This window comes from Mastigoproctus giganteus, chromosome 13 (assembly GCF_048544385.1).
Source record: "Mastigoproctus giganteus isolate SK-2022 chromosome 13, ASM4854438v1, whole genome shotgun sequence".
NCBI classification, from domain to species: Eukaryota; Metazoa; Arthropoda; class Arachnida; order Uropygi; family Thelyphonidae; genus Mastigoproctus; species Mastigoproctus giganteus.
In genome coordinates this window covers 12,969,330-13,989,715 of record NC_143587.1, presented here as the reverse complement: position 1 = coordinate 13,989,715, position 1,020,386 = coordinate 12,969,330, and the positions used below count along the sequence as shown (strand labels likewise).

Genomic DNA, 1,020,386 nt, shown 5'->3' with positions numbered 1-1,020,386 from the left:
GTGTAACATAGCAGGGTGTACACAGTCAGCGAGTAGTTGACAATAGCGGAGACCAGTGATACGTTGTTCCACATGCACCGGGGGTCCAAGTTCCTGCCAGTGAAACATGCCCCACACCATACAACCAGCTGCAGAAATACCTAAAAGAAACCTGGCAATACTGCTGGACAAACACAACAAAAGGGAATATCACCAAATAGTTCATCCGGAACGTAGACAGAGTATACCCCATTCTTCCAACCTGGCTGCAACCCGGACTTTACACGACCTACCTCCTTACGAGTCACGGGGCTTTCAATGCAAAGTTTACAGCATTGGGAATAATGGAGGATCCGCGTTATACTTGCGGGGAACAAGAAAGCTGGGTGCACATTATGTTTGAGTGTGCCCAATACGAAGACTTTAGATGCTGTTGGGTTTTATTGGCGCATTAGCGACTAAGGCTATAATGCGCTCCTTAGATGCAGACTAATAACTAGAGTTCACTATCTACCGAGGGATCTTGAGTCACATCTATTAGATACACAAGAGGAATATTTAGCCTGAACTGATTTTACCACAAATTTAAATATATACACCAACCGTTTATAACTGATTTAATAATTAAATAAAATAAAATAAAATGATACAAAAGACTGTAAAATATTTGCAAAAAATATGATTATTTACAAATAACTAATTTACAACAAAATAAAATAAACTAAGTAAATAAGTTAAAATGCATTAAAATATAAATTTAAAATCGATAAAAACACTATTATAGCTTTCGGAGGTGTCTATCTCCTTCCTCAGCAATAATGAATATTTAAGTGACACATCCTTAAGTACCAGGTTTTGATTAACTGATTTTGCCCAGGGATTATTTACCAGGCGCCAAACACTAACCGCCATATATAGAAGACCTTAAAGGAATGAAACAAAACAAACCTGCAAATAGCAGCGAGATGACACAGAGGAGCCGACTATACAGACCTTGGACTGAGTACAAAATGAACTTGGAAAAGACAAGTGACAATATATTGTTTAACCACAAGAGTCATAATTACCGCCAATGGAAGCGAAAAAAAAACCAAGACCTTGCAGCATAGACCCACTACATAATGACAAAAGGTAGTGTGAGGACTATCAAACATCACGGAAAGGATAAAACCCCATAATGACAGCCAGTAGACTTGATTATTACCCCAAGATAATGACCAGAAAATAGGACCCAGACCACCTGCAGTCTGAAAGGATGAGATCCCAGATTTAACCCCCCTATTAGTGTCCCCCCCAGATGAGACTCAACGGCCAGCTTTTTAGGACCTGCAAACTGATGGAGACGACATACGGTGGCACTCTCCCGCTGGAACAGCCTATTGGCGACCCAAATCCGCACTCTCTTGAGCAGATCTTTCTTTCCAAACACCTGGGGAGGAGAGGCATGCCTCTCCTTGCCTCCCCAATTTTCTCACTCTGGTGGGGCCCGGGCATGCCTCACTACCTGCAGGGGCTATCTACTCTGTCGGCCCCTTATTTCCAATTTCTTCCCCCAGTCTTCATCTTCCCCCCCAGTCTTCATCCTCCTCCCAAACTTTTGTCTTGCACAGCGTTTAGCCCTACATTTCAAAATCAAAAGAGAACATCATAATTCTTGCCCGAACCTATTTCGTTTTTAAAACTCACTTTCACCGCACAGCCCCACGTCGCGTACTATTAATGCTAACTTGTTAAGTATCACTAATATCAACCTCGATTTATTTATTTATTATTATTATTATTATTTATTTTTTTATTTTTTATTTTTTGGTCCTAGCCACTGAAATCCCAGGAAATAAGTGGCAAGACCAGCCAGAGTACAAATATTGGTAACACCCGGCCGGCCTCCCTGTGGCGGGTATTGGTAACGTCGGGTCTCACTATGGGCCCGGCGGCTAACAGGCCAGATGAACAATGGGCACAACAAACTACACAGTACATATCTCACACACTTTTAAATCTCTGGCTTGTCCGATACAGAGAACATACGCGGATATGGGAGAAATCCCAGGTGCCGTCAGACCCCGAACATACCTAATACCTAATACCATACAACCGCCTCCACCGGCATGCACTTTTGATGCCATGCTTGATGGATCAAGTGTCTCATGTTGTTGAACCCAAATCCGTACACAACCATCCACGGTGTGGAGAAATAACGTGACTCATCCGACCAGAACACCTTCTTCCAGTCTTCTAATGTACAACTTACATGCTCTTTCCACCAAGCGAGTCTTTTACGCCGATGAACCTTGGTTAGGAGAGGATTCCGTAGTGGTCATCTGGTGGTATAGCCCATATGTGCGAGCGTGGTCATGCCAGACATTGTTCCAAGTTGGTCCATGTTGTATTGGATTGTCAAATCTTGAACAGTGCTGCGCCTGTTCGAGTCGTCAGACCCGGTGCTTATCTCTAACTTCAGCCTTTCGCTGACCTTTGCAGTTTTGCCGTTGGGTCGTTGTTTGACCATTTTGACGCCAGTCCTGGTACACTTTAACAACGGCGGCTCGCGAACATCCCTCCAGTCCAGCCATTTGGGAAATCGAGGCACCAGCTCGTCGAGCTCCCACAATCTGTCCTTTATCAAAGTCCGATAAATCCTTCCTTTTGCCCATCATGCTCGGAATTTTACTACCTACTGAACCACTGACACCTTATCTATGCTACGTAAGTCGACTAACTGCGATCTCGCGTACCTCACGTGGTCAACGGGTCGCATTCACTTTTCATATGGGTGGTCATAATTCAGTTATCACTCAGTGTAAATCTGTGCCGTGGTCAAGGCTACGACAAATAGCCCCAGGGGATCGCATCTGGGGAGTATGGGCTTGGCACACCCATGGTCCTGAGCTGGATACCATCATTTTTCTCTTCCTTTGTGGTTCCCTTCTACTTCTCTCTCTCTCAGGGTAATTCAGAATTTTTTTTTTTTTTTTTTTTTTTTGGCTGGTGCAGCAAAAGCCTCAGGCTTCCTTGCACCATATGGCACAATGATAATAATAATAATACGGTAACCATAGCAGGATTTCATTCTGGGGTCCAATTAAAAATCAAGGAAATTAATCCCAAAGCACTGTTTATTTTTCCTGTGCAAACCACTCGTTAAATTTATGCGGAATGCTTTCACTTGCAAGAGTTTCATCATGCGTATCCTTCTTTGGAAAACCTTTATGGTGGAAATTAGTCTCTCCACACATTCGGGAATTAATGAAAAACCATACAGGAGTGACAGTCAACAGACTTCCTCAGACAAGGTAGAAAAAAAAAAATTACTATATTAGGGTTACCCGTATTCGTGTCTGTATATTTCATGTGTTCTCTGGTCGATTTGCCTGTTTTGCTGGACGAAAAAACCTCAGTTTCTGAGGGAAAAAAACCTTGCTACCTACGCCTGAGACCGACTAACTCAGCCACGGAGTGAAAAAAGCCCATTAAAATTCCTCGCGTCATGGACGGGATTCGAACCCGGACCTTTCCACCCAGTGTGGGGAGGACGGTGAGGATACCACTGTGCTACCCACGCAGGCCCAGACAAGGTAGAAGTATTCAAAGTATTTTATTATTTTCTGCGGGCTCCAGGGTTTCCCCTATCCGCCGCTGAAGAGTAACTGTACATTATTTACAATCTGTGGTTTTACAAAACATCTTGATCCAGCATCTTCACAGGAATGATGACAAACATACTGTATAACCTTAACACTTGCAACTAAGTTATTACAATTTGTTGAAGGCACCAATTTCTATATTAACCTTCACAACTTATACAACTATACAGATAGTTAGGACCTACCAGTTCGGTTACAATGAGGTCCGATATATATCTTACAATTTATGATTTACAATTTATACAATGTAAGATTTACAATTTATGTACCTTTTTACAAGCCGAAGTCCCAGGATACCGTCCACCCAACAGTGATCCTGGTACATCGACTTATATATTCTGAACGCTAATATTGCTTTCCGGCAATAAATACAAATACATTTCCTCATCAGAGGTCTTGTATCAATACGATTAATACCAAGGATGCAACTATATACAGTGGTAGTACACTTATTACATAATTATTCTCAGCCGGCAAGTCCTTTCCTTCTGCGGAAAGCCTTGTCTGCAAAGTTAGCCAGTGCCTGATAATTTTCTTTACATTCTAAAAACTTGGTGAAGTTATTTACATCGTAAACTTCGGTCAATACCTGAAGTTCAAATCGAATGTCTACATAATATCGACATTCTAAGATTATATGTTGGACTGTCTCCTCTGAGCCACATTTACAAAGAGGAGACGCAGCCAAACCCAAAGTAAATAACTTTGAGTTTAGGCTGCCATGCCCAGATAGAAGGAAAATTAGGTGAAGACCTGGGTTAAACCAGGGCCAATGTTTTTTGTCAAATTCGGAAACTTGAGGTATAAAAAGGGTAGTAATTCTTCCAGTGTTGGCATTAGTCCATTCGTTTTGCCATTCCTGGAGGAACTGGTTTCTTAATCTAGTGTTGTCTTCTTTCACTGGCACGTCTAGGTTAACAGAAAACTGGTTGAACTGTGCCGCAATACCCTTCCTTCTACAATACTGAAAGTAATTGTACAGCACTTCGTATTTAATTGGTAGTTTGCCGTTGATTACCTGTAGTGCCGACGTTGAAATTGTGCGACAAGCTCTTGAAGTTGCAATCAGTAAGAAGCGTTGGGCTTGAGTCAAGATTTTTTCCACCATGACTCTGCGTATACTGGGGCCCCAAGCGCCCACAGCATAACAGACAATAGGAATAAATATACATTTGTAGTACAGCTTGAGAGTGGAGGGTTTCAGACCCCAAGAACCTTTGGTAATTCTGATTATTTTGCCTGTCAAAGTCTTGATTTTGCTTAGTACGTATTTAGCATGGGTAATGAATTGAAGTTTGTTATCTAACATAATTCCTAGGTATAAGGTAGAGTGTATTGATGTCTAACGGCACCAGGGGGTTCCCCCATCTCCGCTGGTATAAGATAGTGTGCAGAGTGTGTTTAGTGTCAAACGGCACCAGGGGTTCCCCCATCTCCGCGTGCTATACATTGTGGGTGTGAAACAGAACACTGTCAATGCCAGAGGTTTAAAAGTATATGGATTTTGTATTTGTGTAGTGTCGTGTACCGTTGTTCATCTGGTCATTTAGCCGCTGGGCCCCTAATGGGACCCAACGTTGCCCCACTCCGCCCCGTGGAGGCAGACCAGGTACACTACTTAGTTATTTACTCTGGCAGGTCCTGCCACCTAATTTCTTGAGATTTCAGTGGCAAGGACCTATAGAAAAAAAAAAAAAAACGCGCTATAGATAGGGGTCAGCCAAAACAAAGGGAGTACTAGTTGGGCGATTTGATGTTGTTAAGTTTTTGGATGTAGGGCTCAAACAATTTGGGGTTGATTCAGACACTAGTTGTAAGTTAGAGAAGGGGAGGGAGACTGAAGACTGGGGGGAAAAGACAGAGATACGGGGTCCATAGGGAAGATGACCCCAAGTCAGTGGAGCAGGCCCATGCCCCACCAGAGTGAAAAAGAGGGGTGGCGAGGGGGGGAGGACACCAGGGATGAACTCCCCCTCCCGCCAGAGAGTGGAGGCAAAGGACCACGCAAGGGAGCGTGGCTAGGGAGGCCTAAAGGCAGCAGCTGAGCTGTGCTGGTGAAGGTTCTGTCACTCCTGGGACGAAGGAAGAAAGGAGTGTTTTTTTTTTTTTTTTTTTAAAGTGCACATTATGAATTTTTAAAAAATTTCCGCTCTACAAGCATTGGGGGAACCTCAAAATAATATAAATACCAAGGGACCGCTGAAATTTTATTATAATCGATATGTGATTTTTCTTTTCAAAGTTATCTTTCTTTCTCGCACGAAATTCTGCAAGAAGCTAACCTTTCACAAAAAAATATTTCCAAACGGTCGGAATAAGCCTGGAAAAAATGTTATTTAAAGTTAGAGACCTTAAAATTATTTATCAATTCTCAAATAGAAATTGCGAGGAAATGGGCATTTCAATAGGAAGAATAAGGGGGGAAAAAATGCCAGGAGAAATGACGAAGGATGCTGGAGTGTCACGCCAAGAAGTCCGCGCGAATAGCACACTGGTATCGCCATCATCCTCCCCACACCGGGTGGTAAATACCCGGGTTCGAATCCCGTCGATTACGCGAGGAACTTGAATGGACTTTTTTCACTTTGTGGCTGAGTTAGTCGGTTTCAGGCGTAGATAGCAAGGCTCGGATTTTTTCGTCCAGCAAAACAGGCAAACTGACCACAGAACACACGAAATTTACGGACATAATGCACGGCACATGAATTTAATTATTCGGGAGGTCTAAAAATAATAGTTCGGGTATTTTTTTGTTTTTTTTTTGTTACTCCAAGAATTAAAAAAGAGCGACGTATGGATGATTGGATAGGTTTCGTCGAGAATTGGAGCTTCGTTCGAAAGCGATGGACGAAATTCTTTCAACGTTTGCCATTATGCAACATAATTTCGTATAATTTGGTTGTTGCGAAGAAAGAAGAATATGAAATGATTATTTCAAAGCTGACCGAAAATTTCGACGAATTTCGTCATGAAAAAATTGTATTAGAAATTGGCCGCAGAAGTCACAAGCTGCAAAAATTGAGGAAGCAAAACAGTGGACAGTTTTGCAGTTTGTAGAGCTTATTATTATTATTATTATTAGCCATATGGTGCAATGAAGCCTGGGGCTTATGCTGCACCGGCCTAAAAAAAAAATTCCCTATTACCCTAAGGGAAAAAAGAGAGAGAGAGGTAGAAAGGAATCACCAAGAAAGGGAAGAATGATGATATCCAGCTCAGGACCCTGGGTGTGCCAAGCCCATACTCACCAGATGTGAGCCCCTGGGGATTAAGTGGGATTTTTCGGAATCTCTACCAAATTTATTATTACATTTAAGGTTCTTTTTAACAGTACTGGTATCTATAGCTTCTTGCGAAGGCTTTTCCTAATTAAATTTAATTAAAATTTACTTCCCCTCATCAAGAGGTCAGAAAAGATAATCAAATCTAGCTATATTATCTATTGAAAATGAATATGCTAGTAAAATTAATTTTGATGAGGTTATCAATAAAATTTTCGAAATGAAAACACGAAAATGGAAACTATAAATCTCTTCTGTTATTGATTTTCGAATTTAGTACAGTATCTATCTTTCTCTTTTTGTTATATTAAATACTACGTATTATGTGTATGTTATATTAAATACTACGTATTTAATATAACATACACATACAAATTAATATAACATATAAATACACTATACTTTATTCACTGAATTTTTAACGTTCCTTGCAAAATGTTTATTTTTCTGTGATTTCTTAAAATCAGTAAGTTTTAGCATTAGCATTAGCTTTAGCAGAGGAATTTGATGCAAGAAAGCAAGCTTATGCAGCATCAGTCAAAAAAAAAAAAAAAAAAAAAAACCCACTTCCACTCTCTGTTCGTTCAAAATACCTGTCCAGCTGAGCCTTAAACTTATTTAGGCTATCAGCTTCCACGACAAGGGATGGAAGTCTGTTCCACCAACCAACCAACCAACCACCCGCTGGCTAAAGGCAAATTTCCTCACGTCTATCCTACATCTGTCTTTCCTCAATTTGAATTTATGCCCTCTCAGGTGATTATTCTGAGAGAGAGAGGAAGAATCCCATCAGCATTGAGCATGCTCAAACCATTCAAGGCTTTATACACCTCTATCAGATCACCTCGCTGGTGCCTAGTCTCCAGACACTGTAATTTGCAAAACTTAAGCCTTTCTTCGTAAGAGCACTCCTTCGTTCCATTCACCAATCTTGTTTCCCTTCTCTGTACTCGTTCCAGCAGCTCTACATCCTTCTTGAAATGAGGCCTCCAGACCTGTATACAGAACTCTAGGTGTGGCCTGACCATTGCCTTACACAAGGAAATAATCACCTCCTTATCCCTGCTAGAAAAATTCCTTTTTTTATCATTGACAATACACCATGAGCTACTCTTCCAGCCCGTCTGCACTGCTCAGAGAACTTCATATCTGCCTGCACAACCACCCCCAGGTCCCTTTCATTCTCTACCACTGTCAGTGTAGTACCACAGAGTTGATACGTTGCTCTGGGGTTGCTGTTTCCCATGTGTAGTACTTTACATTTGTCAATGTTAAACTTCATTTGCCACCTCTCAGCCCATCTGCTCAACCTTTCCAGATCCGGTTGCAGCAGCATAGTGTCAGTAGTGTCCTTGGCAACCCTGCCTACCTTTGTATCGTCTGCAAACTTCGACATTAAGCTTGATATACCATCATCAATATCATTTATGAATACAGAAAACAATAATGGACCCAACACTGAGCCCTGAGGGACTCCACTAATAACTTTAGTCCACGATGAGCAGTGTCCATTGATTACCACTCTCTGTGTTCTCCCCCTCAGTCACCCCTTTATCCACAGCAGCAATTTGCCTCCATTGTCACACTGCTCCAATTTGTGCAGCAGTCTTCCATGTGCAACAGTATCAAAAGCCTTTCTAAGATCCAAGTATATAATATCAAAGTTATTCCCTGCATCCAGTTCCTTTGTGACTGCATCATAGTATCCAATCAAATTGGTCAGGCAAGACTTCCCCTTAACAAAACCATGCTGTGTCTGAGCTATAACTGAAGTCTTGTCTAAGTGATCCTGCAGTGTTTCTTTAACTAGTGCCTCCATTAATTTTCCTGGAACAGAAGTTAAACTCACAGGTCTATAATTGCTTGTGTCAGCCTTTGATCTTCCTTTTGAATTGGGGTCACATTTGCACATTTCCAGTCTATGGGTACCTTCACTGAGTCCAAGGAAGCTCTCATAATAATGGCTAAGGGTTTGCTTACTTCCTTTGCTGCCTCCTTTAATATAACTGGATAGATCCCATCCACCCCAGATGCCTTTCTTGTGTTTATCTTCAACAATTTCTCCTCCACTTTACTCTCAGTTATTACAAGATTCTCTAGCTTTCTGCTAGAGCTGAATACACCTCTGGCTTTCCCCTCGCTAAATCACTCCTCATGTGTGAATGTCGATGCAAAATATTCATTTAGTTTGTTAGCTACCTGAGCAGGATCATCAACAGTTGACCCATCGATATCAAGTGGACCAACCTGATTCATCCCCTTCCTTCTAGAGTTTACATAAGTAAAGAACTCTTTGCTGTTTTTCTTTGCATCCCTTGCCAAAGATTTCTCGTAATCTGCCTTCGCCTGCCTAACCTCCTTTGTAACTTGGTTACAGATCAACTTGTATCTATCATAGGCTTCTGTGTCACGTGTTAATTTGTATGTATCCCATGCATTTTTCTTCTCTGCCATGTGGCTAATTAGTTCATCTGACATCCATTTAGGCCTAAACCTTGAACAATATTTCTTAGTTGGTATATAAAGCCTAGTAGCTTCCAAGATAAGTTCTTTGAATGCTTCCCATTTTAAGACTTTTTTTTTTTTTCAAGTTGATAACATTATTTAGGCGGTGCCACCAGAATGATCGGCACTGGGTGCAAAAGACCGTAGCTGCGCCGCTGCCTGAGTGTAGTGGTCTAGTGTTTAAAATTTCTGTACTTAATCTATAATACTTCAAATAATAACCCACCAAGTTTAATGCAAATTCAATAACGCTTTTTTTTCTTTTAATTTTTTTTTTAATTACATGTCATGAAGCCAACAAAGCTGTGTAAATGAACAAAGATGAATAAAATCAGTCAATGTGCAGTCATACAATAATTGACAGGGACTAACAAAAAATTCAATTCATGAGTATGTGGTAATGACATTGGGGAAGACAGCTATTCTTATTCCAAGATTGAGAAGTGCATTCAGCAGAATTTAAATGAGGAAGAGCATGGAACATGATCCACAGTGGAAGAGACCCGCAAGCTCACCACTCCATAAATTGTTGAAAATGTGACGATTGATCCACAAGTGACATTGTACATTGCCATTCAGCACATTGCTAGCGTCTTGGTCATCTCTTCATAACATGGGTACTACATAATAACAGAGGTTCTCGCTATGAAATTGATGTCAGCCCAAAGAATCCCAAAGTTGTTGACAGCAGATCAAAACCATACTAGAGTTGTCAAGTGAAGTGAATATGATTATTTCCATCGTTTTCAAGCTGATCCAGCAAATACCACTGAATGACACGTGAGATCATCACTTTTACCAAGAGAGAATGAAGTAATCCAAACAGAGAAAACGCAGTCCTTCTCACCTTGCAAACAAACCCAAGTCCTTTGATTCCTTTTGCTAGCAAGGTGATGGCATCGGTGGCAGAATGTTTATGGAGTGTTGCTGCTTTGAAATCCTGGATGCCCCATATTAACTGAATCTAGCAACATCAGAATTTCATCTATTTTCTAATTTTGAAAATACATGACTGATCCATTTTTCCACTGCATAAGAACCGTTTGACCATCTAAGTGAGATGGTCAAGCGGTTCTTGTTGTTGACATATACATATATAAGCAGTGTCATATTGCACTGCATGTCGGTAATGTAAACTGCATGTTCCCTGTGGTCGATTTGCTGTTTTCGGAACGAAAAACCTGAGTATAGGGAAGAATAAACCATGCTAGCATCGCCTGAGACAAACTAACTCGGCCACGTTTTGAAAAAGACCCATAAAAATTCCTCTCATCATTGACGGGACTCGAAGTCAGGTCTTGTCAATGCAATGTGAGGAGGGCAGTGCCAGATTAAGACATGGGCTAGCAGGGCTCTTGCCCTGGTCGGCATTCCTTAAGGGGCACCATATTTTACAAATCATGAAAAACAATATATATATCCTTAGTAAAGTGGAGCTGAAAAATCTTTCTGCCCGGGGTGTAGAAATATCTTGGTCCGGCCCTGGGGAAGGGTGGTGATTACGCCACTACCCAAAGGGACATATTACACAAACCTTGTGAGCTGTCTGCATAAAAATATCAAAGACAAACGCAAACAACGAGTGAAAGGAAGTTGTTCCATCAGGACAATGTGCCGGTTCACAAATCTGTCATTGCAATGGTGGCACTGCAGGAGTGCTGCTTTGAAATCCTGGATGCCCCATATTAACTGAATATAGCAACATCAGAATTTCATATATTTTCTAATTTTGAAAATACATGACTGAATTCATTTTCCCACAGATAGCATCATTATATCTGCAATCATGGGGGTTCAAGTAAAAACTTTCTTCATTGCTAGAACCAACACTGCTGCATCGGTGGAAAAAATATATTGACTACAATATATGGGATACACTTAAATAGAAAGGGAACAAGAATATTTGCTGATGCTATCGAGGCAGTGTTAGGTGGGTCGGAAAACTGATAGCTTGGGGGGATACAAGGACTAATAGTTTAACACTAGCCGTAGGCAGAGGTGAAGGTGATTCTTGCACAACGTCTATTAGAATAAGTAGCGACCTGGAGTGAGGGGTGTTGGGGGTTTCAGGGATGGATGGCAGTCATCGTGAAACAGGTGGGTATATGGGATGTGTTAGATTAATTAAGAATAAGAATAGGTGCACGTATACCAATGCTAGAAGTATAGTAAATAAATTTGATGAATTTGAAGTGTTGGTCAAGACATTAAAGGCGGATATTGTTGGGATATCAGAGACGTGGTGTCACACAGATATAAGGAATGCCGAACTGGAATTTGGGGAGTACAATGTGTACAGAAAGGATAGACAGGATAGGAAGGGAGGAGTGTTATGCTGTTAATAAAGAAAAACATAAAATCAAAAGAAGTGCATCCAGTTGATATAGATGAACAGTGCACTGTTAAGTCAGTTTGGTGTGACATAAGCACTGCGAAAGCAAAAATTAGAGTAGGAGTGTGTTACAGGCCTAATGACTTGAATGGGTACAATGAACAATTGTACAGAGATAGACTGGGCTAGTAAATCGAAATCTTATAATGGAGGATTTTAACTTCCCAGATATTGACTGGAACTTGTGGGTTGGGCACTCACACACTAGTCAGACTTTTGTGGATTTATTGGATGATTGTTTTCTGCAGCAGCATGTTCGAGAGGCAACCAGAGAAAGTAATACTCTTGATCTGGTTATCAGCAGTGATCATTCGTGTATTAGGAATTTGCAGATAAAAGAAGCACTAGGTGGCAGTGATCACAGTGTACTGACGTGGGATTTACTTAAAGATTTAATTACCAGCAGGAGTAAAGGAAACGGTTTTTGCTTCCGTAACGGCGAGTACAGTGGTCTCCGACAGTTTTTAAATTCTGTACAGTGGGATCAACTGACGATGTTACCAACTGTAAATTCTAAGTGGGAAGCATTCAAGGAATTAATCGTGGAAGCTACTAAAAGTTTCTTACCTATTAAGAAATATTGTTCAAGGTTTAGGCCTAAATGGTTGTCAAATGAACTAATGAGACTCTGTATGTAAAGTGCTTAGCGCCTTAGTGTAATTAGACTCGTAACAGAGAAGAAAAATGCATGGGATGCATATAAATTATCAAGCGACTCAATCCTATGGAAGATATAAGTTAATCTGTAATCAGGTGACAAAGGAGGTTCGGCAGGCGAAGGCAGATTACGAGAAATCCTTGGCAAAAGATGTTAAGAAAAACAGAAGGATTTCTTTACTTATATAAACTCTAAAAGGGGATGAATCTGATTGGTCCACTTGACATCGATGGCGACTGTTGATGATCCTGCTCAGATAGCAAACAAACTGAATGAGTATTTTGCATCTACATTCACACGTGAGGAATTAAGGTTTGAAAATGGCAGAAGGTTATCAAATTGTAGCAAGATACTTAATGATTTTGTAATAACTGAGAGCAAAGTGGAAGAGAAATTGTTGAAGTTAAACGTAAGAAAAGCACCTAGGGTGGATGGTATCTATCCAGTTATATTAAAGGAGGCGGCAAAGCAACTAAGCAAAACCTTAGCCATAATTATGAAAGCATCCTTGGACTCAGGGGAGGTTCCCACGGACTGGAGATGTGCAAATGTATCCCCAATTCACAAAGGGGGATCGAAGGGTGACACGAGTAATTACAGACCAGTTAGTTTAACTTCTGTTCCGGGTAAAATAATGGAGTCGCTGGGTAAAGATGCATTGCAGGATCATCTAGACAAGACTGCAGCAATAATTCAGACACAGCATGGGTTTGTTAAGGGAAAGTCTTGTCTGACAAATTTGATAGGATATTATGATGTGGTTACAAAGGAACTGGATGCAAAAAATAATTTTGATATCATATATTTAGATTTCAGGAAAGCGTTTGACGCTGTTGCGCATGGAAGACTATTATACAAATTGGAGCAGAATGGTATTAAGGGTAAGTTGCTAGAATGGATAAAAGGATGGTTGAGTGGGAGAAGACAGAGGGTGGTAATTAATAGACACTGCTCTTCTTGGACTAATGTTATTAGTGGAGTCCCACAGGGTTCGGTGTTAGGTCCACTGTTGTTTTGTATATTTATCAATGATATTGATGAAGGTATATCAGGCTTAATGTCGAGGTTTGCAGATGATACAAAGGTTGCCAGGGTTGTTAATGACAGTAATGGCAGTGTGCTACTGCAACAGGATCTAGATAATTTGGGCATATGGGCTAAGAAGTGGCAACTGAAGTTTAACCTTCACAAATGCAAAGTACTGCATATGGGTAGAAGTAACCCCAGAGAAACATACAAACTGTGGTACTACATTTAAGGTGGTAGAAAATGAAAAAGACCTGGGAGTAATTGTGCAGGCAGATATGAAGTTTTCTGAGCAATGCAGACAGGTTGCCAGGGCAGGTCATGGGGTTTTGTCAATGATATTTAGGAATTTTGCTAGCAGGGAAAAGGAGGTGATTATCCCTCTGTATAAGGCAATGGTCAGGCCGCACCTTGAGTACTGCGTACAGGTCTGGAGGCCACATTTTAGGAAGGATGTAGATTTACTTGAGCGTGTACAGAGAAGGGCAACAAGATTGGTGAGGGGAATGAAGGGATCCTCTTACCAAGAGAGGCTTAAGTTCTGCAAATTGCAGTGGCTGGAGACTAGGCACCTGCACAGTGATCTGATTGAAGTATATTAAGGCCTTGAATGGGTTGAGCACGGTGAATTCTGATGGGATCCTTCCACTTGTTCAGATTACGAACTTAAGGGGGCATAAATTCAAATTAAGAAAAGACAGATGTAGAATAGGTGTGCGGTAATTTGCCTTTAGCCAGCGGGTGGTTAATTGCTGGAACAAACTTCCATCTGTCGTTGTGGAAGTTGATAGGTTGAATAAATTTAAGGAGGAACTGGACAGGCATTTGGAGGGAATGGTGTGATTTTTTTTTTTTTTGGCTGATGCTGCATAAGCTCATACATTTGCTTTCTTGCATCACATGCCACTACTACTACGACTACAAAGAGGACTATGTTGATGGTTCAACAACTGAGGATCCTGCTCAGGTGGCTAACAAACTAAATGAGTATTTTTAATCTACATTCACACATGAGGAGTTATTCAGGAAGGGGAATGCCAGAGGTGAAGTAAACTCTGGCAGTGAGCTAGATGATTTTGTAATAACTGAGAGGAAAGTGGAGGAGAAATCGTTGAGGATAAACATAAAAAAGGCACCCAGGATGGATGGGATCCATCCAGTTATATTAAAGGAGGCAGCAAAGGAAGTAAGCGAACCCTTAGCCATAATTATGAGAGCTTCTTTGGACTCCGGGGAGGTACCCATAGACTGGAGATGTGCAAATGTGGCTCCAATTCACAAAGGAGGAACAAAGGCCGACACAAGTAATTAAAGACCTGTGAGTTTAACTTTTGTTCCAGGAAAATTAATGGAGGCACTGGTTAAAGAAGCACTGCAGGATCATCTAGACAAGACTTCAGTTATAGCTCGGACACAGCATGGGTTTTTTTAAGAGGAAGTCTTGTCTGACTAATTTGATTGGATACTATGATGTAGTCACAAAGGAACTTGATGCAAAGAATAATTTTGATATCATGTATTGGATCTTAGAAAAGCCTTTGATACTGTTCCACATGGAAGACTGCTGCACAAATTGGAGCAGTGTGGCATTGGAAGTAAATTGCTGCTATGGATAAAGGGATGGTTGAGTGGGAGAAGACAGAGAGTGGTAATTAATAGACACTGCTCTTCGTGGACTAATGTTATTAGGGAGTCCCTCAGGGTTCAGTGTTGGGTCCATTGTTGTTTTCTGTATTTATAAATGATATTGATAATGGTATATCAGGCTTAATGTCCAAGTTTGCAGATGATATGAAGGTTGGCAGGGTTGTTAATGACACTAATGACAGTACACTGATGCAACAGGATCTAGAAAAGTTGAGCAGATGGGCTGAGAAGGTGGCAAATGAAGTTTAAGATTTACAAATGTAAAGTACTACATATGGGTACTACACTGACAGTGGTAGAGAATGAAAATGACCTGGGGGTAATTGTGCAGGCAGATATGAAATTCTCTGATCAGTGCAGACGGGCTGCAAGAGTAGCTCATGGTGTCTTATCAATGGTATACAGGAATTTTTCTAACAGGAATAAGGAGGTGATTATTCCTTTGTATAAGGCAATGGTCAGGCCACACCTTAAGTACTGTATACAGTCTGGAGGCCTCATTTCAAGAAGGATGTAGAGCTGCTGGAACGAGTACAGAGAAGGGCAACAAGGTTAGTGAATGGAACAAAGGGTTGCTCTTACGAAGAAAGGCTTAAGTTTTGCAAATTACAGTGTCTGGAGACTAGGCACCTGTGAGGAGGTGATCTGATAGAGGTGTATAAAGCCTTGAATGGTTTGAGCATGCTCAATGCTGATGGGATTCTGCCTCTTGCTCAGAATAATCACCTGAGAGGGCATAAATTGAAATTGAGGAAAGACAGATGTAGGATAGATGTGCGGAAATTTGCCTTTATGCAGCGGGTAGTTGGTTGGTGGAACAGACTTCCATCCCTTGTTGTGGAAGTTGATAGCCTAAATAAATTTAAGGCTCAGCTGGAGAGGTATTTTGAACGAATGGAGGGTGAAATAAGAGTTTTTTTTTTTTTTTTTTTCTTTTGCCTGATGCTATATAAGCTTGCTTTCTTGCATCATATGCCTTTGGTAATGCGAGAAAAAATATGTACACCCTCTCCCACCTGATGTACGTGGATGATTTCAGGCTTGTATATTAACCCAAATGTCGCTTCATTGATATCCAGGTGCCTGATGTGTGCCAAAAAAAAAAACTCTCCACCCCATTATACATACAGGATGGGTCAGTGGATGCATGTTCTTGCTGTCATATTCTGGTCCTACCATAATCAGTAGGGCATGATTCAGACGAAGCAACATTTTTCCAATTCATCACTGTCCATCCAATGTTGATGGGCCCTCAGCTTATTGTAACTATACCTTAATTTTTTGTTGATGAGTGGAATCTGGTTCAGTCATCAACTGTGATATTCTGTCCATGACAAGGTACAAGTTGTACATTCTCTGGTTACCATTTTGTATTGGGATATTTAATTGACTTTAGTCTTTATTTATCCTACACAAATCTCTGTCAACCTGCATTTGCTTCTTGAATCAATGAGAATTTCTGACCTAAGGATGCTGTTGGCTTGTTGTTTTTTGGCCAATCTCAATACACCCATGTATTGAAAGGGTTGCAGCTTCTAAGATGCTCATACTGGAATGTCTGGCACTGACTAAAATCCATCTTGCCATTTTTTTTGTGAATGGTACATATATAGCATCCCTAAGTATCGTCCCACTGCTTTATACACAGTCTAAAAAAATGTCACAGTTTAATAAAAAAAAATGTGCAAAATGTGTCGTGTTTGCGGATCTCTCTCAAACAGGACATGATCTAGCCATGGAGGATGTCTTTGTGTTTTCTAAGTGCAGAGAATGTGAAGAAATTAGGCACCATCTCAGCATTCTGATGGGCATCTATGAGAGCTTGAAGAGTCGGGTGAATGCCCTCGAAGGAATTAAAATGGGGGCTCATCAAGTTCTCAGCTGCCCAACTAAATGCCAGAGCACACTCATGCACCAGGCAACACAGTGACAACCTTCAAGGTAGAATGTGCTGGTCCCACAGGAACTAGTTATTGTTGGTGACTCAATTGTCAGGGAAATGGAAAATATTTATCAAAAAGGATAGGTGAAATAGGCCCACGGTATGTCTGCCAGGGGCAAAAGTTGATATCATCTTTTAAGGGAACAAAAGGTGATAAGTTGTACACGTTGACAGGTGGTAGATGACTTTCATCAACCGGTGAAATACTACCACTTTGCTTATTGGAGGCTTGAAGTGGTGAAACCCATGTTTAGTCTCTAGAGCAAAGTTTCCGGCATCCCCCTCTCCCCATACTTCTCCTTCAACCCATGCATGGTACTAAGTACTACAGGTTTTGAAAAAAAAAAAAATGACATGAAGTGATCTGCGGATTTACTAAGCAAGTACAAGACAATGCTGAAAAAAAGTCGCGAGTTGGGGTTAAATTTGAAAGCGTCTGCCATCCTACCCAAACATGATAGGAGGGAGAATATGATGAGAACCTTGTCAATCAATTCAGCACTGGAGAGATTGTGCAGGGCACATGAGATAGAATTTTTCTCAGCGTGGTCTGTACTTATTATTTCGTTTTTAGGAGCATTAGCAACTAAGGTCATATTGCTCCAGGGATATGCGATGGTCATTCCCTGACCATTCCGCATCCTCCATATTTGGTGTTCACAGGCTTGAACCCCGGTCTAGTCAAAAAGCGTGTGCTACGTACTGCTGCTCCTGCCCACCTGGCTATGGAAGCGCCTCTACAGGGATGGGATACACTTAAATAGAAAGCTATCAAGGCAATGTTAGGTGGGTCGGAAAACTGCTAGCTTGGGGGTATTCACAGAGTAATAGGTTAATAGTAGCCACAGGCAGAGGTGGAAATTATTCACATAAAATCTAAGGCAGTACATCCAGTTGACAGAGATGGACAGTGCAATGTTGAGTCAGTTTGGAATGACATAAGCACTAGGAAAGCAAAAATGAGGGTAGGAGTTTGTTATAGGCCTAATGACTCTGATGAGTACAATGAACAATTATACAGAGAAATAGAGTAGGCCAGCAAATCAGAGTATTTTATAATCGGGGATTTTAACTTCCCAGATATAGACTGGAACTTGTGGGTTGGTCACTCGCACACTAGCAAGGCTTTTGTGGATTTATTGGATGATTGTTTTTCTACAGCAGCATGTTCGAGAGGCAACAAGAGGGAGTAACACCCTTGATCTGATTAAAGCAGTGATTATTCATGCATTACGAATTTGGAGATAAAGGAACCACCAGGTAGCAGTGATCACAGCATACTACGTGGGATTTACCTAAAGATGTAACTACCATCAGTGGTAAAGGGAAGGGTTTTAGCTTTCGTAAAGGTGACTGAAGGGGTCTCAGAGATTTTTTATCATTAGTGGGACCAACTGATGATGTTACCAATAGCAAATTCTAAATGGGAAGCATTCAAAGAAGTAATTTTGGAAGCCACTAGGCTTTTTGTTCCAATTAAGAAATACTGCTCTAGGTTCAGGCACAGATGGATATCAGATGAACTAATGAGACTTGCGGCAGAGAAGAAAAATGCATGGGATGCACATAAATTGTCAGGCGACACAGAAGCCTATGGTAGATAAAAGCTAGTCAGTAATCAAGTCACATAGGAGGATAGGCAAAGGATGCAAAGAAAAACAGCAAAGACTTCTTTACTTATATAAACTCTAAAAGGAAGGGGATGAATCAGATTGGTATCAATGCTTTCACTGATACCAATCTGATACTGATACTTGATATACATGCTTTCACTGTAGATGATCATTCTCAGATAGCTGCCAAACTAAATGAGTATTTTGTATCTACATTCACACATGAGTTATTCAAGGAGGAGAGGGCCAGGTGTTTATCAAACTCTAACTAGGGAGTTAAATGATTTTGTAATAACTGAGAGCAAAATGGAGGAGAAACTTGAAGTTAAACATAAGAAGGCACCTGGGGTGGATGGGATCTATCCAGTTATATTAAAGGTGGCACCAAAGTAAGCAAACTCTTAGCCATAATTATGAGAACATCCTTGGACATGGGGGAAGTCCCCACGGACTGGAAATGTGTAAATATATCTCCAACTCACAAAGGGGGGGGGGGATCGAAGGGTGACACCAGTAATTACAGACTTGTTAGTTTGACTTCTGTTCCAGGGAAAGTAATGGAGTCACTGGTTAAAGAAGCATTGAAAGATCATTTAGACAAAACTGCAGCAATAATTCAGACATAGCATGGGTTTGTCAAGGGGAAGTCTTGTGTGACCAATTTTATTGGATATTATCATGTGGTCACAAAGCAACTAGATGCAAAAAATAATTTCGATATCATATACTTGAATTTCAGGAAAGTTTCTTATACTATTACACATGAAAGACTACTATATAAATTGGAGCAGTATGGCATTAAGGGCAAGTTGCTACAATGGATAAAAGGATGATTGAGTGGAAGAAGACAGAGTGGTGGTAAATGGGTACTGCACTACGTGGACTAATATTATTAGTGGTGTCAATCAGGGTTTGGTGTTGGGCCAATTGTTGTTTTGTATATTTATCAATGATACTGATGAAGGTATATCAAGCTTGATGTCAAAGTTTGCAAACGATACAAAGGTTGGCAGGGTTATTAATAACAGTAATGACAGTATATTGCTGCAACAGGATCTGGAAAAGGTGGGTAGATGGAATGAGAAGTGGCAACTGAAGTTTAACATTGACAAATGCAAAGTACTGCATATGGGTAGCAGTAACCCCAGAAAAATGTACAAACTATGTGGTATTACACTCAGGGTAGTGGAGAATGAAAGAGACCTTGGGGTAATTGTGCAGTCAGATATGAAGTTTTTTGAGCAGTGCTGACAGGCAGCCGGAGTAGGTCTTGGGATCTTGTTAATGATATACAGGAATTTTACGAGCAGGAATAAAGAGGTGATTATCCCCTTGTATAAGGCAATGGTCAGGCCACCCCTTGAGTACTGCATGCAGGTCTGGAAGCCTTATTTTAGGAAGGATATAGAGTTACTAAAATAAGTACAGAGAAGGGCAACAAGACTGGTGAAGGGAACAAAGGGGTGCTCTTATGAATAAAGTCTTAAGTTCTGCAAATTGCAGCTTCTGGAGACTAAGCACGTGTGAGGCGATCTGATTGAGGTGTATACGGCCTTGAATGGATTAAGCAGGCTTAATGCTTCCTCTTGCTCAGATTACAAACCTGAGGGGCATATATGAGGGTCCATTATTACCAACTTATTATTATTATTATTATTTTTTTTTTTTGCTTTATATTGCATGGGATGAATATATGATGATCTCATGCATATATTCAAACTGGGAAAAGACAGTTGTAGAATAGATGTGTGGAAATTTGACTTTAGCCAGCAGGTAGTTGATTGTTGGAACAAACTTCCATCTGTTATTGTGGAAGTTGATAGCTTAAATAAATTCAAGGCAGAACTAAACAAACATTTGGAATGAATGGATCAGTGAAATGGGAAGGGGTTTTTTAGGCTGATGCTGTATAAGCTTGCTTTTTTGCATCATGTGCCTCTATTAAAATTAATGCTAATACTACAGCCCTCTCTGGCAGCTTACTTGGGATGGTTCATCACTGTCTGCATCATTTGGAGAGGCCTGGGTTGGATTCCTGTTCACAACTGGAGTAATTTTTAAAATCCTCTTCATTTGAGACCATAGCTAGCAATTTCTAGCTGAGGTAATTAGGTTTCCTCCCTGTGATTTATTCCAGTTTTTTCATCCCACACAACCTGAAAATCAGCCCATGAACACCCACACATTTCTACACACATAAGACTTATAGCTGAGTGTATTCTTTAGGGTCCATTATTACCAACTTATTATTATTATTTTTTTTTTTTTTGCTTTATATTGCATGGGATGAATACATGATGATCTCATGTTAGAGAGATTGACAGCATATGACAGCACAACAAAACAAATGGCCCTCAGTCCCAAGCAGCTTTCACTCGCCCTCTTATGGCAGCGAGAGGATCAGAGTATAAGCAGAGGGTGTTAAGAATCTCTGGGTACGACCAGGCTGCCACGCAAGGAAACTGAACTTGGCCTGTTATAACGTAAGATCACTCATCAGTGAAGACAGGATATTAGAGCTGGAAAAGGAATTAGAAAATGTGAATTGGAATATCATCGGTTTGGCTGAAACAAGAAGAAGAAATGAATCACTTATAAATTTATCAAGTGGAAATCTGCTGTACACCAATGGAAACAGTGAAAGGAGTGAAAGTGGAGTTGGGTTTCTGGCCCATAAAGATTTAAAAAACAACATTTTGGAATTCAAAAGTACATCACCAAGGGTGTGAAAGGAAAAGAAAAAACTGACTCGAGTAAATAATACAAAGGTCTTTGAGATAACAGAAGAGGAGAAAAAGCAGTATGTACTGGAACTTAAGAACAAGTTTGAGCTTCTGCAGACTGCTCAGGACCAAGATATCGACGAGGAATATTACAACTTTCTGAAAGTAATAAAGCCCAAGAAACCTATAGGGAAACAGAAATCCAAAGAAGAAAAAATTAGTCAAGAAATACTTGATATGATGAACCGAAGGCAAAAAATGAAGAGCAAGATAAATACTAGCAAGGAAAAAATTGAGTATACCGAGTTATGCAAAGCCATTAGAAAGAGACTCAGAGAGGACATAAGAAGATATAACACAAGAAAAGTAGAACAAGCATTAAAGGGAAACAAAGGATTTAAATCAGCAGCCATGAGCAGTAATACAGAAAGACAAATGATACTGAAACTGAAGAACAGCGATGGTGTACTTATAAACAGCAGAGAAGGCATACTTCAAATAGCAGAAGACTACTATAGAGAATTATACAAAGAGCGAGGGAATGATGCCAGCAGTGGGAAAGATGGATTGCGAATTAGCAACACATACGACATACCCGATATTCTTCCTGATGAGGTAGAACATGCATTGAAGAAAATGAAGAATCAGAAAGCCTTGGGGGAAGATGAAGTTACTGTAGAGTTGTTAAAATTGGAAGGAAGAGACATAACACAAAAACTGGCAAGACTCTTCACAAAGTGCATTAGAAAAGGTGGACGTCTAAGCAGTGGAATAATGCAATCATACTTTTTCTGCATAAGAAAAGAGATATATCAGAAATTGGAAATTATAGACCAATTAGACCAATTAGCTTGTTATCCCACATTTACAAGTTGTTCACAAGGGTCATTACTAACAGATTAGAAAGAATACTTGATGAGAATCAACTGAAAGAGCAAGCTGGCTTTAGGACAGGATTCTCAACTATGGATCACCTTCACGTAATATCACAGCTAATGGAGAAAGAAAATGAATATAAAACACCATTATGCCTTGCATTTGTGGATTATGAAAAGGCATTTGACTCCATACAGCATAAGGCAATGTTTCGGGCACTGGAAAGACAAGGCATAGATACCCCACATATGATTTTGAAGAAAATATATGAGGGTGCTACCTCCTTTATTAGACTAGACAAAGACAGTAGGAAATTTAAAATCGAGAAAGGAGTTCGACAAGGAGACACAATATCTCCAAAGCTGTTTACTGCTGCCCTCGAGGAAGCTTTCAGAAGATTAGACTGGTCGCAGAAAGGAGTCAATGTGAACGGAGAGTACCTAAACCATTTACTTTTTGCAGATGACATTGTGATCATAAGCCACGATCCCAAAGAATTAGGAAAATCTTAATCAGTTATGCACAGTTAGTAGGGATTTTGGACTAAAGATGAATATGGCTAAAACAAAAGTAATGATGAACAAGTATGCCACAGAAAGGGAAATAATGATTGAAGGAGCAGTAATTGAAAAGGTGGAATCATGTACTTATCTGGGACAAGTCATTAGCTGTAATAATGATAAATGGCTGGAAGTCAAGAGAAGAATAAATTTTGGATGGATAGCATTGGGGAAATATAGTCACATACTGAAGGGCAATATTCCAGTTTGTCTGAAACGTAAAATAATGAACCAATGTATACTCCCCACCATGACTTATGGAAGTGAAACTTGGGCACTCACCAAAAGAATGGAAGAGAAGCTGAGAAGTACACAGCAAAGAATGGAACGAATTATATTGGGAATCAGACTGTTAGATAAGAAGGATTAGGCAGCAAACTCAAGTAAAGGACATTCTTATCAAAACTAAAAGAGTAAAATGGTCTTGGGCAGGACACGTAGCTCGGAGACATGATGACAGATGGACTAAGAAAATAACGGAATGGTACCCAAAAGGAGCTAGAAGAAAACTGGAAGACAAAGGCAGAGCTGGATAGATGAAATTCATGAGTTTGTGGGTAGTAAATGGATGGCCAGTGCTCAAAACAGAAGGAACTGGAAAGTTGCTGGAGAGGCCTTCATCCTGCAGTGGATTGAAAAGGCTGATGATAATGATAAGAGAGATTGCTGCGGTTAGCCCTCAATGGAATGTTACAGTGCCATCTGCCAGTCATTAACATTAGCATTAACAGAGGCATATGATGCAAGAAAGCAAGCTTATACAACATCAGCCAAATAAAAAAAAAAAAAAAAAAAAAAATCTATCCCATTTCACACATCCAAATATTTGTCTAGTCTGCCTTGAGCTTATTTAAGTTGCTGACCTCCACTACAACAGATAGTTGCTTGTTCCAACTATCAACCACCTGCAGGCTAAAGGCAAATTTCCACACATCTATTCTACAATTCTTTCCTTAATTTGAATATATGCTCCCTCAGGTGAGTATTCTAACCAAGAGGAAGAATCCCATTAGCGTTGAGCTTCCTCAATCTATTCAAGGCCATTAGATCACCTCGCATGTTGCTAGTCTCCAGAAGCTACAATTTGCAGAACTTAAGCCTTTCTTGATAACACTATCCCTTTGCTCCACTTCGCAATCTCGTTGCCCTTCTCTGTACTCGTTCCAGCAGCTCTACATCTTTCCTAAAATGAGGCCTTCAGACCTGTATGCAGTACTCAAGGTGTGGCCTGACCATAGCCTTATACAAGGGGACAATCACTGCCTTATCCCTGCTAGCAAAATCTTCATATCTGACTGCACAATTACCCCCAGGTCCTTTTCACTCTCCACTTCCCTGAGTGTAGCACCACCCAGTTGGTATGATACTCTGCTACCCACATGCAGTACTTTACATTTGTCAATGTTAAACTTCAGTTGCCACCTCTCAGCCCATCTGCTCAACTTTTGCAGATCCTGTTGCAGTAACGTACTATCATTACTGTCATTAATAACCCTGCCAATCTTCGTATCATCTGCAAACTTCATAGCATCCAAGTATCCAATGAAATTTGTCAGACAAGACTTCTCCTTAATAAACCCTATGCAGTGTCTTGACTAGTACTGCAGTCTTGTCTTGATGATCCTGCAATGCTTCTTTAATCAGTGATTCCATTATTTTCTTCGGAACACAAGTAAAACTAACAGGTCTGTAGTTACTTGTGTCACCTTTTGAACCCGTTTTGTGAACTGGTGATACATTTGCACACCTCCAGTCCATGGGGGACCTCCCCTGAATCAAGGAAGTTTTCATAATTATGGCTAAGGGTTTGACCTGTACTTATTACTTATTTACTTATTTTGCTACCTTCTTTAATATAACTGGATAGATCCCATCCACTCCAGGTGCCTTCCTTGTTTAACTTCAACAATTTCTCCTCCACTTTGCTCTCAGCCATCACACAATCACTCAGCTCCCTGTTAGAGTTTGATAAGCTTCTGGCCTTGTTTTCCTTGAATAACTCCTCATGTGTGAATGTAGATGCAAAATACTCATTCAGTTTGTCAGCTAACTAAGCATGATGATCAACAGTCAAACTATGTTTGAGATAGTTTGACTATTGATTCTGATTCAATCTGAACCAATCTGATTCATCCCTTTCCTTCTAGAGTTTACATAATTAAAGAACTCTTTGCAATTTTTCTTTGCGTCCTTTGCCAAAGATTTCACGTAATCTGCCTTTGCCTGCCTAACCTTTGTGACTTGATTCTTTTAGCTTATATCTGCCACAGGCTTCTGTATCACCTGATAACTTTTTTTATTTATTATTATTAGTCATATGGTGCAAGGAAGCCTGAGGCTTATGCCACACCAGCCAAAAAATTCCCGAGTTACCTTGAGAGAATCAGAAGTAGAAAGGAATCACTAAGAAAGAGAAGCGAAGAATGATTATATCCAGCTCAGGACCCTGGGTGTGCCAAACCCATACTCACCAGATGTAAGCCCCTGCAGTGATTTTATATGCATCCCATGCATTTCTCTTCTCTGCCACAAGCTTCGTTAATTCATCTGATATCCATTTAGTCCTAAATCTTGAACAGTGTTTCTTAGTTGGTATGTAATACCTAGTACTGTCCAAGATTAAGTCCCTGAAGCCTTCTCATTTAGAATTCACTGTTTTTAACATCATCAGTTGATCCCACTTTATAGAATTCAAAACTCTCTGAGATCACTGTAATCACCTTTATGAAATCAAAAACCCTTCCACTTACCCCTAATGGTAGATACATCTTCAAGTAAATCCCACATCAGTACACTACACTGTGATCATTGCCACCTAGTGGTTCCTTTATCTGCGGATTCTTAATACATGAAAATCACTGTTGATAATCAGATCAAGAGTATTACTACCTCTGGTTACCTCTCAAACATGCTGTTGTAGAAAACGGTCATCCAAGAAGTCTTGCTAGCATGTGAGTGTCCAATCCACAAGTTCCAGAGGTGCCTTTGTAGCCAGGTGGGCAGGAGCAGCAGTGCGTAGCACATGCTTCTTAATTAGACCGGGGTTCGAGCCCATGACCACCAAATACGGAGGATACGGAAAGGCCAGGGAATGACCACCACATTATCCCCGGAGCAATATGACCTTAGTTGCTAATGCTCCTAAAAACCAAAAATGACATAAGTTCCAGTCAATATCTGGAAAGTTAAAATCCCTCATTATAAGACATTCTGATTTACTGGCCCACTCTATTTCTCTGCACAATTGCTCATTATACTCTTCAGATTCATTAGTCCTATAACACACACCTACTCTCATTTTCCTTTTCCCAGTGCTTATGTCACACCACACTGACTGAACTTTGCATTGTCCACCAATGTCAATTGGATGCACTTCCTTAGATTTTGTGTTTCTTAATGGCATAAACCCACCTCCCTTCCTGTCCTGTCTATCCTTTCTGTACACATTGTACTCCCCAAATTCCAATTCTGCACTGCTTATATCCATGTGGCACCCCGTCTCTGATATCCTAACAATATCCAATTTTAACGTCTTGATCAGCACTTCAAATTCATCAAATTTATTTACTACACTCCTAGCATTGGTGTACATGCAAGTATACATACACCTATTCTTACTCTTAGTTACCCTAACATTTACTTGTTCCATGATGACTCCAGCAGCCGTTGAATCCCGAGTATTTGCTTTCCAGGCTGCTGCTCATTCCAATAGAGACAGTGCAAGAATCACTTTCATCTCTGCCTGTGGCTACTCTTAATCTTTTAGTCTGCAAATTCCCCCAAGCTAGCAGTTTTCCAACCCACCTAACACTGTTTCGATAGCATCAGCAAATGTTCTTGCACCCTTTCTGTTTAAGTGTATCCCATCCCTGAAGAAACAATCTCTCCTGTTAACAAGCATAGACCACGCTGAAGAAAATTCTACCCAATGAGCCTCACAATCTCTCCAGGGCCAGATTGATTGACAAGGCTCTCATGATATACTTCCTCCTATCGTGTCTGGGCAGAATTGCAGACACTTTCAAATTTAACCCTAACTCGCAACTTTTTTTTCAACATTGACCTGTACTTGCTAAGTACATACACAGATCTCCTATTCTTAATGTTATTAGTGCCAGTGTGTACAACAATATTACCTTTGTGCTCTGAAAAGGGGATATCTGATTAGTCATTAACAATCCTGTCCAACTTTGTGTCACTGGCAAACTTGACATATCATTAATAAATAATAATAAAAACAGTAAAATACACAATGCTGAATATTTTGGGCCACCACTCATGCTATGAAGAGCAATAGCATTAATACCTACTCTGTCTCCTGACAACCACTAACAGCACCTGTAATTTTTGTTTTCTTCCACAAGGGCATTTCACTATTGGGAAACATATTCAGAACAACATACCTGTATAACCGCACAACCACATGCAGATTAGCTTGGACAGCTAGCAATGGTCACAGATGAAGCTTTTAGTATTAGTATTTTGGGAAGGCAAATGATGCAAGAAAGCAAGCTTATACAGCATCAGCCAAAGGGAAAAAAATACCAATTTCACTTGTCCATCCTCTAAAAGTTTGTCTAGTTCTTCCTTGAATTATTTTAAACTACCCATTTCCACAAAGCAGAATAAAAATGTTTGTTCCAACAATCAACAACCTGCTGGCTGAAGGCAAATTTTCACACATTTATCCTATAACCATCCTTCAATTTGAATTTATTCCCTTCGTATATGCAGTATGAGCAAAAGGAAGGATGCCGTTAGCAATTAACTTGCTCAATCCATTCAAAGCTTTTGCAAAGATTTGCAATGCTGCAACAAAAGAATGTCAAATTTTGCTTTAAACTGTGAAAATCTGCAACAGAAATGCATGAAATGTTAAAAACTGTTTATGGATGTTAAACACTGTTGATGAAATGTTTACTGCCATTGTATATGAATGGTATAAGGGGTTCAAAGATAGATGTTAAGGTGTTCCCGATGACCCAGGAAGTGGGCATCCTTCAACCTCTAGAAATAAAGACAGAGTTGAGAAAGTTTGGAAAATTAGGGGAAGAGTTTGATCTAGAGAATGATAGCTGAAAAGTTGGATAAGAATAAGGAGACAATTCATCAAATTCTGCATGAAGATTTAAAGAAAAGGAGCTCATACAAAATTTGTGCTGCACAGCCTCTCAGATGAGCAAAAGCAACAAGGATATCATCATATGAAGACATCAGCAAGACTTGTCAAAACAATCCTAATTTCCCGATTGGAGATGAGTGTTAGGTGTTTCAGTATGACCAAGACACGATGCATCAGAGCTTGCAGGGGACTTTACAATTATCACCAAAGCCCAAAAAGCTTTGTTTACAGAAGTCCAGGATCAAGACAATGCTGATTGTGTATTTTGAAAACAGAGTGTGATTCAAAAGGAATTTGTAACTGAAGGGGAAAGAGTCAATGCTGCAGTCTATGTACAGGTAGGTGGTTCAAAGACTACTGAAGTGCATTCCCCAGGTGAGACCACAATTTCAAGAGAAAGACAGGTGGTTCTTATTGCACAAATACCCTGCCCATTCCACACTTGTTGTGAAGACATTTCTGATGAAACATGGCATTGTACAAATCAACCATTCTCCCGACCTGTCACTAGCAGACTTCCTCTTTTCCAAGGTGAAAGCTTTCCTCAAAGTTGAGATTTCAGGATGTTGAGGACAAAGAAAAATGTAACTGCCAAGCTAAACATCATCTCTTTGGACACCTTTGTGATTCTATTCATAAACTTTTAGAACAGTGTAATAATGCATTTAATGAGGTAGTGATAACTTTGAATAAAAATAAAACCATTTTTGAGGTGCTTCAACTTTGTGTTCTTTCTATTACACCAGTCTGGGAACTTTATTGCCACACCTCGTATATGAATGGTTTAACTGTTGATGATCCTGTTCAGATTGCCAACAAACTGATTAGATATTTTGTGTCTACATTCACACATGAGTAATTTTTTTTAGGGATGCAAGATGTGTATTGAATTCTAACAGGGAGCTTACTGATCTTGTGATAACTGAGAGCAAAGTGGAAGAGAAGTTGTTCAAGCTAAACTTAAAGTGGGCAATTATTGCCCACTCTATTTGTCTATATATTTGTTTGTTATATTTGGAGAGGACAGGTTCGATTCCTGTTGGCAACTGAAGAATTTCTTTTCTTCATTTGAGGCTGTAGTCAGCTGTTCTCAGGTGGAGGGTGTAGGATTTTCCACTGTTATTCCAGGTTTTTTAACCCACACAACATACAAATCAACCTGTGAACATACTTCTACAGACATAATACACTTGCAGTTATGAGTAATGCTTGGAGGTCATTAATACCAATTAATATAAGAATTTTTTTTGTGACTGATAATTATGGGTATTCAGTGTGACTACTCATAATTTCTGAGTGTGGGGATCACCTCCTAGCGTTGCCAAATTAAGTGTCTCCATTACTCATGTTATTGTTTGGTGTGGGTTTAAGGTGAATATTGTAATTGGTGTATTTTATTCTGAGGAGGTTCGTGCTTATGGTTGGTTGGTTGGTTATTAGGATTTTTATGGCGCATCAGCATCTAAGGCTGTAGTGTGCCAAACGTGCTTATGGTCCAGAGAAATGTGCTGTGAATAGCATAATGGAGATTGTTATAATGCTGAGCATTACGAACATGATCACAATCTCTATTATACAATTCCTGCTCTTCGGGAGAGAGGATATTTGGAAACAACTATTTTTATGCAGAATGGCACACCTGAGCACATTGATCAACTAGTAACGTAGCTGCTCTGTAGCACATTCAATGATGACCACATCATATTCTGTTGTCACTTTGGGAATGTTAGGCCATCTTAAGTTCTGGACTCAATCCTTGTGACTTTTGGTTATGGGAATATCTCAAAGATGCATCCAACCTCTCAAACACCTAGCTGTTCATCCACACAGTACTCTCTCTCTCTCTCTCTCTCTCTCTCTCTCTCTCTCTCTCTCTCTCTCTCACACACACACACACACACACACACACCCCCCACTTGTTACTCATTTGAAGAGTTCTGGGTTTGATTCCCATTCACAACTGGAGGAATTTGTAAAGTCCTCTTAAATTGAGGCTGCAGTTAGCTGATCTTAGGTGGAGGGAGTAAGGTCATTCCCCCATGAGTTTATTATTATTATTATTATTATTATTATTATTAGCCATATGGTGCAAAGAAGCCTGAGGCTTAAACAGTACCAGCCAAAAAAGGTTATTTGGGTTTTATAGCCTGCAAAACATGCAAATTACTCCTTAAACACACTTCCACACACAAATATATACAAATATATACCATATGGATATGAGTGACAAGCTTTAGTGCAATTAAATAATTTGAATTTGTAAGAAACAAGCATCCTTTAGTGGCAGTTTAATCAGCATGATATTTTACTGTCTGTCATTTAGACAAGTCTGAGTTCCATTTCTGTTGTCAACTGTATAAATTTCTAGTCCTTTTCATCAATCCTGTGGTTGGGTAAAAATTTATTCCCTCCACCTGATCTCAGGTTGAAAGAACAGGGCTTCACCCAGCATCATATGTAAATCAGCCCACGAATACACTTCTACAGACATATGCACAAAACAAATTCTAGTGACAAGCTCCGGTGCATTAAAATATTTTTTTATATAAAGAAATGTGTTATGAACTTTACACACCACTTTGATTTAAATTTTACACCTAAATCAAATGGTGTATAAAATTCTTGAGGTTCTCAAGTAGACTGATGTGGTAAGGAGTTGTCTGTTTCCATTGGACTGTAAACAGAAATGTTATTTGGAGAAACACAGACATACACGTGACAATTTCACAAGTCAACCAATGTTTTCCATGTAGCCAAAAAAAAAAAAAAAAACAGAACTGCAACAGTTTATGGAACATTATCTTTACTCATATCTAGTAAGTGGTTAGCATTTTTTCCCTCTTGATGTCGAGATATAACTCCATAATTCTGTGAATATTATAAATATCTCACATTTGCTATAAAACATATAACAAGTAACCTCAAAATTGAAATGTAACTGTAAATAATCTAATTTTCACATGCAACTGAAGAAGTCGTTGAGATAGGGGTATTTCACATACAGTTTATTAATAACCAATTTATAAATTTTAATTAATTTAGTACATTTAAAAAGGACAGTTTCAAAATAGATGTGTGAAATTTTGCTTTCAGCCAGAGATTAACTCAGTGGTTTTCAAATGGGGTGCTGCAACAACATTTCAGGGGTGCCATGTAATTTGGATTTAAGTTACTTAAACTTAATATTTTTTTTTTAAATTTATATATTTATTTCATTATAAAAAGGTGCACAGTATCCACTGTACCATATCTTTTTAATTTAGTGGTGATCTATAATTGATGTTTATTTAGTACCTCTATATAAAGAATAAAATTATTATATAAGTACAGTCGAACTTGGTTATAACGAGCATGGAAATAATGAGATCACGGTTGTAACAAGCAAAAAGCTATAATGATTTTCCCATACAATCGTTCACTGTTATAACACGCGTACTACACAGATATACCAAAATTTTGGTAACTATGCAAACATTCTTAATTGCTAGGGGTAAAAAAAAAGCCAATTCTTGGAATAGACAAAAATGAAAAGGGTGATTTAGCTTTTATGACCACCCGCATCGCATCGGATTAGCGGCCGGTTTATGTATGACCTTGTCCTTTCGGAGGCAGGGCTATATAATAGTGCAGTGGCATTCCACTTGTTGCATTACCCACAGAGAAGTAAGATAGTACTCTGTGGCATTACCCTACTTAAAGTTTGTCTTGTATTCAATGAACCATAAATTTATTTCAGGACTTCTAAGAACGTTGTATGCATTTCGGGACTTCTAAGAACTTTGTATGCAGATAACTTTATCATTTTAAAGTAAAATCAGTTAGAAAAAAAAAAAATTCCTTCGGAATCATATCTACTAACCAAAGAAAGTGTCTCTCGATTCAGAAAAGGTTGAAGTTATTCATGAGTTAAAACGTGGTGCAAAAAATATTGAACTGTGTAAAACGTTTTCTTTGTCCTCTTTAAGTGTATTGACATTGTGGAAGAATAAAGATGTTTACATACCAGCAATGGAAAATAACTGAAAAAAAATCAGAAAGTGCGAGGTTACAAACGTTGATGAGCATTGCTTCTATAGTTCACCACACAAAGAGGTGCTGGATTTTCAATAGACGGTCCGATCTTGAAGGCTCAAGCACAAAAATCTGATAAACAATTAGGACGCGATGATTTGTGTGTAATAATGTTTGTTTGTTATTTAGTTTTTAGGAGCATTAGCAACTAAGGCCATATTGCTCCAGGGATATGCGGTGGTCATTCCCTGACCTTTCCGTATCCTCCGTACTTGGTGGTGACGGGCTCGAACCCCGGTCTAATCAAGAAGTGTGCTATACACTGCTGCTCCTGCTCACCTGGCTACGGAGGCGCCGTATGTAACAATGGCTGGCTGGATCGATTTAAAAACCGATTTTTAAAAATTGATTTAAAACACCGTTTATGCAAAAATTAGTGAAGAATCTCGATCTGCAGATCCAATAATGGCAAATGAATGTATTGACCGTGTTTGGGCAGAAATCAGGAAAGATTTCAATGATGAAGACATCTATAACAGTTGTACTAATGCAACAGGATCTAGAAAATATGGGCAGATGGGCTGAGAAATGGTAACTGAAGTTTAACATTGACAAATGCAAAGTACTGCATATAGGTAGAAGTAACCCCAGAGGAATGTACCAACAGTGTGGTACTACACTTAGGTTGGTAGATAATGAAAAGACCAGGGAGTGATTGTGCAGTCAGATATAAAGTTTACTGACCAATGCAGACAGGCTGCCAGAGCAGGTCATGGGGTATTGTCAATGACATACAGGAATTTTGCTAGCAGGAAAAAGGAGGTATTATCCCTTTGTATAAGGCAATGGTCAAGCCACCACACCTTGAGTACAGCATATAGGTCTGGAGGCCTCATTTTAGGATGTAAAGTTGCTTGAGCATGTACAGAGAAGGGCAACAAGGTTGGTGAGGGAACGAAGGGATTCTCTTACCAAGAAAGGCTTAAGTTCAGCAAATTGCAGCAGCTGGATACTAGGCACCTGCAAGGTGATCTGATTGAAGTATATAAGACCTTTAATGGGTTGAGCATGCTGAATTCTGATGGGATTCTTCTGCTTGCTCAGATTATGAACCTGCAAGGGCATAAATTCAAATTGAGGAAAGACAGTTGTAGTATAGATGTGCAGAAATTTGCCTTTAACCAGCTGGTGGTTAATTGCTGGAACAAACTTCCATCTGTCATGGAAGTTGATAGCTTAAATAAATTCAAGGAGGAACTGGACAAACTTAGAGGGAATGGTTGTTTGAAATTCTATTTTTTGGGGGAGGTCACTACATAAGCTCATACGCTTGCTTTCTTCCATCACGTGCCTCTATTAGTACTACTACAACAACACAACCGAAATTACTTTTTTATAATTTGACACATGACCTGTTGGCGGATTTTTTCCAGTTGGTGGATTTTTTCCACCAACACATTTTCAAAGGGGGAAAATGTGTTGGTGGAAAAAAATCAAAGGCTAGCTTGACGGTGCTCATATGCATAAATATTACAGGAACTGATTAAAAAAAAAAAATTGTTTGTTATCAGAAAATCATTAAAGTCTCTGTGTTTAAAAAAGTAAGGAAACTTCTGTAGAGAATGAAATGGACCTGGAGGTGGTTGTGCAGGCAGATATGAAGTTCTCTGAGCAGTGCAGACGGGCTGCAAGAGTAATTCATGGTGTATTGTCAATGATATATAGGAATTTTTCTAGCAGGGATAAAGAGTTGATTATTCCCTTGTATAAGGCAATGGTCAGGCCACACCTAGAGTACTGTATACAGGTCTGGAGGTCTCATTTCAAGAAGGATGTAGAGATGCTGGAACGAGTACAGAGAAGGGCAACAAGATTAGTGAATGGAACAAAGGGGTGCTCTTACGAAGAAAGGCTTAAGTTTTGCAAATTACAGTGTCTGGAGACTAGGCACCAGTGAGGTGATCTGATAGAGGTGTATAAAGCCTTGAATGGTTTGAGCATGCTGAATGCTGATGGGATTCTTCCTCTTGCTCAGAATAATCACCTGAGAGGGCATAAATTGAAATTGAGGAAAGACAGATGTAGGATGGATGTGCGGAAATTTGCCTTTAACCAGCGGGTGGTTGGTTGGTGGAACAGACTCCCATCCCTTGTCGTGGAAGTTGATAGCCTAAATAAGTTTAAGGCTCAGCTGGACAGGTATTTCGAACAAACAGAGGGGTGAAGTGGAAGTGGTTATTTTTTATTTATTTTTTTTTTTATTTTTTTTTTTTGGCTGATGCTGCATAAGCTTGCTTTCTTGCATCAAATACCTCTACTAATGCTAATGCTAAAGGAATCTTGGATGACTTTGGATATTTTTGGAATACGTAAATGATTGGAATAAGGAGCTATTCAACAATAAGAAAAATATTTTATTGTTAGTTGATAACTGTCCTGCACATCTCCAGATTCAATATTTGTTCAACATTAATTCAATGTTTAACAAATTAATTGAACAAATATTAATTTGTTCAACGAGTAATTACAGACCAATTAGTTTAACTTCTGTTCCGGGTAAAATAATGGAGTCGCTGGTTAAAGATGCATTGCAGGATCATCTAGACAAGACTGCAGCAATAATTCAGACACAGCATGGGTTTGTTAAGGGAAAGTCTTGTCTGACAAATTTGATAGGATATTATGATGTGGTTACAAAGGAACTGGATGCAAAAAATAATTTTGATATCATATATTTGGATTTCAGGAAAGCTTTTCACACTGTTGCGCATGGAAGACTATTGTACAAATTGGAGCAGAATGGTATTAAGGGTAAGTTGCTACAATGGATAAAAGGATGGTTAAGTGGGAGAAGACAGAGGGTGGTAATCAATGGGTGCTGCTCTTCTTGGACTAATGTTATTAGTGGTGTCCCACAGGGTTCGGTGTTAGGTCCACTGTTGTTTTGTATATTTATCAATGATATTGATGAAGGTATATCAGGCTTAATGTCCAAGTTTGCAGATGATACAAAGTTGGAAGGGTTGTTAATGACAGTAATGGCAGTGTGCTACTGCAACAGGATCTAGATAATTTGGGCAGATGGGCTAAGAAGTGGCAACGGAAGTTTAACCTTGACAAATGCAAAGTACTGCATATGGGTAGAAGTAACCCCCAGAGAAACGTACCAACTGTGTGGTACTACCCTTAAGGTGGTAGAAAATGAAAAAGACCTGGGAGTAATTGTGCAGGCAGATATGAAGTTTTCTGAGCAATGCAGACAGGCTGACAGGGCAGGTCATGGGGTTTTGTCAATGATATATAGGAATTTTGCTAGCAGGGAAAAGGAGGTGATCGTCCCTCTGTATAAGGCAATGGTCAGGTCACGCCTTGAGTACTGCGTACAGGTCTGGAGGCCACATTTTAGGAAGGATGTAGATTTACTTGAGCGTGTACAGAGAAGGACAACAAGATTGGTGAGGGGAATGAAGGGATCCTCTTACCAAGAGAGGCTTAAGTTCTGCAAATTGCAGTGGCTGGAGACTAGGCACCTGCGCGGTGATCTGATTGAGTATATAAGGCCTTGAATGGGTTGAGCACGCTGAATTCTGATGGGATTCTTCCACTTGTTCAGATTACGAACCTAAGGGGACATAAATTCAAATTAAGAAAAGACAGATGTAGAATAGATGTGCGGAAATTTGCGTTTAGCCAGCGGGTGGTTAATTGCTGGAACAAACTTTCATCTGTCATTGTGGAAGTTGATAGGTTGAATAAATTTAAGGAGGAACTGGACAGGCATTTGGAGAGAATGGTGTGATTTTTTTTTTTTTTTTTTTTTTTTTGTTGGCTGATGCTGCATAAGCTCATACATTTGCTTTCTTGCATCACATGCCACTACTACTACTACTACTATTAAGCTGGTGTTTCTGCTTCCCAATGCAACATCAATTTTACAACCAATGGACATAGGTTTAATCAACAGTTTCAAAGGATTTTATAAAAGATTTCTAGTTCTACATCTGATCAGTCAAAGAGAACTGAAACTTACCGAGTCGGTATTGAATGCTATAAATTTATTGATTGATGCGTGGAACAATGTTACTTTGACAACCATATCGAATTGTTTCAAGAAATCGAAATTAAATTCAATTGAAATTTCAATTGTAGATGAAGATGATGGAAACGAAGAAAACAACTTACCATTATCTGAAAGGAAATGCAGAATTGCAATTTGGGGAGTACAATGTGTACAGAAAGGATAGACAGGATAGGAAGGGAGGAGGGGTTAGGCTATTAGTTAAGAAACACATAAAATCCAAGGAAGTGAAGTCAGTCGACATGGCTGGACAGTGCAATGTCAAGTCAGTTTGGTGTGACATAAGCATTGGGAGATCAAAACTGAGAGTAGGAGTGTGCTATAGGCCTAATGACTCTGATGAGTATAATAAGAAACCGTACAGGGAAATAGAGTGGGCCAGTAAATCAGAGAGTCTTATAATTGGGGGATTTTAATTTCCCAGATATTGACTGGAATTTGTGGGTTGGTCAATCATCCAATAAAACCCCAAAAGCAAGGCTTTTGGGGATTTATTGGATGATTGTTTTCTACATCAGCATGTTCGGGAGGCAACTAGAGGGAGGAATACTCTTGATTTGATTATCAGCAGTGATTCCTCATGCATTAAGAATCTGCAGATAAAGGAACCACTAGGTGGCAGTGATCACAGTGTGCTGAAGTGGGATTTACTCAAAGAGGTAACTACCATCAGGGGTAAAGGGAAGGGTTATTGCTTTTGTAAAGGCAACTACGATGGTCTGAGACAGTATTTAAATTCTATACAGTGGGACCAACTGATGATGTTACCAACAGCAAATTCAAAATGGGAAGCATTCAAAGAACTTATCTTGGAAGCTACTAGGCTTTACATACCAACTAAGAAATATTGTTCAAGGTTTAGGCCTAAATGGATGTCAGATGAACTAATGAGACACATGGCAGAGAAGAAAAATGCATGGGATACATATAAATTAACAAGTGACATAGAAGATTATGATAGATATAAGCTGGTCTGTAACCAAGTCACAAAGGAGGTTAGGCAGGCAAAGGCAGATTACGAGAAATCTTTGGCAAGGGATGCAAAGAAAAACAGCAAAGAGTTCTTTACTTATGTAAACTCTAGAAGGAAGGGGATGAATCAGATTGGTCCACTTGATATCAATGGTTTAACTGTTAATGATCCTGCTCAGGTAGCTAACAAAGTAAATGAATATTTTGCATCAACATTCACACATGAGAAGTTATTCAGCGAGGGGAATGCCAGAGGTGTATTCAACTCTGGCAGTAAGCTAGATAATCTTGTAATAACTGAGAGTAAAGTGGAGGAGAAATTGTTGAAGATAAACACAAGAAAGGCATCTGGGATGGATGGAATCTATCCAGTTATATTAAAGGAGGCAGCAAAGGAAGTAAGCAAACCCTTAGCCATAATTATGAGAGTTTCCTTGAACTCATGGGAGGTACCCATAGACTGGAGATGTGCAAATGTGACCCCAATTCACAAATTAGGATCAAAGGCTGACACAAGTAATTATAGAGTTTAACTTCTGTTCCAGGAAAATTAATGGAGGCACTGATTAAAGAAGCACTGCAGGATCATCTAGAAAAGACTTCAGTTATAGCTCGGACAAAGCATGGTTTTGTTAAGGGAAAATCTTACCTGACCAATTTGATTGGATACTATAATGCAGTCACAAAAGAACTGGATGCAGGGAATAACTTTGATATTATATATTGGGATCTTAGAAAGGCTTTTGATACTGTTGCATATGGAAGACTGCTGCACAAATTGGAGCAGTGTGGCATTGGAGGCAAATTGCTGCTATGGATGGTTGAGGGGGAGAAGACAGAGAGTGGTAATGAATGGACACTGCTCATCGTGGACTAATGTTATTAGTGGAGTAACTCAGGGTTCAGTGTTGGGTCCATTATTGTTTTCTGTATTTATAAATGATATTGATGATGGTATATCAAGCTTAATGTCCAAGTTTGCAGACGATACAAAGGTTGGCAGGGTTGTTAAGGACACTACTGACACTATGCTGCTGCAACAGGATCTGGAAAGGTTGAGCAGATTGGCTGAGAGGTGGCAAATGAAGTTTAACATTGACAAATGTCAAGTACTACATATGGGAAACAGCAACCCCAAAGGAACATATCAACTCTGTGGTACTACACTGACAGTGGTAGAGAATGAAAAGGACCTTGGGGTAATTGTGCAGGCAGATATGAAGTTCTCTGAGGAGTGCAGACAGGCAGCAAGAGTAGCTCATAGTGTTTTGTCAATGATATACAGGAATTTTTCTAGCAGGGATAAGGAGGTGATTATTTCCTTGTATAAGGCAATGGTCAGGCCCCACCTTGAGTACTGTATACAGATCTGGAGGCCTCATTTCAAGAAGGATGTAGAGCTGCTGGAACGAGTACAGAGAAGGGCAACAAGATTAGTGAATGGAACAAAGGGTTGCTCTTACGAAGAAAGGCTTAAGTTTTGCAAATTACAGTGTATGGAGACTAGGCACCAGCGAGGTGATCTGATAGAGGTTTATAAAGTCTTGAATGGTTTGAGCATGCTCAATGCTGATGGGATTCTTCCTCTTGCTCAGAATAATCACCTGAGAGGGCATAAATTCAGATTGAGGAAAGACAGATGTAGGATAGATGTGCGGAAATTTGCCTTTAACCAGCGGTTAGTTGGTTGGTGGAACAGACTTCCATCCCTTGTTGTGGAAGTTAATAGCCTTAATAAATTTGAGGCTCAGCTGGACAGGTATTTCGAACGAACGGAGGGGTGAAACGGAAGTGTTTTTTTTTTTTTTTTTTTTTTTTTTGGGCTGATGCTGCATAAGCTAGCTTTCTTGCATCATATGCTTCTACTAATGCTAATGCTAATGAATGACTGCTACGTAACAATATTATTAACTTATTAACTAGTAGTCTTCCTACAGGGAGTGACATTGTAGATGCTGTGCTCAACAACAAAGACGATAACTATGATGGTAAAGATGACGATTATGATAAGGATGATATGACGACAATTGAAAGTGAATCAAAATCTGTGCCGACAAGCTCACAAGCTCAATGTGCATTAGACACATTAGTCAATTTTTTTGAAGGATCTCAGTCAAGTAATGAGACTTTTAATGCACTGAGTGTTTTAAGGGGAAACTTAAGAAATATCAATGTGAAATCTTTAAAACAAACATCAATTTTAAGATTCATAAATAAAGACTGATTAAAATCATGTTTACTATTAAATAGTATTGTTTTTAATTTCAGAGAAATAAATTGTGTTTATTATTAAGTGTATTATAGTTATTCAAGCATGTTAATACAAATAATATGCAGGTATATACTTATATTATTTTTTTCTCTCTAATATTTCTTTTGTTTTTTGAATCTATCTTTTTTATCAAGTTATTGAGAATTTAAAAAAAAAAATAGGTGGTAGATTTAACTCATCACTGATATGAAGTGTTCATTGTTTAACGGCCCCAGGAGTTCCCATCTCCGCTGTCATGGATATAGCGAGTAACGGTTATAATGAGGAAATTTTGTCGGTCCCTTGATGCTTGTTATAACCAAGTTCGACTGTATATATAATTTGTATTATGAATTGTAATTTTGTTTATAATTATATTATTATAATAACTATCATATAACATATTTTTTAATATTATATATATATATATATATATATATATATTTATAATTATATTAGTGATAAAAAAGGAAAGAAAGTTAAAATTACAGTAACTGTAACTAATATTTATGGGTCAATGCAGTTGCAAGCAATCATGCAATACACCCATAATGTCTATAGAATATTAACGATAATAGAAACTTATTAGAAAAAGTAAATCAATCCAATAATAATACCATCAGGGACCTAAGAAAATGCAAAAAAATTATTATCGCTTTTTACCGACAATCTAGATGCCAACCACCCAGAATGAAGGCAAAAAACGACAAGAGGTTCTCTGTTTCTGTGATGATCAATATATGCTAAGTAATTTAAATCTAAACCAATATAGGCCAAATATAAATCGAATGTAAATAAATCGAATGATGATAAAAAGTTAAGAAAATTTAGAATTATTAGAATCAAAGGTAAAAAATATAAGTAAAATATAAATGTAAGCATATATTAATCATCCTTGATCTGACAGAGAACGTAATTTAATGATTAAAATAAGATTAAATATATACTTAAAATTATATTAAATAACTTAAATAAAACTATTATAATAAATAATAACTTACTGATTATAAATGCTATAAAAAATAACAATATTCAACAAATACAAACATTTGACTTTAACAGTCTATTTACGAGCATTAATCTTGATAATTTAAAAGTTGTTCTCCAGAAACTATATTTGGAAAATAAAAATGCTATAAAGGTTGATTTAACCTATTTCAATTCTCTAATAAAATTATGCATCTTTAATAATTATGTATATGACGGAACATCGTTATACTTGCAAGTGACTGGCACCCCTATGGGAAGTCCAGCATCAAGCATAATCGCAAACCATTATCTATATTATACAGAAAGAGCATTCCAAGATAACCTACTTACATACAGATACGTAGATGATATATGTGTTTTTAATTGTCCACATTTTGTCCAGGATTACAGTAAATTATATCCAGTAGAACTTGTATTAGAAAAAACTAATAGTTCCGATACTATAGCAAATTACTTGGATCTTCATATAGAAATATTCCATAATAATAATATAGACATAAATGTATATAATAAAAGAGACGCATTTAATTTTAATGTAGTCAGCCTTACAAACTGGAGATCTAATATATCAAAATCAGTGCATGCTAATATAATTTTATCGCAATGTCTAAGGATTGCTTATATCTGCAATAGTAATAAAAATTGTTCAGCGTACTTAAACGTACAGCAAGTCAATTAATAATAATTTCCCTATCGCTTACCTGAAATATCACTACGGGAAAGCGATAAGCATAATTAATTTAAAAAAATTTGTTTTCTGAACCTATTGTTTCAATATAATTTTCAATATAATTGTCATATTTAGTGCCATGTATATATGTACATAGGATACACTTTGCATTCTTGGTGTCTTACGGCGTAGAAAACTTGTACCCACCGGCTTGCAAATTACAGTGTATCATTTTTTTTTATATATATATATATATATATATATATATATATATATATATAGTTAAATTCATTTAAATTTACTTAAGTTCACACTGAGATAACATGCAAATTCAGCTCAGGGTCCTACTATACGAAGGGGTTTGCGATCCCGGGCATACCCGAGCCACAACTTATATGTTGTAATGTCTTTAAACTGTCCTACACTCTTTATTTTTATTTCTCCGAAATTATTAGGGCAATCCGAGGACGTAGGAGAAACTATTTCTTATCTATACCACTATTTTTCGCCTTTGTGGAGTTCAGGTTCTATTATTCCTACTCCTTTAGTTTTTCTTCTTACTATCTGCATGTTTCTCTTTGCGTTAACTTAAATTCAATTATTTATTTATAATTATTTTTACCATATCCATCACATAGGGGGCACCACATATTATTTTGACTATTACATTATGTCCTAGATACGGTCAATATGTAGTATGTGTTATATATTTAATCTTATTTTAATCATTAAATTACGTTCTCTGTCGGGTCAACGATGATTAATATATACTTACATTTATATTTTACTTATATTTCTTACCTTTGATTCTAATAATTCTAAATTTTCTTAAATTTTTATCACCATTCGATTTACATTTGGCCTATATTGGTTTATATTTAAATTACTTAGCATATATTGATCATCTGTAGCCGAGTAGTCAGGTAGTCCAGTGTATTGATCACCAAGGCCTCTGTAGCCGAGTGGTTAGGAGCGGGAGTGCAGTAGCACACGCTCTTTGAGGACCGGGGTTCAAGCCCCTGACTGTTGAATACGGTCGATCTGCCAACCCACACTGGACCAGCGTGACAGATTATGGTCCATTACCCTCAGCATGAATTATTGAGGAGGCTTCCATCCTGCAGTGGGTTGATAATGGCTGCACTTTACCTTTATATTGATCATCACAGAAACAGAGAACCTCTTGTCGTTTTTTGTCTTTATTCTGGGTGGTTGGCCCCAGTTGAAGTCATCTAGATTGTCGGTAAAAAGCGATAATAATTTTTTTTTTTTTTTTTTTGTGTTTTCTTAGGTCCCTGATGGTATTATTATTGGATTGATTTACATTTTCTAATAATTTTCTATTATCCTTAATATTCTATAGACATTATGGGTGTATTGCATGATTGCTTGCAACTGCATTGACCCATAAATATTAGTTACAGTTACTGTCGTTTCAACTTTCTTTCCTTTTTTATCACTAATATTATAAATATATACAAAAGCTTTGCTTAGGTTAAGTATACACTACCTAAGATTGCTTTTTCTATTTTATTTCTTTTTCTATTTTCTTAACTGCATTGATCTTTCTTAATTTTACCTTCATGGATTTATGATTGCGCATCTTGATTTTATTTTATATTTTATTTTATATTAACTTTGCTCTTATTATGTCACTTAAATATAGTAATAATAATTTTAAATAAATAAATGCACAAGGCATAATACTTTAAGAGTTTGGTATCTATATAATATCGGTGTTTAGATACACCATAGATAACTCTTAAGAAACTACAAAGTAGTTGTGGTAGGCATCATTTGCTTTTTCTCATATTGTGCTCTGCCTTCACGACGAGTTGCCATGATATTGCACTACTTCGAATAAGTAACACTTCACTAATAGCGAAGACTATTGTTACTTATTCTAGGTTGAGTACCACCACCCAGACAGCACTGTTTCACGGCTATTGGCCGATCATCAGTGGGTGGGCAGGTACCCTGGTATTGCAGACATGACGACCCAGTTGTGAAGTTAATCGCACAATATGAGAGATGCCAAGAGGTGTAGATGTGAATATTTTAAATAAATAAATGCACAAGGCATAATACTTTAAGAGTTTGGTATCTATATAATATCGGTGTTTAGATACACCATAGATAACTCTTAAGAAACTACAAAGTAGTTGTGGTAGGCATCATTTGCTTTTTCTACCGAGAATAAGTAACAATAGTCTTCGCTATTAGTGAAGCGTTACTTATTCGAAGTAGTGCAATATCATGGCAACTCGTCGTGAAGGCAGAGCACAATATGAGAAAAAGCAAATGATGCCTACCACAACTACTTTGTAGTTTCTTAAGAGTTATCTATGGTGTATCTAAACACCGATATTATATAGATACCAAACTCTTAAAGTATTATGCCTTGTGCATTTATTTATTTTAAATATTCACATCTACACCTCTTGGCATCTCTCATATTGTGCGATTAACTTCACAACTGGGTCGTCATGCCTGCAATACCAGGGTACCTGCCCACCCACTGATGATCGGCCAATAGCCGTGAAACAGTGCTGTCTGGGTGGTGGTACTGAACCGAGAATAAGTAACAATAGTCTTCGCTATTAGTGAAGCGTTACTTATTCGAAGTAGTGCAATATCATGGCAACTCGTCGTGAAGGCAGAGCACAATATGAGAAAAAGCAAATGATGCCTACCACAACTACTTTGTAGTTTCTTAAGAGTTATCTATGGTGTATCTAAACACCGATATTATATAGATACCAAACTCTTAAAGTATTATGCCTTGTGCATTTATTTATTTAAAATATTCACATCTACACCTCTTGGCATCTCTCATATTGTGCGATTAACTTCACAACTGGGTCGTCATGTCTGCAATACCAGGGTACCTGCCCACCCACTGATGATCGGCCAATAGCCGTGAAACAGTGCTGTCTGGGTGGTGGTACTCAACCGAGAATAAGTAACAATAGTCTTCGCTATTAGTGAAGCGTTACTTATTCGAAGTAGTGCAATATCATGGCAACTCATCATGAAGGCAGAGCACAATATGAGAAAAAGCAAATGATGCCTACCACAACTACTTTGTAGTTTCTTAAGAGTTATCTATGGTGTATCTAAACACCGATATTATATAGTAATAATAATATACTACATCAGTAGAGTAGGATAAAAGTGACTGAGGATACTATTGTTGCCCTGGATAGTAATCCTAACCATGTTAATACATTGACACATACACAAACATCACACACTTTACAGAGCAGTTTAGCATATAATGCTTCTGGCACTAATATCCGATTACCATCTCTTAAATTTCAACCTTGTAATAACAAATTATGTCTTACTTGCCCCTATATGCATCTAAATCATGCGACAATTAATACGAATTCACATATATTCTGTAAAATGAATAACGTTATATATATGATCACTTGTCGTACTTGCAATGTTAAATATATTGGTCAAACTAGCAATAAACTAAATATTAGAATGAACCTTCATCGTTCCGATATTAAAACTTATAATAACAAATCCAGTAAGAAAACAGGTAATCTGGAACATGATATTGAATTCAGACATTTCCAAAAACATACTTTTGGTAATATTTTCATTTCAATACTTAACGTAATTAATAATGCAAATGAAAGATTACTGCAAGAAGAAATTAGCATGTTACAATATAAAACACTATATCGATCCAGTCTAAATAATAAATTTAATCAAAAATATATGATGAATAATTTAAAAGATATTTGTGTTTATAATATGTTACAAATTGCCAAACTTCATAAATATAATCGCAATAGGAAATATAGTAAATCCAACACATATAAAAGCAACCGAGAACATCTAGGAGACTTCATAGATTTATTCAAAATGTGGGACACGGATCCAATAAATATTAGCAAAATACATAACACACTTTTCAGTATTAAACTTAGTGTACTCAAAGCACTAAATAGAAAAACCAATGATTATGTCTTTGCATCTTCTCACCTTATGCACATTATATTAGACATTGTTAAATTCAGAATTAATATTTTGAATGTTGGCAAGCAGCCGGAAAACTCTGTCCTCACCTTATACTTTCAAAATAAAATGATGGATGATTTAGATATACATAAAACTATTAATTTACGTAATGACTTGCTGCCTATTAATAACTTACATATTAATATCAGATTTAGATATTCCAAACCATTTGGTCTTAAAGCGTGTAACTATAAAATAATAGCTACAAACCTTCACAATATTAACATCGGACAGGATACATGTGTTTGCCACAAACCTTCATTTCATAGATACGTGGATCCTAACCATAATCACGTTATAACCGGCAATTTAGATATAATCCCATATCCCGAACTGAATCACTGGGTTTTAAATTTCAACCTAATCTACCTATTAATAAATCTAACTTTAAAAAATTGTTATATCTAGATTTATTAAAATACTGCATAAGATCAGCATACAAATATAACATGCCGGTTGAGGCATACCACATGTGGTTATTTAAAATGCTTAATATCATATCTAACAAATATAATCAATTGAAATTCATACAGGATAATCTATATAATACCAAATTAATAAATAGGCAGCTCAAAGATATACATGAACATTTTGTAATTACTCCCATTGACAAAGCTGCTTGCAATTATGCAATCATATGTAAATCATATTATATAAAAATTATAAAAAATGAACTACAGTCTAGCCATACATATAAACAGATAACATCTTCCTCTAATATAATAATCAAAAAATTAATTGCATTGCATAAAAAATTAAAGTTAAAGTATAATAACCTAAAATATTCGTTTATATATGGCATACCCAAATTTCATAAATCACCTATTCTTTTAGATTAATAACATCATGTAGAGATAGTTATGCTAAATTCCCCGGAAACATTAAAAAAGTTACTTAAAATTATATTAAATAACCTAAATAAAACTATTATAATAAATAATAACTTACTGATTATAAATGCTATAAAAAATAACAATATTCAACAAATACAAACATTTGACTTTAACAGTCTATTTACGAGCATTAATCTTGATAATTTAAAAGTCGTTCTCCAGAAACTATATTTGGAAAATAAAAATGCTATAAAGGTTGAATTAACCTATTGGGATTCTCTAATAAAATTATGCATCTTTAATAATTATGTATATGACGGAACATCGTTATACTTGCAAGTGACTGGCACCCTATGGGAAGTCCAGCATCAAGCATAATCGCAAACCTTTATCTATATTATACAGAAAGAGCATTCCAAGATAACCTACTTATATACAGATACGTAGATGATATATGTGTTTTTAATTGTCCACATTTTGTCAAGGATTACAGTAAATTATATCCAGTAGAACTTGTATTAGAAAAAACTAATAGTTCCGATACTATAGCAAATTACTTGGATCTTCATATAGAAATATTCCATAATAATAATATAGACGTAAATGTATATAATAAAAGTGACGCATTTAATTTTAATGTAGTCAGCCTTACAAACTGGAGATCTAATATATCAAAATCAGTGCATGCTAATATAATTTTATCGCAATGTCTAAGGATTGCTTATATCTGCAATAGTAATAAAAATTGTTCAGCGTACTTAAACGTACAGCAAGTCAATTAATAATAATTTCCCTATCGCTTACCTGAAATATCACTACGGGAAAGCGATAAGCATAATTAATTTAAAAAAATTTGTTTTCTGAACCTATTGTTTCAATATAATTTTCAATATAATTGTCATATTTAGTGCCATGTATATATGTACATAGGATACACTTTGCATTCTTGGTGTCTTACGGCGTAGAAAACTTGTACCCACCGGCTTGCAAATTACAGTGTATCATTTTTTTTTTTTTATATATATATATATATATATATATATATATATATATATATATATACATATAGTTAAATTCATTTAAATTTACTTAAGTTCACACTGAGATAACATGCAAATTCAGCTCAGGGTCCTACTATAGGAATGGGTTTGCGATCCCGGGCATACCCGAGCCACAACTTATATCTTGTAATGTCTTTAAACTGTCCTACACTCTTTATTTTTATTTCTCCGAAATTATTAGGGCAATCCGAGGACGTAGGAGAAACTATTTCTTATCTATACCACTATTTTTCGCCTTTGTGGAGTTCAGGTTCTATTATTCCTACTCCTTTAGTTTTTCTTCTTACTATCTGCATGTTTCTCTTTGCGTTAACTTAAATTCAATTATTTATTTATAATTATTTTTACCATATCCATCATAGGGGGCACCATATATTATTTTGACTATTACATTATGTCCTAGATATGGTCAATATGTAGTATGTATTATATATTTAATCTTATTTTAATCATTAAATTACGTTCTCTGTCGGGTCAACGATGATTAATATATGCTTACATTTATATTTTACTTATATTTCTTACCTTTGATTCTAATAATTCTAAATTTTCTTAACTTTTTATCATCATTCAATTTATTTACATTCGATTTATATTTGGCCTATGTTGGTTTATATTTAAATTACTTAGCATATATTGATCATCACAGAAACAGAGAACCTCTTGTCGTTTTTTGCCTTCATTCTGGGTGGTTGGCCCCAGTTGAAGTCATCTAGATTGTCGGTAAAAAGCGATAATAATTTTTTTTTTTTTTTGTGTTTTCTTAGGTCCCTGATGGTATTATTATTGGATTGATTTACTTTTTCTAATAATTTTTAATTATCCTTAATATTCTATATATATATATATATATATATATACACACACACACACACACACATTCACACAGAGAATCAGATTATTAAAAGATCGAAAACCGCTGTGTTAGGTATTTCTTTTGGCCTAAGGGCACCATGAAAAAATTACTGGGACACTAAGGGCGCCTGAACCGAGAAAGTTCAGGAACATCTAGATTAACTGATTGTTGGAACAAACTTCTATCTGGTGTTGTTGAAGTTATTTTTTTCTCTTTTCTTTATTTTGGATAGTGCAGTATAGGCTTGCTTCCTTAGAATTATTTTGTCACGAATAATAATAGTATTTTTCTTTTAGATTGCCCAGGAAATCATTAAATGTCTTTATTCTATGAAATGAAGTGTTGTTTTATTCTTCTAATTTGACATTATTATAAAGGGATCAGATAACTAGCTTCATGCAACCTATTAAATACTCAGATAAAAATCAATAAAAAGTAATGACTTTATTACATAGTACAAATGATAAATCTTTTGTGGCAATGGGACATTGTGGGAGCGAAGTTGAAAAATATGTAATTAATGATATTGAAATTTCATAAGACTTTTTAAAGAAAAACTTTCGAGCCTACAGGCCAGTAAGGCTCCTGGAGTTGATGGAATATACCCCCCAATAATTTTAAGGGAGGCAGAAAGTGAGAGCATTGAACCATTGAGGCTAATTATACAAGCATCACTAGACTCTGGGGAGATTCCCTTGGATTGGAAAAGTGCCAATGTATCTCCCACACATAAGGGTGGCTCTAAGAGTGAAGTGGGAAATTATCGACCTGTCAGTCTGACTTCAGAAGTAGGGAAAATCATGGAGGCAATGATCAAGGGTGGATTCAGGATCATTTGGATCGAATTGAAATTCTCAAGGATACTCAGCATGGTTTTGTAAAGGGAAAATCATGTTTAACAAATCTGGTTCGCTATTTCGAAAGGGTCACTCACGAGCTGGATTTAGGGAATAATTTCGACATTGTTTATTTAGATTTCAGCAAAGCTTCTGATTCAGTCCCACATGAGCGGTTGCTTTATAAGCTGGAACAGGTTGGAATCACTGGGAAAATCCTTAGATGGATAGCAGGATGGCTTCAGGGCAGGAGGCAGAGGATTGTGATAAATGGCTATTCCTCAGATTGGGTTGATGTAAGAAGTGGAGTTCCCCAAGGATCCGTATTAGGACCACTGTTGATTTTAATTTTCGTAAACGACATCGATGAAGGGATAGAGGGCATGATATCTAAATTTGCAGATGATGTTAAAATTGGTAGAGTAGTTAATGATCACTGTCAAGCTGAGCTTCTTCAGAGAGACTTAGATAGACTTCAGGAATGGTCAGAAAAATGGCAGCTATGCTTTAATCCAACAAAGTGTAAGGTATTACACCTGGGAAACAGTAATCCCAAAATAACTTATTCATTTAGTGGAGTTCAACTAAACCCAGTACTGGAGGAAAAGGACTTGGGTGTTACAATACTGTCAGACATGAAATTCTCTGAGCATTGTAAACAGGTTGCAAGGAAGGCCCATGGTGTCCTATCGATGATCTATAGAACTTTTGCAGGTAGAGATAGAGACACGATAATCCCATTATATAAGGTTTTGTTAGACTACACTTGGAATACTGTGTTCAAGTATGGAGACCGCACCTAAAGAAAGACATCGAGCTTCTTGAAAGGGCAAAGACGGGTAACTCGCCTGGTGAGATCGGCAAAGGGCGTCCTTATGAAGAAAGACTTCGAATATGTGGGTTGCAGAGTTTGGAAACTAGACACCTCACAGGAGATTTGATTGAGGTGTTTAAGGCTCTGAGAGGCATCAGTAAAATGAATGAGGACGAAATTTTCAAGATTATAAATGATGCTAGAACTAGGGAACATAAATTCAAGTTACGGGGAAATGTTTAGATTGGACTGCAGGAAGTTTTATTTTAGCCAGCGAGTTATAAATTACTGGAATAAGTTGCCTATATGGGTGGTAGAGGCTGACAGTTTGGGGAAATTCAAAGGTCATCTGGATAGTACCTTCGGGTCAGGGAAGAGCATAGGATGATAGGTTTAATTTCCTTTTTTTTTATTATTATTATTATTTATTTATTTTATTATTTTTTTTATTTATTTATTATTTTTTTTATGATTGTTTTATTCAGTTTTTTTTTTTTTTTGGCTGGTGCAGCATAAGCCATAGCCTTTCTTGCACCATGCGGCCATTACTAATACTAAATCAGCGACACTGCAAATCAAACAACTAAACAAGATGCATATCAAATTGTTATATGGCATAACTGGCCAGAAAACTACTGTAGATACACATACAAAAAATAATTACATGGAATGTTCACTTTACAGATGAGGAGAATGAGAGCTATCATTATAACTAAATGTGCTAAACAAAAAAAATAATAAATAAGATGACTATTTAGTACAAATTTATTTAAACTGTTTAAAATGTTCTCTCATTGAAAAAAAAATATATCAAACTTATACCTATTTAAGAAACATAAAATATTTGGCTGCATAAGGCACTTCCAAGTTTCCAGGATCAACAGACACATCTGCTGGTTCAAATAATAAAATATCTTCTACACAAACCACTTTTGGCAAATATTAAACAAACTGTCAAGATGCTATGGATGTGAGCACAGATCACAAGTTTTAATGCGAATGGCAACACAAAAAAAAAGCAAGGAAATTAAGACTGTCAATTGTCTAAGAATATTCGAATATCTACAGTCCTTCACTTACAAGAAATAAGGTATTATTTGTGGTGACAAGAAGAATAATATACTAAAATTCATCCCCACCAAGTCATATTACGTTTCAAGTCATATTGTGTTTCATCCCCCCCCAAGTCACATTAGTTTTTATTATGTGAAGCAAAGCTTCACATAATAAAAGAGTTCAGTGTTGGCATTCGAGGTAAGCGGACACGCTAATTCAGGGCTCCTCAGTTAAGTGGTTTACTTTTGGATAGTGCTTTTAAACATTTGATTTATTTAGATATTGTTGGATTATTTTGTTATAGGTTTCCTGTAACAGTTTGATTTTAATAATATTATAGATATAATTTTTTAAAGTTAACTTTCATTGATATTTATTTAATTTTATAATGGTAGTTACGAGATCTGCCTTAAACACGTCACAGGGTATCGTAACTCACACGGAAATAGCCGATGGCGATTTACGGGTGAGTCATGATTTAATCTGTTGTGGAACTTGTGGAATGTTTTCCAAGGTCGACCTGGTGATTCTTTTCTTTGTGATCGATAATAAGGAGTGCACTGATCTTAAATTACAATTTGGTGCACTGATGGAACAATTTGAGCTCCCTGAAAAAAATGGGTGCTTGCCCTCGAGAATAATGCATCTGGGAGCTCGTGAGGGACTCAAGACTCCAGCAATCTACAAGTGACGCACACCTGATTCGAGCCTCAAAACAGAAAAACCAAGTGCAAACTACTCTGGTTAAAAAGGACTTTGTTTTATTAGGAGACTCCATTGTCAGGGGAAACGGGGAATATTTTTTGTAATAAGGATAGGTGGAGTAGAACCAGGGTATGTCTGCCGGGAGCAACTATTGATGATGTCACCAACAGACTGTCAGATTTTAAAGAGGGTAAAGAGAATATTATTATTCATGTGGGGACTAATGATATTAAACGTACACAATCTGACAATTTGTTGGAAAAATACAGGACCATGCTGAGGAAATGCCGCGAGCTAGGCCATAATGTCTATGTGTCTGCAATTCTGCCCGGACACGATAGGAGGGATTATATGTTAAGAGTCTTGTGGATTAACTCAAGACTTGAAGGAATCTGCAAGGCTTTAGGAGGGAAATTTCTATCAGCATGGCCCACACTTGTAGGTAGAAGTAATTTGTTTTGCAGAGACGGAATACACTTAAACAAAGGTGGTGCAAAAGTTTTTGCCAGTATTATTGAGGATACCTTAAATGTCCAGGGAAACTGCTAGCTAGGGGGGGGGGATATGGGTAATACTGACATGCGTTTATCTGATAATATTGGTCAAAGTAACTCTTGCACATACCTTAAGAGTTCTTATCTGCTACCCCAACTGGACGTATTATCTAGATGTTCTGGGGGCAGAAACGTTTCACGTGAGCGGGTAGCTAATATCAGCAGGGAAGAGAGCCTAAAAGACTTCAAGGGTTGTGTTAGGGTAGTTAAATATACCAGAACTGTAAATCTTAATTGTTTATACAGTAACGTTAGAAGTGTCGTCAATAAAATCAGCGAATTCGAACTGCTGGTTAAAACAAGTAACGCGGACATAATAGAGCTTACAGAGACGTGGTGCCACCCGGAAATTGGGGATGATGAGTTTAAGTACGGCTTGTATAATGTATTTAGGAAGGATAGGGTAGATAGAAGGGGTGGTAGAGTAATGCTTCTTATCAGAAGCAGCCTGAGTGCGATGACAGCTTTCCCTGATTCAGACATTTCACATGCTAGTACAGTCTGTATGGTGTGAGATAGTTGGAAACAAAGGTATAATGCGAGTAGGAGCAATCTACAGACCAGGTGATTGTGAAGATTATGACAAAAGCCTCTACATGCAAATGAAATAGGCAAGTAAGCGTCAATATCTTATTATGGGTGATTTCAATTTGCCTCTAATTGACTGGAGTAAATGGGAAGGAAACTCGACATGGGAACAAAATTTTTAAATCAACTAGATGACTGTTATTTGTATCAACATGTCAGGGAAAGTACTAGAGAAAAGAATATCCTAGACCTCATCATCACACATGAATCAGATGACATAACAGGGCTGACAGTAGAGGAACCAGTAGCAGGAAGTGATCACGGAGTCCTACGGTGGATGATGATGACGAGAGAGCTGACCGGGCTAGCCAGGTGGGTAAAGTGCCTGCCTGCCTGCCTGGCAACCCAAAGGTCGCGGGTTCGAATCCTGCCTCAGGCTTGGATCAAAGTACTGCAAAAACCTTGGGAGGTGCATTATGGCCACAGAAGCCGATGCGCCAACAACTACCAAAAAAAAAAAAAAAAAAAAGATGACGAGAGAGGTAGCAGAAGTAAAAGGCAAAGGAATGGGTTTTAATTTCAGAAAAGGAAATTACGATGCCTTAAGGTACTACATGGCCTCTATTAAGTGGGTAGATATCGTGCAGAAAATGAATACATTTGAACTGTGGTACGCTTTTAAAACATTAATCACAGATGCCTTGAATGCGTATATACCATTAAAAAAATACTCCACGAGGAGGGTTCCAAGTTGGAAATAGTGAAGTTGCCACATTACTTGAGCAGAAAAAGGTGGCATGGAAAGGTTACAGAGCAATAAAAAGTACTGAAGCCTATAACAGCTACAAGATGATCTGTAATACAGCCACAGAAAAGGTTCGACAGGCAAAGGCAGTTTATGAGAAATCACTAGCAAACAGAGCAAAGGGGGGGAGGGGATAAAGAATTCTTCACATATATAAATGCCAAGAAGAGCAGGACAAACCAGATCGGTCCTTTACGTAAGGGAAAGGGGATAGTATTAAATACACCACCTGCCTTTGCAGATGAACTCAACAGTTATTTTGCATCGATATTTACAAATGAAAAACCTTTTGTGGTAATGGGAAATTGTGGGAGCGAAGTTAAAAAATATGTAATTAATGATATTGAAATTTCGCAAGGTTATTTAATGAAAAAATTTTCGAGCCTACAGACCAGTAAGGCTCCTGGAGCTGATGGAATATACCCTATAAGGCTAATTGAACCATTAAGGCTAATTATGCGAGCATCACTAGACTCTGGGGAGATTCCCTTGGATTGGAAAAGTGCAAATGTATCTCCCATACATAAGGGTGGCTCTAAAAATGAAGTTGGAAATTATCGACCTGTCAGTCTGACTTCAGTAGTAGGGAAAATCATGGAGACAATGATCAAGGGTGGAATTCAGGATCATTTCGATCGAATTGAAATTCTCAAGGATACTCAGCATGGTTTTGTAAAGGGAAAATCATGTTTAACAAATCTGGTTCGCTATTTCGAAAGGGTCACTCACGAGCTGGATTTAGGGAATAATTTTGACATTGTTTATTTAGATTTCAGCAAAGCTTTTGACTCAGTCCCACATGAGCGGTTGCTTTATAAACTGGAACAGGTTGGAATCACTGGGAAAATCCTTAGATGGATAGAAGGATGGCTTCAGGGCAGGAGGCAGAGGGTTGTGATAAATGGCTATTCCTTAGATTGGGTTGATGTAAGAAGTGTGGTTCCCCAAGGATCCGTATTAGGACCACTGTTGTTTTTAATTTTCATAAACGACATTGATGAAGGGATAGAGGGCGTGATGTCTAAATTTGCAGATGATGTTAAAATTGGTAGAGTAGTTAATGATCACTGTCAAGCTGAGCTTCTTCAGAGAGCCCTAGATAGATTTCAGGAATGGTCAGAAAAATGGCAGCTATGCTTTAATCCAACAAAGTGTAAGGTATTACACCTGGGAAACAGTAATCCCAAAATAACTTATTCACTTGGTGGAGTTCAACTAAACTGGAGGAAAAGGACTTGGGTGTTACGATACGGTCAGACATGAACTTCTCTGAGCATTGTAAACAGTTTGCAAGGAAGGCCCATGGTGTCCTATCGATGATCTATCGAACCTTTGCAAAGTAGAGATAGGGACGTGATAATCCCATTATATAAGGCTTATGTTAGACCACACTTGGAATACTGTGTTCAAGTATGGAGACCGCACCTAAAGAAAGACATCGAGCTTCTTGAAAGGGCAAAGACGGGTAACTCGCCTGGTGAGATCGGCAAAAGGGCATCCTTATGAAGAAAGACTTCAAATATGTGGGTTGCAGAGTTTGGAAACTAGACACCTTAGAGGAGATTTGATTGAGGTGTTTAAGGCTCTGAGAGGCATCAGTAAAATGAATGAGGACGAAATTTTCAAGATTATAAATGATGCTAGAACTAGGGGACATAAATTCAAGTTACGGGGGGGAAATGTTTAGGTTGGACTGCAGGAAGTTTTATTTTAGCCAGCAAGTTATAAATTACTGGAATAAGTTGCCTTCATGGGTGGTAGAGGCTGACAGTTTGGAGAAATTCAAAGGTCATCTGGATAGTACCTTCGGGTAAGGGAAGCGCATAGGATGATAGGTTTAACACTAATACTAATAATAAAAACTAATTTTAAATATAAATTCGATGTATTTAATAATATATACAATTATTCCTTTCACCAAGAATATTCAAATCACTGAATCTGGCAGCTCACTAAATTTTATGAGAAACTGAAGCATTCCCAATCTATAAATAAAACTCTAAAAAAAATAAAATTAAATAACAAACAAGAAAATATATATCACAGATGAGCTTTAAACTTGACAGTTTTTTCATTTTCTGAACTAAGTGCAAGGGCAATTTTTACTGCCTGGCATACTTGCAGCAGATCACTGAATGGTATATTCTTATGTGCTGGTAGATAAACAAGATGATCTATCAAAAAATGAGCTTCTCTTGGATATAAATTTATGTTAATACTACTATTCCAAATATTTGTATAATTTTTACTGCAGTCCCAGTTTGTTGAAATGTGTGCCAAATTATTAGATTTATTTGGCCTTTTCATGGTAGCACATTTCTGATGAGGATATTGATTATGAAAATTAACCAAATGGTTTTTAGATGAAAAATGAAAATTCTTTGTACCATGGACACTTACGTCAATATTAGGTCTAGACATATGATCATTTACTGCAGTTGGTGCACTCTGAAACCTTTTAACATTTAGATCTTCAGAATTAGGAAATTCAAGGGTACTTTCTGAGTAATGACAGAATTGTTCAATGGGTTCTATGATATTTAGATGGCTTACTTCTTGATATGCATCTATGCCCATGATATTTAACCATTTTCTCACTTCACGTGGATTTTGCTGGAAGACAAAAAACATTAAATCACTTTCAATGGTAATCAGATATTTAAAATAATAAAAATTAACACAGAAATCATATCAGAAAAAAATTCTTCGTATTACCACTAGAATGGGAAATAACCAGTAATTACGATGATCGGCTTTATATCCCACAACAAATGCTTCTTTTGGCAGATGCTCGACTACAAAGTCACCTTTAATTTTAGTAATATCTTCCTGCTGTTTCATGACTTCCTGTAATCGTTTTAACATTGTACCAAGGAGAGCAGTAGAAGGCTGTTTAGATATATTTTTCATAAGATTATTGGGAAATGCTTTTAATATTTTAGAAACAAAACTTTGAGGATCAAGTCCGACATATTCGACCACAGGTCTGATAAACTTTAGAACATATGAGCTTATAAGAATATGAATAAAACTATACTTTAACACTTTGAATAAATACTGATTGTTAGTTTGAACTGGAAACCTTTTTAAAATGTGCACCATTTTAAAAAACATCTCTTCATTTTTAATTTTCACAATAGCTCCTCCAAAGCTGGTTGACGTTTTAAGTACTCCAAAACTTAAAAAGGATGCATCTGACTGCGGATGACCTAGAGTTTCAAAATCAGAAAATGCTTGGGCTGCATCTTCTAAAAACATCAGATTATGTTGTTGAGCTACTCTGAGAGCTGGTCTCACATCATGTTTTTTCCCAAACAGATGTGCTACAAGTAGAGCTACTGTTCTTTCAGTAATAAGGTGCTCCAAAATATCAATCTTGGGTGCCAGGGTATCAGCATAAATATCTACTGGTATAATTTTAAGACCATGACACAAAGCAATTTTTACCATATCAGGAATATTGATGGCAGTCATTATTATTTCAGAATTAGGAGGGAAGTCAGAAGCCTCTAAAAATGCATGAAATGCAGTTCGTACAGAGAAACAAGGAAGACAGTAACCAGAACCACTACTTTCTTGGAAGAACAACTTCTGTAAAAGATTCTGAAATTCATTTCGATCAGAATCTCTGGTCAACAATGATTTCCAAACTGCATATAGATAATGGCCAATGTTAGCATCTAGAAAGAAAGAAAGAAATTAAGCAATAAACAAGTAGTATTTAAAAGGAAAATAACTTGCTTTCAAAACTGTAATGCTAAGAAAATGTGCCAGTTAAGGAAATAAGTGAAATATCCACATATATAAACTATTTTTTAAGATATGGAGAATATCATAATAATACAGAAAAATTAATGCTCACAAATAAATAGTCCTAAAAAGCTACAAGTGTTCTGCATCAATCTTTTTCTTTTTAAGTGAGAATGAAGGCAATTTAAACTAAAACAAATATTACAAGTGTTATAAACAAGTGGCATAAATAAGTGAAATGGGAACCAGAAGTAATTCTCAGATGATCTGAAAACAGACAATTCACCAGTGACAACTTTTACTATTAACTGGCAAACAATGCAAGAAAGAGAACTGATACAGCATCAGTCTATTTTATTGCCGAATATCTATTTTACAATCATACTTTTTAAATTCACGTTTTTATCACCTTGTATGTCTGTGTATGTCACCTAAGAATGATCAAACTGCTAAAGCATACAGGTGGGACAAATTATTCCTGATTTAAAGCTTTCAAAAGATTAAAGATTTAAATTAGTATTAGCAAAGGCACATGATTCAAGAAAAGCAAGCTTATATAGCATCAGCCAAAAAAAAAAAAAAAAACCCTTCCCATTTCACCCATCCACTCACTCCAAATGTTTGTCTAGTTCTGCCTTGAATTTATTTAAGCTGTCAACTTCCACAATGACAGATGGAAGTTTGTTCCAGCAATCAACCACCCTCTGGCTAAAGGCAAATTTCTGCGCATATATTCTACAACTGTCTTTCCTCGATTTTAATTTATGTTCTTTCGGGTGATTAATTGGGCAAGAGGAAGAATCCCATCAGCATTGAGCTTGTTCAAACCATTCAAGGTCTTATATACCTCAATCAGATCACCTCACAGGTGCCTAGTCTCCAGATGCTGCAATTTACAGAACTTAAGCCTTTCTTTGTAAGAGCAACCCTTCGTTCTCCTCACCAATCTCATTGCCCTTCTCTGTACTTGTTCCAGCAGCTCTACATCCTTCCTAAAATGAGGCCTTTAGAACTGCATACAGTACTCAAGGTGTGGCCTGACCATTGCCTTATACAAGGGGATAATCACCTCCTTATCACTGCTAGAAAAATTCCCGTATATCAATGACAAGGCACCATGAGCTACTCTTGCAGATTGTCTGCTCTACTCAGAGAACTTCATATGTGACTGCACAATTACCCCCAAGGTCTTTTTCATTCTCCACTACGCTGAGCATAGTTCCACATAGTTGATATGTTACCCTGGGGTTACTGCTACCCACATGCATTACTTTACATTTGTCAATGTTAAACTTCAGTTGCCACTTTTCGGCCCATCTGCTCAATTTCTCTACATCCTGTTGCAGTAGCTTCATTAACAACCCTGCCAACCTTCACATCATCTGCAAACTTAGACATTGGGAGTAATATAAGAATAACCTTTTATTGCCCAGCAAATCTTGTTGTCCTCTGCACCCTCTCTAACATGCTATATTCTTTCTAAAATGAAATTTCCAAACCTATAAAACTGCAACATTCAAGGTGGCCTTACCACTTTTTTTTTTTTTTTTTTTTTTTTACAGAGGGATAATCATGCTTTATACCTGCTTTCAAAGCACAGCTGTGTCATGCAGACAGCCTCAGAAATTCTGTCTATTAGCCCATCTGCACTGCTCAGAGAACTTCTATATCAGTCAGTACAATTATCCACTGCATTTTTCATTAACAGGGTTGAACTTGAAAGTGTCTGCAATTCTGCCCAGACACGATAGGAGGGAGTATATGATGAGAGCCTTGTCGATCAATTCGGCCCTGGAGGGATTGTGCAAGGCTCAAGGAGTAGAATTTTTTTCAGCCTGGACTGTACTTGTTAACAGGAGAGATTGCTTCTACAGGGATGGGATACACTTAAATAGAAAGAGTGCAAGAATTTTTGCTGATGCTGTCGAGGCAGTGTTAGGTGGGTCGGAAAACTGCTAGTTGGGGGGGATACAAGGACTAATAGATTAACAGTAGCCAGTGGCAGAGGTGGAAGTGATTCTTGCACTGCTTCTATTGAAATGAGCAGAAGTCTGAAAAACAGGATGCAGGATATTTCAGAGACTGCTGGTAGTCATTGCGGTACAAGTAAACACATGGGTTGTGTTAGGGTAGCTAAGAATAGAAACAGGTGCATGTATACCTGCGTGTACACCAATGCTAGGAGTTTGGTAAATAAATTTGATGAATTTGAGGTATTGCTCAAAACATCAAAGGCAGATATTGTTGGGATATCAGAGACGTGGTGTCACACAGATATAAGTAATGCGGAACTGGAATTTGGGGAATACAATGTGTATAGAAAGGATAGACAGGACAGGAGGGGAGGAGGGGTCATGCTATTAATTAAGAAACACATAAAGTCCAAGGAAGTGAAGCCAGTCGACATCGATGGACAGGGCAGCGTCGAGTCAGTTTGGTGTGACATAAGCATAGGGAAATCAAAATTGAGAGTAGGAGTGTGCTATAGGCCTAATGACTCTGATGAGTATAATAAGATATTGTACAGGGAAATAGAGTGGGCCAGTAAATCAGAGAGTCTTATAATGGGGGACTTTAATTTCCCAGATATTGACTGGAATTTGTGGGTTGGTCACTCGCACACTAGCAAGGCTTTTGTGGATTTATTGGATGATTGTTTTCTACATCAGCATGTTCGTGAGGCAACAAGAGGGAGCAATACTCTTGATCTGATTATCAGTAGTGATTCTTCATGCATTAAGAACCTGCAGATAAATGAACCACTAGGTGGCAGTGATCACAGTGTGTTGAAGTGGGATTTACTCAAGGAGGTAACTACCATCAGAGGTAAAGGGAAGGGTTTTTGTTTTCGTAAAGGCGACTATGATGGTCTGAGACAGTATTTAAATTCTATACAGTGGGACCAACTGATGATGTTACCAACAGCAAACTCAAAATGGGAAGCATTCAAGGAACTAATCTTGGAGGCTACCAGGCTTTACATACCAACTAAGAAATATTGTTCAAGGTTTAGGCCTAAATGGTTGTCAGATGAACTAATGAGACATGTGGCAGAGAAGAAAAATGCATGGGATACATACAAATTAATGGGTGACATGGAAGCCTATGATAGATATAAGTTGGTCTGTAACCAAGTCACAAAGGAGATTAGGCAGGCAAAGGCAGACTATGAAAAATCCTTGGCAAAGGATGCAAAGAAAAACAGAAAAGAGTTCTTTACATACTTGAACTCGAAAAGGAAAGGGATGAATCAGATTGGTCCACTGGATATTGATGGTTCAACAGTTGAGGATCCTGCTCAGGTGGCTAACAATCTAAACGAGTATTTTGCATCTACATTCCCGCATGAGGAGTTATTCAGGAAGGAGAATGATGTAGGTAAAGTAAACATTGGCAGTGAGCTGGATGATTTTGTAATAACTGAGAGGAAAGTGGAGGAGAGATTGTTGAGGATAAACATAAAAAAGGCACCTGGGGTGGATGGGATCTATCCAGTTATATTAAAGGAGGCAGCAAAGGAAGTAAGCAAACCCTTAGCCATAATTATGAGAGCTTCCTTGGACTCAGGGGAGGTACCTATGGACTGGAGATGTGCAAATGTGACCCCAATTCACAAAGGAGGTTCAAAGGCTGACACAAGTAATTATAGACCTGTTAGTTTAACTTCTGTTCCAGGTAAATTAATGGAGGCACTGGTTAAAGAAGCACTGCAGGATCATCTAGACAAGAATTCAGTTATAGCTCAGACGCAGCATGGTTTTGTTAAGGGCAGGTCTTGCCTGACCAATTTGATTGGATACTATGATGTAGTCACAAAAGAACTGGATGCAGGGAATAACTTTGATATTATATATTTGGATCTTAGAAAGGCTTTTGATACTGTTGCACATGGAAGACTGCTGCACAAATTGGAGCAGTGTGGCATTGGAGGCAAATTGCTGCTATGGATAAGGGGATGGTTGAGTGGCAGAAGACAGAGAGTGGTAATCAATGGACACTGCTCAACGTGGACTAATGTTATTAGTGGAGTTCCTCAAGGTTCAGTGTTGGGTCCGTTGTTGTTTTCGGTGTTTATGAATGATATTGATGATGGGATATCAAGTTTAATGTCCAAGTTTGCAGATGATACAAAGGTTGGCAGGGTCGTTAAGGATCTGGACAGGTTGAACAGATGGGCTGAGAGGTGGCAAATGAGGTTTAACATCGACAAATGTAAAGTGCTGCATATGGGAAACAGTAACCCCAGAGCAACGTATCAACTCTGCGGTACTACACTGACAGTGGTGGAGAATGAAAAGGACCTGGGGGTAATTGTGCAGGCAGATATGAAGTTCTCTGAGCAGTGCAGACGAGCTGCAAGAGTAGCTCATGGTGTCTTGTCAATGATATACAGGAATTTTTCTAGCAGGGATAAGGAGGTGATTATTCCCTTGTATAAGGCAATGGTAAGGCCACATCTTGAGTACTGTATACAGGTCTGGAGGCCTCATTTCAAGAAGGATGTAGAGCTGCTGGAACGGGTACAGAGAAGGGCAACAAGATTAGTAAATGGAACAAAGGGTTGCTCTTACGAAGAAAGGCTTAAGTTTTGCAAATTACAGAGTCTGGAGACTAGGCACTGGCGAGGTGATCTGATAGAGGTGTATAAGGCTTTGAATGGTTTGAGCATGCTCAATGCCAATGGGATTCTTCATCTTTCTCAGAATAATCACCTCAGAGGGCATAAATTCAAATTGAGGAAGGACGGATGTCGGATAGATGTGCGGAAATTTGCCTTTGGCCAGCGGGTGGTTGGTTGGTGGAACCGACTTCCATCACTGGTTGTTGAAGTTGATAGCCTAAACAAATTTAAAGCTCAACTGGACAGGTATTTCGAACGAACGGAGGGGTGAAATGGGAGTGGGTTTTTTTTTTTTTTTTTTTGTTTTTTTTGGCTGATGCTGAATAAGCTTGCTTTCTTGCATCATATGCCTCTGCTAATGCTAATGCTAATTATCTACTGCCCTGAGTTTAGTGCACCCAACTGGTACTGCTACTCAAATGCAGCACTTCGCATTTATCAATTTTAAACCCCAATCGCCACTTTTCAGTCAGTTTGCCTAATTTATCTAGGTCTTATAGCTTACTCTCATTAACCATTATGCTAACCTTTGTGTCATCAGCAAATCTTGATAAACCTACACTACATAACATTAAACTTGATATGCTTACACTGATGTCATTAATAAATAGTGAAAACAGTAACAAGGCCCAATTCTAAACCTTGAGGAGCACTCCTCATAACATTAACTATTAAGAGTGATGCCATTAATATCCACTCTGTCTCCTGCCACCTAAACATTCCTATGGTCCTGAGCTGGACATCATCATCCTTCTCTTTCTTGGTGATTCCTCTCTCTTGCTCAGGGTAACTCAGGAAATTTTTTTGGCTGGTGCAGCATAAGCCTCAGGCTTCTTTGCATCATATGGCTAATAATAATAAACTTAACAGTATGTTTTGCCTAATCTAATATTGCTTCAATTATTACAACACCTACTAATGTAGAGCAGTATCAAAAGCTTTACAGATATCATGGAAGGCAGGGCTGGATTAAGGATGAAATAGGCCCCCAGCCATATATAAATTTGAGTCCCTTTAATATATATATATGTACAGTGCTTTTTTTGGGATGGTATGCAACAGTACGGTGTACCGGCACCTTTATTAACAGTGGCATGTGATATTTGGATATAGTGCACTCCGAAATTTGTAATATTCCGTAAATTTTTTTCACATGTTTACCTACTATTCATATAAGCTTAAAATTATTTAATTAATTTGCATTTTTCACTATCTATTGTTAAGATATTTTCTATATAAAACTGCATAACCATTTTTATAATTCTAAATTACTCAGTCAGAACTCTGTTTAATGAAGTCCTTTTATAGTGAATTATTTTGAATTCCCCTTGGAAATTGCATTTAAAATAGTTTCCATTGAGCGAAGAAAATTTTCATATAGCGAACTGATTGGGAGGGAATTAACTAGGTATGCGCAGTTCGCATTTCTGGCCTTCAGGAAATTTACACGATTAGTACTGCTGCACAAATTAAAACAGCTAAAGGAATTTTAGCTCTCTTATCATCAGGATTGAAAAGGGCTGATGATGAAAGGGATTACCATTCTACTACTTAGTTGTACCTGGTAAAACCTATCCGACCACCTGTCCCACATATGGAGAAGTCACGCTGGTCAAAAGTGAGCAGATTAAGGGGTATTCCCAATGGGTTCTGTTCCACCTTCAACTGCAGTGGTGTCCAACCTTCTTCCATACAGGGGCCATATTCAAAAAAATTCAAAGTTAGATTTCTTTAGTGTGTTACATTTTCCATTTGCATGTAAAAGTAAAATTGAAAATATTCGAAACTTTTATTAAGTACAATACATAATTACATTTACTGAACAAAACATTTAATGAGAAAATTTTTTTGATAATTAACAAAATTTAAAATGCTGTTTTAGTTCACTTTCTGGGCGGGCCATAGGTTGGACACCACTATGAATCAACTGTAAGAACCCCGTTCGAGAATTAGAAAAGTGATTTGCTTTTACCCCAACAAATAATCATCTGTTGTTTTGCGGAAGTGCATTATCCACATTTTCCGTATCTCTGTTTACATGGTCCTAAATGTCCGAATTCTCTGTTTACAGTACCTGAATATCCGAATGACACTGACATTTTGGACAGTTTCAAAAAAAAAAAAAAGAAAAGAAAAGAAAAGAAAGAATTCAAATTTAAGAACTAGTGATAATACCGATGACGGGAGAAGGAAAACGAGGACAATGAAGGTATTAAAACCTTCCAAACATGAATTGTTGGAATTTGGTGAAAATGAAGTTAGAAAATTGTCAATTAGGTTACAGTTAAGTGAAAGAGATACAATTTGTGGATTTCGGGAATGCCTAATTGAAAAGATGGTTTCGGGAGATTTAAGCATTTGATGGACACTCTGAGTACAATTTCATCGAGCGAATGTGAACAAGGAATTTCACAAATGAATCTGATCGCCAGCCCAACCAGAGCTTCATTGATGAAAAACAGTTTCTTCACTACTGTTTCTTCAAATTGTAGGCCACTGCTGATCCGCTTAGATCCAGCAAAATACTGTATGTCGATTTGTGGCTGCTTCGGAAAGGTCATTCAGCAAGAGACACACAAATAGGAAGAAAAGAAGTCGGCATAGGGTGCCGGATGTGAACTTAATAAAAATTTGGAATATTCTACAAAAACTTTATTATGAAATTATTTTTAGCGTTCTGTAGTCTAACGAACCCTCAACATGTCACTCGGTTGTCTGCCTGTCCATCAGTCTGTCACAGCATTGTATCTCTGGAACCACTCAACCTATTGGCACCTCCGTAGCCAGGTGGGCAGGAGCAGCACTGCGTAGCACACGCTTCTTGATTAGACCGGGGTTCGAGCCCATGCCCACCAAATACGGAGGATGCGGAAAGGTCAGGGAATGACGACCGCATATCCCCGGAGCAACATGGCCTTAGTTGCTAATGCTCCTAAAAACCAAATAACAAACAACTCAACCTATTGACTTGAAATTTTGCATGGGTTTGTACATCATGTGGGCCAACATAACACCATATTGATTGTTATTGACAAAAATTGTCATCAAATTATTATTTGATGACAAATTATTGTCTGAGAAATGGGGAGGTAAATGTGGGGGGACAAAAATGTTTTTGACAACCTATAGCTTATTATATACCATTGGAAAGAGCTCAATGAATAGATTTAAAATATAATTTTAAAATATTTTTTAAATTAAAAATGCCAGACAGGAAAATGTGAGTAATTTTCATGTCCTCCCCCCCTCTATTTCCGTCACTATTGGAGCTAAAAATCTAAAAACCATATTTGCTATGCGTTATTCGATGCTTATCAAGGGAAAACTATTCCGATCGAAATCTATCATTTACTTTTTGCGTTAAAATTAAAAAAACAATTTTTTATTGCACTTCGATAGCACGCTTCTTTGTACTAATAACTCTCCTTTTGATGACAAAGAGGTTACTAAATAGTTAGTTAATAATTCTATAAAGGTCATTTATAAATTTTTCGACGAGAAGTATTGTTTAACAGTTTTCAAAGCTGGAGTTGTCCCGGCAAGGGGGTACTAAGAAAGCCAGTGTTGAGGCGGCAGTGGTGGGGAGGTGCCTGCGTGGAATCTCGTAGGAACCTCACCTGACAGTCACTTCTCCCCCAAGACTTTAATCGCTTCTCCAGGAAGAAGTCAGAGTCGCTTCTCCTACCCTTGTCATTCACAACAACTGGAAAGACTCAAACAGACAACGTTTTCGTTAGTTCCTCAGTTTTAAGCCAAGCCAGGATACTGGAAACTTTTTTTCAGTTACCATAAAGCCCTCTATTTGAGATACTACGCTAACGACCATTCGTGACTACACACCCTTCATCCTGAGTGCCCGGCGCTCAGCAGTTGATCGATTTATTTACTTATTTTACTCACATTTTACTTATTTTTTTATATATTTGAATAATAAATTTATGCTTAATAAACTGTGTTAATATACTAATTTTTTTGTTCTTATTCCAAAAGCATTACTACTAAAGTAACTATATCAGGAAAAAAAAACATTTTAGAGTACTTTTCATATCCTTTTAATTTTCAAGTTTTCCTGATAGCAAAGAATGAGTACCGGCACCTATTTTTTTACAAAAAAAGCACTGTATACATATATATATATAAGTTTGTATTAATATATTGAATAAAGTATGCATAAATGGATGTGAAAGTTACACAAAGTGCCAGTAACTAGAAGAGTGAGGACAGTTGAAAAAGAAGTGTAGTAGGTGAAAGAATGTCAATATCCTAAAAGTTATGATGAATTAAGAAAATTATGGGCTAAATTACTAAGTCAATAGAAGATTGGAGAACTACAAAGAAAAATTAGCAAGGCAAAATACCAATAAAACAAAAATAAAAATAAAAATAAAAAGTGGTACATCTGTCATCAGATATGGGGGGAAACGTATTTAGGTAATGGTCGAATATAGGTAAGGCAAAAGTGCCTCATCTGATGTCAGTTGCAAAAAATATTGATACATGATCAGGTATTTCAACAGGGGGGCTACACCTCACCATGTATCAGGAACTGTGTTTCTATACATGCCTATAGTAGTAGTAGAAGAAAAGTGAATGGCCAAAAAGCAACAAAAATAAAATTAGCACTTTCTAATACTGTATGGACAAGGAAGTTCCAATGCAGCGTAATTTATTAAAGTAAAAATAAGGATCAAGTTAGAATAAATATGGTTAATATTTATATGTAGAATTTAAAGGATGTAATTGGAATTTTGTGTAGATTGGAATTCAATGGTTCAATAAATAAATTTGGAACAAGCACATGGTATAGGATGAGGTGTTAAATTGAGGATGGGGAAGGGAAAAAGGAGTATTTTAGATAAATAAAGACGAAAAACAGCAATAGAGGTAGAATAGTAGGAACGTTCCTATCACCCTCATACACACTAATAGTTTTACGAACGGGAAGAACGGTAGAAATAGACAGCAGAAAGATAAAAGCAGAGAAAATTTTTTTAATTATATAACACTGAGGGCTAAGGTAAAGAAAGCCAACACGAGAACGACGAGAAACGTCAGATAACTTAAGCAGAAAATTAGTTTCCCGACACCGGACTCTAGCGCTGCTCGCTCAGTAAACAGACGGTAGGTGTTATCGGTCTGGAGCCAAAATCGAGAAGGATATATTGATTGACAGGTAGGCGTGGCAAACGATGAAATGATTGGTGGTGGGCACAACAGACTGGGTAGTCATTGGTTGGCATTATAATGTGTATGTATACATATATATATATGGAATATTAAGGATAATAGAAAATTATTAGAAAAAGTAAATCAATCCAATAATAATACCATCAGGGACCTAAGAAAATGCAAAAAAAAAATAAAAAAAATAATAAATATTATTATCGCTTTTTACCGACAATCTAGATGACTTCAACTGGGGCCAACCACCCAGAATGAAGGCAAAAAACGACAAGAGGTTCTCTGTTTCTGTGATGATCAATATATGCTAAGTAATTTAAATCTAAACCAAATATAAACCAGTATAGGCCAAATATAAATCAAATATCAATAAATGGAATGATATCTTGTAATGTCTTTAAACTGTAATACACTCTTTATTTTTATTTCTCCGAAATTATTAGGGCAATCCGAAGACGTAGGAGAAACTATTTCTTATCTATACCACTATTTTTCGCCTTTGTGGAGTTCAGGTTCTATTATTCCTACTCCTTTAGTTTTTCTTCTTACTATCTGCATGTTCCTCTTTGCGTTAATTTAATTATTTATTTATTTTTACCGTATCCATCACATAGGGGGCACCACATATTATTTTGACGACTATTACATTATGTCCTAGATACGGTCAATATGTAGTATGTATTATATATTTAATCTTATTTTAATCATTAAATTACGTTCTCTGTCGGGCAACGATGATTAATATATGCTTACATTCATATTTTACTTATATTTCTTACCTTTGAATCTAATATTTCTAAACTTAGCATTAGTAGAGGCATTTGATGCAAGAAAGCAAGCTTATGCAGCATCAGCCAAAAAAAAAAAAAAAAAAAAACCCACTTCCACTTCACCCCTCTGTTCGTTCAAAATACCTGTCCAGCTGAGCCTTAAACTTATTTAGGCTATCAACCTCCACGACAAGGGTTGGAAGTCTGTTCCACCAACCAACCACCTGCTGGCTAAAGGCAAATTTCCGCACGTCTCTCCTACATCTGTTTTTCCTCAATTTGAATTTATGCCCTCTCAGGTGATTATTCTGAGCTAGAGGAAGAATCCCATCAGCATTGAGCATGCTCAAACCATTCAAGGCTTTATACACCTCTATCAGATCACCTCGCTGGTGCCTAGTCTCCAGACACTGTAATTTGCAAAACTTAAGCCTTTCTTCGTAAGAGCACCCCTTTGTTCCATTCACTAATCTTGTTGCCCTTCTCTGTACTCATTCCAGCAGCTCTACATCCTTTTTGAAATGAGGCCTCCAGACCTGTATACAGTACTCTAGGTATGGCCTGACCATTGCCTTATACAAGGGAATAATCACCTCCTTATCCCTGCTGGAAAAATTCCTGTATATCATTGAAATACTCCATGAGCTACTCTTGCAACCCGTGTGCACTGCTCAGAGAACTTCATATCTGCCTGCACAACCACCCCCAAGTCCCTTTCATTCTCTACCACTGTTAGTGTAGTGACACAGAGTTGATACGTTGCTCTGGGGTTGCTGTTTCCCATGTGTAGTACTTTACATTTGTCAATGTTAAACTTCATTTGCCACCTCTCAGCCCATCTGCTCAACCTTTCCAGATCCTGTTGCAGCAGCATAGTGTCAGTAGTGTCCTTGACAACCCTGCCAACCTTTGTATTGTCTGCAAACTTGGACATTAAGCTTGATATACCATCATCAATATCATTTATAAATACAGAAAACAATAATGGACCCAACACTGAGCCCTGAGGGACTCCACTAATAACATTAGTCCACGATGAGCAGTGTCCATTCATTACCACTCTCTGTTTTCTCCCCCTCAACCACCCCTTTATCCATAGCAGCAATTTGCCTCCAACGTCACACTGCTCCAATTTGTGTAGCAGTCTTCCATGTGCAACAGTATCAAAAGCCTTTCTAAGATCCAAGTATATAATATCAAAGCTATTCCCTGCATCCAGTTCTTTTGTGACTGCATCATCGTATCCAATCAAATTGGTCAGGCAAGACTTCCCCTTAACAAATCCATGCTGTGTCCAACCTATAACTGAAGTCTTGTCTAAATGATCCTGCAGTGCTTCTTTAACCAGTGCCTCCATTAATTTTCCTGGAACAGAAGTTAAGCTCACAGGTCTATAATTACTTGTGTCAGCCTTTGATCCTCCTTTGTGAATTGGGGTCACATTTGCACATTTCCAGTCTATGGGTACCTCCTCTGAGTCCAAGGAAGCTCTCATAATTATGGCTAAGGGTTTGCTTACTTCCTTTGCTGCCTCCTTTAATATAACTGGATAGATCCCATCCACCCCGGGTGCCTTTCTTGTGTTTATCTTCAACAATTTCTCCTCCACTTTACTCCCAGTTATTTCAAGATTCTGTAGCTTACTGCTAGAGTTGAATACACCTCTGGCATTCCCCTCGCTGAATAACTACTCATGTGTGAATGTCGATGCAAAATATTCATTTAGTTTGTTAGCTACCTGAGCAGGATCATCAACAGTTGACCCATCAATATCAAGTGGACCAATCTGATTCATCCCCTTCCTTCTAGAGTTTACATAAGTAAAGAACTCTTTGCTGTTTTTCTTTGCATCCGTTGCCAAGGAATTCGTAATCTGCCTTCGCCTGCCTAACCTCCTTTGTAACTTGGTTGCATATCAACTTGTATCTATCATAGGCTTCTGTGTCATGTGTTAGTTTGTAAGTATCCCATGCATTTTTCTTCTCTGCCATATGCCTCATTAGTTCATCTGACATCCATTTTGGCCTAAACCTTGAACAATATTTCTTAGTTGGAATGTAAAGCCTAGTAGCTTCCAAGATAAGTTCTTTGAATGCTTCCCATTTTGAATTTGCTGTTGGTAACATCATCAGTTGGTCACACTGTATAGAATTTAAATACTGTGTCAGTCCATCGTAGTCGCCTTTACGGAAGCAATAACCCTTCCCTTTACCCCTAATGGTAGTTACCTCTTTGAGTAAATCCCACTTCAGCACACTGTGATCACTGCCACCTAGTGGTTCATTTATCTGCAGATTCTTAATGCATGAAGAATCACTGCTGATAATCAAATCAAGAGTATTACTCCCTCTAGTTGCCTCCCGAACATGCTGATGTAGAAAACAATCATCCAATAAAGCCCTGCTAGTGTGTGAGTGACCAGCCCCCAAATTCCAGTCAATATCTGGGAAATTAAAATCTCCCATTATAAGACTCTCTGATTTACTGGCCCACTCTATTTCCCTGTACAGTTTCGTATTATACTCATCAGAGTCATTAGGCCTATAGCACACTCCTACTCTCAAGTTTGATCTCCCAATGCTTATGTCACACCAAACTGACTCAACACTGCACTGTCCAGCGATGTCGACTGGCTTCACTTCCTTGGTTTTTATGTATTTCTTAACTAATAGCATAACCCCTCCCCCCTTCCTATCCTGTCTATCCTTTCTGTAGATGTTGTACTCCCCAAATTGCAGTTCTGCATCCCTTATATCTGTGTGACACCACGTCTCTGATATCCCAACAATATCTGCCTTTGATGTTTTGAGCAATACCTCAAATTCATCAAATTTGTTTGCTAAACTCCTAGCATTGGTGTACACGCAAGTATACCTGCACCTGTTTCTATTCTTAGCTACCCTAACACAACCCATGTGTTTACTTGTACAACAATGACTCCCAGCAGTCTCTGAAATATCATGCATCTTGTTTTTCAGGCTTCTGCTCATTCTAATAGAAGTAGTGCAAGAATCTCTTTCACCTCTGCCAGTGGCTACTGTCAATCTATTGGTCTTTGTCTCCCCCCAAGCTAGCAGTTTTCCGACCCACCTAACACTGCCTCGATAGCATCAGCAAATATTCTTGCACCCTTTCTATTTATGCCTCTACTAATGCCTCTACTAATGCTAACTTCCTTATCTTTTATCATCATTCCATTTATTTATATTCGATTTATATTTGGCCTATACTGGTTTATATTTGGTTTAGATTTAAATTACTTAGCATATATTGATCATCACAGAAACAGAGAACCTCTTGTCGTTTTTTGCCTTCATTCTGGGTGGTTGGCCCCAGTTGAAGTCATCTAGATTGTCATTAAAAAGCGATGGCGCCTCCGTAGCCAGGTGGGAAGGAGCAGCAGTGCGTGGCACAGGCTTCTTGATTAGACCGGGGTTCGAGCCCGTCACCACCAAATACGGAGGATGCGAAAAGGTCAAGGGAATGACTACCGCATATCACGGAGCAATATGGCCTTAGTTGCTAATGCTCCTAAAAACCAAACAACAACAACAACATTAAAAAGTGATAATAATTTTTTTTTTTTTTTTTTGTGTTTTCTTAGGTCCCTGATGGTATTATTATTGGATTGATTTACTTTTTCTAATAATTTTCTATTATCCTTAATATTCTATAGACATTATGGGTGTATTGCATGATTGCTTGCAACTGCATTGACCCATAAATATTAGTTATTGTCGTTTTAACTTTCTTTCTTTCCTTTTTTATCACTAATATAATTATAAATATATATGTATGTATATATATATGAAAGAACGGTGCATAATAGTTTTGTGATGAACAGTAAACAAGTAATAGCAGCAATGAAATTTGTAATGAAAATAAAACTGTTGATTTTTTGATGAAAACTAAATTAATAAAAGTTTCATTCTGTTCATTTTTATGTTCTTCATTATGTTTTTTTCTCATTATTAAAAGCAGATTTTTGGAGTTCATGAGTGTTTTTACTATACTGTTGATTTAGGTTTGGTTACAAAAAAAGGAAAAGGTTTCCTTGTTTTCCGTTATATTTTGTAACCTGACCTTAAAAATAAAAGTATAGTAATAAAAAATTAATATTTTGTTAATAAACAATTTATGCAGTAGTCCACCCATGATTCTAAAGAAAAAAGGTTAGGTTACCCCCTCCATTTCGGGAGGGGTTCAAAAGTTCCCATGGGATTCAAGTGGAGGTAACCTGACCTTTTTTCACCATTAGGGCATATTATTGAACAAGAAAATAAAAATACAGTCATAAAAAAATTTATTGTTTTGTGAACGTATTTCTAAATATGACTGTGATTCTAAAGAAAATCACAGTCATATTTAGAAATTGCTTTCGTAACGGCGATTACGGTGGTCTGAGACAGTTTTAAAATTCTATACAGTGGGACCAACTGATGATGTTACCAACAGCAAATTCAAAATGGGAAGTATTCAAAGAATTTATCTTGGAAGCTACTAGGCTTTACATACCAACTAAGAAATATTGTTCAAGGTTTAGGCCTAAATGGATGTCAGATGAACTAATGAGACATGTGGCAGAGAAGAAAAATGAATGGGATACATATAAATTAATGGGTGACATGGAAGCTTATGATAGATATAAGCTGGTCTGTAACCAAGTCACAAAGGGGAGATCAGACAGGCAAATGCAGATTATGAGAAATTTTTGGCAAAGGATGCAAAGAAAAACAGCAAAGAGTTCTTTACCTATGTAAACTCTAGAAGGAAAGGGATTAATCATTTTAGGAAGGATGTAGAATTTTAGGAAGGATGGAGAATGAAAGTATCCTCTTACCAAGAGAGGCTTAAATTCTGCAAGCTGCAGGGGCTGAATACTAGGCATCTGCGAGGTGATCTGATTGAGGTGAGCACACTGAATTCTGATGGGATTCTTGCACTTCTTCAGATTACGAACCTAAGGGGGCATAAATTCAAATTGAGGAAAGACAGATGTAGAATAGATGTGCCGAAATTTGCCTTTAGCCAGCAGTGGTTAATTGCTGGAACAAACTTCCATCTGTCATTGTGGAAGTTGATAGATTAAATACGTTTAAGGAGGAACTGGACAAACATTTAAGAGAACTGTTTTGTAATTTTTTTTTTTTTTTTTTTTGTTTTTGGCAGATGCTGCATACACTTGCTTTCTTGCATCACATACCACTACTACTAGTACTATTGGTCCACTCGATATTGATGGTTCAACTTTTGATGATCCTGCTCAGGTGGCTAACAAACTAAATGAGTATTCTGCATCTACATTCACACATGAGGAGTTATTCAGGGTGGGGAATGCCAGAGGTGAATTAAACTGTGGAAGTGAGCTAGATGATTTTTCAATACCTGAGAGGAAGTGGAGAAGAAATTGTTGAAGATAAACATAAAAAAGGCACCTGGGGTGGATGGGATCTATCCAGTTATACTGAAGGAGGCAGCAAAGGAAGTAAGCAAACCCTTAGCCATAATTATGGGAGCTTTCTTGGACTCAGGGGAGGTACCCATGGACTGGAAATGTACAAATGTGACCCCATTTCACAAAGGAGGATCAAAGGGCAACACAAGTAATTATAGACCTATTAGTTTAACTTCTGTTCAGGGAAATTAATGGAGGCACCGGGTAAAGAAGCACTGCAGGATCATCTACACAAGACTTCAGTTATAGCTCGGACACAGTATGGTTTTGTTGAGGGGAAGTCTTGTCCGACCAATATGATTGGATACTATCATGTGGTCACAAAGGAACTGGATGCAGGGAATAACTTTGATATCATATATTTGGATCTTAGAAAGCTTCTGATACTGTTGCACATGGAAGACTGCTGCACAAATTGGAGCAGTCTGCATTGGAGGCAAATTGCTGCTTTAGATAAAGGGATGGTTAAGTGGGAGAAGATAGAGAGTAATCAATGGACACTGCTCCTCGTAGATTAATGTTATTAGTGCAGTCCCTCAGGGTTTGGTGTTGGGTCCATTGTTGTTTTCTGTATTTATAAATGATACTGATGATGGTATATCAGGCTTAAAGTCCAAGTTTGCAGACAATACGAAGGTTGGCAGGGTTGTTAAAAAGGACACTAACGACAGTATGCTGCGGCAACAGGATCTAGAAAATTTGGGCAGATGGTTTGAGAGGTGGCAAATGAAGTTTAACATTGACAAATGTAAAGTACTACATATGGGAAGCAGTAATTCCAGAGTAACGTATCAACTCTGTGGTAATGCACTGACGGTGGTAGAGAATGAAAAGGACCTAGGGGTAATTGTGCAGGCAGATATGAATTATTAACATATCAACTCTGTGGTATTGCACTGATGGTGGTAGAGAATGAAAAGGACCTAGGGGTAATTGTGCAAGCAGATATGAAGTTTTCTGAGCAGTGCAGACAGTCTGCAAGAGTAGTTCATGGTGTCTTGTCAATGGTATACAGGAATTTTCCTCGCAAGGATAAGGAGGTGATTATTCCCTTGCCTTGAATACTGTATACAGGTCTGGAGACCTCATTTTAAGAAGGACGTAGAGCTGTTGGAATGAGTACAGAGAAGGGCAACAAGATTAGTGAATGGAACGAAGGGTTGCTCTTACAAAGAAAGGCTTAAGTTTTGCAGATTACAATGTCTGCAGACTAGGCAACTGCGAGGTGATCTGATTGAGGTGTATAAAGCTTTGAATGGTTTGAGCATGCTCAATGCTGATGGGATTCTTCCTCTTGCTCAGAATAATCACTTGAGGGGGCATAAACTCAAATTGAGGAAAGACAGTTATAGGATAGATATGCGGAAGTTTGCCTTTAGCCAGCGCGTAGTTGATTGGTGGAACAGACTTCCATCTTTTGTTGTGGAAGTTGATAGCCTAAATAAATTTAAGGCTGAGCTGGACAGGTATTTTGAATGAACGGAGGGATAGAATGGGAGCGTTTTTTTTTTTTTTTGGCTGATGCTGCATAAGCTTGCTTTCTTGCATCATATACCTCTGCTAATGCTAATGTAATGCTAATGCTAATGTAAAAAAAGGTTAGGTTACCCTCCCCCTCCATTTCAAGTGGAGGTAACCTGACCTTTTTTCACCATTATGGAAAGCGTTCATTAGGGCAAGTTAGCATTAGTGCTTCTGAGTGATACTAAACCGATGTTATCGTGTGTTGTGTTCGCGCACCAATTAACACATTGTTTGCCATGCCTACCTGTCAATCAATATATCGGTCTCAACTTTGCTCCAGACTGATAACACCTACCATCTGTTTACTGAGCGAGCGGCGCTAGAGTGCTGTATCGTGAAAATAATTTTTCGCATAATTTATCTGGAGACTTTCGGCTACGGTTTCTGTCTTGTTACCTTTACTTGCCCCTCCCTGTTGATTTATTTTTTATGTTAACTTTCACTCTATATGTATAAGATATATATTTTTTATGTATATTTTTATACGTATATATATATATATATATATATATATACACACACGTGTATATATATATAACAGTATATATATAACAGTATATATATATATATATATATATATACAGACGTCGGCGCCTCTGTAGCCAGGAGCAGCAGTGCATAGCACACGCTTCTTGATTAGACTGGGGTTCGACCGCATATCCCCGGAGCAATATGGCCTTAGTTGCTAATGCTCCTAAAAACCAAATAACATATATATACATGTATATATATATATATATATATATATATTCCTTTCTTTCCTTTTATATAAGCTGGTTAAGCTTACATTATGTCAGTGGTGTGGCTCTGATCTAGAGTGCTGTCTGTTCTATAAATTATTTCTCGCTGCATAAGGACCACCACCATGCAAATCCTCTGCATTGGTGGATTGATCGGAGGAGGAATGGGTGGTTGGATTCTTCGATCTTTTCGCCTTTGCGATGATTTGTATGGCGATTGAAATGCAGCGATTCCATGACCATTATTGGCCTCGTAGTCCTCTGTCGATATGGGGCATAATGGTCAGTCTATTATTTTGATATTTTGTTTTGCTTTTAGTAGTTCTTTTAACCCCTTTTTGGTGATATTTCACGTTTTTCGGAACTGGTACCTTCGAGGGGGGTACCGCTAAATTATATTATAATTGGCATTATTTTAAATTTGACATCGGTTTTATTAATTGGATTTAAAGTGCTAAATTATATAGGGGACAATCGGCTACGGTTTATGTCTTATTACCTCACTTTCCCTTTCCTGTTTGGTTTATTTTATTTTACATTATTATTATTTTTATGTTAATTTTTCGCTCTACATTTTGCCATACTACTGGCTTATGTTTTTTGTATTTTTTTATTTTATTTTGAATTATCGGATATATATATATATCTATCTGATAATTAAAATAAATATGATATTTAAAATAAAAAACATCAGCCAGTAGTACGGCAAAAATGCAGAGCGAAACGAAACGCAAAATAATATAAAATAAACAAACAGGGAAGGGAAAGTAGAGATAATAAGACCAAAAGGTAGTCGATAATCCCCTGTATAATTTAGTCATTAAACCCAATTAATAAAAACGATGTAAATTTAAAATAATGCCAATTATATATAATTTAGCGGTACCCCCCTCGAAGGTACCAGTTCCAAAAGACGTGAAATATCACCAAAAAGGGGTTAAAGAAACTACAAAAACTAAAATATCAAAATGATAGACTGACCATTATGCCCCATATCGACAGAGGACCACGAGGCCAATAATGGTCATGGAATCACTGCATTTCAATCGTCATACAAATTGGTACCAGTTCCAAAAGACGTGAAATATCACCAAAAAGGGGTTAAAGAAACTACAAAAACTAAAATATCAAAATGATAGACTGACCATTATGCCCCATATCGACAGAGGAACACGAGGCCAATAATGGTCATGGAATCACTGCATTTCAATCGTCATACAAATCATCGCAAAGGCGGAAATATCGAAGAACCAAACCACCCTTCCATTCTCCGATAGATCAACCAATACAGAGGATTTGCATGGCGGTGGTCCTTATGCAGCGAGAAATAATCTATAGAACAGACAGCACTCTTGATCAGAGCCACACCACTGACGATATTTCCGCCTTTGTGATGATTTGTATGACGATTGAAATGCAGCGATTCCATGACCATTATTGGCCTCGTGGTCCTCTGTCGATATGGGGCATAATGGTCAGTCTATCATTTTGATATTTTAGTTTTTGTAGTTTCTTTAACCCCTTTTTGGTGATATTTCACGTCTTTTGGAACTGGTACCTTCGAGGGGGGTACCGCTAAATTATATATAATTGGCATTATTTTAAATTTACATTGTTTTTATTAATTGGGTTTAATGACTAAATTATACAGGGGATTATCGACTACCTTTTGGTCTTATTATCTCTACTTTCCCTTCCCTGTTTGTTTATTTTATATTATTTTGCGTTTCGTTTCGCTCTGCATTTTTGCCGTACTACTGGCTGATGTTTTTTATTTTAAATATCATATTTATTTTAATTATCAGATATAATTAGGCTTCATGTGGAGGATGTGCATTTGCTGCCTCTAATGATAGCTTCATATTCATATTTATTTATTTTTATTACTTTTGCCTAACTTTTACATTATATATATATATATATATATATATATATATATATATATATATATATATATAATCTCAATACTACACAGGTTTTTATATTTATATTGTGAATAATAACTCCTTGATAAAAATGTAAAATAAGAGGTCAAAAATGTTTTTTATTTTTTTACTTAAAAATAAAGTAATAATAAAAACAATTTTAATAGAATCTTTTAACTTATTTATTGTACAATAAAAAGATATAAGAATAAAATTTAAACAATTAAGTTAAGTTTAAATATACTTTTATATTATACATTTTCTTGGTTTATTATTATTAAAAATTTTTATCATTACTTCTTTAGAAAAAATTTACACTGAAAATGAGGCCCCCCCCCCCAGCCATGGCTGGTTTCACTGTAGCATTAATGCAGCTCTGATGGCAGCCACTTAGACTGGTCAGACAAGAAAAAAAAACAAACTGATGCTGTGACTGCCTTATAGATCGATTCCTATCCAGATGCACTTGCATTACTTCTTTAATTATTAACTCCATAATTTCTCTGGAAAAGAAATAAAGGAAAGTGAGGGTGAAGTAATTATGGGCCTGTAGTTACTCACTACACCTTTTCAACCACTCTTATGAAGAGAAAAGGCATTTACTCCTTTGCAATCTGTAAGAAACTTCCCCTGATTCTGAGGATGCTCTCATTGTTATACCTAAATGTTTGACTTCCTCTTGTGCTGCCTCTTTTAATATAACTGAATAGATTCCATCAGCCCCCAGATCCTTTGTTTACTCTTAGCTGTTACAATTTCTCTTCCAGTTTCCTTCCTTTCAGTTATCATGAAACCATGTAACTCCCAGTGATTATCAGATAGACTCATAAAGTACATATTTATTGCCTTATATGAGTCAACATCATTAATTAATTCACATTGTTAAGGTGTGCAAGATGATGCTTTTGCACTAACTTGTTCATTCACATTGTTAATTAATTAGTTCACATTACTTTAGAGGCAGCATCTGAGTTGAACTAGTGAGAAATTACTTTTTAAGACATAAGGTATAACATGCCAAATTATTTAATGCTGGCAGACAGCAAACTGGAACACAGAAACTGAAAATCATGAATAAGAAACATGGGATTAAGTTCCTAATTTTATATCACATGTTAATTTTGTTCTTTACTTTTTTTTACACTAGCTAACTGATAATAATGAAATTGATAGAAAGACAGAATGAATTTCAGTATGGTATGAAGACTGTAGATCTGTAATCCAGACTCCATCACAGCAACATCTTGTATGCTGTATGGATAACTGCTCTCTGTTTTAAAAACTTTTGGAAGTTGTTATTGTTTATGTAAAGAAATAAATCCTTTGTGAATAAACACTACTATGCAATTTGTTTATTAACTGAGTGGATGGATTTTTTTCTGCAGATGAAAAATTTTCATTTATTGCATTAACTAAGACTTAATACTAACTACAGAATTGCAAATTGATTAATTAAAACTATAAACTATATCTTTTTAATAATATTTTAATTCAGAAATTATACTCACCAATTGTGAAACAAGCATAAGGAACTGTATTTCCATGTATCCACTGTTTTTTCATTGTAAGAGTATAGTTAAATCCATTCATTTGTATTTATTTAAATGACCCTATAAAAATACATCCTGTTTATATATAAAAAAAGGGAAAAAAATAAAGTTTAATATATAATATTAGAAGTAACATGATATCAGAATTACTAGTAATGCAAATCATTCAAAATTAGTGAAACAAAATCAAGCAAAAAACATGTTTTTCATTCAATATGATAAATGCACTCTCTCTCTCTACACACACACACACAGTTCGCTTTGCAGTAGCAACACCTATCTAATACTTGATAGGGCCACCCTTTCCCTGCCTGTACATGTCTTGGCATGGACTCCACAAGGTGTCCTGTAATAGTGCCACCCATGCATTGCACAATGTGTTCAGTAATGACTGCACACTGTCAGGTAAGATGATCATAGCATCAAATTTCCTTTTCCAGCTTGGTCCTTCTGTGGCTTTCCCACTCAGATGAATTGGGAAGCCATGGAAGAGCAGAGAATTCATTGTCATGTTCCTGAAACCACTTAGCAATCTGCTGTACCTTGCAGCGTGGCACATTTTCTTGCTAATCAACACCAGATTGTCTGGATACATTGTCATGATGAAGGGTATACTTGGCCAGTGATGACAAAAAGGTTGGTTGGCTGTTTGACATTTAATGGGGCATTGGCAACTAAGGCCATAATGCATCAAGCCAAGATAGAGTATACACATTAAAAATATATTTGATTAAATAGGTTACCACATCAAAGGAAGAAAATGTATATCAAAATATAAAAGCACAAGTTCAAATATGCGTGTATAAATTAATGGACAGTAAAAAGTTATAAATGTCAGACATATTATCTCTGTCACCTAAAATCTGGCTGAGTGTAAAGTTCAGCCAGATTAATAAAAAATCCATAAAAAAAATTATGTGCACTAGTAAAAACCAGACATTCCATAAAAATATGAATAAGAGTTAAAACAGTTTCACAGTTCTCACACATAGGTGGATCATTCACCCTAAGCAGAAATGAGTGTGCCAGATGACTGTGACCTATATGGAGCCAAGTAAGAACAATCTACCTCTGTTCAGACCCTGTGCAGACTGGACTGCCATTGCTTGATTATTACAAGATTAATTTGGTATAGTTTGTTCGTGACCTGTTCAAGCCAAGAACCTTGCCATTTGGAATAGAACTTGATATGTATTATTTAACTGTAGTCTGTATAGGTGTATAGGGGAATGGCAGGTGATGGTCATTCAAGGGAATGACTGATTTTCTAGTAGTATCAGCTAATTCATTTCCCCTGATCCTGAAATGGCTTGAAATCCAGCAGAAGCAAATGTAGTAGTAGTAATAGTGGGTATGTGATGCAAGAAAGCAAACATATGAGCTTAAGCAGCATCAGCAAAAAAAAAAAAAAAAAAAAAAAATTACAAAACAATCCCCTTAAAAATATTTGTCTAGTTCCTCCTTAAATTTATTTAATCTATCAACTTCCATAACGACAGATGGAAGTTTGTTCCAGCAATTAACCACCCGCTGGCTAAAGGCAAATTTCTGCACATCTATTCTACATCTGTCCTTCCTCAATTTCAATTTATGCCCCCTTAGGTGCGTAATCTGAACAAGTGAAAGAATCCCATCAGAAATCAGTGTGCTAAACCCATTCAAGGCCTTATACACCTCAATCAGATCACCTCGCAGGTGCCTAGCCTCCAGCTGTTGCAATTTGCAGAACTTAAGCCTCTCCTGATAAGAGAATCCCTTCGTTCCCCTCACCAATCTTGTTGCCCTTCTCTGTACACGTTCAAGCAAATCTAAATCCTTCTTAAAATGAGGCCTCCAGACCTGCACGCAGTACTCAAGGCGTGGCCTGAACATTGCCTTATACAGAGGGCCAATCACCTCCTTTTCCCTGCTAACAAAATTCCTGTATATCATTGACAACACCCCATGACCTGCCCTGGCAGCCTGTCTGCATTGCTCAGAAAACTTCATATCTGATTGCACAATTACTCCCAGGTCTTTTTCATTTTCTATCTCCTTAATTATAGTACCACACAGTTGGTACGTTTCTCTGGGGGTTACTTCTACCCATATGCAGTACTTTGCATTTGTCAATGTTAAACTTCAGTTGCCACTTCTCAGCCCATCTGCCCAACCCTGCCAAACTTTGTATCATCTGCAAACTTCGACATTAAGCCTGATATACCTTCATAAATATCATTGATAAATATACAAAACAACAGTGGACCCAACAATAAATCCTGTGGGACTCCACTAATAACATTAGTCCATGAAGAGCAGCACCCATTGATTACCATCCCCTGTCGTCTCCCACTCAGCCATCCTTTTATCCATTGTAGCAACTTACCCTTAATACCATTCTGCTCCAATTTGTACAGTAGTCTTCCATGCGCAAGTGTCAAAAGCTTTCCTCAAATCCAAGTATATGATATCAAAATTATTTTTTGCATCCAGTTCCTTTGTAACCACATCATAATAACCAATCAAATTTGTCAGACAAGACTATCCCTTAACAAACCCATGCTGTGTCTGAATTATTGCTGCAGTCTTGTCTAGATGATCCTGAAATGCATCTTTAACCAGTGACATCATTTCCTTACCCGGAACAGAAGTTAAACTAACTGGTCTGTAATTACTCGTGTCACCCTTCAATTTGCACATTTCCAATCCGTGGGGACCTCCCCTGAGTCCAAGGATGCTCTCATAATTATGGCTAAGGGTTTGCTTACTTCCTTTGCCGCCTCCTTTAATATAACTGGATAGATCCCATCCACCCAAGGTGCCTTTGTTATGTTTAACTTCAAAGTTTTCTCCTCCACTTTGTTCTCAGTTATTACAAAATCATTAAGCACCCTGTTACAATTTGATAACCTTGTGGCATTTTCAAACCTTAATAACTCCTCATGTGTGAATGTAGATGCAAAATACGCATTCAGTTTGTTTGCTATCTGAGCAGGATCATCAACAGTTGAACCATCGATATCAAGTGGATCAATCAGATTCATCACCTTCCTTTTAGAATTTATATAAGTAAAGAAATCCTTGCTGTTTTTCTTAGCATCTTTTGCCCAAGATTTCTCGTAATCTGCCTTCGCCTGCCTAACCTCCTTTGTGACTTGATTACAGACTAGCTTATATATATATCATAGGCTTCTGTGTTGCCTGATAATTTATATGCATCCCATGCATTTTACATCTCTGCCACGAGTCTCATTAGTTCATTTGACAACTATTTAGGCCTAAACCTTGAACAATATTTCTTAATAGGTATGAAACGTTTAGTAGCTTCCACTATTAATTCCTTGAATGCTTCACACTTAGAATTTGCTGTTGGTAACATCATCAGTTGGTCCCACTGTATAGAATTTAAAACTGTCTGTCATACCTATTAAGAAATATTGTTCAAGGTTTAGGCCTCAGTGGTTATCTAATGAACTAATGAGACTCGTACCAGAGAAGAAAAATGCATGGGATACATATAAATTTTCAAGCGACTCAGAGGCCTATGGCAGATATAAGCTAGTCTGTAATCAGGTCACAAAGGAGGTTAGGCAGGCGAAGGCAGATTACGAGAAATCCTTGGCAAAAGATGCTAAGAAAAACAGCAAGGATTTCTTTACTTATATAAACTCTAAAAGGAAGGGGATGAATCTGATTGGTCCACTTGACATCGATGGTTCGACTGTTGATGATCCTGCTCAGATAGCAAACAAACTGAATGAGTATTTTGCATCTACATTCACACACGAGGAACTATTAAGGTTTGAAAATGGCATAAGGTTATCAAATTGTAGCAGGATACTTAATGAGTTTGTAATAACTGAAAGCAAAGTAGAGGAGAAATTGTTGAAGTTAAACATAAGAAAAGCACCTGAGGTGGATGGGATCTATCCAGTTATATTAAAGGGGGCGGCAAAGCAACTAAGCAAACCCTTAGACATAATTATGAGAGCATCCTTGGACTCAGGGGAGGTTCCCAAGGACTGGAGATGTGAAAATGTATCCCCAATTCACAAAGGGGGATCGAAGGGTGACACAAGTAATTACAGACTAGTTAGTTTAACTTCTGTTCCGGGTAAAATAATGGAGTCACTGGTTAAAGATGCATTGCAGGATCATCTAGACAAGACTGCAGCAATAATTCAGACACAGCATGGGTTTGTTAAGGGAAAGTCTTGTCTGACAAATTTGATAGGATATCATGATGTGGTTACAAAGGAACTGGATGCAAAAAATAATTTTGATATCATATATTTGGATTTCAGGAAAGCTTTTGACACTGTTGCGCATGGAAGACTATTGTACAAATTGGAACAGAATGGTATTAAGGGTAAGTTGCTACAATGGATAAATGGATGGTTAAGTGGGAGAAGACAGAGGGTGGTAATCAATGGGTGCTGCTCTTCGTGGACTAATGTTATTAGTGGAGTCCCACAGGGTTCGGTGTTAGGTCCACTGTTGTTTTGTATATTTATCAATGATATTTATGAAGGTTTATCATGCTTAATGTCGAAGTTTGCAGATGATACAAAGGTGGGCAGGGTTGTTAATGACAGTAATGGTAGTGTGCTACTGCAACAGGATCTAGATAATTTGGGCAGATGGGCTAAGAAGTGGCAACTGAAGTTTAACCTTGACAAATGCAAAGTACTGCATATGGGTAGAAGTAACCCCAGAGAAACGTACAAACTGTGTGGTACTACACTTAAGGTGGTAGAAAATGAAAAAGACCTGGGAGTAATTGTGCAGTCAGATATGAAGTTTTCTGAGCAATGCAGACAGGCTGCCACGGCAGGTCATGGGGTTTTGTCAATGATATATAGGAATTTTGCTAGCAGGGAGAAGGAGGTGATTGTCCCTCTGTATAAGGCAATGGTCAGGCCACGCCTTGAGTACTGCATACAGGTCTGGAGGCCTCATTTTAGGAAGGATGTAGATTTACTTAAGCGTGTACAGAGAAAGGCAACAAGATTGGTGAGGGGAATGAAGGGATCCTCTTACCAAGAGAGGCTTAAGTTCTGCAAATTGCAGTGGCTGGAGACTAGGCACCTGCGCGGTGATCTGATTGAGGTGTATAAGGCCTTGAATGGGTTGAGCACTCTGAATTCTGATGGGATCCTTCCACTTGTTCAGATTATGAACCGAAGGGGGCATAAATTCAAATTAAGAAAAGACAGATGTAGAATAGATGTGCAGAAATTTGCCTTTAGCCAGCGGTTGGTTAATTGCTGGAACAAACTTCCATCTGTCGTTGTGGAAGTTGAGAGGTTGAATAAATTTAAGGAGGAACTGGACAGGCATTTGGAGGAAATGGTGTGTTTTTTTTTTTTTTTTGGCTGATGCTGCATAAGCTCATACACTTGCTTTCTTGCGTCACATGCCACTACTACTACCACTATAGTCACTTTTGTGAAAGCAAAAACCCCTTTCTTTACCCCTGATGTCAAATTAATATTCAACAAGAGAAAAAAGCAGCTGCTGACTCTGGGATAGTACTAGATGAGTATTATACCTCATCGACAACAGAGCCTGTAACATGCTCGAGAAATCAGCGTATATCATATACTTTTGATAATCACTATTTTTAATGTGATCAAGGGCTATTTCAATTGCATGCGACTCTGTAGTATGCTAGCTCCAGTGGAAATGTGTTGTATACTGTTTTGTATTAGAGGACAACAGCTGATTACACAGAATAGATGCAAAAATTTGCCTTTAGCCAGCAGGTGGTTAATTGCTGGAACAAACTTCCATTTGTCGTTGTAGAAGTTGATAGCATAAATACATTCAAGGAGGAACTGAACAAACTTTTAGAGGGAATGGATGTGTGAATTTTTTTTTTTTTTTTTTGGCTGATGCTACATAAGCTCGTTTTCTTGCATCAACATGCCTCCATTACTATTATTAATTCCTTTTCAAATCAATGTTTTGGGGGCAGGATATATTCACTGTCTCCTATGATACGAATACAAATCAACTATCCTGATAAACATTTGAGTAAATACTGATTTTCAGTTTCATGCATAAATTTTGGTTAAAACAAACATGGAACATTCCCCTCCCCGGGAATTTTCCTAGATTCCATATAGATATGGCGATACAGTAACTGGTACTTGCTAACCTTGTAATTAAAATCAATATTATATTCATTCTTATTCAAAAAATATATGTTTTAAAAAAAAAATATGAATAACAGGTAAAATTGTGTCATTTTTGAATTCTGCGTGCACGAATTACTACCAGGCATATAATTAGGCAGATCCCGAACCATTATACGTCTATGTGGTCATTCGGATCCATTCCATTAATTTTTTTACTTCTAATCTGGCTAATTACAAACGTATATTTGTAAAATGATGATGAAACACGACAATCCTGTCACCTACTAATTCTTTGTGTTGTCATTCCATATACCATCGTTCACACAATTCATAAATTGCCGAAATAGTACATACAATAATTTCAATCATTCTCCTTACAATAGCTGTATAAAATATCTGTGGTTGCTACCTGACAACTAAAGCATTTTTAATATATAATAATATAGGAATTTCAGGAGTATTTCAACACAGTAATTCAAATAAAATCAAAATTCGTGCACATTTACTTGCGTTCGATTTCAATTGTGGTGAGCGTTCATCGCGAACAGAATGTCCCATGATTGAAATCAAACGGCTGCAATGCGTAACAATTTTGATTTTATATTAATGTATATCGTACAAAACATCTTTATCATTACACAAAAAAAAAAAAAAAAAATATATATATATATATATATATATATATAAAATCGACTTTGGTAGATAACTAACAACACATAATATATGCCTAAATCCACTTATCGTACAAAATATCCAAATGTTTTTCAAAAGCCGATTGACTTCTTAATTAACTAACACATTAGAAGTACCTTTTGTCCCCACGGAATGATTCCTTAGTTGCCAAGCCTAAACAAGCTTGGCAACTAAGAATGTACTCGTAACCGGTAGAGCAGAAAATCCAATCTATGAGAATTTTTGAAACTTAAAAAGAAACTAACTTAAGCAAAGCAAACTTATAAAAATTAACTTAAGCAGTGCTCATTGGACCGATGTTTCGATTGATTATTTTTTTTAAATTAAAGACAAAACGTCCCAGTTGTTAAACTTAAAAAAAAAAAAAAAAAAAAGTTTTCCGAAATGTCAGAACGTCAGATACGAAGACGTCCATAATTAATCACGGAGTCCAAATGTTATAAACAACGAGATTTATTATTTATTTATTTATTTTGGTGTATAATTTTTTCATGGGTTGGATAAGCTTTTCAAAAAATCATATATTTCATGCTATCCCTATAAAAATAGTGCACAAAAACCGATACCGTGCATGTCGAAGAATGCCTTTTCATGAACAACAAAAGAACCCAAAGCCAGGAGCGGATTAAGGTCGGTTGAGGCCCCCGGCGCAGAAGAAAATATTGGGTACCTTAAAAAGAGAGAGAGAGAGAAACAGGGAAAATAAAAATACATGTTAACCAATTTTTTAAATAAATAAAAAATATTATGTACTATTAATGTTTTATTTCCAATAAAATTTGAATATATGTATAATATAATTAATAATAGCATAATAATAATCACAAAGTTTTGAACTAATATGTTCAACTAATTTGTTGGGGTTTTGCGTGGGCCCTTCAGAAGTCGGGGCCCAGGGCGCGCGCCCGGTGCTCCCGCCGTTAAATCCGCCTCTGCCCAAAGCGGAATATTTGTTTTATTATTATTAGCCATATGGTGCAAGGAAGCTTGAGGCTTACGCTGCACTAGCCAAAAAAAATTTCTGAGTTGCCCTAAGAAAGGCAGAGAGAGAGAGAGAGAACAAGAGTCAGAAGTAGAAGGGAATCGCCAAGAAAGAGAAGAATGATGACATCCAGCTCATGACCCTGGGTGTGCCAAGCCTATACTCACCAGATGTGAGCCCCTGGGGTTTCAAAAAAATAAATAAATACTACAAAGGCCCACTAGTAAAACTTTTCGTAATTCAGCTTAGATCATATCACAAAATAGTAACATAACAACGCATCTTACTGCTCTGTCGCTTAGATCACAAAGTAATAAGATATCTTATTACTCTGTGGCTTAGATATAGACAGTGACGTTTTACGGTTACCAAGGCTACCGATTGGTGAAGCACAGTTTCAGTTTCGCTTTCGTGAATGAAGCCTATTTTGAACGAAATGAAGCCTATTTTGAACATAATAAATCATTATGTAACAATTAAATAAGGTACATCAATTTATTTAATTATTAATATAATAATAACAATAAACAAACAAAAGTTGGATGGAGTTTACACAAAAATTGAAATTTTTTGAAATTAATGAAAATAGAAAGATGATATTATTATTATTCATATGGTGCGAGGAAGCCTGAGGCTTATTCTGCACCAACAAAAAAAAAATCTGAATTACTCCGAGAGAGAGAGAGAGAATCACAAAGAAAAGAAGAATGATATCCAGCTCAGGACCCTGGGTGTGCCAAGCGCATACTCACCAGATGTGAGTCCCTGGGTAACTAGTTGTTTTATGATTAAGTTGGGGTTTTTTTTTTGTTTTTCTTTACACACATTTCGTACTTACTGATGGAACAAAATTGAATAAAAATCTCATTCGGAGCTGCGTTATGCTGTTCTAAAAACTGGAGTTTGTTAATCTAGGTTAATATATTTGAAACTAATAATTTCTTCCATTATTAAGTTATTTAATTTTTTACGATGCATATAGTTGCACAACTAGAGTAAATAAATTTATAAATAAAATTCTTCGAATTTGAATATATATCGAAAAAAAATCGAAATATTAATGTTATAATTTTATTTTAAAAAAACGGAATTCCGTAATAAATAATAGCGTCCGCTTAAGTTAAAATTTTAAAAATAAAATGAACAATAATAATGCAATAATTCCATCTTGGTTTACCACAATGACTATCTTTCAATTTTATATTAATTCTTCTTTTTCTTGGTGATTTTCTCTCTCTCTCTCGGAGTAATTCAGATTTTTTTTTTTTTTTTTTTTTTTGCTGGTGCAGCATAAGCCTCAGGCTTCCTTGTACCATATGGCTAATAATAATAATAATCCAAAAAAGGTGGAGAGATCAGATTAGTGATGTGGAAACGAAGGAGGAAAGATGCATATAGTTGCACAACCTGAACCAATTCAATTCACCTAAACCAACCCTAGGTTGGAACAGCGAGAAAGATATAGATACTATCTTTCAAAAGCAGATTGTGTGCAGGGCCACGCCCAGTAGCGGATTAAGATCGTTTGAGGCCCCGGGCGCAGAAGAAAATATTGGGCCCCTTAAAAAAAAGAGAGAGACAGGGAAAATAAAAATACACGTTAACCATTTTTTTAAATAAATAAAAAATATTATGTACTATTAATGTTTTATTTCCAATAAAATTTGAATATAATATATGTATAATATAATTAATAATAGCATAATAATAATAATCACAAAGTTTTGAACTAATATTTGAACATGTTAGTTCAACTAATTTGTTGGGGTTTTGCGTATAAAGTTGGGGTTTTGCGTGGGCCCTTCAGAAGTCGGGGCCCAGGGCGCGCGCCCGGTGCGCCCGCCGTTAAATCCGCCTCTGGCCACGCCAGGATATATAGTCGCCCTGATGCAAACTTCTTATTGCCACCCCTTACCCCCACACGTTCATTTTTCTTATATCAATTTTTTTTTTTTTGGAAATTTAAATAAAAAACGTATTTCCAAAATAATATATAATTTTATTTTTTTAAACACAAAATAACATATACTGTATTATGATACATGAAGTAAATATGTTAAAAATAAAACAAAATAACAAAAATACATTAATTTGCTTTGACTGCAGACAAAAGTTTCAGAGAATGATTTGAAACTTTGTTTTTTAATATTGCCCACTCTTTAGTACTACTAAAAAAAAAAGTATGGTTCCTGTACAATTCCAAAAAAAAAAAAAAAAAACAATTGTCTCAAAAGATATTTTTGCAGCATTGTTCACCACTAAATTCAAAGTATGAGTAGCGCAAGGTACATGTTGATGTTATATTTTTCCAAAAATTCTAAAATGAATGTAGTTAGTCTGCTACAAGTCGTATTTTCAATTTCACAGACACCTGAAAAATGTCCCCTAACTTCAGTTTTTTGTGTTTCATCATTATTATTATTATGATTAGCCATATGGTGCAAGGAAGCCTGAGGCTTATGCTGCACTAGCCAAAACCCGAGTTACCCTGAAAGAGAGAGAGAGAGTCAGAAGTAGAAAGGAATGACCAAGAAAGAGAAGAATGATGATATCTAGCTATAAATTGCAAATCTTAAAATAATTGTCAATTGTTTCTGATGCCTGGCATCAGGTGTACAATCTAAAATCAAAGAATAATATTTAGCTTCCTGTAACTTAGCTAAAATTTTTGTCCTTATACTATTTCTTATTATATTTAAAATATCATTTTGAATTTTATCTCCTAAATAATGTGGCATGCGAAGTTTATCAATTTGATTACGTTCGATGTGTTCTGATAAAGTGGAATCAAATTTTGTCAATCATTTGCATTAATTTTAAAAAGTTTCCGTTATTGTTACCGAATTATTTTGAATTATTACTCCTTAAAGCCAAATGTTTTTCGAAGTATTGAATGCAAAGTACAATTCTTTTAATGCTGATTCCATCTTATTTTTTTCTTTATTTATCAGACTTTGTTGATGTGCATCTACTGTATTTTGTAATTCTAAGTTTTTACCCAAATTAATTAATTTGTTAGTGCATTCAGCATGCATATTGCTTTTTTTCGTGAATATTCGCCGATGAACCTTGGTTCATCGGCGTAAAAGACTCGCCTGGTGCAAAGAGCATGCAAGTTGGACGTTAGAAGACTGGAATAAGGTGTGCTGGTCGGGTGAGTCACGTTATTTACTCCACACCGTGGATGTTCGTGTACGGATCTGGCATCAACAACATGATGGTATCAAAAAAATATAGGCCGCTGGAGGCAGTTGTATGGTGTGGAGCATGTTTCACTGGTAGGAACTTGGATTCCTGGTGCATGTGGAACAATGTATCAGTGGTCTCCGCTATCGTCAACTGCTTGCTGACTGTGTACACCCCGCTATCTTACACTTTTTCCCGAATGGCGATGGTGTCTTCCAAGATGACAATGCGATCAATCGGGCACTTGTTGTGCAGGAATGGCTTGAGGAACACAGTTCTGACTTCCAGCATACTGAAATCAATCCCATAGAGCACTTGCGGGACACTATGGAAAGGCATATCAGGCGTCTGGATAAACTAGTCACCTCCATACCTGCATTTCTGACCGCATTACACATAGTTTGGTTGGCTCCCTCCCGAACGCTTCCGACACCTTGTTGAATCAATGCCATGTCGGCTAGCTGCTGACTAGTAACAAGCAAAAGTAACTAAACAACATTTCAGAATGAAGTTCAGAGTATGCTAAATGTATACTCTGAACTTCATTCTGAAATGTTGTTTAGTTACTTTTTTTTTTTTTTTTTTGTCCTGGCCTTTTTCCATTATATATATATGGGGTCAGCGTTTTTATTGTTTTAGCATGAAATTTTTACTGCCTGATGCCCTTCCTGACGTCAACTCTCACCCTTTATCCGGGCTGGGGATATGCGGTGGTCATTCCCTGATCTTCCGCATCCTTCGTATTTGGTGGTCACGGGCTCGAACCCCGGTTTAAGCAAGAAGCGTGTGCTACGCACTACTGCTCCTGCCTACCGTTTAATTACTATCATGCTTTATTTTATTTTTTAACAGTTTTTAAATTTATGTTTTATTTAATTTTTTATTACAGTTTTTTAAATGTATGTTTTAAATTGGCTTCGCGGACGTCGAATACAAAGTTTGTAGTCTCGCTCATACGTGATCAACGGAAAAGGTGACGGTTACGGCAACTACCCTGAAAAATGAAGTTGAGATTGGTGAGGGAAGAGTATTTTTATGATTAACTAATTGCAATGCGGGAAAAAAAAATAGTTTCTAATTTAATTTATATTCTATTTCAGTAACTGTGGATATCTGTTTACAATTAGGATTAATATTGTGACGTGTTTGCATTCATATCATAATAGAAAGAAACCTGTAAGATAGAGTATACGTATATCTTGAAAAAACAGCAAATGAAGTGACTAAATAGATCATTCGCCCGAGACTAGAATTTCTCAACGTTTTATTCTTCAATCCCTTAAAATACTGTATTTCATAAATTTCACGCCCCTTCCCAGAAAATAAACAGATCTGAGTCTGATATAAAATTTAGATATGAGTGTATAATTTTGTTTTTTAATTTAATATATAATTTAGTGTATAATTTAATTTACAATAGAGTGTATAATTTAATTTACAATAGAGTGTATAATTTAATTTACAAAATTATTTTTAATTTTGTAAATTAAAAATAAACGATTATATGAAAAGGGAAAGAAAGAGTAGGAAAAATGGGAAAAAATTCTTTATATTTCTTTTCGCTGCAGCTATTACTTATTTACATACAGGGTGTTTCAGTTAAACGTTTCAGAACTTCTAAGAGAGGTAGGGTACATCCTGACAACTCGAAATCATATAGCAATGTGGGGTCGGAAATGCTTTCCTGAAGCGGTGTTGTACACAGAAGCACCATAAAGAAAAGAGACCGTAAGTGAGAAATCGTTTTAATAATACATGAAAAGAAGCAAAAGGTACATGGATTAAAGTAAGTGTTCGAAGTTTCTTCCACGGGCTACAATGCACGCCTCACATCTCCGACGCATGGACATCCGAACATTCTGGAATACTCCAGGCGAATTTCGAATTTCTTCGGCAGCTACTGCGATTCTTGCAACCAGCTCCTCAGCATTGTCAACAGGGGTGTCATAAACTAGCGATTTCATATGACCCCAGAAATAAAAATCAAGACACGATAGGTCGGGTGACCGAGCAGGCCAACGCACGGGACCACCACGTCCGATCCACTGTTGACCAAATGTGACATCCAGGTAGTTACGAACATCTCCGCTATAATGGGCAGGGGCTCCATCGTGTTGGAACCACATTGTCTGTTGCGTCGATGCAGAAATCTGTTCATCTCTCAAAAGTTGTGGCAATACTTGCTGCAGAAAGATCAAGTAGATAGGTCCGGTTAGACGACACGGTAACAGGTAAGGTCCGATAGGTGATCTCCCATAATACCGGCCCATACATTGACCGAAAATCGAATCTGTGCTGCACGACGTCGTATTGCATGCGGGTTCTCGACCACCCAGATATGGTCGTTATGCGTGTTGAAAATTCCTTCCCTTGTGAAGGATGCCTCATCGGAAAACAACACTTCAGCAGGAAAAAGGGGATTTGTAGCACATTTTCCAAGGTACCACTGTGCGAAAGCAATACGAGGTTGAAGAAACTTCGAACACTTACTTTAATCCATGTACCTTTTGCTTCTTTTCATGTATTATTAAAACGATTTCTCACTTACGGTCTCTTTTCTTTTTATGGTGCTTCTGTGTACAACATCGCTTCAGGAAAGCATTTCCGACCCCACATTGCTATATGATTTCGAGTTGTCAGGATGTACCCTACCCCTCTTAGAAGTTCTGAAACGTTTAACTGAAACACCCTGTATTTTTATAAATTAATATGCAATTGAATACATTTAATTTCAAATATTGAAATAAAATCGATTAAATGATGAAAAAAATTAAATAAAATTGATTGTGAAATAAAATTGAAATAAAATAGCATTTGCCCCCCCCCCCCCCCCGAACCATACACTTTGGGAACTCTGCCCTAGATGCAAATAAATAAGATGTCAGAAGGATTTTGACGAATCTTGATGCTAAGAAAGCTCCAGGTCCTGATGGTATTTCTCCACTTGTTCTCAAAACCTGTGCTCCTGAACTTACTCCTGTTCTTTGCCGCCTTTTTTCACTTTCTTATTACAAAGGCGTTTTTCTTTCTGCTTGGAAATTTGCTCATATCCAGCCAGTTCCTAAAAAGGATGACAAATCCTTCCCATCCAATTATCGTCCCATTGCAATTACTTCTACTCTTTGTAAAGTAATGGAGAAATCTGTTAGCCACCAACTCTTCAACTACCTAGAAACTTTCCGTCTGATCAACGATCGCCAGTATGGATTCCGTCAATATCGATCCACTGGTGATATTCTGGCTTATGTTACTCATTTATGGCAAATCCAATATAAAGGTTTGGTGGAACTCAAGCAATTGCACTTGACATCTCAAAGGCTTTCGATCGAGTTTGGTATAAAGGTCTTCTAAACAAGCTTCCATTTTATGGTTTGCCAACTGTTTTTTGTAATTGGTTATTCTTCTGCACTATATGCTCTTTTTTTGTTTTTATTATAGGGTTTTTAGGCACGTCAGCGATTATGGCCTTGCGCCGGATAAATTGGGCGTGTTCTATGATCGCGTGCCTGTTTGCTAGAGGAAGAACCAGAATTTCCGTGAGAAAAAAACCCTGCTACCCTCGCCTGAGAACAAAAGTCAATCAGATTGTGAAGAAGGCCTATAAAAAGTTTCTCACGTCATGTACAGTATTGGAACTCAGGTCTTTTCCATCCGGTGTTGATTGGATGGCAATTCTAACAACTGTGATACTGAAGGAGTGGTTTATGCATGGTTACTGCACATGCATTATTTCTATTACCATGGTAGTATGAATAATGAATGCATCGTTAATTATATCTCATATAGTGAATAGCTTCGAGTAGTACCACCAGTAGGTTCGAACGCAATTCGCGGGGCCGGGTCCCCAGAAGGATGCGGGTCCCTACAATATCATACCCCAGGGGCTCACACCTGGTTAGTATGGGCTTGGCACACCCAGGGTCCTGAGCTGGATATCATCATTCTTCTCTTTCTTGGCGATTCCTTTCTACTTCTCTCTCTCTCTCTCCCTCTCTCTCTCTCTTTCAGGGTAACTCGGGAATTTTTTTGCTGGTGCAGTATAAACCTCGGGCTTCCTTGCACCATATGGCTATTAAAAATAATAATTAATAATAATATGAATCGATTTTTCGGGGACGGAGGCGGGTCTCTTTTGGTCGGGAAATAAAAAGGTTTATTTTTCTCTCACTAGATGGCGTCAGTTGTAATTTCAGAATTTAATTTTCAACTTATTATTTGGGGCCTAAATCGGTTAAAACCTGGTGCTCCCTAACTATGGAAACTTACTTTCAGTTTCCATAGTTTTCAAAAACTCTTTCAGTTTCGCTTGCATCACACCGATCTCTGTAGCTGCGGGAATACAGAAGATTGGAGTTACCTGCTCTTTAACTGTGCAATCTACGACGATCTTAGGGTGAAGCTCCGAATTGACGTTCCAGATCTCTCTCTCCAGCACGTGAGGAAATTCTTCTGCAGAATAAGAACCATCTCTCAGCCCTCCAAAACTTTGCCACTGAGGTGTTTGCTCGCAGAAAGAAAATCAACGCCGGAGTAGCACACCAAAACAATCCACCAAATACACCTGTGTAAGCGGAACAATAGTTTGCTTCTCTGTTATTCTGGATGATAAAACATGTACTTCAGGGAACACTCAGAAATTTCTGCGCAGTGCTGGGCTGCTAACGAATCCAACATAATTGCATCAAAATTCGATTTATTTTCTTCTATGGCTCATGTACGCAAGAATTGTCATTGCACTGATCTTAAAGTTCATCAGTTCCACATCTGAATTATCCTGGATACAAGAGTACTCATTGAAGACTATTTTCTTTTTTTTTCTTATTTGTCAACCAGCATCAGTCACTCTTCCTCTTTTTATTATTTTTTTACCAGCACCAGAATCTTTTTTTTTTTTTTTTTTTTACTATTTGTTTATTATTATTCCTTTTTATTTTATTTATTATTATTTATTTATTTTATTATTATTTCTTTTTATCCCAACGTGTCTTTTTTTTTTTTTTTTTTTTTTCACAAAGTTTTTTTTTTTTTATATATATTTTATTTTATTTCAACCAGCACCACGGGTTGTTTTTTTTTTTTTTTTTTTTTATTTGGTAGTTGTTGGCGCATCGGCTTCTGTGGCCATATTGCACCTCCCAAGGTTTTTGCAGTACTTTGATCCAAGCCCGAGGCGGGAATCGAACCCGCGACCTTTGGGTTGCCGAGCAGGTACTTTACCCACTCGGCTAGCCCGGTCGGCACCACCACCACGGGTTGTGTTTATTTTATTTTTTTTATTATTATTTTTTTTCTCTCTCTCTTGTTGCTTTCTTTTCCTCTGGAATGGGCTCCTGGAGGAATCTGGCCCACCTTTTGGCAACAACAGGTGGGTCAGAGTCTCTTTTGAGAAATTACATGCTCTACTGGAACTGGCCCACCTTCCCGTGGTGTGGACAAGTACCAGAATCATCTGTCCAGGTGACTGATGCTTCTGGGTAGCCAAGTGGCCAGAACAGAACACACACAGAATATACACAAACCTACGTCACACACATATCTAGCCCATTTGTAGTGATACTGTTCTTCACAGAGACACGAGGCGGAGTTGAACAGACGTTCTAGGTGCCGCCCATTACATATACATGTCCACATTATTATTTGGAACTGAGCACGAACTATGATCGTTATGTGTGGTGAGCAAAGATATTTCTTCGCCACTGTGCAGATTCCTCCCTTAGCATTGGGTTAGATGTCGTCTTTGAATGTATTGATTGTGATGTCATAGTGAATTTTTGTTAATAATTTTGACGTTAATTATGTGGCAATGCATTGTGGTTCTTAAATGGAAAGGTCTGTTTGGGGGTAGTACGTGTTGTTATGTTTGCAATACGTGTTGTAATACGTGTTGTTATGTTTGCAAAAAACTGTCTTGTGCGATTTTTTTTTTAAGGTCGGGAACGGTGAAGATGTCCCTGCACTGCCTGACGACCTTGATAATGAGGAGGTAAGTTGAAATCTAAATTTTTGTAATTTCGAAAAGCGATACGTTTTTTTTTGTGGAAACTTTACCTTAGGGGATTTTATTTTCCAGGTGGGGAAAATGAAGATATCCCTGTTGTGGGTTATGAACAATTTTACCACATACAGGATGGTGTGAAAGGTATTCCACAGAACACTGCACATTGCTCAAGACCTATGAAACACGGTTTAGAAATATAGATAGCCTTGCTGATGACAGTGAAAGGTTTTTCTGCCTTCTGACTGATCTTAGAAGAAATTATCAGACGTTTGAGTGCAGAGGGGAACTATTCTCACGTTCGTCTGTGCCTCGATGCACCTAGTCTCAAAACCCCCATTGATTTACCATTCGTGCTGCTGTCTGATCTAACGTTAGACAGGGTGAGGCAAGCATTTATAAGAGTATACCAGTGCAATTCAGACTTTATGATCATAGACGATCTTAGACTGGATATCATCCTCATTAACATCACCAATGGGGGTGGCAATCGTTCTGAGAATATCAAGAAAAGGGGTATGTTCATCTGAACGACTTTTTGAAAAAAAAGAAACACGTCGTTCAGATCAATAATGCTGATTCGCTCTGCCTTTCAATAGCATTATGCGTCGGCATTTCAGCCCACCAGAACGATGTCAAAACATACCAACAAGTGCGAGATGTACGTAGTAAACAAACCAAAAGGGCTAAAGAGTTGCATTAAATCGCAAGGGTCTGTAGTTTGGCTGAAGTTGAAAAGTTTCAGCGCGTTCTCACCCCCGATTTACAGATTGTGGTGATTTCTGCCGAGAGCGGGTTTCAAGTGATTTATCGGGGGCCTGAGGACCCTTAACAGATTTTGCTTCTCAACCACGTTTAATATGATTTGGTGCGGACTCTAAAGGCTTTGTTAGGTAGTGGTTATTATTGCTCACTTCGTTTGAAGGTTTTCAAAAACAACCAAGACCATTCAACCGACACTTGCCCTCATTCCTGTAATCGGTACAGGGCCCGCAACCATCATAATGGAAGCAACCTTCTTTTATGCAACACCTTCAACAGGTATTTCAAGGGGAGTGAGTGTTTTGATTTTCACCGAGCAAACAATACTTACTCGGAACTGCATCGCTGCCGCATTTGTCTGTGCACCTTTCTCACTAAAAACGCACCAAATGCCGAAATCCAGAATCCCGTTGTCACTCCAAGATTGTGCCTCAAAACTCTTTCGTTCAAAAACAGAAGGATCCAAAATCTTTAGTTTCTGTAATTTATTTCGATACAGAAACAATTCTATTAAAAGGAAAACCCGTGGCTGTACATTGTTGCTTTTTTGGAGATCAGGAGAACGTATACCGGGGCCGACCTTGCATATCGGAGTTTTCGGACAAGCTGTTTAGAGTCCAGGAGACAATGAAACGTGCCCGGAAAGGCCGAAACATTCGACACGCAGAACCGAAATATAAAACTGCACGACCAGTGGTGCATAACCTTCGTGGTTTCGACGGGTACTTCGTACTTTCTTATATTTTCGGGAAGCACATGAGACCTCATATGATATTTGATTGGTTGAAGGTTTTGAGCATTTTTCTTGGTTCGTTAAACATCGTCTTCCTGGATTCATACTAGCATTAGTAGAGGCATATGATGAAAGAAAGCAAGCTTTTGGAGAATCAGCCAAAAAAAAAAAAAAAAAAAAAAACCCCGGTCCAATTTCACCCCTCCGTTTGTTCCAAATAACTGTCCAGCTCAGCCTTAAATTTTCTTAGGCTATCAACTTCCACAACAAAAGATGGAAGTCTGTTCTCCCAATCAACTACCTGCTGGATAAAGGCAAACTTCTACACATCTATCCTACAACTGTCTTTCCTCAATTTGAATTTATGCCCTCTCAGATGATTATTCTGAGCAAGAGGAAGAATCCTATCAGCACTGAGTATGCTCAACCCATTCAAGGCTTTATACACCTCAATCAGATCACATCGCAGGTGCCTAGTCTCCAGACACTGTAATCTGTAAAACTTAAGCTTTCTTCGTAAGAGCAACCTTTTGTTCCATTCCCTAATCTTGCCCTTCTCTGTACTCGTTCCAATAGCTCTACACCTTCTTGAAATGAGGCCTCCAGACCTGTATACAGTACTCAAGGTGTGGCCTCACCATTGCCTTATACAAGGGGATAATCACCTCCTTATACCTGCTAGAAAAATTCCTGTATATCATTAACAAGACACCATGAGCTACACTTGCAGTCTGTCTGCACTGTCAATAAAGTTCATATCTGCCTGCACATCTACCCCCAGATCCTTCTCATTCTCTACCGCTATCAGTGTAGTACCACACCGTTGATGCATTACTCTGGGGTTACTGCTTCCCATATGTAGTACTTTACATTTGTCAAGGTTAAACTTCATGTGCCACCTCTCAGCCCATCTGCTCAACTTATCTAGATCCAGTTGGAGTAGCATACTGTCTTTACTGTCCTTATGAACCATGCCAACCTTCGTATCGTCTGCAAACTTGGACATTAAGCCTGATATAGCATCATCAATATCATTTATAAATACAGAAAACAACGATTGACCCATCACTGAACCCTGAAGGACTCCACTAATAACATTAGTCCACGAAGTGGACTAATGTTATTAGTGTTATTGTATTCAATTGATTGGATTCAATTAATGTCAGTGTCCATTGATTACCACTCGCTGCTTTCTCCCACTCAATCATCCTTTTATCCATAACATCAATTCGCTTCCAATGCCACACTGCTCTAATTTGTGCAGCAGACTTCCATGCGCAACAGTATCAAAAGCCTTTTTAAGATCCAAATATGTGATATCAAATTTATTCCCTGCATCCAATTCCTTTGTGACCACATCATTGTTTCGAATCAAATTGGTTAGACAAGACTTTTCCTTAACAAAACCATGGTGTTTCCGACCTATAACTGAAGTCTTGTCTAGATAATCCTGCCGTGCTTCTTTAACCAGTGCCTCCATTAATTTTCCTGGAACAGAAGTTAAACAAACAGGTCTATAATTACTTTTGTCATCCTTTGATCCTACTTTGTGAATTGGTGTCTCATCTCCAGTCCATGGGTACCTCCCCTGAGACTAAGGAAACTCTCATAAATATGGCTAAGGGTTTTCTTATTCCTTTGCTGCCTCCTTTAATATAACTGGATAGATCCCATCCATGCCGGGTGCCTTTTTTATGTTTATCTTCAACAATTTCTCCTCCACTATCCTCTCAGTTATTACACAATCATCTAACTCACTGCCAGAGCTTAATTCACCTCTGGCATTCCCCTCCATGAATAACTTGAATACTCTTTCCTTTCAGTGCCGCTCTGAAAACCGCTAGCAATGCTTGAGCTGCTTGAAATTCGTAAGGGTTCCTTTCCTCATGAATTCCACACAATAATAGACACATTAGAATATGAGAGTGCAATTCCAGAACAAAAATGTTTTCAACCGGAATTCACGACGAAAGAAACTCGTACATATGCCCTCGATGACGTTAGGGTATTGCAAAATTCTTGCAACAAATTTTGTCCTTTCTTTATAGCCATCCTCCAAGTTGACCCCTTCTGTCAGGACATAACTATTGCCGGGGCCTGTAGCAGAATCTTTTCCTCCAACTTTTTAGAAACGAACACAATGGCGTTCGTGCTCCCAGGCAGATACATGGGTACACATAGAGTCGTAAAGCGTTGGCCTGAATTTCATGGTTGGAACAAAAAAACGCTCTTTCACAGAAAGGGGAAATTAGGGTAGGAACTTTTTTAATAGATGGGGTCTCTAGTAACATTGCCTATGAGTTTTATGGCTGTTACTACCACGGGTGCAAGAAATGTTTTAGGCCTAACAAACACAGAGAAACAAGTTGATGGCATTCCTGCCATCAACTTGTTTCAACTACCCGCGCAAAAAATAAAAGGATTGCTTTTAAATGATCCGTTGAAACTTTCACTGGACACAATACCTACGATTAGACGGGGCTGATATATGTTGTCTCGAGTCGAGTCAGTCATTCCTATGGGAACAGAAAAATTAGTACGTTGATTCTGTTAATTGTGTAAACAAGTGGGTCCTTTTCTAAAACAGTCGTGCGAGCAAGTTGAATATGTGGGTTCAACCTAATCCTGCGGACAAAAAGACACTTCTCGTATTTTCGCAGTGGCATCTAGAGATAACAGGCAAAATTCCGGGGAACTGCGAACCATTCTATGGCAAGTGACAGGTTGTTAATGATATATCTGGCTTTGTGGCACAGATCTAGTCTGAGAAGAACCAAAAGTTCTACAGTTTTTGAATTGAAAACATACTTCATTCGTTGGTACATGCCGGTATCAGCTCAGAAAACATTGCACTCACGAAGCAAACATTGTCTTTATCAAACAGCTCTGTACTAAATTGAGAGTTTTTAGCACCGCTGTCAAAGTTCAGAAGCGTTTCTAAATAGGCTCTATAAGCATCTGTACCTGAAGCAGGGTTGATAAGCTTATCTTGCACAAAAAGATCGACGTGGCTAAACAGAGAGTGGAAAAAATTATTAACAACGCCCAGATTCTCTTGCACTTCTTTACCATCGGTCTGTGTAAGCTGAACTTTGAGGCGTAAATAACTTTTTCCTAGGTCTAAATATTCTTCCGACGTTCCAGGAATGAAAAATTCAATCGGCCCAGTCGTGTCCACAGAAGCAACGGGGAGGAACATCACGTATGAAGAACACTCGACACACAGATTAATTGCGGGGTGGGCGAACAGTTCCAATTCAGACATCATTGAAAAATATTTTGGTATTTCCGGCATTTACCTCCTTTCTGGTTGTTGGCTTTTTGCTCAATTTGCGGTCGGGAATGCAGCTTAATTAGGGTTTTTCCTCTCTTCTGAATGGGAAAAGCTGACCGCTGTCTCTGCGAATTTGAATAGATATGGGGTGGAAATTTGAAAACAGCAAAGGGTAATAATCTAGATGAGTGCATTCGCCTCTGTTTATGAAAGGTACAACTCGTAAAAGGCGTCTAAGTATTGCCTACAATCTGGTCTACGATCACGTTGCTGTAAACGAAGTATGAGTTGACGTCTCCATTTATATTTGTTGGGAACGTAGATCTCACAGTCACTTCTAAGTCACAGCCTGTGCTGTCAAAGTCTAACTTTGGAAAGCGAAAATACACACTGATTTCAATTTCGAGAGAGACAAAACCATGGGTATGAGGTATGAGGTATATTGAGAGTCTAGCGGCTCCTGGGATTTCTCCCATCTCCGCGAATGTTCTATGTATCGGTGACAGTACCCTGTCAAAGCCAGAGATTTAGAAGTGTGTGGGTCATGAGTAGTGTTATATGTTGTGCCCATTGTTTATCCGGCTTATTGGCCGCCAGGCCCCTAATGGGACCAGACGTTGTCCATACCTCGCCACGTGGAGGCTAGCCGGGTGTTACCATTGAGTCAATTGTGCTCTGGCAGGTCCTGCCACTTACTTTCCTGGGATTTTAGTGGCTAGGACCTTAAAAAAAAAAAAAAAAAATTGGAACGACCGCGGTTGATTTTAAATCACTTACATTAAAGCACTAATATGGGGTTTGACGCTGAAAGCCTGTTTCTGAAGTGCCTAAAAGGTTGGGCGAAATTTTTTGGTGTATTTAAATTTGGACGTGTAGGGCTATACGCTGTGCAAGAAAAAGTGCTGGGAGGGGAGAATGAAGGCTGGTGGGTGAAATAGGAAGAAGAGGGTCGATAGGGTAGGTGACCCCCAATTTTTCAGTGAGGCATGCCCATGCCCCACCAGAGGGAAGAAATGGTGTGGCAGGGAAGAGAGGCGACAGCAAGCCGTCACCTCCCTCCCCTGCCGGGTGTGGGAGTAAAAGAATTGCACTGCACAAGAGAGTGCAGAGCATAGAGCCAATATGGCTCCGTTGAGGCAGCAACTTGGAGTTTCTCTATCTTCGTTGGTCTTCTCTGTCATTGGTAGCCATATTTTTCCTCAGCTACGAACACTGGTCAGGTCCATTGTTGGTCTGTTAGCTATGGCTGTGGTTCTCTTCATCATGGGAAGATCCGCAGCTCCATGATATTCTGTGTTTTTTTTTTTTTTTTTTTTTATTATCTTCTGTAGATGGCTATCAATGTTTTACGCCTACCAAATAGTTTTTGGGCATATTCCTTTAGCTCCTTGTATTCCTCAAGTGAGTCCAATAGATGTGATTCCAAGTTCTTGGGGAGGTAGTGTATTGCAGTCATCAGTCTGCACCTGAGGTCCTCATAATGGGTGCAATCATACATAATGTGCTCCCAGCACTCAAGCTCTCCACAGGCACATCTCGGATCCACCTCAATCCCCAGCGCTGCCAGCTTGGCTGTAAAGGCCCCGTGACCAGTCAATAAATAGGTGGTGTATAAGCCAGGTTGAAACCAAGTTGGGGGACTGGGGTACATCCTGTCGATGTTCGGAATGAATTTCCTGGTGATATTTCCCTTATTTGAGTTGGCCCAGCGCTCCTGCCAAACTTGCATCAGGTGTTTTTGCAGCCTTGTCTTTTCATTTTTTTGTGGTGCATTAACGTCCACAGTATAGCCATGGTATGTACAAGGTATTCCTTTCTCTATGTGGTAGTTCATTCCCCTACGCATGATCTCTAAGTCAAGGGGAAGAGCTCTGGCCAAGACTTGCAGCGCGTGGGTACTGGTTGTCCTACAAGCACGTGTAACTGTCAGTAGGATTGTTCTTTGCCTTGCATCAAGGATGCGTCGGTTTACTACAGTTCCTGTTTTGGAAAACCATATTGCTGAGGCGTAAGTGATGATCGGTAGGAAGGTTGTTTTATAAAACAATGACAGGGTGCGTTGGTTTAACCCCCAGTCCCGCTTGACGATCCTAGCCACCAATCCAGAGTATCTTTTGATTTTGGCTCTGATATAAGTTAGATGGTGTTTAAAAGTAAGATTACCATCCAGTATAACTCCTAAATATTTTAACTGGGTCACTAATTTTATTGTGGTAGGTCCCACCTTTATTTGTGGCGGTCTACGTATATCAAGCTTGCCTTTTAGCAGGACGGAGGACGTCTTTGTTGTTGATATCGTCAGGCAGTGGGTTCTGGTCCAGTTTTGCAATATCAGCATTGCCTGATTGGCCTTTTCCTCTAGCTGGGCCCGGCTATCTGCAGCAATGGTGAGGACCAAATCATCAGCAAAGGCCTGGGAGCGCACATCACCAAGGTGCAAAGCCAAGAACCCATCCAAAACTATATTCCACAGGAGCGGCCCCAGAACAGAACCCTGGGGACAGCCTCTGTGGACATCACGATTCACTCTACCATAAGGTGCTTCCACGATGATGCGTCTCTCGGAGAGATAAGACCTAATTATGGAATATAAGTTGATCGGCACATGTGCCAGCCTTAGTCTTGCCAGTACGCTCGGCCACCAAATGGTGTCGAACGCCCCAGCGAAGTCAACAGAGATGGCTAGAAGATATTTATTATTGCAGTTTGCTGCTGATTCCGATAGGCTACGCAAGGCTTCCACAGTAGACGAACCCTTCTTGAATCCGTATTGCGATGTCTCTGTGAGTTTCGCTGCCTGGTAATGCTGATTTATCCTTGTACATAGTAGTCTTTCAAGCAGTTTGCTTGCAACCGGCAGTAGGGCTATTGGCCGATAGGAGTTTGGCAGGTGGGGTGGTTTGTTCGAATTTTTGGCGATTAATTTTACCTTTGTTGTCTTCCATTTTTTGGGGAAGATGCCCTTAGCCAAGCAGCTGTTATATAGGTGTAAGAGGAGGTCTGGAACGATCTCCACGGTCTTCTTAATAATTTCGGGTTCTAAGTAGTCCAGGCCTGGACATTTATTATTTCTTATCGTGGTTGCCATTTGTTGTAGTTCATCCCGTGTGAAGGGTGGCTCCTGAGTGTCTGTTGAGTAAACTTCATTATCTTGACAGATGATAAGTTGCTCTGGCGGTGATGGCTCTATTGGTTTCGGGAAGATGGCATCCAATATATTGCTTATAGATTGTTGCCACGTGGTGGTATAATCACCTTGTGGTGTCTGGGTGGTTGAAATGACTTCCCCCCTGGGAAGTTTATTCGTCACTATCTTGTATACCACACCCCAGGGTTCGGTGTTCCCTGTTATGCTTACAAAGGTCTCCCAGGCCTTGCGTTTACTCTTGACGATCGCATTTGTGTAGCTGTTTCTGGCTTCTCTATATCTTTCCCTTAAAGCTTCAACCTCATGGGCCGGCCATGTACGCCTTGCCCGCTGGAATTGTTTTCTTCTTGTAATTGTTTCCCGTCTGAGCTGTTGAATTTCCAGGGTCCACCACGGGACAGCCCCCCGGATCGGGCTTCTTCTTTTTATTGCTGCGTTGCTGGCTTCTGTTATTATCTTGGTTACTTTAGTTTGGGTTTTATTGGGTTCCTCGAGCTGATTTGTCTCAGTTAGATGTTGGGCCGTTGCTGGTATTAGGATTTCCTTAAAACGTTCCCAATTTGCTTTGCGGATGGCATATCGGCTCTGCATTTGCTTGGATATTGGGGCTCTGTCAAGTGACCTTGCTATCTGATAGGTAATCACTCTGTGATCGGACGTTGTCCACGAATCCCGAACAAGCCAATCCTTAATATAGCCTGCGACGTTCCTAGTGGACAGCGTGACGTCGATCGTGGCCTCCCACAGTGTGTTACAGAACGTGGGCAGTTGGTGTGGCCGATTTAGTACCATGATCGGGGAGTTAGAAAGATATTCGTCTAGTATTTGCCCGTTCCGAGTTCCGCTTCTGTCCGGAGTCAGGCTGTGCCAGGTGGGGGATCGGCAATTGACATCTCCCCCTATGATTATTTTCTCGTCTGGGAGCAAGTCTGCCAAAACTTGAAGGTATTGTGTAGCTGGGGTAATGTCCTCCCCTGGTCTACAGTACAGTGCCACTATGTAGAACTGGCCTAATGGGTATTTACACTTGCCTTAATTTCGGAAATACTGCTGTAATAACCATGGGGAATTTTACACTCGCGCCGGGCGCTACTCGGCGTTCCGCCGAAAGCTATTCTCCTTTCGTCTGGTTTCGGGGAAACACACTTTTATCTTTAGGTATCCATTTTCCAAAGTGCACACTTTTGAAAATTCTATGCTTGGTATCGATCTCATTCCTTGGTTTTGATTTCCCACCCGAACCCATCACTTCGGCCGTTCTGTAGGGAATCACCAGTTCGCTTCTGTTCTTGAAGTAGAGTGTAAATATTTCGTTTGACTCAGTCTGAACAACTTTCAACTCTATGTGGTTGTTAAGACTACACATATGTTCGACCAGTTTGGATGAATTTTCGTACTCTGTTTCCAAAAGGTGATGGCCCAGTGGTTAAGACTACCAGCCTGATGGACCCGGGTTCGAATCCCGCATTGTTGGAAGCGAACGCGGCTCTATTACGCTAGGAGACAGATATAATAATAATATCGCGAAAGTTACCCCATTGGACTTACCTTCCCCAAGGTCGGAGTGACGGCTTAGGCAAATAGTGGCGCCATCTGGCGTCACTCGCGAGAACTAACTAAATAAATAAATATACCACTGGACGTAAACCAAAGATGATGTCGCAGATAAATATTATTCATACTGCATCGAGTGTGGCGCACGATAAAGTCACTCGCGTTCAGGCCTTAGGCAGAGGGGTCAGTTCGAAAAGTTGGAGACAATCTCCTGAGCAAGACAGTGGAGGAAGTGGAGCTCTCCCCATAAGGCTACCACAAGGAAGGGCAAGACCATCTAGCCCCACCAACTGGAAGTGTTTCCTGCACAACTGTGCTAGTGACCACCCAGGAAGGAAGAAAATGCCAACGCATGAATTGGAGCATTGAAATGAATACATATATCATGCGAGCATACTATGAAATAACCAGGCTAGAGTCCGATACGACAATGTACAGATCGCCACTACATGCCAAGTGGTTAAAACGATTCCTGGATATTCAGGCCACCAAACAGCGATTAGCGGACCAGAGAAGGACCATCGTCACGAAGAACCTAATAGCTCCTGCCATCTTGGAAAAAATTAAGCAGGATGTCAGCGATCTGCTACAAAGCACAAAGAATATGGTCAACATGGAACCAGAGGAGGAACAGCATACCATAGAACCGGAGAAGGAACAGCAAGAAGAAAAACAACCCAGAGTAGCTGAAGTGGAAAGAGACGAAGTCATGCTATCCAGAATAGAAGACGAGTGGAAGAAGGCCCTAACAGAATTCGAAGGAATGGACCCCACAAGAGACTCAGCAAGAGAGTACACCGACACAAAGGGAGCTCCAAGAGGAAAATAAACAACCGAATCTTCGATGATGCCTAAGCAGAGGCCAAAATCCTGTGGAGAGTAAGAGACCACCTCAATCGGCAAATAATGCCACATTACCTTGACAACAATGGTGAAACTCTGGAGGCTATCTACACAGCCATATGCTGTGCTGCAATAGCAGCCACTAGAATTAATGGAAAAGAAACGATAGACCAGCAGCAGAAGAACCGAAAACAGAAGGAACCGCCAGCTTGGGAAAGAAGACTTCAGCTGCAGATAGAAGAATTAAGAGTCAAGATAGGTCAGTTGACCCAGTATCATCAGGGTAATAGAAGTAAGAAATTGATTGGAAGGGTGAAAAGCATCCTCAAGAGAGACAGCGCCCACAGCAAACATGAGCCCAGAAATCAGAGAATAGGAGAATACTTAGACACACCGAAGCAGAACCTCCTCGCACTCAGCAAGAGACTACACCGACACAAAGAGAGCTCCCAGAGGAAAATAAACAACCGAATCTTCGATGAGGATCTAAGAGCATTCTACAGGAAACTGGGTGAAGATGAGAAAGCAGGAAACGGATCACCAGAGAAGAAGACGATCAAAGAGTTCTGGGGAAATATCTGGAGTAGTGAAGGAAGACATAACAGCAGAGCCTCCTGGATAGAAGTAGAACGGAAGAAAACCAAGGAGCTACAAGAGAGGAGAGAGTGGGAAATTCGAGAAGAAATAAAACTGTCGATCAGGAACACCCACAACTGGCGAACCGCGGGAATTGATGACATTCACAACTACTGGTACAAGAAGCTCACCTGCGCACACAAGCATCTAACAGAGCAGTTCACTCGAATGATAAGGAACCAGGAGACAATCCCGAAGTTTCTCACTGAAGGAGTCACATATCTGAAGCCTAAAGATGAAGATACAAGAAACCTGGCGAAATACAGGCCAAGCACACCCAACGATGTCAAAGATCCTGACTTTGTTCTGACCTTGTCAGAACATAATGGCTGAACAGCAGAAAAGATGCAAGGGGAGGAGCAAAGGATGCAAGGAGCAATTAACCGTAGATGCCGCAGTTATGGAGCAAGCCTTCAAGAAGCACAGCAACCTATACACGGAGTTGAAGGCCTTGCGGCCTACATCGATTACCGCAAGGGCTTCGACTCCGTACCTCATAGCTGGGTAATAGAGACCCTGAAGATCTACAAGGTCAATCCGATAGTGACAAACTTCCTAGGTGCAACAATCGCGAAATGGGGTACCACCATTAAGGTCGAGAACATCACAACCATGCCAATCCCCATTAGAAGAGTAATCTTCAGCGAGATGCTCTGAGCCCAGTATGGTTCTGTCTAGCCCTCAACCCGCTATCCACCATGTTCAACGGCAGCAAGTATGGATATAATCTCATAGAAGGAAGAAAGAACCTGTACACCCTCACCCACCTGATGTACATGAATGACATCAAGCTTTATGCGGCAACCAAGAAGCAACTCTAGCAACTACTCCGGTTCACTGAAGAATTCAGAAAGGACATCCGGTTGGAATTTGGTCTAGAGAAATGCAAGACCCACACACTGCCCCAGGAAAAATTAGTTGGCCGAAACTATTAACTGCTTACTTGTAAAGAGATCGAAGCTATAACAGAAGGAGAGACCTACAAATACCTAGGGATGATGCAGGCTGAGCAGTTGGAACACAAGGAAATCAAGAAGTGCCTGACCGAAAAATATCAGAGACTCAGAAGCCTGCTGAAAGCAAAATTGAACGGAGGGAAAACAGTTAAAGCTATAAACACCTATGCAGCTCCAGTAAAAATATACACATTCGGGGTCATAGATTGGACTAACACCGAGCTAGAAGATATCATGCGAAAGACAAGGACAATGATGACCAAGAGTCGCCAACACCATCCGATGTCAGCAGTGAAGGGAATAACAGTACCTCGGAAAGGGGGAGGAAGGGGCCTGATAGACCTGACAGAACAACAGAAAACAACGATAGTTAATCTGAAGGATTATTTCAAAAACAACACTGCACCACTCCACCAGGCCATAAGGAAGATAGACAAGTGGTATACCCCACTCAACATAAGCGAGGAAACCCCCCCCCCCAAACGGTACAAGAAACGAAGATAGAAATATGGGCAAAGAAGACATTCCATGGCAGACACTACAATGACTTCCATCACGATCACATGGATAACATTGCTTCCAATGCATGGCTCACAAGCGGGACGCTCTTCCCCGAGACTGAAAGATTCACGCTGGCCATCCAAGACCAGGTAATCAACACACCAGAAACTACAGAAAATACATCGCAATGGAGCCCGGAATGTCAAATGACACATATTGACGATGCCACCTGGCCTCAGAAACGATCCAACATCACCGCAGGATGCAAGGTGATCACCCAGACTGAGTACACTCATAGACACGACCAGGTAGCCAGGATAATACATTAGAAGCTAGCGAGGAAATACCAGTTGACCAAAGAAAGTGTACCATGCTACAAGTACGAACCCCAGGCAGTACCAGAGACCCCAAACCACAAGCTGTATTGGGAGCACACCATAATAACGGATAAAGCCATCCCGCACAACCGACCGGACATAACCCTTGTGGACAAGATGGAAAAGGCTATCTACCTGATTGACAAAGCGGTGCCCAACACTAGCAATGTCCAGAAAACCAATTAGGAAAAAATTAGGAAGTACACGAACCTGAGACCTGAGATCAAGGAGATGTTGCATATGCAAGAAGTATCAACGATCCCGATCATCGTGTCAACAACCGGTATGGTACCAAAGATTCTACATAGTAGCCTAGTAGCAATAGGTCTCCCAGAGAACACCTACAAGGAACTCCAGAAAGTTTTTATTCAATGCTCTCATTCATGAAGTCTTATTCCTGAACACCTGTAGGATTGTCAGAGATTTCTCCGGCCGACAGTAACACCAGACATTACAACCACCCTGTGTACTTTGTAGCAGTAGCCGTCACGGAGTGGAATCCTCCAATCAGGGAGAAATAATATAAGAGCAACAACAACAATAATAATGATTTCCTTAACTGCAACTTCTGGTGACATTATGGTGAGGCCATTTTCATCTTCATTAAATATATCAGTTTCTTCAAACTTATCTTGTTGTACAGTTCGTTCTTCAGTGTTCTCCTTTGAAGTAGAGCTGCTCGAAGTGCTTGCTTTGTCAAAACTTTGCGTTTTTTTGTTTCTTAACGGTTGCTGTTGGTGCTACTGAAGTCAGAAATTTGTTCAGTGATTCGGCTAATTTATGTTCGATCTGTTCTCGTTGTAATCGTCTCTTTCTGTTTTCAGCTCCGGATAACTTCTTTGAGGTTTTTTACCCGACATCTAGGGTTTAAATTACATATTATCTAAGAAAAAATATTTTTTTTTTTCGAAAAAATATATTTTTTTTTTCAACAAAACATTTTATTTTTGTACAAAATACATCAATTTGGCAACAAAAAAAATATATTTTTTTACAAAATAGGAAGTCAAAGAGCTCCAAGTGATTAGTGTAGTTTGGAGAACGGTAGAGACAACAGATGAATTTGACACAATGATGTAGAGAGAACGCCAGAGAAGATCAAAGAGAGGAGATTCCAAATTGCCAAGTCTCTGACAGGGAATATCAGAACGGACATATGCACAAGTACCACCTTTGAGGCGAAAGGAATCATACAGCGAATAATTTGGGCATCTGAGATGATTAGTAGTTGAATCAACCGAAAACTGAGATTCTGTCAGAAAAAGTACATGGGGTTTGGCAGACTGCAAGTGGAAATGGACATCGTTGAGATTAGAATTGAGACCACGTATATTTGTGAAATGAATTAGGAAGTGTTGTTAAAGTCAACGAACTCTGACTATGTTTGGGGGTGACATGTCTTTTTTTACGACTAAATCTAAGGTGGTGGTTTTGATGTAAAAAATATTATTTTTTACGAAATCTTTTATGTAATTTTTCCCTAACGACGGCGATTGATGTTTGATGCGAGGGTATCTTTTATAAGAATTCTTGGTGAAAATACGAGCGAATTTAGGAATTATGTTATGGGTAAGACATTTTTGCAAGAATGAAATATGAAGTTTTTTGTGAAGTAATTTTTAAGTATTTGAGAAAAGCGTGATTTTGTATTTAGCATGTGTGAATCCATCAGAGAAAAGGAAGAGAAGGACAGGCCGTGCATATGAGGTGTAGTGGTAATCGTTAAAATGTCTTATAATTTGACACTTAGATGATTTATAGAGCGTCTTAATATACCGTTATGTAATCGACTTAATAATGAAAATAGCAATAATAAATTAATTTACTTAATACCCATTTGCATTTGTCTATGTCAAACTTCAGTTGGCACTTCTCAGCCCATTTGTCCAACTTATCTAGATCCAGCTGGAGGAGCATGCTGTCTTTACCCCCATTAACAACCCTACCAACCTTTGTATCGTCTGCAAATTTGGATATTAAACCTGATATGCCTTCATCAATCGATAAATATACAAAACAACAGTGGACCCAACACCGAACCCTGTGTGACTCCCCTAATAACATTAGTCCACGAAGAGCAGCACCCATTGATTACCACCCTCTGTCTTCTCCCACTCAACCATCCTTTTATCCATTGTAGCAACTTACCCTTAATGCCATACCTCTCCAATTTGTACAGCAGTCTTCCATGTGCAACAGTATCAAAAGCTTTCCTGAAATCCAAGTATATGATATCAAAATGATTTTTGGCATTCAGTTCCTTTGTGACCACATCATAGTATCCAATCAAATTGGTCAGCCAAGACCTCCCTTTAATAAAACAATTCTGTGTCTTAACTATTAATGCAGACTTGTGTAGATGATCCTGCAATGCTTCTTTAACCAGTGACTCCATTATTTACTCCGGAACACAAGTTAAACTAACAGGTCTATAGTTACTGGTGTCACCTTTTGAAACCCCTTTGTGAATTGGTGATATATTTGCACACCTCCAATACATCGGGACCTCCCCTGAGTCCAAGGAAGCTCTCATAATTATGGCTAAGGGTTTGCTTACTTCCTTTGTTGCCTCCTTTAATATAACTGGACAAATCCCATCCACTCCAGGGGCCTTCCTTATGTTTAACTTCAAAAATTTCTCCTCCACTTTGTTCTCAGTTATTACAAAATTAATTACCTCCTGTTAGAGTTTGATAAACTTTGTGGCATTCACCTCATTAATTGACTCCTCATGTGTGAATGTAGATACGAAATACTCCTTGAGTTTGTAAGCTTCCTGAGCGTGATCATCAATAGTCAACCCATCTATGTTAAGTGGTGCAATCTGATTCATCCCTTTCCTTCTAGAGTTTACATAAGTAAAGAACTCTGTACTGTTTTTCTTTGCATCCTTTGCCAAAGATTTCTTGTAATCTGCCTTCTCCTGCCTAACCTCCTTTGTGACTTGATTACAGATTAGTTTATACCTGCCATAGGCTTCTGTGTAACCTGATACTTTATATGCATCCCATACATTCTTCTCCTCTGCCACAAGCCTCATTAGTTCCTCTGACATCCATTTAGGCCTGAACCTTGAACAGTATTTCTTAGTTGAAATGAAAAGCCTAGTTGAAATGAAATGAAAAGCCTTTGATGGCTTGACTTGACTAGTAGCCTCCAAAATTAAGTCCCTGAAGGCTTTCTATTTAGAATTCAGTGTTGGTAACATCATCAGTTGATACCACTGTACAGAATTTAAAAACTGTCTGAGACTCCTGTAGTCCCCTTTACAAAGCAATAGCCCTTCCCTTTAGCCTTGATGTTAGTTACATCTTTAAGTAATTCCCACATCAGTACATTGTGATCACTTTCACCCAGTGGTTCAAACAGACTTGACATTACACTATCCACTTGTGTCAACTGGATGCACTTCCTTAGATTTTATCTGTTCCTTAACTAACTGCATAACCCTTTCTACCCTTTCTGTACACGTTGTACTCCCCAATTTCTAATTCTGTACTGCTTATATTTGCGTGATACCATGTCTCTCATGTACCAACAATATCTGATTTTGATGTGTTGACTAGAACTTCAAGCTCATCAAATTTATTAACTATACTCCTAACATGGTGTACATGCAAGTTTACATGAACTTGTTTCTAATTTTAGTTACCCTAACACAGCCCGTGTATTTATTTGTTCCACTGTGACTCCAAGCAGTCCTGGAAAGCTCCATTGCCTTGCTTTCCAGTCTGTTGTTCATTCTAATAGAAGCAGTGCAAGAACCACTTTTGCCACTGCCTGCAGCCACTGTTAACCTCTTAGTGTGTGTGTCCCCCAAGCTAGTAGTATTAGAAGTAGTAGTAGTAAAAAGGATAGGTGGAATAGGACCAGGGTATGTCTGCCAGGGGCAAAGGTTGATGACGTTGTAGAGCGGATATCATCTTTTAAGGGCACAAAAGGTGATATAGTTGTACACGTTGGCACTAATGATATTAAGAGTAGGAGACCGGCGGAATTACTTAGCAAGTACAGGTCACTGTTGAAAAAAAGCCGTGAATTAGGGTTGAACTTGAAAGTGTCTGCAATTCTGCCCAGACACGATAGGAGGGAGTATATGATGAGAGCCTTGTCGATCAATACTTGTTAACAGGAGAGATTGCTTCTACAGGGATGGGATACACTTAAATAGAAAGGGTGCAAGAATTTTTGCTGATGCTGTCGAGGCAGTGTTAGGTGGGTCTGAAAACTGCTAGTTGGGGGGATACAAGGACTAATAGATTAACAGTAGCCACTGGCAGAGGTGGAAGTGATTCTTGCACTGCTTCTATTCAAATGAGCAGAAGTCTGAAAAACAAGATGCAGGATATTTCAGAGACTGCTGGTAGTCATTGCGTTACAAGTAAACACATGGGTTGTGTTAGGGTAGCTAAGAACAGAAACAGGTGCATGTATACCTGCGTGTACACCAATGCTAGGAGTTTGGTAAATAAATTTGATGAATTTGAGGTATTGCTCAAAACATCAAAGGCAGATATTGTTGGGATATCAGAGACGTGGTGTCACACAGATATAAGTAATGCGGAACTGGAATTTGGGGAATACAATGTGTATAGAAAGGATAGACAGGACAGGAGGGGAGGAGGGGTCATGCTATTAATTAAGAAACACATAAAGTCCAAGGAAGTGAAGCCAGTCGACATCGATGGACAGGGCAGCGTCGAGTCAGTTTGGTGTGACATAAGCATAGGGAAATCAAAATTGAGAGTAGGAGTGTGCTATAGGCCTAATGACTCTGATGAGTATAATAAGATATTGTACAGGGAAATAGATTGGGCCAGTAAATCAGAGAGTCTTATAATGGGGGACTTTAATTTCCCAGATATTGACTGGAATTTGTGGGTTGGTCACTCGCACACTAGCAAGGCTTTTGTGGATTTATTGGATGATTGTTTTCTACATCAGCATGTTCGGGAGGCAACTAGAGGGAGCAATACTCTTGATCTGATTATCAGTAGTGATTCTTCATGCATTAAGAACCTGCAGATAAATGAACCACTAGGTGGCAGTGATCACAGTGTGTTGAAGTGGGATTTACTCAAGGAGGTAACTACCATCAGAGGTAAAGGGAAGGGTTTTTGTTTTCGTAAAGGCGACTATGATGGTCTGAGACAGTATTTAAATTCTATACAGTGGGACCAACTGATGATGTTACCAACAGCAAACTCAAAATGGGAAGCATTCAAGGAACTAATCTTGGTGGCTACCAGGCTTTACATACCAACTAAGAAATATTGTTCAAGGTTTAGGCCTAAATGGTTGTCAGATGGACTAATGAGACATGTGGCAGAGAAGAAAAATGCATGGGATACATACAAATTAATGGGTGACATGGAAGCCTATGATAGATATAAGTTGGTCTGTAACCAAGTCACAAAGGAGATTAGGCAGGCAAAGGCAGACTACGAAAAATCCTTGGCAAAGGATGCAAAGAAAAACAGAAAGGAGTTCTTTACATACTTGAACTCGAGAAGGAAAGGGATGAATCAGATTGGTCCACTGGATATTGATGGTTCAACAGTTTAGGATCCTGCTCAGGTGGCTAACAATCTAAACGAGTATTTTGCATCTACATTCACGCATGAGGAGTTATTCAGGAAGGAGAATGATGTAGGTAAAGTAAACATTGGCAGTGAGCTGGATGATTTTGTAATAACTGAGAAGGAAGTGGAGGAGAGATTGTTGAGGATAAACATAAAAAAAGGCACCTGGGGTGGATGGGATCTATCCAGTTATATTAAAGGAGGCAGCAAAGGAAGTATGCAAACTCCTAGCCATAATTATGAGAGCTTCTTTGGACTCAGGGGAGGTACCCATAGACTGGAGATGTGCAAATGTAACCCCAATTCACAAAGGAGGATCAAAGGCTGACACAAGTAATTATAGACCTGTTAGTTTAACTTCTGTTCCAGGTAAATTAAAGGAGGCACTGGTTAAAGAAGCACTGCAGGATCATCTAGACAAGAATTCCGTTATAGCTCAGACGCAGCATGGTTTTGTTAAGGGCAGGTCTTGCCTGACCAATTTGATTGGATACTATGATGTAGTCACAAAAGAACTGGATGCAGGGAATAACTTTGATATTATATATTTGGATCTTAGAAAGGCTTTTGATACTGTTGCACATGGAAGACTGCTGCACAAATTGGAGCAGTGTGGCATTGGAGGCAAATTGCTGCTATGGATAAGGGGATGGTTGAGTGGCAGAAGACAGAGAGTGGTAATCAATGGACACTACTCAACGTGGACTAATGTTATTAGTGGAGTTCCTCAAGGTTCAGTGTTGGGTCCATAGTTGTTTTCGGTGTTTATGAATGATATTGATGATGGGAGATCAAGTTTAATGTTTAAGTTTGCAGATGATACAAAGGTTGGCAGGGTCGTTAAGGACACTACTGACGCAATGCTGCTGCAACAGGATCTGGAAAGGTTGAACAGATGGGCTGAGAGGTGGCAAATGAAGTTTAACATTGACAAATGTAAAGTACTACATATGGGTAACAGTAACCCCAGAGCAATGTATCAACTCTGCGGTACTACACTGACAGTAGTGGAGAATGAAAAGGACCTGGGGGTAATTGTGCAGGCAGATATGAAGTTCTCTGAGCAGTGCAGACGAGCTGCAAGAGTAGCTCATGGTGTCTTGTCAATGATATACAGGAATTTTTCTAGCAGGGATAAGGAGGTGATTATTCCCTTGTATAAGGCAATGGTTAGGCCACATCTTGAGTACTGTATGCAGGTCTGGAGGCCTCATTTCAAGAAGGATGTAGAGCTGCTGGAACGGGTACAGAGAAGGGCAACAAGATTAGTAAATGGAACAAAGGGTTGCTCTTACGAAGAAAGGTTTAAGTTTTGCAAATTACAGAGTCTGGAGACTAGGCACCGGCGAGGTGATCTGATAGAGGTGTATAAGGCTTTGAATGGCTTGAGCATGCTCAATGCCAATGGGATTCTTCATCTTTCTCAGAATAATCACCTCAGAGGGTATAAATTCAAATTGAGGAAGGACGGATGTCGGATAGATGTGCGGAAATTTGCCTTTGGCCAGCGGGTGGTTGGTTGGTGGAACCGACTTCCATCACTTGTTGTTGAAGTTGATAGCCTAAACAAATTTAAAGCTCAACTGGACAGGTATTTCGAACGAACGGAGGGGTGAAATGGGAGAGGGTTTTTTTTTTTTTTTTTTTTTTTTTTGGCTGATGCTGAATAAGCTTGCTTTCTTGCATCATATGTCTCTACTAATGCTAATGCTAATGCTATTCCAACCCACTTAACAGTGCCTCGATAGCAGCAAAAAATATTCTTGCACTTGATAGCCTAAATAAATGTAACGCTGAGTTGAAAAGGCATTTGGAACGAATGGAGGGGTGAAATCCGAGTTTTTTTTTCTTTTGGCGGATGCTGCATAAGCTTGCTTTCTTGCATCGTGTGCCTCTACTAATGCTAATTAGTCTTCTCCACCGGTGAACATTACTTATTCAAAACAGTGCAGTATCACGGCCGCTCATTGTGAAGATATTTAGCATTAGCGTTAGTCGAGGCATTTGATGCAAGAAAGCAAGCTTATGCAGCAACATCCAAAAAAAAAAAAAAAAACTACTTCCACTTCACCCCTCTGTTCGTTCAAAATACCTGTCCAGCTGAGCCTTAAACTTATTTAGGCTATCAACCTCCACCACAAGGGATGGCAGTCTGTTCCACCAACCAACCACCCGCTGGCTAAAGGTAAATTTCCGCACGTCTATCCTACATCTGTCTTTCCTCAATTTGAATTTATGCCCTCTCAGGTGATTATTCTGAGCAAGAGGAAGAATCCCATCAGCATTGAGCATGCTCAAACCATTCAAGGCCTTATACACCTCTATCAGATCACCTCGCTAGTGCCTAGTCTCCAGACACTGTAATTTGCAAAACTTAAGCCTTTCTTCGTAAGAGCACCCCTCTGTTTCATTCACTAATCTTGTTGCCCTTCTCTGTACTCGTTCCAGCAGCTCTACATCGTTCTTGAAATGAGGCCTCCAGACCTGTATACAGTATTCTAGGTGTGGCCTGACCATTGCCTTATACAAGGGAATAATCACCTCCTTGTCCCTGCTAGAAAAATTCCTATATATCATTGACAATACACCATGAGCTACTCTTACAGCCAGTCTGCACTGCTCAGAGAACTTCATATCTGCCTGCACAACCACCCCCAGGTCCCTTTCATTCTCTACCACTGTCATTGTAGTACCACAGAGTTGATACGTTGCTCTGGGGTTGCTGTTTCCTATGTGTAGTACTTTACATTTGTTAATGTTAAACTTCATTTGCCACCCACCTCTCATCCCATCTGCTCAACCTTTCCTGATCCTGTTGCAGCAGCATAGTGTCAGTAGTGTGCTTGCAACCCTGCCTACCTTTGTATCGTCTGGAAACTTCGACATTAAGCTTGATATACCATCATCAATATCATTTATGAATACAGAAAACAATAATGGACCCAACACTGAGCCCTGAGGGACTCCACTATTAACATTAGTCCACGACGAGCAGTGTCCATTGATTACCACTCTCTGTCTGCTCCCCCTCAGCCACCCCTTTATCCACAGCAGCAATTTGCCTCCAATGTCACACTGCTCCAATTTGTGCAGCAGTCTTCCTTGTGCAACAGTATCAAAAGCCTTTCTAAGATCCAAGTATATAATATCAAAGTTATTCCCTGCATCCAGTTCTTTTGTGACTGCATCATAGTATCCAATCAAGTTGGTCAGGCAAGACTTCCCCTTAACAAAACCATGCTGTGTCTGAGCTATAACTGAAGTCTTGTCTAAATGATCCTGCAGTGCTTCTTTAACCAGTGCCTCCTTTAATTTACCTGGAACAGAAGTTAAACTAACAGGTCTATAATTACTTGTGTCAGCCTTTGATCCTCCTTTGTGAATTGGGGTCACATTTGCACATTTCCAGTCTATGGGTACCTCCCCTGAGTCCAAGGAAGCTCTCATAATTATGGCTAAGGGTTTGCTTACTTCCTTTGCTGCCTCCTTTAATATAACTGGATAGATCCCATCCACCCCGGGTGCCTTTCTTGTGTTTATCTTCAACAGTTTCTTCTCCACTTTACTCCCAGTTATTTCAAGATTCTGTAGCTTACTGCTAAAGTTGAATACACCTCTGGCTTTCCCCTCGATAAATAAATCCTCATGTGTGAATGTTGATGCAAAATATTCATTTAGTTTGTTAGCTACCTGAGCAGGATCATCAACAGTTGACCCATCAATATCAAGTCGACCAATCTGAATCAACCCCTTCCTTCTAGAGTTTATATAAGTAAAGAACTCTTTGCTGTTTTTCTTTGCATCCCTTGCCAAAGATTTCTCGTTATCTGCTTTCGCCTGTCTAACCTCCTTTGTAACTTGGTTACAGATCAACTTGTATCTATCATAGGCTTCTGTCTCATGTGTTAATTTGTAAGTATCCCATGCATGTTTCTTCTCTGCCATATGCCCCATCAGTTCATCTGACATCCATTTAGGCCTAAACCTTGAACAGTATTTCTTAGTTGGTATTTACAGCCTAGTAGCTTCCAAGATAAGTTCTTTGAATGCTTCCCATTTTGCATTTGCTGTTGGTAACATCATCAGATGGTCCCACTGTATAGCATTTAAATACTGTCTCAGTCGATCGTAGTCGCCCTTACGAAAGCAATAACCCTTCCCTTTCCCCCTAATGGTAGTTACCTCTTTGAGTAAACCCACGTCAGCACACTGTGATCACTGCCACCTAGTGGTTCATTTATCTGCAGATTCTTAATGCATGAAGAATCACTGCTGATAATCAAATCAAGAGTATTCCTCCCTCTAGTTGCCTCCCGAACATGCACATGTAGAAAGCAATCATCCAGTGTGTGAGTGACCAGCCCCCAAATTCCAGTCAATATCTGGGAAATTAAAATCTCCCATTATAAGACTCTCTGATTTACTGGCCCACTCTATTTCCCTGTACAGTTTCTTATTATACTCATCAGTGTCATTAGGCCTATAGCACACTCCAACTCTCAATTTTGATCTCCCAATGCTTATATCACACCAAACTGACTCGACACTGCACCGTCCAGCGATGTCCACTGGCTTCACTTCCTTGGATTTTATGTATTTCTTAAGTAATAGTATAACGCCTCCTCCCTTTCTATCCAGTCTATCCTTTCTGTAGACGTTGTACTCCCCAAATTCCAGTTCTGCATTCCTTATATCTTTGTGACACCACGTCTCTGATATCCCAACAATATCTCCCTTTGATGTTTTGAGCAATACCTCAAATTCATCAAATTTATTTACTAAACTCCTAGCATTTGTGTACACGCAAGTATACATGCACCTATTTCTATTCTTAGCTACCCTAACACAACCCATGTGTTTGCTTGTACCGCAATGACTCCCAGCAGTCTCTGAAATATCCTGCATCTTGTTTTTCAGGCTTCTGCTCATTTCAATAGAAGCAGTGCAAGAATCTCTTTCACCTCTGCCAGTGGCTACTGTTAATCTATTCGTCTTTGTCTGCCCCCAAGCTAGCAGTTTTCCGACCAACCTAACACTGCCTTGATGGCATCAGCAAATATTCTTGCACCCTTTCTATTTAAGTGCATCCCATTCCTGTAGAAGCAGTCTCTCTTGCTAGCAAGCACAGACCATGCTGAAAAAAATTCTACCCCTTGAGCCTTGCACAATCTCTCCAGGGCCGAATTGGCTGATAAGGTTCTCATAATATACTCCCTCCTATCGTGTCTGGGCAGAATTGCAGACACTTTCAAATTCAACCCTATTTCATGGCTTTTTTTGAACAGTGACTTGTGTTTGTTAAGCAGTTCTGCCGGTCTCCTACTCTTGATATCATTAGTGCCAACGTGTACAACTATATCACCTTTTGTGCCCTTAAAAGATGATATCTGCTCTACAACGTCATCAACCTTTGCCCCTGGCAGACATACCCTGGTCCTTTTCCACCTATCCTTTTTACAAAGCATGTTCCCCGTTTCCCTGACAATAGAGTCACCAACAACATTTATAACATGAGATTTAATTAAAGATGCATTCATTTCACATTGGTAGTAGAAATTTAGTGCGTGTGTGCAGTAACCATGCACAAACGAACTCTTAGGCATTTAGCCAAGAAATATTTTTAGAACTGTGATACTAATTATAATACTCACTTATTTACTGTATTAAGTTTTTAATTTTCCTAAATTATCTAGAATTTCCTGGTACTTTAAAAATTTTGAGATATAGTTTTTGATGAATTCTTTTAATTTTACGCAGACAGGCTACCAGAGCAGGTCATGGGATGTTTTCAATGATATTCAGGAATTTTTCTAGTAGGGAAAATGGGGTGATTATCCCTTTGTATAAGGCAATGGGCAGATCATGCCTTGAGTGCTGCTTTCAGGTCTGGAAGCCTGATTTTAGGAAGGATTTAGAGCTGCTTGAGCGCATACAGAGGACAAGAAGATTGGCGAGTAGAACGAAGGGGTCCTCTTACCATGAAAGGCTGAAGTTCTGCAAATTGCAGCAGCTGGATACTAGGCACCGGCGAGGTGATCTGATTGAGGTGTATAAGCTGAGTGGGTTGAGCACCCTGAATTCTAATGGGATTCTTCCACTTGCTCAGATTAAGAACCTGATGGGGCATAGATTCAAATTGAGGAAAGACAGTTGTAGAATGCATGTGCGGAAGTTTGCCTTTATCCAGTGGGTGGTTGATTGGTGGAACAGACTTCGATCTGTTGTCATGGAAGTTGATATTTTAAATAAATTCAACGAGAAACTGGACAAACTTGTAGAGGGAATGTATATGTGAAATTGTTTTTTTTTTTTTTTTTGTTTTTTTTTGGCGGATGCTACATAAGTTGATACATTTGCTTTCTTGCATCCCATGCCTTCGTTACTACGTACTACTACTCTCTGCAAATCTGGTGACCTTACTGATGTCTCCTTACCTTGGGCCATAAGAGTAATAAGATACCTGACTACTCTGTGCCTTGAGCTTATCGGCCCTTGCCCATGGGCACAGTTTCTGCTGTACTTAACTTTGAACAACCAAATATATTCCTATTCGATAAAAAGAATGAAATGAACACATGAATACTAAATTTGTATAGTCGTTCCCTTTCCTTGTTGGTACTAGGATGTACTAATAAATGATGATGATCTTAATTAATTACTTTATGTCACAAAGGAGTGAAAAAAAAAAAAAAAAAAAAAAAAACGAAAGACAACTTTACCATAGCACTGTTTTTCTTCTTATTTAAAAACATAATTGCAACTTATGACGCTATATCCACCTCAACTTCCGACGGAAGTTGAGCACATGTTATGCAAGCAGTTACTTTAGGTGTCTGCGTTTGTATGTATTGTAGGTTTTGTTGTACGCAGTTCGTTCTGTAGTATACCTAATTTGCTTTGTTTATTCCATTTATAGGCATGATGTCACCTGCACTGTTAAAGATTTATCAGTTTTGATCTGTTTTTAAGTATGAATTGGATGTTTTGTGTTTACCAGTTTTGATGATGATATAATGGGGGATTAACATAGGTTACGTTTTTCATTACTTATCATGATCCTTGTTATCCCGTTTCAACGAGTTCAGTGTCAGGAAGGTGTGAAGAAAGATTAAAGAATGGATAAAAAAATCTTGTAATCGGAAGGGAAATCTCATGGCAACGGAAAATAGCTCTGATTTGTGCTTGTGGGACCAATACCGCATAAAGGTATACCTTTTATTTTTTAATAAAATTGCAATTTAAAAAATATTACGAGCATGAAAGGAGAGAGAGAAAGAGAACAAAAGTAACCGTACACTATCTAGGAGGGAGGAAAAAGTAGTGAGGATATGTAAAAAAAAAACAAACTCCGTTTTGCTCTGTTCTAGTGCAATTTTTCACTGCATAAGGGCCGCAATTTTTCAAATGGCGCATTGGCGGACTAATTATTGTATTCATAGTGGCATTGGCATAAGATGCAAGAAAGCAAGCTTACAAAGAATTTTTTTTTTTGTTGGCTTATCAGCCAACAAAAAAAAAAAAAAAACCCTTCCCACATCAATGATCATCACCTCCAATAATATGTCTCGTTTCACAACAACAGATGGAAGTTTGTTTCAACTGTCAACCACTTGCTGGTCAAAGGCAGATCTATCTTGCAACCATCTTTCCTCAGCTTGAATTTATGGCCCCTTGTGTGTGTGTGTGTGTATGTATGTATTCTGAGCAAGAGGAAGAATCTCATCAGCATTGAGCTTGCTCAATCCATTCAAAGCCTTAAACACTAACCAGATCACCTCACTGGTCTAGTCTCCAGATGCTACAGTTTGTAGAACTGGAGCTCTTCTTGGTAAGAGCACCAATCTGGTATTCTTACTAAGAAGACCTATTTGTGCTCTTACCAAGAACCACCTTTTGCTCCCTTCACCAATCTGGTTGCCCTTCTCTAAGAAAAGACAGATGTAGAATAGATGTGCGGAAATTTGCCTTTAGCCAGCGGGTGGTTAATTGCTGGAACAAACTTCCATCTGTCATTGTGGAAGTTGATAGGTTGAATAAATTTAAGGAGGAACTGGACAGGCATTTGGAGGGAATGGTGTGATTTTTTTTTTCTGGCTGATGCTGCATAAGCTCATACACATGCTTTCTTGCATCACATGCCGCCACTATTACTACTACTACCTGTTTCAGAAGAATTCTATTTTTTATCTAAAGTGAGGCCTCCGGACTTCTGAACAGTACTCAAGATGTGGTATAACCATGGTGTTGTACAAGCACAATTTCTGTATATTATTGAAAAAACCCCATGAGCTGCCCTGGCAGCCTGTCTTCACTGATAAGAGAATTTCATATCTAACTGCACAACTACCCCCAGTTATTTTTCTTTTTTTTCACTACCCCGAGTGTAGTATCACACAGTTGGTATGTTAATCTGGAATTACTGCTACAGTAATTCCAGATTAACGTTAACAAATGCAGTACTTGCATTTGTTAATGTTAAACTTCAACTGCCCATCATGGCACACTATGGCTATAGTTGCTGATGCACCTAATAAATCCCCAAGCAAACAAACAATCGCCTATCAACCTAATTTTCCTAGGTCTTTTGTGGTAGTTCACCATGATTACTGTCATTAACAACCTTGCTAATCTTTGTATCATCTGCACACTTGACATTAGGCCTTATATACCTTCATTATCAATATACATACCTTATATCAATATCATTAATAAATACAGAAAATAACAATGGGACCAGCATGAACACTGGAACTCCACTTACATTAGTCCATGTAAGTGGAGTTACATGGAGAACAACCACTTTCTGTCTTTTCCTACTCAGCTTGCCCCTAATGCCACACTGCTCTAATTTGTACAGCAGTCTTTTATGTGCAACAGTATCAGAAGCGATGGTAACAGTATCAAAACTTCGTGAATATCATGAAATCCCAGGGTACTCCCCTAATAACATTAGACCATGAAGAGCATTCTCAATTAATAAACGTGTTCTCCCACTCAACTATCACTTTATCCAGAGCAGTGACTTATCCTTAATGCTAAGCTGCTTAAATTTAAGGCGCCTCCGTAGCCAGGAGGGAAGGAGCAGCAGTGCGTAGCACACGCTTCTTGATTGACCGGGGTTCGAGCCCGTCACCACCAAATACGCAGGATGCGGAAAGGTCAGTGAATGACCACCGCATATCCCGGAGCAATATGGCCTTAGTTGCTAATGCTCCTAAAAACCAGATAACAAACAAACAAACAAACAGCTTAAATTTATACAGCAGTCTTCTATGTGCAACAGTATCAAAAGCTTTAAGTATGTGTCATTTGGTTGACGCATTGATTGGTTTTCTTGGACTCTGGGAAGTTCTCCATGGGCTGGAGGTGTGCAAATGTATTACCTATTCAAAAATGTGACACAAGTAACTATAGACCTGTTAGTTTTACTTGTGTTCCGGGAAAAATAATGGAGTCATTGGTTAAAGAAGCATTGCAGGATCATCTGGACAAGACTGCAGTAATAGTTAAGACACCTCGTGGGTTTGTTAAAGGGAGGTCTTGTCTGACCAATTTGATTGGATACTATGATGTGGTCACAAAGGAACTGAATGCGAAAAATAATTTTGATATCATATACTTGGATTTCAGGAAAGCTTTTGATACTATTGCACATGGAAGACTGCTATACAAATTGGAAGGTGTGGCATTAAGGGTAAGTTGCTACAATGGATAAAAGGATGGTTGAGTGGGAGACGACAGAGTGGTAATCAATGGACACTGCTCTTCGTCGACAAATGTTATTAGTGGAGTGTTGGGACAAATGTTATAAGTGGTTTGGTGTTGGGCTCACTGTTGTTTGTTTATTTATCAGTGATATTGATGAAGGTATATCAGGTTTAATGACCAAGTTTGCAGATGATACAAAGGTTGGCAGGGTTGTTAATGGGGGTAAAGACAGTATGCTACTCCAACTGGATCTAGATAAGTTGGGCAAATGGGCTGAGAAGTGGCAACTGAAGTTTAACATTGACAAATGCAAAGTACTGCATATGGGTAGCAATAACTGAAGAGAAACGTACCAACTGTGTGGTACTACACTCAGGGAAGTCAAAAGTGAAAAAGACCTGGGGGTAATTATGCAATCAAATATGAAGTTCGCTGAGCAGTGCAGACGGCCTGCCAGGGCATGTCATGGAGTCTTTTCAATGATATATAGGAATTTTGCTAGCAGGAACATCAATGTGATTATCCCATTGTACAAGGCAATGGTCAGGCCACACCTAGAGTACTGTGTACAGGTGTGGAAGCCTCATTTTAGGAAGGATGTAGAGTTGCTAGAACAAGTACAAAGAAGGGCAACAAGATTGGTGTGGGAAACAAAGGGGTGCTCTCATGAAGAAAGGCTGAAGTTCTGCAAATTGCAGCACCTGGAGAGTAGGCACTTGTGAAGTGATCTGATTGAGGTATGTAAGGCCTTGAATGGGTTGAGCAAACTGAATGCTGATGGGATTCTTCCTCTTGTTCAGACCAAGAACCTGAGGGGCCACAGTTTAAAATTGAGGAAAGACAATTGTAGAATTGATGTGCAGAAATTTGCCTTTAGCCAGCAGTTAGTCGATTGGTGAAACAGACTTCTATCTTTTGTTATGGAAGTTGATATCCTAAATAAATTTAAGGCTGAGCTGGACAGGCATTTGGAACAAATGGAGGGGGTAAAATGGGATTTTTTTTTTTTTTGGCTGATTCTGCATAATCTTGTTTTCTTGCATTGTATGCCTCTACTAATGCTAAGCAATAAATAAAATGTGGTCACATTTTATTTATTTATTTTTTTTGTTTCATTGTGTTGGTCACACAATGTAGTTGGTTTTCACCTCAGTCTATAGTTATATTTTACACATTCTGATCTGGTGCCATCAAAATGGCACTCCAAAATTTGATTTTATTGGCAATTTTGTAAATTTAGTATATGCCTATTTTTATTAATTGGCATTCCTTCTGTTCTCTAGTACTATTTATCTTCATTTATTAATACTCTTTTTTTTTTTTTTTTTCTTCCTCCTTTTGTTGCTATAGTTATGTATTGGTTTACTGTCTATTTGCTATTTACTTGGCTTCCTGTATGACTAGATTTTTTCTTATTTTATATTCTAATTATATATATATTTATTTACTGTACGTTTTAAGTACTAATGGAATGGAGATAGTTAATGATAACTGTTATTGTATTACGTTTTCATATTCTTTCGGCATCTTCCTTTCTTATACTTCCACTTTCCATAGTTTTTTTACATTGGCATCCTGTACAATGAAGACTTCAACCTAATGATTATTTTAATCAAAATTTCTTATAAATATATATAAACTTTCACGTATATAGGCTTATATCAAAACGAAGTCTGTCCATTTCAGGTTTCATATAGAGTATTTAAACTTATCATAGCATATACATTTAATTTTAAATAAGAAAAAAAAAAAATGAAGTGGATGGGATAATTTCTGAAATACATTGGTTCCAGTAGTAGACAAGTCAGTTTAACGAGGTTTAATTATGAAGTGGAAAAAAAAAAAAAAGCCACAAGCATGCTGGTTTCTACTTTCCTTCACATTTCATTAAAGTAATTACAAACTGAAGTGCATTTAGGGCTAAAGCCTCAAGCTGCGAGCAAGTTTAGACTATGTATATATTAAGTGCAATAGCATCATTAATACACAGCCATTTATAAATTAACAGAATATTTATAAGGCAGCATCGTATTAAGTTATATCTCATATTGTGAATACCTTCACAACGAGTTGCCATGATATTGCATACTTTGAATAAGTAATGCTTCACCTGGGGAGAAGACTAATGTTACTTATTCTCAGATGGATACCACCACCTAGATGGCACTGTTTCAAGGCTATTTGGCTCTTCTTTGGTGGGTGGGTAGGTAGGTAACCAAGTGATGCAATAATGGCAAAACGGTTATGAAGAAGGGCCAAATAGCCCTGAAACAGTGCTGTCTGGGTGGTAGTATCCATCTGAGAATAAGTAACATTAGTCTTCTCCACAGGTGAAGCATTACTTATTTGAAGTAGTGCAATATAATGGCAACTTATTCTGGCAACTTAATATGAGATATAACTTAAAACGATGCCGCCTTATAAATATTCTGTTAATTCAGAAATGGCTGTGTATTAATGATGCTATTGAACTTAATATATACATAGTCTAAACTTGCTCGCAGCTTGAGGCTTTAGTCCTAAACGCATCTTAGTCTAAATACATCATATACCATCAGGCATCTCTCATATTGTGGAGTTATACTTCATAACCGTTTTGCCATTATTGCATCACTTGGGTACCCACCAAAGAAGGGCCAAATAGCCCTGAAACGGCACCAGGGGGAGCCTGATGATGTCCGGAGTTTCCAAGAATAGGTAACAACAGTCCTTCTCCACTCACTGGGAAAGCATTGCTTATTCGAGGAGTTTTTGAGTGGTGTGAGTTGAAAGAGTCACTGTCACTTTCATTCTTCTACACTGTTTCTTTTCCTCTTCCACTCCTACTATTACTTTCCCTCTACCTTTTTTTTTGCTTTTCTAAGTCTAAGAGGGACAAGTGGATAGTTGAGTTATTATCCCTCACATATACAAAATAGCCCCTGAAAACAGTGCCGTCTGCGTAGTGGTACCCATCTGAGAATAAGTAACATTAGTCTTCTCCCCAGGTGAAGTGTTACTTATTCGAAGTAGTCCAATATCATGGCAACTCGTTGTGAATACGTTCACAACGAGTTGCCATGATATTGGACTAAAATGATGCCTCCTTATAAATATTCTGTTAATTCAGAAATGGCTGTGTATTAATGATGCTATTGCACGTAATATATACATAGTAATTACAAACTTATTAAAGTTAGTGGTTCCCAAGTTTGGTGCTGCTAGATTAGGAAAAAGCTCCATTGAGTTCAATAGCAGTTGCTCATAACGTGCTGCAAATATAGCATATGAAGCAAGAAAGCAAGCTTATGCAACATCAGCCAAAAAAAAAAAAAAACCCTTCCACTTCACTCCTCCGTTCGTTTGAAATACCTGTCCAGCTGAGCCTTAAATTTATTTAGGCTATCAACTTCCACAACAAGGGATGGAAGTCTGTTCCACCAACCAACTACCCGCTGGCTAAAGGCAAATTTCCGCACATCTATCCTACATCTGTCTTTTATTTATGCCCTCTTTGAATTTATGCCCTCTCAGGTGATTATTCTGAGCAAGAGGCAGTATCCCATCAGCATTGAGCATGCTCAAACCATTCAAGGCTTTGTACACCTCTATCAGATCACCTCGCGGGTGCCTAGTCTCCAGACACTGTAATTTGAAATACTTAAGCCTTTCTTCATAAGAGCAACCCTTCGTTCCGTTCACTAACCTTGTTGCCCTTCTCTGTACTCGTTCCAGCAGCTCTACATCCTTCTTGAAGTGAGGCCTCCAGACCTGTATACAGTACTCAGGGTGCGGCCTGACCATTGCCTTATACAAGGGAATAATCACCTCTCTATCCCTGCTAGAAAAATTCCTGTATATCATTGATAAGACACCATGAGCTACAAATGAGGCCTCCAGACCTGTATACAGTACTCAAGGTACGGCCTGACCATTGCCTTATACCAGGGAATAATCACCTCCCTATCCCTGCTAGAAAAATTCCTGTATATCATTGATAAGACACCATGAGCTACTCTTGCAGCCCGTCTGCACTGCTCAGAGAACTTCATATCTTCCCTGCACAATTATCCCCAGGTCCTTTTCATTCTCTACCACTGTCAGTGTAGTACCACAGAGTTGATACGTTGCTCTGGGGTTGGTTTCCCATATGTAGTACTTTTACATTTGTCAATGTTAAACTTCATTTGCCACCTCTCAGCCCATCTGCTCAACCTTTCCAGATCCTGTTGCCGCAGCATAGTGTCAGTAGCATCCTTAACAACCCTGCCAACCTTTGTATCGTCTGCAAACTTGGACATTAAGCTTGATATACCATCATCAATATTATTTATAAATACAGAAAACAATAATGGACCCAACACTGAACCCTGAGGGACTCCACTAATAACATTAGTCCATGATGAGCAGTGTCCATTAATTACCACTCTCTGTCATGAGTGGAAAAAGATTGAGAATGACTACTGTTACCTCTTATTATTATTATTATTTTTTTTTGTTAACGGTTTGTGGTACTTCTCTGTTATTCTCTTTCCAGTGTAAGTCTCACCTAACATAACTTTACTAGTGCATATTTATGTATATTTATTTATTTAAATAAACACTGGTTAGGCTAGGTGAGACTTGCTTGTAACTTATACTGGTGGAAGGAGAACAGACAGTTTGATTATCTTCCAGTACTAGGTTTGACTTTAGGTCAGTAATAAGTAAGTACACAGAAATCATCACAAAACATGAGCCCTCCCATGAATATATCCTTGTACACATAATCCACAATAATAATAATAATACTGACTATATCACTAACATATAGGAACTAGTACAGTAGTTGCACAAAAACAACAGGCGCCTCTGTAGCCAGGTGGGAAGGAGCAACAGTGCATAGCACGCTCTTCTTGATTAGACTGGGGTTCGAGCCTATAACCACCAAATACGGAGAATGCAGAAAGGTCAGGGAATGACCACAGCATATTCCCGGAGCAATATGGCCTTAGTTGCTAATGTTCCTAAAAACTAAAAATAACAAACAAACAAAAACAACAGACCATGAGGGTGCCATGCTGCCACATAGTTATTGTGCCTGTGTTGCTGGACTCTATTATAACAAATATAATTTAAGCTGAAAAAATATATACTGTACATGCAATTTGACATAAACATGATCAGACCACTTGTAGCTAACGTGGCATTTGACAGATGCATATTTTTAAAAAAATTTTTGTTAATTTTTAAAATTTATAAATGAAATCGAATCCTCCTGTATCCTGAAATCAATACTGTCATCTTTTTCACCAATATTCTCAAAAATAATTATCTAGTATTTTCTGTGTTCATTTCAATATACCATGATTTACTAGAAATAAAATTTTTGGTAGATATTTAATAGATGTCAGGTAAGAAAAGCACCTGTCTTTCTTGTACTCGGCTTCAGTCTCATGTGGAATCTTTGAGACCAGGGACAGCTGTCTAATCTTTTAGCATTAGCAAAGGCACATGATGCAAGAAAGCAAGCTTATATAGCATCAGCCAAAAAAAAAAAAAAACCACACACACACACCCTTCTCATTTTACCAATCCACTTGCTCCAAATGTTTGTCTAGTTCTGCCTTAAATCTATTTAAGCTATCAATTTCTACAACGACAGGTGGAAGTTTTTTCTCAACAATCAACTACCCGCTGGCTAAAGGCAAACTTCCGCACATCTGTCCTACAACTGTCTTTACTCAATTTGAATTTATGCCTTCTCAGGCAATTATTCTGAGCAAGAGGAAGAATCCCATCAGCATTGAGCATGCTCAAACCATTCAAGGTTTTATACACCTCAATCAGATCACCTTGCAGGTGCCTAGTCTAAAGGCACTGTAATTTTCAAAACTTAAGCCTTTTTTCTTAAGAGCAACCCTTTGTTCCATTCACTAATCTTGGTGCCCTTCTCTGTACTTGTTTCAACAGCTCTACATCCTTCTTAAAATGAGGCCTCCAGATCTGTATACAGTACTCAAAGTGTGGCCTGACCATTGCCTTATACAAGGGGATAATCACCTCCTTATGGCTGCTAGAAAAATTCCTGTATATCATTAACAAGACACCATGAGCTACTCTTGGAGACCGTCTGCACTGCTCAGAAAACTTCATATCTGCCTGCACAATTACCCCCAGGTCCTTTTCACTCTACCACTGTCAGTGTAGTATCACAGTTGATACGTTACTCTGGGGTTACTGCTTCCATTTTTGAAGTACATTACATTTGTAAATGTTAAACTTCAGTTGCCACCTCTCAGCCCACCTGCTCAACTTTTCTAGATCCTGTTGCAGCAGCGTACTGTCATTAACAATGCTGCCAACCTTCGTATCGTCTGCAAAACTTGGACATTAAACGTGATATACCATCATCAATATCATTAATGAATACAGAAAACAGCAATGGACCCAACACCAAACCCTGGGGGGGGGGGAGACTCCACTAATAACATTAGTCCATGAAGAGCAGTTTCCATTGATTACCACTCTGTCTTCTACCACTCAACCATCCCTTTATCCATAGCAGCAATTTGTCTCCAGTGACACGCTGCTCCAATTTTTGCAGCAGTCCTCCTTGTGCAACAGTATCAGAAGCCTTTCTAAGATCCAAATATATGATATCAAAATTATTCTTTGAATCCAGTTCCTTTGTGACCACATCATAGTATCCAATCAAATTGGTCAGCCAAGACTTCCCTTAACAAACCCATGCTGTGTCTGAGCTATAACTGAAGTCTTGTCTCGATGATCGTGCCATGATTTTTTATCCAGTGCCTCCAATAATTTCCCTGGAACAGAAGTTAAACTAACAGGTCTGTAATTACCTGTCTCACTTTGATCCTCCTTTGTGGATTGGGATCGCATTTGCACATCTCCAGTCAATGGATACCTCCCCTGAGTCCAAGGAAGCTCTCATAATTATGGCTAAGGATTTGCTTACTTCCTTTGCTGCCTCCTTTAATATATCTGGATAGATTCCATCCACTCACATGGACATGATACTGCCAAGGGGGATGTCTTTGTGTGTGTGTGTGCGCGATGCAAGGAGTGTATCGATATCAGGCAACAACTCGGCGTTCTTGTGGGCCTGTATGAGAGCTTGAAGGACAGGGTGGATGCCCTCGAAGAAACTAAATTGAGGGGCCCATCAAGCTCTCAGCTGCCCACATCAATGCCAGAGCTAGCACTTGGGCATCGCGTGACACAGAGACAACCCCCAAGGCAGAATGCGCTGGTTCCGAAGGAACTAGTAGTTGTTGGTGACTCTATTGTCAGGGGAACGGGGAACATGCTTTGTAAAAAAGATAGGTGGAACAGGACCAGGGTATGTCTGCCAGGGGCAAAGGTTGATGATGTTGTAGAGCGAATATCATCTTTTAAGGGCACAAAAGGTGATATAGTTGTACACGTTGGCACTAATAATATTAAGAGTAGGAGACCGGCAGAATTACTTAACAAGTACAGGTCACTGTTGAACAAAAGCCGAGAATTAGGGTTGAATTTGAAAGTGTCTGCAATTCTGCCCAGACACGATAGGAGGGAGTATATGATGAGAGCCTTGTCGATCAATTCGGCCCTGGAAAGATTGTGCAAGGCTCAAGGGGTAGAATTTTTTTCAGCCTGGACTGTACTTGTTAACAGGAGAGATTGCTTCTACAGGGATGGGATACACTTAAATAGAAAGGGTGCAAGAATATTTGCTGATGCTATCGAGGCAGTGTTAGGTGGGTCGGAAAACTGCTAGCTTGTGGGGAGACAAAGACCAATAGATTGACAGTAGCCACTGGCAGAGGTGAAAGAGATTCTTGCACTGCTTCTATTAGAATGAGCAGAAGCCTGAAAAACAAGATGCATGGTATTTCAGAGACTGCTTGGAGCCATTGCGGTACAAGTAAACACATGGGTTGTGTTAGGGTAGCTAAGAATAGAAACAGGTGCAGTTATACTTGCGTGTACACCAATGCTAGGAGTTTAGTAAATAAATTTGATGAATTTGAGGTATTGCTCAAAACATCAAAGGCAGATATTGTTGGGATATCAGAGACGTGGTGTCACAAAGATATAAGGGATGCAGAACTGCAATTTGGGGAGTACAATGTCTACAGAAAGGATAGACAGGATAGGAAGGGGGGAGGGGTTATGCTATTAGTTAAGAAACACATAAAAACCAAGGAAGTGAAGCCAGTCGACATTGCTGGACAGTGCAGTGTTGAGTCAGTTTGGTGTGACATAAGCATTGGGAGATCAAAATTGAGAGTAGGAGTGTGCTATAGGCCTAATGACTCTGATGAGTATAATAAGCAACTGTACAGGGAAATAGAGTGGGCCAGTAAATCAGAGAGTCTTATAATGGGAGATTTTAATTTCCCAGATATTGACTGGAATTTGGGGGCTGGTTACTCACACACTAGCAGGGCTTTTGTGGATTTATTGGATGATTGTTTTCTACATCAGCATGTTCGGGAGGCAACTAGAGGGAGTAATACTCTTGATTTGATTATCAGCAGTGATTCTTCATGCATTAAGAATCTGCAGATAAATGAACCACTAGGTGGCAGTGATCACAGTGTGCTGAAGTGGGATTTACTGAAAGAGTTAACTACCATTAGGGGTAAAGGGAAGGGTTATTGCTTCCGTAAAGGCGACTACGATGGACTGAGACAGTATTTAAATTCTATACAGTGGGACCAACTGATGATGTTACCAACAGCAAATTCAAAATGGGAAGCATTCAAAGAACTTATCTTGGAAGCTACTAGGCTTTACATACCAACTAAGAAATATTGTTCAAGGTTTAGGCCAAAGTGGATGTCAGATGAACTAATGAGGCATATGGCAGAGAAGAAAAATGCATGGGATACTTACAAATTAACACATGACACAGAAGCCTATGATAGATACAAGTTGATATGCAACCAAGTTACAAAGGAGGTTAGGCAGGCGAAGGCAGATTACGAGAAATCCTTGGCAAGGGATGCAAAGAAAAACAGCAAAGAGTTCTTTACTTATGTAAACTCTAGAAGGAAGGGGATGAATCAGATTGGTCCACTTGATATTGATGGGTCAACTGTTGATGATCCTGCTCAGGTAGCTAACAAACTAAATGAATATTTTGCATCGACATTCACACATGAGGAGTTATTCAGCAAGGGGAATGCCAGAGGTGTATTCAACTCTAGCAGTAAGCTACAGAATCTTGAAATAACTGGGAGTAAAGTGGAGAAGAAACTGTTGAAGATAAACACAAGAAAGGCACCCGGGGTGGATGGGATCTATCCAGTTATATTAAAGGAGGCAGCAAAGGAAGTAAGCAAACCCTTAGCCATAATTATGAGAGCTTCCTTGGACTCAGGGGAGGTACCCATAGACTGGAAATGTGCAAATGTGACCCCAATTCACAAAGGAGGATCAAAGGCTGACACAAGTAATTATAGACCTGTGAGCTTAACTTCTGTTCCAGGAAAATTAATGGAGGCACTGGTTAAAGAAGCACTGCAGGATCATTTAGACAAGACTTCAGTTATAGCTCAGACACAGCATGGTTTTGTTAAGGGGAAGTCTTGCCTGACCAACTTGATTGGATACTATGATGCAGTCACAAAAGAACTGGATGCAGGGAATAACTTTGATATTATATACTTGGATCTTAGAAAGGCTTTTGATACTGTTGCACATGGAAGACTGCTACACAAATTGGAGCAGTGTGACATTGGAGGCAAATTGCTGCTATGGATAAAGGGGTGGTTGAGGGGGAGAAGACAGAGAGTGGTAATCAATGGACACTGCTCATCGTGGACTAATGTTATTAGTGGAGTCCCTCAGGGCTCAGTGTTGGGTCCATTATTGTTTTCTGTATTTATAAATGATATTGATGATGGTATATCAAGCTTAATGTTCAAGTTTGCAGATGATACAAAAGTTGGCAGGGTTGTCAAGGACACTACTGACACTATGCTGCTGCAACAGGATCTGGAAAGGTTGAGCAGATGGGCTGAGAGGTGGCAAATGAAGTTTAACATTGACAAATGTAAAGTACTACACATGGGAAACAGCAACCCCAGAGCAACGTATCAACTCTGTGGTACTACACTGACAGTGGTAGAGAATGAAAGGGACTTGGGGGTGGTTGTGCAGGCAGATATGAAGTTCTCTGAGCAGTGCAGACGGGCTGCAAGAGTAGCTCATGGAGTATTGTCAATGATATACAGGAATTTTTCCAGCAGGGATAAGGAGGTGATTATTCCATTGTATAAGGCAATGGTCAGGCCACACCTAGAGTACTGTATACAGGTCTGGAGGCCTCATTTCAAGAAGGATGTAGAGCTGCTGGAACGAGTACAGAGAAGGGCAACAAGATTAGTGAATGGAACAAAGGGGTGCTCTTACGAAGAAAGGCTTAAGTTTTGCAAATTACAGTGTCTGGAGACTAGGCACCAGCGAGGTGATCTGATAGAGGTGTATAAAGCCTTGAATGGTTTAAGCATGCTCAATGCTGATGGGATTCTTCCTCTAGCTCAGAAAAATCACCTGAGAGGGCATAAATTCAAATTGAGGAAAGACAGATGTTGGATAGACGTGCGGAAATTTGCCTTTAGCCAGCGGGTGGTTGGTTGGTGGAACAGAATGCCATCCCTTGTGGTGGAGGTTGATAGCCTAAATAAGTTTAAGGCTCAGCTGGACAGGTATTTTGAACGAACAGAGGGGTGAAGTGGAAGTGGGTTTTTTTTTTTTTTTGGCTTATGCTGCATAAGCTTGCTTTCTTGCATCAAATGCCTCTACTAATGCTAACTCCAGGTGCCTTTCTTAAGTTTATCTTCAACAATGTCTTCTCCACTTTACTCTCAGTTATTACAAGATTGTCTAGCTTACTGCCAGAGTTTAATACATCTCTGGATTCCCCTTCCTGAGTAATGTGTGAATGTAGATGCAAATAGTTTGTTAGCTACCTGAGCAGGATCATCAATAGTTGAACCATCGATATCAAGTGGACCGATCCGATTCATCCCCTTCCTTCTAGAGTTTACATAAGTAAAGAACTCTTTGCTGTTTTACTTTGCATTCTTTCCCGAAGATTTCTCGTAATCTGCTTTTGCCTGCCTAATCTCCTTTATGACTTGGTTACAAACCAGCTTATGTCTATTATAGGCTTCTGTGTCACCTGTTAATTTATATGTATCCCATGCGTATTTCTTCTCTGCCACACATCTAATTAGTTCATCTGACATCCATTTACGCCTAAACCTTGAACAATATTTCTTAGTTGGTATGAAAAGCCTAGTAGCTTCCAAGATTAATTCTTTGAATGCTTCCCACTTTGAATTTGCTGTTGGTAATATCATCAGTTGGTCCCATTGTATAGAATTTAAACTATAGAATTAAACTATAAACTTTAAACCTTAAAACTATAAACTTTAAACCTTAAAACTATAAACTTTAAACCTTTAAACTTTAGAATTAAACTTGAAACTATAGAATTCAAATTTTTGGTAGATATTTAATAGATGCCAGGTAAGCAAAGCACCTATTTTTCTTGTATTCAACTCCATGTGGAATCTTTGAGACCAGGAACAGCTGTATAATCTTTTTGTAGAGTTTTGGTTTCAGCAGCTAAATGCAAACAGCTGATAGAAACATAGCTGTTAATGTGGCAACTGCTGTGTGATATGAGAACTTCAGCACTTCAATTTGGGGGATGAGTGACCTGCAAATTCAAAGAAATACAAGTAAAAAATATTCTTTATTATTATTATTGGGTGCCCCAATATGCTCTTGTTTATTTTGTTCAATATTTTGAAATTGAGTTAAACAAATCATAATTAATATGCATTCAATTCCTTTGTGACTACATCATAGTAATGTATCCAGTCAAATTTGTCAGACAAGACTTCTGCTTAACTAACCCATGCTGTCTGAATTATTATCGCAGTCTTGTATAGATGAACCTGCAATGCTTCTTTAACCAGACTCCATTATTTTCGCCGGAATAGAAGATAAGCTAGCAGATCTGTAATTACTTGTGTCACCCTTTGATGATCCCCCTTTGTGAATTGGAGGTACATTTGCACTTCTCTTGTCTGTGGGGACCTCCCCTGAGTCCAACAGGGCTTTCATAATTATGGCTAAGGGTTTGCTTACTTCCTCTGCCACCTCCTTTAATATAACTGGATGGATTTCATCCACCCTAGGTGCCTTTCTTATATTTAACTTCAACAATTTCTTCTCCACTTTCTTATATTTAACTTCAACAATTTCTGCTCCACTTTGCTCTCAGTTATTACAAAATCATTTATCTCCCTGTTAGTTTAATAAGCTTCTGTTCTCCACATCCCTACAGTATTCCTCATGTGTGAATGAAGATGAAAATACTCATTCAGTAGCTGCCTCCGTAGCCAGGTGGGCAGGAGCACACACTTCTTGATTAGACCGGGGTTTGAGCCCGTGACCACCAAATACATAGGGTGTGGAAAGGTCAGGGAATGACCATCGCATATCCCCAGAGCAATATAGCCTTAGTTGCTAATGCTCCTAAAAAACAAAAAACAATAACTCATTCAGTTTGTCAGCTATCAGCAGTATCATCAACAGCGAAACCATATTGAATCAATATGTTTCCCATTCCCTTGTTTAAAAATAGGAAAAGTGAATGTACAATTGATGTGGAACATTTTTTGATATTTTGGGATTGATATTTGACTTGTAATTCTAACTACAATGAATATATTACTCAGACTATTTCCTTATTTAAAAATAGGAAAAGTGAATGTGCAAAAATATGCATTTATATGCATTGCATTGTGCATTTATATGCATGCCATTATAATGCCATTATATGCATTGCATTCCATTATGTGCATTTCCATATGCAAATGCATATTGTGGCCATTATTGTATATAAATGGGGGATTTTAACTTTCCAAATGTTGACTGGAATTTATGGGTTGGTCCGTCACATACTAACAAGACTTGTGGATTTCTTGGATGCTGTTTTCTACAGCAGCCTATTAGAGAGGCAACAAGAGGAAGAAATATTCTTGATTTGGTTATCGGCAGTGATTCTTCATGTAACAAGAATCTGCAAGTAAAAGACCCACTGGATGGCAGTGATCACAGTGTTGTAATGTGGAATTTAATTAAACACATAACTATTGTCAAGGGTAAATGGAAAGTTTTTTTTGCTTTTGTAAGGGTGTCTACAGGCATCAGACAGTTTTTAAATTGTCTACAGTGGGACCAACTGATGATGTTACCAACAGCAAATTCTAAATGGGAAGCATTCAGGGAAGTAATTAAAGAAGCTACTAGGCTTTTCATACCAACAAAGAAATACTGTCCAATGCTTAGACCTAAATGGATGTCAGGTGAATTATTAAGACAGAGAAGAAAAATGCATGTGATGCATATAAATTATCAGGTGATACAGAAGCCTATGTTAGTTATAAATTAGTGTGTAATCAAGTCACAACAGAGGTTAGACAAGCTAAGTCAGATTATGAGAAGTCTCTGGAAAAGAAAAACAGCAAAGACTTCTATGCTTATATTAACAGTAGAAGGAAGGGGTTGAATCATATTGGGCCATTTAATGTCTGTGGGTTAACTGTCGATGACCATGCTCAGGTTGTGGACAAATTAAATAGGTATTTTTAATTTACATTCACACATGAATAATTCTTTAGGTTAGAGGATGCCAGAAGTTTATCAAACTCTAACGAGGAGCTAAATGACCTTGTGATAACTGAAAGGAAAGTGGAGGAGAAATTGTTGAAAATGGCATAAAAATGCACCTGGGGCAGATGGAATCTGTCCAATTATGTTAAGGGAGGCAGCAAAGGAGGTAAGCAAACACTCCTCATAATCATAATAGTTTCCTTAGATTCAGAGGAGGACCTTGTGGACTTGGGGATGTGTGAATGTATCCCCAATTCATAAAGAGGGATCGAAAGGTGATGTGAGTAATTACAGAACCATTAGCTTAACATCTGTTGCAGGGGAAAATAATGGAATCACTGGTAGATGTAATGCAGGATAATAGCTTAACATCTGTTGCAGGGGAAAATAATGGAATCACAGGTAGATGTAATGTAGGACCATTTGGACAAGCATACAATTATACTACAATCATAGCATGTGTTGTTAAGGGACTGTCTTGTCTAACCAATCTGATAGTTTATTATGATGCAGTGACCAAGGAAATGGAGGCAAAAAATAATTTTGACATCACATACTTGGATTTCAGGAAGATTTTTGATACCGTTGCACAGGGAAAGACTTCTGTATAAACTGGAGCAATGTGGCATCAAGAGCAAGTTACTGCTATGGATAAAAGGATGGTTAAGTGGAAGAAGACAGAGAGTGGTTATAAATGGGCACTGCTCTTCATGGACTAATGTTATTAATCGAGTTCCCTATAGTTCAGTGCTGCATCCATTGTTGTTTTCAATATTTATCAGTGATATTGATGAAGGTATATATCAGGCTTAATGTCTAAGTTTGCAGATAATACAAAGGTTGATAGGATGGTTAACAACAGTGATCAAGGTGAGCTACTGCAACAAGATCTAGGAAAATTGGGTGAATGGGTGAGAAATGGCAGTTGAATTTTAACATTCTCAAATGCAAGGTACTGCACATGGATTGCTCTATGTAACATATCAACTTCTAATATTACACTCAGGGTAGTGGAGAATGAAAAATACCTGGGGGTAATTTTTGTATTCAGATATGAAGTTTTCTGAGCAGACAGACATGCTGTCAGGGCAACTTGCCGGGTTTTGTCAATGGTATTCAAAACTTTGCTAGCAGGATAAGTAGGTGATTTTCCCTTTGTATAAGGCCACAGTAAGGCTGAATTTTGAGTACTGTTTACAGGTCTGAAAGCCTCACTTTAGGAAGGATGTAGATCTGCTAGAGCGTGTGCAGAGAAGGGCAACCAGACTGGTAAAGGGATCAAAGGGATGCTCTTACCTAGAAAGCTTTAGTTCTACAATTTGCAGCATCTTGAGACGAGGCACCTGCTGGGAGATCTGATTGAGTTGTTTAAAGCCTTGAATGGATTGAGTAAGCTGAATGTTAATGGCATTCTTCCACATGCTGAATCTACATATACATGAGGGGGTATAAATTCAAGTTTGAGGAAGGATGGCTGCAGGATAATGTGCAGAAGTTTGCCTTCAGTGGGTGGTTGATTATCGGAACCAGCTTCCATCTGTTGTAGAAGTGGATGGATTACATAAATTCAAGGAACAACTAGACAGATTCTTGGAGGGTACAGATGGGTGAACTGTGAAAGGTTTTTTTTTTTTTTTTTTTTTTTTTTGGCTGACTATATAAGCTTGCTTTCTTGCATAATTTGACATTGCTGCTGCTACTGCTACTACTAAAATGTACCATTGAATGAACCGTTGAAGTTGAATACTTTTTTGATGTTTTTCTGGCTTGATATTTTGAAATTTTACTAATTTGTTTTGGTAAAAGTTTGAATTTTTGGCTTTTACCAAAGTGAGTTGGTAACTCCTAGTATTTAACAGACTGTGGTCTTTAATGGGCTTTTACCAAAGTGAATTGGTAACTCCTAGGATTTAATTGACTGTGTCCCCATTAAATCCTAGGGCACACACCACACCCACACACACACATATATATATATATATATATATAAAAATCTATTTTAGACATAAATAGACTTATCTAATATTTAGATAGACTTGTCTATTTTTAAATGTTTATATATATATATGTGTGTATAAAATAAACCCTTACGCAAACAGTATAGTAGAGTTATAACACAGCTAAAAGATTGTGAGTGGTGCTTTCAACATCCTTTGAGTATGCTCACACCATGTTTTAACTTATTACATGCCAGTCTAGCAGTATGCTGCTATGAGTGAACATAGGTTTTTCTCATATGTAAAATGTACTGAAAGTGGTGAAATTTGAATGTGTGAAATTTTGCATTTTAACAAAAATTATAGCAGGTGATGAGTCTTTGGTATTTGGATATGATCAGAGACCAAGGTTAATTCTCAGTGGAAAACAATGCCATCACCAAGGCCAAAAAAAAAAAAAAAAAATAGGTGCAGCAGTCAAAATGACATGCAAAATTATGCTGATTGCATTTTCTAACAAGTGGATGGTGTAATTATAATTTGCTTCACAAGGTTTCACTGTTAATTCAGCCTATTTCCAAGAAGTTTTAAAATGTTTGATAGATGCAGTCCACTGTAAACACCCCAAAAATGGCAAAATGATTGACTCCTTTACCATCATAATGTTCTGTGTCACATATTATTAGCCATATGGTGCAAGGAAGCCTGTGGCTTATGCTGCAACAACTAAAAAAAAATTTCTGAATTACCCCGAGTGTGTGCGTGTCAGAAGTAGAAGGGAATCACCAAGAAAGAGAAGAATGATGATATTCAGCTCAGGACCCTGGGCGTGCCAAGCCCATACTTACCAGATGTGAGCCCCCATGGTTTCAATTACTATTTGGCAGTTTTGACTGACAAAACATTCCTATACCCATTTGACTAATTTTACATGTGACTTTTGGCTGTTCCAAAATTAAAACAGGATATGAAAGGAAAATTATTTGATTTGATTCAAGGAATTTGTTTAAACATAATGGGCTTCCAAAAAGCATTCACAAAAGAAGACTTAAAAATGTGTTTTGATAAGTGGCAAGTACAATGGGATAAATATGTGGTTGCAGTATCAGAATATATTGAAGAATATTAATATTGTAAACATTTATCATTGGATAAAATTAATTTTTTGCAACGTTCATACAAAACATTTTGAATCAAACCTTGTGTTGGTTATCTGATTATAGATGTGCTTCTTTTCTTATACATATTTACCATGATTTGGGGAGTTGAGCCTAGTGCAATAAGTCCAAAGACCATAAACTGATAATAAAATTTTCCACAATATAAGTGTTCAAAGTGTAGTTAATAAGTAGTCATATTTTTCTTAATCTAAGGCAAGTTGACACAACCACTGGTTTTGTATATATTCTAGTATGCAACATGCTTTCAGTCATTAATGTTATCCTGACTACTGCTAAATAAATCTGAAACTAAATATATAAATGAAAGGAGGGAAAGAGACATTGGTTATGGTTAGTTTAATTTAAATTTGATTATTTTTTGGTTGGTGCTACACAAACTTGTTTACTTGCATCATTTTTCTGATACTGATACTAGTAAAATGACAGAAAAATGAAAGGAACTGAATTTTTTCTACATCAAACAGAAAAAAAGTAATTTCCCAGTAACTTAAATTGCCATAAAGTGCCCACACAGTTCCACTTTGAATGCTGTCAAATGCTTTGCTTCAGCAACCTCTGAAGGTAATTTATTCCAGTTATCTACAACACACTAATCCAAAGTACACTTCATGAGGTCCAGTCTTCCATTACTCCCTGAGATTCTGTATTCCTTTTCCTGCAGAAGTTAGAGTTACTGTTGTGATATTCATTTTAATAAACATTATTAAGATAGAATTTTTGGAAGTTTCATAATATTTTTAACATAGGCATTCTTAAATACCACCCATTCAGGAAGCATCTTGTATTGAAAATATTTGTGTGCATAATTCAGTAATTTTTGTCTTGTCATCTGTTATGATTTACTAATTATAAAAATTCATTAGCGGCTTGATTTCGTTCACTAAATTAAAAATATATTTGATTTTTTTAATCAATTTAGCCATAATGAAAGTTACACATTCTGTTTATGATATAAAGAAAAATGCTGTGGTTTTGTGAAAGGGGAAAGCCTTACTTTTTTTTTTTATCACTCCTCTTATTCAAGCATATTGTTTTCCTTGTGATTCATGCAGTGTTTTTAGCAGGACTTCATGTGTTACACTACATTAGCAGAATTTTTTTTATTTTATATGGAAATTACATTAGTTTTAGATGACTGACACCATTTTTTTGTGCAGTAGCCTTGCAGACATAAACAGAGTCACAGCCTTAGTAGCCATGCAAAAAATGGGACTTAAGATATGTGGCTGCTGCCAGTTCTCAGTATATCATAATAATACAGCATAATAAATATTCCTTTTTTATTATGCTATATCTCAGTATAGCATAATAAACAAGGAATGCATTTTCATCAGTACTCTATATTATCCTTGTCTTTTGAAGAGCAACTTATTCATTCACTAATCATCTTTGTACTAAATGTTTAATATCCTTCCCCATCCAACCATAGAATCCTTTGGTTAATATCCTGCAATGTCTAACAATTACAATTTATATATATTTATTTTTTTATTTTTTGCAAATAATCATTTTTAGAAATTATTATTCCCCCCACAAATGGTAGTACAGTATAAGAAAATAATATACAGTATATATAATTTTTTCAGTAGTGATACTCACATTGAAAAATACTGAGAACCTTCATTTAAAAAGTTCAATATGAATGAAACCCCAACTTAATAAGATGAAGTTTTAGTTATATATAGAATAATATTTGACCCATATTGACAAAAAAAAAAATTGATTTTTTAATAAAAATGTATTTAATATAAAAATGTATTGTCAGAGAAATGTAGAAAAACTCATTCACATTATGCTTTTTTGAAATTTCAGCACACAGATGAAAATGGACCCAAGTTACAAACTTGACCCTTATATTTATTTGCATATAAAATTGTTACATATTTAAATAATCAGGCAAGAGGTCAATCAATGCAGATATTTCGATTGTTCATTTTTACACTTCACTGCATACTATATTATGAACAGTTGTTATGTACTTATATGCATATATTTAATGCATAATGTGATCATGCATAATGTTTTAATGTATAACAATTTAACGCATAATGATCTATACATATTGGATAGTTGTATACCACATTTAGTATACAACTATCTTTATGTAGTACACACAGTCTGATATAAATATACTTTTAGATAAGGAATTCCTGTTCTTCACGTAATGGAAATGACAACATTAAGAACTGATTGTAAAATTTGTTTTTGTGTTTTTAGTAACTTACAATTGTATAAGTAAATTGATTTTAGGATTTCCTATATTAATTATTATGCTGTCATCATGATATATGTTTAGGCATTAAATAATTATGCCACTGAATTAATTTAAGCCACATGTCCAAATACTTTTTTTCTTGATAACTGTGCTTTCATGTTTCATTTTTCAATGATAACCATTCTTTCAAATTTTTTTTTATAGTATATATGAATTAAATCCTAATGTTTGTTGACCATTAAATTTGTGATTTTTCTCTTCTTTTTGGAACATTGCTAATTGCATAATTTTCCTGAACAGTGTTTCCTAAACCTTTATAAGTTAAGGATGCTATTAATAATTAACTTCTGGCAGAATGTTGCTTAACATTATAAAACAAGTTCATATAACTTTAAAGTACCTATCAGGGTAGCAAGCAGTACAAGAACACAACTTGAAATACAACACACTACAGCAGTGTCAGGTGTGCCATCAATGTAATGAGTGAGTTTGAACTCCTGGTTACAACTTATCTTGACATATTAGGGTTAATGAAAACTTTGTGTCACTCTGAATAGGGGATGTTGAGTTTTGCTATGACATGTTCAAAGTATATAGGAAGAACAGATAGCAAAGAAGGCATTGGGGATAGGGTAATAGTAGTAGTAATGACAAATGATGCAAGAAAGCAAGCTTATATAGCATCAACCAAAAAAAAAAAAAAAAAAAAAAAACCAGTTCACCCTTCCTTACCTTCCAAGAATTTGTCTAGTTCTCCTTGAATTTATTCAACCCACCCATTTCAACAGATGTAAGCCAGTTCCAACAATCACCCACCTCTGGTCAAAAGCAAACCTATACATGTCTATCCTGCAACCCATCCTTCCTCAAATTGAATTTATGTCCCCTCATATGTAGTCTCATCAAGTGGAAGAATACCATTAACATTCAGCTTACTCAATCTGTTCAAGGCTTTAAACATGTCAATCAGATCTCTCCACAGGTGCCTTGTCTCGAGACTGCAATTTTCAGAACTGAAGCCTTTCTAGGTAAGAGCACCCTTTTGTTCCCTTCACCAATCTGGTTGCCTCTCTATTCACCCATTCCAGCAGATCTACATCCTTCCTAAAATGAAGCCTTCAGACCTGTATACAATACTCAAGATGCAGCCTAACCATGGCCTTATACAATGGGATAATCACCTGATCCCCGATAGAAAAGTTTCTGTATATAATTGATAAAACCCCATGAGCTGTCCTGCAGCATGTCTGAACTGCTCAGAAAACTTCATATCTGACTGCAAAAATTACTCCCAGTTCTTTTTCATTCCTCATTACCCTGAATGTAGTACCACACAGTTGATAAGTTACTCAGGGATTACAGTTGATCTCTGTAGCCGAGTGGTCAGCAGCAGGAGTGCAGTAGCACACGCTCCTTGAGTAGACCGGGGTTCAAGCCCCTGACTGCTAAATACGGTCGATCTGTCAACCCGCACTGGACCAGCGTGGCAGATTATGGTCCATTTCCCTCAACATGAATTGTTGAGGACGCTTCCATCCTGCAGTGGGTTGATAATGGCTGCAGTTTACCTTTTTTTTTTTTTTTTTTTACTGCTACCTATGTGCAGTGCCTTGTGAACTTTAGCTGCCATTTCTCAGCCCATCCATCCAATTTTCCTAGATATTGTTGCAGTAGCTTACCCTGATGACTCTCATTAAGCTGCCAACCTTTGTATTATTTGCAGACTTAGACATTGAGCCTGATATACCTTCATCAATATCACTGATAAATATTGAAAACAACAATGGATGCAGCACTGAAGCAGGGGGGAACTCCACTAATAACATTAGTCCATGAACAGCAGTGCCCATTGATAACCACTCTGTCTTCTTCCACTGAACCATCTCTTTATCCATGGCAGTAACTTGCCCTTAATGTCACATTGCCCCAGTTTGTACAGCAGCCTTTTATGTGAAACAGTATCAAAAGCCTCACTGAAATTTAAGTATATGATGTAAAAATTATTTTTTTGCATCCAGTTCCTTGGCCTCATCATACTAACCTGTCAGATTGGTTAGAGAAGACCACCCCTTAAAAAATACATGTTGTGATTGCAGTATAATTGCTTGCCTGTCCAGATGATCCTGCATTTCTTCTTTAACCAGTGATTCTTTTTTTTTCCCCCTGGAACAGATGTTAAGTTAACAGGTCTATAATTACCATGTCGCCTTTTCATCCTCTATGAATTCGGGATATATTTGCGCTTTTCCAGTCCAGGGACATTCCCCGAATCTAAGGATGATCTCATAATTATGGCTAAAGGTTTGCTTACCTCCTTTGTTGCCTCCCTTAATATAATTGGATAGATTCCGTCTGCCCCAGGTGCCTTTTTTACATCCATCCTCAACAACTTCTTCTCAACTTTATTTTCAGTTATCACAAAGTCATTTAGCTCTTCATTAGAGTTTGATAAACTTCTGCCATCCCACTGCCATAAAGAATTCTTTGTGTGTGAATTCTTTATGGAAGTGGGATGTAGATATCTATTAAATCTATCTGCAACTTGAGCATGGTCATCAACATTTAACCCATAGATATTAAATGGCCCAATATGATTCATCCTCTTCCTTCTACTGTTAATATAAGCTTAGAAGTCTTTGCTGTTTTTCTTTTAATTCTTTCACTGAACATAGGCTTCTGTATCATCTGATAATTTATATGCATCCCATGCAAATTTCTCTCTACAACATGTCTTAATAGTTCATCTGACATCAATTTAGGGCTAAGTGTTGAACAGTATTTCTTTGTTTGTATGAAAAGTTAAACTTCATTGGCAACTGATGAAAAGTTGAAAAGTTAGTTCTGTGAGTTTGAAGTTGGGCAGTAAATGGATGTTGGCTGGTGGCGGCACGTGTTTGGACTGTTTTGAAAGAGAGAGAGAGAGAGCGGGAATTATAGAAGCCAATTAAGAAGAACAGTGCCCATGGAAGTATCTGTAGAAGGGGCATGCAGCAGAAACAGTACGTCTATGAGACAGCGAGTGGAGAGACTCTGTTAGAGATGAATCATAAATTAACCTAACTGCCCTCTTCTGAATGGAATCAAGAAGCCTGAGAGAGGTTTTGGGGGCACCACCCCAGATGTGGGAACAATATTCCATGGCAGGGTGGATTTGCGATTTATACAGAGTGACCAGCTGTTTGGAAGAAAAGTAACGCCGAGAGCGAAAGAGAAAACCAAGTTTTTTAGATGCAGAGGAAGCAATATTTGTAATGTGCTTGTGCCAAGAGAGATTAGAAGTCAGGGTAATCCCCAAAAGAGAGATATCATTTTGCTTAGAAATCGGAGTGTCACTAAAGATAAGCATAGGAGCAGAAGAATCCTTTTTGCGAGATATAAGACAAGACTGAGTTTTAGAAGGGTTGAAATCAACTAAGTTGTCTTTGCTACACTGGAGAATTACCTGAAGATCGGCATTTAAGGAATTGGTAGCAGATTTTCGAGAAGTTGAAGCTGATTGAGCAGGACAAGGTTTCTCAAAATGGAAAGTGGAATGCAATGTGCTATCATCGGCAAAACTATGGATACGATTTCCAGTCAATGGAAGAAGGTCATTAACATACAAGAGGAAAAGAGTGGGGGAAAGAACTGAACCTTGGGGGACACCGGCATTAGTGGAGAAGTTAGAAGACAGAGAGCCATCTACCATCACCCTCAGTGAGCTATTATAGAGAAAACTAGATAACCAATTACTAAAAACAGTTGGCAAACCATAAGATGGAAGCTTAGAAGTTTCTTGTTTAGAAGTCCTTTATGCCAAACACGATCGAAAGCCTTTGAGATGTCAAGAGCAATTACTTGTGTTTCACCGAACCTTTCCATTGAATTAGTCCATAAATGGGTAACATAAGCCAGAATATCACCAGTGGATCGACATGATGGAATCCATACTGGGGATCGTTGATCAGACGGAAGATTTCCAGGTAGTTTAAGAGTTGGAGGTTAATTGAGAGAAAAAGATCAAGCGTATTGGCTGTATGATTAGGATTGTCCGGTATTCTTGTTGGTAAATGAACAATCTGTGCAAAGTCATTAGTAATTGCAAAAGCCTCAGCATCTCGACCTGCTGGGTTGGTGTGACTAGAAAATGGAAGCCAGCTAGAGTTGTGAACATTAAAATCACCAAGGAAAATTACCTCACTGTTAGGAAAGTTGGACTAGAGAAAGTCAAGTTGCAAAGAGAGGAAGTCAAAGAGCTCCAAGTGATTAGTGGATTTGGGAGAACGGTAGAGACAACAGATGAATTTGACACAACGAGGTAGAGAGATTTTAAGGTAGAGAAGATCAAAGAGAGGAGATTGCAAATTGCCAAGTCTCTGACAGGGAATATCAGAATGGACATATGCACAAGTACCACCTTTGAGGCGAAAGGAATCATACAGCGAGTAATTTGGGCATCTGAGCATTAGTTGAATCAACCAATAACTGGCTGCTCGCATACACCTACTCGGACTCCCTCCAGTCACTATCTGGCAGAGTAGAGGTAGCAAGATTATACACTAGCTGATCCAGAAGCCTCCTAGAGAATTACCAATAGGTTTGGTCTGGTATACTAACTAGTGGCCGGCCTGCGAACACCATTTTAGAGCTGTACCCTCGAAATGTAAGGAATATTGGATCTCGCCACGATGTTCATCATAACCTCTAAAGTCATCAGTCATACTGCATGATGTTTGTTGTTTGTTTTTTGGTTTTTAGGAGCATTAGCAACTAAGGCCATATTGCTCCGGGATATGCGGTGGTCATTCCTTGACCTTTCCACATCCTCCGTATTTGGTAGTGAGGGCTCGAACCCCAGTCTAATCAAGAAGCCTGTGCTACGCACTGCTGCTCCTTTCCACCTGCTAGGGAGGCACCATATATATACTGCATGATGGAAGAGATAGAGAAGTGTTGACTGGAACTTAGCTCTAGAGACTAAACATGGGTTCCACCACTTCAAGCCTCCAATAAGCAAAGTGGTGGTATTGCACCGGTTGATGAGTCATCTGCCGCCTAGTACTGCCTGGTAACATAGAGGGGCAGCGTTCCTCCACGTGGTGTGGGCACCGCTCCTCGACCCCTGCTTACGTTGGTTCACACCTGGGTGGTCACCCACCATGTACTTGTGCATGGAGGTTATACCCAGGATTACTGACAGTCCCACCATCATGAAGATGCAAGCCGAGGATTTGGCTGTCTCAGACCGTCTGGACTTCGCCGAAATTGTGTCCACTTGACTTGAGTGTCACCCGGATATCAGTTCCATCAGCGTTTTAGACTCCCAGGTAGCAAGTACAGTTTGTCTGGCATATCTGATATGACAACCTCAAGGACTAGTTGTGGAAGGGTTAAAATTAAAAGCTTCTGAACAATAGTTTAATTCCTCAATTACACCTTTAGTTGAGGATGCGACATTTAGTGCATTTTGGGAAAGGGTGTCGGTATGGAGCAGTTCAAAGGTATTGTGAACAGGTGACCTTGAGGTAAAAGATGAAAATGTTTTGTTGTGTGGGAAAAATATTCTGTTTTTCCTGTTTTTCCCCATCAAAGGAAGAAGAGTGAGTTTAAAGAATAACACCATAATGGGTCAGGTTTAAATTAGATGGTGGGAATATGTAAATGTGTGCAAACCCGTTTGGGGTTTGCACATAAGCTTGCATATAAAAAAGTAGTACAAGGGGCGATTGTAACTTGCAATCAATTCAATAAATAAATAAATGAGAAGGAAATAAATAAGGTGCTCGCACCAAAAGAGGGGTTGCGGTTGTTGTTCGGAGGGGTTGCGGTTGTTGTTCGGAGGGGTTGCAGGTTTCCAGTGGTAGTTCTGGGTTCAGTCCAGTTCTGGGAGTGTCCAGCTATATAGTGACGGGTTCTGCCGGGCATGTTCCTCTGCTAGAAGTTAATCCGGAAGTTGAATAACAAGCCAGTCAGATAGTGCCCTGGCTTCTACTACTGCTGTGGTAATTTCCTTCAGTATTAACTGAGAACTGATCTTGAAATAAGACACACTCTTCTTAGTTGAATTCAGCAGAGATGCAGAGTTCAACTAAGAAGAGAGAGAGAGAGAGAGAGAGAGAGAGAGAGAGAGAGAGAGAGAGAGAGAGAGAGAGAGACATCACTGCACTCCGTGGAAGGAACCTTCACAAAGGAATCCCACCATGAAAGAAAAGGAAGGTAAGTCCTCTGAACTGTGTTGTTTTGGAAATGGTACTTAGATAAAGTGGGAGATTATTTTAGGGTGAAGTTGAAGAAACACAAGAAATAAGGAAATGTTTTGTATTGAGTTAGTTTATTGATTGAAGTTGTAAAGAAAATTGATAATGCTGCTAAATTAAGAGAGATTACATGGAATTGTCAGTATTATGTTAGCGACTTATGCTGTTGTAAAGAGAATTGATATTCGTGATTAAGAGAAATATGAGGAAGTGATTAAGATTGAATTAGTTTAGTGTTTGAAGCTGTAGAGAGAGTTGAGATTGTTAATTGAGAGAAATTTTATGGAAATAATATTATATATTAACAGATTAAATGAGAAAAATGTACAGATTAGATGTAAATGAACACCAGTTATGTATTGATAAGAATTTGGGGTGAATAGATTTGTATGATAAGCGACTTTTGTTTTTTATTTGTCATTGCTCTTGATAAAATGACAGCTCACATATATATATATACTCGTGTGTGTCGGGGGGGGGGGGAGATATCCCTCAGCTCCTGTAAGTTCGCATTTTTTTTAACGCAATCAGGTAGCTTGTGGGACTTAGTGCTTGAGGGGAGCTGCTGTACGAAAATCATAACAATGGCACTGACGGCAGTACTAAGGTACAGGGAAATAAAAATTAATATCCCCCACACAACTTATATTTGGTTTCCTCACCAAGCTTAACCGTTAGTCCCTTCCTTTTGTTAATATGGGTATAGTGCCATAAAAAGTCAAAAAGGAAATATTTTTTATTTTTTATAAAAAAGGAAATAAGATTTTTTGAAGTTGAGGGAATAAGGGGGGGGGTTAAACTGCAACTCGTTTATGACTATCTCGGTACAAAGCACCAACCAGCACCTAATTCGAAAGGACGTTTTCTGCCGCTAATTAAATATGTACCAAAATTAGATCCAGTTTAAATGATAACAATATTGAGTTTCTTAAGAGCTTACTTTATTTGGACAGGTAGTGTGGATGCTTATTTTTTTTGTTTTTAGAATAACTGTAGGTTTAATAATTTTTGGTAGAATATTTATTATTGTATTACAAGTTTGATTTAAAATGCGAATTCAAGTAATTACTTGTTTTTTCCTTACTTTATTGCACCTAATTGTCATCAAAATTTATTGCGAAAAATGTTTTTTTTTTTGGAATACCAGTATAATATCGGTATCTCAAAAATGTTTTTTTTTGGAATACCTGTATAATATTGGTATCTCGGTTTCTTAAATTAAAAATGCCAAAATACCGGTATTAAGATTTTGACCGGTATTGTGAGCCCTAAGGCATAGGTAAAGGCATAGGTTTTAACTTCAGAAGATGTGACTATAAGAGTTTAGAGTGCTATATGGCATCTGTGAACTGGGTGGATTGCTGAGGGATGATGAATATATTTGAATTATGGAATACTTTTAAAGCAAAAGTCACAGATGCACGAATGCATATATATCTTAAAGAAAATATTGCATGAGGAGGATGCCGAAATGGATGACTGTAGAGCTGGCTGGTGAAATAAACCAGAAAAAAATAGCATGGGACTGGTATAGAGCGACGAAAAGTATTGAAGCCTACAACAGGTACTAGTTGATCTGTAATAGTATCACGAATAAGGTCAAGGATGCCAAGGTTGCTTATGAGAAAGCACTGGCTAAGGGAGAAAAGAATATGGACAAGGAATTTTTCATGTATGTGAATACAACAAAGAAGAAAGCTCATCAGATTGGACCCTTGTGCACTGGGTGTGGGAAAGTCTTAGATAACCCAGCTGATATTGCAGATGAATTGAATAGGTATTTTGCATCAGACTTTACTGACAAAAGACCCTTCATGCTAAAAACAGGTTGTGCGACTGAAGTCGAGTCATATGAAATTAGTGATGTCGTAATTACAGTTAGTAGAGGCACGTGATGCAAGAAAGCAAGCTTATACAGCATTAGCCAGAAAAAAAAAACCAAAAAACCCCTTCCCATTTCACTGATCCATTCATTCCAAATGTTTGTCTAGTTCTGCCTTGAATTTATTTAAGCTAACTTCCACAACAACAGATGGAAGTTTGTTCCAGCAATCAACTACCCGCTGGCTAAAGGCAAACTTCGGCACATCTATTCTACAATTGCCTTTCCTCACTTTGAATCTATGCCCCCTCAGGTTTGTAATCTGAGCAAGAGGAAGAAACCCATCAGCACTGAGCCTGCTCAATCCATTCAAGGCCTTATACACCTCAATCAGATTGCCTCGCAGGTTCCTAGTCTCCAGAAGCTGCAGTTGGCAGAACTTAAGCCTTTCTTCGTAAGAGCACCCCTTTGTACCCTACATCAGTCTTGTTGCCCTTCTCTGTTCTCGTTCTGGCAACTCTACATCCTTCCTAAAATGAGGCTTCCAGACCTGTACGCAGTATTCAAGGTGTAGCCTGACCATTGCCTTATACAGGGGGATAATCATCTCCTTATCCCTGCTTGCAAAATTCCTGTATATTATTGACAAGTCCCCATGACCTATTCTGGCAGCCTGTCTGCACTGCTCAGAAAACTTCATATCTGATTGCACAATTATCCCCAGGTCTCTTTCATTCTCCACTACCCTGAGTGTAACACCACATAGTTGGTACATTTCTCTGGGGTTACTGCTACCCATAAGCAGTACTTTGCATTTGTCAATGTTAAACTTCAGTTGCTACTCAGCCCTGCTACCCAACTTTGCCAGATCCTGTTGCAGCAGCATACTGTCATTACTGTTATTAACAACCCTCTCAACCTTTGTATCACCTGCAAACTTTAACATTAAGTTTGATACACCTTCATCAATATCATTGATAAATATACAAAACAACAATGGGACACCACTAATAACATTAGTCCACATAGAGCAGTACTCATTTATTACCAATCTGTCTTCTCCCACTCAACCATCCTTTTATCCATTGTAGCAACTTGCCCTTAATGCCATACTGCTCCAATTTGTATAGTAGTCTTCCATGTGCAACAGTATCAAAAGCTTTCTTGAAATCTAAGTATATGATATCAAAATTATTTTTTGCATCCAGTTCCTTTGTGACCACATCATACACTGGTGTGCAAAATTTAAGGACCAGTCAGATGTAGCTTTCACCTGTAGCTTCTCATAGGGTGGCCTGGATATATATGGGAAAAGCATACCAAAGGAACCTTGTGAGGTACAGAAATGATGAAGGAAACAACACTGACACAACAACGGAAACAAAATGGTACAGAGGGACTTTATTCAAAAATAGCAACATAGCACTGGCTGTCATGATGCTGATGCATCACTGCCAAAGATGGAACAAAGGGAAGAGGTGGTCCTCAGTAGGAGATATGGCCACCTCTAGTGTCCATGCAGGCTTTGCACCGCCTGTCCATACTTAGAACAATGTTGTTGATAAGTTCTTGCGGTAACATTGTCCATTCTTCTGTCAGTGGCATCTTCAGCTGGTGAACATTTTGGATGTGAACGTGCCGCTAGGCGTATCCTCAGAGCATCCCATATGTGTTTGATGGGATTTAGATCATCAGAACAGGCAGGCCAATCCATACGAACAATGTCCTCACTATCCAAAAGCATATCAACAGCTGCAGTGTAATGGGGTGTGGCATTATCATCCATAAACTCGAACTCGTGGCCAATGGCACCTCGGAACAGATGCACACGGGGAAGGATTACCTCAGTACAGTAGCGTGCACCAGTTACAGTACTGCCTTCCAGTATCTGGAGTTGTGTACAGCCATCCAAGATAACACCTCGACTGCCACATTGATCTCTTTCAATGATGTTTGCTCGGTGATATCGTGTGCCAACCTCTCGCCAAATTAGTTGACATCCAGAATCGCTGCTGAGACTGTATCTACTCTCATCAGTAAAGTTTACTTTAAGTAAACATTGTGTGGTTGTAACCTTTAGAAATAGTGCTGGTCCTTAAGTTTTGCACACTAGTGTAGTATCCAATTAACTTGGTCAGACAACACTTCCCCTTGACAACCCATGCTGTGTCTAAATTACTACTGCTATCTTGTCTAGATGATCCTGCAATGCTTCTTTAACCAGTGATGCCATATACCAGGGGTGGGCACGCATGAGGTCAATGAGAGCCGCATTCCGGTTTTTCATATATTATAAAGAGCCACACCATAGTTACATAGTATTAAATACACAAATTCAAATTTAATTTAATTTAATTAATATGATTACATATTCTACACATCTTAAGTGTATACATATATAAGAAAATATAATTAAGAGAAAGAAAATACAAAATAATTATTTCAAAATTTTAATAATAAAAATGCATTAATTAAAAGTATAACATTTAACGAAGACCTTTGGTCAAATTTTTGAAATTTGGCGTTGTTGTTATTATTATTGGGAATATTGTTGTTATTCCCTGACCTTTCCACATCCTCAGTATTTGGTGGTGACGGGCTCGAACCCCGGTCTAATCAAGAAGCGTGTACTACGCACTGCTGCTCCTGCCCACCTGGCTACGGAGGTGCCGACATTTGGCGTAAAATTTGTTAAAGCTGTTCGCAACAATTCAGTGAGATGATGATTGGTCAACTGTGAACGATATTTCGACTTCACGAACTTCATTGTGGAATACAAAGATTCACAGCAATATGTTGTACCAAAAATTGAAATTAGACCGCTGCAGTTTTCTTTAAATGTGGATATTTTGATTCTGGCAAGAGTTTCCAAAATTCAATTATTGAAGTAGATTTGTGCTGCAATTGCAATGCCTGATCCTCTTTCATCTCTAATAACTCCAATTCCCCAGCCACTTTTTCAATAAGTATTATTTCAGAAATTGGAAATCCATCTTCAATAATATCACAAATAAATGGGTTCACAAAATATGCAAATGTGATTTCAAATCTTCAAACCTATGTTTGAAATCTGCTTGCAATTCTTCCAATTTTTCTTTGTATTCGTCTAACTTTTCTTCTTTGATATTAATTATATTTGCTTTTACTCGTGGAAAATGATTAAATATTTTGTTCTTAAGATCGTACACAAAAAGCCGAAGTTTAGCTTCAAAACTAAATACAGTTTGTGACAAATCAATAATAATTTTTTCCTTTCCTTGTAAAGCCAAATTAAGTGTTTGCAAATGTTCTATAATGTCTGTAAGGAACATTAAGTCAGAAAGCCAAGTTTCATTTTCTAATTCTGGGTATTTTTTTTTTTTTTTGTAAATGTTATGATGGGATTTAGGAGTTCCACAAAACGGCCCAAAACATTGTAAGTTGACAGCCATCTTACAACACACCATAGGGATAAATCATTGGGCAATTCATCTGTTTCGTCATTCACTCGCAACTCTTCTAAAAAGTTCTTAAATTGACAATGTGTTTTGGCATTTTTTCTAACTAAATTCACAATTTGCAAAACAATGTTCCACACAATTCCGTATTTGAAGTACTTCGCTATGAGATGCTCGCAGTGAATTATGCAGTGAAGAGGTAAGAAACGTGGAATTTTAGGATCGTTGTTTAAAAGACCATGGTTTTACCCTATCATTGCAGGCGCTCCGTCAGTCGCAACACTTACAAGTTTATCACGAGGCAATTCAAACCTGTTCATCACTTCATCAAGCACATTTCTAACATCTATACCACGAGTTGTTTCGATAAGAGCTACTAGGTCTAACATTTACGTCTGCAGATATATAGCGGACAAAAACGGCCAATTGTGGAACGTCCTGAATGTCTGTAGACTCGTCGAGAGCTAAACTAAATGCTGTACAATTTTTCAAATCACACATCAAACTATTTTCAACATTTTTACTAATTGCACCAATACAACGCTCAGTTGTACGGCGTGACATAGGAACCTGTGCGATCAATTTATGCAGTTTTGTATTATCTGGATCCAAAACTTTAACCACTTCTTCCAAGTTTCTTTCAATAAATTCTCCTTCTCCATATGGACGTTTGGCACGAGCAATATTCCAAGCTATCAAAAAACTAGCTTCGTTTGCTCTGTCATCTTCGCGACTAAAAGAAGACAAGAGTCCTTGTTGCTTATGAAGACCAGATTGCAAGGACTTAAGTTTCTCTGTTCGCAATTTTGAATTGAGTGGATATTGAGTTGAAAAGTGGGGATGACTTCCTTCGTAATGTCGACGTAAATTACTTACTTTGTAGTTTGCAATTGTAACTTTACAAATAAGACACAATGACTTTCCATTATTGTCAATAAAAGCAAAATTTTCTACCCATTCTTCTTGAAAGTTTCTATTTTCTATTTTCTTGTTCGTATTTTCGTTTTTTGATATTTTCTGAGGTCATGTTATCAAAAAATTGAAATAAATTTAATTCCAAAGTTTGAAATTGAAACTCTTATGGGAGGTTTGGTCACATTTTCTACCCACTCCCGGTGTAGTGTTGCACAAGTCCGCTGATGGTGCCAGCAGTGTAAATGAGCGCAGATTTATTTATAATCAAAATAAAAATAGCAAAATATCTAGACATAAAAAAAAAATAAACATAACATAAAATCCGTATAACAAAATATTAGTTACTTAGTTAATTTAACAAGATTCATTGAAAAAAGTTCTGAAATAATAATAAAAAAAAACGGATTTAAATTTTCAATGGGAGCCGCACTTAACTCAACGAAGAGCCGCATGCGGCTCTGAGAGCCGCATTTGCCCACCGTTGCCATATACCCTGTAGTTTTGAGGGAGAGTGCAAGGGAGTATATTGAAACATTTGAGGTTAATATGAGGGCATCTTTGGACTGAGGGGAGATTCCTTTGGATTGGAAAAGTGCCAATGCATTATTGCCAATACATAAAAGCAGTTCTAAGAGTGAAGTTGGTAACTACAGACTGGTTATTCTGACTTCAGTGGTAGGAAAAATCTTAGAGGGAATGATTAACAGTGCAATCTACAGACATTTAGTTGGATATGCCATTCTGAAGGATATATAACATGGGTTTAATCATGTTTGACCAACTCAGTAGGCTAGTTGACACAGTTACTCATTAGCTGATTTAGCAAATAATTTCAATATAGTTTATTTTGATTTTAGCAAAGCATTTGACCTGGTCTCTCATGAGAGGCTACTGTATAAGCTTGAACAGGTTGTAATTACTCGTAAGATTCTAAGATGGCTTGCTGGGTGATTGCAGGGCAGAAGGCAGAGGGTTGTAATTAATGGATATTTTCAGATTGGTGTAACTTCAGGAATGGGATCCCTCAAGGACTGGTTCTTAAACCACTGTTGTTTCTCATTTTCATAAATGACATTGACGAAGGGATAGAAGGTGCGATGTCAAAATTTGCCGATGACGTAAAGATTGGCAGAGTCACTAATGATTAGTGCCAAGCAGCACTCCTTCAGGATGACCCGAACAGACTTCAAAGTTGGTCAAAGAAGTGGCAGCTACGTTTTACTTCTGCTAAATGCAAGGTCTTACACTTAGAAAATAGCAACCCACAAATAAATTATACACTTGGTCGGGTTAAATTAAAAACAGTGGAGGAGGAAAAGGATCTGGGAGTTATAAAACAGGCAGATATGAAGTTTTCTGAACAATATAAATGGTGTTGTATCAGTGATTTATCAAATGCTATCCTGTAGACATAGGGAGGTCATAATCCCACTGTATATGGCAATTGTAAGACCACATATGGAATACTGTGTTTAAGTATGGAGATCTCATCTGAAAGAAGATATTGAGCTTCTTGAAAGTGTCTCCAAAGATGGCATCTCAAATGGTGAGATCAGCAGAAGGATGACCACATGAGGAGAGACTGATTATGTGGGCTACAGTCAGGGGTAGATCCAGGTTTTGTAGGGCTTGAAGCATATACAATTTTTGGGGCCCTCTTTAAGAAAAAGAATACAAAATTTGGTATGAAAGTGAATATTTATTGGGAGCGAGAAAAGAAATCACAACAAATTGCAAATTTTGAAAAGCTGACAAATATTACAAACATCACAAAATCCAGAAACATAACATATTTTTATTATTTAACTGCCTGGTACACCTCTATAATACTTTTTTTTTCCCCTACATTTTTTGGCTGCATACTCGTTGATCGCCTCTTCATATGACAACGATTTTATAATATTTTCTATAGAGAAATTATTCAGTCTTTCCTCTAGCATGGTGTATTGAAATTTGTTTTTTTATTATTGATAATTTAGAAAAGTTGCTTTCAGCTTCACAACTTGTTATTGGTAATGTCATGTAAATTTTTAGGATTGTTGTCAAATTTGGGAAAACCGCTATCAAGTTTCATATATGAGCTGTAAGATTTCAGGGCATTTCGAGTTTTCTGGTGCGGTGACTAATCTTAAATACTCTTTGAATTGATGATACTCATTAACCAGTTTGTTGTCGATGTCCCCATTGTAGTGGCATATTATGAGTTTGATGTTGTCTTTGTCGATGTCAGTATTTCATGTGAAATCAGCAAGAAATTTAAATCTTTTTCCAGTGTGCTCGTATGATTCATTTCTTGTCATTAATTGGATTATCAAACAGTCCTAGGGACTGTTTTATCAAACAGTCCTATTCAAAATTTATCCCTTCCTCTTAATGAATTATTGCTTTTGGTATGATCTGAAATTTTTTTTGATACAATTTGCTTCTTGATGTCAGAATAATTTCTTTTGATTTCATTGTTCATCTTTATTGCTTTTGTTTCATATACCATTAATTTTTTATCCGAATTTTCTCTCAGTTCTTTAATAAATAAATTTAAAAACAGCGGCAACAAAAGGTACCCTTCATATACTCCAAATTAGGAGTCTCTAATTTCTCACTTTCCAAAATATCTTGGATACATTCCAAAATATCTTCCCAAATTGCGGTTGAAATGGTGTATTCAAGCTTTATCAATTTTTTTCAATAAACTTTTTGCATCTCGTTTGTGTTTGGATTTATTTTCTGAGTCTTTGAAAATATATTTTAGAGTCCTTAAAATGTTGTTGTACCAATGTTGCAAGGCTTGAACAGCTTTATAACGGTCAGACCATCCCGTTAGACTCTTTAAAGAAAAATCCATGTTGGCATGTGTTGAAAATATCCCCCCTACGAGGCAAATCTGAAAAGGAAACATATAACCATTGCAAAATACCCAAGTAGTTGACAACTTCAGGTACTGTGGAAGCAGCTTTTTCTACGACGAGGTTAAGGGAATGAGCTGTTCACTTATTCTGCATACTTATTAATGTTTTTTAAAGCGTGCTTGGTAGCCCTTTCATAACTGCTGCATTGCCATATGGCTGACCGAGAATGTTGTTCAACAGCAGGTTACAATAGAATTTGTTTCACTGTGTTGAATAAAGTCACAGTTAGAAGTGTGAATGAAGGAGGGGAAGTCGGAGTGGAAAGCGACAGCTGTCTTAACCGATTGTGGTTAAAATACCTTACTTTTGCAAATTTTACAAAAACATATGACCATGTGAACATGTTGCCTGAATCTACAGCTTCACTGAATCAAAGCTTCAAAGTAAATGTGCCTCTGGTTACAGAGCTTGGCAACCAGGCGCCTCAGAGGTAACCTGATTGAGGCTTACAAGGCTCTGAGAGGGTTCAGTAAAATGAATGAAGGTTTCCACCTTCATTCATTTTAACAGTGAGGTTTCCACCTTCTCACTGTTATAAAAGAATTCCAGAACTAGGGGACATAAATTCAAATTACAGGGCTTAAGGTTTAGATTTGATTATAGGAAGTTTTATTTTAGCCAGTGAGTCGTTGATTGCTGGAACAAGTTGCCTTTGCAGATAGTTGAGGCTAACAATTTGAATAAATTCAAAGGTCAACTGGATAGTTACCTGTTTGAGGAGGGAAGCATATAATTTGCATGTTCTTATCTAATTTTTTTTGTTTTGAATCTTACAACAATTTTTTGTCTTGAATAATTCTTTGGCAGGGAGGTGGTGAACACTTTTTTCGAAACACAGTTTGTGTTAGTTTCAGTGTTTCTCAAATCGGTGTTGATAAACAGATTTGATAAACACTGAATCAAATTGGTTCAGTGTTTATCAAATTTTTATTTAATATTAAAGCTATATATTTATGAACTGCACTATGTTCAAGAAATACTTTACTACACTTACATCTCAAGGAAATTTAGTAGAGCATTGGTAAAACTTGTTCGAGGTCACCAGTGAGGTTACCATTATGAATAACGGTTTGCTTTGTCAGTGTAGAGACATGATGATGATTTGAGAGGAATAATTTGATCCCCTCAAGTGCAATGCACAAAAGAGTCAGTGTAGATTTATTCTGCTGTTTTTTCCTGTTAATCAGATGATTGCAGATAAGTTTGATGCAGAAGATAGAGCTAAAAATGCATACAAAGAAGACAATGATGTGGATATAACTGTCTGGTGTGGATATAAATTGGCATTTAGTTGGGTAATTTTTCACTTTTGGCTTTGCAAATGTGCACAAAGCTAGTTATTCTTGTCCTGATGAACCACTTTCCTTTGATTAAAAGGTGATCAGGGCCTCTTAAAACTTATGTTCCATTTCTGGCCTATTAGAGATGTAATGGTAATGGCATTTTTTGCAGCAAGATAGTTTTTTCCCTACATTTACCAAATGAAGAGAATGTTGTAGAAGTGTTCAAATTTTGAAATAGTCATCAAAGATGTATGTATTATAATATTTAAGTGCATTTATAGTGAGCAAATTAAGTGTCCACTCAGGTGATTTTTGGCAATCATATGTTGCTTGGTTCACAGGTATGGAGTGATAATGGTGATCTAGACTGTTGAATGGAATTTGTTAATGAATGTTTAGATAGAGTATTTTTGGTTTCTCTAGTAAGGATTGTCATATGAAGCAAACTTTAAATTGAATTCACTTGGATGTAGTGAAAAAGGGACTTTAAAATTCCTCCTAACAGGAACTTATCAAGGTGGGATAAAAGTTTTTAGGATACCCTTCATCATTTAGGGTAGTTTTATCAACTTTTCTACCTATTATACAAAGTATGTTAGGCAGAAAGGGTAGTTTTATCAACTTTTCTACCTAATATTTTCCCTGTGGTAAATCCTCTGAATGTGAAATCCTTGTATAGACAGGAAAAGGTTTATAATCATTCATTTTTATCAATCATGTATAGGATAATAATTGATTTCTTTAAAACTCATCTTTTCACTCACTAAAACTTTCATTCTTTTCACTTTTCAAACAGAAAGAGGAGCCGTTTCTACTGTTATATTTGGAAGAGTTGGCCCATAAGTATTCAGATTGTTTGAAGAGAGAGATTTCAGATGAGTAAGTATATTTATTAAAATTTGATGGTTATAAAATTTAAAATGCTTTGAATATTCATTTATAATGAAAGAAACACATTTATTTGCTGATGCTGCATACTTGCTTGCTTGCATTATATGCCTCTGTTAATGCTAATTTGAATGTCTATCTTGAAGTTATTGTCTTACTTATACTGGAATTATGGATCTCTATTATTCCAGCACAGTAGTATTAATATTAGAAGTGGCAAATGATGCAAAATCAAGCTTTTACAAAAAGCTTCAGAAAAAAAAAAAGAAAAAAAAGAAAGATAGAAAGCAAGAACTAGCCACCTCATTAGTCCATTCCTTTTAATAATTTATCTAAACCTTCCTTAAATTATTCAAACTACTTGCTTCCACAACACCTGATGAAAGTTTGTTCCAACTGAATTGAAAGCCAATTTTCACGTCTGGCCTGCAACCATTCTTTCAATTTAAATTTATGTCCTTTATATGTATTGTCCAAGAAAGAGTATGGATACCATTAACATTTAGCTTATTCAATCAATTTAAAGCTTTAAACACTTCATTCAGGCATCCTCACATGTGTCTATTCTCCAAGCGCAGCAATTTGCAGAAGTGATTTCGGGATTAGAATGAACAACCTTTGTGTCCTTGACTAATCTGGTTGCTCTTCTCAGTTCCACATCCTCCTTAAAATGAGGCTTCTGCACCACTTGTATGTAATCTCAAGTAACCATTGCTTTAAACAATGGTTACTCACCTCATTGTCCCTGCTGGAAAAATTTCTGTGTCATTGACAGAACCAAATGAATGAATTGGTAACACTACCTTGGGTGTGGTACTACCAATTGATATGCTATTCTAGGATTACTGCTGCCATTATGCAGTAGCTTGCATTTATAAATATTGAACCTGCCTAGTTTTTCTAGGTGTTGTTGCGATAGTATGCCTTGATTCCAGTCATTAACCACTCTGCCAACCTTTGTATCATTTGCAAAGTTAGGAAAAAACTGTGTGTGTGTATATATATATATATATATTTATTTTTTTTTCTTTAATGAAAATCTCAAAAATGAAAGGTATCAGAACATAAGAGTACTTAGTACTCTGTATGGATTGAAGGTTGAGTAGATGAAAGAAGATACTTGTTGATAATAAATTCGAATTTCTGTAGATTGTAATTTTCAGGAAATACATGTGAAGGGAAGTTGAAGGAATAAAGGAGGAGGAGGAAGAGCTGGTTCTGTGAGTTTGAAGTTCTACAGTAAAAGGATGCTGACTGGTTGTGGTACATGTTCAGACTGGTTTGGAAGAGAGAGAGAGAGAGAGAGAGAGAGAGAGAGAGAGAGAGGAAATTATAGAAGCCAATTCAGAAGAACAGTGCCCATGGAAGCATATACAGATAAAACATACAGCAAAAACATAATGTCTGAGACAGAGTGCAGAGACGTTGTAAGAGATGGGTCTTAAATTAACCTAACTGCCCTCTTTGGAATGGAATCTAGAAGCCGGAGAAGGGTTATGGGAAGAGTGCCCCAGATGTGGGAACTATTGTAGGATGGATTTTGAGATTTGTGCAGAGTGAGTAGCTGTTTAGGAGAAAAGTAATGCTGACAGTAAAAGAGAAAACCCAGTTTTTTTAGGTGCAGAAGAAACAATATTTTGTTGCTTATGCCAAGGGATAGAAGTCAAGGCAATCCCTAATAGAGATATGTGATCTTGTCTAGAAATCTGAGTGTTGTTGAAGATGAGTAGAAGAATTTTTTTTTTGCGAGTTATAAGACTGAGTTTTAAAAAGATTGAAATTAACTAAGTTACTGGAGAATTATCTGCAGATCAGCATTTGAATTAGTAGTAGATATTTAATAAGTTGAAGCTGTTTGTGCAGGGCTGTAAAACTGGAAGGTGGAATGCAATGTGCTATCATCAGCAAAACTATCAATAGGATTTCCAGTCAATGAAAGAAGATCATTAATATACAAGAGAATCTGCAGATAAATGAACCACTAGGTGGCAGTGATCACAGTGTTCTGAAGTAGGAGTTACTCAAAGAGGTAACTACCATTAGGGGTAAAGGGAAGGGGTATTGCTTTCGTAAAGGCGACTACGATGGACTGAGACAGTATTTAAATTCTATACAGTGGGATCAACTGATGATGTTACCAACAGCAAATTCAAAATGGGAAGCATTCAAAGAACTTATCTTGCAAGCTACTAGGCTGTACATACCAACTAGGAAATATTGTTCAAGGTTTAGGCCTAAATGGATGTCAGATGAACTAATGAGGCATATGGCAGAGAAGAAAAATGCATGGGATACATACAAATTAACGCGTGACACAGAAGCCTATGATAGATACAAGTTGATCTGTAACCAAGTTACAAAGGAGGTTAGGCAGGCGAAGGCAGATTACGAGAGATCCTTGGCAAGGGATGCAAAGAAAAACAGCAAAGAGTTCTTTACTTATGTAAACTCTAGAAGGAAGGGGATGAATCAGATTGGTCCACTTGATATCGATAGGTCAACTGTTGATGACCCTGCTCAGGTAGCTAACAAACTAAATGAATATTTTGCATCGACATTCACACATGAGGAGTTATTCAGTGAGGGGGAATGCCAGAGGTGTATTCAACTCTAGCAGTAAGCTAGAGAATCTTGTAATAACTGAGAGTAAAGTGGAGGAGAAATTGTTGAAGATAGACACAAGAAAGGCACCTGGGGTGGATGGGATCTATCCAGTTATATTAAAGGAGGCAGCAAAGGAAGTAAGCAAACCCTTAGCCATAATTATGAGAGCTTCCTTGGACTCAGGGGAAGTACCCATGGACCGGAGATGTGCAAATGTGACCCCAATTCACAAGGGAGGATCAAAGGCTGACACAAGTAATTATAGACCTGTGAGTTTAACTTCTGTTCCCGGAAAATTAATGGAGGCACTGGTTAAAGAAGCACTGCAGGATTATCTAGACAAGACTTCAGTTATAGCTCGGACACAGCACGGTTTTGTTAAGGGGAAGTCTTGCCTGACCAATTTGATTGGATACTATGATGCAGTCACAAAAGAACTGGATGCAGGGAATAACTTTGATATTATATACTTGGATCTTAGAAAGGCTTTTGATACTGTTGCACATGGAAGACTGCTGCACAAATTGGAGCAGTGTGGCATTGGAGGCAAATTGCTGCTATGGATAAAGGAGTGGTTGAGGGTGAGAAGACAGAGAGTGGTAATCAATGGACACTGCTCATCATGGACTAATGTTATTAGTGGAGTCCCTCAGGGTTCAGTATTGGGTCCTTTATTGTTCTCTGTATTTATAAATGATATTGATGATGGTATATCAAGCTTAATGTCCAAGTTTGCAGACGATACGAAGGTTGGCAGGGTTGTCAAGGACACTACTGACACTATGCTGCTGCAACAGGATCTGGAAAGGTTGAGCAGATGGGCTGAGAGGTGGCAAATGAAGTTTAACATTGACAAATGTAAAGTACTACACATGGGAAACAGCAACCCCAGAGCAACGTATCAACTCTGGTACTACACTGACAGTGGTAGAGAATGAAAGGGACCTGGGGGTGGTTGTGCAGGCAGATATGAAGTTCTCTGAGCATTGCAGACGGGCTGCAAGAGTAGCTCATGGTGTATTGTCAATGATATATAGGAATTTTTCTAGCAGGGATAAGGAGGTGATTATTCCCTTGTATAAGGCAATGGTCAGGCCACACCTAGAGTATTGTATACAGGCCTGGAGGCCTCATTTCAAGAAGGATGTAGAGCTGCTTTAACGAGTACAGAGAAGAGCAACAAGATTAGTGAATGGAACAGAGGGGTGCTCTTACAAAGAAAGGCTTAAGTTTTGCGAATTACAGTGTCTGGAGACTAGGCACCAGCGAGGTGATCTGATAGAGGTGTATAAAGCATTGAATGGTTTGAGCATGCTCAATGCTGATGGGATTCTTCCTCTTGCTCAGAATAATCACCTGAGAGGGCATAAGTTCAAATGAGGAAAGACAGATGTAGGATAGATGTGCGGAAATTTGCCTTTAGCCAGCGGGTGGTTGGTAGGTGGAACAGACTTCCATCCCTTGTCGTGGAAGTTGATAGCCTAAATAAGTTTAAGGCTCAGCTGGACAGGTATTTCGAACGAACAGAGGGGTGAAGTGGAAGTGGTTATTTTTTATTTATTTATTTTACTTTATTTTTTTTTTTGGCTGATGCTGCATAAGCTTGCTTTCTTGCATCAAATGCCTCTACTAATGCTAATGCTAAGAGGAAAAGAGTGCTTAAGAAAGAACTGAACCCTGGGGAACATGCATTAGTGGAGAAGTTAGAAGAGAGCTGTCTACCATCATCCATAGTTGGAAGTCAGAAAGAAAACGGGATACTCAATTACAAAAAACAGTTGGAAAATGATAAGATCAAAGCTTGTTTAAAGGACTTTTATACCAAACATGATCAAAAGCCTTTGAAATATCAAGGTCAACTCTTAGGTTTCATCAAACTTTTCCATTGAATATATCCATAGATGGGTAACATAAACCACTATATCACCAGAGGATTGACACATGGTATCTGTGATTGGAAGGCTTCTAGATAGTTTAGGAGTTGGAAGTTAATGGATTTCTTTGTTGCATTTACATATTTTATTTTAATAATATGTTTTGGAGTATTGCATTAAATTGTATGGCTTTGTTGCATTTATTATTTTATTTTAATAATAATATGTTTGTTGTATGGATTTGCTGCATTTACCATTTTATTTTAATAAATTCTCGATTTTTGCATGTTCTCTTTATTACTACACATTAGATTATCTGAAGCTTGAAAAACCAAAAAAAAAAAACAATGTTTATTACTATATACCGCAATGATGTTTGACCACCCATCTGATATTTTTTAATTTGTTTTTATATTTTCAGTTTAATAGCAAAATGGTATAGTAGTTGCAATTTTACATGATATTGTTCTACAAAACTCAAAAATATATATGTATTTCAGTTGACTTCAGGATAGAATCTTAAATTACATAACTTCTTATTATTAGTTACACCTATTACAATCACTGTAGAAATTTTATTATTCCTATGTTATATGCATATAAATTCCATTTAACTATCATTGTTTTCATTAAAATAAATGTCCTAATAAAAAAGGAATTGTGCAGCCACCAGCTATATCTCATAGCCATTTTTGTGGCCACCAGGAAAAAAAAAAAAAAAAAACACTCTTGAGAACCACTGCTCTAAATAGTATAAATTTAACTAATTAATAATTAATAATAGAATATACATGTTTAAGTAGTTTGGAAAGCAGACACAAGATCTGGAGTGGCTATGTTTGTGTTACTGTGTAGAAAAAGTTTTAATTAAAAATTTAGCAGGTGATGGTAATTATCTTTTTAGAAGCTTTAGTTTTTTGTTAAGAAATCATGACAATTTTTATTCCAACCTCAGAAAGTGCATTGTGAATCATGTAAGTAAAACTTGGAAATTTATCTGTGATCAACATGTGGAAAATATCAGCCTGTGAACACCACATATGCAAAGTATTATGCACATGTGTATGTCCTCTAGGTAGTATTAAACGACTAACAGTTGTAAACCAACAAAATAACACAATGAAAAATTTTTTATAGGCTGCAGCTAATAATATAGTAATCTTTAAATCTCTCCCCAAAGAATTTTCAGAACCAACTGCAAGATTTGTGATACTGAAATAGTTCTTTGTTTTGCTTTTGAGAAACAATTGAAGAATCTGAAATTGTATGAAGCATCTTAAATACAAGAAAAATGTATTTTATTTTTATTTGTGATTATCTATATAATTGACCAGTATTTTACACTACAAGAGTTTTATTTGCTGAATTAATAAAAAAAAAAAAAACGATACTTTTCCTCTAGCATGCCAGAAGGACCTCATTTATTTTCTCTGCCAGAAGAGTTCCTGCAAACTGTAGAAAAACTGCTTAATAAATGTAGTAATAATTGTAATCCCATACCTAGCCAAAAAATTCAACAGGAAGCTCACACAGCAATCAAGGTCTTGATTACAATGTGCAGGTAGGCTAATTTTTATTTTTAAAATTTTAATTATAAAGAATTAATGTGAGCTGCTTAAAAGGTTACTTGGTACATTTTTAGGTGGCTCTGTATCTAACAGAGGGGAACTTTTTATACATCAAACTAGTGGTATAGCAATGCCCTGTTGATGCTATTGTGAGCATGAAAACATTTTTTTGAGTTTCCAAAAGTTCATGCTACAGGCTTAAGACAGTGACATGTGGACAAGAATCCTTGTACTGTAGTTACTGATTGTTCACTTGTATTAACATTAACTTATGAAATATATCTATAAACCTATAAAATAACATTGTGTTAATAAGTTAAATTAACATTAACTTATTAACATTAACTACAAATGCAATACAGAAATGTCTCTAATTGTTCTGTTATAATGCAATCTGTGTTCAGTTTCAGGTCAAGTGGCGCATGATTTTACATAACCTAAGAATTATAGAGGATTAACATCTGGCAAATGTGCTGCACGTTGTCATCCATCTAGTCTTCACTAGTTGTCTGATGAAGAATAGTGTGCACTAGCCTCCTGATATTTGAGGAACACTGACTGTTCTAGTTACATTGTTTTCAGTAGTTGTATAGCAATGTTCTATTGTGAAAAGCTTGTGAAGTTGCCTCCTGAACTTATGCTTTTCAGCAGCCAGCTGTTCTCAGAAATAACTCACATGCTGATCTCAGATTCTTAGACATTATTTCTGTTCAGGTTGGTGTACGTCAGTCCATATTATGCTGTCTGAATATTGACATATTCTTGGATTTGAAAGTCATAAGTATGCTGGCACATTGTAACCATGATTTTACAAATGAATTCATTGTTTTTTTATCATATTTTATCACCATTTCCTTTTTCATTTACTTTATGCTTGGTGGTGCCATCCTAATTGGAATATTTGGAAACTGAAATTGTGTTTTAATCACCATATATGCAATCTTAAGAGAACTATAGTACATTGCTGTACTACTAGTTCTCCTCATTCAAGGGATATGGCTATTTAAAAATTTCAAGTAGTTTTTTTTAATCAGTTATTTTCATATATTCACTTGCTAACTTCTTTTTATTTCTGTTTATGTAAATTAAAGAAAGTGAAAAAGAATGCAGCTACATATTCTCGTTACAGTAAAATAATTGAAAATAGATTTGCATTTATTTTTGTTGAGCAGAGTGAAATTTTGTGATCATTTTGAAATAAATATATTTTCTTTTTATACATTGATTGTTATTGGCACGTCATTTACTATTATTTTTATTTTTTGTAGAAACATGGATAATATTCCATTTGTGTCATCTTGTGAAATTGTGAGTCATAGCATAATTATAGCTTCAGCAGTTGTTCAGCAGGTAAGAAGTATTGTTATTCTTCAAACATCATTTTTTCAATTTAAGTTTGACCTTTTATGCATGTTGTGCTAGAAAGAGTAAGTGTCATCAGCATTTAGTTTACTCAATCCATTTAAAACCTTAAACACTTTTGTCAGGCCTCCTTGCAGGCATTGCAATTTGCAGAATAAACAGTCTTTTGTGATAAGAGTACTCTTTGTGTCTTTAGCTAATCTGGTTGTTCTTTGTTCCACCTGGTCCAACAGATCCACATCCTTCTTAAAACAAGGCTTCTAGACCTATATGTAGTTCTCAAGATGTTTGCCTAACCACTGTCTTATGCAGTAGGATAATCTCCTCCTTGTTCCTTATGGCTACAGTTTCTGTATATCATTGAAAGAAACCAATGAGCTGTTCTAGCAGCCTCTCTGCACTGCTCAGACAACTTCATGTTGGACTGTATAATTATGCGGTGCCTCTGTAGCCAGGTGGGAAGGAGCAGCAGTGCATAGCACACGCTTCTTGATTAGACCGGGGTTCGAGCCCGTCACCACCAAATACGGAGGATGCGGAAAGGTCAGGGCATATCCCCGCAGGGCAATGACCACCGCATATCCCGGAGCAATATGGCCTTAGTTGCTAATGCTCCTAAAAAAAAAAACCAAATAAATAACAGTATAATTATGCCTAGTTTCTTTCATTCTCCACCACCTTGGGTGTGGTTCTACCCAATTGTTACGTGATAACTGCTGCCAATATGTAAAATAATTGGCAGCAGTTATCATATCACATAACACAAAATATTGTAGTGCCTTGCATATGTCAGTGTTAACCCCCAATTGCCACTTCTCAGCCTATCTGTCCAATTCCAGGTCTTGTTGCAGTGGTACATCTTTATTCCTGCATTAACCACACCGCTAATCTTTGTATCATCTGTAAAGTTAGACAGAAAAGTTTGATATGCCTTCATCAATACCATTAAACATTGTAGACAATATTTAATGGTATTGATGAAGGGCACAGCAATGACTCCTGAGGGACTCCACTAATAACATTAGCCCAGGAAGAGCAGTGCCTATTTATAATCACCCACTGTCTTCTGCTTATCAACCATCTCTTTATCCATAGCAGTAACTTTTCCCCAAATACCACAGTTTCCCAATTTGTACAGCAGTCTCTTCATGTAGAACAGTGTTAAAGTTTTACTGAAATCTAAGTATATGATGTTACAGTTATTTATTTTTTTATCTAATTCCTTTGTACTCGTAACTGCATGATAGTAGCCAATCAGATTGTTCAGACAAGATCTCCCCATAACATATCCATATACAGTAATTGTATTCCTTTCAGTATGATCCTGCAATACTTTAACCAGTGACTCCATTGTTATCTACAGTACTCTGTACAGTAAACCCCCACTATTCGCGGTATCTGTATTTGCAGTTTCGCGTATTCGCGATCGCTGATTTAATATAAAATGAAACCTAAAAAAAATGTGAATTTTAAAGTGTCGTGAATATTTTTCCGCCATAAAAAAACATGGGCCTGGCTAAAATTATCTTTCCCGTTCAAAACAGCGCTCAGTGGGTGGGTGAGTGGGAGAGGGTTGACAAAATCGCGAGTGTGGATGTTTCTCGCTAATCCTTGTTCAGTATGTGTTATGCGCTTGTCATGGAAGGTTTCGTCGTCTGCTTTTAATTTATATGCTTATAAATTGAATAAATTTATCAATGAATAAATTTATCAATTTATAAATTGATATGCTTACAAAAGTGATAAATCTACCATTTTGCTATGTAAAACACTTTTTCGAGTGTGTTAGCGGAGGAAAGTGACTATTGTGGACAAGTTCTTTCTAACCCGTACAAAAATATGGCTATGAATAACAAGAGAAATGTGAAAATATCAAAGAAGGTGATGACATTAGCTAATAAAATTGAGTTATTAGACAAAATTTCTAATGGTGAAAGTGTCTCCTCGGTGGCAAAATATTATAAAATCAATGAGTCAACGGTACGATCAATCAAAAAATCGGAAGGAAAAATCCGCCGTAGTGTCCGTGAAAACGCGCTAATTGCTTCAAAAATTTGGTCTGTAACTCGTGATGTTAAATTAGAAAAGATGGAAAAACTGAAAAGGCAAAACTCCTTTATCAACGCTTTAGCGAAACTGGTGATAGCATTGGCGGGATAAGTTTTTTAGATAGCAAAGGCGCTGGTTTGAAAGATTTGTTTGAAATTTCTAATAAATATTACTTTCAATATTAAATTGTTTCTTATTTTCATTTCGATGCCATATGCTTTCATTTCACTATGTACTGTCTATGTACATAGTCATATTATGAAGGTACATATAATACATACATAGACAAAATTTTAGACTAGTTTTTCTTATATATTACATACTTTGGAACGGAATCCCTTTATTACTATGGGAGCCATAACTCAGTATTCGTGACATTTTTCAGGAACGTAACCCCCGCGAATAGCGGGAGTTTACTGTAATTACTCACTTTACCATTTAATTCTCTCCTCCTAGATTTGCAAATATTAGAGAAATTCGTGCATTTTTAGTCTGTTGGGATCGTCTCTGAATTCAAGGATGCTTTCAGTTATGATAGAAAATTCTCTTACTTCTCTTTCTGCATCTTTTAATATAATTTAACAGAGTCCATCAGCCCCAGGTGCTTTATTTGCTTTTTGCTACAACAATTTCTCTTCTACTTTCTTTTCAATTATAAAATCATTATGCTCTCAGTTATAACTTGGTATACATATGGTATTCCCATCCCTAAAAACTTTTTCACATGTGAATATACATGAAAAAATATTATTCTGTTTGTCAGCAGCCTGAACAGGATCACTAATGGGTTTGTTATTCATATCTAGTGGGACAATGTGGTTCTTCCTGTTCCTTCTAGTGTTAACATAAGTAAAGACTTCTTTGCTAATTTTCAAAGAGATACTGTTCAAGGTTTGGGCATAAATAGATTTTTTTTTTTTTTATGTGAACCCCAAACACGAGAGGTATTAGAACCTATAGTACTTAGTACCGTGCTTGGGTGGGAGGTTGAGAGGATGAAAGAAGATATTTGTTGACATTGCACTTGAACTTCTGTAGATTGTAATTTTCAGGAAATACGTATGAAGGAAGATTGTTCCAGAAAACGGCAGTTGAATGAATAAATGAGGAAGATGAAAAGTTGGTTCTGTGGGTTTGAAGTTGGACAGTAAATGGATGTTGGCTGGTGGCGGCACGTGTTCGGACAGTTTCGAAAGAGAGAGCGGGAATTATAGAAGCCAATTCAGAAGAACAGTGCCCATGGAAGTATCTGTAGAAGAGGCATGCAGCAGAAACAGTACGTCTATGAGAAAGCGAGTGGCGAGACTGTTAGAGATGAATCATTAATTAACCTAACTGCCCTCTTCTGAATGGAATCAAGAAGCCTGAGAGAGGTTTTGGGGGCACCACCCCAGATGTGGGAACAATATTCCATGGCAGGGCGGATTTGCGATTTATACAGAGTGAGCAGCTGTTTGGAAGAAAAGTAACGCCGAGAGCGAAAGAGAAAACCAAGTTTTTTAGATGCAGAGGAAGCAATATTTGTAATGTGCTTGTGCCAAGAGAGATTAGAAGTCAGGGTAATCCCCAAAAGATATATCATTTTGCCTAGAAATCAGAGTGTCAATAAAGATAAGCATAGGAGCAGAAGAATCCTTTTTGCGAGATATAAGACAAGACTGAGTTTTAGAAGGGTTGAAATCAACTAAGTTGTCTTTGCCCCACTGGAGAATTACCTGAAGATCGGCATTTAAGGAATTGGTAGCAGATTTTCGAGAAGTTGAAGCTGATTAAGCAGGACAAGGTTTCTCAAAATGGAAAGTGGAATGCAATGTGCTATCATCGGCAAAACTATGGATAGGATTTCCAGTCAATGGAAGAAGGTCATTAACATACAAGAGGAAAAGAGTGGGGGAAAGAACTGAACCTTGGGGGACACCGGCATTAGTGGAGAAGTTAGAAGACAGAGAGCCATCTACCATCACCTTCAGTGAGCGATCAGAGAGAAAACTGGATAACCAATTACTAAAAACAGTTGGCAAACCATAAGATGGAAGCTTGTTTAGAAGACCTTTATGCCAAACACGATCAAAAGCCTTTGAGATGTCAAGAGTAACTACTTGTGTTTCACCGAACCTTTCCATTGAATTAGTCCATAAATGGGTAACATAAGCCAGATCAATCCACCAGATCGTCAGTGTCGATCCACCAGTGGATCGACACTGACGGAATCCATACTGGCGATCGTTGATCACACAGAAGGTTTCTAGGTAGTTTAAGAGTTGGCGGTTAATTGATTTCTCCATTACTTTAGAAAGAGTAGAAGTAATTGCAATGGGACGATAATTGGATGGGAGGGATTTGTCACCCTTTTTAGGAACTGGCTGGATATTAGCAAATTTCCAAGCAGAAGGAAAAACACCTTTGGAATAAGAAAGTGAAAAAAGGCGGCAAAGAATAGGAGTAAGTTCAGGAGCACAGGTTTTGAGAACAAGTGGAGAAATACCATCAGGACCTGGTGCTTTCTTAGCATCAAGATTCATCAAAATCCTTCTGATATTCTTTTGACGGAAGACCACAGGAGGCATTGAATGGAGTGTGTTGGGAATGGTGGGAGGTGTTTTACCAAGATCATTAATACAAGAGCTGGAAGAAAAATGGGATGCTAGCAGGTCAGCTTTATCCTTGGCTGAAGTGAAAAAAAAAGAACCATCTGGTTTGGACAGAGGTGGGAGCAGAGATGGGCAAAAGTTGCGGCCAATAGCTTTGGCAAGAGACCAGAATGCTCGGCTACCATTAGGGCAAGAAGCAAGTTTTCTACTCTTAGCCTGTTCAAACTCTAGTTTGGACTGATTAATAACTGCTTTACAATTGTTCCGAGCTTTGGTGTAGGCAGAAAATGACACTGAAGAATTAGAAACAAGCCAATTACGATATGCAACATTTTTCTCTTGAACGGCCTTAGCACATTTATTGGAAAACCAAGGTTTAGATAAAGGACGAGATTTTAAAGTGGAGTGTGGGATAAAGGATTCCATTCCTGCAAGAATAATTTCACTGACACGATCTGAGCAAACGTTGACATCAGAAGTTTTGAAACAGTAATCCGACCAAGGAAAAGAAGAAAAGAAGTCTCGCAGGTCATCCCATTTTGCATTCTTGTAATGCCAAACAACACGAGGTTGGGAATAGCCATGAGATAAAGGTTCCATTGGAGAAGAGACAATCACCAAGTTGTGATCTGAAGTGCCTAAAGGAGCTCTCACTTTGACCGTGTACTTAGAAGGGTTGTTTGTGAGAAAAAGATCAAGCGTATTGGCTGTATGATTAGGATTGTCCGGTATTCTTGTAGGTAAATGAACAATCTGTGCTAGGTCATTAGTAATTGCAAAAGCCTCAGCATCTCGACCTGCTGGGTCGGTGTGACTAGAAAATGGAAGCCAGCTGGAGTTGTGAACATTAAAATCACCAAGGAAAATTACCTCACTGTTAGGAAATTTGGACTGGAGAAAGTCAAGTTGCAAAGAGAGAAAGTCAAAGAGCTCCAAGAGCTCCAAGTGATTAGTTGAGTTGGGAGAATGGTAGAGACAACAGATGAATTTGACACAATGAGGTAGAGAGATTTTAAGCCAGAGAAGATCAAAGAGAGGAGATTCTAAATTGCCAAGTCTCTGACAGGGAATGTCAGAACGGACATATGCACAAGTATCATCTTTGAGGCGAAAGGAATCATACAGCGAATAATTTGGGCATCTGAGATGAGCAGTAGTTGAATCAACTGATAACTGAGATTCTGTCAGGAAAAAGTACATGGGGTTTGGCAGATTTCAAGTGGAAATGGACATCGTTGAGATTAGAATTGAGACCACGTATATTTGTGAAATGAATTAGGAAGTGCTTGGGAGGTTTAGATCTTTTTGCAGATAAGCTTGCTCTATTAGTTTGACAATTCATGGTGTATTCAATGGTAAGAAAAAGTGGGTAGGACATGCTGTATGAAGTAATGAAATTTTTGAATATGGCGTACACGTGGTAAGAATATACCCAGATCCTTGACATAACGTGGCCTCGACAATGCTCCCCGCATATACACTACTCGGACTCCCTCCAGTCACTATCTGGCAGAGTAGAGGTAGCAAGATTATACACTAGCTGATCCAGAAGCCTCCTAGAGAGTTACCAATATGTTCGGTCCGGTGTACTAACTAGCGGCCACCCTGCGAACACCGTTTTAGAGCTGTACCCTCGAAATGTAAGGAATATTGGATCTCGCCACGACGTTCATCATAACCTCAAAAGTCATCAATCATACTGCATGATGGAAGAGATAGGGAAGGGTTGATCGGAACTTAGCTCTAGAGATTAAACATGGGTTCCACCACTTCAAGCCTCCAATAAGCAAAGTGGTGGTATTTCACCGGTTGATGAGAGTCATCTACCACCTAGTACTGCCTGGTAACATAGAGGGGCGGCGTTCCTCCATGTGGTGTGGGCGCCACACCTCGACCCCTGCTTACTTTGGTTCACACCTGGGTGGTTACCCACCATGTATTTGTGCATGGAGGTTATACCCAGGATTACTAACAGTCCCACCATCGTGAAGGTGCAAGCAGTGGATTTGGCTCTCACAGACCGTCCGGACTTCGCCGAAATTGGGTCCACTTTGACTTGAGTGTCGCCCGTCTAATAATGCAAAGAAAATTAGCATAATCTGAAAATGCATAACCTGTCTTAGCTTGCCTAAGCATCTTAGTGACTTACCGATTGCACCTGTGTTTCTGTGCCCACTGTTAATTTGTAATCATTCCATGCATTTTCCTTCTCTGTTACTATTCTCACCTGTTCATCTGACATCTATTTATGCCCAAATCTTGAACAGTATATCTTTGTTGGTATAAAAGCTTAGTAACTTCTATGATTACATCCTTGAATGCTTCCCATTTAGAATTTGTAATTGGTGACATGATTATTCAGTTCCACTAAGTAGAATTTAAAAAGTCTGAGACCATTGTAGTTAACTTTATGAAAGCAAAATCCCTTCCCTTGACAGTAGTTATATCTTTAAGTAAATATTATAAACGTCAATATTATGATCACCGACCTAGTGGTTCCTTTATCTGGAGATTCCTAATGCATGAAGAATCACTGCTGATAATCATACCAAGAGTTTTGCTTTCTCTTGTTGCTTCTCTAACATGCTTTTGTTTTCAACAGTCATCCATTAAATCCAGAAAAATTTCTGCTACTGTGTAAGTGACCAGCCTACAAGTTCTAGTAACTATGAGGAAAGTTAAAATCTCCTATTTTAAGACATTATAATTTGCTGTCCCACCCAATTTTTCTCTGTAGTTGTTTGTTATGTTGTCAGTCATTTGGCCTATAATTATAACATACTCCTGTTCTCATTTTGGTTTTCCTAGTGCCATGTTGTACTAAGAAATGGCTTGGTGTAGCCAACTGGTCGAGCCTATCACCACCAAATACAGAGGATGCGGAAAGGTCAGGGAATGACCACCGCATATTCCTGGAGCAATATGGCCTTAGTTGCTAATGCTCCTAAAAACCAAATAACAACAACAACAACATATTTTTAACTGTGGTTCAAGCTTCTATGACTGCTGCTAAATATGATTAACAATTGTATTAATTTGTAAAATGATTAGTTGAACCCCCATGGCCTAGTGGTCATGCTGGCATGTAAATAATATATAATTAAAATGTGTAATGATGGTTGATATGCTTGATTCTCTAACAAAAGCCAGATATAAATTTCTACAAGCTCGTTAAACATATGCAACAAAAAAAAAAGCAAGAAAAAAAAAAACAAATACTACTAACCTGAAGTAATGAGAAAGTGACTAACTTGGAAGGCAGCTAAACTAAAACTGAACAATTTGTGAAATACACAAGTTGCACATGATTAAAAGTGCTGAAACAACAATAGTAAAAGGATATAGTGTTTCACGCTATGAGCATCAGGAAGTCACATGAGCAGTCAGTGATCTAAACATCTCAGTGGGACCAGGATTGCGCTGCTCATTGCAGTAGTGTTCAGCAATGGCAGTGTGATCAAAGTAAGATATGCATGCAGATAATGCTCGCTTTGTACTCTGAGACACTGTCTTCCAGTCTTGCTGATGTAATAAACTCCTATCATTTGGATATTTAGTGTGAGAGAGAGAGAGAGAGCGAGCACCACTGCATAAAAGTAAATAGTATTAGTAATGGCTATATGGTGCAAGGAAGCTTAAGGCTTATTCTACACCAGCCAAAAAAAAAAAAAAATAGTAAAATAATAATAAAATAAAATAAATAAAAAAAGAAAAGGAAATAGACAACCTATGTGTTTCCCTCCTCCCATAGGTAACTATTCAGCTGGCCTTTCGATTTCCCCAAACTGTCAGCCTCAACCACTCATATAGTAACTCATTCCAGTAATTTATAACTCTCTGGCTAAAATAAGACTTTCTGCAATTGAGCTGAAACTTCTCCCCCATAACTTGAATTATGGCCTGTAGTTCTAGAATCATTTATAACTGTGAAAATTTTGTCCTCATTCGTTTTACTTTTGTGTATTACCGAGGCCGACCAGGCTAGCCAGGTAGGTAAAGTGCCTGCCTGGCAACCCAAAGGTATATAAGATATAAGGTATGTTAGTGTCTAACGGCTCCTGGGATTTCTCCCATCTCCACGGGTGTACATTGTATCGGGGCCAGAGATTTGAAGTGTGTGGGGGTCATGTGCTGTATATTGTGTTGTGCCCTTTGTTCCTCTGGTCTATTAGCCGCCGAGCCCCTAGCGGGACCCGACGTTACCACACATGCCACGGGGAGGCTGACCGGGTGTACCTACCACTGTAACTAGAGTACTCTGGTGGATCCTGCCACCTACTTTCCTGGGATTTCAGTGGCTAGGACCAGATTTGAGAATGAGATGATCGCTGTTTCTTGAGCAACGGTTGTAATTTTAACAGAGTGTAGGGTTGTTCGCTGATAACTTGTTCTAGGGCCAAATAGGTCGGGCAGTAATTTTGATGTTTTTAGATTTAGACCTGTGGGGCATGCGTGTGTGTGTATGTATATATAAATATATATATATATACATACACACACACGCACACACACACACACACACACACACACACATATATATATATATATATATATATAAACTAAATAAAAAAAAAAAAAAAGTTGTGCAAGAGAAAAGTAAGGGAGGAAGGCAGAAGACTGGAGGGTAGGAAACAGAAGAAACGGGTGGTGGGTTCGATTCCCGCCTCAGTCTTGGATCCCAGTAAAATGCAAAAACTTTGGGAGATGCATTATAGCCATAGAAGCTGATGCGCCAACAACAAGATATATTACCGAGCTTTAAACACCATACCTTATTACAGAACCTCAATGAAATTTCCTCTAAGTTTCCTAGTTTCCAAGATGTGCAACCCACTTATTTGAAGTAGTAGTAGTGGCATGTGATGCAAGAAAGCAAGTGAATGAGCTTATGCAGCATTAGCCAAAAAAAAAAAAAAAAAATCGCACCATTCCCTCCAAATGCCTGTCCAGTTCCTCCTTAAATTTATTTAACCTATCAACTTCGCCAACAGATGGAAATTTGTTCCAGCAATTAACCATCCGCTGGCTAAAGGCAAATTTCCGCACACCTATTCTACATCTGTCTTTTCTTAATTTGAATTTATGACCCCTTAGGATCATAATCTGAACAAGTGGAAGGATCCCATCAGAATTCAGCGTCGTCAACCCATTCAAGGCCTTATACACCTCAATCAGATCACTGCACAGGTGCCTAATCTCCAGCCACTGCAATTTGCAGCACTTAAGCCTCTCTTGGTAAGAGAATCCCTTCATTCCCCTCACCAGTCTTGTTGCCCTTCTCTGTACATGCTCAACCAAATCTACATCCTTCCGAAAATGAGGCCTCCAGACCTGTACGCAGTACTCAAAGTGCGGCCTGACCATTGCCTTATACATAGGGACAATCACCTCATTCTCCCTGCTAGCAAAATTCCTATATATCATTGACAAAACCCCATGACCTGCCCTGGCAGCCTGTCTGCATTGCTAAGAAAATTTCATATCTGACTGCACAATTACTCCCAGGTCTTTTTCATTTTCTTTTTCATTTTTTCATTTACACCTTAAATGTAGTACCACAGTTTGTATGTTTCTCTGGGGTTACTTCTACCCATATGCAGTACTTTGCATTTGTCAAGGTTAAATCTGCCCAAAAAATCTGCCCATCTGCCCAAATTATCTAGATCCTGTTGCAGTAGCACACTGCCATTACTGTCATTAACAACCCTGCCAACCTTTGTTCATCTGCAAACTTCTACACTAAGCCTGATATACCTTCATCAATATCATTGATAAATATACATAACAACAGTGAACCCAAAACCGATGTGAGACTCCACTAATAATATTATTCCACGAAGAGCAGCACCCATCAATTACCACCCTCTGTCTTCTCCCACTCAACCATCCTTTTATCCATTGTAGCAACTTACCCTTAATACCATTCTGCTCCAATTTATACAATAGTCTTCCATGCGCAACAGTGTCAAAATCTTTCCTGAAATCCAAATATATGATATCAAAATTATTTTTTGCATCCAGTTCCTTTGTAACCACATAATAATATCCTATCAAATTTGTCAGACAAGACTTTCCCTTAACTAACCCATGCTGTGTCTGAATTATTGCTGCAGTCTTGTCTAGATGATCCTGCAATGCATCTTTAACCAGTGACTCCATTATTTTACCCGGAACGGAAGTTAAACTAACTGGTCTGTAGTTACTCGTGTCACCCTTCGATCCCCCCTTTGTGAACTGGGGATACATTTGTACATCTCCAGTCTGGGGGACCTCCCCTGAGTCCAAGGATGCTCTCATAATTATGGCTAAAGGTTTGCTTAGTTGCTTTGCCGCCTCCTTTAATATAACTGGATAGATCCCATCCACCCCAGGTGCCTTTCTTATGTTTAACTTCAACAATTTCTCATCCGCTTTGCTCTCAGTTATTACAAAATCATTAAGCACCCTGCTACAGTTTAATAACCTGCCATTTTCAAACCTTAATAACTCCTCATGTGTGAATGTAGATGCAAAATATTCAATCAGTTTGTTTGCTATCTGAGCAGGATCATCAACAGCTGAACCATCCCTCATAGTAAAGTCTTCCCTCGTATGGACAGCCTTTTTGCCAATCTCACCAGGCAAGTTAACTGTTACCTGTCTTTGGGCCCTTTCAAGGAGCATGATGTCTTTTTTTAGGTACAGTCTCCATATTTGAACACTATTCCAAGTGTGGTCTAACAGTAGCCTTATTTCTACTAGTAAATGTTCTTCTATCTATTAGTATCCTTACTATGTCCTTATCTTTACTATTAAATGATCGAAAAATCATCGTTAAGACACCATGGGCCTTAGCATTAGTAGAGGCATATGATGCAAGAAAGCAAGCTTATGCAGCATCAGCCAAAAAAAAAAAAAAAAACAATCCACTCCCATTTCACCCCTCCATTCGTTCGAAATACCTGTCCGGCTGAGCCTTATATTTATTTAGGCTATCAACTTCCACAACAAGGGATGGAAGTCTGTTCCACCAACCAATTACTCGCTGGCTAAAGAAAAATTTCCGCACATCTATCCTACATCTGTCTTTTCTCAATCTGAATTTATGCCCTCTCAGGTGATTATTCTGAGCAAGAGGAAGAATCCCATCAGCATTGAGCATGCTCAAACCATTCATGGCTTTATACACCTCTATCAGATCGCCTTGCCCGTGCCTAGTCTCCAGACACTGTAATTTGTAAAACTTAAGCCTTTCTTCCTAAGAGCAACCCTTTGTTCCATTCACTAATCTTGTTGCCCTTCTCTACACTCGTTCCAGCAGCTCTACATCCTTCTTGAAATGAGGCCTCCAGACCTGTATACAGTACTCAAGGTGTGGCCTGACCATTGCCTTATACAAGGGAATAATCACCTCCTTATCCCTGCTAGAAAAATTCCTGTATATCATTGACAAGACACCATGAGCTACTCTTGCAGCCCATCTCCACTGCTCAGAGAACTTCATATCTGCCTGCGCAATTACCCCCAGGTCCTTTTCATTCTCTACCACTGTCAATGTAGTACCACGGAGTTGATATGTTGCTCTGGGGTTACTGTTTTCCATATGTAGTACTTTACATTTGTCAATGTTAAACTTCATTTGCCACCTCTCAGCCCATCTGCTCAACCTTTCCAGATCTTGTTGCTGTCAGTAGTGTCCTTAACAACCCTGCCAACCTTTGTATCGTCTGCAAACTTGGACATTAAGCTTGATATATCATCATCAAATCATCATCATCAGAAAACAATAATGGACCCAACACTGAACCCTGAGGGACTCCACTAATAACATTAGTCCACAATGAGCAGTGTCCATTGATTACCACTCTCTGTCTTCTCCCCCTCAACCAACCCTTATCCATAGCAGCAATTTGCCTCCAATGCCACACTGCTCCAATTTGTGCAGCAGACTTCCATGTGCAATAGTATCAAAAGCCTTTCTAAGATCCAAATATATATTATCAAAGTTATTCCCTGCATCCAGTTCTTTTGTGACTGCATCATAGTATCCAATCAAATTGGTCAGGCAAGACTTCTCCTTAACAAAACCATGCTGTGTCCGAGCTATAACTGAAGTCGTCTAGATGATCCTGTAGTGCTTCTTTAACCAGTGCCTCCATTAATTTTCCTGGAACAGAAGTTAAACTCACAGGTCTATAATTACTTGTGTCAGCCTTTGATCCTCCTTTGTGAATTGGGGTCACATTTGCACATCTCCAGTCTATGGGTACCTCCCCTGAGTCCAAGGAAGTTCTCATAATTATGGCTAAGGGTTTGCTTACTTCCTTTGCTTCCTCCTTTAATATAACTGGATAGATCCCATCCTTGCAACCTGTCTACAATGCTCTGAGAACTTCATGTCTGACCGTATCGTAACTCCCAAGTTCCTTGTTTCCACTACTGACTTAGTTCAACTCCACCAACTGTATAAGTTATTTTGAGGTTACTGTTCCCCAGGTGTTAGACCTTGCATTTTGCTGAATTAAAACATAACTGCCACTTTTCTAATCATCCCTGAAGTCTGTCTAGGTCACTCTGAAGAAGCTCTGCTTGGCGGTGATCATTAACTACTCTAATGATCTTTACATCATCTGCAAATTTAAACATATATCCCTTCATCGATGTCATTTAAGAAAATCAAAAACTATAGTGGTCCCTATACTGATCCTTTGGGGAACCCCATTTCTTACATTAACCCAATCTGAGAAATAACCATTTATCACAATATCACAACTCTCTGTCTCCTTCCCCTGAAGCCATCCTGCTATTCATCTAAGGATTTTCCATGTGATTCCGACCTGTTCTAACTTATAAAGTAACCGCTCGTGTGGGACTGAGTCAAATGCTTTGCTGAAATCCAAATAAACAATGTTGAAATTATTTCCTAAATCCAGCTCATGAGTGGCCTTGTGAAAATAGCTAACCAGATTTGTTAAACATGATTTTTCCTTTACAAAAGCATATTGAGTATCCGTCAGAATTTTATGCTTCTGAACATGACAAAATTTGTCAATTCGATCTTGTTTACAAATTATAGTTGGGGTCTCATTTTAGAGAGTTAGTTACTCTGCATTATCAACTACAGTTCTGAGCAAAATGCATGGCAACACCGCAGTTTCAGTGCCACTACCCTCTTATCAGATGATTGGCAAGTGTAACCTCGCTCTGCATCATGTGATAAGTTAAATATCTTTCTTAAGTAAATGTTTAAAAGTATGAAAAGGTTGTTTATCCATGGGTAATGCACTTCCATCATTTCTACTACCCAGGTAGTATGCATGCATCATTTAATTATATCTCATATTGTATATACATTCACAAGGAGTTTCATAAGGTATTGCACTGCTTTGAATAAGTAATGCTTCACCAGTATAGAAGACTAATGTTATTTATTAATGTTACATATTGTTACTAATGTTACAGACGAAGGCATTTCTCTGTATGTTGCACCAAGTATTTGAAACATATCCAGACCAAAATTAAAAATAAGTGTTTTTTTGCAATTTTATTTACTTGATTGTCATATTATATCGTAATTTATAAGTAGCTTTATAGACCTAGTTACGCTTGTTGTTTTTATTTTTAATTTTGATAGAGGATTTTGTAGGTTACTACTTAATATATGTAAAACCGTTGTTTCATTCAAATCTTACTGCCATTGTTACAGTATAGGGTGAGTGGTAGGGAATTAAAATTTTTAACTGTGGTAAATAGGTAGTTAACGTAAAACTAGATAGCGTAGAACATATCACTGCATTAAGAAATTTATTAGATAGTGTAGCATTGACAATTGATTAATATTATTAATTTTTTTTGTATTCATTCATGCCCCAGACTAGAGCACAAAGTAGCAGGAGTGCTGTGGCTCGTGGGAGAACCAAGGTGGGGGGGGGGGTTCTCCAACCCATCACAGTCTCAAAAAAATGTGTGACTTGTGAAATGTTTGCAGATCATTCTGTAACAGGACATGATCTAGCCAAAGAGGATGTCTTTGTGTGTGTTAGGTGCAGAGAGTGTCAAGAAATTAGGTGCCAACTCAGCATTCTGATGGGTGCCTATGAGAGTTTGAAGAGTCGGGTAGATGCGCTCAAAGATATTAAAGTGGGGGACCCATCAATCTCTCAGCTGCCCAACACAAAGCCAGTGCTCCCTCTTGTGTATCTGGCTACACAGTGGCAAATTCCAAGGCAGAATGCGCTGATCCCTCAGGAGATAGTTATTGTCAGCAACTCTCTAACAGGGAGATGGGTAATATATTATGTAAAAACACCAAGAACTTAGTTATATAAACTCTATAAGGAAGGAGATGAATCAGATTGGTCCACTTGATATTAATGGTTTGACTGTTCATGATCCTGCTCATATAGCTGATAATCTGAATGAGAATTTTGCATCTACATTCACATATGAGGAGTTATTAAAGGAGGGAAATACCAAAAGTTTATCAAACTGTAACAGGGTGCTTAATGATTTTGTAATAACTGAGAGCAAAGTGGAGGAGAAATTGTTGAAGTTAAACATAAGAAAGGCACCTGGACTGGATGGGATCTATCCAGTTATATTAAAGGAGGTGGCAAAGGAGGTAAACAAACCCTTAGCAATAATTATGTGAGCGTCCTTGGATTCAGGGGAAGTTGGCATGGACTGGAGATGTGCAAATGTATCTCCAATTCACAAAGAGATTGAAGGGTGACACAACTAGTTACAGACCTGTTAGTTTGACTTCTGTTCCAGCAAAAATAATGGGGTCACTGGTTAAAGAAGCATCGCAGGATCATCGAGACAAGACTGCAGTAATAATTCAGACAAGCATGAGTTTGTTAAGGGGTAGTCTCGTCTGACCATTTTGATTGGATACTATGACATGGTCACAAAGGAACTGGATGAAAGAATAATAATTTTGATATCATATACTTGGATTTCAGGAAAGCTTTTGATACTGTTGCACATGGAAGACTACTGTACAAACTGGAGCAGTATAGCATTAAGGGCAAGTTGCTACAATGGATAAAAGGATGGTTGAGTGGGAGAAGACAGAGTGGTAATCAATGAACACTGCTCTTTGTGGACTAATGTTATTAGTAGTGTCCCCCAGGGTTCAGTGTTGGGCCCATTGTTGTTTTGTATATTTATCAATGATATTGATGAAGGTATATCAGGCTGAAATGTCCAAGTTTACATATGGTACAAAGGTTGTCAGGGTTGTTAATGACAATGATGGTAGTGTGCTACTGCAACAGGATCTAGAAAATTTGAGCAGATGGGCTGAGAAGTGGCAACTGAAGTTTAACATTGACAAATGCAAGGTTCTGCATATGGGTAAAAGTAACCCCAGAGAAATGTACCAACTGTGTAGTACTACACTTAGGGTGGTGGAAAATGAAAAAGACCTGGGAGTTAATTGTTTGTTGTTTGTTATTTGGTTTTTGAGGAGCATTAGCAACTAAGGCCATGTTGCTCCGGGATATGCGGTGGTCATTCCCTGACCTTTTCACATCCTCCGTATTTGGTGGTGATGGGTTCGAACCCCGGTCTAATCAAGAAACGTGTGCTACGCACTGCTGCCCCTTCCCACCTGGCTATGGAGGTGCCAGGGAGTTAATTGTGCAGTCAGATATGAAATTTTCTGAACAGTGCAGACAGGCTGCCAGAGCAGGTCATGGGTTATTGTCAATGATATATAGAAATTTTGCTAGTAGGGAAAAGAGGTGACTATCTCTTTGTATAAAGCAATGGTCAGGCCATGCCTTGAGTACTGTGTACAGATCTGGATTCCTCATTTTAGGAAGGATGTAGAGTTGCATGAGCGAGTACAGAGGAGGGCAACAAGATTGGTGAGAGGAATGAAAGGGTGGTCTACGAAGAAAGGCTTAAGTTCTGGAAATTGCAACGTCTGGAGACCGAGCATCTGTGAGGTGTATAAGGCCTTGAATGGGTTGAGCAGACTCCATTCTGATGGGATTTTCCCTCTTGCTCAGATTATGAACATGAGGGGTCATAAATTCGAATTGAGGAAAGACAGTTTTAGAATAGATGTGCGGAAATTTGCCTCTAGCCATTGGGTAGTTGCTGGAACTAACTTCTATCTGTCGTGGAAGTTGATAGTGTGAATAATTTCAAGGAGGAAATGTTTAGAGGGAATGGATGTGTGAAATTTTTTTTTTTTTTTTTTTTCCTGGCCTGATGCTGCATAAGCTTGCTTTCTTAAATTAAATTAAATTTTCTGTTTTTACTCTGGGACGACCAAACGGTCAGAGGAGTTCACAAGATAGACAGAATGCAAGAAACAGCACCGTATTCAGCAGTCATGGGCTTGAACTCTGGTCACTCAAGGCACGTGTACTTATGCCTCCGTAGCCAGGTGGGCAGGAGCAGCAGTGCGTAGCACAAGCTTCTTGATTAGACCAGGGTTTGAGTCTGTGACCACCAAATACGGAGGATGTGGAAATGTCAGGGAATGACCACCGCATATCCCCAGAGCAATATGGCCTTAGTTGCTAATGCTCCTAAAAACCAAATAACAAACCAACAAACTTATGCACCTGCGCACCTGACCACTAGGCTACGGCGGCCTCATATTGCTTGATTATTACTACTAGTTCAACTACTACTACTACTATTATTCTTGCCAGATACCAACACCCCGGCACCGTTTCGAAGCTTGTTGGCTGACTCATCTGTGGGTGGGCAAGTACCCTGTTGCTATAGTTTCAACCCAGTTATGAAGTATAACTCCACAATATGAGAGATGCTTGATGGTGTGCATGGTTTAATCTAAATATATTTCTTATGCAATGCCAGCCTAAAAAAAAAAAAGTAAAATAATAATAACTAGGGGCTTCGTCCCCTGCTTGCGAAGCTCCACTCACACAATTTCTATGTAAAATGTAGAGGTATGATAGAGCAAGTCAAATATTTTCCACATAAAAGACACACCTGTCGAAACGCATTGATGTTCTTCCTCCCCTTTTTTACTTCCACCTTCAGCTATCTCCCTCACTCATGCTTTTTTTTTTTTCTTTTGTTCTCCGTCAGGACGCTCAAACAACCCCTGATGGAGAGCAGCCAGAGTACTGTGGACAGCTTGGCTAACCTCCCACTTGGCTTGGCTCACCTCCCTTTTGTTGTTTGTGTTGGCTTCTTGGCCCTGCAGCCAAGAAGCCAGCACAAACAATAGAACCCAACACTAAACTACACATGCAACACACAACACTTTTCTGGCTTTTACAGAGGTTCTGTATTCATCAAAAGAGTACTAATGGTGCAGATGTGGAAAACCACAGGTAGCACCTTACCCAAACACTATGCCACTATGATCAATATCTAATCAGGAAATGACCTATGTAATTATTTACCTGTGCATTTGTAGTGACGTAATTGCCCCGCCCACTTGTACCCTGTGACCCTCTTCTCCAATTGGCTACCTCACCACATAGAATTCTCAAGGTGGAATAAATATCACTATGTAATTATTTACCTGCTTTTACATAGGTCACTTGGAGCAATATGGCCCTAGTTGCTAATGCTCCTAAAAACCAACCAAACAAACAAACAAACATAGGTCATTTAGGAAAAGGCCTTTTGCTATGGGTTCCTTAATGCATGAAGAATATTGTTGCATCTGAAAGAGCAGGACTAAAATATTTATAAACTATGCAAATATTTATGAAATACTAAACCATTTACAAATATACAAACTGTATCGGGTCCCTTCATCAGCTGACCTTACAATGGAACATCAAATGATGCTCTGCGTAGTCATGTGTTACAGAGTGAAGCACGTGCACAAAATTGGTGAACATTATGGAGGCAGTCTTTCAATGGAAGACAACAATGTAATTATTTACCTGCACATTTGTAGCGACGTAATTGCCCCACCCTCTGCTCCCACTGGCTCGAATAAATATCACTAGGAGGAAAACTTTTTTAATGTATAGAGAGAGAAAATAAAATAAATAATTAATAAATAATAAAAGAAAAGGAAATAGACAACCTATGCATTTCCCTCCTCCCATAGGTAACTATCCAGCTGATGAATAAATGATGAGTAAGCCAGCAAGCTTCGAAACGGTGCCGTCTGGGTGGTGGTATCCACCAAGAATAAGTAACATTAATCTTCTCCACTGGTGAAGCATTACTTATTCAAAGCAGTGCAATATCTAGGCAACTCGTGAAGGTATTCACAATATGAAATATAATTAAACAATGCATGCATACCACCTGGGTAGTAGAAATGATGGAAGTGCATTACCCATGCATAAACAACCTTTTCATGTGATAAGTTGTCAAGAACTGGGCTTCACACACATTGCACTACCTGTTCATCAAAACTCAATGTGTGGGTGAATTGAAAGGGACTTTTTATGCTTTTTGTTGTGCTCATTATGGAGGGAGCCAACAGATCACATCATAGACTGTTACTTCTGTATGGTTCCTCCTATTAGTAAAGGGATGACGATGAAAAAAAAGTGGACAGTGACATACCCAAACATACTATCTGCAATTTGTCTTATGCCTCATGGTAAAGTGCTACCTATTCCTGCACCACCCGACCTTTTTTCTGTACAATCTGATGAAGATGAAGACACTGGTGAACATCAACTTGATATACACGAAGAAGTAGCAGATGTCTTCAAGGGATCCACCATTTTGTCCAAACCTTTATCCTACTGAACCACATAAGGTCACAGAAATTGAGCTTAATGACCTTATCAGGGATCTCGAACTGCCGAAGAATAATGTAGAGCTTTTGGCCTCAAGACTACAACAGTGGAATCTTCTAGATCATTCTCTAAAAGTGACAACATTTCATACTCAAAATAATAAAGACTATGATAAATTCTATCAAACAGAAGGTGAAGTCACTGTTTGTAAGAATGTTGATGGTCTAATGGCAGCAATGAACATGAGGCACATTCCTGAAGAATGGCAACTATTTATAGATACTTCCAAGGTTAGTTAGCCTTAAGACTATGATATTACACAATGGAATTATGCTGTCCCCAAAAAGAAAAATACACAAAAACGGCAAACATACACTTAGGTGTACACTAGCAGAAGTATGAGTGGCAGATATATGGTGATTTAAAGGTAATTGCCATTTTATTAGGACTGCAAAAGGGTTACACTAAGTATTGTTGCTTTCTCTACGAGTGGGAATGGGATAGTTTTGTCAAGGGTACGCACTATAAGAAGAGGAGTTGGCCTCAACGAAAAACATTAACACCTGGAATGTAGCGTTTCAATTTCTAGTAGATCCAAATAAAGTTCTGCTTCTACCACTACATATCAAACTGGGGCTTATGAAAAATTTCTTGATGGTTTTGGTAGTGAATGGTCATGCATTCACATACTTGCAAGAGAAATTCCCAAGACTTAGTACAGAGAAGATTAATTCAGTCGTTTTCATTGGGCTACAAATAAGGCAACGGTTTAAATTTGTCCTTAGTGATAGCGAGGAATCAGCATGGAAAGCCTTTTGAAATGTTTTGACTGATTTTATAGGAAATGTTAAAGCCAGCAACTACAGCAGCTCTTGGAAAATCTCATTACTTATAAAAAACTGGTGTTGGAAAATCTCATTACTTATAAAAAACTGGTGCCGTCTGGGTGATGGTATCCACCAAGAATAAGTAACATTAATCTTCTCCACTGGTGAAGCATTACTTATTCAAAGCAGTGCAATACCTAGGCAACTCGTGAAGGTATTCACAATATGAAATATGATTAAACAATAATGAAAACCCCAACATTTCAAATGATATGTTGGGTGCAACGTATCATTGAAGATGCATTTCTCACACTCGCGCCTGGATTTCTTCCCACTAAACTGTGGTGCCGTCAGTGATGAACATGGTAATCGCTTCCATCAAGGCATCGTAGCGATGGAATAAAGATACAAAAGCAAGTGGAGTCCTGCCATGTTAGCTGATTATTGTTGGATGGGGAAAAGGGATGTTCCCGAAGCGCAATACAAGCGAAAGGTGACAAGGTCCTGTGTTTGATATGTCTTTTAAGGGCACTAAAGGTGATATTGTTGTACACGTTGGCACTAATGATATTAAGAGTAGGAAACCGGCAGAATTACTTAACAAGTACAGGTCACTGTTGAAAAAAAAGCCGTGAATTTGGGTTGAATTTGAAAGCGTCTGCAATTCTACCCAGACACGATAAGAGGGAGTATATGATGGGAGCTTTGTTGATCAATTCGGCCCTGGAAAGATTGTGCAAGACTCAAGAGGTAGAATTTTTTTCAGCCTGGTCTGTACTTGTTAACAGGAGAGACTGCTTCTACAGGGATGGGATACACTTAAATAGAAAGGGTCCATGAATATTTGCTGATGCTATCGAGGCAGTGTTAGGTGAGTCGGAAAACTGCGAGCTTGGGGGATACAAGGACTAATAGATTAACAGTAGCCACTGACAGAGGTGAAAGTGATTCTTGCACTGCTTCTATTGGAATGAGCAGCAGGGTATTTCAGAGACTGCTGGGTACAAGTAAACACATGAGTTATGTTAATGTAGCTAAGAATAGCAACAGGTGCATGTATATGTGCATGTACATCAATGCTAGGAGTTTGGTAAATAAATTTGATGAATTTGAGGTATTGCTCAAATAATCAAAGGCAGATATTGTTGGGATAGCAGAGATGTGGTGTCACAGAGATATAAGGATACAGAACTGGAATTTGGGGAGTACAATGTGTTCAGGAAGGATAGACAGGATAGGAAGGGAGAACGGTTATGCTATTAGTTAAGAAACATATAAAATCCAAGGAAGTGAAGCCAGTCGACATTGCTGGACAGTGCAGAGTGTGTTATAGGCCTAAAGACTCTGATGAGTATAATAAGAAACTGTACTGGGAAATAGAGTGGGCCAGTAAATCAGAGAGTCTTATAATGGGGGATTTTAATTTCCCAGATATTGACTGGAATTTGTGGTTTAGTCACTCACTCACTAGCAAGGCTTTTGTGGATTTATTGGATGATTATTTTCTACATCAGCATGTTCGGGAGGCAACTAGAGGGAGTAATACTCTTGATCTGATTATCAGCAGTGATTCTTCACGCATTAATAATCTGCAGATAAAAGAACCACTAGGTGGCAGTGATCGCAGTGTGCTGAAGTGGGATTTACTCAAAGAGGTAACTACCATCAGGGGTAAAGGGAAGGGTTTTTGCTTTCGTAAACGTAACTACGGTGGTCTGAGACAGTATTTAAATTTTATACGGTGGGACCAACTGATGATGTTACCAATAGAAAATTCAAAATGGGAAGCATTCAAAGAACTTATCTTGGAAGCTACTAGGCTTTACATACCAACAACTTGGATGAACTAATGAGACATTAGCATTAGCATTAGTAGAGGCATTTGATGCAAGAAAGCAAGCTTATGCAGCATCAGCCAAAAAAAAAAAACCACTTCCACTTCACCCCTCCGTTCGTTCAAAATACCTGTCCAGCTGAGCCTTAAACTTATTTAGGCTATCAACCTCCACCACAAGGGATGGAAGTCTGTTCCACCAACCAACCACCCGCTGGCTAAAGGCAAATTTCCGCACGTCTATCCTACATCTGTCTTTCCTCAATTTGAATTTATGCCCTCTCAGGTGATTATTCTGAGCTAGAGGAAGAATCCCATCAGCATTGAGCATGCTTAAACCATTCAAGGCTTTATACACCTCTATCAGATCACCTCGCTGGTGCCTAGTCTCCAGACACTGTAATTTGCAAAACTTAAGCCGTTCTTCGTAAGAGCACCCCTTTGTTCCATTCACTAATCTTGTTGCCCTTCTCTGTACTCGTTCCAGCAGCTCTACATCCTTCTTGAAATGAGGCCTCCAGACCTGTATACAGTACTCTAGGTGTGGCCTGACCATCGCCTTATACAATGGAATAATCACCTCCTTATCCCTGCTGGAAAAATTCCTGTATATCATTGACAATACTCCATGAGCTACTCTTGCAGCCCGTCTGCACTGCTCAGAGAACTTCATATCTGCCTGCACAACCACCCCCAAGTCCCTTTTATTCTCTACCACTGTCAGTGTTGTACCACAGAGTTGATACGTTGCTCTGGGGTTGCTGTTTCCCATGTGTAGTACTTTACATTTGTCAATGTTAAACTTCATTTGCCACCTCTCAGCCCATCTGCTCAACCTTTCCAGATCCTGTTGCAGCAGCATAATGTCAGTAGTGTCCTTGACAACCCTGCCAACCTTTGTATCGTCTGCAAACTTGGACATTAATCCCGATATACCATCATCAATATCATTTATAAATACAGAAAACAATAATGGACCCAACACTGAGCCCTGAGGGACTCCACTAATAACATCAGTCCACGATGAGCAGTGTCCATTGATTACCACTCTCTGTCTTCTCACCCTCAACCACCCCTTTATCCATAGCAGTAATTTGCCTCCAATGTCACACTGCTCCAATTTGTGTAGCAGTCTTCCATGTGCAACAGTATCAAAAGCCTTTCTAAGATCCAAGTATATAATATCAAAGTTATTCCCTGCATCCAGTTCTTTTGTGACTGCATCATAGTATCCAATCAAGTTGGTCAGGCAAGACTTCCCCTTAACAAAACCATGCTGTGTCTGAGCTATAACTGAAGTCTTGTCTAAATGATCCTGCAGTGCTTCTTTAACCAGTGCCTCCATTAATTTTCCTGGAACAGAAGTTAAGCTCACAGGTCTATAATTACTTGTGTCAGCCTTTGATCCTCCTTTGTGAATTGGGGTCACATTTGCACATTTCCAGTCTATGGGTACCTCCCCTGAGTCCAAGGAAGCTCTCATAATTATGGCTAAGGGTTTGCTTACTTCCTTTGCTGCCTCCTTTAATATAACTGGATAGATCCCATCCACCCCGGGTGCCTTTCTTGTGTTTATCGTCAACAGTTTCTCCTCCACTTTACTCCCAGTTATTTCAAGATTCTGTAACTTACTGCTAGAGTTGAATACACCTCTGGCATTCCCCTCGCTGAATAACTCCTCATGTGTGAATGTCGATGCAAAATATTCATTTAGTTTGTTAGCTACCTGAGCAGGATCATCAACACTTGACCCATCAATATCAAGAGGACCAATCTGATTCTCCCTCTCCTTCTAGAGTTTACATAAGTAAAGAACTCTTTGCTGTTTTTCTTTGCATCCCTTGCCAAGGATTTCTCGTAATCTGCCTTCGCCTGCCTAACCTCCTTTGTAACTTGGTTGCATATCAACTTGTATCTATCATAGGCTTCTGTGTCATGTGTTAATTTGTAAGTATCCCATGCATTTTTCTTCTCTGCCATATGCCTCATTAGTTCATCTGACATCCATTTTGGCCTAAACCTTGAACAATATTTCTTAGTCGGTATGTAAAGCCTAGTAGCTTCCAAGATAAGTTCTTTGAATGCTTCCCATTTTGAATTTGCTGTTGGTAACATCATCAGTTGGTCCCACTGTATAGAATTTAAATACTGTCTCAGTCCATCGTAGTCGCCTTTACGGAAGCAATAACCCTTCCCTTTACCCCTAATGGTAGTTACCTCTTTGAGTAAATCCCACTTCAGCACACTGTGATCACTGCCACCTAATGACATATGGCAGAGAAGTAAAATGCATGGGATACATATAAATTAATGGGTGACATGGAAGCCTATGATAGATATAAGCTGGTCTTTAACTAAGTCACAAAGGAAATTAGGCAGGCAAAGGCAGATTATGAGAAATCCTTGGAAAAGTAGGCAAAGAAAAACAACAAAGAGTTCTTTAGCTATGTGAACTCTAGAAGGAAAGTGATGAATCAGATTGGTCCACTGGATATTGATGGTTCAACTGTTGATGATCCTACTGGTGGCTAACAAACTAAATGAGTATTTTGCATCTACATTCACCCATGAGGAGTTATTCAGGGAGGGGAATGCCAGAGGTGAGTTAAACTCTGGCAATGAGCTAGATAATCTTGTAATAACTGAGAGGAAAGTGGAGGAGAAATTGTTGAAGATAAACAGGCACCTAGAATGGACAGGATCTATCCAGTTATATTAAAGGAGGCAGCAAAGGAAGTAAGCAAACCCTTAGCCACAATTATGAGAGCTTCTATGGACTCAGGGGAGGTAACCCATGGACTGGAGATGTGCAAATGTGACCCCAATTCACAAAGGAGGATCAAAGTGCGACACAAGTAATTATAGACCTGTTAGTTTAACTTCTGTTCCAGGAAAATTAATGGAGGCACTGATTAAAGAAGCACTGCAGGGTCATCTAGACAAGACTTCAGTTATAGACCTCGGACACAGCATGGTCTTGTTAAGGGAAAGTCTTGCCCGATCAATTTGATTGGATACTATGATGTGGTTACAAGGGAACTGGATGCAGGGAATAACTTTGATATCATATATTTGTATCTTAGAATGGCTTTTGATACTGTTGCACATGGAAGACTGCTGAATAAATTGTAGCAGTGTGGCATTGGTGGCAAATTGCTGCTATAGATAAAGGGATGGTTGAGTGGGAGAAGACAGAGTGTTAATCAATGGACACTGCTCATCTTGGACTAATGTTATTAGTGGAGTCCCTCAGGGTTCGGTGTTGGGTCCATTGTTGTTTTCTATATTTATAAATGATATTGATGATGGTATATCAAGCTTAATGTCCAAGTTTGCAGACAATACGAAGGTTGGAAGGGTTGTCAAGGTCACTACCGACACTATGCTACTGCAACAGGATCTGGAAAGGTTGAGGAGATCGGCTTCGAGGTGGCAAATGAAGTTTAACATTGACAAATGTAAAGTACTACATATGGGAAGCAGTAACCCCAGAGTGACATATCAACTCCGTGGTACTACACTGACAGTGTAGTACCACAGTGTAGTGGTAGAGAACGAAAAGGACCTGGGGGTAATTGTGCAGGCAGATATGAAGTTTTCTGAGCAGTGCAGACTGTCTGCAAGATTAGCTCATAGTGTCTTGGTAATGTTATACAGGAATTTTTCTAGCAAGGATAAGGAGGTGATTTTCTTCTTGTATAAGGGAATGGTCAGGCCACACCTTGAGTACTGTATACAGGTCTGGAGGCTTCATTTTAAGAAGGATGTAGAGTTGGAACGAGTACAGAGAAGAGCAAAAAGATTAGTGAATGGAACAAAGGGTTGCCCTTAGAAAAGCTTAAATTTTGCAAATTACAGTGTCTGGAGACTAGGCACCTGCGAGGTGACCCTCACTTTGACTAGGCACCCTACACTTTGACCAGCTACCTGGGAAGCTCACCGCAAATTTCCAGCCACAGGGATGCTCAAAAATGACCAAAGGAGGAAAATAGAGCAGCAGTATTACTATTAACAAATTTAGAGGACGAACAAGTCAATCACTTCTATTTCTACAACTCCTAACAATTTCAATTTTTAGCGTTGAGAAGCAGTTTTTTGTTGTTATTAAGTCTAATTAAAAATATTTGTTTTGTATTTTGACAGAATAAATCCTTATTCAAAATTAAACTTACAGTGTTTCAATTTTCCTTAAACATACAACTAATTTTTTAAATCTTTCTAAATCTTCTTCAAAATCTGAAGAAGAGAATGAACTGTGGCAATTCATTTCATTTCAGCATTCCTCCAAGAGAATAACACATATATAACATTACAGTAGGGTTGCCAGACCGTACCCCTTTTTGGAATTATAATAAATTTCCAAGATACGCCTTTTTTAAAATTTGAAATGGGGTATTTGAAAAAAAAAACAGAAATCATAAAACACCCTGTTAAGATGATTATTTAGGAAGAAAGTATTAACTGATGATAATGTTGTTGAAATGCACCCTTAAAGACTCAAAAAAACATTTTATCCTATTTACAAAGGGTTATAGAATTATATTATGCTTACTTTGTAACCTTTTGCATTCTACTTGGCTTCTTTTTTATTTCATTGTAATGTTTTAAGGCTCGGGCAACAATTTTTTTTTTTTAATTTAAATACCCAATATCAATATCAATTTGCTGTATGAAGAATATGTTCTGTTGAAACCATTCCATAAAAATATTGAGACAGAAGACCTCAAAAATACCACAGATTTTTGGATAAAATTTTTAAATGCATACGAAGTATGTAATACAGAAAAAATCATTAATTTTGTTTTTGCTTTGCCCCACTCAAATGCAATGAGTGAGCAAGTATTTAGCTTAATGTTTAATGCATGGAAAAAGGATAGAAATAAGAATGTTGAAAGAGAACTGTTGGCGAAAACCAATCACAATATGTCATGCAAAGAATTTTATGTATGTGCACTAAAAAATGATAAACTGTCATAAAGAAAATTCACTCAAATGAAAAGTATTGCTAGGTAAATATTTTCTTTTTGATAAAATAAATCAGGTTTATTGAATATGTATTGTAAACAATTATGTAAAACATTTGATGTTAATATTTATAAAATGTTTCCTTTAGTGTTTATAATTCTTGCAATAAAATTTTCCGAATTAAACAAATTACAGGCTATAATTCGGTTAATTTTATTAAAATTTGACTAATTTTGCATTCCACGAACTTGTAAAAATCAACAAAATATAGAAATAAAATATTTGTTATTAAACATTGTTCATTTTTTTTTAAAGATATAATGCGAGTACCCCAAAACAAATACTCCAAACATAAGCATGAGTACCCTGAAGTCAGATTTTTAATCTGGTCACCCTACATTACGGTGATGCTTCTTCTATGACCGACTTCACAATTTACACTAAACAGTGACATGACGAGAATCCCGTGATGTGATAATAGTGTTTTTCCGCCTTTACTTTCATGTCCATAACAGGATATGACCCAAAATTTGTTATTCAGTGTTATGGGAGGGAGGAATAATCTTATTCTTAAAAAGGTGGAAGTAATTTTATTAAACCTGCTTTCCTATTAATGGTTCTGTTTTGGAAGTACTTGAGGAAATATGATTTTTTGAAGATGCTAGTAGATAGAATTAGCAGATTCAAAATCTTGGGTGAGTCACATCTGATTGTGTGAAGAGCTAAGTCAGACTCAGCGATTCTTCTTCATTCTCTATCCTTTTCTGAGATCCTCCAGTCTGATCTGGAATCTTTTATATGATTCACCCAAATTTACATAGGAACTAGTTGATGGGACTTCTTGCATTTATGCCATAAACCTTAAGGGTAAACATGATATCTTTATCCATAACCAGGATTCTGGATAAAAATATTTATTTTTGTATAACAAGACTTATTTTGTTCTTATTATTCAATATAGTGTCAAAATAAAGAATAGAATTATAAAGAAATTATAAAGTTCACAATTTATACTATTTCTTGCATTTTTTTCTAAAAATTCTGTATGGTGGTAAATAGTTGAAAGTTTATATTCTTGTATGTGGTAATTTTTCAGCTAAATCAAGGAACATGTATTGAGACATTTGGTGGGTCATCAGACAGTGAAAATGTAGCACCTTTCCTTCTCTTAAATATCATTCAATTTTTGGAGTGTTTATATGATCCATATTTAATTTGGAGGACTCGATGGGTAAAGTATGTACAGAAATATATTAATTTTGATATATAAAAGTAATACTGAATTATGTTATTGCTTCCTGTTACTGAATACACTAAACAGAAAGCAATATTAAAAAAAAAAAGAAATATGAAAAGAATATTCTTACTTTTAATCTGAATGTGAAAGCTATTTTTATCAGTGTAAAATCATAAATATCTAAAACATGAAATAGAACGTTAATTTCACTGACACAATCTGTGCAAATGCTGACATTAGAAGTTTTGAAACAGTAATCCGACCAAGGAAAAGAAGAAAAGAAATCTTGCTGATCATCCCATTTTGCATTCTTGTAATGCCAAACAACATGAGGTTGAGAATGACCAAGAGAGAGAAAGGCTCCATTGAAAAAGAGACCATCACCAAGTTGTAATCTGAGGTGCCTGGAGGACCACTTACCTCGACTGTATACTTAGAAGGGTTGTTTGTGGAAAAAGATCAAGTGTGTTGGCTGTGTGGTTAGGATTGTCAGGTATTCTGGTAGATCATTTGGAGAGCTCTTATCCTATGTTGCCTCCTGGGATCTCTCCCATGTGCGACACAGTTCTTATTGTTTTTAAAATAATTACTTTGTTAGTAGATTATTTATTTCAAAACAAGACCAACTGGTCAACCAAATAACATTGACATGTTAGTAAAATAACATCAACTTATTAGTTTAGACCATTTAGCCTCATGGAGGAAACAACACATGTCCTCCATGAGTTACCGTCCCCACCACGGGGAGGTAGGTCTGATACTGTATACTTAGAAGGATTGTTTGTGAGAAAAAGATCAAGTGGCTGCGTGGTTAGGATTGTCAGGTATTCTGGTAGGTAATTGAACAATCTGTGTGAGGTCATTAGTAATTGCAAAAGCCTCAGTGTGTCAACCAGCTTGGTTTGTGTGACTAGAAAATGGAAGCCAGCTGGAGTTGTGAACATTATAATAATCAAGGAAAACTACCTCACTGTTAGGAAAGTTGGACTGAAAAAAGTCAAGTTTCAAAGAGAGGTAGTCAAAGAGTTCCAAGTGATTAGTGGAGTTGGGAGAACAATAGAGGCAACAGATGAATTTGACAGAATGGGGCAGAGAGATTTTAAGCCAGAGAGGATCAAAAAGAGGAGATTCCAAATTACTATCTCTTACAGGGAATATCAGAACAGATATATACACAAGTACCACCTTTGAAGTGAAAGGAATCGTACAGCAAATAATTTGTACAACTGAGATGAGCAATGGTTGAATCATCCGATAACTGGGATTCTATCAGAAAAAGTACGTGGGGTTTGGCAGACTGTAAGTGGAAATGAACGTCATTAAGATTAGAACTGAGACCATGTATATTTGTGAAATGAATGAGGAAGTGTGGGAGGTTTAGATGCTGATAAGTTTGTTCTATTGGTTTGGCAATTTATGGTGTATTCGGTAGTAAGAAAAGGTGCGGGGGATATGCTGCATGAAGTAACGAAAGTTTTGAATATGGCTTACACATGGCAAGAATATACCCAACTCCTTGACATAATGTGGCCTCAACAATCCCACCCACCCTGCATACACACCACTCAGACCTCCTCCAGTCACCATCTGGCAGAGTAGAGGCTTTGAGATTATACACTAAGTGATCTGGAAGCCTCATAGAGAATTACTGATAGGTTCAGTCCAGTGGACTATATAGCAGCTGGTCTGCGAACACCGTTTTAGAGCTGTATCCTCGAAATGTAAGGAAGATAGTATCTTGCCATGATATCCATCATAACCTTAAAAGACATCAATCATACTGTATGATGGAAGAACTGGGGGGGGGATTTACTGGAGCATTGCTCCAGAGAATAAACATGGATTTCACCACTTCATGCCACTAGTAAGCAAAGTGGTGGTATTGCACTGGTTGATGAGAGTCATCTATTACCTAGTATTGCCTGGTAACACAGAGAGGTAGCATTCCTCTCTATAATGAGTGTAAGCAGTAAGTAAACCAATGTAAGCAGGAAGAGAGGTGGGTGCCACACCTTACTTCCTACTTACATTGGTTTGCACTGGGTGGTCACCTACAGTGTGCTAGGTGCCATATTTCAGGTCTTGCACATGGGGGTTATACCCAGGGTTACTAACAGTCCCACCATTGTGTGAAGGTGCAAGCAGAGGATTTGGGCTTTGCCAAAATTGGATCCACTTGATTTGAGTGTCACCCGAATATCAGTTCCATCAGCGTTTTAGACTCCCAGTTAGCAAGCATAGCTTGGCTTATCTGAGAGAATGTCTGTGCCAACCTCAAGGACTAATTTTGGGTTATACAGTGGAAAAGTTAAAGAAAGCAGTGTAGTGTAGTGTAATAAAAGAAAAGCAAGTTAGTTAATGTATGCAATGCATACATTTCAGGCACATTAGATTGTTTCTTAAATTAATTAATTTTTTCTTTTTTTGTGATTAATAGCAGTCAAAAGTAATATCTAATTATCTTGTTATACCATTTAATTAGTAATTGATTAAGTAAATATATAAAAGCAATTGGTTTTCACTTCACTGTATATAACTTCACAATGTAATTCACTTCATATTTTGTAAAATTTATAAGCAACAGCACAAGAAATGCAATATTTATTTCAGCCTCCACAATTTAATAAATTAAACAGTAATAATATACTGTCAATGCTTTTTTTAATGCAGTTTATTTATTTATTCCTGGATTTTAATAATTGAAATATAACATATGTTTAGTATTTCTGCCATGCAAATAGTAATAATTCCTGATTTATGTATATAATAAACTGATAACAAAAAAAAAAAGGTTACTTACTTCGTTGAAGTGGAATAATCATAGAAATGCCAGCAGAAGTGGTGCTGAGTTGAATAGGCACTTTGTAGTGATATTTTCAATTGAAAAACCATTCAGACCATGGGAGAACAATGACAGTGAGTCAAGTTGCTTTCAAATAAGTGATATAATCTTGGAGAATATCAGAAAAGCTATCAGGACTGAGGAAAAGGCTGCATTTGAGTGCATCGACCCATTGGAAAAAAAAAAAAAGCACTTAACAGTCGACTTTTTTTTTTTTTTTTTTTAAAACAACCCAAACACTTGTTTTCTTTTTTTGGTCTACTTTCCAAAGTTTGTTTGTGTCTTCACTCTACAGTACAATGTAAATGTATGTTTACAGTACAATTAAAACCGTATTTATCATACTTTGTTTGTTGAGTCTGTTGCAGACATTCTCTCAGATATGCCAAGGTGTGCTTGCTGCCTGGGAGTGTAAAATGCTGCAGGAACTGATATTTGAATAACACTCAAGTCAAGTGGACCGAATTTCGGCAAAGTCTGGTTGGTCTGTGACAGCGAGATCCTCAGTTTACACCTTCATGATGATGGGACTCCCATGTACAAGTCTTGAAATATGGCACCTAGCACACTGTAGGTGGCCACCCAGGTGCGAACCAGAGCGTAAGCAGGGGTTGAGGTGTGGGTGGCAATCCACACAGAGGAATGCTGCCCCTGTGTGTTACCAGGCAATACTAGGTGGTAGATAACTCTTATCAACCGGTGCAATACCAGCACTTTGTTTATTGGAGACTCGAATTGGTGGTACCTGTGTTTAGTCTCCAGAGCAAATCTCAGGCAAACCCTCTCCCATCTCTTCCATCATGCAGTATGATTGATGTCTTTTTCAGGTTATGATTGACATCGTGGCAAGATCCAATCTTCCTTACATTTTGAGGGTACAGCTCTAAATCGATGTTCACAGGCCTGCCACTAGATAGTCCACTGGACTGAACCTATTTGTAACTCTCTAGGAGGCTTCAGTTAATGTATAATCTTGCTACCTCTACTCTGCCAGATAGTGACTGGAGGGAGTCCGAGTTGTGTATATGTGTTGGTGCATTGTTGAGGCCACATTGTGCAAGGAGCATTGTGTCATCTGCAAAAAGATCTAAACCTCCCAAGCACTTCCTCGTTCATTTCACAAATGTATGTGGTCTCAGTTCTAATCTCATTGGTGTTCATTTCCACTTAGTCTGCCAAACCCCATGTACCTTTTCTGACAGAATCCCTGTTATCAGATGATTCAATCACTGCTCATCTCTCAGTTGTCCCAATTATTCGCTGTATGATTCCTTTCGCTTCAAAGGTAGTACTTGTGCATATGTTCACTCTGATATTCCCTGTCAGAGACTTAGTAATTTGGAATCTCCTCTTTTCAATCAATCTTCTCTAGTTTAAAATCTCTGTTGCCTATGTTGTTCTCCCAACTCCCAACTATATTGTTCTCTTAACTCTCTCCACTAATCACTTGGAACTCTTTGAAACTTGACTTTCTTCAGTTCAACTTTTCTAACAGTAAGGTAACCTTCCTTTATGATTTTAATGTTCACAACTCCAGATGATTCACAAGTGACGTCACTTCCTAAATTATGCTAACTCAATCACTAACGTTGATTCAGTAGAGTAAGTAGCGGGTATTAATTTTATGCAAGAATAAAAGCTTCAAAATTACTGAACAAGCCTCCCATGTCAACAAAAGAATGAGTTCAAAAAGATAATGATGAAAAAAATTGCATTGTTTAATAAAATCTGCTTCTCAAGATTTTGATGAACATCAACCTTCTACATTGACTTTTCATCAAGAAGCTGGACCATCAATATAATGAAATTACATTCAAGTACTTTCTGAAGATTTCAATCCAGAAATTTGATTTCAAATGAATTACATGAGAGGATTACCTGAACCAGCTAGACAGAGTATACTACTGCAATAACCAGCTTCGATTGCATCATCCAAAAAGAAACACAGTCATATTCAGCTGAACTGCCTGTTATAGACCCTTCACAAGTTTCAACAGTAGTCAAGCATGCAATTATTTACAAGAACATTGAACAAAGAATTTGAACCACAATTTCTAAAAAAATACACTTGGAGCTGTTTGGCAAAACTCAAGAAAATGATGTAAAATTGTACACTCCAGAAAGTTATCCATTATTTCTCTTAGAATTTCCCTTTTACCTCGTCCAAGCCAAGGTTGTTTTCACATAAAATAAAACATCTTTCGTGTGTACAGAGTACCCACGCTGTTTTTTTCACTTTCTTATTTCAAAAGTGTTTTTCCTTCTACTTGGAAATTTGCTAATATCCAGCGTATTCCTAAAAAGGATTACAAATTCCTTCCATCCAATTAACATCCCATTGCAATTACTTCTATTCTTTCTAAAGTAATGGAGAAATCAACTGTCAACTCTTAAACTATCTTGAAAACTTCTATCTAATCAAGGATCGCCGGTATGGATTTCATCGGTGTTGTTCCACTGATGATATTCTGGCTAATATTACCCATCTCTGGATGAATTTAATGGAAAAGTTTGGCAAAACTCAAGCGGTTGCTCTTCTAAATAAGCTTCCATCCTGGGGGGTGCCAACTGCTTTTTGTAATTGGGTATCCAGTTTTCTCTCTGATTGCTCACTGTGGGTTATGGTAGATGGTTGTCTGTCTTCTAACTTATCCACTAATGCTGGTGTTCCCCAAGATTCAGTACTTTCTCCCACTCTTTTTTTCTTGTATATTAATTACCTTTCATTCACTGGAAATCCTATCCATAGTACTGCTGATGATGGCACATTGCATTCTAGCTTCCAGTTTGAGAAACTTTGCCCTGCACAAATCTTGAACAGCTTGAATATCCACTGCCAATTCATTAAATATTGATCTGCAGGTAAATTCTCCAGTGGGGCAAAGAAAACTTAGTTGATTTCAAACTCAGTGGTGTCTTATATCTTACAAAAAGGATTCTTCTTCTCCTTTGCTTATCTTTGATGACACTTTGATTTCAAGGCAAGATCATATATCTCTATTGGGGATTGCCCTGACTTCTAATCTCTCTTGGCATAAGCACATTACAAATATTGCTTCCTCTGCATCTAAAAAACTTTTCTCTTTCTCTCTCTCAGCGTTACTTTTCTTCCAAACAGTTGTTCACGCTGTACAAATAGCAAATCCACCCTACCATGGAATTTTGTTCCCACATCTGGGGCAGTGCCTCCAAAATGTCTCTCAGGATTCTAGGTCCCATTCAAAAGAGGGCAGTTAGGTTAATTAATGACTCATCTCTAACAGAGTCTCTCCACTCTGTCTCATAGATGTTCTGTTTCTGCTGCATGCCTTTTCCATCGATATTTCCATGGTCACTGTTTTTCTGAATTGGCTTCTATAATTCCCACTCTCTTCCAAAGCAGTCCGAATACATGCTACAACTGTTCAACATCCTTTTACTGTCCAACATGAAATTTACAGAACCAACTTTTCTTCTTCTTCCTCATTTATTCATTCAACTTCCATTCTCTGGAACGACCTTCCTTCATTTGTCCTGAAAATTACAATCTACAGAAGTTCAAGTCTAATGTCAACAAATATCTTCTTTTGTCTTCTCAACCTTTAACCCATGCACAGTACTAAGTATTATATGTCCTAATAATATCTCTAGTGTTTGGGGTTTCATCAAAAAAAAAAAAAAAAAAGAAACATATCATCCCCTAACCCACCAAAGTACTTGATCACCCTGACATAAATATATTTTTTAGAATTTATGATTACCACATTAATTGTCACAAAACTCAGTATTGACATCTTTTTTTTTTTTTTTTTTTTTTTTTGAAGCATTAGGCTGCATGACAACGTTTGTTGTAGTTTACTGTTCATGTAAGTGTGATTTTTTTTTTTTTTTTTTTTTTTTTGGGATAGGTCATGGCATATTGATCATATGATTATATTTTTGAAAAAAAAAAATTAATGGAGGCACCTGGGCATCTGTTTTTTCTTAACATTATGGCAATTAACATGTTAAAAGATAATTTTTAATTCAATGAATGCTATAATTTGTTTGTCTTTTTCAACTATATATAAAGTGCAAAACAAATTTTTTTTTTTTACCTATAACAGTAATAAAACCAAAACAGTAATTGGCTAATTTCGAGTCCATCTTAGAAGATGTAATTAGTCACTTCTGTAAGAAAAAATTCCAAGAACATCAAATCAGAAGGAACAACAGCCACACCAATTACATTTTGTTTCTACAAATTATTTTATTATTGTATTATTTAATATAAAACAGTATTATCTCTGTTTTTGATGTTTGTTATTTTGACGATAAAAGGAAGTAATAAATATGAACAAAATTATTTCATTAAAAGTATTATTTTTTTTTGTTCAGTAAAGCATTGAATAAGTATATGAAAATTTTTTTATTTATTTACAATTATATTTTTAGATCTGTGATATGAAAATGTAGAAAATCTACCTATCTATGATACATTTTGGTTTGAGGATCACTGCTTTGAAGTCTGCAGAAGTTATCTAATTTTACCCAAGTCAAGTCAATTTTTCTCTTCCGAGAGAGCTTCAGATGATATCATGTTTTATCCCTAACTTATTCAAGTCACTAACAACCTAGTCTCATTCTAGAATGATAACTGCCTCCCACTGCTTTTTTTATATAATATTTCCAATAATATTTTTTTTTAATAATATTTAAAAATTTTAGTAATATTTAATATTTATTTTGTTTTGTTTTATTTTTTGGTTTACTTAATCTAGAAGGATTGCATATGCCATAAGCTATGAAAATTTACACAGACGAAATACATTATGTAGACCATATGAACTAATGATCAAATTAACGACATGCCCAAAACAACCAACTGCTGACTAACAGCATGAAGTTGTATTTTTCATCATCAGCCATTTTCAATCCACTGCAGGATGAAGGCCTCTCCAGCAACTTTCCAGTTCCTTCTGTTTTGTGCAGTGGCCATCCATTTACTACCCACAAACTCATGAATTTCATCTATCTATCTCTGCCGTTGTCTTCCAGGTTTTTTTCTAGCTCCTCTTGGGTACCATTCTGTTATTTTCTTAGTCCATCTGTCATCATGTCATCGAACTATGTGTCCTGCCCAAGACCATTTTAGTTCTTTAGTTTTGATAAGAATGTCCTTTACTTGAGTTTGCTGCCTAATCCATGTGTTTCTCTTCTTATCTAACAGTCTGATTCCCAATATAATTCATTCCATTCTTCGCTGTGTAGTTCTCAGCTTCTCTTCCATTCTTTTGGTGAGTGCCCAAGTTTCACTTCCATAAGTCATGGTGAGGAGTATACATTGGTTCATTATTTTACGTTTCAAACAAATTGGGGATATTGCTGCTCAGTATGTGACTATATTTCCTGAATGCTATCCATCCAAAATTTATTCTTCTCTTTACTTCCAGGCATTATTACAGCTAATGACTTGTCCCAGATAAGTATATGACTCCACCTTTTCAATTACTGCTCCTTCAATCATTATGTCCCTTTCTGTGGCATACTTGTTTATCATTACTTTTGTTTTAGCCATATTCATCTTTAGTCCAAAATCCTTACTAACTGTGCATAACTGATTAAGATTTTCCTCTAATTCTTTAGGATCGTGGCTTATGACCACAATGTCATTTGCAAATTGTAACTGGTTTAGGTACTCTCCATTCACATTGACTCCTTTCTGCGACTAGTCTAATTTTCTGAGAGCTTCTTCAAGGGCAGCAGTAAACAGCTTCGGAGATATTGTATCTCCTTGTCGAACTCCTTTCTCGATTTTAAATTTGCTACTGTCTTTGTCTGGTCTAATAAAGGAATTTTGAAGAAAATATTTTCATATTTTCTTCAAAATCTAATGTATGGGGTATCTATGCCTTGCACTTTCCAGTGCCCGAAACGTTGCCTTATGCTGTATGGAGTCAAATGCCTTTTCATAATCTACAAATGCCAGGCATAATGGTGTTTTATATTCATTTGCTTTCTCCATTAGCTGTGATATTACGTGAAGGTGATCCATAGTTGAGAATCCTGTCCTAAAGCCAGCTTGCTCTTTCGGTTGATTCTCATCAAGTTGTGTGTGTGTGTGTGTGTGTGTGTGTGTGTGTATATATATATATATATATATATATATATATATATATATATATATATATAGTTGTATTTTTGCTTGGAGTAAATTAACATCATAAAAACATTTTTATTTACATATGGAATATTAATTATTGGATTTTTAAAGTTTTTTTAACAGCACTTCTCAATATTTGATATTTGCATGGTCAATTCTGAAACCATTTGGGAAAGCAATGTAAGCATTATTTTCCCAAATGGTTTCAGTTTATTCTGTATAACCTTTTTTGTGATACACCGATTGAGAAGCATTAATCTGTTGTATTACTTTATGTTATTGTGCATAAGTTTTGATTTCCTTGTTACAATTAATTTATGGAATAAGTTATTCTGAAGAATCAAATATTGTTGTGTTGATGTTTATTTATTCTTAAAAACTATTTTTTTGTTAACAGAAAAGCTATAGATTCATCAACTTTTCAGTTTGGACCAGTTCCTCTTCATGTTGAAATTATTCCATTTTTTTATGGTACGTATAACATTCATGTTGTTTATATTACAGATTTTGTTCTCAGTTGATAATTTATTTAAATGCTTCTTTATACGATAATTTAATATTCAAATTATATAATAAAATATACAAATAGCTACACTACACAGTTGGGTGAGGAAGCAATATTAACTGGAATATTATATAGGCAAATTTTAAGTTGGAAAGTTGAGTAATGAAATTTGTTTTAGATTCCATCCACTCCGGGTGCCTTTTTTATGGTTAGCTTCAATAACTTCTCTTCCACTTCAGATATCAAAAAATAGTTTAGCTCTGTGTTAGTTTGATAAACTTCTAGCATACTACTCCTTCCCTAAAGAATTTCTCGTATGTGAATGTAGATGCAAAGTACCTATTCAGTTTGTCAGCAATCCAAGCAGGGTCATCAATAGTTAAACCATTGACATCAAGTGGTCCAATGTGATTTATTTTCTTTCTTCTACTGTTAATAAATTTTTAGAGGTCTTTGTTGCTATTCTTTGTATTCTTTTCCAGACACTTCTTGTAACCTGTGTTAGCTTTTCTAACCTCCTTTGTGACTTGATTGTAGACTAATTTATATCTACCACTAGCTTCTGTATCACCTGATAATTTATGTGCATCCCACACATTTTTCTCCTCTACCATGTCTCATCTTGCAAATATAATGGTAAAATCATCATAGTAAAGGATCTAAACAGCTAGTTCAGGATATAAGGGTATATAGAGATTGGAAATCTCAACTTCTTCATTTTTGTTGAGCAAATAAAAAATGGCAATTAAGGAATCTTCTAATTTATATAATTCCAATAAAAAATGGCAATTAACACATTTGCTGCCATGTACATTTGAGAGGCCTGTTCAGTGTGCCGTAATTTTTAGAATATTGAGGGATAATAACATTCCAAAAATTTCATAAATATTGGTTGAAAAGTCTAGAATTCATAGCTAAAAGTGAATACAGGCAACCCCCCATATAACACAATACTTCTACAACACAGTTTCACTCTAACACAATTGATAAATTTCAGAAATCCTCGCACAACACAGTACTTATATAACACAGTTTTGCTCTAACACAGAGAATTGCAGCAAATGAGCATAACATGGTATTTTTGAGCTTTTGTGTGAGGAAAAACCAGCTATTATGTTCGATGTAATTTTTCAACATTTGCATTCTTTTTTTGTGAATTCTCGCCTTGTTAACTCTGTAGCCATTATGCAGGAAAAAAAAAAAAAAAAAATAGGAAATCCCTGCGTTAATTTGTTTGGAAATCCCCGTGTTAGCCTCTGTGCTATTGAACTTATGCTTGTTTGAGACCATAAAAATTTGTGACATCGAAGCTTGTAGTTAGTAACTTTTAAGGTTTTTGTAAGATTATTTTTAGCATTAGCATTAGTTGAGGCATATGATGCAGGTAAGCAAGCTTATACAGCATCAACCAAAAAAAAAAAAAAAAAACACATCCTTCCCATTTTCACCCATTCATTCCAAATGTTTGTCTAGCTCTGCCTTGATTTTATCTAAGCTATCAACTTCCAAAACAACAGATGAAAGTTTGTTTCAGCAATCAACTACCTGCTGGCTAAAGGCAAATTTCTGCACATCAATTCGACAACTGTCTTTCCTCAATTTCAGTTTATGCCCCATCAGGTTTGTATTCTGAGCAAGAGGAAGTATCCCATCAGCATTGAGCCTGCTAAATCCATTCAAGGCCTTATAGTAGTAGTAGTAGTAGTAGTAGTAGTAGTGGCACTTGATGCAAGAAAGCAAGTGTAGGAGCTTATGCAGCATCAGCCAAAAAAAAAAAAAAAAAAAAAATCACACCATACCCTCCAATTGCCTGTCCAGTTCCTCCTTAAATTTATTTAACCTATCAACTTCCACAACGACAGATGGAAGTTTGTTCCAGCAATTAACCACCCGCTGGCTAAAGGCAAATTTCCGCACATCTATTCTACCTCTATCCTTTCTTAATTTGAACTTATGTCCCCGTAGGTTCGTATTCTGAACAAGTGGGAGGATCCCATCAGAATTCAGCGTGCTCAACCCATTCAAGGCCTTATAGACCTCAATCAGATCACCGCGCAGGTGCCTAGTCTCCAGCCACTGCAATTTGCAGAACTTAAGCCTCTCTTCATTCCCCTCACCAATCGTGTTGCTCTTCTCTGTACACGCTCAAGCAAATCTACATCCTTCCTAAAATGAGGCCTCCAGACCTGTACGCAGTACTCAAGGCGTGGCCTGACCATTGCCTTATACAGAGGGACAATCACCTCCTTTTCCCTGCTAGCAAAATTCCTATATATCATTGACAAAACCCCATGACCTGCCCTAGCAGCCTGTCTACATTGCTCAGAAAACTTCATATCTGACTGCACAATTACTCCCAGGTCTTTTTCATTTTCTACCACCTTAAGTGTAGTACCACACAGTTGGTACGTTTCTCTGGGGTTACTTCTACCCATATGCAGTACTTTGCATTTGTCAAGGTTAAACTTCAGTTGCCACTTCTTAGCCCATCTGCCCAAATTATCTAGATCCTGTTGCAGTAGCACACTGCCATTACTGTCATTAACAACCCTGCCAACCTTCGTGTCATCTGCAAACTTCGACATTAAGCCTGATATACCTTCATCAATATCATTGATAAATATACAAAACAACAGTGGACCCAACACCGAACCCTGTGGGACTCCACTAATAACATTAGTCCACGAAGAGCAGCACCCATTGATTACCACCCTCTGTCTTCTCCCACTTAACCATCCTTTTATCCATTGTAGCAACTTACCCTTAATACCATTCTGCTCCAATTTGTACAGTAGTCTTCCATGCGCAACAGTGTCAAAAGCTTTCCTGAAATCCAAGTATATGATATCAAAATTATTTTTTGCATCCAGTTCCTTTGTGACCACATCATAATAACCAATCAAATTTGTCAGACAAGACTTTCCCTTAACAAACCCATGCTGTGTCTGAATTATTGCTGCAGTCTTGTCTAGATGATCCTGCAATGCATCTTTAACCAGTGACTCCATTATTTTACCCGGAACAGAAGTTAAACTAACTGGTCTGTAATTATTCGTGTCACCCTTCGAACCTCCTTTGTGAATTGGGGATACATTTGCACATCTCCAGTCCGTGGGAACCTCCCCTGAATCCAAGGATGCTCTCATAATTATGGCTAAGGGTTTGCTTAGTTGCTTTGCCGCCTCCTTTAATATAACTGGATAGATCCCATCCGCCCCAGGTGCCTTTCTTATGTTTAACTTTAACAATTTCTCCTCCACTTTGCTCTCAGTTATTACAAAATCATTAAGCACACTGCTACAATTTGATAACCTTCTTCCATTTTCAAACTGTAATGATTCCTCACGTGTGAATGTAGATGCAAAATACTCATTCAGTTTGTTTGCTATCTGAGCAGGATCATCAACAGTCGAACCATCGATGTCAAGTGGACCAATCATATTCAGCCCCTTCCTTTTAGAGTTTATATAAGTAAAGAAATCCTTGCTGTTTTTCTTAGCATCTTTTGCCAAAGATTTCTCGTAATCCGCCTTTGCCTGCCGAACCTCCTTTGTGACCTGATTATACACGCCTTATACACCTCAGTCAGATCGCCTTGCAGGTGCCTAGTCTCCAGGCACTGCAATTTGCAAAACTTAAGCCTATCTTCGTAAAAGCACCCCTTTCGTTCCTCTCACCAGTTTTGTTGCCCTTCTCTGTACTTGTCCTAGCAACTCTACATCCTACAATTAGGCTTCCCGGGCTTCCAGACCTGTATATGCAGTAGTCAAGGTGTGGCCCTACCATTGCCTTATATAAGGGAATAATAACCTCCTTATCCCTGCTTGCAAAATTCCTGTATATCATTGACAAGACCCCATGACCTATTCTTGTCTGCACTGCTCAGAAGGCCTCTCCAGCAGTTCCAGTTGCTTCTGTTTCGTGCAATGGTCATCCATTTACTACTCACAAACTCATGAATTTCATCTGTCCATCTCCTGATTTTAGAAGTATCAAGTCAATACTTTGAATTTCTAAATGAAGAAGCTGAATTCATCACTACAGAAGAGGGGAAAAAAGATGAAGTTGTGGCACTATCTCAGATAGGAAATATCAAGTATGAAAAGGCAGCAAACATAAATGACATTTGCTCTGAAATTCTGAACGTGTGATGGGAAACAGGCTTTCAGAATTTCAGAAACAATGGTGACAACATATTATCAAGGTTCCACCCCCCCCCCCCCCCGCAAAAAATAAAGAGAAAAAATTCATGATTGGAAGAAGACTTTAATTTGTACACATCTATAAAAATTGGATAAAGCTGAATATGGCAATTACAGAAGAATTTCCCTGCTTTCTATGTAAGTATATTAAATTAACAGCAGAAAAGATATAGCAGAATGTATCACCTCTTTTGACATAATTCCTATGGCAATATAATATTACATTTGGCATTGGTTATTTATCTTTATCAATACTGTAATCATGTCTCTTTCTACTACTTCAGTACTATGCATGCTATGTTTAATTAATCTTTAAATTAGACCAGGCCTGGGAAAACTTTTTGGCTGAAGGGCCACATTAGGAATTTAAAAAGAAGGCGGGCTGCACGTAAAATACTATTTTTAGATATATATTATTTGTTATCATGAAGAAATATAACATAAAAAAAATTATTCTCTAACAACCAAGAATTTAATGAGATGAATGGAACTGTTTACATCTTTTAACATTTTTTTTAAATTTCGGGTGTTAATTTTGTAGTTGAGATTCTTAAAACTGCTTGTAAATGTTCATCGGTGATGCTTGATCATAAAGAATTTTTATTTAGATTCATGATGGAAAATGTTGGTTCACATATGTAGGTTGATTCAAAAATAACCAACATTTTTCGGGCAAAATCTTTTAAGTTCGTCGAATTTGTCCGAATTAAGAGTATTGTAAAATTTACAGATTTCCTCACGACGGTGCAATTTCCTTAAATCGGTATCACACTGCAGATTTATAATCTGAAGTTGTAGTTCACTTGGTGCACTATCAATTTCTATTAAAAATGGGTTGCGCACTATTTCCAAACTTGTCTCAATTTTTCGGAAGTCACCAAATCTTCGCGAAAAGTCGTCATTCAGCGCATTGATAATTTCACAATATTTTTGAAATTATTTTCTGGAATCTTCAGCAACTTCATGGTTGGAAAGTGGTCTACCTTGTTAATCAATAAATGTCGAAGGAACAACTGGAGTTTTAATTGAAATCCATTCAAACTTTTTATCATATCATGGGCGTATAAATTTTTCCCTTGTAACATGGTGTTGAAAGTATTTAAGTGTGTCACGATGTCCAGGGTAAACACAAAATCACAAATTCAGTTATTATCAGTTAATTTGGGAAAGTCCATAATATTTTTCAGTTTTAAAAATAGAATGATGTCATCTTTAAGATCCCATACTCATCGAGGAACTTTTCCTAAGCTAAGCCATCGAATTTGGCTATGATAAGGAATATCTGTGTACTCGGATTCAATATTTTGAAGAAAATTAACGAATTGTCTGTGTTTCAGGCCCCCTCGATCGTATTAAATTTACTAGTTTAATAATACAAGATGTGACATGTTCAACTTTTAACACATTTTTACATAATACTTGTTGATGTATAATACAATGAATTGTAATTAAATTATAATCAGGATAATTTTCACAAATTTTATCCTGAATTTTCCTTATAACGCTCCAACATTTTTACCTGTCAAACTTGGTGCTCCGTCAGTTGTTACGCTTACCATTTTGTTCCATTGTAAATTATATCTTGTTAAGCATTTTTCAAATATATCAGCTCATTGTTTGGTCTTTAAGAGATTCCATTGAAAGAAGCTCTTCAATAATTTCAAAATTAGAGGTACATCCACGTATGAAAATTAATAACTGTGTAGTATTCTTCTGATCGTTACTTTCGTCGAGAGCTATTGAGTACCATGTTATGGATTCTAATACTGTACTGATAATAATTGCTCATTCAAATTTGTATCGATACATTCAATTCTTCTTACTTACGGTTCACCGAGATAAACTTATATTCTCAAATTTGTGTTTAATGTCAGGACATATAATTCCACATGCTTCAGTCATACATTCTTTAATATAGTCTCCATCAGAAAGGCTTGTTGCTTTTTGCAATTATATGAGAAATAAAAAAAAAACTGGCCTCTACAGTGGCTTCTTGTTCCTTAGTTACCCATGTAAACACATTTTGTTCTAGATAAATTTTGAATCAATCCATCTGCAGTTTTCTTTCTCGCTTCCGGAGTTAAATTGGCACCATATTCGGAATGTTTAGTAGTGAAATGTCTTTTAATATTGTACTCTTTCAACACTGAGACACTCTCCCGGCAGATGAGACAAATAGTCTCGTTATTTATGTTAGCAAAAAAATATTTTGTGTTCCACTCTTCATTGAAGAAACGATGTCCTTGTTGAATTTTTCATTTTTTATTCATTTTTAAAAGGGTGTAAATATTATTTTTATCGCTACTGGCACCAAGATAATAACCGAAGATAACACAAAAACTAACTGTGGGATGACCGTCAGAAATGCGGCCAGTCAGCAGTCCTCTCCTATTACTCCGCCACCGCAGCAAAGCCATTGTCATCATCACTGGTTGTCTGTTACCGTAGTTTTGCACGGTTAGTTTATAATCGCAAATTATACCATTATAAAAGCGCCCGTTGGCTCGCTCTGTTCGCGCAGATAGAATTTCAAATTCTATCTCAATTTGAACAATACAGAGATGATAAAACAATTTACAAGTCAAAAAATTTTATAATGTATTACATATATAAATTTATTTTTCAAAAAGGCGTCGCAAAAGGCATAAAATAAGTAAACTTTTTTCAACAATACAATTAAAGCTCGCGGGCCGTACAAAAATGTGTGGGGGCCCGCTGGTCATAGTTTGCCCGGGGGTGGATTGAGGTATTTCTTTGGTTTGGTTAACTGAAGAGACAGCTAATTCTATTGGATATAAGCCCATTACGGAAAGTATTTGTCCAGGAATTCACATGTTCATTCCAGTCATGAAATTCTGCAAGAGAATGATAACCATAATGGATGATTATCATTCTCATCATATCATTCATATTTTCATATCATTATATCATTCTCATCATTATTTTAACTGAGCAAAATATAAAAATAGTATGGAACAGTTGTACACTATCACAAGACACCAATTATATATCTGTATTATAAGTATATATGAGGCATGATCAAATATTTAAAAATAATGAAGCTTTTCAGCTATTTTAATGGATCTAACAAATCTTCTTTGAAGCAGTATGCTTGACCATAATATACACTGATTGCAGTACTTCTGAAACTTTTGGAAGCATTCCTGATAGTAATTCTTTTTGGAATTGCTAATAGTTTTTCTATCATGTTCTTAATAATTTCTTTAGTTGTTGCAAATCTGTCTTTGCAAGGGGGTTTTAAACTTGAGAAACAAAAAAAAAAAAATAATAATAAATTGCTGGGGGCTAAATCCAGAGTGGAGGGCAGATGATGGGGAAAACCACAGTGATGGAGTGCATCACAAGAAATTCTTGAATGGAAAACATTAAGTGTGCAGGGTCATTGTCATGATCTTCACATTTGATTGAGATTTTCTTGTTTTTTTAGGCCTAGAGAAGATGGAGTCTTCCATTAATAGGACTGCACTTTTGTCACTTGATCATAGCCATACACTCAATTTGTCATCAGTAATGATGGAAGAAACAAAGTGTGGGTCAGCAGCACATTAGCAAAGATCCAGATATACAAGAACGTATCACTCTCTGACCATCAGTGATGATATTGGGAATGTAATGAATTTCAACTTGGTTGAAATTCATTACATTCCCAAATCTTGTATTAAAATTTATTGACATGTCTTGTAAGAAATACCATAAATACAATTCCACCAACAACATTGTAGATAGTCAATATACAAAATACCAATTAATTCCAAATTTTTAATAATTGCATGGTCTGACCTACGTTTAAGGCGATTTGAATCATTCATGACTACCTGGTAGGGATAATAATGGTGACAAAATAACATAGTAAATGTCAGACTGCCAACACAATTTTCAAAAATCTGGAATTTGAAACACGTTACTTTGAAACCGTAAAATTGGATAATGATGTCTATTCAAGGCCATTCCAACACCCCTTTTTAAAAATCAGTTAAATTACTTTCTTCACAGTCAGCATGAAGACTGAAAATCTTGATACAGGCTACTGGACAAAAGTTCATTCTAATAAATGGCCTTCTAAGGAGGTGGCAGTCTCCCACCTAAAGGTGCAGCTTCAGAGGGAGTGATTTCCAGCTTAGTGTATTTCAATCCTTTTCTCCCACTTCATCTTATTCAAGCATTAAACCAAGCAGAATTGGAAGTTAGTTTTGTCTAAATATTAGAAGTGTTGGCTGTTTAAGATATATTAAGTTTCTAATTATTAAATTCCATTAATTTCTTATCATGCCTGCAATTATTGTCTTTTTATTTCATTATTTTTTTTAGATTGTTTTCAGCACATTCCATGTCAACTTCCTTATTCTGTGCAGGTTGATTTACTACATCTGTATGGGGCCATTTTGAGTGGAGCAAAGGTAAAAATTATATTATTATTGCAAATTTTATTATTAATACTTATTGTTCTTTTGGTGTGCTATTTCAATAAAAAAAAAATTAGTTCCCGATGAATTTTTTGCTTAGTCATTATAATAATTTTGTTTTTAAATCGTGTCTTTTATTGTTTGTATAATTTCATTGATGGACATAGATACAATTCTTAATCCAGTTATAATCTGGCAGGTGTAACTAAATTTTATTCAGCCAGACTTTACACTACTAATCAGATTACTGATTATAAGTTATTGACATTGAGAATTTAGAGGAAAGAATAATCATTGCCTCGATGATTTTCCCACTAATGAGGTTAGAATAACCAGTCTGTAGTAACCCACTTCAGTCTTTGTACCATCTTTTTTGGCAATACACCAGTGCTTCTCCAATCCAAGGAAAACATTGTCTAAAACATTGAGATTTTTAAACTGTTAAGTTTCAGTTGAAACTGAATAAATTTTTTTTCATGTTTTCTACACAAACACTCATCATCAGAGGACTTACAGAAATCTTTATACCTGAATTCTAGTCATATAAGAGTAATGACAGAACAATGATCTGTCATTACTTTTTTATGACTAGAATTCACCTTTTCAAATGAATGTTTCCTCTTGTTTATATTACCATATTATCTGTTGGATTGTTACAAAATTATTTTGCTGATGAGTTAAGTTCTCCAATGAAAGATAAGTTCTTGGATAAAGATTGTTAAGCTTAACAGTTTAAAAAACTGTGTTTTAGACTTGATGTTTTCCTTGGATTGGAGAAGCACTGGTGTATTGCCAAAAAAGGTAGTAAAAAGGCTGAAGTGGGTAACTACAGACTGGTTATTCTAACCTCATTAGGGGGAAATCATAGAGGCAATGATTAAAAATGAAATACATTGTCATCTAGATAGGAAAGGTTATTTCAAGGGAATACAGCATAGTTTATGATGGGAAGATCTTGTATAGTTAATCTGATATTATGACAAAATCACTCAAAGAAAATGACTTTAACATTGTCTATTCTTCAGAAAAGAATTTTACTTTGCTGAAGCTAGCTTGTATAGCAAACTCTGACATGAGAGATTGCTATATAAACTGGAAAATATTAACTAAGAAATACAGTTCAAAGTTTTTATCAAATTGGATAACAGATGGAACTAATGGCAAGCAAGAAAAATGCATGGGATGTTTATATATTATCAGGGGACATAGAAACCTATAGTAAATAGGTTCTATATCCCAAACAAGTTATTGAGGGGTGGGTTAGGCAAGCTAAGATAACTTATGAGAAATCTCTCATAATCTGCCTTAGGTTACCCCCGCATTGACTTGAGGAAATGGATGAGGAAATAGGCATGTCTTGTACTGTATACAGGTCTGGAGGCCTCATTTTAGGAAGGATGTAAAGTTGCTAGAAGTACAGAGAAGGGCAACAAGATTGGTGAGAGGAACAAAGGGGGTGCATTTATGAAGAAAGGCTTAAGTTCTGCAAGTTTCAGCATCTGGAGACCAGGCACCTGCCAGGTAATCTGATTGAGGTGTATAAGGCATTGAATGGTTTGAGCAGGCTCGACGCTGACAGGATACTTCTGCTTGCTCAGACTAAGAACCTGAGGGGGCATAGATTCAAATTGAGGAAAGACAGTTGTAGAATAGATATGCAAAGGTTTGCCTTTAACCAATGGGTAGTTGATTGTTGGAAGAGACTTCCATCTGTTGTTGTGGAAGTTGATGGCTGAACTAGACAAACATTTGGAGTGACTGGTTGGGTGAAATGGCAAGTTTTTTTTTTTTTTTTTTTGGCAGATGCTGTATAAGCTTGCTTTCTTGCATCATATGCCTCTTCTAATGCTAAGGTTCCAGTCAATAAATTTTTTCCATAACTTTAATGAACAAAAATATGATAGTCGCCAGTAGCATCAATAGCCGTTAAAGTTAAATGTGATAAACATATTTGTAAAGTCATAAGTCAGATTAAAATGTTTACTTCATGTTTTTTTTTTTTTTTTTCATAAAAAATTTCAAGACCTTAATTCTGATTATCTAAAGTTTGTTACAGATAAGGCCTGCAGGTTTCTGAGCTAGAGATGCACCTGTTATGTAAAATACCGTATCACTATGTTTTGTGCACGTTTCTTTCATAGCAGAGAATTACTATAAGACAATGTTTAAATGCATTTGTAAAGGAAAACTGCTGCCTCATGTACAGCAATACAACAGTGCAATTTTGCTATATGTACTTAAGTGTTTACTTGTTCCCCTTTTATTATTCTTCTTCTAAATTTATTTCTGTGAGTAATTGTCTATAATTAAATTTTTATGAATCTCTGAAATTAATTATTCCCATCCGTGTGTAAATATCTTCAAGCCTTAGTGTGCAATGGTGTGATACATCTTGCACATTTCCACTTCATGCAGTGGGCTATAATTACTATTCTAAATTTCTGGCACTGACAATTTGCTTTGGTTAATATTAAATGAAGATTTTATCTATTTCAGACAATTAAGATTTAATATTATTTAAAAACAAAAATGCATGAGAAAAATTACAGCAGTTTCAGAGCACTCTTTATAGTAAGAGTTTTTTGTCTGCATATTTCACATTTTACTGTAAAGCTTCTCCATATTTAATGTTATTACTTTGATGTTGCATTACTAATATTTGTTAATGCAGACAATGTGAGATATGGTTATAGATCATACTCAAAATCAGCTTTCACTGTATTTTTATGTATGCATGAGTACATGTGTTTGTACATATTTTGTTAGCATGTAGCCTACTACTAATTATTTGAACTGAGTTTTTGAAAAATACCCAATAAAATTAATAATGGACTGAAAATATGATATTTGTATTTTAGCACAATGGACTAGCTGCAATCACCCCAGCAGTACTTGAAATCCTTACTCAGCTTTTATCTGATTCATTCATTTGTTCTGAAGCTAAAAAAGTTATTCTCCAGTGTTTGACCCAGATTCTTTGTTTATTGAATGGCTGTACTCCTGATGAAGTAAGTAAAAGATAATTTCCTAGATAAATTTACTTTCTGCAGAAAGAAGGACATTAATAAGTTAATAATTGCCAAGATATTTCTTTTATAATTTTGAAAGAAAAAGGAAAAATCTTGTGCATCTTTTTTTTATTTATTTATTTATTTATTTTTTTTATTTCTCTGATGTTTCTGAGTTATATCAAATATATTATTTTTTAATTGGTTTTGAAAATTTTCTTTAGTGTTGATAATTTTAATATTAAGTATGGCACTGGGATAATTTTTAATTAAAAAAAATGATTTCACATAAAGTTTAATAAATTTTGATTACTTTATTAATGTAATTATAAGGTTTATTGAAATAAAACACAGAAAAATGTATATTTTACTTTACATTGCAAAAGATGGCCTTGAAATCAGGGATTTAAAGGTCTGCTGGGGATCCTCATGGAACAAGCAAATATATGGACTGCATAAAGTAAGGACAGGTGCATATATACTTGCACTTACACTAATGCTAGGCATATAGTAAATAAATTTCATGAATTTGATGTACTGGTTAAGTCATCAAACATGTCCCTAATATCTGCATCCATCATTCACATAATGAATGCAGAATTTGAATATGAGGAGTACTTCGTACATAGAATGGGAAAATGATGGGGATACTCTTCTTAGTTAAGAAGCATATTAACTAATGCATACAGTTGACATGGGTGGGCAGTGCAATGTTGAGTCAGTTTGGTGTGATATAGGCACTAGAAAAACAAAAATGAGAGTAGGAGTTTGTTACAGGCCAAATGACTGTGATGAATGTAATGAACAGATATATAGAGCAATAGAATGGGCTAGTATGTCAGAATGTCTTCTAATGAGGAATTTTAATTTTCCAGATATTGACTGGAACTTGTGGGTTGGGCACTCACATACTAGCAAGACTGTTCTGGATTTATTGAATGACTGTTTTTTTTTTTTTTTTTTTTTTCCTTACAGTAGCATGTTAGGGAGGCAACAAGAGAGAATAATATTTGCTACTACCACCAAGATCTGCACCAGCGGCGGCTCCAGGCGGGCTTACGCCTGGCACCTTCCACACACTCTGCTGCGACCCTCCCACTCACTGCCACATAAGAGTCAGGCTTATCTGCTGCAGCAGCCAGGTATGGGCTCGACGCTGGAGCGCCATCCATTTTCAGGGCTAGTTGCTTCGGCAGGTGAGTTGTTACACACTTGTTAGCAGCTTCCATGGCCACCGTCCTGCTGGACGGTGGCCATGGAAGTCTGAATCTGCTAAGGAGTGTGTAAAACTCACCTGCCGAAGCAACTAGCCCTGAAAATGGATGGCGCTCCAGCGTCGAGCCCATACCTGGCCGCTGCCCCAGATAAGCCTGACTCTTATGCGGCAGTGAGTAGGAAGGTCACAGCGGCGACCCTCCTACTCACTGGTACAGATCTTGGTTGTAGTGGCAAATACTCAAGTGAGAACCTTGAGGACTGAGGTGGAGAAGGGTTCCAAGAGAGAATAATACTCTTGATCTGATTATATCAGCAGTGATTATTCATGCATTAAGAATTTGCAGATATAGAACCATTAGGTGGCAGTGATCACAGTGTATTGATCTGGGATTTATTTAAAGATGTAACTACCATCAAGGGTAAAGGGAAGGGCTGTTGTTTTTGTAAAGGTGACTGTGGTGGTATCAGACATTTTTTAAATTCTGTACAGAAGGAGGGCCAACTGTTGAATGATTATACCACTAATAAATTGTAAATGGGAAGCATTCAGGGAAATAATCATAGAAGATACTAGGCTTTATATACCAACTAAGAAATACTGTTCATGGCTTAGACCTAAATGGATGACAGATAAACTAATGAGATTTGTGGCAGAGAAGAAATATGCATGGATTGTTGCATATAAATTATCACATGGTATATATAATAGACTCACCAGTTTGTCGGCAATCAAATCACAAAGGAAGTTAGGCAAGATGAGGCAGATCATGAGAAGTCTTTGACAAATGAAGCAAAGAATTCTTTACTTATGCACACACTTGAAGGAAGGGGATTAATCACATTGGTCCACTTGATATCGATGTTCTGACTATTAATGATCTTTTTCATGTTGCCAACAAACCGAATAGGTATTTTGCTTCTGCATTCGCACATGAGGAATTCTTTAGGGAAGGGGATGGCAGAAGTTTATTAAAGTCTAAGTGGGAGCTAAATGATTTTGTAATAACTGAGAAGAGTGTAGGAGAAATTATTGAAGCTAAACATAAAAAAGGCAAACAGAATCGATGGGATCTATCCAATTACATTAAGGAAGCAGCAAAAGAGATAAGCAAACCTTTGCTATAATTATGGGCGCAACTTTACATTCAGAGGAGTGAACTGAAAATGGGTGAATGTATTCCGAATTCACAAAAGGGGATCAGAGGGTAACATGAGCAATTACAGACCTGTTTGATTAACTTCTGTTCAGGGAAATTAATGGAGTCACTATTTAAAAAAGCTATGTAGGACAAATCTATACAGGAATGTAGTCACAGCATGGTTTTGTTAATGAGTGATTGTACTTAATTATTTGCTTATCCGTTGTCCTGCAAACTTCTTTGTTGGGTCAAAAATGGAATCAGCTTTCTCCATTTAGCTCTATCTTCCCACCATTTCCTCTCTTCAGCTCCTCCCAGCTAATATCCTTCTCTCTACATCTCTCTTCACCACTTTTTGCTGTCTTTTTCTCAGTCTTCCTCTTGGTCTTTTGTCCTCCCTTTTCATTTCTAACATCCTCTTTGGCAGAGCCTGTTTGCAAATTATTTCAAAAGTTTCAAGGAGAGCAATCAAGGTATGCTACTGCAACAAGCTCTAGAAAAATTAAGCAGATGAGAAATATCAATTGAAATATAAAATGCAAGGTACTGCATATTTAGCATTAGTAGAGGCATACGATGCAAGAAAGCAAGCTTATGCAGCATCAACCAAAAAAAAAAAAAAAAAAACCCTCCCATTTCATCCCTCCATTCGTTCCAAATGCCTGTCCAACACAGCCTTAAATTTATTTAGGCTATTAGCTTCCACAACAAAAGATGGAAGCCTGCTCCACCAATCAACTACCCACTGGGTATAGGCAGATTTCCACACATCTATTTTACAACTATTCTACAATTTGTAGCAGTAATCCCCAATTCATGTATCAACTCTGAGGTTCTACACACTCAGGGTAGTGGAAAATGAAAAAGAACTAGGTGTAATTATGCAGTCAGATACAAAGTTCTCTGAGTAGTGCAGACTGGTTGCCAGGACAGCTCATGGAGTTTTGTCAATGATATTCAGGAATTTTGCTAGCAGAGATAAGGAGGTGATTATCCCATTGCATAAGGCAATGCATGGTCAGGCTACATCTTGAGTACTCCATGCAGGTCTGGAGGCCTCATTTTAGGAAGCTTGTGGAACTAGTTGCATTGATGCAGGGAGTTGCAACAAGACTGGTAAGGGGAACAAAAGTGTTCTTACCAAGAAAAGCTTCAGTTCTGCAAATTGTAGTGTCTAGAGACTAGGAATCTGCAAGGTGATCTGCTTTAGGTGTTTAAGATTTTGAATGGATTGAACAAGCTCAATACTGATGAGATTCTTCCTCTTGCTTAGAATACATGCATGGGGGAGCATAAATTCAAATCGAGGAATGATGATTGCAGAATAGATGTGGGAAATTCATTTAGTGGATGGTTGATTGCTGGAGCAAACTTCCATCTGTTGTGTAAGTTGATAGTTTGAATAAGTTAAAGGAAGTGCTAGTAAACTATTGCAGGCAATCGACAGGTGGTGGTGTGGGCAATCAACAGCTGTCATCATCAATTGTTTATACTTTGCTCTGCAGCAACACTTTGGTGCCATGTGATATGTTCATGGCTTGTAAACAAAAGCTTCCATTTCTGACATCTGATATTTGTAAGTGATAGTACAGTGGACCCTCGCTAATCCGAACACGTTTTGGTTGGTGGAGAGGAAATTTTTTAGTTCACAAAATATACGTTTTTTGTATTTTCCAGTTAAGTTTAAATGGTATTAATGGTACAAAAACATTTAGAATTCCACAAAAAAATTGTATTTTATTGTAGTACTGTACTAATACAAAATTAATAAATCAGTGTTTGACATGGCCTATTAAAACTACAGATCTATACTTACCAAAACAGGAACAAAAGTCATTTTTCAGAAGTAACAAACTCGGTTAGTTTTAGAGGTACAAAACTGCTCGATCTTTGTGCAGTTTTTTTTTCAGTCAGTTATTGTAGCCTTGCTCACTCCAAACTCTATTGCCAATTTCGTTGCACTTTCACCCTTGTCGAGCCTTTTCAAAACTTCCAGCTTATCTTTTAACGTACACGTGTGTTTCCATTTCATGGCCATTGTGGCAGCAGACTGAACTAAACTAAACTACAAGGTAGAGCAAAGATTTAAACATTCACGTTTAATGCACAATGTTGCATGCATTGAATCATAGCGTGGAGGGGGGAGGGTTTGCTTCCGGTTTGTCACGCTCGCGTACAAATGCTAGTAGGCCTTGTATACATTCATTCCTTAATAAACCAGACCTGTTTTACTGCTTACTTCTGCATTATTGCAGTTATTCGGCTAATCTGAACAGGGCTCGGTCCCAATTAGTTCGGACTAGCGAGACTCCAGTGTATATTTGAAAGCCAACAGATGGTAGCACTTATCTACAAAGTTTTATTACATTGATTTTACGCAATCATAGTACACATGAGCATACGTGTATGATCAGGGTATACATGAGTGATAAATTCTTGCTCATGTATAATCAAGCACAGGCTTTTCTCACTATAAATTATATAGTGAGAAATATGGTGCCTAACTAAAATTGAGCATACTTAACCATCCCTTTATTCATAGCATTAGCATTAGTAGAGGCATACAATGCAAGAAAAAGCTTATGAAGCATAAGCCAAAAAAAAAAAAAAAAATTCCCATTTCATCCCTCCATTCATTCCAAATGCCTGTCCAGTTCAGCCTTAAATTTATTTAGGCAATTTGCTTCCACAGCAAAAGTGGAAGCTTGTTCCACTAATCACCTACCTGCTGGCAAAAAGGCAAATTTCCGCATATCTGTTCTATAACTATCTTTCCTCAACTTGAAACTGTGCCCCCTCAGGCTCTTAGTCTGAACAAGAGGAAGAATCCCATCAGCATTCAGTTTGTTCAACCCATTCAAGGCCTTATACACCTCAATCAGATCATCTTGCAGGTGCCTACACTCCAGATGCTTCAGTTTGCAGAACTTAAGCCTTTCTTGGTAAGAGCATCCCTTTGTTCCCCTCACCAATCTTGTTGCTCTTCTTTGTACTTATTCTAGCAACTCTACATTCTTCCTAAAATGAGGCCTCCAGACCTGTACACAGTACCCTAGGTGTGGCCTGACCATTGCCTTGTATAAAGGGATAATCACCTCCCTGGCCCTGCTAGCAAAATCCTAATATATATATCATTGACAAGACTCCATGATCTGGCCTGGCCGCCCATCTGCACTGCTCAGAGAACTTCATATTTGACTGCACAATTACCCCCAGGGCTTTTTCACTTTCCTCTTCCCTGAGTGTAGTACTACACAGTTGGTACGTTTCTCTTTGGTTATTGCTACCCATATGCAGTACTTTGCATTTGTCAATGTTAAACTTCAGTTGCCACTTCTCAGCCCATTTTCCCAGCTTATCTAGATCCAGTTGGAGTAGCATACTGACTTTACTGTCGTTAACAATCCTGCCAACCTTTGTATCATCTGCAAACTTGGACATGAAAACTGATATACCTTCATCAATATCATTGATGAATATGCAAAACAACAGTGGACCCAAAACCGAATCCTGTGGCACTCCACTAATAACATTAGTCCACGAAGAGCAGCACCCATTAATTACCACCCTCTGTCTTCTCCCACTCAACCATCCTTTTATCCATTGTAGCAACTTACCCTTAATACCATTCTGCTCCAATTTGTGCAGCAGTCTACCATGTGCAACAGTATCAAAAGCTTTCCTGAAATCCAAGTATACGATATCAAAATTATTTTTGGCATTCAGTTCCTTTGTGACCACATCATAGTATCCAATCAAATTGGTCAGACAAGACCTACCTTTAACAAACCCATGCTGTGTCTTAACTAGTACTGCAGTCTTGTCTAGATGATACTGCAGTGCTTCTTTAGCCAGTGATTCCATTATTTTCCCCTGATTAAACTAACAGGTCTGTGGTTACTTGTGTCACCTTTTGAACCCCCCCCTTTTGTGAATTGGTGATACATTTGCACACCTCCAGTCTATGGGGACCTCCCCTGAGTCCAAGGAAGCTCTCATAATTATGGATAAGGGTTTGCTTACTTCTTTTGCTACCTCCTTTAATATAACTGGATAGATCCCATAAACCCCAGGTGCCTTCCTTATGTTTAACTTCCACAATTTCTCCTCCACTTTGCTCTCAGTTATTACAGAATCACTTAGCTCCCTGATAGCGTTTGATAAACGTCTGGCACTCTCCTCATTAATTGACTCCTCATGTGTGAATGTAGATTCAAAATACTCATTCAGTTTGTCAGCTACCTGAGCATGATCATCAATAGTCAACCCATCTATGTTAAGTGATCCAATCTGATTCATCCCTTTCCTTCTAGAGTTTACATAAGTAAAGAACTCTTTGCTGTTTTTCTTTGCATCCTTTGCCAAAGATTTCTTGTAATCTTCCTTCGCCTGCCTAACCTCCTTTGTGACTTGATTACAGACTAACTTATACCTGCCATAGGCTTCTGTGTCACCTGATACTTTATATGCATCCCATACATTCTTCTTCTCTGCCACAAGCCTCATTAATTCCTCTGACATCCATTTAGGCCTAAACCTTGAACAGTATTTCTTAGTTGACATGAAAAGCCTAGTAGCCTCCAAAATTAAGTCCCTGAAGGCTTCCTATTTAGAATTCAGTGTTGGTAACATCATCAGTTGATCCCACTATACAGAATTTAAAAACTGTCTGAGATCACTGTAGTCACCTTTACAAAAGCAAAACCCCTTCCCATGAGTTTTGATGGTAGTTACATCTTTAAGTAATTCCCACATCAGTATATTGTGATCACTGTCACCCAGTGGTTCCTTTATCTACAAATTCTTAATGCATGAATGATCACTGCTGATAATCAGATCAAGAGTATTACTCCCTCTGGTTGCCTCTTGAAAATGTTGCTGTAGAAAACCATCATCCAGTAAATCTACAAAAGTCTTGCTAGTGTGCGAGTGACCAAACCACAAGTTCCAGTCAATATCTGGAAAGTTAAAATCCCCCATTATAAGACATTCTGATTTACTGGCCCACTCTATTTCTCTGCACAATTGCTCATTATACCCATCAGATTCATTAGGCCTATAACACACACACCTACTCTCATTTTTCCTTTGCCAGTGCTTATTTCACACCAAACAGACTCAGCATTGCACTGTCCACCCATGTCAACTGGATGCACTTCCTTAGATTTTATGTCTTTCTTAACTAACAGCATAACCCCTCCTCCCTTCCAACCCTGTCTGTTCTTTCTGTACACATTGTACTCCCCAAATTCCAATTCTTCACTGCTTATATCTGTGTGACACCACATCTCTGATATCTCAACAATATCTGCCTTTGATGTCTTGACTAGCACTTCAAGCTCATCAAATTTATTAACTATACTCCTAGCATTGGTGTACATGCAAGTATACATGCACCTGTTCCGACTCTTAGTTACCCTTACACCGCCAGTGTATTTACTTGTTCCACTATGACTCTCAGCAGTCCTGGAAATCTCCATTACATTGCTTTCCAGACTTCTGCTCATTCTAATCGAAGCAGTGCAAGAATCACTTTTGTCTCTGCCTGCAGCCACTGTTAACCTTTCAATCTGTGTATCTCCCCAAGCTAGCAGTTTTCCGACCCACCTAACACTGCTTCGATAGCATCAGCAAATATTCTTGCACCCTTTCTATTAAATGTACTCCATCTCTGTAGAAGAAGTCTCTCATGTCAACAAGCACAGACTAGGCTGAAAAAAATTCTACCTCTTGAGCCTTGCACAATCTCTCCAGGGCTGAATCGATCAACAAGGTTCTCATCATATACTCCCTCCTATCGTGTCTGGGCAGAATTGCAGACACTTTCACATTCAATCCTTTAACAAACCCATGACGTTTTTTCAACATTGACTTGTTGAGTAAATCTGCAGATCTCCTACTCTTAAGATCGTTAGTGCCAACATGTACAACAACATCACCTTTTGTCCCCTTAAAAGATGATATCTGCTCTACAACATAATAGCAGCAAGTTTCATTACTTCAGTTATACAACAGTCATTCATATTGAACACTCAGAAGTTTTATTGAAATATAAGTATATGATGTTAAGATTATTCTTTGCTTCCAGTTCTAAAGGAATTGGATGCAAAGGGTAAATAAAAATAATTTTGACATAATATATTTCGATTTCCCCAATTCCTTCGATACTGTTACATATTGAAAGACTGCTCTGCAAGTTGGAGCAGTGTGACATTAGGGACAAGTTTCTGCTCTGGATAAAGGAATGGTTGTGTGGCATAAGACAAATAGTGGTCATTAATGAGCACTACTCTTCTTGGACTAATGTTAGTAGAATCCCCAAGGTTCAGTGCTGGTCCTCATGTTTTCAGTAAGGGGGCCCATCACTGAACAATATCGATGAAGGCCTATCAAGTTTAATGTGTAGGTTTTCTGATGTGTAAAGTTTGGCAGGCTGGTTAATGACAGGAATGAGGGTGTGCTGCTGCAACAAGATCCAGAGAAATTAGACAGATTGGCTGAGAAGTGCCAACTGATGTTTAATATTAATAAATATGAGTTAATAATATGACATTAATATAATAAATAAGAGTCATCCTAGAATAACATACCAGTTAGTGATATGTAGTGGAGAGCAGAAAAGACTTGGGAGGGATTGGTAATTATACAGTGTATGTGGAGTTCTCTGAACAATGCAGACAGGCTGCTTGGACATTTCATGGGGTTTATGATATACAGGAACTTTGCCAGCAGGGTTAAAGAGGTGATTATCATGTTGTTATTAGGCAATGGTTAGGCTGAATTTTGAATACTGCATACAGGTTTGGAAGCCTCATTTTAGGAAGGATGAAGTGGAACAGGTGCAAAGAATAACAAGATTAGTAAGGATACTGTTACCAAGAAAGCTTTCAGTTTTGCAAATTTCAGCATTTTGAAACTAGGCACGAAAGGTACCTAGTTTTCAAATGCTGAGGATTGAAATGGTTAAGGCTTTAAATGAATTGAGTAATCTAAATTCTAATGGCATACCTCACTCTTTCTTGGAAGGTACCTAAAACTAAAGTTAAATTTAAATTGAAAAGGTTGGTTGCAGGATAGAGGTGTGAAAATTTGCTTTCGGCCAGAGAGTAATTGATTATTAGAACAAATTTACAGCTGGTATCGTGAAAGTGGTACTTTTGAATAAATTTAAGGAAGGATTAGAGATTTTATTGAAAAGGATGGACAGATGATGTTGGAGTTTTATTTATTTTTTTATTATTATTATTATTATTTATTTATTTTTTTGGCTGATGCTGCATTATGATGCAAGAAAGCAAGCTTATGCAGCATCAGCCAAACCCCTCCCCCGCTCCCATTTCACCCCTTTGTTCATTCCAATCACCTGTCCAGCTGAGCCTTAAATTTATTTAGGCTGTTAACTTCCACAACAAAAGATGGAAGTCTGTTCCACCAAGGCGCCTCTGTAGCCAGGTGGGAAGGAGCAGCAGTGCGTAGCACACGCTTATTGATTAGACCGGGGTTCGAGCCTGTCACCACCAAATACGGAGGATGCGGAAAGGTCAGGGAATGACCATCGCATTTCTCGGAGCAATATGGCCTTAGTTGCTAATGCTCCTAAAAACCAAACAACAAACAACAAACAAACTGTTCCACCAATCAACTACCCGCTGGTTAAAGGCAAACTTCTGCACATCTATCCTACAACTGTCTTTCCTCAATTTGAATTTAAGCCCTCTCAGGTGATTATTCTGAGCAACAGGAAGAATCCCATCAGCATTGAGCATGCTCAAACCATTCAAGGCTTTATACGCCTCAATCAGATCACCTCGCAGGTGCCTAGTCTCCAGACACTGTAATCTGCAAAACTTAAGCCTTTCTTCTTAAGAGCAACCCTTCGCTCCATTCACCAATCTTGTTGCCCTTCTCTGTACTTGTTCCAACAGCTCTATATCCTTCTTAAAATGAGGTCTCCAGACCTGTATACAGTACTCAAGATGTGGCCTGACCAATGGGATAATCACCTCCTTATCCCCGATAAAAAAAATTCCTATATATCATTGACAAGCAGAAAAGACAACATGAGCTACCCTTGCAGACCGGGCGCATTATAGCCTTAGTTGCTAATGCGCCAATAAAACCCAACCAAACCAACCAACTCTTGCAGACTGTCTGCACTGCTCAGAAAACTTCATATCTACCGGCACAATTACCCCAGGTCCTTTTCATTCTCTACCACTGTAGAGTCATCCTAAGGGTTACTCTGGGGTTACTGCTTCCCATATGTAGTACTTTACATTTGTCAATGTTAAACTTCATTTGCCACCACTCAACCCATCTGCTCAACTTTTCTAGATCCTTTTGCAGCAGCATACTGTCATTAGTGTCCTTAACAACTCTACCAACCTTCGTATCATCTGTAGACTTGACATTAGGACTGATATATCATCATTGATGATTACACAAAACAACAATGGACCTAACACTGAACCCTGGGGGCCACTAATAACATTAGTCCACAAAGAGCAGTGTCTATTGATTACCACTCTCTGTCTTCTTCCACTCAACCATCTCTTTTTTTTTTATCCATAGCAGCAATTTGCCTCCAATGCCACACTTCTGCAATTTGTGCAGCAGTCTTCCATGTGCAACAGTATCAAAAGATCCAAATATATGATATCCAAGTTATTCCCTGCATCCAGTTCCTTTGTGACCACATCATAGTATCCAATCAGATTGGTCAGACAAGACTTCCCCTTAACAAAACCATGCTGTGTCCGAGCTATAACTGAAGTCTTGTCTAGATAATCCTGCAGTGTTTCTTTAACCAGTGCCTCCATTCATTTTCCTAGAACAGAAGTTAAACTAACAGTTCTATAATTACTTGTGTTGCCCTTTGATCCTCCTTTGTGAATTGGGGCCACATTTGCACATCTCTAGTCCATGGGTACCTCCCCTGAGTCCAGGGAAGCTCTCATAATTATGGCTAAGGGTTTTTTACTTCCTTTGCTGCCTCCTTTAATATAACTGGATAGATCCCATCCAACCCGACTGCCTTTTTTATGTTTATCTTCAACAATTTATCCTCCACTTTCCTCCGCTTGCTTTATACATTAGCATTAGCATTAGTAGAGGCATATGATGCAAGAATGCAAGCTTATTCAGCATCAGCCAAGAAAAAAAACACAACCACTACTTCCATTTCACCCCACCGTTCGTTCGAAATACCTGTCCAGCTGAGCCTTAAATTTGTTTAGGCTATCAACTTCAACAACAAGTGATGGAAGTCTATTCCACAAACCAACTGCCCACTGGCTAAAGGCAAATTTCCGCACATCAATCCGACATCCGTCCTTCCTCAATTTGAATTTATGCCCTCTCAGGTGATTATTCTGAGCAAGATGAAGAATCCCATTGGCATTGAGCATGCTCAAACCATTCAAAGCCTTATACACCTCTATCAGATCACCTCGCCGGTGCCTAGTCTCCAGACTCTGTAATTTGCAAAACTTAAGCTTTTCTTCGTAAGAGCAACCCTTTGTTCCATTCACTAATCTTGTTGCCCTTCTCTGTACCCGTTCCAGCAGCTCTACATCCTTCTTGAAATGAGGCCTCCCGACCTGTATACAGTACTCAAGACGTGGCCTAACCATTGCCTTATATAAGGGAATAATCACCTCCTTATCCCTGCTAGAAAAATTCCTGTATATCATTGACAAGACACCATGAGCTACTCTTGCAGCTCGTCTGCACTGCTCAGAGAACTTCATATCTGCCTGCACAATTACCCCCAGGTCCTTTTCATTCTCCACCACTGTCAGTGTAGTACCGCAGAGTTGATACGTTGCTCTGGGGTTACTGTTTCCCATATGTAGTACTTTACATATGTCAATGTTAAACTTCATTTGCCACCTCTCAGCCCATCTGTTCAACCTTTCCAGATCCTGTTGCAGCAGCATAGCGTCAGTAGTGTCCTTAACAACCCTGCGAACCTTTGTATCATCTGCAAACTTGGACATTAAACTTGATATCCCATCATCAGTATCATTCATAAACACCGAAAACAACAACGGACCCAACACTGAACCCTGAGGAACTCCACTAATTACATTAGTCCACGTTGAGCAGTGTCCATTGATTACCACTCTCTGTCTTCTGCCACTCAACCATCCCTTTATCCATAGCAGCAATTTGCCTCCAATGCCACACTGCTCCAATTTGTGCAGCAGTCTTCCATGTGCAACAGTATCAAAAGCCTTTCTAAGATCCAGATATATAATATCAAAGTTATTCCCTGCATCCAGTTCTTTTGTGACTACATCATAGTATCCAATCAAATTGGTCAGGCAAGACCTGCCCTTAACAAAACCATGCTGTGTCTGAGCTATAACTGAATTCTTGTCTAGATGATCCTGCAGTGCTTTATTAACCAGTGCCTCCATTAATTTTCCTGGAACCGAAGTTAAACTAACAGGTCTATAATTACTTGTGTCAGCCTTTGATCCTCCTTTGTGAATTGGGGTTACATTTGCACATCTCCATTCTATGGGTACCTCCCCTGAGTCCAAAGAAGCTCTCATAATTATGGCTAGGGGTTTGCTTACTTCATTTGCTGCCTCCTTTAATATAACTGGATAGATCCCATCCACCACAGGTGCCTTTCTTGTATTTATCTTCAACAATTTCTCCTCCACTTTACTCTCAATTATTACAATATCATCTAGCTCATTGCCAGTGTTTACTTCATCTATGGCATTCCCCTTCCTGAATAACTCCTCTTGTGTGAATTTAGATGCAAAAAACTTGTTTAGATTGTTAGCCACCTGTGCAGGATCCTCAACTGTTGAACCATCAACATCCAGTGGACCAATCTGATTCATCCCTTTCCTTCTTGAGTTTAAATAGGTAAAGAACTCTTTTCTGTTTTTCTTTGCATTCTTTGCCAAGGATTTCTCATAATCTGCCTTTGCCTGCCTAATTTCCTTTGTGACTTGGTTACAGACCAACTTATATCTATCATAGGCTTCCATGTTACCCATTAATTTGTATGTATCCCATGCATTTTTCTTTTCTGCCATATGTCTCATTAGTTCATCTGACAACCATTTAGGCCTGAACCTTGAACAATATTTCTTGGTTGGTATGTAAAGCCTGGTAGCTTCCAAGATTAGTTCCTTGAATGCTTCCCATTTTTGGAGCAGCTGTGCGTAGCACACGCTTCTTGATTAGACCGGGGTTCGAGCCCGTCACCACCAAATACGGAGGATGCGGAAAGGTCAGGGAATGACCACTGCATATCCCGGAGCAATATGGCCTTAGTTGCTAATGCTCCTAAAAACCAAATAACAAACAAACAAGCAATAAGCTTCCCATTTTGAATTTGCTGTTGGTAACATCATCAGTTGGTCCCACTGTATAGAATTTAAATACTGTCTCAGACCATCATAGTTGCCTTTACGAAAGCAAAAACCCTTCCCTTTACCTCTGATGGTAGTTACCTCCTTGAGTAAATCCCAATTCAGCACACTGTGATCATTGCCACCTAGTGGTTCCTTTATCTGCAGATACATAAGCTTGCTTACATAAGCAAGCTACATAAGCTTGCTTTTTGCATCATTTGCCACCACTAATACAACAATCTGTGTACAGTGTTGATAGAACTTCAGATTGCACAGTTATTCTCAAATCTTTTTTGTTGTCATCTACCTTAATTTTTTTATTCTTTAAAAGTGGTAATATAATCTGATATTAATTAAATAAATATTGCTTCTACTGATGAAACACATTTAAAATAAGTAAAATTTATTAAAAATAAATTAAATACAGGGATGCTGGTAGATAACATAAAATGAATACGCTGTGCACAAATTAAAACTGAAATTATATACAGCCAGTAAATAATGAAAGAAAAACTATTAATATAAAGAAAAAAGCGATAAAATAAGCAGAAAGAAGCTTTCAATGAAATGAGCCTCTTTATCAACTTAAGCAAGATACACAATAACAAGCCCCATATATTATGCAGAGGTATTGCCTTGCACATGTGTTTAACTATCATTGCATTTACTATTATCTTAATATGAGGGAAAAAAGTGGGAGGATCAAATAATTACAAAATTCTGTCAAAATAATTATAAAATCAAAATTATAAGATTAAATAATTATAAGATAATTATTTTGATCTTATAATTATAAGATTATTATAAGATCAAAATAATTAGAAAATAATTCTACAACCCCGGTGGGGGGTAGAATTATTTTTGGCATGTGTGTTGTACAAAGTGTGTTGGTAGCAATTTTTAAAGCAACCCACCCACAGGACCCAGTCTGTTTCTGGAAAATTAGAGTTCCTCATGGTTACAACAATATTTTCTACTTGTCCACTCATTTATCCGTATAAATTATTATATCTACCGCTCATTTTGTCTGTACACTCCAGTCTCATTTTTGCTTTTCCATCATATTACGTAAAACTGATAATTCTTATCTATTGGGTATATTCTTTTTGAATTGCTCTGCTGTGCAGATAAAAACATGGCCCACCCCACTCTGTCTCCCTTTTCTGTATATATGATATTCACTCAGTATTAAATTCTGCTTCCAGTATATCAGAATTATGCATGTTTAAATTCCTGTTATGTTGGAATATCTTTAATTTTCGTTAATGATATTGATTATAGTAATACAAGTTTTATGTCAACTTTTGTGAATAATATTAAATTGTTAATGAGAAACAAGCGATGCTGCTATAGAGATACAGATAAATTATACAACTACAGTAGTCTAAAATATAAATTAAGCTTTAATGCTCCTTAATGCAAAGTTCCATCTGATCACAATTATCCCAAATTGAATTATCATTTGGCGAGGAGTAGCACACTTCATCTCCTTATTTTCACCATCTCTGTTGAAGGCGAAAAAAATGCGAGGATTGTAAACAGTGATATGAAATTTGCCCAATAGTATGAGGCTACAAGGGCAGCACATGGAGTGTTGTCAGGGATATACAGAAATTTTTCCAATGGAAACTGTAATTATTCTGCTGTACAAATTGATAAGCAGAAAACACTTGTGTACAGATCTGTAACTCTTATTTCAGGAAAGATATCTTCATCAAAAGGTTGAGAGACTTATTGTAGAGGCAGAGATATTCTTAGTGGAAGAGATGTTTCCACTTCCATAAGCTGCAACATTTAAAACTGGACATCTGCATAGGGATCTGATTGAGATGCTTAAGTCCTTAACAGAGATAATTAAACTTATGATGACTCATATTTTTTCCTTCTTTCTAGGATGATGCAAACAAGACCTATTAAAATTAAGGAAAAATAATTGTAAAGGGGATGTATTTGCTTTTAGTCAAAGACTGTATTTTTCTTTAGTCAAAGAGTAATAAATTATTAGAATACATTACTACTAAGTTACTGCTTAGCCTTATAGAAATCACTAACCACTTGAGAGATGTAATCAGAAAGAAGAAACCTGCTGTGTGGACAAGAAAAAAATTGCAAATTTCTCCATGATCAAGCTCATCACATATGACAGCAATTTCTGAATATATTTCCAAACATCTTGTAGCTCGTTTACAATATCTTCATTTATCTGACTTTGTGCCATTTGATTTTTATTTTTTTCCCAAACTAACTCATTAAATGGCTGACAATTTCTATTGAAGAAAAATTGTCAGGTTTATGGTGGCTTACAACAAATTTAATTATTGAACTTTCAAGAAAGGACTTCAGGTAAGCTTTTTTTGCATTTATACATCCAATAGAAAAATTGTGTAAATAGTTAGGGTTAATTTTTTGAAAAATTCAATGTATAATTATTCAAAAAATTAACCCTAACTATTTACACAATTTTTCTATTGGATGTATAAATGCAAAAAAATCATATTTATATGATTTTTTTTTGTTTATATACAAATCATAATTTGTATATAAACATATTTATAATCTGGCATGACTGTTACATCAGAGGAGTTTACAATTTTGATAATGAATACAATCGTTAATCGTATTTAGCAGTCATGAGCTTTTTTTTTTTTTTTTTTTATGAAAACCCAAACACGAAAACCCATGCACGGTACTAAGTACTATAGGTATTAAAACCTACAGTACTTAGTACCGTGCATGGGTTGAAGGAGAAATATGAGGGGAGAGGGATGCCGGAAACTTTGCTCTAGAGTCTAAACATGGGTTTCACCACTTCAAGCCTCTAATAAGCAAAGTGGTGGTATTTCACCGGTTGATGAAAGTCATCTACCACCTGCAACCACTGTCCACTCAAACACTGGGCTGGCTTCTCTAAACCAATTTGGTTTCAAGCCAGGAAAATCAACTGTTGATGCACTGGGAAATATTATAGCCACAGCCAACAAACTGCAACAATAAATACTTCTTGGCAATATCTGTGGACTTCGCCAGGACATTCGACGCCTTATGGTGGCCAAGTGTCCTTAGTGAGTTCAGACGAGCCAACATTCTGGAGAACCTATATAACTGCATCAGTTGCTATCTTTCAGATAGAAACATCATGGTGAAGAACCCCTACAGTCACGTTTCAAGACATATTTACCGAGGCTGCCCGCAGGGTTCCGTTCTAGGGCCCCCTGCTCTGGAATTACGTCCTGGATGACTTCTTGAACATCAACCTTGGAGAAGTCCAGTCAAAAGCATATGTGGATGACCTGATCTTGATGCTGTGGCCAGACTCCAGAGCTCTCTTAGAGACCTATGCAAATCATGCACTGACAGTGTTACAAGAATGGGCTACTTATAACCAACTGAACATCTCACCTGCTAAGACCCGCTCAGTCTTACTGAGGGGCACGCTTGCACCAACCAGACCACTGCAGATAAAGATCCCCTTGGAGTAGTCATTGAGGCCCCAGTCCAGCCAGTGTAACCTGGCAGGACTGGGGCCTCAAAAAGCGCACCCTGATGCTCTTCTATAATGCAGTTTTCATCCCTGCCATCACTTACGCTTCTGAGGTGTGGTGGGCACTTCCGTAGCCAGGTGGGCAGGTGCAGCACACGCTTCTTAATTAGACCGGGGTTCGAGCCCGTGACCACCAATTACGGAGGATGTGGAAAGGTCAGGGAATGACCACCGCATATCCCCGGAGCCTTAGTTGCTAATGCTCCTAAAAACCAAGCAACAAACAAACAAACAAACTGAGGTGTGGTTCGCAAAGACGCAGACTGTCGTCAATCGTCGAAAGCTAGAAACAATTCAGCGCTCTATCCTCCTAACAATAACACAAGCTTGTCACACAGTCTCAACCCGTGCTCTGCAAATCCTACTAGGTGTTACTACCTTTAGACCTAGAAAGTGTCTGCACAAGTTTACTCTATCAACCCTCCAAAGGAAAATCAGACACAATATTAGACTTCACCTCTGATCCACTCAACAACAGGACTGCAGAAGAAAAGAGACTTATCATCCATTTAACACAGATCTGGCAGACTAGGTGGATGGAGTCTACAAAGGGGGCGATAACCCGAAAATTTCTTCCAGAATTCCAAACAGTTTATCCTAAATGCCCGACATGGTTCTCCCCGCCTTCCTTCTCACAGAGCATGGTTACGTTTGTGCAAAACTGACTTCCTTCCATGTAACAGAAATGGAACTGTGTAACTGTGGATCCCAGGAAACTTGGGACCACCTTATGTACCAGTGCCCACTTTACAAAGTTCTGCGACGCATTCTCATTACACAGATTCATTACCTTCCGCAGGATCAAGAAACCATCTTCTGGAACACAAGCAACACTACCGCACTTTTTCCAAGTTTTCCCAAGACCTTTTTGCCAGGCAACGAACTTTACCTCAACTGTAAACTTCCACGGGAATAGTGCCATACAATTCCTTCCTTGGTTCATCCCAGGAGTGACACAACCACCAGCACAGCTCAGATGTTGCCATTAGGTGTTCCTAGTCATGCTCCCTTGCGTGGTCCTTTTCCTCCACTCCCCAAGCAGGAGGGGGAGGTGATTCCTGGTCTCTGCCCCCTCTTTTCCCTCTGGTGGGGCATAGACCTGCTCCACTGATTTGGGGGTCATCTTCTCTATGGACCCCTTATCTCTGTCTTTTTCCCCCAGCCTTCAGTCTCTCTACCCCCCCTCTCTCTCTCTCTCTCTCTAACTTACAACTACTAGTGTCCGAATCATCTCTAAATTGCTTGAGCCTTACACCCAAAAACTTAATAACATCAAATTGCATAACTAGTACTCCTTTTGGCTGACCCCTATCTATAACAGTTTTTTTTTTAGGTCCTAGCCACTAAAATCTCAGGAAATAGGTGGCATGACCTGCCAGAGTAAATAACTATATAATACTGGTGGACCTGGTCTGCCTCCATGGGGTGGAGTGTGGACAACGTTGGGTCCCATTAGGGGTCGAGTAGTTAAATGACCAGAGGAAGAATGGTACACGACACTACACATGTACAAAATCCATACATTTTTAAACCTCTGACATTGACATAGTACGTGCAGATGGGGGAAACCCCTGGTGTCGTTTGATACTAAACACACTCTACACTCTGTCCACTCAAACATGTATATGCTTTACTGCACTCTCGCACCTTATTACTTTGCTACATCTCCACTAATACACTTATATTAGTAGATAGCACTTTATATTTTTTACATTTGTTTCTTTGGCTTGAAATTTTAAACATGCTAAATAATTTAATAATTAAATTAAATGGTAAATAAACATTTCAGAAACAAGTGGAAATAACTACTGTATTAGATTCTCTGGTCAAGACAATACTAAGAATGTCTACAACTAAAGACTATCCAGTGGCAGTTGATATTTTGGGTAAGTGTTTCTAAATTTAATATTATTCTATTGTAGTACAGTCAGTCCTCGTATAGCACGATAGTTGTGTTCCTAGAAACCCTCGTGCAATGCAAAATCGTGCAATATAAATAACAGGACCTATGGGAAAAATAGGGTTAGGTGCCGGACACCCAAGATTGAACACACATTTGTAACCAAAACATTACCAAACACAATAAATAATCGTAATAAAATACTTACCATACGTATTTTATTACGACTATTACGTAATACAATATTGCTAATGCTTTTGCTTCTATCGTAAGCAAACTTGTTTTTTGTTTGATTTTCTATCCAAACAGATGACAGCCATTCCATCTCTTCTAATTCTTTGTGTCTTAAAGTAATGGATTTTAATTACACTTTGAGTTGTTCCTGCTATGAAAGTTGTTTTTATTTTCTTTGCATTCTTTGTAATTCTCGGTGTTGCCTCATTTAGGTCTGTAGCACATGCAATATCACATGGTCTTTCATTTCGCTCAAAGCATTTCACAATTTCATATTTTTTCTCTATCGACAGAGGCGGACTGGCCATAAGCCTTACTAGGGGAAACCCCCGTGGGCCGGAGGCCGGTGTGATTTTGGCCATAAACCATAGTATGAGGCCACTATAGATTTTCCTGAGTAAGAATTTTTGATCCAGTCCGCCTCTGTTTATTGATATTGCTTTTCTTTTTCTCTCTGAATCTGCAGTGTCTTTACCAGGACCCTTCCTTTTCACACCTTTTAAGTATTTTACTCATTTTTAGGGAATAAAGCACAATTACAAAACGAGGAGGCACGCTTGATACACATAAACAAAGGTGCGTGTGTGTGTAGCAACTGCAGAGATACACTATTAACACCTCACATTTTACTCAAGCACGTTTCTAGGGGTTACTACCATAAAACAATAAAAACAATTTCCATTTACGTTTCTGCTAGTGGAATCTGTTATAAACTGGTAGTAAACTCGATCTAATTGCATTTGTGATTATACTGATAGCTGGAATTGTGTTGGTGTTTACGTTATTATGGTAAAATGTGTTTCCCCTTCACTGATATAAAACACACAAATACATTTTCAGAATCTTCTCTTCATTCCTATCGTGTTGCGTTCAGTTGGGGTGATTCTGCGTTCGACTGCCATTTCTTGTAAACACAAAGGTGAATCATGCATAAGCGAATTCGGTTCGTGTTATATAAGATATCGTTCCCCTATTTATAAATCGTGTATGATCGAATTCGTGTAGTGTAAACACATGTTATACGAGGACTGACTGTACTAGAGATTGTGCTAATGCCATTCGTGATTTACTCATTTACCATGGAAGTTGTTATATGTTGCTTTTTTAAGAAAACTGACTGTGCACCTTTATCTCTGTTGAATGTTTGATTTGATTAGGAATTTGTTTATTTATTTTGCATTCATATGTACTCTGGTTGATTTGGGTTTCCTATTAAGCCCTACATGTTGAGAAAGCTCAGTTTTCACTACTTGTTGATTTTTAAATATAGGTTGCCAAAGAGCACACTATTTAAAAAAAATAAAAAAATAAGTTAAATTTATGCTGAAAATAATAAATTATAATAATAAGGTGATATACAGCCATGTTCATTAATGTTTTCTCAGGAATCTGAAGTTTTAAAGCTCTTTGTAATGATATTTTAAGTCTTGTATATATATATATTTGAACACTGTAATAGTAGTTATTTTCTTAAAGACAATTGTGTGATTTATTTTTTAATTATTTATTTATTTATTTATTATTTTTTTTATTAAAATCTTAAGCATGAAAGGTATTAGAACCTATAGTACTTAGTGCCGTGCATGGGTTGAAAGGTTCAAAAGATGAAAAAAAAAGGTATTACTTAACATTAGACTTGAAATTCTGTAGATTGTAAATATGTATGAAAAGAGGTCATTACAGAAAACTGAAAATGTAGGAATAAATGAGGAAGAGAAAAATTCCTGTTTATGATATACAGGAATTTTTCTAGCAGGGATAAGGAGGTGATTATCCCCTTGCATAAGGCAATATTCAAGCCACACCTTGAGTACTGTATACAAGTCTGGAGGCCTCATTTTAAGAAGGATGTAGAGCTGTTGGAACGAGTACAGAGAAGGGCAACAAGATTAGTGAATGGAACAAAGGGTTGCACTTATGAAGAAAGGCTTAATTTTGCAAATTACAGTGTCTGGAGACTAGGCACCTGCGAGGTGATCTGATTGAGGTGTATAAACCCTTGAATGATTTGAGCATGTTCAATGCTGATGGGATTCTTCCTCTTGCTCAGAATAATTGCCTGAGAGGGCATAAATTCAAATTGAGGAAAGACGGTTGTAGGGTAGATGTGTGGAAGTTTGCCTTTAGCCAGCGGGTGGTTGATTGCTGGAGCAAACTTCCAACTGTCATTGTAGAAATTGATAGCTTAAATAGATTCAAGACAGAACTTGACAAATATTTGGAGCAAGTGGATGGGTGAAATAAGGGTTTTTTTTTGGGGGGGGGGGCTGATGCTATATAAGCTTTCTTTCTTGCATCATCTGTTCAGTGAGCTTGAAGTTGGACAATAAAAGGATGCTGACAGGTTATGCCATGTGTTCAGACTGGTTTGGAATAGAGAGAGAGAGAGAGAGAGAGAGAAAGAGAGAGAGAATTATAGAAGCTGAAGCCATTTCAGAAGAACAGTTCCTATGGAAATATCTGTAGAAAAGGCATACAGCAGAAACAATGTCTTTGATACCGACAGTGGAGACTCTTTGTTAGAGATCAGTCATTAATTAACCTAATGCCCTCTTTTGATTGGGAGCAACATTGAGAGCAAAAGAGAAGACCCAGTTTTTTAGATGCAGAGGAAGCAATATTTGTGATGTGCTTGTGCCAAGAGAGATTAGAAGTCAGGGTAATCCCCAAAAGAAATATATCAACTTGCCTAGAAATTGGAGTGTCACCAAAGATAAGCATAGGAGCAGAAGAATCCTTTTTTGCGAGATATAAGATAAGATTGAGTTTTAGAAGGATTAAAATCAACTAAGTTGTCTTTACCCCACTGGAGAATTACCTGGAGATCGGAATTTAAGGAATTGGTAGCGGATATTTGAGAAATTGAAGCTGATTGAGCAGGGCAAGGTTTCTCAAAATGGAAAGTGGAATGCAATGTGCTATCATCAGCAAAACTATGGATAGGATTTCCAATCAATGGAAGGTCATTAATATACAAGAGGAAAAGAGCGGGAGAAAGAACTGAAACTTGGCGACACCAGCATTAGTGGAGAAGTTAAAAGACAGAGAGCCATCGACCATGATCAGTGAGATCACTGAGCCATCTGATCGCTCAGTGAGTGATCAGAGAGAAAATTGGATAATCAATTACAAAAAACAGAGTGCAAACCATAAGATGGAAGCTCGTTTAGAAGACCTTTATGCCAAACACAATCGAAAGCTTTGAGATGTCTAGAGGAACTGCTTGTGTTTCACTGAACTTTTCCATTGAATTTGTCCATAAATGGGTAACATAGGCCAGAATATCACCAGTGGATCAACACTGGTGGAATCCATCGTTGATCAGACGAAAGGTTTCTAGGTAGTTTAAGAGTTGGTGGTTAATTGATTTCTCCATTACTTTAGAAAGAGTAGAAGTAATTGCAATGGGACGATAATAGGATGGGAGGGATTTGTCACCCTTTTTTGGAACTGGCTGGATATGAGCAAATTTCTAAGCAGAAGGAAAAACACCTTTGGAATAAGAAAGTGAAAAAAAGGCGGCAAAGAACAGGAGTAAGTTCATCAAGATTTGTCAAAATCCTTCTGACATCCTTTTGATGGAAGACACAGGAGGCATTGAATGGAGCATGTTGGGTATGGTGGGAAGTGTTTTACCAAGATCATTAATACATGAGTTGAAAAAAAAATGGATGCTAGCAGATCAGCTTTATCCTTGGCCGAAGTGACAACCGAACCGAACCATCTGGTTTTGACAGAGGTGGGAGCGGAGATGGGCAAAAGTTGCGGCCAATAGCTTTGGCAAGAGACCAGAATGCTCGGCTACCATTAGGGCAAGAAGCAAGTTTTCTACTCTTAGCCTGTTCAACATCTAGTTTGGACTGATTAATAACTGCTTTACAATTGTTGCAAGCTTTGGTGTAGGCAGAAAATGAAATTGAAGAATTAGAAACAAGCCAATTACGATATGCAACATTTTTCTCTTGAACGGCCTTAGCACATTTATTGGAAACCCAAGGTTTAGATAAAGGACGAGATTTTAAAGTGGAGTGTGGGATAAATTCCATTCCTACAAGAATAATTTCACTGACACGATCTGAGCAAATTTTGTCCTCAGAAGTTTTGAAACAGTAGTCCAACCAAAGAAAAGAAGAAAAGAAATCTTGCAGGTCATCCCATTTTGCTTTCTAGTAATGCCGAACAACACGAGGTTGGGAATAGCCATGAGATAAAGGCTCCATTGGAGAAGAGACAATCACCAAGTTGTGATCTGAGATGCCTAAAGGCCCACTCACTTCGACCGTGTACTTAGAAGGGTTGTTTGTGAGAAAAAGATCAAGCGTGTTGTCTTTATAATAAGGATTGTCCAGTATTCTTGTAGGTAAATGAACAATCTGTGCAAGTTCATTAGTAATTGTAAAAACCTCAGCATCTTGACCAGCTGGGTCAGTGTGACTAGAAAATGGAAGCCAGCTGGAGTTGTGAACATTAAAATCACTGAGGAAAACTACCTCACTGTTAGTAAAGTTGGACTAGAGAAAGTCAAGTTGCAAAGAGAGGAAGTTGAAGAGCTCCAAGTGATTAGTGGAGTTGGGAGAATGGTAAAGACAACAGATGAATTTGACAGATTGAGGTAGAGAGATTTTAAGCCAGTGAAGATTGAAAAGAGGAGATTCCATATTACCAAGTGTCTGACAGGCAATATTGGAACGGACATATGCACAAGTACCACCTTTGAGGCAAAAGGAAATAAAGGAAATAAAGCGAATAATTTGGGCTACTGAGATGAGCAGTAGTTGAATCAACTGATAACTGAGATTCTGTCAGAAAATGTACATGGAGTTTTGCAGACTGTAAGTGGAAATGGGCATCGTTAAGATTCGAATTGAGACCATGTATATTTTTGAAATGAACTAGGAAGTGTTTGGGAGGTTTAGATCCTCTCACAGATAAGCTTTCTCTATTAGTTTTGACAATTCATGGTGTAAAAAAAAAAGTAAAGTGCACCTATTATCGACCCACTGCAGGATGGAAGCCTCCTCAACAATTCATGCTGAGGGAAATGGACCATAATCTGCCACGCTGGTCCAGTGCGGGTTGGCAGATCGACTGTATTCAGCAGTCAGGGGCGTGAACCCCGGTCATGGTGTATTCAGTAGTAAGAAAAAGTGTGGGGGACATGCTGTATGAAATAATGAAATTTTTGGATGTGGCGTACACACGGTAAGAATATACCCAGATCCTTGACATAACGTGGTCTCTCACTGTACCTCCTGCATACACAATACTCAGACTCCTCCAGTCACTATCTGGCAGGGTAGAGGCAGTAAGATTATACACTAGCTGATCCGGAAGCCTCCTAAAGAGTTACCTATAGGTTCGGTCCCGTGTACTAACTAGCGGCCGGCCTGCAAACACCATTTTAGAGATGTACCCTTGAAATGTAAGGAAGATTGGATCTTGTCATGATGTCCATCTTAACCTCAAAAGTCATCAGTCATACTGCATGATGGAAGAGATGGGGAAGGGTTGACCGTAACTTAGCTCTAGAGACTAAACATGGGTTCCACCACTTCAAGCCTCCAAGAAGCAAAGTGGTGATATTGCACCGGTTGATGAGGGTCATCTACCCTCTGGTATTGCCTGGTAACACAGGGGCGGCATTTCTCCATGTGGTGTGGGTGCCTCGACCCCTGCTTATATTGGTTCACACCTGGGTGGTGAACCCAGGTGTGAACCCATGCACAGTGTGCTTGTGCATGGGGGTTATACCCAGGATTACTAACAGTCCCATCATTGTGAAGGTGCAAGCAGAGGATTTGGCTGTCATAGACCATGTGGACTTTGCCAAAATTGGGTCTGCTTGCTCAGATTAAGAACTTGAGGGGACATAGATTCAAATTGATGAAAGAAAGTTGCAGAATAGATGTGCGGAAATTTCCCTTTAACAGTGGATATTTGATTGCTGGAACAGATTCCATCTGTTGTTGTTGTGGAAGATTATAGCTTAAATAAATTTAAGGTTGAACTAGACAAACATTTGGAGTGACTGGATGAGTGAAATGGGAAGGTTTTTTTTTTTGGCTGATGCTGTATAAGCTTACTTTCTTGCATCATATTCCTCAACTAATGGTAATGCTAATGTTTAGATAAAGGACGAGATTTTAAGTTGGAGTGAGTAATATAAGATTTCATCCCTACAAGAATAAGTTCACTGATAAAATCTGAGCAAACATTGACATTAGAAGATTTTAAACAGTAATCCAACCAAGGAAATCTTGCTGATCATCCCATTTTGCATTCTTGTAATGCCAAACAACATGAGGTTGAGAATGTCCACAAGAAAAAGATTCCATTGAACAATAGACTGTCACTAAGTTGTGATGTGAAATGCCTAAAAGACCACTCACCTTGACTGTGTACTTGGAATGGTTGTTTGTGAGAAAAAGATCAAGAGTGTTGGATGTGTGGTTATTGATGGTTGCAAAAGTCTCAGCATCTTGACCAGCTGGCTCTGTGCAACTAGAAAACAGAAGCCACCTGGAGTTGTGTACATTAAAATCACCAAGGAAAATTACCTCACTGTTGGAAAAGTTGGACTGGAGAAAGTCAAGTTTCAAAGAGTTCAAGTGATTAGTGAAGTTGGGTGAATGATAAGAGGCAAGAGATGAATTTGACAGAATGGGGTAGAGAGATTTTAGGCCAAAGAAGAGATAGATTATAAAAAGAAAAGAGGAGATTCTAAATTACTAATGATTCCAATTTCTAAGTCTGTGACAGGGAATATCAGAATAGACATATGCATACCACCTTTGAAGCAAAAGGAATTGTACAGCAAATAACTAGGACAACTGAGATGAGCAATGGTTGAATAAGCTCATAATTTGGATTCTGGCCAAAAAAGTACATGGGACTTGGCAGAGTGTAAGTGGAAATGGTCCTCATTCAGATTGGAACTGAGACCACTTATATTTGTGAAATGAACAAGGAAGTGTTTGAAAGTTTAGATCTTTTTGCAGATAAAATGTTTTTATTTATTTATTTTACTCATTAATTTGTGATTATTGATAAAATTTGATTTGTTGCTTAATTTATGCATACCAGTTTTTCTTAAGCTGCAGAGGTTTTTTAAGAGAATGACAGTTACAGTAATATGCCGAGTGAAAATTTTTACTTTTCACTAATAATTTATTTTTTTTCCCCCAGAAACCTTAACAAATCTTCTCTCTCAAAGAGATGGAGTGGCACTAAGAAAAGTTTTTCAGGATGGAAGATATTGTGAAATACTCGTTCATCTTTTGAAAGATTTGAAGGCAATTTTTAAAAATATTTTTTTAATATGGAAAGTTAAAGATATTGTGTATATTATACATGCACTTATACATATGTTTACCTTTTTAAAAAGTACCATATTAGGAATTCTCTTCCATTAGACCAGTGGTGTTCAACCTATGACCCGTGAATAATTTTTATACAGCCCACTTGAAAGTGCACTAAAACAGCATTATTAGAGCTGTGCCACTGCAGCTCTAATTATGCTGGATGCAAGCATCGATTTCACTTGTATCAAATGTGTACAGGTAAGCCAATGCAGTCATATGTATGCTAAATGCAGTCACGTATGTATCAGTCTGTTCATATTTTGTGAAATTCTACTATCTTGATATAACTTGTTGATTGTATTGAATTATTATTAATTTGTATCAAATTAAAAAATCATCCTTTAAAAATTTTCTGAAACAGGAAAGCCAATTTGGAGTGTCGTGTTTTTAATCAAAGGTGGACTGAAGACTTTTTTTTCATTGAGTACAATGAAAAAGCAGTGTGTTTGGTGTGTAAGATGTGTCAGTTTTTAAAGAATATAATTTTCTTTAATATAATTCCAAGCAAGAATTTTGTTGTGAAAAGAAAAGCGTTACCTAATGAATTAACAAAACAACAAAACACACCGAAGTCAAGAAATTTATCTGCTGTAAGTGCCAGTTATCAAGTTGCACATGTGATCACTTTTGAAAGTAAACCGTTCAGTAATGGTGAATTTGTTAAATGTTGTTTATTAAAAGTTGTAGAGAAATTTGTCCGGAGAAATGAATAATGATACAAGACATTAGTTTTGTCTCAACTATCGTGCAGAGAGTAGAAGATATTGGAAAGAATTTGTTCGAACAAGTTTTGGAAAACATAAAACAAATGAAATATTTTAGTGTGGCACTGGATGACAGTACTGATGTAAATGATACAGTCCAACTCCTTATCTTCATACGTGGAATTAATGATAATTTTAGCATTAGCATTAGTAGAGGCATATGATGCAAGAAAGCAAGCTTATTCAGCATCAGCCAAAAAAAAAAAAAAAAGACACACACCACTCCCATTTCACCCCTTCGTTCGTTCGAAATACCTATCCAGTTGAGCTTTAAATTTGTTTAGGCTATCAACTTCAACAACAAGTGATGGAAGTCGGTTCCACCAACCAACCACCCGCTGGCCAAAGGCAAATTTCCGCACATCTATCCAACATCCGTCCTTCCTCAATTTGAATTTATGCCCTCTGAGGTGATTATTCTGAGCAAGATGAAGAATCCCATTGGCATTGAGCATGCTCAAACCATTCAAAGCCTTATACACCTCTATCAGATCACCTCGCCGGTGCCTAGTCTCCAGACTCTGTAATTTGCAAAACTTAAGCTTTTCTTCGTAAGAGCAACCCTTTGTTCCATTCACTAATCTTGTTGCCCTTCTCTGTACCCGTTCCAGCAGCTCTACATCCTTCTTGAAATGAGGCCTCCCGACCTGTATACAGTACTCAAGACGTGGCCTAACCATTGCCTTATATAAGGGAATAATCACCTCCTTATCCCTGCTAGAAAAATTCCTGTATATCATTGACAAGACACCATGAGCTACTCTTGCAGCTCGTCTGCACTGCTCAGAGAACTTCATATCTGCCTGCACAATTACCCCCAGGTCCTTTTCATTCTCCACCACTGTCAGTGTAGTACCGCAGAGTTGATACGTTGCTCTGGGGTTACTGTTTCCCATATGTAGTACTTTACATTTGTCAATGTTAAACTTCATTTGCCACCTCTCAGCCCATCTGTTCAACCTTTCCAGATCCTGTTGCAGCAGCATAGCGTCAGTAGTGTCCTTAACAACCCTGCGAACCTTTGTATCATCTGCAAACTTGGACATTAAACTTGATATCCCATCATCAGTATCATTCATAAACACCGAAAACAACAACGGACCCAACACTGAACCCTGAGGAACTCCACTAATTACATTAGTCCACGTTGAGCAGTGTCCATTGATTACCACTCTCTGTCTTCTGCCACTCAACCATCCCTTTATCCATAGCAGCAATTTGCCTCCAATGCCACACTGCTCCAATTTGTGCAGCAGTCTTCCATGTGCAACAGTATCAAAAGCCTTTCTAAGATCCAGATATATAATATCAAAGTTATTCCCTGCATCCAGTTCTTTTGTGACTACATCATAGTATCCAATCAAATTGGTCAGGCAAGACCTGCCCTTAACAAAACCATGCTGTGTCTGAGCTATAACTGAATTCTTGTCTAGATGATCCTGCAGTGCTTTATTAACCAGTGCCTCCATTAATTTTCCTGGAACCGAAGTTAAACTAACAGGTCTATAATTACTTGTGTCAGCCTTTGATCCTCCTTTGTGAATTGGGGTTACATTTGCACATCTCCATTCTATGGGTACCTCCCCTGAGTCCAAAGAAGCTCTCATAATTATGGCTAGGGGTTTGCTTACTTCATTTGCTGCCTCCTTTAATATAACTGGATAGATCCCATCCACCACAGGTGCCTTTCTTGTATTTATCCTCAACAATCTCTCCTCCACTTTCCTCTCAGTTATTACAAAATCATCCAGCTCACCGCCAATGTTTACTTTACCTACGTCATTCTCCCTCCTGAATAACTCCTCATGCGTGAATGTAGATGCAAAATACTCGTTTAGATTGTTAGCCACCTGAGCAGGATCCTCAACTGTTGAACCATCAATATCCAGTGGACCAATCTGATTCATCCCTTTCCTTCTTGAGTTTAAATATGTAAAGAACTCTTTTCTGTTTTTCTTTGCATCCTTTGCCAAGGATTTTTCGTAGTCTGCCTTTGCCTGCCTAATCTCCTTTGTGACTTGGTTACAGACCAACTTATATCTATCGTAGGCTTTCATGTCACCTATTAATTTGTATGTATCCCATGCAAAATTTTATACCGGTTAAAGATTTAGCTGATCTACATAGTATGCACTGAACAGCTACAGGTGAAAATCTTTGCTAATCTAATGAAAAATTAAATATTAAAAACTGGCAGGAGTGACAACTGATGTGCAAAAAATATGATTGGGCTTATCAGTGGAATAACCAAGAAAATGATAGATATCGGAGCTGAACCTCTGACTGGAATTCACTGGATTGTGCATCAAGAAGCTCTCTCCATGAATGGTTATTTCAACTGTAAATTTTTTATGATTACATGACCTTAATCACCGCATGCTTCAACAGTTTCTTTTAGAAATTGAAAGCTGAACAACAGTTTCTTTTAGAAATTGAAGCTGCACTATTTAATTTTACATAGTGCAGTGAGATGGTTTAGTCATGGCAAAGTGTTATTTTGTTTCCTTTAACTGCATCATGAAATTGATATTTTTATGACAGAAAAAGGGAAAACCAACAAAACAACTATCAAATGTGGAGTGGTGGTTTGACCTTGCAATTCTTACAGACATTTCTATTCATTTAAATGCTCTTACTTTAAAACTACAAGGGAATGGAAAATTGGTCTCAGATTTGTATGTTCACATCAAATAATTTTAGAATAAGTTGTTATTATTTAAATTGTTAACAGGAGAAACTGCTTCTACAGGGATGGGATACACTTAAATAGAAAGGGTGAAGAATGTTTGCTGATGCTATCGAGGCAGTGTTAGTTGGGTCGGAAAACTGCTAGATTGGGGGGATACAAGGACTAATAGATTAACAGTAGCCACTGGCAGAGATGAAAGTGATTCTTGCACTGCTTCTATTGGAATGAGCAGCAGCTTGGAAAATAAGATGCAGGATATTTCAGAGTCTGCTGGGAGTCATTGGAGTACAAGTAAACACATGGGTTGTGTTAGGGTAGCTAAGAAAAAGAACAGGTGCATGTATACTTGCGTGTAGGCCGACCGGGTTAGCCGGGTGGGTAAAGCGCCTGCCTGGCAACCCAAAGGTCGCGGGTTCGAATCCCGCCTCGGGCTTGGATCAAAGTACTGCAAAAAACCTTGGGAGGTGCACTATGGCCACAGAAGCCGATGCGCCAATAACTATCAAAAAAAAAAAAAAAAAAAAAACTTGCATGTACACCAATGCTAGGAGTTTGGTAAATAAATTTGATGAATTTGAGGTATTGCTCAAAGCATCAAAGGTGGATATTGTTGGGATATCAGAGACATGGTGTCACACAGATATAAGTAATGCAGAACTGGAATTTGGGGAGTACAACGTCTACAGAAAGGATAGACAGGATAGGAAAGGAGGAGGGGTTATGCTATTAGTTAAGAAACACATAAAATCCAAGGAAGTGAAGCCAGTCGACATCGATGGACAGTGCAGTGTTGAGTCAGTTTGGTGTGACATAAGCATTGGGAGATCAAAATTGAGAGTAGGAGTGTGCTATAGGCCTAATGACTCTGATGAGTATAATAAGAAACTGTACAGGGAAATAGAGTGGGCCAGTAAATCAGAGATCCTTATAATGGGGGATTTTAATTTCCCAGATATTGACTGGAATTTGTGGTTTGGTTTGGTTACTCACACACTAGCAAGCCTTTTGTGGATTTATTGGATGATTGTTTTCTAAATCAGCATGTTCGGGAGGCAACTAGAGGGAGCAATACTCTTGATTTGATTATCAGTAGGGATTCTTCATGCATTAAGAATCTGCAGATACAGGAACCACTAGGTGGCAGTGATCACAGTGAGATGAAGTGGGATTTACTCAAGGAGGTAACTATCATCAGGGGTAAAGGGAAGGGTTATTACTTTCGTAAAGGCGACTACAACGGTCTGAGACAGTATTTAAATTCTATACAGTGGGACCAACTGATGATATTACCAACAGCAAACTCAAAATGTGAAGCATTTTGAGAACTTATCTTGAAAGCTACTAGGCTTTACATACCAACTAAGAAATATTGTTCAAGGTTCAGGCCTAAACGGATGTCAGATGAACTAATGAGACATATGGCAGAGAAGAAAAATGCATGGGATACCTATAAATTAACGTGACACGGAAGCCTGTGATAGATATAAGTTGATCTGTAACCAAGTTACAAAGGAGGTTAGGCAGGTGAAGGCAGATTATGAGAAATCTTTGGCAAGGGATGCAAAGAAAAACAGCAAGGAGTTCTTTACTTATGTAAACTCTAGAAGGAATTCTAGAGTTTACATAAGTAAATGTAAACTGCAGCAGATTCTAGAGTTTACTTATGTAAACTAGAATCTGCTGCAGATTGGTCCACTTGATATCAATGGTTCAACTGTTCATGATCCTGCTCAGGTAGCTAACAAACTAAATCAATATTTTGCACCTACATTCACACATGAGGAGTTATTCAGGAAGGGGAATGCCATAGATGAAGTAAACACTGGCAGTGAGCTAGATGATATTATAATAATTGAGAGTAAAGTGGAGGAGAAATTGTTGAAGATAAATACAAGAAAGGCACCTGTGGTGGATGGGATCTATCCAGTTATATTAAAGGAGGCAGCAAAGGAAGTAAGCAATCCATTAGCCATAATTATGAGCGCTTCCTTGGACTCAGGGGAGGTACCCACAGGCTGGAGATGTGCAAATGTAACCCCAATTCACAAAGGAGGATCAAAGGCTGACACAAGCAATTATAGACCTGTGAGTTTAACCTCTGTTCCAGGAAAATTAATGGAAGCATTGGTTAAAGAAGCACTGCAGGATTATCTTGACAAGAATTCAGTTATAGATCAGACACAGCATGGTTTTGTTAAGGGAAGGTTTTGCCTGGCCAATTTGATTGGATACTATGATGTAGTCACAAAAGAATTGGATGCAGGGAATAACTTTGATATTATATATTTGGATCTTAGAAAGGCTTTTGATACTGTTGCACACGGAAGACTGCTGCACAAATTGGAGCAGAGTGGCATTTGTGGCAAATTGTTGCTATGGATAAAGGGATTGTTGAGTGGCAGAAGACAGGGAGTGGTAATTAATGGACACTGCTCATCGTGGACTGATGTTATTAGTGGAGTCCCTCAGGGTTCAGTGTTGGGTCCATTTTTGTTTTCTGTATCTATAAATAATATTGATGATGGTATATCAAGCTTAATGTCCAAGTTTGCAGACGATACAAAGGTTGGCAGGGTTGTTAAGGACGCTACTGATGCTATGCTGCTGCAACAGGATCTGAAAAGGTTGAGCAGATGGGCTGAGAGGGGGCAAATGAAGTTTAACATTGACAAATGTAAAGTACTACATATGGGAAACAGCAACCCCAGAGCAACGTATCAACTCTGGTACTGCACTGACAGGGGTAGAGAATGAGAAGGACCTGGGGGTAATTGTGCAGGCAGATATGAAGTTTTCTGAGCAGTGCGGACGGGCAAGAGTAGCTCATGGTGTCTTATCAATGATATACAGGAATTATTCTAGCAGGGATAGGGAGGTGATTATTCCCTTGTATAAGGCAATGGTCAGGCCGCACTTGAGTACTGTATACAGGTCTGGAGGCCTCATTTCAAGAAGGATGTAGAGCTGCTGGAACGAGTACAGAGAAGGGCGACAAGGTTAGTGAACGGAACGAAGGGTTGCTCTTACGAAGAAAGGCTTAAGTTTTGTAAATTACAGTGTCTGGAGACTAGGCACCGGTGAGGTGATCTGATAGAGGTTATGTACAAAGTCTTGAATGGGTTGAGCATGCTCAATGCTGATGGGATACTTCCTCTTACTCAGAATAATCACCTGAGAGGGCATAAATTCAAATTGAGGAAAGACAGATGTAGGATAGATGTGCGGAAATTTGCCTTTAGCCAGCGGGTAGTTGGATGGTGGAACAGATTTCTATCCCTTGTTGTGGAAGTTGATAGCCTAAATAAATTTAAAGCTCAGCTGGACAGGTATTTCGAATGAACGGAGGGGTGAAGTGGAAGGGGTTTTTTTTTTTTTTTTTTTTTTGGCTGATGCTGCATAAGCTTGCTTTCTTGCATCATATGCCTCTACTAATGCTAATGCTAAATCTCAAATTGACCCAAGCAGTTTAGTTCACTTTGCATGTTGTACTGAGCTAAAAGAGAAACATATTTCTAAAGAATCGTCGCCTCTCATTATTACAATAACTTTTTGAGTTTGTTTTAAAGTAGATTTGCTGATGTAAGATCCTAAAGAAAAGACATAAGCTTGTGTGAAGATCCATTTATTGCTGTCTGAAAACTATGATCCCAGCTTGAAATTGTGATCTTCAAGCCAAAACATGACTGAAAAGTAAGTATGTGGACTTGAATTCTACAAGGCTCTCTCATCTGAATATTTTCTGCTAATAAAAAAAAAAAATGCCATGAAAATGTCTACTTTGTTCGGATCAACATACATTTGTTAGCAAATTTTTCATGCATGAAATCAAATAAATATTTATAAAGAAACAGAATAGCTGATGAACATCATCGTTCCATGTTGAGAATTGGCGTCACAAATTTTGAGCCAAATTTTGAACAATTATCTAAAAGTAGCCAGCCTCAACACTCAACATCTCATTAAATGTTTTAAGTTTTGTTCAGTAAATGTTATTGTGTATTGTACTTAATACACACACACACACACACACACACACACACACACACACACACACACACACACACACACACACACACATATATCGCACCCTGGGAGCGATATATGTGTTGAACAAAGGGTGGAAGAAAGGAAAAGAAAATAAGTGTAACGATATAAAATGAAAAGAACCAAAAAGCAAATTTTGAAAAAACAACGACCAAGGTAGAAATAGCATTGCAGTATCTTTCATAATTTTTGTGTCTTCTTCAGAGGTCATCCACCAAAATTATGAAAAGGACAGCAATACTCTTACTTCTGTTTCTGACATGTTCTGTATGTCAAAGAACATGTGTAAGAAACCACGTGGTAAAATCTGAAAAGAATTTTGAATACAAATTTTGAATAAATAATTAAAATCAAGTTATGCAAAACTATTATGTGTTACTAAAGTATTACATACTTCTGTGAGGTCATCCAGAACATGGATGACCTTACAGAAGTAAGTAGACCGCTATGAAAGTGAAATAGGCGAAGGCAAAGGAAAGAAGTGACCGAATGACAAGGACTTACCGCTACTGGTGGTGTTGACAGAAAAGACTGTGCCGGAGGCTAACCCATGTATATATGCGTAGATACGCTAGCGGCACCTAGCGTTAGACAAATTTTGGTGTCTGTATATTATGTAATGAATTTACGTAGGCGGTGGAGCTGCGCTAGGCTAAGATTAAGTACATGATGCTCAAACACCCAGGATAGCTAAGAAATATAATAGCTGACAAAGTAGCAGTAGAAGGTAGCTAAACTTTGTAAAGGCGAAAAAATAGATTGGGTATAGTAAGAAAAATAGTGCTCTGGTATTGCGTTTATAAGTCAATAATGCTGTTTATATTAATATCTATTAGGTTCTTGTGCCTTAGTATGTTAAGGGCTTTATTGATATGATGGTGGAGATATGCAATAGGAAAAAGATTTTTGGTCAGTTTACTGTATAATATTCTGATGTTATCAATAGCTGTTGTTTTGTCGCTGCATATGGTTGCTATTCTGATGCATTGTGCTAGGATAACATTAGCATGTACCTGTTTGGAAATATTGGAATTCCATTGTGTAAAGTTTGCTATGCTAAAGTTGAATGCTTCACGTTTGTTGTACAAATTGATGGAGGTTATACCATTTTTTAACTTAATGTCTGGATCCAAAAAATGGGCTGCTGTATCAGAATTGTTTGTTCTTTCTAGTACAAGTTCGTTGGGGTATAAATGTCCATAATCCTGGATGAAATTCGGGCAGTTGATCACTATGAGGTCGTCTATATATCTGAATAGGATAAGGTCCTGTGGAAATGAGGTTTCTGACCAATATAGATATAGGTTGGCTATTATGCATGAGGCTGGGCTGCCCATAGGTGTTCCATTGGTTTGTTGATATACTGTATTACCATCATATATGATGGTAATATATGATGGTAATTTACCAATATCAATCAAACCAATCTAAAATCTGTACTCAAAGATATATATGATAAACATAAGGATTCTATTTCCTGCAACACCTACTACTGGAACAACATACTGAACTTATGTATCTCCAATAACTTCATATATGATGGTAATACAGTATATCAACAAACCAATGGAACACCTATGGGCAGCCCAGCCTCATGCATAATAGCCAACCTATATCTATATTGGTCAGAAACCTCATTTCCACAGGACCTTATCCTATTCAGATATATAGACGACCTCATAGTGATCAACTGCCCGAATTTCATCCAGGATTATGGACATTTATACCCCAACGAACTTGTACTAGAAAGAACAAACAATTCTGATACAGCAGCCCATTTTTTGGATCTAGCTATTAAGTTAAAAAATGGTATAACCTCCATCAATTTGTACAACAAACGTGAAGCATTCAACTTTAGCATAGTAAACTTTACACAATGGAATTCCAATATTTCCAAACAGGTACATGCTAATGTTATCCTAGCACAATGCATCAGAATAGCAACCATATGCAGCGACAAAACAACAGCTATTGATAACATCAGAATATTATACAGTAAACTGACCAAAAATCTTTTTCCTATTGCATATCTGCACCATCATATCAATAAAGCCCTTAACATATTAAGGCACAAGAACCTAATAGATATTAATATAAACAGCATTATTGACTTATAATTATTCCCATACGCATCAAGTATGTATATAGTGTAAATACAATACACTAGGCCTCTTTGGTGTCTTACAGTCTGGAAAACTCGTACCCACCGATTGGCCTAACACAGTGTATTTATCTTGTAATTATTTTTAAGCCTATCTTGATTTATTTATTTAATCGTTAATTATGATTTGATTGTAACTTAAATGTACACAATTACACTTTTAACACAACTGACTTAAATACATGATGCACTAACTCTCGGACATTCATTCAGGGTCCTAACTATAGGAACGGGTTTGCAACCCCGAATTACCCTAGCCCAACTACATATTTCTAATTTAATCATCTTTTTACTTTACTAGATTCTACATTTTATGCTCTGTGCGCCATTAGTCTACCGAACGCTATACCAGAGCACTATTTTTCTTACTATACCCAATCTATTTTCTCGCCTTAACAAAGTTTAGCTACCTTCTACTGCTACTTTGTCAGCTATTATATTTCTTAGCTATCCTGGGTGTTTGAGCATCATGTACTTAATCTTAGCCTAGCGCAGCTCCACCGCCTACGTAAATTCATTACATAATATACAGACACCAAAATTTGTCTAACGCTAGGCGCCGCTAGCGTATCTACGCATATATACACGGGTTAGCCTCTGGCACAGTCTTTTCTGTCAACACCACCAGTAGCGGTAAGTCCTTGTCATTCGGTCACTTCTTTCCTTTGTCTTTGCCTATTTCACTTTCATAGCGGTCTACTTACTTCTGTAAGGTCATCCATGTTCTGTATATAATACTTTAGTAACACATAATAGTTTTGCATAACTTGATTTTAATTATTTATTCAAAATTTGTATTCAAAATTCTTTTCAGATTTTACCACGTGGTTTCTTACACGTGTTCTTTGACATACAGAACATATCAGAAACAGAAGTAAGAGTATTGCTGTCCTTTTCAAAATTTTGGTGGATGACCTCTGAAGAAGACACAAAAATTATGAAAGATACTGCAATGCTATTTCTACCTTGGTCGTTGTTTTTTCAAAATTTGCTTTTTGGTTCTTTTCATTTTATATCGTTACACTTATTTTCTTTTCCTTTCTTCCACCCTTTGTTCAACACATATATCGCTCCCAGGGTACACCGTATTTTCATTAATAGCATTAGTTAAATTCGATACTTATATGTATACTTACTATATTCTACACATAAAAATAATTTATATATATATATAATGGATTTAGTATTATTATATAAATTTATACAGAAATTAAGATTTAATAATTATCTTGCTACAGATAAAATGTTTTCATTAGCAAAATGTTATGAAAAATCATTATCATTTAGCATTATACATTTTTATCTTAACTCAAAATGTATAGGCCATATGGAATGAAGATAACTAAACTAGGATAACTTGATTACAAATTTGTATGAACACTAATACTTATATGAAAAACACCAATAATCGGTAACAATCTACAATTAAATGTATATATATATATATATATATATATTTATAGCCTGAAAATAAAAAATGGTAACGTTAAAATAGAAACTTCCTTTTACATATATCAAAATATATTAAATGTAACACTAATTTTTCTCTAATCGCTCTGTGTGGCCCGCGAGACAAATCTAACTTTTAATATGGTCCCTGTACAGGAAAAGGTTGGACACCACTGCATTAGAAAATAGTATGCAATAATGCTTTAATTTTTTTATGAATTGTTTATTTATACTTTTTTGTTGAATGATAAATACACATAATAGCCAGTAACAGAGAAAGACAAAGTGTTATATGCTTGCATAAAGTATACCGACTAGCGGCCAGCCTGTAAACACCGTTATAGAGCTGTACCATCGAAAGGTCTAAGCCTCGAATAATATTTCTAAGTTGGTATGAAATACCTAGTAGCTTTTATGATTATTTCCTTGAATGCTTCTCATTTGGAATTTACTGATGATATGATCATCAGATGGATCTACAGTATTAGAATTTAAAACCTTCTGCGACCACTGTAGTCACCTTTACGAAAGCAAAAACACTTCTCTTTACCCTTGATGGTAGCTACCTCTTTAAATGAATCCCACATCAATACTCTGTGATTACTGTCACTTAGTAGTGTTTTTATCTGCAGATTCTTAATGCATGAATAATTACTGCTGATAATCAGAACAATAATATTACTCCCTCTTGTTGCCTCTCTAACATGCTGCTGCTGTAGAAAACAGTCATTGAATAAATCCACAAAAGGCTTGCTAGTGTGTAGGTGACAAACCCACAAGTTCCAGTCAAAATCTAGGAGGTTAAAATTTCCTATTCTGATTTACTGGCCTACTCCCTGCTCTATTTGTATGTACCTTTCATTGTTGTACTCATCAGAGTCATTAGGCTTATGGCACACTGCTGCAGTCATTTTTGCTTTCCTGGTGATTACTTATGTCACACCAAAATGACTTAACATTGTGCTGGCCACCTATATCAGCTGGATGCACTGGCTTAGACTTTATGTGCTTGTTAACTTAGAGCATAAGCCCCTTTCCTCTCTTATTCTGTCTATCCTTTCTGTACACATTGTACTCACCATATTCAAATTCTGCATTCCTTATATCCGAGTGACACCATTTCTCTGATATCCCCACAACACATTCAAATATTATACTTCACATTCAAATTTATTTACCATGCTCCTAGCTTTCATGTACATGGAAGTATACAGGGCCCTATTCTTACTCTTAGTTACCCTAACGCTCCCCATGAACCATCTGCATTAGTAGAGGCATATGATGCAAGAAAGCAAGCTTATGCAGCATCAGCCAAAAAAAAAAAAAAAAAACCCCACTCCCATTTCACCCCTCTGTTTGTTTCAAATACCTGTCCAGCTGAGCCTTAAATTTATTTAGGCTGTCAACTTCCACAACAAAAGATGGAAGTCTGTTCCACCATCAGCATTGAGCATGCTCGAACCATTCAAGGCTTTATACACCTCAATCAGATCACCTCGCAGGTGCCTAGTCTCCAGACACACCGTAATCTGCAAAACTTAAGCCTTTCTTCATAAGACCAGGGTCCTGAGCTGGATATCATCATTCTTCTCTTTCTTGGTGATTCCTTTCTACTTCTGATTTTCTCTCTCTCTCTCTCTCTCTCTCTCTCTCTCTCTCTCTCTCTCTCTCTCTCTCTCTCTCTCTCTCTCTCTCTCTCTCTCTCTCTCTCTCTCTCTCTCAGAGTAACTCGGGAATTTTTTTTTTTTTGGCTGGTGCAGCATAAGCCTCAGGCTTCCTTGCACCATGTGGCTAGTAATAATAATAATAATAATAATAAACCCTTTGTTCCATTCACTAATCTAGTTGCCCTTCTCTGTACTCGTTCCAACAGTTCTACATCCTTCTTAAAATGAGGCCTCTAGACCATAATAATCAAGGTTTGGCCTGACCATTGCCTTATACAAGGGGGATAATCCTCCTTATCCCTGCTAGAAAAATTCCTGTATATCATTGACAAGACACCATGAGCTACTCTTTCAGACCGTCTGCACTGCTCAGAAAACTTCATATCTGCCTGCACAATTATCCCCAGGTCCTTTTCATTCTCTACCACTGTCAGTGTAGTATGACACAGTTGATACGTTACTCTGGGGTTACTGCTTCCCATGTAGTACAAGTCGACCATCACTAATCCGGTTCCACCGCTAATTCGAACATAATTTCCGCAAACGTAATTTCAAATTTCCAGGGTCAGCGCACCGATCTACCACTACTGTTTTGGTGACGTTAGTTGCAGCATCAGCTGTTGGCGCAAACTCGTGAACACTGGCAAGTCATTCCCACTTCTTTTTCTGCATTTATTGTTATAACCTGCTCACATTTAGCCCCGGCCATGGTTCCAATGCATAAAGGAAGTGCCTCTCGTGGTGGAAAGAGCAAACACCGTAAATTGTCCATAACAGATAAAGTTGAACTTCTGAAAAAGCTCGACAGCGGTGTGTCTGTGAGAAGTTTAACTCTCCTTAATTGTAAATTCCAGCAATTTCTTTCAGTTCCTCTTATTTTAGCGATTTTCTTTAAGCCATTCCTTTTTAGATTGTTTTTTTTTTACAACACACTTGTACAATTTGCAGAAAAAAACACAACACAATATGATGGATAATACAGCTTCCTAACGAACTTGTTTTCACAAAATCTCTAACAATACTGACAAACGTATTGTGATGTTTGAGAGTTTATTTCATCGCTGCAATAAAACTATTAATTAGTTTTATTGCAGCACTTGCATGCAATAAACTAATCAAAAACGACCTTCATATGTATGCCGTAATAAAGTCACATGCACATGGCCGACACGGCTTCTCAAGAAACAAAGTAACGAACATATGTGGCCACATTAGCCACATATATGTGACATAAAAAAAATACTTTTTTTTTTTTTTTTTATATATATTTTAAGCGAAAAAACGACAACACTGACATTACAATATTTATTTTGGAATTACTAATCAAATTATTTGCTAAATATTTTTGGCCACTGGGGAATTTTTTTCTTAAACTAGCTTGGCAGTCAATGTGTTAAAGGTAGAAGGTGGTGGTTAGCTGTTGGGTAAACTGTATGTGCTAAAATAACTACTGGTGATCTGGCAAGCTCACTAATGCTGCACTCCACAGGTCCCAACCCTGCTGGATTAGTGATGGTCGACCTGTACTTTACATTTTTCAATGTTAAATTTCATTTTCCACCTCTCAGCCCATCTGCTCAACTTTTCTAGATCCTGTTGCAGCAGCGTACTGTCATTAGTGTCCTTAACAACCCTGCCAACCTTTGTATCATCTGCAAACTTGGACAATAAGCCTGATATATCATCATCAATATCATTTATGAATACAGAAAACAACACTGAACCCTTAGGGACTCCACTAATAACATTAGTCCACGAAGAGCAGCGTCCATTGATTACCACTCTCTGTCTTCTCCCACTCAACCATCCCTTTATCCATAGCAGCAATTTGCCTCCAATGCCACACTTCTCCAATTTGTGCAGCAGTCTTCCATGTGCAACAGTATCAAAAGCCTTTCTAAGATCCAAATACAGTCCATTCCGGTTATTTGGGATACATCGGGACTAGTGCATTTTGGCCCGATTAAGCGTCTGCTCCAATTATCCGAAGTTTCACGTAAATAGTTAAAAATACTATGTCCCCCCCCCTTTACTATTGGTTCACTGTACAATCAAATCATGTTACGATGGAGTCACCATCATAACATGATTTGATAGGTAGCATAGTAAAGTACCGTTCACTATACAATGTGCAGTAAGCAGTGGTCATTGTGATTACACTTGTGAATTGAATTTTAATTCTATTAAACTGATTCTAATTAGTGAAAATAGGAGGAATATTATCCACAGGCTATGAAAGCAAAGATATATTAAGCACAAATTTACCCTTTATTACCTTACCAATTAAAAAATTAAATGATATGTGAAAATCGGAAGAATATACGTGATAATTGGAATAATTAATACGTACTGTAATAAGTACGTACGAACTAGTTGACATTTCTTTTCACTGACATTTGTTGGTGGGGGTTAAAATTTAAAACAGTAAAAAGATAAGTAATCAATAAGAAAGAAAACAGCACACACAAATTGCAAGTAACACGATATGCGCAACTGAGAACGGAGTAACGAGTTACAAAGCTTTAAAAATAGGAATGAAGAGAAGATCTGAAAATTAATTTTTTTATATGATTGAAGATTTCATGGAAGTGTAAACACATTCCACCGTAATAACCCACAGAATTCCAGCTGTTGGTATTATCGCAAATTCAGTAAGATCGAGTTTACTGTCCGTTTTTGATAGATTTCACTAACAAAAAAGCCCAATAAACAGGTGACTGCTAATTGTTTTATGGTTGTGACCTCCTGAATTTTGACTGAACCACGTGGTACCGTCGGAGACAATTGTAGGATAATCTCCAGCGCTGCGGTCTCCTGCCCCGATTAAACGACATGCTGTCCCAATTAAGCGAAGTAAACCCTGGCTATTTTCTCGATCGGTTTCTGTTTTTTAAGATTTGCCCCAAATAAACGGCTGCCCCGAATAACCGGTGGCCCAAATAACCGGAATCCACTCTATATGATATCAAAATTATTCCCTGCATCCAGTTCCTTTGTGACCACATCATAGTATCCAATCAAATTGGTCAGACAAGACTTTCCCTTAACAAAACCATGCTGTGTCCAAGCTATAACTGAAGTCTGGTCTAGATGATTCTGCAGTGCTTCTTTAACCAGTGCCTCCATTAATTTTCCTGGAGCAGAAGTTAACTAACAAGTCTATTTTTTTATTTTTATTTTATTTTATTTCGTATGATGTGATCAATACATGAAGGAACCAGTTTTTTCTTGCTTCCTTCGTGTATCGTGGCCGGGATATCCAACCAACTGGTTGCTTCGGCACCATCGTGATATCCAGCCCGAGGAGGGAATCGTACCCACAACCTATGGGTTGCCAGGCAGGCACTTTACCTACCCGGCTAGCCCGGTCGGCAACAAGTCTATAATTACTTGTGTCGCCCTTTGATCCTCCTTTGTGAATTGGGGTCACATTTACACATCTCCAGTCAATGGGTACCCTTGAGTCCAAGGAAGCTCTCATAATTATGGCTAAGGGTTTGCTTACTTCCTTTGCTGCCTCCTTTGATATAACTGGATAGATCCTGTCCAGCCTGGGTGCCTTTTTTATGTTTATCTTCAACAATTTCTCCTCCACTTTCCTCTCAGTTATTACAAAATCATCTAGCTCACTGCCAGAGTTTAATTCACCTCTGGCATTCTCCTCTCTGAATAACTCCTCATGGGTGAATGTAGATGCAAAATACTCATTTAGTTTGTTAGCCACCTGAGCAGGATCATCAACAGTTGAACCATCAATATCCAGTGGACCAATCTGATTCATCCCTTTCCTTCTAGAGTTTACATAGGTAAAGAAATCTTTGCTGTTTTTCTTTGCAAAGAAAAAAGATTTCTCATCATCCGCTCTTGCCTGCCTAATCTCCTTTGTGACTTGGTTACAGACCAGTTTATATCTATCATAGGCTTCATGTCACCCATTAATTTATATGTATCCCATGCATTTTTCTTCTCTGCCAAATGTCTCATTAGTTCATCTGACATCCATTTAGGCCTAAACCTTGAACAATATTTCTTAGTTGGTATGTAAAGCATAGTCGCTTCCAAGATTAATTCTTTGAATGCCTCCCATTTTGAATTTGCTGTTGGTCCCACCGTGACCTCCAGAGTTTAAATACTGTCTCAGACCATCATAGTCGCCTTTACGAAAGCAAAAACCCTTCCCTTTACCCCTGATGGTAGTTACCTCTTTGAGTAAATCCCACTTCAGCACACTGTGATTACTGCCACCTAGTGGTTCCTTTATCTGCAGATTCTTAATGTATGAAGAATCACTACTGATAATCAGATCAAGAGTATTATTCCCTCTAGTTGCTTTCCAAACATGCTGATGTAGAAAACAATCATCCAATAAATCCACAAAAAGCTTTGCTAGTGTGTGAGTGACCAACCCACAAATTGCAGTCAATGTCTGGGAAATTAAAATACCCCATTATAAGACTCTCTGATTTACTGGCCCACTCTATTTCCCTGTACAGTTTCTTATTATACTGATCAGAGTCATTAGGCCTGTAACACACTCTTACTCTCAATTTTGGTCTCCCAGTGCTTATGTCACACTAAACTGACTCAACACTGCACTGTCCAGGGATGTCGACTGGCTTTACTTCCTTGGATTTTATGTTTCTTGACTAATAGCACAACCCCCTCCTCTCTTCCTATGCTGTCTATCCTTCCTGTACACATTGTACTTCCCAAATTCCTGTTCTGTATTCCTTATATCTGTGTGACAAAATGTCTCTGGATATCCCAACAATATCTGCCTTTGATGTTTTGAGCAATACCTCAAATTTATTCACCAAACTCCTAGCATTGGCAAGTATACATGCACCTGTTCCTATTCTAAGCTACCCTAACACAACCCATGTGTTTACTTGTACTGCAATGACTCCCAGCAGGGGGGGAGAAGAGCTGGAAACTGGGAGCCCACCCAGAGCCAGGGGAAGTATAAATTATGAAACAATTGCTGAGCTAGGATGTCAGCAAAGTAGGGTTTCCAATTGGTACACGACAACACAATGTTGGTTAAGGTTCAGTTGGTAATTTCATGTATTGGGCTATTTATGGTGGCTGAGGCTGTGGTTGGTAGTTCTTTCTGATGTTAAATGCAGCCTTAGCAAATATAGTCAGTTGTTGCAGTGTTCATCTTCAGTGAAAAAGAGGAATTCTTTACCACATGGGAGGGACAGTAGTTGTGTGAGCATGCAGCTTCTGGGTGGATGATAAAAGTGACAGTTGTAGAGGACAGGTTCCCAATTTTCTTTAACTCCACAGTGGCAAAGAGGGCTGTCATATCAGATATACCTGGTTTGGTGAGCTTAGCATTGAAGGACCCATGTCCAGTTATTATTATTATTATTATCATCCATATGATGCAAGGAAGCCTGAGGCTTATGCTGCACCAGGAAAAAAAAAAAGTTCCCGAGTAGCCCTGCGAGAGAGAGAGAGAGTCAAAAGTAGAAGGGAATCACCAAGAAAGAGAAGAATGATGATATCCAGCTCGGGACCCTGTGTGTGTCAAGCCCATACTCACACCTAAAAGGGGAGGAAAAGATGAGGGATACGGGGACTGTTAAGTTATGATGGGGGAAGAAAAATGGAGGATATAACAAAGCAAATAATATGGTTGCAGAAAGATGTTACGTGGTGGTTTCCATTGAATTGAGATTTCTATAATGACCACTCTTATACCACATGAATATTAAGATAGTTTATTTAGCTGCTAACTAATTCACTCTACATTAAAGTAACATTGTGGGAACCTTACTGGAACCCATCCTCAGACCATACATACAGTGGTGGACAAAAAAACTGCATCACCTTAAAAAAAGTAACATTTGTAGTGAAACATAAGATATTGTTAGATTACAGTCATTTTGTTTGTCACAAAGCAAAGGTATTGCATCAGATAACGCTTCTATTGCATCAGACAGTAATTGCATCAGTCATTTCTATTAATATAGTGTTGGAAGGGTATACATACTCATTAGTATCCTGCTTTGCAAAGATGTAAACATGGTTCCATATGTTCAGTTGACACCAATGGGAAAAAAAAAAGTGTAGCTGTTGCTCAGTCCCAGGAAGGGCTTTCTATGCATGCTATTGCTAATAAAATAGGCTGCCACCAGTCAACAGTATCCTGGGTGCTGAAATTAAAGCGTGAAACTGGTGATGTGAAGAGGAGACCTGGATCAGACTGTAAGAGAGTAAATACACCTTCCAAAGATCGATATTTGAAATGGCTATGCCTTCGTGATTTCCATGCTAGTGCTCCTGATCTAAAACTGGACTTTGAGATGGCCTCTGGTACTGAAACAAGTGCATGAACTATCCAAAGGCAGCTTTCGGAATGTGGTCTGCATGCCTATCAGCCCAAGAAGAAGCCTTTGTTGACCCAATAAATGAGGAAGAAGTGAATTGCTTGGTCTAAAACGCATGTTTCATGGATAAAAGAGCAATTGGACACCATCATCTTTTCTGATGAATCGAAATTCAACCTGTGCATGGCTCGGATTGGAAGCAATATGCCAGAAGACGAAAATCGAAGGCATACCATCCTGACTGGATAACACTGACTGTAAAGTTCCCTGCCAGTCAGATGGTCTGGGGGTGCATAACAAGCAAAGGGTGGGGTGAATTAAGTTTATTAACAGAATGATGAATGCAGAAACCTACACTGCTATCTCAAAATGAAACCCATTATTAGGGATCGCCACACAGATGTCCAAAACTGCATTTTTCAACAGGACTCAGCATCTTGCCACAAAGAAAAATTGGTGTTTTATGCAATTTAGATTTAATGATGAGTTTGTCTTCTTGTCTCACAAGGCGTAAAACATACTTACACCAATGTTTTCCCTCGTTTTTCTCGCTTAAGATGCAGTCATACCTCAGAAATGCTGGAATTACAGTATTGGACTAGCCCAGCAACAGTCCACATTTGAACCCTATTGAAAATTGTTGGTACATAATGTCATCTAAAATTGCTCAGAAGAAGCCAACAAGTAAGATCCAGCTGCAGGAGAGCATTGTCAGGGTGTGGTACCACGAAATTGGGCAACTGTATATCCAGAAGTTGATTAGCTCTATGCCAGATCGTTGCAAGGTATCCTTCCACACATCTATCCTGCAACCATTCTTCCTCAACTTAAATTTATGTCCCCTCATGTGCGTGTAGTCTCAGCAAAAGGAAGAATGCCATTCACATTCAGCTTACTCAATCCATTCACGGCCTTAAACACCTCAGTCAGACTGCCCTGCAGGGGTCTAGTCTCCAGAAGCTGTAATTTGCAGAACTGAAGCCTTTCTAGGTAAGAGTACCCTTTTGTTCCCTTCACCAATTTGGCTGCCCTTCTCTGCACATGTTGCAGTAGATCGACATCCTTCCTACAGTGAGGCCTGCAGAGCTGTATACAATAATCAACATGTAGCCTACACATGGCCTTAAACAAAATAATAATCACCTCCTTATCCCAACTAACAAAGTTAAATATATCATTGACAAAACCCCATGAGCTGTCATGACAACAGGTCTACACTGCTGAGAGAATTTCATATGACTGCACAATTACCACCAGGTCTTTTTCATTTTCTATTACCCTGGGTGTAGTTCCAACAGTTGATAAATTATTTTGAAATTACTGCTACCACTATACCTTACCTTGCATTTGTCAATGTTACACTTCAAATGCTATTCCTCAGCCCAATCGACCTAATGTTTCTAAATCTTATTGCAGTAGCATACCATCATTACTGTCGTTAAGCAGCCGGTCAACCTCTGTATCATCTGCAAAGTTTGACAGCCTGATATACCTTCATTAATAAATACTGAAAACAAAGACCCGGCACTGAACCCTGGGAAACTTCACTGATAATATTAGCCCAAGAAGAACAGTGCCCATTGATAACCACTCTGTCTTCTTCCACTTAACCTTCCCTGTATCCATATCAGTAACTTTCCCTTAATGCAACATTGCTCCAGTTTATACTGCAGTGTTTTAAATACAACAGTATCAAAAGCCTTCGTGCAATCCAAGTATATATAGTTAGATGGTATGTAAGGTGGAGTCCAGGTGAGTACCATGGAAGAGGATAGGGATAGGTCATGGATACAGTGAGAATAAATCTGTACATAGTTCTTCCCTTAGCTGAGGTATTCCAATCCTGCTGCCAGATTTGGACAAGGTGGTTCATTATATTTCTTTTTCCTGTTCTGTGTTGTTAAGTTGATGTAGCCCATTTATAGTTGCTGGAAGTGCTTTCCTGAGGTGGTAATGGAGCCTACAAACACAATACAGTAGAAGTAGGAGATATGATATTTGCACATCACTGATACAAAGGTTCTACCTATATTAAGTTGTAACTTACAAAATCTCTAGCTAAATTTAAAAATATGCTAATGAGCATGACTAAGACTATTAAACTATTTACTGAAGACAATTTATTATATTGTCAAAAAGATGGCAAAATTTTCCAAAAAACTTATTGTTCCCAGGTGTTCAAAATTTTTTGTATGTGCAGGTCATATCCTCGAACTAACTTCATTCCAACAATGACTGCCCACTGGCAGAAGGCAAACTTCTGATCATCTATCCTGTAAGCATCCACCTTCAATTTGAAGGTGGATGCTTACAGGATAGATGCTTACAGGATAAATCCTCTCAAGAGGAAGAATTCCTGTATATCATTGACAAAACCCCATGTGCTATCCTGGCAGCCTATTTACACTGCTCAGGGAACTTTATATCTGACTGCACAATTATCCTCAGGTCTTTTTCATTTCAAATGTGGTGCTACACTGTGTGCAATACCACACAGTTGGTACATTAATATGGGACTATTATTCATATGCAGTACCTTACATTTGTCAATGTTACACTCCAATTGCCATTTCCCAACCCATCTACCCAATTTTTCTATATCTTGTTGCAGTAGTATACCTTGATTACTCTCATTAACCACTCTGGCATACTGTATTATCTGGGAACTTAGAAATTAAGCCTGATGTACCTCTATCATTAATAAATGCAGAAAGCAATGGTCCCCCAACACTGAACCCTTCAACCCCATTGGGGGGTGAACTCAGTAATAACATTAGTCCACAAAGAGTGGTGTCCATTGATAACCACTCTGTCTTCTCCCACCCAACCATCCCTTTATCCATAGCAGCATTGGAGCAGTGTTAATGCCACGGTAGTCTTTTATGTGCAACAGTATCAAAAGCTTTGAAATCCAAGTATATATCAAAATTATTTTTTGCATCCAGTTCCTTGTCACTACATCATGATATCCAATCAGATTGGTCAAATAAGATTGCTTCCTAAAAAAAATCCATGATTTTCAAAAAGAAAGAAAGAAAAAAAAAAAAAAAAAAGAAAAGAAGAATAAGGAAAAATTCAGTAATACTAAATTTAAGCAATAAAATGGAATACTTTGATTACAAAATGCATTAACTTTTCTATATAAGTTTTTTAATTACATTTAAAGTAATTATTTTATAATATAATAATTTATAACTTTCTTTAAATAGCCTGATGATCTGGGCATGCAAGACATTGCATCTGCTGTTATCTGTGTCCTAACAGTGTACCTCTCAAGGGGAACAAGAGCAAAGGTTTGAGTTCTTATTTTCTTTTAAATTGTGTATTGAGTATGTATGAGATTTTAAAATGTGTACATTTTATCATGGAAAACACTAAGTTTTGTATAGAAGTTTCACTATGTTGCAGTGTGTATTGTTTATTATTGAAAGGGGCAAACATATTTCAAGACTGATTCATATAAGCTTGTTATTATTGCAACATTAACTATTTGCAACAACTTGTTCCAATAGTTAACTTCTTTGGCTAAAAGATTTTTTTTTTTAGAGTGCCCTTAATTTAAATATAATGCCTCCTGTTTGTTGCCACCTGCGAAAGAAGAAAAATATTGCTATTATTTACGTAACACAATCCTCTCAAATCCTCTCAAAACACAATCCTCTCAAATCCTCTCAGTTTTTGTGAGTTGCAAAGTCCTCATGCACACATCATCTTGAGGATGTGTGAATGACTTTGCAACTCACAAAAACTGATATCTCTCTAGGAATGTGACTCAACCAATTCTAGGGAATTGGTTGAGTCACATTCCTAGTTGGTTGGCAGATTTAGGGAAACTGCTAGTCTCAGTGAGACTGTACCCCTTGAATTTGCCATTGGGCTGTAGTGTATAGGCCATATTGGTAATAGACCAGAGCTACCTTGATTACTAATAGCTATTTTGGTCTACATATGATGTATATTTGTTCATATATATAAATAAATAAATAAATAAATCTGCAGCTATTGTCAGTCCACTGCAGGATGGAAGCAGCATCCTTGGGTCCATTAACTGCCACGCTGGTCCAGTGTTGGGTGGCAGATTGACTGTATTTAGCAGTTAGGGGCTTGAACTGTGCTCTACTCAAAGAGCATATGCTATTGCACTCCCACTATAGCCTCGTAACTTCTATGACTACTTCCTTGAATGCTTCCCATTTAGAATTTGGTCTTGGTAACTTTGTCAGTTGGTTCCACTGCATAGAATTTAAAAACTGAGAGCATTGTAGTCCCTTATGAAAGCAAAAGACCTTCCCTTTACCCTCGACAGTAGTTATGTCTTTAAATAAATCCCATATCAGTACACTCTGATCGATACCATCAGGTGGGTCTTTTACCTGCAGATTCTTAATGCATGAAGAATTGCTGCTGATAATCGTATCAAGAGTGCTGCTTCCTGTTATTGATTTTCTAACATTCTGCTGTAGAAAACTGTCATCCATTAAATCCACATCAGTCTTGCTAGTGTGTGAGTGACCACACAAGTTTTAGCCAATATCTGGGAAGTTTAAATCACCTTATAAGACATTCTGATTTACTGGCTCACTCTTTCTCCATATAGTTGTTTGTTATACTTATCATGGTCATTAGGCCTATAATACACTCCTACTCTCATTTTTGTTTTCCTAATGCTTATGTCACATCAAACTGACTCAACGTGGCACTGGATACATATGTTGACTGGATGCACTGCCTTAGATGTAATATACTTCTTAACACATTCAGTGCCACCTAAATGTGAATGGAACTGTGCTGTGCTGTAATTTTCGGAAGGAATATTTAAAAAAATCAACATTCTGATCACACATAATAGTTAAAAATTAAAAGTTTTGAATTCGCTAGAAGCAAACGCTTACTTTTGTGCTGTGCTGTAAATCAGAACAAATCTTAAAATTTTATAAGCAGTTTATTCATGTACATAAATAACATCAGCATAAGCAAAGAAGAAATAAAACTGTGCTCCAAGTTTATAAACAAATTAGCATTAGCATTAGTTGAGGCATATGATGCAAGAAAGCAAGCTTATACAGCATCAGCCAAAAAAAAAAAAAAAAACCCCTTCCCATTTCACCCATCCGGTCATTGCAAATATTTGTCTAGTTCAGCCTTAAATTTATTTAAGCTATCAATTCCACAACAACAGATGGAAGTCTCTTCCAGCAATCAACTACCCATTGACCAAAGGCAAACTTCTGCACATCTATTCTACAACTGTCTTTCTTCAATTTGAATCTATGCCCCCTCAGATTCTTTTTTTTTTTTTTTTTTTTTTAGTTATTGGCGCATTGGCTTCTGTGGCCATAGTGCACCTCCCAAGGTTTTTTGCTGCAGTACTTCGATCCAAGCCCGAGGCGGGATTCGAACCTGCGACCTTTGGGTTGCCAGGCAGGCGCTTTACCCACCCGGCTAACCCCGGTAGGCTCAGGTTCTTAGTCTGAGCAAGTGGAAGTATCCCGTCAGCATTGAGCCTGCTCAAACCATTCAAAGCCTTATACACCTCAATTAGATCACCTAGTCTCCAGATGCTGCAACTTGCAGAACTTAATTTCTTCATAAGCGCACCCCTTTGTTCCTCTCACCAATCTTGTTGTCCTTCTCTGTACTCGTTCTAGCAACTCTACATCCTTCCTAAAATAAGGCCTCCAGACCTGTATACAGTACTCAAGGTGTGGCCTGACCATTGCCTTAAACAAAGGGATAATCACCTCTTTGTCTTGGCTAGCAAAATTCATATATATCATTGACAAAACTCCATGACCCACTCTGGCAGCTTGTCTGCATTGCTTAGAGAATTTCATATCTGACTGCACAATTACTTCCAGGTCTTTTTCATTCTCCACCTCCCTGAGTATAATACCACAGAGTTGGTACATTTCTCTTGGGTTACTGCTACCTATTTGCAGTACTTTGCATTTGTCAATGTTAAACTTCAGTTGCCACTTCTCAGCCCATCTGCCTAATTTTTCTAGATCCTGTTGCAGTAGCATACTGTCTTTAGTGTTATTAACAACTATGTCAACCTTTCTATCATCTGCAAACTTGGACATTAAGCCTGATATACCTTCATCGATATCATTGATAAATACACAAAACAACAATGGGCCCAGCACCGAATCCTGGAGGATTCCACTAATAACATTAGTCCATGTAGAGCAGTGTCCAATTATTACCACTCTCTGCCGTCTGCCACCCAGCCATCCCTTTATCCATTGCAGAAACGTGCCCTTAATGCCATACTGCTCCAATTTGTACAGCAGTCTTCCATGTGCAACAGTATCAAACACTTTCCTGAAATCCAAATATATATATATCAAAATTATTTTTAGCTTCTAGTTCCTTTGTGACCACATCATAGTCTCCAATCAAATTGGTCAGACACGACTTCCCCTTAACAAACCCACGATGTGTCTGAACTATTGCTGCTGTCTTGTCTAGGTGATCCTGTATCACTTCTTTAACCACTGACTCCATTATTTTCCCCAGAACAGAAGTTAAACTAACAGGTCTGTAATTACTTGTGTCACTCTTTGAACTCCCTTTGTGAATTGGGGATACATTTGCACATCTCCAGTCCATGGGGATCTCCCCTGGCTCTAAGGATGCTCTCATAATTATGGCTAAGGGTTTTCTTACTTCCCTTGCTGCCTACTCCATTATAAAAGGATAGATTCCATCTGCCCCAGGTGCCTTTTTTATGTTTAACTAAAACAATTTCTCCTCCACTTTGCTCTCAGTAATCACAAAATCACTTAGTTCCCTGTTAGAGTTTGATAAACTTCTGGCATTCCCTTCCTTGAATAACTCTTCATGTGTGATGTAGATGCAGAATACTCATTCACTTTATCAGCTGCTTGAGCAGGATCATCAGAGTTGAACCATGTATGTTAAGTGGACCAATCTGATTCATACCCCCCTTCCTTCTAGAGTTTACATAAGTACAGAACTCTTTGCTCTTTTTCTTTGTGTCTTTTGCCAAAGATTTCTCGTAATATGCTTTCGCCTGCCTTACCTCCTTTGTAACTTGATTACTGACTAGCTTATACTTGTGATAGGCTTCTGTGTCGTCTGATAATTTACATTCATCCCATGCATTTTTCTTCCGTCACTAGCCTCATTAATTCATCCGACATCCATTTTGGCCTGAACCTTGAACAGTATTTCTTTGGTATAAAAAGCCTAGTAGCCTCCAAGATTAAGTCCCTGAGGGCTTCCCATTTAGAATTCACCACTGGTAACATCATCAGTTGATCCCACTGTACAGAATTTAAAAACTGTCTGCTTCTTCTGTAGTCACCTTTACGAAAACAAAAACCTTTCCCTTTACCCGTGATCGTAGTTACATCTTTAAGTAAATCCCACATCAGTACACGGTGATCACTGTCATCTAGTTGTTCCTTTATCTGCAAATTCCTAATGCATGCATCATCACTGCTGATAATCAGATCAAGGATATTACTCCCTCTTCTTGCCCCTCAAACATGTTGCTGTAGAAAACAATCCTCCAATAAATCTACAAAAGTCTTGATAGTATGCAAGTGACCACCCACAATTTCCAGTAAATATCTGGAAAGTTAAAATCCTCCATTACAAGACATTCTGATTTACTGGCCCATTCTATTTCTCTGCACAACTGTTCATTGTACTCATTAGTGTCATTAGGCCTATAACATACTACTACTTTCATTTTCCACTTCCCTGTGTTTATGTCACACCAAACAGGCTCAGCATTGCACTGTCCACCCATGTCAACTGGATGCACTTCCTTAGATTTTGTTTTTCTTAACTAACTGCATAACCCCTCCTCCCTTCCTACCCTGTCTGTTCTTTCTGTACACATTGTACTCCCCAAATTCGAATTCTGCACTGCTTGTATCTTTGTGATACTGTGTCTCTGATATCCCAACAATATCTGCCTTTGATGTCTTGACCAGCACTTCAAATTCATCAATTTTATTTACTATACTTCTAGCATTGGTGTACATGCAAGTATACATGCACTTCTTCTTACTCTTAGTAAGAAGAAGTGCATGTATACCTAACACAGCCCATGTATTTACTTGTTCCAAGATGACTCCCAGCAGCTCTTGAAATCTCCAGCAACTTGCTCTCTAGGCTGCTGCTCCGTACAATAGAAGCACTGCAAGAATCACTTTAGCTTCTGCCTGCATTAATCTTTTAGTCTGTGAATCCCCCAAACTAGCAGTTTTCTGACCCACCTAACACTGCCTTGATAGCATCAGCAAATATTCTTGCACCCTTTCTGTTTAAGTGTATCCCATCCCTGTAGAAGCAGTCTCTCTTGCTAGCAAGCACAGACCATGCTGAAAAAAATTCTACCCCTTTAGCCTTGCACAATCTCTCCAGGGCTGAATTGATTGACAAGGTTCTCATAATATACTCCCTCCTATCGTGTCTGGGCAGAATTGCAGACACTTTCAAATTTAACCCTAACTTGCAACTTTTTTTCAGCACTGACCTGTACTTGTTATGTAAATCTGCAGATCTCTTACTCTTGAGTTCATTAGTGCCAACGTGTACAACAATATCATCTTTTATGCCCTTAAAAGATGATATCTGCTCTACAACATCATCAACTTTTGTTGTCCCTGCAGGCAAACATACCCTGGTTCTGTTCCACCTATCCTTTTTGCATACTATATTCCCCATCTCCCCAACGATAGAGTCACCGACAATAACTAGTTACTGTGGGACCAGCGCATTCTGCCTTGGAGATTGCCGCTGTGTTGCCTCATGTACAGGAATGAGCTCTGGCATTGAGTTGGGCAACTGAGAACTTGATGGGCCCCTCATATTAATTTCTTCATGGGAATTTACCCTACACCTCAAACTTTCATAGACGCCCATCAGAACGCTCAGTTGGCGCCTAATTTCTTCACAGTCTCTGCACCTAGCACACACAAAGACCTCCTCCTTGGCTAGATCATGTTTTGTTCTAGACAGGTCTGCAAATATTTCACATTTCGTGCATTGTTTTAGACTGTGATGCATGGGAGAATCGCCCCTTTCAGTTCTCCCGCGAGCCACAGCACTCTGGCTATTCTGTGAACACTGCTTTGCTGCTCTAGTCTGGGTCATGATTCCGATTAAGTATAATTTAATTAACAATGAAATTTAATAAGATTAATAAATTTTATTGATAATGCTATACTAATCTAACTTATTTTTAATACACTGCAATGTATATCGCTATCTAGTTTTACATTAAACCTTATGGTATTCCGTATCGTATAACAATGGCGGCAAGTTAGGAAAATAAAATCTACGGACACTAAGTATTAACTTTCAAAATCGCTATCTAAATTCAGATTAAACCCCGGAGCTTGGCTAGAACTAATGCTAATATGCAATGCAGGGAAATTGACTTACATTTTTTTTTTATTATTGACATGAACCACTATTGACAGCTTGATTGTCACTATCAGTGTCCTTCGCAACAGCAAAACAATGAAAGAGACATGGCAGGATATAGTGTTGCTTTGTAGCTTTTATAGTGTCTCATGCTTGGTGGCACAATAGGTCTTAATCCTGTGCATGTATACTTTTATTTTAACCATGTCATTTCTGAGCTGTTTATTTCAGAAGCCTCTGTCATTTCGATTTTTCACATTTTCAAATAATGTAACATGCAGCTTCACACAATGCTGTTCTTTAGGCAATGCCCTCCAGGGTATGTACTATGGAGAGGAAAAGTTATCTTTACGGAGGTATTTAGATACATCGAAAAACACAGTCCAGTTTCACAGGATTTTTTTTTTTTTTTTTTTTAATTTAAAAATTCTGTTACCTTCCTTACAGGAAAAAATCTGAAACAAAAAAAAATTTCTTTTACCTATAGTAAGAAACTTTTCTTGCCCTCACACTCCGGATAACTAATATCTTTAAGATACAAGATTACAAAGGAAATAACTTACCACACACTGCGAGCTACCAATTTGACAATTTACCCTTTTGATCTTGGGAACCAAATTAATCTTTCCAAAACAAGAAAAAAACTTTTGACACAACACATTTATACTTTTCGAAGCCACTAAATCAACAGAAAATAACTTATTTTTCAAACAATGTACTTTATTCTGTCAAAATCAAAAATACCTTGTCACTATTATATCATTATAAATAGTTATATGCAATACAAATGCCAAGCATTATTGCAAAACATTCAATCAGTATTCTAGTAGATGTTAATTTCATGTGCCTTTACATTTATGGCACTCGTTGGTTGACTGCTTAAGAATGACCACACATATGCACAGTGCTTGGGTGCATTTTGAATTCAGACATGCATTGCAGTACATCACTCCTAGTGTTGGTTTATGCATATATGTTTAAGGGCAGCAAACATGTTAAGTCTAATCTCTCACCCCCACCATGCTCTCTGTCAATTCTGTACACATTGTACTTCCAATATTCAAATTTCTACATCCCTTATGTCTAAGTGACACTGTCTCTGATATCCCTATCTGCATTTGACCTTAATCACTACTTCAAATTTATTTACCATGCTCCTAGCATTAGTATACATGCAAGTATTCATGCACCTGTTCTTTCTCTTAGATACTCTAACACAACCCATGTTGTGATGATTAAGTTTTCTTTATGTGGGACCCCTGGTAGCATGATGGGTATATTGTATGGTATCTTTATGTACAATAAATATTAATTAATTTATTTAATTCTCATGTTTAAGGTTTTCTAAGACAGTATTAATTTGCACAAAAATAAAATTTCGAAACTTCAACTTCAAGCTAAAAGTTGTTACATGGGAGTCTAAAACACTATTTAGGTCCCAGTCCCATTTTTGAATCAAATGGAACAAATTCTTGGCATCCAGATCAGCTGGTGTATAATCTCACTGCTTTTACTCTGTCAACTTGTAACTTGAGGGGTAGTGGTGTGTGCATGTGCGTGACACTGGGAATACTGGGAAATTTTACTGTGTAAAAGTATGAGGATTACACATAAAGAAGACATTGAGCTTCTTGAAAGGGCCTAAAGATGGGTAACACATTTTGTAAGATTAGCAAATGGACATTCATATGAGGAAAGACTTCGAATATGTAGCCTTCAGAATTTGTTAACTTTGAAGCCCACTAGGCAACCTAAAGGGGGATCTTATCGAGGTCTAAGTTCTTAGAGGGAATAGTAAAATGAGTGAGGTTGAAATTTTCATGGTTATAAATGATAACAGAATTAGGTGTCATAAATTCAAATCGTGGCGGAAGAGGTTTAGACTGGATTGTAGGAAGTTTTCTTTTATCTAGTAAGTTGTTAATTACTGAAATAAGTTGCTGCATGGGTGATTGAAGCTGATAGTGCAGGCAATTTCAAAGGTCAGCTAGATACGTACTTATGTGAGGAGGGATTCACATAGCTAGTTTATTTTATTTATTCATTTTTTTGGCTCTCTGCAGCAAAAGCCTGAGGTTTCCTTGCACCATATGGCCAGTACTAATGCCAAACTAGCTGTGTTCCTGTATGTGATGGGATATTTACAATATACACATCTTTTTTTAATATTTTTTTGTTGAATCACGGTGTCTCAATAATTTAGCTATTCTAGGGTATGTATATTAGAATATGTATATCTAGTGCATTCTTGATAACATAATGTACCCGCAAAATAAAATTTGTAATAAGACAATTTTGGCTTTTATTTTCATGTTTTTAAAAATGACAGTTTCCCTAATCTAAGCTTCCTAGTGAATTTGTTTTAATTGTTTATTTATGCATAGTTATGTGCATAAATTTATCTAAGTACATAAAGGAATTTATGCACTGTTTTTATTTTTTCACAAAAAATCTTATTTTTTGTTTTCCAGAAACATTTTGCCTCAGTTGTTGGATTTCCTCATTTATTTCAAATACTACATGTTCTTGGGCAGCCATCAGAAAAACTTTTAGAATCCCTCATGTTTCTGGTAAGTTTATTATTTTATTTATCATGTATGACAAGCAACATTTATAATTTACCTGTAGAAAATATTACTGTTTTTATATTACTCAGTTGCTTTTTTTTACTCTTTGATAATTAAAATTGAATTCGGTATTTAAATCACTAAATGTGATGTTCACTTCTCTGTATTATTAGTCACATACACAAATGTGTAATGCTGTTATCATTACCATGTCTGTCTGTCCGTCCATTCTCCTAACCAACCAACTAGCCAATCAACACTTTTCCTGTTAGATCTTTAGTCCCAGCCAGAGTAAGCCCCGCTATTTTCTAATGCTTATTTGATGCTGTTGATCTGCTTTCTTTTTGATCTATTTATAGGCCTATTATTATTCTCTCTTTTTTTTTTATTTTATTTATTTATTTTTTTAATATCTATTTTGCTAAATTTCCCCTTCTCCCATCCTTTATGTTCTCACTTCATCTTAGTTTTTCTTTGCTTACTTTTGACTCAATTTTAGTTGACCCAGATTTTTTTTTTTTTTTCTTATTTGTGATATGATCTTCTTCCATCTATTATTTCTATTTATTTCTCTTAAAACTCAAGATTTTGATCAATTATTTCTTACCCAGCTCTCAGCTCCATAAATTAAAATAGGCTTAAAAACTGTTTCTCATTCTGCTTTTTATACAAGTGAATTTTTTTTTTCAATGAACTGGTTTTGAAAGATGCCATGGAAAAAATATAGAGCAATGAGAAATACTGAAGCCAGTAACAGGTCAAGTTGATCTGTAACAGTACTACAAAAGGTTAGACTGATAAAGGCACATATGAGAGAATGCTGTGTGTGTGTGAATTGAATATAAAGACGAAAAGAGTGAATCAGATTGGACTCTCGTATAATGGCTGTGGGAAAGTCTTAGATAACCCACCTAATGTTGCAAATGAGTGGAACAGGTACTTTGCATTGATATTTACAGATGAAACACCCTTCATGGTATGGAGAAACTGTAATCAATGCTGGGAAGCATGAAATTAGCAATGTTGTAATTTCATAAGATTATTTATTAGAATAGCTTATGAGCCTAAAGACAAGTAAAGCTTCTGAAGTTGATGGCATATGCCCAGTAATTTTGATGGATGCAGCAAAAGGGTGTATACAATCATTAAGATAAATTAGAGGCATCACTGAACTCAAGAAAAATTCCCTTGGATTGGAGAAGTGCCACCTTATCACTAATACATAGAGGTGATTCTGAAATTGAAGTGGATAACTACTGACTGTAGTGATCAAAAATCGTGGAAATTAATGGACAAGAGGGATTGCAGGATCATATATATAAAAATGGAATTCTGAAGGAAACAGCATGATTTCATAAAGGGAAAATCACGTTTAACCAACTTGGTTATCTGTTTTGACAAAATCACTCATAAGCTGGATGTGTGAAATAATTTCAACATTGTTTACTTGGATTTCAGCAATGCATTTGACTTGTTACCATATGAGGTTTCTGTATCAGCTGGAACATGTTGGAATCACAGGAAAAACCTTAGATGTCTCTCAGTGTAGGAGACATAGGGTTGTGATTAATGATTACTCCTCAGCTTGGGCTAATGAAAGAAGTGGAGTTTCCCGATTTTTGTTATTTTTGATTTTCTTAAATGGCATTGATGAAGGGATAGAGGGTGTGGTGTCAAAAATGCAGTGATGTCAAGATCGGTGTAGTAATTAGTGATCAGTGGAAAGCAGTTCTTCAGGACCACTTATATAGGCTTCTATGGTTGTCAGAAAAGTGGCAGCTGTGTTTTAAGGCTGCAAAATGTAAGGTTTTACACTTGGGAAACAGCAACCACAAAATAACTTATTGGTGAGGTGTTGAATAAAAACAGAAGAAGAAGAAAGGGATTTGGGGTTATAATTCAGGCAGACACGAAGTTCTCTGAGTAGTGTAGACAGTTGGTAAGGAAGGCCTGTGTCCTTTTATGAAATATTTGTAGAGATAGGGAGGTCATAAACCTACTTCATAAGACAGTTGTAAGACCACTTGGAATACTGCATCGAATACTGGTGTGGAGACCACATCTAAAAAAAAAGAGAGACTTTAAGCTAACGAGTACAAAGATGGGCAATGCATCTGATGAGAACAGCAAAAAGTGCACTCATGAGGAAAAACTTCCAATATCTGGGATACAGAGTTTGGTAACTGGGCATATTTGAGGAGATGAGGTGTATAAGGACCTGAAAATAGAAATTAAAGTGAAGGAGGCTGAAATTTTTGCTGTTATAAATGATTTCATAACTGGCGGACATAAAATTCAAATTATGGGAAAGAGGTTTAGACTGGATTGCAGGAAGTTTACTTAAGCCTGAGAGTTGTTAATGACTGGAATAAGTTGAGGCTGACAGCTTTGGGAGATGCAAAGGTCAGCTGGATACTTATGTGAGTAGTGTGTCAAATGGGTAATTATTATTATTTTTTATTTAATTATTTTTTAAATTAATTATTACTTTATATATTTATTTTTTTTGGCTGATGCACTCGAGACCACCTGCTTTCTTGCATCACATGGCTAATACTGATAAAATACACTTCCTGCGTTATTCATTTTATTATATATTTCATTGTCTAATCTTCATCTTTCAAATACTGTTACTAGGCATATAAAATTACTAACTCTTTCCAGTTACTTATTTAGTCTACACTAGACTTTCTTTGTATCTTTCTGCTTATGTGTGTGTGTAATTTTCATGCCAGATTTTCTACAACCTTTGTCAAATTTTTGATGATTTTGTAAGCTATTTGATAGCAAAATATCACCCATATATAATTTGCTATTAGCAACTTCCATTCTTTTATTAAATGCCCTTGAAAATTATAAAAAGAAGTTATGATTAAGGTGCAGTCCTGCAAGTTTCACTCTGAGTTTAATTTAAATCATGTTACAGTGCTTCCTTCACTGCAGATTTTTTAGTTTTATACAAACTTTCTACTCTCCTTAAAAAAGATTATCCTTGATGTTTTATTTTTCAAAAAATTGAAAGAGCAGCTTTCTGGGTATTCATCATTACAGGTTCTTGTTGTGTTCTCATCACTTTTCTATAATTTGTCTTACTGCAAGTTTTTGATCCTGTCATCTGATCTTTGGCTTAAAGTTTAACACTTTCACTGATGAGTTCAGTGAACAAGTTAGGCCCTGAGCTGTGAGTTTTCCACTAGTGGCTGGTTCTGTGGAGTGAGATTTCTGCTAGCAGCTGGAAAAACTTCATGAAGAAACTTGCTCTGTAGAGTTGAGTTTTTTCCATGGAGTTTTGAAAATTTGTAAAAATTAAAATTTTGTGCATGAATGCTTTTAAATATTAATATTTTTCTTATTTTGTATAGCAAAATTTAAAAAATCAATCAGAATTTAAAACAGCATTAAAAAACCTTTAAACAATTCTTAAAATAAAACTCATTGTTACTTATTTTTTTTTGATTTAATAATATCTCTTTGCATCTTTATGCATCACTTAATTCAGTTTCATCCATTTATGGATCTGAATTCTAGAGAATTTTATCTTTGTAAACCAACCTGCATATGTCAGTGTTGTCTGTGCCGTGAAACCCAAGCTTTGAAAGCAATGTCAGTTGCTTCACTGATAGGATCAAAGTGTCCCAAGGCAGAAATTGAACACAGAATAGCATATTCTTTTGCTATCTAATGCCTGCAGTTGAAATATGATGTCTTAACCTTTATTACTTTGCCATATCAGACCACTTTTTTGATTAACATTTTCCCTTCAAAAGTAAATACTGTTGGTATTTACTTTTGTACAGTATTAAATACAAAAACTTAATAAATTAAAAATTACAAATTTATAAGTTTATTTGAATAGAGCTTACTTTTGTTATCCCATATTGCAACTATATAACTTATATTACATGCCTCCTTTAATGTTTCATTCTTTTAATATATACTTGCTTTTAAGCAGTAAAGTATATAAATAAAACATAAAATAAGAGAGAATAAAAAGAAAAGAAAAAATGAAGCAAAGAAAGAAAGAAAGAAAATAAAACTATTGCAAAATTGTTTTAGTTATATCAAAATGGAACAGCTTGTAGGATTTGAAGCATTAATGCTTCTAGTTACCTTTATTATTTCTTTTATGCATATTTGTGCAAAGATGGCATGTGCAGCAAATCATTGGAAGTTCTGATCTTGAATTATTAAACAAGAATATTTAATTTCTAGGCCTGTGAATCAATTTCCAGCCACCACAGGATCAAAAATGCCGAGGTAATTTTATCAGTTATCCAATGGCTTCCCGACATTCATTCATCCAAACTTCAAATTTGGGTTGTAGAAGAGATTTTAAAAAAATGTACTTCTGATATTCAAACTAAAATAAATTGTTGCAAAGCTAGGATGGTGGGTGCGATTCTGGATGTACTGGAAATGTGTTCAAAACTTACTGGAAGAGCAGTTGGTGAGTATAGTAATCTAAAAATTCCTTGATTTAAACATAAATATATACAGCCCTTTAAAACTTATAGGGTAAGCTTTTACATTAAGACAAAAGGTTGCCTATGTAATAAGCATCATAATATAAATATGTATATATTAATATATAGATATAAAATATATGAGCTATATATAGGCTACATATTGTTCATTTGTAGTTGAAAAAATTCTGCTTGTTCTGCATGCACTTAAATTAACTTAAAAATCACACCAGATATGAATACAATTAATTTTTGCTAATATATTTTTTATTGGCTTCTTAGGTTTTCTGGTCTTTTATGTTCTGTAAATCATCATCATCATCAGACATTTTCAATCCACTGCAGGATGAAGGCCTCTCCAGCAACTTTCCAGTTCCTTCTGTTTTGAGCACTGGCCATCCATTTACTACCCAAAAACTCATGAATTTAATCTATCCATCTCCGCCTTTGTCTTCTAGGTTTTCTTTTCTAGCTTCTCTTGGGTACCGTTCTGTTATTTTTTTAGTCCATCTGTCATCATGTCTTCGAGCTATGTATCCTGCCCAAGACCATTTTAATTCTTTAGTTTTGATAAGAATGTCCTTTACTTGAGTTTGCTGCCTAATCCATGTGTTTCTCTTCTTATCTAACAGTCTGATTCCCAATATAATTCGTTCCATTCTTCGCTATGTAGTTCTCAGCTTCTCTTCCATTCTTTTGGTGAGTGCCCAAGTTTCACTTCCATAAGTCATGGTGGGGAGTATACATTGGTTCATTATTTTACGTTTCAGACAAACTGGGATATTGCTCTTCAGTATGTGACTATATTTCCTGAATGCTGTCCATCCAAAATTTATTCTTCTCTTGACTTCCAGCCATTTATCATTATTACAGCTAATAACGTGTCCCAGATAAGTATATGACTCCACCTTTTCAATTACTGCTCTTTCAATCATTATTTCCCTTTCTGTGGCATACTTGTTCATCATTACTTTTGTTTTTAGCCATATTCATCTTTAGTCCTAAATCCTTACTAACTGTGCGTAACTGATTAAGATTTTCCTCTAATTCTTTGGGATCGTGGCTTATGACCACAATGTCATCTGCAAATCGTAAATGGTTTAGGTACTCTCCGTTCACATTGACTCCTTTCTGTGACCAGTCTAATCTTCTGAAAGCTTCCTCAAGGGCAGCAGTAAACAGCTTCGGAGATATTGTGTCTCCTTGTCGAACTCCTTTCTCGATTTTAAATTTCCTACTGTCTTTGTCTAGCCTAATAAAGGAGGTAGCATTCTCATATATTTTCTTCAAAATCATAATATGCGGGGTATCTATGCCTTGTCTTTCTAGTGCCCGAAACATTGCCTTATGCTGTATGGAGTCAAATGCCTTTTCATAATCCACAAATGCCAGGCATAATGGTGTTTTATATTCATTTGCTTTCTCCATTAGCTGTGATATTCATTTGCTTTCTCCATTAGCTGTGATATTACGTGAAGGTGATCCATAGTTGAGAATCCTGTCTTAAAGCCAGCTTGCTCTTTCGGTTGATTCTCATCAAGTATTCTTTCTAATCTGTTAGTAATGACCATTGTGAACAGCTTGTAGATGTGGGATAACAAGGTAATTTGTCTCTAATTTCCAATTTCTGATTTATCTCCTTTCTTATGCAGCAAAACTATGATTGCATTATTTCACTGCTTAGGCGTCACACCTTTTCTAATGCACTTTGTGAAGAGCCTTGCCAGTTTTTGTGTTATGTCTCTTCCTCCCAATTTTAACAACTCTACAGTAACTTCATCTTCCCCCGGGGCTTTCTGATTCTTCATTTTCTTCAATGCATGTTCTACCTCATCAGGAAGAATATTGGGTATGTCGCATGTGTTACTACTTTGCAATCCATCTTCCTCACTGCTGGCATCATTCCCTCGCTCCTTGTATAATTCTCTATAGTAGTCTTCTGCTATTTGAATTATGCCCTCTCTGCTGTTTATAAGTACACCATTGCTATTCTTCAGTTTCAGTATCATTTGTCTTTCTGTATTACTGCTCATGGCTGCTGATTTAAATCCTTTGTTTTCCCTTAATGCTTGTTCTACTTTTCTTGTGTTAAATCTTCTTATGTCCTTCCTGAGTCTCTTTCTAATGGCTTTGCATAACTCAGTATACTCAATTTTTTCCCTGTCAGTGTTTTTCTTGCTCTTCATTTGTCGTCTTCGGTTCATCACGACAAGTGTTTCTTCACTAATTTTTTCTTCTTTGGATTTCTTTTTCCCTATAGGTTTCTTGGACTTTATCACTTTCAGAAAGTTGTAATATTCCTCGTCGATATCTTGGTCCTGAGCAGTCTGCAGAAGCTCAAACTTGAGTTCCGGTACATACTGCTTTTTCTCCTCTTCTGTTATCTCGAAGACCTTTGTATTATTTACTCGAGTCAGTTTTTTCCTTTCCTTTCCTACATCTATATCAAGTGTACATTTTACCATTCTGTGATCACTTCCAACATTTACCTTATTCAGGACGGTAACATCATTCCAATATATCTTCTGTTAGTGAGCATGAGGTCGATTTCATTAGTTGTTAATCCATTTGAACTTCCATGTCCACTTTCTGTTCACCCTTTCCTTGAAAAAAGTGTTCATTACTGACAGTCCTTGAGATTCTGCAAATTCTACAAGTCTTTCACCTCTTTCATTTCTTTCACCAATTCCAAAATTTCCTATAGTTCCCCTTTCTGCGCTGTTTTGTCTTTTTCCAACCTTAGCATTGAAGTCCCCCATAATAATAGTGTTAGTGGGTTTTCTGCTCATCTAGAAGACTCAGTTTCGGTGTACATTTCTTCAACCTCTTCATCATCATGGCTCGATGTTGGTGCATAAATCATTATAACCTTTAGCTTGTATCTCTTAGAAATCTTGAGTATTAGTCTTGACACCCTTGGTGATGTGCTTTTGAATTCCAAAATGTTGTTTTTAAAATCTTTATGGACCAGAAACCCAACTCCACCTTCACTCCTTTCACTGTTTCCATTGGTGTACAGCAGATTTCCACTTGATAAACTTATAAGTGATTCATTTCTTCTTCTTGTTTCAGTCAAACAAGAAGTTCTGTAAATTCTGTAAATAATACATAATACAAGTTCTGTAAATAATACATAGAAATTAGTGCAAAACTTCCTGTCTATATGAAGCAGACTTCAAGGAAGAAAAGTTTAGTATGCATAAATGGCATTCGTATAGTGCATCACATATTGTGAAATTCTTCATAAGTTGCCTATTCTTCAAATAAGTAACACTTTCTAAGTAGAGAAGACTATTGCTACTTATTCTCAATTGAGTGCCACCACCCAGATGAAACTGTTTTGAAAATGATATTCCCTTTGTTGATGGGTGGGGGATACCTAGAGCAAAAGAGTAACCACCAGTTTTGAAATATTTATACAATATGAAATGCCGAAAAGCATAAAATATTTCAAAATATTAGTTTAGGGCTGCAATGTGTCAGGCTACAAGAACTTATACATAAGTTAGTGCCAGGCATCATGTCTATACGTGGGCAAAGTTCAAGAAAGAAAACTGTTTGCATAAACATCATTCTTACTGTACATCTCATATTGTGAATTCCTTCACAAGGAGTTACCTACTCTTAGGCTTCAAGTATGTAATGCTTTTCAAGTAGAGAAGAGTATCGTAACTTATTCTATTGCAGAGATTATTAAGACTGTTTTTTGCCCTAAACTAATATGGTTTTGAAATATTGTGCAAATATTTCACAAATAGGCTGTTACCTCTTACTCTGTGGGTGCCTACCCTCCCATCAATAAAGAGATTATCATCTTCGAAATGGTACTGTCTGAGTGGAAAACCAACTGAGAATGTGTAAGAGTAGGCAACTCACTGTGAAGGATTTTGAAATATGAGATGTGTAGTAAGAATGCTGTTTATGCAGACTTGGTTTTGCTTTCTTGAAATTTTCAATGCCTAGACATGATACTTTGCACTAACTTGTATGTATATAAATTCTTATAACCTGTGGCCTTACATACATAAGCCAATATACTCTGAGTGGTGGCACCCAACTGAGAGTACGCAACTCACTGCGAAGGATTTCACAATATGAGATGTATAGTAGGAATGTTTATGGTTTATGTAAACTTAGTTTTGCTTTCTTGATGTTTTGCTTTGCACTAATCTGTGTGTACATATAGTCTTATAAACCTGTGGTTTCTAGTTCTAAACTAATATGGTTCTCTAAATGTAATTTTTTTCTGAATAGGATGTCTGTTGAAACTTCTCGAAACTTTAGCATCTCATTCCATCTCCTCAAATGAATTAAAGCAGCTGTTTCTGTTGCTGCGGCCTGACGCTGAAGGAAAACAGGTAGGAGGTTTCTTTTAATAGATTGTTAGTAATTTATCAGTCACATAAATGCACAGGTTTCACAAAAGAAACTGATTAATTACCTTCATGCAGCAATATTAATCATACCGCTTTCCATTTTTAACTCTTCACAATTCAAGGCAAATGTTTAAAAAAAAAAAATTCTGTACTAGGTACATAATGTGTCCTGCCACTAGCATATTTAACATGTTTTACATTTAAGAGTCATTGGCAGGTGTTAAAAACATTTTAATTTTCAGATATCAATAAAATTCATGGATAATAATATAACAGTTTTGATTTTATTAATAATAATTACATATCAGTTACTGAAAGTATTGGTCTGTGGTGACTAAAGTAGGATATATAATTTTTACATTGAAGAGATTTTAGTTCACAACTAAATACACCATCTATAGTTGTTCTGTTATGTGTAGTATTTATTGAAAGATCTGATGACGTGTCCAAGTTGAAGAATGTTTTCATAAATGTGCAGAACTCTTTTCCAGCCTCAGAATTTAATTGTAAAGAAAAAAATTACATTCAATCTGAAAACACCAGGTGACTTGAAACCTGCTGCGTTTTCAAATTAATGCATTTCCCAGTTTCCGAAAGTTTTTTTGTATCTTAAAACCTTATGTCTGTTTCTAAATTCCTTAGCCTTCCTGATAGGCTATATATCCACATTATTCCATTTATTACGTGAGAAATTTTCCTTGTTCACATGTTCACATTTTCCACTATCCTGGAAAAACTACTGCAATTTTCAGAGGTTTGAAAGTTTTTCCTCTAGTATAGAGCTAAGATGAAGCTCCATGCAAAATTTCATTAAATTTGGTCCAGTAGAAGATAAATTATTGTTGCCATCATACAAGTATGATTCCAACAATACAAGTCACAATGATTCGTGGAAGCTGAAGATAAAGTCACTTCCGTAACGCTTTTAGCATGACAGTTTTTTGTTACAACATTTTTTGAATAGCACCAGTAAAAACGTTTTTAACATCAATATACAGGGTGTCTCAAAAATATTGGTACAAACGTTTAGGGGAGGTAGGTAACATCTAAAGGAATGTGAATCGCATAGGAACCCATAACCGGAAACATCACGGGAAAGTAGTAGCAGAGGCACAAGAAGTAGAAATGACAAGACAGTAATTAGCGGCAAACATTTATTTGACATAATATTAACAATGGAGTACGAGATGGACGCATTTCATGATGTTACAATAGATGCTCGAAGGTTCCACCATGGGATGCGATGCATGCGTGACACTGGTTGAACACACCTGGAGTTTCTTTGACAGCAGCAGCAGCGTAGACGAGTCTCGCCACGAGATCCATTTCTGTCTCCACAGGCGATTCATACATGATAGATTTCAAGGCCCCCACAGAAAGAAATCAAGGCTTGATAAATCAGGTGAGCGTGTGGGCCAGGCCACGGGTCCACCATGGCCAATCCATCAATGCCCAAAATGCCTGTTCAAATGGTCACTAACACACCTTCCATAATGGGCAGGCGCCCCGTCATGTTGAAACCAAACGTTGCATCTCACATTTGCTGGAACATCATCAAGTACCCCTGGTAGACTTGTTCAAGAAAGATCCGACATTTAGCGGAGTTCATGCGGGATGGTAACAGATATGAGCCGACTAAGCAGTCACTGACCATACCTGCCCACACATTTATTGCAAAGTGATGTTGTGCCGCATGGGGGCACACACCATGGGGGTTGTGAGCCCACACATGAGCATTGTGCTGATTGAATAAGCCTTCCCGAGTAAAATAAGCCTCATCCGTGAACAAAACATAGGCTGGAAAATTCAAGTCTTGAACACTTTCTTGGCGAAACCATTGCGCAAAAGCCACATATGCAGGATGATCTTGGGGGGGGGGGAGCAGTTACTGAACCCTTTGGAGATGAAAGAGGTGTAAGGAATTGTTGTGCCAGACACGCTGTACACTGCAACGAGACACTCCTAAGGAAGAGGCAACGGCACGTGTACACTGCAACGAGACACTCCTAAGGAAGAGGCAACGGCACGTATGCTGATAGTAGGATTATTCTGGATGGCATTCAACACACTTTCTTCCATGCAGGAGTTTATGTCGAACGTGGTCTGCCCGCACTACTCCTGTTACCTCTAAATGACCCATAATCGCACAAATCAAATTTTGATGCACACGTGCAAACAAATGGTGGTCCGGTACATGTCTGTCTGGGAAGCGTTCTTCATAAATTCATTGAGCGGCTCGTCCCTTGCCCTCTGCTAATCCATTTCACAGTTCGTATATCGATGCATGCTCTTCGTGTGGCGACTACTGCTTGAATGAGTAAACCAGAAATTTTCCCTCTCGCAAACTGATGAACAGCGCCATGTACCGACTTACGGTGGCATTGATGGGCGCCTCAATTTAGATCTTTTGAGGGCATCCACTCTGTCCTTCAAACTCTCATATAGGCCCATAACAACGCTGAGTTGTCGCCTGATTTCCTTACACTCCTTACATCGCTCACACACAAAGACATCCCCCATGGCAATATCATGTTCTGTTCCAGAGAGTTCAGCAAGCATTTCACAAGTTGCACATTTTTTAGGTTGTGATGCGTTTGGAGAATCGCACCCCCTCAGTTCTCCCCTGAATCACAGCACTCCTGCCACTTTGTGCCCGTTGGGGCATGCTATTTTAAATTAATAAGATCAATAAATTAAATGTCAATACTACGCTATCTAATAGAAACAGTGAAGCGTATTACTCTATATAATTATACGTTTGAGTTATCTAGCTACCTCAATTATGAATTTGAATTCCCTACCACTATATACAAAAACAATGGCTGCAAGATTCGAACGAAATAACGGTTTTACGTATATTTCGTTTACGTAGCACAGTAATCCACAAAAACTCTATCTAAATTTAAAAAAAAAACCAGCTTAACTATAACTATAAGACTACGTATTAAGTACAATATAAAATAACAATTATGTAAATAAAAAGGCAAACACTTATCGTGTTTCGGAGCCTGTAACTCACAGCTGTAATTTTTAAAGAGAGTCAGCGCCCCCTCAGTACTGAAGAAGTAATAGCTTCTTCAGTACTTGGAAACCTTATGGAATGGGCAACCAACAATAAGTTAAAAATATCAACTGCAAAATGCAAATGATGACCTTTAAGGGACAACTCAATCTACAGCGTCCCCCAGTCTTGAAAATTTACGGAAAACAAATTCCCTATGTCAGGAACACCAAATATGTGGGCCTGATGTTAGACAACAAGATGAACTTCATGCTCCACATAACCCACCAGAGAAAATTAAAAAGTTCACCACGTCCATCATTAGAATTACAAAAACCGACTGGGGACTAAGGCACAAAACCCTTATGCTCTACTATAAGGCAGTCTTTATCCCCACAGCAACCTATGCTGCCTCTGTGTGGTACAACAGAACCAAAAATACGAAAATTCAGTCGAAACTCCTCTCATTTCAACGAATGATGATCCTAACCATGCTTAGTTCCTGCAGAACTGTCTCAACAGAAACCCTACAAGCAATCGCAGGCATCATGCCTCTGGACCTCCATGTAGTATTCTGTGCTTTTTGCTATTCTATCAAGCATGCCAAACCCATGACTTTCAGGGGAATAACAATTAACACTCTTGCAGATATAAAATCTGAAAAGACCTGAGTCTGGACAGAATTGATGAAACAATGGCAAACACGCTAGAACATATCAACCAAAGGCAGAACAACTTTCATCTTCATCCCAGAAGTCTCTTTCACTGCAAACCTATGAACATTCTCCTGGTTCACTCCTAACATCTATACATCAATGAACTCAAAGCTGTATCAGTTTAGATTAGCTAACACTGATCCCTGCATATGCCAGCAAATAGAAGATTCAATCCACATCCTATACCACTGCTTCCTCTACCTGAACATTAGAAACATCCTGAAGACACAAATTCCCAGCCTTTCTCCAGGGAATGAGACACTCAGTAGAATCCATCACCAATTTAAAAACCTTCCAGCAGTTCTCAACTGAGCTATTTTCTAGAAGAAAATGACTTTTGGCAAACCAACCAGTCACAATTTCAAATCAAGATGCTTAGAATAACAGAGACCCTTTTTACCATTGTTTACTGTGAAGAACCCAAATTATGGAACTTTAAGAATCTTCTGTCTTCAATTCCTAGGGGATCTCATGTCTAAAACACGAAGATAGTCACTCTCTTCCATCTGAGAGACTGACAATGTTACCAACAGTAAATTCTAAGTGGGAAGCATTCAAGGAATTAATCGTGGATGCTACTAAAAGTTTCATACCTATTAAGAAATATTGTTCAAGGTTTAGGCTTAAATGGTTATCAAATGAACTAATGATACTCGTGACAGAGAAGAAAAATGCATGGGATGCATATAAATTATCAAGCGACTCAGAAGCCTATGGCAGATATAAGTTAATCTGTAATCAGGTCACGAAGGAGGTTAGGCAGGCGAAGGCAGATTACGAGAAATCTTTGGCAAAAGATGCTAAGAAAAACAGCAAGGATTTCTTTACTTATATAAACTCTAAAAGGAAGGGGATGAATCTGGTTGGTCCACTTGACATCGATGGTTCGACTGTTGATGATCCTGCATAAGCAAATTCGGTTTGTGTTATATAAGATATCGTTCCCCTATTTATAAATCGTGTATGATCGAATTCGTGTAATGTAAACACGTGTTATACGAGGACTGACTGTATTTTATTTTATTAGGAAATCTCTGTGTTAGGTTCTGTGCTAGTGAACTTGTGCTTGTTTGAGAGTATAAAAAATTGACTTTGAAGAGTGCAGTTCTGACCTTTAAAGTTTTTGTAAGGTTATTTTGGTTTTTATTTGATCGTTTATAAATTTTTCCAGTTATGTATTACTAAACTTTGTTCTTAAATACTGTATTCGAATAATTTCTTTGTTGTGAATTAAATTCCAGCTTTAAATTATGCCTAAAGAAAGTAAAAAAGCACTGCTCAAAAGAAATTTTATTTCTCTAGATTCAAAAATACAAATATTGGATCATCTTAAAAAGGGGGGAAGGTATCATATGTTGCAAAAGGTTTAAATTTAAATGAAGCAACAATCTGGACCGTGAAGAAAAATTAACAGAAAATTAGAACTGCTGTTGTTGCAGGATCTTTAATATCTGCAAATATGACATCCCCAAGTGTCAATAATTGAGAAAATAGAAAAAGCACTCAGTATTTGGATTGACAATAGCAGTACAAAACGAATCCCATTAGATGGCAAGGTAATTAAACAAAAGTATTAAAAATTTATAACCATTTAAAAGAAAGTAGAAAATTTTCTGTTAACTCAGAGTTTAATACCAGTAAAGGTTGGTTTGAGCAATTTAAAAACCACTTCTCATTGCATAACATAAGAATAAGTGCATTGGCTGATAATGAAGCTGACAAGAAGTAAGCAGAGGAACTTCAAAAAATTATTTAAGAGCATGGATACATACCACATCACGTTTTCAGTGCCGATGAGACAGGTCTTTGGAGGAAAAAAATGCCAAACAGAATGCTTATATCAAAAATAGAGAAAACTGCACCAGGTTTTAAGGTATCAAAGGATCGTGTAACATTACTTATGTGCAGTAATGCATCAGGAGATTACGTGATAAAACACATGCTGGTTTATAGATCCTCTAATCCTCGTGCAATGAAAGATGTAAATAAAAACGCATTACCAGTATATTGGAAAGCAAGTAAAAAAAGCTTGGGTAAATGCCGATTTATTTAAAGAATGTTTTCTAAATTGTTTTGTTCCAGATGTGGAAAAATCTAAATTTCAAAGTTCTGTTACTATTGGATAACATGCCATGCCATCCAAAATATATAAGACATCTAAATGTTGAAGTAATGGTCCTATCACCTAATACAACTTCTTTAATTCAGTCATTAGATCAGGGCATTATATCTTCGTTTAAAATTCATTACATCAGAAAATTGTTACAATGGATTTTGGAAAAAATTGATTCCCAATCTATTGAAATGATGAAGGCATGGAAACAATTTTCAATTGTGGACTATATCAGAATCATAACTTTATCATTCAAAGAAGTAAAACTGTCAACATTAAATGCATGTTGGAAAATGTATGGCCAGAGTCAGTTCATTCAGGAAATATGGTGGAAAATGGAATCGGTGTGATAGTAGAACTTGATAATTCAATAGCAGGGGAAAGTTTTGATGATATATATGACTACTGAAGACATTCAAGAATTACAGCCGCTCCTCGATTTATGTAAGGGTTGCGTTCCACGGAACTCTACGTAAGTCTGAATTTTACATAAGTCGGAATTTCCCTAAATGTTTATATAGCTCTTGCAAATTTGATTGAATTTGATTGAAGCAAAAAAGAAATGTTCAACGAACATAAAAATTACAAAAAGAGAGAGGAGAGGCATAACGTCAGGAAGTTTTACCTTTCGAGCATCGTTGCCAGAATTAACTCTCCAGCTGATAAGCATGCCACTGTGGAAGTTGAGGGCTGTGGAGTTTTAGAAGGGGGTTTTTTCCCAACACATCATAAAATTTCTCTACAGCTGCAGAATTGGCACTGGCTACTTCACCACATACTTTAATGTTTTGGAAACCAGTGCTATGCTTGAACATATTAAACCACCCGTTGCTTTCCACGAACTTGGCTTGCGGTTCGCCATACTTATCCTTAATATCTTCATAAATACTTCTTCAGTGGCACTGGCTTCTGAATCTGATTTTGCTTCCATATCATTAATAGCTCTTCCATCTTCGATATAGCACCTGAATGCTGTTTTGTGATCACTGTTGATCTTAAATGCATTGATATTTTATACGTGCACTGTCCCCCCTTAAAATAGTATTCACTGTTGAAGCAGCGAGACTTCATTCCGTTCAATAGATGGCAAACTTTATCCTGCTTCGTAATTCTTAATTAATCATCTTCATTTCTAAATCAAATTTGTTTTGTTTCCTAGCACTGCCAGAACTTGCACTTTGCGTTGGTCCCTTTCCTTTCACTATTGTAATAAGTAAATAGGAATGAAGAGAAGATTCTGAAAATTTATTTGTTTTTTTATGTGATTGAAGATTTGAAGCCTGAGGCTTTTGCTGCACCAGCCAAAAAAAAAATTCCTGAGTTACCCAGAGAGAGAGTCAGAAGTAGAAGGGAATCGCCAAGGTAGAGAAGAATGATCATATCCAGCTTAGGACTCTGGGTGTGCCAAGCCCATACTCACTAGATGTGAGCCCTTGGGTTATCAGTATTATCGCAAATGCAATAAGATCCAGTTTACTAGGGTTTTCCTATTTTGTTTTATGGTGGTGACCTCCAGAAATGTGTGTTAGAAAAATATCACAAAGCATTCAGAATTGATTCTTATAAAAGAACATATGATAACGATGAAAGTGTAGTTCAATTTCCATTATAAAAATGACCTTTTAGAGAGATAAATAGCTTAGTTATATAGTGAAAATTTCAACTTCCGAGGTCTTGGAACGAATTACCAAAAAAAAAAAAAAAAACAATGTGTTATTGGGTTCACATTACAATATTTTCATGATACCTTCATTTATTCCTATGGAATGCAAAATATGTTTCCACGATTTTTTTAAGTTTGTACCGGCTAACAAAAACTTACATAAAGTCGAATTTCTGTAAGTTGAGTATTATGTAAGCCAGGGAGTGGTTATACTGATAGAAAAAGAGCTGGCTAAGCAGATTTGGTGGAAGTGGCATCGGAGGTAAACCAAATCAATTCAGAGGATGATAGCACAAAAGGAATTCTGAAGTTCCAAATTTTACACTAAAAACCGTACGAGATGGCATAAACTTAGCCGAGCAATTAGAATCTTATTTTTTGAATGCAGATCCTTTGATTGAAAGTAGCACAAAGTTCAAAAGGGAGCTTCAAAAATGCTTAGCTCCACACCATGAAATTTGCAAAGATCTATCAAGCAAAAGCAAACAAACCCAGATTACTAATCTAAATTACGAAATCTAGATTGTGCAGAAGAAAGAACATCTACAGAAAGGATAGACAGGATAGGAAGGGAGGAGGGGTTATGCTATTAGTTAAGAAACACACAAAATCCAAGGAAGTGAAGCCAGTCGACATCGCTGGACAGTGCAGTGCAGTGTCGAGTCAGTCTGGTGTGACATAAGCATTGGGAGATCAAAATTGAGAGTAGGAGTGTGCTATAGGTCTAATGACTCTGATGAGTATAATAAGAAACTGTACAGGGAAATAGAGTGGGCCAGTAAATCAGAGAGTCTTATAATGGGGGATTTTAATTTCCCAGATATTGACTGGAATTTGTGGTTTGGTTTGGTTACTCACACACTAGCAAGCCTTTTGTGGATTTATTGGATGATTGTTTTTTTCATCATCATGTTCGGAAGGCAACTAGAGGGAGTAATACTCTTGATTTGATTATCAGTAGTGATTCTTCATGTATTAAGAATCTGCAGATAAATGAACCACTAGGTGGCAGTGATCACAGTGTGCTGAAGTGGGATTTACTCAAAGAGGTAACTACCATCATGGGTAAAGGGAAGGGTTATTGCTTTCGTAAAGGCGACTACGATGGTCTGAGACACTATTTAAATTCTATACAGTGGGAACAACTGATGATGTTACCAACAGAAAATTCAAAATGGGAAGCATTCAAAGAACTTATCTTGGAAGCTACTAGGCTTTACATACCAACTAAGAAATATTGTTCAAAGTTTAGGCCTAAATGGATGTCAGATGAACTAATGAGACATATGGCAGAGAAGAAAAATGCATGGGATACATAAAAATTAACATGTGACACAGAAGCCTATGATAGATATAAGTTGATCTGTAACCAAGTTACAAATTAGGTTAGGCAGGCGAAGGCAGATTACGAGAAATCTTTGGCAAGGGATGCAAAGAAAAACAGCGAAGAGTTCTTTACTTATGTAAACTCTAGAAGGAAGGGGATGAATCAGATTGGTCCACTTGATATCGATGGTTTAACTGTTGATGATCCTGCTCAGGTAGCTAACAAGCTAAATGAATATTTTGCATTGACATTCACACATGAGGAGTTATTCAGCGAGGGGAATGCCAGAGGTGTATTCAACTCTGGCAGTAAGCTAGATAATCTTGTAATAACTGAGAATAAAGTGGAGGAGAAATTGTTGAAGATAAACACAAGAAAAAGACACCTGGAATCTATCCAGTTATATTAAAGGAGGCAGCAAAGGAAGTAAGCAAACCCATAGCCATAATTATGAGAGCTTCCTTGGACTCAGGGAAGGTACCCATAGACTGGAGATGTGCAAAGGTGACCACATTCACAAAGGGTCAAAGGCTGACACAAGTAATTATAGACCTGTGAGTTTAACTTCTGTTCCAGGAAAATTAATGGAGGCACTGGTTAAAGAAGCACTGCAGAGTCATCTAGACTAGACTTCAGTTATAGCTCTGACACAGCATGGTTTTGTTAAGGGGAAGTCTTGCCTGGCCAATTTGATTGGATACTATGATGCAGTCACAAAAGAATTGGATGCAGGGAATAACTTTGGTATTATATGCTTGGATCTTAGAAAGGCTTTTTATACTGTTGCACATGGAAGAGGTGCCTCCGTAGCCAGGTGGGAAGGAGCAGCAGTGCGTAGCACATGTTTCTTGATTAGACCGGGGTTCAAGCCCGTCACCACCAAATACGGAGGATGCGGAAAAGTCAGGGAATGACCACCGCATATCCCTGTGCAATATGGCCTTAGTTGCTAATGCTCCTAAAAACTAAACAACAAACAGCACATGGAAGACTGCTGCACAAATTGGAGCAGTGTGGCATTGGAGGCAAATTGCTGCTATGGATAAAGGGGTGGTTGAGGGGAGAAGACAGAGAGTGGTAATCAATGGACACTGCTCATCGCAGTCACTAATGTTTTCAGTGGAGTCCTTCAGGGTTCAGTGTTGGGTCCATTATTGTTTTCTGTATTTATAAATAATATTGATGATGGTATATCAAGGTTAATGTCTAAGTTTGCAGACAATACGAAGGTTGGGAGGGTTGTTAAGGACACTACCGACGCTATGCTGTTGCAGGATCTGGAAAGGTTGAGCAGATGGGCTGAGAGGTGGCAAATAAAGTTTAACATTGAGAAATGTAAATTACTACATATGGGAAACAGTAACCCCAGAGCAATATATCAACTCTGTGGTACTACACTGACAGTGGTAGAGAATGAAAAGGACCTGGAAGTAATTGTGCAAGCAGATATGAAGTTATCTGAGCAGTGCAGATGGGCTGCAAGAGTAGCTCATGGTGTCTTGTCAATGATATACAGGAATTTTTCTAGCAGGGATAAGGAGGTGATTATTCCCTTGTATAAGGCAATGGTCAGGCCACACCTTGAGTACTGTATATAGGTCTGGAGGCCTCATTTCAAGAAGGATGTAGAGCTGCTTGAACAAGTACAGAGAAGGGCAACAAGATTAGTGAATGGAACAAAGGGTTGCTCTTACGAAGAAAGGCTTAAGTTTTGCAAATTACAGTGTCTGGAGTCTAGGCACTGGCGAGGTGATCTGATAGAGGTGTATAAAGCCTTGAATGGTTTGAGCATGCTCAATGCTGATGGAATTCTTCTTCTTGCTCAGAATAATCACCTGAGAGGGTATAAATTTAAATTGAGGAAAGACAGGTGTAGGATAGATGTGCAGAAATTTGCCTTTAGCCAGCAGGTAGTTGGTTGGTGGAACAGACATCCATCTCTTGTTATGGAAGTTGATAGCCTAAATAAATTTAAGGCTCAGCTGGATAGGTATTTTGAACGAATGGAGGGATGAAGTGGAAAATTTTTCTTTTCTTTTTTTTGGCTTGCTTTCTTGCATCGTATGCCTCTACTAATGCTAATGCTGATGTTCAGAAGGTGAAGATATTCTGCAACAGAGAAAAATGTTCTCATTTGATGTGCTTAGCAGTGATGAAGAGGAGAATATTAAATGAACGCACATTATCTGAGATATATGTATCACAATTTGTAAGATGTTTGTTCAGTTATTACTATTTTTAATAAAAATTAAGTTTCCAATAATTATAAAAATGATGTATTTTTGTTAGCTTTTGGAATTTAGCCCCCTTTTTGTACTGGTTCTTATTCCCTATAACATGGTTTTGCACTACACGTGATTTTATAGGAACCCAATACTGTTTTACAAGGGTTACCTGTAAAGTGAAAATCATTGGTTGAGGTGTACATTGTACAAAATTAGATAGTATGAATCAGAGCTGTAATACTCAATATGTTCTACGTTGATAATAATATTAGTAAAATAATAAGAGGAGTTTACCTCAATATAGTACGTAGAACACTTCCGTATGATACCCTTCAGAAATAAAAACGAAAAAATCGACAACTTACCGGTACATTAGAGTAAAATATAAATAATTAAATGATCAGTTTAACACAATCCAAATCAATTAAAACAATTAAAAATCAAATTAGCGCAATTAAAAGAATCTAACGAAAATATTCAAAACGATTTTCCTTCCTGAAGCTGACAACGCTTTTCGACCGTATGTCGTGATCACAGGAATGAAAATTACCGAATCGGGTTAAACCTGAAACTTAAATAGTGATTATTTGTCTTTGCACATGCGCGTAAAGGTCCACGCATCGGAGATCAAATATGGCCGCCGAACATTAACAGAATTGTTGTGTAATTTAATTTCAACGGTTTCTGCAATTAACAGTTGCGTATAATTATGTTGAACGTTCATATAGCACTGGGATGGTGATCCCAGTGCTATATACTGATTGTAAATTTACCAAATTATTAGATTAGGTACCTGCGAGGTGATCTGATTGTGATGTATAAGGTCTTGAATGGGTTAAGCATGTTGAATGCCAGCCTGTAAGGAGGTAATAAAATAAAGTCAATTAAGATATGAAGGTGTTAGAAAGCTCATAGAAGTTTATAGTAAGTAAGATAGTTTATAGCTATATAGCAGGAGTGGCCTACTTAATTTGTGATGTGATCTACTTTTTTCCTTCAAAATGTGCTGCGATCTACTATTTCAAAAATTACATTGCACAAGGTGCACAAATCGTGGAATGATTGTATATTTAAAATTCGTCGTGATTGACCGAAATTAAAGCTGCGATCAACTCGTTGGCCAACCCTGCTATATAGTATTGATGTAAAAATGCAAAGAAATTTTTAGTATTAACAGGCAGAGGAGGAAAACAAATATTTTTTTTTTTTTTTTTTTAGAAAACTAGTATTAGAATACCAAGTAATGGAAATATTTTACTTTAGAGCTGGAAAAAAAGAAACAGGACTTAAGTAATGGATTATCACAGCAGACATCATCATCAGGGACATCCATCCAGGACACACTGTTTTGTACAGACACCAGTGTTTACTTTTGCTGTCTAAAAAGCAAAAGTAAAAGTCTAGATTTAGAAACTAAGGATGGTGATCCCAGTGCTATATACTGATTGTAAATTTACCAAATTATTAGACTAGGTACCTGCAAGGTGATCTGATTGAGGTGTATAAGGCCTTGAATGAATTGAGCACGCTGAATTGTGATGGGATTCTTCCACTTGTTCAGATTACGAATAAGTGGAACAAGGGGGCATAAATTCAAATTGAGGAAAGACAGTTGTAGAATAGATGAGGAAATTTGCCTTTAGCCAGCGGGTGGTTAATTGCTGGAACAAACTTCCATCTGTCGTTGTGAAAGTTAATAGCTTAAATAAATTCAAGGAGGAACTGGACAAACATTTAGAGGGAATGGTTGTGTGAATTTTTTTTGGCTAATGCTACATAAGCTCATGCACTTGCTTTCTTGCATCACATGCCTCTATTACTATGACACCCTGACCTACTACTTTCACATTTAAATACAATTTATAACTTTTAATTTATATATTATATATTTTTTCCAAGCTGCTTTGCATTAGGTGTATTTTTGATGTCTAAACATCTTCGGTGGCACCTACTAAATTTTGGACATCAGTAAAATCAATTTGTCATGATTTTGCAGTGCAGAAATGACATCATTTCTGTTTCATAACAAAGAAAAACAGAGTCGGGAGAGGAGATTGCATAAAGGATCATGGGAGGTTCTCTTGGATGTGCTCAGAGCTGGCATAAACTAGCTGGTTACGGAAAAATGTTTGATTCAGGGCATACCACTTAGGTGGCTTTGGGCTAACCATTGCCACCCGTGGCAGAAATCTTTTGGTAACTAGAGAAATGGATATCTTGAGGGCAGTGATGATCTTGGAAGCTGACCGGGCTAGCCGGGTGGGTAAAGTGCCTGCCTGGCAACCCAAAGGTCGCGGGTTCGATTCCGCCTTGGGCTTGGATCAAAGTACTGCAAAAACCTTGGGAGGTGCATTATGGCCACAGAAGCCTATGTGCCAATAACTACCAAAAAAAAACAAAAAAAAAACATGATCTTGGATGTGCTCAGAGCTGGTTTATTCCAAGATCATTACATTACATACGCTTCAACCTTACCAGTAAAGTATAAATCATAAATGTTTTTCCGCAACCAGCTGGGCCAGTCAAGAATATTTGAATTGGTTCTTGATTGGGAGATAACACTCCAAATTAGGTGCATGAGTAGAATCTTTTGCTTATTGGCCATTCTCATTAAGTTGCAGAAGTCCTCGTTGGTCATCAAGTTTTCACATTTATTTGCAGTTGTGCTGATTTGGTTGAGCATGGCAAGCTTTAGATTCTCATATATCTTGCTGTTTGGATGATTGTAAAAGTTTCGAAAGCGGTCTTCTTCTTGCAGTCGCGTTACAAGGCTATGCAGGTCATTACCGCATGCTTCGTCACGGTCACCATCATCATTGTCTTGACACATCGTCTTACATATTTCATTTTGCGAATGTCCAAGTCCGATTCATACAATTTATGATCTCGTATGAGCTCTTCATTGTCGTCGTAGATCTTGATATATTTCATCTCTGACAGTATCTCTGTTTCCTCATTGCGGAATGGAATGTGCAGCATTACCATCTCGTACTTGTGCTCTTTGAGATCCTGAGCCAAGCCATAGTTTCGATAACATATTATGCGTGGATACTGTTGTTTCTTGCAGATCTCATTAGCACTGCATGTGTAATTTGCGACAAAGCATGACAGGGTAACATGGTCCAACACGATAATAACATGATAGTATGATTGTAACAATACAAATACTTGTATTGTTGCAATGGTACTATTCAACAGATGGCTACAATCAATTGGGTAATTAGGCTATTGACCTAACCTCTTCAAATGTTGATTCAGTAGAATAAGCAGTGGGCGTATCCTATCTATCACTAACATTGATTTGGTAGAGTAAGTAGCAGGTATGAGCATAAATTACATTGTTCATGATTTTGGTTCTGGCTGTTTGAAATTTAGTAGCTGTCGTCAAAGGCGCCTTCGTAGCCAGGTGGGAAGGAGCAGCAGTGCGTAGCACACGCTTCTTGATTAAACCGGGGTTCGAGCCTCACCACCAAATACGGAAGATGCGGAAAGGTCAGAGAATGACCACCGCATATCCCGAAGCAATATGGCTTTAGTTGCTAATGCTCCTAAAAACTAAACAACAGCTGTCGTCAAAAGATGTTTGACGTCTAAGTCCTGTTTACTCATAAAACATCTTTCGTGCGTACAGGGTACACACGATTTTTTATATCCTATTTTCACATGCATGACATGTACAACAATGATCTATAGACATGATCTGCAACCTCAAATTTGATCTCATTAATACAATTTTTATTTACTATCATATTAATTATATATAAATATTTATATATACAAGTGACCCCCCACTTAACACTGATAATTCGTTCCGGGAAAACAGAGTGCTATGTGAATCCGCACTAAGCGAGCACCGCTTTACCATAAGGTAACATATGTATTTGTGAGTTGCGGTTGGTGCCATAGGATATTTCCTAATCAATAATAAACGGTAGTGAAAAGATGCAGAAATGTCGGTCAAAATATTTAATATGCAAATATTTGTACATATAAAATATTCTGCATTACATACACATATAATTATGTGATAACTACTTACGTATCAAAATTAAACTTAAAATTCCAATTAAAATCATGATTTTAATTGATCTAAATTGATTTTAATTGATTTAATTTAAATGATGAATTTAATCATGAAAAATGTGTCGATTTTGGGTTGGCTCTCTTCGAAATAAATTAAAAGGGGTATTAATTTTTAATCCCCCGCAGCGTTACCACCCAACAATAAAGTCACCCGATCCTTCGCCGCTTTGAAACCTGGCATGTTTTTTTTCTTCTTTCAATATAAAACTTCTTTTAGACATTCTTTCCACAAAAGTTCTGCTTCAAACTTGTTGAGAAGTATAACTCACAATACCTCTCTTCAATAATTTTAACAAGTTCTTTTTTGAAAGTTTCGGTTCCTTGATCTGCACTTGCGACTTCTCCCTAGATTTTAAATCTATCCAACCAGCCCTTGCCAGTTTTAAATGGTTCCACATTTTTTTTTTTTTTTCTAGATGAGTTTTCTTCAGATCATCATATTGACTAATCTCTCTCTCTCTCTCTCTTTTTTTTTTTTTTTGTAATATTTAACTTAACTGAATTCTGCATTGGATATTATCTTCAATAAAATGAGTTAGTCTTTCCATTTCAATCCTAATAGCTGGCCTAGCCCTAGTTGTTTGCAGTGGAACAGCTATCTTTCCTGCTGCTAAAATTAATTCTTTATTTTTTTATAATTGTTCTTACAGTTAAACTGCAAGTCCTAAATTATGGCACACATCCATTTGTTGTTGTTCGAAATCGATTCGCTTCAAAATGTCTAATTAAATTTTCAAATTCAGTCTTTTTCTTACATTTATAGTCTTCATACTGCGTCCAGACGTTGCTTTTTCATTCTTATCGGCCATTATTAACTCTTCAAAAATGTAACTGCGTTGGTTGCATTAATTATGATACAATGTTTGAGTAAACTGTTCGTTACGCACGATGCCTAATACTGTACTGAGTGATGACTAGACTTCAGATAAATGCATATAACGCAAATATTACAAGCAGTATACCTGATCATTTTTTACAATGTTGATCTCGGAACTACATAACAAGTGACTGTACTGCAATTAAATTAGTGTGCGAGAAAATTTCACTGAGCGTGGGAAACGTTTTAATGCTGTTTTCTATTCATTTTCAAGCTATCGACTCCATCAAATGAAACGATTTCGTTAAATATGCAAATATGCAATCTGTAAAAGAGCGTTATAGTGATCTGTGACAGCGTTATAGTCAGATACAGGTTATAATATAAGAACAGCGTTATAACGAATCAGCGTAAAGCGAACTACGTTATAATGGGGGCCTGCTGTGTATATATATATATATATCAGAATATGAAAATAAATGATTTTTTAGTAAATAATGTAATTTACTGCTAACACCACTGCTGTATTTAATTCTCTAGTTTCCTTACATTCTACCTTTGATGTATGTCCTTTCCATGGTAGCAAAGAAAGATGGTTGGATGGGAGTATCTCATTTTTTAGATCTTCAAGAACCACAAGATGTAAGATAATATTTCTTCATTGATTTTTATTATTTTATAGATGTGAAGTGATTTTTTTTTTTTTTTTTTTTTGAATGTCATATTTGTTTTAGAACTGGAATGAAATTGTGTTGCAACACATATGGTACATATTTAAATTTCAACATGCACCTATGTTTGATTTTCTAGGAATTAAAAGAGGAAATCAAACGGCAATGTTAAATTAAATGGAAAGGATTTAAAAAAAAAAAAAACGACACTAGTTTCATAAGATGGCTTGCAGTTTTCTAAGTCATTGTAGAATATTTTGGAAAGCAAGCACATTTTCTTTATTGTTAGCTAAAAAATCAGAATGATAATCTCATTTGCATGAAGAAATTAATTTTAGATTAGTTAAAGATTAATAGCTTGCATGTAATTTTCAAATATTACATATTTTATCAGTATTAATGCTTCTTTATTTGTTAATAAGTATTACTAATATTTAAAGAAATAATAAACTTAGAAATTAGAGAGAGAGAGAGAGAGAGAGAGAGAGAGAGAGAGAGAGAGAGAGAGAGAGAGAGATTGTTATTATTTGTTTTTTTTAGGAGCATTAGCAACTAAGGCCATATTTCTACAGGGATATGTGGTGGTCATTCCCTGACCTTTCCACATCCTCCGTATTTGGTGGTCACGGGCTCGAACCACAGTCTAATCAAGAAGCGTGAGCTATGCACTGCTGCTCCTGCCCACCTTGCTACAGAGGCGCCGAGAGAGAGAGAGATTTCAGTAGAAAGCAAGCAACAGTGCATAAATGATGTGATAGATTATATGACAGGCTAATAATAAATTTACAGACTGGTGTTTGATAAGTGAAAATGCTAATATTACTTGTAAGTATTAGTATTTATTCTTGGTGTGGGGATAATCCCTCTGAGAATTACCTTGATTCTGGCATGCTCTAATTCCAGTTCCTCAGGGACCGGATGCCCAGAATCTTCAGAGGGAAGTCTGTCTACTCTTCCAGATTTCACAGCTATGGGGTGATTAGATTGAAAGTTATGGATATGCCTTTGAGTCAGCAGGTTTCCCGTGTACTGTAATATTAATGTTGCAAATAATATTAATATTGATATATAGTTCCATCAATACTATGGAATTGTTTATTTCAAGTTCCAAGGTGAAGAAATTGTCTTGAAAGTTCAGGAAGTCATGGAAATCTTTCATTGCCTTTTCATCACGAATCTAGATCATGAAAATGTCATCTGTATATTTGGCCCAAAGCTCAGGAGACAGGAAAATAGCCTGAGTCTTGTATTTCAGGTTAGTACGATGCTTCTGCTAGAAGGTATAACAGTGATATTGATACCCTTATTTTTGATACCCTTATTTTTGGAAGCAGAGTTGGTCTTTGGAACTGGAAGTAAGCTACCTCTTAAATTTATTAAGTTCATTATATCATCTGTAGATAGATAATTAGGGCAGAATTCTATAGATTATACAAACTATTCCCAGTGTTTGACCATCATGTGAACTACCATACCATTATGACCAATGTAGTGAATGCACCAGAAGCTACCAAAAATCAACCAGCCTCAAATAATTTCTATTATTTAGTTGTTGAGATGATTGCTGTTGTGATGCAATATCTAGGATGATTCTATACTTCAGCACTATTACAATAATCTTGGCTGTCTCAGCTATTCTTACTGCCTGCCATTCAAAGCAAGTTAATGATGAATTTAGCCAAACGAAGATGTTTTGAATGGATTTAATCCATCACGTTTTCTCTTATTCCTGTGTGTGTGTATCAGATTGTCATGTTTCCCTGAAGGAGGAAAATCTCTGTCCAAGTTGTCAGAGATATGCACGCCATATGATGACAAAGCACAGTGACAAGCTATGGCAAAACATGAGGTTACAGATCCAACCGCAAATAAGGACCACTGCTATTCAAGTCCTCTGCATTGGCGGTTCAATCTGGGGATCGGGTGGTGGAGTGAACTTTCGATCGATTCTCCTTTGCGGCGATTTATCTAGCGATTGAAATGCAGCGATTCCTGACCATTATTGGCCTTGTGGTCCTCTGTTGAGATGGGGCGTAATGGTCAGTCTATTTTTGGTTATTTTTGTTTTATTTTATTGTAGTTGATTTATGTCTGTGTTGGTGATATTTCACATAAATTTGGACTTGGTGCACGTCAGAGGGGGCGCCATTAAATTTCTGTTTAATTGGCATTCAAAATTTAATTGATTATTATTTTATCTTTGCATTTAGATTTTCTAAATTATCTTGGAGAGTTTCTGCTGCAATATTTTTACTCTTGTTACCCTTCTCTTCCCTCCCTGTTGGTTTGATTGTTATGTTTAATTTTGACTATTTTTGCTCCTCTGTCTTGCCATGGTGCTGGCATTATTTTTATATTTTTTAAATCATCATTCTAATTTATTTTTGCACACATGTGCGCATGCACACACACACACTTTTTAAATTTTTTTTATAAAAACCCCAAACACGAAATGCATTAGAACCTATAGTAGTGTGTGTGTGTGGTTAAAGGTTGAAAGAAGATACTTCTTTTTCAGGAAATATATGTGAAGGCACGTTGGTTGAGAAAACCAAAGTTAAAGGAATAAACGAGGAAAAAAATAAGTTATTTCCATGAGTTTGAAGCAATAAAAGGATGCTGGCTGGTTGCGACCAAGTTCAGACTGGTTTGGAAGAGACAGGAGGAACTATAGAAGCTATTCATGACAACAGTGCCCATTGTAATATCTATATAAAAGGCATGCAGTAGAAACATAATGTCTATGTGACAGAGAGCAGAGAGACTTTGTAAGCTATAGTTCATTAATTAACCTGACCACCCTCTTTTGATTGGAGTCTAGAAGACTGAGACAGGTTATTGGGTACAGCTCCCATATGTGGGAACAATATTTCATGGTAGTGCAGATTTGAGATTTATGCAGAGTGAATAGTTGTTTAGAAGAAAAGTGAAAGAGAGCAAAGAGCAAAAGAGAAAATACAGTTTTCTAGATGCAGAGAAAGCAATATTTGTGATGTGCTTATGGCAAGGATGGTTAGAAGTCAGGATAATCCTTTTTGAGAGAGAAAACAGGAACTGAGTTTTAGAAGAATTGAAGATAACTAAGTTATCTTTGTCCCATTGGAGAATTACCTGGAGATCAGCATTTGACAAATTTGATAGTGGATTTTCAAGAAATTGAAGCTGTTTGTGCAGGCAGGGTTTCTCACAGTGGAAGGTGGAATGCTATGTGCTATCATCAGCAAAACTGTGGCTAGGATTTCCAGCCAATGAAAGAAGGTCATTAATATTAAAAGAGGAAAAAAGTGGGTTAATGAACTGAACATCAGCATTAGTAGAGAAGTTAGAGAAGACAAAGAGAGCTATCTACAATCATTTGCAGTGAGTGATCAGAGAGGAAACTGGATACCCAATACAAAAATTAATTGGCAAACCATAAGATGGAAGCTTATTTAGAAAACCTTTATGCCAAACATGATCCAAAGCCTTTGAAAAAGACCTGGTAATTGTGCAGTCGGATATGAAGTTCTCTGAGCAATGCAGACAGGATGCCAGGACAGCTCATGTTTTGTCAATGATATACAGGAATTTTGCTAGCAGGGATAAGGAGGTGATTATCCCATTGTATACGGCAGTGGTGTCAGGACACATCTTGTACTACATAGAGGACTGGAGGCTTAATTTTAGGAAGAAGGGTTGTTCTTTCCAAGAAAGGCTTCAGTCCTGCAAATTGCAGCATCTGGAGACTAGGCACTTGTAAGGTGATCTGATTGAGGTATTTAAGATAACTTAAATAAATTCAAGGAAAAATTGGACAACCTATTAGAGGGAATGAATAGCTAAAATGGGAAGTATCTTTTTTTTGGCTAATGCTGTATAAGCTTGCTTTCTTGCATCATTTGCGAATATTAATACTAATGCTAAATGTCAAGTGCAACTACTTTAGTTTCACCAGAATTTTCCATTGAATTTGTCCATAGATGAATAACAAAAGCCAGTATATCACTAGTGGATTGACACAATGGAATCCATACTGGCAGTCATTGATCAGATGGAAGGTTTCTAAATAGCTTAGGAGTTGTTAGTTAATGGATTTCTCCACTTCTTTAGAAACAATAGAAGTTAAGTACAGGACGATAATTGGATGGGTGGGATTTATTACCTTTTATAGGAACTGGCTGGATATGAGCAAATTTCCAAACAGAAGGAAAAACTCCAGTGGAATAAGAAAGTGTAAAAAGGCAACACAGAACATTAGGACAGATTTTGAGAACAAATGGAGAAATACCATCATTCCTGATAGTATTTATTCATTTAGTCTTTTTGTGGATGGAATGGAATATACTGGGAAGGTAGGAGGTGGTTTATCAAGATTATCAATATAAGCATTAGAAGAAAAGTAGGATGCCAGCAGTTTGGCTTTATCTTTAGCTGAGGTGGCAATAAAACCATTGGGTTTTAATAGAAGGTGGGAATAGAGATGGACAAAAGTTGCAGCCAATAGTTTTGACAAGAGACCAGAATGCTTGACTACCATTTGAATAAGAAGCAAGTTTTCTACTCTTATCCTGTTCAAATTCTAGTTTGGAATAATTAATAACTACTTTACAATTGTTGTTAGCTCTAATGTAGGCAGAAAATTAAACCTGGAGATTTTGATGCAAGCCAGTTGCAATATGCAACATTCTTATCTTGAATGTCCTTAGCACATTTGTTGGAAAGCCAAAGGTTAGATAAAGGATGAGATTTTTAGGTGGTGTGTGTGGTATAAAGGATTTCATCTTTACAGGAATAATTTCACTGACATGATCTGAGTACACATTGACATCAGATGATAAAAAAGTAATCCAACCAAGGAAAATAAGAATAAAATTCTCACAGATCATCCTATTTTGTATTATTGTAATGCTAAACAAGATGAGGTTGAGAATTGCCATGAGAGAAAAGCTCCATCGGAGAATATACCATCACCAAGATATGATCTATGATGCCTATTCACCTCTCAAATGTACTTGGAAGGGTTGTTTGTGAGAAAAAGATCAAGAGTGTTGGCTGAGTGTTTAAGATTGTCTGGTATTCTGGTAGGTGAATGAACAGTCTATACGAAGTCATTTGTAATTACAAAGTCTCAGCATCTCAACCAGCTGGGTCCGCATGCCTAGAAAACAGAAGCCAGCTGGAGTTGTGAACATTAAAATTATCAAGGAAACACTTAACTTATCAGAGTGGATATATGCACAAGTACCATCTTTGAAGTGAAAGGAATCATACAGTGAATAATTAGGACAACTAAGATAAGACTGGTTCAATCAACTGATAATTGGGATTCTGTTAGAAAATGGATGTGAGGCTTGGCAGACTGTAATTGGAAATAGACAACATTGAGATGGGAACTAAGACCACGTATATTTGTGATATGAATGAAGAAGAATTTGGGAAGTTTAGATCTTTTTGCAGATAAATTTGTTGTATTATTTTGGCTATTCATGATGTATTCAGTAGTAAAAACAGGTGGAGTGGGCATGCATGAAGTTGTAATTTGGGATACACATGGCAAGAATATAGCCAGCTCCTTGACATAAGATGGGTTCAACAATGTCCCCCCCCCACATACACTATCTGGCAGAGTAGAAGAAGCAAGATTATGCACTAGCTGATCTGGTAGCTTCCTGTAGAGTTTCCAATAAGTTCGGCCAGCCTGTGAACACCATTTTAGAGCTCTACCCTCAAAATGTAAGGAATATTGGATGTTGCCATGATACCCATCTTAACATCAAAAGATCAATCATACTGCATGATGGAAGAGATGGGGGGGGGGTTTGCCAGACTTTGCTCTGGAGGCTAAACATAGGTTTCACCACTTGAAGACTCCAATAAGCAGTGTTGATATTTCACAGATTGATGAGTCGTCTATCCACCCTCGGGTATTGCCTAACATAGAGGGGTGTCATTTCTCTGTGTTGTGTGGATGCCACACCCCAACTGCTTTTTATTTTCATAATGACTGCAAATACTACACCAACCGTTATAAACTTTTATTGAAATAAAATAAAATAGATTAAAATTGTTAATAATAATAATAAGCTAAAATAAGTAAAATGAATAGTATAATTAAGCCGGATAAAACTGATAAAATAAGATTCACTGTCTGTACAATAAAATAAAACATAGACAATGAAATAAAATTATGTAGATCACGGTATAAAAGTGATAAAACACTGAAACTTTCAGAGGCGTCTACCTCCTTTATCAACAGTAAAGCTTAACATACGGTACATCCTTAAATATCAGCAGGCTCATGGTTCTCAACATGTGTTTCCATAGGAGCATGTGCAGTACTCTCCATATGTGCACTGGAATCAGAAATGGCTCAGGAGTGTGACAGGAGTGTGATGGGATGAACAGTGTGACTGTTCATCCCATCCAAGAACCACAGCTTCAAAGAGGAGATGAATGCTGACTCCCCTGTCTCTTTTAATAGTGTTAAGCTCAGAGGAGCAAATTTGTAAGCTCTCAAGCCACTTGTGTTCCCAAAATCTGTGTGATTGGTCAATGATAACAGCTTTGTCTGGAGAGATTTGATGGTTTTTTTGGGAGGAGAACCATCAAATCTCTCCCGAAAAAGCTGTTATCGTGGGTTACTGATAGTCCCACTATTGTGAAGGTACAAGCAGAGGATTTGGTTTTTGCAGAATAACTGGAATTTGCTGAAATTTGGTCCACTTGACTCAAGTGTCACTTGAATATTAACTTCATCAGAGTAGTCTTAGACTCCCAGTTAGCAAGCCCTGCTTGTCATACCTGAGAGAATATCTGTGACAGCCTAAAGGATCAAATATGTGGAGATTTATTTGCACAGGATAGGAACACTGTTATAGCAAACAGTTGTGATCTATCAAATGACAGCATTGTGAGTGATTGTACAAATAAGTTTTGAAACAATCGAACCTCTTTCAGAAACATGTATCATGATTAAAAAACTGTCTCCTTTCATCAGTGATAAAAGGGGACATGCAATTTTTTCATGTAGTCTCTGGGTTGAGACTACATGGAAAAAATAAGTGTGTTATAAAAAGAGGGCCATTTTAAACAGTGCTTATTATTAAGGCAACAGTAAAGCATAGATGTAATGCAACTATCTGTAAGCTGAACAACCCAGAACTGAAATGTAGAACAATTGTTTCAGGTCCTCTGAGTAGAAATGGCCCTTTCTCTAGGCAGAAGTTACTGAGGAGGGCAGCTATTTACCAAATGTAAAATATTGGCAAGTTTTAGCATTAACCCAAATGATGTTCAGTTTTTTGTTTTGTGGTGTTCTGGTTGTCACAGGCCTAGTTGATCTCCAAGTGGAATTTGGGAAGGGGCAGCTGTGAAAACTATGGATGCATAGCTGTGGTGTTGAATGGTGTCCTGCAATGATTAAGCTTTTAATTATGGATTCTCCTTTTGAATATATACAGGGTGATTCACTACCAGTGCAACAAACTTGCAGGAGGTGTAGGGGGCACAAAGATGAATCGGAATCACATAGCATTGCAGGGTCCGAAATGCCTTCGTCATGCGGTAGAGGACGTTGAACAGGAGGTCACGTGAACAGCGATCCTGCTGGAAGTCAGCATTTGCGAACCGGTTCCCAAGGCAGTAGGACGGACGAGTATTCAAACATTGAACTGGCCGACATGCACCTCGCGTATGGAGCTGTGTACTGTAAAGGGCACGCCGCTCTGGGCTTGTACCAGGAACGTTTCCTGCACAGGCGGGCTCCTCATCATATGATTTTCACACGTGTGCACAGAAGGTTACGTGAGACTGGTTGTTTCACGAGAGGTACCATGAATTGAGAGCGAACGACGAGGACGCCAGACAATGAGGAGAATGTCCTACGTCTTGCAGAAAGCAATCCGAGTATGAGTACTCGAGCGATAGGCCAACGATTGGGTATTTCCCAATCCACTGTATGGAGACTACTGTCAACAAACCAAATGAGTTCATACCATCTGCAATGCATCCAATCATTGGAGCCTGTGGATTATCCACTCCGGAAGACTTTTGCTACTTGGTTTCTTCAACAGAGTTCGGCAGACAGCGCATTTGCTGCGTCCATATTGTTCTCGGATGAGGCAAGTTTCACAAGAGAGGGAACCTTCAATCAACATAACGCCCATTTGTGGGCTTTGGAGAACCCCCATGGTACGCGAACACGTGCAACTCGATGCCGTTTCTCTGTCAATGTTTGGGCTGGCATTGTTGGAGACCATCTCATTGGATGGTAGGGCATGTTTGATCTTTCTACAGCAAGTCCTGCCCGAACTTATTGAAGAAGCACTTGTTCCTCAGTCGTTGGGCCGATCAATGTGGTTCCAGCATGATGGGGCTCCCCCACATTACACCAATGACGTCCGCCAACACCTAAACATTACATTTGGACAGCATTGGATAGGTCGTGGTGGTCAGGTTCATTGGCCTGCTAGATTGCTGGACCTATCATGCCTGGACTTCTTCTGCTGGGGTCAAATGAAGACATTGGTGTATGAGACCCCCGTTGATTCAGTTGAAGACCTCGTCGCTCGCATCTCTGTAGCTGCCGGGGAGATTCGAGACATGCTAGTAATCTTCCAGAACGTTAGGGATTCCATGTGGCGGTGCTGTGAAGCCTGTGTGACTGCTTCTGGTCGAACTTTCAAACACCTTCTGTAGCATGGCTTTTTGCCGCTGTAAAACTTGTCATTAAAATGATTTCTGTTACACTAACGAGTTGCTGTTTCTGTTCTTTTTCTTTGCTTCTTTGTTCACGCGACCTCCCGCATGACAAAGGCATTTCGGACCCTGCAATGCTATGTGATTCCGATTCGTCTTTGTGCCCCCTACACCTCCTGCAAGTTTGTCGCACTGGTAGTGAATCACCCTGTTCTTTTGTTCATTTTGTTCATTTTGTTCTTTTGTTCATTTTGTTGAGCAGTGTGAGCACTTGGATGTAAAAAGATTCTCATACAGTCTTGGTTCTTGTTAATTGTGGCAACCATTTGAGTAGTTCTAGGTATGCTCTTTCCTCCAGATATATGTGGCTGAGTTTGGAGCAAGTGAAGTTTCCTTTCTCACTTTGGTTCTGGGTTTCAGGAAGGTATGTCATGCTTTGTCTGATATAGACTGAGCAGGAGGCATCTTTTCATAATCCTCATTAGAAAGTTAGTATACTACCCCATTATAATTTGAGTAATGCTGGGGTGGAATCTCAGATGCTATTGACCAAGTGTGAAACATTGGCAAGTGTCAGCTTCAACACCAATGATGTTCTGTTTTTGTTTTGTGGTGTTCTGGTTGTCACAGCCCTTAATCTCCTAAGTTGAGTTTGGCGAAGGAACAGGGGATGGGATTGTAGATTTAACGAAGTAAACCTAGTTTTATTCTGCTACCAACTGGCAATTCTTAATGATCTTGTTGAACAAATTATCACTTTTTGATCACAGGAAGTTTAATGAATACTGTATAACAAAAAAAAAAAAAAAAAAATTCTTGAATAATTAAAAAACAGTTTAGTGAAGCAATAGTGAAAGTATTGATATTTTGCTACATATTACATATGATAGCATGTTTTCTGGGTCCAATTGCCAGTTTAATTTAATGCTCAATAGTATATCATTTCAATGTGTCTTGAATTGTATCTCACTTCTACTTATATATATATATATACAGTGCACTCCCGCTAATCCGAACCCTGGTAATCCGAACGTCCGCCTAATCCGAACACGTTTCGGTCAGCGGAGAGGAAATTTTTTAGTTCGCAAAATATATGTTAAATACGTTAAATTTAAATGGTATTAATGGTACAAAGACATTTAGAATTCCACAAAAAAATTGTATTTTATTGTAGTACTGTACTAATACAAAATTAATAAATCAGTGTTTGACATGGCCTATTAAAACTACAGATCAATACTTATACACCAAAACAGGAACAAAAGCCATTTTTCAGAAGTAACAAACTCTGTTAATTTCTTTTGACATAACGATGAAAATCGATTAGAAGATGCTATGTTTTGCCACCGGTTACACTCTCCCACAGCTCAGCAACCCAATATACAACATCTTTTAAGTTCACTTGTTTCATTTTCTCATGTAAAGAAAGTGAATTGGTTCAAGGACCTAAGATATTTCTTTCTGTATGCAAGCTCGATAGACTGTAACACCCCCTGGTCCATGGGCTGTAATAACGGTGTTACATTAGGCGGTAAGAAAGCTGCCTTTATATCCCCTGATGTAAACTCGGAAACGTCTGGGTGGGATGGCGCATTGTCTATGAGGAGAATGGCGCGAGGTGGCAAATCATTTTCATTGCTGAAACGTTTCACTGCTGAGACAAATTGATTATGAAACCACTCAATGAAAAGCTGTCCGTTCATCCAAGCTTTTTTTTGACTTTTGTAATGAACTGGAAGATTGTTAATGTTCGTATTTTTAAAAGCGCTCTCGGTTTCGCTGATTTAATGATCATCATCAAAGGTAGCTTGTGATTTCCTGAAGCATTACTTCAAGCTATCAACGTCACTCACTCCTTATTCATTTTAAAATCTGGGGTACATTATTCGGCTAATCCAAAATTCTGCTAATCTGAACAGAACTCGGTCCCAATTAGTTCGGACTAGCGGGAGTCCAGTGTATATATATATATATATATCTTTTTTAACTTAGCAAATATGACTTAGTATTTAGAGCCATTATGAACCACTAAATAGTTTAACAGGTGCTTTTAATAATTATCTGTTTCTTGATAGGGTATTGCTGTTCATGGAATTAAGAAATGGCCAGGTACAGGACTTACATTCCACGGATGGATATATCTTGACAAAATAGAAAAAAAGGACAGTTTTAAAAAATCTGGCCAGAAAAGAAGGCAGCTATATACGTGAGCTACTAACTGTTATTTATATTAGCTACTGCTAAATTGTTTTCGGTGGTGTGTGCATTGATTTTTGAGTCAAGTGATCTAGTGATGGTAAAATTTTTTTTAACCTAATTATATACAATTTGATGTTCTGTATATACGTATGCGTGCATCATTTTCTCAACAGCAATGGCAAATGATTGGGGGGGGTGACTTTTGAACAAGAAGAAGCCTTACTGTGTCAAGTGTTAAACTTTCAACAACAGCAGTACACTGGATTTGCACTTTTGGCTCCATGCCCCTTTGAATTTCGCCTGCATTTCCAGATATAACTGAAATACTCCCATGTAACTCTTTGCTTGATGCAATGTCACAGTGGCAACCTCAAATTAAAGGATAGGATGATTACAAATTTATGAGACCATAATGAAGACATTAATTTGCAACTTATTCTCCACCAACAGCAGTCTTATGGAAGGCCAAAAATCCCTTTCTGAAAACTTTAAGCCTTCACCTTAAATCTTCCGCTTGAAATTTCCTGCACATCACAAACCAGCAATTCTGAACAGTATTAGACCTGCACCAGTTCACATTCTGAGAGCTCTGGCTTCCCCTTGGATTCACCCCCCATTTTTACTGTTACAAGCCTATCCCTAACCTACCCCACTGCAACCAGCAGTCTGATTTTTTTTTTGCTTCAGATGATTCAGCCAATTTATTGTTTTTAATGGCTAATTTTTCAATTTGGGAGGAGGACTTCTACTTGCATTATGCTAGTTTTTTTTTTAAAGAACAAATGGTCAGTTTCCTTTTAGAGAGTGAAAGACTGTTTGGTTGCCTAGCAACAACAAATCACTATTCATAATGGGGGCAGGGACTGCATCCATTTATATCTTTCCCTCAATTTCCGGCACCTCCGTAGCCAGGTGGACAGGAGCAGCAGTGTGTAGCACACGCTTCTTGATTAGACCGGGGTTCGAGCCTGTGACCACCAAATACGGAGGATGCGAATAGGTCAGGGAATGACCGCCACATATCCCTGGAACAATATGGCCTTAGTTGCTAATGCTCCTAAAAACACCAAATAACAAACCCTCAATTTCCAGCCCTGATTTCAAACTCTGAATATCCATTATTTTTTCTTACTTATATACTCCATTATTTTATATCCACTTATACCTTACATCTTTATAACCTTGAACTTGGCATATCATGGCTCAACTTGCTCATGCATCACAAAAATTAAACTCTAAACTTTATATTCATATTTATATCTTTTTACCTCAAAGGGGTCTGGATACGAATATACATTTTATATGTTATTTACATTATATATTATATTATTATACAATTATTATATATTATATTATTATACATTATTATATACATTATATAATTTTAATTAAATGGTAAAAAATGCAGTTGATTTTGTATACATGACCATAAGCTATTTAAATTATACAGTAATTTTTTTGAATTTCCTATGATGCAGTCCTAAAAAGTTAAGCATTCTTTAAAACTGCAATTTTTAGGAAACTTTTAATGATTTTTTTTCAGTTTTCTATTGAAATATTTCATTTTTAGGGTCAGTTCAATTTCTAATTCCATAGCATTGAGTGAAATCTTCATAATCAGGAGTGCAGTACATTCATCTTACTGTAATGTGATATACATTCTGAAAAAATAGCATGTAGTAGAAATGTATGCCATAGCAAGCTTTTTCATATTATTATTACTACTACTACTACTTTTATCAATACTTATTATTGGTAAATATAGGTTATTAAATAATAATTTATTGAAATAAAACATACACGAACAGAACAATATTGTTTTGTTTTTAATGGCTAATTTTTCCATTTGGAAGGAGGACTTCTCCTTGTATTATGTTGGTTTTTTTTAAAAATGAATGGTCAGTTGCCTTTTGAAGAGGGAAACAATGTTTGGTTGCCTAGCATGCTTTTCCTCCATCCCTCTTCTAAAATAAATCTGTAATCACTCATCAAGATTGTATACAGTTTTCTTTTAGAAAACAAAATGCACAAGGTATAATTCCTTATGGATTTTGGTAATTAACTATATAATATCTATGTAGATACACCATAGTTAACCCATAAATTTGAACTACGTAAGTAGTGTAAAAGGCATCGTTTTAATTGTATCTCATATTGTGGCTGTCTTCACGAGATAGCCGGTATTGCACTACTTCAAACAAATAACGCTTCTCTACCAGATAAATACAATTAAAACAATGCCTTTTACACTACTACAAATTTATGGGTTAACTATGGTGTATCTACACCGATATTATACAGTTTTGTTTTGAACATGCAGCTTCTTTCAATGTCTGAATCCATGCCAAAAATCACTTTCACCAACACTTTAAAACCTCCATTTTTATTTATATATTTAATGCTTTCCATGTTGAGGAAATGCTGCCCTTTTTTTTGTACTCATCGTTTATAATTAGGGTAGTATTTTAATCTCAGAGATTGATTGGTCTCTGAGGCTTGTCACAGACATTCTCTCAGATATGATCAGCCCCAGCTGGTCATATCTGAGAGAATGTCTGTGACAAGTCTGTAAAATGCTGGAACTGATATTCAGGTTGACTGAATTTTGGTAAATCCAGTTATTCTGTGACAACCAAATCCTCTGCTTGCACTTTCACAATGGTGGGACTGTTAGTAACCATTGGTATACCTTCCTCCCATGTGCAAGTTCTAAAAAATTGCACCTAATATATCAGAAGCGACCACTCAGGTGTGAACCAATGTAGCAAGGGGTCAAGGTGTAGTGTCCACACCGTACATAAGAATGCTGCCCCCTCTCTCCATGTTACCAGGCAATATTAGTTGGTAGATGATTCTCATCAACCAGTGCATACCACCACTTTGCTTGTTGGAGGCATGTCGACCGGGCACTAGCCGGGTGGGTAAAGTGCCTGCCTGGCAACCCAAAGGTCGCTGGTTCGATTCCCGCCTCGGGCTTGGTTCAAAGTACTGCAAAAAAAAAAAACTTTGGGAGGTGCATTATGGCCACAGAAGCCTAGGCGCCAACAACTACCAAAAAAAAAAAAAAATATTGGAAGCATGAAACCCAATTGCATTCCTGTCTAGATGGTCCTGAACTATTTATTTAACCAGTGACTCCATTATTTTTCTTGGAACAGATGTTAAGCTAACAGCTCTGTAATTATTTATGTCACCTTTTTGATCCCTCTTTGCAAATTGGGGATACATTTGCACATCTTCAGACCGTAGGGACCTCCTCTGACTCCAAGGATGCTCTCATAATTATGGCTAAGGGTTTGCTTACCTCCTTTACTGCCTCCCTTAATATAATTGAATAGATGTCATCCATCCAAGGTACTTTTTTATGTTTAACTTAATTTCTCTTCCAATTTCTTTCAGTTTCACAAAATCATTTAACTCTTTGTTAAGAGTTTCATAAACTAAAATAATCCCCTTCCCTAAAAAATCTCTTGTGTGAATGCAGATGCAAAATATCTATTCAGTTTGTCACCAACCTGAGCATGGTCATCAATAGTTAAGCCATTGACATCAAGTGTCCCAATGTGATTCAACCCCTTCCTTTTATTGTTAATATATGCATAGAAGTCTTTGTTGCTGTTCTTTTATTCTTTTCCAGGAAAAAAAATACTCCACGAGAAGGGTTCCAAGTTGGATGAATAGTGAAGTTGCCGCATTACTTGAGCAGAAAAAGGTGGCATGGAAAAGTTACAGAGCAATAAAAAGTACTGAAGCCTATAACAGCTACAAGGTGATGTGTAATAGAGCCACAGAAAAGGTTCGACAGGCAAAGGCAGTTTATGAGAAATCACTAGCAAACAGAGCAAAGAGGGGGGATAAAGAATTCTTCACATATATAAATGCCAAGAAGAGCAGGACAAACCAGATCGGACCTTTACGTAAGGGAAAGGGGATAGTAATAAATACACCAGCTGCCATTGCAGATGAACTCAACAGTTATTTTGCATCGATATTTACAAATGAAAAGCCTTTTGTGGCAATGGGAAATTGTGGGAGCGAAGTTAAAAAATATGTAATTAATGATATTGAAATTTCGCAAGATTATTTAATGAAAAAACTTTCGAGCCTACAGACCAGTAAGGCTCCTGGAGTTGATGGAATATACCCTATAATCTTAAGAGAGGCGGCAAGCGAGTGCATTGAACCATTGAGGCTAATTATGCGAGCATCACTAGACTCTGGGGAGATTCCCTTGGATTGGAAAAGTGCAAATGTATCTCCCATACATAAGGGTGGCTCTAAAAGTGAAGTGGGAAATTATCGACCTGTCAGTCTGACTTCAGTAGTAGGGAAAATCATGGAGGCAATGATCAAGGGTGGAATTCAGGATCATTTGGATCGAATTGAAATTCTCAAGGATACTCAGCATGGTTTTGTAAAGGGAAAATCATGTTTAACAAATCTGGTTCGCTATTTCGAAAGGGTCACTCGCGAGCTGGATTTAGGGAATAATTTCGACATTGTTTATTTAGATTTCAGCAAAGCTTTTGACTCAGTCCCACATGAGCGGTTGCTTTATAAGCTGGAACAGGTTGGAATCACTGGGAAAATCCTTAGATGGATAGAAGGATGGCTTCGGGGCAGGAGGCAGAGGGTTGTGATAAATGGCTATTCCTCAGATTGGGTTGATGTAAGAAGTGGGGTTCCCCAAGGATCAGTATTAGGGCCACTGTTGTTTTTAATTTTCATAAACGACATTGATGAAGGGATAGAGGGCGTGATGTCTAAATTTGCAGATGACGTTAAAATTGGTAGAGTAGTTAATGATCACTGTCAAGCTGAGCTTCTTCAGAGAGACCTAGATAGACTTCAGGAATGGTCAGAAAAATGGCAGCTGTGCTTTAATCCAACAAAGTGTAAGGTATTACACCTGGGAAACAGTAATTCCAAAATAACGTATTCACTTGGTGGAGTTCAACTAAACCCAGTACTGGAGGAAAGGGACTTGGGTGTTACGATACGGTCAGACATGAAATTCTCTGAGCATTGTAAACAGGGTGCAAGGAAGGCCCATGGTGTCCTATCGATGATCTATCGAACTTTTGCAAGTAGAGATAGGGACGTGATAATCCCATTATATAAGGCTTATGTTAGACCACACTTGGAATACTGTGTTCAAGTATGGAGACCGCACCTAAAGAAAGACATCGAGCTTCTTGAAAGGGTGCAACGAAGGGTAACTCGCCTGGTGAGATCGGCAAAAGGGCGTCCTTATGAAGAAAGACTTCGAATATGTGGGTTGCAGAGTTTGGAAACTAGACACCTTAGAGGAGATTTGATTGAGGTGTTTAAGGCTCTGAGAGGCATCAGTAAAATGAATGAGGACGAAATTTTCAAGATTATAAATGATGCTAGAACTAGGGGACATAAATTCAAGTTACGGGGGGAAATGTTTAGATTGGACTGCAGGAAGTTTTATTTTAGCCAGCGAGTTATAAATTACTGGAATAAGTTGCCTTCATGGGTGGTAGAGGCCGACAGTTTGGGGAAATTCAAAGGTCATCTGGATAGTACTTTCGGGTAGGGAAGCGCATAGGATGATAGGATTAATTTCCTTTTTATTTATTTTTTATTTTATTATTATTTTTTGTTATTAATTATTATTATTTAGTTATTTATTTATTTTTTGTTTTTATCATTGTTTTGTTCGGATTTTTTTTTTTTTTTTTTGGCTGGTGCAGCATAAGCCATAGGCTTTCTTGCACCATGTGGCCGTTACTAATACTAATACTAATACTAATACTATTTCTCGTAATCTGGTTTGCTTGCCTGACTGCCTTTGTGACTCAATTACAGACTAGCATTATGATAAAAATAATGCGATTAAATCAATAAAAATTTTTATTTTGAGTTTTATGCAGAATAACAACGGTCCCCTCGAAATAACTTCTCTCTGCAGCTACACACCTCCAATGGCATTTCCAGTCATTAAAGCAAGACTGGTAGTCTTCATCTATCAGCTCCTTTATATTGTCTTTATAGCCTTTTGAATTGTCTCTATTGACTCATAATGATTTTATTTTAGTTTCATTTTCAGTTTTGTTAACAAAATGTAATTACATGGAGTGAGCTCCAGTGAATACAGTGGTTGTGAGCACTGGAATACTCTGCTGTGCCAGAAATTCTGTAATGGAGAAGGAAGAATGCGACGGTTCATTGTTGTGATATAGGATCCAATTTTGATTGATCTCTTGTTGCACACGTAAGATTCTTTTCTGTAACTGCTCAAAAATTTCTCTGTAGTAATTTTCGTTCATTGTTTGGCCCTGTGGCAAAAATTCTTTGTAAATGATCCCTCGATAATCAAAAAACGTAATAATTTTCACTTTTGATTTGGTCATACAAAATTTCTTCAGATGTGGAGATGTTTTCATGTGCCACTCCTCATTTTGGCATTTAGTTTCTGGATCATACTAGAAAAAGCAGCTTTTGCCACCGTAACGACTCATTTCAACATGTCTGGATCTTTTCTAACCTTTCTAGCAAATCAAGCTGCATTTTCGTGTGCTTTTGTTTTTGTCCATACTCAACCTGCAGAATCATTTTTGCACACACTTTTCACATGGCCAAATCCCCAGTTAAAATTTTGTGAACAGTGTCTCAATTTAAATTTAATTTGTTGGCTGTCATTCTGATTGTTAACCTTTGATCTCGAAGAATTAACTCTCTTGCTTTTTGGACATTGTTTTCAGTTCTGATGGTTGCTGGATGTCTGGCATGTGTCTCATTTTCCACTGTTTCACATCCCTCCTAAAACATCTTGTGCCACTGGAACATTTGAGATCATGACATCGCATCCTCTCCATGTGCCATTTTCAGTTTTTCGTACACATCAGTTACACTTTAAGTTTCACACAAAACTTGATCACATAACCAAATATGGAGGATGTGGAAAGGTCAGGGAATGACTACCGCATATTCCCGGAGCAATATGGCCTTAGTTGCTAATGCTCCTAAAAAACAAATAACAATAACAAATAAATGATCACATATCATTGTTCAATACAGTCAGTCCTCATGTAGCACGATAGTTGTGTTCCTAGAAACCCTCGTGCAATGCAAAATCATTCAATATGAACAACAGGCCCTATGGGAAAAATGGGGTTAGGTGCTGACCACCCAAGATTGAACACATATTTGTAATGAAAACATTACCAAACACAATAAATAATCCTATTTTATTATGATTATTTATTGTGTTTGGTAATGTTTATAGCAATAGCAATATTTTATTACGTAATAGTGGTAATAATTATAAATAATTATAAATAATTGTAATAAAATACTTACATATTTTATTGCGACTGTTACGTAATAAAATATTGCTACTGCTTTTGCTTCTATCGTAAGCAAATTTGTTTTTTGTTTGATTTTCTATCCAAACCGATGACAGCCGTTCCATCTCTTCCAATCTTAATCTAATGGATTTAATTACACTTTGAGTTGTTCCTGCTATGAAAGTTGTTTTTATTTTCTCTGCATTCTTTCTAATTCTTTGCTTTGCCTCATTTAGGCCTGTAGCACATGCAATATCACATGGTCTTTCATTTCGCTCAAAGCACTTCACAATTTCATATTTTTTCTCTGTTGACAGAGGTGGACTGGCCATAAGCCTTACCGGGGAAACTCCGCTGGGCCGGAGACCGGTGTGATTTTGGCCATAAACGCTAGTATGAGGCCACTACAAATTTTCCCGGGTAAGAAATTTTGATCCAGTCCGCCTCTGTTTATTGATATTGCTTTTCTTTTTCTATCTGAATCTGTAGTGTCTTCACCAGGACGCTTCCTTTTCACACCTTTTAAGTATTTTACCCATTTTTAGGAAATAAAGCACAATTACAAAATGAGGAGGTACGCTTGATACACATAAACAAAGCTGCGTGCGTGTGGCAACTGAATAAACAACACCGTAAAGGCAGAGATACACTATTAACACCTCACATTTTACTAAAGTACATTTCTAAGGGTTACCTGCCATAAAACAATAAAAACAATTTCCAGTTGCGTTCCTGCTAGCGGAATCTGTTATAAACTGGTAGTAAACTCGATCTAATTGCATTTGTGATAATACCGATAGCTGGAATTGTGTGGGTTTTTATGTTATTATGGTGAAATGTGTTTCTCCTTCACTGATATAAAAAACATAAATACATTTTCAGAATCTTCTCTTCATTCCTATCATGTTGTGTTCAGTTGGGGTGATTTCGCATTCGACTGCCATTTCTTGTAAACACAAAGGCGAATCGTGCATAAGTGAATTCGGTTCTTGTTATATACGATATCGTTCCCCTATTTATAAATCGTGTATGATCGAATTCGTATAGTGTAAACACGTGTTATACGAGGACTGACTGTATTTCTCTGTTCCATAACTGTAATACAGTTAACAAACATGTGATTACTATAACTATAAACACTGGCATCAGACATACTACCTCTAATGAGTTGAAATACACACAGTGAGGTTAATGGAAGGACCATGCTACATGTTGCACATCGCTTGTTACAAAATTTAACTTATTATTTCTAACAGGCCTCGTATATCTGCCATAGGCTTTTGTATAACCTGATAATTTATATGCATCCCATGCATTTTTCTTCTCTGCCACAAGTCTCATCAGTTCATCCAACATTCATTTTGGTCTAAGCCTCAAACATTATTTCTTAGTTGATATGAAAAACCTGGTAGCTTCTATGATTATTTCCCTGAATGCTTCCCATTTAAAATTTAATGTTGGTAATGTCTTTAATTGCTCCTACTGCATAGAAGTTAAAAACAGTCCGAGACCACTAGTCAATCTCATGAAAGTAAAAGGCTTTCTCTTTATCATTGACAGTAAATAAGTCTAAGTAAGTTCCACATCAGTACACTGTTATCACACACTGTTATCACTGCTGCCTGTGGATCTTTTACCTGCAGGTTCTTAATGCATGAGGAATTGCTGCTAGTTCTCTTGCCTTTTCTATCTTCAGTGTTTCAGCGAAAATTAGTAATGAGATAATCAAATGATTTTCATCATCAGTTGATTGATAATCATTTATTTCAGTAATCAATGATTGAAAATCAATGCACTGATTGATTATATGTAAATTAGTTGATTACAAAGCCTACAACAACAATCTACAGTAATCGATTATGCCATTCTCTTAATTATATGCAATTTGTTGATTATGAAACAGTGATTTAGTATAGGGCTGTTAGCACTCAGCCAGCAGAACTATTTAGTCCTATCTCTTTCCCCCCCCCAACACAGTGATCACTGAATTGTGATCACTCTATCCATAATGGCCTATGCCACATAACTTCTTCTTCTTCTTTATCTTTGCCTTTTTCCCACGTTTATATGGGGTCAGCATTTCCGTCCTTAATTCTTTTCCTCTATTCCTCCCTATCCTGGGCGTCCTCTCTCCTCCATTCTCTCTCTTTTAAATCCTCTGCCACCTTGTCCTTCCATCTCAGCTTAGGTCTCCCCTCTTCCTCTTCCCTATCACCTCCAACTTTTCACACCTCTTCCCCACATACTCTTCACTTCTTCGTTCCACATGTCCGAGCCACCTTAACCTAGATTCCTGCATTTTTTTACTCAGAGGCCTCACCTTAACCCTACCTCTGATGTAGTCATTTCTTATCCTGTCCTTCCTCATCACACCACACATCCATCTTAGCATCCTCATCTCCGCCACTTCCATCTTCTTCTCCTGGGCCCTTGTAATCGCCCATGTCTCAGCATCCTACATCAATGTGGGTGTAACCACAGTTTTATACACTCTTCCCTTCATTCTACAATTTACTTTCTTATTACACAGCACCCCATTCATCTCTCTCCAGTTCAACCATCTACATTGCACTCTATGCTGTATTTCTGCACTCAATCCTCCATCCCTCTCAACGTTCGATCCCAGATACTTAAATTTTGAAACTGATGGTAGCTTTTCCTCCTGCAGTTTTATAGAACTCTCATCTTCTCCATTCAATACCATATATTCTGTCTTTTCTACTTATCCTCATGCCTCTCTTCCAACGCTTTCCTCCATTCCTCCAATTTCTTCTCTACCTTTCCTTGGGATGATTCACACAGTACGATATCATCAGCGAACAGCATACTCTATGGTGCTCTTCTCGCAGTATAAAAAGCTGAACAGCTTTATACTCTAGAGCAGTAGTAATTTGCATCTGGTCATGCAAGCCAAAGTGAGTAGCAGTTGTGAGACATAGTAAAATATCATGGAGTTTCAAAAGGATATGATTGTGGGTGCTTGTGTGTCGGGTGCTTTCATATCAGAAATGGCATCTCTTGATGGTTGCTCATAGCCCACTGTGGTTAAGATGTACAAATAATAATGTTGAATGAGTCAAACTACCTTCTGACAGAACTGCAAAGGAATTATGCAAAAGTGGATGTTTGTGGTAAGTGAAGGGTGCAGAGCATTGTATGGGCTCAATGGCTGTGACAGTTGACACTGCAATACAAATGGGGAATAATATCCCAAATGACACTGAACTGTGATCATTCCAGGCATGTGCACACTCAGACATATAAGGTTCCACAGCAGGTGACCCAAGAGACACCTCTTCTCACTGCTGATTGTCATCAGTGGCAAATGCTGTGATGTTCAACATGCACCGATTGGACACTGGGGGACTAGAAATGAGTGTGTGCTAATTAGATGAGTCCAAATATCTGGCACAACACACACATTGACTGTATGGTGCAAGTATTCATGTATGGTGCAAGCAACACGAATCCATGGCCCCATCAAGCATGGTGTTCACCAAAGGAGGTGGCAATGGTTACTTAATATGGGGCATGTTTTGCTGGCAAGAACTAGGAACTGGCAAGAATTGTTGGTCTATGCACAACTCTAATGTGTATAGATCAACATTTTATTGGTGAGGTCTACTGGCAGCTATTAGGAGACCATATGTTGCATTTTTTTCCCAGACAGAAATGGATCTTCCAAGATGATAATGCACAGTATCATTGGGCCTGCACTGTGCACAAGTGGTTCAAAGAACATAGCAAAGATATCACACATCTTGATTGGCCTCTAAATTTGTCTGACCTCAATCTGATTGAACAACTGTGGGATGATTTGGAACAGAAAGTGAGGTATATAGACACACAAACATCATCTGTTCTGATATTGTGGAAAGCTTTGCAGGCAGCATGGCTTTAGATCCCTACTGATGATCTAGTGAAGTCAATGCCAAGGTGAATAGCAGCTATTATTCATGCGAATGTTGGCCCAACACAATATTAGGTAAGTGGTTACAATTCATGATCACTGTGTGTATACTTCATGCGTGCGTGCGCACACACACACACACACACACACACACACACACAGAGAGAGAGAGAGAGAGAGAGAGAGAGAGAGAGAGAGAGAGAGAGAGAGAGATCAAAAATGTTGAACTAGATATTTTTGCTTCAACTGTTAATTTCAGAAACTCAGTCGGAAAATTACTTTTCACTAAATTGAACAAGGTGGTAATCTACTAGGAGTATATATTGTATTAAATATCAAATATCAGCAGTTATTTAAATTAAAGTTTTTCATTTTACATACTAAATGGAAAGTTGTTCTGTTGTATTATATTTGTTTTATTGTGTGGATTCAGCCAAACAGAATGCAAGATCCTAACATAGGGTCCTATATTTTTTCCATTTGACAGACTTAAAAAAAAAAAAAATTTCTTTAATATGCTTCTTTTTTTTTGTCTTTTTAATCTATTCTCTCTCATGATTATTTTTGAATAATACAGATTTATAGGTATTTCCCTTGTTGTACAGATTTCTTAACAGTTATGGAGCAGGTTTTGAAGGTTTTGTGACAGATGACTCATTGTTAGTGGTGGTTTCAAGGACAAAAAAAGAATTCCATGCAGCAGTTGTTCTGAACAGCCACTTGGATGATGGAAATTGGGTAACTCAGAATAATCATTCTCAGAAGATGATAATAATTGTAATTATTTAAAACAGAGGACATGTAGTATTCCATAGTAAGTGATATAGTAATTAAAAGAAAGACACCATGAACAATATATAAATGTTATGTTTGTTTATTGTAGTGGTTCCCAAACTTTTTTCTCTGGGCTGCACTTTTGGAATGAAAATTTGCTCATGCCACACCAAATTTTTTTATTGCGCCACACCATATATTTAACACTGCACTAATGAATATTTAAAACCTTCTCTTCTTCTTCTTCTTCTTCTTCTTCGGTCCTTAGCTGGCAGCTGGGGGAGGCGGTTGGCCACGCAACCAGTATGCTGCTGTAGGTGCCGCAGGGTTTCGGACTTGCTCTGTGATGTTCTTCCATACCTTACGATCCATGGCGTCAGTTCTGGCCTGGTTAAGGTCGAGACGTCGGCTCTTCAAGTCATTTTCCACTTGCTTGGCCCACGTTTTCCTAGGCGCGGTCCGTTGGATGCTCCATTGGGTGGGTCGTTGTCTCCAAAGGAGTGTGGATGGTATTCTGTTCGTGCCCATTCTACATACGTGGCCAAACCATCTAAGCCTTCGCTTCTGGATTTGGTCGGCAATGGTTGGTTGCTGTTGGCATCTGGCGCGGATGGTATCATTAGTGATGCGATCGCGAAGAGAGATGCCCAAGATCTGCCGCAGGCATCGCATTTGGAATACCTCAAGTTTGTTCAAATCTAACTTGAGACAAATCCATGTTTCCGATCCGTAAAGAAGAATGGGCAGGATCAAAGTCCGGAAGAGTCAGATTTTAGTCTTTGTGGAAATGTTGGTCCTCTTCCACAGACACCATTTGAGCGAGGCGAATGCAGTGGCCGCCTGTCCAATTCTGCTATGGATTTCCATGGTGGATGCGACTTTCTTCTCCTGGACCAGCAACCCAAGGTATTTAAAGTCCTGCACTTGCTCGATCTGGACGCCTTCGAGATAGATGGTGGCTTGCGACCCATCTGTTGTCAGGGCCTTTGTCTTACCAGCATTGATCTTCAAACCGTATGGCCGGGCAATGCGGGCAATGTCGTAGAGGATGTCCGTGGCTTCAGCGTCGTTACCGGCAAGGATAGCACTATCATCAGCAAACATCAGGTCAGTCACATAGTGATCCTTGTCATATTGTATGCCCTGTCTGTTTCTGAATGCTTGCCTCATAATGGCGTCGACCACGATGTTGAAAAGCAACGGGGAGGCTACATCCCCTTGGCGGACTCCAGTTTGGATGGTAAATTCCTCAGATAAATCGTTCTGGATGCGCACCTGGCTGGTTAAACCGTTGTATGCAGTTTGGAGGAGTGTGATGACTTTTCGAGGTACATGTTCAACCTCTGGTAGTTTCCATAAGGCAGGCCGGTGGACACAGTCGAAAGCAGACTTAAAGTCAATGAAAACAATGACAGTTCGCTGTCCACACCGGATCCTCTCCTCCATCAGCTGACGAATGGCAAAGATTTGATCACAGCATCCTCGCCCGGGTCTAAATCCTGCCTGTTCTTCTCGACTGGTTTGCTCGCGATGTTTTTGCAGTCTTGACTGGATGATCTTCATAAAGACCTTTCCGATGATGGAAAGGAGGCTGATGCCACGGTAGTTCTTGCAGTCCCGGTTATCACCTTTCTTGTGGATCGGTACGATAATGGGTTTCCTCCATGTTAGCGGAATTTGTTCGGTGCACCAGATGGTTTTGAGGAGCGAGTGTAGTCGGCGAAGCAGTACATCTCCCCTGGCTTTGATCACTTCTGTGGTGACTTGGTCCACTCCTGGTGCCCTGCCATTCTTCAGGGATTGTATGGCTGCTTTCACTTCTTCTACTGTAGGCTCAACATCGACCATGGAGACCTCAAAGGGGTCGATCGAGAGTGCTGTTGCTGGCGGTCCCTGAGGTGGGTCGTGATTATACAAAGCTTTGAAGAATTCACTCCACCGTTGCAGGCGTTCAGATGGTGATCGCACGAAGGTCCCATCAGCATTCTTGATGTTGTCACTAGTCAGTTTGGTCTTTCCACTCAGACATCTGAGGGTGCGGTAGAGAGTGCGGTACTCGTTCTTGGATGCCGCCACTTCAAGATCGTCTGCCACTTGGTTCCAGTATGCTTCTCTTTCTGCTGTCATTCTTTGTCGGACTTCTCGGTTTAGCTGCCGGTACCATTCAAAGTCGACCAACTTTGCCTGTTTCCGTTTGTCCATGAGGTCGAGGCACTCGTCTGATATCCATGGTTGCGTTCGATGTCGGGCAGGTGGACATAGGGGCTTGGCACATTCCAGGATGGCATCAGAGATCTGCTCTTCTTCTTCATTTATATCCTCGGGCACGGCCAGCATCTCGAAGCGGTTGGATAGGGCAATCTGATATGCCTGTTTGTTGGCAGCATTCATTAGCTGCCTCCAGTCCAGCTTGGCTGACCGAGATGATCTTTTTGCATGCCGTAATTTGAGCTGCACCTTAGCCCGGATGAGGTAGTGATCAGATCCGCAATCAGGACCCCTCATGGCACGAACGTCCATGAGTGATGAGCGAAATTTGGCATTGATCAAAATGTAGTCCAGGATTGCTGAGTCCTTGCCAGATGGATTTCGCCATGTAAGTTGATGTTTTTGAGGGTGCTGGAAATGGCTGTTTCCAATGATCAGGTTGTTAGATGTGGCAAAGGACAACAAACGTAGTCCGTTGTCATTGATCTTCCCATGGCCAAACTTGCCCATTGTTGTTTCCCAACCAGATCTGTCCATGCCAATGTGGGCATTAAAGTCCTCTGCGAGGATGATCACTTCTGTCTGCGGAATTGAATCCAGCGTATGTTGGAGCTGGTTGTAAAAGTCATTCTTGGTCGGGTCCAGGCTAGTCTCAGTTGGCGCATAGGCGGAGATAATATGGGTCTCGATGGTGCCCTTGACAGTAAGGACTGCCAGGCGGTCCAATATTGGTTGGAAAGCGATCACACTACTGGTGGCCTGAACATCGACCATAAAGCCCACTCCTGCTTCTCGTTTCTCACCACCAGAGTAGAATAGCATAACCGCTTCGTTAGGTGCTGGTGGTTGGATGATCATCGTTCCAGACCCGGTGAGCCTTAATTCGGATAATGCCGCAATTGATATCTTGCACCTAAGTAGTTCTTGGGCAATGATTTCCTTTTGTCCAACGTGGTGCCCCGTTCGAACATTCCATTCGCCAATGTTAATTGTCCTTTTCGGCATAGTAAGCTTATTGCTATGGCCAGTGATCTACTTCACACCAGCACCCTGGGTCCCCAGTACTGGCGCATCGGCTACCCCGGATGCGGTAACATTGTTATAAGAGCTTGTTCTGTGGCCAGTGGTCCACTTCACACCAGTACCCTGGGTCCCCAGTGCTGGCGCATCGGCTACCCCGGATGCGGTAACATTGTTGTAAGAGCTTGTTCCGAATTTCATGCGGTTTCTTGCCTAGTTTCCCCGGTTTCCCGGTTCTGGTCATTTCGGCAGGATGACCACCCTCCTCCTTTCGCAGCCGGGCTTGGGACCGTCCATGGCGGAGCTAATAAATAAATCACTAATTTTCACCTTAATTTAATCACTTTTACACAGCATTAATTATAGTACTTGATGCTACATTAATTATAAGAAAACTGACTGAAAGTGCTTGCCACTCTCCTTATATGTAATTTTAATATATTCATGAATGCATAGAAATTTCTAGAAAAAGTCAGTAAATTCTGTTTTTAAAAAGGTTAAACATATTTTAAATAGTATATTTATAATTTACATTATTGTTAGCTATTTTTTATTATTATTAAATTCTATTTGATATAAAATTAATTATATTACTGAATAATATCTGGAAACTTCTGGAAATTTTTGCAGGTTTCTATACATATATTAATATGGATATTATCGCGTTACAAACTTAGATCTTTTATATTATATATTAACCGAATCAATTTGATGTGAGTGTGAGGTGAAGAAATGTCCTATAAAAAGGTATGATAAGCTATCTTATATTTAAACTATACATATATTTACCATATTATATCACATGTAGCAAAATAAATAAGAAAATTACCTTCATATTTATTTTTGGCATATTCATTTTCTGAAAATGTCTCTAAATCCTTGATTATCTTTGAATCTTCCTGGCACACCTGCCATCCTCTCTTGCTTTACCATTTGGGAACCACTGGTTTATTGGAATGATTAACAGGTAACAAAAGATAAAAGATAAGGTAGCAAATATTAGCCAGAGTATAACCATCAGAATGCTGGTACTTAAAAACCAGGTGAAGTTTCGGTACTCATCTGCACAAAGTAGCGGGAGTTCTGTGGCTCAGGGAGAACTAAAATATGCAATTCTCCAATGAGTCACAGCCTAAAAAAATGTGGACCTTGTGAAATGTTTGCGGAACTTTCTGGAACAGGATATGATCTAGCCAAAGAGGATGTCTTTGTGTTCCGATGGGTGTCTATGAGAATTTCAATAGTAGGGCAGATGCCCTCAAAGGAATTAAAATGGGGAGCCCATCAAGCTCTCAGCTACTCAACACAAGGCCCGACCTCACTCTTGTGCATCAGGCAACACAGCGGCAATCTTCAGGGAATAATGTGCTGGTCCCACAGGAGTTAGTTATTGTCAGTGACTCTGTTGCCAGGGAGATGGAAATTATATTGTGCAAAAAGGATAGGTGGAATAGGATATGTGTGCCAGGGGCAAAAGTTGATGATGTTGTAGAGCAGATATCATCTTTTAAGGGCACAAAGGGTGATATTGTTGTATACACATGTACTAATGACATTAAGAGTAGAAGATCTCTGGACTTACTTAACAAGTACAGGTCAATGTTGAAAAAAAGCCGTGAATTAGGGTTGAATTTGAAAGTGTCTGCAAGTCTGCCCAGACATGATAGGAGCGAGTTTGTGATGAGAGCCCTGTCAAACAATTCGGCTCTGGAGAGACTGTGCAAGGCTCATGGGGTAGAATTTTTCTCAGTGTGTCTGTGCTTACTAACAGGAAAGATTGTTTCTACAAGGATGGGATACACTTAAATAGAAAGTGTGCAAGAATATTTTCTGATGCTATCGAGGCGGTGTCAGGTAGGTCTGAAAACTGCTAGCTTGGAGGGATTCACAGACTAATAGATTAACAGTATCTGCAGGCAAAGGTGAAAGTGATTCTTGCACTGCTTCTATGGAATGTGCAGCAGCATGGAAAGCCGGGTGCTTGGGTTTTCAAGGACTGCTGGGAGTCATCGTGGAACAAGTAAATACATAGGTTGTGTTAGGGTAACTAAGATTAGGAATAGGTGCATGTATACTTGCATGTACACCAATGCTAGGAGCATAGTAAATAAATTTGATGAATTTGAAGTGCTGGTGAAGACATCAAAGGCATATATTGTTGGAATATTAGAGACATGGTGTTACACAGATATAAGAAAATCATAATTGTAGTTTGGTGAGTACAATATGTACAGAAAGGATAGACAGGATAGAAAGAGAGTAGGGGTCATGCTCTTAGTAAAGAAACACAAAATCTAAGGAAGTGCATCCAGTTGACATGGATAGACAGTGCAGCGTTCAGTCAGTTTGTGTGACATATGCACTGGAAAAGTAAAATTGAGAGTAGGAGTTTGTTATGGGCCTAATGACTCTGATGAGCTCAATGGACAACTGTACAGAGAAATAGAGTGGGACAGTAAATCAGGTTGTCTTATAAAGGGATTTTAACTTCCCAGATATAGCTTGTAACTTGTGGGTTGGTAACTCGTATACTAGCAAGACATTTGTGAATTTATTAGATGATTGTTTTCTGCAGCAACATTTTCAGCCAGAGGGAGTAATACTCTTGATCTGATTATCAGCAATGATTATTCATGCATTAAGAATCTGCAGATAAAGGAACCACTAGGTTTCAGTGATCATAGTGTACTGATGTAGGATTTACTTAAAGATGTAGCTACCATCAGGAGTAAAGGGAAGGATTTTTGCTTTCATAAATGTGACTACAGTGGTCTCAGACAGATTTTAAATTCTATATACAGTGGGATCAACTGATGATGTTACTAACAGAAAATTCTAAATGGAATGCATTAACACTTTGACTGCCAAGCTAGTTTAAGAAAAAAATTCCCCTGGGGCCAAAAAATATTTAGTAAATAATTTGATTAGTAATTCTAAAATGAATATTGTAATGTCAGTGTTATGTTGTTTTTTTGCTTAAAATATCAAAAAAAATGTCTTTTTTTTTTCTGTATCATGTATATGTGGCCGATGTGGCCCAGTAGCTTACTTAATTTCTTGAGAAGCCATGTCGGCCACATACATATGATGCTATTACAGAACACATACGAAGGTCGTATGTGATTAATTTATTGCAGCACGTGCAATAAACTAATCGCAATAAAATAAACTCACAAATGTCGCAATAAGTTTGTCAGTATTGTTAAAGATTTTTGTAAAGATTGTCAAAACAAGTTTGTTAGTGCACTGTATTATCTATTATATTGTGTTGTGTGTTTATCCACAAGCTTGTACAAATGTGTTGTAAAAAAAAAAAAAAAAAAATCTAAACGAAAATTACTAAAAGAATCGGAACTGAGAAAAATTGCTGAAAATCTTAGTAGTAGTTCTGAAGATGAAAAAGAAGATTTCGACTCTGATGATTTAGTAAAAGATCCTGACTGGGATATTTCTTCAAATGAAGAAGGAGATACTGAAATACCAGAAAATATTAAAGAAGTGGTTCAAGACTGGATGACAGAAGAAAACACTGATGAGCAATTTGAAAAGAATCTGAGATTGAAACGACTGAAACAAATGAAGTTATTGAACGGACTGAATACGAAGGACGCCAAATAAGATTTGATTTCACAGGTAAATTGAGACTGCAAATAGACATAGAGTCAGTCCTCGTATAACACGTGTTTACACTACACGAATTCGATCATACATGATTTATAAATAGGGGAACGATATCTTATATAACACGAACCGAATTCGCTTATGCACGATTCGCCTTTGTGTTTACAAAAAATGGCAGTTGAACACGGAATCACCCCAATCGAACGCAACACGATAGGAATGAAGAGAAGATTCTGAAAATGTATTTATGTTTTTTATATCAGTGAAGGAGAAACACATTTCACCATAATAACGTAAAAACCAACACAATTCCAGCTATCGGTATAATCGCAAATGCAATTAGATCGAGTTTACTACCAGTTTATAACAGATTCCACTAGCAGAAACGCAACTGGAAATTGTTTTTATTGTTTTATGGTAGTAACCCCTAGAAATGTGCTTTAGTAAAATGTGAGGTGTTAATAGTGTATCTCTGCCTTTACGGTGTTGTTTATTCAGTTGCTACACACGCGCAGCTTTGTTTATGTGTATCAAGCGTGCCTCCTCGTTTTGTAATTGTGCTTTGTTCCCTAAAAATGAGTAAAATACTTAAAAGTTGTGAAAAGGAAGCGTCCTGGTGAAGATACTGCAGATTCAGAGAGAAAAAGAAAAGCAATATCGATAAACAGAGGTGGACTGGGTCAAAAATTCTTACCCGGGAAAATTTATAGTGTCCTCATACTATGGTTTATGGCCAAAATCACACCGGACTCCAGCCCACCGGGGTTTCCCCTGGTAAGGCTTATGGCCAGTCCGCCTCTGTCGATAGAGAAAAAATATGAAATTGTGAAACGCTTTGAGCGAAATGAAAGACCATGTGATATTGCACGTGCTACAAACCTAAATGAGGCAACGCCAAGAATTAGAAAGAATGCAGGAACAACTCAAAGTGTAATTAAAATCCATTAGATTAAGACACAAAGAATTGGAAGAGATGGAATGCCTGTCATTTGTTTGGATAGAAAAATCAAACAAAAAACAAGTTTGCTTATTATAGAAGTAAAAGCATTAGCAATATTTTATTACGACTTGTGTTTGGTAATGTTTTGGTTACAAATGTGTGTTCAATCTTGGGTGATCGGCACCTAACCCCATTTTTCCCATAGGGCCTGTTGTTTATATTGCACGATTTTGCATTGCACGAGGGTTTCTAGGAACGCAACTATCGTGCTATAAACGAGGACTGACTGTATCAAGAAATATTACTCATCTTCAGGCATTTTCATTATTTTTTGATGAGGTTATAAATCTTATTGTAACAGAAACAAACAGATATGCCAAACAGAAAATTCAGAGTACCCGAGCTTTGCAGTAGAATCGTCTAAAAAAGTGGGTTCCAGCAACTGCTGATGAGATAAGAAAGTTTTTTGGGCTTCTTATGTGGATGGGACTAGTAAGATTGAGCAGTATTGCATCTTACTGGTCAACCAAACCTATCTATAAAAATAACTTAGTAACAAAAATTGTCTCTCACAACAGATTTGAATTGTTGTTATGCCTCATTCACTTTTCATGCAATGAAACTGCCATTCCAGGAGACAGACTCAGTAAGGTTCAACACCTGATAGATGTTTTGCAGCTCAAATATCAGAAAATATTTTTCCCCGGCCAAGATTACTTTATTGACAAAATTCTTATTCCTCGATGGGCGGGCTGATAGGGTTTGAGCCTGTGACCACCAAATACAGAGGATGCGGGAAGGTCAGGGAATGACCACAGCATATCCCCGAAGCAATATGGCCTTAGTTGCTAATGCTCCTAAAAACCAAACAACAACAACAGTGGGCTGATATTCCAACAATATATACCAAATAAAGCTCACAGATGGAATCAAGCTGTTCAAGTTATGTTCCGCTGAAGGATATACCTGGTCGAGTAATATTTATTCAGGTAAATCTAAAAATTATAGAAAATCTGTAGGTTTAGCTGCAAAAGTCTGCAAAGAATTATTGCAAGGACTTCTAAATGAAGGTAACACCTTGTACGTAGACAATTTTTATACGAGCTACCATCTGGCATTGTCATTTCTTCATCAAAAAACTCGTGTTGTTGGTATGTTACGAGCTAGTAAAAAATTTATGCCAAAAGAAGTCATGTACTCGAAGCTAAATAAAGGGGAGGTAATCGCCAAGGAAGGAAAAAATGGAATTATTGTTCTAAAGTGGCAAGATGCTCATGATGTGAGACTACTGACAACAAAGCATGCCCCAGAAATGGTTGATGGACCCTCCATCAGTAAAGGAAGACGAAATGAAGCCAAACAAAAACCACTTCCTATTCTATCATATAATAAAATAAATGCAGACATTGCTCTATCGGACCAAATGTATGCCACAATGCTAAGAAAGGAGATAAAGTGGTACTGCAAATTAGCAATAGAATATATACTTGGTATATCACTAGTCAATGCACACGTGGTGTACAAGAGTGTCACATGAAAAAATATAAAGATAAGAAGCTTTCGGGAAGAGATAGTTACTGATTTACTAAATATAGAACAGAAAGAGAAACATAAGCCAAAATGTGGCAATATTCCATAAGGCAAAATGTGGCAAACAACAATGTTAGAAGAATGTGCGTTTTTTGTTATGCAAAATTGAGAGGCTGAAGGAAGATTAGTTGCTAGCAGAAAGGTGAAAAGAGTTTCTATGCATTGCCCAGACAGTATTCATCAGCTTTTCATGTGATTAGAGTGTTTGGACAACACCATAAATGTACATAATTTCGTAATTGTAAAAATTGTATAATAAACAATTTTTAAATGATCAGCAGTTACTCGCTTATTTTTTCTCGTAGAGGCATGCAAATTTCATCACATGTATCACCGGAGGATATGCTTTTCAAAAATAATGTAAATTTCCAACAATCATCAGCGCTATACAGCCATGCAGCTCCCACTGAAACAGAGGGTTTTGGCAATATATGTCCAACACGATGCCTGAAAAATGTAATACCGTTGGACATATACTGCAGATGCAGCAGTCAACGTATTAAAGGGAATTAATCTTGGAAGCCACTAGGCTTTTCATACCAACTAAGAAATACTGTTCAAGGTTTAGGCCTAAATGAATGTCAGATGAACTATTGAGACTTGTAGCAGAGAAGAAACATGCATGGGATGCATATAAATTAGCAGGAGACACAGATACCTATGGTAGATATAAGATAGTCTGTAATCAAGTGACAAAGAAGATTAGGCAAGCAAAGGCAGATTATGAGAAATCTTTGGCAAGGGATGCAAAGAAAAACAGTAAAGACTTCTTTACTGTTTTTCTATTGTTCGATTGTTGATCAGCTGCTGAGGTAGCTGACAAACAGAATGAGTATTTTGCATCTATATTCATACATCAGGAGTTTTTAAGGGAGGAGAATGCCAGAAGTTTATCAAACTATAATGGAACTAAAGGATTTTGTAATAACTAAGAGCAAAGTGGAGGAGAAATTGTTGAAGTTAAATATAGGAAAGGCAATTGGGATGGATGGGAATCTATGCAGTTATATTAAAGGAGGCAGCAAAGGAAGTAAGCAGCCCCTTCACCATGATTATGAAGGCATCCTTGGACTTGGCAGGTCCCGATGGACTGGAGATGTGCAAATGTATCTCTAATTAGGGGGGGGGGGATCGAAAGGTGACACAATTAATTACAGACTTCTTATGTTGTGTGGAAAATAATGGAGTCACTGGTTAAAGAAGCATTGCAGGATCATCTACACAAGACTGCAGTTATAGTTCAGACATAGCATGGGTTTGTTAAGGGGAAGTCCTGTCTGACCAATTTGATTGGATACTACGATATGGTCACAAACGAACTGGATGTAAAAAATAATTTTGATATCATATACCGTACTTGGATTTCAGGAAAGTTTTTGATATTTTTGCACACGTAACACTACTATACAAGTTGTAGCAATATAGCATTAAAGGCAAGTTGCTGCTATTGATGGGACACTGCTCTTTGTGACTAATGTTATTAGTGGTGTCCACCAGGGGTCCGTCTTTGGCCCATTGTTGTGTTCTCTATTTATCAATGCTATTGATGAAGGTATATCAGCCTTAATGTCCAAATTTGCATTTGCAGACAGTACGAAGGTTGGTAGCGTTGTTAATGACAATAAGGATGGTACGCTACTGCAAAGGTCTAGAAAAGTTAAGCAGAGAGGTGGCAACTGAAGTTTAACATTGACAAATACAAAGTGCTGTATATGGGTAGCAGTAACTCTAGAGTAACATACAAATTGTGTGGTACTACACTCAGGGTAGTGGAGAATGAAAAAGACATGGGGTAATTGTGCAGTCAGATATGAAGTTTTCTGTGCACTGCAAACAGATGGCAGTCGGCAGGAGTAGCTTATGGGCTCCTGTCAATGATATATAGGAATTTTGCTAGTAGGGATAAGGAGGTGATTATTGCCTTGTATAGGGCAATGGTCAGGCCACACCCTGTACTGCATACACAAGGGATAAGGAGGTGATTATTGCCTTGTATAGGGCAATGGTCAAGCCACACCCTGTAATGCATGCAGGTCTGGGGACCTCATTTTAGGACAGATATAGAGCTGCTCGAATGAGTACAGAGAAGGGCATCGAGATTAGCGAGTGGAACAAAGGGTTGCTGTTACCAAGAGAGGCTTAAGTTCTGAAAATTGCAGAGTCTGGACTAGACACCTGCGGGGTGATCTGATTGAGGTGTATAAAGGCCTTGAACGGTTTAAGCAAGCCAAATGCTGATGCGATTCTTCCTCTTGCTTAGATTCTGCACCTCAGGTGGCATAAATTCAAATTGAGGAAAGGCAGTTGTAGAATAGATGTGTGGAAATTTGCCTTTAGCCAGTGCATGGTTGATGGGTGGAACAAATTTCCATATGTTGTTGTGGAAGTTGACAGGTTAAATAAATTCAGTGCTAAACTTTTAGAGTGAATGGATGGGTGAAATGGAACAGTTTTTGTTTTAGGCCTAAAGGTGGTGGGTGGGGAGGATAAAGAAACAAATTTGATAGCAAGTGTTTAAAGAAGTCAGAAAGAAAAATGCTAAATTATGAAGATAAGTAACAATATAAATTACAAATTAAAAATTGAATTGGTAATAATAAACAAAAATCAATACCTTAAATTAAAACAAAATTGCAAGCATAGTGAAATAAAACATAAAATGAAGACTAAGGTAAGGTATTGCAGAACACTAGATGGAAATGGGTAGAGGGTGGCATCTATATCCTTTGGACAAAAACTGCCTTCTGCAAATAGTGAGATTTGTTTTAAAAACTAAGGAACCAAAAAGTTCACTCCAGTCAAAAGAAGTAAAGTAGAGAGATTTGGGGGGAATTTGTAAAGTTCCTTGAATTTATTCGACCCATCCAGTTCCACAACAACACACAGATGCCTGTTTCAACAATCAACCATCTGCTGGCTGAAGGCAAACTTCTGTACAAGTACAGGGCAGAGTGAAAGGCAAACTTCCATCCAAGTACAGGGTAATGTTGAGAAAAAGTTGAGTTAGGACTGAATTTGAAAGTGCCTGTAATTCTGTCCAGACACAATAGGAGGAAGTACATATTGAGAACCTTGTCAATCATTTCGGCCCTTTAGAGAATGTGCAAGGCTCTTGGGGGGTAGAATTTTTCTTGATGTGATCTGTGCTTGTTAACAGGAGGGACTATTTTTAAAGGTATGGTGGGCAGGAATATTTGCTGATGTTATTGTGGCAGTGAGAGGTAGGTCTGAAAACTGCTAGTTTGGAGGAGGGGGATGCACAGACTAATAGATTAACAAGAGCAGCAGGCAGAGGTGAAGGTGATTATTGCTTTTATTGGAAAATGCAGCTGCCTGGAAAGCAAGAAGGAGGGCATTTTAGGCTCTGCTATGAGTCATCAGGAAACCAATGAATACATGGGCTGTGTAAGGGTATCTAAGAATAAGGACATGTGCATGTACACTAATGCTAGGAGCATTGTAAATAACTTTGATGTATTTGAAGTACTGCTTGAGCCATCAAATGCAGACATTGTAGGGTAGCAGGAGACATTGTGTCACTCAGATATAAGTGATGCTGTATTTGAATACGTGGAGTACAATGCATACAGGAAGGATAGACAAGACAGGACAGGAGGGTTGGAGGGCTTATACTCTTAGAAGAATATTAAATCTAAGGCAGTGAATCCAGTCAACATGGGTGACCAGTGCAATGTTGAGTCAGTTTGATGTGATATAAACACGTGGGAAAACAAAATTGAAATTAGAAGTGTTTTATAGGCCTAATGACTGTGATGAGTATACCAAACATCTATACAGAGAAATAGAGTGGGCAAGTAAATCAGAATGTCTTATAATGGGGGATTTTAGCTTTCCAAATGTTGACCAGAATTTGTGGGTTTGTCACTCACCCACTAGTGTTTATAGATTTCTTGGATGACTGTTTTCTACAGCACCATATTCGAGAGACAACTAGAGTAATACTCTTGATCTGATTATCAGCAGTGATTTTTCATGCATTAAGAATCTGCAAATAAAGGAACCACTGGATGGCAGCAATCACTAATGTGGAATTTAATTAAAGACATGACTACCATCAAGGGAAAGGCTTTTCCTTTCATGAGGGTAACTACAGTTCTCTTGGACAGTTTTTAAATTCTATGCTGTGGGACCAACTGATGATGTTACAAATGGCAAATTCTAAATGAGAAGCATTCAGGGAAGTAATCAAAGAAATTACTAGCTTTTCATACCATTCTAGAAAAGTGCATGGAATGCATATAAATTATCAGGTGATAAAGAAGCCTATGATAGATATAAATTAGTCTGTAATAAAGGCGGTTGGGCAAGCTAAGGCAGATTACGAGAAGTCTCTGGCAAAGAATGTCAAGAAAAGCAGCAAAAACCTCTGTGCTTATATTAACAGTAGAAGGAAGGGGTTGAATCACATTGGGCTGCTTGTTGTCAATGTGGTAACTGGTAGTGACCCTGTTCAAGTTGCTGACAAATTGAATGGATACTTTGCATCTACATTTACATATGAGGGGATGTCAGAAGTTTATCCAAATCTAAGTGGGAGCTAAAAGACTGTGATAATTGAAAGGAAAGTGGAAGAGAAATCATTTAAGTTGAACATAAAAAAGGCACTTGTGGATGGTATCTATCCAATCATATTAAGGGTGGCAGCAAAGGAGTTCAGAAAACCCTTAGCCATAATTATGAGAACATCCTTGGATTCAGGGAAGGCCAATATGGACTGGAGATGTGCAAATGTATCTCCAATTCATAAAGATGAATCAAAAGCTGATATGAGTAACTGCAGACCTGTCAGCTTAACATCTGTTCCAGGGAAAATAATGGAGTCACTGGTTATAAAAGTAATGCAGGACCATCTTGACAGGAATGCAATTATACTGCAATCACAGCATGGATTAGTTAAGGGGCACACTTGTCTAACCAATCTGATGTTAAATGGAAACAGGCCTATGGTCTCAGCATTCATATCAAATATGTAAAGGATACGTGGAATAGGACCAGGGTATGTCTGCCAGGGGCAAAGGTTGATGACGTTGTAGAGTGGATATCATCTTTTAAGGACACAAAAGGTGATATTGTTGTACACGTTGGCACTAAAGATATTAAGAGTAGGAGACCGGTGGAATTACTTAACAAGTACAGGTCACTGTTGAGAAAAAGCCATGAATTAGGGTTGAATTGGAGTGTCTGCAATTCTGCTCAGACACGATAGAAGGGAGTATATATGATGAGAGCCTTGTCGATCAATTCGGCCCTGGAAAGATTGTGCAAGGTTCAAGGGGGTAGAATGTTTTTCAGCCTGAGAGACTGCTTCTACAGGGATGGGATACTCTTAAATAGAAAGGGTGCAAGAATATTTGCTGATGCTATCGAGGCTGTGTTAGGTCGGTTGGAAAACTGCTAGCTTGGGGGGAATACAAGGACTAATAGATTAACAGTAGCCACTGGCAGAGGAGAAAGTGATTCTTGCACTGCTTCTATTGGAATGAGCAGCAGCCTGGAAAACAAGATGCAGAGTACTTCAGAGTACTCCCAGCAGAGTACTGCTGGGAGTCATTGCGGTACAAGTAAATACATGGGTTGTGTTAGGGTAGCTAAGAATAGGAACAGGTGCATGTATACATGTGTGTACACCAATGCTAGAAGTTTGGTAAATAAATTTGATGAATTTGAGGTATTGCTCAAGACATCAAAGGCAGTTATTGTTGGGATATCAGAGACATGGTGTCACACAAATATAAGGAATGCAGAACTGGAATTTGGGGAGTACAATGTGTACAGAAAGGATAGACAGGATAGGAAGGGAGGAGGGGTTATGCTATTAGTTAAGAAACACATAAAATCCAAGGAAGTGAAGCCAGTCGACATCACCGGACAGTGCAGTGTTGAGTCAACTTGGTGTGACATAAGCATTGGGAGATCAAAATTGAGAGTAGGAGTGTGCTATAGGCCTAATGACTCTGATGAGTATAATAAGAAACTGTACAGAGAAATAGAGTGGGCCAGTAAATCAGAGAGTCTTATAATGGGGGATTTTAATTTCCTAGATATTGACTGGAATTTGTGGGTTGGTCACTCACACACTAGCAAGGCTTTTGTGGATTTATTGAATGATTGGTTTCTACATCAGCATGTTTGGGAGGCAACTAGAGGGAGTAATACTCTTGATCTGATTGTCAGTAGTGATTCTTCATGTATTAAGAATCTGCAGATAAAGGAACCAGTAGGTGGCAGAGATCACAATATGCTGAAGTGGGATTTACTCAAAGAGGTAACTACCATCAGGGGTAAAGAGAAGGGTTTTTGCTTTAGTAAAGGCGACTATGATGGTCTGAAACAGTATTTAAATTCTATACAGTGGGACCAACTGATGATGTTGCCAACAGCAAATTCAAAATGGGAGGCATTCAAAGAATTTATCTTGGAAACTACTAGGCTTTACCTACCAACTAAGAAATATTGTTCAAGGTTTAGGCCTAAATGGATGTCAGATGAACTAATGAGACATATGGCAGAGAAGAAAAATGCATGGGATACATATAAATTAATGGGTGACATGGAAGCCTATGATAGATATAAGCTGGTCTGTAACCAAGTCACAAAGGAGATTAGGCAGGCAAAGGCAGATTATACGGAGCATTATGGCCTTAGTTGCTAATGCTCCTAAAAACAAATAACAAACAAACAACAAGCAGATTATGAGAAATCTTTGGTAAAGGATGCAAAGAAAAACAGAAAAGAGTTCTTTAGCTATGTAAACGCTAGAAGCAAAGGGATGAATCAAATTGATCCACTGGATATTGATGGTTCAACTGTTGAGGATAATGCCCAGGTGTCTAACAAACTAAACGAGTATTTTACCTCTACATTCACACATGAGGAGTTATTCGGAAGGGCAATGCCAGAGGTGAAGTAAACTCTGGCAGTGAGCTAGATGATTTTGTAATAACTGAGAGGGAAGTGGAGGAGAAATTGTGGCACCACACATGTATCCAGTTATATTAAAAGAGGCAGCAAAGGAAGTAAGCAAACCCTTAGCCATAATTATGAGAGCTTCTTTGGACTCAGGGGGGGTACCCATAGACTGAAGATGTGCAAATGTGACCCCAATTCACAAAGGAGGATCAAAGGCTGACACAAGTAATTATAGACCTGTGAGTTTAACTTCTGTTCCAGGAAAATTAATGGAAGCACTGGTTGAAGAAGCACTGCAGGATCATATAGACAAGACTTCAGTTATTGCTCGGGCACGGCATGGTTTTGTTAAGGAAAAGTCTTGCCTGACCAATTTGATCGGATACTATGATGCAGTCACAAAAGAACTGGATGCAGGGAATAACTTTGATATTATATATTTGGATCTTAGAAAAGCTTTTGATACTGTCTCACATGGAAGACTGCTGCACAAATTGGAGCAGTGTGGCATTGGAGGCAAATTGCTGCTATGGATAAAGGGATGGTTGAGGGGGAGAAGACAGAGAGTGATAATCAATGGACACTGCTCATCGTGGACTAATGTTATTAGTGGAGTCCCTCAGGGCTCAGTGTTGGGTCCATTGTTGTTTTCTGTATTTATAAATGATATTTATGATGGTATATCAAGCTTAATGTCCAAGTTTGCAGACGATACAAAGGTTGGCAGGGTTGTTAAGGACACTACTGACGCTATGCTGCTGCAACAGGATCTCGAAAGGTTGAGCAGATGGGCTGAGTGGTGGCAAATGAAGTTTAACATTTACAAATGTAAAGTACTACATATGTTTGTTTGTTGTTGTTTGTTATTTGGTTTTTAGTAGCATTAGCAACTAAGGCCATATTACTCCGGGGATATGCGGTGGTCATTCCCTGACCTTTCCGTATTTGGTGGTCACGGGCTCGAACCCCAGTCTAATCAAGAAGCATGTGCTACACACTGCTGCTCCTGCCCACTTGGCACTACATATGGGAAACAGTAACCCCAGAGTAACGTATCAACTCTGTGGTACTACACTGACAGCGGTAGAGAATGAAAAGGACCTGGGGTAATTGTGCAGGCAGATATGAAGTGTTCTGAGCAGTGCAGATGGGCTGCAAGAGTAGCTCATGGTGTCTTGTCAATGATATACAAGAATTTTTCTAGCAGGAATAAGGAGGTGATTATTCCCTTGTATAAGGCAATGGTCGTGCCACACCTTGAGTACTGTATTCAGCAGCAGGGATAAGGAGGTGATTATTCCATTGTATAAGGCAATGGTCAGGCCACACCTAGAGTACTGTATACAGGTCTGGAGGCCTCATTTCAAGAAGGATGTAGAGCTGCTGGAACGAGTACAGAGAAGGGCAACAAGATTAGTGAATGGAACAAAGGGGTGCTCTTACGAAGAAAGGCTTAAGTTTTGCAAATTACAGTGTTTGGAGACTAGGCACCAGCGAGGTGATCTGATAGAGTTGTATAAAGCCTTGAATGGTTTAAGCATGCTCAATACTGATGAGATTCTTCCTCTAGCTCAGAAAAATCACCTGAGAGGGCATAAATTCAAATTGAGGAAAGACAGATGTAGGATAGACGTGCGGAAATTTGCCTTTAGCCAGCGGGTGGTTGGTTGGTGGAACAGACTGCCATCCCTTGTGGTGGAGGTTGATAGCCTAAATAAGTTTAAGGCTCAGCTGGACAGGTATTTTGAACGAACAGAGGGGTGAAGTGGAAGTGGGTTTTTTTTTTTTTTTTTTTTGGCTGATGCTGCATAAGCTTGCTTTCTTGCATCAAATGCCTCTACTAATGCTAATGCTAAATTCAGGTCTGGAGGCCTCATTTCAAGAAGAATGTAGAGCTGCTGGAACGAGTACAAAGAAGGGCAACCAGATTAGTGAATGGAACAAAAGGGTGCTGTTATGAAGAAAGGATTAAGTTTTGCAAATTACAGTGTCTGGAGACTAGGAACCGGCGAGGTGATCTGATAGAGGTGTATAAAGTCTTGAATGGTTTGAGCATGGTCAATGCTAATGCATTCCTACCTCTTGCTCAGAATAATCGCTTGAGAGGACATAAATTCAAATTGAGGAAAGACAGATGTAGGATAGATGTGCAGAAATTTGCCTTTAGTCATTGTGTAGTTGGTTGGTGGACCAGACTTCCATCCCTTGTTGTGGAAGTTGATAGCCTAAATAAATTCAAGGCTCAGCTGGACAGGTATTTCGGACAAACAGAGGGGTGAAATGAGAGTGGTTTTTTTTTTTTTTTTTTTTTTTGGCTGATGCTGCATAAGCTTGCTTTCTTGCATTATATGCCTCTACTAATGCTAATGCTGATAAATTTGCAGTATCGCTAAGAAAACGGATAACATAAGACAGGTTTGAAGTAAAAATTTTCTTTAATAAGCTTGGGAACAGGTTAAAATAAAAATAAGATAAAACTAATAAATCACAATAGCTTTTGGACAGAGGATGCCCTACTTCAGTTGTAAACATTATTACAAAAAATACAGAATGTCATGTGCTCAGCTATGGTGGTCATGCGAGGTGAAAACCGCATGATACAGGTATAGGGAAGAATTAGTTGTTGGAAGTAGAGGCTTGTGGTTGTATCTGCAGTGCTTGGCTATACTGCATGTGCCAACGTTTGTCATTTTGGACAATGGTTGCTTCAGTGATGGGATGGATGCGATTTCTGTTCTAGTTAAAGGAATTGCTACAATATGTGATGTGGAGTGATTCATTCCAACCAAAGACGACGATGGTAGTGGCGGAATCAATCGATAATCTTGATGTCGTGGCGTGGGTTGATATCATGCTGTGGGTAGTCCAGAAGTGCCCAGTGATTTCTGAGTGTTCCACATCTGCAAAACGAATTGCTTTCTAGCGCTCAGTGACTTGATTTTTGAGTCTTCTGCCATTTTCACCCACATAGCAGTCAAGGCAGGAAATGCAGTACACCAAGCCACTCTGTTGGGAGGGGGGGGGGGAATTGCTATCTTAACTTTCGAAATGAAGGACCGCAATCTATTACCCGGAAGCTGCAAACACTTTATCCCACGAGCCTGTAAGACCCTAGAAAGTTGTTGCGACAGGTTTGGATAGTAGGGGATAAAGGCGGTCGAGGTGGGGGTCATCGCTGCATGTGACCCTAGAGTTGGCAACATGGTTACGGGCTTGTAGATCACACCTATCTAATGCACTGGTACAGTAGCTGCATTTTGCCAGATCTGCTTTTACCTTTACGATCTCAGGGTGCCTTTTATCCACAGAACTGGAGTGGGTCCAGGTGTGGGTTAGTAGGGCTCGGGAGGTGCCATGAAGTTGGCTGCAAGCATGTGCTGACCTGTATTTGGTGAATTGTCCAGCACACATTGGCTTGTGATTGACTGATGTCTTTAAACCCATGCCCTTGCACCGAACAAGGGAATCCAAGAAAGGACAAGTGCCCAACTCCAGTTCAATGGTGAATTGAAGGAAGGGCGACAGAGTTGAGGTGATGCAAAAGTCAGTCTCCTGACTCGTGGGGAATGATCATAAACACGTCGTCCACATAGTGACACCAAAAGGCTGTAAGATCTGGCAACTTATATTAAATGCGCGACTTTCCATTTCCTCCATTGCAATGTTTGCCATGACTGAGCTAAAGGACACACCCATAACTATACTGTGAATTTGCCGGTAAAGATATTCACCGTACATGACAGCACCACCAGGCACAATCTGAGGGCGGTGCAAATGTCATCAGTAGTTAAAGAAGTTCTGCTGCTCAGGGTTTGGTCGTTGTCCAGAAGTTCTTTGGCACACGTGATAGCCAGTTGGACTGGAAGTGAAGAGAGACACTTATTAAAGAAAATTTTTACTTCTAACCTGTCTTATTTTATCCACTTTCTCAGTGATATTGCATTATTATATATTTAATCTGATAAGTTACTATTATGCAGTGACCAAGGAACTGGACACAAAAATAATTTTGATATCATATACTTGGATTGCACGAAGGCTTTTGATACTGTTGTATTTAAAACACTGCAGTATAAACTGGAGCAATGTTGCATTAAGGGAAAGTTACTGATATGGATACAGGGAAGGTTAAGTGGAAGAAGACAGAGTGGTTATCAATGGGCACTGTTCTTCTTGGGCTAATATTATCAGTGAAGTTTCCCAGGGTTCAGTGCCGGGTCTTTGTTTTCAGTATTTATTAATGAAGGTATATCAGGCTGTCAAACTTTGCAGATGATACAGAGGTTGACCGGCTGCTTAACGACAGTAATGATGGTATGCTACTGCAATAAGATTTAGAAACATTAGGTCGATTGGGCTGAGGAATAGCATTTGAAGTGTAAGACTAAGGCGCATTTAGGGCTAGAGCCTCAAGCTGCGAACAAATTTAGACTATGTATATAAAGTGCTTAGCATCATAATACACAGCCATTTCTGAATAAACAGAAAATTTTTAAGGTGGCATCGTTTTAGGTTATGTCTCATATTGTGAATGCCTTCACAACGAGTTGCCATGATATTGCACTACTTCGAATAAGTAACGCTTCACCTAAGGAGAAGACTAATGTTACTTATTCTCAGATAGGTACCACCACCCAGACAGCACTTATTCTCAGATAGGTACCACCATCCAGACAGCACCTCAGATAGGTACCACCACCCAGTGCTGTCTGGGTGGTGGTACCTATCTGAGAATAAGTAACATTAGTCTTCTCCTTAAGTGAAGCGTTACTTATTCGAAGTAGTGCAATATCATGGCAACTCGTTGTGAAGGCATTCACAATATGAGACATAACCTAAAACAATGCCACCTTAAAAATTTTCTGTTTATTCAGAAATGGCTGTGTATTATGATGCTAAGCACTTTATATACATAGTCTACATTTGAAGTGTAACATTGACAAATGCAAGGTAAGGTATAGTGGTAGCAGTAATTTCAAAATAATTTATCAACTGTTGGAACTACACCCAGGGTAATAGAAAATGAAAAAGACCTGGTGGTAATTGTGCAGTCATATGAAATTCTCTCAGCAGTGTAGACCTGTTGTCATGACAGCTCATGGGGTTTTGTCAATGATATATTTAACTTTGTTAGTTGGGATAAGGAGGTGATTATTATTTTGTTTAAGGCCATGTGTAGGCTACATGTTGATTATTGTATACAGCTCTGCAGGCCTCACTGTAGGAAGGATGTCGATCTACTGCAACATGTGCAGAGAAGGGCAGCCAAATTGGTGAAGGGAACAGAAGGGTACTCTTACCTAGAAAGGCTTCAGTTCTGCAAATTACAGCTTCTGGAGACTAGACCCCTGCAGGGCAGTCTGACTGAGGTGTTTAAGGCCGTGAATGGATTGAGTAAGCTGAATGTGAATGGCATTCTTCCTTTTGCTGAGACTACACGCACATGAGGGGACATAAATTTAAGTTGAGGAAGAATGGTTGCAGGATAGATGTGTGGAAGGATACCTTGCAACGATCTGGCATAGAGCTAATCAACTTCTGGATATACAGTTGCCCAATTTCGTGGTACCACACCCTGACAATGCTCTCCTGCAGCTGGATCTTACTTGTTGGCTTCTTCTGAGCAATTTTAGATGACATTATGTACCAACAATTTTCAATAGGGTTCAAATGTGGACTGTTGCTGGGCTAGTCCAATACTGTAATTCCAGCATTTCTGAGGTATGACTGCATCTTAAGCGAGAAAAACGAGGGAAAACATTGGTGTAAGTATGTTTTACGCCTTGTGAGACAAGAAGACAAACTCATCATTAAATCTAAATTGCATAAAACACCAATTTTTCTTTGTGGCAAGATGCTGAGTCCTGTTGAAAAATGCAGTTTTGGACATCTGTGTGGCGATCCCTAATAATGGGTTTCATTTTGAGATAGCAGTGTAGGTTTCTGCATTCATCATTCTGTTAATAAACTTAATTCACCCCACCCTTTGCTTGTTATGCACCCCCAGACCATCTGACTGGCAGGGAACTTTACAGTCAGTGTTATCCAGTCAGGATGGTATGCCTTCGATTTTCGTCTTCTGGCATATTGCTTCCAATCCGAGCCATGCACAGGTTGAATTTCGATTCATCAGAAAAGATGATGGTGTCCAATTGCTCTTTTATCCATGAAACATGCGTTTTAGACCAAGCAATTCACTTCTTCCTCATTTATTGGGTCAACAAAGGCTTCTTCTTGGGCTGATAGGCATGCAGACCACATTCCGAAAGCTGCCTTTGGATAGTTCATGCACTTGTTTCAGTACCAGAGGCCATCTCAAAGTCCAGTTTTAGATCAGGAGCACTAGCATGGAAATCACGAAGGCATAGCCATTTCAAATATCGATCTTTGGAAGGTGTATTTACTCTCTTACAGTCTGATCCAGGTCTCCTCTTCACATCACCAGTTTCACGCTTTAATTTCAGCACCCAGGATACTGTTGACTGGTGGCAGCCTATTTTATTAGCAATAGCATGCATAGAAAGCCCTTCCTGGGACTGAGCAACAGCTACACTTTTTTTTTTCCCATTGGTGTCAACTGAACATATGGAACCATGTTTACATCTTTGCAAAGCAGGATACTAATGAGTATGTATACCCTTCCAACACTATATTAATAGAAATGACTGATGCAATTACTGTCTGATGCAATAGAAGCGTTATCTGATGCAATACCTTTGCTTTGTGACAAACAAAATGACTGTAATCTAACAATATCTTATGTTTCACTACAAATGTTACTTTTTTTAAGGTGATGCAGTTTTTTTGTCCACCACTGTATGTATGGTCTGAGGATGGGTTCCAGTAAGGTTCCCACAATGTTACTTTAATGTAGAGTGAATTAGTTAGCAGCTAAATAAACTATCTTAATATTCATGTGGTATAAGAGTGGTCATTATAGAAATCTCAATTCAATGGAAACCACCACGTAACATCTTTCTGCAACCATATTATTTGCTTTGTTATATCCTCCATTTTTCTTCCCCCATCATAACTTAACAGTCCCCGTATCCCTCATCTTTTCCTCCCCTTTTAGGTGTGAGTATGGGCTTGACACACCCAGGGTCCCGAGCTGGATATCATCATTCTTCTCTTTCTTGGTGATTCCCTTCTACTTTTGACTCTCTCTCTCTCTCTCTCTCTCGCAGGGCTACTCGGGAACTTTTTTTTTTCCTGGTGCAGCATAAGCCTCAGGCTTCCTTGCATCATATGGATGATAATAATAATAATAATAATAACAGTATTCTTCTTAGGGTTTACACCCATAGCCTTCCTCTTTTCACATACTTGCAAGAAGCATATGCATTATTTGCTGTTATATACTGTTTCCTCTGGTTGCCTGTAGCAGGAATCGTGTCCTACATTTCTATGAATAAAGAATTTTATTATTATTATTAATATAAGATTTTTATTTAAGTTAATCTTTTTCTTCTCTTTCTTCCCTGGTTTGCAATGCCTGGTTTTTTTGTAGGCTCTCTTGTGGAGGGAGATTCATTTCATTCTTTTTGTTCTAATTCCCTACCCTTGCATTCCTTGCTTGAGCTGTCTTCATCCCTGTTTTTTTTTTTTTTTTTGTGGGAAGTTTTTATTTTTTGCATTAAGAGGTTTTTTGAAATATTTGTTTCTTTTCGTGAATACTCATTCACTTTCTTTCTGCTTTGTTAGATTCTATACATTCCTTCTTATTCCCTAGCTTTTCTTCATGCTGTCTTCACAGTACATACATTAATGCATATTAATAAATTGTTTTTTCTTCTTTTTACCTCCCCCCCCTTATTACATTGCTTTGGATGCTTATCTATCTCCCCTCAGCATTTGTTTTCTGCCTGACAAGTGTTTCTTGAACCACTCGTAATTTCCTCATCTCTATTTGTGTTTTCCCTACTTTCTCTCTACATTCTCTCCCTCCTATCATCATTGCTCTTGTCAATTTTATACATGTTCCTTTCCTGCTTTTCCACATGTTCATTTCACCTGTAAGACTAAATCTTTCTCTTTAAATACCTCTCTCCCCCTCCCCCAAGTACTATAACATTACTCAATTGAGTAATGAAACATTTCCTGATTTTTAGGTACCAGCATTGTAGTGGTTATATTTTTATTAATTTTATTTACCTTGTAACCATTCCAGTAAACATACATAATATTCACACATAGTTTACAGTGCCTTTCTTTTAACTACTGATATCAGTTTCAATAATTATAATTTTCATAAATACAGTTAGCTTTTGAAAGTAGTGATTTAATGCAATAACATTTCTTTGAATGTCTAACACAGTGAAATTTCATTATAGCATACTTGACTGGTTTAATTATGTTTATTTAAAAAATTCATTATATAAAATATTTTTATAAATTTAATTATCATTTGTAAAAATTAGTACTTGATGAATTAAGAAATTTATCTTTCAGGTAGGCAAATAACATCTAACATATCAAGTCATTGCAAAAGTAATGTTGTTTTTTGTCCCTCCTTTTTTTTTTTTTTTTTTTTTTTTTCTTAAATAAAAACACAGCTACATTGAATCATGGTTTAATCAAGTACTGATACATATTTTTCTTCCTCTTTCCCACCTAAGTGCAAGTATTTAGATACCCTGTTGAGATATCCCCCTTCAAAGCCAAATTCCTTTGGCTTTGAAGCTGATTGTGGACTGGGCACTTTTCCAGCCTTACATCGAGAATCTGCAGAATACAGAATACAGTATTCCAACCCACCTAACACTGCTTCGATAGCATCAGCAAATATTCTTGCAAGCTTTCTATTTAAGTGTATCTCATCCCTGTAGAAGCAGTCTCTCCTGTTAACAAGTATAGACCAGGCTGAAAAAAATTCTACCCCTTGAGCCTTGCACAGTCTTTCCAGGGCCGAATTGATCGACAAGGCTCTCATCATATACACCTCCTATCATGTCTGGGCAGAATTGTAGACACTTTGAAATTCAACCCTATTTCACGGAGGCGCCTCTGTAGCCAGGTGGGAAGGAGCAGCAGTGCGTAGCACACGCTTCTTGATTAGACCGGGGTTCGAGCCCGTCACCACCAAATACGGAGGATGCGGAAAGGTTAGGGAATGACCACTGCATATTCTGGAGTATATGGCCTTAGTTGCTAATGCTCCTAAAAAAAAAAAAAAAACCCTAATTCACGATTTTTTTTCAACAGTGACTTATACTTGTTAAGTAATTCTGCCGGTCTCCTACTCTTAATATCATTAGTGTCAATGTGTACAACTATATCACCTTTTGTGCCCTTTAAAGATGATATCCGGTCTACAATGTCATCAACCTTTGCCCATGACAGACATACCCTGGTCATGTTCCACCTATCCTTTTTACAAAGCATGTTTCCCGTTTCCTCGACAATAGTCACCAACAACTACTAGTTCCTGTGGGACCAGCGCATTCTGCCTTGTGGGTTGCCGCTGTGTTGCATGATGACCAAGTGCAAGCTCTGGCGTTGATGTGGGCAACTGAGAGCTTGATGGGCCCCTCAATTTAGATCCTTCGAGGGCATCCATCCTGTCCTTCAAGCTCTCATATAGGCCCATAACAACACTGAGTTGTTGCCTGATTTCCTTACACTCCTTACATCATGCACACACAGACATCTCCCATGGCAATATTATATTCCATACCCGATTGCCCCACAGACATCATGCACGCAGTGCATTTTAAAAGGATGTGATGCAGAGGGCAACTTCTCCCCTCAGTTCTCCCCTGAGCCACAGCACTCCCATTAGCTTGAGCCTTTTGCTTAGCTGCTCTGGTCTGAGTCATGATTTCGATTTAATTTCAATAAAATTTAAATTTCAGTACAAAATTATAACCCTAAACTTGTATCCCAACACAGTTATAACGCTATATATATTTTTCAGTATCGAGTATTATCTGCAAGTTCCGTTTATACAGGGTGATTCACTACCAGTGCGACAAACTTGCAGGAGGTGTAGGGGGCACAAAGACGAATCGAAATCACATAGCATTGCAGGGTCCGAAATGCCTTCGTCATGTGGTAGAGGACGTAGAACGGGAGGTCGCATGAACAGCGATTCCGCTGGAAGTCAGCATTTGCGAACCGTTTCTGTTGAAGAAACCAAGTAGCAAAAGTCCTCCGGAGTGGATAATCCACAGGCTCCAATGATTGGACGCATTGCAGATGGTATGAACTCATTTGGTTTGTTGACAGTATCCTCCATACAGTGAATTGGGAAATACCCAATCGTTGACTCTTACTCGGATTGCCTTCTGCAAGACGTAGGACATTCTCCTCATTGTCTGGCGTCCTCGTCGTTCACTCCCGATTCATGGTACCTCTCGTGAAACAACCAGTCTCGTGTATCCTTCTGTGCACACGTGTGAAAATCGTATGATGAGGAGAACGCCTGTGCATGAAACGTTCCTGGTACAAGCACAGAGCGGCGCGCCCATTACTGTCCGCAATTCCATACGCGAGATGCATGTCGGCCAGTTCAATGTTTGAATACTCATCCATCCTACTGCCTCGGGAACCGGTTCACAAATGCTGACTTCCAGCGGAATCGCTGTTCACGCGACCTCCCGTTCAATGTCCTCTACCGCATGACGAAGGCATTTCGGACCCTGCAATGTTATGTGATTCCGATTCGTCTTTGTGCCCCCTACACCTCCTGCAAGTTTGTTGCACTGGTAGTGAATCACCCTGTATAACTTCCGTATCAAGTTATGTATTAATTAATTATGTTACGTTTGTAATCTAAGTCGTTATACAGGGTGTCTCAAAAATATTGGTACAAACATTTAGGGGAGGTAAGTAACATCTAAAGGAATGTGAATCGCTAGGAATCCATAACCGGAAATGTCACGGGAAAGTAGTAGCAGAGGCACAAGAAGCAAAAATGACACAAGACAGTAATTAGTGACAAACATTTATTTGACATAATATTAACAATGGAGTACGAGATGGATGCATTTCATGATGTTACAACAGATGCTCGAAGGTTCCACCATGAGATGCGATACATGCGTGATACCGACGCAGCATGGATTGGCGGACACGGTCGAACACACGTAGAGTTTCTTTGACAGTAGCAGCAGCGCAGACTATTCTCGCCACGAGATCCATTTCTGTCTCCATAGGCAATTCATACACGATAGATTTGAGGGCCCCCACAGAAAGAAATCAAGGCTCAATAAATCAGGTGAGCATGTGGGCCAGGCAATGGGTCCACCACGGCCATTCCATCGACGCCAAAAACGCCTGTTCAAATGGTCACGAATACACTTTCCATAATGGGCAGGCACCCCTATTACCATCCCGCATGAACTCCACTATTTAGCGGAGTTCATGCGGGATGGTAACAGGTATGGACCGACTAAGCAGTAACCGATCATACCTGTCCACACATTTATTGCGAAGTGATGTTGTGCCACGTGGGGGTTGTCTTGAGCCCACACATGAGCTTGTGCTGATTGAATAAGCCTTCCCGAGTGAAATAAGCCTCATCCGTGAACAAAACATAGGCTGGAAAATTTAATTCCTGAACACTTTCTTGAAGAAACCACTGCGCAAAAGCCACATGTGCAGGATGATCTTGGGGGAGCAGTAACTGAACCCTTTGGAGATGAAATGGGTGCAAGGAATTGTCGTGCCAGACACGCTGTACACTGCAACGAGACACTCCTGAGGCAAAGGCATGTGTGCTGGTAGTAGGATTATTCTGAATGGCATTCAACATACTTTCTTCCATTGCGGGAGTTCACATCGAACGTGGTCTGCCTGCACTACTCCTGTTACCTCTAAATGACCCATAATCGCACAAATTTTGATGCACATGTGCAAACAAACAGTGGTCCGCTACCTGTCTGTCTGGGAAGCGTTCTCCATTGCCCTTTGCTAATCCATACACTAGGTGCATGTCTGCCAGCTCACAGTTCGTATATCAATCTATGCTCTTCGTGCGGCGACTACCGCGCCGTCTACTGACTCACAGTGACATTTCCGGTTGTGGGTTCCTATGCGATTCACATTCCTTTAGATGTTACCTACCTCCACTAAATGTTTGTACCAATATTTTTGAGGCACCCTGTATATATTTAGTTAAAAAGTACAATTTAATTGACAATGAAGTTTAACAAGATTAATAGATTTTACCGATTGATTGACAATATTATATACTATGCTATACTAAGCTTACGCTATCTAGTTCGGGATATAACATATCGAATAACAATGTCGGCAAGTGACAAACGGTAAATCTACGGACACTGAAGTTATTTTACTTCCAAACCTCGCTGTCTCAATTCAGAATAAACTAAGGATCCTGACTAAGTCTATAAGCTACTTATAGAAATTAATTTAATATAACAATTGGTCAATAAAGCGACTAAATATGGCTAAAAAACTTCTCGTTCAGCAGAGCTGAAACTTGTAACTCGTGGATTTGATACCCTTACCGATACTAAATAATACCTACAAAATCTCTAAGTTAACTTTAAACTAAGTATCGTAAATAGGAATATAAAGCTCTAGAAAATAAGTTAATATATCAATTTAAGCTAATAAAACAGAAAAAACTTCTATATTCCAGGAGCAGTAAAAAACTTCACCTGCACAAGGCCACTCTCTTTTCTACGGATTTACCTGCGATCACTATGCAGTAACAGTTACATTAAAAACCCCAGTAAAAAACTGGAGGCCAAACTAAACACAATATCTACCAACCTCATCAATGTCAAGTTCATTTCGGACAATAGAAAATACATAGAATACATCAAAAATAATAATTTCAGCAAAGTGTATACCTACGATTTTAAAAATTTATTTACCAGAATTTCATACGATAATTTAAAAAAAGTGTTAACAGACTACTACTAAGAAAATCAGGAAATTCTAGGCTGTAATAAACAGTACTAGCTAGACCTAATAAATTTATGTGGGAACAATGGGGGTAAGCAGCTCGAGTTCCATTGCCAACCTTTACTTGCACTACTACGAAAACAATATTTAAGACAACATAATTTTCTTCAGATATATTGATGATGTCTTAGTTGTCAATTGTGATAAATTTGACAGATTAGCACTGGAAATATATCCCACAGACCTGACCATCGAACGTACCAACCCTAAAACCCACCTACAAGCCATATACCTTGATAGCAGAAAACTAACAAAGAAAATAGTCTGCTCAGGACACTTTTACAAAAGAGACCATTTCAACTTCCAAGCCATTAGACTCACAAACTGGGAAACCAATTTAACAAAACAAATATGTCGTAATGTAATTGGAAATCAAACTAACAGAATAATACACATCTGTAGTAGCCAGGAAAACATACTGGATGCATTACAAAAACTGAAAACTAATTTAATCCAGAACAAAATGCCTGTTAAGTTAAACTGTTACCATAATATTAAAGCAGCCATCCAAGCCAATTTAACCCCACATCACCCTAATAAGGTCACAGACAAGGCTCGTCTGATTGCACTGCAACCGGGATGTCCAAATTCAACCCCTAATACAACAATAACCATAATAGGAGTTCTCATGCTACACTAAACCCCATACCAATCCCAACCCTTTATTTATAGTACTAACTTCACTGGATATTATAAATTATAAATTTGACAGCAAAGTGATATAAACAGCAACAAGAGCAAACACGCTACACCTCTCCGTCAGATTATAATAAAGTCCGAAGCTTGTGGTGCTTCACCACATTGGTGATTTTAACCTTGTGGTGAAGCACCACAAGGTCAAAATCACCAATGGGGGGTATGTAAATATGTATATAGTTATCTCACTACGTGGCATACATGGGCTGTTATGCTGTAGAAAGGTTATACCAGTCCTTGTCCAGTGGATAACATTACCAATTTAATAAAAAATGTAATCTTAAGATGTATTAACCCAAACATCTGTATAGGTATTCACAGTAATCCCTAACCATAGATTACAAACTTAATACATGTTGCATAATCACTAACAAACAAATTAACCCATCTCTTAAACATATATAATTATTAATGACAGACTAATCAACAGGCGCCTCCATAGCCAGGTGGGCAGGAGCAGCAATGCGTAGCACACACTTCTTGATTAGAGGCGCCTCCGTAGCCAGGTGGGAAGGAGCAGCAGTGCGTAGCACACGCTTCTTGATTAGACCGGGGTTCAAGCCCGTCACCACCAAATACGGAGGATGCGGAAGGTCAGGGAATGACTACCGCATATTCGGAGCAATATGGCCGTAGTTGCTAATGCTCCTAAAAACCAAATAAACAAACAAACAACTTCTTGATTAGACTGGGATTCGAGCCTGTGACCACCAAATACAGAGGATGTGGCAAGGTCAGGGAATGACTACCACATATCTCTGGAGCAATATGGCTTTAGTTGCTAATGCTCCTAAAAACTAAATAACAAACAAACAACTAACCAACAAATCAGACCAGATGGCACCCCAGCCTCCTATAAAGCGACTCCCAGACAGATTGCACATGCTTTTTTGTACCAACCACCAGCTATAGTGATCGCAGGTAAATACCTATATACTTTTTATATATCGGCGAGAAGTGGTACTCGCACGGATTAGAATAGGGCATACCCATCTGACTCACCTCTATTTACTCACCGGCGATGATCCTCCTCGGTATTCTCACTGCTCTGAACATCTAACAGTCAAACATATTTTGATTGACTGTCCACACTATCAACCACATCGTACTTCAACACTTAAAAATCTGGCTAATCTTCAAGAACCGTTGACATTACATCATATCATAGGAGAGGAGGCAAATATTAAGGAACTTTTTTTGCTTTTTGAAACGGCGTCTCCGTAGCCAGGTGGGAAGGAGCAGCAGTGCGTAGCACATGCTTCTTGATTAGACCGGGGTTCGAGCCCGTCGCCACCAAATACGGAGGATGCGGAAAGATCAGGGAATGACCACCGCATATCCCGGAGCAATATGGCCTTAGTTGCTAATGCTCCTAAAAAAAACAAATAACATCGAGCTTTTTGAAACAAATTGGAGTGTATAATCTTTTATGAATGGGTTTCAGAACTGAAATGAATTTGAACTGCTACGTTCTTAATTATTTTCTGATATAACTACAAATAGGTGCACTATAGCCATAGCAGCTAATGCGCCAATAAACAACCGCACCACACACACACACACACACACACTTTTTATATTTACTACGATGCATACCTGTCGGGCTTTGGGTCTCAATCCCAGTTTGCAGCAAATAATAATCCAAAAATTTAAAACTAAATTGATTAAAAATAAATTAACAATTGAATTTTATTTACCTTATTACATTAGGACATCCATAACTAAACATGAGTACTTACTAAGCACAACTTATTGAGACTACAGAAACGGGTATGCATGAGACATTCTTTTAGTATGGCTATCTGTCTGCTCAAAGCCCCTGAGGGAAGTAGCAAAGAGATGGACATGTGAAGGAATGTTACCTTCCTAATTCTTCCTAGCTATATTCCTAATATTTCTTGACTCAATCTTTAATTATTCCCTTTATTTCCTCTCTCCTCTTACTTTAAATCTTTCCAAACTTTACATTTATATATTTGTTAATTTGATTCCGTGTTAATTGTTAACATCTGGTTACGTTACCATCTGGTTAGGTTAACATCTGGTTGCTAGAATAACCATAGTTGTTCTACCAACAACTGATAGAACAACTATGGCTAGCCAGTTAGTTAGGCCTTAATTACCGGTAATGCTTCCCACCCAAAACAATAAAAATTTTCACCATCACTCACAAAACAAAAATTAGTCGGGACTTTGACCTAATATATATATATATATATATATATATATATATATATATATATACACTGAGTGATAACTGAATTATGACCACCCCTATGAAAACTGAATGCGACATGTTGGCCACATGAGATATGAGAGTGCGAAGTTAATCAACCTACATAGCATAGATAAGGTGTCAGTGGTTCAGTAATTAGTAAAATTCCGAGCGTGATGGGTAAAAGGAAGGATTTATCAGACTTTAATAAAGGATAGATTGTGGGTGTTCGATGATCTGGTGCCCGGATTTCCCAAACGGCTGAACTCGTGAGGTGTTCGAGGTCCGCCATAGTTAAAATGTACCAGGACTGGTCAAAATGGTCAAACAACGACCCGATGGCAAAACAGCAAAGGTCAGCAAAAGGTTGATGTTAGAGGTGAGTGCTGGGTCCGACGACTCATACAGGCGCAGCACTGTTGAAGAGTTGACTACCCAATATAACATGGGCCAACCCAGAACAATATCTGGCATGACCATGCGTCGCACGCTCGCATGTATAGGCTATACCAGCAGACGACCCCCTACAGCATCCTCTCCTAACCAAAGATCAATGTAAAGGACTCGCCTGGTGCAAAGGGCATGCAAGTTGGACATTAGAAGACTGTAAGAAGGTGTGCTGGTTGGATGAGTCACATTATTTACTCTACACCGTGGAATCTTGTGTACGGATTTGGCATCAACAGTATGAGGCTCTTCATCCATCATGCATGGTATCAAAAGTGCAGGCTGGTGGAGGCGGTTGTATAGTGTGGGACATGTTTCACTGGCAGGAACTTGGACCCCTGGTGCATGTGTCGATCCACTGGTGATATTCTGGCTTATATTACCCATTTATGGACTAATTCAATGGAAAGGTTCGGTGAAGCACAAGTAGTTGCTCTTGACATCTCAAAGGCTTTTGATTGTGTTTGGCATAAAGGTCTTCTAAACAAGCTTCCGTCTTATGGTTTGCCAACTGTTTTTAGTAATTGGTTATCCAGTTTTCTCTCTGATCGCTCACTGAGGGTGATGGTAGATGGCTCTCTGTCTTCTAACTTCTCCACTAATGCCGGTGTCCCCTAAGGTTCAGTTCTTCCCCCCACTCTTTTCCTCTTGTATATTAATGACCTTCTTCCATTGACTGGAAATCCTATCCATAGTTTTGCCGATGATAGCATATTGCATTCCACTTTCCATTTTGAGAAACCTTGTCCTGCTCAATCAGCTTCAAATCTCGAAAATCTGCTACCAATTCCTTAAATGGCAATCTTCAGGTAATTCTCCAGTGGGGCAATGACAACTTAGTTGATTTCAACCCTTCTAAAATTTAGTCTTGTCTTATATCTCGCAAAAAGGATTCTTCTGCTCCCATGCTTATCTTTAGTGACATTCCGATTTCTAGGCAAAATGATATATCTCTTTTGGGGATTACCCTGACTTCTAATCTCTCTTGGCACAAGCACATTACAAATATTGCTTCCTCTGCATCTAAAAAACTTGGTTTTCTCTTTCGTTCTCGGCGCTACTTTTCTTCCAAACAGCTGCTCACTCTGTATAAATCGCAAATCCGCCCTGCCATGGAATATTGTTCCTACATCTGGGGTGATGCCCCCAAAACCTCTCTCAGGCTTCTTGATTCCATTCAGAAGAGGGGCAGTTAGGTTAATTAATGATTCATCTCTAACAGAGTCTCTCCACTCGCTTTCTCATAGACGTACTGTTTCTGCTGCATGCCTCTTCTACAAATACTTCCATGGGCATTGTTCTTCTGAATTGGCTTCTATAATTCCCACTGTCTCTTTCAAAACAGTCCGAACACGTGCCGCCACCAGCCAACATCCATTTACTGTCCAACTTCAAACCCACAGAACCAACTTTTCATCTTCCTCATTTATTCATTCAACTGCCATTTTCTGGAAAAACCTTCCTTCATACATATTTCCTGAAAATTACAATCTACAGAAGTTCAAGTCCAATGTCAACAAATATCTTCTTTCGTCTTCTCAACCTCCAACCCATCATGGTACTAAGTACTATAGGTTCTAATACCTCTCGTGTTTGGGGTTCACATAAAAAAAAAAAAAAAATGTGGAACAACGTATCAGTGGTCTCTGCTGCTATGTTACTCTTTTTTCCAAATGGTGATGGTGTCTTCCAAGATGACAGTGTGCTGAGCCATCAGGCACTTGTGCAGGAATGGTTTGAGGAACACAGTTCTGACTTCCAGCATATTGATTGGCCTCCAAACTTCATCAATATCATTCCCATATAGCACTTGTGGGAAACTGTGAAAAGGCATATCAGTCATCTGGATACACCAATCACCTGCATTGCTGACTGCATTACACACACAGCTTGGTTGGCCATACCTCCCAAATGCTTCCGACATCTTGTTGATCCAATGCGGCACCTCCGTAGCCAGGTGGACAGGAGCAGCAGTGCGTAGCACACACTTCTTGATTAGACTGGGGTTTGAGCCCATGACCACCAAATACAGAGGATGCAGAAAGGTCAGGGAATGACCACCGCATATCCCTGGAGCAATATGGCTTTAGTTGCTGATGCTCCTAAAAACCAAATAACAACTAACAATATTAATCAATGCCGTTTCGGATAGCTTCTGTACCGAGGGCAAAAGAAGGACCTACAAAATATTAGGTAGGTGGTCATAATTCAGTGTATATTTATGTAGTAATAATTGCATGTCAGTTGTGGGAAAAGTCTGTCAAAAAAACCTCTAGTGGAAAAGGAAAAAATGAGAATATATTTAAAAATGGAAACGCAGAGGACAAAACAGTTGTGGAAAAATTAACTGAGAATTAAAAGCAGAGAACAATAATATTTTTTCCCCCCAGAACTGTAATGTGATTGCTTCGACAATACATATTTCCAAAGCAACGACAAAAATAATAATATTAAAAGAAGTAATAAAATTAAATAGAAGTAACAGAAAAATAAAAAATAAATGAAAGAATTAATATTATAGAAACCATGTTTTCATACATGTTGCTTCTTTACAACACTAATAGAGAAGAATTGAAAAAGGGTAGCCGCTGAGTGAGATAAAATACCAAACAGTGGAGAAATGGATCATTATCCAACTGTCTGTTTTCCCTTATGCTCATCTTTTGTGTTGTTCTGTTATCTGTTCTTTTTTCAGTTCCTGATAAAATAGAGGAATATCCATTGAAATATATAGTTCTGTTTGCCTTAATGTGCATCTTTTCGTACTGGAAATTACTGGACAAAATATGTACATAAATGATAGCTTTTGACACACAGAGTGTGTCTTCCTCAAAGTTATAATAGCATAACTCTGTTTTGAGTTACACTTCTAAACTGGATTTCTGCCATCCTTCCACACTACATTTTCTATAGATGTCACTTCATTTCAGGTATACTGCAATAATTCATTCATTATATTGTGAAATTTTTTTAGTTCACTTTAATGTTATTTAATATCAGAGTTAACTTTACACACACATGCACACGCACGCACTTCTATTCTCTGTTGTTTCTGTTGCAACAATAAATGCAATAGACCATATATGAGATGATAATATTTATATTCTTTAAATACTTATAATCAGTGGGTTTTTTTTGGGATGGTACACAATGTACTGCGTACCGGCACCTTTATTAACAGTGATGTGTGACATTTGGATTCAGTGCACTTCGAAATTCGTAATATATACCGTAAATTTTTTTTCACATGTTCACCTACTATTCAAATAAGCTTAAAATTATTTAACTAAATTTGCATTTTTTACTGTCTATTGTTAAGATGAAATTCTGTATAAAACTGTATAACCATCTTTATAATTCTAAATTAGTCAGTCGGATCTCTGTTTAACGAAGTCCTTTTATAGCGAATTATTTTGTCTTCCCCTTGGAAGTTACATTTAAAATACTTTCCATTGATCGAAGAAAATTTTCATATAGTGAACGGATTAGGAGAGAATTAACTCTCTACGCACTTTTCGCATTTCTGGCCTTCAGGCAATTTAGGCAGTTAGTTCTGCTGCGCGAATTAAGAGAGCTAAAGCATTCTACAACTTAGTGATACCTGGTAAAACCTATCCGACCACCTGTCCCACATATGGAGGAGTCACACTAGTCAAGAGTGAGCGGATAAAGGTGTATTCCCAATGGGCTCTGGCCCATCTTCTACTGCAGTGGTGTCGAGCCTTTTTCCGTACAGTGGCCATATTCAAAGAAAATATTTGAAAATTTTATTAAATACAATACACAATTACATTTACTGAACAAAATATTTAATGAGAATTTTTTTTTCACAAATAACAAAATTTAAAATGCTGTTTTAGTTCACTTTCCTCGTGGGCGGTAGGTTGGACACCTCTGTGAATCAACTGTAAGCGCCCGTTCGAGAATTAGAAAAGTAATTTTCTTTTACCCCGACAAATAATCATCTGTTTCGCAGAAGTGCGTTAACCACATTTTTCCGTAAATTTTCTCTATCTCTGTTTACATGGTCACAATACCTGAATATCCGAATGACACCGACATTTTGGACAGTTTCAAAAAAAAAAAAAAAGAAAAGAAAAGAAAAAATTCAACTTTAAGAACTAGTGACAATACCGATGATGAGATGACATCATCCTTCTAATGATGAATTGTTGTAATTTATTGAAAGCGGAGTTAGAAAATTGTGAATTAGGTTACAGTTAAATGAAAGAGATGCAATTCGTGGATACCTAATTAGGCGGCATGGCTGAGTGGTCAGGGACGTGGGTGCATAAGTACATGTGCCTTGAGTGACTGGGGTTCAAGCCCGTGACTACTGAATACGGTGCTGTTTCTTGTATTCTGTCTATATTGTGAACTCCTCTGGCCATGTGGTCGTCCCGGAGTATAAACAGGAAATTTATTTATTAATTGATAAGAAGGTTTCGGAAGAATTGAAGAATTTGATGAACGTTCGGAGTACGATACCAATTTCATCGAATGAATGTGAACGAGGATTTTCACAAATGAACCTGATCGCCAGCCCAACCAGCCCTTCGTTGATGACAAAAACAGTTTCTTCACTACTGTTTCTTAAAATTGTAGGCCCGCCACTGACCCGCTTCAGTCCAGCAAATCATGTCGATTCATGGCTGCTTTGGAAACGTCATTCAGCAACCGACACACACACAAAGAGGAAGAAAAGAAGTCGGCATAGGACAAGGGTTGGCAACCTGCGACTCACGAGCCGCATGCAGCTCTTTTAACATGTAACTGCGGTCTTTAACTTTATAGCTCACATGAAGCACAATTTGAAATGGAGTTAAGAGGACTTAAAAATCAAGGACATATGGAGCGCAAATAAAATGCTCTAAAACTTTAATTTGAGGATTTGGAGAGACAAAAGGCTGCCGTTGCAATTCTACACAAATGAACGCCGATAGATGAGTTTAAAATGCAGACCAAATTGTGTCTGATGCATGGAGTAGTTTACCGGACCCATATATAAATTTGAAAATATTTGCGTTTTTGGTTCGACGTATTTCTGCAAGCAAATATTTTTTAACATGGACTATATTAAAAATAAATCAAGAAACCGTCGTCTGAACAATGCAAGCATGTTTAAAGCTCAGCATGTTTAATTACAACATACTTGCATGATGTTGAGAGACTCACTCAAGAAGTTCATCAGCAAAAGTCACATTAATTTGTACCCAGTTGGATGTTTTTTATGTTTTTTCAGTATTAATAAATAATATTTCAAAATATATACTTTTTTAATAAACACCTTCCCACTCTATTCTATTTCTTAAAAAACTCTTGCCTCCCCCCTCCTCCCAGGTTGAGCTGCACTGCGGTTCTTCGGATTCTCTTTTTTTTTTTAATTAGATCAAAAATGGCTCTTCACTCAAAAAAGGTTGCCGACCCCTGACATAGGGTGTCAGATGAGAACTTAATAAAAATTTGGAATATTCTACAAAAACTTTATTATGGAATTATTTTTTACTTATTTTTTTGTATACTTGAATAATAAATTTATGCTTAATAAACTGTGTTAATATACTTAATTTGTTGTTCTTATTCTAAAAACATTACTACTAAAGTAACAATATCAGAAAAAAAAAAATTTAGAGTACTTTTCATATCCTTTTAATTTTCAATTTTTACTGATAGCAAAGAATGAGTACCGGCACCTATTTTAAAAAAAAAAAAAAAATAGCACTGCTTATAATAAAAGATGTTATGTATCTTATGCTGTCTTGGTTATATTATTTTTGGTTTCCCCCATTAAAACTTATTATACAGTTCAAGAAACTTAACATTGCACCAAATGAAATGAAATGAATATTATGTGATGAACTGATATGTTTCAAAAAATAATTACTCATTGCTAGTTTTCAGTAAACAGAAAAAAAAAAGTATATATATTTCTGAATCAGTCGTATGTCTGCAGAAATAAACCACATATTATAACAAAACAGTTCCTTGTTAAAGTTATGTTTGGGACAGTTTTGACTTGCAAGATACACTAGATTAAGATGCAGCCAATTAAAATCTTATAAATTTTCTTGCATAGGCTCAGCACTCATGATTATCCTATATTACATAGATTTTTTAGAGCTTGTTCTGATATTTTTGTATTAACTGCATTTTTGAATTTAGGGAAAATGCTGCACATATTAAGAATGTGTTATTTCTTTTGACAGCATTGTGTAGACATTTGTTATTCTCCTGCAAGACGTCCATTTATTCAAAGTTCTGTGACAGTATATGTTGATGGCCGTCACAAATTAACAGCACAACTCAAATTTCCTTCATTATCAGAGGTGTGTATAAAAAAATGTGTTCATCATTAATAGTGTTTTAGTATTTGCAAAATCAATAGAAAAAGTATTTGAATAAGTCTGTCCCCCTATCTCACTCACACATACTCTGAAGATTTTTCTTTTATCTGCTTTATCATAAATTTTGCATCCGTGCACAATCTGTTTTTCCTAAATCTTTGCTGCTCATTGTTTAATTCTATAATTTCATTGAATTTTTCTGATATTACAGTTTCCACGAAGCATTTAATATATTTATACCCACTATAATTTTTTGGCTGTTGCTTTATCTCCTTTTTTTATATATTGGTGTTGTCATATTTTTTGTCAGTCACTTATGATATCTTCTTTTCTTTAAAAATCTGTTTCAATAAGTCTGTAGCTAACTTTTCTCTTCCATATTTTAGAAACTCATTTATTTCATCTGTGATTTATTTTATTTTAACATGAATAATAAATAACAGTTAAATTAATTGGACACTGACACATATGAGCAGGGGTGCACCGTCCACATGTGCAATGTGTGTGATGCACACAGGTGCCAGGAGGCCAAAGGTAAAATTCATTGAATTTTATAATATTATTTTCTGATGTTTTTAATTAACGGGGCACCGTATAAATTTTTGCACACGGGCGCTGCACATTCCTGCATATGAGACTAATTATAATGGATCCTAACATATGCAGGGTTAGTCAAAATGTTTTCGACAATTTTGAAAGTATTTGAAAGTAACCACATATTTTTCTGTACAAAAAAGATATATAAAAAAAATAATAAATATCAAAGTTTTTAACAGTTACCTTACAATCCTTCAATATGGGTCCCACATGTGACCTTGCATTTGTCAATGTAGTAATCAAATTCATGCCACACTTCCTTCAGCTTATTGTCAATCTGAGAGATAGTTGCAGTCTTTGCAGTTATGTCCTCGAAACTCTTGCAAAATGATGGGTAAAGAGATAAAAAAACACCAAATCATTCACAAAACCACATAGATAAAAATCTAAGGGAGTTGAGATCTTGGTGATAATGAAATAAAGGTTTGTTATCACAGGAAGCATGGCCAATCCAGTGATGGGAATAATAGTCATTCAGAAACTTTTGCACCTCCCTATGGAAATGTGGAAGAGCCCCATCCATCTGAAAAATTTAGCTGTTTCCATCTTGTGTCAGCTGTGCTACTAACCACTTGATCAACGTCTCAAGGTATGAAATGCCATTCGCAGTGTCTTCGGCGAAAAAGAAGGGACTATAAATCTTTTTCATGGACATTGCACAGAAAACATTTACTTTTGAACTGTCCCGTTTGTGTTCCACAGTTTCATGTGGAGTCTCACTCGCCCAGAAATAATTTTGATATCGTGTACTTGGATTTCAAGAAAGTCTTTGATACCATTGCACATGGATGACTGCTGTACAAATTGGATCAGTATGGCATTAAGGAAGGCCTCCGTAGCCGAGTGGGCAGGAGCGGGAGTGCAGTAGCACACGCTCTTTGAGTAGACCGGGGTTCAAGCCCCTGACTGCTGAATACGGTCGATCTGCCAACCCGCACTGGACCAGCATGGCAGATTATGGTCCATTTCCCTCAGCATGAATTGGTGAGGAGGCTTCCATCCTGCAGTGGGTTGATAATGGCTGCACTTTACTTTTTACTTTATGGCATTAAGGGCAAGTTACTACTATGGATAAAGAGATGGTCGAGTGGGAGAAGATGGAAAAAGGTAATCAATGGACATTGCTCTTTTTGGACTAATGTTATTAGTGGAGTTGTCCAGGGTTCGGTGTTGGGGCCATTGTTGTTTTCTATATTCATCAATGATATTGATGAAGGTATATTAGGCTTGATGTTGAAGTTTGCAGATGATACAAAGGTTGGCAGAGTCATTAATGACAGTAATGGTATCAGCAACAACAACAACAACAAAAAAAAAAACCTTCCCATTTCACCCATCCATTCACTCCAATGTTTGTCTAGTTCTACCTTGAATTTATTTAAGCTGTCAACTTCCACAACGACAGATGGAAGTTTGTTCCAGCAATCAACTACCCACTAGCTAAAGGCAAATTTCTGTACATCTACAACTGTCTACACTATTCTACAACTGTCTTTTCTCAATTTGAAATTTGTCCTCTCAGGCGATTAATCTGAGCAATACGAAGAATCCCGTCAGCATTAAGCTTGCTTAAGTCATTCAAGGTCTTATACACCTCATTCAGATCACCGCACAGGTGCCTAGTCTCCAGATGCTGCAATTTGCTGAACTTAAGCCTCGCCAATTTCATTGCCCTTCTCTGTACTCATTCCAGTAAGTCTACATCTTTCCTAAAATGAGGTCTCCAGACCTGTATACAGTACTCAAGGTTTGGCCTGACCACTGTCTTATACAAGGGGATAATCACCTTATCCCCGCTAGAAAAATTCCTGTATATCATTGACAAGATACCATGAGCTACTCTTGAAGACTGTCTGCACTGCTCAAAAAACTTCATATCTGACTGCACAATTATCCCCAGATCTATTTATCATTCTCACTGTGCTGAATGGAGTCCCACACAGTTGATATATTACTCTGGGATTACTGCTACCCACATACAGTACTTTACATTTGTCAATGTTAAAATTTTAGTTGCCCATCAGTCATTAACAACTTCAGTCGTTAATGACAGTAATAACAGTACGCTACTACAACAGGATCCAGAAAAGTATTGCAGATGGCAACTGAAGTTTGAAGCAGCAACCCCAGAGTAATGTATCAACTGTGTGGTACTACACTTGGGGTAGTGGAAAAAGACCTGTGGGTAACTGTGCTGCTGCTGTTGTTGTTGTTGTATTGGTTTTTAGGAGCATTAGCAACTAAGGTCATATTGCTCCGGGATATGCAGTGGTCATTCCCTGACTTTTCCGCATCTTCCGTATTTGGTGGTGATGGGCTCGAACCCCGGTCTAATCAAGAAGCATGTGATACGCACTACTGCTCCTTCCCACCTGGCTACGGAGGCGCCCGGGTAACTGTGCAGTCAGATATGAAGTTTTCTGAGCAGTGCAGGCAAGCAGCAGAGCAAATCATGGGGTTTTGTAAATGATATACAGGAATTTTGCTAGCAGGGATAGGAAGTGATTATATTCTTGTATAAGACAGTGGTTAGGCCACACCTTGAGTAATGCATACAGGTTAGGAGGGCTCATTTTAGGAAGGATTACAGAAAATGGCAATGAGATTGGTGAGGAGAACAAAGGGTTTTTCTTATCGAGAAAGGCTGAAGTTCTGGAATATCTGAAGACTAGGCACCTGCATGGTGATCTGATTGAGATGTATAAGGCCTTGAATGGATTGATCGCCGACCGGGCTAGCCGGGTGGGTAAAGTGCCTGCCTGGCAACCCAAAGGTTGCTGGTTCGATTCCCGCCTCGGGCTTGGATCAAAGTACTGCAAAAACCTTGGGAGGTGCATTATGGCCATAGAAGCCTATGCGCCAACAACTACCAAAAAAAATAAATAAATAAAAATGGCTTGATCAAACTCGATGCTGATGGGAGTCTTCCTCTCACTCAACTTATGTACCCAAGGGGGCATAAATTCAAATTGAGGAAAGATGGTTATAGAATAGATGTGCGGAAATTTGCCTTTAGCCAGTGGGTGGTTGATTGCTGGAACAGACTTCCATTGGTCATTGTGGAAATCGATAGCTTAAATAAATTCAAGAAAGAACTGGGCAAAAATTTTTGGAACAAATGGATTTTTTTTTTTTTTGGCTAATGCTGTATAAGCTTGCTTTCTTGCATCATATGCCTCTACTAATGCTAATGTTGTGTCTATTCACTTTACTGGTGAAATGGAACATGGCTACATCAGTAAACACTAATCTGTCTGTGAAATTTTTAGCCATATCACACAATTTTTCATACCTAGAAACTTTGTCATGTGGTTTTAGGGCTTATAACAAATAAATTTTGTAAGTATGCAAGGAGAACACCTTCTGAGATTATGCCAAAGTCTTCTGTGAAATCCCAAACTGTCTACTAGCCTTGTTAGTCGATTTGTAGGGAGACTCCTGAGATATGTCTGCCACACCTGTCTACAGCCGCATTGTCTGTGCTAGAATGACCTGCCCTTTTGCCCTTGCAGATGCATCCATGCTCCACAAACTTCCTATACCAATTAATGATGGCTTGTGGAGTTGGTGGATTTCTGTGAAATTTAGTTTGGAATGATTGCTGCATTGAGACACTTGATTTTGTTTCATGATAACAGAGAACACAGAATGATGTGACATCATTTTGAATGAACCACTGTCTGGTGCAGACATCGTATGCATCATTTCTCTTGTGGCAAACAACTTTGATATTTACACTTTCATTTGATAGCATTTTTGTCACAGAAACATGTAGTATATTTAACATAAACTGTCAAAGTTGTCGACAATGTTTTTACTAACCCTGTATAATTTAACCGAACATCTGTTTAAAATCCCAATGAGGGGGGGCTTGTTAGATGATGGTCTGAGGTATACACAGGAGGCATCAGAAGCAGATGGATAGTAGCAGCATTAGACATGTAAGCCAACTTTATTATGATTTGACAGCTGTTTCATCATTCAAAGCAGAAGGGTGCAGTCAGTACAAGGATGGTTGTAATGTGGACTCTGTAAAGTTGATTATTCTTGCACCCCTTCTATTTAAGTGTATTCCATTCCCATTAAAACTGTCTCTCCTGTTAACAAGAACAGGCAATGCTGTGAAAAATTCTACTCCACAAGCCTTGCACATTATCTCCAGAGCTGAGGAAAGGCCAATTAATCGAAACATTCCTTGATAATTATAACCTGACTCTGTTAAACTCTAGTTTTCAAACTCATGTTCACCTATCTACAGGTATACTACATCAGCCATAGACTTATCCATCTGTTGAACATCTCTTTTTCCAGGCATGGAATGGTTAATGCTGAATGATCCAATCCACAGTGACCATGTTCTTATCATCAGTTCAATTCAGGTCATGTCATGTCCTAAAAGGCTTTACTTCTTGGAATTTCCACAAAGCATACTGGAAAAACTCTTCCACTTGTATCCTACTTGACAACCAATATGTACAGTGACAACATCTTGATGACGAAACTGATCACATTACCAGTCATATATTATCTGCAGCAGAAATTTCCTCCCCAAAATCTGATTAGTGCAAGCATGTCCACCAAAATCAGTTGTGGAATGCAGATTGTTCCAAAGCGAAAGTAGGAAAAAACCTTGCTTGGAACCACTTTCAAAATTCTCAACAACCGCCAACCTAATTGTTTACAAAAGACTTGGAGTCAAAGCAAGGCAAGTTAGGAAAAAAGCAAAATGTGATTCCTGGATTAACTTCATCTCAACTATTAACAAAAATATTGACCCTAATTATCTGGAAAAAAATACAAGCTCTCAGTTGGAAATTTTTACTGCTGCACTCTCCAATAATATAATGGAATTGACAGGATCTATCCCCTTCTACTGATATTGCAAATGCTTTAGCAGAATCTTTTTATAATATTTCCACCTCTTCCTATTATGTGACCTCCTTTCAATGCATTAAAACTGATAAGAATCATAAATTGAATTTTTTCTAATTTCCGTATAACCAGCCCTTTACTATAGGTGAGCTCAAAGAATCCTTGAGCAAATGTCCAAATAGCTCAGTGGGACCAGACTGCATTCATATATTATGCTGAAGCATCTAAGTGAAGCCGATCTATGCATATTATTGCTCTTTTATAACTGGATCTTCTCAGAAAATACATATCCTCTGTCACGGTGTCATTCATATATTTATGCTATGCCAAAACCAGGCAAAGATCCTTCTCTAGTTTCAGAATTACAGACTGATATCACTGACAAGCTGTTTGGGCAAAATCTTTGAAAGGATGGTGCATAAGAGGCTCACCTGGATTCTGGACTCTCAAAATCTTTCTGATCACCAATATGGCTTCCGTAAAAACAAGTCTACCCTAGATTTACTTGTCAAAATTGAATCTGACATATGCAATGCCTTCATCATGTGACAGCAGCTAGTGATGATGAACTGATATTCAGAAAGCATTTGGCACTACTTGACATCATGGTATTATTAAAAATATGCATCGCATCGGTTAGGGCTGAGAAACTACCTTTCTCAAATAATTCAGAACTTTTTAAAGTTACACACCTTTAAAGTTGTGGAATGCAGATTGTTCCAAAGCGAAAGTAGGAAAAAACCTTGCTTGGAACCACTTTCAAAATTCTCAACAACCGCCAACCTAATTGTTTACAAAAGACTTGGAGTCAAAGCAAGGCAAGTTAGGAAAAAAGCAAAATGTGATTCCTGGATTAACTTCATCTCAACTATTAACAAAAATATTGACCCTAATTATCTGGAAAAAAATACAGGCTCTCAGTTGGAAATTTTTACTGTTGCACTCTCCAATAATATAATGGAATTGACAGGATCTATCCCCTTCTACTGATATTGCAAATGCTTTAGCAGAATCTTTTTATAATATTTCCACCTCTTCCTATTATGTGACCTCCTTTCAATGCATTAAAACTGATAAGAATCATAAATTGAATTTTTTCTAATTTCCGTATAACCAGCCCTTTACTATAGGTGAGCTCAAAGAATCCTTGAGCAAATGTCCAAATAGCTCAGTGGGACCAGACTGCATTCATATATTATGCTGAAGCATCTAAGTGAAGCCGATCTATGCATATTATTGCTCTTTTATAACTGGATCTTCTCAGAAAATACATATCCTCTGTCACGGTGTCATTCATATATTTATGCTATGCCAAAACCAGGCAAAGATCCTTCTCTAGTTTCAGAATTACAGACTGATATCACTGACAAGCTGTTTGGGCAAAATCTTTGAAAGGATGGTGCATAAGAGGCTCACCTGGATTCTGGACTCTCAAAATCTTTCTGATCACCAATATGGCTTCCGTAAAAACAAGTCTACCCTAGATTTACTTGTCAAAATTGAATCTGACATATGCAATGCCTTCATCATGTGACAGCAGCTAGTGATGATGAACTGATATTCAGAAAGCATTTGGCACTACTTGACATCATGGTATTATTAAAAATATGCATCGCATCGGTTAGGGCTGAGAAACTACCTTTCTCAAATAATTCAGAACTTTTTAAAGTTACACACCTTTAAAGTTGTGGAATGCAGATTGTTCCAAAGCGAAAGTAGGAAAAAACCTTGCTTGGAACCACTTTCAAAATTCTCAACAACCGCCAACCTAATTGTTTACAAAAGACTTGGAGTCAAAGCAAGGCAAGTTAGGAAAAAAGCAAAATGTGATTCCTGGATTAACTTCATCTCAACTATTAACAAAAATATTGACCCTAATTATCTGGAAAAAAATACAGGCTCTCAGTTGGAAATTTTTACTGTTGCACTCTCCAATAATATAATGGAATTGACAGGATCTATCCCCTTCTACTGATATTGCAAATGCTTTAGCAGAATCTTTTTATAATATTTCCACCTCTTCCTATTATGTGACCTCCTTTCAATGCATTAAAACTGATAAGAATCATAAATTGAATTTTTTCTAATTTCCGTATAACCAGCCCTTTACTATAGGTGAGCTCAAAGAATCCTTGAGCAAATGTCCAAATAGCTCAGTGGGACCAGACTGCATTCATATATTATGCTGAAGCATCTAAGTGAAGCCGATCTATGCATATTATTGCTCTTTTATAACTGGATCTTCTCAGAAAATACATATCCTCTGTCACGGTGTCATTCATATATTTATGCTATGCCAAAACCAGGCAAAGATCCTTCTCTAGTTTCAGAATTACAGACTGATATCACTGACAAGCTGTTTGGGCAAAATCTTTGAAAGGATGGTGCATAAGAGGCTCACCTGGATTCTGGACTCTCAAAATCTTTCTGATCACCAATATGGCTTCCGTAAAAACAAGTCTACCCTAGATTTACTTGTCAAAATTGAATCTGACATATGCAATGCCTTCATCATGTGACAGCAGCTAGTGATGATGAACTGATATTCAGAAAGCATTTGGCACTACTTGACATCATGGTATTATTAAAAATATGCATCGCATCGGTTAGGGCTGAGAAACTACCTTTCTCAAATAATTCAGAACTTTTTAAAGTTACACACCTTTCAAGTCCAATATCGAAACAGTCAGCATTTCACATTGAAGAAGAAGACAGTGTCCCACAGGATTCCATATTGAGTGCTACCCTATTTTTGATTCAGATCAACAACATATTGTAAGATCTTCCAAAAATTATTGATGTATACATGTATGCAGATGACTTCACCATATCCTGCCAATCACAAATTATGAATACTATTGAAAGACAGTTACAAATTTCTCTTGCCAGAATAGAATCCTGGACCTTATGCAATGGATACTATCTTGCTGAACAGAAATCCACCACTACTCACTTCTGCAAACTACAGTCACCTCATCCTGAGCTAAAGATAAATGTTCTAATTCCCCTTGCTCACACTGTCCATTTTCTTAGCTTGGTACTAGATAGGAAACTGAACTTTCAAGTAGGTGTGGCCTATCTTCAAACCATCTGTTTGAAGAAATTGAATATCCTCTGGTGTGTGTCATCCATGTCATGGCCATCTTTATAGAGCTCTCATCGGGTCCCACTTAGACTATGGCTGTATGACTCTGCAAGGAAAAGTACTTTAGAGCAGTTAAACACCATCCAGCACAGTGCTCTGAGAGTATCTCTAGGGACTTCCAGAACCTCCCCAGTTCAGAGCCTTTACATCGAAGCCCATGAACCTCCCTTACATCTCTGCAGAAAAACATTACTTCTCCTGTATGCTGAAAAAATTCACAGTCTTCCTTTTCACCCTAATTGGAGATGCCTGTACAATACTGAATGGAAGTCATTTTACAATAGTAAACCAAATGAAGACTGACCTGCTCCACTTAGACTTAAAGAACTGACCCAATCATGGAATATATAAATCGGTAATATATTTCAGGACATGTAAAGTACTACATATGGGAAGCAGCAACCCCAGAGCGTATCAACTCTTTGGTATTACACTGACAGTGGTAGAGAATGAAAAGGACCTGGGGGTAATTGTGCAGGCAGATATGAAGTTCTCTGAGCAGTGCAGACGGGCTGCAAGTGTAGTTTATGGTGTCTTGTCAATGATATACAGGAATTTTTCTAGCAGGGATAAGGAGGTGATTATTCCCTTGTATAAGGCAATGGTCAGGCTACATCTTGAGTACTGTATACAGGTCTCTCTACATCCTCATTTCAAGAAGGATGTAGAGCTGCTGGAACGAGTACAGAGAAGGGCAACAAGATTAGTGAATGGAACAAAGGGTTGCTCTTACGAAGAAAGGCTTAAGTTTTGCAAATTATAGTGTCTGGAGACTAGGCACCGGCGTGGTGATTTGATAGAGGTGTATAAAGCCTTGAATGGTTTGAGCATGCTCAATGCTGATGGGATTCTGCCTCTTGCTCAGAATAATCACCTGAGAGGGCATAAATTGAAATTGAGGAAAGACAGATGTAGGATAGATGTGCAGAAATTTGCCTTTAGCCAGTGGGTAGTTGGCTGGTGGAACAGACTTCCATCCCTTGTTGTGGAAGTTGATAGCCTAAATAAATTTAAGGCTCAGCTGGACAGGTATTTCGAACGAACGGAGGGGTGAAGTGGAAGTTTTTTTGTTTTTTTTGGCTGATGCTGCATAAGCTTGCTTTCTTGCATCATATGCCTCTACTAATGCTAAAACCATCAGATCCACCTTGGACAAATATTTCTACAATATATGATGACTATTTCCAACAGTGGGGAAAGAACACCTTGTCTCCCTCCAATATCGCACAGTTACATGCAACTCACTCTCTTTCTAACTTACAGGTCTGTGAAATAGATCAAATTACAGTTGGATCAAAAACTGAGACCCAGGTAGGTGCTGTGGCAATCTTCCCTTCACTGCTGAGCTTTATACTATAAACTTAGCTCCGGATCATATTACTGAACTTTTAATTATGTCTGCTTTAATATACACTGACTCACTCAGTGCTGTTTCCTATAAGTAGCAATACCACTCCTCTCACCTTGTAATAAAATAAATATATTCTAAATTACTTACTTAGTTGAACCAAACTGTGACATTCTGTTGGATCCCAGGACATTTTGGGATAGCAAGAAATGAAAGAGCAGATCTTGCAGCCAAACAACCAGATACTACTATTTCACAATCTTTTCAAGTTCCATATACCAATTACAAGTACATTATCCATAAAGCACGTTACAGTAGTTGGTCACTAATCTGGAGAGGTTATCCAGGAAACAAACTTTACTGAATAAAACCAGACCCAAAGCTGTGGCTCTCCCAGCTTCTGGAAAAATAGACAAGAAGAAATAATTTTAGGAAGGCTAAGAATTGGGCATACTCGCCTCACTCACCTATGTCTATTAACGAATGACAGCACTCCCCAATGCACACATGTCATATACAACTGACTGCTTGACATTTATTAGTCGACTGTCCCCACTTTCTAAATATCCGCTCAAACAAACACCTTTAAATCATTTACTGACGAACAGTCATCACTAAAGTTATTGCTGATTCTTGGAGATGACCCTAATAAGAAAGAACTTGATTTTCCTAAATTGTATAGAAATATATCATAAAATATAGTTATTGTAATAAAGATAATATTTCATATTAACCATTAGAAAGAAACAATATTGCCCTGGGAGCCTGGGCATTAAACCTGGTCATTAAACTCTGCCACAACAAAGACAATCTCCAGAGCTGAATTGATTGACAAGCCTCCTATTTTGTTTGTGCAGAATTGTAGCAACTTTCAAATTTAATTTAACGTGACTTTTTCTCAACATTGCCTGTGCTGGCAATGTTGAGAAAAAGGTTAATCCTCAGGTGTCCTACTGTTAATATCATTAGTACCAGTGTATGTATAAATCTAGTTATATCATCATTTGTGCCCTTGAAAGGGATAGTTGCTGTATAGTGTCATTAACTGTTGCACTTTGCAGATTTTGCTTTTGGGAAGTTAAAAAAAAAAAAAAAAAAAAAAAAAAAAAGGAAGCAAGCAGCTATGGAGTTTTGAATGGTATATAAAAAAAAAATAATAATAATAATAAATAAATAAGAATAAGCAGACATGAACAATTTATTTGTCCTAGTAAAAAAACAACTTTTCAAATAATTTTTGGAAATTAAGTTTGTTGTGAATGAAATAGGTTTCAAGGGTCAGGTGACTGGGCATGGTTTTAATATTAAAAATTGAATAATCTGTGAATCCCTTGTGGTATTTTCTGGTTTTATTTGTTTGTTTTTATTTAAAATTATAACTTGGTGTACTGGTAATTTGGCAGTAAAGATGCTCAATAAAATTTTCAAATTCATCATACTTACTTTGTATAACAGACAACTAATTGAAAAGATGTATAAATTCATTAAAATTCTTGTGCTATTTTTTTTTTTTTTTTTTTTCAGCCTTTCACTTATTGCCGAATTGGAGTAGGAGGACAATGTCAAAGTTTAAATCCATCTGGGAATGAGTCGCATCAGTCTGATCTGTCAAGTATATTAACAAATATTGGAGGAGCAGCCATTGACAATCTCTCTACACTAATAGACAAAGATCGGCTGATGGCCTTAGCACCTCATCTCACACTTCCTCAGGTCATAAAAGGAGCACTTCATTCTACTCCTGATCCATCAGTCCATACATGTCCCCTTGGAATGCAAGATAGCATTTGGGGAATTCCCGACTGCTTCAAAGGACAGCTGAGCTCTTTGTGTGTTTTTAGTGAGTCACTGATGGCTTCTCACATCAAGACATTATATTTGGCAGGTATGAACAGCTTTTCATTATAATACCAACTCTAATTTTTATAATGCGTTTTATGTTGACTGATGTTATATGTACTGTGTATATAATTGGTTATCAAAAACTTTCTTGATTTGTCTTTTTTTTTTTTTTTTTTTTTTTTGTGCCTAAAATTTGATTTTAAAAAATACCTTATATGATATGCTCAAAATACTTACATTTTGAGCGTATGGTTCTAAAATGTTGTTTGCAGGCTGGCTGCCTGTACTCTATTTAGATCTGCCAGATAGTGACTGCAGGAAGGCTGAATAGTGTGCATGTTGGGGGACATTGTCGGGGCCACATTATGTCAAGGTGCTGGGTATTCTTGCTGTGTGCACACAATATACAAAAATTTCATTACTTCATACAACGTGTCCTCCCCACCTTTTCTTGCTACTGAACACATCATGAATTGTCAAACTAATATAACAAACTTATCTGAAAAAAGATCTAAACCTCCCAAACATTCCTCATTCATTTCACAAATATACGTGGTCTCAGTGATGTCCATTTCCACTTACAGTCTGCCAAACCCCGTGTACTTTTTCTGACAGAATCCCAATTATTGATTGATTCAACCACTGCTCAACTCAGTTATCCTAATTATTTGCTGTATGATTCCTTTTGCTTCTGAGGTGATACTTGTGCATATGTCCATTCCGATATTCCCAGTCAGAGACTTGGTAATTTGGAATCTCCTCTTTTTGATCTTCTATATCTTAAATTTTCTCTATCGCATTCTGTCAAATTCGTCTGTTGTCTCTGTCATTCTCCCAAATCCACTATTCACTTGGAACTCTTTGAAACTTGACTTCCTCCAGTCCAGCTTTCCTAACAGTAAGGTAATTTTACTTGGTGATTTTAATGTTCACAACTCCAGCTGGCTTCCTTCTGTTTTCTAGTTACATGGATCTAGATACTGAGCCCTTTTGCAATTACTGGTGACCTCACAGAGATTTTTCATTTACTTACCTGAAGTTCTAACCACATGACCTTTTTTTCCCAAACAACCCTTCTAAGTACGTGTTCAAATTGAGTTGTCCTCAAGGTAACTCAGATCACAACTTTGGGATGGTCTCTTCTCCAATGAATCCTTTCTCTCACGTTCATTTTCAACCTCGTGTTGTTTTGCATTACAAGGATGTAAAATTGGATAAACTGCAATTTTTCTTTTCTTTTCCTTGGTCAGATTACTGTTTCAAATCTTCTGATGCAAACATTTGCTCGGATTGTGTCAGCAAATTATTCTTGCAAGGATGAAATCCTTTATTCCACATTCCACCTTAAAATCTCATCCTTTACCTAAACCTTGGTTTTCCAATAAATGTGCCAAGGCTGTTCAAGATAAGAATGTTGCACATCAATTAGCTTCTTGCATCCAAATCTCCAGGTATATTTTCTGTCTACACCAAAGCTCACAGCAGTTGTAAAGCAGTTATTAATCAGTCCAAACTAGATTTGAAGAGGCTAAGAGTAGAAAACTTGCTTCTTATTCAAATGATAGTTTAGAATTCTAGTTTCTTGCCAAAGCTATTGGCTGCAACTTTTGCCCATCTCTATTCCCATCACTGTCAAAACCAAATGGTTTTGTTGCCACTTTAGCCAAAGATAAAGCTGACTTTACATCCTACTTTTCTAATAACTTGTGTATTGATGATCTTGATAAAACACCTCTTACCATTCCCAGTACACTTCAACCAGTGCCTTGTGTGTTCTTTTGTCAAAGGAATGTTAGAAGAATATTGAACAGTTTTTAATGCCAAAAAAGCTCCAGGTCCTGATAGTATTTCTTCACTTGTTCTCAAAACCTGTGCTCCTGAGCTTACTCCTGTTTACACTTTTGCTTGGAAATTTACTCATACCCAGCAAGTTTCTAAAAGAGGGTGACAAATATTTCCCATATAGTTATTATCCCATTGCAGTTACTTCTACTCTTCCTAAAGTAGTAAAGAAATCTGTTAACTGCCAACTCTTAAACCATATGATCAGATGGAAGGTTTCTAGATGGTTTAATCATTGTAATATACTGAGTTATGTCACCTGTCTATGGACATATTCAGCGGAAAAGTCAAGCAGTTATTCCTGACATTTCAAAGGCTTTTGATCGTGTTTGGCAATGGGGGTCTTCTAAATAAGCTTCCTTTTTATGGTTTGCCAACTGTTTTTTGTAATTGGGTATCCAATTTTCTTTCTGAATGCTCACTGTGAATAATGGTAGATGGCTCTCTGTCTTCTGACTTTTCCACTAAATGTAAGTGTTCTCAAAGTTTCGGTTCTTTTTCCCTCTCTTTTCCTCCAATTATCAACCTTTTGACTGGACACAATATCCATTGTTATTCTGATGATAGTATATGGCATTTCACCTCCAGTTTGAGAAACCTTGTTCTGCACAAGCAGCTTCAATATCTCGATTATCCACTACTAATTCCTTAAATGCTGATCTCTAGGCAAATCTCCTTCAGGGCAAAGATAACTTAGTTGATTTCATCCTTCTAAAATTCAGTACTGTTTTATATCCTGCAAAAAAGGATTTTACTGTTCCTGCTCTTATATTCGACAACACTGATTTCTAGACAAGATCACATATCTCTATTGGTGATTACCTTGGCATAAGCACATCACAAATATTGCTTCCTCTGCATCTAAAAAACTGGATTTTCTCTTTCATTCTTGGTATTACTTTTCTTCCAAACAGCTGTTCATGCTGTACAAATCACAAATCTGCCCTACCACGGAATATTGTTTCCACATCTGGGGCGGTGCCCCCAGAACCTCACTCAGGCATCTAGATTCCATTCAAAAGAGGGCACTTAGGTTAATTAATGATTTATCTCTAACAAAATCTCTCCACTCTGTCTCATGGACATTCTGTTTCTACTGCATGCCTTTTTCTATAGATACTTCCATGGTCACTGTTCTTCTGAATTGACATCTGCAGTTCCCATTCTCTCTCTCTCTCTTTTCCAAACCTGTTCGAACATGTGCCACAACCAATCAGCATCCTTTTACTTTACAACTTCAAGCTCACAAAACCAACTTTTCTTCTTCCTCATTTACTCCCATTCCTTCCTTCTACTCCTATTTTCTGGAACAACCTTCTTTCATATGTATTTAAATTTACAATCTACAGAAATTCAAGTATCTTTCATCTTCTCTACCTTCGACCCATGCATAGTACTAAGTACAGGCATTCCCTGGCTTACATAATACTCCACTTACAGAAATTCGACTTTATTTAAGTTTTTGTCGGCCATTGCAAACTTAAAAAAATTGTGGAAACGTATTTTACATCCTGTAGGAATAAATGGAGGTATCATGAAAATATTGTAATGTGAACCCAATAACACATTTTTTTTTTTTTTTTTGGTAATTCATTCCAAGACCTTGGAAGTTGAAATTTTTGCTATATAACAAAGCTATTTATCTCTCTAAATTGTCATTTTTATAATGGAAATTGCGCTACACTTTCATCGTTATCATATGTTCCGTTATAAGAATCAATTTTGAACGCCTTTGTGATATTTTTCTAAAACATATTTCTGGAGGTCACTACCATAATAGAATAAAAACAATATGCACTTTCTGGTTTATTGGGCTTTTCTGTTAGTGCAGTCTATTATGAACAGATAGTAAACTTGATCTTATTGCATTTGTGATTAATACCGATATCTTCTGTGGGTTTTTACATTACGATATTATGGTCAAATGAGTTCCCCTTCACTGAACTCTTCAATCATATAAAAAACATAAATAAATTTTCAGAATCTTCTCTTCATTCCTATTTACTTATTACAATGGTGAAGGGAAAGGGACCAATAGAAAGTGCAAGTGCTGGCAGTGCTAGGAAACAAAACAAAATTAATTTAGAAATGAAGATGATTAATTAGGAAGTACGAAGCAGGACAAAGTTTGTCATCTATTGCATGGAATTAGGTCTCACTGCTTCAACAGTGAATACTATTTTAAGGGACAGTGAATGTATAAAAGAACACATTAAAAGATCAATGCATTTAAGATCAACAGTGATCACAAAACAGCGTTCAGGTGCTATATCGAAGATGGGAAAGCTATTAATAATATGGATGGAAAATCAGATTCAGAAGCAAGTGCCTCTGAGTCCAATGGCCATTCAAGCAAAAGTATTTATGAAGGTATTAAGGATAAGTACGCCGAACCCCAAGCCAAGTTCGTGGCAAGCAAAGGGTGGCTTCATAGGTTCAAGCATCACGCTGCTTTCCAAAACATTAAAGTATGCGGTGAAGTCGCCAGTGTTGATTCTGCAGCTGCAGAGAAATTTTGTGATGTGTTGGAAAAAACCCCTTCTAAATATCCACAGCTCTCAACTTCCACAGCGCCATGCTCATCAGCTGGAGAGTTAATTCTGGCAATAATGCTCAAAAGGTAAAACTTTCTGACATTATGCTTGTCTCATCTCTCTTTTTGTAATTTTATAATTTTGAAATTTTTGTAATTTTGCACTTCTGTAATTTTTCCTGTGCATGAGATAAAAAAATTGAATAAATAATTCTATTTACATGTTCGTTGAACATTTCTTTTTTGCTTCAGCCAAATTCAGTGCACATAGTTTAGAGTGCTGCATAAGCACTTTAAACTATGAGTGCTTATGTAGAAATTCCAACTTATGTAGAGTTCCGTGGAACACAACCCTTACGTAAGTCAGGGAGTGGCTGTACTAAGTTCTCTTCTGCTTGGAGTTTTCATAAAAAAAACATAATAATAATAATTTGTATGATGCATTTTCTGCTGACTGATATTCTGTGTGCTGTGTGTATAATGGTTATCAAAAAAACTTTCATGATTTGTGTTTAAGACTGCGAGCGTTGGCAAGTGGTAATGCAAAATGAACACGCTTGCCATCTTTTCTAGTTTCATTGAACATATCCTGGAATGAGATTTTCTATCTGCTGAATAACTCAAAGAAAGATGTCTGGGTTAGTATTTTTGAATAAATACTTGACAGTATGTATGAATGGTAGTTCTGTATTATGCACTTAGTATATTTTTCATATAATTTTATGCACATGCATAAAATGTGTGGATCCAAAAAGCATGACTTTATAGAAAGTTTTATGTTTATCATTATGTTTATCTTATTTTTTGTTCATGTATTTATTAGATTGATTTATCATTTATTTGCTGTGGCTGCACTGTATGAATGTGGCGTTTAAATCTTGGACCATTCCCCAATATTGACCACATCTAGCACCATTGGACTTTCACCTATTTTCTAATTTGAAAAAATACCTGGCTGGCATCCATTTTCCTGCCAACAGTGATATTTTGCTGTAGTGGATGCATTCCTTTAGGCCTAAGAGAAAACTTTCTTTGTAGATTTGAAGCTTTCTTTGCAGTGTATCAGGGAAAGAATTAAAAGAAGAAACAAAGTTTAACTTGATGTCAGGAGTATTGTCAATAAGATGGATGAATTTGAGTTACTTGATGTAAGAGATGATGTATTCTACAGATGTTGATATAAGAGAATTGGCTGAGATGTTGATATAAAAGAGTTGCATATCATCGCAAGAAACTTGAATGATATGCAACCCGACACACAAAGCCTGTTTTCTAATGGTATAAGAGGATTGGTGTCACTTTGATATATGAAATGATGACTTTCATGTTTGAATATAGAGGTATGCAAGAAGGATAGGCAGGAACAGGGGGTGAGGTGGGGTATGCTTCAACAAAAGCTGCCTGATTCATAACAGTTCAAGGAGAACATAGGGCCTGTGAGGGTGTGAGATAGTTGTAAAGTTGACAGTGGGGATGTGCTACAAACTTTGCTGAAAATGACGAATACTGTAAGAGTCTTTGGATCTTGAGTGGGCAAGTAAGCCTGATAACCCAAAGGAATATGTGTGGGTTAGTATTTTTGAGTAATAATTGCCGGTACGTATGAATGCTAGTTCTGTATTATACACTTAGTATATTTTACATATAATTTATATGCCTTTTCATGGTAGATTTCAACTTACTGCTTTTGATTGGAAATGTATGAACTGGCAATTTGACCTGTGGCATAAATTTATTTGAATCTAGTCTGTTATGATCTAAATCCTAATATGTACTACATTATTAAACAAGAAAATGATGACTACACTTTCATTAATAAGATTAATTTGTAAATAATGTATGTAGAGTAATTACTGTATACAGTAGTACATTTGTATAGTATCTATGAATATTTCTCCCTGCTTATGTATATATCAAGGCCTAACCATAGACAGAGGAATTGGTTTCAGACTTTAAAATAATAATGTCAGAATGCACTATTTTAGTGGCAGGCATGCTTTGAAGGACATGATAGTAGTTAATTCACTTTTGCAGTTAGTCTGTGCTTTAAAAAAGAGATGTACAAGTTCTAATCATTGATGAGCGTTATTCAGTGAATCTTCTTGCTCAACTACAGTAGGTTCCTCTTCTTGATAACTACAAATTTCGGTATTGTGTCTGCAACAATGAGTTCCTCTTAGATTCATGCATATTCTAAAACATACACACTGTCCATATCCACTTTGGCATAGTCTTCAAAACACATTTCCCTCTAAGTTTACGCAGTGATGCACATCATTAAAAATTTCTTCCCTGTTATCAGACTGTTCTTTGCAATTAATAAAGGAAAAAGCAAGGGAAGCTTCCTTCATTGAATCATTCAAGTCCACAAATGCAGTATGTTTGAAGCAGTTGGTGAGTATTTTTTCATCAACCTCATCCCATGCTGAAACACAGTTTCAGCATGTTTTGCTTTCAAAATGCAGCACAATTTTATTTAATAGCATTCTTCAATATTTTTATTAAAACACCGGCTTACACCTTGATCAAGTGGCTGAAGAACTGACATTTAAAGCTGTGGAGCTTCTAGCCATTTTCTATGATTAAGGAAGGACACTTCTTTGTGCCAGATGCATTTGCCTCAAGGAGAATGGTAATCCGTTTTTTCCCTGCCCCCCCCCCCCCATAACTATATATTTCCTTACAGTTTAAATGCAAGTGTTTTATCTGGCACCAACTTAAAAAAAAAAAAAAAAAAGGCTTAAGTTTCATTAGTTTTTAAGATGTCATTCTGGTTGTGTGTCAACAAAACATTTTTAAACAATTCCCCTTCCATAGTTTCAGTGCTGATTGCCGCACTGTCGCTGGACACTTTTTTGAAGAATTTCTCATGACGAGTCATTTCTAAAACCATCCATTGGAAGATCACTGAAAATCTTCAATATTCATCCAATGCACCAACAATTCAGACTTAGTTTTTAAAAGATTTCCATCAGTAGGAATGTGTTTTGCACATGCAGGTTGTCACTAGCATTTGTGGTGCCAAGACAAAACCTTGTAAAGGTGCCTAATTCATATCGTATCTTAACACGCAAATATATGCAGTAGCTTTCTAGTTATGCGGTTTTGTGGGGGTCCACTGGCACCGCTGTCAAATACACACTATATCCACTATCTAGCGGCACCTATTTTAGTTGGTGCCTGTAGCAAGTGCCTCACTTGTGCACCCCTAGCGCCGGACCTGTGCACATGCTTTCATTAGCCATTTCAAGAGTACCTTTATAAGATCTGGATTCTTTGGTTTTTGTGCACTGATCTAACCCAGTGCAGAAATTTGAATTTAGCAATGTTAGTCTTTAACTGCATACCATTATCTGCAGCTTGTAATACCTTAATTTTGTGTGTGTTTGGAAAAGCTAGCTGCTTCTTAGAAGCTATATTAATAAATGTGCAGTGTGTGTGTGTGTGTGTACTCCATAAAGAACAGAACTTCTAGTTGAAGTTAATTTCACTATGACAGTGAGATGATTTCTCATAGTCATCATTAGCTTCAGTAAATTAGTAATTTCATTTTGAATTGCGAATATTGTAATGAAAAAGGAAAAAACAAAATAGAATGGTGGAAATTTTTGAATCATCACAGAGAATTTGTTTGTCTTTAAGAGTTATTATAATGAATGGAAAATAGTATTAGGTTTATGGGAAATTGGCTTGGATCTACCACATGGGTTTTCATAATGTGCTGGGATTTAAAAAGTGAGTTGCTGTAAAGATCTTTAAATGTATATCTCTATCCTTGTTATTTCATGATTTAATTATTAGCATTAGCATTGGCATACAATGCAAGAAAGCAAGCTTATGCAGCATCAGCCAAAAAAAACCGCACCCATTTCACCCCTCCGTTCATTCCAAATACCTGTCTAGCTCAGCCTTAAATTTTTCATTTAAGATAATTATTCATTCAGGCTATCAACTTCCACAACAAAAGATGAAAGTCTGTTTCACCAATCAACTATCCGCTGGCCAAACTTCTGCACATCTACCCTACAACTGTCTTTCCTCAATTTGAATTTATGCTCTCTTGGGTGATTATTCTGATCAAGAGGAAGAATCCCATCAGCATTGAACATGCTCAAACATTCAAGGCTTTATACACCACAATCAGATCACCTCGTAGGTGCCTAGTCTCCAAACACTGTAATCTGTACCTTCTCTGTACTCGTTCCAGTAGCTCTACATCCTTCTTAAAATGAGGCCTCCAGACTTGTATACAGTACTCAAGGTGTGGCCTGACCATTGCCTTATACAAGGGGATAATCACCTCCTTATCCCTGCTAGAAAAATTCCTGTATATCATTGACAACACCATGAGCTACTTTTGCAGACTGTCTGCACTGCTCAGAAAACTTCATATCTGCCTGCACAATTACCCCCAGGCCCTTTTTATTCTCTACCACTGTCAGTGTAGTACCACAGAGTTGAAACGTTACTCTGGGGTTACTGCTTCCCATATGTAGTACTTTCCATTTGTCAATGTTAAACTTCATTTGCCACCTCTCAGCCCATCTGCTCAACTTTTCTAAATCCTGTTGCAGCAGCAGCATACTGTCATTAGTATCCTTAACAACCCTGCCAACCTTCGTATCGTCTGCAAACTTTAAGCCTTCACCAATATCATTGATAAATATACAAAACAACAGTGGACCCAACACCGAACCTTGTGGGACTCCACTAATAACATTAGTCCATGAAGATCAGTGTCCATTGATTACCACTCTCTGTCTTTTCCCACTCAACCATCCCTTTATCCATAGCAGTAATTTGCCTCCAGTGCATACCTCTCCAATTTGTACAGCAATCTTCCATGTGCAACAGTATCAAAAGCTTTCCTGAAATCCAAGTATGTGATATCAAAATTATATTTGGCATTCAGTTCCTTTGTGACCACATCATCGTATCCAATCAAATTGGTCAGACAAGACCTCCCTTTAACAAACCCATGCTGCATCTTAACTATTACTACAGTCTTGTCCAGATGATCCTGCAGTGCTTCTTTAACCAGTGTCTCCATTAATTTCCCTGGAACAGAAGTTAACAGTCTATAATTACTTATGTCGCCCTTTGATCCTCCTTTGTGAATGGGGTCACATTTGCACATCTCCAGTTCATGGGTATACCTCCCCCGAGTCCAAGGAAGCTCTCATAATTATGTCTAAGGGTTTTCTTACTTCCTTTGCTGCCTCCTTTAATATAACTGGATAGCTCCCATCCACCCCGGGTGCCTTTTTTATGTTTATCTTCAACAATTTATCCTCCACTTTCCTCTCAGTTATTACAAAATCATCTAGCTCATTGCCAGAGTTTAATTCTCCTCTGGCATTCCCCTCTCTGAATAACTCCTCATGTGTGAATGTAAATGCAAAATTATATTTTTTTAAATTAGTTCAGGTATGATTGGTGAATTACTAGGTTGCATTCATTGTCATACCTCAATAGTGTAAAATCACCCCAACAAATTCTGCTTGTGTGGCTCTCTCGTAATTAAAGTAAACAGTGTACAATTGTGACAGATATTCAGAAATTTACCTGTTATATTTTGTCTGTCCTCTAGGTTAGTGGTTTTCAACCTCTGCTCCATGCATTTGATCACTTGGAATTCCATACCAAACAATAAATTTTTACATAATTTATTTACAAGTGTCGTCTGTGTAAATATGAGGAAAATCTTATTTTGTTTATTTTCTGGATCATTGTAATGCTAATGTAATATTCATATAATGTGAATTAGCATAAAAATAAAAAATACATTAGCATAAAAATAAACTAAATAAAAAAAAATTGTTTCAAATCTCTTCCTGGATTAGGGAATAATTTGTGGTGCTCTACAGTATTAAATGTTGAGAAGTGCTGCTCTAGGTGACTAGAATAAGGTGTGGGCACGACATATTATCCATACTGCCTGTTCAAATAGATTATGTGACTGATTGAATCAGAGGAAAAAGTTGATCCATTTGCCATACCCGTGATAAGGAGGGAGTCAAAAGATAATGATGTTGATTGTGACTTTTGTAACATAAATATAAATTGATTCTTAATAATGAGTACATACAAGATTGTTTTTGAACCTGGATTCAGTGTTTAGATGAATCCCTCATAATGACACCAATTTACACCAATTTGAGTACCTCCACAGCTAGAAGGTGAAGTGGAATGTGATAGTGTGATTGGCAGAGATCTGAGAACTTTGGCCAAACTTGAGTACATACCAGATGAAGATACACGAGAGCTGGCTATGTACCCAAGGCAAGTTAAATGACCTTATTAGGGATCCTTCTCCAAAGATAAAACTGAACTTCTTGCTTGAGACTAAAGCAGAAACACTTGGTTAAGTGTTTCTGCTTTAGATGCCCACAAAGAAATTATTGAAGTGTTTAAGACTTTAAATGGGTTGAGTAACTAATTGTTGATAGCATCCTTACTCTCTCTCAGATAACACAAATAAGTGGACATAAATTGAAAAAAAAGATGCTTGTAGGATAGATGTGCAAAAATTTGCTTTCTGCTCAATTGATTGTTGGAATGAACTTTCATTTGATGTTGTGGAACTAGGTAGTTTGAATGAATTTTAGAAGGATTTGACAAATTATTAGAGGGGAAGGAAGATGATGTGGGTCATGGTTTTTTTTTAAATTTTTATATATATATATATATATATACAGGGTGTCTCAGAAATACACGGCATAACTTCAGGAATGAGTTCGTAATATATAGACAATAAAAATATTTTATATCAACATAGTTCCGGAAATGCTTGGTTCCTGAGTTATTAACCGGAATGTCTTATCCTGCAGGTGATTTCCTTCATCACAAGGTACTGACAGAATCTGGTGGTTTTCCATTCCAACCGTGTATTCAAATCAGGAGCAAGCGGATATGCACTTTATGTACGATTTGGCGGACGGCAATACTCTGGAGGCTCATCGTTTGTACCATGAAAGGTTCCCAGAACAAAGATGTCCAGACAGGAAAACATTTGAAGGTATCCATCGCCGCCTTTGTGAACATGGGGACCTTTACACCTCATGCTGCCGACAGAGGACCACCAAGATCTATGACTTCTGAAGTAGAGGAGGAGATTTTGGATGTCGTGCATGCCACTCCTGGAATCAGCACATGCAGAATAGCATGCAGCTGGCTGTTCAACGTTTGACTATTTGGAGAGCGTTGCGAGAACAACAACTGTATCCTTACCATCTGCAATGGGTACAGGCCTTGTCACCAGCAGATTACCCTGTACGAGTAATGTTCTGCCAGTGGTATTCAGGCAGAAGGTGGACATTTTGAACAATTACTATAAGGTGATGTGAACAGTTGAGTGTCATAGACAGACCTTCAAAACTCGGAAATCAAGCATTTCCGGAACTATGTTGATATAAAATATTTTTATTGTCTACATATGAGGAACTCATTGCAATGCATGTATGAGTGTAAATACTCAATATGTATTTTTGAGACACCCTGTCTGTACTTTAATGTAGATTTGATGTTCATCAATATACTCCTCACTGTTACCAAAAGAGGCAGATAGATTTAATCCACACACAGGGCACTTTTTGCCTTTCTCTTTAGAAGATATTCTCAGCTTCATAGACAAAAGCGGGAGAGAGAGTTATTTTTTCTTCCAGAAGGTTTAATTTGTACGTTTATTTTTGTCTCTCTCATTTCATTTTACACCGGTAATATAAGTTTTTCTTTTAGTATCCTATCCCAAGTTATAAACATGTTTTTTTTTTTTTTTTTTTGATGCATTTCATTTATTAGTTATGTACATTGTAAGTAATTATAATTATCAGTATTTAATGAAGACAATGTCTATTAACAGCAAGAGAAACTTATTGTTAGTTTTCCATTTTAGGTCCAAATAGCCTGACATTGTTTAAAAGTGAAGAAGGATCAGAAGTCGATTTGTCAAAACAGCTGGTATTTTATTATGATGCCAAGGTATTGTGAATATAAAGTTTGGAGGAGATACAGTGAAACCTGCATTTGAAGACCATTCATTTCACCTTAACAGGTGGTTATGTCATACAGGATAAATGGGGAAAAAATACAAAACAAAATTACATTACAGACCATATTTCTTATGTAAATTAAATATCATGTGTCAAGTTTACATAAAAAAAATTCACTAATATTAAACTTAAAATTGACTTGAAAAAATTCAATGTGTTATTATGATGGAATACAGACAATTGAAGCATGGTCTATTTTTTTTTACAGTTCATAATCCATAAAGATATCCCTAGCTACGGATTAATTTGGATCAAAATGCTGTATACCAAGTTAATATGCATTAGAACATGTCTTACCTTTCAGCTATTTACAGTAAATGTCTATTATTATAAAAACATTAACTTAGATGGAACATTTGCTCTCATCAGTGCTTTAAAGTATAGTAATAATGTAAGTTTATTGTGTATGTTTTTGCAAATGATTTTCTTTTTTTTTTTTTTTTTTTTGGTAGTTGCTGGCACATCGGCTTCTGTGGCCATAATGCACCTCCCAAAGTTTTTGCAGTACTTTGATCCAAGCCCGAGGCGTGATTCGAACCCACGACCTTTGGGTTGCCAGGCAGGCACTTTACCCACCCGTCTAGCCCGGAAATGCTAGACATGCAAATGATGATCTGTCATTTATCATCAGAGATAATGAGAGATGCATATGGAAAGGATATGCATGTTGTTGCATGTTTGCTATTATAAAACTAGAATTGATATAATTTTTAGCAAATATCCCAAATAAAAATGTGAAGAAATGTTAATAAATTGCCCATTATTTAATGTTTAAATTCATTTGAAACAACATGGGCTTGATTTCCAAAGTGATTCTTTGATTGCATTACTCAGGAAATATATGGTTTCAGCCTCAGTTATTGCATCTCAGCCAATCTTTGTTGTTCAGTTTTATCACAGAGAAGGCTTGTTCACAAATATGTTGATGATGCAACTATAACTTGACTAACCGTTACCTCCAGACTTCATTACATATTCTGAATGTAGTGAAGGTGTGGAAAATGACCCTTATCGAGGCATTTATAGAACTAAGAAAGATTTATAGAACTGAGAATTGTTTAATTTATTTCTCAGTTTATAATTACATTTTATCTTGAGATTTTCACTTCCATTTTGAAAATTTTCTATTTCCATTTCATCTTGAGAATTTTCTATTTCCATTTCCAGTATCAGACAGTTGTGGAAATGTGCTTGAAGCCATCACCGTGAATATAGAATGCTTTAACAAATTGTTTGATTTCATCATGAGAAGTTTCTATTTAGCATTAGCATTAGTAGAGGCATATGATGCAAGAAATCAAGCTTATGCAGTATCAGCCAAAAAAAAAAAAAAACTTCCACTTCACCCCTCCATTCGTTCGAAATACCTGTCTAGCTGAGCCTTAAATTTATTTAGGCTATCAACTTCCACAACAAGGGATGGAAGTCTGTTCCACCAACCAACTACCTGCTGGCTAAAGGCAAATTTCATCACATCTATCCTACATCTGTCTTTCTTCAATTTGAATTTATGCCCTCTAAGGTGATTATTCTGAGCAAGAGGAGGAATCCCATCAGCATTGAGCAAACCATTCAAGGTTTTATACACCTCAATCAGATCACCTTGCAGGTGCCTAGTCTAAAGGCACTGTAATTTTCAAAACTTAAGCCTTTTTTCTTAAGAGCAACCCTTTGTTCCATTCACTAATCTTGTTGCCCTTCTCTGTACTCGTTCCCGCAGCTCTACATCCTTCTTGAAATGAGGCTTCCAGACCTGTATACAGTACTCAAGGTGTGGCCTGACCATTGCCTTATACAAGGGAATAATCACCTCCTTATCTCTGCTAGAAAAATCCCTGTATATCATTGACAAGACACCATGAGCTATTCTTGCAGCCCATCTGCACTGCTCAGAGAACTTCATATCTACCTGCACATTTACCCCCAGGTCCTTTTCATTCTCTACCCCTGGCAGTGTAGCACCACAGAGTTGATACGTTGCTCTGGGGTTGCTGTTTCCCATATGTAGTACTTTACATTTGTCAATGTTAAACTTCATTTGCCACTTCTCAGCCCATCTGCTCAACATTTCCAGATCCTCTTGCAGCAGAATAGCGTCAGTAGTGTCTTTAACAACCCTGCCAACCTTTGTATCGTCTGCAAACTTGGACATTAAGCTTGATATACCATCATCAATATTATTTATAAATACAGAAAATAATAATGGACCCAACACTGAACCCTGATGGACTCCACTAATAACATTAGTCCACGATTTAGTCCACGATGAGCAGTGTCCATTGATTACCACTCTCTGTCTTCTCCCCATCAACCACCCCTTTATCCCCAGCAATTTGCCTCCAATGCCACACTGCTCCAATTTGTGCAGCAGTCTTCCATATGCAACAGTATCAAAAGCCTTTCTAAGATCCAAGTATATAATATCAAAGTTATTCCCTGCATCCAGTTCTTTTGTGATTGCATCATAGTATCCAATCAGATTGGTCAGGCAAGACTTCCCCTTAACAAAACCATGCTGTGTCCGAGCTATAACTGAAGTCTTGTCTAGATGATCCTGCAGTGCCCCTTTAACCAGTGCCTCCATTAATTTTCCTTGAACAAAAGTTAAACTCACAGGGCTATAATTACTTATGTCAGCCTTTGATCTTCCTTTGTGAATTGGGGTCACATTTGCACATCTCCAGTCTATGGGTACCTCCCCTGAGTCCAAGGAAGCTCTCATAATTATGGCTAAGCGTTTGCTTACTTCTTTTGGTGCCTCCTTTAATATAACTGGATAGATCTCATCCACCCTAGGTGCCTTTCTTGTATTTATCTTCAACAATTTCTCCTCCACTTTACTCTCAGTTATTACAAGATTATCTAGCTTACTGCCAGAGTTGAATACACCTCTGGCATTCCCCTCGCTGAATAACTCCTCATGTGTGAATGTCAATGCAAAATATTCATTTAGTTTGTTAGCTACCTGAGCAGGATCATCAACAGTAGAACCATCGACATCAAGTGGACCAATCTGATTCATCCCTTTCCTTCTAGAGTTTACATAAGTAAAGAACTCTTTGCTGATTTTCTTTGCATCCCTTGCCAAAGATTTCTCGTAATCTGCCTTCGCCTGCCTAACCTCCTTTGTAACTTGGTTACAGATCAACTTATATCTATTATAGGCTTCTGTGTCACGTGTTAATTTGTAAGTATCCCATGCATTTTTCTTCTCTGCCATATGCCTCATTAGTTCATCTGACATCCATTTTGGCCTAAACCTTGAACGATATTTCTTAGTTGGTATGTACAGCCCTAGTAGCTTCCAAGATAAGGTCTTTGAATGCTTCCCATTTTGAATTTGTTGTTGGTAACATCATCAGTTGGTCCCACTGTATAGAATTTAAATACTGTCTCAGACCATCATAGTCACCTTTACGAAAGCAATAACCCTTTCCTTTACCCCTGATGGTAGTTACATCTTTGAGTAAATCCCACTTCAACACACTGTGATCACTTCCACCCAGTGGTTCCTTTATCTGCAGATTCTTAATGCATGAAGAATCACTACTGATAATCAGATCAAGAGTATTGCTCCTTTAGTTGCCTCCCAAACATGCTGACGTAGAAAACAATCATCCAATAAATCCACAAAAGTCTTGCTGGTGTGTGAGTGACCAACCCACAAATTCCAGTCAATATCTGGGAAATTAAAATCCCCCATTATAAGACTCTCTGATTTACTGGCCTACTCTATTTCCCTGTACAGTTTCTTATTATACTCATCAGAGTCATTAGGCCTATAGCACACTCCTACTTTCAATTTTGATCTCCCAATGCTTATGTCACACCAAACTGACTCGACACTGCACTGTCCAGCGATGTCAACTGGCTTCACTTCCTTGGATTTTGTTTGTTTCTTAACTAATAGCATAACCCCTCCTCCCTTCCTGTTCTGTTTATCCTTTCTGTACACATTGTACTCCCCAAATTCCAGTTCTGCATTCTTTATATCTGTGTTGCACCATGTCTCTGATATCCCAACAATATCCGCATTTGATGCTTTGAGCAATACCTCAAATTCATCAAATTTATTTACCAAACTCCTAGTATTGGTGTACACGCGAGTATACATGCACCTGTTCCTATTCTTAGCTACCCAACACAACCCATGTATTTACTTGTACCGCAATGACTCTCAGCAGTCTCTGAAATATCCTGCATCTTGTTTTCCAGGCTTCTGCTCATTCCAATAGAAGCAGTGCAAGAATCACTTTCACCTCTGCCAATGGCTACTTTTAATCTATTATTCCTTGTATCCCCCCAAGCTAGCATTTTGCGACCCACCTAATACTGCCTCGATAGCATCATCAAATATTCTTGCACCCTTTCTATTTAAGTGTATCCCACCCCTGTAGAAGCAGTCTCTTCTGTTAACAAGTACAGACCAGGCTGAAAAAAATTCTACCCCTTGAGCCTTGCACAATCTTTCCATTGCCGAATTAGAAGCAGTAGTAGTAGTGGCATGTGATGCAAGAAAGCAAATGTATGAGGTTATGCAGCATCAGCCAAAAAAAAAAAAAATCACACCCCATTCCCTCCAAATGCCTGTCCAGTTCCTCCTTAAATTTATTCAACCTATCAACTTGCACAACGAGAGATGGAAGTTTGTTCCAGCAATTAACCACCCTCTGGCTAAAGGCAAATTTCCGCACACCTATTCTACATCTGTCTTTTCTTAATTTAAATTTATGCCCCCTTAGGTTCGTAATCTGAACAAGTGGAAGGATCCCATCAGAATTCAGCATGCTCAACCCATTTAAGGCCTTATACACCTCAATCAGATCACCGCGCAATTGCCTAGTTGCCAGCCACTGCAATTTGCAGAACTTAAGCCTCTCTTGGTAAGAGGATCCCTTCATTCCCCTCACCAATCTTGTTGCCCTTCTCTGTACACGCCCAAGTAAATTTACATCCTTCCTAAAATGAGGCCTTCAGACTTGTACACAGTACTCAAGGCATGTCCTGACATTGCCTCAGAGGGACAATCACCTCCTTCTCCCTGCTAGCAAAATTCCTATATATCATTGACAAAACGCTATGACCTGCCCTGGCAGCCTGTCAGCATTGCTCAGAAAACTTCATATCTGACTGCACAATTACTCCCAGGTCTTTTTCATTTTCTACCACCTTAGGCGTAGTATCACACAGTTGGTACGTTTCTCTGGGTTTACTTCTACCCATATGCAGTACTTTGCATTTGGGTAAATCTGCCCAAATTATCTAGATCCTGTTGCAGTAGCACACTGCCATTACTGTTATTAACAACCCTGCCAACCTTTGTATCATCTGCAAACTTCAACATTAAGCCTGATATACCTTCATCAATATCATTGATAAATATACAAAACAGCAGTGGACCCAACACCGAACTCTGTGGGACTCCACTAATAACATTAGTCCACCACCCTCTGTCTTCTCCCACTTAACCATCCTTTTATCCATTGTAGCAACTTACCCTTAATACCATTCTGCTCCAATTTGTACAATAGTCTTCCATGCGCAACAGGGTTCCTTTGTAACCTTTGTAACCACATCATAATATCCTATCAAATTTGTCAGACAAGACTTTCCCTTAACAAACCCATGCTGTGTCTGAATTATTGCTGCAGTCTTGTCTAGATGATCCTGCTATGCATCTTAAACCAGTGTCTCCATTATTTTACCCGGAACAGAAGTTAAGCTAACTGGTCTGTAATTACTCGTGAAAAACCAGAATTGCAGACACATTCATGTGTCTGCAATTCTGGCTTTTTTTCAACAGTGTCCTGTATTTGTTAAGTAATTCTGCTGGTCTCCAATTATTAATATCATTAGTGCCAATGTATACAACTATATCACCTTTTGTGCCCTTAAAGGATGATATCCTTTAAGGGCACAAAAGGTGATATAGTTTGCATTCACATTGGATTGAGGGGTAAGCAGCTGAATTTCTTCAAGTTTGGAAAAATCCCAAAATTGTTTATGGGATTTGGATTAGAGATCATCAATAATTCCAATTTTGGACATTGAAATTTATCCTCTGAGTACATTTTGCAAATTTTTCTGAAGCATAGTAATTGGGTGAAGTTGCCTTTGTTCAGCTGCTGTTCTCAAAGCAACAGTTGTATTTTGAAAGCCTTTGTGTCGGAATGCAAGTCTGAGATGAAGTAATCAATCTTGAAGAAGCTTCTTCAGGTCATTTAGATGACCTGTCATGTCAGCTAGAAATGATCAGCCAACTGGATCTGCTCAAAAGATTTCACCACTCAAAAGATTTGCATTTTCCTCCAAGGACATCTTAATTTTGTTTCAGGTCTGGGAAAAGCTGTATATTATTACAATTCTAGGCTGTCTAGCAAACATATAGAATGGCACATTGAGAAACTTGGCTTTAGTGTCATCTGGGAACTGTTTGAACTGATAGTGATTCAGCACTGCAAATGTGCAAAAGTAGTTCATTGTGTGAATAACAACATTCATAACTTTAACCAGTTGCAGCTTTTTGCAACCTCTTGGTGAATTATGCCATGGAGGGTGATAAGAGTCATCTGTTTTTCTTGCCATGAGACTGAAGAGTGCAGTACATCCATACATTGCTAGCACACCATCTGAAATAAGTCAATTTTTGCCAGAAAAGGCTAGCAACACCAGGCATTTTGAAATTTGCAATATGTCTTTACCCAAGGTTTTGCTATGCAAACCCTTCCAATTACAGCAAAGTTTTCATCCATGCCTCAAATAAAAATCGGCAGTTGTGTGGAATCTTCACTTGCGAGTAGTCAAATAGAATACGACATTACAAACATTTAAGCACATTTTGTCCCAAGATAACCAGATTACCAGAGAAGCCCTCCAGACATTCTTTGATGTTCATACTCACAGTTTGTAATTGTTGGCACTTTTATAGGATGCTAGATCTCCTGGAAACTGTGATGTAAGTCTCTTTCTGAAAATGACTTTCATGCTTAGCAGTTGACAGAGATAGCTCATGGTTTGCATGGATAGCCTTTTAAAAATATTTGCATGTATACTAAATTTTACATGAAAATATATTAATAACTATTTTTTAAATACAAGGATCTCTACTTAATGTATACTTTCTATGTAATACACACATCAGGGTGTTATAGCATATCTGTATCACTATTAATGGGATTGTTGCCTATTGCAAAAAAAGCTGTTTTATTGTTGAGGCTTGCAGATCACTTTCATAAGCCATAAAACTAATAGATTGTTATTTTCCATTATGCAAGAAGATCTTCAAACTTCAGTTTAATCAGTAAATGAAAAGTCTATTCTTGACAGTTATATATGTAACCTAAAACAATGTTTCTCAACTATATGGGAAACACCGCTCTAGGTTATACCTTTTTTATGGCTCATTTATTTGCATAATGAAAAATATCAATCTGTTAGTTCCCCTTGAATATGCATAGGGTTCCTTCAGTATGTTGAAGGAAATCTGTTGAAATATGGAATTTCTCATCAGTGAAGTAAATTACAAAAGAAACTGGTCAATCTGTAAATTCCAGTGTTAATGCACTTTTATTTTGTTTATGATTGGTTATACAAAATGTTATTGATTGTGAATGAGATAGCAGGGCAGGTACTAATTGTACTGTTAGTACTTGTCAGTCTTTGATGGGAAAACATTACAAGTATGGAAGGGATCTGTGCATGCCTTTTTTGGATATTAACAGTGTTTGGGTAATGACTGTGTTAAGGAAACAGGGAGTAAGAAAGTTGTTGATGTATTAAAAGTCTATACAGAGGGATTGAAAGCTGTGCAAAAACAATAGTTGAAAACACAGGTTGATTTGAAATTAATAATGGACTAAGATATGGTAGTATTCTTTCACCTCTGCTGTTCATACTAGTAATGGATGATATAGCAAATGCTGTGGAGAAAAGGATCGACACAGAAAAGGTGAAAGTGATGATGTTTACTGATGATTTGCTGATATGGGGATGGGGAGGAGGTAGTACAGGAGTAGTGGAAAACTGGATGGAGAAGGCAAATAAATAGAATTTAAAATTTAGTGATTTATAACGATTTATAGAATTGTTAGTGCAAACAATTTTGTTAAGCTTGGGGGTTCCGTGGAAAAAAATTTTCCAACTAAAAGGGTCTTTATGTCACTAAGGTTTGAGAACAATTGATCTAAAGAAAAGTTGTGATAGGTTTGCAATGAGAGTAAAATACAAAGGTAAGAGAATAGAACAGGGAAAGAAGCTAAGATCAGCAGAGGTATAAGATTAGCAATAGGTAAAAATGCTTTTGATAAATGAAAAAAAGCAGGAATTAGGAACTATTTTGAAATTAGGAATTGGTTTAAGGAGAAGATTGGAGTGAAGTGATATTGTATGGAGTATAGTATTTTATGGAGCAGAGACATGGACATCGAGAATGAAAGATATTTGGAGATTGGAAAGTTTTCAGGTCTTATTGTGAAAACCTTTCCCAATAAGATGAGTCAATAAAATGAGAAATGAAGAGGTGTTTTTGAGAAGAATGTTTGATTGAAATATTCTGAAATGGAAGAGAAGTTGGATTGGACATATGTTGCAAGGTGAGAGACTGATGAAAGATGAGATAGAAGGAAAAGTTGGGGGGGGGAGGAAATAGGCCCAGAGAGATTGAGTGGTGATGGTGGATATGGGATATGGAGGGAGTGGCTGAGGGAGATATGGAGGAGTGGTTGTATGCTTGGACCTATCCTTGACAGAACACTGATGATGATGAATGATATCAAATTAGGTTTGGTGAAAAAATTTTGTTAAGCAGTGGACAAAAAAGGACTACAGTTGTTCTTTTCAGTACTTATAACATTTTATATGGATGGTGATGTGGAAGTTTTATTTTTAAAAATTTTTATTAGCCCTCAAATTAGCATTAGCATTAGTAGAGGCATATGATGCAAGAAAGCAAGCTTATGCAGCATCAGCCAAAAAAAAAAAAAAAAACCCATTTCGTGCTTCCATTTGTTCCAAATGCTTGTCCAGCTCAACTTTAAATTTAGTTAGGCTATCAACTTCCAAAATCAATTAACTAATGAGAGGTGATGCTTTTTGTGATTTCTACGTCAGTTAAATAGCAAGTTAGAATGCCTTGAAAGCATTCCAGATTTCATCTAACTGTGCAGGTTGATCAATCTTGCAGAGCACTAGGTTGTAGTATAAGATAAAGAATTCAATATTTTTCTGCTAAGCCATGGAGCTATCAGTTATGAATATGGAGATCGGTTATATCAAGACATTTGTGCACTGAATATCAGAGTAAATGGATTTTAATCATGTTAGCTGATTACTTGCCAGATACTAATAAGGGACTCCTGAATGCTACATCAACAGCAAAGGAATTTTAAGTCACATCATTTATAAACTTGAAGGGCAGTAAAAATGGGTCCCTTACTCCATTGCAATACTAACATTACAAATTATCAGAGCACACGCTTCTTGATTAGACCGGGGTTCTAGCCTGTGACCACCAAATACGGAGGATGCAGAAAGGTCAGGGAATGACCACTGCATATCCCCGGAGCAATATGGCCTTAGTTGATAATGCTCCTAAAAACCAAATAACAAACAAACAAAAAAAAATTATCAGATTTCTCATCTGAATCAAAAAACAAATATATTTGTATTTTGTTTAGATTTATCAATTGATATAATATAACTTTTAAGTACAGTCAGTCCTTGTATAATCCGTGTTTACACTACACGAATTCGATCATACACAATTTATAAATAGGGGAACAATATCGTATATAACACGAACCAAATTCGCTTATGCATGATTCGCCTTTGTGTTTGATATTTTTCATTCGAATGCCATTTCTTGGCATTCGAATGCGGAATCACTCCAACTGAACACAACACGATAGCAATGAAGAGAAGATTCTGAAAATGTATTTGTTTTTTATATCAGTGAAGGGAAAATGCTTTTCACCATAATAACGTAAAAACCCACACAATTCCAGCTATCGGTATTATTGCAAATGCAATTAGATCGAGTTTACTACCAATTTATAACAGATTCCGCTAGCAGAAACGCAACTGGAAATTGTTTTTATTGTTTTATGGTAGTAACCCCTAGAAATGTGCTTTAGTAAAATGTGAGTTAGTGAGGTGTTAGTGTGTGTCTCTCCCTTTATGGTGTTGTTTATTCAGTTGCTACACATGCGCAGCTTTGTTTATGTGTATCAAGCGTGCCTCCTCATTTTGTAATTGTGCTTTATTCCCTAAAAATGAGTAAAATACTTAAAAGGTGTGAAAAGGAAGTGTCCTGGTGAAGACATTACAGATTCAGAGAAAAAAAGAAAAGAAATATCGATAAACAGAGGCGGATTGGGTCAAAAATTCTTACCCAGGAAAATTTGTAGTAGTCTCATACTAGCGTTTATGGCCAAAATCACACCGGCCCACTGGGGTTTCCCCGGTAAGGCTTATGGCCAGTCCGCCTCTGTTGATAGATAAAAAATATGAAATTTTGAAACACTTTGAGCGAAATTAAGACCATGTGATATTGCAACTGCTACTGGCCTAAATGAGGCAACGCCGAGAATTAGAAAGAATGCAGAGAAAATAAAAACAACTTTCATTGCAGGAACAACTCAAAGTATAATTAAAATCCAACAGACACAAAGAATTGGAAGAGATGGAACAGCTGTCATCTGTTTGGATAGAAAATCAAACAAAAAAACAAATTTGCTTACGATAGAAGCAAAAGCATTAGCAATATTTTATTATGAAATAGTCATAAAAGTATTTTATTACCACTATTACGTAATAAAATATTGCTATTGCTATAAACATTACCAAACACAATAAATAATCCTAATAAAATACGATTATTTATTGTGTTTGGTAATGTTTTGGTTACAAATGTGTGTTCAATCTTGGGTGGTCGGCACCTAACCCTATTTTTCCCATAGGACCTGTTATTTATATTGCACAAGGATTTCTAAGAACACAACTATCGTGCTATACGAGGACTGACTGTATTTTAAGTTTTTGTGAAGTAAACTGAATGTCTGTCCATCTGCACACCATGGAGCAATGTCATGGCATATTTTTTGTCCATCTGCACACCATGGTCATGGCATATTTTTTGTTTCTGAGTTTAGGTTTATTTGTTACTTTATTGTATTCAGATCATGCAGCATCCATTCAGTATCCACTTTGGTGTGTTTGTTCTATAGCACTGTAAAAGAAAAATATGATCTTTCAAAACTCACAATGGCAGATGTTCCCTGAAGTTGTCATTATAAGCTCCTTTACTTTATTTCATTTATTCTTCCTTATCTTATGTTAATTCATTTCTTTATTGTGCATATTGATATTCCTCTTTGGTTGGTGTTAACATATCTCCTTTGGCATGGAATTGTTCTTTTGCATTTATTGAAGGTAAGCATCAGTATTTGTGATTAATCTTTCTTTGATTAATTTACTTTAATTATTAATTTGTTAGGGTGGCTTGGACACACAGCAGCATTCACACCTTGCTGAGCATGACCTTAATTGCTGTAGTTGAATGTTGTATAGAAGTGTTCATTTCTACAATACAATGTTTTTGTCTTAAAAACATCCTAGTCTTAAAAACTGCTCTATACACCATCTTTAAAGACCAGCATCTAATTGATTACCAGGCATTAACTAGGAAATGTTTATGAGCTCTAAAAATTGTTTTAAAATCATATATCTGACCAGACTAAATTAATTGTGCCATGAGGTAATGATTAAACAGTTACCTGGTGGTGTAGTAAAATATTTTACTAAATATTTAATAAAATTCAGCCATTGTATTTTGATATTTTATATTTTAACTTTTGACACCTAACAGGTTTCACTGTATTATTTTTAAAATTACATGGTTTGTATTGATTGTGCAAGTAAGGCACAGCCTCATTTTGTTCTGTAGCAATGAGAAAACTAGGTTTTCTGTTTATTACGTGGATGCTTACGAGTGAACCCCATTCCAAAGGATTGAAATATGGTATGAGTAATGACATTAACATACACATTAAATAAATGACATACACATTAAATAAATAGAACTTATCCATTAATTTAGAAGAGGGCAATATTGAGACAACTCATAGTAGAAAGCTTTTTCACAGTATGAGATTGATGCACTAAGTAGATCTAGTTTGCTCATTGCTGTTTACAAAAGTAGGCCATGCCCTACATGTACAATAATATTTTATAGCTAATAGTTGTTTAATTAGCTAAAACTCTTTCAGTTTTTTGAAATATGATGTGTAACAGTTAAAAATTTAATTAATAAAAATCAGTCATTGTTTTGTATGCTAAACTTTGTGCATATGTTTATTACAGATTGAAACAAATGAACAGTTTTAAAAAAAACTAGGAATCACCAGCTACTTAGTGATCTGTGAAGAGAGGTGTATAGAGCAATAAATAGAGGCGGCACGACCCACCTCTCTTGTTCTATTCTATGGAAAAAAATCCTAAATGGATGAATATCCTCAAGAAAAGATTTTCTTCTTTTACCCAATTAACCAAGAAAAAAGTGTTCACCATGGACCTTTAACCTCTTGTGTTCAAGGTTTATGGTGAACACTTTTTACTTGATGATCACTGATGGTCCAATTAGGAATTGTAACCCAGTAGTGAATATTTTTGGCTGAACCCAGATATAGAAAGTGAGACATCGAAGTTTGATTTTCCAGTCACACTGGTGACTGGAGAATCAAATCAGTAGGTTGGTTATGGATGAAAAGGTTGGGAGTAAGAATAAAGTCCTCCAGAAGACCATGAGAATCTGTTTAGTTGAGCTAACCCAAAATCCTGACTTGGCATTGATATCCAACATTATGATAACATGATTGGAATTAAGAAAATTAAAGCATAATCAAGGTAATTCAGATTCATTGAAATCAGCAGACAGTAGACAATAAAGTGAAATTAGATAAAAAGAAAGAGCCAGATAATTAATCAAAATAGAGAACAAATTTGTTGCAGAGACTGTGGATGACTACTATATCACATTGCTGATTAAAAACTATGGTGCAAGTTTTAGGGTCTACAGGAACTGATTGAACAAACCTGGCTTGAATTGAAAAACCCATGATTTTGGAGAAATGACTTAGACCTTAGCAAAATAGGGTTCCTGGATGTGATGTTAATGGAATGCTGTTCCACCAAAAAATGAATCTTGTCCGCAACTGCAAGATCATTGGCTGTTAATCTGTGTAATCTTTAGGTAGGAAATGATAGTAGGAAAAGAAACAGAAGAATTTATAGATGATACCAATCTAGTATCAATATTTACACTATGCTGTGTACCGGATGATCACCAGAGCTATTCATCAATAGTGTGAAATCTTACAAGTTCCAGAGCACACTGATATTCAGGACAGTTTATAACCCACACTAAATGTTGATAGTCTCGCTTCCTTCATTTACAGTTGATGCATGATGCATCAACATGCCCACTCCTTGCTCAATGATCACACCAGCAAAAATTGTGGGAAAAAAACTGAGGTATGGCCATACCCAAAGCACAAAAAGCATTTGGTCACAAATTGTAAATGGCTGAAACTTGTGTGAACTACAACCAAGAAATATTCTGTCGGATGAGGTGATACATTTAAACGTTTTGGAAGAAAGGCTGACAACGTGATGCATGTAATTAGAGGACCTTGATTGTATTGAATCTAAAATCTACATCATTTTTAACATTGTCAAAGGTAGTAGTAGTAATAGAGGCATGTAATGCAAGCATATGAGCTTATGTAGCATCAGCCAAAAAAAAAAAAAAAAAAAAAAAAACAATTTCACACAACCATTCCCTCTAAAAATTTGTCTGGTTCCTCCTTGAATTTATTTAAGCTATCAACTTCCACAATGGCAGATGGAAGTTTGTTCCAGCAATTAACCATCCGCTGACTAAAGGCAAATTTCCGCACATCTATTCTACAACTGTCTTTCCTCAATTTGAATTTATGCCCCCTCAGGTTCATAATATGATCAAGTGGAAGAATCAGAATTCAGCATGCTCAACCCATTCAAGGCCTTATATAGGGTGTCTCAAAAATACATGGCATAACTTCAGGAATGAGTTCCTCATATGTAGACAATAAAAATATTTTATATCAACATAGTTTCGGAAATGCTTGGTTCCCGAGTTATTAACCGAAATGTCTTATCTCCCACAGGTGATTTCCTTCATCACAAGGTACTTATATATTTATATTATATTATCATTATGTCTAAGGTGGCACCTAGACTTCCGTCTATCTCCATCTGATAAGCTGACTGTGTGCAGAACCTCTGCACACAGAGGTTCTGCACCTCTGCAAAATAGACCTGTATGGAAGGTCTCCTCACCACCAGGGAGCAGCTGGCACCTGCACAGCCACTCCCCGGTGGCGAAGAGACCCTAATAACTGCCCATATTCACTTGGTACTGATCTGGTCTTCTATTTTAAGTGCCTCATGCACAAAAATCCCGCACCCACCGGAAGTAGTGCTATACCAGTGGATGCCAGCAATCCCGCTCCCAGGCTGCCCACACCTGAGAGCCAGCAAAAAATAAAAAAAAAATAAATAAATAAAATAAAATTATATACATATATACACACACATAATATAAACAAACTAAAAATTAAAAAAAAAAACAAAAAACACATAAAATGTATATAACCAAATCTTAATTAGTAATCATTAGATTATTCCAATGTCTTCTCCGTTGAAAAACAGTTACACAGAACTCTTGCAGTGCTTGAAATTTATCCTGATTAGCAATAAGATCACTTTCACAGCCTCTAACTAAATTACCAATCTTCACTTTTAGCCTTTCTCTATGTTCAACATACAAACTACAATCATATAATAAATGACTCCAAGTCTCAGGTTGACCGCAAGTGCATAAAGGAGAGCTGACTAGACCAAAGTAATGTAGTTTAAAATTCAATGACCCATGGCCAGTTAAAATAAACGATGTTACCATAGAAGGAAAAAACCATTTGTTGTTACTATCATAAGTAAATGTAACTGTTGGAATGAACAATCTAGTCACCTCCCCAGTTACACTAAGATCCCATCTCTGTTGCCATATACCAATCATTAGAACATTTTTCTTAGCTTTAGCTATCTCTATAGTGACATCAGTTGTAATATTCACGAAAGAAACAACTATGCTTTTTTTAAGTAATAACAAAGGGCCCGATACACAATGTACAAGTCTAGAGGCAAATGCCCGGCCAAAATCTGCATAGCATTCGTTGAGACTGTTCTGCACAAACTAGAAATTGAACGCTGAATCGATAACAATTTCTGTTTAAATTTAACGTTAGTAACTCTGAAGTACCATGCTGATGCTCCGTACGCAACTATGGGTAAGAAGACTGCCTTGTAGTATAAATTTAAAACTTTCCTTTTCAACCCCCAATCTGACTTAGTTAATCGAATTATTGCTGCACTAAATTTTTTAACTTTTTTGTGTAACTAATTTAAATGTGGGAAAAACGATAATCTATCATCAATTCTTATACCTAGATATTTCACCTCAGATACTAGGGGAATCTGCCTCCCCTTAATTAAAGCTTTTGGCAGTCGTGCATAATTTAGTTTCCCCTTAAGAAGCATCATAACAGTTTTAGTTGTAGATATCAATAGTTTATGCAGATCAGCCCATGACACTAGACTTTCTAATACCTGAGCCACTCTTATTTCAAGCACAGACCTGGATTTACCAGTAACACATAAAACCAAATCATCTGCATAAGGAATCTTATGCAGATTTTCAACTGATTGTTCTAGCCATAAATTAAGTACTAAGTTCCAAAAAAAGTGGGCCCAATACCCCTGAGGACACCCTCTCGAAAGATTCCTATTAAACTGTAGATGCTTAGCTTTCAGTATAATTTTCCTACCATACAAATAACTCTATCGTCCTATACAATAAGTCTGGACATTGCATACCCCTTAATACAGACAGAATACTCTCATGCCACACCATGTCAAAAGCTCCAGTAAAATCTATAAAGATGGCTAACACATACTTATCCTCTACCTGGTTGGTGAAATTCATGAGATCATTAATGGCATCCTCTGTAGAATGCCCTCTCTTGAAACCATACTGATAAGGCAGGGTCAAACCATTTTTATCCATGACTTGGTTCAATCTTAAAAATAACAATCTTTCAAAAACTTTGCCAAGATTGGCCAATAACGAAATTTGTCTATACCCTCTTGGGTCGTTTGGTTTTTTACCTGGCTTAACTAACAGCTTGATCAAACCAACTTTCCAAATCCCAGGAAAGGTACCTTGAAGTAAGCATTTATTATATAAGTTTAACAAGATGTTAGGATAAAGCTCAATCACTTTAAGAACAGCGATATTCTCTACTAAATCGATCACTGGAGCTTTGGAAATGTTAACTTTCTTAGAAACGGCTCTCAATTCCTCTAAAGTAAATAAGCTAATATCAACAGACCCAAGGTATGTTACATTAGAGTCCTTGATACCTTCTTGCTCTGTTGTCTCCCCCCCCCCCTTCTTCCTCATGAGGGAACAACTCCGATGTTATTGCCTGCACTGTTGTAATCCAATCAGTTGTTTTCACACCATTGACGATTACGGTATTCATTATCTCTCCAGGTCTTACTTTATTCATACTTAGTTTATAAATTAATCCCCAAGGATCTGTATTGCCCACACTAGTAACTAGATTTCTCCAAGCCTTTAATTTACTCTCATAAATAGCCCTATAATAAATTTTCTTTTTATTCCTATAACATGAGTGATAAAATTGAGCCTCATTCAGCCCCCACCGCCTAAACCTCTGATATGTCTTCCTACATAAAAATACTTCTTTCCTTAACCTGGATAATTCTGCATTCCACCAATTAACAACTCGCCTCTTAACTAGTTGTCTTCTTGAGGCACAACTGAGGGCTCTAAGCAATGAAGACTGAACAAAAGCAGCATACTCACACGTATTAAAAAATTCAAATTAACCATATTGTCTTCTGAAAAATCTAAAGCCACTGACTGTGCAAAACTAGACCAGTTAATCTTATAAGTAAATCTAGTTAATTCAAAATTATCAAAATCTAAAGTAGTATTTAAATCAGCCAAAATTAATATGAAAAACCAAAGATCTATGATCACTATTCATATAGTTTTCACAAGCCAATGACAGATTCGTCTGGATAACCCCTGAGTAACTAAAGTCAAATCAATGTTCGACCTGCCATGAACATTATTAAAAGTATAAGGCTGACCTGATATATTGACTACACGCAAATTATTCATTAAAATAAAGTCCTCCATTAAGCGACCTCTCTGATCAGTCATACCGCTAAACCATAAGTTAGACTTTGCATTGGAATCCAATGCAATAATTAAATTACTACAACCAATTTCACTGAAAACTGTTTCCATATAATGGATAGAATTAACAATTTCGTGACTTGTAGGACAATAAAGAGATATTAAATTAAAAGACAGCCTAGGAACTAATGTTCACGCATGTTGAGTTCTGACTACACAGCCCAGAGAGGACAGTTATCTGCAATAACTTATTAAAGACCACAATTGCTGTTTTAGGTTTCACATCAACTACACTTATAACTCTGGCATCAGCAGGAAAACCAACAATTTTATGTCCATGTGCAAAGGAACCAACATATGGCTCCTGCATACACAAAATGTCAACACTTTCTTGCACAGCCACCATTATAATTTCATCAGTAACTGCACGACATCTTTGGGCGTTGAGTTGAACCAACTTAAGCACATTACCTTCATCTTTATGTTGAAAACTACCATTCACATTAAAAGTACTACAGTTATCCATCATAGGTATGCGTACTGGCAAACTCTAGAGCCTTTTTATACTCAGGACAACTACTACTCCTTAATGAGTGATCATAAGCTCTACCTCTGCGCTTGCAGTTCACACAGCATGGATCTTTATTTTTATTTGGGCAATCAACAAAAAGATGGCCACCCTGAGCACAATGACCACACAATACAGTCTTGTGTGTGCAGTGTTGTATAAAGTGGCCATAACCCAAACACTTAAAACATTTAATCACAACTGTAAAATGCCTGAATTTGTGTGACATATATCCAAAATACAACCTGTCATTACACATCAAATTTTCCAACATGTAAGGAGCTACCCCAATCACCCAATTATTAAACTTTGCCTTGGAACTGTTACTAAATCTAAAAACAATGCCCTCTCTGACCTCTTGCTCCTCATAACCATAATCTTGAAGGTTTTTCTTATATAAATCCCTAATAATATCCTCCTGAGTTAATTCCTTAGGTACATCATACACTAAGATGGTAGGGATCTGTAACTTTACTTTATCCAGATTAATACCCTTTTGAAAAAATACCTCTGCTTTACTGAGTTTATCCAAATCCTTATCATTATCTGTTTCAACTAAAACTCCTTTATTTCGTATAGCTCTTAGATTTCTAATTTTTATTTCATCACAAGGTACTGACAGAATCTGGTGGTTTTCCATTCCGACCATGTACTCAAATCAGGAGCAAGCGGATATGCACTTTATGTACGGTTTGGCGGATGGCAGTGCTCTGGAGGCTCATCGTTTGTACCATGAAAGGTTCCCAGAACGAAGATGTCCAGACAGGAAAACATTTGAAGGTATCCATCGCCGTCTTTGTGAACTCTTGCTGCCGACAGAGGACCACCAAGATTTACGACTCCTGAAGTAGAGGAGGAGATTTTGGATGTTGTGCATGCCACTCCTGGAATCAGCACATGCAGAATAGCAATGCAACTGGCTGTTCAACTTTTGACTATTTTTTTTTTTTTTTTTTTATGTGAACCCCAAACACGACAGGTATTAGAACCTATAGTACTTAGTAACATGCTTGGGTTGGAGGTTGAGAAGATGGAAGAAGATATTTGTTGACATTGGACTTGAACTTCTGTAGATTGTAATTTTTCAGGAAATACGTATGAAGAAAGTTGTTCCAGAAAACAGCAGTTGAATGAATAAATGAGGAAGATGAAAAGTTGGTTCTGTGGGTTTGAAGTTGGACAGTAAATGGATGTTGGCTGGTGGCGGCACGTGTTCGGACTGTTTTGAAAGAGAGAGCGGGAATTATAGAAGCCAATTCAGAAGAACAGTGCCCATGGAAGTATCCGTAGAAGAGGCATGCAGCAGAAACAGTACATCTATGAGAAAGCGAGTGGAGAGACTCTGTTAGAGATGAATCATTAATTAACCTAACTGCCCTCTTCTGAATGGAATCAAGAAGCCTGAGGGAGGTTTTGGGGGCACCACCCCAGATGTGGGAACGATATTCCATGCCAGGACGCATTTGTGAGTTATACAGTGTGAGCAGCTGTTTGGAAGAAAAGTAACACCGAGAACGAAAGAGAAAACCAAGTTTTTTAGATGCAGAGGAAGCAATATTTGTAATGTGCTTGTGCCAAGAGAGAGAGAGAGAGAGAGAGAGAGAGAGAGAGAGAGAGAGAGAGAGAGAGAGATTAGAAGTCAGGGTAATCCCCAAAAGAGATATATCATTTTGCCTAGAAATCGGAGTGTCATTAAAGATAAGCATAGGAGCAGAAGAATCCTTTTTGCGAGATATAAGACAAGCCTGAGTTTTAGAAGGGTTGAAATCAACTAAGTTGTCTTTGCCCCTTACCTGAAGATCGGCATTTAAGGAATTGGTAGCAGATTTTCGAGAAGTTGAAGCTGATTGAGCAGGACAAGGTTTCTCAAAATGGAAAGTGGAATGCAATGTGCTGTCATCAGCAAAACTATGGATAGGATTTCCAGTCAATGGAAGAAGGTCATTAATATACAAGAGGAAAAGAGTGGGAGAAAGAACTGAACCTTGGGAGACACCAGCATTAGTGGAGAAGTTAGAAGACAGAGAGCCATCTACCATCACCCTCAGTGAGCGATCAAAGAGAAAACTGGATAACCAATTACTAAAAACAGTTGGCAAACCATAAGGTGGAAGCTTGTTTAGAAGACCTTTATGCCAAACACGATCAAAAGCCTTTGAGATGTCAAGAGCAACTACTTGTGTTTCACCAAACGTTTACATTGAATTAGTCCATAGATGGGTAACATAAGCCAGAATATCACCAGTGGATCCATACTGGTATGGATCGCCAGTATGGACACTAACGGAATCCATACTGGCGATCGTTGATCAGACAGAAGGTTTTTAGGTAGTTTAAGAGTTGGCGGTTAATTGATTTCTCCATTACTTTTGAAAGAGTAGAAGTAATTGCAATGGGACGATAACTGGATGGGAGGGATTTGTCAACCTTTTTAGGAACTGGCTGGATATGAGCAAATTTCCAAGCAGAAGGAAAAACACCTTTGGAATAAGAAAGTGAAAAAAGGCGGCAAAGAATAGGAGTAAGATCAGGAGCACAGGTTTTGAGAACAAGTGGAGAAATACCATCAGGACCTGGTGCTTTCTTAGCATCAAGATTCATCAAAATCCTTCTGATATCCTTTTGACGGAAGACCACACGAGGCATTGAATGGAGCGTGTTGGGAATGGTGGGAGTTGTTTTACCAAGATCATTAATACGTGAGCTGGAAGAAAAATGGGATGCTAGCAGGTCAGCTTTATCCTTGGCTGAAGTGACAACAGAACCATCTGGTTTGGACAGAGGTGGGAGCGGAGATGGGCAAAAGTTGTGGCTAATAGCTTTGGCAAGAGACCAGAATGCTCAGCTACCGTTAGGGCAAGAAGCAAGTTTTCTACTCTTAGCCTATTCAAACTCTAGTTTGGACTGATTAATAACTGCTTTACAATTGTTGCGAGCTTTGGTGTAGGCAGAAAATGACACTGAAAAATTAGAAACAAGCCAATTACGATATGCAACATTCTTCTCTTGGACAGCCTTAGCACATTTATTGGAAAACCAAGGTTTAGATAAAGGAAGAGATTTTAAAGTGCAGAGTGGGATAAAGGATTCCATTCCTGTAAGGATAATTTCACTGACACGATCTGAGCAAACGTTGACATCAGAAGTTTTGAAACAGTAATCCGACCAAGGAAAAGAAGAAAAGAAGTCTTGCAGGTCATCCCATTTTGCATTCTTGTAATGCCAAACAACACGAGGTTGGGAATAGCCATGAGATAAAGGTTCCATTGGAGAAGAGACAATCACCAAGTTGTGATCTGAAGTGCCTAAAGGAGCTCTCACTTCGACCGTGTACTTAGAAGGGTTGTTTGTGAGAAAAAGATCAAGCGTATTGGCTGTATGATTAGGATTGTCCGTTATTCTTGTAGTTAAATGAACAATGAATTTGGAGAGTGTTGCAAGAACACCAACTGTATCCTTACCATCTACAATGGATACAGGCCTTGTCACCAGCAGATTACCCTGCGCGAATAATGTTCTGCCAGTGGTTCTTGCAGCAGTGTGGTACAACTCCTCACTTTCCTGCCTTAGCGATATTCACAGATGAAGCACAGTTCACATGAGACAGAATCCAAAACTTTCACAATCAGCATGTATGTGCTGAGGGAAACCCACATGTAATTCTTCCATCACATCACCAACAGCAGTTAAGCCTCATCATCTGGGCAGGTGTTTTTGGTGATAAGGTATTTGGGCCCCATGTACTTCCAAACAAACTCACAGGGCAGGCGTTCATTCCGGTTAATAACTCGGGAACCAAGCATTTCCGGAACTGTGTTGATATAAAATATTTTTATTGTCTGCATATGAGGAATTCATTCCTGAAGTTATGCCGTGTGTTTTTGAGACACCCTGCATACCTCAATCAGATCACCTCACAGTTGCCTAGTCTCCAGAAGGGAGCTCCTTACCTTTCTTGGTAAGGAGCTCCCTTCATTCCCCTCACCAATCTTATTGCCCTTCTCTATACACACTCAAGCAACTCTGCATCCTTCCAAAAATGAGGCCTCCAGACCTCGCCAAGGTGAATCTATAGTCAATCATGTTTTTGTTGTAGAGATTAATTATTTCTTCATTAGTTATATCTTTGGGGAAGGTATCATAGATAAGGATGGAAGGCTTGGCATGTTTAGGAGGACTTACTGCCACACCAGCTGAGTAAGAGAAGAACTTGAAATATTGTCAGGTTGGCCTTTTTAGTAGTTTCTAAAAATGATCCCTTAGTTCCTTACCAGCTGCATAACCTTAATGTTTTTAAAAACTGTTTTTGAGGTATTAGTAACTAACTTGTTAACTTCATTACTGATTTTAAGTTCAGAATTATCACTAGCATCTATCAGTAGGATATGTTGTGATACACTTTTAGAAGCAGAACAAGGGCATCTTTGGTCTGCAACATCACTGGAATGTAGTCCTGTTCTCACAGAATCTGGTGGTGGAAGAGGAAGCTGAGGCTGATGCCCTAATAGAATGAATATCATGTGAAGGTAGAGGAGTTGGAGGTGAAAATGTTGAGAACAAATCAGCAACAATCAGTTTGCTGATTTGTTCCCGACATTTTCACATTTTCTTAAGACTCACAGATAATGAGTCTTTCATTATCTGTGAGTAAGGCAGACGTAATTGTCTTTAGATTAGACCATTTGTCTGATTGTGTTGCCCGAAGTTTTCCCGGTAACCATAGTGGAGGAATCATTATCTTCACTTTAGAATTATTTCAAACTGTGCGCTCACAATTTAACTTCTCTTCCAGTTTGTAAAATGCTGTATCACATTGGATTTAGATTGTGAGCATATTATTCAGCTCCTCCTCATCTACTTTTCTCAAAATATTTATGACCACACCAAGTTAGAGCTTACTTCAAGGATTTTACACCAACTAATGTGTATAATCCCTGCATGATTGTAACTGATGATTTGAAGTCAGTCTATCCTTATCTCTTTTGCTATTACACAAGTGTTTCCTGCCCCTACTGCCAAGGGTAGGGAAATTTTGGGTCTTTGCTACTACATGTCGCAGTATAAATAAGATCACTCTCTTCAGATTATTGTCCCTTTTTTACTGTTGGATTTGCAGCCACTTTTAAAATCAAATCTCTCAGAAAAAGCATTTCAAAAACTATATTCTCCTTTAAATTCCTCAACAAGTATCCTATCTCCAACAACTCACTATAATTCGGCCCTGGAAAAATTGTGCAAGGCTCAAGGAGTAGAATTTTTTTCAGCCTGGTCTGTACTTGTTAACAGGAGGGACTGCTTCAAGAGGGATGGGATACACTTAAATAGAAAGGGTGCAAGAATATTTGCTGATGCTATCAAGGCAGTGTTAGGTGGGTCGGAAAACTGCTAGCTTGGGGGAATACAAGGACTGATAGATTAACAGTAGCCACTGGCAGAGGTGAAAGAGATTCTTGCACTGCTTCTATTGGAATGAGCAGCAACCTGGAAAACAAGATGCAGGGTATTTCAGAGCCTGCTGGGAGTCATTGCGGTACAAATAAACACATGGGTTGTGTTAGGGTAGCTAACAATAGGAATAGGAGCATGTATACTTGTATGTACACCAATACTAGGAGTTTCGTAAATAAATTTGATGAATTTGAGGTATTGCTCAGAACATCAAAGGCAGATATTGTTGGGATATCAGATACATGGTGTCACACAGATATAAGGAATGCAGAATTGGAATTTGGGGAGTACAATGTGTACAAGAAGGATAGACAAGATAGAAAGGGACGAGGAGTTATGCTATTAATTAAGAAACATATAAAATCCAAGAAAGTGAAGCCAGTCGACAGCTGGACAGTGTAGTGTCGAGTCAGTTTGGTGTGACATAAGCATTGGGAGATCAAAATTGAGAGTAGGAGTGTGCTATAGGCCTAATGACTCTGATGGGTATAATAAGAAACTGTACAGAGAAATAGTGGGCCAGTAAATCAGAGAGTCTTATAATGGGGGATTTTAATTTTATTATTATGAGAGCTTCCTTGGACTCAGGGGAGGTACCCATAGACTGGAAATGTGCAAATGTGACCCCAATTCACAAAGGAGGATCAAAGGCTGACACAAGTAATTATAGACCTGTGAGCTTAACTTCTGTTCCAGGAAAATTAATGGAGGCACTGGTTAAAGAAGCACTGCAGGATCATTTAGACAAGACTTCAGTTATAGCTCGGACACAGCATGGTTTTGTTAAGGGGAAGTCTTGCCTGACCAATTTGATTAGATACTATGATGCAGTCACAAAAGAACTGGATGCAGAGAATAGCTTTGCAAGAGTAGCTTTGATATTATATACTTGGATCTTAGAAAGGCTTTTGATACTGTTGCACATGGAAGACTGCTACACAAATTGGAGCAGTGTGACATTGGAGGCAAATTGCTGCTATGGATAAAGGGGTGGTTGAGGGGGAGAAGACAGAGAGTGGTAATCAATGGACACTCTCATCGTGGACTAATGTTATTAGTGGAGTCCCTCAGGGTTCAGTGTTGGGTCCATTGTTGTTTTCTGTATTTATAAATGATATGGATAATGGTATATCAAGCTTAATGTCCAAGTTTGCAGGCGATACAAAGGTTGGCAGGGTTGTCAAGGACACTACTTACACTATGCTGCTGCAACAGGATCTGGAAAGGTTGAGCAGATGGGCTGAGAGGTGGCAAATGAAGTTTAACATTGACAAATGTAAAGTACTACACATGGGAAACAGCAACCCCAGAGCAACGTATCAACTCTGTGGTACAAAGGGTACTAGGAAAGTTTTGCAATATGACGCAACAATGAATCACAGGAAGCTGCTTGTTGCTGCATGTTGAGACATGTTCATACGTGCATAGTAGCCGCCGCGCCAAGTCGATGGGCTCAGTTATTCATTAGTAGTGAGAGTGTAAAGTGCTTGCGATGGCATCGTGGTCACGAAATGAGATAAGGACAGTTTTGCGGTATAATTTCGTGCGTGGTTTAACCATAGACCAGTGCTTAGAAGAAATGACTCTTGCACTAGATGTTGATTGTCCACATCGTACAACGATATTCAGGTGGTATAGAGAATTCCAAAGGGGAAATTTCACTCTGGAGGATTCTGAGAGGCCGGGAAGGCCACAAACGTCAGTTACGGAGGAAAACATTACTGCTGTGAGGAAAATGCTTGACGAAAACAGGCGAGTGACCTACCAACAGATAGAGGATACTTTGGGCCTAAATGCACCAGCAATTCGTTCGATTCTGCAAGATCATTTGCACGTGAAGAAACTTTGTTCTCTCTGGGTGCCGCATCAACTGACTGAAGAGCAGATGACACGACGTGTGACTTGGTGCCGGGAGATCTTAAAAAAGTTTGATAAGGGACAATCTCGGTATGTGAACAACATCGTGACAGGTGACGAGACTTGGCTGTACTATTACGATCTGCCGACCAAGGCTCAAAACAAAGTTTGGGTCTTTGATGATGACAACACACCCATAATTGTCAGAAAATCCCAATCTGTAAAGAAGAAAATGAAAGCTGTACTTTTCAAATCGAGTGGAATTGTGGAACGTGTCGTTTTGGACATGCAGAAGACAGTCACAGCTAAGTGGTATACTGAACAATGCCTGCCTAAAGTCATTGGATCGATCTATGAAGAACCTGCGGCCAAAGTCAAGAATGGACACCTGGTACCTCCATCACGATAATGCTGCAGCTCACCGCGCCAAAGCCTGCAGCGAATATTTGACCACGACAGGACTGAAACTTCTCGAGCACCCTCCCTACAGTCCAGACCTTGCTCCCTGCACTGTTCACACATGTGAAAATGAAGCTAAAAGGGAGGCGGTTTTCCAGTGATGAGGACCTTCTACGGGCTTGGGACAACGAGTTTGCTTTACTCCCTAGTGAAACTTGGCAGAACTGGTTTAAAGATTGGTTTCGGAGGATGGAGAGGTGTATTGAATGTAGAGGAAATTACTTTGAAAAAATTAAATAAACAAAGCTGTATTGCAAAACTTTTCTAGTACCCTTTGTACTACACTGACAGTGGTAGAGAATGAAAGGGACTTGGGGGTGGTTGTGCAGGCAGATATGAAGTTCTCTGAGCAGTGCAGACGGGCTGCAAGAGTAGCTCATGGAGTATTGTCAATGATATACAGGAATTTTTCCAGCAGGGATAAGGAGGTGATTATTCCCTTGTATAAGGCAATGGTCAGGCCACACCTAGAGTACTGTATACAGGTCTGGAGGCCTCATTTCAAGAAGGATGCAGAGCTGCTGGAACGAGTACAGAGAAGGGCAACAAGATTAATGAATGGAACAAAGGGGTGCTCTTACGAAGAAAGGCTTAAGTTTTGCAAATTACAGTGTCTGGAGACTAGGCACTAGCGAGGTGATCTGATAGAGGTGTATAAAGCCTTGAATGGTTTGAGCATGTTGAATGCTTGATGGGATTCTTCCAGAAATCTAGCTGCAGAAAATTCAATTGAGGAAATACAGTGAGAAGAAGAGTAGGATAGACGTGCGGAATTTTGCCTTTAGCCAGCGGGTGGTGGGTGGTTGTAGTGGACACTCCATCCCTTGTAGTGGAGGTTGATAGCCTAAATAAGTTTAAGGCTCAGCTGGACAGGTATTTTGAACGAACAGAGGGGTGAAGTGGAAGTGGGTTTTTTTTTTTTTTTTTTTGGCTGATGCTGCATAAGCTTGCTTTCTTGCATCAAATGCCTCTACTAATGCTAATGCTAATGCTAATTTCCCTGATAATGACTGGAATTTGTGGGTTGGTCACTCACCCATTAGCAAGGCTTTTGTGGATTTATTGGATAATTGTTTTCTACATCAGCATGTTCCGGAGGCAACTAGAGGGAGTAATACTCTTGATCTGATTATCAGTAGTGATTCTTCATGCATTAAGGATCTGCATATAAAGGAACCACTAAGTGGCAGTGATCACAGTGTGCTGAAGTGGGATTTACTCAAAGAGGTAACTACCATCAGGGGTAAAGGGATGGGTTATTGCTTTCGTAAAGATAACTACGATGGTCTGAGACAGTATTTAAATTCTATACAGTGGGAACAACTGATGATGTTACCAACAGCAAATTCAAAATGGGAAGCATTCAAAGAACTTATCTTGGAAGCTACTAGGCTTTACATACCAACCAAGAAATATTGTTCAAGGTTTAGGCCTAAATGGATGTCAGATGAACTAATGAGACATATGGCAGAGAAGAAAAATGCATGGGATACGTATAAATTAATGGGTGACATGGCAGCCTATGATAGATATAAGCTGGTCTGTAACCAATTCACAAAGGAGATTAGGCAGGCAAAGGCAGATTATGAGAAATCCCTGGCAAAGGATGCAAAGAAAAACAGAAAAGAGTTCTTTACCTATTTAAACTCAAGAAGGAAAGGGATGAATCAGATTGGTCCACTGGATATTGATGGTTCAACTGTTCATGATCCCGCTCAGGTGGCTAACAATCTAAACGAGTATTTTTCATATACATTCACATATGAGGAGTTATTTAGGGAGAGGAATGCCAGAGGTGAAGTAAACTCTGGCAGTGAGCTGGATGATTTTGTAATAACTGAGAGGAAAGTGGAGGAGAAATGGTTGAAGTTAAACATAAAAAAGCACCCGGGGTGGACGGGATCTATCCAGTTATATTAAATTAGGCAGCAAAGGAAGTAAGCAAACCCTTAGCCATAATTATGAGAGCTTCTTTGGACTCGGGGGGGGGGGATACCCATGGATTGTAGATGTGCAAATGTGACCCCAAATCACAAAGGAGGATCAAAGGGCAACACAAGTAATTATAGACCTGTTAATACTTTATAAATGGTAGCAATAGCTTAATTTTTTTTTTTTTTTTTTTTTTTAGTACTCACTTTAATATAAACTGCAGTTGGATTTAGAATGAGTGGAGTAGGAATTAGCTAAAATTGTGGTTAATAATGGGTAAGCTTTATTGTTTTGAACAGAATTAAAATGTGCTCAAGGAAATAGAGGTGCACGTCTTCATCCTTGGTTGTCATGAAATGAATTGAAAAAATTGGAACTTGAGAATGTAATCACAGAGACCAATAGCCGTAACGATTGGCTTTTGTTATTAACGTCTTCAGTTGGTAATGTTGGTTGCCATTACTGCGTTAATAACAAAAGCCAATCATTACGGCTATTGGTCTCAGTTGGTAATGTTGGTTGCCATTACTGCCATTACTGCGTTAATAACAAAAGCCAATCATTACAGCTATTGGTCTCTGTGATTACATTCTCAAGTTCCAATTTTTTCAATTTATTTCATGATAACCAAGGATGAAGACGTGCACCTCTATTTCCTTGAGCACATTTTAATTCTGTTCAAAACAATAAAGCTTACCCATTATTAACCCCAATTTTAGCTAATTCCCACTCCACTCATTCTAAATCCAACTGCAGTTTATATTAAGGTGAGTACTAAAAAAATTAAGCTATTGCTACCATTTATTAAGTCAATTAAATTAGTACCTCAAGGAATCCTACAATTCATTTAATTGTCAGACCTGTTAGTTTAACTTCTGTTCCAGGAAAATTAATGGAGGCACTGGTTAGAAAAGCACTGCAGGATCATCTAGACAAGTTCTCAGTTATAGCTCGGACAGAGCATGGTTTTGTTAAGGGAAAGTCTTGCCTGACCAATTTGATTGGATACTATGATGTGGTTACATGGGAACTGGATGCAGGAAATAACTTTGATATCATATATTTGTATCTTAGAATGGCTTTTGATACTGTTTCACATGGAAGACTGCTGCACAAATTGGAGTAGTGTGGCATTGGAGGCAAATTGCTGCTATGGACACAAGGATGTTGAGTGGGAGAAGACAGAGTGGTAATCAATGGACACTGCTCATCGTAGACTGATGTTATTAGTGGAGTCCGTCAGGGTTCAGTATTGGGTCCATTATTGTTTTCTGTATTTATAAATGATATTGATGAGGGTATATTAAGCTTAATGTCCAAGTTGCATACGATACGAAGGTTGGCAGAGTTGTTAAGGACACTAATGACAGTACGCTGCTGCAACAGGATCTAGAAAAGTTGAGATGGGTGGAGAGGTGGCAAATGAAGTTTAACATTGACAAATGTAATGTACTACATATGGGAAGCAGCAACCCCAGAGTGATGTATCAACTCTGTGGTACTACACTGACAGTGGTAGAGAACAAAAAGGACCTGAGGGTAATTGTGCAGGCAGATATGAAGTTTTCTGAGCAGTGCAGACAGTCGGCAAGAGTCGCTCATTGTGTTGTCAATGATATACAGGAATTTTTGTAGCAGGGATAAGGAGGTGATTATTCCTTTGTATAAGGCAATGGTCAGACCACACCTAGAGTACTGTATACAGGTCTGGAGGCCTCATTTCAAGAAGGATGTAGAGATGCTGGAACGAGTACAGAGAAGGGCAACAAGATTAGTGAATGGAACAAAGGGGTGCTCTTACAAAGAAAGGCTTAAGTTTTGCAAATTACAGTGTCTGGAGACTAGGCACCAGCGAGGTGATCTGATAGAGGTGTATAAAGCCTGAATGGTTTGAGCATACTCAATGCTGATGGAATTCTTCCTCTTGCTCAGAATAATCATTTGAGAGGGCATAAATTCAAATTCAGAAAAGACAGATGTAGGATAGATGTGCGGAAGTTTGCCTTTAGCCAGCGGGTGGTTGGTTGGTGGAACAGACTTCCATCCTTTGTTGTGGAAGTTGATAGCCTAAATAAATTTAAGGCTGAGCTGGACAGGTACTTGGAACGAATGAGTGGTGAAATGGGAGCGTGTTTTTTTTTTTTTTTTCTTTTGGCTGACGCCGCATAAGCTTGCTTTCTTGCATCATAGGCCTCTACTAATGCTAATGCTAATTAACTTGTCCAAACCAGTTGATGAAAACATTCCAGGTGACATTGGTAAGAACCTTTACCAGAGGCGCCTCCATAGCCAGGTGGGCAGGAGCAGCAATGAGTAGCACACGCTTCTTGATTAGACTGGGGTTCGAGCCTGTAACCACCGAATATGGAGGATGCGGAAAAGTCAGAGAATGACCACCGCATATCCCCATAGCAATATGGCCTTAGTTGCTAATGCTCCTAAAAACCAAATAACGTAACATAACATAACCTTTACCAGAGGTTCTTATCAGTGTTACCTTGAAGTCAGCATCCAAAATGGTGTATGACAATAAGAACCACGCCTCCTAGTTTAAAAGCAGCCCCAAAATAGTGTTTGCAGAAGGTCTGAAAATGGAAGAAGACAACTTACAGACTCAATTAGTTACAAGATCAAGAAAGCTGTTTCTCCAAATGAGAAAACAAACTCATCTCCAACTGATTTATGACAAACTTACATAGTCAAGAGGAATTCTTGTTAGACAACATAAGGTAGTCAATGCTGAATATGAATAATTTCACCTCCCAGAATTTGTGAATTCTGTTTGAAGTTGCTGAACCTTAAAGTATTGTAAAGTCCTCTGATTTGTATTAGTTTACTGCTCACTCCTGAAACCACTCAACTCAACTCAGACTATGCTCATTGTTCTTTACAAAAAAAGTACCCTAACTAGAGTAATAAAGAATCTTCCCAGTAAGGTGACTGTGAGCCCAGATGGCTGCTAGCTACCCCCCCCCTCTTTGATTTGACTGTTCACTCCTGAAAGTAATAGGCTCTAGTAAAGTCAAGATGGGGTTTTAATCCATTTGTAATATGATTGCACATTTTTTCCCTCATTCCTACCATCTAACTCTGCTAATCTATCAGAGCTGTTTAAATATCTAAAAATGATAAACGTATACAGTCACTTCTAGAACTATTTCTTTCATATATTGACCAACACTCCAAAGTAATAAGTGCATTTTGGCCATAGCAGCCCTTGCGCCAATAAATCCCAATCCAACAACAACAACAACCATCGAACTCAGCAATTTTCAACCGGTGTGTAGCAAAGGGTCCACAGATATGCTGCACAGTTTGAGAGAAGATAGGAAAAAAGTGAAAAAAATTGCGGAATAAAAAAATCATCAAAGTAAATTTTAGAAGTACTGTATATTTTTCATGAAAGGCTGATAAGAATGAAAACAATAACAGTTTAATAAAAATAAAAGTTATTATAGTAAAATTCCAAGAACTTTTGTCCCTATTGTTCCAGATCCCAAAATAACTCTGCAATATACTTTTACCACCCCCACCTTTCACCATTGTCAAGCCGCCAGTGTCAGTCTTCAGTCAGCTGTTGTTCGCATCAGGTGTGTTGTTCCGTGTGAGTTTGTACTAATGCATTTTTGTTTATTTCTATTTTGTTTTAATTATTTTGTAATTTCTGAATTTAGTTGATTTTTATATTTTTTAGGGCTTATTAGACATGGACAGATTTCTGATTAAAAAACGTAAGTTAGATGATGACAATAAAATCAAGTGTAGCTGGCACTAGTTCTGGTATATGTTATATAATGCAGTTAGTATTAGTTCTAAAACTGTCGTGTGCCAGTATAATGAAGACTTTTTGTCTTTCGGATTCTTTTCATCTGGAGAAGAGCAGCCCAAGCGTGTTGTTTGTGGCGAGAAACTGGGGAACCAAGCTATGGTTCCAAGTAAGCTGAAAAGACACCTTCACAAAAAGCACTCTCATTTATGTGAGAAACCAATTGAATATTTTAAAAGGCTCATAGCTGATCAAACACGCCAGGCTGAACAATGGACCAAAATCAAAACTATTTCTGACAAAGCTCAAGAAGCAAGCTATGCTGTTGCCAAAATTGTGGCAAAATAGATGAAATCACATACAATTGCTGTCAGTAATTTTACCAGCATGCTGTAAAATTGTAAATATTGTGTTTGGCGAGGAATATGAAAAAGAGATTTTGAAAATCCCTATGTCTGATAACACTATTAGTCGGTGTATACAAGACATTGAGTCACAAGTGATAGCTAACATTAAAGAAGTCAATTTTTTGCTATCCAGTTGGACGAGTCAACTGATATCACTGGAAAAGCTCAACTACTAGCATTCAGCAGGTTTGTTTGTAATGGAGACATCATTGAACAATTTTTATATTGCAAACCATTTCCAGAAACAATAAAAGGCCAAGACATCCTTGATGTCCACAGTTATTTCAGTTCTCACGATTTGTCATGGAAATCATGCATCAGCACCAATGGTGCTCCTTCTATGTCGGGAAGTGTGAAAGGATTCGTTGCATTGGCCAAGCAAAAGAACCCTGGCATTGTTTTTACACACTGTTTCCTGCACTGAGAGGAAAACCGGTAGTATCTGAGCTCCAAAAGCATTGTAAGTAATAATCCCTGATTATTACTCCATCCACTTCACATGTGTCATTAACTAGCCAAAGATGCCTGTCGTAAACTATTGACATTCTGGCTCCTAGTTTTTTTTTTTTTTAATACCATCTTAATTGATTTTTAATTTAGGATTACACAAAAGTGTACACTTTCTCAGAAATGGGAATGTTGTTGCTTAATTAAGATCCTAATTGCCCATATCATGCTTTAAAAAAAATTTCACAGGTTTCAAAAGTGAGTTTTGGCTAATTAAGCAATTGCTAGGTTTTTAACACTTTGATATTTTATATCAAATAATTAACATATTTCAACCTTTTTGAAGCAATTAGAGCTATATTTTGTTGCAATAAAAAAAAGAATTTGTTTGGACATTGAAATATATTACACTAGTTTCATCTTTTTTTTGAGAAAAAGCTGAAAAGCAATCTATAATTATATGATTAAAAAGTCTATAAAATCAATTTAGTCACCAGATGTTTTTAATCAAAAAATATTTTCTTAATTTTTGACATGACTTTTGAGTGAAGTTTCAGTAATTGAGGTAGTTAACTTATTTTTGCTGAATAAGATAATTAAGGATTGACTGTCCTGGTATTTTTACATTTTTCTTCTTTTTAATCTGACAGTCTTAATTTTTTTTTTTTTTTTTTTTTTTTTTTCCAGATTATATATAAGCAGTTTTACTAATTCTTAATATTGCTTCAGTTTTATCACCCTCTTATTCTTTACTTACTATGACTGGAAATGTGCAAATGTGACCCCAATATTCAAATTGAGGAAAGACAGATGTAGGATAGACGTGCGGAAATTTGCCTTTAGCCAGCGGGTGGTTGGTTGGTGGAACAGACTTCCATCCCTTGTAGTGGAGGTTGATAGCCTAAATAAGTTTAAGGCTCAGCTGGACAGGTATTTTGAACGAACAGAGGGGTGAAGTGGAAGTGGGTTTTTTTTTTTTTTTTTTTGGCTGATGCTGCATAAGCTTGCTTTCTTGCATCAAATGCCTCTACTAATGCTAATGCTAATGCTAATTTCCCTGATAATGACTGGAATTTGTGGGTTGGTCACTCACCCATTAGCAAGGCTTTTGTGGATTTATTGGATAATTGTTTTCTACATCAGCATGTTCCGGAGGCAACTAGAGGGAGTAATACTCTTGATCTGATTATCAGTAGTGATTCTTCATGCATTAAGGATCTGCATATAAAGGAACCACTAAGTGGCAGTGATCACAGTGTGCTGAAGTGGGATTTACTCAAAGAGGTAACTACCATCAGGGGTAAAGGGATGGGTTATTGCTTTCGTAAAGATAACTACGATGGTCTGAGACAGTATTTAAATTCTATACAGTGGGAACAACTGATGATGTTACCAACAGCAAATTCAAAATGGGAAGCATTCAAAGAACTTATCTTGGAAGCTACTAGGCTTTACATACCAACCAAGAAATATTGTTCAAGGTTTAGGCCTAAATGGATGTCAGATGAACTAATGAGACATATGGCAGAGAAGAAAAATGCATGGGATACGTATAAATTAATGGGTGACATGGCAGCCTATGATAGATATAAGCTGGTCTGTAACCAATTCACAAAGGAGATTAGGCAGGCAAAGGCAGATTATGAGAAATCCCTGGCAAAGGATGCAAAGAAAAACAGAAAAGAGTTCTTTACCTATTTAAACTCAAGAAGGAAAGGGATGAATCAGATTGGTCCACTGGATATTGATGGTTCAACTGTTCATGATCCCGCTCAGGTGGCTAACAATCTAAACGAGTATTTTTCATATACATTCACATATGAGGAGTTATTTAGGGAGAGGAATGCCAGAGGTGAAGTAAACTCTGGCAGTGAGCTGGATGATTTTGTAATAACTGAGAGGAAAGTGGAGGAGAAATGGTTGAAGTTAAACATAAAAAAGCACCCGGGGTGGACGGGATCTATCCAGTTATATTAAATTAGGCAGCAAAGGAAGTAAGCAAACCCTTAGCCATAATTATGAGAGCTTCTTTGGACTCGGGGGGGGGGGGATACCCATGGATTGTAGATGTGCAAATGTGACCCCAAATCACAAAGGAGGATCAAAGGGCAACACAAGTAATTATAGACCTGTTAATACTTTATAAATGGTAGCAATAGCTTAATTTTTTTTTTTTTTTTTTTTTTTAGTACTCACTTTAATATAAACTGCAGTTGGATTTAGAATGAGTGGAGTAGGAATTAGCTAAAATTGTGGTTAATAATGGGTAAGCTTTATTGTTTTGAACAGAATTAAAATGTGCTCAAGGAAATAGAGGTGCACGTCTTCATCCTTGGTTGTCATGAAATGAATTGAAAAAATTGGAACTTGAGAATGTAATCACAGAGACCAATAGCCGTAACGATTGGCTTTTGTTATTAACGTCTTCAGTTGGTAATGTTGGTTGCCATTACTGCGTTAATAACAAAAGCCAATCATTACGGCTATTGGTCTCAGTTGGTAATGTTGGTTGCCATTACTGCCATTACTGCGTTAATAACAAAAGCCAATCGTTACAGCTATTGGTCTCTGTGATTACATTCTCAAGTTCCAATTTTTTCAATTTATTTCATGATAACCAAGGATGAAGACGTGCACCTCTATTTCCTTGAGCACATTTTAATTCTGTTCAAAACAATAAAGCTTACCCATTATTAACCCCAATTTTAGCTAATTCCCACTCCACTCATTCTAAATCCAACTGCAGTTTATATTAAGGTGAGTACTAAAAAAATTAAGCTATTGCTACCATTTATTAAGTCAATTAAATTAGTACCTCAAGGAATCCTACAATTCATTTAATTGTCAGACCTGTTAGTTTAACTTCTGTTCCAGGAAAATTAATGGAGGCACTGGTTAGAAAAGCACTGCAGGATCATCTAGACAAGTTCTCAGTTATAGCTCGGACAGAGCATGGTTTTGTTAAGGGAAAGTCTTGCCTGACCAATTTGATTGGATACTATGATGTGGTTACATGGGAACTGGATGCAGGAAATAACTTTGATATCATATATTTGTATCTTAGAATGGCTTTTGATACTGTTTCACATGGAAGACTGCTGCACAAATTGGAGTAGTGTGGCATTGGAGGCAAATTGCTGCTATGGACACAAGGATGTTGAGTGGGAGAAGACAGAGTGGTAATCAATGGACACTGCTCATCGTAGACTGATGTTATTAGTGGAGTCCGTCAGGGTTCAGTATTGGGTCCATTATTGTTTTCTGTATTTATAAATGATATTGATGAGGGTATATTAAGCTTAATGTCCAAGTTGCATACGATACGAAGGTTGGCAGAGTTGTTAAGGACACTAATGACAGTACGCTGCTGCAACAGGATCTAGAAAAGTTGAGATGGGTGGAGAGGTGGCAAATGAAGTTTAACATTGACAAATGTAATGTACTACATATGGGAAGCAGCAACCCCAGAGTGATGTATCAACTCTGTGGTACTACACTGACAGTGGTAGAGAACAAAAAGGACCTGAGGGTAATTGTGCAGGCAGATATGAAGTTTTCTGAGCAGTGCAGACAGTCGGCAAGAGTCGCTCATTGTGTTGTCAATGATATACAGGAATTTTTGTAGCAGGGATAAGGAGGTGATTATTCCTTTGTATAAGGCAATGGTCAGACCACACCTAGAGTACTGTATACAGGTCTGGAGGCCTCATTTCAAGAAGGATGTAGAGATGCTGGAACGAGTACAGAGAAGGGCAACAAGATTAGTGAATGGAACAAAGGGGTGCTCTTACAAAGAAAGGCTTAAGTTTTGCAAATTACAGTGTCTGGAGACTAGGCACCAGCGAGGTGATCTGATAGAGGTGTATAAAGCCTGAATGGTTTGAGCATACTCAATGCTGATGGAATTCTTCCTCTTGCTCAGAATAATCATTTGAGAGGGCATAAATTCAAATTCAGAAAAGACAGATGTAGGATAGATGTGCGGAAGTTTGCCTTTAGCCAGCGGGTGGTTGGTTGGTGGAACAGACTTCCATCCTTTGTTGTGGAAGTTGATAGCCTAAATAAATTTAAGGCTGAGCTGGACAGGTACTTGGAACGAATGAGTGGTGAAATGGGAGCGTGTTTTTTTTTTTTTTTTCTTTTGGCTGACGCCGCATAAGCTTGCTTTCTTGCATCATAGGCCTCTACTAATGCTAATGCTAATTAACTTGTCCAAACCAGTTGATGAAAACATTCCAGGTGACATTGGTAAGAACCTTTACCAGAGGCGCCTCCATAGCCAGGTGGGCAGGAGCAGCAGTGAGTAGCACACGCTTCTTGATTAGACTGGGGTTCGAGCCTGTAACCACCGAATATGGAGGATGCGGAAAAGTCAGAGAATGACCACCGCATATCCCCATAGCAATATGGCCTTAGTTGCTAATGCTCCTAAAAACCAAATAACGTAACATAACATAACCTTTACCAGAGGTTCTTATCAGTGTTACCTTGAAGTCAGCATCCAAAATGGTGTATGACAATAAGAACCACGCCTCCTAGTTTAAAAGCAGCCCCAAAATAGTGTTTGCAGAAGGTCTGAAAATGGAAGAAGACAACTTACAGACTCAATTAGTTACAAGATCAAGAAAGCTGTTTCTCCAAATGAGAAAACAAACTCATCTCCAACTGATTTATGACAAACTTACATAGTCAAGAGGAATTCTTGTTAGACAACATAAGGTAGTCAATGCTGAATATGAATAATTTCACCTCCCAGAATTTGTGAATTCTGTTTGAAGTTGCTGAACCTTAAAGTATTGTAAAGTCCTCTGATTTGTATTAGTTTACTGCTCACTCCTGAAACCACTCAACTCAACTCAGACTATGCTCATTGTTCTTTACAAAAAAAGTACCCTAACTAGAGTAATAAAGAATCTTCCCAGTAAGGTGACTGTGAGCCCAGATGGCTGCTAGCTACCCCCCCCCTCTTTGATTTGACTGTTCACTCCTGAAAGTAATAGGCTCTAGTAAAGTCAAGATGGGGTTTTAATCCATTTGTAATATGATTGCACATTTTTTCCCTCATTCCTACCATCTAACTCTGCTAATCTATCAGAGCTGTTTAAATATCTAAAAATGATAAACGTATACAGTCACTTCTAGAACTATTTCTTTCATATATTGACCAACACTCCAAAGTAATAAGTGCATTTTGGCCATAGCAGCCCTTGCGCCAATAAATCCCAATCCAACAACAACAACAACCATCGAACTCAGCAATTTTCAACCGGTGTGTAGCAAAGGGTCCACAGATATGCTGCACAGTTTGAGAGAAGATAGGAAAAAAGTGAAAAAAATTGCGGAATAAAAAAATCATCAAAGTAAATTTTAGAAGTACTGTATATTTTTCATGAAAGGCTGATAAGAATGAAAACAATAACAGTTTAATAAAAATAAAAGTTATTATAGTAAAATTCCAAGAACTTTTGTCCCTATTGTTCCAGATCCCAAAATAACTCTGCAATATACTTTTACCACCCCCACCTTTCACCATTGTCAAGCCGCCAGTGTCAGTCTTCAGTCAGCTGTTGTTCGCATCAGGTGTGTTGTTCCGTGTGAGTTTGTACTAATGCATTTTTGTTTATTTCTATTTTGTTTTAATTATTTTGTAATTTCTGAATTTAGTTGATTTTTATATTTTTTAGGGCTTATTAGACATGGACAGATTTCTGATTAAAAAACGTAAGTTAGATGATGACAATAAAATCAAGTGTAGCTGGCACTAGTTCTGGTATATGTTATATAATGCAGTTAGTATTAGTTCTAAAACTGTCGTGTGCCAGTATAATGAAGACTTTTTGTCTTTCGGATTCTTTTCATCTGGAGAAGAGCAGCCCAAGCGTGTTGTTTGTGGCGAGAAACTGGGGAACCAAGCTATGGTTCCAAGTAAGCTGAAAAGACACCTTCACAAAAAGCACTCTCATTTATGTGAGAAACCAATTGAATATTTTAAAAGGCTCATAGCTGATCAAACACGCCAGGCTGAACAATGGACCAAAATCAAAACTATTTCTGACAAAGCTCAAGAAGCAAGCTATGCTGTTGCCAAAATTGTGGCAAAATAGATGAAATCACATACAATTGCTGTCAGTAATTTTACCAGCATGCTGTAAAATTGTAAATATTGTGTTTGGCGAGGAATATGAAAAAGAGATTTTGAAAATCCCTATGTCTGATAACACTATTAGTCGGTGTATACAAGACATTGAGTCACAAGTGATAGCTAACATTAAAGAAGTCAATTTTTTGCCATCCAGTTGGACGAGTCAACTGATATCACTGGAAAAGCTCAACTACTAGCATTCAGCAGGTTTGTTTGTAATGGAGACATCATTGAACAATTTTTATATTGCAAACCATTTCCAGAAACAATAAAAGGCCAAGACATCCTTGATGTCCACAGTTATTTCAGTTCTCACGATTTGTCATGGAAATCATGCATCAGCACCAATGGTGCTCCTTCTATGTCGGGAAGTGTGAAAGGATTCGTTGCATTGGCCAAGCAAAAGAACCCTGGCATTGTTTTTACACACTGTTTCCTGCACTGAGAGGAAAACCGGTAGTATCTGAGCTCCAAAAGCATTGTAAGTAATAATCCCTGATTATTACTCCATCCACTTCACATGTGTCATTAACTAGCCAAAGATGCCTGTCGTAAACTATTGACATTCTGGCTCCTAGTTTTTTTTTTTTTTAATACCATCTTAATTGATTTTTAATTTAGGATTACACAAAAGTGTACACTTTCTCAGAAATGGGAATGTTGTTGCTTAATTAAGATCCTAATTGCCCATATCATGCTTTAAAAAAAATTTCACAGGTTTCAAAAGTGAGTTTTGGCTAATTAAGCAATTGCTAGGTTTTTAACACTTTGATATTTTATATCAAATAATTAACATATTTCAACCTTTTTGAAGCAATTAGAGCTATATTTTGTTGCAATAAAAAAAAGAATTTGTTTGGACATTGAAATATATTACACTAGTTTCATCTTTTTTTTGAGAAAAAGCTGAAAAGCAATCTATAATTATATGATTAAAAAGTCTATAAAATCAATTTAGTCACCAGATGTTTTTAATCAAAAAATATTTTCTTAATTTTTGACATGACTTTTGAGTGAAGTTTCAGTAATTGAGGTAGTTAACTTATTTTTGCTGAATAAGATAATTAAGGATTGACTGTCCTGGTATTTTTACATTTTTCTTCTTTTTAATCTGACAGTCTTAATTTTTTTTTTTTTTTTTTTTTTTTTTTTTTTCCAGATTATATATAAGCAGTTTTACTAATTCTTAATATTGCTTCAGTTTTATCACCCTCTTATTCTTTACTTACTAGTGTAGTCCTTTGAACTAATTTCCTTGTTGTAGATGAAATAAATTTGATTCCTATTGGTACATCAATACCAACAAATTTTTATTGTGTGAAAGTGAAACAGAGTTCCAAGTTAGAATTTTCATAGTACCCAAATTAACAGATAAAGTGTTGTTTTATATCTGGTGACAACAGTATTTATTTCTTACAAGTAGTATGTTTTATGTGTAGAAAATTGCTATGAAGTAGTTATAATGTAAATGATTTGATGGTAAAGAGATTCAAATCTCTTTACCATCAAATGATGGAAATGAGTGATGGAAATAAGTTATTGGAATTTTTCCAGTTTGGAATCATTTTTCCAAACAGTACTTTGAGGAAAAAGTTTTCCTTCTCCAATTCTAACAAAGGCAAGACATAAGAATAAAAAGCCAGAGATTACATTTAGTTTTTATAATCCTCATATAATCACATAATTTCAGTTTTTTTTTTTTTTTTTTTTTTTTCTTTTCTGTTGGGTGTTTCAAAAGTCCTTGGAGGGAAATTGTATCATGGCTTCATATATTCAAATTGCATGCCAAATTGCCCTCTATCTTGGAGCGACTGTTGATATTGTTAAGGATGTCTGGAGAAGTGTCCCTGCATTCAATCATACCGAATGGCCTCTTTCAATACACAGTTTGAAGTTATGTGACCTAGAGCTCCAATAGAGAAAATTCAGAATGAACAATGATAAGGAACTAGTTGCTCTTATCAATAAACACTCTTAACTCAATTATATGCAAAAAAACAGCCAATTCACATGTAAGCAATTTACCTTTTTAGTAAAGGCTTTTGAAATACCCTCAATAGAGATGAGAAGGTTCTATGTCACATCTTTGGAATGTGAGCGATATTAATTTGAGATGTAGATCAGTGCTTAATTGTTAATGGCTAGATTGCTATACATTGTTAATGACTAGAATTTTTAACTTTTAATAGGCGTATGCAGAGGGTGCATGTGTCGATTTATCACCATATCATTTATATGACAGCCAACTATCAGGACATCAGTGTACTGTAACTAATATTAAAGTAAGGACATGAGTAGTATATAGTAAGTTATTATTAAGTTAAATTATTAGCCATTTTCTTTTATAATCATAGAAAAAGTGTGCCTATTTACATATAGCCTATTAAGGCATTTTGCATGGTTCACTGTGGCATTTTAATTTCTTAAGATATATCTTTTGTATATTCTGTTCATTAAACACTTTAATCATTTCTTGATTTTCGAGAACACCTATACTATAATTTACATGGCAGATAGTCTTGAAAAGTGGTGCATAAATTAGCATTAGTAGAGCATATGATGCAAGAAAGCAAGCTTATCAGCCAAAAAAAACCCCCTTCCCATTTCATCCATCCATTCATTCCAAATGTTTGTCTAGTTCTGCCTTGAATTTATTTAAGCTATCAACTTCCACAACAACTGATGGAAGTTTGTTCCAGCAATTAACTACCCGCTGGCTAAAGGCAAATTTCCAAACATCTGTTCGACAATTGTCTTTCCTCAATTTCAGTTTATGCCCCCTCAGGTTTGTAATATGAGCAAGATGAAGAATCCCATCAGCATTGAGCCTGCTTAATCCAGTCAAGTCCTTATACACTCAATCAGATCTCCTCGCAAGTGCCTAGTTTCCAGACACTGCAATTTGCAGAACTTAAGCCTTTCTTCGTAAGAGCACCCCTTTGTTCCCCTCACCAGTCTTGTTGCCCTTTCCTGTACTCGTACTAGCAACTCTACATCCTTCCTAAAATAAGGCTTCCATACCTGTACGCAGTATTCAAGGTGTAGCTTGACCATTGCCTTATACAAAGGGATAATCACCTCCTTTTCCCTGCTCACAAATTCCTGTATATCATTGACAAGACCCCATGACCTACTCTGGCTGCTTGTCTGCACTGCTCAGGAAACTTCATATCTGACTGCACAATTACTCCCAGATCTCTTTCATTTTCTACTACCCTGAGTGTAACACCACCCAGTTGGTACATTTCTCTAGGGTTACTGCTACCCATATGCAGTACTTTGCATTTGACAATGTTAAACTTCAGTTGCCACTTCTTGACCCCATCTGCCCAACTTTTCTAGATTCTGTTGCAGCAGCATACTGTCATTACTGTTATTAACAACCCTGCCAACCTTTGTATCACACCAAACCCTGGGGGACACCACTAATAATATTACTTCACAAAGAGCAGTATCCATTGATTACCAGTCTGTCTTCTTCCCCTCAACCATCCTTTTATTCATTGTAGCAACTTGCCCTTAATGCTAAACTTCTCTGATTTGTACAGTAGTCTTCCATGTGCAACAGTATTTCCTGAAATCCAAGTATATGATATAAAAATTTTTTTTTTGCATCCAGTTCCTTTGTGACCATGTCATAGTATCTAATCAGATTGGTCAGACAAAACTTCCCCTTAACAAACCTATGCTGCATGTGAATTATTGCTGCTGTCTTGTCTAGATTATCCAACATTACTTCTTTAACCAGTGACTCCATTATTTTCCCTGGAACAGAAGTCAAACTAACAGGTCTGTAATTACTCTTGTCACTCTTTGATCTCTCTTTGTGAATTGAGATACATTTGCACATTTCCAGTGCGTGGAACTTCCCTTGAGTCTGAGGATGCTCTCATAATTATGGAAAAGGGTGTGCTTACTTCCTTTGCCAACTCCTTTAATATAACTTATGTTTAATTTCAGCAATTTCTCCTCCTCTTTGCTCTCAGTTATTGCAAAATCATTTAATTCCCTGTTATAATTTGATAAACATCTGGCCCTCTCCTCCTTGAATAACTTCTCATGTGAAGTAAATGCAAAATACTCATTTAGTTCGGCAACTATCTGAGAATGATCATCTACAGTCAAACAATTGATATCAAGTGGACCCATCTGATTTATCCCTTCCTTAATTATGAGTTAATTTCCTAATAATAAACAATGGAAGAGAAAGTGGAAGGTTTTTGCATGGGCCAAGTCACGACATAAGATTGGACTTCGAAATATATACATTTATTCGCATAAAATGTATGTTTTTAAATGCGTATCATGGCAGCATTTGAGTTCTTATTTCAGATTATTTATTAGAACAACTTTCAGGATTAAAAGTGAGTAAGGCTCCTGGAGTTGATGGCATATACCCAGTAATATTGACAGAGGTGGTGAGAGAATGTATTGATTACTAAGGTTAATTCTGAAAACATCACTAAACTCTGGGGGGAGGGATTTCTCTTGTATTAGAGAAGTGTGAAATTTTATAACTGCCTTTATGTATTGGCATATGCCAGCATATTGCCAATACACAGAAGCAGTTATAAAAATTGAAGCGAGTGACTACCTACTAGTCAGTCCGGGCTGGCCACAAGCATGTTCAACTGGTTCTGTTGAACAGGGCCCATGCCCAAATGGTCTAAATAATAATAACGTCTGATCTTTTCCACATTTCTATCAATGGGCCTACTGCCATCTAAAATCTAGTTACCCACATTATTGTCACTCCAAGAGCACTTGTGCTAGTCGATTTGAAAATTGCTAGAAGTAGAGCATATACTTCATTCTCAATGTTTGTTTCATTTGATATCAAACATAGGATGTTATTTAAAAATGTAATTTTTATATTATACTCACTTTCAATAATATCTCTATTGTTTTTAACTTCTGGAAGTAAGGAAATAATGAGTAATGACTGAAATTGTTAAACAATATTGTTGATTAATGTATTAAATTTAATTCATACAGTAGAGCGTCAGTTATCCGGAATAATTGTCAGACCTCTTCCGTATAGCCAAATTTTCCGGATAATCAAACATAAGGTAAGATTAAATAAATTTAATATTACCTTATGATTAAATTAAATAATTAAGATTAATTAAATTTTAAAAAAATATATAAACCGATCTCAGAAAACAAAAACACCCATCCAGGCATTTTTATGATTTTTATAGAAAACAGGAAAATAAGAAAGATTTTTAAATGCTGTTTTTTTCGACTTATCGATAACTAGCATGGACAATCTGTGCTTCCCAGTGGCATTTGCACACAGCAATTGTAACTTGCCCTTTTCTCGTGTTAAAACCTGGTGCAGGCATTTTTCTTTTAGTGGTCAAGGTTTTTCTCGGTAATGCTTTCCATAATAAGCCCTTCTCATCAACCTTATAAACGTTTTCTTTCTTGTAATTTGCTATAGCTGAAGCAAACTTAGTTTTAAAGGACACGGCTGCCGATTTGTCTGCAGAAAGTTTCTCGCCTTGAATATCTAGTTCACGTATACCATGTCTCAATTTAAAGTTTTTCAACCAATCTGTGTTTGCCTTAAAATCTTCATTACCTCTAAATTTTCAATTAAAATCCAATGCTTTTTTCACACAACATTGGGCCAGACACTGGTTCCCTTAAACTTCGCTTCTGAAGAAACCACAAATAAAGTGCACTCTCTAAAGCATTATTTTCAGGTTTTGACATTGTCTTTTTCCTGCTAGATCCTCCTTCACTATCCATAATCAACACAAATTCTGTTATAGCACTAGAATATTTCTTGATGTCATAAATTGTTGAAGTCCCCACATTAAATCCTTTGGAGAGATTTCCTAAAATTTAACCATTTCTAATTCTGTTAATTTCCATTTTATGTTGCATTGTTAAAATTGTGCGTTTTCTTTTCATTCACATCACCGTAAAAAACTGAGAAAAATAATAAATCACACAGTTTCGGGCCAATATTATTCTTACTGAATCTAGAGCTAAACTAATCTGAAATTCACTCATGGTTTCCGAGAAAACCCAGTAGTCTCTGTGATATTTTTCTAAAGCACATTTCTGAAGGTCAAATAGAATTCTACAGGCCACAATCATAAAACAAAAATAATTTGCAGTTTTCAGTCTATTGGGCTTTTTGTTTGTGCAATCTGTTATAAACTCGATCTTTCTTTATTAGAATCAAAATTCAATTTGAAAATGTGATCACTATAACCCGCGCTTACTGCACTACCATTATTAATAAAAAAAAAAAAAAAAAAAAAGAAGAAGAAGAAAGATCAGCCTTTCAGATTTATTCCGGATAACCAACGTTCTACTGTATTTAAAATTTTTGTTCAGTATAATATAAAATTATTTAATTATTTCTTAGTTACTGTAAAATTTGAAAAAATAAAAAAAATTAATAAATCACTATTAAAAAACACTCCATATAAGTTTTGCATAGGATCCCAGGGCCTGCAAGTAATTCTTGAACAGGACCCTGAAAATTTTGAGGCCAGCCCTGTAGTCAGTCTGACTTCGGTGGTAGTGAAAATCATGGAGGCAATGACAGAGTGCAATACTGGATCATTTAGATAGAAATGGAATTCTGAAGGATACACAGCAAAGTTTTGTTTATCCAACTTACCTATTTTGACAGCATCACTCATGAGCTAGATGTATGAAATAATTTTGACATTTATTTTGATTTCTGCAAACCATATGATTCAGTCCCACATGATAGGTTATAATTTTTGGAACATGTTAAAATCACAGGGAAAATCCTTTGATTTCTGAATGATTTCTTTTCAGATTGGGATAATGTGATAAGTGGGACCACTGTTGGTTTTGATTTTCTTAAATTAAATTGACAAAGGGATATAGAGTGCGATGTTAAAATTTGCAGATGTCAAGATTGGTAGAGTAGATAATGATCAACATCAAGCAATGCTTCTTCTTCTTTGGGATGACTTGGTAATAGTAGTAATAGTATTCACCATATAGTGCAATCAGAGTCTTTTCTCATATGGTTACCCATTTGCCATTCTCACCATTTGAATTGCCCATCTTTGGACCCTTTCAAGAAGCTCAATGTTTTTTTTTTTTTTTTCAGATGAGGTCTCTGTACTTGAACACAGTATTTAAAATGTGGACTTACAATTGCCTTATACAGTGGGATTATAATGTCCCTATCTCTACAGGAAAATGTTTTTTTGGTAAATCATCGATAAGACACCATGGGTTTTCATAGCTGCCTGTTTATACTCCTCAGAAAACTTCATATTTGCCCATATTGTATTTCCCAGATCCTTTTCTTCCTCTTTTGTTTTTAATTCAGCTCCACCAAGTATATAATTTATTTTGGAGTTGCTATTCCCCAAGTGTAAGAATTGCATTTTGCATTAAATGCAATTAAATGCTGCATTAAAACATAGTTACTACTTTTCTGTTAATTTTTTACGTCTGCTCATTTCATCCTGAAGGAGTTTTACTTGGCACTAATCACTACCAATATTTAAGTTGTTTGGAAATTTTGACATCACGTCTTCTATTCCTTCATTGATCTCATTTATGAAAATCAGAAACAACAATCATCTCAGAATTGCTCTTTAGGGGGACTTCACTGCTGACATTACGCCAATCTGAAGAATATCCATTAATTACGATGCTCTGCCTTTTGCTCTGCAGCACCCAGCAATCCATCTTAGAATCTTTCCAGCAAGCCCAATATGCTCCAACTTATACAACCTATCATGAGGGGACTGAGTCAAATGCTTTGCTTAAAATCCAAATAAACTATGTTGAAATTGTCCCTACATCCAGCTCACGAGTACTGTGTTAAACATGATTTTCCCTTAACTAAAACATGCTGTTTGTCTTTCAGAATGCCATATCTATCTACATTTCCCTGGATAGCACTTTAATCATTGCCTCTAAGATTTTCTTTTCCACTGAAGTGCCTTTACTTTTAACTACTGTAACATCTTTCTTCATTTTCCGACTGATGACTATAAGCCTAAATAACTTCAAGGGGTGACACACCCCTTGAAGTTATTTAGACTTGTTTCCCTAGATTTATCTTCTCGTTCATTTGAAACGTTGTTACCTTCAACACATTTTGCAAACATCAGCTGTTGCAGCAATAAACAAAAATTCTTCAGATGAGTTCAACATTACTTTGACTCATATCATCAGATAAACATGGATCTGTATTACCCTTTTCCTACCTAACTAGCAGTTTTCCTGAACTCTTAAGGTATCCTCAATGATACTGGCATAAACTGCAGCACCCACCCTATTCTCCTGACCTAGCACCATCAGACTTCTTGTTTCGAGAAATGAAGAAACCATTGCATGGACACCATTTTGATTCATCTCAGGAAGTCATTGATGAAGTGGAATCATGGTTTCAGGCAAAAAGTGATGATCATAGAAGTGCTGACTTCTATGATCAAGGCATCAAACATGATCCATAGACGGGAGAAATGTGTTACTATACATGGAGAGTACATAGAAAAGGATTAAAGTTCCTGTGATGTTTCAACTTTCTAGGCCTGTTATTTCTAGGTAAGGGTACAACCTTTTTTGATGCTCCCTCATATATTAGTATGATGTTGTTATTATACAAATAATAACATTATACAATACAAAACTATACAAATATTTACAAAAAACTAAAATATTTACAAAATGCTAAACTATTTACAATCATACCTCTACTATATCGGGACAATGGTTCCCTTCAGCTGACATTAAGATAAAAAAAACTTTACAATGTTAATGTTTTTTGATGCAATGTTACAAAAAAAGTCACATGACCATGCCCGGCATCAAATGATACCGGGCATGGTCATGTGTTAGACAGTGAAGCACGTGCATGAGGTTGGTGAATGTTAAATGGAAAGAACACAATTAAATGGGTTACTGAGCTGAATTAGGCACTTGCTGTTGACAGTGTAGAGTGCCTACGTGGAACATGTGCCAATGTTCGTCGCACTGCAAGACAACTGCTTCCATAACATTCACCAACCTCGTGCGCGTGCTTCACTGTCTAATACATGACCACACCTGCCATCTTTTGATGTTCCATTGTAAAGTTTTTTGTATATTAATGTCAGCTGATGAAGGGACCTGATATAGTTTGTATATTTGTAAATAGTTTAGTATTTTGTAAATATTTTAAATATTTGTATAGTTATATAGTTAAGTTCCATCAATGCTTCTCCGACGAGGGAGAAGCGTTGATGGAACGAGCTAAAAGAGTGAAAAGGACCAATATCTTGGAAATCATTCAGTATATAACAAATGAAAACCGACCTGTACGCGAAGATGTTTAAAACCCTTTATGAAGTGTATGAATCTGGCAAAGAGAAAGAAGTGAGTTTGGCATTAAGAAGGGGGTTGGTGAGCGAAGCCCCCTAGTATTATATTAAAAGAAGGGAAAAAACCCTCAAAATTATTTGAAAAAACTAATTGACTATGAAGAGCTTCAGAAATACTTATGTAGACTTCAATTTATGGTTAGAAAAGTGGCAGCTCTGTGTTAATGCAGCAAAATTTAAAGTTTTCACTTGGGAAACATCAATCCCAAAATAACTTATATACTTGATGGGGTTGAATTAAAAACAGTAGAAGAAGAAAGGGATTTGGGAGTTATGAGTTCGCATCGTCTCCAAGTTTACAGACTATACAAAGGTTGGTAGGGTTGTTAATAACAGTAAGACAGTATGCTGCTGTTGCAACAGGATCTAGAAAAGTTGAGCAGATGGGCTGAGAGGTGGCAACTGAAGTTTAACATTGACAAAACAAATGCAAAGTATGGGTAGCAGTAACCCCCAAAGTAACATACCAACGGTGTGGTCCTACACTCAGGTTAGCGGAGAATGAAAAAGACCTGGGGATAATTGTGCAGTCAGATATGAAGTTTTCTGAGCAGTGCAGACAGGCTGCAAGAGTAGCTCATGGGGTTTTGTCAATGATATACAAGAATTTTTCTAGCAGGGATAAGGAGGTGATTATCCCCTTATATAAGGTAGTGGCCAGGCCACACCTTGAATACTGCATGCAAGTGTAGAGGCCTCATTTTAGGATAGATGTTGAGCTACTAGAATAAGTACAGAGAAGGCAATGAGATTTGTGAATTTAACAAAGGGTTGCTTTACCAAGATAGGCTTAAGTTCTACAAATTGCAGCATCTGGAGACTGGGAACATGCGAGGTGATCTGATTGAGGTGTAATGGTTTGAGCAAGCTCAATTCTGATGAGATTTCCTCTTCCTCACAGTGTAGAATAGATGTGCAGAAATTTATTTAAAGACATTACTGTCAAGACAAAAGGGCTTTTGCTTTTATACAGATGACCACAATGGTCTCAGACCATTTTTAAATTGAAGCCAAAGAAAGATGAAAAGGGGCAGTAGGGGAGATGGGAACCATAGTAAAAAACAAAAATACATAGTGTGCAGTTTGCCCTATGAGTAGATATTTTCTATTTCTTCCAATAGAATCTTTCAACCTTTCAAAAGAAGCATAGCAAGAATCACCTTCACCTCTACCTGTGGCTCTGGTTAATCTATTAATCTGTGTATTCCCCAGCCTAGCAGTTTTCTGACCCACTTATCACTGCCTCAATATCATCATCAAATATTCTTGCACCCCAACTATTTAAGTGTATCCCATCTCTGTATAAATAGTATCTTCTGTTAACAAGCACAGACCACGTCGAGAAAAATTCTACCCCATGAGCCTTGCACATTCTCTCCAGGGCTGAACTGATTGACAAGGTTTCAACATGTACTCTCTAAGAGTGGTTTCTCTAACTTATTTTCATGGCATACACTTGTTAAAAATAAATTTCTTAGGACACCAAGGTTCAAAAATCTGTGTGCACTCAAGTGATACCATACCCTGCAAAAGGAGAGAGTTTCTATAAAACAAATACCTTTTCTTTCTTTCTTAAGCAAGTTAAAGAGCTAGTTATTTTATTTGACTGTCAATTGTTGTCCCTTTTGAGAAATTAAGATGTTACAAAGCCAAAATGGATGAAAACCACACGTGAGATAACCAGCACTAATTTAAATTAAAAAAAAAACTAAAAAAAAAAAACCTTTTTGCGCAGCGCTTATCTTATAAGCTGTGTATTTATCTAAAGTGATAAAGAAGCTTTTGTTTAGAGTATGGCTTAATGAACTATTTTTCTGCTTTATTTTTTGATAACAGCTTGACAACAGATGCTTTTGATAAGTTTTTCTTTTTTTGTAGGATGTCTTGAATACTATTGGAGGAATACAAGTACTTTATCCTTTATTAGAAAATGCTAGTAAACTGCCTCAGACTCCTTCCCCTAGCTTTAGTGGGTTGTCACCCAAATGCATCACTTACAGTGGAGATGAAATAATTGATGAATGGGTATTACTTCCCCATAATTCTGACTCAGGTAGGGATCCTCCTGTATGCTTCTTTTTAAATAAATGAATGAATGAATAATAATAAATATTTGTTTCATGCTCATTATATAATTCTCCGATGGAGCAAAGTTAACTTAGTTAATTTCAGTTCTTCTAAAACTCAGAATTCTTCTAAATCTCACAAAAAGGATAAAAACAGGATTTTTTAATGTTCTTATGCTTATTTTTGATGACACTCAGATCTGAAGGCAAGATCACACATCTCTGTTAGGGATAACCCTAATTCTAGTGTGGCGCCTCTGTAGCCAGGTGAGCAGGAGCAGAAGTGTTAGCACATTCTTCTTGATTAGACTGGGGTTCAAGCCCGTGACCACCAAATACGGAGGATGCGGAAAGGTCAGGGAATGACCACCGCATATCCCTGGAGCAATATGGCCTTAGTTGCTAATGCTCCTAAAAACCAAATAACAAACAAACAAACAACAATAATTCTAGTGTCTCTTGGCCAATCAGAAATATTTTTTCCTGTGCATTCAAAAAACTGGGTTTTCTCTTTCACTCTAAACATTACTTTTCTTCTCTGTTAATCTCAAATCCACTGCTGCCGATGAAAGGAAACTCACCATCTTGAGTTGGAAAAGAAAAGAAAGAATAATGGGAATGCAGTTAATTTCAATGTTGAACTCAAAAGATGCTGATTTTTTTTTTCTGAAATATCAAGAAAAAAATTTATTATTTTTATTTTTTTATTTTTTTCATTTTGGCCTCTTGTTACTTTTTCCACTCACCCTACATCCTCACTTCTTTGTTGCAGAGTGTTTAATAAAGTCCCCTTTTCTTTTATTTGGTACTTCAATAATATTATAAATCAACAGGGATTACCTTTATTTTAGATATAGGAAGCTTCTTTTCCAACTCGCTAGTAATTCTTGAGGATGGCAATATCTATTTTGTAAAGCAGGTGGGACATCTTCCTCACTGTCAGAACCGTAGTGTTCAGACCGTGCAGTCTCAACAATGAGCGCTCATGACTGCTGTCTACAAACACCATACTTCTGGCAGCATGGAAACCATTACTTGGATTGGCATAAAATTAGATTTTTGAGGTCTAAACTGTTTAATAAATATAGACCGATTATTTCTTTTGGTCCTATAGCTGGACTTTAGAGTTAAATTTAGGGGTCTAATAAAATTGGATATGGGGGGGATTATTCTCTACATTCTTTAAGTCGGACTAGAACTTTTCAGGCGTCATGTTCACAGGAATGGGGCAACTCACAATTAATCCGAAACTTTTGTCTTATGTTGTAGGGTTTGTTCTTCACGCATGCGTATAAGTGACCAATCGTTGGACAATAGGAATGGCCTATGGATATTGATTGAAGTTTCATGTAGTTTCATCTCTAAGGTTTCTGCAATAAGTAGTTTGTGATAGTTGCGTTGAATATTTATAATTTTTGTTTCATTAAAGCTGAATGAATGTCGTTCATTTATTGCGTGGAACGAAAGTTCCGATGCATTTGAACGACCCGCCCGCACAGAAGCTTTGTGTTGTTTTGCTCGAAGCTGTGCCACTCCCATGGTAGATCTTACATGAACAGCGTCGCAATTTTTGCATAGGATGCTGTATACGAGGTTATGCTGTGATTGGAATGTGGTGTTTGAAGGTCGATTTCTGAAGAATGTGTATAATTTGTTCATGGGTTTTGCTATGATTTTCATGTCGGTTCCCTTGCATATTTGATTAAGTTTATTGTACCAGTACTCGACATATGGAATGGTGATAAAATGTATTTTGGTCTTGTCAGATTTTTGTGCAGTGTTTGTTGCGAGGTTGTTGTTATTTATTTTATCACGGGCTATTGTTTTGACTTTGTTTATATAGGTTAGCGGGTAACCCCTATTTGAGAATCTTGTAGTTAATTCATTTATTTCAGTGGTTAGAGAAATTTGGGTGGAAGAATATTTAAAGGCATTAAGAAATTGGTTCAGCATGACCGATTTTTTGTATGGTTGGGGATGATAACTGTGGAAATGCAAAAGCATCCCCTTATTAGTGGGCTTTCTATATATGCTGAAATTTAGTTTTTGTCCTAATCTGTGTATGGTAAAATTAAGGACGTTTATGGAGTGGGTTTCTGCTTCAATTTCTAATTCAAATTTTAATCTCTGATGGATGTTATTAAAAACCTGAAGAATATTGTTTATGGTCAAATGATCTGTGATAATTAGGATGTCATTCAGATATCTTCCGTAATATGTGATCTGTGGTATAAATGGATCAAGATGGATCTTTTCTAATTTGTCTAAGTATAGTTCGGCAATGAGTCCACTGATGTTTAGGCCCATTGGGAGGCCAAAAATCTGTCTGTATGTTTTTTCTTGAAAGAGAATGTAATTTGCATTTACTAATAGTTTTGTTAGTTCGAATATTCTGTCTTTGGGAAGTCTGGTGTTATTAATTTTTATGTTATCATCGTTTAAGTTGGCCCAGACTATGTCTAAGGCGTAAGGTACATTTACATTAGTGTATAGTGAAGTCACATCCAGTGAATATAACTTCATATCCTCCTTGATATGGTAGGCGCCTCCGTAGCCAGGTGGGAAGGAGCAGCAGTGCGTAGCACACGCTTCTTGATTAGACCGGGGTTCGAGCCCGTCACCACCAAATACGGAGGATGCGGAAAGGTCAGGGAATGACCACCGCATATCCTCGAGCAATATGGCCTTAGTTGCTAATGCTCCTAAAAACCAAATAACAAATAACAAACCTCCTTGATATGGAGATCTTTGAGGTTCATGAATAAAGCATCGTAGTTTTTTATGTTATATGTTAGGAGTTCTCGGAGTGGTTTTAGAATTGGGTAGATGAACATGGCTAAGGAAGCAAAAGCTGAATTCTTATATGACACAATTGGACGAATTGGGTATCCTGTTTTGTGTAATTTTATTTGGCCGAATAAGGTTGGGATATTGTATGTTGTGGGCTTTAATTTGTTTAAGTTGGGCCATAGTGATGTGGTCATCTTTCCTATAGGTGGTGAGCATTTTGTTATATTTGTTAACTAAACTGTTGAACTCTGGTGCAACCTCTTCGTATGTCGTTGTGTCTGAAATGATGGTGTATAATTTATTTATATAGTCTCCTTTATTGAGAATAACTACTGTATCGCCTTTGTCGGCCTTTTGAATAATGATATCTCGGTTTTGTCCAAGTGTGTGTAAAGCTTTTGCTTCTTCTCTATGTTGTTTTGATACTGAGGGGATAGTTTGGTTTATGATTCGATTAGTCTGTTGGATTAATACGTTTTTTTGAGGCAAATCTCTAAGAGCGAACTCAAGATCAATAATCATTTGTTTCTTGGGGGGGAGAATCTCGGCGGTAAATTATAATTTAAACCTTTATTTAATAGGGCTATTTGCTGAGAAGTTAGCGTAACAGATGATAAGTTCTTTACATTATCTGATGGATTGGGGTCATTTTGTGAACCAGTGTTTAAATTGACCCGGAAGTCATTAATATGTGGTAGATTTCTATTGAGAAAGGTGTGGGAATTTTTATCTGCGTTTTTGGTGTTTCGGTATGCACTCTGATTTTCAAAACAATTGTGAGACGAATGATGACTTCTGTTGTGCGGAAAACCCCTAAGGGCTTGTAATTTTAGGTTATGTCTATTCTCTAATGTGGAGGATTGGGCGTCGATTTTTAATTGGATGGCTTGCTTTAGAGTATTCCAATCAATACTGTTTAGGTGTTTTCTAAAAATATTGCGATATCATTGAATCTGTTTAAAATATATCTTTTTTAGATTAAATCGAGATTTTAAAGCTAGTTTTACTATGTTACTTGATGTGGTAAGAACTAATTTTTGTATTCTTGGATTTTCAAACCTAGCCGAAATTTAGCAAATTTCGGTATTAAATTTTCAGAAAGACATTGTTTTAAAAACTGGATATGATATTTTTGGGCTGCATATTTCAATGTAATTCTAGTATAGTCTTGTTTTAATTCTGTTAACCATTCAGCCATAGTGTTGTATATTAATGTATAACTTAAGTGATTAATTAAATCAGTATACACGTATGCGTGAAGTATAGTTCTAAATAGAGCTCAAATTTTGAATTTTGAGCGGAGAGGGAGAAGCGAAGTGTTTAGTCGACAATCTGTGGTATTTAATAGATTTGATAATTGAGAGCTATTAAGTGCTCGATAATTCCTATATTCTATTATATTATAAATCAACAGGGATTACCTTTATTTTAGATATAGGAAGCTTCTTTTCCAACTCTCCTAGTCCAACTCGCTAGTAATTCTTGAGGATGGCGATATCTATTTTGTAAAGCAGGTGGGAATCTTCCCCACTGTCAGAACAGTAGTGTTCAGACTGTGCGGTCTCAACAATGAGCGCTCATTACTGCTGTCTACAAACACCATACTTCTGGCTGCATGGAAACCATTACTTGGATTGGCATAAAATTAGATTTAACTCTAAAGTCCAGCTATAGGACCGAAAGAAATAATCGGTCAATATTTATTAAACAGTTTAGACCTCAAAAATCTAATTTTATGCCAATCCAAGTAATGGTTTCCATGCTGCCAGAAGTATGGTGTTTGTAGACAGCAGTCATGAGCGCTTATTGTTGAGACCGCACGGTCTGAACGCTGTGGTTTTGACGGTGGGGAAGATGTCCCACCTGCTTTACAAAATAGATATCGCCATCCTCAAGAATTACTAGCGAGTTGGACTAGGAGAGTTGGAAAAGAAGCTTCCTATATCTAAAATAAAGGTAATTCCTGATGATTTATAATATAATAGAATATAGGAATTATCGAGCACTTAATAGCTCTCAATTATCAAATCTATTCAATAATATTGCACTTGCACTTGTGGGTAGAAGGAATTTGTTTTGTAGAGACAGGATACACTTAAACAAAGGTGGTGCAAAAGTTTTTGCCAGTATTATTGAGGATACCTTAAAGGTTCAGGGAAACTGCTAGTTAGGGGGGGATAATACTGACACGTGTTTATCTGATAATATTGGTCAAAATAACTCTTGCACATACCTCAAGAATTTTTATCTGTTAGCCCAACTGGACATATTATCTAGATGTTCTGGGTGCAGAAACGTTTCAAGTGAACGGGTAGCTAATGCCAGGTAAGAGAGCCTAAAAAACTTCAAGGGTTGTGTTAGGGTTGTTAAATATACAAGAACAGTAAGTCTTAATTGTTTATATAGTAATGTTAGAAGTGTCTTCAATAAAATGAGCGAATTCGAACTGCTGGTTAAAACAAGTAACGCGGACATAATAGGGCTTACGGAGACGTGGTGCCACCCAGAAATTGGGATGATGAATTTCAGTACAGCTTGTATAATGTATTTAGGAAGGATAGGGTAGATAGAAGGGGTGGTGAGGTAATGCTTCTTGTCAGAAGCAGCCTTGAGTGCGACAATAGCTTTTCCGGATTCAGACGTTTCACATGCTAGTATAGAATCTGTATGGTGTGAGATAGTTGGAAACAAAGGTATAATGTGAGTAGGAGTAATCTACAGACCAGGTGATTCTGAAGATTATGACGAAAGCCTCTACAAGCAAATGGAATGGGCAAGTAAGCGTCAATGTCTTATTATGGGTGATTTCATTTTGCCTCTAATTGATTGGAGTAAATGGGAAGGAAACTCGACATGGGGAACAAAATTTTTAAATCAACTAGATGACATGTTATTTGTATCAACATGTCAGGGAAAGTACTAGAGAAAAGAATATCCTAGACCTCATCATCACCCATGAATCAGATGACATAACAGGGCTGACAGTACAGGAACCAGTAGCAGGAAGTGATCACGAGGTTCCACGGTGGATGATGATGAGAGAGGTAGCAGCAGTAAAAGGCAAAGGAATGGGTTTTAATTTCAGAAAAGGAAATTATGATGCCTTAAGGTACTACATGGCCTCTATTAACTGGGTAGATATCACACAGAGAATGAATACATTTGAACTGTGGTATGCTTTTAAAACATTAATCACAGATGCCTTGAATGTGTATTTACCATTAAAAAAATACTCCACGAGGAGGGTTCCAAGTTGGATGAATAATAGTGAAGTTGCCACATTACTTGAGCAGAAAAAGGTAGCATGGAAAGGTTACCGAGCAATAAAAAGTACTGAAGCCTATAACGGCTACAAGATGATCTGTAATGGAGCCACAGAAAAGGTTCGACAGGCAAAGTCAGTTTATGAGAAATCACTAGCAAACAGAGCAAAGAGGTGGGGGGGGGGGATAAGGAATTCTTTACATATATAAATGCCAAGAAGAGCAGGACAAATCAGATCAGACCTCTACGTAAGGGAAAGGGGATAGTATTAAATACACCAGCTGCCGTTGCAGATGAACTCAACAGTTATTTTGCATTGATATTTACAAATGAAAAACCTTTTGTGGCAATGGGAAATTGTGGGAGCGAAGTTGAAAAATATGTAATTAATGATATTGAAATTTTGCAAGATTATTTAATGAAAAAACTTTCGAGCCAACAGGCCATACCGTAAGGCTCCTGGAGTTGATGGAATATACCCTATAATCTTAAGGGAGGCGGCAAGTGAGTGCATGGAACCATTGAGGCTAATTATGCGAGCATCACTAGACTCTGGGGAGATTCCCTTGGATTGGAAAAGTGCCAATGTATCTCCCATACATAAGTGTGACTAAGAGTGAAGTGGGAAATTATCGACCTGTCAGTCTGACTTCAGAGGTAGGGAAAATCATGGAGGCAATGATCAAGGGTGGAATTCAGGATCATTGAAATTCTCAAGGATACTCAGCATGATTTTGTAAAGGGAAAATCATGTTTAACAAATCTGGTTCGCTATTTTGAAAGGGTCACTCACGAGCTGGATTTAGGGAATAATTTCGACATTGTTTATTTAGATTTCAGCAAAGCTTTTGACTCAGGCCCATATGAGTGGTTGCTTTATAGGCTGGAACAGGTTGGAATCACTGGGAAAATCCTTAGATGGATAGCAGAATGGCTTCAGGGCAGGAGGCAGAGGGCTGTGATAAATGGCTATTCCTCAGATTGGGTTGATGTAAGAAGTGGGGTTCCCCAAGGTTCAGTATTAGGACCACTGTTGTTTTTAATTTTCATAAACGACATCGACTGTCAAGCTGAGCTTCTTCAGAGAGACCTAGATAGACTTCAGGAATGGTCAGAAAAATGGCAGCTGTGCTTTAATCCAACAAAGCATAAGGTATTACACCTGGGAAACAATAATCCCAAAATAACTTATTCACTTGGTGGAGTTCAACTAAACCCAGTACTGGAGGAAAGGGACTTGGGTGTTACGATACGGTCAGACATGAAATTCTCTGAGCATTGTAAACAGGGTGCAAGGAAGGCCCATGGTGTCCTATCGATGATTTATCGAACTTTTGCAAGTAGAGATAGGGACGTGATAATCCCATTATATAAGGCTTTTGTTAGACCACACTTGGAATACTGTGTTCAAGTATGGAAACTGCACCTAAAGAAAGACATCAAGCTTCTTGAAAGTTGCAAAGACGAGTAACTCGCCTGGTGAGATCGGAAAAAGGGCATCCTTATGAAGAAAGATTTCGAATATGTGGGTTGCAGAGTTTGGAAACTAGACACCTTAGAGGAGATTTGATTGAGGTGTTTAAGGCTCTGAGAGGCATCAGTAAAATGAATGAGGACGAAATTTTCAAGATTATAAATGATGCTAGAACTAGGGAACATAAATTCAAGTTACGGGGGGAAATGTTTAGATTGGACTGCAGGAAGTTTTATTTTAGCCAGCGAGTTATAAATTACTGGAATAAGTTGCCTACATGGGTGGTAGATGCTGACAGTTTGGGGAAATTCAAAGGTCATCTGGATAGTACCTTCGGGTCAGGGTACTATATACTATCCTACTATATAGGATGATAGGTTTAATTTCCTTTTCTTTTATTAATTATTATTTATTTATTTATTATTTTTTTTTATCATTGTTTTATTGGTTTTTTTTTTTTTTTTTTTTTGGCTGGTGCAGCGTAAGCCGTAGGCATTGTTGCACCATGTGGCCATTACTAATACTAATAAACAGTATGTGTTCTCAATCCCTAGTGATGCTTTTAAATAATGGTGCTGTAGGTGCTAATTTGACATTTAAAATTACAAAAGTATAGTAAATTTGGACAAAACTAATTTAATAAATATTATTTATTTATTATTCAAAACATTTTTATAAAGATTCCCACAGTAAAAGAATGTTATTGTATTTCTTATTGCAGTTTCTTTTTCTACTGTGAATGGCTTCATTATGATTCTGAATAAACCTAGATGTTATTAAGCATTTTAATTATTAATTAAGCATTGTTAATAATGTGAACACTTCAAGGGAAGAGTCACAAAGTCATGCTGTGCATCTAGCTTAACTCTCCACTGACACACAATGTGCCAATGGCATTACTAATAATAAATAATTTTTGTTTTAAAATAAATTTTTTTTGTGTTAAATATATGATTTTTTTATTTTCATTTCTTTTTAACTTCTGGAACACTGTTCCAGCACATTCCATTTAAAAAAAAAAAAAAAAAAAATTTAGTTGTCACACTGGCTAAAGTTTAACCAGCATGTTATCCTTGTGGGTGGGAATCCAGGATTTTGTTCAAATGAAGTAGTAGTAGTAGTGGCATGCGATGCAAGAAAGCAAGCGTATGAGCTTATGCAGCATCAGCCAAAAAAAAAAAAAACAAAAAAAAAAAAAAATTACAAAACAATCCCCTCTAAATATTTGTCCAGTTCCTCCTTAAATTTATTTAACCTATCAACTTCCACAACGACAGATGGAAGTTTGTTCCAGCAATTAACCACCCACTGGCTAAAGGCAAATTTCCGCACATCTATTCTACATCTGTCCTTCCTCAATTTCCCTCTTAGGTTCATAATCTGAACAAGTGGAAGAATCCAATCAGAATTCAGCGTGCTCAACCCATTCAAGGCCTTATACACCTCAATCAGATCACCGTGCAGGTGCCTAGTCTCCAGCTGCTGCAATTTGCAGAACTTAAGCCTTTACTGGTAAGAGGATCCCTTCATCCCCCTCACCAATCTTGTTGCCCTTCTGTGTACATGGTCAAGCAAATCTACATCCTTCCTAAAATGAGGCCTCCAGACCTGCACTCAGAGTCAAGGAGTGGCCTGACCATTGCCTTATACAGAGGGACAATCACCTCCTTTTCCCTGGTAACAAAATTCCTGTATATCATTGACAACACCCCATGACCTGCCCTAGCAGCCTGTCTGCATTGTCAGAAAACTTCATATCTGACTGCACAATTACTCCCAGGTCTTTTTCATTTTCTACCACCTTAAGTGTAGTACCACACAGTTGGTACGTTTCTCTGGGGTTACTTCTACCCATATGCAGTACTTTGCATTTGTCAAGGTTAAACTTCAGTTGCCACTTCTTAGCCCATCTGCCCAAATTTTCTAGATCCTGTTGCAGTAGCACACTGCCATTACTGTCATTAACAAACATGCTAACCGTTGTATCATCTTCAAACTTCAATACTAAGCCTGATATACCTTCATCAATATCATTGATAAATATACAAAACAACAGTGGACCCAACACCGAACCCTGTGGGACTCCACTAATAACATTAGTTCACGAAGAGCAGCACCCATTGATTACCATCCTGTGTCTTCTCCCACTCAACCATCCTTTTATCCATTGTAGCAACTTACCCTTAATACCATTCTGCTCCAATTTGTACAGTAGTCTTCCATGCGCAACAGTGTCATAAGCTTTCCTGAAATCCAAGTATATGATATCAAAATTATTTTTTGCATCCAGTTCCTTTGTAACCACATCATAATATCCTATCAAATTTGTCAGACAAGACTTTCCCTTAACAAACCCATGCTGTGTCTGAATTATTTCTGCAGTCTTGTCTAGATGATCCTGCAATGCATCTTTAACCAGTGACTCCATTATTTTACCCGGAACAGAAGTTAAACTAACTGGTCTGTAATTACTCGTGTCACCCTTTTATCCCCCTTTGTGAATTGGGGACACATTTGTACATCTCCAGTCCGTGGGGACCTCCCCTGAGTCCAAGGATGCTCTCATAATTATGGCTAAAGGTTTGCTTACTTCCTTTGCTGCCTCCTTTAATATAACTGGATAGATCCCATCCACCCCAGGTGCCTTTCTTATGTTTAACATTCAACTATTTTACCTCCACTTTGTTCTCAGTTATTACAAAATCATTAAGCACCCTCCTACAATTTGATAACCTTCTGCCATTTTCAAACCTTAATAACTCCTCATGTGTGAATGTAGATGCAAAATACTCATTCAGTTTGTTTGCTGTCTGAGCAGGATCATCAACAAATGAAGTGGAGAAACATAATTTAAACATTTGATGGTTAATGATATCAGGAATTTAGTTTCTGTGACTTTTAATCTCATTGTAGGTTACAGTGAGATTAAGGTCATAATATTTCATTAGATAACTTTTAGAATATTCTCATATAATATAATAGTATCGTTTATTTTAATTTCATTAATTATTAAGAAGGAAAACCATATAATGGGTCTCTTTCAATTAATTAAACATTTGATAAAAATGTTTTCCATAAAAAGAATTGTTCCAGCTGCAACAAACAAAAGCTAACAGATTAATCATGGAAATTGATTTTCTTCATTGAGATAGAATCTTTTTTTAAAAAAAAAAAAAAGAAAATTCGTTTTTTATTTAAAGTTGATACTGCCAAGTAAGGTTTAAAATAAGTCACTTTTCCACAAGAAGTATTTTAATTAGATTGTTAGCATGCAAATTTAGTTTCTTTAGGGTTTTTTCATTGGAGAATTTGGTCTCCTATGTCAAGTTTTAAAACTCCTCCCAAACCTAAAAACCTAGGCCTTATTACAATTTTGATTTATAATAAAATCCAAATCATAGACAATTTTATTTAGGTATTGGATTTGTTTAGTTTCTGATTGTACTAGTTGTATTTTACATATCAATAAACTAATTAAAATACTTCACATGGAAAAGTTTTTTTTTTTTTAAATCATTGTTTTTTTTTATTGATTGATTTTGATCTGTAACACCTAATGCAGAATGATTCCTTAAATCTATTATAAAGGAGATCTTGGAATGAAATTGGCTACAGTGGTTTTTCCTGTTCTGTTATATATGACTAGAACATCAAAACTTGGGGAATGAATTGGCTTGTTCAAGGAAGGCTTGTTTAAACAGTTCCATGAAAATCTCCATCAGCAATGGGGAGAAGATTTCCACAGCTTAGATAGATTGGACCTCTACTCAAACCCTAGAAAGAGTGAGGGAGTAAATGGAATGTGGCTAAACTGAAATCTCATTCCAAGTCATACTGGATATCCTTGGAATGCTTTCACATCCTTGTGAGAATTCTCTGTAAGACTCCACTATATAAATGCTATTGCATCCACATATTAACTGGTAGATGGTCCTATAAGATTAATTCTGAATTCTCTGAGATTAAGAAAATTCTGTTTTAAGGATCTTGATTCTGCTCAGAATGTTGATAGCGAAGATTTGGCCACTTTGGAAATTTTTTTTTTATTACAGTACCCTGTATGGTTTTCAATGTTTTTAAACACATAGCTGTTTTTAACTCAATTTTTTATGCTGATTTCAGAAATGTTATTCATTTTTTCCTATCATGTCACCGATCACTGAAATTTATGTCATGAGTTGTATTATTGAATGTATTAAGTTAGGAGTAAATGCTGGGAATTTGTAAACCAAATCTTCACATGTTGGCAAGACTGCCTTCGGTTATTTGTTTCTTGATCTTGAGAGCTCCATGCAGCAGTGTTTATCAGTGTAAGCTCAGTTTATTTTTGAGGTTATTGTGTGAGACTTGTGTGCTGGAAAGTGAGTAAAATATTTTCATGCAAGTGTTTGAACAATCCAAAGTTATTTTGTTATACTTGTGGAAGTTACGTAGTTCTCAAGCAAAGACCAGATATTACAGCATTTGTAAAAAAAATATGTATTGTGCTTATTTTGGAATGAAACTCAGTGACAAAGAAACAATGGGCTGCAAAATGGGCTTCAATACAAGTTTGGCAAAAGCTTTCCAAACCTGTATTGAAGCATTGAGATTGTGAAAAAATGGTAAAAAAGAAGGCTGTGCCATATGCAATTCCCTTGATTTTGTTGGAGCTCACAAACCACTATGATGATTGTTACTTTTCTTTTGCTCAGTTAGTAGTAGTAGTAGTGTAGTAGTGGCATGTGATGCAAGAAAGCAAATGTATGAGCTTATGCAGCATCATCCAAAAAAAAAAAAAAAAATCACACCATTCCATCCTGCCTGTCCAGTTCCTCCTTAAATTTATTCAACCTATCAACTTCCACAACGACAGATGGAAGTTTGTTCCAGCAATTAACGACCCGCTGGCTAAAGGCAAATTTCCGCACATCTATTCTACATCTGTCCTTTCGTAATTTGAATTTATGCCCCCTTAGGTTCGTAATCTGAACAAGTGGAAGGATCCCATCAGAATTCAGCGTGCTGAACCCATTCAAAGCCTTATACACCTCAATCAGATCACTGCGCAGGTGCCTAGTCTCCAGCCACTGCAATTTGCAGAACTTAAGCCTCTCTTGATAAGAGGATCCCTTCATTCCCCTCACCAATCTTGTTGCCCTTCTCTGTACACGCTCAAGTAAATCTACATCCTTCCTAAAATGAGGCCTCCAGACCTGCACTCAGACTCAAGGAGTGGCCTGACCATTGCCTTATACAGAGGGACAATCACCTCCTTTTCCCTGGTAACAAAATTCCTGTATATCATTGACAACACCCCATGACCTGCCCTAGCAGCCTGTCTGCATTGTCAGAAAACTTCATATCTGACTGCACAATTACTCCCAGGTCTTTTTCATTTTCTACCACCTTAAGTGTAGTACCACACAGTTGGTACGTTTCTCTGGGGTTACTTCTACCCATATGCAGTACTTTGCATTTGTCAAGGTTAAACTTCAGTTGCCACTTCTTAGCCCATCTGCCCAAATTTTCTAGATCCTGTTGCAGTAGCACACTGCCATTACTGTCATTAACAAACATGCTAACCGTTGTATCATCTTCAAACTTCAATACTAAGCCTGATATACCTTCATCAATATCATTGATAAATATACAAAACAACAGTGGACCCAACACCGAACCCTGTGGGACTCCACTAATAACATTAGTCCAAGAAGAGCAGCACCCATTGATTACCACCCTCTGTCTTCTCGCACTTAACCATCCTTTTATCCATTGTAGCAACTTACCCTTAATACCATTCTGCTCCAATTTGTACAATAGTCTTCCATGCGCAACAGTGTCAAAAGCTTTCCTGAAATCCAAATATATGATATCAAAATTATTTTTTGCATCCAGTTACTTTGTAACCACATCATAATATCCTATCAAATTTGTCAGACAAGACTTTCCTTTAACAAACCCATGCTGTGTCTGAATTATTGCTGCAGTCCTGTCTAGATGATCCTGCAATGCATCTTTAACCAGCGACTCCATTATTTTACCCAGAACAGAAGTTAAACTAACTGGTCTGTAATTACTCGTGTCACCCTTCGATCCCCCTTTGTGAATTGGGGATACATTTGCACATCTCCAGTCTGTGGGAATCTCCCCTGAGTCCAAGGATGCTCTCATAATTATGGCTAAGGATTTGCTTAGTTGCTTTGCCGCCTCCTTTAATATAACTGGGTAGATCCCATCCACCCCAGGTGCTTTTCTTACGTTTAACTTCAACAATTTCTCTTCCACTTTGCTCTCAGTTATTACAAAATCATTAAGTATCCTGCTACAATTTGATAACCCTCTGCCATTTTCAAACCTTAATAATTCCTCACGTGTGAATGTAGATGCAAAATACTCGTTCAGTTTGTTTGCTATCTGAGTAGGATCATCAACAGTCAAACCATCAATGTCAAGTGGACCAATCAGATTCATCCCCTTCCTTTTTGAGTTTATATAAGTAAAGAAATCCTTGCTGTTTTTCTTAGCATCTTTTTCCAAGGATTCTTGTAATCTGCCTTCGCCTGCCGAAACTCCTTTGTGACCTGATTACAGATTAACTTATATCTGCCATAGGCTTCTGTGTTGCTTGATAATTTATATGCATCCCATGCATTTTTCTTCTCTGTTACGAGTCTCATTAGTTCATTTGACAACCATTTAGGCCTAAAGCTTGAACAATATTTCTTAATAGGTATGAAACTTTTAGTAGCTTCCACGATTAATTCCTTGAATGCTTCCCACTTAGAATTTACTGTTGGTAACATCGTCAGTTGATCCCACTGTACAGAATTTAAAAACTGTCGGAGACCACTGTACTCGCCTTTACGGAAGCAAAAGCCCTTTCCTTTACCCCTGATGGTAATTAAATCTTTAAGTAAATCCCACGTCAATACACTGTGATCACTGCCACCTAGTGGCTCTTTTATCTGCAAATTCCTAATAATGAATGATCACTGCTGATAACCAGATCAAGAGTATTACTTTCTCTGGTTGCCTCTTGAACATGCTGCTGCAGAAAACAGTCATCCAATAAATCCACAAAAGTCTGGCTAGTGTGTGAGTGCCCAACCCACAAGTTCCAGTCAATATCTGGGAAGTTAAAATCCCCCATTATAAGACATTCCGATTTACTAGCCCACTCTATTTTTCTGTACAATTGTTCATTGTACTCATTTAAGTCATTAGGCCTATAACACACTCCTACTCTTATTTTTGCTTTCGCAGAGCAAGTATCTCTCTACTTTTTAGTAGAGAGATACAGGGCAAAGCGTAAGAAGGGTATTGTTTATCTTAATATTCCATCTGCCATTAAACTAGTGCCACATGTAGAAAACGTGCTGATTCTGTGCCCTCCACATATATTGAAAAATATAGAAGCAGAGAGTGCTGAAACTGAAGTCGGCATACCTGGAGACATTAAGACCATCTCTCAACTGTTTTCACAGCATGAATTCAATGATTTGGTAAGATATTTAAATTTATCAAAGGGACCTGCAAGAACTACTTGGTTCTTGACTTAATTAAAAAAATCTTCTAGCACTTGGGAATTTTTCTCATGGTACTGACATAGAGAATGAGAACTAGTCCCCTACTTTTCCTCAGAAAAGTGGAAATAAATATGGGTCAGTTCCAGTAGCTCACACTGCATTTGAAAGAAACACGAGAACTTGTAGCAGTTGACTAATATTAAGTATGAAGAAGACTTTAAAGTGAAAGGCATTTATGTCGACAGCAATTTGACTATACAAAAATGCCTTGCTTTTTGTGCGGGACAGTCAGGCAAGGAGTAAGTACTTGGATATCAAAGTCTGGCCAGAGGGGGACAGTTTATTGCCTGGATCAAAGAACAGTTCATAAACCACTGGTAAACCCCAAAACTGTCCTCCTTCCACTCTTCTCCATTGAATTGGGTTTGATGAAACAGTTTGTGAAGGCTTTACCTCAGGAAGGTCCTGCTTCAAGTACCTTTTTAATAAATTCCCATCGATCACCCAAGTGAAGTCAAAACTAGGTATTTTTGTTTGTTAGACCTCAAATTCACAAACTGATGAGCCAAGATTTTGAAGGTATTGTAAATAAAAAAAAAAAAAAAAAAAAAAAACAGTCATGGATTAATTTCAAGTCTCTTGTTGAGAACTTCTTATGGAACTTCAAGAATATTATTGAAAATATGTTATCAAACGTCAACAAGCTGGGCTGCAACATGAGTGTCAAAGTGCATTGGAGTGTAAAAACTACTTCCTAGAAAATCTGGTGCCTCCGTAGCCAGGTGGGAAGGAGCAGCAGTGCGTAGCACACACTTCTTGATTAGACCGGGGTTTGAGCCCATCATCACCAAATACGGAGGATGCGGAAAGGTCAGGGAATGACCACCGCATATTCCCGGAGCAATATGGCCTTAGTTGCTAATGTTCCTAAAAACCAAAACAACAGCCTAGAAAATCTAGGAAGTGTTATTGAAGAACAGGGTGAGAGTTTTCACCAGGATGTTAAAGACATAGAGATGAGGTACCAGGGAAAGTGGAATGTCTACATGATGGCTGACTATTGCTGGATGCTGGGGAGGGACTGTAAAGTAGAAAGATCTGCAAGAAAATTAAAGAAACAAAAATTTAACCCCTCATAGATCAGTATTTAAAATGAGAGTTGAGTATTTAGTGCACTTTTTTGCCACACTACCCCTTTTAACCTTTTAAGCTAAAGATTATAATGATTTATGCACCAACATCGAGCCATGATGATGAAGAGGTTGAAGAAATACACTGAAATTGAGAGTCTTCTAGATGAGAATAAAACCCACTACACTATTATTATGGGGGACTTCAATGCTAAGGTTGGAAAAAGGCAAAACAGCGCAGAAAGAGGAACTATAGGAAATTTTGGAATTGGTGAAAGAAATAAAAGAGGTGAAAGAATTGTGGAATTTGCAGAATCTCAAGGAATGTCAGTAATGAACACTTTTTTCAAGAAAAGGGTGAACAGAAAGTGGACATGGAAGAGTCCAAATGGATTAACAACTAATGAAATCGACTTCATCCTCACTAACAGAAGATATATTGTGAATGATGTTACCGTCCTGAATAAGGTAAATGTTGGAAGTGATCACAGAATGGTAAGATGTACACTTGATATAGATGTAGGAAAGGAAAGGAAAGGAAAAAACTGACTCGAGTAAATAATACAAAGGTCTTTGAAATAACAGAGGAGGAGAAAAAGCAGCATGTACTGGAACTTAAGAACAAGTTTGAGCTTCTGCAGACTGCTCAGGACCAAGATATCGACGAGGAATATTACAACTTTCTGAAAGTGATAAAGCCCAAGAAACCTATAGGGAAACAGAAATCCAAAGAAGAAAAAATTAATCAAGAAACACTTGTCATGATGAACCAAAGACGACAAATGAAGAGCAAGAAAAACACTGACAGGGAGAAAATTGAGTATACTGAGTTATGCAAAGCCATTAGAAAGAGACTCAGAGAGGACATAAGAAGATTTAACACAAGAAAAGTAGAACAAGCATTAAGGGAAAACAAAGGATTTAAATCAGCAGCCATGAGCAGTAATACAGAAAGACAAATGATACTGAAACTGAAGAATAGCGATGGTGTACTTATAAACAGCAGAGAAGGCATAATTCAAATAGCAGAAGACTACTATAGAGAATTATACAAGGAGCAAGGGAATGATACCAGCAGTGGGGAAGATGGATTGCAAAGTAGCAACACATACAACATACCCGATATTCTTCCTGATGAGGTAGAACATGCATTGAAGAAAATGAAGAATCGGAAAGCCCCGGGGGAAGATGAAGTTACTGTAGAGTTGTTAAAATTGGGAGGAAGAGACATAACACAAAAACTGACAAGGCTGTTCACAAAGTGCATTAGAAAAGGTGTGATGCCTAAGCAGTGGAATAATGCAATCATAGTTTTGCTGCATAAGAAAGGAGATAAATCAGAAATTGGAAATTATAGACCAATTAGTTTGTTATCCCATATCTACAAGTTGTTCACAAGGGTCATTACTAACAGATTAGAAAGAATACTTGATGAGAATCAACCGAAAGAGCAAGCTGGCTTTAGGACAGGATTCTCAACTATGGATCACCTTCACGTAATATCACAGCTAATGGAGAAAGCAAATGAATGTAAAACACCATTATGCCTGGCATTTGTGGATTATGAAAAGGCATTTGACTCCATACAGCATAAGGCAATGTTTCGGGCACTGGAAAGACAAGGCATAGATACTCCATATATTATGATTTTGAAGAAAATATATGAGAGTGCTACATCCTTTATTAGACTAGACAAAGACAGTAGCAATTTAAAATGGAGAAAGGAGTTCGACAAGGAGACACAATATCTCCGAAGCTGTTTACTGCTGCCCTTGAGGAAGCTTTCAGAAGATTAGACTGGTCGCAGAAAGGAGTCAATGTGAACGGAGAGTACCTAAACCATTTACGATTTGCAGATGACATTGTGGTCATAAGCCACGATCCCAAAGAATTAGAGGAAAATCTTAATCAGTTATGCACAGTTAGTAAGGATTTTGGACTAAAGATGAATATGGCTAAAACAAAAGTAATGATGAACAAGTATGCCACGGAAAGGGAAATAATGATTGAAGGAGCAGTAATTGAAAAGGTGGAGTCATATACTTATCTGGGACAAGTTATTAGCTGTAATAATGATAAATGGCTGGAAGTCAAGAGAAGAATAAATTTTGGATGGATAGCATTCAGGAAATATAGTCACATACTGAAGAGCAATATCCCAGTTTGTCTGAAACGTAAAATAATGAATCAATGTATACTCCCCACCATGACTTATGGAAGTGAGACTTGGGCACTCACCAAAAGAATGGAAGAGAAGCTAAGAACTACACAGCGAAGAATGGAACAAATTATATTGGGAATCAGACTGTTAGATAAGAAGAGAAACACATGGATTAGGCAGCAAACTCAAGTAAAGGACATTCTTATCAAAACTAAAGAACTAAAATGGTCTTGGGCAGGACACATAGCTCGAAGACATGATGACAGATGGACTAAGAAAATAACAGAATGGTACCCAAGAGGAGCTAGAAGAAAACCTGGAAGACAAAGGCGGAGATGGATAGATGAAATTCATGAGTTTTTGAGTAGTAAATGGATGGCCAGTGCTCAGAACAGAAGGAACTGGAAAGTTGCTGGAGAGGCCTTCATCCTGCAGTGGATTGAAAATGGCTGATGATGATGATGATGATGACCCCTTTTAATAGTGTTTTCAACAAGTATTTAAATATAAGTCTGGCAAAAATAGCATTTGTTGTAATTTCACTGCACAAATATTCTGCTGAAATTAATAAAAATTTGTGACAATTCAAATGTTCTTTCATGATTTTTGAAGAAATCTGACTTGATGGAAATAAACAGAAAGCATTTTTGAAATCAGCATTAGAAAATTATTCAGAAAACCCTTTCCTGAGAAAACATTAGTGAATTTTTAAAAAAATGCCAAGTACAGTTATTGATGAATGTGGGATGGTTATATCAATAGAATGGAATTGCTTTTTTTATTATATAATTTGTGTTTGCTTCATTTGATTTCATATCCAGTGTAAGGGAAATATCACAATTTCATTTTTAAAATAGATTCTTCAGCTTCAGATTCTTCTGAAATGTTCACAAATGGAGGCACTGGTGTCATCTGTTTGCTTGTAGATGGTTGAGTTGTACAACCAGTTGGAGGTGAAATAGGAGTGGGAGTCAGTGAAGTTTGCTTAAAGAAAGCGTCCAACTTAAGTTGTTTGCCACTCTGATGTTTCTTAATAATGATTGCTCTGAACTGCTGAAAATGTTCATAGTAAGGGACAATTTCAGGGTCAGAAGATGTCCCTATGTAGTGGATGGCGATGTCCATGAGAGTTCTCATTTCAGACAGTGTAGGCCGTGCCAGTGTAATTTGCTCTTCTGCAATGTCTTCTTTTTCTTCCCCTGCCTTGCCATATTGAACCTCGTCCACAATTTCTTCTTCAGTGAGGACTTAATAGCCAGGATCACTTTCATCATTTTCAAGCCATTTCATAACATCATCTTCAGTTGTTTCCCAGTTGCCAGCATTTACAAGGGTGCACCGAAAGTCATTTGCCTCAAATCCTTCAAAATCTAAATCTGGTTCGATATTGTACAACAACTTCTTCCAACCATTTGCCAAAGTCGTAGTCTTCATCTCCTTCCAAGCAGCTGAAAAGTTAAAGAGCCAGGCTTAATGTTGTAGGCTCGTAGATTCTGAAGTGTCCTGGCTCCTCTTGACTTCTTCTGCATCTTCTTCATCCTCCAACACAACCATTACTTCTTCCAAAAAGTTCTTCCTATACAGCCTCTTGCAGGCTGCAATTATTCCCTGGTCCATTGGCTGAATAACTGAAGTTGTGTTAGGAGGCAAAAAAAGACATTTAATTCTGCCATCCTTACTAACTAACTTCTCATCACTAGAATGAGTAGGGGTGTTGTCAAGAAGCAACAATGCCTTTACATTATTGGGGGAAATTTTCAGAACATCTGTCTGGAAGCGCCTCACATCAGGGACAAAGTGGTTGAAGAACCAGTCAGAAAAAATCTCTGAAGTAACCACGCATTCTTTGAGCGGGTGTAAATAACTGGCAACTGATTCATAATGTCTTTAAAAGTGCGTGGTTTCTTTGATTATCAAAACAATAATGGAAATAGGTAATTATTATTAATTTTTAATTAATAATAACACTGAAGTTTTGTATAACCTAAAAAAAATAATATGATTGAGCCATTAATATGTACATTACTGTATTTTATTTGTCTGGTCCGTTAAATCCAAAATCTGTTATGTCGAGGTCCGTTAAATCGAGGGTTTACTGTATATATAATCTTTTATCTTTTTCTTAAATTCCACGAATAGCGACTGTGTTTGTGTATAAGGAAAATAAGAAACAAAATTTTGTTTCTTTCTCTAAATCTGTTGCATTTATTAACAATTTTAATTCCAATTATAATTGGCTCAGTTAAACAACAGTGCTGAATTCCTAAACTCCTCCCCTTTTCAAGTGGGCTGTGGCTTACCCAGTTTTTGATTATATGGTGGTTTTAGTTCCTCCAGTTGGGCATGCATTTTGTGTATGCTCAACTGGATGACACTAAAAACATATTTAAAATGTTCTGTGTATATTCCAGCATTACCACATTGGTTAGAGGAGTTTACAGTTAGCTAATTGACAAAAATCTTATCATTAACTGTATTGGTAATCACATGGGCTTGAACCAAGAGCAACTCAAAAGCATGTACATACTTTGACCACTCAGTTACATCAGGCATGTAAGGAATGACATTTTTAAAAAAAATTATGTATTTATATAAAAATGAAAATATTAGACCAAAAGGGAAAAAAATGAAACAGGCAAGTAAAATTCTCTGTGTATCCATTCCTTTATGCTGTGGATTTGATGTATTGTATTTTGAGGCTTCACTTTTGTAGACCTAGAGCTCAAATAAGAAATGAACAAATAGCCTGCACTTTGGTTGTAATGACTCCAGTGTCCAAAGATTTCCTGAAAAATTTAGTAAGATTCCTATTTTGTTTCAAAAGAAGAAAATCCAATAAAGGAAAGCTAAAATTCATTTCTAAATCTATTATAAAGGAGAGCTACAGTTTCTAAGAATACTTGTGGTTTTTCCTGTTTTGATATATATAACTAGAACATCGAAACTTGGGAATTGTTCAGCATACTTGAATGGTTCCATGAAAATCTCCATCAGCAGTGTGGAGAGGGTTTCCCCGTGCTTAGATAGATTGGACCTCTACTCAAAGAAGGAATCCTGAAATTTAAAACGTGACTCACCCACTGGGAGGTCAGTGAAGTTTATGACATTTTGAGTGGTAACAGGTCTTATGAAATATGGAAAAGAATGCACTTTACGTTCTTTTTCAAGTAGCTTGTGGCCTCTTTGGGTAGAAGGATAGTAAATATTTCCCTCAGAGGTCATGAGATTGGATTTGTATCTGTTTCAGCTTGGCCAGGATGGAATCTATATTTTTGATGGCAAGAGGCCATCAAAAATATTACCATTTCAAATATAGCCCTGTGGACCCTGCGGTTTATAAAGATATAGGGATTTGTAATTTGCTTAAACAGTTGTTTATTTAAGTTTATTTTTAATTCCTGCATTATGCCTTTCACTCAACATGAATATAATAGTTATCTATTATACAAGGGGCATTCAAAAAATAAGCTACACCTGTCGCCATCTCTTGATATAATCGCACAACAAATGTGGCACCTGCACGGAATGGAGTTCATATCATGCGCCCCTGGTAGGTGAGTTTCATTGATGTAGTGGTAACAGTTGTGGTAGCAAGCATTCATAATGGCACGTCAGCTAGAATGTTACTCCAATTTCGAGGTACGCAGAACAGTACGATTTTTTGTGGGCGAAACATCTGAATTGTTCTGAGATTCATTGTGAAATAACTGCAGTGTATGGAGAAAATGCAATGTCGCGTCCAGCCATAGTGAAGTGGTGCCAGCAGTTTGAAAGTAATCACACAGAATTGACGGATGCTGATCGAAAAGGAAGGCCATCAGTGTTGACCACTGCAGACAATATGATGCAGGTTGATGAAATGATTTGGAATAATTGAAGACTGACAGTTGCAGAAATGGCAAAGGAGTTGGATATTTCGATAGGTAGTGTTCATTCCATCATCCGTGAACATCTTGACTATCGCAAATTGTGTGCATGATGGGTTCCTTGTTCACTGACAGACAAACACAAAGGTCAACGTTTTTTGTTTTCTCCAGCCTTCCTTCAACGCTATTGTGTGGAAGGCTGTGACTTCTTATGCTGCATCACCACTGCCGATGAAACATGGGTACACCATTTCACCCCAGAAACGAAGAGAGCATCTATGGAATTGAGACACACAACATCACCTATGCAGAAGAAATTCAAAGTTGCACCATCAGCAGGAAAGGTCATGGCCACTGTGTTTTTAAACTGTGAAGGAGTTGTTTACATGGAATTTATGGCAAAAGGCACAACAATTAATGCTGCCTCATACTGCCAAACATTACGGTCCAAAAATTACATTCGAACTGCCATGAAAAGTAAGAGGCCTGGAAAGTTAAGCAAAGGTGTTGTTCTCATTCAGGACAATGCCACGCCACACAGTGCAACCACAACACGACACTTGCTCCAAAGTTTTGGATGGGAGGTATAGCAACATCCACCATACAGTCCCAATCTTTTGCCTTGTGACTATCACATCTTCAGCAAGCTGAAAGAACATCTAGGGGGACAACAATTTGGAAACGATGAGCAGGTGCAAATAGCAGTTCGATGGTGGCTGAATGACCAAGGAGTGGATTTCTATCATCAGGGAACTGAATGTTTAGTCACACGTTCGGAGAAGTGTTTACACCAATTCTGTGATTATGTGGAAAAGTAGTGCAAGGTATGTGCTTTCTATTGCATAATGTTACCTACCTCAATAAATGTCTCTTGGGCTACAATGATCAAGTGTAACTTATTTTTTGAATTACCCTCGTATATGACTCAGTGTATATGATCTGTTTATTATTCTACTATATTATGATCCACTCTCATTTGAGTTTCTGTTATGTATAAAAAAAAAAGTATGGACCATTTTGATTTACTTAAAGACTATTCTTAAAGTATAGCACAGCATTTTACTTTGAGTTGTTTCTTCTTGTGACCAAAATGAAATGACAAAAAGAGGTTATTTATATGCTGAAGTTAAATGATTTTGTAACATATTAAGCACAAGCTTTAGAAATTTATATTAGTCACTGGTAAAAGAGGAATAGTTCTTTGGATGAACATTATATATATGAATATGAACAGCAAGAATTTTAGCATTGTTGGTAGCTCACAGTTGAATACCTTAGCCACAACCAGGATGAATTTCTTCAATAACATTTAATAACAATGAGCAATGTTAATGCCAAATGTGTCAATCATTTTTAGGCAGTTTTTACCTTGAATATTTGGTTTTAATTTCTTTGTGCAGAGCAAGGAGGAATTTTGTGTCCTAGAAGGTATCTTTCATGGAGAGAATCAGTATAATTGTCATACAGTTTTTGCTGTAATAGCAGTTATTTATATTGATTTCAGCTGAGAAACAAACAAATAATAATAATAATGATGATGAAACAAATAAAAGGAGTGTAATGGCCCAGTAATTATGATAGTGGACTATCAGCCTGATGGACCTGGGTTCGAGTCCCACTTTGGCAGAAGTGAATGCTTCTCCATCATGCTGGGAGACTGGTGTAATAATAATAATTAGTAATAAATTACAATAGTAATAATAAACATCATAAAAGTCACTTCAGCAGACCTACCTCCTCCAAATGTGATGTCTGAGGCAGATAATGGCACCATCTGGTGTAGCCACAAAGAACTACCACTAGATGTAAGCCGAAGCTAAACAGGCCCATCTCCATAGATGGATGATAATGTCTAAGAGAAGTAATAATCATGCTGCATTGAATGTGGCACAGGATAAAATTTTCACATTCAGGCCTTAGTCAGAGGGGGTCGGCTCAAAAAGTTGGAGACTATCTTCCAAGGAAGCCAGTGGAGTAAGTGGTGATGTCTCCCATATGGCTACCATAAGGGAAGCAATGCATGAAGTGGAGCTTTGAAATGAGATTTTGCATTCATCATGCAAATATACTACAAAATAACCAAGCTACATTGTCATATTGGTTATTCTACAAATAGTTTTGAGCATTTTGAAAATTTCTCATTATGTACACCCTTAGAAAATATAATGTGGTATTGATATGCTTCAGATTTTTGATTAATTCATTCTGTTTAATAATGATCTGAAAAGAGTGTTATTTTGCAATTAACGTATTTAATATGTTGATATATATATATATATATATATATATATATATACAGTGACACCTCTCGTTAACGAACATCTCTCTACAACGGACATTTTCAAATTCCCCAACTCGCCTCTATTGGTTTTAACGTGTTTGCAGCTTCTGTCTAGCGGACATTCTCTGTAACGGATGCGGACAGGCAATCTGCACTGTTTCATTTAGATTAGCACTTAATTTGATCTCCCCATAACGGACAGCGGGCGAGCTTACGGCCCTTTTCTAGGAACTTTTCTTCCACGTATTGCCTCAATCATGTGTTTATTTTCTATTTCCGATTCTCTGAACTTTATCAAGGTTTACGTTGCGGTTCTAAACCCTTTTTCAAGAATTTTAAGGCACGTGTAAAACTTCTGATGAATTCGGTGTGTGCAGTGGGGGGGGGGGGGAATATGGTCGGCCTTTCGTCTTTTCAGTTTTGTTCAGTGTCGTGTGAAGTGCACAATGTCTTCTCGTAAACATTTAACTTTTGAAAGATAAAGTCGAACTCATTAATGCGTATGATCGGCAAAAAAATAGTGTTCGCACTCTCGCTGCAAAATTCAAAATCGGGAAGACGCAGGTAAGCGACATCCTAAAGAAAAAAAATGAACTGCTCAAACAATTTTGGCAACACGGAAATGATCAGGTTCAAAAATCATTCCCGAAAACTGTTGGACTTCAAATTGACAATGTTATGTATGAGTGGTTTTGTCGCGAACGTGCTAAAAAAATTCCCATTAATGGACCTATTATTAGGGAAAAGGCTTTGGAGGTTGCGAAATCTATGGGAGTAAATGAGTTCAAAGCTTCTGTGGGATGGCTAGACAAGTTCAAAACTCGGCATAAAATTTCTTGGAAAACCGTAAGTGGTGAAGGTGGATCTGTTGATACTGGGGTTGTAACAGAGTGGACCGTCAAATTGGAAGATTTATGTTGTGATTTTGAAGCTAAGGATATTTACAACTGTGACGAAACAGGGTTGTTTTTTAAAGTTCTTCCTGAAAAAACAATGAGTCTAAAAAACGAAAAGTGCCAGGGCGGAAAAATTTCTAAGGAACGCTTGACTGTACTATTGTGTACAAATATGCTGGGAGACTTTGAACAACCTCTTGTTATAGGAAAACCACAAAATCCTCATTGTTTCAAGGGCATAAAGTTGAATGTTGATTGGAAGTCTAATAAAAAAGCGTGGATGACACGAGATATCATCAGCAAATGGATGTCACTTTAACCAAAACATGATTCGTCAAAACAGAAAAATTATTCTTTTCATGGATAATGCTGCATCTCACCCGCACATTGAATTGTCCAACATTCAAATCGTTTTTCTGCCACCAAACACATCTGCAGAGTGTGAGCCCTTGGATCAAGGGATAATAAAAAATTTTAAATTTCACTACAGAAAACATGTTTTAAGACATCTCATTGCAAACATGAACGATGTAACATGTGCGAGTGACCTTGCAAAGAAAATCAGCATCCTAGATGCGATTCAGTGGATTTCCTCTTCAGTAAACGCAATTAGAAAACAAACTGTCGTGAACTGTTTTGTAAAGTCTGGCTTCTCAAACGCAAAAATTGAAGTTGTGAACAGCAATGTGGAGCACCATGAAGAACAAGAACTTCATCTATTGATAATGTACGATACTTCAGCTACAAGTGACCCTGGCTACAAAGATATAGACTCGAACCTCACTACAGAAGATGGTGCTATAGATATCAACGACATTATCATCGATATTTTTCAAGAAGTTCCTCATGAGGATGAAGAAATGGAAGGAGGTCATTATGTCGAAGAACATATTAACGACGAACCACCAATGAAAATAGAAGAAGCGCTCATACAAATCAATCGTTTAAAAATGTTTTTCGCCGCTGAAGAAGGTACTGAAGGACTTTCGATGGTTTCTTCACTCCAAACAAATGTTGAAAACAAAATTATCAGCCGGAAGAAGGTGCAGAAGAAAATAAGTGATTACTGTATGTATTTTCCATAAGATAAAGTCATAATATGCATAGCACAATTGTATGTATATTATTTACAAAAATATTGTGCAAAATCTGTATATAATTTAATTTAATTTTACATTAAACGTTTAACAATTTTTCTTTATCTCTTGTGTATGTAATTGTATATTATTTACAAAAATATTGTTCAAAATCTGTATATATTTTAATTTAATTTTACATTAAACGTTTAACGATTTTTCTTTCTTTTTTTTTTTTTCTCCCTCAGACTTCTTGTTAGCGGACACTTCTCTCTAACGGACACATTTTCGTTCCCCATGGCTGTCCGTTAAAGGGAAGTTTCACTGTATATATATATATATATATATATATAATGTTTTTACTGTTATATTCATACAATTATGTTATTCTTTCAGTTTATTGGGGTCTGCGAGAGAATCAAGTTGCATCTTTTCTTGTGTTGCTGTTACATATGATTCAAGGCCATCCCAACCAAGAACAACTTATTAGTAAAAATGGTATTGCAACCATTGGAGTCCTCATGCAAAATGTAATTAGCTCAGAAAATATAATGTTCATCCATGTTAATAAGAAAGTAGTTTAAATATAAAATAACTCAAAACAGTTAAAGGATATATTGACTGATCTCATTTTGCAACAAAATCAATGTTATTGTTTCTCAAGCATTACATAACACTAGTTTCAGTTTAATAAAGGAAAAAATGAGCAAAATTTTATAATCAGCTGTGACTTACATGGGCATTGTGAAAGCTGATTTCTAGGATGGTGTTTGGTGTCCTTCATCCAGTAGATGAATTGATCAAGTTATTAAGATGATTAGGGATTCTTGATGACCTTAATTTAAGAATATTTTCCAATTACTGGAGATGCAGTATGTCTGCTACTGCATCACACGAATGTCCCAATTGGATAAAGATCAGGAGAGTAAAATAACAAGTTAATGAGCTGAACTGAACTGTCATTGTAAAGTTAATTTCATTTTGTTCTTCAGTTTTTTCAGTGTATATAATCACTGGAAACAATTGTACAAACATAAAGGAATTCTTGTTGTACCTAATACTAATATCTACTGTATTAGCATTATATGATCCACTAATTGTTTCAAGCAGTGTGTTTTATATTTCAAATATGTGTAAGTTTTCTTAGTAAATGAAAGTATGCCTGGGAGGGGGAGAACTGGTTACATGTAGATAAAAGCATATTACAACATAATTCTTCTTCCAGTCACATAGTTTCCTAAGGAGCTGTTGTGGCCACCAACAAAATCCTCCAACTGCATCGATCATATGCTATACGAGCAGCATCGTAAAATATCACGCCCAAAAGTTCACTGATCCCATCCTTCCACCTAGTTGCAGGTCTTCCTTTAACAGCAGTTTTTGGAGTTGGTTTTGTTATGGTCTCTGTGGCATCAGATAATGTGGTGGTACACATTGCCTACCACATGGCCAATTTTTAAAGGGGCCGGCTTTAATCATAGGAAGAGTCATCATGCATCCCACGAGATGCTCTTGAAGAGCAAAGGTGACTACAGCAGAGCCTACTTAGTTCAGAAGACTGATTACAACTGGTTTTTGCCTGGTTTCCAGAGGTCGCCTATGTATATAAACGGATATATATTATTTATTAGATTCACACTAGTAGTTATTATATCTACAGTCAATGAATTTATTCATAAGGTGGCACTATTATCCCTCTTCTTCTTTCTTCAATGTCCAATTAATGTCAAATATTTCTAATTTATGTCGGATATTTAAAATAATTTTCTCCCAAACCATAAAGAATGCAACGTTTCCTTAATTTGATATCAGATTATTTGAAATGTATTTCAAAGTTGCTACTGTTCTCCAACCACTGTTATATATGGTTTTACATGTATTTTAGTGCAGATTATTCAAAATAAGTTTTCATTGTAGATGAAATACATATATAGTGAAATGTAGTCTGAATTGAGTCCCTATGACTTGTGAATAACTTGTGCAATTTGAAATGGCTTACTGAAACTCTACAGGCAAACTTTGTCATAATGATTTGCTACTATATTGCATGTAGTATCATTATGCAGTTACAGTGCTGTTAAATTTTACATTTCTGTTCACTTTCTCAAAAACTGATTCATAGAAAATTCATGTAACTGTACCTCATGGATGGACACATAATTCATTTTGTTTGCATCAGGACTGATTGCTAACAATACAAATGTGTGATTTCCCAATGCAGTTGCTGTGAATCTTCAATGTCTGCATATATGCACTGAATTTGAGAATGATAATAAATGTGCTTCAGAAAAAAAAAATACTTCCTTAGGATTTATAAAAATTACAGTTCTTAAGGAATTCACATTCACAGGTTATGTGGAATCTTTTTCTGTTTCTTACACATCATAACGGAGTTTTGTTTTTTATGCCATAATTTATATTCATGCAGCTCGATGTATATGAGTTGTACATTAAAACAAGTGTTGTGTTATGTATAATTGTATGTACCTTTAAGAGAGAGAGAATCCACTTTTGGGATATTATTTTCTGTTTAATACTTGTATTTTATACAAAAAAGGGTGACATTTCTATCATAGAGCACTTGCATCAGCCAGTCACCAAGTTTGGCATTACTTTATTAGCATCAGCCAAAAAAAAAAAAAAACACATGCTCCCATTTCACCCCTTAGTTCATTATATGAGTGAGAGAGAGAGAGAGAGAGAGTGTCCAGTATATGTAAGTAGAGCTTTAAAAATATACATTTAATTAGTTGTGAAATTTTATATTTGTTGTGTGGAATTAATCTGTTTTTGTGTGTATAAATTAAGTTTCTGTTTACTGAAGAGATTAACTATGAAGCCGGTTCAGGAGTTTTTTCTCAATTACAATAATACTTTTCCAGGCCAAGTTAAAATATGACAGAAGACATGAAAACCTCCATGTTTGTTTGAATTTAACAGTTCTGACATATTGCAAATCATTTTTTTTTTTTTTTAAATGCATTATTTTGGTATATATTATGAAGTTTACTGAAAGTGATGAAAATGTAAAAAAAAGTGAACAACTTTAAATTATTTTTTGCTGATTTTTCAAATGTAGGCATGTGGAGTTTCACAATCTCATGTGATTAGTGGAAGAACAATTCTATTCTGCTCTTTTCCTCTACTCTTTTGCACCTGCTGATAACTTAAACGATGAGTATAAAAATTCTGCACAGTTAATAAGAGTGACTAAAAATTTCTCTTGATTAATACTGACATATTCTGAATTTGTACATGTACTTCAAACCCACATACATCAAAACAGATGTATTTTGATCCCTTGAATGTTGAATTAACCAGATTTGCTGTATTTACATTGTATTGGTAAAGGATAATAATTTTTATATGAAAGTAACGTTCTCTCTCTCTCATGGCAATTTTGATTTTGGTTCCTCTTTTTCTTAGTTGAATTATTGTAAATCTTCTGATCCCATTGTTTGCTCCAATTGTGTCATACCACTCGAAAATCTTTCCATGCTTAGTATATTCCTTATACTGCCTTTCCTGGCCTTTCAGCAGAAGGGTGTTAAAAGAATTCTAAATAATCTTCATGCCAATAAAGCTCCATGTCCTGATCACATTTCTCCACTTGTTCTTGAAATGTGCCCCCAAGCCTGTTCTATTACTTTCTTATTCCACTGGAGTTTTTTTTTTTTTTTTTTTTCCCCTTCTGCTTCAAAATTTGCTCATATCCAGCCAGTTCATAAAAAAGAATGATGCCTCTATTCCTTTCAGTTATCATCCCATTGTACTTACCTCTACTCTTTCCAAAGTCACAGAGAAATCTTCATTCACCAACTCCTAAACTAACTCAAAGCCCTCCATCTGATCACTGACTGCCAACAAGATTCTTTCAGTGTACGTTCACTGGTGATATATTGACTTATGCTACTCATTTTTGGAGATTTTCTATCGAAAAGTTTGGTGAAACTTAAGCAGTTGTTGTTGACATTTCCAAGGCTCTTTCCATGTTTGGCATAATGGTCTTCTAAACAACAAGTTCCCATCTTATGGATTGCTGACTGTTTTTTTGCAAATGGGTAGCCAGTTTTCTTTGTGACAGTTAGTTGGTAGATAGTTCTTTGCCTTCTCGATTAATGCTGATATTCCCCAAAGTTCAATTTTTCCCCCACTCTTTTCCTCTCGTATATTAATTCTTTTATTGGCTGCAAATCTTATCTATAGTTTTATTGAGCATAGCACCTACATTTCAACTTCTTTTTTGACAAACCATGCCCTGCACAAACAGCTTCAACTTCTCGAATATCCACCACAAATTCTTTAAATGTTGATCTCCAGGTAATTCTCCATTGGTGAAAATAAAAGTTTGTTAAATTTAAACCTTCTAAAACTCAGATTCTTTCTCACAAAAAAATATTGCTTCTGTTCTCATCTTTGATTACACTCAGATTTGTGAACAAGACCACACATTTCTATAAGGGATTACCTTGACTTCTATTTTCTCTTAGCATAAGCATATTACAAATATTGCCTCCTCTGTATTAGAAAATTTCTTTTTCTCTTTTGTTCTCAGTTCAACTTTTCTTCTAAGCAGCTACTCACTCTGTACAAATCTTAAATTTGCTCTATCATGGAAGATCATTCTCATATCTGATGTGGTGACTCTAAACCTCTCTTAGGCTTCTGACTCCTTTCAAAAGAGTACAGTTGGGTCATTAATGACCCATCTCTCAAAGTATCTTCACTTTGTCTTATACATTCTTTTTTGTTCTCAGCTCAACTTTTCTTCTAAGCAGCTACTCACTCTGTACAAATCATAAATTTGCTCTATCATGTAAAATCATTCCCAGTGTGGTGAGCCCAAACCTGTCTTAGGCTACTGACTCCTTTTAAAAGAGTACAGTTGGGTCATTAATGACCCGCCTCTTCACTCTGTCTCATACATTCTGTTTCTTTTGCATGTTTTTCCATAGATGCTTCTGTAATCACGGTTCTTCTGAGTTGGCATCCGTAATTCTTCAACTCTCTTCCAAACCTGTCCAAAAACAATGCATGCCACAACCAGTCAACATCCAATCACTAACCAACTCCAATCTTACAGAATCAACTTCCTCATTTATTTCTCCTACTTCTGCTCTCAAGCTTGCTTCATGCATATTTCCAATATATTATTACAATCTACAGAAATTCAATTCTAGTGAAGTCAGTATCTTTAGCATTAGCATTAGTAAAGGCATGTGATACAAGAAAGCAAGTTTATATACCGATGAGCCAAAACATTATGACCAGCGAGTTGTTATGCAAATCGAAGCAACTGCGGGTGAACTATGGTGCATGCGTGGGTTGGGATACGGTATAAAAAACGCCTGATACTGTGCTTCATTAATCAGTGTTACTTTAGTGTTATGCTTTAGATGGGAAAGCTAGCAGACTTAAGCGAGTTTGACAAAGGCCAAATTGTAATGGCCAGATGACTGGGTCAGAGCATATCCGAAACGGCATGGCTGGTGGGATGCTCACAGTCAGCTGTGGTTAGTACCTACCAAAAGTGGTCCGAGAAGGGGTAACCCATGAACTGCCAACGAGGTGTTGGACGGCCACGGCTCGTCAATGCTCGATGTGAGCGAAGGCTCTACTAGATGGTACGTTGCAACAGACCAGTGACTGTGGCGCAACTAACCGGTAATTTTAATGCCGGTGACTGGAGTAATATGTCTCAACACACAGTACATCTAACCCTGCTGAAAATGGGGCTGCATAGCTGCAAGCCGCTCCAAGTGCCCATGCTAGCCACAGTTCACCAGCTGCAGCACCTACAGTGGGCATGCGAGCATCGAAACTGGACCTTGAGTGATTGTGACTGGACCTCGATGAATCACGTTTCTTGTTGCACCATGTGGACGGCTGGGTATGTGTGTGTCGTTTACCTGAGGAAGTGATGGTGCCTGGATGTGCTATGGGACGAAAACAAGCCAGTGGCAGTGGTGTCATGCTTTGGGCGATGTTCTGCTGGGATATCCTGGGTCCAGTCATCCATGTGCCTGGCACTCTGACATCTATCACCTACCTAAACATCATGGCAAAACAGGTGGACAGACTCAACCAAAGGGAAGGTGACAACACGCTTCATACCTGATGTAGACAGGGTTTTCCCGAAACTACCTGTATGGTTCCACCCAAGCCTATATGCCACCTACTTATTGATGGGTCACGGCCCCTTCAACGAGAAACTAACATCTCTGGGCCTCCTCCAAGACCCCAACTGTTCATGTGGCAAAACAGAAAGCTGCCACTTCATGCACGAATGTTCAAACTACGAGGAAACCTAATAACAAGATTGACCTACCTGCCACGAGGCCAGGAGCATCATCTCTTGGACACAAGCAAAAAATATAAGAACCTCACTAGATTTGCAGAGGAACTCTTTGCAGAAGAAGAACCCATTCTGCGATCAGGAACTAAGGGCACAGTATGCCTTGTAGTAAACATTAAACTTCGACAACAACCGGACTTGAGCAAATACACCAGCACTGAAAACCAAATTTTTTGATCCAACCAACCTACTTGAATAGGATGCACACCACAGAAACGATGGGCTCACTTGATGGAAAAAGTACTGGACATCCCTCCCTGATGATGGAAACAGGATCAACAGACCAGACCCCTCCGGGATGCAAAAGAGACACTCTACGATACACTACCCTGGTCGGGTATATAACCCATAAACGTGACTGACCTCAACCTACCCTGGATGGACACATGACCCATGAATGTCATGGGGGGGGGCACTGGTTCCTACTGCTTTGTTGGGCTCATATCTTTTCCCCACCTTGAACAGCAGATTTGCTGCCAGTGCGCCAATTGGCGACCGAGCTGGGCACTCTTTCCTGGTTTTCTTTCCACCCCATTTCCCTGGCAGGGGGGAGGTGACTGTCCTCATCTCCTCCCCTCCTCACCACCCCCATTTTTCCCTCTGGTGGGACATGGGCACTGACACCTATTGGGGTTGCCTTCCCTATTGACCCCATATTTCTGTCTCTCTCCCCTACTCTATCTGTACACAAGCGATTGCCCTACACGTCCAAATTACTGTTTTCCAATAGTTTCGGCCTTTCAAATCCTAGCGCTATTACCTCCCCGATGCGAAAGATCAATTTTTTTTTTTTTTTTTTTTTTAAAGGTCCTAGCCACCAAAATCTCAGGAAATTAGGTGGCAGGACCTGCCAGAGTAAACAATTATAATGCTGATATACCTAGCCTGCCTTCATGGGGCTGAGTGCGGACAACGTTGGGCCTCAGCAGGGGTCCAGCAGCTAAATGGCTAGCAGAACAACGGTACGTAACACTATACGTATACAATATCCATACACTTTTAAATCTCTGGCCTTTCCAGTGAACTGGCACACCTACAATGAAAGCAACGCGAAGATGGGGGAAACTCCTGGTGCCACTTGACACTAAATACACTCTACCTAAACATCATTGCTGACCAGGTACACCCTTTCATGGCAACAGTCTTCCTCTCTGGCTGTGCAGTCTTTCAGCAGGATAATGAGCCATGAATTGCCTGAATTGTTTGAGACTGTTTCGTGGAACATGAGGAAGACTTCCAGGTATTGCCCTGTCCTCCAAATTCCTTATATTCGATGGAATTCAGTTCTGTGGTGGGACAATTCACGCTATATGTTCTTCTCATGGATATATTTTTTGGTATTTTTTGAATATGGATGATGTTTAGAAAACTAACCCTAGGGGCTCGCATCTGGTGAGTATGGGCTTGGCACATCCAGGGTCCTGAGCTGGAATCATCATTCTTCTTTTTCTTGGTGATTCTCCCCCCCCCCCCCTCTCTCTCTCTCTCTCTCTCTCTCTCTCTCTCTCTCTCTCTCTCTCTCTCTCTCTCTCTGGGTAATTCAAAAAAAAAATTTTTTTGGCTGGTGCAGCATAAGCCTCAGTCTTCCTTGTACCATATGGCTAATAATGATAATAATAATAACACTTACTAGCTGAATGTGTTAGACCAGCTGTGAAATTGGGAGAAGGAAGAGGAGAGGACATGGTCTACCCATCTTTTATGTAGTATGGGCTATATCTTTTGATGTTATGTGGCCATCACAATGAGATCCAATATTCTTTCAATAATCAAGGTTTAAAACAGTTATAGGTTTGCAGGCCAGCTGCTATATTGTCCATCTGAAATGTTACCTATTGGTAACATTTCAAAAAGGTACCTGATCAGCTAATGTATAATCTTGCTGTCCCTACTCTGCATGCTGTTACTGGGGGGGGGGGGGTCCAAGTAGTGTGTATGTATGTGTTGTGTGCATACATGCACCAGGAGCACTGTTAAAGCCATTTTTCAAGCAGTTGAGTGTAGTCTTGCAATATTTATGCCATGTTTAAAAATTTTTATCTCATCCACATCAATGTTATCATAAATAGTTAAACTAATGGCAGTTTAAACTTCCCTGAACTTCCTGATTCATTTCATATATGTGGTATCAGTTCTAATTTTAGTTATGTTCATTTCTATCTGTGTCTGCCAAAACCCACTTTTTCAGACAGAATATCAATTATTGATTGCCTAAACCACCACTTATTTTATTTGGTCTGATTCCTTCCACATTAAATGTAATACCTGTATGTATGGAAACTTTCATATTCCTTGGCATAGATGACTTAATTCAGAATATCATCTTTTTGAGTTCCTGTGTCTTAAAATCTCTTTACCCCATTTTGTCAAATTCATTTGTTGCCTAACATTCTCCCAGCTCTATTACTTAGAACTTTTTTTGGCTTTCTTTCTTTGAAACTCTACTTTCAAATGAAGTAATTTTCCTAGCTCTATGAAGATAGAAATCATTTCTAGTTGCTTTTTCCATTAATAATGATCTTACACAATTTATTCACTTGAATAAGAATTATTCAAGAATGCTAAATTCCAGACAATCCAAACCTCACAACTAAACTCTTGATCTTTTTCCTCACCAAAAAACCTTCAAAGTATGCAATTAATGCTATTTTTCTCTCGGGTACTTCAGATTACAACTTGGTGAGGTTTCTTCATCATAATATGCAGCCTTAATGGGACGTGCACAGCCATGTGTTGTTTATCATTACAAGAGTGTGAAATGTGATGAACTGCATGATTCCTGTTCCTTCTTTCCTTGAAACTATTATTGTAGGAATAAAACCCTTTGTTCCTGATTCCATTCTGAAACTTTGGCTCATTGTCTAAACCATAGTTTTCTGAAAAATGTGATAAGAATATTCAGGGTAAGAATGTAGAATATGGCAGTTCACTTATATCCAAATCTCCATTTTCGATTTTTGCTTACACCGAAGTTTGCAATAGATGTAAAAAGTTTATTAAAAAATAAAAACTCAGTTTTTTTAAATTCTGAGGGGGAAAGTCTCTTCTTGTACAAATGATAGTCAGTCTTTCTGATCTCTTGTGAAATATTGGTCAAAACTTCCATCCATCAATACTCTCCTCAGAGTGTGGATTTTATTTTTCCAATATTAAAGATCTGTGCTGTAAGAGTTATCAGAATTAAGAAACAGTTTTGAATTAAAAATACTCAAATTGTGGTCTGATTTTTTAACCCCTGCATCTATACATACATAGAAGTTTATTAATTATTTGGTACATGTTCCATTGGGTTCATTTATTTTATCACAATTTCTGAATGTGAATAATGCCAAATTTGGGAAATCATGTAAATATCAAATTTCATTTAGGGAAACCTGCTTCTGAAACATTTGATGCATCATGCAAACATTTGATGCATTAATGATGAATCATTTGATGCATCATTAAGTAGCATCATGGATTCAAAGAAGGAAGAGAAAGTTTAGCAGATGATAACCGTTCAGGAGTGCTTGATTTTTATTTCTTAACTTAATTAAATTTTTTTAGTTTTATTGTTTAATGGAAGTGAAAAGTAAATAATTATCTTATTACTAATTAATTAATAATTAATTCACTAATAGTGCATAAAAGTAATTGATTTCACTTCACTGCTCATACCTTACAATCTAATAGTCACTCAGTGTTTTTTTTTTTAATACTTTACTCTTTTCCTTCTGGATGTTAATAACAGTTGAAATATAACAAAAAAAAAAAATGAGCTCCTCAAAGAAGTGGCACCTTTCATATGCACAAACTGAGAAAATTTCTTTTCTGTGCACCCACCATGTTGCCCATTCATCCACTCAGCATACAGCAACAAGCATAATATCTAACACTCCAGCTACAATATTTAGTATATGGATAGCCTATATGATATGTGTAAAAAAATAAAATAATAATAATATGAGTAATTGCAGGATTTCTGTTTGTCTAATTTCAACAAAATTCTGAATCACAATAAATCTTTCTAAAAGAGCTAACTATGAAATTTCATGAAAATTTGCCTCCTGTGAGTCAAGTTGGTAGATGTGGATGGATGGACAGACAGACATGGTTAAGACAATTGGTGCTTTATGCATTATGTGAACATACCTAAAAATCGAAATTAATAATAGGCCCGTAATATTATAACTAATTATAATAAATACAGAATGATTACAAATTATACTGATACAGACAAAGTTAATTAAACCATTTAGTACTGTGAAGTTTTGTTAAAGCCTCATTTTTCATGAAACAAAAACTTGTTAAACACAATTCTGTTATTTTACTATATCCCCCACTTCCTTACTCACCTGGCCCCCATGCAAATTTTCTCTCTTCCTAAAAACATGAAGTAACTGCAGAAGCAATGACCTTCTTTAGAAGGTCATTGCTTCTGCAGTGAACAAGAGGTTATTGATACAGCTCAAGATGCCCTTTCTGCAATCCAGCCAGAACAGTTCCAAAACTGCTATCAATTAATTCTGTTACTTGGTAATTTTACCAAGTGACAAGTGCATTACTGCTCAAGCAAAGTACCTTGAAAGTGGCTGTGTCTAGGTTTGGTTACATTTAATATGTGACTGGGACCTTTTTGGCTGTACCACATATTGTAAATTTTAATTAATGTCTGCAGACATTAATTAAAATTTTTACAATTTAGTTTTCAACATGGTCTCATGTATCATTCATTGTTGTTAGCCTATGACATCCTACAAAAATTGTTCATTAGCCCCTAAGAATATTCTTGTACTTTGAAAATTTTTAGCTTATGTTTGACCATGTTGAATTCTTGTCTAGATTGGGAGCAGGTGAATTGGCAACCTGGTGGCCTTGATTGTGATTGCTGCCCATTGGTTTAAAATTTGTTTTTTTTCCCCCCATTTGCTGTTTAAAGGCTTAAGTTAGCAGGATTTGCTTTTTGAATACAAAAAAACCCAGCAATTTTGATAATGAATTTGTTGGAAGAAAAGAGTAGATTAAAAAAGTAATAAAATTTTTGGAGAATATGAATTCTTATCATCACTCAATTATTTTATATAAACTGTCAGTTTTATTTATTTATCGTACTGAAAGGTTTGGAATCATATACCAGAAAAGGAAATGATTTATTATTATAATAATAATAATTATTATTTTTTTATTTAATTGTTTCATAAAGTGTTTATATATCTTTTAGGTTTCACCAACCCTCATTGATGTTAATGTTCTCATAGCCACTGAGTTGTTAGTAGAAGGTGTTGCTGCCTGTGAAAATGCAACTGAATTACTTCGAGCTATGTATCAATATATCTTGTTTGATTTTCGAATATGGAGTAAGGGCAATTTTGCACTCAGAATTGGTGAGTTCACGAGATGTAAAGAGCTATTTGGAAGAGAAAAAAAAACTCCACTTTGCATTTATACATTGTTTTTTTAAAGAAAAGAAAGCATATAATGCATTACTGTTTTAAATTAGATTAAATAAAAAGTCTTCTGTTTATTCCAAGTATTTTAAGTTATTGTAAAAATAATCTTGAACGAAGTTATTTGCTCTGTAGCTTGAAAGCAGTTGCCCATACTTAAATTTAATAAATGAACGGTATTTTAAAAATCCTTGTTCATAGGGAACTTATGTTATATCAAATGTTCAAATTTCATGCCATTTTTGGCCATTTGTACAAAGATTCCAGCTTGGAGATCTATGTGAAACATTGTGTAACACAATGCTGATATGATTGTTTCAAATGATGTCCATTGTTTGTTATATTACCTGATCTAGATTTATAAACAGCCAAAGTGCACTAAGAATAAAATACAAAACTGAATTGTGTGCAAGACAATCACACATAACTTCAATTTTCCTGTGATTTAAGGGTTTCCAAAATACCTAGTACACCATTAAAGTATTCAGTAGTGATATTTTTAAAATGAATTAAAACTTGATTCTTTTAGAGTTTCTCTTCATTCAAAGCAGATGCTTACACTGATAACCGGATATTATTTACAAATACTTCTAGCCAATGTTTTTCAAATATGAGGATTGATTGGAAACTAAGGTTGTGGAAATTATAACAGAGTCATAGCATGACTTTATTTAAAGTTGGCATGAAATAATTAGATGCAGAAAGTAATTTTGACATTTATTTAGAATTTAGTAAAAGGTTTTGGTATATTGCAGAAATGCATCAGCAGCAAGTTACTACTGTGGATAAAAAGATGATTAAGTGGTTGAAAACAGAATGGTTATAAATAACCTGTGCTGTTCGTCACACAATGTTATGAGTAAAGTAATTTATTATTGTTTCTAATATTTTTTAATGTTAGTATTTCAAGTTTAACATCTAATTTTACCAATAATATGAAGCCAGGCAGGATAGAATACCCATACCTTAGTTAACTATAGTAATTAAGGTATTCTACTTTAAGATTGAGAGATATTATTTGGATATTATTTGGCTGAAAACTGCCAGTAATTGTGGGATAATGCACTGCTTAGGATAACAACAAATGCAAGGTAGGATAACTGGATATTATTTACAAATACTTCTAGCCAATGTTTTTCAAATATGAGGATTGATTGAAAACTAAGGTTATGGGAATTATAACAGAGTCATAATGCAGAAAGTAACTTTATTTAAAGATGGCATGAAATAATTAGATGCAGAAAGTAATTTTGGCATTTATTTAGAATTTAGTAAAAGGTTTTGGTATATTGCAGAAATAATAATTCTTTATTAACTCCTAATAAAGAATTAATTAATTAGAATTAATTAATACAAGATCAAGGTGTCAAGGTGTGTTTGTTTTAATTGCAGTCTCCGGGGTTTCCTCTATATGCTGCTGTAGCATCTGAAAAGGCACAAGGCCAAGGCCAGCAAGTGTATGTATGTAGATGTGTAAGTATGTTTGTGTTGGTTATGTTGAATGCTGGCACATGGCGACTTCATAGCCAGGGACTACTTTTTAGTCTTATTGGGGCTATCAGGGAAGCTTGGGAGCCTCAAGGTATTGACAGAAAGGAAAAGTAATAGTAGTAGTAATGGAGGCATGTGATGATCTTATATAGCATCAGCAAAAAAAAAAAAAAAAAAACAATTTCACATATCCATTCCCTCTAATTTGTCCAGTTCCTCCTTGAATTTATTCATTCAAGCTATCAACTTCCACAATGACAGATGGAAGCTTGTTCCAGCAGTTAACCACACTTGGGCTAAAGGCAAATTTCCTCACATCTATTCTACAACTGTCTTTCCTAAATTTGAATTTATGCCCCCTCAGGTTCATAATTTGAGCAAGCGGAAGAATCCCATCAGAATTCAGCATGCTCAACCCATTCAAGGCCTTATACACCTCAATCCGATCAATTCGCAGGTGCCTAGTCTCCAGCTGCTGCAATTTTCAGAACTTAAGCCTTTGTTGGTAAGACGACCCCTTCGTACCTCTCAGTTATCTTGAACTTCTCTGTACACGCTCAAGCAACTCTACATTCTTCCTAAAATGAGGCCTCCAGACCTGTACGCAGTACTCAAGACGTGGCTTGACCATTGCTTTATACAAAGGGATAATCATCTTTTTGCTACTAGCAAAATTCCTGTATATCATTGACAATACCCCTATGACCTGCTGTGGTAGCTTTGCATTGCTCAGAAAACTTCGTATCTGACTGTACAATTACTCCCAGATCTTTTTCATTTTCTACCACCCTAAGTGTAGTACCATGCAGTTGGTACGTTTCTCTAGGGTTATTTCTTCCCCATATGCAGTACTTTGCATTTGTCAATGTTAAACTTCAGTTGCCACTTCTCAACCCGTCTGCCCAAAATTTCAAGATCCTGTTGCAGTAGCACACTGCCATTACTGTCATTAACAACCCTGTCACCCTTTGCATCAGGAATTTAGAGGGAGAAGTATGGGAGTAGGAAGGAAGGAAAGTAGAAAGAAGGCAAGGGGATGAAAGAAGGCAACTCTTGAAACAAAAGAATGGGACTTAGATAGAGTAAAGTAAAGAGTATAATAATGAAAAGTATTCGTGTTTTTTAAGGTGGTCTCCAGGGTTTTCCCTAAATGCTGCTGTGGTATCTTAAGAGCAAATATGCCAAAAGCCAGCAAGCAGGATTTATATAGGTATGTTATGTGTAGGTGTATGTTATGTTGAGTGTTGTCTGCCAGCACCTGGCAGTTTTACAGCGAGGAGACAGTAGACACCTTGTCCAGTTCCCCTGATTCCCATCCCTAGCCACAAGGAAGCGTGCCAGGGACTACCAACCAGGTTAGCGAAGCCTAGTGAGGTTCCAGGAAAACTTGAAAGCCCCAAGGTATTTATAAAGGAAAAGGGGGAGTAGGTGAATAGTATGGGAAATGGGAGAGGGAGGAAAAAGATAAAGAAGAATGGGATGTGAGAGAGGAGGCAATCTCAACGAAATAGAAGAATTAAGAATGAAAGCACAAAGATAGAAAGAGTAAACTAATGGACAGAAATTCTCTATCCAAAACTTAAGGCTAATACTTAATCTAGTATTTCCACGAAACTCTATCTTTGAATAGGAAACCACTAAAACTAGTAGCAGAAAGCAACAAGGCTTCCAAAGCAATTTTCAACATTTACAATAATCATATTTACACGTTGCATCCCATTTTAGGAGTTGCAAGAAGGATAAACAATATTTAGCCTGTTCAATTCAATATATAACCTTTAACATGTTAAAACCTCAAAACATCAAAATCTGGGGAATGAATCATTACTCTAAACAGACATTTACAAGATTATGGTTTCTCACGAGAAGCATAACAAAATTCTATGAAACTTTTTTAACCAAACAAATCATACAACATAAGATTTATTTTTACAACTGAAACCAATTATTCCAATACTTGAGAATATATACAAAGATGTCAAAGGATGCACGTATAGCAACTCATGCACAATCCCAGTGCACAACTTTGAGGGAAATTCCCACACTTCGGGAAAGGAAACCTAACATACATCTCAGTCAAGGATTTGGAATTCCAGTCAATTTCACCAAAAAGTGAAATACTTCTTAATCAGGTTAGGAGCCAATAGGAGTAATATCCACAATCGATTCACTAGGAATAGCCCAAAGGGTTGATGTTCAGCAGTTCCAACAGAACCCAGTACAACAGGTAGTATTATTGTCACTTTCCTTAAGAGAACACCAAAAGTGTGACTATCCATTTTATAAACACACATTTTGCCTAGACATTAATTTCTTGACATTACCATTATCAACTTACGACATCTCTCCTTTGTCCAGGACACCAAGCAGACCAGTACAAAACTGTGCCAGACAGAATTAAATCATCAAAGCACACGCACACTGATTCATGCACAACCAGATCAACAGTTAAGTAAAAAAACTTTCTTCCAAGGGAACTATTCTCGATTCCAAACTTGCAAGTATGACAGCAGTCTTCTCTTCTGAGGGGATTGCACATCCTTTGAGTATTAGCATTAGCATTAGTAGAGGCATACGATGCAAGAAAGCGAGCTTATGCAGCATCAGCCAAAAAAACCATCCCATTTCACCCCTCCATTCATTCCAAATGCCTGTCCAGCTCAGTCTTATATATTTATTATATTTTATACAACTTCCACAACAAAAGATGGAAGTCTGTTCCGCCAATCAACTACCCGCTGGCTATAGGCAAATTTTGACACATCTATTCTACAACAATCTTTCTTCAGTTTGAAACTGTGCCCTCTCAGGTTCTTAGTCTGAGCAAGAGGAAGAATCCCATCAGCATTCAGCTTGCTCAACCCATTCAAGGCCTTATACACCTCAATCAGATCACCTCGCAGTGCCTACTCTCCAGGTGCTGCAATTTGCAGAACTTAAGCCTTTCTTGGTAAGAGCACCTTTTGTTCCCTTCACCAATCTTGTTGCCCTTTTTTGTACTTGTTCTAGCAACTCACATCCTTCCTAAAATGAGGCCTCCAGACCTGTACACTAGGTGTGGCCTGACCATTCCCTTGTATAACGGGATAATCACCTCCCTGTCCCTCTAGCAAAATTCCTATATACAGTCAGTCCTCATATAGAATGATAATTGTGTTCCTAGAAACCCTTGTGCAATGCAGAATCATGCAATATAAACATCAGGCCCTACGGCAAAAATAGGGTTAGGTGACAACCCAAGATTGATCTCACATTTGTAACCAAAACATTACCAAACACAATAAATTATCGTAAGAAAAAACTTACGTATTTTATTACGTCATTATAAGTCGTAATAAAATACTTGTGTATTTTATTACGACTATTACTTAATAAAATATTGCTAATGCTTTTGCTTCGATCGTAAGCAGGCTTGTTTTTTGTTTGATTTTCTATCGAAACAGATGACAGCCGTTCCATCTCTTCCAATTCTTTGTGCCTTAATCTAATGGATTTTAATTACACTTTGAGTTGTTCCTGCTACGAAAGTTTTTATTTTCTTTGCATTCTTTGTAATTCTCAGCGTTGCCTCATTTAGGGCTGTAACATGTGCAATATCACATGGTCTTTCATTTTGCTCAAAGCATTTCACAATTTCATATTTTTTCTCTATCGACAGAGGCAGACTGGCCATAAGCCTTACCGGGGAAACCTCCGGAGGCCGGTGTGATTTTGGCCATTAACGCTAGTATGAGGCCACTACAAATTTTCCCTGGTAAGAATTTTTGACCCAGTCCGCCTCTGTTTATCGATATTGCTTTTCTTTTTCTCTCCGAATCTGTAGTGTCTTCACCAGGACGCTTCCTTTTCACACCTTTTTAGTATTTTACTCATTTTTAGGGAATAAAGCACAATTACAAAATGAGGCGGCACGCTTGATACACATAAACAAAGCTGCGTGTAGCAACTGAATAAATAACACTGTAAAGGCAGAGACACACTATGAACACCTCACTAGCTCACATTTTACTAAAGCACATTTCTGGTGGTTACTACCATAAAACAATAAAAATAATTGCCAGTTGCGTTCCTGCTAGTGGAATCTGTTATAAACTGGTAGTAAACGCGATCTAATTGCATTTGCGATAATACCGATAGCTGGAATTGTGTGGGTTTTTACATTATTATGGTGAAATGTGTTTCCCCTTCACTGATATAAAAAACATAAATACATTTTCAGGATCTTCTCTTCATTCCTGTCGTGTTGCATTCAGTTGTGGTGATTCTGCGTTTGACTGCCATTTCTTGTAAACACAAAGGCGAATCGTGCATAAGCGAATTCGGTTCATGTTATATACAATATTGTTCCCCTATTTATAAATCATGTATGATCAAATTCATGTAGTGTAAACACGTGTTATACGAGGACTGACTATCGTTGACAAGACTCCATGACCAGTCCTGGCAGCCCATCTGCACTGCTCAGTGAACATCATATTTGACTGCACAGTTACCCCCAAGTCTTTTTCACTTTCCACTTCCCTGAGTGCAGTACCACACAGTTGGTACGTTTCTCTTTGGTTATTGCTACCCATATGCAGTACTATGCATTTGTCAATGTTAAACTTCGGTTGCCACTTCTCAGCTCATTTTCCAAACTTATTAAGATTCAGTTGGAGTAGCATACTGTCTTTACTGTTGTTAACAACCCTGTCAACCTTTGTATCATCTGCAAACTTGGACGTTAGACCTGATATACCTTCATCTATATCATTGATAAATACTGAAAACAACTATGGACCCAACACCAAACCCTGGGGAACTCTACTAATAACATTTGTCCGCGAAGAGCAGTGTCCATTGATTACCACTCTCTGTCATCTCCCACTCAACCATCCCTTTATCCATTGTAGCAATTACCCTTAATGCCATACCTCTCCAGTTTGCACAGCAGTCTTTCATGTGCAATGGTATCAAAAGCTTTCTTGAAATCAGTTCCTTTTTGACAACATAGTATTCAATCAAATTGGTCAAACAAGATCTACCTTTAACAAACCCATGCTGTGTCTTAACTATTACTGCAGTCTTGTCTAGATGATCCTGCAATGCTTCTTTAACCAGTGATTCCATTATTTTCCCCAGAACACAAGTTAAACTAACAGATCTGTAGTTACTTGTGTCACCTTTTGAACCCCCCTTTGTGAATTGGTAATACATTTGCACACCTCTGGTCAATGGGGACCTCCCCTGAGTCCAAGGAAGCTCTCATAATTATGGCTAAGGGTTTGCTTACTTCCTTTGCTGTCCCCTTTAATATAACTGGATAGATCCCTTCCACCCCAGGTTCCTTCCTTATGTTTAACTTCAACAATTTCTCCTCCACTCTGCTCTCAGTAATTACAAAATCACTTAGCTTCCTGTCCATTTGTCTGCAGTTTTTAGAAGAATGGCCATGACTTAAACATTTAAAGCACCCAGATGCAATTAAAAAATCCTTGATTCCATGGACTGACCATCCTATATATGTCCTACCACTTGATCCCAATAAAAATCTTGGTTTTTATCAGACCCCTGGTTTTAAAATCAGACCCCTGGTTTTATTACAAATAAAACCAGGGGTCTGAAATAATCCAATGGTTATTATTTGACTGATGTTATTTTAAGGAGTCCTTATGTGCTGTGATCATAGATATAGCTTAGCTTAATTTTCAGCACTCACCTCATAGTAATCCGCTTAGTTGGTTGAAAGTTTTACCACGTACATAGTGGTTATGAGATTCTAATAACTTAAGGAAATTATAAATTTAAAAACTAAGTTGTGGGCTTTAAAAAATTTTTCTAAGAAAGGAAAGTGCACTGAAATGCATTTCGGGTGCATTTCATGTGCACTGAAATGCATTTCGGGAACTCAACCTGTATATAACACACTTGCACACTCTTCCCTCCCCATTATAGCTAACTGAAGACAATTTCGAAAGTCGCTCATGCGCAGTTATTAGCTTTTATCTCACTTCATTTAATTTATTTTAATTAGACAACCATAGAATGGAAGGTGCACCTTCCTTTCTTAGAAAAATTTTTAAAGCCCATAACTTAGTTTTTAAATTTATAATTTCCTTAAGTTATTAGAATCTCATAACCACTATGTACGTGGTAAAACGTTCAACCAACTAAGCAGATTACTATGAGGTGAGAATTAAGCTAAGCTATATTTACGATCTGGTTATTATTTTTACCTCTAGATTTAATTTTGGATATACTATTTACATTTTGTCTGAATTCCTCCTCAGAAATTCTCTGTTCTAATAAGTTTATACCATACAAATCGTCTAAGAGCGGCCTTACCACTATCATAAATTATTCAAGTCAGGTGTAATTTTTGGGGAATTGACAGAAAATTTCATCTCCTAGAAATTTTCACATTTTTTATGTTTTTTCAAATCAGTGTTTGTTGCTATCTCAATATTTTTTATGCCCTAACAATAACATGTTTGGCCTGTAGCCCTTTTACATTTAAATTCTGTGAACTCTGTCTGCCCACCTAAGCGGGTGGTACTACACTTAAGGTGGTAGAAAATGAAAAAGACCTGGGAGTAATTTTGCAGTCAGATATGAAGTTTTCTGAGCAATGCAGACAGGCTGCCAGGGCAGGTCATGGGGTTTTGACAATGATATAAAGGAATTTTGCTAGCAGGGAGAAGGAGGTGATTGTCCCTCTGTATAAGGCAATGGACAGACCATGCCTTGAGTACTGCATACAGGTCTGGAGGCCTCATTTTAGGAAGGATGTAGATTTGCTTGAGCATGTACAGAGAAGGGCAACAAGATTGGTGAGGGGAATGAAGGGGATCCTCTTACCAAGAGAGGCTTAAGAGCTGCAAATTGCAGTGGCTGGAGACTAGGCACCTGCGCGGTGATCTGATTGAGGTGTATAAGGCCTTGAATGGGTTGAACACGCTGAATTCTGATGGGATCCTTCCACTTGTTCAGATTATGAACCTAAGGGGGCATAAATTCAAATTAAGAAAAGACAGGTGTAGAATAGATGTGCAGAAATGTGCCTTTAGCCAGCGGGTGGTTAATTGCTGGAACAAACTTCCATCTGTCGTGGAAGTTGATAGTTTAAATAAATTTAAGGAGGAACTGGACAGGCATTTGGAGGGAATGGTGTGATTTTTTTTTTTTTTTTGGCTGATGCTGCATAAGCTCATACACTTGCTTTCTTGCATCACATGCCACTACTACTACCTTCAAGGCAGCCATGCTTGCATAGCTAGGTGCCGTAAGGATAGCAGGCAACTTTCTTTCCTCTACCTTCGTTTTGAGTTTTTCATTCTCCATGGATAAATCAAGTAGTAGCCTCTCCATTGAATTCCAAATTTTGTTAACTTCAGTGACCATTTCAGAAGTCATCTTTGTACCATCCTTGAGTACCTAAAGTAAATTATTTTTATTTAAGACACAGTCCAGTGTAGAGGCACTACACAATCCATTAATTTCACCCTGATTATTTATAACAGAGTTATTTAGCTCAACTCGAGTTGAATGGATTGGTGGAAACTGCTGTTCCAAAGTTTCAAACAATTTTTGGATATGCTCCTGAAATTCTATCAGGCATAGAAGATGATGATGAATATACATTAGACATGATGAAAAATATATAGAAAAACAGTTTATACAAGTTATTAAACTTTTTAACCAGAATATATATGGCCAAAAAGCAAAAACAGATGAAAAATTGTTACTCCAAAATCAGTTCTTTGGAGATCACCAGGTGGTGCTACAATAAATTTAGAGCAAAGAAATCAGTCCTCTTTGCTTAAGCCCAGCACCTACCACTTTAATATTAAGCACCAACTTAATATTAAAGCAAAACATATAAAGTAGTTACAGTAATAGTAAACTATGGCCATTTTAACAAGTGTTACAAACACTGGAATGCATTTTCAAAATTAACCAATGTTCACAAATTTTTTCTAGAACTAGCTGGCAGGGGCACTCACATTCCAAAAAATAATTACACTTACTGTCCAATAAAAAAGATTCACCACTATAAGTCTCAATGGGGGGATTCTTTAGAGAAGTGCAAAAGCTTGCCCAAAAGTAACCCAATAGGCTACCTGCATGCAACGTGAATAAAATTTCATTTTTTCCCTTAAAAATGAATAAATACTCAGAAAAAAGGGTACTTAGGGCCCCCTAGCACAGCCAGCTAGACTATATATACACATACAATACATAATATTCAATATATATATATCCATTTTGTAACAATCAATATTTTCCTTAACCAGTATGTTTCACCACTTTTACTATACAGCTAAGTGTTCCTGCCAGAATTTCCCACCAAAATACCCTTGCAATGGCTGTATGCATTCTGACTCCAACCAATAGTACGTACAGTATAGAAACGTCAGTATTCAAGATGTCAATACCCTATAGGAGTTTTCCATCCAATTTTTTCCGCCTTGACGCAATGATGGTTAATGACGACCATGAAGGCAAGATGGCAGAGCTTTCTATAGAAATACATGTATTTTCCAAAAGCCAAAACATGATGATAACAATTACTAGTAGGGGGTTTTCAAAAACCACAAAATTACAATGAATAATCGTGAGCTAACTTTCAGAGCTAACACACATGAAATGCAATGCTTCATATCAGCCTGATATGAAGTTTTTTGAAAACAGTTCGGATAGATTGCTAAGATATACCATAAGTATTATATTAATAATGTAAAATCACCTTTCCAGTGCAGCTGAGGAGGTGAAACAGTGGTTAAGCTACACGGAAGATTGTTTAAAGTTTACAAATGGGATTTTGTAGACATTTACAAAATGAGGTTTGGGAACCTCATTTTAGAAATGATATGGACCTGTTGGAAAGTGTACAGAGAAGAGTAATGAGATTATTTATGAACACAAAGATGTGTTCTTACCAAGAGCAAAATTTTAGTTCTTTAAGTGATGATGTTGGAAATCGGGCATCACTGTGGTTACTTAATTGAGATATTCAAATCTTTAAAAGGGTTCAGTAATTTAAACACTGAGAAGACCTGTACTTTCTTGTGCAACATATTATAATGGAAAATAAATTTAAATTGCAAAAAAATGTATTGTTAGATTGGGTATATTATTTAAAGGTGAATTGAGCAATCACATGGAAGAAATAATTAAGCAAAGTAAATGAAAGTTAACACAGTCAAATTTTTTTTATTTTTGATGATGCTACATACCTTTCATCAGTTTACCGGTAATAAAAGAAGGAAACTGAAGAAAAATTTGATTTGGGGGAAACAGTAAACATACTTAAGAGTAAGAGATTACCCCAGTCTTTTGAGTAGAATGCCCCCAGTCATAAACGAATAAAATAAATGGATAAAATTCTTTTGCTCATAGAGATATGACAGATCCAAAGCACAACTGAATCGAAAGCCGAGAGCCCCAACTTGACCAAGAAACACATCAGACCAACTCATGAAAACCGATAGTGCAAGAAGACGTTGTCAGAATAATTAAAATGATTAAAGATGGAAAATCATTTACCAGAATAAATAATTAAAATCACGATTGTAAAATTTGGATAAACACGTTGGACATACGAATTAAACAAAATTTGCTGTATTTTCCTCCCTTAAGCAGACAGTGAATTTCGACTATTCGTCTTGTTCAGAGATCGGAAATAACGCTAAGTGTGTGTGTGTGTGTGTTAAGTTCTTAGTCGAAAAGCGTTGTCTGCTTAAGGGAGGAAAATACAGTAAATTTCATTTAATTCGTATATCCAATGTGTTTATCCAAATTTTATAATCGTGATTTTAATTATTTATTCTGGTAAACGATTTTCTGTCTTTAATTATTTTAATTATTCTGACACAATGTCTTCCTGCAACTACGGTTTTCCTGAGTTGGTTTGATGTGTTTCGGGATCGAGTTGGGGCTCTTGGCTTTCGATTCCATTGTGTGTTGGATCTGTCATGTCTCTGTGAGTGAAAGAATTCATTAAAATCATTTTATCCATTTATTTTATTCGTTTATATTTGGAGAGCATTGACTGGAGGCATTTGGCACAAGATTGGGGTAATCTCTTACTCTTTTAAATATATTGTTACAATGTAGAAGTTATTGAGCTTTGTAGCTCTGTGTTTTAGTAAACATATACATAATTTGTTTGGTTTCAACTCTGTCTGAACACTACTAGGAATCAAAAATTATTTACATAAGTGTCATCATTTTTAATTTGTTTCAGGTCACATTCAATCTCTGTCTACAATAATAAAGGAAGATCGAAAATACTTTAGGAAAAAGTATGGAGTACAATTCCTATTGGATACAATCCAAACATTTTATAGGTAATTGCTAGAATATTATATTTTATGTATTTTAAGCAAAATGTGTAATTATTAGAGCTAGAAGTTGGAGCTGTGTGACTAATTATAATAAACTTTTTCCAGTAAAGAACTTGTTTTTGTAGCAAGTTTGTTGGGAACAAGTTATTTTAATTTATTTAAAATAATCAATGTTTTGTAGAAAACTGGGGTTTTACTGATTTAGCTATTTTGCTAAAGTACCTGTATTGTTTATTTGAAGAATATATCCACAGGGGTAGATATCTGTATGAACCAATGCTTATATCGGGCAGTAGAAATTGGTTCTTTGGAGTGGTAAATCATGTTACATCCTATTCCAATCAGTTGGGCTGGTGTAGGCATGGATGCTATGTGGAGAATATATGGCACTAGAGTGAATTGTGTTGACAAAGTGTTTTGGAGGAGGTGGAACAAAAAAGCTTTCCCAGATTCAGAACACTTATGCATGCTAGCATTGAATCTATGTAGTGTGAAGTAATTGGATGTTGAGGTAAAATGAGAGTAGGGTAATAATGCTGCAGACCAGATTATGACAAGAGCTTCTACGATTTTAATTTTTCCTCTTACTGATTGCAGCATGTAGAAGGGAAAATTGCCATGAAGGACAAACTTTTTAAATAAACTAGACAATGAACGTAAGTTAGTGCATTTTCATCATTACTACATCATCAGCCATTTTCAATCCACTGCAGGATGAAGGCCTCTCCAGCAACTTTCCAGTTCCTTCTGTTTTGAGCACTGGCCATCCATTTACTACCCACAAAATCATGAATTTCATCTATCCATCTCTGCCTTTGTCTTCCTGGTTTTCTTCTAGCTCCTCTTGGATACCATTCTGTTATTTTCTTAGTCCATCTTATTTCCATCTGTCATCATGTCTTCGAGCTATGTGTCCTGCCCAGGACCATTTTATTCCTTTAGTTTTGATAAGAATGTCCTTTACTTGAGTTTGCTGCCTAATCCATGTGTTTCTCTTCTTATCTAACAGTCTGATTCCCAATATAATTCGTTCCATTCTTCACTGGGTAGTTCTCAGCTTCTCTTCCATTCTTTTGGTGAGTGCCCAAGATTCACTTCCATAAGTCATGGTGGGGAGTATACATTGTTTCATTATTTTATGTTTCAGACAAACTGGGATATTGCTCTTCAGTATGTGACTATATTTCCTGAATGCTATCCATCCAAAATTTATTCTTCTCTTGACTTCCAGCCATTTATCATTATTACAGCTAATGACTTGTCCCAGATAAGTATATGACTCTACCTTTTCAATTACTGCTCCTTCAATCATTATGTCCCTTTCTGTGGCATACCTGTTCATCATTACTTTTGTTTTAGCCATATTCATCTTTAGTCCAAAATCCTTACTAACTGTGCATAACTGATTAAGATTTTCCTTTAATTCTTTGGGATCGTGGCTTATGACCACAATGTCATCTGCAAAAAGTAAATGGTTTAGGTACTCTCTGTTCACATTGACTCCTTTCTGCAACCAGTCTAATCTTCTGAAAGTTTCCTCAAGGGCAGCAGTAAACAGCTTCGGAGATATTGTGTCTCCTTGTCAAACTCCTTTCTCGATTTTAAATTTCCTACTGTCTTTGTCTAGTCTAATAAAGGAGGCAGCATTCTCATATATTTTCTTCAAAATCATAATTGTGGGGTATCTATGCATTGTCTTTCCAATGCCCGAAACATTGCCTTATGCTGTATGGAGTCAAATGCCTTTTCATAATCCACCAATTCCAGGCATAATGGTGTTTTATATTCATTTGCTTTCTCCATTAGCTGTGATATTACGTGAAGGTGATCCATAGTTGAGAATCCTGTCTTAAAGCCAGCTTGCTCTTTCGGTTGATTCTCATCAAGTATTCTTTCTAATCTGTTAGTAATGACCCTTGTGAACAACTTGTAGATGTGGGATAACAAGGTAATTGGTCTATAATTTCCAATTTCTGATTTATCTCCTTTCTTATGCAGCAAAACTATGATTGCATTATTCCACTGCTTAGGCGTCACACCTTTTCTAATGCACTTTGCGAAGAGCCTTGCCAGTTTTTGTGTTATGTCTCTTCCTCCCAACTTTAACAACTCTACAGTAACTTCATCTTCCCCCGGGGCTTTCTGATCCTTCATTTTCTTCAATGCGTGTTCTACCTCATCAAGAAGAATACCGGGTATGTCGTATGTGTTGCTAATTTGCAATCCATCTTCCCCACTGCTGGCATCATTCCCTCGCTCCTTGTATAATTCTCTATAGTAGTCTTCTGCTATTTGAAATATGCCTTCTCTGCTGTTTATAAGTACACCATCGCTATTCTTCAGTTTCAGTATCATTTGTCTTTCTGTATTACTGCTCATGGCTGCTGATTTAAATCCTTTGTTTTCCCTTAATGCTTGTTCTACTTTTCTTGTGTTAAATCTTCTTATGTCCTCTCTGAGTCTCTTTCTAATGGCTTTGCATAACTCAGTATACTCAATTTTTTTACTCAATTTTTTCCTTGTCAGTGTTTATCTTGCTCTTCATTTTTCGTCTTTGTTTCATCATGACAAGTGTTTCTTGACTAATTTTTTCTTCTTTGGATTTCTTTTTCCCTATAGGTTTCTTGGGCTTTATCACTTTCAGAAAGTTGTAATATTCCTCGTCGATATCTTGGTCCTGAGCAGTCTGCAGAAGCTCAAACTTGTTCTTAAGTTCCAGTACATGCTGCTTTTTCTCCTCTTCTGTTATCTCAAAGACCTTTGTAATATTTACTCGAGTCAGTTTTTTCCTTTCCTACATCTATATCAAGTGTACATCTTACCATTCTGTGATCACTTTCAACATTTACCTTATTCAGGTAAATGTTGGTGAGGATGAAGTGAATTTCATTAGTTGTTAATCCATTTTGACTCTTCCATGTCCACTTTCTGTTCACCCTTTTCTTGAAAAAAGTGTTCATTACTGACAATCCTTGAGATTCTGCAAATTCCACAAGTCTTTCGCCTCTTTTATTTCTTTCACCAATTCCAAAATTTCCTATAGTTCCCCTTTCTGCACTGTTTTGTCTTTTTCCAAACTTAGCATTGAAGTTCCCCATAATAATAGTGTAGCGGATTTTCTGCTCATCTAGAAGACTTTCAATTTCGGTGTACATTTCTTCAACCTCTTCATCATCATAGTGCGATGTTGGTGCATAATTCATTATAACCTTTAGTTTGTACCTCTTAGAAATCTTGAGTATTAGTTTTGACGCCCTTGGTGATGAATTCCAAAATGTTGTTTTTTAAATCTTTATGGACCAGAAACCCAACCCCACCTTCACTCCTTTCACTGTTTCCATTGAAATTTCCGCAGATTTCCACTTGATAAACTTATAAGTGATTCATTTCTTCTTCTTGTTTCAGCCAAACTGATGATATTCCAATTCACATTTTCTAATTCCTTTTCCAGCTCTAATATTCTGTCTTCACCGATGAGTGATCTTACTTTGTAACAGGCCAAGTTCAGTTTCCGTGCATGGCAGCCTGGTCGTATCCAGAGATTCTTAGCACTCTCTGCTTCCACTCTGATCCTCTTGCTGCCGTAAGAGGGGGAGTGAAAGCCGCTGGGGACTGTGAGGGCTGTTTGTTTTGTCATGCTTTTCATATGCTGGAAGGTTTGGTCTTTTCCTCTTCACGCTGACCAGTCATCTTGAAGGGAACCACTCTACACATTCGGTGCCACCTAAGTGATGTAACAGGGCTTACCATCGAGAAGGTGTGCATGAGTGGATTTTAGGGAGGCAGGCCAACCGAACTTCTCCTAAATCTTCTGTAATAGAAAGATATTGGATCCATCAGTGTTTTAGACTGAGTGTCTGATAACACACAGGATACCTGTTCCCCTCTAAGCCCATTACTACATAGTGGAATTTTTTAGATAAACTGAAGGTTGTACATTGGCATCATTATTGTACCATCTCATATTGTGAAATCCTTCATGAGTTGCCCTTATACTTCAAATAAGTAATGTTACTTATTTTCAGTTGAGTACCACCACTCAGACAGCAATGTTTCGATGTTATTTGGCTTCTCATGAGTGAGCAGGTAGGTACCCAGAGGTATAAGGGATGACAACTGTTGTGACTTATTTATACAATATGAGAGTTGCCAAAAGGTGTGCTTCATAGACTGATAATATTTTAGGGCAGAAAGCCTCAAACTATGACATTAGTGCACTTTCTTCATTACTACATAGTTTAATTTTTTAGACAAACTGAAGTTTGTGCATTGACATCGTTATTGTAACATCTCATGTTGTGAAATCCTTCACAAATTGCCCTCCTTTCACATAACTAAGGCAACTAACTGTTACCTAAGTTATGTGAAATAAACCCGTTTTTTGTGCATGTAAATTAAGTTGCTGTATATGAAAGAGATTAACCATCTAAACTGTTTCCGAAGATTGTTTTCAATATCACTACTTTTTATTGAAAACAAAATAAGCAATGCTGTTTTTCAATAAACATAAATAATACTGTTTCAACTGTTTTCAGTAATAATACTTCTTGTTTTCAATACTATTTTGCCAGACCAAGTTAAAAGACAAAAGATATAAAAATGTCATCTACCTTGACATTCAAATTGGACAGTTGTAACATCCTGTAAATGTGTGCACGTGTGCGTGTGTTTTTTTTTTTTTTTTTGTTATGTTTTATTTATTTTAGTGTATAGTTGCATGTAATATATTCCTCTCAAGCAGCTTCCATGATTATTAAACAACAAATAACATATCAAGATACAGATACTTCGCCCTCATACATGTAGCAAGTGTATAAAATTATACATAGCACTTATTTTAACATGTTTGCTTCTACCTATGTTTGTAAAAATTTGTAAATAATAGTTGAAAAGTAAAAGCCTGGAATTTATAGCTAAAAGCAAATGCTTCCTTTTGGCTGAGCTCTAAATTGGAACAAAATTCAAAATTTATTAAAAGTTTTTCCACATACATCAACTAACCTCAACACAAGTAAAAAATAAAAAAAAACAAAGCACTGATGTGAATAGCCCATATTTCGATCAAGTAGACTCAATTCTGTGCCAACAGAATTGAGTCTACTTTTATGTTGCTTGTATATTTGCCACTTAAGAATGACCACCCATATATGTTACAGTATATCATTTGCTAATATGCATCAGATGCTGCATTGAGACATGTTAAATATAGCTTGTATACATTAAGCTGTATAATTAGTAAAGGCAGCAAAAACAAAACTTGGCAACCTTTGTTGTTATATGCAAGAAACTGAATTTCTCCCCAATACAGTTGATATATTTCTAATATTAACCAAATTAATTTATTAATCACCTATTCATAAAAGTATCACAATTGAAACCTTGAATTGTAAAAATTCTGTACAGTGTTAATAAGAGCATCTGACTTTAAAAACCTTCAATGATTAGCACTGTAACTGCCAAGCTTGTCATTTTGACCATTTTTAATTTGCAGTTGCTCCAGGTTTTTTTTTTTTTTTTTTTTAGAGTTCTTTTCAGAGTTTTTTTAAGAAAATTATGATATTAACATATAATTTTCTCATATATCATAATATATTTTTTCTCTTTTTTGTCATTATTTTAAAAGTTAGATGCCATTGTACCTAAAACTGCCATACTGTTCAAAGTGACTGGACAGTGGTTTGCATGTGAAGAAACAAATTATTTGCTTCTTCACATTGCAAAAATGCCAGGATTAAGATCAATTTGATTTTGCCATTGGTTTAGTGTATTACCAAATTGTTCTAACAGTGTATTCCAACAAAGGCTTAAAACCTGAGGAAGCATTAAAAGTATCTGAAAGAACTAGAGACATTATTAGAACTAAAAATAAAATAATTTGGAAGCTCCTGTTTTTGATAGAGACCTTTTTCAGTATCTGTATTGCATTCTCTTTTTCAAAAAGATGAGTACAGATTCTGAAAGTGGAAATGACTGATGTGTCGTAATTGAAATCAAGAAGTGGAAATGACTGATGTGTCGTAATTGAAATCAAGAAGTGGAAATGACTGATTGATGAGTCATAATTGAAATCATAAAGTAGAAATGACTGATTGATATGCCATAATCCTTGATGTGTCCTGAACATCTGGTAGACATCTGGTGAACATGTGCAGAAAAAAAAAATTACAGAAAGCAGTTTTGCTGCCAGCACATGTCATGTGACTTGATAATTTTGATGCAGGTTAAATATCCACATCTAATTCTAAGTACCTTTTATGAATGGTTTTACATATTTAGGAAATGTCCTCAGATGATCAACTGCTTTCTAAAAATGTGGTACTGCAGATTTTAGAGCCTTACAACAAGAAAGGTAGAAATGTAATAACAGAACTTTTTACTGATATTCAGTTTAGCTAAACAATTATTAGCTAACAAAATCATTATAGTAAGAACAAGGATTTTCTAGGATTTTACCAAGAAACATAAGGGTCAATTTTATGAAATGGCCATTTTGAAGAATGATGAAGTATACACTACTTGCTTATCAAGGGAAAACAAATAAGAATGTCTTTCTGCTAAGAAAGACATTCTTATTTGTTTGCTTCGCAGTCATCTGTTTCTGTTCATAGTGAATCCAAGAAAAAACCTGAAACTGTTTTATAATTACATGAAATATAGAGTTGATGTTATGGACTGAATGATTGAAAAATATTCTATAAAATGGCCTGTTTGGGTGTTTTATTATTCCCTAGTTCTTGTTGCCATCAATGCTGATATAATGTATAAGTAAAGTATAAGTATAAGTAATATAATGTATAAGTTTCATATAATGTATAAGACAGCTAAAAAATTATTGAAATTAAGGATGTTATATTGCAACTAACACAAGAATCAAAAAAAAAAATGAAAATGCAAGAACATAGTTGGTGTTTGCAGACAAACCAAAAGAACCAGAACATTACTAACAAGAATGAAAAAGATGGCTATATGTGATGGCTGTGTGTCAAATGGCTAAATGTGAAGACTTGTACCCAGTTCAGAAAAATTATTTCTAGAAAGTGTGCTACATCATCAGGAAAAAAAAACAGATTTTACTGCACAAAGCTTAAAAGCATGTAATAAGAGTTGCAAGTTTTTTGTTTAATGTTTATCTTTTTTTTAAAGTCATATTACAATCGTTCGATATGGAATTAATGTCGGTTGATACGTTGTTTACATTCTCAATCAAAATGACTGGAACTGGCAGTTGTATTGTTAAATTGAAACATATTTTGGTCTCTTGAACTCAAAATTACTTGGTTTTATGATAACATTTCTTGTAGATTAAAAATGTAGCTTTTTATTATTATTTTTTAATATACTTTTCATTAGTAAATCAACCAAGCATACCATCTGTTTTTTATTTGAAGAGAAATTGTATTTTTATTGTTGTTAGCATTATAAAATAATTTGAGCAGAATTTAAATTCCTGTTTATTTGTTTATTTTTCTAATATACTGGTAATTTATATCAACAAGATAATTTTGTATTTTCAGTAACTGTGATTTGCTTGGAACAGATGACATGAAAACAGTGAGAGTGTCCCTTTTATCTCTGATCAAATATTTTATATCTCGAGATGTAAATATCCAAGAAATTGCAGCTATTATAGGTTTTTTAATCACTGTTAAACAAGAAGATATGGTAAGTCATCACTGGATTGAAATCTTTTTATTATTGAGGTTTATAATTATATGAATATATTATTTGAGTGCTTGCAGAGTCACTCCAGTCAAAGTTTCCAACAACTGGAAATTGTTTATTCTTTAGGATGAGAAATGAAAACAGAACTCTACATTCTGGCTGAACAGAATTTCTTAATTAAACATCAAATTTTTACATATTGATAATTGCTCTGCATCATTCTTCAAAAATGCAAATAAAATTAAACTTTAAACTGTTAACTACATTTTGAGTCAAAATATGACATAAAATAAATGGCATAATATTCACTGCCTTCTGGAACAGGAGAAGAACATATGACTTCTGCCCTTCCTGCTGGCTTAGAAAAGGGTTGGGATTCAGAGTATCCATTTGTAAGTCAGCAGCAAGGACAGTAAAAGCACATTTTCAGCTTAAAGTTTGTGTGAATTGCTACTGGAAACAAGCTTAGAAGGCCCCCACTCCAACAGACCTGTGCGCAAATGTAGATGATCCAACTAGAGAATCTTAAAAAAAAAAAAAAAAAAAAAAAAAGAAAGTGAAAAAGTTTAGAAGAACCACGGACCACATTTTCAAGAGGCATTACTGTGTAAGTTCCCAAATACTTGCATTTCTGTCATGGCTCACTAACAGGAAAAGAACCATGGATGCTCTATGCAAGCAATCAAAATAGACATGCCAGTAAAAAATAAAAAATAAAAAATAAAAAAAACTGTAATTTAGTTATCTAGTGGCAAAAAACAAGTCAAACAAAATACAAATTAGATGTTGATTCCAGATTTGACAAGCCAGAACAAAATGCAAAACTGCAACACAACTTCTACTGACAACAAACCTTGTGAATTTAAACAGAAAACTAAAATTTAAATTAAAAAATTTTATTAATTTATTAACCAATAATTAACCAATTCTTTTAACTGTAATTATGCTTAGGATTTATTCAAAGCAGACATGATTCAGTGAGAACTGTTCTAGGCAATTCTTTAGATCAAAATATTATGTCTTTTGCTGACTGTGGCATGTATTTGAGGCTGACTTTAGTATGATGTAATGGTGCAGTAGATGTTCCTTTTGTTTGTATGTATGTATGCATTAGATGCAAAGAGTAAACTAATGAAATGAAAATGAGGTGGATGGTGTGGTGTGGTGTTTTTTTTTTTTTTTTTTTTTTTTGGCTGGTACCATATTAGCTTGCTTTGTTGCATTCATTGCTGCTACTAATACATAAATTTGGTATTTTGATGGTTGAGATTGCCTTGGAGGAATACTTTCTGTACTTGTAGAGAAAAGACAGATGTAGAATATATGTGTGGAAATTTGCCTTTAGCCAGCGGGTGGTTAATTGTTGGAACCAACTTCCATCTGTCATTGTGGAAGTTGATAGGTTAAATAAATTTAAGGAGGAACTGGATAGGCATTTGGAGGGAATGGTGTTTTTTTTTTTTTTTTTATTTTTTGTCTGATGCTGCATAAGCTCATACACTTGCTTTCTTGCATCACATGCCACTACTACTACTACCTTTTTTTTTTTTTTTTTTTTTTTTAAAGGCCTACCGTTGAAAGCTCAGGCAATTAAGTAGCAGGACCTGCCAGAGAATAATGGGTAGCCTGGTTTACCTCCTAATGGTGTGTACAGGCAACGTAAAGTCCCATTAGGGGCCCTGCAGCCAAAAGCCAGAACGCAACATAATACTACTCACATATGACATACAATACTTTTGTCTGGCTTTTAGAGAGTAATCTATACTTCACAAGAATACTTATGGTGCAGTTGTAGGAAACCACCAGTGGTGCCCCCCTCCCCAAATACTATGTACACTATGCCTTTAGGAAATTAAATCAATGGATTTCAGATGCTCAGGGTCCACCACAGTACTGATGCCTGCTGCTGCTATCTGTCTAACTCCATGGTCAGTTGGTATACTAATCCCCAGAGGTAATTTTGGGCAGGAGCAGCAGTGCGTAGCACACGCTTCTTGATTAGACCGGGGTTCGAGCCCATGACCACCAAATACAGAGGATGCGGAGAGGTCAGGGAATGACCACCGCATATCCCTCGAGCAATATGGCCTTAGTTGCTAATGCTCCTAAAACCCAGAGGTAATTTATGGGGATCCAGTTGTTAGAGAAACAGAGAATATTTTTTGCAATATGTCTTAGTAATATCTCAGTAATAGTATTTGCCTTATAGTGCAAGCAAGATACAGGCTTTTGCTGCATTGGCAAAAAAAAAAAAAAAATCCACCCCAAGTAGATGAGAAAATACAAATTATGTGCTTCCCTCCTCACACAAGTAACTATCCAGTTGACCTGGGAATTTATTCAGACTGTCAGCCTCAACTACCTGCGAGGCAATCAACAATTAACAACTACAAGAAAACTTCCTACAATCTAATATAAACCTCAACCCCTGTAATTTGAATTTATGGTCCCTGGTTCTGGAATTTTTTATAACAGTGATAATTCCACCTTCATTCATTTTATTAATCCCTCTCAGAGCCTCAGAAACCTCAATCTGGTCACCTATGAGGAGCCTGGTTGCCAAGCTCTGTAGCCCACATAATTGGAGTCTTTCTTCATATGGTCATCCTTCATATGGTCATCCATGCAAGTTGCCCATCTTTAGATCTTTAGTGAGATTATGACCTCCCTATCTGTACAGGATAACGTTTGATAAATCATCAATAGGACACCATGGGATTTCCTGGCTACCTGTTTAAACTGTTCAGAAAACTTCATATCTGTTGTATTGCCACTCTCAGATCCCTTTCCTCCTCCACTGTTATTAGTTCAACCCCTCCAAGTGTAAATTTTTTGCGTGTTGCTATTCTCCAAGTGTATGACCTTGTATTTAGCAGCATTAAAACATAGCTGTCACCTTCTTTGACCATCTTTGAAGTCTCTTCAATCACCCCGAGCCGACCGGGCTAACCGGGTGGGTAAAGTGCCTGCCTAGCAACCCAAAGGTCGTGGGTTCGAATCCCACCTCGGGCTTGGATCAGAATACTGCAAAAACCTTGGGAGGTGCATTATGGCCACAGAAGCTGATGCGCCAACAACTACCAAATAAAAAAAATATATATAAAAAAATAAATAAAAAAATCACTCCGAAAGAGTGCTGCTTGGCACTGATCATTAATTAAACAGCATGCATCCTCAGTTCACGCTTCTCGTTCAGCAGCATCAGAATTAGCCTTTCATGCCGTTAATGAAAAACATATTTTTATTCAACGAGGCCAAGATACTTAGTGTACAATGTAATTATACGAGACTATTGCAGACAATTGCAGAAACCGTTGAAATTAAATTACATGAGAATTCTATTAACGTTTGCCAGCCATATCTAATCTCCGATTCTGGGTCTTTTACATGCATGCACGAAGACTAATCATCTCTATATAAGTTTCATGCTCACACATACTCTGTAATTTTCGTTCCTGTGATCATGACATATTGCCAAAAAGCGTTGTCAGCTTTAGGAAGGAAAATCGTTTTTTAAAATTCATGTTAAACTTTTTAAAATTAATTTTTAATTATTTTTAAATTGTGTTCAATTGATTTTTTAATTGTTCTCAATTTATTTTTTTAGTCTAATCATTTTGCTTTAATGTTTTATTCATTTTAATTTCTGGAGAGTATCATACGGAAGGGTTCTAAGTATCGTATTGAGGTAAACTTCTTTATTCTTTTACAAATTATGAAAATTATTGCATATCTGGATAAAATGGTTCAGAATAGTGTAAGAATTAAAATGCATGAAGAAATAAACTTTTCATACACCTTTGTAAATAATTTAATAAACTAGCATCATGTTACAAACACTTTATACTAACAGTATATTAAATATTTATACTAATAGAATGATTGAATTAATTATTTATGCTAATAGAATGATGGTGTTCTGATTGAAGACTACCCACATGAGTAAGGTCACGGTGGATTTTTATTATAAAAAATTTCAGGACTTTTATTATAAAAATTTCAGTGAGAATAAACCTTAGATGAGAATGATGGAATAGAATATTTATACTAATATAATGATGAATATGATACTGTTTATACTAATGTACAGGTACCCTGCTCAGGTAGCTAACAAACTAAATGAGTATTTTGTTTGTTAGTTACCTGAGCAGGGTAGGTTCTGGCATTCCCCTCCCCGAATAACTCCTCATGTGGAAAGTGAGTATACTCAATTCACCCATGAGGAGTTATTCGGGGAGGGGAATGCCAGATTTTGTAATAACTGAGAGCAAAGTGGAGGAGAAATTGTTGAATTTAACATAAGAAAAGCACATGGGGTGGATGGGATCTATCCAGTTATATTAAAGGAGTATTTTACATCTACATTCACACATGAGGAGTTATTCAGGGAGGGGAATGCAAGAGGTGAATTAAACTCTGGTAGTGAGCTAGATGATTTGTAATAACTGAGAGCAAAGTGGAGGAGAAATTATTGAAGATAAACATAACAAAAGCACCTGGGATGGATGGGATTTATCCAGTTATATTAAAGGAGGCAGCAAAGGAAGTAAGCAAACCTTTAGCCATAATTATTAGAGCTTCCTTGGACTCAGGGGAGGTACCCATGAACTGGAGATGTGCAAATGTAACCCCAATTCACAAAGGAGGATCAAAGGGTGACACAAGTAATTACTGACCTGTTAGTTTAACTTCTGTTCCACAGAAATTAATGGAGGCATTGGTTAAAGAAGTACTGCAGGATCATCTAGACAAGACTTCAGTTATAGCTCGGACACAGCATGGGTTTGTTAAGGGGAAGCCGTGTCTGACCAATTTGATTGGATACTCTGATGTGTTGACAAAGGAACTGGATGCAAAGAATAATTTTGATATATAAATTTGGACCTTAGAAAGGCTTTTGATACTGTTGCGCATGGAAGACTGCTGCACAAAGTGGAGCAGTGTGGCATTGCTGCTGCGATGGATAAAGGGATGGTTGAGTGGGAGAAGACAGAGTGGTAATCAATGGACACTACTTTTCATGGACTAATGTTATTAATCCCCCCAGGGTTCAATGTTGGGTCCATTGTTTTTTTTTTTTTTTTTCCTTTCTTTTTTTTTATGAACACCCCAAAGATGAGAGGTATTAGAACTTATAGTACTTAGTACTGTGCATGTGGTGGAGGTTGAGAAGACAAAAGAAGATATTTGTTGACATTAGACTTAAACTTCTGTAGACTGCAATTCTCAGGAAATATGTATGAAGGAAGGTTGTTCCAGAAAATGGCAGTTGAATGAATAAATGAGGAAGATGAAAAGTTGGATCCGTGAGTTTTAAGTTCGAGAGCAAATGAATGATGGCTGGTGGCGGCACATGTTCGGACTGTTTTGAAAGAGAGAGAGCAGGAATTATAGAAGCCAATTGAGAAGAACAGTGTCCATGGAAGTATCTGTAGAAAAACACACAGCAGAAACAGTACGTCTATGAGACAGAGTGGAGAGACTCTGTTAGAGATGAGTAATTAATTAACCTAATTGCCCTCTTCTGAATGGAATCAAGAAGCTTGAGAGAGGATTTGGGGGCACTGCCCCAGATGTGTGAATAATATTCCATGGTGGGGTGGATTTGCAATTTGTACAGAGTGAACAGCTGTTTGGAAGAAAAGTAACTCCGAGAATGAAAAGAAAACCATGTTTTTAGATACAGAGGAAGCAATATTTGTAATGTGCTTGTGCCAAGAGTGAGTAGAAGTCAGGGTAATCCCCAAAAGAGAAATATCATCTTGCCTAAAAATTGGAGTGTCACCCAAAGATAAGCATAGGAGCAGAACAATCGTTTTTGCGAGATATAAGACAGGACTGAGTTTTAGAACGATTGAAATCAACTAAGTTGTCTTTGCCCCACTGTAGAATTACCTGGAGATCGGCCATTTCAGGAATTGGTAGCGGATATTCGAGAAGTTGAAGCTGATCGAGCAGGACAAGGTTTCTCAAAATGGAAAGTGGAATGTAATGTGCTATCATCGGCAAAACTATGCATATGATTTCCAGCCAATGGAAGAAGGTCATTAATGTCTTTTCCTCTTATATATTAATGACCTTCCATTGACTGGAAATCATATGCATAGTTTTGCCGATGATAGCACGTTACATTCCACTTTCCAGTTTGAGAAACCTTGCTGCCCTGCTCGATCAGCTTCAACTTCTCGGGGAAAAGAACTGAACCTTTGGGAGACACCAGCATTAGTTGAGAACTTAGAAGGCAGAGAGCCATCTACATCACCCTCAGTGAGTGATCAGAGAGAAAACTCGATAACCAATTACAAAAAACAGTAGTCAAACCATAAGATGGAAGCTTGTTTAGAAGACCTCTTTGCCAAACACGATCAAAAGCCTTTGAGATGTCAAGAGCAACTGCTTGTGTTTCACTGAACTTTTCCATTGAATTTGTCCATAAATGGGTAACGTATTGGAAGATAAAATGCACAAGGCATAATTCCTTATGGAATTAGGTAATTAAATATATAATATCGGGGTAGATGCACCATAGTTTACCCATAAATTTGAACTAAACATGTAGCGCAAAGGGCATCATTTTAATTGTATCTCATATTGTGGCTGCCTTCACAATGAGATAGCTGTTATTGCACTACTTCAAATAAATAACGCTTCTCTAGTAGAGAAGACTACTGTTATTTATTTTCAGGGGATACCACCACCCAGACGATCATTTCAAAGCTTTTTGTACCTATACACTATTTGGCATCTCTCATATTGTGGAAATAATTTCGCAACTGTGATGGCATGTTGTATTACCAGGGTACCTGACAACTCACTGATGATGAAGCCAAAAAAAGGCTTCCAAACAATGGTCTGGGTGGTTGCCAAAATTATTCGTTCTATGATTCCTTTCGCCTCAAAGGTGGTACTTGCATATGTCCATTCCAATATTCCCTGTCAGAGACTTGGTAATTTGGAATCTCCTCTTTTTGATCTTCTCTAGCTTAAAATCTCTCTACCTCATTGTGTCAAATTCATCTGTTGTCTCTACCATTCTCCCAACTCCACTAATCACTTGAAGCTCTTTGACTTCCTCTCTTTGCAACTTGACTTTCTCCAGTCCAACTTTCCTAAGAGCACGGTAATTTTCGTTGGTGATTTTAATGTTCACAACTCCAGCTGGCTTCCATTTCCTAGTCACACTGACCCAGCTGGTCGAGATGCTGAGGCTTTTGCAATTACTAATGACCTCGCACAGATTGTTCATCTACCTACAAGAATACTGGACAATCCTAACCATACAGCCAACACACTTGATTGTTTTTTCTCACAAACAACCCTTCTACGTACACGGTCGAAGTGAGTGGTCCTTTAAGTACCTCAGATCACAACTTGGTGATTGTCTCTTCTCCAATGGAGCCTTTATCTCATGGCTATTCGAAACTTCGTGTTGTTTGGCATTACAAGAATGCAAAATGGGATGACCTGCGAGATTTCTTTTCTTCTTTTCTTATGGTTGGACTACTGTTTCAAAACTTCTGATGTCAAAATTTACTCAGATCGTGTCACTGAAATTATTCTTGTAGGAATGGAATCCTTTATTCCACATTTCACTTTAAAATCTCGTCTTTTATCTAAACCTTGGTTTTCCAATAAATGTGCTAAGGCTGTTCAAGAGAAGAACGTTGCATATCGTAATTGGCTTGTTTCCAGTTCTTCAGTTTAATTTTCTGCTTACACCAAAGCTTGCAACAATTGTAAAGCAGTTATTAATCAGTCCAAAATAGATTTTGAACAGGCTAAGAGTAGAAAACTTGCCTTTTGCCCTAATGGTAGCCAAGCATTCTGGTCTCTTGCCAAAGCTATTTGCCACAACTTTTTCTCATCTTTGCTCCCACCTCTGTCAAAACCAGATGGTTCTGTTGTCACTTCAGCCATGGATAAAGCTGACCTGTTAGCATCCCATTTTTCTTCCAACTCATGTATTAATGATCTTGGTGAAACACCTCCCACCAATCCCAACAAACTCCATTCAATGCCTCCTGTGGTCTTCCGTTAAAAGGATGTCAGAAGAATTTTGACGAATCTTGACGCTAAGAAAGCTCCAGGTCCTGATGGTATTTCTCCACTTGTTCTCAAAACCTGTGCTCCTGAACTTACTCCTGTTCTTTGCTGCCTTTTTTCACTTTCTTATTCCAAAGGTGTTTTTCCTTCTGCTTGGAAATTTGCTCATATCCAGCCAGTTTCTAAAAAGGGTGACAAATCCCTCTCATCCAGTTATCGTCCCATTGCAATTACGTCTACTCTTTCTAAAGTAATGGAGAAATCAATTAACTGCTAACTCTTAAACTACCTAGAAACCTTCCGTCTGATCAATGATCGCCAGTGTGGATTCCGTCAGTGTCAATCCACTGGTGATGTTCTGGCCTATGTTACCCATTTATGGACTAATTCAATGGAAAAGTTCGGTGAAAGACAAGCAGTTGCTCTTGACATCTCAAAGGCTTTCGATCATGTTTGGCATAAAGGTCTTCTAAACAAGCTTCCATGTTATGGTTTGCCAACTGCTTTTTGTATTTGGTTATCCAGTTTTGTCTCTGATTGCTAACTGAGGGTAATGGTAGATGGCTCTCTGTCTTCTAACTTCTCCATTAATGCTGGTGTCCCCCATTGTTCTGTTCTTTCCTCCACTCTTTTCCTCTTGTGTGAAGCCGACCGGGCTAGCCGAGTGGGTAAAAGTTCCTGCCCGGCAACCCAAAGGTTGCGGGTTCGATTCCCGCCTCGGGCTTGGATCAAAGTACTGCAAAAACCTTGGGAGGTGCAATATGGCCACAGAAGCCGATGCGCCAACAACTACCAAATCAATCAATCCTCTTGTATATTAATGACTTTCTTCCATTGACTGGAAATCCTATCCATAGTTTTGCCAGTGATAGCACATTGCATTCCACTTTCCATTTTGAGAATCCTTGCTCTGCTCAATCAGCTTCAACTTCTCGAATATCTGCTACCAATTCCTTAAATGCTGTTCTCCAGGTAATTCTCCAGTGGGGCAAAGACAACTTAGTTGATAAACAGCTGTTCACTCTGTACAAATCGCAAATCCACCCTACCATGGAATATTGTTCCTACATCTGGGTCAGTGCCCCCAAATCCTCTCTCAGGCTTGTAGATTCCATTCAGAAGAGAGCAGTTAGGTTAATTAATGGCTCGTCTCTAACAGAGTCTCTCCACTCGCTGTCTTATAGAATCACTGTTTCTTCTGCATGCCTTTTCTATAGATACTTCCATGGGCACTGTTCTTCTGAATTGGCTTCTATTAATCCCGCTCTCTCTTTCAAAACAGTCTGAACACATGCCGCCAACATCCATTTACTGTCCAACTTCAAACTCACAGAACCAACTTTTCATCGTCCTCGTTTATTCATTCAACTGCTGTTTTCTAGAACAACCTTCCTTCGTACGTATTTCCTGAAAATTATAATCTACAGAAGTTCAAGTCTAATGTCAACAAATATCTTCTTTCATCTTCTCAACCTCCAACCCAAGCACGGTACCAAGTACTATAGGTTCTAATACCTCTCGTGTTTGTGGTTTTCATAAAAAAAAAAAAAAAAGTGTTTCTGTATTTATTAATGATTTTGACTATGGTATATCAGGCTTAATGTCCAAGTTTGCAGACGATACGAAGGTCGACAGTGTTAATGACCCTAATGACAATACACTTCTGGAACAGGATCTAGAAAAGTTGAGCAAATGGGCTGAGAGGTGGCAAATGAAATTTAACATTGACAAATGTAAAGTACTGCATATGGGAAGAGTAACGGCAGAGTAACATATCAACTGTGTGGTACTACACTGACAGTGGTGGAGAGTGAAAAGGACCTGGGGGTAATTGTGCAGGCAGATATGAAGTTTTCTGAGCAGTGCAGATGGTCTGCAAGAGTTGCTCATAGTGTCTTGTCAATGACATACAGGAATTTTTCTAGCAGGGATAAGGAAGTGATTATCCCCTTGTATAAGACAATAGTCAAGCCATCCTTAAGTACTATATACAGGTGTAGAGGCCTCATTTTAAGAAGGATGTAGAGTTTCTGTAACGAGAAAGGGACCTAGATTAGTGAATTTGAACAAAGGATTATCTTTACTGGATACAAAATTATCCGTGATAATCTCGGATCCAGTAAAGTGAAGGTTAATGGGCAAGCTATTGAAGAAGTTGATGAATTTGATTACTTAGGGTCAAGAATAAATAAAAATAGTGACTGCTCAAACGATGTAAAGAGACGACAGGCAATTGCAAAACGTTGGTCGCTGATCTCATAAAATTATGGAGAGATCATGATCTGCCCCGAAAGACAAATCTGAGAATCATTGATTTGTTAATTTTTCCAGTTGCCACTTATGGATGTGAAGAATCCATAAGTTGCCACTTATGGATGTTGAAGCATTTGAAATGTGGTTTTACAGGAGAATACTGTGTATTTCTTATTTGGATTGAAGAACAATTGAGTGGGTATTGAATAAAATTGGCAGGCCTAAAATTCTTCTTCGTAGCATCAACAGAAGAAAACTCATGTTTTTTGGTCATATAGTAAGAAGGGAAAACTTTCTGTTGAAGAATATAATGGAACGAAAAACCAAGGGGGAAGAAGTGCAACAGAAGACCTGCAACTAGGTGGAAGGATGGGATCAGTAAACTTTGGGGCATGACACTTTGCGGTGTTGCTCATATAGCAAACGATCGATGCAGTTGGAGGCCACTACAGGTTGGGTGGTTGTGTGTCCCTCTTTGGACCATACCAACCACACCTTCACTATGGTAGTTCTCAAACAGCTTATATCTTTTTTTTTTCCAGTTACATAGCTCCCCGAGGAGCTATGTGACTGGAAAAAAAAGATATAAGCTTGCTTTCTTGCATCATGTGCCTATGCTAATGCTATTTAAAAGTATCAGTTTGTATGTAGTCATAAAATCAAGCAAATGAAGTTTGTATAAAAAGATGTTACAACATATCACATTGCAAATCCTTTCATGAGTTGTTGCTACTTATGCATTTTAAATATTAGTGTTCTCTCAATAGGCTGTTATACTGCTATTTTTTCTTACCTGAGTGTTACCACCACCCACACAGCATTCTTTCTCTTTATCAGATTCAGTGTTTTAGGAGCATTAGCAACTAGCATTAGCATTAGTAGAGGCATTTGATGCAAGAAAGCAAGCTTATGCAGCATCAGCCAAAAAAAAAAAAAAAAACCCACTTCCACTTCACCCCTCTGTTCGTTCAAAATACCTGTCCAGCTGAGCCTTAAACTTATTTAGGCTATCAACCTCCACCACAAGGGATGGCAGTCTGTTCCACCAACCAACCACCCACTGGCTAAAGGCAAATTTCCGCACGTCTATCCTACATCTGTCTTTCCTCAATTTGAATTTATGCCCTCTCAGGTGATTTTTCTGAGCTAGAGGAAGAATCCCATCAGCATTGAGCATGCTTAAACCATTCAAGGCTTTATACACCTCTATCAGATCACCTCGCTGGTGCCTAGTCTCCAGACACTGTAATTTGCAAAACTTAAGCCTTTCTTCGTAAGAGCACCCCTTTGTTCCATTCACTAATCTTGTTGCCCTTCTCTGTACTCGTTCCAGCAGCTCTACATCCTTCTTGAAATGAGGCCTCCAGACCTGTATACAGTACTCTAGGTGTGGCCTGACCATTGCCTTATACAATGGAATAATCACCTCCTTATCCCTGCTGGAAAAATTCCTGTATATCATTGACAATACTCCATGAGCTACTCTTGCAGCCCGTCTGCACTGCTCAGAGAACTTCATATCTGCCTGCACAATCACCCCCAAGTCCCTTTCATTCTCTACCACTGTCAGTGTAGTACCACAGAGTTGATACGTTGCTCTGGGGTTGCTGTTTCCCATGTGTAGTACTTTACATTTGTCAATGTTAAACTTCATTTGCCACCTCTCAGCCCATCTGCTCAATCTTTCCAGATCCTGTTGCAGCAGCATAGTGTCAGTAGTGTCCTTGACAACCCTGCCAACCTTTGTATCATCTGCAAACTTGGACATTAAGCTTGATATACCATCATCAATATCATTTATAAATACAGAAAACAATAATGGACCCAACACTGAGCCCTGAGGGACTCCACTAATAACATTAGTCCACGATGAGCAGTGTCCATTGATTACCACTCTCTGTCTTCTCCCCCTCAACCACCCCTTTATCCATAGCAGCAATTTGCCTCCAATGTCACACTGCTCCAATTTGTGTAGCAGTCTTCCATGTGCAACAGTATCAAAAGCCTTTCTAAGATCCAAGTATATAATATCAAAGTTATTCCCTGCATCCAGTTCTTTTGTGACTGCATCATAGTATCCAATCAAGTTGGTCAGGCAAGACTTCCCCTTAACAAAACCATGCTGTGTCTGAGCTATAACTGAAGTCTTGTCTAAATGATCCTGCAGTGCTTCTTTAACCAGTGCCTCCATTAATTTTCCTGGAACAGAAGTTAAGCTCACAGGTCTATAATTACTTGTGTCAGCCTTTGACCCTCCTTTGTGAATTGGGGTCACATTTGCACATTTCCAGTCTATGCGTTGATGTGGGCAGCTGAGAGCTTGATGGGCCCCTCAATTTAGTTCCTTCGAGGGCATCCATCCTGTCCTTCAAGCTCTCATATAGGCCCACAAGAACGCCGAGTTGTTGCCTGATATCGATACACTCCTTGCATCGCGCACACACAAAGACATCCCCCTTGGCAGTATCATGTCCCGTACCCGATTGCTCTGCAAACATCAAGCAAACAGTGCATTTTATAAGGCTGTGAGTCAGAGGACAACTGCCCCCCTCAGTTCTGCTCTGAGCCACAGCGCTTCCATTAGCTTGAGCCTTTTGCTTTGCCACTCTGGTCTGAGTCATGATTATATTAATTTATTAATTATAATTATGTTATGTTATTAATTATGTTAAATATAATTAATTATATTACGTTTGTATTCTAAGTCGTTATATGTATTTATTTAAACGTACAATTTAACTGCTAACGAAGTTCAACTAACGCTATCTAGTACGGCATACAACTATCGTATCACAATGGCGGGAAATTTACGAACGGTATCGGAGTTGAAACACGTGGAAACCTTTACCGATACTTTTATGCAATTACAAGGCCGAGTAAAGAATAAATACACCAAGTTAATCAGAAAATCACAAAATAATGTTATACTACTAAATTTAAATGAAAAGTTTTAGAAAAACAATAATTTCAAATCAATAAATAAGAAAAATCCACTTAGTGGCTTGGAACACGACCGTCTCTAGTAGCCTCGTCAGCAGACTCCCTGAAAGAGCTGAAAACTTGGGTGTTACTTGACTCTATAGTATGAGCGATGCCAATGGGTGTGGGTGGTTTAATTCCATAATAGCTTATGGGCACAAAGCTTAGGCTACAGAAATTTAAAATACAGGTAGTTTAAAGCATTAATTTATATATAGCCATAAATTAGATAGTATGAATCAGAGCTGTACTACTCAATATGTTCTACGTTGATAATAATATTAGTAAAATAATAAGAGGAGTTTACCTTAATATAGTGCGTAGAACCCTTACGTATGATACCCTCCAGAAATTAAAACGGAAAAAAAACGAAAAAATCGGCAACTTACCGCTACATTAGAGTAAAATATAAATAATTAAATAATCAATTTAACACAATTCAAATCAATTTAAAACAATTAAAAATCAAATTAACGCAATTAAAAGAATCTAACCTCAATATAGTGCGTAGAACCCTTCCGTATGATACCCTCCAGAAATTAAAACGGAAATAAAACGGCTACAGAAATTTAAAATACAGGTAGTTTAAAGCATTAATTTATATATAGCCATAAATTAGATAGTATGAATCAGAGCTGTACTACTCAATATGTTCTACGTTGATAATAATATTAGTAAAATAATAAGAGGAGTTTACCTCAATATAGTGCGTAGAACCCTTCCGTATGATACCCTCCAGAAATTAAAACGGAAAAAACAAAAAAAATCGGCAACTTAAACTGGTACATTAGAGTAAAATATAAATAATTAAATAATCAATTTAACACAATTCAAATCAATTTAAAACAATTAAAAATCAAATTAAAGCAATTAAAAGAATCTAACGAAAATATTCAAAACGATTTTCCTTCCTGAAGCTGACAACGCTTTTCGACCGTATGTCGTGATCACAGGAATGAAAATTACCAAATCGGGTTAAACCTGATACTTAAATAGAGATTATTTGTCTTCGCGCATGCGCGTAAAGGTCCACGCATCGGAGATCAAATATGGCCGCCGAACATTAATTTTACTCTAATGTACCGGTAAGTTGCCGATTTTTTTCGTTTTTTCCGTTTTAATTTCTGGAGGGTATCATACAGAAGGGTTCTACGCACTATATTGAGGTAAACTCCTCTTATTATTTTACTAATATAGCCATAAAATAAACCAAACAAAATTTGTATATAAAGGAATCAATATGCAACATTTCATATTGAAAATCCCTCCTTAATGAATTTCCCTACTCATGCACTTTGAATAAGTAACACTTGCATAGAAGGGAAATATACACTTATGAGCCAAAACATTATAACCACCCTCCACAAGTTGAAGCATCGCACAGCACCTGAAAGTGACATTACTGACCGTTGCAACATATATAGTGACTGCATTGGTAGTGCCTGTCAGTTTATCAGTACAAAGCCTGTGCAATGGTCTAAGAGAAGGGCCTGATGGAGTTTGAATGGGGAATGATTTACAGTAGTAGGAAGGTGGATACTAGCATCTCAGCAACCACAGGCATTATTAGCTGTTTGAGAACTACCATAGTGAAAGCGTGGTTAGTATGGTCCAAAGAGGGACACACAACCACTCAACATGTCAGGATGGGAAGATCACTACTGGTTGATGGTCAAGGTGAACAGCAGTTGGCACTTGCTGTCTGAGACAACATACAGGTCATAATTCCTCAGTTAATGGCAGATTACAACCAGGATGTACTGGGAAATGTTTCCAAGCACACTATCCCGTAGAGATCCTCTTGTAGATATGCCTACAGAGTAGGTGACCTGTTTGTGTACTCATGTTGACAGAGTCATTGATATCTCAGCCTGCAATTGGCATGGGAACACCATTCCTGGACTTTGGATGGCTGGAAAAGGGTCGCCTAGTCTGATGACCCAAGGTTTTCTGGCTCCATCATGCCAATGGATGGATGCTTATTTGACAGTGAGCGGGCAAACAGCTTCATCCAGACTCACAGTTGCACCAAAACAAGCTGGCAGCTTGATTTCAAGGATGTTTTCGTGTACATCGCTGAGTCCCCTCATCCCCATTGAACACACTCTCGTTACCAGATCTTACCTCAGCATTGTTTCAGACCAAGTTTTGCCCTACATGGTGACAGTGTATCCAGATGGCACTGGACCTTTTCGACAAGACAGTGCCCCATGTCACAAGGCCTATATTGTTCAAGTATGGTTCAAAGACCATGTCCAAGCATTTCATGTGCTCTCCCTGACATTGATCCCATTGAACATTTGTGGGATGTAGTGGGATGCTGCATTTGCCAGTCCACACTAGGGCCCAACTCTGTTGCCATACTCTGGGATGGCCTTTTGTCCATCTGACCCAGGATATCTGATGGTATCTTCCACAATCTCATGGAGTTGATGCCATGCCTGGTGCAAGCAGTTTTCACAACAAAAGGCAGCCCAACACACTATTAGTAGGTTGTAGTGTTACAATATGAGATTTTATCAATTTCTAAAATAATGCTAATGAAAAGTCTAATCAAGAAAAAATAGAACACAGAGAAATATACTATTGTCATAATATTTGAATACCTGCATTGAAATAAACTCCTGCACCTACCAATTTTCAATATGAAATGTATTTTTTGAAAAATGTAATTAAAATGTAGTTTTAATTTCTTCTGTCAAGCTCATATTGGTGTTATTTCAATATAGGTGGTAGAAGTATTAGATATGTTGTTAACAACCGTTGAAAGTAACACAGTGAAAGATCAGCTATTTCTCCTGCTCTATGAACCTGGCTGTGCTGAACTGCTTTATCCTCTTCTTTTGAATTCTGATTTCACAGAGAGATTAAAAGTAAAAGTTCTGAAGGTGAGGGACCATATTATTGATTTAATAAATTGGATTAATATTTCATATCTTATTTATATTGTATTATTGATTTAATAAAATTGGATTAATATTGCATATCTTATATTTATGACTTGGAAGTGTATTGGAGATTTGTCATCAGTTGGAAGTCATCTTTTCTGTCTGCTTTTGTTACTTGCTAAGCTAATTAAAAGGTTATGATATCTCATATTGATTTTGCTGTTATGGAAGATAACATATTTTCTGAACAGGCTGTGGTTTACATTCATCCCAGTATACAAGGCTGTCACTGGGTTACTTTTTTTTTTTTTGAAAATCACTAACACTGCTGTTTTCAGCTGGCTTTACAATTATCTTACAATTACTCTTGATTTTCAAAAAGTTGCCGTTTTTTTGAAAATCAAGAGTAAAATCACTAGCAAAGCCTAGTTTTTTTTTTTTTTTTATGAGAACCCCAAACACGAGAGGTATTATAACCTATAGTACTTAGTACCGTGCTTGGGTTGGAGGTTGAGAAGACGAAAGAAGATATTTGTTGATATTGGACTTGAACTTCTGTAGATTGTAATTTTCAGGAAATACGTATGAAGGAAGGTTGTTCCAGAAAACGGCAGTTGAATGAATAAATGAGGAAGATGAAAAGTTGGTTCTGTGGGTTTGAAGTTGGACAGTAAATGGATGTTGGTTGGTGGCGGCACGTGTTCGGACTGTTTTGAAAGAGAGAGCGGGAATTATAGAAGCCAATTCAGAAGAACAGTGCCCATGGAAGTATCTGTAGAAGAGGCATGCAGCAGAAACAGTGCATCTATGAGAAAGCGAGTGGAGAGACTCTGTTAGAGATGAATCATTAATTAACCTAACTGCCCTCTTCTGAATGGAATCAAGAAGCCTGAGAGAGGTTTTGGGGGCACCACCCCAGATGTGGGAACAATATTCCATGGCAGGGCGGATTTGCGATTTATACAGAGTGAGCAGCTGTTTGGGAGAAAAGTAACGCCGAGAGCGAAAGAGAAAACCAAGTTTTTTAGATGCAGAGGAAGCAATATTTGTAATGTGCTTGTGCCAAGAGAGATTAGAAGTCAGGGTAATCCCCAAAAGAGATATATCACTTTGCCTAGAAATCGGAGTGTCACTAAAGATAAGCATAGGAGCAGAAGAATCCTTTTTGCGAGATATAAGACAAGATTGAGTTTTAGAAGGGTTGAAATCAACTAAGTTGTCTTTGCCCCACTGGAGAATTACCTGAAGATCGGCATTTAAGGAATTGGCAGCAGATTTTCGAGAACTTGAAGCTGATTGAGCTGGACAAGGTTTCTCAAAATGGAAAGTTGAATGCAATGTGCTATCATCGGCAAAACTATGGATAGGATTTCCAGTCAATGGAAGAAGGTCATTGATATACAAGAGGAAAAGAGTGGGGGAAAGAACTGAACCTTGGGGGACACCGGCATTAGTGGAGAAGTTAGAAGACAGAGAGCCATCTACCATTACCCTCAGTGAGCGATCAGAGAGAAAACTGGATAACCAATTACTAAAAACAGTTGGCAAACCATAAGATGGAAGCTTGTTTAGAAGACCTTTATGCCAAACACGATCAAAAGCCTTTGAGATGTAAAGAGCAACTACTTGTGTTTCACCAAACCTTTCCATTGAATTAGTCCATAAATGGGTAACATAAGCCAGAATATCACCAGTGGATCGACACTGACGGAATCCATACTGGCGATCGTTGATCAGACGGAAGGATTCTAGGTAGTTTAAGAGTTGGCGGTTAATTGATTTCTCCATTACTTTAGAAAGAGTAGAAGTAATTGCAATGGGACGATAATTGGATGGGAGGGATTTGTCACCCTTTTTAGGAACTGGCTGGATATGAGCAAATTTCCAAGCAGAAGGAAAAACACCTTTGGAATAAGAAAGTGAAAAAAGGCGGCAAAGAATAGGAGTAAGTTCAGGAGCACAGGTTTTGAGAACAACTGGAGAAATACCATCAGGACCTGGAGCTTTCTTAGCATCAAGATTCATCAAAATCCTTCTGATATCCTTTTGACGGAAGACCACAGGAGGCATTGAATGGAGCGTGTTAGGAATGGTGGGAGGTGTTTTACCAAGATCATTAATACATGAGCTCGAAGAAAAATGGGATGCTAGCAGGTCAGCTTTATCCTTGGCTGAAGTGACAACAGAGCCATCTGGTTTGGACAGAGGTGGGAGCAGAGATGGGCAAAAGTTGCGGCCAATAGCTTTGGCAAGAGACCAGAATGCTCGGCTACCATTAGGGCAAGAAGCAAGTTTTCTACTCTTAGCCTGTTCAAACTCTAGTTTGGACTGATTAATAACTGTTTTACAATTGTTGCGAGCTTTGGTGTAGGCAGAAAATGAAACTGAAGAATTAGAAACAAGCCAATTACGATATGCAACATTCTTCTCTTGGACAGCCTTAGCACATTTATTGGAAAACCAAGGTTTAGATAAAGGACGAGATTTTAAAGTGGAGTGTGGGATAAAGGATTCCATTCCTGCAAGAATAATTTCACTGACACGATCTGAGCAAACGTTGACATCAGAAGTTTTGAAACAGTAATCCGACCAAGGAAAAGAAGAAAAGAAGTCTCGCAGGTTATCCCATTTTGCATTCTTGTAATGCCAAACAATACGAGGTTGGGAATAGCCATGAGATAAAGGTTCCATTGGAGAAGAGACAATCACCAAGTTCTGATCTGAAGTGCCTAAAGGACCTCTCACTTCAACCTTGTACTTAGAAGGGTTGTTTGTGAGAAAAAGATCAAGCGTATTGGCTGTATGATTGGGATTGTCCGGTATTCTTGTAGGTAAATGAACAATCTGTGCTAGGTCATTAGTAATTGCAAAAGCCTCAGCATCTCGACCTGCTGGTCGGTGTGACTAGAAAACGGAAGCCAGCTGGAGTTGTGAACGTTAAAATCACCAAGGAAAATTACCTCACTGTTAGGAAAGTTGGACTGGAGAAAGTCAAGTTGCAAAGAGAGGAAGTCAAAGAGCTCCAAGTGATTAGTGGAGTTGGGAGAATGGTAGAGACAACAGATGAATTTTATACAATGAGGTAGAGAGATTTCAAGCCAGAGAAGATCAAAGAGAGGAGATTCCAAATTGCCAAGTCTCTGACAGGGAATATCAGAACGGACATATGCACAAGTACCACCTTTGAGACGAAAGGAATCATACAGCAAATAATTTGGACATCTGAGATGAGCAGTAGTTGAATCAACTGATAACTGAGATTCAGTCAGAAAAAGTACATGGGGTTTGGAAGACTGCAAGTGGAAATGGACATCGTTGAGATTAGAATTGAGACCACGTATATTTGTGAAATGAATTAGGAAGTCCTTGGGAGGTTTAGATCTTTTCGCAGATAAGCTTGTTCTATTAGTTTGACAATTCATGGTGTATTCAATAGTAAGAAAAAGTGAGTGGGACATGTTGTATGAAGTAATGAAATTTTTGGATATGGCGTACATGTGGTAAGTATATACCCAGATCCTTGACATAACGTGGCCTCGACAATGCTCCCCGCATACACACTACTCGGACTCCCTCCAGTCACTATCTGGCAGAGTAGAGGTAGCAAGATTATACACTAGCTGATCCGGAAGCTTCCTAGAGAGTTACCAATAGGTTCAGTCCGGTGTACTAACTAGCGGCCGGCCTGCGAACACCGTTTTAGAGCTGTACCCTCGAAATGTAAGGCATATTGGATCTCGCCACGACATTCATCATAACCTCAAAAATCATCAATCATACTGCATGATGGAAGAGATAGGGAAGGGTTGGCCGGAACTTAAGTGAAAAAGATGACTGTATATTGCTGGACAGTAACTGATCTATTAATTTTATAAAAGTTATAAAAGAAGGCGGGTTCTTCCTTTTGTTAATTTTTTATTAGCAATAACTAGTTGAAATTATTATGCATGCTAGTTGACAAAAGCTCATTTAGTTGTATTTCTAATTCAGTTATCAAATTTTTTTTTTTTTTTTTTTTTTTTTGCTGATGCTGTGTATGCTTGCTTTACATCATTTGCCAATACTAATACTGTTACTAGTACTATTGCTAATAATAATATAATAATAAATTAAGCAAATGCAGCTTTCCTTCCTTCCTTATTACCCTTACATTTTTTCTTTGCAATTTGTATACTTCATAGTTAAGTATACAAATTACTGCAATTGTTTTTTCCCCTTTTACTCATTTTTCCCCCTTTTATAGTGATTAAGAAAGTAGAATGAAAATGAGGAAGTCCAGGTTCTAGAATTGGGTGCAGTAGATGTTAAACTCTTACTACACAACTATACAATTCTTGGAGCAATAATTAGGAAATAAGTGACTTTGAAGACTGTTGGTGAATGTGTTTTTGGCATTACAAAAGGAAGGATATCGGCTATGTAACATGTTGAGATGCAAAAACACACTACACACTACTAACTTTTCAGGAAAAATGTCTCCTTTTCAGTTACATCTTACATCAAGATGGGAAGTAAAGGAACTCAGTTTTGACTTTCCAAATTTAGTACTGGAAACAACAAAAGAAGTATTCATCTTTATAGTGTTACAGAAATTGCGAGCAGAGTGGAATTGATTTGAACGATGAAAAATATAACATGTAACAGTCTGCATCATCTAGTGGGGTATAAATGATATATTTAAATATATTGTGTTTCCAAGTGTTTGTTATATGTTTTTTTTTTTTTTTTTCTCTCTTTAAAGAAGCTTAATTATCTTATCATTGAAGCACAAGGTCCACATTCAATAGAACAAATGGTAAAACACGTTGCGGAAGTATGATGATACTACCGCAACGTGTTTACCATTGCGGAAGTATGATGATACTACCCTGTTTGATGAAATAAATGCTTGCATAATCTGAAAAAGAATTGAAGATTATCATAAGATATTGGTTAAAAACTAAAAATGAAATCATATGCAGGCACCTTGAAATGTTTCTACTTGTTTAAACTCTATGCTGTATTGAGATTCGTTACACTTTTTAAATCTTGAAAAGCCTTTCCATTAATTCTCATGTTATTGAAGCATTTATTTCTAGCATTATAACATTTTAATTTATCTTTGCACAAAGTGTTAATATTATGGGCCTACTGTTAATAAAATGCCCATAGATAGATTTATAAATGAAGAAATGAAACAAAATGTTGGATAAAGTAGTTGTGTTAATACTTTATATAGTATTAACTATATACCAATACTAATATGTATAAACAGTAGTTGTGTTTATACATATTAGTATTGGCAATGGCCATATGGTGCAAGGAAGCCTAAGGCTTATGCTGCGCCAGCCAAAAAAATAGAAAAAGAAAAAAAAAAGAAGTAAAATAATAATAAAATAAATAAATAATAAAAGAAAAGAAAAGGCAATAGACAACCAATGCATTTCCCTCCTCCTGTAGTTTCCCCAAACTATTAGCCTTTATCATTCATGTAAGTAACTTATTCTAGTATTTATAATGCAATGGCTAAAATAGAGCTTCCTGCAATCCAGTGTAAACATCTTCTCCCCACATCCACCCCGTTGTCCCTCAGTTCTAGAATCATTTTCAACTATGAAAATTTTGTCCTCATTCATTTTACTTTTGCCTCTAAGGTGCCTAGTTTCCAAGCTGTGCAACCCACATATTCAAAGTCTTTCCTTCATGTGGATGCCCTTTTGCAGATCTCACCAGCTGAGTTAACATTATCATTAATAGAGGCATATGATGCAGAAAGCAAGCTTATACAGCATCATCTAAACAAACAAACAAACAAACAAACAAAAAAAAAAAAAAAAAATGCTTCCCATTTCACCCAACCATTCACTCTAAAAGTTTGTCCAGTTGTTCCTTTAATTTATTTAAGCTATCAACTTCCACAATGACAAATGGAAGTCTTTTCCAGAAATCAACTGCCCACTGGCTAAAGGCAAATTTCTGCACATGTATTTTACAACTCTCTTTCCTAAATTTGAATTTATGCCCCCTCAGGTTCTCAGTCTGAGCAAGCGGAAGTATCCTGCCAGCATTGAGCCTGCTGAAACCAATCAAGGCCTTATACACCTCAATCAGATCATCTAGCAGGTGCCTAGTCTCCAGACGCTGCAATTTCCAGAACTTAAGCCTTTTTTGGTAACAGTACCCCTTCATTCCCCTCACCAATCTTATTGCCCTTCTCTGTACTCTTTCCTGCCTTCAAACCTGTATGCAGTACTCAATGCATATCCTGACCATTGCCTTATACAACGGGATAATCACCTCCATATCCATACTAACAAAATTCCTGTATATCATTGACAATACCCCATGACCTGTTCTGGCAGTTTGTCTGCACTGCTCAGAAAATTTCTTATCTGAAATTTTTCATTCTCTTTTTCATTCTCTACCACCTGAGTGTAGTACCATACAGTTGGTATGTTGCTCTGGGGTTACTGCTACCCATATGCAGTACTTTGTATTTGTAAATTTTAAAGTTGCCACTTCTCAGCCCATTTACCTAACTTTTCTAGATCCTCTTGCATTGTATACGGTCATTAACAACCCTGCCAACCTTTGTATCATCTGCAAACTTGGACATTAACCATGATATACCCTCATCAATATCATTGATAAATATACAAAACAACAATGGGCCCAACACTGAACCTTGGGGGAATCCACTAATAACATTAGTCCACGAAGAGCAATTTCCATTCATGGAGTTAGTATTAGCAATGACCACATGATGCAAGGAAGCCAATGGCTTATGCTGCACCAGCCAAAAAGAAGAAAGGACTGCTCCCTGGAGAATAATTGAACATGACATGCTGTTGTGTATATATGCTCATATGTAAATTTAACATCTGTTGTGTGTATATGTTCATATGTAAATTTTTCATTCGGTTTCCTACACTTGTATAATTAGTAATATTATTTTTTTCCCTTATCTCATCCTTGTTTATCACAGTGTATTAGCCTTTACTGTAATATTGTATTAGCCTCTGTAACCTTATATTAGACTTTGTAACCTTGTATTAGCCTTTACTGTAAACCCCTGGCTTTTAGCCGTGAAGGGTATTGTGTACGGCATGTGCGTTTTGTATGCAATAAAGAGTTCTTCTTGTTCTTCTTCTTGAAATAGACAACCAGTGCATTTCCCTCCTCCCGTAGGCAACTATCCAACTGACCTGTGAATTTCTCCAAACTGTCACCCTCTACCACCCATATAGGTAACTTATTCCATTAACTTACAACTTGCTGGAATTCTAGAATCATTTATAACCATGAAAATTTCGCCCTCATTCATTTTACTTTTGCCTCTCAGGGCCTTAAGCACCTCAATCAAGTCTCCTCTAAGGTTCCTAGTTTCCAAGCTCTGCAGCCCACATATTCGAAGTCTTTCCTCATATGGACGCCCTTTTGCCGATTTCACCAGGCGAGTTACCATCTCTGGACCCTTTCAAGAAGCACAATGTCTTTCTTTAGGTGTGATCTCCATACCTGAACACAGTATAAGTGTTGTCTAACAATAGCCTTATATAATGGGATTACAACATACTTATCTCTACTAGCAGATGTTTGATAAATCATTGATTGGACACCATGGGTCCTTCTTGCAACCTGTCTACAATGTTCACAGAACTTCATGTCTGACTGTATTGTAACACCCAAGTCCCTTTGCTGCACTACTAGCTTTAGTTTAGCTCCACCAAGTGTATATGCTCTTTTAGGGTTACTGCCAGGTGTAATACCTTACACTTTGCTGGATTAAAGTTGCCATTTTTCTGATGATCCCTGAAGCCTATCTAGGTCACACTGAAGATGCTCTGCCTGGTGGTGATCATTAACTACTCTACCAATCTTTATATCATCTGCAAATTTAGACATCACGCCCTCTATCCCTTCATTGATGTCATTGATGAAAATCAAAAATAACAGTTGTCTCAATACTGATCCTTGTGAAACCCCACTTCTTACGTCAACCCAATTTGAGGAATAACCATATATCACAACCATCTGCCTCCTGCCCTGAAGCCATCCTGCTATCCATCTAAGCATTTTTCCTGTGATTCCAACCTGTTCCAGCTTATAAAGTAACCACTCGTGTGGGATTGAGTCAAATGCTTTGCTAAAATCCAAATAAAGAATGTCGAAAATATTTCCTAAATCCAGCTCAGGAGTGACCCTGTCAAAATAGCTAACCATTTGTTAAACATGATTTTCCCTTTACAAAACCATGCTGTGGATATCCTTCAGAATTCCGTTTCTATCTAAATGATCCTGAATTCCACTCTTGATCGTTGCCTCCATCATTTTCCCTACTACTGAAATTAGACTGAGTGAAGTGGGAAATTACTGCCCTTATGTATTGTAGATACATTGGCACTTTTCCAATCCAATGGAATCACTTCTGAGTTCAGTGATGCTCTCATAATTAGCCTCAGTGGTTCAATGCACTCAATTTCTGCCTCTCTTAAGATTATAGGGTATATGCCATCAACCCCAGAGCCTTACTGGCCTGTAAGCTCGAAAGTTTTTTTCATTAAGTAATCATATGAAATTTCAATATCATTAATTACATATTTTTCAGCTTCACTCTCATAATTTCTATTTGACATAAAGAGTTTTTTTTCTGTAAATACAGATGCAAAGTAACTGTTGAGTCCATCTGCAACATCAGATGTGGTATCTGATACTATCCCAAGTCCATTACGTAAGGGTCCGATCTGGTTTGTCCTTCTCTTCTTTGCATTTATATATCTGAATAATTCCTTATCCCCACTCTTTGCTCTCTTTACTAGCGATTTCTCATAATCTGCCTTTGCCAGCCTAACCTTTTCTGTGGCACTATTATAAATCATTTTATTACAGATTATTTTTTATATCCAGTTCCTTTGTGACCATATCATAGTATCCAATTAAATTGGTCAGACAAGATTTCCTCTTAACAAACCTATAATGCAGAGAAGTATTTATTTTCATATATAATTTAAATACCCATTACCCATCTCTGGACCCTTTCTGTTTATATTTATATATCTGAATAATTCCTTATCCCCACTCTTTGCTCTCTTTACTAGCGATTTCTCATAATCTGCCTTTGCCAGCCTAACCTTTTCTGTGGCACTATTATAAATCATTTTATTACAGATTATTTTTTATATCCAGTTCCTTTGTGACCATATCATAGTATCCAATTAAATTGGTCAGACAAGATTTCCTCTTAACAAACCTATAATGCAGAGAAGTATTTATTTTCATATATAATTTAAATACCCATTACCCATCTCTGGACCCTTTCATGAAGCTCAATGTCTTTACTTTAGGTTTGGTCTCCATACTTGAACAGTATTTAAAGTGTGGTTATTGGTGTGCCTTCAGGCCTGACGTAGCCAAGTGGTCAGGAGCGAGAGTGCATAGCACGCATTCCTTGAGTGGACCGGAGTTCAAGCCCGTGACTACTAAATACGATAAATATTTGTATTGACAATTGATTGTAAACTCTACTGACTTGGTTGTCATGCCGGAGTATAAACAGAAAATTTATTTGTTTATTTATTTAATATCATTGATAAATATAGAAAACAACAATGGGCCCAACACTGAACCCTGCAGGACTCCACTAATGACATTAGTCCACAAAGAGCAATGTCCATTGATTACCACCCTCTGTCTTCTCCCACTAAACCATCCCTTTATAAATAGTAACCATTATTATACATAAAAGCAAGATTTATACATTTTACATACAGTAATTTTCATACTTCAGATGGTAGCTATATATATATATATACAGGGTGTTTCAGTTAAACGTTTCAGAACTTCTAAGAGGGGTAGGGTACATCCTGACAACTCGAAATCATATAGCAATGTGGGGTCGGAAATGCTTTCCTGAAGCGGTGTTGTACACAGAAGCACCATAAAGAAAAGAGACCGTAAGTGAGAAATCGTTTTAATAATACAAGAAAAGAAACAAAAGGGGATTTGTGCTACAAATCCCCTTTTTCCTGCTGAAGTGTTGTTTTCCGATGAGGCATCCTTCACAAGGGAAGGAATTTTCAACACGCATAACGACCATATCTGGGCGGTCGAGAACCCGCATGCAATACGACGTCGTGCAGCACAGATTCGATTTTCAGTCAATGTATGGGCCGGTATTATGGGAGATCACCTCATCGGTCCTTACCTGTTACCGTGTCGTCTAACCGGACCTATCTACTTGATCTTTCTGCAGCAAGTATTGCCACAACTTTTGAGAGATGAACAGATTTTTGCATCGACGCAACAGACAATGTGGTTCCAACACGATGGAGCCCCTGCCCATTATAGCGGAGATGTTCGTAACTACCTGGATGTCACATTTGGTCAACAGTGGATCGGACGTGGTGGTCCCGTGCGTTGGCCTGCTCGGTCACCCGACTTATCATGTCTTGATTTTTATTTCTGGGGTCATATGAAATCGCTAGTTTATGACACCCCTGTTGACAATGCTGAGGAGCTGGTTGCAAGAATCGCAGTAGCTGCCGAAGAAATTCGAAATTCGCCTGGAGTATTCCAGAATGTTCGGATGTCCATGCGTCGGAGATGTGAGGCGTGCATTGTAGCCCGTGGAAGAAACTTCGAACACTTACTTTAATCCATGTACCTTTTGCTTCTTTTCATGTATTATTAAAACGATTTCTCACTTACGGTCTCTTTTCTTTATGGTGCTTCTGTGTACAACACCACTTCAGGAAAGCATTTCCGACCCCACATTGCTATATGATTTCGAGTTGTCAGGATGTACCCTACCCCTCTTAGAAGTTCTGAAACGTTTAACTGAAACACCCTGTATATATATATAGATGGTAGCTACTTTAGGTTTTACTCATGGTATAGCCGAAACTAAGATAATAATGAACTGTGCCATAGTTGGATTTTTTAGCAGGGCAATCTAAATTTTAAAAATATTAAATTTATGAAAATTATTTAAATGTTTATTAAACATTAAATTAAAAATACATTACTTTAAGTTCTTCAAAAATAATTTTAAAGTAATCAATTTGGGTTTTTTTTTTAATGCCTCTTTTCTATAGGTGATTTCTGCATTGTTGAAGACTGATAGAGTATATGAAAAGTCAAAGACTAGATTGAGGTTGCATGACATAGGATTCTCTTGTTTGACCAGTTTATTGTTACCTCATCAGGTGTCTCAAGATATGGCAATATATTTAATAGACCAGATATTGATGACAAGTGAGAAAATAATCATAATTGTAACTTATTTTGTTTAAATTTTTTTTTTTTTTTTTTTATTATTACTGCGATTTTGTGTGATATGTTATTTTGTTGCCTATGTTATTTTGCTTCTATAGAGAGTTACAGATCAAGATTTATATTAGCAAATCAAATAAATGAAAGTTGTCAATTCTTTATAATAACATAGCTCTGTCTCTTTTTTGGAGCACTCTGTGTCCTCAATAATTTGCATTGATGATATACTTTGAACTTAACTCTTTTATCAGCGAGTTCTGAAAACATACATTTGCTCATCCAGGTGAGTTTCTGGAATGTGTGGAAAATCTGTGGTGGTGAATTTTCTGAATGAGTTTAGCTACAGACATTGAGTCAATGGTGGTGATGCATTTTGTGAAGTTACTTTTTGAAATTTAAGTTTTTTAAAATGAAGATTTGTACATAACTTTATTTAATATTAATATGTTCTTATTTTGACTTAATTGTCCAACATTAGAGTGAAAATTACTGTAGTAGTAGTGGCACGTGATGCAAGAAAGCAAGTGTAGGAGCTTATGCAGCATCAGCCAAAAAAAAAAAAAAAAAAAATCACACCATTCCCTCCAAATGCCTGTCCAGTTCCTCCTTAAATTTATTTAACCTATCAACTTCCACAACGACAGATGGAAGTTTGTTCCAGCAATTAACCACCCGCTGGCTAAAGGCAAATTTCTGCACATCTATTCTACATCTGTCCTTTCTTAATTTGAACTTATGTCCCCGTAGGTTCGTAATCTGAACAAGTGGAAGGATCCCATCAGAATTCAGCGTGCTCAACCCATTCAAGGCCTTATAGACCTCAATCAGATCACCGCGCAGGTGCCTAGTCTCCAGCCACTGCAGTTTGCAGAACTTAAGCCTCTCTTGGTAAGAGGATCCCTTCATTCCCCTCACCAATCGTGTTGCTCTTCTCTGTACACGCTCAAGCAAATCTACATCCTTCCTAAAATGAGGCCTCCAGACCTGTACGCAGTACTCAAGGCGTGGCCTGACCATTGCCTTATACAGAGGGACAATCACCTCCTTTTCCCTGCTAGCAAAATTCTTATATATCATTGACAAAACCCCATGACCTGCCCTAGCAGCCTGTCTGCATTGCTCAGAAAACTTCATATCTGACTGCACAATTACTCCCAGGTCTTTTTCATTTTCTACCACTGTATAGAAATTTACTGTGAAATTTACTGTATCAAATTAGAATTTGTAAAAAATATGGCATGGAATGATAAATAAGCTTATTGTAATAATAAAAAAATAAATAAGCTGATTGTTACCATCTGTTTTTTGGTGTGGTAATCTGTGTGTAGGCAGGAGATGAGGGAGGGTGAGGGAAGAGTAATGTTCTTGGTTAAGAAGCACGTAGAATCCAAGGCAGTGCACCAAGAAGATGTGGGGTAATGTTGAGTGTGTGGTGTGACATAAGCACTTAGAAAACTAAAATGAGAATAGGGGGTCTGCTGTAGGCCAAATGACTATGATGGGTATAATGAACAGCTGCACAGGCAGGTAGAGTGAATGGCCAGTAAATAAAATGCCGTATAATGGGGAACTTTAACTTTCCAGATATTGACTGGAACTTGTGGGTTGGTTACTTGCACAGTAGCAGGGAATTATTGGATGACTATTTTCTACAGCAGCACATTAGGGAACCAACAGGCAAAAACCCTTGATCTGATTATCAGCAGTGAATCATCACACATTAAGAATATGCAGATTAAGGAAATGGCTATGTGGCATTTATCATAATTTATTGATGTCAAATATACATAAAGATATACTGCCAAGAGTAAAGGAAAGGGATTTTGCTTTTGTAAAGGCACTGCAGTGGTCTTAGACAGGTTTTAAATTCTCTTCATTGGTTCCAGATGCAAATTCTAAATGGAAGGCATTTAATGAAATAATAATAAGTAATAATAGTGGCAAATGATGCAAGAAAGCAAGCTAACATGAGCAAAAAAAAAAAAAAAAAACCTCACATACTTCACTCATCCATACTCTACCTCTTCCTTGAATTTATTCAAACCATCCACTTCCATAACAACAGGTAAAAGCCTATTCCAACAATTGACCACCCACTGGCCAAAGACAAGCTACCACACATATCTATCCTGAAACCATCCTTCCTCAACTTGAATTTTTGTCTCCTCTTGATGTGACATAAGCATTGCGAAAGCAAAAATGAGAGTTGGAGTGTGTTATAGGTCTAATGACTATGATGAGTACAACGGACAGCTGTACAGAGAAATAGAACAGGCCAATAAATCAGAATGTCTTATAATGGTATTATAAGAATTATTATCAGAATATTATAAGACATTCTGATAATAATGTCTTTTATTATCAGAATGCCTTTAACTTTCCAGAAGCCGACCGGGCTAGCCGGGTGGGTAAAGTGCCTGCCTGGCACCCCAAAGGTCGCGGGTTCGATTCCCGCCTCGGGCTTGGATCAGAGTACTGCAAAAACCTTGGGAGGTGCATTATGGCCACAGAAGCCTATGCGCCAACAACTACCAAAAAAAAAAAAAAAAAAAAAAAAAATTAACTTTCCAGATATTGACTAGAACTTGTTTGTTGGTCACTCACAGGCTAGCAATACTTTTTGGAGTTATTGGATGACTCTTTTCAAAAGCAGGATGTTAAAGAGGCAGCAATTCTCTTGATCTGATTATCTGCAGTGATTATTCATGCATTAAGAAATTGCAGGATCATCTTAACAAGAATGGAATTATACTGAAATCAGAGTGTGTGTTTGTTAAGAGGGGAGCTAAATCAGACTGATCCTCTCTGACCAGTCTGATTTAGCTACTATGATGCAATAACCAACTGAGTGTAAATAATAATTTTGACTTGCACCACGTGTCAGACACAACTCTAAATATGCTTGTAGGCCTTAAAGAAGACAGTATTATGATTATGAATAAAAGTTTTGTGATTTATGAAGTTAGACTTCCAGCACAGAATCAACCTAATCAGTTGGTTTATATATGAAAATTCAGTGGTACTGAAAATTGCTAGGTCAACATTGTGTGATGTGATGTGATCTGCAAATGGAAGCAGACTGGTGCTGAAATTATCATGAATGACCCAGAAAATTTCAAAAGCTGACAGAATTAGAGGAGAGCACTGCAAAGAACTATCTGCTCAGAACACAGATCTGTTTGTTACAGCATACACAAACACAGGCCATCAGTGAGATGATTGAGATTCATGTTAGCACCAGTACAGTGTGGAGGATGTTGCATGATGTGGGTCACCATGGCTGTGCATCATCCATAGACCACTAATCACCCTGACTAATGTCAGATACCATTTAGCTTGCTGTAAGTCCACCATTCTTGTTCCATAGTCAAGTAGTCTGTGTCCTCATTTTGAATTTAATTCAGAGAGCTGTGCTTTGCAGTGATGAGTTCTGTACTGTCTGACGGTCATGCCTGGGTGTGGCAGTTGACTGGAGAAAGCTATCTATCAGATTGTATCGTCCTAATGAAGTTTGGCAGAGGCAGGGTTATACTGCCAAAGGGGCAGTAATATTGCATCATTGGCAGTATAATGCTTCCAAAGTCAAAGATGTGCAGAAATTAGACAAACAGAGAAACTATAAAAAACATTATGGGAATCCTATTGTCTCAGCTTGATACTACAACATGTTTGTCAGACAACCTGTGTAATTGACCCATTAATATTCATAAAATTGTACAAATGCTGACTTATTGTGATTTTCTTTTGTAGAGGATCTGTGTCCTCATTTTGAATTTAATTTTTAAATCAAAAGATTTGGTTTTAAATCAAATAAAAATAAAATATTAAATAAATATATAGGATACTAAGAAATATTATAGATATTTTAGAAATTTTAAGTCAGGAATTTTCTTACCTGAGATTTTTTTCCAGTTTTTCAGGAATAACTGCATCCAGGTAAGGTATTATTAGAATAGATGGAAATAGTGTGGTACTACATTCAGGTAGTGGAGAATGAAAAAAGACCTAGGAGTAATTGTGCAGTTAGATGTGAAGTTTTCTGAGCAGAGCAGACAGGCTGCCAGAGCATGTTATGGGATCTTGTCAATGATATACTGGAATTTTTCTAGCAGGGATAAGGAGATGATTACAGAAACTCCCCGACTTAAGTAATACTTGACCTATGGAAATTCGACTTTATGTAAGTTTTTGCCGGCTGGTGCAAACTTAAAAATATCATGGAAAAGTATTTTGCATCCTGTAGGAATAAATGGAAGTATGGGAAAATATCGTAATGTGAACACAATAACACATTTGGTTTTTTTTTTTCTAATTCATTCGCTATATTACTAAGCTATTTATCTCTGTAAAAGGTCATATTTATAATGAAAATTGCACTATCCTTTCATCGTTATCATATGTTCCCGTTATAAGAATCAATTTTGAACGCCTTTGGGATATTTTTCTAAAGCACGTTTCTGGAGGTCACGACCAAAAAACAATAAAAACAATTATCACTTTCCAGTTTTTTTGGGGGTTTCTGTTAGCGCAATCTCTTATAAACAAGTAGTAAACTTGATCTTATTGCATTTGAGATAATACCGGATAACTGCAGTTGTGTGGGTTTTTAAGTTATGGTGAAATGAGTTCCCCTTTACTGAAATCTTCAATCATATAAAAAACAAATTTTCAGAAACTTCTCTTCATTCCTATTTACGTATTACAATGATGAAGGGAAAGCAACCAATGAAAAGTGAAAGTGGTGGTAGTGCCAGGAATTGAAACAAAATTGATTTAGAAATGAAGATGACAATGATTAAGAAGTACGAAGCAGGACAAAGTGTTATCTATTGCAAGGGAATTAGGTCTTGCTGCTTCAACAGTGAATACTATATTAAAGGACAGTGCACGTGTAAAAGAACATGTCAAAGGATCAATGCACTTAAGATCATCAGTGATCACAAAACAGTGTTCAGGTGCTATATTAAAGATGGAACAGCTATTAATAATATGGATGGAAAATCAGATTCAGAAGCAAGTGCCCCTGAGTCTAATGGCCATTCAAGCAAAAGCAAGAGGTATTTATGAAGATGTTAAGGATAAGAGCGGCAAACCCCAAGCCAAGTTCGTGGCAAGCAATGGGTGGTTTATTTAATAGGTTCAAGCATCGCACTGGTTTCCAAAATATTAAAGTATGCGGCAAAGTCACCAGTGCCGATTCTGCAGCTGCAGAGGAATTTAGTGATGTGTTGAAAAAAATTATTGATGAAGGCTACTATTCAACGCAACAAATTTTTAACGTTGACGAGACTGCTCTGTATTGGTAAAAAATGCTGGATCGAACATACATTGCCAAAGAGGAAAAGACAAAGCCAGGTTTCATAAGAACACTTTGCTGTTTTGCTTTGCATGCTTTACCAAAAATTTCTCGTAATCTGCCTTTGCCTGCTCACTTACCTCCTTTGTGACTTAATTACAGACCCAGCTTATAGCTATCATAGGCTTCACTGTCACCCATTAATTTATATGTATCCCACGAATTTTTCTTCTCTGCCACATGTCTTATTAGTTCATCTGACATTCATTTAGGCCTAAACCTTGAACAATATTTCCTAGTTGGTATGAAAAGCCTGGTTGCTTCCAAGATTAATTCTTTGAATGCTTTCCATTTAGAATTTGCTGTTGGTTAGATCATCAGTTGGTCCCACTGTGTAGAATTTAAAAATTGTCTCAGACCACTGTAGTCCCCTTTACGAAAGTAAAAACCCTTCCCTTTACTCCTTATGGTAGTTACCTCTTTGAGTAAATCCCACATCAGCACACTGTGATCACTGCCACCTAGTGGTTCCTTTATCTGCAGATTCATAATGTTTGAAGAATCACTACTGATAATCAGATCAAGAGTATTACTCCCTCTAGTTGCTTTCCGAACATGCTGATGTAGAAAATAATCATCCAATAAATCCACAAAAGCCTTGCTAGTGTGTGAGTGACGAACCCACAAGTTCCAGTCAATATCTGGGAAATTAAAATCCCCCATTATTAAGACAATCTGATTTACTGACCCACTCTATTTCTCTGTACAGTTGTTCATTATACTCATCAAAATCATTAGGCTTATAACACACTCCTACTCTCAATTTTGCTTTCCCTATGCTTATGTCACACCAAACTGACTCAACACTGCACTGTCACTCATATCAACTGGTTGCACTTCCTTAGATTTTGTGTTTCTTAACTAATAGCATAACCCCTCCTCCCTTTTCTGTCCTATCTATCATTTCTGTATACATTGTACTCCCCAAATTCCATTTCTGAATTCTTTATATCTGTGTGACCCCACAACTCTGATGTTGTAACAATATCTGCCTTTGATGTTTTGACTTACACCTCAAATTCATCAAATTTATTTACCAAACTCTTAGCATTGGTATACACACAAGTATACATTTTTTTTTTTGGTAGTTGTTGACGCATCGGCTTCTGTGGCCATAATGCACCTCCCAAGGTTTTTTTTGCAGTACTTTGATCCAAGCCCGAGGCGGGATTCAAACCCACGACCTTTGGGTTGCCAGGCAGGCACTTTATCCACCCGGCTAGCCCGGTTGGCGCAAGTATGCATGCACCTGTTCCTATTCTTAGCTACCCTAACATAGCCCATGTATTTACTTGTTCTGCAGTGACTCCCCGCAGTTTCTGAAATCCCCTGCACCTTGTTTTCTAGGCTCATTCCAGTAGAAGCAGAGCAACGATCACTTTTGCCTCTGCCAGCAGCTATTATATGGCCCAGGCATGTTCCATTTGTAGTATTTCAAAAGCGTATGGCAGGGTGGATTATTTAAGTAGGTGAAAAGAAGAAGAGGAGGAGGATAGAATGAAAATTCAGCCTTTTATTTCGCTAATAGTTTGGGAATTTGAAAATTTAGAGATTTAGAACATTTTAAAGCTTTTTTTGGAGGAACTGATGTGAAAGTTTCTACTTGGAAATCCAGGTGTGTGACTTCCCATTCCCATTAGTAGAGGTCCTGGATGATTGGAGGACTGTTGTTATATTTTGTTATTAAATTTGAACTTGTAGGATATTTGTTTTAGATCCCACTCCTCTGAAATTATTATTGGTCTATGTAATGTTTATTGACTTGGTCATTGATCTTATTGCTAGTCTCTGGTTTCTAACTTAAATTTTGTGTCTTGTTTGTCTAATATTGTGGTGTTTTCAAAGGATAGGTAGTGGTGAGCTGTGAACTCAGAAAACTTTTTTTTTGTCCCATCTATTTTTTTTTTTTTTTTTATTTTATTATTTGACGATACTTTTAAACTGCTTTTGTGCTTTTGTTTTGTGATAATATTGATAATATTTCAAAAATATAATATTTTAAATATTTTTAAATCATCATCATCAGCCATTTTCAATCCACTGCAGGATGAAGGCCTCTCCAGCAACTTTCCAGTTCCTTCTGTTTTGAGCACTGGCCATTCATTTACTACTCAAAAACTCATGAATTTCATCTATCCATCTCCGCCTTTGTCTTCTAGGTTTTCTTCTAGCTCCTCTTGGGTACCATTCTGTTATTTTCTTAGTCCATCTGTCATCATGTCTTCGAGCTATGTGTCCTACCCAAGACCATTTTAGTTCTTTAGTTTTGATAAGAATGTCCTTTACTTGAGTTTGCTGCCTAATCCATGTGTTTCTCTTCTTATCTAACATTCTAATTCCCAATATAATTCGTTCCATTCTTCGCTGTGTAGTTCTTAGCTTCTCTTCCATTCTTTTGGTGAGTGCCGAAGTTTCACTTCCATAAGTCATGGTGGGGAGTATACATTGATTCATTATTTTACGTTTCAGACAAACTGGGATATTGCTCTTCAGTATGTGACTATATTTCCTGAATGCTATCCATCCAAAATTTATTCTTCTCTTGACTTCCAGCCATTTATCATTATTACAGCTAATAACTTGTCCCAGATAAGTATATGACTCCACCTTTTCAATTACTGCTCCTTCAATCATTATTTCCCTTTCCGTGCCATACTTGTTCATCATTACTTTTGTTTTAGCCATATTCATCTTTAGTCCAAAATCCTTACTAACTGTGCATAACTGATTAAGATTTTCCTCTAATTCTTTGGGATCGTGGCTTATGACCACAATGTCATCTGCAAATCGTAAATGGTTTAGGTACTCTCCGTTCACATTGACTCCTTTCTGCGACCAGTCTAATCTTCTGAAAGCTTCCTCAAGGGCAGCAGTAAACAGCTTCGGAGATATTGTGTCTCCTCGTCGAACTCCTTTCTCGATTTTAAATTTGCTACTGTCTTTGTCTAGTCTAATAAAGGATGTAGCACTCTCATATATTTTCTTCAAAATCATAATATATGGAGTATCTATGCCTTGTCTTTCCAGTGCCCGAAACATTGCCTTATGCTGTATGGAGTCAAATGCCTTTTCATAATCCACAAATGCCAGGCATAATGGTGTTTTATATTCATTTGCTTTCTCCATTAGCTGTGATATTACGTGAAGGTGATCCATAGTTGAGAATCCTGTCCTAAAGCCAGCTTGCTCTTTCGGTTGATTCTCATCAAGTATTCTTTCTAATCTGTTAGTAATGACCCTTGTGAACAACTTGTAGATATGGGATAACAAGCTAATTGGTCTATAATTTCCAATTTCTGATTTATCTCCTTTCTTATGCAGCAAAACTATGATTGCATTATTCCACTGCTTAGGCATCACACCTTTTCTAATGCACTTTGTGAACAGCCTTGCCAGTTTTTGTGTTATGTCTCTTCCTCCCAATTTTAACAACTCTACAGTAACTTCATCTTCCCCCGGGGCTTTCCGATTCTTCATTTTCTTCAATGCATCTTCTACCTCATCAGGAAGAATATCGGGTATGTCGTATGTGTTGCTACTTTGCAATCCATCTTCCCCACTGCTGGTATCATTCCCTCGCTCCTTGTATAATTCTCTATAGTAGTCTTCTGCTATTTGAATTACGCCTTCTCTGCTGTTTATAAGTACACCATTGCTATTCTTCAGTTTCAGCAGGCGCCTCCGTAGCCAGGTGGGAAGGAGCAGCAGTGCGTAGCACCCGCTTCTTGATTAGACCGCGGTTCGAGCCCGTCACCACCAAATACGGAGGATGCGGAAAGGTCAGGGAATGACCACCGCATATCCCGGAGCAATATGGCCTTAGCTGCTAATGCTCCTAAATAACAAACAACAACAATCTTCAGTTTCAGTATCATTTGTCTTTCTGTATTACTGCTCATGACTGCTGATTTAAATCCTTTGTTTTCCCTTAATGCTTGTTCTACTTTTCTTGTGTTAAATCTTCTTGTGTCCTCTCTGAGTCTCTTTCTAATGGCTTTGCATAACTCAGTATACTCAATTTTCTCCCTGGCAGTGTTTTTCTTGCTCTTCATTTGTCGTCTTTGGTTCATCATGACAAGTGTTTCTTGACTAATTTTTTCTTCTTTGGATTTCTGTTTCCCTATAGGTTTCTTGGGCTTTATCACTTTCAGAAAGTTGTAATATTCCTCGTCGATATCTTGGTCCTGAGCAGTCTGCAGAAGCTCAAACTTGTTTTTAAGTTCCAGTACATACTGCTTTTTCTCCTCCTCTGTTATTTCAAAGACCTTTGTATTATTTACTCGAGTCAGTTTTTTCCTTTCCTTTCCTATGTCTATATCAAGTGTACATCTTACCATTCTGTGATCACTTCCAACATTTACCTTATTCAGGACGGTAACATCATTCACAATATATCTTCTGTTAGTGAGGATGAAGTCGATTTCATTAGTTGTTAATCCATTTGGACTCTTCCATGTCCACTTTCTGTTCACCCTTTTCTTGAAAAAAGTGTTCATTACTGACATTCCTTGAGATTCTGCAAATTCCACAAGTCTTTCACCTCTTTTATTTTTAAATATACTATATATATTTTTAATATTTTATGTTTATTTGCTTTAAAAATTAAATTAGGAATGAGAACACAGTTCCTCTAAAAGAGAAAATCACAATAAGTTAGCATTTGCCTGATTTTATGAATATTGTTGAGTCTGCTGACGAGGCTACTAGAGACGGTCGTGTTCCAAGCCGCTAAGTGGATTTTTCTTATTTATTGATTTGAAATTATTGTTTTTCTAAAACTTTTGATTTAAATTTAGTAGTATAACATTATTTTGTGATTTTCTGATTAACTTGGTGTATTTATTCTTTATTCGGCCTTGTAATTGCATAAAAGTATCGGTAAAGGTTCCACGTGTTTCAACTCCGATACCGTTCGTAAATTTTTTCCCGCCATTGTGATACGATAGTTGTTTGCCGTACTAGATAGCGTTAGTTGAACTTCGTTAGCAGTTAAATTGTACGTTTAAATAAATACATATAACGACTTAGATTACAAACGTAATATAATTAATTATATTTAACATAATTAATAACATAACATAATTAATTAATAAATTAATAGAATCATGACTCAGACCAGAGCAGCAAAGCATAAGGCTCAAGCTAATGGAAGCGCTGTGGCTCAGAGCAGAACTGAGGGGGGCAGTTGTCCTCTGACTCACAGCCTTATAAAATGCACTGTTTGCTTGATGTTTGCAGAGCAATCGGGTACGGGACATGATACTGCCAAGGGGGATGTCTTTGTGTGTGCGCGATGCAAGGAGTGTATCGATATCAGGCAACAACTCGGCGTTCTTGTGGGCCTATATGAGAGCTTGAAGGACAGGGTGGATGCCCTCGAAGGAACTAAATTGAGGGGCCCATCAAGCTCTCAGCTGCCCACATCAACGCCAGAGCTTGCACTTGGGCATCGCGTGACACAGAGACAACCCCCAAGGCAGAATGTGCTGGTCCCGAAGGAACTAGTAGTTGTTGGTGACTCTATTGTCAGGGAAACGGGGAACATGCTTTGTAAAAAAGATAGGTGGAACAGGACCAGGGTATGTCTGCCAGGGGCAAAGGTTGATGACGTTGTAGAGCGAATATCATCTTTTAAGGGCACAAAAGGTGATATAGTTGTACACGTTGGCACTAATAATATTAAGAGTAGGAGACCCGCAGAATTACTTAACAAGTACAGGTCACTGTTGAACAAAAGCCGAGAATTAGGGTTGAATTTGAAAGTGTCTGCAATTCTGCCCAGACACGATAGGAGGGAGTATATGATGAGAGCCTTGTCGATCAATTCGGCCCTGGAAAGATTGTGCAAGGCTCAAGGGGTAGAATTTTTTTCAGCCTGGACTGTACTTGTTAACAGGAGAGATTGCTTCTACAGGGATGGGATACACTTAAATAGAAAGGGTCCAAGAATATTTGCTGATGCTGTCGAGGCAGTGTTAGGTGGGTCGGAAAACTGCTAGCTTGGGGGGAATACAAAGATGAATAGATAGCAGTAGCCACTGGCAGAGGTGAAAGAGATTCTTGCACTGCTTCTATTGGAATGAGCAGAAGCCTGAAAAACAAGATTCAGGATATTTCAGAGACTGCTGGGAGTCATTGCGGTACAAATAAACACATGGGTTGTGTTAGGGTAGCTAAGAATAGAAACAGGTGCAGGTATACTTGCATGTACACCAATGCTAGGAGTTTAGTAAATAAATTTGATGAATTTGAGGTATTGCTCAAAACATCAAAGGCAAATATTGTTGGGATATCAGAGACGTGGTGTCACACAGATATAAGGGATGCAGAACTGCAATTTGGGGAGTACAACGTCTACAGAAAGGATAGACAGGATAGGAAGGGGGGAGGGGTTATGCTATTAGTTAAGAGACACATAAAAACCAAGGAAGTGAAGCCAGTCGACATCGCTGGACAGTGCAGTGTGGAGTCAGTTTGGTGTGACATAAGCATTGGGAGATCAAAATTGAGAGTAGGAGTGTGCTATAGGCCTAATGACTCTGATGAGTATAATAAGGAACTGTACAGGGAAATAGAGTGGGCCAGTAAATCAGAGAGTCTTATAATGGGAGATTTTAATTTCCCAGATATTGACTGGAATTTGGGGGCTGGTTACTCACACACTAGCAGGGCTTTTGTGGATTTATTGGATGATTGTTTTCTACATCAGCATGTTCGGGAAGCAAATAGAGGGAGTAATACTCTTGATTTAATTATCAGCAGTGATTCTTCATGCATTAAGAATCTGCAGATAAATGAACCACTAGGTGGCAGTGATCACAGTGTGCTGATGTGGGAGTTACTGAAAGAGGTAACTACCATTAGGGGTAAAGGGAAGGATTATTGCTTCCATAAAGGCGACTACGATGGACTGAGACAGTATTTAAATTCTATACAGTGGGACCAACTGATGATGTTACCAACAGCAAACTCAAAATGGGAAGCATTCAAAGAACTTATCTTGGAAGCTACTAGGCTTTACATACCGACTAAGAAATATTGTTCAAGGTTTAGGCCAAAATGGATGTCAGATGAACTAATGAGGCATATGGCAGAGAAGAAAAATGCATGGGATACTTACAAATTAACACATGACACAGAAGCCTATGATAGATACAAGTTGATATGCAACCAAGTTACAAAGGAGGTTAGGCAGGCGAAGGCAGATTACGAGAAATCCTTGGCAAGGGATGCAAAGAAAAACAGCAAAGAGTTCTTTACTTATGTAAACTCTAGAAGGAAGGGGATGAATCAGATTGGTCCACTTGATATTGATGGGTCAACTGTTGATGATCCTGCTCAGGTAGCTAACAAACTAAATATTTTGCATCGACATTCACACATGAGGAGTTATTCAGCAAGGGGAATGCCAGAGGTGTATTCAACTCTAGCAGTCAGCTACAGAATCTTGAAATAACTGGGAGTAAAGTGGAGGAGAAACTGTTGAAGATAAACACAAGAAAGGCACCCGGGGTGGATGGGATCTATCCAGTTATATTAAAGGAGGCAGCAAAGGAAGTAAGCAAACCCTTAGCCATAATTATGAGAGCTTCCTTGGACTCAGGGGAGGTACCCATAGACTGGAAATGTGCAAATGTGACCCCAATTCACAAAGGAGGATCAAAGGCTGACACAAGTAATTATAGACCTGTGAGCTTAACTTCTGTTCCAGGAAAATTAATGGAGGCACTGGTTAAAGAAGCACTGCAGGATCATTTAGACAAGACTTCAGTTATAGCTCAGACACAGCATGGTTTTGTTAAGGGGAAGTCTTGCCTGACCAACTTGATTGGATACTATGATGCATTTACAAAAGAACTGGATGCAGGGAATAACTTTGATATTATATACTTGGATCTTAGAAAGGCTTTTGATACTGTTGCACAAGGAAGACTGCTGCACAAATTGGAGAAGTGTGACATTGGAGGCAAATTGCTGCTATGGATAAAGGGGTGGTTGAGGGGGAGAAGACAGAGAGTGGTAATCAATGGACACTGCTCATCATGGACTAATGTTATTAGTGGAGTCCCTCAGGGCTCAGTGTTGGGTCCATTATTGTTTTCTGTATTTATAAATGATATTGACGATGGTATATCAAGCTTAATGTCCAAGTTTGCAGATGATACAAAGGTTGGCAGGGTTGTCAAGGACACTACTGACACTATGCTGCTGCAACAGGATCTGGAAAGGTTGAGCAGATGGGCTGAGAGGTGGCAAATGAAGTTTAACATTGACAAATGTAAAGTACTACACATGGGAAACAGCAACCCCAGAGCAACGTATCAACTCTGTGGTGCTGCACTGACAGTGGTGGAGAATGAAAGGGACTTGGGGGTGATTGTGCAGGCAGATATGAAGTTCTCTGAGCAGTGCAGACGGGTGCAAGAGTAGCTCATGGAGTATTGTCAATGATGTACAGGAATTTTTCCAGCAGGGATAAGGAGGTGATTATTCCATTGTATAAGGCAATGGTCAGGCCACACCTAGAGTACTGTATACAGGTCTGGAGGCCTCATTTCAAGAAGGATGTAGAGCTGCTGGAACGAGTACAGAGAAGGGCAACAAGATTAGTGAATGGAACAAAGGGGTGCTCTTACGAAGAAAGGCTTAAGTTTTGCAAATTACAGTGTCTGGAGACTAGGCACCAGCGAGGTGATCTGATAGAGGTGTATAAAGCCTTGAATGGTTTAAGCATGCTCAATGCTGATGGGATTCTTCCTCTAGCTCAGAAAAATCACCTGAGAGGGCATAAATTCAAATTGAGGAAAGACAGATGTAGGATAGACGTGCGGAAATTTGCCTTTAGCCAGCGGGTGGTTGGTTGGTGGAACAGACTGCCATCCCTTGTGGTGGTGGTTGATAGCCTAAATAAGTTTAAGGCTCAGCTGGACAGGTATTTTGAACGAACAGAGGGGTGAAGTGGAAGTGGGTTTTTTTTTTTTTTTTTTTTTTTTTGGCTGATGCTGCATAAGCTTGCTTTCTTGCATCAAATGCCTCTACTACTAATTAGCGTGTCTCAAGTACACAAGTTGTCTGTCCAACGTGTCACAGAGAAACTGTATGAAGTGTTATTTATTTTTTTTTTTTTCTTTTACTGATGTATAAGCTTGCTTTCTTTCATTTGCCAATACTAATACTAAATCATTTAGGTATAGATTAATTAAATTCTTAAAGATTTCTTCATTGAGGGTTGAATTAGCTGATCAGCTAATTCAAGATGCTTCAACTGAATCACCTAATTCAAGGTGCAGGGAATGATTACAGGAGTGATTACAGGTTTTTTAGCTTGCACAATATACAAATCAGCAAATTATTTTTATTGTATTATGTAGAGATGTACAGACATAGTACAATAAAGATCACATTAGTGTCACATGGACAAATGCACAGTGATGAAAAGTAGGTAATGTGCCAAGAGAGTCCTAACTAACTTTTAACAGTGTGTGTGTGTGTGTTTTATTTTTTGAAGCATAATAAATTGAATCATACATGTATTTAGTTCTTATTTTTATGAGAATAATGTGATTCTTCATAATAAAAGAAAATTTTCTTTACTCAGTCTGTCTTGTGAAATAGTGTTATAAATATTGATAAGCATATATACATACTGAAAATGCTATTTATTTTATAACAGATTCTCAAGGAAGTTATCAGGGTGCTTTGGCTTTCATGAATTTTATTCTTACTTTAGATGTTTCTTTGAAGCTTGAAGTAGCAAAGAGGGTAAATATTACTCTTACAATTATTCTAATCATTATTTTGTGTAAAAAAAAAATATTATCCATTAAATAATGACAATTCCCTGCAATTAATATTTATAAACTGGTCATTATAAAAGTTTGCATATATTTATTAAATAATTTTTATTTAAACAATGTAAAATTTTATAGTTGTAAACTATAAAAGTGTTTTTTGTATAATAACTTGTAGAATTTTACAAGTCAGTATATGAAAAACATTGATTGATGTAGTTATAACTGTTAATAAAAAATAAATTGGTCAACTACTGAATGTCGGGCACTCAGAATGAAGGGTCCATAGTCACAAATGACCATTAGTGTAGTATCAAATAAAGATAACTATTTAGCAACCTTTTTGTCACCAAAAGGACTTAGTACAAAGAAGCATGCTATCAAAGTGCAATAAAAAATTGTTTTTTTAATTTTAACACAAAAAGTAAATGATAGATTTCAATCAGAATAGTTTCCCTTGATAAGCATTGAATAACGCATAGCTAATATGATTTTTAAATTTTTAGCTCCATTAGCGATGGAAATAGAGGGAGGGACATGAAAAGTACTCACATTTTCCTGTCTGGCGCTGCCATTTTTAATTTTAAAAATATTTTAAAATTATATTTTAAACCTGCTTGTTGAGCTCTTTCCAACGGTGTATAATAAGCTATAGGTTGTCAACATTTTTGTCCCCCAACATTTTACCTCCTCCCATTCCTCAGACAAATTTTTGTCAACAATGGTCAATATGGCATTTTGTTGGCCCACATGATGTACAAACCCATGCAAAATTTCAAGTCAATAGGTCGAGTGGTTCCAGAGATACAATGCTCTGACAGACAGACAACTGAGTGACATTATAAGGGTCCTTCGTTAGACTACAGACCAAAGAAAAAGAAAATGATGCAAAGAAATAAGTCGAACTTTTTTCAAAATTAGTCCTGTCTCATATTTCAATCCTGTCTTATATTGCATAAAATATATATCGCAAAAAAGATTTCTTCTGCTCCTATACTTATCTTCAACAACACATTGATTTCTAAACAAGATCATATATCTCTGTTGGGGATTACCCTGACTTCCAATCTCTCTCGGCATAAGCATATTACAAGTGTTGCTTCCTCTGCATCTTAAAATTGGGTTTTTTCTTTCGCTCTTGTCATTACTTTTCTTCCAAACAGCTATTCACTGTGAAGTATTGGAATATTGTTCCCACAACTGGGGCAGTTACCCCAAAACTTCTCTAAGGGTTCTAGATTCCATTCAAAAGAGGGCAGTTAGGCTAATTAAAGACTCATCTCTAACAGAGTCTTTCCACTTTGTTTCATAGACATTCTGTTTCTGTTGCATGCCTTTTCTATATATACTTCCATAATTCCCACTCTCTCTCTCTTCCAAAGTAGTTTGAACACATGCTACAACTAGTAAACATCCTTTTACTGTCCAACTTCAAATTCACAGAAAGAACTTTTCTTCTTTCTCATTTATTCATTCAACTTCTGTTTTCTGTAACAACTTTCCTTCATATATATTTCCTGAAAATTGCAATCTATATAAATTTAAGTCTAATGTCAAGTACCTTCTTTCATCTCCTCAACCTTCAGCCCATGCATGGTGCTAATTACTATAGGTTTTAATACATGTTTTGGGTTTTCATAAACACACACACACACACACACACACACACACACACACACACACTAGTTCCATCTGAGTATCTGTCCAAACCTTAATATATAAGAACTCCAGTTCTACAAGGTTATGTTGTAATTTATTCCAACAATTAATAATTCTTTGGCTAAAAGAGAATTTTGTAATATAATAGTTGACTCATTTGGCACAGATTGTCTTTAATCTCAGTGCTGGAACTGAATATAACTTCATCTGTGTTAAGTTTTAAAATCTATTTATTGTTTGATGAAGTCTACAAATCATATCATATGTTTCAATCCCTTCCAAAAATTTGCCTGGTTCTTCTTTGGATTTATTCACACTACCCACTTCCACAACAACAACAAAATGCCATCAGCATTGAGCTTGCTCAATCCATTCAAAGTCTTAAACACCCCCAATCAGATCACCTTACAGGTGTCTAGTCTCCAGATGCTGCAATTGGCAGAACTGAAGCTTTTCTTGGTAAGACTTCCCTTTTGTTTCCTTCACCAATCTTATTGCCCTTCTCTGCACCTGTTCCAGAAAATCTGCATCCTTCCTAAAATGAGCCCTCCAGACCTGTATGCAGTACTCAAGATTTGTCCTAATCATAGCCTTGTACAATGGGATAATCACCTCCTTATCCCTGCACACAGAGTTCCTGTATATTATTGGCAAAACTCCATGAGCTGCTCTGGCAGCCTATCTGCACTGCTCTGAGACCTTGATATCTGACTGCACAATTATCCCCAGATCTCTTTTTTATTTTCCACTACATTAAGTGCAGCACCACACAGTTGGCTTGTTTATCTGGAGTTACTTTTACCCTTATGCAATAGATCTATCTGATCAAGAAAAATTATGCTGTTGTATTAGCTTCTCTTGATTACTGTCATTAACTAATAACATTATTCCATGAAAAGCAGTCTCTATTAATAACCACTCAACTATCTCTATCTGTAGCAGTAATTTTTCCTTAATGTCACACTTATCCAATTTGTACAGCAGTCTTTTATGTGCAGCAGTTTTAAAAGCTTTCCTGAAATCCAAGTATATGATATCAAAATTATTTTTTGCATCCAGTTCCTTTTTTACTGCATCATAGTATCCAGTCAGATTGGTTAGACAAGATCACCCCTTAACAGATCCATGCTGTGACTGATGTGTAATTGCATTCCTGTCTAGGTGGTCCTGCATTACTTCTTTAACCAGTAACCCCATTATTTTCCCTGGAATGGAAGTTAAGCTAACAGGTCTGTAATTACTCATGTCCCCTTTGATCTCCCTTTGTGATTGGTGATACAGTTGCACATGTTTTCAGAGATGTTCTCTCTCTTTTACTTCTTCATTGATCTTGCTGGTGCACTGTGACAAAAAAAAAAAAAAAAAACTAAACAAATAAACAAAATACCAAACTATCATTTTGTTAGTTTCATATTTCAGCAAATCACTGACAAAACCAGAGAGTAAATATCTGAGAAACATGGTTTTTAGACAACAAATACATTCTGATACTTTAACAGGTGAAGCACCTAGTTACGGTATTTAGACAATTATTTCATATCCAACCTAAAACTGCCCTTCCTTAATTTAAGTGCTTGTGTTCTAGTTCACCTGCAAAAGAAAAAAAGATAACCCGTTGCTTAATCTATTCAGGCATATCAAAGTTTTAAAATACCTCTAACAAATATCTATACAGATCTCTCTCTCTCTGTAAAGTGACTCTTTATATCAATAACCCACTATCTGTTTTCTGCACATTTCCCATAGATCCAGATCCCGCTTGACATCAGGCTTCTAGGCCTGTATACCAATGGCCGGCAACATTTTCCACCAAGTTATCTACTTTAAAAATAAATGTGGTCTTATCAGTGACATATCACATTTTTTTTTTTTTTACAACTCTGTCTTAAATAAAATATACTACTTGTAGAATTATTATCTATTTTTAATTATAAAAATATATTAACTATGTACTTAAAAATTTTAAGTAATCTGAAACTGAATTAAGCTAGTAATGGTGGAACTCATGGTATTGCTGTTCTCCAGAATATCATATTTTTATTTCAGTTCTTGGCAACTGCTATGTTTGTATAATACTTGAGTATAACCTTGCTTTAATGTAATAATTACCTCTTTGTTCCTGAACAAAATTCCTGTACATTATCCATGAAACACCATGTTCTGTCTTAGCAGCGTGTCAATTCTTGTTGACAGATCTGTGTCAGATTGCACAGTTACTCCTAAATGATTGCCAAGCATGTCTCTCAGCATAGGTTATTTTATCTTCCAGTCCTTGTGAAGTCGGCATCTGATTAACTTGTGGATCAATAAATATTTCACCTGTCACTTTTGCATCAGACAATTTTGGAAACATAGACTGCTGTTGTTATTTCCAATTGAAGCCATCACTTTGAAAATCCAATGCTTTAATAAATTGTTTCACCAGTCTCATCTTGTATAGAGTGGTGAAGGCAAGACTGTTGGAAGGTTGTTTACTACATTGGGTGCATCAGGCTGCAGCTCAATTCTGGTAGACCATTGAAAATTGTATAACTGCCCTGGATTTATAATGGAGAATCCATCTGACATTTTATCAGTTTCCCTACATCTTTTTTGCAGAAGAATAGTAAAAATCTACAAATTTGCTTTTGTTAAAGAATTTACTATCAGGTATGTATGCTAGTGTACATTGATGATGTGTATAGAAGTTGGATTGCAGGAAACAGCATTATTTCCTGCAACATGTGACACAGCATTTCATTATACTTGTTGGTGCAAAGGTAATTGATAATATCTCTGAGTAATATGCTAAAGAAATAAATTGTAAAATTTCAGAAAACATGTACAAGATTTTCCATGTTTTGTAAAATTTGGAAAAGTAAACACGTTTGCTTTGCATATGTATGTAGATATAATTTTTCAACTTCATGTGTCAGGAAATGCAATGTAATCAGACATTTGCAAACAAATAAATATTATAGCAATGTGTGCTGCAAAGAAAGAAATGCAAAAATAATGTAGTATTTCATAGTGAACTAATGAACATCCTAAAATCAGCAATCACAAAATCTGGAGAGTGCCAGATTTTTGATTTTTCAGGTATTAGCATTAGTAGAGGCACATGATGCAAGAAAGCAAGCTTATGCAGCATCAGCCAAAAAAAAAAAAAAAAAAAAACTCTCCCATTTCACCCCTCTGTTCATTTCAAATACCTGTCCAGCCCAGCCTTAAATTTATTTAGGCTATCAACTTCCACAACAAAGGATGGAAGTCTGTTCCACCAACCAACTACCCGCTGGCTAAATGCAAACTTCTGCACCTCTATCCTATATCTGTCTTTCCTCAATTTGAATTTATGCCCTCTCAGGTGATTATTCTGAGCAAGAGGAAGAATCCCATCAGCATTGAGTGTATAAAGCCTTGAATGCTCAAATCATTCAAGGCTTTATACACCTCAATCAGATCACCTCGCAGGTACCTAGTCTCCAGACATTGTAATTTGCAAAACTTAAGCCTTTCTTTGTAAGAGCAACCCTTTGTTCCATTCACTAATCTTGTTGCCCTTCTCTGTACTCGTTCCAACAGCTCTACATCTTTCTTAAAATGAGGTCTCCAGACCTGTATACAGTACTCAAGGTGTGGCCTGACCATTGCCTTAAACAAGGGGATAATCACCTCCTTATCCCTGCTAGAAAAATTCCTGTATATCATTGACAAGACACCATGAGCTACTCTTGCAGACCGTCTGCAACTACTCAGAAAACTTCATATCTACCTGCACAATTACCCCAGGTCCTTTTCATTCTCTACCGCTGTCAGTGTAGTAACACAGAGTTGATACGTTACTCTGGGGTTCCCATATGTAGTACTTTACATTTGTCAATGTTAAACTTCATTTGCCACCTCTCAGCCCATCTGCTCAACTTTTCTAAATCCTGTTGCAGCAACGTACTGTCATTAGTGTCCTTAACAACCCTGCCAACCTTTGTATTATCTGCAAACTTGGACATTAAGCTTGATATACCATCATCAATATCATTTATAAATACAAAAAACAATAATGGACCGAACACTGAACCCCGAGGGACTCCATTAATAACATTAGTCCACGATCAGCAGTGACCATGGATTACCACTCTCTGTCTTCTCCCACTCAACCATCCCTTTATCCATAGCAGCAATTTGCCTCCTATGCCACATTGCTCCAATTTGTGCAGCAGTCTTCCATGTGCAACAGTATCAAAAGCCTTTCTAAGATCCAAATATATAATATCAAAGTTATTCCCTGCATCCAGTTCCTTTGTGACCACATCATAGTATCCAATCAAATTGGTCAGGCAAGACTTTCCCTTAACAAAACCATGCTGTGTCCGAACTATAACTGAAGTCTTGTCTAGATGATCTTGCAGTGCTTCTTTTACCAGTGCCTCCATTAATTTTCCTGGAACAGAAGTTGAACTAACAGGTCTATAATTACTTGTGTTGCCCTTTGATCCTCCTTTGTGAATTGGGGTCACATTTGCACATCTCCAGTCCATGGGTACCTCCCCTGAGGCCAAAGAAGCTCTCATAATTATGGCTAAGCGTTTGCTTACTTTCTTTTCTCCCTCCTTAATATAACTGGATAGATCCCATCCACCCCAGGTGCCTTTTTTATGTTTATCTTCAACAATTTCTCCTCCACGTTCCTCTCAGTTATTACAAAATCATCTAGCTCACTGCTAGAGTTCAATTCACCTCTGGCATCCCCTTCCCTAAATAACTCCTCATGGGTGAATGTAGATGCAAAATACTCATTTAGTTTGTTAGCCACCTGAGCAGGATCATCAACAGTTGAACCATCAATATCCAGTGGACTAATCTGATTCATCCCTTTCCTTCTAGAGTTTACATAGGTAAAGAAAAGAACTCTTTGCTATTTTTCTTTGCATCCTTTGCCAAAGATTTCTCATATCTGCCTTTGCCTGCCTAATCTCCTTTGTGACTTGATTACAGACCAGCTTATATCTGTCATGAGCTTCCAAGTCACTCCTCAATTTATATGTATGCATTTTTCTTCTCTGCCATATGTCTCAAAAGTACATAACCATGCTGAGGAAATGTCGCGAGCTAGGCCACAATGTCTATGTGTCTGCAATTCTGCCCAGACACGATAGGAGGGATTATATGTTAAAAGCCTTGTGGATTAACTCAAGACTTGAAGGAATCTGCAAGGCTTTAGGGGGTAAATTTCTATGAGCATGGCCCACACTGTAGGTAGAAGGAATTTGTTTTGTAGAGACGGGATACACTTAAACAAAGGTGGTACAAATGTTTTTGCCAGTATTATTGAGGATACCTTAAAGGTTCAGGGAAACTGCTAGTTAGGGGGGGATGTGGGTAATACTGACACGCGTTTATCTGATAATATTTGTCAAAGTAACTCTTGCACATACCTTAAGAGTTCTTATCTGTTACCCCAACTGGACGTATTATCTAGATGTTCTGGGGGTAGAAACGTTTCACGTGAGCAGGTAGCTAATATCAGGGAAGAGAGCCTAAAAAACTTCAAGGGTTGTGTTAGGGTTGTTAAATATACAAGAACAGTAAATCTTAATTGTTTATACAGTAACGTTAGAAGTGTCGTCAATAAAATGAGCGAATTCGAACTGCTAGTTAAAACAAGTAACGCGGACATAATAGGGCTTACAGAGACGTTGGGCCACCCGGAAATTGGGGATGATGTGTTTCAGTACGGCTTGTATAATGTATTTAGGAAGGATAGGTTAGATAGAAGGGGTGGTGGGGTAATGCTTCTTATCAGAAGCAGCCTGAATGCGACGAAAGCTTTCCCGGATTCAGACATTTCACATGCTAGTATAGAGTCTGTATAGTGTGAGATAGTTGGAAACAAAAGTATAATGTGAGTAGGAGTAATCTACAGGCCAGGTGATTGTGAAGATTATGACAAAAGCCTCTACATGCAAATGGAATGGGCAAGTAAACGTTAATGCCTTATTATGGGTGATTTCAATTTGCCTCTAATTGATTGGAGTAAATGGGAAGAAAACTCGACATGGGGAACAAAATTTTTAAGTCAACTAGATGACTGTTATTTGTATCAACATGTTAAGGAAAGTACTAGTCAAATGAATATCCTAGACCTCATCATCACACATGAATCAGATGACATAACAGGGCTGACAGTAGAGGAACCAGTAGCAGGAAGTGATCACGGAGTTCTACAGTGGATGATGACGAGAGAGGTAGCAGAAGTAAAAGGCAAAGGAATGGATTTTAATTTCAGAAAAGGAAATTACGATGCCTTAAGGTACTACATGGCCTCTATTAACTGGGTAGGTATCGCGAGAGAATGAATACAATTGAACTGTGGTACACTTTTAAAACATTAATCACAGATGCCTTGAATGCGTATATACCATTAAAAAAATACTCCACGGGAAGGGTTCCAAGTTGGATGAATAATAGTGAAGTTGCCACATTACTTGAGCAGAAAAAGGTAGCATGGAAAGGTTACAGAGCAATAAAAAGTACTGAAGCCTATAACAGCTACAAGGTGATGTGTAATAGAGCCACAGAAAAGGTTCGACAGGCAAAGGCAGTTTATGAGAAATCACAAGCAAACAGAGCAAAGAGGGGGGATAAAGAATTCTTCACATATATAAATGCCAAGAAGAGCAGGACAAACCAGATCGGACCTTTACGTAAGGGAAAGGGGATAGTATTAAATACACCAGCTGCCGTTGCAGATGAACTCAACAGTTATTTTGCATCAATATTTACAAATGAAAAACCTTTTGTGGCAATGGGAAATTGTGGGAGCGAAGTTAAAAAATATGTGATTAATGATATTGAAATTTTGCAAGATTATTTAATGAAAAAACTTTTGAGCCTACAGACCAGTAAGGCTCCTGGAGTTGATGGAATATACCCTATAATCTTAAGAGAGGCCGCAAGCGAGTGCATTGAACCATTGAGGCTAATTATGCGAGCATCACTAGACTCTGGGGAGATTCCCTTGGATTGGAAAAGTGCAAATGTATCTCCCATACATAAGGGTGGCTCTAAAAGTGAAGTTGGAAATTATCGACCTGTCAGTCTGACTTCAGTAGTAGGGAAAATCATGGAGGCAATGATCAAGAGTGGAATTCAGGATCATTTGGATCGAATTGAAATTCTCAAGGATACTCAGCATGGTTTTGTAAAGGGAAAATCATGTTTAACAAATCTGGTTCGCTATTTTGAAAGGGTCACTCATGAGCTGGATTTAGGGAATAATTTCTTCATTGTTTATTTAGATTTCAGCAAAGCTTTTGACTCAGTCCCATATGAGCGGTTGCTTTATAAGCTGGAACAGGTCGGAATCACTGGGAAAATCCTTAGATGGATAGAAGGATGGCTTCAGGGCAGGAGGCAGAGGGTTGTGATAAATGGCTATTCCTCAGATTGGGTTGATGTAAGAAGTGGGGTTCCCCAAGGATCAGTATTAGGACCACTGTTGTTTTTAATTTTCATAAACGACATTGATGAAGGGATAGAGGGTGTGATGTCTAAATTTGCAGATGATGTTAAAATTGGTAGAATAGTTAATGATCACTGTCAAGCTGAGCTTCTTCAGAGAGACCTAGATAGACTTCAGGAATGGTCAGAAAAATGGCAGCTGTGCTTTAATCCAACAAAGTGTAAGGTATTACACCTGGGAAACAGTAATCCCAAAAAAACTTATTCACTTGGTGGAGTTTAACTAAACCCAGTACTGGAGGAAAGGGACTTGGGTGTTACGATATGGTCAGACATGAAATTCTCTGAGCATTGTAAACAGGTTGCAATGAAGGCCCATGGTGTCCTATCGACGATTATCGAACTTTTGCAAGTAGAGATAGGGACGTGATAATCCCATTATATAAGGCTTATGTTAGACCACACTTGGAATACTGTGTTCAAGTATGGAGACCGCACCTAAAGAAAGACATCGAGCTTCTTGAAAGGGTGCAAAGAAGGGTAACTCGCCTGGTGAGATCGGCAAAAGGGCGTCCTTATGAAGAAAGACTTCGAATATGTGGGTTGCAGAGTTTGGAAACTAGACACCTTAGAGGAGATTTGATTGAGATGTTTAAGGCTCTGAGAGGCATCAGTAAAATGAATGAGGACAAAATTTTCAAGATTATAAATGATGCTAGAACTAGGGGACATAAATTCAAGTTACGGGGGGAAATGTTTAGATTGGACTGCAGGAAGTTTTATTTTAGCCAGCGAGTTATAAATTACTGGAATAAGTTGCCTTCATGGGTGGTAGAGGCCGACAGTTTGGGGAAATTCAAAGGTCATCTGGATAGTACTTTCGGGTAAGGGAAGCGCATAGGATGATAGATTTAATTTCCTTTTTTTTTTTTTTTTTATTATTAATTATTATTATTTAGTTATTTATTTTATTTTATATATATATATATTTTTTTGTTTTTATCATTGTTTTGTTCGGATTTTTTTTTTTTTTTTTTTTGGCTGGTGCAGCATAAGCCATAGGATTTCTTGCACCATGTGGCCATTACTAATACTAATACTAGTTCATCTGACATCCATTTAGGCCTAAACCTTGAACAATATTTCTTAGTTGGTATGTAGAGCCTAGTAGCTTCCAAGATTAATTCTTTGAATGCTTCCCATTTTGAATTTGCTGTTGGCAACATCATCATTTGGTCCCACCGTATTGAATTTAAATACTATCACAGACCACCTTAGTCACCTTTATGAAAGCAAAAACCCTTCCCTTTACCCCTGACGGTAGTTACCTCTTTGAGTAAATCCCACTTCAGCAGGTTTTTAGATATAAATTTAATCAAGTTGGAATTGTCAAAATAAATGTCAAAATCCATCACAGATAAATGGAAAATGCATCTACAGCTAGTTCCAGTATGTTAAATTTATTTTCTTTTATTTTTGTTATGTAAATTTAACAAAGGCGGGAATAAAGAGCCAATTTAGACATTTGAAAAATAGCAGTATACTTTTAAAAGAATGATTTCTTTCTTTTAAAATATTGTATTTTTATTTAATGCTTCAAGGATCATGAGGAATAATTAACTGAACTTTGGACATCAAATGGTTCTGACAAAACCTTCAAGAGATGTTTTTAATGTTCACCTGCTAGTCAACTTTTTCCAGGCTTCGTTAAGTTTCCTCATGTTTTTTTAAAAAGTCATGGCTGAATTAAACCCATAGATCATGGGTCTCCAAAGATCCTACTCTTTTAAATACCAATCTACTTACTTCTCAGAGATTTCACATCAACTGAGGGCAACGTGCAAAATTTCTCCATTCAGCCTCTTTGTTTAACTTTCTTAATTTTTTATTTTATCAATATTGATAAACTGATGCAAAAAGCACACAACACTTTTCTAGATTAATCTTACCAATTTTAATTTCCATTTCAGTTTAACGCTTAATGTTCACCAAATCGTACTGATTTCACAAATGAGTTTCAAGATATAGAAGCATTTGCTATTCTGTTAATTTAATTTCTTCCTTTTATTATGTTTCCAGCTGAAAACTACACTAGATGAGCGACCTGCTAGCTTGGGAATCATTGCAAAGCAACACGGATGGCATGAATGCATTCTAGGTCTTCTTGTAAAGCATCATATTGTAGGTGTGCCTGTTCCTTTAGCTAAACTCTCATCTTTCAATCTAATAGATTTTTCTGGAGAAATAGGATCAGAAGAAGTCAAAAATGGTAAGTAAAAATTAAGGTAATTTACTTCTGAATAATAAAATACTTTAATTTTTCTCTAACTTTTTTCAAGATTTTCACTGCAAATCCCATTCCACAGGCTTAATTTTTTTTTCATGATTGCAAAAAGTGAGAAACTTCTAAAAAACTTTATAAATTTTATTAACTTTATGACATGACTTCATGGAAACACCAATTGATTTTGAGGGCTATTTTAACCTTGGCACAACTTATCAGTGATAAGCTCAAAATATACCAGAGATTGAATCACGTTTTGAGTCCCAAGACAGAAGAACATGCACATTCTCCAACCTGTGTGGCAAACCAAATATAATCATATTTCAAAATATGTTCACCTTGAACACCTATCAGGGGAAAACTATCATTATCTGTAACAGCATAGAAATTGATCTAAAGGAAATCTGCAGATAAGAGCCACAGGAGAAAATTGGTCAAAGGAACATATACCAAATTACAATTCTGAACTCAAAATGACCAAATTAAATTTCAATTTTTCATTGTCCTGATAGCCAAAACCACAAATCAAGAGGAGGAAACTGGAAAATCATTTTTGAACTATGAAGACTTGACCACTTTCATCATGGTGTTCTCAATTTTTAAAAATACCATTTCTGGATGCTTCCTCACAATTGTCTCATTTTCAGCTTCATTTGTTCAATTGAATTGAACAAATTACTATTAACATCATGAATAAAATAATACGTTGTCCTGCAAAGACAACATAACCTTTGTCACCTATGTCAGTTCAGTTGATTTTGTTTTATCTAAATCAGGTACAGGTAGTTTTGACTTTACAAATTAATTCATTCCTAGCGTGTGCTCGTAAAGCAGGAATTTATTTCCCATAGACATAATGTTAAAAACGGGTGAAATTTGATGATATTAATGTTAAATAAAGTTCAAGAAAACAATAGTTTATGCTTAAACCATGATTTATTTATCCAAAGAAATGAAAACACAGCCTTTAAAATGAAGCAAATTATAATAATAAAGCAATTATTTATGTCATACAAATGTTAAAGAATGTTTATTCTTCATCATCACGACTAAATGCACACTCGTTGATGGTTCATCACTCATTGTTGGCTCTCGTTGTTGATTTGTTGGAACCACAAGGAGTCGTTTGTTTGTTATTTGGTTTTTTAGGAGCATTAGCAACTAAGGCTATATTGCTCCGGGGACATGCGGTGGTCATTCCTTGACCTTTCCGCATCCTCCGTATTTGGTGGTCAAGGGCTCGAACCCCAGTCTAATCAAGAAGTGTGTGCTATGCACTGCTGCTCCTGCCCACCTGGCTACGGAGGCACCACAAGGAGTTCGTCTTCTTCTTCAAAAATGCTTCGAGTCATTTGTTTCCAAGACAGTCTTTTATTTATAAATTTCATGGTATACATAAGCATTTTTTAAATCTGTAACAAATTCAATTTTTCGAGCGCACTTTTCTAGTGCGCTCAAAATTTGAATCTTGTGACTCGAAATCTCAGTTGCTTTTTCTGTGTTGAAAAACTTTGTCAAGCCCTTGAGTGTGAAGGAATGAACACGAGGTTAAGCTGTTAAACCTTCTTCCTCAGCTTCTTCACATTTTGCCATTTCAGTGAGGCTTTCATTTGGGAACTCTCCATTGTGTACTTGAAGCAGATTAGTGACATCAGTTGTAGAAACCTCAAGCTACAATTGGTTAGCAACATTTATGACTGCTTCTGTTTCATTTTGTATGGTCTCTGCTGGTTCTTGAAATCCTTCAAAGTTATCAATAAACTGATGACAGAGTTTATTCCAAACACACTTCATGTTCTCTGCAATTTTGTCCCATGCTAAATTTGTTATTATGATTGCATCTAAAATATTGGAATTCTTTTCAAAATTCTTTAAGAGTTGGATCTCCCTCCTTATCTCTGCCTGAACAAACAAATGCATGCACAGTAGTACTGTATTATATAACTATGCGCGTGGTTTGAAATGCCGTATTTATGAATGTTTAGCATTTATTTATTTTTTCAAACTATTTCAATATCTGCATTGAAACAGTATTCCACTTCTTTACTAAATTGCTACATTTAGCTAATGTAGCCCAGTGAAATGGATTACATGATGTACATAATGAAAATTACATTTCCAGTCAGGAGTTTTGGCCTTTTCACCACTCATTTAGATTAAATACATTGCAGCTTGACACAGAGTCGCTTATAGACCTGTCTGATGATAGAACCAGATAGTCCAGAAACTGGTTACAGCAGTGTAACCAGTTATTCATTAAAAACTCAGGAGTTTTTAACGAATAACAGATTCACCTTCTTGGTGATGTCATTTGATTAAAAACATTATCAGTAACTTTAGATCAACTCATAAATAAATATAGCCATTTGTATAAAGCATCATTCCAAGTTCTAGTTCCCTCACTGGAGGGATAGTGTCCTCAGGCCAAAAAAAAAAAAAAAAAAAAAATACAGAGAATTTATTTTCTCAAACTATTCAATCGTATTTTGAAATATTGTCATTTCTATACAGGATATTTTATTTCAAAATTAATTATGCGAAAAAATTTCCAAGATGCATACTAGGGTCTAAAAACAAAAAGTTGTTTAAATATGTCCAATTCTTAATAGCTGTGGAGCTGTGATTGTAGGCTTATTTAATTTTTATTAATTTATTACTTTTTACCATTCAGACCTCCAAGCCATTTTTTAAAATTCAAACAGTCATAGCTCTGTAAACCATTCAGAATTGGACATGTTTATACGGCTTTTGTTTTTCTTATTGTTCCTTATTTTGGGCCCTTGCAGATTTTTTTGCACATGCTTTTGAAATAACACTCTATATTAATAAAGTGGATCAGCCTACAAAAAACAACCTAATTACTTTTGCTACTGATTAACCTGACAATGTGGGCATGCCTTAGTTTTTGTGCAATGGGAGTTACACTACTCCTGTCAGGTGACCAACTCTTTTTATTTATGGAAAAAGTTTTTGGATTTTTTTGAATTCTGCTTGTAATATTCCAATATATCATCTTTTCTTAATTGATTTCTGTACTTTATAGTATCAAAATTTTTATTTTTTAATTAAAAAAATTAAATATTTAAAAATGCTTTTTTTATATGTTATTAAAAATATATATTAACCGTACTGAAGATAAAAAAGAAATAGCCATAAAATATAAACATTAAATTAATAGTCTCTTCCATTTTCCAATACCAGCCATACCCCGACTTGCAATGCTTCGCGTTTACAACACTTTTCAATTGCCACCATCCCCCGACTTGAGATACCTTGTTTCGCAGTTCCGACACCTTAGCAACATGACGCTACCTCTTGCATTGGCCTTCCACTCAATGTTGTTGTTGTCAGTTTGTTTACAAACATGTTTTGCTCTGCATCTCTTTTATGCATGCTCTGTGTTTAAGTGAATATTAAATTGTTTATAACTTCTATTTTACTGTTTTGGTGTGATTGAATTATAAAATAACTTAATATATAGTACCGTATAATGGCAGATTAAAATGGTAAGAAAATCCTTAAGCTATTACTTTAAGATACAAAGGTCAAAATTATTAAACTTAGTGATGAAGGTGTATCAAACACTGAGATAGGCCGAAGGCTAGACTTGGCTCGCACTACAGTTATCACTGTGCTTAAAAACAAAAAAAAAAAAACATTCTTTATGAAGTGAAAAACACTACACCAGTGCGTACTACTCTAATTTGAAAGAGAGATAGCCTAATTGCAGACATGGAGAGACTTTTAATGATATGGATTGATGATCAGACTAATCACCATGTGCCTTTAAACCAGGGTATCATTCAAAATAAAGCCCAAAGCCTCTTTGATGAAATGAAGGCTAAAACAGGTGAGGCAGCTAAGGATGCTCAATTTGGAGCAAGTAGAGGTGGTTTTATAGGTTTAAGAGACATTCTAACCTACATAATATCAAAGTGCAAGGTGAGGCAGCAGCTACTGATACTGTTGCTACAGAATGCTTTCAACATGATCTTGCCAAAATTATTGACCACGGTGGCTACTCAAAGCATCAGATTTTTAATGTGGCTAAGACTGGGCTGTTTTGGAAAAAGATGCCATCTAGAACATTCATTGCAAAGGAGGAGAACACAAAGCCAGCAAAAGATAGGCTTACACTTTTGTTAGGTGCAAATGTGCTGGATAGCCTTAAGCTAAAGCCTATGCTCGTTTGCCACTCGGCCAACCCTAGAGCTTTGAAGAACTATGCTAAGACTAGCCTTCCAGTTCTTTGGAAGTCTAATTTGAAGGAATGGGTTACTCCATCCCTTTTTGAAAAATGGTTTTGCACCTACTTTGTACCAACAGTTAAAGGTTACTGTAAAGGCAATAACATCCCATTTAAAATTATTCTCCTTCTAGACAATGCACCTGGACACCTTCAAATGTTAGATGATTAGAACCCTAACATTCGAGTGATATTCTTACCACCAAATACAACTTCACTTCTCCAGCCCATGGATCAGTGTGTTGTTGCTGCTTTCAAACTTTATTATTTAAGAAGAACCTTCAAGTGCATTACAGCAATTAACATAGAAAAAGGAAGTGAGCAAGAAGTTGTCAAGAAAATTTTGGAAAGGCTTCATTGTACTGAAGAACCAATATCATTGTACAGATGGCAAGGCAATTAGAACTGGAAGTTGAGCCAGAAGATGCAGCTGAACTTCTGGAGTGACATTCTGAGACTCTAAGCAATGAATATCTCATTGCACTTCATGAGAATAGGGAAGATGAAGAGATGTCTGAAGACATATCAAACTCTGAGTCAGAAGGGTTAACCACAAAAATTCTGTCAGAAGCCATCCGGCATTTTCAAATTGGCATGGTTCTTTTAGAGGAGCATGATAGGGACTTTGAAAGAAGTTCAAAAGTCAATGCAAACCTTGTAAGTGATTATGCCTGTTACACCGAAATCTACAAGGAAAAGAAAAGGCAGTCTAGCATGCAAACCTCTTTAGACAGGAACTTCAAATAAATACTAGCACCACTGAAAGTCCTACTTGACCATCAACATCCACCGAAAGTTCAGTCAGACCTACTCCTTCTAAGTCTGTTACCTACTTCAAGAAGTCCATTCAAATCTCCTGCAAGAAAGCTTATAGCCCTTGATGGTTCTACTTATGAAGATATACCCTCCCCTTCAGACTTCCTCCAATAAATTCTGTTTCTCTATTGTACATCTGCCTGCCCTGGTAAGAAAAAGAAGACTACATTAAAGGTAAGTCAAGTGTACTGTACATTATTTACATTACTGTACTATGTATTTTAACTATCTGTACTGAGTACTGTACCTAGACCTATTATCCAGTGATTAGTATGCTTACCCTATTTCTCAAAATAAGGCCTACAGTGTTTATTTTAGTTTTAAATGCATTATTTACATAAGTTATGCCCACATATGATGATTGCAGTGCAGTACATGCATAGATAAGTGAAAAAAAAAAAAAAAAAGCATTGCTTCGAGTTACAATAATCTTCGAGTTACGAATGTGGTCTGGAACCTAACATGTCATAAGTGCAGGGTATGCCGGTACAGAGAATGGTTAAGAGAGTGAAATTTCAATTTTGCACTTTCGTATATAGTTCTTGCTTATATATTTCATATGGATGCAGAAATATTGCAGCAATTTTTATTAATTCTGCTTAAAGTTAAGAAAAAATGTTAGTCATAAACTATAAACATGAAACTAATAGGTATTACTTTGATTTTAGAATTTTCAAAATTAATCTGTATGCAAAAATTCAAAATTACGCACGTATGTATTTCTTCCATGTATTATGTTTGTGGGTTTTTTCCCACTTAGTATTCTTTCTCTAAGATATTATCCATAATACATGTTTTACGAAATTGATAATTAAATGATAAATAAAAAGAATTTTATGTAATAAATGAAATATAAAATAATTAGTTTGACTTACCAAATAAAAAGATTCAGTACTGTTATATAAAAAAACACTGAAAAACCGGACCTATTCTTTTTCATCAACTGAAGCCCTTTTCACAAAAATGATTACAAGTATTATTATGGTGAAAGAACAAACCTTTCCACAGTTCTCATGTGATTTCATGTAACTATTCTGGGAAAGACTTAAAATATTCTTCCCAAGAATTAGACATGCCTTATTTAGAAATTTAAAAGTTCAGAAAGATTAGGGCAGAGCATGATAGTGTTATTTCCTTGAAACAGAATAGCATGGACACTACTTTTTTTATTCCATTAGGTTTTATTTGTTGTTAGTTTTAAAAATTGATTAAACTGATAAAGCTGCTTTATTCTGTGAAATAAACAAACTAGAATGGCAATCATTTAAAAAAATGGGAACATCACCAAATTTATTGCATGTGAGAAAACCAAAAGTTGAAAAAAAATTGCGCATGGCCCCTGTCTGGTTCTTTCATATAATTACTCCAAGAAAATGTAAAATATTGCTTCACAAACAACTTGAGTAAAACTAGATCTATATTTAGAAAGGTAGAAGAAGTTTTACATTTGTAATTATTAATCTTCAATCAGAAAAATGAAATGTGCAAAACTTTTTCTCACAAGTCACTTGACAGGTCTCACAAGACCACTGCTGGGTTGAAAAAGGCAACCATTCCTTAAATTCAGATAAGCGCTCTGGTTCTGTAAATCAAGGTGGCAGTATGCTCCAACTCTTGCTAAAAACTAAATAACAAAAACAAAAATTAAATTTATTGCATCTAAAATTATCCTTTGTTAAGGTAGCTATATGTCCTCTAATTTGTGACTGCCTATAAAATAAAAAGATATCCTTTATTTAATTTACTGAATTTTATTGCTCTTCACTGCCTTTTTCAGCAGATCTTTCCCGAAGCATGACCTAATTAAGGTATTTTTACAATAGAATAATTATTTTGCCCCTTCTAACAAACTTTCTCTATATCATAGATAAAACATCATATGATGTTCTGTCTGTACTGGAATGAATTTCATTTCAGATTGCGCCATTACCATTGAGTGTCATTCATTAATAGTTATCTGAAATTCATTATCTATGAGTAATAAATGGAATTTAAAGTAACCCCAATCTGGGGTTACTATTTCCCCAATGTAAACTTTGCGTTTTCCAATATTGTACTTTAAATTCCATTTTTTAGCCACCTTAATAATTTATTTGTTGATTGTTGTAGCCAAAATATGCTGCTTTTTGAAGCAGCATATCTTGGTTACTGTTGTTTGCCAACTTTTTCACTTTGTATCATCAGACCTGTTATGATTTCATCAATGGCATTAATAAATATCATAAGCCTAAACAACAGTGTGCCTTGTTGTCCTACCCTTCTTTTCACTTTTTTGTGTTATATATGTGTTTAAAATAAAATAATGTTTGTTCATATTTGTATTATATGTAATGCATGATGTAAATTTTAAAAAAATTATTATATGTTATTATAATACAATAATAATCTTGATTGAAAGGATATTGCATTTATTGAGGGCATTTTCTGAATCATCAGAATCACCATCTCGTACAAGTACTCTAACACGCAGACTGTCCCAGCTTTCTACCCTGTCTTTAGAAGAAGGCCTTCCACGAACACCCCAAGTTCTAATGCAGCTTAAAGAGCACATTTTTGATTTTGATTTGCCTAACTTGTTAAACATGTGAGTCTTTGATATGGTAATTAATAGCTTTTATTTTTAATTAGTTTGTAATTGGTAATTTTATTTGAAGTAACCTAATATTATATAAAATACAAAAGTTTTGATCAGTTCAAACTGCACACACACCAAAGAACCACTTTGTTTTATGCCTAGTGGTTCCACAAAGAAGGTAAAATCACTGGGCATAAAACAAAGTATTACATAAATGAGAGGAATGAAATGTGTAATCCAGCAATTTATTTAAATATTGTGTAAACCTGTTTTAATATAAAATATAAAACTGCAAAGTTATTTCCTTGTAGTAATTAAGCTTTATAAACTTATTCAATTTTCTCTTTAGTTTTATCATTAATTTTCACCTTCTTGTTCACAGTTCGGTTTTTGAAGTTACTAAGAAATGATCTGATTATATATCTTTTAAAGCTTGGGAAATCTCTCAAATTTCATAACTTAAAAAATATTTAATATAGTTAAAAAAGGACATTACATGACAGTTTTCCATGGAATCTAGATTTCTGTAATGACCACTAGTATACCATGTGAATATTGAGATAGTTTATTTAGCAATTAACTAAATCACTATACATTAAGGGATTGTTTCAAGAACCTTGCCGGAACCCACCTCAGACCATACATACACTGTTTTTTTTTTTTTTTTGAGGACAGAAAGAAAAAAAGAATAAACCAAACTACCATTACATTAAAATTAATATTACACATACAAAACTCCTAGTGGATAATTACTATATACATTATGTATTATTAGTTTTTTACTTGTTCTATTCAATTTGAGTAGTGTAATTACCAGGATAAATAAAGTAAATTGAATAAATTGAAATTAAAGTTAACCAGAATTTCTTACTAGTTGCCAACCTCCTACATAGTGAACGTCTCAATTCTAACTGCATGTTCTGGCGAGAGGTACTGTATTTATATATGAGGATTCTAATTTAATTGTCCAATGGCAGGATGCCAACTGGAGATCCTGCTTGGCAACAGGTAGGAGGTGGAAATGGGTAAGAAATTCTGATTAACATTAATTTCAATTAATTCAATTTACTCTATTTATCCTGGTAATTATACTACTCAAATTGAATAGAACAGGTAAAAACTAATAATAATATATAATGTAATGTGCATAAATTATATATAGTAATTATCCACTAGAAGTTTCCTGTATGTAATATTAATTTTAACATAATAGTAATTTGAATTATTCTTTTTTCTTTCTGTCCTTAAAAAGCAACCTCTATATGGTCTGATGATGGGTTCTGGCAAGATTCCTGAAACATTACCTTAATGTATAGTACAGGTAACCCTCGTATAACAAAATATTTTGGTTCTTACAGAATATCATGTAATGCAAAACCGTGTTATATGGGACTAAGAACCAGTACAAAAAGTGGGGTTACGTTCCAAAAGCTAACAAAAATATGCCATTTTTTTATAACTATCGGAAACTTAATTTTTATATAGTAATAACTTAATATTTTAACTTTATTTTTATAATAGTAGTAACTTAAATAGTAATAACTGAACAAACAACTTACCTTACAAACTGTAGTACATTATATGTGAGATAATGTACATTCATTTAATTTTCTTCCTCTTCATCGCTGCTAAGCACAATCTTTTCTACAGCATCTACATTTCGTGTACCCTCTGCTCTCTTTAAAAGTCACGAATTGCACTCTTCGAAGTCACAATTATTTTTTATGGTCTCAAACAAGCACAAGTTCAATAGCACAGAACCTAGCCCAAGGATCTCCCAACAAAATACAGTGGACCCCGCTTTTAATGATACGTGAAAATCGGAAGAATATTTTCCAGTTAGCAAAATAAAAATAAATTTATGCTTACATATATAGCTTAATTAATACTTGCTATAATATGTACATACTAATTTATATTTCCGTTCACTGACTTTTTTTTTATTGCTTGTAAAACTTAAAACAGTAAAAATGATAAGCAATTAATAACAGAAAACCCGGCACACACAAGTTACAACAAACATGATATGCACAAGTGAGATATGGAGTAATGAGTTTCTGAAAATTTATTTATTATTATGATTATTAGCCATATGGTGCAAGGAAGCCTGAGGCTTATGCTGCACCAGCCAAAAAAAATAAAAAATAAAAATTCCCGCAATACCCTGAGAGAGAGAGAGAATCAGAAGTAGAAGGGAATTGCTAAGAAAGAAAAGATTGATGATATCCAGCTGAGGACCCTGGGTTTCCCAAGCCCATACTCGCCAGATGTGAGCCCCTATGTTTTTTATATGATTGAATATTTGACAGAAGGGGAAACACATTTCACCACAATAACGTGAAAAACCCACAGAATTCCAGCTATCGGTACTATAGCAAATGCAAGAAGATCAAGTTTTCTACCCTTTTATAATTGATTGCACTAACAGAAAAGACCAATAAACCAGAAACTGCAAATTTTATTGTTTTATGGTAGTGACCTCTAGAAATGTTCATTAGAAAAATATCATGAAGGTGATAAAAACTAGCGAGTCAACAGTAGGGATTCACAAAAAGGAATGGAAACGTTTAAAATTACATATAACATAATAGCAGGGTTTTCCCAGCTCAAAAATACCGTATTATGCGAGATTTCCTGCAATTCTCAAACCATGTTGTAGAAGTACCGTGTTATACGGGGGTTGTCTGTATTAGCATTGTCATTAGCAGTGGCAAATGATACAAGAGAGTTTATACAGCATCAGCAAAAAAAAAAAGAACAAAAACACACACACACACACACACATACATTTCACCATCCATTCCCTCCAATAATTTATCTAGTTCTTCTTTGAATTTATCTAAGCTCTCGTGAATTTATCTAAGTACTGCGTACAGGTCTGGAGGCCTCATTTTAGGAAGGATGTAGATTTGCTTGAGCATGTACAGAGAAGGGCAACAAGATTGGTGAGGGAAATGAAGGGATCCTCTTACCAAGAGAGGCTTAAGTTCTGCAAATTGCAGCAGCTGGAGATTAGGCACCTGCGCAGTGATCTGAATGAGGTGTATAAGGTCTTGAATGGATTCAGCATGCTGAATTCAGAATTCAGATTACGAACGTAAGGGGGCATCATTTCAAATTAAGAAAAGACAGATGTAGAATAGATGTGCTGAAATTTGCCTTTAGCCAGCAGGTGGTTAATTGCTGGAACAAACTTCCATCTGTCGTTGTGGAAGTTGATAGGTTAAATTAATTTAAGGAGGAACTGGACAGGCATTTGGAGGGAATGGTGTATTTTTTTTTTTTTTTTTTTTTTTGGCTGAAGCTGCATAAGCTCATACACTTGTTTTCTTGCATCACATGCCACTACTACTACTATTACTACATCCCAAAGGGGCCCCGAGTGCCAAGCGATAGTTCCCAAGCGATCTTTATAGTGCGTTTTCTAGCGTTTTTCCTAGAGTGAGTACTAGTGCTTTCATAAACCCTCCACCGCTCGCACCGTCACTGCTGACCGCTCGCAACGTCACTGCTTCCCTCGCTGAGCAACGTCACTGCTTCAACGCTAGCAACGTTACTGCTAACCCCGCTTGCAACGTTACTGCCATCGCTAGCAACGTACTGCTCTCTTCTTCTGCTGATCGCTTGGTCACTGGTTGGCACCGCTCCTGCCTCCACGTGGCGGGGTCGGTAACCTGGGAGAAGGAATTCCCTCTTCCAGGGCTGAAAGGAGCAACGATGGATTGTGATGCATATCCACCGCTAGAGCCCACGAGCTCCAGACCTGTCAACTCTGATTCAGAGCATGACTTGAATCGTCCGAAGAGACAGCGGACTGAAAAACAGAGTGCAGATATGCCAGCATTTCTAATAATGCACTCATTATCCACACAACCTGTAGGCAAGTTATCGCCATTTCTAATACAGAAATGTTTAGAATCGGTTGTTGGATCTCCCAAAATGGTGAAGCGTCTTCAATCTGGAGACCTTCTAATTGAAGCTTCCAAACCAAGCCATTCAGAAAAATTGTTAAAATTGACAACCTTTAACAACATTCCAGTGTCAGTTACGCCACATAACACCCTGAACACCTCTAAAGGCGTCATCAGCGAATGGGACTTACTAAATGTCTCTGAACAAGAAATAATACAAGAGCTTAGTGAACAAAAAGTGACTCATGCACGGAGAATCATGACTAAAAAAGATGGCAACCTACTACCAACCAGGTCCATCATTTTAACTTTCAGTACTCCGACTCTTCCATCTTCTGTTAAAGCAGGTTACCTAAATTGTAAGATACGGCCTTACATCCCAAACCCCATTCGCTGCTTTAAATGTCAGAAGTACGGTCATTCTCAAACAGCATGCCGAGGCGATGCTGTGTGTCCTCTTTGTGGTTCCAAGGAGCATTCTCAAGAAGACTGTACAGCTTCCACTCCTATTTGTCCAAACTGTAAGGAAAACCACCCTGCATTTTCTAAAGCATGTGACCTTTGGAAAACAGGTAAAAAAATCCAGAAATATAAAGTTGAACATAAAGTCACTTACCCTGAAGCAAGAAAGCAAGTGCTACTAACCATTCCTAGCCGATCATACGCATCTGTTACTAGAACCAGCCGCTCAGCTGCAACTCAAACAGATGTGTCCATAGAACCGAGAGTTTCCTTTGCCACCTGGGCCAAAACTGTTTTATCATGCAATAAGAAATCTACAGTCAACGAAACCAGCAATACGCCGATCAGCATCCCAACTGATGCTATCTCAACTTTGCCCGAAACAACAAAATCAACTACCGTTGAAAATCAGAAAAAGGTGAAGCCACGAAATATCAACATGGAAACTGATGTTCAATCAGAAGATGACGACACGGTACTAGAGTTACATGCTAGTGACATCATGGATACAGGACGCCCAATCTTTCCCAGAAATGAGAAACCAAAACCAAGCAGACAGAAACCTTCTCAGAAAAAACAGTCAGATCAATCTTCCTCAAACAAATCCAACCAATGAATAAATTCCTACAATGGAACTGTCGAGGATTACGCAGTAATATAGACGACCTCAGTGATTTACTGACTCAAACTAATGCAGTAGGTGCATGCTTACAAGAAACATTTTTATCACCACACGCTTCGGTCAAAATCAAAAACTATACTATGTTTAGGCGAGACAGGGTTTCTAACTCTCCTGCTCGTGGTGGGGTAGCTATACTTGTGAAATCTACAATTCCCTCAAGACATCTCCAACTAAATACCTCCTTAGAAGTTGTAGCAGTCCGGATAGCAATGGGAATATCGTTATCACTTGCATCCATCTATATATCACCGAATTATCCTTGCTCCCAGACTGAACTGGACAGTCTTATTATGCAACTTCCGCCTCCCGTCTGTTTACTTGGTGATTTCAATGGTCACCATCCATTGTGGGGATCCTCCACCATGGATGGTAGAGGCAAACTAATCGAAACATTCCTGGATAACCATAACCTGACTCTTTTAAACTCTGGTTCTCCAACTCATGTTCAACTACCTGCTGGTACTACATCCGCCATAGACCTATCCATCTGTTCAGCCTCTCTTTTTCCAAGCATGGAATGGTTAGTGCTAAATGATCCATTCCACAGTGACCATTTCCCTATCATTAGTTCAATTCAAACACAGGTCATGTCATACCCTAAAGGCCGTACTTCTTGGAACTTCCAAAAAGCAGACTGGAAAACCTATTCCAGTTGTGTTATATTTGAAAAGCAATATGTACAGCAACAGAATCTTGATAACGTAACTGACCACATTACCAGCCACGTATTATCTGCAGCAGAAATTTCCATCCCAAAATCTAACCTGCACAAGAGTGTACACCAAAATCAGTGGTGGAATGAAGAATGCTCCAAAGCAAAGCGTGATAAAAACAGAGCTTGGAACCACTTTCGTAAATTCCCAACTACCGCCAACCTAATTGTCTACAAAAAACTCAGAGCTAAAGCGAGACTGATTAGAAAAAAAGCAAAACATGAATCCTGGACTAACTTCGCCTCATCCATTAACAGAAATACTGACACTCGAATTATTTGGAAAAAAATACGAGCACTCAATGGGAAATTTCTACCGCTGCAATCACCAATAATACAATGGAATGGGCAGGAACTATCTTCCCCTAATGATATAGCAAATGCGCTATCAGAGTCTTTTTATGACATTTCCGCCTCATCCTCTTATGTGACATCCTTCCAACGCATTAAAACTAATGAAGAACGTCAAAAATTAAATTTTCAAACTAGACTATCACTCCCTTATAACCAGCCTTTTACTCTCGTCGAGCTGAAGGAATGCTTAAGCAAATCGTCAAATAGTGCAGCAGGACCAGACGGTATTCACTACAGTATGTTGCAGCATCTATGTGAATCTGACCTTGGCATATTATTAATATTCTTTAACCGTATCTTTTCAGAAAATACTTATCCTCTGTCCTGGCGGCATTCCTATATTTGTGCTATTCCAAAACCAGGCAAAGATCCCACTCTGGTCCAGAACTACAGACCGATATCATTAACAAGCTGTTTAGGCAAAATCTTTGAAAGGATGGTACATAAGAGGCTCACCTGGTTTCTAGATTCCCAGCATCTTCTCTCTGATCACCAATATGGCTTCCGTAAAAACAGATCCACCCTAGATTTACTTGTAAAACTTGAATGCAACATACGAAATGCCTTCGTCATGAAACAGCACCTAGTGATGGTCAACCTAGATATTCACAAAGCATTCGATACTACCTGGCGCTATGGCATTACTAAAGATATGCATCAGTTGGGGCTGAGAGGCTATCTTCCTCAAATCATTCAGAACTTTTTAAAATTACGCACTTTTCAAGTCCGATATAAAAACGAGCTGTCAGCAACTCACATTCAAGAAGAGGGTGTCCCGCAGGGTTCAATACTGAGTGCTACACTATTTGCGATTCGAGTCAACAAAATATTGGAAGATCTTCCAAAAACCATTCAAATTTATATGTATGCAGATGACCTCACTATATCCTGCCAATCACAAAGTATGAATACTATCGAAAGACAGTTGCAAAATGCTCTATACAAAATAGAAACCTGGACCTTATGCAATGGATATCGTCTTGCTGAACAGAAATCCACCACTACACACTTCTGCAAACTACGATCACTTCATCCTGATCCTGAGCTAAAGATTAATAACATGCCAATACCTCTTACTCACACTGTCCGTTTTCTTGGCCTAGTGCTAGATAGGAAACTAAACTTTCAAGCACATGTGACCTACCTTCGGACCATCTGCTTGAAGAAATTGAACATCCTCCGGTGTGTGTCATCTATGTCGTGGGGCGCTGATCGGCATACCCTGATCCATCTCTATCGAGCTCTCATCAGGTCCCGTTTAGACTATGGCTCCCCAGTGTATGACTCTGCTAGGAAAACTATTTTAGAGCGATTGAACACGATCCAGCACAGTGCTCTGAGAGTTTCTCTAGGGGCTTTCAGAACCTCCCCAGTTCAGAGCCTTTACATTGAAGCCCACGAACCTCCCTTACATCTTCGGAGGAAAACATTGCTTTTGATGTATGCCGCAAAAATCCGCAGTCTTCCCTCTCACCCGAATTGGAGATGTCTATACAATACCGAATGGGAGTCATTCTTCAACAGCAAACCAAATGAAAACAGACCTGCTGCACTTAGACTTAAAGAATTAACTCAAACGTGGAATATTGAAATCGGCAATATATATGAGGACATAACACCGCCTGATCCACCGTGGACAAATATCCGTGCAATTTATGATGATTATTTCCAACAGTGGGGAAAGAAAACCTTGTCTCCCTTCAATATCGCACAATTACATGAAACTCATTCTGCTTCTAATTCACAGGCCTGTAAGATCTATACTGATGGATCAAAAACTGAGACCCAAGTAGGCGCTGCGGCAATCTTCCCTTCATTCACTACTTCTATCTCATTACCTGTAGAATGCAGTATCTTCACTGCAGAGCTTTATGCTATTAACTTGGCCCTAGATCACATTACTCAACTTCTGATTTCTTCTGCCTTAATATACACTGACTCCCTCAGTGCTGTCTCTGCCATAAATAGCAATAGCACCTCCTCTCACCCTGTTATCAAACAAATCCATTCCAAATTACTTGTGTGCAATGAGACCAACCAAACTGTGACATTCTGCTGGATACCAGGGCATTCTGGTATAGCAGGTAATGAAAGAGCAGATCTTGCAGCCAAACAACCAGATACCAATATTTTACAGAATTGTCAAGTTCCGTACTCCGATTTCAAACATATCATTCGTAAAGCATGTTACAATAGATGGTCACTGATCTGGAGAGGTTATCCAGGAAACAAACTATACAAAATAAAACCAGAACCAAAACTGTGGCTCTCCAGTTTCCGGAAAAATAGACGAGAAGAAACAATTTTAGGAAGGCTAAGGATTGGGCATACACACCTCACTCACCTGTATCTATTAAATAATGACAGTGCTCCCCAATGCACATCATGCCAAGTTCAACTGACCATTCGCCATTTGCTAGTGGACTGTCCCCACTTTCAAACCATCCGCTTAAGCATCTTTAAGTCAATTTCTAATACACAGTCATCAGTAAATTTAATGCAGATCCTGGGAGATGATCCTAATAAAAAGGAACTATTTACTTACTTAAATCAGATAGGAATATACCATAAAATATAGGTATCGTTTCATATCCACCATTAGAAAGACACAATATGGCCCCAGCAGCCTATGTGTCGTTAAACTTAACTACAACAACAACAACAACATCCCAAAGGCTTTCAATCATGTTTGGCATAAAGGTCTTTTAAACAAGCTTCCATTATGGTTTGCCAACTGTTTTTTGTGATTGGTTATCCAGTTTTCGCTCTGATCGCTCACTGAGAGTGATGGCCCTCTTGTCTTCTAACTTCTCCACTAATGCTGGTGTCCCCTAATTTTCAGTTCTTTCCCCCACTGTTTTCCTCTTGTATATTAATGACCTTCTTCCATTGAGTGGAAATTCCATCCATAGTTTTTCCGATGATAGCACATTGCTATCATCGGCAAATTGTATCTGATTGTTTTCCACTTTCCATTTTGAGAAACCTTGTCCTGCTTAATCAGCTTCAACTTCTCAAACATCTGCTACCAATTCCTTAAATGCCGATCTCCAGGTAATTCTCCAGTGGGGCAAAGACAACTTAGTTGATTTCAATCCTTCTAAAACTCAGTCTTGTCTTATATCTCAGGCAAAAAGCATTCTTCTGCTCCTATGCTTATCTTTTTTTTTTTTTTGGCTGATGCTGCATAAGCTTGCTTTCTTGCACTGTATGCTAATGCTAAATACTGCATCTGGGTAGCAGTAACCCAAGAGAAACATACCAACTCTGTGGTACTACATTCAGGGAGGTGGAGAATGAAAAAGACTTGGGGGTACTTGTGCAGTCAGATATGAAGTCCTCTGAGCAGTGCAGAGGGACTGCTAGAGCAGGTTATGGAGTTTTGTTGATGATATTTAGGAATTTTGGTAGCAGAGACAAGGAGGTGTTTATCCCTTTGTCAGGCCACGCCTTGAGTACTCTATACAGGTCTGGAGGCCTCATTTTAGGAAGGATATAAAGTTGCTAGAATGAGTACAAAGAAGGGCAAAAAGATTGGTGAAAGGAACAAAGTGGTGCACTTAGAAGACAGGTTTAATTTCTGCAAGTTGCAGTATCTGGAGACTAGGCACCTCCAAGGTGATCTGATTGAGGTGTATAAGGCCTTGAATGGTTTGAGCAGACTCAGTGCTGACAGGAAACTTTCGCTTGCTCAGACTAAGAACCTGAGGGGGCATAGACTCAAATTGAGGAAAGACAGTTGTAGAATAGATGTATGGAAGTTTGCCTTTAGCCAACGGGTAGTTGATTGCTGGAACAGCCTTCCATCTGTTGTTGTGGAAGTTTGATAGCTTAAATAAATTTAAGGGTGAACTAGAGAAACATTTGGAGTGACCAGATGGGTGAAATGGGAAGTCTTTTTTTTTTTTTTTGGCTGATGCTGTATTTGCTTGCTTTCTTGCATCATATGCCGCTACTATTGCTAATGTAGCTTAATAATTTATGTACATCCCATTCATTTTCCTTCTCTTCCATGAGTCTCATTAGTTCATCTGACATCCTAAACGGCCTATATCTTGAAGAGTTATTCTTAGTTGGCCTTAATAAGCCTAATAGCTTCTATGATTAGATTAATTCCCTGTATGCTTCTCATTTACAATTTGCTGATGGTAACATCATCAATTGGTCCCACTATTATAGAATTTAAAAACTGTCTGAAAATGCTGTAGTCACCTTCACAAAAAAAAAAAAAAAAAAAAATGTTCACTTTACCCTTAATGGTAATTACATCTGTAAGTAAATCCCATGCCAATACCCTGATTGCTGCCACCTAGAAGTTCTTTTATCTGCAGTTCTTAATGCATGAATAATCAGATCAAGGAATATTACTCCTGTTTGTTGCCTCTCTAGAATACTGCTGTAAAAAACAGTCATCCAATAAATTCACAAAAGTATTTCTACTGTGTGAGTGACCGATCTCCAAGTTCCAGTCCTTAACTTCAAAGTTAAAATCCACCATTACAGGTGACCCCCGCTTAACGCTGATAGTTCGTTCCGGGAAAACAGAGCGCTAAGTGAATCCGCACTAAGCGAGCGCCATATTCCCATAAGGTAACACATGTATTTGTGAGTTGCGGTCTATTTCATAGGATATTTTCTAATCAATAATAAATGGTAGTGAAAATATGCACCAATGTCGATTAAAAATATTTATTATTCAAAATTTTGTACATATAAAATATTCTACTTTATATACACATAATTATGAGGTAATTAACTAACGAAAATCATGAATTTATTAACTCGAGCCAGGTCCGCCCTGTTTTTGTCTAATTTTTAACCCTAACTCGAAAGTTGCTCCCCCCGAAGAAAACTAATAATTTTCATAATTTCTACTCAATTTTCCAAATTGAAACTCTCAATATACATAAACAGAAGTATATTCTTTGATTTCCTACCTTTAGCGCTCAGCAAAAACTATTAATTCACTCTAAAACAGCAAAAATGTACGATCACATTTCAATTTATTAAATTTTGATGTCGGCAAAACAAGATCCAAGCTTTGAAAATAAAACGCGTTACAGCATTAGTTCAAAAATTTGCGCGTCAGCTCGGCGCCTCTGGCTAAAACGAATCAACGCACGCAGAGAGATAATTGACTGGTCAAGCTTACGTCATTAACGTTACCAAGGTGATCCAAGGAGAAAATGAAACTGTAAACAACTTTCGTGGAAAACAAACAGTTGAGCATCATTACTTGCGAACACTAATTTGCATGGCTCACTCACAACAGTGGCTTTATTGCTTTTCGTAATTGTTGTACGAAAGAATTGCAACGAATTGGTTTTGAAAAACTAAAATATTGCATTTCCTTTCTTCAATATCTACTAAAAAAAAATCAAGGAAATTCATCTACTGGAAGCTATACTGGAAACGGAAAGAAAAAAACTGTCATAAAACTGATCACTACAATGCGCATTTCATAAAAAAAAAAAGTTCGCTTTATTGTAATTGTTTCTAGAGGACTAAATCGGAACAGCAGTTTCATGGATGTATATTTGATCTTCTTACGAAATTTCAAGAAAATATTTCTATTCATAGCTGCGTTATAAACTTCGAAAACTGATATCGAAGGAACTTCACATGCATCTCATCTGGTGTACAAACGAAAAAAAAAAAAAAAAAAAATGCGCAGCTAGTAACAGATTGTGAGAACAATCCATTACTCGTAGTGAGGGATTGGGAAATTGTAAGTAATTGTTATTGAATACTTCAATATTTCCTTGATATGCATTTGATATCATCAAAAAATTTCCAGAGAAAAATTGAATTTTCATTATCACAACAACGCCCGAAAAATTCACCATAAGATGTCATGTGTTTCAATGTTTGAATTCCATTCTGAGCAGACAGAGTAGCCGTTCACCGAATGAAGAAAAACAGGGTTCATTTTCATGAAATTTCCAATTCCCTTCTTTCACTTGAGGGAAAAAAAACTCCTTAGGGGAGGGAGTCCACCCTTTCTAGTCCGACCCTGGAGAGAGAGAGAGAGAGAGAGAGAGAGAGAGAATAAAAAATACCCTTTTGGTGGGCAGAAGGCCAAGAGATTGTCAAAGGTCCAGAGCGCTAACTTTCATTTATTTTATTTATTTATTTTATTTTATTATATTATTATTTTTTTTTTTCTTGTGTTGTTCTAGCAATCCATCCTGGATTGGGGCTTCCCTGGGCCGGGATAGTGCTTCTCCTCTTTTCTCCTTCCCTCTCTTCATCTTATACAAGTTTTTCTTTCCTCCCTGGGAACTTTTTTTTTTTTGGCTGATGCTGCATAAGCTGATACACTTGCTTTCTTGCATCACATGCCACTACTACTAGGGAGGAGGGCGTGCAGTTAGTAGGGGAGATCTTGCCCTCCTGCTAGGGACGAGTACCTGGAGGCAGTAGTCCAGGTGATCGCTGCTTCCAGGTAGCCGGAATGCCCAAATACAACATCACAATACAGAACACACACATAAGCTCACAAACAGTTTTTCTTTCCTGTCACTTTCTCCCATGCGGGATGAAAATTGTTTTTCTCTCTCTCTTGCTTTCCTTTTCATCTGTCTTCATCCAACATGGGATATTCCTATGCGGGATGATTTTTTTTTTTTTTCACGACACACGCTGGCCTTACCCTGACAATGCGTAAAAACTGAACAGAGCAACGAGGCCAAGATGAACTTTTGTTGTAGGAGCCGCCCATACAAAAACAAAAAATAAATAAAGAAAATAAATAATAATAATAATAATAATAATAAAAAAACAGCATTGCAGCTCTAAGTCAGTTTCATCCTAGGATGCGGAAACTGCAATTGTTTTAGAGAACAATATTTTACATTTTTACTTTCTAACATTATTTTGCATTATAGCTCTGTTACAATATTTTGCTTCGTTTCTTTACATTATTGCTGTAGCAAACGATATCGGTGTGCATGACGTTTCATCACAGATGCTGGAGTTCTAATTAGTCAGTTCATCCTAGGATGCGGAAGTACTAATTAGTCCGATTTTGGTCTGGTGCTCATTTGATAAAAAATCCAGAATAATTCCTCTGGAAATATTAGCTAGTGAACTGCATTATAAATTTCAAACATCGCTGTATTGCTTATCCTTTGAGAGTGACCGCATGTTTTCACCTTGTACAATTGTTTTATTGTGGGCACTTTCTTCCAGTCAGTAAAATCATTATTATACCTATAAAGTAATTCATTATGTTGGGAGAAACCGTTTTTGCTCCTAATTGATGTAGCACTTTCGAATTTCGCAAAGTGGATTATTTGAACACAACATACATTAGAAGGTCGGTAAAAGAGTTGATAGTTGATAGGCAGCATTCCGACAAACAAATTTTCTGCCTGAGAGAGAGAGAGAGAGAGAGACTCATCTGCCAAAAACCACAGTAAAGCAAAGTGATGTGGATGGGGAGTAATTCTATTTGTCAGCGGAGTTTATCTGTTTATTGTAGTTCAGAACACCATTATGACAGTGGATAGTGAATTTATTCGGCTTCTGTACTAAAACAGAATTTCTCCCTTTGCGATGACATCAAAGCGTAACAAGCAAATATCTTCTAACGATACTTTTTGAGTTACAAATATTGCAGTTATGTGAACAATACACATTTCAAGAAAGAAAGAAATTCATAGCGGATGATTTTTTTTTTCTTTCTTTTGATGCACCAGTTTCGAAGTTTAGAAGTTTATAACGCAGCTATAAATAGAAATATTTTCTCGAAATTTGGTTAGAAGATCAAACCCAGGAAACTGCTGTTCTGATATTGTTTACTAAAAACAATTACAATAAAGCAAATTTTTTTTTTTTTTTTATCAAATGCGCATTGCAGTGTTATCAGTTTTACACCAGTTTTTCCCGTTTCCAACAGATGAATTTCCTTGATCTTCTGTTCGTAGGAGCAATACACGTTGAAGAAAGGAAATACGATCTGTTCACCTTCCATAAACTGTTATTGGTACTGTATGGCTTTATTGCCTCTTATGTCAAAAACAGTAGCTCCTGTTCGTCTTTTGTTTATTTACACTTCTCCCTTACCATCTCAACTGGTGACGTGATATATACCTCCCACGCTTCGCTCATATTCACGCGGAGTTGTTTATCAGAACTGCTCCTCTCGGTAAAAAGAAATTCGCGCGCTTTACAACAAGAAACGAATCAAGTGTCGGGTTTCATAAGCTCTAGGCTGGTTAGGGCAGGGGTAAAAAAATTAATTGAAAAGGCCTAAAAATTTGCATACTTGATGTCACATTTTTGTCATTTGCGTGAAATTCAATAGAAGGTTTTGAAAATTTAAGTGGGAAAATTCAAGAAAACAGTTCTGGCTCCAACTATAGCAAGTTTCAGCTCTGTAATTAGAGTAAAAATTATAGAATTAACTTACTGAACCCATTTGGGGCTGGTACGTACCCCAGCGGACGGGGATATGGTTAATTCGATGGCCCTGTGCTCTCGAGTTTTCGTATCTTTGGACTGAAAAATGTGTCAATTTTGGGTTGTGCTTTGGCCCTCTTCCTCTCATTGTACAACATCATGTAGGGATTTATTTCTTTCTTCAAATTTCTTATTACCTTGGCACTTCGTTCCATGTCAGGGTCATTCTCCCGGAAATAATCACACATTTTTTCGAAGTGTTCAAAAGCTTCACTAAGTCCTTTTGCAGTCAGCGACTTCATAGGTTCTTCATCTATAGTATCTTCATCATCATCTCCCTCAATAGCAAGCTCTTGTTCTTTTATAATTTCCATTAGTTCTTCATTAGAGAGGCCATCCCTGTCGTTGTCTATCATCTCTTGTACGATGTCTTCGTTAATTTCGTGTAATCCTGGTTCTTTTCCGAGCTCAACAATTTGTGTTTTAACATTTTCAACGGAATCATCAGGTTCCTGGGAATGCTTTATGCAATTTTTCCAAACTTTCCTCCACACTCCATTCATGGTTTTCTGAGTCACTTCATCCCAGGCACTTGAAATGTTGTAGATGGCGGTTTTAATGTTATAGGATTTCCAAAACCCCTGTAAGCTCCATACATTTTCAGTGTTGATGGCTTTAATAGCTTGGGAAAAGGTGTTCCTTATGTAGTAAGCTTTAAATGTTGCAATTACTCCTTGGTCCATTGGTTGGATCAGAGACGTAGTGTTTGGAGGCATGTAAAAAACTTTTATGTGATTGTTCAAGTCTTCTAAGCTCTCTTTGCTTGGGTGTCCTGGCGCATTGTCCATGATTAGAATAGCTTTATAACCAATGTTATTTTTTGCACAATATTTTTCCACTGCAGGACAGAACTCAGAAGAACTCAGCATACCAATCAATGAAAAGCGACCTGGTTATCCAAGCTTTTTTATTAGCCTTCCAGATTACAGGTAGGTTTGATTTAGCTAAACCTTTAAGAGCCCTTGGATTTTCGGAATGGTAAACTAAAAGGGGTTTTAATTTAAAATCCCCCGCAGCGTTACCACCCAACAACAAAGTTAACCGATCTTTCGCCGCTTTGAAGCCTGGCATGTTTTTTTCTTCTTTCGATATGAAACTTCTTTTAGGCATTCGTTTCCAAAAAAGACCTGTTTCATCTATGTTAAAAACTTGTTGAGCAGTATAACATCCCTCTTCAATAATTTTAACAAATTCTTTTTTGAAAGTTGTGGCTCCTTGTTGATCTGCACTTGCAGCTTCTCCCTGTATTGCTACGTTGTGCAGGTTATAGCGCTTTCTAAATCTATCAAACCAGCCCTTACTAGCGTTAAATGGTTCCACATTTTTTTCGGGGTGAGCTCCCTTTAAATCTTCATATAGGCTCTTCACTTTTTCTTTAATAATAATTGAACTTAACGGAATTCTACGTTGAATGTTGTCTTCAATAAAATTACAAATTTGTAATTTTATTTTCTCCATTTCAATCATAATAGCCGGCCTAGCCCTGGTCAATTTAGTTGCCTGCAGGGGAACAGCTGTTTTTCCAGCTGCTAAAATTGATTCTTTATTTTTTATGATTGTTCTTACAGTTGAACCTGCCAGTCCTAAATTATTGCACACATCCACTTGTCTTTGACCGGAATCAATTCTCTTCAAAACGTCTAATTTAATTTTCAAACTCAATGTTTTTCTTACCTTTCCAATCTTTGCACCGTGTCCAGACATTGTTGCTTTTTCATTCTTATCCGCCATAACTCTCTGCAAATGTAACTGCGTTGCACTGATTGTGATACGATGTTCGAGTACAGTAAACTGTATGTCTAACACTGTATGCACTGAATGATATCTAGAATTCCTCTGGCAAGTGAGCTGAAGACGGTGACAAATGTTTTATTTATCTGAAAAGTTTGATTTTACCGTGCAGTAAAATCAAATGGTTGTTTATTGCCGGAAAAGTACTGTAAATCAATTATGGTGTGACTCATGGAGAATGTTTATGGAATTTCCAAAACAGTAAAACAAACAAATTTTATGTACTTTGGGTGACCACAAGGTCAGAGGAGTTCAGAAGACAAGAGAATACTGTACAAGAAACAGCACCGCATTTAGCACTCATGGGATTGATTGTGTGAAAAACATTTCGCAAGTTATAGTTCCCACAGTAAAACAAAAGAAGAGATAGGGAGTAAATCTATTTTTAGTATCTTTCTATTACAGGTCAGAACAGAAAATGCAGACTTCGTAACAACATATGACACTGGATGGTAAATTTTTTCAACTTGTGTGTACTAAAAAAGAATTTCTCCCTTGAAACTATCCACACTAAGAAAATAAGAGCATATTGAAAGTTTCAATTTTGTACATAGAGTAGAAATTATAAAAATAATTACTGTAGTTAATTTCATGGTGGCTATTTTCTCCTTTTGCCAAAAAAAAAAAAGAAAAAAAAAGAGGCTCAAAACAGACTGGACTGAAGACGGATTTGCCAAAAATTCAATCTGTATGCTAGTAAAATAGCGTTACAGTGAGTTTTGACAGCGTTATAGTCAGATACGGGTTATAATGTAAGAACAGCGTTATAGCGAATCAGCGTAAAGCGAACTGCATTATAACGGGGGCCTGCTGTATATGACATTCTGATTTACTGGCCTATTTTATTTCTCTGCACAGTTGTTCATTGTACTGTGTCATTAAGTCATTGATACACTACTACTACTGTCATTTTTGCATTTTTCAATGCTTATGTGACACCAAACCTGGCCACCTGTGTCATCTGGATGTACTAGTGATTTAGTTAATAGCTAAATAAATTATCATAAGGTTAGTATTCATTTGGTATAAGATTGATCATTATAGAAATCTGGATTCCATTTAAAATATTTATTTTGTCTTATTTATTATGAAGACAATTTTCATCAAAGATGCAAATTATAGTAAAAATTGTAATTTGTGTCTAATTTCCTTTTATGCGATTGCAATTATTTTGCTTTTGTGCTTTGAGAAACACATATTTTGTTATTTACATATATATCTGATTGTTTTCTGTTTTTATAGGTCAAAATCAGAAAGTCAGAGCTCTAGTAGTGAAGACCTAACTACTACTTTTAGTGATGATAAAAAAACTGATAGTCCACTCAGTGAAAGTCCCCTTTTTGTGCTTAAAAAATCAGAAAAGATATCCGAGGATGAAAGAGAAATTGTAGAAAGTAACAAAGATAATAGCCAGAAAGAGATAGAAGACAGTGGTGATGATGAGACTAAACTGTTTAGGATTGTTGTAGATTTGGTATTGTCAATAATGTGGAAAGGTGTTCAAGGATCAAATAAACAAATCTGGGAAGTAAGTTTTTTTTAATTTTTTTACATCAAGTTTCAGAGAACAAAAGAGATAGGGATACGGTCCGAGCTTAAAGTCTCTGTGACGTGTACATGAATGATGTACAGGAATTTTGCCAGTAGTTTTTTTTTTTTTTTTTTTGGTAGTTGTTGGCGCATCGGCTTCTGTGGCCATAGTGCACCTCCCAAGGTTTTTGCAGTACTTTGATCCAAGCCCGAGGCGGGATTCGAACCCGCGACCTTTGGGTTGCCAGGCAGGCACCTTACCCACCTGGCTTGCCAGTAGTAACAAAAATAATGCAGTCTAACTATTTCCTTACTCTATTCTGTAGGGAAATAGTTAGGCTGTATTTTGAATACTGTATTCAAGTCTGAACCCTTGTTAGGAAGGTTGTGGATCTGTTAGAACAGATGTAGAGAATAACAACAAGATTGGCCTGTAGCACAAAGCTGCACTCTTAATGCAAAAGACTTCAGTTCTGCAAACTGCAGAGTTCTGGAAACTAGGCACCTGCAAGGAGTGTTTAAGGCTTTAAGGCAAGAAGTGTTTAAGGCTTTAAATAGATCGAGTAAACTAAATGCTGATGGCACCCTTACTGTTTCTCACACAACATATAAAACGAGACATTCGTGGTCCCAGATATTCTCAGGTGTCACAAATGTGGGCTTGCTAATTGGAAGTCTAAAACACTGATGGAACTGATATTCAGTTTACATATGAGTCAAGTACATTGAATTTTGGTGAAGTCCAGTCATTCTGCAACAAACAAATCTTCCTTACTCTATTCTGTAGGGAAATAGTTAGGCTGTATTTTGAATACTGTATTCAAGTCTGAACCCTTGTTAGGAAGGTTGTGGATCTGTTAGAACAGATGTAGAGAATAACAACAAGATTGGCCTGTAGCACAAAGCTGCACTCTTAATGCAAAAGACTTCAGTTCTGCAAACTGCAGAGTTCTGGAAACTAGGCACCTGCAAGGAGTGTTTAAGGCTTTAAGGCAAGAAGTGTTTAAGGCTTTAAGGCAAGAAGTGTTTAAGGCTTTAAATAGATCGAGTAAACTAAATGCTGATGGCACCCTTACTGTTTCTCACACAACATATAAAACGAGACATTCGTGGTCCCAGATATTCTCAGGTGTCACAAATGTGGGCTTGCTAATTGGAAGTCTAAAACACTGATGGAACTGATATTCAGTTTACATATGAGTCAAGTACATTGAATTTTGGTGAAGTCCAGTCATTCTGCAACAAACAAATCTTCTGCTTGAAGCTTCACAATGGTGGGAATAATAGTAACCATTGGTATAACACCAATGTGCAAGTTCTGAAATGCCGCACCTAGTCTACTTGAAGTGACCACCAAGCTGTGAACCAAAGTAAGCAGGAGTCAAGATATAGCATCCACACGGAAATGCCCACCCCTCTGTTTTACCAGACAATTCTAGATGGTAGATGACTCTCATCAACAGGTGCAATACCACCACTTTTCCTATTTCAAGGCTTGAAATGTGAAATCCATATTTAGTTTCCAGAGCAAAACTAGCAGATCCCCAAATCATCATGCAGTATGATTGATGTCTTTTGAGGTTATGATAAGCATCATGTTGAGATGACTGTCATAACCTCAAATGATAGAGGTTATGAGAGGCATCATGTCGAATCTGCCTTATATTTTGAGGGTACAGCTCTAAAACAGTGTATGCAAGCTAGCTGCTAGATAGTCACACTGGACTGAACCTATTGGTAACTCTGTAGAAGGCATAAGGATTACCTAGCATGTGATCTCACTGCCACTACTCTAATGATTGAAGGAACTCAAAATTAGTGTACGGAGGGTGGCATTGTCAAGGCCACATTATGTTAAGGGGGTTGGGTATGTTTTTGATATCCATATGCCATATCCAAAAAATTTCATTACTTTGTACAATAGTTCCCCCTACCATTTTCTTTACTACTGAATAGTCATGAATAGTAAAATTTTTGACTATTTTGACTTGAAGTGTCAAATGAAGTGTCAAGTGTCATGAATAGTCAAACTAATAGAACAAAGGTGCCTGTGAAAAGATCTATACCTCTGAAACACTTCCTTGTTCATTTCACAAATATACCTGGTTTCAGTTACAGTCTCAGTGAAGTCCATTTCCACTTACAATGCTGAGTTGGACTTTTTCTGACAGAATCCCTGTTATCAATTGATTCAGCCACTGGTTATCTTAATTATTTGCTGTATGATTCCTTTTGCTTCAAAGGTGGTATTTGTGCACATGTCCACTCTAATATTCTGCCATAGACAGTAATTTAGAACTGCCTCAGAGACAGTAATTTAGAATTTCATTTGTTGGATCAACTAGTCACTTAAACTCATTTTGATATCATATACTTGGATTTCAGGAAAGCTTTTGAAACGGTTGCACATGGAAGTACAAATTGGAGAGATATGGCATTAAGGGTAAATTGCTACAACAGATAAGAGGGTGGTTGAGTGGGAGAAGACAGATAGTGGTAATCAATGGATGCTGCTCTTCGTGGACTAATGTTATTAGTGGAGTTCCCCAAGCTTCGGTATTGAGCCCACTGTTATCTTGTATATTTATCAGTGATATTGATGCAGGTATATTAGGCGTAATGCCCAAGTTTGCAGATAATACAAAGGTTGGCAGGGTTGTTAACAGCAGTAAAGGCAGTATGCTACTCCAACTGGATCTAGATAAGTTGGACAAATGGACTGAGAAGTGGCAACTGAAGTTTAACATTGACAAATGCAAAGTACTGCATATGGGTAGCAATAACCGAAGAGAAATGTACTAACTGTGTGGTACCACACTCAGGGAAGTGGAAAGTGAAAAAGACCTGGAAGTAATTGTGCAGTCAGATATGAAATTTTCAGAGCAGTGCAGACAGGCTGCCAAAGCAGGTGATGAGTTATTGTCAATGATATACAGAAATTTTGCTAGTAGGGAAAAGGAGGTGATTATTCCTTTGAATAAGGCAATGATCAGGCCACACCTTGAGTACTGTGCACAGGTCTGGAGGCCTCATTTTAGAAAAGATGTAGAGTTGCTAGAGCGAGTACAGAGAAGGGCAACAAGATTGGTGAGGGGAACGAAGGGGTAGTCTTATCAAGAAAGGCTCTTAAGTTCTGAAAATTGCAGTGGCTGGAGACTGGGTACCTGTGAGGTGTAGAAGGCCTTGAATAGGTTGAGCAGACTCAATTCTGATGGGATTCTTGCTCCTGCTCCAATTTACGGACCTGAGGGGTCATAAATTCAAATTGAGGAAAGACAGTTATAGAATAGATGCCCAGAAATTTGCCTTTAACCAGTGGGTATCTGATTGCTGGAACAAACTTCCATCTGTTGTTGTTGTTGTGGAAGTTGATAGCTTAAATAAATTTAAGGAGGAACTGGACAAATATTTAGAGGGAATGGATGTGTGAAATTTTTTTTTTTTTCTTTGGCTGATACTACATAAGCTTGTTTCCTTGCATCAAATGCCTCTACAATTACTATTACTCTTTGACGTCCTTTCTTTGAAACTCAACTTTCTCCAGTGCAACTGGCACCTATGGCCACAGATGCTGATGCGCCTAATAAATCCCCAAACAAACATCCAGTGCAAATTTCATAATGGTGAGGTAATTTACCTTGGCGATTTCATTGTTCACAACTCCAGCTGATTCACTTTTTAAATGAAACTCCCCGAACACGAAAGATATTAGAACCTATAGTACTTCGAAATGAAAGAAGGTACTTGTTGACATTTGGCTTGTTTTTTTTTACTTGTTTTTTGTTGACTTATTGAATTCCTGTAGATTGTAATTTTCAGGAAATATGTGTAAAGGAGGTTGTTCTGGAAAACAGAAGTTGAAGGAATAAATGAGGAAGAAGAAAAGTTTGAGTTTGAAGCTGGTTGGTAAAAGGATGCTGACTCGTTGCGTCACATTCAGACTGGTTCAGAAGAGAGAGGGGGGAAATTATAGAAGCCAATTCAGAAGAATAGTACCCATGGAAATATCTATAGAAAAGGCAAAGGCATGCAGCACAAACAAAATGTCTGGGAGACAGAACGAAGAGAGTTTGTAAGAGATGGATTATAATCTAACTGCCCACTTTTGAATGGAATTGAAATGCCTGAGAGAGGTTATTGTTCCCACATATGTATGTCCTGATGCGGGAGTAATATTTCATGGTTCGGAGGATTTTAGGTTTTCAAAGAGTAAGTAGATGTTTAAAAGTAAAGCAATGGAGAGCAAAAGAGAAAACCCAATGTTTTAGATCCAGAGGAAACAATATTTGTTATATGCTTCTGCCAAGAGAAGAACAGGCTCAGAGTAGATTAGAAGTCAGGTGATCCCTAACAGAGATATGTAATCTTGTCTAGAAATACACTGGTGTGCAAAACTTAAGGACCAACACTATTTCTAAAGGTTACAACCACAAAATCAAACGAAACAGCCTGTGGCGAGTTGCATAACTGTGGCCGTTCAGTAGAAAGCTGGTGCACATGAAAAATTTGAATCATGATAAGAAGGCTCACATAAACAGATAAAAGCAGCAGTTCAGCAGTTATGTGCAAATTACTGAATGATAAGCACGATTGTTACAGACATTTTATTGGTTTCATAGTTTGGTTTCAGACAACGAAATGGTCAGTAGACAACATCTGGATGACTTTACCCGGGGTCCAATAATTGGGAAGCTAGAAGAAAGTCAAAATGCAGAAAGTGTGGCTGCAGAGTTCGGTATTGCCCATAGCGTCGTCTCACATGTGTGGTCGGCCTTCGAAGAGCGGCAGGTACAGCTCTTCGAAGGACCAGTGGTGGTCGTCCACGAAAACCAACACCCAGTGATGACCACTATATACTCCTACAGGCCAAGCGGGACCAACACCGGACAGCGAGATCCATTGCAAACCAGCTGCACACGATGCAGGATATCACGGTTTGCTGTAGCCAGGCAACTCTACAAAGGTGGACTGTTTGCCCGACAGCCAGTACGCTGTGTCCCTTTAACACTTCCCCATCAGAGACACAAAGACTGGACAGCAGCACAATTCTTTACTGATGAGAGTAGATTCAGTCTCAGTAGCGATTCTGGACAGCAGCTAATCTGGCGAGAGGTTGGGACACTGTATCACCCCGCAAAATCACTGAAAGAGTTCGATATGGTGGTCAAGGTGTTCTCATCTGGGGAGGTGTGATCTTTGATGGACATACACAACTCCAGATACTGGAAGGTGATACTGTAACTGGTGCATGCAACTGTACTGAGGTAATCCTTCCCCATGTGCATCTGTTCCGAGGTGCCATTGGCTCCGAGTTCGTATTTATGGGTGATAACGCCATACCCGATCGTACTGCAGCTGTTGATATGCTTTTGGAAAGTGAGGACATCGTTCGTATGGATTGGTCTGCCTGTTCCTCCAATCAAAATTCCAACGAACGCATATGGGATGCTCTGTGGAAACGCCTAGTGGCACATTCACACCCACAAGAAAATGTTCACCAGCTGAAGATGGTGCTGACAGCGGAATGGATGATGTTACTGCAAGAAATTATTGACAGCATTGTTCTAAGTATGGACAGGTGGTGCAAAGCCTGCATCAACATTTGGTGTGGCTATATTTCTTACTGAGGACCACCTCCCTTTGTTCCATCTTTGGCAATGATGCATCTGTATCATGGCAGCCATTGCTATGTTGCCATTTTTGAATAAAGTCCCTCTGTACCGCGTGAGGTTCCTTTGGTATGCTCTTCCCATAGCCAGGCCACTCCTATGAGAAGATACAGGTGAAAACCTGACTGGTCCTTATGTTTTGTACACCAGTGTATGAGCATCATCGAAGATAAGTATAGGAGCAGAAGAATCTTTTTTAGCGAGATATAACTCAATAAAAAAGATTCTTCTGGTGAAATTAACTAAGTTACCTTTACTACAATGGAAAAACTAACCAGAAGTTCAGCAATTTAATAAACCATTACTAGATATTTGAGAAGTTGAAGCTGTTTGTGCAGGGCAGGGCTTATCAAAACTATAAGATGGAATGCAATGTGCTATCATCAGCAGAACTATGGATAGAATTTCAGGTCAATAAAAGAAGATCATTAATATATAAGAGGAAAAGAGTGGGAGAAATAACTGAACTGAACTTTGGGAACACCAAAGTTCAGTTTCACCCATCTGGTCATTCCAAATGTTTGTCTTGTTCAGCCTTAAATTTATTTAAGCTATCAACTCCCACAACTACAGATGGAAGTTTCTTCCAGCAATCAACTATCCGCTGGCTAAAAGCAACCTTCTGCACATCTATTCTACAACTGTCTTTCCTCAGTTTGAATCTATGCCTCCTCAAGTTCTTAATCTGAGCAAGCAGAACTATCTGATCAGTACTGAGCCTGCTCAAACCATTCAAGGCATTGTACACCTCAATCAGATCACCTCGCAGGTACCTAGTCTCTAGATGCTGCAACTTGCAGATTTTAGGCACCCCTTGTCCTTCTCTGTACTTGTTCTAGCAACTTTACATCCTTGCTAAAATGAGGCCTTCTGACCTGTACACAGTACTCACAGTCTGGCCTTATACAAAGGGATAATCACCTCCTTATCTCTGCTAACAAAATTCCTATATTTCATTGACAAAACTGCATGACTGCTCTGTCAGCCTGTCTGCACTGCTCAGAGAACTTCATATCTGACTGCACAATTACCCCTCCCCCAAGTCTTTTTCATTCCCCACCTCCCTGAGTGTAGTACCACAGAGTTGGTATGTTTCTCTTGGGTTATTACTACCCATATGCAGTACTGTGCATTTGTCAATGTTAAACTTCAGGTCCCACTTCTCAGCCCATCTGCCTAACTTTTCTAAATATTGTTGTAGTGGCATACTGTCTTCATTGTCATTAACAACACTGCCAACCTTTGTATCATCCGCAATCTTGGACATTAAGCCTGGTATACCTTCATCGATGTCATTAAGAAATACACAAAACAACAAGGGGCCCAGCGCCAAACCCCGGGGGACCCCCACTGATTACATTAGTCCACTGAAAGCAGTGTCCATTTATTACCACTTTCTGCCATCTCCAACTCAACCATTCCTTTATCCATTGCAGCAACTTGCCCTTGCCATACCACCCCAATTTGTACAGCAGTCTTCCATGTGTAACAGTATCAAAAGCTTTCCTGAATTCCAAGTATACGATATCAGAATTATTTTTTGCATCCAGTTCCTTTGTGACCACATTGTAGTATCCAATCAAATTGGTCAGACAAGGGTTCCCCTTAATAAACCCATGCTGTGTCTGAACTATTACTGCAGTCTTGTCTTGATGATCCTGCATCACTTCTTTAACCACTGACTTCATTATTTTCCCCCGAACATAAGTTAAATTAACAGGTCTATAATTATTTGTGTCACCCTTTGCATCCCCTTTGTGAATTAGGGATACATTTGCACATCTCCAGTTAATGGAGACCTCTCCTGAATCAAAGGATGCTCTCATAATTATGGCTAAGGGTTTGCTTACTTCCCTTGCTGCCTCCTTCAACATAACTGGACAGATTCATTCTGCCCCAGCAGCCTTTTTTATATTTAACTTCAACAGTTTCTCCTTCACTTTGCTCTTCGTTATTACAGAATCATTTAGCTCCCTGTTAGAGTTTGATAAACGTCTGGCATTCCCCTCCTTGAATAACTCCTCATGTGTGAATGTAGATGCAAAATACTCATTTAGTTTATCAGCTACTTGAGCAGGATCATCAGTAGTCGAACCATCTATGTTAAGTGGACCAAGCCGATTCATCCCCTGCCTTCTAGAGTTTACTTAAGTAAAGAACTGTTTGCTGTTTTTCTTTGCATCCTTTGCGAAGGATTTCTTGTAATCGGCCTTCGCTTGCCTTACCACCTTTGTGACTTGATTACAGACTAGCTTATACTTGTGGTAGGCTTCTGTGTCACCTTCTGTGTCACCTTATATGCATTCCACGCATTTTTCTTCTTTTCCACGAGCCTCATTAGTTCATCTGACATCCATTTAGGTCTAAATCTTGAACTGTATTTCTTATTTGGTATGAAAAGCTTAATAGCTCCCAAGATTAATTTCTTGAAGGCTTCCCATTAGAATTTGCCATTTTTAACATCATCAGTTGATCCCACTGTATAGAATTTAAAAACTGTCAGAGACCACTGTAGTCTCCTTTATGAAAACAAAAACCCTGTATTTTACTCTTGATGGTAATTACATCTTTAAGTAAATCCAACATCGGTGCACTGTGATCACTGTCACCTAGTGGTTCTTTTATCTGCAAATTCTTAATGCATTAATAATCACTGCTGAGAATCAGCTCAATAGTATTACTTCCTCTGGTTGCCTTTCGAACATGTTGCTGTAGAAAACAATCCTGCAGTAAATCCAAAAAGTCTTTCTAACATTCGAGTGACTAACCCACAAGTTCCAGTCAACATCTGGAAAATTAAAATCTCCCATTACAAGACATTCTGATTTACTGGCCCACTCTGTTTCTCTGTACAATTGTTTGTTGTACTCATCAGAGTCATTAGGCCTATGATACACTCCTACTCCTGTTTTCCCTTTCCTAGTGTTTATGTCACACTAAACTGACTCATCATTGCACTTGTCACCCATGTCATCTGGATGCATTTCCTTAAATTTTATGTGTTTCTTAACTTGCCACATTTCCCCTCCTCTTTTCCTACCCTGTCTATCATTTCTGTATACATTTTACTCCCCAAATTCCAATTCTGCACTGCTTGTACCTGTGTGACACCATATCTCTGATATCCCAACAATATCTGCCTTTGTGTTTTGATCAGCACTTCAAATTCATCAAATTTATTTACTATACTTACTATAAATTAGCCAAACACAGCCCATGTATTTATGTGTTCCATGATTACTCCCAGCATCTCTTGAAATCCCCAGCAACTTCTCTCTAGGCTGCTGCTGCTCATTCCAATAGAAGCAGTGCAAGAATCACTTTTGCCTCTCCCTGCATCCTATCTATTTAAGTGTATCCCATCCCTGTAGAAATAGTCTCTCCTGTTAGCAAGCACAGATCACTCTGAAAAGAATTCTGCCCCACGAGCCTTGCACAATCTCTCCAGTGCCAAATTGATTAACAAAGCTCTCATCATATACTCTGTCCTATTGTGTCTGGGCAGGATCTCTTAATCTTAAGGTCATTAGTGCCAATGTGTATAACAATAGCACCTTTTATGCCCTTAAAAGATATCTGCTCTACAAAATCATCAACATTTGCCTATTGCCAGCCATGCCCTGGTCCTGTTCCACCTATCCTTTTTGTTGGTGCCTCTGTAGCCAGGTGGGCAGGAGCAGCAGTGCGTAGCACAAGCTTCTTGATTAGACTGGGATTCGAGCCCATGAGCCACCAAATACGGAGGATGCGGAAAGGTCAGGGAATGACCACCGCATATCCCCGGAGCAATATGGCCTTAGTTGCTAATGCTCCTAAAAACCAAATAGCAAACAAACAAAACTATCCTTTTTGCATAATGTATTCTTTCTCTCCCTGAGAATAGTCACCGACAATAATTAGCTGTTATGGGACCAGCACATTCTGCCTTGGAGATTGCTGCTGTGTTGCCTGGTGCAGACCAGTGAGATCTGGTATCGAGTTGGGCAGCTGAGGGCTTGATGGGCCCTCATATTAATTTCTTCGAGGGCATCTACCCTACACATCAAACTGTCATAAACACCCATCAGAACGCTGAGTTGGTGCCTAATTTCTTCACAGTCTCTGCACCTAGCGCACACACACACAAAGACATCCATCTTTGCTAGATCATGTCCTGTTCTAGAAAGGTCTGCAATCATTTCACATTTCGCACATTTTTTTAGACTGTGACGCGTTGGAGAATCACCCCTTCGATTCTCTCCCGAGCCACAGCACTCCTACTAATCTGTGATCGTTGCTTTGCTACTCTAGTCTGGGTCATGATTCCCTTTAAATAAAATTTAATTAGCAATGAAATTTAATAAGGTTAATACATTTTACTGATTAATTGATAATATGATACTAAGTTAACAGATTTCTAATTCAGTGCTACTCAGTTTTCTATCTACTTTTATGTTATACCTTACAGTTCAGGATATACGTTATGCCATTCCATATCGTATAACATTGGCGGCAAGTTACGAATGGTAAAATCTGCAGACACTAAGTATTAACTTTCAAAATCACTGTCTAAATTCATATTTATTCATATAGAAATTAGTGGAGAAGTTAAAATGCGTAGCGTTTACCATCACCCATAATGAGCAATCAGAGAGAAAACTAGATATCCAGTTACAAAAAGTAGTTTGCAAATAATAAGACGGAGCTTATTTAGAAGACCTTTATGCCAAAAATGATTGAAAGCCTTTGAAATTTCAAGGACAACTGTTTGAATTTCACAAAACGTTTCCATTGAATCTGCCCATAGATGGGTAACGTAAACCAGTTTATCCCCAGTTGATCAACGCTGACTGAATACATATTGGTGACCATTTAACAGATTTTTCCATTACTTTAAAAGAGTAGAAGTAAGTGCATTGGGATGATAATTGGATTGGAGGGATTTGTCATGAACAGATTGGATATGAGCAAATTTCCTAGCAGAAGGAAAAACACCAGTGGAATGAGAAAGTCTAAAAAGGCAACACGGAACTAGTGTGAACTCAGGTTTTGAGAACTAGGGGAGAAATACCATTAGTACCTGCAATTATCTTGGCATCAACACTATTCAAAAATTCTAATATCCTTTTGATTGAAGATCACAGAATGCATTAAATTCAGTGTAATGGGAGTGATAGAAGGTGGTTTACCAAGATCATCAATACAAAAATTAGAAGAAAATTAGGATGCTAGCAGGTTAGCTTTATCTTTAGATTGAGGATACAATTAAGTTATGAATAGAGATGGGTAAAAGTTGTGGGCCATGGTAAGAGGATGGAATACTCGACACCATTTGGACGAAAGTTTTATACTCTTTGCCTGTTCTTGAAAGGGTCCAGAGATGAGTAACTCACCTGGTGAGATTGGCAAAAGGGTGTCCATGTGAGGAAAGATTTCCAATATGTGGGTTGCAGTGCCTGGAAACTAGGCAACTTAGAGACCTAATTGAGGTTTTTAAGTCTCTGAGAGGCATAAGCAAAATGAATGGGGACAAAATTTTCAGGGTTATAAATGATTCTAGAACAAGGGGCCATAATTTCATGTTACCGGGGGGGGGGGAGATGTTTAGATTGGATTTCAGGAAGTTTTATTTTAGCCAGCAAGTTGTAAATTATTGGAATAAGTTACCTACATGGGTGGTAGAGGCTGACAGTTTGGGGAAATTCAAAGGTATAGGTGGAGAGAAACGCATAGGTTGTCTATTTCCTTTTCTCTTATTAATCTCTATATATTAAAAAGGTTTTCTTCCTAGTGATATTTATTCAAACCAATGGGAGAAGAGGGTGAGGCAATTATGTCGCTACAAATGCAATTAATTATTGACAACTGCCTCCATAACGTTCACCAACCTCGTGCAAATGCTTCACTGTCTAACGTTTGATGTTCCATTGTAAGGTTTTTTGTATATTAATGATTGTAAATAGTTTAGTATTTTGTAAATATTTTAAATATTTGTACAGTTTGTAAATATTTCGGTTAAATATTTTAGTCGTGCTCTTTCAGATTCAACAATATTCCTCGTGCATTATGGAACCCGAAGCAAAAGACCTTTGGCTAAAATCTATTATTTGGGTACCACTTGTCTTAGCAAAGTAGGCATGGTCGTAGAACGGAGTGATTGTGCAGTCGAGTTCTGTGATTGGGTGATTATTGTGAATACGTTTCTGATTGTTTTGTGTCGTTAAGGCGGGTGGTGCTTAGCTTAGATAGGGTGTTTACCCCCATCCTGCTGTTTTAAAATCGGAAAACGAGTTCCTGCTTTTAAAACAACAGCAAGTGGGGAGATAAACATCCTAGGCATGTCAACCTAGGAGGAAAGGGGGCAGAGCTAAATAGTTAGTGGTACCCAAGATCTGAATTATTACCAGACCTTATCCTAAGTGACCTATGTAAATGGAGGTAAATAATTACATAGTGATATTTACTTGACTTTGCGAATGCCACGTGCTACAGATACACAGGTAAATAATTTCATAGGTCATTTCTTGATTAGATATCAATCAGTCCATTTTGACAAGTGGGTCTTTTACGTAGAAAAGATTTGACTTACTCCGTCATACCTCTACATATTATGTAGAAAAGCGTGCGAACAGGGGGCAGAGCCCATTAATTATTATTATTTTTTAATTTTTCTTCTTCTTCTTCTTCTTCTTCTTCTTCTTATTATTATTATTATTATTATTATTTTATTTTATTATTTTTTTGTTTTTTTATTTTATTATTATTATTATGTATTTATTATTATTTATTATTTTTTTTTTGCTGATGCAAGCCAATTGCAATATGCAACATTCTTATCTTGAACATCCTTAGCACATTTAGGGGAAAACAAAGGTTGAGATAGTTAAATATGAGATTTTAGGGGGGGTGGAATAAAGCATTTCATCCCTACAAGAAAAATTTCACTGACACAATCTGAGCAAACTTTGACATCTAAACATTTAAAACAGTGATCCAACCAAGGGAAAAAAGAATAGAAATCTTGCAGATCCTCCCATTTTGCATTCTTGTAATGCCAAACAACATAAGGTTGTGAATCAGTATAGAGAAAGGCTTGATTGGAGAAGAGACCATCACCAAGTTTGTTCTGAGGTGCCTAAACAGCCACTAGCCTTGGCCATGTAGTTGGGTTGCTTATGAGAAAAAGATCAAAGTTGTTGATTGTGTGGTTAGAATTGTCTGGTATTCTGATAGGTAAATGAATAATCTGTGCGAGGACATTAGTAATTGCAAGCAGAAGTCTTAATATTTCGACCATCTAGGTCAATGTGACTAGGAAATTGAAGCCAACAGGAGTTATGATCATTAAAATCACTAAGGAAAATTACTTCACTGTTAGGAAAATTGTCCTTGAGAAAGTCAAATTTCAAAGTAAGAAGTTACAGTTCCAAGTGGTTAGTGGAGTATGGAGAATGTTAAAAGGCAACACATAAATTTGAGGAGTATGGTGTACAGAGATTTTAAGGTAGAGAAGATTGTAAAGAGGAGATTCCAAATTACTATGTTTCTGACAAGGAATATCAGAGCAAATGTGTAGCTGATCCAGCTGCCTCCTTATTGACGGTTACCAATAGATTCAGTCCAGTGGACTGTCTAGCTGCACAAGTACCACCTTTTAAGGATTTCAAAAGTGTTACTTATGTCTAATTATCCCCTGTACATTTCAAAAGAAATATATGCTGATAATTAGGACAATTGTGATGAGGGGTGGATAAATCAACCGATAATTGGGATTCTGTCAGAAAAAGTAAGTGCATCTTGACAGACTATAAGTGGAAATGAACATCGTTGAGATTGAAAATGAGGCAACTTATATTTGTGAAATGAATAAGGAAATGTTTGAGAGGTTTAGTTATTTTTGCAGATAAGTTTGCTGTATTAGTTTGACTATTCATGATGTATTCAGTTGTAAGAAAATATGGGGAGGACATGTTGCCTAAAGTAATGAAATTTTTGAATATGACATACACATGATAAGAATATACAAGCTCCCTGACATAATGTAGTCTTGACAATGTTTTCCCCCCCCTACCCATTTACATACTACTGCAACTCCCTCCAATCACTATCTGGCAGAGTAGAGGCAGCAAGGTTATACTCCAGCTAAGGGGTGGCCAACGAGTTGATCGCAGATTTAATTTCGGTCAGTCACGACGAATTTTAAATATACAGTCATCCCTTGATTTGTGCACCTTGTGCAATGAAATTTTTGAGATTGTAGATTGCGGCACATTTTGAAGGAAAAACGTAGATCGCATCACAAATTAAGTTGGCCACTCCTGCTCTAGCTGATCCAGATGCCTTCTTAAAGAAGTACCAATAGATTCAGTCTAGAGGGTTGTTTAGCTGCAGGCCTGCAAACACTGTTTTATCCTCGAAGTATCCTCGAAGTGTAAGGAAGATTGGATCTCACAATGATGCCTGTCATAATCTCTAGTTTTCTATTCACACTGGCCCAGCTGTTTGAGAATCTGAGGCTTTTGCAATTACTATTGCCCTGGCACATTGTTTGTTTACCTACCAGAATACCAGATAATCCTAACCACATAGCCAATGCTCTTGATCATTTTCTCACAAACAACACTTCTAAGTACATAGTCACGTTCACTGTGCACTTAGACTATGTACCTCTATGCACCTCAGATCACAACTTGGTAATTCTCTCTTTTCCAGTGGAACCTTTCTCTCATGGCAATTCTCAACCTTATGTTGTTTGGTATTACAAAAATGCAAAATGGGATGATCTGTGAGATTTCTTCTTTTCCTCGGTCAGATTACTGTTTCAAATCTTCCAATGTCAGATTTGGCCATTCTCAGTCTCGTGTTGTTTGGCATTAGAAGAATGGGAAATGGAATTATTTGCAACAATTCTATTCTTGTTTTCCTTAGTTGCATTACTGTTTTAAATCTTCCATTGTCAATTTTTGCTCTGATTGTGAGTGAAATTTTTCTTGTACCGATGAAATCCTTTATTCCATACATCAAATTCTCATCCTTTATCTAAACTTTGATTTTCCAATAACTGTGCTAAGTCATTTCTATATAAGATTATTGCATATTATGCTTATATCCAAATCTCCAGGTTCATTCACTGCCTATACCAAAGCTTGCAACAGTTACAAAGCAGTTATTAATCATTCCAAACTAGATTTGAACAGGCTAATTGTAGAAAACTCGCACTTGCTTCTATACCATTTATGGTCCTTGAGGTTGTCACAGACATTCTCTCAGATATGCCAGACAAGCTGTACTTGCTACCTGGGAGTCTAAAACACTGATATTCGGTGACATTCAAGTCAAGTGGACCCAATTTCGGCGAAGTCCAGATGGTCTGTGACAGCCAAATCCTCTGCTTACACCTTCATGATGGTGGCACTGTTAGTAATCCTGGGAATAACCTGCATGCACAAGCACACTGTGGGTGACCACCCAGGTGTAAACCAATGTAAGCAGGGATCGAGGTGTGGCGCCAACACCACATGGAGGAATGTCGCCCCTCTGTGTTGTTACCAGGCAATACTAGGTGGTAGATGACTCTCATCAACTGGTGCAACCGGCAGAATTGCTTAACAAGTACAGGTCACTGTTGAAAAAAAGCCGTGAAATAGGGTTGAATTTGAAAGTGTCTGCAATTCTGCCCAGACACGATAGGAGGGAGTATATGATGAGAGCCTTGTCGATCAATTCGGCCCTGGAAAGATTGTGCAAGGATCAAGGGGTAGAATTTTTTTCAGCCTGGACTGTACTTGTTAACAGGAGAGATTGCTTCTACAGGGATGGGATACACTTAAATAGAAAGGGTGCAAGAATATTTGCTGATGCTATCGAGGCAGTGTTAGGTGAGTCGGAAAACTGCTAGCTTGGGGGAAGACAAAGACGAATAGATTAACAGTAGCCACTGGCAGAGGTGAAAGAGATTCTTGCACTACTTCTATTGGAATGAGCAGAAGCCTAAAAAACAAGATGCAGGATATTTCAGAGACTGCTGGGAGTCATTGTGGTACAAGTAAGCACATGGGTTGTGTTAGGGTAGCTAAGAATAGAAATAGGTTCATGTATACTTGCGTGTACACCAATGCTAGGAGTTGAGTAAATAAATTTGATGAATTTGAGGTATTGCTCAAAACATCAAAGGCAGATATTGTTGGGATATCAGAGACATAGTGTCACACAGATATAAGGAATGCAGAACTGGAATTTGGGGAGTACAACGTCTACAGAAAGGATAGACTGGATAGGAAGGGAGGAGGGGTTATGCTATTAGTTAAGAAATACATAAAATCCAAGGAAGTGAAGCCAGTGGACATCGCTGGACAGTGCAGTGTCGAGTCAGTTTGGTGTGACATAAGCATTGGGAGATCAAAATTGAGAGTAGGAGTGTGCTATAGGCCTAATGACTCTGATGAGTATAATAAGAAACTGTACAGGGAAATAGAGTGGGCCAGTAAATCAGAGAGTCTTATAATGGGAGATTTTAATTTCCCAGATATTGACTGGAATTTGGGGGCTGGTCACTCACACACTAGCAAGGCTTTTGTGGATTTATTGGATGATTGTTTTCTACATCAGCATGTTCGGGAGGCAACTAGAGGGAGGAATACTATTGATTTGATTATCAGCACTGATTCTTCATGCATTAACAATCTGCAGATAAATGAACCACTAGGTGGCAGTGATCACAGTGGGCTGAAGTGGGATTTACTCAAAGAGGTAACTACCATTAGGGGTAAAGGGAAGGGTTATTGCTTTTGCAAAGGCGACTACGATGGACTGAGACAGTATTTAAATTCTATACAGTGGGACCAACTGATGTTACCAACAGCAAATGCAAAATGGGAAGCATTCAAAGAACTTATCTTTAAAGCTACTAGGCTTTACATACCAACCAAGAAATATTGTTCAAGGTTTAGGCCTAAATGGATGTCAGATGAACTGATGAGGCATATGGCAGAGAAGAAACATGCATGGGATACATACAAATTAACTCTTAATAAACTACAAAGTAGTTGTTGTAGGCATCATTTGCTCTTTCTCATATTGTGCTCTGCCTTCACGACGAGTTGCCATGATATTGCACTACTTCGAATAAGTAACTCTTCACTAATAGAGAAGACTATTGTTACTTATTCTCAGTTGAGTACCACCACCCAGACAGCACTGTTTCACGGCTATTGGCCGATCATCAGTGGGTTGGCAGGTACCCTGGTAATGCAGACATGACGACCCAGTTGTGAAGTTAATCACACAATATGAGAGATGCCAAGAGGTGTAGATGTCAATATTTAAAATAAATAAATGCACAAGGCATAATACTTTAAGAGTTTGGTATCTATATAATATCGGTGTTTAGATACACCATAGATAACTCTTAATAAACTACAAAGTAGTTGTTGTAGGCATCATTTGCTCTTTCTCATATTGTGCTCTGCCTTCTCGACGCAAATGATGCCTACAACAACTACTTTGTAGTTTATTAAGAGTTATCTATGGTGTATCTAAACACCGATATTATATAGATACCAAACTCTTAAAGTATTATGCCTTGTGCATTTATTTATTTTAAATATTGACATCTACACCTCTTGGCATCTCTCATATTGTGTGATTAACTTCACAACTGGGTCGTCATGTCTGCATTACCAGGGTACCTGCCCACCCATTGATGATCGGCCAATAGCCCTGAAACAGTGCTGTCTGGGTGGTGGTACTCAACTGAGAATAAGTAACAATAGTCTTCTCTATTAGTGAAGAGTTACTTATTCGAAGTAGTGCAATATCATGGCAACTCGTCGTGAAGGCAGAGCACAATATGAGAAAGAGCAAATGATGCCTACAACAACTACTTTGTAGTTTATTAAGAGTAATCTATGGTGTATCTAAACACCGATATTATATAGATACCAAACTCTTAAAGTATTATGCCTTGTGCATTTATTTATTTTAAATACAAATTAACACATGACACAGAAGCCTATGATAGATACAAGTTGATCTGTAACCAAGTTACAAAGGAGGTTAGGTAGGCGAAGGCAGATTACGAGAAATCTTTGGGAAGGGATGCAAAGAAAAACAGCAAAGAGTTCTTTACTTATGTAAACTCTAGAAGGAATGGGAATGAATCAGATTGGACCACTAGATATCGATGGGTCAACTGTTGATGATCCTACTCAGGTAGCTAACAAACTAAATGAATATTTTGCATCGACATTCACACATGAGGAGTTATTTAGCGAGGGGAAAGCCAGAGGTGTATTCAACTCTAGCAGTAAGCTAGAGAATCTTGTAATAACTGTGAGTAAAGTGGAGGAGAAATTGTTGAAGATAAACACAAGAAAGGCACCCGGGGTGGATGGGATCTATCCAGTTATATTAAAGGAGGCAGCAGAGGAAGTAAGCAAACCCTTAGCCATAATTATGAGAGCTTCTTGGACTCAAGGGAGGTACCCACAGACTGGAGATGTCCAAATGTGACCCCAATTCACAAAGGAGGATCAAAGGCTGACACAAGTAATTATAGACCTGTGAGTTTAACTTCTGTTCCAGGAAAATTAATGGAGGCACTAGTTAAAGAAGCACTGCAGGATCATTTAGACAAGACTTCAGTTATAGCTCGAACACACCATGGTTTTGTTAAGGGGAAGTCTTGTCTGACCAATTTGATTGGATACTATGATGCAGTCACAAAGGAACTGGATGCAGGGAATATCTTTGATATTATATACTTGGATCTTAGAAAGGCTTTTGATACTGTTGCACATGGAAGACTGCTGCACAAATTGGAGCAGTGTGACATTGGAGGCAAATTGCTGCTGTGGATAAAGGGGTGGCTGAGGAGGAGAAGACAGAGAGTGGTAATCAATGGACACTGCTCGTCGTGGACTAGTGTTATTAGTGGAGTCCCTCAGGGCTCAGTGTTGGGTCCATTATTGTTTTCTGTATTCATAAATGATATTGATGATGACCTGGGGGTGGTTGTACAGGCAGATATGAAGTTCTCTGAGCAGTGCAGACGGGCTGCAAGAGTAGGTCATGGTGTATTGTCAATGATATATAGGAATTTTTCTAGCAGGGATAAGGAGGTGATTATTCCCTTGTATAAGGCAATGGTCAGGCCACACCTAGAGTACTGTATACAGGTCTGGAGGCCTCATTTAAAGAAGGATGTAGAGCTGCTGGAACGAGTACAGAGAAGGGCAACAAGATTAGTGAATGGAACAAAGGGGTGCACTTACGAAGAAAGGCTTAAGTTTTGCAAATTACAATGTCTGGAGACTAGGCACCAGCGAGGTGATCTGATAGAGGTGTATAAAGCCTTGAATGGTTTGAGCATGCTCAATGCTGATGGGATTCTTCCTCTCGCTCAGAATAATCACCTGAGAGGTCATAAATTCAAATTGAGGAAAGACAGATGTAGGATAGACGTGCGGAAATTTGCCTTTAGCCAGTGGGTGGTTGGTTGGTGGAACAGACTTCCATCCCTTGTCGTGGAAGTTGATAGCCTAAATAAGTTTAAGGCTCGGCTGGACAGGTATTTTGAACGAACAGAGGGGTGAAGTGGAAGTGGTGTTTTTTTTTTTTTTTTTTTTTTTTTGGCTGATGCTGCATAAGCTTGCTTTCTTGCATCAAATGCTAATGCTAATGCAATACCACCACTTTGCTTATTGGAGGCTTGAAGTGGTGGTACTCGTGATTAGTCTCCAGAGCTAAGTTCCGGTCAACCCTCTCCCATCTATTCCATCATGCAGTATGACTGATGACTTTTGAGGTTATGGTGAACATCATGGCGAGATCCATTCTTCCTTACATTTCAAGGGTACAGCTCTAAAATGGTATTCACAGGCCGGCCATTAGATAGTACACCGGACTGAACCTATTAGTAACTCTTTAGGAGGCTTCCCGATCAGTTAGTATATAATCTTTCTACCTCCACTCTGCCAGATAGTGACTGGAGGGAGTCTGAGTATTGTGTATGCAGGGGGCATTGTCGAGGCCACGTTATGGCAAGGATCTCGGTGTATTCTTAACATGTGTATGCCATATCCAAAAATTGTATTACTTCATACAGCCTGTCCCCCCCCCACTTTTTCTTACTATTGAATACACCAAGAATTGTCAAACTAATAGAGTAAGCTTATCTGCAAAAAGATCTAAACCTCCCAAACACTTCCTAGTTCATTTCGCAAATATACGTGATCTCAATTCTAATCTCAACAATGTCCATTTCCACTTTCAGTCTGCCAAACCCCATGTACTTTTTCTGACAGAATCTCAGTTATCGGTTGATTCAACTACTCATCTCAGTTGCCCAAATTATTCGCAGTGTGATTCCTTTCACCTCAAAGGTGGTACTTGTGCATATGTCTGTTCTGATATTCCCTGTCAGAGACTTGGTAATTTGGAATATCCTCTTTTTGATCTTCTCTGGCTTAAAATCTCTCTACCTCATTGTGTCAAATTCATCTGTTGTCTCTACTGGTCTCCCAACTCCACTAATCACTTGGAGCTCTTTGACTTCCACTCTTTGCAACTTGACTTTCACCAGTCCAACTTTCCTAACAGTGAGATAATTTTCATTGGTGATTTTAATGTTCACAACTCCAGCTGGCTTCCATTTTCTAGTCACACTGATCCAGCTGGTTGAGATTCTGAAGCTTTTGCAATTACTAATGACTTGTTCATTTACCTACAAGAATACCAGACAATCCTAACCATGCAGCCAACACGCTTGATCTTTTTCTCACAAACAACCCTTCTAAGTACACGGTCGAAGTGAGTGGTCCTTTAGGCACCTCAGATCACAACTTGGCTCTTCTCATGGCTATTCAAAACTTCGTGTTGTTTGGCATTACAAGAATGCAAAATGGGATGACCTGCGAGATTTCTTTTCTTCTTTTCCTTGGTTGGATTACTGTTTCAAAACTTCTGATGTCAACGTTTGCTCAGATCGTGTCAGTGAAATTATTCTTGTAGGAATGGAATCTTTTATTCCACACCCCACTTTAAAATCTCGTCCTTTATCTAAACTTTGGTTTTCCAATAAATGTGCTAAGGCTGTTTAAGAGAAGAACGTTGCATATTGTAATTGCTCATTTCCAATTCTTCAGTTTCATTTTCTGCCTACACCAAAGCTCGCAACAATTGTAAAGCAGTTATTAATCAGTCCAAACTAGATTTCAATCAGGCCAAGGTTAGAAAACTTGCTTCTTGCCCGAATAGTAACCTATCATTCTGGTCTCTTGCCAAAGCTATTGGCCGCAACTTTTGCCCATCTTTGCTCCCACCTCTGTCAAAACCAGATGGTTCTGTTACTTCAGCCAAGGATAAAGCTGACCTGTTAGCATCCCATTTTTCTTCCAACTCATGTATTAATGATCTTGGTAAAACACCTCCCACCATTCCCAACACACTCCATTCAATGCCTCCTGTGGTGTTCCATCAAAAGTATGTCAGAAGGATTTTGACAAATCTTCATGCTAAGAAAGCTCCAGGTCCTGATAGTATTTCTCCACTTGTTCTCAAAAGCTGTGCTCCTGATCTTACCCCTGTTCTTTGCCATCTTTTTTCTCTTTCTTATTCTAAAGGTGTTTTTCCTTCTGCTTGGAAATTTGCTCATATCCAGCCAGTTCCTAAAAAGGGTGACAAATCCCTCCCATCCAATTATCATCCCATTTCTCCATTACTTCTAAAGTAATGGAGAAATCAATTAACCGCCAACTCTTAAACTACCTAGAAACCTTCCATCTGATCAATGATCACCAGTATGGATTCAATCAGTGTCGATCCATTTGTGATATTTTGGCTTATTTTACCCATTTATTCACAAATTCAATGGAAAAGTTTGGTGAAACACAAGCAGTTGCTCTTGACATCTCAAAGGCTTTTGATCGTGTTTGGCAGAAAGGTCTTCTAAACAAGCTTCCTTGTTATGGTTTGCCAACTGTTTTTTGTAATTGGTTATGCAGTTTTCTCTCTGATCGCTCACAGTGAGTGATGGTAGATGGTTCTCTGTCTTCTAACTTCTCCATTAATGCCGGTGTCCCCCAAGGTTCAGTTCTTTTCCCCACTCTTTTCCTCTTGTATATTAATGACCTTCTTCCATTGACTGGAAATCCTATCCATAGTTTTGCCAATGATAGCACATTGCATTCCACTTTCCATTTTGAGAAACCTTGCCCTTCGACTTCTCGAATATCTGCTACCAATTCCTTAAATGCCGATCTCCATATAATTCTCCAGTGGGGCAAAGCCAACTTAGTTGATTTCAATCCTTCTAAAGTTCAATCTTGTTTTATATCTCGCAAAAAGGATTCTTCTGCTCCTATGCTTACCTTTGGTGACACTCCAATTTCTAGGCAATTTGATATATCTCTTTTGGGGATTACCCTGACTTCTAATCTCTCTTGTCACAAGCACATTACAAATATTGCTTCCTCTGCATCTAAAAACTTGGTTTTCTCTTATGCTCTCAGTTTTACTTTTCTTCCAAACAGCTGTTTACTCTGTACAAATCGCAAATCTGCCCTACCATGGAATATTGTTCCCACATCTGGGATGGTGCCCCCATAACCTCTCTCAGGCTTCTAGATCCATTCAGAAGAATGCCGTTTATGTTAATTAATGACTCCTGTCTAACAGAGTCTCTCCACTTACTGTCTCATAGACGTACTGTTTCTGTTGCATGTCTTTTCTGTAGATACTTCCATGGGCACTGTTCTCCTGAATTGGCTTCTATAATTCCCGCTCTCTCTCTTTCAAAACAGTCCGAACACGTGCCGCCAATATCCATTTACTGTCCAACTTCAAATTCATAGAACCAACTTTTCATCTTCCTCCTTTTTCATTCAACTGCTGTTTTCTGGAACAACCTTCCTTTGTACGTATTTCCTGAAAATTACCGTCTACTCAAGTCTAATGTCAACAAATATCTTCTTTCTCCTTCTCAACCTCCAACCCAGGCACGGTACAAGTACTATAGGTTCTAATATCTCTTGTGTTTGGGGTTTTTATTAAAAAAAAAAAAAAAAAAGAAGAAGAAGAAAAATGCATGGGATGCATATAAATTATCAGGTGACACAGAAGCCTATGGTAGATATAAGCTAGTCTGTAATCAAGTCACAAAAGAGTTTAGGCAAATGGAGGCAGATTATGAGAATTCTTTGGCAAAGAATGCAAAGAAAAACAGCAGTCTTCTTTAAACTCTAGAAGGAAGGGAATGAATCAGATCAGATTGAGCCACTTGATGTCAGTGGGTTGACTGTTGATGATCCTGCTCAGGTAGCTGACAAACTGAATGAGTATTTTGCATCTACGTTCATGCATGAGGAATTCTCTAGGGAAGTGAAGGGCAAAAGATCAAACTCTAACAGAGAGCTAAACGATTTTGTAGTAACTGAGAAGAAAGTGGAAGAGAAGTTGTTGAATTAAACATAAGAAAGGCAGTGCAGTGAGTTGGATCTAGCTAATTATATTAAGTGTGGCTGCAAAGGAAGCATGCAAACCCTTAGCTGTAATTATGAGTGCAACCTTGAATTCAGGGGAGGTCCCTCAAGGGGTGGAGATGTACAAATGTGTCTCCAATTCAGAAAGTGGTATCAAAGGGTGACACAAGTGATTATGTATCTGTTAGTTAACTTCTGTTCTGGGGAAAATAATGTCACTGGTTACAGAAGTAGCCAGTGACAGAAGTAATGCACGATCATCTAGAAAAGACTGCAGTTATATAGTTCAGACATCATGGGTTTGTTAAAGGAAAATCTTGTGTGATCAATTTGATTGGATACTGTGATGTGTTCACAAAGGAACCAGATGCAAAAAATAATTTTGATATCATATACTGCTGTACAAATTGGAGCCGTTTGGCATTAAGGGTAAGTTGCTTCTTTGGATAAAGGGATGGTGGAGTGGGAGAAACAAGAGTGTGGTACTTAATGGACACTGCTCTTTGTGGACTAGTTATCAGTTGAGTACTCCAGGTTTCGCTGTTGGGCCCATTGTTGATATTAATGAAGGTATATCAGCTTTAATATCTAAGTTTTCAGATGATACAAAGGTTGGCAGGGTTGTTAATGGTAGTATGCTACTGAACTGGATCTAGTAAAGTTAGGCAGGTGGGCTGAGAAGTGGCAACTAAAATTTAACATTGACAATTTCAAAAATACTGCATACGGGTAGCAGTAACCCCAGAATAACATACCAACTGTGCGGTACTACATTCAGTTTAGTGGAGAATGAAAAAGACCAGGTGGTAATTGTGCCGTCAGATATGAAAATTTCTGCGCAGTGCAGATAGGCTGCCAGGACAGCTCATGGGGTTTTGTCAATGATATACAGGAATTTTGCTAGCAAAGATAATGAGGTGATTATCCCTTTGTATAAGGCAATGGTCAGGCCAAACCTTGTTTACTGCATACAGGTCTGGAGGTCTTGTTTTAGAGTGCTGGAACAAATACAGAGAAGGGCAACGAGATTGGTGAGGGGCATAAAGGGGTGCTCTTACCAAGAAAGGTTCAGTTCTGCAAATTGCAGTGTCTGGAGACCAGGTACACCTGCGAGGTCATCTGATTGAGGTGTTTAAGGATTTGATCAAGCTCAGTGCTGATTGGATTCTTACTCTTGCTCAGATTACACACTTGAAGGGGCACAAATTCAAACTGGGAAAGGCAGTTGCTGAATAGATGTGTGGAAATTTGCCTTTAGCCAGCAAGTGGTTGATTGCTGGAACAAACTTTCCATTGTTGTTGTGGAAGTGGATAGCTTAAATAAATTCAAGGAAGAACTAGACATATTTTTGGAGAGAATGGATTGATGAAATGGGAAGTGCTTTTTTTTTTTTTTTTTTATTATATGGTGCTGTATAAGCTTGCTTTCTTGCATTATATGCCACTAATAATGATGATCTTGATTGGTCAAGTCATGAAAAAGTTGTAGTGAACCCCCACTGTGTTTAGTTTTGTAACTAGGATAGGTGTGCATATGTTCATTATTATAAAGGGACATAACAGGTCATAGAAACTGTGACTTAGGTATAACAGAAAATACTATGGTACACATGAGAGGAAACTAGAACTATTTACCTGGGTTAAAATTTTGTTATTGGAGGTCTGTGACAGGTAACATTGCATGATATAGCATCAAGTAAATACTGTTACTGTGGAAATTTCAGGTAAAATTAGGGCAGCTGTTGTGGATGGAGTTATTCCTATTCTATTTGTAAAACGTCTATGAAGAAGCGTTTTACAAATAAGAATAGAAAGAAGTGACAAGGATGTACACAGAATAATTAGTCTTCTGCCACTGTCCAACAATGTATTTTAGAGCTGATAACTATGACAGTCAAATTGGAAAGAGTTCAGATAATCAAGAGAGTCAAACTGAAAAGGGCTTGCCTGATAGGTGCTTGTGTGTTGGGTTAACAAATTTTAGAACAAAGCCTGTGTGATAAATTAACAGAAAGTTTAGGGCAAAACTTAACAGTATGTTCTGGTGATAAGACTAAATATACAGGCAATGGCGAGCTAAACTCGTAGTAGTTAGTAGTGGCATGTGATGCAAGAAAGCAAATGTATGAGCTTATGCAGCATCAGCCAAAAAAAAAAAAAAAAAAAAAAAAAAACATCACACCATTCCCTCCAAATGCCTGTCCAGTTCCTCCTTAAATTTATTCAACCTATCAACTTCCACAACGACAGATGGAAGTTTGTTCCAGCAATTAACCACCCGCTGGCTAAAGGCAAATTTCCGCACATCTATTCTACATCTGTCCTTTCGTCATTTGAATTTATGTCCCCTTAGGTTCGTAATCTGAACAAGTGGAAGGATCCCATCAGAATTCAGCGTGCTGAACCCATTCAAGGCATTATAGACCTCAATCAGATCACCGCACAGGTGCCTAGTCTCCAGCCACTGCAATTTGCATATGCTTGGAGGATTTGGATTTAAGTGGTGATGACTTTGAGAAAAAGTTCAGGATGAGAATGAAAATAATACTTCAGTGGTTGACAGATTGTTGGATGATACAGGAGTAAGTTGAAAAACAGTTTTTAATTCAGTCTGCTGGTTGTTTCATAGTTACAGAAGTATTATTTTTAAAGAAGCAAATTTGAATTGTGATAATGGTTTACATGACAGTAAAGTGTCTGCACTAAGGGACTTGAATCATACAAAAGTTAGTTACTGCATATTTTACTCTTGGACATGATGAAATTCATGCATCGTACTCAATACACTGAAAAGGATATTGCTATTAACTAGTTGTGTGAAAGGTGGAACTTACTGATGACTTTTTCTCACAGGCTATTTTCCCCATTGGATAGGCCTACTGAAGAACAACAAAGATCTTGCTCTGAACTTGCAGATTGTGTAACAGTTGAGGACATAAAGAATAGTTACTGAAACGGAATCAGTGGGAATATAATGTGCAACAATTTGGGATCAAATTGCATGGAAGGAGAAAGTAATGAAACATATGAGGATAGGATGAAAAGTCAGGCTTGTGGGAGTGACGTTATAGAACCGGATTCGGTATTCAAGAGTGTGGACTGTCCTACTCCCTTTTGACAGATAAAGTAGAAAATGTGGATGAAGAGGATGTGATATCTCTTAAGTCTAGGTTGTCACATTGGAAAATTTGCAACAGACTATGTTGTTGTTGTTGTTGTTATTTGGTTTTTAGGAGCATTAGCAACTAAGGCCATATTGATCCGGGGATATGCGGTGGTCATTCCCTGACCTTTCTGCATCCTCCGTATTTGGTGGCTCATGGGCTCGAACCCCATTCTAATCAAGAAGCATGTGCTACGCACTGCTACTCCTGCCCACTTGGCTACGGAGACGCCTCAACAGACTACAAGTGAAGCCTTAAATAACATTGAACGTGCTCTGCAAAAATGTCATGTGGATGAAGCTGCAGCTGCTCTCTTAAAACCTGAATCCTCTGCAACACTGCAGGAAAACCAGAGAATGTTCCCTTTACTGTCATTAACAGAGGGTGTGGACAGTATAAATACTCTGATGGTACGTAAAGAGGAGAAACCGCATAAGCTGTTCAGTTACCTTCCTAGTGATTGTGATGACAAGGATTGCTTGTGTGAAAATACTGTAAGGCTGACGCATAATATATTGGCTGTGAAAGGTTCTGAGGTACAAATAGTTATTTTTGAGGATTGCTGTTCATCATTAATGCTGTTCATGCTGAATGTTATAGTGAAAGAATGTGGGAGAGGTCAGATTTTGGTGGAGGTAGGCGCACCAAAAGATGTACACCTGCTTGAATCCGGTACATGTTTAAGGGACATGGAATTTTCTGTACAGTGGTTAACATGACCTCTATAACTGTTACACCCAGAATTACAGAAAAACTTGTTCTCTGGATGTGTGTATATATGGGCAGTCGTAGTTATCAGTTAAGAAGATATTATCTAATAATGTGTTATTGTTGTTTAAGATATGGACATACTGCAGGATATCGATCTGCTCACATTGTGGAAAATACTTGCATTCCTATGATGATTGAATATACAGAGACATGTACTAATTGTTTGGCTGTGCAAATCACTGTTCATCCTATTCAGTAAGAAATGCTTTGTGTCTGCATTACAGGGATTACTGGAATCAATACTTGCTTTTCTGTCTATGCCTTCCTTAATCTGTGCACTATATTTCTTTTCTGTCTTTCTTTTAACTAATGCTTTATCTTCCTCTTCTCTTTCTTTCTTTCTTTCTTTCTTCGGCATACTTTGTATTGCTATAGTGCTTTTAAGACCAGTATGCTGGTTATATCAGCATGTTTATACCAGTAGATCCCACATGCCAGGGATCGTAATTTGTCTGTTCCAGCTTACTGGAGCAGACTTGGCGAAGTGGCCAGTCATAAAACACGAACAACAACCCAGCACCATACTATTCTTGTTTATACTCCGGCATAACCACCAGGTCAGTAGAGTTTACAATAAATCATTAATACCAACCTTAATCATATTTAGCAGTCACAGGCTTGAACCCCGGGCCACGCAAAGAGCATGTGCTACTGCACTCTTTCTAATGACCACTCAGCTATGTCAGGCCATGATACACGTACACCACTACATTGATTGGCCTTGATCTGTATGGTATCTACAGGTGTGTGTGTGTGTGTGGACAGCCACATGCACACATCAACAAATTAAAAAAAAAAGTCCTTTCTGTATACATAGAACCTCAGTATTTAACTTCTGCATCCCTTATATCTCAGTGACACCACATTTCTGATATCCACAGAATATTTGAATTTGATGACTTAATCAGTTCTTCATATTCATCAAATTTATTTTCTGTGTTCCTGGCATTAGTGTACATATATACATGCACCTGTTCTGACTCTTAGTTACTTTAACACTGTATTTACTTGTTTCATGATGACCCACGGCAGGGCCTGAAATCCCCAACAACTTGCTTTCCATAATTGTATTTGCTTCCTGTAGAAGCAGTGCAAGAATCATTTTTATCTCTGCCTGCTGTTCTAGTCAATACGTTAGTTTGTGTATCCCCCCCATGCTGTCTGTTTTCTAACCCCCTAGCACTGCCTCAATAGCATCAGCAAATATTCTTGCATCCATTCTAGCTCCCCCTTATGTGTGGACTAAGCTTGGTAATTGGGCACTTTAGAGGAAATCTGTTTGGGTTTGTAAGGCTTGTTGGTGGTGGGGGGAAGGATAAAATGAATGCTGGCAAACAAAATTTTCACTGTTATAAATGATTCCAGAAATAGTGGACATAAATTCAATTTTGAGAAGAGAGAGTGAGAGAGAGGGGGTTTAAAGACTGACTTGTAGGAGTTTTTTTCAATGAGTTGTAAATTACCAGAAAATGTTACCTTTGTGGGTTGACAGAGTGGGGAATTTCAAGTGTTAGCTGGTTTCTCTCCTCAGGCAGGTGAAGAGGGAAACACTTAAGTAGTTTTATTGGTATTATTTTTTAAATTTCATTTCTTTCTTAATTATTTTTTTTTTTTTTTGTTTGACGCAACAAAAGCCTGCAGCTTCCTTGAAGTGTGGCGGATACTAAATGCCATTCTTACAGTCTCTTTCTCATAATCTGATGGTGTGTGGCTGTCCTAGAGTATAAGGAAAATTTTTTATTATGCAGTTGCATAATTGGCAACTTCTTTCTCTAAATGACTTCTTTAAATAATGACTTATTTCGTCATATTATCTTCAAAAAAAGATGATGATATTGTTTTGTTGAATATATTAAAATATTTTTAATTGTATAATATATCAAGCATGTACTATCAGATTTTGTATAAAAATAATTTCATTTGTTCTGTTAACAGGAGAGAGGTCAGGTGTTTGGTTGCATTAATATGTTGGCTCTCAGTTATGAACTTTTATTTTCTCATTTGGAAGTTAAAAGAGTTATTCTTGAGGGACTCCTTCAGCAGTGCTTAGCAGATCTTCAGGACACAGGTAATAAACTGTTCCATTAATTTTAATTAAAAACTGCTTTTGTTGAAAACGTTTCGAACCTGCTATTTGATCTGATATGATCAAATCTGATTTTTGAGGTGATCTGATAGAGGTGTATAAGGCTTTGAATGGCTTGAGCATGCTCAATGCCGATGGGATTCTTCCTCTTGCTCAGAATAATCACCTGAGAGGGCCTAAATTCAAATTGAGGAAGGATGGATGTCGGATAGATGTGCGGAAATTTGCCTTTAGCCAGCGGGCAGTTGGTTTGTGGAATAGACTTCCATCACTTGTTGTTGAAGTTGATAGCCTAAACAAATTTAAGGCTCAGCTGGACAGGTTTCGAACGAACGGAGGGGTGAAATGGGAGTAGTGGTTGTGTTTTTTTTTTTTTTTTTTTTTTTTTGGCTGATGCTGAATAAGCTTGCTTTCTTGCATCATATGCCTCTACTAATGCTAATGCTAATGCTTCCAGTTTGAGATAGAATTTACTTAGTTATTTGGATTAAAATAAATAAATACAGGGCAGATGTCAAAATACCATAGTTCTCTTCTCAAGAGTATTTTTTCATTAAAGAAATATATCCCATATGAAATGAATCCCATATCAAAATATATTATTTTTTCTCAGTTACGGCAGTCCTCTGTAACAATATAGCATCTTTGCCACATCTGTTATTTGGAGAGGGTTTAGGTTTGAATCATGTTGGAAACTGGGAGAATTCTGAAATAAAGAAATTCTGAAATTCTTGAATAAAGGCTGTTTTAACTGATCTGAGGTTGAAGAAATGCCCCCCCCCCCATGAATTATTTCAATTTCTTTTAGCTAACATTATACAAATTGTCTTTGATAGACATAATGCATTGTTGCAATGTGGGTTGAGATTCTCTTTGAAATCAACATTCTTCTTCCAGTCACATAGCTCCCTGAGGAGCTGTTGTGACCATCAACAAATTCCTGTAACTGCGTCAATCATGTGCTATGTGAGCAGCATAGCACATGATCGATGTGCTATGCTGCTCTTCCCCTCGGTTTTTCCTACCATTATATTCTTCAACAGAAAGTTTTCCCTTCTTGGTTCTAGAAACTATATGACCAAAAAACTTGAGTTTTCTTTTGTTGATGCTATGAAGAAGAATTTTAGGCCTGCCAATTTTATTCAATACCCACTCATTTGTTCTTTGATCCAAGTAAGAAATATGCAGTATTGTCCTGTAACACCACATTTCAAATGCCTCAATTTTCTTCCTGTCAACTCTTTTCAGATTCCATCGTTCACATCCATAAGTGGCAACTGGAAAAATTAATGAATCAGTGATTCTCAGTTTCGTCTTTAGGGGCAGATCATGATCTCTCCATAATTTTATCAGATCAGTGACCAACGTTTTAGCAATTGCCTGTCATCTCTTTACATTGTTTGAGCAGTCACTATTTTTATTTATTCTTGACCCTAATTAATCAAATTCATCAACTTCTTCAATATCTTGCCCATTAACCTTCACCTTACTGGAATCAAGATTATTACCAATCACCATAATTTTAGTTTTACTCATATTCAGAAACAATCCTTTTTTCTTACTTGCTTCACATACTCTCCTCAGAGTTTCTCTAAGATGATCCTTAGAATTACAAATTAGCACAGTATCATCTGCATAACGAAGGTTGTTTATCTTCAGTCATTTGATACCAGTCTCTAAATCTTCAGAAGCTTCACACATGATATCTTTGGCATAAAGATTAAAGAGGTGAGGTGACAAAATACAGCCCTCCCTGACACTGTTACCTATTGTGAAAAAGTCTGTGTTTCCCATGTTCGTTCTCACAGTTCCTTCCTGTTCCTGGTACAGTAGCTCAAACAGCTGAATTATGTAGATTGGGAAACCCATAATAGTCATAATTTCTCATGTTGAACACAATCAAATGCTTTTGCATAATCTGTGAAACACAAAACGACTAGAACATTGAATTCTTTGCATTTTTTCTATAATCAGTCGTAGGCTTAAGATCTGATCTCTGGTTCCTCTACCCCTTCTGAAACCTGCTTGCTCTTCAGGCATTTCTTCAAGTTTTCTTGAGATTCTGTTCAATATGATTTTAGGAAGAATCTTGCCAGCATGAGAAATTAGGCTAATAGTCCTCTAATTTAAGCAAATTTTCAGATCTCCTTTTTTTGGCAAGGGTATGAAAATCAAATTCTTCCAATCTGATGGCCACCAACCCATTTCCCAAATTTTTACAATAATTTTATCAAAAAAACTCGGCGACCTTCACACCTGTAGCTTTAATCAATTCCGCTGGGATTTCATCAATTCCAGGTGACTTGCCACACATTAGTTCTCTGATGGCTTTTTCAACTTCTTCCTTCAGTGGAACTGGTTCAAGATCACACTCTTGAAAGGGGATGGCAGATCATTAGTGCCAGTGCTCAGAAGAGCTCACTGTATTCTTTCCACCTTCCTTTGTTCTCCTCTGTTAAAATTTCCCCTTTGGAGTCCTTAATTACATTAAGTTTTGGTCGGAACTTTTGTCTTAAGGACTTAATAACATCATACATCTTTTTAGTGTTGTTTCGTTTGTTGTGGTATATTCGATTTCTCTACACTTTTGATTGATATTGATTATGAATCCTGTTTGTCCTGGCTTAAACAGTGCTTGATGACTTTGCTTAGTTCCTGATACTCTTCGTTTCCTTGCACACCCTGGGCTTTTGCAGTTCTCTGTTCAATAAGTTTAAAAGTGGTTTCTGTAATCCAAGGCTTCCTGATATTTTACCTTTCTCTAATATGTCTATTTGCTGAATCCTTAATAATGCTTTTTGTATTTTCCCACATTTCCTCAGGCAGCATATCATCATCTAATTCTAATAGAGCTTGAAAACGTTTGTCTGTTTCAAGCATATAATCGTTTGGAATATTTTCTGCATCCAGTCATCAAGGGAAAACCTTATTCATGATCTTTTTCAGCTTCAGCTTGAAAATTATGTGGAGTAGCTGATGATCACTGCCACAATCTGCTCCAGGAAGTGTTTTTGGTGTGATTACACTGGAACGCCACCTTTGCTGCATAAGGATATAATCAATCTGATTCCTTGTTTTATGATCAGGAGATTTCCGTGTGTAAAGCCTTCTTGGGTGCTGCTGAAAGCAGGAGTTACATATGACAAGACTGTTCAGATGACAAAATTAAATTCAACATCACAATGATGCAAATTGGGCTCTTGAATAAAGGCTGTGTTTTAACTGATCTGTGGTTGAAGAAGTAACCCCCCCATGAATGATTTCAATTTTTTTAGCTAACATTATACAAATTGTCTTTGATAAACATAATACATTGTTGCAATATGGCTTAAGATTCTCTTTGAAATCAACACTACAATGAGGCAAATTCAAAATCTAATGTAAAATTACTTAGAACCCTTCATTTTATATCAATTTTCAATAATAACACTGTAAAACTTTATTTTCTATGTTTAATTATTGTGTTTTCAGGTCAAGCCAGTGCAACATATACAGAAAATGCTTTTGAATTAATGAAGCTTGTTTATGACTTTGTGGTTCTAGAAACTAAAGATGATAGGCGGCTAAGTGAAAAGGTAGCCTTTTTCTCAATATAGTTTGTTAATTTGTTTTATTTGTAATATATTGCTTTTTAATTAATTTTCCTTTATTCTACATTTATCACCACTTGATCTTAAAATTTAAATGAAATTTAAGTTTATTTTATATCATTAGAATGATGTTTTCTTTCTTTTTTATGGGTTTGAAATGAAATTTTAAAAGTATTAATAGAAATTAGAAGAATCCACAAAAAAAATCCAAAATTGGATTTCAGTAAGGTTATTGAGTAGTGGAGGAGATAAAAAAAATCTAAATAAAATAGTCTTGGGAAGGAGATGGTTGCATTATAAAAACTTTATTAAAAGACAAAGAGTTGTTACCAAAGGATTACAGAATAAGCATAGACTTACTTTCAGATTAAATGAAATAAATATTTATTCTGTACTTAAAATATTATCACTTATCATTAGGCACAGAACAAAAGCAGAAAGTTCAGGCTACAGCCCTTGCTCTGTTCATAAACAATTGAAAGAAAACTAACAAAACTAAAAGAAAGAACAGAATGATTCTAGTCATACAAATAGCCTTAGCAGAACTGGCCCTGAAATGTCTAATCTGTCTTTTTGCTCAGTATCGCGTGGTATTGCTTGAGTGCAAAATAAACATCCATTATTTTCAGTGTTCAGTTCATTTTAACATTCATTTTTAGAATTAAATATTTGCTTATGTCAATTAAACAGGGATAAGTAATGCACTTGCTGAGGGCATGAAACAAAATATCTGAAAATTATGCATGCTTAGAAAAAAAAAAAATGCTCTAGTTTGAATTGCTTTTATTTATTAATTTTATGTATTTAGTTTAGAATGATTAATAGGCTGTCACAAGATTGGAGTTTAACACTGGTCCCTTTTAGTTGAATTTTTTTTATTGATGCAGAAAAAGCCAACTTCCTTGCATGTTTGGCCTTTATTAATACCAAGAAAGATGTGTGAGAATACCAGACAAATTTTATAGGTGTGGGAAGCAGTTACAGTCGGTCCTCGTATAACACGTGTTTACATTACACGAATTCGATCATACACGATTTATAAATAGGGGAACGATATCTTATATAACACGAACCGAATTCGCTTATGCACGATTCGCCTTTGTGTTTACAAGAAATGGCAGTCGAACGCAGAATCACCCCAACCGAACGCAACACGATAGGAATGAAGAGAAGATTCTGAAAATGTATTTATGTTTTTTATATCAGTGAAGGGGAAACACATTTCACCATAATAACGTAAAAACCAACACAATTCCAGCTATCGATATAATCGCAAATGCAATTAGATGGAGTTTACTACCAGTTTATAACAGATTCCACTAGCAGAAACGCAACTGGAAATTGTTTTATGGTAGTAACCCCTAGAAATGCACTTTAGTAAAATGTGAGGTGTTAATAGTGTATCTCGGCCTTTACGGTGTTGTTTATTCAGTTGCTACACACGTGCAGCTTTGTTTATGTGTATCAAGCGTGTCTCCTCGTTTTGTAATTGTGCTTTATTCCCTAAAAATGAGTAAAATACTTAAAAGGTGTGAAAAGGAAGCGTCCTGGCGATGACACTGCAGATTCAGAGAGAAAAAAAAAAAAAGAAGCAATATCGATAAACAAGGGTGGACTGGGTAAAAAATTCTTACCCGGGAAAATTTATAGTGGCCTCATACTACGATTTATGGCCAAAATCACACCGGCTTCCGGCCCACGGGGGTTTCCCGGGTAAGGCTTATGGCCAGTCCGCCTCTGTCGATAGAGAAAAAATATGAAATTGCGAAACGCTTTGAGCAAAATGAAAGACCATGTGATATTGCACGTACTACAGACCGAAATGAGGCAACGCCGAGAATTACAAAGAATGCAGAGAAAATAAAAACAACTTTCATAGCAGGAACAACACAAAGTGTAATTAAAATCCATTAGATTAAGGCACAAATAATTGGAAGAGATGGAATGGCTGTCATCTGTTTGGATAGAAAATCAAACAAAAAACAAGTTTGCTTACGATAGAAGCAAAAGCATTAGCAATATTTTATTACGTAATAGTCGTAATAAAATATGTAAGCATTTTATTACGACTTACGTATTATAATTTATACTAATGTATTATAAAATATGTAAGTATTTTATTACGACTATTTTATTTAATATAATAATTTTTTTACTATTTTATTAATAAATTTTTATTATTTAAATAAATAATAAAAAATAAATATTTTTTATTATTTATTATATTATAATAAAAATAAAAAAATATTATAATATTATTTTTCATTACGTATTTTAATCGTTATAAAATACGTAAGTATTTTATAACGATTAAAATTACCCGATTATTTATTGTGTTTGGTAATGTTTTGGTTCCAAATGTGTGTTCAATCTTGGGTGGTCGGCACATAACCCCACTTTTCCCATAGGGCCTGTTGTTTATATTGCACGATTTTGCATTGCACGAGGGTTTCTAGGAACACAACTATCGTGCTATACGAGGACAGACTGTACTCATATCCTAGAATATTTTGCATCTACATTCACACAAAGAATTTTTTAGGGAAGGGAATGTGAAACATTTATCAAACTCTAACAGAGAACTAAATGATTTTGTAATAACAGAGTAAAGTGTAAGAGAAATTGATGAACTTATAAGAAAAACACTTGGGGTAGATTGTATCTGTTCAATTATATTAAGAGAGGCAGCAAAGGAAGTAAGCTAGCCCTTAGCCATAATAATGAGAGCATCCTTGGATTCAAGGAAGGTCCCCGAAGACTGGAGATGTGTGAATGTATCCCCAATTCACAAAAGGGGGATCAAAAGGCGGCACGAGTAATTACAGACCTATTAGTTTAACTTCTGTTCCAGGGAAAATAATGGACTCGCTGGTGAAAGAAGTAATGCAGGAACATCTAGACAAGGCCGCAATTATACTTCAGACACAGCATGGATTGTTAATGGGAAATCTTGTCTGACCAGTTTGATTGGATACTACAATGTGGTCACAATGGAACAGGATGCAAAAAATATGATTGGACTTCATGAAAGCCTTTGATACTGTTTCACATAAAAGACTGCTATGCAGATTGGAGCAGTGTGACATTAAGGGCAAGTTGCTGCTATGGATAAAAGGGTGGTTGAGTGGGAGAAGACAGAGTGGTAATCAGTGGACATTGCTCTTCGTGGACTAGTGTTATTAGTGGATTCCTCCAGGGCTTGGTGTTGTCCCCATTGTTGTTTTCTGTATTTATCTATGATATTGATGAAGGCGTATCAGGCTTAATGTCCAAGTTTAAAGATTATTAAAAAGTTCGCAGGGTGGTTAATGACAGGAATAACAATATGCTACGTCAACAGGAAAATTTAGGCAGATGGGCTGAGAACATGCAATTGAAGTTTAATATTGTAAAAATGCAAAGTATTGCATATGGATAGCAGTAACTGCAGAGTAATGTACCAATTATATGATACTACACTCAGGGTAGTGGAATATGAAAAAAGACATGGGGGGGGGGGGTAATTGTGCCATCGGATATCAAGTTCTCTGAGCAGTGCACACAGGCAGCCAAGCTAGCTCATGGGGTTAGCATTAGCTTTTGCAAAGGCATACGATGCAAGAAAGCAAGCTTATTTAGCATCAGCCAAAAAAAAAAAAAAAAACCCCCCTCCCCTTTCACCCCTCTGTTCATTCTAAATGCCTGTCCAGCTCAGCCTTAAATTTATTTAGACTATCAACTTCCACAACAAAAGGTGGAAGTCTGTTCCACCAATCAACTACCCGCTGGCTAAAGACAAATTTCCGCACATCTGTTCTGCAACTGTCTTTTCTCAATTTGAATCGCTGACCGGGCTAGCTGGGTGGGTAAAGTGCCTGCCTGGCAACCCAAAGGTTGCGGGTTCAAATCCCGCCTCGGGCTTGGATCAAAGTACTGCAAAAAACCTTGGGAGGTGCACTATGGCCACAGAAGCCGATGCGCCAATAACTACCAAAATAAAATAAAAAATAAAAAAAATCAATTTGAATCTGTCACGTCAGGTTCTTAATCTGAGCAAGAGGAAGAATCCCATCAGCATTAAGATTGCTGAAGCCATTCAAAGCCTTATAAACCTCAATCAGATCACCTCGCAGGTGCCTACTCTCCAGGTGCTGCAATTTGCAGAACTTGAGCCTTTCTTGGTAAGAGTACCCCTTTGTTCCCCTCACCAATCTTGTTGCCCTTCTTTGTACTCGTTCTAGCAATTCTACATCCTTTCTAAAATGAGGCTTCCAGACCTGTACACAATACTCAAGGAGTGGCCTGACCATTGCCTTGTATAACGGGATAATCACCTCCCTGTCCCTGCTAGCAAAATTCCTATATATCATTGACAAGACTCCATGACTTCATATTTGACTGCACATTTACTCCCGGGTCTTTTTCACTTTCCACTTCCCTGAGTGCAGTACCACACAGTTGGTACATTTCTCTTTGGTTATTGCTACCCATATGCAGTACTTTGCATTTGTCAAACTTCAGTTTCCACTTCTCAGCCCATTTGCCCAACTTATATAGATCCAGTTGGAGTAGCATACTGTCTTTACTATCATTAACAATCCTGCCAACCTTTGTATCATCTGCAAACTTGGACTTTAACCCTGATATACTTTCATCAAAATTATTGATAAATATACAAAACAACAATAGGCCCAACACAGAATTCTGGGGAACTCCACTAATAACATTTGTCCACGAAAAGCAGTGTCCATTGATTACCACTCTGTCTTTTCCCACTCAACCATCCCTTTATCCATTGTAACAATTTACCCTTTATGCCATATCTCTCCAATTTGTACAGCAGTCTTCCATGTGCAACAGTATCAAAAGCTTTCCTGAAATCCAAGTATATTATATCAAAATTAGTTTTGGCATTCAGTTCCTTTGTGACTACATCATAGAATCCAATCAAATTGGTCAGACAAGAACTCCCTTTAACAAACCCATGCTGTCTTAACTTTGCTTACTGCAAAACTTACTGCAGTTTTGTCTAGATAATCCTGCAATACTTCTTTAACCAGTGATTCCATTATTTTCCCCGAACACAAGTTAAACTAACAGGTCTTTAGTTACTTGTGTCACATTTTGAATCCCCTTTGTGAATTGGTCAATGGGGACCTCCCTTGAGTCCAAGGAAGCCCTCATAATTATGGCTAAGGGTTTGCTTACTTCCTTTGCTGCCTCCTTTAATATAACTGGATAGATGCCATCCACGTCAAGTGCCCTCCTTATGTTTAACTTCAACAATTTCTCCTCCACATTGCTCTCAGTTATTACAAAATCACTTATCTCCCTGTTAGTATTTGATAAACTTCTGGCACTCTGCTCATTGAATAACTCCTGATGTTTAAATGTAGATGCAAAATGCTCATTCAGTTTATCAGCTACCTGAGCATGATCATCAATGGTCAACCAATCTATGTTAAGTGGTCCAATCTGATTCATTCCTTTCCTTCTAGAGTTTACATAAGTAAAGAACTCTTTGCTGTTTCTCTTTGCATCCTTTGCCAAGGATTTCTCATGATCTTCCTTCACCTGCCTAACCTGATTTGTGACTTGATTACAGGCACGGCCTCCATAGCCGAGTGGTCAGGAGCGGGAGTGCACTAGCACACGCTCCTTGAGTAGACCGGGGTTCAAGCCCCTGACTGCTGAATACGGTCGATCTGCCAACCCACACTGGACCAGCGTGGCAGATTATGGTCCATTTCCCTTAGCATGAATTATTGAGGAGACTTCCATCCTGCAGTGGGTTGATAATGGCTGCACTTTTTTTTTTTTTTTTTTACAGACTAGTTTATATCTGCAATAGGCTTCTGTGTCACACCTGATATTTAATATGCATCCCATACATTTTTCTTCTCTGCCACAGACCTCATTAGTTCATCTGACCTTCATTTAGGCCTGAACCTGCGCCTCCGTAGCCAGGTGGGAAGGAGCAGCAGTGCATAGCACATGCTTCTTGATTAGACCGGGGTTCGAGCCCATCACCACCAAATACGGAGGATGCGGAAAGGTCAGGGAATGACCACCGCATATCCCGGAGCAATATGGCCTTAGTTGCTAATGCTCCTAAATAACAAAAACAAAAAAAAAAAAATTTTAAGGAAGGCCTGAACCTTGAGCAGTATTTCTTAGTTGGAATGAAAAGCCTAGTAGCCTCCAAAATTAAGTCCCTGAAGGCTCCCTATTTAGAATTCAACTTTAGTAACATCATCAGTTGATCCCACTGTACAGAATTTAAAAACTGTCTGAGACCCCTTTAGTTACAAAATCAATAGCCCTTTCCCTTTAACCTTGATGGTAGTTACATCTTTAAGTAATTCCCACATCAGTACATTGTGATCACTGTTACCCAGTGGTTCCTTTATCCGCAAATTCTTAATGTAGGAATAATCACTGCTGATAATCAGATCAAGAGTATTACTCCCTCTGGTTGCCTCTCGAACATGTTGCTGTAGAAAACAGTCATCCAATAAATCCACAAAACGTCTTGCTAGTGTGCGACTGACCAATCTACAAGTTCTGGTCAATATCTGGAAAGTTAAAATCAATACAAGTTCTGGTCAATATCTGGAAAGTTAAAATCCCCCATTATAAGACATTCTGGCCCACTCTATTTCTCTGCATAATTGCTCATTATACTCATCAGATTCATAGGCCTATAACACACACCTACTCTCATTTTTCCTTTGCCAGTGGTTATGTCACACCAAACAGACTCAATGTTGCATTGTCCACCAACATCAATTGGATGTACTTCCTTTGATTTTATGTTTCTTAACTAACAGCATAACCCCTCCTCCTTTCATGTCTTGTCTTGTCTTATCCTTTCCTTTCTGTACATATTGTATTCTCCAAATTCCTATTCTGCACTGCTTATGTCTGTGTGACACCATGTCTCTGATATCCCAACAATATCTGCCTTTGAAGTATTGACTAGCATTTCAAGCTCATCAAATTTATTAACTATACTCCTAGTATTGGTGTACATGCAAGTATACATGCACCTGTTTCTACTCTTAGTTACCCTAACACAGCCCATGTATTTATTTGTTCCACTTCAACTCCCAGCATTCCTGGAAATCTCCATTACCTTGCTTTCCAGGCTGCTGCTCAATTGCATTTCAATAGAAGCAGTGCAAGAATTACTTTCACCTGTGCCAGTGGCTACTGTTAATCTATTAGTCCATGTATCCCCCCCCCAAGCTAGCAGTTTTCTGACTCACCTAAATCTGCCTCGATAGCATCAGCAAATATTCTTGTACCCTTTCTATTTAAGTGTATCCCGTCCCTGTAGAAGCAATCTCTCCCATTAATAAGCACAGGGTTTTGTCAGTGATATGCAGAATTTTGCTAGCAAGGATAAGGAGGTGATTGTCCCATTGTATAAGGCAGTGATCAGGCCATATCTTGAGTACTGCATACAGGTCTGGAGGCTTGATTTTCGGAAAGATGTAGAACTGCTTGAATGAGCACAGAGAAGGGCAATGTGATTTTGGTGAGGGGTAAAAAAGGGTTGTTCTTTAAAGAAAGGCTTTCAGTTCTGTAATTGTAGTTCTGGAGATTAGGTGCCTGCAAAGTGATCTAGTTGAGGTGTTTAAGACTTTTAATGGATTGAGCAAGCTTAATGCTGATTGGATTCTTTCTCTTGTTCAGCATACACACACACACACATGAGGGGGACCAATTCAAATTGAGGAAGGATGGTTGCAGAATAGATGTGCGTTTGCGTTTAGCAAACTGGTGTTGATTGCTGGAACAAACTTACATCTGTTGTTGTGAAAGTTTGATAGTTTAAATAAATAAATTCAGGGAAGAACTAGACAAACTATTGAAGGGAATGAATAGGTGAAATGGAGTCTTTTTTTTTTTTTTTTTTTGGCTGATGCTGTATATGCTTGTTTCTTGCATCGTTTGCGACTACTAATGCTAATTCTAGAATCTGTAAAATGGTTTTGTCAGCAGCTTGTTTAAAAGCAAACATTAAATTTGCATTGAGGTATTATCCTGCAAATTTGACATTACATTTGCTGACTGTTATTAGCAAACATAGATGAATTAAGTAGACATTCCAATGTTATTAGTTACATTTGGTTCAACTAAATTGATATGTCAAATGAAATATTGACTAGCATTTCAAGTCATCTGGATGTGGAAAAATTCCAAATGTCACTGGAGTTACCTTTTCTTCCAGAAAAATTCAGTTTGTCATGTTATTTTATCTCCTGGAATTGTTAAACCAGCCTTTCATGGTACCTAGGAAATGCCACCTGTTACCTTCTGCTATTTCTTCAAGACCACTTTATTTCAAATCTTTAAGACAATTAATATGCATGAAACAGTTTTCCAATAAGATCTCTCAACAGTTTTCCAATAAGAGCATCTCAAATTGATGTTCATGAATATATCACCATAGGTTGAGCCCGCCACCGTACTTAATCCAAACTGAATCTGCATAATTATGCCTTTTTGTTGTTTTTTAAGGACACATTTCTAGGAATTTGTATTTGGCTGAAGAATTGAAAGTTGAAATCACATCTGCTCTGGATTACCTTCTGAAAAAACACATTGCTTTTGTGAATATTTCCATAGATATTAGATTCACAGAGATTACGAAAATATTTTCAGATGAATAAAATCTCTTGTACTTTATAAGTGTTGCAATATCAGAAAAAGTATTACATCCTTAAATACTTTGAGTAGATATAGCTTTTCAGTTTAGTGCACTTTTTTTTTTTTTTTTGATCCTGTTTTTTTCAGATTATTATAGCTTTGTCAATGCAAAAACTTTAATTGAAGAGAAGTTGTTAAAGAGTGGAAACATAAAATTAAAATGAGGAAGAAAGATGTTAAACAAAACTGTAAAAATTGGATAATTTTGAGAATTTTATGTTAAAAAAAAAATACTGCAAGAATTGGATCTGCACTTTATCAACAGAATTTCCATTTTGTAGTACTCTTTCTGCACTATACTTTCAGATGTGCTGTTTGGGATTAAAATAGCAATGTTTCAGAATCACCAATATAATACCAAATATATATATATATATATATATATATATATATATTTTTTTTTTTTTTTTTTTTTTCTTTTTAAATTGCTGTTTTCTAGACAAGGATTAGAAAAGTATATGCAACTAAAAATTATTTGATAAATAAATCTTTGATAAGAATCACTGTTTAGTCATATATATTTCAGCCTTTTCACCTTTTTACAGTTATATAATGTGGCAACATTATATCTGTTTGCAATTGGTATGCGTACATTTTGGGCAACATAGCATATGTATAAATTAAAATTTAAAGAGAAATTGAAATTTCTCTTAAAAAGCTTTTTTATACACTTTTTCATACTGTTGCTGTATCGCTTTAGTTTATAAATTGTTTCAGTTATTTTTTGTTATTTGTACTTCAGCTCCTTGAAGGTATTCTTGGCCTTCTAGATATCTTACTTGTATTTGAAGAAGCTCCAGGAGAGGAAGGCTGGCCAGCAATGAAAGAGATGGGATTAGATATTCTTCTACTCTTTGCAGATAGCAAAAATCTTGCAGTAAGTTTTAAAGTATATTGTCCAATTTTATTTTTAAAAATTCCTTTATAATTGCCTGTATATACATTACATGCTTCATTGAATAGCTACTATCAACAAACCTGCCCACAGCATCAGATCAAAATATCAAGGTAACTAAGAGAGAAAAAAAATGAGAGCGAGAGGAGAGGAGAGGTGGGGGGGAGGAAGACAAGATGACTTGGATTCCTGTTATTCCTGTCACAGTGATTTTATTATATTGTGAATATGATAGTAGTCACTTCATTTAATAATGAAGTTGTTATTGATACCTTATGAGGTAAGTTCTAATCCAACAGTGAACCATATTCCAATATTCCTTATTCTTAATTCAACAGTGAGGACCTCCATACTTCATTAGCAATGCCTTTTCTGACAGATGGAAAGGTTTGGTTTTGAATTCTATTGATAAGAAGGCAGAACTTTCTGAGATTTTCAACGATTTCTCTCGCAGGCATTTATATCACATGCCATTTATGCACTATCTCTAAATGATATGAGGAACTTATTTTGGTAGTTTAATTGTAATGCAGTTTGCTGCCTTTGAGTTGGAGGCATAGAACTTTCCAGCCCCCCCATTCTCTTTTTTTTTACAAATAAACTGGTTCAATCAGTTTACAGATGGAGTGTACTGTTTTCTTATGAACCGAGTTGTCTTAGTACACAGATCCAGAATAACTCAACATTAATATAAACAATCCAGCCCACTTAACAGTAAAGTTTACTTCTTGTTTGGTCAGACAAAAGATTATCACAGTGAGACATAATGGCTATATATCTTGCTTTCACCACAACACACTTCTTAATATATAAATTATGATTTTTTCAATTTTAATTTCTTTGCAAAAACCGAGGCTCCTTACACTGCATGATATTGTGATGCTTGTTTCAATTTTTATAAGCTCTTGATGAAATTGATAAAATAAAAAAAAAAATTGATTGTGTCATTAAATTAAAACAATTTTTGATGGTGTGACTTGATAAAGATATTTCTTCTTTCAGTCTTCCTTTATGCTTTATTAGTGTATATATGTGGAGTGTATTCTGTTTCCATGACCATATCATTCTCTGTCAGCATATTATTATTATTATTAGCCATATGATGCAAAGAAGCCTGAGGCTTATGCTGCACCAGCCAAAAAAAAATTCCCAAGTTACCCTAAGAGAGAGAGAGAGAGAGAGAGAGAGAGAGAGAGAGTCAGAAATATAAAGGAATCACCAAGAAAGAGAAGAATGATGATATCCGGCTGAGGACCCTGGGTGTGTGCCGAGCCCATATTCACCAGATGTGAGCCTCTGAGGGTGTAGAGACGTATCATATCAATTGATTTCTCTGGCTTTGTGAGGGGCATTTTAAAAGTTCATAGATGAAGGATTTATTTGAGGAGTCTGGTAATATGATACTTATCAACAGTATCCCTTTGGAATCAATACACGCTTTTTTGACACTGATATTGCAATGCACCTTTTTAGAATATCTCATTCTAAAATAGAATATCTTGTGATTTTAGAATATTAGAATTTTAGAATATTTTAGAATATCTTGTGATTAACCCATTAATCCATTTGAGTCAATATTAACCTATTAAGCATTTCATGAGTGAATTTGCTGAATGCTAAATTCTATACATTGGGATCACCTAATGATGTTACCAACGGTGAATTCTAAATGGGAGGCATTCAGGGAATTAATCTTGAAGGGTACTAGGCTTTTCATTTCATAATCAAGTCACAAAGGAGATTAGGCAAGCAGAGGCAGATTATGAGAAATCTTTGACAAAGGATGCAAAGAAAAACAGCAGAGTTCTTTACTTCTTTACTCTACTAATGCATTAGCATTACTAGAGGCATACGATGCAAGAAAGCAGGCTTATGCAGCATCAGCCAAAAGAGAGAAAAAAAAAAAAAAAAAAAAGCTCCCATTTCACCCCTCGGTTCATTCTAACTCTTGTCCAGCCAATCCTTAAATTTATTTAGGCTGTCAACTTCCACAACAAAAGATGGAAGTCTGTTCCACCTATCAACTACCTGCTGGCTAAAGGCAAACTTCCGCACATCTATCCTACAACTGTCTTTCCTCAATTTGAATTTATGCCCTCTCAGGTGATTATTCTGAGCAAGAGGAAAAATCCCATCAGCATTGAGCATGCTCAACCTGTTCAAGGCTTTATACACCTCAATCAGATCACCTCGCACTTTAATCTGCAAAACGTAAGCCTTTTTTCTTAAGAGCAACCCTTCATTCCATTCACTAATCTTGTTGTCCCTTTCTGTAATCGTTCCAACAGCTCTACATCCTTCTTGAAATGAGACCTCCAGACCCGTATACATAGATGATTTGACTATTGATGATCATCCTCAGGTAGCTGATAAACTGAATGAGCATTTTGCATCTACATTCACACATGAGCAGTTATTCAATGAGGGGAATGCCAGACCTTTATCAAAATCTAACAGGGAGCTACATGTAGGGAGCTACAGTTTTGTAATAACTGTGAGAGCAAAGTGGTGGAGAAGTTAAACATAGGAAAGGCTCCTGGGGTAGATGGGATCTATCCAGTTATATTAAAGGAGGCAGAAAAGGAAGTAAGCAAACAAGACTGCAGTTATAGTTCAGACAAAGCATGGGTTTAAGGAGAAGTCTTGTCTGACAAATTTTATTGGATACTATGATGTGGTGACAAAGGAATTGGATGGAAAGAATAATTTTGATATCATATATTTGGATTTTAGGAAAGCTTTTGATACCATGGCACATGGATGACTACTGTACAGATTGGAGCAGCATGACATTAAGGGCAAGTTGCTATGATGGATAAAAGGATAGTTCAGTGGGAGAAGACATAGTGTTTATCAATGGACACTGCTCTTCATGGGTTAATGTTATTAGTGTAATCCCCTAGGGTTTGGTGTTGGGCCCATTGTTGTTTTTAGTATTTATCAATGATATTGATGAAGGTATATATCAGGATTATGTCTAAGTTTGCAGATGATACGAAGGTTGGCACAGTTGTTAATGACAGTAATAATAGTACTCTACGTGAACAGAATCTGGACAAGTTGAGCAGATGGGCTGTGAGCTGGCAGCTGAAGTTTAACATTGACAAATGTAAAGTACTGCATATGGGTAGTAGTAGTAACCCCTGAGTACCATATCAACTGGTTGGTACTACACTAAGGGTAGTGGAGAATGAAAAGGTTCTGGGGGTAATTGTGCAGCCAGATATGAAGTTTTCTGAACAGTGCAAACAATGACTGCAAGGGTAGCTCATGGTGTCTTGTGAATGATATACAGGAATTTTGCTAGCAGGGATAAGGGGGTGATTTTTCCCTTGTATAAGGCAATGGTCAGGCCACACCTTGAGTACTGTATACAGGTTTGGAAGCCTCATTTTAGGAAAGATGTAGAGCTGCTGGAACTTGTACAGAGAAGTGCAATGAGATTGGTGAGTGGAACAAAAGGTTGGTGTTATCAAGAAAGGCTTAATTTCTGCAGATTGCAGCTTCTGGAGATTAGCACCTGCCATGTGATATAATTGAGGTGTATAAAGCCTTGAATGGATTTAGTAAGCTCAATGCTAATGGAATTCTTCCTCTCGTCAGATTACTCACCTGAGGGGGAATAAATTCAAATTGAGGAAAGGCAATTCAAGAATAGATGTGCGGAAATTCGCCTTTAGCCTGCAGGTGGTTGATAGCTGGAACAAACTTCCATCCGTCGTAGTGGAGGTCAGCAAATTAAATAAGTTCAAGGCAGAACTAGACAAACATTTGGAGTGAATGGATGAGTGAAATGGGAAGGGAGAGTATTACTCCCTCTAGTTGCCTCCCATCCAAAACAATCATCCAATAAATCCACAAAAGCCTTGCTTGTGTGTGTGTGAGTGACAAACTCACAAATTCCATTCAATATCCGGGGAAATTAAAATCCCCCATTATAAGACACTCAAATTTACTAGCCCACTCTATTTCTCTGCACAATTGCTCATTATACTTATCAGATTCCTTAGGCCTATAACACACACCTGCTCTTTATCCTTTCCCAGTGCTTATGTCACACCAAACAGACTCAACATTGCATTGTCCACCCACATCAATTGGATGGCTTCCTTAGATTTTATGTGTTTCTTAACTAACAGCATAACCCCTCCTCCCTTCCTGTCCTGTCTATCCTTTCTGTACACATTGTACTTCCCAAATTCCAGTTCTGCACTACTTATGTCTGTGTGACACCGTGTCTCTGATATCCCAACAATATCTGCCTTTGATGTCTTGACTAGCATTGGTGTACATGCAAGTATACATGTTTCTACTCTTAGGTACCCTAACAAAGCCCATGTATTTACTTGTTCCTCTATGACTCACAGCAGTCCTGGAAATTCCCATTGCCTTGATTTCCAGGCTGCTGCTCAGTTGCATTTCAATAGAAGCAGTGCAAGAATGAATCACTTTCATTTCGCTGGCAAAGGTGAATCACTTTTACCTTTGTCAACAGCTACTGTTAATCTATCCGTGTATCCCCCCAAGCTAGCAGTTTCCTGACTCACCTAACTCTGCCTTGATAGCATCAGCAAATATTCTTGTAACCTTTCTATTTAAGTGTATCCCAACCCTGTAGAAGCAGTTAACAAGCATAGACCAGGCTGAGAAAAATTCTACCCCTTGAGCCTTGCACAATCTCTCCAGGGCAAAATTGATTGACAAGGCTCTCATTATATACTCCCTCCTATTGTATCTGGGCAGAATTGCAGACACTTTCAAATTCAACCCTTAACTCACGGCTTTTTTTCAGCATTGCCTTGTACTTGTTAAATAATTCTGCCGGTCTCCTACTCTTAATATCATTAGTGCCAACGTGTACAATATCACCCTTTGTGGCCTTAAAGGATGATATCTGCCCTACAACATCATCAACCTTTGCCCCTGGTACTGTATCCTTTTTGCAGATTTGGATTAAAATATGTGGTTTAAAGTGTTTTTATTACAGGAAAAGTGTATCAACAGGTTCTCAAACATCAGTGGATTATCTGGGTGAGAAACTTTTATTTGGGATATTAAGCTGAATACAAGCGCTTATTCTATGTTGCCTTTGTCATCAGACAGGTCACCATGCCACTGGCGATAAGGAAATAGAGAGAGAGTGACCATAAAGTTACTGGCCACCACGTTTGGATCCAGCTCTTGACTGGGGAGGTGTCCCAACTTGGGCCAAGCCTGAGGTGAAAGAGTGCTCCATCATTTTGCGCTGAATTGTTGTTGACTTTGCCTTAAAAACATGAATTGTTCTCCCCTCTCTACCATAAACTGTCCATGGTAAAGACACATCTTCATATCTATCCAACCTGCATTTCTAATGTTACTGTTTTCGTCTCCACCACAACCCCCCCCCCAAGAAAGTATCCCCCATCCTCTTATGGGAATTTTTATACTCGGCTCCCCCCCCCCTTTTTTTTTTCTCTCAGAGTTTTAGCTATATGTCATTGGACTCTGTGGAGTGAGATTTTCCTGGATGTTTTAAATTTTGTAAAAATAAACTGTTTGATAAATGTTTCAAATATTAATTTGTTCTTATATTGATTTTATTGTCTAACACTAGAGAAATTATTTTCAAAAAAGAAATCAGAATTTTTTTTAAACAATTATTAAAAAAATTATAAATAAAACTTGATATATACTGGATGGTTATAAATTAAGTTTCTCTATTCAGGAGACCCTAGTGTGAAAATGGTTAGAGTTAGTGATGTGAAAATCAGAGGGTATGTCATTATGGGGTTTGGGGAAGCAATTTGTAGAATAAAAAAAATAGTTCAAATTTCTGCCACCAGGGGAAAACCGGCACTGCACATATATAAAAGTTGTCATTTACTTCAAGATACGCTGCTTACGCAAATGACATCCTGTTAGATAAAAGCAGAAAGGCCAATGCCACCGTCAATAACCATTATGGCTCTTACAAAAAAAGAACGTGCTCATAGTAAACTGTTCTACCAGAATAATAGTAACGCTAAAGCAGCACTACGTGAATATCAGAAACTTATAGGTTTTCATAAAGGACCTTTGATGTCAATGGGGCTTGAAAAACTAATAAAGAAATTTGAACCGATTAGGGAGTTAGGTGTAATTCCAGGCATAGGACGATGTATCGGAACAGAGGTAGTGGATGAAGTGGCAGATGTAATGGTCTTCAGGTCAGAATGCGAAACGCTACCAGTCAGTAGTGCCAAGAGACTTGAATCTTCCTTGGTCTACTGTACGTAAAGTGCTTCAAATAATTTTATGCTGGTTCCCATACAAGATTCACGTAGTGCAAGAACTAAAGTCTTGTGATCAACAACAACGAATAGACTTTGCTCTACGATTTCTGGCTCATGTGGAACTTGTTGATATATGGCCTTGAATGATCTTGTAGTCTGTTGAGGCACATTTCGCTCTTCATTGGGCTGTAAATGCACAAAACTGCCGAATATGGGGAACTTCTCTTCCATCTGCTGTGCAAGAAAGACCACTACAAAGTCATACATTACAGTATGGTGTGGATTCACAGCAGAGTGTATAAGCGGACCATTTTTCTTTGAAGAGTCTACACCTCATGTCCCCCCCTCTGTAGGGTGTACAGTAACTAGCGCACAGTTATGTGCTCTTCTAAGAGATCACATTATTCCTGCTCACATTATTCAAGAAAGGCAATGCTTGGAGACCGTAGTGTTCTTGCCAGATTGTGCCCCTCCCCTCATTGGTCAACAAGTGAAGGAACTGCTCCGTTCAACATTCAGAAATGATCGCATAATTTCTAGAGATTTTTCCACAGTTCTGGCCACCCTCCCAATCACCAGATCTTAATCCCTGTGATTTGTTGCTATGGGGATACCTGAAAGACAGACTTTATCGGGGCGGCATACAGACGCTTGTTGATTTGAAAGCAAGCATTAAACAGCATGTAGCCAACATCTCTAGTGAGATGCTACGCAAAACTGTGTCCTCCGTACGACACAGTTTTTTCGGAATGTCATCTCAACTGAAGGAAAGGACATAGAACAATATCTGTAGATTTCTGATATTAAAATTTAATCCTAAGTTAAGTATTCCATCTCATATTTACAGTGCCAATTTCTCCCCGAGTGGCAGAAATTTGAATAAATTGTTTTCTACAAATCGCTTCCCCAAACCCTAAATGACATACCCACCGATTTTCACAGCACTATCTCTAACTGTTTTGACACTAGGGTCTCCTGAATAGGGAAACTTATTTTATAACCACCTAGTATATATATTTTTTTTGATGCAATATACACTCTACAGTTTTCTTTCCTTAATTTGATTCTATGTCCTCTTTTTGTATCATCCTGAAAAATGAAAATATTACTCAATCCTTTTAAGTCCTTAAACAACTCTATCATCATCAGCCATTTTCAATCCACTGCAGTAAGAAGGCCTCTCCAGCAACTTTCCAGTTCCTTCTGTTTTGTGCAATGGCTATCCATTTATTACCCACAAATTCATGAATTTCATATGTCCATTTCCATTATTGCCTTCCAGGTTTTCTTCTAGCTCTTCTTGGGTATAATTCTGTTATTTTCTTAGTTCATCTGTTGTCATGTCTTCGAGCTATGTGTCCTGCCCAAGATAATTTCAGTTCTTTAGTTTTGACAAGGATGTTCTTTACTTATGTTTGCTGCATATCCATGTATTTCTCTTCTTATCTAACAGTCTGATTGCTAATATACTTTGTTCCTTTTTTCGCTGTGTAGTTCTCAGCTTCTCTTCCATTCTTTTGGTGAGCGCCCAAGTTTAACTTCCATAAGTCATTGTGGGGAGTATACATTGGTTCATTATTTACATTTCAGACAAATTGGGATATTACTCCTCAGTATATGACTATATTTCCTGAATTCTATCCATCCAAAATTTATTTTTCTCTTGGCTTCCAACCATTTATCATTATTACAGATAATGAGTTGTCCTAGATAATTATATAAATCCACCTTTTCAATTACTGCTCTTTCAAAGATTATGTCCCTTTCTGTGGCATACTTGTTCATCATTACTTTTGTTTTAGCCATATTCATCTTTAATCTGAAATCCTTACTAAGTCCGCATAACTAATTAAGATTTTCCTCTAATTCTTTGGGATCATGGCTTATGACCACAATGTCATCTGCAAATCGTAAATGGTTTAGGTACTCTCCATTCACATTGACTCCTTTTTGCAACCAGTCTAATATCCTGAAAGCTTCTTCAAGGGCAGCAGTAAATAGTTTTGGAAATATTGTCTCCCCTTGTCAAACGCCTTTCTCAATTTTAAATTTGCTACTGTCTGTCTAATCTAATAAAGGAGGTAGCATTCTCATATATATTTTCGTCAAAATCATAACATATGGGGTATCTATGCCTTTTCTTTATGGTGTCCGAAACATTATCTTATGTTGTATGGAGTCAAATACCTTTTCATAATCCACAAATGCCAGGCAAATATTCATTTGCTTTTTCCGTTAGCTGCGATATTACATGAAGGTGATCCATAGTTGAGAAACCTGTCCTAAAGCCAGCTTGCTCTTTCAATTGATTCTCATCAAGTATTCTTTCTAATCTGTTAGTAATGACCCTTGTGAACAACTTGTAGATATGCAATAACAAGCTAATTGGTCTGTAATTTCCAATTTCTGATTTATCTCCTTTCTTTAATCAGCAAAACTATGATTACATTATTCAACTCCTTAGGCATCACGCCTTTTCTAATGCATTTTATGAAGAGTCTTGCCAGTTTCTGTGTCATTTCTCTTCCTCCCAATTTTAACAACTCTGCGGTAACTTCATCTGCCCCTGATTCTTCGTTTTCTTTAACGCATGTTCTACCTCATCAGGAAGGATATCAGGTGTCATATGTGTAACTAATTTGTGATCCATCTTCCCCACTGCTGGCATCATACCCTTGTTCCTTGTATAATTCTTTATGATAGTCTTCTGCTATTTGAATTATGCCTTCTCTGCTATTTATAAGTACACCATCACTATTCTTCAGTTTCAGTATCATTTGTCTTTCTATATTACTGCTCATGGCTACTGATTTAATTCCTTTGTTTTCCCTTAATGGTTGTTCTAATTTCCTTGTGCTAAATATTCTTATGTCCTCTCTGAATCTCTTTCTAATGGCTTTGCATTACTCAGTATACTCCATTTTGGCCTTGTCAGTGTTTATCTTGTTCTTCGGTTCATCATGACAAGTGTTTCTTTAATTTTTTCTTCTTTGGATTTCTTTTTACCTATAGGTTTCTTGGGCTTTATCACTTTCAGAAAGTTATAGTAACAACTCCTCTACATACAGGCAGTTCTCGCTTTACGAGTTTTCGCTTTACAAGTTCCCGGGTTTATGAGTTATTTTTTTTTCCAAAGTATCAAGTATCAACAAAATCGAAGATATGAACATTAATTGCAAAAAATGAATGTTAAGCATTCATAAATACTGCATTTCAAACCACGCATGTAGCTATAAAATACAGTGTACCCAGCTTTACGATATTAATCTGTTCCAGAGACACCATCGTTTCATGAAAATATCGTAATATGAACGAAATTACACATTGTTTTTTGGTAATTCGTTCCATGATCTCGGAAGTTGAAATTTTCATTATATAACTGTCTAAAAGGTCATTTTTATAGTGCAAATTGTATTAGTTACCAATTCGAATCACTGAAATGTACTACATTTCCATTGTTATCATATTCTGTTATAAGAATCAGTTTTGAACGCCTTTGTGACATTTTTCTAAAGCACATTTCTAGAGGTTACGACCATAAAACAATAAAAACAATTTGCACTTTCCAGTTTATTGGGCATTTCTGTTACTGCAAGCAATTATAAACGGGTAGTAAACTCCATGTTATTACATTTGCAAAAATACAATTAGCTGGAATTGTGTGGTTTTTTTTGCGTTATTATGGTGAAATGTGTTTCCCCTTCACTGAAATCTTCAATTGTATAAAAAACATAAATAAATTTTCAGAATCTTCTCTTCATTCCTTTTATTTTTAGCATCATAAACTTGTTACTCCATGAAAATCGTATTAGATGCAATTTGTGCATTCCGTTAAATGCTTATGCATGCTATTGAAATTTATAAAGAAAAAGCGAAGATTATCTTGGAAACAAACGCCTCTTGAAGCATTTCTGAAGAAGACGAATCCTTGTGCAATGACAAGTGTGCATTTAGTTGATGATGAAGAATAAACATTCTTTAACATTTGTAAGTCATAAATAATTTCTTTATTATTATAATTTGATTGATTTACAGGCTACGTTTTAATTTCTTTGGAAAAATCAATCATTGTTTCAACATAAACAAATTAGCTAACTAATTTCATTGTTGAGAATGTAACCCCAATTTTTAACGTTGTCTATGGGGTTTAATTCCCGCTTTACGAGTGCACGCTAGGAACGAATTAACTCGTAAAGTCAAGAACTACCTGTATATGCCTAATTTCCAACCTTGTAGCTTATAGTCTTGGAGTCTTCCTGTAGGAATATCTCTTTGGATCCAGCTTTTTAACAGCCCTCTTTTGTTGACTTTCTCTCTCTCTCTATATATATATATATATATATTTATATATATAACTTACAACTGACTTTTTTTTTTTAAAACAACAAAAATTTATTGAAAATAGGCATATATACAGAAAATAAATATTGCTGACAATTTATTTTAATTTATGTTTTTTAGTTGTGTGCCATGGCAACTGCAAAATTGCATGCACTTGTACAGACTCGACCTTTTGCTAGTATCGAAGAAACTTGTCATCTTCTGGCTAGTATAGATGGAATACTTAATCATGCCATTGAAAGTAAGTTTAGTATTACTATATATATATATCTTCTTTGTATACACACACACACACACACACACACACACTGGTGTAAAAATTTAAGGACCAACACTATTTCTGAAGATTACAACCACAAAATCAAATGAAGCAGCCTGTGGCGATTTCCATAACTGTGGCCGTTCAGTAGAAAGCTGGTGCATATGCAAAAATTTGAATCGTGATGAGAGGGCTCACATAAACAGATAAAAGCAGCAGTTCGGCAGTTATGTGCAAATTACTGAATGGTGAGCACAATTGTTACAGATGTTCAGTTGGTTTCATAGACTGCTACAGACAAAGAAATGGCCAGCAGACGACATCTCGATGACTTTACTCCGGGTCGAATAATTGGGAAGCTGGAGGAAGGTTGAAGTCCGAGGAGTGTGGCTGCAGAGTTCGGTATCACCCATAGGATCGTATCACGTGCATGGTCGGCCTTCCGAACGACAGGTACAGCTGCTCGAAGGAACAGTGGTGGTCATCCACGAAAAACAGCACCCAATGATGACCGTTATATACTCCCACAGGCCAAGTGGGACCAACACCAGACAGCGAGATCCATTGCAAACCAGCTGCACAGGACGCAGGGTATTGCGATTTACTGTGGCTAGGCGACTCCACAAATGTGGACTGTTTGCCCGACGGCCAGTACGCTGTGTCCCCATCGGGGAGACAATTTTTTTTTTTTTTTTATAAAACCCCAAACACGAGAGGTATTAGAACGTATAGTACTTACTACCGTGCTTGGGTTGGAGGTTGAGAAGATGAAAGAAGATATTTGTTGACATTGGACTTGAACTTCTGTAGACTGTAATTTTCAGGACAGGAAATCCTGAAAAACTATGGAGAGGATTTCCAGTCAACGGAAGAAGATCATAAAAATATACAAGAGGAAAAGAGTGGGGAAAAAAACTGAACCTTGGGGGACACCAGCATTAGTGGAGAAGTTAAAGACAGAGAGCCATCTACCATCACCCTTAGTGAGCGATCAGAGAGAAAACTGGATAACCAATTACTAAGAACAGTTGGCAAACCATAAGATGGAAGCTTGTTTAGAAGACCTTTATGCCAAACACGATCGAAAGTCTTTGAGATGTCAAGAGCAACTACTTGTGTTTCCCCGAACCTTTCCATTGAATTAGTCCATAAATGGGTAACATAAGCCAGAACATCACCAGTGGATTGACACTGACGGAATCCACACTGGTGATTGTTGATCAGACGGAAGGTTTCTAGGTAGTTTAAGAGTTGGCGGTTAATTGATTTCTCCATTACTTTAGAAAGAGTAGAAGTAATTGGATGGGAGGGATTTGTCACCCTTTTTTAGGAACTGGCTAGATATGAGCAAATTTCCAAGCAGAAGGAAAACACCTTTGGAATAAGAAAGTGAAAAAAGGCGGCAAAGAATAGGAGTAAGTTCAGGAGCACAGGTTTTGAGAACAAGTGGAGAAATACCATCGGGACCTGGAGCTTTCTTAGCATCAAGATTCATCAAAATCCTTCTAACATCCTTTTGACGGAAGACCACAGGAGCATTGAATAGAGAGTGTTGGGTATGGTGGGAGGTGTTTTACCAAGATCATTAATACATGAGTTGGAAGAAAAATGGGATGCTAGCAGGTCAGCTTTATCCTTGGCTGAAGTGACAACAGAACCATTTGGTTTGGACAGAGGTGGGAGCAGAGATGGGCAAAAGTTGCTGCCAATAGCTTTGGCAAGAGACCAGAATGCTTGGCTACCATTAGGGCAAGAAGCAAATTTTCTACTCTTAGCCTGTTCAAACTCTAGTTTGGACTGATTAATAACTGCTTTACAATTGTTGCGAGCTTTGGTATACGCAGAAAATGAAACTGAAGAACTAGAAACAAGCCAATTACGATATGCAACATTCTTCTCTTGAACAGCCTTAGCACATTTATTGGAAAACCAAGTTTAGATAAAGGAAGAGATTTTAAAGTGGAGAGTGGGATAAAGGATTCCATTCCTGTAAGGATAATTTCACTGACATGATCTGAGCAAACGTTGACATCAGAAGTTTTGAAACAGTAATCTGACCAAGGAAAAGAAGAAAAGAAGTCTCCCAGGTCATCCCAATTTGCATTCTTGTAATGCCAAACAACACGAGGTTGGGTATAGCCATGAGATAAAGGCTCCATTGGAGAAGAGACAATCGCTAAGTTGTGATCTGAAGTGCCTAAACGACCTCTCAGGTCGTTTAGGCACTTCAGATCACAACTTGGAAGGGTTGAAGGGTTGTTTGTGAAGAAGAAGATCAATATGATTAGGATTGTCCGGTATTCTTGTAGGTAAATGAACAATCTGTGCAAGATTGTTAGTAATTGCAAAAGCCTCAGCATCTCAACCAGCTGGGTCTGTGTGACTAGAAAACGGAAGCCAGCTGCAGTTGTGAACGTTAAAATCACCAAGGAAAATTACCTCACTGTAAGGAAAGTTGGACTGGAGAAAGTCAAGTTGCAAAGAGAGGAAGTCAAAGAGCTCCAAGTGATTAGTGAAGCTGGGAGAACGGTAGAGACAACAGATGAATTTGACACAATGAGGTAGAGAGAGATTTTAAGACAGAGAAGATCAAAGAGAGGATATTCCAAATTGCCAAGTCTCTGACAGGGAATATCAGAACGGACATATGCACAAGTACCACCTTTGAGGCGAAAGAAATCACACAGCGAATAACTTTGGGCATCTGAGATGAGCAGTAGTTCAATCAACCGATAACTGAGATTCTGTCAGAAAAAGTACATGGGGTTTGGCAGACTGCAAGTGGAAGTGGACATCATTGAGATTAGAATTGAGACCACGTATATTTGTGAAATGAATTAGGAAGTGCTTGGGAGGTTTAGATCTTTTCGCAGATAAGCTTGTTCTATTAGTTTGACAATTCACGGTGTATTCAATAGTAAGAAAAAGTGGGTGGGACATGCTGTATGAAGTAATGAAATTTTTGGATATGGGTATATTCTTACACATGGTAAGAATATACCCAGATCCTTGACATAATATGGCCTCGACAATGCTCCCTGCATACACACTACTCGGACTCTCTCCAGTCACTATCTGGCAGAGTAGAGGTAACAAGATTATACACTAGCTGATCCGGAAGCCTCCTAGAGAGTTACCAGGTTCCGTCCAGTGTACTAACTAGCGGCTGGCCTGCGAACTCTGTTTTAGAGCTGTACCCTCGAGATGTTAGGAATATTGGATCTCGCCACGATGTTCATCATAACCTCAAAAGCCCTCGATCATACTGTATGATGGAAGAGGTATGGAAGGATTGACTGGAACTTAGCTCTAGAGACTAAACATGGGTTCCACCGCTTCAAGCCTCCAATAAGCAAAGTGGTGGTATTGCACCGGTTGATAAGAGTCATCTACCACCTAGTACTGCCTGGTAACATAGAGGGGCGGCATTCCTCCATGTGGTGTGGGCACCACACCTCGACCCCTGCTTATGTTGGTTCACACCTAGGTGGTCACCCACCATGTACTTGTGCATGGAGGTTATACCCAGGATTACTAACATTCCCACCATTGTGAAGGTGCAAGCAGAGGATTTGGCTGTCACAGACCATCCGGACTTCGCCGAAATTGGGTATCAGTTCCCAATATCAGTTCCATTAGCGTTTTAGACTCCCAGGTGGCAAATACAGCTTGTCTGGCATATCTGAGAGAATGTCTGTGACAATCTCAAGGACCAGTGGTGCATTCAAGTTTGCGTTTATAGATGATAACACCACACCCCATCGCACTGCAGGCTTTTGATATGGTTTTGGAAAGTGAGGACATTGTTCGTATGGATTGGCCTGCCTGTTCCACAGATCTAAATCCCATCGAACACATATGAGACACTCTGGGGAGACACACAGTGGCACTTCCACACCCACCAAATTTACAGTGGTGCATTGAACACAAGGACTGGACAGTGGAATTCTTTACTGATGAGAGAAGATTCAGTCTCAGCAGCGATTCTGGACATCAGCTAAACTGGCGAGAGGTTGGCACACGGTATCACCCTGCAAACATCACTGAAAGGGATCAATATGCGGTCGAGGTGTTCTCATCTGGGGATGTGTTATCTTGGATGGATGTACACAACTCCAGATGCTGGAAGACGGAACTGTAACCAGTGCATGCTACTGTACTGAGGTAATTCTTCCCGATGTGTCTGGTCCGTGGTGCCATTGGCCCCGAGTTCGCATTTATAGATGATAACGCCACACCCCATCACACTGCAGCTGTTTATATGCTTTTGGAAAGTGAGAAATTGTTCGTATGGATTGGCCTGCCCTTTCCACAGATCTAAATCCCATCAAACACACATGGGACACTCTGGGGAGAGACACGCAGTGGCACTTCCACACCCAACAGAAAACGTTCACCAGCTGAAGATGGCGCTTAGCCAGACATTGTTCTAAGTTATGGATAGGCAGTGCAAAGCCTGCATCGACATTAGGGGTGGCCATATCTTCTACTGAGGACCACCACTTCCCTTTGTTCCATCTTTGGCAGTGATGCATCTGTATCATGGCAGCCAGTGCTGTGTTGTCCTTTTTGAATAAAGTCCCTCTGTACCATTTTGTTTCTGTTGTTGTGTCGGTGTTGTTTCCTTTATCATGTCTGTACCTCACGAGTTCCTTTGGTATGCTTTTCTCATATCCAGGGCACTCCTATGAGTAGCTACATAGGAGTGCCCTGGATATGAGAAACAGTCAGGTGAAAACCTGACTAATCTTAAGTTTTGCACACCAGTTATATATATATATATATATATATATATATATATATATATATATATAAAAGGATATTCAGTGTAATCCCTGAAAGGTAATGTTTAAAGAGTTACATATAAAAAGAGGTATACAGTTGATGAAATGGTTTCAGTGAATGCAAGGTTATTAAATCAGGTATGACAGATGCATCTAAAAGTGCAAATCAGCTTTAAAGGATGCAAGAATATATATAAGTATTCTTGCATCCTTTAAAGCTGCTAGCTTGGGGGGAGACAAAGACCAATAGATTGACAGTAACCACTGGCAGAGGTGAAAGAGATTCTTGCACTGCTTCTATTAGAATGAGCAGAAGCCTGAAAAACAAGATGCATGATATTTCAGAGACTGCTGGGAGACATTGCGGTACAAGTAAACACATGGGTTGTGTTAGGGTAGCTAATAATAGAAACAGGTGCACGTATACTTGCGTGTACACCAATGCTAGGAGTTCAGTAAATAAATTTGATGAATTTGAGGTATTGCTCAAAACATCAAAGCCAGATATTGTTGGGATATCAGAGACATGGTGTCACACAGATATAAGGGATGCAGAACTGGAATTTGGGGAGTACAATGTCTACAGAAAGGATAGACAGGATAGGAAAGGGGGAGGGGTTATGCTATTAGTTAAGAAACACATAAAAACCAAGGAAGTGAAGCCAGTCGACATCGCTGGACAGTGCAGTGTTGAGTCAGTTTGGTGTGACATAAGCATTGGGAGATCAAAATTGAGAGTAGGAGTATGCTATAGGCCTAATGACTCTGATGAGTATAATAAGAAACTGTACAGGGAAATAGAATGGGCCAGTAAATCAGAGAGTCTTATAATGGGAGATTTTAATTTCCCAGATATTGACTGGAATTTGGGGGATGGTCACTCACATACTAGCAGGGCTTTTGTGGATTTATTGGATGACTGTTTTCTACATCAGCATGTTCGGGAGGCAACTAGAGGGAGTAATACTCTTGATTTGATTATCAGCAGTGATTCTTCATGCATTAAGAATCTGCAGATAAATGAACCACTAGGTGGCAGTGATCACAGTGTGCTGAAGTGGGATTTACTCAAAGAGGTAACTACCATTAGGGGTAAAGGGAAGGGTTATTGCTTCCGTAAAGGCGACTACGATGGCCTGAGACAGTATTTAAATTCTATACAGTGGGACCAACTGATGATGTTACCAACAGCAAATTCAAAATGGGAAGCATTCAAAGAATTAATCTTGGAAGCTACTAGGCTTTACATACCAACTAAGAAATATTGTTCAAGGTTTAGGCCAAAATGGATGTCAGATGAACTAATGAGGCATATGGCAGAGAAGAAAAATGCATGGGATACTTACAAATTAACACATGACACAGAAGCCTATGATAGATACAAGTTGGTATGCAACCAAGTTACAAAGGAGGTTAGGCAGGCGAAGGCAGATTACGAGAAATCCTTGGCAAGGGATGCAAAGAAAAACAGCAAAGAGTTCTTTACTTATGTAAACTCTAGAAGAAAGGGGATGAATCAGATTGGTCCACTTGATATTGATGGGTCAACTGTTGATGACCCTGCTCAGGTAGCTAACAAACTAAATGAATATTTTGCATCGACATTCACACATGAGGAGTTATTCAGCGAGGGGAATGCCAGAGGTGTATTCAACTCTAGCAGTAAGCTACAGAATCTTGAAATAACCGGGAGTAAAGTGGAGGAGAAACTGTTGAAGATAAACACAAGAAAGGCACCTGGGGTGGATGGGATCTATCCAGTTATATTAAAGGAGGCAGCAAAGGAAGTAAGCAAACCCTTAGCCATAATTATCAGAGCTTCGTTAGACTCAGGGGAGGTACCCATAGACTGGAAATTGGCAAATGTGACCCCAATTCACAAAGGAGGATCGACAAAGGCTGACACAAGTAATTATAGACCTGTGAGCTTGACTTCTGTTCCAGGAAAATTAATGGAGGCACTGGTTAAAGAAGCACTGCAGGATCATTTAGACAAGACTTCAGTTATAGCTCAGACACAGCATGGTTTTGTTAAGGGGAAGTCTTGCCTGACCAATTTGATTGGATATTATGATGCAGTCACAAAAGAACTGGATGCAGGGAATAGCATTGATATTATATACTTGGATCTTAGAAAGACTTTTGATACTGTTGCACATGGAAGACTGCTACACAAATTGGAGCAGTGTGACATTGGAGGCAAATTGCTGCTATGGATAAAGGGGTGGTTGAGGGGGAGAAGACAGAGAGTGGTAATCAATGGACACTGCTCATCGTGGACTAATGTTATTAGTGGAGTCCCTCAGGGCTCAGTGTTGGGTCCATTATTGTTTTCTGTATTTATAAATGATATTGATGATGGTATAGCAAGCTTAATGTCCAAGTTTGCAGACGATACAAAGGTTGACAGGGTTGTCAAAGACACTACTGACACTATGCTGCTGCAACAGAATCTGGAAAGGTTGAGCAGATTGGCTGAGAGGTGGCAAATGAAGTTTAACATTGACAAATGTAAAGTACTACACATGGGAAACAGCAACCCCAGAGCAACGTATCAACTCTGTGGTACTACACTGACAGTGGTAGAGAATGAAAGGGACTTTGGGGTGGTTGTGCAGGCAGATATGAAGTTCTCTGAGCAGTGCAGACGGGCTGCAAGAGTAGCTCATGGAGTATTGTCAATGATATACAGGAATTTTCCAGCAGGGATAAGGAGGTGATTATTCCCTTGTATAAGGCAATGGTCAGGCCTCACCTAGAGTACTGTATACAGGTCTGGAGGCCTCATTTCAAGAAGGATGTAGAGCTGCTGGAAGGAGTACAGAGAAGGGCAACAAGATTAGTGAATGGAACAAAGGGGTGCTCTTACGAAGAAAGGCTTAAGTTTTGCAAATTACAGTGTCTGGCGACTAGGCACCAACGAGGTGATCTGATAGAGGTGTATAAAGCCTTGAATGGTTTGAGCATGCTCAATGCTGATGGGACTCTTCCTCTAGCTCAGAATAATCACCTGAGAGGGAATAAATTCAAATTGAGGAAAGACAGATGTAGGATAGACGTGCGGAAATTTGCCTTTAGCCAGCGGGTGGTTGGTTGGTGGAACAGACTTCCATCCCTTGTAGTGGAGGTTGATAGCCTAAATAAGTTTAAGGCTCAGCTGGACAGGTATTTTGAACGAGCAGAGGGGTGAAATGGAAGTGGGTTTTTTTTTGTTTTTTTTTTTGGCTGATGCTGCATAAGCTTGCTTTCTTGCATCAAATGCCTCTACTAATGCTAATAAGTATTATTAATATATTGAATTAAGTAAGCATAGATGGATGTGAAAGTTACACAAAATGCCAGTAGCTATCCGAGGAAAGTTGAAAAAGAAGTGTAGTAGATTTGTGAAAGGTGAGAGAATTTTAATATTCTAGAGGTTATGATGAATTAAGAAAATTATGGGTTGAATTGCCAAGCCGGTATAAAATGAGGCAAACTGAAAAGTAAAATTAGTACATCAAAATACTAATAAAATGGAAATAAAATTAAATGAAAAAGGTATAGCTGTCATCAGATATGGGAGGAAACATTTTTAGTAAATGGTCTAATATAGGAAATGCAAAAATGCTTGATATGGTGTAGTAGTAGTGGCATGTGATGCAAGAAAGCAAGTGTATGAGCTTATGCAGCTCTTTTGGTAAGAGGATCCATTCATTCCCCTCACCAATCTTGTTGTCCTTCTGTGCACACGCTCAAGCAAATCTACATCCTTCCTAAAATGAGGCCTCCAGACCTGTACGCAGTACTCAAGGTGTGGCCTGACCATTGCCTTATACAGAGGGACAATCACCTCCTTTTCCCTACTAGCAAAATTCCTATATATCATTGACATAACCCCATGACCTGCCCTGGCAGCCTGTCTGCATTGCTCAGAAAACTTCATATCTGACTGCACAATTACTCCCAAGTCTTTTTCATTTTCTACCACTTTAAGTGTAGTACCACACAGTTGGTACGTTTCTCTGGGGTTACTTCTACCCATATGCAGTACTTTGCATTTGTCAAGGTTAAACTTCAGTTGCCACTTCTTAGCCCATCTGTCCAAATTATCTAGATCCTGTTGCAGTAGCACACTGCCATTACTGTCATTAACAACCCTGCCAAGCTTTGTATCATCTGCAAACTTCGACACTAAGCCTGATATATCTTCATCAATATCATTGATAAATATACAAAACAACAGAGGATCCAACACCGAACCCTGTGGAACTCCACTAATAACATTAGTCCACGAAGAGCAGCACCCATTGATTACCATCCTGTGTCTTCTCCCACTCAACCATCCTTTTATCCATTGTAGCAACTTACCCTTAATACCATTCTGCTCCAATTTGTACAGTAGTCTTCCATGCGCAACAGTGACAAAAGCTTTCATGAAATCCAAATATCTGATATCAAAATAATTTTTTGCATCCAGTTCCTTTGTAACAACATCATAATATCCTATCAAATTTGTCAGACAAGACTTTCCCTTAACAAACCCATGCTGTGTCTGAATAATTGCTGCAGTCTTGTCTAGATGATCCTGAAATGCATCTTTAACCAGTGACTCCATTATTTTACCTAGAACAGAAGTTAAACTAACTGGTCTGTAATTACTCATGCACCCTTCGATCCCTCTTTGTGAATTGGGGATACATTTGCACATCTCCAGTCCGTGGTGACCCCCTCTGAGTCGAAGGATGCTCTCATAATTATGTCTAAGTGTTTGCTTAGTTGCTTTGCTGCCTCCTTTAATATAACTGGATAGATCCCATCCACCCCAGGTGCCTTTCTTATGTTTAACTTCAACAATTTCTCCTCCACTTTGCTCTCAGTTATTACAAAATCATTAAGCACCCTGGAACCAATTTGATAACCTTAATAACTCCTCATGTGTGAATGTAGATACAAAATACTCATTCAGTTTATTTGCTATGTGAGCAGGATCATCAACAGTCGAACCATCGATATATTAAGTGGACCAGTCAGATTCATCCCTTTCCTTCTAGAGTTTATATAGGTAAAGAACTCTTTGCTGTTTTTCTTAGCATCCTTTGCCAAAGATTTCTCGTAATCTGCCTTCACCTGCCTAACCTCCTTTGTGACCCGATTACAGACTAGCTTATATCTGCCATAGGCTTCTGAGTCTCTTGATAATTTATATGCATCCCATGCATTTTTCTTCTCTGTCACGAGTCTCATTAATTCATTTGATAACCATTTAGGCCTAAACCTTGAACAATATTTCTTAATAGCTATGAAACTTTTAGTAGCATCCACGATTAATTCCTTGAATGCTTCCCACTTAGAATTTACTGTTGGTAACATTGTCAGTTGATTCCACTGTACTCACCTTTACGGAAGCAAAAACCCCTTCTTTTACCCCTGATGGTAATTATATCTTTAAGTAAATCCCACATTAGCATTAGTAGAGGCATATGATGCAAGAAAGCAAGCTTATTCAGCATCAGCCAAAAAAAAAAAAAAAAAACACAACCACTACTCCCATTTCACCCCTCCGTTCGTTCGAAATACCTGTCCAGCTGAGCCTTAAATTTGTTTAGGCTATCAACTTCAACAACAAGTGATGGAAGTCTATTCCACAAACCAACTGCCCGCTGGCTAAAGGCAAATTTCCGCACATCTATCCGACATCCGTCCTTCCTCAATTTGAATATATGCCCTCTCAGGTGATTATTCTGAGCAAGAGGAAGAATCCCATCGACATTGAGCATGCTCAAGCCATTCAAAGCCTTATACCCCTCTATCAGATCACCTCGCCGAAGCCTAGTCTCCAAAATTTAAGCCTTTCTTCGTAAGAGGAACCCTTTATTCCATTCACTAATCTTGTTGTCCTTCTCTGTACTCGTTCCAGCAGCTCTATATCCTTCTTGAAATGAGGCCTCCAGACCTGTATACAGTACTCAAGATGTGGCCTAACCATTGCCTTATACAAGGGAATAATCACATCCCTATCCCTGCTAGAAAAATTCCTGTACATCATTGACAAGACACCATGAGCTACTCTTGCAGCTCGTCTGCACTGCTCAGAGAACTTCATATCTGCCTGCACAATTACCCCCAGGTCCTTTTCATTCTCCACCACTGTCAGCGTAGTAACACAGAGTTGATACATTGCTCTGGGGTTACTGTTACCCATATGTAGTACTTTACATTTGTCAATGTTAAACTTCATTTGCCACCTCTCAGCCCATCTGTTCAACCTTTCCAGATCCTGTTGCAGCAGCATAACATCAGTAGTGTCCTTGACAACCCTGTGAACCTTTGTAAAAACGACTACATTACTATGGTTCAGTTGAAGGAATTGAAGTCCAGAACATACAATATTCCTGCACTTTTTGGTCAGGTAAAATTACACAAGCCTGGATTTCCGATTCGACCTATTGTTTCCTACAGGAACTCGGCATTTTCAGCCTTAGCCACACATGTATATAACATTATAAAACCTTTTAGACAGGTTATACAATTTGGAATTAAGAATTACGATACATTATTTAATAATCTTAAAGACTGTAGACTCGGCGACAATGACAATTTATTCTCATTAGATGTTACCTCATTATATACGAATGTAAACGTTGAATACACATTAGATATTATTTGGGATATATTAAATAAAAACTCGACACCGATTAATTATACGAAGCTGCCTATAAAGGAGATTTTTCACTTAATTAAACTATTAGTTGAGGCTAACTACATCACCTTTCGAGACAAGGTGTACAAACAAATTTTTGGATTACCAATGGGTTTGAGCCTGAGTGGCTTAATGTCAGAGATCTATCTCTCAACGATTGAGCAGATACATTTGACACCTTTTCATCCCCGTATCACATACTATGGGAGGTATTTAGACGATGTTCTAGTTATTACCGATAGTAGTACTATCCAAGACATTTTACATTCGTTCAATAATATTCATTCTAGGCTCAAATTTACATTGGAAAGGGAAGATACGGATACTAAGTCATTAAACTTTCTAAATTTCACGCTTACCCGGGACTCGAACAAAATACAATTTAGCATCTATCGAAAACCCACAAACACCGGTATGCTTCTACATTATAATAGCTACCACCCGTTCACCTACAAAAGATCGATTATCTTTAATCAATTTCTAAATGCCTATAAATATTCAACTACGGATTCTGCTTTAGACTCAGAAATACAAATATTAACTAGCAGATTCTTGAACAGGGGTTATCCCATTAACACAATAAATTGAATTAGGGTACAAGCTAAGGATAAGATACAAAATACTGCACCAATCAACAATGGTAATATCAAAAAATACTTTATTTCTGTCCCATATGTTGAACAGTGGCACAAACAGCTTAACAGATTCTTTAAAGATACCGAATTTAAAATTATAGCTAGGCCTATACGGAAGTTACACACTATACTGAACAATCGCTCGGTTCTTTCGGCGTTCGCAACACAAATTAATGATCTAGTATACAACATTTCTTGCGGTGATTGCGACTCGTCTTATCAGGGTTCGACGCGGTTTTCTCTTAATATCCGTGTAAATCAACACGAAGCCTCAGTTCGTGCTTCTCGTTCAGCAGCGTCAGAATTAGCCTTTCGTGCCATTAACGAAAAACATACTTTTTTATTTAACGAGGCCAAAATACTTAACGTTCAACGTAATTATACGCGACTATTAATTGCAGAAACCGTTGAAATTAAATTACACGAGAATTCTGTTAATGTTCGGCGGCCATATTTGATCTCCGATGCGTGGACCTTTACGCGCATGCGCGAAGACATAATCACTATTTAAGTTGCAGGTTTAGCGGGATTCGGTAAATTTCATTCCTGTGATCACGACAGTCGGTCAAAAAGCATTGTCAGCTTCAGGAAGGAAAATCGTTTTGAATATTTTCGTTAGATTCTTTTAATTGCGTTAATTTGAATTTTAATTGTTTTGAATTGATTTTGAATTGTGTTAAATTGATTATTTAATTATTTATATTTTACTTTAATTATTTATATTTTACTTTAATTATTTATATTTTACTTTAATGTACCGGTAAGTTGTCGATTTTTTCGTTTTTTCCGTTTTAATTTCTGGAGGGTATCATACGGAAGTGTTCCACGTACTATATTGAGGTAAACTCCTCTTATTAATTTACTAATATTATTATCAACGTAGAACATATTGAGTATTTCAGCTCTGATTCATACTATTTAATTAATAGCATAACCCCTCCTCCCCTCCTGTCCTGTCTATCCTTTCTATATACATTGTATTCCCCAAATTCCAGTTCCGCATTACTTATATCTGTGTGACACCACGTCTCTGATATCCCAACAATATCTGCCTTTGATGTTTTGAGCAATACCTCAAATTCATCAAATTTATTTACCAAACTCCTAGCATTGGTGTACACGCAGGTATACATACACCTGTTTCTATTCTTAGCTACCCTAACACAACCCATGTGTTTACTTGTAACGCAATGACTACCAGCAGTCTCTGAAATATCCTGCATCTTGTTTTTCAGACTTCTGCTCATTTGAATAGAAGCAGTGCAAGAATCACTTCCACCTCTGCCAGTGGCTACTGTTAATCTATTAGTCCTTGTATCCCCCCCCAAGTGTGAATTTACTGTGGAAATAGTAGTAAATGAAACCAAGGAAAAAGAATCAGTGAACATTATAACCAATTATGAAGTGATATAACTCCAGGGATATAAGTAACATGGTGACTAAAGATGAAATGAGTCCATGAAAATGCAACAATTAGCCCTATGCAATTATTAGCCATATGGTGCAAGGAAGCCCGAGGCTTATGCTGCACCACCCCAAAAAAAAAAAAAAAAAAAAAAAAAAAAATTGAATTACCCTAACTGACAAAGAGAGAAAGGAGTGGTAGTGAATCACCAAGAAAGAATTGACAAATCCATTGGTAGTGTAGTAAAGAATCCAGTTATAAAAGAATATAAAACAAGTTTATGGACATGAAACAGTTAAGTGGTATAGCCCAGAGTCACAAAAATCAGAGGTTTGTTATGTGATTTTAGTGGGAGGGGGGAGAAAAATAGAAATGGATATTCAAAGGTGTAGTATGTTAACATAAGCTTGAAAAATCCAAGGTGATGTCAACCGTATCCTAAAACAAATCATTAGAAGTCAGCCAAGACACAATATGGGCAGATAAATATAAGTAAGCAATTCAAGATGGGAGGCTAATTATAAGTAATTTCATGAATGAATATTAAAACAAATCCATTGGATATATGAGAAAAGTGAAAACATAAGAGTAGAAACTTAGTGATAAAGAGTCAAAGTCATCAATCCGAAGAAAATAGTTATCGGAAATCATGTATAGCTATTACTTACCAAGTAGTGGAATTCCACCAGATAATATGCTTCTCGGCTCCCCACCTTTATTTTTTCACACCAGCTCATTTTCTCCTTGCATTTCTTGAAATACTCCAGGTATCGTACACTTTCACCATCTTATCATACTTTCGGTTTCATTTTAGATTCGTTTCTAGGCATGTCTCAACACATTTTTTCTTTCAATACAAGCATTTGGTATTAGCTTCCTTTTATACTAACACTTACAAATACCAGAGCCGTTACTACAAGGTTGGGCTTCACAATCCCAGCAAGCTTAGTGTTATTTAATAACTTTCTCTATGCTTTTTTTATCTTTCTGCTGTCTAATTTTAAATTTCTTTCCTTTCATTAAATTATTAGTGCAATACGAGGGTGAAAAGAAAACATTCCTACTTATATTGCTATTTTTCATCTTTATTTATTTAAAATACTCATTTTCCCTTCCCCATCCTCAATTTAATACCTCACCCTTATACCATTTGCTTGTTCCAATTTTATTTTTTAAAATACACTGATTTCTTATCTATCCAAAATTTACTAAATTCCACATATTTATATTAAACATATTGATATTAACCATTTTTACCCCAACTCAATACTTATTTTTACCTAAATAACACTGCCTTGGGACTACATTGTCTATAATGCAGTAAAAAGTTTAATTTCTTTTCATTCCTTTTTGGCCTTTCACTTTTCTTCTACTACTATGGACAAGTATAGAAACACAGTTCCTGATACATGGTCAGGTGTGAAGCCTCCTGATGAAAACCTGATCATGTATTAATATTTATTGCTGCTGACATCAGATCAAGCATTTTTGCCTTACCTATTAGACCTTTTATTAAAATTGTTCCCCCCACATCTGATGACAGCTATACCATTTTATTTTAATTTTTACACCATTTTCATTTTTATTTGCATTTTATTAAATTTTTTTGTACTAATTTTAATTTACAGTTCCCCCACTTTATATTGGCTTGGCAATTTAGCCCATAATTTACTTAATTCATCATAACCCCTAGGATATTAACATTCTTTCATCTCTCACTAATCTGCTACTCTTCTTTTTCTACTTTCCTCACCCTTATAACTGGCACCTTGTGTAACTTTCACATCCATTTATACTTAATCAATTTAGTTTAATATTAATACAAATTATATATATATATTGGATTTTGTGTATTTTTAATGAAAAAAATATAATTGCTACTACTGCCACTATAGATTACTCTTAATTTATGATTCATATTTCATAGCAGGAGATCAGGAGCATTATTCATTTCTTATTCCTGTGGTAAGGGCATTGATAGAGAAAGTCAGTCCTAATTTAAATCTCCACCGCCACCTTCCTGCTCTTCCTAAAACAAGTTCTGGTCCTTCTTTTTTTGAAGATTTTCAGCATTATGCCTTAAGTACTGAATGGAAAGCTTTCTTAGAAAAAGTGGTAAGTGTTTGCTCCTTTGCCTTAATTTTCAATCAAAGTTTATTTAGATGATTATCACCAGGTTAACATTAATTATTATTAAAAAATATGTTGATGCCCTATTCAGTAGTACAGTCATTACACTGACAAAAGACGGATAGTTTATATCTATTAATCCTTTCCCAAAAAGTGAGTTTCTAGACACTATGCAAGCCATCCCTGAAGCAAGTTTTTTTAAGGAATATAGAAATTTGTAAAAATTGAAAAACTGTTTTAATTTAAATGTTATTTTTAAATATTATTTTTTTCTATTTTGATTAAAGTGGCTACTATTACTTGTAAACCGAAAATTAATAATTAATTGATGGCAGCAAATTCCTGCATAGTTTTCATAAAATCTATACATATACTGATAATTTGTTGATACTTTTTTGAAATACACACATACAAAAATAATATAAAATGCACACTGAGTGATCACTAAATTATGACCACCTGACCACTTACCTAATACCATGTTGGGCCACAACCCACACAGATAACAGCCATTATTCACCTAGGCACTGACTCCACTAGGTGTCTGAAGATGTGCATAGGGATCTGCAGCCATGCTACCTGCAAGGCTTTCCACAGTGTCAGAACAGACAACGGTTGCATATCCATATGCCTCATTGCCCATTGCAAAACATCCCACAGGTGTTCAATTGGATTGAGGTCAGATGAATTTGGAGGCCAATCAAGATGGGTAATATATCTTCCTTAAACCACTTATACACAGTGCAGGCCCAATGATGAGGTGCATTATTGCCTTGGAAATCCCATTTTTGTTTGGGTAAAAAATGCAATGGCAGGTTGCACATGGTCTCCTAAGAGCTGGTAGATCTCAACGGTGAACCTTTGGTCCATAAGGACCAAGGCTCCTAGTTCTTGCCGTAAAAATGCTCCATTGAGCATAGTGGGCACCATGCACAATGGGTCTGTGGTGCCCACTATCCAGGTGTGTTACTTGCACTACACACGAAAGCAGCTTCCAGTGTGTTGCATCAACTATATTGGACACTGAACCCAAGAAAGAAACATCAAGTAGGCAGTCTGTTTAATTTTTATTTTATTCCATCTGTCTTAATGAGTTTTATTACAATCAATTTACCCATGTTAACTCTGTTTATTAGTTTGTTTATTGATTTGTTATAATTAATTAATTAATGATAGGAAATAGGAGCATGATCCTTTATTTTTGTATTCCTTTTCCTTTCCTTTGGATATCCAAAGTTGGACTCAAAACCTGTTGGTAGGAAATAGTTTTAAGAAACTTTTTGGGATACAATAAAAAATCTGAAATTGCAAGACAAACATGGAGCCTAGTGTTTAATTTTCAGGAAAATCATCAGTTTTTTATTCATTTTTGTGTTTTTCATTAGGTTAAAGCATGTCAGAAAAATTATAAGCCACTTCACTTAGATCAGCAAAGGGAATCAATGAATACATTCTGGAATCACTGTTATGAAAATCTGATGATTGCAAAACATAGGCGTAATCGAGAATGTGGAGAAAGCAAACTCCGATTTCAGGTAAGGTTTGGTGCAGCTTTACGTGCAGTTTTTTAAATTTTTGTTACCACATTACATGATTTTATGGATTTAAAATTAGTAAATAATTGAACTTACTGTTTTTCCACTTTAAATAAAATTGTATTAATACTTTATATTCCCAGTTATTATTTTTGCTAAATATGTGAACACATCTTGAGCACATTGTTTATAACAACAACAAAATGATACATGCTGATACAAAGGCAAACAGTGGGTCAAATGGCATAATTTTAATTTACTAAAAAAAAAATAAAATAAAATAAAAAATAATAATCTCATTTATAGAATTCATAGAAGAGAAGTAAACTAAACTTGATAATTGTTTCTTTTTAGGCTTTTTAGTTTACTTATTGCTGTTGATATTATTTATAGTCCAGTTGTCCTAGAATATCTGGTGTTTGATACAAAAGTAAAAAAGGAACATAAACTCACTCCTCATATGCCTGGGTAAAGTTCCACACATTGTAACATGAAGTCCTCGCTTATTACTTTTTTACTAACATAACCTCAATTCATCAAACAAAGACACATATCCTATTTTTAATATCATAAATATTTTATATCATTAACCTTGTTCCTGGCAAGCATACCCTGATTCTATTCTATTTGCCCTTATTACACAGTATACAGTTAGTCCTCGTATAATGTGTTTATACGAGGACCTCGTTTAACATGTGTTCTACACAAATTCAATCATACACGATTTATAAATAGGGGAACGATATCGTATATAATATGAACCAAATTTGCTTATGCATGATTTGCCTTTGTGTTTACAAGAAACAGTTGAACGTGGAATCACCCCAACTGAACGCAACACGATAAGAATGAAGAGAAGATTCTGAAAATGTATTTGTTTTTTTATATCAGTGAAGGGGAAACACATTTTGCCATAATAACGTAAAAACCAACACAATTCCAACTATCGTATTATCGCAAATGCAATTAGATCGAATTTACTACCCGTTTATAACAGATTCCACTAGCAGAAACGTAACTGGAAATTGTTTTTATTGTTTTATGGTAGTGACCTCCAGAAATGTGCTTTAGTAAAATGTGATCTAGTGAGGTGTTAATAGTGTGTCTCTGCCTTTACGGTGTTGTTTATTCAGTTGCTACACACATGCGCAGCTTTATGTATCAAGCGTGCCTCCTCATTTTGTAATTGTGCTTTATTCCATAAAAATGAGTAAAATACTTAAAAGGTGTTGAAAGGAAGTGTCACTGACATCTGATGACACTACAGATTCAGAGAGAAAAAGGAAAGCAATATCAATAGACAGAGGCGGACTGGGTCAAGAATTCTTACCCGGGAAAATTTGTAGCAGCCTAATACTAGCGTTTATGGCCAAAATCACACTGACCTCCATCGTTTTCTGGCCTCCGACCCACTGGGGTTTCCCTAGTAAGGCTTATAGCCAGTCCGCCTCTGTCGATAGAGAAAAAATAAATAAATTGTGAAATGCTTTGAGCAAAATGAAAGAATATGTGATATTGCACGTGCTACAGGCCTAAATGAGGCAACGCTGAGAATTAGAAATACTGCAGTGAAAATAAAAACAAATTTCATAGCAGGAACAACTCAGTGTGTGTTTTTTTTGGGGGGTGGGGGGGGCTGATGCTATATAATTATATAAGCTTGTTTTCTTGCATCATGTGCCTTTGCTAATGCTAAAAATCCATTAGATCAAGACACAAAGAATTGGAAGAGATGGAATGGCTGTCGTCTGTTTGGATAGAAGCAAAAGAATTAGCAATATTTTATTACGTAATAGTCATAATAAAATACGTATTTTATTATGATTATTTATTGTGTTTGGTAATGTTTTTGTTACAAATGTGTGTTCAATCTTGGGCGATTGGTACCTAACCCTATTTTTCCCATAGGATCTGTTATTTATGTTGCACAATTTTGCATTTCACGATGATTTCTAGGAACACAATTATCATGCTATACAAGGACTGATTGTATTTCTCTGATTCTCTGGCAGTTGAGCCACCCAGAACAACTTCTTTGATCAGTGTCTTCTGCCTCCAGAATTATCTGAAACAGGAATGGAATTATAGTTATATTGTAACTATATATTATAAGAAAGTTATATTGTAACTTTATTAAGAGATCATTTCTGACCAATCTGATTAGCTGCTATGAAGTTATCATTAAGGAACTGAATACAAAGAATAATTTTGACATTTACTTAGATTTCAGTAAAGCTTTTGATACAGGGTCCCTCATGAATGTTTGGGGTAAATGGCATGAAAAAGCATTAGAGGCATGCTATTGCTACTATGGATAAAGAGAGGGTTATGATAGAAGCAAAAGTGGTGGGAGACAGTGTGCTTATGACCCTTTGTGGGGCTTGAGTTCCTAGAAGGTTTGATTTGAGATCCCTTACTATTTCTAATACAGTGGATTCCAGTTATTTGGGCCACTGGTTAATCGGGGCAGCCATTTATTTGGGACAAATCTTAAAAACCAGAACCCAATCGAGAAAATAGCCGGGGTTTACTTCGCTTAATTGGGACAAAATGCCGTTTAATCGGGGCAGGAGACTGCAGCACTGGAGATTTACCCTACGATTGTCTCCGACCATACCACGTAGTTTGGTCGGATTTCTGGAGGTCACAACCATAAAACAATTAGCAGTCACCTGTTTATTGGGCTTTTCTGTTAGTGCAATCTATCATAAACGGATAGTAAACTCAATCCTATTGAATTTGCAATAATACTGACAGCTGGAATTCTGTGGATTATTATGGTAAAATGTGTTTACACTTCCATGGAATCTTCAATCATATAAAAAAAAAATAATTTTCAGAATCTTCTCTTCATTTCTATTTTTAAAGCTTTGTAATTCGTTACTCCGTTCCCACTTTCGCGTATTGTGTTACTTGCAATTTGTGTATGTGCCGTGTTTTTTGTTATTGATTGCTTATCTTTTTACTGTTTTAAATTTTAACCCCCACCCACAAATGTCAGTGAACAAAAATGTCAACTAGTTTAGTTAGTATGTACATATTACAGTACGTATTAATTATTCCGATTATCACGTATATTCTTCCGAATTTCACGTATCATTTAATTTTTTAATTGGTAAGGTAATAAAGGGTAAATTTGTGCTTAATATATCTTTACTTTTATAGCCTGTGGATAATATTCCTCCTATTTTCGCTAATTAGAATCACTGTTTAATAGAATTAAAATTCAATTCACAAACGTGATCACAGTAACCGGCGCTTACTGCACATATAGTGAATGGTACTTTACTATGGTGAGTTTGTCGTAATGTGATTTGATTGTACAGTGAACTAATTGAAAAGGGGGGGGGGTACATTGTATTTTTAACTATTTACATGAAACTTCTGATAATTGGGGCAACTGCTTAATCGGGCCAAAATGCACTAGTCCCGATGTGTCCCAAGTAACCGGAATTGACTGTACTTATTAATGATATTTATGATGTATTTCTTATTTGATGTCCATGTTTGCTGTTAATATCAAGGATGGCAGGATTACTAATGACAGTAATCAGCATGTGCTGCTTCAACAAGGCCTATATAAATTATTTGTATGAGATAAAAAGTGATAGCTGAGACACAACATTTTAAAATGGAAAATGCAAGGTCTCATCTGAATATCATTAATGCTAGAAGTTCTCTGAACAGTACAGACAGTCACTCAGACATTTCTTCTGGTTCTCTATTATATACTGGAACTTTGCTATTACAGATAGAGTTGATTATTCCATTATGTAAAGAAATGGTTATATAATGGAAAATTATTTTGAATATTGCATACATCTTGGAACCACATTTTAGGAAAGATGTGTCCCCTATTGAAAAGGTTACAGAGAAATGCAACAGGATTGATTTAGGGCTCTTTGTATCAAAGAGCCTTCAGGTTTTGCACCAGGCTGTGTAACTACCCGATTGTGTATTTATGGCTTTTAAAGGTCAAGTGAACTAAACACCGAGAGTACTTTTACACTCGGTCATGCAACGCACGCATGTGCATGCATGTGTACACAAATGCAAGGGAGAACAAATGTAATTTGAGAGAGAGTTATAATGTAGGCATCCGAAAATTTTCCTTTAATTAGTAAGTGATTGTCTAGGAATAAATTCCCACCTATTTTTCTATAGTGTAAAAAGAATAGATAAGTGAAGGAAGTGATTACATTGGTTATATTTTGTTTTTCCTTTGACTGATGCTATTTAAACTTGTATGTCTTTATATTACTGAGGAGAACGGCTGAGGAGCAAAGTTGCTTTCAGTCAGATTCTGATTTCTGGCAAAGAAGACAAGCCCTGTCAATGTTGGCTGCTCTGGTTACCATTTCATCCACCTCTGGATGTAGAGGAAGGTGAAAGTTGGTTTTGGAGTTAGTGTCTTGCCCTGCTGGCTTGGAGAACTCTGACTTTCTTTATTGTGCCAATGATGATCCTGTTGAAAAATCTATGTGGATATTTATTGGTTTGGTGATTATGTTTAATCTTTTTCAGCTTGTACTACTGGGTGCTGCAGATCCATCAGGGTGAGGCTCTTCATGCCTTCATTAATTGGTGATTGGAGTGGAGGTTTAAAATTCCAGTTAAATATACTTCACATGCACATCAAAGAAAGGGAGAGTTACTTCTACTTTGAGGTTAAAGCTAATGTTTTGGATTATGTTGCCATCAGAAGAAAAGTGTGAAAACAGTGAACTTGAATTGTTTCTGCTGTGATTCCAGACAAGAAAAGTATTGTCCAACAGAAACTGAAAAATTGTTATAATATGTGCTATTTTGTGAGATATTGTGATTTTATGATCCATTTAATTAATTACTTGCCATTTCTTTTCACTTTTAACATACTTTGCTTTTTTGGATATTTTAGTCTTTGATAATGAGTCAGTGCTTTTGCAGTCTCAGGTGATGGAAACTTTCTACACAAAAGTCAATGAAGAGCAGTCACGTTATCAAAATGCGCAGACTGCATTGCGACATCAAAATGTTTTTGTAAAACGACGGTGGCGTATGGCAAAATTATATTTATTTGGGCCAAGGGGAGCCTGGAAATCAAGGTACACTTTTTGTTTATTTATTTATTTTTTTCATTTCTTAAATTATAAACATAGATTTAGTTGTAATCTCTATTAAATCAGTGTATTTTATATTTAATAGTTTGTAAATTGCATGAGCAGGTTTTTGATGCACTTCTCAGTCTTTTCTCATTCTCTATTGAAATTATAGGAATACTCGTGAAAAACGTTGGAAACTCTCACATCATGAGAATTTTTCGAGAATGAGATTGAAACTGATATTAAACCATAGTTTTGACAATCACCTACAAGCCAGTTGCTTGCGGGACAATCAGGGTAAGGTTCACAAATTTAAAGAGATTTCTAAATTGATTACTGGAACTGAAAATGTTACAATTATGATATGATTAAGATATTCATTGAATTAGCATTAGCAAGAGTACATACATGATACAAGAAAGCAAGCTTATATAGCTAGTTAAAAAAAAAAAAAAAAAAAAAAACCACACACACCCTTCTCATTTCACCCATCCACTAGCTCCAAATGTTTGTCTAGTTCTGCCTTGAATCTGTTTAAGCTATCAACTTCTACAACGACAGATGGAAATTTGTTCCAGCAATAAACCACCTGCTGGTAAAGGCAAACTTCCGCACATCTATCCTACAACTGTCTTTCTTCAATTTTAATTTATGCCCTCTCAGGCAATTATTCTGAGCAAGAGGAAGAATCCCATCAGCATTGAGCAAGACTCAAACTCGATCAGATCACCTCACAGGTGCCTAGTCTCCAAACACTGTAATTTGCAAAACTTAAGCCTTTCTTCGTAAGAGCAACCCTTTGTTCCATTCACTAATCTTGTTGCCCTTCTCTGAACTTATTCCAACAGCTTTATATCCTTCTTAAAATGAGGCCTCCCGACTTGTATACAGTACTCAAGGTTTAGTTGTATGTCCTATGATATCTATCATAGGCTTCTGTGACACCTGTTAATTTATATGTATCCCATGCATTTTTCTTCTCTGTATAAGGCAATGGTCAGGCCACACCTTGAGTGGTGTGACCTGACCATTGCCTTATACAAGGGGATAATCATCTCCTTATCCCTGCTAGAAAAATTCCTGTATATCATTGACAAGGCACCATGAGCTACTCTTGCCGCCCGTCTACACTGCTCAGAAAACTTCATATCTGCCTGCACAATTACCCCCAGATCCTTTTCACTCTCTATCACTGTCAGTGTAATACCACACAGTTGATACATTACTCTGGGGTTACTGCTACCAATATGCAGTACTTTACATTTGTCAATATTAAACTTCAGTTCCCACCTCTCAGCCAATCTGCTCAACTTTTCTAGATCCTGTTGCAGCAGTGTACTGTCATTAGTGTCATTAACAACCCTGCCGACCTTCGTATCATCTGCAAACTTGGACATTAAGCCTTATATACCATCATTAGTATCATTAATGGATACGGAAAACAACAGCGGACCCAACACTGAACCCTGAGAGACTCCACTAATAATATTAGTCCACGAAGAGTAGTGTCCATTGATTACCACTCTCTGTCTTCTTCCTCTCAACCATCCCTTTATCCATAGCAGCAATTTGCCTCCAAAGCCACACTGCTCTAATTTGTGCAGCAGTCTTCCATGTGAAACAGTATCAAAAGCGTAAGATCGAAATATATGATATCAAAATTATTCTTTGCATCCAGTTCCTTTGTGACTACATAGTATCCAATCAGATTAGTCAGACAAGACTTCCCCTTAACAAAACCATGCTGTGTCTGAGTCATAACTAAAGTCTTGTCTAATAATCCTGCGATGCTTCTTTAACCAGTGCCTCCATTAATTTCCCTGGAACAGAAGTTAAACTAATAGGTCTGTAATTACCTGTGTCTCCCTTTGTCCTCCTTTGTGGATTGGGGTCACATTTGCACATCTCCAGTCCATGGGTACCTCCCCTGAGTAAAAGGAAGCTCTCATAATTATGGCTAAGGGTTTGCTTACTTCCTTTGCTGCCTCCTTTAATATAACTAGATAGATTCCATCCACTCCATGTGCTTTTCTTTCATTTATCTTCAACAATTTCTCCTCCACTTTACTCTCAATTATTAAAAGATTATCTAGTTTACTGAGAGAGTTTAATACACCTCTGGCATTCCCCTCCTTGAATAACTTCTCATGTGTGAATTTAGATGCAAAATATTCATTTAGTTTGTTAGCTACCTGAATAGGATCATCAACAGTTCAACCATCGATATCAAGTGGACCAAACTGATTCATTCCCTTCCTTCTAGAGTTTACAAAAGTAAAGAACTCTTTGCTGTTTTTCTTTGCATCCTTTGCCAATGATTTCTCGTAATCTGCCTTTGCCTGCCTAACCTCCTTTGTGACTTGGTTACAGACCAGATTATAGCCACTGGCAGAGGTGGAAGTGATTCATGCACTGCTTCTATTCAAATGAGCAGAAGTCTGAAAAACAAGATGCAGGATATTTCAGAGACTGCTGGTAGTCATTGCGTTACAAGTAAACACATGGGTTGTGTTAGGGTAGCTAAGAATAGAAACAGGTGCGTTTATACCTGCATGTACACCAATGCTAGGAGTTTGGTAAATAAATTTGATGAATTTGAGGTATTGCTCAAAACATCAAAGGCAGATATTGTTGGGATATCAGAGACGTGGTGTCACACAGATATAAGTAATGCGGAACTGGAATTTGGGGAACACAATGTGTATAGAAAGGATAGACAGGACAGGAGGGGAGGAGGGGTTATGCTATTAATTAAGAAACACATAAAGTCCAAGGAAGTGAAGCCAGTCGACATCGATGGACAGGGCAGTGTCGAGTCAGTTTGGTGTGACATAAGCATTGGGAGATCAAAATTGAGAGTAGGAGTGTGCTATAGGCCTAATGACTCTGATGAGTATAATAATATATTGTACAGGGAAATAGAGTGGGCCAGTAAATCAGAGAGTCTTATAATGGGGGATTTTAATTTCCCAGATATTGACTGGAATTTGTGGGTTGGTCACTCGCATACTAGCAAGGCTTTTGTGGATTTATTGGATGATTGTTTTCTACACCAGCATGTTCGTGAGGCAACAAGAGGGAGCAATACTCTTGATCTGATTATCAGTAGTGATTCTTCATGCATTAAGAACCTGCAGATAAATGAACCGCTAGGTGGCAGTGATCACAGTGTGTTGAAGTGGGATTTACTCAAGGAGGTAACTACCATCAGAGGTAAAGGGAAGGGTTTTTGTTTTCGTAAAGGCGACTATGATGGTCTGAGACAGTATTTAAATTCTATACAGTGGGACCAACTGATGATGTTACCAACAGCAAACTCAAAATGGGAAGCATTCAAGGAACTAATCTTGGAGGCTACCAGGCTTTACATACCAACTAAGAAATATTGTTCAAGGTTTAGGCCTAAATGGTTGTCAGATGAACTAATGAGACATGTGGCAGAGAAGAAAAATGCATGGGATACATACAAATTAATGGGTGACATGGAAGCCTATGATAGATATAAGTTGGTCTGTAACCAAGTCACAAAGGAGATTAGGCAGGCAAAGGCAGACTACGAAAAATCCTTGGCAAAGGATGCAAAGAAAAACAGAAAAGAGTTCTTTACATACTTGAACTCGAGAAGGAAAGGGATGAATCAGATTGGTCCACTGGATATTGATGGTTCAACAGTTGAGGATCCTGCTCAGGTGACTAACAATCTAAACGAGTATTTTGCATCTACATTCACGCATGAGGAGTTATTCAGGAAGGAGAATGATGTAGGTAAAGTAAACATTGGCAGTGAGCTGGATGATTTTGTAATAACTGAGAGGAAAGTGGAGGAGAGATTGTTGAGGATAAACATAAAAAAGGCACCTGGGGTGGATGGGATCTATCCGGTTATATTAAAGGAGGCAGCAAAGGAAGTATGCAAACCCCTAGCCATAATTATGAGAGCTTCTTTGGACTCAGGGGAGGTACCCATAGACTGGAGATGTGCAAATGTAACCCCAATTCACAAAGGAGGATCAAAGGCTGACACAAGTAATTATAGACCTGTTAGTTTAACTTCTGTTCCAGGTAAATTAATGGAGGCACTGGTTAAAGAAGCACTGCAGGATCATCTAGACAAGAATTCAGTTATAGCTCAGACGCAGCATGGTTTTGTTAAGGGCAGGTCTTGCCTGACCAATTTGATTGGATACTATGATATAGTCACAAAAGAACTGGATGCAGGGAATAACTTGGATATTATATATTTGGATCTTAGAAAGGCTTTTGATACTGTTGCACATGGAAGACTGCTGCACAAATTGGAGCAGTGTGGCATTGGAGGCAAATTGCTGCTATGGATAAGGGGATGGTTGAGTGGCAGAAGACAGAGAGTGGTAATCAATGGACACTGCTCATCGTGGACTAATGTTATTAGTGGAGTTCCTCAAGGTTCAGTGTTGGGTCCATTGTTGTTTTCGGTGTTTATGAATGATATTGATGATGGAATATCAAGTTTAATGTCTAAGTTTGCAGTGATACAAAGGTTGGCAGGGTCGTTAAGGACACTACTGACGCTATGCTGCTGCAACAGGATCTGGAAAGGTTGAACAGATGGGCTGAGAGGTGGCAAATGAAGTTTAACATTGACAAATGTAAAGTACTACATATGGGTAACAGTAACCCCAGAGCAATGTATCAACTCTGCGGTACTACACTGACAGTGGTGGAGAATGAAAAGGACCTGGGGGTAATTGTGCAGGCAGATATGAAGTTCTCTGAGCAGTGCAGACGAGCTGCAAGAGTAGCTCATGGTGTCTTGTCAATGATATACATGAATTTTTCTAGCAGGGATAAGGAGGTGATTATTCCCTTGTATAAGGCAATGGTTAGGCCACATCTTGAGTACTGTATACAGGTCTGGAGGCCTCATTTCAAGAAGGATGTAGAGCTGCTGGAACGCGTACAGAGAAGGGCAACAAGATTAGTAAATGGAACAAAGGGTTGCTCTTACGAAGAAAGGCTTAAGTTTTGCAAATTACAGAGTCTGGAGACTAGGCACCGGCGAGGTGATCTGATAGAGGTGTATAAGGCTTTGAATGGTTTGAGCATGCTCAATGCCAATGGGATTCTTCATCTTTCTCAGAATAATCACCTCAGAGGGCATAAATTCAAATTGAGGAAGGACGGATGTCGGATAGATGTGCGGAAATTTGCCTTTGGCTAGCGGGTGGTTGGTTGGGGGAACCGACTTCCATCACTTGTTGTTGAAGTTGATATCCTAAACAAATTTAAAGCTCAACTGGACAGGTATTTCGAACGAACGGAGGGGTGAAATGGGAGAGGGTTTTTTTTTTTTTTTTTTTTTTTTTGGCTGATGCTGAATAAGCTTGCTTTCTTGCATCATATGCCTCTACTAATGCTAATGCTAATATCTATCACAGGCTCCTGTGACACCTGTTAATTTATATGTATCCCATGCATTTTTCTTCTCTGCCATATGTCTAATTAGTTCATCTAACATTCATTTAGGCCTAAATCTTGAACAATATTTAGTTGGTATGAAACGCCTAGTAGCTTCCAAGATTATTTCTTTGAATGCTTGCCGTTTTGAATTTGCTGTTGGTAACATCATCAGTTTGTCCCACCGTATAGAATTTAAATACTGTCTCAGACCACCATAGTCACCTTTACGAAAACAAAAACCCTTCCTTTTGCCCCTGATGGTTGTTACCTCTTTGAGTAACTAATGCAAAGCTTGGGAATAAAATGAAATCTAGGACACTGCCTGCATTTTTTTGTTCAGAAAATTAATTTGTAAGCTGATTGTTTTATAAATTTAAAATTGAAGATTTGATATTTTTAAAAATAATTATGGTATTTTTGGTAATTTAACATTTGAGTATAAATTTAAAATTGAAGATTTGGTATTTTTAAAAATAATTATGGTATTTTTGGTAATTTAACATTTGTATGCATGTAGATATGACAGGAATTAAAATAGGTGATAATTTTGACTTTCAAAACCATTCAGACTATATTTATAATACAGTGAAACTTGGTTAAATTAAATTTCAAGGGAATAAAATATGATTTAAACAGATTCAAAATATTTGTACAAGTTCAGAGAGCATGTTGGTATTAATTAATCAAGAGAAAATTTTGAAGTATTCCTATTAACACTGAGTTATAGAATTTTTATTCTCATTTATAATATTAATGATTTTAGTTGCGTTAGATATTTGATGAGTAGATAGGTAATGCCTTAATTTAGTCAATGTGAGATTGATGGCAATTGTGCTATGGAAAAATTCACTAAATTTCTCACAAGTGATAAGTTTGCTAAGTTTTGTTTTCGCTGTCATCACTACCCATGCAGTTTGATGTATACAAGTCATACATTAGGCCTGATGTAGCCAAGTGGTCCAGGAGTGAAAGTGCAGTAGTGCACACGCTTTGAGTGGACCATGGTTCAAGCTCATATGACTGCTGAATATGATTAACAATTGTATTTGTGATCAATTATTAACCCCCCCCAACCTAATCATCATGCTGGAGTACAAAGAACATTAATATGCTAAATAAGTGTTATGTTGTTTATTATAATTGTACATCTCTCTCTCTCTCTCTCTCTCTCTCTCTCTCTCTCTCTCTCTCTCTCTGTGTGTGTGTGTGTGTGTGTGTGTGTGTGTGTGTGTGTGTGTGTGTGTGTGTGTGTGTGTGTGTGTGTGTGTGTGTGTGTGTGAGTGAGTGATATTGATGTCACTTGAGAGCAGCTGGGAGTGGTAGACAGGAAAAGCCCAGTGTCTGAGCATTTGTTTTTATAGTTTCAAAATTTTACCTTTGCTGATTGGAATTAAATGGTTTTTTTTTTTTTTTTTTTTTTTGCTCAGAAATAAGTTATTTTTTGAAAAAGTCAATCATGGAAGCTATTTATGCACAACTGTAATTTACTAAAATAAATAATGAGCAACAAAAAAAAAAAATTTTTCCACTGTGTTAGAATTATTCAATTCAAACATGGAGGTTTGTAATGAAATTTTTGTTATAATCTGAATATGTAATGCTGCTGAATGCCACAGCAAATTTGTTCCCACCAAGCAATCATTGAACCCAGTGACTCCAGTTACATCCATTTGTCTATCACTTTTGTAGCTCAGAGTTTTGATTTCATTGGTAAAGTAAGTTTTGTTTTCAGTGAATTGAGTGAGTTGAGCAATTTTCAGTCAAAAGCAAAAATTCTTAAATGAAGAAAAATGAATTTATTTAAAATACCCGGAGAAGAAAAAAAGTATGTCTAAGAAAGGAAAAAGAAAGTAATTATACAAATTCTGTTATTTTTTGTTCATTTGATTTTTAGTGATGCTTAAAAAAAAAAAAAACATTCTGAAAAATAAGTCATTAAAGTCACTGCAAAAAATTTTGCAGAATAATGTTCAACAAGGAATAAAAAAAAAATAAAAAACCAATTACCCAATAAATTCTCTTAATGTGACAAATTGATCACAGCAATTGGTCAAAATTCATGGCTGAGACAAATGACACTACGTTTGTCTCAGCCATGGGAAAGCACAACTGGCACTGGCATTTTAGATGAAAAATAACTCCAGTTGGAATGTCGTACTTGCGTACTGCTTAAAAGTTTTTTTTTATTTTTCCTCCAAGGAGATACCATGTGTAGTGGTACAAAAGTTATTAGCTAAGTTTCTTCTTATGTTGTTGATACAAATTTGATCCTGTTTATTTTAATCACTTTACTGTCACTTATGAACACAAAATGATCTGCAAAATTTTCCATGAACTTGGCCACAATGCATGTGGAGGGTAAACCAACTCTGCCATCAAGAAAGAACATGCCTGAATTTTACACACAAAATTCACTTGGAAGTTAGTCACTTGTGAAGTTTGGTTTCGAAGCTAAGCTTTCAAGTAATGAAGTAATTCCTCTGTTATAAATAGTGTCTCTTGTTATGCCAAGAATCCCATTATTCAGAGTTTTTCAATAATGTTAGTGGAGTCCCTCATGGTTCAGCTGGGCCTCTCTTAGTGTTTTCAATATTCCATAATGGTATTGAGGAAATTATATCAAGTTTGATGATGATAAAAATTTTGACAAGGTGGTTAATGACAGGGATCAAGGTATGCTACTGTATAAGACCTAGAGAAATTAGCTAAATGAGCCGAGAATTGGCAATGAAGGTTTAACATTGATAAATCCAATGTGCTTGGGTATTAAAATTCTCAGAATAACATAGCATAGAGAACATAACATAGCTTTTATGTTCTCTACTCAAGGTGGTAGAGAACAGAGAGCTGGAGGGGAGTTGCCAGGAGGGAGAGGAGTGGTGGTGTCCAGCTCAGGACCCTGAGTATGAGCTTGGCACACCCAGGGTCCTGAGCTGGATATCATCGTTCTTCTCTTTCTTGGTGATTCCCTTCTAGTTCTCTCTCTCTCTCTCTCTCTCTCTCTCTCTCTCTCGGCACAATCACATTACAAATATTGCTTCTTCTGCATCTAAAAAACTTGGTTTTCTCTTTTTCTCTTTTGCTCTCGGTGTTACTTTTCTTCCAAACAGCTGCTCACTCTGTATAAATCGCAAATCCGCCCTGCCATGGAATATTGTTCCCACATCTGGGGTGGTGTCCCCAAAACGTCTCTCAGGCTTCTTGATTCCATTCAGAAGAGGGCAGTTAGGTTAATTAATGACTCATCTCTAACAGAGTCTCTGCACTCGCTGTCTCATAGACATATTGTTTCTGCTGCATGCCTCTTCTACAGATACTTCCATGGGCACTGCTCATCTGAATTAGCTTCTATAATTCCTGCTCACTCTTTCAAAACAGTCCGAACACGTGCCGCCACCAGCCAACATCCATTTACTGTCCAACTTCAAACTCACAGAACCAACTTTTCATCTTCCTCGTTTATTCATTCAACTGCTGTTTTCTGGAACAACCTTCCTTCATACGTATTTCCTGAAAATTACAGTCTACAGAAGTTCAAGTCCAATGTCAACAAATATCTTCTTTCGTCTTCTCAACCTCCAACCCAAGCACGGTACTAAGTACTATAGGTTCTAACACCTCTCGTGTTTGGGGTTTACATTAAAAAAAAATAAAAAAATTATAAAAAAAAAAAATTGAACAAAACTAATGAAACTACAAAACAAAAACAGAAAAAAAAAATCAAATTAAGAAGCAAGAGTAAATACATACTTAGTGAAGCACAGTAGCACAAAATCCTGCAAAAATAGAACTACTTGCCAGATAATGTATGGAAAACTATACCTGTGCACCACCCCAAGCATGAATACCAGTGCTCACTATTATCAATTATAAGTAGGTTCAGTATAGTGGACTATCTAACTGCTGAGTTCAGAAAACTGTTTTATATCCTCACCATTGAAATTTAAGGAATGTTGGTTCTCACCAGGATCTCACTCATAATTTCAGAAGACATCACTCATGATAGAAAGGCTGCAGAGAGGCTAAGCTCTTTAGTCATACCATGACATCAATCATTCACGTCAAGAGAAATGGACCATAATCTGCCATGCTGGTCCAGTGCGGATTGACAGATCTACCGTATTTAGCAGTCAGGGGCTTGAACCCCAATCTGCTCAAAGAGTGCGTTCTACTGCACTCCTGCTCCAGACCATTGGCTATGGAATGTCAGTCTTTTATGTCGAATAGTGTATAATTTGCAATAGCAAGTTTGTTTTCTTCATTGACAAGTGAGTGTCTTATATTTAAAGAAATTTTATTACTCTCTGCATTTATTTATTTAATACTCTGTAACTTAATGATAGATAATTTGAATATGATGATTCCATTTGTTTCAAATATTTAACATAACTTTGGCAAAGAAATTATAATATTGAGGGAAAATAAAATTGAGTATTTCCCATACTGTTCATGCATCCTTTTCCTTTTGCATCCAAAACAGGCACTATTCTGTCATTTGATATGTTCTAACCATAAAATAACATAAGTATTTAAATAATAAAAATCTAGTAAAGGTACAAAAAAAAAAAAAGAACTCCAGAAACTATAGTTTATAATTCCTTTTATGATAGCCAGTGATTATTGGCAAATTTTTTTCAGCTGTTTTGTAATGTTTAAATTTCATTATAATATAAATCAGTTATTTTGGTAAAATGCTATTATTTTTCTTTTGTAGCTGTTGTTTCTCAACCAAAATATGAAAGTCTTCCTCCAGTAGCAAAGAAAGCCAGGGTTACTCAACAACAAGATGATTCTTTAGCTGATGAAGATCTGCAGATTTCTTCTGAGTTAGTTAAATTAGTTCAATCACATTACATAAGGTTTAGATGAATAGTTATTGAATGATATTAGAATGGTATGGTACAATAAAGAAAATTAAGTAAGGATGTCTTCAATTGCTTGAAGTGCATACAGTTCCCCATAATTAAAGTTTTCAGTCTTGAAAGGCAGTCAGCTAGTTAGCATAACCACTTCTTCTATTATGTCTTATTATTAATAGTTTAAGCTTCCTGATTTGGTTAAAATAGATTTTAAAATAGAACTGAGATATTATTGATGTCTTGATTCACACCAGGCATCCAAATGGCACATTTGGCTAAAATGCGGTTTGTGGTGCATTTAATAATCTTAAATCTGACCTGCACGCAAAAATGTAAAATATTTCAGGAATTCACATCTTTGAACATTTTGACTACATTTACAAATAAAAATGAATGTTTGGGACAAGCTATCTCATCAGAAGATTACAAGAAGGATAATATTTATTATTTAACATTTATATGAACAAACACTGCTCTGTGTCGAAACAGAAATAAATTATTAAAATTAAATTAAGAATAACTGCTAAAAGAGCTTACAAATATAATTAAAAATACAAGTAATATGTAGTATTAGTAATGGCAAATGATGCAAAAAAAAAAAAAAAAATTTATACAGCATCAGCCAGAAAACATAAATGCACCTCCCATATCTCCAGCCCAAATACCCCTCTAATAATGTCTAGTTCCTCTTTAAATTTATTCCACCTACCCACTTCCACAAGAACAACAGATGGAAGTTTAAAACTAAATAGGCATCTTGCTCCAGGATCCATAAATAGGAAGTATGAATATTGTTCTCTACCAGAGGAGGAAGGAAATAATAACGAAAATTGCAGGTACAAGCAAGGTAGTAACTTTAATAGAAACCAAAGGTACAAATTAAGGTAAACAATGAATTAAAAATTAAGATAAAACAAAAACAAAAAGTAGCTTTCATGTCTGAGGGACTCTTCATCAGCTGGAACATAAAATGTTAATATGAAACAAAGAATGCCTGGGCGTGGTCATGTAAGGCAAGCAAAGTGTGACACGAGTGCAAGCAACAGTAGGGACGATCAATGGTTAGAACCAGATGCTTGTGGTTGTGAATGCAGGGCGGGCACTTGTGGTGTGTGTCAACATTTATCACAATGTAGAATAACCGCCTCCATGATTGGATGTATGCGCATGCCTCTGTTGCAGTTAAAAGTACTATGACAACCAGATATATGGAGTAATTCAAGCCATGACCGCTGATGGTAATTGTGCGAGTGGTTTGACGATTTCAGTATCTTGACAGAGGTCAAGGTCATGTTGAGATGACCAGTAGTGCTCTGCGACTACGGAGTGCTCAGAATCAGCCGGATCTGATGGCCCTCTCATGTTCTGATATTTGGTCTTGGACACTCCTAGCTGTTTCCCCGATGTAGTAACTACTGCAATCATGGCAGGCAATGTGATATACCGAGCCACTGTGTAACAAGGGGAAGATGGGTGCATTTATCCCTGAGAGAAGAGATCACAGTTTTTTTTTTTTACTAGGGAGCTGTAAACATTTTATCCAGTGAGCACGCAAAATGTTAGAGAGGCATTGTGAGACGCCAGGGTAGTAAAAGGTGAAAGCGGTCAAGATCGTGTCCTCGCTATGGGAGGGTCGGGGCATGCGGCCAGCTCATGGGCCTGCAGATTTCACTTGTCCGGGGTGCAGGCAGGATAACCATGGTTAGATAGATCTGTTTTTACTTTCGAAACCTCACTGTCCCTGTCGTCTATGGAGCTGGAATGAGTCAGGCACTGGTAAATAGTGCGTGCAGTATTGAAAAGCTGGTTGGGGCGTGTGCTGATTTGTAGTTGGTGAATTGGCCAGTACACATGGGCTTATGGTAGACTGAGGTTCTTAAATGTGAGCCCACGCTTCATACTAGAACTTCCAGAAAGGAGAGGGCATTATTCAACTCTATCTCGATAGTGGACAAAGGCCGATAGGGAGTTGAGGTGCCACAAGAGTTAAGTTTCTGAACCCCGGGGAATGATGACAAAGACATCATCTACATACCGGCAAGTTCAAGGATGCATGGCGTTCCAGTTCTTCTATGGCAATATTCGTCGTGACTGAGCTGACAGGGGCACCCGTGGCCATGCCATGAATCTGTTTAAAGAGGGAGTCGCCAAACATGACTACACAGCCAGTCAAACATAAGTTGAGAGCAGTGCAAATGTCCTCTGCAGATAGTGAGGTTCTAGCGGGCAGAGTGGAGTCACTGTCCAACAGTTGTTTTGCACATGTGATGGCTTGTTGAACTGGAACTGATGTGAATAAAGAAACAACATCAGAGGCCATAACTTGGTCTTCAGAGATAGTGAGGTTAGAGATATGAGGTGCTACTAGGTAACACCAACCAACCATCTCAAACAGTGGGGAATTCTTGTGCCTCATCTCTAACTTCACCATCTCTGAAGAAGACCAAGTCATGGCCTCCTTTGATGTTGTTTCTTTATTCACATCAGTTTCAGTTCAAAAAACCTGGTGAAAAACAACTGTTGGACAGTGACTCCACTTTTCCCACTAGAATCTCACTATCCGCAGAGGACATTTGCACTGCTCTCAACTTATGTTTGGCGACTCCCTCTTTAAATAGATTCATGGCATGGCCGTGGCTGTGACCGAGCTGACAGGGTGCCCCTGTCAGCTCGGTCACAGCGGATATTGCCACAATATTGCCAAACATGACTATTAGTCATCTCAACATGACCCTGACCCCTGTTCGCAATTTCGAAATCGTCGACCACTCGCACAATCAGCGGTTATGGCTCGAATTCCCTTCACAGTTACCATAAGCGGTTATGACTCAAATTACTCCATATATCTGATTGTCAACAGAGGCATGCACATACATCCAATCTTTGGCACAAGCACATTACAAATATTGCTTCCTTTGCATCTAAAAAACTTGGTTTTCTCTTTCGTTCTTGACGTTACTTTTCTTCCAAACAGCTGTTCACTCTGTACAAATCGCAAATCCGCCCTACCATGGAATATTGTTCCCACATCTTGGGCGGTGCCCCTGAAACCTCTCTCAGGCTTCTAGATTCCATTCAGAAGAGGACAGTTCGGTTAATTAATGACTCCTCTCTAACAGAGTCTCTCCACTCACTGTCTCATAGACGTACTGTTTTTGCTGAATGCCTTTTCTGCAGATACTTCCATGGGCACTGTTCTTCTGAATTGGCTTCTATAATTCCCACTCTCTCTTTCAAAACAGTCCGAACACGTGCCGCCACCAGCCAAAATCCATTTACTGTCCAACTTCAAGCTCACAGAACCAACTTTTCATCTTCCTCATTTATTCATTCAACTGCCGTTTTCTGGAACAACTTTCCTTCATACGTATTTCCTGAAAATTACAGTCTACAGAAGTTCAAGTCTAATGTCAACAAATATCTTCTTTCATCTTCTCAACCTCCAACCCAAGCACAGTACTAAGTACTATAGGTTCTAATACCTCTCGTGTTTGGGGTTTTCATAAAAAAAATAAAATAAAAAAATCATGGAGGCGGTTATTCTGCATCGTGATAAACTTTAGCACACGCCACAAGTGCATGCCCTGCATTCACAGCCACAAGCATCTGTTTCTAACCATTGATTGTCCCTACTGTTGCTTGCACTCGTGTCATGGTTTGTTTGCCTTACATGACCATGCCCAGACATTCTTTGTTTCATATTAATGTTTATGCTCCAGCTGATGAAGAGTCCCTCAGACTCGAAAGCTACTTTTTGTTTTTGTTTTATTTTAATTTTTAATTCATTTGTTTACCTTAATTTGTACCTATAGTTTCTATTAAAGTTACTACCTTACTTGTACCTGCAATTTTCATTATTATTTCCATTCCTCCTCCTGTAGAGAACAATATTCATACTTCCTTTAGATGAAAGTTTATTCCAACAATCAACTGCCCATTAGCTGAAAGCAAATTTATGCTCCCTCGTGTGTTGTCTGAGCAAGAGGAAGGATGCATCAACATGTAATGTACTCGATCCATTCAAAGCCTTAAACTAAGTTAAAAAAAAAAAACTTTAGTTCTTCAAATTGCAGGATCTGCAATGTACAGAACTAAAGCCTTTCTTTTTAAGAGTACCCTTTTATTCCCCTTACTAATCTCATTGTCCTGTACACCCATTCCAGCAGATCAACATCCTTCCTAAAGAAGGCTTTTTTTAACTTGTATGCAGTACTCAACATGTGCCCCCCCCCCCAACCATTGTCTTATACAGTGGAATAATCACCTCTTTATACTGCTGGTAAAAATTCCTGTATATCATTGACAAAACCACATGAGCTGTCCTGGCAACGTGTCTGCACTGCTCAGAAAAACATGTCTAACTACAGAATTATTCTCACAGAATTACTCTCTTGATCTCTTACAAATGAGATTAAGGTGTGTAGTCCACCCTGTAGTTCTACACTGCCCTCAGTATTTTACCACCCAATTGTTGTGGTACTCTGCAATGCAGTAACCTTGCATTTATCAGTGTTAAAACTCATTTGTCAGCCCATCGGTCTAATATTTGTAGGTGTTGTTTCAGTAGTACAATGACTGTCATTAACCACCCTGACAATCTTTGTATTATCTGCAAAATTAGACATTAAGCTTGATATGCCTTCATTAATATCATTAATAAATATTAAAAACCAACAGTGAGGCCCAGTACTAAACTCTGAGGAACTCCACTAATAACATTAGTCCAACAAGAGTAGTGTCCATTTATGCTCTCTATTTTCTTATGCTCAACCAACCATCCTTTTATTCATTACAGTAACTTTCCCTAATGCAACAGTGGTATCAAAAGCTTTTCTGAAATTCATGATGTTAAATTTTTTTTTTGCTGCCTCCCTCAATATAGTGTAATAGATCCTATCATTTATAGATCCCAGGTGCCTTATTTACTGTTAGCTTCAACAATTTCCCCTCCCCACGTTATTACAAAAACCATTTAGCTCCCAGTTAGAATTTTTATATATATCTGAAAACCCCATCCCTAAAAACTTCTTCACATGTGAACATAGATACAAAATATCTGTCATTTGTTAGCAACCTGAGCAGTATCATCAACTGTTATACTGTTCATATCTAGTGAACCAGTGTGATTTATCCCTTTCCTTCTGGTGTTTATATAAGTAAAGAAGTTTTTGCTAGTTGCATTCTTTGCCAGAAACATTTTGTAATCTACTTTAGCTTGCCTAACCCATTTTGTGCTGTATCTCCTTACAACTTATAAGCATCCCTTGCATTTTTCTTCTTTCCCACTAATTATGCCATGCTTCTTGATTAGACCGGGGTTCGAGCCCGTCACCACCAAATACGGAAGATGCAGAAAGGTCAGAGAATGACCACCGCATATCCTGGAGCAATATGGTCTTAGTTGCTAATGCTCCTAAAAACCAAAACAACAACAACTAACTATGCATATTGCTCCAGTGTTTTTAACCTTCCACTGTATCACATTAGGGGGAAGTCACTTGCAGCCTGACTGACTGCAATAAAGAAAAGAATGAAAGCTGTCATCTTCCATTGTCCACTCCTAAAAAAAAAAAAAAAAAAAAAGCCTTTTTTTTTTTTGTGCATGTTACTAAGTTCATTGGTTGTCTTCTAATAATTTGTTCAGACTTAAATTTATTTAAACTACCCACTTCTCCAACACTGAAGAAGTTTATATTCCAGCAATCAGTTATTTTCTTGCTGACAGCATGTTTCTGCACATCTATTTCTGCAACTTTCCTCTTTCACTTTGTTTCCGTATGTTTGTTGTCTGAGAAGGAGTAAAGGTTCTATCAGCATTTAGTCAACTTAACAACTCTAAAGGTTTAAATGCTTCAACTAGTCACTACACAGATGCTTTTAGAGTGAATAATCTTTTCTGAACTAAACTAACCTTGTTGCTCTTCTCTGCACTCTTTCCAATAGGTCTGTGTCCTTCCTAAAATGAGACTTCTAAACCTTTATGTTATATTTCAGATATGGCCTAAAAGTTGCTGTATACAGTGGATAATCACCTCTTCATCCTCCTGGAAACATTCCACTATACCATTGACAGAACACTAGAAGCTGTTCTAGCAGCCTGGTCTGTGCTGCTAAGAAAACGTCAGTTTGTTCCTGTACAGTTACCCCTGAGTCGTTGTCCTTTTCAGCTACCTAGACTTTGTGGCTATGCAAATGATTTGTTCTTCTGCAATTGTTGCTACCCAAATGCAATTCCTTGCAATATTAGCCCTCACTTCTGATTTTTCAGCCCATCTGCTTAGTTTATCTAGACCTTACTGAAGCAGCATACCTTTATTAATGTAAATAATCACCAAGCCCAAAAATAGATTAACTAGAGCCGCAAGCAGAGGTGAAAGTGATTCTTACACTACTTCTATTGGAATATATAGCATCCTGGAAAGCAAGGTGTCAGGGATTTCAGGCCCTGCTGGGTCATCATGGAACAAATAAATACATAGGCTGTGTTAAGATAACTAAGAGTAAGAACATATGCGTGTACACTAATACTAGGAGCATTGTAAATATATTTGATGAATTTGAAGTACCGATTAAGTCATTAAATGCAGATGTTGTACGGATAGCAGAGACATGGTGTCATTCAGGCATAAGCGATGCTGAATTTGAATATGGGGAGTACAATGTATACAGGAAGGGCAGACAGGAAGAGTGGAGGAGGTTATGCTCTCAGTTAAGAAGCATATTAAATCTAAGGCAGTGCATCCAATCAACATGGGTGACCAGCACAATCGAATATTTTTAGAGAAGGACCTAGATCCTATGTCCTTCCCTAACTATGGATGGATCTAGGTACAGACCAATCACGGTCCATCTCATACATGACTTCTTCCCATTACTTTTTCACAAAATTGTTTGGAACCTCAGAAAGCAATGGGAAACAAAAAATTCAAATAGAAGAAGGAATGAACAACCAGGATGAAAAAGAAGAATGAAAAAGAAAATAGACTAGATACGTCTCCCTCCAGTCCACCTGAACCAGAAGCAAGGTCTGATGATGGGTATCAGAAGATCCCTAACCAGTCTGCACACCAAACCCGATGTCCAGAGTATGGGAGCAAAGGTTATCTCAGGTTTCCACTACACAAGTACCATGGATCTAGGATAAAAATTGGCACCAGAAGCATGGTCTGATGATAGATATCGGTAAGATCCTGAACCCTGATGTCAATAGTATGGGAGCAAATGTCACTCCAGGCTTCTAAGAACCCCGGATCCAGGATAAAAACTTGGCGCCATCCTATTGGTTTTTGGAGTTAATTCCTCTGCTATAAATTAACTGCTGGCAGCCACTTGCCTGTATGCACATCAGGTTTCTGGAGCATAAGCAGGAGGAGTCTGTCAGCAGGTAACAATTTAATCGCTTTGTAATTTACCTTAGATTTCCTGTTAATTAGATTTCCTGTCCATTTAATTTTGATATCTTATAATTGCATTTCAGGAAACCATTTTGATGCTGTTGCACACAGACCTGTACAAATGGGAGTAATATGGCATTAATGGCAAGTTTCTGCTATGGATAAGAGGATGATTGAGTGGAAGAAGACAGAGTAGTCTTCTACTCTGTCTTCTTCCACTCAATAAATTGTTGTTTTTAATAAATTGTTGTTTTTAATAAATATTAAAAACAACAATGAGACCCATTGTTGTTTTTAATATTTATTAATGATATTGATGAAACTATGTCAGGCTTAATGTCAAAGTTTGCAGATGGTACAGAGGTTGGCAGGGTGGTTAACAGCAGTAATGATGGTATGCTTTGTAACAAGCTCAAGAAAAAATTAGGTCAATGGCAATTGAGAAATGCAAGGTACTGCATTTGATACTATACTCGTGGTAGTGCAAAATGAAAAAGACCTGGAGGTAAATGTGCAGTGAGATATGAAATTCTCTGAGAAGTGCAGACATGTTGCTACCAGGATAGCTCGTGAGGTTTTGTCAGTGATATTCAGAAACTTTACTAGTAGAGATAAAGAGGTGATTATCCCTTTTTACAATTCCATAGTTAGGCTGTATCTTGAATTCCACATACAGGTCTGGAGGCCTCACTTTAGGAATTATGTAGATCTCGAACAGGTGCAGAGAAGGACAACCAGACTGGTGAAGGGAACAAAAGGGTGCTCTTACCTATAAAGACTTCAGTTCTGCAGAAGTTTGCCTTCAGACAGTGATTGTTGGGAGTTTGCCTTCAGACAGTGATTGTTGGGACAGGCTTCTGTCTGTTTTTGTGGAAGTAGATGGTTTAAGTAAATTCAAGGAAGAACTGGACAGTTTCTTCAAGGGTATGGACATTGAAGTGTGTATTTATTTATTTTTTTTCTGATGCTATATAAGCTTGCTTTCTTGCATTATTTGTCACTGCTAATGCTATATAAATAAAATAGTGTGGGTGTAATGCTGGAGCCTGTGATGTGCCACTCATAGCATTAGTCCATGAAAAACAGTGGTCACTTATAAATATTCCTATAACCAACAACCACTTAACCACCTTTATTCATTTTCCCCTAATGCCGAATTTTGCTTCAAGATATATACAACAATCATGTATTTGGTATAGTATCAAATCTAAGTATATGATATAAAAATTACTCTTTTTCATCCATTTCCATTGTGACAACCTCAAAGTAACTAATCAGATTGCATTAGCTGAGGCATATGATGCAAGAAAGCAAGCTTATAGAGCTTCAGCCAAAAAAAAAAAAAAAATATTCCCTCCCATTTCACCCATCCAGTCATTCCAAATGTTTGACTAGTTCAGCCTTAAATTTATTTAAGCTATCAACTTCCACAACAACAGATGAAAGTCTGTTCCAGCAATCAACTACCGGCTGGCTAAAGTCAAACTTCCGCACATCTATTCTACAACTGTCTTTCCTGAATTTGAATTTATGCTCCCTCGGGTTCTTAATCTCAGCAAGCGGAAATATCCCATCAGCATTGAGTCTGCTCAAACCATTCAAGGCCTTGTACACCACAATCAGATCACCTCGCAGGTACCTACTTTCCCAGATGCTGCAACTTACAGAATTTAAGCCTCCTGGTAAAAGAACTCCTTTGTTCCTCTCACCAATCTTGTTGCCCTTCTCTGTACTCATTCTAGCAACTCTACATCCTTCCTAAAATGAGGCCTCCAAGCCTGTACACAGTACTCAAAGTGTGTCCCGACCATTGCCTTATACAAAGGTATAATCACCTCCTTGTCTCTGCTAGCAAAATTCCTATGTATCATTGCCAGAGCAGGCCATGGCCTGCTCTGGCAGCCTCTCTTCACTGCTCAGAGAACTTCATATCTGCCTGCACAATTACCCCCAGGTCCTTTTCATTCTCCACCTCCCTGAGTGTTGTACCACACAGTTAGTATGTTTCTCTTGGGTTATTGCTACCCATATGCAGTACTTTGCATTTGTCAATATTAAACTTCAGTTGCCACTTCTCAGCCATCTACCTAACTTTTCTAGATCCTGTTGCAGTAGCATAATGTCTTTACTATCATTAACAATCATATCATTAACTCCAACCTTTATATCATCTTCAGACTTGGACATTAAGCCTGATATACCTTCATCAATATCATTAATAAATACACAAAACAAAAATGGGCCCAGCACTAAACCCTGGGGAACTCCACTAATAACATTAACCACTCAACCATCCCTTTATCTATTGCAGCAACTTGCCCTTAATGCCATAATGCTCCAATTTGTGCAGCAGTCGTCCATATGCAACAGTATCAAAAGCTTGGCCGACCGGGCTAGCCGGGTGGATAAAGTGCCTGCCTGGCAACCCAAATGTCGTGGGTTCGAATCCCGCCTCGGGCTTGGATCAAAGTACTGCAAAAACCTTCGGAGGTGCATTATGGCCACAGAAGCCGATGTGCCAACAACTACCAAAAAAAATAAATAAATAAATAAAAAGCTTTCCTGAAATCCAAGTATAAGATATCAAAATTATTTTTTGCATCCAGTTCTTTTGTGACCACATTGTAGTATCCAATTGGTCAGACAAGACTTCCCCTTAACAAACCCGTGCTTAGGGCTTACAATGCTGAGATTCCGGGATCCCGGTCATTTTTTTCCGGTATTCAAATCCTGGTATTGATACAAAAATACAGGTTTTTCCGTACTAATTTAAAAAATAATTATCCATGATTTATTCACATAAAGGTTCTAAAATCAACAACAATAAATCATTAATACTGCTGAATTTGCAAATAAGGGATTGTTATACACAGTAGAAATGCAACGGAAACCTGAAAACGTTACGAAACTATAAGACAAAATCTTACAAATATATTTCTCTTAGTAAGTATAGTGTGTGTGTGTGTGTGTGTAGAAGTAAAGTACTTAAGGAATAATGAAAACATCATTACAGAAATATTACCATTAGTGGGAGTAGGCCTGGTAGGACAGTTAAGGAATATGGTGAACAGTGGTATGGCAGGTGCAGAAAGGTTAAAATTAAAAGCTTCCGAACAGTAGTTTAATCCTTGTATTACACTTCTTGAGGATGCGACATGCTACATTTAGTGCATTTTGGGAAGGGTCTCTGTATGGAGCAGTTCAAAGGTATTGTGAACAGGTGATCTAGAGGTAAAAGATGAAAGAATTTCATTGGATGGAAAAAATATTCTGTTTTTCCCACCAAAGGAAGAAGAGTGAGTTTAAAGAATAACACTGTGATTAGGTCGGGTTTAAATTAGATGGTGGGAAATATATAAATGTGTGCAAACCTCTCTGGGGTTTGCATATAAAAAAAGTAGTACAAGACAATTGTAACTTCCAATCAATTCAATAAATAAAGAGGAAATAAGGTGCTCCCACCAAAAGAGGGATTTGTGGTTGTTGTTCAGAGGGGTTGCAGACTTCCAGTGGTGGTTCTGGGTTCGGTTTGGGTCCAGTTCTGGGAGTGTCCAGCTGTATAGTGAAGGATTCCGCCAGGCATGTTCCTGTGCTAAAAGTTAATCTGGAAGTTGAGTAACAAGCCAATCAGATAGTGCCCTGGCTTCTACTACTGCTGTGGTAATTTCCTAAGTACCATTTCCAAAAAACTGTGTTGTTTTGGAAATGGTACTTAGATAAAATGGGAGATTATTTTAGAGTAAGGTTGAAGTTGAAGAAACACGAGAAATAAGGAAATGTTTAGTATTGAGTTGGTTTATTGGTTGAAGTTGTAAAGAAAATTGATATTGCTAAATTAAGAGAGATTACATGGAATTGTTAGCATTAAGTTGGTGACTTATGGATTGCTGTTGTGAAGAGAATTGATATTGGTGATTAAGAGAAATATGAGGAAGTGATTAAGGTTGAATTAGTTTAGTGTTTGAAGCTATAGAGAGAGTTGAGATTGTTAATTGAGAGAAATTTTATGCAAATGATAGCACCATCATCATCATCATCCATTTTCAATCCACTTCAGGATGAAGGCCTCTCCGGCAACTTTCCAGTTCCTTCTTTTGTGCAATGGCCATCCATTTACTACCCACAAACTCATGAATTTCATCTATCCATTTCCATTGTTGTCTTCCAGGTTTTCTTCTAGCTCCTCTTGGGTACCATTCTGTTATTTTCTTAGTCCATCTGCCATCATGTCTTCGAGCTATGTGTCCTGCCCAAGACCATTTTAGTTCTTTAGTTTTGATAAGAATGTCCTTTACTTGAGTTTGCTGCCTAATCCATATATTTCTCTTCTTCTTATCTAACAGTCTGATTCCGAATATAATTCATTCCATTCTTCGCTGTGTAGTTCTCAGCTTATCTTCCATTCTTTTGGTGAGCACCCAAGTTTCACTTCCATAAGTCATGGTGGGGAGTATACATTAGTTCATTATTTTATGTTTCAAACAAATTGGGATATTGCTCCTCAGTATATGACTATATTTCCTGAATGTGATCCATACAAAATTTATTCTTCTCTTGACTTCCAGCCATTTATCATTATTACAGCTAATGAATTGTCCCAGATAAGTATATGACTCCACCTTTTCAATTACTGCTCCTTCAATTATTACATCCCTTCTGTGGCATACCTGTTCATTACTTTTGTTTTAGCCATATTCATCTTTAGTCCAAAATCCTTAATAAGTCTGCATAAATAAGGTTTTCCTCTAATTCTTTGAGATCATGGCTTATGACCACAATGTCATCTGCAAATCGTAAATGGTTTAGGTACTCTCCATTCACATTGACTCCTTTCTGCGACCAGTCTAATCTTCTGAAAGTTTCCTCAAGGGTAGCAGTAAACAACTTTGGAGATATTGTGTCTCCTTGTCGAACTCCTTTCTCAGTTTTAAATTTACTACTGTCTTTGTCTAGTTTAATAAAGGAGGTAGGATTCTCATTTATTTTTTTCAAAATCATAATATATGTTATATCTATGCTTGTCTTTCCAGAGTCTGAAACATTGCCTTATGCTGTATAGAGTCAAATGCCTTTTCATAGTCCACAAATGCCAGGCATAATGGTGTTTTATATTCATTTGCTTTTTCCATTAGCTGCGATATTACATTAAGGTGATCCATTCTTGAATCCTGTCCTAAAGCCAGCTTGCTCTTTCGGTTGATTCTCATCAAGTATTCTTTCTAATCTATTAGTAATGACCCTTGTGAACAACTTATAGATGTGGGATAACAAGGTAATTGGTCTATAATTTCCAATTTCTGATTTATCTCCTTTCTTATGCAGCAAAACTAAGATTGCATTATTCCACTCCTTAGGTGTCACGCCTTTTCTGATGCATTTTATGAAGAGTCTTGCCAGTTTCTGTGTCATGTCTCTTCCTCCCAATTTTAACAAATCTGCAGTAACTTCATTTGCCCCTGATTCTTCATTTTCTTTAACGCATGTTCTGCCTCATCAGGAAAGATATCAGGTATGTTGTATGTGTTACTAATTTGCGATTCATCTTCCCCACTGCTGGCTTCATTCCCTTGCCCCTTGTATAATTCTCTTTAGCAGTCTTCTGCTATTTGAATTATGCCTTTTCTGGTATTTATAAGTAAGCCATCGCTATTCTTCATTTCAGTATCATTTGTCTTTCTCTATTACTGCTCATGGCTGCTGATTTAAATCCTTTGTTTTCCTTAATGAATGATAGCATGTATTAGATTAAATGAGAAAAATGAATAGATTAGATGTAAATGAACACCAGTTATGTATTGTAAATAGATTTGTATCATAAATGACTTTTGTTTTACATTTGTGTCATTGCTCTTGAGAAACTGATAGCTCACATATAATATATATACTCGTGTGTGTGTGTTGGGGTGAGTGAATATCCCTCAGCTCCTGGAAATTCTCATTCTTTAATGCAGTTTAGGTAGCTCGTGGCGCTTAGTGCTTGAGGGGAGTTGCTGTGAAAATCATAACAATGGCCACTGACAGCAATACTAAGGTACAGGGAAATAAAAATTAATAAAAAAATAAATAAATACCCCCCCCCCCACCCACACACACACAGCTTAGATTTGGTTTCCTCACCAAGCTTAAACTTCAGTCCCTTTCATTAATATGGGTATAGTGCCATAAAAAGTCAAAAAGGAAATATTTTTTATTTTTGATAAAAAGGAAATAAGATTTTTTGCCGATGAGGGAATAAGGGGGGGGGGAGGTTTAAACTGCAACTTGTCTACGGCTATCTTAGTACAAAGCACCAACCAGAACAGAATCCAAAAGAACATATACTGCTGCTAATTAAATATATACTAAAATTAGATCCAGTTTAAACGATAACACTCTTGAGTTTCTTAACTTGATTAAGCTCACTTTATTTGGACAGGTAGTATGGATGCTTATTTTTATGTTTTTAGAATAATTTTTGCTAGGATATTTATTATTGTAATAAAAGTTTGATTTAAAATGTGAATTCAAGTAATTACTTGTTTTTTCCTTACTTTATTGCACCTAATTGTCATCAAAATTTATTGCAAAAAATGTTTTTTGTTTTTTTTTTTTTTTTTTTTTTTGGAATACCAGTATTCCAGTTTCATAAATTAAAAATACCAAAATACCGGTATTGTGAGCCCTACCCATGCTGTGTCTGAACTATTACTGCAGTCTTGTTTAGGTGATTCTGCATCACTTCTCTAACCAGTGACTCCGTTATTTTCCCCAAACAGAAGTTAAACTAATAGATCTATAATTATTTGTCACCCTTTGAACCCCCTTTGTGAAGTTTGGATACATTTGCACATCTCCAGTCCATGGGGACCTCCCCTGAATCTAAGAATGCTCTCATAATTATGGCTAAGGGTTTGCTTACTTCCCTCACTGCCTCCTTCAATATAACTGGATAGATTCCATCTGCCACAGGTGCCTTTTTTACGTTTAACTTCAACAATTTCTCCTCCACTCCTTTATTACAAAGTCATTTAGCTCCCTGTTAGAGTTTAATAAACTACTGCCCTCCCCTTTCTTACAGAATTCCTCATGTGGGAATATTGATGCAAAATACTCATTCAGTTTGTCAGCTATCTGAGCAGGATCATCAACAGTTGAACCACCAACATCAAGTGAGCCAATCTAATTCATCTTCTTCCTTCTAGAGTTTACATAAGTAAAGAAGTCTTTGTTGGTTTTCTTTGCATCCTTTGCCAAGGATTTCTCGTAATCAGCCTTTGCTTGCCTAACCTCCTTTGTGATTTGATTACGGACTAGCTTATATCTGCCATAGGCCTCTGTGTTACCTGCTAATTTATATGCATTCCACACATTTTTCTTCTCTTCCACCAGCCTCATTACTTCATCTGACATCCATTTAGGCCTAAATCTTGAACAGTATTTCTTAGTTGGTATGAAAAGCCTAGTAGCTTCCAAGATTTATTCCCTGGAGACCTCTCATTTAGAATTCACTGTTTTTAACATCATCAGTTGAACACACTGTATAGAATTCATAAACTGCCTGAGACCACTGTAGTCACCTTTAAGAAAACAAAAACCCTTCCCTTTACCCTTGATGGTAGTTACATCTTTAAGTAAATCCTACATCAGTATACTGTGTTCAATGTCATCTAGTGGTTCCTTTATCTGCAAATTCCTAATGTATGAATCATCACTGCTGATAATCAGATCAAGAGTATTATCCCCTCTGGTTGCCCCTCAAACATGTTGCTGCAGAAAACAATCATCCTATAAATCCACAAAAGACTTGCTAGTGTGCGAGTGACCAACCCACAGGTTCCGTCAATATCTGGAAAGTTAAAATCCCCCATTATTAGACGTTCTGATTTACTGGCCTCCCTCTATTTCTCTGCACAATTGCTCATTATACTCATCACATTCATTAGGCCTATAACACACACCTCTCATTTTTCAAAATCGTTTTCATCTGTTGAATGCGAATGGAAAATGTATATTCAGTTTTGTCATGTTCAACATCATTAATGGTTAGGGCATTCATATCTTGTGAGCTAATTCTATTCATCCAATTTCTTCTAGTGTGAACATAAACAAAGAATTCTTTTCTACTTTTCTTTGCACTCATAGACAAAGACACCTCCTCCACAAATGGCTTCGTTACAAACTAAGTTATACATGCTGTATGATTCTATGGCCCATTATAATTTATAATCATCCCATAGTACTAATATAGTTTGGGAAGGACATTGCGTGGTTGTTATTCATTATGAATTATTAATATATATCATAAACTACTCTTTTACCACATGGAGTTACTAATATATTTTATTTAAGCATTAGCCTAAACTAATATACATTGGGTAACATTTCAGGTTTCTGAAGTTACCCAGTAATTTGAAACGTTATCCATATACAGTGGGTAACATTTCTAGTATCTTGCTTCAGGTCTGTGAACCAAAAAAGAGGATTCAGTTATCAGACAGTACTGTTGGATGATGGGTATCGGCAAGATACCTGAAACGTTGCCCAATATATATATTAGTTTAGGCTAATGCTTAAATAAAATATATTAGTAACTCCGCATGGTATAAGAGTGGTTTATAATATACATTAATAATTCATAATGCATCCCATAGTACTTAATTTACTATATTTACTTCTCTGTACCATAAGTTGCATATACATGGTACAGTCTAAATGTTCTCAGACTCGCATAATAAGTGTTAACAGTGGTGAGACCTGGAACCATTCTGGCTGAATAGTGCAGAGAACACCTTCTTTGAGCTGCATCAACTTGAGTGGGGGGGGAGAGTTTATGGAGAATCATCTCCATAAACTTGATGTACAATTTCCAAGTAAATTTCTCTAGGTGTTATTAAAATATTGCCTTTTTCACATTTAAAAATTGTGATGAAAAAGTAACAAACTTTTGTGTATAAGTGCAATGCAATTCAACAGCAGCAAATTGTGCTGCTTTACTTGATGTAGCATGTTGTAGTGGTATTTCAGGAACTTCTTGACTATGCTACGTAAAAAAGAAATGTTACTTTTTTTTCTACCTCAGGTATATCTGAAAAATTCCAAGAACTGGCAAGGAATAAGATCCAAGGCCTCTAGATTTGAGAGATTTGGCTATACTTTTTCATCTCATGATATGTTCATTATATATGGCTGCAAATATGGTGAATTTCTATGGTGTGTGAAAAACCAGATAGCATCTTGCACCTGTTTTCAATGTTTCTATTATTACTACCACATTTATGCTGATATTATTATTAGGAGTAGTAGTGGCATATGATGCAAGAAAGCAAGCTTACAAAGCATCAGCCAAAATATAATAATAAGAAAATATCTCACACACACACACACATGTGCATAAATATGTGGTGTGATCTGCAAGCTGTTGTATACTCTTGATCCCCTACCATGTGAAGAAATATTTTTTCTGTTGTATTCATTAATTTCTACTAATTGTACCTTACTTTTTGGACTTCACTCATACTCTGCTATGTATGGTCATTAATCATAATAATGCCAGCACTTAACAACTTCACAATTGTTATTTTAGGTTATTTGAAATAGATTTTTGTATTAGCATTTTCCTATTAAAATTAAAATTGCATCTTTCCTACCTGTCCTGAAAAAAAATTAAAGTATGATTTATTATATATTTTTTTTACCTTGTAGAATTGAAGGACCAGATACATCTGGAAAAGAAAAATCTATAGTTTCACAGGACTGTGAATTAGTTACATTAATGTCTGTTGTTAAAGGACGATTTGAAGTAACAACATCAAATATGTATTTTTATGATATGTCTCCTATAAGAGAAGAAGGTATGTATTGATTCTTTTATTTGTATTCAAAAAACTTGTACCATTTTAATTTGAAGTCACATATGCTGGAACATTGTATAATAGGAATATACTGAATATTTTCATTTATTACTTTGATAGTCATGTCTAGGAGGAACTACACAGCAAGCTACCAAATATAGTGCTGACTGTGTGCTTGTATTATAATAAATATCATTATCAATATTAAAATTAAATATGCAAATATGCAGTAACTTGTAAATGTAGTTACAAGTAAATGTTGGAAATTTTAAATTTATTTGAATGAACTTTCTGTCAGTTCCCTTTTTATATATCTCCTCTTAATTTTTCTCTCAATTCATACACTTTTTTTTTTTGTTTACCATTCTCTTTTAACATGTAAGAACTTAAGTATAACTATTTGTAGGGGAGGGAAGAGGAGGATCTGTGATCATTTACTCACTTTGTATCTTAGAAAAAGTTATTATTTTTAAGCACCAAAATGTGCATGTGGGGGTGGGGGGTTACTACATTACAAATAAGCAGCATTATGCTTCCTTTTTAAGGTATGAGCTGCTCCACAGTAATGTAGCCCTGAAGCACCTGGGGTAGTAGCCTCAATGCCATTGAAAGGGACTTGTTTGTTTTTTTTTTTTTGTTTTTTTTTCCATATATTTGCCTATTTTATAAAAATAGACGTCTTCTAAATAGTTTTCATGTCTATTATATTAATACTTTAGCACTTCTCTAAGTGTATAAGAAAGTTTTTAATAAAGAATACTTTTATAAATTAAAAGTTATTTTTTTATTATGAAAGTAATTGTTTAATTACTTAAAACAAAAAATTCAACTGTTATGAATCTCTGTGTGGTGACTTGGACTCCTTGCATCCTATTCTGTCTATTTTTACAGAGCCAGACTCATTTCAGAAAATTATATATCATAACACTTCCGTATGATACTCTCCAGAAATTAAAACGAATAAAAGATTAATGCAAAATGATTACAGTAAAAAATCATTTTGTGTTAATCTTTTATTTGTTTTAATTTCAGGCGAGTATTATACGGAAGTGTTCTATGTATCATATTGAGGTAAATTTCTCTTATTCTTACTAAAAATTTCTCTTATTATTTATAAAAACTTCTCTTATTCTTCTACAAATATTGATATCAACTTAGGATGTATTGAGCATCATAGCTCTGTTATATACTATCAAATATCATATAATGCACCTATGAAAGAAATGAAGTTCTCTTATTTTTTTCAGGAGAAAGACATGATTTCAAATGTCCACTATCACATCTTCGGGAAATCCATCTCAGGAGATACAACCTAAGACGTTCTGCTCTAGAGTTCTTTCTTATAGACCAAACAAACTTCTTTCTCAATTTTACAACAAAGGTTAGAAATTCTCCTCATAATAAAATTTCTAATTAAATATAATAAGTCTTTAAGATTTTGATTAAGTTTTACATATAGTTTTTGTACAAGGTTCCTAAAAAGTTACTTGATACTTTTAGATATTCAAATTTCTTGAATGAAGAGACCAACATATATCGTGGTAGTAGTACAATGATATCCTAAATGAGATTTGCACCAGTGTAAGACATTTTGATTTTCTGAAAGTACACATCAGGTTGGCATTACCAAGCATAAAACAAATGAGATGCGGGAGCAATAAAAAATTTAATTCAACAACAACTAAACTACATACACAAAAGTCTTTTCAGCAGCTTTAGGGATGCCACAGAACATTGATTACCACTGATAGTATTATCTTAAGGGAATACCATTGTCACCAAAATCTGACTCCATGAAAAGTGTATGATACTGTGGTACAGGAATTTGAAAAAAAAAAAAAAAAAAAGGAAATTTTCTTTTCTAATTTCTGATAATGTCTGTGAGAGGAGGGAAAGGTTGTTTAAATACAGCATATAGCTATTGAGATAGCTCACAAGTGCATGAACCATCAATCTGACTCCATGAAAAATGTATGGTACTGTGGTACAGAAATTTGAAAAAAAAAGATAAATTTTCTTTTCTAATTTCTGATAATGTCTGTGGGAGGAGGGGAAGGTTGTTTAGATACAGCATGAGCTATTGAGATAGCTCACAAGTGCATGAGACCAAGTATGCATATGTGAGAGAGAGAGAGAGAGAGAGAGAGAGAGAGAGAGAGAGAGAGAGAGAGAGAGAGAGAGAGAGAGCGATGCCGACCAGGCCAGGCCAGCCGGGTGTGTAAAGTGCCTGCCTGCCTAGCAACCCAAAGGTCGCGGGTTCGAATCCCGCCTCGGGCTTGGATCAAAGTACTGCAAAACCTTGGGAGGTGCATTATGGCCACAGAAGCAGAAGCGGCAACAACTACCAAAAAAAAAAAAAAAAAGAGAGAGAGAGAGAGCATCACACAGGTTTTTCAAAGTTAGAGAGTACATCTTGTCTCGTCAAAAGCATTGATGATGTTAATGATAAAATTGCAAATCAATTTGCATTTCCTTTGCTACTAATACTTCCCTACTGGGCTGTTTTAATGCATGGGTGCACCCAGTGGATACCAGGAGCCTCGGCTACGGGGAGCCTCACTTGTTGATCTTAAATAATTTTTTAAAAGGCCCTCTGTCCCATATGTTACGTTGCGGTCGAAAGCACTGCAAACACAGAACATAAAGATATATGAATAATGTTTTTGGCTTTCTTTAAATAGTTTAAAGTGCTGAAAATATTGGCGCCTCCGTAGCCAGGTGGGCAGGAGTGGCAGTGCATAGCACACGCTTCTTGATTAGACTGGGATGCGGAAAGGTCAGGGAATGACCACCGCATATCCCCGGATATGCGGTGAGCAATATGGCCTTAGTTGCTAATGTTCTTAAATAACAAACAAACAACAAACAGCTGAAGATATTAATATTTAGAAAAATGGTTAAATTTAATTCTTGCTTAGGATTATAAATTAATAATATATAATTATATATTATAGATATATTATGTAATTATATAATATAATTATACTATATAATTATAATTTTTAAGTGTCTGCTATGCGCCATGCAAAGCTTCTTGCATGCTGATGGAGCATAGTTTCCAGTTCTTTTAATACCTAGAATTAGGAATGCGACTAAGAGAGATCCAGAAAAAAATTAAAACAAAATTTAAACTGAATGGGTCCACATTTGGAAATTTGCCGGGGCGCCCGTGAGTTCTTAAAACAGCCCTTCTTCCCTATGTATAATGCAATGATTAAAACCTATATTTGGAGCATTTCCTTTCCTTTACTTTGCTTTTTAAACTTCATTAATTAATGCAACCATCAGTGCTTCATTAATGCAACCATCAGTGCAAATAATCTAATGCAATAAAATATTTATAACATCAAAATATTTATAAATATAAATATTTTGATGATAAAAAATATTTATAACATCAAAATAAAATATTTATAACATCAAAAATCTTCTGACCCATCGTTTTTCCAAAGCTTTGCAAAATAGAAAATAGTGTTGTAACTTACAAAATTGCTAGCTAAATTTAAAAGTAAGCTAATGAATGTGTGACTAAAAGTATTTAAACTATTTGTGAACACAGTTTAATATGTTAATTAATCAAAAAGATAGTGAAAATTTGTGAAAACTTATCATTCTCATGAGCGCAATATTCTGAATTCTGAATTAAATTCAGAATTCAGCACTAAATTCTGAATATGTTCCACTTGTAAATTTTCAGCAGCAATTAAGGGGGAGGGAGGGAAGTATTTAAAGAATACTGTAGTAGTGTTGTTGTTAATGTTCACTAAAAACACTCAAGTCGATAAGGGATTTTTTAGTGCACATATATGTGTGTGTGTGTGTGTGTGTGTATACAATCATGTACAGTTATGTGCCTTACTTCAAGAATTCTTTTGTTTGTTTCTAGACACGAAACAAAATATACAGTCGCATTGTTGGCCTGCATCCTGCTAATTTGTTCTACAGTCATGGTATTCACTCACCGGCAGAGCTTCTAAAAGCTTCAGGTCTCACTCAGAAATGGATACAAAGAGAAATATCCAATTTTGATTATCTGATGCAGTTAAACACAATAGCCGGAAGGACTTATAATGATCTCAGCCAATATCCAGTGGTAAGCAAAAATATTGAACATATTCAATTAATACTGCATAATTGTTAATATAAAAATGGAGAGGTTTATTTCTGCATAATATAATTATAAAATTCCCTATTTATCATAGTGATTTATACATACACCCCATGTATATCAGATTTGGATAATAATAATGATGTACAATAATCTCCTGTCTTGCTAATTGGTCCCAATTAGCAAGACACCACTGCAGAGGATTGATCATGGGACCATAAACAAAGTGTGCTAAAAGCAGAATAACATAAGTGGGAGCAGTATAACAGTTGACTACTAGTACTGTGAATAATTCAGCATGTCCATTTTCATTTAGTCCTGCCAGAGCAAAGGTTTGATTAGATGAGGCAATTAAATTAAACTTAATTTTAATTTAGATCAATTACCAGTCTGCATTTTAAGTAAAGTTCTCTAACCTTTTACTGCTAATAAGAATCTGAACTACATTTTTAATGTAAATGTCAAAAGTCACTTTAAATTTGCTCTATCTACTAAATTTTTTACAAATAAAAAAAAAATTAAAACATGCTTCTGGTTTATTTTTTTATTTTTATAGATATTACAATGTATTACATGATTTAAATTTCAGTTAATGCTATTACAGAAATTGAACTGTTACCAAAACTTTGTTAATAGTGAAATTAAAATAAAGCTACCAAAGTTACCAGAAAGAATAACTTCACAGAAATACTTTAGAAAATTTAAGAATTAATTTCATGAAATTACTGAAATAAAATTTACAGAATTACCAAAATAAGATTTAAAAATTACAGAATTATTGATATAAGATTTAAAAATTACAGAAATTAAATTTAAACAAAAATGTTGTCTACCTGACACCTGATATTAATTCCCTTCAGTTAAACTGCCAAAGCCAACATAAAATACATTTGCTCACTTCAGTTGCCTCATATTTAAGTTTATATCTAGTATCTGGTTATTTTTCTAATATTGCAAAAGAATTATAATAGAAATAATTTGTTTGCTCTTTAGTTTCCATGGATATTAGCTGATTATATATCTGAGGAATTAGATCTGCAGAATCCTTTAATATACAGAGATCTATCTAAACCAGTAGGAGTGGTCAATCCTAAAAACGTCAGTGAAGTGAAAGCTAAGTATGTATAATTTATGGTATCATATTTGTTTCAGTTACAAGCATTTAAGAAAGCAAATTTCATCGGTCATAATGTAAAAAAAAATGTAAATTTCTTTTCCCACTTTTTTATCTATTGATATTGTTTTCATATTAAAATATAATGTTAAATTTATATCTTTAATACACAAGCTCAGGAGATGAGACAGTTCTAAGGGTTTTGAATTTATTAGTATGTATACTGAGGGCCACTTTTTCCAGTTTTGGTGAAGTTGGCAGTTGTCAAAGTTCCTAATTTTGGTGGGGTGGGTGGGGGGGGGAGTATTCTCACCTTGCAAGTATCTACATACAGTACTGTTACATGCAAGGTAAGGACTCAAAATTTCCCAAACTATTCTTGAATATCTCAAGTGAATTTCCGAATTTAATGTTCTAAAATGTTACAAATAATTATTGCATCAGATGTCACTAGCATGCGGATGGCCAACTAGTGTCACATTTCATTCTTAGATGTTAGGAGCATAATCATTATATAGAAAAAATATTTGTGGCAACTACATGGTCAAAATGCAACATTATCAATTAGACAAACCAATATTAACTTATTTGCTCCTTGAAGATTTGAAATTTAAGAGCATTCTCACATCATTAAATTGATTAAAGTAAATTTTAGAGCATTCTCACTTTAAAGTAAATTATCTGAAAATGCCTCTGATTAATGAACATAAAAAGACATTCTTGCATGTGTTTTTGTTCTAATGCTAGAATTGTAGTTAATAAATCTGATGAATTTGAGGTTTGATTAACCAGTGGAGACATTTAAATATTATAAACATAGTGTTATTCTAATATACTGGATGCAAAACTTGAATATGTTAAATGCAATGTGTACAGGAAGGAGAGATGACATTTTCCATGGACCAAAGTATGTTCTTAATATTTTTTTAAACAAATGGTATCACCTTTTTAAATGTGATACCATTCTAACAGAAAGGGAAGAGAAGTTCGTGTTCAATTGCTAAGCATATAAATGGAGATAAGCATATTCAGTATTGACTATGTACACTCAGTCTGTTGTGATATGAGCATTGGGAAAACAAAAATGAAAGTAGAAATATGTTATAGAGCAGATGTAGTGAGAATAATGAACATCTTTATAGACAGAGTAGACCAGTAAATCTGAATATCTAAATATAATGTTAATGTTTGATATACAGGTACTCCTCTACTTACATACAAATGTGTTTTTTTTTTTTTTTTTATGTAAACCCCAAACACGAGAGGTGTTAGAACCTATAGTACTTAGTACCATGATTGGGTTGGAGGTTGAGAAGACGAAAGCAGATATTTGTTGACATTAGACTTGAACTTCTGTAGACTGTAATTTTCAGGAAATACGTATGAAGGAAGGTTGTTCCAGAAAACAGCAGTTGAATGAATAAACGAGGAAGATGAAAAGTTGGTTCTGTGAGTTTGAAGTTGGACAGTAAATGGATGTTGGCTGGTGGCGGCACGTGTTCGGACTGTTTTGAAAGAGAGAGCGGGAATTATAGAAACCAATTCAGAAGAACAGTGCCCATGCAAATATCTGTAGAAGAGGCATGCAGCAGAAACAGACATCTATGAGACAGCGAGTGGAGAGACTCTGTTAGAGATGAATCATTAATTAACCTAACTGCCCTCTTTTGAATGGAATCAAGAAGCCTGAGAGAGGCTTTGGGGACACCACCCCAGATGTGGGAACAATATTCCATGGCAGGGCGAATTTGTAATTTATACAGAGGAGCAGCTGTTTGGAAGAAAAGTAACGCCGAGAGCGAAAGAGAAAACCAAGTTTTTTAGATGCAGAGGAAGCAATATTTGTAATGTGCTTGTGCCAAGAGAGATTAGAAGTCAGGATAATCCCCAAAAGAGATATATCATTTCGCCTAGAAATAGTAGTGTCACTAAAGATAAGCATAGGAGCAGAAGAATCCTTTTTGCGAGATATAAGACAAGACTGAGTTTTACAAGAGTTGAAATCAGCTAAGTTGTCTTTGCCCCGCTGGAGAATTACCTGAAGATCGGCATTTAAGCAATTGGTAGCTGATTGAGCAGGGCAAGGTTTCTCAAAATGGAAAGTGGAATGCAATGTGCTATCATCGGCAAAACTATGGATAGGATTTCTATTCAATGGAAGAAGGTCATTAATATACAAGAGGAAAAGAGTGGGGGAAAAACTGAACCTTGGGGGACACCAGCATTAGTGGAGAAGTTAAAGACAGAGAGCCATCTACCATCACCCTCAGTGAGCGATCAGAGAGAAAACTGGATAACCAATTACTAAGAACAGTTCGCAAACCATAAGATGGAAGCTTGTTTAGAAGACCTTTATGCCAAACACGATCGAAAGCCTTTGAGATGTCAAGAGCAACTACTTGTGTTTCACCGAACCTTTCCATTGAATTAGTCCATAAATGGGTAACATAAGCCAGAATATCACCAGTGGATTGACACTGACGGAATCCAAAATTCCGATTGTTGATCAAACGGAAGATTTCTAGGTAGTTTAAGAGTTGGTGGTTAATTTATTTCTCCATTACTTTAGAAGTAATTGCAATGGGACGATAAATGGATGGGAGGGATTTGTCATCCCTTTTAGGAACTGGCTGGATATGAGCAAATTTCCAAGCAGAAGGAAAAAACCTTTGGAATAAGAAATTAAAAAAAAGGCAGCAAAGAACAGGAGTAAATTCAGGAGCACAGGTTTTGAGAACAAGTGGAGAAATACCATCAGGACCCGGAGCTTTCTTTGCATCATGATTCATCAAAATCCTTCTGACGGAAGACCACAGGAGGCACTAAATGGAAGGTGTTGAGAATGGTGGAAGATGTTTTACCAAGATCATTAATACATGAGTTGGAAGAAAATGGGATGCTAGCAGGTCAGCTTTATTCTTGGCTGAAGTGACAACCGAACCGTTTGGTTTTGACAGCGGTGGGAGCAGAGATGGGCAAAAGTTGCGGCCAATAGCTTTGGCAAGAGACCAGAATGCTCGGCTACCATTAGGGCAGGAAGCAAGTTTTCTACTCTTAGCTTGTTCAAAGTCCAGTTTGGACTGATTAATAACTGCTTTACAATTGTTGCGAGCTTTGGTGTAGGCAGAAAATGAAAGTGAAGAATTAGAAACAAGCCAATTACGATATGCAACGTTCTTCTCTTGAACATCCTTAGCGCATTTATTGGAAAACCAAGGTTTAGATAACGGCCGGGATTTTAAAATGGAGTGTGGGATAAAGGATTCCATTCCTGCAAGAATAATTTCACTGGCACGATCTGGGCAAACGTTGACATCAGAAGTTTTGAAACAGTAATCCGACCAAGGAAAAGAAGAAAAGAAATCTCGCAGGTCATCTCATTTTGCATTCTTGTAATGCCAAACAACATGAGGTTAGGAATAGCCATGAGATAAAGGCTCCATTGGAGAAGAGACAATCACCAAGTTGTGATCTGTAGTGCCTAAAGGACCTCTCGCTTCGATCATGTACTTAGAAGGGTTGTTTGTGAGAAAAAGATCAAGCGTGTTGTCTTTATAATTAGGATTGTCCAGTATTCTTGTAGGTAAATGAACAATCTGTGCAAGGTCATTAGTAATTGCAAAAGCCTCAGCATCTCGATCAGCTGGGTCGGTGTGACTAGAAAACGGAAGCCAGCTGCAGTTGTGAACATTAAAATCACCAAGGAAAATTATCTCACTGTTAGGAAAGTTGGACTGGAGAAAGTCAAGTTGCATAGAGAGGAAGTCAAAGGGCTCCAAGTGATTAGTGGAGTTGGGAGAACAGTAGAGACAACAGATGGATTTGACACAATGAGGTAGAGAGATTTTAAGCCAGAGAAGATCAAAGAAAGGAGATTCCAAATTGCCAAGTCTCTGACAGGGAATATCAGAACAGACATATGCACAAGTACCACCTTTGAGGTGAAAGGAATCATACAGCGAATAATTTGGGCATCTGAGATGAGCAGTAGTTGAATCAACCGATAACTGGGATTCTGTCAGAAAAAGTACATGGGGTTTGGCAGACTGCAAGTGGAAATGGACATCGTTGAGATTAGAATTGAGACCAGAATTGTACTTTAGAATTTATCAACTGCACTTTTTATTTATAATATCTATTTTTTTATTTATAATATAAGGAATATTAATAATAAAGGGGTTAGTTAACTATAATCTTTATTTATAATAAAATTTTTACTCATATAATATTGTTTATTCACAATATACAATTATGCTCCTAACAAAAAATATTACAGTAATATTATTGGCCCATAGTTTAGTGAGATCCTTGCAGATCTCACTAATTTTTTTTTATATTAGTAATAATTTTATTTTAGAAGTGAACTTTTCGTGGCTCACTTAGCAGTTTCCATGGCCCCCAATTTTACAACTTTTACCTGTTGCCCCTCAGAAATATGGCCTGGCCCCCGTTGAGAACCACTGATCTAGATGATCCTGCAACACTTCTTTAACTAGTGACAACATTATTTTTCACAGAACAGAAGTTGAACTAACAGGTGTGTAATTAGACCTGTTGGCCTTTAGGAAAGCAGGCAGTATAAAGCCACTAATCTCAAAAAGGTAATTAACTTCTTAGTTAATAAATCATAAATATCATATTGTTTAAGGATATTGTTTTTACAAATTTTGTTATTATAGTCGTTATATTTTTAATTAGCATGATGATTTTTTCTTGCACTAAACTGATATTTTCTTTCAATGATATTCATTAAAATGGCTCACATCTGGTGAGTATGGGCTTGGCAAACCCAGGGTCCTGAGCTGGATATCATCATTCCTCTCTTTCTTGATGATTCCTTCCTTCCTTTCTCTCTCTCTCTCTCTCAGGATAACTCAGGAATTTTTTTTGGCTGGCGCAGGATAAGCCTCAGGCTTCCTCGCACCATATGGCTAATAATAATGATATACTGTATTTGTACATAAAAATACATATTAAGTTGCAGGGTGCAAAGTAACTTTGTTATACTTAATATTACTCTAGCATTCATTATACCTACAGTTTACTGTATTTATTAGCTGTAAAATATTAAAATTATTTATTTAAATAATTTTAATATTTTACACACCTTTTGAAATGGATAAGAAATTTTTATATTCTATTTTGTACAGTAAAAAAACTGTAGGGAATGGTATTTAAAAAGTGAGATATTATTAATGAAAAATGTTTCAAAAAATTTCAAACTTGCAACTTGAAATTATTATTATTATTTTTTTTTTTGTATTGTAATGGTTTTGGATAAGACAAATATTCTTTTTTCTTTTTTTAACCCCTTCATGGATTATCCCGAGATATCTCATTTTTAGTTTTAAAATTTATTTGGAACCACAAAAAACATCTCGGGAAACAATAATACCTCCAAATTTACGATTGAAACGTATTTTCTCGGGCATTTTCCTGGCTAAGTTTGCATTAGCCAGATAAATCCTGAGATTTCTTGGGATTTTCTTATGGCTGGGAGGAGAAACTGGCTTTCATTTTACTTATATTTACTTATTGTACAGCAATGTCAGAACAGTAGTGCACATTCCTATGTGCCGCCAGTAAGCAAAATAAGATTTTCCATCCTAAATGCTGAATACTAAAAAGCGTAACCAATTAGAAAACAATATCGAAAAATATTTCGCCACCCTCTTGAACTGTTGTCCGTAAGCGACGCTTAGCTCAACTATCCACTTGTGGCGGCCGTGTGGCGGAATCTAGTTAGTTCACAATTATCGTTTGTGGTGAGAGGATACTGCTTGTGCGTTCCACTTGATATTTTAAATTTATTTATATAATGAGTAGTGAAGAGTGTTTTGCTCTTCTTTTCTTTTAGCTCAAGTGCTATTTATTAAAAAAAATCTGTATAATTTGCATACTTTTTGACATACACGAGATAACTCAGGATAGCCCAAATGGGTTAATTACTCCCATATATTTTCTACTAAAAAATTTATAAAAAAAAACACAAAAAACTATACAATGAGTATTAGCATGATGTGTACTTTTAATCTGTAAAATAAAAAAAAGTCGATCCTCTTCTGGCACATTTTCAGGAAAAAAATGTTCTGGGAAGGGATTAAAAGGTAATAGCTGATCTGTAAAAAAAAAACAATGCAGTATTAGTTCCTTTCTTGAAATTACATCTTTTCCAATAAAAATTGTGATTTTTTTTTTCTATTCTATGGTTTACCATGATAAACATAGTTTACTTAAAGCTATATACATTGCAACATTTTTTTTTTAAATTAATTTTTAGATACGATCACTTTGTGGATATTACAGGAACTGTTGAAAAATTCCATTATGGCACGCATTATTCTAATTCTGCAGGAATAGTTCACTACCTAGTTAGAATGGAACCATTTACTTCTTTACATATTGAGCTTCAGAGTGGAAGGTAAGGAATTTTTATTTAACTATTAAAAGTGAATGGTCTTTTATTAAATATGACAAAGAATGTAAAATGAAAATTTTCTTCTTTTTCTTCTTCTGAAGTCTAGTTATAAGTCACCAAATTTCCTGATTGCGAAAGCAGACTGTGTTCAAATAGTGTCAGTAGCAGTCTTGGTGTTTTTTTGTTTGTTTTTTTCCCGCCTTTGATTTATCATAAGAAATAGCTGTTTTCAGTGTAAGAAAAATTGCTCCACTCTAAAACAGTGGATGGAACTCTGAAAATTTGCATCGGTATATTGTGATGATACAGGTGACCCCCGCTTAACGCTGATCATTCGTTCCAGAAAAACAGAGCGCTAAGTGAATCCGCGCTAAGCGAGCGCCGCTTTCCCATAAGGTAACATATGTATTTATGAGCTGCGGTCGGTGCCATAGGATATTTCCTAATCAATAATAAACAGTAATGAAAAGATGCACAAATGTCGGTCAAAATATTTAATATTCAAATATTTGCACATATAAAATATTCTGCATTACATACGTATAATTATGTGGTAACTACTTGCGTATCAAAAGTAAACTTAAAATTCCAATTAAAATAATGAATTTAATTGATTTAATTTAATGGATGAATTTAATCATGAAAAATGTGTGGATTTTGAGTTGAACTTTAGCCCTCTTTCAGATAAACTAAAAAGGGTATTAATTTTAAATGGCCCGCAGCGTTACCACCCAACAATAAAGTCAACTGATCCTTCGCCGCTTTGAAACTTGGCATGTTTTTTTCTTCTTTCAAGATGAAACTTCTTTTAGGCATTCGTTTCCACAAAAGTCCTGCTTCATCTATGTTAAAAACTTGTTGAGAAGTATAACACATAATACCCCTTTTCAATAATTTTAACAAGTTCTTTTTTGAAAGTTTCGGCTCCTTGATCTGCACTAGGCTTCTCCCTGGATTTTAAATCTATTCTACCAGCCCTTACCAGATTTAAATGGTTCCACATTTTTTTTTTTTTTTTTTTAGGCGAGTTTTCTTCAGATCATCATATTGGCTAATCTCTTTCTCTTTCTCTTTTTTTTTTTAAATATTTAACTTAACTGAATTCTGGATGGAATATTATCTTCAATAAAATTAGTCTTTCCATTTCAATCCTAATAGCCGGCCTAGTCCTAGTTGCTTGCAGTGGAACAGCTATCTTTCCCGCTGCTAAAATTAATTCTTTATTTTTTTATAATTGTTCTTACAGTTAAAGTTGCAAGTCCTAAATTATGGCACACATCCACTTGTCGTTGACCGGAATCGATTCGCTTCAAAACGTCTAATTTAATTTTCAAATTCAATCTTTTTCTTACATTTATAGTCTTCGTACTGCGCCCAGACGTTGTTGCTTTTTCATTCCTATCTGTCATTATTAGCTCTTCGAAAATGTAACTGCGTTGGTTGAATTAATTATGATACAATGTTCAAGTAAACTGTTCGTTATGCACGATGTCTAATACTGCACCGAGTGATGACTAGACTTCGTATAAATGCAACGCAAATATTACAAGCAATGTTGATCACGGAACTACGTAACAAGTCACTGTACTGCAATTAAATTAGCGTGCGAGAAAATTTCACTGAGCGTGGGAAAATTTCTCAAGTCGGCGTGGGAAACGTTTTAATGCTGTTTTGCTATTCATTTTCAAGCTATCGACTCCATCAAATGAAACGTTTTCGTTAAATATGTCAAAAATGTAATCTGTAAAAGAGCGTTATAGTGATTTGTGACAGCGTTATAGTCAGATACGGGTTATAATATAAGAACAGCGTTATAGCGAATCAGCATAAAGCGAACCACGTTATAACGGGGGCCTGCTGTATATGTAAATTATCACACAGACTATATATATACATAAGAATCAAAAATAAGTTGGATACAAAGTCATTGGAGTGGTCAGTGGCCAAAACTATTATTAGTGCAGGAAGAAGAGGACTGAATATCGGTGAAAATAAAAGCTTTTAAGATGCTTTTAATATGTATGAGCAATATATATACTAATATTGTAAATACAATTTTTTAAAAGTTACTTTCTGTGATATCTAGTAAATTTAGCAATGGTTGTGACAAGATCCACCTTGAACACTTCGTCAGAAGGTGTCATGACTCATACAGAAATAGCCGATGGCGATTTCCAGGTGAATCATGATTCATCATTTGCAGAAGCTGTGGTATGTATTCCAAGGTTCACCTGGCAGATAATCATAGCTCACCTGGCGATTCTTTTCTTTGTCACTTTGTCAAATCATTAAACAGAGCAATGTTGTCGTGGTCTGTCAGATCCTCAGCACACAGCTCTTTGTCCAGATCGCAGTTTGCAGTTAATTTTTTGACATCAGGCCATAGTTTTCTCCATGACCTCGCAAATGTTGATGACGGCTTTTCCTCAGAGGCAGATGCCAACATGTAAATCACATCCTCAATGTTGATTTTCCTAAGGGCCTCAGTGAGTTCCGTTTCTTCATTGGCAGTCTTCTCAAGAATTTCTGAAAGAAGTTTTCTTCTGTAACGCCTTCTCAGACTAACTATCACACCTTGATCTTTGATGCCACCTAAGATGCAAGAGAAACAGGCATTCTGTGTGTTATCAGACACTCAGTCTAAAACACTGATGGATCCAATATCTTTCTCTTTCGGAAGATTTAGGAGAAGTCCGGTTGGCCTGTCTCCCTAAAATTCACTCATGCACACCTCGATGGTAAGCCCTGTTACTTCACTTAGGTGGCAACGAACGTGTAGAGTGGTTCTCTTCAAGACGCCCGGTCAGCGTGAAGAGGAAAAGACCAAACTCTCCGGCACATGACAGTAAGACGAAACAAATGGCCTTAGTCCCCAGTGGCTTTCACTCTCCCTCTTACGGCAGTGAGAGGATCAGAGTGGAAGCAGAGGGTGCTAAGAATCTCTGGGTATGACCAGGCTGCCATGCACGGAAACTGAACTTGGCCTGTTGCAACGTAAGATCACTCATCGGTGAAGACAGGATGTTAGAGCTGGAAAAGGAATTAGAAAATGTGAATTGGAATATCATCGGTTTGGCTGAAACAAGAAAAAGAAATTAATCACTTATAAGTTTATCAAGTGGTAATCTGCTGTACACCAATGGAAACGATGAAAGGAGTGAAGGTGGAGTTGGCTTTCTGGTCCATAAAGATATAAAAAAAACAACATTTTGGAATTCAAAAGTACATCACCATAGGTTTCAAGACTACTACTCAGGATTTCTAAGAGGTATAAGCTATAGGTTATAATGATTTATGCACCAACATTGAGCCATGATGATGAAGAGGTTGAAGAAATGTACACCGAAATTGAGAGTCTTCTAGATGAACAGGAAACTCATTACACTATCATTATGGGGGACTTCAATGCTAAGGTTGGAAAGAGACAAAGCAGCACAGAATGGGGAACTATAGGAAATTTTGGAATTGGTGAAAGAAATGAAAGAGATGAAAGACTTGTGGGATTTTCAGAATTTTGAGGAATGTCTGTAATGAACACTTTTTTCAAAAAAAAGGGTGAACAGAAAGTGGACATGGAAGAGCCCAAATGGATTAACAACTAATGAAATCAACTTCATCCTCATTAATGTAAGATATATCACGAATGATGTTACTGTCCTGAACAAGGTAAATGTTGGAATTGATCACAGAATGGTAAGATGCACACTTGATATAGATGTAAGAAAAGAAAGGGAAAAAACTGACTCGAGTAAATAATACAAAGGTCTTTTAGATAACAGAAGAGGAGAAAAAGCAGTATGTACTGGAACTTAAGAACAAGTTTGAGCTTCTGAAGACTGCTCAGGACCAATATATCGACGAGGAATATTACAACTTTCTGAAAGTGATAAAGTCCAAGAAACCTATAGGTAAAAAGAAATCCAAAAAAGAAAAGGTTAGTCAAGAAATACTTCTCATGATGAACCAAAAACGACAAATGAAGAGAAAGAAAAACAATGACATGGAGAAAATTGAGTATACTGAGTTATGCAAAGCCATTAGAAAGAGACTAAGCGAGGACATAAGAAAATTTAACACTAGAAAAGTAGAACAAGCATTAAGGGAAAACAAAGGATTTAAATCAGCAGCCATGAGTAGTAATACAGAAAGACAAATGATACTGAAACTGAAGAATAGCGATGGTGTACTTATAAATAGCAGAGAAAGCATAGTTCAAATAGCAGAAGACTACTATGAGGAGTTATACAAGGAGCGAGGGAATGATGCCAGCAGTGGGGAAGATGGATCACAAATTAGTAACACATACACAACATACCTGATATCCTTCCTGATGAGGTAGAACATGCGTTGAAGAAAATGAACAAGAAAGCCCCAGGGAAGATGAAGTTACTGTAGAGTTGTTAAAATTGGGAGGAAGAGATATGACACAAAAATTGGCAAGACTCTTCACAAAATGCATTAGAAAAGGTGTGATGCCTAAGGAGTGGAATAATGCAATCATAGTTTTGCTCCATAAGAAAGGAGATAAATCAGAAATTGGAAATTATAGTCTAATTTCTGATTGTTATCCCACATCTATAAGTTGTTCACAAGGGTCATTACTAACAGATTAAAAAGAATACTTGATGAGAATCAACCGAAAGAGCAAGCTGGCTTTTGCACACGATTCTCAACTATGGATCACCTTCACATAATGTTACAGCTAATGGGGAAAGCAAATGAATAAAAAACACCATTATGCCTGGCATTTGTGGATTATGAAAAGATATTTGACTCCATACAGCATAAGGCAATGTTTCAGGCACTGGAAAGACAAGGCATAGATACCCCATATATTATGATTTTGAAGAAAATATATGAGAATGCTACCTCCTTTATTAGACTAGACAAAGACAGTAGCAAATTTAAAATTGAGAAAGGAATTTCACAAGGAGACACAATATCTCCGAAGTTGTTTACTGCTGCCCTTGAGGAAGCTTTCAGAAGATTAGACTGGTCACAGAAAGGAGTCAATGTGAATGGAGAGTACCTAAACCATTTACGATTTGCAGATGACATTGTGGTCATAAGTCATGATCCCAAAGAATTAGAGAAAAATCTTAATCAGTTATTGATCACTCCCAAGCAGAGTTTCTTCAGCATGTCCTAGATAGACTTTGGGGATGATCAGAAAAGTGGAAACTCTGCTTTAATCGAAAATGCAAGGTCATACACCTGGGGAACAGTGACCCAAATATAAATTATACACTTGGTGGAGTTGAACTAAAGTCAATAGTGGAAGAAAGAGACTTGGGAGTTACGATACAGTCAGACATTAAGTTCTCCGAGCATTGTAGAGAGGCTGCAAGGAAGGCCCATGGTGTCCTATCAATGATTCATCGAAGTGTTGGTCAAGACATCAAAGGCGGATATTGTTGGGATAGCAGAAACGTGGTGTCACACAGATATAAGGAATGCAGAACTGGAATTTGGGGAGTACAATGTGTACAGAAAGGATAGACGGGATGGAAAGGGAGGAGGTGTTATGCTGTTAATTAAGAAAAACATAAAATCAAAAGAAGTGCACCCAGTTGATATAGATGAACAGTGCACTGTTGAGTCAGTTTGGTGTGATATAAGCAAAAATAAGAGTAGGAGTGTGTTATAGGCCTAATGACTCGAATGAGTACAATGAACAATTATACAGAGAAATAGTGGGCCAGTAAATCAGAATGTCTTATAATGGGGGATTTTAACTTCCCAGATATTGACTGGAACTTGTGGGTTGGTCACTCGCACACTAGTCAGACTTTTGTGGATTTATTGGATGATTGTTTTCTGCAGCAGCATGTTCGAGAGGCAACCAGAGAGAGTAATACTCTTGATCTGGTTATCAGCAGTGATCACTCGTGTATTTAGGATTTGCAGATAAAGGAACCACTAGGTGGCAGTGATCACAGTGTACTGATGTGGGATTTACTTAAAGATATAATTACCATCAGGGGTATAGGAAAGGGTTTTTGCTTCCGTAAAGGTGAGTACAGTGGTCTCAGAAAGTTTTTAAATTCTGTACAGTGGGATAAACTGACGATGTTACCAACAGTAAATTCTAAGTGGGAAGCATTCAAGGAATTAATCGTGGAAGCTACTAAAAGTTTCATACCTATTAAGAAATATTGTTCAAGCTTTAGGCCTAAATGGTTATCAAATGAACTAATGAGACTCGTAACAGAGAAGAAAAATGCATGGGATACATATAAATATCAAGCGACTCAGAAGCCTATGGCAGATATAAGCTAGTCTGTAATCAGGTCACAAAGGAGGTTAGGCAGGTGAAGGCAGATTACGAGAAATCCTTGGCAAAAGATGCTAAGAAAAACAGCAAGGATTTCTTCACTTATATAAACTCTAAAAGGAAGGGGATGAATCTGATTGGTCGCCTTGATATCGATGGATCAACTGTTGATGATCCTGCCCAGATAGCAAACAAACTGAATGAGTATTTTGCATCTACATTCACACACGAGGAGTTATTAAGGTTTGGAAATGGCAGAAAGTTAGCATTAGCATTAGCATTAGTAGAGGCATATGATGCAAGAAAGCAAGCTTATTCAGCATCAGCCAAAAAAAAAAAAAAAAAACAACCACTACTCCCATTTCACCCCTCCGTTCGTTCGAAATACCTGTCCAGCTGAGCCTTAAATTTATTTAGGCTATCAACTTCAACAACAAGCGATGGGAGTCTATTCCACAAACCAACTGCCCGCTGGCTAAAGGCAAATTTCCGCACATCTATCCGACATCCGTCCTTCCTCAATTTGAATTTATGCCCTCTCAGGTGATTATTCTGAGCGAGAGGAAGAATCCCATCGACATTCAGCATGCTCAAGCCATTCAAAGCCTTATACACCTCTATCAGATCACCTCGCCGATGCCTAGTCTCCAGGCTCTGTAATTTGCAAAACTTAAGCCTTTCTTCGTAAGAGCAACCCTTTGTTCCATTCACTAATCTTGTTGCCCTTCTCTGTACTCGTTCGAGCAGCTCTACATCCTTCTTGAAATGAGGCCTCCAGACCTGTATACAGTACTCAAGGTGTGGCCTGACCAATGCCTTATACAAGGGAATAATCACATCCTTATCCCTGCTAGAAAAATTCCTGTATATCATTGACAAGACACCATGAGCTACTCTTGCAGCTCGTCTGCACTGCTCAGAGAACTTCATATCTGCCTGCACAACTACCCCCAGGTCCTTTTCATTCTCTACCACTGTCAGCGTAGTACCACAGAGTTGATACGTTGATCTGGGGTTACTGTTTCCCATATGTAGTACTTTACATTTGTCAATGTTAAACTTCATTTGCCACCTCTCAGCCCATCTGTTCAACCTTTCCAGATCCTGTTGCAGCAGCATAGTATCAGTAGTGTCCTTAACAACCCTGCCAACCTTGGTATCGTCTGCAAACTTGGACATTAAGCCTGATACACCATCATCAATATCATTTATAAATACAGAAAACAACAATGGACCCAACACTGAACCCTGAGGAACTCCACTAATAACATTAGTCCACGATGAGCAGTGTCCATTGATTACCACTCTCTGTCTTCTGCCACTCAACCATCCCTTTATCCATAGCAGCAATTTGCCTCCAATGCCACACTTCTCCAATTTGTGCAGCAGTCTTCCATGCGCAACAGTATCAAAAGCCTTTCTAAGATCCAAATATATAATATCGAAGTTATTCCCTGCATCCAGTTCTTTTGTGACTACATCATAGTATCCAATCAAATTGGTCAGACAAGACCTGCCCTTAACAAAACCATGCTGTGTCTGGGTTATAACTGAATTCTTGTCCAGATGATCCTGCAGTGCTTCTTTAACCAGTGCCTCCATTAATTTTCCTGGAACAGAAGTTAAACTAACAGGTCTATAATTACTTGTGTCAGCCTTTGATCCTCCTTTGTGAATTGGGGTTACATTTGCACATCTCCAGTCCATGGGTACCTCCCCTGAGTCCAAAGATGCTCTCATAATTATGGCTAGGGGTTTGCTTACTTCCTTTGCTGCCTCCTTTAATATAACTGGATAGATCCCATCCACCCCTGGTGCCTTTTTTATGTTTATCCTCAGCAATTTCTCCTCCACTTTCCTCTCAGTTATTAGAAAATAATCTAGCTCACTGCCAATGTTAACTTCACCTACGACATTCCCCTTCCTGAATAACTCCTCATGTGTGAATGTAGATGCATAATACTCGTTTAGATTGTTAGCCACCTGAGCAGGATCCTCAACTGTTGAACCATCAACATCCAGTGGACCAATCTGATTCATCCCTTTCCTTCTTGAGTTTAAATAGGTAAAGAACTCTTTTCTGTTTTTCTTTGCGTCCTTTGCCAAGGATTTCTCCTAATCTGCCTTTGCCTGCCTAATCTCCTTTGTGACTTGGTTACAGACTAACTTATATCTATCATAGGCTTCCATGTCACCCATTAATTTGTATGTATCCCATGCATTTTTCTTCTCTGCCATATGTCTCATTAGTTCATCTGACAACCATTTAGGCCTGAACCTTGAACAATATTTCTTGGTTGGTATGTAAAGCCTGGTAGCTTCCAAGATTAGTTCCTTGAATGCTTCCCATTTTGAATTTGCTGTTGGTAACATCATCAGTTGGTCCCACTGTATAGAATTTAAATACTGTCTCAGACCATCATAGTCGCCTCTACGAAAGCAAAAACCCTTCCCTTTGCCTCTGATGGTAGTTACCTCCTTGAGTAAATCCCACTTCAGCACACTGTGATCACTGCCACCCAGTGGTTCCTTTATCTGCAGATTCCTAATGCATGAAGAGTCACTACTGATAATCAGATCAAGAGTATTACTCCCTCTAGTTGCCTCCCGAACATGCTGGTGTAGAAAACAATCATCCAATAAATCCACAAAAGCCCTGCTAGTGTGTGAGTGACCAACCCACAAATTCCAGTCAATATCTGGGAAATTAAAATCCCCCATTATAAGACTCTCTGATTTACTGGCCCATTCTATTTCCCTGTACAGTATCTTATTATACTCATCAGAGTCATTAGGCCTATAGCACACTCCTACTCTCAATTTTGACTTACCTATGCTTATGTCACACCAAACTGACTCGACACTGCCCTGTCCATCAATGTCGACTGGCTTCACTTCCTTGGATTTTATGTGTTTTTTAACTAATAGCATAACCCCTCCTCCCCTCCTGTCCTGTCTATCCTTTCTATACACATTGTACTCCCCAAATTCCAGTTCTGCATTCCTTATATCTGTGTGACACCACGTCTCTGATATCTCAACAATATCTGCCTTTGATGTTTTGAGCAATACCTCAAATTCATCAAATTTATTTACTAAACTCCTAGCATTGGTGTACACGCAAGTATACCTGCACTTGTTTCTAATCTTAGCTACCCTAACATAACCCATGTGTTTACTTGTATCACAATGACTTCCAGCAGTCTCTGAAATATCCTGCATCTTGTTTTTCAGGCTTCTGCTCATTCCAATAGAAGCAGTGGAAGAATCTCTTTCACCTCTGCCAGTGGCTACTGTTAATCCATTAGTCTTTGTCTCCCCCCAAGCTAGCAGTTTTCCGACCCACCTAACACTGCCTCGATAGCATCAGCAAATATTCTTGCACCCTTTCTATTTAAGTGTATCCCATCCCTGTAGAAGCAATCTCTCCTGTTAACAAGTACATTCCAGGCTGAAAAAAATTCTAACCCTTGAGCCTTGCACAATCTTTCCAGGGCCGAATTGATCGACAAGGCTCTCATCATATACTCCCTCCTATCGTGTCTGGGCAGAATTGCAGACACTTTCAAATTTAACCCTACTTCACGGCTTTTTTTCAACAGTGACCTGTACTTGTTAAGTAATTCCGCTGGTCTCCTACTCTTAATGTCATTAGTGCCAACGTGTACAACTATATCACCTTTTTGCCCTTAAAAGATGATATCTGCTCTACAACGTCATCAACCCTTGCCCCTGGCAGACATACCCTGGTCCTGTTCCACCTATCCTTTTTACAAAGCATGTTCCCCGTTTCCCTGACAATAGAGTCACCAACAACTACTAGTTCCTGTGGGAACAGCGCATTCTGCCTTGGGGGCTGCCTCTGTGTTGCAAGATGACTAAGTGCAAGCTCTGGCGTTGATGTGGGCAGCTGAGAGCTTGATGGGCCCCTCAATTTATTTCCTTCGAGGGCATCCACCCTGTCCTTCAAGGTCTCATATAGGCCCATAACAACGCCGAGTTGTCGTCTAATTTCCTTGCACTCCTTGCATCGTGCACACACAAAGACATCCCCCATGGCAGTATCATGTCCCGTACCCGATTGCTCCGCAAACATCAAGCAAACAGTGCATCTTAAAAGGCTGTGATTCAGAGGGCAACTGCCCCCCCTCAGTTCTCCCCTGAGTCACAGCACTCCCATTAGCTTGAGCCTTTTGCTTTGCTGCTCTGGTCAGAGTCATGATTTCGATTTAAATGTCAGTAAAATTACAATTTCAGAACAAAATTAAAACCTTAAACTTGTATCTTAACACAGTTATAACGCTATATTTATTTTTCAGTATCGAGTGTTATCTACGAGTTCCCTTTATATAACTTCCGTATCAAGTATGTATTAATTATTTGTTACGTTTGTACTCTACGTCGTTATATATATATAGTTAAAAGAACAATTTAATTGACAATGAAGTTTAACAAGATTAATAGATCTACTGATTAATTGACAATATTATATTATGCACTATACTATACAAAGCTAATGCTATCGAATTCCGGATATGCTGTATCGCGTTTCAGTAACGAGTGTTATCTACGAAGTCCCTTTATATAACTTCCGTATCAAGTTATGTATTAATTATTTATTTTTACTAATTATTTATGTTCCGTAACCTAAGTGGTTATATGTATAGTTAAAAGTACAATTTAATTGCCAATGAAGTTCGACAAGATTAATAGATTTACTGATTAATTTTCACGTAACAATGGCGGCTGTTTATGAACGGTAAACACGTGTATTTGATACTCTTTCCGATACTAAGTAATACCTACAAATCTCTATCTAAGTTATTTTAACTTTAAGTACCGTAAATAGGAATATAAAAGCTACTCTAGAAATAAGTTAATATGTCAATTTAAACTAATAAAGCAGAAAATAAATCAGAAAAAACTTCTCTGTTCCAGTAGCGGCAGAAAGGCACGTCCGCACAGAAGATATATCACAAATTTTCAAATATCTACTCATTTATCAAATTGTAGCAGGATACTTAATGATTTTGTAATAACTGAGATCAAAGTGGACGAGAAATTGTTGAAGTTAAACATAAGAAAAGCACCCTGGGTGGATGGGATCTATCCAGTTATATTAAAGGAGGCGGAAAAGCAACTAAGCAAACCCTTGGCCATAATTATGAGAGCATCCTTGGACTCAGGGGAGGTTCCCACGGACTGGAGATGTGCAAATGTATCCCCAATTCACAAAGGGAAATCGAAGGGTGACACGAGTAATTACAGACCAGTTAGTTTAACTTCTGTTCCGGGTAAAATAATGGAGTCACTGATTAAAGATGCATTGCAGGATCATCTAGATAAGACTGCAGCAATAATTCACACACAGCGTGGGTTTGTTAAGGGAAAGTCTTGTCTGACAAATTTGATAGGATATTATGATGTGGTTACAAAGGAACTGGATGCAAAAAATAATTTTTATATCATCTATTTGGATTTCAGGAAAGCTTTTGACACTGTTGCTCATGAAAGACTATTGTTCAAATTGGAGCAGAATGGTATTAAGAGTAAGTTGCTACAATGGATAAAAGGATGGTTAAGTGGGAGAAGACAGAGGGTAGTAATCAATGAGTGCTGCTCTTCGTGGACTAATGTTATTAGTGGAGTCGCACAGGGTTCGGTGTTGGGTCCACTGTTGTTTTGTATATTTATCAATGATATTGATGAAGGTATATCAGGCTTAATGTCGAAGTTTGCAGATGATACAAAGGTTGGCAGGGTTGTTAATGACAGTAATGGCAGAGTGCTACTGCAACAGGATCTAGATAATTTGTGCAGATGGGCTAAGAAGTGGCAACTGAAGTTTAACCTTGACAAATGCAAAGTACTGCATATGGGTAGAAGTAACCCCAGAGAAATGTACCAACTCTGTGGTACTACACTTAAGGTGGTAGAAAATGAAAAAGACCTGGGAGTAATTGTGCAGGCAGATATGAAATTTTCTGAGCAATGCAGACAGGCTGCCAGGGCAGGTCATGGGGTTTTGTCAATGATATATAGGAATTTTGCTAGCAGGGAAAAGGTGGTGATTATTCCTCTGTATAAGGCAATGGTCAGGCCACGCCTTGAGTACTGCGTACAGGTCTGGAGGCCTCATTTTAGGAAGGATGTAGATTTACATGAGCGTGTACAGAGAAGGGCACAAGATTGGTGAGGGGAATGAAGAGATCCTGTTATTAAGAGAGGATCAAGTTCTGCAAATTGCAGTGGCTGGAGACTAGGCACCTGCGCGGTGATCTGATTGAGGTATATAAGGCCTTGAATGGGTTGAGCACGCTGAATTCTGATGGGATCCTTCCACTTGTTCAGATTACTAACCTAAGGGGGCATAAACTCAAATTAAGAAAAGACAGATGTAGAATAGATGTGCGGAAATTTGCCTTTAGCCAGCGGGTGGTTAATTGCTTGAACAAACTTCCATCTGTCGTTGTAGTTGATAGGTTGAATAAATTTAAGGAGGAACTGGACAGGCATTTGAAGGGAATGGTGTGATTTTTTTTTTTTTTTTTTTTTGGCTGGTGCTGCATAAGCTCATACACATGCTTTCTTGCATCACATGCCCCTACTACTACTACTACTATTTGCTAGTAGAAATAGGGGCATCATAATCCCATTATAAGGCTATTGTTAGACAATACTTGGAATACTGTGTTCAAGTATGGAGACAGCACATAAAAAAAAAGACATCAAGCTTCTTGAAAGTGCCCAAAAACTGGTAACTCGCCTGGTGAGATTGATAAAAGGGCATCCATATGAGAAAAGACTGAAAATGTGGGTTGCACCGCTTGGAAACTAGGCACCTTAGAGGAGACTTGGTTAAGGTGTTAAGGCTCTGAGAGGCAAAAGTAAAATGAAGGAAGACAAAATTTTCACGGTTATAAATGATTCTAGATTTAGGGGCCATAAATTCAAGTTATGGGGGGATGATTCATATGTGGCAGTGCCCTGATGAAATAAGTGACATACGAATTTAACACCAAAAATTGTAAGATCCATTTCTTATGATAGCAGTTCACTACAGGTTTTGGTTCAAGCAGAGATGACACTATAAATTTTGCTCCCCCTCTACTCTGCCAAAAGATACTAATTCAGCTGTCAGCCATCCTAACTGCTTAGTTCTCCCCCCCCACCATCCCCCAGTGGTAGTCTTGCCACTGGGTTCACAGATCAATGTTTTGCTGAAACAATATTTGATACTGGAGATAACCTTTAGTTATCTCCAGTTGCATAACCCTGTATTCTAACAGGACAGTGCTTAGTCTCATGCTCTGCTAACATTATGAGGCAATTGCTCTGCATCGTACTTTCAGTTGCTTCCTTGGCTTGCTAGGCCCCTTGATTTGTTCTAGTGATGTTAGCTAAGTCTGCCACATTGGATTCTAAAACACTGATAGAGCTAGATTCATGCTTCAGTTATCAGTCAGCTGCATCAAATTTCAGCAAAGTCCAGCCATTGTGTGTGTGTGTGTGTGTGTGTGTGTGTGTGTGTGTGTGTGTGTGTGTGTGTGTGTGTGTGTGTGTGTGTGTGTGTGTGTGTGTGTGGAAAATTCTCTGCTTGTTTCTTCACACTTGTGGGACTGTTAGTAACTTTGGGTATAGGTCAAGGTGTGGCATCAACACCAGAGTAATGGTCAATCCTCTGATGTGGTGAGTGACTCGCATCACCCAATGCAGTACTAACTATTTTGCTTAATTGAGGTTTTAAATGAAGACATCCATATTATTGGTTTCAGTATTTTACAGTCTCTTTTGCTGTTCAGTATGTGTTGTCTTTGAGGTTATGATAGATGTCATGGCAAGATCCAATATGCATTACATTTCAAGGAATAGAACTTTTAAATGGTTTCCATAGGCTAGACACTAGATAGTTAACCAGACTGAACCAATTGCTAATTTTCTAAGAGGCATCTAAATCAGCAAGTGTATTAATCTTGCTGTCTCTGCTCAGAGCTGTAACTGGTAAAAGTAATATGGGGGGGCACTGCCAAGGCTGCATTGGACTAAGAAGCTTGGTCTATATGTATGTATACTACTAAAAATTTCATCAATTTCATACATTGATGAAATTTTTATATGAATATTAATCTCATCTTTAATGAATATGTACTTCACCAACATTAATGCCATCATGAATAGTCAAACTAATGATATAAATTTATCTGCAAATAGAACTAAACCTCCTAGACATTTACTACTTCATTTACTACCTAATGTCCACTTTTTTGATTTCCTCTGGCTTAAATTTCCCTTCCCCATTCTACCAAAAGCACACTTCATTTATTGCCTCTATCAATTTTCAAACCCTACAAATACTTTTTTGTTCTTTCATGGAATCTTGATTTTCTCCAGTCTAAATTTCCTAACAGTGAAGTAATTTACTAGGTGATTTTAAACTTCACGGCACCAACTGGCTTCAGTTTTATAGTTATATGGACTTAGCTGGTAGAGATTTAGGCATTTACTTACTAGAATACCAGACAGTCCTAACAGTATGTTTGCTTAACACTGTCACTTGCACTCTCGAGCTATCTCAGATCACAACTTTGTGGTCTCTTCATCAGTTGATCTTCTGTTCCATACTATTGGCATTTGACCAAAATGGTTTTAGCCTCATGTCCTGTGGTATTACATGAATGTGAAATGGGATTATCTGTAAGGATTTCTGTTCCTATTTTCCTTGGTTGGATAACTGTTTTATATCTTCCATTCTTAATACAGGCACTCCCCGATTTACGTGATACTCAACTTACATAAATTCAACTTTAGATAAGTTTTTGCCTACCAGTGCAAACTGAAAAAAAAATATATGGAAACGTATTTTGCATCCCGTAGGAATAAATGGATGTATTGTGAAAATATCATAATGTGAGCCCAATAATACATTGTTTTTATTTTATTTTTTGGTAATTAGTTCCAAGACCTCGGAAGTTGAAATTTTTACTATATAACTAAGCTCCAAGTCACATCTCCAAAGTCCCCAGAGCTGTAATCTGGTATCTGTTCTTGAAGGGAAAATCTCCTAAAGAAATCCATGAGAAGATCACTGCTGTATATAAGCATGAAGCCCCATCCTATGGCATTGTGAAGCACTGGCATAGACAATTTAGGTGTAGAATCTGAGCCCATTCCAGATCATCCCCATTCAGCCATTGATGACAGCACGATCAGAAAAGTGGAGTCGTTAATCATGGAAGATCGCCAGATATCTATGCGTGAATTGTCCCAGGAGATGAAATTAGTGTGGGCTCTGTTGAAACAGTCCTTCATGACCAACTCCATTTACGGAAATTGAGTGCAAGATGGATTCCCCGATTATTGACTGGTTTCCAGAAGGCTGATCAACAACAGAAATCACAAGAGTTGTTAGCCCTGTGCCAAAAAAATGAGGAAGACTTTTTCTCTCATCTAATCACTTAGGATGAAAGTTGGATGCATCAGCAGGATGTTTTGGGATGAGAAAGGCGAAATAATGACTGATTATCTTCCAAAAGGTAGAACAATTATAGGTGCCTATTATGCCAACTTACTCACAAAATTACGGGAGAAAATCAAAACATGTAGGCATGGCATGCTGTCCAAAGGTGTGAGAATGCTTCAAGACAATGCCCCAATTCGCACTTCTGAAATTTCAACAACACAAGCGGCCACTTGTGGATATGAAATACTGCCCCATCCAGCCTACTCACCTAATCTTGCACCATTAGACTTCTTGTTTCCTTCTCTCAAATCATTTCTTCGGGGAACCCACTTCTCTGACGACAAGACACTCATTTCTGCAACAGAGTCATGGTTCAATGACCAGCCTCACCATTTCTACAAAACAGTATCTGTAGCCTCATCCATCGATGAGAAAAATGTGTAAATCTGCATGGTGGCTATGTACAGGACTAAAACCTGTGTCAAGAATCAACAGGCTAGCAACTCTGCAGCTAGGTCAGAGCGATTCTTTATTTGAACCACCCTCATACATTCCATTATAAGAATCATTTTTGAATGCCTTTGTGATATTTTTCTAAAACACATTTCTGGAGGTCACAACCATAAAACGAAAAACAATTTTCACTTTCTGGTTTATTGGTCTTTTTTGTTAGTGAAATCTATTATAAACAGATAGTAAACTCAATCTTATTGCATTTGCAATAATACTGGAATTGTGTGGGTTTTTACATTATTATGGTGAAATGTGTTTTCTCCTCACCGAAATCTTCATTCATATAAAAAACATAATTAAATTTTCAGAACCTTCCTTTCATTACTATTTACTTATTACAATGAAGTGGAAGTGCTAGGAAATGAAACAAAATTGATTTAGAAATGAAGATGAAAATGATTAAGAAGTAAGAAGCAGGACAAAGTTTATCTATTAAATGGAATTAGGTCTTGCTGCCTCAACAGGGAATACTATTTTAAAGGATAGTGCGCATATAAAAAGAACATGCAAAATGCATGTTAAGGAATCAATGCATTTAAGATCAACAGTGATCACAAAACAGTTCAGGTGCAATATCAAAGATGGAAAAGCTATTAATAATATGGAAGGAAAATCAGATTCAAAAATAAATGCCCATGAGTCTAATGGCCATTCAAACAAAAGCAAGAAGTATTTATGAAGATATTAAGGATAAGCATGGTGAACCCCTAGCCAAGTTTGTTTGTAACAAGCAATGGGTGGTTTAATAGGTTGAAGCATCATGCTGGTTTCCACAACGTTAAAGTAAAATTTTTGTAATTAAATGCTTTTGTAATATTGTGCACGTTGGAAATTTTTCCTGTGCATGAGATAAATAATTCTAATTTGAATAAATAATTCTATTTACATGTTCGTTGAACATTTCTTTTTTGCTTCAATCAAATTCAGTGTGCATAGTTGCGAGTGCTGCAGAAGCCTTTAGGAAAATTCTATTCTGATTTACGTAGAGTTCTGTGGAGTGCAACCCTTACATAAGTCAGGGAGTGGCTGTATTTCCTCAGAATGTGTAAGTGAAATTATTCTAGTAGGGATAAATTCCTTCATTCCTCATTGCACCCTGAAATCATGTCCTTTGTTCTAAACCTTGGTTTACCAATAAATGTGCTAAGGCTATTCAAGATTAAAATATAGCGCATTGCAGTTGGCTTGCACCCAAAACTCCAGCTTCATTTTTTGCCTACTTAGAGCTCCAAGTTTGTTTTTAAAATGGTTAATAGAACAGAAAACGTTCCTCTTGTAGAAATACCTTCTGATATGTTGTTTACAACCTCTGTTCATCCATCCTTTCACTTTGTTTACATCCTGTCAGTCTCATTGTATTGTCATCTAAAGATAAACCTGACTTTTTTGTAACTTACTTTTCCTGCAACCCTTGCTCAGTGGTCGTGATAAAACTCCTGTCATACCAAACTTACCATTTAATCCTTCAAACAAAAAGAATAGTCTTGATTCCACATAAGATTTATGAATAGTCAAGAAATCTCCAGGCCCTGATGGCATTTCTCCATTTCTTCTGAAAACTTGTGCTCCAGAGTTAATTCTTGTACTGTTTAAGATTTTTGCAATATCTTTTTCCATTAGAATTTTTCCTTCTGTGTGGAAATTTAGTTTTACTTTAAAAGTGCAAAATATCCTAGACTTCTACTGTTACCATCAATAAAAAATAATAAAGTAACTGTCTTCATATTTTATGTCTCATGTACATGCTGATCCAACTGAATTTCCTTAAGCTGTCAGCCTCAACTACCCATTGAGGCAACTTATTCCAGTAATTTACAACTCACTGACTTAAAAAAAAAAAAAAAAAAAAAAAAACACCCTTCCAACAATCCGATCTATAGCTTTTCTCCTTTGATTCTATTGCTATTTATTCATTTTATTCCCATCTTAAAGGTTTATAGACTTACAGATCCCCCTTAGATTCTTTAGTTATTTAGTTACCAAGCTGGCACCTCCACATAGCCAGGTGGGAAGGAGCAACAGTGCGTAGCACACGCTTCTTGATTAGACCGGGGTTCAAGCCCATCACCACCAAATACGGAGGATGCGGAAAGGTCAGGGAATGACCACCGCATATTCCCGGAGCAATATGGCCTTAGTTGCTAATGCTCCTAAAAATCAAACAACAAACAAACAAACAGTTACCAAGCTCTGAAGCCCACGCAATCAGTCTTTTCTCATATGGAAAATGACCCTCCTACCTTGTCTATCATTCCTTAATACATTATACATTTCATATATGGAGGTAAATTTTAATTCTTATTGTTTTATTTTTATTAGATTTGATGTAGCCGATCGGCAGTTTCATTCACTGGAAGCTACTTGGAGAATGTTAATGGAAAACCCAAATGATGTTAAGGAACTAATTCCAGAGTTTTTTTACCTTCCTGACTTTCTTTTGAACATGAATGGTAATACTGAGATTATTATATTAGTTTTATAACATTTAATTTTAATGAAATTCTATTTTCATAAATTTTATAGTTATTATGTTAGATGTAATTTTAAACATTTCTATTCCTTTTTGTGAATCCCCGCTGTTGACTCGCTACCATAAAACAATAAAAACGATTTGCAGTTTCCGGTTTATTGGGCTTTTCTGTTAGTGTAATCAATTATATTTTCTGTAATCAATTATAAACAGGTAGTAAACTCGATCTTCTTGCATTTACTATAGTACCAATAGCTGGAATTCTGTGGGTTTTCACGTTATTATGGTGAAATGTGTTCCCCTTCCATGAAGTATTCAATCATATAAAAAATATAAATTTTCAGAAACTCACTCCGTACAAGTTGCATCAGATGTACTTGTGCGTCTGATGCAACTTGTGAGTGCCGTGTTCTTTGTTATTGATTGCTTATCATTTTTACTGTTTTAAATTTTACAACAAAAAAAAAACAGTCAGTAAACAGAAATATCAATTAGTATGTACATATTACAGTACGTATTAATTAAGCATAAATTTATTTTTATTTTGCTAACTGGAAAATATCCTTCCGATTTTGACGTATCATTTAAAGCAGGGATCCACTGTATTTTGTTGGGAGATCCCTGGGTTAGGTTCTGTGCTGTTGAACTTGTGCTTGTTTGAGACCATAAAAAATAATTGTGACTTCGAAGACTGCAGTTCGTAACTTTTAAAGAGAGCAGAAGGCACATAAAATCTAGATGCTGCAGAAGAAATTGTGCTTAGTAGCAATGAAGAGGAAGGCAATTAAATGAATGTACATTATCTCACATATAAGCATCACAGTTTGTAAAGTAAGACATTTGTTCAGTTATTACTATTTAAGTTACTACTATCATAAAAATAAAGTTAAAATATTAAGTTATTAATACTATAAAAATTAAGTTTCCGATAGTTATAAAACAAGAAATTTTCAGATCTATGTTCATAATAACAAAGAATGTTCTTATGAACATAGATCTGAAAATTTCTTGTACGTTAAAATGTAATCAGATAGTATGAATCAGAGCTGTAACACTCAATACGTTCTACGTTGATATTAATATTTGTAAAATAATAAGAGGAGTTTACCTCAATATAGTACATAGAACACTTCCGTATGATACTCTCCAGAAATTAAAACGAAAAAATCGACAACTTACATTAGAGTAAAATATAAATAATTAAAAACCAATTTAACACAATTCAAATCAATTAAAAATCAATTTAACGCAATTAAAAAGAATCTAATGAAAATATTCAAAACAATTTTCACATATAAGCATCAAAAATCTTTTGAATATTTTCGTTAAATTCTTTTTAATTGTGTTAAATTGGTTTTTAATTATTTAGTTATTTATATTTTACTCTAATGTAAGTTGTCGATTTTTTCGTTTTAATTTCTGGAGAGTATCATACAGAAGTGTTCTATGTACTATATTGAGGTAAACTCCTCTTATTATTTTACAAATGTTAAAATGTAATGAACTTTTTCTAGTTTATTAATATTATTTCCTTGTTTTATTTGAATTATTTGCTGAATTTTTAAATGAACTGAACTTTTGGAGTCATGTTGAATGAACTAGATGTAGTGTACAAGGAATGTGATAAATGTGCTTGTACAAGAAGTAAAACGGTGTTTGCAGGCCAGCCGCTAGTTAGTACACCGGACCAAACCTATTGGTAACTCTTTAGAAAGCTACCCAATCAGCTAGTGTATAATCTTGCTACCTCTACTCTGCCAGATATTGAATGGAGGGAGTCTGAGTAGTCTGTATGCGGGGGACATTGTTGAGGCCATATTATGTCAAGAATCTGGGTATATTCTTACCATGTGTACGCCATATCCAAAAATTTCATTACTTCATACAGCGTGTCCCCCCCCACCTTTTCTTACTATTGAATACACGTTAATTGTCAAACTAATAGAGTAAGCTTATCTGCGAAAAGATCTAAACCTCCCAAAGACTTCCTAGTTCATTTCACAAATATACATGGTCTCAATTCTAATCTCAATGCCGTCCATTTCCGCTTGCAGTCTGACAAACCCCATGTACTTTTACTGACAGAATCTCAGTTATCGGTTGATTCAACAACATCTCAGTTGCCCAAATTATTCACAGTATGATTCCTTTTTCCTCAAAGGTGGTACTTGTGCATATGTCCGTTCCGATATTCCCTTGCAGAGACTTCGTAATTTGAAATCTCCTCTTTTCGATCTTCTCTGGCTTAAAATCTCTCTACCTCATTGTGTCAAATTCATCTGTTGTCTCTACCCTTCTCCCAACACCACTAATCACTTGGAGCTCTTTGACTTCCTCTCTTTACAACTTGACTTTCTCCAATCTAACTTTCCTAACAGTGAGGTAATTTTCCTTGCCGATTTTAATGTTCACAACTCCAGCTGGCTTCCATTTTCTAGTCATGCCGTCCCAGCTGGTCGCGATGCTGAGGCTTTTGCAATTACTAACGACCTTGCACAGATTGTTCATTTACCTACAAGGATACCGGACAATCCTAACATAGAGCCAACATGCTTGATCTTTTTCTCACAAACAACCCTTCTAAGTACACGGTCGAAGTGAGTGGTCCTTTAGGCACCTAAGATCACAACCTGGTGATTGTCTCTTCTCCAATGGAGCCTTTATCTCATGGCTATTCCCAACCTTGTACTGTTTGGCATTACAAGAATGCAAAATGGGATGACCAAGATTTCTATTCTTCTTTTCCTTGGTTGGATTACTGTTTCAAAACTTCTGATGTCAACGTTTGCTCAGATCGTGTCAGTGAAATTATTCTTGTAGAAATGGAATCCTTTATTCCACACTCCACTTTAAAATCTCGTCCTTTATCTAAACCTTGGTTTTCCAATAAATGTGTTAAGGCTGTTCGAGAGAAGAACGTTGCATATCGTAATTGGCTTGTTTCCAATTCTTCAGTTTCATTTTCTGCCTACACCAAAGCGCGCAACAATTGTAAGCAATTATTAATCAGTCCAAACTAGATTTTGAACAGACTTAGAGTAGAAAACTTGCTTCTTGCTCTAATGGTAGCCAAGCATTCTGGTCTCTTGCCAAAGCTATTGGCCGCAACTTTTGCCCATCTCTGCTCCCACCTCTGTCAAAACCAAACAGTTCTGTTGTCACTTCAGCCAAGGATAAAACTGGCCTGCTAGCATCCCATTTTTCTTCCAACTCATGTATTAATGATCTTGGTAAAACACCTGCCACCATTCCCAACACTCCATTCAGTGCCTCCTGTGGTCTTCCATCAGAAGGATTTTGATGAATCATGATGCAAAGAAAGCTCCAGGTCCTGATGGTATTTCTTCACTTGTTCTTAAAATCTGTGCTCCTGAATTTACTCTTGTTCTTTGCTGCCTTTTTTCACTTTCTTATTCCAAAGGTTTTTTTCCTTCTGCTTGGAAATTTGCTCATATCCAGCCAGTTCTTAAAAAGGGTGACAAATTCCTCCCGTCCATTTATCATCCTATTGCAATGACTTCTGCCCTTTCTAAAGTAATGGAGAAATCAATTAACCACCAACTCTTAAACTACCCAGAAACCTTCCATCTTATCAACGAGCGAAGTATGGATTCCGTCAGTGTTGATCCACTTGTGATATTCTGGCTTATGTTACCAATTTATTCACAAATTCAAAGGAAAAGTTCGGTAGAACACAAGCAGTTGCTCTAGACATCTCAAAGACTTTCTATCATGTTTGGAATGAAGGTCTTCTAAACAAGCTTCCATCTTATGGTTTGCCAACTGTTTTTTGTAATTGGTTATCCAGTTTTCTCTCTGATCACTCACTGAGGGTGATGGTAGATGGCTCTCTGTCTTCTAACTTCTCCACTAATGCTGGTGTCCTCCAAGGTTCATTTCTTTCCCCCACTCTTTTCCTCTTGTATGTTAATGACCTTCTTCCATTGACTGTAAATCCTATCCATATTTTTGCCGATGATAGCACATTGCATTCCACTTTCCATTCAACTTTCCATTTTGAGAAACCTTGCCCTGCTCAATCATCTTCAACTTCTCGAATATCCGCTACCAATTCCTTAAATGCTGATCTCCAGTGGGGCAAAGACAACTTAGTTGATTTCAACCCTTCTAAAACTCAGTCTTGTCTTATATCTTGCAAAAAAGGATTCTTCTGCTCTTATGCTTACCTTTGGTGACACTCCGATTTCTAGTAAAAATGATATATCTCTTTTGGGGATTACTCTGACTTCTAATCTCTCTTGGCACAAGCACATTACAAATATTGCTTCCTCTGCATCTAAAAAACTTGGTTTTCTTTTTCGTTCTCAGTGTTACTTTTCTTCCTAACAGCTGTTCACTCTGTACAAATCTCAAATCCACCCTACCATGGAATATTGTTCCCACATCTGGGGTGGTGCCCCCGAAACCTCTCTCTCAGACTTCTAGAATCCATTCATAAGAGGGTAGTTAGGTTAATTAATGACTCCTCTCTAACAGAGTCTCTCCAATCACTGTCTCATAGACGTACTGTTTCTGCTGCATGCCTTTTCTACAGATACTTCCGTGGGCACTGTTCTTCTGAATTGGCTTCTATAATTCCAACTCTCTCTCTTTCAAAACCGTCTGAACACATGCCGCCACCAGCCAACATCCATTTACTCTCCAACTTCAAACTCACAGAACCAACTTTTCACCCTCCTCGTTTATTCATTCAACTGCCATTTTCTGGAACAACCTTCCTTCATATGTATTTCCTGAAAATTACAGTCTACAGAAGTTCAAGTCTAATGTCAACAAATATATTCTTTCATCTTCTCAACCTCCAACCCAAGCACGGTACTAAGTAATATAGGTTCTAATACCTCTTGTATTTGGGGTTTTCATAAAAAAAAAAAAAAAAACTTACTGGGTGAGATAAACGTGATGAAGCACATCTGTATTACAAAAATCAGCTTAGGGTTTGGTTGAAAATTTATCTCAGCTGTGGATTTGTGGGGAACTAATTATGTTGTCCTACAACTGTTTCTGACTGGTCTTCCCACCTAAATCCATTAGATTTTTACTTTGGGATGCCTAAAACAGCTGGTATATGGGAATGAAGTATCAACTTAGAATGAGTTATTTAATTATTCATCACATTGTATGCTACAGCATTCTATATCAATTGAACTCTATGCAGGAATCATCTGTTTATGGATCAAAGTATTATATCTGAGATGATATGGAATTTTGAGTATGTGAATTGTTTTGTGTTTATGAATTCTTATTTGACCAGAAAAATTTGGTAAATTTCAAGCTTAAATTCTGCAAGAAGATATCTTTTCACCTATATTCATAAGAACTTTTTTCTTTGCATGCTCTCAAAGATAAGATAAGTAATACGGCACTTCTCTTCATCAAGTGGCACATTTTTATTGTTATGCTAGCCTTTCATGCCAATTTAAATTACTGGCAACAACTTACAACTCACTTTTGATTAAAAAAATAATAATAATTGATTAGGTTACCAATATTGGAGACACATGCAGGACCAAAATTTAATACAGACAAGCTGTAATGAGAGGAGTAATATTTTATTAAATACCAAAACAATTAGATTTTACAAAGACTGAATCCATAGGTTGAAGTTTATAACTTTTTTTTTTGAACAGTTAAATAGTTGGAGACTCCGCAAAGTATTTCAGAAGTTTATACAATTGTGTTGTTAATCAAAATTTGTTTGTTGTTAACATGATATATAACATTCATGTTAGGATTCGATCTGGGAAAACTTCAGGTATCTAAGGAACAAGTAAATGATGTTAAATTACCTCCATGGGCCAAATCACCAGAGGATTTTATCCATAAACATCGGAAAGCTCTTGTAAGTCAAATATAACCTTTAAGATTTGTTTATTTGGAATTGATAGAATAATGTTTTGCATCATTTAAATTAATTATTGAAATCTGATTCAGTTAAGTTTTTTTTTTTTATTAGCAATAAATAAGTTGCTCCCTTGGGCTGTTCTGTATAGCAGTTCTATTGTGATTGAAAGCATTTCTGGAACTTGCTTGCTAAATTTCAATTTTGGTGCCCTTGATGTATGCTTCTGGACTTTCTCCAAAGATCCATTATATGTCCCTTTCAGTAATTTTTATACTTAGGAATAGGATGAAGTCAGACAGATCTAAATCTGGAGAGTAGGGGGGGGGATATTCCTACCTCCCAGGTTTGCGTTATGGTGATTCATGCTGCATTACTGGTTAAGCAATTTCTGATGGAGAAAAAATGTATATTTCAGATAGAGCATCCCTATGTATTACTTAAGTATCTGTAGTGTAAACAGACAGTTATGGAATAGCTTGCCCTGTCAGATGCAGCCCTTCTAAAGTGGCATCACAAAGCTGCAGAGTATCCACATATACTTACTGTTAAGATTATCTGCCCCTGTTTTGTGTGTTATGTATTTACAGGTGTGTGTGCTTGTGTGCATTTGCGTGTGTGTGGTAGTAGTAGTAGTGGCACGTGATGCAAGAAAGCAAGTGTATGAGCTTATTCAGCATCAGCCAAAAAAAAAAAATCACACCATTCCCTCCAAATGCCTGTCCAGTTCCTCCTTAAATTTATTCAACCTATCAACTTCCACAACGACAGATGGAAGTTTTTTCCAGCAATTAACCACCCGCTGGCTAAAGGCAAATTTCCGCACATCTATTCTACATTTGTCTTTTCTTAATTTGAATTTATGCCCCCTTAGGTTCGTAATCTGAACAAGTGGAAAGATCCCATCAGAATTCAGCGTGCTCAACCCATTCAAGGCCTTATACACCTCAATCAGATCACCGTGCAGGTGCCTAGTCTCCAGCCACTGCAATTTGCAGAACTTAAGCCTCTCTTGGTAAGAGGATCCCTTCATTCCCCTCACCAATCTTGTTGCCCTTCTCTGTACATGCTCAAATAAATCTATATTTTCCCCGGGGGCTCACTTCTGGTGAGTATGGGCTTGGCAAACCCAGGGTCCTGAGCTGGATATCATCATTCTTCTCTTTCTTGGTGATGCCTTTCTACTTCTCTCTCTCTCTCTCTCTCTCTCTCTCTCTCTCTCTCTCTCTCTCTCTCTCTCTCTCACACACACACACACACACACACACACACACAGGGGGGTAACTCGGGAATTTTTTTTTTGGCTGGTGCAGCATAAGCCTCAGGCTTCCTTGTACCATATGGCTAATAATAATAATAATAATAATAATAACATCCTTCCTAAAATGAGGCCTCTAGACCTGTACGCAGTACTCAAAGCGTGGCCTGACCAGTGCCTTATACAGAGGGACAATCACCTCCTTCTCCCTGCTAGCAAAATTCCTATATATCATTTACAAAACCCCATGACCTGCCCTGGCTGCCTGTCTGCATTGCTCAGAAAACTTCATATCTGACTGCACAATTACTCCCAGGTCTTTTTCATTTTCTACCACCTTAAGTGTAGTACCACACAGTTGGTACGTTTCTCTGGGGTTACTTCTACCCATATGCAGTACTTTGCATTTGTCAAGGTTAAACTTCAGTTGCCACTTCTTAGCCCATCTGCCCAAATTATCTAGATCCTGTTGCAGTAGCACACTGCCATTACTGTCATTAACAACCCTGCCAACCTTTGTATCATTTAAATTGATGTGAACCAATTTAAATATTGGGGGGCTGAAAACTTGGAATAATTGCAGAAGGAAACCTGATATTGGCTAATTGCAGTCCCAATTAAAGAAGGCTTTAAGAATTCTTCATCTTTGATGGGATTTGAACTCTCTAATTGAGTGACAAGTGAGAAAACAGCTATACTCTCATAGATGAACATGATGTATAATGAATATAAAAAATACCACAGAAGTTTTTCTGCTTACTGAATTGTATTTTTAGCCCTGCAGCAGACCTGAATGCATGCTGTTCAATCCTCCCCTCACTTCCTTATTTAAATATTAAAATATCTACTAGAATTATATCAGCATGAATTTTAATATGGTCAAATAATTCTTTCAGTTTTTATCTGCATCATTGATTTTTTTTTTAGTGATCATTGTTGTATAAAATGAATTGCACACCTGCTTATGTATAATTTTCCATAGAGTTTTGGTTTTTGCTTTGATTTCATTCTCTCTGTAATACTTCTAGCAAAATTCCTGTATATCGACAAAACTTCATGTGTCCTGACAGCCTGTCTGCACTGCTCAGAGAACTTTACATATGACTGCACAAATGTTAAGTTACTTTGGGATTACTGCTACTCATGTGCAGTACCTTGCATTTGTCAATGTTAAACTTCTACTGCCATTTCTCACCCCAACTGCCTAATTTTTCTAGATCTTCTTGCAGTAGCATAAGATCATTACTGTCATTAACCACCCTGCAAACATTTGTATCATATGTAAACTTAGACATTTAGCCTGATATACCTTCATCAATATCATTAATAAATACAGAAAAGAACAAAGTGCCTAGCACTAAACCCTGGGGCCTCCACCGATAACATTAGTTTATATTGTATATATAGTTGTGCTTATATTGTATACAGGGTGTCTCAAAAATACATGGCATAACTTCAGGAATGAGTTCCTCATATGTAGACAATAAAAATATTTTATATCAACATAGTTCCAGAAATGCTTGGTTCGCGAGTTATTAACCAGAATGTCTTATCTCCCACAGGTGATTTCCTTCATCACAAGGTACAGACAGAATCTGGTGGCTTTCCATTCCGACCATGTACTCAAATCAGGAGCAAGTGGATGTGCACTTTATGTACGGTTTGGCAGATGGCAGTGCTCTGGAGGCTCGTCGGTTGTACTAGGAAAGGTTCCCAGAACGAAGATGTCCAGAAAGGAAAACATTTGAAGGTATCCATTGCCGCCTTTGTGAATATAGGACCTTTACACCTCGTGCTGCCGACAGAGGATGACCAAGATCTACGACTCCTGAAGTAGAGGAGGAGATTTTTGATGTTGTGTATGCCACTCCTGGAATCAGCATACACAGAATAGCAATGCAAATTTCTGTTCAACGTTTGACTATTTGGAGAGTGCTGTGAGAACACCAACTGTATCCTTACCATCTGCAACGGGTACAGGCCTTGTCACCAGCAGATTACCCTGCGCGAGTAATGTTCTGCCAGTGGTTCTTGTTCACACGAGAATCCAAAACTTTCACAATCAGCATGTATGGGCTGAGGAAAACCCACATGCAATTCTTCCATCACATCACCAACAGCTGTTCAGCCTCAACATCTGGGCGGGTGTGTTTGGTGATAACTTATTTGGGCCCCATGTACTTCCAAACAAACTCACAGGTGTACAGAAACTTTCTGGAAAACAACATGCCTGATTTCTTGGACGACATGCCACTGATCATTCGTCAGCAAGCACACTTCATGCACAATGGTGCTCCCGCACATTTCAGCCACCTAGCCCGCATTTACCTGAATCGAAGGTTTCCTGGTCAGTGGATAGGTAGAGGTGGACCAGCTGCCTGGCCTCCACGCTCACCTGATTTAAACCAACTAGATTTCTTCTTGTGGGGCGATTTAAAATCATTGGTGTATTCGACTCTGGTAGCTGATGCGGAAACTCTCCGCAATCGAATTGTGGCAGGTTGTGAGACAATACGAAACATGCCAGGAATTTGGCATCGTCTTCGTGAGTCCATGAGACGTTGATGTGAAGCCTGTATTCAGACAGAAGGTGGACATTTTGAACAGTTGCTATAAGGTGAGGTGAACAGTTAAGTGTCATAGACAGACCTTCAAAACTCGGAAACCAAGCATTTCCGGAACTATGTTGATATAAAATATTTTTATTGTCTACATATGATTAACTCATTCCTGAAGTTATGCCGTGTATTTTTGAGACACCCTGTATATTTAATGTTCACCACAAATTTTATGAACCTGTTTTTCTTGTTTAGTTATTCTCTGCTAACATTATTAAAATCAATGAAATTTTTTATTTATTTTTTTGTTTTACCTTAACAGTATGCGTACACTGTGCAAATTAGTCTTTCTCTATATTGATGTAAAGTGAGCCTTCTTCAGCATAAACACCCTAACCTGAATCTTCAAGCACTACAAAAGAACAAACATAAAAATAACATTTAAAATAGCTTTACTAGTTATCCTGTCTTCAGTTTGGCAGAGAAAGATAGGAACAACATTTCTTATTATTAGTTTCCTGCTAACCTGTCAGCATTGTTTCATTATTATATGGGGGGCAAGGAAAATTTAGTAGCAACTAGATAATAACTATTTTCTATACATTGCAAGGAGGCCATAGCCTTTTTATGCACTACCCTCCTCACATAGGTAACTATTCAGTTGACCTTTGAATTTCTTCAAACTGTCAGTCTAAAACTACCTGCAGAGACAACGTGCTCCAGTAATCAAACTTACTGGCTAAAAGAAAAATTCCTGCAGTCTAGTTTAAACCTCCGCACTGTAATTTAAATTTATGGTCCCTGGTTCTGGAATTTTTATAAGAGTGAAAATTTTGCCTTCATTCATTTTACTAACCCCTCTCAGAGCCTTGCTAACCTGAGAGCTTGGCAACCAGGCATCTTGGAGCCCACAGAATCAAAGTCTTTCCTCACACAGTCACCCTATTGCTGATTTCACCTTGCAGGTGCCTGTCTTTCGAACCTTTCTTTTTTCAGATGAGGTCTACATATCTGGATATATTATTCCAAATGAGGTCTTACAGTTGCCTTATATAGTGGGATTATGACCTCCCTGTCTCTATTGTTTGATAAATCGTATAGGAAACCATGGGCTTTCCTGGCTGCCTGTATACACTGCTTAGAGAACTGCATTTCTACCTGTATTGTAACTCCCAGGTCTGCTGTTTTCTTTCTCTGCTGTTTTAATTCAACATCACCAAGGGCATAAGTTATTTTGGGTTTGCTATTCCCTAATTGTAAGAATTTGAATTTTGCTGCATTAAAACATATCTCACACTTTTCTGACCATTGTTGAAGAAGCACTGCTGGGATTTATAACACTGATCATTAATGACTCACCCAATCTTTACATCATCTGCAAATTTGGCATAATTCCCTGTATTCCTTGGTCAATGTTGTTTTGAAAATCAGAAACAGTGGTCCAAGAACCAATCCTTGAGACTAGTAGTAGTAGTAGTAATGACAAATGATGCAAGAAAGCAAGCTTATATAGAATCAGCCAAAAAATAAAAAAATAAATAAACTACACAGTTCACCCATCTGTACCCTCCAAGAATTTGTCTAGTTCTTCCTTGAATTTATTCAAACTATCCACTTCCACAACAACAACAAATGGAAGCCTGATCCAACAATCAGCCACCTGCTGGCTGAAGGCAAACTTCCGCACATCTATCCTGCAACCATCCTTTCTCAACTTGAATTTAAGCCCCCTCGTGTGTAGTCTCGGCAAGTGGAAGAATGCCATTAACATGCAGCTTACTCAATCCATTCAAGGCTTTAAACACAATCAGATTTCCCCACAGATGCCTAGTCTTGAGATGGTGCAATTTGCAGAACTGAAGCTTTTCTAGGTAAGAACACCCTTGTAGGCAACAAACAGTGTGGAAAATAAAAGTAAAACAATGTTATACATAATGGATAATCTGTGCACTATAGTTGATTACCCAGGATTAACAAGGTAAGTTATTTTGCAAACTATTCATAAACTAATTTATCAATTAAGCCATATTCCTTACAACTAGCTACAACAATAGCCAAGAAATGCATAAAAAAAAGTGTCAGTTTGTACAGCATTTATGAAGCGAAGCCTATATACAATTGCAGTTTGTGATTTTAATCAACTGCTTTGGTACACAGATCTTACAGATAGCATTAGTAGGGGCATGCGATGCAAGAAAACAAGCTTATATAGTATCAGCCAAAAAAAAAAAAAAAAAAAACTCCCATTTCACCCCTCCATTCGTTCCAAATGCTTGTCTAGCTCAGCCTTAAATTTATTTAGGCTATTAGCTTCAACAACAAAAGATGGAAGCCTGTTCCACCAATCAACTACTCACTGGCTAAAGGCAAATTTCTGCACATCTATTCTACAACTATCTTTCCTCAATTTGAAACTGTGCCTCCTCAGGTTCTTAGTCTGAGCAAGATGAAGAATCCCATCGGCAGTCAGCCTGCTCAACCCATTCAAGGCCTTATACACCTCAATCAGATCATCTTGCAGGTGCCTACTCTCCAGGTGCTGCAATTTGCAGAACTTAAGCCTTTCTTGGTAAGAGCACCCCTTTGTTCCCCTCACCAATCTTGTTGCCCTTCTTTGTTCTCATTCTAGCAACTCTACATCCTTCCTAAAATGAGGCCTCCAGACATGTACACAGTACTCTAGGTGTGGCCTGACCATTGGCTTGTATAACGGGATTATCACCTCCCTGCTAGCAAAATTCTTATATATCATTGACAAGACTCCATGACCTGCCATGGCAGCCCATCTGCACTGCTCGGCGAACTTCATATTTGGCTGCACTATTACCCCCGGGTCTTTTTCACTTTCCACTTCCCTGAGTGTAGTACCACCCAGTTGGTATGTTTCTCTTCAGTTATTGCTACCCATATGCAGTACTTTTCATTTGTCAATGTTAAACTCCAGTTGCCACTTCTCAGCCCATTTTCCCAACTTATCTAGACCCAGTTGGAGTAGCATACTGTCTTTACTGTCGTTAACAACCCTGCCAATCATCTGCAAACTTTTGTATCATCTGCAAACTTTTACATTAAACCTGATATACCTTCATCAATATCATTGATAAATATACAGAACAACAATGGGCCCAACACCGAACTCTAGGGAACTCCACTAATAACATTTGTCCACGAAGAGCAGTGTCCATTATTACCACTCTCTGTCGTCTCCCACTAAACCATCCCTTTATCCATTGTAGCAACTTACCCTTACTGCCATACCACCCCAATTTGTACAGCAGTCTTCCATGTGGAACAGTATCAAAAGCTTTCTTGAAATCCAAGTATGTGATATCAAAATTATTTTTGGGATCCAGTTCCTTTGTGATCACATTGTAGTATCCAATCAAATTGGTCAGATAAGACCTCCCTTTAACAAACCCATGCTGTGTCTTAACTATTACTGCAGTCCTGTCTAAATGATCCTGCAATGCTTCTTTAACCAGTGATTCCATTATTTTACCTGGAACACAAGTTAAACTAACAGGTCTATAGTTACTTGTATCACCTTTTGAACCCCCTTTGTGAATTGGCGATACATTTGCACACCTCTAGTCCATGGGGACCTCCTCTGAGTCCTAAAGACTATCCATTAATTGCAGCCCTTCTGTCCTGCATCCACCTTGCAATTCATCTTAGAATCTTTCCAGTAATTGCAACATGTTCCATCTTGTACTATAACCTCTTATTGAGGTACTGAATCAGCTGCTTTGTTAAAACCCAAATAAACTGTGTTGAGATTTCCATACATACAGCTCATGAGTAACTGTGTTAAAATAGCTTACAAGATTAGTTAAACATAATTTTCCTTTAACAAAACCATGTTGTGTGCCCTTCAGAACCTGATATAATCATTGCCTCCAAGATTTTCTCCACCACCAAAGTCAGACTAACTGGTCTGTAATTACTGACTTCACCACTGGAACCAACTTTAAGTATTGGCAACATGTTGACACTTCAGTCCAAAGGAATCTCTCCAAAGTCCAATGATGCCCTCATAATTAACCTCAGTGGTTCAATATGCCGTTGCTGCCTCCCTCAAAATTACTCAGTATATGCCATCAAATGAAGGAATCTTATTTGCCTTTTCTTCTCACACATTTTTCTAATAAATCAATCATCTCTAATTTCATGTCTCACCCTCACTAGCAGAGCCTCTCCTTAGCATGAAGTGTCTTTCACAAGTGAAGACCGATACAAATTACCTATTCAATTCATCGGAGCCATGCCAATGGTGAGGCGAATGAGGCTCTTGCCTCAGGTTAAAAGCTGAAAGGGGCACCAAAAGAAAGATTAAATAATTGCCATTGTTTTCGATTATAATTATTCCAATCCATTTATCATCTTGCTTTTGCAAGACGAAAATGTTTGTCACATCACTGCACAGATACATATTTTTTTTTTTTTTTTAGGGGAGGGCACAATTTTTCATTCTTGCCTCTGGTACAAAAATAGGCCCTGCAATTCATAAGCATCATCAACTGGGTTATCAAAGACTTCCTCAAACCTCATGAAAAACTAGTTGTCTGCATTCTTTGCACTCTTAGCCAGTGCTTTCTTATACTCATATTCTTTTATAGCCTTTGCCTTCCTAACCTTATATGTGATACTGTTACAGATAAACTTGGGGCTGTTGAAGGCTTCAGTACTTTTTCCTTACTCTGTAACTTTCCCCATGCTATTCCTCATTCTTTTTTCTGCTCTATTAGACCAGCCAGCTCTGCATTCATCCACCTTGGCATCCTCCTCATGCTATATTTTCTTAATGGTATATATGCATTAATGACCTGATTTTTGCTTTAAATGTTTATTCACCCTCCCTCTGCATTCTACCCAATTAATAGATGCCATGTAGTGCCTATCTATCTATTTCTGAAATTAAAACCTGCAACATCTTTACCTTTAACTACTGCAACATCTTTCTTCTTCTTTGGCTGACCGGGCTAGCCGGGTGGGCAAAGTGCCTGCCTGGCAACCCAAAGGTCGCGGGTTTGATTCCCGTCTCAATTTTTTCATTCTTGCACAATTTTTCATTCTTGCCTCTGGTACAAAAATAGGCCCTGCAATTCATAAGCAACATCAACTGGGTTATCAAAGACTTCCTCAAACCTCATGAAAAACTAGTTGTCTGCATTCTTTGTACTCTTAGCCAGTGCTTTCTTATACTCATATTCTTTTATAGCCTTTGCCTTCCTAACCTTATATGTGATACTATTACAGATAAACTTGGGGCTGTTGAAGGCTTCAGTACTTTTTCCTTACTCTGTAACTTTCCCCATGCTATTCCTCATTCTTTTTTTCTGCTCTATTAGACCAGCCAGCTCTGCATTCATCCACCTTGGCATCCTCCTCATGCTATATTTTCTTAATGGTATATATGCATTAATGACCTGATTTTTGCTTTAAATGTTTATTCACCCTCCCTCTGCATTCTACCCAATTAATAGATGCCATGTAGTGCCTATCTATCTATTTCTGAAATTAAAACCTGCAACATCTTTACCTTTTAACTACTGCAACATCTTTCTTCTTCTTTGGCTGACCGGGCTAGCCGGGTGGGCAAAGTGCCTGCCTGGCAACCCAAAGGTCGCGGGTTTGATTCCCGTCTCAATTTTTTCATTCTTGCACAATTTTTCATTCTTGCCTCTGGTACAAAAATAGGCCCTGCAATTCATAAGCAACATCAACTGGGTTATCAAAGACTTCCTCAAACCTCATGAAAAACTAGTTGTCTGCATTCTTTGTACTCTTAGCCAGTGCTTTCTTATACTCATATTCTTTTATAGCCTTTGCCTTCCTAACCTTATATGTGATACTATTACAGATAAACTTGGGGCTGTTGAAGGCTTCAGTACTTTTTCCTTACTCTGTAACTTTCCCCATGCTATTCCTCATTCTTTTTTTCTGCTCTATTAGACCAGCCAGCTCTGCATTCATCCACCTTGGCATCCTCCTCATGCTATATTTTCTTAATGGTATATATGCATTAATGACCTGATTTTTGCTTTAAATGTTTATTCACCCTCCCTCTGCATTCTACCCAATTAATAGATGCCATGTAGTGCCTATCTATCTATTTCTGAAATTAAAACCTGCAACATCTTTACCTTTTAACTACTGCAACATCTTTCTTCTTCTTTGGCTGACCGGGCTAGCCGGGTGGGCAAAGTGCCTGCCTGGCAACCCAAAGGTCGCGGGTTCGATTCCCGCCTCGGGCTTGGATCAAAGTACTGCAAAAACCTTGGGAGGTGCATTATGGCCACAGAAGCCTGTGTGCCAACAACTACCAAAAAAAATATATATATATATATATTCTTCTTCTTTGAATGTGTGATCACTACCTGCCATTGGTTCCTCTACTTTAAGTCCTTGATGTACCACTGCTTTCTATGGTAGGCATATACTCTGACTCAGCAAAACCTCTTTACATACTCAGGCTGCTCTTAATAAGAAACATGACCCAACCTCCCCTTCTGTCTTCCCTATCTTTCCTAAATACATTATACATACCATAGTGTAACTTGTCATCAGAAATATGGTGGCACCATATTTCTGCTAGCCCTGTTATGTCAGCATTAGTTGTTCTAATAACAGGGAAATACAACTGCACAGATTTAATACATAATAAACCATACATAATGACATATAAAAGCTTTTGTTGGACACTTTGCTGAATGTCTTGCATGGCAATGCTCAGTGTAATATGGCAGTACCTGTTAACCTGGGTGCTGACAGCATGGTGCAAGTGTGCCACCTTTGGATTTCGAAATGTTATAAAAACGTTTTAATATTAAAACAATACAGGTTATTTATTTCAAAATGCAAGTACTTTTTCCCACCAATCACAAAATGTTGTTTCGTCTGTACATGTAAATCAGTCAAACTTGACTTAATTAAAATATTCCATGTATTCGAAAATTTATTCCCACATGCACACCACCTTGCAAAATATCCTGTCGGCATCCATGCCTGTTAAACATCTTCTGAATAAGGGACAGCTGGTCCCTTGTAAGATTTCAGTTTCTCTGAGGGTAGAAAATCCTGGTTGCCACAGGCATGGGATAAGTTTATATAGATAAGCAGTGATCATAATTGAAAGAATATAATAAACAAATATGGGATAATAAATTGCACAGGATGATTATTAAATATCCTGGATTTTTTTTAAGGCTTTATAAGTTGTGGATATTCCTCTGTCAGGCGTGCACTTGAGTTATATACAATGCTAGATTTTCATAATTTCAGAAAACTTTATTACCAGTACAAACTTTACAACATTCCTTCAATATGACCACACAGTTGTTTATAACACATTGCTTGTGGCTGTTCACTGATGGAACAGTTGATAAAAGCATTTCACTTGGAACATTTGTTACCTATTTCAGTTAAAACTGCTTTTGGTTCTGGTACTGTTTTGAGACTCCTGGATAATTTAAAATCTACACTTTAGATATCCTCATAAAAGTTTAGATATCTTCACCAAAAAGTTTAGTCCAGCAAATATGAAAGCCCAGAAAGCAATTGGAAATGTTCATTAACATTTCCAATTTGCAGATGATACAAAGGTCAGCAGGGTTGTTAATGATAGTAATGGCAGTGTGCTACTGCAACAGGATCTAGATAATTTGGGCAGATGGGCTAAGAAGTGGCAACTGAAGTTTAACCTTGACAAATGCAAAGTACTGCATATGGGTAGAAGTAACCCCAGAGAAACGTACCAACTGTGTGGTACTACACAAGGTGGTAGAAAATGAAAAAGACCTGGGAGTAATTGTGCAGTCAGATATGAAGTTTTCTGAGCAATGCAGACAGGCTGCCAGGGCAGGTCATGGGGTTTTGTCAATGATATATAGGAATTTTGCTAGCAGGGAAAAGGTGGTGATTATCCCTCTGTATAAGGCAATGGTCAGGCCATGCCTTGAGTACTGCGTACAGGTCTGGAGGCCTCATTTTAGGAAGGATGTAGATTTACTTGAGTGTGTACAGAGAAGGGCAACAAGATTGGTGAAGGGAATGAAGGGATCCTCTTACCAAGAGAGGCTTAAGTTCTGCAAATTGCAGTGGCTGGAGACTAGGCACCTGCGCGGTGATCTTATTGAGGTGTATAAGGCCTTGAATGGGTTGAGAACGCTGAATTCTGATGGGATCCTTCCACTTGTTCAGATTACGAACCTAAGGGGGCATAAATTCAAATTAAGAAAGGACAGATGTAGAATAGATGTGCGGAAATTTGCCTTTAGCCAGTGGGTGGTTAATTGCTGGAACAAACTTCCATCTGTCGTTGTGGAAGTTGATAGGTTGAATAAATTTAAGGAGGAACTGGACAGGCATTTGGAGGGAATGGTGTGTTTTTTTGTTTTTTTTTTTTTTTTTTTGGCTGATGCTGCATAAGCTCATACACTTGCTTTCTTGCATCACATGCCACTACTACTACTATTAACCCTTTGAGGATTAATGAACATTTTCCAATGGTGGTAGGCTCTATAAAGTGAATTTCTTTATGGAATTTTAAAAATTTGTAAAAGTGAGAAATGTACATAAATGTTTTTAAATATTAATTTCTTCTTATTTTGACTAAAATGCCCAACGTTAGATGACGTTATCAAAAATCAAATCAGAATTTTTAAAAAATAATTTTTTTTTTTTGGTGCAATGTATACTCTACATCTATTTTTATGTATCATTTGAATTTGATTCATTGTCACCAACTTTCTGGATCTGAATTTCAGAATTTTTTTCGTGTTGCTAATCGTTGTCATTCATGATGAGCAACACCAGTAAGAGATATTCCGTAATTATAAATGGACCATCATGATGTTACTTGTTGATAATCAAATTTCAGGAGTTTGATAGATATCAATGCACGCTTTGGGAAGGTTGGATTAAAGTTTTTAGTGATTATATATTGCCGTGATAATTGTTGAAAAGCCAAAGGACTGCCTGTTTAGTATGAGAATTAAAAACTACTAAAGCCTCCGTAGCCGAGTGGTCAGGAGCGGGAGTGCCGTAGCACACACTCTTTGAGTAGATCGGGGTTCAAGCCCCTGACTGCTAAATACGGTCGATCTGCCAACCCGCACTGGACCAGCGTGGCAGATTATGGTCCATTTCCCTCAGCATGAATTGTTGAGGAGGCTTCCATCCTGCAGTGGGTTGTGATAATGGCTGCAGTTTTTAATTACTATCAATAACTACAAAAAAACTATTGTAAAACATGCTTGAAATTATGAAATTATTACACATTCTTTTTGGACAGAAATTAATGCTGGGGAATACTAAAATATACATTGACATCACTTCAATAGACTTTAATTTTAAAAATTTTTAACTCATAGGTGGATGTTCTCACATGTTCAACAAACTTAGAATTCCTGGAGTTATTTGAATATAAACAAAAATATCAATTAAGTCAAACTCAATATTAAAATAGCTGTCATTCCACTATTTTGATAGAGATAGCTGCTACGTGTACTTGAATTCTGCCAGCAGCAGCATAAAGGTCAGGAATACTATGATTTTTGCCCATTATCTTCACAACTTTTTCCTTCGGCTTTTTCTCACTCAGAGGTCCCTTTCAGCTCTACTCAGTATTTCTCTGATGCACACTGTTGCCATACATTAGCATTAGTAGAGGCATACGATGCAAGAAAGCAAGATTATGCAGCATCAGCCAAAAAAAAAAAACCCTCCCATTTCATCCCTCCGTTTGTTCCAAATGCCTGTCCAGCTCAGCCTTAAATTTATTTAGGCTATTAGCTTCCACAAAAAAAAGATGGTAGCCTATTCCACCAATCAACTACCCACTGGCTAAAGGCAAATTTTCGCACATCTATTCTACAACTATCTTTCCTCAATTTGAAACTGTGCCCCCTCAGGTTCTTAGTCTGAGCAAGATGAAGAATGTCATCAGCATTCAGCTTGCTCAACCCATTCTAGGCCTTATACACCTCAATCAGATCATCTCGCAGGGGCCTACTCTCCAGGTGTTGCAATTTGCAGAACTTAAGCCTTTCTTGGTAAGAGCGCCCCTTTGTTCCCCTCACCAATCTTGTTGCCCTTCTTTGTACTCATTCTAGCAACTCTACATTCTTCCTAAAATGAGGCCTCCAAACAGGTACACAGTACTCTAGGTGTGACCTGACCATTGCCTTGTATAACGAGATTATCACCTCCCTGTCCCTGCTAGCAAAATTCCTATATATATCATTGACAAGACTCCATAGCAGCCCGTCTATGGAGCCCGTCTGGCAGCCCGTCTGCACTGCTTGGCGAACTTCATATTTGGCTGTACTATTACACCCACGTCTTTTTCACTTTCCACTTCCCTGAGTGTAGTACCACCCAGTTGGTACATTTCTCTTCGGTTATTGCTACCCATATGCAGTACTTTTCATCTGTCAATGTTAAACTCCAGTTGCCACTTTTCAGCCCATTTTTCCAACTTATCTAGATCCAGTTGGAGTAGCATATTGTCATTACTGTCGTTAACAACCCTGGACATGAGTCCAGGGTTGTTACCGATTTCCATTCCTTTGTGACCACATCCAAAGATTTCCATTCCTTTCCACATCCAGAGATTTCCATTCCTTTGTGACCACATCATAGTGGTCACAAAGTGAATGGAATAGTGAGTTCCATTCACTTTGTGAATGGAACTCACTGTTCCATTACTGACCTATTCCAATACTGACCAATTTGATTGCTCACATCATAGTGAGCAATCAAATTGGTCAGACAAGACCTGGCGCTCCTCTGTAGTTAGGTGGGAAGGAGCAGCAGTGCGTAGCACACGCTTCTTGATTAGACTGGGGTTCGAGCCTGTCACCCAAATACGGAGGATGCGGAAAGGTCAGGGAATGACCACCGCATATTCCCGGAGAAATATGACCTTAGTTGCTAATGCTCCTAAAAACCAAATAACAAACAGACAAGACCTCCCTTTGACAAACCCATGCTGTGTCTTAACTATTACTGCAGTCTGGTCTAGATGATCCTGCAATGCTTCTTTAACCAGTGATTCCATTATTTTCCCCGGAACACAAGTTACACTAACAGGTCTGTATTTACTTGTGTCACCGTTTTGAACCTTCTTTGTGAATTGGTGATACATTTGCACTCCTCCAGTCCTTGGGGACCTCCCCTGAGTCCAAGGAAGCTCTCATAATTATGGCTAAGGGTTTGCTTACTTCCTTTGCTGTGGCCACTGTTAACCTTTTAGTCTGTGTATTCCCCCCCTTTCTAGCAGTTTTCCCACCCACCTAACACTGCCTCGATAGCATCAGCAAATATTCTTGCACCCTTTCTATTTAAATGTATCCCATTCCTGTAGAAGCAGTCTCTCCTGTCAACAAGCACAGACCAGGCTGAAAAAAATTCTACCCCTTGAGCCTTGCACAATCTCTCTCTCCAGGGCCGAATTGATTGAGGCTCTCATCCTATATTCCCTCCTATCATGTCTGGGCAAAATTGCAGACACTTTCACATTCAACCCTAACTCGCAACTTTTTTTCAACATTGACCTGTACTTGTTGAGTAAATCTGCAGATCTCTTATTCTTAATGCCATTAGTTCCAATGTGTACAACAGTATCACCTTTTGTGCCCTGAAAAGATGATATCTGCTCTACAACGTCATCAACTTTTGCCCCTGGCAGACGTACCCTGGTCCTGTTCCACCTATCCTTCTTACAAAGTATATTCCCCTTCTCCCTGACAATAGAGTCACCAACACTAACTAGTTCCTTTGGGACCAGCGCATTCTGCCTTGAGATTGCCTCTGTGTTGCCTGATGCACAGGAGTGAGCTCTGTCATTGGGCTGGGCAGCTGAGAGCCTGATGGTCTCCTCATATTAATTTCTTCAAGGGCATTTACCCTACACCTCAAGCTCTCATAGGCGCCCATCAGAATGCTGAGTTGGTGCCTAATTTCTTGACACTCCAGACACCTAGCACACAAAGGCATCCTTCTTGGTTAGATCATGTCCTGTTTTAGAAAGGTCAGCAGACATTTCACATTTCACACATTTTTTGAGACTGATGCGTTGGAGAATTGTCCCCTTCGTTTCTCACCCGAGCCACAAGACTCTCGCTAGTCTGTGATCTTTGTTTCGCAGCTCTAGTCCAGGTCATGATTTTCGTTTAAATACAATTTAATTAACAATGAAATTTAATAAGATTAATAATATTTTTGATTAATTGATAATACTATAATAAGCTAACAGATTCCTAATACAGTGCTTCGTATTAAGCTGTCTAGTTTAACTTTATACCTTACGCTATCAGTTCGAGATATATATATATGTTAAGCTATTTCTTATCGACTAAAATATGGCAGCTAGTTCAACAATATTGGCGCCAACACCGGGAGTCGTAACTTCCAAAATGGCTGGTCAAATTCAAAATAAGAAGCTAATGAATGCTACTAAACCTATTTAATATCTCTGTAAAACACAATGTACTACGTTAAATAACGAAGAATACGTTAAAAATTAAAAAATACTTATCCCTTTACAGCAGCCAAAAATCTCCCGTCCGTACTCAATGTACATACATACATAGAATTTTGCTATTATAATATACTGTTTCTGGTGAATTCTTCATATTTTCTTACTCTAAGTGTGATCTTATTCTGTATGTGATCCATATTCATTATAATGAAGCGCAATTGTTAAAAACATATACGCTAATTCCTCATTTTAGGAAAGATATGCACTGTCTCAGAGTTGTGATGATATGAAACAGTGCATATATGAGCTGAGATCAAAAAGTTTAAGGATTAAACTAATATTGGGAAATGACGAAGCTTGCCAGCTATTCAGAAAAAGTTGTTGGAGCAGACTGCTCTTCCAGTATGCAATGCCAAGGAGACTACTTTGAGTATACTGTATACAGCAATTCCAATGCTGTATACAGTATCCAATGGGACAAAACACACTGATAGTCTTCTTTTGGAAATTCTCATGGTTTCTGTGATCTTTCAAATAGGCTTTAAGCTTAATAATAATAACAGGGAGCTTAAACTCTGAGTTTGACAAATTGGGGTGCTACAGCAACAGAGTGCTTTGCATGACATTCTTGAATGAAAGAATCAAGTGTACAGGGGCATTTCTGTGATACGTAAATTCCCCAAAGTTCCCTCTTCCAGCTGATTTCTCTGAACAGCATCATTCAATCACCATAGAACTATTTTGTAGTATTCTTGGTTCACTGTTTGACCAAGCAGGACAAATTTGTAGTGAACAATGCCCTTTGAGTAAAAAAAATGCAATAACTACTATCTTCATATTTGATTAAGATTGTCTTGAGTTTTTGGGTGTTCGATAGGATGTTCCATTGAAAGGACTGATCCTTTGTTTCTGAATCATAGCCGTACATTCACCATTTGTCAGCAGTGACAATGGAAGAAACAAAATGTTAATCAACAGCAACACATTGACAAAGATCCTGATGCAAGAACTTGCCACTTTCTCTAATTGCATCTCTGTAAGAATGCAAGGCACAAACATGGCTGAAACATATTGCATTCCAAAATCTTGTGGGGCGCCTCCGTAGCCAGGTGGGAAGGAGCAGCGGTGCGTAGCACACGCTTCTTGATTAGACCGGGGTTCGAGCCCGTCACCACCAAATACGGAAGATGCGGAAAGGTCAGGAAATGACCACCGCATCTCCCGGAGCAATATGGCCTTAGTTGCTAATGCTCCTAAAAACCAAATAACAAACAATAACAAACAATCCAAAATCTTGTGTTAAAATTGATTTGGCATGTCCCATAGGAAGTTTTGCTAGCAACCTCATGGATAGTTAAATGTTGAACACCATTCTTGATCTGGTCACAAACATGAGCGATTGAATCATTGATTTCTGAAGTTGAAGAGTAAGCAGAGTGATATTCATGTTTGATGGACAAGTGGGCTCTCTTTAAATGTTGAAAACTGCTAAACAGCCTTTGAACAACATATAACATATCTCTGAAAGCTGTTTTTAATATTTTGTTTCTTTTGCACTTTCCCTAATTTGATGTAAATTCACTGAGAAGTGGACTGTAAATGTAAATTCTGATTGTTGAAATCACTCATTTTAAAATGGGACAAAACACAAAAACATCTGTTCAGTGCACGCTAATTCAGTCTGACTGCAGATAAATGGTAAATTCAGATGTTATTATATCTAGATAAGACACCAAACATTTGCAACAAGTTGCAAATTGCTATGATGTTGCAACTTTAAGATATAAAATCAGTCCCCAACCCTTCTGATCACACCTTGTATATAAGTATTTTTTTAAATAAATAATAAGAAAAAAAAATAAACATGAGTATAATAAAAAAGAGTTCAATTTCTATTGCCAAAATGAGGACTTGTTGGATCCCTTTGGCTTGAAGAAAGTATTGGGTGATATGGGATTGTTGTTTCTTAATTTTTTTTTTATCTTCCCATAGCAACAAGGGTGCATTCAACTTTTCTGCTTATGTTGCAACTGCATTCCATATTCAAGTGATCTTTGAAAGTCTGCTTCAAAGGAAGTGGAGGGATCATTTAAGGGAAAGCAGATGCTTTAAACAAAAATTCTCCCTCATCAGTATAAGAACATTCTTCAAAGAGAGCAATATCGCTTTTATTTTTCACCATTGGTAATGATACACCAATCTCATTAACCTCATCATCCTTTTGATTCTCTGACAGCCAGTGGCATGCAGAAGGATTCAGAATATCAACTGTGAGCAGACACGTGTGCACTGCTTGGTATGTTTTCATTGTACAAAACATGGTATATATACTGAAATAGGAGTGCTGTGAATGAACATTCCTAAAATGAGGACTAAGCATATATATATTGTTATGTAGGATAGCATTATTGAACATGCTATACAAATCCACATCTCTAAATAAAGATTTCAACTGGTATGTATAAGGGTGATGCTATATAAACTTTTGAATTTGGATATACTTGAATTTTATCCTGAATTTAATTTTATTTACTCAGCTATTGTGAATATTAATGAATTGAAATTACCATCTCAGTTTATTAATATTTATGATGCCAAGATGGCAGCATAAATATTAATAATTTTAGTGATGTTATAATTAATCACAATGCTGAAATCACTAAATTCAGCTGAAATCACTAAATACATATGATTAACATAATTTACCTTTTATAAAAATTATGTTAATGTAACGTTAATTTTAAATTATTATAGGAATCAGAATATGTGTCAACTCATTTACACGAATGGATTGACCTGATATTTGGTTATAAACAGAAGGGACCAGCTGCAGTAGAAGCTCTAAATATGTTCTATTATGTGTCCTATGAAGGTAGGTAAAATTGAATTAATTTGGTTTTTTTTTTTTTTGGTTTTTTTTTTAATAAGTTTATTGGAAATGCAGTGGTAGCAATAGAAATCTGGCCTAACTTTTATACTCTTAGCCTGTTATTGAAGTTTAGTTTGATTAATAATTGTTTTACAATTGTTGCAAGCTTTAGAGTAGGCAGAAAATAAATTTGTAGGTTTGGATGCAAGATTGTGATATGCAGAATTCCTCAATTTTATCAAAGTTTACCTGATTCATTTGCCTGTCTTTTTTTTTTTTTTTTTTTGAAACCTGCAAAGAGATGTGACACTGACTTACATTTCATGATTCTTGTTATCTCGGTGTAATTCAGAACAATCAAGTGCATCCTGTCTGCTGTTTTAATATTTCTTTGAAGGCAGAGGTTTATATGGTTGTTAAATGTATAAAGTTGTAAGGCTGGTTTTTTTTTTTTTTTTTTAATTTTCCAAGATAGTCCATTTAAGCACTTAAGTACTGTAGGTGCGGCCTGACCATAATCACCTCCCTGTCCCTGCTAGCAAATTCCTATATATCATTGACAAGACTCCATGGGCTGCACATCTGCACTGCTCAGCAAACTTCATATTTGACTGCACAATTACCCCCAGGTCTTTTCCACTTCCCTGAGTATAGTACCACACAGTTGGTACATTTCTCTTCGGTTATTGCTACTCATGCAGCACTTTGCATTTGTCAATGTTTAACTCCAATTGCCACTTCTTAGCCCATTTTCCCAACTTATCTAGATCCACTTGGAGTAGCATACTGTCTTTACTGTTGTTTAAAAACCCTGCCAACCTTTGTATCATCTGCAAACTTGGATATTAAGTCTTATATACCTTCATAAATATCATTGATAAATATACAAAACAACAATGGGCCCAACACTGAACTCTGGGGAACTCCACTAATAACATTTGTCCACAAAAAGCAGTGTCCATTGATTACACTCTCTGTTGTCTCTCACTCAACCATCCCTTTATCCATTGTAGCAACTTACCCTTAATGCCATACCTCTTCAATTTGTACAGCAGTCTTCCATGTGCAACAGTATTAAAAGCTTTCCTGAAATCCAAGTATATGATATCAAAATTATTTTTGGCATTCAGTTCCTTGTGCGCCTCCGTAGCCAGGTGGGCAGGAGCAGCAGTGTGTAGCACACACTTCTTGATTAGACCGAGGTTCGAGCCCGTGACTACCAAATACCGAGGATGCGGAAAGGTCCCCGGAGCAATATGGCCTTGGTTGCTAATGCTCCTAAAAACCAAATAACAACAACAACAACAATTCAGTTCCTTTGTGACCACATCATAGTATCCAATCAAATTGGTCAGACAAGACCTCCCTTTAACAAACTCATGCTGTGTCTTAACTATTACTGCAGTCTTGTCTAGATGATCTTGCAATGCTTCTTTAACCAGTGATTCCATTATTTTACCTGGAACACAAATTAAACTAACAGGTCTAATAGTTACTTGTATCATCTTTTGAACCCCCTTTGTGAATTGGTGATACATTTGCACACCTCCAGTCCTTGGGGACCTCTCCTGAGTGCAAGGAAGCTCTCATAATTATGGCTAAGGGTTAGCTTACTTCCTTTTCTGTCTTCTTTAATATAACTGGATAGATCCCATCCACCCCAGGTGTCTCTTTTATGTTTAAATTCAACACTTTCTCTTCCAATTTGCTCTCAGTTATTACAAAATCACATAGCTCCCTTTTAGAGATTGATAAACTTCTGGTACTCCCCTCATTGAATAACTCCTCATGTGTGAATATAGATGCAAAATACTCATTCAGTTTATCAGCTACCTGTGCATTATCATCAATAGTCAACCCATCTATGTTAAGTGGTCCAATGTGATTCGTCCCTTTCCTTCTAGAGTTTACATAAGTAAAGAACTTTGCTGTTTTTCTTTGCATCCTTTGCCAAAGGTTTCTCGTAATCTGACTTCGCCTGCCTAACCTCCTTTGTGACTTGATTACAGACTAGTTTATATCTGCCATAGGCTTCTGTGTCACCTGATACTTTATATGCATCCCATACATTTTTCTTCTCTGCCACGAGACTTCTTAATTCATCTGACACCCATTTAGGCTGAAACCATTAATGGTATTTTTTAGTTGGAATGAAAAGCCTAGTAGCCTCCAAAATTAAGTCCTTGAATGCTGATGATGTTACCAATTCAACATTGGTAACATCATCAGTTGATCCCACTGTACAGAATTTAAAAACTGTCTGAGACTCCTGTAGTCACCTTTTCGAAAGCAAAAGCTCTTCCCTTTAGCCTTGATGGTAGTTACATCTATAAGTAATTCCCACATCAGTATATATAAGCGCCTCCGTAGCCAGGTGGGAAGGAGCAGCAGTGGGTATCACATGCTTCTTGATTAGACCGGGGTTCGAGCCCGTCACCACCAAATACGGAAGATGCGGAAAAGTCAGGGAATGACCACCGCATATCCCGGAGCAATATGGCCTTAGTTGCTAATGCTCCTAAAAACCAAAAACAACAACAACAACAACATCAGTATATTGTGATCACTGTCACCCAGTGGATTCTTTACCTGCAAAATCTTAATGCATGAATAATCACTGCTGATAATCAGATCAAGCATATTACTCCTTCTGGTTGCCTCTTGAATATGTTGCTATAGAAAACAGTCATCAATTAAATCCACAAAAGTCTTGCTAGTGTGCGAGTGACCAACCCACAAGTTCCAGTCAATCTCTAGGAAATGTTTTGTAAACCCCTGGCAATACTATGCCGTGACGGGATTAATTGTATGTCTATCATTGCTGCAATTAAAGATTCTATTCTATTCTATAAATTAAAATCCCCCATTATAAGGCATTCTGATGTACTGGCCCACTCTATTTCTCTGCAGAATTGCTGATTATAATTATCAGATTCATTAGGCCCACTAACACACACCTACTCTCATTTTTCCTTTGCCAGTGCTTATGTCACCAAACAGACTCAACATTGCATTGTCCACCAACATCATTTGGATGCACTTCCTTAGATTTTATGTGTTTCTTAACTAACAGCATAACCCCTCCTCCCTTCCTGTCCTTTTTATCCTTGCTGTACACATTGTACTCCCCAAATTCCAATTCGGCACTGCTGATATCTGTGTGACACCATATCTCTGATATCCTAACAATATATACCTTTGATGTCTTGACTAGCACTTCAAGCTCATCAAATTTATTAACTATACTCCTAGCATTGTTGTATACAAGTATACTTGCACCTGTTCCTACTCTTAGTTACCGTAACACAGCCCATGTATTTACTTGTTCCACTATAATTCCCAGCAGTCCTGGAAATCTCTTACCTTGCTTTCCAGTCTGCTGCTCATTCTAATAGAAGCAGTGCAAGAATCACTTTTGCCACTGTTAACCTTTTAGTCTGTGAACCCCCCCCCCCCAAAGCTAGCAGTTTTCTGACCCACCTAACGCTGCCTTGATTTCATCAGAAAATATTCTTGCACCCTTTCTATTTAAGTGTAGCCCATCACTGTAGAAGCAGTCTCTCCTGTCAACAAGCATAGACCAGGCTGAAAAAAATTCTACCCCTTGAGCCTTGCACAATCTCTCTCTCCAGGGCCAAATTGATTGACAAGGCTCTTATCATATATTCCCTCCTATCGTGTCTGGGCAGAATTGCAGACACTTTCACATTCAACTCTAACTCGTGACTTTTTTTCAACATTGACCTGTACTTGTTGAGTAAATCTGTAGATTTCTTACTTTTAATGTCATTAATTCCAACATGTACAAAATATCACCTTTTGTTCCCTTAAAATATGATATCTGCTCTACAATGTCATCAACTTTTGCCCCTTGCAGGCAGACATACCCTGGTCCTATTCCACCTATCATTCTTGCATAGTATATTCCTCATATCCTTGACAATAGAGTCACCAACAATAACTAGTTCCTTTGGGACCAGTGCATTCTGCCTTGGAGATTGCCACTGTATCACAGGAGTGAGCTCTGGCATTGAGATGGGCAGCTGAGAGCTTAATGGGCCCCCTCATTAATTTCTTCGAGAGCATTTACCCTACACCTCAAGCATTCATAGACACCCATCAGAATGCTGAGTTGGCACCTTAATTTCTTGACACTCTAGACACCTAGCACACACACAAAGGCATCCTCCTTGGGTAGATCATGTCCTGTTTTAGAAAGGTTGGAAAACATTTCGCATTTCGCACATTTTTTGAGACTGTGATGCATTGGAGATGCATCTCTCATAGCATTAGAATGGCTATGAGATAGAGAGGCTCCAATGTAGAATCATCACCAAGGTGCCTAGAGGGCCATTCACTTCGACCATGTACTTAGAAGGGTTGTTTTTGAGAAAATATCAAGAGTGTTAGATGTGTGGTTAGATTTATCTGTTATTCTGCTAGGTAAATGAACAAGTTGAGTGAGGTCATTATTAATTGCAAAAGTCTCAGCATCTCAACTGTCTGTGTTCACGCAACTAGAAAACTGAAGACAACTGGAGTTTTGAACATTAAAACCAAGGAAAATTATTTCACTGTTAGGAAAGTTAGATTGGAAAAAGTCACGTATCAAAAATAGGAAGTAAAAGAGTTCAGGATGATTATGGGAGTAGGAAGAATGATAGAAGCAACTGGTGAATTTGACAGGATGGGGTAGAGATATGAGATATTTTATGCCATAGGATATCAAAAGTAGGAATTCCACCTTAGGGAGCCTCTGACAAGAAACATTTGGAGCAGACATATGCACAAGTATTGCTTTTGAAGCAAAGGGAATCATAAAGTGAATAATTAGGGAACTGAGATGGGTACTGTTTGAAGCAACTAATAATTGGAATTCTGTCATAAAGAATAAGTGGAACCTGTTAGACTTTTGGTGGAAATGGATATCATTGAGTTATATCATCTATTTGCAGGTAAGTTGGTTGCAATAGTTTGACTATTCATGGTACATTTGGTAGGAAAGTAAAAGTAGAGGAATGGGGGTATGTATGATTTAATGAAATTTTTGGATGCTGACAGGGTTCTAAAACAAGTGAACCAAGAGTTAAATAAACATTTCATAAACTAAGTACAGGAGGGTGACATTCAAGAAATAATTTTCAATCATATTATCTTAATTATCTATCTTTAACCTCTTTGTTTATTTTAGAATTAGTATTAAGTCGTCGTTATACCCTATCTGTAAATCATCATACCCTATCTGTAAATTCATTTTGTATATGATTTGACTTGTCTATTTCTTCTGGTTGAAGAAACTACAAACCTTCTCTTTACACCCACTAACTCAATGGTTCTTAACAGTTGCCTCCCTTCCAATTTTTTCCTGCCATCTCACCTTCCTCCCTCCCTTATTCTACTGTAGTTTCAAAATTTGTAAATGAATTACATGATCAGAAAATTCAGTTTTGTAATGACCTTGTTGTACCCAATCTGTACTGTTTTTTTTTTTTTTTTGCTTTAGCATAAAATGTCCCATACCCACAGATCCCCATTCAACACCACAGTCCACTCCCCTAGTGAAAATGACAATATAGTTTATGCAGGGAAATTATTAAATCTGCATAGAATTTTTGTAAAAATTTAGTTTATTGACTATACAGTATACTAATCTGGATATGCAATATACTAATTTAGGTATACCTACAATACACTAATCTAGGCATACCCTATCAAGCATATTCAGTACTAAATTTGACTTTGTATAAATTTCTTCCAAGTCTTATCTGTGATAGTATTGTGCCATAACACTATAACACTTAGTTCAAGTATTCTGGGTCTGCAGAATACTATGGATTAAGTTATACACAAGTAAGATTCAGTATAAATACATGGAATGGTAAGATTCAGTATAAGAATACCACAGGTGCAAGAATCCAGCAGTGTAAGTGTAGCCATAGTCAAATTTATCGTGTGCATGCGCGATTTATAGTATATTGTATCACTAGATAAAGTTATACAGTAAGCTAAATTTTCACAAACATCACCCGTTGGCTTAGCATTTTCCTTATGTAAGCTATATTACAAATACTCCATGCCTTGTTTCCAAATCAATGCTTTAAATGTTATGTTTCAGTTAATTTTAAGTTACTCAGTTTGGTTTTTCTTCATTTTCACTGAGGAAGTAGACTAGAGCTAGTGTCAATGAAATATCTGAATTGATGAGTTTATTTCCATCTGTGCTGTTTTTGCTGCTTTTAATTATTTATCTATCAATATATTGTACCTTTTTTGTGCATTATAATCATTAACAGTTGATAGTTTATACAGAATCAGTAAACTATAAACAAAATGCAAAAGCTCAAATAGTTTTGTTCTTTTAAATGTTGCAAAACTTAACTTCTTTACACCTTATATAAATAATAATGGTTTCTATACCATAGGTGCAGTTGATCTTGATGCTATTGAGGATCCAGTTGAAAGAGCAGCTACTGAAGGGATGATAAACAACTTTGGGCAAACACCTTGCCAGCTTTTAAAGGTAATTAACAAGAGCAATATAGATTTCTCAGCAGATTATTAAATATGCATTTTTACACCGGCAGTTTTTAGATGCAAATTGTTTATTTTCACCCTGAAAAATTACTGCTTTAAGACCTGGGAAATCTTTCATTACCATATAGCAGTTTTTGCCACTAGCCACTTGTTTGGAGAGGTCTAATCCTGTTGGGGACTGGAGGAATTCTTAAATGCCTCTTCTGTCGATCAGAACTGTCTGTAGTTAGCTTCTCTCTGGCAAAGGGGTAGGATCTTTCAGCTCAGGCAACATGCAAATCGGCAGATAAATATGAACTTATTCAGGGGTGAATAACATTTTGCTGGATGTGACAATTCCCATGAATATTACATGCAGGTGGAAGAATGGACAGGCATACACTAATATCTTATTATGGGTGACTTTAATCTGTCCCAGATTGATTGGAATAAGTGGGAGGGTAAAAGTTTTCTTAAATAAACTAGATGATTATTATTTGTACCATCATATTAGAGAAAGTACTAGGGTTGAGAATATTCTTGACACCATCATTACTAACAAATTAGATGACATGTAATGTCATCTAATTTGTTAGTAATGATGGTGTCAAATAAAGAACAAGGTTTAAATTACAGGAACCATTGTCAGGAAGTGATCATGGGATCGTCATTTGGAAGATGAAGAAAGATGTTGCAGTAGTTAAAGATAAAGGCTTGGGTTTTAACTTCAGACAAGGGAACATTGACAGTTTAAAGTGCTACATGCATCTATTAATTAGGCAGATTGCCAGTTGAGGGCAAATACATTTGAATTTAAAAAAAAAAAAAAAAGCCTTGTGCATTTAGTTATTTTTAAATATTATCATATAAACCTTTTGGCATCTCTCATATTGTGTGATTATCTTTGCAACTGGTTTGTCATGTCTGCAATATCAGGGTACCTGCCCACCCACCGATGATATGCCAGTAGCTTTGAAACAGTGCCGTCTGGGTGGTGGTACTCACTGAGAATAAGTAACAATAGTCTTCTCTATTAGTGAAGCATTACTTATATTACTTATGGACAGGTATTTCGAACGAACAGAGGGGTGAAATGGGAGAGGGTTTTTTTTTTTTTTTTTGGCTGATGCTGAATAAGCTTGCTTTCTTGCATCATATGCCTCTACTAATGCTAATGCTATTCAAGGTAGTGCAATACCGTGGAAACTCGTTGTGAAGGAAGAGCACAATATGAGATACAGAGCAAATGATGCCCCCCACACTACCACACTAGTTTCTTAAGAGTTATCTATGGTGTATCTACACCAATATTATTATAGACATTTGAATTATGGAATACTTTTAAAGAAAAAAATCACAGAAGCCACAAACACATACATGCCATTAAGAAAATATTGCATGAGGAGAATGCCAAAATGGATGATTGTGGAGTTGGCCAGTCAAATAGAGCAGAAAAAGATAGCATAGGAAAATTACAGAGTGATGAAAAGTACTGAGGCCTTCAACAGATACAAGTTGATCTGTAGTATTACAAATTTTCAGCTCTGATCTGGTTGAGACCAGAATTGATTCCTTGTGCATAGCATGCAGTCAGTCTGTGTTGGCATTGAAGCTAGTTGAGGACAATTTTTCATTATATCTGTGTACTGTTAGCCTGATGTGAACCTTCATTGCTCTCTTAGCTATTTGGTAGAGGCATTATTCAGATCAAAAGGCAGAAAAGTAATTATCTGTCTGGATTCAACTGCTAAAAATCTTTTGTGGCATTCTAGATTTACAGATGCCAGAGGCAGGCTATTGTAAAAGCTGATATCTTCATTAAACTGGAGATCATTAATAAGCCTGATAATGAAGCGACGTTTTGGACTATTAACCGTGGGTCTAATGTAGATGTAATGTTAGCCAATAGTATGCCTTCAATTTCACATCTAATTGGCAAGTTAAGCCAGATTGGATTAACAGCAATCACAGATCAATTATTTTCAACTTAGGCTGTGCTAGAAGTAGATTTATTGAGCTTCATTAATAGCAGCTTTGAAGATTTGCTATCAAGCATGCTGACTGGGGTAAATTTGACAGATTTGTTAGGACAATTTTTGGTTAAATGTTGTTAACTGAGTTGGATAGGATTAATACATTTGATTTGGTTCTGTTGTTACAATGGAAGTTATTTGATGCCTCAAAGGAGTCAATGAAATTAAAGCAAAATAAACATGCTCCAGTGCAATTGTGGTCCTCTGATCTTACTGATCTGCGCAAGGAAGTCAACAGGGCACATAAGAAGTTTCAACATCAGAAATTGTGAGATAATAAAGAATCTACTGCTAGGTTGAAAACTGAGTATCAATTGATCAAAAGGAAATTTGATGCATGGAAAAACTTAGTGCAAACAACTGGCAATGAGGATCCATGGGGTATTGTTTATAAGTTGTGTTTGCACAAATTAAGGCCATCTGGAGATGTGATAGGTTCTATGCATTGTGGAGACTCTGAAACTATAGATTGGCCAGGCAGCATTAATGTTATACTTGATCACCTAATCAATGAATCACATCATCATATGGATCAAATGGAGCATTCTGAAAGTGCTGATCAGTTAGATTGTGGTTGTGTTAACAGTATTCAAGAGGAACCTTTTTTCAATGGAAGATCTTAATTCAGCTGTTAGCAAAGTTTGTAATAACAGGTGCTCTTGTATGGACCTCAATGAAGGGGAAGTTATTAAGTATTTCTTCAAACTGTTTCCTAAGCATCATCTTCTTGTTTGCAACAAATGCTTGCTTGAAGGAATTTTTCCCTCACCTTGGAAAGATGCTCTTCTTAAGATCATTTTGAAATCACCTGAAAAACCTACAACCCAGCCCTCTTCTTATCGTCCAATTCCACTTCTTTCAGGTTTGGGCAAGGTCTGTGAATGCATGCTTTCACAGCGAATATTGCAATATATGCAAGAAAATTTGGGATTCTCAAATAAACAACATGACTTTACTCCTGGTCGGGGTACAGAGGATGCTTTAAAATTTTTGATTAAATTGATTAGAGATTCAAATGCAAAATATGTTCTTGGCATTTTCATTGATTTTTAAGGGGCTTTTGATAATATCTCTTGGGACAGTGTGTTATTGATGCTTTGCCTTGCAAAATGCTCCCATCAGCTTTGTAGCGTCATGGTGGATTATTTTAAGGAAAGATCTTTTACGGTTAAGTCTAGTTGGAATTTGGTAACTAGATCGACTATTCGAGGATGTCCCCATGGATCTGTTTTTGGACCACGAACGTGGAAATTTGTATCAGAGGATTGGTTATGGAAGGAATATAGTCTTGTTAATATACCAATGGCATTGAGCCTGCTCAATCCATTCAAGGCCTTATACACCTCAATCATATAACTTCGCAGGTGCCTGGTCTCCAGATGCTGCGGTTTGCAGAACTTAAGCCTTTCTTCATAAGAGCACCCCTTTGTTCCCTTCACCGTCTTGTTTCCCTTCTCTGTACTCATTCTAGCAACTTTACATCCTTTCTAAAATGAGGCTTCCAGAACCTGTACACAGTACTCAAAATATAACCTGACCATTGCCTTATACATGGGATAATCACTTCCTTATACCTGTATATCATTAACAAGACCCCATGACCTATTCTGGCAGCCTGTCTGCACTACTCAGAAAACTTCAGATCTGACTGCGCAATTACCCCCAGGTCTCTTTCATTCTCCACTGCTCTGAGTGTAACACCATCCAGTCGGTACATTTCTCTGGGTTTATTGCTATCCATATGCATTACTTTGCATTCATTTCATTAATGTTAAACTTCAGTTGCCACTTCTTGGTGCCTCCGTAGCCAGGTGGGCAGGAGCGGCAGTGCATAGGACACGCTTCTTGATTAGGCCAGGGTTCGAGCCAGTGACCACCAAATACGGAGGATGCGGAAAGGTCAGTGAATGACCACCGCATATCCCCGGAGTAATATGGCCTTAGTTGCTAATGCTCCTAAAGACCAAATAACAACAACAACAGTTGCCACTTCTCATCCCATCTGCCCAACTTTTCCAGATTATGTTGCAGCAACATACTGTCATTACTGTTATTAACAACCCTGCCAACCTTTGTATCATCTTCAAACTTTGACATTAAGCTTGATACACCTCCATCAATATCATTGATAAATACACAAAACAACAATGGGCCCAACAGAACCCTGTGGCACATCACTAATAACATTAGTCCACGAGAGCAGTAGAATAACATTAGTCCACGAAGAGCAGTAGAATAACATTAGCCCACGAAGACCTTCACTACAACAGATGGAAGTTTGTTCCAACTATCAACCACCTGCTGGCTAAAGACAAATTTCTTTTCTCAGTTTGAATTTATATCCCCTCAGGTGAGTAATCAGAGCAAGAGGAAGAATCCCATCAGCATTGAGTTTGCTCAAGTGCCATTCAAGGACTTATACAGCTCAATTAGATCATCTCATGGGTGCCTAGTCTCCAGACACTACAATTTGCAGAACTTTTGTAACAGCAAAGCAGCAACCTTTTATTCCACTCACCAATCTCGCTGCACTTCTCTGTACTCGTTCCAGCAGCACTACATCCTTCCTAAAATGAGGCCTCCAGACCTGTATGCATTACTCAAGGTGTGGCCTGACCATTGCCTTATACAAGGGGGACATCACTTCCTTATCCCTGCTAGCAAAATTCCTCTATATCATTGACAAGACACCATGAGCTTTTCTTGCAGCCTGTCTGCACTGCTTAGAAAATTCATATATGATTGCACAATTACCCTAGGTCCTTTTCATTCTCCACTACCATTTGGTATGTTATTCTGGGGTTACTGCTACCCATATACAGTACTCTACATTTGTCAATGTTAAACTTCAATAGCCACCTCTCAGCCCATCTGCTGAACTTTTCGATATCCTGTTGCAGAAGTGTACTGTCATTACTAACCCTGCCAACCTTCGTATTGTCTGCAAACTTGGACATTAAACCTGATGTACCTTCATCAATATCATTGATAAATGCAGAAAACAACAGTTGGCCCAACACCGATTACCCTGGGGTATCCACTAGTAACATTAGTCTATGAAGAGTTCACTCTTGCACATGGAGGACTACTATACAAATTGGAGAATTAAGGGAAAGTTGCTACAGTTGGATAAAAGGTGGTTGAGTGAGAGTAGACAGAGAATGGTAATCAATGGGCACTGCTCTTCGTGGCCTAATGTTATTAGTGGAGTCCCCCGGGGACTACTAATAACATTAGTCCACGAAGAGCGTACTATTGGTTTGTTGTGCCCATTATTGGTTTGTATATTTATCAATGATATTAATGAAGGTATATCGGGCTTAATGTCGAAGTTTGCAGATGGTACAAAAGTTGGCAGAGTTGTTAATGACAGCATTGGCAGTGTGCTACTGCAACAGGATCTAGAAATTTGGGCAGATGTGCTGAAAAGTGGCAACTGAAGTTTAACATTGGCAAATTCAAAATACTGCATATGAGTAGAAGCGTTGCCACCCAAAATCCCGACATACCGATTGTATTTAAAAAGAGAAAGTTAGAATCCATGTCTCAGAAACTGTTGGCCCTGGGTGCCAAGCAAATTCGAGGTCAAGCATTTCTAGTGCGAATTAAATAGCGATCTTTCTCAGAGATAAAAGTTCTTTTTAAGTTATATCGTTTTCTATCAGCAGTTCATTTATAAATCAGTTCTCCACTTGGAAAGTCTTAAGTAAGAACAGAGAAAGGAAATTCACCTTTCTTTTTTGTTATACTGTATATATATTATATTCTTTGCGAACAACTAACCCTTCTAACCGCTTGGCCTCCTTTTAACGTTGTTTTTCCTACGTTGTTTTCACAACTATAGCTTTGCAAATAAAACCGGCACTTTTTTTTTTTTTTTCCTTCATGTAAATCCCAAACATGAGAGGTATTAGAACCTGTAGTACTTAGTACCGTGCTTGGGTTGGAGGTTGAGAAAACGAAAAAAGATATTTGTTGACTTGAACTTCTGTAGACTGTAATTTTCAGGAAATACATATGAAGGAAGGTTGTTCCATAAAACAGCAGTTGAATGAATAAACAAGGAAGATGTGAGTTTTAAGTTGGACAGTAAATGGATTGTTGGCTGGTGGCCACACTTGTTCGGACTGTTTTGAATTTGAAAGAGATACCGGAAATTATAGAAGCCAATTCAGAAGAACGGTGCCCATGGAAGTATCTGTAGAAAAGGCATGCAGCAGAAACAGAACGTCTATGAGTTTTAACCTAATTAATTAACCTAATTACCTTTTTCTGAATGGAATAGAAGCCTGAGAGAGGTTTTCAAGGCACCACCCCCAGATGTGGGAACAACATTCTGTGGTAGGGCAGATTTTCGATTTGTACAGAGTGAACAGCTGTTCGGAAGAAAAGTAATGCTGAGAGCGAAGGAGAAAACCAAGTTTTTTAAATGCAGAGGAAGCAATATTTGTAATGTGCTTGTGCCGAGAGAGAGAGAGAGAGAGAGATTAGAAGTCGGGGTAATCCCAAAAAGGGATGTATCATCTTGTCTAGAAATCGGAGTGTCACCAAAGATAAGCATGGGAGCAGAAGAATCCTTTTTGCGAGATATAAGACAAGACAGTTTTAGAAGTATTGAAATGAACTAAGTTGTCTTTGCCCCACTGGAGATCGGCATTTAAGGAATTGGTAGCAGATATTCGAGAACAGAGAAGTCAACAAGATTGGTGAAGGGAGCGAAGGAGTCCTCCTACCAAGAAAGGCATAAGTTCTGCAAATTGCAGCAGCTGGAAACTAGGCACCTGCGAGGTGATTTGATTGAGGCATATAAGGCCTTGAATGGTTGAGCATACTGAATTCTGATGAGATTCTTCTACTTGCTCAGATTATGAACCTGATGGGGCATAAATTCAAATTGAGGAAAAACATTTGTAAAATAGATGTGCGGAAATTTGCTAAAGGCAAATTTCCACACACCCTTTAGCCAGCGGGTGGTTAATTGCTGGAACAAACTTCCATTTGTCGTGAAAGTTGATAGCTTAAATAAATTCAAGGAGGAACTGGACAAACCTTTAGAGGGAATGGATGTGTGAAATTGTTTTTTTTTTTTTTTTTTTCTTGTTTTTTTTTTGCTGATGCTACCTAAGCTCATGCATTTGCTTTCTGGCATTATGCTTCTTTTACTACATCTTTAATTAAATCCCACATCAGCACACTGTGATCGCTGTCACCTAGTGGTTCCTTAATCTATAGATTCTTACTGCACGAATTATCACTGCTGATAATTAGATGGTAGGAAGTTTACTTTTAGTTGGCAAGTCATTGATTGCTGGAACAAGTTGCCTTCGCAGGTAGTTGAGGCTGACAGTTGGAATAAATGCAAAGTTCAACTGGATAGTTACCTATACAAGGAGGGAATCATATAATTTGTATTTTCTTATCTTTGAGGTTTTTTTTTTTTTTTTTTCCCTCTCTCTCTAGTGCAGCAAAAGTCTTTGGCTTCCTTGCACTATATGGCAAATACTTTTGCTATTAATATTTGGTGTATGCACAGCTATTTGGTTGCATCACACACAAAGGTCAGAAATTAATGAAATCAGTGAAGTAAACAGTTTAGTGAACAAGAAATTTTGGATACTTAGGAAGGAGGAGTTTATTTAGAAAAATAAATTAATACATTTTTTATCCATTTATTTTGTATAAAAGGAATCATGACGATCCTTTTAATTGGCAGGAAAGTAGTGATCACTCATATTTCAGCCTGACTCCATCCATATTGTAACACATTTAATCCAGATAAGATTATTTATTAATTTTTTTTTAATATAGCTCAGTTGAATTCTATGCTTTTCCAGGAGCATGAATTGTTTGAGGGTTGGGAAGCTAAAAGAAAATTACTGGTGCAGAAATCAGATTAAAGAACAGATCATTGTACCATCCCTTTGTCAGGAGTGTCGAGAACCGTCACAGGCCCTTGTATAAATTCCCCACAGGGTCAAAAAAGTTTTCCCTGTAGGGGAATCAGACTCTGATTACTACGCGATCTCCGAGGAAGCTAACCTACCTACCTTCCCCCTAACCCATCCATTGTACTAGCCTGTGGAACAACCCCTTCCCCAATGTGTATTTCCTAAAAAAATGCATCTTACAGAAGTGAAATTATAGTGTGAACAAGCTTCTCTTGTATTCCAGTCTTTAACCTGCTGTGACACTAACGTGCATTTAAAAATGAAGGTGGAGAGTATGCTCCCTCAAAAATATAAAATATCACGAATGGTATCGTCATCACTAAATTTGCCATTTACAGCATGTCATCATTTGAACTATGCAATTTGCCATTTACAGCATGTTAAAAGTTAGCATTTTCTGTCTTACTTTGCTATACACTGAATTCTCATAGCCACCAATTGTTTTTCACCAAATTGTTATATACAGTAAAATGTTATTCACTAAATTTTCACATACACCGAATTGTCATGCAACAAATTGATGTGATCCGCTTTGTAGGTTAATATCATACATCTGATTTAGCAATGAACAAAGGTCATCAAACATTTCATTTTTACAATGGCAATCAAATGCATAGTTTTTATACACATGCATGCATGCATGTGTAATTTACAAACCAGTGGTCTAGATTTAACTCAGTGATAGCACTCATATATAAATAAAACCATGGATTTGTTTGTTTATATACATGTAGCTTTTTTATGCTTAAAATTTTGCTAAAGTGAATAATACTTTTAAAAAAATCTTTGGACTAATACATTCTGTTAGGAACCTCATCCAAAGAGGCTGTCTTTCCCGGAAGCTGTGACAAAAATGTTGAAGTCTGAAACTCGACCTCCCAATATCTTCCTTTTCCTTCAAAATTTGAAAATTTTTTTTGTAGAGGTAAGTCTGCCTATTTTTGTATCTGGTTGTGTGATTTTTTTTTTTTTATTTAAGAATCAATTTTCTATTGAATTTTGTTTAACATGTGGAATGATGTCATGTGGAAGTTTGTAGCAGTATTTTAATGAAGGAAAGCACTAAATCCATGTGAACTGAAATGAATCCATCAGCATTGTGCTTGCTTAATCTATTCAAGACCTTAAACCCCTTAATTAGATCTCTTCACAGGTGCAGTTTGCAAAACTGAAGCCTTTCCTGGTACAAGAGCACCCTTTTGTTCCCTTCACTGTTCTCATTGCTCTTCTCTGCATCCATCTTCTTCCTAAAATGAGGCTTCCAGTCCTGCATGCAGTACTCAAGATGTCGCCTAACAATTGCCTTTATACCAGCTTTTCCCAAACTTTTTTAGTCACGGAACACTTTTCATCTCACAACATATTCACGGAACATTTACGAAACACAAGTTTAGCGGGAGCCAAAGAACTGTTTGCTAATATTTTATTACATATGACGCACTGTGCATAAGGAGCATCTTTATTTCCAACACATGTAAAGCCAAAATTCAAATAACTGTCATTATACTTTCATTTTGGTTTTTTATTAGTTGGTTCCTGTTTTTTCACCTTGGATTTTTTGGGGAACAAAAGGCTACGATTGTTCATCCTTGCTTTGAAGTGTGCCAGTATTGTCTTCGTTTTAATCGACCACAGTTGCACTACTAGAAGTAGTTTGCTTCTCATTTTAAAGTTCCTTTTTTCAACCACAAATCCATGTTTATTTATTTGAATAATAATATTTTGAAATACTGATAATTATCAAAAAAATTTATACAGGGAAGTGAGTTTAGTTATGATATCGGTTCACTTCCTCCTCTCCTTCAACCCGTGTACTCTGAGCTAAATCGCATATAAATGGCATATTAGATCACCTCTTTGCTACTTTTTCGTAGGTGTCATTACCTCTACGCATACTTCTCTATGCAAAAGGCCACCAAAATAAAGTGTTCCACTGTCTATTTGATTATTAGCCTATGCCAGTATATTAATAACCGAAAATGTCAAATATTATATAATGATACAAATTGTTAATTACGATTTTTAACAAAACACTTGTTCACATCTCACGGAACACAGTTTGGGAAATGCTGCCTTATACAATGAGGTGGTCACCTCCTTACTTGCTCAAAATTCCTGCATAAAAAGTCCCATGAGCTGTCCTGTCAGCTTGTCTACACTGCTCAGAGATCTTCATATCTGATATTTGAAACAGCTTAAATATAAAACTTCTCTTTGTTAACTTTTTGCAGTCAACTGTCAGGAGATGCTCTTTTTTTAGAAACAACTACAAATGTCCTTGTAGTTAACATAAAGTAACTAATGTCACTTTTAATTGGATAACAACACCCATTAGGCAAATTCATTATCCATTAAAAAGGCACTGCCGTGACCAGTTTTGGAACATATTGGTTCCGTTCAGACAGAAAGAGCCCTGTTAGCACCCTTGTGCACTGGTCATATATATCAAATCTAAATAAGAGGCCAATGTCATCAAAAGAAAGCTTAACTTTGTTACAGGATGTTAAACCCATATATAAAGCTGCATGAGACCAATGTAATAGTATAATTAATACATAGGGGACCATTTCAAATCCAGGTTATTGTAATATTTGAAACAGTTTAGATATACCACTTCTCTGCATTAATTTTTGCCATCAGGGGATGCTGTGGTATCTCCTGTATTTGCAGCAGTTCTCAGATTTGTGCTGTTGTAGAAACTACACAATGTCCATTTATCTAAAGTAACTAATATTTCTTTTAATTGGATAACATCACCCATTAGGTAAATCTATCCACTATTAAAAACTCAACACTGCTGTGACTAGTTTTGGAACTTATTGGTTCCATCATCATCAGACAGCAGGTAGCCCTATTAACATCACTTGTTTGGAGTAGTCAACAGATACACCAAATCTAAACAAACAACCAAATGGTAGAGCAGAAGAAAACTTCTGATTGGAAACAAAATTTATATTACATGGATGTGAAACCCCTATAGAAAAGCTGCATTAGGCCAATATTGTAATATAATTATAGCAAAAATTTCAACTCTGTGGACTTAGTCATTTATAGAAGAGCATAATTCAGAGCATTATTTCCATCACTGGAGAGACCACAACATCCCCTGACAGTTGAATACAAAAGTTAACACAGTTAATCATTAGCAAAGGCACATGATGCAAGAAAGCAAGCTTATATAGCAACGGTGGGCAAATGCGGCTCTCAGAGCCGCATGCGGCTTTTCGTTGAGTTAAGTGCGGCTCCCATTGAAAATTTAAATCCGTTTTCGTTTTTATTATTTCAGAACTTTTTTCACTGAATCTTGTTAAATTAACTAAGTAAGTAAGATGGCTGTCAACTTACAATGTTTTTAGCCATTTTGTGAAACTCCTAAATCCTATCATAACATTTACAAAAGAAAAAGGAAAAAAAATACAGAGAATTAGAAAATGAAACTTGGCTTTCTGACTTAATGTTCCTTACAGACAATATAAAACATTTGAAAGCACTTAATTTGGCTTTACAAGGGAAGGAAAAAATTGTTATTGATTTGTCACAAACTGTATTTAGTTTTGAAGCTAGATTTCGGCTTTTTTGTGTACGATCTTAAGAACAAAATATTTAATCATTTTCCACGAGTAAAAGCAAATATAATTAATATCAAAGAAGAAAAGTTAAATGAATAAAAAGAAAAATTGGAAGAATTGCAAGCAGATTTCAAACATAGGTTTGAAAATTTGAAAAGTTTCAAATCTACATTTGCAATTTATTTTTTATTATTGAATTTTTTATTGAAGATGGATTTCCAATTTCTGAAATAATACTTGTTGAAAAAGCGGCTGGGGAATTGGAGTTATTAGAGATGAAAGAGGATCAGGCATTGAAAATGTAGCACAAATCTACTTCTATAATTGAATTTTAGAAACTCGTGCCAGAATCAAAATATCCACATTTAAAGAAAGCTGCTTGCCGTCTAATTTCAATTTTTGGTACAACATATTGCTGTGAATCTTTGTACTCCACAATGAAGTTTGTGAAGTCGAAATATCGTTCACAGTTGACCAATCATCATCTCACTGAATTGCTGCGAACGGCTTTAACAAATTTTACGCCAGATTTCAAAGACTTGACCAAAGGTCTTCATTAAATCTTATACTTTTTATTAATGCATTTTTATTATTAAAATTTTGAAATAATTATTTTGTATTTTCTTTCTCTTAATTATATTTTCTTATATATGTATACTTTACATAGCACTTAAGACTTGTGTAGAATATGTAATCATATTAATTAAATTAAATTAAATTTGTGTATCTAATACTATGTAACTATGGTGTGGCTCTTTATAATTAATATAATATATGAAAAACCGGAATGCGGCTCTCATTGACCTCATGTGTGCCCACCCCTGTTATATAGCATCAGCCAAGAAAAAACCCTTATTTCACCCCTCCACTCGCTCCAAATGTTTGTCAAGTTCTGCCTTGAATCTATTTAAACTATCAACTTCTACGACAGTAAGAGCAGCCCTTTATTCCATTCACTAATCTTGTTGCCCTTCTCTGTACTTGTTCCAACAGTACGTCCTTCTTAAAATGAGGCCTCCTGACCTGTATACAGTACTCAAGGTGTGGCGTGACCATTGCCTTATACAAGGGGATAATCACCTCCTTATCCCTGCTAGAAAAATTCCTGTATATCATTGACAAGACACCATGAGCTACTCTTGCAGACTGTCTGCACTGCTCAGAAAACTTCATATCTGCCTGCACAATTATCCCCAGGTCCTTTTCATTCTCTACCACTGTCAGTGTGGTACCACAGAGTTGATACGTTACTCTGGGATTACTACTTCCCATATGTAGTACTTTAGATTTGTCAATGTTAAACTTCATTTGCCACCTCTCAGCCCATCTGCTCAACTTTTTCTAGATCCTGTTGCAGCAGTGTACTGTCATTAGTATCATTAACAACCCTGCCAACCTTCATATCGTCTGCAAACTTGGACATTAAGCCTGATATACCATCATCAATATCATTTATAAATACAGAAAACAACAATGGACCCAACACTGAACCCTGAGGAACTCCACTAATAACATTAGTCCACAAAGAGCAGTGTCCATTGATTACCACTCTCTGTCTTCTCCCACTCAACCATCCCTTTATCCATAGCAGCAATTTGCCTCCAATACCACACTGCTCCAATTTGTGCAGCAGTCTTCCATGTGCAACAGTATCAAAGGCTTTTCTAAGATCCAAATATATGATATCAAAGTTATTCTTTGCATCCAGTTCCTTTGTGACTACATCATAGTATCCAATCAGATTAGAGTCTACCCCTTAACAAACCCATGCTATGTCTGAGCTATAACTGAAGTCTTGTCTAGATGATCCTGCAATGCTTCTTTAACCAGTGCCTCCATTAATTTCCCTGGAACAGTAGTTAAACTTAACAGGTCTGTAATTACCTGTGTCTCCCTTTGATCCTCGTGGATTGGGGTCGCATTTGCACACCTCCAGTCCATGGGTACCTCTCCCCCTGAGTCCAGGGAAGCTCTCATAATTATGGCTAAGGGTATGCTTATTTCCTTTGCTGCCTCCTTTAAATATAACTGGATAGATTCCATCCACCCCCAGGTGCCTTTCTTATGTTTATCTGCATCAATTTCTCCTCCACTTTACTCTCAGTTATTACAAGATTACTGCCAGAGTTGAATACTTACTGCTTCTAGCTTACTGCCAGAGTTGAATACACCTCTGGCATTCCCCTCACTGAATAACTCCTCATGTGTGAATATCGATGCAAAATATTCATTTAGTTTGTTAGCTACCAGAGCAGGATCATCAACAGTTGAACCATCGATATCAAGTGGACCAATCTGATTCATCCCCTTCCTTCTAGAGTTTACATAAGTAAAGAACTCTTTGCTATTTTGCTTTGCATCCTTTGGCAAAGATTTCTCGTAATCTGCCTTCGCCTGCCTAACCTCCTTTGTAACTTGGTTACAGACCAGCTTATATCTATCGTAGTCTTCTGTGTCACATGTTAATTTATATGTATCCCATGCATTTTCTTCTCTGTCACATGTCTAATTAGGCGCCTCCGTAGCCATTTGGGAAGGAGCAGCAGTGCGTAGCACACGCTTCAAGTAGACCAGGGTTCGAGCCCGTCACCACCAAATACGGAGGATGCGAAAAGGTCAGGGAATGACCACCGCATATTCCGGAGCAATATGGCTTTAGTTGCTAATGCTCCTAAAAACCAAATAACAAACAAACATGTCTAATTAGTTCATCTGACATCCATTTAGGTCTAAACCTTGAACAATTTCTTAGTTGGTATGAAAAGCCTAGTAGCTTCCAAGATTAATTCTTTGAATGGTTCCCATTTTGAATTTGTTGTTGGTAACATCATCAGTTGGTTCCACCGTATAGAATTTAAATACTGTCTCAGACCACCGTAGTCACCTTTATGAAAGCAAAGCCCCTTCCTTTACCCCTTATGGTAGTTACCTCTATGAGTAAATCCCACTTCAGCACACTTTGATCACTGCCACCTAGTGGTTTCTTTATCTGCAGATTCTTGATGCACGAAGAATCACTACTGATAATCAGATCAAGAGTATTACTCCCTCTTGTTGCCTCCCAAACATGGTGCTGTAGAAAAACAATCATCCAATAAATCCACAAGATTAAAGATGTTCATTATGTGATAATCAGAACTGATAATCAGATCAAGAATATTACTCCCTCTAGTTGCCTCCCGAACATGCTGCTGTAGAAAACAATCATCCAATAAATCCACAAGATTAAAGATGTTCATTGTGTTTAAACTATTTGAAATATTGCAATAACCAGCATTTGAATCAACTTCCTTTTATTAATCATGCTATAATATTGGCCTCTCACCTTTCTATGGGAGTTTAAGATCCACGTAACATAGCTTAACATTTCCAATTGGAAGTTTCTTCTGATCTACCATTTGGCTCATTTAGATTAGATATATTATTTATCACTAGACCCAGGGTGCTAATAAGGCTGGCTTCTCTCTAGCAGTGGAACAATAAGTTCCGAAAGTGATCACAGCAGCATATTAAGTTTTTAATGGATGGATCGATTTGCCTAATGGGTGGTGTTATTTGATTAAAAGCCATAATACTTACTTTAGGTCAACTACATGGACATTTATAGTTTTATAAGAGCAAAAGTCCAAGAACTGTGCCATCACTGGAGAAACAAGTATCTCCTGATGGTTAAATGCAAAAGTTAATGAAGCAAAGCATTATATTTGAGCCGTTTCAAATATTGCAATAACCTGCATTTGAAATTCTCCAGCACTAATATGCTGAGCTAGAAAGCAGTCATCCAGCAGATTGAGAAATAATCTGCTTTCATGGCAAACCCAAAAGTTCTGATCAGTCTCTGAAATATTAATGTCATCCCCCCTTCACATATCTAATAATTTAGATGTGCTGGCTGACTGTATTTGTCTTTAAAGATGTTCATTATCATTACTGCAATTACCTGACCTATAATGTACTCATTTTTGTTTTCCCAGTGTTTCTGTTGCACCAGACTGACTCAATATAGTCAACTATTGGATTTGCTTATTTTGACTCTATATGCATGACTACATGCCTAAAAGCATAATCCCCACCATAAAGAATTTGAATGTTTACAATATTCAGATTCTGTATCCAGTATATCGAATTCATCAAACTTATTAAACTATACTTCTAGTATTAGTGTGCAGACACTTGGGCCTTTTGTTTGTTTTGACCCTAACATATCTCGTATTATTGCTTTTAGTCATAAGCAACAACATAAGCATAAGCTAAAAAAATTTACCCCTTACACTAATTGCATTTGTGATTAAAATAAAATTTGGAATTGTCTGTATTTTTTTGATTATTTGTTTCTTCTTCCTATACTTACTTTTTTTTTTCTTTTAATTCTGATTGAAATAATGAAATTTCTATGCTTATTAATTTATTGGATATAGAATTAGGTGAGATCAGATTTATTTATTCTCGGCCCTTTGCAGTCCATAATTATTTTTACTGTTTTCCTCATTGCAGTCCAGCTGTGAAATCAAAAAAAAAAAAAAAAATTAATTTTCAGATGCATGTCTCACCTAATTCTATATCCGATTAATTTATTGGATATAGAATTAGGTGAGATCAGATTTATTTATTCTCGGCCCTTTGCAGTCCATAATTATTTTTACTGTTTTCCTCATTGCAGTCCAGCTGTGAAATCAAAAAAAAAAAAAAAATGACTGCTTGAAATCAAAAACCATTTATTTTTTGTTTGCATGAGCTAATATATAAAACTGCATGGTTAAACATTTTATACTCTTTAGACATTTTACATGATTTTAGTACGTGGTATTTCTTAGCTTTCAAAAGCCTTCTGTCTTCTCAGCCTTCATCCCATGCATGGTACTAAATTATAAATTCTAATACCTTGTGTGTTTTGGGGGTTTCTTTAAAAGAAAAAACCTGATTTTGAAACTTTTCAAATCCTGCAATCCTGGTTTTCAGATGCATGTCTTACAATACCAAACTTTCTTTTCTCTCACTTCTGTCACTACATACTACTTAGTCTCTCTCTCTCTCTCTCTCTCTCTCTCTCTCTCTCTCTCTCTCTCTCTCTCTCTCTCTCTCTCTCTCTCTCTCTCCCCCCCTCCTTATTTGGATTCTTGCCTTTCATCACAAAATGAGGACAGATATTCGTGTATCTTCTGCAGCTGAACTCAATATCCTTTTTTTAGAAAGAATGTTCTTATTTTGAACATATCCTACTAGCTGAGCAAGCATCTTCTTTTAAAGTTGCTTTTGACAAAGGTTCCTTTCAGATGGATCTCCCACCTTCATCAAGACTGTTCACAGTTGAGACTTCTAAAAACAACTTCCTCCACCATTTATTTGATTTTTGAGTGAATTAATAACTAACAAAGTTAGTTAGTTATTCATCCACTCAAAAAAGCTCTGTCTACAGCATCTATATATCTTGTGTATTGACAAATAGTGATTGGTATTTCAATTTGAAAGGTTGCTTCCCCTTTACTTTTCCTGTTGTCACTTCAGTTTTGGTATTATAGAAAGCATAGAGTTCTTTTGTAACATTTTATCCTCTTTTCAAAATTCAGAAATTCTGTTCTTTTCCAGTTTTCTTTGTGGAATTTATCTCTGGTAATCCCTTCATGTTTCCTATAACAGTGCATCTTGGGTATTTATTTTTTATGAAATTCTTCTGCTAGTTGGATAATAGTATAAACTGACTCAGTGAATAAATAAAATTCACTACTCTCGATACCATGAAGCAGTTTTTCGATGAGATGAAGCATGATCTGTGAGGTGAAACTCAAGCCTGGTCTTATCAAGTCAGCAGTAGGCTTTCCAAAATATGGAATAAATAGCTGACATTAACCTTTTTTCTGGTTAGCTAAAATAAATGCATAAAGCACACTTTGTTGACTTTTGAAAGTTATAACATTTGAATGAAATTCTACTGTTGAAATCAACAACAATTTCATCTAATGGACTAATTCTTACTGAAACTTTCCATTCAGAGTAAAAATATTTTTACTTTAGATCCCCTGCTTTGAATTCCTATTGTTTTCTGTATTGTTGGTGGACATAGATGTAACATTTCCAAAATATCTCTTCCTGCTAAATACTCTTGAAAAGCAATTCTGTCTATCCATCTTCAGGCCAGTATTCTTTTATCAGTTTTTCACTTACTATCTTGTTAACAGCAGAAAACTCTTAATTCACTCATAATTTGAATCAGGAAGGTTGTTATGAGATATGGATGCCAGGTCTAAATACATCACTTGAAACACAGAGTACAGGATAATCTGTGACTTTTAAAATTAATAAATAACAACTTTATATGAAGAAAAAAAATAAATACAGTAGAGCATCAGTTATCCAGAATAATTAATGTCAGACTTCTTCTGGATAGCCAAATTTTTGGAATAATCGAACGTAAGGTAAGATTAAATAAATTCTGTTATAATGTATTAAGGTAAAAGAAAAAGACTTTAAATATCATGAAAAAAAAAGAATTTAATTAAAAAAATAATAATAATAATTTATACATAAAAATTTGCACATTTACATACATATGTGCTGGGTGAGTATAAAATAAGTTCGACGCCTCCGTAGCCAGGTGGGCAGGAACAGCAGCAGTGCATAGCACGCGCTTCTTGATTAGACCTGGGTTTGAGCCTGTGACCACCAAATACGGAGGATGCGGAAAGGTCCACTGCATATCCCAGGGAATGACCACCACATATCCCTGGAGCAATATGGCCTTAGTTGCTAATGCTCCTTAAAAAAAACAAATAAAATAAGTTTCCCTATTCGGGAGACCCTAGTGTCAAAACGGGTAGAGTTAGAGCTGTGAAATCAGTGGGTATGTCATTTAGGGTATGGGGAAGCGATTTGTAGAAGGGAAAAAAAATTAGTTCAAATTTCCGCCACCAGAGGGGAAACAGCACTGCACATATGTAAAAGTTGTCATTTACTTCAAGACACGCTGCTTATGAAAATGACATCCTGTTAGATAAAAACAGAAAGGCCATTGTCACTGCCAATAACCCTTATGGCTCTTACAAAATTACAAAAAAGGAACATGTTCTTTTAGTAAAACTGTTCTACCAAAATAATAGTAACACTAATACAGCACTATGTGAATATTGGAAACTTAGAGGTTTGCGTAAAGGACCTTTGGCGTCAGTGGGGCTTCGAAAACTAATAAATAAATTTGAAGCGACCAGGGAGTTAGGTGTAATTCCAGGCTGGAGACGACGTATCGGAATGGAGATAGTGGATGAAGTGGCGGTCGCAATGTCCTCCAGGTCAGAATGCAAAACACTACCAGTCAGTAGTGCCAGAGGTATGTCAAGAGACTTTAACCTTCCTTGGTCTACTGTACATGGAGTGCTTCAAATAATTTTACTCTGGTTTCTGTACAAGATTCATGTAGTGCAAGAACTGAAATCTTGTGATCAGCAACAATGAATAGACTTTGCTCTACAATTTCTGGCTCGTATGGAACTTGATGATACATGGGCTCGAATGATCTTGAGGTCTGATGAGGCACATTTCACTCTTCATGGAGCTGTAAATAGACAAAACTGCCGAATTTGGGGAACTTCTCATCCATCTACTGGCATGAAAGACCACTACAAAGTCCATACGTTACAGTATGGTGTGGATTCACCGCTGCGTTTATAATTGGACCATTTTTCTCTGAAGATTCACCCCGTAAGGTGTACAGTAACTAGTGCACAGTACCGTGCTCTTCTAAGAGATCACATTATTCCCACTCTGCAAGAAAGGCAATGCTTGGAGACCATAGTATTCATGCAAGATGGTGCCCCCCCACGATGACAAGTGAAGGAACTGCTCTGTTCAGCATTCGGAAATGATCATATCTTTTCTACAAAACTTTCCACAGTTCTGGCCAGCCCGATCACCAGATCTCAATCTTTGTGATTTCTGGCCAAGGGGGATACCTGAAAGATGGAGTTTACTGTGGCAGCATACAGATGCTTGTTGATTTGAAAGCAAGCATTAAACAGCATATAGCCAACATCCCCAATGTTATGCTACACAAAACTGTGTCGGCACCTCCGTAGCCAGGTGGGCAGGAGCAGCAGTGCGTAGCACATGCTTCTTTATTAGACCGGGGTTTGAGCCCGTGACCACCAAATACGGAGGATGCGGAAAGGTCAGGGAATGACCACCGCATATCCCCGGAGCAATATGGCCTTAGTTGCTAATGCTCCTAAAAACCAAACAACAACAACAAAACTGTGTCACACACAGTCCTGTGTTTCCAGAATGGCATCTCAAGTGAAGGAAAGCACATAGAACAATATCTGTAGATTTCTAAGTTCTGATATTAAAATCTAATCCTAAATAAAGTATTCTCTCTCTCTCTCTCTCTCTCTCTCTCTCTCTCTCTCTCTCTCTCTCTCTCTCTCTCTCTCATGTTTACAGTGCTAATTTCTCCCCTGGTGGCAGAAATTTGAACAAATTGTTTTCTTCTACAAATCGCTTCCCCATACCCCAAATGACCTACCCACCGATTTTCACAGCTCTATCTCTAACCGTTTTGACACTAGGGTCTCCCGAATAGGGAAACTTATTTTTTTTATAACCACCCGGTATATTCGGATAGGTATTTTACTACAAATTTTATGTGGAAAGAAATTTAAAGTAACATTTTTAAATAATGTTTGAACGTTTTTTTTTTTTTTTTTTTTTTTTTTGTTGCTACTAAATCTCTCAAATTCCTTAACAATATCACTTTGATTATATCGCATTCTTCCTGTTTTTGTCCCAATTTCAGTACTGTTTCTTTTCATTGACATTTTATTGTAAAAACTGAAAAAAATAATAAATTGCACAGTTTCAGGCTGATATTCTTACCGAATCTGGAGCTAGCCTAAACTAAACATAACATGAAATGAAGAGAAGCAAATGACCAAAAACTTACCACTCATGGTTTTCTAATCCAACATTTCACCAGATATACGAAGTAAAAAAACAAAAAGAAATACTCTCATAACATGATAAACATTTGTCTCAAATACTTCCATTAATAAAAAAAGAAGAAAAATCAGCCTTTCAAATTCTTCTGAATAACTGACTTCCGGATAACCAATGTTCTACTGTAGATGGTAGTAATAATTGTAATAATTACACCAAACCATGGGAAAGCAAATTTCATAATTGGTAACGACGACTTTTGCAGCCACTGCAAATGGAGGAGAGACAGAATTTTTCAATGTCGTGGCTACTATGATATCAGCCTGCAAAGAGTTAAAATTTCTTTATTCAGATTTATCAGATTTTTATATTCTTAAAAATTAAATGTTTATCACCAAGAATCTATGCTTTTATTCTGATTTCATATGTGCGATCAGGATAACGGTATAAGTTCTTGTCAATAAACATGTCATTTTTTAATTTTTTTAGGCATCCACAGTTAATGTGCCCATAGTTTTCATTACTGTGCCAAAGACACCTACTAGGTCTTTTTTACAACAAGGAATGTTAGAAGCATTAGTCACAGTTGCTCATAATGGAGTGGTTGGAATTCATGGGTGGCTTCCGTATGATAGAACCAGAGCAGTTCCTAACTACTTCACATTTGAGAAGGATCTGACTATGTCAAATAATAAGTAAGAGGTTTTTTTACTGAATTTTTATGCCCTTATTATTATAATTAATAACCTGATCATGGCTTATCAGGCTTATGAAAGCCCAAATCCAAAAACCATTCATAAAGTACTTAGATATTAGTTGTATCTCTGACTACTATGATAAATGTGAATCTATTGCCCTAATCATAACATAAAAGTATTGGTCATGACAATACAGAAATATCATTAATTTCCAGGCTGCAAAATAATAAATAACTTTTCATGTAAAATCAGTGATGTAAAAAAATATTTTATACACTCAAAACATTACAGAATACTTTCCTTTATGTAAATTTAACCCTAACCAATACGGATCTAGAGGTGAGTACTAAGATAATAAGCTTTGCTAAAATCTTAATAGATAATCAACAGTACTTCAATAGTACTTCAAGCTTTCAACTGTAAAATTAGTCATCAGATAACATTACTTAAACAAGTATTGATCATAAAGCAGCAGCAAACAGTTATGTTTAAGGATTAACCAGCTTAACTAGATGCCTTCACAATGAAAACCAGAGAGCAATATATCCCTATTTCGGTGATCATTTTCTGTTTCGTCGGTGAAATCGGTGTTCACTCATTTCTCTATCATTTCATGTAAAAAGCAATTTAGTGTTCATATTAGCATTAGCGTTAGCATTAGTAGAGGCATTTGATGCAAGAAAGCAAGCTTATGCAGCATCAGCCAAAAAAAAAAAAAAAATATGATTATCCTCGCCAACATCCTGATTTCTAGACAAGATTATATCTGTCTCTCTGGATATAACAATTGCACCAAAGTGTGCAAAGCATGCAGAAGTAAATATATATCTATAATAATAATTACACAGACAGCCAAAAGGAAAATATGGCCGAAATATACAGGGTGTTTCAAAAGTGATGGTAAATAATTTAAAGGTGAACTGTACAGACTACAATATGCAAAAAAAGCTTAGTAAACATGTGTCCTTAAATGAATCGTTTTCAAGATATTGCACATTTCTAGTTGGGATCCACCACTGACAAAGTGAACTGTACAGAGCTGGGATCCAACACTGACCTGTTTGTTTAGGTTAGGTTATGCTCATTTTCTCCGTTTCCCCTCTCTCAATGCTCTGAGACATAGCAGGCATACTAGTACTTGTCAAAGGACAGTCAACATGGAAAGAGGTTACAGCAACGAAGAGTATGCGGACATGCACTTCATGTATGGTAAAGCCAGCGGCAGTGCACTCGAGGCTGCACGTTTGTACCAAGAAGCATTTCCCCGCTGAAGGCAGCCCAACAGGCACATATTCATCAGGGTACATCAACACCTTAGAGAACGTGGGCAGTTCGCACATGGAGGACGAGCAGGTAGGCCCAGAAGCATAACACCTGATGTTGAGGAAAGGGTGTTAGAAAGAACATCCTGTAACATCTGTAAAATCCTGTGGTGTTGAAACCAAAAATTAAAAATGTATTATCTTATGTTTAATAAATCCACCCTTAGCAAAGGATTCACAGCTTTTTGTGGCGCCTCCATAGCCAGGTGGGCAGGAGCAGCAGTGCGTAGCACATGCTTCTTGATTAGGCCGGGGTTTGAGCCCGTGACCACCAAATACGGAGGATGCGGAAAGGTCAGGGAATGACCACCGCATATCCCGGAGCAATATGGCCTTAGTTGCTAATGCTCCTAAAAACCAAAAAAACAAAACAAAACAAATCACAGCTTTTTGCTAAACTAGTGCTCCCATAGTTAGTGGTGGATCTTAACAGAAAATGTGCATTATCTCGAAAACAGTTCATTTGCAGCTCTATGTTCACTGGGACTTTTTTGCTTATTTTATAAAAATAAGCAGCAGCAAAGAATGCAAAAGTAAAAAAAAAGTAATTTTTCAAAATTTTCTTCTCTTACATAGCTTTGGGCAGGTATAGAAACGTAGTTTGTACTTTTCACCTTTAAATTATTGACCATCATTTTTGAAAAATCCTGTATAATAACCTGTAAAATAAAATTATATCAAAAATAAGTCAACAGAAGCTGGCATCAGATAGGGGTAGGCTAATTTGACTAAGGTTCAAAAAGGGGAAATAAAGCAAATATGCAATAAATCTGATATCAGCCAAAGTAAAATTTGATACATGATCAGTCATTTCATCAGGGGACTACACCCGACCATGCATCAAAGTACTGTGTTTCTATACCTGCCCATGTAAGAGAAGAAAATTTTGAAAAAAGAGCAATATAATAAAGTTAACGAAAAAGTGATATAACTTTTACAGAGATTATGCAGGGTAGTCCCAACACAGCGTATTAATGAAAATTATGATAAATTAGGTATAAAAATTTAGTAGATACATAAATACCGTTTAAATAAAAGAAAGTTCTAGAATGATACTAGTCATAATGATAACTGCAACCAAAACGGTAAAACGCAGTATCTATAACGAAAAATTTACGCTTAAAATTTACTAGATACATAAATGCCAATACAATTACCAAAAATGAAGGAAATCTAAAATACAAGTCTTAGCATAGCTAAGATATAAAAGCAAGCCCCGGAATGAGAGTGCAAAAAACACAATTAGTCATAATAACTGTGATCAAAGCAGTAGCAACCAGACCGAGACAAATCCAAGCATTATAATTTATACTATTAAAACCAACATCAAAGATAGCTAAGAATGATAGACTACCAGTGGCCTCTATAATCAGATATCAAAAACAATTTAATAGAATCCATATTAAATTTTAGGTGGAAAATGAAAGAATATGGCAAAAAGTGCAACAAACACGACATCCGCATAAACAAATAAAACAGAAGTGGCTGTATTATAAGATTAGCATCGTGCAAAGCAGCAGATAGCTAAAACTTAAATTGAAATAAATTCAAATATAAAATAGATGGGTAAAAAACCAGGAGAAAAGTGAGTAATACAGGAAAATGTAGAAATATTAAATATAGCAAATGCCCCAAAGTGCGCAAAGCAGCAGCAAAGGAAGCAAATGTTATAAATGTAGTAATAACTATTAAAGCAGGATGGTTGTACAAGTCGCAAATAATGCCAAATAAAAGAATAGTAAAATTAAAGCAGGCAAATGGCCAAAGGTGTAACCAACAAACATGACTGCATAAAGATGAGAAACAGAAATGGCTGTGATTTAAAGACTAGCATCACACAAAGCAATAAATAGCTAAATCTTAAATAGATAAAAATAAAGATATACTATTAATAATTAACAACTGTAGAAATAGTGGGAAAATAAAGATAACCTGGATATGACAAATGCACCAAAGTGTGCAAAGCAGCAGCAAAGAATGCAAAAGTAAAAAAAAAAAAAAAAAGTAATTTTTCAAAAGTTGCTTCTCTTACGTAGCTTTGGGCAGGTATAGAAACTTAGTCCTTTGATGCATGGTCAGGCATAGTCCCCTGATGAAATGTCTGATTATGTATCAAATTTTACTTTGGCTGATATCAAATTTATTACATGTGCTTTATTTCCCCTTTTTGAACGTTAGTCAAATTAGCCTACCCCCATCTGACACCAGCTTCCATTAACTTATTTTTGATGTAATTTTATTTTACTGGTTATTATATATTTCAGCCATATTTTGCTTTTGGCTGTCTGTGTAACTTGTTATTATTATTATAGATACAGGAATACCTCGCATAGTGTGGTTTTGAACAGAGTGGGTTTCGCTATACTTCAGTTTACAAATTGAAAAAAAAATTAACTGTGATATGTATGTATTATAATGCCAGCATGTAGGCCAATGTATTATGGATTCAAGACCACGCTGACTGTTGTTACAACTCCCATTATATACGGGCTCTGCTAGCTTTGATAGATTAGTAAACACTCTAGATTCCGAGTGGTGAGGTCGTTGATTGTACGTAAGCTGCACAAATATTTTTCGCTGTGTATTTTTATTAAAGATTATTTTTTAAAAACATTACACCTTTATACGCAAGTATGAGTGGAAAGAAGAAATGTAGTGGCGCCAAGTGTTCTTCTAGATCCAAACATCGAACGAGGTATGAAAGTAAGGCAGGCATTGTAAAATGACATTCGATGTTATAAAGAGATGTATGCAGATAAAAAGAAGAAAAAACTGTGCAAACTAAGCTGATCAGTTATTTTTCAAAATAAAATACAGTATATACTTCACTTATATTCTTTTGGTATGTACATACTGCAATAAAAATCATTTGTACTCTATTTATTAGTATTTTTCATTTTTATCATTTTAGTTTCTTTTTTTGCAAGAAGTTCATGCGCATGAATTTATAGTAAACAAACACCTATATATTTTTGCAACTCGACCCATATAATAAAATTGTCGGAACACATTACATTAAAATATATACTAATAATACCTTGATCAGCGCGGTATTTTTTTGGCACAAATTAAATGCGCTATGCGAGGTATTCCTGTATATATATATATATATATATATATATATATATATATATATATATATAGAGAGAGAGAGAGAGAGAGAGAGAGAGAGAGAGAGAGAGAGAGAGTGAGCCCACATGGGTGCCTACACTCAGTCAGAGGGTGTAGGTCCCCCATGAGTTGGGTGGATTTTTTTTTTATGTATAACATACAAGTTAGCCCATAAACACACTTGTATAGATGTAATACATGATAGAGACCATATGAACTGATACACAAAGACAAAATTAGTCAGTGTGCCAAAAATCCAAAAAACTGCCAACCAGATGGTATAAGTGTATCACAGATATTATTTACTCAGTATTCAGAAAACAAGTTTCTCTTTTACTCTCAGCATTGCTTTTCCTCTAAGCAGTTGCTAATTCTACAAATTGCAAATTTTTCATGGAACACTGCTTTCATATCAGGCAACATTGAAACTACTCTAAAACTCCTTCTCTGTCCTAAAGTGCCTCCGTAGCCAGGTGGGCAGGAGCAGCAGTGCATAGCACACGCTTCTTGATTAGACCGGGGTTCGAACCGTGACCACCAAATAAGGAGGATGCGGAAAGGTCAGGAAATTACCACCGCATATCCCCGGAGCAATATGGCCTTAGTTGCTAATGCTCCTAAAAACCAAATAACAACAACAACAACAACAACCCTGTCCTAAAGGAACCAGTAGATCAATTAGAAGTTAATTGATGATCCTTCTTTACAAATTTACTCCATCCCTGTGATGCATATTAGTGTTGGCCATATAATGCAAGTCTTTTTAATGCATCAGAAAAAAAAATAATAAATAAACTAATTTCTTCCTTCCATAGACAGAGCTCACTGCCCTTTGATTTCATGGAGTTGGGTAAGGAGACCGTAGGTGCCGCTTAACAGTAAACACTGTATCCTTTGATTTCCCTCAGCCATCACTCAACTGTCTGCCATAGTACTATAAATTCCAATAACATTTCCAATTTGTAGTTTTGATTCAAAAAGAAAAAAAGTCTAGTAATTGCTAATAAGTTGAACTGCAGTTCATTTTGTGTTATGCACATTCGCATTATGTAGGATGCCTGTAAATATCTGTACAATTTTAATCTTATATTCCTCATAGCATGTTTAAATTACACATTAGTTGGAAAGATCAACTCAAAAAAGTTTCAATATCTCTTCCTGGGTTGCAGCCAACTGTGCATCCCTGTTGATAGGTAGAACTACTTCCTCAGTTTTAGAAAATGACATTCAGGCCAGGTATGCATTTAGTGTGTTATCTTGTCACAAAACAAAATCTGTTGTGACAGTGCAATTTGTGGGAAGAATCCACTAAGTAAACCATTGATTCTTGATTAGTACAAACCTTTTTGTGAATGATGGTTATCTGTAAAGGAAAAAAGTACTAAGATAACTTATGTTCAGGGTTAATGATGGCACAATTACAAAGAAGTTGGTCTTCAATGGTGAGATATCATTTCATCTGTAGGGACAAGTGAATCCTCACAATTTGCAAGTAAAATGTGGGGGATGGGAGTCTTTTTTGCAGAAACAACAATAACAGGAATTGCTTATCTCAACATGTTACAGAGTTAGCTAATGCCAACTCTCCACTGGCGACCACAAGCGCATAAAATACGTGTTATATGTATTTTATGTGTTATACTTCATTTTTACATTAAAAATGAGTGTTTTATAAAGGTTATTTGATAGTCATAAAACATCTTAAAATAAAAAAACAAACAAAAAATTAGCATTTACCTTAGACTGGAAGTGCACAGCTGATGAAATCAATGGCTGTAGTGGTGGTGGGACTATATCTGGTGTCTTTTCAGTCTTTTGTCGCTACTGGCAAAGAAACTGTCCAAAGTGGACTGTTTTTGACAACTTTTCTGTAGCTTGCTGAAGTAAGAAATGACTTCACCTTCCATTTTGCACATCATGAGTTCAGTGTTTTCAATGTTGGGGTGTTTCTTTACCACTTCTCTTAAATGCTCCCAACAAGAAATGACAGTCTTCAACCAAGACACCCAAAAAAGCTGACACTTTTTGGTTGTTAGTCATTTAGTTTTTAGGAGCATTAGCAACTAAGGCCATATTGCTCTGGGATATGCGGTGGTCATTCCCTGACCTTTCCGCATCCTCCGTATTTGGTGGTGACGGGCTCGAACCCCGGTCTAATCAAGAAGCGTGTGCTACGCACTGCTGCTCCTTCCCACCTGGCTACGGAGGCGCCTACTTTTTGGTTGTCGTCTTCTTCCTCTTCCTCTCCAGTGTCACTCCGTAATTTTCTCCAACGCTTGTAGCTCCTCTGTTGTTAGCTCACAACCAAGAGTGTCAGTAAGGTCCTCCACATCCTCTTCATCAACCTCCAAGACCCAATGATTTACCAAGAGTGACAATATCATTTGTCAAAGCACCATCATCTTCAAATCTGTCAACGTTATGGATAATTAAAGGCCAGATGTTTTTTCAGGCTGAATTTAAGCACCTTATGGAAACATCATTCCAAGAACTTACAATCAGCCTCACACAGTCCAGGATGTTGAACTTTGACCTCCAAAAATCATTGAGTGTGACAGCATTTTCACCAGAAGTTACTGCAAAGCAACTTGCAAACATTTTCTTGGTGTAGATTTTCTTGAAGTTTGCTATCACTTGCTGGTCCATTTGTTTAAGAAGAAGAGTGGTGTTGGATGGCAAAAATTTGACTTGAACAAAGTCATGCGTCTCAAGAGATTGAACAAGATTGGAATTATGGCCTGAGGATTATCCAGGAGGGACAGTGCCGTCACAGGAAGCTTATTTTTCTCAAGATAACTCTTCACTGAAGGACAGAAAACTTCAAGCGCTCATTCATTGAAGACATTTCTTGTTACTGCACCAAAACACTCCCATCATGCCTTTGTCGACCTTTTGTTGTTTAAATATTCTGGGGATGTTAGATTGATACACAAGCAAAGGCTTCAGCTTAATCTCCAAAGGCATTGGCACCCAACAGGAGAGTGAGCCTATCTTTCAGTCTTATTCCCAGTTAAACTAGCCTCCTCCTTAGTGATATATGCTCTCCTGGTCATTCGCTTCCAGAAGAGGCCAGTTTCGTCAATGTTAAAAACCTGCTTGGGAAGATAACCCTCCTGATCAAGACACAATTGGAATTCAATTTTAAAGGCCTCAGCTGCTTTTTTATCAGCACTCGATGCCTCTCCATGCTTTTCAGCACTTTTGATATTCGCCTTTTTTTGAAGCGCTTGAACCAGCCTCTGATAGCTTTAAAGTCTTCAAAGCGCACACCACTGCCATTGCTGATCTGCTTAGCACGTCTGCAGATAGATTGTCTGGCACAGTGTCGCCTTTCTTCTTCTTTTCCCTAATCCATATCAACAAAAACCTTTCCATTTCCACAGTAAAGTCTCTTCCTTTATGCACCGATGTGGAATCATCACTAACTTTAACACTCTTTAGAATATACTTTTGTTTAAGTATTGTAGAAATTTTCAATTGAGGAAATACCATACTCACGTACTAATGCACTAATTTTTACTCCTCCATGTTTTTTTATCATCTCTTGCTTTACCTTAATAGGAATTTTATTCTTAACTTGCGCTTTAGGAGCCATGGTTATTTAATTTCAATTTATTTAATTAATAAATTCAATAAATAACCACAATTAAATTACTGTAATTATGTATAATTAACAAAAACACGCTGCTTACTCACTGAACAAGCAAATCAAACAGAAGATAAAGAACTTTCCAAATTACTGCAACAAGTGGGAATGTTTGTTGAACAATAACAGACACTAATTTGGTTGAACACAATCATACGAGTGAAGTGTTCCACACGCCCTGCATCTAAAAATTTCCACCCTATTCCAGCTATATCAGAAAGCCATCGGTTCCTGAAAAAATCGCATGTCGATGTCATCGTAAGTCGAGGCCCCACTGTAATTCCAAATTCTGAGTAGTTATTGGAAGGAATAGATAAAATATGAAATTAGAAAGAAAACCCTATATTTTTTTATAGCAGGTGCTACATAAACTTTGCTTCCTTGCATCATTCTGACATTTTATTCCCAAAATTGCATGAATCATCTTAAATATATCAATGTTAGTTCACACGTATAAGGAGGGAGACATCTAAATCACCTAGATCCCTTGTTATTTGGAGATCACTTATATTAATTCTGAAACAAAATCATTTATATCAGTAGTGAACAATTTTGGTTATTAAGATTGAAATTTAAACATTTAGAAAAGATTTCCCCTTTATAGCTTTTTTTTTTTCTTTAATGCAGAACTGCAAGAAACATAGCAGGGCCCTTTCTACCAGGATTGCAAATAACCAGCAAACTTTTTGCAGTCACAGGAGACACTAAATATCTAGTCAGTGGTGGTCACTGGGATAACAGTCTTAGAATACATAGCCTGGCCAAGATGAAGTTGGTGGCACATGTTATCAGACATTTAGGTGAATGTTCTGTATTTAAGCTTAATTTTTTTTTTTTATCTCTTTTGTGCCTTTTGATTTATTTTCTCAGTGTTAGATTGATAAGCAGTACTTTTTATTGATTTTTTTGATACCTTATGCAATATTCAAAATATGATATGTGGGATATGCACACATGACACTTTGAGTGTTTGTTTACTCCAAATTAATTATTTCATTGTTTATCACTTCAGCATTATTCCTAGCTATTCCTTATCTTGAGCAATTTTAATCTAATCTAATTCATTAGTTAATAATAATAATAAAATGGGGTGCAATGATCCAGTGTTACAACACTGGACTACTGGCCTTGTCCCAGGATTGAGTCCCACTTTGGTAGAAATGAACCTCCATCATGCTGGGAGACTGGCATAATAATAAATTGCAATAATAATAATAAACATTACAAAAGCCGCTTCAGCTGACCTACCTCCCCCGAAGTCGAAGTGTCTGAAGCAGGTAGTGGTGCCATCTGTTGTTGCTCCCAAGAATTAATGTTACTGCTGGATGTTAGCTGAAGCTAAACAGGTTCACCTCCATAGACATTGATGATGTCGAAGAGTAGTAATAATCATACTGCATCAGTGCAGGATAAAGTCACTCATGTTCAGGCCTTAGGCAGAGGGGGTTAGTTCAAAAAGTCAGAGACAGTCTCCCGAGAAAGATAGCAAAGCAAGTTGCACTGTCCTCCATATGGCTACCACAAGGGAAGGCAAGACCATCCAGCTCAAACAACTGGAAGTGCTTCCGGCACAAGTGACCACTCAGGATGGAAGAAAACACCATGAAGTGGTTTCCTGGGGATTCATTTTGATGCTCCATTAAGTGGCGCATCGAAATGACTACGTTCATCATGTGAACATGCTATGAAATAACCAAACTATATACTCATATGACAGTGTATGGGCTGAGACTACATACTAAGTGGCTGGAATGATTCCCAGATATTCAGGTCACCAAACAGTGAATAGCAGGCCAGAGAAGGACCATCATCACAAAGAACCAAGCAGGATCTGAGCAACCAACTACAAAAAAAAAACAAAGAATGTGAACAAAATGGAATCAAAGGAGGAAGAGCAGAAAGAAATTCAACCCAAAGTATCTAAAATGAATGGAGACAAGGTCATGATACCTAGAATAGAAGATGAGTGGAAGAAGGTCCTAATAGAATCCGAGGGAATGGCCTCCACAAAGACCCAAGTGATACCAAAGCAGAGACCCAGTAGAATCCTGTGAAGAGTCACAGATTACCTCAGTTGACAAATAATACCACATTACTTTGATAACAACAGTGCAACACTGGAGGCCATCCACACAGCCATAGCAGCCACTAAGATTAATGGAAGAGAAACGAGAGACTAGCAGCACAAGAACCAAAAAAAAACAAGGAACCATCAGCTTGAGAAAGAAACTTCAGCAGAAGATAGGAGAATTAAAAGTCAAAATAGGCCAATTGACCCAGTACAAATGGGTTAATAGGAGTGAGAAATTGGAAAAGTGAAGAGCATCCGAGAGAGAGAGAGAGAGAGAGAGAGAGAGAGAGAGAGAGAGAGAGAGAGAGAGAGAGAGAGAGAACGTCCACAGGCAAACACAAGACCAAAATCAGAGAATAGGAGAATACTTAGACACGCTGAAGCAGAACCTCCTCGCACTCAGCAAGACTGTGGCGATACAAAGAGCACTCCTAGAGGAAAATAAACAACCGAATCTTTGATGAAAACCAAAGAGCCTTCTACAGGAGTATCAGACAAGACAGGAAAGATGGAAATGGACCATCCAAGAAGAAGATGATTCAGTAGGTCTGGGGCAACATATGGAGCAGTGAAGTAAGACATAACAGCCATGCCCCTTAAATAGAACTAGTATGGAAGAAAACTAAAGAATATACAAGAGATGAGAGAATGAGAAATTCGGGAGGAAGAAGTACAACAATCAATCAGGAAGTCCTACAATTGGCGAATCCCAAGAATAGATAATGTCCACACTACTGGCAAGAAGCTCACTTGCATACACAAGCATCTAGCAGAGTAGTTCACCCGAATGATGTCACCCAGAGACAAACCCAGAGTTTCTTACTCAAGGAATCATATATCTGAAGGCTAAAGATCAAGATTCAAGAAACACAGTGAAATACAGGCTGATCACCTGTCTCCCAACAATCTACAAGATCCTGACCAGCTGCATAACCAAGAAGATATCAGACTACTTTGAGAGACAGAACCTCATGGACAAACAGCAGAAAGATTGCAAGCAGATGAGCAAAGGATACAGGGTGCAATTAAGCATTGATGCCATGGTTATAGAGCAAGCCTACAAGAAGCGGGGTAACCTGACCACAATCTACATCCCACCAGGTCTTCGACTCCATGCCTCATAGCTGGCTAATAGAGATGCTAATGATCTACAAAGTCAATCCAACAGTGACAAACTTCCTAGAAGCAACCATGGCAAAATGGAGTACCACCATCAAGGTTGAGAACATCACAACTAGACCGAATCCCATCAGGAGAGGAACCTTTCAGGGTGATGCCCTGAGCCCTCTGATTCTGTCTAGCACTCAACCTACTATCGACATTCGCTATCAGCATTACCATGCTCAACAACAACAAGTATGGATATAATCTCAAAGAAGGAAGGAAAAACCTGTACACCCTCTCCCACCAGGACATGGATGACATCAAGCTCTACGCAACAACTGAGAATCAACTCTAGCAACTACTCTGGGTCACTGAAAAATTCAGCAATGATATCAGGATAGAATTTGGTATGGACAAATGCAAGACCCACGGATTGCATCAAGGGAAATTAGTTAGCTGAAATTACCAGTTGCAGACTGGTAAAGAGATCGAAGCCATGGCAGAGGGAGAGGCCTACAAAAACTTGGGGGTGATGCAGGCTCAGCAGTAGAGCACAAGGAGGTCAAGGCCTGCCTGACCTAAAAATACCAGCAGAGACTCAGAAACCTGTTTAAAGCAAAGCTGAATGGGAGGGAACACAGTTGAAGCCATAAACACTTATACAGTTCCAGTGCCATCATACTCCTTCAGGATCTTAGATTGGATTAACACAGAGCTGGGAGATATCATGAGAAAGACAAGGACATTGATGACCAAGAGCCTCCAACACCACCAGAAGTCAGCCGTGGAGAGGCTAATAGTAGCTCGGAAAGGAGGAGGAAGGGGCCTGATAGACCTCATTGAGCTACAGAGAACAGTGGTAGCTAACCTGAAGGATTACTTCCATAAAAATTCAGCAGCACTCTACCAAGCCATAAGGAAGATAGACAAGCAGTATACCTCCACTCAGCCTAAGCAAGGAGTCCCCCTCCCACCCAGACAGCACAAATGAAGCTAGAAAGATGGGCAAAGAAAACACTCCATGGCAGACACTACAGTGACCTCCATCAAGATCACATAGATAAAATGGCTTCCAATGCACGGCTCATGAGCGAAATGCTCTTTCCCTTAGACCGAAGGATTCATGGTCACCATCCAAGACCAGGCAATCAACACAAGATGCTATAGAAAATACATTACCAAGGAGCCCGGAGTGTCAGATGACACATGTTGACAATATCATCTGGCCTCATAAATGATCCAGTGCATCACCTCAGGATGCAAGATGATCACCCAGGTGGAGTACACTCATAGACACGACCAGGTAGCCAGGATAATACATCTGAAGCTAGGAGGAAATACCAGTTGATCAAAAAAAAGCTTACCATATTACCCAGACTATATTAGAGACCCACAACTCACAAACTGTACCATTATGACAGACAAGATAATTCCACACAATAGAACAAACACAACTTTTGTTGACAAGAAGGAAAGAACCATAGTAGTGCCCAACACTGCCAATGTCTAGAAAACACATGAGGAAAAGATCAGAAACTATATGGACCTAAGACAGAAGATGAAAGAGATATGGCATATGCAACAAGTTACGACCATCCCAAACATCGTGTCTACCACCAGTATGGTGCCAATGCCGCTACATAACAGACCAGCAATAATAGGTCTCCCAGAGAACACAAGTTCCTTGTATGTGTTCCCTAGGAGATAAGTAAGTCGCAGTCTTGAATACTTACTGTAGAATAGTCAGGAAGTTCCTTGACCAATGGTAACACCAGATATAGATATAACAACCACCCTGTTGTGCACTTGGTACCAGTACCTGTCATGGAGTCAAATCCCCATCAGGAAGAAATAATATAAGAACAACAATAATAATAATAATAATAATAATATCAACACAATTTTAAAATAATTTAGTTTAATAATAGTTTGTAGCAGTTTAAAGTTATTTCATTTATATATTAATTTGCCATTTTTAGATATCATAACATGCCTTTCTCTGGATCACAGTAGCACTCATCTGATAACAGGATCAAGGGATACAACATGTATGATATGGGAACTAAATATTCAGGTAAATTTTTAAAAAATAATGCAGAAGTATAATTTGCATATAAATTCGGAGCATAAAGCTTCAAACTGCAGAAATGTTTACAGCTGTCATGTTGGTAGAGTAGTAGCATCATTTAATATATATATCTGTGTAAATAAATCAGAGTTTGCATAAAAGGCACATTATTATACATGGTCAGCATATATTATTCACCATATCACAACCAACATAAAAAAGAAAACTCTGCCTGCTAGAGAGAAATTTCAGTTTTGTTTGACATTAAAAAATTTCATGGAACTTCATCAGGTAATGTAACTAATTGGCAAGACTGAAAACACACAGTGTTATGTTGGCATTGGTTGAACAGATATTTAAATTCCCAATGCCATAGTATACAGCTTCACTTGAAGCTATATGCTATGCTGTAGTATTGGGAATACAGACTGCCGTATCTGATTGATCAAGCGCATGGGTGCATAAGTACACATGCCTTGAGTGACCTGGGTTCAAGCCCATGACTGCTGAATATGGTGCTGTTTCTTGTATTCTCTCTACCTTGTGAACTCCTCTGACTGTGTGGTCGTCCCGGAGTATAAACAGAAAATTTATTTTTTTTTTTTTTTATTTATATCTGTCATTAAAATGCAATGAAATTTTGGAATATGGAGAGAAAGCACCTTCAAAGACAGTCTGTCCAGTGGTGGTTGAAACAGTTTCAAGAAGTAAATAGTGTACTGAGCTGGGAAGGAAAGGGGTAAGCCTTGTGACAGTTGAGGCTGGGACAATTGATGTAAACCTTTCGACCCAGCTTGAAGTTAACTTATTATGTCAGCAGAGAATTTTGTTTGGTATGACTAACCATGAGGAAAATTCTCTATGCTCGTTTGAAGAAGCTGTAGGCATATAAAATTCAAATTGTTCAAGCTCTTAAAATAGATAATCACCCATTTAAAAAGCTTTGTTGCTGATGGATATGCACAGGCAGATTGGATAGATTTATTTTTATCAACAAATCAACTTTTCATGTGTGTGGTAAGGTAAATATGCTGCCCCATCATTAATATTCAAACAAACACCTGCATATTTACAAATAAGTTTTATTTACAGGAAAACTAATAACGTGCTGAAATCGTTAGCCTTTATGACAGCATATAGTCTCCATGGAACACTTTCCACAAGTTTTTTGTAAATGTACTCTGATACTACCTGAGTGTTTTGTTCTGTCTGTGAAGCTGGGAGGAAGCATCATGTCTAGGGTATTTCTTGTGCAGTAGGCTAGGTCCATTGGTCAGTTCATAGACCCATATATGCTGTGTCTCCTACCTTGATGTTCCAGACAATTCAGCTTGGCCTTTTGTGTTCTCTACTTATTAATAATTCTCAAAAAATGAATTATTAATACTTTTGATATAAAAATGCTCCATGTCACAAAGCAAGGGTTGTGAATGCACGGTTTTGAAGCTGATAACATTGGCACATTATGGTGGCCAGTATAATTCAGTCCAAACAATCTTGGGATGTATGGAAATGCAGAATTAGGGCAGTACCAAGTCTTCATCAGTGGAGCCTCGTGAATGGTTTAAAGGAGTAGATCAGGGTAGATCATGATAATAATACCACCCACTTTTTACCAGAAATTAGTAAAATGTCTTCCATGATGCATTGAAACAGTCATTATGGCCAAAGGTGGGCAACATGTATTAAAATTTCTTTGAATAAATGCATTTCCATTTATAACTTCAAATGGTCCATAATTTTTGATTAGATAGTGTGTAACTGTCCTCAGATAGCAGGTTTGTGCACACAAGCATTTCATCATCAGACTCTAAAGAAACTCAGTTTGAAGCTGAAGGTACTAGAGCAAATGTAGAGAGCTGCATGCCATGAATTTTCACAGAAAGCTGCAGCCCACAGACCTTTGATAAACAGATGCATACTCTTGATTAACAATGTACAATACATGAATAACTGCAGGAACATCCGAAATGATGAGTTATCTTTCTATACATTAAAATAATTTTCCTCCTAGTGATATTTATTCAGCCAACAGGAGAAGAGATATGGGTTACATGGTAATACACAACAGAAGCTTGTTTTACTGTGGTAAAACAAGCTTCTGTTTAAGCATCGTCACATGCTATGTTTATCTAACATGACCATGTGGTACCATTCTTGATTTCCATATGTAACGTATTTATGTATTCATAGCAGAGGAAGAGATACACACAGTTTGAAAGCTTCTGTATTTTATTTTACTTTTTATCAAAATAAGTGAGCGCAGGGGGCAAAGCCCCCTAGTAAATATGAAATATAGTACAATTAAAGAATAATGATAATGATTTTTGTCTGGTATTTCTAGAGATATATCTCAGAGTTAGGATATGCAAACATAATGAATGAAATGCTAAGGTAAACTGTATAGATTTGTTGTATACTGGTTGCAATCATACTAAAGGATTCTCTTTTTTTTTTTTTTTTTTTTTTGCCCAACATAGGGAGGAACCACCTCCATTATATCCAGTAAACCACTCCAAATATTATATGGCCATGATGATGAAATTACCTGTGTCATTATAAGCACTGAACTTGATATGGCAGTATCTGCATCAAGGGTAAGATAGTTTTTCTTTTATTTTTTTAGAATTAATGGGAAACATTGATTTGCCAATAATCTCTCAAAAATTTGTTGTTGCATTTCTCTTCTCTCTGTAGTTTTATTATGTGTATCATATCGATTTGTATGCCTTTTCTGTTTATCTTATTAGGTCTACACCAAACTATGACAATAGTGCACCTCCTATACTGGAATTGATTAGATTTTCAATTAAGAATATTAATTGGATGACTTGAGGAATCAGTTAATCTACGTTTTCCCAATAATTTTACTATCTTACTACGAAAATATCTTTATCTTACTATCTTACTTATGAAAATATCTTAATATCTATCTTACTATGAAAATATGACAACCACTGAATTAGCGACTTATATCCAGGATTTACTAATTTTATCTTACAAGTTAGCATATAAGAAAAGAACAGTAGATAAACTCTGTTCTTGTGGTTGCCCTCTGAGCTATCAAATTTAAGAATGCAGGTTCATGTAGATATCAACGTCATTGGCACTGGCCACTTGACAAAGTAGAGCGGCTACACACAATTTACGTTAATACAAAGAATTAATATACCATAGCAAATAGTAAATGAACTATGTGGATGAATTTTGTCCAGTCTCTGGAAATGCTGACCCATTGGGGTCTTAAATATAAAATATCCAGAGATCTGATAAACAACAAAAATTTACAGGACAGTCAGGACATGGTCAAATGAAATCATGGCTTGGGTTTAAACAATGAACTCAATATTAGACAAGCTTTTTCCTTTGGACAGAGATATCTATTCCTAAATTTGGGAAGTTAATAATAATAATTATGCAACTAACAGAGTGATTTATTTACTTCAGTTACTAAGAAAATAGTACCAAGTTTACAAAATACCAATAGACTCTTTAATAAATGTCTAATTCAAGGAACATTCTCATCCATATGTATAAAGTAGCACTTTTGAAATTGATTCCAAAGCCACTTAAACTATGTAATGAAGCTAAACCTTATCAGCCGATTTGCTTTTCTGGCAAATATGGGGAAAATCCTGGAACATCTTATGGCCTCTAGAATTACCTCTCTTTTACAAGAAGCTAATTTACTATTGCCCCAACAATATGACTTTTATGCAGGGAGATCTTGCGAAGATGCATTGGCGAACTTTGTTCTTCATATCGAAAACTCTCCTGATAAATATCTACTATCTGTTTTCGTGGACTTCGAGGGAATTCAACTCCCTCTAGTGGGAAAGCTCTCTTGAGTGATTATGCCAACCAAACTGCCTTAAACACTATATAACTTAGAAGCTATTTCTCTCAGCTCCAGATAATTGTTAATCCCAGCTTTTTTCAAGTTACGTGGAACATAACTCGAGAGTGCCCTCCGAACTCAATCCTGAGTTCACTTATGTGGAATACTATTCTTCAAGATTGGCTGGCCCATTCATTTACAAAAACAAAAATCATTGCATATGCAGACAATCTTATTATACTAGTTGGAGGGAGTTCAAGGCATGCGTTGGAGACAGTTGCAAATCTTGTATTAGAGTGGGCCAGTAAATTGGAGTGGCTTATAATGGGGAATTTTAATTTCCAGTAAACCACTAAAATTTGTAGGTTGGTCATTCATATGCTAGCAAGGCTTTTGTAGATTTATTGAATGATTGTTTTCTACAGCAGCATGTTTGAGAGGCAACTAGAGGGAGTAATACTCTTGATCTGATTGTCAGTAGTGATTCTTCATACATCAAGAATCTGCAGATAAAGGAACCCAGTGTGCTGAAGTGGGATTTACTCAAAGAGGTAACTACCATCAGGGGTAAAGGGAAGGATTTTTGCTTTCATAAAGGGGACTACAGTGGTCTGAGACAATTTTTAAATTCTACACAGTGGGACCAACTGGTGATGTAACCAAGAGCAAATTCTAAATGGAAAGCATTCAAAGAATTAATCTTGGAAGTAACTAGGCTTTTCATACCAACTAGGAAATATTGTTCAAGGTTTAGGCCTAAATGGATGAACTAATTAGACATGTGACAGAGAAGAAAAATGCATGGGAAACATATAAATTAACATGTGACACAGAAGCCTATGATAGATATAAGCTGGCCTGTAACCATGTTACAAAGGAGGTTAGGCAGGCGAAGGCAGATTACGAGAAATCTTTGCCAAAGGATGCAAAGAAAAACAGCAAAGAGTTCTTTACTTATGTAAACTCTAGAAGGAAGGGGGATGAATCAGATTGGTCCACTTGATATCTGTGGTTCAACTGTTGATGATCCTGCTCAGGTAGCTAACAAACTAAATGAATATTTTGCATTGACATTCACACATCAGGAGTTATTCAGGGTGGGGAATGCCAGACGTGTATTGAACTCTGGCAATAAGCTAGATAATCTTGTAATAACTGAGAGTAAATTGGAGGATAAATGGTTGAAGATAAACACAAGAACACAAACACACCTGGGGTGGATGGAGTCTATCCAGTTATATTAAAGGAGGCAGCAAAGGAAGTAAGCAAACCCTTAGCCATAATTATGAGAGCTTCCCTGGACTCAGGGTAGGTACCCATGGACTGGAGATGTGCAAATGTGACCCCAATCCACAAAGAAGGATCAAAGGGAGACACAGGTAATTACAGACCTGTTAGTTTCACTTCTGTTCCAGGGAAATTAATGGAAGCACTGGTTAAAGAAGCATTGCAGGATCATCTAGCATTAGCATTAGTAGACGTATATGATGCAAGAAAGCAAGCTTATGCAACATCGGCCAAAAAACAACTACTCCCATTTCACCCCTTAATTCGTTTGAAATACCTGTCCAGCTGAGCCTTAAATTTATTTAGGCTATCAACTTCCACAATAAAGGATGGAAGTCTGTTCCACCAACCAACTACCTGCTGGCTAAAGGCAAATTTCCGCACATCTATCCTACAACTGTCTTTCCTCGATTTGAATTTAAGCCCTCTCAGGTGATTATTCTGAGCAAGAGGAAGAATCCCATCGGCATTGAGCATGCTCAAACCATTCAAGGCTTTATACAACTCTATCAGATCACCTCGCCGGTGCCTAGTCTCCAGACACTGTAATTTGCAAAACTTAAACCTTTCTTCGTGAGAGCAACCCTTTGTTCCATTCACTAATCTTGTTGCCCTTCTCTTTACTCATCCCAGCAGCTCTACATCCTTCTTGAAATGAGGCCTCCAGACTTGTATACAGTACTCAAGGTGTGGCCTCACCATTGCCTTATACAAGGGAATAATCACCTCCTTATCCCTGCTAGAAAAATTCCTGTATATCATTGACAAGATGCCATGAGCTACACTTGCAGCCCTTCTCTACTGCTCAGAGAACTTCATATCTGCCTGCACAATTACTCCCAGGTCCTTTTCATTCTCTACCACTGTCAGTGTAGTACCACAGAGTTGATACGTTGCTCTGGTGTTGCTGTTTCCCATATGTAGTACTTTACATTTGTCAATGTTAAACTTTATTTGCCACCTCTCAGCCCATCTGCTCAACCTTTCCAGATCCTCTTGCAGCAGCATAGCGTCAGTTGTGTCCTTGACAACCCTGCCAACCTTCGTATCGTCTGCAAACTTGGACATTAAGCTTGAGATACCATCATCAATATCATTTATAAATACAGAAAACAATAATGGACCCAATACTGAACCCTGAGGGACTCCACTAATAACATTAGTCCACGATGAACAGTGTCCATTGATTACCACTCTCTGTCTTCTCCCCCTCAACCACCCCTTTATCCATAGCAGCAATTTGCCTCCAATGCGACACTGCTCCAATTTGTGCAGCAGTCTTCCATGTGCAATAGTATCAAAAGCCTTTCTAAGATCCAAGTATATAATATCAAAGTTATTCCCTGCATCCAGTTCTTTTGTGACTGCATCATAGTATCCAATCAAATTGGTTAGGCAAGACTTCCCCTTAACAAAACCATGCTGTGTCTGAGCTATAACTGAAGTCTTGTCTAGATGATCCTGCAGTGCTTCTTTAACCAGTGCCTCCATTAATTTTCCTGGAACAGAAGTTAAACTCACAGATCTATAATTACTTGTGTCGGCCTTTGACCCTCATTTGTGAATCGGAGTCACATATGCACATCTCCAGTCTATGAGTACCTCCCCTGAGTCCAAAGAAGCTCTCATAATTATGGCTAAGGGCAGTGGTTTTCAACCAGGGTGCCGCATCAACGTTCCAGGGATGCCACGTAATTTGGGTTTAAGTTACTTAAACTTATTATTATTTTTTAATTTATTTCATTATAAAAAGGTGTAAAGTATCTTTTGAATTATGTAGTGATCTATAATTGATGTTTACTTAGTACCTCTATATAAAGAATAAAATTATATACTGTATATATATATAATTTGTATTATGAAATGTAATTTTTATAATTATATTATTGTAATAAAATATCGTATAACCTACATATTTTTTAATATTATATATATACGGATATATACAGAGAGAGAATCGGTTCTAAAAGGTAGAAAATTGAGTAGGGGTGCCACAAAATAAAATAAATTACTTAGGGGCCTTTATTAAAAAAAAGGTTGAAAACCACTGGCCAAGGGTTTGCTTACTTCCTTTGCTGCCTCTAATGTAACTAGATAGATCCCATCCACCCGAGGTGCCTTTTTTATGTTTATCCTCAACAATTTCTCCTCCACTTTCCTCTCAGTTATTACAAAATCATCTAGCTCACTGCCAGAGTTTACTTCACCTCTGGCATTCCCCTTCCTGAATAACTCCTCATGTGTGAATGTAGACAAAATACTCGTTTAGTTTGTTAGCCACCTGAGCAGGATCCTCAAATGTTGAACCATCAATATCCAGTGGACCAATCTGATTCATCCCTTTCCTTCTAGAGTTTACATAGGTAAAGAACTCTTTTCTGTTTTTCTTTGCATCCTTTGCCAAGGATTTCTCATAATCTGCCTTTACTGCTTAATCTCCTTTGTGACTTGGTTACAGACCAGCTTATATCTATCATAGGCTTCCATGTCACCCATTAATTTATATGTATCCCATGCATTTTTCTTCTCTGCCATATGTCTCATTACAGGCGCCTCCGTAGCCAGGTGGGCAGGAGCAGCAGTGCGTAGCACACGCTTCTTGATCAGACCAGGGTTCGAGCCCGTGACCATGCGGAAAGGTCAGGGAAAGACCACCGCATATCCCTGGAGCAATATGGCTTTAGTTGCTAATGCTCCTAAAAACCAAAGTAACAAACAAACAAACATATGATTAGTCCTTTGTAATACAGTACTTTGGATGTATGTTGAACAGTGTTGAAATTAGTGATACAGAGTTCTGGGTAGTCTAGACATAATTTGGAACAACTTGCAGATTAGTGACTATAAATAAAAGACATCTTTAATACAGCATATCATTTAACAGCTTCAGTTTACAGTAGGCTAGCATCTGTGGGTTAGTTAAGTGAAGAACATTGTATATTTCAGAACTGGTAATGAGGGGGTAAAAACTGTATGTAAATTGCTGTAGTATGTAGGCATAATGTGGATAAAATCACTCACTGAAAAAGAAATATCTTATAATTTTAGTTACAGATTAGGATCTAATTAGTTCTTTTCTGAAAACAAATTTTTTTGTGATTTGCCTGTTTGTTGGAGTGATTTATGGCAAATTACTATTATTAGTTAATCTGAAATGTAACTAATGAGTGTCTGGAATCCATTTGCAAACAAATTGTTCAGCAGATATTGAATAATTGTAATATAGTGAGTTACTATATACATGAGTTAAATCTATATATATTATTGAAGGAGTATGTGATGACAGCAGTGTACTAATGTTTTTTTTTTTTTCCTTTTTTTAATTTTTTTATTTCTGATGAAGGTCCCAGTTTTTTACTCTCTCATTTTTTATTTTATTTTTTTCTAGGGGAAGTTGCCCAGTTTTTTTCTTTCATTCTTTTTTTTTTTTTTTTTTTTACCAGAGGAATCTGTCACCTTTTGGCAACATTAGGCTGTTGTTGAATGAATTGTGACGGTACATGCTCTACTGGGACTGGCCACCTGGACACATGGTGTGGAAAAGTACCCAGAATCATCTCTCCAGGTGATTGATGTGTCTAGGTAGCCTTGTGGCTAGAACAACGCAACTCACACAAACCCCACACTAATCACATATTTGGCCCTTTTACAGTAGTACTGTCCTTCACAGAGAGATGAGACAGAGTTGAATTGATGTTCTAGGAGACACCCTTTAAAATAAGTGATATTGATGGACATGTCATGTTTTTTTCAGCCTGGTCTGTACTTGTTAACAGGAGAGACTGCTTCTACAGGGATGGGATACACTTAAATAGAAAGGGTGCAAGAATATTTGCTGATGCTATCGAGGCAGTGTTAGGTGAGTCGGAAAACTGCTAGCTTGGGGTGATACAAGGACTAATAGATTAATAGTAGCCACTAGCAGAGGTGAAAGTGGTTCTTACACTGCTTCTATTGGAATGAGCAGCAGCCTGGAAAACGAGATTCAGGATATTTCAGAGACTGCTGGGAGTCTGCGGTACAAGTAAACACATGAGTTGTGTAAAGGTAGCTAACAAAAACCATGCTGTGTCCGAGCTATAACTGAAGTCTTGTCTAGATGATCCTGCAGTGCTTCTTTAACCAGTGCCTCCATTAATTTTCCGGGAACTGAAGTTAAACTCACAGGTCTGTAATTACTTGTGTCAGCCTTTGATCCTCCTTTGTGAATTGGGGTCACATTTGCACATCTCCAGTCCATGGGTACTTCCCCCGAGTCCAAGGAAGCTCTCATAATTATGGCTAAGGGTTTGCTTACTTCCTTTGCTGCCTCCTTTAATATAACTGGATAGATCCCATCCACCATCCTTTCCTTTCCTGTGTTTATCTTCAACAATTTCCCCTCCACTTGACTCTCAGAGATTACAAGATTCTCTAGCTTACTGCCAGAGTTGCATACACCTCTGTCCTTCCTCTCGCTGAATAAAGCTGATATAAGCTGGTCTGTAACCAAGTCACAAAGGAGATTAGGTAGGCAAAGGCAGATTATGAGAAATCCTTGGCAAAGGATGCAAAGAAAAACAGAAAAGCGTTCTTTACCTATGTAAACTCTAGAAGGAAAGGGATGAATCAGATTGGTCCACTGAATATTGATGGTTCAACAGTTGAGGATCCTGCTCAGGTGGCTAACAAACTAAACGAGTATTTTGCATCTACATTCACACATGAGGAGTTATTCAGGAAGGGGAATGCCAGAGGTGAAGTAAACTCTGGCAGTGAGCTAGATGATTTTGTAATAACTGAGAGGAAAGTGGAGGAGAAATTGTTGAGGATAAACATAGAGGCACCCAGAGTGGATGGGATCTATCCAGTTATATTAAAGGAGGCAGCAAAGGAAGTAAGTAAACCCTTAGCCACAATTATGAGAGCTTCTTTGGACTCAGGGGAGGTACTCATAGACTGGAGATGTGCATATGTGACCCCGATTCACAAATGAGGGTCAAAGGCCGACACAAGTAATTATAGACCTGTGAGTTTAACTTCTGTTCTAGGAAAATTAATGAAGGCACTGGTTAAAGAAGCACTGCAGGATCATCTAGACAAGACTTCGGTTATAGCTCGGACACAGCATGGTTTTGTTAAGGGAAAGTCTTGCCTGACCAATTGGATTGGATGCTAAGATGCAGTCACAAAAGAACTGGATGCAGGGAATATCTTGGATATTAGAAAGTCTTTTGATACTGTTGCACATGGAAGACTACTGCACAAATTGGAGCAGTGTGGCATTGGAGGCAAATTGCTGCTATGGATAAAGGGGTGGTTGAGGGGGGAGAAGACAGAGAGTGGTAATCAATGGACACTGCTGATCGTGTACTAATGTTATTTGTGGAGTTAATAAGGGTTCAGGCACCTCCGTAGCAGGTAGGCAGGAGCAGCAGTGCATAGCACACCCTTCTTGATTAGACCGGAGTTCGAGCCTGTGACCACCAAATACGGAGGATGCTGAAAGGTCAGGGAGTGACCACCGCATATCCCTGGAGCAATATGGCCTTAGTTGCTAATGCTCCTAAAAAAAAAAAAAAAACCTCAGGGTTCAGTGTTGGGTCCATTGTTGTTTTCTGTATTTATAAATGATATTGATGATGGTATATCAAGCTTAATGTCCAAATTTGCAGACGATACAAAGGTTAGCAGCATTGTTAAGGACACTACTGACACTATGCAACAGGATCTGGAAAGGTTGAGCAGATGGGCTGAGAGGTGGCAAATGAAATCTAACATTGACAAATGTAAAGTACTACATATGGGAAACAGTAACCCCAGAGCAACGTATCAACTCTGTGGTACTACACTGACAGTGGTAGAGAATGAAAAGGACCTGAGGGTAATTGTGCAGGCAGATATGAAGTTCTGTGAGCAGTGCAGACAGGTTTCAAGAGTAGCTCATGGTGTCTTGTCAATAATATACAGGAATTTTTCTAGCAGGGATAAGGAGGTGATTATTCCCTTGTATAAGGCAATGGTGAGGCCACACCTTGAGTACTGTATACAGGTCTGGAGGCCTCATTTCAAGAAGGATGTAGAGCTGCTGGAATGAGTACAGAGAAGGGCAACATGATTAGTGAAGGGAACAAAGGGTTGCTCTTACGAAGAAAGGCTTAAGTTTTGCAAATTACAGTTGTCTGGAGACTAGGCACCAGCAAGGTGATCTGATAGAGGTGTATAAAGCCTTGAATGGTTTGAGCATGCTCAATGCTGATGAGATTCTTCCTCTTGCTCAGAATAATAACCTGTGAGGGCATAAATTCAAATTGAGGAAAGACAGATGTAGGATAGATATGTGGAAATTTGCCTTTAGCCAGCGGGTAGTTGGTGGAACAGACTTCCATCCCTTGTTGTGGAAGTTGATAGCCTAAATAAATTTTAGGCTCAGCTGGACAGGTATTTCGAACGAATGGAGGATTGAAATGGGAGTGGGGTTTTTTTTTTTTTTTTTGGCTGATGCTGCATAAGCTTGCTTTCTTGCATCATATGCCTCTACTAATGCTAATGTCCACATGCCCATCAATATCACTGTAGAAATCCTTTCAGCAGCTGTGATGTCCAGATATATTATTATTACAGCCACTCCTGACTTACATAAGGGTTGCGTTTCACATAACTCTACGTAAGTCGGTATCTCCCTAAATGCTTATGCAGCCCTCGCAAATTTGATTGAGACAAAAAAGAAATGTTCGACGAATATGTAAATGGAATTATTTATTAATTTTTTTATCTCATGTGCAGGAAAAATTACAAAAGTGTACAAAATTACAAAAATTTCAGTTATAAAATTGAAAAAGAGAGAGGAGACAGGCATAACATCAGCAAGTTTTACCTTTCGAGCATCGTTGCCAGAATTAACTGCGCAGCTGATAAGCTTGCCACTGCGGAAGTTGAGGGCTTTGAAGATTTAGAAGGGGTTTTTTTCCAGCACATCTCAAAATTTCTCTGCAGTTGCAGAATTCGCACTGGTGACTTCACCATTAGCATTAGCATTAGTAGAGGCATTTGATGCAAGAAAGCAAGCTTATGCAGCATCAGCCAAAAAAAAATAAATAAATAAAGTAAAATAAATAAATAAAAAATAACCACTTCCACTTCACCCCTCTGTTCGTTCGAAATACCTGTCCAGCTGAGCCTTAAACTTATTTAGGCTATCAACTTCCACGACAAGGGATGGAAGTCTGTTCCACCTACCAACCACCCGCTGGCTAAAGGCAAATTTCCGCACATCTATCCTACATCTGTCTTTCCTCAATTTGAATTTATGCCCTCTCAGGTGATTATTCTGAGCAAGAGGAAGAATCCCATCAGCATTGAGCATGCTCAAACCATTCAAGACTTTGTACACCTCTATCAGATCACCTCGCTGGTGCCTAGTCTCCAGACACTGTAATTCGCAAAACTTAAGCCTTTCTTCGTAAGAGCACCCCTTTGTTCCATTCACTAATCTTGTTGCCCTTCTCTGTACTCGTTCCAGCATCTCTACATCCTTCTTGAAATGAGGCCTCCAGACCTGTATACAGTACTCTAGGTGTGGCCTCACCATTGCCTTATACAAGGGAATAATCACCTCCTTATCCCTGCTAGAAAAATTCCTATATATCATTGACAATACACCATGAGCCACTCTTGCAGCCCGTCTGCACTGCTCAGAGAACTTCATATCTGCCTGCACTACCACCCCCAGGTCCCTTTCATTCTCTACCACTGTTAGTGTAGTACCACAGAGTTGATACGTTGCTCTGGGGTTGCTGTTTCCCATATGTAGTACTTTACATTTCTCAATGTTAAACTTCATTTGCCACCTCTCAGCTCATCTGCTCAACCTTTCCAGATCCTGTTGCAGCAGCATAGTGTCAGTAGTGTCCTTGACAATCCTGCCAACCTTCGTATCGTCTGCAAACTTGGACATTAAGCTTGATATACCATCATCAATATCATTTATAAATACAGAAAACAATAATGGACCCAATACTGAACCCTGAGGGACTCCACTAATAACATTAGTCCATGATGAGCAGTGTCCATTAATTACCACTCTCTGTCTTCTCCCCCTCAACCACACCTTTATCCATAGCAGCAATTTGCCTCCAGTGCCACACTGCTCCAATTTGTGCAGCAGTCTTCTATGTGCAACAGTATCAAAAGCCTTTCTAAGATCCAAGTATATAATATCAAAGTTATTCCCTGCATCCAGTTCTTTTGTAACTGCATCATAGTATCCAATCAAATTGGTCAGGCAAGACTTCCCCTTAACAAAACCATGCTGTGTCCGAGCTATAACTGAAGTCTTGTCTAGATGATCCTGCAGTGCTTCTTTAACCAGTGCCTCCATTAATTTTGGGAACAGAAGTTAAACTCACAGGTCTATAATTACTTGTGTCAGCCTTTGATCCTCCTTTGTGAATTGGGGTCACATTTGAACATCTCCAGTCCATGGGTACCTCCCCTGAGTCCAACGAAGCTCTCATAATTATGGCTAAGGGTTTGCTTACTTCCTTTGCTGCCTCCTTTAATATAACTGGATAGATCCCATCCACCCCAGGTGCCTTTCTTGTGTTTATCTTCAACAATTTCTCCTCCACTTTACTCTCCGTTATTACAAGATTCTTTAGCTTACTGCTAGAGTTGAGTACACCTCTGGCATTCTCCTCACTGAATAACTCCTCATGTGTGAATGTCGATGCAAAATATTCATTTAGTTTGTTAGCTACCTGAGCAGGGTCATCAACAGTTACCCATCGATATCAAGTGGACCAATCTGATTCATCCCCTTCCTTCTAGAGTTTACATAAGTAAAGAACTCTTTGCTGTTTTTCTTTGCATCCCTTGCCAAGGATCTCTCGTAATAATGCCGTCGCCTGCCTAACCTCCTTTGTAACTTGGTTACAGATCAACTTGTAGCAACTAGTGACGGTCGTGTTCCAAGCTGCTAAGTGGATTTTTCTTATTTATTGATTTGAAATTATTGTTTTTCTAAAACTTTTGATTTACATTTAGTAGTATAACATTATTTTGTGATTTGTTGATTAATTTGGTGTATTTATTCTTTACTCGGCCTTGTAAAAGTATCGGTAAGGGTTTCCACGTGTTCGTAACTACCGTTAGTAATTTTCCCGCCATTGTGATACCGTACTAGATATATCGTAGGTTATATACCGTACTAGATAGCGTTAGTTGAACTTCGTTAGCAGTTAAATTGTACGTTTAAATAAATACATATAACGACTTAGATTACAAACGTAGTATAATTAATAACATAATTAATTAATAAATTAATAGAATCATGACTCAGACCAGAGCAGCAAAGCAAAAGGCTCAAGCTAATGGAAGTGCTGTGGCTCAGAGCAGAACTGAGGGGGGCAGTTGTCCTCTGACTCACAGCCTTATAAAATGCACTGTTTGCTTGATGTTTGCAGAGCAGTCGGGTACGGGACATGATACTGCCAAGGGGGATGTCTTTGTGTGTGCGCGATGCAAGGAGTGTATCAATATCAGGCAACAACTCGGCGTTCTTATGGGCCTATATGAGAGCTTGAAGGACAGGGTGGATGCCCTCGAAGAAACTAAATTGAGGGGCCCATCAAGCTCTCAGCTGCCCACATCAACGCCAGAGCTTGCACTTGGGCATCGCGTGACACAGAGACAACCCCCAAGGCAGAATGCGCTGGTCCCGAAGGAACTAGTAGTTGTTGGTGACTCTATTGTCAGGGAAACGGGGAACATGCTTTGTAAAAAAGATAGGTGGAACAGGACCAGGGTATGTCTGCCAGGGGAAAGGTTGATGACGTTGTAGAGCGAATATCATCTTTTAAGGGCACAAAAGGTGATATAGTTGTACACGTTGGCACTAATAATATTAAGAGTAGGAGACCGGCAGAATTACTTAACAAGTACAGGTCACTGTTGAACAAAAGCCGAGAATTAGGGTTGAATTTGAAAGTGTCTGCAATTCTGCCCAGACATGATAGGAGGGAGTATATGATGAGAGCCTTGTCGATCAATTCGGCCCTGGAAAGATTGTGCAAGGCTCAAGGGGTAGAATTTTTTTCAGCCTGGACTGTACTTGTTAACAGGAGAGATTGCTTCTACAGGGATGGGATACACTTAAATAGAAAGGGTGCAAGAATATTTGCTGATGCTATCGAGGCAGTGTTAGGTGAGTCGGAAAACTGCTAGCTTGGGGGAAGACAAAGACGAATAGATTAACAGTAGCCACTGGCAGAGGTGAAAGAGATTCTTGCACTACTTCTATTGGAATGAGCAGAAGCCTAAAAAACAAGATGCAGGATATTTCAGAGACTGCTGGGAGTCATTGTGGTACAAGTAAGCACATGGGTTGTGTTAGGGTAGCTAAGAATAGAAATAGGTTCATGTATACTTGCGTGTACACCAATGCTAGGAGTTGAGTAAATAAATTTGATGAATTTGAGGTATTGCTCAAAACATCGAAGGCAGATATTGTTGGGATATCAGAGACGTGGTGTCACACAGATATAAGGGATGCGGAACTGCAATTTGGGGAGTACAACGTCTACAGAAAGGATAGACAGGATAGGAAGGGGGGAGGTGTTATGCTATTAGTTAAGAAACACATAAAAACCAAGGAAGTGAAGCCAGTCGACATCGCTGGACAGTGCAGTGTGGAGTCAGTTTGGTGTGACATAAACATTGGGAGATCAAAATTGAGAGTAGGAGTGTGCTATAGGCCTAATGACTCTGATGAGTATAATAAGGAACTGTACAGGGAAATAGAGTGGGCCAGTAAATCAGAGTGTCTTATAATGGGAGATTTTAATTTCCCAGATATTGACTGGATTTTGGGGGCTGGTTACTCACACACTAGCAGGGCTTTTGTGGATTTATTGGATGATTGTTTTCTACATCAGCATGTTCGGGAGGCAACTAGAGGGAGTAATACTCTTGATTTGATTATCAGCAGTGATTCTTCATGCATTAAGAATCTGCAGATAGATGAACCACTAGGTGGCAGTGATCACAGTGTGCTGAAGTGGGATTTACTCAAAGAGGTAACTACCATTAGGAGTAAAGGGAAGGGTTATTGCTTCCGTAAAGGCGACTACGATGGACTGAGACAGTATTTAAATTCTATACAGTGGGACCAACTGATGATGTTACCAACAGCAAATTCAAAATGGGAAGCATTCAAAGAACTTATCTTGGAAGCTACTAGGCTTTACATACCAACTAAGAAATATTGTTCAAGGTTTAGGCCAAAATGGATGTCAGGTGAACTAATGAGGCATATGGCAGAGAAGAAAAATGCATGGGATACATACAAATTAACACATGACACAGAAGCCTATGATAGATACAAGTTGATATGCAACCAAGTTACAAAGGAGGTTAGGCAGGTGAAGGCAGATTACGAGAAATCCTTGGCATGGGATGCAAAGAAAAACAGCAAAGAGTTCTTTACTTATGTAAACTCTAGAAGGAAGGGGATGAATCAGATTGGTCCACTTGATATTGATGGGTCAAGTGTTGATGATCCTGCTCAGGTAGCTAACAAACTAAATGAATATTTTGCATCGACATTCACACATGAGGAGTTATTCAGCGAGGGGAATGCCAGAGGTGTATTCAACTCTAGCAGTAAGCTACAGAATCTTGAAATAACTGGGAGTAAAGTGGAGGAGAAACTGTTGAAGATAAACACAAGAAAGGCACCCAGGGTGGATGGGATCTATCCAGTTATATTAAAGGAGGCAGCAAAGGAAGTAAGCAAACCCTTAGCCATAATTATGAGAGCTTCCTTGGACTCAGGGGAGGTACCCATAGACTGGAAATGTGCAAATGTGACCCCAATTCACAAAGGAGGATCAAAGGCTGACACAAGTAATTATAGACCTGTGAGCTTAACTTCTGTTCCAGGAAAATTAATGGAGGCACTGGTTAAAGAAGCACTGCAGGATCATTTAGACAAGACTTCAGTTATAGCTCAGACACAGCATGGTTTTGTTAAGGGGAAGTCTTGCCTGACCAACTTGATTGGATACTATGATGCAATCACAAAAGAACTGAATGCAGGGAATAACTTTGATATTATATACTTGGATTTTAGAAAGGCTTTTGATACTGTTGCACATGGAAGACTGCTACACAAATTGGAGCAGTGTGACATTGGAGGCAAATTGCTGCTATGGATAAAGGGGTGGTTGAGGGGGAGAAGACAGAGAGTGGTAATCAATGGACACTGCTCATCGTGGACTGATGTTATTAGTGGAGTCCCTCAGGGCTCAGTGTTGGGTCCATTATTGTTTTCTGTATTTATAAATGATATTGATGATGGTATATCGGGCTTAATGTCCAAGTTTGCAGACGATACAAAAGTTGGCAGGGTTGTCAAGGACACTACTGACACTATGCTGCTGCAACAGGATCTGGAAAGGTTGAGCAGATGGGCTGAGAGGTGGCAAATGAAGTTTAACATTGACAAATGTAAAGTACTACACATGGGAAACAGCAACCGCAGAGCAACGTATCAACTCTGTGGTACAACACTGACAGTGGTAGAGAATGAAAGGGACTTGGGGGTGGTTGTGCAGGCAGATATGAAGTTCTCTGAGCAGTGCAGACGGGCTGCAAGAGTAGCTCATGGAGTATTGTCAATGATATACAGGAATTTTTCCAGCAGGGATAAGGAGGTGATTATTCCATTGTATAAGGCGATGGTCAGGCCACACCTAGAGTACTGTATACAGGTCTGGAGGCCTCATTTCAAGAAGGATGTAGAGCTGCTGGAACGAGTACAGAGAAGGGCAACAAGATTAGTGAATGGAACAAAGGGGTGCTCTTACGAAGAAAGGCTTAAGTTTTGCAAATTACAGTGTCTGGAGACTAGGCACCAGCGAGGTGATCTGATAGAGGTGTATAAAGCCTTGAATGGTTTAAGCATGCTCAATGCTGATGGGATTCTTCCTCTGGCTCAGAAAAATCACCTGAGAGGGCATAAATTCAAATTGAGGAAAGACAGATGTAGGATAGACGTGCGGAAATTTGCCTTTAGCCAGCGGGTGGTTGGTTGGTGGAACAGACTTCCATCCCTTGTGGTGGAGGTTGATAGCCTAAATAAGTTTAAGGCTCAGCTGGACAGGTATTTTGAACGAACAGAGGGGTGAAGTGGAAGTGGGTTTTTTTTTTTTTTTTTTTTGGCTGATGCTGCATAAGCTTGCTTTCTTGCATCAAATGCCTCTACTAATGCTAATGCTAATGCTATCATAGGTTTCTGTGTCACGTGTTAATTTGTATGTATCCCATGCATTTTTCTTCTCTGCCATATGCCTCATTAGTTCATCTGACATCCATTTAGGCCTAAACCTTGAACAATATTTCTTAGTTGGTATGTAAAGCCTAGTAGCTTCCAAGATAAGTTCTTTGAATGCTTTCCATTTTGAATTTGCTGTTGGTAACATCATCAGTTGATCCCACTGTATAGAATTTAAGTACTGTCTCAGTCCATCGTAGTCGCCTTTACGAAAGCAATACCCCTTCCCTTTACCCCTAATGGTAGTTACCTCTTTGAGTAACTCCCACTTCAGAAAACTGTTATCACTGCCACCTAGTGGTTCATTTATCTGCAGATTCTTAATGCATGAAGGATCACTACTGATAATCAAATCAAGAGTATTACTCCCTCTAGTTGCCTCCTGAGCATGCTGATGTAGAAAACAATCATCCAATAAATCCACAAAAGCCTTGCTAGTGTGTGAGTGACCAGCCCCCAAATTCCAGTCAATATCTGGGAAATTAAAATCCCCCATTATAAGACTCTCTGATTTACTGGCCCACTCTATTTCTCTTTACAGTTTCTTATTATACTCATCAGAGTCATTAGGCCTATAGCACACTCCTACTCTCAATTTTGATCTCCCAATGCTTATGTCACACCAAACTGACTTGACACTGCACTGTCCAGCGATGTCGACTGGCTTCACTTCCTTGGATTTTATGTGTTTCTTAACTAATAGCATAACCCCTCCTCCCTTCCTATCCTGTCTATCCTTTCTGTAGACATTGTACTCCCCAAATTCCAGTTCTGCATTCCTTATATCTGTGTGACACCACGTCTCTGAAATCCCAACAATATCTGCCTTTGATGTTTTGAGCAATACCTCAAATTCATCAAATTTATTTACTAAACTCCTAGCATTGATGTGCATGCAAGTATACATGCACCTGTTCTTTTTCTTAGCTACCCTAACACAACCCATGTGTTTATTTGTACCCCAATGATTCCCAGCAGTCTCTGAAATATCCTGCATCTTATTTTCCAGGCTGCTGCTCATTCCAATAGGAGTGCAAGAATCACTTTCTCCTCTGCTAGTGGCTACTGTTAATCTATTAGTCCTTGTATCCCCCCAATCTAGCAGTTTTCCGACCCACCTAACACTGCCTCGATAGCATCATTAAACATTCTTGCACCCTTCCTATTTAAGTGTATCCCATCCCTGTAGAAGCAGTCTCTCCTGTTAACAAGTACAGACCAGGCTGAACTTGTTAACAAGTTCAGCCTGGTCTTTCCAGGGCCGAATTGATCGACAGGGCTCTCATCATATACTCCCTCCTATCGTGTCTGGGCAGAATTGCAGACACTTTCAAATTCAGCCCTAATTGACGGCTTTTTTTCATCAGTGACCTGTACTTGTTAAGTAATTCCGCCGGTCTCCTACTCTTAATATTATTAGTGCCAACGTGTACAACTATATCACCTTTTGTGCCCTTAAAAGATGATATCCTCTCTACAACGTCATCAACCTTTGCCCCTGGCAGACATACCCTGGTCCTGTTCCACCTATCCTTTTTACAAAGCATGTTTCCCGTTTTCCTGACAATAGAGTCACCAACAACTACTAGTTCCTTTGGGACCAGCGCATTCTGCCTTGGGGGCTGCCGCTGTGTTGCGCGATGACCAAGTGCAAGCTCTGGCATTGGTGTTGGCAGCTGAGAGCTTGATGGGCCCCTCACTTGTAATCCTTCGAGGGCATCCACCCTGTCCTTCAAGCTCTCATATAGGCCCATAACAATGCTGAGTTGTCGCCTGATTTCCTTACACTCCTTGCATCGCACACATACAAAGACATCCCCCATGGCAGAGTCTTGTCCCATACCTGACTGCTCCGTAAACATCAAGCAAATAGTGCATCTTAAAAGGCTGTGATTCAGAGGGCAACTGTCCCCTTCAGTTCTCCCCTGAGCCACAGCATTCCCATTAGCTTGAGCCTTTTGCTTTGCTGCTCTGGTTTGAGTCATGATTTCGATTTACTTTCAATAAAATTTTAATTTCAGTACAAAATTAAATCCTAAACTTGTATCCCAACACAGTTATAACGCTATATTTATGTTTCAGTAACAAGTGTTATCTACGAAATCTACGAGTGCTATCTACGAAATATTTATGTTTCGGTAACGGGTGTTATCTACGAAATATTTATGTTTCAGTAACGAGTGTTATCTACGAAATCCCTTTATATAACTTCCGTATCAAGTTATGTATTAATTATTTATTGTTACTAATTATTTATGTTACGTAACCTAAGTGGTTATATGTATAGTTAAAATTACAATTTAATTGCCAATGAAGTTCGACAAGATTAATAGATTTTACTGATTAATTTTCCCTTAACAATGGCGACTATTTACGAACGGTAAACACGTGGTTTGATACCCTTTCCGATACTAAGTAATACCTACAAAATCTTTATCTAAGTTACTTTAAACTTAAGTACCGTAAATAGGAATATAAAGCTACTCTAGAAAATAAGTTAATATGTCAATTTAAACTAATAAAGCAGAAAATAAATCAGAAAAAACTTCTCTGTTCCAAGAGCAACAGAAAGGCACGTCCACACCGGCAACTCTCGTCCTCAGGACCCTCACCACATATGCTACTTTAATGTTTTTGAAACCAGTGCAATGCTTGAACCAATTAAACCACCCGTTGCTTGCCGTGAACTTTACTTGGGGTTCGCTGTACTTATCCTTAATATCTTCATAAATACTTCTTGCTTTTGCTTGAATGGCCATTGGACTCAGGGGCACTTGCTTCTGAATCTGATTTTCCATTCATATTATTAATAGTTTTTCCAACTTCAATATAGCACCTGAACACTGTTTTGTGATTACTGTTGATCTTAAATGCGTTGATCCTTTAACATGTTTGTTTTTATACGCGCACCGTCCCTTAAAATAGTATTCACTGTTGAAGTAGCAAGACCTAATTCAGTGCAAACGATGATAAACTTTGTCCTGCTTTGTACTTCTTAATCATTTTCATCTTCATTTCTAAATCGATTTTGTTTTTTTTCCTAGCACTGCCACCACTTGTCCCTTCCGTTGGTTGCTTTCCCTTCATCATTGTAATAAATAAATAGAAATGAAGAGAAGATTCTGAAAATATATTTGTTTTTTATATGATTGAATATTTCAATGAAGGGGAATACATTTCACCATAATAATGTAAAAAGCCAAACAGTTCCAGCTATTGGTATTATCGCAAATGCAATAAGATCGAGTTTAATACCCGTTTATAATTAGATCACTAACAGAAAAGCCCAATAAACCGGAAAGTGAAAATTGTTTTTATTATTTTATGGTCTTGACCTCCAGAAATGTTCTTTAGAAAAATATCAATAAAGATGTTCCAAATTGATTCTTATAATGGAAATATATGATAATGATGAAAGGGTAGCACTCTATTATAAAAATGACCTTTTAGAGAGGTAAATAGCTTAGTCATATAGTGAAAATTTCAACTTCCAAGGACTTGGAACGAATTACCAAAAAAACCAATGTATTGGGTTCACATTATGATATAGATTATACAGGATGCAAAATACTAGGAGAAAGCAAGTGTAGACCCTAGTGCAGATATTGATTCAGACCACAATCCAGTCATAACTGAGATCGAGCTGATATTGAAGGCTACTAGGAGAAAGCAACCAATGAAAAAAGTTGACTTAGAAAAGTTAAAAAAAATCCAGAAATGTATCAGTTAATGAAGGCATGCCTTAACGAAAGAATGCAGCAGCACATTCATAAGCAGGAGAAGAGGGGAGTGAAAGATCTTTGGAAAAGTTTTAAATCAGTTCTGACTGAAACGAGCTCAGAAGTTCTAGGTTATGGAAAATGTCTGAAGGAGGTGGACTGGATGATAGATGAAATTTTGACACTCATGGAGAAATGCAGAGCATTTAAGAACTGCAGTGCACTAAGATACAAGGAGGTGAACAGACTGATTAAGAACAAAATTAAAGGAGCAAAAGAGAGCTGGATCACAGAAAAATGCAGAGAAATAGAAGCTCTGCAAGAAAAACATGATGATTTCAATCTTCACAAAAAGATTAAAGAGATTTCAAGAATTAATAGAAGAAAATGACCAACTTCAATCCGAAATGACAAAGGTGAGATTATCATGGAAGAATCAGAAAAACTGGACATGTGGACTAAATACATAAAAGACCTCTTTGTCAACAGTAAACATGAGCTAGATGACAACAGCAATGCAGTGGTAAGGCCATCCATTCTAAGATATGAGGTGGAGAGGGTGTTTAAATCAATGAAGCAGTGAAAAGCCGAAGGACCTGATGAAATCACAGTGGAAATAGTCAAATTGCTTGAATACAAATACACTGGCATTCTTGTTGAATTATTTAACAGAATTTACAACACAGGCCACATCCTTCGGGACTGGCTGATATCAATGTTCATCACTCTTCCCACAAAAACTAAACACCAGGACTTCTGGAGACTTCAGACTACTCAGCTTGATGAGCCAAGTCCTCAAAATGTTCCTAAAAATAATTCAAAATCAAATTTTCAGGAATTGTGAGGAGTCAATGGACAATGTGCCTCCTGTGGTCTTCCGTCATAAGGATGTCAAAAGGATTTTGGTGAACCTTGATGCTAAGAAAGCTCCAGGTCCTGATGGTATTTTTCCACTTGTTCTCAAAACCAGTGCTCCTGAACTTACTCCTGTTCTTTGCCACCTTTTTTCACTTTCTTATTCCAAAGGTGTTTTTCCTTCTGCTTGGAAATTTGCTCATATCCAGCCAGTTCCTAAAAGGGATGGCAAATCCCTCCCATCCATTTATCGTCCCATTGCAATTACTTCTAAAGTAATGGAGAAATAAATTAACCACCAACTCTTAAACTACCTAGAAACCTTCCATCTGATCAATGATTACCAGTATGAATTCAGTCAGTGTCGATCCACTGGTGATATTTTGGCTTGTATTACCCATTTATGGACAAATTCAATGGAAAAGTTTGGTGAAACACAAGCAGTTGCTCTTGACATCTCACAAGCTTTCGATTGTGTTTGGCATAAAGGTCTTCTAAACAAGCTTCCATCTCATGGTTTGCCAACTGTTTTTTGTAATTAGTTATCCAGCAGTCTCTCTGATCACTCGCTGAGGTTGATGGCTCTCAGTCTTCTAACTTCTCCACTAATGCTGGTGTCCCCAAGGTTCAGTTCTTTCTCCCACTCTTTTCCTCTCGTATATTAATGACCTTCTTCCATTGACTGGAAATCCTATCCATAATTTTGCCGATGATAGCACATTGCATTCCACTTTCCATTTTGAGAAACCTTGCCCTGTTCAATCAGCTTCAACTTCTCGAATATCTGCTACCAATTCCTTAAATGCCGATCTCCAGGTAATTCTCCAGTGTGTCAAAGACAACTTAGTTCATTTCAATCCTTCTAAAACTCGGTCTTGTCTTATATCTCGCAATAAGGATTCTTCTGCTCCTATGCTTATCTTTGGTGACACTCAGATTTCTAGGCAAGTTAATATATCTCTTTTGGGGATTTCCCTGACTTCTAATCTCTCTTGGCACAAGCACATTGCAAATATTGCTTCCTCTGCATCTAAAAAAAACTTTCCATCTCAGCGTTAATTTTCTTCCAAACAGCTGTTCACTCTGTACAAATTGCAAATTTGCCCTACCATGGAATATTGTTCCCACATCTGGGGCAGTGCCCCCAAAACCTATCTCTCTCTGTCTTCTAGATTCCATTCAGAAGATAGCAGTTAGGTTAATTAATGACTCATCTCTAACTGAGTCTCTCCACTCTCTGTCTCATAGATGTACTGTCTCTGCTGCATGCCTTTTCTACAGATACTTCCATGGCACTGTTCTTCTGAATTGGCTTCTATAATTCCTGCTCTCTCTTTCAAAATATTCCGAACATGTGCTACACCAGCCAACATCCATTTACTGTCCAACTTCAAACTCACAGAACCAATTTTTCATCTTCCTTGTTTATTCATTCAACTGCCATTTTCTGGAACAACCTTTCTTATGTATTTCCTGAAAATTACAGTCTAATGTCAACAAATATCTTCTCTCATCTTCTCAACCTCCACCCCAAGCACACTACTAAGTACTATAGGTTCTAATACCTTTTGTGTTTGGGGTTTTCTTAAAAAAAAAAAAGTTTGGATTTAGGGAAGGACTGAGTACAAAGGAAGCACTATTATGTGCCAAGGTCATGATACAAAGGTGCAGAGAACAACAGATTTATGCAAATCTTTGTTTTATTGACTTTGAGAAGGCCTTTGATCAAGTCCAACACACCAAGCTTATCAAGATCCTTGAGGAATCCAGCCTTGATGAAAAGGACATCCGAATAATCAGACACCTTTACAGGAACCAAAAGGCATCTATTGTAGTTGATGGCAGAAAGACATTAAACATCAACATTGAACGTGGAATGAGACAAGGACATGTACTCTTCCCCCTCCTGTTTAACATTTATTTCGTCATCTTCAAGAGAGCATTAGATGGAAGAAGTGAAGGAATATCTGTCAGTGGTAGAGTGATTAACAACTTTTGCTATGGAGATGTGCAACTAATGTGCAGGACTTACAGATACTCCTCAATCATGTGAGTGAAAAAGTGAAAGAATGGGCCTCGGGATTAATATCAACAAGACTAAGCTCATGGTCCTTAATGGGACAATGCCAACACCTCCCCTCATGTTAAACAGGATGCTGATAGAGAAAGTTAACAAAATCAGATATCTAGGCTGTTGGATCAATGACAAAAATGAACAAGATAGGGAAATAAAAGCAGGGATTGAAATGGCCAGGTAGTATTTTCTTAAAATGTGACCTGCATTGTGCAATCTAAACCTGAATCACCACCTTAGAATCTGGATGATGAGATAACCCCAGGGGCTCACATCTGTTGAGTATGGGCTTGGCACACCCAGGGTCCTGAGCTGGATATAATCATTCTTCTCTTTCTTGGTGATTCCTTTCTACTTCTGACACACACACACACACACACACACACACACACACACACACACACACACACACACACACACACACACACACTCTCTCTCTCTCTCTCTCTCTCAGGGTAACTTGGTTATTTTTTTTTGGCTGGTGCAGCATAAGTCTCGGGCTTCCTTGCACCATATGGCTAATAATAATAATTACAATTAGTCAGTTTTGTGTATGGTGCCAAGACATAGACACTGAAAACTAACACCTCAAATAGCTAGAAGCATTTGAAATGTGGACGTACAGAAGAACGATAGATACCATGGACAGCAAGAGTGACCAATGAGTGTCCTGCAGAGAATTGGAAAAACCTGTGAATTGCTAAAGGACATAAAGAAAAGAAAAACAGCATATCTTGGACACCTGATGAGAAACAACAAATACGCAATTCCACGGCTAATTATTGAGGGAAAAATGAAAGTAAGAAGAAAGCCTGGGAGAAGATGTACATCATGGCTTGATAACATTAAGAATTGGAAATTCTTAATGTTATCAAGCCCTGAACACCAAGCAGCTATTCAGAGCTACCAGTGACAGAGAGATATTTGCCGTGGTGGTTGCCAACCTCTGTTAGGAGAGGGCACACAGAAAAGAAGACGACAATATGTAGTAACTTGCATTTGTCATTGTTAAAACTTTAACTTGGTCCTTGAGGTTGTCACAGACATTCCCTCAGATATGCCAGACAAGCTGTACTTGCTACCTGGGAGTCTAAAATGCTGATGGAACTGATATTTGTGTGACACGCAAATCAAGTGGACCCAATTTCAGCGAAGTCCGGACGGTCTGTGACAGCCAAATCCCCTACTTGCTCCTTCATGATGGTAGGACTGTTAGTAATCCTGGGTATAACCTCCATGCACAAGTACATGGTGGGTGACCACCCAGGTGTGAACCAACATAAGCAGGGTTCGAGGTGTGGCGCACACACCACATGGAGAAATTCCACCCCTCTATGTTACCAGGCAGCACTAGGTGGTAGATGACTCATCAACAGGTGCCATACCACCACTTTGCTTATTGAAGGCTTGAAGTGGTGGAATCCATGTTTAGTCTCAAGAGTTAAGTTCTGGTCAACCCTTCCCCATCTCTTCCACCATGCAGTATGATTGATGACTTTTGAGGTTATGATGAACATCGTGGCGAGATCCAATATTCCTTACATTTCGAGGCTACAGCTCTAAAACAGTGTTCGCAGGCCGGCCACTAGTTAGTACACTGGACGGAACCTATTGGTAACTCTCTAGGAGGCTTCTGGATCAGCTACTGTATAATCTTGCTACCTCTACTCTGCCATATACTGACTGGAGGGAGTCCGAGTAGTGTGTATGCGGGGAGCATTATCAAGGCCACGTTATGTCAAGGATCTGGGTATATTCTTACCATGTGTGTACGCCATATCCAAAAATTTCATTACTTCATACAGCATGCCCCACCCTTTTTCATTTCACAAATATACGTGGTCTCAATTCTAATCTCAACAATGTCCATTTCCACTTGCAATCTGCCAAACACCATGTACTTTTTCTGACAGAATCTCAGTTATCGGTTGATTCAACTACTGCTCATCTCAGATGCCCAAATTATTCGTTGTATGATTCCATTCACCTCAAAGGTGGTACTTGTGCATATGTCCGTTCTGATATTCCCTGTCAGAGACTTGGTAATTTGGAATCTCCTCTCTTTGATCTTCAGTGGCTTAAAATAACTCTACCTCATTGTGTCAAATTCATCTGTTGTCTCTCTACCGTTCTCCCAACTCCACTAATCACTTGGAGCTCTTTGACTTTCTCCCTTTGCAACTTGACTTTCTCCAGTTCAACTTTCCTAACAGTGAGGTAATTTTCCTTGGTGATTTTAGTGTTCACTACTCCAGCTGGCTTCCATTTTCTAGCCACACTGACCCTGTTGGTCGAGATGCTGAGGCTTTTGCAATTACTAATGACCTTGCACAGATTGTTCATTTATCTACAAGAATACCGGACAATCCTAATTATAAAGACAACACGCTTGATCTTTTTCTCACAAACAACCCTTCTAAGCACATGATCCAAGTGAGAGGTCCTTTAGGCACTACAGATCACAACTTGGTGGTTGTCTCTTCTCCAATGGAGCCTTTATCTCATGGCTATTCCTAACCTCGTGTTGTTTGGCATTACAAGAATGCAAAATGGGATGACCTGCGAGATTTATTTTCTTCTTTTCCTTGGTCGGATTACTGTTTCAAAACTTCTGAAGTCGACGTTTGCCCAGATCGTGTCAGTGAAATTATTCTTGCAGGAATGGAATCCTTTATCCCACACTCCACTTTAAAATCCCGTCCTTTATCTAAACCTTGGTTTTCCCATAAATGTGCTAAGGCTGTTCAAGAGAAGAATGTTGCCTATCGTAATTGGCTTGTTTCTAATTCTTCAGTTTCATTTTCTGCCTACACCAAAGCTCGCATCAATTGTAAAGCAATTATTAATCAGTCCAAACTAGATTTTGAACAGGCTGAGTTGAAAACTTGCTTCTTGCCCTAATGGTAGCCGAGCATTCTGGTCTCTTGCCAAAGCTATTGGCCGCAACTTTTGCCCACCTCTGCTCCCACCTCTGTCCAAACTAGATGGCTCTGTTGTCACTTCAGCCAAGGATAAAGCTGACCTGCTAGCATCCCATTTTTCTTCCAACTCATGTATTAATGATCTTGATAAAACACCTCCCACCATTCCCAACATGCTCCGTTCAATGCCTCATGTGGTCTTCCATCAAAAGGATGTCAGAAGGATTTTGACGAATCTTGATGCTAAGAAAGCTCCAGGTCCCGATGGTATTTCTCCACTTGTTCTCAAAACCTGTGTTCCTGAACTTACTCCTATTCTTTGCCGCCTTTTTTTCACTTTCTTATTCCAGAGGTGTTTTTCCTTTTGCTTGGAAATTTGCTCATATCCAGTCAGTTCCTAAAAAGGGTGACAAATCCCTCCTAACCAGTTATCATCCCATTGCAATTACTTGTACTCTTTCTAAAGTAATGGAGAAATCAATTAACCACCAACTCTTAAACTACCTAGAAACCTTCCTTCTGATCAACGATCGCCAGATGGATTCCGTCAGTGTCGATCCACTGGTGATATTCTGGCTTATGTTACCCATTTATGTACTAATTCAATGGAAAGGTTCGGTGAAACACAAGTAGTTGTTTTTTTGACATCTCAAAGGCTTTCGATCGTGTTTGGTATAAAAGTCTTCTAAACAAGCTTCCATCTTATGGTTTGCCAACTGTTTTTTGTAATTGGTTATCCAGTTTTCTCTCTGATCATTCACTGAGGGTGATGGTAGATGGCTCTCTGTCTTCTAACTTCTCCACTAATGCCAGTATCCTCCAAGGTTCAGTTCTTTCCCCCACTCTTTTCCTCTTGTATATTAATGATCTTCTTCCATTGATTGGAAATGCTATCTATAGTTTTGCCGATGATAGCACATTGCATTCCACTCTCCATTTTGAGAATCCCTGCCCTGCTCAATCAGCTGCAACTTCTCGAAAATATGCTACCAATTCCTTAAATGCCAATCTCCAATGGGGCAAAGACAACTTAGTTGATTTCAACCCTTCTAAAACTCAGTCTTGTCTTATATCTCGCAAAAAGGATTCTTCTGCTCCTGTTCTTATCTTTGGTGACACTCCGATTTCTAGACAAAATTATATTTCTCTTTTGGGGATTACCCTGATTTCTAATCTCTCTTGGCACAAGCACATTAGAAATATTGCTTCCTCTGCATTTAAAAAACTTGGTTTTCTCTTTCGCTCTTGCCATTACTTTTCTTCCAACCAGCTGCTCACTCTGTATAAATCACAAATCCGCCCTGCCATGGAATATTGCTCCCACATCTGGGGTGGTGCCCCCAAAATCTCTCAGGTTTCTTGATTCCATTCAGAAGAGGGCAGTTAGGTTAATTAATGATTCATCTCTAACAAAGTCTCTCCACTCACTCTCATAAACATATTCTGCTGCATGCCTCTTCTATAGATATTTCTATGGGCACTGTTCTTCTGAATAGTTCTTCTATAATTCCCGCTCACTCTTTCAAAACAGTCCGACCATGTGCCACCACTAGCCACCATCCATTTAATGTCCAACTTCAAACTCACAGAACCAACTTTTCATCTTCCTCATTTATTCATTCAACTGCCGTTTTCTGGAACAACCTTCCATCATACACATTTCCTGAAAATTACACTCTACAGAAGTTCAAGTCCAATGTCAACAAATATTTTCTTTCGTCTTCTCAACCTCCAAGCACGGTTCTAAGTACTATAGGTTCTAATACCTCTCGTGCTTGGGGTTTACATAAAAAGAAAAAAAAAAAACAACTGCCATTTCTCAGCACTTGTTGCAGTAACTCATCCTGATGACTGTCTTTAACCACCCTATCAACCTTTGTATCATCTGCAAACTTTATGCATAGCTGTAACTTTCCCTTATTGCTCTAGTTTCCACATTGTAACTTTCCACTTTGCTCTAGTTTATACAACGCTCCTCTACTTACGTACAAACGACTTACATACAATTTGTATATACATTCAAAACACAAAGCTTCTCATAATTAATAAAAAAAAATTGTATATCAAAAATATTGACAGTTTGAACCACGCGCGCGAAGTGCCAAAATCAGCTGCTATGTACAGTGAACCCCTGCTTTAAGATATTTATCCATTCCGAAGACCCCATTGTATCATGAAACTATCACAATATGAACCCAATAACACTTTGTTTTTTTGGTAATTCGTTCCAAGACCTCAGAAGTTGAAATTTTTGCTATATAACTAAACTATTTATCTCTCTAAAAGGTCATTTTTATAATGGAAAATGTGTTGATTTTATATAAATTTATGTTGAATAAGCACAACACAAAAATTACTTTTAACTGAAGGATGCAAAAACAAAAACTTTGTTACAAATCGGAAAATGCTGCTAACACGTTTACAAACACTTCTACTGGCTGAGAGGAAAGACTACGTGGTCCGGCCAGAGACAATCGTAAGCCTTGAAATAAATAAGAGCCATGATCGCTAAAATCAGCTGCTTTGTAGAAACAAATTTCAATAAACCAATCCAAACCACATTAAAATGCACTACACTTTCCCCATTTATTGTTCTGGAAACTAGGGTTTTTCGTCCAGCAAACAGAAAATTGACCACAGAATGCACACAATTTACAGACAGTATAAATGGATCAATATGGCCTTAGTTGCTAATGCTTCTAAAAAATGCTACTCCAACACCGTTTATTGCTATGTTTGGTTATAAGAATCAATTTTGAACAACTTTGTGATATTTTTCTAAAGCACATTTCTGGAGGTTACTACCATAAAACAAAAACAATTTGCAGTTTCCATTTTATTGTGCTATTCTGTTTGTGCAATCTATTATAAACAGATAGTAAACTAGATCTTATTGCATTTACAATACACTAACACTGATAGCTGGAATTCTGTGGGTTTTTACATTATTATGGTAAAATGTATTTCCCCTTCCATGAAATCTTCAATCATATAAAACATAAATAAATTTTCAGAATCATCTCTTCATTCCTATTTTCACGCTTCGTAAACTTATTACTCTGTATCTCACTTGTGCATATCATGTCAGTTGCAATTTGTTCATGTAATTGATTGCTTATCTTTTTTTACTGTTTTAAATTTTAAAACAAAAAAATCCTTGTTTATTTTTATTCTTGTATATTGTATTTTGTTTATACGCTATAGATTACTAGATTAATATACGCTTTACAGGTATTAGATTAAATTACTTTTGATTAAATACTGTAGTCTTCATAATTATTCATTGTGCATTTTTTCAGCCTCATTTAATTTGGTTACAAATTGTAAAATGCTGTAACCAATACTGTAAGTATGGCCTGATGAAGTTTGTTGGGGATTATAATCTCTGTGTGTTGTACTGTACTGTACTGTATATTTATTTAGCACCTATAAGACGTAAGTCAAGGAGTGCCTGTATATGATATAAAAATTATTTTTTGCATCCAGTGACTCCATAATTTTCCCTCAAACAGATGTTAAGCTAAAAGGTCTGTAATTACATCACCTTTTGATCCACCTTTTTGAATTGGGGATATATTCGCACAGCTCCTGTCCATTGGGACCTCCCCTGAATTCTCTCATAATTATGGCTAAAGGCTTGCTTATCTTCTTTGCTGCCTCTCTTAATATTATTTGATAGATCCCATCCATCCAGGTGCCTTTTTTTACGTTCAGCTTCAACGTTCCTGTTCCACTTTCCTTTTCGTTTTCACAAAGTCATTTAGCTCCCCATTGCAGTTTGATAAACATCTGGCATCCCCTCTAAAAATTCCTCATGTGTGAATGTAGATGCAAAATACCTCTTAAATTTACCATCAACCTCAGCAGGGTCATCAACTGTTAACCCATTGACATTAAGTGGCCCAATGTGATTCAATCCCTTCCTTCTATTGTTTATATAATCATAGGAGTCACTGATGCAATAAAAATTTGGACTGAATTTTGTTTTGTAATAGTGAACTAGTAGTTTTAGTGATAATACTGTTGGAAAGTATATATATTATTAATATATTGTTTTATTTCCCACATAACAATACTTTCCCACAATTCATTATAGGATGGAACCTTCAATATTCACACAGTGAGAGATGGTCATTTCATTCAGACATTGACACCTCCTGGTTTGGATTGTAAAAATCAGACAGTAAGCTATATCACTCTTTCTGAAATGGGATTTCTTTGTGTGCATTGTCAGCCTCTGCATTGTAAACAAGATGAAAAGGTAAGTCTGAATGTACGATATTTTTTTTTGGAACTGAATTGGAACTGCTCAAATATTAATACTTTCGCTGCAGTGTTGTAATTGCCACAGTATTGTTGTTTGTCGTAATCAATTATGAATAACATTTATTGGGAAAAATAAGAGGAATAAATACAAAGAGATGTTAAGATGTTAATGAAGCACATTACTTCATTAGTCTGATCATGGATAGTGTTCTGTTTCCACCAAATTAAGCTTAGTCTTATGTGTAAGATATTTAATTACACCTTAAACCAATGCTGTTGTCCACAGTTCAGCTTGAATTCCGAATATCTTTGTACATCAAATATCACCCAATAGTCAAATCCACTATGGATTTAATAATCAGAGACACTATGTAAATCAAATATCATCACCCAATAGTCAAATCCACTATGCATTTAATAATCAGAGACACTACCAGAACAGCTGTTTCTCATCCACTATTGCCTCTATCGATGAACGTATGTACTTAATTTGAGTGATTATCCAAGAAACATCCAAGCTGTTTCTGGAAGGCCAAAAGTTTTGGATATTAACATATACATTTTATTTCTATATTAAAATATCCTATGTATAAAATGAAAGTTAATGTTTTTGCTTATTTTCAGCTTTCAGTTTGTCACGAATGTTAATTCTTCTCTCTCTCTCTCTCTCTCTCTCTCTCTCTCTCTCTCTCTCTCTCTCTCTCTCTCTCTCTCTCTCTCTCTCTCTCTGTGTGTGTGTGTGTGTGTGTGTGTGTGTGTGTGTGTGTGTGTGTGTGTGTGTGTGTGTGTGTGTGTGTGTGTGTGTGTGTGTGTGTGTTCAGAAAAGTTCCTGGAATGTGTTTTTGTTTTTTAATCAGATTAAATAACATTTCCCAGAAAATAGTCCTTGAATACATTTTTTCCTAACAATTAAATTCTATCAGTATAGTTGAAATGACAATCCTTTGGCAATTATTTTATCACAAAAAGAAATTGTAACAATATAAGCACTATTCCAAACTTTACTCTTTCTTTAAAAGTTCTTATGGTATTTTTTAGAAACTCTTCTAATTTAAAAGCCTTTGATACTGTTGCACGTGGAAGACTGCTGCACAAATTGGAGCATTGTGGCATTGGAGGCAAATTGCTGCTATGGATAAAGGGATGGTTGAGGGGAAGAAGACAGAGAGTGGTAATCAGTGGACACTGCTGATCATGGACTGATGTTATTAGTGGAGTCCCTCAGGGTTTAGTGTTGGGTCCATTATTGTTTTCTGTATTTATAAATAATATTGATGATGGTATATCAAGCTTAATGTCTACGTTTTTCAGACGATACAAAGGTTAGCAGTCGTTAAGGACACTACTGACGCTATGCTGCTGCAAGAGGATCTGGAAAGGTTGAGCAGATGGGCCAAGAGGTGGCAAATGAAGTTTAACATTGACAAATGTAAAGTACTACATATGGGAAACAGCAACCCCAGAGCAACGTATCCACTCTGTGGGACTACACTGACAGTGGTAGAGAATGAAAAGGACCTGGGGGTAATTGTGCAGGCAGATATGAAGTTTTCTGAGCAGTGCAGACAGGCTGCAAGAGTAGCTCATGGTGTCTTGTCAATGATATACAGGAATTTTTCTAGCAGGGATAAGGAGGTGATTTTTCCCTTGTATACGGCAATGGTCAGGCCACACCTTGAGTACTGTATACAGGTCTGGAGGCCTCATTTCAAGAAGGATGTAGAGCTGCTAGAACGAGTACAGAGAAGGGCAACAAGATTAGTGAATGGAACAAAGGGTTGCTCTTACGAAGAAAGGCTTAAGTGTCTCGAGGTGATCTGATAGAGGTGTATAAAGCCTTGAATGGTTTGAGCATGCTCAGTGCTGATGGAATTCTTCCTCTTGCTCAGAATAATCACCTGAGAGGGCATAAATTAAAATTGAGGAAAGACAGATGTAGGATAGATGTGCGGAAATTTGCCTTTAGCCAGCGGTTAGTTGGTTGGTGAAACAGACTTCCATCCCTTGTTGTGGAAGTTGATAGCCTAGATAAATTTAAGGCTCAGCTGGATAGGTATTTCGAACAAAAGGAGGGGTGAAGTGGAAGTTTTTTTTTGTTTTTTTTTTGGCTGATGCTGCATAAGCTTGCTTTCTTGCATCATATGCCTCTACTAATGCTAATGTGCCAAGCATTGGAAGCCATCTTATCTTTGTAGTCTTGATGGAGGTCATTGTAGTATCTGCCATGGAGTGTCTTCTTCACCCATCTTTCTGTCTTTGTTTCTTCTGTCTCTGTCAGTGTGGTCTCTTTATTGAGATTGAATGTTATGTGCCATTTGTCCATCTTTCCTATACCTTAGTAGATTGGCACTGTGTTTTCCTAGAAGTAATCAAAGTAACATCTATTGCCGACTTTGGGAGGTGTTGGCAGTTCTTGGTCATCATTATCCTGGTAAATCTCCTCCAGCTCTGTGTTGGTCAAACCTATGATCTTGAAGGAATATGTTGGTACTGGGACTGCATAAGTGTTTATGGCTGTGACCATGTTTCTGTCGTTCAGCTTTAATTTTAGTAGGCTTTGCAGTCTCTGATGGTATTTCTCGGTGAATTGGGCCTACATCATCCCCAGATATTTGTATATCTCTCCTTCTGTCATGGTTTCAATCTCTTCAGCTGGTAGTTTTATCTGACTAGATGTCCTTGATGTAATCCATGGATCTTGCATTTGTCTAGGCCAAATTTCATCCTGATGTCAGTGCTGAACTCTTTAATGATTGGAGTAGCTGTTGAAGCTGATTCTTAGTTGCAGCATAGAGTTTAATGTTATCCATGTACATCAGGTGAGAGAAGATGTATAGGTTATTCCTCCCTTCTTTTAGAGTATACCCATACTTGCTATTATTGAGCATGGTGGACAGTGGGTTGAGTGCTAGACAGGACTATAGTGGGTGCAGGGTATCTCCCTGAAATATTCTTCTAATGGGTATTGGTCTGGTTGTGATGTTTTCAACCTTGATGGTGGTCCTCCATTTTGCCATGGTTGCTTCTAGAAAGTGTCAGGTCAGGTTGAATTTGTAGATCTTCAGTGTCTCTATCAGCCAGCTATGGGGCACGGAGTTGGATACCTTGTGGTAGCTGATGTAGGTGGTGCTTCTTGTAGGTTTGCTCCATAACTGCAGCATCAGTGGTCAATTGCTCCTTGCATCCTCTGCTCTTCCTACATTCCTTATGCTGGTCAATAATCTTATACAGTGTTGGGAGACAAATGATCGATCCAGGTTCGTGGTGTCTTTGTCCTTAGCCTTCAGGTAGGTGATTCCTTGAGTTAGACTCTGGGATTGTGTCAGGGTACCTTATTATCTGGGTAAACTGCTTGTGTGAGAGAAATAGTTGTGGGACTTCCAGATCAACTGTTGTACTTCTTCCTCCCGAATCCTCCATCGTTTCATCTCTTGTACGTTCTTGGTTTTTCTTCCTTTCTAGATCTATCCAAGGTGCACAGCCGTTATGATAACTTTGTTGCTCTACAGTTTTCCCCAGAACTCCACAAGTACCTTCTGGTTGGAGGTGGAGCGGATTTCATCTCCACAAAATTAGATTCCTTCTACCTAGAAATGCAAGCTACACTGATAAAAATTTTCTCCTAGAGCCTTTTCTCTCAAGTTAATCCACAAGGCTTTAGCATATAATCCCTTCTATCGTGTCTGGGCAGAATTGCCGATGCATACACTTTCTGACCTAACTTGCTGCATTTTTTCAGCATAGTCCTATATTTATCCAGCAGTTGGTCAGGTCGTGTAGGTTTAATATCATTAGTCCCCACATGAATAATAATAATTCTCTGTTTACCTCCCTTAAATTAATGTGACAGTATGTTAGCAGCATCATCAATTGTTGCTCCTGGCAAGCTCCTGTTGCTCCTGTAATAAAGATAGGTGGTCCCTGTTCTGGACCACCTATCTTTATTACAAATATGTTGCCCATTTCCCTGACAATTGAGTACCCCTATGAAACCAGATCACTTTTGACCAGAACAGTCTGCACTTCACTATTCTTTACTGGGACCTGAATCGAGGATACATCACTTGGCAGGTCACGAGATACTTGAATTTCTGACAAGCTCCCAGTTACATCTGTTTCTAGGGCAAGCACTTGTTTAATCAATGACTCAAATTCTTCTCATAATGCACCAAGTTCTAATTTGAGATTGGTACACTCCTTACATCAGTTGCAAAGAAAAGAATCATCAGATGAGCTGGGTCTGTCTACTAGACCAGCCCTAGATACATGCCACAGGCTATATGTATAACGAAGTTGCAATCCCACCGGAAATGCCTGCAGGCATTTCCGTTTGAGTCTCGTTGTCCCTGGACTTTGTACTGTAAGTGGATCTTGTAGCAACCATTATTTAAGTAAAATTTGAATTTTAGAAAGGTGTCAAAATTTAATTTACAATATATTTCAGAATTTTTGTTAGCAAAGTATTACAGAAATTAAACTGTTGACAAAACTTTAACCACTAAATAAGTTAAATTTAAGCTGCTGAACGAAAGTTAGGAAGTTCCTGCCAAATTATCGATAACATAGTTATCTGAATATTAAGCTGTAGCTCTCCAAATACTTTACAAATTTAAACTTTCGATGTACTACAGAATTTAAATTAATGGACTATTCAGAAATTATACTGCTGACAACACTTTTAACCACTAGTGAAATTAAAGTTAAGCTACCCAACGAAAGTTACGAAGTTCCCACTGAAATATCAATACCAATTTTAATATTAATCTGTAGCTTTCCAAATACTTATCTAAATACAAAAATAAACTAACCTACATGACTATAGAAATTCAAACTATATATTAACTACAGTTTAGTATATTAAAATAAAATAAAAAAACATGAAAATTATTTCAGAAACTAACCTGCTATGAAGAGCTTTGATCCAAGATTTTGTTAAGGGAAAATCATGTTTAATTACCCTGGTTATTATTGATTTATTTTTAAGACTTCAAATATTATTTTAGAATGTGTTAATTAAATTTAGATACCAATTATATTACAACATAACTGGGACTGTGTCCTGTGATGTGTGTAGAAAATAAACAAATTCCAATGTGTATATGTGCATATCTTGATGTTTTTTTTTTTTTTTTTTGTTGTTGTTTTTTTAATGAAAGAGTAAACAGATAATAATAATAATAATCATCAAAACAAGGGTAAGTAGTGATGATAATAATAATAATAGAAAAAACCATTTCACATCAATTATAATAATATTTTTTTGTTTAATTATTATACAAAAACACATTTTGTGTTTTTGTATAATATTATACAAAAACATCATTTCTATAGAGCTGTATCAGCCAACATGCCAGTTTTGTTTTCAGCAACAAGTAATTTTTTAATTACTTACATGATGTTGAAACTAAAATTAGCACATTGAATCAGAAAGCAAAAATAGTATAGTTGTGCAGTACCTGACAGATCCTTTTGCACAATAATTATTCATGTTCAAAATTTCTTAAGTTTAGCTATATTTAGAAAAGTACTGAAAGTTTCAGCCATTAGCATTGAACATCAATTAATGCACAACAGTTATTTTCAAGACAGACCTGTTATGTCCTATGTGAATATTTCAGTGTTAAATTACACACATGCACATACATATATATAATAGATTGCTCATAACTGACTTCTAAAGCAATATATTTGTCTATTTCAGGATAATAATATATTTGATTTGCTCACAGTGATGAAAATTTAAGTGATAACCAACTCATAATATTATGAGTTGGTTACCACTTTAATTTTATATGTTTGTTTTTTTTTTTCCCCCTAGAAATGTACACTTCATCTATATTCTATAAATGGGAGACATCTGTATCAGAGAGAAGTGTCACCTATTTTGGCAATATGCTGTTCCAAAGATTATGTAATAGTTGGTGGAATGGATGGTATGCTAACAATTTATGAAACATTTAGGTAAGGAACAAAAAAATGTCTCCTCCAATGTAAATAATATAGGAAAGATTTTAATTATTGGCAGTTTAACTATAACTTCAAATTTTAGTGATTTATTTTACAGAATTAGTGATTTTGGATTTTACAGAATAATTTTTGCTTAATATTACATGGCCCCATAAAAAAGTTTGATTTAGTCACAGAAAAAAAATAATCTCCAAAGTCTGTAGCCAAAATATTTTGACCAAAACTAATGTTATGAATGAAAGGAGCAGCCACTTTATAAAAGAATTACTAATCACTACCTATTGTAGTATCAATCAGATTATCTCAGTTAAAAACTTTATATTGAATTGTGGCACTTGACCTTTCTCTGAATGAAAGAGAAGCCATATGTAGGTTTTCTTCTTCTTCCTATCCAGTATTAGGCCTAATGGCCTGTTACAGGGTCTCTCTCTCTCTCTCTCTCTCTCTCTCTCCCCCTCCCTCCCCATCTTTGCAGGGGTCTGCCTCTATCTCTCCTTCCTGGGGTTTGTAGTTTAGTATCTCTTTCGGAATACGGCCTCCGTAGCCGAATGGTCAGGAGCGGGAGTGCAGTAGCACACGCTCTTTGAGTAGACCAGGGTTCAAGCCCCTGACTGCTAAATACAGTCGATCTGCGAACCCGCACTGGACCAGCGTTGGCAGATTATGGTCCATTTCCCTCAGCATGAATAGTTGAGGAGGCTTCCATCCTGCAGTGGGTTGATAATGGCATCAGTTTTTTTTTTTTTTTTTTTTTTATATCTCTTTCGGATAGTGTCTGTCCTTCACCTCTACATGCTGGATTCATCTGTTTCTGTACGAATCGATATAATTCAGTACTGAGGTTGTCTGCAGTTCTGATAGGATCTCTTGATTTCTTTTCCTGTCAAGTCTGGTATAGCCTGCGGTTCGGCTCATGAAACGCATTTCTGCACCAGTCGACCTCCTCCTATCCCCTTTGCTCATTGTCCATGCCTCAGAGCCATATGTTAGGATAGGTCTGCCAAGGGTGTTATGTATCCATGTTCTTGTTTTCTTATGCACTAGATTAGATTTGAAAATATTGTTTATAGTTTTAGTAATTCCTATGTAATTATTTATTTTTTGCTTAGTATCTTTTTAATTTTCATGTGACAGATGGTATCCTATGTATTTGGAAGTGTTAACTTGTTCGATAATATTATTTTCAATGCAGATCTTGCTTCTTATTGGATCTCTTCCTTTAAATGCCATCACTTTTGTCTTTGAAGATGAGATTTCCATATTAAATGATTTTGCTATTTTGTTTAATGAGACAATGACTTTCTGCAATGAGTTCTCATTGTCTTCTATTAGAACCTGGTCATCAACAAAAAGCAGTGTGTCCATTATGTAGGTTATCATTATTATTATATACAAATACTGAAAATTCCCTCAGTAAATTTATATATATATATATATATATATATATATATTTTTTTTTTTTTTGGAGATCATCATCAGCCATTTTCAATCCACTGCAGGATGAAGGCCTCTCCAGCAACTTTCCAGTTGCTTCTGTTTTGAGCACTGGCCATCCATTTACTACCCACAAACTCATGAATTTAATCTATCCATCTCCGCCTTTGTCTTCCAGGTTTTCTTCTAACTCCTCTTGGATACCATTCTGTTATTTTCTTAGTCCATCTGTCATCATGTCTTCAAGCTGTGTGTCCTGCCCAAGACCATTTTAGTTCTTTAGTTTTGATAAGAATGTCCTTTACTTGAGTTTGCTGCCAAATATAATATAATTCGTTCCGTTCTTCGCTGTGTATTTCTCAGCTTCTCTTCCATTCTTTTGGTGAGTGCCTAAGTTTCACTTCCATAAGTCATGGTGGGGAGTATACATTGGTTCATTATTTTACGTTTCAGACAAACTGGGATATTGCTCTTCAGTGAGGCCGCCTCCGTAGCCAGGTGGGCAGGAGCGGCAGTGCGTAGCACACGCTTCTTGATTGGACCACCAAATACAGAGTATGCGGAAAGGTCAGTGAATGACCACCACATATCACCAGAGCAGTATGGCCTTAGTTGCTAATGCTCCTAAAAACCAAAATAACAAATAACAACAACAGCTCTTCAGTATGTGACTATATTTCCTGAATGCTATCCATCCAAAATTTATTCTTCTCTTGACTTCCAGCCATTTATCATTATTACAGCTAATAACTTGTCCCAGATAAGTATATGACTCCACCTTTTCAATTACTGCTCCTTCAATCAATATTTCCCTTTCTGTAGCATACTTGTTCATCATTACTTTTGTTTTAGCCATATTCATCTTTAGTCCAAAATCCTTACTAACTGTGCATAACAAGACTAACCTTTTTTTTTGGAGATAACAAGGCTTATTTCCTAATGATAATTTTTGATATATTGTTATATGTCCAGTATAGTGTTAGTATTAATAAATTTTTAAAAAAATTATTTTAAAAATTATATCTTGCTGTTTATGCCAAGAACCGAACTGGTGACTTTTGTAGACCAGTGATTCCTGCTGCTGTAACCATAAAAATGTCTAAACGGTTAAAGTTTTTCTTGATAAAAAGAAATAGGTTTTGCCTTTTGAAGAAAAGTATTACATAATCATAATAGTAGTCATAGTCTTCCATTATTAATATATATTTGCTCGGCACCTCCATAGCCAGGTGAGCAGGAGCAGCAGTCTTAATTCTTAATTAGACCAGTGTTTGAGCCCGCAACCGCCAAATACAGAGGATGCGGAAAGGTCAGGGAATGACCACCTCATATCCCCGGAGCAATATGGCCTTAGTTGCTAATGCTCCTAAAAACCAAATAACAAACAAACATATATTTGCTCATTAGTACCTTGCTTGAAGATTCAACAAAATAAACTTACAATACTAAATATTCTCTTTTGTACCTTTCTGAGATATCTGAGATTAAACCCTATTGGAGATGGGGAATCCTTTAAAGGCCTTTTTGATCAGTCATCCAGGTAGGTTGGCTAGCTAATCTCAGGCAGAGGGAGTATAACCTTCACTAAAGAGTCATGCTGGTTTTCAGTCTGCTGAACATTCAAATCAGCCCATAAGTGCACACTTATACAGACATAATACACGATAAACCAAATGAACTGGTTTATCCTGTATTGTATTTTCAGGTCTATTCTTGATCAAAATAGGTACTGTGCCAAAAATCCCTAACAACCATCTTATGTACTTTAGCTGCAAATCTAATTTTTTTTCTTAAGTTATATATGTTATGTAGTTGTATAGGGAACTTTTCCTGTCATCCAGACCTCAACATTTGTTTTTTATTATAACAGGCTCAAGTATGTGACATCATTGTCCTTGAATATCCCAATTTTAGCTGTTGGTATAACTCCAGGAAACACTCATCTTCTTGCCAGTCTTCATGATGGAAAATTAATTGTGATTAGTATATCAACAACTAACTTAGGTTGAAGAGAAGAATTGCATCCAATAACTAAAGTGATTGTGGATAAAGCATATGTCACCTTTTCCTTTTTATACAAGCAAGTGACATGGCAATCTATGCATGTACTATAACACAGAATTCAGTGTGATTCTACTTGGAGGATGCTATAATGATCTCAGGCACACATACTTAAATCTGTTTTAACACAGTCTTTCCTCCAATTGAATATGTTTTTATGCAGCAACGGTTTAAGGAAAGCTGGTTCTTCCATATAGGTGTAAGTACTTTTTTCTTTAATATACTTGTACAGGAGTTACCTGCGTTTACAGAATATTATGTATCTCAGTGTATAATATTTCTAATTTTGTTTATTGAACAAATAAATTATTGCTGAGATTTGTGGTCTGTTGTTGACCTTTTAAAAATCTTGTTTAACATTAAATGCTTACTACTTTATGTGGAATATAAAGAAACATTTTGTCTAAGGGAGAGAGAGAGAGAGAGAGAGTTAAATGTGTCAGATCATTTTAATCTTTCTAGTCCGTCATTTTCAGAAATTTTTCATGTTTTCTGTACAAAGACGACAAAATTTTATACTCAATTATGAAAACTCAACTGCTATACTCATAGGTTTACCACTGTTGATATCACAAATCTGAACTGGAGCCATTGCTCAAATTTTATATTCCACATAAACATGCATCTTTGTTTAAGACTGTGTGATACAAGTTGTATAGAGAGCTTTTCCAGTCAACCAGATCTCAACATTTGTACAATTGTTGAATAAATATGTAAGGATATGTTTGCAATTTAAAAGTAAAATGTTGGATTGCAAGTGTGTAGGTGCTAGAGTGTTTATATTGTTGTTAGAAATGTTTTCACATTATAAACTATAGCAATGATTTAGCCCTGTTATGTTAAAGTTTTAATAGACTTGAAGATGTATATTAGGTGAAAAAATATCCTTAAAGGAGAGTTGAACTATAAATATGTTGTACATAGTGTGTATGTATATTCTGAAGGGCAAAAAATATGTATTTAATAAATATAAGTACCAAAAATTTTAGATATTTTAATATATTAGCAATAATTGAAATAATTTTTTTTGTCAGCACCTGAAAATATTAATGGCTGTTGTTAAAAGAAAAAATTCTGAATTAATCCTTGTGCTGAAGCCATCATTGTATGTTCTAATGCTTTGTATATTGGTTGAAAATTTGAACATTTTGAAATGCTCAACCTAATTAAAATGAATTATTGTATTTTATATAACATGTTTATAGTTGATTTTGTTTGAATTTTTGAATAATTCTTTCTCCATTGAATTATTTTTATACAGTTTAATGAAACGTTATTTTTTGTTGTTTTAAACTAGAAACCTAATCAGAATTGCTTAAGAAAGTAATAGAGGTCAGATATCTTTTATTTTTAGCTGTAATAAATCAGAGTTAAGTTTTAATCAGGACAGATTTGGCTAAATTAGTGGCTGCTATTATGCATTTATGATGGCAATATACTAGCTATAAACAAAACCATTGTCAAATAATGTACTTTTTTGTAAACTACAATTGACAGGCATGGTGATAAACCATTTACAGTTGCTTATTCATATGTTATTCTTTCATTGCATTTATAAGAGTAGACAGAGTAATGACTTCACCTTTTTAGTATGTCAACTGCATGATGCATTACTAAAAGAGAGCAGAATTTCATAAACACATCACATCATATAATATTTATCAGAGGAAGATTGTTTCTCTCTCAGAGGAAAGTTCTCAGTTTTATCCCAGAAGAGCATCTTGTTAGTATCTTTCATTTACACATCTTTTCAAATGAATGTGCTTTCTTCAATAACAATCCATGGTGTTTTTATAGGCATTGCTTAGGACAAAGTCTTACAAATTATAATTATAAGTGTGAAATTGCACACAGTCTAATTTAGCACTCTTAATTGGGCTGTGGAAACAGAGCACTAAGTGAATATGCATTAAATGGGGGAGGGGGGGTTATCCATAGAATATAACATAGCTAATTTTAACTGTTTGTGTTTTTGGCTGATTTTAAGCAATATTTCCCTGTATGAAAATATTAAAAGTAGCAGAAATATTTAAAGCTTCAAATATAAACTTTAAATACATAACTTATGCTATAAAACATAAATACAGTATATGATGTTTAATAAAATGCAGAAACCTTACCTTCAAATTACGAGCATTATATGTTATATTCTATTTACATTAAACAGCTTATGATACTGTTGATTTTCAAATCATTCAAACCTTTAAATTTAGTGTAAGACCAAAGCCTGGATACAATCTTTTTAGAATGTCCAATTTATTTTTCAGAGAAATTTTTTTCCAATAGCTTTTTATCGTTGTTGCATTATTCGCACTATCTGACTCATTTGATCTTTTTAATGCCATTTTAAAAAATAATAAAACAAAAAGAGAGAGAAGTGAAACTACCTGTGTAGGTAGTTTCACTTCAATCAGCTGGACACAAAATGCACATAAACCAAAACTAAATTTGATATATAAAACAGAGCTATGATGCTCAATATGTCTGTGTTGATTTCAATATTTGTAGTATAATAAGAGAAATTTACCTCAATATGATACGTTGAACACTTCTGTTAATTTAATCCTTTGTATAAAAGTGAATTCTGGTCCTGCAATAGTGTATACTGGAAAAGATTTATAACTTGTTATATAGGTACGTTGCATGTTGGGCAAGGGGGATCTTCGAGAACTAGCTGAAGCATTCTGATTGTGCGTTAGCATGTTGTATGCATTGGGCGGGGGGGTCATCAACGAACTCATGCACTTGGTCAGAAGTTAGAGAAAATGTGTTTGAACTCATATGAACCTGCCTTGATGCCCGGGGGTAATGTGTCTGTTTTTTTATTTCTGTGGCCTGTGCTTCACGTTGAAAATTTATGGAGGTCTTCAATACAGACCAATCGTTTGGGTGTAGATAGTTTTTTTAATTTGTCACAAAGTAATCTGAGAAAGGTATTTTTGTTTATTAGAATACCAAGATTTTAAGCCAAGTTAGCATTAGCATTAGAAAGGGCACATTATGCAAGAAAGCAAGCTTATATAGCATCAGTCAAAAAAAAAAAAAAAAAACCCTTATTTCACCTATCCCTTCACTCCAAATGTTTGTCATGTTCTGCCTTGAATCTATTTAAGCTATCAACTTCTAAAATGACAGATGGAAGTTTGTTCCAACAATCAACCACCCGCTGGCTAAAGGCAAACTTCTGCACATCTATCCTACAAGCGTCTTTCCTCAATTTGAATTAATGCTCTCTCAGGCGATTATCACCTCGCGGCGAATTTATGCCCTCTCAGATTATTCTGAGCAAGAGGAAGAATCCCATCAGCATTGAGCATGCTCAAACCATTCAAGACTTTATACACCTCAGTCATATCACCTCGCAGGTGCCTATTCTCCAGACACTGTAATTTGCAAAACTTAAGCCTTTCTTCGTAAGAACCCTTTGTTCCATTCACTAATCTTGTTGCCCTTCTCTGTACTCGTTCCAACAGCTCTACATCTTTCTTAAAATGAGGCCTCCAGACCTGTATACAGTACTTAAGGTGTGGCCTAACCATTGCCTTATACAAGGGGATAATTCACCTCCTTATCCCTGCCAGAAAATAATTCCTGTATATCATTGACAAGACACCATGAGCTACTCTTGCAGACCGTCTGTACTGCTCAGAAAACTTCATATCTGCTTGCACAATTACCCCACGTCCTTTTCATTCTCTACCACTGTCAGTGTGGTATCACAGAGTTGATACGTTACTCTGGGTTTACTGCTTCCCATATGTAGTACTTTACATTTGCAATGTTAAACTTCATTTGCTACCTCTCAGCCCATCTGCTCAACTTTTCTAGATCCTGTTGCAGCAGTGAATTGTCATTAGTGTCATTAACAACCCTGCCAACCTTCGTATCTTCTGCAAACTTGGACATTAAGCCTGATATACCATCATCAATATCATTTATAAATACAGAAAACAACAATGGACCCAACACTGAACCCTGAGGGACTCCACTAATAACATTAGTCCACCAAGAGCAGTGTCCATTGATTACCACTCTCTGTCTTCTCCCACTCAACCATCCCTTTATCCATAGCAGCAATTTGCCTCCAATGCCACACTGCTCCAATTTATGCAGCAGTCTTCCATGTGCAACAGTATCAAAGGCCTTTCTAAGAACCAAATATATGATATCAAAGTTATTCTTTGCATTCAGTTCCTTTGTGACTACATCATAGTATCCAATCAGATTTGTCAGACAAGACTTCCCCTTTACAGACCCATGCTGTGTCCGAGCTATAACTGAAATCTTGTCTAGATGATCCTGCTATGCTTCTTTAACTAGTGCCTCCATTAATTTCCTGGAACAGAAGTTAAACTAACAGGTCTGTAAGTTTCTGTGTCTCCCTTTGATACTCCTTTGTGGATTGGGGTCACATTTACACATCTCCAGTCCATAGGCATCTCCTCTGAGTCCAGGGAAGCTCTCATAATTATGGCTAAGGGTTTGCTTACTTCCTTAGCCACCTCCTTTAATATAACTGGATAGATTCCATCCACCCCCAGGTGCCTTTCTTATGTTTATCTGCATCAATTTCTCCTCCACTTTACTCTCAGTTATTACAAGATTATCTAGCTTACTGCCAGTTTAATACACCTCTGGCATTCCCCTCCCCTATTAACTCCTCATCTGTGAATGTAGAGGCAAAATATTCATTTAGATTGTTAGCTACCTGAGCAGGATCATCAACAGTTGAACCATCGATATCAAGTGTACCAATCTGATTCATCCCCTTCCTTCTAGAATTTACATAAGTGAAGAACTCTTTGCTGTTTTTCTTTGCATCCTTTTCCAAAGATTTCTCGTAATCTGCCTTCACCTGCCTAACCTCCTTTGTAACTTGGTTACAGACCAGCTTATATCTATCATAGGCTTCTGTGTCACATGTTAATTTATGTGTATCCCATGCATTTTTCTTTTCTGTCACATGTCTAATTAGTTATTCTGACATCCAAAATCTTGAACAATATTTCTTTGTTGGATTGAAAAGCCTAGTAGCTTCCAAGATTAATTCTTTGAATATTTCCCATTTTCAATTTGCTGTTGGTAACAGCATCAGTTAGTCCCACCGTATAGAATTTAAATACTGTCTCAGACTACCGTAGTCACCTTTACGAAAGCAAAAACACTTCCTTTTACCCTTGATGGTAGTTGCCTCTTTGAGTAAATCCCACTTCAGCACACTGTGATCACTGCCACCTAGTGGTTCCTTTTTCTGCAGATTCTTAATACATGAAGAATCACTACTGATAATCAGATCAAGAGTATTGCTCCCTCTGGTTGCCTCCCGAACATGCTGCTGTAGAAAACAATCATCCAATAAATCCACAAAAACCTTGCTAGTGTGCGAGTGACCAACCCACAAATTCCAGTCAATCTCTGAAAAATTAAAATCCCCCATTATTATAACGCACTCTGATTTACTATCCTACTCTATTTCTCTGCACAATTGCTAATTATACTCATCAGATTCGTTTGGCCTATAACACACACCTACTCTCATTTTTCTTTTCCCAGTGCTTATGTCACACCAAACAGACTCAACATTGCATTGTCCACCAACATCAATTGGATGCACTTCCTTAGATTTTGTGTTTCTTAACTAACAGCATAACCCCTCCCCTCCTCCCTTTCTGTCCTGTCTATCCTTACTGTACACATTGTACTCCCCAAATTCCAGTTCTGCACTGCTTATGTCTGTGTGACACCATGTCTCTGATATCCCAACAATATCTGCCTTTGATGTCTTGACTAGCATTTCAAGCTCATCGAATTTATGAACTACACTCCTAGCATTGGTGTACATGCAAGTATACATGCACCTGTTTCTACTCTTAGTTACCTTAACACAGCCCATGTATTTACTTGTTCCACTATGACTCCCAGCAGTCCTGGAAATCCCCCTTGCCTTGCTTTCCAGGCTGCTGCTCAATTGCATTTCAATAGAAGTAGTGCAAGAATCACTTTTACTTCTGCCAGCGGCTACTGTTAATCTATTAACATGTATCCTCCCCCAAGCTAGCAGTTTTCCAACCCACCTAACTCTGCCTCGGTAGCATCAGCAAATATTTTTACACCCTTTCTATTTAAGTGTATCCCATCGCTGTAGAAGCAGTCTCTCCTATTAACAAGCACAAACCATTAACTTTAACTGTATTATGTGATGTGGCAAATGCTAGTTGCTTTATGCCTGAAATTTTATGATTTAAATTGACCCTGACAAATTTTGGCCAAGTATCTTAGTGTTAATCTAATGTATTTTTGCACTAAGAAGTCCAAAAAATCTCCCATAATTATGTACAGGTGACCCCCGCTTAACGCTGATCATTCGTTCCGGAAAAACAGAGCGCTAAGTGAATCCGCGCTAAGCGAGCGCCGCTCTCCCATAAGGTAACATATGTATTTGTGAGCTGCGGTCGGTGCCAAAGGATATTTCCTAATCAATAATAAACGGTAATGAAAAGATGCACAAATGTCGGTCAAAATATTTAATATTCAAATATTTGTACATATAAAATATTCTGCATTACATACGTATAATTATGTGGTAACTACTTGCGTCTCAAAAGTAAACAAAATTCCAATTAAAATAATGAATTTAATTGATTTAATTTAATGGATGAATTTAATCATGAAAAATGTGTCGATTTTGGGTTGAACTTTGGCCCTCTTCCAAATAAACTAAAAGGGGTATTAATTTTAAATCCCCCGCAGCATTACCACCCTACAATAAAGTCAACCGATCCTTCGCCGCTTTGAAATCTGGCATGTTTTTTTCTTCTTTCAATATGAAACTTCTTTTAGGCATTCGTTTCCACAAAAGTCCTGCTTCATCTATGTTAAAAACTTGTTGAGAAGTATAACACATAATATCCCTCTTCAATAATTTTAACAAGTTCTTTTTTGAAAGTTTCGGCTCCTTAATCTGCACTTGCGGCTTCTCCCGGGATTTTAAATCTATTCTACCAGTTTTAAATGGTTCCACATTTTTTTTTAGGCGAGTTTTCTTCAGATCATCGTATTGGCTAATCTCTTTCTCTCTCTCTCTCTCTTCTTTTAATATTTAACTTAACTGAATTCTGCATTGGAATATTATCTTCAAAAAAATTAGTCTTTCCATTTCAATCCTAATAGCCGGCCTAGCCCTAGTTGCTTGCAGTGGAACAGCTATCTTTCCCGCTGCTAAAATTAATTCTTTATTTTTTCATAATTGTTCTTACAGTTAAATTTGCGAGTCCTAAATTATGGCACACATCCGCTTGTCGTTGACCGGAATCGATTCGCTTCAAAACGTCTAATTTAATTTTCAAATTCAGTCTTTTTCTTACATTTATAGTCTTCGTACTGCGCCCAGACGTTGTTGCATTCATTATTAGCTCTTCGAAAATATAACTGCGTTGGTTGAATTAATTATGATACAATGTTCGAGTAAACTGTCCGTTACGCACGATGTCTAATACTGTACTGAGTGATGACTAGACTTCGGATAAATGCGTATAACGCAAATATTTCAAGCAATATACTCGATCATTTTTTAAAATGTTGATCTCGGAACTACGTAACAAGTGACTGTACTTAAATTAGCGTGAGAGAAAATTTCACTGAGCGTGGGAAAATTGCTCAAGTTGGCGTGGGAAACGTTTTAATGCTGTTTTGCTATTCATTTTCAAGCTATCGACTCCATCAAATGAAACGATTTCGGTAAATATGTCAAAAATGTAATCTGTAAAAGAGCGTTATAGTGATCTGTGACAGCGTTATAGTCAGATACGGGTTATAATATAAGAACAGCGTTATAGCGAATCAGCGTAAAGCGAACCGCGTTATAACGGGGCCTGCTGTATATCGATAAGTTATGCCTGGAGAGGAAAGAAGTGAATGCAGTAGTCAACAAGAGTATAAAATATGAATTTGATAGTATAAAATATAGAATTTTATAGTATATATATTGAGCTATGATGCTCAATACATTCTATGTTGATTTTAATATTTGTAGAAGAATAAGAGAAATTTATCTCAATATAATACGTAGAACACTTCCGTTCTATGTAGAATTGATGGAACTGTTCTATGTATCCTATTGAGATAAATTTCTCTTATTCTTCTACAAATACCAAAACTAAATGGAATACATTATTGCTGATCAGTGCTGCTTAGGACTGTGCAGCTCAAAGCAGCTATTTCTGTCAGGAAATGCTTCCTAAAGAGAAGTTTTATAAACAACGATTCAATAAACTTCAGCTAATTAGACCCCCCCCCCCAAGCTGGTGCTTCCTTTTCAGTAACACCACCAGGTGGTATGATGTTTAAAGTGTATAATTTTGTTATGCCCAAGAGGTGCTGTGACTGCTTCGATATATTTTCAACAGAATTGAATGACTACAGTATTGTACAGCCATGGGCATAGGAGTTTTGTGGAAATGCAAACAGCCACAGAAAATTAGCACAGAGATATAAATTATCCATGGATACAAAAAATAACTTTTGGTGGCAAAAAACAGACAGCTTTCAAAATTTCTCCTTTTCATATAAATTGGAAATGCTTTGGCATTTCCAGCATTCCCAAAGGTAATTCAGCCTTTTTCTCATTAATTACTCCCTCAAAGAACAACCCTTTGAAAGCAAGTACTATGAATGGCAATTGATTATAATTTTGAATTGTTTTTTTTTTTTTTTTATAGAGCTTCTCAGGAACCCAAAAACTTCCTGTTAGGTAACTCCTCCCAACCGAATGGGTAACTCCTCCGCTATAGCAAACATGTGTTGAGTAAATAATGCTGTGGCAAAGGACAACTGTAATTTTAAAAAACAAACCTCTTAATATGATCACATTCCTATGTACAGGCAACCCCCCCGTTAACATGGTACTTCTAGCGTGGTTTGATAATTGTGGCAATCCTCGCACAATGCGGTACTTATATAATACAGTTTCGTTCTAACACGCGTTTTGAGAATTGTGGGGAATCTCGCATAACATGGTATTTTTGGGCATTTCTGCTGGGAAAACCCTACTATTATGTTAGATGTAATTTTCAGCATTTCCATTTTTTTTGTGAATCCCTGCTGTTGACTTGCTAGTCGTTAACGCCTTCATGGTATTTTTCTAAAGCACATTTCTGGAGATCACTACCATTAAACAATTTACAGTTTCCAGTTTATTGGGCTTTTCTGTTAATGTAATCAATTAATCAAAGCATTTGCTATAGTACCGACAGCTGGAATTCTGTGGGTTTTCATGTTATTAAGTTGAAATCCCCTTCCATGAAATATTCAATCATATAAAAAATGTAAAATAAATTTTCAGAAACTCATTACTCCATATCTCACTTGTGCATATCATGTTTGTTGCAACTTGTGCATGCCGTGTTCTTTGTTTTCTTATCATTTTTACTATTTTAAATTTTACAACAACAAAAAAAAAAAAAAAAAAAGTCAGTGAACAGAAATATCAATTAGTTAGTATGTACATATTAATTAAGCAATGTATGTAAGCATAAATTTATTTTTAGTTTGCTAGCAGGAAAATATTTCCAATTTTCACATATCATTTAACTTTGTTAATTTGTAAGGTAATTAAGTTAAATTTGTGCTTTATATCTAAGCAGGGGGTCCACTGTATTTTGTTGGGAGATCCCTGGGTTCTGTGCTACCAAACTTGTGCTTGTTTAAGACCATAAAAAATTGTGGCTTTTAAAGAGAGCAGAAGAGATTGTGTTTAGCAGCGAGAAGAGGAAGAGAATTAAATGAACGTACATTATCTGACATATAAGTATCACAGTTTGTAAGGTAAGACGTTTGTTCAGTTATTACTATTTAAGTTACTACTATTATAAAAGTAAAGTTAAAATATTAAGTCATTACTACTATAAAAATTACGTTTCCGATAGTTATAAAAAAAAAAAAAAAAAAGGCGTATTTTTGTTAGTTTTTGGAATGTAAACCCCCCCTTTTTTTGTACTGGTTCTTAATCCCATATAACATGGTTTCGCATTACACAAGCTTTTGTAGGAACCGAACTACTGTGTTATACAAGGGTAACCTGTGTGTGTGTGTGTGTGTGTGTGTGTGTGTGTGTGTGTGTGTGTGTGTGTGTGTGTGTGTGTGTAGTATGCATGAATAGGAAATGTAAAGAAGAAAAAACAGGAATTGTACCTGAATGTGCAAAAACTGCAAAAACAGGATACAAAAGTATATTGATGAAATTAGAAAGAATTAATTGAAAATACAAAAAGATGGAGAAGTATTTAACACAAGGTGCCGAGCCTAATAGAGGAAAAGTAAGAAAAAGAAAAGAATGAGAAATATAAAGAACCTACAAAAAAAAAATTATAAAATTATTTAAAATTAAAGACTGAATCAACGAGCCAATCAAACGTAGATAAGCTGAGAGGGAAAGAGAAATACATGATTAATTAATACAAAAAATAGTGAGCATGAAACTGAGGGTGGGAGGATGGTAAATAAGGGGGGAAAAAAAGGTTGATGCAAACTAAACAAAGTTGGTACATAGATCAGTCATTTCATCAGGGGACTACATCTGATCATGTACCAAACCACTACGTTTCTATGCAAACATTATGTTAATGGAGGAAAGATTAAAAATAATAGAGAAAAAAAATATAGAAAATAAAAAAGGGATAGAGAAAAAGATAGAACCTCCAAAAACATAAGTAAGGTAGCCTCAACGCAGTGTATGTAATTAAATTAAACAAATTAAAGTATAAATGAATTAAAAATAATAATAATAATAATAAATGCCTTGATTTCATGTACATAACTTGAGAATATATAATGTAATGTTAAAGGCAGAGAGAAATGAAAAAAGTAGTTAAAATAAAAGAGGTGAAAATTCTGAATCGTCAAAAGGACGAAAAAATAGAGCTCAGTGTATAAAAATGTTTTGAGAAAAAAAAGAGACGAAAAAGTGAATTTGGAGATCATAAATGTATTGAGTGTGACAGGCAGTATAGAAATGGGAAATAATGCAGGGCAAGGGAAGGAAAAAGGTAATAAAGATAAAGGAGGCGAAAATAGCAAGAATAAGAAAAGTAAGAATGTCCGAATCACCCTCGTATTACACTAATAGTTCAATGGATGGAAGAAAGAAGAATAGAAAGTAGAAAGAGAAAAAGAGAAGAGTTTAAAGGATACTAGGCAAGCTAGGTGCATAAATACCCAACCTCTTAGAGAGGGCCTTGGCCGAAAGAGTGTTAGTTGAAGTAGAAACTAATACCACTAGCCGGTGTTATATTTTAAAATGCCAAAAAAACACAGAATGCCAAAGAATAAAAATATATAAGGTAAAAATGATGAATAATAGAGAACAATTAAATACCTGTTATTCATTAAGTTATTTTACATCAAGGTAGGCAAAAATGTATTACTAAGAAAGAAAATATTTCATCAAGATAGGTGAAAGATGGAATATAAACAGAAGAAGAGCTATGACAACTGGGAGTTGCTCAGTAGAAAGCTGAGTTTAAAAAAAAAAAAAAAAAACACTAGTGCCCTCTGTAGCTATTAAAATTGAACTGAGTGAGTTGAGCTATCAAAAAGAAATAAAAATGAATGTGAAACTAATATTGTGTATATTAAGGTTGATTGGAGAAATGTGAAAGAGCAACATGCCATAGATGATAATAAGAAAATAAAATACCATTACGATTGTAAATGATTATTAATAGTAATAAAGAAAATACACTTAAAAAGTGAAAAAAACATAAATGTCGTTCAGAGAGAAGTCATGTAATGCATTCACTTTCAAAGTAGTGGAACTACCACCATTAAAATATACATCTGTACAACTATACAAGTATCAGGTTAGCACTAGCCAAAATGAGACATAAATCCAAATTTTTGTTGGATGAATGACGACATATTTTTTATATTATAATTGATAAAGTTAATTGGAATATCATTATTGAATAATTTAGTACAAGGCCATTTAAGACATTAGTGAAAAGTGTTTGATTACTGCTTAAATTTGCAAGCCGAATAATCTGTATACAGATGATGTTTTTATGAACTTTAATAGAAATATTAGAATTCCAATTAGTTAGATAAATAATGTAAAATTAAATTTACTTCTTTTGTCAAATAATTCCAAATTAGGATGAAGAGGGGGACTATTTAAAGTAATACTTAACTCAAGGAAGTTAGCGCATTAATTATCATTGTTTTCTTTATTCAAGGTAAGTTTGATTGGGTATATATTTTTAGCAGTATTTTCAAAATGAACATTCAAAACAAGGATGTCATCAAAATAGCGAAAAGCATAGAAATTATGGTTTGGATTGTTATGAGTATATAAATCTTCATAATAATGCAGAAATAAATTAGAGACTATTCTTGAAATTTGTTAGCCCATGGGCATCTGCATTTACAGTTTGTCTGTAAGCCCATCTACAGTTTGTCTATAAGTAAATTTACCATCATAAATGAAATTGTTGAGAATACATAGGTTAATATAGCTATTCCAAACAACCTCATCTACAAGTAGAACGTTCTTATATTTAGAGTATAATTGATTAAGTACAAAAATAATCAGATGATGTGGCAGTGAGTGGCATAGGTTTGAAAAAGTCATGTTTCAATGCTGAAAATGTTAGTATTAGAATTAATGGTTTTGATGATGTTATGATTATTATTGATGATCCAGATAGATGGAAGATTAATAAAGATAGTATTTAGCAATTTAAAAAATTGCTTGCCTGGCAAATAACAGCCACTTTTTTTAGCACTTGTGATGAATCTGAAGCCAGCAGGTTGCTTGTGAACTTGGCTATCATATATAAAAATGGTAAAGTAGAATTTCAAATTTTATTGTGCAACTTTTTATGTAGGGTCATAAGTTTTTTAATGGTTATGTTAATGCCAAGATAACAACGTAGAAAAGTAGTGCTGCTATCAACTTCCTTTTTAAGAGTGGTATAATAGAACTGTTTGCAAAAAAAAGGAAAGTTGTTAGAAGCCTTATCCACTGGGGTGATGATAAAGTTCTGCTGTAAATCCAAAATGGGTTTTTTAAGATAAGAATCCTTCATGTGCGGAAAATGTTTTTACAATGTCTTGATATACAATGTTTATCCAATTTTGAAATGCTTCATGAGGTATCGTATATTTGTATGCTAACTTATTGCAAAAATGCAAGATATTGAGATACAGATCTTTGTAGATGTTATTTAAATAGGCTTTATGGATTGGCCTGAATTTGAATCCTTTTTCCATGCAAGCCATTTGTGAGATGTTATTGACAATATCCAGATTGCCAGTGATAATATGTCCATAATGTTGATCTGTGAAAGAACATATATGGGATTGTTGCAGTGATATGGAAGATCTGAAAGTTGCAAATTGCCTAAGTTGGTAGCTAATGTTTTATAGTTACATATTTTAAGTCCAATGGAAGAAACTATTACGATTATTAAGCAACTAATGAAGGAATTTTATCAAACCAGCTATTCGCAAATTTAAAGATGCAATATCCATTGCTGTACATGGTGATGTTACCTATTCTAAAAAGAGAGATATCCTGAATAATATGTTTAAGCTGTACATTCTTGAATTTAAAATTATTAATAAAAAAAGTTAAGGCCTAAGTACAGAGTTCTTAATGTTGAAAAGAAAGAGTAATATTGTATATATCAAGAATAATGTCATCCCAAGAGCTTACAATATTGCTAAAATTATGATGAATATGCCTGCAACGGTGGAACGTTTTATTACCATGCTTATATCTCTATTTGGTATCGTTGAGGAAATGACAGATGAAATAATTTGTAAATACAATGGTTAGTGTTTAAACAACCATTACTTAAAAAGATTTTGTTAAAAAATTTGTTATTAAGATCATATGGATATAAAGACTTATGTGCACACACATAAATTTTCATAATAATCATGAAGGATATTATCATTAATGATAGCAATGATTTTAATTTTGACATTAAAACCATGGTGGTGGAAGTGTAAAAGTTCTAGATCTGTATCATAATTTCTGCCAAAGGAAAGGTTTTTGCTCTTGGATCTATGTCCATTAATTCTAATATTGAGAGAGTTTGAGGTTTGGCCAAAATATTTAATATTGCATATGTTGCAAGTAAGCAAATATATGACATTATTAGTTTTACAGAAAGGGGTGGAGTGAAAATTAGAGTTGGCCTCAGAGTTATCCATCAAGGGACAAGTAAGACATTGTTTGTCAAAACATTTACTAAAAAATAAATTTTGGTTCAAAATATGTTTGTTATAAGTGGATTCAGAATCAAAGTGGTTAGAGTTAAAGGTATGATTCTCCTGAATAATATTTGGCATTACCACCTCAGGAGTAGAATGTAACGCAACACGAGGCGACACAGTGTTGACTCGCCGTATTATTCGATAGGACTATTCATGTAAAATAAGATAAATTAAATAGAGCAAGTTGTGTTGGAGACAAAACCATCTGAAGGTATAATATTGTATTATATGAAATAAAAGTAAAAAGAAAAAATAAAAGTAAAAACGCACAAAGCTGCAGATAGCTAAAACTTAAATTATGTAGTATGCATGAATAGGAAATGTAAAGAAGAAGAAGAAAAAACAGAAATTGCACCTGAATGCACAAAGCTGCAAAAACAGGATACAAAAGTATATTGATGAAATTAGATTAGAAAGAATTAATTTTGTTTCGCACACATACACACACACACACACACAACCATCAGGCCATTTGCTGTTCAGTTTTCAAATTATTCTGACTTACAGTTGTGACTATAGGTATCCTGTATGCTACTATATAATATAACATAGTTGTTCTTGTAAAGGTTTTTCCTTAAGTTAAAACTGCGCTAGCATTATAATTTGTTTTATACAGTATAGATTTGAACATCTTATGATGTTATTCTAGTTTTTCTGTTAAAGAGCATTTTATCTTTAAGTTTTATGAGACAAATATGTTGCAGCATAGCATATTAAATTAGCACTTTTTTTATAGAATGTATTTTGGTGGTATTATTAATTTAGTAAGATTACGGAAGCAGTGTGACTGTCTTCTATAGTTAATGTATCTAGTTGTTTTTAATATTTTAACATAAAATTCAAATAGGCTTTTATGTATAAAGACAAGTTTTACTCAGTCCTAAAAGCTGAAAAGAATCGTACATCAATTTAAAATAAATTACATTTTGTAATTTATTTTATTGGAAATGTTTTTTAAAAATATATGCTGTTACTTATTTTGTACAGGTGTTTGGATTTTTTCCCTTTATAGTTTTGTGCTGAATAATCACTGTGTGCATGTGCACCAAATTGGAGGACTTGAAATCTCCAGTTTGGGTGCATGTGCACAGTGATACACTCTTAATTTTGAAAGCGTTTGGGTGCACATGCACACAGTTGTTTGCTCTAATTTGGAAGTGTTTGAGTACACTTGCACACAGTGATTTTCTAATTTTGTGCATACCTTTTGTAAAAGAATAAGAGAAGTTTACAGCAATATGATATGTAGAACACTTCCGTATGTTACTCTCCAGAAATTAAAATGGAAACAATTAAAAAATCGAAAATCTTACATTACAGTAAGAAATAATTAAAAATTAAATGAGCACAATTAAAAATTAAGTAAAAAATTTACTTAATTTTTAATTGCATTAAATTGATTTTTAATTGTGCTCATTTAATTTTTAATTATTGTTAATTATTTCTTACTGTAATGTAAGATTTTCGATTTTTTAATTGTTTTCATTTTAATTTCTGGAGAGTAACATACGGAAGTGTTCTACGTATCATATTGAGGTAAACTTCTCTTATTCTTTTACAAATATTGTAAAAGAATAAGAGAACATATTGAACATTATAGCTCTGGTTCATACTATCAAATACCTTTTGTGCAAAATTAGTAAACATTTGCATTTCTGTGCAGATTTCTCTGTTATATAACAATGCAGTCATATTAAAAGTTTTTTCTTAATTAAATTTAAAATGGTCCAGAATAATCAGTTTTGTTGTGAATTTAGTGTTTACTTAATACTGTATCTTCACTAATTTTCCCATTTGGGAAGCAGCCAAGTTTCCAGAATAATTTGTGTGCCATTTTGAGATATCCCTCAATAGGAAAAGTATGGTTATTTATTTTGCTGTTATCACATTATTTTGTTGTTAAGTTCTAAATGGAACCACAATTATTATTATTAGCCATATGATATAAGGAAGCCTGAGGCTTATGCTGCACCAGCCAAAAAAAATTTGAGTACCCTGAGAGAGAGAGAGAGAGAGAGAGAGAGAGAGAGAGAGAGAGAGAGAGAGAGAGAGAAGTAGGAGGGAATCACCAAAAAAGAGAAGAATGATGATATCCAGCTCAGGACCCTAGGACCCTTGGTGTGCCAAGCTCACCAGATGTGTTGTGCAGTCATTGTTCTTAAATGCAGTCCATAGAAACACCTTTTCCACCAAACTATCATTTTTTTATCCTATCTGTTATTTATCTCTAATAAATTGTTAAATTTTCAATTTGCAATATTTTTTTCCTTTTCTTAATTTTTTCATATCTTAATATTTTTATTTGCTTTAACTGAACTGCTTTTATTTTGGAATCAGTATGTATAGATGCAAACTTCAGATTAAAAAGAGATCCCCCATTTCTTTGAATTTGCTCATTACCATAAATTTTCTTTTTTCTTTTTCTTTTTTTTTTTTTTATTTTGCTAAATTTCAGCTTCTTTTTCTTCTCTTCCTCCTCTCTCTCTATCTCTCTCTCTCTCTCTCTCTCTCTCTCTCTCTCTCTCTCTCTCCCCCTCCCTCCCTCCCAAGAAATAACCTAAATCTTATCATTCCTTGCAAAATGTTCTTGTCTCTATTATAAATGTATTATTTGTTTACGTAATTACCATTGCCATAATGAAAAATGCATTTAAATATTATTTGACAGTAATGCAAGTTTCTGATTAAAATTTCCTATATTAAAAGGCCTCCTTCGGGTTAGCTCTGAATTTTAATATTAATTTTTTTTTTTTTTTTTTTTTTTGAAAAGACAAATTAACACAGTATTATTACATAAATGATTTTCTTACCCTTCCCTTAATCTGTCATGAGGCTCATAATATGTCAAATGCACTTGAGCAATCTGAGTAATTCAACATAAGTCTATCTGAATCCATCAAAATCCAAAATCCATGACAAAGTCCATCTGAGTAATTCAACATAACAGAAATTGTAACAGTATTATTAATTAGAGAAGAACAGAAATTTCAGCAAGAGTGCAACATATTCCTATCTTTAAATATATATTTCTTTACTGGAAGGGGAATAAATGGTTGTCATTAGTACCAAATTTTATTACCACTTCATTTTATGGTGCCTCCTTAGCGAGGTGGGCAGCAGCAGCAGTGCGTAGCACACGCTTCTTGATTAGACCGGGGTTCAAGCCTGTGACCACCAAATATGGAGGATGCAGAAAGGTCAGGGAATGACCACTGCATATCCTCAGAGCAATATGGCCTTAGTTGCTAATGCTCCTAAAAACCAAATAACAAACAAACTTCATTTTATTTACATAATTTGGATGTTCAGAATGTTATAAATGCAGTGGTGCATGAACTTTTTTTTTTTTTGTTATTGCTGTATGAAAATATTTTTTGTTGAACAAAATTTTGTTATTTTCCTCATTTTTATAAAATGATAACCTTGCTTCAATAGGTGAATGTCACTTTATGTGAATGAAAGTAAAGAAAAATTTTATTGAACTTTGGTGTAATAATTTTTGTGCTAATATCAAGTTGCCACTTAGATGATAATGAAATGTAATGTGATTATTTGAAAGAATTTGATTTTTAATGCTTCCTTTTTTTTAATGTGTGCTACTTTTGTAATGTTAGTAATGAAACCAGACTAAATCAGCAATAAAAGTTTTTAAGTTATAAAAAAAAAAAATTTCATAATTGTTGAAATTATTAAGAAAAATTTCAGAAAAGTAAAATGACCAATTCTTTATGTATCTTAAATTGCAACATTAATAAGCATTTTTTCTGTTAAAAAAAGGGGGGAGAAAGTGATTTGTTTACTTTTGTGTGATGCAGAATTAAAAATTACTACTGCAAGTATTACAATTACATTTACAAGCAATTTTATTAAAATAATTTGAATTACTTTGATGGCAATTATTTAGGTTAGGGTGGATACCAATTTAAATAGCATAATAACTAGATGTTGCTGTGGTTATTAACAAGACTTTTTGCAACTGGTAAATGAATTAAAAATTTCAGTTATTTCATTCAGAAATGTGTTGCTGATTTATTGCAAGATAAAAATGCTCAAAGACACAAATCAATTTGAATGTGATAACTAAATATGCCAAGTTGTAATGAACATTCTTCATTATATATATATATATGTTATTATCACATTTAAAAGGTATGATCAAAAAGTTTCCAGCTCATGTAAAATAAATTGCCTAAAACTTTTCCAGTTACTGCTAATCCATGCTATTATCCCCAAAGTCTTCCTTTTAGACTCAGTGTAGTGAGTCTAGCAATTCTGGAAGCATTTCCAGAGTCCCTCTTTTTCCTGGTTTTGGCAAAGCTTCAAACCAGGAATCATGTGCTCATATATATTGACCATGTCTTGTGATTTCCTGTTGTATGTCATGCAGTTTTTCTTGGATTTCTGAAATGTCATGAAATCTTTGCAGTTTGCATGCAAAATTTTAGTTTTGTGAACTAGGAGCTGGATCTGAAAAATTAGCAATCCACAGCCATATTATGCTTGTCCAAAAATAGTTGCAAAATCAAGATATAAACCAGTCTCCAGGATATCATTTTTCTGATATCTTCATAGCAAGCACATTTCCATGCCTACTATAGAACTTCTTTGTAGAATTTCTGATTGACAGTTTGTTGGCTCAGCAGAACAAATTTTTAATGCACACTCCCACCATTGTCTAAAAACAACTAAATTGCTATTGACATTCAAGTGTACCTTACTGCATCAGTCTGAATATGCAACAATTTCTGACCAATAAATTGTATATTCAACACTGTATGTTGCTGAAATGGCTGTGGTCAACTCTTAATATTCTTCAAATCTGCCATGATTTCTTCTTGTTCTCAAAACTAAAATTTGCACTTAAAGGTTGGATAAAAAAACTGTAGGATGTAACAGAGAGGATCAGAAACAGGAACCTCCAGGAATGATTCTAACAGTGGCAGAAATTCTAAATCCTCTCAAGTGTGAAGGGGACTACGGTGCCTGACAGTATGGAATAACTGCATAATGCTGCCAACGTTTTTGGTTTTCCTGAGGTCTTTTTGAAACTGGGATTTAGTTAATTTCCTGAAAAATTTCCAGAAATTGTCTTTTACAGTTTTGTGGAAGATTTACTTTTCTTTCAGATTTCTGTCAAATTTGAAAAATTTATACTATGTTATTCAAATACAAAAGGTATGATTTGTTATTCAATATAAAAATTTGCATTATGTCATTCAAATATTAACACCGAATTTATTAATATGGGTCTTAAGATTGCTTTTTAAAGTGATTTATAGTTCTGCTATAGTTTTTAAGTGATTTATGGTTCTGCTGTAGTTTTGGTCTAATTTTTTCTGTTAGGAAGTAGTTGCATCTCCATGTTTTCTGTGATTTCTTTGTATTCTTGTTTAGTTTTTCTAAAATGTTTTAGAATATGTACAGAAATAAACAAGGAAAAGAGCTTTCTTGAATCCTTATATTCAGCAAAGCATAGAATTAAATATATGATAGGGCAGACTATGTTCTGAGATTTATGGTTTTGTTTTCAAAAGGAAACACTTTCAGATAGTGTGTGAGACTGTTCTTTGAGGTATGTTGAACTCACAGCTACATCTGAAAATGGACTTTTGTGAACTTTTCTGTAAAACTTCTTTTCTGTGTTGCACTTTTTAATCAGCTGTGGGTGGCTCAAACCCCTTCTGTTTGCAGACTCATTCTTTGCTTAACTACTTGCCAATTTTAAAGTTACTCTGCTGTGGTTAGTCCATTTTGTAGCATATATAAAGTCACTTTTCAAATAATCACTGTATTTGCAAACTGAGCAGCACAAAATGCTTTCTCTTGCATAGAAGCCATTTTAATAACATAGCCCTTCCTGGCAGAACATGTAAAAATGGTGGGAATTGCATTTTCAACAGGGATTATAAAAAAAAAAAAAAATTGATTATCTATCATTTAGCATTTCTGAATTTAATCTCATTTGTATAGTTAGTATTTCATGAACTTCTGAAAGTGTTTACTTTTTTCTGAATTGTCCTCTACTATGTATATGTCAAAACTGCCATATACTATGTATATGGCAGTTTTTTCCTTTGCATTAATACTACTGTAAATATGATATATTGTTTCATCTTCAGCAGCATTGCACATCTGTTTCATCAATTCATATTGCTGTCAGCAAACTTGCCACCAGTGCCATCACTGGACAGCAACTCGTAACATTGATCAACCAGTTATAGACTGTCAGTTTTCCTCCAATTGAGGTACATTATTCATATCCAAAGCCATAAATATGTGTCCAGTCATTGATGTAAATTCTTGATATCCCTATATCATATATGAAGCCTGGTCTTTTTTTACCCTTTCAGTGGTGAGTTTGCCTCATGTGAGTGGTTCTCCCACACAATTTATATATTATTTAGGAAATTCTATATCTGAATTCCACAGAAATTCTTCAACTTTTACACAGAAATTCTTCACTTTCAACTTTGTAAGCCGAATTAAACAAATGAGATCACCAAGCACAATCTTTTCCTCCAAATTTCAAAATTATTTTCATGTTCTATATTATAAACTTTGTTTGCAATTAATTGGAAATATAAATAAGAGATGGCAATTTGTGCCAGAAAAATTACAAGACAATTCATGCAAAATTAAAATTCATATTTTAAAGATTTTTGTTTCCAGCAAAACGTAGATCTCTGTGCACACTACCCAGAACCCACACATGAAAAATATAGATCTTGTTATATACTGCTGGAAGGATTAATAAAATAGATATCATTAAATATTCAGACAGTTAAATTTTATCATTTATTACTATCCGCTGAATTTCTGTTATCCTTAATCATCTATACTCTGTAGTCGTCACTCATTGTATGTAAATAAGTGTGCATCCTTTGTGTGTTTTATTAGTTTTATTATTCATGTGTTTTAGAGTTTTATTCAAGTTTTCACTAAGATGTAGGTAAGTTCATAGTACCATTTTGTGTTAAATAACATTTTATAATTTGTTACTGCTTGCTGATATTTACACAAGGAAACTCCGCTGATTATTTATATCTAAAGCTGTCAGTCATTTTTCTGCTGCAGGAGTCTGTATTTCCTTCAAAACATCAATTGGTTCACATTCATATCCATTATTTTTTACAATTTGGCCCATCTGATAGTGATATCTGAACATTGCCCCCTCTTCATTTTCTCTTTTCTGTGTAATTTGTGCTAGTATTCAGTTATGAAACTATTTCATAATCTGTTAAAAAGTAATAACGTGTTCTTTGTTCAGATTTATTTCATTTTATCTAAGATTGGAACTGGTGCAGATTTAACAACAGATGAAACTGACACAAATCTGAACATTACTAGATAGTAGACAGTCTGGTCCTTGAGGTTGTCACAGACATTCTCTCAGATATGCCAGACAAGCTGTACTTGCTACCTGGAAGTCTAAAACACTGATGGAAATGATATTCGGGTGACACTCAAGTCAAGTGGACCCAATTTCGGCAAAGACCGGATGGTCTGTGTCAGCCCAATCCCCTGCTTGCACCTTCACGATACTGGGACTGTTAGTAATCCTGGTTATAATCTCCATGCACAAGCACACGGTGGTTGACCACCCAGATGTGAACCAATGTAAGCAGGGGTCGAGGTGTGGCACCCACACCACATGGAGGAATGCCGCTGCCCCTATGCATTACCAGGCAGTACTAGGTGGCAGATGACTCTCATCAACCAGTGCAATACCACCACTTTGCTTATTGGAGGCTTGAGGTGGTGGAACCCATGAGTCTCTAGAGCTAAGTTCCAGTCAACCCATCCCTATCTCTTCCATCATGCAGTATGATTGATGACTTTTGAGGTTATGATGAACATCGTGGCGAGATCCAATATTCCTTACATTTCGAGGGTACAGCTCTAAAACAGTGTTCACAGGCTGGCCGCTAGTTAGTACGCCAGACCGAACCTATTGGTAACTTTCTAGGAGGCTTCCAGATCAGCTAGTGTATAATCTTGCTACCTCTACTCTGCCAGATAGTGACTGGAGGGAGTCTGAGTAGTGTGGATGCGGGGACATTGTCAAGGCAACGTTATGTCAAGGATCTGGGTATATTTTTACCACGTGTATGTCATATCCAAAAATTTCATTACTTCTTACAGCATGTCCTTCCCACTTTTTCTTACTATTGAATACACCATGAATTGTCAAACTAATAGAGTAAGCTTATCTGCGAAAAGATCTCAAACACTTCCTAATTCATTTCACAATTATACGTGGTCTGAATTCTAATCTCAACGATGTCCATTTCCATTTGCAGTCTGCCAAACTCCATGTACTTTTTCTGACAGAATCTCAGTTATCGGTTGATTCAACTACTGCTCATCTCAGTTGCCCAAATTATTCGCGGTATGATTCCTTTCGCCTCAAAGGTGGTATTTGTGCATATGTCTGTTCCGATATTCCTTGTCAGAGACTTGGTAATTTGGAATCTCCTCTTTTCGATCTTCGGGGTTAAAATCTCTCTCTACCTCATTGTGTCAAATTCATATGTTGTCTCTACTGTTCTCCCAACTTCACTAATCACTTGGAGCTCTTTGACTTTCTCCAGTCCAACTTTCCTAACGGTGAGGTAATTTTCCTTGGTGATTTTAATGTTCACAACTCCAGCTAGCTTCCGTTTTCTAGTCACACCGACACAGCTGGTCAAGATACTAAGGCTTTTGCAATTACTAATGACCTTGCACAGATTGTTCATTTACCTACAAGAATACCAGACAATGCTAACCATACAGCCAACACCCTGATATTTTTCTCACAAACAACCCTTCTAAGTATACGGTCGAAGTGAGAGGTCCTTTAGGCACCCCAGATCACAATTTGGTGATTGTCTCGTCTCCAATGGAGTCTTTATCTCATGGCTATTCCCAACCTCGTATTGTTTGGCATTACAAGAATGCAAAATGGGATGACCTGCCAGATTTCTTTTCCTTGGTCGGATTACTGTTTCAAAACTTCTGATGTCAATGTTTGCTCAGATCGTGTCAGTGAAATTATTCTTGCAGGAAGGGAATTCTTTATCCCACACTCCACTTTAAAATCTCTTCCTTTATGTAAACCTTGGTTTTCCAATAAATGTGCTAAGGCTGTTCAAGAGAAGAACGTTCCATATTGTAATTGGCTTGTTTCTAATACTTCAGTTTCATTTTCTGCCTACACCAAAGCTCGCAACAATTGTAAAGCAGTTATTAATCAGTCCAGAGTAGAGTTTGAACAGGCTAAAACTAGAAAACTTGCTTCTTGCCCTAATGGTAGGTGAGCATTTATGTCTCTTGCCAAAACTATTGTTCGCAACTTTTCCCACTTCTGTCTAAACCAGATGGTTCTGTTTTCACTTCAGCCAAGTATACAGCTGACCTGCTAGCATCCCATTTTTCTTCCAACTCTCATGTATTAATGGTCTTGGTGAAACACCTCCCATCATTCCCAACACGCTCCATTCAATTCCTCCTGTGGTCTTCCGTCAAAAGGATGTCAGAAGGATTCTGACGAATCTTGGTGCTAAGAAAGCTCCAGGTCCCGATGGTATTTCTTCACTTGTTCTCAAAACCTGTGCTCCTTAACTTACTCCTGTTCTTTGCTGCCTTTTTTCTCTTTCTTATTCCAAATGTTTTTTCCCTTCTGCCTAAAAATTTGCTCATATCTATCCAGTTCCTAAAAAGGGTGACAAATTCCTCCCATCCGGTTATCGTCCTATTGCAATTACTTCTGCCCTTTCTAAAGTAATGGAGGAATCAATTAACCGCAATTGTTAAACTACCCAGAAACCTTCCCTCTCATCAACGATCACCAGTATGGATTCCGTCAGTGTTGATTCACTTGTGATATTGTGGTTTATGTTACTCATTTATGTACTAATTCAATGGAAAGGTTCAGTGAAACACATGTAGTTGCTCTTGACATCTCAAAGGCTTTCGATCATGTTTGGCATAAAAGTCTTCTAAACAAGCTTCCATCTTATGGTTTGCCAACTGTTTTTTGTAATTGGTTATCCAGTTTTCTCTCTGATCGCTCACTGAGGGTAATGGTAGATGGTTCTCTGTCTTCTAACTTCTCCACTAATGCCGATGTTTCCCAAGGTTGAGTTCTTTCCCGCATTCTTTTCCTCTTGTATATTAATGACCTTCTTCCATTGACTGGAAATCCTATCCGTGGTTTTGCTGATGATAGCACATTGCATTCCATTATCCATTTTGAGAAACCTTGCCCTGGTCGATCAGCTTGAACTTCTCGAAAATCTGCTACCAATTCCTTAAATGCCGATCTCCAGTGGGGCAAAGACAACTTAGTTGATTTCAATCTTTCTAAAACTCAGTTTTGTCTTATATCTTGCAAAAAGGATTCTTCTGCTCCTATGCTTATCTTTGGTGACACACCCCGATTATTAGGCAAAATGATATATCTCTTTTGGGGATTACAAATATTGCTTCCAAATTGATTACAAACATTACAAATATTGCTTCCTCTGCACCAAAAAACTTGGTTTTCTCTTTCGTTCTCGGCGTTACTTTTCTTCCAAACAGCTGTTCACTCTGTACAAATCGCAAATCTGCCCTACCGTGGAATATTGTTCCACATCTGGCGTGGTGCCCCCAAAACCTCTCTCAGGCTTCTTGATTCCGTTCAGAAGATGACAGTTAGGTTAATTAATGATTCATCTCTAACAGAGTCTGTACACTCACTATTCCATAGATGTACTGTTTCTGCTGCATGCCTCTTCTACAGATACTTCCATGGGCACTGTTCTTCTGAATTGGCTTCTATAATTCCCGCTCGCTCTTTCAAAACAGTCCAAACATGTGCCGCCGCCAGCCAACATCCATTTACTGTCCAACTTCAAACTCACAGAACTGACTTTTCATCTTCCTCGTTTATTCATTGAACTGCCATTTTCTGGAACAACCTTCCTTCATACGTATTTCCTGAAAATTACAGTCTACAGAAGTTCAATTCCAATGTCAACAAATATCTTCTTTCTTCTTCTCAGTCTCCAACCCAAGCACGGTACTAAGTACTATAGGTTCTAATACCTCTCGTGTTTGGGGTTTACATTAAAAAAAAAAAAAAAAAGTGCCAGTTTTATTTGCAAAGCTATAGTTGTGAAAACAACATACAGCTTATTAGCTGTAGGTTGTTTTCCAGTTTTATGCATTTCTGTTAAAATACTTAAAAGAAATTATCATGTACAGTGTTCATCAAACTGTACAGATAAAACCTCTGTTTATGGAAAATTTAATTTAATATGAAATTTATTCTTCTTTGCTTCATTCATAATGCTTTTTAGAAAGAATCATGATTTTGTGATATACTTATGTTATTATTAATTTGGTATCTTAGCAAAAAACCTCCTAATCTCTCTATTCCTTCCAACAGTTTGGCCAAACTTCCTAAAATTTTTCACACCATCCCCCCCTCCCCAACAACCAACAGTTGGTGGAAGTTTATTTCACCAACTGATTACCCTTTGGCTGAATGCAAATTACTGCACATCTGTTCTATAATCATCCTTTTCCAATTTAAATTTATGCTCCTTTGTGTAACTCTCCTGAGATAAAGTACAAATGCCATCTGCATTTAGTTTATTTAACCCTTTTACCTTATAAGCTTCAACTAAGTCACCACACAGATGCCTAGTTTCTAGAGATTGCAATTTCCAGAACTCCAGGGCTTTCTTGTTAGAATATCCTTTTGTGCACTTAATTACTATTACTCTTCTTCTCTGTGCCCTTTCCAACAGATTCATGTCCTTCCTAAAATGAGGTTTCCAAACCTCTATGCAGTAACCCAATTATTGCCTTATACGATTCATCTTTGTCCTGCCAGCAAAGTTCTAGTATATCATTGACAGAGCCCCCCCCCCATGGGACATTCCAACAGCTTATTTGCATTTACACAAAAGTGGTGCAAATCAACAGTACTCAGTCTGACGAGCTTTACTGACATCTAAGTATAGTTCCTTTGTAACAACCTTATAGTAGCCAAGTAGATCAATGAGGCATGATCTCCCTTTAACAAATGGCATGCTTTGATTGCCTCATAGCTTCCTATCCAGATTTCCTTGCATTACCTCCTTAACTATTGATTCCATTATTTTCTCTGGCCAGAGGGTAAACTTACTGGTTCATAGTTGTTCACTGTGCAATTAGAAGCTGGTAAGTTTAGCCATATTCTGATAATAAGAATTCTAAGGTAGAGAAAAAAAAAAATGAAGATATAGGATATGTGGATTATAAATATAATGCAGAAAAATTAAAATTACTTCCATAAATTGTATTTCCCATGCCAAAGGACATTGTTATTAATATGGATATTACAAATGTTAATACCAACATTAATATTAAATATAGTATTATTGTCATTTGGCATTGGAAATTGCCAAATAAATTTACAAATTAGGTAATTTCTTCTGAATATAAGATGTGAAAGATGTCTTTCACATCTTATACTCATTTAACATGTAAACTGCCGTTTACATGTTAAATGAGTTATATCTGCTCTTTGAAAATTTTACACTATCATTTTATTACAATGTGTACTCAAACTGTAAAGTAGTAAGTGTACATAGTTTTTACATTTACTGCTTCACAAAACCAAAACTCACATGCAGAGGTGATATTGCTTTTATTGACAAACAGACAGCAGTTTTATTAATGTTATGTGTAAATGCCAAATAAATTTACAAATTAAGTAATTTTTTTTTTTTCAAATTAGGGATTACCTAGTAATCCCTAATTTGAGTCTTCCAAGTAATTAAGCCATTCCTTGTTGCCTGCTTAGGCAACAAGGAATTGGTTTCTCTGTAAACAAAATTTCAGTATGGAAGCATATTTGTAGTGGCATAACTAGGTTTGATTGCACCCAGGACAAATAAAAAAAATAGCATCCCTTGAAAACTGTTCTTTTGGACTTTTTCATTTTTTAACCATAAAAAGCCATCCCCCAAATTTGGTGCCCAGGGCACCAGCCCCACCTGCCTCACCCTAGTTACACCACTACATATTTGTATAAGGAATTGAACTCAAGAGTTTACTTTTTGAGACATCAAAGTAAATCCAAAAGCATAAACCTCAACAAATTCCATTAACTCTTCTCATTGATAAAGAAGAGAATAATGAATAAATTTATAATGAGAATAATGAATAAATTTAAGGATTTTAAAATATGAGCAACAGTGCTAATTTTTAAAATTATACAAGAAATTTTAAATATACTGTTATTAATTCATGTGTTTCTGACCCTATACTTTAAAATTCCATATGGGCTGAGATTTTAAGATTCTATATTCTGTATATAAAATATGCTGAGTATAAAATCTTAATAGCTTATAATACAAATAGATGAATACATTTTAGAGGCAAATGTTTGTTATTTCATTGTGAAGGCAGGCTTCACAGTTCACATTACAACACCAATCGAATGTACACTTGCAAGGTACTATTGTTGTCCTGTTCACTAAATTGTGACCCATTTCACAGCATAATACCTTACATTCTTCACTGCCTTTGAGTGAGGCTTTGCACACTCGTCCTTTAATTCCTAAGGAGCCAGTTTTTTTATTGAATTTACAGAAATTTGGTGAATTTTCCATATACACAATATCCTCTTTTTCTGGCATGTTTAAATTTTCTTCTGGAATCATTGTTTTCACATCATTCATTGCACTTAACTTCACAGCAGTTTCATATTTTTGCTTCATTTGATCTCCAATATCATGGAAGTTAGGGAGTTTATAGGCACAAGACTTGAAAGAGCATGAACCTGACATGCCATGACATTTGCAGATTTTTTTCCTGGAATTTTCTACTGCCTGTTAGGAGAGAAAAAATTATAATCTATTTTTAAAAATACAAAAATATTAAAGATTCCTTTATAGCTAAAAATGCATTATACTGTTTGAGTGTATTAAATGAAATATGTATTAATACTGATTTTCTTATTGTAATGAGGTCAGCCATCAAAATCCGTAAGTCTCATCTGCAGAAGAATTGAGACATTTCCAATTAAGCTGTAAAAGCCAAGACAGTATAATTTTCATCTCCCTAGCCCTTCAACAATATTAGCAATGCTGTAATTTTAGCTTACAAATAGAACTGTAATTTTACTTTTGATTCAGTTAAAATTGTCATGTTTTACATAAAACTTTATAAGAACACAAAAAGCAAAAGCAGAATTTTATGATAGAGATAATTTGGGAAGTAAGTCACAAAGTAAATGAAAAAGAAGTAAACAGGAAATTTTTACCTGAAGATACCATTTATTTTTAACATAATCACCAAAACATTTATGCACATGTCCCATTGCTTTACTGAATTCTGGAAACCAGGTACATAAAAAAAAGTTGCTATCATTGTCCGGTGATAGACATCATTTTCAACTTCCATTTTTAGAAAAATTTGCCATCAAGGTGTTGTTTAAGTGTACCAAATAAAGGAAATTTGTGTGAGAAGAACGATCAAGAAGGTCCCACCTAAAATCATTAATGGTCTTCCTTTTTTTTTTTTTTATGAAAACCCCAAACACGAGAGGTATTAGAACCTATAGTACTTAGTACCGTGCTTGGGTTGGAGGTTGAGAAGACGAAAGAAGATATTTGTTGACATTAGACTTGAACTTCTGTAGACTGTAATTTTCAAAAAATATGTATGAAGGAAGGTTGCTCCAGAAAACAGCAGTTGAATGAATAAATGAGGAAGATGAAAATTTGGTTCTGTGAGTTTGAAGTTGGACAGTAAATGGATGTTGGGTGGTGGTGGCGGCATGTGTTCAGACTGTTTTCAAAGAGAGAGCAGGAATTATAGAAGCCAATACAGAACAGTGCCAATGGAAGTATCTGTAGAAAAGGCAAGCCTGAGAGAGGTTTTGGGGGCACCGCCTCAGATGTGGGAATAATATTCCATGGTAGGACAGATTTGCGATTTGTACAGAGTAAACAGCTGTTTGGAAGAAAAGCAACGCCAACAGCAAAAGAGAAAACCAAGTTTTTTAGATGCAGAGGAAAAATATTTGTAATGTGCTTGTGCCACGAGAGAGAGATTAGAAGTCAGTGTAATCCCCAAAATATATATATCATCTTGCCTAGAAATTGGAGTGTCACCAAAGGCAAGCATAGGAGCAGAAGAATCCTTTTTGCAAGGTATAAGACAAGACTGAGTTTTCGAAGAATTGAAATCAACTAAGTTGTCTTTGCCACACTGGAGAATTACCTGGATATTGGCATTTAAGAAATTGGTAGTGGATATTCGAGAAGTTTAAGCTGATTGAGCAGGGCAAGGTTTTTTTAACTGGAAAGTGGAATGTAATGTGCTATCATCGGCAAAACTATGGATAGGATTTCCAGTCAATGGAAGAAGGTCATTAATATACAAAAGGAAAAGAGTGGGGGAAAGAACTGAACCTTGGGGAACACCAGCATTAGTGGAGAAGTTAGAAGAGACAGAGCCATCTACCATCACCCTCAGTGAGCGATCAGAGAGAAAACTCGATAATCAATTACAAAAAACAGTAGGCAAACCATAAATAAGATGGAAGCTTGTTTAGAAGACCATTATGCCAAACACAATCGAAAGCTTTTCAGATGTCAAGAGCAACTGCTTGTGTTTCAACGAACTTTTCCATTGAATTTGTCCATAAATGGGTAACATAAGCCAGAATATCACCAGTGGATCGACACTGACGGAATCCATACTGGCGATCATTGATCGTAGGTTTCTAGGTAGTTTAAGAGTTGGTGGTTAATTGATTTCTCTGTTACTTTAGAAAGAGTAGAAGTAATTGCAATGGGACGATAATTGGATGGAAGGGATTTGTCACCCTTTTTAGGAACTGGCAGGATATGAGCAAATTTCCAAGCAGAAGGAAAAACACCTTTGGAATAAGAAAGTGAAAAAATGTGGCAAAGAACAGGAGTAAGTTTAGCAGCACAGGTTTTGAGTACAAGTGGAGAAATACCATCAGGACCTAGAGCTTTCTTAGCACCAATATTCGTCAAAATCCTTCTGACATCCTTTTGATGGAAGACCGCAGGAGGCATTGAATGGAGCATGCTGGGAATGGTGGGAGGTGTTTTACCAAGATCATTAATATATGAGTTGGAAGGAAAATGGGATACTAGCAAGTTAGCTTTATCCTTGGCTGAAGTGACAATAGAATCATCTGGTGTTGACAGAGGTGGGAGCAGAGATGGGCGAAAGTTGCGGCCAATAGCTTTGGCAAGAGACCAAAATGCTTGGCTACCATTAGGGCAAGAAGCAAGTTTTCTACTCTTAGCCTGTTCAAACTGTAGTTTGGACTGATTAATAACTGCTTTACAATTGTTGCTAGCTTTGGTGTAGGCAGAAAATGAAATCGGAAACAAGCCAATTACGATGTGCAACGTACGTTCTTCTCTTGAACAGCCTTAGCACATTTATTGGAAAACCAAGTCTTAGATCAAGGACAAGATTTTGAAGTGGAGTGTGGGATAAAGGATTCCATTCCTACAAGAATAAATTCACTGACACAATCTGAGCAAATATTGACATCAGAAGTTTAGAAACAGTAATCCGACAAAGGAAAAGAAATCTTGCAGGTCATCCCACTTTGCATTCTTGTAATGCAAAGTGGGATGATCTGCAAGTAATCCTGGGTATAACATGGGGGTTTATACCCAGGATTACTAACAGTCCTACCATTGTGAAGGTGCAAGCAGAGGATTTGGCTGTCACAGACTTGGGTCCACTTGACTTGGATGTCACCCGAATATCAGTTCTATCACCGTTTTATTCCAGGTAGCAATTACAGCTTGTCTGTCATATCTGAGAAAATATCTGTGACAACCCTCAAGGACCATAATCCCTTGGCTTACATGCACTGTCATGCGTGAACAGTATCAGTAATCACAGTATCTCCAGACTTTTGAAAAGGAATAAGGAAAACACCAGAAAAAGTCACCAGGATTCTTCTATTGCATTGATGTATGTTGAGTTAGTTTGGTTTGAAAGTAGTGAGCCAATGACCCATCCCATAATTCTAGTTCTGATGATGTAGATATTGTAAGTATTTGTTACTGTAATCAGGAGTGTATTCAGGAGAAGCAAGGGGGAAATATGCCCTCCCCTTAACCATGCGTATAAGTGTTCCTAGGTCTATCTAAAATAAAACACTCAAAAACCTGGTCATTGTGCGCACCCTTACACTGATACCTGGATATGATAGTGACTGTAACAACCAATATCTTGAAAAATAAATGTTAAATTCAGGTCACGTTTCTACTTACAAATCCCCCCCCACCCTCCCTCCAATTCTCCACTAATCTTATTCTGTTTAGAATTTGTTTGTTCTATAAAAAATTTATAAAATTCCAAGCAAGTCTACTTGTTATCAGCTGCTACTTGCAGAATCACTTAAAGTTTAGAGACTTCCATTTGATTTAACTCTTCTTTTCAGAGTATATTCAAAGAAAATAACTATGATGTGATTAACTGAATAAAGTGTTAGCACAGCTTCGAGACCATTCAGCAGTAGTTCTCTTCTTGATCATATTTCTTTAAGAAAGGGAGCAGAACTGTCAAAAATGGTTGAAATCAACTGGTAGCTTTTTATTTTAATTCTTCAGTGGAATATAAAGTAAAAATTAAGCTACTGATTTTGATAAATCTGTAGTCAGGGTCATGTTAGCATTAGTAGAGGCATATGATGTAAGAAAGCAAGCTTATATAGCACCAGCCAAAAAAAAAAAAAAAAAAAACCTTTCCATTTCACCCATCCATTCTCTCCAAAAGCATTGAATTTATTTAAGCTGTCAACTTTCGCAACAGATGGAAGTTTGTTCCAGCAATCAACCACCCGCTAATTTCTGCACATTATTATTATTATTATCAGCCGTATGGTGCAAGGAAACTGAAGCTTATGCTGCACCAGCCAAAAGAAAATTTGAGTACCCTGAGAGAGAGAGAGAGAGAGAGAGAGAGAAGGAAGAATGACGATATCCAGCTATTCTCCACTGTCTTTCCTCAATTTGAATTTATGCCCCGTCATGTGTGGAATCTGAGCAAGAGGAAGAATCCCATCAGCATTGAGCTTGCTCAAACCATTCAAAGCCTTATACACCTCAATCTGATCACCTCACGGGTGCCTAGTCTCCAGATGCTGCAATTTGTAACTTAAGCCTATCTTGGTACCAGCAACTCTTTGTTCCACTCACTAATCTCATTGCCTTTCTCTGTTCTGGTAACTCAACATCTTTCCTAAAATAAAGTCTCAAGACCTGTATGCAGTATTCAAGGTGTGGCCTGAACACTGCCTTATACAAGGGGAAAATCACCTTCTTATCCCTGCTAGCAAAATTTCTATATATCATTGACAAGACCCTATGAGTTACTCTTGCAGCCTGTCTGCACTGCTTAGAAAACTTCATATCTGACTGCACAGTTACCTCCATGGTTCTTTTCTCCACACAGTTGGCATGTTACTCTGGGGTTACTGCTACCCATATGCATTACTTTGCATTTGTCAATGTTAAACTTCAATTGCCACCTCTCAGCCCATCTGCTCAAGTTTTCTAGATTGTGTTGCAGCAGCTTACTGTCATTAACAACCCTACCAAGCTTCATATTTTCTGCAAACTTGTACATTAAGCCTGATATACCTTCATCAATATCATTGATAAATACAGAAAACAACAATGGTCCTGACATGGATCCTTGGGGAACTCCACTAATAACATTAGTCCATGAAGAGCAGTGTCCATTGATTACTACTCTCTGTCTTCTCCCGCTCAACCATTCTTTTATCCATTGTGGCAACTTGCCCTTAATGCTATACTCCAACTTGTATATACCATAAACATCTCTGTTTCCTGATAATTTGTGTCCAATGCATTTTTATTCTCTGCCATACATTTAGGCCTAAACTTTGTACAGTATTTAAGAAAGGGAGAAATGAAATGTTAACATGGAAACCACTTCATCCAGGCACTAGTTCTTAGGGAAGCAGCAAAATTGCTGGGGTAATTTTATATAGTAATGGACAGCATTTTTCTGTTTTCATCCAAGTAACTATATAAAATTACCCCAACGATACTACTATTTTGAATAATCTGATCAGAAGAGTAAAATCAAATGGAAGTCTCTACACTTTAAGTGATTCTGCAAGTAGCGGCTGATTACAAATCGACTTGCTTGGAATTTTATAACTTTTTTTTATAAAACAAAAAACTTCTAAACAGAACAAGAAACAGGTGGCTAATCCTGTATAAGCTTGCTTTCTTGCATCATATGCTTTGACTAATTCTAATATCTAGTGGAGAATTGGAGGTGGAGGTGGGTAGAAAAGTGACCTGAATTTAACATTAATTTTTCAAGACATTGGTTGTTACAGTAACAATCAGTAACAAACACTTCCAGTCTCCACATCAGAACTAGAATTGTGGGATGGGTCATGGACTCACTATTTTCAAACCAAACCCTGACATACATTAATGCAATAGAAGAATGCTGGTTCATCCCCAAAAAAGAAGTTTAAGGCTGTACCATCAGCAGGAAGGTAATGATGACTTTTTTTCTGGTGTTTTCCTTTGTTCATTTTCAAAAGCCTAGAGATACTGTGAATGCTGATGCTGCTCATGCATGCAAGCCAAGGGAAGACTATTAATGATTTTGGGTGGGAAAGGCTTCACATGATCCTGAAGTGGCAATATTGTTTATCTGTTTTTCATTTTAAATGAGCATTTATATCAGCTCACCACTACATCCAAAACTTAAAAATGTCCCATATACCATGCATTAGTCTCTGTCATCAAGGTGATCTTTTTTGATTAATGTCTATGCCTTTGAATATTCTTTCTTCCTAATATAAATCCACTTACACCTAGAAATTCTACTGAAGGGTAAGAAAATAAAATATTCAAGGCTCTGTTTTATCAATAATTATAAAATTTTCTTCTTGCACTCTCATCTGTAGCACAATTTCAATCCCATCAATGATGTGAGGAATTTTTATGGGTCTTTTTCACAACATGGCTGAATTAGTTGGTCTCAGGGGTTAGTCAGTGAAGTTAGCATAATTTTTCCTTCCAGAAACTCAAGGTTTTTTTTTTTGTCCAGCAAACAGAAAATTTAATTTACAAAGCAGAATTTTCAGACATATCATATAACACCACAATGTGGCCTAAGTTGCACTTGAAACCATATAACATCCAACCAATTTCTGCTTGCTGGGATTATTTTAGGTGCAAAAACAGTACAACACAATGTCAGTAATAATATATGAGCAAAACAAATATTACAATGCCTTTGCACTTCAGAAATGTTAGATGTAAAATGTACATATATTGTTCTTTATCACAGTAATGTTGTACTTGTACAAAATTACTGTGATAAAGAATAACCTTTACTTTGAAATGTTACCATAATAAAAAAAAATAAATAAAAAAAAAACATTACTAAACATTAAAAATTGACTAGTTTAAAATTTCATTAGCCAAAATTATTATGTCCTGAAGAAATCTGAACATTAATAACTAAATTATAAGCTATGTCATCCAGTACCAACTGTGTGGTACTGGATGACATAGCTATAATAATGACTTTGGTCTTCAGACCCTCAGATAATTGTCAGTGTAGTCTGCTTAGTGAAAAAAGTTGAAAGTCCTACTCTATATAACATTCTTTTAAAAACTTAATCACTAGGTACAATAAACTCAGACCCTACTTTTCTGCATCCACATTATGATTTCAGACTCATTTTGTCAGTTTGAATTTATTTTTGTATATTTATCAATGATATTGATGAAGGTATATCAGGCTTAGTGTCGAAGTTTGCAGATGATACAAAGGTTGGCAGGGTTGTTAATGACAGTAATGGCAGTGTGCTACTGCAACAGGATTTAGATAATTTGGGCAGATGGGCTAAGAAGTGGCAACTGAAGTTTAACCTTGACAAATGCAAAGTACTGTGGGTAGAAGTAACCCCAGAGAAATGTACCAACTGTGTGGTACTACACTTAAGGTGGTAGAAAATGAAAAAGACCGGGGAGTAATTGTGCAGTCAGATATGAAGTTTTCTGAGCAATGCAGACAGGCTGCCACGGCAGATCATGGTGTTTTGTCAATGGTATATAGGAATTTTGCTAGCAGGGAAAAGGAGGTGATTGTCTCTCTGTATAAGGCAATGGTCGGGCCACACCTTGAGTACTGCATACTGGTCTGGAGGCCTCATTTTAGGAAGGATGTAGATTTGCTTGAGTGTGTACGGAGAAGGGCAACAAGGGGAGAATGAAGGGATCCTCTTACCAAGAGAGGCTTAAGTTCTGCAAATTGCAGTGGCTGGAAACTAGGCACCTGTGCAGTGATCTGATTGAGGTGTACAAGGCCTTGAATGGGTTGAGCATGCTGAATTCTAATGGGATCCTTCCACTTGTTCAGGTTACGAACCTAAGGGGGCATAAATTCAAATTAAGAAAAGACAGATGTAGAATAGATGTGTGGAAATTTGCCTTTAGCCAGCGGGTGGTTAATTGCTGGAACAATCTTCCATCTGTTATTGTGGAAGTTGACAGGTTAAATAAATTTAAGGAGGAACTGGACAGGTATTTGGAGGGAATGGTGTGATTATTGTTTTTTTTTTTTTTTTTTTTGGGCTGATGCTGCATAAGCTCATACACTTGCTTTCTTGCATGCCACTACTACTGCAACACACAGTGTTGCAGTAAGTTGGTAGTGAAGTTGCATGCCAGTTAAGAACATAATTAGTTTACATTGTTAATTAACCTCATTATGTTTACCAAAAAATATACATGAAGTTCCAAAAAAAATTTATTTTCTAAATATAAATTAAAAATTTACTTACCAAGCGCCCTGCTTTGTAATTGTGCTTGAGCACCTTGGCTCTGATGTCACTTTGCTGCTGAAGACTACTTTCCAGAAATTGTGCACACTTTTTGGAGCCATAATCAGTGTTATCCCAGCAGCCTCCCCATTTCCAACTTTCAACTTTTCCCATAATATTGAAGTCGTGCATACAGTGACAGTCAGCAACATGGCCAAGACTACATTCTTGTATCACTGAATAAGTTACTCCAGCTGCTATTAGACTGTGCAGGAAGCCGGTTTCTTTATAGTCTAGGAACAGATAATTACATGACAATCAGTATTTATTAAATGGTACATCACGCTATAGTATCTTTTTAAACTATAGTATTTCATAACAACAGTAGTATATCAATCTGTGGTGCAGGCAATAGCAGCTCCACAAAATATGAATACAAAGTAAAACTCACATTTTAAAGGATGAAAGATAATATCAGTAAACATTGCCCAGAAGCTTAAATTTGTTATAACTTGATACTGATAGTCTTTATATTTGAAACTGAATTTTAACAAGTTTTTTTTTTTCAAAATATAAGTAGATTATGGTTATATATACATAGCTGACCATTTAATTTGCCGAATAGCAATGCCACTGTACTACTATTCAAGCTTTGAAAAACTGGTGGCAGGTGGCAAGAGAATGCGTGTCCAAGAATACTCTAACATACAGTTGTAAGTTCTGATATGTTTGGTAGTTACAAAGAACTTCTTACAACGTCCCACAGAACTCGTGACCCTACTTGATGAAATGTCTGCGAAAGGGCAATTGTATGAAGAAAGACTTGGTATATATGTGTTACATTGTTTGGCATAGAAGCAAATATTTCCCAAATTATGGGGAAAGAGGTTTATGTTGTCAGCAACTTGTTAATTACTGGAATCAGTTACCTCTGGGGAAGAGTTAATGAGAACCATTAAGCTTGGTCATAACCATGTAAAAGTAAAAAAATTCACATTATTTTGATCATAAGGATGGGCTATAGCCCCTTTAGCTCCTACTTGGGATTTTCACTATCTCTGTGGATAGTGGAAACTTGGAGAAATTTCATCCACATGTAGGTAATTTATATTTTGTTTATCTTTGGTTGATACAGTAAAAGCCTGTGGTTTCCGTGCATTATATAGCTAATATTAAATAACAGCAGCAAACCAGCTTTCCAAAACTGGGAAAACTGGTTTTTCACCTTAGATACTTTGACAAATCTGATGTATTCTACACAGATTCAGTGGCTATCTTTGTATCAATCTTCACTTGTGAGCCTTTATAGGCATCTATCATCTGTTTTCTTCTGTGATCATGGAATATTCTACCCAAAGTCATGTATGTATGTAAAATAATGCAAGACTACACACACACACAGCCTGTATAAATTATACAGGCTGTGTGTGTAGTCTTGCTCAGACTACACCAAGGATGGGGAATATATTCAAAATGAGGAAAGGATGGCTACGGGATAGATGTGTTGGAATTTGCCTTCTGCCAGCAGGTGAATGATTGTTGGAACAAACTCACTTGTGATATATAGAGGTGATCAACAAGTAAAATGGTAAGTTTTTGGCTGATGCTGTATAACTTTGCTTTCTTGCATCATTTTGCACAAGTGCAGGTTTGAAATTCGTGTGCTTAAAGGAAGATGAGAGACCAGCTTTATTTTATTCATATTAATAATTTTTTTTTTTTCAAAAATGAAATGTCAGAGCCATTAAATATTAATGCAGCATTCTTAATTAAAAGGCGCCTCTGTAGCCAGGTGGGCAGGAGCAGGAATGCGTAGCACACGCTTCTTGATTAGACCGGGGTTCGAGCCTGTGACCACCAAATACGGAGGATGCGGAAAGGTCAGGGAATGATCACCGCATATCTCCAAAGCAATATGGCCTTAGTTGCTAATGCTCCTAAAAACCAAATAACAAACATCTTAATTAAAATTTGATTAAATATTTTTAAATATTTAATATTTTAATTAAAATTTTTTAAATTATTTTTTTTTATTAAAAATTCAAAAAAACAAACTGTTTCCAGAAATTAAAACCAAATTCTTATCTGCACATCTATTGCCACCTGCTTTTGTTACAATTTGGGACACCACCAATGCCAACTTTCATAAAAGTTATGTATGAAGTTGTACATATTCAGTCCTTCTGGAATATATTTTTTTTTTCTAACTGATATTTATTGAATCACAAATTGCACTGAAAGAATAAACAATGGCATATTATTGTTTGGAAAATTAGCAGCAGTCTATGGCAACTCCTAATTCATGTTGAAATATTGTCGTCATTCTAGGAGTCAGAAACCATTTAGACTCATTCTGAGTTGATGTATTTCCAAATCATTTAAATATTTTCTACAACTGCAGATTCTAATTCCATTTAATCAGTAAAAGTTATTAGTAAAGATTCTTCTCATTCTGTATTCTTGCAAATAGCATAGTGATTGATGAAATAATGAGCAACTTCAAGCTGTGTGGAGTGTAATCTGCCTTTAATTTCTTTAAGAATTATAGATTTTTCTCAAACGTTTCATGGTGGTGCTTGTACCAGTTCTTCAGCGAGTGTAAAGGCAGATAAATTGGTAAATTATGCCGAGTTTATTTACATAGAGTTGTTAATTTGAAATCATAATTTTCCAGTTTTGTTATCTATATCTATATTGTTATCTATATCTATTTGTCACTGAAGAAGCAACTGGAAATACCATGAAACGTCTAAGAATAATCTGAATGATTCTTTAAGAAATTAAAGGCAAATTTGCTCCATGGACATGTCCTTCCATGCATACCCAGGGTCCTGAGCTAGATATCATCATTCTTCTTTTTCTTGGTGATTCCCTTTTACTTCTGACTCTCTCTCTCTCTCAGGGTAACTCAAATTTTTTTTGGCTGGTGCAGCAAAAGCCTCAGGCTTCCTTGCACCATATGGCTAATAATAATAATAATATTGTGTAGAAGAGACGCCTTGATTCAAATCCTGCCAAAACTAAACAATTTTTATGGTTCCACATCATGGCCCAATTAGTTGGTTTCAGGCAAACATTATGAGATTTTTATTCAATTAGTTTGTTTCAGGTGAAGATTGAGATTTTTATTCATCAAGGTGTAAAATCATTACAGATTATGCAATTTACAGATACACTGAATAGCTTAGTCACTTTGGTAGGGAAAAAATCATTCTAGAAAAATCAGAAACACATTTCTTAACAATTGCTTGTTGGATTATTTAGGCATATCACTTACTCAGGCTATATTGGGCCATTGCATATGATATCTTGTAATTCAGTTTTAATAGAGTAGGCTACAATTGTTAACTTTATTTTTTAACTTATGATTTTAAATAAAGACTGCGAATGCACTTGCTAGCTGTTCTCAATTCCATATATTAAAGATGGAAATTTAATATTTTAACGGTTGTTACATACCTTTCATCAAAAGCTTCTTGAAGGACCATTTTGGAATTCTGCTGCAGTTCCACCTTTCATTGAGAAACTGTTGTTGGCACTCCCTCAAACCTTGAATTGCACCATGTTCAATAGCTCGGGCTAATACAGGTTCATTTTTGCAAATGTAAGACTGATTACCATGAAGACGCCGAACTTTCTTACATACTTGACTGGGATCTAGGATTAGCTGGCGGCCAACAGACCTGCAAGTTGATTATCCATTTTTTTCTCTTTTTCACTTACTATCACATATTAAAAAGTAATAGTAATAATGTCCACATAAACCACACTTGTAATTTGACTCACAAATTTGTAAACGTATTACATGTGAACATGTGCACAGATCTCTTTATCGCGAAACCAATTGGTCTGTGATGTGTACTGAGTTAACTATGATGTATATGATGTTTGCAGAGGTTTGCAGATATGGAGTGTAGTAGTAGTTAGTAGTGGCATGTGATGCAAGAAAGCAAGTGTATGAGCTTATGCAACATCAGCCAAGAAAAAAATTAAAAAATTCACACGTGTTAATTAAATCAATTTATGATTCTTAAAAATGCCATGCATCAAAACCATTCATGCATTCAATACTCACATTCAACCTAGTTGAAAGTCGACAGCCATCAACCCCCCCCCCCCAAGCAAAACAATGCATGCCAATATGAGAACTGAAACAATCCCCACACCACAAAACAAATACACATCAATTCACAGACAATTCAAACCCCGAAACCTCCTTCAAGGGACCAACCTACTCGGACCGCCTCCATACACACAAGAAGTCAAAAGTGGATAATGTAGCATGAGACCATTTACGTTGACCAATGCACGAACCACTGCTCACGCATGCAAGTTAGTCAACGAATCCGAGACATTCCAAGGTCAATGCACACCAACAGAGTCAGGACTCAATCTCATTTCCAATGCTTCCGCAATCAATAACTTAAAGTATTCCTGCTGAGTATTCAGGACCTTCGACTCATCAAAAAGGAACATGTGCCCATCATTAATAGCATGAAACATTAGTTCTGAGGCACCTGCCCTAACATGCCGCATGCTGTTGTATCCTCATCGAAAGTGGATTCTGGGTCGAGCCAGTATAGGCTGAATTGCACCCACCACAGGGAATATGGTAAACAACATTGTGTGCTTCCATGGTTGTAACGGTATCAACCCTTCTACACTTCAGAACAACTTGCAGTTTACTCATGGGTTGTGGAACTATTTTAAATTCAGCGTTTTGGAAAATGTTAACGAATTATCTGTACCAATGCTGTATATAGGGAACTTTAATAAAATATTTCTGATCTGATCTATTATTTGTTGTACCTGTCTCCATTTTATATATTATGCCTGTTGACTAATTTTCATGATGGTACCCAATGTGTAGCCCCTATTTAAAGAGCTTTTTGTTAGTTCCATAAGTTCATCTAACAAGCATTCCTGAGTATAACTATCCATATGCATTGTAAAATTGGTTAAAAATAAATTTCTGTTTAAAGGGATGGTAGCTGGAACAGTGTAATAAATTTCCAGTATTCGTTGGTTTTCTATAAATTTTAAATTGTATGTTCTCGTTAACCCTGGTTAGAAGGTTAACGAGTTTCCTTTTCTAAAGTTAACCTAAGCTCTGATGTGTATTTTATTAACAGTATCCAAGACATTATTTACTATATGAACATTAGTAATTATTAAGATGTCCAGGTATATACCGTAAAATGTTATATTTGGAAAAAACGGTGTTAAATATAATTGTTCTATTTTATTCAAATAAATTTCAGCAACAATTACACTCAAGCTAAGGCCCATCTGTAACCCAAATATTTGCTTGTATTCAGAGTGTCTCAAAAATAACGGTACAAACGTCTAGGGGAGGCAGGCAACATCCAAAGGAATGCAAATCGCACAGGAACCCATAACCGGAAACATCACCGTAAGTCAGTACACGGCGCTGTTCATCGGTTCGGGAGAGGGAAAATTTCTGGTTTACTCATTCAAGCAGTAGTCGCCGCGCGAAGAGCATGCATCGATATACAAACTGTGAGCTGGCACACGTGCACCTAGTGTATGGATTAGCAGAGGGCCCACATGGTGTGCGCCCCCATGCAGCACAACATCGCTTTGCAATAAATGTGTGGGCAGGTATGGTCGGTGACTGCTTAGTCGGTCCATACCTGTTACCATCCCACATGAACTCCGCTAAATATCAGATCTTGAACAAGTTCTACCAGGGTTACTTGACGATGTTCTAGCATATGTCAGATGCAACATTTGGTTTCAACATGACAGGGCGCCTGCCCATTATGGAAGGTGTGTTCGTGACCATTTGAACAGGCGTTTTGGGCATCGATGGATTGGCCGTGGTGGACCCATTGCCTGGCCCCCACGCTCACCTGATTTATTGGGCCTGGGTTTCTTTCTGTGGGGGCCCCTCAAATCTATCATGTATGAATTGCCTGTGGAGACAGAAATGGATCTCGTGGCAAGACTCGTCTCCACTGCTGCTACTGTCAAAGAAACTCCAGGTGTGTTCGACCGTGTCTGCCAATCCATGCTGTGTCGGTGTCACGCATGCATCGCGTCTCATGGTGGAAACTTTGAGCATCTGTTGTAACATCATGAAATGCATCCATCTCGTACTCCATTGGTAATATGTCAAAGTCAGAGTGATATATCTTTAGACAGGTGGTAGAAAGCAACTTTGTTGTGCCAGATGTAATGTGAGGTGCAGTACACTTATTACTGCTGTGCATTAATTTCCTAGAGGAAAATACATATGTAATAGGGAAATTTTTGTCCCTTCCTTTAATCTGATTAATGTAAATTAATTACAAAATTACCATATTTTTGTTATCCAGGATATTTACAAAACCTCACTTATTAATAATGCACAGTTTTGAATAAAGAATAGAACATTAAAACCCATTTAAAAAGGAAGTGTGTTGGGTATCAAAGATTGCGAAATTTTCACTGTTATTGAGAGATAGAGATCTGTCGTAGAGGCCTATCCATGTAATAAATACCTGAATTGGTATTAGTAGAGGCATACGATACAAGAAAGCAAGCTAATGCAGCATCAGCCCAAAAAAAAAAAAAAAAAAAAAAACTTTTCACCCCTCCATTTGTTCCAAATGCCTGCCAAGCTCAGGCTTAAATTTATTTCGGCTATCAACTTTCACAACAAAAGTTGGAAGTCTGTTCCAATCAACTACCCGCTGGATAAAGTAAAATTTTTTCACATCTATTCTACAACTGTCTTTCCTCAATTTGAATCTGTGCCCCACAGGTTCTTAATCTGAGCAAGAGGAAGAATCCCATCAGCATTCAGCTTGCTCAACCCATTCAAGGTCTTATACACCTTAATCAGACCACCTCGCAGGTGCCTACTCTCCGGGTGCTATTATTTGCACAACTTAAGCCTTTCTTGGTAAGAGCACCCCGTTTGTTCCCCCTCACCAATCTTGTTGCCCTTCTTTGTACTCGTTCTGGTAACTCTACATCCTTCCGAAAATGAGAACTCCAGACCTGTGCACAGTACTCTAGGTGTGGCCTGATCATTGCCTTGTATAACGGGATAATCTCCCTGTCCCTGCTTACAAAATTCCCATATATCGTTGACAAGGCTCTGCCCTGACATGACCTGCCCTGGCAGGCCCTCTGCACTGCTCAGCAAACTGAGTGTAATTGTGCAGTATTTGACTGCACAATTACACCCAGGTCTTTTCCATTTCCCTGAGTAGTACCACACGGTACGTTTCTCTTCACTTATTGCTACCAATATGAAGTACTTTGCATTTGCAATGTTAAACTTCAGTTGCCATTTTTCAGCCCATTCGCCCAACTTATCTAGATCCAGCTGGAGTAGCATACCGTCGTTAACAACCCTGCCAACCTTTGTATCATCATAGTAGTAGTAGTAGTAGTAGTGGCACTTGATGCAAGAAAGCAAGTGTAGGAGCTTATGCAGCATCAGCCAAAAAAAAAAAAAATCACACCATACCCTCCAAATGCCTGTCCAGTTCCTCCTTAAATTTATTTAACCTATCAACTTCCACAACGACAGATGGAAGTTTGTTCCAGCAATTAACCACCCACAGGCTAAAGGCAAATTTCCGCACATCTATTCTACATCTATCCTTTCTTAATTTGAACTTATGTCCCCGTAGGTTCGTATTCTGAACAAGTGGGAGGATCCCATCAGAATTCAGCGTGCTCAACCCATTCAAGGCCTTATACACCTCAATAAGATCACCGCGCAGGTGCCTAGTCTCCAGCCACTGCAATTTGCAGAACTTAAGCCTCTCTTGGTAAGAGGATCCCTTCATTCCCCTCACCAATCGTGTTGCTCTTCTCTGTACACGCTCAAGCAAATCTACATCCTTCCTAAAATGAGGCCTCCAGACCTGTACGCAGTACTCAAGGCGTGGCCTGACCATTGCCTTATACAGAGGGACAATCACCTCCTTTTCCCTGCTAGCAAAATTCCTATATATCATTGACAAAACCCCATGACCTGCCCTAGCAGCCTGTCTGCATTGCTCAGAAAACTTCATATCTGACTGCACAATTATTCCCAGGTCTTTTTCATTTTCTACCATCTTAAGTGTAGTACCACACAGTTGGTACGTTTCTCTGGGGTTACTTCTACCCATATGCAGTACTTTGCATTTGTCAAGGTTAAACTTCAGTTGCCACTTCTTAGCCCATCTGCCCAAATTATCTAGATCCTGTTGCAGTAGCACACTGCCATGACTGTCATTAACAACCCTGCCAACCTTCGTGTCATCTGCAAACTTCGACATTAAGCCTGATATACCTTCATCAATATCATTGATAAATATACAAAACAACAGTGGACCCAACACCGAACCCTGTGGGACTCCACTAATAACATTAGTCCACGAAGAGCAGCACCCATTGATTACCACCCTCTGTCTTCTCCCACTTAACCATCCTTTTATCCATTGTAGCAACTTACCCTTAATACCATTCTGCTCCAATTTGTACAGTAGTCTTCCATGCGCAACAGTGTAAAAAGCTTTCCTGAAATCCAAGTATATGATATCAAAATTATTTTTTGCATCCAGTTCCTTTGTGACCACATCATAATAACCAATCAAATTTGTCAGACAAGACTTTCCCTTAACAAACCCATGCTGTGTCTGAATTATTGCTGCAGTCTTGTCTAGATGATCCTGCAATGCATCTTTAACCAGTGACTCCATTATTTTACCCGGAACAGAAGTTAAACTAACTGGTCTGTAATTACTCGTGTCACCCTTCGAACCTCCTTTGTCAATTGGGGATACATTTGCACATCTCCAGTCCGTGGGAACCTCCCCTGAATCCAAGGATGCTCTCATAATTATGGCTAAGGGTTTGCTTAGTTGCTTTGCCGCCTCCTTTAATATAACTGGATAGATCCCATCCAACTGCAACTTCGACATTAAACCTGATATGCCTTCATCAATATTATTGATAAATATACAAAACAACAATGGGCCCAGCACCTAACCCTGTGGAATTCCACTAATAACATTTGTTCATAAAGAGCAGAATTGTCAACCTAATAGAGCAAACATATCTGCAAAAAGATGTAAACATTCTAAACACTTCCTAGTTCATTTCACAAATATAGGTAGTCTCAATTCTAATCTTCAAGATGTCCATTTCCACTTGCAGTCTGCCAAAACCCATTCACGTTTTCTGACAATCTGTTATCGGTTGGTTCAACCACTGCTCATCTCAGTTGCCTGAATTGTTCGCTGTAATGATTTCTTTCGCCTCAAAGTTGTGATATGAAGTGTCTGAAGGACCTCTCACTTCGACCGTGTACTTAGAAGGGTTGTTTGTGAGAAAAAGGTCAAGCGTTAATAATGATTAGGATTGTCCAGTATTCTTGTAGGTAAATGAACAATCTGTGCAAGGTCATTAGTAATTGCAAAAGCCTCAGCATCTCGACCAGCTGGGTCCGTGTGACTAGAAAATGGAAGCCACCTGGAGTTGTGAACATAGTGGCATAGTATTTAGGTTCAGGCGACACCAGTGGTTTCCCACATCTGCACCATATGTACTCTGTGATGAAATGCAGAACTACTGCACAGCCAGAAAAAAAAGTGTAATGTCTGGTTAATGTAATATTGTGCTTTGTTCTGTTGTTGTGTCTGGCTGCTTGGCCGCGGGGCCCGTACTGGGACTCCACGTTGCCCGCCACAACCACTGGGAGGTGAGCCAGGCTGCCCATTATACTCTGGCTGCCCCTGCCAGGGTAGCCTGAGCTTCCTGACAGAAGCCATAAAGAAAAATAATAATAAAATAAATTTAAAAAATAATAATAAATAAAATTAATAATGAAAATAATAAAAAAATAAAATTAATAATGAAAATAATAAAAAAAATAAAATAAAAAATGAAGAGTGAAAAAAAAAGTTGAGGCTGTAAAAAATAAAATAAATAAATAAAAAAAATGAGTGAAAAAAAAAAAAGTTGAGGCTGTAAAAATAAAATAAAAAGATAAGAGAGCATATGGGGGAGTAAGAGAAGAAGAAGAGGTCAAATGTGGGGAACAGTAGTTGGAGTGGGCCAAAGAGGGAAGGCAGTCCACTCTAAGGAAGAGGATGGAGAAGCAAGTTGAAAATTACAGGAGCAGGTGCTCCTGTGAGTATCCTGCACCCAGGATAAGTTGCATTATCCTACCCCAGTAGGGGATCGCAGGGGTGGCACGTTATTCTGTTCTGCCCTGAGTTCCGCAAGTCTTGCTCTTCTACAATTGAAAACGGACTGGGCATAGTGTGTTAAGGCTAGGTATGTGGCCTCTTCTTGAAATAAAGTTGACTCCTGATTGCTGGGGTTTCCTTGAATCTCGGTGAGAAATTGAAGTCTGGCGTTGTCGTAAGTGAGACACTCGTACATACGGTGTTCCCAGGACTCCTCTTCACCACAGTGGCAATATGGGTTATTTTCTATTCCCATGGCTGTTAGCTTTTGCTGGAACAGTCCATGAGAATAGCCTGTAAGCAGGAAGGTGACTTGTAATCCAGGCGAATACCAGGGAGGAGGCTTTGGGGAAGTCCGACTAATTGAGGGAATAAACCTTTTGGTGATTGCTCCTTTAGGCGTTGTGTCCCATGTTTCTTGCCAGAGGTTTTGTGGGTGGTCTGCAATTTTTCTTCTTTCCCTCTTAGGGTCATTTGCATGGTTCAATTGCAGGTTTAACAGTTGCATTGGGATTCCCTTCTTCAGGCGCTAGAAGAGACCCCTCTTGACAACTTCCAGATAAAGAGGTAAGTATCCTGCAATGACTTGTAATGCAGGGGTGCTGACAGTACAGCACGCCCTGGTAACCGATAAAAACATAAATCTTTGAATGGAATCAAGCTTGCGCTTGTTCCTTCCCAGGATTGCCTTTTCACACCAGATGGAGGCTCCATAGCACACAATCGGGACATATACTGCCTTATATATTAGTGATAGAGCTTTATTCTTTAGGCCCTAATCAGCCTTGTGAATCACCAAAAAATCACCAAGAAACATTACCTCACTGTTAGGAAAATTGGACTGAAGAAAGTCAAGTTGCAAAGAGAAGAAGTCAAAGAGCGCCAAGTGATTAGTGGAGTTGGGAGAACGGTAGAGAGACAACAGATGAATTTGGTACAATGAAGTAGAGAGATTTTAAGCTAGAGAAGATCAAAGAAAGGCGTTTCCTAATTGCCAAGTCTCTAACAGGAAATATCAGAACGGACATATGCACAAGTACCACCTTTAAGGTGAAAGGAATCATACAGCGAATAATTTGAGCATCCGAGATGAGCAGTAGTTGAATCAACCGATAACTGAGATTCTGTCAGAAAAAGTACATGGGGTTTGGTAGACTGCAAGTGGAAATGGACATCACTGAAAATAGAATTCAGACCAAGTATATTTGTGAAATTAATTAGGAAGTGCTTGGGAGCTTTAGATCTTTTCTCAGATAAGCTTGCTCTATTAGTTTGACAATTTATGGTGTATTCAGTAGTGAGAAAAAGTGAGTGGGACATGCTGTATGAAGAATTGACACATGGTAAGAATATACCCAGATCCTTGACATAACGTGGCCATGACAATGCTGGCCGAATACACACTACTCGGACTCCCTTCAATCACTATCTGGAAGAGTAGAGGTAGCAAGATTATACACTAGCTGATCTGGAAGCCTCCTAGAGAGTTACCAATAGGTTCGGTCCGGTGTACTAACTAGCGGCCGACTTGCGAACATCGTTTTAGAGCTTTACCCTCGAAATGTAAGAATATTGGATCTCGCCACGATGTTCATCATAACCTCAAAAGATATTAATCATACTGCATGATTGAAGAGATGGGAAAGGTTTGACTGGAACTTAGCTCTAGAGACTAAACATGGGTTCCACCACTTCAAGCCTCCAATAAGCAAAGTGGTGGTATTGCACCAGTTGATGAGATTCATTTACTACCTAGTACTGCGTGGTAACATAGAGAGGCGGCATTCCTCCATGTGGTGTGGGCACCACACCTCGACCCCCTGCTTACGTTGGTTCACCCCTGGGTTGTCACCCACTATGTACTTGTGTATGGAGTTATACCCAGGATTACTAACACTCCCACCATCGTGAAGGTGCAAGCATAATTTACAAGCGTAACTTCTGTAAACGTATGTCTTAAGTGACATCTAGATTTGTGACCATTTAGATATTACCTACCACATACATACACTTGAAAACTACATGAACTTAATGAAACGTGTTTTTCACAACGAGTCTTTGGAATTCCAAATCATACGCAAGTCAGGATTCTCGGGAGAAAGAAAATAATTAGAAGATTTCAGCAATAGAAGAGAACCACCTGAAGAAGAGTTTTTTAAGACTTATTCTGGCCACAGAACGGAGAAGACTACTGGGACTGACTTCTTTCTTGGATGAAATCAAACTGGTCAGTTAAACTTGTGACTCGATTCGAAAATAAGAAAATCTAATGAGAACAATTGGACTGTGGTGAAAAAGACCAAGACCTTAGGAAATCATGTATATATTAATATAATTGTTACAATTGGTTTGCCAGAACATCCTCCTAGCCTTGGAGTGGTTGGTCCTGGTGACTCAGGGACCAAAATTAAATATCTCCCTAGAACAGGAGAGTTTTGTCGAGATACTCAGACCATAAATGTATATAACTACTAGTTTTTTTTTTTTTTGTTTGTTTGTTTTCTTTTTTTTTTTTTTTTTTTTTTTTTTTTTTTGCTGGCTTTCAGGTGTGGGCAACCTGGGAGCGGGATTGCAGGCACCCTCCAGAGGTAGTGCAATTCTGCACTACCTCTGGCGGGTGCGAGATTTTCGGTGGTAATTACACTGGTACAGGATGACTGTTGAGCCAAGCCCGGTGTTAGGGATCGTCACCATGCAGCAGCTGCCCCATGCGTTGGCTGCACCCTGGTGGCATAGTTGCCTGACACAAACAAAACAACGCATATTAATATTCACAAATATATACTTACACTCTTTCAGGCCCATTATGCAGAGTTTCTGCATCATAACAGAGCACAAACGTGGAGATGGGCTAACGCCTAGAAGCCACCCCGATATAAGAACACACATACACAAACAACGACCAGCTGGATCGGTGTGACTAGAAAACGGAAGGCAGCTCAAGTTGTGGACGTTAAAATCACCAAGGAAATTTACCTCACTGTTAGGAAAGTTGGATTAGATAAAGTCGAGTTGCAAAGAGAGGAAGTCAAAGAAGTCCAATTGATTAGTGGAGTTGGGAGAACGGTAGCGACAACAGATAAATTTTACAGAATGAGGTAGAGAGATTTTAAGCCAGAGAAAAGCGAAAAGAGGAGATTTCAAATTTCCAAGCGAATATCGGAACGAACATATGCACAAATACCACCTTTGAGGAGAAAGGAATCATATAGCGAATAATTTGGGCAACTGAGATGAGCAGTACTTGAATCAACCAATAACCAAAATTCTGTCAGAAAAAATACATGGGGTTTGAGAGACTGTAAATGGAAATGGACATCGTTGAGATTAGAACTCAGAGCACGTATATTTGTGAAATGAATTAGAAAGTGTTTGAGATCTTTTCGCAGATAAGCTTACTCTATTAATTTGACAATTCATGGTGTATTCAATAGTAAGAAAAATTTTAGGTGGGGACATGCTGTACGAAGTAATGAAATTTTTGGATATGGCTTACACATGGTAAGAATATACCCAGATCCTTGACATAAGTTTGCCTCGACAATGCATCCCCCCCTCCCGCATACACATTATTCGGACTCCCGCCAATCACTATCTGGCAGAGTGGAGGTAGCAAGATTATACACTAGCTGATCCGGAAGCTTCCTAGAGAGTTACCAATAGGTTCGGTCCGGTCCGGTGTTCAAACTAGCGGCCGGCCTGCGAACACCGTATTAGAGTTGTACCCTCGAAATGTAAGGAACATTGGATCTCGGCATGATGTCCATCATAACATCATGTCATCAGTTATATTGTATGATGGAAGGGCTGATTGGAACTTAGTTTGGAGACTAAGCATGGGTTCTACCCCTTCAATCCTCCAATAAGCAAAATGGTCGTAGTGCACCGGTTGATGAGAGTCATCTACCACCTAGTATTGCCTGGTAACACAGAGGGGCTGCATTCCTCCATGCGGTGTTGCCGCCACACCTCAACCCTTGCTTACGTTGGTTCATACCTGGGTGGTCAACCACAGTGTAGTTTCGCATGGGGATTATACCCAGGATTACTAACAGTCCCACCGTCGTGAAGGTGAAAGCAGAGGATTTGGCTGTCATATTCGGCCCGCGCTTCTACTCTCTCTCTCTCTCTCTCTCTCTCTCTCTCTCTCTCTCTCTCTCTCTCTCTCTCTCTCAGCGGTAACTCAGGAATTTTTTTTTTTTTTTTTTTTTTTTGGCTAGTGCAGCATAAGCCACAGGCTTTTTTTGCACCATGTAGCTAATAATAATAATAATAATAATTGCAACTGGACACAAACGGTCTGAGAGGAACGCCTGTTTTGTGAACTTTGGCAGTCCATCAAATTGTGGAAGTTAGATACTGTCCATACAGTCACTAACAGCGAGGAATTCCTTTGCCTCACTGAGAAATTTACAGTCCCTGACAGCGAGATCATGGCGTCCTTCGATGTTGTCTCTCTGTTTTCTTCCATTCCCTTCTAACCGGCCGTCGCCTGTACCAGGCGACTTCTAGAGAGTGATTCCAGCCTATCAAATAGAACATCGCTAACTGCAGAAGACATCTGTACTGCCCTCAACCCATGCTTGTCAGGCTTTTGGCGATTCTCTGTACAAGCAGATACACGGTACGACGTTTGGCGCCCCTGTCAGCTCCGTCGTTGCGAACATCGCAATGGAGGAATTAGAGGAACAGATATTCCTAAAGACGCCTGTACCGATTACAATGTGGTTCAGATACATTGATGATATCTTTTCCATCATCCCACGTAGTTCAGAGGCAACACTATTGGAGTACCTCAACTTCTTATCTCCGTTCATCCAGTTCACCTTAATGAAGTGAATGGGTCCCTTCCTTTCCTGGATGTTCTAGTGAAGCGAGTGTGCCCACGCCTGGAAACTTCGGTGTACCATAAGCCAATGTGGTGCGGGCAATTTACTAACTACAGATCAGCCCATGGCCCTTGTCATCTAAACACTACACGCGCTTTATTCTCTCGAGCTTGGCTTCGAGACATTCCAGCTCAGAGAAAACCAGGCGTACCGATATTTCCAGAGTAAAAGCTGATCTAGTCAATTATGTGTAGCCAAACCATGTATTAGACAGGTGCTTGCAACAAGCACAAGAACTTGTGACTCATCCGAAGCCGTCTTCCCCTCGTAATTGTGTACCCAGTGCCTATATTCCTTACTATCCAAGCACGTCGGACCACATTTCTAAGATCCTATGTGAGTACCGCATACAACTCCCTAGTAGGAGCTTACATTGTCTGGTCTCGAAAGTAAAAACTCCCATCGCCCCTGTCTTACGTAGTGGAATAGTATACCGCGTAACATGCCACGATTGTGGCAGTTGCTATATAGGGGAGAGCTCAAGTCGCCTTCAGGAGCGCCTCGAAGAACATGATAGATCGATTCCCTTAGGTGACGCCGAACACTCCGCAATCGGGGAACATTTCTGTTCAACTCATCATGACTTTAACCCAGCCCCGATTGTGATATACCAATCCCGACCCTACCATCACCGCCTTTGGTTAGAGTAATTAAATATATCAAGCTGTCCAAAAACCTTAAATCGCTGCAAAGGTCCAATGCTACACCCTATCTTAGAATGAACAGTTTTGAAACTCGACAAACGCTGGCAGCAATCCCATACACGTCTGTGCACCAACGATGAGCGCCGATCTAGTGGATGAATGTTTGCACAATCTCGCGGTCATGTGAGCGCCCTCAAAGTCATCTGAGCACGCACAGCTCATGCTTTACGAAAAACTTTAGTTGTTGTGTGTCCTCCCGGATAAATAAATATATTTATTTATTATTATAATAATATTAATATTATAATAATTTATTATAAATATATATAGTATATTTATCCAGGCGGACACACAACATATTAATACTTTGGGAAAGTATTTATAAATAAACAATTATGATAGTTTCCGAACTGTGATTCTTAAGCGATATTCATTTGACTTGCGTTTATAATTATTTTCTTAATATGAATAAAAAGGCCTAAGAGAAAAGAAACCAATCATACTTGTTATCATACATTGGTTAATACTGACTCACTATCGCAACCAAAAGATATATTTGATAAAGAGTAAATTACAACGCTGGTGCTCAAAAGTTAAAGAACGGACATTGATGGTTTATAGTTAATCGATAAGGAGACTATAATCTTTGAAGCTTCCATCTAGGTAATGGCGCCCATCAGGGGTGGGCAGAGGAGGCATATACCCCTCCTTAAACAAAAATTTTAAATGGAAGAGAAAGAACGCAGGAGACTTTCTAAAAAAAAACTGAAAAGCCTGGTTGCCATGCCCTCCCTCACTGGCACCCATTACATTTAAACAGCATTATACACTGAGTGGACAGAAATCATGAGATACCTACCTAGTAACGGGTAGGCCCACCTTTCGCCCGGATAAGAGCAGTCACCTGGCCAAGACATAACACAAAAACTGGCAAGGTTCTTCACAAAATACATTAGAAAAGGTGTGACGCCTAAGCAGTGGAATAATGCAATCATAGTTTTGCTGCATAAAAAAGGAGATAAATCAGAAATTGGAAATTATAGACCAATTAGCTTGTTATCCCAGATCTACAAGTTGTTCACAAGGGTCATTACTAACAGATTAGAAAGAATACTTGATGAGAATCAACAGAAAGAGCAAGCTGGCTTTAGGACAGGATTCTCAACTATGGACCACCTTCACATAATATCACAGCTAATGGAGAAAGCAAATGAATATAAAACACCATTATGCCTGGCATTTGTGGATTATGAAAAGGCATTTGACTCCATACAGCATAAGGCAATGTTTCGGGCACTGGAAAGGCAAGGCATAGATACTCCATATATTATGATTTTGAAGAAAATATATGAGAGTGCTACATCCTTTATTAGACTAGACAAAGACAGTAGCAAATTTAAAATCGAGAAAGGAGTTCGACAAGGAGACACAATATCTCAGAAGCTGTTTACTGCTGCCCTTGAGGAAGCTTTCTGAAGATTAGACTGGTCGCAGAAAGGAGTCAATGTGAACGGAGAGTACCTAAACCATTTACGATATGCAGATGACATTGTGGTCATAAGCCACGATCCCAAAGAATTAGAGGAAAATCTTAATCAGTTAGGCACAGATAGTAAGGATTTTGGACTAAAGATGAATATGGCTAAAACAAGAGTAATGACGAACAAGTATGCCACGGAAAGGGAAATAATGATTGAAGGAGCAGTAATTGAAAAGGTGGAGTCATATACTTATCTGGGACAAGTTATTAGCTGTAATAATGATAAATGGCTGGAAGTCAAGAGAAGAATAAATTTTGGATGGATAGCATTCAGGAAATATAGTCACATACTGAAGAGCAATATCCCAGTTTGTCTGAAACGTAAAATAATGAATCAATGTATACTCCCCACCATGACTTATGGAAGTGAAACTTGGGCACTCACCAAAAGAATGGAAGAGAAGCTGAGAACTACGCAGCGAAGAATGTAACGAATTATATTGGGAATCAGACTGTCAGATAAGAAGAGAAACACATGGATTAGGCAGCAAACTCAAGTAAAGGACATTCTTATCAAAACTAAAGAACTAAAATGGTCTTAGGCAGGACACACAGCTCGAAGACATGATGACAGATGGACTAAGAAAATAACAGAATGGTACCCAAGAGGAGCTAGAAGAAAACCTGGAAGACAAAGTCGGAGATGGATAGATGAAATTCATGAGTTTTTGGGTAGTAAATGGATGGCCAGTGCTCAAAACAGAAGGAACTGGAAAGTTGCTGGAGAGGCCTTCATTCTGCAGTGGATTGAAAATGGCTGATGATGATGATGATGATGATGATGATGACCTGGCCAAGCATTGAGTCCACTAGTTGACGAAAGCGTTCCACAGGTATTTCCATCCAAGCTTGCTGTACCGCTATCCATAATTCCGTCTCATTCCTGGATGGAAGATCGAAAACTCGAACGGACCTTTCCACAGCATCCCAAAGATATTCCACAGGGTTCGTGTCCGGTGAATGAGGAGGCCATTCCACGGTGGTAAAATCTGCGGAATGCTCTTCGAACCATGTGCTAGTCATCATGGCTCTGTGGGGATGCCCATTGTCCAACTGGAAGCGTCCATTGCCCTGTGAGTGTATGATGACCATGAAGGGATGCAGATGATCTGCAAGGGTGGACACGTAACCTGGACTGTTCAGGGACGCGTCTAGACGTACCAGAGGTCCGAAAATGTGCTAGTTGAACACGCCCCAGACCATTACCGACCGTCCACCTGCCCGAACAGTTCCTTGTTGACATGACGAGTGCATAGCTTTGTGCAGTTTCCGCCAGATACGCATCCTCCCGTCCCCTCGAAATAACTGGAAACGGGACTCATTGGACCAGGAGGTCCGTCTCCAACCATCCAAGGTCCAGCGCCAATGTTCTTTCACCCAGTTGAGGCATAGAGTCCCGTATAATGGTGTTAGCAATGGGACTCTGGTGGCTCGGCGGCTTCCATAACCTATTGCAGCTAGTGATTCCCCCCCCCCTATGGTTTTGGTGGAGACGTTTCTGGCACCTCCTTCGTTGAAGTCGGGCTTGATTTCTGCCACTGTCGCTCTCTGGTTGGCTGAAACAGTGCGAGACAGACCTGGGCAGCCATGTTCATCCACTACCTTTCTCCACTCACAGCACTGTCCACGATGAGATGTTATTCTGGAAATGGCGTATTCCCGATATACTCTTAATAATGTCGAACGGGGACAGTGCAATTTCTGTACCACGTCCGAGACAGTGATCCATGCGTCGTGCTATTATCATTCCTTTCAAAGTCGGTTAACTCAGGGACATTTATCCATAATGACATTGAATTACCGTCTACGTGAACGCAGTGTATCTATATATCTGCCAGGCGATGGGTTCGTCCACTAGCAAAGGGGGTGACAGCGTCGCGTTGCCCAGGAACCCCATGAATTCTGTCCTTTCAGTGCACAATCTCCAGGTCAATTCTCTATTCCACACTCGGTCTAAACCAGTAGAAAATACAGATTTCGGCAGCAATCTCTACCTGCACGCAAAACTCTTCGCAGAAATCCTAGATGCACCCTCAGTTTTAAGTACTGTCTTTTTGGATGCAGAAGCCAGGCAGGCAGAGCACCAATTCCTAAGATTGCTGCTCCCGACTATCTTCAACGATTTACTGTGTCATCATAAAATAAAATAAATTTTCCGTTTATACTCCGCGATGGTCAGAGGAGTTCACAAGATAGAGAATATACAAGAATCCTACGATTTATTAGATTTATAGATTTAAAGATCCTACGTTTATTAGCATTAGCATTAGTAGACGCACATGATGCAACAAAGCAAGCTTATACAGCATCAGCCAAAAAAAAAAAAAAAAACCCTTCCCATTTCACTGATCCATTCATTCCAAATGTTTGTCTAGTTCTACCTTGAATTTATTTTAGCTATCAACTTCCACAATAACAGATGAAAATTTGTTATAGCAATCAACTACCCGCTAGCTAAAGGCAAACTTTCGCACATCTATTCTACAACTGTCTTTCCACAGTTTGAATCTATGCTTCCCAGGTTGGTAATCTGAGCACGAGGAAGAATCCTATCAGCATTGAACCTGCACATTCCATTCAAGGGCTTATATACCTCAATCAGATCGCCTCGCAGGCGTCTAGTCTCCAGAAGCTGCAATTTGCAGAATTTAAGCCTTTCTTCATAAGAGCACCCCCTCCCCCTTTTTTCCCTTCTTGTTCTTCTCTGTACTCGTTCTAGCAACTCTACATCCTTCCTAAAACGAAGCTTCCAGACCTGTACGCAGTACTCAAGGTGTGGCCTGACCATTGCCTTATTCAAGGGGATAATCACCTCCTCACCCCTGCTCTCAATATTCCTGTATATATCATTGACAAGACTCCCATGACCTACCGGCAGCCTGTCTGCACTGCTCAGAAAACTTCATATCTGAATGCACAATTACCCCATGTTTCTTTCATTCTGCACTACCCTGAGTGTGACATCACATTGTTGGTACATTTCTCTGGGGTTACTGCTTTCCATATGCAGTACTTTACATTTGTCAATATTAAACTACAGTTGCCACATCTCAGCTCATCTACCCAACTTTTCCAGATCCTGTTGCAACGGCATACTGTTATTAACAAACCTGCCAACCTTTGTATCAACCGCAAACTTTGACATTAAGCTTGGTATACCTTCATCAATACCATCGATAAATATACAAAACAACAATGGGCCGAACACCGAATCCTGTGGAGCTTCACTAATAATGTTAGTCCACTAAGAGCAGCGTCCATTGATTACCACACTCTCGTCTCCCACTAAACCACCCTTTTATCCATTGTAGCAACTTTCCCTTAATACCACGCTGCTCCAATTTGCACAGTAGTCTTCCATTCGCAACAGTGTCAAAAGCTTTCCTGAAATCCAAGTACTTTATATGATATCAAAAGCATTTTTTGCATCCAGTTCCTTTTTAACCACATCAAAATATCCAATCAAATTTGTCAGACAAAACTTCCCCTTAACAAACCCATGCTCTGTCTGAATTATGGCTGCAGTCTTGTCTACATGATCCTGCAATGCATCTTTAATCAGTAACTGCATTATTTTAACCGGAACAGAAGTTAAACTAACTGGTCCGTAATTATTCGTGTCATCCTTCGATCTCCCTTTGTCAATTGGGGATACATTTACACATATGCAGTCCGTGGAGACGTCCCCTGAGTCCAAGGTTACTCTCATAATTATGACTAAGGGTTTGCTTAGTTCCTTTGCCATCTCCTTTAATATAACTGGATAGATCCGATCCACCCCAGGTGCCTTTCTTATGTTTAACTTCAACAATTTCTCCTCCACTTTGGTCTGTTATTACAAAATCTTTAAGTCCCTGTTAGAGTTCGATAAACATGTGTCCATCTCCTCCTTGAATAACTCTTCATGTATGAATGTAGATGCAAAATACTCATTTAGTTCGGCAGCTATCTGAGAATGATCATCTACAGTCAAACCATTGATATCAAGTGGACCAATCGGATTCATCCCCTTCCTTTTAGAATTTATATAAGTAAAGAAATGTTTGCTGTTTTTCTTTGCATCCTTTGCCAAATATTTTTCATAATCTACCTTCAGTTGCCTAACCTCTTTTGTGACTTGATTACACAATAGCTTGTATCTACGAGGGGTTTACGAAAAGTAAGGTAACACATTTTTTTCCTTAGTAATGGTGAAAGGGAATGACATGAAACGCGGTGGACAGATTGACCCATTAATAACGTTCAAAAAGACTTCCAGTTGAGTGTTGCGGTACTGGCGCCTCACAACAGATTACAGTAGCAAAATGGTGGCTACCCTGAGAGTGTGGTCCAAAACAAGTGTTCGTGAAGTTATTCACTTTTTGCAAGCAAAAGGGTCTTCACCAAATGACATTCACCGTGTATGGTTGCTGTGTATGGCGAAAAGTTGATGACAAAGAAGCAGGCATGTTTTTGGTGCAATGAATTTAAAGCCGGCCGTGTTGGCATTGAAGATCGGGGCACCTCCGTAGCCAGGTGAGAAGGAGCAGCAGTGCGTAGCACACACTTCTTGATTAGACCGGGGTTCGAGCCTATTTTCACTACCAAATACGGAGGATGCGGAAAGGTCAGGGAATGACCACCGCATATTCACGGAGCAATATGGCCTTAGTTGCTAATGCTCCTAAAACCAAATAACAACAATTGAAGATCGACATCGGGCGGGCAGTCATGGCTGCATTGTTCTGGGATTGCCAAGGTGTTCTGTTGGTGGATTTCTTGCCAAAGGGAGAAACAATCAATGCACAGCTTTACTGTGCAACGTTGGAAAAACGGAAAGCCAGCATTCGACGCAAACGACCAGGACTCCTGACAAGTAGCGTGATTTTGCTGCCTGACAACGCAACTCCACACACTGCCCCCACACCACTCGTGAGTGGTTGCGCCGTAATCGTTGGCAAACTTCACATCCACCCTATAGCCCAGACTTCCATTTGTTCGGCCCTCTGAAAAAACACCTTTCAGGAAAACATTTCACCACGGATGAGGAAGTTCATCAGGTGGTTACTGCGTATGGGCATGGACTTCTTCAGTACTAGTATAAACTATAAACTGAGCCATGGTTGGGACAAGTGCATCAATAAAACTGGAGACTTTGTGGAGAAGTAGTGCATGTTCACTTATTTCTTGGTGTGCAATTTAAACTTCGTATTATTAAACATCATCGAGAAAAAAAATGTGTTATCTTACTTTTCGGAAACTCCTCGTACCATAGGCTTCTGTGTCGTCTGACAATTTATGTGCGTCCCATGCATTTTTCTTCTCTGCCACGAGTCTCATTAGTTCATCTGACATCCACTTGGGCCTGAACCTAGAGCAGTATTTCTTAGCTGGAAGAAAAAGCCTAGTAGCTTCCAAAATTACTTCCTTGAATGCTTCACATTTAGAATTTGCTGTTGGTAACATCATCAGTTGGTCCCACTGTATAGAACCTAAAAAATCTCGGAGCGCACTCTAGTCGCCTTTACGAAAGCAAAAACCCTTCCCTTTACCCCTGATGGTAGTTACATCTTTAAGTAAATCATCAGTACACTGTGATCATTGCCTCCTAGTGGTTCCTTAATCTGTAAATTCTTAAAGCCTGAATAATCACTGCTGATAATCAGATCAAGGGTGTTACTCCCTCTTGTTTCCTCTCGAACATGCTGCTGTAGAAAAATAATCATCCAATAAATCAACAAAAGCCTTGCTAGTGTGTGAGCTGCCAACCCACAAGTTCCAGTCTATATCTTAAAATTCCCCATTATAGGACACTCTTATTTACTTGTCCACTCTATTTCTCTGTATAACTCATTGTACTCATCAGAGTCATTTGGCCTATAACAAACTCCTACCCTCATTTTTGCTTTCACACTGCTTATGTCACACCAAATTGACTCAACATTGCACTGTCCATCGATGTCAACTTGATGTACTTCCTTAGATTTTATGTGTTTCTTTACTTGTATTTGGAAAATTAAATGCACTAGGCATAATCCTTATGGGTTTTGGTAATTAACTATTTAATATCGGTGTAAATACACCATAGTTAACCCATAGATTTGAGCTACGATTGTAGCGTAGAAGGCAACTATGGTGTATCTACACCGATATTAGCATTAGCATTAGCATTAGCATTAGTAGAGGCATTTGATGCAAGAAAGCAAGCTTATGCAGCATCAGCCAAAAAAAAAAAAAAAAAAAAAGTAACATAAATAAATAAAAATAACCACTTCCACTTCACCCCTCTGTTCGTTCGAAATACCTGTCCAGCTGAGCCTTAAACTTATTTAGGCTATCAACTTCCACGACAAGGGATGGAAGTCTGTTCCACCCACCAACCACCCGCTGGCTAAAGGCAAATTTCCGCACATCTATCCTACATCTGTCTTTCCTCAATTTGAATTTATGCCCTCTCAGGTGATTTTTCTGAGCTAGAGGAAGAATCCCATCAGCATTGAGCATGCTCAAACCATTCAAGGCTTTGTACACCTCTATCAGATCACCCCGCTGGTGCCTAGTTTCCAGACACTGTAATTTGCAAAACTTAAGCCTTTCTTCGTAAGAGAACCCCTTTGTCCCATTCACCAATCTAGTTGCCCTTCTCTGTACTCGTTCCAGCAGCTCTACATCCTTCCTGAAATGAGGCCTCCAGGCCTGTATACAGTACTCTAGGTGTGGCCTGACCATTGCCTTATACAAGGGAATAATCACCTCCTTATCCCTGCTAGAAAAATTCCTATATATCATTGACAATACACCATGAGCTACTCTTGCAGCTCGTCTGCACTGCTCAGAGAACTTCATATCTGCCTGCACCACCACCCCCAGGTCCCTTTCATTCTCTACCACTGTCAGTGTAGTACCACAGAGTTGATACGTTGCTCTGGGGTTGCTGTTTCCCATATGTAGTACTTTACATTTGTCAATGTTAAACTTCATTTGCCACCTCGAAGCCCATCTGCTCAACCTTTCCAAATCCTGTTGCAGCAGCATAGTGTCAGTAGTGTCCTTGACAACCCTGCCAACCTTCGTATCGTCTGCAAACTTGGACATTAAGCCTGATATACCATCATCAATATCATTTATAAATACAGAAAACAATAAAGGCCCCAATACTGAACCCTGAGGGACTCCACTAATAACATTAGTCCACGATGAGCAGTGTCCATTGATTACCACTCTCTGTCTTCTCCCCCTCAACCACCCCTTTATCCATAGCAGCAACTTGCCTCCAATGCCACACTGCTCCAATTTGTGCAGCAGTCTTCCATGTGCAACAGTATCAAAAGCCTTTCTAAGATCCAAGTATATAATATCAAAGTTATTCCCTGCATCCAGTTCTTTTGTGACTGCATCATAGTATCCAATCAAATTGGTCAGGCAAGACTTCCCCTTAACAAAACCATGCTGTGTCCTAGCTATAACTGAAGTCTTGTCTAGATGATCCTGCAGTGCTTCTTTCACCAGTGCCTCCATTAATTTTCCGGGAACAGAAGTTAAACTCACAGGTCTATAATTACTTGTGTCAGCCTTTGATCCCCCTTTGTGAATTGGGGTCACATTTGCACATCTCCAGTCAATGGGTACCTCCCCTGAGTCCAAGGAAGCTCTCATAATTATGGCTAAGGGTTTGCTTACCTCCTTTGCTGCCTCCTTTAATATAACTGGATAGATCCCATCCACCCCAGGTGCCTTTCTTGTGTTTATCTTCAACAATTTCTCCTCCACTTTGCTCTCAGTTATTACAAGATTCTCTAGCTTACTGCTAGAGTTGAATACACCTCTGGCATTCCCCTCGCTGAATAACTCCTCATGTGTGAATGTCGATGCAAAATATTCATTTAGTTTGTTAGCTACCCGAGCAGGGTCATCAACAGTTGACCCATCGATCTCAAGTGGACCAATCTGATTCATCCCCTTCCTTCTAGAGTTTACATAAGTAAAGAACTCTTTGCTGTTTTTCTTCGCATCCCTTGCCAAGGATCTCTCGTAATCTGCCTTCGCCTGCCTAACCTCCTTTGTAACTTGGTTACAGATCAACTTGTATCTATCATAGGCATCCGTGTCACGTGTTAATTTGTATGTATCCCATGCATTTTTCTTCTCTGCCATATGCCTCATTAGTTCATCTGACAACCATTTAGGCCTAAACCTTGAACAATATTTCTTAGTTGGTATGTAAAGCCTAGTAGCTTCCACGATAAGTTCTTTGAATGCTTCCCATTTTGAATTTGCTGTTGGCAATACCATCAGTTGATCCCACTGTATAGAATTTAAATACTGTCTCAGTCCATTGTAGTCGCCTTTACGAAAGCAATACCCCTTCCCTTTACCCCTAATGGTAGTTACCTCTTTGAGTAACTCCCACTTCAGCACACTGTGATCACTGCCACCAAGTGGTTCATTTATCTGCAGATTCTTAATGCATGAAGAATCACTACTGATAATCAAATCAAGAGTATTACTCCCTCTAGTTGCCTCCCGAACATGCTGATGTAGAAAACAATCATCCAATAAATCCACAAAAGCCTTGCTACTGTGTATATTATATAGTTAATTATCAAAACCCATAAGGATTATGCCTAGCGCATTTAATTTTCCAAATACATTACCACCACACCCTTCTGGCATCTCTCATAATGTGGATATAACTACTAGAGAAGCGTTATTTATTTGAAGTAATTCAATAGTAGCTATCTTGTTGTGAAGGCAGCCACATTATGAGATACAAATAAAACGATGCCTTCTACGCTACAGTCGTAGCTCAAATCTATGGGTTAACTATGGTGTATTTACACCGATATTATATAGTGTTTCTTTACTAAAAGCATAACCCCTCCTCCCTTCCTATCCTTTCTGTACACATTGTACTCCCCAAATTCCAATTCTGCATCCCTTATATCTGAGTGGCACCACGTCTCTGATATCCCAACAATATCCGTCTTGGATGTCTTAACCAGCACTTCAAATTCATTTTCTATACTCCTAGCATTGGTGTACATGCAAGTATACATGCACCTGTTCTTACTCTTAGTTACTTTAACACAGCCCACGTATTTACTTGTTTCATGAACCCCAGCAGTTCCTGAAATCCCCAGCAACTGGCTTTCTGGGCTGCTGCTCATTCCAATAGAAGCAGTGAAAGAATCATTTCCACCTCTGCCTGCAGCTACCGTTAACCTATTAGTCTGTGAATCCCACAAGTTAGCAGTTTTACGACCCACCTAACATTGCCTCGGAAGCATCAGTAATTCTTGCATCCTTTCTATTTAAGTGTATCCGATCCTTGTAGAAGTCTCTACTGGTAACAAGCACAGACCACACTAAGAAAATTTCTACTCCAAGACCTCTGCACAATCTCTCCAGGGCCGAATTGATTGACAAGGCTCTCATAATATACTCCCGCCTATCGTGTCTGGGCTGGATTGGAGACACTTTCAAATTTAACCCTAACTCGCGACTTTTCTTTTCAGCATTGACCTGTACTTGCTTTGTAAATTCGAAGTCTCCTACACTTAATGTGATTAGTGGCAACGTGTACAACGAATATAATCGGTAAAGATTGGTATTGGCGATATCTCGGCGTTGGTCATATATAATCCTGTATATAATCATAGTTTTCATGATTCTGTGTAAAACTATACAAGTTTCATTTCAATAATAACCTGAATAGGTAAGAAAGCAGATCGTCTTCTGACAAAACAGAAACGCTAAATCAGACCTCTGTTAATAAGTTGAATGCATATGTGAACCTCACTGAGATGGATACATTTTAATTTTGTATCATGCCCGCCTTGCCTTCTGGCTGTCTAGGGGCTAAACCTTACGTTTAAATAAACAAATAATAATATTACAGAACCCTTTTGATGAGTACAATGGTTCTTCCACAACATATAGAAAAGTATGGATTCGATTTTCTTCATGTGGGAAGAAACATATTTTTTATAAATAGATACTCCCGTGGATTGCATATTGCCAGAAGAATATACATCCAGGGGCGCGCCAAGGGTGTTTTCCGCCTGGGTGCAAGAAATAATTTTCCACCATTTAAGCCTTTTACATAAACTGTTTTCTCGTCAGTCACTGAAAAGTTAATGAAGATGAATTCGATTCGTATGTATATATCTTGGGTTGAAATTAACTATATAATATTAGTGTAAATACACCATAGTTTACCCACAAGTTTAACTACATGTTGGCTCACTCATCGGTGGGTGTCTCCATGTATTTACTTGTTTCATGACTCCCAGCAGTTCCTTAAATCCCCAGCAACTGGCTTTCCATGCTGCTGCTCATTCGCTGAGTTTCCTCCCAAATAGAATGAGCAGCAGCACCAATATTATACAGTACATGTCTTATGGACTTACTGGTGCATCGTCCGGTCGTCTTAACCATCATATGATGACCGACTTAAAAACGTCGAACGCCTTTTAAGCTTTCAGAGTCAAATTTATTTATTTGCCGCCTGTATAGATTAAATTTTTTTTTATGGAGCAATAAAAACGCAACTAGTAGATATTCTTTACCACTTTTAAAATTAATCTAAAAAAATCTGATTCTAACAGATATAAAGCTCTGCATTGAAAATATAAAGGGAATATTAAAAATAATAAACTGTCCATTTAAAGTTTTATAATTATATTTTAATCAAAGTTACAGAAAGAAAATAATTGCATAACATAAAACAAATGGTTTTTCTTTCCACGTTTATCAGAAATATGAGACCAGAAAAGAATAATAAAAATAAAAATTACAGACAGATTTAAAAAAGTAACTTGCATTAACTGCAGAAAACAAAACTTTTTACAGAAATATCAACACAAAAAAATAAAAGAAATGCAATGTTTATCACAACGAAGAAAAATATATACCTATAGTAAACTATATTAACAATAACAATTGCATTACCTATATGTCATTACGTAAAATCAATTTTCCTTGCTTTTTATAATTTTTTGTTGAAATTTGTAATATAAGAATTACATAATTCAGTTGCCTTTAGCGTCGGCACCCCTAAATATTCAGCAACCGGGTGCTAAGCACCCTTCGCAGCCCCGGTCGGTTCGCCCCTGTATACATGAAGCAAAAGTTACAAATTTTGGTTACAAGCTCCACGCCATCGCGTGTAGCATATTGCATGAGCATTGGCCACCCCACCTGGTGGAAAAGGCCCAAGTCAATGATGACAGCAATTTTTATTGGCTTGTTTCACAACGTCGCTGAGTTTCCTCCCAAAAACTCGGGGTTTTCCGACCAGCAAATAGTCAAATCGATAATAGAACACTCAATTCACAGACATAATGTATACGGCCCAATATGGTCTAAGTAGTCACTGGTGCCCCTAAATCCCTACAGAAGAAACAAGCTCAGCAAAAGTGCAACAGTTGTAGTAGGAGAATAAACCGGCTACTGTTGTTTCGCACAATTGCTGTTGTTTTTTATTTCGTATTACAATAAGGCCGTGAGGCATTGCTGTATTGTGTCTGTAAACTTGTGTTCCATAGTCGCTTTGCCTATTTCCTAGATGAAAAAAAAAACTAGTTTATGAGAGTTAAAAAGAAATGCAACCCTCACCCGAGACTAATTTGGCCAATCAACTCCATGTAGTTACTACTCAAGAAAGGTCAACGGGATTCGATGAGCACGTGGAATGCATTTGAATTCTTCTTCTTCTGTGGCAAGATATCTTACTACTCTTTGTGGCAGGATATTGTTCTTTCACTTACTTTCTTTTGCATCTTTATCTGCAGGTAGGATTTCTCAAAGTTTTATTTTCTGCCTTGTTTTTGAGCACCGCTTCCCGTAGTCTATATTAAGGGAATTAAAATATTTTTAGAATAATCTGTGAAGGCTCTCTGCTATGTCATTATACAACAGTTAGCCTACCAGTGATCTGCTATGTCATTATACAACAGTTAGCCTACCAGTGATCTGCTATGTCATTATACAACAGTTAGCCTACCAGTGACATGAGGACTGAATCCATTTATCAACTCTCGCAACATCCATTCTTCTTGCTAAAAGCTGAGCTAGCTCAATATATAGCGCTTGAGATGATAAATTTCTAGGCTGTTATCCTGAATTAGTCGGCCTTGTTCTTCCCTTCCCTTTCCTCAAAAGAGGCAAACTGATCATAGAATTCAAGCAATTCTTCTAGTTCTTAATAGTCCAATTCAAGGATTAAGCAAAAGCCTGGAACTTCCTTGTTCCATATGACTAATACTAACAGAACACGCAATATATAATATATACGGCTTAATATATTATGTAACTTCGATTACAAATTATCATGTTTAAAAAAAAAGGAAGAAAGAAGACAATGCTTGAAATCACGTTTATAATATTTATGTAATCTTTAAGTTTACCGTAATATTTAAATATAATAAAGTAATCATCCTTACCAGCCATCAGAGACTTCAAAATTATACAAGAATGCCAGTGCTATGCAGATAATTCTAATATCCATATTGTGCAGTTCTCGTTGAAGTAAAAATGCAGCAAATTTTGTTTGGAGGAATAAAACAAGCTTTTTCTTATATAATCTCCAATCACAGTAAACACATTTATTCTATAAAGCGTAACTTCTTTTTATTTATATCAGTAAATAAAGTACATTACAATTTATGAGTATTAAAATACAAGACAGTGACTCACATAAGCTCGAAAGTGAACTCATTCGTTTCTGAGGGGTATGTCGTCCAACCGGGCTACTAATATACTTTCAAATATGGCCGAAATATTTACTAGCTTTAATTAAGAAAATCGGCCGACAGGAGGACACTGTTACAGAGGTGGCATTATGGCAGCTCTGTAGTAATATGTAAAGCGCTCATTGTTCGATGTACTTATTTTATATCCGTGTTTTGGGTGATATCGAATGCCGATTATGGAATAGGAGTCGACAGGATGGCCGGCTCCAAGGAAGGTAACTGACACTCCTTCCAAGAGTTCTTGTTGTCACTAACCGTGGTTGGAAAGCCTGAATGTCGAAAGGGTAAGAGAGAGAGAGAGAGACGTAACTTTAGAATGTAAACAAACTTCGCTACTTGTCGAAACTGAATCTTTATAAAGCCTTTTTTTTTTTTTTTCTTTGTTTTTAAACAGCTATTTGCGGAAGTGGGATGCTGATGATGGTAGGGGAAGGGGGTTACCTGTTTGAATCGTGTTTTTGTCTTCAAGAAAATCATAGAAAAGAGAAAGTAGTTCTAAGCGTACGAAAAGAAACGTGGAGTGTAGGCCTATTTTTGGTACTGTAGCTATTTCTGAAAGTTTTCTGTTTATCTGCATTGACGCATCCTTAGAAGTCAGCGTTATATAAAGTATGTTTATTTGAAAACGTCTAAATAGACTATATTATACACAGTTTCGTTTAATAATAATTTCAGTATATAGTTTGTTTAATTAAAATATTTAAAATCCTGAATCGCATTTTAACTGATTAAAAAAAAAAAAAAAAACCTACCCAAGAAAGATTATTACTATTTTAATACCACTTATACCACATGAAATTAATAATGTAGTTTATTAAGCTATTCGTCTAAACTACTATACATTAAGGTAACGTTTCGGGTATCTTACCGATACCCATCATCAGACCGTGCTGCTAACAGACACCCCTTGCCGATGCTCCCATAAACATGATGTGCATTCTGGGAGCATCAGAAAGAGGAGTCTGTCAGCAGCACTGTCTGATGGTGGGTATCGGTAAGATACCTGAAACGTTACCTTAATGTATAACTGTTTAGACGAATAGCTTAATAAATTATATTATTAATTTCACCTGGTATAAGAGTGGTATTAAATATAGTAATAATCTAAATGGAAAACAACCACGTAACGTCCTTCCCTAACAAGATCTGCACAAGAAAGTCGTCCAGTACAGTATCAGTGTTAATAAAAGAAAATTACACTCGTTCAATTAAGTTAATTAATTCAACGATTTTAATTTTCTGATTCTGAAATAAAATACTACCAGCTTATAGTGCGTCTGTGTGCTAGGCCTCTTACCATTCTAATTTTAATTTTGTTTGGCTTAAAAGCTTCTAATAAAAATATATGAAAATTAATAAAAATGTACAAAATTTTTAAAAATGAATATCTATAAATAAAATACTCTATATATACGGGTTGGCAATAAAGTTCCCAGACTGGTAATCACCATCTGGTTGAACACACTTATTACACCGTTCTGAAATGAAAAGAGTCAGCGAACGCGTCCATAGAGATGTTCAGTTCGGCGATTACGTTTTTCTTTACGTCCTCAATGTTCTGAAATCTCTTTCCTTTGATGGCAGTTTTCACCTTGGGAAAGAGGAAGAAGGCCGCTAGTGCTAGATGGGGAGAGTAGGGTGGATGGTTGATCTGCAAAATGCTGTTTTGTCAGAAATATCTTCATAAAAAGTGTGGAATGGGCGGAGGCATTGTTGTACAACAAGAACCAGATGCCTTTCCTTGAAATTGGGGTCTAAACGGGAAATAAATAAATTCTTTATTGCTAATAAGTAAGTACAGGGCATGTACTAGAAACAATAATACTCAACACGGCGACATGGCCAGGAGTTTTACATTATAAATGAAATTATAAATGAAATTAATTGGCAAAAAGGAAAAAAATACCATTACATGGAAATTATGAGTTACAAACATGTAAATTATAATAATGAAAAATGAGGACTAAACGTCATATGGAGGAAATTATCCCAGTTCCACAGATGGAATCCAATCGAAGAGCATGTGACGGTATTTGTAGTCGGTAGCTAATTTCTGAAGGTCGACTCCAAGACGGAGCAGTGCCTGAATTTTGGGGAGTGCCTGGGCAGGTAGGAACCGACTACACAGTTTCAACCGGTTGTATTTGAGGATTAGTGTGGGCTCTGACCTCAAGGATGGCAGAGGATTGTGCCACTGACAGAAATCCCAGATGTTTGGGGCGTTTATTACTCCTGTGTACATTTTGACTGAAGTCATTAAACGCCTGCTGTCAATTAACCTCGGGAGCCTGGGTACATTTAGCTGCTCAGCCATGTCAGTTGTTCTCAATTGAGGGGGTCGGCGATGCTTATTTGTGGCGCATTTCAGGGTCTAGTATTCACACGAGAACACCGGTTTTTGAAGTGAAGGCGACGCAGATGCCCAAATTTCAGCAGCGTATAAAATAGCCGGATGAACAGTGGCTTGAAGATATCTGGTAGTGGTTGCGGCATCGTTGGAATGAAGTAAGTGTTGTTTCGCTTTCCAGCGTAGGGTGTTAAAACGCTTCCGGAGGTATTCTGTGTGATCATTAAATTTCAGCTTCGGATCAAAATAGACCCCGAGATCTTTATGGCAGGTAACCACTGGAATTAGAGTACCTAAAACTGAAGGTTGAATTATTGTTGGTTGCTGTTTTAATGAGTAAGTCATTATTGCAGATTTTGACGGGTTAAGGTTTAATCCAAACATCTTCAAGTAAGTTGAAAGAGTGGTCAAGTTCTCTGTGATGGAAGACGTAATTGCCATTGGGTTTGCAGATGGTGGAATTAAGGTAAGAAACTTTATATCGTCGGCATATATTAGAGCATCATCACGAGGACTCATGAAAGGAATCAGAATCGCTGAGAAGAGAAGGCCAGACAGGACACCACCTTGTGGGACTCCTGCATTAATTTTTCTTGTAAAGTGGGTTTTCTTCAAAGTGAGGGGGACACTTCTATTCTTCAATAAAGCTAGTAGGAAAGCTAGTAGGTCTCCATTGATCCTTAAAAAAAATTGCAGGAGTCTGAGAAGGGCTGTGACGTCTAGGCTGTCAAAAGCAGCTTCAATGTCAGCGTACACTATAGCTAATTCAGATTTAGTTTCGAAGGCTTGAAGAATTGATATCTGTGCGGCCATGAGGTTTGTTATGGTGGATCTATTTTCAACTGCGAAATGGAACTGTTTCGGCTTCTGTGGCATCAGCTGTTTGTTTAATTCTGGAAGGAGTACCTTTTCTAGAAGTTTGAGGAGGGTGGAAGAAGTTGAGATTGGTCTGAAATCTTTTAGGCTTGTTGGTGCTTTGACCTTAGGCAGTGGTCTCACAGAGTATTCATTCCACTGAGTAGGGAAAACTTGTGTGGAAAGAATAGAGTTGTAGATTAAGAGTAATGCATCTAGGATATAGGGGCTAAGGCATTTAATTATGAAATGAGGTATCTTATCACGGCCTGCGGTACTAGATGGTCGCAGGGAGTTAATAGCATATATCAGTTGCTGTCTTGTGATGGAAATTATGGAAAGGTCATCAGTAGGAGCAAATTGGGAGTTTTGGAGAGGAATTTCAGCAGAGGCGGAATTGGTTTTGAATCTTGAAATGTAGTCCACCCAGTTATCTAGATCAAGATTTGAATTAATGCGACTGTGTCTTGATGAGTATGGCGCTTTTCCTTTAGACAAGGTAGCATCAGTGTATCTCTTTAATGCTGATGCCTTGAGTCTGTTGAACATAGCTCTTGCTCTGGAGTATAGAATTCGATCTTGGGTTGTGCCAGAGATTTTCCACTGCCTGTGAAGGTACTGTTTGTTGTGGAAACTGCACGCTAGATCTTTGGTCCACCAAGCTCTAGTTCTTGGAGAAATGTGTACGGTTTTAGCTGACGCATAGAGGGTGACTGTATTTATCCATCTAGTGATTAGATCAACTGCGAGGATTGGGTCACATCCATCAAGCACATGCCATGGAATAGACTGCGCTGCCTCAAGGCACTTTTTTGGATCCAGAAAATTCGGAGAGAATATGATTTTCTTTTCAACAGTATTATGGCAATTGAAGTTGGGCATAGGCAGAACAAGAAGTAATGCAATTGGGTCGTGATCTGAATTGAAGGACGTTTCTGGTGGAATGTCGACTCTGCAAATTCCAGAACATAGAATCAAGTCAAGGCGATTGGTGCCTCTCGTTGGCTCCTCATTGATAATCGTCAACTTTAATGGAGAAAGATTGTTCATTATCGTTGAAAGAGAGGGGTCAGGTGGGGTGGAAGATTAAAATCGCCGCAGAGTATGTGCATAGCAGAAGGGCCTAACTTACTCATTATCCAGCCGGTAGCATCGTCAACTGTTGCAATATCTGGAGCTGGGGGTATGTAGATTGTCGATAAATCGATTAAACAGGCATTAAACTTCACAGTCACGAGTATTGCTTCATAAAATAAGGAGTTGCTAGATGTGACGTGCCAAAATTTCAGGTTGGAATCTTTGACGAAGATGGCAACACCGCCGCCTCTAGATTGAGATCTTGACGTGAAGAACGATGAAAATCCAGCGGCCGGAGCATAGGCTATTGACTCCTGGTCAGGTTCAAGCCATGTTTCTGATAAACAGATTACATCCATGCTGTTGGACAACAAGAGTTGTTCGAGGATTTCAAGCTTATTTTTTGGGAGACTCCGGACATTTTGGTAGAAAATTCTAAGGGTGAGTTGAAAGGGAATTTTTATAAGTGCTGATCTATTTGTAGATTGTTTTGAACACCTCAACAGATTAGGCTTTGTGGAATTTATCCTGTTGATTGACAGTGATTGAAAAGCAGGGTTATGTGGTGTCATATCGGTATGTTTATAAGCAGTAGCTGAGGCAAGAAAGTGATTGGAGCTGGACATGTGGTGCAGTGGTTTTCGACAGTCGAGAGACACTAGTGTAGTTTCACAATTTGTTAGTCATGCAGGGGGGGGGGAGCTGTGTCATCTTTCGGTTTTGCTCATAAGATGAAGTTGAAGTGGATGGTTTTGGGTATTTCGGTTCATAAAAAGGCTCTGGCTGTATTAAAGTGCCAACTGGCCATACAGATGTGGATGCAACAGATCTGAACGCCCGACTTTCGCAAACTACTCTAAAGGACGAGTAATTTTGCGTTTGCTTGAGTAAATTTGCAGATACTTTGGTATGCAGATCTTTACTCATTGCAGCCTCAATTTCCTCAGCAGTTGTCAGTGGCCCCAGTAGGGAAATAAAAAGACTTCTGTGCTGGGAAGTGGAAGGCATCCTCATCGATTTCAGAATTGAGGACGTGGAGGTACCAATCCTAATCTGACACTTTTCCTTGATATTGGCAGGATGGTTCTTAATTTGAAAGAAATGCTCTTTAATAGCCTGTGAAGCACCGTATAATGCATCATTGACTCTCTCTGTCGAAAAACATGATGATCAAGGCCCAAAAAGTTTCTTCTTAGTGATGATTTTGAAGTTAACTGCATGGTCTGACGCTTCGTCTGGGTGGTTGTTGTAGTAGGATTTAGGAGTATCAGCAACTAAGGCTATATTGCACCGTATATATTGTCTGTAAATTGCGTGTATTTCTGTGGTCGATTTTCTGTTTTGCCGGAAGAAAAGCCAGAGTTTATGGGAGAAAAATCATGCTACCCTCGCCTGAGACCGACTAACTCAGCCATGTTGTGAAAAACACTCATAAAAATTCCTCACTTCATCGACGGGGCTCGAACTTAAGTCTTTTCCATCCGGTGTGGGGAGGACGGCGAATCTATCCGAATCTCTAGTGACAATACAGTCCAGGAAATTAGAACTGTCTTGACAATTCAGGATTAAGTCTTCGTTTGTTGACACCCTTCGCTGCTTCTGCTCATCCGTGAGACTGTGTGGCACAAATTTTGCACAGACCTTCCTTTTTCCCAAATCTTCATGAAGAATTTGAATTGGAGATTCACCAAATTCTGCACACGTCCTCAATTAGAGAGGTTTGTTACTTGCAACCTGTTAGCCTACTAGACAATCTCTGCACCACCATCTGTTGAAGGAAGCTTGAACTACAACTTATCACTTCCTTTTTATTTTCAAACATCTCGAATATGACTGGAATAGCAGTCGGGGAACTTTATTGCCACACCTCATATACAGGGTGTCTCAAAAATACATGGCATAACTTCAGGAATGAGTTCCTCATATGTAGACAATAAAAATATTTTATATCAACATAGTTCCGGAAATGCTTGGTTTCCGCGTTTTGAAGGTCTATGATACAACTGTTCACATCACCTTATAGTAATTGTTCAAAATGTCCACCATCTGCCTGAATACAGTCCTCACATCGACGTCTCACGGACTCGCGAAGACGATGCCAAATTCCTGCCATGTTTCGTATTGTCTCACAACCTTCCACAATTCGATTGCGGAGAGTATCCATATCAGCTACCGTAGTCGAATACACCAATGACTTTAAATGGCCCCACAAAAAGAAATCTAGTGGGTTTAAATTAGAGCGGTAATCTGCCGGTGACAAGGCCTGTACCCGTTGCAGATTAGCATTAGCATTAGCATTAGTAGAGGCATATGATGCAAGAAAGCAAGCTTATTCAGCATCAGCCAAAAAAAAGAAAAAAAAAAAAAACACACAACCAATACTCCCATTTCACCCCTCCGTTCGTTCAAAATACCTGTCCAGCTGAGCCTTAAATTTGTTTAGGCTATGAACTTCAACAACAAGTGATGGATCTATGCCACAGACCAACTGCCCGTTGGCTAAAGGCAAATTTCCGCACATCTATCCGACATCCGTCCTTCCTCAATTTGAATTTATGCCCTCTCAGGTGATTATTCTGAGCAAGAGGAAGATTCCCATCGGCATTGAGCATGCTCAAGCCCTTCAAAGCCTTATACACGTCTATCAGATCGCCTCGCCAATGCCTAGTCGCCAGATTCTGTAATTTGCAAAACTTAAGCCTTTCTTCGTAAGAGCAACCCTTTGTTCCATTCACTAATCTTGTTGCCCTTCTCTGTACTCGTTCCAGCAGCTCTACATCCTTCTTGAAATGAGGCCTCCAGACCTGTATACAGTACTCAAGGTGTGGCCTGACCAATGCCTTATACAAGGGAATAATCACATCCCTATCCCTGCTAGAAAAATTCCTGTATATCATTGACAAGACACCATGAGCTACTCTTGCAGCTCGTCTGCACCGCTCAGAGAGAACTTCATATCTGCCTGCACAATTACCCCCAGGTCCTTTTCATTCTCTACCACTGTCAGCGTAGTACCACAGAGTTGATACGTTGATCTGGGGTTACTGTTTCCCATATGTAGTACTTTACATTTATCAATGTTAAACTTCATTTGCCACCTCTCTGCCCATCTGCTCAACCTTTCCAGATCCTGTTGCAGCAGCATAGCATCAGTAGTGTCCTTAACAACCCTGCCAACCTTTGTATCGTCTGCAAACTTGGACATTAAGCTTGATATACCATCATCAATATCATTTATAAATACAGAAAACAACAATGGACCCAACTCTGAACCCTGAGGAACTCCACTAATAACGTTAGTCCACGTTGAGCAGTGTCCATTGATTACCATTCTCTGTCTTCTGCCACTCAACCATCCCTTTATCCATAGCAGCAATTTGCCTCCAATGCCACACTTCTCCAATTTGTGCAGCAGTCTTCCATGCGCAACAGTATCAAAAGCCTTTCTAAGATCCAAATATATAATATCAAAGTTATTCCCTGCATCCAGTTCTTTTGTGACTACATCATAGTATCCAATCAAATTGGTCAGACAAGACCTGCCCTTAACAAAACCATGCTGTGTCTGAGCTATAACTGAATTCTTGTCTAGATGATCCTACAGTGCTTCTTTAACCAGTGCCTCCATTACTTTTCCTGGAATCGAAGTTAAACTAACAGGTCTATAATTACTTGTGTCAGCCTTTGATCCTCCTTTGTGAATTGGGGTCACATTTGCACATCTCCAGTCTATGGGTACCTCCCCTGAGTCCAAAGAAGCTCTCATAATTATGGCTAGGGGTTTGCTTACTTCCTTTGCTGCCTCCTTTAATATAACTGGATAGATCCCATCCACCCCGGGTGCCTTTTTATGTTTATCCTCAACAATTTCTCCTCCACTTTCCTCTCAGTTATTAGAAAATCATCTAGCTCACTGCCAATGTTTACTTCACCTACGAAATTCCCCTTCCTGAATAACTCCTCATGTGTGAATGTAGATGCAAAATACTCGTTTAGATTGTTAGCCACCTGAGCAGGATCCTCAACTGTTGAAACATCAACATCCAGTGGACCAATCTGATTCACCCCTTTCCTTCTTGAGTTTAAATAGGTAAAGAACTCTTTTCTGTTTTTCTTTGCATCCTTTGCCAAGGATTTCTCATAATCTGCCTTTGCCTACCTAATTTCCTTTGTGACTTGGTTACAGACCAACTTATATCTATCATAGGCTTCCATGTCACCCATTAATTTGTATGTATCGCATGCATTTTTCTTCTCTGCCATATGTCTCATTAGTTCATCTGACAACCATTCAGGCCTGAACCTTGAACAATATTTCTTGGTTGGTATGTAAAACCTTGAAGCTTCCAAGTTTAGTTCCTTGAATGCTTCCCATTCTATACAGTGGGACCAACTTCGTCAGTTGGTCCCACTGTATAGAATTTAAATACTGCCTCAGACCATCATAGTCGCCTTTACGAAAGCAAAAACCCTTCCCTTTACCTCTGATGGTAGTTACCTCATTGAGTAAATCCCACTTCAGCACACTGTGATCACTGCCACGTAGTGGTTCCTTTATCTGCAGATTCTTAATGCATGAAGAATCACTACTGATAATCAGATCAAGAGTATTACTCCCTCTAGTTGCCTCCCGAACATGCTGGTGTAGAAAACAATCATCCAATAAATCCACAAAAGCCTTGCTAGTGTGTGAGTGACCAACCCACAAATTCCAGTCAATATCTGGGAAATTAAAATCCCCCATTATAAGACTCTCTGATTTACTGGCCCATTCTATTTCCCTGTACAGTATCTTATTATACTCATCAGAGTCATTAGGCCTATAGCACACTCCTACTCTCAATTTTGATCTCCCAGTGCTTATGTCACACCAAACTGACTCAACACTGCACTGTCCAGCGATGTCGACTGGCTTCACTTCCTTGGTTTTTATGTGTTTCTTAACTAATAGCATAACCCCTCCGCCCTTCCTATCCTGTCTATCCTTTCTGTAGACGAAAATTCCAGTTCTGCATCCCTTATATCTGTGTGACACCACGTCTCTGATATCCCAACAATATCTGCCTTTGATGTTTTGAGCAATACCTGAAATTCATCAAATTTATTTACTAAACTCCTAGCATTGGTGTACACGCAAGTATACATGCACCTGTTCCTCTTCTTAGCTACCCTAACACAACCCATGTGTTTACTTATACCGCAATGACTTCCAGCAGTCTCTGAAATATCCTGCATCTTGTTTTTCAGGCTTCTGCTCATTCCAATAGAAGCAGTGGAAGAATCTCTTTCACCTCTGCCAGTGGCTACTGTTAATCTATTAGTCTTTGTCTTCCCCCAAGCTAGCAGTTTTTCGACCCACCTAACACTGCCAGATGGTAAGGATACAGTTCGTGTTCTCGCAACACTCTCCAAATAGTCGATCGTTGAACAGGCAGTTCCTTTCGTGGTACCAACGACGAGCCTCCAGAGCATTGCCGTCCGCCAAACCGTACATAAAATGCATATCCGCTTGCTCCTGATTTGAGTACATAGTCGGAATGGAAAACCACCAGATTCTGTCTGTACCTTGTGATGAAGGAAATCACTTGCGGGAGATAAAAAATTCCAGTTAATAACTGGGAACCAAGCATTTCCGGACTATGTTGATATAAAATATTTTTCTTGTCTACATAAGAGGAACTCATTCCTGAAGTTATGCCGTGTATTTTTGAGACACCCTATACGAGTATATAAATATTAATAAATAAAATATTGACTTTTTACTTGCTGCGATACTATTCCATAATTTTTATTTTTAAATTGTGTATGTAAGTTCAACAAATATTTATTTATGATTATTTTTTTTTTAAATTAGTAAGTTTTAGAAAGCTCTATTAACGGTATCCAATATTCAATATTCGTGTATGTTTAATGTATTGATTATTTTGGTTGAACTTTGGTCAATAAAGAAATATTATTATTAATTAATTTATTTATATTATTAATTATTTATTGTTATTATATTTATTTATTTTAGGAAAGAACATTTGGCCAGTGCAGTCGTACCTTTGGCATCGCCATAAAACCGGTCCTGCTTTTAATTATAGCATAACACCAATAAAGAGAGCGGAAATCAGAAAACTTGCTCAGGATTTCAAATTGCTCCCGTTATTAGCAGCGTGGTATTTGAAGACAGAGTCGGCCACCCACGGTCAGGGGGCAGGTGCAGAATTACCAATTCCTATTCTTGCATTTATGGGCAGTTTTCAAGGAAATTACTTCAATCCCCAGGAACCGTGGTCCTTTACCATACCTCAAAATTAGGTAGACTGGCCATGTATGTAGATAAAGTGGTAAAATCTACATGGGCTGGTGTATTTAAATACTAAAAGTATTATATAAGTACCGGTAAGAAATGTTCTACTCATCAATCTTGGCGCTAGTTTATTTCTGCCTATTACCAGTTCTTTTCTGAGATGGACACCTTGGTAGATCCCAAGAAAGAAAAGGCAAGAATCTGGGACGCTCTGGTAAATGTTTGGCAGAAGCTTTGGAGTGTTTGTGATAAAGGATGGATTGCACAATTTTTTTTTTTGCCCCCAGATATAAGAAATGCGCCATCTATGAAGTTTCAATGGTTTGCACCAAACTTACAAGCTATGTTCTTATTGACTGGTCATGGTTCGATTAATGCAAAGTTGCACGATATAGGAATCACTGAAAGTCTGGTTGCCATTGTGGTGAAAGGGATTCATGGGAACATATGTACAACTGTAAGTATAGCGATCTAAGAGTTCAATTGGTATCTCGGGTGAGTAATCCCAATCTTATGGTAGAAGTCCTCGAGACGATTCTACTTGATAAACAGGAGAAATTTTTGACTTTACAGGAACTGCTATTTTTGTTCGGCGAAAGAAACTTCTGCATCTAGAAGCCTTGGATTTTAATGCAGTATGATGTAGTGCTGGATTAGCTAAAATTAGCGGTGGCACGAGTTCGTGCGCTGGAATCTATGATACGGATTCACATACTCTGGTAGTGGAATCTGTTTAGCAAATCCTTATCTCTTCTAGCACGAGTAGGTCTACTTATCGGGAAAATTAGGGAATCCTCTTTTTTTTTTTTTTTTTTTTTGATTTGGTAGTTGTTGGCGCATCGGCTTCTGTGGCCATATTGCACCTCCCAAGGTTTTTGCAGTACTTTGATCCAAGCCCGAGGCGGGAATCGAACCCGCGACCTTTGGGTTGCCGGGCAGGTACTTTACCCACTCGGCTAGCTCGGTCGGCTTGGGGAACCCTCGTGGTGGAATATATTACTGCGGTAGATCAGATTCTTGTGAACTGGAGGTGAGGATCTTGGATAGGCTTGAAATCGCAGTTGCGGAGGAGGTACGGAGGGGCTGTGTAGTATTGATGCTCAGCTAGGTTATACAGCTCATGTTCCTCAAATGAAAGTATGCTGTGCTGCGGAACAATGAATTCACTTTAGTGGAAGTGGACAATGATGTGGTATTCTGTTCTGGAATTTGGCTGGGTGTCCATTTCAAGGACTGGATAGCAGCGTAATGGGTAAGGTACTCCTTACAGATGAGAGTAGATTCAGTCTCAGTAGCTATTCTGGACGTCAACTAATCTGGGGAGAGGTTGGCACACGGTATCACCCCCGCAAACATCACTGAAAGGGATCAATATGGCGGTCGAGGTGTTCTCATCTGGAGAGGTGTTATCTTGGATGGACGTACACAACTCCAGATACTGGAAGGCGGTACTGTAACCGGTGCACGCTACTGTACTGAGGTAATCCTACCCCGTGTGCGTGTGTTCTGAGGTGCCATTGGCCCCGAGTTCGTGTTTATAGATGATAGCGCCACACCGCATCGCACTGCAGCTGTTGATATGCTTTTGGAAAGTGAGGACATTGTTCGCATGGATTGGCCTGCCAGTTCAACCGATCTAAATCCCATCGAACATATATGGGATTCTTTGGGGGAGGCATGTCCACACCCATCAGAAAATGTTCACCAGCTGAAGATGGCGCTGACAGAGGAATGGACGATGTTACCACAAGAACTTATCAACAACATTGTTCTTAGTATGGACAGGCGGTGCAAAGCCTGCATCGATATTAGGGGTGGCCATATCTCCCACTGAGGACCACCTCTTCCGTTTGTTCCATCTTGGGCACTGATACATCTGTATCATGGCAGCCAGTGCTATGTTGCCAGTTTTGAATAAAGTCCCTCTGTACCGTTTTGTTTCCGTTGTTGTGTCGATGTTGTTTCCTTCATCATTTCTGTAGCTCACGAGGTTTCTTTGGTATGCTTTTCCCATATCCAGGCCACTCCTATGAGAAACTACAGGTGAAAACCTGATCGGTCCTTAAGTTTTGCACACCAGTGTATTTATGACAGCTTGTCAAAAATGGGCTTTTCTTGGATAAAACGCCAATCTAAATATCTAAAATTAATATCAAGGATTAAGAAATACAGAACAGAGGGTCGCTCTGTGTCACTTGATGAATCACATTCCTTATTCACAAAAAGTTATGCCGACATTCGTCTGATGAGTACAGAATCGAAATGAAACGGCACTCGACTTGCAATAGTACATTCTGATTGAAGTGGACTTTAGCATTAGCATTAGCATTAGTAGAGGCATTTGATGCAAGAAAGCAAGCTTATGCAGCATCAGCCAAAAAAAAAAAAAAAAAAAAAAACCACTTCCACTTCACCCCTCTGTTCGTTCCAAATACCTGTCGAGCTGAGCCTTAAACTTATTTAGGCTATCAACCTCCACTACAAGGGATGGAAGTCTGTTCCACCAACCAACCACCCGCTGGCTAAAGGCAAATTTCCTCACGTCTATCCTACATCTGTCTTTCCTCAATTTGAATTTATGCCCCTCTCAGGTGATTTTTCTGAGCTAGAGGAAGAATCCCATCAGCATTGAGCATGCTTAAACCATTCAAGGCTTTATACACCTCTATCAGATCACCTCGCTGGTGCCTAGTCTCCAGACACTGTAATTTGAAAAACTTAAGCCTTTCTTCGTAAGAGCACCCCTTTGTTCCATTCACTAATCTTGTTGCCCTTCTCTGTACTCGTTCCAGCAGCTCTACATCCTTCTTGAAATGAGGCCTCCAGACTTGTATACAGTACTCTAGGTGTGGCCTGACCATTGCCTTATACAATGGAATAATCACCTCCTTATCCTTGCTGGAAAAATTCCTGTATATCATTGACAATACTCCATGAGCTACTCTTGCAGCCCGTCTGCACTGCTCAGAGAACTTCATATCTGCCTGCACAACCACCCCCAAGTCCCTTTCATTCTCTACCACTGTCAGTGTAGTACCACAGAGTTGATACGTTGCTCTGGGGTTGCTGTTTCCCATGTGTAGTACTTTACATTTGTCAATGTTAAACTTCATTTGCCACCTCTCAGCCCATCTGCTCAACCTTTCCAGATCCTGTTGCAGCAGCATAGTGTCAGTAGTGTTCTTGATAACCCTGCCAACCTTTGTATCATCTGCAACCTTGGACATTAAGCTTGATATACCATCATCAATATCATTTATAAATACAGAAAACAATAATGGACCCAACACTGAGCCCTGAGGGACTCCACTAATAACATTAGTCCACGATGAGCAGTGTCCATTGATTACCACTCTCTGTCTTCTCCCCCTCAACCACCCCTTTATCCATAGCAGCAATTTGCCTCCAATGTCACACTGCTCCAATTTGTGTAGCAGTCTTCCATGTGCAACAGTATCAAAAGCCTTTCTAAGATCCAAGTATATAATATCAAAGTTATTCCCTGCATCCAGTTCTTTTGTGACTGCATCATAATATCCAATCAAGTTGGTCAGGCAAGATTTCCCCTTATCAACAACCCGCTTTTAACGTTTAAATTTTAAGGTCGCCATAGGCTAATGGTCAAACGTGAGGGTACGTTTTAGTTTATTTATTTAAGTTGGCCACGGTTCAAGTCTACGCGACTAGTAAATACGGCGATGTTATTGTATTCTCTAATCCTATGTGGGTCCTGAGTATAAACAGAAAATTTATTATTTGGCCCAAGTGTTAGCAAGCAAGCAAGCAAGCAAGCGCAAGAGCTTATGTAGCATCAGCCAAAAAAAAAAAAAAAATTCACACAACCATTCCCTCTAAAAATTTGTCCAGTTCCTTCTTGAATTTATTTATGCTACCAACTTCCACAACGACAGATGGAAGTTTGTTCCAGCAATTAACCACCCGCTGGCTAAAGGCAGACTTCCGCACATCTATTCTACAGCTGTCTTTCCTCAATTTGAATTTATGCCCCCTTAGGTTCGTAATCTGAGCAAGCGGAAGAATCCCATCAGAATTCAGCGTGCTAAACCCATTCAAGGCCTTATACACCTTAATCAGATCACCTCACAGGTGCCTAATCTCCAGCCGCAGCAATTTGCAGAACTTAAGCCTCTCTTGGTAAGAGGACCCTTTCGTTCCCCTCGCCAATCTTGTTCCTCTTCTCTGTACACGGTCAAGCAAATCTACATCCTTCCTAAAATGAGGCCTTCAGATCTGTACGCAGTACTCAAGGCGTGGCCTGACCATTGCCTTATACAAAAAGGATAATCACCTCCTTTTCCCTGCTAGCAAAATTCCTGTATATCATTGACAGACAAAACTCCATGACCTGCTATTGCAGCCTGTCTGCATTGCTCAGAAAACTTCATATCTGATTGCACAATTACTCCCAGGTCTTTTTTCATTTTCTACCACCCTAAGTGTAGTACTACACAGTTGGTACATTCCTCTGGGGTTACTTCTACCCATACGCAGTACTTCGCATTTGTCAATGTTAAACTTCAGTTGCCACTTCTCAGCCCATCTGCCCAACTTTTCTAGATCCTGTTGCAGTAGCACACTGCCATTACTGTCATTAACAACCCTGCCAACCTTTGTATCATCTGCAAACTTCGACACTAAGCCTGATATACCTTCATCAATAGCATTGATAAATGTACAAAACAAAAGTGGGCCCAACACCGAACCCTGTGGGACTACTAATAATATTAGTCCACGAAGAGCAGCGTCCATTGATTACCACTCTCTGTCTTCTCCCACTCAACCACCCTTTTATCCATTGTAGCAACTTACCCTTCTGCTCCAATTTGCACAGTAGTCTTCTGCTCCAATTTGTACAGGTGTCTTTCATTTTCAACAGTGTCAAAAGCTTTCCTGAAATCCAATTACTGCATATGATATAAAAATTATTTTTTGCATCCAGTTTTTTTGTTACATCATAGTATTCTATCAAATTTGTCAGACTAGGCTTTCCCTTAACAAACCCATGCTGTGTCTGAATTATTGCTGCAGTCTTGTTTAGATAATCCTGCAATGCATCTTTAACCAGTGACTCCATTATTTTACCCGGAACCGAAGTTTAACTAACTGGTCTGTAATTACTCGTGTCACCCTTTGATTTGGGGATTCATTTGCACATCTGCAGTCCGTGGAAACTTCCCCTGAGTCCAAGGACGCTCTCATAATTATGGCTAAGGGTTTGCTTAGTTGCTTTGCCGCCTCCTTTAATATAACCGGATAGATCCCATCCACCCCAGGTGCCTTTCTTATGTTTAACTTCAACAATTTCTCCTCCACTTTGCTTTTAGTTATTACAAAATCATTACCCACCCTGCTACAATATGATAAACTTCTGTCATTTTCCTTCCTTAATAACTCGTGTGAATGTAGATGCAAAATACTCATTCAGTTTGTTTGCTATCTGAGCAGGATCATCAACAGTCGAACCATCGATATCAAGTGGACCAATCTGATTCATCCCCTTCCTTTTAGAGTTTATATAAGTAGAGAAATCCTTGCTGTTTTTCTTAGCATCCTTTTCCAAAGCTTTTTCGTAATCTGCCCTCGCTTGCCTAATCTCCTTTGTGAGTTGTGAACATTAAAATCACAAAGGAAAATTACCTCGCTATTAGGAAAGTTGGATTGGAGATAGTCAAGTTTCAAAGAGAGGAAAATTTAACCCTAAATATAAAATAGGTGAAAAAATTTACACCCATGGGCATGACGTTTTAGTGATTCCATCCAGAGCTGGACCAAGGTATTTCTGCACCCCGGAAAGAATGGCTTTTTGGCGTCCTCTTACTAAGGATATATATATATATTTCTTTCCTTAATCTTCTTCTGAGTTTGACGCCCCTTAAAGAATACCGCCCGGGACAAAGGCCCTGCCTTAATTCGGAACTGGTTCCACCATAACATTCAGACTTAAATCCTATTGAATTAGTGGGCATTATATTAATTAATGTACAAGTGGCTGAAAATAATACCAATAATTTCTCAGTGATGCGCAATCATTTGAGAAGTGCAGTTTTCACAATGAACTTACTTTGGCGGAATGGAAAAATTGCTGTGGTCGTGTGATGACAATTGAGGATTCTATTGGAACACTAGTTCCAATAGAATCCTCAATTACATTTAAATTAATTTACATTACATTTAATGAAGTTAATGTACACATGTTAAATTATTAAAAATTCATTTTTTTGGGTTTTAGTTAACTCATTTGCTCGATTCTGGCTATTTCACATTTCTGTTTCAACAGCAGTCAACTTTTTATGCAGTTAACGAATAATCTTGTGTTTAAGTCGGCCTTAAAAATCGTTTAAAATTTTAAGATCGACTCACACATGGATATGAAACCCTACACTTAAGTTAAAATCACGTACTTGATGTTAGAAAGATATGAATTAATAATATGTCTTTCTAACCCTGATGACATGTCATATTTCTTACTTCTAAACTTTAAAAACTTTGTACAGAAATATATTATGATTCTTATCGGAAGATGGCGCCACACGGTAAAGCGTCTCGTGTTCATCAAGTTTGTTTCTCTGTTTGGATATTTTGTCACGAAACAAACTTGTTGAACACGAGACGCTTTACCATGAGCTGACAGAGTAGCCCAGAAGTGATTGACAGCAAGTATATCTTATACAGAATCTACAGAATCAGGCAGGTCCTTAAAGGGGAAGGATAGCCAGCGAGTGCAGTGCACCCGGTTCCATTATTGCAAAGATCCCTCAAATCCAAACAAAAGGGGAAACCTCTCCACAGTCCCGGAAAAAGAGAATGGGTAAAAAAAAAAAAAAAAAAAAAAATGTCATATTAGAACCACGGGAAATCTCACCTACTCATGCGTATTATGTCAATAAATTGCGTGGGTTCTCTGGTCCGATTGTCTGCTTTGCTGGAGGCTCCAGTAGGATATTTTACAAGGTGATGCATGTGGGAATTAATTTTTTGTTCACCAAATAATTATTCAATTAAAATAAGTTATTTTAATTTTGTTCTTGTTTCATAAATTATTTGAATTAGATAGTATGACCTTTCGAGACAAGGTGTACAAACAAATTTTTGGATTACCAATGGGTTTGAGCCTTCTCACTTCTTACCGATAGTAGTACTATCCAAGACATTTTACATTCGTTTAATAATATTCATTCTAGACTCAAATTTACATTGGAAAGGGAGGATACGGATACAAAGTCATTAAACTTTCTAAATTTCACGCTTACCCGGGACTCGAATAAAATACAATTTAGCATCTATCGAAAACCTACAAACACCGGTATGCTTCTCCATTATAATAGCTATCACCCGTTCACCTACAAAAGATCTTTAATCAATTTCTAAATGCCTATAAATATTCAACGACGGAATCTGCTTTGGACTCAGAAATACAAATATTAACTAGCAGATTCTTAAACAGGGGTTATTCCATTACCACAATAAACCGAATTAGGGTACAAGCTAAGGATAGGATACAAAATACTACACCAATCAACAATAGTAATATCAAAAAATACTTTATTTCTGTCCCATATGTTGAACAGTGGTACAAACAGCTTAACAGATTCTTTAAAGATACCGAATTTAAAATTGTAGCTAGGCCAATACGGAAGTTACACACTATACTGAACAATCGCTCGGTTCTTTCAGCGTTCGCAACACAAATTAATGATCTGGTATACAACATTTCTTGCGGTGATTGCGACTCGTCTTACCAAGGTTCGACGCGATTTTCTCTTAATATTCGTGTAAATCAACACGAAGCCTCAGTTCGTGCTTCTCGTTCAGCAGCGTCAGAATTAGCCTTTCATGCCATTAACGAAAAACATACTTTTTTATTTAACGAGGCCAAAATACTTAACGTTCAACATAATTATACACGACTATTAATTGCAGAAACCGTTGAAATTAAATTACACGAGAATTCTGTTAATGTTCGGTGGCCATATTTGATCTCCGATGCGTGGACCTTTACGCGCATGCGCGAAGACAAATAATCACTATTTAAGTTTCAGGTTTAACCCGATTCGGTAATTTTCATTCCTGTGATCACGACATACGTTCGAAATGCGTTGTGAGCTTCAGGAAGGAAAATCGTTTTGAATATTTTCGTTAGATTCTTTTAATTGCGTTAATTTGATTTTTAATTGTTTTAAATTGATTTGAATTGTGCTAAATTGATTATTTAATTATTTATATTTTAATCTAATGTACGGGTAAGTTGTCGATTTTTTCGTTTTAATTTCTGGAGGGTATCATACGGAAGTGTTCTACGTACTATATTGAGGTAAACTCCTCTTATTATTTTACTAATATTATTTGAATTAATATTTTAGGTTTTTTTGTAGAATTTGTATTTTAATGTTTCAATAAATTAATGAAAAGATTAAAAATTGTGTATTACTTCGAAATCCAAAGGTGGTGCACTCGCACCACTTTGGATTTCGAAGTAATACCCCAAACACTATACATGCTTAAAAGAGTAGCAGGATTTCAGAAAGAAAATGTCTCTACGGGCGATTTCTCAGGAATTAAACATTCGAAGTTTACAAGATGCCAAAGAAATGGAAGCCAAAAAAGTAACACTGAGCTCAAGAAAACAGTGTGCTCCAGTTGGCATAAAATACTGGTGGACAGGAATCGATACGCTTTAAAATATGCCTTAGGTGTCACTTCATCTTGTCATCTGAGATGGTTGGAGCTGTGAGCGGCACAGACAAGCCTCAAAGTGTTTCCACTATACTGATAAATTTTGAAAAAATAGCTGAAACTCACAAGCCTTTAATAACAAAAGCAAATGCATAATGTCGATTGGCATGGTTGTTGTTGTCATTGTAAAAGGGTTTTAGGAGCATCAGTGACTAAGGCCATATTGCTCTCTATGTATACCGTCTGTAAATTGCTTGTGTTCTGTGGTCGATTTTCTGCTTTCTGGAAGAAATCCCGAGTTTTCGGGAGAAAAAACCATGCTACCTCGCCTGAGACCGACTAACTCAACCACGTTGTGAAAAAGGTCCATAAAAATTCCTTCCGACATCGACGGGATTCGAACTCAGATCTTTTTCTCTGGTTTGGGAGGACTGCAATCTTACCAACTGTGCTACACACAAGGGCGATTCATTAACTATTCAAGCTGCATGCTTGTCAGAATGAACAACAATCTGACACTCTCAAACACGATCCGAAAATTTGGCGCTCCAGTATCTGTACATCAAGACGAGAAGAAGTAGTCCTATCAAGGGCAATAATAGGTCATACCATCTAACCCATCTTTATTTACTTAGAGAAGACGATCCACCACAGTGTCCACATTATTATATAAATCTGACTATTAAACACATACTCATTGACTGCCCCTACTATAGAGAAGACAGAACGTCAACCCTGCTATCACTGGTAAATCTTAATAAACCAATAACTCTAGAGAATCTCATTGGTGACAAGGCAAATATTTTCGAATTTTTCAACTTTCTGAAGCAGATTGGACTTTTTAATCTTTTCTGATTTTATAAAAATTTTTGATTTCCCTATATAAAAAATGAATAGGCGCATTATAGCCATAGTAGCTTATGCGCCATTAAACTCCCATAACAACAACAACAACAAGAAGGGCGATTGGCATGTTGCGAGCCACTCCTAACCAGGCCACTCCAGAACGAATTGAAAGCGTAGATTGAAAAGAACAGTGAATATCAATCTAAAACCAAATTAAACATCTTTGTCATGAATCGGAATGAAGAATTAAGGCTAGGCCAAGACGACCTTTTACAGTGGCATTTCTTTGAATAAGTATACTGTATTTGTTTTTAACAAGAGTCCTGTGACTTTGGTAGGACAGTGTTTTTTTTTTTTTTTTTAATAAAAAACCCCAAGCACGAGAGGTATTAGAACCTATAGTACTTAGTACCGTGCATGGGCTGAAGGTTGAAAAGATAAAAGAAGATACTTGTTGATATTAGACTTTGAACTTCTGTAGATTGTAATTTTCAGGAAATACGTACGAAGGGAGCTTGTTCCAGAAAACGGAAATTGAATGAATAAACGAGGAAGATGAAAAGTTGGTTCTGAGAGTTTGAAGTTGGACAGTAAATGGATGTTGACTAGTTGTGACACGTGTTCGGACTACGTCGGAAGAGAGAGAGAGAGAGAGAGGGGGGGGGGGGATTATAGAAGCCAGTTTAGAAGAACAGTGTCCATGGAAGTATCTGTAGAAAAGGCATGCAGCAGAACGTCTATGAGACAGTATATTCCCTTTTACTAGTGTACAGTATTTTCTCTTTTATCACCCTTCCCATGTCAAAAAAGAATCCAGTTGTCCCTTAATTTTCCACTACTCACAAAGACAGCTTATTCTAGTGGCCGACAACACGCTGACCAATTGTAAACTTTCTGAGATTCCGGTTATTAGTTTTCCCCAATACTTTGTATTTAGGCCCCAGGTTACTTTGCCCCATTTCAATGTTAAAATTCCATTGAAATTGCATCGTTTATTTCCCACTCCCATACACCTCGATCAAATCACCTCTGAGATGTCCTGTTTTCAAACTTTCAAGCCACATCTTCGTAATATGGACGTCCCTTGTTATCTCACCAGTCGCCCGTCTTTGGAGCCTTTCAAGAAGTTTAACATCTGACTTTAGATGCCGCCCCCAGATTTGAACACAATATTTCAAGCCGAGTGACTTTCTTGATCCATATAACGGAGTAATAACCTCCTTCATTCCAAATAAAAACGCAAAGGTGAAAATACACTGTGCACCTTCCTGGGCACCTGATTATATTGATGGTAACCTTTATGTCTGATATCATAACACCAGTCACCCCCCCCCCCAGCCGTTTATAAAATTGCTAATGCCGTAATTAAAACTTAAGTTAGGACGATTGTCTTATTCTTTCGTCTATTTTTTTTCACCAGCAGCATATAAGTTGCCCAGGTGTTATTCTCTCACAGCTGTACATTTTCCCTTCACAAGTTGATGATATTGCACATTCAAAGAAATGGCAACGCCAAAAAGTTAATCTGCTATTTATTAAAAAGATGAGATGCTGCCGTGTCAACCTGTTTCAAGCCTTATTGGTCCCTTTTAAATAAATGACAGTTAAGCTATTGACAATGACATTTGTTTGAAAATAATGCAGAACCAGAGCAATTCGCTGTGAAGGCAAAGTTTGTTCTGCTGTTTGTATGGTAAGATCATTAACCAGGCATTTTAAATCTCTTTTGCTGCAGAAACACGCCAAAGGACAAGACAATCCTCCCATATAAGTGGATTATCTCCTCCAGGTTTTTCATAAATTTAATATTAAAGTAAAATGTGAAGTTTAAAATTTGTTTATATACGAAGCCGACTAACTCGGCCACGTATATACATTCAATGTCGCATTGAATGCGATTGTATTTTTAATTAATTTATGCTCAATAAAGTATCTTTATAACAGCTGTAAGTACTCGACTTTATTAAACAGGGGGAATAAATACACACCAGGGGTGTTTGTACAGGGGGACTAGCAGTCCGTCATACAATAAATTATCACCAGCACTAAACACGGTGAACCTCGAATATACATATAGAACGAATCACCAGTCAATAGCGAGGGTCGTCTACACTCGGTACCTACACGGGGCCAAAAGTTCAAATGTCACTGCAATTCACGCGGGCATCCGTATGGACGGTATCTATGGAATGAGGTAGGAGATCTTGGGCTCATCGTCCAAGATGGGAAGTGGAATGCCGAAATAGATTCGCCCGAAGAACAAAACACGTTTATTGTCTCAGTACGGTCAGGATATGGAGTTTACCCCCCCCTGCAAGGTGGGCACACGTCATAGACAGGTGTTCACAATCCTGCGGCTTTTACATATCTTGCACTCCACTTGACAGCACCAGTGGAAAGTGCAATTACATCTCTCCTCCTCATCCCTGATCTGCGAATGATAGCCACGCCCACAGCACATGATCTCACATCCATCCGTCCCCATCGACGAATGGTTGCACGGACGTCCTCGTGTCCCCGACACTCCCACTTTAGCATTGGAGGAGCAGAAGTTGGGGGAGGTCTCGAAATAGACCAGATCCATCTTCCCCGGGGGTTTGTGATTCGGATCTGCAGGCTTCAGTCGGAATCTCTGCTTGCGTTTGGCCCGGCGGAAGTTACCCTGATTGCTTACCATCACTTTAGACGCCCCGTCGAAGCGATCTTTCATGTTATAACCGACATCACGGAAATACGGTAATCTCATCCAGCAGGTTTTGACGGAGCAGCTGCCCGACATCCCGTGGCACTTACACTCTCGTCTCATCTCAGTAGCGATGTGCTGTAAAGAGATGAAAGAAAAACGATTAGAACGAAGTCGACAACGCGTACATGCGCGCGCACACACACACAAGCAACTTGCTTATTCCACGATGTGAAATATGAAACAATTACCAATCATTTCGACATTATTTCATTTAAATTCAAGCTTTTCACAATCGTTAACAAGAATAATAAATGAACATATAACCAATTTCCATTATAAAAATTAAATTTTTATTTTTAAATTAAATATATCTTTTCTTTTGGCAACGTAATTTTCTTTTGGCAACTTAATTTTCTTTTGGCACTTAAATATATATTTTTCTTTTGGCAACTTAATTTTCTTTTGGCACTTAAATATATATTTTTCTTTTGGCAACTTAATTTTCTTTTGGCACTTAAATATATATTTTTCTTTTGGCACTTAAATATATATATTTTTCTTTTGGCAACTTAATTTTCTTTTGGCACTTATATATATATTTTATTTTGGCAACTTCTCAACGAAACTGATATTTTCTAAACTTGCCAGCAGAAGATTAAATTGAACGATTAACAAAAGCAGATTAGACCTCGAATACTCACAGCGCGTCCTGCCTCGTTGTTATGGAGATTCATGACGTAGCGGAGGTCTCTTCCTTTTTCCGCAGAATCGACGAACATCCGGGTGAACTTGTAACCAAAATCGATGTTGTCGCTGCAACCTCCCCACTCCCATTCCGGACCGCTGGGCCCTCGTTGTCGGTAGTCGCAGTTGCACGACTGAATATTCCCTTCGCTACACGCACGAGCGACTGCATGAGCCACTCCGGCGCTTGTAATAGCGTACACAAACGCCGTCTCTCGACAACCTAAAGAAACAAAAAATTGAAAACGGAATTTATCGAAATTGTTTTCATATATTCGAATCCAATACATACAAAATAGAAACACATTCCTATTATTATATATGTTTGAAAATAATAATTATTCCACGCAATATTTTTTTTTACAAAGAAATATATACAAAAACAAAAGATTTTTTTTTATTTTATTCAAACCATGGATTTAAATTCAAAATGAGGACGCAGATCCTCAACAAAAGAAAATCACAATAAGTTAGTTTGTCCGATTTTACGAATATTAGTTACACAAGTTGTCTGTCCAGCATGTCGTTGTTACTCATTTAATGAAGTTTGGGTTAAAATTCAGTTATAGACTGGAAGAATTCTCAAAGTCCTCTTCAATCGGGACTCAAATTGAACTCTTCGAATTCCACACAGCTCGGAATTTTAGATAATTCTTCGAACACACTTGTACAAACAAAATACACACGGAGCAACATGTTCTATGTCGCTGATGATCCTAAAAACCACCACTAACAACGACTGTTTTAAAAAAAAATCGATGACTGCTGCTGCTGTTGTTGTCGTTGTTATTAGGTTTTAGGCACATCCGCGACTAAGGCCATGTTGTTCTGTGTATACTGTTTGTAAATTGCGTGTGTTCTGTGGTCGATTTTCTGTTTGCTGGACGAAAAGCCGGAGTTTCCGGGTGAAAAAACCATGCTAACCTCACCTGAGACCGACTAACTCAGCCACGTTGTGAAAAAAAAAAAAAACATAAAAATTCCTCCTGTCATCGACGGGATTCAAAGTCGGGTCTTTTCCATCCACAGAGAATTGCTTTCGTGGATGCAATCACTGATTTCGATGAGGAAACACACTAAAGTATGTGAGATAAAATAAATCTTATATATTAACAGCTTTGCAAAAATTTGAAAGTTGCTCACCTAAAAGAAAAGTTTACCATCTCCTGAATATCAGAGAAAGGTGGTGTGGCAGCTACGGCGACATAGGCTCGATCCTTAGGGAGTGCAATGAGTGAATGTACCCGAGCCCAACACTAAAAAGAGCCCCCAAATCCCGATAAAGGAGACCGTTCCCCTCAGTCTAGACAAGGAGAGATCGTCCTTGCTGTCCTTTTACCCACATTAATTTTTGTATTCCCGAATTCCACGACCGGTCCTCGCGTAGCATTCTCGTTAAGTCACGTTCCTCTTCATATGATGGATGGGTTGAGCTGCCAAAAGCGTACCTGGAAACTGAAGATATTCAAGAACAAAATGGACAACGGGCTGGCCAGACTTCAATCCATTTGAACAAACATATGCAATCAATAGGAAGGTAAAAAAAAAAAAAAAAAAAACAGTACTGAGGAATCTCCATAAATTAAAATTATCTCTCAGAAAGAATAGTATTTATTGACTTATTCTTTAGTTGATGGTCTCGTATTGATCACAGCAGATAGTATTTACTTTTAATCGCCTTAAATAAATTATAAATTTCCTGTCAGCCATCAATCATTTTTACAGTTCATCTTAGGTGTTTGTCTTCAATTAGAGTTGATAACCTTTTTAATACTAAGAGATGCGACCAGGTCTTCTTGCTGAAGAGGTAGACGATGATTTTTGATTGTCTACTTGAGTAGCCTGTATTCTGTAGAGTACTGGCTTATATTGGTTGTAGTAGCTGATTCCTGACTTCGGAGGCAGTGGTGTATCGTTTGGTAATTGCACAGTCCTGCTTGTCAAGCAGGTGTTTACTCACGTGCCATCTTAAACGGAGAGCCTTCATGAGTAGGTATTCGAGATGGGCGGTTGAAACGGAGCTTTGAGTCAAATATCGAACCATATGTAACACATGCTACTTGTAGTTTCATCGCTGGTCCAAATGAATATTGTTAACTGCCTGTTCTGATATCCAGCGACTGCTCCACATCTTTAGGACTAACAGGATGGCTGGAGAGTGTTGCTTTGAAATCTGTGGATGTATAAAAAGCAGCGCCCCTCGAAGGTGAAATGAAGACAATCATTACGTAATTTCTGCTGATAAAATGTACACAGCGGTTGTCTGCAGCTCTTTAAAAAGTGGTACAAGAACAAACAGGAATTTAGTTTCATTGCAATTTTCTTAATGTATGATATTTCGCATAACACCTTCATCTGTGATTTCTACTGCGCATTTACCCTTGTTTTTACATCCAGTTTGGTAAGCATTTCCATCAAAATTCCACAGTGTTTTTAAAGACCTAAAACAAATTCTCGTTTTCCTTCCTCTCCAGAAAGCACATATTTTGATAGCTAATTTTATGACCCTTGACACCGGTGGGACATAAAAGCGAGATCGCGTGTATCCACCAGTAGTCTGCATTTAGCCCACCTCGCCTGTGAAGCTTCTCTGAGCAGAACCAAGACGCACCCAAAGGCTGTGGAACGATGTGTGCCACCGTGGATGGGAGAGGGGGGAAAACAGTGGAATCAAGGTTACAGTTAAATGTATGAGGTGTGGTCAAGCAGAAGTTAGAGGAAGTAGAGATGCTATCAATCAATTATCTATATGGCCCGATGTAATTGTCCATGTAATGACTGGTAATTACAGTTCAGTTTACTAACTAAGTGAGAGCTACGCCAGATTTCCCGGGAGACAAAGTACCCCACAGCTACAAAAATATGGCGTCAGTCTAGTCTGGAATGTTGACGGGATTTAATGAACTCGTCATCTCCTTTCCTTTTTTCATTCTAAAAAATTTCTGTGCTTTTTTTTTTTTTTTTTTTTCGTCTGTGAGCTCAGGTTTTATTCTAAAAATTTCCTGAGATAAACCAGCAAGTTTATAAGGATAACCAAACAGTTAATTTTTAAGTCATATGTTGCAAGCGACGAGTCTTTCGACAAGACTCAATTAATTACTGTTTGGTACGAACCCTCTAATTAGGTTCATTCTTTTAATAAAGCACGCAATTTTTATTGTGAAATCAGTTTTATTCACCATCTGGGTTCACCCCTGAATAGCCTGCTGGCTACAGCAATGTACAGTACTGTATTGAGAATACATCAGAGTGGAATAATATGGCAACACTATAAAAAGATGTCCGATTCGGTCCATATTGCTCCATAGTGCATTATGTCTGTTCGCGGGCCGATCATGTTGTGAGGGCTGAAAAATCCAGAATAACTCACTGTAAAAAGAAAACCCTACTCCCTCCGTCTGAGATCAGATAACTAAACCCCGATTGAAAAGACCTTTAGAATTTCCTCCAGTCGTGAAGGGGATTCGACCCCAGACCTCTAATGATCAGTGCGAAACTATTGTTACGGACGATATGTCCAATGTAACAGCTATTATTGCATGCTATGTACAGTACAGATAATTATGGATTGCATTTCATAAAATCATTGAAAAAGCCAACGGACTTGGATTTGCAATGCCTTCCTAATACCTCGCGAGGCCTTCTTTTGCTGTTAGCCGAGTGGTCAAGCGCGAGGGTTCATTAGTACACGTGCCTTGAGTGACCGGGGTTCAAGCCCGTGACTGCTAAATACGGTGCTGTTTCTTGTATTCTCTCTATTTTGTGAACTCCTCTGACCTGTGGTCGTCCCCGAGTTAATACAATCAGTACCCGTCTTGGCATGAGCCCCACAAAGTATTGCAGGGTGTCCTGTGGTAGTGCTGCCCATTTGTTGCATAATGAGTCAAATAATGCCCACATATTGTCAGGTATATCCTTTTACAATAGGTCCTAAACGTGCTGAACTTGATTGAGTTCGGCTGAGTTGGGTGGCCATGGGACAGCGGAGAATACATTGCTATGTTCCTGAAGCAGTTAGCAACAGTTATAGGTCGTAGTCTTGTTGACAGCGCCCGAGTTATTTGGATACAATGTCACCAAGAAGGTACTTGGTGGGCGACGGAAGAAAGAAAATCGTCCCATCGAGCCATTAATTAATGGTGATTAGAGGATCCATGACATGCCGAAAACAGTCCCCCATCACGACCTCCAGCCTGCCGAACACCAACAGTACGTCGAACTCCAAATGCGGATATACCCTAATTAGCATGATAGAATTAGAAACGGAATTCACCAGACCAGGCGACAGATTTCCACATGTTGATGGGCCAGTGTTGGTGGTGATGTGCCCATGAAGGCGCAGTTTCTTGAGTCTCGCAGTGAGCATGGGTACCCGTGACGGCCGTCGACTGCCATAACCTATATGAATTAATGTCCGGCGTATATTTCATGTGGATATTGGTTTTCCTCTTCGTACGTTGTACTGAGTGGTTAGCTGGACCACTGTGCTGCGTCCTACTGTGCTAGAAGACGAGGCACACGATGTCAACCACATGTGGCTGTATCAAGTGTGACCTTTAGTTGGTTGGTTGACCAGTCACGGTAAACTGGTTACACCACACAACAGGACTTGACCATGTTGTCGAGATACTGGTACCTGCACATCTTGCCCTCCTTCCCACATTCACTCCACTTTCACATCGGAAAGATCTCCACGCCGACCCATTCTTCTTCTCAGATGCTCTAAAACTGATCATCACGTGTGCGAACTATAATCTTATGTCAGCCGTTCCCGAGTTTACTTGACGCCTTCACCAGCGGAAAGACTAGTCCATTGCTACACAAAGAGCAGTTCTAATGCAAAGCCAACTCAGTATATATATCGGCTTATCAGCATCACGTTGTATCTATCTGTTTACTCTTGGCGCTGAAAGTAGCATCACCCTAGATTGCCCTCATGGGTAATTTAGGGTAATCACCGTCCTGCACACATGGAGAAGACCTGAGTTCAATACCGTCAATGATGCGAGAAATTTTTATGAGCCTTTTTCACAACGTGGCTGAGTTAGTCGGTGTCAGGAGAGTGTAGCATGGTTTTTCTCCTGGAAACTCGGGTTTTTCGTCTAGCAAACAGCAAATCAACCAGAGAAAACGAGAAATTTACAAACATATTATATACGGCACAATACGGCCTAAGTTTCTGATGCGCTTAAAACCCTACAACAACAGAATCTTGGGATATTATCCCTATTTTGTGTCTTTATTAAAGACATCAACAGTAATAGTATTCACCATTAGTGCAAGGAAGCCACAGGCTTTTGCTGCACTGGCTAACAAAAATCACCAAGTAGATGAGGAAACACAAATTATATACTCCCTCCTCCCACAGTTAGCTATCCAGTTGACCTTTGAATATATGCAAACTCAACTACCTGCGAGGGCAACTTGTTCCAGTTATCAATAACTCGCTGGCTAAAAGAAAACTTCCTACAATCTAATCTAAACCTCAAACCCTGGAATTTAAATTTATGACCCCTAGTTTTGGAATCCTTTACAACATTGAAAATTCCGCCTTTATTCATTTTACTAACTCCTCACATTGCCTTATAAACCTCATTCAGGTAACCTCTAAGGTGCCTCGTTGCCAAGCACTGTAGCCCACACAATCGGAGTCTTTCCTCGTACGGTCGCCCATTTGCCGATCTCACCATTCGAGTTGCCAGTCTTTGGACCTCTTTCAAGAAACTCAATGCCTTTTTTTAGATAAGGTCTTCATACTTGAACACAGTATTCCAAATTTGGTCTTACAGTGGGATTATGACCTCCCTATCTCTAGAGGATAACGTTCGTTAAATCATCGATAGGACACCATGGGCTTTCCTGGCTGCCTGTTTACACTGTTCAGAAAACTTCATATCTCCCAGATCTCTTTCCTCCTCCACTGTTTTTAATTCAATCCCACCAAGTATATAATTTATTTGAGGATTGCTGTTCCCCAAATGTAAGACCTTGCATTTAGTAGCATTAAAACACAGCTGACACTTCTCTGACCATCTCTGAACTCTGTTCAAGCCATCATGAAGGAGCGCTGCTTGGTGTTGTTCATTTGTAGCATATTATAAATTGAATCGTGTCGTCACTGGACTAGTTAATTTACTATCACTGTGTGTATCGAGGGTTTTTCGAAATCAGAGGAAAGACTTCAAATTGCCAGTATGGGCTGAAATTAGGGTAAGTTCCAAATAACGGTTCCAAGATCGCTGCGAAGAAGGTAGATGATAATATTGCACTGTGGGATATACCTTTAAATAAATAAAAATTTTCTGCTTATACACCGTGATGACCACGAGGTCAGAGGAGTTAGCAAGACAAAGAGAGAGAGTATAAGAAACAGCGCCATCTTTAGCAGTTATGCGTTCTTGAACAACAGTCACTGGTACCAAAACTGGTGCTTGACCACTCGGCTACGCGATCTATCTTGATGTATAATTGTGCAGTAGAATCGATCGAAATTAGATAATGGATTATTTTGTGTGAAACAGACTTTCTAGTATGAACATTAAGGAATAGATCAGTTGTAGTATTTTTTTAAGATTAAGAGCTGGAATCGATCATTTTCAAGTGCTTTGAAGTCAAAGAAAATTATGTTTAATAGGGTTGTTGTTGTTGTTGTTTGGTTTTTTTTTAGGAGCATTAGCAACTAAGGCCATATTGCTCCAGGATATGCGGTGGTCATTCCTTAACCTTTCCGCATCCTCCGTATTTGGTGGTGACGGGCTCGAACCCCGGTCTAATCAAGAAGCGTGTGCTACGCACTGCTGCTCCTTCCCACCTGGCTACGGAGGCGCCATGTTTAATAGGGATTTATTGGTTAGGAACTATAGAATCATATTAGAAAAGTTTAAAGTCATAGATCTTCGCTGTAAAACTCACGGAGAGGAAGAAATGCATGAAACAATGTGCAACTATTGCAGAAATATTGTACTGATAAAGGCAGTAAGAAATTGTGTACTCCTCACCCATCCATCCATATTGTACAATGACTGTTGAAAATCACCTCCGCAATACTACTGGTTTGCACTGTGGTTATAATCAGTGTCCACAGGGAGTGGAAAAGTCGTGAGTTCGAATCCCGGTAGGTTTTCTGTTTTTTTTCACAATGGAGCTGAATCAGTCAATCTCAGGAGAGGGTTGCATGATTTTTCTCCCGAAAACTTGCGTTTTCCGTCCAGCAAACAGTAAGCCTACCCAAGAACACATGCAATTACAGACACGTTATATTGATTCCCCAGTTTGAGGAAGAAAAACTCGATTTTCCGGGAGAAAAAGCCATGCAAACCTCCCTTGAGACTAGCTAATTAAACCAGGTTGTGAAAAAAGCCCATAAAAATTCACCATGGCATTGACAGGATTCGAACTTAGGCCTTTTTAACCAGGTGTGGGAGGACAATGATTGTACCCGCTGTACTACCGGGAAGACTCAATTGGAGATATGCAAGACAGTATTTCTGCATTTGATTGGGTTTCCGAAAACAGGTCTACTAAGCCACACGGGGTCTCTAAACTGTGCCTGTGAATGACATGTATTATATGATCCGTTTGCCTGTTCGCGCGTGAATAAAAACACAGGTTTCCGGAGGGGGGATGACACTATGCTCCCTGAAAACGACTAATTCAGTTAAGTGAAAAACCACCATTAAAACTTCTCTGAGCTAGCCAGGAAAGAGCCCAGTCAAGTTCCACACACACACAGTTAAGAAGAAGATAAGTCGCAGTCGCTGTGCTAGTTTTGAAGGTAATTCCAAAAGAGGCGCTCTAGCAGGGAAATAAATGCAATGTGCGGTAGGTCAATATCAGTGAACTCATAAATATCTACTGATACGGGTAACAGCTTTCAATTGCTTTTGAACTATTCGAACTGGCTGTTGCATTGCCGCATAGTCAGTCCCCTTATTATGAAAGCAATGAGAAGGGGCGAGAGTAACCTTGAGTACAGATTGCATTTAATTCGTTTGCATCATCCCAGTAGGTCTATAAGTGGCTTAAAGGTGGGTATAACTACTGATTTCATCATTCAACTGAAGAAACGAAGCGAATTGCTTGAACAAATGAGGAAATGTCAATCATTGTCGATTATACAAGCTCAGTACATCCAGATTAGTGGTGTATTTGCGTGGACACGTCCCAATTGATGATAGCTTGGCTGACGATAACCCTTTGATGTGTCTCAAGTGGTAGAATAAAGCGAATGAAACATTTAATGTCTCGATAGCTATTTGGAATGGAATGCGGCAGTACAGTTAAAAGAATTGGACTTTGATTGAATTTATCGGAAACGTGATGTTAAGTGGGTAGTATTGCGCCAATGCTGAATATATTAAAAGCAGAATTGCGAAACATTGGAGTCATTCCGACACTAAGGGAATCGCAAATCCGAGAACTATTGCTGATGATGATGTTTGAAGTTTTAATTCTACATTTGCTACACAAATGTAGCAAACAAATTGCGACTGGGTTCAATAAGACACAAACTTCTTTGCGCCCCATCACTGCCCTGCATAGTATCAGCGGCAGATCGTCTTACTTTGCACATCATGATTGTCAAAAGAACTTTCATGGAGTTACATGAGTAGTGGTATATCATTCAGAAGTTCCAATTTACATTTTCTCAGGCCCTCGCGCGTAGCAGAGTGGTTAAAATTTCAGTCCTTCCACACAAGGTGGAAAAGGTGGAAGTTCGAATTCGGAAGTTCGATCAATGACGGGAGGATTTTTTAAGGCTTTTTTCACACTCTCAAGCTGGGGTTGCATGGTTTAACTTTTTTTCGCGGAAACTTGAGTTTTCATCCAGTAAACAGCAACCTGACCCATAACACACGCAATACGCATTGATAAATTGATTAATGTCACAAATTTGAGATTTGTGGTATCAATCAATTTTGTTCTTACTTAAAAACGAATGTTCTCATATTAGGAACTTTATAACAATCGTTAAGGAATGAGGTTAAGATCTTGATAACCTAGTTCCAAGTAGGTTAAATGAATATATACCGATATTTCATATTGAACAGGTCAGCTATAAAAAGTTCTTAAGAAAAAAGTAATTTATCAAGTACTTCCATGAATTTATCCAAACTACCCATTTTAACAACAACAAACGGAAGCAGGTTGTTCCAACAAAGAACCACCCGCTGGCTGAAGGAAAACTTTCGTACACTGTACATACATCTATCTGCAACTATCCTTCCTCTATTTCCATCTACACTTCATGCCCCTTCATGTAGTCTGAGCAAGAGGAAGAACGCCATCAGCACTGAGCTTGCTAGATCCATTCAAAGCTTTAAACACCTCAATCAGGTCATTTCGCAGGTGCCCGGTCTCCAGACGTCGAAATTTGCAAAACTGAAGCCTTTCTTGGCATGACCACCCTTTCGTTCCCGTCACCAATCTCGCTGCCCTTCTCTGCACAAGTTCCAGAAAAGCTGCTGAAATGTAGTCTCCAGACCTGTATGCAGTAGCGAAGATGCAACCTGGCCATTGCTTTGAACAATGGGATATCATCCTGCTGGCACAGTTCCTAAATATCATTGACAAAACCCCATGAACTATCCTGGCAGACTGTCTACACTACTCAGAGAACTATATATCTGACTGCACAATTCTCCTTAGGTTTTTTTTATTTTTTATTTCCAATTACCTTGAGTGTAGTGCCACACAGTTGGTGCGTTAGTCTGGGATTACTGTTACCCATGTGCAGTACCTTGCATTTATCAACGTTAAATTGCATTTATCAACATTCATTTATCGTACCTTGCATTTATCAACATTACTCTGTCTTCTCTCACTCAACCATCACTTTATCCATAGAAGTAACTTGCCCTTAATGTCCCATACTCAAATTTGCACAACAGTCCTTTAACAGTATCAAAAGCTTTCCCGAAGTGAAAGTATATGATATTAAAATTATTTTTTAAATCCAGTTCTTTTTTATTGCATCACAGTATGCAATCAGATTGGTTAGACAAGATGAGCCCTTAGCAAATTCATGTTGACTATTGTATAATTGTATTCCTGTTTAGATGGTCCGGTAACCAGTGATTCATTATTTTTCGTGGAACAGAAGTCGAGCTAACAAGTGTGTAATTAATTATGTCACCCTTTGTGAATTGCAAAACGTGAAAGATGCAACGTGAATTTTGCAGAAAAAATTCACGTTATGTCTCCAGTCCATCCAAAGATGCTCTTATAATTATGGCTAAGGGTTTGCTTACCTCTTTTGCTACTTTCCTTAATACAATGAGTGAGATCCCATCCACTCCAGTAGCCTTTTTTAATGTTTAGCTTCAACAAATTATCTTCCACTTTCCTCTCAGTTGTCACAACATTTCAATTATCATTTGAGAAGGGATATCAGAAGTTTATCAAACTGTTATTTGATAAACTGGTATCCCTTCCTAAATGTGTGAATTGCTCATGTGTGAATATAAATGCAAAATACCTATTCAGTTTGTCAGTAACCTCAGCAAGGTGATCAATAGTTTAACGATCGACATTAAGTGGACAATGTGATTCACTTGAACGTCGATCGTTTAACTGTTGATACCTCATAGCCTTAGTTGCATTGCCGCTTAACTTATTAACTTAAAACACACTAACACTGAGAACTTTGTAATTATGATAATATTAAGTAAAATACTAATATATAATGTTGTTTTCTATTTGTCACAAAATATAATGACGTTAATATAATAATTATTAAAATAATGATGAACGAACGAATTGTGAAAATATAGTTTGGAAACTAATTCGATAATTATGACTCACCATCAAGCAGCTCTTAATAATAATATAATTGGAGTTTATTAATTCACATTGGTAGAAATAGATGGCGCCACAGCTAGTACAAGTACAGAAATGTACTCATACTCGTTTTACCACTGAAAAAAATATCTGGGAGGTTTTATTTGATTTGAATATTTAATAATTGTTGAATTATTAAATTTTTAATATCAATTTTAATATTAATAATAAATTTTAAAATATTATTTTTGACAATGTTATAGTCGTAAAAAAATAATAAAAATGAGCCGAAAGTATGCAGCATGTGGTACCTATAATTAATTTTATTAATAAGACTAAGAAAAACGAAATACAAATTCAAGATAAAATTACAAAAATACAATTATATTAACAAAATACAGTACAAGTATAAGTACAATTCCAAAAAGTGCAATTTTTTTTTAAAAATAATGTTTAGTAAGAGATTTGATACTGCTTAATTTGACCTATGAATCTATATTTGGAACAAATTTTCTCACGAGATAGATACTTCAAATTAAGTCATGAATGCCCAAATTTATTTATTTTATGTTTTCTTTATCTATCAATTGTTACTTTAATCAAGCCGATACGCAGGATATTATCTCCCTCTCCCGATTCCTTCAAAATTTAAACATTGAGATACCGAAAGTTCAAAAAAAATAATACTTTGATTTCAACGCGAGAAAGAATTTTATAGGATGTGAAAAGGAATAGAAAAAACGAGTTAACTTAATTTCCTAGATTGCAGTATCCAAATGACATGCTGTCCTCTTGGAAATGCATGACTGCTTTCGTTTGACTGTCATGGTTTGATGGCATTATTCAGAGGATAAGGATGAATGATTACAGTTGGCCACTACTTTATTTTCTCAAAAGAAACTCTCGCTTAAATGCTGTGACGAATAGCATGCTTGTTAATGTGACAGTCTTAGGTTGGACTACAAACCGATGCTTGTAGCCTAGTGGTCAGATGCGTGGGGGCACAAGTACACTTCCTTTGAGTGAACGGGGTTCAAGCCCGCGACAGCTAAATACGGTTTTGTTTCTCTCTATCTTGTGAGTTATTATATGGTCTTCCCGGAGTATAAAGAGAAAATTTATCATTTCGTTTTTTGCGAAAATGTTAGGTATAATAGCCAAACCAAACCTAAGGTTCTGAGGCGTCAGTATATTGGGCTGCAATTATGTGTATTCAGGTTATTATTCTGTTTGCTGGCCAAAAAACCTCAGTTTGATAAAAATCTATCAATACTGAAACCACACATTTTGCGAAAAATAGATTGAAATTTATTCATCAAAGCAGGCAATTTATTTGAATTGTTATGTAAGTTATGTAACGTCTAACGCATATATCTCTGGATAAAAAACCCGACTTTTCCGGAAAAAGAAATCGGTCTCCGAAACCGACTAACTGGGCCGCATTGTGAAAATGTTTTCATTATTTCACCAATACTAATACCATTGTATTTATTAACTCCTCGATATAGTGACTTATGTACCACAGTAGTTTACTTTCATTGACATAGGTAATATGAACATAGGATAAAACGCACCTACTTGGAGCTGTGCAGTCAATGAACTCTTTCCTAACTTCTGCATTTCTTTATTTTATATTTATTTTCTTTTTTGATGCCTCTTCGATCAATTCTATATTAAGTAGTCAAAAAAAGCAGTGTGAGTGTATCACTGCAGAATGGGGCCCTCAAAATGAAGAGCGTCTCCCAAAATTACTGCGGAATACAATGTTCGAACCCTTTTATTTCTCCTCCCCATATTCCCCTACTATCAGAAAACCCTGTTAAGTACCACTAGTTAGTGCTCCTGACCTCACAAGTATCTACGAAAGTTGAAGTATCGAATGTCACTTGTCTGTTTACATGTTTACGGGAAACAACGACCTACAGAATGGCGATAAAGAGGCCCTTGGTGTAACGCGTCAAGTAGTGACGTCTATTCAGTTAAATTAACGTTTCCAAAGTAACAATAGCTTCTCACATATACTTGCATGCTCTATCGGATTCGCAACGGGCGTATAATTTCGAAAGATTAGGGAAATCAAATCATTTAGACCGTTACTAATCGACGGAACAAGGACTGAAGACCAGCGGGTTGGGTTTCATCGCAACAGCCAAAAGAAGTCTTTAAACTGCGAAATTGTGTCTCCACAATTTAGCAGTTTAAAGACCTTCTTTTTCAGTCTGAAGGGGATTGACAAATTATGGAGAAAAGGCTGTTATACGTTGACAACAGCTTAGTTTATTAAGCATTTGAATCCTTAGCGAAATTTTGGGACAGTAGGGTATTTGAGTAGTGGTTATAGTAGAGCATCCTTGGGGGCAATACCTCTATGGTAATCTCTTACACCAGGATTTAAAAAAAGCGGAGAATTTGCTATAGTTTAAAATATTTGGGGGGGGGGGAGCAGAGAGAGAGAGAGAGAGAGAGAGAGAATTCAAAACGGTTGTAACTTTTAGTCCAAACCGTGAGGCATTTCCTTAGCACTCAGTTGGAAGAAATTCTTTGAAAGGAAGTGGACTCATCATTTACATTGAGACGGGAACTCAACACTTGAATCAATCCACATAAGCTTAGTCAGCGGAATATCCACCTGAGTCACTAACGTCATAAAGAAATTTGCAGCAGTCGTTGGGCTGTTTCTTCACTTTCTTGGAACATACATTTTAACGAAATTACCACGGGTGGGTTGTTCTTCAAAATGTGGGATTTTTGAAACTGGAGCTTGAGAAAAAAATTTTAAATGCTTTTCCCACGCTGACTTTATGATCAAATAATTTCTAAACAAGTTTCTCAAGTGTTTTCACGGAACAGAGAGACTTAATACTTAGCAAGTGCTGCCGCTTTTCTCAGAAATAAAATACTAAGAAATAAATATATAAAAGAACATCTGCAAGAAATAAAGCACTTCATCAAAAATTATACTGATGAAAGTAAACAGATTTGTACGTTGGTAAAAATTGCTTACTTCTCGACTGGGCTTGTTTAAGTCGTATTTTGGATGAAATTTTTGAATTCGATTTTAAAATTGAAGTATTACAACTCAGATTTAATGTTTCCTACATTAAACTTTTGGTTAATCAACTGTTTTTTTTTTTTTTTTTCTTCAACGGAAAGTTGCCCCCATGTCTTTTTTTTTTTTTTTTAATTAATGAAACCCCCAAACAGGAAAGGTGTTAGGACTCATAGTACTTAGTACCGTGTGGGTAAAGTAAACTAATTTTAAAAACATGCATCCTTTTAGACTGAATCGAGAAACGAAAGTAAACCAATTTTATTTGAATAAAGAAAATATTATAGCGTGCGAAGACAAGGCGCAAATTACCTTCCTACAGTTAGCCGTTTTACCCGACTTTCTTTCTTACGTAGCTCATGCGCCTAAAACCCTACAACAACCAACCAACCAATCTTACAACCGTTGTGTTTTTATTTCAGATGAAATCAGTTAAGTTTGTTTGTTTGTTTGGTCTGATATTTTTGAATATCATGTTAAAAGCTGAACGGTAACACTTAGTTCAACTTTTAACATGATATTCAAAAATATCAAAAGGGGCGAAAGACTAATCGAACCAACTTTCTTAGGTAGCTGGTTTCCTCCGAAATTTCCTTCAGGATAGCTGGACTCGAGGGAATCAGTTTCATCTGGTAAAGCAAATGAATGGCTTTGTGGCCGAAACGATCTCAACCTATTCTCAAACTTTAAACGGGTGAGAAGTCCGGCTTGCTTGACTGGAAGCCCTGACGAAAGGATGTGAGCGCCCAATGGGCCACTTTTGATAGCAGACTATATCTTAGGGTTGGCTATCTAGATTAATATACCTTCTTGTAGGTATATTAATCTGTTAAAAAAATTATAGCTCACTCTTATTAGAAAAATCCAATATTTAAATTTACGATTCCACTTAATGTTCTTGTTCCTGTAATGGTGAAAAAAAAACTTTCGAATACTAGCCCACTCAGTTATTTTGTACCCAAAATGGCATATAAAGAATCTTATTTTTCATCTCTCTCTCTCTCTCTCTCTTCTTATTTCAGTTCTGGGATTTTCATATCTTTCAGGGAAACTGCTTCTGCAGTCAGATTTTTTTAAAGAGGAAAATTAGATTCAGATTCAAATGGAGTCTACCTGGACTTCAGTTGGGTCTTTTGCTAATATCAAATTCTTCTTCACTGGGCGACTTATGAATAATTTACTTATATCTCATTGCATAATTTACCAATCCAGCACTTCCGATAAAACTCCTTCAAGAGTCTTATCTTGGTAGACTCTTTCACCAAACACTTCATGAGCGGCAGCTAATCTTATGTTCGTACTCTTTATTTCTTCGGATGAGTACTCCGTAATCTCTTCTAACGAAAAACAGGTTTTTCATCCTGAAATCAGTTAAACAGATTAGAATATACACAGCTTAAAATACGATCCGAGAACGTTTTTAATGAGACTATAACCTGAATGCAAGGGGTCTGCTATGGGGTTTGCCATCCAACACTAACCAACGCTGAGGGTTTGAATTAATGTAATTTATTTTTTTATTTTTTTTTTTTACCAACCTTTTCCCGGTTAATGAATACGAGATGAGTAGTTTTTATGCAGAGTTGCCGCCCATTCAACAACACAAGCACGATAACGTGTCGCACGCAAAGTCTTGTGAAGAAGCCAGATGACAGTACACAGTAATATTGATCGCATGTAATAACACCCAGCAAACACCTTCTTCTTTCCCACTCTGCTCAAAGAGTGGGAAAGAAGGTGTTTGCTGGGTGTTATGTGTTAGCGTAAAAACCCTGAAATCCAGTAAATCCTACGATTTACCAATTTGCTTTGATAAAAGCCCAAAATTTGGACTTTTACCAAAGCGAATTGGTAAAACTCTGAAATATCCAAGAATGCTCTATATCAATGGTTCATCCACTTTTTCCAATTTTTTAAACAAGGGCATGGGGGGGAGGAGGATATATCTATTATCTGGATATATTTGGAAATTCATGCCCTTGTTTAAAAATCGGCAAATAAGCTCTTGTTTCATTCATTATTTTAATTTTTAAACAAAGGCGTGGGGGAGGATATATCGCCTATCCCCTCAAAGTTACCTGGGTAATATATTTACTATACTTGGAGCGCCTAATATACAGTGTTATAATGGAAAAAATTATTCGCAAATGCTTTTACCAATTCGTAAATAAACAGTACTTCAGTCAGATAATGAAAATGATTTGAAATTTTATCAATTCATTTTAGTAAAAGTGCAATTTCGGGCTTTTATCACAGCAAATTGATAAATCATATAGGATTTACCATATTTCGTGCTTTTATGGTAACATATATAAATTTCGAATCTTTAAGTTAATTATAAACGAAATTTTGTTCCTAAATTCATTCAACTTTCCTTTTTTTTTTTTTTTTTTTTGTATATAAGATGTCGTTCTAATATTGCTGAAAACACTGCAGTGACTAATTGAGGTTGGTTCGTCAGTATATGCAAAAAAAAAACTTAAAAGAACTCAAGCACAATAGTATTATGCATTTGTAAAATATAATTTACATGCATTGTAAAAATTATACAGGGTCTCTCAAAATGTCTGCATGTAGATGAACTATTCAGAGATGGATGATGCTTAGCGTGACATGTAGCTAACAGATGACATTACTGTGTAGCAGACAGAAGGATCGCCCATCTTCGAGAGACTATTACCCTTGAGACAGACTACTAAACGCATACACAAGCTGCTGTGACCTAAAAACAACGTAAACTGATTTTAAGTTGCACCGGAGATGTTAGGTCATGTGTAGGATGTAAAAAGGCGTATAGGGAGTTCCAATTGATTCACTTGAATAGCTAATAATTTAAAGTACCACGCATACTGAAAGTTCTGGAAGATTTCGCATATCAATAGGTCAATAGGTGATAAGACAAAACTGTGTGGCACAAGCTATAAAATAATTGCAATCAAATTTTTTCGTGGCGATGTTCATGCTGTGTTCAAGTGCTGATGTACGAATGAAGCTAAAAACTAAATGAAGATGAAGTTCAGCTTGTTTTAATGATACCGTTATACCTCGATAGAATTCCAGTTCATTCCCTGGGGTGCTTTTGGTCAGTAACGAAATAAGTGACCATGATAGTGCGATATCAAAGCAACTCGAGAAAGATGTAGCCCCCCTAGATGCTGTAAGAAAATCAACCATAGAGTGGATGCTTTCCTTAAGTTACCCTTTCTGAGTATTGCGCAGGGCTATGCTAATACAGAAGCCACTACATAAAGCTGCCAGAGGAGCGTTTCATTGCGATCCCAAACAGTGCCGTTTCACGTAGTAAGTAGCAGTATCTGCATGTTTGGGTCCAAGTTCTGAGATGCCTTGACAAGGTTAGCTGGACGGTTAGTTTGGTATGGTTGTTAAGGAGTATAGGAGGAGAAGACCGTTCGAGCATCTCTCTCAAGAGGTGGGGGGGGAGAGGCCAAATAGCTTCTTCTCTGAAATTTTGTTTATGTTTTCTTTATTTTGAGTGAACTCTTACCAGCACCACCACTATGTCAAATGCTTAGAAATATCAGAGAGATATTTTTTAATGTCTGCAGAGGCATTTTACTGAATGAAGAGAAAAATAAATATTCGATGCTCTAGGTCTAGGTTACGATAAAAGGCTTCCACTTCTCTTGATTACTTTTGAATCCAAACCAGTTCAACATTTCGCATTTCTTCTTACATCTTCTTGATTGCCCTAGGGTGGCCCAGTGATTAAGGCTCCAGACCTTACCTGACATTTGATTTAAGTGGAAAATAAGGGTATAGTCAACCGAGCTGACCATAAGGTGAGTTTAAAATGTACAATGTTAATCGTCATGTTAAATCACACGATTTAATTTTATATACCTCTTCGTATATTTAGTTCAAAAAATAGCTTTATATGACAAAAACTTTCTTGGGGATGCCAGAACATTACGCTCAGAATCGGAAAAAACCCAGAGTCTGATCACTCTAGTCATAGTAGACGCTGAAAATGTTCGCCTCCAACAACTCACTCGACGACACATTATGGGAAACGTAAAGTAATCACATCATGATCTCCAAATTGTGTTGAGGCAATCATAACACTGCAAGACAGTTATGGCATTGCACAATTGACACCTGTCATTCAAGTTTTACGAAGTTGATTGAAAATTTTCAGATTACTTTCAAAACTTCTTTGGCATACTTTCAGAAAAATTGGCAAAGTTGTTCTTGATCCGGACACCCAACAGCGTGAACCGATTTTAAGAGAATCCAGAGGTGGAATGTATGTGGATTCTGTCTGCGCGGTAGACAGTGGTAGCGTCACCGTCCTCCCCACACCGGGTGGAAAAGGCCCGGGTTCAAATCCCGTCGATGACGCGAGAAACTTTAATGGGCTTTTTTTTCACTCCGTGGCTGAGTTAGTCGGTCTCAGGCGTAGATAGCAAGGTTTTTCACCCAAAAACTGGGGTTTTTCGTCCAGCAAAGCAGACAAATCGACCATAGAACAAACGCGATTGACTTCAGACACACAGCACGGCAGATGAATTTAATTATTTGGGTGGCCTAAAAAAATAATAGTTTGTATGTGGATTCTCCCTACCAGATACTTTGATATTACCTGAAAGGCGAAATCAGGCTTCATTGGAATAAAATATAATACCACAGAGTCCCTTGCAACCCGATGATGAAACCATTGGCAATGAATAAATTACAACCTGTCATTCTGCGCACTGCCAATTCACTCATTTCCAATTAATCCATTAGCAATGAATGGTTTACATTCATTTGGTTCTTTCGACAAGTCGATACGGTAGGTATGAAATTTTAATTTGCTTTCAATCGAGTAAATTATAATCGCTATCTTTCCACTCCATGTGGAATGGGACTGGTTCTAATCCGGTAGTGACAGGAGTTGTAATGGGCTGATTTTACACTTAGCCATTTGGTTTGTTTATGGCTATAACTGCATGGTGTTTTCTCTAAGAAATTTGGATTTTTCATCCAATAAACAGAACAGAAAAATCGACCTTAGTTGACTTGGCGCTCCAAAAAAAAAAAGGAAAAAAAAACAATAAATAAATAAATGTATTGCAATATCAAAGGTCCAATTTGCAGATTATAAGTGTCAATCCCAGTGAGAATAAAGATCCTTGAAATACTTCTTTAGAAAGTGAGATGGCCCATAAATCATATCCTATATTGTTATTTTATAGAAAGCGGTGATTGATCTTTGCTTTGCATTCTCAATATTCCATCACTAATTCTATTATTTTCGTGTCTGGAACCAGACTTCCATTTATTAGGGAATTAGACTCGCTATATTGTCAGATTCTTACTTCTCGCTTGTTTAGGTTTACCACAAAAAAAGGAGAAAATAATTCATAGAAGGAAATTTTACCCCTCACGGGTCACGGGGCCCTCCAGTTTAACCTAGCTATTATTAACGCGTGTTGCCGTAACTGTTCAATCTAAGAATACAGATGGGTGCACAGAAGAACATCTCCAGCCACGCACCTCGCTAAATGGTGAAAATAGAGGTGACCAGTTTGATTAAAGTTGTGCTCTACGAACAGGAAACAACTGTCTTAGGTTGGGTAATTTAGACTGCTACGACTATCACCCCGGGTCAATAGGTGAAAGCTATTATATAGTCACCCTCCTGAAACGTGCTTCATTTGCGTAGGTTTGTAGTATCAACCATTAAAAGTCCGGAAACGTGGAGTTCTGATCCAGGAGCCTCACTGGAAAAATAAATGATGGGCGTGTCATCTACCGTCAAAAATAACTACCGCGCCATGACTCATCATCTCGGCTAACTGCATCCGACCCAGTTGTGCGCGTTGATCTTATAACGTTATGGGACTCTTCATGTGCGTTATTGTAATGTTTATTCGATGAGATTGTTTACTCTTTCTAACTCCAGAAAAAGACAAAGACGTTACGTGCGAACATCCTTGAGAAGAACTAGTACAACGTTTATCGAGTTAGAATAGAGACAGAAATAGAGACATTATTAACCACATTAAAAGGAAAAACAAAAAAGGCCCATAAAACTTCATCCCGTCCTAGTATTTCTCAACTGCAGCCGACGAGAATTGAACCCAAACTCTCTCCGCAAAGTATGAGGGAGTAGCGACGAGTCCCCACTAGTAGCGAAACGAATAGCGACGCTATTCATTTCGCTACTAGTGGGGACTCGTAAACCAACAGGGGCCATAGCAATTATTCTAACCGTGAGAGATTCTGTTACTTCAAAAAGTCATAATACCTCTATGTTGGCAAAATTCCCCGTCAGGTCTGGAGGCCTCATTTTAGGAAAGATGTAGAGCTGCTGGAACAAGTACAGAGAAGGGCAACGAGATTGATGAGGGGAACAAAGGGTTTCTCTTACCAAGAAAGACTTAAGTTCTGCAAATTGCATCGTCTGGAGACTAGGTACTTGCGAGGTGATCTAATTGAGGTGTAAGACCTTGAATGGTTTCAGCGAGATGGGACTCTTCCTCTTGCTCATATTACGCACCTCAAGGGGCATAAACTCAAATTGAGGAAAGAAATTTGTAGAATAGATGTGTAGAAATTTTCCTTTAGCTAGCGAGGGATTGCTGAAACAAACTTCCATCTGTTTTTGTGTCAGTTGATAGTTTAAATAAATTCAAGAAAGAACTGAACAAGCTTTTGAAGCGAATGGGTGGATGAAATGGGACGGTTTTTTTTTTTTTTTTTTTTTTTTGCTAATGCTGTATAAGCTTGCTTTCTTGCATCATATGTTTCTATTAATGCTAATACTAAGTCTAAGATTGAATCCCTCGATGTCTACACCACACAGATGAGCTCAAGCATTAGAAGCAGTTGCGAGGATTTTTGGAGGATCCGATTTACAAACTCGACAGGTAAATTAGCGCCCGAACAATGTTCCCATCTAACGTGCGCATCCTCTATAACTATCTTAATTTGGACTGTGAGAAACTATGTGTCAATGATGTATACAGAATTGATATTTTCCACCGGTGTTACCATGCTGACTTTCTGCTGTTGTTGTTGTTTTTGTCGTTGGGTTTTCGGAGCATTAGCAACTAAGGCCATATTGCTCCGTATATGCTGTCTGTAAATTGTGTATCTTCTGTGTGGTCGATCTTCTGTTTTCTGGATGAAAAACCAGAAGTTCCAGGAATAAAAACCATGCTACCCTCGCCTGACACCGAGTAACTCAGCCATGTTGTGAAAAAGGCCCATAAAATCCTCCCGTTATCGACGGAACTCAAACTCAGATCGTTTCCACCAGGTGTGGGGAGGACGGGTGATTCTTTCAACTGTGCTACCCACGAGGGCGCTGACTTTCTGCACACATATGACAATAATCCAGTGGTCAAGATGATAGACGTTTGCAAACGAATCAGTCTATTTTGGGTAGACGAGGTGTTATAAACAAAAGTGTAGAAAATGAATACGAAGAATCGCTGAAATAAATATCTACACTTTGCAATTCTTAATATAATTATCCCTTATTTCATTGTAACACATATATAAAAATGTTTGTAACAATAAACCGTCACTTATTTGCGTTTTGTAGATGTCATCATAACCCATCTTCACTATTCGTTATCGTAATATCGTAAGATCTTAATCCCATAACGTATTTATAATTCTATACTTCCTGTTGCTTTATAATTTATATCTCCCTGGTACGTGCTGTTATTGAGGGGCAAAGTTTCTAACTTTAATTGAATTAAATTTAAAAAAATAATAAGTCGGAGAACTTTGATAAAAAAAAAAAAAAAATCAACCATATTAAGGTTACCCGAGAACAACCTCATTTACTGAAGTGTGTTGTATCTATATTGTATGTGTTCACTGGTCGGTTTGCTTGTTTTTCTACCTAAAATCCGAGTTTCCGGGAGGAAAAACCATGTTACCTCTCCTGAGACCGATTAATTCAGCCGCAGACTGTAAAAAGTCTATAAAAGTTCTTCCTGTTATTGAGGGATTCAGACTCGGACCCTTTCCACCAGCTGCGCGGAGGACGGCGATCGTAACCACTGTGCTCCCCTCGAAGACAGGGAACTTGATAATTAAGTTCCAAGATTGAATCCATCGGACGCATGTCAGAGACAATGTAAACAGGTCCATAATGCAACTTTCTAGTTGACCTACGCGATTGCTTCCTACTGAGTCATTGCGTATCGTAAGTCGTTCTCACGTAGTGTTGTTCTAGAGTTGTGTTATTCAAGGCGTTGTCATTATGTTAAGCGATGGAACAAAGAGCGAACATTAAAGTTTATTTCCAGTTAAAAGAAATGTGACAGAAGAACTGGTAGGGATCTGCTCAAAAGTGTTTAAAAATGTTTTCAAAGTTGTATGAGCAATGCATAGCTGCTCAAGGCTGCCCAAGCTTAGATGTTAGATAGAATTCTAACATCTGGTTTTCTTTAAATTGACTGGGACTTCATGCTTAATTTTCAAACTTGTATAATCAGGTATACAATGAATCATAGTGTTTTGTGGAGGGCACCACCGGTGGCTTCCCACATCTGCGCTATACAATGAATCAGTTAATTCATATTAACCATCTGAAGTTGCACAGCATCTAGTCAAAGAACGTAATCAATCTTGTTATTCTTGCATTTCTATTCGCCACATCTAACACCAATCTTCATTTTGTAGTTATCGAAGCAAACGTTGATCTCGCCTTTCTAGGTTCATTACCCCAATCTTTTGAATACGCATTTACGAGTACGTGACAGCCAGATAAGAGATACTTCTAAAATTGATAATACGCGTAACGAACAAACCGACAGGCTGAAGAATCATTTATAAACAACCAGGAAATCTTTGCCCTACATAAACATGCACACAAGGAAGAAAGCAACCATTTACCATTTAAACTGTGTTCACAATGACAGCAAACGTGATGTATAAGAGGAAGACATCGTACAGATGAGTTCAGCTAGAATGAATGGACATTTTAGATCTCATTTCATTATTCATACTCTGAGAAATCTAAAGATCATAGTTTGTTTGTTTTTTTTATTAAAAGAATCATAATTTTGGAAGGGGTCTAAAGACTTTTTTGGAGGTCGATATGCTTGCAATTCATCTCAAAATTAGTCGGACATCAGTTATTTACAACAAATAGATATTAATTTAGGACGAAATACCTAAGATAATGTTGGATAAATCTTCATTTATCTCTCTTGCTGAATCGATGATTTGGCAATATTCAAAAACCACGAATTTCATTGTCCGTTGTCATAAATAAAAAGATTAATCCAATTTGCAAAAGTCCATTTACATTTTAATAGTCATACTTAGCATTTACTTTAGAACCCCGTTACTTGTAATTTTTTCCACACTCCATCCCTCGTGGGTAGCAGAGTTGATAGGATCGCTGTCCTTTCCACACCGGCTGGGAAAGACCTGAGTTGGAGTCCTATCACGGGCCAGATTAGCATGGCTTTTTCTCCCGTAAACTCGGGTTTTTCGTAAAGGAAACAGAAAATCGACTCCAGAACATATGCAATTTACAGACAATATACCAAACAGACAATAGACAAAATGGCCTTAGTCGCTGATGCTCCTAAAACCCTGAAGGCTAACACAAAAGAACTAGACATGATCTTACTACAAACAAGTTAGTTAATGTACGCAATGCTTTACATTTTAGACGAGCTCGATGTTTTTAAATTAGAATGATTTTTTTTTTCTATTTTTCTTTCTTTGATTATTAGAAGTGAAAAGTAAAAATAGTTATCCCCTTATCAATTAATTACTAATATTATAACTTTATAGAAATAAAACTCTATACGTTTATGCACTTTAAACTTAGCCATTAAGTTTAATTATAACTGTGTAATATTTATTACTATTCTCCCGTATACACTTTTTTCGTAATACCCCACCAGCATCTACTGCCGTATCTGGATGAAGTTGTACACTTCAAATTAACTAAGAGACTATTGAACTCTTCATGCTTCTTACTTTAATTTAAAGTATAATATTGATGCAATTGTGAGAGTTTTTCTTCTTTCCTGCTTCTGAAGCAAAGTATGATTCTTGATTTGGCGTCGGTATATTAAAGGCATAAAGAACCAACATGTGTGTTGGGGATTCCTTAAAACCTCAGTGGTGCTATATTCACTTACCTTTTTGTATAATTTTTCCGAACACGGACTTCCCTCTCAGAAAATCGACAGTTGGACAGTTCCACCTGTAATTCCTGAACTGGAATTTACACTCGGCTATTGACATACGAATTCCTTTAGCAATGGCTGAAAGAGATCCTGGATTTTCTCGAAGTAGCTTCTTCTGTTTTCTGCGCAGATGCACGTAAAGATCTGGATTTCGATTACTGGGAATGTCGTTGCTTCTTGCTGTTTGTAGAACGAGATTATGTGGGTATGCCGAATGGGCGAGACTCCTAACGAAAGGGTAAAACAAAAATATGAATTAGAATTCATCTGCTCGAAAATCTATTTGCAAGCAATAATAAGCTAATTTAGTAACAGATTAGCAATATTTACATCAAAAGAAGTGTGTTTTTAACGGAAGACAACGAGTGGTCAAGCGCAGCAGAATGCGCGTTTGAGTCGACCGCGGTTCAAGTTCATGTCACTGCTAAATACGGTTAACGATTACATTCATTGTTTAAAAAAATATCAGTTACAGAGAGAAAGTCTTTATTGCAACTGTATATAAGGTAATACTGTATTCTATAAGTCCTTCAAAGAGAGCCAAGGGTTCACAGGATAGATTGTAAAATGCACATATATGTTAAGTTCACTTAGATATAATCTAACAATTAATAAATACAGTAAATGAACTAAAATAATTTTTACTATTAATACAAGACAGAGGAGCTCATAACATAACGGTTCTTTGGGAGGCACTACAGACTCAGCTCCATATCACGTTGCCTCCAATATGGGTGAGTGTTCATTAAAGCAGCTTGGCGGGTTCACCTTTATCAACACAGACTGCAGAGGACACCTATGATTTATCCTGTATCCTATAAATGCTTGGTGGTTCCAGAGTTGAACGTAGTCCTGGAGGTGGAATGTGCTAGTAACACGTGTCCCATATTAACCATAGACGTTTCCAAGGCTGTTATCTTGCTTCCCAGTTCGCCCATTTTAATAACCACAGCTCAATTGCCAACAATGGTTTTATTGTCGAGGAGTTCTAAACTATTCTAACCTAGTAGTCGTACCAGGGTATAAAAGAACATTGCCTTGAGAGAAACTATGAGAAACCATAATTTACAACATTGCGCTAGTAATGTTATAAGTTATGGGCAGGGAAAAATCAGAAAGCTGGATACGTGAGCGCCTATTTCAATCTACATGAAATAGCTTGTAATTAGTAATGTCCTCCTTACTGCCTGGAAGTATGGAGGACATTATGCAACGTGAACAAACCAGAGGGCTACATTGGCGATGACACATGTATCGGTGTAGATTGTATTAAGAGTTTATCGACTGAAAAATTCTCTCAACGTCAAGTACAAGGCAGGCCGGAAGAAGATACTCCTCTATCGGGACTGACGACTTTTCACGGACACCTTCCATGCTGAATGGGTAGTATCTATACATCATCCAAAGGAGGAAGAGTCATCCATTGGTGACAAGGCTGGATAAATCTGCTTATTTTGTTTGGACAACTTCTTCTACAAGAATGATAGATCCAAAGTGCATTACCATATATCCAGGCCTCTAGTGGCTATCTTTTGATGAGGGCACCTTTGTGGCATGGTTCTGGTCTTCTCATCATCCTTTAAATGTTCGGGAAAATTGGCAAACTAAAGAAGGATTAATTCCTTAACTAGGTTACCTAATATTTTAATAGGACAGTGTAGTAAAGTCACTAACAATTATTAATATTGCAAGGACTTCCTAAAACAGTTATACTGCCTATCGATTGCTTTGTTAGTCCACTGCTGGCGTGTTCACTATTTTCAAATATTTACCATCATCCCTGTTCGTCAAAGTATTTGGAAGCTTGCATTCTTCACTTTACAAGTGAATGCCTCAATGCAAAGGTTGTCAAAAAAAAAAAGCCCCGAATTCCTCAATCAGAAAAATGTTTACCCTAAGGTTTTGGCCAGCGGCCATTTCGACCGGGATGAAATTCATTGTCCTTTCTAACAACTGGTATATTTTAGGTATTTAACCTTTCAAGTAATGTTTTATTACACATTGAAAAACTTATTATAAAGCTATGGAGGTGAAGACACCCTTTGTATGGCAAATACGCCCCACTTATTAGTGGATTTTTTAATAGACGAAAAAATTCATCGAAAGTGATGATTTTACGTGACAAAAATTCCGCAGTCATGTACTCTCCCGGATCTCCCATCGAAGCTGCAACTCGAACAATAATGAAGAACTATTATTGTGTCACAGAGAATTTTTTGTTCGAAAGTTTGATTGATGTCAAGCCACATGAGTAACACCCTAACCACTTAAGTTCTGTGACACAGACGTATGTCTAGACATCGCAGAGGTGGTTTTATTTTCCTTCAACTGACAAGTGTTGTTATATTTTGCTGCAGGGTGGTCATTATAGTCGGCGAGGTGTGAGAATGTTATACAAACCTCACATCAGGCAGCACCCTTATCTTGTCACTAAAATATGTAATATTCCAGCAATTGGGTAGAAATAAAGTCAACTATGATGAATGCGCTAAAATAGATTATATTCGCTGCAAGTAATACGGTACAACATGCCCTTAGAGACCTAAATTAAAAAAAAAAAGATATATATTAATAAATTAAGCATCGATTTATGTCATAAGTATTAAATTGCACCCTTGTATAATAAATTTAACATTTCTTAACTGTTAAAATAGAGCACTTGTTGAAATGAAACAACGAATTCTAAAAAGCAGCACGTGATTTGTGAAGTTTGCCACCTGGTGTGCAAAAATAAAATGTGAAATATATTATTATTAAAATTTATGCTAGCTTAGGTTGTGAGTTCAACCATTATTCACTTTACAGGATTTAAGTTCAAGGAATATGAATTTTTTGGCTACACGTGTAGATGAATAAACATTAAATTTAACGCTACTTAAATAAATAGTAAACGTTGACCTTTATCATGAGGACTGCTTGAAAAGATTAATTTCTTAAAAAGTACAAGTCATTGCTCAAGTTCCAAATTAAAAAAGGCAAAGCAGTGTGTCGTAGAATATCAAGGATAACAAGAATATTCACCTTCAGTCAGAACTGTTAGTTAAAGACTTTCTCATAAGATGATCTTAGTTCAGTAGAGTTGTACACCCATCCCCAAATGCTAGAGCAACTGGGCTAATGATGTAGAAGAAGAACAAAAAGAAGAAAATCTTTATTCGACTGTTATGTGTACATGGTAACCCCATTACATATATCGGTCATATAAACACAGATATAATATATACCCGCCACGGCCAGGAGGTCAGGGGCTTGACAAAGGTTAAGGGACAACATAAAAATGTGCATAACAAGTAGATGAGAATGATATCTAACATCAAAACGTGTTATAATTTAAATAAATATACAATATGTAGCTGGAAGTATATACAAGTTCTGAGAGTCAGAATACAAAGGTATACAAACGTACGTTTGAAAAAAATATTTACAAAACACATGTATGCTCGTAAGTCAGCATATTTCACTGATCTCACGTGTCACAGGCGTGCAGTAAGTTTGTCTGTATGCAGTTTCTTCGCATGTTCATGTGCAAAAGTTCGTCAGTGTGCATGAGAGGTGCCGTTCAGCGCCTTAGATGGCAGATTGGAGAACATCATTTGGAGAATAGACATCAGGGGGCCATACAACAGCAAAACCAGTTCGGCTAGCGAACTTCTGGAGATCTATTCCGATCGTTTGCAGGACTTGTATTATGGGAAGTACTTGGCCTGGTAGAAATCGGTCGCAGATCTTCAGCCTGCCCTTCTGTAGCTGAAGAAGAGGAGTGGTTCTAAGGGTAGGTGGCACATGCCACTGGCATGTCCCAGAAGTCAGGGAAGTTGATTTTTCCAACCAGCATTTTGACAGTGGCGGCAATTCTCCTCACGCAGATCACTTGAGGTAGCCGTGGAATTTGAAGTTGAGCGGCCACGCTAGTGGTCCTCTGTTGGGAGGGGAAGCGATTTTTGTGGGTTGTCCACTTCAGCATCCAGTATTCACTGGCGAGGATGGGTTTCATAAGAGAAGGTGCAGCAGAGGCCCGTATTTCGGGGCATACAGAACAGTGTAGTGCTCTGAAATCCAAATACAACAGGAATTCGCCATTCGTGGAGTTGAGTTACCAAAGATGTCCCCAAACTGCAAAGTTGAGCATGTGGGGAGGTTAGGTTTCCGACTCCACAAAATATTTTTGCGTAAAATGTATCTTATCACTGTATTAATACATCTTATATATGCTGACGGGTCGTTAATTGTGCAAGTTGTGCTCTAAATAGAAATTTAATGGTTATCTGATAGGGTTTTAGGCGCATCAGCGACTTAAATAATGTTGTTAATGTTGTTGTTCTTGGGTTAAGTTAATTAGTACCATAAAATCTACAATCCATCATAGGAATAAAAGTTCTTCCGGGATAAAAAAAATCCTTCCATCATCACGGGATTTGAATCCATCCTGACCTGTGATAGGATACTTACAATCACAGCGCGAACTGCGAATAGTCGAAACACTGTGGAGGTTTCAAAAACTTGACAGTGAATAAGGAAGCTGGAGGACGGCAAGCAGCAAATTGCAAAGTTCTCGGCTTTGCCGTCTATTGTATCATATCAGAACATTCGCTGTTAAAAGAACTTCTAAATAAACATTTTCAAAGTTTTGTTAGGTTTCTCCGATTTTTTTTTCTTTTTTTCATTCGTAGCTAACAACGCAAACAGTTTGAATAAACATTTTGTCCTTGGAACTATTAGTGATAGACCTTAATTTGCAAATTACATTAATAAATTGCAATTTCCGCAATGGGTGTTTTCTGACAGTAAAAAAAACTCGCAATACAGAAACCTCGCAATACAGAAACCTTCAACGAAAGTAATTTGGAACAAGGTACGATAAAATACTCGTACACGCATGAAAATAAAAATCGATTGAAAACTTATTTTATTCATTTTTTATGACATTTTAACCGATCACTGAAAGACACGTTGTTTACAAGACGAATAGTTTGAAGAACGTTGACATACATGTTCTGCATCTTCGAATCTTCAAGGACGCTAATATTATTATACATACTGTATTATACTACTTTATAGTATTTTCTGGTTACTTCTAAGGGTGGAGAAAGTTTTGGAGGATTTAAGATATTTAAACTTCCCGAGTATTCTGGAAAGTTTCGAAGATAACCGCAGTCGGTAGGAAAATATTTACTATTAGATATATCTCAAATGTTCACTGCATCTCTATTTAAATATTTCTCACAAAATTCTGCAATAATAATAATATTTTTATTGTTAATTACCTTTGTTCATTAACATATCGTCCTGTTACAATTAGCAGACCATATCAACACATCAAACAGTTCTTATAAACTTTACTCTGCATTTTCTCTATGCCCTTCTTGATATTGCGGGTTCGCCACTTGTGATCGTACGAAGTGTCCGCTATAATCTCGTCCTATAAATTTGAGAGAGTAGGATGATTCCATAACTTAATCCAGTTTTTCATCCCATAAAATATGCAATCGCCCGGCTAACACAAAATACAGACACGATAAAACCATATGATCTAGTTACTATAGTCAAAACAATCGACGTAACAAGAACGAAGAACCAACTTTTTAAAAATAATTTTGTATAATAAGAGTTAACGAAACTGGCAGCCATGCGGCTAGTACAGTTGGTATAGTTACCGTCCTAACCATACCGGGTGGAAAAGGCCTGAGTTCAAAACCCGAATGACGTGAGGAATTTTATGGGCCTTTCTCACAATGTGGCTGAGTTAGTCAGTCTTAGGCGATGGTAGCAGTGTTTTTTTGTCCCGGAAATTCAGGTTTTTCGTCCAGCAAATAGCTGTGTTGCTGTAAAGTTTTAGGCGCATTTTTAGCAACTTAGACCATATATAATATGCTTGTAAATTGTGTGTTCTCTGATCGATCTGCTATTTGCTGGACAAAAAATCCGAATTTCCGGGAGGAAAAACCATGTTACTCTCGTCTGAGACTAACTAGTCTCAGACGAGACTAACTCAGACGAGACTAACTCAAAGGTCCATAAAAATTCCTCCAGCCATTGACTGGATTCGAACTCAGGTCTTTTCCACGCGGCGTGGGGAGGACAGCGATTCTACTAATTCAGCTACCCACGAGGGCCAGTAAACAGCAAATGGACAACAAAACACATGCAATTTACAGACATTATGTAGGGCGCAATGTTGCCAAAGTTAAGCGCTTAAAACCCTACAACAGCAAGAACTAGGTACTGGACAAAACTGAATATTAGTAGTCATCCGTGACAGCATAGCAGTTTCACCACTTGTCTCTCCTTTGGAGAAGTCTGGGTTCAAATCCTGTCAGCAACTGGAATTCTTAAACACTTCCTTAATCAGCTTGTAGCCCGATTGGACTAGGGTTCCAGGTTTTTCGATCCGCACAACCCGCAAATCTGGCCCTGAACAAACATTCGTACAGACATAATACACAATGGCTCAATATTGCCAAAATACTGAAACGCCATAAAATTAACAACATAACAGCACGTGATAAATATACAAATGATAAAGCAGGTTATAATTTTTATGCTAAAATTACCAAGGTATGGAATTGGAGTGGTCAGAGTAACATTTGCAAAGATTGCAAAACGAAGACCAAACGTTGGTGGATCAGCCTGTTGGAAAAGCTTTTAAGATGCCCAGAGCCCGACCACAAGCAGTATATATCCAATTAAGGGAGTTTGAACCAGGCCATGGTTGTATTCCGTGAAGCTGGAGGGTCCACCCTCCAGCTTCACGGAATTGGATTTATCTCTCTGAGAAGGATTAGAGATTAGGTTTCTTCATTTTTGGGATCTTATTTATTGGGATTTATTTAACATCACACATCGCCAGATGTGTGAGAAAACTGTTCATTTTTCCCAGATTATTTTTTCCATAGTCGGTTCGATACTTCAAGAAGGATAAGTAATTTTCTGTAATTAAAAGCATGAGTATAGAAGGAGATATATTACAATAGTGAGTTGTTCATATATTTTCCTTTAATTATTTTATATATTAGTTTCGGGCCTAGTTTCGTTCTTCTTTTCTGGAAATTGGTTAAGTGATATTTAGCTAAAAGAATCGCGTAATCGGCTCTGTGATAATTAATAAATTTTTCCTTTTGCATTATGTATTTAATCATTTTAATCTGGATTTTTTTCTAATTGTTGTTTTGGAACACATGATTTCGGGACCAAAGAGGACTTTACACACCAAAGCGGTGTATAAAGTTTTGGTTAAATGAGTATTGCCAAAACAGGAAGAATAACGCTTTATGAAACAGTCTTTTGTAAGCATGTTTGGAAATGTAGTAGAGGGAAGGACAGTCGTTCGAGAATATGACGCCTATATCATGTATTTCATTGGTGCTTAATAACCCTTGCAGTTCTACACTGTAACCATACTGAATGACATTTTTGCGAGGATCTTTGTAAGAAACCACCTTGCATTTATTGATATTTATTCGTCAGGTGTGCGTAAATCATATCAACCCAGTTACCGCGATAAATTTTTCTTGACAGTAAATTGCCAAATGGCAGCCAAGTTGGTGGCCACGGACCCTCCCGGACGAAAGTCACGGTGATCTTGAGTCAGAATTGGATTGAAGTATGCAGAACGTTTACTTTAAACAACTGTATCTAGGATTTTTGCTATGCTATTAATGAGCGTTATTGGATAATAGTTATTGGCAAAGAGTTTGGAACCACTTTTATGTATTGGCATTATGTAAGCTTTTTTGAAGCAGTTACAATAAACACTTTCTTTTAAAGATTTGTTAAAGATATGTAACAGTGGAACCGTTAAATTATTGTAGCAGCGTTTCCAAAATATTTGTGAAATACCGTCAGGTCCCTTGGCATTATCATTTTTAAGTGATTGATGGCAGACTCTAGGTCGATAAGATCAACATTAATAATTACCACGAAGTCGTTGTGCTCAACTAAATACAGGTAATCGGGCGTGTCTTTAGAAACTGCACAGAAAACCGATTCAAAATAATCTGCAAATAATTGGATTATTTCGACAGGAGTTTACGCTTTTACATTATTAATATAAAGAGTGGTATGGTGTGGGATCTGTTATCTTTAATCGAGCAAAATTGGTTTCAAAAAGGGCGAAGGCCATTAGCTTTGGATATATTTTGTATCGATTCAGAATAATTTTTCTTTTGTTGCGTTATCATTTGTTTGATTTCTTTACGCAATGTTGAGAAACGTTATTTGACAGTATCTGAGTTAGAATGTTGAATTTTGCAATGTGATTTTTCTTTAAATCTCAGTTTACTTTTCAGTTCGTTATTGAACCACACGGGATATTTAGTTGTGCTTTTAAATATAATGGGTGTTGTTTTATAATATTCTGTACAATTTGCATATAAAGTTGCATTGTTTGTGAATTGTTCATTTAGTACGTTATCCCAATTAACCAATTTTAATTTAGAATTGAACTTAAGCCATTCTGCCTTAAAATACAGGTAATCTCTAGAAGACAGAAAATTTCTAGTATTGTGTTTAAGTTTATTATTGCTATTACTCTTACGTACATTTATGCTCAAGGTCACAGCTTTATGATCAGAAGAGAAAATACCTTCCTTCACTTTATAATTCAACTCTTCATAGGAGAAAATTAGGTCTAATGTACTCCCTTTCCTTGTTGGATTTTTGACTTGTGATCTTTGTGGACTTTTGATCTTCAGTAGAGCAAGAAGGGACACCAGTATACGACTATTACATCTGGCTCTGTAGTAGGCAGATATAGATGTAATGAAGATTGGCGAGGGATTGTGTTTAGTGGAGGTTCTGTCTGGGGGAATGATGGGTCAAGTTTCTTTCTTTTTATTAGGTGTGGTCAAGCCCAAGTGAACGAAATGTTCCTGTTTGTGTTCAACAAAGGCGTATAAATAGAACAGCACGATATGAGCGAAATCTCTTATGGTGGTCACTCACCCGCCAGTCAGTGGCCACCCGCTACTGACTATTCAGGCTAATCTCATAGGTGGTCATGCTACATCGCAACTGTATTTAGATCTGTCCCTTTGCAATATCTCATACCACTAATGCATTAGACAGTTTCTCTGCAATGTCGACATGTTTTCCCAGCTTGCTAGATTCCCTCTACTGAGTGTCCCCTACTGAGGACATCTGAGATACGATGGGACGGCTAAGAGGTGTGCCTCAACCAGCCAAAACCACAGTCGTGGAGAAATATTCCTCAAAAGGATATCAGACATATTTCTGACTCAATAGCCGCTTGCTTCGTTGCCATAGTTACAATACTGCATATTGATGTGCGTTTTTTGGTCCTCTGTGACAGCATAATGGTTTCGCCATTACTTACTCGAAGAAGCCTTGGATTGAATTCCGTCATAGAGACTAGAAGGAATTTCATAACGAAACAGGCCTATGCGCTCTGGATTCATTGAGGAATTTATTGTAGCTTAAACACAGAGCGTACAGATAAAGCAGAAATATATGAGCTTTCGGCTATATGGTAGCCTTCATCAGAATTAAAATACATGAATGGCAGTTGGAATGAAGATGTGCACTGCCAGGTGCGTGAGACGCGAGGTTTAATTGTTTGTTGACGTCTGTGGCTGTGACGCATGATGACGTGGCCAGCGCTTGTCCAATGACAGAACTACTGACTCTGTGATCGGGTTGACTTGGCAACCACTGTTCCTGTTTAAGGATTTATCCGAAGATTTTATATTTAACGATTCCAACCAGGTACGCTTTAGGTAATGGTGGGATCTGTCTACCACCACGACATCGCGGTGTGGGTCGATGTCGTGGTGGGTTGTCCAGACATGTTCGGCGATAGCTGAGTGTTCTATATCCGCTAAACGGATCGCTCTTTTGTGCTCCGAGAGACGTTTCTCGAGTCGACGTCCAGTCTCTCCGAAGTAGCAGCTAGTGCAGTCACGGCAAGAGATGCGGTAGACTAAACCGCTCTGCAGAAGGGTGGGGACAGGTGTTTTCACGTTGGAGATGAAAGAACGCAGTTTCCTGCCTGGGAGCTGGATGCACTTTATTCCGTGCGTTCTCAGGATTCTGCCGATCTGTTGTGACAGGTTGGGGTAGTATGGGATGAATGCCCTTGTGGATGGCTCGTCACTGTTGGTGTTGTAGCTGGTCGTCACGATGTCACGTGTCTGTAGATCACACCTGTCGAGGACGTCAATGGGGTAGCCACACCTCGTAAGGTCTACTTTGACCCTAGTGACCTCTTTGCGTCTTTCATCAGCGGAGCTGGAGTGTGTCCAGGCGCGAGTAAGCAAGGTTCGGGCCGTGGAGAGGAGGTGGCCTCGCGCGTGTGCTGACCGGAAGTTGGTAAACTGGCCAGCACACATGGGCTTACGATAAACTGTAGTCCTCAGGTATGTGCCTTCACGTCGGACAAGTGTGTCTAAGTATGGTAAAGAGTTGTTCGACTCCAGCTCAATCGTGAATTTTATGAAGGGCGATAGTGAGTTGAGGTATGATAGAAGTCGCTGACCTGAGTCTCTAGGGATGACCACGAACACATCGTCAACATAGCGACACCAAAAGGCGATGTGATCAGGTGCGTGTGCAAACGCACGTCCCTCTAACTCCTCCATCACGATGTTTGCTGTGACTGAGCTGACCGGGGAACCCATGGCCGTGCCATGTATCTGCTGGTAGACTGAGTCATTAAATATGATCGCACCCCCTATTAAGCACAGTCTGAGGGCGGTGGAAATGTCATCGGGTGTGAGACCAGTTCTTTCGTTGAGGGTTCTATCATTGTCCAAGAGTTGTTTTGCACAAGAAATGGCAAGTTCCACAGGGATGGAGGTAAAGAGCGATATGACGTCGAACGATGCCATAACTTGATTCTGCGAGATGGATACAGTGCGAATCCTCTTTATGAATTCAACACTGTTGGAAACGGTGTGGGTGGTCTTGCCAACCAGAGGAGAAAGAAGTCTCGAGACAAATTTAGACAGTTCGTAAGTCGGTGATCCACAGCAGGATACAATTGGTCTCAGTGGTGTGTCTTCTTTGTGCACTTTCGGTAGGCCGTAAAACCGTGGGATCTGACATCCGGAAGCACGGAGGTGATTACGGGTTGACTGTGTGATCGTCCCTTGTTTCAGCCAACTGTTGACGAGGATATTCACCTCTGATTCCCATCGTTCTAAAACTCTGTTGGGGTTGATGGTCAGGGGTTTGTATACAGTAGTATCCCGTAAAAGTAGTAGCGCTTTCGCCATGTAATCAGTGTGATCCATTACAACCGTACGGCGGCCTTTGTCTGCCGGTAGAATGACGATGGACGAATCCTGTTTCAATGCCTTGAGGGCAGAGAACTGTGTACGGTTGAGGTTAGAAGAGACGGGGCGAGCACGGTGTAGAACTGCTGCAGTCTTCAAGCGGATTGTGTTGGCTACATCTTCTGGGAGGCGTGATAAGCTGGCTTCCACACCTAAGGCGATGTCGGTGATCGGCGGGTGCTTAGGAAGAACGGCAAACGTCATGCCAAGAGTCAATAAGTTTACTTGGTCCGCAGATAACTGTTTGCTGCTTAGGTTCAATACGAAGTCCGTGGAATTAGTGAGAGGGGTATTACATTGGCTGCGCAATTGACGGGATTCATTAATCAAATTACAAAACTTACGTTTCTGTCGGGTACAATAAAGATCTGATTCTCTGATGGCCTGGTGACATAAAGTGTTGACCACATCGGTGTAAACGGGATCGGGAATCAGAGTCTTAAGGTCGGCTAGTAGGGTTGCCTTGCTCGCTGAAGCACGTTGTATGTCATGATGGAGGCAGCCGATCCATATACGTAGGGTTTTGAGGCCGAAGTTCCGACAGGCACGTCTCATGCGCTCATTAGAAAACGGTTGTTTGTAGCGAAACCCTTTCGGTATAATCTCGTTAGCTTTGCACCTATGCGCAAACCTCAGGTGTTGTCTACTACGGGCTATGAAGATAAAATCTTTCTGTAGTCTCACGACCATGTCGTATGCTGGTTGGCCAAGAATAGTACGAACATAACGAAACAGGCCTACGCGCTCTGGATTCATTGAGGAATTTATTGTAGCTTAAACACAGAGCGTACAGATAAAGCAGAAATATATGAGCTTTCGGCTATATGGTAGCCTTCATCAGAATTAAAATACATGAATGGCAGTTGGAATGAAGATGTGCACTGCCAGGTGCGTGAGACGCGAGGTTTAATTGTTTGTTGACGTCTGTGGCTGTGACGCATGATGACGTGGCCAGCGCTTGTCCAATGACAGAACTACTGACTCTGTGATCGGGTTGACTTGGCAACCACTGTTCCTGTTTAAGGATTTATCCGAAGATTTTATATTTAACGATTCCAACCAGGTACGCTATAAACACCTGAGGTTTGCGCATAGGTGCAAAGCTAACGAGATTATACCGAAAGGGTTTCGCTACAAACAACCGTTTTCTAATGAGCGCATGAGACGTGCCTGTCGGAACTTCGGCCTCAAAACCCTACGTATATGGATCGGCTGCCTCCATCATGACATACAACGTGCTTCAGCGAGCAAGGCAACCCTACTAGCCGACCTTAAGACTCTGATTCCCGATCCCGTTTACACCGATGTGGTCAACACTTTATGTCACCAGGCCATCAGAGAATCAGATCTTTATTGTACCCGACAGAAACGTAAGTTTTGTAATTTGATTAATGAATCCCGTCAATTGCGCAGCCAATGTAATACCCCTCTCACTAATTCCACGGACTTCGTATTGAACCTAAGCAGCAAACAGTTATCTGCGGACCAAGTAAACTTATTGACTCTTGGCATGACGTTTGCCGTTCTTCCTAAGCACCCGCCGATCACCGACATCGCCTTAGGTGTGGAAGCCAGCTTATCACGCCTCCCAGAAGATGTAGCCAACACAATCCGCTTGAAGACTGCAGCAGTTCTACACCGTGCTCGCCCCGTCTCTTCTAACCTCAACCGTACACAGTTCTCTGCCCTCAAGGCATTGAAACAGGATTCGTCCATCGTCATTCTACCGGCAGACAAAGGCCGCCGTACGGTTGTAATGGATCACACTGATTACATGGCGAAAGCGCTACTACTTTTACGGGATACTACTGTATACAAACCCCTGACCATCAACCCCAACAGAGTTTTAGAACGATGGGAATCAGAGGTGAATATCCTCGTCAACAGTTGGCTGAAACAAGGGACGATCACACAGTCAACCCGTAATCACCTCCGTGCTTCCGGATGTCAGATCCCACGGTTTTACGGCCTACCGAAAGTGCACAAAGAAGACACACCACTGAGACCAATTGTATCCTGCTGTGGATCACCGACTTACGAGCTGTCTAAATTTGTCTCGAGACTTCTTTCTCCTCTGGTTGGCAAGACCACCCACACCGTTTCCAACAGTGTTGAATTCATAAAGAGGATTCGCACTGTATCCATCTCGCAGAATCAAGTTATGGCATCGTTCGACGTCATATCGCTCTTTACCTCCATCCCTGTGGAACTTGCCATTTCTTGTGCAAAACAACTCTTGGACAATGATAGAACCCTCAACGAAAGAACTGGTCTCACACCCGATGACATTTCCACCGCCCTCAGACTGTGCTTCACAGGGGATGCGATCATATTTAATGACTCAGTCTACCAGCAGATACATGGCACGGCCATGGGTTCCCCGGTCAGCTCAGTCACAGCAAACATCGTGATGGAGGAGTTAGAGGGACGTGCGTTTGCACACGCACCTGATCACATCGCCTTTTGGTGTCGCTATGTTGACGATGTGTTCGTGGTCATCCCTAGAGACTCAGGTCAGCGACTTCTATCATACCTCAACTCACTATCGCCCTTCATAAAATTCACGATTGAGCTGGAGTCGAACAACTCTTTACCATACTTAGACACACTTGTCCGACGTGAAGGCACATACCTGAGGACTACAGTTTATCGTAAGCCCATGTGTGCTGGCCAGTTTACCAACTTCCGGTCAGCACACGCGCGAGGCCACCTCCTCTCCACGGCCCGAACCTTGCTTACTCGCGCCTGGACACACTCCAGCTCCGCTGATGAAAGACGCAAAGAGGTCACTAGGGTCAAAGTAGACCTTACGAGGTGTGGCTACCCCATTGACGTCCTCGACAGGTGTGATCTACAGACACGTGACATCGTGACGACCAGCTACAACACCAACAGTGACGAGCCATCCACAAGGGCATTCATCCCATACTACCCCAACCTGTCACAACAGATCGGCAGAATCCTGAGAACGCACGGAATAAAGTGCATCCAGCTCCCAGGCAGGAAACTGCGTTCTTTCATCTCCAACGTGAAAACACCTGTCCCCACCCTTCTGCACAGCGGTTTAGTCTACCGCATCTCTTTCCGTGACTGCACTAGCTGCTACTTCGGAGAGACTGGACGTCGACTCGAGAAACGTCTCTCGGAGCACAAAAGAGCGATCCGTTTAGCGGATATAGAACACTCAGCTATCGCCGAACATGTCTGGACAACCCACCACGACATCGACCCACACCGCGATGTCGTGGTGGTAGACAGATCCCACCATTACCTAAAGCGTACCTGGTTGGAATCGTTAAATATAAAATCTTCGGATAAATCCTTAAACAGGAACAGTGGTTGCCAAGTCAACCCGATCACAGAGTCAGTAGTTCTGTCATTGGACAAGCGCTGGCCACGTCATCATGCGTCACAGCCACAGACGTCAACAAACAATTAAACCTCGCGTCTCACGCACCTGGCAGTGCACATCTTCATTCCAACTGCCATTCATGTATTTTAATTCTGACGAAGGCTACCATATAGCCGAAAGCTCATATATTTCTGCTTTATCTGTACGCTCTGTGTTTAAGCTACAATAAATTCCTCTAGAAGGAATTTCTTTAGAAATTCCTCAAGTCTAGCCACAGTCTGATTGATGAGAAGACTTTGTCAATCGGGGGCTGTAGTTAGCTGATCTCAGACGGAGGGAGTTGGAATAGGGTTCCCTGTGAGATATTCTTATCAGCCAGCATAACATGTAAAGCAGCCAGTGAACCTACTGTACTTCTACAGACATAATACAAAAGGCGCAATGGGGTCTAAGTCGCTGATGCGCCTAAAAATCAACTGCTTTTCCGATTATTAGTACGTAGAATACAGTATTTTACATCCATATAAGATTAATATCTTCTGATGTTTCCATAATTTCTTGACTTTACTTTTATCTATTTTTATATAAAAGCTAATAAATCAATCTACAGTTTTAGGATTGGGATTTTTTTTTGATATTAAGTACTGCATATATGCTTATGAGTATATATATACTGTATAAGACTTTATATGAGAGAAGAGCATGAAGAGAAAGGTGTGACTTTTCAAAATGGGATGGGTTAGAATTGGCTTCCTCAGAGGTTGCAGAATATAATACCAAATTTGCAGATTACGGAGAGCAGCCAGCACTAAGTAGTGCCCCTTCAGGACGACTTGACTTCATGGATAATCAAGTGGAAAGCATGTTTTAGAGCTATAAAATGCAAGGTTTTGCACATAGGAAGCAATAACCTCGGAATAATTTATAATGGACTGTAGGGACTGAATAACAACAAATTGAATTAAAAACATCAGTGCAATGCAGATAGGCGCTGATAATTGACTATACTGTCCTGATCATTTATCGAACAATTGCTTTTAGACATAAGAGTTATACCATGTTTCTTTTGTTTGAGGAAATTGTAAAATCTCAATTGGAATACTCAGTCCAGATATAGACGCCACACCTAAAATTAGACATTAAAGTTCTTGAAAAGGTCTAAAGACGGCAACGCCTGATGAGATGGGCAAAAGGGCGTCCATATCAGTAGCAACTTAGAATATGTGTTACGGAGCTTGGTAATTACCAAGCTCCGTAGTGTCCTGGTATAATTACCAAGGTCCGTATCCTACATATTCGAAGTAGGTACCTTAATAATGAAATATTTTAGTTCGGGACAGTAATCTGAAGTGTATGTTAGTGTTCTCGTTATTTACGAAGGATTTTAATGTAATCGCATCAAGACTCTTCGTAACTAATTTATATTTTCCAGTATCTTTGTGTTTTAATGTTTTTAGAACATATAAAGATACTGGAATTGTAATAATTTTGTAGAATTTATTTCGAATGAACAATACCCATTTTGCTTCAATCGATTGTCATGGTCGAGTGTAGATTAAAATAGTATAAGCATCTTCGCGGAAGTACCAATTTCATGTCATTATAAAACTCTTTTGCTATTAGGTTTCCATAGCAAATATTAACCAAATAATTCTTATTCTATCACTCATTTAGCGGTTTTCTTATTTGCATCGTATTGACTTATCTAGATTATTTCTTACCCTGTGCTTTATGGAACCGTGACTATAATTTATCTTAGTCAGTATTATTAATGGTACCTTACAAATGTTATTTCTTCTTACATATCTTCCATTGTCCTTGTGCGCCAAACAAAACGAAGTCATACTCCAGTTAGGAAACGTAGTTACTTTTGATTTCTGGCAATTGCCACAAGGTCTGGTGTGTATCAACGAGGTCAGCCCCACGCTTGCTACCACTTAAAGGGTGTTCTCCGAGTCTAATAACCACTTGTAAGTATCAAGCAGCCAGCTTGTCAAAAAAAGCACCCTGACCTTGCTAATGTTCTTTTATTTCCCTGTCTAAGTGGAATGTCTACAATAGAGGAGCTAGAATAATGCAGCTGTCATTGAAGGGAGTAATGACAGTTGCGTTATTCTACTAGAACAAAATGGCGAAATGTTTTAGCAGAACTTTGAAGATATTTCGTGAGATAGCGTGATACAAAATTTCTTTTTTTTTTTTTTTTGGTGAAAATTCTTAACGCTTTTTCTTGAACTTTCGAAATTTACTGGGGACACGAGTAAATCTTTCCAACAGGATTGGTTGCGTTGTTTTGCGTTAGCACCAAGATAACTTAGGACAGGAAGCGTCAACGTTTTGTGTCTGTACGTTGCATGTAATTTGCAGCTAACTTGCGTGCTTGCCAGACGAAAAACCAATGGGATGAACCTATTAAAGTTCGTCCTCATTTGAAAAAGCAACATTAAATTTTCCACTAATTGTGGGGATTCGAATCTGAACCGTCTCATACTGCAGACGGAGTAGTGAAAGCAGCTTAGATCATTTTTATTAACAATTTAAGGAAAGGAATCTAAAATTGCAAAAGAAGACTTTTGTGAATCTTTTTCTGTTAACGAGATCAGCAGTTGAGTTGGTACACAACTCAAATTTGTTTTTATGAACTAAGTGGTCCACTTGATTGTGTATTTATGTCTTTTGTTTATTACTACTTTCCATCATGAAAATCCGCCCGCAATCAAAAGTTGATTGCGGGCGGATTTGCAATCTTGCAATCTTTGGTACCAAATGTACAGTGGAGTTGCCAAATGTAAGTGATCCAGTGCGATTACACTGGTTGTCCATACTTGCTGCTGGCTCTGCCTACAGTGAAATAAAAGCATTTTTTGTAGTTGTTTGTTTGTTTATACAAGGCAACCAACTAAGGCCACGAAGCGTCAGCATCAACTCCATATTCCGTTGTAGGTGTGCCTATTTTGAGGATGAAAACCTAAGCGCTGGTCCCAAAGAAAATAGCTATTGGCGGTGTCAGTGTTGTCAGGAAAACGGAAAATATACTGGGAAAAAAGGATAGATGGAATATGACAAGAGAGTATGTCTGCTAGGGGCTAGTTAATCACGTTGTACAGTCATCTCTTTGCTAAACAGACGATATTATTCACCTTGATATTAATGATATTAAGAAGAAAGACTTGAAATACTTGTTGACATTAGATATGAATTTCCTAAATTGTTTAATTTTCATGAAATACGTGTGAAGGGAGGTTGTTTCAGAACACGGAAATAGAAGGAATAAATAAGGAATAAGAAAATGATACGCATTTCAAACAAGCGACAAAGCAACGAAGGCTATCAGGCATTTGTATATTTGTTCGTAAATTGCGTGTGTATTCTGTGGTAGATTTTCTTGATTGCTGAACGAAAAACCAAAGTTTCCGGCAGGATAAACTATTCAACCCTCACCTGGGACCGACTAACTCAGCCAGTTGTGAGAAACAAGCATCTAAAGCGAAAAAAGTTTGTTCTTACCCATTCTGTTAGTGAGTTGTTCTTTAAGAAATCCCAAAACTGAAAAACTTCATTTTCAAGAGAGATTGGAAGGTGAAATTTCCGTACCCTGATACCATATGTGTAATAGTCTAAGAGGAAAGAGATTCTTAATAATAAGGAACAATCCCCAGGAAGGTCAGAGAGAGAGAGAGAGAGAGAGAGAGAGAGAGAGAGAGAGAGAGAGAGAGAGAGAGAGAGAGAGAGAGCGCAAATAGATAAGATAAAAATAATTAAGAACAATTTCACATATACTAATTACCTAACGATAGTTTTCTATTTTATCTAAAATATTTTTTCCTAGTTAGTACTTTGATTTTCGGCATGCAGTTCCTTGATCTAATGGCGCTGATAAGGTTAATGAGAGGAAAATAATATTTAGAGCAACTGAAATAGAGTCCTTGGAGCGATATTCTCCTGTAGCATTTAATTACATATTAAAAACTTAGAAGGCTAGTAAGACTGTTTACCATTAATTCTTCAAATGTTTGAACTTTTGACACCTGTCAACATAGATTTAAATGTAATATATCGACTTGAAGAAGAATATTCGGACTACATTGAAATAAATGATGGGACTAGCTGGCGAGACTGAATATCATTATGCGCTGAGCTGCCACTTTATTGGATGCACCTACTGTTTTCAGGAAATGGAGCACTCTTTCAACAACAGCATCACGTGATAGTACTGTGCGGTATAAGGCAGGTGAGTAAATACGTGGGGATGTTGTATTTGCCATTCAGTGGAGAAGGGACAATACGAAAGGTTTAAGTAACACAACGTGACATGGTAGTCGGCACTAGACACGCCGATATGAGTATCTCTGAAACGATAACACGGCCAAGGTTTTCCCGTAAGACTGTGTTATTAGCACAGTCGAGATTAGCCCATAAATAAAAATTATACTAGGATTGAAAACGGCTCGTTGATGCGAGAGGCCAATGGAGGCTCCAGAAAGGCTGCAATAAATCAAATAACAACCCATTACAACAGTGGCAAGCAAAGATGCAATTCATATCGCACGACTCTTTGGATGCCTTGTGAAGGATGAGGTTTCGCAGCCGACGACCGAACCGAATTCCACTCCTATCAGGGAAAAAAACCACAAGATATTACAGTGGGCTCAAAAATAACAAATACCAGCCAGTAGCGTATTCGAAAAAAAAGTTGTCTGTTGTGGTGAATCTCTGTTCCTGCTATTTCACGTTGATGGAAAGACCAGAATATGGCGAAAACAGTATGAATACATGGATCACTTTGTAAAGTGGCAATAATGGTGGACGCTAATGGTGGTGAGAGTATTTCGTGGTGCACACTGGGCTCATTGATACCGGTGGAGCAATATTTAGAAATTTTTTTCCGGCCTGGGGCATTCTTTTATGGCTAGAGTGTATCCATCTGCGAATGGGGGCTATCAACAGAATAATGCGACAAGTAACAAGGCCAGAATTGTACAGAATTTTGGTTCCAGGAACATAAGAGTGATTCGGCTTACTGCGGTGGCTTCCCCAATCACCAGATTGGGAAATCCACCAATCATCCAGTTGAGCACTGTGGGATAAGGTAGAAGGGAATATTCACGGTTGAGATCTGCAACCATCAAATGTGCAACAGCTGTGGGAAACAATTGAGTCAACATGGAAGACTGTATGTACTTAAGCGTGCTACAAGGATGTTTTTGACATAAACATCCCTGTACCTCGTAAGTCCATTTTACGATAAATCCAGGTTACTCTGAGGGCTACTCGCTATTAGATGGTTGTACCTAATAAAATTGCCGCTCAGTGTAAAAACCGTTGTGTGTTACATGTGTTACAGGGCACATATTTAAATAGTAATTATGATCACACAAATATCGTATTTTTCTTAGATTGATTTCTTAATAGAAGAGGCAAAGCCGACTAAATTTGTTACAAAAAAGAAAGGAAAGTCTTTTTAATCGCATTGATTTATCGCTCAGATTTGAGAGATAAATCAAACTTCTCTTGGGGGACGTGTTCCGTATTTACGCAGCCCTTTCCTCCCCCCCCCCCCAAGAGAAGTTTTCTTTGACCTTGTGGCAACCTAGTTATGAATAACAAGCTCGTATTGATTCTTGTTTTTTTATGATGAATTTGGCATTCTATTCAGCAACTAATTTTAATTAAATTAAATAGTCATATTAATTTATTATCTGCATGTGGGCTAAATAACTTTTCCACGTTTTGATTCTTCTGTGATGAACTACAGTTGCACGATTTTGATGATAGAAAGCAATCGGATCGCCGATTGCCTATTGGAAAACTACGCACGTGATGAATCGGTTAATTGAAGTGAATGACTAGATTACTGTTTTCACTGCAAACGGATTTTCATACATTAATCATCTTTTAGAAAAGTTAATAAGTACTGTTGATTAGTGGTGTAAATCGCATTACCCATAAATTGAAAATAAATTGGTTGTTAAGTAAAGAAAGGACAAAATAAGCAATAAATCATCGTTTCAGACTTGATCTGAAAATAAATAACATTATAAAGATTTATTCACGGAAACATAAAGACGTGACTTACATAAAATGGTTTCGACATTTTATCTTTCCATTCCTTTGAGCATGTCATACTCAAACATCATAGCTTTTTTAATCTTTCAGGGAAATTCCAAGATGGGCAATGTAAAGAGTGTTAGTCGTGGAAAATGATGCAAGGAAGCATCATTTCCATAGTTTTATTGGATCATGTGTATATGCCGAGGTATATATCGTTAGTATTAACTGTTTAGGGATGAAAAACCGTGACAAATGAAAGGAAAATCTTTTAAGTGGGGCGATGACAAAATGATTAGTATTACTTGTACAGTTTTTCTTATAGTATTTTCTTGTTTGTATTTTGACGCTTTGAAGTCTTGATATAGCTCTGAATTAACCCATCCCTTGACGTGTTCAGTCATCATGTTCGGTTACATTCTTGAATTGGGATTTATTAACAGCTTTGAAGATTAGTTTTATTCTAAAAAAGAAAGTGCAAATAAAAAATGAAATCATTTGTTAAATAAATAAAGTTTTTAAAGATAAAATAGGAATTAATCTGTTTATTATTATTATTATTATTATTATTATTATTATTATTATTATTATTATTAGCCATATGGTGCGAGAAAGCCTGAGGCTTTTGCTGCACTAGCCAAAAAAAAATTTTTGAGTTACCCTGAGAAAGAGAGAGAGAGAGAGAGACCATTACAATTAAAAACTTATTAAAGAAAATTTCTCATCAAGAAGTTGTAATAATAATGCTTTAATAAATTATTAGTTTAATAATTTATTGAAACATCATTATCACATGACTGTGTGTCTTGTCTATAAATTGTCGTTTGTTCTAAAGGTCAGTTTGTCTTTTCTTAATGGAAAACGTACTACCTCTGATTAACTCGTTACCAGGTGCAAAACTGCATAAAATATCCCTCCTATCATAGCCCTCGTGGGTAACACAGTTAGTAGAATCGATGTCCTCCCCACGTCGGGTTGAAAATATCTCATTTCGAGTCCCAGTGATGCGAGGAATTGTTATGGCCTATTTTCACAACGTGGCTGAGTTAGCTGAGTCAGGCGAGTAGCATAGTTTTTTTCTCCGGTTTTTTCGTTCAGAAAACAGAAAATCGACCTTAGAACACACGCAATTTACAGAGAGTATACGTGGAGAAATATGACCTTAGTCGATGATGCCCCTAAAACCCTTCAACAACCTCCTATCATACACGAATTTGATCAATATTCTAAACCAAAGTCATTATCGACTAAGCTACGAAAAGCTTTACTGAATTGCGATTATAACAAGATACGAAAGGCATCAGTAGTATCATCTATTGGCAAGGAATTAAACTAGCCATTTTTTCTAGTGAATGTAACTGATAACAATATTTAGAAATAATCAAAAGTTAACAGGGGCTAAATATAACGTTAAATGATTGACGCTATGTAGGTTCATGAAAGGTTATTTTATGCCAGGAGCACGCTTGGTTTTGGTGAGGGTCACTACCTGCTTGGTTATTGCTAAAGTATAATTGTTTAACAACATTTAGGAGTCCCTGCAAGGTTTTACCTCCAGAATTTCTCTAATACACGCTCTTCCTTCTTCCTGGCATATGCGTTCCCCGTGTAGTAGCACAGTGATTATAAATACTGACCTCCAAACAGGGGTAGTAAAGGCTCGGGTTCGAAACCCGACAATGATGCGACGAACTTTTATGGTCTTTTTCCATTCCGTGGCTGAATTCGTCGGTTTCAGGAGAGGACAACAGTTTCATCCTTCCCTTGTAACTCGGGCATTTCTTCCGGTTTGTCTGCTTTGCTGGCCGGTTTGCCAGCAAAGCAGACAAACCGGCCAGAAAATACATGCCATTTATGAACATAATACAGATGGCTGGATGAGGTTGTTCTCAGGTAACCCTAATATGACAGCATAATCCTCGTTGTCGACAATCAGTGACAATACGAAGTTCACATTTCTTACCTCAAGAGGGAAGGAAGGAACATTTTATGCAACTCCTACAGTTTCTGATTCTTTTCAGGATTCTTTGAAGCTATTGCACAACTGAACTGGGGATGATGCGTGTCTCACATCTAGCATAATATTTCTAAACTTTTCTGTGTTAACTAAGGTTGTGTTTCATAATAGGAGTATTGTATTTAGAGAAAGCACTTAAAAAAAAAAAGACATAGAACTTCTGGAGAGAGAGTTTAAAGAAGGGCAACCAGATTAGAGATGCATACAACCCAATGCATACATGAAGAATTGCTTAGAATAGGCTACAAAGTTTTACAACTAGATATCTACAGGCAGATCTGAATGAGGCCTATAATGTTCTGAAAGGTTGAATAAAATGATTGAGAAAGGCCTGTTCTCTCTCGAAGTTGACAAAAACCACGGAATACAAATATACAAATATAAAATCTCAGGGAATAATAACAGAAGATCAGCCTTCACCCATGAACATCGGGTTCTGGATCATTGAATAAGTTGCCTCCCAGAGCGGCAAAGACAGTGAGCCTAGCTAAATTCAAAGCAAGAAGAATAGATCGGTTACCTTTTGGAACGGGAATCGTATCAATATTCTGTTTTGTTTTATTATTTTATTTATATTATTATCATTTCTGATTTTTTTTTTTTTCTACCTTGCGACGGGTACCGGTACAGGTGCGTGCGGTAGTTGCTATGTCCTATCTGAGAGCCGTTTAGGATCACAGCTATCTGGAGTTCCTTGTAGATGTTTTCTGGGAGGACTATTGCTGCTAGGTCCTTATGTATGCTCTTTGGCACTATGCCAAATAATGGCATAGCGGCAGATGTTAAGAATCTAGAGGTTCCATATGCCAAATTTCTATGACTTCTTATCTTAGCTCTGTTTACTTTCTGATCTTTTCCTCGCAGGTTTTTTAAATGTTTGCTGGTGTTGGGCATCGCTGTCGTTCAGTTAAGTAGTCTTTTCTTCTTGCCAGAGAAGATTAAGTCCGGTCTGTTGTGCGGGATCATCTTGTTCGTTCTTATGGCGCGGACCCAGTTCAACTTGTGAGTGAGAGTCTCTAGTTCGATCTAATGTTCTTCCTCTTGGTAGCACAGTTGGTGGAATCGCTCCCCCCACCACACCGGGTGGAAAAGACCTGAGGCGAGGGTAGTATGGTTTTTCCTTCCAGAAACTTGTGTTTTTCTCCAGCACACAGAAAATCGATCAGAGAACACACGCAATTTATAGACAATAGATATGGCGCAATATGGCCCCAGTTACTAATGCACCAAAACCCTATAACAAACAAACATAACAATCAAGCCTAAGGTTCGTATTTGTAATACGGTATACTTTCTTTGATCAATTAGTATTTCTTTGCTAGCTTCTAATGTATTATCCTGGAAACCTGGTCGGCCTATGAGTGTACTCCGTGTGGGTGATCGCAATGATGTGCTGGATTGTTTCTGGGCCCAGGTAGCATCGTCGACGTGTCATCTGTCACGCTGGGGTTCTTGGCGATGTATTTCTTGTGGTTTTTGCTGTTGATTACCTGGTCTTGGATAGCGAACATGACTCCTTCGAGCTCGGGGAATAGCCTCCCGCTCGTGAGCCATGCGTCCGAAGCCATCTTATCTATGTAGTCTGAATGAATTGTAAAGTAATTGCAGTGTCTACCACTGTGTGCCTTCTTCGCCCATCTTTCTGTCTTTTTATTCTGTCTGTGTGGATGGAGTCTCCTCATTGAGGTTGAGCGGGGTGTACCGCATGTCTGCATTCCTTATAACCTGGAGATTGGCGCTATGTTTTCCTGGAAGTAATTTCTCAGGTTCTTAATCGCTTTATTCTGTTGTTCGATGAGGTGTGACGAACCTATTCTCCCTTCTTTCCGGGATGTGGTCCATCTCTCAACGACTGCCTTATGATGTTGTCGGCGAATCTTCGTCATCATTGTCTTAGTTCTTCTCATGACCTCCCCCAGCTTATGTTAGTCAACTGCATGATTCCGTAGGAGTATGTTAGTGCTGGGACTGCGTAGGCATTCATGGCTTTAACTGTTTCCTTCGTTTAGCTTAGCTTTTAGCAAGCTTCTGAATGTCTATTAGTATTTCTCCGTCAGGTGAGCCTTGATCACCTTGTATTATAAATGTTCAGCTTGCATCATCCCCAGGTACTTGCTGTTATTATTTTGGTTGACGCAGAAAAAGTGCGCTTTCTCGCATCATTTGGCCTCAGTAATGCTAAAGTAACATCGGTTTGCCTCAGTTGTTGTTGTTGTTGTAGGGTTTTAGGAGCATCGATTAAGGCCATATTACTCCGTATATATATTGTCTGTAAATTGCATGTGTTCTGTGGTAGGTTTTCTGTTTGCTGGACGAATAACTCTAGTTTCCGGGAGAGAAACCATGCTACCGTCGCCTGAGACGGAGTAACTCAGAAACCTTATGATAAAGGCTCATAAAAATTGTCCACGTCTCTCAGACAGTTTTCAAATTCTGTACAGTGGGACCAACTGATGATGTTACCAACAGCAAATTATAAGTGGGAAACATTCAAGGAATTAATAGTGGAAGTTACTAAACGTTTCATACCTATTAAGAAATATTGTTCAAGATTTAGGCCTAAATGGTTGTCAAATGAACTGAGACTCGTGACAGAGAAGAAAAATGCATGGGATGCATATAAATTATCAGGCGACACAGAAGCCTATGATATATTTGTACAGATGTCTCAAAAATATTGGTACAAACGTTTAGGGGAGGTAGGTAAAATCTAAAGGAATGTGAATCGCATAGGAACTCATAACCGGAAACGTCACCGTAAGTCAGTACACGGCGATGTTCATCAGTTCGTGAGAGGGAAAATTTCTGGTTTACTCATTCAATCAAGTCGCCGCACGAAGAGCATGCATCGATATACGAACTGTGAGCTGGCAGACATGCACCTAGTGTATGGATTAGCAGAGGGCAATGGACTAGCCGCTCAACGAATTTATGGAGAACGCTTCCCAGACAGACATGTACCGGACCACCATTTGTTTGCGCGTGTGCATTAAAATTTGTGCGATTATGGGTCATTTAGAGGTAACAGAAGTAGTGCGGGCAGACCACGTTCGACGCGAACTCCCGCCAGGGAAGAAATTGTGTTGAATGCCGTCCAAAATAATCCTACTACCAGCACACGTGCCATTGCCTCTGTCTTAGGAGTGTCTCGTTGCAGTGTACAGCGTGTCTGGCACGACGATTCCTTACACCCCTTTCATCTCCAAAGGGTTCAGTTACTGCTCCCCCAAGATCATCCTGCACGTGTGACTTTTGCGCAGTGGTTTCTCCAAGAAAGTGTTCAAGACTTGAATTTTCCAGCCTATGTTTTGTTCACGGATGAGGCTTATTCAATCAGCACAATGCTCATGTGTGGGCTCACGACAACCCACACGGTGTGCGCCCCCATGAGGCAAAACATCGCTTAGCAATAAATGTGTGGGCAGGTATGGTCGGTGACTGCTTAGTCGGCCCATACCTGTTACAATCCAGCATGAACTCCTCTAAATATCTGATCTTTCTTGAACAAGTTCTACCAGGGTTACTTGACGATGTTCCAGCAAATGTGAGACGCAACATTTGGTTTCAACATGACGGGGTGCCTGCCCATTATGGAAGATGTGTTCGCGACCATTTGAACAGGCGTTTTGGGCGTCGATGGATTGGTCGTGGTGGACCCGTTTCCTGTCACCCACGCTCACCTGATTTATCGAGCCTTGATTTCTTTCTGTGGGAGGCCCTCAGATCTATCGTGTATGAATCGCCTGTGGAGACGGAAATGGATCTCGTGGCGAGACTCGTCTGCGCTGCTGCTACTGTCAAAGAAACGCCAGGTGTGTTCGACAGTGTCCGATAATCCATGCTGCGTCGGTGTCACGCATGCATCGCGTCTTATGGTAGATCCTTCGAGTATCTGTCGTAACATCATGAAATGCATCCATCTCGTACTCCATTGTTAATATTACAGTATATCAAATAAATGTTTACAACTAATTACTGTCTTGTGTCATTTCTGCTTCTTTGTGCCTCTGCTACAACTTTCCCGTGACGTTTCCGGTTATGGGTTCCTATGCGATTCACATTCCTTTAGATGTTACCTACCTCCCCTAAACGTTTGTACCAATATTTTTGAAACACCCTGTATAAACTAGTCTGTAATCAAGTCACAAAGGAGGTTAAGCAGGCGAAGGCAGATTACGAGAAATCTTTGGCAAAGGATGATAAGAAAAATAGCAAGGATTTCTTTGCTTATATAAACTCTAAAAGGAAGGGAATGAATCTGATTGGTCCACTTGATATCGGTGGTTCGACTGTTCATGATCCTTCTCAGATAGCAAACAAACTGAATGAGTATTTTGCACCTACATTCACACATGAGGAGATATTAAGGTTTGAAAATGCCACAAGGTTATCAAATTGTAACAGGTTGCTTAATGATTTTGTAATAACTGAGAACAAACTGGAGGAGAAATTGTTGAAGTTAAACATTAGAAAGGCACCTGGGGTGGATGGGATCTATCTAGTTATATTAAAGGAGGGGGCAAAAGAAGTAAGCAAACCCTTAGCCATAATTATGAGAGCATCCTTGGATTCAGGGGAGGTTCCCACGGACTGAAGATGTGCAAATGTGCCCCCAATTCACAAAAGGGGAATCGAAGGGTGACAAGACTAATTACAGACCAGTTAGTTTAACTTCTGTTCCGGGTAAAATAATGGAGTCACTGGTTAAAGATGCATTGCAGGATCATCTAGACAAGACTGCAGCAATAATTCAAACAGCATGGGTTTGTTAAGGGAAATTCTTGTCTGACAAATTTGATTGGTTATTATGATGTGGTTACAAAGGAACTGGATGCAAAAAATAATTTTGATATCATATACTTGGATTTCAGGAAAGCTTTTGACACTGTTGCGCATGAAAGACTACTGTACAAAATGGAGCAGAATGTACAAATTGGAGCAGAATGGTATTAAGGGTAAGTTGCTATAATGGATAAAAGGATGGTTGAGTGGGAGAAAACAGAGGGTGGTTATCAATGCGTGCTGCTCTTCGTGGACTAATGTTATTAGTGGAGTCCCACAGGGTTCGGTGTTGGGTCTACTGTTGTTTTGTATATTTATCAATGATATTGATGAATGTATATCAGGCTTAGTATCGAAGTTTGCAGATGATACAAAGGTTGGCAGGGTTGTTAATGACAGTAATGACAGTGTGTTACTTCAACAGGATCTAGAAAATTTGGGCAGATGGGCTGAGAAGTGGCAACTGAAGTTTAACATTGAAAAATGCAAAGTACTGCATATGGGTAGAAGTAACCCCAGAGAAACGTATCAACTGTGTGGTACTACACTTAAGGTGGTAGAAAATGAAAAAGACCTGGGAGTAATTGTGCAGTCAGATATGAAGTTTTCTGAGCAATGCAGATAGGCTGCCAGAGCAGGTCATGGGGTTTTGTCAATGATATACAGGAATTTTGCTAGCAGGGAAAAGGAGGTGATTGTCCCTCTGTATAAGGCAATGGTCAGGCCACGCCTTGAGTACTGCGTGCAGGTCTGGAGGCCTCATTTGAGGAAGGATGTAGATTTGCTTGAGCGTGTACAGAGAAGGGCAACAAGAATGGTGAGGGGAATGAAGGGATCCTCTTACCAGGAGAGGCTTAAGTTGATTGCTGAATTTCAAGAAAATTGCAGCAGCTGGAGACTAGGCACCTGCGAGGTGATCTGATTGAGGTGTATAAGGCCTTGAATGGGTTGAGCACGCTGAATTCTGATGGGATTCTTCCACTTGCTCAGATTACGAACCTAAGGGGGCATAAATTGAAATTGAGGAAGGACAGATGTAGAATAGATGTGCGAAAATTTGCCTTTAGCCAGCGGGTGGTTAATTGCTTGAACAAACTTCCAACTGCCGTTATGGAAGTTGATAGGTTAAATAAATTGAAGGAGGAACTGGACAAATATTTAGAGGGGATTGTTTTGTATTTTTTTTTTTTTTTTGTTGGCTGATGCTGCATAGGCTCATACACTTGCTTTCTTGCATCACATGCCACTACTACTACTACTATTACGTCATCGACGGGATTCGAACTCAGATCTTGTATACTCGGTGTGGGCGAGTACGGTGATTTTCTACCAACTATGCCACCCACGAGGGCATTTGCTTTAGAAGTCAAAAATTACTCTATGCTTGCGTAACTGATCTCTGTTTGAAAAAGGATTCATATATTCAAGAATGATTTTAATAATGTATAATGCAAGCCATTAGTGTGTGCGCATTCACAAAGAAACATTTTAAAAATTCTTATTTAAAAGTATTCGATAAATGCCGTATCTCCCCTTTTGTAAAAAATAAAAAAATAAAAAAGAAAAAAAAATAGAAGAGAAAAGAAAATGTAAATCTAAAAAAAAATACTAAACAGTTATATTCGAATTCTCTATTTCAATTTAAAAATTTAGAAATTTTAAAATTAGAAATTCATTTTAAAATTCTTTAAATCAGAAATAATAAAATGGAATAATTAACACATAATAATAGAAATAATAATAATAATGCATTATTATTAAATTATTAATATACCGGAGATGCTCTTTTTTTAGAAATAATTCAATTGTTTCAAATATTTAAATTCTGAATTGAATAAATATAAATTAATGCATAGGGGTCGCTCTTTGTCGTAACAGTATTCTGATTGCACTTGTTTGTAGTGGTATCGTTTGTAGCTAAATGGCGAATGTTAATTAATGTAAAACAGCGTTGTACTTTCAATTTTGCATACTTTTTATTTAAAGTACAGTATTAGTAAGTATATTCAATGTGATTCTCTATACACAATTTTGATTATCGAAAATATTTGTATATTGTGTACGAGAGAAGTTACCAATGTACGCCTAAGCCTAAAATATTACAAGTGTTATATTAAAAATTGAAGCTTCTCGTATGTGGTTAAAAAGAATGCAGAATGCCTTTTTTTTTTATCCCATTATTTTTTGATACTGTGTTATATATTTTAAAGTATTTTAATATTCCTCTGACTAATGCTAATTATTCTAAATTATATACTGAACTAGAAAAATGAAGAAAAATTAAGCGTGAATATTAAATTGTGCTATTGAAATGAAAATACAAGTCATTGTGAAGCTTCAGATGGGGATGTGTATTTGTAGCTTGTTTGTAACGGTTTTATTTTAAAAAGATATCGAATGGGACAAGAATACTAGGCTGATTAAATGCCCAAAATGCATTCTAACTTAACATTTCTGAATGGAAAATTTCAAGTTAGAATGCAATAAGACATTAAGTACGTGCTTCGTTGGAATTTTTAAAGAATATAAAGAGCTAAAATATAAATATTAATCTACATTTAATTGAAGTAATTATGCGTTAGAAACGTAATGTAATTTTGATGGTCATAATGGAAATAGTACCTGTTAAAAATGCATTCTCTCTTCCCTTTTTAAAGCAATAGAGCGCCATAGACGATAGAAAAGAAGAAGAAATTAAGCTCGTCAAGGAAATAATCTAGGATAAACTAACAAGGAAATAGCCAGCAATCGACGATTTCCTTGTTACTTCTAAAGGAAGAATTTACTTGAAAAACTAGTGACAGACATGAATGACACTGTGACCATTCTTCGTGATCGCCCCTCATTGAACTAGGCTTGTGCTCTGTCATATTACTGCCGCGAAAGAAAGAGAAATGACGTGTAGTTGTGGATACAAACGGCCACTGATTGGGCTGGATTTAAAGCATAGCGTAGCATCTAAAAGCTGTATCACTGAGGAAATGCCTGTGAAAATGAGGAGCCAAAAAATTGCTTTGCTCTTTTCTGTATAACGGGTAGCCAAATTGAAGTTATTCATGTGCTTTCTGTTAGATAAAAATGGGGTAGAAGACAATCTAATTAAAACCCATCTGCCACCCAATTTGTGCGGGTGCGTAGTTACGGATGAACAGTCAATTATGTGAATTTTTTTATGAATAGTTACCGATCTCAGGCGGACATGTTGGATTTTTACCTATCAGTTATTCAAGATTTTGCAGCTCACACAACATGCAAATCAGCTCGTGAACACGCATTTCTATACACACAAAACGTATATGCGCATATAAGCGTGCTGCTCTTAGGGACCGTTAAAATAATTTAAATTTTTTTTAAAAACGTTATGCTCATTCCTTACTGTTTTGTTGACTTATTAAAACTATATGAAAATTAAATGAGTTAAAAAAAAAAAAAGGTAAACTGCAGCCATTATCGATCCACTGCAGAATGGAAGCCTCCTCAACGATTCATGTTGAGGGAAATGCACCATAATCTGCCACGCTGGTCTGTGTTTAAGGGTGGAATTCAGGATCATTTGGATCGAACTGAAATTCTCAAGATACTCAGCATGGTTTTGTAAAAGGAAAATCATGTTTAAACAAATCTGGTTCGCTATTTTGAAAGGGTCACTCACGAGCTGGATTTAGAGAATAATTTCGACATTGTTTATTTAGATTTCAGCAAAGCTTTTGACTCAGACCCACATGAGCGGTTGCTTTATAAGCTGGAACAGGTTGGAATCACTGGGAAAATCCTTAGATGGATAGAAGGATGGCTTCGGGGCAGGAGGCAGAGAGTTGTGATAAATGGCTATTCCTCAGATTGGGTTGATGTAAGAAGTGGGGTTCCCCAAGGATCAGTATTAGGACCACTGTTGTTTTTAATTTTTATAAACGACATCGATGAAGGGATAGAGGGCGTGATGTCTAAATTTGCAGATGATGTTAAAGTTGGTAGAGTAGTTAATGATCACTGTCAAGCTGAGCTTCTTCAGAGAGACCTAGATAGACTTCAGGAATGGTCATAAAAATGGCAGCTATGCTTTAATCCAACAAAGTGTAAGGTATTACAGCTGGGAAACAGTAATCCCAAAATAATTTATTCACTTGGTGGAGTTCAACTAAACCCAGTACTGGAGGAAAGGGACTTGGGTGTTACGATTCGGTCATTGTAAACAGGTTGCAAGGAAGGCCCATGGTGTCCTATCGATGATCTATCGAACTTTTGCAAGTAGAGATAGGGACGTGATAATCCCATTATATAAGGCTTTTGTTAGACCACACTTGGACTACTGTGTTCAAGTATGGAGACCGCACCTAAAGAAAGACATCGAGCTTCTTGAAAGGGTGCAAAGACGGGTAACTCGCCTGGTGAGATCGGCAAAAGGGCGTCCTTATGAAGAAAGACTTCGAATATGTGGGTTGCAGAGTTTGGAAACTAGACACCATAGAGGAGATTTGATTGAGGTGTTTAAGGCTCTGAGAGGCATCAGTAAAATGAATGAGGACAAAATTTTCAAGATTATAAATGATGCTAGAACTAGGGGGCATAAATTCAAGTTACGGGGGAAAATGTTTAGATTGGACTGCAGGAAGTTTTATTTTAGCCAGCGAGTTATAAATTACTGGAATAAGTTGCCTACATGGGTGGTAGAGGCTGACAGTTTGGGGAAATTCAAAGGTCATCTGGATAGTACCTTCGTGTGAGGGAAGCGCATAGGATGATAGGTTTAATTTCCTTTTCTTTTATTAATTATTATTATTTATTTATTTATTATTTTTTATTATTTTTTTTTTTTTGGCTGGTGCAGCCTAAGCCATAGGCTTTCTTGCACCATGCTGCCATTACTAATACTAGTGTCGGTTGGCAGATCGACCGTATTTGCTAAATACGGTGCTGTTTCTTATATTCTCTACCTTGTGAACCCCTCTGATCGTTTAGTCGTCCCGGAGCGTAAGCGAAAAATATATTTAAATCTATTTATTTATTTAGTAGTAGTAGTGGCACGTGATGCAAGAAAGCAAGTGTATGAGCTTATGCAGCATCAGCCAAAAAAAAAAAAAAAAAAATCACACCATTCCCTCCAAATGCCTGTCCAATTCCTCCTTAAATTTATTCAACCTATCAACTGCCACAACGACAGATGGAAGTTTGTTCCAGCAATTAACCACCCGCTGGCTAAAGGCAAATTTCCGCACATCTATTCTACATCTGTCTTTTCTTGATTTGAATTTATGCCCCCTTAGGTTCGTAATCTGAACAAGTGGAAGGATCCCATCAGAATTCAGCGTGCTCAACCCATTCAACGTCTTATACACCTCAATCAGATCACCGCGCAGGTGCCTAGTCTCCAGCCACTGCAATTTGCAGAACTTGATCCTCTCTTGGTAAGAGGATCCCTCCATTCTCCTCACCAATCTTGTGCCCTTCTCTGTACACGCTCAAGTAAATCTACATCCTTCCTAAAATGAGGCCTTGATCCCCGGTCTGCTCAAAGAGCGTGTGCTACTGCACCTTGCTCATGAAAACTTGGCTACGGAAGCCTCCGTAGTGTAAATGGAGACATAATTTCTGCATTACCGTTGATTTAGGAAAATATTTACATATCCTGTCCATTGGAATGAAGTGCTGAATCTTTTTTCAGAGAAATTTGGTAAAAGACTTGCCATTTTCATTTCCTTCAGAATGCAGGCTAGAAATATTAAAAGTAACTGAATTTTTTTTTTTTTTTGTCATACTGAGATAAATTCCCCACTGCAATTATAAAAAAAAACACAAACAAACAAAAACAGTATTCTTCCTCCAACCAGCAGTCAGATTTCTGCTTCTTCGTGGATGCTACCGCAGTTTTATATATATAGTTACATTTTCTACAGTCGTTTTGGCCATTGCACTACTCTCACTGAGTGGATGTTTCTTTTCGCCGTTAAGTAAAACTCGGTTCCAGTCCCATTGATGATGAGAGAAACTTTAAAATTTTTTTTTTTTTTTTTCCTATTGAGATTGAGTTTATCTCTGGTTGCCGACGTATAGGTTCCACCCCACCACCGTTCTTTCTCATTCCACAAGCACACTTCTGATGGCTGATGATCGGAAGCTCCCTTTCATGGAAGATTTTCCCCCCTACTACCTTCCAAATTTAAAACTCCGTTGTCTTTATTGCCTGTGCTATTAGGTGGCTGATGTTTCTGTTGGTTTTTAGGCGCATCAGCGACTTAGACCATATTGCTACATTTCGTATTATGTCTGTACAAATGTATTCTCATGGGCCGATTCGCATGTCGGGCAGGCTGAAGCACCCGAATTAATTCCGGGGGGGGGGGGGTTACTCCCTGTTCGACCAATTCGGATTCGAACTTAGACCTCACCGAACGGGTGAAGACAATTGGTGAAACCACTGTACTGAAACAGGATATTATGGTGGTGTAGAATGCCAATGCCATTATATGTGATGCATTCAGACTTAATTAAGAAAAAAAAAAAAAAAAAAGAAAGAATCTATTATTTATTACTTATAAATGTTGAATTCCTGTAATTAGCATCTTATAGATCAGTGTCCCAGACTTCTTTCCCTACCACTTACCATATTTTTCTTCAAAGAAATGGCTCAAACATGTTCATACATAAATTTGCATTAAAATTAAAAAGGGTTTCCTGTAAATTTAATCACGCTGTCTAATTTATTTTGCTCGCTTGTCATATATTAAATTAGAAAAACAGAAAACAGGAAAATCCGCCTGAAATGTAAAAAACATGAAGAAAGCAGGTGTGGGAATCTATTTCTAAATGTGCATTCCTGAAACAGAAACTGCGAAGAGTATATATTTATACAAAAACTAGAAACAAAGATTATTAACATAAAGGTAGGTCTGTAATCAAGGATGAAGTGTTAGGCCTGGTTTTTGGATAAGATTGTATTACCGGGACAATAACTACGCACCAAAGGTAAATATTAAAAATGTGGTAAGTGGAAAGAAAGAATTAAAGAGGTGGAGAAAAGTTTTTTTTACTTCCGTGAAAATGGTTCCAGCAGGATGAGATGAAGATGATTTATACTGCTCTGTGATTTAATACATTCGAATGACTAAAAGAAATTTTATAGTTGAAACGATATAGTTGTTTACAGTAATGGCGTACGGAAGAGCAAAGCAAATAAGGAAGCAGGAAAAATTTAGTGATATGATGAAGATGCTGTCTTGTAAGTTCCAAGAAATATTTTACAGTTTCTGTTTTTTGGAGTTAGGAACGAATTTTTACTTTGCAAAAGGCGGAAGTGTTTTGCAAATTCATTTTTAGGATAATTAGCGAGTGAAAAATGGGTAAGAGAGCTTAGTTAAAATAAATTAATCTCAGCATATCTGAAATAATATCTAATATTCGGGTCAGTTACGTGACTTTTATTAGAATAAAAGTGCTAACGCTGTGCAGGTCATTTTGGGGTTCCATGATAGTTTTGACCCTTGAAGAAGTTCTCCTCCAGGGACTCTTATGCCATGCGTTTAATGTGCTGTATCTGTAAATTATTTTAATAAGCCTTGAAACACAGGACCTCTTAAATATCAGTTAGCTCAGTCCCATTAAGTCTCTTATGACATCTGCACGATTGGAACCGTGACCCTTTACATAATTTAAGATGATTTAAGAATTTAAACTGCAGCGCAATGTTTTTTCAGGAAAATAGTTTGCTGTAGTTATGGTAAACTAAAAATATTTATTCCAACATTTGCGCTCATGAGGAAGCGAAACATGCAATGAAAGACCGAACCCTTTTCTATGTATTGAATTCTTGCATTGGTAAAAACTGCAAAAAAAGTTCGTTTTGTCTCTTGAATCAACCACAGTCCCACGTTTTCCACTATTTCCTGTTTACCCCAGATTCGCAGTTATTCAATTCTAGCAAACACACTACATTTCAAGAATCTAAATGTAGCTTGTTTGCTCTTTCCTTTGGTAAAGACCGATTAAATATTTGTTCTTTTAGAAAGGGGAAGATCTCCAGAGACGTTAATATTGGACTGTTCTTGGGAAAAGAGAGGTGTAATAAATTCTGATTCAGAATACTAAGTTATGCCATTAGGTATTGGAGTTTCTCAGAGGGAAAGCTTATATATATTCTTATAAGATACAAACTTTTCTTTTTTTTTTTTTTTTTTTGTAAAAATATCAAACTTTTTTTCTTGTTTCTACCGAAAAAAAAAAAACAAGACAGATTTAATTAATTTATTATTGAAATTCCACAATTTGAACAATTGAAACACCTCAAAGCCAAACACTTAAATAATTGTGGCCACCTTTCGAACTTACTGTTTTCCCATCTTCAGACCCGTGGAGTTAGAATATTAATAATAATGTACTAACTCCACATTATGTCGAATATTATGAAAATTACCCATAAAGAATTTTCTTTAATCCAAATAGCCAAAGTTACTGTAATCCCATCTATAACTTCTACAAACCTTAATTATTTATTTAACATAATTAGATTATTAATGGAATTTTGTAAAATTTTCTAGAAAATCGTACGTTAAATTTTCTAACCCCACATGCCTGAAGACGGGAAGCAGTATAAGTTCCCGAAACGTAGCCAGAATTGTTTAAGTGTTTGGCATTGAAGTAATTCAATAATAAATTACTTAAATCTACCACGTGTTATAATATTATGTAGTCTCAATTAACTAATTATCTATATAAATATAGTGTTAGAAATTAAGATAGAAATAATTTATTTTTCATTTGATTAGTGTGATGTTGACTTTTTAAATAAGTTTTATTTACCAGTTTATTTTATTTAGAATTTTAAATGGTAATTTCCATTAAAAAATATTCATTTATGCCCAATAGAAATATTTGTTATAAACGATTAAAATGTGCTGCAAACGCATATTTTATTTTTCTTTTATACATCACTACATCGATTATATACATCGATTATATGAAAAATTCATTATGCGAATATAGGTAATCATTATTGTAATCATTTGGTTTACTTTTTGAATTAATAATTTCACTACGAATTTCTTTCTGTGTTGTGTGAGGATAGATTTATTTATAAACCTTCTTTCATGAATTACGTCTGTTAATTCATATTTTGTCCCTGCAATTTTCTTGAGAAGTGACATCACAGGTTGAATCCTTATTGCAACTCATTTCCCATAATAATAATAATAAAAAGGTAAATTGCAGCCATTATCAATCCACCGCACGGTGGAAGCCTCATCAACAATTCATTTTGAGGAAAATGGCCATAATCTGCCACGCTGGTCCAGTGCGGTTTGGCAGTTCTACCGTATTTAGCAGTCAGTGGGCTTGAACCCCGGCCTACTCAAATAGCGTGTACTACTGCACTCCCACCCCTGACCACTCTGCTACGGAGGCCGCCTCATAATAATATTCCCTGTTAACTATCCAAATTTATTATTTAAACTCGCCATCTCTTTCTTATTCTTCTCGGATTTTTGCTTTGCAAAAATCGTATTTGGAAAGGGAAAAAACTAAATAAATAGATGTGTAAATTAACAGAGAGTAGTTTTTTTTTTTTTTCACTTTATGCGTAGGTCGTTGTGCAAGTTAGGAAATCCCAGTTTCAGTGGTTGGGTGACATTTTCTGCTGTTTATTGTTTAGCGTCAGTTTGACATGTAATGTTCTGTGAAACGCTTAAAGCGACAACGTAGTCCATCCCTGGATGGAGTACAGTGTGGTTGGCAAGCAACTACCGTTATTAACAAGCTCATTTTCTTTGGCAACTTCGCTTTGTGTCACCCCTCCCATTAGTGCCTATTTAGAAGCGTTTAACTACACCCAACGACTCGCCCACGCTCAACGAACCCCATTACAATAGAGAGCAAAAGGAAACTGTAGCAGCACTCACCACCATCTTGATCCTCGCACACGAGACTGCTTAGCACCCCACACTTCCGGAAGTAGGATGAACAGCAACAGAAGAAAGAGGGAGTTGCTAATTACAGTCGGGTCCATTGGGCTTTTTTCGGAAATCTGGAAAAACACCGGTAAACTGTGCGGCCAACTAGATGTTTGGGCTTGCCTCGATGCCAAGCACGTGGTAATCACACACCCCCGTCTTCTCCGACTACAGATAATCCCGTCGAGGATAAACGCGCTTTAGCCCTCATCATTTTGGAGGAGAACGAGGGAATTCATACCCAGATCGTCGTCTGCAAACAGAGCACACAAAGTGGCGAGACTGAGGAACCGTCAGAGAACGCGTCGCAAGTTTCACGAAGCTAAAATAGGCAGGCTGACTGCAGTAGCGCTTTTTCTCGTGCCGAGCATTAAGTGACGGAAACACCAGCCGACAATCATTTATAAGAGAGTTGTGAGAGGTGCGAGCACGAGCAGCGAAGGGAGGAAATAGCGGCTTTGGAGGCGGGTCGGGTGTGAGGTAATTGTTCGAGTCTTTTTCTTCTGTCCCCCCCTACCCCACTCTCTTCGCGGAGTCTCGAGGACCACCCTCTCTCCATTCCTGCTGATGCTGCTCCGATGGTGGCGGAAACCCCCTGGCGGCAGACGGCACCACACATTCTCACGGTAGTCAGGCGTTAAGGTGTAACATCTCGCTCCGTTGACGATGATCGGTCGTCTTTTACAGCCATCAATTGCGGCAGATGCGAGTGGAAAGCATCGTTTCGTAGACCAATCACCATCCAGCCTAAAGAAGGTGTGTAAGAGACGGGGTCGCGTGTTTCACACCGTAAAGCCGTACTAATGACGATGGGGACTTCGACAGGTAGATGTTAGCAGCGATAGGGCGATAAAAGTCGGACTGGTCACACCTACTGTCCTCTTATTAGACGCTCTACAACCCCCCACGTAGGTAACAAATGACAGCAACAAATATGCTTCGCAAATACACGAGCTCGGAGTCAACACTATAGGCACAACTGGACAATTTCGAGAAGGGGAGAAGAGGGGGTTGAAGTCTTGTGAAAACGGTCCGTCATGGACATAAAGGACTGTAATAATACAGGCATTGAATTATTTGAATACAAAAGTTTCCTCTCACGAAATAATAGCCGCCACCCACTTAGTTTTCAGGGGAGCTCATGTCAGTGTGAAGTGACCGCGCGTTCAACGAATAAATCCTATTGTGATGGCACAAGATGCTTTCTTAATTCTCTCTTCACTTAGCTGACTTTTCTTTGCCTTTTATCACAAAAATTCCATGAATTTAGTCAGAGATAGAAAAGAATCACATCGTTATCAGTTAGTATTGCCAATATGTGAAGTTCAAGTTTCATAATTTAAATATGGAAACAAGCATGTTGCCTGTGAATGTGATAGAAGTCTTCATTTCATTTCGGAATTTATTGTCTACTCCTTTGTTCAACCATACGTTAATGAATTTAGAACGCTCAGTCAAAACCCGAATTCATCCTATATTTCTCAATTAAATTTATTATCTTAATAAATTGTACTTTTAAAAATTAAAAATTTTGTTTTTGAGTTACGGTGTAGTTAAGGGAGAATTAACTGTAGATCGGCATTTAACGAATTTGTCGTTGGATATTTGAGAGGTTGAAGCTATTTGTGCATTGTCAGGGGTTTCTCAAGCTGAAAGGTCTAATGTAGTGTGCTAGTACCAGAAAAATTGTGGATAGGCTTTCCAGTGAATGGAGGATCGTCATTAATGTACAAATGTACAAGAAGAAAAGAGTGGGAGAAAGAAAGAACTGATCCTTGTAGGACAACAGCATTCCTGGAAAGAGTAGAAGACGGCCGGCTCTCTGACAGTGGTCAAAGATGAGTAACATAAGCCAATATATCACCAGTGGATTGATAGTGACGGAATCCATATTTGTAATCATTGATCACATAGAAGGTTTCGAAGTACAAGTAGAAATCTGGCAGTTTAAGAGTTGGCATTTGATGGATTTCTACATTGTATATTGGAAAGGGCTGAGTGCAGTGGGGCGATAGTTGGAAGGAATGGATTTGTGATCCATTTTTTGGAATTGGCTGGATACGAGCAAATTTCCAAGAGGAAGGAAAAACACCTTCCTTATTTCCTAAAACAAACATGTAGTGGAATAGGAAAATGTAAAAAGGCGACATAGAACAGGCGCAAGCTCAAGAACACAGGCTTTGAAAACAAGCGTAGAAATGCCATCAAGGCCTATAGCCCTTTCTTGGCATTAAAGATTGCTTGGAATTCTGACATTCCTCTATTGGAAGCATTGAACAGAGTGTATTGGGTATGGTAGGAAATGCAAATCTGTGCGAAATAAATAAATTTTCTACTTATACTCCGGGACGGCAATGTAAGGTCACAATATACACCAGATGAGTTCACAATATAGAGAAAATCGCTTTTAGAGTCCGACCAGGGTTGCGTAGATTTTTTTCCCTGAACTATTGTTTTTCATCCCGCAGATAAAATCGATCAAGAATAAGTTTTAGGCTAAGTTGCTTTTTCTAAAACAGTCAAAACCAACCATTCCTTAAGATCTTGCGTAATTCTAAACAAGCAGTTAATTTTTATTAACAGTTTCATTTTTTGGAGAATTATTAAGCCAGCATCATTTTTTTTATTATTGGAGAACACGGATTTATTTGCATCACACACTGTAGATTTGCCACAGCACGTGTTGATTGATCGTTTTACATGTTTGAACGGACCAAGTAAGGCGAGTACACCAGATGGATGTCCAACAACTTATGTGTGCAGTGTCGCGAACCACACAAGCCTACCACATGGCAAAGATAAATGTCCACCAGGGGAACGTCCAAGGCAATTAGTATCGCCCTTATTACACTGGCATATCGAGAGGGTGGCTAGATAAGAGTGACACCAAACGTTTCCAGTTAAAAGCGCACGACACGGTCTACCACTTAAGCAGATTCTCCTCTGCGCCTGTTACACCTCCATCCAGAGTGCACTGCGCAACTATCCACCTCCCACTCTTAGTGACCCTGACAACAGTTTAAGTAGAGACATATCGTAGCGATCCGTGTTTATGACATACACTGCGTGATGGTTTTTAGACTTTCTTCCTCTTCTGTAGAAAAGGATAAGCAGCATAAAAGATCGTAAATCCAAACATTGTTTCACCATATGTATATCCTATTTCTGAATTAGAAGATAATACCAGTGATCTCTTAAGCGCGAAGCGTTATGCAAATAATTCAAACAGGCCATTGGAGATATGAGAGACGCTATGAAACGTTTATACAATTCCTTAAAAACTTTACTAAGCGAGTCGATGTAGCAAATTATATTGTGATAATTCAATTGCTCTGAGGTTCATCTTGTTCTATTTATAATCGTTTTGAAGCTGATTTTCCCCATATATTCGACAATACTGAAATCTTAATCCGTTTCGTAGAAAATTATGTGACCTTACTATAGTTAGGCCCCGCAGGGTAGGCAGAGCCCAACTGTAGTAAGGAGGAAGGTGCTTTCTCGAGGCTCGGGACACTGACACAAAGGAGCATGCTCCTTTGTTTTCATATGGTTGTCTGCATCTTTATTACATACGGTAAAAAATTGAACTCAGTGGTTCAAGTAGTATATTCCATTTTATATAATCAAGATACAGACAAACACATGGTTCATTCAGTCATTGATAATACTAAGAAATAGAATATCAAATGGAAATGTAGCTAACACTTCCTGTATTCGGTGAAACCTTAGTAATTCGAACTAATAGGGGGGGGAAGGGTTAGTCCGAATTATAAAATATAATCGTATGTAAATATTTTAAAAGTTTTACTTCATTAAACTAGAAAATTTATTTTCATTCTGGCAACATTAACAGGATCTAGACAGTTTCTGCCTTCGTGTAATTTAACTTTTTCTTCACCCACACAGTTTCCCTTGAAATGCTGTTGCTATTTCTTCTTCCGTTACCATGAGATATCCAGTGTGATCTTAAGTTTCTAGCTACGTGTTTACATATCACAAATTAATATTCTTATTGTCACTATTTGCAATACATTTCGACACCTTTTGATTCCATCTAGATGAATAAGAGCATCATCGTTTAATAGCTTTTCCATGCAGTTTGTATTAACTAAAATTAATTGAAAATAACCTATATTTTACCATGTGTGAATTATAAGTTGTTATTGAAATATAAATAAATAAATAAATTTTCCGTTTATACTCCGGGACGACCCGGAGTATAAACGGAAAATCGATACGGCAGGCCGCGACACGAAATCAAGATGGACAATAGTATACATCTCAGAACTTACACTAATTTCAGCAAAATAACAGAGATGTAATCATAAAAATATAGCTCGTAATTTCTTATTCAAGATACAATATTATAGCTCAATAACATTCCCACCATAACTTACTAGAGTAAGCTATGGTGGGTGGTGTTATTGAGAATAAAGAAAAGAAACACTTGATATTGTCATCATCCCTTGATAAATATGTATCATTCTGCTTACACAAAAATCTGTTTTAATCTGCAAGGCTAGAAAAAATAAATAGCGATTTCGGGGGAAAAAAAATAAATGGACCTTATTTAGAGGAGACACCAGCGTTGTTTTTTTTTTTCAGGGCAACAGCTCTTATTGAGAATACCGGAATATAGCGTATAAAATTATTAAGAGGGAATAATTAGGCGAGCCAAATATCTAAAGTGCCTGGTACCCAATACTAAATACTTAAATACCTAAATGAAACTCGAAAAACCCGATTTGTTTTCGCCCATAAAGTGTTTTTAAGTGTCCATAAAAGTAGAGGATAGGAATTGTCTTTATTTATTAAATGTTATTAATCTAATAATTTATTAGACTATTGTATATTTTAAATATTTTATAAATTATTATTTATATAGATTATGTAAATTATAAAGTAATTGCGCAAAAACTTAATTAAAATTCTCCTGAGGAAACATAACTAACTTTTTTTTTTATAATAGGTAGTTTATTTTGCCACCTGAGCACGCGCATTGCAAGATGAGTGTAAGCAACAGAAAGTAATGTAAGTTTCTTTTTTACATTATATACATAGCTACTTTTACTAATTCTTCTTGTTCTTGAGCGAAAATTTCAATATTCAAAAGTCACTCAGATGAAAACCGTAGAACCAACCTAAAGTTAGATCGATAATCTTGTGTATGATTATTGATCTGACTATTGGCAGTACTGAGCACCGACGTGACATCATCTGCTGGCGTTATTTGGAAACAACCAGTTTTCAAGATGACAGTATCCTGAAAGAATGATAATGAAGTCATGCACCAAGGTACATATGCGATCCGATTTTTGAATGCAGAGGAGATTTTATTCCTCTGCATTCAAAAAATTTATCGCAGTGTTGTCTCAGTGAAGCCTGAGTAAACGGCAAGTGTACAAGTGTGTCAATACGTTTAAGAACGGTATTGAAACTGTAGAGGATACCCTTCAACGAGGACAATCATATATCGTATCGTGGCATCAGAAGTCATAGTAACAGTATAAGAACTCATAGTCACATTATTACTATTTGGCGTGCAAGTTTTACAATTTGCTCAGCTCGTACTATCCTCAGCGAGGAGTTTCACTTTAGAAAAGTGTGTGTACCCGATGGATTCTTCGCCGTTTAACAAAAGAACTGAAGGAATAACGAATTAATGTGTGCTCTGTGTTTCTTGGACGGTATGTGCGCATAGGAGATGCCTTCTTAGAACACACAATATTCGATATCAATCCGGGTCGCACTATCACACGCTAGAAAGCAAAAGCGCAAGTTCATAGTAGGTTTGCCTCAATCGAAAAGTCGTACCTAAGCATTACCCCTCGCTGTTTTGGAACACTATCTGAAGAAAATACTGTAATGTTCTTTCTCAACCAATTAAAGTCAGCAATTCGAAAGAAAGGTATTAGTTTGCTGTCCTCATGTGTGCCTACAGCATGAAAACACTCATCCCACGCAGCGTTCGACAATGAATCAGATACAGGAGATCAAGTTTGAGGTATTACTGCATCTTCCATATTCACCAGACTTAGCTCCATGTGATTATCGTCTGTTTTGGCTATTAAAAGACGCACTAAGAGGACCACTTCTTGTTAGATGAGGTCAAGACGGCGATGCACGAATGGCTTCAGCACCAACCACAATTTTCTTCTCTTGGTGAACCCAGAAATTAGTTCAGCGTTGGAGGCAAGGTATACACGAACATAGTGAGAACTACATTGTAGGTTGACATGGTGATTCAAAAGTCGTACGCCATATAAATATTACAAGTTAATATTTATTTTTTATTTCAGAGCTAAAAAATGGCTGATAAATTATCTAAGGAAGGCAGATTGAGCTCGATGTTTATGTATAGGTTACCACGTACTACAAACCGTTCAGCCGAAGAATTTAACAGGCAGAATCCATACCGGCCTCCAGTTGATCAGTCGACTGTTGGACGACTAATAAACTGTATTAAAGAAACCAGAAGTGTTGCTGATCGTCTTCGAAGTGGGAGACCAGAAAGTGTAATAACTGATGAAGAAACATCGGAGATGGTACTGGCGCAGCTTAGAAAACAGCCTAAAAAATTACGAGGAAGTTACGTTAAGGAATAGGAGTTAGCCAAAGTTCAGTAGTGTGCTTTCTTCGAAAAAAACATTTTCACCCGTATAAAGTGCAACTCGTTCAGGATTTTCATGGTGACATTCGTGTGATACTGATCGATGACAAGAGTTTTGCGAGTGAATGTTGCAAAGTAGATGACAATAGCGTGCAAAACGGCCCCCCAGGTTATGATGTGGGCTGGAATATGGGATGGTCAAAGAATTGGGCCTTATTTCTTTGACAACAACGCTACTGGCCAAATGTACTTACATATTCTACAGAATTACTCGATGGATATTCTGGACGATGATCGTTTACAACGAATGATCAAGAAGAAGAAGAATCTTTATTGCAACGCTTAGAATGATAATGTTCTTCCAGTAAGAACGGAGCACCACAACATTATTCATTGGTTGCGCAAAACTATCTCAATGAACAGTTCCCCGTAGTCGTGCTATCCACCCCAACAGGTGGATAGCATGATCGAGGCCCAGCTGTATGGCTACTTAGGTCACTAGACCTCACGCCCCTCGATTTTTTCCTTTGGGGTCATTTGAAGTCTGCTGTTTACCAGAACCGCCCAAGAAACAATGACGAACTTAAGGAAGCAGTATCGTCGGAATACTGCCAAACCACAAAAGGGACTTGATGCGTGTCACGGCATCATTCACGCAAAGAATTCAGAAGTGTTTTGCAGTTGGAAGTGGTCATTTTGAATATCTGTTACAATAAAAATACTGTAATTTACTTCATAGTGCGCGACTTTTGACTCACCCTTTACAACGTTTAACGTTTACTGTTTTCATTTGAATGTCTTTGGTATCTACAACTATTATTCATCAATAAATATATAAATTTACTCGTACGTCTAGTGTATGATTATTTAGTGTATAAATGAAAATGGGCCAAGCCTGGGCCGCTATCAATAACTAGAAACGGTTTTAAGGATTTTTCACCGAGTGAAAAAAAAAAAAAAAAAAAAATTAAAATGCTTTAAGGGTTAGTGGAAGAATTGTTAATAATTCTTTAAGAGTTGGTGAAAAATCTTTAAAAATCAATAATTCGGGAGAAAAATCTATTAACCGCGAAAAACTCTGTTACATTAAATAATATTAATTAAATAAAAGAAACAAAAAAAATATTTATTTAAGAAAATAATAATCCCACTGTCATACCTTCGTTCATCCCAAATTAAGAAATGCATAAAGATTAAGAATTATGTTCTACTATTAACTAATAAATCAATTATGACTATACGTTCAGATCAGAATAAAAAGCGATTTTTTTGCTTGTTTATTAAAATTTCAAAGAATGTCTAAATCATTTTTTAATATCTGCGTTTAGGATTAGATATTTTACGCCTGAAACTTTTTTATTGGGTGTTCTTTAGCTATATATGCATTTCCCCACTCTTTTATTTTAAAAAATTTCGAGCTGTTTTTGGGAATTCGTGTGATACCTAACTCTAAGATCATTGCTAAACATAACTTGCATAAGATTGCGAAGTTCATGAACATGGGAAATTACGTATTCTATAATTTATTGTATGGTCGTAGCGATTATCATAAATATTTTCCTAGAAAGCTGCTCCTCACGAAAGTGCCACTAACTTCCGCTGAAAAGTGGCCCTCCTTTATTTTTTTCCGTGAATCATAATTAACAATCCTAGAAGGTGAATGAAACGATCTTTCACCGGAACTCATCATTTCCGGCCATGAACCAATGACAAATGCAACTATTACAAATAGCCTTTTTGTTACTTGAGCATTGCCCTCAAACTGTGTGAGGATTCATTATCCTAATCAAGTGATACTCGGACGATCTAATGAACTGTGCGAGAGTGTAATGGTTGTATTCGAGAGCTACCTGAGTTACAGTATTGGTTCTCCTCAAATACCATTTACATCGGCTGATACATATTTTTCAAACTGACGTCCGTCGTTTGACCCAGCATCTGGACAGAACCTCTCAAAACGTGACAAGTTAGTTCGCTGTTTGGATGACTTTTCCTCCCACTTTAAGCTGCAGTCGTAGCGTGTTTGACTAGTTTGACGGGCATTCTGTTTCGATGGCAATGAAAAAGAACTTCGGGGGGTCACTTCCCCACAAGGACGGGCAATAATGATGTTAAGTGTCGGCCGAATGCCGTAGTGAGCTAAAGAGACGACTTGTAACCGTAGGCACTGCAGGAACCCATTGGGATGTCTGTCCACAGCCTCCCATCATCACCACCAACAACAACAAGACCCGTTCACTAGTCCGACACAATTGAAACGCATTCAGACCCTCCGTTAACAGCGGAGAGGCGAAGACTACCTTTGACCCTCTCGCCCGACAATGTATCACCACCCCTGCTGCTATCACGGTAACCTATTTTCTCTGGCATCGGCTTGCATCTTGCGCGAGACTAATGGAGGAGAGTTGACCCCGAGCATTTCACTGTTCTCGTGCGAGCGTTGTTCGTGCCAACTGGTTTACCACAATTTTTGTGGAGAATGCCGATGGTGAGAGAAAAGGTGTCGCTGATATCTTCAGAGGATCGATCTCTAACAGAATGTAATCCGTCAAAATCGATGTCTTTTAATCTGCTTTTGTAATGCTATCTGCTTGAAAACGTGAAAATATAAACATCATTGAAGAGGATCACAAGTGTGATACATTCTCAGACAGTGGTGGAAAAAATGAGGAAACGTGCAAAGTTCTGCACGTTTCCTCATTGTGCACGTTAAATAAATAATTATTTACTTTAAATAAATTTATTTATTTAAAATAAAATAAATTATGTTAAATAAATAATTAATAATTATTTGTTTAACAAACACATAAAAATAATATTGGACATAATATTATCAGTAACAAAATAACATATCCTCGATTTATCGATAGTTGGCAACCTTAAACGACATTTGAGCTGATTTGAGAGTTAGTATTAATTAAGGTTGATATTTAAATATAAATGAACTAACGAAATTCTTAATAATTATCCCTTAGCTAGTCCGATGCGGTCTCTCAGACGTTTAAATTTTCCGCTTGTGCCAATTTTACTTATAGTTAGGATAATTTCAGTATCCGTCTACCACTGGTCAGCTTACAAATTTATAATTGAAATGAAAATTCAATTTAAATCGAATGTGTCTGAAATATAACGCACTGTAAACAGTTCCTATCGCAAAATCTGCAAATATAGATCTAAAAAAAAATTATAATGCTAGTTTTGTTGCGTTACTGCTAACTGTGATAGTAGGGACCCAATGAATCACCTTAGCTATAAATGCTAAAATTATGTTAACACAATTGTGCATTATTGTATGTCGAGTGAATGGAACACCTCTGTACTATGTGCTGTTAAAAAAAAAAAAAGCCGAAGAAAATCTATAAAACTCAAAGGGGTCTTACAGTTTAAATATATCGCTTTAGCGGGTGAAAGGGTCGGGAGATCAGTTGTATTTTGTGACTTGTATGGGTAAAGTGGATCGATGGGAATGTACGAAGAAGCGTAAATACTTGTAACGCTATCCATTGAGGCATTTTTAAATGTAACTGCTGCATGGTAACGTCTTCCTAGTGACGGTTTTCATTACCGAAACCTCGCTTTTTAATCCAGAAAACTAACCAAATCATATATTGTCATGAACTTCGGTATATAGTGTCTGTCAACTTGTGCGTATTCTGTGGTCGTTTTGCATGCTTTTAGGGATAAACAGGGTGAATTTCCTGAATTAAGCAAGCTATTAGCCCTCGCCCATGACCGAGGTGTGTTAAAAAACAAGGTGCATAAAAAAAACTTATGGTTTTTTTTACACACCTTGTTTTTTAAACAAGATTCGAACTTAGTCTTTTTCCACAGTAAAGAATATCTGAGATTACACTTATTCGTGTAATTCAAAAACAGTATTCGTAGTTATACTAGAGAAATATAATTAACGTTCCTGTCTCTTTAGGATTACCTTAAAAAAAATTAATTTATTAGCATTATGCTAAACTAATTCCTGGTAATAAATACTAGAATAAGGCACTTCTAATCGTTTAAATTCAAATAAGTATGACTTCTAAAATGAATGTGTAGCATTCATTTTAGACGTGAACATCTATTTAAGGTCATACGTCAAATCGAATCAGTTTGAAATTATTAAAAGAGGAAACGTGGTCAGATTATTTCACACTGGAAAGTATCGACGAATAAAAAAGAAAGAAAAAAAAACACGTCATCGCCTTATTTTTTATAAAAAAAAAGATTTTATGTAAATATAAACTAAACTACAAATTAAATGAAGAAAAAGTAAGAAAAGGAGTACAACAAAAGAATCTGTATTCCTATGTACTATTTGAAGAACGTTGGTTAATATTAGTGCTTATCTGAAAAGACTCTTAAAAGACTAATTGAAAAACTAAACAATACATTTAATTATTGTGAGTCAAACTGTACTGTATGTATAAAATTATTTATATTTAAATATTGATGGGTACAAGTAAACCATCCTCTTACATAAATTTTTGTACCGAGAGAGAGAGAGAGAGAGAGAGAGAGAGAGAGAGAAATTGTACAGAAATATCGAATGAAGTTTACGATTATCTTCGAATCTTTTTAAGAGTTCAGCGTAGATGATGCTACATTGCCAGAGGACCGATTTCAGGAGAATTACAGAATGTATAATTCGATGTTTTCATGTAAATATTAAGTAACCTGATGTTTGTTCAAACACTCCAGGCTCACACATAATAGATCTAAGTTTCCAGCTATCTAAGGGGAATAAAGTGAACAGTTCTCCTCCACTTCCCTGCACGCACACAGGTATACGTACTCCGCTTGTACACAAAAAAAGCATCGTTTACTGGGAGCACAGAGTGTAGCTAATCGGGCTACTGGACGCTGCTACCTGCTATTCTCTCCTCCCTCCTCTGTCGCTCTTCATTATCCCCTGTCTCCCTTCATTATCCCCTTTTTCCCCCATAAACGTGACTGTATACTGTATGCATACGCGCGCACTAACTTAGATTCTTTGAACGATGGACGAAATGGAAGGTATCAGCATCCATAACATGACTTAACACACCAGGAATCTCGTATCGCCTTTGTGTTGCCGTGACCCGGACTGGCTGTCGCCCGCCGTTGGCCAACATCATTATTACTGTTCTACCACCAGGGAGTCAGTCTTTGTTAGCCAAGTCACTGGCGGAAGGAGGTAGCACTCGGCCTCACAAGGCGACACCACCAGCTACACGGGTTAATCCCGTCTCCACAATCGCAGATTCGTCACGCATTTCACCGGTAGTCGGGATGGCTCAGGGAGTGGTCGTCCCTGCGGCAAATTTCTTCGTGGACCCACTAAACTGATAGAGACATCGAAATGCGTAAATTGCCCGGATGCTGATAGTGAGACCCACACCTCTCCTGCCACCCAGATTCGGCATTGTTTTGGTCGCTTTCAAACTACGGCACACTCCTGATTCTTTGAAGTTAGGAACAGAAAGCTTGCTCCTTTTAGCGGGGACGAACTCCAGCAAATTCCAGAAGAAAATTGGGGCTTCATTACAACTTCTATGCATTGTGTATCGTAAAATGGATTCTCTACTGTATTTCGTTTTTGTAAAAGTAGGAGCATCATCGTGTCGAGATACAGGTATTAAAGGATTTCTTCTTGGACTACATCCTGTTTTCTTTGTCATGTTTTAACAACGTGCATGAACATATACTGATGGACTTATGATAGCCATCTCTACCGGTCTCATTTTAATAACCAGTTCTTCCTCTGTTCTAGCCCTCCTTTTTACTGTTTCAATTTCGTATGGTATCGCAGGGAGTGTCCCCAACATTATCCATCAGTTTTAATAATAATAATCTTTCTATCACAACACTTTTTTTTTTCGTACAATTATCACTGACTGCCTTTCTGTGACTAGGGGGTTTGCAATCAGAAGTCAGACTCCGTTTTTGCAATATGGTATATACCCTATCAAGATTTGGGAGTACGTGAAACAAGATCATATGATAAGTTACCGAGTAATTTATCTGATAATGTATGCATATTAGTCATTCCGTTGCACTTTATGAAGCAGAGATCTAGGCTTAGGCAGTCCCCAATAGTTTTAGATCTCTGTAGTGCAGGAATGCATCCATCTTCGGATGCAACGCATCTTTTGTGAAAATGAAAATTTGGTTTTGCATTAAATATTATGGCAGGATTACAATGATATGGAACATTTCGGAAAATCAAATGAAAAATCAGACCTCTCCCATGAAAATTGTTAAACCATTTCAGGGATATATACGAGGGGTGCTTGAAAAGTTTTGGCCCTACCACAAACGTTTATTATGAAATTGTGGCTTGTGATAGTCGAAACCTCTGGGTTTTAAATGATTAGCTTATAATGAAAATAAAAAGGGTATTATGTTACGACATTCGCCTTTAGGTTTTCGTAATTATAAACATTTATATACATAAAAATAAATTTTCTGTTTTTGTATTTGCTTTTTCTGTAAGGTATATTATCAAAAAAAAAAAAAAAAAAAAAAAAGAAGGAAAGAAAACGTGTAATGTGTGTGTGTGTTCGTCCAGATGCATTTTTTAACGTGGGAATAAGTGTCCATACGTTTGGCTTGATCGATAAAATACCATCAAAATTAAAATTATCCGTGTGAAAATACTCCCATCCCAACACCTGAGTGGCGACTGATGGAATATTGATTCATGCAATGCATTTAAATTTTTGCTTCGAAAATCTACCGATTTTCTGTTTTAATTAAATAAACTTTTCCAACTGTTTTAAGTTTTCATAGATTATAAGCTTAATGGCTGAAGGAAAATCTCATAGAAATTCCGAATGATTGAATAAAAAGTACTACATTTGTGAAAATTTTAAGAATTCCTAGTGGAGTCTAAGTATCATACGATTCGGTAATTTTTCTCTCCCTTTCTTCAATGATTCTTAACGTCACAAAAATACACCAACGGTATGATGATGCCACAGTAAAATATTTAATCAACTGATTTAAGATTTACAAGATTGTTGAATGCGCAAATATGGATGCACGACTGCTAAATTGCGGTGATTCACAGATCTGTTTTTTATTCGAATTTACAGGTAAACCCTTGGAACCTTATCATTATATCAACAAACATCAAAACCTGTGCCAACTTTTTAAAAAGTATAGACTCGATGCCTCTTCGATCTCCGCAATTCTCTCCTTTAATCCGAATGGAAGAATTGCTTCAATTGTTTACATTCAGTAAATATATAATAATGTAGTTGTAGTTTTAAGCTGGTCCCAACATCTACAATATTTGGTTAACAAGTTAAAATATGATCTGTTCTGTTTTATTACATCCACGACAAACTAATTATACAGGCAAAAATTTTGAGGTCCTTTGCATTGTTGATTCTTGAGTTGATTCTGAGTTGGATCCTTGGCCATCTACTTATTGTAATTTCGAAAGAAGAAATGTTTTTATTGAAATTCAAATTTTTTTTTCATACTCAGAAACAAAAAAACACATCAATTTATTTATTCAGCATAAAGAATGCGGTTAGCGATGCCATCAGCAATATATCATATTCAGATTATGTTTTGCTAATCCTTCCATTTCCTGGGTTGAAGCATCTCATCGTATTGAATAAATATGACCATTAATGACTTCTGTGACACCGAGACTTTAAATATAGGCCCAGTTTTTCGACGTCTTTAATATAAGTAAAATTTTGTATTTATGTTGGTGGAATCATTAACATATTTGTTTCTTTTAGCATTCCTTCCCCTTTTTAGGGAGGTTATTAGAAAAAATATGTATTCACATATTTTTTCTAATTTTAGAAAAAATATGTGAATAAAAAGGTTATTAGAAAAAATATGTGAATAAAAAGGTTATTAGAAAAAATATGTATTCACATATTTTTTCTAATAACTTAAGTGATTAGACGGGTTTGTTAACCCGTCTCATCCTTAAGGATTAGCTTAAAAACTATTTTGTTGGTGACGCGCACATTGCATGTATGCAGGACTTTTCAGTGACCCAAAAATCAGGTTACCCTCTTATCAAAGATAATGTAATTACTGTGTAAAAAGTGAAGTATTTAGGGTCTAACAGCACCAGGGGTTTCCCCCATCTCTGCGTTGTATGCATTGTTAATGAAACACAATACTCTGTGGAGGCCAGAGATTTAAAAAGTATATGGGTATTCTGTAGAGGAATGTCGTGGTATGTTGTATCTTCTGACCTTTTAGCCGTTGGGCCCCTAATGGGACCCACACTCTACCACGAGGAAGCAAGTCAGGTACCCAGCAGATTATATTTCATAATCTGGCAGGTCCTGCCACCCAGTATTTGACACCTAACTATATATCATTGAAACAGCGTCATGATGAAGGAATTCTGTCATTCGAGTCACATAAGGTGGGAATGGGCGCCGGAACCACGCTTCGGTTAGTAATATACACTTCCGCCTAAAAGTTTGGAATCACAGGGCATGACAACAGTTTTCGCTAATTTTTTTGAAGTTAGCTATATGTAAGGTTTAATAATAATAATAAAAAAAAAAAAACGTATTTTAAGATTTTTTATTACGTTTTGAAAAATTCAGAGCAAAAAAAAAAAAAAAAAAAACGAAAACGAACATTGAAATGATTAATATTAACAACTATGCTGATTTTTCATCAAAATATCTTCCCCTAGATATTTTATCACTGCCTTGCACAGAGAGTGTCTCAACTAACATTATCCCAAGCGATCTACAAGATTTCCCATGAATTTTGTGAAGACTTTGCGGAATTGGAATCAGGGGTTCTCAATATCATGAGCCTATCCACCCCTTTTGGAACTTATTTAGCTGCCATCGACCCCAAATCAAGTAGTCAGTAATTAAAAAAACACATTACTTTCTTTCTCTATTATATTTACATTGAAATTTTATGAATAATTGAACGTTATGTATTCCCACAGATATGAACAAAACTTCTGAAATTTTAAATCGAGAAAATAAATAAAACTAAAGTAACAGAAACTTTTATTGAAGAATTTTACAACGAAGGGTGCGCCCGATAAGCATTAACAAGGGCATGAATATTAGGCTGAAAATTTGTGAGTTTGATTTGTGAGAAATCATTGCGTTCGTCGACATTAAATCCGTTTCTTATATGGATGAATCCAGCTTGAACAATATAAGAACTTGGGAATGTCAGAAAAAATTGGTCATCAGCTGCCCGAAAGGTTTGGGTATTTGGCAGCAGTTTTTTCCTTGCTCCAGTAATCACTTAAGTCTGAAGAATGTCCTTTGATAATATCGAGAAGGAAAATGTTTACACTAAATATTGATAATATTGACGTTGCTTCTTGAGTTAACATGATCCCATAAAAAGCTCTGTTGGGTTTAAGTCAGGCGATTTGGGTGGCCACACCATAATTTGCAATACCCCTGAAGTTGTGTTGCTAGAAGGTCCCTGCACAGCTTAGAGCTTTGCTTTGGTTCATCGTCTTGTTGTAATGTAAATTTTCTTCCACAAAGTCGAAGTCCAGAGGATATTTTTATAGTTAAGAATGTTTTTATAGCCTTCTTTTCTTAAAATTTCTTCAATTCTGACGATGCCACCCAATTCAGAAAAACAGAGGCAAGCCCAGATCATAATGGAACCACCACCTTCTTGATTGTGGCACCAAAAATTTCAAATTTGAATTCATCTGTTCACAGTACGTTTTTCTTTGCCCTTTAGTTGTCCAATGTTGATGGCTCAGCCCAAGCCAACTGTTTCTTTCGGTTTTCCGGTTTTAATAATAGTTTTCGGACCGCTACACGACAACCATGAAGTCCTGCTTGTTTATGACGAAGTTTTACACTGGATGTAGATACGAGAATTTCTCTATTCCTGTTGAACTCAGCTCGGATTTCAGGTGCAGTAAGTCTTCGATTGCGTTTAGAAATTAGTATCTTACCTTGTGCTTCCGTTGCTACGCGCGGTTGTCCTAATTGTGGTTTGCCCTTTAAACTGCCAGTCTCCTTAAAAAGTCGAATGGTAGTTTGTACTCCTTTAAATGAAACAACTAGTTTTTCATTTATAAATCTGTATAAAGAAAGTTATTTTATACGAAGTATTGAATAATTTTCTTTATACAGAGTTATAAATAGCACTTATTTTTTCAACACCCAATTCCTTATTTCTTGCCATGTTTATCACGAAACACACCAAACAATCTTTCTGAATGACAGGTATTCGATTTTATAAGTTACAGCTCTTATTCCTCAATGTATATTATCGCAAAACAATCTAGAATCATCTACAATCTCTAATAATATTTAAACAATTTTCCCACTTTCTAGAACATTCTAGAATCATCTACAATGTTCTACTACATTCATGAGTCTTCTAAACCTTCCTGGAATATCCTCAAATATTGTAGAAATTTCTTAAATATTATTTAAGTTTTTTGGTTTTTATACATAATAGAAAATATTTAATAAAAAATTGGTAAACAAGTTATTTTAATAAAAACTTTGAAAATTAAGAAAAAAGAAACGTGGTTCAAAAATTTTTAGGCGGGAGTATACATCAGTAGTGCTGTGCATGCGCATTAACTACCTTCTGCATGAGTGTTCTGTTTCGCTAAACTTTTCATTTCGAGTCCTGCATAAGGGTGAATAAAAAAAAAAAAAAAAAAAGGAATATAACGCAATAAAGGTTTAAGGAAAAACGTAATTTTAATGTCCAAGACGCCATCTGGAGCGCTGTAAAGGCCAGGGTCAAGGTTGATTAAGACGTTAATTCATCATGGCATAACTTGCAACTATCTCGGAAGAACGTGTACATTATTTTTAGATAGTGATGATGATTATATAAATCATCGCGTTTTAACGAATCAGAGAAGAGAATTTGTCACTGGAAAAGTTTCTAAACAGTACCGAAGATAAAATATAATCCTCGAATATTTACTTTTATGGAATTTTTAGATGTATAATTAAGCTATGGTGGTTGTGAACAGTGTAGTACTTTTATTATACAGTAGATAATGAATTAAAGTGAAATGTGAATTGTTATCAAGTGGAACTTATTGTGTATTAAGAATTAATACACAATAAGTAAGTGAAATCCCCACACAATAGAACTAATTAATAATTGTCAAAGTTCCTAAATTCCATGTTGAGCCTCGTTATCAAGCCTAAGAATTGGGATATTAATGAAATAAAAACTTACATAAGGTTAGTTTACATGTAGAAAATTGAATAAAGATTGGGAGATGGAATGAACATTAAATTGTGCGCCTGTAATTCCAATTGATTTGTGTACATGGTCGAAAAAGCAGTGGTCGAAACGAAAGATTTTACGAAATAGAACTCTCTTAAACAAAGGTGTTGCTGACAAGTGTGATGAACCAAAACAGCGCTCTGCTGGTCTTTGGGCCATTCCGAATCCCTGATGTAAAAGTATGCATCAGTAAACGGAAGCAAACGGCGGTTGAAGAGGAAATTTAATCTGTGTTCCAATGGTTGGCTCTTTTTTACTGAAAAATGTATATGTAAAGGAGTTATGCATTTTACGTTTAATTATATGTGCTTTCCCACGACGAGTGAGTAAGAATGTTGTTATGCGGTGGTGGCACCTGATAATGGGCACTGGGGTTCAAAGAGACGCTGATCAGCGTAACCGCTACTCCCCCTCCTCCAAATAACGTAGTTGAGTGATAAAACGCGGGAGTGAATAACGCTCCCGCGTTTGATCAGGAGACCGTTGCTCGACTCATGTGACTACTAAATACGGTTAATGTTTGTACTCCTGTCTAAATGCTTAGTAGTAAACTCCTCTGAGGTGGTGCCGGCGCATGAACAAAGCATTATTATATATCTGTATCATTTACATATATATTATATACGGCGCAATATGGCATAAGTTGCTGATGCGGCCAAAACCCTCAGCTGACCAACCTCATTATCTCTACAGGCACAGTTCTTGCATATCATTGACAAAACCCCATGCTGTCTTAGCGGCTTGTCTACATTGTTCAGAACATTAATTATATTTACTTCCAACCCCTTTTAATTATTGCAGTCTTGAGTTGCATGGTCCCCAAGAGGTGTTACCTTAGGGATCTTGATTGCTTCATTATCTACCCAGCCCACCTTTTTATCATAAGCAAATTTAGACATTAACTTGAAATACTTACATCAAGATCATTAATGAATATTACAAACATCAAGGGGCCAAGAACAGAATCCTAACCTCGTGAAGCTCCACAGGGTTCAGTCCTTGGCCGTTTGCTGTTTGGCTAATATTCCATCCTTGACAATGTACGAAGTTTTGCGTTCCGAAATGCCTCTTTGATTACCACGATTTTCGGTTTGAACGTAGCCTTTGTTATCCTTGTAGTCTTGCCAGCCTTCGTTGGCCTGGGGTTAACGAGCTATTTTTGACCGTTATTGGCTGGATGTTATTTGATTATATATATCGATACACACGAGACACAATCATACATGAAAACTCCAAGAGGGTTGCAGTTTCCGAGATACTCATGTCGTCGGTCTGGCGCCGATTACCGTGCCGTGTTCAGTCGCTTAACTCGCTTTTCTTGCTTATTCTCGCATTGAATTTCTCGCATACAGCATCCCTACTTGGCTGGCCACCTACTGTATATGTCATGGTACGAACACGTCATGCTGTTAACTAATAAAGGAGGCGTCTGTTTCGTGAAAATGATAGGTGTGCCTAATGAAGTGGCTACTTGGTGTATATAACTTAGTAAAAGTCGCATGTCTCCAATTTGTAAGGAGTTTCTTTGAGTGTAGAGATGCTCTCATTAGAATAGGTAAATGGTTGGCGATACTTTACTCCTGCTTCGTCTCTTGTTTACCAATTAAAGCAGACAATTTCTCATGGAAGACCTATGTTCACTGAAAGACCCATTTTGGACCAATTTATTAGAACATATTGCACGTTTTGCTCAAGGCTCCAGAGTTTACAGAGTTTCAATAGACACTTCCCAAATGTGGCTTTGGAAACTCTCAACTTACTCAGCATCGACATTGACCTAAAGTCTGCTGACAAGTCATATCGCGATGACATCTTGGCCTATCTTGCTGTATGTAGAGGACTGGCGTCTAGGTTTGGGACAGTGTGGGAATCGATGTGACTTTTAATCTTGTTAAATATTGCAAACAATTCCGTATCAAATCCATACAACACCAAAATTAATTCTGACAACGTTTTTGGATTCTCTCCGAATTCTATCCTCAGGTTAGTTTTTGGGGCTGGAGAACTCTTAACACTACAGGATCCACATTCTGTGTAGATCTCTATTTTTTAAAATTTCTTTTATTTATTAACCATAAAATAATATAGTATTATTAGGGTCTAGAATTCTGGATGATGAAGCGGGCCAACCAGATCTTGTGGTCTCTCCAGATCTACACGACATCCAAATCTGCACTCTGCTCCAATCTGCAATACACGCCCACAGTCCAGAGCACATGTGCGGACAATAAATGCATTCCTTCATTTGTGTTCATCTAAGCATGATCACATGAATATCTGGAACACGGTTGGTTGGCGTTTGCTGGGAAGACACCTCCGCAGTACCCCCCTCCCCTTTGTGCTCAAGGCTCCGGAGGTTACAGAGTTTCAATAGAGACTTCTCAAATGTGACTTTGGAAACTCTCAGCTTGCTCAGCATCGACATTGACCTATGGTCTACTGACAAGTCATATCGCGATGACATCTTGGCCTATCTTACTGTATGTAAAGGTCAGGTGTATAGGTGCCGGTCCTAGTATGCTGATGCCATTTTATGTTATGCCGAATTTGGGTCTTGTTTATTTTAATTATGATTAATTCTTTATTCTGATATTTTGTTTTAATAGTTATTTTGTAGACTAACTTTGTATTTCTGTGCTTGGTCACTTGTATAGTCAATGGTTTATAAGATTCCTCTGGTTATCTATGCACGGAATCACAAATGTATACGATTTAACTAATTAAAGAATTTATTATTATTATTATTCCAAATAAATGCGTAGCAATGATATATATATATATATAGTCAATGTCACACATCCACATTTTACTGAATATTTTCATGAATTACTGACGTGCCATATTTGGTTGTTCAATACACATATATTATATACACACACACACACACACATATATATATATATATAACGAGATATAACAGATATCTCGCTCGCGTTTTGTCATAATCTAATAAAAGTGAGTTATTTACAATTTTGTGTTTGCTCCTTAGCTTTCATGCACCAGTGTACAGCCTATATGGATTTATACGAATATGTAGGATCGCTACGAATGATGATAAAAATTTTAAAAGTTATTATAGTGAAAATATACTTTATAGCAGTCAATGGTAACCCACTTCGTCCAGTCATAGACCAGCAATGAATAGACTGTTACAGCTGGTTTTACATACTAGGGATGGATGCAAAATTAAGACGAAAAATGGTTTGCAATGTTAATTAATTAGGTACATTTATATTTCTAACAGAATTAGTCATCACAGCAAAATTGCCAGGAGTATTACATTTATGTAAGCAGAATGAACATGGTTAATGTTGCATAATTGTTTCTGTTTCATTCTGTTTCTTATCTTGATGACATTGATGACGGAATGCAGGGGAAATTGTGAAAGTTTGCTGATGATTTCAAGGAAGAAAGAGCAGTTAACGACCAGAACCAGACCAGTTTCCAAATGACTCAGGTCGGTTGTACAAATTATCTGAAAACTGGCAATTGAGAACACAAATACAGGAGTTACGGCTTTATAAAGTGTGGACTGCAAAGCTTAGCAACCAGGAATTTTGGTCGTGGGAGGGGGGGATTTATTAGAGGTGTACAAGGCCCTAAAGGTAATCAGTAAAATGAACGAAGGCGGTATATTTTCACTGGCAAAAGAGAGAGAAGAACCGGGGGGGGGGCATGCATGAAATTTGCCTGCAGAAGTGGTTGATAGTTTGGTAAAGTTAAAGCGGAATTGGATATTTTGGAAGATATGAATGATAGTCTTATTTTTTTATTTATTTATTTATTTTTTTTTTTTTGGCAGATGCAGAAAAAGCCCGCCTCCTTGTATCATTTAGCCTTTATAATACTAATATTAAAATTATATAACTAAAAAGTAAAACAAATATTAAACAATCTTTAGCATTTATATACTACTTAATAAATACGATTAACATTTGTATTGATTGATTATTGCAAACTCCAATGACCTGGTGGTCGTACCGGAGTATAAAGAACTTTTTTTTTTTTTTAATACAGAAGATAAATAATTTGTTTTAATAGTTTGTGTTGTTTTAACGTTGTTACTTTAAAGTTTAAGCCTGAGAATGAGTAAATTGATTGATTTAAAATTAAAGAAAAAAAAAAAAAAAAAAGAGGGATTTCAAAATTACATAGCTCGAAGAAGTGATACAGAAAATTGGACAACATGCCTGCATCTAGTTTGGATGTAGCTGACAGTTGCTCTCGATCGATGCTCATAGAGACGAGAGGGTAGTTTGGATCGAAGGAGTGATGTTCAAGTATGGGGAAGGGAGGGAGGGAGAGAGTGTCGTCGGAGGAGCGAAGTCTGAACCCAATGACACCTACGAATCTCCGATGATAAATAAACCTTAAGTGAGATGCTTGAAACTTTACTAAACAACTACAAAGTGCAACTGTGTAATTAGACTTGGGGTTGCTACTTCTGCCACCAACAGCGTTCGCTCGGGACGTGGTGAAAACGAAGGGTGTTAAAAATAGGGTTGGGTCGATTCGGAGTACATACATTGAAGTCAACGATGGTGGCTTTCAACCAAAGGGGGTGAGGGGGGTCGTCCTTTGCTGTACTGGTTTCCGCTTGCAGGAGGTCAGGTGCGATGTAAGTCAACACAAGCACCCGTGGCCAACACGTTTCTCGAAGTGGGCCGGTCTTTCTTGCACGCCGTTGTTTCATTCGGAACGGCCGCTGACCATTAGCGCGAACCCCCCAGAACACAGCGTGGAAGTCTCCCTGATCGAAGCGGCTTTTCTTCTTCTCTAATTGCCGTAAATGATATGGTGTGCCCTGTGTGATTTACAGCGTTTGCGGCGATCGCGTCCAGCACCCCGACACCTATAATTTTCACGAGTGGAGGCCACCAATTCCCGACGAAAGTGCACAAACTGCCTCTTGCAGGCCGCACACGGTGTTCGGGAGAAATGGAACAGATATTGATTGAAAAGGAACAATTGAAATTTAAAGCAACATTACCGACGGGGATCCTTTCATTTACGGGGGCCATTAGTGGCGTCTGCCGAGAAATAATGGGACATTGATTCACTGACTCATTCCCTACAACGGAAAGATGTTTCGGCTGCTGGTGGTGGTCGACACGAAATTTGTTCCGTTTCGTATGGAACACGGATAATGATGGCCGTGAATGGACGGATTGATTGAGTTTCTGTTTGCTCCACTGCCAGAACCGAACGCGCAATTATCGCTCTCTTAATTATTTCGTTCCAGAACTTTATTCTCACGTGTTGGGCGAGAATAATTGTAGCACTGGCAGTCGCGGCGTAATTTTATAAATTACGTGCCTTGGATTGCCTGTTTTCCGTTGGTTCCCCGTCAGGGCAGTGACACAGTTGTGTTAGAGTTTCTCGTATATCAAAGATGTTAAGTGGCATTGCTGCCATGATGAAAAGCTTAAATTGTATAGTTAGCTTCAGTCGATTTTGTAACGTTGTGAGCCTGTTAGTCGGGATGGTATTGGGAACTGAATACAGCAGAGGGAATCGGCAAAAAGTAAACACTTACCTGAGAATGTGTAAGAGAAACAAAATTTTCACCTTGTTTGTCTTTAGCAGATAGCACGTTTTTTCTTCCTAGCCAACGAAATGTAGTATAGCAAATAATATTTTAAGAGCTCGTTTTAGCAGGCTGTGATAATTGAGTGCGCCCTCTTGTGGATGAGGCGGTTGTTTCTACTGAAAATCTCAATTCAAGCCACGTAATGTAATCCTAAAGGTGCATAAAACGTTACAGTTTTTTTTTTTTTTTTTTATGTGTTTGTTGGGTAGTGCTCGTAGTTGATGAAACCTACCTTCGTGTATTGTAGGTGGCGCTGACCTTGGCTCATCGTTGGCTGGTGAAACAGGTTGAAATGTGTTTATTATGAGATGCTCCACTGACAGAACATTTCCTCGCACTTCTTAGTTATGATTAATTTTTGTGAGAGCTTTCGCCTCCTTTTTCTTAACTGCATCTTTAACACCACTATTCTCTAATAATTTTCATTTTAAGCGTGTGAATTTCGAAGCGAAACAACGGGCGAGGGCCGCTGTTTGTATAATGGTCCGATGCATTATTGATGGATGTTCTCTTCCCATTACATCAAGGGAGAGGCTCGCATTATTTCCACGATCAATAGCACCTGTTTTTTTCTATCGAACTTCCTAAAGCGTGCTCCACAAGCTTGCCGCAATCAATGATTAGAGCGTCCACGCAGTAATGGAGCAGGCGTTACTAGCAAACGGCACTGCTTTAAACACGCAAAGAGAGGGGCGTCTTTTTTTTTTTTTTTTTTTTTTCTCGCTCTCTTTCCCCTGAACTTTAACCCACAGAGGAGTCGCGAACTTCCAAATATTGCTTTGTGTTTTCTGTTTGCTGCTCTTATTAGCTGTTAGTTCTTAAACTTTTCCTTCAACTTGTAACGGAAACGACTTTTCAAGACCTCATATTCAAACAGGGGGGTTTTCTGAAGCAGCGATTACTGCCAATCGGGAAGGTGAAGCGATGTTTACCGAACCCTCCGACCCCACCAAGTCACTGTGGAGATTGACGTATATGAAGTGCACGCCAGCAAAGCAGAATGACTCTCCGAGAGACAGAAAGAGCGTAAGTAAGGTTTAGAGTTCAACAGTATCTGCCTATCCAAAACGCAGCACGAGTTCTTCTCCAGGTGTTATTTGGGTGTAAATTTGTGTTGCGCCCTAACTTGTTTGTAGTGGAAATGTTGTGCTAATGGCACCGCAATTAACTGGAAAGATTTTAGTTGTGCCAAATGGCAGAAAGAAAACTCCCCTTTGTTGCGCGAGTACATAATTGTAAATTTTCAACTCGTTTTGTCAGCAAAATATACAACTGGCGCGTCTTCTGTAACACAATTCACGAGCTGGTACGTGCTCGTACCAGTTTATGGTAACTTTCAATAATACCGGTACAGCGAACTTAAGTGCAACAGTTATGCAAATGCACTTAATTGAACATTTCAGTTATCAATGGCAGTAACTTGATGCAGCGGTGCATCTCAGTTTCTTTCAGTGACAACTGACCTTAAGTGCAACAATTATGCACATGCAATTAAATGTACATTTTACTTATATGCGTCAGTTGGACTTCAGTGCAACAATTGTGCACGTGCAATTACATGTGCATTTCACTTATAAGTGACAATTGGACTTCAGTGCAACAATTATGTACACGCGCTCAATTGCACATTTTTCAGTCGTTGTCAGTGACAGCATGAACTTTAATTGCAATTTGTTCCAACTGATGGTAGTTCTGTCGATCGTTTTTATCCTTGGTTTTGCACGCTGCGTACTTTGTTCTTTCATTGACTACTCGGACCCTTTTTTTTTTTTTTTTTTCCTGCAGTGGCAGTAAAAATTTAACTACTACAATCTTCATCGGAAAAAAGAAAGTATATCATTCATAATTAATTTCTAAATGCCGGGTGCGTCTTCATGAGAATTAAAATAATGCGGCTTTTGCTCCACTTTATTCAAGCACTTATCCTAACACCCTAGTTGGTCACATAACTACCTCGGACACCTATAAGGTGTACGTGCGTTAGGGGTCAGGTATTCGTATGTGTGGGACACATACCTGACCCCGTTGTCCAGTTGGGGAGGCTATGTTCTTCACAGTACGCTGCCAGACGCGGTTTTCCGCCAGAGGCACGACATCTCAAGTTAGATGAAATACTGGGATCACGAAAAGGTCACGGGGATGTGCACCAGTCTCCGGGCAGACGCAAGGTGCCAATCAGAGTAACTCACGAACATAAAGAAACTAATTATGGCGCGTTGCATTCCCTAATTTAGCACTTTAGTTATCTGTGGATCGTAAAAGTGATGCGTTTGCTGTTGCAGAGGGAGGAGCGGGTCGGATTTTACTGCGTCTCCCAGACACCTAACGTAACAATGACAGGCGACATCGATCCTAAAATCACGGTTAATGCCGCAGAAACTTACGAAACGTGTGGGAGGCAGGTGACCGCCTCGAGACAGCCAGCGTCCTCATGACGGATCCGTCTTCGTAATGTCAAGTGGGTCCGCGAAATAAAAACGACGGAATAACCCGATCGCCTATCACAGCGGCTACAGACAATTAGGGGGGACAGCCCCAGACTCTACCACTGGTTCGTAATGTGTCCGAGTACATCATTAGTACGGAGATGATGACGGGGTTCGGCCGCCGGGGGGCGCTCTTCGGCCTTGCACAGTTAACGGGTGATGGCGAGAGTTTGAAGAGATACGAGAGTAACCCGTAATTTCGTAAGGTGCGCCCCACTCTCACGACACACGGGGACTTAATTAAGATGTGTTTTCTGGCATCCACCTAGGGATCGGAACGCCGTACATTCTACTGAGGTCACTAACTATACCCCTGAGCCACTCGCAGGCCACACGCTCTGCTGCAGGTGAAAAATGTCGCTCACACTTCGAAGAGTGACAGAAAGAACGTCTCGCGCAAGCCATTAAGGAGTTAAGTAAACGATTCGGTAGTTGGGTTGCCGATGAGAGACTAGTTAGCTTCTTAGAGGGCAACTCAACTTTGTATTAGTGAAACGCGATATCCCCGTGGAGCTCCACATACGGGCACTTGACATTTCGATTGCGAGGAATGTGTTTATGACCTTGCCTGAAGGTGAAGTTTTAATCCAATTAATGATGCTACCCACAAACGTCGTCTTCTGTTGAAACAACTGACAAGCATTAACTCTAGAGACGCTCATAACTGGAGGGTGGAGGCGCTGGGGGGTTAGAATGTTTTCTAAATTATTATAATCAAAAGTTAATATAACCTTATACACGTGATTAAGTTGTTCTGTAGGATATCCTCCAAATACAATAAGTCACTCACCTTATCCCTCGCCGCACAGTCGATGTTTTTTTTAATATGTATAGCAGACAGTTAAGCAATCGGAGTTCAAATAAGATCGATTGTACTCAAACTTTATCGTTCGTACTCAGATAATATCTGATAATAATAAGAAACAGAAGAGTGTATAAGGTCGACCTTATGTGATATAGTTCTCGTCCACTAACTAGTTACAAAAAACGACCACGCATTCATCACCGCTGGTTGTTATAGGGTTTTAGGTGCATCGGCAACCCAGGTCAAATTACTCTGCATATAATATGTCTGTAAATTGCGAGTTTTCTGTGGTCGGTTTGGTGGACGAAAACCCGTTTCCGGAAGGAAAAAAACTATGCTATCCTCGCCCGAGACCGACTAACCAATCCACGTTGTGAAAAAGGCTCATAAAAATTCCTTACGTCATTGACGGGATTCGGATTCGAACTTAAGTCTTTTCCACCCGATGTGGAAAGGACAGTTTATACCAGCTGTACAAACCACGAGGGACTGGACTGGATTAATTTGACTTTCATCGTGGACTGGATTAATTTGACTTTCATCGTGGACTGGATTAATTTGAAGAGATTGTCCAAGACAGCACTTCTTCGACTGCTCTCGTGGGTAGCACTGCATGGTTTTTCCTTTCAGCAAACAGCAAATCGACGACAGAACACACAATTTACATGCATACGATTACAGCGCAATATGGCCTAAGTTGCTGGTGCGCCTAAACTCTACAACACCCACCATTTATTCTACTGAGCAGACAACTTTCTTGTTAAGAAAGTGGTCGAGTAGTTAACACGATGAACTGTTAATTCATGCCGTTCTTCCAGCGTGGATTCGAGTCTTCGCCTTGTCAGAGGCCTCCTGCAGATGCTGCTTAGATATTTGCATCATTCTGCCATTTTAAACTCCTAATTTCAATAGTAATGAACTATATAATCTGGGGCGGGCCGCAGCCACCAGACGGGTCGCAGGTGGCGGATAGCGAATGGCCCATAATATGTGGGTTAGCTGCGAATAACCAATAAGCAGTCCCGGAGCGAGGCGGCAGAGATAACAGTGTGGAGGGATGAACAGAGGCAGGTTCGTTCAAATTTAAATGCCACAAGAACTCAATTACATCTCTGTGTCAAGGCGAGGAAACACCGCCTTATAAGCGTTGCCAACTTGCTGCCTTGCAGGATGAGCTGTTGGATTAGCAAAGGCTAGGGGAAGGTAACCACGATATCAAATCCCTGGTCCCTCAGGTAGACGGTTGAGGCGTCGGGCCAGCACCCCGGCACTTGGAAAAACACTTTACCGCAAAAAATACCATTATTGCAAAGAGTCCGAATGGACTAAAAGGAAAACGACTTAAGCACGGAAAAAGGACTATTCGTATTGAACGTTGGTGGAAGCTGACGCAAGACACAAGGGATAGTTACAGAAGCAAAAGAGATATACCTTGTTATTCTTGTCATGGCCGAAACAAAGAAGAAGGGAAAAGGGAATGAACAGATGGGAGAATATGCTCATTACTGGAGTGGGGTTGAAAAATCAGAAAGAGCTAAAGCAGGCGTTGGTGTTCTAGTGGGTAAGAGACTAGAGGGATTTGTTAAGGGCTATGACCAAATTAATGAAAGATGCATTAAAGTTATTTTCAACATACATGGCAGGGAAATGGTTATGTTGGGTGTATATGCACCTGTACACGTTGCGAATGATGCTGAAAAGGATAAGTTTTACCATATGCTTTATGAACAAATGGATTTGGTTAAGAAGAACCAGGAAATAGTTTTGACAGGAGATCTAAATGGACGGGTTGGATCAAAAAGTAATGACGATGTAGTGGGTCGATTTGGAGTAGACTGTGAATGACAATGGCGAGAGACATCGGTTTCTGCAAGCAGTACCACCTGAAAATTCTTAACACCTTTTTTTCAACACAAAAAACATTCATGGGGGGTTAGAATGGGAGCGCCCATCACTCCAGCAGAAATCAGTTATAGACTTTATATACCGGTGTGCAAAACTTAAGGACCAACACTTTCTAAAGATTACAATCACAAAATCTTTTCTTAAGGTACTCTTTACTGATGAGAGTATATTCAGTCTCAACAGCGATTCTGGACGTCAGCTAATCTGGCGATAGGTTGGCACATGGTATCACCCCGCAGACATCACTGAGAAGGATCGATATGGCGGTCGAAATGTTATCTTGGATGGACGTACACAACTCCAGATACTGGAAGGCGGTACTGTAACCGGTGCACGCTACTGTACTGAGGTAATTCTTCCCCATGTGCGTCTGTTCCGAGGAGCGTGTTTATGGATGATAACGCCACACTCCCATCGCACTGCAGCTGTCGATATGCTTTTGGAAAGTGAGGACGTTATTCTTATAGATTGGCTTGCCCGTTCCACCGATCTAAATCCCATCGAACACATATGGGACGCTCTGGGGAGACGCCTAGCGGCACGTCTACACCCACCAGAAAATGTTCACCAGTTGAACATGGCACTGAAAGAAGAATGGACGATGTTACCACAAGAACTTATCAACAACTTTGTTCTAAGTATGGACAGGCGGTGCAAAGCCTGCATCGATATTAGGGGTGGCCATATCTCCTACTGAGGACCACCCTTTGTTCCATCTTTGGAAGTGATGCATCTGTATCATGGCGTCCAGTGCTATGTTGCCATTTTTGAATCAAGTCCCTCTGTACCTTTTTGTTTCCGTTGTTGTGTCGGTGTTGTTTCCTTCATTTCTGTACCTCACGAGGTTCATTTGGTTTGCTTTTCCCATATCCTGCCTCTCCTATGAGAAGCTACAGGTGAAAACCTGACTGGTCCTTAAATTTTGCACACCAGTGTAATTACTCGCCGGACGTCGGTATGGACAACAAAAGACTGCAGGGTAATGAGAGGTGCCAACTGCGGGTCGGATTATTACCTGCTAATTGCAGATATATTATTCAAAAACCAGAATAAGAAGCAAGTGAGGCCCAATACGATCATTAAAGACAATAACGTAGTACAAAAAAAATATTGCCTGTAAACTAGAACTACTGTCTCATGACAGTATTAAAGATCTTTACCAGAAAAGACTCCAGAACCACCTATCTCACATTGGAGAAATAGAAGAGATGAATATTTTATATAATAGCATTAAAACTGCCAATAGACAAGGCTGCTAACGAAGCACTAAGCCTAATTGATCACAAATACAGGGTGATTCACTACCAGTGCGACAAACTTGCAGGAGGTGTAGGGGGCACAAAGACGAATCGGAATCACATAGCATTGCAGGGTCCGAAATGCCTTCGTCATGCGGTAGAGGACGTTGAACGGGAGGTCGCGTGAACAGCGATCCCGCTGGAAGTCAGCATTTGCGAACCGTTTCTGTTGAAGAAACCAAGTAGCAAAATTCCTCCGGAGTGGCTAATCCGCAGGCTCCAATGATTGGACGCGTTGCAGATGGTATGAACTCATTTGGTTTGTTGACAGTATCCTCCATACAGTGGATTGGGAAATGCCCAATCGTTGGCCTATCGCTCGAGTACTCGTACACGGATTGCCTTCTGCAAGACGTAGGACATTCTCCTCATTGTCTGGCGTCCTCGTCGTTCGCTCTCGATTCATGGTACCTCTCGTGAAAAAACCAGTCTCACGTAACCTTCTGTGCACACGTGCGAAAATCGTATGAGGAGCACGCCTGTGCGGGAAACGTTCCTGGTACAAGCGCAGAGCGGCGCGCCCGTTACAGCCCGCAGCTCCGTACGCGAGGTGTATGTCGGCCAGTTCAACGTTTGAATACTCTTCTATCCTACTGCCTCGGGAACCGGTTCGCAAATGCTGACTTCCAGCAGGATCGCTGTTCACGCGACCTCCCGTTTAACGTCCTCTACCGCATGACGAAGGCATTTCGGACCCTGCAATGCTATGTGATTCCGATTCGTCTTTGTGTCCCCTACACCTCCTGCAAGTTTGTCGCACTGGTAGTGAATCACCCTGTATTTCATCCAAAGTTATACAGTATTTCATCCATATATAAAAAAGAAAATAAGCTGGATCCTGGGAACTATAAAGGCCGGCACCTCCGTAGCCAGGTGGGCAGGAGCAGCAGTGTGTAGCACACGCTTCTTGATTAGACCGGGGTTCGAGCCCGTGACCACCAAATACGGAGGATGCGGAAAGGTCAGGGAATGACCACCGCATATTCCCGGAGCAATATGGCCTTAGTTGCTAATGCTCCTAAAAACCATATAACAAACAAACAAGCACTATCTCCAGACTATACTCTAAAGTGCTTCAATTGAAATTACGAGAGGAGGTAAAGGATAAGATCAGTGAAGAACAAAGTGGATTTAGGTCAGGTCGCTCTTGTGTGGACAATCTGTTTGTTCTACAACTGGTGGAGAAAAGAAAAGTAAAGAATAAAGATGCCTTCGATTTAGAAGAGGCTTCGGACTCCGTTCCAAAAAAGGAATTATGGAAAGCTCTTCAAAATATGTCAGTTGATCCAGAGCTTGTGGAACTGATTAGGGAATTGTACGATAACAAGGTGGCATATATTAAAGTTGGGAATACTTTATCTAACACAATATATCCAACAAAGGGGCTGAGACAAGGATGTAGCCTATCACCTTTATTGTTTAATGTTTTCTTGGAATGTGCTTTACATGAATGGAAAAGAAGCTGTTATGGAATGGGAGTACCAGTTAATGACATATCTTTGGAGTCTAAATTTTGCCTTTGATCAGGTTATCATTGCACAAGAAGCTTATGATTTAGAATACATGTTGAGAAAATTGCATCTTACATATGACCAATGTGACCTCAATATCAGTTTTACAAAGACAGAATACCTAAGCACAGCGGAACATCCTGATGAATTGAAATTTACACAGTCTATGCATCTAAAACCTGTTGACTTCTTCAAATATCTTGGATGTAGATTAACTAAAGAAGGATTGGGGAAAGAGGAAGTTTACACAAAAATTCATTAAAGTAGGAAGATATTGGTACTAAAAAAAACATATTGGACAGACGTTAGTGGAATCGGTACTTTGCTACGGATGTGAGTATGGACACTGAAAGAAGGTGATAAATAGAAGCTTAGAGCCCTAGAGATGGACTTCCTACGTCGGAGTGCTAGGGTTTCTAGGCTAGAGAGGCTAACGAATGAGGAAATAAGAAGACGTATACACGCAGATGAAGATATTATAGAACGAATAGAAAATAGGAGGTTGAGATGGTTTGGACATGAAGTGAGATGGCCTAAAATTATATATGAGTGTATACCACAAGGGAAGAGAAGGCGAGGACACCCTAGAAAAACATGGAAGGAAGTTGCACTGTCAGCCATGAGAAAGAGAAATTTGAAAGCTGAAGATGCCCACGTCCGGCTACTTTGTAAAATGGGAACGACAAGGCCGAGATCTGCCGTATTAAGTCGAATATAAATAGATGACTACATGTTTCCGTATTTCTCGAAAATTTTATTTTTTAAAATAAATGTATTTAAATTTTTAAATTACATTTTTTTAAAAAAATTATTAATTTAAAATAATATTATTTAAATTTTTAAATTACATTTTTTAAAAAATTATTAATTTAAAATAATATTATTTAAACAAACATATACAGTATAACAGAATATAAATCCTACTTACAATGTATCTGATAATACAGTGCTCTACCATTAATATCCGGACACCCCTCCATGGACGGGGAAACAGGCCCTATGCAGGCAACACGTCACAGAACTTGCTATAAATATGCACACTGGGCTTCGAATAGACAATTGCAAAAGTGGGCATGCAAGATGACACGTTCAACGGAATTACCTCAACAGTTCAACAGAATTGACAATTCTGTAAGGAGCGCGAATCCTGAACTGTTAGAGCAGTGGAAAACAGTCCTATGGACAGACGAGTCGAGGTTTGCATTCTACCAGTCTGATGGCCGTTCCTGGGTGTGGCGAATGCCAGGGGAAAATTTCCTTTCTGATTGTATCCTCCCCAACAATGAAGTTTGATGGGGCAGTGTCATGGTATGGGGCTCCTTTCATGGTTTGGTTTGGGCCCATTTGTCGTTATCGCCAAAACCGTGAATGCTGTGCAATACCAGCACAACCTGGACAATTATGCACTTCCAACGTTAGGGAAATACTTCGGGGAAGGCCCATACCTGTATCAGCAAGACAACGCGCCATGCCATATACTGCTCGGGTCATAACAGAGTAGTTTAAGGACATGGGTGTGGAAAAGTTGGATTGGCCAGCCCAGAGTACTGATCTGAACCCTATCGAACATCTTTGGGATGTATTGGATCATCAGGTACGTGCACGTCGAGATCGCCCAAAGAACAAGGCCGAACTGGTGGCTGCGTTAAAGGTCGAGTGGAGGAACATATCACCTGGCATTTATAAAAAGCTGGTTGAGAGTATGCCGCGAAGATTGAAGGCCGTCATAAAAGCAAAAAGTTTCAGCACAAAATATTAAGTGACACAATAAAAGCTCTTTTTTTATCTAAAGGCAGGTGTCCGGATATTAATGGTAGGGCAGTGTATGTACGTGTATATTACGTAACAGATTAAATTTTTTTTTTTTTGTTATGCAAACTCCAATAACGAAGGTATTGGATCCAGTGGTGCTTAATACCGTCCATGGATTGAAGATTAAGACAGAAATTAGACTCGGAAATACTGTACATGTGAAGGAACACTGTCCCAGAGAACAGAAGAAAGGATAAATGAGGAAGTAAAGCTGGTTCTGCGAGTTTGGAGTTGAACAGTAAATGATGTTGACCGACTGCACATTTTTGGGCTGGTTTGGAATGGAGCGTGGAAATTACAGATGCGAATTCAGAAGAACAGCACCCACGGAAGTATCTATAGAACAGGCATGCAGCAGAAATAGAACGTCTCTATGTGGAGCTCAGAGATTGAGTAGGAGCTTGAGAGAGGGTTTGTGGGCAGGGCCGGCAAAAAAAAAAAAAAAATGGCAGACTGTCTCTTATTTTCGAAAAAAATAGTTTTTTATATTTATATAAGTTATTTTTTATTTATATGGCAGTAAGATGTAGCTACGAACATACCTGTATCAAACACTGGACCTTTTCGGCTTTCGTTTGTATTAGCATCCCTTTTCACCCTCCAACAATAATCGGCTAACGTGGCGGGACTCCATTTGCCTTTGTATCTTTGTTCCATCGCTGCGATGTCTTGATGGAAGCGCTCACCATGTTCGTGACTGACGGCACTACAGTTTGGTGGAAAGAAATCCCGGTGTGAATGCAACAAATGCATCTTCAATGACATGTTGCACCCCAGTTTTTCGTAAGAAGTAATGAGATCTTCCACACAAGCTGCCTGTAGTTGCCGGCTTTAACATTTCCTAGAAAACCAGTCGAAACATTTCGAAAGGCTTTCCACGCTGATTTCTCGCTATCACTAAGGACACATTCGAACAGTTCGTCTTTCAAAAGTTGTCTTATTTGTGTACCAATGAAAACGCCTGCCTTAATCTTCTCTGTACTAAGTCTTGGGAATTTCTCCTCCAAGTATGTGAATGCAGGACCGTCCACTTCCAAAGCCTTCACGAAATTTTTCATGAGCCCCAGTTTGATGTGGAGTAGTGGAACGGAAACTTTATTTGGAGCGGTGGAACCGAAACTTTATTTGGAACTACCAGAAGTTCAAATGCTGCGTTCTTCATTCCAGGTGTAATGATTTTCATTGAGGCTTCTCCTCTTCTCGTAAGGCACATCCTTGGCGCGAGTATCCCACTCGCAGAGAAAGCAACAATACTTAGTGTAACCCTTTTGTAGTCCTAATAAAATGACGATTATCTTTTTATGTTAATAGGACAATTACGCAATGTGAAACTGATTTCAATGGATTCTAACTTATGTACAGGTAAGCCATGGACAACATGGACACGTGTTTACAGTCCCTTAGGGAAGTAAGAAGCTGTCCATGTTGTCCATGTTCTGTTCATGCTTCATATCATCATCTTCTAATGATCATAAAAGGCATACAGAGGAAGCATCAGAAGTGGATAATGCTGATTTGTGCAAGTCAGCATTGGTTTTTACTGAGGGTGTCAAGCATTTAGTTTGGAAGGAATACACCGATGAGCCAAAACATTGACCACCTACCTAATATGATTGGCGCCTCCGTAGCCAGGTGGGAAGGAGCAGCAGTGCGTAGTACACGCTTCTTGATTAGACCGGGGTTCCAGCCCGTCACCACCAAAAAAGGAGGATGCGGAAAGGTCAGGGAATGACCACCGCATATTCCCGGAGCAATATGGCCTTAGTTGCTAATGCTCCTAAAAACCAAAATAACAAACAACAACAACAACCTAACATGATGTTTGTCCTCCACGTGCAACCAAAACAGCCCGTACCCGGCGAGGGTTTTGACGCTACAAGATTTCTAAATGTGTCTTGTGGTATCTAGTACCAACACGTAACCAGCAGATCCTTTAACTCCTGTAAGGTCCGTGGTTGAGACGCCGCAGATCGGAGTTGCTGTTCCAACACAAACCACAGTTGCTCGATTGGATTGATGTCTAAGGAATTTGGAGGACAGGGTAATACCTGGAAGTCTTCCTCATGATTCGCGAACCAGTCTCGAACAATCCGGGCGGTGTGACATGGCGCATTATCCTGCTGAAAGACGGCACCGCCAGAGGGGAAGACCGTTGCCATGAAAGGGCGTACCTGGTCAGCAATGATGTTTAGGTAGAGTGTGTTTAGTGTCAAACGGCACAAGGGGTTTCCCCCATCTCCGTGTAGTATACAATGTGGGTGGGAAACAGGACAATGTCATTGCCAGAGGTTTAAAAGCGTATGGATTTTGTATATGTGTAGCGTCGTGTACTGCTGTTCCTCTGGTCATTTAGCCGTTGGGCCCCTAATGGAACGTAGTCCACACTCTGCCCCGTGGAGGCAGACCAGGTACACCAGTATTATAGTTATTTACTCTGGCAGGTCCTGCCACCTAATTTCCTGAGATTTCAGTGGCAAGGACCTAAAAAAAAAAAAAGGTAGGGAGAAAGGAAAAAAGAAATTGTGTTAGCCGAGGTAATTAAAAATTGTGTTAATTAAATTTTTGAGTGTGGGGTATGATTACTAGGGATTGGTTTGAACACTAGTCATGAACATTTTTAAGAATATTATTAGTAGTAATGGCACCGCTTCTCTCTCATAACCGTAAGTGTATTATGTGTACAGAAAGTGTGGGTTCACTGACCGATTTTCACGTTTTGTGGGTTGAAAAAATCCCGAATAACTCACGATGGTAGCTCTACACCCCTTCGCCCGAGATTAACTAACAACCGCCTCGAATGAAGAGAACTTTAGAATTTTCTCCAGTTATCAACGCAAATCGAACCCAGATCGAACCTCTTCAAACGTGTAGCAAAGGGCGGTATATCGTGCTGATTACATTGGAGAGGTCTGGGTTCGGTTTGCTTCAATGACTGGAGGAATTTGTAAAGTTCCCCATTCGTGGTTGTAGTTAGCTGATATCAGGCGAAGGGTTTAGGGCTACCCTTGTGAGTTATTCCGCATTTTTTGAATTGTTCCCATGAAATTGGATGTGTGTATTGTGCAATGTCTTGCGGAACCGGGGATTCCCTCCCTCTCAAACTCCGTGATGAACTGTTGTGACGTAGTACAAACTGTAAAGGCCAGAAAAAGTGTGAATTGTTATGTAGTTTTGTATTAGGTTTGTGTGGGTGTATTAAGCACTAAAGTAACTAAGGCCATGAGCAGTTAGTATATAGTGTCTGTAGAATCACGCATATTGTACGGTAGGTTTGCTGTTAGCTGGACGAAAAAACCAGTGTCTGGAATAAAAGGAAATGCATCTGACTAGCTCAGTCATATTGTGAAAAAAAGCCCATTAAAATTGGCTGTTAGATAAAGATTTGACTTTCTCATATAAAAACATCCTCAAATGTTAGTGTTGTATGTTGGTATGCTAAACACCACTTAAACAAAACCAGTCAGTAAATCTGTTGTTTACCCTGAATTCTGATATGCCTTTGAATTTTGCGGTCTTTCAATCTGTGTCGAATTGTAGCATAAACAGCTAGCTACTCACAAACACTGACTGTCCTTTCTCATCCATAGCTATGGACCACTGCTGTGACGGATTAGCTGGCCCTTACTCGTCTTTCCGATCAAATCAGTTTTAGAAGAATTACAACTAATGTGAAGTAGGCCGGATCGCCGTCCTCAATTTCTGTGATATCTGCAAATGATACACCTCTCCCCAACCCCAGGAGAGAACCAAAGTTTCATCTTATCAAAAATCGTTTAAACATTCCGATTATTTCTTTTATGGACACGTGTTTCAATAGTCGTACTTCAGAACCTTGAACTAGGCGAATAAATTTTCTTAAAATCCTGCATATCATGATCCATTGCTAGACTGGATCCACACCTTCAATGGCCTCTAACATTCATTGCCTTACCTCCGGATGGTCTGCACGTGAGCACAGTGGTATCGTCACCGTCCTTCCCACACCGGGTGGAAAAGGCCCAGTTTCGAATCTCATCTATGAAGCGAGGAACTTTTATCAGCTTTTTTCACTCCGTGGCTCAGTTTGTCGGTTTCAAGCATAGATAGCCAAGTTTTTCCCCCGAAAAACTGGGGGTTTTCGTCCAGCAAAGCAGGCAGATCGACCAGAGAACACACGCAATTTACAAACACAATACACATGGGTAGTTGAAGTGACTTTCTAGGTGATCTTAATATAATAATAGTGTTTTTTTTTTATTTCCCGATGATAATTTTGTGGAACAATTTGCATGATCTGACGAGTCCCGGATCGTGCTATTTTACGGTGATGGAAGGACCAAAATATGGCGAAACATTAGCCCATGGATCCATCCTGCTGTTGTTAATGTTGTAATTTGGTTTTTAGGAGCATTAGCAACTAAGGCCATATTGCTCCGGGGATATACGGTGGTCATTTCCTGACCTTTCCGCATCCTCCGTATTTGGTGATGTTACCGCAAGAACTTATCAACGTGCAAAGCCTGCATCGACATTAGGGGTGGCCATATCTCCTACTGAGGACTACCTCTTCCCTTTGTTCCATCTTTGGTAGTGATGCATCTGTATCATGGCAGCAAGTGCTATGTTGCCATTTTTGAATAAAGTCCCTCTGTACCGTTTTTTTTTTCCGTTGTTGTGTCGGTGTTGTTTCCTTCATCATTTCTGTACCTCACGAGGTTCCTTTGGTATGCTTTTCCCATATCCACGCCACTGCTATGAGAAGCTACATGTGAAAACCTGACTGGTTCTTGAGTTTTGCGCACCAGTGTACTCATAGGGAGTAGGTCCCTCTTTAGCTCTCAAAACAATCTAGATTCATCGTGGCATGGACTCAATGAGACGCCGAAAGCGTGTCACGGAGATGCTGGTCCACAGTTGATTCAACTGCTTTCCGCAATTGTTGCAAACTGGATGGTTGAGATTCTGTACTCTGAAGTGTTGGTACCACCTCATCTCACGGTGCTCAATTGGATTGCTGATTGGGGAAGCTATAGCAGTAGGCTCAATTCACTCGCATGTTCTCTCGATCCTGTACAATTCTGGCCTTATAACATGGAGCTTGTTCTGATCAAAAATAGCATAATCTCTCCGAACATTTCCTTTCTGGACAGATATTCTCAATAATCCTGATACTTCAGAACCTTGAAGTGGACGAATAAATTTTCTTCAAATATTTCATATTGTCATCCACTCCTAAACTGGATCCAGTCGTTCAATGCTCCAATATTCTCGGCCTCACCTTCGAATGATGATTCTGTGTGTTCCCAGGACACGGAGAGTGTTGCGAATGGAAAGAACCAATTCGCAACACTCCCCGCACCATTACATCCACCACCAGCCTATATTATTAAGCCCTGGCACGATGGATGGCGCCTCCGTAGCCAGGTGGCCAGGAGCAGCAGTACGTAGCACACGCTTCTTGATCAGACCGGGGTTCGAGCCCGTGACCACCAAATACGGAGGATGCGGAAAGGTCAGAGAATGACCACCACATATCCTCGGAGCAATATGGCCTTAGCTGCTAATGCTCCTAAAAACCAAATAACAAACTAACAAACAAACAAACGTGGAAAGTGACACTTCCAGGTTAAAATTCCTCACGGGGATCCAATGCAACCCCCGAACCAAGAATTTCTGCTATTCCAAAGCGAGGATTCATATAAATATCTGATAATATTCGCAAACGAAGTCTTTGCCATGAGGAAAGCCAAGATCGCTGAGCACACAGCGACGCAAGGACTGCAGCAGACCTAGACTGATGTGGGACAATACCACCCCCAAGGAACACGTAAAGACAAGCCTATGCCAACCCAAATAGGTTATGATCCAATTACTGACACGGGATAAATTGCGAACTCATAAGGGGTAGGACTGCTAGCACCCTCCGGAGTGCGGGATCAAATTGCAAACCCTCAGGGGTAGGATTCAGCTGGCACCGTCTGGTGCGGGGTTGTCGGTGCTTTCGTGTCACTACAGACCTTCAGAGTGCTCTTGGCCTCTGGCGATCTCGCGGGGACATCTCTCCCCCGTGACATTTATTCCCTTTGCCCTACCCTTACTTCGCTTCTCTGGGTGGCTTAACTTCTCTTTCAAGCCACCCCAAAGCTTCACCCTCATTTGGACCTACCTTCGCTATCTCCCGATGCAACATTTACACTTTTTTTTTTTTTTAATTGGCCTTTGTCAGGAAGTTCAGGCGACCCTGGCAAAGACCAACCAGAGTATAATGGACAGCCTGGCTCACCTCCCAGTGGTGGTGGTGGCAGGCAACGTAGAGTTCCACTAGTGGCCTGCAGCCAAGCAACCAGAGACACATCAACAGAACAAAACACAGCATTACATAAACCGGAGGCGCCTCCGTAGCCAGGTGGGCAGGAGCAGCAGTGCTTAACATACGCTTCTTGATTAGATCGGAGTTCGAGCCCGTGCCCACCAAATACGGAGGATGCGGAAAGGTCAGGGAATGAACACCGCATATTCCCGGAGCAATATGGCCTTAGTTGCTAATGCTCCTAAAAAAACCAAATAACAATAACAAACATAAACCGGACATTACACTTTTTCCTGGCTTTTGCAATTGTTCTGCATTCCATCACAGAGTACATACGGCGCAGATGTGGGAACCATCGGTGGCGCCTGACCCTAAATACTATGCCACTACTATGCTAGAGTATATCACCCCCCTTTTTTACACATAGGCCCTTGCCACTGAAATCTCAGGAAAGTAGATGGCAGGGCCTGTCAGAATACTATTAAAAATCTACTGGGTACTTGACCCGCCTCTCTGTGGCTTAGTGTGGTAACGGTGGGTCCCAACAGGGGCTCAACGGCTAAAAGGTCAGAAGAACAACGGTACACAACACTACACTTTTAAACTGGGGCCTTGACAGAGTACTGTTAACTTTTCAGGGGTGCGGTTGGCCCAGATTTTCTTTTCATGCACGGAAACGCCACAGCACATAGAGCTCAGGTGGGGGAGGAATATCTTGAAACTGAAGATATCCAGCGACTACCGTGGCCAGCAAGAGCACCGACTTAAATCCGATCGAACGTGTGTGTGTGGGACGCCCTTGGGCGTCGTACTACATGCCTACAGCCAACTCCTCGGTCACTTGGTGAGCTAAGATCTGAGTTGGTGGAAGAATGAGATTTGCTGCCACAAGATCTTATAGGCACCCTTATGTCGAGCTTGGTTCACCGCTGTCAGGCTTGTTTATCGTTGGAGGGGATCATACGCCGTACTGATGTGACCATATTTTCGAGCATATTGTATCGACTTCTGTCATGTGCCCTTTCTGGTAAATCTTATATAACCCCTATGAATGTCCCTTATACCTGTCCGAAGTTTCTTGTCTCCTCATTTCATCATCATCATTCTATGGTACACCACTATACTAAACTTTGTACCGCTTCATTGCAAGCTGCACGAATTTCACCAAGTTTGCTACGAGTTCTGTTAATTTTGTCGAGCAGTGTACTTCTCGAAGTTATTACCAAGACTGTTTCCCAACTTTTAGAATTCGCTGCGCAGTTAACGGTTGTACACATGCACAATATGTAGTCTCTAATCTTCTACTCTGAAAAGAGAGGTGAAAAAAAATGTTATTTTACACCCAGCATGTGCTGCCATATCTCCTAGCATATGCTGGGAGAAGCGTCTATTTCAGATTGACTTAAATCTGAAAAATAAAACAACATAAAAATTAAATGAAATTAAATGATTCACAGTCAGCCCTCCCCGCTTATTCCACCTCTCAATACTCAGTTCATGGCATTTCATCCAGTAAAAATGTTGTCTGCATGTGTTTCCCATAAAAGCAATACAGATTATCATTTAATTAATTTATTTCATTTTCCACTTACAGCTCCAATTAATTTTTAAACTTAAATTATATCGAATTTATATAAAAATATTAACACAATTTCGCATTCCAAAATGGCTAATGTAATAACTGAACAGGTATTGAACGTCGGCGGCTGGTGCTGCCATCTACTGGAACTTGTTGCTACTTTAACTATAGTTTTTATTTATTTTTTTGTTGTTTGCAAATGAAAAATTTACCAAAAAATAAGAATTGAAGAGAGGAATCAGTAAGAATAAAATTACTTTGTAGAATTTAAATGAAAATGATGTGCAAATTGATATTTCTTCGAATATCGGGTTTGTATTCAAATGAATCCACACTTGAAGAAAGAAAGAGATAATATTTAAATATATTTATTTAATCATTATGTACAATTCTTGAATCCATACATTTAACAAAAAATACAAAATCGATGTTCTTTTTTTTTTTTTTTCATATAGTCAATTCTATATTTTACAGCAAAATAGTCCAAGCAGATTTTTTTTTAAACTGTTCTGTGTTTCAGCATTAACTTGTGAAGCATTCCAGACATGTAAGCCTTCCTCATCATTCGTTATTTGGTTCTAATATATTTACAAGCATAAATAATCCAACCATTGTTTGAAGAAATTTTGATTTCCACCGTGCAAAAAGAATTATGCGTATAAAATTATTTCCCAAACTCGTCACCAGGTCGGCATTATATAAAAATATTATTAAGAAGTCTTTACAAATCATCATCTAATGAGTTTTTAGCGACAAGAAACTTAAAAAGAAAATTAATTTCTTTTCCTGTACTTTAGCAAACATCTTTATACATTTTTAATGCCTTATAATTTCGGGGATGCTAGTTTCTTGTCGAGAACACTGGAAGTTAGATCTCCAAAAACATCACCTTTTTCAGTGACTGTTTATTTTATTATTTATAATTATGTCAATATTTATTTTATAAAATGTCAGCGGGAGAATTAACCATTCCATAAAGCTACTTGTAGTATTCACGTATAAGAAGGATACAAAATATTTTATTTATTTATTTTTTTAGTATATATGTATATTTTTTGGCCAATAGAAAGTATCTTACAATGTTGAAGTGCAAAGTGATTTTTATATAAACCATATTGCACTTCAACTTGTGCGACCTGCGAGGGACACTCTAGTGTAGCCCTCGCAGGTAGCATAGTGGTTATAATCACTATCCTCCCACACTAGTGGAAAAGGCCTGGGTTCGAATCCCGTCCAACGCTAGGAATTTTTATTGTCTTTTTGAGTTGGTTTGTCTCATAATAGAGTTAATATTTTTTCTCCTCCTGGAAAGTCGGGGTTTTCCTCCAACAAAAAAAGCAAACCAACTGAAGGAATATACGCAATTACAGACAATACACTTCCCCTCCATAGCCTTAGTTGCTTTGGCGCTTAACACACACCTAATCTGATTCTAGTGTGATGAGATATTAAGAGCGTAATGTCTTTAATGAAAGAGATTTTGTCAAATTAATGTTTATATTAGCTTCTTCTAATCCCGTCAAGGACTCGAGGAATTTTTATGGGCTTTTTAATAGCATGACTGAGTTACTTGGTTTCAGAAGAGTTGCGTGTTTTTCTGTTTAACAGTTTCCTCTTCAACTGGAAGTCGATCAGTCGTACTGAAATTGCCAATCAACTTTAGCATATGAAGTAAATAAAAACTTGACGATACTGCCCATAGACATATGGGCTCTGCAATTTCTTATCAAAAATATTGGAATATTAGGATTATCTCATGATACGTGAAATGCCGACTATTCTAATGACGTAGAGGGCGCGATGGTAGCGCATGCTATAAATTTAACTCAGAATGTATCTCTTTCAGTTTAAAACGAAATGCCGGAATCATAAGACTGTCTAATTTGTACGGTTATAGGACAATTAGATTAGTCTTACAATCCATCTATAACCAGTTAGAACTAGTGTTAGACGGATTTCGGATTCTGAAGTACTCACGGGTCACTGTTTGGAACATCATACAGAAGCGCAGAACGAAAGGATATACGGAAGTAGGAAGCCTCAGAATGGTCAAACTAAATTTTTCACTGTACCAAAATCAGCCAGGAGGGCCACAAGCTGGTATGAGAGTCTATCACTATGACCATATAGAGAGAATTGCACTGGGATGATTTTCATCGACAAGCCAGGGAAAGGCAATACCAATGATCATGAGAAGGTAGTGGTCAACGGCGGTTACAAGTGACATGCTCGCAGCAAGTGGATATTGAAAGAGTCGAATTATGCTCTTTGGAGCGATGCGCACTCACTCTGAGTATACGCTATTTCAGTCTGATGGAAGAATCTCGGTCTGGCCACATGCAGACTGCGTCGTCCCAAGTGTGAAGCACTATGCTGCACTTTTTGCACTGATGGAATTTTACTGTAGTCATAAAAGTTTCAGCAGGACAGCTCCTTGCCATATAGTCCAACCTTGGCCTTCAGCCCAGCTGAAAGCCAAAGTTAGGCAGATATCATATTATTAAGTAGTTACTTATACCCAGGCTGATTATCTAATTCGCGGTATGGTACCACCACCGTACGGCCATTCAGTTTTCGTTGAATGGCTATACGGTGGTGCTGCTGCCATCCCGCAAATTTGATGATCAGCCTGCGTATAATTAACTAAAACAATATGGTATATGCAATAGCTGGGCTGCAACTGAACTATAAAAGGCACTATAAAAACAATATCCAGGCATTCATTAATGGCAAGTTAGTAAAAACAGTCTCGTTCCACACAGACCTTTTGGTTTTATCCGGAATGAGAACCTCACTTTTCAGGAGCATTTCCGCCAAACAAGAAATAATACATTTGCAGCATTTTGGGCAGTCCGGCAGGAATTAACAGGTTGTCACAACGACGTGTCCCTAATACGCCAATATATATAACAAGATGTCTCACACCCATCCCTCCCTATTCTTCATAAATCTGGCCCTCTGTATCGAAATGCCACAAAGAAAAAATATTTGGCATCGAATATTGGATTTTAAAATAGCTAAACTGCATAAGAGGGATGTCGTTCACTGTATTCCGAATGGCATTGCACGCTAACATCGACATATCACCTTGGAATTTTCTCGTCCTAGGAAAAAATATCGTCCCTCTGTCAAAATTACTGACCTGAAGAGTTGATGTTCCTAACAGTCGTTATTAATGACTGTATAAGAAAATGACCACAATAATTCGACTATTTTTTTCACGAACATACTGTTCGTGAAAAAAAAAAAACTTTTTCAAGAAAAGGGTGAACAGAAAGTGGACATGGAAGAGTCCAAATGGATTAACAACTAATGAAATCGACTTCATCCTCACTAACAGAAGATATATCGTGAATGGTGTTACCGTCCTGAATAAGGTAAATGTTGGAAGTGATCACAGAATGGTAAGATGCACACTTGATATAGATGTAAGAAAAGAAAGGAAAAAAACTGACTCGAGTAAATAATATGAAGGTCTTTGAGATAACAGACGAGGAGAAAAAGCAGTATGTACTGGAACTTAAGAACAAGTTTGAGCTTCTGCAGACTGCTCAGGACCAAGATATCGACGAGGAATATTACAACTTTCTGAAAGTGATAAAGCCCAAGAAAAGAAACCTATGGGTAAAAAGAAATCCAAAGAAGAAAAAATTAGTCATGATGAACCGAAGGCGACAAATGAAGAGCAAGATAAACACTGACAGAGAAAATTAAGTATACTGAGTTATGCAAAGCCACTAGAAAGAGATTTAGAGAGGACATAAGAAGATTTAACACAAGAAAAGTAGAACAAGCATTAAGGGAAAACAAATAACTTAAATCAGCAGTAATACAGAAAGACAAATGATACTGAAACTGAAGAATAGCAACGGTGTACTTATAAATAGCAGAAGACTACTATAGAGAATTATACAAGGAGCGAGGGAATGATGCCATCAGTGGGGAAGATGGGTAGCAAATTAGTAACACATACAAACATACCCGATATTCTTCCTGATGAGGTAGAACATGCGTTGAAGAAAATGAAGAATCAGAAAGCCCCGGGAGAAGTTGAAGTTACTGTAGAGTTGTTAAAATTGGAAGGAAGAGACATGACACAAAAACTGGCAAGACTCTTCACAAAATGCATTAGAAAAGGTGTGACGCCTAAGCAGTGGAACAATGCAATCATAGTTTTGCTGCATAAGAAAGGAGATAAATCAGAAATTGGAAATTATAGACCAATTAGCTTGTTATCCCACATCTACAAGTTGTTCACAATGGTTATTACTAACAGATTAGAAAGAATACTTGATGAGAATCAACCGAAAGAGCAAGCTGGCTTTAGGACAGCATTCTCAACTAATATCACAGCTATTGGAGAGAGCAAATGAATATAAAACACCATTATGCCTGGCATTTGTGGATTATGAAAAGGCATTTGACTCCATACAGCATAAGGCAATGTTTCGGGCACTGGAAAAACAAGGCATAGATACCCCACATATTATGATTTTGAAGAAAATATATGAGAACTCTACCTCCTTTATTAGACTAGACAAAGACAGTAGCACATTTAAAATTGAGAAAGGAGTTCGACAAAGAGACACAATGTCTCCGAAGTTGTTTACTGCTGCCATTGAGGAAGCTTTCAGAAGATTAGACTGGTCACAGAAAGGAGTCACTTTGAATGAAGAGTACCTAAACCATTTACGATTTGCAGATGACATTGTGGTCATAAGCCACGATCCCAGAGAATTAGAGGAAAATCTTAATCAGTTATGCACAGTTAGTAAGGATTTTGGACTAAAGATGAATATGGCTAAAACAAGAGTAATGACGAACAAGTATGCCACAGAAAGGGACATAATGATTGAAGGAGCAGTAATTGAAAAGGTGGAGTCATATACTTATCCGGGACAGGTTATTAGCTGTAATAATGATAATTGGCTGGAAGTCAAGAGAATAATAAATTTTGGATGGATAGCATTCAGGAAATATAGTCACATATTGAGGAGCAATATCCCAGACAAACTGGGATATTGCTCCTCAGTATTTGTCTGAAACGTAAAATAATGAACCAATGTATTCTTCCCACCATGACTTATGGAAGTGAAACTTGGGAAAGAATGGAAGAGAAGCTGAGAACTACACAGCGAAGAATGGAACGAATTATATTGGGAATCAGACTGTTAGATAAGAAGAGAAACACATGGATTAGGCAGCAAACTCAAGTAAAGGACATTCTTATCAAAACTAAATAACTAAAATAGTCTTTGGCAGGACACATAGCTCGAAGACATGATGACAGATGGACTAAGAAAATAACAGAATGGTACCCAAGAGGAGCTAGAAGAAAACCTGGAAGACAACGACGGAGATGGATCGATGAAATTCATGAGTTTGTGGATAGTAAATGGATGGCCATTGCACAAAACAGAAGGAACTGGAAAGTTGCTGGAGAGGCCTTCATCCTGCAGTGGATTGAAAATGGCTGATGATGATGTTCCCTGTAGCTATTTTATTTATTAATTAGCTCATTAAATGTAGTTAAAACGAAGCGATTTTGTAATGACACTATCTGAGAAGTAAATTTTTTATAGCGCACGTGACTGTTATTTAATAGAAATCACGTATGCATTTCGAAGGCTTGCAGTCTCCCTCCCCAAGATTGTCTTCAGGATTACTAAGCTTGGCCACCCTTATTCTGTGTCCATGTCAATTTGTAAAATTATTTTTGCAATAATTGCCCAGTTGGCAACTAAGCACCTGTGAGGAGACCTCATTGGAATATTTAAGGCCTTAAATAGATTGAATAAACACTGCTGATAGAATTCTTACTCCTCGGACGATACGTTTTTTTTTTTTTTTTTTGGTAGTTGTTGGCGCATCGGCTTCTGTGGCCATAATGCACCGCCCAAGGTTTTTGCATTACTTTGATCCAAGCCAGAGGGGGGATTCGAACCCGCGACCTTTGGGTTGCCAGGCAGGCACTTTACCCACCCGGCTAGCCCCGTCGGCGACGATACATGTAAAGATGACTTAAATTTAAGGTAAAAAAGGACAGTTGCAGGATAGATGTACCAGAATTTACTTTCAAATAGAGAGTAATCGATTGTTGGAGCAAATTTAGAAGAGAGTAGTTTTAAATTAATTAGGGAAGGATTAGAGGGAATCTAGCGATGAGGCTAGTGTTAGGATTTCTTTTTTGGCTGATGCCGTATAAGCTTGCTTCCTTGTACCACTTGATACTAATGCTGATGGCCCTAAGTTATAAAAAGTGGTATATGATTTACTTATAAAAATACGTAATTCTTATACGAATTACAATCCTTTTGTCATTTAGTACATTTATCCAAGCCCTCCAAGCCATCGTGGATAGCACAGTTAGTAGAGTCACCGGGCCTCCCCACACCGGGTGGAAAAGACCTGAGTTCTAGTTCCAGTGATGACATGAGGAATTTTTATGGATCGTTTTCACAACGTGGCTGAGTTAGTTGGTCTCAGGCGAGGGTAGCATTTTTATTCCGGAAACTCGGGTTTTTCGTCCAGCAAACAGAAAGACGACCACAGAACACGCGCAATTTACAGACTGTATACACGAATATGGTTTTAGCCGCTGCAAATTTATGTAAATTTTTAAAATATTCCCAGTTAACTGCATTGTTACAATTATAAATTAAGTAGGTTTTAAATTTCAGTATTCATTTTGAGTAAACATATGCTTAAATATATCTGTTAAAGTTATTTGTATGTATATTTATGCTGTGCATTTATATTTGACTTCTATACTTATTTGTATTCTATGGCAGTTTTTCTCATCATAAGAGGGTTAAACTGTATAACTGTATTGTGTGATGATAAATAAATATCTGTCTGGTCCTCTCTGTACACCCTTCTCGTCAGATGGCTGTATTATAGGGGCGAAATCAATTTTTGGTGATATTACACATGAAATTATAGGGTTTCAGTATATCATGTCTCTAAATTGCGTGTATTCTGTGGTCTGCTTACCTTTTTGGTGGTTTTTTTTTTTTTTTTTTCCCTCCCGCAAAAACTTCAGTTATCCGGAGGAGAAAAACCGTATCCGAGACCGAATAATTTGGCTACAGTATGAGGAAAAAAAGAAGAAGAAGAAGAAGAAAAAAAAAGAATGCTCTTCTTTTTCATTTATTATTATTTTTTATTTTTGGAAAATGTAGAAAAAAGTACGCTTATTTGTATCATTTGGTCATTATTATGCTAATGCTAGTGTTTTATGAAAAAAAAACAAAAACGTCCAGGTTCATTATAACAGGGATATTCAGAAAAGAATCAAGGAACCATGCAACTCTCGCTCAAGATTGAATAACTTTAAAAAAAAAAGCGAGGATAAAATAGTTCGGTGGGTTTTTTGGTACCTTTTCTGGTACCTTTTAATAAAGATCTGCATTCCAGCAAGCGTATTTTGTGTAAAGATAGGCTTACTGTTGTTCGTCGATAACATTTTGTCCATTTGTCCAATATCTAATGTGGTGAGGCGTCAACATATTCTGCCTGTAAACTGCGCGTATTCTATAGCCGGTGGTCCTGTTTTTCGGGATGAAAAACAGGACCACCTCCTTCTAGACGGGATTCGAACAATTTAAAGAATTGCAGCTTTTGAGAAATATTGAATACAAGATAATAGTTCCATCTTTCTGCCGTGAGAAGTATCCATTGTAGGTATTTGGATCATCATTTTCTGTTAGAATTTCACCAGTATGTAGGACAAGCATATAATAGAGAGTTTTGTGGGAAATATCAGGCTCACTGTAACCTTCATAAATTAAGAGGAAATGCGGATAACATCTATGCCCTCGCACAGCCACAAGGAATGTGGCTGTGCGAGGGCATAGATGATAAACCTCTGAAAATATATGTCTAATGAATAAGGCAGATATTCATTTTAAGAGCAACGACATCGTGCCAAATGGCTTATTTGAAAGGCAATTTCTCTTCGTGACTATTCATGATTACCTGTGAAAATGAGTAGCACTGATCGAAGAGAATCCACCTTGAAAATCTTGTATCAGGATGTAAGAGGTTGTATACCTCAGTCTAGACCGAGATATTAGATACTAAAGGAACAGCACTCTCTTTCTGTCTGTCTGTCTGACTCTGCTCCTCTAAATTTACAAATCTTTGCTGTCCTTTAGGACATGTAGCACTATAAATTGAATTGAATTTTGCAAGAAAAAAAAAAAAAAACGTCTATTGTAATTACAATTTAACAAAAAGCAAGTCATTCATGATGTGCAGCAGTGTCCACCTCATTTTCTAATATTTCTTTTAGATATAAAAAAACAAACAAACAGAGAATAAAACTGTTTCACTCGGAGATGGTGAATAAAATTTCCCAGGTACTTTCAGGAAGTCCTTTATCAAAAAATACTCTATTATGGATAATTAGATAAACTAACGGTTGTCTCTTTACCATATGAAAAAAAATGGAAAAGTTCGTCTCGGTTCTTTATTTTTTATTTTTATTTTAGTGTTGTATTAGTCATATAGGTGCAAAGAAGCCCCAGACTTTTGCTGCAGCAGCCAAAAATAAATAAATAAATAAAATAAAACAAATAAAAATTAAAATAATATAAAGAAATTAAAAAAAAAAAGAAAATAAAAAACCGATGTGTGTCCCTCCTCACACAGATGTCTATTCAGCCGACCTTTGAATTTCCCAGAATGTTAGTTAGTCTGAACTGTCCCATGAAACTAATATTCTGGGAAATTCAAAGGTCGGCTGAATAGACATCTGTGTGAGGAGGGACACACATCGGTTCTTTATTTTCTCTTTTTTTTTTATTTCTTTATATTATTTTAATTTTTATTTGTTTTATTTTATTTATTTATTTATTTTTGGCTGCTTCAGCAAACGTCTGGGGACTGAAAAAGTCTAGCAGACTGAATCAATGCCTCTATGACTTCAATGCTAACATTGAGGTCAGACTGACCGTTTTGTAGTTACCCACTTCACTGTTAGAATCGCCTTTATGTATTGATGATACCTTGCCACTTCTGCAATCCAGGAGAATGTTTTCCGAGTCCAATGACGTCTTCATGTTTAACCATTAAGTTTAACCGCTCCCCTTCAGAATTATTGCGTATAACGCCTTTAGGCTCTAAAGTTATGTCTCGTTACACTTATGTCTTGTTATGTTTTGGGACATTGATGTCTTGTTATGTCTAGTAATTTCCTCTGATACTTGTCGCCACAGATTTAGTTTATTGAGATTGTGGAGGATTTTGTTTTGTTTCTTCGAGTTCACCCCATAGAAAAGACAATAATAGCCAGAATGCCTTGAAAGTTGTTTGTACGAGTTTGCTCGTATATTGATACAAAACTAATCCACTGTTTATTCTTCTAACCCCATATGGAGCTATGTGATGAGGACAGCAGAGCAATAATTCGCTGATCTCATCCAAAATGGTTCAGTCATCCATATTGCATACCAAACACCCAGCCATTCCAACGATTACTATTTTTTTTAGGAAGATTCAATTGGATCTTCCTAAAAAACGCAATTCAAAGTTAAAAAAAAAAATTCTAGGTTTTTTAAAATTTTTTTAGCAGTTAATTGCTACCCGGAGCGGTGTTAACTGCTAAAAGTTGCCGAGCCATACACTAGTCTTTGATAAATGGTCCAAAGAATTAGAAAGTAAGGCATGACCACCAATAGATAGAATAATGAAATTGCTCTTAGAGCACTTTATGTGGTCTTTCAAATGGAATGCTGACATTTATCGACTCACCAAGTTTACGCCAGTAGTGCAAAGCAGAGCCCCATTCTTGTGATCAGTAATGCTGGACCATAAAAGTGAAACACATACGTATGTCAAATTTTCATTGAGCATTTTGAGACATGAAGATAACACTTCAATTTTCTTGACCACCATTGACGTGGAGTTCGCATTAGCACTTTTCAGTACCGTTCTTCCTATCTAACAACCATCGCGCTTAACTAGCAATGAAGTGACGTATTCAAATAGATGTTTCGTTATCACAAACAGCATCTGTCCCGAAACCGATTCGATTGAGATAACTGGCAACTTAATGCTAAGTGATCCAGTGGAAGTACCGCAGCAGCAGCACGATTCCTACTTTACCTCTCTAACTTACTTACACAAATACACGTCTTTCTCCACATGACACACTTGACACTGAACGGCACAACACCAAATGACCCGACAGTGACACGATAGCCTGACCACCCGCACCTGAACGTTGTAACCACGCCCACAACAGATCACATCGCAGTTTTGACCCTTCAGACACACCCTTCCCATGGTTCCGTGCGAGAAATTCGTCTTCCTACAGTAGTCCGGGGATTCTTGCAGGTACACCAACGAGTTCCGAGGCGAAAGGTCAAAGGCCGCTGTTTTGCTTTTCCTCTGTCCTTTCCTACGACGACCGGTCGCGTTTCTTCGTCTGGATTTCCTTCTTGATTTCTGTCTCTTCTTTGCAGCCGATGGTGCAGTGCTAGGGTTCTCCCCCGCGCGGTTCGGGGTCAGAGCCTTCGTCGCCGTGTCGTACTTAGCCTTCAGTTTAGCAGCCGAATCAGTAAACTTTGACAGCTGTTTCCAGCAAGTACGGATGGTACAAGATCCCGACACACCGTGGCATTTGCATACTTTAGACACCCCTTCTCGAACCACCTAAAAGTAAAAAAATACATTGTAACATAATTACTCTAAAGCATTTTATTTCATGCTTAGTTAAACTTATATTTATTTTACTTGTTCACTATACCAAGTCGGTTATAATTAGCTTGAAACACAGGGTGTACTCCAGAAATCATTTCCGAAACGGCGAATTGTTTGCGGAACTTACAAAAGCAATAAGTATGTGTCAGTCACTGAAATTTGCTACTTTTCAGCCGTTATCTGTCGTAAAGGGAGTTGATTGTAGCTCGCGGGTGAATAAAGGCAGTATTGTCTTACTTAGGCAGGCTGGACCACACAGAACCGAAATTATACCTTGAACGCGTGAAAACTATACCGAATAACATGATTATCTGGCAGCCTCAGTGAAGGGACACACACACACACACACCGTCAGGGCCACACACAAAAGAAGAAAATGGAGCACGAATAAAGATGCAAGACCACACGCACTTCTGCGGGGCCTTATGATGTACAGTATTTCAATGAAACAGCAAAAGCCGACTGCGGTCACTACACTCGCTTAAACTCATAGAGCTAACAGAAACTCCAGCTGCTTGCCTAATTTTTGCGAAACGAACTTGTCGAATAAATCACTGCTGCCATGCCCAAGGCAGAACATTTTAGTGGCTAAATAATGGAAGACTTAACAAGGAAATCAATGTTGGGTAGACTGATGCAATGTTACCTGATGAAAAACAGAGATTAACCGAAAAGGAAATTCAAACCAGTTGTTTTCATTCAATAATTACTCTAATTAAAATAGTGGACTAATTGTTTAGCAATATTAATCACAAAGCACATAATGACAAATGTTTATTAGTTTCTCGTGTACATACAAAAACTGAAGCGGTGCTTAGTGGACTTAAGATATGAGGGAATACATGCGATAAATAAATATTTTTTAACGATAAAAAGTTCAGATCTTTCCCTTCAGAGTACGCATTTGTATCATTGCCTAAACAGAGAAACATTAGCAGGTTATAAAATAAGGAGGATCTGGAAGGCGACGATCGCTGTAGATGTTCAACAAAGCTTAGAACACCAGAAACGATCGAAAACGTTGGAAACTTCCTCGATACGATCTTAACAGGTAAAAAGTCGTAGTGCTTCGAATACAATCCACAAACAAATTGCATAATCATGGAATGGCGATCTGCATGGGCTCTCCAAGACGATAAAATGTTTTTTCATAAATCAGAAACCAAAGTGATGTTTATGTTCTTCGATATCATGGGATTTGTTACACAAGATCCAGAATAACAGATTCACGAATTTGTTAAGCTTGGTAAAACAGCGAATAAGAAGTACTATACACAATTTTTGAATCGTTTCATTGAAAGAATTCAGCACGTAAAGTCGTAATTTCGAGAAAAAGGGAGGTAGTTCCTGTTGAGTGCATTCTTTGCTGATTATCAAGAGGATTTTGGGATAGCGTGGAACTGCGGAGTTAGGCCATCCCCCTTATTTTCTAGATTTATCTGACCTGACCACTTGTTTCCGAAAATTACATCCACGGTTTCCTGTTCTAGAGATTTAAAGGATATATGACAAATAAATCGTAGTAGTCAGTTTCCTTTTTCATTCTAACATCTTGTTCTCTTTAAATTGACTCCATCCTGGAACTTAATTGCCAAACCTTGTATAAAAAGATAAAATCGCCAATACTATATAGTCATAATCTTATAAATGAAGAATTTGCGACATTGATGACCTGGTTTAAACAATCAATAATGTTGGAATAGCAAATGTCGTATATATTTTTAACAGTTTAGTTTTTTTATTTTTTACACAATACAGAAGAGATCCCAATTGAAATACATAACGATAATTAATAAAACAAAAAACAAACAAATAAATAAAATGCGTAATACTAGGGGTGGTCAAAATTTTCTGAGAACAGGGTCCATAAAAAATGTATTAAAATTATTAGGTTATTTTGATAGTCTTATAAAATAATATGAAAAGATTGTATGTCAACATCTTTTGCAGTTTATAAAAATTAGATTTTTTTTATGATGGTAGGGGAGAACAACAATCATCCAGCAAATCGAACATCGTTTAGTATTCAAATTTTTGACGAAAGAAGGCAGAAATGGTAAGAGAAGCCATGAAAGAATAACTAGGGTGGGAGAGCATCACGTTTTGCTGCAATGTGGTCGGCAGAGTTCGAAAGAGGACGGAGTCAGTTGAGGATGATTCAAGGTCTAGTGGGCCATCAGAAGCATTCAATTCTGAAATATTTGCCGTCATTGAAGGAAAAAAAAATTTAGAAAACAGAAGAATTAAAGTGTCTGAACTTGAAAAGACGTACTTTTCATGATAAACATCAGAGGGTGCAATCATCAAAAGAGAATTTAAAATTAATTCTTGCTAATCCAGATACGTTTATTCCGTTTTCATGACTGATGGTGAAACTTGGCTACATTCTTATTATCAGAATGTAGCCAAGTTTCAAGAGATCTCCGGCGCCGAAAAAGTTTCGAAACCAACACCAGTTGAAAAGTGTTGGTCTTAATTTTCTGGGACATGAAAAGATTGTTGTTAATTGATTACTTTACACCTAACGCTACAATAACAGGGAAATATTATGCCAGGTTTACGTCAAAGTGAAAAGCTTCAATTCGAGAAAAAAATATTGGGAAAGTTGGATCATTGAGTTTTACTTCTCCACGACCCGTGCATAAAGCTCAGATTGCTAAAATTCATGAATATGGATTTGAACAATTTAACTTCCCCCTTAGTAAAGTTCAAATCGAACCTCAAGTGACTTATTTGTTCAGGAACCTCGCCTCATCTACGTGGAACTGGTTTTAAAGATGATGAAAAGATAAAAACTGTGGATATCCAACCTGAAGAATTTTTTTTTGTATGAAGGATTCAACTTTGCAGATTAAATACAATAAGTGTACTGAACCTCGGGGTGAATACATTGAAAATAATAATAAAGAAACAGAATTTTGGATCTGTGATTTTATATTCCGTTTTCAGAAGTTTTTGACCATTCCTTGTAGAACACAGCAAAATATAAAACACCAAATATTTAAAATATTCAAATATTTCATCAATAAAAAGAGCAGTACATAAACTTACAAAACAATCACAAAATACAATGCTCAATAATATGATACAAATAAAACATAAAATGTATGAAAACAAAATAAATTATAATCAGTAAAACGATTTTGAAATATTAGTCAAATTTAATAAAGGTCCAAAACGAACATGATTTGTTTGATGAAGTAGATGGTTCTTTTTGGATGACCTGAACGGAACGAAGAAATTTATGAGCGAAAGACTACAGAAGACCGCCTAAACATTACGAATTTTCTATGAAAAGTCCGACAATTGTTCTTTGTGA

At 37.7% G+C, this 1,020,386-nt stretch overlaps 4 protein-coding genes across 5 annotated transcripts; 2 read left to right on the top strand and 2 right to left on the bottom strand.

Annotated features, from left to right (window-relative positions):
- The first annotated feature begins 120,749 nt into the window (after positions 1 to 120,749).
- Positions 120,750 to 814,334, top strand: LOC150075774 (neurobeachin-like protein 1). Of its 2 annotated transcripts, none has more exons than XM_090387670.1 (58): positions 120,750 to 121,086; positions 159,982 to 160,064; positions 165,954 to 166,112; positions 167,388 to 167,469; positions 195,525 to 195,664; positions 205,026 to 205,099; positions 213,665 to 213,753; positions 216,618 to 216,767; positions 235,833 to 235,929; positions 243,363 to 243,469; positions 265,857 to 265,940; positions 274,524 to 274,622; positions 278,832 to 279,066; positions 283,337 to 283,440; positions 299,944 to 300,045; positions 310,826 to 310,956; positions 322,781 to 322,913; positions 361,759 to 361,878; positions 373,383 to 373,743; positions 385,970 to 386,055; positions 426,665 to 426,757; positions 435,728 to 435,902; positions 462,758 to 462,891; positions 473,917 to 474,079; positions 485,859 to 485,961; positions 493,473 to 493,620; positions 509,625 to 509,783; positions 520,856 to 521,015; positions 536,063 to 536,151; positions 547,359 to 547,548; positions 555,062 to 555,209; positions 572,818 to 573,103; positions 602,101 to 602,233; positions 605,723 to 605,826; positions 615,278 to 615,412; positions 626,146 to 626,266; positions 641,715 to 641,902; positions 643,303 to 643,452; positions 648,379 to 648,536; positions 648,706 to 648,830; positions 658,687 to 658,798; positions 675,907 to 676,055; positions 677,303 to 677,436; positions 679,942 to 680,148; positions 681,157 to 681,281; positions 687,558 to 687,698; positions 706,262 to 706,392; positions 712,166 to 712,275; positions 731,327 to 731,444; positions 737,864 to 737,961; positions 746,744 to 746,860; positions 758,916 to 759,121; positions 767,831 to 768,003; positions 772,358 to 772,452; positions 774,927 to 775,043; positions 804,549 to 804,713; positions 810,537 to 810,679; positions 813,990 to 814,334. In XM_090387670.1, the coding sequence occupies exons 1-58, from the start codon at positions 121,033 to 121,035 to the stop codon at positions 814,126 to 814,128; spliced, it is 7,932 nt and encodes a 2,643-aa protein (XP_090243796.1). In that variant the 5' UTR covers positions 120,750 to 121,032; the 3' UTR covers positions 814,129 to 814,334. The 2 variants fall into 2 exon arrangements, with proteins under 2 accessions (XP_090243796.1, XP_090243795.1); XM_090387669.1 differs by having other exon boundaries at positions 322,781 to 322,952.
- Positions 814,335 to 841,817: 27,483 nt separating this feature from the next.
- LOC150075773 (protein Wnt-6-like) lies at positions 841,818 to 880,118 on the bottom strand. The gene is made up of 4 exons (XM_090387650.1): positions 879,990 to 880,118; positions 853,758 to 853,981; positions 850,320 to 850,591; positions 841,818 to 842,301 (listed from the first exon to the last, which is right to left on the bottom strand). The coding sequence occupies exons 1-4, from the start codon at positions 880,052 to 880,054 to the stop codon at positions 841,843 to 841,845; spliced, it is 1,020 nt and encodes a 339-aa protein (XP_090243776.1). The 5' UTR covers positions 880,055 to 880,118; the 3' UTR covers positions 841,818 to 841,842.
- A 22,272-nt stretch (positions 880,119 to 902,390) lies between these two features.
- Positions 902,391 to 965,367, bottom strand: LOC150075772 (protein Wnt-1-like). Its single transcript, XM_090387103.1, has 4 exons — positions 965,214 to 965,367; positions 927,792 to 928,066; positions 903,800 to 904,065; positions 902,391 to 903,233 (listed from the first exon to the last, which is right to left on the bottom strand). Exons 1-4 carry the CDS (start codon positions 965,318 to 965,320, stop codon positions 902,742 to 902,744), a joined length of 1,140 nt encoding a protein of 379 aa, XP_090243229.1. The 5' UTR covers positions 965,321 to 965,367; the 3' UTR covers positions 902,391 to 902,741.
- Positions 965,368 to 993,415: 28,048 nt separating this feature from the next.
- Positions 993,416 to 993,814, top strand: LOC150075771 (protein CFDP2-like). Its single transcript, XM_090387879.1, has one exon. It carries the CDS (start codon positions 993,416 to 993,418, stop codon positions 993,812 to 993,814), a length of 399 nt encoding a protein of 132 aa, XP_090244005.1.
- The last annotated feature ends 26,572 nt before the right edge of the window (positions 993,815 to 1,020,386 follow it).

What these genes read in the sequence shown, in the direction of transcription:
- LOC150075774 (XM_090387669.1), top strand. Translation starts at nt 121,033, where the DNA reads ATGGCAACGGAAAATAGCTCTGATTTGTGCTTGTGGGACCAATACCGC. An exon ending in AATTATTCCATTTTTTTATG is followed by an intron (nt 205,100 to 213,664) that starts GTACGTATAACA and finishes TATTTTTTTTAG; the next exon opens with ATTGTTTTCAGCACATTCCA. An exon ending in CAGATAGCAAAAATCTTGCA is followed by an intron (nt 615,413 to 626,145) that starts GTAAGTTTTAAA and finishes TATGTTTTTTAG; the next exon opens with TTGTGTGCCATGGCAACTGC.
- LOC150075773 (XM_090387650.1), bottom strand. Translation starts at nt 880,054, where the DNA reads ATGGATATTAGAATTATCTGCATAGCACTGGCATTCTTGTATAATTTT. An exon ending in TTTGAAGTCTCTGATGGCTG is followed by an intron (nt 853,982 to 879,989) that starts GTAAGGATGATT and finishes ATCAACTTGCAG; the next exon opens with GTCTGTTGGCCGCCAGCTAA. An exon ending in ATTACAAAGCAGGGCGCTTG is followed by an intron (nt 842,302 to 850,319) that starts GTAAGTAAATTT and finishes CTCTCCTAACAG; the next exon opens with GCAGTAGAAAATTCCAGGAA.
- LOC150075772 (XM_090387103.1), bottom strand. Translation starts at nt 965,320, where the DNA reads ATGGACCCGACTGTAATTAGCAACTCCCTCTTTCTTCTGTTGCTGTTC. An exon ending in GTGCGAGGATCAAGATGGTG is followed by an intron (nt 928,067 to 965,213) that starts GTGAGTGCTGCT and finishes CCCTTTCGTTAG; the next exon opens with GAGTCTCGCCCATTCGGCAT. An exon ending in CGGAAAAATTATACAAAAAG is followed by an intron (nt 904,066 to 927,791) that starts GTAAGTGAATAT and finishes TTGTTTCTTTAG; the next exon opens with GTTGTCGAGAGACGGCGTTT.
- LOC150075771 (XM_090387879.1), top strand. Translation starts at nt 993,416, where the DNA reads ATGGCCGAAACAAAGAAGAAGGGAAAAGGGAATGAACAGATGGGAGAA.